The sequence below is a fragment of the Chiroxiphia lanceolata genome, chromosome 1 (genome assembly GCF_009829145.1).
Source record: "Chiroxiphia lanceolata isolate bChiLan1 chromosome 1, bChiLan1.pri, whole genome shotgun sequence".
Taxonomy (NCBI): Eukaryota; Metazoa; Chordata; class Aves; order Passeriformes; family Pipridae; genus Chiroxiphia; species Chiroxiphia lanceolata.
In genome coordinates this window covers 147,919,842-149,037,653 of record NC_045637.1, presented here as the reverse complement: position 1 = coordinate 149,037,653, position 1,117,812 = coordinate 147,919,842, and the positions used below count along the sequence as shown (strand labels likewise).

Genomic DNA, 1,117,812 nt, shown 5'->3' with positions numbered 1-1,117,812 from the left:
ATCTGTGTCATCTAGAGCACATGGCATCATTTGTGCTCTGTATTAAGGCTGATAAATTGCAATATGCACGTAAGAAATGCTTGGATACTGGATTTTCCTGGCCAAAAAAAAAAAAAAAAGGGAGAAATGAAATCTTCAAAGGCATTTGACATGAAGTAGTTTAAGCCTTGTGAACTGCTGAAACAGCATGTTTGGGTAGGGCTATCTACTGTAGCTATTATAAATATCAAGCTCTATATTACTGTGGCTGTGTTATCTCTGACAAGATTAAGTGCATTCCTGTCAGAGAGAATTTTCCGATAAAGATTTCATTGCCTCTTCCCCACATACAAAATGATAAGTGACCCTGATATTTCACTGCTCCACTTTATCAATAAAAATTGTTCTGGTTGGATTATTTCTGTTTGTCTCCTAATGAAGTGACATTTTGTGATGTGTCAGTCAATCCTGGACCTGAGAAAGACGTATGAACTCAAATCCACATCCTGGAAGCAGTAGTTATGTACCACACACTGAAATATGCTGTGCTGGGCTTTTAATCTGCTTTACTCATAAAAGCATAAGTCACCCATTAAAAATAATTACTGAGGTGAGGGAATAGATTATTTGATGAACCAGATTGCTCACTGTGAATCATTGCATCACTTGCTAAAACAGACATATGATGGCACGGAGTTGGAGACATCAGAACTGATTTAGGGAGTGACACCAGCAGCGTTAAATCAAAGTTACTGCTCATAGAGCAGAATATATGGTTTGCTGGGTAGACATGCTGAGGACCGCATGGGGTCCCATGAATATTAAATATTCCATGCTGCATGTGAAAAATGCAACAGAATGGCCCAAAATATGCACAGGAACCTGAATTAATGACGGTGACTACTACCATTGTGACCTTTTCCTCACTTACTCATCCCAGTGCATCCATTTCCAGGGCATTTCAGCAGTGTTGTGGTGAACCCTCCACACTCAGTTGGGCCCAGCACAACAGAGGCAGTTGGGTTTGCCTCAGTGGCACAGGTGAGTTTACTCAGAATAAAAGTTATCCTTTGGCATTTGTGTAGGTTGGAGAAGATCATGGTGGCCGAGATTACTTTCCAGGACTTTTTGGGAAGTGTGGATTGCATTTTAAGAATATTTTTGTCCATGGTGATGGCTTTGGGGATGCTAGAAGGAATCAGTGGCCAAAGAAATAGGAAATCAGAACATCTGACCATTATTGGCTTGGAGTGTTAGGGAACTGCTGGAGGTGGTATCTGGTGGAGATTGTAACTAGTTTCACTTACGCTGTGAACAGACCAAGGGAGTGTAAGTCCCCAAGCATGAGAGGAAGAAGGGGAAGAACATTTAGGAAAGGCTGAAACTGGTGGGATTGTATCTGATTTGGAGTGTGAAATTTGCTGTCTAAGCAGAGCAAAGTGAAGAAGCCAAGAAAATAGAGCAAGGAGCTGTGGCTGCAGAACTGACGCCATGGCATGGATGAATGATTGATTCCCTCCATCCAAACCAAGAGCCATTAGTTCTCCTTACACCTCTGGCTGTTCTGGTGGCCTTGGACTACCTGAGTAGCAAGACAAGAGACCAGGGAAGCCGATGTGAGTGTACAGCAGCAAGTACCATTGGTTCTAAAGGATCTGCATCTGTTTTCATAGGTGACGTAGTTTTCATTGCCCATTATGATGTCAAGTGTGTTAAATTTATGAGGCAGTGTGTTTATTTTAATGTGCAGCGTCTGCATCTCACCAGCCACATATATTTCAATCTTTAATGTAGCCATCTCGTTGGATTATATCAGTCTTGCATATTTACTCACAGTCTCTCTGAATGGAGAATTGAACAGTATCTCATGGCATTTTACTAATTAAATAGATTGTGTGTTTTGCTGGCAGTGTGTTGTGAACATTAACTTCTGAAAGCTTTTTCATTTTTCATTGTCTCATTCCTTGGCATTATGATTACTGCAATTTTATATGTGATAGGACTGTACAGCAAGTTAGACTGTACGTCAGAAATTCCTGCCTGCAGCAATCTGCTCCACGAGATAGAAGTGTAATGGGATTCATGATGTTCACTCACACTCTCTCTTCATCAGCATTTCCTCCCTCCTTTTGACTGGGGAGTTTATTTGTGTCTCTCCCTGTTCCATTTGGACTGGGGGGGGAGGGTGGGGGCAGTGCTCTTTTTTGATTTTCTGCTTTAACCTTGACTATGAAACACTTTCTTATCAGGAAGCTGTTAGGTGGTGTTTCACAAAGGCTGGGAGGCTGGAGGAGCACATGGCTGTGAATAGGATATGTGCTCTCACAAGTGCTATCAAAGCCCCTGCTTCTTAGGGTGTGGAAGAAACTGCTCCATCCCTAAACCTCCAGCTCAGTGACACTACTCTGGCAGGGTGTGAGGCATAAAACTACATAGCTGAGCACTTACTTGCTCCTGGCACTGAGTGAGGTTTGTGTAGCAGTTTATAAATCCCCATGTTGCCTTTCGGTTTGGTGCTGCTCTTGCAGCACAGTGGTGTTTGGACCTGTTGGGCCCATTTTCTACTGTAGGAAAGCCGTGGCTAGCAGTGGGAATGGTGTTTGTATCCCCTAGTTTAGGATGTCTAAATTATAAAAATTTGCCTCAACTATATTCCACTACTGAATGGAAAAATGGTTTATCTTTGAAAAAGAGATGTGTTCTAGTCCTGATTTCAGAAAATGCTGGTGGGATGGAGTTGTCCTAAATTTAGGGATAGTTAAACTCTAAGGTCGTGGTGGTTGTGTGTGAGCCAGGTGCCTGACCTCCCACTTTAACCCATGAAGAATCTGTTGATGGAGCCAGCAGACTATGGAGAGTTTTTTAGCTCTGCATAAATGTAGGATGAGGCATACTCATCTAGAATACTTTCTAGATTTCACTAACTGTGCAGTTGGCTCTCTGTGAGATATAATGGGAGCTCACAGGTAGATGTCTCTGTGTAGACCCTGGCAGGATGTAGTGCCCAGAAGAGACAGTGTTGGATGACAAAGCTACTGTCCCAGCTGCCAACTGCAACTGTGATGTCTGTCCCAAGGGATGGCAGGGACCTTGAAAATTGCCTTTTCCAGACACCTCATATTTTCTCATCTGAAAGAGAGCCCTCCTAGAAATTCTGTTGAGGTGAACCGGAGCCTGGACATGCTTCTTTCTTCCTTGCTGATGCTTCCAAAGGTCATGGCTGCCTCCTGCCTGAGCAATGAAGTGCTATTCCTGCAGGATTACTGTACCTTGATGCTTCTTTTCAGCTATATCTCCAGGAGCCATCAGTCTCCTCTGATCTGATGAAGTACCTTGATCTTCCTCCCTCTCCTAGTGGCCTCATCTGCTGATGACATGCCTGTTCATGTATGTATGGGTTTTGGAGCCCCTTTAAGCATGCTGATCTTCAACAATTTTCAATGCTTTTTAAACTCTTCTATTTCTTTTAGGTAGGGAGCTGCTCTTGTAAGTTATATTTTTTGAATTGATTTTTTTGCTCAGGCAAAATAAGATCAATCAAATCATATGGCTAATAAAATTGATAAAGAACCAATAAAAGCCCAGTGACACACCATCTGGCACGCTGAAGATGAATGAGAAAACCAAGCCACTGCTCAAATCTTAACCTTCCCCATCACATTAGAAGCTCATTCACACTTCATAATAGCCCAACATTTCATTTCAGCCACTGAGATTAATGCCAAAGAATACATAATCAGACAATAATTCTCTGTATCTTTCTATCCAGATGCATCTAGTGGAGTCATCAAAATAAACAGATCAACCATTTATCCACCCCCCTGTCTATATTCACTAGCACTGTAACAGCAGCAACTGAAACAGAGCCTCTGCAGGAACAGAGGACCCTGCTGTTAAACAAAAGGCAGCTGGAAAGAGCATCTTTTCTAAAGCATTGAAATAATTTAGGAGGAGACCCCCTGTTTAAGTCCACAAAATTTCAACTTGTAACTCATGGGGCCTCATGCTGTGGAGCCATCCAGGGGCTTTTGAAGTTTTCACCTCACCCTGCCAAGAAAGATGTTACCACGGACTCTAAAGCTGAGTCTGAAATGGAGAGCTGAGGTGATAGCAGTGCAGTCAATGGAGTTGTATCTTACCAAAGGCTGATTTTGGCTTTCAAATGTCAGAAAGGAACTGAAAAGCCAAATAAGGGTTACTGGAGGTCAGAGCACTGGACAGCCACATCTATAATGTTGAGTGACCTTTTAGAATCTGAGCATACCCTTAATATGGATTGTGATCCTGATGCACCCTGAAAATATGGGATATTATTACAAATATTGACAAATTTTCAGTGTAACCATACCAGACAGGGCTGGAGAGTTCACTGCATAGTTAAAAGTACGGGTTGCTGAAGGCTCCTCAGCTACACCTGTCCCAGTACTGACCATTCCTCTAGTAACACAGGACATCATGTACACATCTGCTGAAGTACTGTGAGCTGTTCACAGTCCCAGTGCCAGGTTTCAGTCATCTATCACTGCAAGTCCTAATCAGAGTGCTGCTCTGCTCATGATGTGTTGGTGCAATACATCTGCCCAGAGACACTGGTGAAGATTGCAAACCCACACACCTGGAAAATGCACGTGGCCCGTGTGTTTATGGATGCGTGTAGAGGGATGTATGGGCACACACACAGAGCTGTGCACTGTTGCTTTCTTTGGCTTTAGGTTAAAATTGTATTGATGTTTGCAGGGTGGCTCTGGCCTCCCAGAAGAGGGATGTATCTCTTGAAGTGCCTATGGACCAAAGCAGTCCTGGTGTATCTGCCCTGAGGGATGACATGAGTTGGGACCTGTGACTTCAGGGAGAGGATTACAGCAATTGTGCTCAATTATATTAAATGACTATTAAACCATTTATTAAGCCTCACAATAAACAGCATACTGAACCACCTGAGCCATGCAAAAATGTCTTAAAAAGCTGACTTACCAGGGGAACTCAGTGAGTAGTACATAGGGTGTAGCTCAATGCAATGCATTTGTTAATGATCCAAAGGAAAAGATTGTCTCATTATTGGCAAGGTTTGTGGTTTGGAGCAGTAGCTGGCAGAGGTGAATAATGGTGAGGGAAGGGCAGTTTTACAGTATTCTGTAAGGTGGAATGATTTAAATAACAGGTGCTTTTAATGTACCCAAATGCCAGCATATGTCTCTGGGAAGTGGAGTTGTGTGTGGTGCTGACAGGATGTGGGGCTGCCTCCTGGAAGGCATCAACTTGGGGAGGGGATGGGAGGTCATGGTCAATAAACAGTATACAGTGGTTGCCCAATAAAATTGTGTGGCTCAGAGAGCTAATGGGAGCCTCAGATGTAAAACCAATGGAAAATGGAACAAAAAGAAAGAAGGAGATACTACTGCTGTTTGCTGCTGCAGTGTGTCCAAGAGTCAGAAACTATCTTGGAGTCTGAATAAAGGTGCAATGCAATCATTACCACTAGAATAACCACTTACATTTTTTGAAAATTATCTGAGTTTAGGCAAAAAGCTTAATTTCAAGAGGAAGGTTACGCAGAAATAAATATGTGTCTTACTCACAGACTTTAAGCAGCTATTTAGGAAAAAAATTACTGAAGGCAGAGGGCTGCGGAAAAGAGCAGGCAAAGACAAAGTGAGATCATGTGCCAGAACTTCAAGCTGGACATATTCAGGATAACAATACAAAATAACTTTTTACAGCCCTGGTAATACTCCATCTAATGATTTTGCGGATTCTGCATCACTGCTGGATTTCTCTTGGTAAGCTTTACTCAGTTCAAGCAGAAATTATGCAGGAATTACCAGGTGAAATGTTATGCCCTGTGTTATGGTGCTGTCATACTCACTGATCCCGATGTTCCCTCCTGGCATTACAAATCTATGAACCTAAGAAACACATGACTGAAGGGCAACCCTGGTGCAGCTGCTGCATTCTTAAGTGGAAAAAGCTATCTGGGTCATATCTTGGGAAGAGAGACTGTGCTGTGCTGGGGAGATGGACAGAGGTGAGAACTGACCTTTGGCTTGTTCACTGTGACAGGAATTGCAAATACATGTTCTTTGCAAAAATACACCTTGCTTCTGCAAGGAGCCTTGATTCTGCAAAGGTCTGCTGTAGACAGTGCCTGACTTGCTCTGCACTAGGCTTGGGGAGGGGTAACGGGGGGGGACACATTTTTGCAGGGAAGCACACTTAGGAGTTGTAGGGGAGGAAGGCTGTTTGGGTGGCCTCAGAGTAAGCCAGTCTGTTTCTCTCCTATTCCAGCAACAGTTCAGACCAATATTATCCATATTTAGCACTGTGCCATCCCCTGCTATCAATGCTCCTCATAATGCATCCCAGAACACCATTTACTTTCTTGGCTACAAGGGCACATTGCCATTGAACTGGCTCATGTGCAGTTTGGTGCCCACCAGGACCCCCAGGGCCTCTTCTACCAAGCTGCTTTCCAGTCAGTCGGCCCCCAGCACATACTGGTGTATGGGAATGTTCCTCTCCAGCTGCAGAACTTCACACTCACCTTTGTTGAGCTTCATGAGGTTCCTGTTGGCCCCTTTCTCCTGTCTATAAGGGTCCCTCTGGATGGCAGTACAGCCTTCTTGTACATCAGCCACTCCTCCCAGTTCTCTGTTGTCTGCAAACTTGCTTAACAGGAGCTTCAGGAGCCTCAGGAGACAAGCTGCTGCAGGACATTCTGCAATGTGAAGCTTCTCTGAAGACCTTCACCAGTGCAAGGACGGCATCTTGCCCAGGCAGCCTGGTATTCCCAGGGTTGTGAGCTGAATGCCACATCTGGGACACCTCTACAGAGCAGGTTTGTGTGACAGCAGCCTCCTTCATGCAGTGGAAGTAGCAATCAGTGGGTCAGAGACACAGGTATCTAGGAGAGGACTGACATCTTCTGTGCTTTTTTTTTTTTTTGTCAAAAATGACCCTATCTCCTTAACTCCCTTGTCCCCATCCCTAGTGTACAGCTTCACTGGGACACCATCACTTTTTCTATCCTACCTTTAGCCACGTCTACACCTTGCAGCTGATTTCAATGCAAACATCCACCAGTTAATGTGGAGTTATCTGATGCAGACACAGATCATGTGGGCTATTGAGTCGTGCAGAGATACTAGATCAGACCCCAAGAGCTATTCATGGCTCTTAGCACAGCGATAAACCCCAGCTGCTAATCTCTGCCTCTTAGCAAAACTAATGCACTCAGAGGTGGGGCTGTGCTGCTCTGGAGCCCCGGTGGCCATTGCTTGCTCTAGCATTTCTGCTCTGTTCATCGTGGTGTGATGTAGATGCACTCTTAGGTACTTTTCAGACTCACTAAATCATGACAGTTCCCAGGAACTGATCAGGGAGGTGTGTTCTCAGCTCCCTGGGAAATTAGGGCTATTTACATTGTCACATCAACAATTGGACAGACATTTTTATGGGCAAATAATAACAGATCAGGTGGGGAGATGGAAAGGTGTAACCAATAAAAAGAACAAAGCTACAGGGATGAAAAATTATTGCAGGGCAGATAAATTGCAAAGCAGTTATAGATGTAAAGTGCAAGTCAGGTAAGGAAAAGAGAGCTTGGTAGACAAGGAATAAAATGCAAAGCACAGGAACACATGCAATTTCAACGTGATGTTTTATGAGGAATTATTGCTCTGAGGTAAAGAATCTGAGGCTGGAAGAAATATCTAATAAAGCAGAAGGAAAGTAGTTTATTACTCGAAGAGGTTAAGGTTTAGGAGCAAAATCTGTGACAGTCCTTTAATATCAGTAGAGATCCGAGTGCTATTATTCCCCTGGCTAACCTTGAGACACCTCTGAGGCTTCTGCAGCCTACAGAATGAGACAAGCAGTAGCCTGTCCTGTTCATTAAATGATTATGGGTCCCTCTCCATAATTCAACAGTGAGAAACTCAGAGGTAGCAAATGTGAACCTGAAGGCTGAATGAATTTGATGAATACTTAACTTGTGAAATGCGTTGCCTTGGGCTGTCATGGAGCCCATCACATTGAGACAATTCGTTGAAACAACAATCTCAAGGAGGAAGGTTGTATTATGGTGACAGTTTGACATTACAGCTGAGCCAGTCTGACCTAGTGAGCTGGTGGAGGCAGCATATACCAGTTTTTTCAGCTGCCAGGCACGTGATGAAGCCATCATCTGTTCAGTGTGGGCAGCAGCTCCTGCAGTATTCACAGGTAACACTCGGGTCACTGGAGCTACTTGACAAGTCCCACTACAGAACTGTCATATTAAGTTGGCATGACTTCTCTCAACATTAACAGTTAGGGAGAAACTTCCTTGGATGGAAAGGAGTATGGGATTGATGACTTTGGTCTTCCTCAGCTTGTCTCTCAGCCATGCCCAGCCCAGCCAAGAGAATATGATAGCAGCCTTGTTTTGGGGTCCCCTTGGGGCAGCCAAAGCCTGTTGCCTTCAGCCAACATATGGTGATTTTCCTCATTACTGCAAAGGGTTCCAGCACACAGTTCCAGAGGTTGTGTGTGCAGGATTTGTGTTTCTAGGGAAAGAGGAATTTGATGTCCTTCTGCCTGGTGACTAATGCAGAAGTTTGAAACCTTTTGCACATACTGATGCCTGATCCAAACCCCACCCAACCAATGGCAGTCTTCTGATGAAAAGTGTTTCATGGAACATGATTGAAAACATCTGAAAGATTGCCATTGTCTTGCATACTTGATGCTGCCCTAGACTGTGATGAAGATCTGAAGAACTTACCCAATAACTCCATCAGTTCATGTGTAACTGGCTGTCTTATGTACAGAAGGGCTTTCTGAAAAAAAGAAAAAAAATTTCATTTATACCTTTCTGGTTTTTTAGCTTGTCCATGTAATGGGAGGAAAACCGTGCTGTCAGTCTAAAGGGGGGTGAAATAGTTGCTACTAATTGCTACTATAAACTTAGCTGAATGAACAACTCATAAGAACATGAGAATGACCATACAAAGTCAGATCAAAAGTCCATCCAAGCCTGTGTTAGGCATAGCCAGTAAGGTTGCGTAGGGAAAATGTAGAAGAGAAGAGCAAGCAGGCAATATACCCTCTTTACTGCCACCACTCTATGCTTTCCTTATACAAATACATTTTTTTTGTGATTTGTTCTCTAAACCTTCATAAACACAGATCATAATCCTGAAGTCAGTAGCCACACTATAGATTTGTATAAAGAAGCCTGGTAAGGTCAGTAATGCAAGTCATCCCTAGGCAGAGCTGCCACAGTGATCCAAAGCCCTTTCTGCTTGGAAGAGTTCAGTCCTGGAGGTCCTCAGTGTTTAGACCAAGACACAATCAATGACCAGATAGGACTGACAGGTTCTCTGGGAACTGAGATACTGATTTGACATTCTGCAGGAGTAAAGATATTCCTGGGATTATATTTCACTAATAAATAAATCTTGGTAGCGAATTCTCTCAAACAGCTGTCAAAGATACACATTAGTGCTGGAGTAAAAATCAGAAGCCTTTATGGTACAACAAAGCTGATGTACTGAAACAATTGAATTTTTTACCAGTGAATGCTTGAGGTTCAATTATTCACTTCTTTGAAGTAAAGAACATTTATTCTTTTCATTACTGACTTTAGCCCTATGATAACAGTAAATACAATAAGACTTGCTATAAATTGTGCTGGTCATGTATAGTCAGATTATTTGTGAGAATAATTGCTACATGGACCAGAATTACATTACCTCAGGTTATTGGATTACATATCATGTCCTGCTGAATTTTAATATCATTTTGTTAAATGCAAATGCTAAAATAAATGATAGCTTCTGCTTTAGGGCTGTGGATTAGTTATTCAAGATGATCTTACTATTAACTGTGCAGGGAAGATAAATTGGTTAAAGGAAAAACTTGACATCTTATCAATTTTTTCTATATAGAGGCTTTAGTGGGAAAAAATGCTTGTTGCAGCAGTTTCATTTAGTTCCTTAATCATGTGTTAAGTGAGTCTGTACTAGGAGTTTAATACAGAATTTTAAAGTGCTTAGACCTAATGAAACCAGGCTGGACAGCGGCACTGCAGTGGCAGCAGGATAAGTTGTCTTACAGTAGGAACAACCCAAACAAGTCACATTGGCATTCCTCCTTCCCCTCAAAAAATTTATCAAAGTGTTTATGGTGCCCAGTGGTACCAAATTTGAGTGCCAGAGATTCACAAGAGAGGCAGGTAAGTGCCGTATCCTCCCAGGGAAGGAGGAGCAGACAGGTGTGTTCTCTGTCCCAAAGACCAGTGACACACATGGCAGAGGGGGGCCAGGAAGATGATCAGAGGGCTGGAGCACCTCTCCTATGACAGAGTTGGGGTTGTTCAGCCTGGAGAAAAAAAGGCTCTAGGGAGACCTTGTTGTGGCCTTTCAGTACTTAAATGAGGCCTATAAGAAAGATGGGGACAAACTTTTTAGGAGGGCCTGTTGTGATAGGGCAAGGAGGAATGGTTTTGAAGTAAAGGAGGATTGATTTAGATTAGATATAAGAAATAAATTTTTTACAATGGAAGTGCTGAAACATTGTCACAGGTTGTCCAGAGAGGTAGGAAATGCCCCATTCCTGGAAATATTAAAAGGTAGGTTGGACAAGGCTCTGAATCACCTGATGTAGTTGGAGGTGTCCCTGCCCATAGTAGGGGTGTTGCAATTAGATGGCCTTTAAAGGGCCCTTCCAACCCAAACCATTCTATGGTTCTATAAGTCTGTACAAAAGTTTTGATACAGAAAATTGGGGATATTGGAAAACAGGACACAGAAAAATGAAATGAGAGGCAATTTAAAGAAGAAAAACCTCATACAACCCCCAGATTCAGGACCATGCATGTAAGGAGTAGTAGGAAGGGCTGGGAGTGAGAGCATGGATGTCGTGGCCAGGAGCAATGGGACAAGAAGGGATTGTTTTCACTCTGCCTGAGTTGGTGTGCCTTGAATTTTCTGGTTTCCCTGGGCAGGTCATAACTGGGACACACTGATGGACTGGATAGAATTCAAGCATAGATGATAATAATGGCTGTACAGCAGGATTTATGAAGAAAAGTTAAGCACCAAATGTGCACAGTTTGTCTCTGTGACAGCCTGACATTAGAGCAGTGTAAATACAGATGAAAAGGATGAGGTGTCATTTAACATAATAGAAGGATGCTGTGAGCAAGGGCTTTACCCCATCCTTACTTCAAGGAAGCCTGCACATTAATGAAGACAAAACTCAACCCCTTCTGCATGCTTGGCTGCTGCTGAGATTCTCTCCCCACTGCAACTGCTCAGCCTGTGCCTCATCCCTCCTTTCTGGAGGGAAATCAATCACTCCCAGTCACATCCCAGTGGGATGAAGAGGGACTCCCTCTCCTGGGAGTCAACCAAAACTCCCTTCTCATTTCTCCAGAGGCTCAGTATAAATCCTCTTAGTCAATGTTATGCTGTACACAGACCAGGTTCTCCTCTCACCCATATCTCAGGTCAGGTTTGAGGTGTAGCTACTCAGATTACCCGAGTGCTCTAATCCAGCACTGCTCACTGTGGCAATGGCCAGTGAAATGGGTCACAAAGCTACCAAACCTCAGGGAAAGCTTTGGAGACCATCAGGTAGAAAGAAAAAAGTGTCCACAGGATCTGTGCCTCCTCTCCCTGTCTGCAACTCTTTTCCAAACCTCTCTGATTCCTCACTCAAGGGGAGCGGCTGTCTGAAAGCTCCTACAGCTCAGGACAAGGCAATCAGCTATCAGGAAACCATCCAGAGGTATAATTTCCCATTATTTCTTAGATTGCATTTTAATTATTGACAGGCAGACAGCCAGTGTTGGATGGTGGTGGCTGCCGAGACCCCAAAGGCATTTTGTAGTAGGGGGTTAAATGTTGTTAATGGTCTGAGTTTCTGCCAAACTTGCTGCCACATATCACAAGTGACACTAACTAGACTTGGAAGCTGTTTCAGTTAAGTGCTTGCACTTTATTTACATGAACCATTTCATATATTGCTTCTCAGAAAATACAGAAGAGCACAGAGAAGAAATAAGGATGGGTGAGTACCTCTGGATAGCTGACCAATTTCCTTCTCCACATCACTGAGTTATTTTTCTGCAGCTGGGGAAGAAATTGGCTCTTATATTGTCATAGTTATTTAAGAAAACTCCTTTCCAGTGCAACCTGCCCTTCTGCCTCTCATTCCAAGAAAAAATGTTACTAGGGGGTTTGGAAATTTTTATACAAGAGGAATGTTGTGATTTTTGGGTCTCTTTCTTAAGTGCTAATGTGTCTGTTTTATTTTGCCTTAGTGCTCCAGTTCAAGCAGTCACACAGACAGTTTAAATTCATTACCTTCCTCAACAAAGTTTTTCATGACCTTCAGCTTCCTTCCTGGTTACCAAGTCCATCTCTCTCCACCCTTTGCCCTTATTTTCCTTAGGGTTGTGGCTCAGCACATCTCTATTTCCCTTTTGCCCTTACCCCTGGTGCGTTAAATTCGGAGATTCATCTACCCATTTCAAATTTATTTTTGTCCTTCCATTTTCCACTTCCTGAAATGTTCAGGGGTGCCCAGCAACACGACGTGGAACGATGACCATAAACAAAAATACAAGAAGTTTCACCTCAACATGAGGAAGAACTTCTTTACACTGAGGGTGGCAGAGCACTGGAACAGGCTGCCCAGGGAGGTCGTGGATTCTCCCTCTCTGGAGACATTCCAAACCTACCTGAAGATGTTCCTATGTCACCTGGTAGAGGTGACCCCAGGGGCTTTGGACTGGATGATCTCCAGAGGTCCCTTCCAACCCTGAAAATTCTGTGACTCTGTGACTCCACGAAAACTGTCTTTCTTGCACTACCCAGGAGTTCTCTGGGAAACCCTTGTTCTCTCCACTCTTCCCAGAACTCTTGGTAGACTCTTGTGGCTCTTATGCCAAAGAGGATGGTGGTGCTGCCACAAATTTCTTGGCCACGAGGATGTTTTTCACAGGACTTCATTTTTTCCTATCTCCTAAATTCCAAAGGATTCAAAATGAATGATTATGGCGCAGACAATATGTTCAGCAGGTGACCAGAATACGTGTGGTATTGCAACAGGAGATGATGCTGACAGGATGGTGATTTCAGCTCCTCATTCTTGTAGCAAATACTGTTGGGGCTGGCTGGCAGAGAGAATGAGGGCTGAATTGTCAGCCAGCCCCACACAGTATCAGCCTTGCATTTGGAGAGCTCAGCTTTGCAATACCTTCCAAGATGGTTGCTTGGAAGCTGCAGAACATCTGAAATAGGTGCCTGCTGCCTATACCCACACAGCTTCATTACACACCCAAAGCTCTAAAGCAGGATTTAGGGCTGAGAAGTGCGAGAAGCTCTGTGACTCCTGACTCTTAATCTGGAAAGTAATCATCTGTCAAGGCAATCTACATTCCTTGTTTTATCTTCTGAGAAGAGATTCATGGCTGATAAATTTATAGTGGTTAACACGAGCAGGTTATTTTAAACGAAATATTCACCACCCTCAAAAATCCTTTCTCCTCAAGTTTGACTGGCCATCAAATATCTTCCAGAAAGGTTGGTACTGACTGTTTTAATTGTCCCTCCAGTCCTCCACATCTGTGTGTTCTCAGTCCTTCTCTTCAGGTTAATTTCCACTTTAATCTGAAAGTTGCACAGCTGGGTTTCCTTCCCTGCCCTGCTCTCCCCTCCCCTTCTCCACTTCTTGTATAAATAGAAATTAAAGTACAGTGCATCTCATTAGTGGTCTTGTTTCATGTTAGTTTAGGTAAACCAGGAGAGGACATTGTATAAAACATTCAATTGAGTAATAGGCTTAGTACTTGTATGTTGGATAAATGGAAAAACAAATTCCCAGACGGCTCAGTGCTTTGTGTTTAGCTCACTACCTTACCTAGTTCCTTATCCTGGCAACAGACTCCCAATAACGTAAAATAATGCTTAATAAAACTCACACTTGAAAAAGTAATTTTCTTGGGCTATTGATTTAATTAAATTGAGTCCATTTGTTCAAGCACTGTTTGTGTTTTAAATGCACAGTGCAGAACCCACAGAAGGATGCTCCTCATTGCAGTCAGGTGCTCTAGTCCTTGCTGCAGCGAGGTAAAGAACAGCAAAGAAGTTTCCCTTTGCGTGTACCCTGTTGAAAACCTAAAGATGTAGGGCTAAAATAATCTGTCAGTGGCCTTGTTCCCCAGTTTGGGCTGATGTTTGTTGACTGGGAGCCCTTTGTGCGCTTGGTGTGATGGAACATGTGGCTCCAGTAGGGAGAGTTGGCAACTTTACATCAATGGGGATTTTGTCTGAGACTGGTTTTCCTTGTTATTCAACAACAATAAAAAAAGGCCTTCAAAATACCATCAAACCTGTCAGGCTTTGCAAAGCTGCTGCCTATTCTACCACTCCCTCTCTTTTTTTCATTACATTTACTCAGCTCTAATATTTTTTAATGTCAATATCCTTTATTAGCTGTAAATCCATTCATTAGATTGGAGGGAGTAAGTGTGAGGGTTCTGGAGGGCCTCATCTGTGAGAGTTGGAAAGGTCCCCCATTTTGCCGTTTGTAAACTGGAAGTGTGCTTTCCTGCTTGGCTCAGTGCTGGAAAACAGTCTTCAGATGGAAAGAACAGCAAGTAAAACAGAGTAATTTTAGGAAACTAAACTCTTTAGTATAGGAGTATATAGACAGGTTGTGTGGATCTATAATTGCTAATAAGGGATGAGAAAATGTCAGCCATCTAATTTTTCCTGTGTCTTTATTTTAAGGGTGAGATGTGGAGAGTGCTACTTTCAGCAGTGGCATTTTTTATTCCAGTCACTCACTCTGAACTGAGAGCCAGTGGTGCTCTGTAGAAGTGTCTCTAAAAACTATAGAACTGATTTTACAATAAGATTTCCGTATGATTTTTTTTGGCTAGTACAAAATAAAAGTGGTGAGTGAAGGTTACAACTGCCTATTGAATTCTGTCCATCACTCTTGTGGGCATGAGAATAAGGAATTGCAATCAGTCTAAATTACTAAACTTTATTTGTTTAGTCAAGAATGTCCTCCTCTCCAAGCACTGAAGAACAAAGTATCACAACTCTCTCATCTGGGGTCCCTGACAGGGCCCAAAACAGCGACCACATCACTGAATTTTTTCCTGGAAGTCCCTTCAGCCCTAATTTCCATTCATGAAAACTTCAGAAATATATTAAGGGTTCACACTCAGATTTTGAGGAATATGGGTGGTATGAGAAGCCGAATGGGATGGAGTAAAAAAAAAAAAAAAAAATTTTTATTTGGTTTCCTGTTTACTGCACCATATTCTTCATAAACCTCATGGTTTTGATTTTCTTCTTCTAGCATGATATAATGTGTATTTTATCCTGACACTTCATTTTCCTCCTCAGCACCAGAGCTGCCATTTTGTACCATCAACTAATTGTTCATTGTTATTGAAAAGGGGAGAGGAATTTGACACTTCTCAGAAATCTAGAAGTCACTGGGTATCTGTGGTTGGGTTCATGTAACTAAGTGGGCAGGTTTTGGTGCAGCTTGTAAGCTTGTAAACTCCTCTGACAGTCAAAGGAGATGTACTCCATCAAGCCAAGGAAGTACATGTAAGTAAACACTCATTAGGTTTTGCAGTGAGTGCCTCATCACTTCAGTTATTGATATTTCAATTTGGAGAACTCTCAGGGTCCTCAAATTGCCCAATGCTTAAAGACTGCTGACCTTCATGGTCAGTGATGTTAATGCTCAGTTAATTATGAACAGGTTAATGCCCAGTTAGTTATAGGCAGGATCATGATCTTAAAAAAAAGCTAATGTGTTTACTGTCAGAGAAATGATTTAACAGTTGGCAAAGGTTTAGACAGGAAAAGCTGTTGGTATTATTCCTCTTCTTGATTTAGTTTCTCATGGATTTTAAACGTGTTTTGATTAGTTTATTTATCTCCCATTATTAAGTATCTCTGTGCCTAAGGAGAAGAAAAGAAGCAAGAAGACATTGAGATTTATTGTATTTATTTCCTAACATGAAAGATGTGTTAGAAATTTTTAAGATTGCAAATCCAGATGTAAAGAGCTGAGGAAATCGCAGCCATAACTCTCCTTCTTTGTGCATCATTTAAAGAGACACACATGGAAAGAAATAATGTATGAAGGTAAAGTTAATAACCACAAAATCATAGAATGGTTTATGTTGGAAGGACCTTTAAAGTAATCTAGTCCAGCCTCCCTACAATGAGCAGGGACATCTTCAACTAGACTAGGTTGCTCAGAGCCCCATCTGACCTGACCTTGAATGATTCCAAGACTATGTCATGATGCATAGAAATCTCCTTGTTTTGTGTGGAATTTCACAGGGCTTTCTTTTTAAAGTACTGAGATCATAAAGGTCGCTGTGTAACCATTGGCATGACATCCATTCTTGCTTCCTCAGGAGCATCTCCCTGTCTTCCTTTGGACCTTGGAAACTCTACTACGTGCAGGTACCGGCTTTTTCACAGCAACATGGCAAAGATTATGTATGAGCTGTAATGTAAGGGCTGTGCAAGATACAACATTACAAATGCCCTCAGCCATTCCATGTTCTGCGATTCACTCTGCTCCTTACCAGTTCAGCTGTGAAAGCACCATTCTCAATGCTACTGGCCATTCTGGGAAGCATCTCTCTTGAAGTTGTACCAGACGGGAGATAAAAAGGGAGCTGGGGGTCTGTTGGAACCATAATGATTGTGTGAAAATTCTTCTCAGTGCTATTGAGAATAAAGGAAAGCGATAGCTTTTCAAAAATTCATATTTATTTTAATTGCATACTATTAAAAAAAGTAAGCGCTAGCTTTTTTGTTTGTTTTGTTATTTATTAACTTTTAAACAGACCTTATGATCCAGCCAAGCAGGATTTTTACTACCTTAATGAAAGGAATAATAAAATCTATAATGTGTCCCCTTCCTCCCCATCATCTCCTTGTTGAGCTGTCTAAGACACACTTGGCCAGCTGCTGCAGCACACTGATACTTTTAAATCCAGACCATCCATCTTGTAATTGGTTGCAATCAGTGAGGTCAAGAAAGTTCTGCAGAATCAGCTTTTTAGGCTCAACACATGTAAAAAAAATTAAAAGCCCATACTTTTGAGCTGAAGAATTCATTCATCATATTCTTCCTTTAATCACAATCAAGCCAAATTTCTATTAAAACTCACTCTGCACTTGACTGCACATGTTATAGGAACCACAGCAAACAATGAGGTATTAGTTGTCTTTTTTCCTTTCCTTCTCCTATGACCCTTAAATCTGTACAATATCCATTGAGTGCAACTAACTACGGTCTCCGTATTTAATCTTAAAACATAATTAAAACAAAGAAGTGTGAAATGAAAAGCAATCAGACAGAAAATATGGACTCCAGTCAGAGCACTTCTGTCTGTTGTGGGAATAGAAATTGGGCTGATTGTATAACTTGAATCAGTCTAACCAAAGTAGTACTGGAAACCTAAGCCGGCTTTTGAGGAGAAAAACCAGATGCAATCCTTAAGTTTTCCACTGGACAGAAAGCAGCAAACATTGCAAAAATCTACTCCAGTGTTGGATCAGACTGGGACTACAGGGGATCTGACTGTGCTGGGAGTGCATGGAAAAGCTTCAGTTCTCAGGTCCCAGGGGAAGAAGCAAATGCCAGCCCTGCCAATTTTGGTTATCACTCTGCAATTGCTGAGTCAAAAATTTTAACTTTGGGCACGTGCTCCCAGCACAATGTGTTCTTTGGTTTGGCATGTTTGTCAGGTCAGATCTTAGCCTTATCCTCCTTTGGATTTCTACCTTATCTGATCTACACTGAGAAGGCTTTGCAGCCATTGAACAAATAATTTAATGCTTGATCCTGTCTGTGCCAGCCTTCCCAGCCTGCAAAACAGAGAAAGAAAGAAGGAAAAATAGAAAATAACTTCTTTTTTGGGAAACTCTTTGAACAAGGTTTGCATGCTCTGTGTACAGCTCCTGACCTGACAGGAGCTTCATCCCTCTTACTATAATTAGGTTTCAAGGATCTATATAACAAATTAACAGCTCATGGCCATACTGTGGATCAGCCCATTTGACTCGCAAATTAAATAATGGCAATACAAACATCAGGTATTGATATGGACAATGAAGCTCTCAATCAGGGTATCTAAGAGTGCTTTGTGAAGGTGGTCAGGTACAGCAGTGACTAGTCTGCAGACAAGGAACATGTGCAATACTCATTGTTCCCTTTCTCAGAATGCAACTGAGAGGTATCCATTTGTTCCCATCTCCATCCTTATCGTGTGCTGGCTGGGATATAAACTGTTTGAGTGGCAAATAATTTTTTTAATCATCATTACCTACAGTTCCACAGTGGGAAAGAACCTCATAATCTTACATAAATGGTTTTAAAGCAAACCTACTGTACATCATCTCAAGAACTTGTAATGAAAAGAAGGATTTCCATCAGCTTTGACAGATTTTGTTCTGTTCCCTCTGTGTTTGGCCTACATCCACCATCAGTCTTTGGCAGAATTAGGATAAATTCAATTTGCTGTACCTCTTGGAGAGACGGTGCAGGGAAGCACGCAAATATCCACAGAAAAATATTTCTCAAGGGATATTTTATCTTTATTTGAATCAGGATTGTGAAAAATCTCACCACTGATTTGTCTTTCCTGGCTGAAAATCCAATTAATTTGAGCTCAAGGAACCTGGGTATTAATCCTGCATTTAGCTATTGTTACGTGTGGAAGGGAGGAAGAAAGGAAGGGAGGAAGGGAGGAAGGAAGGAGACATTTCCTAAGACCTGGAGGGATGCAAAGTCAATTGAGTTCCAGAAGTCACTGAAAGTTGTTGGGCTGAGGACAAGTTGAGAGGAATGGACCCAGTCTGTGAGGACTGGGACAGATCTGTTTAAACCTCCTTATTTTCCTCGACCATCACACCTGTATGACCCAAGTTTCATCTGCCTAAAAGTCACCTCCTTCTAGTGTGTATTTTGACAAAGTGCAGAACTTGGGTTTTTGATTGGAAATGTGGAGGCAGAGCCCACCCAAAGCCTGACACCTCACACAGCACTGGAGAACCTAAGCCAGGCTTGTTCTGGGGGGTCAGGCCATATTGTCCAGCAGCAACTCCACCCTCAACCTCCCCAGCACCAGCCTAAAAGCCTCTTCAGCACCAGGTGGTGGATGAGAGAGTCCTGCATCTTGTTTACTGAGAACACCATGTGCCTGGGAAAGGCTGAGAAATGGCTTGGTGAAGCCAAACTTCTGACTACAAAGCCAGACTTTCTCCAGTAGCACTGAGAAGAGAAGAGTGAAATCCTGAAAATTATCAGCCTTGCTTTCCAGTTATAATTTTCATGTTTTAGCAGGAAGGATGACTCTGGATTTCATCATGGATTCAGCACAAAGGGAGGAGAAAAGCAGGTCAATACAGTGTTGAATAGAGTGCTGCTCCATCAATTGCTCATTGCCAGGGTGTGTTGGCCCCTGACGAGAGGAGAGGTGCTGGGTTTGCTAAGGTCTATGAGTATGTTGTATGAGTGTGTTGTTGCCCCTGGTCTGGTAACAACACAGATGAGTTTGTGTTTCTCATTCTTCCCACTTCTGGTAGTGCTCTTCTCTCCTCTTTTCCTGCTCTTCAGTTTTCCTGCTTTCTGATACTTTTCTTAAACTTTAATTCTCTCAGTGTTTTCCTCCCTGCACTGCCAGCACTCTCTCCTAACTTCTCCTTTCATGGCAGCTTCCTCTTATCTTCTTCTGAGCCCAAATTACTTTTGTTTAGTACCACCCAGTTTGCTTTCACCGGCTCCATTTTCGTCTTCACAACCCAAACTCTATTTTCCCAGGAGGCTTGGCTTATCCCAGCTCTTTGAATTCAATTAATTGATCTTCATCAGCCAGATTGCCATTGGCAAAGAAACCCAGTACGCTGTCTGTCTTTGTGCTTTAACTTCTGTTTTATCCTCATTTAATTTGTGCCCTTTGCAGCTTATTGAGCCCTAATTACCTCTGCTACCACCTCACTGTGTTCAATTATAGCCTTCATCTCACTGACCTGATGTCTCTGTCCTCATCAAATCTCACCTTTCTGACTTTGCCCATTATTTTTGTACAAAGTCAGTACCCTCCACGGGGAGCTCAGCTCTTACAATATCACTTAATTTTTCTTGACTACTCCCAAGCACTTTCCCTGCTTTTCCCTGCCTTCACCTCTCCCAGCTATTATGCGACTCACCAGGGCACGGAAGGACCAGTGGCACTCAGGCAGTGGTTTCAATCAGGGCACCTTGACCTGGCTTGAAGAAAATTGATCTATACACCAGCCTTTCATAGTAAGGGTAAAACAATCTCCCACACTCACTGCATGGCTGTGATAAACCCTCAGATGCCCATACAAGGCTATTTAATAATTTTTTCCAAGCACTTTTCTGGTGATAGCTATCCCACTGGTGTTTGGGTACCTCCTCTCTTTCTCATTTCATTCCTCTTCCTATTATCTCTTCTCCCACCATCCCATCCCATAGCTCTCAGGTCACGATCTCTGGATATGTCTCTTTCAAATAGCCTAAATTTCCCATATCCCTCACTCCCTGACCTATTTTTGTTCTGCTTCTTCTCTTTGCTTTCTTACAAGCATTGATGATTTCCTTGTTGATAACATCCTTTTCTATTGCCCCATTCTAATTCTTACCTTTATTTTCGTATTCCCTGTCTCCCATGATGGTGATTTCTGAGTGATTTGTGGGCGTGGGTGATTTGTTTGGAAGCAGGGACTGTTACCCACAACACAGAAATGCCCCTGAAGTTTCATTTCTCAAGGAGCTGATCCTTCGAAGTGCCTGGGTTTTGACCATTTTTCTTCCTTTCCATCCTTTCTTGCCTCTTGCTTGAACCCCTTCACGGGTTACGCCTGCAGCTCCATCCTCCTCCAGCAGAAGATTTCTGGTCAGTGTTTGTATCTCTGTGGGTCACCTAAATCAAACTTTATCTACTGATGCCAATATACTGTGGTCCGTGATGCCTCTGTATCTGGTAATTCCATTCACCTCACCAGTGCTTTTTTAAAAGAATTAATTCTGCCATTGGCAACTGCTGCCATCGTGCCATGTCAGGAATGTTATGAGGGAAGGTCTGGGTATAGGACCTGCTGCAGCAGCCTGAGCCTATTAAAAAAATGCTCATTTGCATAATTTCTTTCTATTTTTGTAATCCATCTCAGAGGTGAGCAGGATCTGGGCCTTTCTAGGCTTCATGAGTCCCAAACTCATTAATCAGGTTTCTGATTCCTCATGACGGTCTGGTTCCCATTTCAGCTTGTTTCTCAGTTACATTTGGCTTCATCATTGATCCCAGGAGCTCCACTCCTCTGGTCTGACTGAAGAGCAGTGCTGGTTTACCACAGTGCTAGTGGTGAGCAGTGGCCTTGAGGACATCTCTGTACCACAGGTGCTGAGCTGTACATAAAATACACCTGCCTGGGTCCTTTGCTGTTCTCAGGGAGCCAAGGCCTGATGTCCTGGGGCCGAACCCCACTCAGGGAAAGTCTCCAATAATGACTCTGAGCTTCTTTCTCCCACAGTGAGAGCTGTTGCCTTGGGTGGGAGGGTGGTTCCTGAAATCACATGCAAATTTCCCAGTCGCTAGTGCAATCTCAGATGAATATTTGTCTGTGAGGGAACAGGTTGTGAGATTTTTCCTGAGTTATTTTCTCACTTAAGGCTTGCTCCAGAGGCAATGAGCAGAGTTACTGCTCGATCTCTCACTCACAAAGAATAAAGGATGTCATGCCAGGTTCCTCCTCTGACCTTATGTTAGAAGAGAAAGTGCTTTTTAGTACTTTTTCTTTTTACATGACTGTACTCCTTTGTCTTCTTCCTATTCTTCCTGAACATTAAGCTCCCATCACAATCCCCTTGCTAACCACAAAATTCTTTTTTTCCTCCCTCCCTTCACTCTGCTGTGCTATTATAAAGATACATGAGAATAAAACAAAAGAAAGTGTAAATTTGAAAAAGACAGAGCTGTTTTGATTATCTGGTTGCTTTTGTGGCATCCTTGAAACTACTGTTTCTGTGTAAGATACCATTCTTTTAAATCAGAGGAGAACTTTTCGGTATCACTGCTCATTGAGATGTTTTGTGGTACACACAGGTACAATAATATGACAGCAGAGATTCAGGTATGCTGAATGATTCCCATTTATCCCAAAGCTTTGCATGAAAGCAGAGTATTATGAGATCGTTGAACAAGTCTCTTTCTCAGGCTCCCAGAGCAGGCAGTCTGAACCCAATCCCCTCTCAGGGCTCAATGAAATGAGATCTTCAGCCCTACTGCAATATTTATCCCAAGGCATCTGATGGAATGACAGAGCTTAATACTGTAAGGTGTTACAGTAGCATTTTTTATCATGTCCAACTTACATCTCAGCTTTGCTTTAATTTACTTACCTTTAAATTCATTGTATTTATGCTTCAAATGTGCACTGTGGCTATTTCTGCCTGGTAAAAAAATAGATAATATGTGTGCTTACAACTGGTAGTAAATGTGTATAGAAGCACATTATGAGGGTCGGATTTTCAGCAGATACAAACCAACGTTATTTCATTAATGTGTTTGTAATATCAGCCAACTTTCATGCTTAGAACTATTCACAGCTATTTCCCCCTTTATACAAGGTGTGGGTTTCAAGGTCGCAGTTATCAATAAAACAGTGAAGAATTGGGTCAAACAGGAGTGTCTACACCTACCGCAAGATGAATAAACTACTTAAAATTGGTGGTGGTGCTACAGGCCCCAGCCAGCATATCAATTGGTGAGTGTCAAGTGTGTGGTCTTGGGAGCTTGGTGTCTGGGAGGAGGGATTTGGAGTTTTACTGCCTGCTTCCTTGTGGGAGTGCTACAAGTGAAGCAGAATGATGTGATGTGTGTGAGAGATGTCTGTGTGTGAGATGATGATGGCACCGGGTGGTTTGCCCAAGATTTGCTGCAATTCAAGGCATATCCTTCCCCTCGCCACACTCACTCTGCTCACTGGGGTGAATAAAGGTGCTGCTCCTGTCCTCTGTACTGAGAACTTTGGAGAAGAGGAAATCTTATTTGTTGACATTTTTTTTCTCATTCAGAAAGACAGGTTTTATCTGTACAGATACCTTGCCTGTAAGAGTGAGCACCAGAGCTCTTCTGTTTTGATGATGGATCATAAACGCTCACATCATTTTTGGGGTTCCCTGGGGAAACAGGTAGAGGCAAATATCTACGACTTCCACGAATACTAAGGTTTTTGTGAAACCTGCTCCTTTCCTAGCCTGGTTAATGGAGGTTCTGCCTTGCTGTCTTGAAAGACAGTTTCATGTGTAATGTGCCTTTTCCCCCCACACTCCTCCTGGCAGTTTTCTTCCAAAGCTATCTCCAAGTGGTAACTTGGGAAATCATGCTTTAAGTTTCCAGTTCCTCTGTTGACAGGCCTCCTTCAGAGTCCAGGTCACTCTTTTAATGGCAATTCACCTTTTGCCACCCTAAGCAATAGGTTTTCTTCTTTATAAATTTAAACACTTCCTGTTCTGACATGAGGATGGAGCTACAGTAGTGACCACTGGCAGCAAACCCCACCTTAACTCCTCTCATTTTGGAGCTCTTCCATCCTTTGGAGCAGGTGGAGTGGTGTTTCTTACTTTTTAGGACACATCTTCTGCATTTTAGGCATCTGTCATGTCTTTGGACCACTGCTGCACTTTCTGTCCTGTTTAATTTTGGGGTGGGTGCATGGGAGGGGAGTGCAGGTGTGCTGGGCATGGGGTTCTACTGCTGGACTTTAGCTGGGAGCATTAGCTGCATATTGCTCTGGAGCTCAGACTGTTGTGATGAGGAGATAAGGAAAATGGGTGTTTGGAGATGCTGAGGATAAAATGATAAGGAAGCAAAGTGATTGTTAATCAAAGAACATGGTCCACCGTGCAGGGTCTCTCATGAAAAGTATTCCACAGGGAAAGGGACTGTAAGCAAAATGATCAGAATAGCTTTATTTTTGAATGGAAGACCTTAAGGAGGATATGAAAGCCACTGATGAGTGAGAAGAAAACACTTCAGTTTATTTTTGATATTTGTATTAATTATCGGTGCCCGACTATGTCTTGGGACCAGGCAGTGATTCAGCCTTGCTTTTGTTGCTTTTGTACTTGGCTGCAAGGACCTGAGAGTCAAGACCTCATTACTCAGGATTTCCTGTGGCTGAAGGACAATTTCATCCAAGCAGGCAGGATCTGGGACAATTTTTAGCATCTCAGTGACTTTCCATGTGCTACGTCCAGCGCAGTTTGGGTGGCATCACCACATACCCACAGCCGAGTTCCAGGTGTCTGCTCTGGTCTCTTTCCATGGCTCCTGTTTGCAGGTGACTTCATACAAAGGGGTTAGTGAGTCAGTTTAGAGCTTGTTCATGCTTTTCTAGTGTTGCTACCAATAATGATTGAAAACATTTAAAGGCTAACATGCAGTGGATCACAGATGAGGCTTGCTAAAGAATAATTCGCTAAGTTCCCAGGGTCATACCTTGCTGAGATATTTCTTGTCCTCAGGGAAAATGAAGACTTATATGACTGGTGCTAGAACTGGATACAGGGCACAGGCTATACCTCCTCATCTTCCTGAGAGCTTTGTTCCAAAACCACTGGTAATTTCTCTGAAGCTGATAATGTTGAAAATTAATAATTCCCCACTTGAATTAATTAATGCATTTCAATTGTCTTAGTATTAGGAATGTAATGAAGAAGAAGTGGATATGGGGGAGGTAAACCCAATTAAAATGAGATTGTTTAATTCAATTGACAATCTTGCATTAGTGAATCTGTGAAAAGAAGATTTTGTAATTAAATCAAAAGCAGATTTGATGATGTCCACCACCACATTGGAAGTCCATCTATACTACAACAAAAAGAAATTCAAGACATCTGTGTCTGGAAAGAGCATCTGGTATGTACCACTCCTTTCTGAATTCCTGAGAGTTTATTAATCATTTGTATGAGAATAGAAAGAACCAGTCAGAAGAAGAAAATATCTAATGATCCCTTACCACCACTTCTAATACTGGAAATTCGTAATGCATCATAGTAGGGACTCTCCTCCAGCACAGTAAGGTTTATAAGCTTGATGAAATAACTACCTACCAACTAAATTCCATCTGCTCAAAATTTTCCAGGAAGCACAGCATTGCACTAGATTTTGGCAAACTGTTATATGAGGTTCATCTCCATATTAGCATTTAATTGCTGGCTAATTGCTTTTATGTTGCAAAACTCAGTTTGCAACAGTATGTAAGTTGCAATTAGTTTTTACTGTGTGATTCATTAGTTCCTATAAAGCATGTCACGCTGCAGCATTTGGAGGGCAATATGCTAGAAACCAGTCCTTGCATTCAAAAGGCTCTGGAAATGTGGTGGTCCTGCCTTTCACAAACAGAGCCCATGTTTGTTGGCAGGATGTCTTCTCTCAAATGAGATTTAGCTGACAGCTGTAGATAAAATTGTTTCCCCGTGACAGGTTTTCCATGTAAACAGCATCTTGGTCCTGCAGCCTGTTCCTTATGGGTTGACATCTGCCTGGGATTCGACCGAAGTCTGTGGAATGGACGCGGGTGTGAGAGTTTCCGTTGTGGGAGTTTGGCTGCTGAGCTCAGCCTGGTTTGTGATATTCCTCAGGGGAAGTTTCTGGTGTCTTTTTCATGCCTCAGGAATCTCATGCTTCTTTTGGAGCTGCTGTTCATGTCACTTGTGATGAGGAGGATGTGTGTGTTTAAATTACATTAATAGGTTTTGCCTTGAGAAAGGTGGATAAATTAAGCATCATCTTTGCAACTCTGCTACCTCTATCATCCTATATTCCTTAGGCAAAACAGCAGGGATTTTGACAAGTTTAAAGCCAGCCATTAATTATTGGCTCCATTCTGTTAAGAACTGAGGTTCATTTTGCCTTCTTCCACCTCTTTTGGAACTTGTTGTCTCTGGTAGAAAATTTTGACAAACAGTGCATGAGGACATGATCAGTGAGGTTTCCACTGGTACATGCATATTATGGTAGCTTTTTGAGTATCCATGTCAGTCACATTATTTTATCTTCCCTGACTGGATGAAACTCTCCTGGAAAGGTTGTTCTGCATGTGGCTGCTGGCAGCCCAAATTGTAAACCCAGGCTATGAATGGCCTGTCTGGACTGTGTCACACCACTCATGGGACTTCAGCACTCACTGCTAGCATCTTGCTGAAGGGGTAAAGCTCAAAATTTAGCTTATACTTTTGAGGGGTAATTTGAATTTTTCAAGACTTATGAATAAACAATGGGTGCAAAGAACAATGGTTGAAAAATCTCCCCTGTGGGCATTTTCCAATGGGATTTTCTAGGTTTCCTTTCTTCTGGTTTCACAAAAGCCCTGAAGATTTGAAGTTCAAACTTTTGTCTCTGTTGGCTGTCAGAAGTTTTGCACTGGGAGCATTTGCCAAGTGAAGAGAAATACTTCTTATTCCCACAGAAATATACTTAAGTCAAACTAAACTGGTGCATTTGTAATTATACAACAAATTAAGTAAAATATAAACCTTTAATACTTCAGCTCAGACTGTATCAGCTCAATTTTCTAGCATATGCTTTCCACCTGTAGGAGTCAAAAGCACCTGCAGCTGTTCAGTCTCCCCTGTTGGTTTGGTATAAGTGGCAGCTGCCTCCCAGCCCTGATTTTTGTCTCTCAGCAAGACATGCTACTCACACCAAATTATAATGCACAGCATGGTCTGTGCTGGGAGATTTTCAATGCATGCTCTAGTTATATGTTGATAACTCTGATTATGGAATAAGAGCTGTTTTATTTCCTTTAGCTCTAGCTGTACAGTGTGTTCTGTCTGCCAGGACACAATGACTACTGAGAGTATGAGTGCAGCGGTCAGATGTGCTGATGCAGCAAACTGCAAAGCAGGTAAGGTGGCTGACTCCAAAGGTTTTGTGTTAGGTGTGAGTCAGAAACTCAGGATTTATGCCTCTTTTTGTATTTTTACTGCCTGGAAAGTGAAAGCCATGGGTGCTGTACTGACAGCAGAAGAGGTAACACCAAAGTGGGAAAGACGGAAATCTTTCCCCTTCTGCTTTTTCCTGTTTTTATAGTTTATAGTGCATGGAGCCCAACCAGCCAAAACCTACTCCCTGAAGTCTTAGCTGGTAGTCACTGTTGTTCTGCTGTGCCAGCACTGCCCATGAATAATCTCTAAATTTTTGTGGACTGAGAGTAGGTGGGATTTCCTGAATAGAAGTTTGCCTTGCTCAGTTTAGAGGAGCAAGTCCCACTGACAGGCATAAACCAGCTGCTCTGATCGAAGTGAAATATGGGGGGCTTTCCTGTGTGGTTGTACTTGGTGTATTTAAAGTCTTGCTCCAGATGTGAGAGTGCATGGGGGAATGTCCAGAGAAGTCAGGAGCACCATTTGCTCTGCTAATCCACTGCTGGTCCATGTACATGGGCAGTACAGAGCAGGCAGTGTATACAAGGGAAAGGAAAGTGATGGTCAGGGGTTTGAATGGTGCAAATGCTTATTTGGTGTCTGAGATGGTGGAAAATGGGCACTGAGTTTACTGAACTCGACTGAGCCTGTCCAGTTGTCCTGGATTTAGTCACGTGTAAGTGTTACCCAAACTCCCCTGGGGATGGGTGGTTATTCAGGACCCAGCAGAGCTGATTTCTGAGCATGTCTAAGGCTCTTGTGGATCATGAGAATGTAACCATGAGGACATAGCTCCCTTATAGATCTTCCTCTGTTGTAGTGAAAATATTTTTTTTCAGCACAACTTAAACTGGTTAAGAGGATAAACTAAGCTGAAAAAAAGGCCATATTACACTAGAGTAGGACTGTCTATGAGGTGTATATTATAACTGTAAGTAGCTGAGAATTACATTATAGTGATCAAACTTTACTGCAGAGGCAAATCCTTAAGCCAGTGTTGGTAATATCTTTGTTGGACAGCATGGATGGAAAGGGGATTTTTCCGCAGTCATTTTCTTTTCTGTATAAGCTGTGAAGGAAAATAGTGACTTCTTTGATGTTGTATAAATTTACATTCAAGAAATAAGTAAGCAGATTAAGAATTTTCTCTAAATGCAAAATTATTTGTTTTTTCTCCTCTCCCCCCCCCCCCTCAAACATTTCTTTTGTGGGGAAGGGCGAGATGGGAGGGTTGTCAAAATTTCTGTGTTTCATGCCAGCACTGTGGATCTGTGGTGTTTCATTTTAGATGTTTCCTTCTTCTCTGTCTGCTGGTCGAGCTGACCTCAGAGACTCCCTTCGCCCCTGCAAAAATCAGTGAGGAAGATGTTTGGAGATAGGGCATTTGCTTTGTGCCACCAATGGGTAAAAAAGGGAATAAAAGCTGATGACAATATAGGTCTCGGTACATAATTTTAAAAAGTATATGACAGCCCAGTGCTGCTCAGATTTCCAGATCTCTTCTCTTTTTCCATTTTTTTACAAGCACAGGCTGTAGATGGGGAAAGTTTGAAAGAAGTTGGCAGAGGTATTTTGTGTGAGACTTCTCCTTTTAACATACACCACATATCACTGGCAGTGTTAGCCAGGGCTGCTTCTTCCGTGAGACTTTTGCTGGTGACACAGTGGTTTGCTGAAAACTTTCTGGATGCTCAGAAATCTCATTGAGAGACAGATATTTTTATTTCACTGTGTTTTATAGGTTCTTTTCAAATGTGGTTTACTCTGGTGGACAAATGAAAAGCTTGACTAATTTGTGACTCAATATTTAAATCACATAGCATTGCAGGGGGTGGGGGGTAAGTGTTCACGGTCCAGCTTTACAGATGGAAAGTGGGTGCAAAATTCCTCATGTGGGAGAAGAATTGATTTTTGCTTGGATACCTGTGTGGGTAGGGGGAGAAGAAACTAAGGCAAGCCTGGGGTCAGGCTGGCATGGGTGCAAGGGTGTTTGGTGTCTGCTTTGCTCTGCAAGACCATCATGCCAGGTGAAAGGAGTGGACACATCTTCAGTATTTTGGCGTAATGGAAAAACTGAGTGTTACAGCCAGCCTAATGTTCACAGGAGCCAGCAGGAAGCTCCTCCTCTCCTGAAATAAATGGGAGCAGACAAACAGTACCTTTAAGAAGAGTCTTTATGTAGGAATATCAGATCAAAGATGGCATAAAGCAAATGTGTAAGAAACCCTCACCCCCCCATATCCATCTTTGGAGTGAGACCAGTCGTATGCTCCAAGATGCCATGGGAGTGCTTAATGATGGCAAAAGCTCGTGGGAAGACAAAAGTAAAAATATGACTGTCACTTTGAACCTATGAAAATAGCTGATACCAGTGCTACAGCAGACCCATTAATGGTTGATTTGTTAATCTGTGTATTTCCCTGGCACACCTAGCCCCTGCTTCTGGGAAAGTATAACATTTGTGTGTTTGCATCCTGCAAAAGCTGATTTGTCAGTGGAGCCGCTCAGAATGTTAGTTAAGTGAAAAATAATTTGTTTATTTTACTAAATGCAATTCATCAGAAGCTGTGCAGATTAGCTGGGTAGAACTACACTGAACACAATGGCATCTGCAGATAAAAAAATGACAAATTATGATATTGCTCTTGCTCTATGATTCATTGGGAAGAACTCAGAAGCCGAGCATTTTCTTCAAAGAAATTATTCAATGAAGACTGAACGGTGCCTATAAAACAACAAAAACACCTCCTTTGCAGTGGTTTTAAATATTGTTGAACATAAAATCTAATTTATATGGTATTAAAGGCTTTTCTTTAGACTACAAATCATCTTTCAAAAATGCCATCTTCTAAACGGTTCATCAGATGCATCTGAAATACTTTTATGATTATTAGTAAATGGAATTAGGGCACCTTGTAGTGGTTTTATTACATTTTGCACAGCTGTAATGGATTACAGAGAGGCTCTCACTGCTGTAGTTCAGGCTGCATAGCAACTTTTAAGTCAGTACACATTTTTCATAGGTTCTTTGCTTTTAGGGAAGATATACCACTTTACTCTGAAATGATCCATGCCTGATGTCAGCTGAAAGGGGGAGCAGTCAAACTTAGCTGCCTGTATTCATTAAGAAAGCTCAAGATGTGTGTAACTGACTGGCCTTTACCACCTGCTTTTGTTTCTTTCTTTGTCTGGCAATTGGAAGAAGATCTGCTGCACCCCACTGAGCCACCAAGAAGGTAGAAATCAAGGAGGGGTTCACCTTAAGTCATGTTGTTGTTGGTTGTGTAGGGTTCATGGGATCTCACTCCCCAAACTCCCATGACAAACAGAGGTACTAAGGGAGTGATTCCAGACTTGTGTCCTTCCAGGATGGCATTTGGTGTCCACGTGTGATAACACACAGTGCCCAAAACAATCCTAGGCTCCAATGTTTATGGGACTGGATCTAGCTGTCTGCAGATAAGTTAGTCAGTGTTGGCCAGGCTGGAGAGAAACGAGGGCATGATTTATCTCAGTTGAGATGTCTACTTTGTGGTGTGTTAGTCTGCAACATCAATGTCTTCATTAGTACAGAGAGGGAACTTGGATGGATACTTGCATTTGGTCTGATGAAACCCATTGTGTTTATCTGAAACCCATTGTGTGTAATCTAAACTACTTGTGTGGGCTTTTTCAACAACAACAAAGAAACAAGTCATAGTTCATCCTACCTTTATGAGAAACCCTCATATGGGATGAATTCATAGAATCACTAAGGCTGGAAAAGACCACCTCTAACCTGCCACAACCACATTCATCACTAAACCATATCGCCAACTGCCAAATTCATGTGTCTTTTGAACACTTCCAAGGATAGTGACTCCACCACTTCCCTGGGCAGCCTGTTCCAATGCTTGCAGTGAAGACACTTTTCCTAATATCCAATCTAAACCTCCCCTGGGTGGCAACTTGAGGCCATTTCCTTCCATCTTTGGTAACTACACATGTTATCCATTGACTGCAGACCAATCCTGGGTGAGTTGTTTAAACTTAGCATAGCTTACCAGTAGCCAGCTCAGGTCAAACAGGATAAATCCTAGCTTTACAGGCCTGTAAAAAGATTGGTGCTGCCTAAAGTTTGCAAGTTTTATCCAACTGCACGCCATGTAGTAAAGGCTGCTATTTCCTTCAGAATTTGTGTATTTTTGTCCTTAGCTTGCCACTGTTAACAACATCATGCCTAAGTCACTCTAGAAACTGGTTTTGGCTTCTGATTTATAGAGGTAATTCAAAAATATAAGCCATTACCCAAGTAGTATAATATCTTATCCCAGTAGTGACTGGCCCAATGACATCGGTAGAACAGTTCTTACTGCTCCCATGTTCTTCCCTATTCACAAAAGGACTTATGTGCTTACTAGATGAGTGTTGAAGTAAAGCACCAGCACATAAGTGCTTTGCTGAACAGGGATTGATTAAAATACATACTTTGGGGCCTTACTTAATTATGTGTTGAGGATTGCATAATTGGCACTATACTGGAGACATCTAACAGCTTTCTTCTGATAAATCTGTACATGCACAGTGGTCCTGAACTGTAATCTAGTATGATAATGCCAGCTTCATCAAAGCCCTTGGAAAAAAAAGCAGAAAGACATTTGGCTCTCTGAGTCCTTGTGAGCTGACTGAATTAGTGATTGCAGTCTCTGATCTGATAAAAAGCAGCTTCAGTGTGTTTTTCCACTGAAGTAGCTTCTTACTTGAGCGGAATGAAGGAGGTCCTGCACAGCTGGCAGAGACTGAGCTTCCCAAGTTGATAAGGTAGATTTTCAGCCACTAGTCAGGGTCAGGCTGACAAACAGTGGCACAAGACAAATTCCCTACTGAACTTGAAGAGATTATAATGCCTTAAATGTTTTAAATAGTAGTCCAGCACCTGATGGGCGACACTCACTAAGGCTTGGGTATAGTCAAAGAGATTAAATTATTTCTAAGCCCTCTGCTCTCTGTTTTCAAGATGAGTTGAAAGCTACTACACTAATAGAGACCCATTTGTGCCTGTTTTCTTTTTCTCTTCCTTGCAATACAGAGAGAAAAAGACAAAGTCTTGTGCTATAGAGTCCAGATATGTGTTGATGCCCATACTTTATAGTAGCAGAAAGAGGCAGGAGAGAGAGAGACTCTTGCAAGCTGCGATCCAAAGGCTGCACAGGTCAGCTCTCCAAACAGAGTCCTGGCTGTAACTGCTGGCTTGTCACTCCCAGCCACAGACAGGGCTTAGAACTTCTCTTCCCTGCTGCTGTCCTTCCTCTCTCAGTCAATTCTGCAGGACAGCTCTCATGTCTCTGTGCTGGTGTGATCGTTGCTGAAAAAAGCCCAAACAAAGACTTGTCAGATGTGTTGTGTTGGGAAGAAATGTGTTTTTCTTTGCAACTGAGAAGGCATTGAATTTTACGATTGAGTATTCCTGGGTGTTTCTGGACCTCAGCATGTGCTGTATTATGCAGTGCAGGGATATAAACCTGTGCAATATCAATATCCCTGAGTCCAAGGTGGGTGCAAGGTCCTCTTTACTTCCAAGAGTCTGCAAAAAATAGGCAATAATAGCAAAAAGTCATGAGATGTTTAAATTTGTTAAGAAAATTGGCATTTGACAAGAAAAGCTTTTGAATATCCACCATAAAAACATGAAACAGTTGCTCTGAAGGATTACTTGCTACCTCTACCAGCCAGTGCTTCACAGCTCATGGGAAGGAGGGGACTGCTTGCAAACATGATGAACCATGAGGTTCATCCTACCAGCCAAATATCCAGGGCCTTGTTAAGAATGTTTTTTCCACTGGGGAGAGCTGATGACTTTGGCAGATATTTCTTCACTGTTTATTTACCAGAAACATAAAAAAAAAGTCAAGTATTGCTTCCCTAAAGCCTGCAGAAGTATGTAATAGTGGAGGCTTTTACTGCTAGCTCTTTATTATTCTGCAGTAGTCTGTCCACAACATGGTCTCTTTCCTCACTCAAACTTATAGGAAAAATATTTGACTTATTTTCAATAAATCAGAAGGCCATTAAATTGCAAGTTGTAGGTTTTTGTGGAGATCTGTCTTGTCACAAAATGAGGGGGGGGGAGGAGAGTTTGTCTTGTGCATACCCAAGTCCTACAGTGAGAATATTTTTCTCTGGGAGTCAGAGATCCAAAATCAATACTCTGCTGTAAATGTTGCAGAAAGATCAAATCTTTCATTAGATCTTCCCCTGTGCATGGAAGGACCCTCCCTGCTAAGTTCTCAGAACTCAGGGGTCACCTGGAATGCAACAAGCCTGCCACAACATCTCTTTTGACACGTGCAACTGGAATCCACTCACTTTCTCATGGTTCTACAATGGTCTTGTTAGTTTTCCTGCTCCTTGATCAGGCCTTCAGGAAGATCAGTGCTGTGCATGTTGGCTTCTGCAGTTTTGATCTTCAGGTCTCCTTGCACGAACAATGTAATACCAGGGCCAGAGGTACTGATTGAAGTCCAGATATGTGGTAGGAACTATGAGTGACCTTCACATTAGAAACACTCACCTTTAATACCAACTGTACCTTGTATATTTGTATTGATTTTGAGACTTTCGGGTTTGTTGAAATAATTATTTTTTTGGGGAAACCAAAACAAAAGAAATCCAGATCTAAACCCCCCCTCAATGATATCTTCTTGAAAAGGAATATATTGCATTGTTAGGATTTACTTATATCACCTCTAGCAAAGGCTGAGCAGCCACTGCTTCATGTGACAACACATGATTATGGCTTTGCCTGCTAAAGGGACAAGCTTGTTGTAGGAGACAGCATTTGCCAGTTTTTCCTGTATTTATTATATTTTCAAGCATTTAAGATACTGAATATATACTTTTTTTTCTTTCTTTATTGTAGCTTCTCTTGTTGAGATGAAATTATTTTTCTGGCAGCTTCTCTAGTGCTTTGCATTGACTTTGTATGTGGGTAGGACCAGCTTGCATTAAAAGAGGTTAAATAGCTTCCTCTTGTTTGTGAACATACTGCTGACATAAATATTTTATTATCATTAAGTGGTTGCTCCTCTTCATGAGAGTGCTAAATATGATGCAAAACTGAAATAGAAGTTACATTAGGGAACTCTAGGGAGCAGTAAAAAAATAGTCTTTAAAACAGGAGCCGACCTGTAATTTACGTTTTTCTTAATTCTGTTTCCCAGGAAATTACCCAGTTTTATGGTCTAAAAAGAATGATCTTGTCCAAAGGGGAGATATATTTTACTAAATGTTGTCTAACCTTAAATCAGGACTTACTGTCCCTTGAACAAGGTGGAACAGATGTTAGAACACCTAAAAGAAAACAAAGCATCTCTGACAGTCCCCTGAAGTTAAGCAAATGGCAAACAATTGTTAAATGGAAAGTAGGAAGTGGGATATAATTTTCTTCAGGGGGAAAAAAACCCCAAACAATGAACAAACAAAAAAAACCCCAGCAACAATTTCAGGAGGTTTGGGAAGGGTGAAAGCTACAATCCAAAGAGCTGTGGTTGTTTTAAGAGTCCTCCCGTGATCCCTTCATAGTCAATAGAAGCTCAGTACTCAGTAGTACAGACTCGGTCACCACCATAGAGCAATTGTCTACAGCAAGACAGAGACATTGTGTTTGTAAGGTGCTTCCATGGGAAGAAAAAGGATGTTGGGCTGGTGGCTCAGCTGCAGCAAGTTCCACCTGTGGCATGAATGGAAAGTTTTTTGGGCCATGCTGTATGTATGTGCCCACACTCACATTAAACCTGTTGAGCTTTAATGTCCAAGCACAAGGGTTTCTTGAGAGAATAGGAGCTGCATGAAGGGGTATATATAGGCAGGGCACAGGAATGTCTCTATGTCCTCCTCATCCCACAAAGCTGTCCAGGTCCCAGTATCCCCCATTATTGCATCTCTCAGTAGGAACACACAAGACGAATGGCAGGCATCTAAATTTAATGAAGGGTGTACTGCAAACATAGTAGGAGGAATGTTAATTTGTTGAGAGTTAAGGAGCTAATAGAGAATCACAAAACTTCTGGGAATAGGCAGTGATGAGGATTAAAGAGTTGTGAATTATTAACTTATTGCCATGAGATGAGAGAGGCACAGTGCAACTGATCCTCTCCACTGTTCCTTCCCTGCTATGTGTGACTTACACCCACCTCAGATTACAGAATCTGCTGTAAAAATTAAATTGCGCTGCTAAAAACATTCCAAGGGCAATGACAAAACATTGAAGGATGCTCCCACCCCTGGAAATGCTAGTGCTCTGCATATTCACCCAGCAGTTCAGGTTTGCACCCCAGGGATTTCTTCTGCAATTTGCTGACAACCTTATTGTTCCTTTGGTCCCTGCATGTCCCTCACAGAGTGTCCCTTCTGATACATTCCTGCAGAGACAAAAAGTCTTTGTAAATGAGCATAGCTCCATTAGTCAGGTGCACTCTGTTGTAGCCAGGGCATGTGAGGTATTCACAGCTCCTTGACAATACTCTGGCTGAGTGTCCCCAGTAATCTCCCACTGAAATTGTCCCTCTTCAAGTACCTGGATGATGCTTCCCTCTTGCCAGCCAGGTGGGATGCTTTAGCCCAGCTTTGCCATGAGAGGGGATCAAGTGCTGTTGAACAGATTCATTCCCTGTCTTAGCTGTGTGCATCCAGAGGTACAAGAGAGTAACCACATGGACCCCTCTCTTCCCTGCATCCTAGATACCTGCTGTGACTGTCAGGAGGTGAGTTAAATCAATGAATGACATACAACCCTTTTATTTTCAGCTGAATTTTCAGCTGTCAACACACCCTGCTGTAGCCTGAACAAAAGGGCTTGAACTGTTGCTCCCAGCCTGACACTGAAATGCCCAGAGAGATGTTGGGACATGATTTTGAGCTTGCATGGCTTCGATTCCCTGCTGCCTCCTGTGTAATATCTTCTTCATGCTGTTGTTACCAAAAAGCAGAGCTCTTGCAGCAGATTTCAGGCTGAAAACAGCCCATTGACAAATGGTGCTGGGTAATACAGAGTTCACTTCTGTTCTGCTTTGCTCATCTCTGCTGTCAACTACCACTTGGTCCTGGTTTCACTATTACCAGGCCACTACAGAGACCTTAGTTTGAGGATGTAAATTAAAGAGGTTTACCCAGTAATTCATAGCCTTTCTCACTTCTAATTTGGCATTGGGAAAATATCACTTCCTAATACAACATTTGGTGCGTGGCCAAATACTAAATTTAGGTATTCATTGTTCCCTGCTTACCATTTGCTTGAAGAGATAAATATTGCTCGTTGAGTCACTGTTATTACCTTAGAAATAGTTCAACTGCCCTAAAAACTTACTCCTTAATTGCAATGGGCAAAAGGTGTGTCAAGTAGAGAAAGCAAAGCAGCTAGCAGAGGGGATGCCAAGCCCTTTCCTTGTATACAACTTGATTAATTCTTATTGTTTAACGCCTTGAGGGAAACGTTGCACATCACTTCTAGGTAAATATCATAGAGCATGACTTAATTTTTAATACTGGAGGTTATGATACTGCATTTATTATCACATTCTTAGCTATTGCAATACGTTTTTCCTGACAGGCACAGATCCCAGGGTAGTTCATCTCACAAGGACATTGATAATGAGGAAATACTTTCTTCAGAATAGGAACTCTTTGTGGTAACAGGAACAAAAGAGCTTCTCCTTACCACTGTTCCCTTCCCTCACTGACTCTGATAAGTGAATAGATCACAGCTTGTGCATATGAGCTTGTCATCTGCAAAGTGGCAGGGAAATGTGGGGACAATGACAGCCTATCGCTGTGGGTATAACATAACAAGTGTATGGGGGTTTTACAGGAGAGACAGAGACATTGGTATGCAGTGTTGCATTTTGAATATCTTCATGGACAAATGTATAGTGAGATGCCCCCAGCCAATGCTTTGTGACTAACAAAGCAACATTTAAGTAATGAGTAAATCACAGGTTGTCCCAAGCAGTAAGTACAGTCATGAATGTGGCTTAGGGTGAGCAGCCACTACCTCTGACAAGATTAACCTCCTGAATGCCTGGTCACAGCTTTGCCTTCTCCCCACCCTGCAAGCCTTTCTTCCTTGTTTTTGGCACAAGGACTATTTTTGCTCTGTGTTTTCTCAGAGCCACCCACAAGGAAGGTTAGTTTGACAGCGGTGCTTCTTTGACCTGGGTTCTTCTGCGTGTGGGTGAGCCAGGAGTGGTCCCTCCTGGTGCCAGAGTACTTGTGTCAAAGCCACAAGCTGATGTAAATGCACAGCTCAGGCTGTGGCTGTATCCTTGACATTTTTCTTTGCTGCTAATGTGCAGAAACAATGCTGGGAAGATGATATAACTTGTGCAGTGGTTTGTGCTAAGAGCTGTTCAGAAGCTGGAAAGTGAATTTTGTTTGCTAAGTAAGCCTCTTGCTCACTTGTTTTTCTGGTAGCGCAGGGAGGACACAGACCACTTGTTTGCTTCCTAGTTTCTATGTGAGAGCATGGTGACATCTGTTCTGCTTGACATTGTCTGTGCCGTGTGCAGGATGCTGAAACACCGATTTTATGACTCCTGCCTCTTTGGGGACTCCAAGAAAATTAGATAAATGTCTCACGAGATTCATCTGGCGGGGAAAAAAATGTTTAAATAACTGCACAGGGCTGCAGTGATGCCATTCTTATTTCTTAAAATAAGAATGCAGGTTTGCTTTGGTTTTGCCCCCCCCCCCCACCTCTGCTGTGCCTGGATTTTGGCTCATGCCCAGGTCGATGGTTAGCACTGAGGAAGAGAGGACAGGCTGATTTCCACGCTGTCCTGGGTAGCATTTGTACCAGTGCAGATGTACCGGTTTGGACGCCAAATAAAAGCAGTACGTGGAGATACTTCAAATTTGACAAGAACTGGCTATGTCTGCGTTAGGAAAGACAACTCAGAGGAGCTGGTGCTGAGCACCCCCTACAGCTACATACCATGCTAAATTTTATTTCAAACCAAACTTAGCCTGGTGCTCTGGAGTGAGTGTTTCCACTTTATATGTAGCTTGAAGCTGTCCAAAGGGCTAGCCCTTGGTTTGTGTTCCTAGACCCTGTTTGGAAGTGGGATTTGGACTGAATTTGGTGAATGCCTGGGGAAGAGCTTGTGCTATAGTTTCCTCCAGAGGAAATTTATTTTGGCCATGCCAAAACTATGCTGAAGATGAAACCAGCATGTTGGAAGATAGGATCACTTGGAGATTCACTTCAAAACCTCCTTGCTGCCCTGAACCAAACAAAATACACTAATGCAGACACAAACATCATGAGTTAGACATGACTGGGAGTTTTTTCACATGTGCCCTGTCCCCATTGACTAGAACAAATCCACCTGCTGCCACTTCCCTTTTGCTTTGGCTACAAATGGAAAAAAGTAAATTAAAAATGCTATGGCATGTAGGAATTGTACTGGAGGTGAGGTGTAAACACTTTCTTTATGAATGGGCTGGGTGAGCCATGGTCCTGAAGCTGTAGGGGATTCATTAGCTGCAGCCCATGATGGGATGGGCAGCTCTGCCATCAGTGTGGCCCAGATACCAGGACAGAAAAAACAGCACTACAAAATCTGCACTAGAAACTGCTGAACCACATTAGAACCTGTATTTCTGGGCAGACTTTCTGATGTTTCTCTCTTCCCTCCGCCCCCCCCCCTTTTAATACATGTTAGTTTAAGCTTTTCATTTAAAGTTTAAAATTATCTTAAGAGAATGCTTTGAATGAACACGATTTTCCAGTATAAGGCCTTTATTAAAAGTTTTTGATTAGCCGTGTTGATCATTGAATTCTTAAAGCTTTCCTCTTGGTGTGGTAATTCAGACCCTAAGAAGAGAATTTCTTATGAAAGGACTCAATGGTTGGTTATAAAAAAATGCAAACAGATGTGGTTAGCAATAAAATCGCACCATGATGTCTTTTAATTCCATATTAATATGTAATTGAGTAATAAAATAGTAGCCTAATGTTTTGCATGCTGCAGTTTTACATACCCATAATTTAACCTGTAATGTTACCTGGCTTTCTTAATCTTATCACAGTATAAAATTCGAATTTCATTATTGGAATTAAATTCCACTTCTGCTGCACTTTATGACTGAGTCTGACAGGCAGCACTGAAAACCTTCAGTACAATTTGCTAGAAGCTACAAGTGCTGTTTTTCTTTCATCATAAGACACAAATTAGGCAAAACTGCATCTTCCAGTAATGTGGATAATATACAAAAGCTGAGCTCTATTGAAAAAAAAAAGGGTTTATTTATAATTAAGAGTAGGATAATGACTAAGCCTATAAAGCCATCATCCAGAGTTGATAGTGCGATTTTTGTGCCTCAGATATTCTGGGTTTTTTAGGAATCTATAATCTTTCAAAAGCCATACAAAGCCCTGGAAGCTCTCTAGGAGAATTACTTATCAACTTATTTTAAAGACATTTAAAATAGGTTTCATTTATAGTCATCTTTTGGCAAAGCTTCTCTATAGACTCAATTCCCTCTGGCTCACTCTTATATCTAAACATTTCTTATAGAACAATTTTCTTAGCTTTAATGATACACAAAATAAATATAAATAATTGTGCTTATTCCTGCAAGTCAGGACCATTTCCATAGGATGAAACACACATGTGATTTGTTTGGATTTTTTGTTAACATGGTGACTGTTGCTGCTCCAAGTGCTCTGCAGACAGATTGCTTTTGGCTTCAGCAAGAAGATTAAATTCAACCTACAAAATAGAGACCATCAGATAATTCCAGGGTTCTTTTGTTAGCTCTAAGCTGGGCTTTTTAGAGATACCTCGGTGAGGTGCAATGTTTCTAAACCATACAAGATTTTACTCATTTTCTACAACACATTAAGAAAAAAATTTAGAGCAAATGTTTCATGGATAGTTAGTTTGTGGATCTAGTAAACCATAAATTTTGTGTTTAAAAGCAGAGGTAGATTAGATTTTTAACAGGAGCTGGTGTTGTCTGAGAAGCTTTACTGGAAAATGAGGTTTTCTTTTGAAACTGCTTGTTTGGTAAAGCTGTGTTGGCAAAGGTAAAGGCTTTGGGAAGCACCATGGGCAGCACTGGGGGATGGAGCCTGGTCTGATGTGCCCTCCTAAATGCAACCTTTGGGGACTCATTGGCTTTTTACCATCAGACCATAGCCATGGGGAGTAGTCCAAGCTAGGACAGAGAGGTTGCACAGAAGACTGCAGAGAAAAGGCCTTATTTTAGATGATTTTCCAGGAAAACAGCATTTCTCTTGGCAAATGACGTTGGGGTTTTTTATCTCAAATGTTTCTGCTGCTTCGCAACTTACTGTCAGTCATCACAAACATCAATTTATTGGTGAAAATGCTGCATGTTGTCACTTCTTATATATTTCAGTACATTTTGTTTTCGTAAACTTAGTCATGAAAATCCATACCTGTTCCACTGACAATTTTAATAGAAGTTCAGCCTTAGCAGAAACCGTATTCAGCAAGCTGCTGCATCTGCCCAAATCCTTTCACAGAGAAAAATATTCTTTCTGTGGCTGTGTTAGAGATAGGAAAGGATGCAATGAATTCCACATTTTAAAAAAGTTGAGAAAACTGATGTTGAAGGTTCTGGAAGTTTGTGTGCACTCATTGTACTGAGCCACTATGTCCGAGATATTTCTAACAAAAACTGTTCAGATCCAACCTTTTATTAAGGTTTGGCCTGTCAGTTTTTGGGACCTTGAAATTCAACTTTTTTTTCCCTATGGAAACTGACAGATTCAGGGTAAGTTTATTCTATTTTCTATGAAATTGGGTGTCCAAGAGCCAACATATATCACAGAATGAAACTATTTTTGAGATATTTTTGCTCTGAGATGTTTTTAGATAAGTTACACACCTGACTAAATAATTTTTTTTTGGTTTAGCTTTTTTTTTGTTTTAACTTGCTCTTCACTGAATCCTTTATGTCGCAGACTTGAGCACACCCCAGATAAGACAGCACCTTGTAGTTTTTAGCATGCAATTTTAGCACATAATTACTATTCAGTCAAAAATGTCTTTTTGCTATTTTCATCTTTGCCACCAAGAAGAAAAGGTAACCCTTACCTTGTCTCTAAAGAAAGTGGTAATTTTTGGAAAATATTTGAGATCCTTTCGATATACATGTAATTATCTGTGTGGGTGTGCTTGAATTTTTTGCTGTGCTGAAGGCTGACAAATGGATTTCCTATAATTTTGAAGCTCCCGTGGCACATGACAAGTGCTGTATGTTACATAAACATCCAGATCAAAGGATGTCTTTCTAATGGTGCTCTGCTCTGTGACACTGTATGGGAATGAGGCACCTGACTGGAAGAAAATATTTATTCTTTTTTTCCTTTGAACATTAGACATATTAAAAATAGCAGCTCCAAATGAGGTCACGCTTTTGAAAGCTCAGCCATTTATTTGACTGCAGTAACCTCTTTACACCTGTAACTATCCTAAATGAAGTTTCACTGCTGCCTGGCAGATCATAATACAATGGATTATTTTCCTTTGGAGCACAAAGAAAACAACCAGTTTTGGGAGACATTTTGTATATCCATGATTTCAAGGATTAGTGACAACAAAGAATAAGATATTTTCAGTCTTTTCACGTATTGTTTTTTTCTTTCAGTTGGACATGATCTAGATGTATGTGTAAGATACGTGGAGGAAAAGATGATGTACAAGGCTGGGAAGATGCATCCTGTTTTCTCTAAGTTGTGTCCTCCAAAGTTCACACTTAACTTTTGCAGTTTTTCTTGGGGTATCCATAGGAGAGACTGTGGGTAACGCTGAACAACACTTCTACTCCTTCTGTAACCTGGGCAACAAAGTGTTTCAACAGTTTTGCTGTGAAAAAATACAGGAATTTTTATCATCTGCCCCATTTGCATACTGCCTTCTGACGATCCACCATGAGCAACTGAGAAACTCTGCCTAAACTGCAATAAGCCCTAAGGCAATTATTGCTTTCCTCGGTGATCCATGGAAAATCATATCTCTACTCATTTAAGAAAATTCAAAGCTTTTCCTTCTTTCGGGGCTTATGTCTTGCCTTGCTGATGGGGTGGCAATATGTCTGGTATTGGTCAAAAGCCCTTTAAGGCTCTAATGCAACCAACTGTAAATACAGAAATAATCCACTGATTTGGGTTTAGCTCAAGTTCACTTCATCTGCTTGTGCTCCCCTGTGTCAGCTTAGAGCTTCCCAGGCACTGCATGATTGATACTCGCCAGGGATAGTCAGTCCAACAGTTGAAATAATTTTTGGAATTTAAAAGAGCATGTGCATATGGTAATATTTATGCACTAATCTTCTTCTTTTTTTCTGGCCAGGCCAAGGCTATTCTAAGAAATTATTTCACAGTTCAATTTTGGGTTTTTTTTTGCTTGTCAGTAGTGGTTGAAATTTCATCTGTTTGAGGTTTCTAGTGAAGTTGGTGATTCACTGTTCTTAAAAGTGTTGCATGAATGAAGCATTTTGTCTAGAATTAAGAGTAGTGGACTTGATATTGAGCAATAAGGTGTCTCAAGGGTATACTTCAGTAGTACCTGAAGTCCAACTGTTTGTATGTGATAAAATTACCAGATGAATAGCTTTTCCAGGATAGTCACATAGGCTGTGTCCTTTGTTGTTTATACATCTGATATTTTTGGTCTTATTTAAAAAGTATCAGCAAACTTGCTTTGCTCCCTACAATGTATTTAGTGGTTTTAGATTACACACATGTCATCTGAAGAGATGACACACGTATATAGAAGGAATGAATCTTCAGATGACTGAAGAAGGGGTCAGTAGTGTTCCTTTCCTAGCAAGGTACAATTGCAACTTCAAGAATATTAACTGCCAATCTCATGTCAACAATGGATGAAATCTAATGGGATATTCTTCTGAGCTTCCCAGATCCACAGCTTTTTCCACCTCCAAATGCCACAAAAGTTTTTAAGAAGGACATGCCACAGATACAAAATTCTCAGAACTATTGAAGTGGTTTCCTGGTAAAAACACTTTTGAATGTAATTTAAAAACCTGGGCATTAGGATTCTAATGTGGAAAACTTCATGGAAGTTGAGATGGGCTGCAAGTTGATCAACAGCAGGTAAGCTGCAGTGCTTCTCTCAGAAATAAAATGTTTATTTGAAAAGACAAGCACTGGGGTAAATGGGACTCTGGGATTGACAAGTGGAATATAACTTGGTGAAGAAGATGAGTGGAGGATTACTACCAATGCCTATACAAATGCTGCAAAGTTCCCTGTCCCAACAGTTTTTGTCACTGTACATAAAATCAAGAGGGATAAAACCAGAAGTGTAGAATACTATCAGCATAACCAATATATGCACTGCAATAGAAAATATTGCATTTATCAGAAATGAACCTTTTGCTAATGTCTTCCTAACTCCAGATTTCTCTGAAGGATGAGTTGAAGTTTCCCAGGGAAAAAATGATATCCAAGTGCAAGACATGATCTCCTTGCTTTGAAACACATCACAATCATATCTTTTCTTGCACAGTTACCAAGAGAGGCAAACAAAAGTAGTTCATCAGCCATATCAGAGACAATAATAAATTATTTCCTTGATGCCTTATGTAAATGCAGGTAGAAAAAAAAATCTGAAAGAACATTCTTTTGTTTGCCCTGGTCACTAGTAGGGATTTTCTAAAAAGAGTGGTACCATCATTCTCTTAGTAAATTAATGAATTAACTGTATTGTTTCCCAGGATTTAGCCTTTGGAAGTTAGGATTTGTTTCATAACAAGATGATCTGTTTACAAGAAACATTAATTTTGTATGTTTGCTACTCCAGCTTTGAGCAACTTAAGTAGACTGGAGAGGTGGGCAAGTGTGGGTGTTTATTTTACACTGAGCTGGATAACTCGATTGACTTTTTCACCTGGCTGTTAAAACTAGAGAGAGTAAACAGAGAAAAGTCAACATGACAACACTGTGTCTGCAGAACAGTATTGGTGAAATGTTTTTGGATTTCTGCTTTACAGATACAAGAAGTGATTGCAAAAGCTGAGAGAGAGCAAATAAGAATCTGCACACTCACATATATTATCCTGTTTGCTGGTTATGGGTCTGCGAGTGTGATTGAAACAATGAGTGGTGTTTACAAGACCTTAGCAGAATGGGATGTTTCTGATCATTAGAGCTCCATGAAGATGCAGAAAGTCATAGAATTAATGTAGTGTTTAGCATTTACAAGGAGATATCAATTAAAGATGCTGAGAAATGAAAGAGGGGATTAAACACAAAAATTTATTTCGAGAACACAGGTGCAGGTTACAAATCTATAGTCTTATCAGCAAGTCTAACCTTACCATGTTCTAGCTAGAAAAATGGAAGGGGGAAGTGGCTAGAAAGATGTAGTGTGCAAATGGTCTATGGTACTTGAGAGCTGTTCTGATTCCAGTTAACTGGGAGCACTGAAAGGAAGAATTTCTGCGTCGGCACCCAAGGACTTGTGCCCCAGTGGTTTTTTCCATGCCCTGGTTACATCTAGTAATGGATACAGAACAATCAATCAGTGCTGAAGAAACAGTCTCAGGCTCTCTACCTTGTATTCAGCCATGGAAATCACCTCCCGGTGTAGTAAAAGTAGGAAAAGACTTGGGTGTGGTTTATTGACATTGATGAATTCACATCCTTTTTTGAAACTCCTGCATGGAAAGCAATGTTTTTCCTGCCTGGCTTTTCAGAGCACTTTGGTAAGTGGGACTTTATAGATTTTTGCTGGTAAGAGAGAGCTGGTAAACTGAAAAGTTTTGGAAAGTCAGTGTCAGTGAATGCCTTTCCCAACCCTGGTGTGCCAAATGGAATGAACGTGACACTAATCACCCAGTTCCTGCATGTGGGATGTGCAGGCCACTGTCAGGCAACTGGGACAGGCTCCTGGGTGTGGGACCATGGTGGGACAATGGAATTTGCCAGGGTAGATCATAGCAGTTGGACGCAAAGCTGCCTTGGACACTGTGAGATGCAGCTGTCTCCGTTTTTGACAAATCAGTGGATGCAGGTGTGTTGGTGATGTACCTGGGCATGCAGTGAGGCACAGGTATTTACCAATCAAAGGCTGATGCTGTAAAGGTAAAGAGTGTATTAGATCATGTCAAGGAATAAGGTAAGACAAGAAGGAAGAAGAGAATTACCATAGTTTTTGAAGTACATATCAAGCAACTTACAAGTGCTTTACCATATGTCTGATGTTCTTTTATGAGAGGGAAATACTGGGTTATGTAATTTTTAAAAAGGAGTATATTATATGTTTTTAGCTCTTTGTATGTTTTAAAAACCATTTTTTGAGTAATAAGCAACAAGTTTTCTGTGAAAAAATAAATTTATTGCAAGATTAAAGATTATCACTGTTCAGATAACCATATTGCTTCTGAGCTATCCTTCAGTGAGGATATCTTGCCTAAACCATGTTTGTGGCCATAGAAAAATTCAAAGAGCATTCTTTGAGTTTGCCTTTATGTGTAAAGTCATGACAACAACTCAGTTTTCTGAGATGAGTTCACTGGTGACTGCCAGAGCTTGCTTTCTGTTGTGTGGCATTTGCTTACCGAATGCAGGAGTATTTACATGGAGTAAATCACATTTTCAGAAGCTTTAAGCGGGAAGCTAAACTCTTAATTTTTAGTTTGTGCTGTCAATTCAATGAGGAATTATCCAGTCCTACAGAATTGGGCAATTTTGTAGAAAAGGAGTTTTCCCCTTTTTCCTTCCCATCACCTTCTGTTGGAACATGGGCTCTGTGTTCCCCTTTCCTACATCCCAGACAGCCTCTGACCAGTTTTACTCATTGCTGGCTTGGACAGCAAACACTGGGCTGTCCCTCTGCATGTGTGGTACATGGACTATTCTCTCTTGAGAGCTGACCAGGAACTACATTGATATAAGTGATTAATGTCTTAACATGTTTATTGGATGTATGTCAATTGTTCAGTGGCCTCAGGTCTAACCTGACTTCTATTTTCAAAGGGGACCATTTACACAAGACAGATTGTAAATCTGTTGGAAATACCATGAAGCAATTTATCTGCTTTTGTGTGTGTGCGTGTTTTAAGCATTGCTGCACTTCAGAGCAAAGTCCTAGACTCTGAAGGTCTATTCCTGTCTCACTGAAATTAGAGGCTGTTTTGTTATTGATTCCCACAAAGGGCAGACTGAATAGTCCACCATGCAGCTCTGATTTTGTTCCTTCATTTTCCCAGTACTGGCAGAGGGGTGATGTGGATGAGAGCAGAGAGGGTGATTCAAAAGCACCAACTGGGACATTGATTTTAGTTTTAGGTCAAAAATGGCTGTGCTCCAGGTGCCTAATGAGAAATCCTTATATGAGGCCAAGCACTTAAGCCAGAGTTTAGCAGATCATCCTCACCGAGGAAAAATACACTGCACTTCATGAAGTGTATTCCCTTGGTAACTGCTGGTGAGTTAAATGGGACTAAAAGAAATCAAATAAGTTTTTGAAGAGTGTGAGCCTCTTTGTAGCAATTTTTCACCCTGATCGACGTATTTGGTGGCTACTAAAAATAATTTTTGTAGCATGTGGTGCTAGCACGTACAATAAGCTTTCATCTCCTTGCGCTTATTCTGACAGCAGCTTTTCCCCAGCATACTTCAGATACGCGTGAGGAAACTGTCTTTAATTTGACAAGAGTAAATAGCTGCAGAGGTATTTTAATTAGTTTAAAATTAGTTGTTATTAAGGTTTTCCTCCAGTCTCCTTAGGATTTATTTTTAGTTCTCTTAAAGCTGAGAGAACATTGTTCTTTTACCTTTAGATGGAGAACAGAAACTTTAGGACAGAAATAATTAACTGCTTATTTATAGTTTATTTTTTAAGCTTAAATATTGCTGTAGTGGATACTTTCCATGGCACTGATAATAATGAAAGGTCAGCCATAGATCATAGAATGTTATGATGTAATAGATAATGTATTAAATGCAACTGGATTTTCTTTTATTCTAAATCAAGTTTAAATTACGTGTGACATTCAGATCAGTGAGAAGATTTTGATATAAAATGTCCCGTTATCCTCTAATGGAACACTAAATACTGATGTAGGTGTTCCTATTCTTTTGAATACAGTCTCTCTGACTGTAGAATGCTTTAGCTTTTACTCATAATAACATTTAATATGTTTCTGTGTTAACACCACCAACAAAAACAAAGTTTGGGCAGTCCAAGGTTGATCTTGAGGCCTGTGTTAGTCCTGTGTTTAGCTTAGTGTTAACCCAACCCTCTCCCAGTGAGATGGGTGGAACTGAGCTCTTGTCAATCTAGCTAAACCCCTCAGATATGAAGGGTTTTGTCTGTGAGTGTTGTATCATGATGACTTTTTTTAGTCAACTAAAAAGAACATATTGGAAACCTTATTTGTCCCAGGCAAGCACAAATCTGTTCCCTGAGTGTAAGGATCCTCTGCTGTTGCCTGTTAAATCACACTGAGCAAATGGTCACTGTCACATCTGCCCAAATTTTGCTCAGTTCATGCGCTCAGACCTTTGCTTCCCTTGTACATTTAAATGTGGCCGATCTTAAATTCTTGTCACAGTTTGATTAATGAGTGTATAAAAATCTGATCTTGCAATGCAAAAAGGAGTAATAATATGAACGAGTGAGTTTCTGTCAAAATATGTAAAGTGTAGCTTAAGAAGACTTGTATCTGACTCTGAAGCCTTAAAGGTTTAAACACTTGTACATCTGTTAATAGTCAGTGGGCGAAGTCTTAATTCCAGTTACATGCATGAGAAATAAGAGAAATTTTTTTCTATTAGTAAATTATCTTAATAAATTAAGGGCTTGGCTTTGCTGAAATGATTCTAAATTTACAGGGGTGAACAACAGGATTCCACCTAATGAAGGCTTCTAAAGGGCTGAAGTGAATTGCCACTGGGACTTTGAAGAAGTGGAAGAAGGGTTTGACTGAAAAGCTGAGTACATACCAAAAATTAGAAGAAGATGAGTTAATATTATTCATCTTTCCTTACTTTATTTTGGGTTACTTGTAGCTGGGGAAGGAGCGGAAATTCTGTGTTTTTTGAGAAAGCTGAAGTGTACCTCCTGAAGCTTTTGATTGCATAGAAACAATTATTTGTCGTTGGAACTAACATTTTGACTGTCTGGTCATTCCTCTGGCTGTCAGTTGAGGCTGCAGCTCTGTGTGTTTGCCCTCAGTGCAAGCTTGTTGTACCATGTTGTGGTCCTGTTTCCTCACTGAGTAGCTGTGAGTGGGTCAACACTGCCTTTAATCCACTGTGCTAAATCGATGGCCGTCTTAATCCCCTTTGTGCTCAAATTGAGGCCAATGCATTCCGAAATGAAGAAATCAATAGACAACTGATGTCTCAGAGAAGATGAAAAATGAAACGTGTCTTGTGAAACAGCGCTACAAGATGTACGTAAATACGGTGGTGAAAATTCACTCGATTTGCTACACCTTCACTAGAGAACTGCTTGCATGCCTGCTAGATCAGGCAGAATTTTGTGATGGTTTTGCACCATTTCTTAGGCAGGTCATGGTCTTTGCAAGTCTATTTTGCGTCCTGTTCTCAATTTGACACATATTAGTAGTTTTTCATCATTTGTCTGTTATCCTGAGACCGTGCATTGTTCTGAGCCTGCCAACATCTCCTCCTATCTCACAAATTTATCTTTTTATCTTTCTGTTGCTTCTGGCATCCTTCTCCCTTTTATGCAGTAGTCTACAGTTTTTGAATCATTGTCTTGTGTACCAATTGTAATCCTTATCTTTCTTCAAATTTCATACATTTTCTAAGGCTCTGTAAAAATACCCTAGGCTCTAACCAAACCTTTTAAAACTGGTTGATGCCTCCTGTGTTGACAGCAGCAGCCTCTGGATGACTCTAAGCTGCTTTTCCTGAACATCATAATTCATTAAATTGGAAGATCTTACTGGTGAATACACCTCTTGTGTTCTAGTCTGCAAATTCTAAGTATTAGTAAAATTGGCTTATGAGTGACTGTGAGTCAACTTGCACTGATAAGAACTGCAGAAGTTAGATCCAAGCAGGTTTAAAAATACAACAATTTGCTCTGTGACTGAAGGAACTGAAATCTTGGTTTCCTGTGGCTTTATACTGTGTGGTTGGATTATCCTCCATCAAATTAAGTGCAGGCTTTGACTGAAACTTTTCCTGACTTTCTAACAGCATTTGTAACATACTGCACTCATGGGGATTCTCTGATGTCTAACTCCATAATTAAAATCATGGTGAACCAATTTAAGTTTCTTTCCTCTGCTCTGGAACCTCTTTTCACAAAACGTTTAGGGACTAAATGCGTCTAAGACTTCAATTCCTCTCTTCAAATTTTCACTGGATGTGGCTGAGTGGTTCTGATGTTCAGAGGATGCACAGAACCAGTGGGATTGCCCAACCCCTTTTCTTCTTAAATCAACCTTAGAGAAATGGTTGGAGCAGGACTCATGATCCAAATCTTTTGAAAACTGATGGCAGTTTCCTAGTTATAGGGATGGACGGAAAATTATCTACAAAAATCTCTGCTTATCTTTTAGTGTAAAGTGTCAGTAACTCTCAACAGATACTTTCTGAATTACAAATATCCCGTCAATATCTGTCATCCATGGGCATTCATTGGAAACCACCTTGACGTGTCAGAAGATGCAGAGAACAAGGCTTATTCTCACTTTACATATAATGTGTTAAGACAGCTTCATTCTAAGCAAACAAGGGGAAATACGACTTTACAAAATTAAATAATATCTACCCTTTTCATAGAGACTTCTTTTGTAATTCCTATAGAATTATTCCCTGTAGAATTGGGAAACGTGGGAAATTTATTTATAAACTATGTAAAAAAAAAATGTAATTTTCGTTTTGGAAATTATTGACGAGAAATCCAGATTTTTAAGCAGCCAGAGGGCACTTGTAGGCTTGCTTTTGAAAGAGATTCTGCTTGTGTGGGTAGTATACATACCTGGCTTTCACAATTACTGGACAGCACAGAGGAACCTGCTCCCTTTGATTTAGGTTCTTATTCTGAATGGGGAAATCACAGAAGGGGTTTGGCAGAGTTTGGGTACTGTCAGAGAGTGGGAAGAAGTGTATTGCTCTTCTGTGTAGGTAAGAAATAAAATACTGATGTCTGCCCATCTAATAATGCTTAGTATGAAAACAGAAGGGACTAGCTCCCCAGTTTTGCACTCTCTGATCAACTCAGGTGATTGCACAGAGTTAAGTTTGTCCTGTTCACTGTGCTTGTCTCACTGTGTGTTGGACTTGAATGGACTTTGAAGCAGACAATACCTTCCTTGCTGAAATCCCAGTGGATGGCTAATGCCTGTCTGCCCTGTAGAAATACCAAGTGAAAACAACCAAAGAAAACATGGTTCCTGCTGTGAGGAACCTCTTGGAAACCAATTTCTATAGTGTTTTCTGAACACAGCATTATTTTCCTCTGCAGAAACAAGGAGAAAGGGATTGCCTATAAAAGTATGCTGGGATTTAGGCAACCCGTTGTTGCATTGTCTCCCTGAATAAATGTTATTTTTCCCAGAAATGTGTTTTAGAAAGGTTTTTTATTTGGAAGGGATGGCTGGTGCCTTTTAGGAATTTGTAAGCAACCTGCAGTGATTAATTATTCTCTTCTAAAAATTTTATTTTATTTCTTGCTGGAATTTTTTTCACTTTGACATTGGACCATGTTATGCCTTTGTCTGATAACCTAACGATCCTGTTAAGTCAGAAAAATCTCTTGCTTTGAGCAGGTATTTATGGACTAACTCATCACTTAAGCCAAACTGAGCATTTTTAAATCTCTTGCTGAAAGGTTGATTTTACAGACCTTGAATTACTTTTTCTTTATCCTTTGTGAACCCTTTCCTGACCTCTGCACCGTGAGAATGATGACAGAAATGTAATGGACTGATCTCCAGTCATGGTGTCTCCATGGTCTCATGAACAGGCAGTCCTATATTCCCATGGGATATTTCTGTTTTTAGAGGTCACAGTTACACAGCCAACCCCAGACAGGGTGTTGTTAACCTGAGTTATAGAGAGGTGTGTATTTGTTCTTTTGGGTTTAATAATTTAATGCTTTGCCTCTTAAGCTTCACTGGTACTTTAAGGGAACTATAACATTTTTCTTTTTGCCCTCTCCTCTTGCCTGTTTATCTGAAATATTTCAAAGTGAGCAGGGCATGCTTAGAGATGGAAAAGTCTCTTAAAATGTTTTGCTTTACAGTCTTCATTGTACCCCAGCCAAACTCGAAAATCTGATGAAATAGCAGTCTCATATTCAGAGGAAGCCAGTAGGCAGCTAGTCCATATTCCTCATTATTTCATTGTATGTTCCTTATTCTGGTATTAGCAGGCAGCAGAGTTAAAACATTTTTTTTACACCCACCAAATGCGTGATTAAGCCATGGAACCTGTTGCAGCAGAAAAATGTGAAAACCAAGTGGGACGGGACAATTTCACGTAGAATTGCTCCACTTTTGAGTATTAAACACAGTGATCTAGCTGCAACCTTTGGCTCAGAAAACTGCTGGTCTTCCTCTTGCTAGGAGTGTATGTCTTGTGTTCCTGTGAAGGAGACTTCTGCAGAGTTGTGAGAGCCAGCTCAGTGGGCACTGATGCCCTGAGGACAAGTTCCCAGCTCAGTGGGCTCTGATGCCCTGAGGACAAGTTCCCAGCTCAGTGGGCACTGATGCCCTGAGGACAAGTTCCCAGCTCAGTGGGCTCTGATGCCCTGAGGACAAGTTCCCAGCTCAGTGGGCACTGACGCCCTGAGGACAAGTTCCCAGCTCAGTGGGCACTGACGCCCTGAGGACAAGTTCCCAGCTCAGTGGGCACTGACGCCCTGAGGACAAGTTCCCAGCTCAGTGGGCACTGCCCTGAGGACAAGTTCCCAGCTCAGTGGGCACTGATGCCCTGAGGACAAGTTCCTACAGCACGTGATTCCTGCCACTGTCAGCTTGGATCATCACTGCTAGTGACAGGGGGAGGCATCCCTGCCAAAAGGCATGCTGAGCTTTGGGGCTACAGGAATGAAAGGACTTAAAACAAAATCAAATGAGAAAAATGGGCGTGTAATGATTGCCAGACATTCATTTCTCAGTGTTGCTTGAGTATCAACAAGTCTCTGTGATCTCTGCTTTGCAGCCAGCAGGGACCTGTTGCCTCAGCTAATGCTCAGGATGCACTGCCCATGGTGAAACCAACCCCTCCAGAGAGGAGCAACCTTGGCTTTCCTTCTGGGTTCAGTCCTATTAGTCTTCCCTTTTTTAGATGCAGTCTAGCACAACAAGAAAAGGATCTCAGTAATAGAGTTCAGGGAGCTATCAAGTATCTTCCTCTCTCTGGGCAGTAAGCAAATGTATTTTCTCATTATTTCTCTTTGTTAGCACATTAATCTGAAACCAGAAAGAAAAGACCAACAAGTACTAAGGGTGATAAGGGATTTGCTGACGTTTCATCATGGCAGCTAGATTGCTGCAATACAGTTGGGATGTAGGAGTATTACAGTCTACTGTAAACTCTATTTTACTATAATGATTCATAAAATATCAGTTCTTTGCTTCAAGAGATTGTGGCTGTATAGTGACTATGCATTTCTGGAGAAGGTATCTCTAAGCTGAGTACTGAGACTAACATCATATTGAAAGGAAATGAGTGAAAGAGATTATTTTTTTTAAGCTCAAATGTGATTTTTCTGACCCTAGATTTTTGAGTAAAAATTGAAGATAAATCTTAAGTAAAGAAAAAAAGTGGACTATAGATGTAATAACTTGCTAGAACATTTTATGAACCTTCAGTACAAACAATATTTCTTGAGATAGCTTTGAAGATGGAATTTGGGTTACATTTCATGTACTGATGAATATAATCCCACCAATACAAAGACCTATCACCTAGAATTTATATTGCACTTTGTTGTTTTGCTCACTATAAATCTGCAAGCCTTTTGTTGAGGGGAAACAAAGAACAGCGAAAAAATGGATTATAATCTTTCATTTTAATTGAGATCTTTGTTTCACTCATCCCACTCAAAGTGAACTCCAGAAATGCTCTTTGTAATGAAACCATGTCAAAGAGCCAGGTCTTTAACTGATGAAAGTAGTGGTTCTCTGTAGTGCAGCTCCACAGAAATGAGCAGAACCGCTTCAGACAGCCCCAGCAGAGGGTCTGCTCTGTCTGTTCAGTGTCAGAACAGCTTAATACAGATTTGATATCATTCTTCCTAGGCTTAGTTTACCATACAGTTCTTAAGGGTGACCTCATCCTATTCAGCTCTAGGTGCCTCTAATTGAGTCATTTGCAGGTAAACCCAGGCAGCCTGTGCTCCTTTTGGTCAATAGGTCAGGTGAGTTGGACCCTAAAAGTGATCCTTCCAGGCAGCTGGGTGAAGCATGAAGTAGGCGTCTAACCTACAAAAGGAGGTAGAACACAGGTATGTGTTTGTAGATGGTTATGAGATTGTTTTGTTCTTGACCCACATCTGAAAGAAATGTACCCATATTAATGTGAATGTATCCTGCCTTTGAGCAGGGGGTCATACTTGGGATATGTTACCCGGTGTAAGATATTGACTGGTGTAATGTTGGCTATCACCAGTCCCATCCAGTGCATGGACCCTGCTGATAACAAGATACTGATAACATTTAACCTTCTCTCCTTTTCTGTAAATATCCATCCCCCAAGGACCCACACAATGGTCAACACCCAATTGTCAGTTCAGCAGAGCTCTGGAGACATCGTGCTGTTCTAAAATGGTAAAACAGGATGGTAGTATGTCTCTTTATAAAAATTCCCTTTGATACCATTTGTGAATCAATTGAGTATGCAAAGAAGTGTCTTGAAACAGGAGAGAGGCTTTCCTGTTTTTCATTCTCCTCTGATATTGTGTGTATGGGAGGCAGCTGTTGGAAGGCCTGCAGGAACTTGAGAATTTGACTGAAAGCCATAAAGTTGTACAAAAGCTTTGTACAGTGTGCACTGGAATCTGGGTTGCAAGTTTATGATGAAACCTGAAAACTTCATCTTCCTATTACTTTTTCTGATGTGAATGTTTTGCTGGGAATATTTTGGAACACCTAGTTTGAAATATTAAAATGTATCTGGAAGGAAGAGGTATAAATACTTTCCTGGAATCCAACCCCATACAAGAAATTAATTACAGAAAAGAATTCTCTGCAACAGCTATCCATACTTCTGTTGGCATCTACAGCTGCTGTTTGTTGTCATTCAGAAGGGCTTTCCAACTGCTTTACCATATTGTGTTAATTAAGGTGATATTTTCATTAGTTTCAGTTCACATATTGTTTTAATCTAGATTTTTGAAGAAAGAGATTTCAGTAAATGGAATGTGGTCGGCACAGTGGAGGCTACAGGGAGCTCATTACCCTTTTCTCAATTCATTGTGGCTTCATCAGTCATTAATTCCACTTTAAGCTTCCCTGTTTTTAGAATGTACATTGCAAGTGACTTTATTTTTCTTATTCAACAATGTGCCACTTTCCATACATAATAGAAAGATAGAACGTAATTATTGGCAGCATTAGAATACTTCAAAAGATTTAGAGAGGTGGAAGAAGGCTCCCTGAGGAAGGTGCTTTTGAAAGTGTTTGAGACAGCAACACAAATAACCTTGCAAGGCTGAAGAAAAAGGTAGTAAAAAAAAGGGATGATGTTGAACTTGCTCTCATATCACAAAGTGATGGAGTGAGTTAGATTAGAAGAGGACTCTCTGGTCCAAGTCCTTACTTAAAGCAGGGCTGATTTAAGTGTTGGATGGTGTTGCTCAGGGCCTTTTTCAACTGGGTTGTGAATATCTCCAAGGATGGAGGTTCCCCATCCTCTGAGGACACTGATTTCAAGCTTGACTACCCTCATGATGACAAGCTTTTACTTACCTTTAATAGGAATTTTCCTTGTGGTAACTAGCATCTCTCACCCCTACTCCTATTGCTCTTTATCTGATTTCGTGTGTCTCCTGGCTATAACCACCCCATTAGGTAGTTAAAGACAGTAATAAGATCCTCCCTTAGACCTTCTCTCTTTTCCAGGCAGAAGTAAAACAGATTTTTCAGCCTCTCATGGTACTTTATGTACTCCAGGCCCTGGAACATGATGGTGGTCATCTGCTGTACTCACTCTGCTATGTCTGTGTCCCTCCTGTATTTGGGAGCCCCAAGTGAGATGCAGTACTCCATATGCTGTCTTGCAAGTGCCAAATAAAGATGAAAAAATCACTTCCCTCAACTCCCTGTCTGTGCTTTTGCCCAGTTTTTGGTGGTTTTTATTTACTGCAGCAGTGCACTGCTCACTTGTCCTCAATTTGTCCACCAGCATCTATGGGTCCTTCCTTACCAATGGAGCTTCTTTCCAGCTGATTGGCCTCCAGTCTGTGCCACTGTGAAGATTATTCCTTCCCATGTAAGGGTTTAGCATTTGCTGAACTGTGGGAACTCTCTGCAAGCTTGTTGCTCCAGTCTGTTAAGTCCTCTCCAACTCTTTCCTGACATCCTTCACAGAATCACAGAATATGCTGAGTTGGAAGGGACCCACAAGGTTCATTGAGTCCAACTCCTGGCCCTGCACAGAACCATTCACAGGAGTAACACCATGTGCCTGAGAGTATCATCCAAATGCTTCTTGAGCTCTGGTAGGGTTGGTGTCATGACCACTGCCCTGGGGAGCCTGTTCCAGTGCCCAGCCACCATCTGGATGAAGAACCTCTTTCTAATATCCAACCTAAACCTCCCCTGATGCAAATTCAGGCCATTCCCTCAGGTTCTGTCACTGGTTGTCACAGAGAAGAGACCAGTGCCTGCCCCTCCTGTTCCCCTCATGAGGCAGTTGTAACTCCTCCAGGCTGAACAAACCAAGTGCCCTCAGCTGCTCCTCATATGGCTTCCCCTCAAGGCCCTTCACCCTCCTTTGGACACTCTCTAATAGTTTAATATCTTTCTTATATTGTGGTGCCCAAAACTGCCACGATATTTCAGGTGAGGCTGCCCCAGGTCAGAGCAGAGCGGGACAATCCCTTCCCTTGCCTGGCTGGTAATGCTTTGCCTGATCCACTCCAGGACACAGTTGCCCCTCCTGGCTTCCAGGGTACTGCTGACTCATATTCAAGTTGCCATCAACCAGGGCTCCCAGGTCCCTTTTCTGGCATTACTTTCCAGTGTCTCATTCCCCAGTCTGTCTGTACATCTGGAGTTACCCCATCCCAAGTGCAGAATCTGGCACTTTCCCTTGTTGAACTTCATATGGTTGGTGACTGCCCAGTCCTCCAGGTTGTCAAGGTCTCTCTGCAGGGCTTCCCTGCTCTCAAGGGAGTCAACAGCTCCTCCCAGTTTTGTGTCATCTGCAATTGTGCTTAGTATCCCTTCCAGTCCTGTGTCCAAGTAATTTATGAAGATGTTGAAGAGAACAGGGCCTGAGATAGAGTACTAGTCATCCTCAGTCACTATGACCTTTCAAAGATGTAGACAACAGATTCTTAATACATCAACCAGCACTCCTGAATATGTCCTTCCTGCTTTCATATACTTTGGCACAGGTTTATGTAGTCCCTAACATGATGATCTTCTACCACAAGCAGCGTTTCACTGCTCTTGACTTTGTCCTAAGCACAGGGGTGTGGGAGGACTGAGGGAAGACCTTTCAGTTAAGACTAAGGCAATGAAAGCACCAAATAGCTCACACTTTTCTATGTGGAGGACCAATGTCTGTACCCACATAAATTTACACACATGTGCTCGTGTTTTATCCATCACCCACCTGATTCACACGCAGCAGACAAAGGGTACAAACACATAACCTTGTAGCTTGACATCCCTGTCTCCTTGCAAGACTGCAAATGGACTACATGCATACTAAGGCCCTCCCTTGGGAGCTGGAAGCAAGTTCCCAGAATGGATTGATAACTGATTTATGGCTGGGCTGTGTTCAATTAATAGATCTACTATCCTCTATTGGTTCCTTATGAGGTGTCACTGCTTGGTCAGATCCAGAAGTGAAGGGTTCCCCTAGAAAGGTGAAGTGATGGTTGGTTATAAGTCAGCTCTCAAGTAAATATGTGCAGAGAAAGGTAGGACAGAGAACTACTGACTATCAGGAAAGCTGAAGTATAATCCTGACACAGTCCTATAACTCCCAGAGCATATTAGGTGCTGAAATTCTTATTCCTCATTTTCTTGACAAATGATGCAACAAGAGCAGAAAATGGCTAATATGAATCTTCTCTCAAGACTGTGATTACAGTAGTAATAAGGAATGATGTAAACTTAGAGTGTGGCTTGGGCTTCAGGAGCAGCGTGCAGGCAGAACAGAAGCTGGCTATGAAATAGCTCTTTATTCCTCCTTCTTCATGATTTTTGAATTCTGTTTAGCAAGCGTGGTTCTTGTGTAATACTAAAAGTGACAGAAAACAAATGCTTCTTGGCTGTACCTTTTGACCATCAAAGACAATTTTATTTATAGGGAGGTCATTTTGTAAGGATCACAGAATCATAGAATTTGGTTTGGGTTGGAAGTAACCTTTAAAGGTCATCTAGTCTAACCCCCCTGTCGTGGTTGCTCGGAGCCCCTTTCCAACCTGGCCTTGAATGTTTGTTTCCAGGGAAGGGGCATCCACCACCTCTCTAGACAACCTGTTCCAGTGTTTCACTGAACATTATTTAATAACTTTCATGCTAATATATTTCTTCCTTATAGTCAGAATCTACCCGTGCAGAACGTGAAACACTTGTTCCGAGATACCATGTTTTAGCCAGGCTCCCTGTGGATTTGCTCTACTTAATAGTGAAATTTTGCAGAAAACACAATATATGATATAGAAGTCAAGGCCAGGAGGCTTCATTTCCTGGAAAACTCTCTTTACTTGTCTGACTTTTGATCCTTTTCTGTATTTTCTAAATAAAATATCATTAAACTTGTAAGCTCTAATGAGTCCAATAACCGGTATATAGCTCTTCATGAAAGTTTGCTTTCACAGAGTTTTGATGTATCTCAGTGTCCTGGGAGAGGGCACAGCTTTTCTAACCCTCTGTTTTACTGTCCTCTGGGGAAAAACGTTGCTGAGCTGTCAATACAGGGATTATCAGGTGCCTGCATCTTTCATTTCCTTTTGTCGAAAGCCTTCTCTCAAAAGCTTGATTCCCTTAAATGTCTTGTCTTCCTGTCTCCTTAGTGACTGTGATAGAAATGATTCTTTCTGAAATATGATAGCTTGGCTTAGCACTGCCCATTTTGCCAATTTCTTACTGTTTTAAATTGTGAAAATTATTTTCTTAATTTTTTTTGAAATGGTTTTTTCAGCATCTCTGTTCTTTTGGTACATTAGTGTTTCTTTAATGCCTCCGTTTATCTGTGGTCAAATGAGAACTATCTTGCTTTGCTGGGATTTTCTGATTCTGGTATTCATTCTATTTTTTTCTTTCCATCACTTTAGGGGTTGGTTTGTTCAACCCTGGAAAGCATCCCAGACAACAGTGTTAGAATTTTGATAGTAGAAACATGCACACAGACTGATTCTCTTCTATTTGCAACATTTCTTCTTGAATGATCTGTTTCTGGTTCATCTTGCAGACTTGCAGATTCAATGCAAAGTTTTTTGTCATGTTTGAATGCAGGTTTACTGCTTGTTTCAGATCACTAGCTGCACTTGAAAGTGTTTGTGTTCTTACTAATGGGACCCAAGCTGAACCTCAGTTATGATTAAGTACTTCCATATTTGCAAAATCCTCTTTGGTGATACCCTTTAGTTTCTCTTTGGGGTCTTACAGCCTGTGCTCATTGATTAGTTTCTGCTTTGAAATTGCAGCTCCAGGGGAAGCTTGAAAATGTTATTCATAGATCCTTGCTTGGGTCAATATAGCAAATGTACCATCTATTTCACTTTGTGTGCACATCTTCAAGTAGCTCCCAAACCTGTGGGTGTGTAAGAGACTAATAAACAGCCTGCTCTGGGATTCTGCAGCAGTTCTCCCAGCCCTTCCTGCTGCTTCCATGAAGAAAGTTTGATTTCTTTCAACGGGTCAAAAGCTGGTGTTTGCTGCTGATGCAGTTGGGCTCTTCTTGTCCTGTAGTATCAACACCTGTTCACTAATCCAGCCCAGGTTCTGTGAGCTTTGCAGGGGGATTACATTTCCCCTTCTGATTTTTGAGCCATTTTATCTTCCAGTCTTGGCACATGCAATATTACTTGAAAATGAGATTATGGAACGAAGGTTTTTTGCACTTCAGAATAATATGGCTCTTGTTTGAAAGTAACATTTAGTCTTCTATGGCTTTAGACCCTTTACTTTGGTCGTTCCTACTGTTTGTTGCAGCTCAAATCCCTACGCCATCAAGCATGCCCTTTCACATTTTCAAATGAACTGCGTCTGGCTTACTGTCCAGTGACATTTCTGTTCATATTACTATAGAATAATTAGATTCTACTGTTCAGGGGTGAGGTAGGCACAAACGTAAGAGCTTTTGCTCTGCTTACAGATTTACCATCCTGTTCTACCAGTTTCCTCTCTGTCACGACACAGAAGCTGCAAAAGTGTAATTTTGGATCCTTTGCTGTATTCCATAGCCTCATCATGAGGGAAGGAGAATGCTCAGCTCCTTCTGTTATTAGTTTTGATGCTTCTGCATCATTTTGACCAGCTACATCTTAGGACTGAAAATTGTGCAGTCCAAGATAATAGACCAGAATTCTTCCAAGGTGAATAAAATGTTACCTACTGCAGTGGAAGTTACTGTGCAAGGGAAATGTTCTGCAAGGCCTCCTCCCTCTGATGGAGTCCTGCAGGTACAACCAGGCTATCCACATATGACACTTGTCTAGTCTGTTTTCACAAACTCCTGTATGAGGAAGATTCAGTAGATTCTCTAGGTGACATAAAAAAGATTTTTATTATTTCAATATAACAGTACCTTCTTCCTTGCTTCAATGGTAATGAAGGAGAAATCAGATTTGTTGATTGGGCTCTTCTCTGAATGCTGTCTCCTGTGCCCCCTTGCTTTTGTATGGCAGATACCACATGCTCCATGTCTTTTCAAAACTCTTATGATTTCACTGATATATGTTGTTTGGTCATATTTGTATTCTAGGCTCTGTACAGACTACTCTTTTGGTGAAACTTAGTTCCCAATGTGTCTGCTTTAGTTGTTTTCTTCAGCTGCACTTGCCCCTTTGTGTCCATCTTGTATATGTTATGTGTATTACTGGAATGTTATTTAATTAACAAGATCTCTCCAGAGTAATGCTTAAAAATCCCTTTCTGTGTTTAAAACACATATCTCACTTACTTTTTGGTGCACTGGAGCATAAGTGTTGCACACCAACACAGCCTTTTTCCCATTGCCTGTGTAGTTGCCTGAAGTCTTTTCTGTAATCTTTTATTTCTTTTCCTGCAGCTGTGCTGATTGCTGTGTTACTGGCACTGTTTTCCGCTTCCCACCCTTTGCAAAATGTATCTATATTGCATTTGCTTCCCAGTTTTGCTTACAGATGCTTGTCAATATATCTTTTTGGCCTTTCTCTAAGATTCTGTGTAGCTATTTCTTTTGCTGTTTGATATAAGCATATCAGTATATATCTTGCCTTCAGTAGTGTCAAATCCATCCCTAGAGCTCACAGACTTGTTTTTTAATGTTATAACCTGTCTGATTTTTAATAAGAAAGTCTTTTATGACCTCATCTTCAGAGGAAAGGGTCCTTAAATTTGCCTCTTCATTTTGTCTCTTCCTGATTGCAGTTTTTTAATAAGTAATGCACAGTGCTCTCTACACTTGCTGTGGATCTGTAAATGCATTTCCATCTTTGCTGAGTTTTTGTATTAATTTTCACAGAATACATTGCATTCACAGGATGAAGGAAAAAAAAGAGTAAACGAGACTTCACATAACGAGCAGAAGCCTCATGTTCACAAGCCCTAGACTTCATGGTGAACTTAAACCACCAGGATATCTGCAGGAAAGGCCATGCAGCAGGGCACAAGTAATGCAGCAGCACTGATAAGATCTTCTTGACACAGGTGATTGAGAAGCTGGTGAGTGGGGAGACACTGCTGAACCTCATGCTTACAAGCAAGGAGACAGGGCTGGGATTGGCAGAAACCTTGATGACACTGACTGCATGATGGTAAAAGTCAGGATTTTGAAAAGAGGGCAAAAAGCAGAATCACAGCCCCAGACCTCAGTAGAACAGACTTTGGGTCTTCAGGGACCTGAATCTTTTTCTGCCCAGTTTGAAAACCTCCAAAGCCAGAGATTCTCTGAGCATCTCTCTCTCTGTGAATTCTTTCCCCCCTCTTCCATTGTCCTATCTTCTGGCCTTTCATGGTGCAGCTGCTGGATCATTCTCTCTTTTCAGCACCTAAACACCTTTCACTGAACTGTTGAAGTCAATCAATCTGCTATGGTTAGCCATGTGCACTCAGCCTTCTGTTTCAGTGACCTGTTCAGGTTTCCTGTTTCATGGGGCTTTTGTTCTCTCCAGTGAACATTTCAGTACTTCAGGTCAAAGTGGTCATAAGGCAGCTGGGGAGAGGCAAGGAAGAGAGAAACAAGGGCACAGCTGGTGTTATGGGCAGCCTGTTCAGTCTGGGATCAGTATATAACGAGTGACAAAACACATCTTGGAAGTAAATGCATGTCTACATACCTCAAGGCCTCTGTTTTCCTCACCTCAGAATGATTGGCACAGTGATGAGCACAAATGGAGACCAGTGAAGATCTTTGACTTGGAATTAATCAGTCCCAGAAGCAGCATAAAAATGATGACTTAGGTGGACATAAAAAGAGGATGAGTTGTTCTTCATAAAGTCATGGAAATGGAGAGCACTCATTGTAATTCAAGAAGGACGAAGAGCAAGCAGAAGGAGCTGTAAGTCCTAATGCAGGTTGTTAGTTACCCACATATCTGTTGCAAATAAAATGTATTTCAGAGAAAGTCTGTTTAGCAAGTTCTTTGAATGTATTTCTGATGGACTTTGGTAAAGACAATTAAGATATTGAGCTTTGATTAGATACTGACCAATAGGAAGAAACTGTTTGCCTGACAATATCTGGACAAAGGCCGAGTTAGTTGTGAATGATCATGAAATTATATATTTATGACTCACAGAACCTGAAGGAATGTAAGCAGCAAAACAATAACAATGGATTTCAAGTAGAAAGACTTCAATAGTCACAAAATTGGTAAGTGTTGCCTGGGAGGCAACCCTCATGGAACAGGGACTTGAAGAAAGCTGACAGTTCCGTAAAGAAGAATATTAATAAGGCTCTCTCCTTGTGGAGGAGAGATAAGAAGTCAGTAAGAGATCAGCTTGGTTAAATTATGAGCCTTTCATGGACTTCAAACACAGGAGAAAAGGATACAGAAAGTAGAAACTAGGTCAGGTTACTAAGAAGGAGAATAAAGGCATTGCAAGAGCTCTCGGTGACCTAATCAAAAAGGTCAAGACATGAAGTGAGATGAAATACCAAGGCACATTATTTATGAGAAGTCCAAATGCTGACACTTAATAGAAGATTTGGAGAAGGCCAAAGTGATGAATTCTTTATTCTCTACTGATCTTCACTTGCCATCAGTAGACAGCAGTATTAATACCTGTGCCCAAAGGAGAGAAATGCCAGCCTAGAGCAGGAGAGGAAAACAGCAGAAGGAGTTTTCAAATTGATCATGCAAAGTGGCTTTTTGAATTTTAGCATTAAGAAATTAGGGAATTTTAACAGCCCTTAGCATTTTTCTTCCCCGTGGGAGTGCTTGGAAATAAGTAAGGTACCCAGAGGGCGTAGAACATGGATGGACACCAGGGAAGTATGGTCTAGAGGAAATGACTCTATACAGATTAGTACTCTCAGAAAAATACAACATACAAGCTTTTCACCTCGAAATGAAGGATATAGTCAGTGGAAATCTTCAAGGGTCTCCTCAGAGTTTGGCTATGACCAATGTTTTTGTTAGTGACCTCTACAATGGAGAGGGTACTGAGATGAGAATCTCCATCAGTGCAATACAGATCATCATTCAAAATGATCTTGACAGAACAGAGGTATGATCTGAAAAATGACAATATTATTTAATAGGGAATGACTACATTTATGTAGGAATAATTAAGTATATGAATATAGAATGAGAAGAAAACTATCTTGACATTCAGAGATGGGTGAAGAGGCTATAGAGGACTGCAAATTAGACAGAGATGAATGATAGCAAGCTTTGCAAAGCAGTTGGTGTCACAGGGAATGTGTGAACAGGAGCACAGGCTGCCATGTGATGTAATTATTTTTATGTAGCAAAAGGATGACCTTAGATGGAGAATTGTGCCATTTTTGGTGCTGTCCTTCAAGAAAGAGATGATCTATCCTCTAGCTGGGAACAGCTTAAGACACGACCTACAAGGAAATATTGAAAGAATTGGGCTTGTTCAAGCTAAAGAAAGAATTCTGAGAAGAACAAAGTCTCTTCCTTATTTAATTTTCCTATTTTTTTAACTTATTTTTTTCCCCTATTTTTTCTAATTAAAGAAAAAAAGAGAGTATGGTCTGTAAATGCATTTTGAAAATGGAAAAAGGAAAAGATGACCTGCAGCAAGGAAGTTCCAAGGTGAGCTGTGGAGACTCCATTGTTGAAGCTGACTTAAGAACAAGTTTGACAAATAGTCATCAGGAACACCAGGAATGCCTTGGGCAGGGATATGGGTGGACTAGATAATGCCCTCTTGCATTTCTTCTATCCTTATTTTCTATGGTGTGATTTTTATTTGCATTACTATCTGGAGGCAGTGGCCTTTCTCCCTGCTAATGTCATACCAGCTTGTAAACAGAATGGCATGAGGATGAACAGGAATACTGCTGACACTAATCACTTGCTGTTGCCCTATCTTTAATTTCAGACATCTAATTACCAAAAAGAGGAATAATGTCCTGTGTCACAGCTGATTTCTTGCTTTATACAGGCAGCTAGTGAGATTTATTTATAAACCTTTGATTGAAAACTGTTTATCTCTGTGTGTAATGAGCAAATACCACATTATCACTTCACAATTGTTGAGTGAGCAGAAAAATAAACATCTTTGTGATCATTTGTTCATAACACAGGCAAATCTGTTCACATTATGAAATGAAATCAGTTTTACCAGCCTCTGACTATCTCATCTTTTTCCCCCCCCCCCCGTTGTTTCTCAAACTTCGGAATGGAATAAATCTGAAAAAGCATCTTAAACAGGCAAAATACAATTGATGAAGATAGTAGTTGGTAAAGAGTTAGGACTAACTTGTCTATCATCTGTAATCTACCAGTTGTAGAGGGGGCATAGATGCCTCTTGCTAGACTCTGAGATAGTTTGTATTAAGACAGTGTTTGGTGTGTTCAATGGCATTAAAACCTTCCAGGAGGCAATATGTTTTACCTTATATACTCTCAGTTCTATAAAATATTTGTAGATAGAATTTCCTAGAAATAAACGTTGATACGTATGAACCCAAAGCTCCCAAAGACTGTTTGACAACTAAAAAACCCTCTGAGGAACCAAGGGCAAGAGTGAGATTTTTCTCCCTAATAAAGTTGATCTCACGAGCTGTGAATAATTCCAGTACCTGGGATGAGTTTTTTTCAGGACAAAGAGCATCGTGTTTCCATGTTTGATATGTTACACTTACATGTAATTTGTTCCTAGACAGAGGAAATAGCTGTGCCCTGTTGAGGAAGCTGGTTTTACCACCAGAATGCATAATCAACAGTTTTTAAAATATTTTTATGGTTTTTTTTATTTTTGGGAAGTTATGCATAATGCAACACGTGAGAATACCTTTAACGCTGCTGCTAGTGAAAATCCATTTTTTGTAAATCTCAGGATTTAATGAATGCAGGAGTGTTTTATTCCTTGCAGTCATTATTTTGAAGATTAACCCAGGTTATTAGATTTGATTAAAGGATTTTACGCTTGGCTTGCTTGAGAGCTGAGGATTAAGCAACAAGAAGCTTTCTCCTATGCTGTATCTTTGGGTTTATCATTTCAGTACTGCAGGGCTTTGATTACTTACTCAGTTTTGTAAAACATACAGATTTTGTTCATTTACAGCTTTTTAGATCAGTCAGAGCTATTAAGCCTGCTAGGTCATATCCTGACTGACAAGCTCTATTTAGGTTTGCTTCTGTTGTCTTGACCAATGTATGTCCTTTGTCAGCCCTTGTGGGGATCCCAATCCCCCCATACAGGGACTTCAGTGTCCTTGGGGATTGACCCTGCCTCCCTGTTAGCAAATACATAGAAGGTTTTGGGGATCAGAAGCTTTTTTGCTTAGCTAATATGAAGGATGTGAGGTTCTTCAGCTTCATTCAGAGATAAGGGCAGATATCAAGATGGCTCAGAGGTGGCTGGCTAGATGGCTTGTCTACTTTCCTGCAGAACTATCCCTGATCTGCCTTTGCACAAGATCAGGCTTCATCTGGTTCTTTCTTCTAGAGTGTCTGGAGGGAAAGGTGAGGAATCCTGACACTCACTTCACTGTTACAGTGGTTTCCAGGCAAGAGAACACATTTTCACACGTAGCATTTTCCCTCTATGGAGGCTGGGAACAGCAGATACGAGTGTATGTCTGTATGTCCCCTTGTTGAGGCAGTGCAGAGGTGGTCAGAAGTGCACGAGTTGTGTCAGAAGGTCGCTGTTGAATTATCCTCCCAAGGATAAAAAGACTTCTCCACATGGTTCTGCCTCCCATGTACCAGGAGTTAGGGCTATAAGAGCTCTTCTCTGCACCAGTGGGTGTGCCTGGTTGTTGTATTACATTTTTCTCATCCACAGCAGTCTGTGCACTGGGTGTGTTCAGGTAGGAATGCTGTCACTCTTATCCTTCCCAGCTAAACCAGAGGCAGTTTTTAGCAGATGGTCTGCTGAAGGCATCTTTGTAGCCCAGTCTTCCCAGATACCCTGTCACATATCAGGTCAAAATTCAAGGATGTTGGCTCGTGTTTTGTGTTGATCTTCAATGCTGCTGGATGCATCTCACCTAAATGTGTTTGTCCGTGGCAAAAGACTTTCCTTATCACTAGACAGCTGCCACAAGGTTAAAGCTTGTGTTTCCCAGACACATTTTTGTGATGGTCCTTCAGCTCATTTCAAGTGTATGAACTCTAAATCTTGGAGTTTAGAACAAAACAAGACCACTATTTCTTCAACATGACCTCCCACAGGCAGATTGCCAGTGGAAATAGTCCAGCAGACTGCCCAGGCTGCTTTTTGACATTTCAAGCCCCTACACGTTTATAGATTCCTTGGGTGTTCTTTTAAATATGGGGGCTGGTGGTCACTTTAGTGTTAAACTTAAGTGTACAGAAGCAGATAAATACAGTTGTTGAGCTTTCACAATCTCTAATGCACTTAATTGTTACTGCCCCATCTGACTTGATGCTCCCACTTTGGTCTTTGACTTTGATTTTTTTTTTTCCCAGCTTCAACCTCTTTTCTATATCAAAGAGCTGAAAAACAGACACCATTCTTTTACTTTTTATTCCCTCGGGTCAGTTCATAACTTATTCAGTGTATTAATTGTGCGTTACATCCTGCTTGGCTTATCTTTCTTCAAATAACTCATTTGCAGAGCTGCAGTTCAATCTGATTGCTAGTGTTTTGGTTCTAGTTCTCATTTAAAAAGAGTTAAACTTGGATTCAGCAGAAAACAGAGTCTGTAGCTAATAAGCCATGAGAGTTCAGGGAAAGCCCTGGACTGTATAGCTTGAGTCAACTTCTAATATATAAGGTGGTCCAGGTGGTGATGAGGCACAGAAGTCACTTATAGCAATACCAGAGGAGAGGTATGAAAGGGAGTCAAGAATATCTAGTGCTGTTAGTCATCTATATTCCTTTGCTTTCCTTGCTGTTCCTTGCCAGTATCCTCCTTCTTCTTTACATACTATCCTTGGTAGAGGCATTTTGACAGGTGTGATGGTAAAAGGATATATGTCTCAGTATGAGCAAAATATTCTACTCAGCTGCTTTCCTCTCAGTTGTCCCTTTGCAAATTTGGGATGGGTGGACCTGAGCAACCTTAGGAGACAGTGAAAAAATTCCAGTGACTGATAATTCAGAAACCCTTCGTGGATGAAGCAGATCATATTTGGTTTTGTTTTGGTGTTGTTTTAATCAACCAATTGAACTTACTAAAATGTGAACCATATTCAGACATTAAAAACCTTTCACCTAAAATAACTACTGATAGAACCATTTTATTAGTGTTCTTAGACCTCTAACTAGGAGTAATGATGGTAAATCATTAATATATATTCTGCCATTTTAAAAATTAAACCTGTACCCTGATGTGTTTTACTGTTTTATAGCTATTTTATGAAGCCCCTTGGGATGTTCTCATAAAAGGTGCCCCATAAATTTTATATAGCCTTGTACTGCATTATATTTTATTGCAATATTCCAGCTTTTCGAAAAACCTCCAAGGCATCGTTTTTTTCCCCAAAGGCCTCCATGACAGAAAGACATCAAAATTTGTGTTGGCAATTTCTAGTGAAAACACCTACCATTTGCAATTGTCATCTCTGTTCTCAGTGACATACTGCCTTCTGTCATTTTCAATGGAAAAAGCTTAGGTAAAAAAAAAATACAAATGGAGATAGACCTGTAAGAATAAGAGGGATCTCTTTTGTATGCCTTTCTTCTCTCTCTGATTACACATCAGTTGGTTTCTCTCTGCTTGTTTTACTCTCCTGCTGAGCTTTCACGCACTTTCCTGCAGTTTAGCTACTTCTATAAAGACAGACAAAGCCACAATATACGAGGGAGGACAGAGGCAGATGCTGGATGTTGTCCACATGCTCCCAGCTCCTAATTATTGTCCTTGGGGGAAAGCAAATGAGCCCTGGGTCAGCATCCAAACTTGGGGACATTGCCCCATAACCCCTCTTGTTAGGAACAAAGAAAGAGATGCTGATTTTGTCAACCCTCTGGAGGCTTGTAGTCCCTACAAAGGAGGGAAAGAATGGTCTCTTGGATGTTACCCTGAAATTTAGTGCATGAACTTAATTCCCATATATGGCACAACACATTGTCTATACACTGGCATGATGTTAGGAGAGAGCAGGTTTTTAACTTAATTTTGGAAGCCTAAAGATGCCAATCCCCTTTGCGTATGAGGATCTGAAATGTTCTGGGATGCTTAAATGAGTAAAAAATGGAGCTGAGCATGTGGAGGAGACTCTGGGACAGATGTCATCTCACTCTGAGTGTGCAGTGCCCAAGGCAGTGGTGCCTGAAGGGAAGGGAAGGAGTCCTTCAGGAAAGCAATGCTGCTGTCCTCTGTGATTCTTGCATTCCAGAAACAGCAGCTGCTCTGTCTCCAAACTCCAACGTGGAGGGATTGCAGAAACCCAGCAGCTCAAAATAGACTTTTGCATACGTTGGGGAATACAGAGGAACTTCCACCACACTGTGGATACTTTTCAGCATCATGTCAATTGTTCCTTAGTGTGGAAATGAGTTTGCTGGTACTGCTCTGCTTAAGGATTGGAATTAGTCTTTACTTCAATTACGTTGAGGCATGCGAGAAGGAGATACTTTCCAGGTCTTTCAATTTCTTCAAAAACCATCAATGCTTTTCCTTGAAGTTTTACTTGCAGTGCTTCTCAAGTTATCAAATAAAATGGTCCCCTAGATTCCAAGTTAAGATCAGAAAAGAATTAAAAATCCTAATTCTTAAAGCAAGAGATAATTTCAGAAGGGTCTCATGAGTTTTAAGGCCAATGATGTTTGTGAGCATTTGTTAACCTCTTCAGTTATATTTGACAGGACCAGTGATGTGCCAGCTGACTGTGCCCATTGTCAGATCTGACAGTACAGGTCTTAGCAGAGTTACTGCCTCTGAACAAATTGCTTGAGAACTAGTATCTCTTAAGTTGTGCTTTTGAACGATGCATGCATTTTCTACCTTCTTTGATACCCACTTCTTCTGTGATCTAATTCAAAGAGTGAATTCAAATAGGAAAAGTAAAGAAAGTTTCAAAACACAGTCACTTCTTATAATTTTGCCTGCTGAGTTTTTCCCTTGGGATCTGGTTTGCTGTTGTATTAGGTGTGCTACTGGTCCTAATGCCTCTATAAGCCCATTTATGGTCTCACTCTTTGCTATGCTTGATTCTGTTCATCATTATTATCCATCCTTGTCAACAATTTTAATCACAGTGATGAAACTAGATTAAAATTATTTAAATATGCTAATATGGTGACAGGCAATTGAATAGCTCAAAATCAAACATAGCTTCCTGTGCTTCACTGCACCTTATTAGTTCTGATATTTCTGCTTGTCAAATATATTATGCTGCCATTTACTTACTTTCTTTGTGGTCTGACTTACCCTTTTAATTGCTCTCAGTTTATTTCATATTCTTCCCAAATTACATTCCTGCGTTTGTCTCCTCACCAAGGTGGCTTTGTAAAACTGCACCACAAACTGCACCCAGTTGCAATGCAGCCTACCAGAAAAGCAGGTGATCAGCCAGGAACAGTTAAACAACCACTAAAACTCTTCAAAGACTGAATCAGGAATTCTTGTCATCCATTTTGAAATTATGAAGGCTGGAGGCTTAAATTTCAACTTTAGAAACCACTGAACAGCGTGACATGGCTGTAAAACGATAGCACAGAGTTGTCAGCACTACAACAAGATACTTTCTACATGTCAGATAGTGATAGGACAAGGGGGAAAAGCTTTGAACTAAAAAGGAGAGATTTAGATTAGATGTTAGGAAGAAGTTCTTCATTCAGAGGGTGGTGAGGCACCGGGCCAGGTTGCCCAGAGAAGCTGTGGATGCCCCATACCTGGAAATGTTCGAGGCCAGGCTGCAGGAGGCTTTGAGCAACCTGGCTTAGTGGAAGGTGGCAGAGGGGTTCCATGGCAGGGGAGTTGGAACTAGATGATTTTTTTGGGTCCCTTCCAACCCAAACCATTCTGTAACTCTACAATAGTTACAGGACTGACTTTATTGCCAAGCTTAATTTGGTCAGCTGGAAGTATGACTTAATTTCATGCTTCTGATTAATCTAATTATAGTAGCAAAACATTCTGAGTTTGCAGACTCCAGTGTAACCTCAAATGAAAAAGAAAGCACAGATCCCAACACAGACCCTGGCCTGTGTTATAATTCTGGCAGAGTTGGAGGGAGTGGGAATAGAAGAGCAGTGTGTCTGTTTTGTGGTTGCAGCAGAAGTGCTTGTCCTACATGGAGTTATGTGGGAGATGCAGACTTTGCTAGAGGATGGGGCTTTTAGACAACTTCCCTCAAGAACATATTTTCTACAGTGTTTACAAACCAAGCTAGTAAAGAAACTGTTTGCAAATTCATAACAGAAAAATGTAATATATTGGGGTTTTTTGGGGGGTGGGAGTCTAGATCACAGTGTTTAAAGAAAACTAATTTGCGAAATCCTAGAGGGGAAGTTTTTCCAGATATCAGCATTTCAGAAAAAAAATAGGAAAGCCTAATTTTATGCATTGTCTTCTTGTGATATCTTCATGAACCCTGGTGTACTGTGTTATGGTAAACTCCTGTGTGTGGCTGGTGGATGTATGCACAGATGGAGATGTAGGTACGGATGCTTATTTGGGAGAGACTGTAAGTCCATGCACATTGTAGCCAACAGCGGTCAGATCTCAGCTGAGTGCTGTACACAGATACTGGTGAGACATTTAAAGAAAATGCTGAGCAGTTGTAGAGACCCTGAAGAATGAACTCCAGAAGGAGAGGCCTAGAAAATGAGATCTAAGTCTTCAACTTGCTGAAAATAGAGGGTAGGAATTTTGCAGCGCTGTAGGAGTTGGACAAGAAGCAGTGAGCTTAACCCCCAGCAGCATAAAGTTAGAATTACATTGACATTAGGAAAAAGTTTTCTTGGAAGAGCTTTAGAGTTGTATGAGATATGTACAATTTCCATCACTGGAGGTCTTGAAATTGTCAACTGGGACATAGTTTATAGATTTGCTGGAGTCACTTGTTTTCTATTTACTGAATCAAAGGGAGTTATAATGATGCATAAAACTGCAAAAGCCCCATGATAATTTATAATTTCAAACAAAATGCTAAAAAAATAGACTATCTGGAAGATCAGAAACTCTTCTTTCAAATCAATTCCCAGTTCTAGACTCTGGATAAATGAATGTTAGATGTATTCCGTGATAAATGTGGAAAACATTAGAGAGATTAAATAACATACATGTCATTCTTTTCAGTGTAGGATGCCATTTGCATGTTTTATATCAAAACAAATATTATGAAACTACAGTGGTTTTTAAAGTCTGTCTTCACTCAAAAGAAAAATCTCTTACTGTCATGTACTCCTATTATAATCTCCTTGAGAGTGAGCTGGGAGAGAGTAAGTGATCTTCAGCAGAAGAAGATCACGTGTTGAGGATACCTTGGGATGCCTTGTCTTGCTTGTTACATAATCATTGCTTGGAATGAAGAAAGCTTTTCAAGAGGTGACCAAAATCCAGCTCTTACAGAGATTTACAGTCCAACATGATAAATCACGTTTGCTACCCAGGCATGAGAATAATCTTGATGCCATTGCTACTACTCATAAAATCAGGAGCCTGCTTAATGTAGGAGCATACATCAAAACTGGGCTCATAATTCCGGTAATTTTCTGCCCTAGTATGCATAAATAAGGCAAATAAATAAGTATGTCCAAGAACTCAAGATTTGCCTCTGAGTTTAAAAAGCTAATGGAAATAAATCAATGTATATAAAACCAAGAGAGAAATGTAATTAATGTCTCTTAGTGCGCTCTTCTCCAAATAAGAAACCTCTGGCAAAAACTACACCTGCAAGCAACTGAGTACTGTGAAGTGTCACTTACAGCTGTTGCTGATGGAGCTCTCAGTACATAAAATGATGAACTCCCAGCCACAGGGTTTATTGAAGATGTTAAATAGTTCAAAGCACATAAACACAAACTGAGATCATTTTTGCCAAACGATCTGCAAAAGGAAGACTCAAATGGGAGGTGGTAGAAAGCTGCTACTCTGGATCCTGTCACCGTCCCCAGCCAGGGCAAGGATTTTCTTTAGAGTCTGTTTCTAGTGTTTGTCTCTCTATAACCTGTGACTGAAAGGGACAGATCTGAAGATAATTACATGTTGTTTTAAACATAGCTTTGAATCAATACAAATTTAGTGTTGAGTGCTGAAATGTTGTTTTTCCCTTGTTGAATTATTATCATCTCACTGAGTTGAACCAGCCAGAAAATGTTTATTTCTTTTTGTCACATTGATTTATTCTGCAGTATTCTGTGATTAGAGCAGTAAGAAAGCTACCTTTCAAAATCTGTGAGAAATCTTTATGTAAATGGACTTTAGGAACATCATGCCTTTTGTCATCTTTTTACTGAACCCCCCTGAAATTATGAGCTTCAGCTTCGGATTTTTCTAGTCCATTTTCACCTATTTTTATTTCACCTTTTTATATTCCAACACCTAGCCTGAATAACACAAACCAGTTATATTGTATTTCTTTTCTGTTCTTCCTATTTTGTATGTACCAAAACTTCAGTGCTAGGGCTCAGCTATGAAATGTGGCCATTGATTTAAATTCAGTTCCCTGAGAGATATGATGTGGTTGTGGTCTGTGGAAGATCTGCCTTCCTGAGGTTCTGCTGGGGGAAGCTCTTCTATCTTTATGAACAAGCAGTACCAGCCACAGGAGGGTCACAGTCTTGACTCCAGTTTTCAGAATTGTTTTAGTAAAAGCAAATAATAATTAAAAAGCGGTTAGTAGAACCTAATTACAGAACTATTAATCAGCATTCACAATCAAGTACTTTCTCTGGCATCATTGTTAATAATGTTCAGCTAATCCTTTGGAACAGTGTTTAACTGCTTATACTCAAAAAAATTTATTTTCTTTTTTCCCTTCTATTTATCTGTTTTTATGATAATGAATGCTTAATCCACCATTCATCACTCCTGGTCTTACCATGATCTATTTTTGAACATTTTAATCTGATTATATCAGTGGTGTAGCTCAGGGAATTAGCAAAGGAAAGTGTGAACAGCAGGACGTTGTCTGTCTTTTCTTTTGCGTGGGGAACTTTTTTACAGGTGGCATTTCTAATTTTTTTTAATGAGAAGAAATGAAATGTCTGCTGAAGGGAAATATAGGAGAAGGGAGGATTAGGCTTAAGGTTAAAATGGGTTAATAACAGCCAGGTTGAGTAGTTCTGTGAGGGCTTACAAGCACCACTCCCTCTGGGCGTAGGAAGGAGGCTGGATGCTCTAACGATTCAGCTGGGGATGGCTCATCAGTTCTCTCATGATTAATTTTTACTGGTTCTGTATAAAACCATAGAATTAGGAAAAACTGAAGACAAGAAAATATGAGTAATGCTGTCAAAACTAATAAGCAACAGAAGAGACCAGACCTGGTTTTAATGCTACACAGGCAACTCAAAGCCAATGTCTTCTTGATTTTCAAAAAGAACCAGACCCAAAGGTTGGTGGTTGTTGGCCAAGGTAGTTGTATTGATGAGTATTTGAGGGTAACTTATGTTGGGGAAGAGAAATTTCTGATGCCACAGCTTATTCCTTTCCCTTGAGCAGTGCAGTAGCAGTGTCACATGTGCAACACAACCATAATGCAAAGCTTTTGTCAGCACAGCTGTTGGTCACGAGTCACAGCTTACCCAGTGGCTGGGTGAAACAAGAATTATAGCAACAGCTGGTGACAAAGATCCCTGCTGTAGGCCTCATACCTCAAAAAAGCCCCTCATGCTTTAATAATTCTGACAACACAAGCAACTTTGCTTACACCAACGTCATGGCTGTTTAAAGTTGTTACTTAATAACAGAGATATTTCATTATAAAGTCCCTCTGTGAAGTTGTACTGGGAACTATGTTGTAAAGCTTGAGCAGAGATAAGGTTGAGGCAGTTCTTCCTTTGGTTGTAGTTGGGTCAGTTCCCACCAGAAGTTTTTAAACCTTGCCAAAATCTTTCCTTGCCGTTCATTCTTAATTGTGATATGCTATAGAGGCATCAAGCTGTAGAGATTTATGAGAACAGTACAGATTATTCATTACCCAGATAATACTAACAAGGTGAGAATAATTACTTGTTACACATGGAAATTAAAATAGTGACCATTTGCTTGTAAAGCATCTTGTAGCTTCCTACAGCCATACCCTACTCAGCTCAAATTGCCACTTCTCTGTGACACAGGAAGTTCCAGATATGACAGGGTGGTTCCATTTTTCCTCCCTCGTGTTTGCATTTCTTGCAGAGTTGTTGTGTGTTTGTGTGCAGCACACATCGAGGCTTCAAGCCCATTAGTGACTTTTCACAGTCATTGCCCCCAACTCTACCCTAAACCCCTTGCCCTGTAACACAGGGATTTTGAAAACATAAAAATCACCCCAGGGATGACAGTGACAACCCACCTCAAGGTTCCTAGCCTGGAATAACTGTGAGGGTAGAGTGATTTAGCTTCACTTCCCCTTCCACAGATCGGATTAACTTGAATGGCATCGTGTTTGTTGGTGGTTGTGAATTACCTATTCAGAGCTGGGGATTTTGGGAGTGTGTTCATGTGGTTAAATTGTCCTTTCAAAACCAGAATCAAGATCAGTGGCAAAGGTGGAAATCTGGGTAAACTCCATGTAAAGAAGACAAAGGAGAGAGGAGAGAAAAGAAAGGAGAGAGTTAACAGACACATCTGTGGGAGCAAGTACCTGCTCTGAACATCAGGGTAGTTGGTCTGCTCCAACAGGGTCAGTACAGGGAAGCTGCAGGAATTAAGGAGAAATCTGGGGAGGCTGCAGGTTGGATGGAGTGCAGAGGTATGAGAGAAATGACAGGCAAAGAGATCAGTTTGTAGGCAGATTTATGTAGGACTTTTAAATAAAAAGGTGGGAGGTCTGGACTTGATCTATTAGAGAGGAATACCTGGATTCTACTCTTGGACGAAGAGTAGGAGAGAAATTTTATGGACCTCTCTGGGCAACGTTCAACACTGTGGCTTGTTTTATGTCACTCATCCAGTCCTGTTTCCCCTGAGCATTCTATACTAAAATATGAGCCTGTTAGGAAGGTAATGGAGAGTGGCAAGAAAGGCTGCAGAGAAGGTGGAGGGCAGCTGGGGTAAGGCTGATATAAATGTGGATAATGGAAGAGACAATAACAGAGCTGCTGAGATCCCCAAGCCAGCTAATCAACACCTTTTTTGTAAAGCTAAAAGCTCTTAAAGAGTAGTCTCCATTTCATGGGCAAAAGGAAAGGATCCTGCAAACTGATTAATCTTTCCAAAAGAGGGCTAAAAGCTCATACAAAGGCAGAATTATGTCCCAGCTCTTCTGCCACGAGCCATTGAACTTACAGTGAAATATGAAAGTGCCATTTTTGGCCAGATTGGATTAGTAAAACAACTGCATTTATTAGCGAAACTTAAGGCACTGTGAGATATAGTTATCCCATGGAAAATAATGTGCTGCATTATAAAAAGTAGGTTCATTTGGCATTCTTGATACTTGATGTCGTTGAAACTGCTTTTGTTAGAACAGTGCTGGAGGGGGGCAAGGGGGCTTATGAATAGGAATAAAAATGCCTTTTTGCATATATTAATTGTGAAATGACTTAGAGATCATAAAGAAAACAGTTTTTCCTTCCTTTCTATTCTTTCATTTTCCTTTTTTTTTCTTCCTGTCCTTCTATGTTGGCATCTTCCTTCATTGTGATGTTGTCACAAAAAGGACGGAAAATATTATATGAGGTGAATGGACAACTTGGATTCCAGGTCTGTCATATTTCTCAGTGACCGTGTCCCACCTGGGACATGGCAGAGGACACAGGTACCTCAACCCAAATTTTCAGAGTAATTTTGTCCAAATGGAAGAAAAAAAAAATTTCTAAAATAACACTATTACAATCTCCTTTTCTTTTCCATAAATAGACATTTCATCCATGTGTTAGAGAGCTGTGCCCTGCTCTGCCTCTGTGTTTGCCTCAGTGAGCAGCTTGCTGAGGTAGGAGAGAGAAAACTGCCTTGAGCAAGTGGAGAGGCTGGGTCTGCCTGGAGAGCTCCATGGGGACCCTCAGTAACAGCATGTGTGGGAATGTTGTGGTTTTCAGGTCTGATCCCAGAACTGTTCAGTAGTTCCACTAATGCATGTAACACTTCCATAGTTTCAAGTCCTGGCCTACTGACCCCTTAAATTATTAAAGGAGCAGGGTTTTTATCCCGCATTTATATTTCGCAGGTATGCCACTGTTCTCCATAAGCAGACTTCACAGCATGGACCATGTAAAGAGCTTGATTAGTTTTCCTTGTTTCTGCTGTGTTTTGTATCAGATTCTCTTCCAAAGTGAAGCTGGGAGCTCTGTGGTGGGATATTAATTGAATTGTAAACGCTGTTTCAACTGGATTGAAAAGGTAATAGAAACACTAGAGTCAGGTTCTGCATAAAGTTCACTGTAAATGTTACATTTTAATGGATAGTTTTTGTGATGCTTAGGGAGAATGAGTCTTCTGGACTATGAGTATCTGGAAATATTAACAGTTGTTTGTGCTTAAGAGTAATGCAGCATCCCAGTCTGTGTCAATATATCACAATGAATCCTGAGACCAACACTTGCTTGTTTTGCATACTTGCAAGGCTGAATGATTAATTCAGCAAACAAACACAACAGAATGACAATTCCCTACAGGAGATTGTTAGAGGAGCAGCGTGATTCCCTTTCCAGTAGAGTTGGAGGCTGGTGTGTTTTGTTACATCTCATTTTCAGAGAGTGCTGCTTAGGTGCCTGCTTGATCAGTAGAACAAGAGGTGATGCGTGAGGGACTCGTGGTGCTCACAGGTGACTCACTCTGTGACCTCTGCATCCCTGTATTTCCACTGGATAGGAAAGATGGAGTTATTGTCTCAGTGCACTGCCTGCTGAATCCTTCCTGGATGGTCTGAAAATGATCTTGCTCAGAAATTCCTGTACCACCTTCATGCTTTGGGCTGATTTTCTTTTTTTGCACAGGTTTTGGCACATTAGTCAGTCATTGTTCAGCCATTCCTTGACACGGAGAGTCCAGCATTTTACTACGTTTATGAGTATTTTATGTTCCCCGTTCAAAATATGCTCCTTATATATAGCCTGAAATTCATACAATCATAAAATATTTCGGGTTGGAAGGGACTTTTAAAGCTCATCTAGTCCCACCCAACCCACTTGCAATGTGCAGGGATATCTTCAAGGAGATGAGGAACTCTGTCCTACCTGACCTTGAATGTTTCCAGGGATGGGGCATCCGCTACCTCCCTGGGCAATCTGTTCCAGTGTTTCACCACCCTCACTGTAAAAAGTTTTTTCCCTATATCTAGTCTGAATCTATCTTCTTTTAATTTAAAATCATTACCCCTTGTCCTATTGTAACAGGCCCTGCTAAAAAATGTGTCTATATCTTTCTTGTAGCCCCTTTAGGCAGAAAGGTGGTATGAAGTCTCTTTGAAGTCTTCCCTTCTCCAGGCTGAACAATGCCAAGTTTCTCAGCCTTTCCTCATGGGAGAGGTGCTCCTGCCCTCTGATCGTGTTTGTGGCCTCCTCAGGACTCACTCCAACATGTCCATGTCCTTCTTCACTCTGCCTTAAACATCTTGTTCTACTTTCAGAAATCCCTTTTCTTTGTGGGACACAAGGCTGCTGAAGCCACTGTGTGTGACCCAAACTAAAATCACAGCAGAATCCCTGAGCTAAGTAATTTCAGCTGTGCCCACTGAACTCATCACACAAGGCCTTGTGCCTGAAGTTGAGCTCTCAGAGCTGGCAGCCTTGTCTTTCACTTTCAGTAGGTGACAAGGTTTCCCCCAGAAACCCGTTTACAGCCTTTTTCCCTTTTCAGCCTTTTACATGGGGCACTGTGTTCTGTAACAACCCCTTCCTGGAGATGCTGTCTGTGCCAGGCTGTCAGATGCTGCTATCACTCCTTCTGTACCACACATTCCCCTGGGCTGCTCCCCATCATCTCTGCTGTCAAACCCAGCTGCCCTCAACCCCCCTATGGACTTGGAAGTACAGACTGAATACTACCACACAGAGGCTGTCTGACACTGAGGTACATAATGAAGTGAAAACAGGGGAGTTGCATTTGTTGTTGCTTTCATCCCCTGCTCAGGATGACTGCAAACCTTAGGAAATGTACTTCTTGGTATAGAAACTATAAATACTTGAGTAGCATTCAGCTTTCAAGAGGAGAAATTAAAGTGGTGGTATTTGAGCCACTTGTTATGGTAATCTCTGTGCCCTGCATAGAAATGAGGACACAACCCCGTGTACGTGTATGTGTTACCTCTGGAGGAGGGGTGGTACTTTGGTACTTTGAACTGCCAGCTTGTACTTTGGCAGAAATAGATTCAAATCTCAGCTTTACCTTGCTGATAACAGTGCTTCCCTGTTCTTGTCATCTTGAATCTGGTAGAATAAGGGCTGAATTTATCTCTTCAGGCATCCAGCTCTGCTAGCGACTGTGTTTTCCACCCTTGCCTCTGGTGTGAGTTGCAGGAAATGGCAGAACCCTTGCCAAATTTTTTTTTTCTGATCAGTTTTGTACAGAGGAGATATTACCTACAGTTCATTTCCAAGGCATGTGGAGTAGTGGAAATAGTACTTTCTAATTAAAGATGAAATTGCCACTTAGGTAGCCAGACACGTGCTAAAGCCACCTTCTGAGCTGAAGGAAATGGCTTCCTGTCAGAAAACAGGAATAAATCACCTGAGAATATGAGCTTCAAGTGGTTTGGTGGGTTGATATATAAAGAACAGAGCTTAGAGCTCTTCTAAATAACATGTATTTAGTTAAAAAACCCAATATGAATTACTGTAGGTATATGCTTAAGACAAACAATATTTATTCAGCTTTCTGCTGGAGTATCTTCAATAAAGGCAAGAAACTCTGTGGCCAGGTGATACAGGAGATAAGACCTGATGTTAATAACTTGTCTCATGGGATGTCAGCGCAGGGAGAGGGAGAAGAATCTGGTATGAAATTTGTTTTGGGAGACACCTGAACCTGTGAAAGTCAAAATTTAAGGAAAACAATCGAGTTTAATTCAAAATGGGAAAAAATATTTGCATTTAGAATATTGGGCCTTTTCATACTTCTCCTGTTAACTACCATAACTTTATTGAAAGATTCAGAAACACAAAAGATACTTACCAAAAGTCACATCTCTATCACTTTGCTAGTAAAAGATTATTTCTTCCAGAAATGCCACTATCGTCAGCCACTGCCCCTGTGCTCTGCTCTGTGGACAAGTGCTGGTAGAGGAAGGCAGGAACAGGAATGTCAGTTGAATTTGTCTCAGATATCTGAGGATTGCAGTAGAGTTCTAATCAGAGGGATTATACCACTCATGACCTGTGCTCCCTCACCCTTATCGGTGGTGGGTAGTTTCTCCCCAGTGTATCCCCCAATATCCTCCCTGAATGTATCTCCCCAATAAAACCAAAGATGGTTTGTTTTCCTTTTGTGTGTGTAGGCTTCATTTAGTGCAGTGTGGAGGACAAAGGCATCTAAGGGTTAAAAGCAGCTCCTGGGCTCTCCTGTGAACTGCTGAGACAATAAAGAGTTAATTTGGGTTTTTTTCATGCTCAGTGGTAGAAAATACCCTCTTACAAGAGGGCTGGAGCCATTAGCATTTCATTGTATCAGTGTGCTTCCTTCATGCAGAATCACAGCCATTGCCACTGCTCCTCTTAGACTTAGTGAGAGGAAGTAATTATCAAAGGGAGGAAGGAGACCTTAAGGTCAGATTTATATCTAAGTGCTTCCTATTTCAGATACCAGCAATGTCACAAGCCCTGAGACCTTCCCATGAGCCTTCCCCACTTAAAAACACGTGTTGGTGGAACATGTCTACCCGTGTCCTTCATATAAATAAAGGAAGTTTAGATATCTGCCTTGCTCTTGTGACTTCCAGATGGTTCTTTTGGGGTGGAATGAACCCTTCCTTTAATGAGTAAAAGGAATTTTCTCTGCTCTCCAAAAAAATGTGTCTTCAAAGAATTTGTGAGTTTGTTGCCAGGAGGATTTCGCTGTGTCCAACACAGGTCAATCAGATCAGAACTTGCAGTTTTATATGTTTTTATGTATCCTATAAGAAATTTACAGGTAACTAAAATAGTATGATGCTGGTCTTGACTTTCCTGTTTAGGGCTTTGCTCAATTTTTTAAACCTGTGGAAAGTGGAAACAAACTTTGTTATTCTAAAATGTGCTCAGCTTGCACCTGTCAACACATAGAAAAACTACATACAGAGCAGGGGAAAATTCAGACCCTTAAACCTATTGTATGGACACGAAATATTCTCAGTTCCTTATATGATGGCAGCTCATTAGCTGTGCTGCACAAAAGGGTGTAACACCCTCTGTTTCTGTCCCCTTTAAATGACCTCTTTTTTCCATAATGCTTCAAGTTGCACCCACCCTTCCTGTCAATAGCTGTGCACATTGGTTTGTAGTAAGTATTTCTCCGTTTATATTTCAATCAGAGGGAAGGGAATTTTCAGGACAAGCAAATGCCAGGTGGAATTTTTGGTAACTTTTTATGGGCTTTTCCAACCCAAAGTCTTTCTCCCTTCCTTTCATCTGAGAATCAGTGAAGGTTGCCTTGAAGATCTGGCTTTGTTTGTAGCAACCCTGTGGAATAGCAAGGCTTGAAACTTCACTGATTTTACTATCACTGTGCTCTGAGATATGTGCTGTGAGGATAGGGACTTGACATAACATTTCTTTTCCTGTCATCTCTGATGATGCAGATGCACAAACGAGATTCTAGTTGTTTACTTGCATGTTAATGTTAAGCTTAATTAGTAACACAAGGGGTGCAGGGAATTAGTGTCTGACAAATGGAAGAAGACACTTTGGGTAGGAGAATGAAGCAATGTTTGTTTTTTGGCTCCTCCTAAGAGGCTGTTGCAAACTATGAAGAGAAAAGGAAAACAAAGTTGAACTATAGGAAAATTACTTGAGAGTGTGTCCTTTCAAGTACTCCTTCCTTTAATTTAAAAGGGTAATGACTCTAAATGTAAAAAGCACAGCAAAATTTGCCCTATATTTCATCTTCTAGAATAACAAGAGCCAGTATGAACTGGGCTGTTTGTTTCCTGGCAAAGATATGGGACTAAGTTGCGAAGAAGGAAATATCGGGTATAACCCCTATATTTTTATCCCCTGGCTCCTCTGAGGTTACTGCAATACATTAATAGTTTTATTCCAGCCTTGTGTTAGAACAGTCAACAGAAGAGATTGTTTCCCCATCCCTATCTAGCCACTGCTGAGGCACAGGGAGAAACAGCTTTAAGGACCCCTGCCAATCTGCCTTTAATCTTTCCCCTTCCAAGCTGAAAAGCAGCCTTTGTGGAGAATCTCACCTGCTGCTATTTCTAAATCCTTTCTTAGATTGTAAAATGGCACCCACCAAGGGTCATATAAAAACTGATGGAAAGTCAAGACCAGGTCTGAGGCGTATGACCTGTGTTATGAGCACTAAGCAACACCATCAGTTGTTCAGGAGATAAGATTTACCACTGGCTCATGTTGCACTCTTGTTCCCAATATGTTTAGGAGGCAATATCTCCAGCTTTCCTGCTGTGCATGCCACTGCTTACCTGAAAACACAGAGCAGTAAGACCAAAGCTCATGAAGCAGCTACATTGCACTTGCAAGGTGCTTCAAGGTGCTTTAAAGTTTTGCACCTCTGTTCTTGGTAAGACTGTGAGTTGTCAGTTGTACAACCTCAGCAAAACACAGCAGCTTGGCTCCACAGCTCACTTTTGATTCTGAGAGCCTCCAGAGGGCAAGCACTTGATTTAGAATTGGAGGAAAAGACTGCAGAAGTTCAGTGGGAGCAGGTGAAGGGTGGGAATTACTGTGCAGCTTGTGTATGAAAGCTAAGGGGTCACAGTTCCTACAGCATTTCGGCTTTGAATAATTATCTCTCCAGAACAGTGCTTTGCACAAGAAGCTTGTCTGAGGTCCTCTCAGCAGCTGGAGATCCTTCTGGTTTTGTTTAGTTTAAAATGTCATTCAGCAGCAGTGATGAGCAAGGGCATGTGGCGGGGGCACACGCCATCAACTATGCTGAAGGTCATGAGAAACAGATCAGCACTTCTCACCAGAAACCACTGCTGTCTTCAACAGGATCTGTTGGTGCACCTGAGCTGTTGTGGGGGCACCACGTGGAGTTGCCCTGTGAGGCCTGTTTTGCTGTTTTACCTGGATTATTCTTGGGTGTTCCCCTTAACTGTGCCGACTCTGCCAGGAGAAGAAACAGCACCTTCTGGTTTGGCTGGTCCCAGTTCCTGTAGAGACAATAGGGACGGTTTACATTTACCCCACTCAACAGCTCTATTGTCAAAACTTCAATGGCCAGTTATTGTTAACGTTTGCTATAAGCTTTGGTGTTCAGCACGTTTCTTCTTGCATGCACAAAGAGTTGAAGAGTAAAGAGTGTGTCTGCCAGGTAGATGTTTATCAATCTGCAAACTGGGTTTGAAGTCCACATGGGTTGTAAAACCTGTTGAATATGGTGATATGGTTTGGGTTTTGTCTTTGTTGTGTTTTTTTTGTTTGCTTGCTTTATTTGGTTTGATTTTTTTTTTTTTGGTAGTTTGGTTGATTTAATTTAGTTTAGTGTAGTTTAATTTTGGTTTTCTTTTCCTCTTAGAAAAATACAACTCTGTCATTGGGTTCTCTGCTGTTCCTTGATACACTGGTGAGCATTTAGAGAAATTTCAGTGTGACTGGTAGTAAAGTGAATTTACTCTGGGGTTTCTGAGCAGAGCAGTTGGCCCTGCATACATCTGTCTTCATTGCTCTGCATGAGCTGGTCTATACCATTTCAATTGTACTGCTTTACACCTCCCCTGAGAAACAATTTGCTTTTCCTTGAAATAAAAAAAATACAATGCAAATTGGATTGGTTCCCAAATGCCATAAATCTTTTTCCTGGTTTTGGAAGGGACTTTCAAAATCCTTCTAAACTATAAGCAGAGTTAAATACACATTATGCACCTACAAGCAATATACCTCTAATGTTTACATTGTGTTAGTTATCTTTATTTATTTATTTATATATATACATATATATATATATATATAAAACTATTACAACCTATCTCAGAGTTTCAAGCTGTTAGTGCATTCTGTAGTTATTTATGGATAAATATAGCATATGGCATATGTGGGGAAAAAGTAACCTTAGCAGCTTTGTGCTCAGTTGCTGAAAAGGAAAAAAGTCCATTCTACATTTTAAATTTACCAACTTTAATAAAAGTAAAAGGCATAGAGAGACTTCTCCTTCCTCCATCAGACTGAGCTGAAGCCAAATATTTTCTGTCTTCCACCTGGGACCAAGTGAAGGATGCTCAGAGCTTCCTCAGCAAGGCTTCCTGAAATCACAGGGGAGACTCTCCTTGTCAGGAATTCAAAAGACATCAGCACAAACTCTGGTTCTTAAACCAGCACTCAATAGTACTTTTCTTTTTTTTAAGAAACAAGCTTTCTCTAGATCAAAGAGGGACTTTTCTGGAACTAAGAGGCATGTAAGGATATGTATCCAGGTTATATTCTCTATGCACAGGTTATCTGAAGCTGTTCCAAAATGTTTCTGGACTACTGTTGCAATATTTTTATTGCAGCCATTTATTTTTCCGTTTCTTGGAATTATTAATTGATCTGGTTATTTCAATGAAATGTAAAGATGAAAATGATAAATCTGTTTTCTTCTCCTCCAAAGAGAATGGTGAGGGGTTTTTTTGTTTGATTTTTTAAATTGTTTTGGTTTTTATTTTATTTTATTTTTTAAATATCAGGATATAACCTCTATTTTGTTGGCAAAGTTTTGGATCACAATCATCTTTTGAGTCCTTGGCTATCTTAACTGAGTTGAACCTGACAACTTTTTGACAGTCTTCTGCAGCTGGATAAAAATTCCATTGAGGTTCATGTAACAATTCAATCCCACTTCACCTGCATTTGCCAGTAACTCACGCTCAAGAAAATCTTACTAATAGGACATAATGCTGCAGATCTGTGCTGACTTAAATTCTGTTGTGCTTTAAGGAGAACTCCCACCCCTTTTCCTGTGATATCAGTTTCCTGTTCTTTGTACTCCTACAAGTAATACACTGTATGCTTTTAGTTTAGTCTTTTTTCTCTACTTCCTTTATGCATTGTTTTTGTAACTTTATTCTGCCCACACGACTGAAATTATTCTTGCAAAATTCTTCTGTTCAAGTCTCTTTGCATTTTTATGAAAGTTCATACTGCTCCTCTCAGAGAGACTCTTGTCTCCAATTTGCACAGTAAGTTTCCTGTGCACCTAATTTTTTCCCTTAGAAAAGGAATTTGTATCCTTTCTTTACCTATATATTAAGATTTTTTTTTTCGTTTGATCCATTTTAATTTGGAGAATGAGAAAACATGATCCAACTTGATCCAGATGGAAAAAAAAAAAGTTTTTCAAATCCAGAGGACATTTCTGTACGTATTGTTGCCAAAACTCACCCGTATTAATGGTGTTCTAGTATCTGGGTGCCCATTTAGGGACTAAGTTATCCACCCATCTTTTATAATGGATGTGGAAGCAACTATTAATTTCCTCATTGGTGAATGCAGTACTGTATTCAATTTTGTGCATTCATGCCTTTTCTTCAGCATATTTTTTTAAGTTATTTATGGAACAGGATTTCTACCTACTTTTAGAAAAAAAAAAAAAGTGATGTTTTCTTCTTCTTTGGCAGACTGCTTTGTCCCTTGATGAAAACCTAGCTGTTTGCACAACTTCTCTTAGTGCAGTCCTTAATCCAGTTCTTATTTTAAGGGAGATTTGCTGGTTCTGCAAATAGTTCAGGTGCCTCTTGTTAGGCTGGTTAGCTGCATTCCCACTTCAATATAGCACTTCAATAGTGATGTTATAGCACTGCTTATCAAGATGTTAGATGAATATCCTGGCCCTGTGGGATTTGAACAAAAACAATGATACATGGAAGGGAGGCTTTAATGAAGTAAATTCAATTAAAGAAATAACTTCCAGAATAATGATGTTTCCTGGTCTGCATTCTGTATGAAATTCTCCTAATACAGAAGATATTATCCTCACATATTTCCCTATTATTTCCAGATATCCCTCCTTTTCTTCTTTCAGCTGAGGTACTCTGTGTCTTATTCCTGTGTGGCTCCAGTCAACATGGACCAGAGTCATTATCCAGTGGATGATTCAGACTAGGTGAGGTTTTGCCTTGCAGAAGGTTGTGATGCTCCCTGTGATGAGTGGCCTGAATTTCTCTGACTCACTGGAGAGGCTGTGTGTGTGTATATATGTTTGTATGAGAAAGGGCTACTGGAGTGGGACAGCAGAGCCTTCTACTGGGGTGTGCTCTTTTGGGAGGGAATGGCCAAAAGAGCAGAGCAATGGAGTTGGAATTTTAATTTCAGCAGTGTAGTAGAAGAGAGTCCGAAAGAACCATCATTAAACACTTCATAAAGTGTCAGAGCAGGCTGGTGTTTCTAATTACCCCTCCCCTCAACCACTACAACAGACTCACTGTCTTCTGGACCTCCACATTTCATAGCTAATGATCCTTCCTGTGAGCTCTGCAAAGCTGCTTATCCTTTGGCATCTTGCCTTCCCTGGGGCAAAGCTAATTTGCATTCACTTTTGCTTTCTTGGACTGCTGTCTTTCCTTACCATGGAGGAGAAGTGGTACTTTTCCAGTGTCTCTTATATGGGTGTATTGAGGAGACCTAAACAACTCTGCCTCCTCCTAAATCTTCGGCTGTCACAGATAGTGCTCCAGAGGTGGACATAAATCACGCCTGATGAGTTTTCTTTCTCTGTTGTAATACACCTGGCTCCATTAACTTCAGAACATGGGAGCCCATCTTTCAAAAAGCATCACTACTTTGATGTGTTCAGGGACTGTTGTGAAAAGCCTGTGCTGAGGAAGGAGGAGAGCCACATCCCACCCCACCTTCACACACTGTTTCTTCCCTGATGTGTTTACTGATGTTGATCGTGAGCACAGGGCAACTCCAAACAAGGAGCTCAGCAAGAGCTGGAAACCAGCAATTTCAAACAGGAGACAATTTCCAGCAGTCAGCAAGATAACTCAAGGAGTCTCTGCTCCCTTCCCATGCTATTAGCATCAAGGGCAGCCATTATGTGGAGAGACACACAATGTCACTTTGCTTTCCAGTCTCCCAGAGTGGATGAAGGCTCTTTCCTGCTTCTCTTCATTTTATAACCATGACCAGCCCTGAAAAGGTTGGGAGATGAACACAGATCTCCTGATTCAAAAGTTGCTACTGATTTTCATGGGTTGTTGTCCTTTGCTCGTCTTTCACCAAACACTGGGTTTGATTTCTTTTTAGAAAATGCAGAGTAAGCAAACATTAAAGAATGAAAAATGCATAAATGTCTTGATTTGTAGTGATAGTAAGAAATATCTCAGCATAGTACTTCTCTTCCCTGCTGTCCCATCTCCATTATCTGAGGAGATTATTATGAGGCAGTTCACAATCTGACCCGTGCTTTGCAAGTACAGTTTGTCTTTCCCTGCAGTGCTGCTGTAAAATGGGTTTTTTTGGGAGGAATCTCTTGGTTTCCCCTGTGACCTCTCATTTTAATCTTCCCACTCTTCGGGTCTCATTAACATTACCTCTGAGCTTAGGGAAGGACTGAATGGCCACAAGAGTCACCTGCTCACAGACACTAAATTCTTTAGACAGACATCTGAAATCATATTGATCACTCCAACATAAAAACTTGTTTGCATTTCTGTGTTTTCTCTCAATACTCATCTGGTGTTGGGACACAAATAAATGTTTTTATCCATCTCAGGACTTTTAACTACCATTTGCTGATGAACAGATCTACGAACAATACCAGTAGGGCACTTGTACCTGTGCATTCCTCACTATATTTCTGTGCTTGAGCTACAGCAGTAGAAATGAATAGTGATATAGAGTAGACAGAGCAGCTTGATCTGGGCATACTTATTTGGAAGAACTGCTGTCCCCAGAGCAGCATGGAGTGCTTGTGTGATGAGGCTGATGTTGTGTGGTGTTGTGCAAGGTCTAGAAAGTGTCTGATAAACCTGTGAATGCTCCTTGTGTACTAAAACGCCTCTAGTTTTAACGCCCTGGAATTGGCATCTCCAAATCTGTCCAGACTCACTGATGACAGAATCACCTCATTACAGGAGACTACCAGAAGCACATCTCCAGCAATATTCTCAGCATTTATGTCAGCAAAAGAGCAGCAGTTTCACAGTCTGAATAATTTCCTAACACAAAAAATTTACTAGTAAAATGAGTAGTTAGAAATGACAGCTTAAAAAAGTGAATCTCATAAAAGTAAATTGAGTTCAGTCAAGTCAAATGAGATATGATGGTCTTTTATTTGCTGGCTGCCCAAAATCCTGTTAATTTTAGGTCCTGGTCACTGAAGTGTTTTACTTAATGATATCACTAAAAATAATTAGGTGCGTCTTGCTGATGTAAAGGAAATTCCAGCAGTGATTGTATATAAACTGATAAAGAATTGCTGCTGATGGAGTTCTTGGAAATAGGAGTTGGAAAGAGGAAAATTATTGTAGAAATCTTGTTGACTTTAGTTAGTGATCACATAAAACTGTCCTGATGTGTTAAAGGCAAACCTGTTTCCTCAGAAATAAGGCAATATTTTCCCAACAAGGATATTGCTTGGCATTGCTGGTGTCTTTCATCTAAGAAAAAACACATTCCCTTCATAGGAGGAGAAATACAACAGTCTGTGTCTGTACATAGGGAGCTGTAATTTGGATAGGACTCTGGTTCAGATCAGACAAAAGGCACCTAAATAATCAAAGCCAGGCCTGTGGTTTTGTGTAACTTATCTTTTCCTGCAATTATCAGTATTATGGAAGGTGCATCTCACTTCATGCCATTTCCATCTACAAGGTTGGTACTTTGTAATTGCCACCGAGGATTTGGGGACAGAGTTTGGGAATACAGGTTTCATTACAGAAGCCTGTAGGGCCATGATCTGCCTCTGCTACCAGCCATCATCAGCACAGCATTTGGAGGATGAGACAGATCTGTGGGGAGCTCTATGATATGGCCCTGTTTAGTCCAAGGGAAAATTCTCCATGGTTCCCAAATTGGGGACACCAAGTCCAAAAAACCCAAAAGAAGATTGAATAGATTTTCCCTCATGATGTTCTTCAAAACAGCTCTCCCAGAGGGTGATTTGCCATTAGCCTGTTTTTTCTGGAGCCAAGGATGACCCGGGCTCTGGGGTCTGTGCTCCTCATGCCCAAAGGCTGGTATCTGTCCAGTGAGAATCTCCATTTCTCCTCCTACTGAGATGCCAGCAGGACTGAGTGTGTGCTGTCTGGGTGCACAGTGAGCTGAGTTGTTGACCCTGGATTTTTGATGGATTATCAAAACAAGGCATAGCTGTTCTACCTCTGCTGAGGAGCAGGGCAATAACAGCTCTGTGAAGGAGACATCTGGAGACTCCACAGGGCAGGAATATCCTTGTGGCAAGCATTGCCTACTCACAAGTGAGTTCTAACTCTGCACCTCTGCTCTTGGCTGCTACCAGCTGCTGGACCTGGTGTGACATAGTTCTCAGCTCCCAGAGCTGGACAAAGGGCTTTGAATCCTACTGTCTGCTGCACAACAACTGTTTTCTTTTGCTGTCATCTTTCATGCAGACTGATAATTTCTTGCTGTTTTGGAAGCTGGAACACTCAATACTTTGGGAGGCTGAGGTTCACCTCTTGACAGATAATTGAGCCTGAGTGTCACTGAACTCCAGCTTCTTAAAATGATTCAGTTTGATCCAGTGCTCTTCCATGAGTTATGGTTTTGTGTGCTTCACCTTTCCCCTTAAAGTTTGCGTACCTTCAGAAGCAAACTCCAGGTAAAAGGCAAATGCAAAAGGTAGAGTGGCAAAATGTTATGTTCAGTGTAGGTGTTAAAAAGATACTACAAGCAACTTTATTAGCACTAATAAGGGTAATTGAAATTGTTTGGCTTAGAAGGAACATGGTGGGTTAAAAGCCTAAAAGCCCCAGAATTCTGCAAATAGAGATATCATCCTCAACAGGGAATATTACATAGATATGAACTCCTACCCTGGACAATAAGTGCTGAAACAACATGGTTAGGAATGTTACAGCTTTTAGAATAACTGGCCTAATATTTTGATTCATAGAAGAGGCTTGACTTTTTGAATCCTGATCATCAGAAAAGCTTTGCCTGAGTCTCACCGTTTGAGAATCTTTAGAACAATTTCTATTAAGTGGCTGCTTGCACTGAGCTCATGTTTATAAGTGAAAGAGGAGCATGAACCGAAATCTCAATTTCAGTAATAGTAATACTATTATTTGCTGAAGTTGGAGAAATTACTTCTGTGCCTTGTGTTGGTAGAAGGGTGATGTGCTTTACAGTTATTCTAAAAAGGGATTTCTTGTGTAAAATTAATCCAAACTGTCAAAAATGCCTTCCTAAAAAACAGGGAAAAGGCTGTTGGAAACTGGTCTAAATCCTACTTCATAAATGAGGCATAAAATATTACTCTGTGTATCTGAAAAGGTAGGAATAGAATAGTAGAAATAACTGTATTGGGAGCATTCTAAGTCCTGGTAAATGTGAGCTAATGAGGTTTAAGTTTCTTCCACTGAGATGAAAATAACTTGTATTACACTGTACTTGCTGTGGGCAGCAGTGCCTCTGGATGGTTATCAAGGCTTAGCAAACCCATGGTAGCTGTTCCTCAGTGACCTGACTGTACAGGTTGAAAGAGAAAGAAAAAAAAAACCACAAAGAAAAAAGGAAGAAAACGGGTCTGAACACTTCATAAAGCACCAAGAGTAGTGGGACTGGGATTTTGCTTTACCATTATCTGGAAGATCAAAGCTGTTGGCTGTCTGGTTTGTCTTCCCCTCTCATACCATGGCAAGCAGCCCATCTACCCCACAGATAGGTAATAGATGATCAAAAGCTTTTATGCTTTTTCCAATTACATCAGCTAGTCCAATAAAAAGAAACTCATCTTTCCCTGTGCACATTGCTTTCCTTGTATCCTTAAAAGCCTACAGCATTATTACTCTCATATCCTTAACACATTCAAAATGAGAGGGTAAACAGGTGAGAAATGGGGAATTAACCCTGTACCATTCCTGTCCAGTCAGTTAGGACAGTCATATAATGATACTCTATCTATTTCAGTGTCAAGAGCATTCAGGTTTAATTGGATAAACTGTTGCCTTTTTGATATTACTTCTTTGGCTCTTTTCTGGTCCACAGAAGCCTTGAAGCTTCTCTGTTCACTTTATCAAGCCCCAGGTGCTCAGAATTGTCTGCAGCTCAGGTAGGAGACACTCATGTCTGTAAATATTGACTTTCTTCTTTATACTCTGCCGTGGTTGACATATATTGTTCTCTGCTCTCTCTTTAAAGCCTGATTACTAATACTGAGAAGCTCAACGTAATCCTGACTCCTTTTGTACTACTGAGCCAGTGACTCCTTTCCTGATATTGAGCCAGTTAACCTCTGATCTATTAATATCAAACTATAAAATTCAATAAGTAAAGGCTAGACTTTAAATAACTGAGCACAGCTAGCACGGTAATTAGATGTTATGAACTGGGGGTGAAGAAGGTCTAATAATCTGGGGAGAGATGCAAATCCACAGTGAAAATATCTCTAGAGAATTACTCCTTTTTCATTTAGGGGCTGCTAGGGAGGCTGTGTAATACATATGCCTGCAAACTAGTATGTCAATACTGTGTGTGTTCAGGAGGAAAATATGTATAATGCTGACATGACCAATAAGGAATATGTACCAGAGTCTAAATAATTTGGATTAATATTTTTTAATTAGCGTAGGAAACATTTAATTCAAAGATATGAAAACTCATAAGCATCTTCGTGATTTATTCATGGCTATTCCTAGCTGATATAGAAGCAAACCATGACAAACTACAGACCTCTTAGCTTCCTGTTGATAATCAAATCCACTGGTAAATAACTCCTTAGTAAGTTGTTAGTCCTGGTGTCCTAGAAGATTTTTCTCTGCCAACACTGCAGGGAAAAGGTTCAGATCCCAAATGCCTGCTTTTTCCTGATGGAGATAAAATCAAATCTTAGATCAGATCTTATAGGATCACTAAAGTTGGAGACCCCAGAATTTAGGGCAGGGACATAAGGTCCCTGAAACCACCAAAGAGCTCCTGTTGACACAATTGTGTTTAAAATTAAGCTTTTGTTTTCATGAAAGCCATTGGTGCTTCAATCTGAACATTTTCTTGGAAATCTTAAGAATTTTGGTAAGTAAATGCTCCTTGTTATTCTCTCCTGACGTGTGCTTGCAAGAGCTGAGTCAGTTTGCATGTACCGTGGAAATTGTCTGTGATTATCCACCAGTTCACAGCAATTACTCAAAATGTGACAGAACAATATTTCAGTATGACTAAGTGAGAGCAGAGTCTTACTGAGCTAAGGCATTTTGAACTCAGTGAGGCTTCTTATGTGGTTAGAATTAAGTTTCAGCTCCAAAATTAGTCTAGATTTCATCATAAGTTTATTCACCCTCGTTTTAAGAGCAGAGGTGAAAATTGTAAATCTCAAAAAAGGGGCCATGAAGGGCACCCTGAAGGAGCTTTGAATCTTTGTCAGCACTTTATTTAAAAAAAAATGGATTGGAAAAAGGGGTATTTACTGCTCCTGAAAAGAGCAATTCATCTTCCTGAGTACACACTGTTTCTAAAGTGGAGAGAAAATCCTCCTGACAGTTGAATTATTGACATCTATTCCCAGACCAGTCATCCCATGCTCCTACCTTAGTATCTGAACTGAGATGCACTGAATCTCTCCATGATTCAGTCCACTTCATGTGTTTGAGGTGCTACATATACTCATTCCCATAGCCAGCTGCATCCTGGGAACTTATGCTTGAACTGCTTGCAATGAAAGGAGAATTCAGGCTTATATCTTTTTTTCTGCTTTACTACAAAACTCTTTCTGCCCAGGATTCCACATAACAATTGGAGGGAAAACCCAGATCTGAGTGCCAATATAGCAGCAGCTAGTCTGGTTCACTTGGGCCATTTGTACAACTGTTCACTTTCAATGTGTATTCCTGACTGCCTTGTGATGTCAGTAATAATCCTGAGTCCTCTGGGTAGCACACAAGGTAGCATCTCTTGTCTTAAATTAATTCTATTCAAGGCTTCCTCTGGAGTCCTGGGTAAAATCAGAATGGTGTCAATGTCCCTGGAAAGCATGAAGAGACAACTTTGGAGGTAAACTCAGCATCTCAGCTCATCTTTGGCATTTATTCATTATGTGGCAATTCCCAGTGAGGCTCTTCCAATGTTCTGCCGGAAATATACACAAATGGAAATTCTCCAAAAGAGGAAACATAGATGCTGTTTATAGATTAAAAGTAGGTTATTGGGAAATTAAATTATTTTAGTGAAATTTTGACTGAAAATCATGAAGGTCTCTTGGGCTGAGATAAAAATGGAAAAAAATTGCACTGAGTTATTTCTATCAGTAATTTCTGATGACTTCAGTGGTGTGTAGAGTTATATCCTCTCTGTCAACAACATTGTTATACAGGTCCAAATGAAAGCATAGTCCTCACTTTGAAGAGCAGACATAAATGCTGTGAAAGAGAAAGAGCATAAAGAATGAAACAAATTTTCCTCTTGAAATTTTCCTCCACTTTTATATCTATGCTACAAGCTTTGCTGCAAGACTTTTCATACTGATGAGTCTAAACCCTCCTTTCACAGCTTAAACAGAAAACTGAATAAGTGATTCATCTTTTACACCCTCACCAAACACAAAGCTTGTTTGTGAATCTTTTCTTTGCTCGCTCTTAATTGCATCCATGTGTATTAGCAGCCACTAATGTCTCCAATAATCTGGGAAAACTTGCAAAGGCTGAATGCCCAGAGTGGCAATTCTGAAGTGTGACTCTACTTGTGCTAACTAACACTGTGTTCTTTTTTTGTTATGTGGAGGTGGTATTTTGTTTTTGCAAAGTGCTGCTTCATCCCTCTGGGATGAAGAGATTGCTTCTTAGAATCCTAGCCAAAAGAAGAACTAGGAGTAAATAAGACAGTTTTCTCTTTTTTATTTCTATTTATTTTTATTATACCAAAGGTTGATTTTACGTGAAATAAGAAAACTTGCACTTGCAATAAGTATTTAATGTTATATTTAAACAGACATGTAAGGCTTTACAGTTTGGGGTGATAACAGTGCACCTCAGGTGGCAATTTATTTATTTATTCATTCCCAATTTCTACATGAACATTAAAGAGTGTCTCTTCCTGGATCGAGATACTTTACCAGACACTTAAAAATTCAAAAATTAAGAAAAGAAAGAGCACTAGCAAACTAGGAGAAGCCTTTTTGGACATGAAAATAGCTATCTGCAAAAACCAGATTCCTTCTTCCCATGTTTCCTTTGGATCATCTTAAACCATATATGCAAACACATGCCCTGACTCTCTGAAACCCTGTAAAGACCATCCCCAATGGGATTTTCAAGTGCCCTCAGGAGCAAACCTGGAGTCCTTTGGAAGTAAAAAAAATGAGGATTACAAACTGTAGGGTTCTCAGAGAGCATATTCCAGTAGTAGTTTCCTTTCTTATGTTCAAAGCAGAGTTCAGCACTTCTGTTGGTCTTATCTGTGGGAACATGGGGAGAGAGAGTGCCTTGGATCAGAAAGAAGCTGTGAAGACAAAATACACTGATTCAGGGATGTGGAAGTGTTGCCAAATGCTGAAACAAAATACTTCAGACTATGTAGAATTATAATACTTGTACACAGGCATTTTAAAAGACTTACTAGATATACTTAATTTTTTTTGTTGTTATAAGGAACCGTGCAGAACTGCCTCTCTACCTGTATGCACACACATTTAAAGCAAAACCAATATCTCAAAAAGTTACAAAGCGCCAGTATAAGAGAATGATATTTAGTCTGTTTTTCATAATTTTGGGCATATGGTACCACGGTATTGACTTTAGTAATTTGTAAGAATAGTAGATATTTTAATTTCCACAGGATTTCTATTTCTATGTTTCAAGACCAACAGCATTCTCATTTCTTTTTTGTACCCTTAGATGTCACCTGGCTGCAGAAGGAGCAATGAGAGGGAAAGTTTTGCTCCACTTCTGCAATCATTAGACCCTTCTCAGTCCAACCTGTATGTTCAGAGATTAGATGCACATACATGGCTGCACACCTGCTTGTATTGTAATCTCTGACTAGATTCGACTTCTAAATTCCCTTGATAATCTGAGTTAGAGTGAGGTGAAGTGAATTTTGCACTTATGAAGTATGAAGGGAAGCTGTGGGAAATATGTACCATGGACGGATGTCCTCAGCTGACACCTGAATTTTGTCATGAGGACAGTGGTAATACACAATACTAAGTGGTGTCCTGTATGGCTGCTTTCTGAGGCACAGAGCTATTTCCAATTCAGGTATGATTTTCAGCCTGCTCCCGATGTCTTCCTAACCAATTACATGAGCTCTGTAATACTGTGTGCTGCTGTGTTCTTACATGGTCAAACAACAGCTCTGTATTCTTTGTTTCACTAAAAGCAGATGCCCTTTCTGTGCAGCTCACTAGTCACCGAGTGAGAAATAAGAATGTGCCATGCAGACACATCTGATGGCACCATCAGTGGGTGTCCAGGTGGCTGGTGTGTAAAGAGTAATCTCAGTTTGCAATGAGCCAAGCCCAGCAGAGCCCCACGTGAAGAGAAACCTGAAGTGACCCATAAGATGCAGACCTGCAGCTGTCAGCTGATGGTACCAAAGGTGGGCTGCTTCTGGTGCTGTCTACAGTATGTCAGTGCTCTGCAGAGATCCAAAACTGGGTGTTTTTTTGATTATAGACCTTAGATCCCTCTTGGGTAGCTAGTCATTAAGAGCTATGATTTTTGCACAGGAATTAAGAGGGAAAGAGGGCTTTAAGGAGAAACAAATCCATGTGAGGAGCAAGGTATGGCAGTTGGAACAGGACATCAAGTGGAAGGAGGTCTGGCTGCTGCTGTACAGGTAGCTGGAAAATGGGTTTGGGTGGTAGCAATGTCAACATGAGGAATGCAATGAGAAACTCATGAAAGAAGGGGAAATACAAATTCAAAAGTTATCTAACCTGAAATACTCTGAGGTATATGAGTAACAGACTGAGAGAATTGCCTTCCTGCACAAAAAAGTTCTTGGAGGACCCACTCTCCTTCAGCTGGAGCAGAAACAATGTGCTATAGAACATCCTGATCTAGTTTGGATTCACCTTCAACCTCTTGTTAAAAAAGTAATTTTGTTTCCAGTTCTGTGCCCTACTATAACCCAACAACATTCTTCCCCTTAGGATCAACAGTCGGATGATGCAACTGAAAGACTGTGACACCTACCAGACACTGTGACACCTCATATGCAGGCTATTTCCCTTGTCCTGTAAAAGACTTGGATAGGACAAGAGTAGCTGGATGTCAATCATGCAAATGTCACCCTTAACTAGTCTGTGCAACAGAACAGGTGATTTTTTTTCCTGTTAATTGCACCTAAGTGAACCCATGGAAAACTGCCCTGGATTTCCAGCATGACTCACAGGAGCAGACTGGACCTATTCTTTGGTTTTGTTCTCTCTTGCTTTTGTCTTTGTTCTACCTGCTTTCTTAAATGCTCCAAACCCACTTTCATCTTTTAGAGAATCTTGAAGCCTTTCACAAAGGTTAATTAAGTTAATTAGAAATTTCAGACCAGCTGTTACAGATAGGCAGAAGCCTTTATCTAGCACAAGAGGACTGGAATAGTCTACCCTGTTTGCTTTGGATCTGAAGGATGATGGCTCTGCTGGACAAAATGGGTATGTGCTTATTCAAGCTGACACTAGGAATGAATTCTTTCTGTGGTGCAGGCTGAAATTTAGCTACCATATTCTTAGAAATCTCTAATGCTGACAATCTAAGCCCCTCCCTACACTCTGTCCCAGCTTATAAATATCCATACTTTCCATATTTTTCCCAGTCTCTAAACATCCATTTGTGTAGCCTAAGCCTGTTAGATCTCCTGGCTACAGCTGGCATGAAGAACAGTTACTTCTGTCTTTTTTTTTTTTGTATTTATTTTATGTTGTTGATATTTGTTTTCTTTTTCCAAATTGAACTTAGTCCCAAGTGTTTCCTATAGGTCACATTTTCTAGAGCTCTTGTTGTTGTTTTTCTCTACTGTCTCTGATCAATGCATTCCTTGAACTGTCATGCTCAAAGAAAAGGAGAGTTTTCTTAGTGATTTGGTCAGCTTTGGTCAGTTGCAAAGAAGAAATTCTGTTTGTATTTCAAGAGTTATTTTATGTTTTCTTTTCTTTTCTTTTTCTTTTTTTTTTTTTTTAAAGCAGTTTGACATGTACTTCTGTTTACTTTGTGATCCTCTAGAAACTCCAAGTTCTTTTTGCAGAAGAGCTGCATAATCAGCTCCTTCCTAGCTTTTATGCAGTTGATTATTCTAAGGAGTTTGCACTTGATAGTGTATATCACATTCCTTACAGGCTGCTTCTCCAAGGGCACAGTTTTATCAATTCTTCACTGAAAGGCAGAACATAAACTAACCTTAGTTTATAGATAAGCAAACCATATTCACTGCACTCCTGGTTGGCTTAGTGTCCAGGAAGAGTGTGACTGTATCTGCAAAAAAACCTGCAAAATAGCATTTAATTTTTCTTTGCTTTGAGCATCTTTTATCCTAGTCATGTGTAGTATAGGTACATACAGTTAAGTACTGCCATGGAACCATTTGGGAACAGAGCAAAGTTCAAATCTAAAAGAATAAGGGAGAATGTAGTTCACTGTAGCACTTTTTCTAGGAGAGTTTTATTGAAAGGCCGAAGTCACAGACCAGTATTTTCCACCAGCTCTAGATAAGAGCTGAGTCACAGCAGGTCTCCTTTCACATGTCAAGTTATATAGGAGATTTAGGAACTTCATGCTGTCTCTCTTGCATGAGCACGAGGATGCTAATTACTGGTAATTAGTAACTAATGGAAACTAATACATGACTAATATGGGGAAATAATTGAGGTCCTACTTATGTTCCTCTATAATAAACAGCACTTGCACTTTCATGGTTGCTATTATCACAGTGTGAGCTCTGACAGAATAAGAGAACTGGGGTTGTAGAACAATTTGCAAAAACAAGAAAAAAAAATCTGGAGGAAACCAATTCAGTATTATCCTAAACAAATTAATGGAAATGCAGTATTTTTCACTCTGTGACTAAGCCAAGCTGATGTTATATAAGCCATATGTCACAGCTGTCATTTTTTGCAACTTCTAGTAAGACAAGAAACCTGCAAATTAAGTCAGTCTTCTACATTGGCATACCTGTTTCTATCTGAATTTTCACTTGGTTGTGTCCTTTTCCTTGGATGTGGTTCTGTGCTATGGTGTTCAGCAGCTCCCCTGAGCTGGTAGTTTTAGCCAATACAGCTCTCTCCTCTGAGCTCACAGGGGGCTCAGTGCTGTCTGCTGGTGAGGAGTAGCATCAAATCGAATTACTACAGCTCTCTCTCAGGCACCAATTAAAAGTGATCCTAAAATGTGCTGTGCTACATAGCCTGAGAAACCTGACAGCTGTGTTATGAAAAGCAGGAAGATTAGCTTTCTCCCCTAAATCACTGAGAAATCTCCGGTGCCACAGTATTTGTGAGCAATGAATATAAATAATATATGCGGTTTTTACACATGTTTTAAAATATACAAGCTATTTAGGAGCTGGAGTTAAGTCTCTAAAACCCCTGTGAACTCTGCTTCACTTCTTCCCATCTCAGTAACATAAATCTTACCTTGGGGAACTATTTGCAAACCCAAGCAGGGGATTTCAAGCCTGTGTGAGCACCTCCTGCCCACATCGCAGAGGATCAATCAATACCATGGCAGTATGATAATGCTCTGCATCAAAAATCCTGCAGAAACCTTATCAAGACCTACCAGGGAATGAAATCATAAGGTGTTATTTTAAGTGCAAAGGCTGGCCACATGTTTTAAGAGTGAGGCTGTTAATCTCAGCACCGTCAAAAAGTGAAGTACCTGGGGAAGAAATAAAAAATAATATCAGCTTGCTTTTGTTTTTGTATTTATGGCTTCAGGAATGCAGTATTTCCTTTTCTTATTCCTACTTCTGCCTTCCTCATCAGATTTCCCACTATCATGGTTTCATAGGTCAAGTTAATAACTGATAGTGCCGCTCGGTTTGATGAGGTGATATAAGTTTTTTTTTCCCCTTTTCTTTCTATATAATTTTCAATTGCTGTCCATTTGTAGTATTAACATTTTGAATATTATCCTGCAGGGCTTGGTTCCTGAGGCAGAAGAAGGACAACATTATTATGGATACTCATATCAGTTATACATATTTTGAAGATGACTCTCCAGCAGCTTTTTGCAGTGCAGCCACTTTTCCCCTGAAAACTAGGTGTAAAGTGCCTACTACAAATGCAAATAGCTGTAAGAGCATGCAAGGCAATACACTCCCTGGTACTGTGGCACTAAAGTTTTAAGGGGGAGGAAGCAAAATTGTAGTTTAACCCACAAAACATGGCTTGCTCTTGCTTCTATTCAAGAAGTTATAGTCATAATCTCTTTCAAAAGCACTCTTATTAGTCTCATAGCATCTATGTTAATCACAGCCAAATAGCTGACAATGCAATTTATGTAGAAATCAAGAACCTGTCTCGTACCACAGCATCAGTGTGATGGGTAATTAAAAGCTTATCAAGTGGTCTCCTGTTGGTTCTGGGCCGTCATTTACCACTATAGCCAACATGATGGATTAAAGAAGTAATTCAACCTGAAAAGATAGAATCCATGCTATTTTTCCTCATTTTAATTTAAATGGTACAATTTCATCCTTTTGGTAAGATAGATGATACCATTTCATAACATTGTATGTTTGTGGGCAGATTTAGGAGGGGAGGATTTAATAATAAGGCACAGAGAAAACAGAAAGAAGTTGTTATAGAGCAATAAAATACTGACAGCACAGCAAAGTGGACAAGATTGCATTCTCAGAGCTCAACCCCTTTTGAACACAAGCTGTAGTTTGGTGCAGTTCAACCTGTGTATCCTCATGAATGCCCTGAGAGCTCATGTTGAGTTTTTTTCTGAGAGAAGCGTTCCAATAAGCTTCTCTCTCTCCCTCTCCTAATTTCCTACCTCCTGTTTCCTACTCTTCTCCTACGAGGGAATCTCGCCCACTTGGAAAGCAAAAGTCCGAAGCTCAACACTAGTTTACTCTAGTGAGTGTAAATCATCATAGCTCCTCTGGAGACTGTGTTAGCTGTGAATCTGCTCTGTGGTCTGTCTGTGAATTATGAAACTCTGGATTGATGGGGCTGCACATGAAGGTTTGAACTAGTTATTTTCTGGAGTCAGTATTAATTTGATAGCCTCGACTATTCTCTAGTAACACAATTGGAAACACAGAGCAAAACCCTTGAAGTTCTAACATTCAAGAGTCTTCTCCATAAGTTAAGGCAAAAGGCACATGGTATAGACTAATCATGGGAAAAGCTGTTTTTTAAGAATCCAAACCTCTTGAAGGTCTTTGTGAAGTTGTGTTAGATGTATCATCCTACTCCTACTAAAATGAAAAAGATAAAATGTTAAATTAAAGTACATAATGCAGAAAGTTATTTAAACCAGGGCAAGCAGGGTTGAACAATGGTAGGTGCTCTTTCTTGCTTCATCATGACTTCCCAAAATTGCTAATGGCAATCTCTGACAAGAACATGTCTTTACTGTCTCCTGTTAAAGCCCTGTCATTTGGCTGCCTGCCTCAGTGAAGGAAAAACCACTCTCTTGTCGTCAGGGAACTCATTTGCCTCGTGTCAGTAAAAATGATGCACAGCACTGACAAGTTCGGGATGATATCAGTGCTTGTCTTCAGTAAATGGTGTGACCTGGCATTTTATTCAGTGATATTTGTCATTAGTGATAATTAGGCGAATGTCCTATAACTTGCAACTTTTCTTTATTCCACTTTTTCTCTTCATTCTTCTTCACTGCTTAATTTTATGCAGTTCTTCCTAGAGCAATTACACCAGACATACATGGTTATACTCAAGTTTTTACTTTACTTGATGAAGAATAATAAGCACACGGTTGGCTTAGATCAACTCTTGAACAACTCCTAGATTTTACTACTTGCAATTAATGTAATAAATACCTTAGTTTTAGAAACACTTCAAAGAGCACTCTTGGAGGGATGTTGTCATAGCTGCAAACCACCAAGTGTAAATAGCAGGATCCATTTTTGTTGGCCAGGATTATCTCCTTGCTCCTTGTATGCCTTGTCTACTAACACGAGACACAGAATAATAACACATATCTTTCTTTATAAACAATAATGTCAGCAGTGGATTTGAACTGAGAGAATCACTTGACTCCTTGAAAGTACAGCTGCAGCACAGAATGTTAGTGCTGGTCAGAGCAGAGGTTCATCTTGCTCAGCACTGTCTTTGGGAGTGGGTAGTGGTAGAGGCAAGAAATGTGGAGGGATATTTTCCAGCATGTTCTTCCAGCCTCCAATACGTGACTCAGTAAATTCCTTAGCCAGAGGTGTTAGATCATGGCATTTAACATCCCTTTTTCCATAAATATTTCTTACTGCCTTGAAATGCATTTGCACTGAAATGTCATGTACAATGATTTACACAAATTCCAAGGGCTAGACAGCTCCAGGTAGTGTTGGGTGCTGACCTCTGTGCCATGCATCACACCGGGAGGCAAAACTGTCTGGTATGGAGGGATGTAGTCTGGGAGCCAGGAACATTGACTATATTAGATTTTATCTTCGTAGTGAGGGAGTTTGGGGCAGGTGTTACCCTTCCCCAGTGCAGTGCCAGCTCTGGGCACCCTTGCACAGTGATCCCCAAGGGATTGTTCTCAGGCTTTCACCTGTGTGAAGAAAGAGGCTTTTATGGTGAACCTCTGTGTTGGTCCAACAAACTGCACACTGGTTTCTCCAATAATTTATTTTCATTTGGTTCAGTGCTGTACTGATTTTACAGTATAGCTGATTTTATGCCCTTCCACAGCAATGACCAGTTCCATAACAGGCAGTAATAAAACTTGACCTGTAGTCCATTTTTTCCCCCAAATAGTGATTATATTTTAACATAGAAGGAAATATTCTTATGGAAAACATTTCTCAAAAGGAGGAGTAATAAAAAAAAAAATTAAAAAAAGGAGAGAAGAAGGAATGGAAAGCAAATGGGACTTACTCTGCTTATTTGCTCCCAGCGACCTGACCATAATTTATGCAAGTAAAAGAAAAATTACCGTAAAGTTTCACATTGTCTCCTTCATGAGGGAATAATAATTGTAAAATGGCAAAACCCAGTTCCAGTTTGCTGTTATAAATGGATTGTGTATATGAATAACTTGTAGAGGTAAATGGTGAAACTGTTGAAGGTGTTTATTTTATATTGGTTTTGCGTGCAGGGTAATCATTCCCCACATGTCTGTGATTTTTATTAAATATGATGCCCACTCATATTTTATGAGAAATGTTTATGCAAAGTAATCCATTTGATTCATTTTCTCAATATTCACCTAATGAATATATATTGCATATGATTAATCTTCTTATACATTACTGTTCCAAGCATTTAAAAAAAGAGAATATAAACAGAATGGGCAGCTTCATGCCATCCAATAAACTGCAAATGTATAGAGGCTTTTAGCAAAGGTGTTTGAACTTTCAGCTCATGGCTGGCTTGCAACGTTTTGCTTCCAGAGAAAATGAGTTTTCTCAAAGAATCTTGTTTTCCTCTTTATTCTCAACTAAACTGAACCAAAATGCCCAACTTGCAGTTTATATGATTTAAGAATTTGAACTCTGTAATTGGATGAGATCTGCAATTTGTTTCCATCCTGTGGTTGTGTTTGTCTCTTCATGTTTCATCAGATGCTGCAGAGGGAAGAGCTATTCCTCTTCACAGAAAAACAGAGAACACAGAAAATGTTTACAAGTTTGGGCAGCTCTAGCAAAGCCCTTTTATTCTCTGATACATTCTTATAAATTAAAATGTCCTTAAAGCTGTTTTTTTCTGTCTGTTACTGATATCAGGGAAAATGGTGGACTTCCTTTAATACACACTGGGATTTTCTCTTAACCACTCTGTCCCCGGAGGCTGAAGCTTCAGAAGCTCTGCAGATGAAGACTGATACCTGACATATTTTGAGACCCTTTTGTCTTGGAATCAAATTTGTGCAATGGAACTCTTGGTCTGTCCCCCCTCTGTACCTTTGATGCAGTTGGCCACTTTCACTCAAAACTGATGGAGAGTGACTGTGTCCTTGTCACCAGCACTGACGAGACCACATCTCAGATCCTGTGTTCAGTTTTGGGCCCCTGACTACGAGAAGGACTTTTGAGATGCTGAAGCATGTCCAGAGAAGGGCAATGGAGCTGATGAAGGGGCTGGAGCACAAGTCTGATGAGGAGTGGCTGAGGGAGCTGGGAGTGTTCAGCCTGGAGAAAAGGAGGTGCTCTACAACTCCCTGAAAAGAGGTTGTAGTGAGGTGGAGGTTGGTCTCCTCTCCAAAGTGACAAGCCGTAGGACAAGATGAAATGATCTCAAGTTGTGCCAGGGAAAGTTTAGATTGGCTATTAGGAAAAATTTCTTACCCACAAGGGTTGTTACGGATTGGAACAGGCTGCCATCCCCATGTGTATTTACAAGGTGTGTATGTAATGGTGGTCAGGGCATAGTTTAGTGGGGACTTGCAGTGTTGGGTTAATGACTGGACTTGATAAAGATCTTTTCCCACCTAAGTGATTCTGTGAGAATTAAAGACCTTAATACCTTTTAGGCTTAGGTAAATGAAGGACAAGAACACCAAAAAAAGAACGGGGTGAGACCCACGGAAAGAGGCTTTTGTGTCCTGAGGGATATAAGAGCTACCCAGTGTCCATCTGCCATTTCACATGTGACCCAAATAAGTCTACTGGAAATACTGCTTGAGGTGGACGGGAAAGAAGGTAGGAAACCTGACTTGTAGGAAAATTTCAAGAAGAGTCTTTCTTTAACTTTCCTTAACATGAAACAGTTTGTTTATTGGGAACTGGGTTGAGTTTCTGGTATGCTTAAAGCCACACTGTGAGTCTCTACTGATAAGCAGGACAGTTTTTGTTCATGACTGATGGTCCCTCTATTGTGTGCAAGGTAACAGCTTTGAAGAACTGAGTCTGTGGTGCAGTCAGATTAATGGGGAAGCAGAGATGCTGATTAGGATATGGACATTATCCCAGTAAGTAGGAAATCAGAGGAAATAATCAATTTTTCTATAGGCTGGCAATTTAAGAAGTAGTATATCTCTTTATTTCCACACCTTCTCTAGTTTTTGTAGAAATGCATGACAGTTTAGTCTAGTGGCCTTTTTTTTTTTTTTTTTTTTTTTTTTTTTTTCCAAAAGTAGGTAAGAATATTGTTATTAAAACTATAAGAACCAGCATCCTGGACTAGTAGTCCACATAGTGTCCAATCCTTTCTCTGTAAGTAATCAGAGGTTCCCATGGGTGAGGATTAACAGGTTGTGTATAGGGCAGTTCAAGGAATTTCTGAGGCAGCATTAATCTGCAATGACATTTTCTCTACCAGTGAGATTAAACTTTTTTGTGAACCACATTTTGCTTTTGTCTCTAAAATGTCCTGTGGCAATGAGTTCCACAATTTTATCATGAAGTGCATAAAAAGTAATTTCTGTTGTTTTGGGGTTTTTTTGACCTTTCTTCTGATCTTTTTATTTCAGACTGCCTATTTCTTGGGCATCATGAATAATTATTTGCAATTTTTCTTGTCTGCACAGTTCCTATACAGACCTCTCTGTTTCTTCCCTCTCTCTAATTCCTACAACCGATAATTTTGCATGTGTGGTTATGGGTTTTTTTCCTCACATTACTTTGTATTCATCAGTATTGAAATTCAACTGCAATCGTATCAACCCTTCACTCAGCACTGTGAAATCCTTTTGTGAGCCTTTGAAATCAACACAGAATTCACTGTTCTGAATAATTTTGTGTTATTTATTCCTATCTCCAAATTGTTTATGAATATGCTGAGCTGAACAAACTCTGGGACAGATCCTTAAGGATCTTCCCTGGTAACTTTATTTCACTCTGAAGTATTTTTGTTTTTTTGGGGGGGAGGTTATTGTGTTTTAATATTTGCATTAATCTTTAAGGACATAGTTGTTTGGTTGGTCTGTCCATGCCTGTGGTTGCACTAAATTGCTTCTCATCCATATTCACATGCTTCTGCTCCAGCTGAGTGTTTTTCAGGAAGTCTTGAAATCCCACTGATAAAGGAGGCTGCGATGCCTTTTTCTTTCCTTCATCACCATTGGAAGAGAAGAACAACTCCAGAAGAACAACAGTGAAGGCAGCCTGGGCTCAGTGCTGCAGTAAGAGGAGGGAAGGGGAGAGCAGCAGACCTGACTGGTCGTTAATTAAACCTGACAACTGTTTACATGAGGAATCAGACTAGCAGTGCCGTAAACTCTCTGATTTATAAGGCTATTGATTAGCAGTGACCCAGCCAGGAAGAGCAATGCCAAACTGCTGCTTCAGCATTGCCCCTAAGAGCAAAGATCAGTGCAAATAGCCCACGCACAAGTATTTATAGTGGTATCTGTACACTCATTACCATCCCAGGCTTCTATTAACATATTCATATATCACAACAGCTGTGCATTCAGACCAAACCCGTACTCTGCTACCCTTCATACCGATTAGGTTTTTACACACATATTGAGACAGATGTACTGGACATACTTGTTTTTAGCTGATACATATTTATAAAGGCAGGCAACTAAGTATGTGCCTGTGGTCACAGTTTATCTTTTGCTGCCTCGCTTTCCGAGGAACACAACACAGCTCTCTTCAAGATTACTTCCCTTTTTCTTGGTATCTCATCTTCCACGCTGAAGCCCCTTCAGTCTCTAAAGTCCTCCAAATTATAAATACATCTTAGCACTCCCTGATGTAATGCATCATATTTATGCATCTCACACTCCAAGTATGAAAGATTCTCTTGGTCTACTCAGATTGTTGTACACGGAATATTTTAATACTGTACAAATCAACTTTTTTCAGGCAAATATTTTTTTCATCACCTTAATATTGGAGTACTCTTTTCCGAAGTATAAATTCAATGTTTTAAAATCCTCATTCATTGCAATGCTTTCGAACATGAGGTGAAAATACAATGCAACACAAGAGGTTCACCATTTGCCCATTTTCTGATGGTGCAGAAAAATATTCTATTTCAAGTCCAGTGATCTGTCTTCCTCAAAAGCCTTCCGTACTGATGAATTGCCATCTTCTGAGAGGACAGAAGCCTCTAAACAGAAAATTCCCAACCATTTCTACTGACATGCTCTGTGGCTGAATCCCTGCAACTTCCTTTCTCCATCTGTGCTGTATCTATTTACACACAACATGATGAGACATATCATGGATGCAGAACCCAAATACATTGTAGCCCTAGGGAGCCTTCTCAGTAATATCAGCTCTACTCATTTACACACATCATTCATATCACTTGTTATTAATACTTATTGTTTTCCTTCCTCCCTTTGCACAGCTTGGCAGTGCTCCATAGCCCTGGGGCCAGTGGCTGTGGAAATTGGAGTAACCAAAGGCAGCACCGAGAGGCATAATGTCCTTCTGCACTTCCAGAACCATCCATCAGGCTACTACTGCTTCTCATCACTAGGTGAAGGATTTATTTCATTCTGCTCCTCAGGTGAATCAGACCTGACTTCAGGAGTCCTGATTTCAATTGCCATTGAGTTTCTTGGTCTCTCATGGAGAGATGTAGCTGCTGGTAGGTGCCTTTGGAGAGATGGTGGCTGGAAGTGGTTGTCTGAAATCACGGGATCTTCCTTTCAGAAGCAGCCAGAGGTAGGAGCAAGCAGAAAAAGGGAACACTCGATGCAGTATGGGTTTTGCTTCCTGGGCAGCTTTTTGGAGTCATTACCAACATCTGGGACTGAAAGCATCTCAGATGTCCCCACACTGTCCCTACAAGTTAGATGAAACTTTGCTTGAGGCACTGAGAGAGACCTGCTGGCTCAGTTTGTCATGGCACCAGGGAACTTCTGGGTTGCATGTTGCGAAGGGCAAAATAACATTGTCCTTCAGTAAATACTGTGAGTGCAAAGCAGGGTGGACATCAGCACAGTGTCATGAATGTCATTGAGCAAAACCAGCCAAAGTTTAGGCCTCTCTGTTTAACAAATAAATAAATTAAATCTTTTGGCTACCAAAGCTCTTATTTGTACAGAAACTCTACTGGTCATTAGCATGAAGTTTACTTCAGAGGCTGCAGAAAGAAAGCATTTAAAAGACTGAATTGTGCAAGTGCCCTTGAGAAGCAACATTATCTGTATTTGTAAAGACTCACTTTATAGCAATACTTGTAGCTATGCTTTCATTGGACTGGTCAGGGTCTCTGAAACAAACCCACTGCTTTCTTTGCTCCTCCATTTTGGTCTGATTTTGCAGCTCTCACGGCTCCAGACAGTTACATCCTATTAACTGTGTTAGTCCCCTGCTATGACCAAGGTAAGACTGACTTATGAGCTGTTCCTGGGTGCACATCCCTAATTCTCTTCCTCTGGAGAAAAAACTGAGCTTTCTGGGAGACTGGCAGGAGATAGAGTTGCTCACCCACGAGCATGAGGACCCTTTCTACCTTTCACTCTTATACTACTTCTACAAGGATCTTTGTAGGAAGTTGTGAGTTCTGCAACTCTATAAATTGTCCTGGCAAGACATCAATAAAGACTAAAACCTAATGAATTGGGTTTCCATGATTGATTCCATTAGAAGCCCCAAATCAGCCAGGTGCTTAGATAGACTTACCTTTAAGCATCTGATCAGTCTTACTTTTAGTCAGCTCTCTGCTGTCTTAGCTCCAGGCATGCAAGCGGCCCAAGTAAAGATGCCTTGGTGAAATAAGTTGATGTGCATGATAAGTCATGATAATGAAATATGTGCTTTGTGCTTTCCTGAGAACAGATTTAACAGGGGAAAAAAAAAAGCAATTTCTGGTTTGTTTTTGCTTTGCAAGTCGTTTGTATAGCAGTGTCCCCTATTAACTTTAGATATGACTAAAATTCACTGGGCTGCATGAACAGAGAAATATCTTGAATTTTTTTCTAATCCAAAATAGCTTTATTGATATGGAAATTTCAGAGACTTCAGTGTGAATCTTGCAGTATCTGTTCTGAATGCTGTTTTGAACACTTGTTATGTAGAAAGGGCCTTTCACCTTTCTACCTGTCCAACATGATGATGGGCAGACATAACTTCTGGTCTTGGAGATCATCTTACACTTACAATCCTTTCAACCTTCAGTAATCTCTAGGAATTATTACCAATTATATTTCTTATTATTGCCCTCAGAAAGCCTCAGTTTCCCTCACTGAGAAAGAGTGTCAGAAAGAGATGGGTCTTAAACGAAAAGGAATGGAGCTGGAATACAGAAGCTATCCTAGTTTGCAAAGTACATTCAGCTGTGACTGTTGTTTTGCATATGTCATTCTTGGTTTGCAGATAAATAGCAGCACGAATGGATTCACATGTAAATTTTTCCCATGATGACGCTGTGTAGCAGAAAGGAACATGGCTCTCCAGGGCTTATCTGCTTCAGTTCAAGGAGTAGCAAGTTCTTCTGCAAAACTGGCTGATATGCTCAATGTTTGAAGGAGTTAGATCAGAGGAAAGGGTGAGAAATTATTTTTTTTAATCAATTTTGTGCAATTGTTAGCAGCAGATACAGCATGAAACTGTGTGAGTGGAGGGGTAAAGGGACATATTTCTGTTGGGGAGACAATTTCCTTTAGAGCATCTGCACTTCAGAACCAACTCAGTCCTCACCACTGTTTAATTACTGAAGGCTCATCCCCCAGAGTGCAGAGGGCAGGCACTGCATGGCTGAGGGGAGCACAAGCAACCCAGTGTTTATAAACCCATTCTCAGCTCTCCTGGGCTGAGTGATGGCACACTTCTGTCTGCAGGAACGTTTAGTCGGCTCCCCCTGAAAATCAACAGTTTGTAATGGAAATGCTGGTATCTTATCTGCAGTGACAATAACTGAGAAACCACGAAATATGCCCAGAGAGCTCCTTTATTGGTTTTAAAGTGAAAACAGAGGCACATTCACGACTGTAATCTGCTCAGGACAGAAATTTGCTCCTTGTTATCTCTGGGTCCAAATTTAATGTGTTTTTAATTGCCTATTCACCGCACCTAGCAATTAAGGCAAAATGATATCTCTTCTTTTGAAAAATGTATGAGCTTTACAATTAGAAGTAATTGTTCTCGTTAATTGAAAGTGCAGCTTTATTTTCTGTTGATTGTATTTTTTTTTTTATTAAAAGATTGTAAAGGCTTTGAAATCCCATTAAAGGGCAAGTGCTATCATGTGCTTCCACTGCAGTCACAAAGGACAAACAAGGGGGTCAGCTCAGCATTTGTGGGGCTCTTTAAGCTCTATGAATACTCAACATAAAGTTAGTGATGTTTAAATATGCTAAACTGTGCTGGAGGGTAACTTTTATGCTGAACATCTTTTTCTCACTGCAATCAGCAGCACTCAGATTCTTTCCTCTTGAGGCAATGGCCACCACTACATTATGTTTAAGTGCTATTCCAAGGAAAATAATGCCAAGCTCTTGTGTGCTGCTATTTGATGAAGGAAGGTTAAATATAACTGCAATTCATGCGTAATAAGACTCTCTGGGATTGCCAAGAATTTTGGAAGGGCCAGAATATTGGACCCAGGGTCAGCAAACCCATAGCTGGGTCAGAGGAGCAGCCAAAAGAGAGCACACAGCACAGGAACCATAGCTGAGGCTTCACATCAAGGTTGCAGGAGACTGTCTGATCAATCTGTATTTCAGATGATGGTCTCAGTGTAGAAGGGAAAGCTCCTGCCTGTTGCTCTCACATCTCATGCTGAGAACGTTCAAAGTAAAGGAAGGCAGAAAAAAATGTTGAGCTCAGATGAAAATGTTGAAGAAAATACTTCAGGGGTGGAAACACCAGGGCAGTCCTTCTACATTCCAAATATCTCACTCCACCTAAAATGTTATCTAGATTATAAACTGCATCATGACTTTGATAATGGCATCACAATTTCAGTAGAGGAATTGGGACATCTTCAACATCCAGGCTACTCTATCAGTGGATGCCAGAATTAAACATCAGTGCATGAAATGAAGCCTCACTGCTGCGCAAAGATCTTGTCCAAGAGCCTCAGAGTCCCTCTTCCCCCTTCAGCAGAGAGCTGGAGCCTTCAGAGGTGCACTGACTGACATGCAGAGGGATCTTTCATCTTTTCCTGTCCATGATTTTGCAAATGGAAGCAAAGAGACATAGCCAGGATTTTCTTCTGAAAACTCTCTGCATTATTCTTCACAACACCTTTAAATTACTAGGTGCCACATTTCACAGAGCAGCTCCAAAGAAAGATACAAGGCAACTGCTTCATTTAACACTGCTTGACAAAGTGATCTCTCCTGACCTCCCAGCATCAAACTTCTCACTCATTTTAAGTACAATGTAATTGCTGGATGTCTAACTCACCTTGCTGCCTTTCAAGTGCACTTCTATGCCTACATTTTTAGGCATGACTTTAAAATGCACTGCTAAATGCTATCTGCTCATATTTCTGTATTACTCTGGTGTTCTGGCTGGGATGTCTGTCAGTCAAATGCATGTTTAATCTTTTATTCTGAGGGGAGAAAATAACGTTGGATAATATTCATCGGTTTGTGTGAAATGAGTACTTGAAAACTGCATGCCTCTGCATGCATGTTTGAGTGTAATGAGATTTAGTGGGAAAATGTTTGGGTTTCTTCTCCCCAGAGAAGCTCAACCCTTTGATTTGTGAGTATTTAAGTCAGGGCCCAGTTCAGCTTGAGTAGTTCACTGCTTCTCTGACAAGAAACTGTGTATTCCCAGCAAAATACTGGAGGGTCCAGAACCCAGTAGCAAATGGAAAGACAAAACTATAGTTGTACTCCACATTAAAACCCAAATATATTTGTGCTGTATTCAAGTTCAGAGGCTGTCAAATCATGGTCCTGCTGAAGCTGACAGGGAGTGAGCAGCATCCCCAGAGGTAATTAATTCATTTTGTCTGAGCAAGGGGCAGGTATTACTCTCAAGGGCTACCTCTCTTTCCTTTAATTGTTGTGGAAAGCCAGAAAACTGGCGAAGCTAAAGAGTTGGTATTAGTTGAAATAGATTCCATAATTCTCTCTATATAATCACAGTGCGATTAATGGGTTGGAAATACCCCATGTAGAGAACACCATTTATTCTGCAAAGGAAATTGGTGCTGATTCTTCTGACATCTACCCGTGTCGAGGTGCCCCTCTTCCCATCAGCTATTCAAGGAGCCCAAAAGTAGAATTTCAAATAGAGCAGTAAGAGCAACCCCCGTCCAGCTTGGTGAATTGTATTTGACCACCTATTCCTTAGTTATAGTCTTCATGTATAGTTTATTTTTTCAAGTTTTTGAGAATATATTTTGAAGCTTAAATATATTAATGGAACACCATAGTACAGTATAAGAAAATTTAAAAACACATGAATAATATTCCCTTAAATATTCCAGGGCATGACACCTCATGCTACCATTTTGCACTAAAAATATTCGTCTTTAAAATCCATAGTTACTTCTGGATACTGTTGGGGAAACTGTGGAATTAATTTGGACATTAGTGACAGATTCTTGCCTGGTGCAAATGGGTGCCTGATCACCTATCATCAAGTGCCAGATGTTTTTTCTTAATCTGGAAATTAAAATGCTTTTCAACCCCAAGAACATGTAATCCAAAGCACAGGGCACCCAGGACAAGTCTTTTCTTAATCAGATGAATTTATAGTAGTTCATTCCTATATTCTATAATTTATATGGATTTTTAATTAACCTTTGAGAAACATACTGTGATATGCATTTTTTATTTTATTTTTACCCCCTACCAGTTCCAAGTTGGTAAGGAGGGAGAAGATATATTTTTGAGACATAGGCAGGCAATTACCATATCAATATGTAATTCAGCCATGAGCAGTAGGATATGTCTGACTCAGTGTAGACACTGCAGTGTAGAGGAACCAGTTGAGTGAAGCTGCCCAGGGTAATGGTGTGTGCTGGTTTTGGCTAGGGTAGAGTTAATTTTCTTCACAGTAGCTGGTAAGGGGCTGTGTTTTGGAGTTATGTTGAAAACAGTGTTGGTAACACGGGGATATTTTCATTATTGCTGGGAGAAGTGCTCACGCAGCATCGTGGTCTCTTCTGCTGCTCACCCCACACCACGGGTAGGCAGACTGGGGGTGCATAGGATGTTAGGAGGGAACACAGTGGGAACAGCTGAACCCAACAGACCCAGGGGATATTCCAGACTAAGTGGCTTCATGCTCAGTATATAAAGTGGGAGGGTTTTTGGAGTGGGGGTGTTTGGAGTGGGGGTGTTTGTCTTCCCAAGTCACTGTTATGCGTGATGGAGCCCTGCTTTCCTGGGGATGGCTGAACACCTGCCTGCCCATGGGAAGTGGTGAAAGAATTCTTTGTTTTGCTTTGCTTGCATGGGTGACTTTTGCTTTGATTATGAAGCTCAATCTCAGCCCATGAGTTTTCTCAGCCAAGGGATTGAAGATGGCCTAGGTGAGAATTGAAGGTGGCTGGGATGGATTTCATTGTGGAAGGGTGAAAAAATGGGGTAAGCCAATTTTACAGGTTGGGATGGAAACATACTTGTTGTTTAGAATTTCCTGGTAGGGTTGTGAGGACTAGGGCTAGGTTCATTTATTTTAAACTATTTGTTAGACAAAGTTTCTTCTTGTCTACTTTCTTGCTCATTCTCATTTTCTTTTACATTCTGAACTTCTTCCACTCCTCTGACATCTCCCTTTCTCTGTACTCCTTTTCCCTGTGCTACACATCTGTTATTCTGCCTCTTCCCGTTTATTTCCTCTTCCTACTTTCTTAAATCATTAAAATCCTCCCCTCTACCCCCTTTCTTCTTTGTCAGTAACCCTCAGGCTTTCTCTCTATTGATCTGTTATCCTGCATTTTGTCTTATTTTGTTGACTTAAGAATGAATCTTAGCTGTGCAGGGATCTTGTAATTCCTGCACTGACAAAGCAAGCACAGGGTAGTTAAAATTATATGAACATGTTTTGCAGTAATAATCACCTATAATGTTTATATTTGCATGGCAAAATACTAACTGGAGGAAAGTTAGGGGTATAAATCCTGCAAATTGTAGTGGTTTCTAATTATGTGGCTACAGCAAACAATAATATTGATGACAGTTCTGTTCCTTTTGTGTATGATGTGAGAAAAGAGGTAGCAGGGACTTGTTACAGGTTTTGCCTTTTACCTTACTCTACGCTTACCAGCAGAAGTACCACTGTCCAATTCAGCACCTAGTTATTTCTATCACAGATTTCTGAGGTCGGAGCTGTGCAGCATTTTACAAAGCATGAGTAGGTTTGTAGTCATAGTGTCAAGTAGCAGAATATCAATAAAAGGGGTGGAAGCAAGATTTTTTTGGATATACTCACTGAGTAGAAAACTTAAGCTCCAAAGATTTTAAACCTGCATTTTCTTTTATTGCAGGTGCAGGTTGAGCAGCAATGGGCAGATCCCACACTCTCCAGAGTACAGGGAAATCTCACTGGGTCCTTTACAGCAGCTTGGCCATGTGATGTGTAAGTGGTGGCATGCATAACTAGTGAAATTTTGAAATAGGCCTTTATGAAAAGCAGACTCTTAAGCATTCAGGTTCTGCTAACATGAGGTCTGTGTGAAGCTCCTGGGAGCACACCTGAAAGTAAAAAATGTCATCATAAGAATGTGGTTTTTTACTGCCAATTGAGTATCTAAAATCATGGAGGTATCCATGAAACAAAACGCTTCAGCACCCCAGCATAAAAAATGCTGCTTTACACACATACATGAGTGATGCACATGTGTCTGCCTGCACTGGCATGCACATCACACGTACGTGGGAGGAGAGAGAGGGAGAGGATTTCTTTTGCACCATTGCTCTTAAAGATATTTTGGAGCAAATTCAGGGGGAAGCTAAGCTTTGTCTGCCACATTAAGTCAGTGTGTATTAAAGTCTCAATAAAGATGCAAAGACATCAATGAGCACAACAGCCAATACAGTCAGAACTGACAGGCTGAGGTCTCTGGAATATGTAATTTCTCCCCTTTCCCTTTAAAGCTTTTTTTTAAAGTAACAGTGAGCATAATTTACTCTCCTGGAAAGATATAAATTGTTTCCTGAGAAAAACAGCCTACATATTTCATGCAACTGTGACTATAGAAAAAGGGATTTTAGGAAACTGGCCTCCTCTGATTGCATCCTTGTTATAAATGTGTTCATTTCCATTTCTTTGTTTTGTTACAACTGCAGAGACTTTTTTTTTTTAATTTCAATTAACTTTCATTTTTTTAATAAAAACAAATATGTCCTAAGGAAGTGATTCCTTTTATACAAGATTCCTTACCCAGTTTAAAACCTGGTCTTTTAATAATTAATTTTCTCTCTCAACAATGAATTCTGCCCTGGTACTCTCAGATCAAGACTGGCTGTCTTTATAAGGAGATCAAGGAATCATCACTGCTGTTGGTTTTGGTTTTGTTTTTGTTTTTTTTTTTTTTTAAACAAAAGCTAAGGTGGAGAAGTTTGTTTCAGGAACCACAAAGACTCTCCTGATTCTGCATCTAAGGGTCCTCCCCGGTCTTGTTTTCCATAATTCCATGGTAAAGCATCCCTTTGTCAAAGAAATTTTTACACTGGTGTTCTGGGAGTGAGAGGAAATGGGGAATGATACACCAGAGACATACTCTGCTCTGCCACACTGTGTTCAAACTATTCTGGATGTTAAGAGGTCTTACAGGGCTGAATTTCGTTCAAGAAAGAGATTCTCTGTTCAGAGAAAGATTAGGGTAAGGACAATCTGAGAATCATGTTCCACAGTGTCTTTCATGAGAGCCTAGTCCAACCTCATTGTGCTCCTGTTGTAATACATTGCAATGTCTGACTACAAATATCACATTCAGAGAGAATGCAAAGAATTCTGGATTTCTCTGGTGGGACAAACTGGGATGGTAATATCTTCACACCTGTCAGTCAAACACTGACAGAGTCCTCCCTACTGGCTCAGCAATCACAGGGAATACTCAAAATACCAAAGTTTTCAATTCTTATTAAAAGAAAAAAAGGGGTGGAGTTTGGAGTAGTGCCCATCCTATCCATCTGCTTACCTCATAGCTTTACCAGTCCTCCATCCTGAGGAACCCCTCCTCAGAAGTGTGTCTGCAATATGGAGCAAGGTGGTGTGTGCTGCTGGGGCATTAGGCTGAAACATATTCATATATGGCCTGGTAAGTCTGTCTGAAGTCTTTGGGGTCTGCATGTTCCTGTCTGAGGGTAGAATTAGGCCTTTGGTATGTTTTGCACGGAACCAGGAGTGAAAGTGGTGTGTGTAGCAAGATTCACAGAGCTTCAGCAAATGAAACACATATTTTCAGGTCACAGTGGCAAGGATCTCCAGTTTAGCTTGCAGCATGGATAAACTAATTTTCTCCTGTGGTCCATAAATTAATTTTCTCCTATGGTGCACAAAACTATTACAACAGCCATTACCACAAGTGACGCAACACTGTGAAAAGCCTGGCCACTCTTACATTTCTGGGACAACTGGCATGTTCAGTTTTGCAATTCCCTGCATCCACAGCTGCTTCTTAGGAAAGACTAAAGCCCTGCTCAAACCCCCTTTTTTAACTGATAGGTCAGATGTTGCTACTTTCCTATCCTCTCTATAATTATTGATGCTTTTTGTTAGGATGTGGTGTACAATTTGCAATTTGTTGCTAATTCTGAAATTGAAATGAAGACATGTTCTACTTAATAACATTTTCATAATAGTACCCTTGATGAGTAATTTAGAGTTGAAAATACACATAGCTCTACATATCTCTGTTTTATTAGTGGGTTGGATATTTAGTGAGAGTACAGGTTTGGGAATCTTTTATTGTGAGATAGCCAATGGGGAAGTCAAGGATGTACTTTTTATTATCCCCAGACAATGGCAAATTTTGATGCCTTGAAAATAAATAACTCTTGAAAGAAATATCTATGGCATGGAATCTATATATTTTCTTAATCTGAATTCTCAATAAAGTTAGTATAATGCACCAATTGTGTAGGGAGACACTCAGGAAAAGCAAATCAAGCTCTCACTCCAGACAATCACAAAACCATTCACAGTTCACTCTGTCTGAACAAATGAAGTCATAAAATAAATTCCCTGCTTGCAAGAGCTTCCCTAGAGGCAAGACATCATCACAATAACAATATGGCCAATATGGCCTTTCTTCAACACTCTTGCATTCAGACAAGTTATAAATACAGGTGTAACAGCGTGTTTTAGAGCCTCTCACAGTAAGAACAGAAGAAGGCTCTCCCCATGATAGGTAGGTGGGTAAATAATTTACCATTTTTTGACACTATGAAAATTAGAACAAATAGAACTTGGGGGTTTTGGGGATGTTCTTAGCTACTTCTGGCTCTAATCATGTGAGAAATAGATATCTTCTAGCTGAAGCTCCTTAATGGCAAAAGACAAGTCCTTTCTGGGAATGCTCCACAGCCTCAAGAGTTTTGTTTGTTCTTTCCTACATAATGAATGGTAGGGAGGAAAGTTGTGTTGAGAAAGACACGAAGAAAATTATGTTCTGCTTAACTGTGATAATTAAAGATTTTGTTCTTTTTTTTTTTTTTAAGCTGAAAATGTCATTCATCATAAATATAAAGAAAATGTAAGCCTCTGCCATCATATTTTTTACAATACACAGCCATTCCATGAGGAAATGCTGTAAGAAAGGTCCATTTGTGTTCCAGTTTCTGGCTTTTCCTCCTTGGAAAGATTCTTTAATGATAAATGTGTTTAAAAATCCATTACAACTGGTATATTGGGTTGTTTTCAGTAGGAAAGGGGGAAAAAGCAGCATAAACAATTTTATATTTCAAATGCAATTCATGCTGAAACATTCTGCTGTGGCAGAATTTAAACTGCAGACAGATTGGAACAAATAATGCAGAACTGCTTTGTTTTAAAATATCGGTGTAGATAAAAAAAATGTATTATTCAAGGGAGCTCTTTGGACTAGTAATGAAATAGCAAATAGTGTATGCAGATGGTCTTATATACATATGTAAGTGAGAAATTTGAGGCAGACACAGCACACGGGAGCCAGCTGTGATCCCATCAGATGCTCTGCAGGGATTCTCTCCAGCTTGTAAAGTTTATTTTTCGTTCTTTCTCCTCCAAAGGCCTCGGTAAATATTTTCTATCTTGTATCCTTTTCTCTATCCACCTTATTTAATCTTTCCTTTCCTCCTCCTTCTTGGTAAGTATGTGATCATGGGTCATCTTGCTTATAGTTTTATTTCTTCTGTTCAGTGTCCCTGCTTGTGAGCTCTTCATGTCAAATCTGTCTTCAGTGGCCACAAAGAAGATATCTTCTCTGTTCCCTACTCTGACCATCTCTGTGCCTTATTAGAGTGTTTTTCAACTGCTTGGAAGGTGTTTGGGACAGAGTCTTCTCTGAGGCCTCTACAACACACTCATGCTGTTGATTGATCTGGAAGGAGCCAGTGTACAGATCTCCGTTGTCATACCATGGCCACTGTTTCTTACACAAAAGCTCTTCCTGCCACCTCTCCATGAAGTCCTGTCATCAAGAATTTTAAACAATCTCAAGTATCTCATGTTTGTTCCCAGCAAACAGTCTTGTCCATCAAACAGGTGAAGCAGGTGGAAGTTTTCTACTTTCAGAAAGCAATGGTGACCTACACAGCTGTGGGGATCACTCTGAGTGCTGTGACACACCTCACAAGCAGAAACTCAATGGGAATGACTCATTATATTTCTTACCCTACAAGCAGCTGGATCTGTTGCACCCTGTGATTTTTAAAGCAAGGATCACCAGCATTTCATTTTGCAGCACAAACACTTCAAGTGGAAAGCAGCAGAGAGCAGGTTGTACTTTATGCCCACTTACAGTGAATCTTTAGCTCACAGCTCATGGAGAACACGTGTTAGTTGTTGATGAGGGCTGCTTTCAGGTAGATGCTGTATGGTCAGAAAACAAAGAGACAGTGTGTCTGCAGAGTTCTGCAGTGCCCACCTCCCACCTGAGGGCAATCTACTGCCTGAGAGGCTTTCTGGAATTCCTTGCTGCCAGTGGAAATGTCAGAGTCAGGGCTCAGGGTTGTCAGAGGGGCTGGAGTGTGACTGTGATTGCAGCCTGCAGCTCCCTCTGTATGGTTGCCTGTAGTGGGTTGACCCAGGCTGAATGCCAGGCACCCACTAAAGCCACTGTCTCACTCTCCCTCTGCAACTGGACAGAGGAGAGAAAAAAAACCAGCTGAGTCATGAACTGAGAAAAGATCTAGGAGAGGTCACTTACTGATTACCTTCACAGGCAAAACAGACTCAAAGTGGGGATATTACTTAAATTTATTACTAACAGGATAAGAGACAAAGAATGAGAAATAAAACAGTCTTAAAAACACCTTCCTCCCACCCCTCCTTCCATGCTCTCTCTCCTCCCCCCTAGTGGTGCAAGGGGGGAGGGAATGGGGGTCACAGTCAGTTGCTGCTCAGAGAGAGGAGTTGGAGTCCTTCCCGTGCTCCTGTGGGGTCCCTCCCACAGGAGACAGTCCTTGATGGACCTCTCTGGTGTGAGTCCATCTCTTGGGCAGCAGTTCTTCCCAAACTACTGTCCCGTGGGTCACTCCTCCATGGGGTGCAGTCCTTCATGGATGAGCTTTATTGACGTGGGTCCCCCACAGGGGCCACAAGTCCCATCCAGGAAAAACCTGCTCCAGCATAAGCTTCCCTCTCCACAGGCTGCAGGTCTCCGTTGGGATCCCTCTCCATCCTGGGCCTCTCACAGGGTCACAGTCTCCTTCCTGCATCCACCTGCTCCAGTGTGGGCTCCTCTATGGGCTGCAGGTGGGTCTCTGTACCCCGATGGTCCTCCATGGGCTCAGGGGCACAGCTGCCCCACCATGATCTGCACCATGGGCTGCAGGGCCTCAGCTCCAGTGCCTGGAGCAGCTCCTGCTCCTCCTTCTGCACTGACCTTGGTGTCTACATTGTTGTTCCCATGTTCTCACTCCACTCTTCCCTGGCTGGAATTCCTTCTGCACCACAACCTTCTGTTCTTAAATATGTTGTCACAGAGGCATTACTATTGCTCCTGATTAGCTTGGCCTTGGCCAGAGGCAGAAAGCCCATCCTGGAGCTGGCTAGCATTGGCTCCATGGGACAGGGGAAGCTTCTAGCAGCTTCTAACAGAAGCCACCCCCGTAGAACACTCCCCCACTACCAAAACCACAGAAATGTCCAGCCACAGAAACCCACTACACTGCCCTTGAGCCAGCAGCAGCTGAGCCCCTTTGTCTGATATCTATCACCAAGCACACTGCCTTTCCATTCCCGGAACATACAGGGCACTGAGAAAGGAGCTGGGGTTTATCTTTTCCGTCACAAGCATTAAGAGCAGTGCTAACAAATTGTCAGGGCGTACTGGTGAATTACAGTAGAGAAGACCAGTATGTTGTTAGGGACCACCAGGCCAGCAGGACTGATGGGGGGAGCTCAAGGCAGTCTCAGCCCTGGGCACCAAGAGCCTCCATGGAGACAGGCTGAGGGCAATTTCACAGAATCACAGAATATGCTGAGCTGGAAGGGACCCACAAGGATCATCAAGTCCAACGCCTGGCCCTGCACAGGACCATTCCAAAGAGTCACACCATGTGCCTGAGAGAATTGTCCAAATGCTTCTTGAACTCTGTCAGGCTTGATGCTGTGACCACTTCCCTGGGGAGCCTGTTCCAGTACCCAACCACCCTCTGGGTGAAGAACTTTTTTCCAACATCCAACCTAAACACCCCCTGATGAAATTTCAGGCCATTCCCTCAGTGCCTGCCCCTCCTGTTCCCCTCCCAAGGAAGTTGTAACTGCAATGTAACCCCTCAGTCTCCTCTTGTCCATACTGAACAGACCAAGTGATCTCAGCTGCTCCTCATGTGGTTTCCCCTCAAGGTCGTTCAATTTGTGATACTTCAACAAAAAGTGCTGTATTTTTGCATTCAGGCTCACTCTGGGAGAGATGGAAGGCATCTACCACAAGGCTGGCAGGGATTTTTTCAAGCCTCTTCATGTCCAGCAGATGTAGATAGGCAAAATCATCTCAAACCTTACAGTCCCTCTCTGCCCCTGGCCGTGTTCATCTGTTCATGAGTAAATCAGGAGGAGAATAGTCTTCCACAGGTGCCATCACTGCCCCCTGGGCAAAAATTATAGACCCTCCAAGGGAAGCATCAGACATTGCCCTCTGTGGTGGCCTGAGTTTTAACTTTTCTATCTCCTGTCAATAAATGGCAGCCAAAGTTTTTGACCACTCAAGATGCTCAGGACTAAATTAATTCCACTGCCATTATGATCAGTTTTGAGACCAAAAATATAAGGCCAGTGCTTTAACCAGAATAGGTATGGTATGTACTCTAGGTGTGATTCACATCTCTTGCCATGTGCTGACATGGGATGAGACTTAATCTGGTGTGAATGAGGAGGGGGTTAACATTTTCGAGTTGCCTAAAGAGAGCTGATGCAAGAGCCTACAAACCTTGTAGTCAAGGAGGAGTCTCTATCTCCACAGTCAATGTAATCATATTTGTAGCAGACTGAGAATCTTGTGATAGTATTGGTGTGTGAGTAAGAGACAATGCAGACTGAAGAGTTGGTGAAAAAAATTTAGTAGGCAAAACCACAGAAGGCAGAGAGTATATTTAATTTCTTTGCTTGAGAGAACTGGGGATGGGAGGGATATTTCAAAGTAAAGACTGAAAAGGGTGTTAGATAATTTTATCTCCCTGATGAGTTTTGCTGTACATTTTTTTCCTACCCTTTCAGCCAAAGAAGCTGTATGTCAGGTGACATTTAATATAAAAAGACATCTCAGTAAATAACCAGATAAGGTTGAGGGATGTCTTTAATATCAGCAATGTGCATAAGTACCTTTAATAGGCATGGCACTAGCTGTAAAAGTGACTGCTCTTTATGAACACCTCAAATTGGCGTATTTTGTAGGATCTTTTTGTTGTGCAGATATAATCTGTCTTTGAGCAGTAATCATGCAGCTCACACAATGGTATTAACATGTAGAGCATGCAGCTCCCTCTGTAAACGTGTTCTACTGCAGCAGATGGAGTAGCAGCTTGTTTTTGAGCTAAAATATAAAAACCTAGAAGAAATTTTTTTAATTTTTTTTTTTTTGGAAGGGGATGTGCTGTAATTTTGGAAGATATCAAGATAGCAAGATCAAGCACCTGAACCTTTTTTAGCTAAAACTTTTATCACCATGAGCTACAAATGTTGATTCATTCTCCACAATATCAGTGTTTTGATTTTCAAAAACAACCAGTTATTTCTGGTGCCCCAGTTTCTAGTTTCCTATTTTTTTTCACTATACAGAGACCTATTTTTGCAAAGAGACACTTCAGAAATCAAGCCTCTTCAGTGAGAATTAAATTGGACATGCAATCTCCCTAGTTATTTGTGAATAATTTGAGCCCAGATAATTCTAATGTGAATATCCACCATTTATCCATACTAGAATCAGTTAACATCAGAGAAAGAGCTGAAACTGGTATCAGTTCATTAATATTTTCTGTGTATAGGAAAGGAAGCAATAACCTATACTTTCTGTTTACATTGGGCAGAAAGTGACAGGATTAAAATCAATGGCTTAGCTTAAATATGAAGAATAGCTGCCTAGAAGCAATACAGTCATCACCTGAGTAGTTTGTTGGGGAGGTTGGGCAATCTCTGTGGTTTGCAGGTTTTGTGAAAAGCTTTGATACCTGCCAAGAAGGATCTGTTAGATCTGATCCAGCTTTGCAGAAGAATATTGACTAGGTGAGATCACGAGGTCTTTTTCAGCCAAACTTTCTATCATTTTGTCAATATAAATATTATGCTTTATGATATAGATATATATATATTCAGAACTTTATGTATATAAAGTATACGCAACTGATTCTATTCCTACATATACACAATATACTACACCAACATATACTGATAGTTTACAGATGTGGCCTGCTGTTTTATATTTAGATTTCTAATTTTTCACACTGCGGAATGAAAAGCTAATCAGGGTAATAATAACAAAGGCTGGCAAGTGCAGAGCAGATGCAGAGGTTTTGCTAAGGAGCCCAGTCTTCCTTTTCGGCTCCAAGAAAAGTCTGCAGCAGGGCCACAAGGTGGCAGATGAGCTGCAAAGATTACAGATTAATAATTGCAAAATAAAAAATGGGTTGCAAACCACAAACTGAGAAAAAAAAGAAAAGCAGCAGTTAAGGATGGAGTCATTACTGTGCTTTTGGGTGCTTTCCTAAAAATCCATCAGTGCTTCTTATTCCCATCACATAACAAAGTAAATCAAACACCCCCCATTCCCACTGCAAGAAGTTTGGGTTCTGATTGTACTCAAAGGCAACAAAATCAACCACGGTCATTTTTTGGTCAACCTCCTTGTCTTGGGAAATACTCAAAAAAGATTTACTGGTTTTGGCATTTTATCAGTGTTTGGACTGAATCAGTTCAAGCATGAATTATTTTTTTATCTGATGGTTTGGAAGTGTAATGAAGAAAAACAAGAGTTTCCTTGAGACTGGAGCATAGGATATACACAGTGTGTTTGTGCTGGAGCCAACACCTGCTTGTTTAAAGGCCTTTTGGTATCTGATACTTGTAGCAGGAGACAGAGGAGTGACAAAAAATTGGCAGCACCTTTTTTCTGCAGTTCCGAACTGATGATCAGACACAGTGAGCGGGGGATCCTGGCTCTGGTCTGAATGGTTCATCTAATGTCTGGTAGATCATTCACTTTGTGCTGGCTCAACAGTATATAATTTTTCCTGAAGTACAGAAAGTCTGTTTTGCACAACTTGCAAACAAGCTTAAGAAAATCCTCCTGAATTGCTATAATTTTCCTTTGGGAACGGACTCAAATATAGGTATTGTCTGAATCACTGCCCACCTCAACAACATGCAGCAGACAAGAAACATCCAAGCAAGCTCTAAATAATTCAATTCATTCTCATACTATGCAAACTAAGCCCCATCCTGTATCTTTAACACATTGGAGGGAAACCAATAAGCTTTCAGGGTAATTCTTGGTGCTTTGCAAGCCCTGTTTTACCTGGTTCATTTCAAGAGGACTGAGTTCTCCTTCAGATTTGTCTCTGGGACTGATCTGATCCTGTTCTTGTGAGAGCATATTTGAAGCACAGAGTAGCTCTCAGACAGTGGCAGCCCCTCACTAGCAGTAATAAACCTAATCAGAACAAAGACATGCTGCTTGTTAATGGAAACATTAATAACGGTTCCATTGCTTTGGTAGTTTTACATAATTTTACTGAATAATTAAACAGAAATTTGTTCTTTTTGTTTTGAAAGCAGTCTTCTGATTTTTTCAGCTTATGTTTATTATGTTGTTGTTAATTTTCCTGTGTTTGATCTTATGCTTGCTATAAGAAGAATATATACTGAAGTACTTTTAAAATGTAATAGATAAATGAATTTGCTGCCTGTGGTCTTATGGAAAGCTTTGCAATAGTCTAAGGGAATCTTTTGTCATAAATAATTCAGTCAGTATTAATCAAAAATTCTTGTTTAGTAATCACTGGGTTCTGCATCTTCTGTTTATTAGTTTTCCCATTATTACAACAGTTTCTCATAAGTTATCACATTAAAGGAACTTTCCAAGTATATTCCAGAGGGATCTAGTGACAGGCAGAGTAAGTGGCTGAAAACCAATTCCTAACAATGTTTTTTCAAAGGTTCGTCCTGTTGCTGTTACTTTTCTTAACTCCTTGTCCTAAGAACAAGAATAAGCAAATTTTCAGAGTGTAAAAGAGAAATACTTGTGCTTCTTGCCTTATGGTTGGCTGTGATGGTTAATCCTTATGAATCAAGACTATTTAATGATTAAATTAATCATAATTAGGCAAAAGCAAGAATTTATACTTTCACGTTTTCAAAGGATGAATATGAATTAGTAGCTTTTACTTATCACCAAATCCATCTTATCATAGTCAGAGAAGGAAGGAAATAAGGTGTTATGAGATTGTCCTGGTTTCAGCTGGGATAGAGTTAATTTTCTTCCTGGTAGCTGGTACAGTTCTGCATTTTGAATTTAGGATGAGAGTAATGCTGATAACACACTGATGTTTTAGTTGTTGCTGAGCAGTGCTTACTCTAAATCAAGGTCTTTTCAGCTTGTCACACCACTGGGGAGGCTGGAGGTGGGGGCACAAGAAGCCAGGAGGGGAAACAGCCAGGACAGCTGACCCCAACTGGCCAAAGGGATATTCCATACCGTATGGCATCATGTTCAATGTATGAACTGGAGGCAAAAGCTGGACAGGGGCTGCTGCTTGGGAACTGGCTGAGCACTGGTTGGTGTGTGGAGAGCAATCGCATTGTGCATCACTTGTTTTGTATATTCTAATTATTTTTTTATTATCACTGATTATAATTTTCCCTTTTTTCCAGTCGTAGTAAACTGTCTTTATCTCAACTCATGAATTTTCCTCTTTTTTCCCAATTCTGTCCCCCATCCCAGTATGTGGGGGAAGGAGCGAGTGGCTGCGTGGTGATTAACCACAATAGAGATACAGTTTTTTGGAGTCTCTAAGCTGAACAACAGGAATGGTAAGTTCCTAGTCTTATGATATGAGCATCCATGGCTGGCTTTGGGTAAGCCAAAGGCATTCAGTGGCTCTCAGGTGTGGGCACAAATCCTGCATTAGCCTTAGAGTATAATGGCTCCTTGTGGAACTGGCAAAGCTGATTTTCTGATTTGGAAGTGCTGATTTTCTCTAAGCTGTAGCACTTACACTAATGAGACAAAATAATTTGATTCAGGTAGTATTTGTTCACTCTTCTCCTTTGCATTTCTGATTTGCCTTGGTTTGTTATTTCTGTCTCTAAGCAGCAGTTCCAACAAAGCCTCATCACTGCAAAGAATGTGTTTTTCACAGTTATCACAAACTTTGTACAAATCGAGTGCTCTTTTTTAATCAACTCTTTTGATATTACTTGTCAGAAAATGAACCCACTGGGGTCTACATTTAGTAAATTGTTTTCTTTGGGGAGAATTACACATGTTATTAGCTTTATTGACCACATCACTTTGAGTATGTAAAAGTTTAAGCAGAAGGGAAATGGCAGTTAAGCAGTTATGGGGAAGGTACAGTTTGTTAAGCCTGCTGGACATTCTCAGTGTCTTGAATCATGTTTCAGATTTTGTCTAATATCCTGAATGAAGCCAACATTCTTTTGGAAGAGCTCAAACAGCAAGGCTTTGTGCACAGGAATTACTTACATAGGTGACTACAGCTGAACTTGTCATCCTTGCCTTCCTTTATAAGGCACTAGAATCAAAACATGGGACTCATTGGGTGTTATTCTTCTCATACTGAAATAATTTAAATGAATCACATCCTTGAAGCATCTAATTCTTTCTGATGACCATAAAGAGACACTTAGGTGTTAGTTTGGCAGCTGACATCCTTTCTGTGGATGTTTAAAGGGAGATGAAATCCCACCCACATACACTTTGTGATACAGGGCAGGAAGACTTTGTACAATTGGCACTGTGAGAACTGAAATGGTGTAAAGCTGGATTCACTGGATGAGTCAGTGATCTATTGTTGAGGCGTGTGGAAGAGCTAAATCAATGATAACAGAATCCAACTTTTTGCATATTTTTAGTTACAATACCATTATTATCTATAATATTATGCCATAGTTACAATAGTAATATTATGATTATGAGTTATTATGTTATGATATATTTCCTAGGTCAGAAAAAGGAAGAGAAGCTGTCTCTGGAAAGCTGAACTGAAATCATCACTGACTTTATATGTACTTCCTTTATGGATCAGGTTTAAACAAAATATTTAAAATTTAAAAGGGTCATTGAGAAATTTTTGCTCAGAGTCCTGTCAGGGGGATGTCAAGTATTGCATATACTTGTTATAAAGTCCTATTGTGAGAACTTGAGACCTGGAGAAGCCCAGGCTTCATAATGGCTGTGGCTGAACATTGTCTCCATTTTATAACCTACTGCATGTTAGTCACACACCAGAGCAGATGGATATAGTGCTTTGAAGGGAAGATTTTTTCTGCCATTACAGGCCTGCAATGTGCATGAAGATATTTTTTGCTGATGGACAGAGGGATGGGGAGTAGACAATACCAGAAGATGTGGTTGTTAATCATGGTTCTTGGCAGTTTTGATAGAAGACATCTTGAAAATGAGGTTATTGCTGAATTAAGGTAGCATCTGTGTTTCTACATCTGCCTACTTAGAAATGAAAGCTTGAGTGTAGGAATCTGTGAAAGGAATGGAAAACATTACAGGAGAAACTTAGAAAAAGGTAAGGTGGAGGTGATGATGGATTGGGAATATATTCCCACTGATTGTAGCAACCTGTACATGTCAAAATCTATTATTAGAGAGAATTTCTTGTGTCAAACTCCCATTTATCTTTCATGTAAGGAGCCTGCAGGAGAATACTCATGGTGTGTTGTGGCAGATGAAAGACCGCCAAAGTTGATTAGCTGGAGTTAACCTTCTTTATATAGCTTTTATCAGAGTTCTGAAATTATTTTATGTCTTTTGGTATTGTTATTTCTGTCTCTTCTGGTGACAGACAATAAAAGAGAAGGAATTTTCACAGATGTAGGTTCTGTATAATTTTCCTTTGATATCTTATTTCTGGATAGTTCCTTATTGCAGTCAATAACTTTTCACCCAGGTATGAGCTGGAAAAATTCTACATGAGTCATTGTACAAAGCTGATAAGATGTTATCAAAAGCTGAATCAGTAGCTTATTGTTTTTTCTTTTCACATCCTACACTACAGAGCAAGGATATGTGTCAGGTGAAAAAATGTCTGTTTGGTGGAGATGTTCTTACATAAATCATTATCATCTGGGTTTTTTTTCCTGTGTTATCATTGCAGCCAACCCTTGATCAAAACCTCCTCAGACTAGTGTTTATAATACAGGGAATATAGACCAGCTTTTACACTATTCCTCCCTCTAGTGTAGCTGGCCACTCTTCAAAATGCAGCAATACCACTTGCAACTGACTGGATGAAAATGTCAGGAGACAGATTTAGATCCTTTGCCTGCAACTGCTTTAAGGAATTAAACTTCCCTGGCACTGGCACAACATTCACATGACCCCAAACAGTCCATATGCATATTGCCAGGTTCTCTTACACTACAAAGTAATCTCCTGGGAATGGTTAACTCTGACCAGGAATCTTGTGAGATTCTGGGAGATATTGGTCAAAGTTGCCCCTGGAAGCCCTCTCACATTGTACCAGGACGGACAGCACTTCAAAGTCTGGGGACATTGCCTGACACTTTTCAGTTAAATAGTAGAGATTCCCCTTCTGCAATAACCAGAGTCACATATATTTCGATATCACAAATGTCAGTACTCAAGAAGCTACCTCTATCAGTAAACTTAGAGTTATGTGCCAGCTACATATGCTGGCACAAAAAAGCCTGGGGTTCATAGCCTCTGAGGATAAGGACTGGAGGAAGAATACACGATTGCAGAATTCAAGAACTAAATTGTTCTGTTTGATAGTATTCCTTTTTTATAAATGCCTCTAAAACCAGAGTCCACATCGTTCCTCAGCTGCCTCCATACACAGACACAACTGACTCCCTTCAAACATTGTGGCTATTGGTGGGAAGTGAATCCATGACCTTCAATACCAAGAGAGTGAGATCTGAGCCAAAAAGAGTAAGTCTTTTAGCTGCAAGAAACCAGTGGACTATTACAGACACTGGGGCTCTCTATTAGATGAAGACATGATTATACACTAAGCCAGTGTATTATTACACTTTCATTTTCTCTGCTGAAAGGTCTATTACCCTCTCTGCGAGCATGATCTAATGTCTGTTGAAGTCAGTGTGAGCTTTTCATTGAGTTTAATCGGCTCTGAATCATGATCTAAATGTGTGAGCCTGCTCATACCAGCTAGAATTAAACAGGATATAAGAAGTATGAAGAGGTGGTCTTTAAATACCTATATATTTATCTCTATATCTACCTCTCTTTATACATCTGTTTTCCATGTAAACACTGTTCTGGACATAACAGAATAACTATCTGAAGATGATAACATAATGTGTGAAGGAATCCAGCTTAAATTTAATCAAGGAGTTGTAAAGGGTAATTTGAGTAAAATTCTGATAGAAAGAAAAAGGAGATTTGTGGATGAAAGGAAAAGAGGAGATGGTAGTTCTCAAGAATAACCTTCACAAAGAAGAGAAACTGAGATGCAGTTTCACGGTGGATAATTTTCCTACTGTTGCTCTGAAAAACTCGTTTATCCTAGTTCTGATAAACACACTCTCTTACAAGTTTGGTTTTTTTTTGTAATCAGCATATATTTGTTTGAGGTCTGTTTTCTACTTTTTCGTACTCTGTCACTGCAGTGAATATTTTTTTTTCCCCCAGAGTATTTTCCGCAGATATTTTAGTCACTGATTTCATTGGAGTTCTAAACAGAGCATCGAAATGGGGGACTTATCTCAATTTTAGCTGTATAAAGTAAGTCATCTGTTCTAGGTAAGACATCTAAGGTCACCCTTTAATAAATGGACAGTGACATCATCTTCACAGGAAAATGTATACCACACACCTTAACACTTAGGATGAGATGAAACATTTTTTTGGAAGATGTCCTTCAACTTGCAGAAGGCTCAGAGGCCACATGCTGGTTCTCTGTTTCTATGATAATGAGCTCCCAGGTTTTTTTCCTGTTGTAGCCTTTAAATATCAATTTCATATCTAACTGAACAACTCCCACCTATGAGCCTACCCGAGCAGCTCCTTCAGTGGGCTGATTTGTGTTTACCACTTTATCATGCACTGAATTCCACCATGGATGCTTTAAACCCATCCTACAGTGAATGTGACAGCTTTCATTAAAGGCTGCTTCTCTGAAAGCAGAGTGGGCCTAATCCAAAATCCATCAGCAATGAATCAGCACTTGGAGGCTGTGTGAATAATATTTAAAATTTCCCCATCTTTCTAATCCTGAACCATGTGAAATAGACCCTAAAGCTTGAATATCTAATTATCTGAAATTGTTACCAGAGGAAAATGCTCTTATAAGGACAAGGCTGGGGCTTTAGGGCAGTTTTATAACACAGGAAAAGGGCTCTCAGTCATCTTCAAGTACTTGACCTGAATCTGTTAATTATACTGTGTATAAGAATGTCCACACTGGTCAAACCAAAGGTTTGTCTGGCTCTTCATCCTGTGGCTGACATTCGATATGTGCTGATATTCAGGAAGCACTTAGGAGACCAACATAATCTGTATATAGAGCTGTCCTGCAGTGTGTAACTCTTATCTTCTCTTAGTCAACAGCTTAGGAAATTTCCAAGCTGTAGGTTTCATAAGTACTGTTATGTTTAACAGCCAGTCTCAGTCCTCCCCTCCGGTGTTCTAGTAAATTTTCCAGCAGAGTAGGGGATTTTCTAATGTATTTCTTTCTTGACAACTCCAGCTCATTTGCATATATTCTCATGCCAATTCATTCATGAGCTGTTAGACTCCAGAAGGAACTGTACATGCTACAGTTCAGCCCACACCTCTCATCTCCTCACTCTCACCAACTGTTACAACTGCACAGTTACAAATCTTTATAGTGAGAGCCAAAATTTTCATTTCAACCAGTGGGAATTACCTCTGTTGGAAAGCAGGCAAATTGTGGTTGATTGCCAAAAAGAGTCCATCCAAATGGGACTGCAGTTGCTCGGCTACAGCAGTAGATGGATCCATTTAAATCTATAGTATAGACAAGTGTAGAGCATAAATCAGTGAAAATTCTCAGTACACTAGCTATTTCAGCCTCAATTATTATTATGGTGGAGATTAACATACATATGATGTGTGTATGTAAAAGGCGACAAGATATAATGAATGAGAGAACATTATATGGGATGTGGCTGTGGGTTGCATACAGCTGGGGTCAAATTCTGCTTTGCATCAAACTCATAGAAACACTAAATCAACTCAAACCTTCCACAGTTTGTCATTGCCAATAGAGAAATCATCTGGCCAGTATTATGCTCTCTGTAAATAATGAAAAGTATCATAAATCAGCCCCTCACTTTTTAAATAAAAAAATGTATAACACAGTCCTGACAAGTTTGAGCTCTCTGAGGGACTCACAGAGACTTGTATCCAAAGCCTTCTGCAGAGAGTAGAAATAACTTCTAAGGGTTTGGGGCCAGGCTTTCTGAATTTCCCTGTCTTCTGCTTAATCTTCCAGTCAGCTGGTATCAACATCAATTACTGTGCATACTGCAGGAAATGACAATGCTTTTTGTACTGTATTGGTCTATAAATCATATTTTGATTCACTGAATCTCAAAACTCAAAACAGGTTGAATCATGTGTTGTGTAGCAGGAAAGCAGGTGCAGAATGGGGAACACTGGTTTGTCTTTTCTTTACTTTCTCCTACCAGGGTAAGGGAGTGGCTATGGCACAAACCCAGAAACCATCACCATGAGGATCCCTGTGCTTGCAGGGACCCTACCAGAACACGTTGGAGCATGTGGCTCCATCCCCCAATTTCCCTCTTTCCCTTCCTTCTCCTAACACATGATTCTTTGTCACTTGGTCCAAAGGCAGAGGTGTAGAAAGTAACGAGAAGAAGCTGGAAAACACTTTGTCTGGAGTTCCAGGACATGCTTGTGTGACAAAAACTCTGTGCCTTTTGGGCACCCTGAGCTATTTTGATAACATTTGTTGATCTTAGACGTCTTTTCCAACTCTATGATTCTCTGCAGCATCTTCTGCTTGTCCCACATACAGCTAGAATAACTTGGATTGTGATATGGCTCACACCAAACCTGTGGATGAACATTGCTCTTTTGAGAATAACATTAAATTTCTACTGTGGAGAACTAAGTTACTAACTAAACTTTCTCCTGTAACAGCATGACATCCCTGGAGAGGTGGTTCAGACAGGAAGGATATCAGAGGATAAAAAGGAAGGACATGTAATTTAGGGCAACAGCAATTTTTTTTGACATTAGCATTTTAGTGCACTTAGCAGGGGTGGGCAGGCAGTCTGATCAAATTTACATTTGACCCAGCGACCTCAGTCTGCCTTAATATCAGTGGAGACAAGCAGGCACCGTGTAGGCGTGACTCATCTCCTGAAAGCAGACATCTGAGTCAAGAGGAGCCCCCAGAAGTTCCTATTTCTTTTCATTGATCATATAGGTCAGATATAAATGCTCACATTACAGATATATAAAGATGGGGGTGTGTGTGTGTGTGAAACCTCCTGTAACTACACCCAGTGCAGAAAAGCACTTTCTACCTGTCCACCAAATATAAGTCAATCCATTACATGATTAAATCTTTTGGGCAGGAAATAGTAGTAAAGGCTCTCAGAAATATCAGAAGAAAAATAATAATAAAATCTGATTTTCTTTGGGCTGAAATCTGGTTTTTGGTGGGATGTGGATGCTCAGCATTTTGAAGTGTGGAAACTCAACTGCTACACTCAGAGATCTGCCACAGGATCAGTGAAATACAACTGACATTAAAAGAAATTTAAAAAAAAAAGAAGGGTAATTTGATAACCTCATAACTATTCTAAGTGAAATTAGTTTTTATCATTTTAGAGGATTAGGTTTCCACATAAACTTTTATTGGCTACAACATCTTTATTACTTGAATCAAATAGGGTCTAGTTTTCTGGCTCTTATTTTGGTCTTGCAGAGATACTTAATTTTATTAGATTGTTTGATCTTGCCTAAGTGCAGCTGTTAATCAGTCCCTTTCTACATCCTCCTTTCTTCCTCTGCCTTTTCTGGAAAATTATTTCTGCCATTAAGACCAAAATCTGCAAGTCTTAGTAAAATTCATCTCACCCATTGCTATAATAGGAAAACTTCACATGCTTTCAGAAACCCAGATGCTTTCCAAAGAACATGTATCAGGTAGCTGAAGGAAGGTCTTGGTGGTTTGGGGCAGCCTTGTTTCACTTGACTCTGTGCATTGTTTTAGATTCACAGTCATTAGCCCCACACATAATTTGCATCAGATTACTGAGGATTTAGATCTTCCTGCTTTTTACATATATAACAGTATTAGACTATCATGATTTTTTTGTACATTGTACTTAAATAGAGATGAGTGCTGTCAGCAGGGACAGTTGTGAGATATCTTCCACTTCGTGTTTCTGTTCACACATGGAGTTAACCCTCAATCTTTCTGCCTATTTTTATGTAAAAATAAAAATAACTTGCTGAAAAAAAAAGAAAAAAAAAAGAAAATTCAAAAAAAGCACTGGTATTTGTTCTTTATAACTAGAAAGTTAGTTTTTTGTTTTCCAGGTTGCTAGCTATACAATGCTACACAATATAGAAATATATTGCCAAGTTATGCAGAAAATCAAGGAACATGAATCTACAAGGAGGATGAAAAGGAAACTGATTTTGAACTGATCTGTTCTTTCAGCATCTACAGTCTGACATTGTAAAAGTCCTAATTTATTTTTACACCACCCAGGTTATAACAAAGGTAAAAATAGAGTCAAATTAGCCATTGTATATCTCTAAATACACCATGTGCATTAAAAGTTTTGAAGAACATAACAATATTCAACATATAAAGTGATTGAAAGGTGCAGTTGAGAGTCTGCTGTCCCAAATTGTATTAGATTCAAGGGAGATAATGAGATGATACAAAGGATGCTCCAATATTGTTCATTTCCGATTTATTGTGGACCTCTAAGGACCCCCAAAGGGCATTGTTAGTGGGTAGGCAGTCAGTCCACATCATCATCAGGTTATAATTTTGTCCTTTGCATCAGTGAATCCCATAAGTGATTGCAAATGTGTAAAGGGTTCATGAGCTGCTGGAGTTTGTGGAGGTTTTGTTGTTTGGAGTTTGGTTTTTTGTTTGGTTTGTTGGTTTTGTTTTGCTTGGCTCATATGATGCATTTTCAGCAGACAGGATATAAGTGGCCAGACTTTCTAGCTTGCCCCCCAAATGAGTTTTTTCCTACCACCTCTGCATTGGCCTATGTAGGGTACTGAAAACTTCTTTGCTTACCTCACTGTTTTCGTGCACTGTCTGTGGAGGACTGTGGTAAGCCAAGTAGCATAGAGTGAGGCACTTCAGAAAGATCAAAACATCAAATGTCACATTACAGAGCACACTGTAACCACTTCCATGATATTAACATGAACAGGATAACTGAGGCAGTGGAGAAACAGTAACCTCAGGAAATCATCTCCCATCTCCGGGTCCATCCTGTAATTGCCTCCAAGGCAAAGAGGAGCACGGCTCCAGTGCATTGTGTTGCTTCTGCATAGCAGGGGGGAAAGGACCCACTTTGCACAGCTCAGTGCACGTTAACTGGGTTCACAAAGCAACACTGATCCTCTTAATTTGGTCCATTCAAAGCTATGCACACTTGGGCCCCCTGTGTGTACGGGCAGCAATTTATCCCTGATTTTGGTTGTTTGCAGCATGTTGACTCATATGACAGAAGAAGTGATGCCCAACTGCAATGACCCAGCAGTGTGTGCTCCTCTGTCAGAATACTGGCAAGTAAAGCAACACATAGTGTCGCTCTCTTTCAGACTATCTCCAAATGCTGTTCATCTACCTGTAGGGTCTTGCAGCCCCTCTATCATATGGTTTGTGCACATAATACACTCTTTGTAGCCAAGAATTTGGCCTAAAAGGAGGAATTATCGCAGCAACTCAGTGGCATTTCTTCTGTAGCTATATTTTTTTTGTCCTTACCAGGTCATTCACCTCCAGAAGTTTAACAGGCTGAGCAGGTCTTTGAGTTAGAAAATCTCAGTTGTGCAAAATGCAGTTTAACAAACTCCCTACAGTACAGAGACAATATTAACAGTAGATGGTAATTAGAGCTATTGGAGCCTGATTGTTAATTGGGTTGTTGCAAACTAAACACATGGATAATTAAAAGGACATCAAACATGGTGGCTTGTAGTAGGGGCAGCAGGCTTTGGCAAAGACAAATTGTTCATTAAGGCCATATGATGGCTATAAGTAGCAGTTGTTAACACCAAATTTCACTCTAATGGGGTGCTCTTTGGGGCCTGGCTAATTTCCCTTCTTATCTTCTTGTGCTACTTTAATGGGCTTTTTTATTTTTGTCTGTTTTCTTCCGATTTGTCACTGTCAGCTGCATGCACTGGCCCTGACAGTTTCCTGACAGGTTTTCTGTTTGCCTGTTTGTTTTTGCAGCCATTTCTTAACTAAGTTACTGATGTACACCAGACACATCAGTCCCTTTCAGAGTGGTGGAAATGCTCCAGTGCACATGAGAGTTTTCTACTTCTCTTTATTATCCTGCTCTTTTCTCCTTTCTGTTCCACTATGGTTACTGGCACAGTTACAGTCCCAGACTTAAAAATACCTGTTTCTCTACACCCAAACTGTTTTTTTTTCATTTACCCTGCCCAGATCAGAAGCAATCCGTCCAAAATGACAGTGCATAGTACCAGCATGAGCAAAATCAGGAAAGAGATCCTCCACATACACTAAGGTGATATCACAGTGCTCTAAGACAGAGTTGGTTCTGGGGAAACATTTCAGCTAGAATATCTTATGTGTTTTTTAGTAATTTCAGGATGGACCTTTATTTCTCTAGAACTTAATTCCCAGAGAAGTTCTACCCTAAGCAGTGTTTAGCACCTGTCACAGTAGCAGTGCCTGAGCCAAACACCAGCTGTAATCCCTCTATGTGCCCTGAGGTCCTGCCTCCCTCCTTTCCACATCTGTGCACAAGTCCCACTGCTGGATCTTTTCTGTAGCTTCTCATAGGCACTTTTTTCACCTCAAAGGGGTGGGTCAGGTGCATGTTGCAAGATCAGATCTTGTCCCAAGACCCTAAACTCATCTTGGGATATAGTTATGATATGAACCCTTGCTTAGGGTCTCGGAAATCCCAGTCTGACTGCTTTTTCCAAACTATAGTGGCCATGTGCTGACTGCAGGAGCCAGTGACTATACGACTTCTTCAGACCAACTCACATGGCTTTGTCTGGTCCTGCAGTTCAGTGCAACACTAGATTTAGCACAGTCCTCTATTCCGAGCCTCCTGGTACATGGTTTTACTGCTGCTGAGAGGGTACATGGACAAGTCCAAGTGCCCCAAGTCCCAAGTTCAAAGTACTGAAGATGCAGTTCCTCTCTGTGTGTATTTGGCCATTTCTTTATACATTATATGGCAATGAGAAAATGACCCCAATGGTTCTCATTAAGCATCTGTTGTGCCTATTTTTATTGCTTAATTGCTTTATCTATGCTCCTAGCACACCAAACGGCTCCAGTCTTTAGAAGACCAAGTATTCATTTCATGCCATCTATCTTTAAGTGTTGTATCTGAACATTTTTGCAGTCTACTCATCCTCCTTCTTAAAAATATACACACGTATTTTGTGCAGATCTTCATTAGTCCTCGGATGGTCAACAGGCAGCCTGCTCATTAGTCTGATATGTAATTGGTTTTTAGCCACACTCTCTAGCTTTCCATCCCTTCAGTTGTACAGCTACTTTTATTGAATGTCACCTTTTTCAGGCCTTTCCAGCATTTTTTAGCCCTTGCTTGGAGAGAGGAAGCTTCAGAAAATTTCCAAGGGAATGGTGCTGGCCAAGAAAAAAGTGAAGAGGGGAGAGATGCTCTATACCAGCTTTGTAGCAAATAATTGAGGGACTTTCAGTACCTGAATGTGCCCACAAGAAATATATAGAGGGAATTTTTACAAGGACATGTCCTTATAGGTCAGTGGTCAATGGCTTTAAACAGATAGACAGTGTGTTTAAATCACACCATGAGGGTTGTGAGGCACTGGAACACGTTGCCCACAGAAGTTGTGGTTGCCCCATCTCTGGAAGTGTTCAAGGCCAGGCTGGGTGGGGCTTTGAGCAACCTGATCTAGTGGAAGGTGTCCCTGCCCTTGTCAGGGGGATTGGAACTAGATGAACGTTAATGTCTCTTCCAACCCAAATCACTCTATGATTCTGTTCTATGAGTTCTGGAGCTCATTACAATGTGCTTTTAGTTTGATTCACTCTGTTTTAGTAGCTTAAGTTGTATTTTTAGATCCAGTGGAATCTACCTGTGTGCAACCAGGCCTGTATGTAATCACATGTAGCTTCATGAATTGAATAAATATTTACAGACTTGTGCAATTATATGAAGAAAAATGATCAAGTATTGACCTGGGTGGAAGGGCTGTCACTCTGGCATGTATCTGTGCTTGAAAAATCAGACCGAATAAATTAATACAGATGCCCTGTCAATCAGCTGCTGCAGCTGTGTAAGTCTGAGAAGTCTGAGGGTCATTGATGTCCTTCAGAGACAAGCCTACAGAAAGTATATGGTGTAATAACAGCATCCATCTCCACACAGACCTTGATTCTGCTGCGGATTTTGTGAGAAGAAATCTTTTCCCACAAGGAAACCCTCTGACATAAGGATTCCCCAGGTTGGACAGGGCCATCTGTAGACAGGTGACAATATTTGTAACATGGTGGTCTGTGCTCTATCAGCATAGAAATCACTTTGATAACACTTTCAGTAAAGACTAAATGATGCTTCTCCCTGTTGATAAGATTGATACATCATATGTATTCTAAACACTGCCACTTAAACTGTCTGGCTTGAATTTTGGATAACAAAAATGATATTTCTTTCTGCTCCTTCCTGCTTACAGTACTCTTCAGTTGTTAAAGGAATAGCTTTTCACAGGAGAGATCACACTTTGCAATGCTTTAATCTTTGTAAACCCGGAAATCTGATGTTTATAATCACTTCCAATTATTTCTTATAGCAGACCTTTCTAACCCTAAGAGGTTATTGATGTAATTGTGTTTGCTCCTTGTTAGGCAAATGATATCCTGTAAAGTGTCTTGAGCAAAATTAATTGCTCCATTTTTTATTGATCTGTTTGGCTCATGGAATTGATTTACCTTTCAGTACTGATTGGCTGATGATACTCACAGTAAGAGCTGATAGATAAATCCTTTTCTTGTGCAAAGTATCACACAAGAAATTGCCCACCAAAATCTTTTGCTTTTCAGTAGAAGTTTAACTGATGCAGAAAGAAGATTTGTCACAATTAAAAAAATAAAAAGACATTTTTTATAATGGGAGAAATATATGTAAATATATAATGGGAGAAATGGGAGAAGATAATTCCTGAGAGTTGAACCTGCTTTTTCTGGTCACAGGTAGGTTATTCCCTGTGGAAAATACCCTTCTCCCTAAAATACCCTTCGCTTTTAAGTTTAACTATTCATCAATTCACTGAACCAGTTAAAGAGAATGAAAAATGGGCAATGAATGCAGAATGATACAGGACATGAAGCTTCACTTTTCTGTGAAATTACCAGCCATACCTTGGTGGCTTTCAGCCAGTAGTCCAGTATGTGAAATTTCTAATTTGATCCTTACCCCCACTGACACGGATCTACCAACCTGGAGAAGCAAGGCAGAGATATTTTAAGATGTGAGAAAACCACGTGCTCTTTCCTTTTCCTCTCTAATCATCTTCTTTTAAATGTGGAAGATATCAAGTGCATACAGATATGTACAAAGTTTCCCCAAAAGCATTAAAGCCTTAAAAACACAAAAACAAAGCCTAGGGTACTTTTTGATTGTGCAACATGGTTTGGGTTGTGAAATGTGCTTGAACCCATTGTCCTGTGCCAGTCTTGTGTTGAGGGACAGAAAGTGTCTGGAGACCATTGGCTTGTGAACATTTTAACTCACTGATCCCTAGTAGCAGGCTTGGATAAGATGTTGATCATTTCTACCACCTCTAAATGTGAACAAAAGATGTTTGTGCTCAGTACTCAAGCTGTTGGTAGTTTTCCCACCTGTACAGCATCACAGGGAGTTGGAATTCTGGTGCTAAAGTACGAGGTACCACTGATATGTGATTTTAAGGGTGTTATTGAAAATTAAGAGAGAGTTATGCTGTCTATAGAAACATACCATAATAATCAGGATCCCAAAACAGCCTTCTCATACTGAAGTTAATAGTATGACACCTTTTTTTTTCAGGAGCAGGACATGAGAAAGCTGCTTCCACAGGAGTTACCGAAGGCTGGAAATTATGAGATAATCAGAGTCAGGCCCTTTGATTTTTTTCTGCTTCTCTGTTCTAACCTTCTAACCTGCTGCTTCTTTTCATCAGAAAATGCAGAGCAATATTAATTTGTCTCACACAAACCACCTGTTCTTATTAAAGAGACTCCTGCACCTGGATCGTTGCTCCTCGAGAGCTCCTTTGCATATCCCCCTCTCTAATTGCCAGCCACACTGACCTTCAAGAGCTTTGTGCAAAATGCTGAAGAATGACCAAGAGCAACGTTTTAATAACTTCACTAGCATGTTAAAGTATGGGGGGGGGGGAAAGCTATTTTATTGTGTGGAACAGCTGGTACTCATTTCAATAGGATTTACCGAAAAACTTTTTTGCTTCTGGGTTTAGGATGAGTCATAATTGATCCCAGGAGGATAGCTCAACTAATCTCTGAACAAAACATAATTATGATAAGTATTTTGGAAAATTTAATTATTCTACCCTTGGGAACTTATGGCCTTTAGAAGAGATCAGCTTCTTACCAGATTTATTTGGACTAGTGATTTGTAAAGGGACAAATAACGTTTAACTCCCATCATAAAACAACCTTAATTTTGATCTCATTAAAAAATTAATCAAGACACATATTCTTCACTCCAAATGGCCTTGGTGTGTGGGCCAAGACCCAGGTCCTCAGAGGCATGCAACTGTCCAGATAGGAATTAGCCATCTAATACTCATTGATTTTGATGAAATTATTTGCTTAACAACCTTTGTGGGTCTGAGACCAAATCCTAGTGGATACCAGCTGGCATATGTGATGCTGCATAAATGCTGATGTTACACACAGCAGTGACTGAGATACTGAGAGAGCAGCTTTGACACAGTTGTCCCTGGCTGATAAACATGAGAGACCAGTGGTTTGGGCAGCAGAGGCAGAAAGCAGAGCAATGTCGATACTGTCAGATAGAGAAAGGAAACAGTTTCACACAAGGGAAGCAAAGACCCATTTTTAATTTTTTTAAGCATTAGAAGACATTTTTCATATTCCACTATTGCTCAAGTGTATTTACAAACATCCTCTGAACGGCATCTGTATTTTGTTGGTTCAGCCATCCTCTAGGGCATCTGGCAAAAATATATCGAGGCAAAGATCAGAGCTAAGGGGTTACACTTGAAAGTCATAGCAAATCTTGCACTGCCAGGTAATGTTTAGATTTTGGTTTCCAGAACTGCTGGAGGTGTGATCACAAGAAAGAAAGAATTCATTTTTCCAGTGAATGATGAATAGAACAATATATTCATGATTTGTTTCAAGAGGGAGCTCTCAGTGTTAAATCAAGTTTCTACTCCTAGACTCCAGGAAAAACAGTATAGAATGTTTTCAGTAAAAAAAAAAAAATGATTACTAGGTACATGAAAAATCTTTAACATGAAAAACAAACAAAAAACCCCCAAAAAATCCCCAAACCCACAACCAACCAAACCACAAAACAAAACAGAACAACAACAAGGGGAAAACAAAGATATCTTCTACTGACTTCAAAGGAGCATTCAGTCTTTCTGTCTGTGATAAAACAGTCAAAATAATTGAAAGAATCTATCTTGGTGTCCCATGAAAATAATGCCTCCTTTATTTAAACAGTGGAAGTATATTTTTGCTAGTAGGAAAAACTATAAGTCTAGACTATTTTCTCAATTCCCTGAGATAGCCTTAATAGGACCCTGAAGCTAAACAAGTGCTCACACTTATCAAAATCATTTTCACTACATACCTGACATGGTAATACTTAAGAATGAAAAACAGGTTGATAGGCATAAATTTATCCAGTCTGCTGCAACGTGTGGATTTAAATGTTGTATCGCTAATTTCCATCATTCAAAACTCCAGGGGCTTATATCAAGTGATAATGTTGACACCAAAAAACTGTGGAGTCGAACTCTGATCCATATACATCCCTGCTGCCATAGGGGTGGTGTGTGTGAGGCATCAGCTGTCACTTGTTGATGCTCTGATATTCAGTGATGAAAGGAGGGATGTGTTTCTGCTAATGTCAGATCCAGTTAGGAGCTGCAGATGAACGAAGGGACAATTTGGAGCCAGATGAGGGAATCTCTGCTCTCCCTCATGGATACAAACTGCACTGGTGCTGCTAGAGATAAACTTTGTCAGCATCTGGAGGGTGGGGATGGAAACACCCTTCAGAGAAACAGGCAGCACTTCTGAATCCATAAAACATGGAGCCAAGCCTCATAGATTCACCTGCCCCTGTGCAAATCCATTAGCCTTCAGCTGGACTGTAGGATTTCTGCAGCTGGGCTCAGTGCATTATTTGCAGACAATGGAGTTATAGAATTGAAAATGTTAATTCATGTCTGTGACTTCTGCTTTTGATCTGCACGATGACCTTTATTGATGAGCCACCTTTTCCCCTAACATTTATATTCTTCTTCAGTGTTTATGAGAATTTCAAACGGCTTTTTATTGACACTAATGTGTGGCTGTTGTTTAAATGAATAATTGAGTACATTCAGGTTTAAATATTGACTCATTGTTAAGGAGTCTGGGTTCAAAGTGGGTGGCTGTACAATGGGCTGGCACATGGGAGAAGGGAAATCCCAGGAAGGAAAAAATCATATTTATTGGCTGGTTTTGTCATAAATTACTACAAAGCTTTAAAAAATTAGTTTGTAAGCTTTTCAGCTCCTGATCTGATCCTACTGTAAGAAGAGAATATATTCTTTCCCATTACGCTGCTACAAAAAAAGAATTTGTGACGTGCCCATGTCTACTCGTGGAGAGGCAAAGACAATCCAGATAACAAATGTTATCTGGATGCCTCACTGTACTTGAATGTTGGTTGATGTTTAAAATTCAGATCCATTTCCCAAGCTGTACATTCCTCACCAGGAAAACTACAGTTCCCCCAAATGACCAATCTGTGAATGATTCCTAATATGCATATATATGAAAGCTTGGAGATTTTGAATTTATGGTGCAGCTATGTGGTCCTAATGGTAAATCCTTGGCTGAAACAAGCTGTGTGCTGTTGAAATCAGGGAAGTCACAGTGATTTAGAATAGAATTGGAATAAGTTTGCTTAGCAGAAGCATTTAATGGAAGACCGAAATATCCTGTGGGATATTGCAGCCCAGTAGATCACCAAATTTTTGGAAGCAGCAGCATCTCTCCAATCTCCCCTGCTATCTCCTGCATTACCACTTCTTACAACAGGAAATGTTATTTGTGTGACAACTGCAGTTAAACTGCTGAAATCAGTGGAGATAGTTTAGATTTACTGTGACAAAAGCAGTATCAGAATTTGCATTTCTCACTTTATTCTTTAAACTTGTGTCAATGTTTGTTAGGTCTCTGCCTAGGAGAGTGGCCAGGAAGAGCTAGGTTTAAGAAAAAGATAAAACTGATTTTATCAGTGAGCAGGAAAAAAAAAAAAAAAAAATAAATGCAACTCTTCTACTTGCTGATCCATACAAAAAAAAAAAGCCCATTTTTCTTTCATAAAGAAACCCAAGGAAGTGATTTTTCATTCTGGACGAAACTGCAAAAATGACATGAAAAGTGCTTTTTCCAAGGATTTTTCTCCAAGGCGGATGCACCTCGCATCCCAATGACGACAGAGGGCTGGTGTGCTGTGCAGTCCTCATGATCCAGAGGAGAATGGGGTGTATCAGTCCTGAATTAGAAATGAACAAGCTGTGTCCTGCTATATCAGGGTGATCAGTCTGTCCATCGGTCTCAGCAACTGGTGCTGCTGCCCATTGTTAGGACACGTTAGCACTTGCCATGCAAAATTCACTGGTAATAGCAGTTCCTGACTATTTCACTATCATTCATTTCACTATCGGACTGCAAAACCCAAGTGGCTGAGAGACTCAGAGAGAGAATTAAAGAAACCCTTCCTGTGTGAAATAAGCACTTAATCTCTGATGTAGTCGTCTGTTTTGGTGTATCTGATGTGCAAGCCTGGACATACTGTTTCTGGTCACATCAATTTAGTAAATCTAGAGATGTGGTGTCACTATCAGAAACTCCAGATGTTTCTGTGCTTGCATGTAAAAAGTTGAAACAGGGAGGGAATTCTGGTTTTGGTTCTTTTTTGTTACGCATATTTGTTGGAAGCAGTGATCTGAGGCAAGCATGAATTTTAAGAGGAAAAATGAAGTTGCAGAAACCAGTGCTCTGGAGACTTCTACTTCTCAGCATTGGGTAATACATTTCCACAAGCCAGCATGTTGGCTTCTAAGAGGGGGGAACAAATAGGACCAGAAGGATTCATTTTTCTCCCGGAGAGCAGTGTTTGATGCTTTGTGGGCAGGTTTGTAACCCTGCACAACAGTCTTTATTACTCACTTGGCTACTCCAGGACTGGTATTGCTGACTTCCTTGCTGTAGCTTGGCTTTTTGTGCTGTGAAAGATTGGCACTGCCAGGGTGAGAAATAGCCAGCAGGCTGGAGGAGACAGAGCTCTGAGGAGCACAAATACAAGGAGATGTCCTGTCTTTTCAACAACCAAACAAAAGACCTTTGTGTTTGTACTTTCAGATGGTGACTCCATGTCTAGTGATTTGATAAATCAATATCTCCAGAAATAGTCTGGCCAGGCCTGGATATCAAACATCCCCAAACAGTAAACTACTTCAGAGCTGTGCTGCTTACCAGGGGTGAGGGGAGAGGTCATTTATCTACAACTCTACAATCAACAAAAGCTGCCCTGTAGCCCTGCTGAAGCTCTTAGCACAAATAAACTCTCTAATACCCAGCTGAGAACTAAAAAGCTGCAGTGAAACTTGCCTGGTTTAAAAGAAGCAGAATCAAACTTGCATTAAGTTCTTCCTAAAACTTTAGCTTCCCTTAAGCCTTTTCGACAAATCAGATTCATTATTTGATGTGCTACCTGCTGAAGTGCTTACATCCAGTATTAATTTGAAGAAAGAGAAGTTTTGCTCTCATGAAAGAAATACCAACACGGTATTGAATCTTTGCAATCAGCCAGTGCAAGATGCCACAAGAGTGTAAGAACATAAACGTCTACACCAATTGGGATAAAAAGTCCATTAATCCCACCAGTGCATCCTGCTGCTGCTTGTCAAACCTCAGTGCTGAGTTCCTGTAAATCTTTGAGGTGGAGGGAGTGGCTCTGAAAAAAACTGTGTGAGGCCTGTATGGAGACCACTGGGTTTGAGAGGTTCAGCCAGGTGCTTTGTGTTTTCCAGCCCTTTGCTGGTACAGGGACAGCAGCCACCAGCACCAGTGCAATGGTTGCTGCAGCCACTGATAACCCAACTAATGCTGAACTATAGGGAGAGTCAAATCTGAAACAAATCACACTGAGTCCAAGATTGCTGTTTGTTTTCTTTATTATACCTTCTACTAACTTAACTAGTGAAACCATCAAAATTTCAGGCTGTTAGTATCCCAGGTTCCTCTGTGTTCCTTTTATTTTCCAACTACTACATCCTTCAGTTCCCAAAAAGACTTTAAGTGAAAGGTTAAATGTTGCCATTGGTATTTTGGCTATTTCATTGCTGGGCTCCCTTAGGGGGAGTGGATGCCCTGGTCATTTGCTGGCATTCACTTTGCCTATTTGTGCCATCACCTCTTCTGTGATTTTTTTGTCTCAGTCATACCTACAGGCTACCAAAGGGTATACAAGACTATTCTCAGTTTCTTCTACAACAAACACCTGTACAAAGAATTTATTAGTTGCCTGGCAATGGCCTTGTCTTACCTGAGTGATCCTTATCTACTGAGATCATCATTTTGCCCTACAGACCCTTTAGGTAGGCCTTTTGCTCCTGCTGTATTGGAAGAAGAAATGACTATTTGTTTTAATCTTTTAGTCAATTTCTTCTCAAATTGTTTTTTCATCAGTCTGATATTATTTTGTGTTTACTAAAAAGAATTGATAGTTCACAATTGGTTTTATTATTATTACTTGTTTTGGGCACAGTTTCAGTCTGCAGAATGATGCCTTTTTAATTCTAGTAACCTCATTTTCTTGGCTGTGTCATCACACTGGTTCTCTTTTGTCCTTTCTTAAGATTTTCTTAATGGGTGGTACTCAATGTACTTCCAGTTTCACATCCTTCAGTAGTCTTCACACTGCTTAAGAGGTTTTAATTCCCTTGGCTTCCTGTTTTAACTTTTTAACAAGCTTCCTCATTTTTACTGAAGTTGTCTATTGGAGTTTAGCTCCACTGCACTGGACTGCTGTTACTCTTGTAGGGATATTGAATCTAAGTTCATTTTAGTCTGTATTAAAAGTAGGACTTCCACTGTGCAGGTCTGAATAAGATCCAGTGCATTGCTCATTACAAAGACAAGGGTGGTTTTTATCTCACCATCTGCTTTAATGAACTATTGCAAATAACTGAAATCCCTGATATATTAAAAATGTAATTCCTATTTTACTGAGGTTGCTGCAATCACCATTTTAGAGGATCCACTCAGGGAATTTGGAGTCAAAGCTTAAACCCCGAAATTATCCTTTTACAGCCAACTTTCATCAGCAGGATGGAGATCAAATCGAGGAATGGAATGTATCCTCGAATTTTAGACCATAATTTCCCCTTACATGTATTTCAGTTCACCAGCAGCCAGCACTTGGTCTTTGCTGGGATGGTAATGCTAATTCACCCCTCTTGGGCTTTTTGCCAGTCCTGCACAGACATCCTGTGCCCACAGGTGGCTGCAAGGCAGGAGAGGAGGAGATCTTAACAGACACACAGAAGGAAAATCCCCTCCAAACGCAAGCCAAGCCCAGTCTTTGGGGGTGTGTTTGTACCATATGGCACCACACGGCTCTGAAAAACAAACCTAACAGAGCAGGCTCCACACAGACAACCTAATGTTGTTTCTTGCTGTTATTTCACGCTTAGGTACAGCTCTGGGAAACCTTCAGCATATGCCAGCATAACCAAGATATGTACTCTACTTTCTCTTTTTTTTTCCTGGGGTTGATAATGTTAGGAAGAAACTTTAGAGTGAGGAACTAACTGACATCAAGTTTACCTTATTCTGTCATGAGATAGCACGATATTCTAAAAAGCCTATTCTCTATTTAGTGTGCATTATATTCTCTATTGTGTATGCATTTATGTCTATAATGAATTTGTAGGTCTGGTTGCTGAACAGAGCTTGAGTGTTTTTCACAGGAGAGAAAACGATGTTTCTAAATCAGGAATGCAGAGAGTCACCATCACAAACTGTGGCTCTTATTCTGTGCTATCAAACACTGATACGAAACTGGATCCAAATAAAGCTGAGGTGGAAGTGGATGCCTGCTGAACCTCTGGCTTTTTTTATTCTTGCTCTGTGAATATCCTTAGATGAGATGAAAACTTATCAAGGATTAGGGAGATGGCTACACCACACTGGTAAATTACATAGCAAGGGGAAAGTATGTGGGTAAGAGATGATAACTGAGGGCAGACATTATTGTTTTCCTGATAAACATTACTTTTTGTTGGAAAATAAAGAAAAAAATCCAAGCTCCACAGACAACAACAACGATACATCACAAGTGTTTACCTCTCCCTCTTCCTGTGATCGGGTAAAACCAATTCCTGTCACTGAGTTGCACTCAAGCTGGTTTTGGATACCGTTTGCCAATGCTGTCACATTACTGGCAAGAACTGAAGTAAACAGAAACCCATGAAGATACCTAATGAAACATTACAATTTCTGAATGTGTTGGTCTAGTAGCTTGTGCATTCTTAATTATTTATCCTGCTGACCAGCTCTCAGCACTGACAGCCCCTGTTGTAGGCTTGGCCACTCAATGGAACACAAAGGAGTGCAGAGATCTGTGAAACACAAGTAAAACACACACTGGAATTCTCACTGTGTTTCCCTGTGAGTGATTTGTCATATGACAAATATATAATTGGCTGTAGATCAGTAAAGCACATATCCCACCTGCCAAGGTCTTCATTTGGAAACAAATCCTTGAGAAGTATGACCAGACCATTCAATGCAGCTCTTGCTAAGACCAGGTAGGACTGGGACAACATGGTTGTTGTTGGCAGTTTTATTTGCAGACTCTAGTAATTTCATCAGGATTTGATGGTTTCTCCTAGAAAATTTCATAGGGCTTTTTTGTTTCTGTTGACATAGATTGTTAGAAAAGATGACACTGTTCCATCAGGTCTCATAACAAATGCTCTTATGAACTCTGGATACTATGGACACTACTGGGAGCTTTTCCCTTTTATGGTGAATCACAAAGCTGAAATGTGAAAAACAAGTTTGCTCCCTTTATCACTTTTTTTATGATGCATAAAGGCAGTTTAAGCATCTGTTCTGCCACTGGCCTTTCAACACAGATATCAGGGTCTGAATCCCTGTTTTTGCTCATGAGCTCTGGGGAGAACAGGTTTAATGGGACAGAAATATCACAACAGACAAAGCAGAACCTGCTGTTTATTCTTCATTCAGTGCATGAACTGCTGTGTGACTCCCAAGCTCTACTTTCTCTCTCTTGGGGTCTACCTCTCTGCCAAGATTGATTTCACCCATCTTTAGGTGTAACCCTTCTAAATCAAGGGAGAGAAATATGTGTGTTTTAGGATTGGCTCATCTGACCCATCTTAGATGTCATCTTTCACTTGAAAAGAATCACACCATTGATCCACATACAAAGAAGATAGCCATAGTAGGTCACATGGATCACTTAAACTTGGGAGAAAAATCACTGATGAGAGAACTTCATGCCTCCTTAGCCTTATTTGCACATAAACATTTCAACTCCACAACAGAGAGAGTCACCAAGGCCACAGGGGCCTACATCTGTTTCCTGTGATCACATACTGAACAGTACTATCTGACTCTGAGGGCACAGTTCTGCTTTATTTATGAGTCTAGTTATTTTAAGGCAGAAAAACATGAGAGCTTCTGAAGAAATCCTCCAGCTTTTCATCCTAGGGTATGAAGCTGCTTGTAGGCAAAGAAAAAAACCAGACTGGGAGACGGGGTATGACAGTACCTTCTGACTATATTTAAGCTTAAGAAAAGAAATTCCGGGTGTCGTGCGGATGGAGCTGGCTGACAGCAGAAGTCATGGTGAGCTTGAGCCCTCACTTGAGTACAGATAGTGAAAACACTCTAGAAATAGATGATGAGTCTCACATACTACTTGTGTTTCAGTCTATTTTGATTTCTACCAAACAGACCCCAGGCTAAAAAGATAAAAGCAAACTTGCTTATTCTTGGGAGATAACAGGGAGAAAAAACCAAACCCTGTTGTGATTAAAGGACTTGAGGGGACACAGTGACAGGCATGTGAAAAGATTGACCTAACACTTGATCAAACACTTCTAATATGTAAGAAAAGCTATTCCTTCTGTATGCTGGTGCTGATATGCCCTTGGGACACATAACAGGGACCAGACTTGAATATAAATATGTGCTGCAAGGGTTGAACACTGAAGAGGAGAAGTCTGTGCATCATGATCACCTCTCATGCAGATCATAGCAGCTGCTAGGGGAAATCTGCATTAATATATCTCCAGACTGTTATCCAGACCTATGTATCTACTATTGTTTTATGTTCCCACACTTATAGAGAGATAGGGAAGGAGGGCTGGAGTGTTGGGTGTCATCTTTGTCTTATATTAAGGGTTTGCTCTGTGTCCAGTGGCTGGTTAGGCTCCCAGGGTCTATCTTCTAAGGAGAATTGATTTCGCCCACAGATATATCAAGTCTGAACATAAAGAAAGCCTTGAATATTGTTTAAATTATGCAGGTAGAGTGGAATCAGTCTGAGTATTTGAGCTCTTCCTCCCAGAGACAGGAACCATTTTATCTTACTTTGTCTCCTTTTTCAGTCAATTAACAGAAAGGAGCAATTTAGAGGATGATGTATGCAATTGCTTAGCCATCAGGTTTAGGGTGAGATAAATCATAATACAGATTCCCTTGACTGGGCATGAAGACAAAGGTTGAGTCATGTCTAAGTGAATGTGAGCCAGACCTTACTGAATTGTTTCTGCCCCCAACTCTTCTTTTGTTCCTCTCTGAATGCATTTCTTTTTGCAATCTCAAGGGCAGCAGTTAATGTAGTACAGAGCAGTGTCAGACTAGCAGAACAAGCAGCAAACCCAGCAGTACTAAGGCATCACCTTCTAATAAAAAAACTGGCAGGCAAGTCTGAGGAATGGGACTGTGTGAAAGATACCCATCATACTGCATTTTGGATGCAACACTGAAACATAGCTGCCTTGGAAAAATAAAATATATGTACTTCAGATTTCAGATTTGGGTTGAAAAGTCAACATATGTAGCTGCTGGAACTAGTGGCTTCAGTTTGCTATGTTCACCTCTGGAAAATTGTTGCTCATCCAACTGTGAATATGACAGAGAGCCAGACTCCCCCGAGGGCATCTCAGGAACAGGCAGTTTCAGTGGATATAGCATATCATTGGCATACACACACCAAGGAAAAGCATACTGGTGAGACCTGATGCTGGATGATGGCAAATAAATCAGAAATAATATCCTAGGCCAAGAGACTGCAACTCTGGAGGTCCTTGTGGTACAGTTAAACGGACAGAAGGTGAAAGTGAATGGCCTTCAGACGCAAGGACATTTAGGGAGGTATCTGGGATTAATGAGATAACTCCTGAGATGTAGAGGCAGGACCCCAAAGGCCCATAGGGATTCCAGCAACAGGTAGCACTAACAGGCACCATGGAGGTGGGATCAATGTCGTTGAAGGGAATTAGACTGGCTTTTATGGCTGTTTCAGGAGAAGGGTGCTCTGGACATGGGTGAAGCAAATATCCTGCACCCTAATGAGACTGCAAACAGGTCAAGTGGAATAGGATAGAGCTAAAAACCCACTTTCAGCATAAACCCTGACTGTTTGCAGCAACTGAAAATGGACCTGGGAGCAGGGTGTTGATTACAGGAGCACCAATGCAGAGATAACATACCTGTCCCAGGGAGAACCACTTCTGTGCTCGCACAAAAAGGAGAGGAGCAGGTGTCTGGGGCTGTCTCAGGCTGATCCAGCTATCTGGATGGCATACCTCTGGGAAGTGACAGCCTTCCCTTGATTGAAAGGGCTAGCTAAAGGCTTGTCCCAGCAGGGAAACGTCTGGGAAAGCCAGAGTATAAACTCAAGACCCTAGAACTTGTTTTCCCATACTAATGAAATAATAGCCAAATATTGCTTGACCCAGGCTGGCTAGTGTGTAGGGAGTGCAAGAGGTCAATGGGCCAGTGTACTTTTGGGGAAAATAACAGAGATTAGCTGGACTTAAACCAGTTAGGATCAGAGGACATTTTATTACCTGTACATGCATAGTGCTCAGATTAGGTGTAAGAGAAGGGAACACAAGGGAGCTGTTACTCAGGCTAACTATCTTGTTGAGATGGTCTTCAAACATCAACAAAGAGTTTTCCTCTTCTGAGTTTTTGATTTAGCAAAATTCGGATCTTTTCATGGAGATCATGGACTTTGCTGCAGCTTGAGTTAAACAGTGATCACCATGTACTTTTCTGAACCTTCTTGTGACCTTTGGGCCCTGCCAGAGACATGCACTTCCCTGGGACATGATTTTGTGACAATCCAGCGTGATAAAATGAGTGGTGCCTCTTTACCACTTCCCTGGACCTGGCTGGTTTTTCCATCCTCTGCTGGTTGTAGCTGTTTATCAGATCCTGCAAGGAACTGTATCTTACTCCACTTGCTCTCTCTGTCAAATGTTACTTTTGTTTTGTTTTGGTTTGGTTTTTTTTTTGCAAGAACATCATCAGTCCTCTCTTATAAATTGTCTCTCTGTGGCAGTCTCAGACACGTTGTAAAGACCACCTTGGTTTTATTCTCACTATTATACTTCCAGTCTCCATTCATCAGAGGAGCAGTGCTGGAGGTAAAGTTTGCAACTGGTACCAATTAGCTCTGGCATCTACATGTCAGGGAACAGCAAAGCAGGGCCATGCTGTGAGCAAAGGAGAGGTGATTGTGACAACAGGGCTGGCATGAGATGTGCATGGAGTCCAGAAACTTCCTATACCTTTATCTCAAAACTCTGCTGATTTCAAAGAAATCTGATCCAAGATTACAGGTGGCATCATGTGGGAGCAGACCTTGAATGCAGGCAGCCAGACACCTCAGAGGGGAACAGGAGAAGAGGTTGCAGAGGAAGATTGCACAGCAATATGCTTACAGGCTGCTTCGGGGAGTTAGAGGCTGTCAGTGCACTGAGAGCAGGACTTTTAGTCTTTCTCTCACAGATTTTCCAAGTATCTTAAGTTATTTTGAATCATATTTATAAGAAATATCTAAGTGCATCTGGAGTCTAACTTACAGTCAGAAAGGAGACCAAAAGCTCCTTTATGTCAAAGTTTTTGAATATTTGCCCTTGATACGCCTGTGGCTCTGTTTCTTCAGTGGATGGAGAACTCCTTGCTGTATGGAGGTCTCAGTGGCTGGCTATGTTGGGATTACTGTGGGGAGCTATGGAGTTAATAGTTTCCAGTATGACACAGCTTGCTTTCAGGAGGATGCTTTGCAAGCAAAAAGGACATATTTTAAAGTAGAATTATGTTTCATAACTTCTGCACATCACCTCCCCAAGGCTTGTGCTGATGAGTTGTGTCTGCTAGAATCACTTGAACAGAACTGCTTCTGTTACTCAGTAAAGGGGGAAATTTGCATTATTTTGTACTTCAGTCAGTGTGAAGGTTTAGAGTGTCTCTTTGGGGGAAATGGATGGGGGACTCAGCTGTCCCCATGTTCTAGCTACAAATCCTATAGCAACTTCTGCATGAGGAATAGCTTTGAAGGAGTCTGTGTTCCTGTTTGTCCTCCTTTTCTGCATTGAACTCTTTTGTAGTGAAATGATGTGCAAGATCCTATAAATTGGATTTATTTTAAGCCTATTACAGCAGAAAAAGTGACTAATGTTGCACCATGATGTCCGTACATGTGAGGTGGACAGGAGGCTTCCCATGCATCATCCAGACCCATCATTTTGCTATCAGTGAGTCCAAAGTGGTTGTAATTAATGCCATTTGAGGCACAGGCAGTGATTAATTTACTCCAAAACCAGACCATATTTTGCCACTTGGAAGGTGTCTGAGAACAGAACTCTCTTTCCTAGAGGATTTGCTTTTCAGGTTCAATAAATCTGGGCTATGAAGGGTTTGATGTTGGGCCCTATTTTCTGAAATCTGAACTCACTCAATGGTTTGAGAGCATTTCTGTTTCTGCAGCTGAAGCTCCCCAGGATCTCTTGTGGATCTGTTGGAGAGTCACAGCGGCGATACACTGCCCAGGGACCCCCACAGGACACGGCTTTTTTCCCCATGTCCAGCCTACAATTCCAGCCACCACATCCCGGCATGGACACTGTCCCATTCCAGAGTAGCCGATGAGTCGAGCTTCTCATTCCTTGCTAGTGCTGGTGACCACACATTAGACATAAACTGCTCCTCCAGTCTCCATCACAGGAGAACCACAACTAATCCCCTGCTTTTCTCACTCTCTGCCATACCTGAACAAACTGATCCCTAATGAAGAAACAATGAAAATCACCTGCACGGGGGGTGAAATCCAAAGGTCGCTATGTTCTGGAAAGCTCCAGGGAAGGGGAAGGGGAACAGGGTAGCAGGGCTGCCTTCATACAGACTCACCCTTCATGACCACAATGAGTTGTGTTCAGTGAGTAAAACCAGATATCAAATTCATGTGAATCCAATAGGCTAAGCTATAAAACTCTTAATATGATGTGGAGGTGTTACTCTGATGTAATAGGCCATTTAGAAAAAAGTGGGTATAGATTTTCTGTCTTTTACCTGATCCATTTCCTTTCTCAGAAAGGAGCAGCTAAGGGGGAAAGTGCTGTGCTCTTGTTTCACAGCCATTCCTCTGATGCTTTTGGCGATACTTTAATGGAGATGCTTTGAATCATTTGCTTTATATTGCTGTTACCTATTATTTTCATATCCGCTTTCCATTACAGTTAAGCCAAGCACCCATTTAGTAATTCTTGCCCAAGGCCACGAGCAAACAATAGCAAGATATTTAGTGTTACTAAAAAGCCTCAGGAACTTCATGTGCCTATAAAATGTACAAATATTTCCATGAACCAAATGAGTTTGCACACATGGGTGGGAACTGTGCTCAGAGTTGTAGATGTTAGGTGTGCTTTCTTGGCATCTGTGCCCCAGGAGTAGAAATTTTCAGCAATTTATTAGAACATGCTACATTGTGAAAGACCTGAACACTTTTTTAAAGCAAAAGATCAAGTGTATGTTTCATATCCTTCTCTGACACCTTGTCTGCAGGGAGGTTGGACTCACAGCAACCACAAACAGAGGCAAATCCTTTGATGAAGCAGTAAAACTTCTGGATTTGGCTCTGGGGATCCTTAATAGCAGAGTTAGAACAGGGGAGCAACGGGGCTGCTTCCAGAGTTAGTTGAAACTTCCTACTATTATGATTTTCTGTCAAAAAATTGTGGGTTTGCCCAAATATTTATATTAAAAACAAGATCAACAGATATATCACCTTCAACAACATTTTGCTCAAAGCAAATAAAATGCTCTAAACAACCTCTCTGTCTCTGCCTGTCACACACAGTCACCCCCTGCAAAACTAAGCAAAGAATTTGAAGGCAGCAAAACATTCTGCTTTTGACATTTTCTGAATGCATCATTTTTCACTGCAAAGTCATCTCATACTTTAGAGTTTGCTAAACCTTTGAGACATATTAAAAAAAAAACCCACAAGAAAAAGCAAATGACAACAGCAGCAAAACAACACATACTTCACTGAAACCTTTAAATAAAGTTATTTTTCCCATTTTGTCCTACAGGGAAGGAGTCCACTGAGTTGATTTGTTATCCTCTGGGTACCAAGATATGAAAAGAGTTTGAGAGAAGAAAGGGTTCTGTTAGAGATATTCAAATCAATCCTTCACTTTTCAGCCTCTGGTAGAGATGCCTTTAATTATTTAGCTCTTCAGACATGCCATTGTGGGTACATGTGTAGCATATTAGAACTTACCTGCACCTTACAACCAAGGGATGTCAGGAGTGGGAGCCTGAGGAATAGTGGGAATCTATATCGTAGTATATTGTCCATCATATTTTACAAAGCAAGAGAAAGGTTCACTGTCTTTCAGCCACTTTGAGGGAAAAATCTGTCAGCTGAGTGCTGCGGAAACAAATTGGCTACATCCCCTAAAAAAGTGACTGGATTATCTGAGGGTACCTCTTCACTTATACTAAATTGGGTGCTGAATGCAGGTCTCTCCCCAAAGTTAGAAAAGAATAAGTTGAACACAACCAGATGCAACTTGAGCAAGACAAAGAGAACGACTGATTTGTAAAGTCTGTGTTAAGTTTAAATAACAAAGCAAAAATTAATATAATGCCAAAAAGATTTGTTTCAAAAGATAAGTGAAAAATTTTATTATAAAATGTAAATCAAACCCTTTATGTTTTGCTAATTCATGCTGCCATGCTTAGTATTTATTAAGCATCCTGTGGTTTTCCCACTACCTTACTGTTAAGGCAGTGAGATAAACTTAGTAGGTGACTGATTGGGTAGTAATACCACTAAAACACCATAATCATATTGGTCCAGTGTTTAAGAGTGTTTGGCTTTCAGTCCTTTTTGAAATCTTTTTCCTGAAGCATTAGGACAAGATTTAGAGGAGATGAGGGATTAATCTTTCTTTACTGTTCTTGTTTTAACAAGATTGTTTGAAAAAAAAACAAACAACAAATTAAAAAAAAGTTTTTTGTCACATTATAGTGTTATCACAAGAAAAAAAAAAACACAAAAGAAATCATTCTTAGTAAAGTCATTGCTGCAACGACTTAGTAAAGTCATGCCTGCACCCACCCTGTTTTCTCTACAGTAAGAAAGCTGTGCTAGAGTCATGCAGTACAAAATTCTAATTCTCTCAGCTGTGCCCCATGAGGATCACAATGTACTTGCTCTGTAATCACTCCTGAAGAGCGTAAAGGGTTCATCAGTCTGATCCTTCAGTAGTCCCTGAATTGCACAGCCTGGATTTCAGAGTGTCCTCCAACAGCTCCATTTCAGACAAAATATCCCCCTGAACTGGGAAATATGACTTTCTCATGAGCGGGCTGTAGGTTGCTCCATACATCAAACTGAGCACAGATTTGTTCCCTATCTTCCCCTGGAAGGATTTGGTACCAGTGGCAGCTCTAGATTTTTCTGGGACATCCTTGCTCCTGTGGCCTGTGGCAGAGAGTGTGCTCGGATGGCTGGTACTTGCTCTGAAGGAGTATCTCCCTTCCCTGCCTTCAAACTAAGCCCAGTCTCTCAGGAGGAGTCTTGTAGTTACTACAGTAATGCTGTTCACCTTACAGCACAAGTGTGTTTACACTTTGCAACTCCTAAGGAGTTAAAAATTAAAAGACTAAAAGAGCAGAGGTGGGTAACTTGCACTCAAGAATTGTAAAGGTACCAGCCAAAGTAGTCTTAGATTCCTCAAAACTAATGGTCAGCAAGGCCATGAAACTTCAGGAAGATGAATACACTGTTGTTTTTAAAGGATAAATAGTATGACTTGGATAATTACAATTCTTTCAGTATGACATTGATTCCAGAGAAGATAATGGAACAGTCAATCTAGGATTTGACTGATAAAGGATTAAAAGACAGTAATATAATTAATGCTAATCTACCTGAGATTATTGGCAGTAGATCTTGTCAGACTAAAGACTTTACTTGATGGCTTTACAAACTATGCTGATAAGGAAAATAATGACCCTTTGATGGAGTTAGGCTTTGGTAAAAAATTTGCCTTAGTCCCAGGAAGAAAAATAGAAAATAACATGGATGCATTAAATCGATTAAAAGCTGCTAATGGGAAGAGCTCAAAACATTCCTGTAAATTAGAGATCATTACCAGAAAGGTGAACTGCTAGTTAAGACTGCTATTTAACAGTTCTGTCAATGCTCTGAATAAAATCCTGTCTGATAAAGCAAGCTGATGACAGTAATATTGGGGTAGTGACAAATAATGGGAGGAGGGGTGATGGACATGGAGTGGTCTGAATCCACTGGTAAACTGAGCTTGGCCAAGCAATGTGCCTTTTGCAACATCAAGTAGAAAGCTGTAAATTGAACAAAGAACAAAGGGATGGATGTTGGACAGAGTTTGCTGTTCAAGGAACTGATTCCCTGGAAGAGCTGGTCATTGTAGACTCCTGGTTTGGCATGTCACCAGATGAGCAGAAGGATTTCTTATGTGTCAAATAGGGGACCATCCAATTAGTTTTGTGAGGTTTGAACATCCCACATTCAGCTGGGTTGTTGTTGCAGGCTGTTTTTGTTTTATTATATGTCTGTACATAACTAGAACCTTTATTTAACAAGTTACCCAGGACAATACTAAGTCCTTTTTTCCATTAAGCATATGTTTAAGTAGTTTGCTGAGCTGGGGACCTTCGCCACAAGATACTCTTCCATTATCTTGTGGTTAGTTTTTGTCCCCTTGGTTTCATAAACTCATTTGGATGCAGTGGTTTTCTGTGGATAATTTACTTTCTCTGTGTTATTATTGTCTCCAAACTGTGTATATTTACAAACAGAATTAAATGAGTACTATTTATTTTACAGCCTGTAATGGCCCTTTTGGAGGGAAGCCATTATGTAGATACTTAGACCATACATCTTTTTGCATTAGAGAGCTCTCATGACATAAATACAAGAAAACAAATATCAGGCTCAGTCCTGGGAACAGTTTCTCGCAAAACAGGCTTTATTTCCAAGAAGAGTTCTGTAAAAACACTGAAGTATTCATTCAGCTGGGACTGTCCTGATTTTACCCCATTAAAGTCGATGTTTGGCTGTAGATGCCTGGCTAAAATTGTCATCAGAAAATGAATGTACTTGTGTGTGAGTAATTGCATGTGCAGAAATTGCAACCAGTTTCAGTAGGACTGTTCCTGTTGCTCCCAGTTTCATCTCAGTAAACTAAAGGTGATTAAAAAACCCTTTTGTGCAGCAGAGTCAGTACAGAAAACTTAGCAGAAAGATGAATCTGGAGCAATGTAATGAATTTTGCATTACAAAGAGGAAAAGGTATTTCTGTCAATGAGAGGAGAGGAGAGGAGAGAAGAGGAGAGGAAAAAGGAAGGCAAAGCCACAGGAAATAATTTAACACAAGGAAAGAAATGTATGAACTTGCTGGTAGTGGGTACCTTTCTCCACTGCCTTCTGTCAGGGACAGTGATGACTGCTCTTTTGGGTTTTGGTTGGGGGTGGTATTATCCTCCTTTGTCCAAACACGTCTGCTTCAGCCTGGATGAAATTATGTTATTAAAAAAATGAGTGTACTAGGGAAGTTTTGTGGAGTGAGTATCGTATCTTTTGCCTCCAGTCAGTTTTGAAAATAATTGGTGTAGGCTTAAATGCAATTGGTCTGCCACAGCTGAAGCCAAAGGGTCCTGTATTAAACATAAAAATTGTCTGGATATATTGACCTTAATGAGGCAACAATGGTTTATCCCAGCTGAGAATCTGTCTCTGCATGATTATTTCCTTTGTTTTCCTTACTGCTCCTATAATTTGCTTCTCTCATTCCTCCTTGCTCCTTCTGCACACAGACATATATATATACATATATATATACACATACATACATATACATACACATCTAGACTTGATTCTCATTCATGTTTCTTTTCATTTTGTTAAGTTTAAGGCTGATTTCTGAACAGAACCAGAAGCACTTCAGGGACTAGCCAGGCTCAAAGATTATTTCTTAACCACATTTTAATGCCAGAAACCTCAGTTGTTTTATTCTGGTTGTTGCTGCTCTATGGACACAGGAAAATGGTTTTATTCTTTTTGTGTGTCCTGGACAACCAGCTCAATTTTCTTTGAAAGCATCTCTTTCCAGAATGTATCCCTCTGATGTAAAGCCTGGTATGTTGACATTATGCCTAACTCACAGTTTGGTATGAAAGACCTTGAATAAGTGCATATTCAAACATTGCAAAATCAGGAAATTTGTAGGCAAGCTGTTAACTTGGAGACTGGGAACAGACCAGAACATCTAGAGGACACAGTTTTAAGGGGTTTATCATCTTTTACCTGCTTTGTCTTTACTTAAACACTTGTATAATGTATAGCTCCCGATTTTTGCAGACATTTCTGGGTTTCATCTTTCTGCAAACAGCACTGACACCTCCATCTCTTAACAAAGGCTTCTTCATGGCCAACTGTCTGACATGGATCTGAGTGGTCAAGAAAGTCAGAAATTTAACAAGTTAACAGGGAAACTGATGTCTTTGCTGTCTCCTGCAGTCCTCAAATCAAGACTGGATGCTATTCTGGAAGTTCTACTGCTGGTTGCCTGGGAGAAGAAACTGATTCCCACCTGGCTACAACCTCCTTTCAGGTAGTTGTAGAGAGTGATGAGGTCTCCCCTGATCACCATGACTTTGGCAAAGAGTAGTTCAGCTCTGCTGCGTGGTGCTTGTATGGTCAACTTGGTGTTTTCTGTGAGTCCTGGAGTGGCACTGCACAGGTATGAGTATTATCAGTGTGCTGAGAACTGGAGCAAGGCAAAGGCAATATCATACTAGGAGCTTTGCATTTCCTTGTTCCACTTTTACGTTGAATTTTCCATAATGGTCCAAGGTATAATTAGATAGTTTTTCTTTAGCACTAATCACTTTTTGGGGCTCTAGCAAACAATACTAGTTACAAAGCAAGACATTTTGAAGTGGTTAAATTTGACCATTAACAATATTTTTGTGGCTACAGTAGTAAGGGTTTTGTCCCTACTGAAGTTCACGGAAATCTCAAGTAATTGACTTCAGTGGGATTTAGATAAGAACTGTTGACTTTATGGTTCCATTCTGAGAGCTAATAATGATGCTTCATTGTCAGTATGGGGGACAGAAGGAAGCATTGAAGAAAGTGTTTACTCGTAGATGATTTGGTTTTAAATGATTTGGTTTTAAATGATTTCCACTCTACAGTCTACCAGACAATAGAACTGTCTTAGAAAAATGGCTTAACAGTGCAATTAGAGTGGTGCAACTATTTTTTTTCCTGTAAAATACTCATCAGTCTCATACATCTAAAGAAAATAAAAACTCTAAAGCAAACTCATGTGACTCCATGGTTTAATCAATGCAGTAGTGAATATAAGAGGGTTTAGCATCTGTCACACATACTGAATTCTAGCAGCTGTTGATCATCTGCCTAGGAAAGGGTTTCAAGACTCCCAAACGCACTCCTGCATACATTTCACTCTGCTCTGAACAGTGAAGGAAGGAGGGTCTAAGATGCAGGTTGTGGACTTAACAGGCAAGCAGAAGGAATGGCTAAAACTAAGGAGAAGGTTTGGCATGAACTTTGTTACATTATCACCCCTTTTTTTGCATGTAAAGTCCAAGCTCAGGGTATGGTTGCTCTATTGTGCTTTATAGATTAAAAGATACCTGGCATTTATAAATGCCTGACAGAAAATCAATAGTTGCTGTTTATGTTCAAGGTCATGGGCCTGGGAAATTGGAACCAACCTGCAACCAGAAGCATGCCTTCAACAGAGGCATGTTGGAAAGCTTTGAAAGAGAGGGTGGACTGCCTTTTATAACAGCTCTGGGGAAGCACCTGACTCCGAGCAATTGCAAGAAATGTGCTTGTTGGTTTGTTTTTGTTTTCTTTAACATATGCAGTGCAAATTTCCACAGCCTTCAGATTTTTAGGCAAAATAGTCATTAAGAGGTAACCATCCCACACTTGTAGGATGCTTGGCTGGCGGCATTTGCTCTAATTGATCCATTCAGGAGAGTTATGTTGGTAGTGTGAACATAATCGACCCACAGCAAATTATTATTTCTGTCACAGAGCTTCTCTGCAGATGTGATAGAAAGTAACTTTGGCAGGGGCTTATGGGCTTCAGAGAATCTCATCAGCCTTGAGCAGTACACACACTTGTATGCTACTGAGATAAACATGAAATACAACATTCATAAATACCAGACCCGTGGGCTAAGAGCAACTAATGAATGTGGAATGTGTTTCTCGTGTTATGGTAGATGTGAGGGAATGCTACATACTAACTGAAAACAGAGTACCATTCATGAAACACCCTTTGAGAAAATGTATAGCTATATTTATCCTTAATTAATACATTGCAATAATATCTGTTCATATAAACTTAGGAAAATGATTGACTCAAACACAAGGTATTTGAACAACCATAATTCTCTGACTGACAACTTACTAGAAACATTTGCATTTTATACCTGTATCATGACAGGTCTGGCAAATTGTATCTTACTAACCCATTAATACTCAGCAAAATGTCAAATAATGTCCTTGTTGGAAGAGATTTTTTTAATTTTTGTCATCTATCATATGGAAACCAACACCAAAATTAAATGAGACTTTGCTCATTTTACTATGTATTTTACTGTACCTATAAAGAATGAATTGTAACTGAAATGTACTGAGGAGATTAATTAAAGAATTTCTCTTGGTCTTGGACTTAATACTTTAATCAAGTCCTTTCTGAAATGTTGGCATGCATATAATCCTGCATTTATGATGATGACAGAGAAATAACTCCAGTGTTCCACTACTAATAGATTTTATAGAAGTTGTGATTTGGCAACAGCTCTTCAAATCCTGATCGTATTCTCTTTCTACCCACCATCAGTACATTGCCAGGAGTTTTTTGTATTTAAATTAAAAATTAAAATGCATCATGTGCAAACTGTAAAGTAAGCCGGTATATGAATCATTTAAATGGCAATGTACACCGCTGCAGAAAATGGTTTAGAGTTCTTTCTCAAAAGAAAATTGTTTTAAAAAATGACACCTTTTTATCCTTAGATTTGTGGCTTCCTCTGTTTATTTCAAGAAGATTGCCTGGTTTTGGTGACAAATACACTTTATTACTGTTGTAGCCAAGACAACTGCTCAGCAAGAGGCAACGAACTGTGCATTTGATTGTTTGTGTGTGTTATCATTAGAGCCTCTTTCTTGCCTCCCAGAATTTGTGGCTGTGCAAAGCTAGTGAAACCAATGGCATTTAAAAAAAATGCTCCTGGGACCAGTTAAGGCTGAAAAACTTTTGTCAGTGCTACAAAATTAGCTTAAGATTCCCAGCTTTCCCCTCAAACATTGTACACACAAAATAATCTACAAGACTGAATGAACTTTTAAATACACAGAGTAGACTGGTTGACTCTACTAGAGTAGGTCACATAAACCAGAGTCTAATTTCCTGCAGCTCCTCAGATTTTGCAAGGTAATTGTTTTGTGGTTCCAAACAAATGCTACAACTCTGTCAATGTGTTATCCCCCTTTCTGTTGCACCTGACCAGAGAGACAGAAAAGGAGACATAGAAAGACAGAGTTTACATCAGCACTGAAAGTTTGACATTCTGGGTCTGGGACTGAAGTCATCTGTATCATCAGATGACTTCAGCACCAGTCCCTGGCTCGCTGATAATCCACCATAGTGCTCATTCAGGCTGAACATCAGCACATCCCTCCAGGGCTCTGAGCAGTACTCAAGTTCTGATATGTTGCATGGATGCCAAAATGTTCCCCAGGTTGGGTCTATATTAAATCTGGTCATTATCCCTCCTCAGCACCCCAGTGGCTCTGCACTCTCCCCTGTTCCCTTGTGTCTGTGCATTTTCCATTACAGACCTGGTCTTGCCAAACTTTTGCTGGCAACTTATTTCAGAAACACCCCAGGCTGTGAGTACTGAAGTCATGGAAACTTGTGTCTTCATGGAGGTGGTGTGGACACACCTGAAATTTTGCCACTGACAAAACTTTTAGGCACCAAGATTTGATGCGGGATGTGAACTCTGGCAATATCCCAGCAGGAAAGGGTGAGGAAAGGCAGGAAAGGGAATAGGGAAAGGAGGCAGAATGAACGCAAGGCACAAAATTTTATACATGCTTACCTGTATGGCTGGAAGCAAGAGGCTGGAAGCTTTTGCATTTGCCTACATGTGAGATAAATATGATACTCCACAGCCAGGACTCCTGACTCACCGCTCTTCGATCCTCCTCAGGCCCCAAGGGATCAACTGAACCCATCCTAGGCTATGTGTGTTGCAGGCATTTTGCAGTGAAGGATGTTTTGCTATGAGAAATAAGTTCTCAGCAAGAGTACAGCTATGATGAAGACCCTGGTGATTGCCAGACTTGCCCACAGGCAGTTCTGATACCTCTTGATCTGTGAATGTCATCCAGTTTGTGTTCCTCAGAGCAGCATCATCTTCAGCCCCAAAGTGCATCCTAGGAGAGCAGATGTGGCACCCCTGCACACAAACAGCTGCTTAGCTACATCCAAGTTGAGCAGGCATGCAGTTGCAGCATGGAAAAACTAGCACATGTGCTGGGATGTCTATTTTGGGCTCATAAAAACCTCCAGCATTGTTTTTGGAGGGCTCAATTTCTCTTGGATTTTTTAATTTGACTCTTCTCCATTCAGACTGACATATTTGCCTGGACTCCACAATATTGTACTGGCTCATGGGAGGACTGTTTTACTTCTGTGGAGTTTGGGACTCTGGCAGGAAGATCTACTGAGGTGGAAAGCCTTCATTTAAGTCTGCAGAATGCTTTGTGACCTCATCAGGTACACACTTTATGTTTTTTGCTTTTCTTTCATTTCCTTCAGGAGAGAGTGTTTGACTGGAGTACTCGCATGTGCAAATGACTCAGTTCCTGAGTTGATTTCATTTAGAAACCACTGAGAAGCATTAAACACAGAATCTCACATTGGCGTTAATGCAAACCCACTTTTTAGAGCAGAAATTGACATTACCAGGCGCCAGCTGATGCCTTTCATAAGCCACTGATAAGTGCTATTTGTGGAGACAATTCAGCATGTTAACTGTGTAAGGAGCAAGAAACAGGACTGTCAAGTTTTTATCAGATTATTTAGCATAAAAACATCACTTTAGCTTCTCAAGTGTTGAGAAGCAATGCATCTTGTTTTTGCTTTACTTGAACAGACTAAGAATAAAATTAAGATAAAAGCCACTTTTAATCAAATACCTCGTGCTCTGCTCGTGCTCTGTACCTTCCCAGTCATTATCTCTTATTTGAGCACATTACCCACCCTTTTGTCATTTTAATTTTGCATCAACAATTGCAAAGATCAGTCATCACTCTCTTACCTGACCAGTGGATAATTGATCAAAATTGATTTGGGATGGTCAGGTTCTTTTATAAAAAAGAAAACAAAGCTCTAGAAGTATTTGTTGGTGCTTGAACTGGTCCCTAGAGGTTTGTTTTCCACAGGTGAACAGTTTTGGGTTTTTTTAGGCTCCTAGTTTTCCAGTGCCTTTTCCCTTTTCATAAGAGTTCAATGTCTTGGTTGATAAAGTGACAGAATTCTGGAAACGTTTCTCTACAGATAGTAGAGAATATTTATTTGCAGTATATCCTTCAGAGGACCTAACAGAGGACCCATTCTTTCTGTGAAAACATCAATCCAGGCAACAGCTACTTAAAAAAAACTAAGGCAGAGAAACCCCCCCAAAAAAACCAAGAAGAAAAAAAAGAAAGAAAAGCTTGGAGTTATTAGATGCTGAAAACAGATCTTAATAAATGGAGCATTTCTGATTTTGATGTACAGTATTGAAACACTATGATCTCCAAGATGTTACTTTAGGAGCCTGTTTTATTCTTGACGGGTTTTCAGTGCATTTGGAACAGGCTCTTGAAAATGGGAGGGCTTCATATAAATAGAGAGCTACAAAGAGTCTGGGCTGGAGACATACAGAAAAATCTACATGTTCTGATTTTCAGTCTGTGATCCCCTGGAGGGAGGATGGGGTTAGCAGGCTAAGAGGAAATGTGCTTACTTCTTAGGGATCCTGAAGGAGTAATAAGGGAAAAAAAATGCTTAGGCCAACTTAGTATCCAGGGGTTCCTGCCTCTGTGGAAATGTCTGAAGATCTGCCAATTAGAGAAAAAATCAGAAGAGCTGAAAACTACTAAAATACACCAACACTGGAACAGCACACTGTTTCCAGACCTTGCTATGAATTTGCTTGCTTACAGGGGATGCTGAGTGAACAGTGTGTAACAAATAATTTATAGTTTACCTGTTTGCTTGGCTTTTTTTTTTTTTTTCTTCTTCTTCTTCTGTTTGTGTGTTGATCATAGTTTTCAAACTGTGCTTCTGGGCTTGTTCCTAAAATGAGGGTCCTACTTCTCCCTTATCACAGAGGGGTCTGATGAGCGTGGCTGGGCCAAATCCACTGTGGCTGATTGTGCAGCCTGATGCTGCAGGCTCTTGGAAAGTTCAATGAACTTCAGTCTGGGAGAGATCAGGTGGGATTTGCCTCATAGAGCTATGTAAACAGCCTCACTCCAGGTCTGAAAAGGCTTCTGAGAGTGTTACACTGGGCTCTGTGAGTGCAGATCCAGCTTGTACAGGCTGAAGGCTCTATGAAAATATTTAGAGCAGCCCCATTTGCTAGGCTTTGTTCATTCATTCTGTAAAGTCCTTTTGAAGGATTAAAGGTGTTACCAGAGTGCATGACGAATTCACAATAAATGTACCTAATTTTGAGTATACTCTGCACATGAACCTCTTTATATAACAGCCATTAAAAAAAAAAAGAAAAAAAGAAGACTGGTACTTTGTAGACTCTGACATGCATAAGGACTGCATATTATTATCAAGTCACGTAGAAAATGTCCCAAGGCTTTCTTCTGTGTCTCATATAAATAGGAGTCCTGGGCTCCTCATATTCTGTGAACCTGTGGGATAACAATAATCATGGCCCACATATTGTCTGCATGACTTATTGACAGCTTGAGCATGATCTTATTTGCATAAGCAGAGCCCTTCTTGATGGAAAACCTATGGCAAGAGGTTTACATTCTATACCTTAATGGTGGATTAAGCAGGATAGTTCCAGAGGTCCTTGTCCTGGGAGACTTCACCTCTGGGTTAGGACCTCCTCCATTGTACGCATAAGTATAATGGTGAAGAAGATACAGTGTCATAGCTAATGTTATTTACCTTTCTAAGGCTTCCTTTTGGAATAAAGCCCTGAACAACTATCGTGCCATTTTCTGCCTATAACTAGTTTTATGTAAAAGAGACTTCTGTAGAATCAGTCCTCAAGAAACCACAGCACGAATTTCAGAGAAGATATTTTCTGAGAGTTTTGGTAAATTTTGGGTCTGACTAAGTTGGCTGCATCAATGCAAAATCTCCCTGAGAGTATTTTTTATTTTAACCATAGACAAATCAAGGGCTATAATTTTAAAGCATGCAAGATCACATTATTCTTGTTTCTAGTTTTATTCCTCCAGTTGGATATAAGCCTATGTGCTTCTTGGCTTTTATCTGATCTGTTGACAACTACCAGCCAAAGACTGCACCCAGCTGATGGATTTATTAACAGAAATGACAGAGGTCTGCATTTGAACTTATATGTCTCAAGTTTAACTTCTCTTGACAATCACTCAACTTTGATCTTAAGCAATTTGAAGTAATTTGCCCACAATTCCTCACCGTGAGTGAGCCAGTTCTAGTCAATATGTCTATCTCTTTGAGGGAAAATGTTGCAGTTTGTTCTCTGTGAAAGAAGTCCTGCTACAAATTTCACTGGGGGAAGAAAAAAAAGTCCTGCATAAAATAACATGATTTATCTTGGGAGAGATATGATGAGGATGCTATTTTTAATGATAGCTCAGCTAAAATAAAATGTACAATGACTCTAGGAGGTTATCATCTGAGAATCAGAATCTCACAAAGACAGAAAAAGGGCAGCATGAAAAATTGATCATAGGAATGCCTAATCTCCACAGAAGATGTTTTTTCAAAGGGGAACACCTTTCATGCTTTCAAAGGGAGCCCTACCACTTGAAAAGACATTTATCAGAGACAGGAAACAAGAGTCCCATGAAACTTGCAGCCCCAAACCGGAAACTGCAGAAACAGGTTCCCGGTTTTCTTGCAAACCTGCAATTTAGGATATATTCATTGAAAATTCTGGGTAAATTTGTACTAATCTATGAGTAAATCTGGACATATTTATGTGTGTCACTGAAGCCTAGGCAGTGGCAGCAAGGGAACAATTTTTTTCTGTATCTTGAAATATCCTCCCCAATATGCAAATCTTCAGAAAAGTCCTGGTCTTAGCCTTGATGTTTGAAAGTGTCCACGTGAGGTCCCAGAAGGACTGCCTTTCCTCTTTTGTGGGGTGCTAGGAAGTATCAAAGTGGTGTAATTATTGTATGAAAGCAATGCCCATTGAAATCAGTAGAATCAGAAAGCACTTAAGAGCCTCAGAAAAACAGGCCTAATTGATATTCATAGTTTGACACAATAAAAAAATTTAAGATAAAACATGGGCTATACCTCAGTCTCTTCCTTAATTTTATCCCACAGCCAAAGCCACCCAAATCATTGTGTCTTGAGAGCGTTCTACCAACTCAAGCTGTCCAAGTCTTTTGGTTCAAGCTCAGATTTTTAATCTTTAAAACCCAGTTAGATTTTTCCCTTTGAGCACATTTGCAGTTATGCCAGCCTGGGCCATAAAACTTCACAGCACTTCTGCTGGATCTGCTGAGAGGTGTCCTGGAGGTGCTCCCAAATACAGGACATAGCTGTGTGATATTTTAAAGGCAGTTATCAATAATGTCCTGGAGCTTGCTGTGAGCACATTTGACTTCTCATGCTCGAACACAAAGTCTATTTTCCCTGTGTATTTGATTTGGACTGGTACAACAACATTTGCTGATTCTGGTGATTTTTTTTTTGGTGTCAGACTGCAGGTGCTGGAACTTGGGTGTATTTCATGAATACCTGAGACTCTTTTGCATTACAGATAGATCAACACTATCTCAGCAAAACCCCCAGGGATTCATATCTCTATGCAGAAGACAAGTACTTTCTTGAGTCAAGCTCACATCCTGACAACTAGTGGAATTAATGTTTTTGCTTTGCACACCACTGCCAGAGTAACTGATGCAGCACACAACAGTGACCTATAACTTGTCCATTCATCAAAACCTGAACTGAGCAGTTTCATGGTGTTGTCTATACGACTGGATAAATACCTTGATCCAAAAGCCACTGGAATCAGTGAGAAAATTGTGTTAACTTTGCTGGGATTTAGGCTGAACCCACAGAAGTTAGGGATTTCTGGAGGGCAGATAATTTTGTGTGGCCTTTTGAAATCTATCCTTTTAAACAGATATCCTGCATAGAATGTGAGCTAAAGGATTAACAGCACAAATCATCACAATTCATTAGGGCCATCCCATGGAGATTCATAAACTTTTGTATGGTTTGCTCTGCAGAACCAGATATTTTATATTCTTTAGACTCTTGTTGGGCAGTTTCTAACACCTGTACTGGCTATTTAAAAATCCTATGAAGCTAATGATATTCTTTTCAGTCCACAGCAGTCTGCATCCTGCTGAGAAATACAAATGGTTTGCAGTAGTGTCTGTGCCTTGTGCTCATTGCCGTGTCAGGAGGTGAATGCATATGGATTCTCATTTGTTGACAACCAACAACATGGTTTTGATATAAATTGCAGTTATAACATCAATTTCCTTTAGTATAGCACTCCAAAGTAATTGAATATTTATACAAGGCCAAATTCACCTCAAGGACAGTGGTGAACTAAATTTAGCAAAGGTACAGAGAAAACAGGGGCAAGAACAAACCACTCCTTTTCCTTTTTTTTTTTTTTTTTTTTTTTTTAATGGTGTGAAATCTGCAGAGCAAATCAGATCTTCATACAAGACACAGCATCTTTTTCAGAACCTTTGAAATCCCAGACTGGGTCCTAGTAAAAGTTGTTGTCCTCTCTTTTTGTGGCCCCATGCCTTTTCTGGAGTTGTTTAGAGAGATAAAAATCCCCTCATTGTGAGTGACTGCTTCCCTAGGCAGCAGTAGCACCTTGGAAGCCATGAAAGCCTGGACTGCTGAGTGCCAGAGTTAAGAAAATCACTGAATTTTCTTGAGAAACAACCAGGCAGATGGCCAAGGAGCTGGGGCAAGGTGGCAGGAAACAGGTCTTCAAAGCTACAGGGCAAGCAAAGCTCAGCTGGCAGTAAACCTACAGTCTGTTGGAGCATCTTCAAAAGTAATACATCCATAAAGAACTTCTCCATTCAAAAACTTAATAAGGTCAAATATCTATTAATATGTGTGGCATCGATCTCTGATCAGGTATCAGTTTTCTTCTCACATTTCAGTTGTGTCTCAGAGTAAGGACAATTTTTTATCTCAGTCTGGTGCTGGACTCATATCCTTCCAGAAGCACAGCTTCAGACTGATGCAAAGTTGTTTTATTTCAGAGATTCTCAGAGGATTATATTTTTATTCCACCATTGTTTAGCCTTTTATTCTACAGCCTCCATTATTGCATTTGATATAATTTTCAACTTCATGTGCTTCATTCTAATAATCTGTTATGACTTCTTTCTCATGTACATGACTTGCAGCAAGACTATGTTTTATTATTTTAAACTGTAGGGAAAGGTAGACAAAAGCATAGTGAGAAGAAGAGAGAAGTGTCTGGCTCACCCCAGACACCTTAAAAAAAACCCCTGAGACAATCCTGGTTCATTTTTGAAAGTGAGTGAGTTACACGCTTTGAAATTGGATGACAACAATGCCATTGAAGAGGAGGTATCTCTCTAGGCTCCTAACAGACTTAAATCCCTGTAACACCAAACTGGAGAAGAAAAGGACCAGTCTTAATCCTTACTAACAAATGATAGAGAAGAAAAATATTTTGCACTTTGAATTGATTGCTTCCAGGCTGGGAACTAAACAGAGATGTATAGGATTAGTTAGGCAGCATTGTCATTTTACAGATGACTAGACTATATGTTCATTTCCCTAGGAAGAAAAATGAAATGCTTTCCTCTCCCCTTTTTGTCTTTTCTCCTCCTGTCCCACAGTGGGAGAAAAGGTGTGTGTGCATGTTTTAAGAAATTTGTTACCTGTGAGTATAACAGAGAAGAAAGCAGAAGTGAGGAGAAAGAACTGTTTCAGCCAAAGGTCTGAATTGGAACAGCACAAAATTACTACAAATTTTCCATGAATAAATTTAGACTGGATTGCTCCAATCAACAAAACTACTTTTCAGATGGCTTAATAAGGGCAAACCAACTTGTCAGGTCTTGAAGCAGAGCTCAGTAAGCTGGCAAGATAAACTACATAACATAGTAACTGCAATGGGAGCCTGCAGCAGTCCCTGCAGCTGGTGGCATCTGCAGAGGTCCCATTGGGAAGGACCTTTTGCCTGGCAGAGGACAGCCTGCAACATGATGTGACTGCTGGGCACAGATGGCCAAAGTCCTTTCCCTGGGCACATGTGTGGTCCCAAGCTGTTGCTGCTGCCATTGCCACCACGAAGGGTGGTGCAGAGACCTGGCTTGTCTGAAAATGTCACTCATTTCCTTTTTCTGGACATAGTATGGGTCAGTTGAATTGCAAACACACCTGGGGCCAGTTGAGATGTCCAAGAATCTCCCACCCAAACAGTGTCATTGCACTAAGTCTTCTGTAGATCGTGTGTCTTGTCTGACAGACTCATGTCAAGGGCATTTTGCATAGCAAGTGCATCTATGTTTAGAAAACTAATTATGGCTCCACACAGAGGCTTGTTTGAATAAATCTAAATATCTACAATGCAGACATCTGTATGAGCTAGTCAATATGTCCATCGACTGCACCATGACTAAATCAATAGAGATTTAGTCAGTGTAATTCACTGGTATCTATGGTGCAATTTATCTCATCCTGAAGCTCTAAAATCAGTCAAATGGCTCCCACCTTAGAAGTGCCAATTTTGCTCCGTTGCCTATAATGTGATCCTGATGTGAGGTGGTCTGACTTGACCCTTCGTTTTTTCTGATGTTAAAAGTTAACTGGGCTGGATTTCTTTTCTGTTATACTGATCAAGTGCAAACCCTGGTGAAGTTCCTCAAATCCAAGAGTTTCTGGCTGGAAGAAGGAGAGGTAAAGTTTTAGTAACTTATGAGCCAAAGTTTTGTCTGAATAATAGGGTCAGCTTGACCAGCCACAGTTCAATGACTCACAGTGCCTCGCTTGGCTCAGGCCAAGCACCCAAGTATGACAACCAAAACAGTTCCTGTGACTGCCCACTTCAACCACTGTGGGTCAGGTGGCATTATCCAGCTTGGAAAATAGAGGGGAAAAAAATGATTTACTGAATTGTGCAGGTGCATTATTTTATGTGTTACCAGTATTTGTGGTGTTTGCAATATTTAAACACTAAGTAATTTTTTTCCCCTCAGGCCATCAGTGCTTGCTTGCAGCCCAGGGCTGTTGCACGTTTCCCCTATATGACCTAAGACAGAATTAACTGATATAAGCAATTGTAAAACTACAAGACTCATAATCGACCTCCTTTGAAGAGATTATATAAGATAAATGGATATGATGTCACTAAACTGCTTTCTGATTATCCTTTAAAATTACAAACACCGTTGCAGGTAACACTTGGGATGTTATGTAGGAATATAAACACAAAATTAATTGATGGCATATTGATTTTATACACTGACTCAATGCATTTATCTTAACTACTTATTACTTATCATAACTCCAAGGATGGCAGCGGAATCAGCTTCTCGCTAATAGAAAACATTGTTCAGGTTTCTCTGAAGAGAGATACAAATTGTTTGGTAATAGTATTTTGCATAATCACCTGTTTAAATAATTACCAACATCCTCCTCCTGCTGATGTTCTATAATAAACCTAATGATTTCTGAAAACATTGTGTAGCTTTCTCTGTGGTGCAGACGTATCAAGGTTTCCTGGTCTAGCAGTCAACAAGGGGAAGAAATCGTGTTTAGCATGTGTAGGACTTTTTCCTCCAGTGTCAAAAGCTAAATGTTTTGCCAAACAGCTTGTGTAGTGTTTTTTGCACATATCCAGCTGTGTCACAGAGCATTTTGGTTGTTTCTTGGATCAAAAAGAGAGCAAAACATTTTGTCTTTAGGATTAATTTAGCAATTAATCTTTTGAGCTTTCTTTTTTTTTTTTTTTTGGTTTCAGATAGAGTAAATATGGTTACTTGATGCCACTGTTTGAATTTATGATATTTATATAGCTTTCTCCTGTTGGGGAATTGGGAAATAACCTCCTCAACAGGGTTGAAAGTATGCTTAAATAAAGCAGCAGTATGCAATGCAAAGCATGCTGTGATTTTATTATGGAAGCCAGTGAGTTTCTCCAAAAATGCACTGAATGCTTATAGTAGACAAGGATGGTGGCATGCAAAAATGTCCAGAGATGTGCAAATTTCTTGCTGATTCACAAATATGTGGATGAGGTGGGTTTCTTAGGTGCAGAGAGTCAAATATTTGCCCTTCAAACAATAAGACTGTCTGTCAGAATGTGAGAGGTCCTCAGTGAAAGCAACCTGGAAGGAGTTGGTCTTAGCCTAGAATGAGGGTTGAGATTTGTTTCATGCTTCAATCAGCCCAGAAGGAATCTCCCAGAAAAGAGGGGCATGAGAATAACTTGAGAAGTTCCCAGCCTTCTGAGGACAGGAGGTGTGCTCCTACTTTTGTTCTGAATCTGCACCTGCCAAGCTATGCAACAACCAAACAACACATCTGGGTAAAAAATATCCTTCCCTCCTTTTCTTTTTTTTTTTAATTTTTAGCCTGACTCAGTAGGCCCCATCAGCATTTGTGACACCACCACTGAGAAAGTGGTGTTTTATAGCAGGGTAATAGAAACAACCACTGCAATGTCATCATCACCTTGTGGCTTCAATAGCATCAAACCTTGGCTCCAGCACTGACATTTTGTGGTGGCAGTGGCACATCCCTTACTGACTCTGCTTGCTTGTGTTTCACTTTACTGGTACTTGCCCTTTAAATTGAACAAAGATGAAATGGCTTAATTATCTGTCTCAGTTTAGTGGAAGTGAGGTCATTATTTAACTGTTTAATATTTTCTGTGTCAGCATCATTATTTTTTCTAATAATGTCCTTATCTTCTCTTGTGCTTTCAAATTCCCAAGGAGATCACAGGCCCTTTGTCGAATGAAACTTTAAGTATATGACATTAAAACTCACAGATACAGAAGAGCCAGGATGAATGCTTAAATCTCAAGGGCTTCCAAATGTCAATGACAACACAGGAGTTATGCACAGAACTGAAAATTCCCATGAAGGTTGCCTGTCAACAAACACTGATTTTCACTTATTCCAGGCAGCTCACTTGAAATTCTTGTCCTCAGAAATTAATATTTAAAAAGTTAGACATTACTTCAGTTTCGGGGGGGGGGGGGAGGGATTTGTTACACCACTGAGTGCAATTATCATTCCCAACCTGTTGTGAAACAAAGTACTTAATGCTAAAAGCAGCAGGGCTGCTGGTGTCTGGGGCTCCCTATTAAAAGCACATTGGTCTGTATGCACTGGAGTTAATGCAGCCTGTTTTCCTCAAGGTTATACCTTGTGGTTGGTGTCTAGTGTCTAATGAAGTGTGTGTTCATGTTGCATCTTTTAGTACTTTACAAGCTCTCTTTGTCAGCCAATTTTCATGAAATATCTCCGAGACTCCTGCTCTTGTGTTGAAATTCGGTTTTATTATAGCAGGACCATCAAACAGTTTCTCTTGCACACACACACACATGCAAAAAGCTGCTTAATTCTATAATCTTAGAAAAACAATTTAAGAAGCCTTGACTACAAGCAGTTAAGCTAATTCTGAATTTACTTGCTGGGTTTGCTTGTGTATGAATCACTGTTACAGTGGCCAGCTTCTGTACTCACTGGTTGTTGCATGAGTCCATGCCTCAACCTTCGAGTGACTTTCTTGCAGAAGAAGTTGCCTTGGTATTGTTTGCATCAGGAACATGTTATGGACATGAATGCTATTAAAAAGAATGTACTGGTTTGAAGGGTTTTCTTTTGTCAAATGAATACTAGGGGATAACACTGTGGTTTATAACCTAGCCTGGTAATTGCGGTGAAATTACAGCTCGTGGCAGAAACAGATGATGGTTGTGTCTGCGATGTGGAGTCAGAACATTTGAGTGAGGTTTTAATGAGGCAGAATATCGTTACCCAACCCTAGATCCAATAGCTTGTCATCCAGTTGTGAGCAGAATAATTACCAGTGATACGGATTCGTTAAAAAGGTAACTCGCTTTTAAACGGAGCTGCTGCCTGAAGCTCAGCGTTTGGGCCATAAAACCTTTGAGTGGGATGCAGGGGAAGTCAAGGGGGTGGCAGTCGGTGTGAGGCACAGAGGGCTGGGATGTAATGCCACCCTGCATTTATTAAAAAAGCACATTGGATAGAAGCAAGAGGAATGCCCAGTTGTAAGAAATGTAACAGGACTTATGACTTCCAACCTTATTAACTACAGAAAATATGAGGAGCTCAGTAATATCTTTACCCACAGTTGAGCACAGACTACAAAGCAGGGACAAAGGGAGCAAATTTGATGTAAAATGAATAAGAGAGGAAAGCCTTTAGAACAAGAATGACTACAGGAGCTTCAGAGCTGAAGAGACTTTTGGGGAGATAGGAAGAAGAAGGAAGTCCTTTGCCCCTTTTAGGGACAATGTCTTCACAGCTTTTTTGCTCTTTGAGTTTGTGGAGGAGTGATTTGACTGACTGGCAGAATACACAGGGTTGTAGAAGTTCACTGTCTTTGATGTGTTTAGAAGAATTTTTTGCCCTCTCATTGAGCTACTTAATTAGAGACTCACAGCTAAATGAGATAAGACCAAATATGGGCTTTTTTGAGGTTGGGAATGCAACTTTCTATTGCTGGATGGGACTGATTGGAGGGAGAAGACTGTCATTTGGAAAGAGGGTAGGTTCCCTTTCCTTTGGCAGCCTGTCTAAGCAGCAAGTGGGTAACTTTGGAGTATGTTCCTGATCTTATAACATGGATGGTGACTGCAACTAGACTTTTCAGTTTGCAGTGTATTTCCATGTACTAACAAAAGCAGTCATGGGGGTGTGATTCCACTTATGGTTTGATGTCTGGAAGATGTGTAACCAATTTTCTCCACTCCAGAGCAGATAAAAGTTGGTGAGAAGACAGCAGTTGGTCTTGCTTATCTTTGATGTTCAGTTCAGTGCTATGGAACAGCTGCCCTCCTGCCATTCCTGCTGTGGGAATTTTCTTCCTATTCTGATCAATCTTTTCCTTGGTAAATCTCATCCAACAACATATTTTTCCTCTGCCCTCCAGTGTGTCTGTGGAGAGCATGGAGGTTAAATTGAGAAGATAAAGGAGTCAAAGCTTTGGGGTTTTTAGGTACTTTTCTAGATAAATTATCAAATTTCTCAAGGCCACATTCACAATTGACATTGAGAAGACTCAAAAAGAATCATAGTATTATTATATCTTATGTATTTTTTTGTATTGATATAATTTTACTTTATTAACAGGTAAAGTTTATGACTTTTTAGTCATTCTCTAGAAGGCAGAAATTCTCTTCTAATCTCAGCACAGCGATGTCATTTCCTTCTCTCTGTGTCTGGGAAGACCTTTGATGTAGCCCATTTAGGGAGGAAGAGAATGGTGCACCCCTGCACTCTCTGCTCTGGGGGCTTTCCTGCACCTTGGATTACAGGGTGTCTTCTGATCTCTGTCTGTTTACTATTTTTACAACCATTTTTATACTCTTCTAGGGTATGTGCTGCAAACTGGAGAGCCCCAGAAAGATGGATATTAGAACTTTATATTTCCTTGGGTACTGGACTGTCCTACCTGAGACTGCTCAATGCATTTCAGTTCTGTTACTTCAGCAACTATTTTGCAGTTAAGGTTGAGCAGCAAAACTGAAATCCCACTCCTTCTCTCTCTCTCTCTCTGTGCTTGTGGGGCTGCAAAGCATATTTTAAGGTACATTTTTGTCCTCTGCCTTAAGAATACAGCTCTGACCTGGAGCAAATGGTCCCTGTAGCTCTATTAATGTTAAATGAGGCTTTTCATAAATCATGACTGAATTTCCTCTGTTACAATTATGCCAGAAATTCTTTTCTAAGTGTTCAGTGAAATTAAAGTAGCAAACAAGGATTGATATTTAAATTGCATATCTACCTAAAAATATTTTACACTCCATTAAAAAGTTGAAGACTATTTAAGCATAGTAATTCATATGAATGCCATTAAGTAGAAATGCAGCATATTTTCAATGCTGAAAAATGTTTATCTGCCAGCCTAATTAAATATTAGAACAAACAGAAACAGCTGAGATCTAATTTTCAAATGTTACTTGGTCATATTTGGAAAAGGGTAAATATACCTGCATCTGTCTGCTTTTCCAAACAAAAAGGTTGCCAGCTACAGGGGATCACTAGAAGATTTATATGTCTCTTTTTGTCTTTCATGTTCCTAAAACAAATAAAATTCATGCTGCACCTACAATGATGGAAGTAATTAGGGAAATGGTAATCAAGCAGAATTAAACACTCTGAAACTGTTTAGAAATGAATTACTTTAAATGATCATTTCAACTGCACAATAATTTTAGGGGGAGATTGGAAAATCTCTTTGGGCACTGCAGATAGACAGATGGAGATTTCAGCCCTCAGTGATGAAAATGGTCTTCCTACCGGTTGCTGGATTTGTACTCCTCATTCTGCAAGGCTTAATCTCTCTTTAAATCTTTACACTTGAAGCCTCACCGTGTTTGTACCACTTTGGGATTGATCCTCTGCACAGCCTTTTTCTCTCACTTCAAACACTGGGTTTAGAGGAACTGTTGTAACTGTCCAGCTCCTCTCCTTCTCTGTCCCACTCCGTGTGCAGGTAGATGCTGATTCTCCTGTGAAGGGAAAGTAGCACACAGAAGACTTCTGGAGAATTTACAGGTTTTATTTTCTTGGTCTCAATTGAAAATGTCTCCAGGGGCAAGGGTGGTACTTGCAAGGGTGACTGAGCCAGAACCACTGGATTTAAGGGGAGAAAACAGTGCCTTGATTCTCCTTTGCTCTTTGCAGTCTTTTGCACACTCCTCAGTCAGTATGGGAGTACTTCACACCTGTTCAACGTGGTGAAAATCACAGCAGAAGGTCCTGGAGAATCTCATCTTGAGGCCTTTTAGTGTCTTCAGACTGCAAATAGGCCAGGAGTTAGTCTTGGTTAAACCTCCTTGGGTCACTGGCTTCTGCCAGTCTGGTGCAAGACAAGGCTCAGCAATTAGGTGTGAGATAAATAGAGATCTTCTGCAAAACGTGGATATCTCTGTCCTCCCTGCTGTAACTCCCACTGTAGGAACTCTTTTTACTGAAGGAGAGCAATGTGACCTCAGAAGAAAACCAGTTACTCCCAGTGGCAGCCAGAAAACGTGGTTTCAGTCCTGAGTGTTAGAGGTGTTTTCAGCTGGTTCAAGCTGACACACAGCTGAAGGTTTTAGCCTCTCCTTTCTTTGTGCTGCCCTTTTCTGAGAGCAGTGAAGAGCCTTCCCCGATAGAAAATTTCTCAGAAAAACATGGATGATTTTGGTAGCGCTTTCCTCACGGTAGCTACAAATATGGCTAAGGAAAAGTAATAATTGGCAATGTCCAATTCCTGCTATATCCATGTGGATCCACAAGACATACCTTGCAGCAGAGGCAGGGCTGCTCTGAACAGTGGCTGATCCTGAGAGAGTACCTGTTGTTATTTGAGACACCTTGGCTCATTTAAACCACCTGCCTGAGGCTGCCATATATTTAGCAAACCAGAAACAGGACTTCATTGTTCCAGACAACAATCTCCATATATGAACAGACTCTAATAAGGCATGTGGTAATATTTTTTCAGGAATGTTGCCTCCAAAATGGATTTTCATCCATATTCCAGAGTCCACAGACTGTGACAATGCACCTGCTCCCATGGCAGCATCCCTCCTGTGCAGGGGGTGTGTGTTTCTCTTTCAAAGAAGTAGAGTAATGTTTGAAAAAGTTCAGTGGCCTTATAAAGAAGTGTTTCAACTGGGTGAAATCTCTCTGGCCCTCTGTTATTTTTGTACTCACCAGCTTTCCCTATGAGTGAGTTTTTCCTCCCCTCATTCAGAGGCTTAACAAAAGCCATTAAAATTGCCACAAAGCTGTCTGTGAGCAATTCTTGTGTGTGAAAGAAAACAGACAGGAGAATGTTAGAAGAATTGTTTAGTTTTGAAAAACTCTTTTCATTCTGTTGATCTTCTTGTCCTCTTCAATCATGTGAAACAGAAGTAAGCATTTAAATAATAAGACATTTGTGTAAAATTACTCTTTTTCTTACCCTTGTTTTATATTACATGAGTCTATCCATTTTCTCTGCATAAACAAACAAGATTAATAATTCTTGAATGTTTGAGAATATCTCTGCCTCTTATCATCAAGCCCATTCAAATGATTAAAAGGAACAATAAGAACAGTATTTCATGTTGAATAAAGTGTCTTTTATTTGGTCATTAATGCACTGTGGTCTTCATGTACCAACACTAAGCAATTAAATTCTCATGAGTTAGATTAGCCTTTGAGGGCTAATCAGAAACCCAACAGAAGTACATTTGAAGGGGCACATATTTTAGGAACTGGCTGAAGGATGGATGTTAAGAGGTAGTTTTGAAAGCAGGCTGTTCATAGCAGAAAATGGTTTGTGTCACCAGAAGTGAGTGTGAATCCATTTTCCCAACTCATGAAAAATGTTGAAGCTTCAAGGAGTTCTTTGTGTCAAACCCATGTGCATTGGAGACCTATCAAAATATTTGTGTTTACTCATTTATTTTTCCTGAGAAATGAAGAAGGGAAGTTGAGGTAAAGAGTAGACTTGGGAGAGTAAACAACTTGGTAGATGAGTCCCTCTACTGCATGCCCTGTGGATGCTCTCCTTGTTAGGAGGGAAGGGACTCTTTCGACCATGTCTGATACCACTCTGAGTAACAACCATGCAAGAACACATACGGGAAGAGCATGATTTGTGTCTCCTTCCTCTACTCAGATACCGACTGGAGATTTTGATTTCTCTTCTTCTTCAGCAAAAATGAACTGGTCTTGAGGAGAAAAAAAAAAAAAGAGCAAAGGTTCTTGTTGATTCATCATTTATTAACAAAGATTATCTTGCTCAACATTTTCCAATCAATTAACTCTGCTGTTCAGCTCAGCACCTAACTTTTCTTCTCTGTGCCAGAAGTGATGGCCCTGCTGTGGTACAGAGGATAAAAGTACTGCTTTTCTCCTTGAGACACAGCCAGAGGAAATCAAGAGGCAGCACTTTGTCAACTTGGGATGAGTCTTGAACACTCACTTGGTGTCTTGAGAGAGTGACAGCACAAGGAGGCAGAGGACAGACACTTCAAGACTTCTACAGCTGGACCCAGGGAGCTCAGCTTGTGTCAGCACTGTTCCTGCTTATGTGAAATACTCAGCTATACAAACTGGAGGACAACCTCCCTGTCAGCATCAGGAGAGAAGGGAGATAAAGCAGAGTCCCTCTCCCTCCCCAGATCATCCCTTGGCTCCACAGCTTGTAGGTTTGAGCCTTTATCCAGAGGGCAAAACTTCTTGGCAGCAAAGTGTCCTTTTGAGTCAGATCAGCTATGAGAGAAGGTACAAGCGAGTTGATACGTGGCTGAGCAGTGAAATGCACTGAAGAGAACCACAGTGACCATTTGGAGAGTGCACCATTAAATGGGCAAATTTCTGCTGTTGCGAAAGCATTCAGAGGGTGGCCATCACCCCAGTTAGGCAGGTACAAAAACATGGTGGTGTTTTTCTATTTCCAATTCTCTTTTTTCTTCCATCTTGCCCTCTATGTTCAGTGCTTTAATGTTTCTGGAACTCTCAAGAACTCATTGATGGGTGCTGTTGACCTGATAGAAACCATTAGTGTCCCAATGGCATTCTACAACTCAAACTCCTACATTCAGAACTCAAAATATCTTTGTCCTCTGTCATATTCCTACTGGACTTGGTCTAAGTCACAAAGTTGGCGTCTATCTCTTTCTTTCCTTTTCAATTATTTTCTCTTTCTCTTTTGGCTTATGTTTATGGGGAAAGGTTTTATGCTGGGTTCATCTTCAGTTTGACTCTCATCAATAAATACTACACAAATCATGAATTTACCAAAGAAAACTTATTCTGTCAGCAGAAGCACTCACTCCAGTCAGACCTGCTTGGATAGGTGGATGAGGGGAATGTTACGTGACTGACTTCAGAAGGGCTGATCCGGCAAGTGTCACGGCTGCTTGAATTTAAAATGTCAGACACTTGCTCCCTTTTTAGCTCCTGCTGGGCACCAAAGCCTGTTGAAAAACCCTAAAAGACAGCTGGAAAGGGGAGTAGTATAGCAAATGTCACTGTGTTTTAATTGACTGGTCTGAGCAAGGAAATCCACAAAATACTGAGAGGCCAAATCCTTGCCCTCGGATAGTTGGCTTCAGGAGAACTTGCAGGTGCCTTCAAAGTGTACGTCATGCATCCCTGTTGTCTAAGAAGATAAGAGCCTAATGCAGCTGGTGAAGTTCGGCTTTGAGTTTGAAAGGTGTAGATCTGTGTTCAGCTCCACAGGTCACGGGTTCAAACCTTGCTAACGACTCTTGAAGGAGCAAATCTCACATGTCTATGTCAGAAATCAGCCCCAGAAATTTAACACCGGAGAGTTCTCAGTAATCTATTGAAAAGCAATGATATGAAGAAAGGAAGCTTTCTGCCTTTGAAAATGCAATTTCCACATGCCACTGTACCTGAAAATGTGCTTTAACAGGGGTAGAAATGTCACATTGCCACCAACACGCATTACACAGACCTGCTCACAGCAGATTGAGACCATTTGACAAAATTTAGCAATGGGTGGAGATTCTCAGTGTTCAATGCATTGGATGACTTCTGCTGAGCTCGACTTGAGCCAACCCATCAGGCAGGACTGATCTTATTTTCCTTAGACATCTATCTCTTCACACTTATTCATGACTTTCTCCCAAGGAAAGTAGAGAGTGTGGTGAGGTGACTTACTCTGCAGGGAGAAAGCAGGAGAGCAAATACGTATCTCAGGTGTGAAGATGTGCTGTTAGGGAGCTAAAGCCATAGGCATGGGCAGGTGGAACAAGTCAAAACATCTTGACTACCTTTTTAATCAAAGCACTATGGAAGATTCTGGGAAAAAAAAAATCCCCCAGATATCAAATGAGCTGATGCTACAATGCTTTTTGTACTAAACAAAAATGTGGCCAATGTGCAGTGATTACTTACTGTTCTCATGCTAAGTTTTTGGTCAACATAGTAAAAAAAGCACATTTGAGCTTTATTTCTAGTAATGATTTTGTAAAGAAGTTTCTAATGTCTTATAGGGTACCAATGGCTGCTAGAGGATAAGAAATATCAGCACAGATGCACCTCCCCAGCACCTGGGGCACGTGATGTTTGTTGGCAAAGACAGACAATATGGGAAAGGGCAGCATCAGCCAAGGGAAGTTGGTAGCAGGTTGAAGGGCCTTAAGCAATTTAGTAAGAAGGTATGAGTACCTATTCCTTATGAGAGTGAGAGAAACCTACCCTACTGTAAATCCCTTGGCATGATGCAGAAAGGAGTGCTGTACCTTCAAAGTCCTTTAAAGAATGAAAAAGATGCTCTTGTTCCCCTGAGGTTTACTTCAAATAAAGTTCCAGTTTGGGCTTGTGAGGAAGCCAGCCCCCTTTCTCCTTTGCAGCCCTGCTCCCACCTCTGTACACACACTGTGTGCTGAGCAGAAAGCTCACACTCCCAGGTGTGCATCTGCTCTTGGCAGCACTCAGGCCAGGGAGAGAATAGCTCAGCTTTCATGTGTGGGTGGAGGATTAAAAGAGAAACAGAACCTGAGGGGGTTGGTATATTTTTTGTGTTGTGAGAAGCATCAGCCAAGAAAAAGAAATGAAAGCAAAATCTACTTCTGTCCCCAGAGATCCAGCAGTCTAAAGATGCAAGGTAGGAGAGGAAAAGAAAGCCTGGAGAGGTAAAAGATTGGCCCAAGGTCACAGAGCCAGGGCAGAGTTAGCCGAGGAGTAAAAGATTTCCCATTTGCAGCCTATGGTTTGTCTATTTTTTTGGATGATCCTGACTTAAGATGTCATTTTCAAAGCTGAGTTAGCAACTGTAATTGCACTCCAGTCATCTTTATTGCATTCTTATAGTTTACTCAGACAGCCTCTTAGGCACAGCACTTTATGGGCCTCTGAAATGGCAGGTATTTGCTGTGAGGAGCTCAGTTTAGGCTGTGCTCTGCACTGTGAGGTAATGGCTGACAATAAACTAAAGCAGACAGGTGGGAGGGCTGTAACATCGAATGTGCTGATATATCATAGAAAAGGCAATGAAATCCTACGTTCCTGGATCATCCTTCATCCGTAAAACAGGACAGTTCTCAGCAAGAGAGGATTACATTTAAATGCAGCTCTGCCTTCCTAAAGTTTTTTGGACATTGTCTCTTCTCTCTTGTCTGTGTTGTGTGTTGTGATAACCACTGGACTTCCCCTTTGATCTCAAGCTTAGAAAAGAAGACAAGACAAGAAAAGAAAAAGGTTTTAATGATCTTCAAGGGTAAACAAAATATAGATCAAACCCCAATTTTTTGCCTAGCATCAGTCTTCAAAAAATGGATGAGGCTGGACGTGGAAGTAAAGGTGTGCTGGCCAGTGAGAATGTATGTATAGAAAATACAGCACTGAATATGGGAAATAGTGAACACAATGACATTAATGTGCTGCTCAGGACACATCAATGTCCTGCAATACCAAAAGCCAGAAGGGTGAAATTGCATTCACAGCAGCAATTCTATAAATGCATGCTACAACTCTTGGGGAATAGTGCTGTCATTGAAGAAAAAAAAAAAAGGCAGAGAAAGTGATAGAGAAAACCAAACATTAATCATCTGATTGTAACTGTACAATATGTCTTTGAATCAGTGTGAAAACAAGGAACAATCAAAGACATGGAGGTGAGCAGAAAGCAGACTGAAAACCAATCCAGGTTTATCAAAGGGACAACATGTTGTGCTGCTTGATATCTTTCTCTGAGAAAGAGATTATGTCCATGGGATTTACCTTGTCTAAATAATCAAAACCCATTTGAGACAGTGTCATATAGGAAACTAAGTAAAATCAGAAGACATGAGGACCAGTGCAAAAACTGTACAGTGAGTAAGGAAATGACTGAAAAGGAGGCTTTAGTAGTTGACAGGAGCTATATCAGTCTCAGGGAAGTTACTGAAAATCTCTTTCAACGATCCTCGCAAGATCACTAAGTAGACAAATGAAGGAGAAATGGTAAGGAAAGATAAATGTCTTCCTTCACAAGGTGATTATGAGCCACAGATGTGGCATGGCTATGAAAAGGCAAATACCCCAGTAGGCTGCACTGGCACAAGCACATGCGGTACAGGGAGGTAAGTAATGACACCACTGAGCAAGGCACTGGTCAGGCATCAGGAATTGTAGCATTTTTCTATACAACATGTAAATGAAAAATTCTGGCCATCTACATTTAAGTGAGATGAATCACAAACCAATAGAGGCAGGAAAGTAGAGTGGATAGGAGCAAGAGAGTGTCTTTTATGAAAAGAGAGATGAGGATTATAAATTTTGCAGCCTATTTAAAGAAGGGTAAGCATGTGTGGCAACTGTCAGCAAATCTGTGAGGATGAGCAAATGCACAGGATGGGTATTTAGCACCAGAGAAGGGAAGAATAATGAGGTGAAAGAACAGACACACATAGACTAGCTAGGGATACCCTTTAGTTAGAAATGTCAACCATCAGAGGAGCGAGGCTCTGGAACAGATTCTGGATAGTGTCAGGATACAAAACTAAATTATTTTGAAGATGGCACATAGTTTGGCTGCCTGCAACAGCAGGGTCAAGACACAATGATCTGGGAAATCCCTTCTTGCCCTGCACTCCTCTACCTTAAGGAGGAATAGGTGATGTCATGGATGCACGTAGGAAACTAATTCCCACATAAATTGTTATTCACTGTCCTCAGCTGAGGATGTTTTTTGGGCTCTTGTGGCAGTGTTTGAACACTAGCTGACTGGTTTTGGATTGTGATACTTTTTGGAGAAATCTACACACCTTTCTCCCCAGCCCTGAAAGCATGTCATCCATCAGGGAGTACATCCCTGAGCATCCTACCTTCCAAGGATATGTCCAAAAGAGCTGTGTGTCACTGGGAGAAGACAATGAATCATTGAGGCATAAAGGCAGGTATGCAGTTGCAAGAGATGCTCTGGTTTATGTGCCTGCTGTGGGGAGGAGGTGGTATGCTAAGTAGAGAAAATAAACTGCAGGTCAAGCACTGCTTTTATGATTACTAAAAACCCTCACACTCTATCAATTCTAACATCTCTGGTCTTTAATCCAATAGCTGAGGCTTACAGACAGCTTGCTACCATAACTCACTAAATTTTCATGACTCCCTGGATGAGTAAACCCAGCCCTGGTGATTAGAATTCAATAGATCTCCACCTCTTTACACAGTGATTGAGTCTGGCCATGCAGTCATGCTGGTGGACTTTGGCTTAGACTATGTGTTAATTTAGGTACAACACTTATGTCCGCAGTTCAATGAAGTTATCAGTTACCTGAATAATGTAATACGAAAGGGAAATACAATTTCGTTAAGAGATCTACAGGGATAATTTAGTGCTCCAAATAGCCCCTTGGCAGATCTGTAAATTAAAGGTTACTCTCTTCCTCAATTTAATAACAAAGCTCTCCTTGGTGCATCCATCTTCATAAAAAATAAAAATAAAAACAATTCAAAATCTAATTTATCATCTACCGACATAGTACTGGGATATTTATAAACAAGGAATATCTGAATTATTTCAGCCTTCAGTAAATCTATAAATATCACTTACAGAAGTAGACACAGACTTTTCCTTCTGTGAACTGGAATCAGTGGGCTATCATTTAAATCTTCCCCAAACACCCCCTAGCAGCTGGGCTTCAGGTATCTCCCTACATAGGGAGCTACTAAAGATGATCAAAGACAGGTTCATGATTTTTATTTATATTAGTTGTATGCAGTGTTTCAGAGCATATTTACAGACGTATCTCAAAATTTTCCTAGCTAAAAACGATTATCATTTTATGGAAACAGGTCTATTCCTTCTGTGACATGCAGAGAAGAGCTGCCAGGTCTGTCTGAAACCCACACCAGCTACCTTGGATCTTAATTAGGATCTTTGGATGGTCCCACAGCTGGAAAAACAGGGAAGATTTAATTTTGTAAAGCAGTGATACTAAGGGTACACAGACTGAATAGGACAAGCCTTATTTCCAGTGATCCTCTTAAATTGTGCTGCCAGTAGTGGCACAACCTTCATTTGGAAGGATGTGAACATGTCTTTGTGCTTCTCTGGAGACAGCACTTAGAGAGGGGAGCAACACTTGAGAAACAGAAGGCAGCAGCTGCTGGAAGGGAGCAATTGTTTCTTATCATGCCACTGAACACTTGTAAACTTTCTCCTTGTTTTGAGTTGCTGACCTGAGAAGTTTGTACAAACAGGAGTCATAGAGTCATAGAATGGTTTGGGTTGGAAGAGACCTTAAAGATCATCTAGTTCCACCTGTACAGGCCATGGGTAAGGACACCTTCCACTAAACCAGGTTGCTTAAAGCACCATCCAACCCGGCCTTGGACAGTTCCAGCTTCTCCAGGCAACCTGTTCCAATACCTCACCACTCTCACAGTAAAGAACTTCCTTCTAATTTCTAATCTAAATCTCACCTCTTTTAGCTTAAAACTGTTGCCCTTTGTCTTATCACAGTTGCCGTTTGTCTTGTCACTATCTGCACACAGAAAAAGTTCCTCTCCCTGTTTTTTTCAGCCATTTGTATAAAAGCCTTAGAAGACTTAGAAATTTTGAAACATGTATCTAAATTTCTTTCAGCAAAAATGTGAAAATGTACCAAGAAAAAAACCCAGAACTGCTTGGCCACTGATAGTCTTTATTCCAGAAGTTATCTTGTTTTCCTTGGGTAAAGAACTGTTTTCATTAACATCTAAGCTTCTACACCACAAATTTTTGCCAGCCAATGTGATGTGGCTGATTTCCTCTTGAATTTGGTGTCCAGGCAAAAAGCTTGGGTTCACAGCAGTTACACTGCAGTTCTAGTGATAGAGGTTACTTGAAGATGGTTGAACTGCTGGAGGATAAGAACTGAGACCCAGATTCTCAAAAGATGTCACTTAACTTGTCCTCAGGGTCTTACTGACAACAATATCAATTTATCCTCTTTCTATGTCCAAGCAAAAAAACTTTGAGTAGCGGCTTATAGACCCCAGACAACATGCATCTCCTGATCAGTCATCAGGGCTTTGCATTGTGTCCCCTCCCATCATACCTGTGACTTCCCATATCTCTGAAAATCACTTGCTGCAGTGGCCCTCTCTAGTGTGCTGAGTGAAGGTATTTGATTTGTGCTGGTTTCTTGCCTCCTTTCTGGCTCAGCTGCAGGGGACTGCAAGCAAGCCATGACAACAAAGAATTATTTTTGTATCCTGAGCTTAGAGCATCTTTAAAACCCAACTCACTCTTAGAGTCAGAATAGAAGGTCACAGAGATCTCCATCTCAACTACATGTTTGTTCTTCTTACAAGATAACCAATGTGCTTAAATAATAATTTGTGATTTTAATTTGTAAGACTTTTGTCTGCCATAAAAAGATGCATTTATATGATTTAATCCATCATTGATAGAAAAAGGAATAATTTGCTCTTAGTTCAGAAGAGTACTCCAGTACTATGTGGTACAGTACAATAATATACCCCTAAAACTAAACCTCTAAAACCTAATTAGGTATTACTTTCTCAATATCTTTTTTTTTTTTTTTTTTTTTTTGTTGGGGGGAGGTTTGTTTGGTTTGTGTTTTGTTGTTGTTGTTGTTGTTGGGTTTTTTTGCATTTAGAACATGTTTTTGTGTATTAGGCACTGGATATTTTATTTTTAACCACCTTTACTTGAAAATTGGGAGTGGTTAGAATGCCTCAAAACACACTTATTTAAAGACACTTTAATTTTTACTATCCTAAATTAATGACATGCTAATTTATTATGGGACAGAGCTCTCTGCATTCAGGAAAATGAGGATGGAAACACAGTGCTGCTTCCTGCCTGTGGCATCTCCTTTCCTCCCTGGAATGTAAACTCCTCTGGGTCACTATCAAATAACATTTCTGCAGTCTTTTGGTTCTCTGCTTAAAACTGAGTTTCAAGCCAGATCCCAAGAAACACCAAACATTTAAAATTCCTGTTGAAAAGGACATGCATGGTGAGAGTCTTAACACCTACTCAGGTTGGGTACTTTGATTCTGCTACAAAAGAAGGAAGCTGTGAGCTTCAGTTCCCACAGAGTTATTCAGTGTTTATCTCCAAAGGGGTATGACATTTGAAGTGTAGTAACGAGCATCTATCCTCCTAAGCAGACAAAGCTAAATGCAAATTTCATGGCAATGAAAATACAGAATTTCCATTTCATGCTTGGTAGAAGAGGCAGGCTTTGTATGACCTGATCCAATTTCAGTCTTCCTGAACTGATAGATCTGGCCTGATCCAAACTAGCTGCTGCTGCCCTTGAGCACCTGCAGTCCTTGTTGTCTTCTTGCTGTTTCTGTGTTTCTTTCCTGAAATATGATCCTCTGCCCTTCCCTGTCCCCCAGCACTGAATCTATTTCAGTGCTTTGTGAAGTTCCCCCTTCTCTCCTATGGGGGTGTATTTAGAAACCCACACTACTAATATAAACTGTCGTTGGTCACTTCAACCTCTCCAAATCCTCATGTCTCCCTATCTACACCATTAACACCTCCTCTGACCATCCCATGAGAAAGCACTTCCCACAGGGGACGGTCTTGCTGGCTGGATAGTAGGTTGTAGGAAAGATAGCAGCCATTTAAGCTGATTGATATTTGTTCGTTGTGGCACCACTTCCCTGTGTTCAGTACAAGCTGAACACCTGAGTGTGGCACCAAGTGGTACCAGTTTCACCTGGGAGCCACCAGCAGCTTCCCATGCTGATGCAGCTGTTACGTGCCACCATCAGGGCTGATCTGTGCAGGGGTACGGGAAGGTGGTGATTTTGCCTCTTTCATTTTGGGGACTATTTTTTTGCCCTAGAAAAATATGTCATCTTTCCCTTTCCCTTTCCCCTTCCCCTTCCCTTTCCCTTTCCCCTTCCCTTTCCCTTTCCCTTTTTCCTTTCCCTTTTTCCTTTTCTTTTCCTTTCCCTTTCCTTTTCCTTTTCCTTTTCCTTTCCCTTTCTGCCAGCAGGTACTCAAATGTTGCATCTGTTGTCAGGACCAGGTCCCAGATGGCACAGGGGAGCTACCCAGGGGCACACAGGAAGCCTGTGGTAGAGCAGGAAATCAACCCTCCACCACAAAGCCAAATGGTCATTTTCAAAGACCAAAACAATGTCATTTTTTCTCATTCTTTTAACTCGTAGCACAGGCAAAAATGCCAGGTCCCATGCCTGTTGCTGAGGGGAGTAGAAGTGACTCTTTGCTGAGTTCATGTAAGTATTGATGTTCTTAGAACAGAGATAAAGCTTGGAGCTGCCACACAGGGATGCAAGTGACCCTCCAAATCTGCAGCTGTAGAGTTTTGGGGCTCCTTCATTCCCTAACATGAACATGAGCCTGCTACTCTTCATAGAGCCACTGTATAGAGCATCAAGAGCTTACTGTCAGTGATGTGCATCAAAATGTGAGAGTGAAGCTTTCCCAGCCCCTGATTACCAAGCAAAATATGGCAAGCCCAATCTCAGTTTTTCCACATTTTCAGGAAAGGCTGTGGTGTGCAAACCTCCTCTAAGGCTGCACCTTATTCTCCAAATCATGGGCTAGTGATAAGGGAGAGCAGAGAAAGGGTCTCTTCTGCCCAGAGTGGCTCATGTAGAGCAGCATGAAACCCTCCCCACATTCTTCTAAACCTATGTTTTCCCTTCAGCCAGGCCTTTAATCAAATACCTCCCCGAGCAGCCGTGTGTGCAGTCTGGTCCTCTCACTGCAGTGCATCTGTTCCCACTAAGTGTGTGGAGCTTACATGAGTCTTGCTAACTATTCCTCTCAATAAATTATTGATAAAGCTTCTCCTTGACAGATTGCAAAGTCGAGGAGCCTTGGGCAATTCTACTCCTCCCCCAAAATGTTCTAACACTTGTATTTATCTGAAGAACATATGCCTGCTGCTCCTGATGACTGTGCAGCTTTTTTAGTTGTTGTCTTCTTCAGGAACACAAATTCTTTGGCTTCCTGCAGACAGGAAAACCACTTTCCCCTCCTCTGCACTCAACTTTTCATAGTGCTTTCAGATTTAACAGGGAAATACAGTACTGGGAATGTGACCAGACTGCTGACTGATGGATTATGAAGTTTTAGCTTTAGACTGACAGTTGACTTTGGTACGAAAGCTCAACAAAGAAGCAAGTTAACACAAACCCACTATTTTACAATTGTAGGTGACTTGTGCTGAACTCTGCTCTACGATCTTGTTGTTAAGGATTGAAAGCAGTACTATGTCTAAGAGGTCATTAAGGAAAGTCCCGCTGGACAAAGTGGATTAGCAGAAAGCAATGGAATGACTGGAAAATATTTACACTCTTTGGTTCTAAAGCTGTTTTCCTCCTGTTTGTGTACACTGGCCATGTACATCCTCAGTTGTTCACTCTCAGATCTGTATACAACCTTCTAGCAAACCACAGAAATGATCCATTGGCTGTGGCAAGTCTGGGAGTTGGGATTATCAGGTTTTGTTCAGGAACACATCCTCACGCATTACAGAACCCTCACTGAACATGTGCTTGGCTAAGTTAACCCATCTAAACCAGCAAATTATGTCCAAGGCATTTTAAGTCCTAAAAGCACTATGTATAACTAACAAATGTGTGCAGAATGTGTAGCAATTCTCAAAGGAGAGGCAAATGCCAGCAAGATTGACACTGTTACTGGTTTTATTATTATGCCTGGTTCCCACTGGGAAAACACAGTTTTTCACTGGGTTTAGGGCAGTATTTCATGAGTAGTGTTTCTGGTGTTTCACTAGAAGCAGACAGAGTAGCCTTCAAACGGCAATGTAGAATATATTTTACTGTTGGTAAAGCCACATGCAGCCATTGCTGCCCCAGCCACAGCTAAGTTTGTGCTGGGTTCAGCGTACTCTTTGCAGTGCTTGAGCCAAACAGGAGGGCTCAGGGCAGGCAAGTCTTCCAGGGCCATGCCCATGCACAGGTCAGGTCACGTTTGCAGGGCTTTACTGATGGCTGGAACTTGGACTGCAGCCTTTAGAAAGTGAGGTAACCATCAAGCTTCGTATTCTTCCCAGTTTCCCTCAAGTCATCTTTCCAAAACTCTGCATCCACTTACCGTGCCAAAAACATTTTAAAATATTCCCTTTCAAGTCAGCAAAATCTCCTGCTATTTCCATATTTAACCTCACCATTATTTTTATCTGCTCTGTTTTTCACTTCTAGAGTCAGGTGGAACTTTTTCTGTTCTCTTTGAAAGCTGCAGATTCTCTGCTGCCAGTCTGCTTATGTGTTGGCTCTAAACACTGGCTTCATGGAGAGGGCACCTTCAATTTCCTAAAGGAAGAGGATGTAAAAAGGAGGAGGGATGGTAAAAAGCAGCTAGAGGTTGGAAGATGGTCAACACTTACCAGCTCTGTTTCAGTGAGTGGTTACATATGTTCCTGTTGGAAGCATTCAGAGCTGTCACTGTCAGTCTCTGCATGGTAAGAGCTTGCACCTTTAGGGTTTTCATTTTTAAATTTGGCAATATTTTTATCTCCATAAGTCATCAGATACCATACCCCAATGGCCATTGTTTCCTTGCACCAGCTGGTTTTCCTTCAGTACCTTTGTCGCCATATGCCAATCCCTGTTTCAGAATATGAAGAAGCATCATAATGTTGATGTAAAACTGTTGTTTTATCCCTCTATTTTTCACTTTTACCAATACAGGATTTCAAGGAAAAGACACATATACTAAAACCCCCAATTGTTCTACTTCTTCTATCTGACCTCATAGTCTGGCTCAATTCTTGATTTGTGGGTAAAACTTAAGGGTACAATCTATTTTGTTTTTACATATCTCCTTTTCTGTCTGAGATCTAAATTTAAAACCCAGCGTGAGCAGATAGGAAAAGCATTGACTGCTAGCTAGAATTGATGTTTCTAATACAACTCCATCAAAGCTACATCCAGTTCACAGTCCTTAATTCTAAATTGCAAACATTTTCTATGCATTTTGGAAAGATGGTTAATATTGAAAAGAAACTACCTGGAGTGCCTCCTAGTGATGTAATCCTTCCATTCAGCTCTTAAAGTGACATGATCTTTTAAAGTCTTCTGTCAGGATCAGGAGTTTTTAGTGCTCTTGCACTCTAGTTGGAATCTCTTTATACAACTGTTTTTGCATTACCAGCGAATGCTTTTTAAGTCACTACTGGAATGATCATGTGAAGGACACTGACAGAAGTGGCACTTCAGATGCCCCCTGACCTGTTAGAGATACTGCAGAGCACTGTCTCTCACTAACTGTGAACACAATTTCTGGGTCCAGATCTTGGGAACAAGGCACTTTTTCTGAAGCTGATATTGTAAGATATATTGTAAGCTTAATATTGAATTAAATCCTGGAGGCTGAGCATCTCAAAATAGGATATTTTTTCGTTTACTGAATGGGTTTGGGAGAAGAGTTTCCAAACTTTCTGGACCACAGGAAGGTGTACCTCACCCAATTGTGCTGCCCAAAGGCAGAAGGGATGTGGTAATTGGCTGTGTCAAGGACTTCTGGGACCCCAAAAGCCATAACTGGGGGATCACTGTGATTGAACCTTACGGACATGTGCTGAGCGAACTGAATACAAGCAAACATTTAATGACAGTCAGGGTCAAGATTTTGCAACCTGAAACACAGGTACTTCATTCCAGGAACTTTTTCAAAACTGGAAGAGTGATTTCACAGCCAGTTTTGTGCCTCAATATCCTCAGTTTTGGCATGTCAGTCTGTGGGATAGGATGGAAGACAAGGGCCAGCAGTGACCCATGCTGGTGCCACACACACCACAGGGCAGCACTGTGGGGCGATGCCAGCTGTGGTCTGGCAGCCGTAAAGCTGCTCAGGCTGTGGTCCAGCTGACCTATCTTGCATTCCCACAGGATGTACTAACTCAGATGCAAACAGATCTACACCATTTCTATATCTGGTACTACCTTTTTCAAGCTTGAGGTTCGAGGGGTCACTTGGTGGATAGCATTTTAGGAACTTTTGAGGATGATGCCCTTGAAGCTCATGGTCTGGTAGGTATGGAATGTTATTTTGCAAGGATGACAAAAAGGATTTCTAGAAAATTCTTAATTCAAACAAGAACAGTGCCACCGTGTGCTTCATTTTCACACTGAACTCTGGAACAACTAGTTACGAAAAATTTGAGTTTGTGGGACATAGGTAAAGATGTCACTGGGAAAGAGGAGATTTGACCTGGAAAACCTCAGTATAAAAAGAAAATTTCTTACCTCTTGTATACATTAGAAGGGCATAAGCAAGGCAGAAAGATCAGGTTTTGCATTGTCTAAAGGACTGATTGTACTGCAAAGCCATGTCTAATACCTGCACAACAAATCCACCCAGAGGAAATCATGTTGTTTTGGTGGTGTAATGGTATACCAGAACCTCTTGTTACCAGAGTTATGACAATTATAGAATCATAGAATGGTTTGGGTTGTCTAGGCCAAAAGAGACCTTTAAAGATCATCTAATTCCAACCCCCCTGCCATGGTCAGAGACACTTTCCACTAGAGCAGGTTGTTTAAAGCCCCATCTAGCCTGGCCTTGGACAATTCCAGGGATTAGGCATCCACAGCCTCTCTGGGTAACCTACGCCAATGTCTCACCACACTCATTGTATGACCATACAGGAGTCTCTGAATCTGTCTGCCCACATCTCTCAACAACACAACTGGGCACAGGCATCTGTAATATAGACTTGAGCTCATCCATCCAGTCTGCTCTCACCTCTGCTTCTTGTACCTGCAAACTCACAGTGGCAATGAAACCTAGAGCTAAAGGAGGGGTTGGCTGGGAACCTTTTCACTGATCATGTAGCTTTCAAAGGTGTCTGGATGACTATGTTACTCCTGAAGGGTGACTAAGACAGTTTTGGACATGAATAAGGGACAGAGGAGTGGCTCTTTCTGGTTCATCCAGTCCAGACACCTTTCACCTTTGCAAACATTTTAAATCCTACTCATAGTCTGACAAACTCTGTTTTGAGATCATCTAGATTGTCTTACCTCCATTACTAGAAAGTAATTTAAAATCCTCACTCTTCTAACAGAAACTGCCATATGATTCGCAGCCCAAATTTCCTTGTTCCAGCACTTCCTCCCTCTGTGATTTATACCCAACCCATCATTTCACATTATACAGAATGATCACCTCTGTTCCATTTGTTAAACCAAGCAAGTTAAACATAAGATAAATGACTTTGGGGTGAGAGGATATCAGACTTGTTGTCTCACAGAATTACACAGCAAATCTTAAGCACTTCTTCCAAACCATCTTTATTGTTCTAGAGCACAGGGGTCTGAAGTTTTACAGTGAAGTATTAAAGATAGGGATTTGTTTATTCCTGTGGGAAAATACCTGTCCTGCTGTGCCATTACCGGAAATATCTCATCTGAAAAGTGCCTGGCTCACAGAGATTATTTTCATGTTGAATTCTCTCTTCCCTGCAGCCATGCTATTTTTCTTGTGGGACTATTCCCAATTCAGCAAGCTTTTTTTAGTTCTTGCTATTGGGGTTGGATTTTATGTGTTGTGTTTTTTTCCAGCATTCTGGGTTAGGGATTTTTCAGTGCCCTAGGTGTAAGATCTGTGGACTTGGCTTTTACCTGGGATATGACTCTACTCTTCTACATGTGCTCCATCATTCTCATTGCCTGGACTTTGCAAGCAATCCTGCATCTTCCTCCCTATGAAAACAAGAAACATAATGTTTATTTCATATTTTGTCTAGGACTTTAGTCCCCTCCTAATCCATACTGGCCCTGTATCTTTTCTTCTTTATCCTTTTAATAGGCACCTTTCATGAGAAATAACTCAGTTTGACTGTTGGGGTTTCTCATCCTGTTGAGAGCATCAACAGACTGAATATTTTACTAATGCTTCTGAAAGGATGGTCCCAATTTGCTTTTCTTGCTCAGGCTGGATTTTAGGAGTCTAAAAGTGAGTAAATGAGAACACTCTACTTGTAAACAGGACTTAATTGGAAATGTAATAATGTAGAGACAACATCACAATGCTCTCCTGGCATGGGATCATCACCATCACTTTCATGCTAATTGATCCTGCTTAATTCCCATGACACACAGACTGTAGCTTCTGTCAGACCCCCAGAGCCCACCATGAACAGGTCACTGTATTTGACACTTGCATTTCATTTAACATCCCTCACAAGTGACTGTCCCTTGATTTCCCATTTCCCCGACTCCACCTTATGTGATCTGCACAACTCGTCCCTTCAGTGGGTGGGCAGCATCCAGCCCAGGAGGAGTGCACCTTTACCACTGTGCTCTTACATGTCGCCATAGTGAAAAAAGAAAAAAAGGTGGTGCTTTGATCCGGTTTAATAATCATGTGTCTCAATTTTGTGAGCATTAAAACCATCCAAAGTATTTTCATGTAGGTCTAGCTGACACCTTTTACTTTTTTTTTTTGTGAATAATGAAAAGAAGTAGGGTGAAATTAAATACCTCTAAAATGTTTTGTCAGTTTTCCCCCTATGTTCCAACCCTGCTTTGCACTGACTGACAAATAAGATGCATATGAAATTAAAATCACCAATGAATAACACATTTCTCCAGGAGAGCGTGTAAAACCAGGAAGATTGTCTTTCCCATTTATGAATTTAAAGCATGAATAATTTAGCAACATACTGGCACACTAAATATTTATTTGTGGTGCTGCTCCGAGCAGCAAAGATTTAAAAAGGCACAGAAAACAAACTTTACTTTGACCATGAAGATTTACAAGCTGACTTAAGAGGTTTAGGAACAGGTACCTCAGTCGCAACAGGATTTGTGCTACTAAATCCCCAGGTTTCATCTGGAAATGTCCTCTAATATTCTCTGTGGTTCCTAGGTACTACATTGGTTTCTCTTGATGTGCCTTCTACTTCTGGCACTTTTTGAACACAATATGTGCTAATACTCCGGAATCAGCGCTTCAGCTGCATTGGTTTTAATTATAAATACACTTCATGCAATTAAAAATTAAATCCTCCATCCCTGACTAGCTTTTCTGAAGTTGGGCTAACAATCAGAGAACTTGTTTTGATGTGTGCAAAGCAAATCATGATCAACCCCCTCTGGAATCAACCTCTGGAGGGAAGATGAGAGTGGAAAAAGAGGGTAGCGGAACCTATTTGCTGTAAATAGAGAGAAAGGAATCCGGTGATGCATTTGCCACCATCCAGTTTCCAAAGATGAAAAGGAAACAACACCTAAAATCCCTCAGGCAATTCAGTGTCTCCATTTCAGATGGAACCACTTGAGATGGTTCTTGGGGTTCTACACCTCTGAGTTACTTTTCTGTGTCAGTTTACAGCAGTGCAGATGGGACAGGATGGAATGGACAAAATGTTCAGACACAGCCCCACTTTTAAGTACTTGACTTTGTAGTTCATGCACCAGGATTTTAAGAAGGAGTTGACTGCATGTATTTTTAGCTAGAGACAAACAGTACAGGTAAAGCTGTAAAGAGCTGTATATTAAATAGGGAAGCACAAGATGCCAGAGCTATAACTGAGCATCCCAGTGTTTACTTTCTGAGTTATATTGGGAGTATCTTCTCAAGAAGCTTTCTTCATATTTTTCATTTTTGCAGCTCCTTTTTTTTTTAACAACCTGATCATATTGCTTTCCTCTGCAAAGTGGTGAGATATCATCACATTTTCAAGCTAGTAAATGAGCTGAAATGCTGCATTTAAAACTACTTACTGCCAAATCTGCCATGCAAGAGAGGTACCTCGTGGGCCTAATAGTCTGTTCAGAGCAGAATCCGTAAAACTCGGGCTTCAAATGCAGCCAGTTCCCTGGAGAGGTGGAAAAATGTAAAGGGTCAATGAGATGGCTTTCAGAAAGAAGAGTCTTAGCTAAAGGTTAGAGTGTGTGTGCAGAAGACATTGCCTGGAATTCGTGGCCTGTGTTACAACAGATGGTTGCAGCCAGACTAGATAATAACAATGGTCCATTGAGGTTGTATAAGCCATAAGTGGCATGAAGATAGGAATGTGTATTTATGTTAAACCTGTAAAAAATACTTGAAACCATCACTAGGATCACAAAATCAGGTACACAGAGTCTAGGGAAAGTCAGAATTAAGGGAAGACTGCTAATTTATGCACAGCCACTATGATTGGCTTTTAATGTGGTAATTAATTATGTACACTGCTTTGTGAAGTGAGGGTCCAGGAGGAAAAAGAACTTTTTCTGGCCTCTCCTGACCAAGCCAGCCTGAGACCTGTGTTATAGAGCTGCTGGGAACACCTCTCTTTGGGTTTGGGAACCCTGGGAGCAAAGACCTGGGCACAGGGCTCCTCTCTCACAGTGGGGTACAGATAAGAACCTGTCAGAAGGACCTGACTTAGACTTTCTTCTTGAATTAGTATTCCATCTGGTAATACCCTGAATTTCACCCCTGCAGACAGGCTTATGGTAACATTCAACCCTGCAATGCCCCAGTCCATAAGTGGACTAGATCTCAATCCTCAGGTTTCAACTGGAAACCAGAGGCAGGAGCATTTCCCTGTTATACAGGAGTGCTGTGAGGGCAGAGAAGTCCATTACTGACAGACTGCAACTTGCTCAGAAAACAACAGATAAATAAATGGAAAATGTCTCACACAAGCCTGTCAGCTCTGCCACTGACCTTCTCCCGAGCAAAGACTGGTAATTAGAGCCCTGTACACTAAATTAAATGGAGACTTTGTCCAACAAAGAGTAAGTTAATTCATTTTTACTTATACTTTATAAGATTTGAACCAAACTCATTTGTGTTCAAAGGACAATGCCTTATCCCACTGTCTTAAGTGTTTTCTAGTCTCACTGTCTTGGTTTAACTACAACTAAAACTACTTCACTCCGAAGCTTGTACCATTCACTGGTCAAATGTGTAAAAGCAGGTTTTTTTCTCCACTTTGCCTTTTGGTAGGTGGCTGCATATCTGACATTAAAATCATGGCCTCTGTTTACTATTCTGAGCATAATTTTTTTCCTGTTTGAAATCATTGAAATGATTTCAGGCTCTTTAATTATTCGACACTATGAATATTTTCATCTTCACTTCATAACTGGGTGTATTTTAATTTCTTTTCCCCTTCCAGTAAGCGTAAGTGATCATTTAGAACAAGCAGAGAGCTCGAGAGAGTGCTCATCTTTCAGCTTTCATCTGTAGGTGAAAACAAATCTGCCATGACCAGTGGCACAGGTTAATGCCAGCAAAGTTCACAGAAGGACAGTTTTCCATTCCTGACCTCTGAGCCCTCGTTCTTGCGCAGTCATCTCTTCAGTTGGATGAGCTAAAGGCACTTTCCTCAGCACATCACTGCATTAGCTGGATGTTTTTTATGGATTTTCTTGGCAAGGGATAGCATGGCACACATCGGTGTGGGAAGATGGCTGTGGTCTGTGTGCTGTCACGCACATTAGTGGTTTGTGCAGCCAGGCTTGTGACAGTTCTGAAGGAGGGGTGGTATTATGACAACTATCACTGGGGAGAGGAAGTGTTGTCCACCTCCATCGTGAGCAGCACACTGGTCTCCCCAGGACTCACCTCTTCCCACTCCCAGCTGTGATGTTCCTCTGTCCCCTTCCCACGGCAGCAAGAGTCGGGCACAAATAATCTCTGTGTGAGTGGGGTAGAAAACACATCTGACTCTGTCTTCCCCCTCCATCTGCTCAACCTGGCACTGTCTTTTGCACCACAGACGTTGCTGAAAGGTCCAGCCCCAAGCTGCTGGAGGTTTTACTTATTTATCTGTGTTTCCCAAAATTCAGGTCTCACAGGCAGGCTCAGAAATGACCCTTACGGGGCAGGGTGTTCTATTTTGTCAAACTCTGCATCTGGCTCTGGAATACCTATTCAGTAACAAAGGAAAATTAGGATACTTATTACCTAAGTATACATTTAGAAGGCAGGCTCTGTGATGCAGTGCATCTCGTGAAAAATCATTCCCTTTGAGAAAGACTCACCTTGCTGCATTTTGGGTATATCAACCTTTCTTAAGAGCAACTGGAACTTTGTGGAATGGATGACTGCAAACATAAAGAAAATTGGTATATATAGTGTTGAGTGAAGATCCTGTCAAAGTGAATTCAAAATTGAACTTAAACAACAGGAAATCGACTCCTGAGAAAAAGGATAAATATATACAGCTAAATAAATAAAAGGATAAATATATACAGTTAAACCAATACAGAGAGTTACTCCTACCTATACAGGTAAATGTATTTTTGCCTTATTTTACTTATTTATGTTAAATGGTTTGTCTACACCACAGTGATAACACTTTTTTTTTCTGTGGAGGAAGAGAAGTGGTGAATATGCAGCTTTTTATGGCTTTCTGGGAATCAAAGATGAGGAGAATGCTCCAAACTTTTTAGTGAAAGACGAACCAGTGACAAAGATGTAAGAGAAACCCACAGCCCACAAGTACCTTTCATCAAATACTGCCCAATCAATACAATGCTAAACAAAATTTAGAAGGCTGGGGTAAAAATAACACATTCAAGATCACTTTGGAAATTGAGCTAAAAATAAAGATTAGCTTTTGTCTTGGGATTAAATGGTTTAATCCTTCATTTTTCTTCTTTTTTGAAATTGCAAGTGGTTTGTTTGTTTTTAGTTGTAGGTTGTTTGTGGTCCTCTGTGGGAGTGACATGTTAAAAAACTTGAGTGTTAACAGCAGGAGACCAGAGGGATGAAGAGAAAATGCAAGCTGCTTGTATCTTTGTGGAGGCAGTTCCCAGCCCTGCAGCCCTTCCCAACCTACCTACAACAAGCCTTGCTCAAGGCAATAGGATCATCATGCTTTTGGAAGGAGCTGGAGACTTGAGCCTTGTGGATGTGACACGCTTCACACATTTTGTGAAAATTATAACTTCCTGGAAGTGTCCAAAAATCTAAAATAAATCTGGCAATTTCGTCACCAGCCAAAGCAGTTGCTGGGTGAGGTTGGTGGGAACAAGGGAGTGGATGAAGTTGGCTCACTACTCCCTCTTCCATGTACATGGAGGTTGTCTCCTGCTGGATTACCTCATCAGAAGGAATTAGGGCAGTGAAAGCCCACTGGCTCGGGCACTTTTCAGTCACCCCTGTTTTGTTAGATCCCAGAATGGATGCATTAGCTAAATCTGATTCTCTTCCACTCCTATAAATAGATCTTGAAAGTTGCAATGGATTGGCATGCTTTAAAGAGAGCAGAATTTGTTCCTTCCTATGTGCCTTACTACCTTTCTAGGGGTAAATGCTAAAGAAAGTCAGCTCTTCTCAAAAGATTCATATCCTTCCAACCCACATCCACTAATTGATTTCTTTCTATAAATTGTTGTAATGTTTGAGATAGTTTTACTATTTTTTGAGGTTTCTGATTCACTGCTTTATTTGAAGTGGCACTTTCTATTTCAAGGCACTCTGATTCAAGCACTTCTGAGCTTATATTTAAAAGGTTATTTTGATCATCATTGCCTTCATGGAAGTCTTAATGCCAAGAAGATGCTGCATAAGGTTGGCATTTTGCTGCTGCTTTCATTGTCTGAACCACGTTCAAACATTCCTGCTTGATTAATGTTTCAGAAGTTCAAAGCATCCAAACGGCCTCATGTTCCCTGCAGTTTCTGGAAGAAAAATTATCTTTGTTTACATGTGGAGATGGGTAGAGGCTCTCAGCAGCTTCTGGTTTCTGCCTTTAGAATGGAGATGAAGGTCCTTGTCTGGAAATACAGACAAGTGTTCTGTGTGGGCAGCGGAATTTAATGGACCAGCTGGAGGGAGAAATGCCATCTCTCTGGTGAAAAGTAGGCAATGGCTAAGCTGAGGACAGACACTGAAGAAGATGGAAAGACAGTGAAAAGGCTTGTGTCTGGTGGGGAGAATAGTGACTGAAAAGTACATGGAGTCAAGAGAAAAAAACTGGTGTGGAAAATATGTTAAGATCATGTGGGGACTATGACTGGGCAGAATTACATTTGCCAAGGCCAGAGCAAAGGGTGTGAGAAGAGGCAGATATCTGTCGCTCCCCTTAAAAGCTCCTTGGTTCAGTTTGGTTTTTTTTTTCAGTGGTGTTACAACTAAATGCTTCTTGCTGTTAAACTCTTCCTCTGATAATAAATTAGAATAAAACAGTTGTGACGTGATCATAAACATGATATTACTGATGAGAAAAAGGAGAGGTGAATTGTTATTAGAATAGCATAAGGGTGGTGTCTAAGGTTTCTCAGCATTAGTGATGTTTAAGGCACTGTGTGAATTGTGTGCTGCACATTTAGCGCGTCCACAGAGTGAAAGGAAGACATATGAGTTACAATTTCCTGCAAGGAAATTGAGTGGTAAGGTCTATCCTGAACTCCCAGGAGGAATCATTGAGAGAAGTAATTTGATTTCTCAAATTCAGAGCATTGTACTGTTGGAAGAGACCTCCAGAGGTCAGACAGTACAGTCACTGCCCAAGGCAGGACCACCTTTAGCTGTGACATTCCTGTCAAACTTGTTCTTGAAGATGTCCAGTGCTAAACATTCATTCACTCCCCGGACAACCCATTCTCTTCCTTATAAAGCATCTAGAAATCTTTTTACCTGATTTACAGTCTGTTGGTTATTAGTAAAATATTTCAATCTCCTGTTTTGAAAGTCACTTTGTAGACTTGATGAGATGACTTCTTGGCCGCAAGGCACAACTGTAACTCCTGTTGCAATACAGAGTAGCTCTGCTGGTTTTCTGGCCAGGGTTTAGCAGATGTACCCATGGTGGAGTCCAATACCCGCATCTGGCATCATGCTGTAACACATGTTGTTATACCGAAATTTGGAAACTCAGTAGCAACATCTGTCCCTTAGCTCTCATACAAACATCTGAGATTTTTTTTTTTTTCTGGGAAAGGCAAAGCTAGAGGTTGGACTCCTGCTTTTTTAAGCCAGAAAATAGGGAACCAAATGAGGTTTTACTTGGGCTGCTCTTGGGTACCCTGAACCTGCTGCACTCCTCAAATGGTCACAGAGCCAAAATCTGGAAGAAAACTCTGCAACTTGAGTTGCCTAAACAGTGAGAATAGTTGTTTCAAATTTTTGTGCTGTATCCTTGTGAGATTAGAGTTGATCCAGTCCGTGTGCTTCTTTCTTTTTATTATACAAGCACAACTGTAACATTTCTGAAGTCTTTCATCATTTTGCTATTTATGCAGAAGCAATGCATTAATTTCAATAGACTCAATATATCCAGTTGCCCCAAAACAGCATTCCCAACATAGAAGAAAGTTGGAGAATTAATCCTTTTTGATTTGTTCAGATATATGAAGAATTTACTTGTGTGCTTCAGGAAAAAAAACAACCCAGGGGATAAATATTGGGCTGAGGTTTTCACTTAAGATGTGAGCTCCTTGCATCAAGAACTCTGATTAACTGCTTCTCTCTGCAGCATCTCATGCAGAGTAGCATTGCTGCAGATGTATTCTCCTGACTATCATATTAATAATATATAATAGGAACGATAAAACTGCCTTTGTATCCCTCCTCCATGATCCAGTGCAGGCACACAAAAGGCAAAGTGCCAGCACTGTATACACATTTAATAGACAGTTAACTGTTTGTAGCCATTGAAAGGTCTTTCTAAAGCATGAAGAACTTGGTGCATGTTTCAAACACAACTTGTCTTCACAGTGGTGGAGAACATCTGGTCCCTTACACACTTGCCCTGAAAATCTGAGATCAGTGGAAAAGCTGAAATAGCAAGAACTCCAGGGATTCCACTTTGGGTGAATTTTGAGTCAAGAAATGATACAGTGACCCAAGATAACAGGCTAAGACACTTGTGACACTTGTAATAACAGGTTAAGACACTTGTGAACTTGTGAGGTGTGGAGCTATCTGAATCTGGTTTAATGGAGCTGTGTGTCTTGTGCTGTCTTTAGGCATCTGACTTCTGTGTGTTGTCTGTGGCTGAAACAGAATTCCTCTTTCAAATGGCCACTGAGCACTACCAGGATATTTCAGAAGTCTATTGAGACAGTTCATCCTGGAAAATGGGATTTCACAGCTAGTAAAATATTAGGCACGGTGATAAAAAGGCTTAATATGTGTTGTTTGTTTTGCTGGCAACAGTGATTTTTTTTTTTATTGCACTTTTGAAGCTGAGCAGAATGAATTCTCTACAGGATTCTCCGAGCAACCTGGTTTGGATTTTCATCTGGAAGATTATTGTTTCCTTGCAGACAATAACAAAAAGACCCACAGAAATAACTGCTTCTCTGGGTTTTTGACAATAGCAAGTACAAACCCCAGACACTCCAATCTTAGAGCTTGTCTGAAATACACACCCCAGGAAAACAGCCTCTTCAGGCAAAAAGTGGTGCCTTGGTATCTCTTTGTGTTGGCCTGTAAAACTGTTAGATAAAGAATGTAGTTTAATAGCTGGTTTGAGATAGACTAAGCTTCACTGCTTTCTGCCCCAGCAGCCTGCTATGCCCCAAAAGGAGAGCCAGAGGACCTTGATGCATCCAAAGAAATGAGGCTCCATGCAGAGTGATTCCCATGGATCACACAGCCCAGGGCATGGGAAGGGATGGGGCCAGCACTTTCCACAGTGATATCAAACTACATAACTCTGCTTTCAGGTTTGCAGGCAATTAAGCCAGGATTGCTGAAGCCCAGGGCATTAATATAAACTGTAGCTGTTGGTGATTTACATTAATCCTGGGGCTGTGAGTTGTGGCAGTTCAGGGGTAGCTCTAAGCTCAGTTTGGATATCTCTGTGAGGAGAGAGGCAAAGAGCCTAAACATCAGCCATCCTTAAATGGACTGTGAAATGTGAGTCAGAGCCTTGATTTAGCTCTTTGTTATGGTGAAGAGGTTCAAAGTCATGCATTACATTTTACCTCGGAGCTCTCAGCAGTGAAGGCAACAGGTTGGTAGCAGCAAAAGCCAAGCACAGGGCAGGGAGATTAGAATGTGTGCCTCAAGTTTAAAAGGAAACATTTTGCTCGCCTGCACAGTGTCAGTTATTTCCTATGATGCTTCCTATGTTTTTCAGTGTCTTGCTATTTTCCCTGAAAATAGGGGTCCAAAACTAAGAAGAGTTTTATACACTGAAACTGTCAGTGCCATGTCTGCGTGGAGGCAGGACTGGGGCAGTGGAAGTGACTGCAGGCAGAAGGGGTTCTCAGGAGCTGCATATCACCCCTGTTTTAATGTGTAACATTTGGGATCAAATTGATGTCGTCTGAAATGAGGCAAACCAAAAACAAAAACAGCAAATGAGGAATAAAGGGGCCAGAGAAGCAAAACTGGGCTCACAATCTGCTTCTTTAAAAGCATCTCTGGACAGGTAGGCACCCTTTGTGAAGCTCCAAGAGGTTCCCAAAAACAAGAAGGTAGCAAACCTCTTCAGAGTCACCGTGAACCAAAAATACCAGAGAAAAGAGAGATCTCTTGATCAAGGGCATCAAAGGCAGAAGGCATGTCTGAAGGAATGGGAACAGATGTGCGACCGCAATCCATCACCAGCAAGATGCCATGAGCTGTGGCTCTTGGAAATGCCATTGTCTGAGAGCAAACTGAAGTCTCACCTATCCAGTGTATTTCAGGAAATAACAAGAGGCTCTGGAATTGCAAAGGATTTAGTCTTTTAATCTTAAACATATTTTAACCTTTGTGTTTAATAGCCACCAGCAGACCTGACACCCATTAATACGGTTTATGACTAATTTGTTTTTTAATCCATTTATTATTCTGGCTTGCGTGATATATCACAGCAATGAGTTACACAATTGAAGTGTGGTGTGCTGTTTGGCAGGCTGCTTATTCTTGTGGCCTTTTTGTCATGCTGTGAGAAACAGTCAAGAGCTCACTCTCTAAGTGCAATAAGCCTTCCTTTTACCTGCACCTCAGGGCAAAGAGAACTTGCATAGGGTAGGAATCATGGGGCAGTTGGGATCTTTCACCTATATTTTCAATTCCTTTGAGATTTTTCCTATCCTTCACTGCCCTTTCATTTTTTTTTGCTGCTATGCACTGCCCTCCAAATACAATAATCATATTTCATTTATGATTTTAATGGGCTTTAATATATTTCAGTACTTCAGATTTTCTTTTAGAGTTTTGGTTTTTGTTTTCTTGTTGTTAATTAGCACTTCCAGCCATAGAGGCTGAATTCAGGAGGATCATCCTTTTTTAACATCAACCTCTGCTCTTTGCAAGCAGTTCCAGCTGGTTCAGTGCATGATCCCTGAAAAGTCCCAAAGCCACACATAATTTTTAGTGGACATGACAAAATGTGGATGATTTCACTGTTTAGCTGCTTGTAACTTATCAGCTTCAGATGATGTGCCAGTATATAACTTTGTCACTCCATTTATCTTTCCAGTTACTGCATATAGAGGTGTCTTTTTGTGCCACCCCTGCAGAAGATCTTTACCTTTGCAGAACATGTCTTTCTCTGGCATCTCAGTCTTTAAACCAAAGCAAATCAGTAGATTCTTGAGTTTCATGGGAAACATGCCAGCAGTATACATAAGGAGTACATGGAGCTGCTGGAATGAGTCCAGAGGAGGGTCGTGATGATGATGAGAGTGCTGGAGCTCCTCTACTCTGAAGACAGACTCAGGAAGTCACATATCACCTTCCACTACCCAAAGAGGCTAAAAGGGAGCTGGAGAGGGCATGTAATGATGGGACAGGGTGGAATGGCTTTAAACTGGAAGAGGAGAGATGTAAGTTGAAGCACTATTCCAATGAAGGTGTCAGTTATGAACACAACAGACTGTACCTCTTCTCTGAGTGATGGAAAATTCCCTCATTATGTATTGATAGAAAGTCTGTCAAAATATTTAAAAAGCATACAGTGAAAGAATAAGTAGTTGTATGTGGATCAAGGTTCTATTGGTTTAGGATAGTTATAAAAATTGAAATGCTAGATACTGTTCACAATAATGCTTCTGAACAAGCAGTACTGTAAATTATAATAAAATGTGCATCTCCTAATCAGATATACTTCTCATATCTATACTTCTTATGTAGCTTATGCTTCTTATGTGGCTTACTCTAACCACCAAAGAAAATGCAGCAACTTTGAGCTGAAACGAGCTGAGTTATTATTTCTTCTGTCCTAACTTGGGGAGGCCAAAAAGGCAGGGATGGAAGGTGAATGAGAGCTATGCAGCTTCTCACACATGTACCCTCACTGTATGCACAGAAGGTTAAAGAAGCAGATCTCTGACAGTGCTGTTGTGGGCACCACCACAGTAGCTGACAGTACGAGCTGAAGTCTGAATGTGTACCTGCTTTAACTCACAGATCTGTCCCATAGACTATATTCTAAACAAACCCTGTCTCAGCTGTGAAGTGTGGAAACTGAACTAGGTTAACATTTTTATGAAGAAGTCTTGGCTTAGTATCTGTTGAAGTCAATAGAAGTTTAATGCCTAATTTTTTTTAGTTGTTACTGTGTAACTATGAAAACCTGAAATTAGTAATTCACCCAAATAGTCAATGTTCTCTAGTCTTGCAGCCTTTTCGGTCCTGGTATCAAATAGGAGTAAAAAATACTTTCCAATAGAAATTTAGTCTTCATGAAAATAGTGATGATGAAATTGAATGTGCTTAGAACACCACTTTGCAAAAATGCTTGAAGTTATTGCAGAGAAAATTAGTTTGGCCTGGCCCACTAGTATATTAATCACTGTATGATAGCTCTGATGTGTCTGTCCTTCCAAATGTTTAGCAATGGAAAGGTTTGGACACATGAATGCATTAACAGAGAGTACCAAGTCACTCCATGTCAGCTGCACCATGATTGTTTCCCAGGTATGTGCAGCCCTCTTAGGGGACCTGACAGGAAATGTGAGGGACTTGGTGCTAACACACTTAATGAGAAAGGGACTTTTAAACTTACATTCACTGGGAACTAAAAGCATGAACACAGGCCAGTTGCTGTAAAGTAACTGGTGTTGATTTGTTAGACTATGAAAATTATTCATATTTCTATATCAGTGCTTTTAAAACTGGTTTCTGAAATCAGGGTCCCCTCTGTCTAAGAGCAACAGTACCCCACAGTATAAAATAATGCACATCTCCATTTTATGAATAAATAGATTTTTTCCTTAATGACCAAAAGAAATCTCATTTTGTCCCTGTTGCCCAGCTGAAATTTCAGAAGGGAAATTGTTACTCTTTGCCTTGAAGCGTTTATGGGTCTGTTCTGTGTCTGGCTTTATAGTTACCATGTCAAAGGTATTTGGTGATTGCTATTTGGATCCTCAGCTGTAAAAGCTTCTCAGGTACCTCATCTGTGTGGTTTCCTGAAAAACAGTTTAGTGAAACATTTGGGGCTGATTGCCAAAGTCGTTAAAAAACAGCAGTCTCTGTTTGTAATGGACATAATTTCAGAAAGTTGATAACAAAAGTGTGAAAATGTCTGGGAAGATTTTAACTAAATTAGACACATAGAGCTGCCAGGTGCTGAGATGCCAATTTCTTGCTGGCATCAAGGGGATATCAAAGCAGATGCTTTACACCCAGAGTGGAGGAAGGATTGTGCATCCACCTCATGTCCATCTTTCCTGGCTGGGGAATGGACCATCGATGGGGAAAAAGAGAAGGCAGCAGTATTGTGATAGCTCATGCTGTCCAAACCCTTTTAGAAGGAGGTGTCTCAGGGGAAATGGTTGCAGTAAATGGGGGTTGTTCTGGGAATGGCAGGCAGTTAATCAGGTCTCTGCTTACTAAATGTGTTCACTGTGATTTCCAATAGAGAAGAGAAGGCTTTTAGTACTGCTCTGTGCAAAGTGCTTGTTTCTGCTGCAGAATAAGGGAAGCAGGCACCAAAGGAAGAAGTTTGTTCCTCTTTCTTCTCTCTGTGTTACATCTGCACTCTGTTTTCTCAAAACTCCTTTTCTACTATTGAGCTTTTTGCTGCCTTTCACCATGCCCAGCCTGATAGCCCTTTGGTTTACTTTTCAGCATAATGTAAGCCTTAAATGTGAAAAGCTTTAAGAATTAACATGTCACAAACCAGATGCTATATCTAACTGCTCTGCCTATGCTTTGTGTTGCTCCTTCCTCAGTATCTTGAGGCTGAAGTGTTTACATTAAGGTCATAATATCTGCTCTGTTTGAATATAGGCATCAAATTAATTAGCAACATCTTCAAACGTGATTACGGACTTAGATCACAAAGCCTTGATCCAAAGAACATATAGAAAATCCATCTCTTCTCTCTTTTTCTCTCTTTCTATTTATACAGTGAAAGGAACAAGGAAAACGCAAGGCAGATATGCTGAAAAGTGATGAGACTAAGAATGTGTTGGAACTTTTCCCTTTGGAGACATGAATTCAGAGCATGGAAGGGGTTGAACCTCCCTGACCTGCTCAAAGACACTCAGAAGCATTTCCTTGTCTGCTTGTGGTAGGCATCCTTTGAAAATATTGCCCCAGTTAGAGTTTCTGAGCACCAAGAGTTTCTGAACATTGAGCTTAGTGGAAATGAAGACAAAACATCCCACAGCTTAGTGCCTACAAGGAGACAAACTGCCAAGCACATCCCATTGCCAGATGCTGCCTACTTAGCTTTTTACCAGCCATCACCTGCTTTTATACACTCAGTGATTAATGTAGGCCATCCCCAATCCTCAGGCAGAAGTTGTTGCAACTAGATTAATATTAAATACTTTTGCCTTATTAAAATAATAATTTTGCTTTTGCATAATTAATATCTTTAAGGGATTATCTGTAGGTTTTTTTTCTCTTCGTATGACAGCCCTAAGAGCTCAGTAGTTATTGATCACCAAAAATCCTAATGGAACCACAAGAGCATGCGATACAGCTCTGATGTGCCTCTGCATTGCTAATGAATGCACTTCAAGAAAATGAGATTAGCTTCAGCTTTATGTAGCTCATAGAGAAGCTTTGAAATTATATGAAATAAGAGTCCTCCTGGTAATTTTGACATTATTAGAGGTAAGAGTCTTATGATGACCTGAGGTAGTATCTTAATATTTATTTTATTTTTTTTTAAAGCTGCAAATGTAAAGCTGTTACTCTCTTCTGAGTGAGCACATATTTGTTGTGTTCTGCAGCAAGGAGAGATCAGCAAGAGATAAAGGACCATGATACCACCACAGCCCCAGGCAATGGGGCAATGGAAACAACAACTAATGATCAAACATTTGTGTGAAGAATCAGCCATGGAACAGTGTGCCTTGTCTGCTCAGTTTCTTCCTTTGGGAAATAAAGCACTGACCACTTCAAAAGTAGATTTTTATTCAGAAAAGTAACACACTGTTCTGCTTCTGGGCACAGGAGGAATATTGGAAATAGTGGCTGGACATTTACCAGCAGAAAAACAAAGAGAGAAAGGGGAGCTTTGCAACTAGACTTTCTAAGTCCCTGCGGGAGGACTTCTGGAGTGGCAGGTACTCAAAAGGAGACTTTAATTACATTTCCTATTTGACTGTGATGAGATCAAGCCCAACTATCCTGCAGACAGTATGGGAGGCCAAAGAAGCAAAGTTTATCTCTAGGTGGTGCAAGGAGACTTCCTGGTATTAAATCCTCTGACAACTGAACCAACCCCCTGATGACCCAGATTGTGATATTGAAGTTGGATAAACATTTCTGACAATAAGGGCCGAGTTATGACCTCTAGTGTGATTGCAGTTCATAATCCACTTGATACTGTACATGATCTCAGAGCCTGTGTTAAGAGCTTGCACTGTCCATATGCACATTTTCTTCAACCATCATCAACTTAAGTCTTTATATTTTGCACTACCACATCTCTGGGGTGCTACAAGGACAAAAAATTGTTAATGATTATTAGGTCTTTGGACACTGTAGTAATAAAGCCATATTACTCTCCAGAAAGTGTCAGTAATTGAATGGGGTGATGCAGCATGAATTGGAAGATAGTTTATTTTTAGGTAAGATGTTTTATCCATTTTAGCAGCGTTTCACACTTGTTCTCTGAACCCTGAAACTCTAACAAGGACCATTTTAGAAATTAAAAATGTATGGCATAAGGGTATTTGATGCTACCATTAAGGCACTTCACTGCTGTATTTCTGGATCATCAGGGGAGGAGGAGGAGGGGTGTCCTTCAAATTAGCACAGGCTGCACACTGTAGAGATGCGTGGAGGGAGCCTGAGTGTGTTTTACTCAGGGAAAAAGAGATAGTGGTGGCCAGCAAGGATTGCCTTACATAACAGAAATGGCAAACAGCCTTTGGGTGTGCAGTCATAGGGGAGAGAAGCCTCTGGACACAACATGTCAAAACACTTAGTCTATTTTGCCACTGGATTCCAGTTATTCAGAGAACCCATTGGCAGTGGAGACATACCACCACATAAATTTAATTTACTTTACATGTTTATCCATTCTTTGACTTGCCTTTTCATTCACATCAGTTTGGCTATGTCCTGGTACTGTACAACCTCTAATTGCCTGAGCAGGCAGTTCTTCTCCAACTTCTGTGTCATGCATGAGGAACATTGTTGGAAAAGGTAAGGGCTGGGCTAACAATACACTGCTGCTGTGTAGGTGTGCTCAGCACTTGCTTTGAATTCCTGTTGGCTAAGGGGTTCAAAGCCAGCTGGCTGAAACTAGGCTGTTAACTCTGCCTTTAAACACCTAAATGTAAATGGTCTGACTTGTGAGAAATGATGGACATCCATGGAAACTCCCTTGGGATACATTTGGGGAATTCTCATAAAAAATCCTGCAGTACTAATTCCCATATCCTCCCGGTGGTTAAGACTGAGCGACTGACTAATGCCAAAGGACTGAGCTCTGTGCCCTCTCTGTTGGGTACAATGTTTAAAAAAAGGTGAGCTGAAACACAGGGCAAGAAGAGGTTGAGACAAAATTCATGCCCTGAATCACTAGCAGAACTGGAAAGAAAACACAGTTGTAATAACTGCGTTTCTTGCTCTAACTCTCCTTGTGGTAAAGCTTGGATTTTTGGTGCTCCTTAATGCCATTATTTTACTCTCTCTACTTCTCCAAAAACTGCCACATTCATTCTTAACTTGGTTGTCTAAGGGAAGAGAGGTCAGAGATCCAGTGTAAGGCAAGGTAAATAACCTTTATTTGTCTACAGGGGCTGGAGCACCTTCTGGAGGAATGTGCAGCTCTGAGCCCATGTCTCAGCTGATAGCAATGGACCAGCTTCTCTCAGAATTTTGTAAATGTTCCTCCAGACTGCATCCTTGAAAATTAAGTACCTGTTACTGTTAACATCACGTTTTGGTATCAGAGACATTCCCAAAACTGGGTTTTGACTGAAACTCTCCTAAAGGTTTGGCCATTTCCAAGAACAGGTTTAGGTGAAAGGAAGTTAAGTTTTTCATGTTAATTCTCTAGTCAAGATAAATACAGTCTGCTGTAGACTTTAGTGGGAAGATTCTGTTTTCTATAAGATAAAAAAATAGTCATGTTGTAAGAACTGACTTACATCCATGTTTAAGTGAGGGATAGCTCACTGTGGTATTTCCCAAAGACCATCTCTTCCAAGCTCAGTGTTGCCTTATGATGTTTCATCCAAAGCTCCTTAAAGACTCACAGTGATATCACCTGGTGTGCATATTTGCACCCTGTACTTGGGCTGGCTTAACTCCACAAGAAACTCTTCTCATGTTTTAATTTATCTCTGGGATCTGAAGATGAAACAGCTTCGGTGTTTCCCTCTGCAATGGCAGGACACAGAAGCTGCATTTGCTATGAAACTTCTGATATGGTACTTCTTAGTTTAGACATAGAATCATAGAATGGTTTGGGTTGAGAGGGATCTTAAAAATCATCTAGTTCCAACATCCCTGCCATGGGCAAGGACACCTCCCACTAGGCCAGGTTGCTCAAACTCCTATCTAACCTGGTCTTGAACACATCCAGGTATGGGGCATCCACAGCTTCTCTTGGCAACCTGTACCAGTGCCTCACTATCCTCACAGTGAAGGATTTCTTCCTAATATCTAATTTAAAGCCATTGCACCTTGTTCTAGCCCTTGTAAAAAAGTCCCATGAAGCACTAAATGATGAAAAGGTAGGAAGGGTTGCACTGTGACTGCAGAGCTGTTAGCACTGCTGTGACAAGCAGGTCATACTTAGTTAAGCAACCTGTTCATTTTCACTCTACCTGAACAAGAGGTCAAGAGAAGTTCAGTGTAATTAACAGTAGAGAGATACATGTGTTTATTTAAAGGGCTATAAACCTGGTAAAAAAAATAATTTTCCTACCAGAGAGGGAGCTATTAGAATCAGCTTTCGTTAGGAATGTTTCTGCAATAAAGTGTTGTGACTCCATAAAAGAGTATTAAAACTGTCTGAATAAAACCCAAGGAACAGATTTGTAAAGCTCAGGAGCCACAGGGGACAGGAACATCAAGCATTGTTCATAGTTCCCTTAGCTAGAGCTCATGTGGGAATCTGCATTCCTGCAAATGCCCAGTGCATAATGTTCTACTACTGTCCAGTGGCTCAAATGAAAATTCAGGAGTCCCAACGGGGAGCTACTCCTCCTGCAATGTTTGTGTGAGAAATGCTGGAGCACCTTTACAGCACATATAATGCATCTTGGCACACCGTTCTTCATTTTGTTCTGGCCACAGCTGTAACCCGTGGTAAAATTGTTAATAACTGTAATACCATGACTGATTATGGTCCTTGGCATGGGTTTTTCAAGATGCAAAGGTATTTTGTAGGGTGGGGCTGTCCACTGCTATGGGCTGTTCCTTCCCCTCTCCTCTCCCTGGGGGCAATCTGATAGAAGGGGAAGGAGGAGGGTCAGAGCTAAAAAGCTCAGAGCAGTGGAGCTGGGCCCTGAAAGAGGTGTAAGGGAACGATACATAAAGCCTCAGGGCATGTGGGGGTGCTGTCAGTGCTTCCCCTCTGGATCTGTGGAGTAGGGCAGCAAGAATAGTAGAAAGGACAGCACGGGACAGTGACACCAAAACTATTGTAATAGTACAATTCCAGCAGTAGTACAGCCGTGTTTGGCTAGCTTGGGGCTTATATTTTATTGTAGAGCCAAAATAAATGTTTGAACGAAGGTGGTGGTGTTTTTGAGGGATGCTCTTCAACACCTCTCGTGTCCTTGAGCTTTCTCCAAATGCCACTGTTCACCAGTGAGCACAACTCTGTTATTTTTTTTGGGTGTTGGAATAAAGGTCTTATTTTTAAACTGTTTCTCTTCCCTCCCAAACTCTACCAATCATCTCCAAAGGTAGCTTTCCTACTTCAAAGCACCAGAAATCAAAAATAGTAATTAAAAGATGGTCAATTGAAATGGTGATTGGAGTAATGTGTTGAGTTTGCATGGAAGGTCTTGGTAGTGGGGGCCAGCTACAGGGGTGGCTTCTATCAGAAGTTGCCAGAAGCTTCCCCTATGTCTGAGAGAGCCAATGCCAGATGGTTCCAAGATGGATTGAGAGCCAAGTTGAGCTCAAGGAGAAGGGAGGGATGGGGGAGACAGTGGTAATTATTTGTAAAAAGTTATTGATAATAAGTTTTTACCAATCAAATCAGAGTGGGACAATGAGAAATAAAAACTAAAGCCACCCCTGTAGTTCCTCCACTGCCAAAACCTTTCCGTGCAAACCTAACACGATAATTATATTTCAAACATAACACAGGTTGAAAAATGACCTGCAATTATATGAGATGGACATCAACTCCTATCCATGGACCAAATACCCTTTCTAGTTAAAGAATTTGTCCTGCTCTTCATCTTTTGAAAGCTCTTCCCACACATTTTGGTCCTGTAAAAATAATAATTATAACCATCCCAATCAAATGTCAGCCAAACTGCAGGAAGTAAAAGTTTTATCTGAAAAAGCACTTTTAAAACTGTAGATTTTGGCTCACTGTCAAGGAACATTTTCTACTTCACATCATTATGTGAGCTTTTGGATTTGTTAGGAGAGTACAGATTCTGAAATAAAATCCCTCCTCTCTAGAAACTTAGATTTCACACACTGTGCCTTACCATTATTACTTAGTGGGATAAATTTCTAGTTGAAGTTTACACAGCATTTTATAAACCTCATAAGATATTTTCTATGTCCCTTAATCTTAGGAAAAATGGCAAATCATATAGTTCAGGGAATATAGGAACCTTACCGTCTGAAAACAAACCCAAAATCCACCTTGTATCCTGCCTCTGACACCAACACGTAGGAAATGTTTCAGAGGGAAGCCGAAGAGCTTGGCAGGAGTCAGGTGAAATTGCTTTCCCATCCTGGTTTCTAATCACAGGAGGCAGGCTTATGTCCTTTTAAGTGGGGTTTTAAAATCCTCAATCATGAAGCTCTCTCAGGATAGAAGAGCTGGATGGCAAGGAAAGGTCAAAGTTATGAAGCTCACAGGAGTCTAGAGGGGAACAGACCCCCATGGGAAGCAGCTGGGGAGGCAGGCAGGGTGCAGACTATTTTACCAATAAGACCTCAGTGCAACTTCTAGACCTGAAGATATTGGGGATAACAGTATGCACAGGTTCAACTGCTGCTCCCTGGGAACAATTTGTTGAAAATACAATACTGTTAAACCCTGATCAGTGGGGCCTGAGGCCATGACCACCCCTTGCCACAAGTATGTGCCTGCATTCTGTCAGCTGTGATGGCACAACAGCACCTCAACCTCCCCCTATGTTCACTGAATCATAGAATGGTTTGGTTTGGAAGGGATCTTAAAGATCATCTACTTCCAAACCCCCCTGCCACAGGCAGGGACACCTTCCACTAAACCAGGTTGCTCAAAGCCCCATCGAACCTGGCCTTGAACACTTCCAGGGATGGGGCATCCACAACTTATCCAGGCAACCTGTTCCCATCTCCCACCTGCTGTTCTCACTGCAAGGTAGATGTTGAGTAACTTGAGGCACTCTGTGCTCTAGAGGGGAGCTGCCCCTCAGGCATACGAGCACTCTGCAGGCAGGGAGGAGGAGAGAACTCACCATGTACAGGTGTAATGAGTGCATGGTGCTGCTGGGCTTGGTGTCAGCCATGCTGGGTGCAGGAGGGAAACAGGATGATTTTTTTTTGAAGGTTATACATTTCTGGTTGGGACTGATCCACAGCCACCAGAGTAAGAGCTGTCAGAATACAAAAGATGTTAAAAGGCTGAAGAGAGTCCTGCAGTAGGGCCCTAAGGTGGTCAGAGCCAGAAGCATGAAGACCAAGTCTCCAAGAGGCCGAGCACTGAAGCTGGAGCTCAGAGAGGTTGCAGACTCTTCATCCTTGGAGACATTAAAAACATTCCTGGACAATCCCTAAACAATCCCATCTAACTTTGAAGGAGGTTCCCTTTGTGAAGGGGGTTGGAGCAGGTGAACCTGCAGAGATCCCTTTCAAATCTGAAATTTTCTATAAACCTCTCTTCTGGAGCCTAACAGAGAAACTAAGGACATCTTAATTATAAACTGCCGAAAGACATAGAAAGGGTCATAAAAGGGAGGTTTGGATCTATTCAGCAAACTCTAAAGCACCCAAAACACTGGAAATTCCTCATACTTCCAAGAGGAGGTTGCCAAGGGGGAATAGCTGCATAAAATACATGTATCCTTTAGCTGATAAATCTCAGATCAACAATTTGGAAAACAATTGAGCTCCAGCATAGCTTTAGAATTTGCTTTTCTAAGTGCTCAGCACTTGGTCCTGCTCTCAGAATCACTTCAACCAGAGCCTCAGTCAGGGAGTGTAATTATTGAAATAATTTCATGCTTGAAATAATGGGTATGCTTATGTGCTTTAAAAGATGAGAGTAACAGTGCTCAGCACCAGCCAGAATTGAGCCCTTGCATGAACTTACCTTTGTGTCAGGGATTTCTTAAGCTTAGAAACCAAGGTCTCAGAGTCAGAGATATTTAGATTTTTTTACATTGTGGAAATATTTATAGAGGTTTGCCATGGGGAGTTGTACCATCCTGATTTTTCTCTGTGTTTGTGTCTTGTATCTTCTTACAAATAAACAGAGTTTGACTTTGAAAATAACATTTGAGAGTGTTCACATCAAATTCTCCTTCTTTTGAGGTGCTGCATGAATTGTTGTCAGGTAGGGGTGCAAAGGATTTGACACAGGTGTGTAAAGAGGAATGTCAAGTGAACTTTTTTTTGAGAGAAAAGTGTTTTCCTATATTTGTTTCTTCTGCTGGATTTTATCCTGAACAGCAATGACCAGAGCAAAAACTTTCTGTGTCTAAGTTCACATCTACATTTGTAATTGCAAAAGTAGAGGAAAATGGAACAGAAAAGCTTTAAACCAGAACCACGTGGAGAATAGAACTTCCAAACTGAATGTCTCAATATTTACTTGCACATCAGAATGAAACAAGCCTGTATTTTAAAATTGCAAAAGTATTGCAAAGAGTTGATTCAAAAATTCTAGAAAGGATTTTTTTGTCACAGTTTCTGTGAAAATAAACATTCTCTTTGGAAGTGTCAATATTGAAAAATATTGATTCGCAAGGAAGTACCTAATTGTGAAAGTTTCCATCAGAAAATATAAATTATTCTCATGTTCCCTAGGAAGAAGAACTCTCCTACTCCACTGATTCTTCTATCAGCCTCCCTTATTTTCCTTTCTTCATAGTGTCATTGAAAAAATAAAGTTAATTGAAAATTAGTGGCCACCTCCACTTATTACCAATCACATACACAAAATCACAGCAACACAGCCAATGAGAAGAGGTCCTGGGAAGGATCTGAGTATCCTTCTCACACACTTCTGAACTCCACAGACAGCCTCTATCCCAACAGTCCTGATAATGGCTTCATGGATGATAAATGTTTTAAGCTTGAGCTCTTACTTATCTTTTATTTTGCTTCCAATGAGTTAGTGGGATTTTTGAAGTGGATGTAAATGGGAATATCTTCCACTTAACCAGAACTATATTACAGAGGCTCATTATTTTTTCATTTAAAAATATATAAAAGGACATTCCCCCCACCCCAATTAGGATACTGTTGTGTGATCCTCCAAATATACCATAGTTCCTGTGACTGTGTTTACAGATAGAATAATTGATATTTCTGTAGTTCTCAGAAGACTGTGCAGTTACTTCTCTATGGCATAATGGATTTTATACTGGTCATTAAAAAGCACACTGGATTTGTGCTTCCTCTAGGAATCATAACTGCTGTGGAACATCACTGTTGTGCTGGTTGTATCACTGGTAACAACGGAAAATCTGAGTGATTGATCCAAAAACAGTTTATTAAAAATTAATTTGATGTGTTGTGTAATGCTGGCCCCAGTGCTGCTTTCTCTGAAGTCCTTCTTCCTTTGAAGTTCTGTCACTGTCTTCTTCAATATCAAGATCAGATATTCCTGCTGCATAAGCGTTACCATTCAGGGCAGTGCCGTGTGTGACCTGTTTCCTTGATCAAGATTTTCTGGTGACTTATGCAATCAATCTGTGTCTGTTATGCTGCTGAACATCTGTAGTTCAACCACACAGCCTGAAAGACTTTCATAGGTTTTGGTGGTTTTGTGGTTGTTGTTTTCCATTTTGAGAGTTTGGCATTTTTTATTCTTTTTTTTGCACATCCTGAAATGGTTAAAGAAGTTGGAGTTGATAATCTGAATTCAGTCAGATCAATTTTATTCTTCACGTCCTTTATTCTTCTAGTATGTCATCACAAGCCCCCAAGAAAATCCCCAAGTGTCTTGATGGTAGTTGACAAAATGCACATCACTTTAATTTCTCCCTGGATCTGTACAAATTGAATAAGAATTAGAAGTCTGACTTTCTTTACAGCCTTTTCTCCCAGTCACAGAGAGCAATTTCACATTTATCAGACCACTAGTGTTGCTCTGCTGTTTTGTAATTTCATCAGTTTATGACAGAACACTTATATTAGTTTGATTGTTTCCTTCTTCAAATTTTCCTTGCTCTGAAAGTATTCCTCCTTTGGTTACTTCTGATTATTACTGTTATTACTCTGCTTGTCTCTGTTCAATCACCTCCTCTGATGAGGGGAGCTCATAGTACCACTAGATATGACAGATACAGGAGATAGAGCTGTAGGTGGTAGCAGGAACAAGGAAAATAAATGTGACAATTCTGCGAATTGTACAAGTCCAGGAACTTATATTCTCTAATTTTTGTTGATGCATTTTTATAAAGAATGTAGATATCTCCACATATTTTGAGACTTGGAGGATCTGAGTGTGGGAAAATTTAGTCCCAGGTACTTTGTCCAAGGTCACATGTAAAGAGCTTGTGTAAGAGCTGGAACCAAATATCTTGAGACCCGATTAGCCGCAGGACTATGAGCCTTTTTGTTTATTCCCTCTCCTGTGGTCAATGCAGCATCACACTCTCCCTGCAGTTATATTCAGCTAATGGAAAAGTTGCCATCTAATACACTGAGGACATTGCTTTGTCTCTCATATTTCAAACATCCCAAACTACAAAGCCAGAGATGTCTTTAGATCCTCATTTATCATTTCTGCTCTCGGAGGTTCTGCTGCTGCAGAATTTGTTTTCAAAGTGAGCTATGGGAAAAATCCCTCTTAATTGCTATAAATTTTTCTGGTTCTTCTCTTATTTGTTGCAATTAATTACTTACATGTCTGTTGTTCATCAAAGATCATCATAAAGTGTCTTTTTAAAGCACTTCAGTTTTTAGTAATACTTTCCCTCTTGTAGGAATAATATGATGACAACATAAGAACTTGCCAAAAACGCTTTCTGGGTGGGGTAATAAATCTATCTGTAAACACCAGCTAAAGCAATATTGAAGGCAAAAGGCTTTATGAAGATTTGCCATTATTAGGTGTGTTGTCCTGCTCGTGGATGCTTTGTTTCTACAGCTCTCATATTTCACTGACAGAACGCTGTAATCTGAATCCTTTTGAGACAAGAAAACCAACAGTCACGCTCATTGCTTCCAAATACCTCACAAATTGTTCAATCCATTTTGCCATTTCCTGGGTAAATCAATTCCTTGTCTCTATTTTAACTCTGGTGAGTGCAAAGACAACTGTTCGGAAAAGTGCTGTTGTGCCAGGATATTCTGTGGCCAAGTGGAATCAGCACCTGTCAAAACCACAATGTGTTTCCAGCCTTAAGCTTTATATACTACCTAGCAAAGAAATGCGAGTATTTCTTTGTCATTGAAGAGAAAGGCATTATGAAAACAAATTGTGGTTACTAGCTTGCAGGTCTATGGTTAAAACAGCAACTAAGAAATCCACATTAGTTAGTTAGTTTGTTTTGGTTTTTGTTTTGGTTTTTGTGTGTGTTTGGGTTTTTAAATTTTGTTTGTTTGTTTTATTAACAAGAAGCAATTTTCTCTGGGTTAGCACATGGTGACTCATGCCAGTTCCTGCAGCAATGGCACACAGTAAATTACACAACTAGCACTTGACATTTTTTGTCACCTGAAGAACCAGGTTACAGTTTGTAAGATATACCAAGATAGTCTTGACATAATTCTTTACAAATATGTAACCTCATACTTTTTAGCTTCCATAAGGTATCAAAATTATTTGTCTCAGCCTTAAAGCAAATAAAGAAGCTAAAGAGCTTTTTCAGAAGCTGTTTTTGCATCCTTGGGATCTTCTACAAATGTCAGGTAGATTTCAAACTATACAGAACATCTTAGATATGAATTGGTTCTCATTAGACTTGGGCAGAGTAGCTCCTGTGCTTTCACACTGAGAACCTTCTGTATCCAAGCAGAGATTCTGCCAGGCTTTTTAGCTGATGAAAGAGTAATTTTTTTCCAGTCAACTAAACTCTGGTATCAGCTTAATTTTTATTTAAATTTGTCTATATGAAACAAGGAGTGAGAGCCACATTCCAGACCAAATTCTCCAGCAAATGGTCAGCAACCAGCGACCTTCTGCTCTAGCCATACCTTGAGGTGTGGCCAAAACTCAAAATAGCAAACTATGACCCACAGTTAAATTCCAGCCACAACAGGAACAATGTTTTCTTTGTGGATTTGATGCTGAAAAAGTGAAATATTTGCACAGAGAACCTTGAGTTTCCCAGCAGACTGCCTGAGGCACACTTGGCTGTTTTGAGCGTTGTGTGTCAAGATCACAGGCACAGGCAGAGATTTAATGGAGAAAGTGGAGATGGAGAAAGTGGAGATTTTTTCTCCAGGAAGTGGAGATGGCCAAGTAGAAGTCAGGCAAGTAGAAGTAGAAGATGGACCACCTTTAAGTCCATCCTCATGACTCCACTGTCCTGGGCCCCACCTCAGACACATAGAGAAGGCTGTCAGGCATGGCAGACCTCCTTCTCCAGCCCCATCTTCTGTTGTGATGGAATCTGTTTTTGTGGGCTTCTATTTACACTGTAATCATAGTATTTGTTTTGAAAAGTTTAATTTCATTTGGGTGGGCTGTAAAAGCCTTGTTTTTCCTCTGCTTTTGAAACTGAAAATGTGACTTCAAAATTACAAACTCAAGAGCTTCATTTTGGAAGCTGTTTAAATGAAATGTTCCGTTCATGTTTCATTTGTGAAACTTGAAAATAAAACTTCAATATTTCTAAAATACTTCCATTTTTTTTTCAGCAGAAACAAAAAAACCCAACCCCCCCCAAATCTTTAAGATATGAATCTGCAGGAAGTTTCACTTTCCTAAAGCTGCATTTCATGCCCACTGAAACTCCTTTTTTCATTCAGTTTGGTGATTAAAAAAAAAGAAAAAAAAATACCCCTCTCCCTGTTTAAGGAAACAAGCAGAAGGGAATGACAGCAGTGTCATTTGCAAGCTGGGCCAGGGACTTAGGAAGTGCCAGAACTGCCAGTCTTTTTCCATTTCTCATGGGACTTTGCCAGTGGGATTTTAGCCAGAGGGTTGAGAGTGCCAGAGATATCCTTGGTATAAAAGCAGCCTGATTTTGAAAAATACCCAGTACCTGCTACTTTTACTAACTGCAGCAAAACTTCACTAAAGTAAAAGAAGGGACATTTTAGTGTAGATGTTTGGCCATCTAATACTCAGGTTACTTTATCTGTGAGACACAATTTCTGTTTACTAATACCCAGTATCTTGTCTATAAACAGTCATGCAAGTATATTTTGGAAAAGTGGGCAGTGTCTCAGAAAAGAATATGATATTTTCCCACATACTAAAAAACTACATGTACTACTGTACATGTGTGCAGCTCCTGTTGGACTCAGGAGTATCAAAGCAACTACTTGTAGAAATTTGACACTATGGTAGTTGTGTTAGAATGTTCTTTTAACAGCCAGATTTAACAGTTATCTCTTGTTTTCCTCAATTTGTATTAGCTAATTGCTTTGCAAATCAAAATGAATAGAGGTAGGGCTCCTCTGAGACTCTGGGAGTGTGCTGGGAGCATGTTGTGTTACATCTGCTCACTTCACTTTGAATTGCATCAGATTTTAGAGCCTAAGACTGTAGTGGATGTTGTCATACACGATTTGATGCAATCACGTCTCTACATTCTGAATTTGGAGCCCTGGATTTGTCCCCACTGGACCCATGAGAAGAGTTTTAGTTGCCTACAAGGGGCTTTTTTTTAAATCTATGCCTATGCATCTCGGAAGAGCTTTCTGAGAATACACTATTGCACAGATGTCATTGGACAAGACTTTTTTTTCAGCATCCAGGGCCTGTCCCAAAGAGCCAAAGTCAGTGGTATATGAATCCATTCATTCACAACTGCAGATCCCTGAGCGGTAGTGAAAGACCCAATTTGCACCCCTGAATTCAAAGACAGGACCACTAATAAACAGCACAATCATGTTTGTGATCACAGTGTGTAGGAACAACCAAAACAAAATAGGTTTTAGAAGAAATCTCAGTGAATAAAAAAGGCTAGAACAGTGAGTGTGGAGTAAAAACTGAGAGGAAGAAACTGGAAAATTTGGGCACATAGGGCTGGAGTGAAGATACAAGTGACTTTAGGTGAAGTTCAGTTTATTCCAGAGGAAAAGAGAGAAAGCAGATGGCTCACAGGTATTGCAGCCACTGCAACTGCTCCTGCAAGGCACAAAGTTGCCTCCAACATCTCGGGTGAGGAGTAATGCAGTGAGGAGGAAGATGGTAGGAAAGAATCACAGGGCCCTAGTTTGCCAGGTATGGAAAGGTCTTCTCTGACCTTAAGGCTGTTAATTATTTGATGCTACTGCCCCCTTTTCCAGTGTCCTGAGAAATCTTTGCTCTCTGGGTACAACAGAATCCAGGCTGAAAATTGCACCCCTAAATTGCATTTAAAAAGTGAATGATCTACTTTAGGGAAGTGAAAGCTGTCACTGGATCAATCCATTCTGGAGAACATTGACCTAGACGTGTAGTTCTCCAGGGTAAGATATTTGATTTCAGCAGAGATGTTCATTCACCCTGAGAGCCCTGTTAGAAATTTGCAAAGCATTAAACTTGCATCTGATCTTACATAGTGAACCAAATTCTTGCCTTCAGCAACATTAATTTCAGACTGGAGTTAGCCAGTGGAGTTGCTCTGAACTACAGCTAATGGAAATGAGAGGCACATCTAATCTAGAATCTCATGAGGAAATTGCCAATATAGATTGAGACATTATTTAGAAATATTTCATAGTCAATACCATGACTTCAAAGCTCAATGTCATCTCCAGTCTTCTGGCATGGATACATGACATTTATTAATAGAGGTGCTGAAGGAGTGGCATCCAGTTGATGTCATCAGACAAATTACTTCTCCATTACTTATTGATTACTGTTCTGCCTGGCAAAAAGTATGTGCTTGCTTTTTGTACCAATGGGAAACAGAAAAATTCAATAGCTGACCACTTTAGGTAATTATCCAGTTCTTGAAGTGCTTCATCTGTGGGCAAATAGAAACTGCATCTTTTCCTTCACCCAGAAATCTGTCTTCTCAGCAGAAGAATCTCAGGGAATATATTGCTCTTGGGTTCCTCATATTTCCCTGATTGTTTTCCATTAGATAATAGGTTTAATTCATGTTCCAGTCCTTTTGTTTCACAGGTAGAGCACAGTTAATCAAAAGATTACTCTATTTTATCTGATCCATGAGATAAGAGATAATCATCAGTAGGATTTATCAAAAAGTTTGGATCCAACAGGTTTTCACCCCCCCAAAAAAAAAATCACAGTTATTTAAATAAAAATGCATATAAAAATGTGTTTTCACAAAATGTGACAGGTAAAAAGTGAAGTGACTTTTGTTCCCTCATTTTGCTTTAATAGAAAAAGATTGCTTTATTCTGACTATAATTCCAGATTCATTTTGCCTAGACTGCTCTATCACATGCCAATATATATTTTACAGTGTGTCAGTGTCATCACATAAATTGGTATATTATTTCCTTATCTCTGCAAAACATTTTGGCACTGCTGAAATTAATGCTTCTGTAGTCTCAGAATCAAACAGTGGATTGCTATGTATGAAAAAATCTCTTGTTTCATTTTATTCGCCCTCTTTTCATGAAACCACCTAATATGACCACTGATGTTATGATGTGTTCTGGTGACACAATAGCATAATCTATTTCCTAGTCAAATTTGAGAGTACAGTTGGAAGATCCAGATCGGGTCTTGTTCTCAAAGAGCTGATCCTTTCATACAGAAAAAAAATAACACAACACTCCTTCCTGTGAAATAAGCCTGATGGTGTTGTGCCTCTGCAGAGGTCATGTGGAGGTGACTGTTTATAGACCTTCTAATAGTATTTGAGATAGGATACATACAGCCCTGTGATGGGAGAGCTAAAGGGGAATTCATCAAGATGGGAATGTGATGGATAAGCCCATTGAAGAAAGGATGGAGAATGGCCAAGTGGTCTTAGAATGATGATGAAGGAAATGTTGTTTCTCTACTAGCATCAAGTTAAAAAGGTGTTTGTCTTGTCCAGAGTCTCCTGAGTCAGTGCTAAAGATGCAAGAAAACTCACCAGGCAACTGTGACTAAACTCAGACACTCCAATCACTCTGTGTAGGCCAAGGAGGATAAATTGGGATGGACAGTGGCACTGGAGTGGAAAGAGGAAATTAAAATTCATGGGAAATGTGAGGACAGCCAGCATCTTGGTGTGAGATTTCAGCTCAGGAGACCATTATTAGCATTTTATTTCTTCCAAACATCTCTTTAAGAGTAAGGATGTGAAGAGTCATTTCTGTTGGAGCTAAGGAACAGCTCCACAAGAAAAATACTACTCAGTACCTTAGCAGCACTCTCAGCACTCCGGGGTGTGCTCTGCAGATCTGTGCAAGGACAGGCAAGCTGTTGTTTTAAGGCCTCTGAAAATTGCATAGGAAAGACTTTGACAATCCCTGCCCTGATTTACATCTTTTACAACTCCAAAATTTCAGCCAGCTTCCACAGAGAGTAAATCAGAAAAGGATTTGTATCACTTAATCATTTGTATCATTTAATCAGCCTGCAGTTGCTGAGCAGCTCTCTGGATTGGCATACAGTGGCCAGGGAACTTCAGGACGCATTGTGACTTCTTGCAGAGTAATTAAGAAAAAGTCTTCAATCTCAAGGGCAAAATGATTGCCCACTGGAAAAATAGTCAGTGAGCTGGATTTCATCAGTAAAAAAAGAAAAATGCAACACCAACAGGCCTTGTTTTCTAGACTTCCTGTAACTACAGCTGAGAGATGGTTGAAATATTACACTAGTCTCTTTGACATCTTAAAGAAACAAATAAATAGTTAGATTGAAATATTAAAAAAACAACTACTCAAATCTATTGTTAACATTTACTTCACAGAGAGGAGCTTGGTATCTCTGGTTGTCCTACAGCATTCCCCTCTCTCAGACAACAGTGAATCCATGGCCAACTCCTGCTTTGTTGCTTTCCCAAACCAAAGAGAAGAAACACGTCACCAACATGCAGTGAACATTTTGGCTATTCTGTAGTCACTGCTGTGAAATCTTCACACAGTTTCTTAACATCACACGGATGTCTGAGCACTGTCATTATTTGTTAACATTATGACATGGGAAAACAAGATCACCCATAAAAATCTGAATGAACCCTGAAGAGGAGCCAACACTGAGGAGCTGTAATTCATTATCTGTTGACAGTATGTGAGAAGAGAGTGCATAGGCAGCTGCAGATCTATGGAAAGTGTGTGACAGGATGATGCTTTCTTCATCTGTAAGTGGGATCAGGATGTTCTTGCTCTGCTGCCTCCAGCCTTTCTGAACACTGTGACTTTTCTTTCTTCAGCAGGACTAAAGTCCTGGCCCTTTCCCATTTGCACAGTGAGCCCTAATGCCCCTACTGCATTCATGTAAGATCATCTGTAATAAGGAATAATATATGAATTTATCTATATCTGTAATTGGGAGTTACTCATACCTCCCAGCGCTGAGTGAGCTAGCACTCAGGCCATCTTTCAGAAGATAAATAAATGAAGAGACATTAGCTTTTTATTACTTCTGTGATATATGTAAGTGCTTTTTGTAAGTGACTACTTCAGTTTTAACAGCTGAAAGTTAAGCAACCTTAAAAGAGAGTGCAGTTTTGTGTTCACTGAGGTAGAAAGGATAACTTTTTTAGCATGATGGAGGTTTTTGAATGTTATTACATGCCCCGTGAGCAAGTGGGGTTTTAAGATTACAGTTCCAGAACAGAAACCTATTGAGTGATACATCAGGGACTTGAGAATGAAACATAAATCATGGGTAGGTCTGTTATCAAGGATGAGTCATGTATGGCATATAATTAGCATCCAAAACATACGAGCATGTCTCTGGAAAGGAAATTTGCTGCAAGTTTTAGTAGAAGTGGTGAAGATTTGTTAGTGTTTCCAAAGAATTTCCCTCTATGAAAAACTGAGAGCATATTAAAGCCAAATGAATCAGGCACACAACTGTGCCTCATGTGGCCACCACCTTTCCCAGGTCTCCTGGCACGGGTGTGCAGGCAGAAAGAGGAGACTGAAATCCTTCTTCTGAAGGCTGTGGCAAAGCTTCTACCAGCCTCAGCATGACCAGTTTCACTCAGTTATTGCACTTTTTAGGAATAAGAGGCTGTATTAACTACCTGCTTGCCTTGTGTGAGGAACTATGTATCAAAAAGGCTGTGGCAGGAGGTATTTGGAAGAGGTTTGCTGTTATATGCCTGTGCAAATTACAGAAAATAGCAACTGGAATATGAACCCTAAGGATGGGACTAACTTCACTTAATCCAAACATATTGAAGTTAAGTAAATCATGCAAAGTTCCTCCTATATTCAATGGATGGAGAAAGATACCTCCAAAGTTTAGTTAATCGTGTCCATTTCAGTATGGAAAAGAGTCACCACAGTGGGGTGGCAGTGGTGGGAGGCAGCATGTTGGACCCTGTGGAAGAAGTGATTGGTTTTTATCTCCACTTTAGGAAGTGTTGTGAGACTGTCTCCAATAACATTCTCACAGGCAAACTGGTAAAATATGGACTAGACAAGTGGACAGTGAGGTAGACTGGGAGCTGACTGAAAGCCAGGCTCAAAGGGTTGTGATCAGGATCATGAAGTCTGTCTGTCCAGAGGCCACTTATCCATGGTGGGCCCCTAGGGTTGTTTTGGGGATGAATGTTCATCCTTGACAATGACCTGCACAGAGTAGACTCTCAGTGAGTTTGCAGATGATAAAAAAATAGAAGGAATGATTGACATGGCAGATGGTTGCACTGCCATTCAGTTGAAATTTAGCAGACTGGAAAATGGGCAAACAGGAACTTCATGAGGTTAATCAAAGGCTAAGTTTCAGATTATTCCATTGGAGAGTGATTATTCTTCCTCAGGTGACAAATTCTGGACCTGGGGGAGAATAGCACCACACACCAGGTTGAAGGCCAACACACTGGAAAGCAGTTTCCAAAAAAAACCTTGGAGCATTCTGGTAGACAACAAGCTTACCACGAGCCAGAAACATGCCCTTGCAACAAAGAAAGTCAACAGACATGTGAGCTACACTAGAAGGAATGTTGTCAGCCAGAGGATGGAGACAATCCTCAAGACACATCTGCAGTTTTGGGTCCAGGTCTGGCCTCCCCAGGATGGAGAAAGTCCAGTACAGGACTACAAAGATTAAAAGACTGGAGTAACTGGTATGAGGAAAGGCTGTGAGAGCTGGGGCTGCTCTGCCTGGAGGAGACTCAACGGGATTTTATCAGTATTTATAAATACCTGAAGGGTGGGAAGCAGGAGCATGTTGGTTTTGTTGCTGCAATGTCATGCCTGGATGAGAGAGCTCACTGGCACAAGGCTGCTGGCTGGCTAACAGGAATATCCTCTCTTCATTTTTTGCAGAAAGACCCACAGCATTTTCAGAGCTTAAAGTAGAAATAATATAAAGGTTTCCAAGGCATTGATAAGCAGGTAAACCAACCTAGTTGCCGTGGTTTCAGCTGGGATAGAATTAATTTCTTCTCAGTAGCTGTTACAGTTCTGTGTTTTAGATTCAGAATGAGAATAATGTTGTCAACATACTGATGTTTTGGTTTTGCTAAATCATGTTTATTCTAAGTCAAAGACTTTTTTTTTTTTTTTGTGTGTGTGTCTCATTCTCTACCAGTGAGAATGTACATAAAAGAAACTGGGGGGAGCATAGTTGGTACAGGTGATCTGAACTGTCCAAAGGGATGCTCCACACCAAGAATGTCATTCCCAGTATATAAACTGAGGGAGTTACCTGGAAGGGGTTAATCTGGGTTCAATAAGGGGGACCCTGGCATCAATCAGCAGGTGGTGAGCAATTGTATTGTGCATCATTTGGTTTTGTTTGTTTTTTTTTTTCTTTCTCTTTTTATTATCATTGTAATTTACCTTGTTTTCAATTATTAAACTGTTCTTATCTCAATCTACAAGTTTTACTTTTGATTCTCCTCTGCATTCTACCAGGGTGGGGGCAGAAGAGGGGGTGTTGAGTGAGCATGGTGCTTAATTTCCACCTGGGCTTAAACCACAATACTAGTCCATGACTTCCCAGTGTTGTTGGCTTTGTCAATGTGATGATATCCACAGACTGATGATTCCCAATTTTTACTGTTCCTCTTTGGATAGGGTACATTGCACAGACATTCCCACTCTTGTTTAATAGCACTTTCTGCAGATTGCTTCCTCGGATTAACATCTTGCCTTTGTTCAGCTGTCAAAAATAATTCATGCAACAGTGCAAAACGTATTTGAGGCAAATAATAGCACAATAATGAATATAAACTATGTAGCAGTACACTGCAGAAGAAACAAATGGAGAAGGAGATGAAAGAATTAATAACTACAAATACTGGAAACAGATTCTTTTTTCAAATGTAAACACAGAATGATAAACATCAGCCTGAAAAGCTAAAGTGTGTGCAGTCCGGAAACAAGGTGTAGACAAGCAGAACACAGTCACCCTTAAAGCAGCAGAAAAGTAATCAGAAAATGTCTGGCAAGAGAAACTAAGTCATCTTTAAAGACTGCCAACAAGTAATACATAATGCATTTGACTGCATGCTTTGCTCTTTGCATACCCAGAGCTTTTGGTGGTGTCAGAGATCTGGCAAAGTCGGAGGTGAAGTGAAGCCCTGAACAGGAATTCAACACACATTCTGCTTCTCTTACATCCTTCCCTGCCCTACACAGGCTTATAGGATTTTATCCCGTTGTAAAATATCCCATTGCTCACCACTATAACATCTGAAAACTGATCTCAGCCAAACTGATCTGCATAATGTTACATCCGAGTTTATTTATCTGGAACAGCACTGCAAGCTTGGTTGAGTCTTTTGGGGGATTTTTTTCCTGTTTGTTTGCTTTGGTTTCTTTTAACGTACTATTACATAAAATATACATAGTGTTCACTTTGCAAAAGAGAAAAACTGAAGATTTGTCAAACTCCTTAAAAAATAATTTTGCAGGATGAAGACCTGACTTAAGTACATTTATGCAAGTCTTTAAATCCCTCATTGTTTAAATCATCATTTAAACACGTGCATAAAACAAAGGATGTTCTTCCAGCCCATTGACCACTAGTTCTAGTAAATGTATTGTTTAGGATTTTTTTCTAGTGGTACCAAAGTACATTTTATTGTACAAGGATCCTACTTTAAATAGTGTCCATTTTTTTCTGAATAAGAATTTATTACAAGGCAGGAGGAGGAGTGAAGGTGAGGACCTTTCCCAGTGAGCTTTCCTCAGAATACATACAAGGGAGAGATCTCCCAGGCTGTTGTCATGATGCAGAACAACAATATGCCCTTGTCCACATCAGTCAAGGAACCAGGAGAAGGGAGATAGCTCAGACCATGGCACATTACTTTCTGGCAATAAATTGGTACCCTGGCCTTTGCAGTCACACTGGCCAGTGGTGGTTGTGATGGTTAGGGTGAGCATGAGGAGGGCAGATCTCATCAGGCTGCTGAAAATCAAGTACTTTTTTCCTTAACAATTTTAGTGGTACAAATGATTCAATTCTCCAAATAAGATAGTCCATTTTGTTTTCAGAGGAATTTTTAATCATTACATTTTAGATGAACTGAGGTAGTTTTGATCCAAGAGCTGCACTTAGAAAATCAAACTAAAAACCTTATTTATTTGCTGTCCATGGATATTATGTTTATGCCACATTAACCCCTTGCTTTGGGACTTCTCCTGGTTATCTCAGGGATCAGAAAAGATTTATGTTCCCTGTTTTTAAGCTGTAGTTTGGCTGCTGGGAGGGAAAAAGAATGGAGAATGGTCATGGTTAGAGATGTAATGGGGTGGATACACTGGGTGACAATGCAAAATAAAGGCGGTAAAACCACATCAGTCTTTTCGCCCCCTATTGTTGTGTTTTGTCTGCAATGAGATTCCAGAAGGGATTTTTCTCTTAGGTTTCTGTCATAGGGTGGGAAAGTGGGTAGGTTTTCTCTGTAGCATGGGCTGCTGTTGCTTTCCTCTTGTACCTGGGACAAAGTATGTAGCAAAGGAGAAAAGGTACTTAACAAATTCTCTGCTAGAGGAAACATTTCAAGCAGGGAGGCAGCAACCACCCTCCACTGCACATTACTGATGTGGCACATTACTTGTGTGAGTGTGGGTTTCCCACTCCAAGTCCTTGATCAGTGCAGGGTGTTGGGAGGAAGGTCTTCAGGATGAGGAGAGATGCTCTCTGAGCCACCTAAAGAAAAAAATCAGAATATGTCACACAAAGAATGTGATTTGCCTCTTTTTTTATCCACCTTTTGTCTTTTGTCAAATTTGACCTGAATTCACGGATTTGGGTGGGAAAAGGGAAGTGTTGTACACCAGTTCATTTGTCTCCTCCTGACCTACAGAGCTGTTCAGAAACAAGAGGCTCTGCTGCTTTTAAAAACAGGGGGAATAATTTTCCACTAAGCTGTGCCTTTCTCATTTAAAATAGCTATATGTATTTGTCTGTGTCTAAGACAATGTGCAGGCTAGATATTAAAAAGCATTTTTGCACGTTGATATTGAATGGGCTTTGCAAAGCACCCTGTGGCTACTTTTTATTAATTTCAATGAGTGCCAGGTGATTTAGAGAATGATGATAAGTACCTGTCTTACCTTTCTACAAATATCTTAGAAATCTCTGACCTGCATGACTCAGACAAAAGCACACAACACAGTTGCAATTTGGATGCTTTGTGGATGGTAAGTGATCCACACTGATTATCTGGCTGCACTCCACAACAGAGTGCCTCCTTCCATGGTGGCCGTGAGAAGGACAGGACTTTCTGAAGTTAATTCGCACTATATGTATGAGTAAGGGAGTGGAACTGCTCAAAGGGAGAGGACAGCCTTTTCTGACTACCAGGAGGAGCCTCCTAACATGGTAGAGGTAACTCTGGGAAATGTTCCCACAGGGGACAGATCTTGGCATCACCTGAGTCACTTAAACCAGGAGTGGAAATATGCAGAGCTAATCTAAGTTTTTCTGGAGGAGAAAACACTGTGGGAGGAGCTGTTTTACACAGTCTGCCCTGTTCTTGCCTCAAATACACTGTTAAAATTCAGACCATATATTTATTTGTGTATTGATTTGCCAAGGTGTCAAATGGTTTCTAACACATCATTTGAAGATGTTCAGATAATCTGAAGACTGTCACCACATTATGATCACATCCTACTGCAGAGGTAGGGGTAGGGTTTTTCCACGTCCAATTCTGTTCTACTTTTTGAGACTCTCTTAGAAAATTAAAGTTTGAGAGTTCTTGGACATTGGGGAATTCAGGAACTCATTAAAAAACGCTCCTTGAATTCTTTAAGCCTAGGGGATTCTTTCCTTTGCTATTACAGGCTTTTGGCAAGAATGATAGAAAATATCACTGCTCTATCAAAAGATAGGAAATATCCTGTGGAGCACTGAAAGTTCTTTTTAGAAAATATTTTTGAGAGGTACTCATCTCCAGTGAAGAGGATTCATTTAATTGCACTTGAAAAAAAGAAAAAAAAATCCATCTCAAACTCTTGCTCCTTTTTATCTTTTTACCAAACTATTACACTTAGCCACTGCCAGCTGGTACGTCAAAAGGTTGGTGTCAGGCATTATTAACATTCACATGCCCTTGAATGTGTCAAGGAGTGTTTCCTTGATAGTGTAGTGGTTTTTTTCTTGTTTGATGTTCTAGTTTGTAAAACTGGTGAAAGTAGACTGGAAGAGGGTGAATGCTTCACTTTCTTTTAAATTCCTGTCGTCTATTGTCAGGAACCATAACGTTGCAAGCTGAATGCCTCAGTACAAAAGTGGAGATATTTTGCTCCTACAAGCTCTTTTTATGCTTCTGCACTGCCAGCTCATGGATTGGTCTTTGATAGTTGTTCCCTTCAGCACGACTTTTCACAGATCCTCTTGAGGTTAAAACTTTTCAAAGAACACCACTAAACTTTCACTGAACATGCACCAAACACTGTACATCAATATAAAATTGTTCCTACCATTCTAGCTGTTTTGGAAAAAAAAATTGGAAAGGAAAAAGAGGAAAAAAAGAGGAAAAAATAAGAAAGAAAAAGATTGTTCATAACTCCTGGCAAATCTTTCAGAGATCTCCTGAATTTCTGTCCTTGGACATTCTTGTGTACAAGTTATGAGCAATAATTGTGACTTGTACATGTCAGTGTGGGAACACTGAAGCAAAATAGAAGTAAACCAGAGAATTAAAGAGGCTGAGTGGAAAAATGAACCATAGACATGGCTCAAGGTGTTGAATTCAATAAAATTCTAGACATGCATTTCTGAAAGCAGACTACCACTGAGGTCTCCAGTTGGAATCAATTATCACGGGGGACTGTGTGATCCTTCCTAAATCAGATTTGAGGATTGCTCCTTCCCAGGAATGGTTCAAGGCTCCCCAGCTGTGGAAGACATGCTCTCTGGCAACAGCACAGGAACAGGATGTGGAAGGAAGGGTGAGATGGCGAGAAACTCACATATGTGGAATATAAAGCCAGAAGTGAGCAAGTGGAGAGACTGAAGGAGATCTTCCCTTCTTTTCCACAGTTGGGGTTGGCCAACTGATGATGGACAGGGGGTGGACCTTGATAGTGCTTCCTCTGGGGGTAATAAACTCCCAATGAGAGCAGTAGGTGCTCCACTGTCTGAGCCATTTTAAACAGCCTGGAGTTATTATGCTGTGATCTCAGTGGCTTACCCACATAATTAAGTAATCATGCCAGGGCACATGCTGTGTTCCTGAAGCCAGCTGGTGCTTTTGCCTACACAACCATTTCCCTCAAGAGGGTAGCTTCCTCCATACTGCCTTTTGGGACCATTCATTGATATAATACCTCAGGAGATTGACACTGCTGCTATACTGCCTGTGGATGTAGGCTGGGAGATGCCTCAAATGAAAACTATTTCAGGATTCCACCAGCCCTGGTAAGCATGGGCTTGTGCCCAAATCCTGCTTGGTGTAGCTGAAGTGTGAGGGACCATGGTCCTGTAGGTTTAGGAACTGAAGCAATGCAACAAAAGTATAGTCTTGTTCCAAAGACTTCATAACACAGTCAGAAGTATTCTAGAAATATTTATGAGATGGAGAGGAAAATAGGACTGATATAACAGTGCTCCATAAGCAAATCATAACCCCAGCTATTAGACAGCTGGCCCTCCCCGCCATCTAGGGATAATGTCTTCATTTTTTTGCATTAATAGACCTCAGTAAACTCTCTGCTAACCCTGGAGTGGGCACTGTGGTACAGTGGTTATAGAAGAGAGTGAGTAACACTTCTTCTTTGAGCCCAGAGTAGTTCAGGCATGTTTGCATTTTTCTCCTGAAGCAGAGGGAAACGGGTCCAGTAGACTCTAAATCAATAGAAACACATCTCAGCAAATTAATTCTTACTTGGAATTCTCTATACAGCCCTAAAAAAGTGTAGACTTTTATAGGCTTGAAGGGTGGGTACAAATGCCAACAGAGGAGCATCTTACTGTTTCACACAGGGGAAAACAGTTCTTATGCATGTGACTTCTTAGATTAATCTGCATTGCCTTGTGCTGAGAGCAGAGTTCAACAGGACATTTATTTTAATGCTGTAATAAAATATCTGCAATAAACTCTTATGCAATTATCAGTGCTCTGTTTCCATCAGAAACTCTAAATATACCTGACTTCAAAAGATAAGATTCTTTACCTGGTAGACTAGGTCAGTTATGTCCTGCCAGTAAATACTGCACCTAACAGCACATCTATTTTTACTGAAGTTTAAATGATTATTTTAATGCATTATTAGTTGGTATTTTTCACCTGAATGTGTCACATTAAAGTAAATCATTTAGCATCCAAACAAAGACATGAAGAAGCACAGTGTCACCTGCAAAAATCAGAACAAATGAACAGAACCAGGTTCTTGCTGATTGCCTCACAGGCAATGTCACAGCAAAGGTCCTTGGTGCCACCAGTGTAACCTGCAACAAGAGGTCTGGCTATGAGCATTTCCATCATGTTCTGGTTATAAAGTGGGACAGTGCATATGGTAATCTGGGAAGAACTGTGTCCTTGAGTACAGGAAACCAGTGCATGGAACAAAATGAATTGCTGAGAAATGTGGATGGCAAAGGTATAATGTGGTTTCTCAGTTGGCTTAAACAAAGACTGCCACTGAAAAGGAGAGTCACTCCTCTTTTTGCTGCCCTCATCTGCATGGTTCAATAATTTCACTGAGTGAGTGAAATTTTCAACCAGCTCAGTGGAGGTGGTTTGGGGGCACTTAATTTGACATTACCAGCCCAGAAGAACTAGGGAACTTCTCATCTTCCAGGTCCATCTACACACCTTTGTTACATCATGATGCAGGACCAGGAGAAGATGTAGATACTGGCCTTTTCTACCTCACAGAAACCTAGGTCTGTATGCCAGAAGGGAGCACAACATGGTGTGGTAGATGTCTACCTGACCTTTACCCCTCAAGTAGAGACACAGAAAAGGAATGCACGGATTTGTAAAATGCCATTTGTGAACTCTGCTGCAGTGCTGGGGATAATTCTCTTGAAGACCAGTCAATAGTCTCAGTCACAGGCTCTTGAGATGTCTTTAGCATTTACCACTGAACCTAGCTCTGTCTAAACTGGGCAGGATTGATGTGGCTGTGATGACTTCTACACCAGAAGAAGTACATCCAGCTTGGCTGGAGACCAAACTAGCCAAAGAATATCACTATCAATAAGTTACGGTTTCCAGATGCCAATGCCTTTTAACATTTCTACCACAAAAGTGCTACTGGGATGTGCTTTCTATTATCTAATTCGGTGAAGCCCATCCTTATTTAACATTGTTTCAAAGTTTAATACAGTTTGTCTTTTTTTAGGTCACGGGGCCCACAAATCAATATGTATTGAGTTAGACAGCCACAATGAGATAGTTAATGCTCATCCACCCAGCTTTGAGCACTACCTGCATCGACTAGAGAAGGTAGAACTGGTTTCCTACACTGAAAAGGAAGGAAAAAAAGCCAACTAATGACATTGCCAAGTACTAACCCTAAGGTATTTAAGTTGGAATTTTTACTGAATTAAACTCTCAGTTCTTCCACATTGAGCAATGACTTTTCCAAGAAAGCTCATAGGCATGACGAGACTCGAAGTTTCTAGCTGCACTGTATGTTTTGTACTCTACGGCTAATTTCAAACACATTAAATGTAAGAATGCTGCTAATATGACTTAGACTGACACACAGGTTCTTCCTCTGTTGAATCAATTAAATTTTTTTGCATTTCACTTAGAAGTTTCTATATAAACCATGGTGACAGCAAATTTATTGCAGGGTGTTTGGTGAAGAGACAACACCAGAAGGCCATCTACACAGCTTATTTTTACACATAGACTTTACCAGCTGGGGGCAAGTGGTTGTCTTACCTGTAACAGTGTGACAGGGTTTAGCTCTATGAAGCACCAGCTGTCAATCCCAATTTTCTTCACAAAGCTCAAAATACTCAGCATTTTCCTTCAAACACTAATGTTTAGTCCTGTGTGATCACGCACAGCTCTTCTCTGTCTCTGATTAAAAGCAAACACATTAATGGCTTTATGATTAATGAGAAGAGCCTGGAAATGTCATTATTCACAACTTAAAGCTCAGTGGATAAACAGGAATAATCCCAAAGCATTTGGCTTAAAATTAGCAGAGTAATATGTAAATAATTATAAATTGAGAAGAAACACAAACAAAAAGCAAATTTCAGACTGGCAGTTATGAATACCCTGGAAAGGAAATTTATGGTTTAATGGGGTGGTGGTGGGGGATGTGTTCTTTTGAGGTCCACCATGGCAGGATCCTGAACACAGACAATGACTGTTTAGCATTACTATGATACACATAGGTAATTTAACTTTTCTAAGAGCAGTGTTCAGAGTCTCAGCTTTGTTTACTAATGCTAAATAGAAGATGATGCCTCAAGCGGCTTTCAGCCTCTAGGGGATTAAATGGACTATTGCCCAAAGCCCTATCAAATTATTACTTTTAGTGAGAGACTAGAAAAAAGTCATGTCCAACCTTGGTTTAACATCCTACAACACCACAGGTAGTGCCATGTACAAAAACAAATGCAGGTTCTTTACATTTGTCACTTCTCTGGATTTGGTGACTGTGTAGTGATGGGGTATTTTCCACCTTTTTTTAGGTTTCTGAACACAAAAGCAATGAAAACTCATGATGATCTGTGACATGAGGCATTTATTCATATGCCCAGGGAACAGCATTTGTAATGGAATCAAGCCAAAACCACTGGTAAGATTTTTTTTCTCATAACAGTGCTCAAGTTAGGGAAGAACATAAACTTGTTGCTAATTTTTTCCAGCTTTCCTCTATGTCACCACCTTTCTTTCCTTCTCCATTATTATCATAATTCTGAATGAATATTTTATATCTCATATAAGACTACAGAGCAGTTTTCTGGAAAAAAAAGTCTCTCCCATGTATCAAACTCTGTGAAGAAGAAAATACTACACTCACATCTATTCAACTGTCTCCACAGACAGAGAAGGCAGTGAATAAAATCTTGGCAGCTCTGTCTTTAAAGCAGTAAGTTGTAAACAATCTGTTGGTATGGGCACAGTTAGGTTACAGTGATGCTATTAACACTATGTGGCTATGACCATGAATTATGCCATTTTAGTTACTTTTTGTGCAGTAAACTAAATGTGTGCAAAGATCTGCACTAGCCTTACCTTTAATTAATATTTCTAATACACTAATTTATGTGAACTGCCAATTCCTGCAGAAAGACCTTTTCAAACAGAAGTTTCTTCATTCATTTTTATCAGTATCAAAGCTGTTCTAAATATGTTCTACCTTCCCTTGGATCTGGTACCTCACTTAATACTTTAGGTGTTGTGAGTGTAGGGGTTTTTTTTGTTTATTTGCTGCTTTTTTGTTGCTGTTGTTCTTTTTCTTTTGCTGTTTTTTTTTAAGCTGCAGTTAAACATAATTTAAAGGGACCAGCAAATCCAAAGATTTAATGTTTCATGTATGTTTCATTTCCTGAATGGATGACCCCCCCCTTATAATCTTTGTACAATTTTGTTATTAAATCCACAAAGTTTAAGGGTGAGATTATAGGAGGAGATTGTATATATTTCTTCTACTTTCAACAGAAAGTTGTTTTTTTAAATGCATCTATATCTTGTTTTAGTCCTAGATAATACTGTGTATTTTACTTAAAAGTAGTGAAGATCCTTGCAGAGCTTTTTATCACTCTGCATCTTCAAAATTTTGACAGGAATGGAGTCTTTGGTAACGGCTCTTTTTTTATTATGCACTGTTCTCTTCAGTGTCAAATATGTGCTCTTCCAGGGAGACTTAAAAAGAGAGGGCCCACTCATTGTCCTAGTTCATAAAGAGCAGCTGAAGTGGAAGCAAAATTATCATTAAAGAATTTTCCTGGAGGTTTTCCAGGGAAAGCCTCAAGACTGAGCAAATGAGAAAGGCAATCTCCATTGTTTACACCTGACTGTTCAGAGAATTAAACTTGTTATAGGAATGATAACAGATGCATTTTCTGTCATTGGGAGGTTTGCTGGCAAGGCTAGAGCCAGAGGAGGTACTCTGGACTGTGCCCAAATCACCCCACACTAGTGATGTTACAGTTCATACCTGCTGCAGCTTATTTTGAGCTGCCATTCATATTTCTTGGCTGGTGCTGGCAGGGGTGTTGTGCACTTTCCTCCACCCACCAAAACAGGGAGTGATGTTTCCAGGATCCAAGCCCATCCAGCTGTTCTGGTTATGTCACTAAATAATGCAATAATGCAATAATGCAATACTGTCCTTTTTGCCTAAATGGGAAAAATGCCATTTAGGGACAGTCTTGTCTGACCAGGGAGAAGAGAGGGGTAGGTGTGTTGTGCAAGGGGATATGAAAAGAGATAGAAAAGTAGATTGGCACCTGAATTAGTATAGAATAATCACAACCTCTAGTGCTACTGTAATACAGCTGAATCACAAAAATACCTGAGCATAGCTAATTTTAACCTTCATGTTTATTATCTCTGGTTTGACAAACAACCATGGCCAATGGCAGACAGCAGCTTTTTGTTCCTAAGGCTTGTGTCTAGATGAATACTGCTACATTTTGTGTCCAAATACAGGTGCAAATACAGCTGCATAATGGGATCAGATAGCAGAACTGTGGTGCACCACAGTGTTCCACTGACCAGTGACTGAAAAGGTACTGGGACAGGTTCACACTGAGGCCTTTAATAACCAGAATTTCCTCTGATAAAGTCCTAACTCTGTGATGTTTTGGGATGGGAGAGGAAGCCAAAAGAAGGGAGGTTGACCCTTTATTAGAACTTCTGATCTCAGTAGAACTTCCACAGGCAAATCATCCAAACTCTAAATGGATGAAATCAGAAACAAGTGCACCAGAGATGGAATTTTTTCCATTTTTTTTTTTTTTGGTACTTCCTGTAAGTCTTTGCAATAGTGTTTATGTCTTTTCTCTCCCTGCTATATGGGTCACAGACAGACTTGCCTGCTCCTAAAAAGTCATTACGTTCTTTTATCTGCCATCAGGACCAGCCACAGTGCTGCAGGTCTACCTGCCCCACACCTTGTTGTGTAAGATGACTCTTAATTCTTCCAGCTCATAAGATGTGCCAGAAACTGTGTTTTCCTACAAAGCTGCATTGTTATTGCAGATATAAAATAACTAGAGGGTAGGCTGTGGAAGCTGCACATTGATGGGCTGAAGTAGGCTATGTCTTATTTTTCCATCTCAATAATTCCTCTGTTTCCTCTGAGGGCAGCTCTCCTAAGCCTGCCTCCCTCTCTGCCTGGAGTAGGGCTGCTTACACCTTTCCCAGGCAGCAGCACCAGCCTGGGTCTAGTCATCTGCTTTACTCCCACTGGGAACATTGTTTTACGTTTTTTTTTCTATTCATCTACTACAAGGGGAGAGAGAATGTGGGACCTGCACTTCTTAGGGCATGGACACCAGAAAAGTGGGGGCATGGATGCTTCCAAATTGTGTGCAGATTACAGTAAGGACCAAGGCTACCAGAAATGTCTGCAATACTGCTTATTAAATTATTAAATCAGTGCTCTCCACTTTTTAGAATACTTTAATGTACTTGGAGGACGAAGGTGCTTAATCCACACGTTAGCTAGAACAGAGGATTTTGTTCTGTGGGTTGATTAGATGCATTGCAATTGCTCCCATGTCTTTCTCCAGGCAAGCACCCAGCATTTATTTACTGTAACACATCATCACTGGCCAGTTGATGACTGTGCATAAGAGGATGGAAATAGGAAGGATTTTGCTGCCTGCCTGTCAGGTTCTTTTGCAGAAGCTGATTCCTGTCTTCAATCTGGTTCCTTCTGAGCAGTGGAGAACACTGGCTAAAAACTTGTGCATTGACCTCCAGCTGGTTTAGATCAGAACCCAGAGGAGTTTGCTGAGAAGGAAAGGGAAGGACATTGCAGCCTTTCAAAAGTCGTTCGTGCCTCCAGGGCTGATCAAAATGTCTGAGAAGTTGTTCTGCGACGTCATTAACAAGCAGGCATCCAGTCAATCATGTTGCATTTGGGATCCTTTGCCTAAAAGGGGAGACAGAGCTGAGAGAAAAATGAACAGTTGGCAGAACATATCCCTGTGGGCCAACTCAGCCATCCTGCCCTTGGTGCATCAGCGATCTGTCCCGTACGCTGGAGGACAGAGCTGCAAGATATTCACACTTTGCATGGTCTGCTGCATCCTGCAGCTGAGTTCTTCATCATTAGTAACTATTAGTAGCTAACAGCTACCCCAAAGTGTGGATTTGGCAGTGATATACAAGGTGAGAGAACAACAGCCTTGGCTGATCCCTTCTGTGCCCAAATGTCTCCATGGCAATGTGGGTTTAAAGAACAATTTCAGATGAAAGTCCACACTTTGCAAACCCCTCCTTGCTCCTCTTTTTACTCCAGCCATCTTTTGAGCTCAGCCTGTCAACAGCTTCTGGAGCTGTGTAGAACCTTTTCTGCAGATATCAAATTCCTTTTTATAGTGTTGTTCTCTTCTTTCTTTCAGTTTGTACGCAGTCAGTAGACATATCTGAACCCACGGGGTATTTTTTTAAAATTAAAAAGAAAAATATTGTGTTTATTTTGAGAAAACAAAGAAGGCAGCCGAGGCAGTTGTTTAAAATATTGATACTATTACAGGAGGCCTGGTGACAGAATGGTGGTTCAGCTTTGTGTGTTTGTCTTTCCCTTTGTTCTCTGACGAGACAAGCCTGTTTATTTATGCCGGGGGCAGCTTACACTGTGCAGATGAAGGCTCTGAGAATGAGCAATGAACACACTGGACAGGCAAGGAGCACTTTTCAGCCCCAGAATGCTGACTTTAATTCAGCTTGGTGTTGGGGGATCACGCACTGCTCAGGGTGAGAGGGAAGAGCTGGCTCTTGAGTCCTGCCATCCTCAGCTGCTTGGGTTTAATAAATCAGCTGGATTTATTGTCACATAGCTTTAGACATCTACAGTATCATCCTGGGCTTCCTTTACAATCAGTAAGAGAAATGGACACCTACACCAGTGTTACAGATGCCTGTTTTCAGAGGAGGTGCCCACCCCCAGACTCTGCTCACTCTCTTGCCTGGATATCCACTTACTCTGATGGGATCCTTGTGAGACTAGCCTAGAATGGAATATTTAAATAAAGAAAGCTACATTTAGCCAACTGAATGCATTCTTAGTGGGTAAAAGGTGTTTTCCTTCTATTTACTAGAAGCTTTCTATACTCTAAGTGTATATATTCCGACTTTTTATCTGCAACCATTCCCTGGCAGGAGGATGCATGTGTAGCAAATTTAAACTTATTGAAAATAAGATTGTTTTTTTAATTTACCTTTCTTTGACTCTGTAGAAATAGTCCTCTCACTTGTCAAGCTCTATGGGTAACAGAGTATAAACCACTGAGTTTTAGAAAGTGAATAAAGCTATGAAAATGACCTTCGTGACCACTGCTGGTGGCTTGTGATTTATGAGCCAGCGAGGCATTTCCAGAAAAAGTAATAACAAATTATCCAGAATAAGGAATAAAATTGTGCTCTCCCTACACTAAGAGTGTGGAAAACACGTGGCAGCACTCTTGGTGAGTTTGATCAAAGCAGTTGCTGCTGGCCTAATTCTCCTTCCCAGTGAGTCAGGTTTCGACCTTCATGACAGCAGAGTTAAAGCAGCATAAATGTCTACTATTGTTTTCCATCACCAAGGTGAGTCCCTCTGGCACTAAAAGCATTGCAGGTGTCCCAGACCTTGTGAACAGTTTTGCTGCCCTTAGACACAGCTTGACTCTATATTTGGGAATTATTTCATCTCCAGTTACAGCCTCGAATGGTGGAGAAGAGACATCACAGGTAGTTTTCATAAGGCCTTTCCTTATGCCTGGTACCTGTAGTGTAAAGAAAAAATGCCTTGACTGAAAAGTCCAGATTTCTTCCGGGAAACTCTGAAATCCCTCCGTAGCCTGCTAGAGATGAGGAATGGCTGCCCATGTGTTTTGCAGAGAGACAGAAGCATTCTGCTGTTGGCCCATTAAAATAATGACTGACATAAAGGAAAGGTTTTGAAAATCAAGCAGGGGGAGTGAGAGCACCTGTGTGTGTGAATGATGCATAAAAGGCTGAGTGAGGATTAATGTTATGTTAGAAATTCAACAGCTCTGAATCACTACAGTTTTCATTTAATATTTCACCAAATGGCTGTAACCTTAAAAGTCAAATACATGACAGATACACTTAATTACCTCACTCTAAGAAAAAATAATGATCAGGACTGTTTAATAGAAGAAATGAAACATGCCTAAGCTGGCATTTGTTACAGTGCCTAGTTTTAGACTTTTGCAAGCCATTTGATGGTAAGCCAAGTCTGTAAGCAGTAGGTTACTAAAGCCTTCTCATGGTCAAAGTAATGCTTTTTGTGCCACTCTCCATGCTGGGCTTGGGGTGGGCTGGGTCTCCTCACCAGGATGCTTCTGACAGAAGGAAAGGAGAACTGGGAAGAAGAGAGGGGTAGAGCCTGAGAGCTCCAGTCCGTCTTCACCACAGAACTGGAGGAATCATCTCCATAAAAAGGCCCAGTGTGAGGTAACCAAACTTTGGGAGGTTTAAACTAAACAAGAAATGATTATTAATTTTAAAATTATTTATTATGGCAAAATGCAATAGCCAGTGCCTCACATGCATGGTTCAGTATTCAGGTTTCACCAGCAAACACAACATGTAGTTTCAGCAAAGCAGACACAGCTGGATGTCTAAAGTGGAGAATATCATATGCAGGGAGAAATGACTTTTGTCATAACTTGTATTCATCTTTATCTGTTGAGAATTACTTTAATTTAAAAAAAAAAAACACACAACCCAAAACTAAAAACTTAATATTAATGTTAAATCTAGACATAGATTCAAAAAGTATACCTTGTGAATGTCCTTGACTATTCCATCAGTACACAAGACTTCTGACTGGAGTACTTTTTAGTGTAGTGTTTCTTTCTTCTTCTCCTTCCTCTTCTTCTTTGCTCAAATTTTTATTCATTACAAAGTCAAAAACTGTTGAGCTGAAAAATGATCACGTTTAAATTTCTTTTATGTTAAACATGTCAGTGAAGCAGCAAAGTGTTTTTTGGATTTCTCCATTGCCCAAGGCATTTCTTAAAGCCTTTTCTCATAAGCTACTTCTACCCAAATGCCTGGGAAAAGAAAAAAAAAGTCTTCTGAATGAATTGATTTATGAACACTAGTCATTGGTTTTTAGCACACTTTTCATTTTTTGTTGTTCTCTCCTGGATAAAAGTTATTTAGTTTATGAATATTATTGGCTCTAAAAACCCTGTCTCTCATATCTCATGTAATCACAGAGATTAGAGATAGAGAAGACTTATTGGGTCATTTAATTCATCCCGTTACTATGGCAGGACTGTCATCCAAAGTATATCCAATACTTTGTTTTGTTCAACTCAAAATAGTTTGGTAGATGTGGGCTTTGAAAATGCCTGGAAAAAAGTTCCAGTGTCTTATCAGTCCCACGTTGACCAGGATCAGTCGAGGTAGGCCATCTGGACCAGCATGATCACAGTGCAGCTGTTTTTGGGAGCAGTTGCAAAGATCCCCTGATGCAGCTGCCACCACATGTGTTCCACAGCAGTGTTCATACTTGCACCTTTGCACCCTTTCATCTCTTGGGGACAGGAGAGAGTGTTGTAAAACTTTTTGGTCCTGATTTCTAGGGACCCTCTGCACACCAGCTTCCCCCTACAACAGTGTTTAGACATTTCAGGTATACCTTTCTGGGTGGTTCTGTTAGGTATGTAGCTACCGGGATTATAGTTTCTGGACACTTGTGCCTTTGACTCCCATGGAGCAGAGTGTGGCAGTAGCTTGCTTGTAGCAGATGGAGGATGCACATCAAGTACTCTCTGTGTATCAGGGACCTTGTCTCAATTTCTTACTTTTGCTCAGAATGTCCTAGGTTAAAACTACTCTTTGCTGCTTCCATCCTGACTGCAACTGGGCATTGGTATCCTCCTGCCCATGATCTGGTTTTGAGCACAGCTGAGATCTTAGTTGAAGCACATAACTGCTCTATCGTATGTGAGTGCCTTTGGCATATTCATATACATTTACTTTTTAAATCAGAAATAAGTATAACATCCTGTGAGGGCTGGGTAAGCAATTTGTATTTGACCCTGAGCAATTTTTTTTATTTCTGAGCAGAAAATCTTGCATTACCCAAGCAACATAATGCTAGATAAGGTCAGTATTTTACAACAACACAAAACTCAAAGATAAGCATTGAGTGCCTTATTTTCTTGAAGGGACTGAAGCAAAGTCCATCATCACATCACACCAGACTGAGTTTCCCGTTATGCACAGGGCTGGGGTGCAGGTCCTCTGCAGAACTGCCACGGTTGTGGCAGCTGAGAAGAGGGGTTTTGTGCTACAAGGTCTGACACCAAACAGTGACTACACTGAGCTTACACCAGGTGAAACCACTGGTTCAAACACCAACTAATTTAAATCATTTAGGTTGGAAAAGACCTCCAAGATTATTGAGTACAACCTTTGACCAATCTCCACATTATCAACTTACACCACAGCACTAAGTACCACGTTCAATCATTTCTTGAAAGCTTTCAGGGATGGTGACTCCACCGCTTCTCTGGGCAGTCCATTTTAACATTTAACAAACCTATGCATGAAGAAATTCTTCCTGATCTCCAAACTGAACCTTCCCTGCTGCAGCTTGAGGCTGTGTTGTCTTGTCCTGTCACTGGTTGCCTGGAAGAAAAGGCTGAGCCCCACCTGGCTACAACCTCCTTTCAGGCAATTGTAGAGAGTAATAAGGTCACTCCGAGCTTCCTTTTCTCCAGGCTAAATACCCCCAGCTACCTCAGCCACCCCTCTTAGTACTTACTCTCTAGACCCTTCACCAGCTTTTTTGCCCTTCTCTGGACCTGCTTCAGCACCTCAATGTCCTTCTTGTCATGAGGGACCCAAAACTGGACACAGGACCTGAGGTGGAGCCTCACCAGTGCCAATTACAGAGGGATAATCACTGCCCTGGTCCTGCTGGCCACACTATTTTTGATACAGGTCAGGATACCATTGGCCTTCTTGGCCACATGGGCACACTGGTGGCTCGTGTTCAGCTGGCTGTCAACCCAGATCCAAGATTGGTGGTTGAGGAAAAACAGGAACAAAGTCTTTCTGACAAGAGGTCCTTCGGGCAACATTGTGTTGAGGGTAATGAATGGAGTGCTCAGACTTTCCTACTTCACTGTTTGTTTTTGCTTGCTTGTTTGTCGATATGAAACAAAAGAGTAGCTTCCACATATCCCAGGTGCTTCCAGGGGACGCTTTTAAGCAGTAAAACACCGGCTCCTCTTTTTCAGCTGATGCCTTTCACATCCTTTAGTGCTTATTGCAGCAATCAATTTAGGAGATCGTGGTGAACAATTTTTTAACCTAAACTCCTGAAAATATATCCAGGAGCCACAGTATGTGCCTGGATTTCCACATGGCAGTGCCCAGGAGCTCACACGGACACAAGGGACTGAGTTAAAAAAAAAAAGGAAAAAGAAAAGGAAAACTCAGAACTTTAAAAAGGTGATTAATTTCATATAGTTTATTTTGGAAAAATAATGGCCTAGGGACATCAATATTTACCTATATCCACTCAGGCAGACTTTTAAAGTTAGACACACCTATAACATTGAGTTGTATTGGGTACATGCCATTCACTGTGGGGCCAGCCAGGGCCCAGAAAAGGGTTTCCTCAGATTCGCCTTGAATTGGTTCACAGTTGGAGACTTTACTTCTGCAGAGCAATGTTCCCCTGAATACCTTTTTTAAACCTTGCTCGTCACACAGAGTATGACAGGAGGAGGTTGAGAAGAAAGGATCTATGCACATGTTTTTAATTTATTGTTTAAACTGTTACTTCTGTTAATAACATGAAATAAAAAGCTTTGGGTCCCAAAGACTCATGCTGAGAAATTAGTTTAGAGCATGAATCCTTCTGATATATTTTTTAGACTTGCTGGGGTTTGGTCTTCTTTTGGTATGGATTTCCACCTGTAGCATTCTGTCTGACATCATCACTGTGAGGGGAGTTTTTCAGGGTAAATCAGATGGGGATCTGACCAATAGCAAAGTGAGGTAGAGAAGAACAAGGGAACAAATGATGTTTCTCCATGTGTGTTCTTCACCAAGGCATCACTGAACCCTGACCCAAATATTTCTCCATGACTGTGTGAAAACACAGTTTCTCAGTTTTTGTTAATGTCAGTTAATGGCTCTTCACTACCCTTGTTGCTCACTCTGTTGAAATTTTGGGGCTATATCCACACCACTTATTTAATTTTTTGCCTAGGAGACAGTGGATGACTGGTAGGTCTCAGCACAAGCATTTAGTGGTTGGTTGCGCTGTGCCAAATGTAACTATAGGAACAACTGCCAGCACATGTTGGCTAAAGATATGGTTTGCTTTAATTTTAAGGAACAGCCTGCAAGGTGCAACACCCACTCATCCTACTCTGGCAAGTCAAGTCTGCTTAAAGATAAGCAAATATCTGGGAATAAATTCCTTGAAACCTATATTTCTTTCTGGATTGAACCTTGTCCAGCTCTGCCATCTGGAATCTGCAGTCATAAATCCAGTTTCTCAATGTTCTGGATGCTGTAATATGGCAGGAAAAGGAATTTGGGGGAGTTGTTAATGTTTTCTTGGGTCTGCGGGGTCCTGCATCCCTGTTCACCCACCTTTTGGATAATCTTAGCACTTTCCTGAGAAATTGCTGTTATTTCTTTGGATGATAGCCTTGATTGCAATCCATTCTGGCTGTTTTAGATATCATATTAAAATAATAGTAGTCTATCAGTGCGTAGAGACAGGGGATCCTTGGTATTGTCCTAAAAATACTGTGATCATTGGCCAGCCTTTCTAAGTGAGGATGGAGCAGGAGGTCATCAATTAGAAAATCTAAGGCAAAATTAGCAGTAAGCAGGATTAACAAGAAGAATGAATTGAATAACAACTAAACAGCATAAAGCTGGTTTCCTGTTAAAAGGGGATGTGCGATACAGATTTTCTAGTAACCTTCATTATTTCCTATGAGGTATTAAAGAGGTTGATAAAGGAAGAAGTATTGGAAAAGCACTGTTTTCAATCCTGCTTGAGAGACAACTTAAAATTCTACTCCCTCATGCAACTGCTCATCAGTGGAGCACAGGGCTCCAAAACCATGTATACAATTCAGCCTTTTCAACTTGATTCTAAGGAGGGTGCTGACAATATCTTGGTAATTGCAGATTACTTGCAGATACTCCCTTGTTCCCAGTTTAAGGTCTCTCTCAACAGCAGAAACAACAACAAAATTGCATAGATTGTTACTTCAGAAACACTTAGAAATCACTGGCCTGCTTTCCATGATGTTCCCTTGAAGCACAACATTACCATTTTTGTGGGGAAGCACAGTGAAAGCCAACAGTAAATGTTGTGGCATACATCTGCTGTGGAAAAGTTTTAAAGGGGGGTATGGAACATGGGTAGGAAAAAGAGACAGAAAAGTGCTTTCTGTAGCTCTTTGTTGCTGTTGTGAATAACATCACAATATCTCTTAATGAAGCAGATGTTCAGATAAAGAGTTTCAGGCTACAAGCACCAAAAAATAGAAGCTTCCACACAGCTTGAGTTCCAGCTCTGTTTGCCTTGTTAACCAGTTGCCATGCTCTGCTTGGCACACCATAAGCACAAAGGTATCTATTGGACAGAAAGTATTTTAGAAACAGTTCCATTAGAGTTTCTTAAGCACATCTTGCCATGGTCTCCTTCATCTTGTTAGATGGAAACTTTACTTTTCAGACTTGTGATCCCAGTTACTATTTCTCCTTTTATTCTCATGTGGGGCACCATGGCCCTTATACACTGCTGTTGTAAAATGGGAAATAAGTTTACATAAAACAGATGAATTTTGATTTAATTGCTTTTTACTGTAGTTATGTGTCAGGGCTTGCTAACTGGAACTGTGCCAAATAATCTCCAAAGTCTCATGAGAAAATTATTTTAACATCCACATTTGGTAATACTCTGAAACCTTTGGGACTCTTGCTCATTTTTGGATGTATAAATGAGAAAATTGTAAGGTAAAGGGGAGAAGATGTTTTGGAGGAAAGGTCTGCTTTTTATATTAAGTAAACGATAGAAAAGTTACACCTCACTTTGAGAAACCCAGATAAATTATGGGTCTCAGCATTCCCAAAGTGGAAGAGAAGAGATGGTTATGGAGATGACTTTTAAGTACACAGCAGCTGCCAAAAAGGCTTGGTGAACCTAGCACTAGGTGCTGGGCAAAGACCACTGGGTCAAACCCAACATTTGCACTGGGAACATCTGCTCTAGGTTTGTGTCCAGACTCTCATTACCAGAGGCGTGTGAGTAAAGTCCAAGCAGCCATTTGGGGACTGTCTATCAGGGAATGTCAACCAGAGACATGGGCAAAGGAACAAATCGACCCTGTGTACACTGCTTAAAAGTATGCACTTATTTTTTAGCTGTCATGGTTGGTGTTGAAGTGGCCTGCCTGGCTCGCTGACAAGCAGGGATTTGGCAACTGGAAGCATAAAGCTGGCCAATGGGAAAGGTGCACAAATCTCTGCAAAAACAATCGCTGACTCTGTGCAATCTGGTGGAAAAGCAAAAACCATCATGTGCGCTGAGGTATAAAATGAACAAAATAAAAAGAAAAATAGGACCATAAAGGGCAACAGCAGTGACTACAGTGTAGTTGTGCTGCTTATAGCCTCCCACAGCCCATGTTAAATGGCACACATGCTGTAATCAATCCTCTCATGCTTTTGACTGGGGAAGCAAGTATTTCCCTTGTGATGTGGACAAGTTGCGTTATGTTGTGGTGAAGACCATCTGCCAGGACCTGTGTGACTGCCTTCATCCAGGACACAGAGCTTATTGTGAAAGTGATGCAGAAAGACACAAGTTCCCCCTGTAACTCAAATTATAAAGTAATGAGGTCTTGAGTTACAAGAACCCTGCAGTGAAACCTCAGTGGAGACAGCTGGAAACAGAGTGAACTGAGAACGACGAGGGGTGGGAGTTGTGGGGAACTGGACTTGTTTAATTGCCTTAAAACCTTGCTACTATAGCGAGCTGTGCAAAGAAGCTGGGGCAAGGAAAACAAGGCTGAGGGGAGGAGGCCATAGCCCACAAACTCCTAGCTTTGTAGAGGCGACTCTTGATGTATGATGGTTCTCCAGGTGTGTGATGCATATCTGAAGACCAGCACGGACTCTCTGAATGTGTGATGCTTATCTCCTATGAGCCAGGCTGTGTCAAAAGGGGTATTTTGTGCACACACCCATCATTACCCTGCAGAATGCCTTGCTTTTAACAGGGCTACCCCCAAAGCAGCCCCCCACCCCAAGCCTGAATGGCTTTGCAAAAACCAGTACCTCCAGCTTCTGGAAAAACATTGTGACTGTGCAAAAACATCCCCTCACACACATGGGGGTGGAGGCACAGGGGTAGAGGAGGGTTTCTTAGGGTATATAAGCCCACCTGATTTTATGTTTCCTGGGCTTCTTTTCCCCACCACTCCCTGATGAACCAAGACACCAGCGATGACAGTGACAACAACCAAGTCCATTGGAAAACTCTGGGTGGTGACTATGAACTTTTATTCTTTTTCTCTCTCTTTCTTTCTCTCTTTTAACTCTTATTCTCTCTCTCCTCTTTCTCTTCTCCCTTACACATTTTCTTGGGTGATATATTTATGCTTTTATGCTGCCATATTATTATAGATAATAACAGAATAAACAGCTACATACCTGTTTTCCTTTGTAACCAAATTGTTCTAAAATAAACCATATATATGTATCTGTAAACACTGATCAACTCTAGTAAAATTAAATCTTCTGAATGCAGCTGCATTTGTGCAGACTGCATGAATATACATGTGCTTAACCCACCATGACCCAGACTCTGCGGCTGAGTGTGGGTTTGTGTCCATGATGTGAGGCCTGGGCAAGAATGGCATCTGACCTACAGGACCTGGAGTGGCAAATGATAAGACAAAGCTCAGTTTAGCACTCTACAAGACAGAAAGGAACCTGAATGTACAAGGTGATGTCAAGCGTAGAAATCATGTGTATTATACCAACTTTTGAAGAGCTGGTGTTAGGTTTTTATGCTTACTAACACATACAGATGCTCAGTGGTCCTATGGAGACAGATTGATGCTGTTGTAATGCACAGGTTTCTTTCCTCAGCCTCAAGGACATCGTTGTTGGAGTCCACAGATGCAGGAAAGGGGTTTGTTTGACCTAAAAGCAAAATTTTGCCCTATGGTTCCTGCATCTTCAGGAGATTACTTCTAAAGATCACAGTCTATTCCTGGGCTATGATAAGATGCCTCAGGGAGATGGCTTTCCTATGGGAGTCTCTGTCAGGAACTGCATCACCATCTCCCTTTTGTTTATTATTTTAATTAATGGCTTAAGATGGTTCCAGAAAAAAAGAGGGTGTTTGAGTAAAAAGGATTTTGTAAGACTGAAATATGATTAGAGAGGAATCAAAATAGCTTTCCCCCTTCAGATACATCAGGATAATATGCCTTTATGGGACTCTTTGTTGTCAATGGAGATAAAAAGGTAGTTTAAGAGTGCAGGTCATCTGAACTATTTTAGATGTCTCTGCCAGTACGATGGTTTTCCTCCACCTCTGTCCCCTTTCACTGGACCTCCACTGACTATAAAGGCAGTCTGCAGTAACTGGCTCAGCCACAACCATCTCTATTTAGTCAGCTAAATCCATAGGCTGATGCAGAGAATCTGGGTCAGAGATGTCAAGTGCAAAACCAATACAGAAATTAACAGACACATTCATGAAACTCTTCTATTGGATGAAAAGCTGGTGCAGTAGCAGCAGTACACAGCTATTTCTTCTCATTCATTAAAATGTGCTTAACTTGGATTGTTATTCACTTAAAGGTTCTCCTTCATGTTTCACTTTTCCCCTTAGAATTAGCCTTTGAACTCACAGCATTTTCTCTGAACATCATGACTTCGGCCTCAAGAGCTGGTTGTTTTTTTACAAAAATTGCTTTTTCCTAAGTAATGCTGTATTCTCACCAGAATTAGGTGAAAACACTAATCCACTTTCCTTTTTATTTGGTGAGGGGAGGGCATTTGGGATATTTAAAGAAAGTTGCGAATCTAATTAAACAAATCCAAAGGACTCTGAATTTTTCCAACTATTTCCTGTGCTTCTTTCACTGATGCTGATGGTCCTCCCAGTCACCTCTGCATTCCCTGGGAGGTGTGAGGCAGAATGAGCCACTTGCCCAGGAAAATTAAAAGTACTCAGTGCCTGTGCAAGTCTCCTAATTGATAATATGCACAAAGCAGAGCATATGGGCTTCTTTCTCTTCTTGGGCTGGGTGCTGAGTGCAGAGCATTGTTTGAAGTCTACAAACAGTGATTTATCTGCACATCTCACTGCTGTTTTGGGAGGGGTGGAAAGGAGGTGCCACTGTCTGAGTTGGAAGTGCAGCAAGTGCATTGCTCTGGCACTGGTAACAGACTACTGTATTTCTGTCAGTGAAGGCTCTGTCTGGTAGTGAAGGTCAAGACCTTTTCCAGTAATTTATGAAAAATGAGGAGCCAGCAATGTGAAAGAAGATGTCAGGGAAAATCCTTACTAGCATGAAATGCAATACTGAGACAACATCCAGCCCCAGCACAATGTGACATGACTCTATTCTTCATTTTTGTCGAAGTGCTACAATTTCCTGAAGGCCAGTAACAGCTTGAGGGGCCACATAAAGCACATCAGTCCCAGGGACAACTAACTGCAGTCTGGAACTACATCTGTGAGGAGCAGAGTAACCCCCTCAGCTCTGATGTTGCCCTCTGATGATTGCTGATGCTCTGCAGACATGTACTCCATGCCCCGTGGAGAAGAGCATCTGAGAGATAACCTGCCTGCAGTCAGAGATTTTGTAAATCCATTTGCAGCCTGGTCTCTGGATTTTAGGTGACAGGGCTCTGGCATGCAAGGTTGACTGCAGCAGAAATGTCTCCAGGAGTTCCTCAGTTTCCAGGCCGAATGTATTGTCTGTTATGAGTGTATGTCTGTCCCATGTGAGACTTCACCACAGCAGTTTTACTATAATCTGTAATCCCTATGAATTTACCTGTGCCCTCCCTTGCTGTTTTGCGACAGAAAGATTTTTGGCTATCACTGTCTGCTGCAACTCCCTCGATTCTCTCCACGCCACTCCCAAGCAGTCAAGGGAACACACTCACTACAAGTGTAGCTCCTATGGAAGGTCTTGCCACGGAACCACCTGGATACAGGTATGTGGGGAGCTGTGCATTTTTGTAAGTCATTGATAGGATGTATTTGATGAGATAGCATCCCAGTATTGGAGATTTGCTACTCTTTGGGTAATGAAAGCCTTGTAGTCTCTCTCTAGAAGGTATAAGAACAGAAGTACCACTTATTTTAAAAAAACCCAAAACAGCACATTTGCAATTTTGGAGCACAGTTGCTCAAAAAGACTCAAAGATTAAAACTTTAAAAGATTAAACCTCAAAATAAAAAAATGTTACTGATACTCTGCTTGGCTTCTTCATCATCTTACATCTCTCCGTCTAAGCTATCTACTCAGTCTTTTTGACTAAAAGGGCTGGTTTTGCTTCTGTGCTTCTACCATTTGTCCCAAGGAGAGCTACAGCTCAATACAAGTTCTAAGGTCTTCTTCCCCTCTGCCCCTACACCTTCATCTTTCTCACTCACTGCTAAAGAATGTTAAGGTCTTCTTTCTGGTGACACTGCAATATTTTGTGAGTACAGCCCACTGTCTTGTTCATCTTCCCTCCTCATCCTGGTCCAGGTTCTGTTGTAATGTTTCTGCTGCAAAATTCATTTGGTGCTTTTCTGTTCTCAGGTAGTTTAACTTCTTGTCTGCAAACTGGGTGAAATCTTCTGGAGATGTTTTGGTAAGACCTTAAATCTCGCATTATAAAACATATTAAAGGCTATGCATTTTCCATGGCTTCATACCAGCTTTGCTTTGGAGATATCATTGATTGAACATAATGCTCCAAATAACAAAATTGGTATTTGGTGCTTCACTTCAGTAACAATCTTAAATCTTTTGAAATCAGCAGTTTTATGTGACCTCCGCTCATCAAAGGGTGTCAGTGTGTGCAAGAAAAAAATAGACAAATAACTTATCCAGTAGACCAGTGATTGTGCCAAACTTGGACCTTATGGGGTGTCCAGACTGTAATTAGGTGCACTGGAACACATTTTTCTCTCCAGTGGCACTTCCAAGAAACTCAGTATTGACTGATCTGCAAATTTACCAAACTCTCGTCTCTCCTGTTTATCAACTTAGGTTCCTTCTGTGGGTCATAAATCATAAAGTTGCCCTGACTGTTTGTACCATGCATAGTACACATGAAACTGTGACCCATGGCTGCGGTCATTAAGCTCCAATAATGGCAGCAGTAATAATAACAGCAAGAAGCTTGAAAGAAATCTGTGCCTTCCTAGAGGTACAGAGAGACATCTGCTCTAAGGAGTTCTTTCATAGAAGATGCAAGGAAGCACTTGTGAAAGTCATGCTTGTGATTTGTCACTGATTTATGTGCCATCGTTACCCTTTGTCTAACCCAAATATTTGCATCTTCAGTTGTTCGCATATTGTTAATCATTTTATTGTCATTGTTGTTTTCATGGTACAATTTCTCTCTGTAAGTGACTTTTCATTGGTACAAGCTTTGTTTCATCACTGTATTGTGTTGTACAGCTGCTATTTTTCCTAGAATTGCATTCTTTTCTTGTAAGTTCCTGCTCAGTAGTTAGCACAAAACCCTATTGTCCTCTCCTATAATTTTTGCTTTTTTTCCCTCCTTAGGCCAGTTTTGTTGTCTGTGATTCAGCCTCCACAGACTTCTTTCACATAGTGTCGTTTTCCCTCTCTACAATTTCTATCTTTTGCAGTAGTGTGTATTCCTTTCCCATTTCAAAGGAAAGTTGCAACACTGTGTTAATCAGATTCTGTTTTCCTACATGCTGTTCAATTCCAGGTTCAGCAATCCTTTATTTTTCTTCTCATTTCCACTGTTGTATTAATAGCGATCTTCTTCTTTAATATAATGCACTCTTTTCAGTGGTTTTATTCTATTACTTTCTGCCTGTGCCTTTTTAAACTGGGGCATATTTCACTACTTCCAAGTTTCTGTTCTTTTTCTCGTACTGTATTCTTGATTTACTTATATTTTTCCCAGTCTCTAAAACAATTTCCGATGCTGTAACACTATTACAACTCCAGGCTCCCACTGTTTCTGAAGCTGTTTTTTTTCCTCTTTGGCTTCATGTCCTGCTGGTCTGCTCTGCAGTTTGGCAGGTGCTGGTGATCGTGTACTGAGACCAGTGAATCCAGTGCTCAGGTACAGACTCTGAGCCCACATCTGTCTGTGGCTGAAATACCAACACCACCAGTGGCAGGACTGGGATTTTAATGCCCATCTGGGTGCTTCAGAGCAGCTGTTGTTGAGCCCTGGGGGCTAATGGGGCTGGTGCAGGGGGATGATCTCATATATAAAGTGTTTTTCCTGCCTGTAAGGAAATGGTGCAAGTGAGCTTACCCTTCCTCAGAGGCAGTCAGCAAAGCTGCAGAAGTTTGCATGAGGAAGAAGCTGGCTCTGTTTGCAAACTGGTGCTGTCCCAGCCCACTGTGTGCCATAGAACTCCCTGTGGGCATTGCACTTATTGGTAGGCAGGAGACACAAATCTGCACCACTCCCTTCCTGCCAGAGCACCACCTGCACGAGCCTTTTGCATTTCACAAATACATCACAGAATTGCAGAATCACTAAGGCTGGAAAAGACCTCTAAGATCATCAAGTCTCACCATTAACCTAACACTGCCAGGTCCATCACTCAACTTTGTCCCTCTTAACCTCATCCACACATTTTTTGAACCCTTCCAGGGATGGTGATTCCACTGCTTCCCAGGGCACCCTTTCAGAAAAGAAATTTTTCCTAATATACAATCTAAACCTCCCTTTCCTTTCCCACAAGAACCTGATAACTGAGCACTGCCTCTCAGCTACAATTTTATTCCCCCCATCAGCCTGTTTTTCCCTTTCTGTCTTTGCCTCCCCTGTCTGCCTCATTGAACTACAACGTGTCTACCTAAGCACTCTGAATAGTGGGCTCTAAATAATTATTTTGCTGTCAAATGTTCCATTTTCTTTTCCTTCTCTGGACTATAATTCTTCCATGAATGGTGACTGCATAGTTAATTGCAATTCATTACGTGGCTGTCAGAAATCCAAGCCGTCACTGCTCTTGATATATTCAATCAGTGTCCTTGGCTTCCATGCAGTAATATGCAGTGGGCTTTAGATTAAAATGTTATTGTTTTTAAACAGCCTATACATCTTCCAATGCAGTCGTTGCAGGGCCTTGGGGGTGTTTGGATGGAGAGACAAAGTGAGCAGAAGGAGAAACAACTGCTCCTGAGCGTGATTGGAGGAGATGCAACACCAGCAGTGACTGAACCATGAGTGGTGGGAGCAGGCCACTGCCTGGTAGTTTTCTCTTATGTTGGCCAGGCAGGGCTCAGACATCTTGGTCCAGGTTGCAGCCAAAGCAGATGGCACCGCTTTGAAAAGTCACGGAAATAATTAGTAAGCTTTGAAGCTTGATGAGTTGAGGCTGAAAGCGAAGCAAGTTTTGTGGAGAGAGGTAAAATAGATTTCTGGATTGATTGTCATCACTGGCCTAAGTAGGGAAACTGTTAGGTGAACAAGCCCTTCTTACAGCCCAAAGTAAAATCTCTCACCTTCAAAGCTAAACTAAGTTGACGTTGCAGCTTGAACTACCTTGCTGCTTCTTAGTCATGAAGGATGTACACTGGTATCTCACCCTTGGTGGCAGTGTAGACTGTGCCGGTGCCTACAGCCTGCACTGAGGACCTGTCAGAATAAGGCAGACCTATAGGCCAGCCTAAATATACTGCCAAGTTCATCTTTTTTCATAGCCCTCACCCACACTGTTTCTCCTGAATTTATGAACGGAAGTAGGCACCAAAATGTTTCCACACTAAAACAGCTTCATTGTTCAATGCTTAAGGGGTTTAAATAACCATAGTTTGAAGTCAATTTTGGTCAGTGTTTTGCCTGAGAAACACAGATGGTATCTTTTATTGTCTGGACTGAAAGTTTGGATTCCCTTGCTGGTTTCTATGACAAACTTAAAACACTTCAGTCTACCATCAAACTTTCTCTTGAACACTGCTCTAGCAGTATCAAAGTCCAGCAAACCATGGTCAGCAAAAAAGTAGTATCCCAAGAACTGCTATATAAAAATGTGCAAGTCACACCCCCACCTACACAAATCCAGCAGTCATCCAAAACATATTAAAAAAAGATACAGTATGCTGTCAGGTTTTCACCACCACCTTGACAGTCTAAAGAAGCTGCTTGCCCAGTAAATATTTTCCACAAAGGCAGTTCAATATGGTGCAACTTTTATATTTTCTCAGAAACCTGCTTCCCAAAACTTAAGCTGCACCACACATCACTAAACTCAACATTAAAAGGAAAATATCACAGAACAGCATGTACAAAGTAGAATCCTATCTATCCTTGAATAATATGTATGAAAATTGTCAGTATATCCCCAGTCTTAAAAATATTCTGGAGTCCTATGCCTAGGGCTCTTCAGAAAAACGTAATGTACTTCACCCACTACATAATGTCCTTATACAATTTTTATGGATGAAATAACCCCCACGAGTCAGAGAAACCTGCACAGGCAAAGTAAAAGGGCAAAACCACCCAGTTATTAGTAGACAACAAACTTTTATCACACAGACGCTCAGTTTCTGCTCTCTCAGTCTTGATCCTCAAGAGAAAGCTGCAGAACATTTTCTATGGTGACAATCAAAAGACATTACTCATGATAAGAAAAAGTCACAGCATTGAGACAAGCATTTATGGCATGTTATGGTTCTTCCCTTTCAGCACCACTCCAAATTGCTCCCGAATGAAATTGCCTGTGTGCCATGAGATATAAATTCTCACTCTCTCCTTTCTCTTGCTCTGTGTATCTCTTTCCAGTGGAAGATACTGTTATGTCACCTTTCCCTTTGCAATATCCTTTCTTCTATGCTACAGGTATAAAACTTTTTCTTTTCCCCCTCCGGACATCTGATTAAGAGAACCTAGTTAAATTGCACCCTTTGTTCTTGGCTCATACTCGTCTTTGAAGATTGGTGTACTCATTCCTGGTCCAAAAAAAGGGCTTTTAAGCCTGAAATCTGTCTGTTGTTTCAAAGTAAATCAGTGAATGCAACAAAAGATACTTTCTCCTCCCTACAGACCTTACCTAACGTATAAATGTTGAAAAAAAACCAAAACCAAAACTCCCATATCTTCTTCGTTGCATAAATATTGTCCAGACTTGATTTTCATAGCTCAACTTGAATTTTTTAATATTTTTATCATGGTTTTGTTTGTTTGTTTGTTGGTTGGTTGGTTGGTTGGTTGGTTGGCTTTTTTAAACTGGGTGGGAGTTCTAGTGGGCTAATACTACCTGTCTTAATAGGAATTGTATTGAACTGACTTACTTAATCTTTAAAAACTAGTAGATTTATGTGTATAAATTTTTCTCTTCATCAGCATGGATGGTTTGCAGCAGAAACAAAGCTCTTTATTCCTGTTCATTTTGTAATGCATGTTCGAGTGCCTCAGCACCTACATGTGAAATATCAGGCTTTTAAAGCAGTGTGCCTGTGTTAAGCTGAAAGATCTGTGTTCATGTATCACCTACCTCAATGAGACTCTGATGCGTGACTTGGTCCCCAAGGCTTTACTGATGAGGAAGCTCCTTGCAAGGGCCCAATCTTGCCATTTCTGTGGAGTGGTGTCTTGAACTTAAAACTGATGGGGTGCCAGGTGTGCTGCTCCATGTGGGGAATGCAGGCAGGGCTGGGCAAAAGATCTTTTTGAAGCACAAGTTGCATCAGTCGGAGGAGTGCTGAGCTCCCCACAGCAGCTGATCATAGATGGAAAGCCTCCAAGTGATTTACATAGTCTAATGCATCATGGTGAGCAGCATCTTTGAAATTGGGAAGGTTTTGCCCTTTCTCCCATTGAGCACAGCACATGATGCAAGTGCAGAAACGTTCCTGCTGCTGTTCAGGAAAGTAGTTTGATAGCAAAATAGTAGCCAAAAGGCATGAAGACTTGAATGCAGGCACCTCATTTATGCTGCCTTTGAAATTTAAACTGGCTAAGTGACTCCTTCTGAATTACTCTTATCATTCCATATGGTTCTATGATTATATTTTATCTGTTTTGGTTTTTTTTAACAACTTATTTTCTTTCAGTCAGTAAAAGCCCATCAGACTATAAATCGCTTCTGTACTGCTTATAATTACTGTCCCTAATAATTCTGTGTATAGGAATGCTCTAGGGAAACTCTCAGGGACTGAAATTCCAGGGAATCACTTCTCTGGGTGAGCTGAAACAGGTGGGATGGCAATTTTTACTGAAATGTACCATGAGTGACTTTTCAGTTTAGGATAATACATTCTCAGGCCTCCCTCTGGGTTAGGTGCAAGCTACCTGTGTTGCAAACCTGCCTAATAATACATTCAGCTTTCTTCAGGATTAAATGAATCCACCAGAGACTTCATATGTGTGACCCTCTGGCAGATTCAAAGTCACCTGCATACTCCCAAACTGCAGAAAACACCTGGGGGAAATTTAAGTTCTCAAAAATTGATGGTTCTTTGATGCTGGTAAATTTCTAATCTAATTCTGGCATATAACAGCATCAGATAAAGAAAAATCCTAAAAACTACAAATGTGTCTTTGGCAGTTGTTTATGGTAGAACTTGTTCCTGTATAAGCTACAAAGGGGATGCTATTGGGGATTGTTCATTTATAAAAATTTATAAAATTATTTATAAATTTATAAAAATATATTAGATACAGCAGCTCAGTAAAGACAAGTCCCTGGTTGCAGTTGTGTGGAGGCAATCAAATGCACAAAACCACTGGCTAGGGAGTGCAGAATATAATTTGGAGATATGCATAGGTGCTACTGCAGGTGGGTCAATGAGGTCATGGATTTAGGCATCGTGTTGGAATGCCTAAAAATGGTGGCATGGGTGATCTTCCCTTCCTTGCAGGAAAATACAAATTCTGCTCAACCACAGCATTCAGTCCAGAGCACACCAGTAATAATGCAGACCACCTATGGAAATTTGGAGGAGTTGAGTTCTTTAGTCAAAGATGAGGGACAGTAACAGCCTTCAGAGATGCAAAAAATATTATAAGAAGCAAGGGATATGCTGCTCACCCTGTTCCTTGTCAGTAGGAGGGAAAGAACCAGCATTAGACAGCAGCAACAGAGACTTTTTTTAAGCATTAGGAAAAACTGGTTAAGGTTACTGAAGCTCTAGGAGGGTCCAGCATTTTGACCTTCATGGGTCGTTACAGAAAAGCTGTTCAGGCATCTTTCAGCAATGATATGTCGATGATTCTGAGCAGAGTTGATCTCTGCAGGTCTCATCTCCTGTGAGTGGGAAGCCAGCGGTTCTTGTAGTGCCTATACATAATTTAGGAAGCTCACAGCTGATGCCTATAGGCTTTCAAAAGCAGCAGTGCTCAAAAGTCCTTGGCAGCACATTGCTGTCTTTCTCAGTGGTACCTGGGGGTGTATGTGAGGGGAATTTCTTTTTTCTCTCTCAACATCAGAATCCTCCATTCACTTTTCCTTGCCAAACCCTATGTGATCATCAGTGAGGTAAAAGGCAATGGGTACATTTTTGGAAGCTAGATCACTTGCTTTGCTTCAAATAATGGCTTGGTAAAACTGAATTTTTTCTTTGAATATGGGTCAAACTTAAAATGAAATTGTCATTAAACACCCAAACATTTAAAACAAAATTTCAGCTGACTGCCTTGACAGTTTTTCAAGACACTTTATTTTATCCTGGTCATCTTGGCTTTTTATCTTTTTCCCTCCTGTTTTGTGTTTCAAAATAAAATATTTAGAGAACAAAAAAGAATTGTATGAAGTCATATTTCCTATTTATCCACAACAGCTTTGAATCTGGCTGGACAGAGACAAGCCCATGCCTTACTTCTACTTAGTTCCACTTCAGCTAGTTTAATGTGCAAGTAAACATTTGAAAATCCCATTCAAAGCATTTTCTGCAAGCTCAAGTTTATGATTGTCTTAGAATGTTCATTTCTTTTTGATTTTCCCATACAGAAAGTAACTAGCAAAGCAGGGTGCTCAGGCCAGCTCCTGAACCATTCTTCCTATTAAGAAATGATACGATTTAGATTTGATTAGAGAATGCTTTATTCTGCTTTAAAGCTTTTTCTAGTAGTCTCATAGTATCGTAATCCGAGTTTAACTTGACACCACTGGTCTGATGAGCTTGACCATACCTAGAGAGCAGACAGAAACACTACAGAACAAGAAATGAGTCAGTTTTCTCTCTGGTGGAAGGCTGTGAAATAAGCTATTAAAAGATACCTCTAACAAAACGTATTTCTACAGTCAACAGTGCTACCTGAAGAGTAGTGTCCTTGTAAAATTATATATTACTTCCTTAGCCCAGTATGTGCAATATTCACAAGCTCATTGAGTAGTTGCTAAATAATGTATTCAGTTCCTAATTATTCTAGCACAGGAGAACAGCTATATCACAGCCCTCATGTAGCCCAGCTCTACTTTTCTTATGAGCATTGATGTTTGCTTAGCAGGTTTGCCAAGTGGATGCTACATTTTCCTTGTTTGCAATGAACGTGAACCTGGAAGGTCTTATGATCCTTTTGCAAACCATGAGTTTCTCTGCTTCCTCACTCATTTCTGGAGAGCAGAGAGGACTGAGCACCTCACGGGGCCACATTTGAACAAAAGTGGAATAATTTAGCATGAAAAATACTGTTGTACTCAGCAGACTATTTCCCTCTAGGATTAGCGAATGTAACAGGAAAGCAAAGGAATTTAATGTTTGCCAGAAGGGAAATGAGAAAGCTCCCCAGTATGGGGCTCAACTGAGCAATCAATCTTGAACACGCAGCCCAGCATGCCCAGGGACAAACACCCTACTCCTTCTCCCCAGGAGAAATTTATTAGTTCGAGACGCTTTCCACAGCTTTCTTTCTGTACTCTATTTTCACAGCTTAAAAGTGCTCCTGGAGGGCAGAAAACCTAAAAGTGTGATTTGAGTAATTGTTGCATTGCTCGTTGAGAACAGCAGTGTTGAGGAGCCACACACATCCCTTTCTCCAGCCAGGATGGCTGATGTACACTGGTATGGTTTTCTCAACTGAAGGTGAATTTGGCACACATTTGGTGGGGGTGCCAACTATAGCTCTGAGTCTGTTATCCCCTCAGTTTGGAGTTTGCCTCAGGGGCACTGCTGAGTGTGGTGAAGGGTTTCTGAGCTACAGCCAAGAAGAGCCTGAACCAGCACTGATGGCTGAATGTAAATTTTGGGATTCGGCTCCCTCATACCCCTGGATCTGTTGTGGGACAGTCAAGAAATATCTTAATCTTCTAGTACAGCACAAAGAGATAAGGATTATTTACAACTGTAGCCACTGCTTTCTTTACACTTGTGAACCAGGGAACTGTGCACAAGAAGAGGCCCCATCCCAGTCTACAGCTTCCTCACTAGGGAAAGCAGAGGGGCAGGCACTGGTCTCCTCTGTGGTGACCAGTGATAGGATCCAAGGGAGTGGCATGAAACTGTGTTAGGGGAGATTTAGCTTAAATGTTAGGAAGAGGTTTCTCACCCAGGGGGTGGTTGAGCACTGGAACGGGCTCCCCAGAGAGGTGGTCATGTCCTGTCAGAGTTCAAGAAGTGTCTGGACAATGTTCACAGGCACATGGTGTGATTCTTGGAGCTGTTCTGTGCGGGGCCAGGAGCTAGACTTTTATGATCCTTGTGGGTCCCTTCCAATTAAGGATATTCTACAATCCTATGATGCTACTGCTCATCTCTGTCTCCGCTGAGCTGGGGTTGCAGCTGATGAGAATTAATCTCATGTATTCCCTTGGGCTGGTCTCTGTGGTGGGATCACCTTAATTATCATGGGATGTCTGCAGACTGAAAGTTTGAACCAGTCACCCTTATGGTCAGCGAGGATGGGTAGGCACAGGCAAGATGTAACTCACCTAGTCCAAGTTAGACCTTTCTTTTTGATGATTCACTCCAAAAACCCAGATTTCACCAATGACTATAATGGATGTCATGACCTCTCCAAGGCTCCAGACGCCCATATCAGAATCAGCCCCATCTGTGGACTTGTGCCACATGTAGAAGGTCTCTGAGGACAGGACAGTGTTTCTGCTCATTATATAATGCCTAGCAATGCAAGGAACTATATTCTTTACAGAGACCACCAGTTCTGACACAAACCTAGTCCAAAGGCTGAATAATTAACATGCTGTTGCTATAAACCTGTGGTCAATAATAAGGATGCTATTTCTATCAACTTGTTTTCCATCAAGCAATTCCCAAGACAGTAGCAAACCCACCAGAGGTCAGATCAGAGACACTGTTGATCTCCATTTGCTGGTGCCACCACTAAATCTTAAATAGATTTAAACAGCCATTACAGATGAGACCATGACATCATTTAAAACAGCTACTGCTTGGTTTGAATGATGCTGTCATTTTTAAATCTCTGTTTGCAATGAATGCTCTCAGTCTGACAAATCTTTATTTTGTAGACCTTGTTAGAGATTTTGAAGAATATTTTTCAGGAGGGATTGTTTTGATGATATACTTTATACTTAATACTTGAACAATCCCTATCTAAAAGCTGTGTTGAGGTATCACTTTACTTCTGGTGGATGCAGGGAAATGTTGATGGATTGTCTGTAAGACATGAGCAGAGGAGGCAAATTAAAGACCAGGGTCTGAGTGAATAATTATTTTGTGTGCTTACCAGAGGAAATTGATTATCAGACATTCCCGATCAATTCATTTTCCCTACATTTGCTTTTTCACAAGAATTGAATACATTTCACTTTATTAAAATTTCATGGTCTAAGGGAGCTGTTAATACTCTGAACCAATAATGCCAATAAGCTGTTAGTACGAACAGTCCAGCCCAGCGCAGCAAACACTTCATATCTGGAAGCAGAACAATTGGGAAGGACAGAGAAAACAAGAACTGCTAAATGAAATGAAGTAAAGGTATAGTGAGTGGTAAAATTATCTTTTGCCTCTGTTACACCTTGATTAGAGTTTTCCGTCTATATCTATGCTTGGAACGGTCTCCTCACTCTAAAACACAATGCACACATAAGGCAAAGAAATTTTCTAGCATGTCACAATGTTATTTTTGAGACTGGTTTTGGGATATTAATGAAATCTCCCAGTGCTTTTACGAAAACTCTGGGCTTTAAATTTTGTAAGTCAGTGTTTGGAGCCCACAGGAAGCAGCAGTACAACAAGCCCAGATTTATGGAGGGAGGACAGGATATGTGCATCTTGGGCTGTTCAGTGCAGCCAGGAGTCACGAATTCCTCCATATACCCATATGCTCCTGTTTGCTCCATCTGGAGTGGTGACTCTGCATGAACTTGCAGGACTGACTTACCCTCTTATTTTCCTCCTGATGCTTCTTGCTGATTTGTAAGCTGTGAAAAGGTCCATACAGTCTCTGCATGGACTGTCTCCTGTTTTTTGACCTCGTGTTTGCCAACATTACCAAAAGCAGCTGGAAATGTGGCCTCAGAGATGACCTTTCACTCCTGCTTCAAAACTCCTGGAGGTGTGAGTGGATTTTCAGTGTAATTATTTAGTATTCATGGCTGACTCAAGATACAACTGAATGTTAAGGAAATATTTTTTTTTCTGGGTATTTCTACCCTGACCTCAATCCTTTCCATTACAGGATGTGCTTTGGTTCAACTGTATCACCACCCAGCATGGCTGAGAGCCAGAAAGAGTTTGCAGGCTGACAGAATGCCTTACCATGGTGTACCTGATACCTACTGTGTGTCTGCTTCTTCAGGAGCTGCCGTGCCAAGTGGTGAGAGACCATTCACAGGCGATGAAGGAACTGAAACCTGGATTTACCCAAACTAGCTTTAGCATCCACTCAGAGCACCCAGGTTGGAAGCAAACTTACTACTTGGTCACTGGAAAGAAGTGGCTCTACTAAACAGGGATTGGGATCCAGTGGAGTATTTTGGTTTGTTCACTGGTCAGGAGGCCTGGGCAGACACCTGTTCGAGTGAGAGCTATCGAGTGAATCAATTTGTCCTGCAGCTGTGGTGCACTGAGGAATCAGGGCTGCTCCTGTGAGTGCACACTGAGCACTTACATGGTCAGGGACTCCTCAGCTGCACAGATGGGATAGTGGTTGAAGTCCAAGCAATGGACCAACCTGAAACAAGAGGACCGACTTCACTTCTTGCCACCTTTCACATAAATCATTTCGTTATTCAGTGTAACTCTCCAAATGGGAATTTTGGACTGTCCTGATGACAGTCCAGGCAGTGTCTGCTGTTCCTAGACCAACCTTTATGCTTCAGAGCAATTTTGTTTCATTTTGACATGTTGATTAATGCCCTGGATGGAGAATCTGAACTCTCTGAGATAGTTTTTACTGCAAAGTCAATCAAATTGTACATAGATAATAGACAGTAGAAAATTCTCTTGCAGGTACAGAAAGGATCACAAAGGACAGTTTTTTGTTATTTTGTATTGTTGTACTCTTTTACTAAGACAGGAAATGTTTGTCCATAGTTTAAGGCAAGTAAGAACTATGGATGGTCCATTTGCTATAGTGGTCATGCGGGAGCTGGATTTAAGAACTGCACTTGTGGGGTTATCATGAAATCCAGGTGGAGATGCCCTTACAGGGCTGCTTGCAACTCAGGCTCCCATCACCATTCAGGAAGCAACCAGACACTGTTCCCAAGTTTTGATTTCCCATGGAAGCATGGCCTATTGCAAAAATTCCAAGTTTTTATCAAACATTCTGTTGATGTAACAGTTAGATGATGGAAGATGAGACTTATTCATATCTGAAAACAAAAAAAACTACTATAGTAAATCATCTAATCGAGAAAACAGATATGTCATAGAATATTTGGAAAAATTAATCAGGACTGCAAGACACAGTGCTTTGCTGTTGAAAATTTTCCTCTATCATCTCAGAGTTCTGCTTATAATATCTCATCCTCCTCTAGGAAACACTTTCTGCATCAATCTCAGAAGTAGGAATGTTTTCTTCATGAGCTGTAGACCAACTGGTCAAGAGGGAATAGCAGCAAGGATGAAAGTGATGTCCTTGAATCCTTCATACAAATAATTTAGATTCAATCTGTTTACAGAGGTTAGATATCAGTACATTATTCAAATCCCATTAGACTAGAACATCAAGGGTGAGATGATATTTAGGCAGATCCTGCAAACACAAATCTCCTTTTTCTTAATGCAGTTAACCTAACACAACTTACCTTACCATGCAAAATAAGCACTCAAAAGAATCAGAAAGGATGTGTAATTTAAAGTAAAATCTCAGTTTCTTTATTAATCTTTCTAACAGCATTGCTGTTTTCATCGTTACAAATGTACTGCATGATTACAGCTGTCAGGATTTGTCTGAATTTCCATGTTAAAATCACAACATTAAAACAAAAGGAAATTCTTTTCACCATGGATTATGAAGGAGAGAAAAATCAAAAGACTTAATTTGAGGGCTCCTTGTTGACTAGATTATTGACTCACTGTGATCATTACTGTGAAATTAATATAACAAAATTTAGACACACTAAATGTAGGCTTCTGTGTAGGAGTTGCTAGTTATCCTGGGCTCCCTCTGTGGCCATTGGAAACTCAGCCAGGGAATTTTCAGAGAAGTTAAGATGCATTTTATCTCATCCTAAGGACATCTAAATCCTGATATTAAAATGTTCCTTTCCACAGACTGAAGAAAACACCTTGACAGACTCACTCACTCACAGACTGTAGAAGTGCAATGTCAGCTTTGCTGGAGCCCACACTACCCCTTTATAAAGGAGAAGCCGTAGAAGCACTTGAACATCCTACCTGAATCTCTGAGTACTAAAGTGGCTGCTCTTCTTGTTGGTCTGGTTCTGAAGAGAGGGGTCACAGCACCATGAGCCCATGAAATTCCCAAAGAAACCCCTGGGAATGAGAGTGGGAGCAAATCCCTATCTCAGGCATGTCTTATTAGACCTTGGTCTTGGCTCACAGTGTAGGACTATGGGGAGGGGAAATGTCATGTTCATTTTCAGGATGCTAGGAACAGCATAGCTTCAAAAAAATGCAGGAGAAATTGGAAAACCTCTGAATCTTTGTTAACTGATGGGAGCTAGGGACCAACCTGACCTTCTGGAAATGGCTGCTTTTGAGGACTGATGAGCTGTACCCATTTTTATGACAGACTTTGTTCAGCAAGTCCCCTTTGCTCAGTTGTAACTTCTGCTGGAGTAAGTAACTGGATTACAATGTTATAGGTACATATGGTCCTTACAGACAGTGAATTAAAACTTCCCTGCCTCTCCTCAGTCACTGCTGCTGCCAAAACAAAGGTATTTTGTACTAAACATGAAATCCATGACTTTGAATCAGTCTTGCTCCAACAGTCAAGCTCACTTAAAAAACGATGGTTCAGCCAATGACCAGTCTGTTAATTTGCTGAAGAGATTTTTGAATCTTGCCAAAATGCAAAAATAAAAAGAAGAGCTGGGCTTTTCCATCACCTCTGATAAAAAAGTGAAAGTGTTGAGGCAAACTGTGTGTACAGGAAATTAAATCTCTGGGACAAAACAAGCTGGATAGCTAGAGAGGGAGCCAAGCAGCCAGGAGATAGTAACACTGCAGTCATAAAATATCCTCATTTTTGGCTGCCAGGTTCTTAATAAATGCTCCCTTTGCTTCAATGTTCTGCTCTCCACCTTCTGTCTATTCATTTTCTTGTCCTGGAATAAAGCTTTCCACTTCAGTTCTGCTTTTCAGTTCTGAATTCCAGTTTTCTCAGAATTATTATGTTTTGTGCTGTGCTATATGTAGGTGCCAAAGTCTCCAACAAACTATTGCACAAATTTAGGAATGGTAAGAACTTCCTCTTCCAAGTGTTTTTCGAGGAAACAGCCCAAAGATCCATGACAGATTCCTAAGTCTTTCTGCACACAGGTCTTGTTTCTTCTCACAGTCACCCCAATTTATTGTAAGATGTTGACTCTAATGGAGCAGTGGTAAAGAGGGAAAATGGAGAAACAAACCACTCCTAATGAGATTAAGTCATCTTAATCATGAGGACAACGTTCAATTTAGAATTATTGGTCCAATATTTTCTCTCCCTCCTTGAAGACCACCTTCAGGAAGAGGAGCCCTTCAAGCCCCATTTCATGAAGTCAGGCTTAACATTGGCAAGCAGGGGCCTCAGAAACTCCTCTAAAGTAGGATGGTATAGGAGTCCTTCAGTCAATATGATTTCTGTACTACACAACATGCATGCACATAATCATGGACCAAAACCTTCCAGGGTGACTGAACATCAACCGAACATCATCTTCTGAGCATCCAACTAGCATAGCAAGGACTGTGACTGTCACAAGATACTGTTTCTAAACTCCAAACGTTTACAAATAGGTTGAAGACTGGTTGCTGCTGAGTGCTCATTGTTATCATTATTTTTAATTATAGAGCTTGTCATGGTGAAATGTTTATGAGGCTCCCAGCTTTCAGTGACTGTCAAAGGGAAGAGGAGAACTTAGTCCCTTCATGCCACTGGAGAAACTGGCACAGTATAAACCCATCAAGTGGAAACAAAAAATTAAACATCAGTGGTTTGCAAGAGCTTTGGTGACAGCCTTCTCCTCCCCTCTTTTCATTGCCGTGTGAACAGCTGAGAGATGCACAAGAAAAGGCAAAAGAAAAGAATCCCTTCAACGGGAGACAAAAATGAATCACTTTAGAATAAACATAATTCCTCAGCCATGAAGGGCAATTAAACTTATTTTACTAGTGAAAAGGGGAGCCTAATAAAGTTATGAGTGTTTTAAACCTCATAAAAGCAATTTTTACATTCCCCCTTCACGGATGAGCTCTCACAAGTCACAAGTTTGTGAGCTCATTATCAGCTGCCATTCAGGGAGCTGCAGGCTGTTAAAGTGCTTTGTCAACTCTCTCCATTTCCACGCTTCACTATTAATTCAAGACTGGTTCTTTTCCTTTCCATCCAAGGAATTAAAACTCAATAACAATTTTGATTAGAATAAGACAAATAATGCGTTCAGATGACCATGTCTTTTCTTCATGCCAGCTCTGTAAAATAACCAGCAAATAATCAGTAGATTTTCTGTGGTTTTTTGTTTCTCTCCAAGTAGCTGTTGAAAACAGATAGGTGAAAATGTTACATGATTACATGACAGGTGAAAATATTCATATGATGGGAGAAGTAGAGCTCAAGACACTGTGATGGAGACAAACCTGAAACATAGGAGTGATAAGCAAATAAGCAGGTTAAGGAAAGGCATTGGAAAGTCTGGACGGTTTAACCCTGATTCATCCATGAACATAACTGTCACCTTCTCAGCAGATCCATATCACTTTGGATGTTTACATCCTCTCTGGGTTTTTCTGCTTCTTTTTTTTTATTTTTTCCTCCTATTCTGATTAAACTTGTCTTGCCATAGATTGACTTATTTTAGTGGTTCTGGCCTAAAATTTGCTTGAATTTACAGACCTGAAATTGCATTCTCTTTCAGTGCTTATACCGTCACACATAACAATAGGGGAGAGGATTGAACTGGGAGAATTCTTGATTCATTTCTGGTTCCTAGGAGCTCACATACAATAGAAATGAACCTTATTTGTGATCTGCTGCATTGACAATTCCTGTATCTTCAGAAAGTTAATCCTATGATAACAGTGAGTGAAAGCTGTATGCAAAAGTCCTATCTTTTAACAGCAGCTACTTGTGCCTAGCAAATTAAAATAAACCGTGAGCTGGGAAGTACAGCTTCTTACATCTCCCCTTTCTGTGTTGAACCACCATTTCTTGGATGAAACTTCAGACGCCTGAAGCAATAACACAAACCGGACACACCCCAGGTGGGATTTCCAGAGGCGTCACCCCACAAGCAGTTACAAGGAGACTGCCCAAAACTCAGCTTTCACTCAGGCACCACTGTAAGTGGCCAGCTCTTAAAAGCCAGCTGCTTTGTTCCTGTGCATAAAATGTTGAAAATGTTGAAGCTTTCAGGTGTTACTTATTACGACAACAGCAGGGCAGGGAAATCACACTTGAACATTTTGTTCAATCCTGCTCTCCTGCACATTTTAATGCATTATTTTAAATTCTCTGTAATGAAAGGGCAATTAGGCTGCCGTGATGGTAATCGGACATTTATTTACAATTGCTTCTGGAGGCTGATTGAGAAATGTTCTTGCTGGACCATGCACTGTCAGATTTCTTCTTTGAATATCCTCATCAGAACTCCCCAGAACCTGGGCATTGTACAAGCACACATGCAATGCATGCACATGTATATTTTAGGAAGCAGCTCCTCTTTGAACCAGCAGGTGTCAGGATTATGGCTAACATATTTGTTCTCTGGGACAATCATACTGTGGGCTCGTGTCTTGCTTATCAAGACAGAGGCCATATCAACATATTGGGAATATCTACTGCAGATATTTCCAATGTTAAACTTGCTTGTTTTTAAACTCTAAGATGGAAAACAATTTTTGAAACAAGGTGAATAAAAAAAGAAAAATCTATCAATTATATATTTTTACAACCCTAGCTCTGCTGCAAGAATAAAATTACATCCAAACCTTCCCCCACCAATATCCTCTGTGACTGTTTACAAGGGTGTTTAGTGACCGTACAAGGTGGAATGGCTTTAAACTGGGAGAGGGAAGGCTTAGATTGGATATTAGGAATAAATTCTTTACTATAGGCATGCTGAAGCACTGGAAAAGGTTACCTAGAGAGGCTGTAAATGCCTCATCCCTGGAACTGTTCAAGGCCAGGTTGGATGGGGCGTTGAGCAACCTGGTCTAGTGGAAGGTGTTTCTGCCCATGGCAGGAGGGTTGGAGATGATTAAGGTTCCTCCAACTCAAAATGTTCTATCATTTTATAATTATAAATTCTGTGGGCTGAAGAGGAATCACATCTGAACATTCTGTCCTCTTACATAGTCATTGCAAAGTAATATATGGATCAACATCACTTATAGCACCAAAGTCAGAGAGGTCACACTAGCAAGAGCTGCATGTTAGCAGAACAAACCTCTGAAAATAATACACATTTTTGCCACTTGCAATGGTCACATTTTTAACAAATGTCTCATTCAGACATGAACTCAATAAGCCTGGTATTCTGTGTATTATTCTGTGTGGTGCCCAAATATGAGATCATTATGTGATACAAACCATTTTACTGTTTTTTAATATAACAACTCTCCAGTGTGAAATACTGTTAATGACTAGCATAAAATACTGATCATTTTAGTACAGTTGTAAATCAAAAATTTATTTTGTACCTGGTCTGCCATGAGGGTATGATTAACTTTTATAAAATGGGTAGGATTTGGGGAGCCATTTGATTGGTCAATATTAGCTCCAAGTCACAGGGATAAATCTTTATGACTAAACAGGTCGAAATTCATTAGCCCCATGCCCCTCCTTCATTCCACATTGCTGTAAAATGGCAAGGAAAAAAGTACCAGTGGAAAAAAAGCCTTTTGTTCATTCCCTGATTTATTTTCTCCCAGCAGAATGCAAATGTACTGTGGGCTTTAGGTCCAACTTTGCTGCATGACAATATCTCTCCATTACAGCCACAGGCTGGCGTCTTTGGACAGCTCTGTGGAGGTTGCACAGCTTGGAGGGACTTGCAGGAGCCAGTATCCTGCAAAAGGTGCTCACCCCTCTTGGCCAAGGCTCAAAGCCATCTCTGCTCCTTTCCTGTGTCTAAGGCCAAGGCTGAGCAGCACAAAGCCACCTGGTGCTGCTTGGAGAGCCAAAATGAGGAGAAAAACATGGCATGGATTGAACAGTAGTCCCTGATACTATCGAGTCTCAGTCACTGCCACCTCCAGCACCTGGAGCAACCCCCAGTGCAGGTTCTGTTTAAATAGAGACATTTAATTTTGCACTGTTTGTTCATTTTGTTCTTTTAGCCTTCTTCCCCAGGGCCCAGACATCAAAGTCCACAGGAAACAGAGGATTCCAGGTCTCCAGTGTTCACATGCAGGTGTTGCTTCCCAGACCCATCAACTCCAGCACAGCTGTGCTGGAAGGTAAAAGGGGCCTGCTTCTTGCTTACTTTGTGATTTTCTAGCTTCCTGCCTAGGCAGGTGTGGATGCTGGCTGCCTGATGCACTGTGACAAAAGAACCCTGTGGACAGCTCAGTCCATCACTGAGGTGGTGAGGAATGTGTCAGTGCCAGTCACTTCATTTCTCAGAGGTTCTCATGGATCTGAGAAGTATTTCATTTCCATCTGCCCTTCTGGGTAGGCATAGGGAATATTCCTGTGCCTTGGTGGAGACATTTGCTTTCCTGCACACAAAAAAAATAATCAAGAAACAAGAAGCCTTGCTACCAGGTGTGGGCACATCCAGAGGTTTAGTTCTGCTGGAGACTTGCTTTGCAGCTGGGAAATTGTCAACCTGTTATCTATCAAACTAGAGAAGAGGCCACAGGAGGAGCAGCACCACAGGAATGTGTCCCTGGGAATCAAATGCTCACACCTGCAGCAGTGTAAGGACAGTGTCCACTGGTTCAGAGCTGCAGGCAGCAGGTGCCTCAGCACCCCCATGGAGCTCATGGCCAAGTGAAGGTGGCGAGGACACCCAGAGAGGCTGTGTCACAGCAGGAGCCCAGCCAGGACCTTTGCCACTCCTCTGTACCATCCATCTGGCAATAAATCTGTAATAATTGTCTCCAGACACTTAATGATGTGTTTATGTACCAGAGCTTCTAACACTCGATAAACGATTCTTATCACCCCTTTAATCATCTTCCTTCAGCCATTTTAAACTGCTGTTCCCATGAGATCTGTGCATGAATATTATCCATCAGTGAGCAACATTAGTGAAGGAATCCAAACAGAATCTGGTGCTTCATATTTGGGAATTAGGCGGCTTTATTACAGAAACTCTTCTGAAACTTTAATTACAGTGAGTGCTACTTTTCACTGCGCATATTAAAAAAAATATTTATCTTTTTTTTTCATGCTAAAATATTGGCTCCAAAAATGACTCCAAGAAGACAAGAGAAAATATGTGGTGAAATCTTTGTTATTTTGTTTCCTTAAAGCAGTCAGTGCATGACTAGGGCAGAGTTAGGATTAGGATAATAGTAAAACCCCTATTAGATGGGAAATAGCTTTCTTTGCTCAAAGGAAACCTAAAGAGATTTCCTCACTCTAAACAACAAATTTAAAAGAAAGTTTAATCAAAACTGGAAGGAGCGCACATGCAAAACTTATTAAGCAAGGAGGACTCATTTCTCATCTGAATGGTCAGAGATTTATCGAGTCTGTGAAGTAAATATCCTCTGCAGCAGATTTTAGCACTTTCCTGACCCGGCGGCCAAAAAGCACAGCCAAGCAGGCAAAAACTTGCTCTTTGCTTTCCAGTTGCTCACTGCTTCTTGTTTAGATAAGAAATAAGTCATGTGTAATCTTAACAGGAGGCATTGCTGGACTCATTGCACAGATTTTTTTGCTTCAGAAGGTACTTCCCTTTCTCAGACTGGTTCTTCCAGGGGAGGATGCTCTGTCCTGTGTCTGGAACAGCATTGAGCATGGCACAGCAGGGTTCTTCAGAGGGATTTAGTCTGGTTTGATTTGGTTGCGGTTAAAAGAAAACAAACAGATAAATAGCTATGCTGAAATAAAAACTGTTTCCCTTATGGACTACTATTTTGGGAACAGGAGAGACTCTTCTTTCTGAGCAGTGCAGGATGGGAAACAATTAGCTTCTCAGATACAAGGAGCAGCCTCTTTACTGGGGGTCCTTCAACCCCAGCAGTAAGAATTACTTAATCCCCAGCGCTACTTCCAAATGGTGTCTCTTCTCCTTTAACACCAGTGGCTGACTGCAGGCTGGGCAGACCTTTAAATGTTCTTATTTGACTTGTGCCCTCCACATCCAGGGTTGATTCACAGTCTTTAGTGCCTTCGCACAGCCATCTGTCCTCCTGGCCAGCTGCCCGGGGACAACCTGCTCCCACCCTCTCCCTCGGACATATGGTGACAGTGCTGAGCGAGGGCAGCCTCCACCACAGGGAAACACAGGGAAATTCTCCTCTGCAGTTCCACACACACACACACACCCGCCTCAGCCTCTGCTCTCATGGGGAAAGGTGCAAAACTAGGCTGAAAAAAAATATAGACAAGGAGCCTGAGGGTCCTCAGGTTCCGTGGCTGCTTGTGCTGCTCCCAGAGGACTCGCTACCAGGCTGAGGGGACCCAAGGCAGACAAAACCTTCGGAGCAGTTTACCCTGAGGTCCCTGGATAATCTGCAGAGCTTTTTGCATTACCAGCCATCTGACTTGCTCCCGGCTGTGTTCAGATGTGCACACCAGCTCCAAAGGGAGCTGGGAGGGGTGGTTCCCATTAGACATCCTGCCTGTAGTCAACTACCCACAGGTGAGTAGAGTCCCCGTGTCTTCCAGGCTTTGCAGTTCCCACAGGATGCTGCAGGGAAAGACATTCTGCAGGGGGAGCAGAGTCCCAGGGCACCCACCCTTTAAGATTGGATTTGCATTTTGCACAGATGGGTGAATGTCATTTTAAGGTCTGGATACCACAGCATCAAAAACACAACTGCAGTTCCTCTGGCTGCAACTCGTGGAAAGTTGATGTGCTCCACACCCACCCTCTCTTTAACAACAACTGCCAAAAAACCTCTCACTGAGAGTTTCACAGGTTCGTAGAAGGTGGCAGGCCACTCTCACTACAGGATGCATGGATTGGGAAAATGAGCTGCAAGCTTTCATGCTTAGGGATGATTAGAGCAATAGACTCCTCTGAAAGGAGGAGATATCCCTTAGGAGGGAGGGAGGAGACAGCAAATCCAAAGCAACAGGGCATTTATTCAGCACTTGTTTCAGAAGATAGTCCATTTGCTATGGTTTGTCACGTATGTATAATTCAAAAATTAATGTGCAGTTCTGTTCCTTCAATAGTGCTTTCTAATGGGTTTTGGAAGGATTTATTTACAAAGCCTTGTTGTGATATTTTATTAATTTTATTTCAACATTTTATTACAGACAACAGAAGCTGAGAAAATTCTTTGAAATATTACAAGCTCTTATTATGTTCATAAACTACCCTTGACTAGAGAGTGAAGTACTAGCTATTTTACACAGAAGTGAAATCAAATTCTTGCTTCATGATTCACTACAGTTTTGGAAGATTCCCACATCCAAACTACACTTTGCAGCTGCAGAGTTGGAAAATACTTGAAATGAAGTGCAAATTGTAAAGCTAGATGATATTAACTGAAGGGTTCAAATGGTACTCAAATATGAAATTGAGGAATCACTAAGTATTGTTTAACTGAGCCTTCCTCTCTGAGCAATACAGGGCAATAAACACAATCTGGGTGGCAAATATATTACTACTCTTTAAAAAAACTTAAGGAGTGCTGTAATAATCCAGAAATTAGTAATTCTGTCTTTTGCACCAGACAAAAAAGTGTAAGATACAATAACGAAAAGAATTAGAAAATACTGATATGAAACCCTGATATATTGTGAACAATTAATAGGCTTTTCATAAAAAAGGAAAATATGTCTTTCACATACCTCAAGATTACTTCCTAGGAGCCAATGAGCATGAGGATAAACAAGGGTTCATCAGTGCAAAGAAGCTGGAGTTTAAAAAAAACTTAAATATCTCACCAAAGACTCTTAGGGAAACTAAGTTCTCATGGGATAAGAAGGAAAGTCCTACTCTAGATTAATTACTGAAAGCAGTTAATGACAAATTGCTTAATTAATTAGATAGGAATGAACAGTTTGTTTTCCCATTGGAGAGTGAGGTCATACTGTAAGAATCTCTGTTAAGATTGGTGTTTCTTGTGTCTTCAGGAATGACCCAGGAAAAGGGGAAGATACCTAACCAAATCAATGCCTGACTGATGAGCTGTGACAGAGGAATATTCTGCAGCTTCAAGATAAAAAGATATATTTAAATCATTTCAGACCTCTGTTCCAGGTCTCACCAGGAGGTACGTCATGTGGAAAACCCAGACATGCCTTATACCTTCTATCAGCGGTACAGGGGAGGTCTGATGGCTGTGATGTCTTTCCTGAAAAACCATTACATGACATGTGGGTGCCTCCTGAAGCCACAGGAGATATTTCTTTGGAAAGTCCTGTCCTTTGACACCAGACCTCTGGCTGGTGTGTGATGTGTAGGTACGTGGTGCCATGTGGTTTCCTCAGCTGATACCAGAGTGATGCCAGAGGCATTGGGAAGGAGCAGAGGAAAACATTTGGGCTCAGGAGTGAGACACCCATATGCCCCAAAGCAACCATAGGATCATGGGCTTTGTGCACCTGCAGGAACTCAGGACAGAAATGCAAACACCCTTCAAAGGCAATTTGCTGAAATTTAATTTTTTCTTGCAGTGCTCACTTAGCTCCACACACACTCAAACTGATAAACAGAGGCAGACAACACATCACTAGTAAAATAAGTCGAACTAGATGGAAAAGGTAAAGCAATGTCACTGTGGCAAAAGTGAAGTTCAATAAACCAAGATAGCAGTGATATGAACATATTGGAAAGAATATTTATGGAAGTTGATACTGTAAGTCCTTTTAAATCTATCCCAGTTCTTGGCAAAATGGAGGCCTTCCCTTTCTGTGGCTCACTGTGCTGGTGCTGCACATAAATCCTCCTAGGAAAGAAATGCTGAAGTCTTCTTGGCTCCCCCCCCGCCCCCCTTACTGTTAAACAAAAAACAAATGTGCTTGTTAAACAAAAAACAAGTGTACTCAATTTGCAAGCAGTGTTCAGACTATGAGCAGAAAATCGGATCGCTTGACAGCACACACCATGTGAAGCCCAAACAGAGAAACCATCACCCCACATGAAGGGAAGGAGGAGGCACCTTCAGTACAGTCCTTCACCACCTCATGTTCAATCAATTTTCCCTCAGTGCTGAACCAGTTCCTTTTACTCTGTTTCCTGCCTTTCCCTTATGCAGGGCAAATCAGTCCCATCCAGTATTTATGACAGCCCTTATTTCATATTGATTATTTTTAGCTCTCGGTATTCAGCAGCAGCAGAATTCTCTATTGAAGTTCAATGTAAAATCTAACTAGAGCAGCACTCTTGCAATAATTATTTTATGAATTAATTACAGGTAAGTGGCTGTGCATAAGGGCAATTGTAATTATCTTCATCATACAGTGAACTCCTGCAGACTGTCATGCTTTTGGGCTTGTATACTTTTCCTCTGCCTCTTGAGAACAAGCCCATCGAAGCTAACAGAACTGTTTGCACCAGAACTTGGCTCGCAGGCTGTGTTGATTGAATGCAGTATTTCAGTCCTAGGTTTGTGGGTTTTTCCCCTGAAGAATCTATTAGCCACTTTTCCTTCTTTTCTATATTCTTATTCAGTTGCTGTGTGATGCAAGTTTCAAGGTCAGGCAATATCACCTTGAGTCTTCATTCCAACACCCCTTCTTCAGGCAGAAATCTCATCAGAATGAATCAGGAAGGACTGTGGAAGCATCTTTCTAATATTACGTGCTTTTTGGGGGGGATTTGGCTGAGCCCTGATTAGTTATGTAGTATCTCATGCCTGCTGCTTCACTCTCTCCTCTGAATCTTCCCAAGGAGAATATTAAGATTGGAGACAAACAATCATGAGATAATACAGACAATAAATTCAGGGCTTACAAGCATCTCTCCTCACATGTGTTCCATCAGTTTCCTGTCTCAGAAACCTTTACATTTTTCAAAGGAGATGAACTGGGTGTTGTTGGTGAATCCCAGCAGGGAGAGGTTACTTCCGCTCATCTCCGTAGGGCCAGTGTCAGAACCCAGCTGGGATCTTTTACAGGAGTTTCCTTGGCAAGAGCTGAGCCAAAGCTTCTCCAGCCCCACCTGCCCTTCCTGTGCTTTCACACCAAGTTTGGACACGGTTTGTTTCTCATTGCCACAGGTGCTCACGACCCCTGACCATCCCTCTTGGCTCCCCACATCCCTTGCCCTTCTTTATCCAGTATTCTTCTGGGTAGGACTCCAGATGCACAGGAGCATTTAAGCAGTTAATTCCAGCGTGGAGCAGGGAGATATAGGCACTACTGTGGGTCTTGGTTGAAGGAAACTGTCTTTCCTCCTGCTAGCTTGGCTGTGACTATCTGTAGGAAATACATCAGAGTTCAGTGAGGCACTTGTAGGTGTTCAGAAACTATCAGTATCTTGCATAACTAGTACGGAGTGTATGCAGGGCTACTTAAAAATTCCTGCTCATCAGGTAGGTACTACCACTGCTCTTGGGAGATGGGCAAGAACATAGGTCTGAGGGCTTAAGGGTCCCTTTGCTCTCTCCATCTCTCATGAGGCTGTCTGCACATATTTTGTGTAGCCCACTAAGATCAGCTTGAGCAGGAAAACTAGTTTTTGAAATCAGAGAAGATGCTTCGTGTGGGAAGAAGAAAAGATCAAAGACTAATTAACTTAGTTCTTAGGAAATGAATGACAGTTCAAGCAAGAAACAAACTAGGAAAATAAGAGAGATCTCAGGCTGCATAATTCAGATCTGGAGAGCTGGAGTACAGTATGCAGTGAGACCAGCAGTTCATTGGTAGCATTTCAATAACAATGAAACAGGGTTAAAATAACAAAATAACAGGGTTAAAACAGAAACACTTTTCTACAAAACTGTTTACAAAACAGTCAAGGGAAGCCAACAAAATATATAACCTCTTCTAAATGCTCTCTCAAATGCGAAATTTTTTCAAATGTCAGAATATAAATGATGAGGAATATAAGCCATTGCCACAAAAAGTAGCTTTGGGAACATGCTGGAATGCACTACATGTTAATTGCTCTTCAGCCCTTTTTCAAGAAGTTCTGAATACCAACAGAAGTCAGGAGACCTCTAGTTTCTAAACAACTCCAAAAATAATTTTTTTTCCTGTTTCCCTCTTCTGTTCACTGTAAAACATTACAATAAAATTTCTGAACTTCCACAGAGCTACTGCACTTCTCTTTATCAAGGAAAACCAGTTTGTTAGACTCTCTTTTTCCCCAGATTCCCTGAGCAGAGCTAGATAAGAGAACCTCAATTAGTAAAATGCACAGAAAAGGGTTAAAATAGAGCAAGGGCTGAAATCTGGCCTTGTTGAAGCATATCTAAAACTTCCATTGACTTCCATGGATCAGAACAACACATCTGCTCTGGAGAGGATGAGTTTAATTTTATGACAGGATTAAAACAGCTTCTCTGAAGGAGGCTCATTCAGCCCTAACTGCTGCCAACTTTCTTTGCAGCCCTCATCTTTGATGTTGAAATGGCTAACAGAGGGTCAGAAACCCAGCTGAGGTTTGGATCCCCCCCTCACTGAGGAGATGAACCTTCATCTATAAGAACAAAAATTAGGAACTGGATTTACCAAGACTCTGAGGGCAGAGTCTTTCCCATCCATTTTGCAGGAGGTGTTTCCATGGATGTCCATGCCTGGATGAGCTCTCCCAATCTCATAATCTTGTCAAGTCACAGGGTTTGGGGAAATTAATGCCACAAATAGGCTAAATACCCAACAACACCCAAATACCTCAACAGGCCTCTGACATTTAAACAAGTTGGGTGTTCAGCTTTTCTGAAAATCAGGCAATGAGGCTGAAATTCATCTGCAGTGTAGACATCCATATCTGTGCAAGGTGATGGAGGCCACAGAGGGTAGGGAACAGCTGAGCAGCCTGAGATGGAGATGGCAAATACAGGTGATAAATCATGTCCCAAAAGTGCCTATGATCTCTCCAGTGACTATGAACCAAGCTTGGTTCATAAGCTAGGTGAGATGAATCACACTGCTAGTAACCTAGAAAATTGCACAGTGACTTTGCTGTTTTGGTCCTCAATGCGAATATAAATTCACAGACTGTCTCCCATAGTTGCTGTAGATTCAGAATGACTACTGAGCCCAGTATGGAGGCAGTTCTGCCCTTCCCCTCTACAAATCTGTAGTTCTCTAAAAACTGATGAATGCTGGTCTACAGAAGAAGTTGAGACAGAAACCAAGGGTCAGATCACTTGCCAATGCCATCAGGAAATCTTGCAACAGAGGCTGAGCTGTAGTTGACCTTGCTCTTCATTTCTGTCTCATGGCTGCTCATGAAACCATTCTTCCTACTGTCTAAGTGGCAGGATGCAGACCCCAGAAATGTATTTCAGACTGCTTGCATGAGAAATCATCTTTTATTGTAAAGAGTGAAGGACTGACGACCTGGTGTGCAGGCTTCTTAGTCATGTCCTTTTGAAAGAAGATTGCCTCCATCTATTTTGAACTGTTTGTTTAAATACTGAAGTGTCCTGATTTAATCCCAGACAGCAACTAAGGCTGGCATGGACACTCAGATTCTTCCTCCCAGTGGGATTGGAGAGACAATTGGAAGGGTAAGAGTGATAAAACTCGTGGGTTGAGATAAAGGCAGTTTGACAGGTAATACAAAAGTCACCATTCACCACTTCCCACGGGCAGGCAGGTGTTCCTCCAGGAAAGCAGGAACCCATCGTACATGGAGGTGACTTGAGAAGACAAACGTCATTGCTTTGAACATCCCTCTCCTCCTTCTGTTCCCTCCAACTTTATACACTGAGCATGACACCATACAGTGGGCAATGGCTCTTTGGTCAGTCAGGGTCAGCTGTCCTGGCTGTGTCCCCTCACAACATCTTGTGCACTCCCAGCCTCCCCACTGGAGGTGTGGGGTAAGAAGCAAAAAATGTCTTGGCTCTGTGTAAACATTGCTCGACACTAACTGAAACACCCCTGTGTTATCAGTGCTGTTTTCAACACAAATCCAAAACAGAGCTAAATGCTAGCTACTATAAAGAAGATGAACTCTATCTGAGCCAAAACCAGCACAACAAAAAAGATTTATTTACTTCCAAGTAAATTTCATTTTTGCCCCTAGACAAATCCATAATCTTGTCTTGTACTGTGGTTGAAGCAAAGTTCAAAAGTGATGTGTGGCCAAAGACTGGTTTACGATTATTTCCTTAGAATCATATATATTTTTATATGTGCTAGGTTAGACTGGCTTAAGTAATGTATTTGGCAGCCCCAGTTCTTTTGTCAGGAATATAAAACACCATGAATCTTTGAGAAGTTGATTCTTATTAATTCCCAACCCTTACAAAAGCCAGTTTTACTGCTTTCAGGTCTTCCTCTCTAAGACCAGGTGCTGACTGTAGCAGCTCCCCTTGGGAAGTTCAAAACCACTGAAAGAGAGTCACCCTGGGAGAAGGCACAATTTATAGTCAGACTGGCTCAGATGCTTAGAGATAGACACAGTAACAATTCTTCCGTCTTCTTATACTCTTGGGTTTGAGTGGCTCCCATATCTCGTCTTATATCACTTCTTTCCTCAGGATAGAGGTCTGGGGTTCTGGTTGGTGTCCCCACATGACCTCGGGGACATCTAGTCATTTATGTCTATAAAAGAGACCCTGTAAAACTGAATTCTGTAGGGAATAATCAGTATGAGTTGGGGTATCAGGAGAGGCAGAATATATCTCAAAACTGTGTCTTTTACTTTCCCTTTTAAAGATTTTACACCCTCCTGTTAAGTAAATCACTTTACGCGCCACAGCTCCTTTACAGAGTTGTAAACTGAAATGTTTTTCCAAGTTACCAGTTTCCATTTTGTTATTTCACCCTTTCCTCCACACAGGAGAGCTCTGGGGACTAAAGAATCAATTCTCATCTTCAAAGATGTTAAAGCAGTTAATGAGACTGATAGGGTTACCTTCATCTCCAGATAAAACCATCCAACTTTTACTCATTGCTCTCTATGTCAAAGATTTTTAATCCTCCTTTAGAAAAAGAATGTCTAAAATTCAGTCTTGACCCATATCCCACAAACATTTGCAGTCACAAAGAAAAGTACTGGTGACAGAACTGATTTTTCACTGTTTTTAGGTTTTTATGGAAAGGGCACCAGAAGTTAAAACTATTGAGGCATTTAAGGCTTTCAGATGTCTCTCAGTGCATGAAAGTTTTATTTAATAAGAAGGTTCCTCCATCTTTTAAAAACCCAAACAGAACCTCCTCACCACACAGGATAAATCTCATCATATGGTGCTGTATGGATTAATCCATTTGCCAGATACAGCAGAGTGGAAGTGTGGTCTTTGGTCATGGTCGTTGGGATCAGTGAAGGAGAGAAGGAGTAGGCCACTGTTTCCAGTGCATACTGGGACTGAAAAGCAAGGCACCTAGTTGGCCAGAGGGTTTCATGCTTTTCCATCCGTGGCAGGAGAGTCTGATAAAGGTCTGAACCTCTTTTCCATCTGCTGTGGTCAGATATTTCAGCACCACTGCAGCAGGTGTCTCTCCCTTCCTTTCTCATCTGTTTGGTCCCAGTTTTACTTCCCTTTCCTTACCTTCTAGTGCTTCTAGTGCACCTCCTAGTGCTCTTCTCTTTGTCCAGGCATTTTTTCAATCTTTCTTCCCTTATCTCTACCTAATTTAATTACCTTTTTCACCAGACTCTCTGTCTGGCCCTGCAATTCCCTTCACTGCTGTTGCACTATGTGTTTATTTGAAGCAAAGAAGGCAAAGCTTTGGGAAGCACAGGAGAGACAGAAACTGGCCACCCCTGATACTGGGTAGCTGGATGTTGTGAGAACATATGCCCTGGAGCTGTGAATAGCAAATTCAACCTCTGTGTCCATGCAAGGACAGTTCAGGATGAGTAAAAGCTGAAAGGATGGAGAAACCTCAGTGAAAACCCGAGCCTGGAAGATGTTTGCTGTCAAGCTTTCGGAGTCTCTACCAATATGGAAAAAAAAGCTGACTTTCAAAAACTCGAGCTCAGCAGAATTTCTAGGGATTGGCACAGTTATCCTTGGCATAAAGGTAACTCTCCTGCCATGGTTTCAACTAGGGGAAAGGGTAGTAGAGCTGCTAAGAAAAGTCTCAAGTGGTGCCTGGCACAAGCAGTGCAGAAGTAGAAATACCTTGACAGAGTCCCTGAATTAAAAGGTCATGGAAAAGTCAAAGCACACAAAACCCATCTCGCTCTACTGGTCTCAGAGTTGTCTGAGCCAGAATTGCTTCAAGGATTAATTCAGGTGAGCATCCTGCTCCAGCCACGATACGCAAGCCCTTGGTGATGGGATTCAGAAAACAGAAAATGAAAAGCAGGGGAAACAGGCTCATCTTGTAAACATTTGTTAGAAAAGTTGTTACATTGAGCAGTCATTCTGATAAAAAAAAGAGGCAGCAGTAGCAGCCATCGCCAGGACTTTCGTGTTCTGCTCAGGCTGCACATTTGATCCTGCACAAAATCCCCAAAGCCTCATGTTACCTGACAATGATGCCCTATCTCCTGTGGATGGATCTAGTTGAAAGGAGGGATCTGTTTCTAAAGGACACAGAAAATGAAATACAGGTTCTACTTTGGAAAACCCATGTGATTTCATAAAAAAAGGGTTTATGCTTGACTGGCTTTTCAGAACATGTTGAGTTTTACTCTCAGTGTAAAGGCTTCTGTAATGAAACCAATCACTACAGTGGGTAGGATATTCATAAAGCTTTTAACCCAATTCCTTGGTTTCCAATTAAAATAACATCTAAGAGGCAGAGTTGTATAGGCATGAGATATTAGTGCAGTGCTTAAAATTAGGTTAATTCTAGAAACCATCTCTTTAAAAAAATTTAACCACCATGAGAGACTCTGCAAAACCCAGCTGTGGGATGTGAGCTTTGTTATTGTTTATATAAACACTGGCTATAATGACACTGAAATCAAGGTTTTCTGGTTTATAAATTATGCTAAAGACCAACAAATGATAATGAGCTTTGAAATTGGACTCTGAAGTAATATCAGATAGTGAATGTGATTAAATATAGATAAACAGAGCACAATCAGTCATGGAACAAGAAACCAAAAACAGCAATTGAGAAAATGGAAATATACTGCTTCAAACTGCCAAGAAAAGAGATTTGTCAAAGAAAGAGAAAATGGTTAAGAAGATATCCTGAGTTCAGGCAGCAACTTCAGTAATGACTGCAAACAGGACTTTGTACTGCTGGGGAATATAATAATTGGGAAATCAACGGGAGAGGTAGGACAGTGCTCCTGTACAACGTACTAGTTAAACACCATCTATAGTAACTGTCATTATGCTTCTGAAAGAATCTAATTTTTCTTAACTGGGAAAAATAAAGTCTGATATTATACACCTCAAAGATTTGAGCGATGTAAAAATTTAATAAAAATTGGATTTGTTCTTTAGTGCCTGATGAAAAGGCTGTTTATATAAACATTCTCACATTGGATTAATAACATTGCTCCTAAGAAAAATTACACACGGGTAGGTGTAAAAGAGAAAAAAAATAGTCACTTTCAGCAATACTTATCCAAATTTCCTCCACCCCATGCTGTGCCCCTGCCATACAAGGGCAGCACTGCTCATTGGGCAGATGGCAGTGACATAACGAGCAGGCACGTGCTGAGGAAGGTTCCCCTCTGTGAGGTGTCCTTGGTGCAGTTCTGGAGATGACAGAGATGTCCTGGGGACCCAATGACTACTGTTACACACCATTTACAAAGAGATGTGCTCTGCTCTAGAGAGCTTTCAGTGCCCACAGGGGGAACTCAACCAGGGAAAGGAAGAGAGTTATAGTGGCTTAAATAGGTGGTAGTAGTAGCAACAACATCTCCACACCCCAGGGTCTTGTGGATTTAGAAATACACCACTGTGTTTCTGAGGTGTAGAACATATGTGCAGTGAAGATTAATTCTGTTCAAAGTTTTCCCATGGGCTTTTTCAGCAAGTGTGTTTCTTCTTATTTCTGACCCTCAATTTCCAGATCTGCCATGTGCTCCTTTCCTCTGTTGGTGCTGCTGTAAAGCTGAGCTCTCTAATGCATTTAATACATCCATCCTGTACAGCACAAGCTGCTCAGCATGAATGTATTGCTCTTTGCTTGTCTCTCTTGTGTTCCCATGACACTATTGTTGACAGGTTTTGAATATGTCACAGATACAGAGGAAGGGAATGAGAAATGAATCAAACTAAAATCCCAGGTAATGAGATTTCTTGCTTCTGAGACCTCGTTTTCCTTTGTGTTTGATAAGAAAGTTCATTTATTACCCTGTTTTTAAGTGAGTTGCCCATTCTACCTTCAGGATCCTAATTGCTTTTCAGATTGTGTATATCATAAATACTGTATATCTTAATTTCTAGCCTAGGTAATAATTGAGCATTTAGTCATTGTTATACTCACCATTCTGCCAACATTTATTAAAATGAAGCAATTAACTATTGTCTTAAACAGAGTTTAGAGGCAAGGTTCATTAATTTTAGACTCATTACAATTAGGTGGGATGATAGATGTAAACTTTCTTTATCACAGCTTTGTACAGAAACCTTGTTTGATCATGCAGTGTCAGTGTTCACTCTGTGCTGCACTTTTTTAGTTTGTTTGGCCCCATTTTATGAACACACAAATCATTACCAGGACACTTGCATAACTGGTAGATCTCAGTCCATTCACAGCCCCTGTGTTTGACACTGGAGTTGTCCTGAATCACATACACTGCAACACTAATGCACTTCCGTGGCTGGTAGACAGCAATCAGCACCCTTCTCAAGACCTTCAGGTACAGATATCTAAAGCTAAGGTCTGTCATGCAGAGTGACTTGATTTCAGAGGCTGATTTCCCCCCTGCACTCAGCTCAGCTATGAACATTTCAGATGAAGTCCTTTTCTAATCAACGCAGATTAACCTAATGATGTAGCTACATGTTCAAGAACAAGGTCGGAGAGATGAGAACTCCTGATGAAGTCCAGAAAGTGTATTCAGGGGTATAATGTTAAGGCACATGATTAAGTGAGTTGCTGAATGAAAGCCTCAAGATCTAAACTCCTCAGAGACCCCGTACCACATCAGCTCAGACCTGAAGATGATACAGATGCTTCATTCCATAAAGTTTTCTCCTTTAACACATAACTTCCACAATAGTATCTAACCATATTCCCCAGCTTGGATTATTCTTTCTCTACTGACAGAAAGGGAAGTAGTATGATTAAAAGGGAAGATAGGAGAATCTGAGGAAAAAAAAAAAGAATAGTCATAGTCACAAAATATGACATTAGGTCAGAACTCTAAACAGTACAGCTTTCCTGTACCTCTGGCTAGAAGCTGGACAGAGCACTTTGAAGGTGTCTGCAGTTCTCAGAGATGGGGTGTTCTTGTCCAGATATTCAAGTATACTCACCCTGGCAGGACAGGTCTTCTGTTGCAGTTTCTGTGTCATTCAAGAGGTAAATTGCATCACCACTTTGCTTATATTCATTTTAGAAGATAGAGGAAAGCCATCAGAATAGGGAAGGATCTGGATCTGCCTGGCTCCACACATCACTACCTTCCTCCCGTATCTCCACAATGAGATAAAAGGGGCGCAGTTGATAAATGTCTCTTTGAAACCTGCCAGGCTTTCCTCTCAGTTCATGACAGCTTTGAGAATCCCTGGGCTGGCTGCAAGAATGTTGCTATTGTAGTCCTCGCTCCAGACTGCTCCAAGTTGTGAAGGCATACTGCTAAAATCAAGGGGAGTCTGGTTTCTATCTGCGGGGAGGTCATGATCAAATAACTCAGAAATGCCTAAGAAAATTGCACTGAGTGACAAGTGATCTTGCTCATCATGGAAATGCCACCGGCAGACAAGGAGGGTTCTGTTCTCTCCAGTCGTCATCTCAGGGCAGGGCCAGCTCAGACCTGCATCCTTGAGGCCACGTTCAGTTGAGTTTTGAAATGTCTCCAAGAAAGGGGATTTCACTCTCTGTCTGGGCAGACATTAAACAAGACAGTCACGGAGAACCTTTGGATGGGTTTCTACAGGAGGGGAAATCAGAAATCATAGAATCGCTTGGGTTGGAAGGGACCTTTAAAGGTGATCTATTTCAAACCTCTGCCAAAGAGCAGGAACATCTTCAATGAGATCAGGTTGCTCAGAGCAATTTAAAAGAAAAAAAATGAAAGCCAACAGTTGCTGATTAAACAGAATGACTTGATCTTCTCAAGAAAGAACAAGTACATTATTTCAAACTATTTTTGTGTTAAGGGAAGCAAAAAACAACCACAAACAAATAACACTGGGTTTCTGTTTTTGTCATGATGCCAGACTAAATTTCAAATCCGAGAATGCTTCCTGGGTCAGAAATTTCGGTTTTCAGCTTGTTCTCATTTCCTGGGAGAGTTAGTGGGGTAGCACAGGAGAATCCAGAGAAGCCGCAGGTATGTAAAAAACCTGTAAGTAATATTCCAGGAAAGGTCCTTTGTGATTTTGTCTGGGTGGTAGCACTTCAGTGCAATCAAGAAGAGAGTTTGTGCCTTTCTGAGGATCTTTCACAGAATCAGTGTTAAATCCTCAGAAGCCAACAGGTTCATACTTTCAGCAAACAAATAAAATTAACAGTGAATTATTGGCTTCAGCAGTAAACTTCCATGTAGCAAGCTTCATTCCTCTAGTTTGGAAAGGGAATTTAAATGAATAAAATTCAAAGCATCCGACTTACAGTGCCACACTGCAAATGGCCCATAACTCCTTGAAATCACTCTCAATTCCCAGATTCCCAGAGAGTTTCTGCTCATGATACACTCAGTCTGATTTAAAAATCTGCAAGCTGCATGTGTAGGAAGCCCAGGTCACCTGCCTTCACCCACATGTCCTGTGTTTACCCAGAGAATAATGGCAGTGGGTGCACTGACTCACCAGATTAGACATGACCCTGCTTCAAATGTCGCACGGAACAGAGTGCCTGGGATTAGTAGCTATCTGTGAAATGTTCAAAGTGAATTGAGACTTAGCAGTCTCATCTGACTCCCTAACAGGCTATAATCCCTGCACATGGGGGTTCAGATGAGTTGATGTGACGTAATTTGTAATTAGGCAGCTTGAATAGCAGAGAGCCCCTGGCTGGCTGGGTAAAGCCTGCTTTCTCCATGGAGTGTGTTTTGCACAGTGAAAGGAAAAAAAAGCAGCAAAGCAAACATACAGCTTCCAATAAAGCCAAGAAACATCTACTCAGATTGCCCACAGCTTATTTGCTTTCTCCTACAAACAGCCTCTTTCCAATGAGATTCCCTATAGTTGATAATGTGACTTGTTTCCAGAAACAGTGGTTGCTTCCCATATTGGTGATGTGAATATCCCAGTTGTGGTCCTAAATAAAAGGAAAGCAACACTACATTCATTCATATCCTCATTTCCTGCTTATTTAAAACACCACTGACTCCAGTAACCTTAAAAGAATTCTATTCCTGTTTGTAACAGATTTAATAATTGGTTATCACTCTATTTTAAACGTTAATATCACAATTTATTTCTATAAATAGAAGACCCAGGTGTTTTATCAGGATTAAAAAGGCTGATTTCTGGTTGTCTTTCCCTTTAATTTCCTGCTACAATTCAGTGAGAGCTGGATTCTACAGCTCCTGGCTCTAAATCCTTGCTAGAGTACAGAGAGTCTGTGTCAGGGGTCATGGGGATCTGAGCCTTGCTCTGGAGTGGACTGTTTCGTATTGCAAGTTCATTTTTAAGTCACTGTATTGCATTTTCCCTGTTCAGCCTTCAATCCAAGATTATCTTCGCCCATCTGTTATTTATCCTACTGGTTATATGACCTGGGGATTACCCAGCTTTTCTTTTGAAATCTCATTCCATTTATGTCCATTCATTACTTGCTGCTTATTTGTCAAAAAAGTTGCCAGCATGCAGTTTTACCTGAAATAGTAGTAAAGATGCATAGAGTACAACAGAAGTGTTTGGTCACACATCTGTAGCTATGTCTGTTTCTGTAACAGGGGCAGCAGAATTTGGGAGAAGCACACAAGTATCCACTGCACCCCCTGAGGAAGTCCAGATGGCCATGATGGGAGATTTTGCATGTGTGATGCTTCTTGAACAAACGCATGACCATCAGTGTGAGCTGAATATTTTTATTAGATATTTTCGCTGATTGTCTTTCCACTGACCTCTAATTTTCACTCAAAAAGCACACTAATCATGCCTTTACAAGAGCAGAAGTACTTGCAGAAGTACTCTTTGGCCACCAGTTGGCTTAGGGAGGAGTTTTGCCATCGTTCCTGAATCTCTGTACTTCTGCCTTTCTGTATGCCAGAAGAGTTTTGACTATGTCTAATCTTGCTGAAACATATGGTGGATGATCCAGCCCTAAGATGCAACTTTTGACCAAAAAGAACCCCTCTGCTCTAAAATAGTTCTAATCCAGCTACAGCTATTGCATCTGGAACATAAATTGATACATATACCCTGCACTCATGCTACACAGAAGTTTAACAACTTGTTTGCATGAAGTCCCTTCTGGTTTTAAAGACATTATTCCTGTCCTTTTTTCATACTAAATAATTCTTCAAGAGGGAGACTGAAAATGTGATATTGCTGTTCCTGATATGCACTTTGCATCTTTAAAGCTTTACTCAGGGCTGTGTCCATTATGTTGGGAGCTGTAAAAGCAAAGGGAAAGTCACAACTGACCTCAGGGAAATCAACTTTAAATTAATAGCATAAAACAAATAGCTGTGCAAACTTGGAGCTGGCAAGGCCTGGGAGCATGTTGTATGAATAGATGGGAGAGACTAATGGGAGTAGTTCAGACAGGAGGGGAATACACAGGAAGTTAAACCCTGATTTTTTCCCATTCTAACACCTCTCCACTGCAATCCCTTGGTGTGAAAGCAGAATTAGTCTCAGCTGTCTTGTTGCCATTTTCATGTAAAATATAATAAATTTATCAGGTTTAAAATGTTTAAATTCCTTAAGTTCTTTTTTCCTTTAAAATCATTGATATTACCTGGTTCTACAGCCATCTTCTTGATCTGGATAAGCAGACTAGTGACTTACTCTTTGCAGAGTGCAACCAGGAGTCAGAGCAAAGTTTCCTACACCCAAACTCATCATAATTTACACCAGTCGTAGTCCCTGTTGCTCCCTTTAGTGTGTACAAGTTTTTGCTACCTAAAAAACAACTAATAATAGCCCTGGGGAAGACACAGAGGTGCACAGCAGCAGCTTTGCCCTTCAGTGATAAAGGATTGATGGATATGGGAAGAAAAGCTAGGAAATTGTGCTAGGAACTATTACTGATGTTACAGGTGGGCTCCAACTGCTGAGCTCATGGGCATCTTTCTCTATTACATGAGGACAGAAAGTCTCTTTCAGGCTTGGGAATGAAGCAGGAGGGCAAGACAGGATGCTGTCTTTTCTCCAGATTGGTTTCCTCCATCTCTCTCTAATCCTACAATGAAAAATATTGTCCTAAATGGCTGAAAAGTGATAGTCTAACAGATTTTAATGAGCCATACATGTAAAAGAAAGTGATGCTTGTTACATGATACAAAGACAATGGAGACATTTTTGTCCTGAGAAACCTTAATATACTATTAACTAAAAAGAGGAGCCATGATTTTAACCGCAAAACCTCAGGAGGATCCAGACCAAATGACTGTCCTCATGTTCCCTAAACCCTTATTCTCAGAGATGTGCCTCAAAATTTTGATTGTTGTTTGTGGAAAGGAAAGAGAGCTCCAATGTTCCCTTTCCCCATAATTGTCCACGTCTGTGAAAAAGCAGATGGATTCTGGTAGTCATGAATAGAAGAAAAATTGCTTTTCCATAACACAAAACTAAAGGCAACTTCTTTATTTTCTTTTTCCTAAACAGAATTTATAAGCCATTACCTATCACATCCAGAGTATTACCAGAGCTGTCAAGAGAAAGGAATCAGTGTGAAAACAACATTCCACTGGAAAATGTAAAATGGCAACAAGTTGGTCCCTCTACAATATGTCCAACACTTAATATAAAATGATGTACAACTAACCTGCAATGTGTTCTGTGTAGGAACTCTCTTCTGGGATGCTGGTTTGTGATTTCCGTGCTTGTTCAGAAAAATAGCTTCTTATAAAAAAAATTCTTTATTTCCTTTTTTTTTTTTTCCAGTGCAGACTAATGAAGAAGCTGAGTGATTCAGCTGCTAATGTGATCATGAGAGGGATATGTTTCAGCATTTATGATGATTTTATGGTGATCATAACTCCCTCTCAGTTACTTTTTATGTCGTGCTCTCTTCAACATGAGCAACAAGTGGCTTCAGGCACTTTTCTTCTGTGGAGGATAAAATATTAGCTCAGTGATGAAGACTTCTCCTCTTGGATCTGCTCTCAGTCCTTGATGCTTTGTACACTTCTCTCTTCCATTTGTTTGCCTTCACTTGCTCAAACTCTCTCCAAAACTTAATTTTGCATATGAGCTTTGATTAACCTGTGCTGGTGTATGGTAAATGCACCCAGTGAGGGTTCAGGGATTTTGGAGGAATTTCCTGCAGGCATTTGCCCTGTGCTTCTTCAGCTATGGTTTCAGCTTCCCAGATGGAATCCCATACTAGGAAATGGACCAAGTGGCTCACAACTGCAGTATCCATCTTTCTTTCTTCATAATCTTCTGGTCTTCTCTTTCTTCATTCTCCCTTGTTTTTCTCACTCTGAGGTCTCTGCTTGCTCTTTATTCCTACTTCTTTTCTCCATTGATAAATCCTGCATTCCCAGCTATTGGCTGCCTTTATTTCTTTTACAGCTTCATTTCCTGAAGTGATCCATGCCTTCAATAGTGAAACATTTCTGAGGGAAAAAGCAATACCTAAGCTGACTTTACAAGCCATTACTCACCACACCCAGCACATCACCAGGCCTGTACTCACCTGCTTCCCTAACAACATTATCACCTGCCCGGTTTCCTTCTCCTCTCAACTCACTGGGAATGCTGGTAACAAACATGAATTCCATTTTATATTCCCCCAGCCATTTTTCTGGATTGTTTTTCAGCCAACTTTAGCTTCTCCCTGAACTCTCACTGACAACTCTTTATTGGCCATGTCTCTAGGTGTCTGTTTCCTCCCCATCCTCCCTGATACTTAAACTTCTTCTAATGTTATTTCTCACTTCTTTTCAACGCTTTGTGGCTTACAGTCTCCTAAAGTAACAACTCTCTTCTAACTGTCCTTGTACCCATGGTTTGGTTTTTTTTTGCTTTTTTAATAGACCTTCCTCTTATCACTTCTGTTCTGTAAGTGGTGCCAACCCCATTTCTCCCTTCACAGTCCCAGCAGTCATCTACGTTTAGCTCTGCAATCAACTTTCTTTGTTACGTCTCCATCGTGTTTCTTGCCATCCCAGAGGAATTGTGGTCACCTGAAATCTCCATCACAGAAAAATCAAACAGGGTAGTGGCTGAGGAACAGCGTTCCATGGGAGGGCTTTTGTGTTGAGCAGCTTTCTGTGCCTTTGGCACTTCCATGTAAATTCAGATGAGTTATGGGTAAATATATATTGCCAAAAAAAGCATTTTATGGGTTATCTGAACATTTGCAAAAGCTAGGTCATAGGCAAGCACATCTCTACACTACAGCTGAAGTTTTACATCAGGAATTTTCCAGGGCCTTCTAGACACTATGTCCTATTAAGATGATCTGTTGTAAACCGCTGTTCCTCCCTTAGGACACAGTAAAGAGTCATTCCTTATATATTATTTACACAGAGCTCTAGCCTAGGTAAATATATATGGTAATGCTGACTGTGTCATTTTGCACCTCGCTGTACTCATGTTTTTTTACTTGCTGTGGTAATACACTTGTTTGCAGTGGCTGTTTCATCAGAATATCCTTCAGCAGGGCTGGTAGAGTCTCTCAGGCTGTGGTGCATATATTTGCTGAGGGATACAGGGAAAATTGAAATAGAAGAGATTATTTTTTAAAGCCCAAGATGTTTGTCACTTAGGTTGTAAATCAGCTGTGCATTACACAGATACCTTACTGCTTTTTAAAGTGTTTGTATGGAGGAAGCTGCAAATTCCCTCTGGACTTCCTGCCATTAGATTATTTTAATTATGCAGCAACTTCATCCTGATTTGAATACAAAGGGCCTGATTTTCATTGGGTTAAAGGCACCCAGGCACTTTGTAGCTACAGCAAAGGAGTGTTAGCAGGAGCAGCTCAGACCTCTCCACATTTACTCCCAGCAAACTGCCAGCTTTCATATGACTGAGGAGAAGGGGATAGATCTGGTGACCAGACATCCTCAATGACAGTGCCAGGCCACTTGGTGAACTTTAGAGATATTGTAGATGAAAGGGATGGCTGGAAGCTCCTGGGAGCACAGTCCTTTGGAGGGAGTTGCATTCCTTGTGTGTGGGAGCAGCCCATGGTGACAGCACCACTGTGTGCATCTCCCAGGGCTCACAGAGGGCCATGGGCTGGGATGTGGGTTTGCCCACGCAAGAAGAGAAGGCTGAGCCTCTGCTCTGGTTTTGCTGAGCTGTGAAAGTTGTCTATTCTACTGAGTTTCCTTAACAAAACTCTCTCTCTGAGTTAAACAGTAACTGCACAACCTTCCTCCATTTTGGGTAGTATGAAGAACAAATTGTGCCTCAGCCAATGTCTCTTTTCCTCTCTAAGACATACAGAAAGATGTGTTTGATGCCTTTCTTGAGTACTGCACTCACATATCTAGAGAGGAGGGCGTGAACAGGTGATGAAGCTGTCTCACTGCACTTGCCCAGTCTTCCACTGTGCCCAGTCCTGGGCAGCCCTGGGACGGGGGTGGCTCCTCTGTGGAACAGGACTCAATAGATTTTTCTCTGCTGAACTTACAAAGTAATTTCTTTAAGTCTATGCAAACTTTTAGCATTTACAACACCTCCGACAAAACTATTGCAGTTTAAATATTCATTGTACAAAAAGTATCCACTTGGTTTTTGGGTTTTTTGGGTTTCTTTTTTTTTTTTTCCGGTGACCTCTAATTCCTGTATGATGAGGATTAAGTGCAATCACCACCTTGCCACTTCCACTGTGACATTCACAACTTGTATCTTTGCTGGTGGCTCTATTCAGTCTAGTCATTTATATGGAGTTAATTTTGTGGCTCTGTTCACCTTCGCAACTTCCACTGAGCCTTGTCCAATTTTCTGTATCTTTTTGAAGAGGAAGGATTAAAAGTACAAACATTACTTCAAATGTTGGATTATTTAATGGATTCATATAATGGTATAATGATATTTTCTCTTTTGTCCTCTATTCTTTTGCTTTTTATTCTTTACTTTTTGATTGTCAGTGAGCATCCAGCTAATAGTTGCACGAAAGTGACTTTTCTAACCTCAAGATGTTTTTCTTGAGTGGTAATAAGAGCCCATCATCATATATGCAAAGTTATGATTGTGCTTGGGGTTTTGGGGCATTTTTAAATGAAGTTCATTATTTCACACTGGTGTTAAATTTCATTTGCTGTTTTATCTTGAAGTCACATAATACTGTAATATTTCTGCAATTCTTTGCAGTTCACTTGTCTTTTACTGCTCTGAATAATAAAATATCAGCAAGCTTCCCCACCTCACTGATGAGACTCTTCCCCACATCCTCCACGTATAATTTGAAAAGTGCGTATACTGAAACCATCTGTAGGTTGATGCTAGAGACCCCTTTACATGTTCCTTCTCTTTTATTCCTACCATTCAGTTACCTGCTTGTCCATACAAAGATTTTCTCATTAATATTCCAAAACAACTAACTGTTTAAGAATTTCTGGTATAAGAGTTTCTTAAAGGCCTTTAGAAAATGTGGGGAAATTTGTCATCAGACTAGAGTTCTTTGTCCACAGGCAAGATTTCTTCAAAGTACTCCAGATAGACTTGTGCATCATGATCTTTTTTTTTCTACAAAAGTCTCAACTTTTGCTAATACATCCAAGTTTGTCCACATGCCTGCTAGTTTTTTCTATGCTACAGCTTCTACCAGTTTGCCCAGTATGAATGTCATCCTACCTCAAAGCTGAAATTCTCTGAGTCTTCTGTCAGCATCCTCTAAACTGGCATCATATGGCTGTTTAGTCCTTGGTATTAAAACAGTTTTAAACAAAAAGACTGGGTATTATGCAGTAACTCACCTATTTTATACTTCATTGCCTTTAGTTTTTGGTGAATACCATCTAGTCTATGTCTTTTGTCATTCTTCTCCAGGTCAGCTGGATGTCTTATCTGGCCTTACTTTTTCGCAGAGCTCTGGTTATGCCTCGATCATCTGTTGGCACTCAAGTTTTTTGCGAATGATGGACCTGGAAAGGGCATTCAAAGATTTAAACAATGTGGGATTTGGTTTGCATTTTGCTTGTGCATTTAGTCTGATAAGACATGTGAAATTTTTTTCCTTTGGGGCACAATTTTACCTACCTAAAAAGAGGTTTTTTCCTAATAGCTTTCTCTACCTTGTTCTCTAACCTTGCTGGCATCCCTTCTGTTAAAAAAAAAAAAATGTAGCATGCATTTTATCTGTGTTTGAGTACGTTCTTTTTAATCAATTTAAGCATTCTCTAAGCTGCATGCCAGCTTTTTACCTTTTCAGAAGAAACTGAAAGCTAAGGGACTAAAATGCTGTAGGCAGATTGAGGATTGAGTGCTCAGTCACTCAGACAGGGGATTGATTAGCTAATTTTCTAAGCACAGTGCCCTTACAAAGACTGTATGATCTAGACAGGTTATATATACAGTTTAACAGAATGTACTGACTTGTTAACTAAATTCAAAGATCTCTCAGAGAAATTCTTCATCGATATGAAATTGCTGAGTGACTCACCCCTCTGCAGCCTGTGCTCGAATCTCTCCGTTCTATCCTAGCCCTTCTGTATAGAAGGTGATCTGTCGCAGCATGTTAGAGGTTCTGCTCAAGTGAAACAGTATCAGGGACCCCATTTCTCTCACGGGCCACCATGTGTGGGCTGAAAAGCAGGTGCTGCTCTATGAAAGATAACATTGGTGAAAAATCCACGTGTGGGATCTGCTATTGGATTAGGAAGAGCAAGAAGGTAGGAGATGAATAGGTGAGGCCAAATGATGGTTCTGGTAACAGACAACTTGTCCTTCAGATGGATCCAGCTGGTGAGTCTGAAACACTTGGAAAAAAATCCTGTGGCTTGAATCTCAAAGAGCTTTAAAATGCGGGAGCAGACAGCAGAAATAGAGATGAGCAGGCTGATGGTCTACCTGTCTTCTCTGAAGGAGATGTTCTGTCTTCAGGACTTGACAAAGGCTTCTCTTGGACTCCTTAAAGCATTGTGATTTCTGATAATATCATTCAGCTGAATAACTAAACCAATAATTAAACTTCTTAAATTGAATGGAGACCAGGGAGATGAAGGTGTGTATGAAACAATTATGCTGGTTTTACATCCGTAGCTTTCCTTATCTGCAGCTCTTGTTCCAAATCTTAACTCTGAGCCCATGGATTATATGTCTCTTTTCTTTAAAGGGTAGTGAAACAGGTTACATGGTTTGACAGAACCTGCTCTAGTAGCTGCATTCCAGCTGCCTCACCAGTATTTCCCAACTGAGTTAAGTTATTCTCTCTCTCTCTCTCTCTTTTTTTCCTTCTTCATAAAAATTCAAAGATTGAGATCTCCAGAAGTGATTTTCTGGGAGAACTAGGATAGTGATCTCGGAACTTTCACCAGTTCACTGATCCATTTAGTAATTTTCCTTTGCACTGCAAAAATCCATGTATTGGAAAGGAAAGGTGTTCAGCTAAATACTGCTGAAGCACAACATTACTGACAGTCTCCTAAAATAATTATGCTCCACTAAGATATAAAGTTAAGTGTTTCATAACAAGTAAATTGTCATCTGAAAAATAAAGCCTTCACTTAGTTAGTCTTTGGAAGATGTGGAAGCTCTGTGGGTAATAGGTCAGATAAATTAAGGCACAACAAGAAAACTTTACTGCCTGATCTCATTGTATATACATGGGGTGCTTAGCAGGACTTGCGGAATGAACTTTTATAATTTACTATACAGGCTACATCTAAAGGTCTCCACTGGTACAGGGTCACACTGTGCTGAGGACTCTGAATATAAAACCTGTGTAACAATGGAGCAGCAGGAATTAGTAAGATTATAAAATCAGTTATGAAGTACTTATCTTAAACCTTCTTTGAAGTCAGAAGGATTTTAAATGCAACAGTCTCTTGAGTTGAAATTCAATCCTTTCAAAACTTACTATTTGCTTCTTAAAGTTTCTTCACACTATGGGGTCAGGTAGTCTTACTTCTTACACATTGAAGACAAAAGGCTTTCATTTAGTTGTTCACACAGAGTCTACACAGGGAGCCTAAATTATAGATAATCCTTAAGCAACTATGTAGGAGCAGTGTGTTTCTCCTCTGATGCTGTTGCTGAAGTTCTTCTGAATAAAGCACTTGAAGGCAATAAACGCATCAAGTTTCATTCTCTTTCTTTTCAGTCAACTCGGTTAAAACTCTTCCCGTGGTGAAGAAGCTGAGGGAATAAACTTTGAACTTCCAGAAAGAGAGGATTGAAAATGGTGAGCTCAACTTCTTTAGAGTAGCAAGAATGACTTCAGCAATCTGAACTGCCATGTTGACACACAAGCTACTATGGCACGAACATATAGATGCAGACACCTATAGGTGTGGTGAATCGCAGAGGGCTGAGGTGGCCCCACTCGAAATGGAGAAGCAGGGGCTTCAGTTGCCATGTAGTCAAGGGTCCATACGTCCATTCAGGTGATGCTGGACATATGTACAGCTTGTACATGGTGCAGTAGGTGCAGTATGTTCAACACACATCAGAGCCTATGGCCCTGTGCTGCAGCGTGGCTGATCTGTCACACATTAGAAGGTATCTAAGTGTTTTGCACAAATTTATTTTTCTCCACTAAAGCAATATTTCCTGAAGAGGAAAAGAAAGGAAAAAGGTGATGACAGGTGCCAAATCAGAAAGGTAATTCCCCATCTACTGAATTTGTTCCCCACAGCTCTTAATCCATATTTCACACTGCATTAATTTGAAAAGGTTTGCAAATGAAAGCTACAAAAATCATTTTAGTGTTCGAGAAAGATGTCCTAAACGAGGACACTTAGGTTCGCCCATCCAGCTAATGAAAGAAATTAGAATCCACTTGGATTGCTGTTGTGGGAGTACTGATATACAGGAAATGTCCTGCTTCTGTAAGGGCTCTTTAACCTAGAAGAGTATAACAAGAACTGGTGTCTGATATGAAGAAAAGGCTAAATTTGAAAAAAAGACATTTTTTGTATTAGAATGTCAATGTAACTGCCAAAAAAAATTCCCACAGGAAATGATGGATTTTCCACTTGTTTGTCCTTAAAGCCAGTACAGCTTTTTGAAATTAATGCTATGATCAAACACAAGTTTCTGGGCTAAAAAGCAGTATCTGTTTGTGAATTGGAATGATGAAGGACACCAGAGAGGACAAAATAAGAGATCAGAAGTTTTATTTATCATTTAAAGTCATCAGAGTTTATGAAGCTGATCCTGTACCTGATCTCAGCAGGGCTGTAGGGATGCATGATTTACTCCAACTGTATTATTATTATGTAATGTTGTTATATGTTTGCAATTTATTATTATTTATTTGCAATTAGAAAGATGGCTGTTGTCATCTCACATAATATTCAGCAGCATATTGCATTTTTAAGGGGCAGGGCATTACCTTGGAGGGACGATATGTACTCAGTACAAAAATGTTTGACCAGGGAATGATGTGACCCCAAACAGGGGTTTTGGCTTAAGCTCTGAAAAGAAAAGGTATCAGAGAAGAATTTAATTCCAGTTTGAACTGAGATTACTTGAGCCAACTTCAAATATGATTTCCTTCTCTTTCCAAAGAACATAAATCCTCTAACACTAGGGCTGTTTTCTGCATTAAGAGTCAGTGATACTGTCAACACAACTTTGCCAAGACTTCATCTCCATGTACTTTAACAAGATGCCACACTGAAATACGATCCTGACAATGCAGAATTTTACTATCTAACCTTTTGAATATTGTCCCTTCCCCAGAAAGCATCTTCTGATAAAAAACACCATTGCCTTTTGGTTTTTTTTTCACTATTAATCCTATAAGAAAATCAAAGGTTAATAGTTATGATCTATTCTCAGGTTCTCTAATGTTTATTAACAAAAATGTTGTCTTGCTTTTTACCACTGGGTTGTAGTAGAAAAAAAACCAAATCACAATCTATTATCAAGAGGGAAACTTGGCCCTAACTCAACACTGTCTAAACTTATGATAGTTTATGCTTATGAAACATTTGCTGAAAAATTATATATATGCTTAAATGTGTAGCTGAATCAGGACTTTTTCATGTCCCAAGATAAATTTCATTCAGCCTTTTTTCTCAAGCACAACAAGAGTTTAAATCATGGAGATGTGCATATTTAATCCTTCCCTACACTCAAAATAACTAACCAAGATACCTAAGAGCATTTGGTTCAGCCACTGGTGGAAATACCTCACCCCTCTTGGCATGGGCAGCACAGGGGTACAAATCTCCGCAGATTGCCCCAACCCCACTGCCTTCAGGCCCCTGAAGTGTAACCTGGGAGTGTAACCACCTGTTTTCCAGCACTGGCAGATAAAGGCATGAACTGCACTGGGATCAGCTTCCCAAGTCCATGGAGACCAGCAGACACGTACAGTGCTGCTGACCCAAGAGGAGAGTGGGAAGAGCAGCTGCTCTTCCCTGCACTGTCTTTACCAAGCCAGCACTGCAAGCCCTGCCTCCTCCCGAAGGAGGTGTCCTTGGAAACCACTTATCCCAGCCTTATCCATTATCATCCTGTCTTATTAAGGAAGTTGCTACTTTGCCTGTCTTTTGTAAGGATGATAAGTGGTGATAAAGCTAAGGTTTCCGTGTTCTTACCTCTCCATCTATCACCACTAGAATAACAAAGATACAAAAGCTTAATGTTGGGAGATGAAAATTATTAAAATGAATAGCAACTGAACCCTCTCCATCTGATTTTATCTCGCTCTCTCTCCCTCCTCTTTTCCCTGCTTACTGTTCAGAGTGGAGCTCTGTCAATTAGCAGGCATCAACCAAATCAGAAAGAAATCATTGAGGTATCTCTATCTGCAGCTTTCCTTGTATTGCTTGTTCTCTCCCTTCTCTGTGCAAAACACTGGCAATTATTTTTTGCCGCTCCTGTCTGTCACTGACTATTTTTCACCAGTTTCAGAATTAATGCATCTGAAAGCCATGCGGGATGTCTCAGGTACCACACAGAGAGCAGCAAGCTTTCAAAAGTGAGAGTAGCAAACATGCTGCAGGAAAAAAACCCACCAAAATATGATTTCTTCAGTGAGCTTTGCTCACACTGTGAAATAAATGAACTCCTCTCTTCATTTTGGATAAAATGTTTTATGCTTAGAACAGACCCACAACACTTTTCTGCATGGTTCAAAATGAAGACTATGGACATTTCAGTTCTGTGACGTGTAGTTCCATTTATATCACACCACTTCCCTTCTTTAATTGTATTTTGAGTTGGACACAGTGGAGCTGCAATTCTAGTGCTCACTCCGTGAGCCCCAGTGAAGGGATGAGCCACACACAAGGGACATCTTGCCCAGGTGTCCCTAATTTCAGAGACCAAGAATTAATTTCCCGTGGGAATGAAAAGGGAGAATCCATTTCTTTTCCCCTTTCATCATCATCCAATTCACAAGAGGAGAGAGGAGGTGAGATACCATCTTTTCCCCTTCCTTCTGTTATCCCTCCATGAAAGTTATACTCCCTGTTACCTGCCTGGAGAAGCACTGACCTATCAGAGCACACAGGCAGGGACAGGCAGTGGTGTTGCCCGGCCAGACTCTATGGGCCTGAGGGAAGGAAGCACACAAATACAAGTACCAGCTGCTGCAGGTGTGAGTGAGAAGTGTTGTGCTCCATCTGCACCTTGTTCTGAATTAATCTTACCTAATTTGGGCACTTGGGTATGCTGGGAGTCCAATCACTTCTACAGTTAGTTCAGGAGTCATTAAACCTTGCTGCTCTACTAAGCACAGCAGGATTGTCAGCCTCTTAGTTTTATAGCTTAGGGTGCCTTAGGTAAGTGCCTTTAATTTGGGAAGAGGGAAAAATGAGGACTCTGGACCTTCACTCCTGAATAGAAGGATTTTTCCTTTTTTTTTCTTTAAGTACAGTGGTAATATTACTTTAGGATCAAAGTGAGGGACACTGTATAAGAAATATTCCTTTAACTTCCTTCTCTAACCTATATATGATAAGGGGAAAAAAATGTGAATACAGACCATGCTCCATGTACAAGTATAGAGTAAACAAATTTCTTCTAAGTAAAAAAGTCTGAAAGAGGATATGTGGATATGGAGGAAGCTTGGTTAATATTGCTGCTATAACATGTAGAAGTAGGTGGGTCATAAATCAACTTCACTGGAGCTGTAGAAAAACTGCCTGGAAAACCAGAATTTAATGCAGCTTCACTATGGTAAAACTGCATGAGAAACCTCAGGCAGTCCAGCTGTAACTTCATAAGAAAATTAGATGTCTGTTTTCCCTAGACCTTGTCGCTTGTCCAAACTAAAAGTGACTGTACTTATATTGTTCCTCAATGTGACTTACAAGCAAAAAAGGGGATACCCATCTTTTGATATAGCCTCGACAAGAAAAATTTGCTTCTGTCCTGCTGGTATGTGGGTAAAGGTCTGACAATGAGCATGTTTTCAGTAGAAAATTAATTAATACAATGTATTTGCAATGAACATCGCTTTGTGGAGCATCTCACTGTACCAAAGTGGCTCTAGTAAAATTCCTACTCTCTAGAAAAATGCCGTGGGAAAAAAAGTCTCTTGCAAAATTACATTTTGAGACTTCTAAATGTATTCATTTTTCCTAAAACTTTTAATCTAGAGAGTGGAAAGGGTAAAATGGGTGGTATTTGTATCAGAAAAACACTTCTAGTCCTCCGGCAGATTTTATCTATTACATTAATTGCTAAGTGTGAGGTTGAAGCAGCATCTATTTATTGCTCAGCCTATATTACAATTAACAGTGGAGATTTGTGTGGTTATAATCATTACACCTCATTGACTCGGGTGTCACTAAGGCACCATAATCACTACTCCATCATCCAAGGTGTTGTCACGTTGGAATACTCTGGAAAATACCAGGAGCATCTGTGCCCTGGGATGGATGGTGACATTCAGGGTTATGTTTTGTTCCCTGCTGACCCCAGGTCCCCTCAGGTTGCTATGTAGACACTGGGTTTTTCCTCCTCTTTGTGCTTTGTGTTCCTGGAGGAATTGCTTCCAAGCCAAGGCACAGTGCAAATGCATGGGACCCATTCAAATCTGGCCTCATAACTAAGTTAAACAAGGCTGAGCCTGTTTGGATTCAGAAGGGCTTTTCTCATCCTGGGACTTGGGCTCACTGCAATAAAGATGCTCAGGTTATGCCTGTACTAAGGGATTCAGGAGTGCTTTCCCAGTCTCTGTTTCATATCTTGAATGCAGGGCTCTACCTGGCAAAAAAAATCCTTCTCTCCTGTCCCTCATTCCCCAGGGTCATAAGAGTCAGTAGACTCCAACCAGTCTCCAGATGAAAACCTGAATTTCCTGAGGTCAGTCACAGCCTCAGTGTCCTGCACAGTTGTTTTGAAGGTGATTTGGCAGACGGTTGTTACCTTGGTTGTGATTCCTAGCAGGAAGCAGGAAGATGTGTCTCAATCTGTCACAGTTGGAAATAATGATCCCAGGTCAACCTGAGCTGGTTGAATGTGGAACCGTAGGTGGTAGTCCAGACCTTGGGCTCACCAATACTCAGGAGGAGTGTCTGTGCCAGTTCTACAGACTTTTATTCTGACCAGGTTTCTAATTCAAGTTGTCACAGCCCAAAAATGAACTTCCTTGTTTCTGGCCCTGGAAAGAATACAGCTGTGTCTCCATGTGCCTCCTCAAACAACGCAGTTAGAGCTGAGTTGGCTCTGAAGCTCTGGTATGGATAACCCAGAGCCCAGGTAGCCAAGAGCCAACTGTCCTCAGCAGTGCCTTATCTAACACATGCATTTTTTGGGAGGGTAGGAATTTTGTTAAGTGTTGACATTGTAAACCTCAGCAGAAGAATACCTTTGATGTCAGCTAAGTAACTAACCAAATTATACCCTCTGGGAGAGCAAGTTAAAAGAAACAAAGACATGATGTGAAACACAGAACACTAATCCTCACATTAGAGATACATATGCTTAACAGGTATTGCTTTTCAGGTCTCCAAAGTACAACTCCCAGTGACATCACAGTGAAAATGCTTGCACAGGGGCAATAGGATTAAGTTTGTGTCAATCTGAGATTCTGTAAATGGGAGCTGACTGCTTTTTTTAAAGGAAATAGAATAGTGCACAAGTCAGTTACTGCAATTTAAAATGTTCAGCTTCACAGTATACCAGGAAAAAATATAATTTTTCATTAGAAAATGTCCAGTCAAGACCATGTCTTCAGTACAGAAAAGTTGACTCTTGGACAAAAGATATAAAACATAAACCTTTGTTTGGAGCAGCCCATAATCCAATGGCCAAAGCTCCTTTGCAGTCAGAGAAAAAAAACAAGGTAGAATTGTACATTGACCCAAGTGGGAAGATGGGTCATCCATGTCCCAGGCTTTGAGCTATTCTGCTGAATTTTCTTGTGTGAAATCTCTTTTTTATTATTATTCTGATCCTGAATAAAACCTTCAGAACCTCTTTTTGTGTGTGTGTAAAGTACTCTGTTTTGTTTCTTTTCTGGCAAGGCTGTCAGTTCCTTTGAGGAGTGGAAAGAGGGAACCCACACAGCATATGGTGAAAGTTGGCTGCATTGCTGTTCCCAAAGAAAGCTGTCTGACTCTCCTAAAATACAAAGCCAAAGCATATGAAGGGAAGTGCCTCAGATTAGCACCAGTATGCTGTATTACCTCAGACATCACTTTTTTTTTCTCAGAATAAGGCATAAAGAGTCACTAGGACAAGATACTTCAGCACTTACTTAAAATAGTGAATATTTCTGTGTGAATCACTGAAATTACTCAATCTAGTAATCTCTCAGATTATGTATGCTAAAAAAGTACAGATATGATGGTACATTAGTATTCCCAAGATACATGCTAAACCTGTACCATAGCCCTCAGCCTGAGTCCTAACCTGGTTAATGCTCATGGCACCACCTTGCACAGTGTCTCACCTAGCCCCTAGAACCTACTACCTCTTTAGGATCATAGCAAGGAGGAGAGATCTTGCATCAGATTTATATGCAGTGCAAAGGCACTTGAACAGGATTGCCTCAGGCAGTCTCCTTCAGGTACGTTCCTTTAAAGGTTGTGCTGAGCTGTGTTGATTATGAATGGTCCATGTCAATAGTATTTACCAGCAACACTTGTTGCCAGCCTTGCTGGTGGTCAAATTCCTGCCAGAACACCAAGAAACCAAGAGCTTTGCAGCATTAAATCAAATGCTAGTATGCCATTGAAAACTATCAGCAGCCTTCCTACCCCTGGTTATCAAAAGGGCTTGGAAATAAATGCTTTACTTATAGCCAAGAAAAGCTGTCACAAAAGCTTTCCTCCCTGCCCTTTCACTTTACAAGGACTCATCTACTGACCTCTGACCCTCTGATTTAAGTCTGTGAATTGTTAATGCAGCAATTAATGGAAATGCTTAGAGTAGGGCAGGGTCTCTGCCTAATGACATGGATAAGGTACTTGAGAATTTTGCTAATCACTTAAATGGATTTACTACATGCCTGGTTTTCTGGGTTCTCAGGCATCCTTAGCTGCAAGTGCAGATTTAGATAAATTGAGGGGAAATGCACATTTTCAGAGATGATTCATATGATATATTTTAGATGTCTATTCTACAGTGAGATTATCATGTCTTAGAGTCCATTGAGTGACAGATGAGATCTGCATTAACTAGAAAGTGAGCCTTTAGTGTAACCCGGAGGTAGATAACTCCACTGTCATCTTCAGCTACCTACTGCCAGGTAGATGAGTCCCATACTAAATACCTGTCCCAGTAAATTCACTCAGACTGAGCCCCAGGATTTTGACTCAAGCCACATGTGAAAGGTGAATGTGCCTTAAACCAACAATTTGGGATCCCTCTGCTTACATTTCAGTAATATTGCTGTCAATAGAAGGATCGTTGCTTCGTTTCATTAAGCAATTGAGTACCTGTTTTGTAGGTCTTATTTTGGGGAGAAAAGCAGTTGGGTATCCAAGCGCTATAAATCAGTTTAATCACTCTACTTGTCTTGGTATATGGAGTGGCTACAACAAAGAATTTGGCTGATCATCTTTCTTCAGCTGTCAGCTGCTCTGAAGCAGTGGAAGATTTCTATCCTTTGCAAAGAGCTCTGCAGCTGCCGGACGTCTAAAGCAATTCAGGAACCTGTCACAGGCTTTCCTGTGGCAGCCGTGAGTGAAGTCTTGCTGTGGAGGGGAAGGAAATGAACTTGCTTTGCTCTTTTAGTATGGATGTAATCAGCATCATTGCCCAAGGGAATTGAGCTGTAAATCTAATGTCAGCTTCAAGGTTAGTATCATCTAGAGGACCTCCTAGGGAGAGACGGGTTTACTGTGATGAAGTATCTTAACTTACTACTGTTGTGTTACTTTTGACTATGTAGTCCTGCACCAAGCTGTTACCTTGGTGGACATTTCCTACCTCTGTCCCCTTATGAAGATGATTTGGAAGGCTAGGAGAGTGTGCACTAAAAATCCACAAGTTAGAGGAGGGGTTCAGGTGTAGTATTGGGGGTAGTATTAAACTGCAGTGCTCCTTGGCCATCATGATCCCAAATCCAAATAACAGGGTAGGTTTTATCAGACAGCAATTTCAGGATGAGCTTCAGGATGGCCCCTTCTCCACCTGCAATATCAACTTCCACTCTCCTTCACAGACTGGATGCAGCAGCTTTCTGCATGAGCAGTGAGCCTTCCTTTCACTTGTCCTTGTGATGAGACTTAACCAGCAGTATCCAGAGCTGTGGCCAATGCCAGAGTAATCTTAGCCAGTGAATTCTTTAATTCTGTCTCCTTTGTTCTGCCAATTCTTTTGGAGAACAACCTTCTTCACCTGGAGCTCCTTCAAGTTTCTCAGGGTAGTCCAAGGTCAGATGTGCCTCTCTCCCATCTCTAGATGTCCATCTGTGAGTGGGTGTGTGTATTTCCCTCCAGTTTTCCTTTTCTGTTCCTGCAGTTCTTCAGGAAGAATTATAGTCCCTTAGCAACCTCAGAGCTACAACAGTCTGTCACCACCACCATAGCCAAGCAGGGTTCACCAGAAGACCTACATCCTATAGAGTACAATCTTCCACATTTTAGAGAGTCTTCAGCAATCCTCAGCTTTCTTTGCTGCTTCCCAGCATGGTGGTCTGATGAGAGATGGCTTGAGCTGACTCTTCCTCAAACTGTCTGCAGGATGGCTCATACACAGCTCCAAAAAAGGACCTAAAACCTTTAAACACAAGCTTAATGATGGAAGGCAGACTTGAATACCTGTTAGAACCAATTGTACCTTGCCATTCCTTGTTATATGACAACTGGTCATGAGTTATATTGGAATGGTGGTATTCCTGAAAGAAGCCAGAGAGGTTTCTCCAACATTGCTGTTTCCTAAAGCTGCATTCACTTTCTTATTCCCTTTCTTTTGAGCCCAAAACTACACTTCCCAAAATGTCATTCTGATGAAGGTAGGAATTCCAGCACTCAGAGATGTTACAATCAGTGGCCTGATATTTATCACAACAAACACTGAGACTCTCCGCTGAGCACAGGCTGCAAGTGGCTACAACTGTGGAGAACACAGGACACAGTAGGACACTGTTGAATATGGTTTTACATCACAGACCAAAACACAAGACTGAAGAAAATAATCACAGTGTAACCAAAGGTGTTAAGCAGCAAAGTCTCATGAAAAAGACATGAGGGGATTTTGTTTCCTTTCTCAAGACTGCTGAGTGTTTTATCTTCAAGATATTTATTTTACTAACAGATCTCAATCCCAAATTGGCAAAAAGGCTTCAAATGTTCTTTCCCCTTTTCCCCTTATCCATGTTCTCTTTCCTTTCTTTTTTTCCCTCTCTGTCTGAATAACTTGAAAGTGAATACTCATGTTTAAACACCTGTGATTCAATATTTTTCTGTCTAACTCATATGAATCTATTCCCACTGCATTACTTTATAATCTGTCTTCAAATCTGAATACTTGCTGACGTTGGGTGGACATTACAAAATCCTCTGCTGGAATTTCACTTCATTTTCTAAATTCTCAGAACAATTTACCACAGTAAATCCTTGTAATACGACTGAAATGGTAGCAGTGCCCCTAACAAGAACATTCCAAGAGAACAAATTTTCCTCTTGTTTTATTCCTGTGTAAACCCACAGGCAAAATTTCAGTCAAAATACTTCAAAGCAACATCTGGATAACAAATTTTCAATTTTGCAGAGCTCGCAAGATTAGATTTCTCTAATCTAAAGCTGGGCCCTAAGGCATTTCTATGCACATGGAAGTTCACCCCTGTGCAGTCAAATCATGTAAACTTCCATTTATAAATGATAAGATTTTCACATGTAAGGGCTATAGTTGTTCTTTTAAGTAAACAACTAGTCAAGGCACTTGCAATTATCTGCTGCAATAGCAGGTCTCTTTTCAGACCTGCTGGCTTTTCCTACCATATTTAAGTGAGAAATAGATTTCAGCATCACTTTTGTATAACCCTTTTTATCATAACTGCATGACTTCTACCACAGTCTTCAGCTGAGATGCTGACTGTGCACCTCCAGATCTTGGACTATTAGCTCTGCTTTCTCTGTGGGAAGTTTAACATCCTACAGTCAGGCTGAAAAATGGGTAGCACGCATGTTTCACTGTACCCTCCTAAGTTCAATTTCTGCTATATAAATTCAATTTCTACTACATAATGCAAGCCAATAAGGTTAGAAACTGCTTTTGTAGAAAACCAGATAATAGCTTCTCCCTAGATTGCTTCTTGGCATAATAACCTTATTTGGTGGCATCTCATCAAAAGACTGATGGGGCCATGCCTCTTTGTGAAGAATGGGTAATGAAGCACTGCAACAGGGCCCTGACATAATTTAATTAGGAATAAAGTTCATTTTATGCTAACTCATACATACAGGACAGGGAAGAGATTTGCAATGTAACACACTTCCTTCTTCCCTTCCTGTTACTTTTTTAACATACAGACTAATAATCTGTAACATATAACAATTGGAATTCCACTGTGTAACAGGCATTAATGTAATTTAAATGAAGCAGAGCTACACGGTGACAGCAAGAAGTCTTAACTTCCATGACAAAGTATAGTTGTAACAGTCATCATGAACATGTTTGTGAGAGTTACTGGAGTCAGCTCTATCCTGTGTATCTGTATTAACTATTCATGAAATAGAGATGAACAAATGTGGCCCTATATTGGTGTATCTTTCATCAAAATAACTGCCTTTGGAAAGTTCCTGTTGTCTCCTACACTGATTACTTTTCACAGGTGTAGGTGATGACAGTGCTGACCCAGGTCCAATTTCTTCCTTTACAAAGAATGTCTTGAGAGGTGGGAGCAGTCTTTTAGTCCCCCTGGCCCACTTGGCTCATGAAGGTTTGAATACTTGGCCTTTGCACTTCTCACTGGCCTGGCATCATCACACTGTCCCATGCAATGCCTCAGAAGGGATTTCACAACCCAAGTAGGAAGGTGTCTGCACCAGTTGATAAGAGATCCAGCAGGCAGATGTGATGCTTAAATCCCACTCACTCCACAGTCCAGGCACTTAATCCATCACTTTCTCCATTCACTATTAGTTCCTGAGCTGTATTTTTACCCTGAGAAATACAGCAGCAGATTACAGAAGGGGCCAGGCTTATGTATCAAACATCCTCCATGCTGGATAATTCGGTAGACATGAAGGACCCATATCACCTTCAAGTTTATTAAAGCCTTTAGTACTCACTGTCTGCTTACTCTCACCCCTGCTTCTCCCAAACTACTGCAAGAGAGTACCTTAACCAAGAGCCACTTGTGCCATGTTTTTAGGTCTGGAGGATCTTTGTCCAAATGCAATAGAGAAGCTGCAACAAGAACAAATGAGAATGACTGTCTTTCTTCCCACCTTTCCCTCTCCAGAAAGCAAATCTGGGTTCATCTTGTGTGTCAAGGTAGGAGATGCACCCGTAACCACTTATGATAAAAGACAGCTGAACCCATGTCCCCAGGTCCTGGTGGAATGCATTAAGAAGCTGGCTATTTCTGAAAGATGGAGACCACACTCAAGACAGGTTTTGAAGGAATACAACAACTGATGACTGTTTTTTGCAGGTCAGCCTCAGTAAGATGTCCATCAGTCCAGGGTGTGAGATTCAGATGGAGAAACACAACCTTCTCTGTGTTCTCCAGACAGTTCTCCAGACTCTCCCCTCATTGAGGACTGGAGACATTTGGTGAATTTTAGCATTCAAATCAAAGATGTTCATTCTTTACCTCTAGGATGAGGTGGAAGGTCGTCAGTGAGAGCTGAGGCTTTCTTTGGATCTAGACTTGGGTGCCTCCCTCTCTAACTAGGGAAAAAGGCATTTTTAGAGCATAAATGCACTGAAAATTGCAAGAAGAGTAGTTAGATGTGGTGGCAATTGGAGCATTGACTCACTTGAGCAGAATAAGATTCTGGGGAAGTCTCTTTGCCAGAGAAAAATCAATCTGAAGGGAAAACCAAATCAAAACCATGAAGAAAACAGAACCACAGTGAAGAAAATTCTAGTCTCACACTTCCCAGAGCCTATAAAAAGAACAAACCTGTTCAATGCTCCACTGAAATGGTATTACTTTCTTATCAAACAAACTGAAAGAGAATGCAAAGCCAGTGGTTTTATATATACAAACTGCATTTGTTCCTGTTTGTTTTTTGGTTTTTTTTCCACAGAGGGTGCAAGCCCAGCAAGAAAAATCTGTTGAATTTCAATTTTTTGCTGACTCAAACAAAAGAAGGGACTGAATTCTTGTAATCTCTACTATTTTACTATTTATTTCTCTATTCAGACACCTTTTTTAAGTCATAATTTCTGACTACCTGAATTGACCTAAAATCAGGTTGCTACTTCAGTTTAATTTTCTTTTTCTGTATCCTAATAAGACTTTATATTATAAAGAATTCCCTGCTCTGTTGACAGCTTCTTCCCTGTTCAGTCAAGTTGGCTGAGTTCACAGAGATGCTGGACATTTCACTCAAGCTGTCACAGATGAGAGCTATAAACTGCTTAGGTCTGAAATCTAAATTAAAAATAGTTTCTTTTATGAAACTTGAAAACTAGCCAAGGATGAACTGCCGTTTAAATTTTCTAACCCACTCCACAAATACAAAGGTAAGACTCAGTAAGAATAAAAGCTTTGATAAGCCTCTAGAGATCAAAATAGGTTGGACTTTGTCATGCAGAGAACAAGTACCTCAGTAACAACTTAATAGGCTGAAATTAAGATCACCCACTGCAAGGCTCACAATAAATATGTATCATCATCCATCAAGAATTAGCAACTTGAGAAGAAATTAAATAGATACTGGTAGACGCTTGGTTGATATTTCAGCTTCGTTTGCTAAATATATAGAAAAAGATTTAGTTATAAACATACATATAGGTAGAGATTTAAATAGATATGATCATGCTGTGCACATCTCTGTTAATCCATATACATTTATCTGTTTATCCCTAAAACCTTTTGCAGGAACTGGACATTTTTAAGCAGACTGGATGGCGAATTAAGTCTTAGAGTTATTATGATATTCATGTAAATAATTAGCCTGGGAGAAGAAGGATCAAGGCTGTAACAATTCCCTACTGAGGAAAGGGCTGCAGCATGAAGCCCACTCATACTAGAGAACCCAAGTCAAGGACAGCTGTTCTGAACATCCCAGCTGGAGTAAAGGCTTCAGCTGAGCCTTGTCCTGTTTTGGAGACCAGCAAACTCCCTTCCTGAGAACCAGGTCTCCATTTCCTTAATGTTTGTGTGGTGTCTCAACTAATTTCCCCCCTGTTCTTCTTCTACCAGTCAACCTTCTGTCTTGGTTGTGCTGCATTGTATGAGGGAAATACAAAAACTTTTAATTAGTCTGAAAGAGGAGAAATGTAACACTCAATTAAAGGACCAAAATTAATCATGGGGAGAAAAAGAAGGGGGAGAAAAAAGCACAGTCTGGAATTAGATTCACATGGTGAGTTGTTTCGTTTTCAGTGAACTTCTTTTGTCTTTTTTTTTGTTTCAGCATCTGTTTGGTTTTCGTAGTGGCACTGTTTGTTGGCAATTTCTAATAGTTTAAGATCTCTGTTTTTAAGAACTTGGTGTGTCCCTCACTGTTAAATGGATGTTTTCATTTATTGCAATACTTCAGAACAAAACGTAAGAGCGGTTGTGTTGCTGATTGTAGCACTAAAGAAATATATGTACTGAGTCACTCTTGGTAATCTTTGACCATAAAACTCAGGTGTCTGCTGTGTCTGCTGATTCAGCTGAGCACTCTCAGCATCTGGATATTCTTCAGATCACATCTGGTATGGACATGCATGTATAGAAATCCTGATCCCTCCTTTACTTTCTTTTACCATCCCATAGACCCATCCTGAGATGGCCTTACCAGAAGCTTTTCCTGTAAAGAACATTAAGATCAGGCCCAATGACTTTAAAACAACTGGAATCTTGTTCTTTTGCAACAAATAAACTCCTACTTGCAGAGACTGCTAGTACTGGGTGCTGTTTCTGTCTAACTTTTAATGAAGAAAATAAGAGGTTTATATTTGTAACATCTTATTAACATATCTCCCCATCAGTCCTGCCCTGATTAATTCTAAATGTAACAAGTCAGCAAGAGCATCCCAGTGGCTTAATTTATTTATCACATTAAGAGTATGTGTGTTGCTATAGAACCACCCATGTGTAGTGTTAGGTTAATGCATAGGGCTTGACTATAATGCTTCAGTCAATTGTTTTTATTTTGTTTTCATTTTGAATAATTCATCACTAAAAGGATTAACTTAAATTGCCCTTCACCTCCCTGGACAGACTGTAATTAACACAGACCACAACCCTTACGAGGTTTCACAACATTAAATACATAAGTTACACTGTGTTTCTGGTTTAAAAGACTGGACAGCACTCCTGTAATAGTAATTAGACTTAGGTAGTTTCTGCTTGTATTGCAAGCTTTGTCATCTTATTGATTAATTCTTTAGCGCTCTTATAAAACATCTATCCTGACTTCAGCCAAGAAAGAGTTAATTTCCTCTCTAGTGACAGGTATTCTGTTGTGGTTTTGATTGACTATTTGCCATATCAACAGTGTTACAGTAAAATCACCCAAATAAAGGGAGAACTATTTTTGGTGATAGAATCGGACAAACACAGCGGTGATGGAACCAGAACTGGCTTCAGCCTGCGACAATCCTGCGCTGTGTGTGACTGTCAAAAGATAGGAAAGATGACCATGATTAATTGGGATGTGTGGAAAATGTCGGACCTAGGCATGACATGAATGTATAGGATGAGGGGTGGATACTATCCTGGTTCTGTCTGGGATAAAGTTAATTTTCTTCCTTGTAGTTGGCACAGTGCTGTGTTTTCGATTCAGTGTGAGAACAATAACTATATCGAGTTTGTGTGGCAAGGTTTTGGTAGGGGGAGGACTACAGAGGTGTCTTCTGTGAGAAGCTGCTGGAAGCTTCCCCCACCTCCAACAGAACCCATGTCAGACATGTCCAAGAAGGATCCACTGTTGACCAAGGCTGAGCCCATCAGCAACACTGGTAGAGCCTCTGGGATACCATATTTAAGAAGGGGGAAAAAGTCCTTCTCAATTACAGCCAGAGAGAGGGTTGAGGAATGTGAGAGCGACAACTCTGAAGGTTCCAAGGTCAGTGCAGAGGGGCAGGAGGTTCTGCTAGAGCAGAGATGCCTCTGCAGCCCATGGTGCAGATCATACTGAGGGAGCTGTGCCCCTGCAGCCCATGGAGGTTCACAGTGGAGCAGAGATCCAGCTGCAGCCCATAGAGAACCCCACGCTGGAGCAGATGGATGCCCAAGGAGGCTGTGACTGTGGGAAACCCACTCTGGAGCAGGGTCCTGGCAGGGACCTGATGACCTGTGGAGAGAGGAGCCCACACTGGAGCAGGTTTGCTGGCAGGACTTGTGACCCCGTGTGGGACCCTTGCTGGGGCAGTTCATGAAGACCTGCAGCCCGTGGGATGGACCTTTGTTGAAGAAGTTCATGGAGGACTGTGTCCTGTGGGAGGGAACCCATGCTGGAGCAGGGGAAATGTGTGAGGAGTTCTCCTGAGGGGGAAGGAGCAGCAGAGACATTGTGTGAGGAACTGATCATAAACCTCATTCCCTGTCTCCTTGTGCCACTGTGGGGGAGGACGTAGAGAACTTGTGAATAAAGTTAAGCCCAGGAAGAAGGTAGTGCTCATGGGAAGGTGTTTTAAGATTTAATTTTTATTTCTCATTATCCTACTCTGATTTGATTGGTAATAATTTAATTTCCCCAAGTCAAGTCTGTTCTGCCCATGAGAGTAATTGGTGAGTGGCCTCACTTGTTTTGTGTGTTCTAACTTGATGATGATGATGACGATGATGATTATTTTCCCTTCTTTTTCTGTTCTATTAAACTTTATTTATCTCAACTCAGAGGTTTTCTCACTTTTCCAATTCTCTAAGCTCCTAAATGACTTGCACTTTTATTTGAGAGTCCATATAAAAGAACTGATTTCTGTAAATGGTTTGATAAAGATATAAGATGCAGAATGCAGGAGGAAAAAAGATATGAAAAGGCACTTACACCTGCACAGTGACGCATGATTAATTCTTCTGGTAACTGCTACAGCAATGATTGCTTCATTTGCTGCCCTTGATGCAGGGAGAATCTGTCATCTCAAAGGTTTCCTCTTGCTGTTTATTAATTCTCCTGAATGTACTTGCTGTTGGATACCCCACTTGTCTTCCCTGGCAACTAAAATTTTTTCCCATCCAATGCCACAGGAGAGATAATATAGCCTGCTTTAAAACCAAAACTAAACAAAAACCCCAAACCAAACAAAAAGTAAACCCCAGATTAAACATTACAGGCTGAAATGACCTGTTAAATAATTTATAATGTGTATATTCATGGTTTGCACTATCAGGGTACTATCAGCTACAACAGATTTTGTACTTGTCTGATAGCCCTTGGCAGCAGGCTTTATAAGCTCTATTAACTCAGAGTTAATTTAGGGGCCTGGAGATGCACTATATTGATGGAAATGTTGACATAAGGCAAATCCCATCTAAGGTTTGATTGCAACCTCAATTTCTGGGGGGCTCATAGACCTGACCCAACCATCAAGCCCTTCCCTGATGCTGATTGAGTCGGATGACCTTTTGTAAAGCTCTGCTTATGGGTGGGAAGCACTGGGGTGAGATAGAATTGCAGCTGAAGGGCAGAGGAAGGGAAGGATCCAGGTAAACAGACGTGGTGAGTCTGAACTAGGGGCTCTGAGGACGAGATGGAGGAGAACATGCTCAGAGCCACATTTAATCTAAGATTGGACTGTAACTAATATACCACCAAAATCAGGCTTCAGTAGGAAACTATGATCTATATGATACACAAGGGTGTTTTGTTCAGTGGATGAACAGCTAAATCTGAACAGCTAAAACTGCCAAAATCTGTGCTTGAAGTCTCTGAGGCCAGCCCTGAAACTCTGGAGCTGAGGAAGGTCTTGTGAGAAATGAACCATAGAATGCAAAGCTATTTTGGCTGATGTGAAATTGTCCTCTTCAGCTGCCTTTTGAGGTCTACCTTTGAGGTCAAATTTGTCCTCACAATACAGAGCAGGAGCAACAGTCCTGTGTTAGAGGCTTCCCGGTCCCATCTTCTGCTGCAGAGCCACCAATCCTGCTCTTCTGACTGCTTTCTCTGGGTGCAGAGTAAAACTTGCCCCAAGTTGTGTGTTCAAGGCTAAATCCTGCCCTCTGGTGCTCTGCTGCCTGAGGGGAAAGGAAGAATTGGTAAATCTTTATGTACAAAATTAATGTGCCTCATTTACTCCTGATTTTCCTGTCCGTCAAGTTGCAGCAGCCAATGTAATGTTTCAGCAGATTAACTTATTTTGCAAAGCAGAACATCAGTGTCAGGGAGGTCTGTAGCACTTCAGTTATGTTTTTTGATACGCATCTCTGAGTACTTCCTGTGTTTGTTTTTTTTTTTTCATTTGTTGTTGTTGTTGTTGTTTTTGTGGTTTATTTGGTTTTTTGGCTTTTTTTTCCTTTGTGTAAGAAAGGTAAAGTGCTCGAGAAATGGTAAATGGACAATAAAGTGGATTCCTGGGCAGTCACTCCAAACCTTATGTGACAGTTTGATAATTTCACTGCCGTGTTCCTTCACGTGTCTCCTGCAGTGTTCTCTAGAAACATGTTTTCAGGCTCTTTGGCTTCTTGAGCTTGTGGTGGCTGTGAGGGGAACAGGACTCCAATGTGGGGTCCCAGCCCAAGGCTTAGGCCAATGAGTGGGGTTGGTTCACAGTGTTGAAATGAGGCATAATGGATATTCCACCGCAGCTCACCTTACATCAACCACAGCTGTATCAAACTTCCCGGATCAACCCACCATCCCTAGACAGATCCTGCAAGAAGAGAACACAGATTAATTGCCTTTGTGCACCTCCTGCTGGTTAATGTCACCTTCACTATCTTACTTGTGCTTCTGTACACCCGACTGTGGTTTCCATGAATTTCCTTTTTTTGTGCGTGTGTGCGTGGTTTGATTTTTGTTTTGGTTTGTTTTGGTTTGGGGTTTTTTTTGTTTGTTTTGGTTTTGGTTTTGGTTTTGGTTTTTGTTGTTGTTGTTTGTTTTGCTTCTAAAACATGGAGGTTTGAACAGTGGGTCTTGGAAGACAACAGTCTTTACACAGTGTTAACAGTTTTGTCATTGACCCTAACAAATGGGCAAACATCCATTCATTAACTGTATTGTATTGATGTAGTTAAAAGAGAATATTTTGCAGCAAATTGTGTAGTCTTTGGGATTGAAAAAGGTTTTGAATCTCTTAGTTTTTTTAACTTTCTCTTCCATACTGAGAACACAAGGGTAAAGGGAGGGCAAAGTCCCTTCAAACCAGAAGGGACTGCCCAGACAGAGGTGGGGGGCACTGACTGTCTGCTGAGGGGCTGTGGCATAGACCCCCACAAACTGCAGGGACCTGCTGCAAGGTGATGGGTCATATGTTTCTCATCCTCTAATTTGATTTCCATGACAAGCTGACCAAATAAACAGTTAACAATGCAATTCAGAACTCAGAAGATGCTATATGAACTCTTCAGGAGCCTAATGCAAGTCTTCTTAAAAGCACCTGATTTTAGGGAGTAAAATCTCAAGGCTCAGCACTTTGTGAAAATGAGGAAGGTCTTTCAGGCTGGCTGTCCAATAACTGAAGCGTTCAGAAGAACTCATCTGGTTTCAAGAATCTTGGCTTAAAACATCTTTTTGCTATTCCTCTTCCATCTAAGCAAATGCTTTAGTTGCCTCGGGGATGCTGTGTGTCTGTGTTGCACATCCTTCATGCTGAAAAGTAGTTCACATGGAACAAAAATAAAAACTAAGGCTGCTTGGGAATTTTCCATCAGAATTGACCATTGAAAAATACTGTGTTTTCATCCCAGTAAGGGCAATGTGGATTTCCTCACCTCCTCAAAGAAAAAAACTCAACTGTTTTCTTAAGGTGTGGGGAAAGAATTTAATATTTTTTGCTGGGAAGTTTTAATGTTTTGTTTTTAAAATATTGTTGTCCCTTATAAAAATTCTAATTTAATGGATCCAGGTCTCCTTATCCTTCTCTGATGTTCAAGATCCACTGAGGAACCCAGACTCCGTGCTGGGTTTTCTGCTCCTTCTCCAAAAGACAACTGTTCTGCAACATGAGAGGTGAAGAGCAACTGAGAAGTCCAGGGAAATGGACTTGAGTTACTGCTCCTGTGAGCAATTCTGTGACAGTAATTCCAACCACATATCTTTTTTTTTTTTTTTGATATGGTGGATCCTAAAATTTTCTTTTTTTTTTTTTTCTGAAAAATTTCGTATGTTTCGAAGATCTTTCTAAGTAAAAAAAAATATATTCTTTCAGTTTGCTCTAAAGAGAAAGTTAGGTATCTAGTAAATTGTTTTTTGGGTTTTCTTGTTTTTGTTTTTGTTCTTGTTTTTTTTTTAAATTAGCATGGACTTTGTACATTGTTTGGCAGCTGTCAAAAATGTGGTGATCAGTGCAAGGGTCAGCAATGATCTTTGAATGTGTCACAGAGCTCGGGTATGACCAAAATATTGCACCATCACATGGTGAGTAGGATTATGGTATCACTGCAGAAAATCCTCTCATCCATTGGAAGGTAGCCCTAGAACTTTATGTAGATAGGTGCCCTTCATTTTCAGTGCAGATATACCAGTCTTTCACCTGTTTCACACAGCTTGCTTCATCTGCAAAGGTGAGATTTGAATAAAATTATTTCTCTGATATATTAAATTAAAAGGCCTCATGTAGCCTTAATCTACCCTGAAGAACATTTGATGGTAGAGTTTATTGGATGATTTTTCTTATGTTTATAATCTATATAAATTATGCAATATTTTTGTAACATGTCATGTATCATGATGTGATTTAATATCCCATATATATTCTGGTGCCTGAAAGTAATGTGGAGAGATGTCTTTAAAAGGCCATTAAGTATAAATAAATTAGAGTGAGAGCTAGAGTGGTACTGATGAATAACATTCCTCAATAAGGAGACCTCGTAGACTAAATGGAATGAGTAAATTATTACTTAATAATGCCATGCTTAAAGCATTTCTAATAGTTAGAGCATTCACCTGGGAGTGTTCATGCATCTGGCCAAAGAACTGCTTATCCAGCAGCTGCGATAATATAAAATATGATCCAGTTCCAGAAGCAGGCACAAACCCCAGAGATACTAAAAGAAAGCCCTTAGCACCAGAACTGCAGATGTTCACCTTGGACATGTGCTCTCTAGCCTTGTAAACCCGGATTTTTCTGCTGAGCAAGTTTGTGGCTTTCAAAGGATGCAAGCTGAATATCTCAGCTGGGGCTTTCTAGACAATCCTGGTACACAGTGACTTCAGGAGACTGTGGGACCTACAAAATACAAAAACGAGGTTGGCTGTTTTCTAACGGACTTGGGTGTTTTGTTCCACTAAAGTCCTTTACCAAACCTGGCAGGTTGTCCGTGCTCCAAGGGTCTTAGAGCAGCTGCTTGGCTTACCTTCAGCTGGAAGAACATGTGGATGATCCAAGGAGCTGAAAGGACTCAGTGGATCAGCATCTGAGCCAAAAGAAAAGCTTGGATCCTAGATCCTGTGCTTGTGCTCAGTTGTTTGAGGTGGCACTTCCTCCTCAGTTTTAAGAGGGGGATGAGATAAGTAGGCAGGGAAAGACTTGGGGAGTCCTGTGGGAGAGTGAAGGAGTCTGGCATCTGTGGACTCAATCATTACTTGATTTTTAAGCTGCCTTTTGTCATCACATGTTGTGGGAACAACAGGTCCAGTGAAAGAAGAATCAGAAAATGTAACTGTTGTTGATTGCAAGGTTAGAGCCAGAGAAGAACATATAATGCAATTCCATTAATTCTTTGATGATTGAAAAATGACAACTAATGAATCCATCTGAAAATAAACCTTTAGTTTGTGATGTCTGGGCCCTCATGACTGAAATTGTGACAGCTGTGTGGGATCCAAATGATCCTGTATACAGGATGGACTTGGTCAAGGGGAGAGCTACTGTGAGTGCATTAGGGGAACAAGATCAGAAAAGTGTGGAGTTTTTTGGCTCTCATGCACTTCTCAGATTCTCACTGGGTCAATTACTTTCAGAAATGGTTTTGCTACCATTCAATGCTGCAGCCTGCAGGAGTCTGTGGAGATGCCATGAGCTGGCTCTGAAAGCACAGAACTGAAATTCTTCCTTCTTGGGGGAAGGATATTGGACCAAGCTGGGCTCTGTTCTGGCAGCAGCAGTTTGGATATTCACCTTGTTATGGTCAGCAGGGATATGCCCTGATAGGGTCTGCTGACCAAAGATTATTCTTCATGATGAAGGTTTTCGGAAACTCAAAATACCTTTTTTCCCCTGCCTGTTCACAAACCTGGAAGTCTACAGAGATGTCTCTGTTCTAGGGAGGTTTAACACTCTCTAATGTCCTCTACACTGGCATTTTCCCCATCATTACCTTGGCTTTGATTAACCTCCACTGCGGAAGCAATGAAAGGAAAGTGCAAGTGGAGACAGTCTCTTTGCAGTCTCACTGCAGAGCCACTGAACACAGTGTGGACAGAGCAGATCCAAGTGCTGCTGGGGTTATTCCTGCTTTCCAGCATTTTGCTGAGTCCATGCCAGTGGTCCTAGAAGCACAGCTGCAGTAGGAGATGCTCAACCTTGTCTGCAGGCATCACTTTTCCATAGCGTGAGAGACCTCTGTGTGTACTCTTGGGTTTTTACCTATATTGCTGTAATAGAAACTAAAAGATACTGTGAGCCTCCTCTCTGTTGCTGTCATGAGAAGAACTGTAACAATCAAACCAAACTCTACATTAACTGTGTCCACTTGAGTGGATTCAGAAAGCTCAGTCAGGCTCCTGGCTATGACTAAATCATCTAATTATAGCCTTCCCGTGCTGTGCTTTTTGCATTCGTTCCTGATCCATCATTGCATTGATTTTTAGAATTGTGTTCTTTAGCACTCCATGGTCTCAATTTTCACATCCTCCTCGTCTCCTGTGCTCTTGGCTTCTCTGCGCTCTCTGCTTGTTTACTACTGATCTTTCAGAGTGTTTTCCTTAAACCAGGCTTTTAATCACATTTCTGAGGTGGAGAGCAAGGTGAACCTTGGTGATTTCTGCAATGCTTTGACCTCTGTAAAAGTGCCAGTTCACATTTCAGTTTCTGTGGTCCTGTACTGTGGCTTTGATCTGTACAAAACAGATGCACTTTTCTGGTTATGTCACAACTGATGTCAAAAATTGCTGTGATGAAGTGTTGGACTACCTCAGTCAGCTTCCTACTGAAAATATTGGAGAAGAAAATCATGTTGTGTCTTTGCTATCTTATTGTGAAAACCTGAAAACCCCTGGAGTTCACAGAGCAGTGTTACCATGCCCCAGACAGCTTAAATTTAGATCAGAACAGGCTCCTGGGAAGGACTTAAAAACATTGTGAGATATTTCAAAGGTCCTCATCTAAATCTAAGTTGGAACTTGAAACTAGATGACTTTAGCAGTCTTGGCAGTCCTGGTGTTTTATCTTCGGGATTTGTTACATTGGATATTCCTCCAAAAGACTCAACTTTTTGAGTCAGGATAAATATGTAAAGCTCTTGATTTCACTTTTGATTTTTTTCTCAACTTTATGGAGTTCTTCCGTGAAGCATGAATTTGAAGAACTCAAAAAGTCTTTGACACATTATTAAATTTTAGGACGTACTTTTAGCTTTAGAATTTTGTTTTGTTTTTAAATCTTATATCATCATTGCATGGATTTCCTTTCATTCATTTTGCATAGCTTTAGCTCAGCTCCAAAGACAGATTACCAAATGTTCCCCAAAACTATGACTGAGATTTTTTTTTAATACTGTTCTTGGCTGAGCTTATGTATAATCCTTTTCAAAGTGTAAAATGCCAAGGGATGTTTATATGATACAGCTTATATGACAGTATATTGTTGTTCCTTCACACTCCACTGAACAGTCTACGAATACTAATCTATAAATCACTTACTTTTCTCACAGGCACTGGAAAACTTTGTGCTGTTTGTGGTATTGTATATTCTTTTCTAGATATATAAGCCACTCCAGTTTAAAAAACAACAGACTCTAATGATTTCACAGTTGGTTTTCTGCAGGAATTAGGGGCCTTCACTGAAGTAAGGGCCAAATGGTGCTGGACTCTGGAATTCTGCACAAGTATGTTCTGCTTTAGGGAAGCTGGAAGTAGGTGGGCAGAGGTGGGATCTCCCTCAGTACAGGAGGAGCAAGGAAGGACGGAGAAGAGTGGTGGTGGTTTTAATCCCAGGATCATATAGAGAGGTCTTAGCAGAGTTTGGAATTGAATGAATTTCTCTCAGATTTCAAAGTCTTCTCTTCCACTGTGCATTCAACAGTCTCCTTTCGGGGGTTAGTGAACATCAACATGCTTACTCACATTTTTGAAAGCAAAAGCCTTTTCCTATGAGGTCTCCCTGCTATCTCAGTTGGAAGTGGCTCTTTCCTGCATAGAAAGGATGTCCAGTGCAGTAAGGTTTGCTTTGGATTTAGAGGAAAATGGAGATTTCCATGAGTGGGGCAGGCATTAAATGGAAATATGAGAGTGAGCAGGAGATTCTCCCAGTCTCTTTCTTGCCAGGGCATAAGACAAAATGCGCCTATAGTGAAAATAGACTCCCTGCCTGCTCTAACAGACTGGCTGCAGAATGGAGAGGGGGGCTGCTCCTTGGAAAGGGTAGGGGAGTGATGCCTTCTGCTTTGCTCCAGGACAAAACTGATAAACCAGCATGGGATAACATTTCCATGTAATGTAAAGAATTTGTTGTGCCAGAAATAAACAACAAGAGTACAGATTTTTAACCTACCCCATGTAGGGGCCAGAAGGGTTTGTCATGAATTTTAAATCTCTTAAGGCAATTTTGCTTGCCCATCTCTTTCCCCTCCCACCCCCCAAATTTGTTCTACTTGCTTGTACAACTACAAATAAGTTCAGGGACTTCTGCATGTCTCCGTGCAACAAACCATGCTGAGAGAATATAATGCTGCCAGGGCCCATCAAACACACAACTCAAAGTCTGTAACTGGATTTATTAGCAGACATTTTGCTTGGGAAGACATGAAAACCAAGCCACTTGAACAGAGCAGTTGGAGTAGTAAACTTCAAATCTTAATTACTACAAAAAACTAAAAGCCACTGGAGGGCTGGAGCAGGGAATAGTAATAATATGGTATTTGGGGTAAGCATGCTGGATAGCCCAGCCAGGGTGCCAACACCCACTGCTCTTGGAGGTTGGTTGGACACTTGTCCCTGAGGGGGACATCTTGGCAGCACTCTGAGCTAAAGGGGAGCAGACACTGCAAGATTAAGGAGCACAGTGTGGTCATTACAACAGGAGAGCTGCTTGGAGAGGAAGGACTGACCCTGAAAAGGTAGTTTGTTCCCTGAGGGACTTGTTTCTCTTATCAAACAAGTTTTTGGATGGCTGCTATTCTCTCAAAATCAGCGTGTGCTGCTGATGGGGAGGGATGTTTGACAACACATGGTGGCTTTGGGTCCTCTCTCCTGCCTCAGAGCTGAAACCACATGGCTTTAACCAAGTTTACCTTCTAACTACACTTTATTCTGCTGTCTGCCTCCATGGCAGTCTCCCTAAATTCATTTTAGTCACAGGGCTGGAAGATACAGCCAGTTAAAGATGTGATGGGATATGTGCTCTTTGGAAATGAAGGAGTTGGGCTTCTCCAAAGCAGTATTGGTTCTGGTGCATGACAAACAACCATTTCTGTTCTTAAATGAAAAAGGAGCAACATCCAGAAAGGATTTTATTTATTTAAAGGTTTTAAAGTATGCTGTAGGAATATAACACAAATACATGAAACAATCTATTCTGGTAGATTAATCCCAAAGGAAAAATTTTATAAGATGAAGTGGATGCTTTTAGCCTTGGCTATTCTGATCTTCTTACTTGAAAATACTGTGTGTTGGGTTTTTTGGCTATTTGGGATTCTTCTTTTGCTACTGTGAGAACTGAATTTCACAAAGTTTTTGTTGCAAGAAAAGAGGAGGCAGTGTCTGGCCTTATGGGCTGAAGTGAAGGGGTAGAACAGGGATGGGAAAAGATATCTTGATAATGAAATTACGTGGATTTTTTTATGTTTGTATGCTTAAAAAAGCCCCCAAAGGTTAATCTCTAAATTTTTTGCCAGCAAAGCAGAGTTGCTTCTGCACGAAAATGAAAAACAAACAAACAAACAAAAAAGCCAGGACCTGAACACTGAACTCAAGCACACCTGGAAAAGGACTTATGTAAAAAAAGTAAGACCCGAATCCTGCATCTTGGTAGTAAAGAAGCATCTGTCAATCAAAACCCAACCCAGCATTTATCTCACTGGAAAGAGCTGTACTCGGTACCCCGATCGGGTCAAAACCCAGCCCGGGGGGAAACCTCGGCAGCTTTAACCCGATTTCTCACTGCCCACGCCGTGGGATTAAACAAAATAATACGGAAAGAGTGGGAGCCGCCGGGGACGAGCCCGGGCTGCGGGACCAGCGCGGCGTGGGACGGACGGCGCGTCCCGCCGGGAGCGGAGCGGAGCCGAGCGCAGCCGAGCGAACCCTCCCCGCCGCCGCGGCCGCCTCGGAGCGCGGGGGGCGGGCAGAACAGGGCTCGCCTCGCCTCTGCCTTGGAGGGCGGGGGAGGAAAGCGGTGCCGGGGCCGCGGGCGGGGGTGTTTGGGGTTTTTTTTTTTGGAGCCGGGAAGCGGGGAGCGCCGCCGAGGAGCAAACCCCGGCGGACGGGGCCAGAGTCTCTCTGCGGGGGCAGAGTCCCGGTGCGGGAGCAGCCCGCCCTCCCCTGCCTGCTGCCATCCCCCCGCCGCCGCTCCTCGGAGTGTCGTGCCCGGACCCCAACTTTCCAGCCCGCCCGCCGGCGTCAGCATGAACCAGACGGCCGGGGTGAGCAACCACGTCCGCTGCTCCGGGAAGGGCTCCAAGGTAAGACCGGCCGGGGCTCCGTGGGGTACCCGGTCCCCCCTCCGCGGCTCCTGGTCCCTAAACCTGTAGCTGAGAGCGCTGTCCCCCCGCCCCGGCCCCGGGCAGCAGCCCCTGCGCTCCCCGCTAGCCCATCACTTCGAGAAGTTCAGCATCTCTCCTTGGCTCCCGCCACCGCCCGGGATGTGCAGTCGCGTCTCCGCAGGGTGCTGAGGTAGGGATCGCTCCCGGTCCCGCCGCGCAGGGGTGACCCCTTCGGGCTGCGACTCGGGGGAGGGTGTTGGACCGGGCGCTCAGGGTGCTGTGGCCTCGTAGCATCAAGTGCTGGAAAGGTTCGAACTCGCAAATCTGCTTCAAACGGGATAAAATGCTTTGAAGGTAAGGATTGGTGCTGATGTGTAGTGTGGGATCAGGTACAGGGTTGTCTGCTGCTTTTACTTCTTGCCGTGGTATGTTTGCATAGGCAGCATTAAAAATAAATAACCGGGATAAAACACCTTATTATGCACTCTGCTGAATTCAACAGAAATGAAATGATCCAGGTCAAATTTGCATTAACCTTTATTAGGTAGCAGTGACCATGGCCCTTACATCTGCACAACTAGTTTATACTGCAGTGTATCAGTGTTGTAAAGGCAGATGCCCGTGCCCTCTTGTAGGCAACTGTGTTGATGTTGTTCTTCTGCAACTCTTTGAAGTGTTTCTCAATGTTTTATGTTTCCGTGTTACGGTGGACACCTCCCCCCCCCCCCCCCCCCCCAAGATCTCACGTGCTTTTTGAGGCTAGCATTTTGTAAAAAGATATGATTCTATAACAGCTAATGGGATGCATCTTAAAGAAATGCAAAATTGACCTTTCACCAGAAATGGTGCTGTATTAACTTATCTTTTTTTTCTTTTAATTTTACCTCTTAATATTTGGCGTCCTGTTCCATCCTTTAGACTTGATGTCACGGTGTTTGAAATGCTGGTGCTGCTGCTCACCTGGTTGTGTACTTCATGTCTAGTACGTGCAGACCTGACTCCATAAACTCTTAGGTACACAGATTTACCTTATACCTCCCCTTCTGTAAAGCGAATACAGTTTTTACTCCTATGGTCTTTTTAGGATTAAACCCACTAATCATAAGGCTATGTGAGTATTAAAAGATGCAACATGATGAGGGCTGTGGAAGTAAACAAACAGATTAGATGAGTCTGCTGAAATTATTTACTTAGCTACATGACTAATCATATATTTGAAGTTGAACCCCTACATAAGCTCTTTGCATAATTCAAGGGCCTTAAATTAAAGATCCTCTACGAATCTTGCCTGTATTTCCAATATTGGGCCTCCTTTCTTTGCACTTTCTGGTTTTGAGTTTTGGGTTGAACAGCTAAGGTTATTGCATATCAGTAATAATTTATTATATCAAGCTGCTGACCTAACACTTTAGTGCAGAAGGAAGAGATGGGTCTCAAATGCATATATTCTTAACACATGATAACTGATACATTTGTATTTGCCTTGAAGGCATCTTTGTCTCACTTTCAAGTGCTGTACAACATGGATATTTTTTCCAGGGGAAATAAATATATTTTTTTCAAGCCATAATATTGACGTGATTGATGGTTTCAGGTTTTAATTAAAACATAGAAAACTCCATGCATGACTGACTTAGTTGTGAGGAAACCTTCCAGAATTCAGAAATGAGAGTTTATCAAATGGGGCTGAAAAATCAAGTAACTGATTGGTAAGAGATTTGTGATGAGGTAGACAAGAGGTAGAACAGCCAAGTTTTTTTGTGACACTGACTTAAAAAGCACAGAAATGCCTGTGAGACATTAAATATCTGTGTTTTGTTTGTTTTTTGTTGGTTTTTTTTTTTTTTCTGAATGACAAACAAACCAAACCCCAGCGAAAAATAAAACAACAGAACCACAAACAGGACTTACCTGACTTTCCTAATCTCTTGACTTTTGAACTCACAGTCAATTTTAACCAAAACTGACAGAGCAACAGAAGTGTTGCAAATGTCAGCTTGCTACAAGTGTCATGGAAATCAACAGCTTAATAGAGAAGAAGGACTATTTGATACCTGAGTAGAGGAAGAAGCAGGGAGAAATCTGCCCATCCCTCCTGTACTCACCCCGTCCCAGTACCCCAGCCTGCACACAGCTGTTGCTACATCAGAGTCTGTCCTTTGCCCATCACAGGATGTGAAAAGGTTGTGAGGGAATGGGGAAAGGAATGAGCACAAAAGGAACCTCCAGAACTTCCAGAAAGTTAATGCTGGCAAAGAGGCAGCCATGGGTGAGGGCTTGGGGGTCTTTGCAAGAGGGAGTGTGTTGGGCGACTATTTCATTATAAATCAAACACTGTTGTTTTCACTGCTCATGAAATAACTTGTTAGGGGTTTTTTCCCCCCAAAAGAATCACTTGTTGTGTTGTGTCACCTCAAATAGCAATGCCAGCTCACTGAGGCAAGGTCACTCTTCTTTCTGGCTTCTTCTGAGCTTCCCTCTTGCTGGGCAATGGGCACTTAGACTTCACATTTCTTTTTCAAGATTTACAGTTTTGCTCAGTTGTGGTGAGCAAGGGAGGTAGCATTTTAAAGGAGGGATACAATTAAAGCCCTGGAGTAGATAGCTTGATTGTAAATTCAAACTCTAATAATGCATGCCCACCAAAATGTGTGCATATTTTTGACATTTCCGTGTAACTTTTTTAGCTCTTTTAAACCAAAATCTAGCTCTAAGACACTTGTGAGCGCTATTGAAAGACTGTGATTTATTGTCTAGAGAGAACTATTTTTGAGAAATAGTTTGTGTACATACAGCTTCTAATGCTCATTTTTTCCTGCCTGTGACTAATCCCATTGCCTTTCCTAAGACAATTTGTGGGAGGAAGGCAAGAGGATTCACCCCCAATGCTATAATGAAAAGCTACATCCCAGGAAGATTTCTGATGTGTTTGGGTGGTTGGGGTAGTGAGCCCTACAGCCACGGAGTCTGTAAAAAACCACCCACCTCTCTTGTGTGGGCTGGGAGCAGGCTTCAACTCCGGTTAAGAAAATGCACATTACTGGAAAGTCATTCTGATTCTGGCGTAAGGATTTTGGGGTCAGTTCCAAGCTGTCACATTTCTGCAGATTTCTTGAAGGAATCAGTGAGGGCTAACTCTGTGTGAGGACTCAGGCTTTTCATCTCTGCATGTTGCAGCTCCTGGCTTTTGGCTTTTATTCAGCAGTCCAGACCCCCACCCCTATGCAAGGCACAGAAATTGTGTCTCAAATTTAGCTTCTTTTCTTGAATTAGTACCAAGGAAGATGTGTAAGAAGGCACTTTGTTTCAGGTTGGGACTCCTAATTTCATCTGTCTTCAGGGAGGAAAATCTATGGAAAACATTGGAGGTAATTTCTTTCTTTAGAAACACACTGTATTTGGTGTCCTTTATCCGGATATGGTGTGCAAGGAAGTGTCCCATGGAGCGGGATTTGTGGATCTTCTGTCTTTTAAGTGTTGGTGAGGATTCAGAGACCCACCAGTTTCCATTCTTCTGGGGACTGTGGTACTTAGAAGGAGATATGCTGCTCCACAGCAGGAGTCCTCCCATGTCTCCTTTTGGAGAGGGGCCAGAGCAGAATTCAGGGCTGTTCTTTGGATGGGGAAAGACAGAAACCCATAGTATCTCCTGAGGAGAGGGGTAACATTGTCTATTTTAGATGAAAACACCTTTAGCCAAACTGTTGGCTGACATGCACGATTTGGAGGGTCTGATCTAAACCCCGAGCTCTGTACAGCAGCCTCAGCAGTACATTAGGACATGCTGGTTGGTACAACCCTGCTGCTATTCAGTCCCTTCCTACTTGTCTCTGACCATATTTTTGAATTGTTGTAGCTGTTTTAGATGTTCTGTGTGCAGCTCAGTCTTGGACATGGTCAATATCTTCTGGATCAGGTCTTCCAAACCCAAACCCCTTGCCCTGTGAGATGTCAGTCCAGCTCCTTAGCCACACACTCACATACAGCTCATGGCCCCAGCAGCTCACTGCTGATGAGTACCCAAATAGCTAATGTGTTTTGAGGGTAATGCAGTGATTTTACTACCTAAGTTGCACTGATGTTTTATTAGACCTTTAAATCTTTATTTTTTGAATCCAGGCTTTAACCTCTTCCTGATTCTAATCCTGGTGTGTGGGTGGCAGGTGACTGTTGTCCTGTCTCACCAGAAGTGATGAGAGTCACTCAGGCTGTATGGTAAAATGAGACAATGCTGAATTAAACCTGAGCAAATAATGTTTCTATCTTGGATTTTGTTGGTGTTGACAGAGGACACATTTTGGACTGTAGCACATAGTAAGCAACTACCTTTTCTCTCTCAGAGTTAATTACATAAGCATTAAGAAAAGCTTGTTGAATCAAAGTCTCGAGGTTAGAACACCCTCCTGAATAACTGTAACCCAACTTTTAATCAGCAATAATGAATGCTCAAGGATAATAGCAAATCACTTGGACAGATAATTTTTTTCCTTACTTTCAAAGGAGAAACAATTGTCCTAATTAGCAATATTGATACGTAGGAATGTAGGTATGAAAACAACTCGGTGCAGTAATGTGATGTCTTTGTTGTACACTCTATTAAGTTGAACTGGAAATGTGGGTTTGATTGTACCCCCGATTGCTGTCTCATTGTTTTGAAAAGAACAAAGTTAACCTATAAGAAAAACAAATTGCTGATGTAGAGCGTTCCTAGCAGCCCTGATCTAAAGGGACAGTGCAACGTTTGTACAGCTGTGGCCAACAGGTCCATAATGTCCTTTCAACAAGATATGAGAGAGTTTGTTTTTATAGTGGTTTATTCCTTAAACGATTAATAAGAGATTATTGCATCTACACTGGGCAAATCTAATTATCTTCTCTTTTACATGAACTATTCTCCTCATGTGAATTCCACTGATTTCAATTGAATTACTACTTACTTACGTTGGTTTAATTACAGAGAGATTCAATACCTCCAAAGTTATGGAGGCAATAGAGCCACAGCATTTCTATGACTCTTGGATGTGGAAAATTAAGATAAGGAAGCTCTGTTGGCTCCTCTGTATTATTGCTGAAGCGGAAACGAGTTCAGCTTTACTTGCACGTTGTATTTTACCGTGAGTGGTAAGTTACCATGTATGGGCACAGCTAAGGAGTGTATTTTCAAGTTGTCCAATTTTAATGCTCTAGTGGGAATGCAAGGTTGACTTCCCCACCTAATAAGTAGTAAAGTAGGACTCGGTGTAGCTGCCGGGGCTTTAAAACATGATCACTCAGCTATCTTCAAAATCCAGCCTCGCTCAGAGGGCAGTCTCTTAGAAAGTACATTTCCATCTCAAAACATCAACCTTTCAGAGTAGTCTAATACAGCATTGCACGACAGCCCCAGACAAGACCAAGACCCAGTCTTGCTGGATGCTGTAGCCCCACACAGACAGAAATGGCTTGGTCTTCAGAGTGTTATGGTTTAAGCTGAAAATGAGAAGCAAAAAGCTGGGAGAATGGTAGAATTACTCTGGTTTTACAGGCAGGGAAGTAAAGTGCTGGGAGTAAACCATCAAACCTACCAAGCTCAACATAATAATAATGATCTCAAATTCTGTGGAAATTTCAGACTAGGTAGAGATGATAGGCTGAAGTTGAGCTTGTCTGCCATGGAAAATAAAGCAATACTAATCATTGTCCATTTAAGTGTCATCTGGCTCATCAGCATATGCTTCTGACATCCCACCAGCATATCCCTCCCTATGAAGCATGTTAACCTTTGCCCAGGGTAAGTGTCATCAGGAAAAAACCGTGGGCAAAGAAGGGGGAGAAAACTATAGATTTGGGTCTTCTGTCCATTAGGAAGCCAGGTGTTGGCTTGGCCCTTTATGGAGTGAGGTTTCATTTTGCACATGGAGTGGGACAGTGTAGTGCAGCTCTTTCCCCTGCGCCAGTTTGTGTCAGTCCTCTATTTTCTCTGTCCCCTGGGAGGAACTGTCACAAAGCTGCACAGGCAAAACCTGTCAGAACTTTGAATAGTGAGCTCTAAATCAAGAAAAACACCAGGATACTTAAGGGGAAGTGTTTGAAACTCATTTTTATCACATTCTCTGTCTTTCCTGTAAACTGTAAGTTTTCAGTTGACAGTATGTGGTATGGGTGCTATGTTTAGTGAGAGAAGTTTTGCTTCTGTTATAGTAAATGGAAAGGTGATTTTAGAAATTTCTGAGACATTAAGCAACCCAGCCTTAAGAATTTTGAGGAGTAATGGCTGTGGGAAGTTCTTGACTAGATCTTTTTACTATTTCAGACAGTGAAATCTGCTTTCTCTATAATTCTACCTGTAAACCTGATGGCTTTTGGCAGTTAATTCCAGCCATGTTCCCTTGAGTGCTTCCTGGGACTGTCCGAGTGTCAGCTGTCTTGTAAAGTTCCCCTTAGCACGAAATTTTGCAAGAAGAATGATGGCAGGTCAAGACTAGAAATTTCAGTGGAAAACTCAAACACCCCTTTGAAGGATGGGAAGGCAAAGGGAGATGGCCAGGATGATTTTATAAATGCCCTGAGTAATCAAAAAAACCTCCTGGCAGAGGTGATGCTTTCCCTGAGTGGGGGGAATCTAACCACAAGATGCAATCTGGGGAAGAGCAGGGTCCTCCAGTCCTGGTGTTGATGAAACATAATGTCTGGAGTATTTTGGGTGATGAGGAGCAGAAGGAGCCGTGGGTTTTGTAGCATTGTGCAGGTGTGCACCAGCAAGGGGGTACTTTACCTGGAATAACTGCTATTTTAGGGGCTGGAGAAAGACCGTTCTGTCCCCATTAAATATTTGCTGGGAGTGTTATGGCAGGACTGTGTGGAGCTCCAGGGGTTTCCAGTGGTGTGTGGGATTTCATGCTCCGTGTCCCTGCAGTGTCCTCAGGCACAGGGAGCCCCGAATCTGAATGAGTTCTGGGCATCAGCGACGACAGAACCATCAAGCTCCCAGTTTATCTGTGGGTGCTGCTCTCTGCTGCTGTTTTTCATCTTTAATGAGAGCTGAACACACCATAAAATTTTATTGGGTGTTTATGCTAACAAAATTAACTAACAGTTGGTGCTTTAAAAATGCAACCGGAGCTCTGAGCGCTATAACTGGGAACCTGCAATGGCTTTTTAACTGGTGTAGGACACAGCAAATGTGTGAGTGCCAATGCCATTTAACAGCAAACCATTTTGTGTTAACTTTTTATTGACCAGAACTGATTAATTGAAATTTCCAAAATAAATCTTAGCACGATATGTTCTTAAATGAAATCGGGTTTTCAGACATTACATAGCTGGAAGCTCTGTCCAAATTGTGGGGTTAATTTATAATACCAAGGCTAATGGGCTGATAATCAAAATAAATTAGCTTAGCCACTTCAATACTTTAATGCTTGAATCAAATAATAGGAAGAAGATTTATTTTAGCATTTCGATGATTGTGTTTCCCAATAAAAGAGATATAATATCATGCTGTGAGGGCTATGTGGATCACTTGAAGCCACGACTTCAATGGGAGTACAAAGGACCTCTAGGCTACAAAAAAAAAAAAAAAGAAGAAAAGAGATTATCTCCAGACTCGATTTCTTGTTCAGTAGAATGGATTTGGCTTATTTCTATATTAACGCTGTTAAGTAAACCCAGGAAAGTAATTTGTTTTCATTCATTTATTTATTTAGTGCTTTTCTTTATTTTCATGCAGTTTTCCCGTGCCTATTGTGGAGAGTTTGATGTCTATGATCTTTACAGTATACTGGGGATTTTTATGCTGGTTTTAGAATAAGCAGATTGACATACTGGGATTTTTTATTTTTTTATCAATGAAATATTTTGATTATCAGGTAGCACTGATTGACCACATATTTACCTGGGTATAGTTAAGGACAATTTACATTTCATGGCATTGCCATAAACAAAGTTTGGCTAAAAGACTTGTGCTAGCACTTGAGGAGAATGTCCTGATTCCTGGATTAATTCCTGAGTTACACTGGGATAGTACCCGAGTGGTTTAGGCTTTACATTTTCACATTTTTATCATAGGTCATAGCTGATTTTCAAGACCAGACACTTCTGCCATCAGGAGAATGTTCTTCAAACTGCTTTTAACTTCCCAGTGTAAGCATGGTCTTGGTGATCTAATGTAAACTCAGAATAAATATTCTACCCTTGCTCTAGTTTCTTATTGGTAGAAGCAAGGATGAGCACTTCCCCTGCATGGAATATGAGCCCTTTGGTGGAGGATAATAACTTGGTAATCCACTAAGTTGCATTCCCATTCTTATTATTGCCCTTATGTTACTGTACTTAAAATCTGAGAATTTAGAAAACTATAGTGTCAGTTTGCCTTTGGAATGAAGGAAAAATGGTATAGGATGGAGAGAGAAATAGTAGTTTGCACAGTCCCTGTACCATGACATGCAAACCTTGCTTCAGAAGAGAACCTTGGAGGGAAGGGTACCCAAAAGAAAGAGTTGCATTGCAAGCAAGGAGCACGTGGAGGATAAGAAGGGAGCACATCAGTTTTTCAGATCGCTTGAAAGGAAGCCTCTTAAAATTATAGAACCTTGGGTAATTTAAATAGAGAGCATGTGCAGCCCTCCTAGGCATCATGCCTTCAACTAGGCAGAATGAAACAGGCTGCAGCAAAGTCAAAGCTTGTCCTGGGTGAGAGCCCCAGGGAGAGGGTTGGATGTTGTCAAAGGTGATGGGCACTGGACTCCTCTCTGCTCTGCTGGCAAGTTGAAAAGGGGCAGGACATCAACACTTTGAAATCAGCTGACTTGCTTATTTGCAGATGGCATGTAAAATTGGAATGCTAGGAAGAGGCTGAAATTGTGGCAGACAGATGTGTTCTGCTGGTCATTTATTGCTCCTCAGGGCAGCAGACACACCATAGGATTTATAATTTATTTTTTTTTACGTATTAGTTTATGCTTCAAGGCTTTCGACTTTTCTCGGGCTTTCCGTTAGCATCCCAACCATCCTAGTGTTTGCAGATTTTTAGTGCAGTTCTGTATTCAAGTCAGATTTTGTGAGATAATGACCTCACATAGAGCCTTTTCCACTGCTTTAACTCTGTTCTCTTAAGTGGAGGATCAGAGAGTTTTTCATAGGTTACAAGTCCAGGAAAGGTCCAGCAGCAGGGACTAGCATCACATTATTTCTATTGCAGCACTCTGTAGGAACTCTAGTTGCAGATTGGGATTCAATTAAACAAGAGGCTCTACAGCCAGAGAGCATAACACTGCTTCCTACATCAAAGAACTCTCATTTTAAATGTTTTCATTGCTTTTATGGTCATCCCTCAAATTTAGGACTTTATTTTTCACTCTACATTCTCTGTACTCAGCATTCATTTCTGTGTCTGAGCCATTGATTGTCATGGGGCTTCTCTTGTGCTGATTAACGTGTCTCAGGGTTGCATCTGGAGCCCACAGAAGGCAGGCAGTATAATACATTTTCCCTGACACACTGTATTGCCTCACTGCTTCACTGCCAGTCTTCTTGTCTGACCACCCGTTGCACAATTAATCTGCCAGCAGAGGCCACCAAAGTTTTTCAGTCACTTACTCCGTGTCTAGCCACTCTTTATTGTTAGAGATCTCCTCCAGCAGGCCAGGACTACCGTTTAATTTCCCGGGTCCTGCTCTCTGCATGCTCTGTACCCTCGCATTTTCTGATTTGTTCCAAATTTAATCACTTGAGTTGTCTTGATATTGCTAGAATTCCCTAAGGCTGCAGCTGTATTACAGAGCATATCTGTGCCCTGTCTGTGTCTTTCACTCCCTCATTCCCACTTCCTTCCTATGCCTGCTTTGCTACTATTGTTTTAAGTGTTGTTTTTTGGGTGTTTTTTATGGCAGGAGAGGGCACTGAAAACTAATTTACTTTTGGTGAATAAACCCAGCTGATTTTCCCTTATTTTAACACTAAGGGAAATTAGCTTGTGTGTTGTTTGTTTGTTTATCTGTGTGTATTGTAGACCATAATGAGTTTTACAGTACAAAAAAATAAACTGCCTTGCTGGTTTATACAGCTCAGGGGCACCAAAGGCTGATGTGGATTGAAACACAGATATCTTTACATGGGCCACTGAAAAGGCAGTGATGGCTCTTGATCACTGCAGCCTGGGCTTTTGTGAAGGTATTTCAAGTTGCCACTCAGAAGCTGCATCTAGAATTTCTAGCCATGCATGATCATAATGGAGATGATGAAGGTATTAGTCAAGGAGGAAGGGAGGAAAGAAGTTGTTTATGGACCCTTGAACTCTTTATTTATGGCAGTAATTCAAGTGTTTGGGTTTTTTCTCTTTTATCTCTTTTTATTATTTTTTTTTCAGAAAATTTCAGTGCTTTTTATGATTTTAATGGAAGGTGATCAATACTGTGCACCATCTCAGCATTATGATAAAAATGCTAAAACTATCTTTGACAGCAGAATATTGTAATAGACCTCCAACAGTTATCCTTCCTCATGTACTTTCCTGCTGTAGCTTCGTTCTATTTTGCAGCATATATTTTTCACCAGAGGAATTCTGATTGGCAGCTGATATGGACTAGCTGAAAGAGGAAGATTGTCCTGGGTTTGTTTAAGCACAGGAGGGATGTCCATGCCTAACTTCCAGTAATGCCAGTAGAAGCAACATACCTAAACCTCTTGTGTACTGATGGAAGAATTGCCTCTAAAGCTTTTTCAGAGGTAGACATAAAGTTTATTGAATAATGACTGTAGAAAAATGAAGCCTCCAGCACTTTAAATTATACTTTGTAGAGACATTACCACAAACGACTTCTTGAAAGCTCCTTTCTTACTTTCTTGTAAGCATTTGTTAGATTTGGATTTTGATATGGAGATCACAAAGAAGAAAAAAAATCAATATTTTCTTCAATAGAAGTTGTCGCTTATATACTCTCATGCTTTGGAAATAAAAATTGAAAAGATTTAGGAGACAGGTAGCAAATTACACTGTGGTCCTACCACTGTTATTTCCAGACTTAGCAATTTAACTAAGACTGTAACAGTGTTTATATGAATGCTGACTGTATTAACTGAGAAGTAGCTGTCCTTTGCAGAGGCTGAGGTGCACAGATACACCCAAACAGTAAAATAAGATGATAAAATGTGTTATCAAAGCAAAGGTGTATGTTTACCTTGTGTAGTAGAAAAGGTAACTACTGCACATTGAGTTGTTTGAATGCCAGCATGTATGATCTTGTCAGCAGCATCATGGAGTCCAGGTGATACTAGTTGCCAAAAAAGATATTGTTTTGAGGAGTGGAAAGGATATACTGGAGCATGCCTGGAAGGACATCTTTCTGATGTGTAAATATGAACCAATCTTCACATTTTGGCTGTGTGTTTCTGTGTGCTGTATCAACATTCCTGAGCACTCTATAATAGCATTCCTAAGAATGGAATTCTATGTATTTTTAACATTTTCAAATTCATTATTAAAACAAAAAAAGAAAGAAGAGTAAAACGACAAAGTTTATATCCAGTGTTGCTGCAGAGGTGAAAAACTTCCTTCAAAGATCTGCAGAGATATTGCAAAGAATGAGTTCTCAAAAAGACTGAAGCTCACTCTCTGCACTAACTGGGTAACCAGTGTAAGGTGATCCTTAAAGGATAGGACTCACTTTAGGATTACAGCACCAATATTTAGACATCTTATTTCTGCTTACCTGTAACTTAGGGGCAGGATTTTTCTCATTAGTGCTATGTGGGATGTGCCAGGTATTCTTCCAGTTGCTGTACCACAGGGACGTGAATGTACCACAACTCTTGTGTTGTGTCTGCCAGCACCAACACTATGTCTTGGAGATGCTGGGACCTCTCAAATGATGCTGGGTATCTTCATTTAGGCAGTGGAATTGGACAGGCAACATCTAAGCTCCCATCATATTCAGTGGCACACAGTCAGCAGAGTCTGGGGAGTGATGAAGCTCACTGCAAGGTTGCTGTGGGCTGGCTGCTCCCTGACTTGGTGCTTATATTCCATTGACTTTTTTTTACCAGATCCCTGTCGACTATTATAGGAGTTTAGACACCTGGTACACATATAAACACCTAAATGTAGACATCCTAATCTCAAATTACATCCCTCTTGTACCATCAGCCTTGTCTACTGTGTTACTAGTTGTCAGTGAGGCTAAGAAAAGCCGAGAAGAATTATGGTATTAAATTCTTTCCTGCCATTTCCCAAGAGCCAGAACATTTCTTGTGGATCCAGATGGATGGCTGAATACTAGAATGTAATCGGTATAGCCGAGAGTGATTTATCTATAAAAATACAAGGCACAGCAGTGAGAGCTTGGGGAAAAACAGACTGGGTCTGTTTTCCTAAAATTCAGGTTTCAGAAAAAAATTGTTTATTCTGTTCAGGGTAATTGTGGCAGCAGACTTAGATTGATGTCTGCATTTCAATCTTGATGAATCCTTGGAGAGGCAGCCTGCTGTCTGGACCAACAAAAAAAGGATGCTTAACATGAATTTGGAGATACCTTTTTTTCTTTTTTTTGAGTCCAGTCAATCCAAACAAGTTCTTTTGAAATAGGTGAATAAGGATTGCAGAAATGCTCATATCAGTGCACAAAAGGTTTATGAATCTCTGTGTGGAGCAGAAGGCAGATGTAGATAAAGCAGGCAAGGTTAAATCATGCTTTGCCTGTAATTGTGAGCGAGATATCAATGTCGGTGTCTCCGACTTTAGGTTCCTTTGGGAACACTGTCAGGCATGTTACAAACATTAGCTAGTCAGTTACTACTCAGGCCGTGCCTTATTTTGTGAATTTTGCTCCAAATAAATTTAATCAATAATGAGATCTTGTGTTGAAAAATACACTGCTTTCTGTTGATACCATTTTTCTTTTTTTTTTAGCACAGCAGATTACCCTCCCCTTACTGCTCCAAGAACTAAAGATGGGGTATTTATTTCATCGTTCAAAATGAGGGCCAAGGCTCATTCTCCACTCTCTTGAACATGGAGTTTAATGCCAGCATGGTGACATTTCCCTTAGTCCTGTTGTCATAACTTCATTGGGCATAATTCAGCACATGGTTGACAGTAAAGAAAAATCAGGCTGTGTCAGTATTGCTAACAGCTCTTGTTATACAGTCAGTCTTAGCACTGTTAAGTCTTAGCACTTAGTTCTACCCTGGTTCTTTAATATTTAGGAAAGAAGATCTAAATTATTTAGACCTCTGAGAGAAGCAAATGTTGGGAAGGTTATTTTGGGGGAAATATAGCTGGTTTAGTCTTTTTTTTTTCCCTGTAGATAGCTCTGGCTTGTTACATTTAGAGGTTTTTAGTTAGTTAGTTGTTCTTTTAAAAGAAGTATAAAGGTATATTTTTCCATTTAGAATTAATTCTGTGGCCAAGTGACAGAAAAAAAATTGTAAAAATCAGTGGGGAAAACATCAACTCCTAGAGGAAAACGTGGACACATTAGAAAGTTATTTTCAAAACTACCAGAATTTAGTGAACTGTGTTTTAGAGACATTATCCTCAGAAGGGAGGAGATTAGGAGTGAAGAGACAGTCATCAGCTAGGATATATCTGTGAGCTTCATTGCTGTAATGTTTTGGCTCCTCAAAACCTCTAATGAGATTTGCTTTAGATAACTACTGATTGCTGTGGATTGGATTGGATTACATTAGATTAGTGTTACTCCAGTTTTACAGACAGTGGAACTAAGAAGCAAGGACAGCAGGGACCAGATTTTGAAAGATATTTTGTCGCTTTTGTATTTAAACACGGCATTCGGTGTTCTCTGTACAATTGTTTTATATCTGATGGGAAGTCTTTGAGAGCTCTTCATAGAGTCTCTGTTTTTTACTTCTATTTGGTTTTTTTGGGCATCCAGGGGGTGCTTTCCTGAAATTTAGGCCATGTAATTTGGAATCCCACTTAACTGCCCCATTAGGCACCTCAGGGCAGTCTGTGGAAGAGCAAAAGAAAGGAGTCCAATTGTCTATCAACAAACCAACCACTCCTTTATGTTTCATCTGGATGGCAGAAGGAAGCTGTTTGTACTCAGGTTATGTAATGGTATCCCTGGAGACCACTGGCCGTAGCTGGTGGCATGGATATCTCTGGAAATGTGTGTTCCTTGGTACTAATCTAAGAAAATAAGTTAAATGTTTGTGTAGTTAAAACTGGGGATCACATATGATAATGAGAGGATGCTCAACAATGGTATTGATGTGAAATTTTGCAAACTAAGTCCAGAAGTGTCATCAGATTCCCTGACAGTAACTCTGAAAATAGCCAAGGTGCATCAGCAATGAGCTACATGACTTCAACAGTCTTCAGAACTTTAAAATCATAAAATCATAGAATAGTTTGGAGGGGCTAGAAGGGAACTTTAAAGCTCATCTAATCCAACCCCCCTGCAATGAACTGATCTTCCACTAGATCAGTTGCTCAAAGCCCAGCCCAACCTGACCTCGAATGTTCCAGGAATGGGGCATCCACCTCTCTGGGCAAACTTCCAGTGCCTCATCCCCCTCACAGTAAAGGATTTCTTCCTAATATCTGGCCTACACCTACCCTCTTTCAGTTTAAAGCCATTTTGCTTTGTCCTAGCTCTACATACCCTTGCAAAAAGTTCCTTTCCAGCTTTTCTGTGGGTTCCCTTTAGAAACTGGAGGGTGCTAAAAGGCCTGCCTGTAACCTTTTCTTTTCCGGGCTGAACAGTCTCAACTCTCTCAGCCTTTCCTCACTGGAGAGGTGTTTCATTCCTCTGATCATTTTTGTGGCCCTCCTCTGGACCTGCTTAACAGGTTTGATAGGACTGAGTTACTCAAGGCCTCCTGCATGTCCGAGGTCAGTGGGATACTTGAAAAAAAAAGGTTTTCCAGATGTCCATCTAAATACCTTAAAAGAAAGGCATCAGCTTTCCCTGACTGTGGGGGAAAAATGTGTCCAGGAAAAGACTGGGCAATGTGAATACAGAATGGGTGGGAGTCTTGTCTCAGCCCCAAGGGTGCAGAATTAGAGATGTCTCATTTTTTAGCTTTTATCAGTGGGCTGCTGCTGAGCAGTTTCAGGAGATTTCAGGCTAAATTTCAGGAAGTCTCTGTGCAGTAAAATGAAGAGATCCTATTTTGAGGTGTTCAGTCTGAGCAAGGCAGTACATATAATAAACGAGGGGAGTTGACTTTACCAGTGTTTTTCTCTGTTACTAAGTTTTCCATGGACTTCATACTAAAAACTATAAAGTTTTCCTTTGCCTAAAACATATTGTAAAATATCGTATATATCACACAGGTAAGGAACACTGATGCCCAGAACTCCTGTAGGATAAATACAGAACACCACTAATTGTTTACTATTTGTAAGGTCACAAACCTGCAAAGAGTACTTTCTGGGATCTCCTGTTTCACGTGGTCAGGTCTGATGGCTTTCTGCAAGACGTGCCTGTGATATGAGAAAACAAACAAATCCTTCACTTGGCTTGGAGCAAAACTCCTCCATGACGTTTCATTAGCTCCAATTTGCAAAGTCTTGAAGAAAATCCACTGAGAATCTCCCTTCTTTGCTTTCTTCCCTTGTCTGCTGCATGCAGAGAGCAGGAGCTGGGGGCTCTGTGGTGACCTGAGTGTTTTAAGCTATGGTTTTTTGCTGAATGCTGCTTGGCACCTTTGCACAGAGGACCTCCATGCCCCAGCACTGTTTATGGATGGGGAAGCAGAGATGCCTCTCTTGAGTGAAGCACTGAGGTCTCAGCATTCAAGCCCAGGTTTTTGCTTACTTGAACACTTACATGCTGTGCTAATCACTGGATTGCTCTGTTTCTGCTTAAAATACTTTGATCGTGAGATTTTGGCATTTTCTCTTTGTAACGTCCCTGCTTTTCCACTTCCTACATTACATAAAGGAAAAAGGGTAATGGAAGTTTTTGGAATACATGCATGCCTAATTTTCTGTAAGCTGACTTGTATCCTCCTGCCTTGCTCTGGTTTGAAGTGAATTTTAGATTTTCAGAGCAGTGATATACACCATTAAAGAGTTTTGCTGTCTAACCAGGCACAGTGCTTCTGCAAAGCTCCTTCTTCCATCAAATAAAGATGAGAAAGACACAAGACTGAGAAAACCACACTATTTAGGAAAGAAGAGCTTGTTTTATTGATCCAGAAAAAGGGGCTACAGTGCTGTACTTTTGGGGCATCATCTTCACTTGTGCATTGGTTGCACTCATGGACTGATAGTCACCAATAGCTGTCTGTTAGTTTAAGATCATAGTCAAGCCCTGTGCTTCAGGGCAAAGTTTTAGAAAAAAAAATGTGCTATATGAGCAGTTACAGTATATTTTGACCTTGATCTTTGTGTATAGCCAAATACCACAAGGGAAATTCAGGAAAACATAGGGAACAGAGATGGCTCTAAGGTGGCTCAAGTAGACATTACCTTCCAGCATCCCAAGAAACTACTGCAACAGCCAGAGATCAGCAGTGATGGACCAGGTGACCAACACTGTCATGCTGCTGAAATGTCTGAGTTAGACTGGAACACAGGGTACCTCCTCTGACATGCCATTCCCAGCAGGAAGCCCTTTCTCCTCCGCTCCGGGGTGACCTTTGTGTGTGAAACTTGAGGCCAAGGAGGAGTTGCAGCACTGTGTCTTTGCAGCCAGTGCAGCTCTTTGCAGAAGGGCCCTTCTTACTCTTTCAGGGGCTGCCAAACATTGCAACCCCCTCTGCCACAGGGTATCAAGTATCATGTCCATGCATTTCCAGCTGAGCAAACTCCCTGAGCTCTTTGCCCTTTGCAGCACTCCAGGGATGGAGATCCTGTTTTCCACGGGATCAAGCCAAGAAGTCCTCACGTGCCAGTGGGAAGTAGAGCTTGTTTGTGACATGCAGTATTTATCATTCTGTCTGCCTTCTGTGCTACCTCTAAGGCTCCTTCTCTCCACCTGCTCTGAATAGGTCTCAAGCCTGGTTGGCAGTTAGGACTGTTCTGTGTAATTTGGTTTCATCTTTTTGCAGCAGCATATTAACTATTTTCTAATAAACTCCAGATGTAATAATAGGTTGAATGCTGAATTCAGTGCCTTTCTCTTCATAAATTTCTTTAATATTTGCTGTGTAATTGAGAAGCTGTATGATTTTTTCTCTAGGGAAAATAAATGTAGTTGGTCCTGACTATTCCATTTTTGCCTGTCCCTTGAGCTTTAGGCTATGCTGTAGTTTCAGTTCATTTTGTGATGGTATGTTTAGTATTTGTGGTGGGTTTGCATTTGTTCACGATGAGAACCAATGTCAAACTATCCTTGTTTTGATTCTCTTGACCTTTTCAAAGGTGACCTTTTCTCTTGACCTTTCAACTCAGATCTCGGCCTCTCTTTGGTAGGTTGAATGGCCAATATTTGCACCCATTGACTGTTGTCTTGGAATCTGAGGGGTTTTTGTTTCCAACCCAAGATTCCCCCCGTGAGGGACTGTTTCCAGAAAAGCTTTAGCCTCCCAAAGGAGAATAATGAGACCATTTATTCGACAAAGTTAGATATCTGCATATCATTTTTTAAAAATCTTTTCCAAAAGATATATACTACTTCTTTTTTATTTTATTTTTTATTATTATTTTTTTACTGTGCAATTAATTAATTAATTTAGATTTTTTTTTTTTTAAAAAGCTCCATTTCATAGGAGAAAAGAATTTACCATGACATTCATTTCATCTGCTCTGGCTTAAGTTGCAACCTTTTTCATTTTCCATTACTTCTGTAATTCTCTTTAAAAGTTCCTTTCACAGTGCACTGCAGATGGAAAAAGAAAAGACATGTAGATATTTTATATGCTAAGGAGGCTACTTCAGACAGAGGCAATTAACTGGCACTGTATGGCTCATACAAGAAAATCAGGAGATGTGAACTGAAGATCAGCCTTTGAAAATGTGGTTAACAGGTAGAGCTTGAAAGCCTCCTGCTGCAGCAGGCTGGGCTGAGGGCATGGTGTTTTGATGCTGGCTCTTAAGCTGTTTCCTTATTGCAAACCAAGATGAGGATCTTGGTTCCCTCTATCCTCAGATTGACAGGGATGGGGTAATTTTACTCCATGCTGGATGGAGGCAGCCCAGAAGTCTCTTACATAAAGGTAGTCTGTGATTATTTTTTCTTTTTCCTTTTTTTCTTTTTCATATCTCACATATGGAGTAATGTCCTTCACTCATAAGAGAGAAGCATCAATATGTTTAATGACAATTTAATGAATGTGATTGTACAAAATTCAATGGCAAGGTACACTTGGTTATTCACTGTATAGATGATGGGGTCAGATAGAACTGTTAGGGACACCTTCCCACTGAGTCATGAGGTTTAGGAGTGAACCCCTTGCATTCTCAACTCCTCCTCAGAGAAGGGTTTAGATGCATCTAGATCCAGACTTAATCCCAGACTTGGTCAATAGTTCATACCTAAAGGATTATATGTGCACAGTCAAGCCTTTGTATCACTTAGATAAGATTTCATAGTTTCAGTGGTCTTATTCCCAATGCATTTACCGGGTATCTGATGTGATAAGGATTATCTCAGTCTCAAGGAGTTACACTGAATGGGGTTCAAGTACTGATGGACAACTGGAGGACATTGTCGTCCTCACCTTGTCTTAGAGAAGTTTTGAGCTCCCTGCCATTTGTCCTGGTGCATATCCTCTCTTGAAAACACCTGGTGTTCCAAATACTCTGTATTCTACTCACTTTCCTAATTAGTATGGCTTTTCATATCAATTACAGAGATTGGTGGTGGTTAATTATGCAAGTTACTTGCTCAGGAGTTGTTGACTTGGAGAGCCTATCTCTTTGATAGAGTCTGAACTTTTCCTTCCTTTCTTCCTTTCTTCCTTCAGCTCCCTCTTAACCATCAATCTACTCTGTATTAGGTGTCACTTGCTCATCTGGCAAACTCAAGAGCTACTTCAATGAACCAAACCTGTTCTCTTTGTTTCTGTAGATGGAATTTGTGGACTAAAGGCTGTGGGTTCAGTCATCTTTTGCAGGAGCTTCTCTAGTTTTGAGTGTGTTTTATTCAGGGATTTAGGTAGATGTCATTCATAATAGAAAAAATTCAGTGCCTATTTGAAAGCTGGAGAATAAAGTCAGACATTGCAGCATTTGTGCCTGTAACACAGGCTGCCCACGCATGGATGTGTCTAATGGAAGAACAGTGGCTGCATCTCTCAGTAATAATGCAGTGCCTTATTACTGTGACTCAGTGTTGACTGAGCTGGCACAGCTTGGCTTGAAGCATTTGCAGGCAGAGCTCTGACCAGTCCTGAAGTTTTTCTTGCAGCACTGCTCTTGCCCCAAGCACACTGATGTGCGTGGAAGCTGCTCATGCCCCTGCCCCGAACACAAATCTGATGCAGTAGTAATATAGAAAGGGATTTTTTGCCCTCACAATACCTAGAGAAAACCACTTCAAGTCTCCTACCACAGATTACAGAAGTGATTAATGGTGTCATTGGATCCAGCCCTTTTTTTTGCTCAGTCAAGATTTTCACACAACAAGCCAGGATACATAAAAAACTATAAAGCATGAGGTTTCAATTCTGTGTTGGTTTTGTGTTTGAGTCAAGTGCTGAGACTACAGCTGACAAAAAGTCAGAATTTATCTTTCCTCCAAATTTTTGTCAAAAGTGGTATGATTGCATAAACAGAGCTGGTTTTCTCAATCTGGCTTTTCCTGATGGAAATCTGTTCCAGTGGAATACGTCTGCCAGATCTTGTTGAAGAACATATGGATCCTAAAACTGCTTTGACTGAGGAATGAGGCAGTTGTCTGCTTGTACATTAAAAGGAAAAAAATCCACAGCAACAACAACAGGAACTGCTGTTTTGGGACTTAACATCTCTCCACCCACCCCCACTTTCAGCTCTTGGTCTGAGCAGAATTCCTGAGCATTGATCTTAATTTCTGGCAATAGTTTTACCATGTATGTAGCTATGCACATCTGTCTGGAGCAAACAAAGCATTACACAAAACAAGATTCGAGAAAAAAATAAAATAAATACATTTATTGCCTGCAATGGAAATCTATAGGTGTGTGGCAGAGGCATATTCAAAGTCAAGATGCAAAGTCTGCTATCAGGGAGCTGAATGTGCTGTCAGATAAACAAAAACACTGTAGAAGGCAGCACATTCACAGTAACATTCAGAAAGATAATATACTCCAGATAAAAGACAGACATCCTAATACAGAGAGAATTGCGCTTCCTTACAATGAATATATGTCTTTTCCAACAGCAATGCTGAATTTGTCTTATTGGCTCAATTCCGTTCTTTCTACTTGCTCACATGAATAGTATTTCTAACACAGTTAATTAAGCAGAACATAGTTTGTTTTGTTAGAGGGGTTTTGCCAGCTTCTGTAGTATTTCTCCCAGCAGAAGTGGTCACTGGCTAAAAATTCTCCAGAGAGGGGTAAGTGTTGGCAGGAGCAAGTTGCAGTTCCCATGGGGTTTTGTCTGGGGCCTCAAGTTAAAATGGGAATGCCACTGGTTTGCTGCAGTAAAGGAGCAGAGATGTTTCTTCCCCAACACCGACATCCCAGATGTGCTCCAACATTATTTGAAATTCATGGAAATTAGATATTTATAGCGCCGTGCTCATTAATTCAAATAGAAATGGGTCCCATATAGTAAGCAAATGTTTTCAACTTTCATGTGTTCAGCCACAGCAGACTATTCTTAGCTTATTCATTTCGGGTTGTGATCAAACTGGATTAAGATGTGCCTTCGTTCGTGGTGACAAGTTTGACGCAGTGCTTTGAAAGGTGGAAGGATAGTTAACTGATTTCCACAGCTATCAAAGTATTTGCTTGTAATTAGCAACCAGAAGCATGAAAGGATTTGTTGCAGCAGGGATAAATCTTTAAATAACGCCAGCACATTTCCCAAACCTCGTCTCATACTGGCCTCTTTGGTTAAGGCAAATGAACAGAAAGAGAGGTGAACCAAAGGAGAAAGTGGCACTCGTGAGAAAGGGCCAAAAATTAAGTATCTTTTGCAGAGATATCTGTCAGAGAATTGTTTTGTGTTTGAATCACAGTAACATTTTATTTGAGATGTGTGCTAGACATCCCTACTGTTCATCATACCCCAAAATAAACAACAAATAATGTGTGAAATGTGGAACCAGAGATGCAAAGCGTTTTGCTCAGAATCCCTTTGCAGTTCAGTGGCAGAAGGTGAGTGAGAGGCTTGCAGATCCCCAATTCCCACTGTTCAAACAGTACTGGCTCTTCTCAGCAGCTGCTGTTTGGATGGGGGAAGGCAGAGCCCCATCTCCCTCTTCTGAGGGGTTTTTGGTCCTGAGAGCTCTTGCCAGTGGGTGGCTGGGAAGCTTCAGGTGCCTCTAGCTGCTGCTGTTGGGCCAAGAAATGGCAGGAATATGTAGCTTGGGACATTTAAACCAGTTTTAGGAGATGTGGTTGTGCTTGGTACCCTGAAACAGCTTGTTAGGGACAGTCTTATACAGATAACTGGTAATTGTGGTAGGAGGTTTTTCTGTGCCATCAGGGGACTGTCTCCAGCTGATAAATGAACTGCAGAGAAAAAAGTGCACCTGAGTACAGAACAGATTTCATCCGTGCTCTGGAGAAATATGGGTGCTGCTACCTGGTGTTACTGAGGGCTCTGGCATGATCCAGAATGGTAGGGCCCTGCTTCAAGTCTCCAGTGTACTAGAAAACGGCCACCACCTTAAATGAGTTCTGATCCTTTCTGGATCAAAGCTGTTAGCTCTCTGTCAGTAGAAGACTTAATTATCTGTTGTGGCCTGAGAACTGGGTGCCAGCAGCTGATTGGAAGTCCTGTGCCACTGCAGTACTACTTGTTTCTTCCCTTGCTTCACTCCTCATGTTAGAACACTCTTTGATTGTTACCTTGTCAGCTGCCAGCAGCAGCCTTTGGACTGAGTGTTAGCGGGACTGAATTGTTTGTCCCCGGTATCCCCAAGCACAGTGCTCCTTTATTCTGCCACTGCTTCCCTACACGGGGTCCCTTCTGTAACTCCTGCTCCTTATGGAGGGGCAGCAGGAGGAGGGTATGTGATGTCCCTGTGCAGAACAGAATGCACATTTCTGTTCTCTCAGACTGATGGGCTGCCTCGGCTCCAGCAGATTAAATGTGCCTGGGACACTTCTCAGAAACTGAAGCCATCTGGCATATGCTGCCTGCATCTCTGTTGCTGAACTCTTGGAGCCTCCCTGGAAGGGGTGACAATTGTTTTTTTGGCAATGGGCCAGCACCTGTGTTGATTCCTAATGCACCCAGGAGCTGCTTGAAGAAGCACTGGGTATCAAGGGCCAAAACCATGCCTGTGACTGTATTAACAATTTAGCTTTGTAAAGGTCTCAGTACCAGTGCCCACAAATGGTCCTTGGCTCTGGTTAGTTTATTAACAGAGACATGTTTTTTATCTCAGGGGACCACTACTACAGTCATGGCCAGTGCTCCTGGGTGCACAGGGGGACAAGAAGATGCCAGTATTGTGAGACCTTAGCGAAGAGAACCATTTGTCTTAAAATAATGCAGTTTCCTGATTTCTCTATATGGCTCCAAGCTAGGACTCAAATCCAGAGGAAAACTTCTCCTGTAGTGTTTCACTGACTCTCACAAGTCAGTAAGTATTTAATGGTATCTTTAGAGAATGACGAAATAAAAGGACTGAAAATGAACACTCCCAAAGGTAACTTGTCTTGTTTTCAGTGTCTTTTCAAGGTAACCATTGTATTACTTAGATGTTGGAGGCACTTGGGCAAAGCTTCTTCTTTAAAGACCCATGAATGGATGGACTGTGTGTCAAAATGCAATTTAAAAATAAAAAGGCACATAATAAAAACAATATCATTCCGTAACTCTTAGTACCATTAAGCCAGTCAGCAGGGGATGCAGAAGTCACCCAGGAAAGGAAAAGCATGATAATTTTTTAGAAGAACATAGGCTGCTAAATTACTTTGCAGCTTCCAACCATCTGGGGAGAAAAATAAAGTATGTTCATTCCTGCTTGAACTGATGAATAGAAACTGCAGAAAAGACTGGGGTTTTGTATTGCTGGTCTGCATATTAATTCAGAGCCTGGAGCTGGTGGATTCTTCATTGAGTGAGCATAGTTAGCACAGAGTACGTGCTGAGAACTTATGTCTGTGATACAGTCTGAATAATTTCATTCTGTTGGAAGTGGTTTTTCAGTGGCATGTACAGAGAGGAAGAATTCTAGTCTGGTTTTCTGGGAAGTTCAAGTGTTATGTGATCACAATGTGTGTATGAGAGCACAATCACTTCTCTTGCTTCTCTCCAGAAGCTTTTTTATTCAACTGTCCAGTATCAACTAGATTTGATGAAAGGTCCAACAAGCCTCATGAAAATCAATGGCTTCATAGAGGAGACAGACTCTTTTTTGTGCCTTCACCATACAAAAGGCTGCAGTATGAATTTACTCACTGAGACACTGGAGGCACTGCACAAAGGAGAAATAGGAATGCTCTAGCCAAGGAAGAAGCATCAGCAGGAGTCGATACCTTGTTGGACATCAGAGAACCTAGCCATGAGCCACAGAGCCATGGAAGACAAAACTTCAGTAGTTCCGTTGCCCAGGGAGCTAATATTTTTTTTTGTCTTGTTTTTCTTTCTTTCTGCTCTTCTAGACAGCAGTATAATGTAATTCTAAGGGCTATGAGTAACTAGCAAATAAAGAAGATATGGCAACCTGCTTAAGACTTTTGGAAAGCAGCCCAGTAAAGGAATCACTAGGGAAGAAACTACCATCTAAAGCATGCTGCCTTCTTGAGGCAACAACACAGTGGTGAAGTATCAGGTGTCTACATCTTCCTTTGAACTCATTGGCATTGCTGTAAGGAAAGGTTGGACCCCTTGTGGGTGAGGAACAGCTATTGCTGCAAGGATTGGCTGTGTCATGAACGGGTCATGGACCTTTTGGAACACAGTCTGTCACTTGTGCCCTCAAGACAAGCAGATAAAAGGGAACTGTGTAGTTTTTAGCAGGTCTCGCTCATTTTTAGGGTGAGCAAGGTTATTTATAATGTCTAATGAGTTACTGTGAGGGGTGGGATTCCTTGGGCAAATGTACAAAGCCCCAGGTCTAGGAGGCTTGTGGTGAGGCTGAGCTAACACCCACTGATGACTCCAGTGACAGCACAAGTGGCAATGGAAGAAAAGCAGTTTGAACAGAAGAAGTTGTGCAGAAAAAAAATTATATCTGTGTCCAGACTTAGCATCCTTTAGCGCCTTTCAGTAGTGTTGTTATGTGTGCAAGAATTAAAAGAGAAAAAGCAATGAAAAGAGCTAATGAGCAGTTTGAGCCATCAACAAAAGATGTGATTGTACACTTGAGTGCCATTTACCCAGATACATCTTCAAATAAGGACTTACTGTCTTTCTTTGGATGAGAGGAGCTCCACGTAAGCAATCATGAAACTATTTCAATATCATCCTTTGTCATCCTTCAAATTATTGCTCCTTACCATCCTTCATTCCTTTCCCTCTTTCTCTCCCACCTGCCCGTCTATGTCTGTGTGCTCTCTCCTCTCTGGAATTTGGCTTGAGATTTCTGGTGCACAAGCTCTTTCTGTTCTGATTTTTATAGCACATTGCACCACTGGTCAGAGCCCACACTTGATGAAAATACAGTATTACTTTTGTAACAGTCATACTTTAAACATGCACACACACATAGACATTGACTCCTCTTTTATTTTTAAATTAAAAGAGAAATGTGAACTCTGGCAATTTGATAAAGAATTTCCCAGGTAAAGTTGCTTGTGGCTTTTCGTTTTATTTTTTTTGTAATTTTTTCCCCAACTACACAGGAATTTTATCTGGAATTTTACAATGTTTCTCATTTTCCTTGGGCCTGGTTGGAGTTTGGCCATCACTTTATCAGGTCCTGAGTCCTGTTGCTCCCTTATGTCTCGAATGTTTTTTATCATTTGCATCATTTTTCATCTCAGTTGCATTCCAACCATATCCATATGGCAGAATCTTCTCCCCCTTTCAATAGGTAGCCTGGTTAACAGCAGCAGCAGCACTTTACTCTTCATGCACAGACTTGATTCCCTTTGCCCCAGAGTTGTGTGCTTGGGTTCATCCAACCTTATTGACAAATTTAAGTGAGAAGGTCTGGTCCCCTCCAGGGTCTCTTTATAGTCATTGGGGTTTGATGAACATGCCCAAAAGCAATTTTCCCCGCCCAATATATGAAACATTCTTCACAAACCTCTGTCCCAGAGCTTCTAGCCTTGGCCTAGGCAGTGTCAGTGTTTGGCCATTGTGTTTCTTGCACTGAAAAAGGTTGCAGAACACTCATATATAAGGAAGATAGACTAATGTCTTCACTGCTGTTTTGATTTCTATTATAAGAAACAAGGCATTTGGTAATGTGATTTTGTTGTTTGGTTTTTTGTTTGTTTTGGTTTTGTTTTGGTTTTTTTTTTTTATACCTTGTGGTTTATGACGGCATTGCTGCAGTTTATATGGCTAACTGTATATTTAACAAACTTAAAAACAAGGTCAATAGATCAACAAATATATCATCAATGGGGATCTTGGAGTTACGGATGAGGAAGCACAATCCATGTTCTTTGGAGTCACCTGAAGAGGAGTGAAAGAGGAAGTTTGTGAGAGGCAATAACCCAGGGCAGAGTCTGACTGGCTGGCACAAGGCACTGATGATGGAGCAGAGTGATTACAATGTTGTACTGAAACTCTACCTTGGTAGTTGGGCTGTAGTTTGATCTCTTTTGGACAGGTCATATCTGAACTCCTCAAGGGAAACCATTCCTGGGCCTAGATTGTATCTGGAGGTATCTGCACTCCCAACTTATTGCCCTGAGTTAGGAGTCAAAATTCAGGTGGCATGACTCTGGATAATTCTTTATGGTTTTGTACACATGAGAAAACTAAGAACTCTGTCCCATGACTTTTACCTGAAACATCCATTCCTTATTTTGCATCTAATATTTTGAAAACCTATCAGAGTATGGCTGGGGTTCAAGAGAGACAGAATATGTCAATATGTCTAGAGAAGTAATGTTTTATTGAAGTTATTCCGTTGCTCTTTAATGTATTCTTTGTCATGTTACTCCTGGAAGGCAGGAAAATCATTTCACCTTTCTGCCATTGGAAACTGTGGCATGAAGTTCTTTGTCCAAAGTATTCCAGGAGGCCTCTGCTGGAAGTAGGCTTGGATCAAGGTCCAGTGCTCACTTCTGAGTCTGTATAAGATGAGATCTTTACTGATGGGTTGGGACTAGCTATAAAGCTGGGTTACGTTTGATCAGGACGTATTCAGGAGCTTGAAACAATTTCTATTGTAACCTGAGAGAGATAGTGGACATGGGCTTGGTTAGGAGCTTTTTGTGCAGTTCATTGATTTGAGAAAAGGGCTAGAATTTAATAACCAAACTTTGGGGCTGACAGACCTAAACGGAATTTGTTCTTGATCGATAATACTCAGTGTTCAGACTCACATCTGTCAGGTTTTATCTTCTGCTGTTTGTCAGTTTCTCTTCCAAACTCTATCTGCAGTTAATAATTTAAATTTTGCAGACTTGTTGTTCACTTTGTTTTTCTCGGCACTGCATCCATTGAAAGCACACGGGAGCTTTCCTCGATATGATAACAAAAACTAGGTATAATATACCCAGAGAGGTCTTATCGCTTTCTTACAGTGTATAGCAATTACAGTAGCACTTTTGATTTATGTTATATTCTCCTAGCAACCACACATTTTGTTTGCCTCCTTCATTTCAGCTGCACACTGAACTATCAGATTTGGGATTTTTTTCTTTTTCTCACAGTAAAAGTCCTTAATCTCTTAAACAGCTCCAAACTGCTTTCCTGGTCACTGTGCTAAAATTTCTCATTTCTATCATGTTTTTTATTTTATTATTATTGCTGCTTTTTTATTTTCTCTAGACCTGTTACTTTCTTCATTTTTGCGTGAACTTTAAGCCTCACCACTTTATTGATATCTGACTGTACATTTTTTTAGATTTGAGGCATTGATGTAGGTCCTCTGTGTCTACTCCAAATTGATGTTTGTAAAATTACCAGTGGTATCCAAGTCTTCTGTGCAGAGTGAATGCTGGCACCCAGAAAGTGTTTACTCCATCCTCAACACTTCCACTCTTTGTGCTGCTGTTGCATTTCTGCTGTGAATGGCTTCAAGGGAAAAAGCATTTCCCCCCTCCCATTATCCACTGGGAAGAGAAGCACCATTCAGAAGAGCTCATTTCTGTTGAGTGGGTGTTAATTTATTATGATGTTCTAAATTTATAGATAAACAAGTGGTAATTTGAGAGCAGGTGGCTTTTATAGTGACAGAGCCATCTGTAGGGGACTGATTCTAATTTCATTTATTTATTTGAATTTCTATTTCTAGAACACAGCTATCAGTCTGTAGTCAGTGTGCAGGCAGGTGGGGAGAGCCACAGGGAGGACTCACTGGGTGTGGAGATGCAACTTGACTGGTGCTAATGTGGGAGCAGCTTTCTCACATGAATTGCTCCAAAGGCATTTCTCCCAGTCCTGACCTTTCCATGCCATAGTTCATTTCCACAGACTCAGACCTTAAGGCTTCATTCTGACAAAGCTCATCCAGAGAAGGGCAACAAAGCTGCTGAAGGGTCTGGAGCACAAGTCTAATGGGAAGCAGCTGAGGGAGCTGGGGGCATTTAACCTGGAGAAAAGGAGGCTCAGGGGGGACCTTCTCACTCTCTACAACTGACTGAAAGGAGGATGTAGCCAGATGGAGGTTGGTCTCTTCTCCCAAGTAACAAGGAACAAGACAGTGGGCTCGAGTTGTACCAGTGGAGGTTTAGACTGGATATTCGGAAAAACTAATTCACTGAAGGGGTTGTCAAGCATTGGAAGAGGCTGCTCAGGGAAGTGGTGGAGTCACTCTACTTGGAGGTATTTAAAGGACATGTAGACATGGAAGGACATAGTTTAGTGGTGGACCTGGCAGTGCTGGGTTAATGGTTGGACTCGATGAGCTTAGAGGCCTTTTCCAACCTAAAAGATTCTATAATTCTTAATACAAACGAACAAAAAATTGGGAAGGTTGAAAGCAAATATGAAATCAAGTGTTTTTGAAAATGCATATTTAATTTGAAAAGCAGTGGAGAATTAAGTATATCACAGAATCACAGAATATGCTGAGTTGGAAGGGACCACAAGGATCATTGAGTCCAACCCTTAGCCCTACACAGGACCCTCCCCAAGAGTCACATCATGTACCTGAGAGTATCATTCAAATACTTCTTGAACTCTGTCAGGCTTGGTGCTGTCATGACTTCCCTGGAAAGCCTGTTCCAGTGCCCAACCACGCTCTGGATATGGGTAGAATTGGGTATTTTAGCACAGTTTACAGTCCAGGAACCTGCACCCTTCAACTGAAAGGCTTTGAAAAGTTCTTTTTGCTTCTAAGGGTCTTTCGAGGAGTGAGATTTATCCATTTACAATGCTGTTTTCAGGGAATGACCCTTGCCTTTTGTTTTTTTGAAGAACAGTAAAAAAAAAACTTGGTAGGTTTAGCATAAGATTTAGGAGTAGGTCCTCTTGTTCTACATGTTTCAGACTGTGACTATTTACTTTTGCAAGTGCTTTGGATGGATTAAAATACACAACGCAAGAAAAAAAAGGGAACCAGCAGGTAAAATGTAACGTTAAAGCTATAATAGGAAAATACTGAAAAATGTCTATGCTCTGTAAGAAAATTAATAGTTTCTAAAAAATCCCACCATATATGTATGTGACATGAAGGCCACAAATGGGCTGTGAAGACTGATCCCATTTTTCCCCCTTTGGATGTCTTTGGAAAGGCATAATTTTCTTTTCATACTGCTCATCTCTGTTTATAATTTGTTACATTTACACTATCAGGAACAAGAGAAGTTTTGCAGTAATTTTGCTGAATTTCAATTAAAATTGAACTTATGTTACATTAAATTCAAAAGACCAACCATTATCTTAATTGTTAATGGGAATATATTTTTTCCTGTCACCTTGGCACCTCAGATAGTACCCCAGGACATTTTCTCTCATCATCTTGGTTCAACCAAGATGATTATGGGGATAGTTTTTTGGTTTATATAACAAGAAAGGAAAAAGAAACCTGTATAAAAACTTGGGGCATCTTCTGGCTTAATGCTAATTACTGCTTAATATAAAATATATTAACAGAAAACATATTTGTGAAAGATAGGCTTGTGAAAGGTTCCACCCCATCCATGGTGCTCTGCATCCCAGCTCAAAAACCTACAGAGGAAATCTCAGATTCATTGGAAATTTCTTTGGAAATGTTTCCTGTGCTTCTGAACAGAACAAGCTTTGAAACTGTGTTATAGAGAGCCTTCGCATCAGGTGCCATGAATTTGAGGTAAGAAGCAGTAGCACAGCCTTTAAGAGATAGATTAACAAGCTGACAGAGGGAATGGTGCTGCAACTCTCACAGCTTTAATTTGTAGATCATTTCTTTGGAGAGATACCCTTTCCAATGGGTGTTTATGTGTATCGTGGGAGCTCATGCTTGACTTCATGCTGATGGCTGGATTCTTTCAGCACCAATTTTAGCATCAGTGCAGAGTAAGAACTATTATTGCTTCAATACCAGTGGACTCCTGAACAAATATCTATCCTGCTATCTTGTTTTTTTCTTACTAACTTCTTACCCTGAAATTCACAGCTCGGATTAGAGAGATTAAAAAACAGGATGAAGAGGAACATCAGGTGTTCAGGTGAAAAGATGCTTTTCCACCTTTCACCCACTCAACCATTTTTGCTGCTCTTTTCTTCTATCAGCAGGAAAAAACCCCCAGATTTCTAAAGCATTTAGTTGCTGTATTCATCTCCAGGGAAATTGCATGTCTTTCAGGGCCCAGAAGCCCTCAGGGCTTTTTAACTCATGCTGTGTCTTGGTACAGTGGAAGGATGATAACTCAGGGTGACATATTTGTGAGGCAGTGACTATTAGTTAACTGAAATGAGTTTGCCTTTGGCAAGAACCAGGTCACATCAGTGGAACTTTTGAAAATCCCATCTTCCGTACCAGCCATAGCCTTCAGGTGTAACTGTCATAGGCAGATAAAAATCCTGGAAATTATAAACCACTGATAAGCTATGGTAGCATACGCTTTTCAATTTCTTCTTTATAATTTTGATGTTTGGATGGTTTCATTAAATATGGAGTGTGAATTTGTGAGAGCTGCGACTGGAACTGCGGAGTTTCAAGCATATAGTGAAGAAAACTTGGATTTGGCCACACTGACTTTATAAATTTACCAGTCTGACCTCAAGACTGGAAGGAACAGTGATGGATGCTGCCTTGTAACCTCTCTTGAAAGGAGCAAACTCTTATTCCCAGTCCTGGACCTTCTGCAGTGCTCAGCATAGCTGCTGGTGCTGTTCTGCTGTCCTGCCAAAGGATGGTGGCAGCACTCCAGGAAAACATTTTGTAATGATAATGCTTTTCTTTGAGTACAGAGTCCCCCAGCCCTCTCTGGATTTCCACAGTGCCACAGTCTCACCCTTCCCCTGCATAACTCAGTTGTGCCATGAGGAGGCTGCCTTGCTCCAGGGACAATCCTGGTGTCAACTCTAAGCTCTGTCCCTTCATTTGGGAGTGAGCTGAACCCAGGCACCAGCTTGACAAAAATTACATCAGTAGGAAACTTTCTGTTTCCCTTGAGAACTCTTTTATGTTGCAGTGCTGATGAATTAAGAGTCTTCCTCTGCATTTCCCATTGGAGTAACCACCTTGTCATCCTGACCTCTGCAAAACATCCCCTTCTGCTTCATAGGTGCACGCTGCCTGTTCTCTCAGATGGTCTAACTGATTCAGATAATTTGTTAAATTCTGAACACCTGTTCTTAACTTGCATTTGCTTTTGTGCATTGGTGTTTCCATGTCAGACCTGGAGAAGGTAATTGTGTGTCCAAATACTTGACAGTTTTTCCAACTTTATCAATTCTTCTACTAAAATACATCCTCTCCCCACAAACAGGGAGGCAGAAAAGTAAAATCTGGGGTTCTTCAATAGAAGGAAGTCTTTTGCTCATGGCATACTATCAACAGTCTGCAATTTCAAGTTTTCCTTCCTAAGCATTTCACCAGCTCTGAATGACACATAGCAATCTCTGACACACACCAAAGAAAAGGAAAAAAAATACACACTATCTCATCTCTGGGGAGTTACGTGCCATCATTCCCAAAAACAGTGCAGGTTTGATCATTTGGTGGTAAACTAAATGCTTTCATTCCCACTCCTTTTATTGGAAAATACTTTATCTGACCTTGAAAAGAATTATGCTTTTATGCCTAGGAAAAAAAAATCATCTAGTTCAGAATGGAGCTGTAAGCCTCCTCAGCAACAAGGATTACTGAAATCACATCACCTCTGTGCTCTGTTCACTGCACTGACTGCCTATATAGAGCAGCAAAAGGATTATGCAACTCTCTAATAGACCCAAAACCAGGTGAGTTTGGTCTAAATTTACGTTGTTGTGAATGCTTTTCAGATAGCTCTGTGTATGACTCCAGGTGTCTCTGTCTGAGGAAAGAAAGGATTCATTAAAACTCAATATCAAGCTTTCTGATGTGTTTTTAATAGTTATATTACACATAATTACATTTAGACTTGAAATCCCTAGAAGTCTCTTTCATAGTTTGTCCTAATTAACATTGATCTGAACATGCTGAGCAAAAGCTAAAATTTTAGCTTTGCCGTATTACATCCTTCCCTTTACTAGAGTAGTTTAAAGGATCCACTTGTCAAAAAGAATAAAAGACTCTCTCATATTGAGAGTTCTCATAAAAGGCCCTAAGAGCTTCTATAGGGCCATTACTGTCTATTGTGCACAGCAGATCTGTAAAATATTGACATGGGTGTTTATTTAATGCACTGAACACTGTTAGCATCAGTGGGAATCAGCATGTTTTCCTGTGGAATTGGGCATCTTTGGGCCCTATCTTCAAAGAAGCCCCACTATAGTGTACTTTCTGTTAATTCCTTCATTGCTTTGAAATAGTGTTTCATGGAGGAAGGGAAAAAAAAGTAAAAATATAGGGGAAGGCAGAAGTCACTGGCATTACAAGTATGAGTAAGCTTTGTGACGTGACAGTATATGTATTAAAATGACAGCTTAAGGAAAATTCACTTCTATTAAGAGTGAAAGAACTGAATGCGAAGAAACCTGAATGAGATGCATAAAATTGCAAGAGACAGAGGAAATAGTGGGTGTCACAAGACTGCATCAACCTGAACAAAAACGCAGAGAGGGCGATACTGAAACTTTGAAGAAAGATTGATGTGACAGCTGCAGGCAAATACTGTGGGGGAAAAATGATTTCTACGAAAAGCACTGCAACCCTTGCCTTTTAAATCTGTTTACAGTGGCAGGAATGCATTGGTATGCATAGGAGGAAAAAAGAACACAGGAGGTTTGTGTAAAGGTAATTAAAAAAATTAATGATGCTTTTTTGGTAGTCTTGATCACTGAAAATTTTGACATTATAGGAGAAAATTACCATTTGGTATTATTTTTGCAGTAACGTATGTACAGTCCATGTGATCCAGGCTATCTCAAGGAAGATCTAACAAGGCCATTTTCCACACTTTGAAGTCTTGGCAGTTTTTTCAAACAGCTTCCCTAGCAATCCACCCCATAACTGCAAAACTGAAAAGGAAATAGATGCCACCTTAAAAAAAAAAAAAAAAAAAAAAAAAAAGGAAGAAGAAAATTCCTACATCAAAAAGACATTTTGTCATCAAAAAGAAAAGTGGGTTAAAGGCCACATTAATATCAATATTTTAGGTCATGCTCCAACACTATGTGAAGCTAAGAAATGCTAAAATATTTTAAGTGGAACTAGTTGAGTTTAAAACAAAGATTAGCTTTTTACACGTGTAGTGGAAATGCTCACTGCTAATATATTAAACACTACAAGCTTCTTGTTTTTTCCAATGTCTTTGCTTGTTTGTCACGTAATTAATTTCTCCGAAGTGAGGGCCAGGAGAGTTAATTTTTATGGGTGAACTAATCACTGAAGGGCAATATTCAGGAAAAAAGAGACTGCTCTCAGGGACTTCTTTTCACTAGCTTATTCAGTATTTTGAGAAGAAAACTCTTCCTTTGAATTCTGTTTCAGGACACTACCTTCTTACTGTGTTCCAGGGAAAAAAAGAGATTATGTCATTTTTTTTTCCTGCGGTGAATAAGCAGAATTATATCAGGGAATTATCTGACTGTCCTCCACCAAAACAAAACATCAAAGACTGTCTCAGTACTTGGATCAAAAAGGGCTTCTAATTTCTTTGGGTTTGACCTTAAAACTTCTATAATTGGTTTCTGATGTTTTTGCTAGTTCTTTTCAAAATTTCCATCTTCAGTATTGCTGTCTTTTGTCTCCCAGTATTGTTGACCTTGTAAATCAGGTGATGGCTCCTGTAACCACACAGCTTCATTCATTTCATGCACCAGTCACTGTCTTACTGGAAAATAAGAAAAAATCAGCTTATGCTTTTGCAATACCTAAACGTAGCTGTTTCAGAAGGCATTCACCTACAGCATGAAGAATTTGTTCCTTATACTTTTTTTACTCTTTGATCAATTTATGTGCATACACTTGAAGTAGTTGCTGCTCTTTTCAGGAAACTTGATCTCTTTAGTTCATTCATCCACTTCAAAAGTTGTGTCCTTGCTACAACTTGTCTTTACCTTACACTGGGAGAGTAGAACCACATCAGTATTTTTACATTCCAGTGGCATAGGGTCTGTATCCATGAAGATTCAGGAACTTAATCTGTTTACAAAACCTTTTACATATAGTGTTAACTCACTAATTATTTTTTTCAGAAGATGGAGTATACCAGTATTGTACAGTTTTTCATAGATAGTCTGTTGGTAATTCTTCTCTCTGTGGAGCAATCCGTTTTATAAGTGCCCTTTCATGCTACAGGAATTCAAAATCATCCATGATTGCTTTCAGATTTTTTGGCATCATTGCTGTCAGAATGCTGTAGCCAAAGCAACCTAAATTAATTTAGGTCTACTGGCTTTAGGAGCAATTTACAGTAATTGATGGTCTGTCCTTTATGGTTAATTCTTTTTATATGTGCTTATTTTTCTTGCTGTATTCGCTTTGCACCCAAATCAAAATAGGCAAAGTTACATAATTTTGTTAAATTTTGCCTTCTTCATAATGGTCATTTAACGAAATACTAGATGTGATCTAATCATCCTGTTGTTTGCCTTGTTAACATATAAACACAGTTTTTTCAGTGCCTCCTAGCCTGACTACAGCTATTTCTCCTGCTTGCAAGTGTGGCCATTTCTGAGAACATATTACCCACAAAATTTATAAACAGAGATCTTGGGAAAAACTTCTTTCTATTCTCTATATGTTGAAAAATGCCATGTATTCTCACTGGCTTATTTTAACTAGTTTCTAATCCATGGCATTACTTTCTCTCCCAGCCTAACACAAGCCCCTGAAGCTTTTGTGAGTGTCTTTTTGTTGTTGTTAGAGGGCTTTGGATTAAACCCAGTCCTTTTCCCTATAGTGTCTTCTGAGGGATTTTCTAAGGAAAAAAAAAGAACTATAAAATTGCTGTGATATCATTGCTAGTCTCGTCTGTTCTGTCATGAAAGCCAACTTCTGAATGACTACAGGGATCTCACTTCTTTCCCTCCAAAACACTGGATGCATTGAGCGTATCCATTTTAACAGACTACTCAGGGCCAGGGCAGGGCCTGACAGCTGCCTGTGCTTGTCCATGGTCTGTTAAAAGAGTTCTTGGCACAGTTTTCATCTTTTGCTGCCCCCAGAAGTGTTCAGGAACGGCTCCAGCCATAGCAGAGGCTAAAGTCCTTTCCCAGTGGGCTCCCTGTCAGCATATGCTGTTTTGGAGGAGCAAGGGACTGCAGCTGGGTGGATGGAGTTATACTGGCTTGGCCACTGGACAGGAGACTGTTCAGTGGGTTGATTCATCTTATTTCATAGCCAAAACTGTGCAAACTGGTAACAAAACAAGCCATTCTGAGCCATGTATTTTGTGCATCACGTTGGGCTGGTGCAGAAGACAACGCTGTGCTTGATGCACAAACTGGATGCTGGGAAACTTAAGTGCCTGAGGAAAGACTGGCAGGATTGCCACTCACTGTTAGGTACTATAAAGCCCAGAAGGAAATGGGAATGAATTTTGATGTCCTGTCCTTCAGTCTTTGTCTCTAGGCTGGTCTCCAAGTGATTACACCCCAAATAATCCATGCAGGATGATCATTGGTGCTTTTTAAACTGATGGTTGTATGTTTAGTTAGTTGGATACTATGTGTAGGAGACTGACTGTGAGAAAGATTATATCCTTTACATGTATCCTTTAAAGGAAGAACCTCCTATTTCACAATTTAACCAGAAACAGAGAAGTTCACTGTCAAGTGATTCACGTGAATAAAACCCCCAGAACCCCAAACAAAAACCACTGTATAAAAAACTTCAAACTGAAGACACAACATTGCAGGCAGCTTTCAATTATATGATTTCACTTTTCAAAAAACAAATAAAATACCAGAGTGACATTTAGACAACAGACTATCCTTGCCCCAGAATAACCCTGTTTATGAAGCACAATTTTCTTCTGCCCTCAAATGCCACATCTGTTGAAAACATCCCTTAACTCACACAAGGTGAATTTTCAATTCCCTCTGAGACAGATTTACTTTTAAAAAGAAAACTAAGATAAGCCAAATAAAACAAAAGCTCACAAAAAACCCAGCCCAGCCTCCTCCCCTCTAACCTGGAAAACAGAGAGAGGCTGCACCCTGAGGGAAGGAATGTGCTGGGCATTTCAGAGCACATGAAAGAGTAGTCTTACCCTTCAAGATTTCTCACCAAACCTGCCTGCCTCATAAAATGCTTTGCATTGGAAAGTGGTCTGGGAAATGCAACATTTCGTTTCACCAGGACCTTGTTTTTGTAAATTAGTCATTCATGACCAAAATGTGTTTCCATTCCTTAAAATAAAAAAAAAATAAAAATTCCAAACACCAAAACCAAAATTGAACCCCCCCAGATAATTAAAAGAAATTTTATTAATGTGTGGGATGAGAAGTTCATGGAATACGCATAGTTGTAGACTTCTATGTACACCTCCATAAAGGCATCAACACTTATCAAAGCAGCCAGGGAGTATGATTGGGTACCACGAAAAGATGTCCCTAAAATGAGAAGCAGGAGGAGACTTTCCTTCTCATGTAGCTGGAAGTGATGAACAGCCAGAAACCAATAATCAGGAACAGCTCCTGTCCTCCAGAGGGCCACTCATCTCCATCTCCTTCGCTCAGAAATTTATGAACCACCTTCACAACTTTGCTTAAACCTGATCGAAGCACTCAGTGCTTGGTGTATAAAACATGAAGTAAGAAGCAAATATTAAGATTAAGAGTTGTGCTCTTGCCTTGGCTTACCTTTGTCCTTCACCTCCATTTCTTACATCCTAAGCATCAGAACAGCATATCACTTTGCTTGTGCTTAATGAGCTCTGTTTTGAGTGTCTTAAAATATAACTCCTGCAAGCAGGGGGAATTTTTTGGTGTTTGGAAGGTAACATGCATGTCAGTGGCACTGCATAATGGAATCACCCAGGAAAAAAAGTAAATTTGGATTTAGAAGCCATCATGAGATACCATTCAATAAGGAACTGAATTAATACCTTGAATTACTTAGAAATATGTGGCTGTAAAGGGCATCTGGGGCTGAGACCAGCCCCTTGCCATAGTCAGCCTCTGTCAGATAAGCCCTTTCATAAACTAATTAGCTGATCCATCTTAGAACAAATTAGGTCATTTACTACCATTACTCCCACTGGGAAATTGTTCAAGAGCCTCACTTCTCTGTGGCTTTGAAACATTCTTCTAATTTCCAGCCTCAATTTATTCATGGCCAGTTTACATCCATTTGTTCTTGTGCCAATGTTGTCCTTTAGCTTAAATAGCTCTATTTCCTCTCTTGTTGTATTCCTTGATGTATTTATAGACAACATTCACATCCCCTCTGAGCTTTTGTTTCACTAGGCTGCACAAGAAAAGCTCCTCTTTTCTCCTGGCACAGGCTCTGTGTTGGTGTGATCATCTTCATCGTTCTCCTCAGAACCTGATCTTACTTGGATTTATTTCACCTCTGTGTGCATGGCAACAAATAACTGAAAATAAGAGCAGTCATCTTTATTCAAGATTCAATAAAGAAGAAATAATCTGCATTAAAGACGTGAAACAATACCTACAGTAGATGAGGTAGCAGTATTCCTTGTTTCTGGTAGCATTTACAAAATTCTGAGCTTATTTCAAACACAAAAGAAAACCCATTTCATGCTCTAGAAAGTGTACACATTGTTTTCTTTCTCTCTGTATCTAAAAAAATGGGCTTATTTGACACTTGTGGTTGACATTTTCCCCTCCCAAGCACATTTTTCGGCCAGCGCTCTCCTTTTAGGGTCTGGGGTAGACTCAGAGGAGGGAGTAGGGGAACTTGTGCATCTGTGTAGCCATGACTTTGAAAGGGTGTCTCCCCTTTCTCCCCCTTCTTCACATGCAGCTGTTTGCCAGAGCAGCAGCTGTTATGTAGTTTTGCAGCACTGTGTCATTGCACCTTGGGTTCCCTGCATCCCAGTGCACGGGTTGGTGGCCAGAGCTCTACCCTTGCTCAGAAAGGGTTGAGGAGCTGTGAAAAAGATGTTTCATGTGCTTTGGGACATGTGACATGACAGCAAAGGGCCACACGGGGCATGGAGGTCCCTTTGGTCCTTTGGTCCCAAGCCTGGAGACTGGATTCACCTTTTCTCAAACAGATACAGTTCTCTTTCATGCTTTCACATGCTCCCAAGTGGATGTCCTGAAAACATTATTTATTATTGTAACTGTTATGATGTAGTTGTTTTAGAGCAAGAACCAAAGATGCTGACAGCAGTGTACGAGATACATATGAAGATAGTTTCAGGGAGTTTATATACTCTTATTTATATGCTTCAGCGCTGCATAGATTTAGGTATCTATTTCACTTTAAAAAATACATGTCTTTTAAAAATACATTTAACATTTAGAAATATGCATTCATCTACTTCAGATTAAGCAACTGTGAAAGCCTTCGAAGAGTCAGAGCCTAAAACATGCACATAGCTGAAGTGCTCTGGGAGATGCAGAAAATGTGTTAACACAGATTTATTAATTCAATTACACAAACTCTCCACGTGCTCTTCTCTTTATACTAAGAAAGGTGACATTTATGGGCCTCACTGCTAAAGTAAGACTCTAGCAGGACTTAAACCTGGTGCTTCAGGTGTGGGAAATCATTTAATGCGTAGGAGTTAGTGAGAAGACCTATACAATATTTCACAAACGTGTTATTCCTTTCTCTCTTCATATCCCTGACACATGCTGTCATCAAATGGCCATTTCACATACCTATGGACATCTAGTCACATCTTTCTGATCTAAAACACTTTCTGTTTTGAGCAGCTTTTAGACTTTAAAGATCTCTCAATTACAGATGATCAAAAACATTTCAAGTTGAACAACCATCAAGAAATGCAGTTTAATCAAAGTAGATACATTTTGCAGGAACAAATTGTTTCGGTTGTGATACAATTTTAAATGGAGAATGAGTGTAAATGAATTGTGTCATGTTTGTTTCATTCAGCTGTAGAAAATATTTCGGTTTTACTCTACTTTCACTTTACCAATTTTGTTTCTGCTGTCACAGTCAAAACTTTTTATATTGCTGTTTATTACATACTTATTTATATATAATTAAAATGCTTTGGACTTGAAACGTTTCTGTAACATGATGGGTCTTTTATTTCCTTTTAGAGTTTTGTGTTTGTGAGAAATTTAGATGGTCATTTTTTTCTTTCAAATTCAGAATTTCCTACTACCATCAATAAATGTGGAGTGAGACACTTCCCTGTATTTCTCATGGTGTGGGGGGAATAACCTTCCCCAGATTTTGATTTTTATTACCAAATGATCTAGATCAGTCCTGCTCAGCCAGCCTTTGGTACCAAGTCCATCCAAGTATCACTGAGCACTAAAAACTGCCTTAGCAGTTACAGATGTGCCTTTCTCGAGGAGATGATTCCCTGTGTTGAGAACCACAGAGGGTTTTGAAAGAGTGTTCTAAAGACTGTCTCTTTAGCAGTGAGGGTACAAAGACTGGGGAAGGCATGCTGAAGGAGCTCAGGGAGTCACAGGCTATAAGACAGTTCATTTAATGATAAAAAGTGAATTATTGTGGTACATAAGTTTTGTAGCTGAGACCAGAGCATGGAAGGCTAAAACAGCATTACCCAGGTCTGGGTGCTTATAATATGGATTTAGCTGTCTTTGACATGCAGTGCCCTGAGAGCAGTTTATTATCTGGAAAGTTTTAGAGCCCTCTGTTTTACTGATGGTTATTCATCAAGTGTTGCCTTCATTCTCAGGCTGTGCTCAGATGTCTTTCAAAATTATGGTAAATATTGATTTAGTGCCTTCCTTAAACATGTATCTCTGGCACAGACTCTTCAGCAAGTGTGCCCATGTCAAACAGGAGAATTAAATTCACAGCCAGAGTTCACTATAATAGCTGTCTTATTCATCTAGTGCTTGTCTTCTTGGAAAGCATCATCCTGTCATGTGTGTCTCTGAAGTACATAAATGAAATAAATCTATTAAAATGTTAAGATCTCTGACAGTGAAATATCCTCAGCCCTTTAATGCTGGAAAAGTAATTTTTGAAGAGTCACAGTAAAAATGGCGTGTTAGGGCTGTGTGTCAGCTCATAAGGGAGAGACTCACACCATCCTTTCTTTCATTCTCAAGTTGTACTTAGTTTCCAGTGTAGCACTTTCTGCTTGAGAAGTTGGTACTGTGATTACCAGCTCACCTCACCCAGCATCAGAAGCAAAACATGCATCCACAAAAGAAACAGTGTTCTTGGGTTCACCAGTGAAACCATGGTGTCCAGAGAAGATACGATGGAGCAGCTGGATTTTTTTGTGTGTGATGCCTGATGTGGAGCTTCTTCACCAGTGAAAGTCTGAGTTAACATCTCTGGGTTGGAAACCTTTTCTGCTGAGACTGACAGAGAAGTCTGCAGTGATTTATGTGCCTGGTGGTCCTCATGGAGAGCTTCCATGTGACCCCCGAGAAGTGCTCTAAATTGGGATCTTCACCAACTCAGTCTAATATTAAAATGACACTCTAATTCCTTAGTATTAGCTCCCTTGACCACAGTTTTTACGACAGTAAAAATTACTTATGTGTGTAAAATAATACAGCAAGATAGAAAAGGGTTGAGATGGTTGTCTAGAATGGTTTGATGCACAGGAAGTATTAAGCAGACTCAATTAAAAAAAAAAAGAAAAAAGTGATCTTTTTCTTTATAAGAAAGCATGTTAAGTTGTGTAAACCCCATTTTAGTTTGGGTTTTGGGATTTTGGTTTGTTTTTCGGGTTTTTTTTTTGGTTGGTTGGGTTGTTTGGTTGGCTGGTTGGCTTTCTGGGTTTTTTTGGGTTTGTTAGTGAATATATGAAACCAAAAATGTTCTTCTCTTTGATTTTGCATAAAGCCCAGCTACTAGCACTGTTTAATAGCTGGCATCTCTAGGAGTTCATGTTACTAGAGGAATTCAATTTTCTTCATAAGAAACGTACAGCTGGCTGCACTGGATATGGTCTAGTTTCTGGCTATGAGGACTATTGCTCATGACCAACGTTGCCTCTGCTAATAACTGATCAGGTTCTGCCACATCCTGCAGGAATGGCACAGCTCTCAGCAGACCCAGGAGGACATTTGCCTGAGGGTGTTGCTCTGCTCGTGCAGGACCTTGTCTTGCTACTTTCCTTTTTTGATGTCAACTGTAATCGGTGTTTACTGGTGGCTTAACGCTCTCTCCTAGAGCTATATTTTTTTGTAATCAGCTTACACACTGTGAAATAAGAGTCAAGCCTTAGTTCTTTTTGGTTTTATACGTAAAATGTAAAAATATGAGGTTTTAAGATCCTTCTTTCCGCAGAAAATTCACCCATGGGGAAGGGAGTGTGGAGCTAGTGCTCTGCCGCAGCATTTCTTCTGGGATGAAGAGTTTTCGCTCCATTATATGCATTTTCCTGGAAAGCATATGGGTAGATATTGGGCCATGTCTGTGTCTAGGAGGTTAACTTTCTCATTAGACGTTTATTCTCAGCTAGACTTCACACTGAGAGGGCAGAAAAGAAAACCAGTCTGATTCTGAGCCCTGCAGCAGCCTTTTCCTTCTGTGGAAAGGGAAACAGGTTTAGATAAGAACAATATTTGTGCTTCCTGAATTTCTTTTTCTCTTTTTTTCCTTTGTGTCTCTCTTTCTGCTTTTTAATGTCTATACCAGCCATCTTCAGAGGAAAGCATCTGTTTTCTGGAAGGCATGAGGCAAGGCAGGTGTTGATAGCTCTGGGGAGGAAAGGGGACATAACTCTTTGTGGTGTCAGTTTAAGGTGCTGATGGATTGGATGGCAGATTCAGACAGGCAGGTTGGTGTCCCCAACAAGATCAATGATGTGAGAGGTTAATTAATGGCACATGACTCATTTAGATTAGGAGGGGCAGCAGCTGGGCAGACCATGAGATGGATTTGCTGAAAGCATCACAGCTGAAACGGGTTGTGTTGGGTTTGTTCTTGCAGAAACGAGCTCTTTGGGTGGACATTCCTTCCATCCCCTCACTGGGATTTGCTTGAGTGTAAATAAAGTATTTATATGTGTTTTACATATGTGTGTGTATCCCATCACTGGCTCCCTAAAGGTCTTGGAGAAGAAAAGAGTCTTCCAAGAGAGGATATCATTGATGGTTTCCAAAAAGCCAACAGAATTCTGTGTGCTACTGAGCACACTGTGGTCAGGGGCGTGTTTAATAATGTGCAGAAGTTCTAGTATGGGAATAATCACTATAGGTCAAAGTATATGTAAAAATGGTTGGCTGGTCTGAGTCAGACTGCTCAGCCTTTTGCAAGATGAAGACTCTAATGAGAGAGACTGCTCATAGAAATAGTGGTATTTCCCAAAATTCAGACATGAAGGTGCTTTTCATCTAAGCACTTCATACAGACTCTCAATTAGCCTTATTTCAGTAACAGAGAGGGTTTTTTACTCAAGAGCTACCCATCAGGCCAGTGGCAGCTTTGCAAGTAAAAGTCAAGTGTCTTGATCTATAAGCCTGTTTTGGGAGTAAGTTCAGCTGAGCCTCCCTGAGGAGTCACCATCACATGTGGATGGCACCTGCTGAAGTGCAGCTCTGGTTCCCTTGGCTCTACCATGAACAAAAGTCACCACTGTCACTTAGCTTTACCACTGTCACTTAGCTTTACCATACCGGTAAGCACTGGGTGCTAATTTTTGCTGCTCATCCTATATAGAGTTGTTTGAGCTGGATTTTAAGTTCTTGCACCTTCACCTGTTGGCTGTGAGCCATTAGTTCTGTGAGAGGAACAGGCACACACGTGAAACAACTTCAAGGAACAAAAACGGTCTATTCAATTCACCTGTCCAGGGCAACGTGAGGTATTGCTGGGAAGGTTGTAGCCACTCTGCACGGTCAGCAATAACAGCAGCATGATTTTGTGCTAGAGGCAAGAGGTTCTTCAAGAAAATGTTCTCAAAAAATGCCATATAACCCAGAATGCCATGTTTCAACCTGATATTTCACTTTTGGACAGCAGCTGAGTGAAAACAAAACTGCTTGAAGCTGGTGTTCTGATGTTTTATTAAGAGCAGGGATGTGAGTTCTTCATTTCTCAGTTATATATGTGAGCAAACTCCAGAAAATAGGTGTGTAATTACTGATTAATCAAATATTGGAATTAATGGGATAAAACAGTACATTAATGGAAAATATTCAAAGTGTATATTGTTCCTTGTCAGTTTGCTGATTTTGTAATAAATATTGACTTGGCTGAAAAGCCACTGAATGATAGGTATGATTGAAGCTGCTTCATTTTATAAGTTCTGGTGCTGTAGGTTGCTACATATCTTTACAGGTTATCAAATGAAAGATAAACATGTCTGAACATCTGCCATTGACTTTCTTAGGAACACTTTGAGAATATATAAGCTAAGTTTGCCCTCTACTGGATTGCAAAAATTACATCACTGGCTTTATGACCAGCTGGAGATGTTACATTCTTGTTATTCCCAAGAAAGTTTTCCTTTACATGATATAACACATACACACTTCATCCTCAAGACTATAATTTTTTGTGTCATCTTTCCAGTCAGTGAACTTTTCACTGAATCATTTTGTTAAGAGTTGTTCTTTTCAAAAATGTCTCTACCCAGTGCTACTTTTGAATAGGGTTGTTTTGGTGGTTTTTTTTCTAAAGATGAAGTTTCTGCACTGGGATTAATTCTGAACATCAGGAATAAACCAATAACTGATTGACAGGAGCCATCTGCACAAGCAGATCTGCTCTTTTCCCTCTGACAGCTTGTTTCTAGCAAGGCCTGGGGTCTCCAGCAAGCTGTATTCACATCCAGGAAACAGCCCCTGAGGGGCTGCAGCTCCTGCTCTTTCTCTGCCAGTCAGGCTGCCACATATTTATTGAAGGCCTTTAGTGCGGATGCAGCTACTTGCAGTCAAGGCATGAAGCGATGCTGCCTCCTAATTCTAAGTATGTACTGGGATTTCAAGGCTCATTTGGCTCTGTGCTTTTAATAATAATAATAGTTACAAACATATACATCTGTGACAGACTGTATTTTGACATCAGCTTTACAAGAGTGATCCCAGAGTTATGAGGTCATATCCATGAAAGTTAATTCTGGTGTAATGACTCATAAGGTATATGAGGCCAGATGCTCATCTAATGTAAATCAGTGTAAGTTCTCTTACCTGAACAGAGTTGTACTGACTTGTGCTGGCTAAAGATTTGTCTCATTTTTAATGTAATTTCTCATTTGTTGTTTTCCTCTGTGGGATGGGCTGGTAATGAAGGTTTCTTGGCCTCATCAAGCAACTTCAAATTTCTGTCCTTGCTCATAATTTTTTTGGTCTGCCAGCTCTGTTTATTACCAGAAATGCTGTGTCAAATATATATTAGTTCCAAAATGAAAATCTGTGGCCAACTGGACAATGCTCAGTAGATCTTTGTTCTGACTCTGCCCAGATTTTACCGAAAAAGAACTGTGGGGCAGTACAGTGGGGCACTATTGTCCCTCCCTGTGATAATGCCAAGAGGATGTTGCAAGCAGCTGATATCAATTTGTAGGGCTCCTATCACAGCTCTCCTGGAGTCTTCCTTGGAGCCCCCAGCAGCAGAGTGAACCAGAAGATCACGCTGAGAGCTGCCGTGCTGACAGGGCTCAGGGACTTTCTCTACAAAGTTGTGTATTTGCACCCTGGTGTGCTAGAAGGTTATGGTGAAAAACCCTGAAGCTAAAAAAAGCTCTTTACAATAGCACTGTAGTTTTCCAGAGCGAGCAGGTTGCTGTTTTCATGATAGTTTTATATATGGATAACCTGAAAGAGGCATGGAGATTGAGTATTATCTGAGCAGTCCACCAGTCAAGACTAAATTTGAAGGTGAGGAGGAATCCAGCATATCTTAGAGCATCAGGTAATAGAAGGGGAGATGTTTCTGGCTGGCTGATTTATTTGTCTATTTATTTCACCATCAATTTTGGAGTTAAAGTTAAGTCCCTGGGAAAATGGGGTAGGCAACAAATAATCAGTGGTGAAAGGTGGATGATAAATTAATGTGCCCATGGCTCTACAGTTCATTTCAGGGGTAGCACCTCCAAAACAGGCAAAGGAGAGTCAGCTGCTTGTGTTTGGGAACAAATTAAGGCAAAAAAAAAAAAAAAAGGCATCCGAATATTTGAATGGTGGGTAGGTGTAAAAGGAGGACTGCTCTACCAGTGGAGGACCCAATGATTGCTCTCACCACGAAGGCTTCCCTCAAAGTCTAAGGAAGTCTACCTCATCAGCCTTTGATTTCAGAATTTCCTCAGGAGAACTCAAAGCTTGGCATTTGTCCCAGTAATTCATGTCTTGTACGTCCCAGCCACTCTCTCGTCCCAGTGTGAACTTTGTGCTGTGGTGTCTTAGGCTGGACAAATTCTGGTGGCACTGAGGAATGAGTCTGAAGGCAGAAACCAGCCAAACTCCTTGAGTTAGGAGGAGTAACTGCACAGAGAATAACTCTGCTCAGTAAGGAGTTCCTGTGATTTGGGTTTGGGGTTTTTTTAATCATTCACAGGTATCCCCTCTGTGCTGAAACAGAACTGCATGGAGGTCTCGTCCTGAGTCCCATGTTTCCTGGGATTTGAGATTTCAGGCATCTTTGTGTTGCACAGAAGTCCTCCACAGGGAAGATGCTATGGCTCTGCTTTGTAAACATGAGCAAGGCTGAGTGTGGAAGGCAGCACTTTGGGTATTCACCTGCTGCAGGGACACTGCCCAGCGCCTGGAGGAGCTGGGTGGGGGCTGCTGGATTTGAGCAGACCTAAAAATTCTGTCATTTGAGGTAAATTTTTTCGACTTCATTAGTGAATATTCAAGAACAGAGTATGTAGGTAAGACCTGAACAGTTGCAATATTGCTGAGCAAGCTCTTTTCTTTACTATAATGACTACTTTTGGCCTCTAAGTTATATTCTTAGGACAAATCCTGAACACCATCACATGTTTTCTAATGATAAGCCTGGAACAGAGCTAGAAGTGTCCTAATTTTTCTATGGACTGGTGTACAGAGAAGCTAAGATCTGGGTCCTCAAAGATTTTTGACACTTAGCATCAGGGTTTTGAGTGAACTAATAGGCACGGATTGCCTCGATCAGCCTCATCTTTGACCTCTGTCCACATTCACCAGTCATTGCCCAGGAGCTCTGTTTAAACTTAGGCTCAGGTGTCCAAGGCTTGCCTGAACTATGTTGCAGGTCTCCCTGAGCCCAGCCCTGCCTCCTGCTGTCCTGTCACTGACTGCCCTCCCAGGATGCCCCCCCAAACCTTCCGTGTTGGTAGCTTGTCTCACACTGGTCTCCTGCTGGAGCTCGCTGAATAGACCTGGATCTGATCCACCTTTCCACCTTGGATGAGCCTTTTATCACCACGGCCCTGCTCAGGTGCTGTCAGTGTCCTGGGTCACCATGGGCTCTCAGCTCCTTCTCCCTTGTGGAGCAGCCCTGCTTTTGCTGCTCCCTGGCACTCAGCCCTGTGGAAGTCAATGAGCCACTTACAAGCATTTCATGAACTAGCCCATTATCTTGCCTGAGGCCACAGAGCAATATCAGCAGACATGACAAGCCTTCATTGAACCATCTTTCTTTTGTGCTTCATCAATCCTCTGTAATTAATAAGATTTACAAACTGATGTCCATTACCTAATTGCTTCTGCATTCATAAAAATGTCACAGCATTTTAATTCCATTTACATTTGGGGGCTGGGGCTGCGCAATCTGTGGGGCATCATACAGATTTGCATTTAATTATAACACAAATAGACAAATACACGAATGTCTTTGTCATCAGCTTAGGCCTGAAAATTGAGCTCTAGACCACTGTAGATCACAGGTTATTTTAATAAAAATATAGTTTTGATAGAGAACATGGAGACAAGCTATGAAACATAATTTGGAGGAAATGAAAACAAATCTGAAGTGTAGATTGATAGTTTTCAAAGATAAGCTATTTAAAAGGGTTTGGGAGCAGATGAGGAGAAAAAGAAGAAAAGTGGACCTGGAATGTGAGCAAATTACACAGAAGTGGTCAGGGGGTTGGGCTGCATCTCTCATGCAGGACTCATAACCACTCCATTTTTCCATAATGCACATGAAAGGAGAGGAAACACATATGTCCATTTCACTTGTGCAGGAGCCTGGCTCTGAATTCAGTTCTCCAGGAATCACAGAGATACCACGTTAACTCAACTGGCAGTCTTCCATTTTTAATTTTAAAAACAATGGCTATGGCACTAGAATGAATCTGTAGGAGTTATAAAGGAAAGAAAGTAATTTCTCTTACATTCCATCATCTCAGCTCACATCTAATTTATTCCCTTCATAGATGCATAAATTCAAACAGAAGTCAGACTCAGCTGAAAACAGAGTAGATGGAGTATTTATTGCACAGGCAAGAGCAGCTTGAGGAACATCAGGAAAAGAGAGCACCACAAGACACATTTTAAACTCCTGTCTCACAGGCAACTTTGATTCCAAATTCTTTTACAAAGGGGTAAATAGTATCAGAGCAACTTCTTCAACAGACCCTATATTACAGCTGACTAGGGAACATTGTAGCTCTTGTACCAAAAAGTGACTACTCTTTATTTAATTAAAAAAAAAAAAAAAAAAAAAGAAATTATTTGAAGAGGAAGTCAGGCATATAAGCTGTAATGACCAATCTCATGCTGTGTTTGGAGTTACATCAAATTGCTCAGCTATGACTTTGGCCCAGATTTGTAAGACCTGTTTTCAGTTCAGAAGTTATTTTCTTTGCATTCTGTAAAAACACCGAACACTCAAATTTAAAGAAGGTGGCAAGGGTCTGTGTGGAAGTGAATGGGAGACAAAAGAGAGTGAGTGGCTGCCTAAGGTGAGGATCTCGATCCACTTCTAACTGCAGTAGCAGACACAGGAATATAAATTTTGTCCCTCAGTAAAGCTTTGAGAAAATCATGTAATTTTCTCCATAAAAACCCACTTCCAAGCTCTCCTCTTTGAATTGTCAAGGTATTTGTGTGCGTCTTATAGGTCTTGGCCCTGGAGGACTTGGAGACCCATCCCTTTCCTTGTGGGAAGGGCTGAGAGAGGACACCTTGCCCCAGAGCTGGATGTTGGTTTGCAGGCAGCCCAAGCACACGGACAGGCTATAGAGCCCTGTGGCTACTCAAACCCAGGGCACTTGTGCGAGGGAGCCCAGTGAAAGTGAACCCAGGACAGCTTTGCAGGTCACAAACCCCAGTGCCAATGGAGATGAAGAGGTACCAGAGTGAGGTGAGGGCTGAGCTGACATTCTTATTATTTCATCGATAGACCCAAACATCTAAATTCCACTTATGTACTTTAGGCCTCCAAGTCTTCTGTTGACCTTAACTCTTTTTGCTCCATGGGTTTCCATTTCAGAACTACTGTGGTAACATTTTCCTGACTCTGCCCATTTTGTTATGCGTTTGATTCTGTATCCTTTTACAGCATGGATTTGTTAAAATATGTTGTTTACATTTGGAGTTTTCCACTACTTCATCCTTGGATTCAGTGACTCCACTTGTATAATGCTTTTTCTTAAACTTTATAAAAGACAATTGAGATGGGTTCACATTGTAAAACATCTTGCAAATAGATATCACAGAAGTCAACAACTTTTCTTATAAAAAATATGCAAGTTTTGGTTACAAAGAGTCTTTATTTTTAAATATATTTTAGCTTAGTTTGTGAGAAATGATAGCCTGATTTTTTTTTCTGCATTTTGTACAACTGCACTTGGTGTAACAGTTACTGAGGGTTTACAGGACTCAGCTTTTCTGGAAACTAGTGGGTTAATAAATTTTTAAGGAAGTAATTTAAAGAGTTGTGATGCAATTTGCAGTTTTCATGTTCAGAATTCACTCAGAAACATTCACATTTTCTTTTTACTTGCATGGGCTCCAGTTTTTGCTCTCTTGTAATCATGCCTTGTCTTTTCACGCCCTTGTTGTTTTTGGTTAAGATTCCTTGTGCAAATCACATTGTCCATATCCATGATGTGTATAGAACACAATACAGTAGTTGAAAGCAAAGGTCAGCTAACCAAGGATCCAGGCTTATAGAAAGAGTTAATGCCCTATGAACTCCCATGATGTAAAACAGCTGCATTTCAAAACAAAATTATTCATGAAGAATAATTTTTCCTTCAAAATTTCAGCATAAAAATGTATTCTTGTCTGTAAGAGAAAATTTTAATCAGGAAAATGTTTCCTCTTGCTGTATTCGAAACACTGAACCTCACTGCTTCACTTGTATTATTGTAATATTCACTGATATTTAATAAATTGGGTTTGTCTTCCAACCATGACAAGGCAAGATGATTTTTGTGGAAAAGGACAGTCTAATGGAGACGTGTTGTATAATTTGGATGATGAATTATCAGAGAGCCAGAGTAGCCTGTGTTGTGGTCATTTTATTGTTCAGTGCAGTAATAAAGTTATATTTACATTTTCTAATTATATTTTGTTATGCAAAAAAATTATATGAACATCTCCTCTTGCCAAACCAACCACCGAACTGTATTCCTCTCTCAGAAATAAAGAGAGAGAACAACCAAGACTGAAATAGAAAACAAAATAGATAATGAAAGCCCACTGAAATCACAGAGAGGCTCCACACTGCATTCCAGACAAGCATCCTGCTTTTCATCATGGCCATGGCCGTTGCTTGTCCACTGAGCCTGCAGCTCAAAGTCTCCTCCTGCCAGCAGCCTTGGCCAGGATCCCTCACTCACTGCTGCCCCAGAAAAAACATCTTCAAAATCCCTTGACTGGGGGATCAGCCAGAGGCTGTGCTTGCTGGAGGTGGCAGCACCCAAAAGACTGTTTGAAATTATTCTCTCCTGTGCCACATTCAAAAGAGCTGTAATGGCAACACAGTGATCAGGACACAGCCTGTGCCATCTTCCCCCCAGGCTCCAGGCACAGCCTTTTGCCCTGAAGGGACAGCTCAAGCTTTGGTCTCCTTCTGTGCAGGGTGGTCACTCAGGAGCCAGGTGAGCTGCCTGGGCTGAAACTCTGCTGGGGTGATTAGAGAAAGACAAGGTTTTGAGCAAGAGGTATTTTTTAACTCTTATCTTTCAGTAGAATATCTCGGTAAGCTACTCCCTGCATCCCTGTATTGGAGCAAGTGTTGTTATTTATTTATTTATTGGGACACACTGGTTCTGCCTAAGTTAACTGAGAGTCTACAGAGATTCCACTCACCTCCCTAAAATGAGCATCAATAGCTGAATTTCCTAAAATCCATTACAATCAGTGGATGTCATTTACCTGTTTCTGTCTTTGTAAGTGAAGAATGGCATAATCCTTATTACTTTTGGTGGGACTTCTAGAGCTTGTTCTTTGCTGCTTTTCAGGCATTCATTGCAATGAACACCATTTTTCTTACTTAGCTGTTTCCCCACATTTAAATGCTGTGTCTAAATTAGACACAATAGGATGCATTAGAAAGCTACTGAGAGAATGCATTAATTTATGATTCCAAGTAAAATAGAGCATTACAAAACTGAAGTCCAAGGCAGGTTTAAACTTTGGTTCTTCTACCCTAAAGCTGGCAACCTGGACTAATGATACCCTCAGGAACATGGTGTGACTCTTGGGAATGGTCTTGTGCAGGGCAGGGAGTTGGACTCGATGACCCTTCCAACTTGGTATCACTGTGATTCTGTGATATCTTGAAAAATTAATAATAACTTTTACAAAGTTCCTTTTGTGTCCACTAGGAAAAGTTCTGGCTCCATATTAGGCAGCACTCTCTTTAATTGAAGGTAAAATGATGATGTAAGTAATTGTTTGCATTCTAAATACCTTGATTTAGAGCTGAAACCTCACAAAAGTAATTAGATCCTTGACTATTCTTATTAAATACTTTAGGCATTCAGAGATATCTTGATCTGGACCCATCTCACTAACACTGGCAAAACAATACTTCTATTGTAATATTTTATATTATTGGATAGAAGTCAGAGCCCTGTTTGCTCCAACATTTTATTAATGTGATAGAATGTCAGCCCTGCTCTAGAGAGCTCACACTTTCATAAACTCAAATAATGGAAGTTGATTGGCATAACAGATTAACAAAATCCTTGCCTTTGATGAACTCCAAAACACCAATAGACAACACAGATTACTTGTTGGCATGACAGCCACTTTGAAAGGACTTAGGTACTTAGTCTCAAATAATTAAGAATTCGAGTTTAACTTACTAAATACACTTAGGGAATAAAAATTGTGTGTTACAATGCCTATGTAGCAATATTTGGTCACCCACTGTACTGAAATTTCACTGAAAGTCCACTGAAAAGTAGAGAAAGAGATATCTGCAGGTGTGGTAGGAACATCATCCAACAGCAAGAAGCATTAACATTACCCTCAAGGGGTGAGAAGAACTAAAAGTGAATTGACAGGCTTATATCAACCTCTCATTAAAAAAAAAAGGAGTAATGCAATTAAATGTAGTCTTATTTTGTTGAAATATTTTATGCCAGGCACAGGGTGTTCTGAGGTGATACAGATAATTAGCAGAGAAATTTAATCATCCGTATCACAATGAAAGAAAAAAATTGGCTCTTTAATCAAAACATAGACCCACCTGATCTGAAATTAGAATGTTTCAGTATGTCTTCCAGGCTAGAAAGCCTAGTTAAAACTTAATGGAAGTTGGCAAGCATTAAATTATCTACCTAAAAGATCCTATAAAATTTCACAAATTAAACAGAAATACATTGATATTCACAAAATAATTTGCCTGCAAGACTACCGCACTGGTGTAGTGAAATAGTGAACCAACATATACCAAAGGCAGAATGCCTTCTAAGCAATATGCAATCACTAGAGCTTGTATTAAAAAGAAGGTTCATTTTTGTGTCCAAGTTTTCTACTTGGCTTAAGTGGGAACTGCACTGTTTTATACCAGCTGAGCCTGACTCCTGGTGGTGTTGCCCCTTGGAGGAAAATTCATGGCTATACCCTGGCTGCAGCTGTGGATTCAATGGCAGGACTTCTGTTGCTTTCAGTGGGATGAGCTTGCCTGGCTCTTAGTGCCTGGCATTTTCTTGGCAACATGTGAGATTCTTCTTGGTTCTAGGACTTGTGGTTTTGATATCATTCCAACTTGGCTGAGTTCACTGTCAGGAGTGAACACTTGAGTGAAGGAGACTTTGATCCTTTTTACTTTCTCATCATAATTGTCATTAAAAAATGTAACTGTCAGAATGGTATTGAAATAAAATTAAACTTGTTTTAGAGGATAAAATCTGTTGCACAACAAACTTTCAAATGTTTACCACAAGTCTGTCTATATTTTCATTTCAGTGTTAATGAAAAAAAAACTTAGCACATATGGTGCTTTCAGCATAGTATGTTTTAGTTAGTCTTTTGTGTATTTTTATGCATTTGTTTTTAAAGCTCTACAGTATCCACTTCTACTGTGAGAAGCTTGTAGTACAGGATACTCTTAATTTAGCAAAGACAGTGGGATCCATTGGTTAGGTACTTGAATTGGTGAAGTCCAGCTGGAAATCCAAAGTGCATTTAAGGGTGAGGATACTTGCTGGAAGAGATTAATGAGGTGTATGTCATTTCTACTGCAGGACTTGTGGCTTTTGAAGTATAAAAAATTAACTCTGATTAATCAGAAGTGGTATGTGCCTGAAAAACAAGGTCTCATAATGCTTCCTATAAGCATTTTCCTGTTACTACTATTGAGTATAATGATTCTGCCCAGATTTTTCCTAGCATTCCCATGTATTTAAATTTCATACACCCAGACATTATGCAGAAATTATATTCTGAATGCTTTTCCTCCTACTTTGATTCCCTTAGCAACTTCAACAACTTCATTCATGGAAAAGTAATTATTTGAATTCTTTATATTTTTAGCTTTCATTAATGGTGTTTAAAAGCTGGAAATGGGAAAAAAAACCCCAAAACCCAGAAGTTTTAAGGTGGAATCTATATTTGTTGTAGAAAAATCCTCCAGTTTTTGTCCTCCTGTCTTAGACTGCAGTTTCATGCCCAGGTTGCACTACAGAACAAATCTGCTACCTGTCTTAGGAGGAAACCTTGTGCTCAGCATGGACAGGGGGTCATATACAAAATATATTTGGTACTTCAACCTAACAAAGTAAAAATACAGCACATTTATCAGTACTATAGATCTTAGGATGAGACCTGTCATCCAATCTGCTTTTATGAGGGCACAGTGGAGGGTTCTGCCCAGGCTGGGTGAGGTATCAGCATCACAACATGAAGGCACTGCCCCCTGTGAGCCTGTAAGCTCTTGGGTTTATCATGGACTACATGAAATCGAGCTGGGGATCTCTCTACTGAACTTATGGTCTATTTGCAGCTGAATAATTCACTCAGGGATAATGGGGAGTTGACTGCACTCCAGGTAGCTGTCCAGAGGTGATGTGTCTCAAGTCAAATCCCCAATGAACCTAACAAACTACCACGTTTTACAAGAATTAAGTGTCAAAGCACATATATGGGCATTTAGTGTCTAAGCAGTGTCAGGAGACATCAAATGTGTTTAGCTCCTCACTGTTTCCCCCAGGATGGAATTGGTATATGATGAATAAACTGCAAATTCCCTGAGCATGTGAAGTTGTTAAGTCTGGTACCAAACTGAGAGGGATGGGAAGTGAATGACCCTGCTGTCAAAGAAAAAGGTTGGTAGTAACCCACCAAAATTTAAGAAGAAATTAATCCAAAGGTAAATCACTCTAAAATTCAGTGGTTTCTATCATATTCACTTTTTCCTCAGGAAACAGAGGATGTTGTCTGAGATAACATAATTCCCCTCTTTTCAGACTCTCCTCTCTCGTTAATGTTAACAAAGATGGCTTAAACACCCTCATGCAGTAAGAGCTAGCAAATATTAACTTTATAACAGCAGCTGCTCTGTCATTATTCTAATCTCTTGAAGAATTTGCAATCCTCAGAAATAAATTCTGAATTTATTTAACAGTTTATTTATGAAGTTTATTTACTTTATCTCTCTCTCCAATTTCTTCTCTGGAAGAAAAGCCTAGACTTCCTTAGAAGACAAAACTAGAAGGAGCAATCACAGCTGTAAATACTTGGGCAGAGTTCTGGGATAGTAGGAGTGAAGAATTTTCAGAATAGTTTGGCTTGAGCAATGAAATTCTCAAAATTGATCCACTTAGGAAGAAAAAAACGTTCCTTGCTGTAATTCTCTGGGGTTTTTTTCTGTGTTGTACTACTAAATACCACTATGGAATATATTTCCTGTTACTAAAGCTGTTTCTGACTTCCACTAGATTTGCACAACTATTTCATTTGGGATATCACCAATCCTGTTCTTCTTGAATATTATAAGTTAATAGCAAGGCAAATACTGCAGATGATCTCTGCCTCAGCAATTATGTACTTTTCTTGGCACTCATTAGACCACATCTGTGGTTCACTTTTGGGCCCTCACTAGAAGACTGATATAAATTGGCACAAGTTCAGCAAAAAGCCACCAGGATGGGCAAGGGCTGGAGCACTTAAACATTGCAGACAGGCTGAGGGAAGTGAACTTGTTCAGCCTGGAGAAGAGATGGGTTTGAGGGGACCTGACAGCAGCTTTCCAGCTTCTTGGGAAGTTATTGAGAAGATGGAACCAAGCCTTCACAGCGAGGTATGGCAGGAGGATGAGAAGCATCAGGCATAATCTAAAGCAAGAAACTTTCAGACTGAATATAAGAAAAATTTTTATCCCTGTGAGAACAGTCAGCTCTCAAAACAGGTGTCTAATGAGGCTGTGCAGTCCCCATCCCTGCAGGATTTCAAGACGCGACAAAAGCTCTGAGCAACCTGGTCTGACCTCAGAGCTGACGCTCCTTGAGCAAGAGGTTGGGCCAGAGACCTCCTGAGGTCTTTCCAGCCTGAATGATCTTATCTCAAGCATTTGGGTTGGGTTCCATCACAGCATTTCTACAGAAAAGCAGTAACTTTCCTGGTTGCTTCACAGAAAGCACAAATCAGACTTCCCTGATGCTCAGCTCAGACTATTGGCTCAGTGAAGGGAAGAAGATGTAAGTCACAGACAAAATGATGTGCTGTGGACCTGGGTCTGATGGGATGGGGAGGATGGGGAGAATTCAGAACCTAAGAATGTAGTATGGCTTGGCCTGATCTTAGAGAACACAGTCTTGAAATTAGGCTGGAGAGAAGCCTGAGCACAAGCTCGGGGCGTCAAGCTGGCAGGAAGAAGATGAGATCCTCACAAACGGATCTGACTGAGAAGAAAAAGCCATTTGTTGTATTTTGAAAACACAAATACTTTTATTGGGGAGAATAAAAAGTAACCTTAAATTAAGGAGATGAAGTGAAATCCTGATACTCTTAGAACTGACTTTTAGTACAACAGTTGTTGCATTTGTCTGTGGTCTTACATCCTTAAAATATTTTTCTTTTAAAATATTGAATAAATAAATTTAGCTATGCTCTGCAGCCAGCTAATACCTTGAGAAATTAATTCTTTCCTTCTATTCATAAGGACTGTTCCTAGGCTTGTTTGGTGAGTGAGAAGGAGAGCCGGCTCCAAATGCACTGAAAGGGTTTTATTTGATAAAATAAATTCTTCCACTCTCCTATCAACAGGGCTTTAAATAAAGTATTGTGAATAGGATGTAAGCATTGTAGCCTGTGTTCCTTCTCAGATAAAGAAAGTCACCCTCAGAGTACTGAAACTCACAGAGAATAGAATTAACTATGAGGTTTTCTTTTTTTTTTCCCCCTATATCTCATTCTGTTGGGGATGTGAGAAAAGCACATTTCCTCAAAATGGCCTATAAAAATGTTGGTGGATGAAGATGCCGTGTTGGTTTTGTCACAGTGCCTGAGATACAGAGGCTATCTCTAGATCAGATATAAAATCAAACCTTTCTGATTTCCCAGGGTTTTCCTCCTGTAATGCACCTCAGATACAAACGGACAGATTTGCAGAAAAACCCTTTCTTATACAGGGGTTTCACTTCAGATCTTGCTGTTAAGATGCAGTTGAGCCTGGACTGAACTTTCACTCGCTTATATCAAAAGTAACTCTACTGACAAAGGAGGTGCACTGAGACCGAACCAGTGAGTGCAGAAGTAACGAATTTTCCCAATTTCCCTCCAAGGAAAAGCCTGATATGATGAAGAAACATTTTCATGTTTTATTGAGGTTTCCTGGGCCAGATCTTTGGTCTTAAACACAGAAGCTTTTTAGCTACTTAAATCATACTACTTTCTTGGGTCCCAGGGTGATTGGCTGTCCTTTCACATCATTCAAAGAAAGTCAAAAACTGTTACCTAAAAAAATGTGGAAGAAATGCATTCACCATTTCACTTCCTAACCATAAAAAAGTTGATTCCTTGTGCAGCAAGAGTAAGTATTTGTTGCAGCTCTAGTGACTTTCCATTAAAATGACATGGAGAACATCCATCCAGAAGAAAAGCTCAACAGTTGTTTGAGTGCTAGATGAGGGGAACTCCAGTGGGGTTAATGTACTTGAGGGAGTAATGTGGTAATATCACTTGCAGCTGTCTTAAATGTCCCAAACCTGAAGGACAGTTTCATTGACTGTTTGCAATGGAATCATCTGGCCACAGCCTGGGGCACGAATCTGCAGCACAGATTTCAAGATCTGAGACCAAATCTTAGCTGTTCCATCAGCCAAGCAAAAACGGTTCAGAAGTGAAAGTTGTCATCCCAGGTCATGAGCGGCAGAACCCGAAGTCTTTGGGAATATGAGGGATGAAGTTTTGGAATCATCTTGGGAAGTGACACAACAGTAATTTCTTAAACAGACATTTTGATCTGTAACAAAAAGGGTCACTCTGTTATGAGTGTTTTGATCTTACTGGCCATGGGGTGATGTAGGCTGGGAGAGGCATCGGGAGGTCTCTAGTCCAACCCCTGCTCAGAGTAGGGTGACATCTGAGACCAGACCAGGATGACCAGGGCTTTATCCACTCAGCTTTTGGAAACTTCCAAGGGTAGACTTTGGCCATAAAACTTTTCAGAGATAAACCGTTCACTACATCTTTTCTGAAAGCATCAGATGAGTCAGAAATTAAGAATTTAAAGCTGTAAATAAGAATTTCTCTCTCATAATGTGTTTGCTATTTTTGCTGCAACATCACCAATGTCATTTTGCACAACACTGCAAAATACTGACTTTTGCTTCTGATTTCTCATGAAATCTCAGGATTATAGGAGCAAACTTCATGGGAGAAGTAGAAACACAGTAATGTACAAATTCTGGCCAAATGGACCCTGGTTGGTGTTTAATAACCAAAAAATCCCTGGATGCTGTCAATGGTGAAACTAAGCATTTTGCCAGTAATCTCAACTTTAAACAAAGTTGTTTTAATCAAGGTAATTGCTACTTTTATGCCAATGGCACATAACTTAAATAAAAATAAGAGACAGAATAACTGCATGATGTCAAAGCTGCCAGAGTTTAGTGTATGGTAAGTAATTCTATTGGTGTATAAAGTAATGCAGAAGGCAAATGGGATGACTAATAGTCAAGCAGATATATATTTTGCATTCATACATAATTAAAACACCTAAGAGTTAAATACTGAGATGCAACAGGAACTGCCTGATAAAACAGCAAAACTGAAGTAAACAAATCAAGAGAGCAGAGTTTGAGGAACATAACGAAGCACTTCCTGCTCAAGATGCACCTTTGTATGGGGTATAAGCAATTCCCAAATAAAGAAGGGAGAAAACAATCAAGACCTGCAAGCGAGAGGTGACATTTTTGTAAAACAAACCTCCCATAGGTAATCCTCAGAGGTACCAGCATCACCTGCCATTGGCATTTCCCAAGAGTGTCTTGGGGTCTCACTTCCCCATTATCACCATTTTCAAGACACTTCCTCAATGTCTTGGGTGACATTTTGTATTTGAATATCTTTCAACAACTGGGTGGCTTAAAGAAAAGGAGTGTGAGCAACACTGTGGGATTGCAGATGTTGTGTCCTATTTCTACTGAACTGTCTACTGAAGTGTCACCTATGAAGTGAAGATGCTGCAAGCTGTGAAGGACTAGAGTTTGAGGTGCTACAGATGGGCACAACAAAAGGACCCATGGACAGGTCTGCAGTACCTCTGCTGAAAAAAGAGAGAGCGCTTTTGTCTAACCATTGGCTTTGTTAAACCTTGGATGACAAGAAGAGTTTCTGCTGCTTCTTCTTGGTTTCCCTTCTCAAATATTAAGCAAATCACTTCGCAGAGTTTGTTCTCTCCTTTTGAGTGAGCAACATCCAAAGAAACCCTGTTCATGCCAAATGAAATCGATGGACACCTAATTCTCCTGGAAACGTAATGACTTCTGGTGCATCAGGGAGAGACAAAGAGACCACATTCTGCAAGGATTTTTTTTCATGTGTGCAGCCCGAGGTGTAAACCTTTGGGATGGGTGGCAAGGTTGTGTCCCTGGAAAGCTGCACCAAGGAGAGGAGGAACAATGTTCTCACGGGGCAGTAGGATAGGACCATCTTCCAACGGCTGCTCCAGCCACCTGTGGGGTAGCTCACCTGAGGGACTGCAGCTGACAGCGGTGGGAAACCTCGCACCAGCGTGGGTACCGCTGGAAAGGCGCAGAGGCCACGGCCAGTTCAGCTGCAGCCCGGCGCGGGCGATGCCCTTGGCTTTGCATTTCCCCGTGCAGGAGGCGAGCTCCGGCATCCCCTTGCTCGTTCATACCCCGGATCCCAAACCCTGGCGTTGGGGCAGGTTCCTGGAAGCGCCCCATCCCCCCCGACAGCGACCCGCGCATCCTACGGGAAGAGAGTGGGAGGGGAGCGGCGGGTCCGGGGGGTCTGCGGGCAGAAGGAGCGGTGGGTCCAGGGGGATGCGGGCAGAGAGGGCGGTGGGTCCGGGGATCCCCGGGCAGAGTGAGCGGTGGGTCCGGGGGTCTGCGGGCGGGCGGGCAAGGGCGCAGCCATGGAAACGCGCCGTGCATCCCCCCCTCCCCGCGGCAGCTCCGCTCTATTCCCCACCCTCCCTGCACCAGCCGTGGCCTGGCCGGGGCCGCGCCGGCTCAGCCGGTGAACAGTTAACGCCGGAGAGGCGGCTCCTCTCCCCACACCCTCCCCGGCTCCTGTTGTGAAAAGCGTGTGCCCCCCACCCCCGGGAGAGCAGCGAGCCGGGCACGGGGAGGGGGCGACCACCCCTCCGCCCTCTCCAGCTCCCTCATTTTTATTTGTTGCTCCCCCGCCCTCTTTTTTCCTGCAACTGGTCTCCGGGGTGGGCTCGGCTCGGCGGGACCTCCCGAGCCCGGGGCGGCGGCCGGGCATGGCCGGGGCGGGGGGCGTGTGTGCGGCTCCCTCCTGCCCACCCCGCCCCACCGGCGCCCACAGGGCAAAAGCTGGATCAGGGTGGTGACAGAGCCGGGTGCCCTCGCTTCTCCCGCCTCCCCTCCCCTCTGACAGGGGCTGGTTTATTTTTATTGCCTTTTTTTTTTTTTCTTTTTCTTTTGGGGCAAAAGGAGAAATATATATTGACAGGGTGGGGAAGGAAAAAAAATAGAAAGCAGGCACCCTCCCCCTCCGCTGCTCGTAGTCCCCTCCACTCCACACCAAAAAGAACCATCGCAAGTACACGCCAGTTCTTCACTAAAGTGATCCAGCCGCTGGATTAAGTAACTCTCGGGGAACAGCACACGCACGCACACACACGGCAAAAATGAAGGAAAAGGCAATGTTTCAAACGGCTAAAATGCAAGGAAACATGATGGTAAGTGGCTGCTGCTGGCGCCTCCAGTGACTGTAAGTAAGTGTCGGGGCTCCCTGCTCGTCTCGGCGCCGCCAGACCCCGCTGACGGTCGGTGCGGAGCCCCCGGTGCTGGGGCTGAGCTGGAAGGGGAGGCAGGCGAGGGTCGTCTTTGCGTGGTGTCTGTGCCCTGTTTAGTGTCTGTTCCCCCTCTGAAGGGGGTCGCGGGTGCTGCGGGGGTGCCGGGGCGTCCCCCTTTGTCAGGGGAGCGGGGGCGCAGCGCGGGCGGGGGGCGCGGGGCTCGGCGGCGCTGGGGCACCGCGCTCGGTACGGCCAACTTCGCCAAGTTGATGACCACGATGTGTTTGCGTGAGCTTAGTGTGTCTGTGTGTGTGTGTGGTTTACCTCGCTTTTTCCTCCGGTATTACTAGTGGAAACATTTGCCTCGATGCCAATTTTTTAAAATACCTACTAGGAATGCCTTTAAAATAATCCCCCTCCTCCCTTAAGGAAAAAAATAAAAGCATCCAGCTGCTCCGCCGGAAGAAGTGATGGTTGCCATCTTGTGCTGATGGGAATATATTGGTGTGTTTTGCCTGCTGGTTGACCCGGTGAAGGCGGCGGGGCTGGGGGTGTGCGGGGTCCCGCATGCGGCGGCTCCGCAGCCGGGAGGCAGCTCCCTGCGGTGGGGCGGGGATGCACCGCAGGGTGGGAGAGGCTTCAGGGCTCTCTGCTTTAAAGCGAACTTATTTCAAATAACCTGAAGCTTGTAAAGGGTACCTGTTGGTCTCCTGTCCCCTCCCTCCCGTCAAGAAGAGCTCTCCTATCTGACTTTTGCCTCCCCATGAGGGGAAATGTTAATATTTAATACAGAGGTAGTGTTTGCTTCTGTCATGCCTTGTGTTGACGTGTTCAAGAGGCAGCCAAAGTGTTCTCCATCCTTTAATTAAGTTCTGTAGTAAAATGCTTTGCTGGCTTTTTAAGGAAGTGCCTTCTTTTCCAACTCCAATAATACTGCTTTTTCCAGCAGTAGTGTTTAAGAGGAAGGTGCAATGCTATGTGACCTGTGAATTCAACTAAGGGAACTGAACAGGAACTTCTGCAAACATTTTTTCCAGGAGAATTGCACAGCCTGTGTGATTGCATCGTGCTCCTTTTATTGTGCTTTTTAAATGCCTGGGAAATATCTGGTGCTGGAGCTTTTTTAACACGGGAAAATTTAGACTATTATTTGCTTAAGCTACTGATCCTAGAGGTCATTATAGCCTTCGATTAGGTTGTTCTCTATCAGTAGGAAAAAATAATTAACCACCTGAGAAGACATTGTTGGATTTAAGTGCAGGGGGAACCTAATTTACATACACAATGTCACAGAATTAATAAAAACCTCTCACACATTTCCCTTGCTGGTCTCTGAAGTCAGGGAATGATGAGCAGGCAGGGATTCCCCCACTGCTACTCAACACAGGGCTAGGGCTTCTGCTGGGATTTCTGGCTAGTGCTTCTGAGCGTGGCAAGATGGATCCGCACATCCACACCTCTGCGAGATGAGCAAGGGCTGAGTGATCGATCTGCACCCAGGGCTGTGCAGCAGAGGCTGCCCACAAGTCAAACCTGCAGCCAGAGACAATAGTTTTTGCTCCCGACTCAGACAGGAGCAGAATCTGGCCCCTCAGGCTGCCAAGTCACAGTTATTTCTTGCTGTCACTTGGGGCAGCCTCCCTGGACCTGAATGCAAGGTGTGCCTTTGGAGAACTCATTTTTGAGGCACTGTGAATCAAATTTACAGGTAAGGAAGCTGTTTAGTTGGTACAGGTGATTACTTTAATTAATGCCTGTGTTTTTGTGGTCCACTTAAAACACACACACACACACACACACACACACACACCTGGTTTCTGTGTTAATCTGGTCTGTGGTTGCAACTGGATCTGCAGTTTATTTAAGCAAGAATTAAGTTTAGATGAATGTGTGAGCTTTAAGATATTTCGATAGATTTTATATTTCTTCAAGATAGTATTTAGTGGACCTAATCCTGAAATTTCAGGTACAGTTTCGATGGAAATTCCAGCAGGTTAAGTCTAGTACTTTCTTTACCCTTTTCCTTAAGCAGTTATTTAAAAAATAGTATTTTTGCTTATTTATCACTTTTGTTACAATTGAAATTAGAATACTGAACTACTCATGTTAACACCTAATACTGTGAATGTCTTTCCTCACATACCTGGCAGTCATTGGCAGTATAGAGTTGAGGTGTGTGGAATCCCAGGAGATGCATTACAGTGTGCACTGCATTAATTGCCTTAGCAGAATTTGAAAAGTCATTGAAAATTCAAGGCCCACCATGATTTTCTTTTTTTGTTTGTTTGTTTTCTGGCAGTTTTGCTGTTGTTTAGAATCTTGACAAGCTTCTAACTGTGTATTGATTTTTCTTAGCTTTAAAAACCTTTGTTAAATTGAGCTATATCATTCTTAAAATGATGTGACAGCGAGTGATAATACTGACATAGTGGTCCCTGGCCATGCAGTGGACCCTTTTTAAGTGCAGTAATAGGTCATGGAGCTATCACACCTGTGATTTCTTTATTACCTAATTAGACCAGTAAAAAATGAAGCCATTCTTGTGACACTGCGATAAATGTTTTTATCCTTGTGGCAGTATTTCACCAGGGATTTTTTTGTTTGTTTTTTTTTTTTTTTAACAACAACATTTACCTGGAAAGGTGCCTATTTTTATTTTACTGCTGTATTTCCCATTCATCATTTTAGCCAGGGGAATGTAACTTACAGAAATAGCTTAGGCTCTTACAGTGGGTTTTTTTCTTAATTCTACTTAAATGCTGTAGGGAGTGATTAATACACAGTGGTTTCTTGTAGTAAGAACTGATGCACCCTTGAGTTTTCCAGCCTTTTGAAGTTTAAGTGCAACAGTAGGGTGTGCAGATAAAAGTTTATCACTTTTGGAGGCAAATTTAATGCACTTGCATTTGATCCTAACTTAAGGTTTGGGTATATAATTTATTTCATTAAAATATTCCAATCTTTTCCCTTACACATTCAGTTGTCAGGTCAAGGACAATAGTACCAACTTGTTTTATTCTACTCTTTCCTGTGTCTTCCCAGAGATTGATCTATCATGTCACACAGGCTTTTCGGTTTTTTTTTTTTTTTTTTTAATGGATTTACAAGCAAATGCATCCAAAAGAGCTGTTTTGAAGAGGACCTCTACAGTAGTGCCAGATTCTTTTCTTACGTAGACCCATGCAAATCCCAATTTGTTAGAGGTACAGCTGCAACAGAGGTAATAAGGAGCTATTGCCTTTGATTGTAGACAATTAGGGGAGTGAAAACAATGGGCTTGGTGAGAGTGCATAGGGGTCTTGAAGGCAAACTTAATGTTCTGGATGTGAGCATTCTACTATTTTGGCACATTTAGTGGTCGGCAAAAGGAGTGAGCACTCTGCTGTAGCTGTCTTTGTCAGAAGGATGTTGCTGTGAAACTCTTGTTCTGAATTTCCGTCTAACCAGCAGTTGCTTTAATGTTTGGCAACTACTGAGAGAAACCGTAGTGGATGTGTCACTTGTCTGTTTTACTCTGATGAATAATGTATGAATAGAGCAAAAGAGACAACATTTCATTACACGGAGTTCATTGAGAAGAGTTGTAGAAGAAGCTGGAGATTTAGAAGTTTAGTTTGACCATTTAAATTCCACCTCTGATAGCTGCAGTTTGGGTGTGCATATAAAATACCCAAGTAAAAATAAGCCCAGTGGCAAGTGTTATCCCCTGGAAAGTCTGCTAACACCTCTGAGGCCTCAGGGACCTCAAGAGTACAAATGGCATGAAGGCTAAGCTACTCTGTCATCCTTGAAGTGCTCTTCCTGGAGACACACTGGTGCAGCCAACTAGAAAATCCAACCTTGCCCCTGCCCATTTTTTATTTATGGTGCCTCTCATGAGCAATAAATTCATATTATAACAAGTAAGATATTGATGTTCCATTGCAATTTCCCCAAAAATATTTACCATGTTTTACCTACAGGTTTGTGCAGTGTTAATCACATTGCACTGAAACATGGTAAAGTGCTGCTGAGCCAAGAATGCAGTTGTCCTACCATGGGCTAAAGAAGCTGCATGTTGTTCTTGAAGCTCCCACACTGAAATATGGGGTGGAGTTTCTGATCCAGTGCAGCTCCCTGCTACTTTAGCCTTCCCTCTGTTTTATATTCAGCTTGACTTAGAAGCAAAATGCAGCCCAGTCTTTGTGTGCTATTTATCAGCTGTCTACTACTTCTGCTGAAACATAAGGACCTCCAGAGCTGAAAGCAAGGGGGCTATGGTAGCAGTTCCCAAATGAGCTATCATGACTTCAGTTGAAGTTTAAAGCCAGACAGGAATTCAGTTGCTAATCCTACAGCAAGAATTGCAGCAGAAAATTATTGGAGCTGCTGCTGCTGCTTAGTGAAAGGCAAGTTGTGTTTTGAGGACTGTAACAGTGTGGTATCTTTTCTGTGTCAGGCATAAAGGGGAACAAGGGTTCCCCTCTGTTAGAATAATATGTGTAGCTGGCATACAATCCATAGGAGGTACTGGAGTTTGCTGCACTGTGGAAAAGCTGTAAGATATGCTGAGGGTGTTCTGATGTAATGTTGATAGTTGATGGAAATTAAGAGTCTTTGCACATTTAAAGTGGAATGGCAGAGAGCTCCACAAGCTTGATAGGATCCTAATGTTGTCCATGTAATGTAGAGTATTCTTTTAGATATATTTTTACTTAGGGGATAGAGAAGTGCAAAGCCTGCCCAAGGTGTATTGGAATTATGAAGAATTCAGTAAAGTTTCAGGAAATACATGGTGCCAAGCCATCTCAGAATAATTTTGGGAGCCATGTGAAGCACTCTGTATTGCTCTTTCCACAGCAGTGGGAGATTGAAGGGAAGCTTGTGGTCTAACTTTAATTCTCACCTTTACAAAGGTTCAAAATCTCGAATCTGATGGTGCTGCTTACACCTGCATCTTTTTCTTCAGTGTTACTCAGCAGCTTCTCTGGTTCCTCTTGCTTGCAAGGAAAAAGGTATACTTTGTGTTAATTTCTCCCTTCCTCCTCTGAGTTGTCTGACTGTTCACAGGATAGTCTGTTCCCTCCTTCTCTCTCTGAATATTTTCTCTACTTTCCCAAACAGTAAAAGAGGAGAATTGGAAGGGACTGTTATGATTTTACTGGATGACAGCTGAGTGGGTAGCAGTAGAGCCCTGAGCAGCAACAGAGCCGCAGAGCTGTCTGTGCAGTTGGGGAGACAGCATTGCACTCATCTGCATTTGAGAGATTACGTTTATTCATCGATGAAGTCTGGATTTGCTTGTTCTTTCTAAAGATAAATACCTAAAATTTAAGTTTGTAGGTGTGTTGATTACCTGAAGCTTTATTTGTTGAGGAGGGTTTCTCTCTCTGTGCTGTGGAATGAGTCTTTCAAGTGCTGTCAGTTCCAGGTGTCAGTCTTGTATATCTCAGAGGTCTCATTTCTTGGCAGAGCTTTGCACTCTTAGTATTGGCCTGACTGACTATATAAAGGGGAAGGCAATAGAGAATCATGCCTAAAAACACCTCTGGTTGGTACAGAACCTCCAGAAGCAACAGGCTCTTTAATGGAGCTGACAGAGGCAGATGATGATTCAAAGCTGGAAATTGGAGTCAGAGAATTTCAAACTAGAAGATAAAGTGCCCAGTTTTTACAGTGAAGGTGATGAACTGCTGGAGCAGTCTCCGTGGGAGTACAGTAGTTCTTCATTAGAACAAGATGGGGATAGGATTCTTCTGACTAAACACTGACTTCTCCAATATAGACATTTATATCTCAGTTAGTCAGCCTGGTCTCTCTTTATAATTTAGTCAGTGGAGTCTGGAGCATGATTCATCCCATCTTCACGTAGATGTGTAAGATGGGCCATAGTACCTGCACTCTTAAATGCCAATTTCTCTCCATTGACTTAAGGAAGTATGGGGTACAAGCTGTACCATAGATGTCTGCCCTGCAGACAGTCTGTCTGTTGCCTAAACATAGTCACAGATATTCCAGAACATCTCAAATGACACTAAGCACCCCATCAGGCCTCTGCTGTTACATGAGACAAGAACTACTCTGCACATCTGTCCAGGGTTTGTCAACTGCATCTGCAGTGGCATGTGAAGAAAAATGAGCTCCATATTTGGAGCTTTGCTCTTTCTAAGTCCCAGCATACTTGTGCAGAAGTAGGTTCAGTCTCCCAGCACCACAGTGCAGCTGTAGCAAGACAGGAGCTCCATATCAGCAAAAGATGACATCTTGTATCAGAAATCTCTTGGCCTATGGTTTCTATGTATACAGAGCTGCCCCAGAACATTATAATGCACCCCTAGCTTTAAAATTATTTTGTCCAAGTAGTTTAATGCCATCACAAGTGCAATACATGGATTTATTCTTCTAGGTCTGTGTTTGCATGTGTGCTGTCTGTACAGTGGCTCACGTGAGATTAACAAGCAAAGCCCATTTATTAAATTGTTTTATGTACTCTAAATCTCATGTAATCCACTAATGCATAATGCTGTCACTTAGTAAGCTTGGCATTCCTTCCCAATGGAGCATTGCATTTAGCAGGTTCCCACAGTATTCAGTCCTTTTGAAAAGGCTGCAGTTGAGAATAAAAAAAATAACACTAAACTGTTAGAGCCTGAATGCTTACAATACACTGATAACAGCGACCCAGCTGTAGCATGCATTCACCTGTGGATTGCATGGATTTTCTATCCTTTTAAGGATGCTGTAGCAAGCAGAACTTGCCTTGTAGCAAGCAAAGTTTGCATTTGTAATGTCCTGATTGCCCTTGAAGTGGATTATCAAGATTATGTCAAAACACTGCGTTTGCAAAAACTGTTTTTCTGCACCTGTGTGGGTATTGGTGAGATCCTGAAAATTCCTGGAGCACCTGTTTAGGCTGTGCACTGGGAAGTGTGTGTCTTGCAGGTGATTTCCAAGCACAAAAATTTTCCCTGTGGGTTCTGTATGTCCAGCAATATCTTCTTTGTTGCTGTAGAAGTGAAGGGTGGGAACAGAAGCAGTGGAATTGTCTGTGGTATCTCAACTGGAGGGGGGGAGAATTATTACGTGTGTAACTGAATCTGAGTCCAACCCTCAGTTGTAAATAGATGTTTCCCAAGCTGCAAGGTTACAAGGCACAGTAAAAGAATTGCAAACTCAGTGTACATCCAGTGACCAGTTTAGGATTTTGTTTGTGAAAAGGCCTCTTTCATGGTGTGACTCACTGTTAACTGATTATATTGCCAAATATGAAGTATTTCTACCATCTCATCTCTATGTACCATGGAATAATGACTTTTGATGTTATCTTGAGATGCACCCAAGTTTCCAGTCAAAGCAGGTGTGAGAAAATCCACCTTAAGACAGTGGGGTGAGCTGTGGTGGTGAATGTTGCATACCCAGGACGGCAAGCAGAGTGGTCAATGCTGTGGAAAATCCCTTTCAAGTTACAGGGAAATACTGGCCAGAAGATTTTGTCAACTCAGGCATGTGTAGAGACAGACTTGGCATGAATTCCAGTCACACACTGCATAGCCTCATTCTGTAGTCATTATTCAGCACTTACTCAAGCAAAACTTTTGCCAAACTTAACGGGTTTACTATGCCTGCTGAAATGAGTAAGAATTTTGTCTGAGGCTCAGGTGCCTTCAGACCTGACTCTCAATACATAACCCCACAATGTTCCGTGTCACTGGGGATTTTCAGTAGTTTTTAAAGGATAGCAAACAGAGAAATATACTGCAGTTGACAAGAAAAAAAAAAAAAAAAGGAGGTGATGGGCATGGTAAAAAAGCAAGCAGAAGAAAAGCAGAGTGAGGTGGTTAAGAGAAGTGCTCTGGATCTTTTAGTTCATCTCTTCTTAGAAGTTGTCCCCCGTGGAGAACCCCATCACCCCCTCCATCAGCAGTATCCCAGAGCATTCTGCATACCTCCACTTTTGTTTATGTTTGTTTTCACTGATGATGATCATCTGGAAAACATGCTGAAAATGAAACATTTTTATTTGTTTATCATTTGGGACTGAAGTTATTAAAAACATGGAGAAAAACTGAAATGATAGCTTGCCATGTTTTCTGTAAATACTGAGTAGTTCTTCTGCAGCATTTGATATAACCAAAGTAACCTAGAAATAAGCTCTTTTCTTGTGCCTAATTATGAGGATGTGAAAAATATGCTTGTAATAATGCCTTCTCATCTGGCTGTGAGGGGGCTGAAAGTACCTCTTATGAAGATCTAGTTTGTAAAGCGAGTGATTGTAATGCAGGAATATGGCTCTGTTAAAAATTGGATCTGTGATTTACATGAAGGATACGTAAAATGCTGTAGGTAGAGCAGTAATTTAGACATTAGTTGTGGTTTCTATCAGTATGACTGAGCCATTCCTGATCTCACTATTTGAGAGTTTTTCTCAGGGAAGAGAAATTCATGTTTTATTCTCTGTTAATTTTATGTTATTCTCCGTGCATTTTATTTCATTTGAATTAACCATGTACATCTAAATTTGTAATGTGTTAAAACCTTTGTTAAGAGAGGTCCTATTTGGTTGGATTTGGACATTCTTGTAGGAATAAAAATCTCTGTAGAAGATTCCAGAAATTTTAAAAGTAAAATTTACTTATCTCCTTTTTTTGTTCCAGTATCTTGGGTTTTACAGATGCACCTTGTTCTTTTATAAAGAAAGCATCTCTCATTATTTTCCTAGTCAGATTTTAACAGAATTGCAGTCTTGGTAGGGAAAGAAGGCTGTTGGCAATATCTAAGGGTAGCAAATAAATCCTATGCAATAGCAATTAAAGCAAAAATCACGTACTCCAGAGGCGTGCTCCTTGTTATGTTCCCTGTTCAGCAGTGTACTTAAGCACCTGTTTAACATTAATGGTAAGCATATGCTTAAATGTTTCTGCTGACTTGGGAGTTATGAGAAGCCTGCCTTGCACACACAATAGTTGAACAGCCCATTTTCCATCTGTGTGCGAGCCCAGAGCATGGTGCTAGCTGAGCATTTTCCAGGTTAATTAGATTGGCATAACAAGTTCCCTAGTGGACTCTGTGCAGTCATCAGCTCTTCTGTGCTCTCCAGCTATTGGGAGCTCTGCTTCAAGTTGTGTATCTTGTGCTGGTAACTGAAAGAGAATATTGCACTGTATTTCACCAGTGTGTTCAAATGGAAACAATTGAATGGATTGAGAGTACACCATAAATATAAATTTGGCTCTATATTGCCAGCATGACTATGGTGCATCCTTCAAATGCACAGTGTCTACCAAGGACTGTTTATTCTATAGAGATACCAATAATGGCTGTGCTTTCATGAATTATGCATGTATTTGTCCCTAAACCTCACCTGGATGTGATTTGGAGTGTTCAAGATTTGAAGCTGGCTGTAAGTATAAATTGCAGATATTTTTCGTAAAATATAATGTCCTTACAGGTTTCTTTGCAATATTAGTCAGAGTCCTTCATACCTGCATCTACAATAAAAAAAATTGAAATCAAAAGAATTCTAATTCAGTACAGGAAAAAAAAATCCTTGATACTCCAAAGTCTTGCAAGAAAGACAAAATTACGTGAAGTCAGAGGTGGTCTATTCATCTGTTCAATAAAGCAAGCAAGATGAGATGAAGTCCCATTGTAGAAATAAGGGGGCTATTATTTACCAAATGAAGAAAGGAAAATGACCCCACAGAATGCCTAGAAGCAACTTGCCAAAGTGCAAAAATGTAGCAGTGAGCATCATATGTACCATTTAGGTCTTTTGATGGGTTAAAATGAGAAGTAAATCACACACTTTTAGGGAGAGATTAAATAGATGAGAAGTATGATCATTTTAGATGGACTCAGTGGCACAAAATGTAGCTTTCCAGTATTTTCAGTGAGAGGCTGCCTTGGTTCCCTCTGAAGTTCCTCTAGTTTCCCCATTTATACCATTCTATTACATTTGAATATCTGGTTTCTGGAGAGTTCCTTAGTATTTAATTTCCATGCTCAGGTTTGGAGGTTGTGTTTTTTTGTTGTTGTTGGGTTTTTTTTGTTTGTTTGTTTTTGTTTGTTTGTTTTTTATTTGGTTGGGGGTTTTGTTGTTGTTGTTTTGGTTTGGTTTGGTTTTAACCTCTTAAGTTTTTAAGGAGTTATACCCTTGTGAAACATTGCAAATCAACAGTGACATCACAGAAAATATTGAGACAAAGTGGGTTAATCTGCAGAAAGGTGACAAATGACCACAGTGCTGTCCTGAGCTCTCTGCTTCCTGCTAGAGTAAGGAAGACATACTATGAATAGATGTGACCACAGAAGGGCAGAGCAATGGAAAGACCAGAAGGCTTTGGGCACTTTGCACTGGGTTAAGGGAAAGATTTCAATCTTCAGTCACAGTATGAATCTGTCCTAAATTGATAGTTATTGCTGATTGTGAACATCCCTTGCTTGTTTGCTAAGGTGTGGGTGCTGTAACTGGAACTGCAGGAGTAATTGCCATGAACCAACTTGTGACCACACTGCTCAAGCACGCTCTGGAGGTGACTGATGAGTCCACATTTCACATCTCTTGGCAGGAACCTCCCTTGTCCCCAAATGACTTAATTGTTACTGGAATTGAAATAATTTGCATGGGGTTTTTTCAGCTCAAAGGGCAGGATTCAGCCCTGAAAGATGCTTTTTTCCTGTGATGTGTGGACACCTGCGTGCTACATGCAGGGGTTGAGACTGCAAGGCCTTCTGAGCCAGGGCTGGAGCAGAGCTGGAGGGAGAAGAGATGTGTCCTGAGTGTGCACTGTGCCTGTAGGGCAGGCTCTGGAGTGGGCTGCCTTTGTGAACTGTGATTTTTTCAGGGAGAACAACTTGAAGGTGAATTGCCACGTGTGAAACACAGATGCTCAAGTCCTGGTTCCTGGAGTGAAATAACAAGCGAGTTAGATCTGTAGTCAGGACACATGCAGTCTCCATCCAGAGTCTGGATGTCCAAGAATGCTGCAGGTGATGAATTCATGCACAGGCACAACAAGAACTTGGGATGCATAGGAAGTGTTGGACTGGAGGATACAAAGTCTGGTTCCCACCTCTCCAAAGTAACCATAGCACAGTATCTTTGTTATTGGTGTATGCTGGAGAAATTGTGCTTGAGGCTAGGATCGCACAAGTCCATTGGATCACACAAGCTGAGCCCAGTGAACTCGTTTACTATTTGAAAAGTGAATTCAGTTATTTCTCTTGTGCCTTGTAAATGTGTCAGGTTGGCACATCTGTGCTCCTAGATTCTGTATCTTGTGCTTTCTCCATTCAGAGGTTCTCATAGTAAGCTGGTTTTCCTCTCTTGTAACTAAACATGTTGAGACTTGTAGCAGAAATATTGATATTGGTATGAATGAAATACAGATGCAAATATGTTTCTGTAAACACTGGAAAAAACAGTGAAATAAGTGTGAGAAGAATGTCATATACTGATAATAAAGAACATTGTTCCCAGCAATAAAACTGAGGAATGTGCTGTGCTGTCAAGCCCAGAAGGCCTGGGCTCTGATAAAAGCCACAGTACAGGCTTTTCTCCAGCACAAGACTCCACTTTCTAAGGACACTAAAAAGCCACAAGGTACTGGCACATTATGTATGTGAGCACAATTCCTTCTCCTCTTATGCCAATAGGGAGCTACAGCAGCTGAACAAATGTGCATTTTTTCAGACATACTCCATGCAAACAAAATCAGACAATGAGCTTCAACCTTGCTAATACTTAGGAATGCCTAAGTGGGCAAGATTTGGAAGCAAAAGACCACCCATTCTTGACTGTTCGCTCATGAAAAGTATTAAAGAGCTGCGAAAAACCTAACTTGTCATTACCAGTCAAGAAAAAATGAGTGTTTTGATGAGAACTTAAAAGTTGATATCCCTTATCTGCTCTGACACATGGAAATCATCTCAGCCAGACTACCTGAACACACATCTTGGTGCACGTGACAGTATGATGGATGAACTCCAAGGGAGAGTGAGTGTGAGTGGATAAAACCAGTACATTCAAATTTTTTTAATAAATACCATCTTCTTCCTTAAGGTGCTATATTGGGGCCTTTTACACTAGTTTCACACATGCTCAGGGATTGATGTCTTTCATTTGCTGCTTGCTAACAACAAGGATCTGTGTGCTGTGGCAGGTCTCCCACCATATGGGAGTGGGGGAAGGTCACATCTCCGGACCTCCCCATCCATTGGAAGGCACCTGTGCCAGTGAAAGATGTGACTGGAAACGATGATAGCAGAGTGGCTGGGCGCTGTCACGGTCCAATGATGGAATGTGTTCAAATAATGAAGCCAAGTGCATTTTCAAATGTCTGAGTCTATTATGTCTATGCCATTACCTTTATCAATCAAATCTGTAATTCCATCAAGAAATGGAATCAGGTTTGTTCGACGAGACCTATTTTCCAGAAGTCTGTATAGCCTAACATTAATTATCCTTTGGTTCTTTATTAATTGACTTGCGTTTCAGCTTTACTACTTTTCCATTCTTAGACAGAGTCCTTCCAAAGGGAGACCAACCAAGCTGGATCATTTCTGTGGGTAAATAGGGCATTAGTTTTGGAAAGGCTGATTGTAAATGCTGTAAGTCATGAGAGTAAAATCAGCAAGGGTGAAGAGGAGATGCAGGGAGACAGTTTGTGATACGAGGTGAGACGAAGCACCATCAGCAAGAAAGTCCATTTGGGATTCTGCAACATCAGTAAAATGAAGTGTGTGCATCTGTGAAAGGACAGGAGAGTGTGAGGCAGAGCAAATTGATGTTAATGAAAGTCCTAAACAATGGCATTGTTTGTTACAGATTTTGTTTGGAAGCAGTAGGAATGTATGCTAAAGGTATGAGGAGAGGCAAAAAATATATCGATGATTCTATGGAGAAACAACTTTATGATGAGAAGAAAGGCACTAAGAATTAGTTATAACAAGGACAGACTGGGATCTGCATATGCTGTGCTGCAGTGGAAGTGTGTGTCACACTGACTGAAAAGCCCATGCCATATTGTTATGATATGGAGCAACTTAAGAAGCTGTTAATGCAAATGTGTCCTGCAATGGGGAGAAAAGTAAGTCTAGAGATTTGGCTGTGAACTAGAGTAAGGACTAACCTATGGTAATGAAATGCAAAGTGTCTGATCAAAATTCAGCATGTTAATCTGAACAGTAAATCTTTTATATGAATGTGTCACTTGAGCCCCATAGTCTACACAGTTTCCTTCTCACTGTATCTGTTGCCCTTGATGTCCACTGTGATTGCAGAGTGTGGTAGCATTCCACTATTCCCAACTTTATTTGCCAGCTGGAACTGCATGGCCTCAAATGGCTTTAAAGGTTTCCTGACTACTGGAGGCTCCAGGATGGGCAAGACAGCTGTGATTTGTGGAAGTGTAGGGCCTTTGCATGGGGTTGAGTGAGTGAGATATTTGATCACAGGAACCTGTGCTGAGCAGGGGCCACGGTGGTATCCTCAGCTTATCTTCATGCAGGCTTTGGCATGTCTCATGGTTTCTGAGGAGAAGCACTGTTCTGCAGTGAATATGCTTGGATTGGCATGCTACAGTTTTTAATTTAGAGGGAGTTTGATAATGATTTCCTGTGTGACCTTGGACAAATCTCATAATGCTGTCATGCACAGGATATCTGTGGCGCTGCACAGCAGCTCTACCACCTCCTCCTGTGGTAACATGTCCTGCCTGGAGCTTCTCACTGGTCTTTACCTCCATTCCCCATTGTAAAATAGGGGTGATAATTTCTTCCATTCCCTTTTTTTCTAAGTTTTGACTGTGGTATTTCAAGCTCCTGTACTATCCATCTGTATTTGTTTAGTATATAAATTGTGTCTTATTCTTCTAAGTTTAAATGCTTGTATATAATTAACATTACATGAAATGATACAAATGTCATTGATTTATTGAAGATATGACATTTAGAAAGGGATGATAGGAACATGTAAATCTGTGCAAGTCATTACAGCTTTTACGTTAAGAATGTGATAGCTCCTTTGCAGCCTCTTAGGCTGCACTTGTAGAACAGGTTTATGCTAAATTACTGAGAAAAACTGTGGATAATGTCTTCTATTCATGTCCATGTTTGTGGCTGAATCAGAGTTTTATTATGAATCTTAGCAGTATTTGTAATAGATAGTGCACAGCAATTAACTTTTTTTACTGGATCAGGCAATATCCTACATATTAATAAATTGATAGTATTTCAGTTGATGAGAAAATTCCCACAGATAGTGGAGTCTAGTATAAAATTATCAAATAAAATATTTCTTTCTGTATTTGCACCATTAACCTCATGTAAGAACATCATGGTTTTGACAATGTCATGTCTAGAAAAAGAGGAATCAAAGTACTCTGTCAAAGTCTGATATCTGGAAAAAAACTTTGAAATGTAATCCTTGACGGTTGTTTGCTTTTATGTTATCTAAATAATACAGGGAAAATTAATTATTTCAGTTTTAATAAAATGAGATAGTTTGATTGATGGGAACTGAAATTTTGTTTACTGGGGAGTTTCAACAGTCCTTGTTTTCGTCTGCTTTGGAACGAAAACAAATATTAAAATAATTTTTCTGCTAAATGGAGATTTAATTTCCTTTTCTCACCTCACTTTTGCTTTTTAGCACATAATTTTTCCATCCATCTACAGCCTGTCAATACCATTAAAAATGTATTTTAAATTGAACAGACAGAAAAAAGTATATTTAGACACAAGCTATTAGTCTGTTCTTAATTCATCCTTTGCTTATGCAAGACCACAGTTCCCATGCACAACTCCTTTAATATTCAACATGGTATTTGAAGCCTGATTTGACTCCTTTCAGGTTGTTTTTAGAGATAAAGTGAGCAGGACTTAATGTACCACAGTCCACAGGATAGAAACTTATTGTTTCTCTGTCTTCATCAGAAAGAGAGCTACTGGTTGAGATCTGTAATGGGGATGTTTGTAGCTTACTCTGTGTTGAGGCCCCAGAGAGTCATTACAGCTTTTACAATAAGAATATGATAGCTCCTTTGCAACTATGAATATTCCTTTAAAAAAAACGTACTTTCAAAGTCACTCATTACCAAGTGCACGATGAGCACTGCAGGCATCCCTGGAGCCCTTGCCATGCACCATGGGCCACTTTCAAGCAGACTGCTCTCGGGTCTCCAAATGGACAAAGCTTTCCAACGTGCCTAGCTGGATATGGCATCCAAATCCCACCTGGAGTATTCACTCTGGTATTAGTTCTACCCATTTAGATTTTGGCTCTCCATGCATATCATATGCAGTTGTGTCTTTCAGGACGAGCACAGAGAAGGAAATGACACCCGAGGTGAAACTGCAGCACATAAAGGCACTCTTCATCCTGGTTTTAAGTACTCAGCCACTGACAGTGAATGTGGGTCAGGCAGCTGCTCTGAGCACCCTGTTCCCATGACTATTCCAGTATCATCCCAGACCTGCTTAGGTAGATCTACCAAAGCTGCTCTCACACCCCAACTGAATTTAAACTTGCCCTTGATCACAGTCCCAGCTCTGTTCATTTGTTCTAAATACAGTTTATTCTGTCCTTGTTTATCTTGCTAAATCTGCTGAGATGTGTGTGTTGGCTTTAGACAAATAGCTCCTAGAGAAATGCTATCACTTAGGGTAATCCTTATTCCATAACAGATTTGCCTGGCCAGTGGGGTGTGGGGTGTATTTGTGGTGAGAGATCCCAGTGTCCCAGGGTGGACAGCAGCTACAAGAATGGTGCCAACTGACCCAAAAAAGAGTTATGCACAAAAACTGGCTTGGAGGTTACTGATTTTTCATAAAGCAGACCTCTCAAAGTTTACACTGTAAGTCATGTGAGCTCTTTCAGAAGGAAGTAAGAGAAAAAGGAAGAAAAGTGCTGAAACACAGGACTCAATCAGTTCTTTGGAGCTAATTTGCAAAGGATTATTCATTTAAATACTGTTTCAGTTCTTGCAGTGTTGTTACTCCTTACATGGACTGCGTGCTTTTGGATCATTGTCTAGCATAACTCTGTGAAAGCGTCAATAGCAAAGTTTTTAATTGCAGTCTTAACCTTGTTGTTTTTCTCCCCATTGTGGAAGATCTAGCTTCCACTCTCTCCTTCCTTCAGGCTATTCCAGTGATCACAAGTGTATTGTGGGATGAAAGTCATGCCCTCCTCATGGTTTATCTCTCTGTACCTTTACAATATTACAGTGTATATGTAGGTCATGGGTTTATTGTGCTGTGAGAGGCAGACAGTCTTTTGAACTTCACCAGGAAAGAATTTGGATGTTATACTTTGGTGTTCCTATTTCTGACTGTTATTTTCACTCATGACATGGCAAGGAGCAGTTTGGTATATGTTTTTGCAAAATTCAATTGATAAATATTGAATCCAAAGCACTGGATTTAGCTATTAGTGACATGGGTACATATTTCTGTACACAAAAGCTGTCGTGGAGTTCGGGTGCCAACTGCTATTGAAAATGAGGTGATGTGGCTTTTTTTTTAAATCAGAACCAATACTTCATCTCAAAGGTGCAGTGCATAATGACTACATCTTCCTAGCCATTCTACCTGCAGTCTTCTTGCAATGACAAGACTTCATGGCTATTAGCAAACTGACACAAATAGACTAAAGGATGGTTTTGTTGCAAAGGAGGGTTTTTTTCCTTTGCACTTGTGCTGCCCTGGCACTGCACAATAGACACTTGTGGAGCTGTGAGTAGGGTGGAGTGATCCCATAAATGACCCTGATTATCACTTTCATAAATGACTCTGCATTTTCCAACCAAATGACCAGTGAAGCAAAAGACCTTGAACAAGATTTTTAATTATAACAAATGGATTCTGTGCTCCCCAATCAGATTGTTGTATAGGTTGCTATTATTCATTGCTAAAAGTTAAAGCCATTAAATTTCAGGCAGTAATTTGGGCAGTTTATATCAAAGAATCGCTTAATTTGAAGGTTTGGGTGGTTTTTGCTTTGGTTTGTTGGTTTTTTGTTTTGTTTTTTTGTTTGATTGGTTTTTTAATTATCTCTGGTGGAAACTCAGAATATATTGATCTTTCAAACCTGTCTAAAGGTGGAGTATTAATACTGGTGCCAAAACAGCTGCTACAGGTGTTACAGACTTACAAACCTGAAAAAATTTAATGTTAGGTCTCCATTTTGTGAGACAACAAAGGCAATATAGGGTTTTCTATTCCGTTTCTCTTCTTTTGTCTTAGGATGTCCTCCTATATTTGCATTGTCTGTCTATCTCTGAGCTACCAACACTATGTCTTTTCTCCTTTGCATGTATATTGAAGCTGACTGCTTGCCTTTCAGACCAGTGTGGAAGGGGTGTCTGTTTTGCCTGTTTGGAGACTCGGGTATTCTGGACCAGCACTGAGGGTAGAGGCTGTTTCAGTTCAGTGTGGAGCTTGCTGCTGACACAATATGACCCTGTTTTGAAGAATAAGGCATATTGCTCCTTTGTAACATATTTGTACCGGGGATTTGCGGCTACTTTGTGCAAAAAACCCCTCTCTGTTTCTGCAAACTGTAATGAATCTCGTTGTATCTGTGTTTACCAATTTGTAAAGTGGGCAGCTTAATGTTTGTCTATCACATGGGAGTATTGTGCAGCTTGCTGAGGAGTAACTTTAAAAGCACTTGGAGGTCGTTGGATGGCAGATGCTATAAAAAAGTACTGATTCTGTGCACTGTTTTAGTGCTCTTCTCATCCATTTTAAGTCCAGCTCAGCACTTAGACCAAGATGTCAGCACTCTGCTCCTGTACAAAAGCAGGTTTGCCGACTCTTTTTATTTAGAAGTGGTATTTCTATTCCCTATGCATGCACACACAATGCCTTTAGAAATTAGATTAAACCCACCTAATTCTGAGTATATTTAACTCACAGCAGAGCGCACCAGGAAGGTGCTTCCACATCCAGGCTGAATGCTGCCAAAATTCCTCATCAGTCATTAGTTACAGAAGTGAGGAGGAAAACTGGGTCTGTTCAGGGCTGGACATTTGGAATCACAGAATCAACTCATTACTTAAGTGAGCTTTGAGCAACGAGCTTTGAAGGATGAGCATCCTTTTTAAAGGATAACAGTTGCTACTTAGTCGGACGTTTTCCAAAAACCTTGATGAGATTTGAATGCCCGGTTCTCTGGAAATAGAATAATCCTCCAAGTGGCCTGGAAAAGCCCAGCCTGAATACTGAACTTCCAGAAGGACCTATGCTGTGTTACTTTACCCCCTGGGTTTAGATTCAAAGGCATTTCTTTGGACGGGCCTTTGGTGAGGTTTAAAATCCTGTCGGAGGGAGCGGGAGCTGTCCGCGGTGCTGAGCGCTGCCAGCGCCGGGAGCGAGGAAGGCTGAGGGTGTGCTCAGCACAGGGCTGGGTCAGTGCCTGCCCCCCTCCCCCTGTGAATTTGTAGCCCACAGACCTCAGCCGCCTTCTCATCAGTCAGCACGTGGGGATTTATTTGACGCTAAACAGTGATTACAGTAGAATTCACTGTGTAAAAAAACTATACAGAGACTGGCTCCAAAGGTACCTTGAGAATGGGATCTTCTTAAAGTATGATCACAATTAGCCATGCAGGAGCCAGGCTGAAAACACAGCACTGCTGTTTTCCGCCTTGTCCCGTATCAGTGTGTTGCAAATGAGGGGGATCGTTTATACAGGACCACCTGCCTCTTCTTGCTTCTGTTTGGAATAGAAATAAGTTCTGTCAGAGCTCTTCTACTTGAAGGTCTACTTGGAGTTCCTCTGAGAAGTATTGACAGAATATTCTGAGTTGGAAGTGACACACAATGATCATAAGTCCAGCTCTTAAGTGAATGGACCACATGGGGATTGAACTTGCAACCTGGGTGTTAGGAGCACCATGTTCTAGCCAGCTGTGTTATATCAGGGCTAATTTTTGGATACCCTATCCCTGGCAGTGTTCAAGGAGCTCTGAACAACCTGGTCTGGTGAAAAGTGTCTGCCCATGGCAGGGAGGTTGGAACTAGGTGATCTTTAAGGTCCCTTCCAACCCAAGCCATCCTGTGATTCTATGAATTAACTAAAAAGCTGTCAGTTGGCTATTTAAGCTACACAGAACTTTCGTTCAGAATTAAAATAGCCTTCATTTAATTTTGTTTATTTTACTCATGAAGTGGATTAAGCTAAATTAAATTAAAGCCATTTTAATTCCATATGGGACTATTCCTTGCAGATATTTAATGTGGCATAACTTATCCGTCTACAAAAAGTAAATTTGCATGTAGCTTTCCAGGAATTTCAGTGTAAAGAGATCTTTAGTCTTTATCAAGAAAACCGTTATTTGCATTTTAATATTATGCTTTGAAAGTGTTTAAACTTGTAAGGAACAAAGACACCAACTGTTCACCTGGAGAATTGGCCTGGAACAGCAAATGGACTATGAATTCCTGGTTTAAGTTGTAGTAGTTTTCCCTCTATATGGACAAATCAGGTTCTGTCAAGGTCTGTAAGTACTTTTCTGTGGAGTTTATGACCCTCAGTTCTGTTTAGAAACATGATAGTCACAGATTCATGAAGGGAAGTTGGAATCTGAGGCCAGTTATAGGAGGAAACACTGTGCACATGCTGAGCTTTAAATACAGAGGTAGTTTGATTGACTGGGTAAGAATTGTACTGAATCAAAGCCAAAGTGCTGTGGCTTTTTGTGGCATTTATATGGCTTCAGGATATGGATGTTCAATGAAAACTTCAATGACAGTCTTCCTTAATAATTCAGAACTCGCAATTTTTCTTCAGAATTAATATCAGTCTGGATGATACAATCATTCTGCGAATTTGAGTCCTAGCTCTATAAGGACTTGTTTGCAGGAACTGACTTACAGATAACAGCTTTATTACAGGCAGCAGAAGCATTGGGCTGTAAACTCTTTCTTTAATTAAAGTTGCTTGTCGTTTATTAAGGCTATTTTTACGCTATTTTTTGGCTTCCTGGAAAAACAGTGGTGTGGTTTCCAGCAATCTGAATTTTGTGAGACTCCACCTGGAGTACTGTGTTCAGGTCTGTGGTCACCAGGACAAGAAAGATGTGTAACTGGTGGAGTGAGTCCAGAGGAGGCCACAAGGGTGATCAGAGGTCTGGTGCACCACTCGTGTGGAGACAGGCTGAGAGAGTTGGGATTGTTCATCTTGGAGAACAGAAGGCCCTGGGGAGACCTTAGAGACCATTTCAGTACCTACGGGAACTATGAGAGAGCTGGAGAGGGACTTTTGACAAGAGCAGGTAGTGGTAGGACAACAGGTAATGGTTTTAAACTGGAAAAGCGCAGGTTTAAATTGAATATTAGGATGAAATTCTCTACAGTGAGTGTGGTGAGGCACTGGAACAGGTTACCAGAGAAGTTTTGGATGTCCCATCCCTGGAAGTGCTCAAGGCCATGTTGGATGGGACTTTGAGCAACCTGGTCTAGTGGAAGGTGTCCCTGCCCATGGCAGGGGCATCAGAACTGGATGGTCTTTAGTGTCCCTTCCAGCCCAAAGCATTCTGTGATTTATGCACAGCTTTTACTACAGGAAGTCTCTCTTCATCTTTAGAAGGTGAAAAAACATTAATAGCAACACTGTCATGGAGTAATGTAAAGCTGTTGATGTACTTTATTGCAGTCACAGATTGGTATTTTCTGGGGAAATAAAGATACAAAATGAATCATTGGAGAAGACTATTGTAAGTCATGCTGTACCTTATAATTGGTGTGGAATTCACAGGTATTTGCCACTGTAAAGAAATCCTCTATTGCTAATCCTCTTTTTAGTTTTAAAATCAATATTTCTTAAATTTGAAAGATCTTTTTAAACATGAAAAGTAACTTAATATCTGTAAGAATTCACCTAAGCAGTTGAAAATTTTTAATATGAATGACTGTTTCTCTTCAGAGTCATTGAAATAGCGCAGAAAAAATCTGGTTTGTTGCCCTAGCATTCCTGCAGAATAGTGTAAAACAGCTGTAAAGAGCACAGTTACCTGAAATATGAGTGATCTGTCAGTGGGGCTTTAGGAAATATGAAGTATATCTTAAGAAGGAAGAACTTTGTTTAATGCATGTATATAATTCACTACTGTTATACACATTCTCTTTTGCAGCTGTGTGGGTTGAGGTTACAGAAAAACCTCAAACAATCTAAAGTTAATAACTTGCAATAATCTTATGTTAATATCTCACTAAATGGTGTGGAGGGGAAAGACAAATCACAAAAACACGTGTACTCTGCTACGTGCTTGAAAGGAATAAAGTTCTCTCCATGTAAAAATTTATCTCTCAATTGTAATTGCCAACTTACTGTGGGTTTCTACATAGATATATATAAAGAAAAAAATTATAAAGAAGAAATGCATTATATATATGAAAGTCTACTCTGTAAGAAAAGATATGCTTGCTGAAAAGTTAAATATGCAATTGAAGCAGTTTGGCCCTGAGCAGACATAATTTCCCTCATCTGAGGCCTAGGTGGAAGTCAAAGCTGTGCCTCTAAATCTTACTTAAGGCCCTGTATTATGTAAGGTCAACCCTACCCTACAACCTGTTCCAATGTTTCATTGTTAAGTAAATTGATGTAACATTCATACCCTTTCTATAAAGAAAATTCTACCATGGGAACTATTATGGCTTTTTCCTTTAACTACTCTATTCTGCATTTTAGTACAGGACTATTTTAAATTAATTATCCTCTAATTCGTAGTTGAGGCACTCAGTGGCTGTAAGTGATAACATCTCCACAGTGCAGTTAATGTTATGCTTCTTTGTGTATAGAAATGCTTCACAAATGCATTTTTCTCTGATGCAAATTGAAATCTAATAGTCTAAACAGGATCATTTCTGTATAGTGCTCAGCAGTGCATTCCAGGTGCTGGAAAGCAATTTTAGAGAGGGTGAAAGAACTTCCACAGAACATTTATATCCTAGAATTCCTGTCAGTTTCTCCAGTAGACCTCATAGCCGGTTAATAGGAAACACTGAAATGTTTTTGAGCATAAATTTAGCTACGTGGGTGCAAAGATAGTGAAGTAATTTAGATTTTCTGGATTTTTGACTGAGCTTTTTAATGCAGGTTCAGGTGAGACATTCTAATGAAAAACATATTCTAATGTTAAAAAATATGAGGCACAATGCTTTTTGTGTTCTAATATACAACTTTTTAAACTCTAATGGTTTGAAAGCAGTAATTGCAGGAGTGATTTCTGTAAGAAACTTTCATTTTTCTGGTGCTCAAGAAGACATTTTAAAGATTCTTGGAGATAAGGCCCAGGAAAGGGGTGGGTTGCACTGCAGAAAAATTTATGAGCTGTCTTGTAAGTCTTGGTCTTTGGAGTTACAATCTTCCATTTAAAAAAATGGGCAAAAGGTCTAGCATTTACTGGGATTCAAAAGAGCTGTGTGAAAAATGAATACTACATAATAAACTTTATATTTGTGCTGTTAGTACATTGTTTGATTGGTAATCCATCCATGAGTCAAAAAAAAAAAAAAAAAGAAAAAAAAGTGGTTACTTGGTGCATTTTTGCTCTTTTAGATAAAGCCTTAAACTTTTAAAGTGTTCTCTGATACATTTTTATGCATGTCTTGATTGTTATCTCTCCATCATTTATGTTATAATGCATTACTGGATGATCTGGAGTAAATTTAATTTCCTTACCAGCTGCGATCTTTTTCTTTTGGTTCAGAGTGATTATGTTTGGCTGTGTTTAGAATGAGAATAAAAAAGGCTTTCCACAGGGCTTCTCAGGCTTGTGGTGTTGTGCAGAGACCTGAAGTAGGAACTCGTTGTGGTAGAGGCCCTGGGAAATGACACGTTCGGCTACAGCAGCAAAGTTCTTGTTCTCTCGTGACATTACGAGAACTCTGAAGGAAATCACTTCTTTTTGCCAATACACAGAATATAAACCATATTAATACTGGAGGCAAGATCGCTGAAACTCCAACAGTGAGAGAACAATCTGGGATTTTTTATCAATTCTTCATCCAGGGTGATGTCGTTAAAAGAATGCAAAAAGCTTGATCAGCAGTTCGGTGACACAGATGCGATTACCAAAAGTGTCAGGCTTAGCAGAGCTCTCGCTGGAGTCAGCAGGCATTTGCTCAATGACATTATGGGTATGGGGAACTCGTATGTTTTAAATAAGCAGTTTGCAAATGCATGTCCCATGGGCATATTTCAGAGTCTCAATGGATCATCTTGCCCTTCTCATAATTTCCTTTGATTATACCATGCTAATGTTGGCTGTTCTGATATATGGAGTAGGTATACTCCAGTATTGCTACTGAGTCTGTTCCCTTGCTAGTAAGGATTTATCTAAGTCCCCAGTGTGATTGCATCTTCAGGAGTGGCTTTGCAGTGGGAATGTTTGTCCCCCTGACCTTTATGCACTTCAAAAAAACCCCTAGAAAACAGAGGAAAAGATAAACACAGCGTGATAGCAGCAACAACTCAGCAAGCTTCAGTCTTTCCTAAATGCAAATCAGCATAATTAAATTCTGCAGTTAATGACAGACTATACAAGCCTGATTTAGCAGATCCTCTAATGAGACCCTGGGGACTTGGAAAGCAGAAGAATGCTGCCCTCTGAGGTTATGAAGGCACAGCATCATCCTCACCTAAGCTGCTGGAGCTGCTCCTGTTTGGGGGGGAGCCAGGGCACTCAAAGTAGCCAACCCAGGTTTCCAAGAGCAAGTAAGAGCTAAGAGAAAGAGTAGAAGGGAAGCTCAGCACCCTGTCGTTGGTCCCAGAGTTATTGCCTGCTTATTCGGTCTGAGAAGAGGAAAGTTCTCCAGGAAAGAAAAAGCAAAGAGTTAGGGCCTCTTCTGGTATGTTATGCAACAAAAAAAAAATCCTGCTTTTTGCCTATAATGAGAGGGCTAATAACAAATACAATTTCATTGGCATTGTTGAGCTTTAAACATTATTCGTGTCCTGTTCAGAGAAAAATATTTTTGATTTATTTTATTTCACCATGACAGAATTTGGTGTGATCTGTCGGAGATCTACAACCAATGCCTTTTTTGGCACTGTGCTTCAGAGTGTGTTGCCAAAGAAGTTAAATTAACTGTGGAGAAAGAACAGGGCCGTTTACTACATCTTAGAGTCCAGTGCACAAGTAAGCAAAGGCTTTGAACTTTCACTTCGAGGTCAGAGTTGACACTAATATCCTCAAGCTGTAAAATAGCTGTGACATGGAAAAGCATTGAAGGGATTAACATGCAAATGAGGGCACAAGTCTTGTGGTTTGTTTCCAAATTCCCACATTCAGTACTGTTACAATAGACTTTTGAAAGTAGAGCAGAATTTGCCCACAGGACAGGTTTATAAGATCACTGCAGAAGCCTATTCACTGGTGCTGAGTCTTATCACTCTAATTCGTGATTTGACTTCCACACTTAGAATGTAAATTCTCTTCCAGTACAGCTCCAGTTTCACTTGAAAGCAATGTCAGAGCTCTGTGGAGTGTGAGATTTGGAAAAAACAAGGTAACTGGTTTTGTTAGCTGTTTGTACTTAGAAAAATAAAAGCAAACAGCCTTCCCTGCCCCACCCCCTCCACAACTTAACAATTGGTTAATTTGCTTCTAAGCAATTAGAAGAAGAAACCATCTGAACATATGGTAGACCACTCATGTGACCCCTTTGTGAGTCTACACTGACAGTCTGAAACACTTATTTTCTGCCATGTTTCCATCATCTGTGTCTGTGAGGAGATAAAATAGGCATGTTCTTTGATATTCCATTGCTTGACTAGTGCTAAGCATCCCCAAAGTGGCTGCCATAATCTTCTTCCTGCTGCCACATCTGAGAGAGAAAGAAGATGCCGGGCTGAAATACACATTCACATATTCACATTGTTTAAAAAATAAAATTAATTTTCAAAGAGTAACAAGAAAAAGAAAAAAACATTGAGAGTGGAGGATAAAGCAGACATTTCAATGTTACTCAACATTATAAATTATCACAAAGCTTTTTACATTCAGAACTAGTTTTGAGGCAAAGGACATGAAGTTGGTGCAAATTTACATGTTGACAGTTTCTCTTTGATTGAAGAGTTTTCCAGGAGAGAGGACTGGGAATAAGGAGAGCTGCTCAATGGTGTTTAAGGGTGAAGACTGGGAAAAGGTTCCTTGGGGATGGAGAATTAATCTGAGCTTATCCCAAGAACCACATACTACTGTTAAAACAGAAGCAAGCCTGGGTCCAATTTTTTCTGGGAAAATGGGACTGAATAATGCAAAGTGATTTTTCATCCTCCCCAAGCCCAGTTCCCCATGAATCTTTATTCTTTGATAGCTACCAACGAGAATTCCTTGGTCTGTTTCCTCCAATCTTTCCCCAGAGTTATGGATAAAGGTCTTGTGTCCATCTAGTTCCCCACTTGCCCCTTTTGTTGTTTTGATTGTGGGATTTGTTCCGTTCTTCAACCACAAGTCATTACTCCTTTCCACTGCTTGTTTTTGAGGGATTGGCACATTCTCCAGCATGATGGTGAAAAATATGCTTCACCACACAGCACAAGGTGCCAGGGCTACAGAGTCTTAGGAGCTGCCTACTGTGTTGGAACCTGCTGGGAGAGCTCTTGTTTTGAGCTCAGTAAAATTATCTTAGCTGAGGAGCCTGACTGAACAGCTAAAGCGGAGATACTCTGAGATGTGGGACATGATATAATAATTACCCTTAATTATGGATGACTGTGTATGAATTTAGTGCCTATGAGGCCTAAGTTACAGAGCAGGACTCCCATGGTGCTCAGAGCAGAATGAAACTACGGTAACTGGCCCAAAAAAACCGCATGACTTAAGATTTACAATCCAACTGATAGAAAAATTCGTCTCCAAAATGACTATGGTGTCAGAAAAAGAATTCACAAGGAAATGGGAAATCATCAATCTGGAGACAGATAAGAGCTGAGCAAATTCAAGTCTAACAAGAAATCTACCAGTTTGAAAGCAGTCATCTGGATGTAAATTATTTTTTTTTAAAGAGTGTTTCATTAATACAGTGCTTGATTAAATATTTCCTATGTCTGGTCCTGATGTGTTGAAAATGCTTTTTTACTTTTCTTTTAAAAAGTTGTTTTCCAACCTATGATTTATCAAAAAACTTGCAAGTTTTAAAAATAATCATGTCATTCTGCCTATTAGAAAAGTTAGTAATAATTACTTATATTGGACGCGTTAGTATCAAGATCTACTTTCGTAAATATTGAGAAGGACTTTTTCTCATGAAAAGTTTAAATACTGATTACTAGGTGTGTGTGTATATAGGTACATGGTGGGGCTTTTTTTAGTCCATTAAAAAACATCTCCAAATGAAGACATTTCAGTATTTCAAAACCAGCTGTTCATTTCTCAGCCAAATGACTGATGAGATTAACTTGTTTGATGTACATACAATGCTAAAGAAATACATAATTTTTTTAACGCTGCATTAATGTCTAATTTTCAGCATTTTCAAGTGACAGTTGAATTTTTTTTTCAGTGCAATCTGTTTTACAAGGTTGAGTCTCCTGCTGGGGAGTAAAGTGCTGTATCACTGAAGGTAGGTGTCGAAGCAAAGTGCTCTTAGTTTTTTTTGTTCCCCTTCCTTCCTGATAAAGCACAAAGCAGCCTTAAGGGCCTATCCTCCACTGGGAAATCTAAAAGTGTCCCACTCGTTCATCTACAAATGATGAGCTATCAGCTGACAGTAGTGTTTTAATCCTGAATCCTGAGTAACCCTGCTGAGAGCGGGTCTAATCGGCACAGCTGTAATGGCCCAGAGGTGATGGAATTTCCCAGGTGTAGTCAAAACTGAAGGTTAAGTGGTGTTCTCTCATTGGTTTTTTTTTAGGACTATCAGAGATTTAGTTTTTCTTTCTTGAGGCTTGAGGGCTTTGTTTCTAGTTTAGGCATTGGCTTTATTCAGTGCTGTAATCTAGACCCTCTAAAGATTCTTGCAACCTTATCCAGGAAAAAAGGGGAGTGGATGAGGATCTGATTGTTTTAGCATAAAAAATTCCAGGAAACCAGCACTAGCTTTGCAGATGTCACTTCTAACTGGAAAATGCTATTATTGTTTCATAGCTTACTGAAATTATAAATTGATGTGGGGTAACTTGTGAAGGAGGTTGGTGTAAATAAGATGCTTAGAACCAATTCTAAAGCTGAAAAGGTCTGAATTCTTGAGCCCAGTCCTGGCACACCATAGCTGTGTTGGCAATGCTAAGAACTGGCAATGAAGGAGCAAATACAAAGCTTGTTTGCAAAGAGGAGTTACTGCAGAATTGCTACAGGGTAGATATAAATCTTACTGTTTGTAGTAATGCTCTGTGTAGCCAGACCTGCTCCATAATCAAACTGGAATTGTGTGGTTTTTAGAAATTAGTGTCAAGGTCCTCTTGACCTAGGAGAGGCTGGGACAGCTTTGAGTGAACAATGACTAGGAATGAAAAAAAGTATGGCCAGTCTTCGCGAACGAAGATTTGGGAAGGGTCTTTGCCCTTCGAGCCTGCGCAGTGGATTTTTTAGGTGAGACACAGTGTGCGCTGAGCTGAGCCCACCCTTTAATCCTGAGGTTCATCTGCCGGGGCCGAGCAAGCTTGGACGGTGGCAGTGAGGTCCTCAGGACGTAGGTTTGTATAGAGTGACCTTCTCTTAGATGGATGGCCTTACAGGGCTAACGAGCTCCATCTACCCGGGGGACTTTTTCTCTGACCGGGAACCGAACCCGGGCCGCGGCGGTGAAAGCGCCGCATCCTAACCACTAGACCACCAGAGGGCCCCACAATGACTAGGAAATCCATATTAATGGTGGAGAGAGGGTGTGTTGGAAACAGGACACTGCTGCTTCAAGCTGGAATGAGTTATCTAAATTGATGGGAACTTAAAAAAAAAAAAAGAGACTAAACAAGGAGAATAAAGACACAGGAATTTTTTACTAATGTCCCCTTTTGCTCTATGTGCTTTTTTCCTTTTGGGGGGCTAATTAAATAATGTGTTGTACTGAAGTCCTAGAGTCATTTTAATCTACTGGCCTTTCAGCTATTCCTTGGAATAGCTTAGAGATGTCAAATGCAGTTACTCTTGTTGAACTAAGAGTGCTGGAAGATGGAGGAGCACAGAGAGACAGTGACTGATCCCAGTGTGGTTGAAGCAGGTGGTTCTGCTCAGTGTGATGCAGAAATACCAGCCTGTCATCTCAAATATAAATTAAAGAAGGGCTCCTGGGGCTCTCCGGCAGAGGTCTCCTGGGGGTATGACACTGCCTTTGTCTAATAAAAGCTGTCCCCAGTAGGATGAGTGACAACTTATTTCTGTATTTTTTATGAACCAGACTCCTCAGACCTGGTACACTTTTTCATTGAAAGCTGCAGAGTTTAGGAAGGAAACATAAACCTGGATTTTATTTTTACATCAGAAGTGACTAAAAGGTTATCCAACTTTCCTTTGTGGTTTCAGCAATTCAGATGTGGTTTTGAGCTTTATTGCTTTTTAACAGGAGTTACTCAGTTCTTGCAGTATGGTGATTACATGTTACAAACAACTTTTAAGTGTGCTGAGGGCAAAAGTTCACTGGACTACCAATTTATGAAAGTCATTTAAATCATTCCTGTGACGAATTCAGTTTAGATTTCAATAAATTAATTCGTTTTAACTAGATAAATTAATTTTAGCCCATTTAGTAAAACAGAAAAGATAATTTCTTAAAAGCATTTCGCTTCTGTGATATTGCTCATCCACAGAAATAAAACTTGCTTTTCAAAGGAGAATTAATAAATTCATGCCAGTTATTCAACAGGGAAACTTAGCCACCAAAGAGGTGGCATGAGCAAGACACATATGAACAAGTCATCTACAGTGTAAATGTCTCCATTTGTGTTACTTATTCTGGGTTTCCTTTACAGTCAGTGGAGAGAAAGTGGTGTAGCTCCTCTGAGCTATTTTAGATATCTGTGTTAGGAAGAGAGGAATCCTGCTTCACGTGAGAGCTTTTGGCTGTCAACAAATGTCAGCATCTCTAAGCTGGGGAGTGGTTCCCCTATCTCTCTTTGTAATCCGTCACTTTTCAAGGTCCATCGTAGGGGTGTTAGACAGTAGCTGATTTATCAATTGTCATTTTCACATGTAGGCATCACTTACCATTTTCATACTCTTAAGAGATTCCCAGTCCTCACAGAGGAACCTGACCATCTTTGTTTCAGGTATCAAAGTGTTGATTCAGTATTTGGCACAGCACAGGGAATGCTGTGAGGAATCAGGAGTGATAGTGACTGACTGAAGTGGTCATCTGCATTCTCCATGGCACATCCAAATAACATCCTGCCCTGCCGCTTCTTCCCTTCTCCACCCACATGTGAAGTGGAAACTGAGAAGCAGAGTGAATGGCTGCGCTCTAATCACGAGGTTTTGCAGTCCAAGGCAGTCTAAAACTATGTCCTCTCTGCTCTCACAGCTGCATGGTCATAGTGCTCATGCCCAGTGAGTATCTGAAAATGAGTGTTTGTTATCTTCCTTTGCTGGATCTGGCTGGTTGAACAAGCTGTTCTGATTTACTGAGCCACAGCAAAACACCTGGGCCAAGTGGGCACATGCAGCAGTGAGGCTGGAGAAAGAACTGAACTCTCTGTTCAGTGTCAGTATAGTGTTAGATGAGCCTTGAACGTGACTTAACAAAGGGAGATGGGAACCTTCTGGATGTAAAGATGGTTTGGCTTTTTTAACTGTACTTTTAGTTGATTAATGAACTTATTAGTTCATTGTGCTTGCAAGGCAAAATTAGCAGTGGTAATGTAAACAGATGAACTGATTCAGTTAACAGTGGCCCACATGATGTGGATGGTGCAGTGTGACAAGAACCTGGATAACGGTGTGTGCACTGACTGCCTCAATTTCCTACCTCTTTCTGAGATAAAGGGTGTTCAACAGAAGAACAAAAAATAAGCAGAAGATTCCAAATTAATGAGCAGTGTGTCTATCTTGGAACCAACCAGAGTAGATGCTGACATGCACATCAGTGCTTAATCGATCACTGTAGCAATGCAGGTTAATAATCAATGCTGCAAGAACTTTCATTTTCCACAAATGAAAAGCAATATAACTATAAAAGATTAGTTGTACCTCCATTGTTACACATGTCTTAATTTCAGAATAAATATTATTTCAGAATAAAGATGATTTTATCTAAGATCAGAGTGCATGCACTGGAACAATATCAATTTATCAGTAGCCATGTATTTCTTTTCTGCTTTGTAGCCACAGCAGTTAATTTTTGCCATGCAGCTGAGTACTGAAATGGGTTGGCTTTGAAGCCAAAATGCAGCTGTGAGATGTGAAACAGTGTGAAAATTGATCTGAATGTCACAGCTTGTAATGTAGAGGACACAGGTACCTCTTAGTACCTGTAACATCCTACTACTCAGCCTCCGGCATGATGGAGTAATCACTTAGAAAATTATCCAGAGTAGAGGGCCATCTCAAACAATTTGCTGAAAATCAGTTCCTGTGTAGGTGTCCCTGCTAAGCAAGTACCTCATTTAAGCTTCATGCTGATTAAGGAGGTCTTTCTATTTACAAAGATATTAAAATGAGCTTGTTCCTTTTTTTTTTTCCTGGTAGATTTAACAGATATTTTGTCTCTGGGGAAGAACATTATTATCGGTTTCATTTGTTAGCAAGTAATAAAATTGCATTTATCACTAAGTAACCAAGGAGAGCTGCCTGGTATCTTAGACACTGCAGACACAGAGAATAGGCAGCTCTTACCCTAAGTGTGTGTGGTCTGTGTGAGGTAGATTTGTGGGGAAAAGGTCAGGAGTCCACATTTTAGACTTCATCTGAGCACTAAGACAGTCTTGTGTGCACAGAGCAAGGCAGTGCACTTTCATAACAGCTTCTGGGACATTTTACAGTAGTTCTGCTTGTTCAACTGGGACTCAGCTAAAAGCAAAGAGATGAAGCAGGTGTGAAGTGAAGCCTGGGGGCAGAAGATGAGAGGCAGAGATGGAGAGAGCTTGAGCAGATAGTGTATTAGTACACAGTGGTGGAAATCCAGGCAGCACTGCAAGTGTTTCTGTGAACCATCAAAGGCTCCTCATGTATTTGTTTCCACGATTGTTTCTATTTTCTGGGGTGTCTGAAAGACTCTCTGCAGCTTTTCCTGGTGCCCTTTTGCTGGAGGGGAGACACTGGGAGGACTGCACAGTAGATAAACAATCCTCTGCTCAGTTTATAGATCAGAGGAGTGAGAAGCTGTCCTCATTGAATGTCTCATTACTGTCCCCATCTTTCTCTGATCCACCTCCCCATCTGGTATTGTGAAGAAAATCTGCAGTAGAATTGCTGCTGACTTACTGGTAAAACAGGGCTTTGCTCCTTGGCACTACAGCAGTTATTTCTATGATTTCAGCTTTCACTATGTATTGCATGGATTTTATGGAATGTAAAGATGTTCCTAATGTTGCCAATATTAATTGCATATAATTTCATGGGCAGCATCCTCTCTACAGGGACAGCAGACAAAAGAAGGAGGTTGGAAAACAGACCTGGAGGTGTTAAGTGAAATGAAGGCAATCACTGAGGTGTCCCAATCAAAAATGACAGCATTCTGTTTTTACTCAGACTGTCATGACACCTTCTGCAGTCCTACTGACAACACGTGCCATAAAACCTGCAGCAGCATCCGAGCTGATTCTAGGATGAGATTGCAAAGCAAGAAATACTAACCCTGAATCCCAGTTCTGACAGCTATTCCCAGTGACCTGGAGGATAATTCCTTGCCTGCCACCATTGCTTCCTTCTAGAGCAGCTTGTGACTCCCAACATACCATGCACTGCCCCGTACCCCTGTGTGGATCTGAGAACTTACTACTGGGGGCTCTAAATAGGAAGCTATTTTACTGCAGGGGAGGGTTTGCCAAGTGTGGCATTTAGTCACCAGCCCAGAAAACGTTGGTTGGTCCACTCCAATTTAAATCATGACTTGAGGAAAAAAGCAAGACATCATCATTAACCTCTCTATTCCTCCTCCCACACAATGGCAGAGGGATAAAAGTGGAGGTTATTAGAGATGTATAGCAGTAGTATTTATTGCCCCAGACTCCACTTCAGTGAAGATAATTAAATGCATATCGATATTGGCCCACATACAGCTGTGCGTAAGAAAACTGTATGGTGTGAGGAGGGACAGTTTTTTATTCTTTTCTGTAAAATGTCAATGAAATCATGAGGTTAGTGGGACCTCATAGGTGTGGCTGTAGTAAAAATTGTAAATGTTAACATTTAGGTCTGTATTTAATTGAGCAGGGTTCCTTTTGGTAGCTTAAGTGCAAAGTTGTGTCATGCCAGTGGCTGTCACCACAAAGGATCCATCTTGTTTGGTCATGCTATTTCCATATAATGGGTCCCTTAGCAATAAAGAAAATGGCAAATATCTCTTTAAATCTTTGAAATCTTAACTGAGACAAATCTTAACTGATGGGAGCTTTCATTCTCCCTTCCTATTGCAAACAGGGAACCAGTTGACAATGTCACTACTTAACATGTCACCTCACTGTTAAAAACAGCTTCTGATAAGCATCTAGCACAAGGATTTATTTATTTCTGGAGTTTATGATATAGAAAAGATACTCAGTGTTACTCTGTACAGATGCCTTTCTGAAGTGCATTGGGCTGGGGTTGGACTTCAGCATTTCTAGATAAGAAATAATATCTGAAAAACAAATGCAATGGTCACATACTCAGTCTTTTAATAAAATGTATCTCTCTGTGATAAACCTCTTTGGTATTATGAAAGTTGTCTTTTAGAGGAATATATTGAGAAAGAAACAAACATTTGATTAGCATACTTAGAACACTACCTTAAAATCTCTTATTAAACTGTATTGTTTCTTTAGGCAAATTCAGAGACAATGTGTATGTAAATTTATTGTTAATTATGGAGTTTGGGGTTTGGATAAACATTATGTGATAATTGCAAGGGATCGTAACTGAATGTGTTCTTAAAATTACTTTGAGAGTATGCTCAGAAAAAGTCTGTGCTGAGGAGGCTGCTTAAAGACTGATTCTTCATTTTTTTGGTGATTTTTCTTTTTAATCAGTACATATTGGCCAAATTATGATTGCTTTGGTTTTTCCTCTACAGCTACAAAATAATCGTGCTAATGAAAAATTAGGGAAAATCCTGACTCCATGTATTTTCCTAGGCAAGTTGGGAAAAGGGGCTATCTACATACCCCCAAATTAAAACTTTTTTTAAAGGCATATTAATTCATCTCCCTCCTGATGTAAGCAGATCAAAAGGGTAAAACTATGCAAAGGTTCCCGTAACAGACACACCAGGTTATTAGCACACAGACATATCACAGCATGCCTTAGGTATTAAAACAAAAATGATTTGAACTTGTAGAATTCAACAGTTCTTCCCTATTATCCTGTCCCTCTGAGTTACATGTGCTGAATGGAATAATTAGGTCAGCTGAAAGTTTGTTGATGGGTAATAATCCACTTTCTGGTAATGCTGGACTCCCATGAAGAGTCAGCATGAGCTGCATTGATTAACAAAATGAGAGACTGCAGCTTGCCAGGAGCTTTCACTTGTGACTGTAAAACAATAGACTTATTGTAAATGGCACAGACTAACAAATGAGACAGCAGGAACAAATTGATACTTGGGCATTTTGAGATCTCTTGATGAAAATCTCTCTGTACCATGAACAATAAGCTACTTTTCCTCACTTCTGTCTCTAAGGGAAAGGAAAACAAACCAGTGTGACAGAAAAAAAGCAATGGGTGTTCAAGAAATGGTTGTTAATAGTACACATTGGTACCTAAACTATTAGTCTACAGAAAGAATATGTGGAGTGGTGACACAAGACATAAATAATGTGCTTGGTAAACAACTGACCTCCTAGAACAGATAAGAAATTCAATAAACTGCACCTAGTAAAATCAAATATATGCTTAACTTATTAAAAGCATATCCAGGAATTCCTTTGAGCAAGGTCTGAGAAGTTCTGTGCCAGGCTTTTTGCTTCTGCTGTTCTCAGAACTGTGCAACATATCTGTTACTGTGTTTTGTAACCACTAGTAAAAACTACCAGGTAATTTGGAACAGATTTAAAGTTGTGAGGTTGAGCCGTGGGTATCACTCAGTTTTTCCTAGGTAGAAGTGGGATGACACCCCTGTGTAGATTAAATGCCAGAGGGGGTGAGATCACAATGCCTTGGTAGTCTGTCTGAGTTTTTTGGTGTGGTTTGTGGGGTGGGAACCTCATATTTGTAATGATTTTGGTAAAGGGGAAAAAAAAAAGATGCATTTGATGGGGTTTTTACAGGCTTCATTTCTAGACTCTCATCATAATGTAAATATCTGAGGCAAAAAACCAGTTAAATATTGATTATGAGAAAAAAAATAAACATTACGCAACTTTGTACTGCTCTGTAACTGGGACAAACCAATTCCAGGAAGAAAAAATGTATTGTAAAAGCAAAACAAAAGCAGCAATTATAAATGAAAGCAAATAGAAATAAAAAAAAAAGTCACAGAAAAATCCCTAGCAAAGCAAAATGTTTGCATTCGTTATAGGATTTTCTTGCTGACTTCAGGGAAAGAGGGTTAGGAGCAAAGGTGCAAAGTTTGACAAAAGATGTTACTTAAACTGTCAAAGCAATTCTGATGAGCCTGTCAACACTGCGTGGATTCCTAATCTCACATGTGATGCCAGGGCCATAAATTTGAGCTAATTTATTCATGGAGAATTAATCTACCAGCATCAAATGTTTATTCTGAGAGTTCCTTTACTGATGTATGGCCTTAGTACAAAACACAGAAATCTACTCAGTGAAAATATTTTTAACACATTTTGGCAGTAAACGCCTACATTCATTCATAACCATAAAAAGCATCCTCCTGGTCCAGCTGTGAATGCTGACTGTTGATCAGTGCTGCTTCTTCAGAGGTAGAAATCCAGATTCAGTAGGGGTGAGCATTCTTGGTGCTTCCTGTGTCCTATGTAAGTCTGTTCCTGAAAGGTTCCTGTAACTCTGTGATCCTGTGCACAACAAGCTGCCATGGGCACTTGATGAATGTGAAGTGTGAAGGACTTGTATGTGCCAAATCGTGCTATATACTGTGCTGTGCTTTAAGTGGGATACCTGTTTAATGAGAAGCTTGACATGGCTCAGCAATGTGCACTTGCAGCCCAGAAAGTCAGCTGTGTCCTGGGCTGCATCAAAAGCAGCGTTGCCAGCAGGTTAAGGGAGATGATTCTGCCCCTCTGCTCCTCTCTGGTGAGACCCCACCTGGAGTGCTGCATCCAGCTCTGGGGCCACCAACATGAGAACTACATGGAGCTGTTGGATTGAGTCCAGAGGAGGGTCATGAAGATGCTCGGAGGGTTGAGGTACCTCTGCTATGGAGAAAAGCAAAGCTCCAAAGGAGATCTTATATCACCTTCTAGTACCTGAAGGGGCTACAAGAGAGCTGGAAGGGGGCTTTTAATTAAGGTCATGTAGTGGTAGGACAAGGGTAGGAGCTTCAAACTGAAAGGGCGGGTTTAGATTAGATATTAGGAAGAAATTCTTCACTGTGAGGATGGTGAGGCACTGGAACAGGTTTCCCAGAGAAGTTGTGGCTGCCCCATCCCTGGAAGTGTTCAAGGCTAGTTGGATGGGGCCCTGAGCAACCTGGTCCAGTGGAAAGTGTCTCTGCCCGTGGCAGGGGTTTGGAACTAGATGATCTTTAATGTAGCTTCCAACACAAATCATTCTATGATGATTCTATGAAAATTTTAAATCAATGTGTTCATTACTCCAGTGAAGAAGCACAGTGTGATCTGATGCATCATAGGTCTCTTTTAAACTCCTCCATATCTCTTGGATATGTATAAACTAGTCTCATAATCCCAACCTTTGACAAACAATAACTATCAATTTACTGCAAATTCCAATAGATAATAATAGATTTTGAAAATTAAGCAGTTTAAATCAACTTTTTATTCCTAAATCACACAAGTAAATTCAGGTTTGATCAAAAATCATCTATCCCATCATTCTTCTCTTCTACTTCATTAATTTTAACACACTGCAATAACTAATTGGATCTGTAATAGTAATTGTTTTCCAGAGATAAGGATCATGGTCCATCTGTTCAGCTGAGTTTTGTTCAGTCTCATAGGCAACTTTTCCTCCTGCCTCTTCAAATTTATGTTTCGGGAGCAAAGCTAGAAAGTTTTTGGATTTCCCCTCCTCACACACAGTCTCTATGGAGTATTGATTCATTGTCCCATTTAAATGCAGCGTTCAATGTTCAGGTGTATAAGTGTGACATAAATAAAATGGCTTAACTTGACTGAGTCAAAGGGATTGTCCAGGGAGCTGCTGTCATTTGTGGTAGGCTTGGCACCAGCATAAATATTGTCAGTTCATTATCACAACCAAACAGTGAACCACTTCAGGCTTGTGAAAGACGGGTTGTCTCAAAGGAGAGGAGGAATAAGAGCTGAGCACTGTCACTGTGCTGGTTGGGACGAGGGTTTGAGGCAGCCGTGCCTTGACATGGCTGTGACTCGACCAGCCCTTTTCAGTGTCTGGGGAAAGGAGGATGATTTCCTTGAATGGGGATAATCACAGAATATTCTGGGTTGAAAGGGACCCACAAGGATCTTTGGAGCCCAACTCCTGGCTCTGCACAGGACAAGAGTAGTTTCGGTAGGAGTAATGGTAATTTTTATTTTGGTGATTGATTGAGCCCTGTGGAAGGTGAGGGGAGGCTGATGAGAAAACGGATGAGAAGACTCCAGGGTGCAGAAACAAGATCCATCAGAGCCCTCAGCTGTAGAAGGGACCTGGAGCAGGATGAGTCTTGACCTGAGTGGGAAGGGGGATTTTTTTCCCTCCCTCACCAGCGTTGCCACAATGTCGGTGATGATTTCAGCCCAGTAGAAGGTGACCACCTTATCCTCCTCCTCTTCCTCCTCCTCCTCTTCCTTCTCCTTGGCCTCCACACTTCTCAATGAGCTGGAAGGTGCCCTTCTCTCACACCCTAGCCATGAACCTTCCTGGCTGCTCACCCCAGCTCCCTGCAGCCCTCCTGGAACTGGGCATGTCCAACCTTTTGCTAGTTTGCCCACCCAGGAGAAAAACCTCCCAGGGATTTGCCTATGGAGCAGCTTTTCCCTCTCTATCTCCAGCCCCATCTCAGTGCCAGGGCAGCTCAGGTCACTTGCTGTGAGAAGCAGCGAGCTGGGGACACGGCTGAGTTATGCCAACCCGAGCTGCTTTTAAATACAACAGCAAGAGCACATGTCATAAAACAGAAGGATAAATTCATCTCCACGATGCAGTTTCTGTGTTTCAGCAACCTACAAATTACTATGGAAATTGTATTTCTCAGTAGTGTATCATCCCCCAGCTCCCAGTTCCCCTCGGGCAGGAAAGTGGAGTCAGAGGAAAGTGGCGGCGGGGGGGGGTGGGTGAACAACAGCTGCCCCAACCCTGTGATGCAGCTGGCAGGACTCACACCACTGCCCATTGGGAACAGTGTGGGGGAGAGGAGAAAGGAGTGGAAAGACGACAGGTAAGCCACACTGACAAGGGCAAGCCCCTTTCAGCGTTCAGCAGGGCTGCCCTGTGTTCCCCACGCTGAGGGAGAGGGACCGGTGCCTGTCATGGGCACAGCGTGGCTGGAAGCGACTGTTGGGCTGGGGTCTCCCAGGCCCCTCACCTTGCCTGGCTCTGCCTTTCACTGAGGAGGAAAAAAAAGCTTAGATCTTGGCCGGCATGCTCCTCTAAATCCCAGGGAGGAAGGGGAGTCGGTTTTATTCCCAGACAATGATCTGGAGCTATGCACAGTGCCAAGCAGGATGATGTGATGTTGGCTGGTTATTTATTTGCTCGATGGATCCTTCTTGTGGATGCCACTCCCCTTCTGCCTTCTGATGCTGTTGCCAGATTTTGATGTAGTGCATTTTAATTAGTGCATGTGTGGGGGGTTTTTTGATTATTAAACTATTATACAGCATCCCTCATATCTCTTCCTGATGCTTCTCTGTGACAGATGTGAAGACCACCAAACCTGAAGTTAAGATTTAATTTATCACCTGTGCACTTATAAGACCAGTTACCCGAATGCCTTTAAGGAGAGGTGAATCTTTTTTGAGAATTAACCTCAAGGTAGCAAGGAAACCATTCCCTGGGATAATGTCTCCATAATGCTTCACTCAGGTTAAAATGCTAGTGTTTTTCATCCCTTAAGCACTTGGCTAATAGAAGGTAATAATTGGGTTGATTATAATGTTTAGTTTGTTTTGTTGGTTTATCCTGTTTCCTACTGTGAAAAACATATTTAAAATGGCTTTAAACTGTTTCGTTTTGTGGCTTGAAATCAAAATTAATCATAAGCCTCTTTTTTCTTCTTAATATAATGAAGTGTTTCAAGTTGTAAGATTCAGCCTGCGTTGTACGCCATCTCATAGAAGCTGCATGCTTCACGGAGCTAAATAACAGAGTCAAGGCTTTTAATCATAAGTAATGGCAAAGACAGAAGCAAATTAAGAGCTGCAGGCAAGAGCAGAATAATGTATCCTGGTGAGTTTTGAGAATTGATGGTTTATGTGCTTATTTATACTCCAGAGGAACCTGTGGGCTTTGCTCACGGAAGAAGGGCCGGGTGTGGTAGACTCAGGTTCTGCAGGATGTTCCTGGTGGGCAACAAGAGACAAAAAGTGACTGAAATACAGAGATGGAGAAGGGGATGATGCAACAGAAATATGCCCAGTTATGTTTTCAGGAGAGTAGCTGTATAGCTCTGTGGATGTTACTGGCATTTGGCAGCAGCAGGAGTGCAAGAGGTCCAGTAATGGCTCCTTGAGGGAGTTTGGATGGTGTGTAGAAGCACAGGGATATAACAGTGCACACGAAGTGGTTCCAGGGCACAAGAGCTGCAGAGGAAAAGGTGTTTAAACTCAGAGGGTTGATATGGAGAGATGGTGAGTAATTTCATTCTAGGCAAGAAAAACTCATTGTGAATGTGATGCCATACTTGAAGTTGAATTTAAAAATAAATAAATAGATAAATAAATAGATAAATAAGTAAAGCTTTTAGCAATATTGCAGAAAATGTCAGCTCTTGCATGGAAGGTGAGCACACAGTTCTGAAGCCCCAGGAAGAGACTTGCCAGCTGAACTTTGCTGATATTTGCTAATTTGTGAGGAATCAATGGACACAAAATGAATTGGTAGAATTTCAAACAGTAAGAATTTATATTAATATTTATTGTTGTACGTGTCTATCAAAATATGCTATTTCAGTGCAATTGGATCATGTTTGGCTGGTCACTTGACTCATTATCATTTCCAGCCTGCCTCTCTGTGTGCTTGAGGCAGTCATTAACAGTCTGGGCAAGGAGGAATAGCCCTCTGCCACATCAGAACTGTTGTGATTTACTCTCAGTTTGCATGAGTGGAAATCATTTCACTTGCTGGGAAATAACCTGAGAGGATTTGAGCATCCTGAAAGTAAAACAGCCGTAGGCTAAGGGAACTTTTTTACCCTGATGTGATAATTTGGGCTGATATTCGCTCCATACTGTAGCCCATGAACAGACAGCTTCTCTAAAGCTTTCCTGCTGCTACCTGTGCACCACCATGCAAGTCCCATGCAGTGTCGTATGTAGTTCTTGTGGTTGCTAATTTGTAGTACGTTTTTGGATGTGGCTCTTAATAGCAAAGCCTTTGGATGACCCACACCTTGTGCTCTGGTAAACGTGGATCAGTCATTTCCTGTTGTTATTGGTGTTACAGGGGGCTTTGTTGATGACTGACACTGTAGTGTAGATCCTTAAGCCTGGGTTCTGCCCCTTCAATAGAATGGTAGCAAAAGGCTCTTTGCTTGCCCTAATCACCCCTTTTGGTTCCATTTTTTTTTGTATTTACTCCAGTTACATTCTCCTCTGTTCTCTCCCCACCCCACTTCTCCAAGTCCATGGCTGTGTGGTGTGATGTGTTTTCTACTGCAGTTTAGCTTTTTTCCCTTGTGTGACTGTTTCAGAGCTGGAAGCAGCTCAGATTGTCTGTTTGCAGTGGCTTTGTGTTCTTGGCTTCTTTGCTTCAGTAGGATGCCTCCCTGGTTTGAGCTTCTTTAAGCTGCTTTCTTGGCTTGATGGTAATTTTTCTCCTAGGCTGCAATTGCCTGTTCTGAAGAGACCAAGCAGAATCCTGACTTTCTGTCAGCTGAAAGGAGATAACTGCAATGTTTCAATGTTCTTGAGCAGGGAGTCCATATTTTCCCCTCTTGCCCTTGCTGTTTAGTCTCTTGGTTTTCTCTGCTGCCACTTCTGCCTTCCTGCATGGATAAACAGGAAGAACTGGCACCACAACGATTCTATGTTTCACCACATTCTGATTGTGTCTACTTTAGTCTTCTATCTGAACTCAACACAACAGATGTGTTACCTATGGCAAATTTTCCTGTTGTTGCAACAGTCCATGCTTAAATATCTCTAGGTCTCCCAGATTAGGGAAACTGGAGCAGTGATCTATGAACTGACAATTCCCCATGCAGTGCTGTAGAAAATGGATTCGAGTTGAAGTCCTCAACATTTGTAAGTTTTTTGTTTGGTTGGTTTTTATTTGTTGTTTTTGGTTTGGTTTGGATTGGGTTTTTTTGCCATTGACAATTCTATGGTATTTTTCAGTGACTCCCATGAATTCTGTATTTCAGTAACCTCCTGGGATATATGGTGTGGTTGTTTCTAGCTCTAGCTTTCTGGTTTTTAGTCCATTACCTCAAAATAGATTTTTTTTTTTTTTATTTCAATGAAATGCAGCATAAACCCTGTAGTTCTCCCTCCTGCATCACATTAAGTTTTCCTGATGTTTTACTGTGGACAAATCTGTAGCTTGTACTTCCCAGCACAGGTCAGTTCTGCATGTCAGCTGCTGTGAGCTTTTTGCAGTACTTGCTCTTGTTTTTTGTGAATCTCCTACTGACATCTTGCCTTTGCCCATTGGCCTCAGCATGATTTTATTGTCTATTGGCAGCTCTTGCTCACAAGTATTATAGTCTGCTGTTACTGCCTTGTCAGTGTTGTAGGGATAACTTTGCAGCTGGCTACTCAACCCTGCTGGAACAGAATTGGTCATTGACCTAACAGCATAGCTGCCAACGTGGTGATTGAACTGTTGGCAGTTCTTTCCTACAGTGTTCACACAGTGATGGTCCTTGGATTTGCTGAAGTCACATTGTGTACCTTGGTTTAATCAGAAATCTCTGTATATTCAATAACTGCATACATCGATTTCCTTCTTCTGTAAATGGTATTTTTCAAAATTAGAAGATAGTGATTTTCAGCACGTGACATATCTTTCTTTAGCCTTCTCCAACTCCCCTCCCCTCCCCCTTGTATTCTGGACCTCAGTGCCTGTATATTGGTTCTGCTTCTTGTTGTCCTTTCATGTTGGACTTCCATCCTTGTTCTGACTGTTGCTGTTTTAGCTTTTTTGCTGTCAGATCACTTACCTTTGCTGTTTACAACCATTTCTCCAAGGTCAGGTGCAATTCAAGCCTTGCCCCTACATGATGGAATCAAATGTTCCAAACATTTCTCTGACTAGGAATCTCTGATACCTACAGAGTTACATGGCAGAAAGGTCCTATTTACTACAAGATATAACCCCTCAGCACTTAATTATTCAGCAATAACCAATGACTCTGTTCAACATCTTGGTTCTGGCTATGTGAAGGAAGGTATTTCTCTCCAGGCTTTTTTTTTTTTTACTCTTGTTTTTTATTTTTCCCTTGAATGTTGGTACTTAGTAAACACTCTCATTAGCTGTTACTGGATTTGAGGCATTATTCTTGTCAAATCTATCACATAGGCCTTTCATTTTTTTTTCACAATTACATTGTAAAAGTTCTCATCATTATTCCTGACAGCTGTTAATACAAATAGTTCTCTCTTTCACTGTCTCCAAGTTTGTGCAAGTTTTGTGCAGAAAACTGCTTTCCTCCAGTTGCCAAACAGAATCTCCATCTGGCTGCCTTAGAAGATGATGATCTGTGCTGTTACTCTCACTGTTCTTTGCTAAATTTCTGTGTTATTTGTATTAATTGTTAGATCATAAGAATTCCCATTTTTAAAGCTGAACTCGCTTTTTACTCAGAAAAATGCTTGGAAAAAATGCCACACATATTATGAAAGCCATGAGAAAATTTATTGATTGCCTTATATTTTCACCAGACTCTTTTCAAGGTCTGCTTTATTCTCTTCTCCATTCACAGTCTTTGGCCAATGTGGTTGACAAATGATTCAGTGATATATGAGGCAATAGAAAACTTTATTTAATTTCTGGAGTGAAAACAAATTCATTAAGATTGTTATCCACCATGACATGTCTGTGTTTTCTGGGTTCTCATCTTTCTAGTCTTTTGCTATTGACCGTCTCACAAGTTTTTCACGTCTTTAATGTTTTCTTTTCATACATGGCTTGAGTAGTAATTTTGTAGTAATCTGGACCTCTGGTTCTCTTCAGTCCAGAAGACACCAGTCTTATTTTTTGCACAGACTGTGGGTAAAGTTGTGGTACAGTCATGTTTATTGTAGGGAATGAGAGCTTAATTGAAAACCGGGATTCAGCTGATTAAAGCTGAAGCTGTCAAGCATCTAGTAATGTAAATTAATAATTATAGTCCTGGGAATCTTGGCTCATCTACAGCCTAAAACTCAGGATAAATACATGACTTTAACATCTTACTTTTTAACCTTAGTCTGCCAAGTCGGTGCACAGCCTGTGTTTGTATGATGAGGTTTGTCTCTTTTCCAGAATGGAACAACCTTCTGCCTGTGCCATGTCAGGAGAAAGGCTGCTGTAGTAGGTGCTGCAACTGTGTATTTAGCAGACATTTGTCAAATCTTACTGAAAAAAACCACACAGCTGCAGCTTCAGATGGAATGGTGGAGGAGAATAGAGGAGGGATGGTTTTTATTTTTTCCATAGAACCTTGTTATTAAAGTTTTCACCTATATGAAGTGTGAGATCCTCTGCCTGGGTGGCTGAAGCCCTTATGTCCCTTCCTGAATGCAGAAGAGCCTTTCCCCTTTATGCTTTAAAATGCTAACTTGCCTGCAATTTGGGATTCGTGGGGCAAAGGACACCCCAAGACCCATGGCCAGCTAAATGAAGTGTTTATCTTTGCTTGGGGATCCTTGGGGTTCTCCTCCTTGATCCTAGGCCTGTTTATGTATTTTAAATTAACCATGTTATTGGTTATAGCTCTGAGTCCTTCGAACCATCACTGGATGCTTGTTTCATTGTATTTTTAAGTAACATATCTCTCCTACAGAGCCAGGTGATAAACTGTATCTGTCAGATTAAAAACCAAATAAATGTAAATATCCCTTAGGCCAGGGAAACTCTCAGTTTACCTTTCTATTTTTGCAGTAATAAAAACACTCGGAAAAATGAGCACCTCGGTTTGAAGAGGAGTTTTATACAGGAGAAAAATGAGCACAGGAGAAATGTGTGAAGAAATTTACTTCTATCAATGCCTCTCTAAATTTCCCCTTTGTTTAACCTTTATCCCCAAAATACCTTTAAAAAGTATTCTCTCCACACCTAATTTAAGAAACTCTAATCAGATCTTTGTCACTTTAGTGTGTCGCAAATAGAAATCGGAGAGAAATCACAAATGCAGCATTGTATGAACACAGCAAATAACCTCTTGTGAAGTGCTTTGATTTGACTACACTGGCGCTGATCTCTATGACCTTGGGCAAATCCTAGAGGCTTTGTGTGTCTCTCACTACTTGTAAAATAGAAAGAATCTGCTTTGTAGAGGATGTTGAGAGGTACAGAGTAACATAATGAGGTACTTCACTCTTCTGGAATTACCGGTTCTGTGACAGTCTCATATATTTCTGAAAAGCAATCTGGGTTTAGTACCACACCTAAACTAGAAACTGAAGCAGGTGATACACTGGGGTAGCAACAGACCCCATCTGTCCTTTTGCTCTTCTGGAACCCTGTGAAGTTCTCACACAGCTGCACCAAGCTCATGTCTGACCATCACCTGTGCATAGGCATGGTTAACTCTTCTCCCTCTGGGATCCTGACATCCAGTGAACATCTTTTGTAGCTATTGGCTTACGGATTGTTGGTGATTAGTGGGACTTCCTCCAGGAGTACATACAAGGATTGTCCTTGTATGTACAAGGATTGGCCTGTAACCAGACTTAGGAAGGACCCTTGCCAGACCAGCTCCTGCAGGAAGCAGCTCAGCTTGGTATCCAAGCACAGGCACACTTCCTCCCCCAGGCTTAGACAGCAGTCCCGTGCCCTCAAGACAAGGGAGAAACATCCATTGTTACCAAGCATTAAAAAAATCAGGAGTGCCACTCTTGTTTGTGTCTTATCTGCATAAATACAGGTACAGGCACTAGCAACAAGAAATAATGTGATGAAAATGTCAGAGCATAATATTGATGAACTGGTTGCTCTGTCACTGCATGTGTGTTGCCCCAGTCAGTTTGGGCAGATTGACTTAGATTTTAATCCAGGAGATCTCTACTCTCATTCAGTTTATTGAGATGTGAAAGAAGTTTTATATTCTTACTGACATTTGATGTTAATGTATTGCGAAACACTGGACTAAGCTACTTTTGGGCTGGGGTTTATGCATAGATGTACACATTCTGGATTGAGAAGTAATTAACATTTATTTCAATGCAAATGTATTTTCTGTTTATGGTATGATCTTGTTATTACCTTGTGTTCCTCTCCTATCTTTATTATATTTGGCTATTATAATCTCATGCACATTAAGGCAGTAATAGCCTTTGTATTACCAGTTTTTACTGTTGAGAGTATGTAAGTGTATACTGAACTTTCTCCCATTTTACAGTCACAACCCTGCTGTCATGTGTTCATTGGAAAATCTAATATTCAGTTAAAGGGTTTATAAAGGCAATTGTTGTCCATGATGTTTATAAGGGAACTTGCAAATGGAAATCTTAGTCATCTGAAAAGCAAATGGCAAATAAAAGCACTAGTAGTAAATAATTTCTAGACCTCATGATTTTTAGACTATTTGCCTTATTTCAGGACGTTCAGCACTGGAATTGTTAATACGTGCTCAAAACTTGCAGTCCTGGCTTTCTGGTGTATGTTTTTGTCATGTATTCAGTGACACCTCTGGGTACTACTTGGAAATATAATCACAGAATCCTTAAGGTTGGAAAAGACCTCCAAGATCTGGTCCAAGCTTTGACTGAAAACTACCACATGAACTAAACCATAGCACCAAGTGCTACATTTCTTGAACATTTCTTGAACAATTCCAGGGATGATGACTCACACCACCTCCCTGGACAGCCTGTTCCAATGATTGACAATCCTTTAAGTGAAAAAATTCTTCCTGATGTCCAGCCTGAACCTTCCCTGGTGCAGCTTGAGGCCACTTCCTCTTGTCCTGTCGATAATTGCCTGGGAGAAGAGGCCAAGCCCCACCTGGCTACAAACCTCCTCTCCAGGCTAAAAAGACCCAGGTCCCTCAGCTGCTCCTCATAGGACCTACTCTCCAGACCCTTCACCAGCTCCATTGCCCTTCTCTGGGCACACTCCAGCACCTCAACATCTTTCTTGTAGTGGGGGGCCCAGTGCTGAACACAGGATTTGAAGTACAGCCCCACCAGTGCTGAGTGCAGAAGAACAACCATTTCCCTGTTCCTGCTGGCCACACTATTTTTGATACAGGTCAAGATGCCATTGGACTTTTTGCCACCTGGGCACACACACTGTCTAATGTTGAACTGCCATCAACCAGCATCCCCAGGTCCTTTTCCACTGGGCAGCTTTCCAGCCACTCTTCCCACTGCATGTAGCACTGCAGGGAGTTGCTGTGACCCAAGGGCAGGACCCAGCACTTCCCCTTGTTGAACCTCATACAATTGTCTTCAGACTATCAATCCAGCCTGTTCAGTTCCCTCTGAAGAACCTTCCTGCCCTCCAGCAGATAAACACTCTCACCCAACTTTGTGAGGGTGCACTTGATCCCCTCATCCACATCGTTGATGAAGATCTTAAACAGGAATTTCCCACACCACTAGTGACCAGCTGCCAACTAGATGTAGCACCATTCACCACTAGTCTCTGGGCTTGGCCATCCATCCAGTTCTTAAGTGAAGAGGGCACCTTCTTGCAATGGTCATAAACCCTCGTTTCTCTGAGTTCCAGCGAGAGCTCCCTGTTCATCCAGGCTGGTTTTCTGCTCTACTGGCTTGTCCTTCAACACATAGAGATGGCCTGCTCCTGTGCCTTTAATACTTCATTCTTTAACTGTGTCCAGCTTCCTGGACCCCTTTGTTGTTAAGGACTGTTTCCCAAGGAAGTCTCTGAACCAGTGTCCTGAACGGGCCAGAGGCCTCCCTCTGGAAATCCAAGGCAAAGGTTTTGTTGACCCCTTTCCTTACTTCATCAAGAATTGTAAACTCTGCCATTTCATGTTTGCTACGCCCAAGGTGGCATCCAACCACCATGTCTTCCACCAGCCCTTCTCTGTTCATAAACAGAATGTCTTAAAATATTATCCTGTATTTGTATGGTAAATATTTAAATATTTATCTTATTGATTTAATGAATAATAATAGCTTGATAAATGGGAAAAAATATTAAAAAATACAGGCATGTCCTATACAAGTGCTAATGTAATGGGTACAAATTGAAAGAGGGGAAATTTAGGTTAGATATTAGGAAGAAATTCTTTACTGTGAAGGTGGTGAGGGAGACACTGGAACAGGTTGCCTGGGGAGTTTGTGGATAACCCAACCCTGGCAGTGTTCAAGGCAAGGGAGGATAAGGCCTTCAGCAACCTGGTCTAGTGGGAGGTGTCCCTGCCCATGGAAGGGGGATATTGAAACTAGATGATCTCTAAGGTCCATTCCAACCCCTTAACATTCTATGATTCTATGATTCTGTGCACACACAGATGGAAGAAAACAGTGATATATAATGTTTAAGTTTTTCTCCAGTCTGAAAATCCCCATATGAAAACACACTTCATGGAAACATAGTAAATCTTCAGTAGAGTTCTAAAACTTAACTGCTACCAGAAAGATCCTCAAATATCTTCTCATTAATTCCAGGTTACTACATACTGTACTAGACATATGGCACAGCGTTAGTAGCATTTTAAAAGGTGCAGTTAGGCAGAAAGTGGTAGTTTATCTACATTTTCCCATATTTACAAGGAAATGTTCTCCCAGCTTAAAAAGATACTAATTCAGGTTGAGTAGTACCCATGAACCACATTCACAACCCAGAACTGTGACTTTGGTGCTATGCAAACCCTGCAGGTTCAATCCAAGTGGTCTAGAATAGAAGTATGTTCAGTGATGGCCTTCTCTACTAGGATAACCTCATGTATGAGAAAATCCATGCACTGAAATAGGTTCTTTTGTCCAGAGATGAGCCTTGATGGAGATGCTGAAAATTCTCAGGGACCTACTTGTATGTCAGGACCATCTTTAAGAGCTGTTGCTTTCCCCCCGCATCTCCTTGGTTGTCAGATGCCAATTGATGTTTTAATTTAACATCTTAAAATACACTCCCAATTGCAACTCATTTTAAAAGCTACCACTGTCATAAGGAATAGTATTTCAAAAGCACTTCGTAACGGGTGGAGTGCCTGGCTGTCTGCTTGTATTAGTGAGATGGGGCTTTTTATATAGGACTGAGGATCAATTTTAGTTTTAGTTAACTGCCAAAGCTCAAATAGTGCAGAATGTCATTTCAGATATCTAAACCCTTTAAATTACAGTGAAGAGCTACAAACACTCCTTGGTCTCCTGCTCGTGAAAATACTGTAGGAAAAAAATACAATCCTGGTAACAAACTATGTCAGGTTAAGGACATTTCTACTGCAACACATTGATCTAAATATGACTGTTTTATAGAGTCTGTTTGTGTGACTGCTGCTGATGACTGAGTTATTAAATAGTTTATTATGCTTTTGTTTTAAATATTTTATTTCCCCTCAAAAAATGAGTGCAGCCAACCAACATTTAATGCAATGCATCATTGACGAGGCAGAAATGCTTGAACATTCTGATCTGCTTCAGACAATGGAAAGCTCAGTTTAAGTCTGTATTTAACCCCTGTGACTTTTCTAAAACTCTCTGTATTTCATGCACTCTCATGGCATCTTTCAGGTGTAAACAGAAGTGGTCCAAGCCAAGCCTCATTGGTGTCCTCATAACACAAAACTTCTGTTTGGCCTGCCCTCCAGAAGGGGCCTGCTATGAGACTGCATGAGCCATACCTATCTTGCACCAGCCATACATACATACATTTTTTGTATGTACTGCCAAGAAACAATACAATATTTTAATTGCAGAACTCATCATTCTTACAAAATTTGCATGTGCAGAGAGAGAACAGTTTTTTGCCCTCACTGGAAAATCAGACTCTCAAGCTTTTTCACAGGTATTACCCTCACTAGAAGCAGCTGGGTTTTGTCTGAACTATAACATTTTTTAAAACCCCCAGCAACTTTGAAAACTAACCAACAGCTCAGCCATTTGAAAGCCTATAAAATAGTAAGGTGGATATTATTTCTACCTTTGCTCTTTAAATGTGCATTTCTGAGATTCTGGTACATTTGAACTGCCCAGAATTGCTGAAACACTGTAAACAAAGGCATTTTTTCCTATTCTGCACTGTGGTCCAGATCTCCTCTTGCCCTGTACTGTTTTTTTTGAAGCTTTTCAAACTTGATTAAAGTTTGAGGGCAGTACATATCTGTGGGAACAGACAGGCCTATCTGTTCTCTGGAGAAAACAGAAGCTATGGCTTCAAAATCATTTGTACTCATCTGTGGACTACTGGACCATGCAGCAAGATGAACTGGGTTTTGGCACATGCCCACACTTCTGTCAGCTCCCTTGGCTTCTAAGGCTGCTGTGGAAGGCAAAATTGTACCTGATCTTACCAAAAGCCTGCTGGTACAACCTCAACTTCTCCATACTTCTGTAATGAATTTAGACCAGAATGAGCAGAATGAGCTTCTGTTGGACAATCTTCTGTGCCATATAGCTAGAAAATGTTTGATCTGGTGCTGTGAGCCTTACTGACAGGTTTTCTGCATTAGTGAGCTGTGGTCTGAGGAAAGAAATGCAAGTTTTAGAAATTCTTTACTACTTACCTCTGCTTCTAAATAGAGGGCAAGGATGCACTTCTGCAGTTTCTGTTTCAATGAGAATTTTGACAAAACAAGGTCTACTAAAAATTGATGTGCAAATGTCAGACTTAAATTAATAAATCTAGCCATAATTTTGATACAATAAGTTACATGGAAGGCATTTATAGTTTGGTACAGATTCCAATGGCAGGTGGATTTCTGAATGCAGTGCACTTCCCAATCCCAGTGCTTGGAGTGTCAGCACACTTCAGAAACTGGGAAGACCTTGCATAGTATTTTTTCAAGGAGGTTGACCATATAGAGTGTAAAGAACCCTTACAGAGGATAAACAGCTATTTTCTTAAGGCTTTGAGGTCTGCTCCAGGTTTTACTTTCATAAAGCAATTCACTTGATTATAATAATTTAGGTCAGGCCTCTTGCTAAACTAGGGATTTTGGTTTTTGTTTGTTTGTTCATTTGTTCATTTGTTTTAATAAGAACCAACAATCATGGTAATTTTCTGGGTTGACACTGCTTCTCAAAGTAGCAGAGACTACTGTATTCTAAGAAAGATGTCCCTTTTCAACCTAACAACTTGAGTAAGCTTTTGAAACAGAGAATTAGTGTCAGTAGCAAACCCCATCTTAATTTTCCCAGTCTACACTTGAATAATGGATTAGTAGTAGACATCTGATTGTTGAGAATCTACTTTACCACTGGCCAAGCTTTAATGATAAAAAAAATAAAATAGAAGTGTTTTCTAGAAATAAAGAAGCAAGAGATACAATACCAAAACATGTCCCTAACATTATGCTTAGCCATAGGGATTTTTCTTATCTGTTCCATGGAAGTCAACTAATTAACTTCTACTTGATGTGCCTGGAGACTTCTCAGAGCTACAGCTCCTCCTTTCCTTTTGTTTTTAAAAAGCAACCTGCTTTCTTTTTGACATGAGATAGAATGATCTAGCCTCAATCAGTCAGCCCTTTACAAGGGCACATTTCTTTACTACTTGTAATTTGGCACTGGGACATCACAGGTACTATGACAGTATTAATTAATATCTCTCCCCTTTCCTTCCTAAGGTTTCTTAATTAACAGTTTTATGGCATATCTGAATTGGATTGTATTCCTGACTCTAGGCTTTGTCTACCCATTTTACAGCCTTTCTAAAAGATGCTAATATGACTTTAGAAAATATATTAGGAGACATATTACCAGCATGCAGTAATCTTAAAGTTTGTAATATTTGTCACCACAGGCTTTCCTCGGGAATGGATGTGTATATGTATATATGCAGATCAAAATTAGATTTTTAGTGAGTACGTAAGGCTAGAAAACCAAAACTGCCTAACCTTTCACTTCCTCTCATTTACACTTCTTTAGTTTTGAAGGGGCTTGGCAGACTTTGCCTTGCAAGAGTTGAGTCCTATGCTCTGATACTTATTTTGAGAACTACTAGACTATTTTCTGATAGAATACCTGACTTTAAATGCAGCAGCTGTGTGTCTGTTGCCTTCTGTTGGCTGTATCTGTCATACCAATTGCTATTGCTCAGAAGAGATACGATTTTAAGGAGATATTCCTGTTTTGGCTCACATGTCACCTTAAAACTGATGTCTCCATCAGATTGCTTCAAAAACCTGTGTTTTGTAGTCTGTCAATGAAAAAAAAGGAACCTAAATATACTCTTCCTTAAAGAACACCTCCATAAATTTTAGAAGCTCTGCTTGGGGGCAAAAGAAGTCTCCTTTCTTTGGCTGCAATTGCACAGATTTTTTCCCCCCCCTTTTTAAATACAATTGTTTGTGCCCAGAGGCACAAACAGCATCACTGAGGGGCTCAGCCTTGGTCAGAGGCAAATCTGTCTTGGAGTCAGTTGGCATTGGTTCTGTTGGACATAAGGGAAGCTTCCAGCACCTTCTCACAGAAGCCACCTCTGCAGCTCCCCCAGTACCAAACTGTTGTCACACAAACCAATACTGTCCATTTGGTGTTTTGGGTTGGAAAATTGGTGTGCATTAAACCATTTTAAATCCTGTAACTGTTTCTCCTAGCATTTTTCTCCAATATATACATGAGTGAGAGAGTTAATCATGTTAACTGAGAAGAAACAGTTTAACTGTGAGGTATTTTCCACTCTGTTGCTCGCTGTGGTTGAGGAGCTGTAAATACCATTCTGAATTAGGAGCTCATTCTGAACTAATCTTACGTGTTTCAGGGTATATATTTGGGAGCAAGACAATCAGAAGAATTTCTGGATTTTTTTTATTTATTTTTTTTTGATTCCCCAGATAATTCAGTTAGCCAGAAGTATCCAGAGCAACATGGGCTATTTTGTGAACTGAGGTTAGTTTAATGGCCTGGTTTAAAGCAGTGCTTGCAGGCCTTTGTCATTCTCCAGGGAAAGAGCTACTGGGGCTGGGAGCTACTGCTTGTGCTGGGCTTAGGAGAGGCACCAGGATGCTGTGCCAGTGAAGTTTGTTGAGAGCAGGCTGTAAGACTGCGACTAGCTGCCTAATTTTTACTATTCCTTGTGTACTGATGAGAAGGGGAAGGAGCTCTAGCTCCTCCTTTTCCAGCAGTATGTTTGCTTTTCAGTTAGGTGGCTCCTTTCCTGACTCTTCTTGATGGTTGCTTTAGCCAAAAAGACAGCACTATGCAGGGCCTCACCCTCATTTCACTTCCAAGCCTGATGTGATGGGGTGAGTCAAAAGAGATTATTGAAGCTGTTTATACATGGTAAAGCATCCTTATAGATGAATGTGTACATTTAAGATCTCAGAGAATAAAACCCAGAGGAAGATTAAATTGCATCATTAAACTAGCTGATAACAGGAATGTGACAAGGAAAGCTGGTGTCTTGCCAGCTGTGATTTGTTTCCAAAGCAGACTTTCCAGATCTTTGAAAAGCTATGGAAAAATCTACTCCTGTGTAGGAGGAGGTTAGGTAAGGTTGGTCATGTCAATACATCCTAGAGTTTTTTTCCTTGGATTCATTACTAAAAGCAGTGAGATTTTTAAGTGCAACTATTAGCTAATGTCAGTTAGGCCAGAGAAACTTAGCAGGAATTCAGAGAACTCTTGTTGTTTGGCTAAGAAAATAGACTTGTTACTTGCCCTGAGTTCTGCAAATACTCCAGTCTGTTACTGATGCACTAGATACACATAAGGACTCCAAGGAATTTATTTTAATGTTCCAAGTATTGATTGAATAGAAATCTGAGTTTCTCTAATGTTGACATCAGTTTACAAAATTATCTCTGATAATGTGCTGGTTCAGATTCTGGAAAGAATAATAGATTTTGTGGCCTGAATTGGATCATTATGATAATCTAATCAGAGCTTCTTTGCAACATAAGTCCACAGAGGACTGGTAGAGCTTCTATGCTAGTTTGGCTGGCAAGCTTTATGTGCAGAGGATGCTGACTCTTGCCTTACATAGGACTGGATTGCTTTCTGAGCATTTTTCTGCTCTGTGCTTGTACTGGAACCCAGCATATGACAGGTTTCGGTTCCATGCCAGTGACTCAAAGAATCTGACGTGGAAAGAGAAATCTGGAAGGTCTCTTCCCTTTATTTTTGCACCACCTCGTGCCTGTTTGTTCATTATGCTGAAGAGTTATTTTGGCCTAATACAGAAAGTCAAGCTAAAAATCCTAGAGAAACCTAAAACAAATGAACAACACAGATAAAGATCTTGAAATTTTATCAGAGTTCTGTTTGGATAAAACTTTAACCAAGGGCTTGGGTTTTGGACTGATGTTCCTCGTTTAGGCAACTTTGATAAGTAGTTTGGAAATGTTAGAAAGAACAGTCTTGATATAGAGGGGAAACTAGAAACAGATGGAAACCTTGGGGTTTGTGATTGGGGCACATTAGAAGACATTGGGTTCTCTTAAAAGCTCTTTGTAAGAGAGAGTATATACAATCCCTCTTGTGTGATAGCCTTGCATAAGCAGTTTGCTTCATGGAAGCTGTGTATGGTCATTGTGTCTTTTTGTGGATCTCAAAGGAAAATAATTGTCCAGAACTGAATGCAATAAGACCTGAAAAGGAAGCACAGAAAGTTCATAGAAACATGAAATGGAGTGGTTTGTATTGGCAGGAACCTTTAAAGATCATCTAGTCCAAACCCCCTTCCATGGGTAGGGCCATCTTTCACAAGATGAGGTTGCTCAAAGCCTCATCCAACCTGACCTTGAACATTTCCAGCTTCTCGGGGCAACCTGTTCCAGTGTCTCACCGTTCTCATTGCAAAAAATTTCTCCCCTATGACCAATCTAAACCTATCCTCTTTCATTTTGAAACCATTGCCCCTTGTCTTGTCACCACAGACCTTGGTAAAAAGTCACCTCTTTTTATAAGCCCCTTCTCTTTAAGTATTGAAAGGCTCCAGTAAAGTCTCCCTGGAGCTTCCTCTTCTCCAGGTTGAACAACCCCAGCTCTTTGGGCCTGTCTTCACAGGAGAGGTGTTTCAGCCCTCTGACCTCTCCTCAGTACCTGCTTTACCAGCTCTGACCCCAGAGCTGAACACGGTGCTCCAGGTGGGGTCTCACAAGAGTGGAGTAGAGGGGGAGAATCCCCTCCCTCGACCTGCTGACTGTGCTTCTTGTCATACAGCCCAGGAGATAGTTGGCTTTATGGACTGTGAGGCACGTTGATGGGTCATGTCCAACTTTCCATCCACCAGTGTCTCCAGGTCTTTCTCCCTCAGGCTGCTCTCAATCTGTTGCTCCCAGTCCATATGCAGGACCTTGTGCTTTGGTTTGTCAAGCTTTGTGAGATCTGCATGGGTCTGTTCCTCAATCCTGTCAGTCCTCTGGATGGCATCAGTTACTGAATGTTACGTCAGAGCAAGATCTGGATAAAAATCTATATGAATTGTGACCTTTAATCATAAAATAGAAGCAAGCTCCAGGTCTACTGCTTGGAAAATTTTAAGCATACCCTGATCCTTGCATTCAGGACACAATTTCATTAGTACTATTAAGTGGTGAACACCTACTTAAAGCAAAGCATGCAGTAACACTAAAGGCAAGTCTAGTTCCCAGACATAGCTGGTGGGCAATTTTATTTTGTCAGTTGATTTCTCCATGGCTTTGCTCTCCCAGTTTTAGTTCTTTGCAGTTTTTCCCAATTTGCTATGCAGTGAAAGTATTATGAATTTCTGATTGATGCCCCCAGACTTGTTTTTTACATTATTTTCTGAATAACTTCTTGCATGTCTGACTTTGAAATAGTTTCAGAGACGTAGTTTTTCAATACACACAAATTCACTTATCCTGCTTAAGGCAACACACAGTTCCTGCATCCCCAAACAGCTTTCCTCCACTACCATTTGACAACAGCACTTCTCTTCCTCGAGGCTATTTTGGGTAGGATATGTCATTAAAAACAGGACATTGTAGTTATGTGATTATGTGAATACCTTTAGTCACACATCACAAGACCTCCCCATTGATTAGGTTCTTGTTCCTCCGAGGTGATTAACAGACTAATTTATTCTGCTAATTGCCAAAGGACTTGACCCCTGCCCTGGAGAATTACCATAGATTTGAGACAGGACAATGCTCAGGATTTCCTCTGTGACTGGCTTGTTAGAGATCCTCTCAGCTGTTGACAGTCTGCACAATCAGGGGAACAGTTCTCTCCTGAAATGGCTTCCCAGCAATGGTGCACTGTGTGAGGAACAGCAGGAGCTCTTTCATAGGGAGCAGAGGGGAAGCATTTCCTTTGGAGTGCTTATCTTGATTGATGATCCAAGAAGTGTTCAAGAAGTCCTCAGTTAACCCCAGCTCTGGAGTTGAGGTTGGTTTCCAGATGCTGGGGTTTATGGGCTTGCCTCCCTCTTAGGCACTTTCTTTTTACTTTTTATCTGGGATTCTAGGATCTCCTGTTTATATCATGTGCAGAAATCAGAAATTCTCCTTTACAAAAGCCACCATAATGACTTCCCATATGAGAAAAGTGTTAGAGGTGTGGTCAGGTAGGCAGAATTTCTTTGTTGTGAAAGCAATTAAACACTTTTCCACTCGAAAAACTCTTCTACCTTATCTATTTATACTTGCAAAGGAAGATATTTCGGTGATTATCAAAGCTGTGGATTTTCTCAAATTCAACTTTCACGGAAGAGTTTAGCAAGCAAAAAAAGGGTTGTGACATATAATTTCATGTCTTCTGGCTCCTTAAAAACATGCAGATTTCCATTGGCTTACCTGTGTTCCAAGGTAAGCCAATATTCTGGAAGGGAACCTAAGCTAGATTTTACTTGAGTGAGAATTAAACCCTTTACCCTTTTGATTCTTTAAAAGACAGCTGTGTTTTGAGAATAACAAGATACTGTGACTTTCCTAGAGCCTTTAGAAGTGGAGTATCTTCTTGCGTGTAAGGACTATTTGCTCTTGGAGGGCCTCCAGGAAGGATAGTCAAGAATACTGGACTGCAAAAGATAGTTTGATATTGAACAGGTATGTGTTTTCAGGGAGTTTTCTGAGATACAGAGAGGCAAGTTCTCATTCACGAGTTTGCTGTTCAGATCTTACAAGTTCCAGTTTCACATTCTGAAGCTGGAGAAACTTTATGTCTGATAAAATGAATTTGTGTGTGGAAGATGCCCATTTGAGCAATGATTGGCACTGCTGGACATCACTGATGTTTTGATGTTGAATGTAATTTTAGAACGCTTAGTAGAATGTAATTTCAGAGTATTTTCAGTTTAGTTTGACTCGTAGGACATAAGACTTATTGTTGGGGTAATTCTCTGAACTTTTCATCAGATCCAGCCCATGTGTAAAATATTTAATGTTATTAGGGCTTTTGTCTAGAAGTGGACTGAGATCTAAAAAGAGCCACAGATTTTCAACATTCCTTACTTTGTGCTGCTGCGTTCATGAACTCAGAAGTGCATCTTACCAGGGGATGCAGTCACAGAGACTGAGTGGAAAACTCAGCCTTTTGAGGAAGCTTGTCGCACTCGGTGAGAATTTTGTTAGAATGAGATGAATCTACCGAGTCACTTCTTCTATTGTTTTTAAACAGACTGCTGCATTCAGCAGCTTGCTGGAGAGCTTTTCATGTTACCCATGTTTAAGAACTGCTGGATTGAGTTAGAGATCAATCTAGCTCCAGCTGCAGGGTTCTGCAGGGGTTCATCTGTCTTCCTGTGCTTATGGAAGTGAGCAGTGTCTTACACAAATACATTCCTGCCACTGCCATCAAAGAGGCAATTTATAGACATCAATGAAACCTGGAGAACGGTAGTAAATGGCAAAAAAGACCCAGTCCATTAAAATCTTATAATCCCAAATCCATTCTACTGTTTTAGCGCTGGTCTATTCTCATTTAGTGTGGTGAGTGTGAAAACAGGGAGAATAATGCTGTTGAAATCAGCAGAAGTGATGCCTGTTAAAGTGAGAATAGAATCAGAGTATAATCAAGTAAGAGATATGTAGTATAATGAAAATCACATGATGGTTTGAAGGCTCTGAGGGTTTTTTGCAGAACTCTATATTTTCAAGTGTGCATAGTTTCACAGATAAGAAAGATTTTTTTTTTTTCTGTACACTTAAGCCCTGTAATCTTTCATCAAACAAAACAAGCAAAAAACAAAGCTCACTAATATTGACAAAAGAAAAGGGAATATATTGCTAAAGGGGAATATAAGGTTTTACTTTGTTCAGCTGCAATCCAAGTGTCTGCCTTAGTCAGTCTTGGGATGTGTCTCTTTAACATTTTGAAAATTATCCTGGGTGATGCTACAGCATCCTTAGAAAGGTTTTCCCTCTCTACCTTCTTGTACTATCTGTTCTGTCCACCACAGACACAGCAATTTTAGCCACATCCTTTATAACCATCTGTTTTAAAGCTGTTGGGTTTTTTTACCCCTCTCAGTTACTTTTCCTTCTACTTGTTTCTCCTGGTTTTTCTCCATGCTCTGTCCAAACTAGCCAGCATTTCTTTTGTCTCAAAATGGGAACAGAACCCTGAATGGTAAGTCAAGTAAAAATCTTACTGGAAGTGTATTAAAAGCTTTTCTCTTCTTCACTGGTCCCAGCATAGTGTTTGCACTTCCTAAAAGTCTGGCGTTATTGCCTAGTACTGAGTTTAAGAATTGTTTAAATATGAGGTCCTTTCCCTCAAAACTTCCATCTATCTGTAAATTCCCCAACCCATATTTGTGTACCTCATTATTCTGATTGAAATGTAGTTTATTGCATTATTTTTTTTTTTATTTCTCCAGTTTAAAGTCTGTCTGTATTTTGGTACTCTGATGTTGACTAATACGATAATGTGTTGGTCAGTTTATTCCAAAATAAGACATACCTGGTCACTGTAATGAGCTGGATGCATATTACAGGTGATGGGCTCACATTTGTTGACTTTGCAGTGGGTAGGAGTATAGGTGTGCCCTTGTCATGACAAAGTAGATTGTGACTGCATAATGTAGATCTGTCTGATCTGGGGTGTTAACATCGCCTTTCCAAGCCAAACCTTAGTGGTCCATTAATGTAAACTGCAGAGTAAGACAAGCAATCTGCTCAGCTCCTGATGTAGAGGTATTTGTCCCCTTGCCTACCCAGTTATATTTTATAATGAGATACTACAGCATTTTCCAAACATCTATTAATATCCAGGAGATACAAGTGCTAGTGATAAAAATCACTGCAGCATTACCAGTTTCTTCACAGGGAGAATGTTGCTGTCATTCTCAGGCTGAAGGCAAAGCAGAAGAAATGTGTTTTTTTCTGTAATGCTTTTACCCTCCAAAGAAATCAAGGTGAATTTAAACCCATCATAGCGGTGCTGAAAAATAAAATTTACACAAGGAGAATATGAATGCAGTTTTTGGGCAGACTGTTTCCTGCCCCTAGGAAATATAATGAAAATACAAACCAGCTGGCTGAGTACTGGTTTGTGTGTGTTTTTGTAAGGCTGGAGGCAAGCCTGACAAACCTCATGCATGAAGTATAAGATCACTCATTTGGCTTCCACCTCACACTCCCAAGTCCCCTGGCTTGTGAATCTTGCATTTGAAATACCAGTTTCTCTCCTGTGCTGTGACCCCACAGGATGCTCTCCAGCAGCAGCCTCACCTTCATGGGTTCTTCCCTTTCATCGGGCTGTGATGCATGGGGACATACCCACATCTGACAGAAGAGAGACTCCACATCTGAATATCTGTATAGATTTACACTTGGCTTCTCTGTACACTTGATTCTGAGTACAGAAGACACTGCCAAACTGTTTTTTTCCATGGTCTGCCAGTGGGAGTTTAAGTACACTGATGCTTGTCTACAGATGGAGCAGTTTTGGAATTGTTATGCAGACACTGTTCTTCATTGGGTTTTTTCATAGTAGCTTAATCCCCTGTGAAAGAGGATTTAGCTAGAAAACAGTACTCTTCCTGTGAAATAAGTTGATTGTGGTATTACCCTGTCCTCTCCATCACCTTTGTTACTGGGACCAGCTCTGTTTGTTTTTCCTTCTGCATTCACTGAGGAGTGACTTCACACCTAAAGCCAGATTGTTCTTTAGGGATCTTTGCAGTTTTCAGCACCCTCAGGTCAATTGGCCTGCACATCCCAGCTTCAAAAATGAGTTAAGGGCTGAAAATCAAAGGCATTTGTGCTGTCAAGTCAGATATGGAAGTGAGGTCAGGTATCCTGAGTAGTTTGAGGTCTTGCAGACATTTAAAATGTGTATATGTTCATATTACGTGTTCTCAGTGCCTTCATTTATGGTATTTACATACATACTACAGAAGTGATTATGCATGCACTGATGATACCATCCTTGGTTTATTTTGATTTTGTCTTATTGGAAAATTATTTAATATGCATAGAAATGTTGCAGGGAGAGTGCTGGATAGATTTGGGTTAGACCCCAAACATACCTCTTGTTTAATACCTATGGTGTTTCTTTTGTTGTGTCATAAGGCTGGAAAGTTCCCCTCATCTAGGTAAATACTGCCCAAGAAGGTGTCAGAATACATGGTTATTTAGGGCCACTTAGTATCAGCTTCTGCCTTACGCTTCTCTGGCCACACTGCCATAGTAGCCACATGTAACAGCCTTTAATACCTTTTTCTTCACAATACTTTTATGCAAGGGCAGTGTTATGGTCCACTTAGGAGACTGACAGACACAGGACAGGATTAATTCATGACTGATTCAAGATTCCTGATTAAATGTAGACATATGAAGGGTAGACGTGTTACATCTGAGCTGGTCATTCCAGTTTCCTGCTGAAATTTGAGGGGATCTGGAGAGTGCACTTACCAAGGCTTGCACAGAACTCATCTCTGTGGGAAATAGATGCTAAAATAGATCAAATGACTCCTGACCTAAAGTGGTTATTACTTATAAAGGGAGCTTGTGTAACTAGAGCTTAGGTATAAATATTTAAATTGTAGGAGATTAAAGGTGTGAAATAGAGCTCAGCTCATACACTGAGGGTGTAACATGGCCAACAGCTCAGGTGATAAGAAAACAGTGAGTTAAATGTGGACTCCATGCTTGGTTTCTAGGGAAAGTTGGACACAGCACTGGCTTGAGATCCTTTTCTGTCACTATTGGGTTTTACTTGTGTTGCCTTGCAGACATAATGAAGGATGCAGGCTGAAAACAGGCAACTGTGGTGCACTGGAGTTGTATAGCTGTGTTCATCCAAATATGGAGAAGTTTCACCATGCAGGACAAAATCCATAGAAGTGAATGCATGTCTAGGTAGCACACCTCACACTGGCCTATCTGGCCTTTTTCCACAACAGAGGACAATCTAGAAGAGGAAAATTTATGCTGCTCTGTTGAAATGCAGGAATTTTTTGTGCCTGCTGAATGGTTTACTGCATGCTGTTAGTGAAGTCGTATGAAGAAGGAAGACTTACCATGTTGATATCTGGAAACTCTGAGGCTGGTACTCAGTATTGATTTAGCCATTGTCCACAGGAACACGAAGAATTATGCCTGCTGTGGTTGTTACACTTCCATCGTAAAGTCTTTATTGAGCAGCCTTGACCAGTAATACTAATGGATGGGGCACTATTAAGCTCACTGCTCTTGTAGGTCAAATGAAATCTGAAGATTTAGTAGATGCTCGGTGTTTCCTTTCTTAGTGAGTCTGCTCACAGTTTTTCTGGAGCATGTTGGAACAACTAAGTTGTGTGAAAAATCTGTTTCTTCAAATAATGTGGCTTCAAAGACTCCAGACACTTGAGGAACCTGAACTGACGGATACTGGAGGCATTAGGAGCTCTCACGTACACTCTTCTACTAATCCTGAGAAGTAGACCTCTATTTGAGCCCTGTGGGTACAACTGGAGCAGGGACTTGAGCAGAGCACTGTGTTATCTGTTGTAAATACTGTTTTAGTGAAAGTTTTCAGAGTGTGGGAAAATGACTTGCAAGTGGTTGTAAACTGCAAAACTAATGGGCCAGATAATTGCATAACTGTGTCATCTGGCATTATTAACAAGTGTTTTTAAGAGCTTAAAATTTCCTGTGAATCTGATGAAAACTCTGGGTCAGCAGACCCTGCACTGGTATAGTTGCCTTTAATTTCATTGGAGTCAGATTTCGCCATAGCTACATACCTGATTCCTCTTGTGAACTTCATGGATTTATCTGCACATAGCATCTTTCTCACCTTGAATGTTTTGTTCTTGGCTTTGTCAAAAGTAATGAACCACTGATAAAGGGTGCTCAGAAAGCAGGGCTTCTCTTAGTTGGAAAAAATTATCCACTCGAGGGAGTGAGTAGATGCAGAGGAATGTAGGTGGTATTTCTGGTGATGGTAGAGTCCATAGACTTGAAGTTAATTCTTATGAAAGATATTGTATCTTAACAATTTTTGATCCTTAGGGAAGCTAGTGGGCTTTTAATGTAAATGAAAATTTGAGATGGGAATACCTTAAAAGATACAGATTCTTAATGTGCTTTTTTCTGGTTTAATCTTCTAAGAAAATATTCATGTTTATTTCTTATATACTGAAAAGAGTTTGCCTGTTGCAGATATACTGAAAAGAGTTTGCCTGTTGCAGACAAACTTGGAATACGGAATTATAGAATTAATTTCTTAAGGATATATATTACTAGTCTTTTGTCAGAAGCATTTTCCATAGGATTGAAATGTCAGCATTACAATGTATTTGTTTAAGTGGCCACTTGTGAATCAAGGTCCTTTGTGGCTCTGGTGAACACTTTGTGACTCTTATCTGCACATGTGAGCTTGTGTGTGCTGCCTAGTACATTCATAAATAACCCTGGAACTGTAGGATTGGCATCTGCCTCTTAATAAAATAGCCACAAGTTTTTCCTTCACTACAGGCAGCTTGAATGCCAGCAACCCTGCTTTACTCTGTGAGTTTCTTCAATCTTGCCTTATGTGGAGATATTTCCCAAGAATAAGCATCTGTTGTGGGGTGGTATGAACTAAGACCTCTGGAACTAGTACAAACAGAAATCAGTTAAAAAAGATGCAAAATAGAAGTACTGAAGGGGGAAAAAAGAAGTGCTTGATTTTATTCTAAAAAGACTTTGTATTTTAGGCATGTGCTGGGTTTAAATTTCTGTCAGCTTCATTTGTTGGGGATTTTATTTTCTCAAGAACGACTTATTAAAATGTATTTAAGCATCATATGTGAAGAATGATTGTGACAGAGAGCCCTTTAAGAGGTTAGCAAAGGGCAGTGGATCATGATGCTTGTAAATCATAAATTTAATATAAATGTGTATCTAGGAGCAGAGAGGTCTGAGACAGGGAGGTAAAAACCCTCCACCTTAATGGCCTTATGTTAAGTCTAATGAATTAAAATTCTCAAACAAAATTAGTCTCTGACCTTTTACCACCTTTGGCCCATGCTCAAGTGTTTTAGTGGACACCTTAAGGTCTTCACTGTAGGTTTCATCCTGCCTGTGTTTGAGATGTGCCACAGAAGCATAACAAAGGCATTTGTCTATTCTTGGAAGTCAATGATGAACCTTGTAGTTATTCCCATACTTCTTTCAGTGGAGAAGATCATGCACACAGGGAGGAATAAATCTCCTTTATGTTTTCATAGTCTTATGGCTTCATACTTCAGGAGACGAGGTGACCTACTTAGGGAAAAAAAAAAAAAGACGGTAAAAGAGAAATAAAGGACAAAGGAGCAATAACCTAGTGGGGATTTGTGAAGAGTGATGGCAGAACAAACCGATCATTTTGGTTTCTGCAAGTGTGATTCAGCTTGCTTTGTGCTTGGGGCTCCCCATAGCTTAGCTTGCAGAGAACTTGGGGAAAGTGAATGCGTTCAAGATGTCAGAGTGTTGTGATTAGCAAGGGAGCATGACAGACTGAGCAGAGCAGAGGCTTCAGTGTTTGGAAAGAGACAGTTTAACCCTTAGCTCTGTGACTGGTTTTGCTGTGTATATATTAATTCTCTCTTTTCTCACCTCCTGCATCTCCTGCTTCTGAAGATTGTAAACTGTTCAGAGCCAGAATTGACTTCCACTGTACATTTATATATTGCCTGGCAGACTGAGACTCAAATCACAGTTGTGGTTTCTACCTGCTGCTGAAACATGAATAATAAACTTCCTTTTTATTTCACTAATTGTAACTCTGCATCTCTTGATATTCCCCTAGTTGTGCTCAGTTACTTGACAAGATTGATGAGACATTTCAGGGAATGCACACAGACCTTGCCTACCAGTTACCCAGCTGATGTCAGAATAGACCCCAGTGACTGCAGCTGAGCTTGGGATGGAGCATTACCAGAACTAAAGCAGAAGATGTGGTCCCAGATGGCCTTCCAGTAGTGACAGGTGCAGAAGTGGTGATGGCTTTTCTGTACATGTGTTGCACTTTGTTCTGTGCACATTGAACTGGTAGGAGAGGCAGAGTTATTTTGCCAAATGCAGCATCCTCCTCTTGCTGAAACAGTACTCACATCACAACACATCTTAATATTCACAAATATCCCAGAGGATGTGCCATATCTATGCGAGAACAGTCTCACAGAAGCTCTGAACCTTTGAAATCTTGCCACTCCTTGTTTTTCTGCCAGCTGTGCTTCAGCATAAATGATCCAGTTGCTTCTCTCCCTAGAAGTCCTTAAGAATGAGCTTCATGATGTAGTGCTTGTGAGGCTGCTCACAGACTGTTAAAACTTGACAAAAGAAACTCCCCTTCATGTGAGGGGAAAGTTTTCTGAGATCCACTAGATCCACAGAGCTTTTGCTCTGCAAAATAATTTTGTTCTGCTAACTTGAAGGAGATTCGTTCTAGGCATTCAGTTCAGATACCTGAGAGAGTAACCTGGGCTCTCTATAGCCAGTGGAGAGGAGGATACCCTTCCACAGTGTGATTTCAGAGCTTATAAATTTCAAGTGTGCTTAATTCCATTGATTGAAAACCCCAACTGTAGGTAATAAGTATTCTTTTCTAATGCCTTCTTTTGGTTGTTCTTTTCCCCTCCCAGTTTCCAGAGAAGTTGAGACACTCAGTCATGCTTCTGTGTTTCTGTCTAATTTTGCCTATTTGAGTAATATTATAACCAACTCTGTCAAAACAGCTTGAGGGTAGAAGTCTATTGCCACAATTTTCTTTAAATATAGGTAATCTGGTAAGAAAAGACACAATTCACAGACCCTTGAAGGGAGACTGCAGTGTAATTTTTTGTCTTCTCAAGCACTAGAGGCCTTATAAAGGAAGAGCTTTTATGAGATGCCCCACCTGCAGGACAAATTCCAGTTGGAGCTGAGACCTCATTAGACACTGGAGGATTTAACCATTACCTTTGTCTTGTTGGAAGAGTTTGCTTCACTAGTTCTGCTCCACAAAAACACATGTTGGTTTTTTTATGTCCTGCTTTTATTGTCTGATTTTAGACCAGTTTTTTGTTGTGTGACTGGCAAGTGCCAGCACTGCCATCTGTGAGCAGCAGTGCAAAATACCATCTGCTGTGAATGACTCTCGTTGCTCTGTACCCATTAGAACATCACCAAAGGTGTGTGTTAAGATGCAGTGGAAGGCTGCAGGAGACAGAAATGCAACTGGAACAATGTTTTGTGCCATACGTGATCCCATTGATGCCGGTAGGATTATCTGAAGTTTAAATTAGCATATAACCTGACCTCAGCTGTTTAACATTAAGCAGGAGGGACAAACCTATTTCCATTAATCATGGCGATGGTGGATGTAAAATGCCTGCATTAAGTCATTGTGCTAATTTAAGCAAGCAAAGGTTGCTGCTCTGATTTGAGACAGTCAGAAATAAGAAGGAAATCTGCGGTGAGGAAATGGGAAAAGTAAGTGGTGCCAAAAATTTCTTTCAAGCAACGCTTTTTGTGGTCCATTAGTTTTTTGCGTTGCTTTCCTAAACCGGTGTAATTTGAGCTTGAAAAGAACAGTGCCCACTTAATAGAAGTTTCTAACACTGACATTATATAAATAAGGCACTGAACTCAAGGATTGTTCTGCCCTTTTGACATATATAGAAGGTTATTGCTTTTCCTGTGCATATTTGCGTTTCGAATAGTAGAAAGAAATTTGGTTATTGCGGGTGGTCAGTTCGTTCAGACTCATAACGTTTCTTAGCTTGTAATGTAGGAGCTTAGGCAGGGAAGATAAGCAATGAAATATTCTGAACTTCTCGCTTTTATGGGTCATCAACAGAAGCAGGTTTTGGAAAGATTAAAATGTATTTTGTAGTTGTGATATGACATATATTTTATTGCATTGTAATACACTAGTGAAATGACTAGTGGTGCTTTGAAATGTCTGTGGTACTCATTTCTGCCAGAGTCATGAAAGATGTGTACAGACAAGGGCATCACATGTGACATTCAGAGTGCAGGAAGAGAGTGAAATATTGCCCCATTGTATAAATAGAAAAGCTTACTAAAATATCAAAAGACTGCTCATTTAAACAGCATGCTGTGGTTGTATTTTCTTTACAAATAAACAAGAATCCTGGTTCCTTACACATAAATAACCCCAAGGATGAACACAGTATCTCATAAATGCTCTACTCTCCTAGCCAGTACCTGTCTGGGTTTAATTTGGTGCTTTTGGGATAATTCACTACACAGAGTCTTGACATCTGGAGACTGTGCAAAGGCTCTTAGTGGACCTTGGATCAGGCCCGAGTTCCAGCTTTAGACTGTCAAAAGTTTGGAAGCCCTGCATGTCTCCTGTCTGCCCTGAGGCTCCAAACTTTGCCATGCCAGTGCTTTTTGTGTGTGTGTGTGTGTGTGTGTGTGTGTGTGTCCCTGCCTTTGTATATGCAAGCACTGAGATATTTGGTAGCATTTTCAAAGTGAATGTGGGGTGGTGGAAGTCAGCTTTCCTCTCCAGTCATGTCTCGGTGTGGATTGAGGTGAACTGCCTGAACTTCATCTACAGCAGTATGGAGGTCTTGAGGGTGGGATGAGGAGATGAGTGTTATGTGTGCCTTAGAGAGAAGGAATTGCATGTAATCCCATTTGACAATGCCTGCTGACCTTTCTTTTCAGCTGCCTTGTGCATATCTGGTCATCTATGGACAGATTATTGTCGCACCGTCATACCAGCTATGGAGATGCACATTTCCATGTGCATTTCCAGATGCAATATTCCTCCTTCTGAAGAAAACATTTTGCTTGGCATGGCCAGCCCAGAATCTCCACTGGACCATTTTTAGGTCGTGGGTGGTGCACAAGATTTCAGCTACGATCTGTTGTGCCTGGAGCTTGTCCAGCACAAGGATCATGCTTGCATCATCAAGCTGAGGTGAGAAGGCTGCCTGACCTGTATGCCCATTAAAAGCTAAGGCAATTAGAAGAGTGTTCTCCAGGACTCTGGAATGTGTTTCTGTTCACAGATCTGAAATAGACCATACTTTAAGAGTTAGAGTAAATTGCAAAAGGCAGAGAGGACTTCCTCCTCCTGCACTGAAGCAAATGATAGCTTGAAATGGCTTACTGGCTGGATTTCTGTAAAACTAATGACTTTAAAGCTGTTGAAATTTTATTGAGTGGTTAATGACATTAGGGCACTTTGACCCATGAAGAGGCAATTTTTTAATTGTTTTAAATCTAAATAAACAAAATGTTATCATAGCGCATGCAGTATTTCCACTCTGTTCTTTATAAATTACCTTTTCCTCCAGAACTCCCTTTGCTTAGTGTTACAGACAGAAAACATATCATTGATTTGGTTTGATGATTTTAAGATTATGTGATTCATCAGATACTTCCTCAGCCTGCCAGTAATCCTAGAAACAGGAATGTATCTGGGCATAGAAACACTGCTTCTATACTTCTGCCTTCCCATGGTAATCTGCCCTACATTGCAGAGCCCTCTGGCCATCCTGTGTGGAGACAGCCTGAAAACAAGAACATATGGTGCTTTTTGTATGAGGGAAGTGAGAGAGGGGTGTCACATGCTGTCAGATACATAAACATGCTCATCTGCTGCCTAAAGACCCAGAGTCCCCAAGAGAAGAAAAGGGAAGCCTTCCTATCCCCTCTCCTTGTACTGATACACAGTAAATCAGAATTGCTGTGTGCAAAGAGGAAGGACATGTATCTTCCCCTGCTGTGCCCGGACGATTGGCAGGGTCCTGGAAGAGGTATGTAAATGGCAGACTGATGGGCAGTGTTTTCTTTACACACATCACCACCAGTGTGCAGCTCTTTGCCCAGCAAGCAGGTTTCTCTGACGTACCCAGACACAAGTTCAGAAACAAAATGTCTCAAAGCAGAACATAAATAAGCACCCATGTCTAAAGAGGGGATACTATTTCAGGCATTCCCCTAAATTTAATGGGAATCAGGCAACTAAATAACAAAACACCTGAAAAGCTCAGTTTTGAAATGCAGTCATTTTAAAAAGGACAATCTGCTGTAGACCAACTCCTTTTAAGAGCGCAGAAGCTTAGTGGTGGCTTGTCCCGGTACAGTGGGTGACCTTCCCTCTCTGTTTTGAGGTCAGAGGGAGCAAGAGTGGCACAGACTAGGAACTACTGTCCAGAGACAGGGTGTCTGGCCAGGGCAGTGTTTAGGAGAAGGGTATGTTCGTTCCATAAAGAAGTACCACTGTGATTAGGCTTAGGAAGCAAGAGATGTGTTAATGTCAAGCTTGGGGAGAGCTGCTGTGTAGAGGAGCATGGGGAAAATACCTCAAGAACAAGGAAAGATGTCTTGCTTGGGAGAAGGGAGAAATGAGGTATGGCACTACCTTGGGTAGCAGGAAAGGAAGGATGAGTTAGTTTCAACTGGTTTTTTTTTTTCTATGGGTCCTGATTTGAAACACAGGGTTGTTAATAAGTCTTAATTCTGCTTTGTATGTTTCTCACTCTCCTTGAGGAGCAAAAGTAATGAAGTATTGAGAATTAGTCAAGCTTTATCCTTAATAGGAAAGAAAATGATAGAGCTGGAGAAAGCAAAGAGTGAAAGGATTGTAGGTCTTTGCAAAGTAAAGGTTGGTTGATGAGGTGATTGTCCAAAGTGTTACCACCATGATATAAAGCTGTAGCCCTGATCTTGCAAATATTTCCATGCAGACAGAACAATATTTCTTACAGGACTGGACCACATGATCACATTATTAGGATGTCCCATTTCTGAGGATAAGCATTTTCAACTTCAGGTGCAACCCTGCTATCACTGAACTCAGTGGAGAACTTTGCAGGTGCTTTGCTAAGGCAGGATAGGGGCTTAAGTAAATGGCATAGTGCATGAACACTTATGTTTTCTTGCAAAATTGGGTAGCAGATTGCAGTTCTGGAGTGTGTTCTAGCTTCTTACTTCTCCTCCCCTCCAGCTATCAATTATTCTTTCTGGTTTAGATCCTATGGGAGAAATTATTTCTCTTTTGCTATTTGTGTTGCAGTGAAACATTAGCAACCTCTTATTAATTGCCTGTACTAATTATTTCAACAGTAGCAGTATTCTGCTCATCTAGTGAAACCATGAAAGAAGAATTCCTGTTCCAGCAGGAATAATGGAATCACTTTGCTGTCCTCTTTCTCTGCACGCTGCAAACAAATAGAGTAAAAGCATGGTAGATCCTGACCCTGCTGTACACAAAATGCACTGCTCACAGTTTTTTAGGAGGGTAGATGTTTTGAAATGATTCTGTGGAGAAGTTTGGGGAGTTTTGCAGTGTGCCATAGTTCAGTGCTTGCACAGCTGTCACTCTCTCCTGTGTACATTGTCACAAAACAGCCATGTACTCCTTTGCATGGAATATTTCAGCCCAGAGGTTTCAATATTTTAAAAACATTTGTGCATAGAAAACCACAGTGGTTTAATATGAATGTCAGCATCCCTCATTTGTCAGGAGTGCTTACAGGCAGGCATCTGCTATGATACCAGTTATGTACAGAAGGAAAATTAGAAATGTTACCCAGCATGTTACTGGTGTAATTAAACTGAATGAAATATAAAGGAGGAGTGTGCAATAAATAATAAAATTATTTATTGAAAAAACTAAGGGCTGCTAACACTTATCTACCAGAAGATTTTGCAATGGCAGACTTAATAAATATGCCTTTTCTGCGGCACTGTTTGCCACAAAACATAAATCCTTTTTGTTAAATAAGAGGACTGAAAGGAAGCAGAGTTATAGAAATACATGATGGTGAAGAGAAGGCGATGAGTTATTCTAATATAAAAGGCTGTCTCATATCTCCAACACTGACCTTTACCCAGTGAAATACATTTACAATGTTACATGTTACTTGTTAATAATTTCAACTACTCTGATGTTTGAGTTCTCAACTCTTAGCTCAAATATGTATTTTAAAGTTACCATGACCATTTTCTGAGAAACAAAGGAAGTCTGATCATTTTTCATATATAGACATAACTAGGACAAATGTCTGTCCTTGGGATCCAGGTGCTTTCCTACCATTAATCTTCACAGCCCTCTGTCTGGGGTAGGTGGAGGTTATTATGCACACATTTTATTCCTGGGGTAAGTGAAACAGAATCAGAGAAGCTTGCCCAGAATTTAATCCTGGTCTGACTGAAGCCAATAGGAGGTAAATGCATCACTTTACTGGAGGCATAATTTACCACGTAGTAAAGATGCAAGTCAGTAATCAGGAGTTCTTGCCTGCACATCCAACAGCCAAATCACTTGGCTCTGGTCTGTTTGCTGACTCTTTTGTACATGTAGGCCAGTTTGGAGCTCCAGATAAAGCTGTGTGAGATGGACTTATATTTTAAATGAGGCTGAGATGGTGTTTCAGCTTCTGCTATTTTTTGTCTTTCAAAAAAGTCCTCACAGCAGTTCTCTAAGTTGTAAAAATTCTACGTGTCTTTTATTTTGTTCATTGGAAGTGTTCGTCTGGTATTTGTGACCTTGGCATAGGGTAGCAGGTAGGTCTTGTACTAATGTTAATCATGTGTAAAGGCATTTGTAAAGGTATTTGAAAGGATACCATTCTCAGAGGAATAATCAGGGCACAGTCTGCAAAGTAATGAAAATTTAAAAATAACTAGTCGAACAATGCAATGTAGAAATGAATAGGCTGTAGAAAAACCCACCTAATGTAAAGGTTGTCTGCCTATTTCTAGCACACTTTTTATAAAGAAAGGCAATATTGACATATTGGCTCTAATTTCAGATGCTTTAATAAGACAATATCTTGCTACATAGGCTCAAAGATTACTCCTGTCTCTGTAGAGTGTCTTTAGTAGCTTTTGCTCTCTTTTTCTTTTGCTGAGTATTGCAATATAGGGGCCAAATGACTCCAGGTTATTAGAGTGCTAAGGCCAAAGAAGAAATATGTATCTAATCAAATCATTTGCAGAATAAATTTCTGGCTTTTGCACACCTCCCCTTTGTCACCTTTTGCCAGGAAGGAGAGGCTCAAGCTGTGCGTATGTACCACAGAAAGGTGTTCACTGGGGTTAAATCAATCTTCTTTAAAATTGGGTCAGTTCCTTGCCTGTGAGAGTACAGCCCTGGGAAATGTTCGTTGTGGATCATGGGTGGTATCAAAGTCAGCAGCAATATGCTATTGAACAGTCAACCTGTTCAAGGGAGAGGACATGGAAGGAGGGTGAGACTCTACGTCATTGCAAATTACTTTTCCCAGTACTTATCTATTCACAGATCATATTCACTCTTGCACCAGGGCAGTGCTACTCTTCTAACTTGTTACAGTGCTTTGACTTCAAGACCAAGGTCCAGATAATCATCATCTTTTTTAATGTTTCAGAAAGCCTCAGAACATCCCATGTTCTAGTGGGCACCCTGCACAGAGATTAGAGCTGAGAACAACTCAGGTTTCAAGGCTACAAAAACTTTGCTGCTGTGAGCTGGGATGGGTAATCAATCTTGGAATTGTCTGTTCTGTGGCAAGACAAAGAATAAAATTAGTTTGGGTCAACTCAAATGATTTATTTTCATCTCAGGCCTTTTTTAAATTTTTTGTTCTTCATCCAAATTTCAAAACCACTTCACTTTTGGATATAAATTGGTGTTATGTTTGGGCTGAAAGTGATCAGTTTGTATCTTCTAACCTTAAGCAATAAATCCCCACCCACAAATGTCTTTGAACTGGAATTTTCTTTTAAACTAGCCCTTTTTCCACGGGCAGTTTTAACTTCGATGGATCAGCATTTTCTGAGAGTATCATCAAATAGTTCCTGACCAGCTCTCTTGAGTGCCTGATAACAGTCAGATAAAAGAATTGCAATTGGACATGCTTTCCAAACGAGAGCTCATTTCATGTGCAGTCACTATGCTTTCACATAGAGGGTGATTTCATACATTTCAAAAGAAACTTCATTATCATCTTTTTTTTTTTCCATGTTTTTATATCCTCATGAGGTTATAATGGTTTTTTAAATTATAAAAAAGAGGTTCTACATAATAGGAGAATCCTAGATTATGTTTGACTCAGACTCTCCATTTAGGTTGGTCTGGCTTTTTTGAGACATTTTATATTGTATTTTGGTATTGCTTTGTGTTTTACTGCCTATTCAATATATTTCCCACAGAGACCAGTTCTGTGTGTTTCCTGTAGTGAAGACTATTCAAATGGGCTACAATCCTGTAATAGTTTATAGCAAAATCAATTTGATATGCCTTGAAAAATATTCTCTTGTATTACAGTCAAAGGAAATGTGTGTGCAGAGCTAAGAATTTCTCCTTGTAGTGAATTTCTTGAAGTTGGAAATGCATGTGCTTGTGTAATTGAGGGCCTTCTTATGTTTGACTCAATTTTTTCTTTTCCCACTTCTTTTCAAGGAGAATCCCTTTTTTGATCACTGTAGTTAGTTAGGAAGATTTTAAGGGTTTTAAGCCTGTATTTCAGGAGAAGCTCTCCTGTTCAGCAGTATTTTGTGCTAATTTAGCTCCAAATGTTCTGAGTGCCTCCATGGAAGTAATTAGGTGAATTATTGCTGCGTAGCTCCGTGTACAGTACCTGCCTGGCAGCACATCCTCAAGTTAAAATTTAAGAACTACTGCAGCACCCTCAAGTGGTGATGCTGATCTGTATTTACAGGGTTTTTTTCCCAAATGTTTATTTCTGGGCTTATGAATCATTTCAGTGTTTTGGGCTGACCTGCTCGGATTTGTCAGACCCTGCAGTCCTTACTCAAGTAGAGTTCCCGGTAAATACGATTATTCACTTTGGAATCTGAACAACAATCTCGGGGAAGTTTTCCTTGGATTGTCAAATGATTTTATGGAGGGCATAAAGCATTCTCTGTGCCCGCAGAAACTGTGTCTTTTCTGTCAGTTGGGCTGGAATAAATAACCTGAGAACCTTTTAGAAAGAGTAACCAGCACATTGGGGTTTTACTTCGGACTGCAGCTGCAAACATGGAATGACTGTGGCATAAGAAACACAATTCCCTGAGCACACACACTCACCTCAGTGACATCTATAGCAATGACTTAGGAAGAGTAAATGCTATTTCTTAGGGAAGTTTTGCTGTCTTTGTGGTGCAGTTCTCAGACTTCAGCTTTTTTCCATTAGCTGCCTATTTTAAACAAGCAGCTGTGTACCAGATCAGATGAACAGCTCTGGTCTGGGGCCCACTGCTTCCAAAATTAGCAAGTGGTACCCCTCCTGATGCTTCATCTCCTTCTAATTCTACTGAGCCTTCCCAGTAACAAGAGTCATTACCCATTAAAATAAAAGGCCATGGGATGTCTGTGTACTCTTCTGCCCTCAGATCAGACTTGCCTGAGCAAATCACTCAGCTCTGCTGGTCTCATCTGTAAAACACCAACAAGAAGTTTCATCTCAGAAATTTACTGTAGGTCTTAATGGATGTTGCCTCCACTTTAAGGGCCTTAAGTGAAAACAAAGATCAAAATGTTTACTTTCTTGTCTCTTCTAAGAGTGTGTGCCTGGGAGAGGGCACAGAGCGGTGGGAGTGGAAGTGCTCCCTCACCACCAAAGCTGCTTTGTGCCCTGTGTGCTAATGCTGTGGGTTAGCAGTGTGGCACAGCTGCTTGTTTACCATTGCAACTTCTACCAGGTCAGGCATGTTTTCCGCATCAAACTCAGAGAACAGGCTTGACAAGCACTATAAATAAAACAATTTTATTGCTGGAGGGTAGAAGGTGATCCAGACTCTTATTTATACAATTGTATTGATCCAAATGAATTTTCCTCAGATTAGTATTAATAATGAATTTTAGATTTCTGTTTTTCTTTTTGCCCTCTGTAAGCTATTTGATATAGGAAATAGAAATCACTAGCATTTTACGCTTTGTCCTCTTGTTATTCTTTTTTCTTTTTTTTTTTTTTTTTGGCCTCTGTGTTAGAAAAAGACTAACTTTAAGTGTGCCATCTAAGTTGTCATCTATGTAAGAGACTGCATTGTGTTCACAAGACAAGCATGTCAGTAGAGGGCAGGGTCCAACAGCAGTGAGTTTTCAAAGGGATCTGATAAAGAAATGACAACTATTTTCTAATATGAAGTATATAACAGACAAAACCTGTGTGTGGTGAAGCATATTTAATACAATGGCTGTGCTCTCATCTTAGAGGTCTGTTGTCATCTTAAAAATCACATTATGATCTTTTTTATTTTTTCTATAGAAAAGCACTACAGGTAACAAAAAAAAAGAGTGAGAGAGAGATTACTTCTTAAATTTGCCTTAGGCTGCTCCTAAAATAAGCAGGAAGGTGCAATCAGACCTCTGCCACCATGGCTGCAGTACTAAGCTGGGATGTGCCAGCAGCTCACACTGCAGCTGACCCACAAACCTACTTTAAGACATTTTGGGGCACATGTGGGGCTTGCAAGGTGGCAGGGCATGCAGCTTTTGCTGTGTCTGAAACTAGGTGGCCTGGCTAGAGATTTGTCTGTGGTGGGGAGGGGAGCTGAAGCTCAGCATGAGAATCCCAGTCAAGAGTCAGTCACGAGAACAGGGAGCCCTTCAACCTTGGATCATAAGCACAACGTACAGGTACATTACAGATAAAGCTCCTCTACAGCTCCTTGGAAAAAGCAGGCCAAAGATGAAATCATTGCCAGTGTACTTATTTAGAAATAGGCCTTGGTGAGTGTTCTGAAAGTAACGCTATTTCAGGCTTAAGAGACCAGGAAATTCCAAACGTTTGAGCCCCTTTCTAGTGTTTTCTTTTCTTTTTCATAGGATCATAGAATCATAGTATCATTTAGGTTGGAAAAGACCTTTAAGTTCACTGAGTCCAGCTGTTAACCCAGCACTGCCAAGCCCACCACTAAAACACATCCTAAAGTGCCACCCCCTGCACATCTTTAAATACCTCCAGAAAGTGACTGCACCACTGGTCCAGTGCTTGACATCTCTTTGCATGGAGAAATTTTTCCTAATATCCAATCTAAATCTCCCCTGATGCAACTTGAGGCCGTTTTCTGTCATCCTCTTGCTTGTTACTTGGGAGAAGAAACCAACCCCACCTGGCTACAATCTCCTTTCAGATAGTTGTAACGAGCAACAAGGTCTCCTCTGAGCTTTCTCCAGGCTGAAGAACCCCAGCTCCCTCAAACACTCCTCATAAGTCTTGAGCTCTAATACAAGTCAGGTTCCAATACTTTCTTGCAAGTTTTTTAATACAAAGAAAGCTCTGTGTGTTTCAAGATGAAGCAGGTGCTTTTTTTGCAAGAAAATTCCAGGTCATTTAAATTCTTGCACGTCCAATTCTGGTCAAAACACAGTTTTGCCCCTATTTGGGGTGACTGTCCCACTTTCTGGTTGTGTCATCTCTGTTGTCCAGCAAATGTTTCCACCTCTGACAAGTTGTTGCCTGCATTTGTCATAATGTGCTGCAAATGCCAGTACCACGTGCTCTTTATCTTCAAGTACCCATATGTTTCTAGATGACACAAATAGGCCATGCTAATTGGTTTTGAGGCGTCATCCACTTCCAAAAATACCAAGCAACACCAACACAGGGATATACCCCTTCGAATGGAGAAACTCTTCTCAGTAAAGGATATTTTCAAGAAATTTATTATCCCCAGAATCAGTAGTGAATTCTGTTTTACCAAGTTACTGGATGGTCAAAGACATATTTAAATTGGTGAATAATGGCTAGAATGAGCAATTCCCACAGAAAAATGGTAAAATTCATTCAGGTTCATGAAATTGAAGAAGGTTATACTGTGGTTCTTCATATGAAATCATTGGAGATGTAATGTCAAGAAACAATTTAATGATTTAAGAACCCTAAATTCCACATAAATCGTGATGTTGGTTGTGTCTGCCCATTGCTGATAATGTTCCTGGAGGGGAGGTATCAGCCAGTGTAGCAAGAGATCTTTTATCAGAAACTGTTACTGCCTTAAGTCATGGTGGCTTCCTTCTTTCCACAGTTGCTTTCAATGATGGTGCTTTTACAACATACAGCTCTGGCTGTGTTGCTGAAGGCATGTTGCATAAACTGTGATGGACTCAAAGATTGGTTCTGGGGCCCTGTTGTGACATTTTGAGCTGCCTAGTTGCTGCTTGCCTGCTTTGTGGAGAGGAATGAGAGGATCTGAACGCTGCTGTGTGCTTGCATAACTTGGAGGGAATTAGATTATTTTTCTCTGGCAGAGAAAATCAGACCTCTTTCAGAGGTTTGAAATTATCAGTTGTAGTCAGAATTTCACTGGATTGCCTTTGTCACAGTCACATTCAGATCATAATGAAGAAGCTTGTATTTCCTGCTTAGCAGAATCCTGGATTTCTTTTATCTTTGTGGTGAAATTATTGAACATTTCTAAAGTTAGTTTTCACACTTTTTCTAGCTTGGTTCACTTGACATGCTTTTATGATTCCTTGGCATATGCAAATAAATATACATATAGATCTGCCTCTGAGTCAGGAGGGACTAGAAATATGCATGGCTTGTTTGACAAAGCTTTGGGTTTATTCATTTTTTAAAGATACTGCTTAGCAAGCCAATAAGATCTCTATCAGGTTAACTAGCAACTAGAAATAAAGTGCCCCTAAATTTAGGTACATGCAGTGAATAAAGCAAGATGCATGTGAATATCCCTTGGAATTTTCCAAAGCAGCAGCTCATATTGATTATGCCATCACTGATCTGATTTTGATAATTCCAGCGTGTATTCCAGTACCTCACGTTGCTAAAACCTTTGCAATGCCTCTGACATACATTGAAAGAGTGTGGTAAAGTTAAAAGGAAGCACATATGGTGATGAGTTAAATCCAGGCACATCCTAAGAGGTATTTAAAATGAAAATCTCTTGTTGGTTGGCTTGTTTGTTGACCCTGAATAACTGTGGTCATAAACCTGTGTTAAATTGGTAAGGACATAATTCATTATTCTCCTATCAGTATTCAATTCTTGTCTTTGTGTCTCCCACCTCTTAAGAAATGAATACACTCTTTGACAGCCATTTGTGATCCTGTATCTTTGCTGTTACATAGTGGCAGTTGACCAGAAGCATTTACAAACCTTTAAAATAACTTCCATGACCCTCAACCATTTTAGACTTTGTTACTAAGACAGATGAATTGGACAAATGATGTAGTTTGTACTTAGAAAACTACAAGTAAGCTGGTAAGCTTTTTTTGCTAATCAATTTTTGAAGGCAAATGGGCAGGAATTAACGTGTACCAACTCTAATAGTGAAGTAGCACAAACATCTACCAATTCAAACTAGTGCCAAACCTAAAAAGCAGTTATTTACTTTTAGGTGATTTCAAGAGATTTTCAGACAGCTGATCTAGAACTGTGCTCCATGAAGTCCCTGCTTACAGCCCACTTAACCCCAGAACTCATTAGAAGCTTTTCTGACCAGTCTGAAAACTTTCTGAAGTACTCATGGTGGCAATTCTGTACATTCAAAACTGCCCTGAGAAGACATCTCAAGACAGACCCTCACCTGTCTGTAATCCTGATGAGAGACAGAAACCAGACTGAATTGTACCTACAGCCTTCACGACTGCCCAATCCAGTATTTATTCCTAGAGAATATCCAACACGCTCTCTCACAGGGAGGTTTTTACAAACCTCCATCATTGCTCCTCTCTTTGTAAAAGGCTGCAAGAGAAGAATATTTGAATATGCTGAATCTGTGCCAAACTGGAGGAAGAAACATATGTCTGGCAGGGCCAGAATGAACGAAGGAGTAGGAGGATATTTGATTAGACTAGGCTAGCCTTTTTGAGATGTCCACTTCTCTATATATACTTTTTTCCCCCTGCATATTCATATTTCTCTCTAGGGTTTCTTTCAGCTGTGGGGTTCCAAAACCTAAAATTGTGTCATTACATCCCCTGGGTCTTTAGTAAATCTAGGTTTTAGTTCTTCTCTTCCAAGCAACAAAAAACCTGAATTTAGTGACAGCTAGTCTGAGGTGTCATAGATCTGTTTAAAGAGAATCTCTGTATAATAAAGAAGTCTTTAAATAAAATTATTTTATCTTGTCTGCTCTCTTTGAAATCTGTGGCATGCATTCAAAATGCTGACTCATTAAATTCCTTCTGTTTCTCTAAGATTCTGCATGCACAAGTTCTTTTTGGCAACTGAAAATTCAGAATTTCTCCAAGGTATGTTGCTTCTGTGTGCTACCAATTTTACAGTGGTGAATTAGAGAGGAATTGCATCAGCTTCTCCCAGTAGGGGCAATTAAGGATGTGCAGATATGGCTCACGAACATGAATGGAGCAGGAATCTTGTGCATCCCTTTCACACGTAGAGCTGAGCACATCTCTTGCCTTGAGACAGACTCCGTCTGAAGCAGTTGTGACTGAAGTGCCAGTGGATGCTTTTGCAACACAGTTACTTTTCTGATAGTCCTGCAGCAGCCTACTTTACCTTTGTGAAGAAAAATATATTCCCTTTTCTTGCTGAAAACACCCTTGGGAAATAGATTAATCAGGCAAGCTTGTTGTTGTCATGGCATATCTGACTTGAGCATCAAATACTGTCAGGTTACAAAGCAGAGAAGAATATGCATCGTGGGACCAGTTCAGCAACATTAGTTGAGTCTTGCATGGATGGCAACAGCTTCTGGCATCCAAAGAAAGATGTATTTTTCTGTAACCTTTATGCTCAACTCCCTGGTTTCTCTTGAAGACACAGAATTGGGGTCTCATCCTAATTTCTCTCAGACAAAGCTTCCAAAGACAGAATATTTATTAAGACAAGAAAGACAGTCTGCAGCACGAATTTCTGTTGGCATGTGTGGTAGTACTAGGTACAGAGGTAGGCCAGGCCCCCAAGGTGGTGTACAGCTGTACAAACACATGTACCTCAGTACCTTCTTTTGCTTAGGCTTTGCAGTTGCCTTTTCAAGCGCCAGACTTGCACAACCATTGTTCCTGACTCTTCTGTGTTTGATTTTTTTACCCCTGTCTTTCATCACCTCTGCACCAACTGCAAAATCATAAAAAAACGTATGGGAAAGACCTTCCTGGTCATGTGGTCTATCCCTTTGCCAGTTGGCAGGATTATGCCTTACAGCACGTTTTCTAATGCCTCATACAGACTATTTATAAATGCCCTCAGCCTTAGGACTTTCACCTATTTCCTTTGGAAACAGTCCTGCTCACACTACCGGGAAGAACCTGCTGATATTCAGCTATGTGTTCTTGATTTCATTTAATTAGACCTAGGTGTGTATCAAGACTCTTGGTGGATAAAATCACCTGTCTACTGACCACTGAGACAACATTTATCCACCAGGTGTCAGAAGTACCCTCTGGAGCAGCTGATCTCCCTGGTTTTGAAAATCCTCCCATTGTGTGGCTCCAATTGACCTTGTACCACCCCAGCCTGTCTCCCCACTCTCCAGACATGTTAGTGCTTTCCATTTCTGACTGTTTTGGTCCACTTCTTCTCTGCCTCTTTGACCTCACTTGCCTTCATCTCCTTTTTCTCTCAGCCCCTCCTGGTACTTCACTGTGTCCCTGACTCTTCTGTATGCTTTTAATTTTTTTCTTCGCAGCTCCCTCTGGGCCCATCTCTTTCCCTGAAGAGCCTTTTTTTCCAGCCTACCTTTTTTTTCCCCAAAAAAATCATCTATCCTGTAAAACCACAATTGCCTGCTGTTCCCAGTACTTGAGTATCAGTGTTTTCTCCACAAAAAGCCTTCATTCAGCCATTTCTGTAAGATTCAATTATTCTTGCAGTGCCTAGAAAACTAATTTTCCCAGTGTTTCTCTTAGTCCAGCCCAGAAAGCTTTCTTGTTTATTTAGGGATTTGTCTTCTTTTTCTTTTTTTTTTTTTAATCATTGTAAAGCCTGTGAGATTATTTTTCTCAATGGAGTGGGATGCCAGAGAGAAATATGTTTCTCTATGTCCTAAAGTCACTCACTCCAATGCTGCATTTCTGCATAACTTGCTCTGAGATGCTAATAGCACAAACAATGATCTAAGAAAGTGAACAGATCAGTGTACTAATTCCACAATATGTATCACCCCTCAGCCTTCTGCAGCCCTACTGTCACTGGTCTTGACATGGTGGTGTGCTCCCCCCAGCACACACATTAGATCAAAATGAACCATCAGTTGTATCCTCAGGGACTGCTGAATTGGTGCATTTGACATAGGAGAGAGATTTTCTGTTCTGTTTTGGTCTGGTTGAGTTTTTAGTTGACACCAGACAGCAGATGTATAAAGGGTTATGTGCCCGGGGCCATTGAAGATTCATGAGTTGGATGTTTTTTTCTTGGCTAACAATGGTAATAGGAGTTAAAATAGTGTATCTTTGTTTCTCTAGTACCTAGAAAGTTGCTATTATAAAAAACAAGAAGATATATATTAATAAATACAGTCATTTTAAGAGAAAATACTCACTAGGCCTTTTCTGGGGTGATATAAAAAAAATAACCAGGAAATTATAAAATTCCTTTAAAAGTTCATTGGAAAATGAAAATATAATATTTTATGTAATAAAAAGTGTACTTGAACTATTGAAAAAATATTTTTTCTTAAGCTCTCCCTGCTGATCAGCTGCTTAGTAACTATCACCACTTGCAAACTGGAAACATGTTTAGCTCTGTCTGCAACAAACTCTGTATTATTTAGATGACAAGTCTGTAAATTGCTTTGTCAGAACAGAAGAATGGAACATGAATAACAATGCTCGAACTCCCTGACAAATAGAAGTAATATCTAAAAAAAACATATCCAAGGATAATATTGCTGGATTGTTTCTTTACATTGTTACTCTGATAGCCAGTGTTATTCTGAGCTAGCTTGTCTGAAAAGAAATATTTTATGTAAAGTTTTAAAGGCAGTAGGGCTTGGGTTTGACCTGCTTTTGGTCGTGTTGCATTAATAGTGCTGAAATGTGGGGACAGTATTTATACAACATGGGAAAAAGTGTCATTTTTATCTGTATACTTTAAAAATGTCAGTAAAACATACTTTGCTGCCGCAGAGAAAATGTCTTAAGCTAACACACTTTATTTTGATGGAAATGTCACTAGTTAGGAATCAAACCTCCTTTCAAAACTTTAGATACTGAATTAATTATACAACTAAGAGATGCTTGAGGACACTGTTTGTTTTGAAATGCTTTGATTTTTATCTTGGGATCTCTTTGCAGGATTTAGGGAAAGGATCTTTCCTACATGTAAGATGTGTCTTTAAAGACAAGACTTACATTTGTACTTTTGAAATATTTTGCCTCCTTAAACGTATTTCATAACAGAAATTCTTTGCTTCTCCTCAAAGCTCGCCATAGGCGGAAAAGGTCTTTTACTACAACTAAACCCCAGTTACTGATATGGTGTTTGTTTATTGACATTTTACTGTCATGTCTCAATATTTCCTGTGTTTCTGTTTTTTGGCTCCATCCTGTTTTCTGTGCCCCGTTGATGTGCACACTGTATGACAGTATGTGGTCGTATAACCAGGATATTGTAGAGGCCTCTGGGCTCCGAGTCATGCACAGGTGAGCAGCAAATTAACCACGGACTTGCAAGTGGAGAGCAGAGGGCTTCCAGCACTGAGCAGTGATTCAGGAGCAGTGGGTTGTGTCCCTCCCTAACAGGCAGGCAGGACTACCATAACACGTGCTTGTAGGGGACAAGCTACATCCTGAGAGAACTTGTGCGCAGCAGACTGGAGCGCTCTCCAGAGTCCCTAATGAAATCATCTGGGTCCCCTGTGACTCAGAAAAATCCTCCTGCTTTCAGTAATGGCATCAACAGACTGACTCTGTTGAAGCTTATTGCAGGGGGTTTTTCAAGATATTTCAACCTCCAGCTACCTGCTCAGCCCTTCTACACAAAGTCACTCTCGCCGTAGCAGGGTGACAGAAATGTGTCTTTGCACTTCCCAACTGGTGCAAATCATCTTCCTTCACCCACTGTGATACCCAGAACATGACATGACATTGCTTCTGCTGTCCCTGGTCTGTCATGGAGAGGAGAGCTGGAATCAGGAAGGCCTTTAAATAGCTGTAATTATTTATTTTAGAGCAAGTGAATCACAGCCCGAAGCTGCACGATCAGGATATTTTGGTGGATGAGGACCATTTGGCTGTTTGTTTTTCACTGAGCTTTTAAAGTGTTTGACACTGCAGTTTTGTGTTCCCTTAATATAATTTTTACATGAACTGTGTACACACATACATGCACGATATATGCATGCATGACTAGACAAATTCAATTACGTGAAATCTTGGCTCTTAAGAATTAAAACCACAAACAATGTATTTGGAGCTGAATTGGTCCTTAGTGGCTCTTTCAGTTTTGAATTGAGCTGTAAGGCTGAATGTTTTCTTTTTTATGTACTTTCTTTGAGGCTTTTTAATTCAGACATTTAATCTTTGGTGTTTTTCCCTGCCTAGTGGTTTCATCTTTTCTTTTTTTGTGGCTTTCTTTGATTATTCCTTTGTGTCCTAGTTTTTCCTTAGAAGTTAAAAATGTATTATTTCTTTTAATTTGTTTCTCTTGATCCTTTTATTTTCAGTACTAGTTGTCACCAATTCCAAATATCATAAAATCATTCTTAATCCAGTTCAAGGTGGGATTTATCTGAGCTACCTGTCCAGATTTTTGGCAGTCAATTTTTGTCTAAACAGAAGTTACCAGGGGTCTGAGTGGCTTCTGGAAAGTTACATCTGTTGTGATTCATGTTGCTGTGATGTAGAAGATAGACCTTTGCTTCAGAGAGTTGTGTGCTCATCTTGTTTTTTAATTAAATGTCAGGATCTCAGTTGTGAAGATCAAAATGATTCCTTCTTTCAAGTTGCATCATAAAGGCGACAGAGCGTTTGTTTTTGTTTTCTCTCTTGATGAGATAAGGTTCCCTTTTCATCTAAATGTTAAGACTTATCATCCCTGACTTTGAAAACACAAATAAAAAGAAGTGGATAAAACTATTCAGATGTAAAGAGATTTTTGATCAGGCAGTTGTTGAAATCATGGAGGGTGGGACAGTTGCACTTTAAAATACTCTGTACATGATCTACTGAAGTGAGGGGGTTTTTCAATACTAATGAAGTCACATATCAAAAATGGTATTATCTTGACAGCTAAAACTTTAATCGAGGAAATGTTTAGAAACATTTCAGGCCATCAAATCCACTGGTTAAAGTGTATACTCAAGTTTGTGAGCTCTTCAGCAGCAAGTCTCTCAATGGGAATGGGCAAAAGCTGGTTTGTGCTTTGTGTGTTGTAATCTCAAAATCTCTGGTAAATTTAGAGGTCAAAGAGGAGGATTTCGGGGAGCAGAAGTAGGGGACAGCAACTCTGCCACTTTCCTTTAAACCTAAGCATTCGTTGCTATGGAAACCACGGAGCTTGATGCTGGAGCAACAGGAATTGTCACCCTCTATCCCGACGCAGCCGTGCTGGGCTGGCGGGGGTTGGACCCCGAGCCCAAGCCCGGGAGCGTGGCCGAGCACATTCCCGCTGTCCCTGCCGGGAGCGTTGATCGGCGGCCGCGCTTCCCGGGCCCAGGGAGCGGATCCCGGCGCTCCCGCGCAAGGGCCGCGGCGGCGGGCGGGTCCCAGTCGGCCCTGGACCCGACCTCGACCCCAACCCCGGCCCAGCCCAGCTCAGCCCAACCTCGGATCCATCCCCGGCGCCGGGACCGCGGTTGTTTATCCCCAGCCGGTGCCGCCGGGAGCCGCTTTGGGTGGATTTCCACTGAGGGGCGCTGAAGCACGTTTTAATGCAGCAAAAAATGAATTAATACAAAAATAGTAAGAGAGACACGATTTACCAGAATCTTTTAAAAAAGCGACGACAACAACCACCTCCAAAAAAAAAAAAAACCCACCCCGCAACCCTCCCTTCTCCCTCCTTTCCTCGGCCGTGGTTGGAAGGAGGAGGACGGGCGGAGGGGGGACGGGGGTGGGCACTACCCGCTTGCCGGGCTGGGATGTGCCCGCGGCCGCTGGGCAGGGCAGGGTAGCGGGGAGGCTTCCCCCGCCCTTCCCTCGCCCCCTCCCCGGGGCCGAGCCGCTCCGCGCACATCGGCATCCCGGCACCCCTCCAGCTGCCGGTCCCGCCTCCCTCCTCCCCGCCTCGCCTACCCCCTCCCCACCTCTTTCTCTCTCTCTCTCACGGCTGGCGATCAGGTGTCTGTTGCCTTTTTTTTTTTTTTTTTTTTTTTTTTTTTGAGTTGTTTCCCCGGGAAAAAAAAATAGGCAGAAAAAAAAAAAAAGGTGCCGAAAAGGATACGGTTGTAGAAGAACCCTCCTTCCCCAGAAGAGCAACGTGCTTTGAATGAGGCTTCCCAGCCTCTTCCACTCCGTCTCACACACTCTGTCACTCTGCCTCTCGCTTGTGCACACTGTTGGTATGCGACCTCGGAGGCGACTGCTCCGCCACCTCTGCCTGGGGAGCCGCTGACAGCGAGCGATTGAGCCAGCCCCCCTTCCTTTTTTTTTTCCACCTGCTTTTGCAAACACACACGCACACCCCCAAAGCACATTTAATGCTGATCCACTCAGGCGCCATTATCGGGGGTACGTCTTCGTGGAGTGTTTTGGTTCTTTTTTTTTCTTCTCTTTTATCTTTTTTTTCCTTCCCAACACTGGATGGTGCAGCATTCCCGGGGCCTGTGGTGTTACGGCTCGATTGCGTTTTATTATTTATTTGTCTATCTTCTCTCTTCTTCCCCCCATCGCTCCCCCCGTCTCTGCTCTCTCGATCTCCCCCCCCCCCGCTTCTTTCCGGGTGCCGGTGCAGAGGACCGGGGAGCAGGATTCCTCACTCTTCCTTCCACTGACGTGGGACTGATCCTCACCCGCGTGTAGCATGCTGTAGCCAAAACAGAAGAGAGGAGGGGGAGAAAAAAAGAAGAGGCTCTCTTTCCCTCCCTCCCTCTCGTTTCCCGCGGATTGACTTCATGGCTTCACTGTACCAGCGGTTCAGCGGGAAGATCAACACCTCCCGCTCGTTCCCCGTTCCCCCCGAAGCGAGTCACCTCTTGGGCGCCCAGAGCAGCGAGGAGGACGGAGCTGCCGGCAAGACCTCGCGTCCATTGCAACAGGAAAGCAGCCGGCCCCGCTTCCAGTACCAGTCGCGAAGTGACTGCGAGGAGGAGGATGTAAGCACCGGTGTGGTTCGCGTGAGGCTGGGTTGGGTTTTGGGTGCCCCCCCCTCCCCACCCCCCGTCCTGCCGGATGCCTGTGTGCCCCTCCAGGCTGCCGGCGATTCCTCGCAGTTTGTCCGCTCTCCCGGGCGGGTCTTTGCGCTCCGTTTCTTCCCCTGAAGTGCCGGGGATAGTACGGGACGGAGCGCACCGGGACCCGAGCCGAGCCGGGACTCACCCGCCCCGCGCTGTCCCTGCACCTTTCCCCGTTACCTGGCTCCTGGCGCGGCTCCGCTGCCGTGGAACAGGCATGGGGGGCGCGGGGTCATCTCATTAGGAAACGGCAAGTGCGAGCTCCGGCCGTCTCCTTCCAAGAGAGGCGACAAGGCTCCCCATCCCCCCTTTTTAATTTTTTTTTTTAATTATTATTTTTCTTTTATTGTTATTCCGTGTTTTACCCTTTCACACTTCCCCGGGGCAGAAGTCTTCACCTTGTCCCTCCCTCCTCGCTCTCCCGTCAGCCTCCCCCTAACCTGGCAGCGGGGAAACTTTTTAACCCCGGAACAGCCGTTTCTGGGTCTCTCTCTCCCCCCTCCCCGAAGCCCCCGGGCGAGTCCCCCGCGGCGAAGGCTCAAACTTCGGTCGCGCACCTTCCGCTCCCGCGCTACCTCCGAGAGCAGCGACTTCAAAGGGTGAATCTGCATATCGCCTTAGTAACGAGTGACTCATCCAGGCCGCCGGCTGGCTGCTGTGTCCGATGGAGTTAAACTGGCCTGGGTCGATGGTCCCTGGTTCTTTCGGGGTGGTGAGGAGTGGGAAGAGGGGATTTGAAAAGCGGGGAAACTAAGAGAAGAAGAGCCAGTGACAGATCAAAACATGTGGCTCCCCATCGCTGACTGGTATTAGGTTTGCAGAGGGATTTGAGTGTGTTTTGCCTCTGTGGAAGCACACACAAGGGGAAGCAAATGGCTGCAGTTGGGAATAATGTTTGTGTCTGTTAAAAATACTTCTTGCCCGAGTGGGACGCGTTAGCTTTGCGGCAGGGCTCAGCTTTGGCTCTGGGAGCCTTCCCAAGAAAGGCACTGCTTCAAGCCAGGACAGCAGGTCTGCTTCACTCGGGAGACAGTTGTGTATGCAGGAAAATTTTCTTTTTAATCCCTGTCAATTTTCCCGTCCTTTCGTAAACTCTTGTGCGGTCCGTAGAGCAAGGGGCACTTCTGCCAGTGGCGAGGCCAATCGACCTACACCTCTGCCAGCGGTGGCTGTCATGCTGATAGCCCCGGGGGCCAGCGGTGGCAGGAACCTGAACTGACTCTTCCCTGTGACTCTCTCACCGGCAACAATTTTGGCACTGCAGCTCCTTGGCCCTGGCAAACTGCCGGAAGGGACCGGTCCCCTTTCCCGTGCGCCTGCAGCCACTCCTGACCCTTCCCCGGCGTGGCTGGGACACGGGGCCCTTCCCGGCGGCGTGCTGGGCTCTAGATGTCGCTGCGAACCAGCGCAGTGCCGCCGCCCGGGCTGGGCTCAGGCGCATTTCCCTCATTATGTGTTTTAATTTCCCTTCCCTGGATTTGGAGACAGATGTCTGGAGCCGCTCCTCCGGTCACCAGAAGCGCTGAGCCCGGAAGCGAAGGAAAGCCAGCAGTTTATAGCATGTGCGAGTGATTTGCGCTGACAGGCTCCGAAATAATGTTAATAAGGACATTATTAAGCTTCTATAAGGAGAGGGGTTTTTTGTTTGAGTTTTGTTGTTGTTGTTGTTATGGTTTTTTTCCCCCCTTTTATTTTCTCCCCTCAGAGTTGTGCGTGGGTGGAGAGTGTTGCTGGGCAGTGCCGTCTGTTGAGGGAAAGGTGCCTACCTAGGTGCCTTCAGCAATTAAGTGCAAAAAGTGTGGCCAGAAACAGGGATTTGGAGTGACTTCTAAACGCACGTGGACACTTTGTGTGAATTATTTTTATACGGGGCAGCGCGTCTCAGAAAGTGCCCTGGAGCGGGTCGGGCAGTTCAGAGGCGCTCCCTTCCAGCGGAGACCAGGCAGCCGGCGCGGGTGGTCTCCAGCGGAGAGTCGTTTAGGTCGGAAGGGTGAAATCATGACGAAGCCAGTGGAAATGGTGTTTGAACCGTGTGTTTCTGGAAGCGGGGTGTCCTGCCCGGGCAGAGGGGAGCGGAGGCAGAGGACGGGGGCGGGCCCGTCGGAGGTGTCCGCGGTGCTGAACCGGGGCGGAGCGGGGCCCGGCGGAGCTGTCCCTGGTGCCGAACCCTTTCTGTCCAGGGTTAGGTGGAGCTGTCCGCGGTCCTGAACCGCTCCTATCCCGGGGCAGGAGGAGCTCTCCGCGGTGCCAAACCCCTCCTATTCCTGGTCAGAAGGGGCTGTTCTGAAGCCGAGCTGTGCCGGGATAGGAGGAGCTGTGCCAAACCCTACTGGGACCGGTGCCGAGGCAGTGACCTCTCACCCTTCACCGTGGTGAGATGGTGGCAGAGACAGGGGGTTCCTCTCCCGCCTCTGGTGGCAGCAGTCAGGCTTGCTCAGGATGAGCATGAAACCACCCAGGAAAAGGGAAAAGTGAGGCAGGCAGCGAACAAAGACTATGGGAGAAGTGCAAGGAGGGTGGTCTGTTTGTGTAAGGTCCCAAAAGCACAAGCTATTGCTTATTATGGTGACAGACTTATTGAGACATCATTGGAAACACTTTTCTTAGGTGATTAGACTTCTATTTTGTTTTGCACTAATAGTGGGCATTCACATTGTCTTTCATCCTTCAACATCAATGTAGTAGGAAAAGCCAGGTCATGTAGCAACAAAGTTGTGGGGTTTTTTGGTTGGTTGGTTTTGGTTTTTGTTTTGTTTTATTTTGTTTTACCTTTTTTTAGTTTGGTTTCTGTTTTTTTTTTTTCCCCTGCTCACATTTGGAAATATCAAAACAAACCTGAGAATGAGACTGTTCTGTTCCTGACTTTGTCACGTGATTAATAATTGGGAGAGAACTGAGTGGTTTTTTATGGGTTACTGATGATGACTTTTCCCACTGAAATATGTGTGCTGCATTGAGCACTATATTTCTAAGCACCAGTACAGACCTCAATGCAGTACAAAACAGAGAAAGACAGGATCTTGCCTTTGAAGGTCACGGTATTATAAGTAAGCATTTTGCTCCCTGGAAGTACTACTGGTGGAAAAATACTACATGAAACCTATACAAAGTTAAAGAGGAAGCAGTAATTCTCTAAGAAACACAATCATGATTTTATATGGCAACTACTGACTTCACTTTATACCACCATTGAGACAGACTTGAGAACATTGTTTTTGTAACATGAAAGTATAGCAAAGCCGAGGTCACAACATTTTTTTGAATTTTGAAAAGTCTTTATTATGTTTCAGCTTGTGACAGGTACATGACTATATATATATATATATCTATATACAGTAGACCTAACTTATGAATAAAACCTGGAATAAATATTGCAAATTTTTCATGTTAGTTATTAGTCTGATGAGACAATCATGTTATTTATGGGAGGAAATAAGAAAACTAGGTTCTGTATAAATGATTCCAGAAAACCACTTCCTAGTTGGCTCTGTGGCATTATTGACATTAAAGTTAATTACTGGAACAGCTGTAAACAAAATTCTAGTGGCCTTTTGGCTTTGTTAAAGGATTAGCTTTTCACTACATTTATTTGGATATGAGGAAACATCTGTGAGAACTCTATTCAATCTAGTGTGGTGCAGTATGCCAGTTATGAAGAATTTTGGTAACATAATTCTCCTTTTTAGTTTGAGGAGATTACCTTTTAGAGGGTAGCGATGACTGATTTTAGATTGATCAGATTAATGCTTTACATATTATACTGTGGAAGGAGTTTTCTCCTACATGTTGACTTGAGAACTTTTTTCCCACAAAATAGAGCTGCTTCATCTTTTCCAGGCTTTTTCTTCTTTGGCATCACAGTGATTAATGAGTTTAATTTTTGCAGGCAACTGCCAGGAGGTGCTGAGTAAGATGTATCATGCTGATTGTGTGTAACGCTGCTCCTTTTAATTACTGGGATGATAACAATGCATTAATCAGGTGCATAAAAAATTCACTACTTTTCTGTAACACAGAATATTGATCTATTTTATAAGGCACTGACTATAAAACAATGATCACAGAAATTCTTCTTAAATTGAATTTTGTATAAGTTATCTTTTAAAGATATTGAACCTCCCACTGAAACATCATAAAACTCTTCTATTTAAAGAGCCATGTGCTGTATTCTTACAGGTTCGTAACTTAGCCAAAACTCCTATTGTTTTTAACAGGAGACTTAACTATATAAAGAAGCCAGTCCCAAAGTACAAAAGTCCTCATTACTGTGGGTATTCTTTCTACAACTGAATTCTGAATATTTCTTTCTTTCCTGCATTTGCTTAAAACTGTATTTGACCATATACTATACTTTACTAGTCCTGCAGTTGATTATTCAGACTGATTTACCTTTTGAGAAGTTTCTCATTCAGATATAAATAGAGATCATTTTGAGATGCTTCAGTAAAAGTGTGTTTCCTGCTTGGATAAGTTCAGGATTTAGTAAATCAAATATCCTTTGTTTACAGAGTGAGTCTGAGAAAGTGAGAGTCAGAGCCATTAGTGTAAAAAAAAATGTAATTTAGTATGTCAGACTTGCTGTTGCATGTAATTGAAAGTGTTAATTTTCAGTTCATTATTTGTCTGATGAGAAGAGATATTGCTTCCTAAAAATGTATGTCAAGGACAGTGTTTCAGAAAGGTTGAGGCCTGAGCTGTAGGCAACAGGCATTTCAGAAGTGCAGTGCTTTTTCTCCTAGACAGTTGAGTGAATTGATTGTATAGAAGGGTTTCTAGGACTGTGGGAATCATGACTTTACTATAAGATATAATAATTTGAATTGTAACCAGAAGCCTATCTACAAATCTGAATTATTGTGCATATGGGCAGAAACTACAGTTTGAATCTATAAGAATCTCCTCTTCTACTTCTTCTAGGTGAGTTCTTGGGTGCTGAACTCAGTTATCTTACAGTCAATAAGATGTGGAGAGCTGGGACTAGTTCTTTCAGTGGAAATAGTTAGGCCCTGCTGACATTCTGTAAGCTCACCTTTTGAAACGAATAAAAATTGCAGCTTACTTCCTTCAGAAAGAATAGTTATAAACCTTATAAAAATCATGGGTTATATTTGCACAGAAGCCCATCATATATTCTGTGATTACTGAATAGTGGACACTCTGACCTGCAGGTGATAAGTTTTTTATACTTTGTTTTATAGCTATGTTTATAATTAAACTACCTTATGATACTTGCTACGGGTTTAAAATCAGCCTCTGTTTCTGCAGCCTTTACTAGCCGTGGTGATGATGCATGCACTAGAAAATCTGCCAGAGAGAATGTATTTTTAAGTATTCAAGAATAACTATGCAAAGGGGTTGAATCATCTCTCTAATGGAAGTGAACTGTGCAATAGGTTGGGATACCTCATGTAGAATACTCAGTTCACATTATTTCTCTTTTGAGCAAGTAGCAGAAAGTGCAGAAAGAAGAGACTGGACCCAAGGTTGGAGCAACTCAAGTTGGTTTCCAGGGGGTCTTTCAAAGATACGGGAAGTGTGAAAAAAGGTCTGTATGTGCTGTTCTCCAATCCTTTGTATATTTTTGTTTCAGAAAAGGCCAGACAGAAGACAGTTCTTACAGTGTCTATCACAGCTTTGAAAATGCTCTTTGGGAGTCAGAAGAATTTGTCCCTTGAAATAAGAAACTTTACATTATTTTGGGCTAATACATTTTCGCTCGTGGTGGTCCAGCAAAATCTCCCACTGTAGTTCATTAAGTGCAAGGTGATTTTGTTGGGACTTTTGCCCGATGTGCTGGATGATTCCCAGCACGTTGCTGTGAGGGACGAGCATTTTCGTCCCGTGACCAAGGGGTGGCAGCGTGTCGTGATCACACTGTTCCTATGGAGTGCCTGGCTTTTCCTTGCTTTTATAGGAAAGCACCAACCACACACTTGTTTACATACTCATACCTACACGTGAGGGTTTAACTCAATTTCTTATTGCTTTCTCTAGGTCTGATGGAAATTATGACAGTTTTGTAATTTTTTTTTTTTTTTTGTAACTTTTTCATGTTCAGGGAGAAATATTTGTTTTCAAAGCTCATAAAAAATGGTTCAACAATAGTTTTACGTGGCCCCATATTCAGGCATGGGGGAAGGAGGGGAGGAACAAATCTTTCTTCTAGGGAATGTTTTTCTCTTATCTCCCAAAAGAAAACAAAAAAGCCAGTGTTTTTGCAAAAGCCTCTTTCACTCATAGCAGGTTGTGATAAAGTGTGGCTTTTTAAAGTACACACAAATAATTTAGTTTTGTAATTTCAAGGTTTTTGATAAGATTTGTGGTCAAATAAAAAAATACGTATTGGAATATATTTCCTATTAGTTGCATAAATAGTCATTTTGGTTCAGGTTCTTACCCATATATGCTCATGTAACTCATATAGCTTTGAAAATGTTATGTGTATTCATTAAATTGTGGGTGTTTGGTACTGATAAGACTCAGTGTGGGTGAGTTAACTGAGTTAAAATATATTTTGAGTTTGTCTATTCATGTGTATGAATAGATCACTGTGCTATAGTCTTTACTGCCAATATGAAACTACAAAAGGGAATAAGAATGGGCACTGGACACATGTGTTTTGCACTACAGAGCAATGCAGAAGGGAACAGAGGGTGAGTGTGGTGGTACAATCCAGTAAGATGTTCTGAAGGATGAATGGGCCGCAGTTTTTGTGTAGTGGAAACACAAGTCCTTCCCAAATTTTCCACCTTAGAGTGTTTGGGGACCTTCATTTCCCACATTCAGCCAGAGTTTTAATTATGTCTCAGCTTTTAAGCACTTTAATTTAGAGCTTTTTCATAGTTTGTTTTGTTAAAATAGCACTTGAAAGCCTTCCTAAAGATTACAGCAAAGATTAATGTCATTTTTAAGCTTCAGAGAACTTGTAATGTGGAGCTAGGGAGAGAGGTAGAGGGGGTCTGATACTCATTCACTTTGCAAGCAGTTAATTTTAAGCAGAGGTATCAAAGTGTGTGAGGTAATGTGAAAAAGCCCAATATTGTGACTCTCTGCTGGTGAAAACTTACCAGATTTCCACTGAGCATGTTTTTTTAATTGCTTATCACTTGCATAGTGTAAATGATTTTCCTTTAAACAAGGTGCTTGTTAGTGGACTTCAGTTATTGCATAGATTCTTCCATGAGTTGCTATCCCTGTGCCTTTTAAAAGTGCACTTATTATTATCTTCAGTTTGCAGGTGGAGAATCAGAGGCAGAGTTGACACACAGACAGTTCATCTCAGCTCTTTGGCAGTGATGGTCTGCTGTGCCTCAGCCCTGTGAGCTGTTGCAATTTCTGGCTCTGGGCCTCAGGGGCTTTAACACTAAAAATTGTTCCAGTTACCACCAAGAATATTCTTACAGGTGTAAAACTAATCGTGAAGTCTGGCACATTTAAGTCTTTGCTGTGTCTAGCACTCATTTCTGACAGTTTTCATGTGACATTTCAAATGTCTGATGTTTCCCTTTAGCTGTTCAAGGCTTTGGAGTTTGCTTTGAGCAAAAGGAGATTTAAAGCATCCAAAAGGAAGGATAGGAGTATCTTGATGCTTTCATTATAATATTTTTGGGAGGGGGTGGTTTGGGGCTTTTTAAATTTCTTTTCTGTATTTGTCAATAGCATCTGCTCCAGCATTTTGAGCAGATTTCACTCTAGGCAGACCTCAAAAGCAAATGCAAATTTCTCCCTAGGCTTGCTGTCTTGGATGTACAGAGCTACATGAAATGGAAAAGCAGCAGTGGGAAATGCCTGGTAGCCTCAGCTCCAGTTATACCATAGTCATTAATTTTAAAGTGTTTATGACAAAAGTGTGTATGTGTTGCTTATTGGCCATTAAAATGAGCTCCAACTCTATATAGAAGAATGTAACTGTGTTATTTTGGTCAGAGGAGAAATGAAACCCACGGAGACTGAGCAATTACAGATGTTACTTCAGTCTCCAAGCCCTAGGTCTGAAGACACTTGGTGAGCAGAACCAGCAGGAGGTTTACACAGAATCCCTGTGCCCGCTGCTTTCCTCCTCTTCTGGCAGAGGCAGAGGGAGAATTAAATCCAGCATCTGAGCAGCAGCAGGAGGTTTGTTACTGACTGCTGTCCCTTCTCAAGGGTATAAGCAGTGGTTGGCAGAACCCTATGGAGTTTGTGTCTGTGAAGATGAATTCAAGTATCCTGCAGTGCCTCTGGCTAAGGGGGACTAAAGAAGACTTTTATTTATAAGACCAGCCTTTGGCAAAATAAAAAGTATGAACTGCTTGCAAAACAGACATTCATGCTTGTACCAGGGTCACAGAAAAACAATCTGGTGGCAGCTGCTGCTGCTGTCAGGTGGGGTGGTATGGGACATGACTCGGGGGTGGATGGCTCTTTCCACTTGCTCCAAAGACCTCTGAGTCCCTTACGAGAAATGGAGACAGCAAGCACAGCTCATGTCTCCCTCTTTCCTTTTCCCCAGCCCTACTTGACAGGAGAAAAACCCTGGGTTTTTTTGCACTGCTGGGAAGCCATGAGTCAGTTCTTCCTCCCTGTCTAACAGGTGGCTGCAGGCAACTTTATCTTTCTGTGCCCTGGCGCCTAAAGATGGATCTCCCAGGCAGACCTCAGATGGCTCCTCTGCAGCTGCTTCACAGTGACATGCCCTCTGGCATAGCAAAATTCAGCTTCTGCCTGTCTCCCCTGCTCTCCTTCTAGGACAGGCAGATTGGGTTATCTTGTATTCCAGAGGAACAAGGAGCCTTGAGCAGAGAGAAAAGAGAATGCTTGGATCTGCTTTAAATAGTGTTTGACCTCTTGCATAAGAGTCTGATTGTCCCAAGATAAGTTTATTGCATACACAGCTCTGAGATTTGCACAGATTGCTCGTAGGATTATGTTTCATGTGACTGTAGAATCCTATCTTTGTTTGTCATTTATTGCTAAATCCCTCCTCATGTCTCTGGGTAATCTATATTAAATATGGTTTTTCTTTGATTTTGTTTTTTCTATTTCCTTTAGGTGTGAGAAAACAAAAGTAATGTTTAAAAGACCAAACTTCTATTACATTGTTGATAAGGAAGCTGTTACCATAGAGACATAAATGGTTTGTAGTGAACCGAAGATTTTTTTTACTAGTCTTCCTTTATTAATACAGTTCCTCTGTCTGCTCTATATTGTTTTCTTTTTTTTTCTCTTTTTTTTTTTTCTTCATGTGGGTGTTTGTAATCCCAGATACAAGAGGAGACACGTGGAGAAAACACTAAAGGTATTATAGTGCTTCACAATGGTCTCTCTGATAAAGTGGGTGCTGTTGAAGCAGCTGCTTTGTTCTATTATGAACTGCAGCACAAACAACACTTGTCAAAACACAAACAGTGAGTCATTGCAAACAAGGGCACTTAATTAAGACCGACATAGCCAAGGTTTGGGATCACAGTAACCCCACCTATTGTACTTGCCTTGTTTATACCCTCTGTGCTTGAGGGTGGTGTGCTTGGAAGAGGCTTCTTCAAGGAGTGGGTAATTCTCACTGATTTCTGGGCACGTTTATGTACCTTCTGTTTGAGGTGGCATGGATCTTTGGTAGAGTATTGGAATAACTATTAGGGAAATTTTGCTTTTCCTAGGTCTGCCACTGACCTACTGTATGACCTTCCACAAGTTATTTATCCCTGCGGGGGCAGGACCTGCATCTCTTAGATACCATAAAGGAATCAAGGCCATGACTTCATTTGTGGCTTCACTGTGGTAGTCCAGAATTAAATAATTTCTGCTTCTGGCCTAAAGCTTTGGGCTAAAAAAGCCTCATAGAAACATGAGATTATTAATAATTAGTAGTGCAGTCATTAATTCTGACATTGGAAACATTTGTGGGAGCATTGCTAATAACCAAAACAGTCTTGATTGTGCTTGTTTATGGTGGGCTAAAGGTCTCTCTCATTACAATGTTTCTCAGGCAGTGCCAGGAACTGATAATCACTATAATACACATTTTTTCTTTTAGCTAAGAAAAGCTAATAAGCATCTGTAGTTTTGAAAATGTCAGATTGAGCCAAAGTGCATGCAATTAGATAAGGATAATGTAGCAGATAATAAGGAGATACATGATGCTGGATAAGCAGTTATCAGACTGTTGTGCTTTGGCTGCTAAAGTGCTACGTGTCATATAAAAGAAAGTGGTTGTTGGTTGAGGGAAGACATGCCAGAAGTTGTCAGAAATGGAAATGCAAGCTAATGTGGTAAAGTGACAAGGTTAGTCCTGGGGGACTCTAAACATGGATGTCAGGCTTTTGATAAATGGAAGGGTTGTCTGGGTTAAAAGTCATGTATTTGGGAGGTGGGAAAGGCCACTGAGGAAAAAAAGGAAGCAAATATGGAAAGGAAGATGAGTAGATGGGAGTGATTTGTGGTTCCTGTCTCTAAGGTTTCTTTTTGCCTTGTATGTGATATCTGGACTGTTCTGGCTACTTTAGTGTGCTAAAGCCTTTCTGAGATAACTTCTTTGCCCAAAAGGAGATATAGCCATGATGAACTGATTAAGTGAATTTTCAATGAGTGTCCTCAGTTTAATTTGCCCCTGGGGAAAAGAATTGAGCCACACTCTGAAAGCAAGAGAAAAAACAAGAGGATGAAAACCAGACAAGGGACAAGGAAGGGAAAGAAGAAAGAGGAAAGCTGTGGTGCACAGAACTGGATGCCAGCTTTGACACTGGAAGACAAGGAGTTTTGCTTCTAAAATATTTTTTGCTATAGGGCAAAATATGTCTTTTGGCTGAGACAGAATATTCCATATTTTCCTTTTCCTCCTACTTAGCCTAACGCAGGAGCTGGTTCTGGGCAGGAGGGTAGATTCTTCATAATCTGGAAGAACAGGTTTTCTTGTGTAATTTTTTTTTTCTGGAATGTCTCTTCCAGCCTTTATCCCACCTCTTGTGAAGTGTTCTGATGTCTTCAGAGGGAAGAGATTGGAAGCCATTTCTCCCATACTTTGGTTCTGTGATAACTTTTACCAATTTTTTTTTTCACTCTTTAGAAAGCACCAAGTATTTACTATCTTTATAAAATACCTAACAGAAAAGCTATGTAGTTCTCATCTTCTCCTCTTCTGTAGCATCTTTAGAAGATATTCTATAAATACTTAAGTAGTGACCAGCTGCAGTCTTAGAAAAAATAATATTATTATCCTTATGGAATGTTTGAATTGTGGATAACAAATTCAAGGTACATTTTTCCACTTACAAAATATTGTCCCTTTCCATTTCTGTTTACAGCAGAATATATCTTTTCTTTGGTGTATCTTCAGCCCAGACCAACTGTGTTTGTATTAGAGGGTTATATAGAACGCGTGTGTTTCATGCACGTGTTTGGAGTAGTCTCAAGGAGAATCACAGAATCACAGGATGGTTTGGGTTGGAAGAGACCTTAAAGATCATCTTTCCCATAGGCAGGGACACCTTCCCTGTCTTGTGAGCATTTGAACTCGGGGGGGGAGCTTAAAATTCTCTTCCTATGAATGTTCAGGGAAGGTAGCAGCACATTCATAGGATGTAAATGCAGAGCATGAATAAACATGGCCAAAAGAGTTGCTTGTGGTGTTGTTCCTTTGTTTTGTTTTTATAATTCAGTCAATAGAAAATTATATGCTTTTCAGTAAGTTGTTCTTCTTCAGGCTTTGGACAAACCTGATATTAGAGGAGAGGGAAAAGAGAGGAAATCCACTGTCTTCTCTATATTGGGTCATGAGGGAATATTTCCTTTCTCTCACAGACACAAGGGTGATGATAACAACTGCACATATCTGTGGGGGCTCTCTCCTCTTTGGATAAGTTAGAAAGAAGCACCTCATGGCACTGGACAGAGAAGGTGAAGGTGAAGAACAAGGTTAAAGCCTGTTTAATCCCACTTTGTAAATCTGCATGTGAAATCCCTCAAATTATAACCACATTCCTTCACTGTTTCTTCCTGTCTGTGCTAAGCTGAAGCTCTTCTGGGAATGGGCTTTTGGCAGATAGCACATCGCTATTGGGCTGGAAAGATACGTGAGAATGCCATAGTCAGCTTTTTAACTGTGCAATTTAGTATAAGATGTAGGGAGCAGCAGTGCGAATCAGAGGATTGAATTTGCTCTAGAAGTTCCACAAAAGGCTCCTCTTTTTCTAAAGACAGATTGTGCCAGTCCAACCTGAAAAACCGTAATTTAATTTGAAAGCACCGTTCTGCATTCCTTTCACCTGATCTCGATTGGTGACAAGCCATAAAATTTCTCTGTGGTCCACTGGAGTTCAATAGATGAGAATTTCCTGACTTCATGAAATGATTAAAAGCACTCCAAATGTGTACTATTAGCAAGGTTTCTTTGAGACAACTCAATCAGCAGGCTTCAGGGGCCTTTGTGAAGGGTTTGGTGAGCATTGCTTGAATGGCAGCTCACTGGGATAGGTAATAACTGAGGGAAAGACTGCAAGGCTTTATGCTTAAAGTAACTTAAAGAACAAATGATAGTGCATTTGTCTGACAGTGTTTTTTCCTGTTTGCCACAATGCCATGATAAATTGTACAAGGATCAATGTCTCTAGCAGGGATAAGTGATATCTGTGTGGCTGATTTTGGCAGCAGCCCACTTCTGTGTTTTTCTTTAACCCAGTGCCTTGGACAGCATTGGAAAGCAGAAAGAAGTAGATTGGTTTTATGTGTACTACCCGTATCTCATCTAGAAAACTCATCTTCCTCCAGCATGTTGGATCATAAACCAAAAACTGAATCCACTTTCATCAAATGTTTCTGAGTAATGAACTATTCAGGACCATTCTGTTCTGTTCAAGGCATTTCTACAAACAGAGAAGGATGATTTATCGACTCATTCCAAAATACATGCTGGGCATTAGGGACTGCCCTTCCCCTCTCCCTCTCCCCCCTTTCATATGGGTTGGCTGTGACTTGCCAAGCAAACAAGAAAATGTGACTATTTTGTTTTTCTATTCCATTTGTTTTCATGAATGCCAAGCAGAGACTTGTTAAGGGGTGAATGGGCAGTCAGATATTTGGAAACTGAGCCTTTTAACATCAGTTAAGGTGCCCCAAATTTCTAAGGTCGGATGAAGAAATCTGATGGCTGCTTTTAGTCAAATGGGTTATTTGAGAGATCGTTGACACTGCTAAGCTTTCTGATGAAAACTTAGAATATATGTAACAGTGCTTATTTCTCTTTTCTTCCTCTGGAGCTCAGAGCACTCCAGCACTGTACAGCACCAAAATCTGTTCTTTACATCACAGTGATGTAATCTTTAGACTTTCCAAATGTAAATTCGTGTGCTGACTAAAAGGCAAAGAGGCTTTTCATACTTAATGGGTCTTATCTCTTATCAAGGCTGGAGATTAGAATTTTCCATGATTTTGCTCTCCCTTTTGCTGATAATGGTGGAAATGGAGAATCTATCCATTCTCAGGATATCTGTCTAGCAGAAAGTTTCATTGTCAGACCCAGGCATTTCCAGCATTTATTTTTTTGTTAACTTCAGTAATCACTGCTTCTCATTTATTCAGGTCAATGGACTCTTCTCTAGGGACTGTCAAGTTTTTTAAGATGAAAGATATTGTTGGAATAAGAATTGATGGCTGTAATCTGGTCATAAATTGTTTTAGGCAGGAAATAATAAGAGTTTTAAGATCTTGAGCATTGAAGTATTGAAATAGTCTTCCAGAAAAAGCAGGCAAAGATAAAAGTTATATCTAGCTTTAAGACAGATCTCAGATACCCTACTTTTATGGGATTATATACCTGCCTTTGAAAGCAAAGAAAAACACAGGGTCCACTTTTACAACTAAATCTATTGAAATTTTGTGTGAACTCATGAAGAGGTCTCTGCCTCCAGCTAGGTAACAGGAACCTAAGTTTTAATAGTTTTATGCAGGCTAAATATCTTTTCAAAGAATCTCCTGAAGAGGTAAACATTATTGCACTCAGTGTTTGTAAAAAAAAACCCCAAAAATAATCATAGTCAAACAGGTTATACAGGGCTGAATCCACTCTTTGCTCATATTTTTAAGATAGTTCTGTCAGGTTTATTCAGGAGTCCCTTGATTTTGCTGCATTTTAAACAAACTGTGTCAGATGTATATGATATTTCTCTGAGCATTTCTAGCTACCGCCCTGTAAGCGAAACACTTTTCCATTTCAAGAGGCAAGATTTTAAGAGGTCTGTCACTAGGAGGGCAGCAGCATCTATAGGCATTTATGTTGCAAATGGTCTGTGTGGGGAAATCCAATTCAGAGCAGTTCTTTTTCCCTTATTGTTGTAGAATTGTATGTTCTTTTTTTTTTTTGGCCAAAGCGCTTTAGTGTTTTCTGCACTGAGTCCCAGAGTCTTTTACAGACAGTACCTTTGCCTATCTCCATAACAAAGACAGATTGCAGAAGGAAAGCCTATGGATGAGAAGCTCTTGGAAGAATATCAGACAGTTTTCTGTTACAGGACCACTAAAGTGTATGAAAAATTATGTGAGTTGCAGATTCTGGTATCTAAAGAGAATTTAGTATCTCAATACATTCAAATAATTGAGAATACTGGCTGAGTTTTAACAGCCTTACTAGATATTTTTCTTTTTTAATACAAATGATCCTTAGGCCACAAGAGCAGTGCTGTTCATATGATAGAACTGCCCAGCTGTAATCACCCAAGTTCATCAAATCCTCTCTGTGACTCAGAAACAGGCAGAGCAAGAGTTCATTTCATCTAGGAACACACCTGGTGCCCTTCAATGACTCACTGCACTGTGGGGGTTCATTGTGGGTTTAACATGATTTGAAAGGGTTGAATAATAAAACACAAATTGTTTTAGAAACTCTACCTGGAGGAGCAAAACTACCCATTGCTACATGGCATTTGTCTAGTGAGAAGTCCGGGTTTGGTTCTCAGCCTTTTTCCAAACCCCATCTCTCATCATGAGGTCTTGGCTGCTGCTGCAGACCCAGGAGGCATCTCCTCTCTCTTGTCTTTTCTGAACACAGGAGACATAGGTGAGTGTAAAAATTACCCAAGAAGGGTTACCACAGGCAATACCAGGCAATTCCTGTTAGCTTCTGCCCCTCAGTACCCCTAATGCTGATTTTTCAAGCTCCCGGTGACTCAAGATGTTGACAGTGTAGGAGTGACAGTGCCTGGATTGTGAGGAGCTGTGTCCTTTACTGTGTTTGGCTCTGAGCACTTTTGAGAATTTGACCTATGGCACAGTCTTGTTTCATGCAGATACTTCTTCAAATCAAGCAATGAGAGGCATACGTGTGAAGGTGTTCAACGTAGCAAGACTGCTCTAAGGCAGCAAATTTTTTATCAATTATTCCAACACTGGCAGAGGAGAAGGGCCCTCTCCCTTTTTGGACAGTGCAGGAGGGGCACAACAGACGTTGCTTTCTGAAATGGGTGCTGAGGCAGAGTGGTGGTGGTGGTGCTATATCAGTGCAGTCAGAGGCAGAGGATGAAGATGACAGCTTCTCACAAGTGTAAAGAAGTGGTTTGGGTGTTCAAAACAGCCAAAGGTAAACTCCAGGTATTTCATCCCAGCAGCAGAGGGAAAGCATACTGCATGTGAGTAGTAAGTCACACAACATCATGGCTGGGGCATGTGACTGGGAGTTAGAAAGCTGGCTTCTGTTCTTGTATGGCATTTAATTTTTCAGAGACATTTAAATCCCTGTGTTGTATTGGGCAGATTTTTCCAGAAGATTTTGGTTATGCAATAAAAGCCATCTGATATTGTTTCTCCAGTGCTGTTAAGATGAAGTGTTCTTATTATATCCCATAATCTTACTTGAGCTTTCTGTTCTTGATGGTTTTTCTAAGCCCTGGGCCAAAGGCATTGTGATAGAAATTATTCACCCAACAAAATGTCCAAACTGTGAAGCACTAAAACTCTTTTCCTTTTTTTTTTTTCTACTTCTCAAGGCAGCAAAGATCAAGCAGTACAGCTTATACTGCTTGAAAGTGCTAATATGTGTTGAAGACTCAGGATTTTTATGGTTATTTGAGCTGGATTTTCACATGCCACCAAACACACAGTCGATCTAAATCAGTGCCTCCCCAGGGCCATGTCTGCCCAAGGGATGCACGTCCCTCATGCCAAAGCTCAGTGCAGGGCTCAGTGTGATGCTCTTGTGGAAGAGCTGTGGGTACCACAGTGTTGTGCCGGTGCAGTGCCAGTTTTCAGCTGCTGCTCGTTCATATTAGTCAGAACTAATTTATCTACTGATTACTCACACTGCTGTAAACCTTCAGTTGCTGATAGAGGTTGTTCAGGCCTCTTTAAATACCTCTATGTGGTATTACAATATACAGTATTACAATATACAATACCCATCACTATGTTGGGTACTCAAAACACAGCAACAGTGCTGGACTTAAACTTGCCAGCAAATCCCTCATTACTCAGGTTTCCTTGTGTGCCTTTTGTTAGTCTTTAATTAAATGACTGCATGTCACTGTGGTTGTGTTTGTTGTTTTGCACAGGATCCCTCTTCCCATGCTCACAGTGGTTTAATGAAAAGCTCTCCAACATTTCATTTTCCACTCATTGTTTAATGTATGGCCTTAGGCCTTAGTCTGTACTGTCTTCAGATCCTGCTTAATATTTGAATGCATCTCAAAAACTAGTGAATTTGTTTTCATGGGACAGCTGCTGAGCATGAGGAGGGGTTTATTCCCCCAAGCTGAGGAACATTTCTTAATGTATTCTGAATACCTTGATGCAGAGACAATTTTTATGAGAGTCTAAAACACAGATCTGTGACCTTGGCAACAGTGCTGACCCTCAGCATTTCTCAAACAGTATCAGAAGTCCCAGAGGTGAACATTTGTGAAGTAAGTAACACTGTAGTGCTCACTTAGCAAAATTCAGCTAAAATGTTTTGCCCAGCATCACAGAATCTGGTTGTATGAGAGACAGGGATATCATCTGTGTCTTCAGCATGTCTTGCTTAGTCATGAAACTGTCCTTCCTCCATTTTTCCAGCTCAGTGCTTCATTTGCTGCATGCTGCTGTTTTTCAGTCATGCATGTCACCATGGGCCCTACTAATTCCCTCACAAGGCCTTTGCACTAGAAATCCCTGTGTGCTCAAGGACAAGGATAAGGTTAGTTCTATATAGATCCCATATTATTCTGTACTTAGTGTTAAAGCAAGACTTGCAGGGAGATGTAATATCTTTTATTAGGGTAACTGGTCTTGTGGGTAGACAAACTTTCAAGTGCATGAGCCCTTCAGATTCCTCTTACATCAGATAACTTCCTCCTACAAACCACATCTCTTTTATGTCCTCAGATCACTGAGTCTACAGAAGCAGCCCCGTCTTAGAAAAATGAGTAGGAAAACAAAAGGTGGCATAACATGGCAGCAAATGGAATCCCCAGTTATTCATCAGTAGATTAAATGTGGGAGAGTGTGACTGTTAACAGAGTAACTGAGAATAATGTTGTTCTCATGATCTCTAAGAATCAGATATTGGGGGGAAATATCTCTGCAGTGTCACAGCTGTCAAGACACTGGAAATATGTAAAGATTTGGGAATGCTGAATTCTTTTCCGATAGCAAAGGGCATATTTGGTAATTTCTACCTGACTCATTAGAAAATCACATCAACAGCTCTGGCACATTTCCACTATCTGTTCCCCTTTTGTATGCATCTGACTATCTTTTGTAACGTGCATTAACAACAAATTATTTTGGTAGAACTTACCTTTCTGTTGGTATTCATACAGTTCCTGACACACAAGGGATGTGATTCGTGCTGGAGTAATTAGGTAAACTTAACTGAGCTGTTTTATAAATGAACTGATTTTCTTCTAAACTCTCCAGTTTCAGTTTACATGAAACTGGCAAAGGTTGTCTTGACTTAAGGGGCAGTTCTGACAATGGCAATTTAATTTAGGCTAAATTAAAACAGAAGAAGGAAGTTGTAGCAATCTGTCCAGATGGATGAAATCACCTTTCAGAAAGTCTCCTAATCACTAAGACATAGGATTTTATAGGGCTGCTTTGTGGAAGTCTTACCACCTTGCAAAAATAATTAAACAGTCGTAGGAGCAAAGTTTAAACCCAGGTGTTTGATTTCTCAATAGAGTGTTTTACACTCCATGATAGAGAATTCTCTGGCCTACGTAATCATTTAAGTATTCCATGCAAATCAGCTCACATGGAAAAGAGTGACAGTATCCTCTCCAATCATATTTCCAAAATCTTTAGTCTGGGATACACAAGGATGAATTTCCAGGAGGTCCAGCACTGGACCAAAACCAACTAAGCTGAAAGAAAAAAACAAAACCAAAGTGCAATTATTTTTTCATGTTCTATCTTGTTCTCATGCATGTTATTCTGAAATATTGTATTATTCTAGTTGTTACTTCGCCTAGTTTATCTCTACTGAAGCTATTCAAGAGCTGTTTATCTTCTTGTATCTTCAGTGTTTTTATTCCTGAGAAAGCATAGTTGAAACCTGTCTCTTGTTCATCTTCCTGCTCTGTGGGATGCCACATCTGAGTTAACTTCAGGCAGAACTTCAGGCCTGATGTAACATACTTAGAGGATTTTCCTATTTTTAAAAAGACAGAGCATCCTTAGGGTTTTATAACATTTCCTGGATGAGTCAATAGGAAGAAATGTTCATCACTGCTTAATGGAAAACAGGAGTCCTCCTGCTAAGAGAGAAATGCAGCACCACAGGATTTTTTATTTTATTGCTTTATATTGCAGAAGATCTGCTTCCAAATTCTCTGAGGCTGGAGAAACTTCAGGTGCCTGGAAAATAGAAATATTCCTTGTCTTGAGTGGTTCAAAGGACTAAATTTGAAAAGGAACATAAAAAGAAACAAATAGAGGTTTATGAATGAATGCAGAAGAAATTATTTGTGTGTGTGCTCTGAGGACATAAATATCTTTTGTGAGAGAGGTTTGCACAGAATTTGCCACAAAGAGGAAAACAAGCTTAAAGTGTAGTCTATTTGCAAGAAAGCTTAGTAAGGGTGATATTTCTGGGACTGTTAAGAATTCTTTCTGTAAGGAAAGTTCAGTTTCAGTTTCAGTTTGTAGCCCAAAAGTATTTAGTAGTTTGCATTCAGGAGCAATAAAATATGAATTTAAGATCAAAAAATGGTATTTGGTGCTATGTCCTATGCTAAAAGGAGTAGTTCTGAACTATTTGGAGAAATAGAGTAGATCTGTTCAGTGTTTTCCGTAATTATGTTGAGTTCATCTGATCCCCTGGTCACAAGATTCTGCTGCACTAGAACTGTGGTTTTAGGTGCGAGTAAATCAGTAAAGAACTTGTAGTCCTGAGAGCACCAGACAATTTTCAGTATTCCCAAATCACCCTGAGCTCCTGTGTTGGAAGGAGTTTGCTGCATTGCTGGAAAAGTGCTGGCATATTTAATGCAAGCAAGGGCAGCTTGCACACCTGATGTATGCAATGTATGCTTTACCAATACACCTGGTAAAGCAGAAATCACAGAGTTTAGGCACATGAGCTGTTAAGTGGCAGCTCTCAGGCAGTAAGTGCCCAGTGAAGGCTAAACTAATCCAAATTACTTTGCATTTGCCATGGGCTAAGAGTATGCACAAAGAAGGTTATTGCACATCAGCTGCCAAATGATGGTTTTATTGCTTGCTGTATCTTGCCTGTTTGCACCTGAGCCCCAAGGAACAATCTATCCTTTGGAGACAGCCTGTTTGTGCCTCTTCCAGTGGAGTCTTGATCTGTGAGGGGCACTATGACAGTGTAGTGATGGACTGGTGAGTGTGGGTGAGAGGGATCTGCTGTGCTGCCTCCAATCTTAGACTAAACTTGTGATCTTCACCTGAATTTTTAGTACATAAAGTATCCTAGCTATCCTAGCTATCTCATTCTGTGCTTCCAAACTATTGATGAAATATTGGTTTAGTATTCCGTACCTAATAATGTGTATTTCTCTTCTTCTCTGAGACTGGTAGCAGCCTCTCATCTCCTCTGCAGATAACCAGCTTGTACTCTCTCTACCCCTTCCCCCCAAAAATGTCTGGGTACCCCTGTGCTGATTATATCTGCAAGATCTCTCCTTCACCCAAAACTCATAAGGATACTTTCCTGGTGTGTCATGTCAGTCTAGACTGGAGTGCAGTAACTTAAGAAATGGTGCACTTAATACAGATGTGTTTGGCTACTCTAGAAGGTTAAATTAATTGCAATCATCTAATCTGTTGTGGTCCTTCTGGTAGCTCACAGGTCAGATGTTGTACATGGAACACATTTGTCATCCATCCATCCATCCATCCATCCATCCATCCATCCATCCATCCATCCATCTCTTTTAGCCTAGTGAAGACCACAGGAAGGTTCTTGCTCAGGAAAAGTTGCACACCCTTTGCTTATGGAGTAAGGGGAGCTGCTGCTGCCAGAGCTGTGTGGCAGATGCTGATGGAGCCAGAGCTCCATCCAGACATTATGCAACAATGCAAGGAGTGTTGGTGCTGGTTGTGGCTGGAATGCATCTTCAAAGCTGCAAAGTTTTACATGAGATTAAATTGTTCTGGAGTTGTCTGACTGACACCTTCCTTCTGCAGGTCATGAGCTTCCATGAGTTATGCCAGCTCTGAGCCAAGGAACTGTTTGAGATAGAGTGTAATCATGTTCTGAGCATGCCCTGGTGACAGAGAATCCATCAAGGTGTTTAAGTCATGCAGTCATTAATGACTTTGCTATGTGCCTCATTTTTCACCTGGTTTTGCCTGAATTTGCCTGGCTTCAGATTTCAAACACTGATCTCTACTGGGAGACTGAAAACCTTTCTATCATTCCATATATTTGGTAGGGGAAGAAACTTGTGCATTATTCATGTGGGTTTGTGCTAACATCACTTCCTTTTTTTAACTTCTTTCCCTACATATAACATTTAATGTCAGAAAAAAACTTCCTCGATTTGCTCCTGCAAAGGTTTGGAAAAGAATTGCTTCAACTGTGGAGGTAGAGCTGCAACTCCTGTAGGTGTAGACATGTCTACTAAAAGGTTATTTTGACTAGGTGCCATTAGGAGTTTAGTCCTGGCAGCACAAATCTCACTGTGGGCTCCTTGTGGCTGCCAGAGACAAGAAGTTCGTGTTTGCATGGCTGACCTTGCTGAACTTGCTGCTGGAACTTAACTGCTCCAGGGACCTGAACTTGCTAAAACAAAGCAAGTGTGGGCTGCAGTCTCCTATCACTGGGTATGAAGATATACTGCGTTTCTTAATTTATTTCTCCCTGATCCATATCTCTTGTCATGAAATTCAAATTACTTCTTACCACTTAGGAGTCAGCAAATTGCCTGTTTATTGTCTATGGGACTGATCAGAATGGAAATTCTGTGGAATGATATTGCAGAATTTTGAGTAAACAAGCTCACTTTTAGTAGTGTTTGTCATATTTTAAACAGAATACAAAGATTTAGGATGTGCTGCTCTTTATTGATAAAACATATTACAAATAATAAGAATAATTAACTTGAACATAGAGTCTGATTATGGGAAAGAACTGAGCTCTGCAGGGCTTTGGCATTTAAATATCTCTGTGGAACTGGCCTAGAATCTTGCACCTTGGCCACATAAACGATGGATTTGTGGCTTCTGCATGCAGACCCCAAATGAAATTCAGAATAAAAGAAAGAAAATGGAGGAAAAGAATTTCTCTTGCCTGAAATATGCTATAGGCATGTGATGAAACAGAACAACCTATTGAGAGAAATAGCAGAAATAAAAATACAATAATGGTAGAAAAAGGACCAAGAGAATAGTCTTGGAATATGTGCAGAAAAAATTTTGACAGGAACCACTACTGATGCAGAGAGAGATATTAATTCCTCCTTCCTGTTGAGGGGGTAATAGGGTAGATGGTAAAGTAACTTGGATAACTTTGGGTGTGGTGAAATTGAAATTCAAAATGCTGGAAGAGCTGATTTGAAGAGATCTGGTGCTTCAACAGATACATTTCTAAGTCCTCAGCACTGCAGGTAATGCTGGTTTTCCTGGTGTACTTAGGTCTGATTTTTAAACAGGCACTTCACAGGATGACCCTAATGTTACTCCACCAGGAAAGATGTTTTTTTCATCTGAAGTTCTTAACACAGCTAAAGCAATGAGGAGAGAGATGAGACCAAGAAGGTTATCTCTTATCCTTCCAGAATGGGTTTTGCTGCATAATAATACATTCTTGTGTTTGTCCAGTTTGACTTTAAATTATTCAAACTATGGGCATCCCTGAAGTAACCTGTTTCATAACTTGAATCTCAATGAGCCCCTCATTTCACAGAACAAACCCTGCTGAATGCCTCTGGGAGCTGCATGTGCTGATTTGGGATGGGATATGGGCCATGGAATATAAATTGTTCATGGCCAGCCGCAGGGCTTGAGAATGACCCTGTGATCTAAGCTGTAGATCTCAGCTTAAAACAAACCAGCTGGCCGTGTGTGCACTTATCTCTCTCTGTAGATGTTTTGAAGTGCCATCCTGTGAGGGCCATGGTGGGTATTGGTTTCAGTGGAGCCTGGGTTATAGCTGCTGTGTTGAGACACCACTAATGGGATGACATGTGATCTGTGATTTGGCATTACTTTGCCATTCCTCTCCACTGCCAGTTTCCAGATCAATGTAGAGAGTAGTGAACCCCTTCCTTTTAAGAAACAAAGTCAATGGAAATCCCCAAAAAAGCATTGGAGTGAACATCAATCAACTGTTGGTAGCAGGTAAGCAGGGCTTGTTTTTCAGCTTAAGCTGTGCATGCCTGTTTTGCCATTTGGAACAGTCCTGTACAGCTTTCTTTCCCTCCTGGGAGCGAACATTGTACTTTTCTGCTCCCGTGTTGCTGCTGGGAAGGTGCACAGGATATGGAGGCACTTGAAAGATTCCCATCATGGTTCCTGTTGCATCACAGGAGCAGGTAGTGTGTCATCTGGCAGGTCATGCATGTGCCATTCTGTGTTATGTGTCATGAACATGTAGACTGAGAGGAGCATTCAGAGCAATGCACGGTCTAACTCCTCTATTGCTGCTGCCTCCCAGGCTCTTCCTGGCACAGCACAGCAGGAGAAAACATGAGCTGAGCAGTGCACTGTCATGGAGAAATGGAGCAGGTAAGTATTGAAAAGGAAGACGTGCGTCATTAATACTGTCAATTCCCAGCATCTATAAACTCAAGCCTCCACAATTTAAGGTTTGATTGAGGTAATCAGGAGATTAAATGATTTGAAGTCCCTTAAGTCCTTTTATGCTTTGCTTCTATAATTTCAGGTGTTAAGGTTCTGAAAGAAAGCTGGAGTCACCAAATAAATTCTGGTACTAAAACACAGAAGAATGCATACTGGATCACACAAAAGGTCAAAATATTTCCTGCTGTCATCTCTTTGACAATTGTCAATAGCAGTTACCTAGAGAAAGAATATTAGTCCAGTGTAAACAGATTGTGTAGCTCCCCCCACGTGTGGCCAGGGATGGTTCTGTGCCCAAGGCCATGCCACTGGATTTTTCACACAAACACGTATAAAATTCTGGCATACACAGAATCCTGGGGCAATGAGCTTCACAGTTTAACTGTCTGCTGTTGGGAAGGGAAAGGAAAGAAAGAAAGAAAGAAAGAGGTCTTTTGTAAGAAGAGGCTAAAGTAATAAAAGCATTGCTGTTTTCCTACACATTTGAGCCCTGATGTGACCCTTCACTTCTTGCCCTACCCCTGCAGTGAAGCCAACAGTTCTGTGTTTCCGTAAAGGATCTGACCAGCCCCCATCTCCTTTCTTTCTGATAACCAGTAGGGTAGCCCCTTTTTTTTGGGACACAGTGAGTGGAATAGTTTCCCTCATGTCCTAATTCAGTATATCAAGGAACAGGGCTCCCCTCTGCAGTCTAAATTACTGCCTAGAAAACAGAAACTGGGACAGAGGATGACCTTGTGTCTGGCCAGAGCAATGCAGGGGTGCAATGCCAAAAATTTGCCAAGCTACTCTAAGTGGGAAATGTATTATAATTTACCAGTGAGATGAAAACCTCATTCAGTTTCCCAAAATGGGGGTGACTAGTGAAGATCTGGATATTCTGGAGGTTTCTGGATTGCATTAGCAGTGTGTAGGAAATACATGGCAGGAGGAGGAGACATGGGGAGGGTAGATGAAATTACCATGAAGTTAATGTGCTGCTTCCCAGGAAGGTGTGTGGGAGCCCAGCTTTGCTGTGTTTTTGCCTTCATGCTGTGAGTTTGTGCTGGAGTGGAGAGAGAAGGCACCAGTCTCTCCTAAGCAGTGTGACTCAGACTTGACTTTGATTTTCAGTGTTCAGGTAAGAATTGTGTAAAATTCATGACTTTCAAGCTGCTATAGAATTTCTCCAAATTTCCAGGAAAATAGGTGAAGATAAAAGAGAGGGAAGACAAACTGAGAAAGTGAATAAGGGACAGTGCACAAAAAAAGGAGGAAAGAATAGATGTGTGTCGGTGCTTTTCATCCAAGTGGCTTTGCCACCAGGCTGGCACACTCCTGCATTGTAATGCACTTTTCAAGCTATGGGGTGGTTTGAAGCCACGTCTGGTATCAGAGACTGGAGTGAAAGTATAAAGCTGTCTGCCTTCTGCCCTGGAGTTCACTCCTTGCCTTGGCTGTAAGCCACTAAACCACAATTAAAATAGCACGGACAGGATGTGTCACTGAAATGAAGATCACAGTGTTCCCTCAAACCCTCTGGTTGTGCCCTCTGGAGGCCCTGCAACAGAAGGTAAGCCCTGTGTATGGCTTGCATCCCTTGGGCACTGGTGTACAGGTAAAAGGCTTTACAAGCACAGCTAGAAATTTATGGCAAGAGCAGATGAGGAGACAAAAACAAGAATATAAAGCAAGTGACAGAACTGGAGACAAGACAATAACAAGTAAATTGCCTCTTCGTTTTTCTCCCTCATTTTCCAGCACTTTGGTCCTAAGAACAGGCTCAGCGTTGTCAGCAATAAAGCAATGTTCTCTGTGTCTCCAAGCTATTCAGCATGTCTTCAGTAAATCAGCAATTTGATGATCATTGCAACAGCAGAAACCTCCTTTGCATTGGCACTGCCATGTGGATTACATGAGCTGATGGAGCTGTGCTGTGTGGTCTCAGACTGCAAATTCAGGGCCGAAGCCACTGTCTGCATTGTCTATTTTAGCTGTTTTTCTCTACAGTTTCAGTCCTGATTGTTAGGAGAGTGGTGCCACACGTAAAGATTTTGGAGAATCCTTGTTTTTTGAGTTTCCTCCTGATGTTTCATCATCCTCAGGGCATCTGAGAGTGGCATAGCCCATCTCCCTGGTTAGTAAGACGGTTTATCCTCCAGCTATGGAATCTTTCTGTAGAAATCTGTGTTGAACTCAATTTTCTAAGCTTACAGTGATGGCAGGGTGCTCTGGCTTCTCCCACTGCTCCAGGTGCTGGTTGTGCCCCACATTTGCTAGTTTTATGGCACCTATTAACTGATGACACCTCTTCAGCTCTGCAGTAGATCTGAGCCTCTTAAGTGTCACATTGACCTATTTTGAGTCTGTGCCCACATCAGCCTTAAGCTTGCATCAGTCATGCCCTCACCCCAGAGACACACCTGACCCTCATATGCCCTACTGCAGCTGCTGGAGGTCAGATTGCACATCCTGCCTCCCTGGCTTGGAGACAAGAGCTCCAGTCACTCTTCACGGGGCTCTTGGCTCAGCAGAAGAGCAGAAGACCATGTTCTCACTAGATACTGTCTTAAGCATGTACTTAAACCTGAGCACATGTAAGCCCTTTGCTGAGTCAAGGTAAGTGAGAGCAAACTCCAGTTCCATGAATAGCAATGAAAGCCAGAAGAGATTTTTAAGGGCACCATCAACTTGAAAATCCCACTCTGCCTGAAAATTGTGTCTATTCTAATTAGCGGTAGCACTGTGATTGAGAGAAAGTAGCAAGGCATAAAATGTCTCTCCTCCTAGGTTGATAATTGTTCTCTTGATTGTGCTTTGAGCTCTGTTTTTCTTACTACTTTATTTGTTTTTTCATACCTGCTTTGCCCTCACCTCATGCATTAGCAGAAATCATAGAATCAAAGAGTTGTTAAGGTTGGAAAAGACCTCCAAGATCATCAGGTCTGACTATTAATCCAGCATTACCATGTTCACCACTAAACCATGTCCCCAAGTGCCATATCCACGTGATTTTTTTTTAACCCTTCTAGGAATGGTGATTCCACCACTTCCCTAGGCAGCCTGTTCCAGTGCTTGAACACCCTTTCAGTGAAGAAATTTTTCCTGGTATACAATCTAAGCCTCCCCTGGTGCAACTTCAGGCTGTTTGTTGGCCTTGTTCTTGCATGTGGCACACTCCTTGCCTTTGGCTGTGCAGGAGGACACACGTCCAGAGCAGCTCCAAGAGGACTCACACTGCTCTTGCAGAGTTGGGTCTCTGCAGGTGTCCTGCTTTCCCAGTGAATCCTCTGAGGGAAGGGGAGCAGCCTTGCTGACTTGGAAGGAGCAAGGCCTGGGGAGCAAGCAGGCAGCCTCCATTGCTGAGCAATAGCACCTTTCTCTCCCTAGCCCATCCACTGGATGAGGGTTAAGGGTATTTTTCATTTTTTGGGTCTCTCATGGCAAAGGCAGGGAACTGAAAAAATGGAATTAACTGACAGGTCTGGTGCTGGAAGAAGAGGGTGAGTTCTGGGGCAGGGTAAAACTTGTCTTTCATCCTTTTACCAGGGCTATTTCTTGCTTCCCTGCTGTGTGTCATCATGTGGCCCCACAGACATTTGTGTAATGAGAGCAATAGAAATGTTCTCAGTTAAGTGTTTTTTCCCCCGTTTCCAGTCTTTCAGCTATTGTCCAGTCCCAGCTGACTGCTCTCTGGGTCACCTCCAGCCTGTATTCAAGATTTGTCTGCAATTTGGCACCCAACTCTTCTTCCACGGTGTAGCTCCCAACCTGGGACGGTCAGGTTGGGCTGCGGAGCCACTAGGCAGCATTTCTACCTGCCTTTCTACCTGCCCCTCCAGATGTGTGTCAGCATGGCAAGCTTTGTGCCAGGCCTTGATGCTACCTAACAGTCTGCAGGGAAAAAAACCAAACAAACCAACTATTGAAAATTCTGGTAACTCCTCAGTTTTGGAAGAGAAACACAGTGCGTGCACCTGGAAGCTCTGGGCAGAGTTGCCAGTGCATCCATGAACTCTGGCAACTGCTCTAAAAATCCAGTGTCCTGCTGATCTCTGCCCCTCAAGTGCTGTTTTGTGTTTGGTGACTGCTTGGATTTTGGTTTATAGCAATCATAAAGGTATCTGTGCTACAACCACATAAATCACAGCAGAGTGGGAGAGGAGCATACACTCTTTATACGGTTCAGACAGGAGCAGAGTTGTGTGCTGACATGATACCTGTTTGAGAAAATAATTAATCAAATGGCTTTAAACATAGCTGTTGAATAGGAAGTCTGAAAAAAGGCTTTTGCTAAAGATCATGTACATATCTGGATTTCACAACTTTCCCATTGTCCGTGGAAGGCTGTGATTTCTGACTGTACAAAAGTGATAATTTTAGGACCCAGATTATGGCAATCATTTATGGTGTCCATGTTTATTTTTTTTACCAGCATTGCCTGATGTCATGGTGATTTCAAAGTTGCAATGCCCCTTGTGTAAAATGTGTATCTCAGCTCTGCAGGTGTGGGGCCAGAGATGGGCTTAAGGATGTTCTTTAGCCCGACTGGCTGAGACATCTGCTCTTGCAGTGGTAGAAGGATGAGGCTGGACAACAATTCTGTAGCACTGTGTGATCAATCTGGGAAGAGTGGTTGTTTTCAGAGAAGAGAAAAAGGGTGAATACAGTATGAGTTTTTTATGTACCTAATGCACAGGGTAGGTAGCATGAAGATTTCTATGAAACAGAAGAAAAAAAGTAAGCATTTTTATTAACACCTTAAGAGGAAATAAAATCCAAAACATGTCACTGAATGGATTTTTAGTTGTATTTTTCATTGCAATCTGTGTGCAAATAGGCAAACCCCTGAATGCTTATATATGCATGGCACTAATGGCATTTAGTCACCAGAGGGCAGGGTTTGCTGAGCAGAAATTCTTTCTGCTAAGAGAAATAAGGCTCAGAAAAGAGCTTCAGAGCCCCATTGTCAATGCTTTAATACTCTACACTACCAACACTCTGTTATACTCCCTCCCTGCTCCCCTGATTTAATAATCTGTTCTCAATTTCAGGTTTCTTATTTAAATCTGCTTGGATAAAATTTACAGTTCTTTCTGGCTTTCCACCTACAACATATCACTAACTTTGATTCAGTTAAGCTACTTGGGATGTATTTATGAGCTTTGTAGGTTCAGGACTATATAACTTTGAAAATCATTGTGGGTCATATTCTGTCTTTTGGGAAATGTTAAAAAAGTGACAGAGTTCAATGAAGTAAAATTGCAATATAGAAAGAGTCAAGGAGAATTTTTTTCTGAGCTGAGGTCAGGAAAAAGGCAAAAGCTCTTGCAGGAAGGAGTTTCAATTACAGTGAACAAGAATAAATTCTGGAGTTTCTTGTCCTAGTACAGTAATATGCACCAGACAAAAAGGTTGGGGAGAATATTAAATATGATGGCAGTCTTTTACCTGAATCAGAAGTAAATGTATTTGAAGCTTTAAACCTTTCAAATTGAGTGTGCAAATTATTGATCTATTTATGTTATCTGATGTTGATATGTGATACATGTAAGCAACCTGCTAGTAGGAGAGTTTGTGGAGCTACATAAAAGCTCCAGTGTTTTCTTTCCTTTGTTAAAAATTAGATTAAATGTCACAGTGCAAGGGCTCATAGGCAGTGAATAAGAAAGCCAGTTCTTCTTAAAAATCCCATAAGGAAAAGCTGATTATATGTAGGGAGACTTAAATCTAAACCTGTTAACTTTAAAAATTTCCCTTTAGTGGAAATTTTCCTTCTCATACGTGGCTGAATTTTAATGAGGTTTACATGTAATAGGACATATGAAATGTGTGCAAGGTTCCTTAGAGGAAAATGTTACTGGGAAAAATAAGGAGTCACAGCAACAACCATGAAACTGTTGTTTGTCTATCTCTGAAATACTTGAGATAGTTTAATTTTGTTTTAGCCTAATTCAGCTTTCATTAAACTCTGTAGTGTCTGTTGTTGCTCAGTGTGTATTCTTGGATGAATTTTGTAATTTGTCAAGGCAGTTAAAGTCTGTATTAATCTGAGGAAGTGCTTCAAACATGCCTAATGCAGGGGGTATGAGAGAATTAGCTACTGCAGCTCTTTTAGTTTTTTGTCTTTTTCTGATGAGAGCTGCTCCACTGAGATGCCACTGATCTGCCTCAAATAAGTAGTAAGAAATGTGGGAATAGCCAGATCCTTGGAGGCGAATGAATATTTTGGAATAGTCACATCCTCAGGGGGGAATGAATATGTGGTCTAAGAGATCCTAATCCTTTTGAGGAGACCCTTTCGAGCACTAACAGATGTTCTGATATTGGGACCTGTAACCAACAACATTCTCTCACTTAACCTAATAATATAGAAGGGTTTGGGTAGGAAAGGGTTAATTGACTCATAATAATTAATTACTTCATTTGCTTCTTTAAAGAAAAGCCAAAAACTAAAAGAGGGACAGTGTGATGTCCAAGCAGAGAAGTGGTAAGTTGTAACACATGGTGACAATGTGGAGTGTCCCACCCTCTGCCCTGATGTGGTTTGTTGCTTTAGTGCTTGAGATAATCATTGGTGCATTTCATCTGTCAAATAGGGAGGGCTCCAATTTTCAAAAAAGAAATTGGCTCCAGTTTTCCAAATAGTCACCACCTGTTTTATAGGGAAGAAGAGACCAAGAGCATTGCCTGGGCTGGCCAGGGAAGATTGTGGTACTGGAAGGAATTAACTCCAAATTCCAGGCTAACACTTCTGACCATGGTCCATCTTCCCTTCCTGCAGTTTTTACCATTTATTATAGATAAAGGAAGTTTTAAATTTTTTTATCCATATCTGACTCTCACACAGGCCTGCTCTTGGCTTTGCTGTTCATACCTACAATCTTTCACAGGAATATAAGCAGGTAAAAGACAAGCTAAAAAAATATTATTTTTAAAATCAAACTTTGCTGGAAAGTTGATTTCAGAAGTTGTGGATTTGTTAGACATGTTCAGATTAATGTGCACTGCAGTGCAGTGAATATTAAAGGAACTGTCAAGAAGGAAAGTCTGTGTATGGGATAAATTAAGACTCTCTGGGGATTAAAAAGATGTAGGATTTTTATTAAGTAGCTAGCCTACTATTGAAAAATAATGAGTAGTTTCCATAGCAACCTCACTTTCACATGGAGCAGACATACCGTAGCAACATAAAAAAGAACAGTATCAAAGAAGGAATAAAACTGAGCTGTGCTATTTGGATTTTTAAAAATATTCTTCAGTCCCAAACTCTCTGTTTACAATGCAAAGATCATTAAATCAGAGGATTTTTTTTTTCCAGAGATTATAATTGTTATAACTTTCATCCAAATACTTGGTAAAAGGAAGCAAAGTGATAAACATTGCTGAAAAGAGAACTAGAAAAGATTATGGTTCTTTCCTGTCTGTAGCTTGAACAGAGCCAAGAGTATTTCAAGTTCTCAGCACCTTGTCGTGGCCTTGTATCCCTGGTTGAGTTTGGTATGACTGGGAGGATACCACTGTTATTTCCTGAATTCATGTCAACGTGTGTATGACAATGTGTGATACTCTCATGTTGCTCATCATCTGACCTGTGCAGAATATTTGTGAGAGAAGGTGGGGGCAAGTCAAACTTTTCTGACTTTAAGTTCCCAAAATTAAGGTTGGGTTCCTCTGAAGGTTGACTAAGGGTTGAGATTTCTTCAAGCAAGGCTGGATTCCTTAATAGTTTCACAGAGAAATCAAGTAGAAATGACATAATCTCAAAAGAGAAAGGCCAATCAACAGCTGACAACTTTGTCAGAGGTTTGCTGTGATTTTTTGCGTGTCAGTTTGAGTCCAGTGACTGCTGAAGGCCATGAACTTCAGGGAACTGAAGCTCAGGAAAGTTTCAGACACTTTAACAAGAGGATCTCTCACTGTGTGTTCTGCTCATTGTGTATTCAGTTCTCTAAGTGACCTGACCACTCAGTCGAGAAAAAAATTATTACTCTTTTTCATTTCTATCGTATCTTTTTTTGAGAAAAATTGCAAGGAGGTTTTTAAATGAAAATAAGGAAGAAATTATAAATATAAAAATACTAAGTCAGGACACAAGTAAAGAAAAAATCATTAGTAGTAATTGTTATAATAAATTAGAAGATTGAGTTTCTAGACCTTTGGTCAGAAGATATAAAGGTGATGACATCCCAAAGATATCAGGGTTTTCAACATGTGCAGCCTGGTTTGGCTATCATCTGGTCAATGACTGTATCACAGTATAATTGTATATGGAGAATCAAGAGCAAATGGACTTCTCAGTCCTGCACAACCTGGTTCTTGATCTACCATCTCAAACCTTGTGTAAGTCACCGATAAGAATACATGAAGTGATGGCAGAGCAAGTTTTCTGATTATATTATACTGACTTTTGTGTCAATGCTAAAGATAATGGAATGGACACGTGACAGCTGGGATCTGTTGGTAAGTTGAAAGAACACAAAACCCATATATTTCAGGAAAGTCACACATGACAACAAAAAAATATGAGTCATATTTTTAGGGTGAAGGAATTAATGTCTGTGGAAAAACAATCTTGGTGTCATTGAGGGATATCAAGCAAAGGACAAGCTCCCCTTAGATTAGTGTGTCCAAAAATGTTCACATGTATTTGACCTTTCAGTAAGAAGAAGGAAATTACAGTAGATTTTGACTGACCCTGAAGGGATTGTTAATTAAAAATCACATGAGTGACAAGTGTCCATGTTTCAAAAAGAGTGCTGAGAACAAGGAAGAGGATCCAGAGGTGTTCTGATGTTGCATAAGAGAAGGAAAAATATGCCTCACTGAGCTGAGTGAGTTTGAAATGTTTGTTTGTTGAAGTGAAAGTTCAGGGCTTTATTGTGTCTTTGATCTGCTTGAAAAAGAGGGAAATGGAGCAGAGCAAAAAAAACTGAAGGTAGGAAAATGTTTCCAAATGAGGCAAGTAGGCTTAGACTGCTGGTCAAAAAACTTACCAGGAGTTATTTGTGATGAGCTCCAACCTGGGAAATTTTTGAGTCAAGACTAATGAATGGTCTCATGCAAACAGAATTCGTGTTCAGAGAAGACCTGCAACCATCAGGATTTCTGGATAAATGACTGTAAACATCCTTTATAGTTGATGAATGTATTAATCTCTTTGATTTGGATGTGAAACTGTTACTGCACTACAGGGCTTGCTTCAGAACAGCTGCTTCAGGATTGTTGATACACATCTGTCTTGCTCCACCATCAGCTCTGGGAGGCAGCTTGTTCCCCTTTTACTCCAGGTATCATTCAATCAGCCCAACCTTGATTAACTCGGCTTACCTTACATTTGCCTCTGACTGCCGGGTCATAAAAGTGAAATTGTGCATAGTTACTGCAGAGAAACTGATATCTAGTAATTTCCTGTGCTCAAGTCCTTTAGAAATACCAGCAGGTAATACATCATAAGCTGTGTTCTTTTTCTTTCTGTCCCCAGCTTTCAGAAATAGAAAGGAACTATTAATTGCAAACAAGTGAAAAAGGCCATAAAGGTCATGAGATTTTGCTTTTGCAGCAAAAGTTCTTACAGATAGTGAAATGTGGTGAAGTCTGTCCTTTAAAATGTAGAGAGCAGCTTAGATTTTGAAGCATCACGTGCAGTTCCAGAAGGCTTGTATCCTTAAAATTTAAAATTTGCTTATGTGATTTCCTGAACTGTGCTATTTTTTAACATGGAAAAGTGCCATTTTCAAGTCAGAATGTTGCAAGTAATTTTCTTGATGATATATTGATTCTTTCTTCTTCCTTGTACAGAACTGTTCATGGGGTTTTAGTTTCATTAATATTAAAACAAAATTTGACAATAATGAAAAGGTTCTGATTTTAACTCTACAAAGATAAATTTATAGATAAGACCAACAGTCACCTTAAACTTCCATCAATACTATCCGACATTTCTAGTTGTGCTACTTAGAGCTAAGGCAGCTTTCTTGATAAAATACTTTTTGATGCCAAACACTAATTATTCATGGGAATTTGCTTTTCTGTAGCTCCAGGTTGTTGCAGAAAATGACAGCTTTTGATATTACTAAACAATAATATTATTTCCCCTGTGGCATTTTATTGCATACCACATTTAATGAAATGTAGATTTTTAAGGTCATTTCATTAGCAATGAACCCAATAGGGTTCGGTTTTGGTGTCTGATTGTACTGTAGTAGTTTCAAAAACAGGTTTCTGAGTAATTTTATTTTTCTACAGAGTTTCTTCGAGTTTCTTGAACTTTCAAACTCTATTTCCTCCACTTACATCAGGAAAAAAAATATAATTGCTGGGAAGAAAGCTGTGATGTGAAAAGCTGAAGGAGATTCCAACTCATTTTGTTTCTGTGAAGATCTGAAGTGCATTTCCCCTTCATCGGTTATATGACTCTCCATCCCACATCATTTACTTTTCAATTAATAATTTTTTTCCAAATCCATGCTCTTTGGGGAACAGATTTTTATTACTTCAGGAATCCTCTGCTTCTTTTTACAGCTGTTCAGATTATTTTAAATAAATCCTTTGTGAATTATGAAAACTTCTAGCTACTACAGCAAGAACCAGTATTCCCCAGAGAGTTGTTTTATCCCTTGCCTACAGGCCTGATGCTGACCCCTAGGAATCAGTAAGGAATTTTGCCAGTAATGCCATGGAGATGGATCCCAGCCACATGGGTAGAGCCTGCCGTGTTTTTGCAGATGAAGACAAGGCAGTGCCTGAGCTGTTATCCAGGTAGGAATTTCTTCTTTGGGTGACCAGGAGTCACTCAAAGCCATTGACCCATGTGAGGCCATAACTGGTGGAACAAGATCCTCTGTGAAGCCTGTCCCCCTTCCGTGTGCCCTTGCAGGATGCCTCTTTCTCACTTTTCCCATCTGCTATTGCTGCATAGGGACATTTGCAGTTCAAGTATCTCTTCCAAACCCCACTGTAGCAGCAAAATGGTTAAGTAACTGCCCCTTTTTAGGTAACAGTACTGATAAAAAGCACCTTCTGGTCTTGTTTTAGCTTCATGCCAAGGCACACTGATAGCTGCTGGTGGTGTGCCTTCTTCAAAGGATGGCTGCCATCCTTGCTTACTTCTCTGCAGAGAGCAAAGAGCCTTTGAAAGTGCCTTCTGCCTCATCGGAGTAATGAGCGCTTAAAAAAACCGCACACCAACCCGAGAGTCGGCTCAGTTGTTCAGAATTTTGCTGGATTCCGTGTAATTAATTAAGATTTTTTTTTAAAAAAAAAAACGTTGGTAGCTCTGCCAGTCTGTGTATCTAGGTTGTGCCAGTTTCCAGGATTCCCCTCCACCCCCATCCCCGCCCCTCGCCCCGGTTCCTTGCACAGACGTGAGCAGCTGCAGCCATGGAAGACTTCTTTGTAGAGGAGGCAGCTCCAGTGAAACAGGTAGGCGGGCTGGGGTGGGCACTCAGTGCCCTGAGCGAGCTGTGACAGCTGGCAATATTTAAATCCAACAGACCTAGGCTCCAACCAGCTCACAAGCTCTTCCTGCTTGTGAAGGAGCAGGGATGGGAGGATCTCTTAGAGACACATCAGGTGTGGCTGAGAGCAACCTGTAATTCTGGATGAAGACGCCCCAGTGTCCATCAGGAGAAGGCTAAAAACTTTCTTGCGTGACTGGAAACCTTCGTGTTTTGCTCAAGGGGGCGGGTGTTGTTGTAAGCAGAGGTCTCTTTCCTGGGAGGAGGGAATTCAGCAGGCATGATGCTGAGCAGAGAAGTTCTGAAGTCTTGTGAGAGCAAGGAAGGAGAGGAGCAGGCTGGAGTTTTCCTGTGCAGGCCTAAGTGTGATGAGTGTTTCACTGATCTGCGCTCAGATGGGTCTGTTGGCACTGTTATTGCTTCGCTGAATTTTCCATTTCACGATGTGTTGGAGGCAGATATCTGAGGACACCATTGCAGCACAGGTTACAGCAGGACTGGATTTGCCCCTTCTGCCTTATAGTGGCGTGGAATGTTTTCTTCCTGTGTGATTCTGTTTTTGTTTGGTTGGTTTTGTTTGGGGTTTTTTTGCAAGGTGGCTACTCCAGCTTTTTCACACCTCTGCTAACCCTCTTGCTTCAGCCCTGCCCTAGACAGGCATATCTCTGGGCAAGCAGTACCCTTGGACAAAATGATTTATAATGAACATTGCAAAAGGCAGAAATGTGAAGCTGGTTAATGCCATGAAGTTTGACCAAAAGGATGCAGTACAGCAGGTGACTTGCCAATGTTGCAGGTTCTTTAGGCCAAACCTGATTTTGGGGAGCATTTTCTTCGTTAGGAAAAATGACAACTGCAGAAGTTACCTGTTATCTCATTACACACCAGTGATACTACAGTGCTTGGAGTTGTACATTAGCACTGAATTGGGTTTCCTAAGACATAACTGTACAAACTGATATGTTCAAGGTGGAAAATAATATTAAATAAAAGCTAATGACTTGAACTGGCTTTTTAACTGATGGGCATGTTTTGAGATATTCTCTTTTACTACATAGGGAAGGGGGGTTGAGTTTTGTGGCTCCTTGAGTTAACTCCTAAAAACTTCTGCTGTGTTAGCAGTATCCTGCCACACTTTTCCCAGTGATCCTGATCCAGAGTGCAGGAAATAACAGCTGAGAACACACAGTACCCTATGTTTGCAGGTAAACCTATGAATGCAGGAGAGATCTACAGTGAGCGGGAGTCATGGGTCCAACGTTGCTGGTGCATGTCATGGTGGTGAAAGGCCTGGTTGGCAAAACAAATACATTGTGTTTGAGTGATAGTTCACCCAAAAATACATTTCTCAGAGGATTCATGGGTAGAGTTAGGATGTACCAACTTAGGGACTCACTATCCTGAGCCCTACTGTGTGGATGGGTAGTTATTCATCTGTTGGGCTTCCAGTCCTTCAGTGTGACAGTGGGATAATAGCATTCCTGACCTCCTGGGCGTGTGGTGAGGTTAAATACTGCATGAGTCTGCCAGATGCTGTGGGACTGCATTGAGAGGGCCTTAAATGGGTAGACTGTGTTCACTTCATGCCTGAAATGGTGTTCTGAACCTGATGGGGAGAATTCAAGCCTGCTCAGTGAATCAGAAGAAATGTTCAGAACATTCATCTCATGATAATATTTTTAAATGGAAGATTGATGTTTTTGCAAATAATACTTTTAAGTGGAAGATTAATGTTTTGCAAAGTCATGTCGTGTTTTCTGACTTTTCTTTGAAGTGAAAGCCCACTGTTTCTAAACTAATCTGGAAAGTGAATGTAAATTGTGCTTGGCGATTTTTCTTAATGCCCAGCTGACAGTACCTGTGACAAGAGTGAGGAGTTACATTCCTGTGTTAAATAATGAAGTGGGCGCATTAGTAACAGGCTACCACTTCTTTAAGGAGATTTATTTGAGCAATTTAGGCACAAGGTTATAATTCAGCCTATATGGACAATTTTCTTGTGCTGGGTAACTCGTTTTCACCTGCGTTGATGCAGGTGTTTGGCTGCCAAGCAGAACAGGACTCCAAGTTAACATTAGTGTCTATCTAGAACTTATGACTTTGCAATGCCCTGTTTAATTGCCTGTTTCCCTTGGGAGTGGTGTGTCAGCATGTAAAGAGCACTGCAGGACCCCTACAAAGGGTGGCATTCAGCTCTTTCTTTTACAAGTATTCCTGAAAGAAGGTGCTGGAGAAAAGTAGCTTTGAATTGGTCAAATTCTGAACTGAGGAATTTTTTTTGTGTTTTAATAGAAAGGTCTTACTTACCATGATTATATATTCCTGCAGATTTCCACATGCTTGCACTCATTTTACAAAGGTTGATATTTTAATATGAGGAGGAGAGAGCGTGTACTATATCTGCATATTTGTTCTGTAAGCATTTTGGATAATGGAATAAAGAGTACAATTACAATTTGTGAAATTGGTAATTGCAAGCACTCTGAAAGAGGACAGGCATAGAATTTCAGATGATCATGATAAATGTGAATGGCAGTGTGAAATCAATAAGATAAAAGACAAGAAAAAAAAATGCTGAGTACTGTAGTTAGGAAGGAAAGTTGTAAGACACCAGGACAAAATGGGGAATAACTGGCTAAGCAGCTCCCTACAGAAAAGGGGGTTTGTGGCTTATATATATAGTATATGACAAGTTAAATATAGATTCAAAATGTGTGGAATTGCAGAAGTAGTTGTGCTCATTCCAGGGTATATTGATAGATATATTATATTTAAGTTATGGGAAGTAATTACTCAGTTATATTTGGTACCAGAGAATTCTGAAATTGAATGCTGGGCCTAATGCTTGAAGGGAAATTAAGGAAACTGGAAGGAGTCCAGATGGACTCAATAGGGTTGAGAAGCATGACAGAAGTTTGAAAAACTGTATTTATTTAGTTGAAAAAAAGAAAAAGAGAGAAAACTGAGAGAAACAATTTTAAGTGTCTTAGTTATGCAAAGATTTTTTTTTTTTGTAATAAAAATTTCTACTGGGAAATCTTAATTTGAAACAATAATATGTGGATTAGATTTTAGGAGGAACTTTATAATTATACATAGCTTTAGGAAAGAGTATGGAGTACTTTTTGTGAAGAAAACAATTCAGAACAGAGAAAAACATCTGTCAACGGTAGTCAGGAAAATATGCTGTAAGGGACTGGAAATTCTCCTGGGCATTCTTCAGCAGTGTCTTTGTGTAGATTTTATTGCTATAGAAAGTACAGGCTATGTGCTAAGAACAAAAAAAGGAGGATTTTTGTTGTGTGCTTCAGAGGAATTTTGTGGTGGCAGAGAAGAGAGATGCAGAAACAAGACCTATGTATGTGTTACTGATAAAGTCCCAAGGAGTCAGTGACAGGGCACAGCATCCATAGCTGTCGTGAATGCTTCTCACAAACAGAGAAGTGCTGCTGTTACTCTCCTTTGGGTTAAGTGCCAAGAAGGCATTCCTATGCACCTGCAGAGGAATGGCTCTCTAACGAAACGTGAGTTTAAAAATATCCATTTTAGAAGAATTCTGGTTCTTTAAATGATACAAGTGATTGATCCTACATTGCTTGACACCATCCTCTATCATCAAGTAACGAACTGTCCCTACTGCAGAATTACCTACTGAAATACTTGCTTGAAGAGATGATCATTATTCTAGAGGTATCCCAGCTTTTAACTAAAAGGAGGATATTTCACTGTATTATACGTTGAGTTGGGGGACACATGAAAAAGAGGGTGAGTCAGAGAAAGCTTTGGGGGTAGCTGTTATGATTCCTTTTCTGGAAAAGGTCCCATTTTACTGCTTGGCTAACAGAGAAAGAGAAAATGTTTTCCCCATGGGTTCCATTAAACAAAATCAGGGAGCGAGAGTTGTTATCTGCCCAGCCAATTCTCCTGAAGGTCTGTAGCTCTTATGTAGCAGACAAAGAGTTTTTCTCATGAGTCACTATCTAGAAAAATCCATAAATGAAAATAGGCACAAAGACAGACTGGGTGGGCAATGGATTGAGAGCAGCTCTGAGGAGAAGGACTTGGGGGTCTTGGTTGATGAGAAGCTCAACATGACCCAGCAACATGTGCCCACAGCCCAGAAAGGCAAATGTGTTCTGGGCTGCATCAAAAGCAGCATGACCAGGAGGGGATTCTCCACTTCTGCTTCTGCTCTGCTCTCCTGAGACCACACCTGGTGTCCCCAACACAAGAAGGATGTGGTCTTGTTGGACCAAGCCCAGAGGAGGCCAGAAAGATGCTCAAAGGGCTGGAGCATGTCTGCTATGGAAACAGGTTGAGAGTTGGGTTTGTTCAGCCTGGAGAAGAAAAGGCTCTGGGGAGACCTTAGAGCACCTTCCAGTACCTAAAGGGACTACAAGTGAGCTGGAGAGGGCATTTTGACAAGGGCATGTGTTGATGGGACAAGAAGTAACAGATTTAAACTGAAAGATGTTAGATATAGATTAGATATTAGGAAGAAATTCTTTACTGTGAGGGTGGTGAGGGCCTGGCACAGGTTGCCCAGGAAAGTTGTGGCTGGCCCTTCCCTGGAAGTGTTCAAGGTCAGGTTGAATGGGGCTCTGAGCAACCTGGTCTAGAGGAAGGTGTCCCTGCCCATGACAGGGGAACTGGAACTAGATGGTCTTTAAGGTCCTTTCCAATCCAAACGATTCTGTATTTCTATGATAAATAAGTGAGGGTGCTGCTGGTACCTTGATATTCTTGAATTTTTAAGTCTGCTGACATTTAGCAAGGTTATAATGCAAAACATGAACAACTCTTAAAGCTTTCTGCTGAGAAAAAAGGTTATTACAGGTTAAGAGCGATTTAACAGAGCAAACTGACATTTTAAGAAGCACACTGCTATGTCATACATTTTGATCACTTTGATGGAGTTCTTTCGGATTATCTGTTTCTGTGACAATCCAAAACTCTACTATAAAGCATGAAAAGAGCTAAACCCATTAGAATTTAGCTAGAAAACTTTTTTTCCCCTGAAGGAATAAAGCAGCCTAACCAACAACTTATTCCCTTGATAATCAAGACAGCACATCAGGCTGCTTGAGTTTCCGCAGTAAATGAGAATGCTGTACTATGGTATTGCTAGAGCTGGATCAATGAGCAATTAAAATAAATTTATCCAATTAACTTGACCCTTTCATCTATTTTCAAGCTGTTTGCAGATCAGCCTTGTCTCCTGTGTATTTGTCTTTACCGTCGAGTACAAAGCACATTTCTGTATCTAGATCCTCTGCAAATTATCATCACAGTGTTTTTCCTGTTCAGTGGCTGATTAACAAATAAATTCTAAAAAAGAACACTGTATAAACAAAATAGACTTTTGCGGTTTGGTTGTTTAGATATTAACTAAATATCTTGGAATTCATAGATTTTTAAATTTCAGCTACTTTTAAGAACATCTTTGTAGCCTCCAGCAATTTCATAAGCCAGGTCTCCATCCATGTTATAGTCCTAAATAAATTTCTCTTCAATGAATTTATCCATTACTTTTTAAATACATGTAAGCTTTTAGGGCCTTATATGCGGTGTTACATAGTTGTCATATTGGAAAATAAAATAAACAAACATTCCTCGCTCATCCTCTGCATTCTACACTTCTGTGTATAGGCTGTATATTGTCCTGTATGTTATTTCTGGTTTGTTTCCTATTTCTTTTCTATTGGTTCTCAGTATTTGATTTGCATCCTTGACTGATCCTGATCACCAGCTGACATTTTCATAGATCTGTTTATTTTAACCCAGGCTCTCCTCCCTGAGTGCTAACTGCTCAAACCCCATCACTCTCTATGTAAACTTTGGGACTGTTTCTCCTTCGTGCATCACTTTACATGTGTTTACACTGGGCTCTTGTGGGACATTTCATCATTCCCTCACCCATGAGGGTTTAGTCTCAAGATACTTGACAGCCACTTGAGCAAATATCAGAGTCATTCCTTTCCTATCCCACATACTGTCTGTGACATGTTGGCCCTTCTCTCTTTTCTCGTTATTAGAGCTGGTTATTGCCATTAATCCTAGCTCCACTGAAGTGGGTGTCCCTCACATGCCATGTTAAATTCCCTTTCCACACGGTCTCTAACATGTTGGTTTGATTTAGTAGTTGATAGTATTCATTTTCTTCCTGGCAGCATGACCAGAGATGCACTCATTTTGTTCAGGAAGACAATAATTTTGTTGCAAGTTAAATAATAAATCATAAAATAAACTGGCATTTTTGAATTCTTCTTATGATTCTCGCAGTTTTACCACTAGACTGTGGGAGATTATACTATCTGAAAAATCTAGTCACTCTATGGAGATAATTTGTCAGTGGTTTAAAACCTGGATATGTGAGATTTATGGTTCTGAAAAACTAGTGATCTCTTTTCTCAGTGCTTTGTCAAAGCCTGCTGGGCTTATGCTGCCCATAAGCCAGTCTAAGCCTTTGTGTCTGTAAGGGAATGTGTTTTGGTGATTAACAAGGTGTTGTTTTCATCTTATATTTATTACACTGAATCTTGTCAGAACGATTTTGATCCAGTGCATTTATTAGATTTTATCTCTTCATGCCATTGATGCGGCTGTGATAGTTTCCTGTGCCTGGTTGCAATAAAATTAAAAAAAAAAATACCTAAAGAGCAATGTATATATTTGCATAGATTGCTGGGAAAAGTGTCAGACAAAATATTGCTGTGTTTTTATGTTTTGAGAATGTCTTGAATTGCAACCTTCCTCCAGATGATAAATTCCTTAGGTCAGGTGTAGCTGAATGAGTTTTTACCTTGATAAGTCAAAATAAAGATGTGTGAGTGGCTGTTTGGAAAATTCATAAGGTGAAAGCAATATGAAAGTTAGTGGCTTTAGGAAATACAATGAAGGTGGAAGAGTGCATCTTCTTTCAAAGCCTGTTCTCACTGTTCTCACTGTTCTCACTTGTTTAGGTTGCATCTGTGATGTGATAACACAGAGTCATTTCATGGTAAGAAGGAACCAAGAAAACTCTTTCTTTTAACAATAACTCAGTTACTTCAGGTGATATCTGTGTCCCCTTTTCTATATGTTTTGTGGAAATTACATTCACACCATCGCTCACTAAATCCTGCAGTGAATAAATTCTGTATCCCTGCAGAATCATAGAATCATTTGAGTTAGAAAAGACCTCTGAAATCATCAAGTCCAACTGCTAACCCAGCATTGCCAAATCCACCACTAAACCATGTCCCTGAGTGACATCTATGTATCTTTTAAATACCTCCTGGAATGGTGACTCAACCACTTCCCTGAGCAGCCTGTTCGAGTCCTTGACGTCCCTTTCGGTGAAGAAATTTTTCCTATATCCAATCTAAACCTTCCCTGGCACAACTTGAGGCCATTTCCCTTTGCCCTGTTGCTTTTTACCAAGGAGAAGAGACTGACACCCACCTGGCTACAACCTCCTTTCAGGTAGTTGTAGTAGAGAGTGATAAGATGCCTCATGAGCCTCCTTTTCTCCAGGCTGAACACCCCCAGCTCCCTCACCTGCTCCTCATAAGAATGCCTTGCTCTGATTTAAAAATACTTTAGGGGAGGTTTTTCAGGAGCACAGCAGGCATTCAGGTGCCTGATGCTCTTTGAAAGTCAGAAGAAACATTTTTGCCCCATGTGATCCCAGAACGAAAAAGTTTGTGGTCCTGTGCCTGTTTCTGGGCTTGCACCCCTGTGCTTTGGGAGTAGAACAGTATCACTCTACAACGACACGTGAAAACAAATTCATTTTGGCTTCAAAGGAAAGGTTCGTTTATTCCTTTGAGCATTAGTGCCCCATATTGTGCTTTATCTGCCAGGACATTGATATGTAAGCACGTGAGCCTGTTTTTTTCTAGGTTAGTAGGATAGTGTTGCAGTTGGTATTAATTACAATTAAATAAAGCTACAGAAAGGGAAGAGAGGATGTTATTAGTGGCCAGGGGATGCTTATTTTATTTTATTTATTTTATTTTTGCTGTAGACAGAAGTCGGAACTGCTAAAAATTGCTGTCAATATTCTCTCCAAATAAAGCACTTTACAACTTATGCTTTAAATACTTTCTGAAGAATTGTTCCTCACATACATTCTACTGTATCTATAAATGTCAGTGGAAACAGTTTAAAAAATCTAGTTAGTATCTGCATTTTTGTATCATGTTCTGATCAGGCTTTTTGCTAGGCAGATTTTCTTGCCATTTTTCAGTGCATCTGATAAATGTGTTGCACAATATTTTGTCCTTCCATGTCTCCAGCTACTTTCAAACTGGAGGTTTGTTTAGTAATTAAACAATGTCACAACATCCACTTGTTAATAAGGGTATGAGAAACCTGGCAGTGGTTTCCTGAGTCCTTATTAGCAAAGAAGAACAGAGAAACACGGAGTGCGTGAAAAGCATCTTAGAGCACACAAGGGCTGTAAGGACTATATAACAAAAGTCTCCTGGAAGAGCCCTCCAGAATGAAATGTAGCTTAAAATTCAGCAAGAGCTTCTGCAAGTGCAGCCAGCTGACCTTCCACTAGCAGAGGACACAGCGAGTCCTTACAGGAGGCACGTGGAACTGCTGGTGTGGGTTTATCAGCAGGAGGGCTGAGAAAGTCAGTGTGGGCAGAAAGATGTTGACTCCCTCATCTCACCTTGCTGTGCAAACAGCCCTTTCCAGCGTACAGCTTTGCCTTAGCTAAGGATTGCTGTGTGACCTCTTATGCACAAGGCACAGATGTGACTGTGTAGCTTATTTAAAGCTTTTTTTCCATCCATGTGGGTGCTGGTGGGAATGCTGGAAGCTCAAGGGAGACTTCTGCACGGTGGGATGCTGCAAGGAGGATGTGTCTCAGCAAGGGCATGTACACCCACTGTGATCAAATTCAGACACCTAATGTCAGTTCTCCCATCTATTTTGTGCTGTCCCTGCTGTGACGTCCCTTCCCTTTCAAGTCTCTGTGTAATCCTAAGAACTGGTGCTTATTACAATTTCTAAAGCCAAAGGTTTCCTTTGAAAAATCTTTTTCTTAAGGGGTGAAGACTAATGCAATTTTCAAGTCTTTCTCCTGCAATCAGCTCCTTGCCAATGACCTCTCCTGCCTGTTCTGAGGAAAGGTTTGTGTCCTTCATCACCCCTGCACAGACTCTGTGACACGTGGCCCAGCTGAATCCCATATCCACAGTGTGCAGGGATTCAGATGAGTATTGGTTGTCTGAAGCCTTTAACACTGAATACAGGAAACAGAGCAGCAAATATTTGAGAAGAATTTCAAGACACAGCTCAGGTCAGCTTGAGGAGATGTGATTCATGAGAACGAGCCTCGTATGAGAATGAGGTAAACAGGAGTTTTAGGTATTACACAGCAAATACTGTTTTGGTGTATGTACTCATGGTATGTTACTCAGCTATTAGATGCTTGTGTAGTATTTCAGATAATGACTGTTATTTATTAAACAGCAGAGACCATCAAGACCTTGAGCTGGGTAGGTGTCACTGTTTGTGTAGGATTCACTCCTGTTGCCTATGGAAGAGGCTCCGTGTTTGAGTGAGGGTTGTGGCTGTACCTATCAGGACAGACCTTGTGTCTGCTTTTGAAAGTACAGCTACATCCATTCATTCATTCCAACTTGAAAAACTGTCACAGAAATTTATCAGCTCAGCCACAAAGACTAATCTTCCAGCTTTAGCAGAATGGAAATACTAATGACACTTTACTCATCCATCAAAAATAATTACACGTCCCCGCTGAGCGGGCAAGTAAAATTTGCAAGACTCAATTAAATACCTGCATTGAGGAGAGTTTATATGATGTTCTTGTTGTAAAGCACTTTGATTCTTACTGGAGCTGTATAAATTAGCCACTTCAGTGCTTTCCACGGAGCCTCCTATGGGTCAGAACTCAGATTCCTTGACACCTTTTGTGCTGTTAAGAGTGGCTTACCCTGAGAAGCAGGTAATAGGAAATGTCTACAGCAGGTAATAGGAAATGTCTACAGTAGCAAAGTAATTGCCACGGGATCCACTCATGGCAAATACATAATGCTAAATGATACATAATAATAAATGAAGTGTCACAGTATAAAAAGGAGCAGTATTTTCCCAAATCTTATAATGATACTTTGGTGCTTGCTTAGCCAGTTGGGAGCCACACATGGGACTGAGACCCACTGAAGCAAAGCCCAGCAGTGAGGACTGGTGTAGAGCCAGTCCAGAGATGGTTGTGAAGAGATTAATTTCATGGAGAAACTGGTATTCTCTCATCTTGCTAGCGTGCCTTCAGTGTGCATGTCCTGGTCATGCCTGCTGTCCACCACTGGCCAGCCACGGGGAAGATGGTGACAGACCCTTTGCTTCTGCTCTTCCTTGGAAGAGTTGCAGACAAGGGATTATCCTGTCCTGAATACTGCAGTGAGGAGATGTAGCTGGATTTTAAAGCACCTTTTACTTTAACAGTATGATCTTCTCATCATCGAAGTTGTGATGAGAGAAGTCACGGGATTACAAAAAGGTGATGTTTCTGAGGAATAAAGCACAATTTTTTCTACCTATCATGAGCCTCCCTAATGGCTACTGTGAGTCAGCTAGTGATGTTCCTGTGAAAAGGGTGACCGGTGGTCATCACGTGCAGGAACACTGCATCAGGCATATTTGCCTTTGTGAGGGAGAAAGGTTCCGTGATCTGTTTCCTAGGACCTTCCATGTACCTTAGAAGCTAAAAAAATTCTTCCAAGTAGCTGGTTTCCACTGCTGCAAAGGCAAATGTTCTCCAGACAGGTAGTTCAGGGTCTAATTTCTGACAAAGAGGAGATTAGCTCAGGATTTATGTAATGAAGTCTTGGATGCAGAATAAATTGAATAGCTCCGTTTGTTCAGACATAAATCACAAAAACACCTGCAGTCAGAGTGACTGTCCCTTAAATGTCATGGGGACATGGGTCATTGTGGAAATATTACAGGTTTGAGTCACACACTTAAATAGAAATGTGAAAATTGGAAATCAAAGAGGGCTGTCAACTCATCAAGCTCATCACCTCTCTAGTACTGAACATGCCCTAGGACCCATCCCAACCTTTGTCTGCTGGCTTGGCTGATACTCCCCCATCAAATCAGCTCAGTGCAAGTCTTGAAAGGAACCAACTAAATATAAATGTGAAAGGCTTTGATGGCATAAATGCACTAAAAAATACTTTTTTTTAAAGTATGCCTTGCTAGGGCTTTGAATGGAATATTTCTGAACAGTATAAGAAAATAAAATTACTATTAATAAAAAAGGCCATGACAGGAAGATTTCAGTGTGTTCTGAAGTTTTTTATACTCAGTACTGAGGCAGTATGCAAAAAAAAAAAAAAAAAAAATTGCTTCTTAAAAATCGAAAAAGCTTCCATCTGTAACAAAATCCAAACTCCACCCACCACTTAATAAAGCCTACAGCAACATAATGACCATTTAGCAGCATTAAGCACTCTGAGTTAGGTAACAAATTTGCTCAGCCAGCCACTGACATTAAATAACCATACATACATAACTTCAACTAGTCCATAAATCAAAGCTACACAAAATCATTACTCACTTTTTCTGCGTGTCTTTTCTTCTCCAAGATTTCTGCTTCCTTTCCAATAATTGTGCACATTATAGGCTTTTCCAGAGTGCCTGTTGGAAGGACATCATTGAGATGGACAAAGGGAGGGAACAAGAGCCAAGCCTTGAAGGAATAGCCTGCTTAGGTCTCCTTTCTGCAAGAAGAGGCTTACAGCTCAAATTCCTCTCCTTTGTAAAGATGGATGGAGGTTCTCCTGCAGGCTGGACAACTGCTAGTTAAATCTGTTGTGAGCAAAGTAGTCCTTGTGCTCAATTTCAGTGTTTCTCCAGACAGTTGATCAATGCACTTCATTTCTCAGTTCCTTGTTTTCCACCGTACAAAGAGTAAATATCAGTTCCTTCCATTTTGGAGAGAATAAATGTTGCAAATGGTAAGGCAGTCAAATAACAGAGAATCAGAGCCAAGCAATTCCCTTATATTATAGGACTTACTACATCATGACCTGTGTGTTACAATCAACCCAAAGGCCTGTCCACAGGGACCCTCAGCACATACGTCATATGAAATGCTGGGTTTTCATTGCATCACCCATGAGAAGGTACAAGGTGAAACCTCCTTGAGGGTGCATCACATTGACCTCATCTTACAGTTATGTGGTTTTCTGTCTCAAAGCCTTGTGTATTATAATGTAAACCTCTCTTGTTTGAGCATGTCTGGGTCATCCCATCAGACTGGGCAGTGAAGTTTTGCCATGGAAGTGTAGCTACTGGGAGACAAGGTGAGATCTGGAGAATTGTCCTTGCCACCAGGCTTTTATTGTTCTTAAGCCAGACATTTATTCCTAAGACTTTCCTTAAGCAGATGTCACTGGAGGCTGTATGTTAATATGTGAAGTGCAGGGTGACAGTGTATTAGAATTTTCTCAGAAAAAAATGTTTAAAAATTTCCAGATAGTTCTGTTGAAACTCCAGAATAAACTTCTACAGCTTCTACTGCTAAGAAATACAAAGAGATAAGATTTAAAGGTTACATCTAAAGAATTAAAGCAATAAAGAAATATAGACAGGATAAAGATGCAGGTAGGGACCAAGTCAGTGGGCAAAAGGAAGGATGAAAGAGCTGTAAAAAGCAGATAGAAAATTATCTATCTGTAGCAGGCAGAAAAATAATATGAATTGTAGAAATATTTAAACTCTCTATGAATATTGATCCATATTATTCGTGCTTTCTAAAAGTGTGTTGAGAAAAAGAAAAGCCCTGTCTTTGTGAAACTCACTGTTCAAAGAGGGAAATACACAATGGAAGAATAGTGCTTGTTATATATACAATTGTCTGTCCTGTACTCTATTATGGAATCTAGTCTCAAATTATTTTTCCCCCTTACATTTATAGTTTGTAACCATAGTGTCTTTTGGATTAGAAAAACAAGACATTTCATGAAGAAGAATGCAAATGCAAAATCAGGTACCTTGTAGAAACAAAGACTCCAGAAAGGCAGAATTTACAATTCCTGTAAACTCTGTAGAGCAGCTCTTGCAAATTACACAAAATGTAGCCATTCAAGATTGCCAGTTTATCAAGTCGGTTGAAAAGTACATCACTCACCCAAGCCCAATCCAGCGCCAGCTGGAGTCAAGTCTCAGCCAAATCTCTTTAGACAGTAGTGTGAGCAAAACCCCAGCAGATCAGATTTGCAGCACAAACCCAAAATGAGTTTGTCACTCTTTTAAATTCCCATGTACACTGGTGGAAAATTGCTGGAAAATGAAATAAAGAAATGGCAGAAGTAGTTTAGTTTCCTGTCAGCTACGAGGTGCAGACAGCCTTACACGAATGTGATACACAAGAAAGCTCTTGTCGGCACGTCCTGGTTTCAGCTGTGATGGAGTTCATTTTTTTTCTCAGTAGCTGGTACAGTGCTGTTTTTAGGATTCAGTATGGGATTAATGCTAGTAACACACTGGTGTTTTGGGTTGCCAAGTAGTGCTTACTCTAAGCCAAGGACTTCTCAGTTTCCCATGCTCTGCCAGGGAGGAAGTGCACAAAAAGCTGGAAGAGAGGAGCATGGTCAGGACAGCTGACCCCAGCTGGCCAGAGGGATATTCCACACCATAGAATGTCATGCCCAGTATAGAAACTGGGTGAGTTACCCAGAAGGCAGGGTGATTCTTATTGAAGGATGGGTTTGGTGTCAATCAGCAGGTGGTGAGCAATTGCATTGTGCATCACTTGTTTCTTTTGGGCTTTAGTTCTCTTTTTTGTTTTGTTTTGGGGTTTTTTTGTTTGTTTGGTTGGTTTTGTTTTGTTTTTTGTTTGGTTGGTTTTGGTTTTTTTGGTGGGTTTTTTTTGTGGGTTTTTTGTTGTTTACTTCAGTTATGAAACTATTCTTATCTCAACCCATGAGCTTTACTGTTTTTTTCTGATTCTCCTCCCCATCCCATCAGGTTTGGGGAAAAAGTGAGTGAGTGGCTGCAAGGTACTTAGTGCCAGTTGGGGTTAAACCACAACATGGTGTAATCTGGAAAGGCATGACAGCATCAAAGACAAGGATAGTAATGGCCTGTGGCTGGAGTTCTATTCCTGGCTCTCAGTAGTCTCCTCACAGCAGTGGGTTTCTCTGCCATCTTTCCTACATTTTTCTTTTCAGACAGGTTGAGCTCAAGCTGCTCATCCACATATAAGAATAGTGGGAATCTGCCAGGCATCTGGCATGGCACACACATGCTTGCCATTGTAATGCTGGAGCTCCAAGTTTTTCATGCCACGCAGTAGCTGGTTTGTCTAATTTTGTTTAAATGTGGGCCCAGCTTATTGTGGCACTGGCTTTTTCTGGACCATAGGGCATAGTCCAAATTTTGTTTATGGATTAAAAAAAAAAAAAAAAGAAAAAAAGAAGAAATCAATGAGTTCTTTTTCTGCTTATTATAGGATTAGGTGGTCCTGCTCACTTTGAAAGTGGGTTCAAGAACCTCACCTTGAGACACACTTTATATATTTATGTGTACAAGACTGTGCACATGGTGAGTTATTTGGGATAGCTGCTCTTGAAGTGCCATTTCTGGAGTAGTTTCTGTTTTAAAAAAGCCCTTGTTACTAGACAGATTTCATTCTGCCATGCCCAAACCTATCTTTCCTCTAGCTTCCTTCCAGAATCCAGTAACAATCTGGGAGGGTGCACAGGATGTAGAATCCAATGGATTAGCATCGCAAATACTCAGTTCTAGTACTAAGCTGAACTCCAGCTGCTCTCTAAGATCTCTGCCCAGGTTTTGGGCACTGGAGAGAAAGAGGGGAGCAGAAAGTGTACAAAATGTATTTTCACATCGGAGGATTTCTCCTGAGAAGTGCTGAGTATTTTATTATTTAATTCCAGGGGATGTATTGGGAGTCAAAGGTGCAAAGTCTCTCAAATGTCTCTAAGTCGTAGAGACCCCAGTATGACACAAAGTGGAACAGTGTGTGGGGTCACACCTTTCAGACAGCAGAGTGACTTACATAAGGAAACCCCTGTGATTACAAACAGGTGTCACATCATTTTTTCTATTAAATGGATCAAATGGGTTGAAATCCCCGAAGATGAAGTTATTGAGGTTTGTGCTCAAGGCTGTGTAGCCCATTTGTCTGCAATCTCAGGGGAGAAGGAACTTTGCACAGGAAATGAACTCTGGCCATTTGAATTTTCTTTAATAATTGCCTCAAAGTCTATTATATGTGCACCACTTTAAATAATTACAGGTCCCCTTTTTCTTTTTCTTTTTTTTTTTTTTTAGCCTGTTACTTAGGACTGTTTTGCTTGTAAAATCAAACTTAGTTATTTAGTCCTTGAACTGTTTCTTTCTGTACCTCTGCTGCATTTAAGGATTTATCACTGGTCAGAATAAAGCCTCATGAAGCTGTAGTAGTCTTAAAAATATAGTGTTACGTGAATTGGACAAACAAGGTAAAGAGCACTGAAGTCAGGTTGTTTCTTGCAGTGTGGATTAGTGGATTTTTGGTGTTCACAGGTTTTACAAACTCTTCCTTTGAGCCATTTTCAGGTTCATCTTTCATTTTGTGTAGGGCAAAGATGTTTATTGAAAACGAAGTATTTTATTTCACAGTGGTGAGTTATCAGTCAGGGAGTTATTCCTGTGAATCCAGTGAATTTTTGTATCTCTGGGAACCCTCTTTTACCTCTTCATGATCCTGCTCCAGACTTCTCAATGAATAGACTTCCATCTCCCTGCTTGTGAATGAAGGTCTAGGTCATGTGGGTAATTTTTCTTATTATTTTTCAAAGCTGATGGAAGCCAGGAGCAGTTTTAAAGGTAGGAGATGCCCTTCCCCCTGCAATATGCCAGTGCCCTTGTCTGACCACATCAGCTTGTTTGAGAGCCCAGTTTAAAAGCAAATACCTACCCTTGAAAGCAGTCCCAGGCAAGAGCTCACATTAAGCGGTGGGTGGTAAATGAGGCTCTGATTCACAGCACTGCTGGGTGCTATTGCTCTAATACCAAAGGGTGGGAAATAGCAGACAAGCACAGGATTTTCCCTTGCAATCAAAGCCTTTCCGACTGGCTCTAATGGATATGTGCAGGTGCAGTGAAGCACGTGGATGCTTGGAGAGAGTTTTGAATTTCTGTTTCTGTTTCAGGCTGGGTTTTTTGGTTGCAGTGTGTGGGTGTGATACAGTAAAAACCACCACCACGATAAGCAGTCAGAATGATTGCTTTGCATTTGAAGTAGCAGGGCTCACCTTTTTCTATCAGGTAACATCCCAACTATCCATGAATGCCCAATTCCAGTTCCCTTGTAATTAAGTTGTTCCGCTTCAGCCATAAATATGGTCAAATTATGGTGTTTTGTAGCACTGCAGCCATCGGACTGCGGTCCTTCTGCAGGTGTGCTGTAGGAAGCCATGGAAATGCAGCTGCCACGAAAGTGTCTGGGAGAGCAGGGTCCAAATTACTCTTCCTGCATAGCAATCAGCCTGAATTGCTGTTGGTTTGATCGAAAGGACAAATAGGTTGACAATAATACACGACCGTACTGACAGGCAGCCGCTCACAACAGCTGTAGAAGCTGAATAGAAAAAGGTAGGACAGGACTCCAGTGCACAACCTAACAGTTAGATTGCCAGTTTCTGTTTTCTTTCTCCACTAAATGCTATTATACTTGACATTTATGCGTGTTCACCACTATAATTTTAAATTGTATTATTGGAATAAAGCAGGGTATGTGAAAGCTGCAAATGATAGCTCATTTAGTGCTTTCCTTGTGGCTTTGGCTCATCGTGTTTTTCTGGCTTACAAAAGACTTGGCAATTGCACAACTGGGCACAGTGGGTAAAAAAAAAAAACAAACCATAAAAAAACCTCCAAAAACCCAAACACAACCAAAAAACCCCAGCACTGTTTTGGACCATATTTTTTAATTGGTTGGATTTTTTTGCAGTGGATGTGTGTGGTCTGGTAGGGCAGGTTCCCACATGGGGTGTCTGTGTGATCATAAATCTTTGTGCGTGCAAGCAGACTGCATGGAACACGCTGTGAGGGAAACTGTGGGACATGATGGTTTTCTGGTATTATGCAGTGTAGGCAAAAATTTGCAAAAGGTTCAGTTCTCAGAGATCAGACTGTTTCGAAAGGAAACATGAAGAAATAACACAAAAATTTAGAAGTTACGCTGAGGCACACAATAACTTGCAGCAAGCAAGTCACCTAAAAGACAACAAGAAAAGGCACTATACATACAGTAGGAACATGTGAAAAGCAAAGGAAAGTGAAACCAACTACTTAATGTGGAAAGAAAACAAAAAAAGATGACTGAGAAAAGCTGGAATTTTTATTGTTCTTTATTTCAATCTTCTAAAAGAAATTTGTGAGCCTTTAATTAAAATGATTAAATTTAACAAGGAAACCAGGTAAAAATAGGGGAGGAGAAAACACTATAAAATATGTAGATAAGTCAAACACATTTAGTTTAGGAGTGACTGACTAAAATTACCTGTGAGAGTGAAGCAGAAGGGGAATGAACCAGAAGGAGGGAGGAAGCCTGAGAGGGTGGTTGGCCAGTTAACCTGATGCCAGTAGCCCAAAGGAGAATGGATGTATTCATTAATAACCCTGTGGAGCATAATAAGGAGATAAAAATAGACCCTGTGGATTTGTCAAGTATAAATTGTGTCATCCCTGTAGAAGGATAAGATCTGCTAAGTGGATAAAAAGTAGTAAATGTGACGTATCTTGAAATTAGTGAAGCTTTCAACACCATTCCAAATGACATTTCCCAAGCAGTGAAGACAAAAATCCATCAAGGTACATCCATTTTGAAGTGGGTGTAGAGCTGCCTGAAAAGAAGTAGAGTAACCTATTGATGGTTTGCTGTTGAACTGGGAGAGCATTTCACTGGAATGTACCCAGGCATTTAATGCTGGGCCTTGTTGTTGTCAATGTTTTCAGTGGTTTGGATGATGGAGGAAAATCTCCCCTTCTGACATTTCCTTTAGATGCCAGCCTGGGATGGGTTACAGACACTGCAAAGTACAGGATTATAATACAGAGTGATGTGGATATGCTTGCCAAATAGTCTAAAATCATTAAAATAAAGTTAAATAAACAAAAATACTAACTACATGGCTGAAGGAAATGAAGTGCAGAGATATAAAACGGGGAATATTTCACTGGGCAGCACGGAGAGAACTAGTGTTAGATCATAAATTAGATAGACATCGTTAATGCAGCTGTAAAGATGTAAGGAATTTCATGAGGAAAGTTTTAATAAGGGTAGCTTGAGCAGGATGTAGGGAATAGTTATTCTGCTATAAATACTTTTTTGTGCTTTGATTCACATTTTCAGAAGCACAAATCGAAGAGAATCCAGGGGAAAGCAAGAATGACAAGATTTAAAAACCAAACTGCACTAAACTAAGCCTGTTTGAAGGCTGAATTTGTTTGATTTAAAATGAGAGGATTTCAAGGCATTTCCAGTGCAGAAAAGCTTCTTAGGAAATGGAGAACAGTGAGTCAGAAAGAGAATAAGAGTTAAAGGACTTTATTTTCAGTAAGAAAGATTTAAGTTTATTAGAAGGGAAAAAAATTATTCTAAGAATAATTAAGCATTAGGACAAGTTTGAAATGATTGATAACAGAAATAGGAAATGTGACCTTGTCTAATTAAGGATATTGTGCTCAAACTGGTGATACTCCTTAATACTACTGAACAAACTTAGTAATTGTTTGCACTGTCCATCGCTCAGGAATTCTCACAGTCATCGAGACTGTGGTGTAAGGGCAAGTCATTGACCAAGGCAACTTCCATTTTTTGTGACTCATGCTTTCCCATCCTCAAAACCAGGGCAAGATTGCAGTTCATCAGATGTATCTTTGCAGAAAGGTCAGATTCTTCCTTACTCTTTTCTGACTATTCCCTTTCAGTGTCTCAGATTCAACAGATAGAAGACCTACAGCCGTTGATTCCTGATGCTCTGTGATTGCTTAATGACAGATAACTAAACAAAATCAAAACACAATGCAGCTGTACGTTACAGTGCATGTAATATTTGTACTTACTACTATTGCATAATACTGTGCCCAACACGAAACTTGTCTTGAAATAATTTAACAAGGGCAAGTTTCCCAATGACAATTAGCTCTGTTCTGTGCCATTTCCTTGCAAGCCTTAGGGTGGGTGGGTGTGGGTAGGACTGTGCTGTACCAAAGATGGTGACTGAAAATGTGGTCCTGCTGATCAGGGATCATAGTTCTGGTGCCTTCTTTGAAGGGAAAACTGTACCAAAAGGAATAGAGAAAAGAAATTAAGTGCAGCCAGTTTGAAACTTGGAAGTAACAGTAAGTCACAACATCTCTTTCTGAAGTCTCCAAAATAGGTGCCCAATGTAAGCACCCATGTTTGCAAAGCCTGGGGATGCAGCGAGGTACCAATCTGAGCCAATTGGCTGAGCCAAAACAGGTCTGTTTTCCCAGTCACTGGCAAGGGAAGTTAACTGCCCTTCACAGTAGAACACGTGAAGGTGTGTTGGAGAATGATCAACACTCACAGTTTTTGCCTACTGAAATGTGTAGAGGTCTCAGGCAATATTTCAGTGAAGCTGAGGATCTAACCTTCACTCCCACACAGGGACAGAAGTCTTTTTATTTTCCCCCTATATACAAGAAAGGTATGAGGCTAAATCTAAAGAACTTTTTAATATCTTTATGCTCTTAGTAGGTAATATGCTATTAATAATTCTCAGGGAAAACTATAATTTGCATCTTACAGATGTCTACAAAGAGAGGTTTTCTGGGAAAGGTGCATCACTAGTCCCTGGAGAGTTTAACACACACTGAAACACATACATTGTTTTGAGGGGAAAAATAAAGCTGTTCTGATCCAAAACTGGTTTGAATCCAAAATATTTTATTTGATCAGTAAATGAAAAAGCCAAAAATCAGTTCTGTCATTCTTTTGATCCTAGTTTCAGGCTGTGATATTGACTACACTTTGAGAAAGTGATGAGGTTTACGATATTTTAAAGAAAGAAAACTAATTCCATTTGTAGACTGTCCCTTTCTTAACATTCCTGTTTATGAGAAAACAAATGCATAATGCAACATGGACCTTTGTATGGTGGAAATTCTGCTTGAAATTGAAATACATTCCATTTCAGAAATGGCATGCTGTTCCTAAAAGTTAAATATGAGCTGGAAAATGTGGAAATAAACTAGGCCTTTTCATTCTCTTACTAGAAAACTTTAAAAAATAAAATTTAATACCCTTGAAGGACAAATGATTCAGAGCACTGGAAGCGGAAAGCCTCTGTGGATTTGGGTCATGCACTCAATCATTTCTTCTAAACTTAAGCATAGATATGAGAAACACCCTTAGTTCTTTTTACATTAAAACCTAGATCTAAACTCCATACTTTTGTCACAACTTGATATTGAGATATAAATCACTAAACAGAAATCTCCATAAAGCCTCATTATAGAAGGGACTTCTGTTAGTGTCATTGATTGAGTTGCTGATTTACTGCATCCTCATCACTGATCATGAAGTTCTCAGTCTGGGAAATATATTCCACATACATCAAGAGAAATTGTTATTTCTGGAGTCAAATGTACTGAAACTCAGACAGTTGTGCCTTTCCCAAATGTAATTTAAGCTTGATACATCAGGAAATTGTAACATGCATTTGTGATCATAAGGCAAGTAAAATAAATTACTCATGTCCAAAGATGGGCTTCTGTCCCTTTGAAATCCACAGTATTTAAGCTCATGCTTAATTCTGTTAATTTGTACTTTCATTTACCTGTATGCTAGCCATGATTTAATAGTTAAGTTTTAGTATATAAAAGAAAGATGCTTGCTTGTATTCAGTGCACACAGTAAAGCTTTTGGATTCCTATTTCTGAAAAATAAAAACACTTCCTTCCTTCCTTCTTTCTTCTTTCTTCTTTCTTCTTTCTTCTTTCTTCTTTCTTCTTTCTTCTTTCTTCTTCCTTCTTCTCTTTCTCTTTCTCTTTCTCTTTCTCTTTCTCTTTCTCTTTCTCTTTCTCTTTCTCTTTCTCTTTCTCTTTCTCTTTCTCTTTCTCTTTCTCTTTCTCTTTCTCTTTTGCTTTCTCTCTCTCTCTCTCTTTCTCTTTCTCTTCCTCTTTCTTTCTTTCTCTTCCTCTTTTGCTTTCCTCTTTCCTCTTCTTCTCCTGACAGATATTTAAACACAAATTCTGCTTGCCCTCTTAGCCCCCGCGTAGTCTGAAGTATCCAAAGCAAACTGAAATACAGTGGTTGCAATCTCCTTTAGTAGAACAAGTAATAAAAACCATTATTTCATAGCTTTGTCACAGAAGGAAGTTGATTCTTCTTTTATTGTATTTTCTTCATTCAAGGGCATGCTCAGATTAAAGAAGGATTTTATAAGGTTTTTCAGTACTATTGATCAAAATAAATGCAGGTGTCAGCATTTTTCCTTCATCTGCAACTAGTCAGAAAAACACACATCAGATTGGAAGCACTTTGGCCACAGTGATGTATTTATTTCTACTCAGGTTTGACTCTCATACCTCACATCTTTCAGTAGAAACAAAGTGGAGAAAGCTCAAGAAAAGTAAATGAGGAAAAGTGTTTTCTTGGTTCAGACTTGGAAGTCATTACTTCCAACAGGAAATTGTTATTGTGGTCTGAAAAAGGTGAGTACTTTGTGCCTCCTCTAAAAAAGGAAGGAATTTTTTGATCTCTGTGATCTCTTTTGTCACTTGAGGTTTGTCACTCTTATTGTTGAGAGCATTCTTAGACCACTTTTTTATAACACTTAATGGTCAAGATACAGAAGTGGTTTCAGAATAAATATAAACACATAGGTCTGGGTTTTGATGTTTGCATTCAGAGTATAAGCACAATAAAAAATCAAAAGTAACTAAAACAGATTATGGTAGATACTTAATTTGGAGAGCCATAATTCATTCCTCATATCTTGATGATGAGGAAATATTTTTCGTAAAACTATCAATGTAGTCTTATTCCATCAAGATTAAAGAATTCCTTCACAAAGAAGAAAACAACTAGGAAAACCACAACAAACCCCAGCAGGTTCCACTTCAGTGAAGGAGACATTCAGAAAGGCTTCTGAAATTCATACAGCAGGAACTTATGTGGATAAAATATGATAGAAACACTGTGTGATAGGCTCATCTTCATGCACTACACACCTATCAGTTCAGTTAGCCTCTCTCTGTCTGATGAAATAATTACATTGAGAGCGTGATGATGTGCTGTTTTAAGCCTGCCATTGCTGATGGCTTATTATTTTGTCTACTTTGACTTAAAAAGGTGCAAAGAATGTGCAACCAGAATGCACAAGCCACTGGTCCCTCTGAGACAAAGTCTGACCTACCAGATTTTCTCTAAGAGCCTGACTGGAATATCTAAAGGGGAAGAACAAGTGTGTCTTGAAAGGAAAAAATGAACCCCTGGTATCTCTCTGGGCAGACAGCTCCTTGGAATTGTGGAGTGTTTTCTTTGGGTGTGCAGGAGGAGCCTGGGCTGTCCCTGGACAGTTGCTCAGAGGAGGATCTGACCCCTTTTGCTCCACACCTAGTCTTCTAACAGATTTGCCAAATATGGGACTTTTCAACATTTGTATCTGCTTCCCCAAGGCAGCCCCACTGTCTTACACAATGACACTAGTCCTTTCTGTTATACTTGTTTTACACTGGCCCTTTCTGTTATACGTGTTTGCCCATAAAACTATAAACCATTTTAACAAGTGAGTTTCATGAGAGCACTTTGTATCTTTCGGCATAATTACTGTGTCTAGTCCAAGAATTGTGGTGAGACAAATTCACCCTTGAGCCTTCTGGTAAGATGTTTATAACCTGTGTTACGTTGGTGGTCAACACAGTTTCCACTCTGTGACTTCCAAAGCCCTGAAGTTACTTTAAAAACAACATCAAAGATGGCCATATGAAACAGAAGGAGGAACTCTCCCTTTTTTGGGGATTTTAATTATATTCCAACTCCACTATAGTGCCCGTTGTTTTTAGTATCTTTGTTTTAAGTGATGGTCAGCATCAGTCTCTATGGGAGGAGATTGAGATAAACCTTACACCATTTCTGGCAGTTGCCTGCTAAAGAAGAGCAATGGGTCCTAAATTCAGGCTGGGACAGTGGGAGGTTTTTTCCTTCCTTCCCTCTTCCTCTGGCAGTAAATGTGTCCCTTGTGCCACAGGGCCCAATTGGGAACTGTGCTGAGAAAGTCTGACTTTAGTGAAGGGGATGTTTAAGAAACAAAACCTTCAGCCCCAGTTCAGTGTAAATGCTCTGAGTGAGCTCATCAAAGAAGCTGGCAGCTACATAAAGGCATCTCAGACTATATAACACTTCAGTTTTTCATCTGTGGTTCATAGACGTCAGATCTTCTTTCTTTGATGATTTTCTTCCAGTTCTCTCCATCTCTGGTAGTAACAGCTGAGAAGGATGAAATCTGCAATTTTTTCATGGTCAAGCAAGATACTTAGACAGTGGTAGTTTAATTAGAATTAGAAAAGACAATAACACCATTGTGCTTTGGGTTGTATTCTTATAGAGCAATTAAGTCCCAGTAAATGGTATGACCTTTGGTTAAATGCAGATGTTTCCAGAACAGGAAAATCGTGGCTGCCAGAACTGTTAGTCCATGGGAATGCTATCTTCATAAAACAGTCAAGGTCACTGTTCACCCATCTATATTCCCAAAATATAGCCTCTAAATTACCTTCAGCTGAAAACCAATATTTTTTTTTTTTTTTTTTTTTTTTAACAAACATCCCACCAGGTTTGGTTCTGTACAAACATAGAACAGACAGATGGTCCCTGCCCTGGAGAGCTGGACTCTGAGACCTCACATTTCTCCTGGTGACTCTCTGTGTTTTCTCTGATTAGGACATAAGCACTGTCAGACCAGGAGACCTTGTTAAATCCTCCTTCCCACAGCTTCTTCCATATGTATGCAACATTCAGCAGAGATTGGGACTTGTGATTTTTTTCCCCTGTTCTTTCACAGCCCAGTACTACTTTATAAACTCTTTCAGAGTCTGAATGGGGCTGAGTCAATGCAATCCTTCCTTGTTATTGCATCCTCTAAAAGCTCTGTCAATTGTTCTGGTGCATTATTCCTTACCTACAAGCAAACTGGCCTTTTGGATGGAAGTGGAAACATTCAATACATAATCCACTATTCAGAATTACTCTTTGATGTCGAGTAAGTCATAAGATATGCGATTGCACTGCTTCATGTTAATAAAACACAGATATAACATTAGCATACTTGCTATCTTTTATTAATAAATTAAGCCTTATTTTTGTCTCCAAATAGAGTAATAGATCATACAGGCTGAAAGCATATAAAGGAAGTGACTTGGATTTGTTGTGGAGAAAAATTTCCTTCTCTTTCTTTCCCTTTCCCATTCTTTTTACTTGAGTTGACCACAAAGTTTTATGGTTTTTCAAAACTAGCCACAGCATTTTTGTTCCACTCTTTTGGTCTTCTTTCCTTTCTCTCCACCATCACCTCTCTAGAGGTGAGAAAAGGTTGGTTTGTGCCTTTTTCCTTTCTTTCAGATTTATTGGAAAAGAAGGAGGGAGAGGAAGAAACGAAGACAGAAGAAACAGGAAGAGTAGGGAAGAGAGTGGGAAAAAAGGAAACTTTCTCTTTCACTATGATTTTTCTAGATATTTTCTATAATCTAAATATCTAAATAAAGCTAAATCTTAATAAATAGATCTGTCTGATAGTAATATTATTTAATAACCCACAATTCTAATCATATCAAAATCATTAATCATTAATTATTTAAATTAATAATAATCTAATGGCAATAATAATTACATAAATATAGATATAAATATTTTCTAAAATCCTAATTTTCCTCTGAAAAATTAACACAATATATTTTTTTTTAAATCGTCACTATTTATTTTGGAAATATTTTAGTGGATATTTTTTTTAGCTCTGTTGTGGAGTTTTATTCTTTTTTTTTTTTTTTTCTATTTTTTTCATCTATTGAGGTGTTTCAAACTTAGTTTATTATATATCTTTCCAGCAGACACCACTCTGAGTCTTAGTTCACCACTCACTCTTCTTAGGTTGTAGAGTATTGAAGTGCAGAAGGCACTTTCCATACTCCTGTATGTGTGTCTTAATTAAAAGCAGATTTTCATTTCATTGGGACAAAGGCTTCAGCATCTGCCTTTTATGTTTGTACCACCCCAACATGGTGGGGTTTATTAAAGCCAGGATCATGCCTGTCAGGCTTTTTCTTTATCGGCTTCTTGCTCTTAATTTCTATATCTTCTCTATCTTTCCCTCTTTTCTGCCTGTTTCTCCAGCACTGCCCAGTGTTCTGAGTGCTTAGTCTTCCCTGGTGGCTGCCACTTTCTTTTGCTCTCCTGATATCTGCTGCCTCCTTTAGCTCATCTATACCCAGAAGTCAAATTTGTTCCATGCTTTCCCTTCCCATCTTTCAGCCTCTCCTAGTCACAGATCAACCTGAACTGTGATGGTCTTCCCAAGGCAGCAGTGTGATGCATGATCATGGTGTTCAAGTCATCAGCACTTGTAGACACTGATAATTAAAGGGTTAGCAAAATAATGCACTGTTAAGTGTGAAGGATTTCAGATTAAAGGTTATGCAATGAACTCAATTAAACTGACAGTACAGAGCTGGGGAGGCAGGAGTTCAATTTCTTATCCCAACTGGCAGTTATTTTACCTCCCTATCTGTCATTAAAGAGAAAAAAAGCTAAACCCTTGAGACATCCCTAACTGCCACTGCAAATATTCTCATGAAAGTACAATAAAATCCTTGACACGTAGATAGGACTTATACCTTCTAAGCTGTGCACTTGACAGCCCTTAATCCTGTTGACTTAAGGCATTCTCTGAATATTCACTTTACATTTCTGTAAGAATGTCTGAGAAGTGGGACAGGAGATTTTCTGTCAAAAGTGGTTCATAAGCATCAAATCCATTTTGCAGCTTGCAGATGTAGATTGTCCTGAAAGTAAACAGAGGCGTTTTTGGAAGATAAGAGGAAACACCTTAGATCCAATTACATATAAAAGAATTAACCTCAAAGTCAACTGGTTTTGTAAGTAGCAAACAGTATGTCGACTTCTTCCTCCCCATGCTGTAGCTGACCATAAGATTCACCATGAATATAATCACATTTGTATATGTTAAAATCAGAAAGGACTATCCCATCTTAATTCTTGCATGCAGAGGTCATTACTCTTCCCTCTGACATCCCTGTATTCACCTGATGATTTCCAACAGAGACATGGGTTTTAAAACATATTGGGGAAACCAAAACCAAGGAAGAAAATTACAGAAGCAGTATAGTTCCTTTGCAATGGCCTAAAAGCTGATGTTTTAGAAAAAGAAATGCTAAGTAGGCAATTCTGGTTTGTAGTTGAACTAAATATGATCCTGTATCCTTTCCATGTAATGATGTGGATAGACAAAAAAATGTTCTGTCCTTTTATACAGAGGTATTTTAAACACTACTTTTTTATTATTGTTATTTTCTCACAGAATTTTAACAATAATTGGGAAACAGGGCAGTTTTCTGGTCACTGCTGTCTTTCTGGCTGCCTGCTCTGAACAGCCACTCCATGCCATGTGTGTGCCAGCACATTTGGTAATATTAGTACATGCTGGAAGGGGTTTAAATTCACAGATTAAGACACCTAAATATCAGTGTTTGCAGGACTGCTTAAATTCCCATTACATCCTGCGTGTATGTAGCCAATACAGTCAATTGTGCCTAGAGAAATAAAGATGATTTTCAGGCTAGTATAGGACTTTAATTTTAGGTATTTTAATTTTCAGGTTGAATCTCTCCCCTAGTGTCCCACCACCATCTGATGGCAGCCCCTTACAACCAGGCACAGATTTCCTGGAGCATCTGTGGAATTCTTAATCTTGTTTGCACCCCACTGTACCCACATGTGGGTCTGGGCATTTCCCCTGTCTGTGTCAGGTGCCACATTTAAGGAGCTGCAGGGAATCTGTGGCTCTGAGAACAGCCTCCCAATCACATCAGGGATAAGGAGGTGGAGAGCTAAAGCTTTTCCCCTTTGGAAGCTCTGAATCACGTAAGACCTGCCTTCATCAGCCATAGATTTGTTTCCACCTCTGATATTCCATATCATTAATTACTTCTGCCCTCACCAGTGAGCCTGGCCACCTCCTCCAGCCTGTTCCTCTTTATGAGTAAACAGTTATTTAAAGAGATGCAGTGGCACAAGAGACATTGCCAGGAGATCAAGGACAGCATTGTATTAGTAACACAACCAACTTCCTCTTCATGGAGGAGAAGTAAGAAAATGAAGAATCAAATTGTCCTTTCTGCAATTTCAATTTTATTTCATAGCTCCCCAGAGCATGCCAGGCATTTTTGAGCTGTGAAATAGTCTTCACTTCCAGTAGTTTTCCGTGTAGACCTAACTAAACATGGTTGCAGCACATAGTTTGTCAGAGAGCATTTTGCTGTGATTGTTCAGAGAACTTTTCCCTGTGGTTGAAGATCAGGGAATTAGCTTGCCCTAGTTGTGTCTCCTCAGCCCCAGCCTGCCTGCCTGCCCACAGTCATCCTGATGGCCAAAAAAAGGGCTTCTGAAATCACCATTCATCAGTGCTCAGGTTGCAGGGAAGTAGCTGTTACTTTAGTTGCTTTCTCTAAGGAGTTACCACCTCAATTGAATCTATAAAAAAAAATAATCTCCAATTAAGATTTTTGGTTTTATTTACTATATTTTGATTGTTTTTTTAGGCCAGTAGACCCTTGACTTTATTTTTTTCTCATATGAATTGGATTTTCTTTATAGAAAAGGTGCCAACATTACTAACAATTTTACTTTACATATCTTAGGGGTTCATTAAAAATCAGTATAGTTTAACAATCACTCTTTCTAATATAAAAGCCAATACATTTCACATACCATCTGGAACTAGGCAGTTAATTCTCTCAATTATGTTGGGCATATAATTAAACTGAATGGAAAAAATGGTTTTCTAAAATATTTTGGCGACAGTTCTGGCACTTTGCTAAGCATAAAAATTTATGAGAAAGTCAAAGTTATTTATCATACTTTCATCTTTTCTCAAGTGATGCCTTTCTTCTTGATGGGCTCTTGATGGGCTTGTCTGTTAGGATATAGAAAAGTGCTGCTCTCAAAGCAATTCACTCCTGTAGCACCTTCCTCTAGTTTCATTTTCAAAGTGATAACTCTGAAACAAACATAAAAGGGAGCTGTAGTTTTGCACTTCCAAAGGTGGAAGATATTTTTGTGCTATTCCTTTATACAGATACTGAGTTTCCAACATCTTCCATATTCCTAATGCAATGGAATAATGCATAACACACTGAAGTTAATCTGGCCCATACCAGTTATGGATGGTGTGGGTTTGCTGCCTGCTTCTACCCAGGTGGTAACTTCTGACCCTGGGAAGTCCCATAGGAGAAATAAGACACTGCACAGGAGAAGAAAATAATGTACAGGCAGCAGCCCTTGACAGTAGGTCTGCAAATAAAAATCAGTGCATTACCTGGGAAATTTGCATTTTCTTTCATTTTTTTCCAGAAGTTTAATTTTTCTCCACATATTGTCTTTCTATTCATTGTGTACTTGATCTCCACACCTCAATTAAGCAAACGAATGAAAGCAGAGCATCACTTGTTCTGTGGCAAGACAAGACAAAATGGCTTTTAAAGTAACCTCTAATTCTGAGACCCTACTGAGGGTCAGGTTTTTTTCAGAAGTAACAAGCTCAAATAAAGCAGTGGGATACCCAGTAAAAGATGCCTGGTTTTCAGAAATATAGGCACTAACTATGCTGTTTCTTTCAAGATCCTTAATGACTGCATATACTATTGTAAAGGATAAGCTTCAGGACACCGGAGTTTATGTGGCCATGTATCATTACAAATGATGTAGTGACATTTCTTGGGCACATCTCCAGACAAAGCAGAGAGATAGAGAGCAGCAATGTCATTGCAACCAGATAAAATATGTTTTATCTACAGATGTTTCAAGAAAAACTGCATCTGACCAGGCCATTACCTACAGAATACAGTAAAAAACAGTAAAAAAAAACAAACAGTAAAACTCAGATTAAACTCACTGTTCTGTGGGTAGATACAATTCCTGATAGTCGTTCAATAGGTCTTTTAAGGAACCTACCTTTGTTAATATTCATAATCACTGAGCTTTTATTCCGTTGAGGTTACCACATTACCTAACTCTTGATGCAGAACGCTATTTATAGACATACAGATCTTTTAAAAAAAGTCCAATTCTCTTCCTCAGTTGCTGTGCAAACATAGGAAGGAGGTTTTTTTGTTGTTTTGTTTGTTTGTTTTGTTGTTGTTGTTGTTTTTGCTTTTCTGTAACAATTAAGAAAGGGCAGCGGTTTTTCGAAGTTAGGGATTACTGACAAACCATACTTCTCCAGTAGAAGCCTATCAACAGCCTTTAATCTGACAGATTCAGAAACTTTAGGATGAAAAATGGAGCATTACCTGTCAGACCATTTGCACGTTTTAGGTTATAGTTTGAGAGTCAATTACATAGAACTTTATATAACAAATAGTACTTCAGCTCATACAAAGAGAACAACACAGCTGATTCACAAAGGTGAGCTGTGCTAATTATACAACAAAATAGAGGTACAAAACAGGTGCAACACAGACTACTGTTATTACACACCTTTTCTGGTACTTCAGTCAGTGAATCCTGACATTGACCTCCCCTGGAATTGACTTGTGCTTCACAGAGAAGCAGGACTGAAAATTTGAGTTTTGGTTTTACTCCATCCAGCGGAGAACATTTGACTACAGCTCCAAGAGTGATGAAAACTTTTGGTTTTTGGTTTTTTGGGGTTTTTTTTGGTTGGTTTTGTTTGATTAGTTAGGAAACAAATGAGTTTGATACTAATGCACTAGGAATTTCATGGGATATTTAAACAGTGCAAGTGAACAGTAAAGTCTGTCTTCGAAAAAACAAGCCCTTCACGGGAGACAGCTGGAGCTCTGCTGGTACCTTGTTGTTTCTTGGATGGTGCCATCACCTGCATTAGGCAACTGAAACAAACCCTAAAGATGGGATCTGAACAGTAGGTATCTAAACATAAGCCAACCTACTAAGTTCCCATGATAATGGAGGTTGTTGATTAAATCAGTGGAGTCAGAAGAATTCAAATCACCCCGAGACAGAAATCTATGTCTCATCAATTGAACTGTGCCCAGAACTTCATTAACTGCATTGACTGGATCTCCATGGTCTGTAGTGGGAACTTGGAGTTGTGGCTTGTGTGATCACTCTTCAGGCCAAATCCCACACTAAATGCTGTGTAATCCTCTCTACCTTTTTTTGATTTTAACATTGCATGAGATTCTACATATACAGTTCATTATAGCCTTGTGATGATTGTCATAGTGGAAGTGGCAATAAATAGGACATTTGATCCAGAAAATGCCTGTGAGGGATTTGCACACTCTATGATAATTATTCTTACCATTTTCCTGTTAAATTCATCAAAAGGGAAACAGTTAATGAAATGATTGTCCCAGTTCAGAGTTCCTTTAAATTTCATGGCTGAGAATCTGTTGAGGAGACCAGAACAGATATTACTGTTCCCCCTACTCCGTTGTCTCACACCCATCTACAAATTGAGGATGAATTCAGTGTTTTTGCTTAGCTGACACATTTTAGGTTTTCTTCACAGCCCTTGCAACCAGAAACAGCACCTCCAAACGAGAGCTGCAGTGCTATTTCATGCTAATGAAATAAATGTGACAGCAACCTGGAAACATTGCTGATCACAACTCTGCCCAGGGATATGAGACAGGAAAGCATTACTTCTACCATGTTTGATAGAGTATTAAATATGGATTAGACTCCAGGTATAAGAGTATGTAACAGGTAAAGGAGAGAAAATGAAGTAACAGGTATAAGAGAGAAAATGAGCTATCCCTGTTTCAAGAAGTGCTTCCTTTTGTCTCAGTGGGTTGTTTAACCTGTTTAGGATGTATTTTTCTAGCTATAAAAATGTCTGCAGATGACTGAGAATTGCTGACTCCACGACTCCACAATTTTGGATCTCAGCCTCCATTAGTCACAATTCTGCTACCTCTCAGAAGCCCTCTTTCTTCATCCTTTTTTTCCTCCCGTTTTGCAAACAAGTAGGAACTGCCATCTCACTACTCCATGCACCACATTGTTGTGGCTGCTTCTCAGAGCTTTCATTGGGAGGCTTGGGAGGCTTTTGGAGAGAGGGGAAACTTCTGCTCATCCTTAAATTGCCCTGGTAAGTGGTAACTGGCTTTCTGCTGTGTCCTGAACTGTTCACTGCCTTTCTCACAAGCTCGATTCAACCTGAAAAGTGAATGAATGAGGAACTCAAAGGTTGTGCAAGGTGCTTTTCAAGCCATGTTTAATGAAAAAGTGTAAAACCAGGAAAGAATGAACCTTTCTGTCTTTCTCAGATCCCTTATAAATGCCCAGATTTTAATTTAAGTTTCACCTCATTGAACCTCCATCTTCTCTCTCATTTTTACTGACACTTTCAGGCAATCCATTAGGACTACATCTAGGAATAATTAAGGAAAGTTCAGTAGGAACAGATTGTGCTCTGGGCTTCTCAACAGTTACCAATAATGATGTTAGAATGAAAGAACGCTCAAAATCCAGAATGCATATTTACATAGGGTATGAAGATGCAGTGAAGATGAAGGTTGAGGTTGCAGGAAATATGTGCTCTGCAGCTATTCTTAGGAAGTCACTTTGTCCCACGTCCCTTTGTTCTTCTCTAGTCCTCTGTCTGATTTTTTTATTAATAGATTTATTTTTTTTAATGATAGGACTTAATGGCAAGTGGTGCCTCCTGGTAGATATTTACATGACAACTATTCCACAGGCTCCAATTTCAGAAAGGGCTGTGGGCAAAATTATAAGGATCATTAATTACCTCTTCTGTAAGTAATGACATTTTTTGGATGAGTAGCTTGTTTGCAGAACTATCAGTCTGCTAAATAATAGCACATTTGCATATTAAAAAATGTAAAGAACAAGAAAAGTGTCTTCCTTGGAGCATCTGAAGGATACAGTAGTTAATGCAGGATCCTACCAGTTCTGTATTGCTTTTTCTACTTTTTTTAGGCAGTGTTGATCTGAGGGAAACTACAACATTTCCTGAACTCAGTTCAGTTTAAAATCAGCAGCTTTTTTCATGGTGCTTATGGTGGACTGAGCCCCCTCATCCCATATTCATTGCAGTTCTGCAATGAGGTGGACAGTGAGTCTTGTGAGTTGTAAGGGATTCAGGGACTCTGAGGTGATGTTGAACACTTATCTAGTATTTCCCACTCATGGAACTTGAAATCTAATCTCCAAAACGCTTATGGGAATTTAAACATCACTGTGAGTATCAAAGACTTCTGATTTGCACGTGGCCATTATGAAAAAGATTTTATACTTTCTAGGTTCTTTGTTGCTCAGCTGTTTGGTCTGCTTTGAGGGCTGTGATTGTTCTTTTCAGACTGTGGGTATTGAGGTCAGTGAGGGACCAAGCTGTCTCTGGTTGTCCTTGAAACGCAGGCAAGAGGAGGGTTTTCGATGTCACATTGACAGGCTCCTTCCTCTGGCATCTATTGTTTCCATTCAAAGGAGAAATAAAACAGAATTCTCAGCTTAAGTACAACATTTAAACCTGTGAGATTATTTTCTTTGAATGTGAGGCAGGCAGGTAAATTTCTAAAGCCTCTGAGGTAGTTTTGAAAGCAGGAAAAGAATGCAAGTGGTTTCATGTCGAGCTACCCCCTGGCATTTATGTAAATGGCCATTTGAATTGGTAGGTGCTTGGGAATTCTAGAAATGCACTTTTGAGGCATAGAAGCTATTTTTTATACATTGTTAGATAATTTCTGAATCCATCCTGAAGTGATGCATCCCTTGTTTTAAGCAGGCTGTGGGATCCTGTTAGGGTATGTTGAGGAGGAGCCAAAGTGGGTCTTCTCAGCAAGGGAAGGTCAGCCAGGAGCTGGAGAGTCAATGGGACTGGCAGGGGAGGGCAGAGCAAGGCATACAGAGCTGGCCTAGGGATGGCAGCCAGGTCCTCCCAACAGGATAGGTCTATAGGATATGTCCCCAGTCAAGCCAGATTTCAAATCAGCAGATTGGGACCAACAGGGCACATGTCCAGGCTCAGGTGTAGCTACAGCATCAGTCAGGAAAGGTCCAAGGGCAAGGGCTGGAGCACAGGCAGCTCCCAAGCGAAGGGATCAGCCCCTGATGGAGCCTCTCCCAGGTTGTCTCCCACAACCCCTCTCCCAGCAGGCTGCTCCCATGGTGCAGCCAGGCCACATCTGAGCTGTCCTGGAGCACCAGCAGCCAAACCCTCAGAGTAGGGATGAGGTTTTTCAGAGTCTGTTGATGCACCCAGGATCTGGAACCACTGGCATCTGGTACTGATTGCCCCAGCCCCAAGGGGACTGGGGAAGGCAATCTGTCTTTCCTTGCTGCATTCCCTCTGCACATCTCCTAGTTATCTACAGGACTGCCTGTGCCTGGCATCCCCACTGCACAGTGCTGGATTTTATGGACTCTCCTGAAACATCTGCAGTGAGTGCCCCTTGCAGTGTCCTTTGTCAGCTATGGCTTTTGGGTGTAGCTTAAAACTGATGTCTTGGCCACTATAGCTGCATCCCCAGCCTGTTAAATAAAAGCAGAGATGATCCTACTCTTTCCTCAACATGTTAAATAATAGCAGAGATGATCTTGCTCTTTTCTCAGCAGGTTTCAGTGTGGAGAATTAAATCAGAGACACATGAATGACTCCTGTACTTTCTATGCAGAAGATGATCTTTCTGGTGTCTGCTGCTGTAATGGATGAGTCAGAGATGATAATGTGTCCTCTTCTGTGGTCAAGATGCACATGAGTTTGTTGAAGGATATTCTCTTACATGGAGAGTGTGCATTAACTCAAGGAAAGAATTCAGGTCTCAGATGCTGCAGTTCAGTCTCTGGTGTCAGCCCAGATGGCCCTGGCTTTCTTGTAAATATGTGCTAAAGTAACATTCAACTGAAAGTTAGGCTGGTGCTTGTGCTGTGCTGCTCTGGAAACACAGCCTTCTGCTCCAAATGCAAACACTTGTAAGAGAATAAAGAAATCATCTATAAAATAGGACTATAAAATATAAAATATGCAACTTATCTGTATGAGACACTATACAATGCTGTTTGTACATGTATCAAAAATATCCAGGAGAACTCATTTTTACTCCTGACTTCTGCAAAATCACTGTGCAGTTATGAAGGAAAGGTTACACTGTATTACTCTGGTGTCTTTGAATGCTCTGCCGCGTCTTCATGAGACACGCAGAGAACAATCTAGGAGAGCAGATGGCACAAAACACCACAAGCATCCTCATTCTGCTGTAGCAGCTCTACAGATCTGATGTCTCCCTCCAGGGCTACTCTAGTATCTCATGAGAGCTGAACGGATGGGCTCACAGCGAGACATGAGGTGTTGTGATTGCCACTGCTGTGATTCTGGAGATATTCTGGAGGCTCTGTCAACACCATCTGAGATTACTTCATGTTCCCTGTTCTTTGGCACATATGACTAATCAGTTTCTACTTAGAACACAGAAAGTTCAGTAACTCCATCCCTATTTGTTTTATTCGTTGAGAGCAAGATGTTGAAAGCAGACTGCTTTATGGTATAGAGGATTCCAAAGGTACTGTAGGATTATGTATTTGGGAGTGAAAAGGAAAGTGAAGGTTTATATTGGTATGTTAAAGAGTGATGTCCCAACACACTTGCACCTCTGCATGCAGAATGAATGTTCACAGTCACAATGGTGTAGACTCTCAGTGGCATGTCATGGCCACAGCCAGCTCAGAAGAGTTGGGAGGTCAGACTTTCTCTGTTCCCCAAGTAAAGGACTTTAGAAAATCAAGGATATCCAGGACAAAACTATGCTAGAAATGCAGATTCATTTTCTGATGAGCTTATCATAGCAATGTAACTTGTTCACTGGAAATTGAAAATGTTTTCTTCTTTACTTTGTTAGGGAGAAATGGGAGGGAACATTAGATGAAGGTTATTCTTAAGAACTTAAATAGGTACTTCTTTGAAGTTCCCAGCATTGCCTTTGGCTAAAGGGACTGAAGTTGAAATATGAGGCCCTTTTTTGAAATGCATTTGAATTAACGAAGACTCTCTGCTGGGCATTCTTATTCAAAACAAAACACTGTGTCTGTGGAGGGGAGAAAATGAAATGGACATGATTAAACACTCAAGGAAAGCAATGACAATGAGCAGCAGCAGAAAGTACTTTCCTTGTAACACTTGTAACACAAGAAACCTGGTGTGACATTGTTTGTGTATGGAGCTGGCAGGACTCCCCCCTTCAGTCTGGAAAACCAGGGCTTTAAAGAAGTTCAAAATGAACTTGAATGATGTATTAAACTTTTAGGAAAGTGATATCTGCAAGAAGAGGCAGACATTGCACAGGGAAAGGCAAACAGAGCAGCACAGAAACTCTGCAGCAGGTTCCAAATGACAGGACACTTGAAATCATCACACTGTTGTTAATACATGAAGGGGTTATGCCATGCTGTGATGACAAAACAATCCAAATCCATCACTTTGCCCAACAATTTTAAGAACTTTTTAATAATTTTAAGAATTTGGGTTCAGATAGTGTGATAGGGAGTAGCCTAATCAGCCAGCTTACCAGACAAGGCAATCTGGCTGTCCAGGACATTTTGAGTTTATGATCAAAGATTGGAAGTCTTGTCATTGTGTTTTCCACATGTCACCCTAGAATAAGCTCAGTCACATTGTAAACCTCATTAAAAAAACAGTATGAGTGTTTCCTTGCAGATTATTTGTAGTTCCTGTTTTTCCCTTATTTTGACATGTAGTGCTTTACAAGTTCCTATTTTTTATAAGATTTAAATTCACAAAAGACCATGGGATTGTGTAACTTTTCATTTTTGATTTTACCTCTCTTCGGGTCAAATGCTGTAATTTGTCATCTAGCAAGACATCCTGTAGTATCTGGAATTATAAACAGCAGAGAATCTTCCCATTCCCTCAGCAGTGATGTACCCCTGGCTGGAAAATCAGAATCTCTGGTATCTCTGATTTGACATGCAAGACATTTTGTTTGGATGAAGGAAAATATCTCAATGTCTTTAAATCAGTTTTGTTTCAGACACTTAAGTGCTTAGGTGCGTTGATTATATTCAAACCTGTTATTGACCATGCTGTTTAGAGGTCACATGCTCCATCCCACTCCCAGACAGGTCCTTGGTGAATACAGGACACATGCATGGGTGTTATGCTGGGTGAGTGTTGTGTCATATCAACCACAGACAGGAGTGTGAGACCTGAGAACTGGGTCTGTGAAGAAAATGGGGATACCGGGCATCTGATCTGTGGCAAACTGTCAGGACAAGGACAGGCCAGGGTGTAGTTAATCCAAATGAAGATGTTTGCCTTCATCTTGACAAACCAAAATGTCCCCTTTCAGTAGTGCAGATAAGAAAAACTGAAATATGTGAGCAGAAGTCTTCCATGGAAAGTGTTGATTTTTCTGGAAATCGTGGTTCCTGCTGCAAAGAAAAGGTTTTATCTGAGTGCTGGTATATTCCCACCTCACTCTAAAATGGAATCTGTCTGCATCTTAGTATGGCCATCTGGCACCCAGTTAGAGAACAACAGCATATGCTTCTTTTATGTTGCTGTTTGATATTGATGAGTAAGACAACTTGGTAATATATTTGGCTAATTACTTTTTTAAAATTCCTCGTCCAGAAAATTCATTGGAAATGTGATGCAAAACTTTGTCAAACACAATTGAGCAGGAAGCTGTTTTCAAACCTGCAATAAAGAGGAGATATAAAGCAAAGACACAGCACACAAGCACACTGCAACCTGCAATGTTGATAATGTAAGACTTCACTGCCCAGGAGGGAAGTCAAAATCCTGGGCTTCCAGATCAGAAACGTTGATGACAATGTTCTAGTTGAAAATCATTGCTTTTAAATGTAATGGGTATTGCAGTCCTTGGGTTGGCCCCCTCTCTTCCATGACTCTGAAAATTATCTCTGCTTTTTAAAGCAAACACAAAATACTGACTGATAATCAATCAAAATAATTTTGCTTTAGTGATGTCCATCTCCCTGTGCACATAAGTGGGGATAGTGATAGAGCCTGTCTCATGTTTAATCATGACCTGATCATGCCTCTGACCAGCAGCAGATTCAGGAGGCAGCATGGCTTGAACAAGCATTTGGTGCAGAAAAGGTTTGCTTGGAAATGGCAGAGGGGAGAGCACAGAGAAGGGGAAACATGAGCTCTTCTCTCTGCTACACCCTGGGTGGGTGAGAGCTGTGGAGTAGTAGGAGGCAAAGCCAGATGATTCCTACACTTTTTGGGATAGAGGGACACACTCTTCACAAGGCAGCTCCCACTCCTACTTCCCTCCCTGGTGAGGTGACAGCTTTAGTCCTGGTCCCTTTTTCTCCCTCATCTAAGGAGAATGATCCATAAGTGATCCATCTCTCCTATCAGTAACTGAAACACTTAGAGCATCACCAGACCTTACAGGTTTGTAATGGACTTGCAGACGCCCATGTGGGCTGGTGGAGGCCACAAATTAGGGATGGGGATGGAAACATTTGACCTTTTACATTGTTTGTGAGGCTCTTCTGGGTGTTGCACGAATTTGAGAGCATAATGTTGGGGAATGAGTGGTCAGTACATATTGGAGGACTTTACAGTCCATTGGTTTGGACCTCTGTGCTCTCCTTAATGGCTGAAGAACATTATGTGCACTTTGGGAGTGGGTCTGCCAGTTTGGTTTCATCCAAAAAGTAATCTGTTCATTGTGCCAGACCCACTTCTAGGCTGCACCAAGACATGGTAAGTGAGGCCCATCAAAGGATCCACATCAGAAGTGCCCCACTGGGGGCTGAGGTGAGCCAGCATTTCTGATGCTCTCTCTGCTTGAAGAGCCAAGGCCACAAGAAGCTGTTGCCATTGTATGTCCTGAGGTAGTCCAAAATACCTGGGATGAGAGGCAACTGAACACCAAAGTTCCATTATCCCCTTAGCAGTACTGCCAAATGTAGCTAATTTGGATTCCCCTTAAATAATTTACTGCTGAGCTATTCAATAATTCAAATAAAAATATGGGGATTTACATTTTTGCTCCGTGAAGTTACCAACTTTGTGTAATATTTACTAAAATAACAATAGTCTCTTTGAAAATCACAGAATCATCACGGAATCATAGAATGGTTTGGGCATGAAAGAATCTTAAGGATCATTTAGTTCCAGCTCCCCACCCCAGGCAGGGACATCTTCCAGTGACCAAGATCCTCAGGGCCTGATCCAGCCTGGCCTTGAACACTTCCAATGTTCTGAATATCTTTAACATAATTTTAGAAAAAAATTTTCCATATAGATGCTTTTTGACTAAGAAAAAGCAGAACTAAGAGCTGTGGAGGCTGTTACACGTGGAAACTCCAGTAGAGTTCACTGGGTTGTTACTGGAATCCTGCTCTAAGTTGTTATTAATTAATAACTGGAGATTTTTTTTAAGTATTATTAATAGTAGTCTTAGATGCAAAAATATAAAACTGTGTTTCTTTTGATCTAAAACTGAATTATTGGCATTAAAGAAAGGACAGTCACCAAATCTGCTGGAAGTCGGCTCAGCTTCTGAGACACTGCATGAATCTATATATTACTTTAATAGAGCCACATTTCACAATGCAATGCAATTTAACAGATTTAAATTGCACAACAACAAATGCACTATTTTCTAAGAGCAATATAAAAACTAAAGCTACCTTTGGTAGAGTCTGTGCAGAGAAAATGAGAAAGGAACAGATGGGGAAGCATTTACATAGGAGATGGCAGGCAATTTCATTTTTTCTATTGGCATGCTAATTAATGATCTTTCCAAAGCAGGAATGCTGTATAAATCTCCTAAAGGAAGGATAATAGCAAGGTCAGGTGTATCTGCTAAAACTATGCAAGAATTTGAATGCACAAGTATTGCAAAATCCTGTGTCAGATTAATAACCTGTTATAAAGAAAAATTTGAAGTACTTGGTAAATACAATTTGAAATGCAGATAGGAAATAGAAGGGCAATGCATTGGAATTTCAAGTTGCGCAAGTTGAACTCTTGAGCTGTCCTGGATCCTGAAATTTGTTTAAATCTGTTGCATGGGGTGAATGCTGAAAAGCAGAGAGGAGACTCAGATCTGTCATTTTCTCCCCTATCCTTAGTCCCTGGATGTCTTTGAAAGTCTCCATAGTTTAGCTGAGAAATAGGGATTCAGAGACTTCAAAGCATTCTGTTTAGCTGAGATAAACATTTGAAATAGGGCAGGCTTTTCTATAGCTGAGAATAATAGTAATCATATTTGCAATATTTGATGTAACTAAAAGCTGTGTAATGCTACTGGTGCTGCTGTGCTGGTAAGTGAGCAGTTCTCCTGTCTGGTCCAGAAGGAGCACAGCCCACAGTAACCAGGGATTCCCAATTGCTTGTCTGGGGTGCTGCTCATCTGAGTGTCACAGTGTTATGCCCACCAAACCTTTGGCAGTGTAGGATTTTCTGCTTTTCCATAAAATAAAGGGAAAGATTGTCTAAGGTCACCCTGTCGGGCTGTTCTAGAGAATCATAACCTGGGACTCTGCAAGACTGCACTGTCCAAGTGTGTTTCTGCCTCTTTCCAGCCTCATCTCTCTCCTTATCTCATTGTCTCTGACATTTTTGGATCTCTTCCTCTATGATCTCTGCTGATTTTCTATCCCTGCAGTCAAGTCCCTGAGAATTCAGGATTCCAGCACCTCTGGCTGTGCCAAATTATGTTTTTTTAACACGTGGAGGTTACGAACCTAAAATACACTGTGGCTGGAGACCACTCAGAAAACATTTTGAATAGTATGACTGTGAGGAGAGTTAAAATATGTATTTTGTGGAAAAGACCACAGTATCATGCTGTGCCTCACAGGTTGGCTCAGGACTGCAATTCTGGGAAGAGTTTGATCTGTACTGTCCGTAGGAAATCTCTGTGCTCACTCAGGGCTGGATGTTAAACTGAATGAAGAGCTGCTGGGTGATCTTCACTTTGGATCAGTTTTACTTGTAAATAACTGCTGGCTAAATTCACAAGGAAGACTGAGATAAAGCTCCAAAGTCCAAATGTAGAGCAGGAACAGCCCTCTGACAGCCTCCTTAGAAGCCCTGCTGCTGGACTGGAGCAGAACAGTGGGTGCCTTGGCAGCGTGGAGCTGTGTGGTTTACAAGTCTCACGTTGTAGGACTTGTGGGCCCCAGGCATTCCATTCCTTTTCTTGTTATTTTCCATGCTGGCTCAGGCTTTTCTTCACAGGGAATTTTTAATGACTTTTCATCAGCCTTTATTGGGAAACTGAGGATGTGAACTTCATATCCAGAAATTACCTTTGGAGCAGTAAGGTAAAACTCCACGTACATCTGGAAATAAACCTTAAGGAAAGAAAGGGGAAAAAAGCAATATAGAGTTGGAAATCAAGACCCTGAACAACAGTAGCATAAATGTGATAGTCAAAAGTAGTATTAGTCTACTAATGAGTATGCACATGTCATCAAGTGGAAACTGTCCCCATCCCAACACTTAACAAGAAGAAATTTAAATGGAAGAAAATAGCATCGTAATATTGCTCTGTACTTTCAGTAGGAGATGGGATGCATTAACAAATGTGACTTAGAGGACTTGACAAGCAAATAGGACTCAGACAACTATGCCTACACAGAAAAAATGAATTAATGTAGCTAGAAATAAAACAAGGCAAGCATTAAAAATTAGTTTTAACCTTGAGATTGCAAAAAAATTACCTATTGTGTATTATATTTATGTGAAAAGGTGCAAATTCTAAGCACTGCATGAGCAAAAGAGACTCAAATCTCCAACCATAAAGTTTCACAAAGATTAAAAAAAAACAAGAAAAAACAGAGGTAAGGGTGGCCATTACCTCACGTGGGTTAGTACCTAACTTAATAGAAAATGAGGCACTGGCAATAAAATAAATAATGCTGTTTAATTGCAGTCATGACCTTTAGTAATTGCTGCAGTGTTGCTTGGTATTGTAAGAGATTTATTGTATTTGCTGAAACGATTGTTTCTTTTCCTCTTCCAAACCCATCAAGCACTGGAATTGGAAAATATCTATTAGATTATCCAGTTTTTATATCCTCTGCTGTGCAATGTCTTGTCCAGTTCTGTTGTAAATATCTTCAAGTGTTGTTTTTTGTGAAATGCACTGGAAGGTTATTCTACAGCCTGAAATACTGGTTATTCTTACCATGGGAATGTTTTTACCACTGATGAGTTGAGGTGCAGGGTTACTTCCAACCCATTTCTGCTGGCTGAATTTTTTTCATGCTTCTCTTCATTTGAAATGGTTTTATTAACCAATCCTTCTTCACTGTGTTCACTCTTTTCCAAGACTTAAACCGATATCAAGAGAGATTAGTTTTTAATCACTCACATGACTATTCTCTGATATTGAATAGGAGAATGTGCCTTCTTTTGTCAACTCTGTAGAACACTTGTGCAGTTATTTGTGAAAAAAAAAAAAAGGCAAAAAATAAGCACGGTAAAGCTGGTGTTCTTTGAAACTTCAGTCTCAAAGAGATTCCCTGCTGCCCCTTATTCATTGCATTCTAATGACAATGGAAGAAATTTCTAGGACAAAAGGCAGTAGTTTAAAAGCAAAAAAAATCAAGCAAAATAAAAAAAACCCACACACCCGGCATCTTTTGTATGTCTAGGCCTAGTAAAGAGCATTGGAAAGCCTTTATAAAAAGTGCACTACAAGGGAGAAAAATAAACACAAGGAACTATAGCTAATATTAAAGATGTATAACAAATAGGTCATAGTCTGTCATGTGTAATGAGCTCTCATATTCTTCCCTCAGATCAAACTTTAAAGAATTATTATAAATCTGCAATAATCTGCCATTATGCCAATCAATTTATACGTTTGGCTTTATTGAGTAGTCAGGTGAAATATATAAGGAACTGACAGTAAGGAGCTCCTGGGTATATGTACAGAGGTTGATGTGGGATGTGTGTACATACCTTCAAAAGTAGATTAAAAAAATCACTTACTAAATGTATCTGACTAATGCATCAACTACCCCCAGTAAATTAATACCTGAACCTCAGGGAAAAAAAAAAATCAGGAATTTTTTTTAAAAATACACATTTTTAAAATAAATAAGCGTTTTCAAAGACAGTGTTGACAGGACACCAAATGGTTATTCTACACCCTCTACTGTCACTCATCTGCAGCCCAACATGCCTCAGTTTCCCTTCAGAGCTGCCTCCTTGCTGGTTTCTTTCTGAAGCACATGTGTATAACTGAAGACAAGGATCGTTTGTACAGCAGAAGCCAAATCCCAGCCTTGCTGGAAGCTGAACACCATGAAGGGACTTGAAATTAAGTAATTTACCCATATGAATAAAACACTGAGTGTTATTTTTAGAAGCTTGACTATTCTGACAGACTCAGTACTTTTTTTCAGCTAATCTCACTGCTGGTCCTCCTGAGCCCAGGGCTATCCCCCACACTCTGGAATACAGAAAGTAACATCATTAATGATTTTGATGGAATTTTCTACCTTTTAGCCAAGCACATTCCACTGGGGCTTGGAGGCAGTCTGCTATGGATAAGTTGCCTTGGCCAAACTTTCAAAACCTCATTCAGATTATTTAATTGAACCTCTCACTTTCACAAGAAGATATTGCTTATTCTCAAAGACTTAATAGGTCTCCTGGTCCAGGTAGTTCCCTCTCTGATCATTACAGGAGGTAGGGCTATTAATATCAGCTCATCAAGTTTTGCTGCTCTGTCATATTTTCCCTTTTTTTAATTTTACTGAAAGTGTTATATTAGCACAGTTCTTCTGAATAAACATGAATATTTTTTACCTAATTTTCCTCCTGACTGTCCATATTTTCAAAATAGGTTATTTTCATCATCAGCTCACTGTAGTGACAAGAGTTTTATTTCCTTATCAGTGGATGGGATACACACTTCAGCTATGATGGCTGCCACGGGGTCCTAATTGGCATCTGATGGATGTATCCAGACCTAGAAATTCCTCTGACTCACCTTTATTTCAAAATCTAGACTATGCATTGCCTCCCTGAGCTGAGCTGGGGAGATCACAGCACCCCATCTCCAGGCTTCATGAGCCCACATTGCAATGTTTCATCTGTCTGCAAATCTCTGGTGTTGAGCCCTTGGAGGAAGGGAATCACTTAGTCTTTCTGGATGACATCACTCTCTGATGTTCCCTCCAGGTATCATGGGCCGTGTGAGTCAGACTCTGCAGGTAGGAAACCTCTTTGGAGATGCCCCTTTGTCCTACTGGGCTCCAGAACTTGCCTAACTTAATCCAACCTGAGCACATATTTGCTTGTCCAATGCTTGTCATGCATTGTAAATTTGGGGCTTAAATAGAACACAGTCGTCCCATGGTTTTTTGAGCAATTCTCAAACTCATTACTTATGGGGGGAGAGCAGTGTGGAATATAGTTTCCAGTGACAAAATTGATCTTTCTTAGGATCCTTTTTCCTCACTGAAAGTTGCCTGGATTGGTGATACTTCAGCTTTATCTTTAGTAGACACACAAGAGGCTCCCAAAATCTTGCACGAGTTCAATTAATTCCAGGAGTAACAGAGGAGAGGCATCTTCAAAGAAACAAACAGGCCAAGAGATCCAACAATGAAGCTCCTTTTAATGGTCCTGCTTATTTATTGAATAGATTGCATCCATCTTTTGCCACCTGTAAAAATCAACAAAAGTGGTAAAAATTGCCCAGTAATGCTTCTGATATTATCTTTTTTAAAAAAATGAGATGTGTACCTTTTCAGAGGACTCAGCAGGACACTACCTTTTCTTTCTTCCCCTTGTTGTTCATTGTATTCAGGATGGAATTAATGATTTTCTCAAAGGTTTATTCCTTCCAGAAATCAGTTCAGAAAAATCATCTATCTTGAAAAAAACAGCCAAAACTCTTCCAAACCAGGCCTCTTTAACTAATGGATTGCTCCTTGAGCTTTGATGACCTTCATGAGCACTTTAGCTCAGGGGATGTGGCTCATCTCACACAAATGTTGGTCCCAGTGTGCAGGTGAAGGCAATGGTACAAATGTGCATTATCCCCCCCCCCCAGTGATGAATTTTCCATGTGAATATTAGCATAGTCTCAAACTTGTGTCACTTCAAACTGTTGAAGGTTTTGATGGAGGCAGCAGGGAGAAAAAAAAGGAAAAAATGTGGAAGTTGTTAAATAATGTCTATAGATAGGAATTGCCATTTCCTACGTTAAGTAGGGGAGAAGATCACATTCTATTTTGGGAGCTACTCTGCCCCAGATAACAACATTTCTTCTGTTTGTCCTCACTTTGTCAGGACTGGGTATCTTTCCTCTTGGCACCTCTTTTCACCTTTCAGCAACTTCCTGCTCCCGTAACCTTCACTTATTCACATCCTTCTCACCAGGCTGCTTTATCACTGTTTCCTTGAGATTTTCTGTTCCTTTCTTCCCTGGCCTTCAATCTTCTCAGATGTGCCCTAAGAGGATCTTTCTTATCCAGTATCTTTCAGCTCCAGGCTTGCCTTCCTATCCCTCCTTATAAATGCCTATTCTCTCAGCCTCCTCTCCTTCTCAGCTCTGTGGGAAGGCTCAGGTAAAGGCAGCCATACAGTGTACAGTCCTGTGCCTCCAGAGTACCCAGAACATCCCAGCCTGGACTTTGATGTCCCCAGGAGCAGCATTCCTGGAAGGTTTTCTTTGCCATCAGGCACCACACCCCTGTGCTGCTGCCCCAGTTGTACTTCCCTATGCACTGGCCATTTGTTGCTGCTGCAAGGGTGATTTCGGGAAGATGTGGGGTGTCACAGTGAGGCAACTCAAAAATTTATCTCATGTTTTGCATAAAGTCCTGGAACTGATTTTTCCTTACCCCTTGATATGGAAAGACCCCATTAGAACAGGTTCCCCAGAGAAGCAGTGGAGTCACTATCCCTGGAAGTGTTCAAAACATGAGTGGACAGGGCACTTTGTGATATGTTTTAGTCGTCATGGTCTTGCAGGTCTTCTCCAACTTAATGATTTATGATTCTCTGATTATATGAAATAAAGGCTCTGTGTGTGTTTGTATCCTCGGCCCCTTCCCTGTCCCCAGGCACTTCCATTGCTGATGTGAGGGCTTGCTGTGGAGCCTGTGAACTTACTGTATGACTCTGTGTTCATTCAGGCCTTTATCTCAAACTTTTTTAATTCTTTATGCAAAAGAAATGCAGTAAAAATACTCAATTCAGTGTAAAACAAACACTTGGCTATTCAGGTAATAGAAAAAAATTCTCCGAGTGATGTTTTTTAGATAAACAGTGTCTCACATGGCATTCCCCTTCTCAGGACAGCCTGTGCAGATGCACTCTCACAAGACTGGGTTTAGTCCAACTGGTTTCTATTGTGAAGCAGAAAAAACAATTCTGGCAAAGGCTTGTTCTGGAAGAGAGGCCACACAGATGTGAGGGGTGAGCTGAAAAGAGTAATTTCAGCAAGATAATATGCTCTGTCTGAGCTCTCTGAGCTCTCTGAGCAATGAGTCCCTCTTTCATAAGGTGAACAGAAATGGCAGGACCCTCTTTTCCCTGAAGCTTGGCTTCTCTGGGCTCTGGGTGTCAGATATGAGGGTGGCATTTGCTTCTGGTTGCTCCAGGGTGCTCTGATGTACCTGTACAGCATAATATGGGAAGGACAGCTCATGGCACCACCAGCAATGCAGCTTTGTGTGCTCTCCACTCCATGTGATGCCTTATTGGCACCAACCCACCCCAGAGTTAAGTTCATGCAGCGAACTCCATTTAACCAGTGATGAATGTGTGATTGCTGGTGCAGCCCTGTGAAACTCTTTGGCAAAGTCAGCACTTTGCCCTTTCATCACTGTGACTTAAGGAAACAAAAACCAGTCAAAAAATGGCATGTGAATTTTCCTGTCAACCTTTAGGTGCAATCGCAGTATATATTTCAAACAGCCATACAGAAACAAGGAATCCTTCATGAACTCAACTGGAAAACAACAGATCTATTTCTACTGGGTGTTTTCAGGCCTTATTCAGTTTCTAAAAATTAGTGGGGAAAAATTATCTACATTCCTGTGCTATTAAAAAAAGAAAAAACCAAAACCAAAACCATAAAAAACCCCTCATTCAATTTCTCAACTTGTACCAACCTGTTCTAATAGAAACTGAGGCAGTTTGCCAAAGGCTAATGATTCAGTTTTATATGATTGGTTTCTTTAGCCAGATCCAGATATTTAGAGGAACTAATAATTTGTTGCGCTGCTAATCTCTAAAATGCCTGCAAGGACTCACATCTAACTACACTGCTTCCCTCATGACTTTTTTTTATTCATGTTTTTGTTCTGTGTTTCTGGTATAAATATGTTAATGCAAGCAAAGAACAATGACAAGATTATGTAGCCCATATAATTTTTCACAGCTTGGCATCACAAGGATGCATAAGCAAAAACAACATAAGGGAATAGTACCTAGATAGAAGCTGGAGGTTTAATTAAAGAAAATTATGTGGCTATAAAATTGTCAGTATTATTCATAGCTGACCTTGATCAATAAAACTGTCCTTAAGTGGGGCCACAGCCTAACCTGACTATGTTTCTGCAGTTTAGAGAAGATTTCTGTATCTCTGAGTGGCATGTCAATGGGACCTGATAGTTTGGGATGCCTTTATTCTTAACTGTAACATGGAAAGAAATCTGATATTCAGAAATATAGTGAAAATCAGTTCCCTTTATGATTGCTTGTGCTGGACCCTGATATGCTCAGAATTACTGATAATTTCTAAAAATGTAGCCTTGTTGCATGTTGTAATATAATCTTTTGTTCTGTGTCCCTCTAAGCCAACGCAACTGGGGTTCATAAGGGAACCTTCAGGCATCTACACGATGCTGACTGTAATACTACTAAACACTGCATTTACTGCTACATATCATGCAGTACTTGAGCTTGTAAAAAGTTGAAAAGACATCTGCTGAATCTGCAGATAACAACTGTGAAAAATGTTCCCCTTTTCATTCTGTATCTGAGGCAGCAGTGGGAGCCCAGCTCTTAACTTCTGAAATCTGCAATGACTCTTTTTTTCTCTCCAGGTGCTGCACTGTGAAAATAAACATAAAAAAAAAAAAAAACCAACCAAAAAAAAAAACACCACACAAAAAACCCCACCAAAAAAACCTTTTCAATAGAAAAGGAAAAGGAGGGAAAAGGGCATTTTTTTCCTATAATAAATTGACTCAGATTGGGCCCTGTGGCCAATGCCCATCTAAATTGTTGTAAAAATTAACATAGGAATTACCAGATCAGAATGTCATAGACTAATCCTCCATCTGGTCCAGCATTGTGTTTCCAGAAGTGATTTACAGCAGATGCTTCAAGGGAGGAATAAAATATTAAGCATTTAGAGAATACTATAAGTGTCCTAACCAGCCCCTAACATGGTCATTGGGCAGCTGCTAGGAAATCTAGTGGCAGAAGGAGCCTGCCAGCGTTTCTGCTTTCCTATTAAATAGAGCAAAGAAATGCACTGCCCTGTGGGATATTGGTGTCTGCTGTGCCCAGCCCTGTGTGCATTTATCATTCCTCCTGTCCTGCCATGCACATGTGTATCCAGATGCACACACAAATCCTGTTCCTTTAAGTGCAAAAAATGTGCAAGGGTTGCAACGTGATGGATTTTATCAAAGGTGAAAAGTTCTCGGGAGATTCACGGGGCAGAATTTATTTTAATGAAGCTGAGACATTTCCGTCTGACCTAGTCACCTTAGAATCAAAAGAGAAATACCAGCATTTCCAGGTCTTGCCTCTTCTGTCCAGGTTTTGATGCCTGATTTAGGAGCTGGTGACCCCACTGAGTTGAGCTCCATCAACTGCCAAAGGCATTCAGGGTGGCTTAGCTCAGACCTCTACAGGGCCAATGTCTGCGTTTCACCAAATGAGTCCCACTTTTGGTGGCAAAGCTAATATTGTTGGAATGATAAGGGGCTTTAAGGAATTAAGATCCAAAATAGTTAAGGCTCTTGGGGACATTTTTCAATCTGTCCCTTTCCTTGGTCTCCCTTATCGCCCGACTAATTACGTCTAACAGAGTCTAGATGATTATGGGAGTGGGATAAGAAGCTTTTTACCTTTAACCAGCAGCTCAGAATGATCCGTCTTCATAATGACCAAAATGTGTTAGCTGTAGATGACCATGAATGGGTTGATTGCATCGCTAATGGTTGATCACCCAAAATGCCCTCTGGATTAACATTAGTTGGTCACCTTGGCGGAGACTTCAGATGAAAAATCTGTCTGAACAGAGACAGTGGTTGGGTTTTTTTTCCCCTGTAGAGTTTGTCTTTTAAAGGAGGTAGAAAACACCTGAGGGAAGGGTGGCACAACCACTAGCTGTACAGAGAGTTACTTGCCTTCTCCATGTCTGGCATCTTCCAAAGTCACTACATCTGTGTCTGTCCTAATTGTTTTATATTTAATGTTGCTTATAATTCAATATTTGCTTATCTAAAATACAGATTATATTCTCAGGGGGAGAAAATATCTTTCTGTGTATTTTCTTTAAGTCTAATTTGTTGATCTTTCATTTTATGGTTTTTTGCCTCCCCTGAGTGGGGACAAGCTGACTTTAGGTGGCTGAGCAACTCTACTGAAAATAATACCAGGGCTGCTAACCCATTACTGTTCCTAACAACCCAGGAACACACAGGATAGATAAACAAAAGCAGAAAACTGCAAGGCATGGTGTTCTATCACCGATCAATGTCAGAGAGCAACATAATTTAGAAAGACAAAATGCACTCATTCAAAGAGCAAGACACCATTAAATACTATGTGGAAAATTTTATCTGTCCCTAATAAGGGAGAGAAACAGAAACTGTCTCTGTAAAATAACATCTATTAGGTTTGAGAATGAATCTTACACCATGGATGGAAAATTAATTTTTGAAGTGTAAAACCATGTGTTGTTTAATGCCTTCCCTCGCAAAGACACCTGGTGACAGTTTTTATTTATCTAAAGAGTAATTGCAATGGGGAAAAACTATCCCTAGGTCTTGATGTAGGCATGGCATAGAATAATGAGCTTGGAAATTTGACTTTCCAGCTGTAGAGGCTGGACTAGATTGCCTACAAAGGTTGTCAGGTGGAAGTTTCTAAAGCGAGGTTGGACAAATATCTGATAGGAACTGCTTAACTCTTTACTCCTACTTTGTAAATTGGTTTATTTTCATTTAATTTAAAAGAATCAGGACTTTCTTACAACAAGGTGTAATGTAATTCACTGTAATTTGTTATGTGTACAACAGGTTTACAGTGAGCTCTAAAATTACTGAAATTAAGTGGAGGACAGCCCTGGAGCTCCTTGTCCTGAAAGTTACTCCTTAGTTGTGCTACCCCAGCTGCAGGGTGCCTGGAAAGCTGAGATGCACAGAGAGACTTGATAACTCAGATAAGTACATCTTCTTATGGAGCCCAGATCTCCTCTATTCATATCTCACAGTTTTTAATAAATTTAGCCTCTAAATATACCTTCAGGATAACTGAGTTGACTGCTTTTTCTGCTTCTCTCTATGCTTCTGTCTGTCCACTTCTCTCTCCTACTCACTTTCTTAGTCCTCCTGCTCCCAAGCAAGAAGAGGGTTTCATCCAAATGTCTCTTACAGAGGACGGGAGACACCACAGTCCTCAGTCTGTGTTGCTGTTCCCAGTCCTATCTGTAGTCCAGAATTTCGAAATGTTGGGATCCTGAATGCAACAGCATGTCATGGAACATTGGTGCTTCTGGTGAAGGAGTCGGGACTTACTTCACAGTGAACCCAGTGGTCAAAATCAGGAGTAGGTGTGCTGCAAATCTGCCATGTAGGTGAGAATGGAAGTTTTAAGGTAGTTGATTTAGAAATTAAATACATCATGAATTTCTGGCTGCTTTTACCTTCAATATGAGTAAGGTTTTGATTCTTGGGACTGAATTTTATGAAGGTGTTGGTATCTTGTATACCATGGTCTAAACACACTGGTGGAGATGGGAGAATGTCGTTGCTTTTTCTTCTCAACAACTGTTATATATGCTGAAATGAAGAACATATAGAATCATAGAATCATAGAATCGATTGGGTTGGAAAAGACCTCTGAGATCATCGAGTCCAACCCTCGGTCCAAATCCAGTCCATTTACTAGATCATGGCACTCAGTGCCACGTCCAATCTGCGTTTAAAAATCTCCAGGGATGGTGAATCCACCACCTCTCTGGGCAGCCCATTCCAATGCCTGATTACTCTCTCTGTAAAGAATTTTCTCCTGATATCCAACTTAAATTTCCCGCAGAGCTTAAGCCCGTGCCCCCTTGTCCTATTGTTGAGTGCCTGAGAGAAGAGACCAACCCCCACCTGGCTAGAACTTCCCTTCAGGTAGTTATAGACGGTGATGAGGTCACCTCTGAGCCTCCTCTACTCCAGGCTAAACAACCCCAGCTCCCTCAGCCTCTCCCCATAGGACTTATGCTCCAGTCCCTTCACCAGCCTTGTTGCTCTTCTCCAATGAAGGGAAGGAGAACCTGTTAAACACCTGAAACTGAGACCCTACAATCTGTGTAGCTGAGTTTGATGAAGACACTGCTTGAAAAAAAGTATAAAATCTATAACAAATGGGGCCTTTTGTGACAGACAGTGGTGATGACAGGTTGTCTCAGATTATTTTGTTCCACCCAGACATGCTGCTTTCAAGGCTTCTCTCCCACATCTCCCGCAGACTGGAAATCAGCCACTGAGTGTGGCTTGGAATAACTAAGCAGCAATAGGTGCTGCATTTTGCAGAGACTCCATACCTGCAAGTGTGCACACCCATATATGAGGAAGGACTTTTTGTTCCCCTTCAGATTTCCCTAGTGCAGTGTGTAGATGTGGCTGAAGTATTCATTTGAGTTAATATATATGCAAATAGTAGAGACCATTAAATATACATTATTTCCTCCTGCTAATGATCTTTAGTACTCCCACACTGCTGCACTGTGGCTTCTTCCCAGTGCTTTTTGCTTGCAAGCAGCTGATTCTCACCCTCCGAGGGCTGGTGTTTCCAAGGAGCAGGGGAAAGGTTTGGGAGTTCACTGCAGCTCCCAGCGTGAGGGGATGGAAGGCAATGCCAGAGAAAGGAGCTGCTTGTCCTCAGCTTGCCAAATAACAGCTTGTACAGCCATGCTGTGAGCGAGATCAATGTGCTGATAAGTGAACTGACCTGCCCTGAAAATAACCTGGTAAAAAAAGATGAATTTTCTGATCCACCTCACAGTGTGACCCCACAAGCAGCTGCATTACCACAGCTGAGGTGGCCTCACATTGTAGTGTGCTACATGTTCAAGGGAGGAACATCATTAAAAGTATCTCCTGTTTTTTTCTGTTATTGAAATAAAGTGAACAGGAGTTCATGGTCACACATCTTTGTGGTTCACGTGGGCACCATCTGACAGAGCAATGTGGGATAGCAATGGGCATGTTGTTCTTGGTCTCCCGATAGTGGCAGTCAGTAGGAAAATACTGTTTGGGGGTGACTTATCTCCCTGCTGCAAACAGGCAAAGATTGGCATCCAAATCCCTGCTTCTGAGTGTGCAGCAGAATCAGTGCTGTCAGTGGCAGTATGAGTACAAGCAGTCCTACAGGCAAGGGAAGGAGGAGCATGTCAGTTTTCTGTATTTTGGCCAAAAGCTGCTGTCATCTTTGGGGACAACAGTGGGCAACTCAGGCTGGAGAGATAGGGGAAAGCTGTAGGTATGAATGTTTTTCTCTCCAGGTTTCTGTCCATGAGCCACAACTATCTGTGGGCAGAGCTGGGCACAGCATCTATCAGTCACTGTGGTATTTGGTGTTTGCACCTGTTTTCATCACAGTGCTCAGCTATACTGGCAACAGGTCCAAGCCTCAGCCGTTATAGGATCTTCATGAAATAAGATGGAGAGCTGGTTGTTTCAGTTCCACTCCTTTTACTTCTGGCAGATGCCTCTTGTTGCAATAATGCATTAATTTTTTTTACTGTTTTTCTCCATGAGTTCAGCATCTTGCTTTCCCTGTTCATCGGTTTGGGCTGTGGCTCTGGGTACCACACCCATTGCCAGAGTCAGTTAGTGAGCTGGAATGGGATTCAGTGTGTGATTCTGCTCCTTTCAGTCATGAGAACATCAAGAGCAAACAGGACTTTAGATTGCCACCTTTTCCTCTTTGTAGCTTTTCTTTGTTGTTTATTTTTGTTTGTTTGTTTGGATTTTTATACTATATTTACTTTACCTGTCAGAACATTCTGTATCTTCTACCTTAGGTGTCACCATGGTGTTACGCACACACTGCTTCTATTAGCTGCTAGAGAAATCATGTTGCCCCCCAAAATCCTCCTATTAATATTAATGAAGTATGTTCCAACAACTAAGTAGCTGCTCCTTCCTGCAGTCAGGAATCCAGGAAAATATTTAAAGGCTGATGAAGCTAGTAAATTAAGAGTGCTAATATAATTATAAACCTTACGGTGAGGATGACACTTTTAGACTTGATAATAGACAAGCTTTGAGTTTTGTCACATCTGTGAACTGAGAGAGTCCTGTGCTTTCTTCATCCTGGGAGCCAACCACCTGAAATGTGAGCTGAGTTGGCTTTAAAAGCAAAAGTTTAAACTCAGATTTACAATGTGAGTGTATCATGTGCATCTAATTTGCTTGTAAGGTGTCTGGTTCTGGTGGAAGGTAAGGCTTCAGCTGTGATGTCCTTTAGTATGTTTGGGCAGCTCTGAGTTTGAATCTGGTTGTTGTGACTGATCCCCAGTGTAGGGGTGTGATCAGATCATGGCCTGATGAACAGGCAAATGCTCTGTGGCATATGGACCCCTGGGCTTATGCAGGGAAATGGTGACAGAGCAGTCCTAAGCCTGCTTCATGGGGCAGTGTGTGCTCACTGGGAGAAGAAAAGGGTCAGAGCTGCTGTTCACAGTGCAGCTGGGCATCAGGTACAACTTTCAAGGATGTTTGCCTAATTCTGTCACGAGAGCTCAGTGAGGAGTAGGAAATTGGTAGTAGCTTTTCAGGGTTTCATACTGCAGGCACTGCCATCCTGTCCCACTCATAAACTACTCGATCATGATCTTAGAACTGTGTAATGTTTTTTCCTTTCTATTTTTATTAGGAAGATACTCTGGAGTTAGATGGTCAGAAACTGTTTTCTGATTTTTAGCTTACATTTACCCTTTCTTGTTTATACATATCTGTCCTGTGTCAGTGTTGACTTAGGGTTTAAGTAGCTCTTCTTTCCCATTTCTGCCTCTTTTCCCAGTATATTTGTACATGGAAGCCTTACTTTAATTAGGCTCTTGTAGTTTCTCTCGTGTGACAGTGTTTTCATTGCCCTGATCATTTACATTATTTGCATCCGTTCCAGTTTTGCTTTCATTCCTCATGAATGTGAGTGGCCAAAATTGTACCCACTATCCAAATGAGGTGTCAGCAGTACTCTGTGATTTCCTAATATTTCTCAGTCTTTACTGGAAAGTAAAGACTTGCCCAGTAACTCCTTTCAGTGCAGATTTCACTTTCACCACCTTGCACACTGGTGGTTTATAATCCTATGATCGATTAGTACAATCAAATCTTCTTCCTCTTCTGTTAATTTGAGAGCTGGTATAGGAACCTGATTATACTTACAGGAACACACATAGCGTTATTGCTCTCAGTAAATGCAGCTGAGGTGAGATTTTTTTTAGCTTGCAGTAAATATTTGGTAATGATTTCACTCCATTATGTTTAACTAAATTACTGCGTAAAAGCTGAGCTTCTCACCTTATTGGAAGCAAAGCAGCAAAACCCACAGCAGCAGTTCTTGCTGGATGGCACAAAGAGCTTGTTAATGTGTAACCCAACAAAGCAGCCAAATGGAGAAAGTCAATAACAAAGTATCATCTGTAAGAACTTGAGGAAAACTTCATAGTTGCTGTTCCTTTTTTTCCAAAACAATGGTATGACTTTTTTTTTTTGTACCTGTGTTTGTCTCCTTTTCTTCATCTGACTCTGTTTCTTACAAAGTGCTGGTCATTTAGGAGAAATTCTAGGTTCAATGAAGAGAGATCTTATACTTGCTGTAAGGAGGTTTATTTAGAGGTCAGAGTTTGTGGAAGGGAGTTAGAGGAAATGAGACTGTGATTTCGTCATTAATAGCTGGGCTCTATTCTGATCCCCCTCACCTTGTCAACAATCCCTTAGAAATGCCAGTGCTTTGACATTTGTGGGCTTCAGACTTCCTAATCTAGGGAAAAGTTACTGTCCTGAATTGTGCCTATCACTGTAATGAGTGTAGTGAATGAACTACATCAGTTTATTTATGAATTAGGATTTTATCCTGAAACCATGATAAAAATGTGCTGGAAGCCACTCCTCAGCACAACATCAAAAGCCCTTAAATTGGTGAAAGCATTTTGAATGATTCTGAAGTTGGGTTTAATTCAGGAGAAATATTTTCCCTCACTTCCAACCATAAGATTCAAACCACGAAGGAGAAAGCCACAAGGCAGAGCCACGTTTGGCTTGTCCTTAGCCTGGACATGCAGTCTTGCTTATAAGCCCTGATCACAGCAGGCGAAAGGATTGTCCTGAGCATTCTCACTTATAGTATGGAAAGGCAGAAGCTCATGTCCATCATTTGAGGATGAAGGAATATAAAGCAGATTCTTCTGCTGCTTATAGGAACCATTTCAATGAATGATTCCATTTCATTTTGGGTATCAATGGAGTCTAGGAAAATGTACCTTCAGTTGGAGGTGTCTAGCAGAGATAGGAAAGAGAAGAATAGCTCTAAGATACTGACCCAGCTGTAACTGGTCAGGCACGTGTCAGTGCAAAGCTGTCAGTCTTGTTTTGGTCAGAGGCACAGTTACACACAGGAGTCATAGAACTGCACCTTAACTGCACCTACAGCCAAAGCATGTGCTCCCATAACAGCACTTGTCTGCATTGAGCTTGACTGCAATTGCTTGGGGCCTCAGTATTAATTGCATAACATCAAGAAGACCTTCTAGACATTCTCTTACATCTAACTAATCATTAACTAATCTAACTAACAATAAGTGCTAAGAAAATTGAAATATTCTTATCTGTCTTTTCAATGGCAGGCAGATTAGGGTGCATTGTCAGAATGACAGAAAATTAAGTCTGAAAAATTTTGAAATAGTGTTGTTAGATAATTGAGAAACTGATTACTGAGGGGGGATGGAGTGCTTACAGCAAATCTAATGAGGTATAGCTAGTCCTTTTAGATAAAAATGAGACATGAACCACTTTCATTCTTTATTGAACAAAGGTTAGATTCTACTGTCATTAAAATAAATAGGAATACTCCTAATGGAACAACATTAGGATTCTGATATCAAATGTGAGAATAAAATAATCAAATAGATCTGTAGGACCAGTCTGTCACTTCTGTAGCTAGCACATGACAGCTCTTAGTGTCAGCTAAACTTGGTATCCATGTTTGAAATGGAGCTTTACATTTAGTGGAACATCCTGTGACCATTAGAAAGGATGGGTCAGGTCCCAAATTACGGGTCAATGAGCAACCCCTTATGGGCTTTGCTGCACCATATAATTAATGACACGTTGCACAGTGAGAACCTTGCAGCTTCAAACCCATAACACTTCTGCTTAGATCTCTCCTTTCAGAGAAAGAGAGGACAAGTTTCGTAAGGGTTGTGTCAGTATTGACTAGAATATCAAATGTGGTCTTATATTCAGTGTAACCTAATCAAGTACACATTGCATAGTATTGTAAGATGGGAAAAGAAGTTTTCTGTTGCTGGAACACGAAGATAAAGGTCCACGGTAGCGCAATGTGGCAAGGAAATTGGTATCATTCCCACTTTTCTTGTTGAGAGAGTCAGTCAACACACCAGATATTCGAAGCAAGCCCCCTTTATGTATCTCTGCTGGATGACTTTCTTTCAGCATCTGAGTTGTTACACCACCAGGCTTTCAGTTAGGTCTGACACTCCAAAAGGGTGTCCTCTATGTAGTCACACCTGTCGAGGTGGCCTGTTATGCACTGCAGGAGATCAGCTTTGGAGCTGTAACTGCCTGTAATTAACCAGTGTTTGTCAAGCAAGCTTATTTTCTCATTCCAGAAATGGATTTGAAATATGGTTGGGGTTTTTATGTTTTACCAGAGAGATATATTTCACATACTTTCTGCTTTCCTTTCCATTTTCTGAAATTATTAAAGGGAACATAAGAAGCATAGATGTATCAACAATAATTTGGTCCTTCTCTCTTGTAGCATTCTATGAACTATATAACATGAACTGTGGTCAAAATTTTTCATGGTTACAACTTTCCATGGGATCTCCCTTCTGGATAGATTGTCTCAATGACAACTTTCCTTTAGAATAAGAATTGGTACAATTTCCTGAGTCATTCATTGATTTTCAAGAAACTTAAAAATTAACATCTTTGAGTTTTCTATTTCGTATGATATTTCATTTTTTATTTAAAGAGGGACAAAGGGTTGAAATAATTTGGGAGGAATGACAGGTGTGAATATTTCCACCATCATATAAACCTCCCATCCTTAGGAAACCACAAAAATAAAGTAGAAAACACTACACAAAGTATTTCTCAGCTTCATTCCATTGCAGCACATTGCAGATATTTTTGTAATATCATGTGAATTCAATAGTCCTTAAGTAGCTTGCTTTTTTCTTTTTTTTCTTTTTTTTTTTTTTTTTTTTTGCATATAGGATTAAAACAATCCCTTTGTAAAGACTCATCATGACAGTGCTTTAAAGTGCCATGACTGTCAGCTCACAAGTCGTCTTAAAGTTGGATGGCTGACATAATAGCATCTTTTTTTTTTTCACTGACCTAAATCAAGTATTGGATGGATCAAGTCTTCTCCCTGTATGATCTCAAAGAAGGGATTTTGGTTTTATTTTTTTCTGTGCCTATGTTCAGCTATTGGTTGCTTTATGCTGAGCTTTGAACTGTGTGGTTATTGGAAGCAGCATTAAAAGCCAGGGAGTGCCTCTGTTTTCAAAAATATCTATGACTCTACTGTTTTGGGCTCCAGACTGGTTGTAAAATGTATTTACAGCCATATAGGATACATATTTGATCTGCAGGCATCAGAGATGAACAAATCCAAATGGTCCAGAATGAAGAGATTTAAAAAAATATGGAGGGTGAGTGAAAAATATGCATTAGTCTTTTAGAAAGATTGCAGTGGTGACAAATAAATTAAAAGCAGATAATTTTGGTGTTTGTGGACAAGTTGTCCTGCTGCATGTACGTTATTTGATCAGAGTTTTCATTGCAGGGTATGATTGTGTGCTTATTTTTTTTCATATTAGTCACATCTTTGCAAATTTCTAGAGACATTAAACATTCAAGTTTATTTGACTTTTGAGAAAAGTTTTAGAGAATTTGCAACAACAACATTTATATGGTAAAAGCTCTTGAGGAAACTAAGCTAAACTGATTTCCTCTGTGGCCTTTAAAAATGCCATTTAAGGGTAGATGAATATAAAAAAGGCATTACAAAAAAAAACCAACAACAAGCCTCTTTTCCCCTCAGGCTGTATTTTAGAGCTGAGATATACTGTAGAGCTGAACTATATGGAACATGATTAAAGCCCTTGCAGCATTGGAATCTAGAAAGATGATCAAATTAAATAATAATGGAGGAGTGTATTTACTTTATAAACAATTGCACATCTTATAGGTTGAAAGTAAAAACAGAGAAATTGAACAGATAATTCTTTACCAAATGTGAAGTTAATTTGGTGTAACAAGTGAAACTGGCATCTCTGATGTCTCATAAAGTGGATTTCCTTGAAAAGTTTGGGGTTAGTTTTTCTCATTGTTAAAACTGATTCAAAAAGTAGTTAAATTTTAAAAGGAATTTAAAAGTAATTGAATACATTTGTTTGTATGCTTTCAGAAGATGGGTCTCTGATATCAGTTAATTAAGTTATGTAAATTATGTTACATTATTATTTAAATAATGTGCATTTTCCTTGATCTGAAAATCAGTTAACTTGCTTACTGATAACATCGATTTCAGTATTTAAAAGTAGCTTTGATTTGATATTCTATCAGTGATGAGAAATGGTCAATTTCCATAATATACAGCAATTTATAGTCAGGGTATTGAGTAGTAGAGGATATTCACATTTTTAATTCTGTTTTCAAATAGCTGTAATATCTCTGTTTATGGTTTTGTTTGTTGAAAAGTGTTATTGCCAGGGTGAAAATTATATTTTAATCATCGTACAAGTTTCATTTGTGCAAACAGGCAGTTTCCTTAGAAATTAAAACATATCCATTAAGCATAAGTAGATATTATATCATATTAAGTGACGTGAGATAATTACTGTAGTCAAAGCATGGTACTTAAATGGGCTCTGGGAGTGGTTTAGTTGTAAGAGACAAAATGTCCTTCTTGAATAGAAATATTTTATTTTCACATAGCTGTGTATGTTGTTGTGCAGCTGAACACTTTGTCCTTTACCTCCTATTTGTGAAAGCTATTTAACTGTGGGCTATTAAGCATCCTTTAATTGATGCATTTTCTGCTCTTCTCCCTACAGCATTTGTCCCTATTCCATCATTGTGGTACCTGATAATTCAGGGTAATATAGCTCAAAATTAAATTTCTGCAGAATCAATGTCAGTTTTAAATACTACTATTTCTTTTTTTCCTACTTGAAACTATTCGGGGTAGAAGCACGTTAGAATCTCAAAAAGGGCCTTTATGATTCTTGTTAAAACAAAAGGGTTAGACCTTATATTGTGCAGAGTGTGCTTTTATAATAAGCCATAATATATTTATGCAAGAGATTATGTCTGTGATATGGCATGCACTTCTTTTCTCCACTTAACTCTCGGCATTAACTTGCTCAGTATTTATGGATATATCAAAATTCTGATTTACACTGTACTTATCATTAACATCCCTTACAATAGCTCTCTGTAGTTCTTGCCATCCTTCTGAATCCAGTCATTAAATGAAGATATTAACAGATAATTAAATTAAATCCTTAATTATTTGGGGATGATGAATTCACTCTGTGATTCCAGAAAGGTATAGAGAGCCTTTTTCACAAGCAATATAAATTGAAACCAGTAGAGCTGTGATGATTTATGCCTGCTTGACGATCTGACTCATACTGTTCATTTTCTGCTCCCCTTTTAAAAACATATTAATGAAAATTGGATGTAGAAAGTGTTTATTAAAATATGAAGCTTTCAAGATATTTTTGAAATATTATATACACTCCAAGATAGCACTGCTTGAAAAGTACCTGTCATTTTTCACGCCAAATAGAATGTCCTTCAGCAGAAGGCAGGGAAACTTCACTTTTGTTTCTCCAGAGGTTTCTGCTGTCCATAGGAAGCCTTTCCTTGTCTTCAATTAATCCTTGATCTGACCTGTGTTTCATGTTGATCCCCAAAGTGTTGGCATGTGTCACTGACAGTTAAATCTTCCAGAATGTTCAGCTACTATCCAGTCCTGCTGGTGAAGTGGCTGGTTACTAAACACTGCTGAAGATACAGCCAAGTCAGCTCATTAAGGACAGAAAGCCAAACTTGCAGGAAAAAAACAGGGAAATGAATTATAGGGTCAAAACAGGCAGCAACAATAAGCAATCAATCTTTCTGTACTCAGTCCTGAGTACATTTGCTCAAAAAAAAAAAAATCTCCCCACAGTCATTATGAAGTGGATTACAGATTATGGTATTTAATGGGAATGCTGGGCTGTCATGAGGACTGAAGGTTATAATATTTACCTTAGGTACTGAGCTGTTTTGAGGACTTGTTAGTAAGGGTTCTTCGTGATGCAGAGATATCTGGCTAACATTTGCCCTAAGCTTGGAAGAAACACTGTGCCAAGTTTTGTTAGTAACAAAAAAGTAAAGCAATCATCATGGAAACATGAAAACTGATATGAGATTATTTAATGGTTACTTCTGATTCTCTTGTGTAAACCTTTATTTAGATAATGTTTAGGGCAGACATTATTTACTCAATAGTGCAGTCCATTGTGATCCATCATACCTGCAAGTATTTAAGCTCCAGGTTTTTTTAATGCATTTTTGACCCAATAGACTGTGACAGCTATAAAACCCTATTATGGTCTCTCATGCCAAGTATTGGAAGGGATGTTTGGAGTAAATATACCTTTTTTAAAAATCACAATAACTTGCTCAGGAAAAAGCTTATGGTAGTGGGCTGGAACAGTTCTTTCGCTTTAGAAACAGCTTCTGGAACTGTTACTGATTTCATCACTGCATGTTCCTCCTTCATAATTTGTGTATTCAGGCTGTAAAGTGGTATAAAAACATGGATTCTGAAGCAACTTCTCAGTCTCTCTGCTTCTTAAATATATATCTTGGAGAATAATATTTAGCAGACTTGTGTTAGCATGTGTAGGGACTGAGATGCAAAAAGAATGTTTTGTTTGAGCGCCTTTAAAATACGTTATCTTTTAAAGAATTATAGCCTGAACCCCCAACCCCAAAGGCAACAAGGTTGAAATGCTTTAACCTGTTAACAAAATGTGTATCCAGACTTTTAGGTAAAAAGACTTTCACCCTCCCTTGAGTGGCAGTGTCTGCACTTCCACTGCTGAGGCACAGGGTATGGATGCAAGTTCCAACCCGTGTGGCCTCATATATCCTCCTTGCTCCACGTATTATATCCATCAGGCAGCAATATGGTGTAGCTTTAAACCTTTTTGGAGAGTGCCATTTCTTCCTTGAAATGTGTAGGACAGATGCTTCTGGGTTGTGTTGTGCCAGAGCATCTTGCAGCAGCTCTGCCTGTTCTGCCTGAAGAAGCCTAAACACATAGTAAGAGCTGATGGCACAGGCTTGAATGAACAAAGATGGATTCAGGAAGGGAACAAACACATCTCAAGAAATTCCTTGATGACTTCCTTTCTGCCTCTCCCTCTAGTAGCTTTTAACAGGAGACTAATGCGTGCAAAAAATCCATCAAATAGCACTCTCCCCCCACTTCCATTTTCAAGGATGCCTACCCCATCCTCTTGCACTAATGGGAGAAAGATGACTTGGAGAAGAGTGGGAAAGAGGGAGAAGGCATCTGAAAGTCTTCACATGCCCCTCAGCCCCTGGCTGAGCACATCCTCCCTTCCTGCAGCAGAGGATGAGCCTGCAGCACCCATGGGTGCCTGCCCCGGTGGAGGTGGAGCAGCCCTCCGGCAACACCAGCAGCAGGGACCTGCTTGATGATGATCTGGTTAGTGCTGGAAGGTAGGAATGGGGGCTGAGAGGAATGAAGATGACAGAGAATCCCCAAATCTGAGGTACAGGGGTGGGAGATAGATTGAAGGAGCTACTTACTGTGTTGGCATAGGGCAGCAGAGGGGTCAGGATTTCTGCTTTTGTGTTTCTCTCTTTGCCTTCTCCTCTCCTCCCTTTGATGGCTTTGTGATCAGCTGGTGGAGGAAAGAAGGAAGAAGGAGGGGTTTGGATGGAGCAGCTTACACCACCACTGCTTCTGCTGGGACCAGCTCTGGTCCCTCAGACTCCTTTGTCCTCAGGTAAGGAGCAACAGTGAAAGAAGGTTGTAGACAGGTGTGGGTCAGTCTTTTCTCACAAGTAACAAGTGATAGGACAAGAGAAAATCAACTCAAGTTTTGCCAGGGAAGGTTTAGATTGGATATGGTGAAAAATCTTTTCACTGAAAGAGTTGTCAAGCTGCCCAGGTAAGTGGTGGAGTCACCATCTGTGAAAGTGTTCAAAAAATGTTTAGATGTGGTGCTTAGGGACATGGTTTAGTGGTGGACTTGGCAATGTTAGATTAATGGTTGGACTCGATGATCTTAGAGGTCTTCTCCAAAATTAATGATTCTATGATTCTATGTGGCTTTTAGTTCCTGCTTTTGGAGAAAGATTTGGCCATGTGTCCTTCAAGTCCTTTATTTTCAAGGACTTCCCACGGCTGAGTTGGGAAGCTCCACCATTCTCCCCTCTGGAGGTTTGTGCCCTGGCCCAGGACTCAGCAATGCTCAAAGGATTCGCTTGGAAAGTGCTCAAATAAGTGAACCAAGAAAACTATTCAACATCAACCAATTGCACATAAATGTGAATCAATCACTTATAATTTTGTTTATGAAACTGAAAATGTCAAATGTTCATCTCGAGGAGGCCATTTGGCACTGTTGCTCTCTGTGTGATGCACTTTGATAATGAGGATGTCTGAAAACAAACTGCATTGATTTAAAATAATAATGGAAAACATTTTAATATGTTCTTGAACATGGTGATTAGTGCTACAAAGGTCTTCCCTGCAAAAATGAGTTTGCTTGAACTGGTCTTAGTTATTCAGGGCCTGTCCTTTGTGTTGGGAAAGTAGTGGAAAAAACTATAAATCAATAGAAATATATATTACAGATTTTGTATTGCTGTGTATTGCTCCTTTTATAACTTTCACAGTGTTTCTAATTATACTTAACTGTTAGTATCTGGTGTATTGGTTTAAAATGGGAACTACTTAATTCACTAAATGTGTGAGTGGTAGATCTTTCACTACTCATTCCCCAAGGTCAGTAAGGGACTCCCAAGTGTGGTAAAGCTGTTAAGTATAAAGTGGATTAGAGAATTTACACATTCTTACAAATCTCAGTGACCAGACTTTAAATTGCTTGGTTTAATTCATTAAATGGACTTTGTAAAACAATCAACAAATATATCCCTTTGCAACTTTAGATTCAAATATAGAATGAGTGAAATTGCATATGCTACTTTAAAATGCTGCTTCTGCTTTCCATTGGAATTTTGCAAGCCCCTGTAGATAAAAAATAGTATTGAAATATTAGTTAACACACTGATCCTGCAAACCCTTATTCATATGAGTGATTTCATTCATGACAACAGTTCTTTTAGTTTCTGTGGGAACTAAAATAAAATAAAATTAAACATATCTATGAATGTTTATTGCACCATCAGACAAAATTAATGAATTGTTAAAAAATGAATGGCATTAGGTGTTCACTATCCTGGCAGTGTTGTGAAGTTTTTTATAGAGTTGATTGAGATGTAGATAACCCATAGCTACACAGATCAGAAACCTGTGTATTCATCTCTCTCACCTCTGGATGTATGAACTTGGTAATAAACTGTGAAGGAGACCTTCCTGGGGGAAAAAAAAAGGCCTTATCTAGTTCCTTTCAGCTTATTTTCTGAAGATATCAGGAAGGCTGGCTTGTTTATTAGATAGTGTTTCCATTTGAGTTACAGCCATACTGGGGATGACGTCAGAATAGTTGTAGCACAGGGGCAGCATTTTAAACAAATTTTTACAGAGGAGATTATGCTCTCAGAAAATCACACTGCAATCAGACACTTCAGCAACCTAAAGCTAAAATGGAAAACAACAAGAAAATGAGCATTTACAACTTTTTAAAAAGCATTACCTTTTTTTTTTTTTTTTGGTAAATCACTTTTCACCTGTGATCCTCCTTTCACAATAGAACATGCCAAGAACGTTGACTGTGTGTCTATTCATAAGATGCTGATGTTGTGCTAATGGCTGTTTGTAATCACTGTTAGCAGTGACTGCAGACTGTACAAAATTTGCTTTAGCATTTCTAGTCAGCATTTTCCCTGTGAAGGATGAGATCTGAGGTTTCTGGAGTAAAATCCTGGCCCCCTTAAAGTCAAAGGGAGACCTCCATTAGTTACCATAGGTCAAGGCTTAGCTGCTGAGGGTCTTCTGGATGAATGCATCTCATTTAACAAGCCATGTGGCACAGGGACTTAGCCACATTGCTTGCACATACTGGCAGCTGCAAATATTCTACTCTTACTTAAATGAGATGCAACATATTTATAGTTGATTTAATTTATTTTTAAATTATAAAGAGAGGGGAAAGGGGAAGGACAGCACTAGAATTCAACTCTCCTATTCAGGTGTAACATGAACATCTTATCTGCTTTTGCATTCATAGAATCACAGAATCATAGAATGGTTTGGGTTGGAAGGGACCCTAAAGATCATAATTATTTACCTCCAGGGTGGAGGGATCTCTTACCACCACAGCCTAGTCTTGTATTGCTCTCTTCTGAAAGTTCAGAAGCTAAGCTGCAGGGACTGAGTTTCTTAGCACTAACAAAACAATGATGGAGAGCTGTTACTTGGCCATTGATTAATTTCCTACAACCACAATGGTCTTCTTGGTAGAATCTTGCAGTTTATTGAAAGGCCTTTCTTACAGAGGCTTTCTTACCCAACTCAGTTACAGTTTGCCTTCTCCGAGTGGAGGGAGTGTTTATTACCCAAGGGCAACTTTGATACCATTAACTTGGTCCAGCCTGGCACCTGAGGAACCCTTCTGCTGGTTAATTTGCACGTGCCCTGCTAAACTGAATATTTAATCTGAAAATTTTTTAGGTTACACTCATGTGAACTAATGTGCAGAGTTTAATGGCAAATAACACAGTCAGTGAAGGCCTACTTATAATAATTTATTATTGGCTTGTGTGTGTGTTGGTTTTTTTCTTTTCTTTTTAAAGAACTGCAGAGATTGCCCTGGGACTCCTCCTGACCCTGTCACTTTAGAGGGTAATGGTGACTTCTGCTTTGCCCAGCAACAGCACTGGTGGGTGGGGAGGTGAAAGTATCCTTGAAGCATGGCACAGAATCTCTGTTTGGTAGATAATTGCTGCATTTAGAGAGGGTACAGAATTAATGGTGTGGTGTCCTTCTGGCAAAAATATTGCTAGTATTAGAGAAGTGGTGCTAATAGCTCAGAAAGCCTCAGCAAATGCAGAAGTTTGCATAATTGCACAAATTTGGTGAGTGTAAAAACCATGTAAAAGTAATGATTTCTGATGGTAGTAAATCAAATGGCAAGTCCTCCAGTTCATAAAGGATTTTTTTATGCAAATTCTGGAGTTTACTAAGTGCTCTGGGACAAAATGTTCTTTTACCTGCAGTTACCAGTTCGTGCTTTGAGGCAGGATGACCAACTGTTGCCCACACCTCATATCATATGTTGAAAATCAGAGTCGTCTCCAGCCTGGGCTGATGGTATCTTAATCTGGAGGATTGGTCAGGAAAGTGGTTACCTCCTTCCCCTCGTGTGAATTTTGGACAGTTTTTCCAAAGGTTAATAAACAGAAGACTTTTCCTTTCCATTTCACTACCAGAGCAGTTCCCAGATTGCTTTTGTCATTTTCTAAGACATGCAATTGTTGGATTTCTTGTCATTTTTCTCCTGCGATGATTTCCTTTTTTTACTATTGCCTTCCAAATAACTCATGTGTGAGGCAAGCAGGAAAAGCATTTCTGTGTCCTGACTGTTTCCTCTATTACCTACCAGGGGGCAAAAAGGGGTTTCTTGCAGTCTTCTGAGGTCAGTCTTAATTTTGTCATTCTTGCTCGTTGACAAACAGGAAATGCCCTTTCCATTTTCTGCTCAAAGGAAAGGACAACATCTGGAGCTGAGTGATGCCAGCAGACACCCTCCTGTAGGTAAAAAGCCTGAGAGCATAGATATTTAACCAGGAGGGTGGATGGAGACCTGCTAGAGCACGTTTGAGAGCATGCAGCTTGATTCTGTCAGCCTCAGAGACTGAGAAGGTCTTTCTGTATATGTTGAGTCTTAGTCTCAACCATCTGGAAAAGCCATTTTTGTTATGCAAAGCTCTCCATGATTAAAAGTACCCCTTGGTTTGAACATCTCTGTTGTGTTAATGCATTGTAGTAGCTGGGCTGCATTAATTGTAGCAAAGCTGCATCCCACAGACATTCTCAGAGGATAAAGAGGTGCAGTTATGCTGGTTTACCCCACAGTCATACTCACATCTAGGTTTTTTTACTTGTACAAAGCTGAGTTCTTGGAGGGAAGGAGGCCTTAGTGTTGATTTGGTTAGCCCTTTGGGAATATGGTCACACTCCCAGCTGGAGAGTCAATAGTATGATAGAATTTAGCATCAGTTGGTTTGAAGCTGGTATGTGATCTGTACAGAGTCTGGAAAGGATTTCTAGTGAGCATTTCTTGTCATTCCTTCTCTTGCCCTCTTGTTGTTCCCCATAAAGCTTGGAGCAAGCAGTTGCTGGACCACATGAATGAAGCAAGTTTATTTATGGCTGCTTCCTGAATTTCACTGGTTTTATGGCTTCTGTGGAGCTGTTCCTGAGACCTAAGCATCTCTCAGATAGTAACTTGATTGACAATAAGTAGATGGGATATTACTCTCCTTGACATCTGCTACAGTTTCAGGGTGTGTATAGCAATTGATGGGGCAAAAAAGTCCTCTTGCAGAAGGACATATCATTCCACTGTCTTTCTTTTGATGAAGAGCAATCCCTCCTGGAACATATCAAGACTGATAGATGGCTGCAACTAAAAGCCACACTAGGGTGGACAGAAGTTTTTTGATGCTTTGTTCTTTCACAGAGGTACTGTAAGGAGAGGTGACAAAAAGATTTCCAGCTCTCAGCCCTAGTCATGTTCCCTGTCAAATCTGCCAGAATCATTTGTTTGCTCAGAAAATGAAGCAGTAATGCCATATATTACTTAGAATAAATTCAGTTTATTTCAAAAGCAATAAAATATTAAAGTGAAGCCGAGATTTATTTTTTTTAAAGACACATGGATGTCTCCCCACGTGATAGGATTTGTGGTGACTCATAAATTCTTTATGGATTTTTCTTCAATAACTTTGTGTCCTTTTTTGTGAACTTTTAGTTCACATGTGAACCATCTCTTTTTGGTTTATAACTAATTGGGTTAGTCATCTTTGTACTATAAAAGATGTATCCACATTAATTTTGACCATTGCAGATTATGGACTTGAATTTTCAGTGGGGTTGCATACAAGGCATCCACTGAGCACAACCATGACCTCTCTAGGTTCAAAGGCTGTCCTATGCATGGAGCTCCTCTGGGTGACAGCCTAAATTCGACCTTGGTATCTGAATACTAGGTACAACCCTCACCCAAAAAGCAGGGATCCCAATCCTTTTGGAAAACTCCGTCCACTACTCAGGCCAGCTATTTGTTTCTGTGGTGAGTCCTACTCTTGCACTCATATCTCCCCACTACTTCTAATAGTATGAACAGAGAACATTTTTAATATTTCTGCTCATAAGCCCTCTAAACCCACTGGGATGCTCCAAGGGCTGTGTCTGAGTAGCCAGACACACCTGATGAAGGTTCTGCGGAGAGAGTAAGCTCTCTACAATTCATTATTAAAAACTCTCAAGCTCTTTCTTTGACCACTGGGAGTGCTCTGATGGTGAGTCTGCACCTGCTTCCCCATCCCTGAGCACTCAGGGACCTGTGGGAGTCCCAAAGGAGCTTGCAGGGTGCAGCAGGTCTGGGTGCAGCCTTGTGCCCAGGGCTCTCTGCCTTGCAGGGGTTGCTGGGTGGGTGTGTCGCTGCTGGTACCCTTCAGATATGTGTAAACTCGTCTGTTTTCCTTCCTCACTCTCTCTTCACATAATTTCTTGTCTGCCTATTGTACACCAGGAAAATGTAAAGAGGACTCTACCTTTTGGTTTGTGATAAAAGTAATTCTAAAAATATCTTGAAGAGATCCCCCTGGCCTCTCTTCCTACGGTATCAAATCCAGAAATCGTATTTTCCTCTTTGCTGAAGAAGACAAATGAATTCATAGCAGAAATCAAAACACTCTTTCACAGGATTACACTCAGAGCAAAAGAAGATGATCAAAAGATTGGAACAATTAGTGTAAGAAATAACATTATGTATAAAATGCTTTGATTTAATGACAAGTAATATGGAAGTGAGTTTCTAACAGTTTACATATTTATGAAAGATGTAAACATAGGGAAAACAAGAAAATATTTGTCATAACAAGTTAGAGTTTAATTTACACTTTCAGAATTATATTTTAAATGGAATAATGTATGCTGAATATAAAGCAAATCATGATGCCTATGACATCTCTTCAGCTATACAATAGTTCACAGAAGTTGCAGCTAAATCCCCTTGCTATTATATGAAAATTTTCAACTGATCTAGAGGAAATACTAAAATATTGATTTAGGAGAACAGTCTTGCATCACTAACGAGGTGGTTTGAATGATTGAGTGGTTGGGGTTGTTTTCTGTCACTAATTCCCAGGATCCAATAGTCTTTGAATTTTACAAGATCTGCAGAGGGCAAACAATTCCAGAGACATAGTTTCTAGTTTGTGTGCTATGCAGTGATAATAAACAGCAACTGCTGCAACGTATTTCAACCTTTGTGAGCCTGTGATGGTGTTGCATCCAATTGCTTTGTAGACTATATTATATTTTAGCCTGATGCTTCTTAGGAAAGAAGAAGTTTCTTAATTCCTTTTTGCACCAGAAGTGGTTTGATAGACAGGTGTTAATGTTGTTTCCATCAGAGTGGTTGATATGGTTCCAGAGAAAGCAATCAGTTAGACCACCTATAGCAAAATTTTTTCCTCAGCCCTTCATTTAGAAATTTCTCAGGGCAACACAAGCAGTGGTTAATTCTCAAGCAGCCTACTGAGGTGGGCAAGCCTCATTTTCCTGGCTCAGCTCCTCAGAAAAAAATGTTAAAGCTCTTCCCACTGCTGTATGCACTGGAGTTACTCAGCACCTTCCAAAAGCAACCTATTTGTGAGTGCCTACAAATGGGCTTAGATGCCTTGCATTAGTCTTCTAGATTAGAAAACTGTGCCTTTACACTCCAGCCCAAAGGAACTGGGGGCAGAGTCAGCACTAAAATCTAAAGTACAGCTATTTTTAACTCTACTCCAACTCTTATGCCTGTTTGCTTTTAAACAGGCATCCCCCACTCTACTGCCAGTGGTTTCTTGAAAGGTTTTTCAGCAGTACCTGCCTGTCTCTCAGCCCGGGTGAAACTTTCATGCTGAATGTGCCCTGGGCAGGCGAGGGAGATGGACCCAGCCTGCAGGTCCATGGGCAGTGATGCTGCCCCAGGGTTTGCACAGACCAAGGCTCTGCCATCCTCTGTGGCCTGGCCATTGCCCACAGCAGTGCAGACCTCCTGCAATCTCATCACACAGCTGGGAGCTGGCACTGCAGCTCCTGAGAGCTTGTGTGTGTCCCTTCCCAGAGGTCTGGCACTGAGAATAGTCTGGAATAGCGTTTCACCTGATGGGGAGAGGTGCTGTAATGGAAGAAAAGAGACACAGTACCTGTTTAAGGCTTTCAGAATGTAGTCATGCTTTGCATTATGAAAGTACTTATACCAGTCAAGATAACACACTAGCACACAATTTGCTGTGTTCACTCCAGGTATGAGTTGGGAACGATGAGGTTAGAAGCAAGAGCATTTTCCAGAGAAATGAAGCTCTTACAGAACTAAATACGAATATTTTTACTTTAAATTTTACATGCTTCATAGAAGGGTGTATGGAGGTGATGTGACAGATACATGCATTACAGTCACAGAATATATGAATGTGTGATTATGTGGATTGAAAGTGATCAAGAAAATATATGTAAAAAAGAAGAGAATGTTTTAAAATCACAAACAGAAAAAGAACAGTAAGAGGCAGGTAACTTAATAGTGGAGAAAATCTTCCCTGACTTATCTCAGTTCACATGTCTACGTTAAAATTCAGGAGAGGTTTCAGGCCATCTGCTGACGTAAAGCAGGTTCAGTGCCAAGGAACACCATCTTGGTACAAAGCAGTCTGCCTTTTATTATTCTATAGCTTGTATGAAATTAGCTTAATTCCTCTAAGGCAACTAAATATGGTATTATTAAATTATCTTAATACAACCATGGTAAACAAATACCCATACTGCTAATATGAAAGCATTTTTCTCTATGTAAGGTAATGAATATATTTATTCCCTGATTCAGAACTCATCTGGCTTTCTGACTTCTGCCTAAAGAAAGCTCCAGGCCACTTCTTTGAATCTTTTTACTTCTAATGTTTTCTGGAAATCTTTATTTTCTATTAGCATAACCAAATAGAGCAAATGAAGCCTACAGCTATTACTTGCCTATGCTAAGCTCCTTCATGTATTGTTATATTATTCTGGATATCTAATTGTTGTTCCTTGTATTATCTTTTGCTTAGTAATACACGTAGGACTACAGAAAGATTTAAGATTAAATGATAGGACTGCACTTAGCTCACTCCATCTGCTTTTCTTCAGCATTATTTGGGATTTAGGTCAGTCATCTAAGGATTCATATAGCAGATAGGTTTTCTTTGAATCATTAATTCTCACAGGTCTCTTTTTCCCACGTCTCTGAAGTGGTTCTTTCATTTATAAGCTCCTGGCGTGCTCAGATAACTTTCTTACATGGCTTGACACAGTATCAAAGTCCATTACTCACTTACCAACCCTAATCTGTCCTCTGGCCTCCCTGTAGTGGAATGAAGCTGAAGCACCAGCCTGTCTGGGAGTCAGCCAAACCCTGGCTAAGGGAAGCTTCATGCAGAAGGACTTTTAATAAACAACAAAATCCCCTCATTGGCAAGCTCAGGGCTGGGGGCAAGGATTCCTCTTATGCTCACAAACTCAATACAGGGTGGGGGGTGGAGAGAGAGAAGGAGAAATAGAAAGAAGTGAAATTACATACTTCAATACAAATATCAGTTTGACATAGATTTGGAGTTCTTGGTGTCAAATGTGATTCAAAAGAATTCAGAAGTGGATTCCCTAAATCTTCTTGTTCTGTCTCTACATATATACATATTTCCTTATGCACACAGACATGAAAACCCCCTATGTGCCATAGTCACACTACACGTGGCTGTGGATGTCTAAGTGCAGTAGTCCTTCTGAGGGAGGAGAGCTGTATTGCTTCACCAAAAGGTGTTTAGAGAGAACTTTGAACACGGTAGCGGTAGAGCCATTCCAGCAGTACAAACTTGGGGAAGATGAACCTCCCTTAACTTAAATGAACTCTGTGTAGGTTGAAAAACCTCTTTTCAACACTGCCAAATCTTTGAAGTGAAAATCTGCACGTTGTGAGGGAATGATTGAAGTGTGAAAACCACCTGTCCATGAGAAGCCTATAAAGGATACCCACCTGCTCCACGCAGTGCGACTGTGTAACACGAGCCATGGCTGTGTGCTGCTTTCTCTTTATAACATGTATTTCTCCAGCCCCAGTGTCAGTGTTCAGCTGATGCTGTAGCACTGTGGAGTTGCCTGTCAAATGCAGTGCCACAGGACCACCTTGGCTCTGAAAAATGACCATGGGACACAGAAGTGGGACAGCTTTGCTGGTGGGCTGGCACAGGGTGAGAGAAGGAAAAGCTTCATAACAGGACCCAAATAAATGTCTTACAATAAGCAGAAATCAGATATATGAGTGGTGTTGTTTCAGTTGCATGAGTATGGCAAAATACATGCGGAACTTGGTTGGGAAGGGATGTTGACCCAAGTGTGAAGGTTTCCTCTGTTTTTTGCTCAAGGGAGAGATACCCTCTTTGTTCTGGTTTTGCAAAACTTCTCACAATAGAGTTGGGCCCCTGCAATCCCTTTGGCCAAGGAACCAGCACCTTCCTACACCCATCTCCATGGGCACAAGGCACTTGCAAAGGTCCCATTCAAAACACAAAGATCATGCTGGAGACCTCAGGTTACATTTCCCAAAGATATGCAAGCCCAGTCTTGTGACTGACGTTTGTCTCAGTCTATATCAGCTGTTCTCCATCACAGTCACAACCAAGATTTCAGAAAAGTCTAATCAAAACAAAAGGATTGTGGCAGGCTGCTCAGGTTAAGTGATGACTGAACAGAGAATAAAATAGCACTTGGGTAGAGGTACTATTAAGCACTTGTGGTAGGTAGACATTTTTTTCTGCAGGGACAAAATAATCCTATATTTTTTTTAATTTTTTTTTTTTTACTTGTCTATTGGTGGGGGGTTTTTTGTTTTTTATTTGTTTGTTTGTGTGTTTGCTTGTCTATGCAGGGTTTGTTTGGTTTAGGTTGTTTTTTTGATTTTTTTTTTTTTTTTAGTACCCTCATGCTTCAACTGTTACCATAAAGCAACCACTGTGTATTTCTAAAATGGAAAGCACACTCTGATATCTGTTCGGAGATTTTGACAATGTGATTGGTTGAATGTTCTGTAACTCCTGAATTGTGAAGGCCTTATAAATATTTTAAAACTCCGGCTACAGCTACAGCCTCACTGAAATCCATACTGAGACTTCATTTGTCTCACACATGCCTTTGTAGTTGCAATTCTGTGTGTTCTTGCTCTTGCAAAACTTAATCAGGAAAAAAAAGGTCACTGCTGGTTTAAGCCTACTGTTGAGATGTTTAGTTTAAGTTTGTATTGCAGTTATCACCCCCTTCTTGCACAGTCTTGTAATCTCAGACAATTTTCCCAGACCAATGGGCTATAGATCCCTCTGCAAATCTTTACATTTTCAGGGATTAGTTACACCAAACATTTATTCTGAATCTGTGGGTGGCTATCTGGAGTATACAGACCTCTGATAAAAATGGTGCCTCTTCTACCTGCTTTCTTCTATGTTATGTGCAGTGTCCTCCATGCCTCAAACCTCAGGCTCTGTGAGAAGTGAGTGACAAGGACAGTCCCCTGGACAAGGCATGGCTGGAGAACATGGCCCAATTCCCTCCTTAGTCACAGGTGCTATAAGTATTTGCTATACCCTGCAAATTGATTATCCCTATTTTTCAAAAAAAAAAGGTTATAATAACATTTCCACACTGCTCAAGCATCCTGGGAAGATAAAATCCACTGAGGGGAGAGAAGGGTTTAGACACAGCAGTGATTAGGGTTGGATTTGTGCATAGATCAATGACAGTGAAACACCCTTGAATAATCTCTGCCTCAAAGCAAAATTTGGCTTGCCTGATGTTCTCGTTTTGTCTTGCTGGGTGACTAAAAGGTTATGATAATCTCAAGAGATCCTGTAATTCATCCAGTAAAACGCTGTGTGCAGTAGGGTTACTTTTTCTAGATAAACATGAAGGAAGTCAGAATATCAGGACTCGGTGACTGAAGGAATTTCCATAACAGTTTGGAGTACAAAAGGAATACAGCATCTGTCCCACTGTCATTTCTGTGACGGTCACTCACCAGCAGAGAGGTGGAAGTTAACCCCAGTCTATGTGTACCAAGTCAGTAACAGCAGGACTAAGAGAATGAAGTGTAGCTTTTAAAAAAAGTACCCTGTAGGATTTAGCATAGTTTTCTCTTTGTCTTACCCATGGTATTCATACCTAGCAACACCTACCAATTATCTATAAATACTTGCTAGAAGGCTTCTAGACTGATTAGGAGTTTAAAAATAGATTTTACCATTAACCTGTATTCTGTGATATATACATGGCTTTGACTTTTGCAGACCTAAAGCCTTCCACAGTCTTCCAAATCCTGCACTTTTCAAAAAACCAAAAATCCTCAGCCGACTGTCTCACTGAGATATTGCAGAGAGTCACTCCAGTTGTGTCTTGTTTTCTGCACTCTATAATAAGTAACAAGGAATTGTTGTTATGTAATTTGTAAAATTGATCTGCTAACTAAAAGTCTGATTCACTGACAAAGAAAAAGTAAAGGCGAGTGAAATGTCTTCTGTAAAGGTTAAGTGCATAATTTATTTGCAACAGAGGACTGCGGATCTTCCCTGCTAAGTTTTGTATATCTGAGTAACCTTGTGAAAATGAATTTTCTTTATTTGAAAGCCGTAATTCTGTAGTTAGTGAATTTTCTGAATCCTGTGTGCTGTAGAGGGTCTCTGGGGTAGATTCTCCAATGCCTACTAACATGATTACATTTGACATCTATCAATTCATTCCGTGTAGATGTTAACTGTCATTTCTTCCCTCCCAGGCTGCCCATTTGCACAAAACTTCCAGGACTTTTAATATATTTGTTGAACTTTACTTCTTTGTCAAATTTTGGTGAGTAGCCACAAGTCCAAAACTGAGCGGGGTGGACACTCATACAGCATAGTCCCATCAGATTTGTTTCACTTGAAACCCAGGTGTAAAAAACTGGATTAAAAATAAACAGCCAGTGAGGAGTTCTGTGAATCCCATTTCCAGTGTTTTTGAGGACACGATGGTGCTCTGCAGGGTCTCAGCAGAGTTGGCATCCACAGCCAGAAGCAAGAGCAGTGAGAGGAGATTTAAGTAACAATTCATAAACTGTTCAGGATTTGCTGTTCAGGATTCTCTGTACAGAAAGTGAGAGAGATGGCAAAGGAAAAATTAGAGCAAAACTTTTCTGAGCAGGGAGCAACTGCAGGTTGAGGTAAAGCTGGAGCTGACACAAGGTGTTTGTTGTCTTGCTCTGTGCCTTCTGCTTTCTGGGGACACATGAAGAAAGGACATGCAACTCTCTTCTTCCTTATACTCTAGTTTTTCAGGCTTTGGTCACCGAACTGCTTTTCTAAATTATGAAACTGTTGCCTCTGAGGGTACCTGGGCAACAGTAGTCCATATTGTTCTCCCCTCTGTAAAGCACAGCAAAATTACATCCTGGAAAGAACACAGACTTGATTGCTGCATACAGAAAATCTTGCTCGAATATTTAGCGAGAAATTCATTTGTGTAACTTCTGTATGTGGCATCTTAGTTTTGCAGTTTGTTACACCCATTCTAGAGCACAAATACCCTTCACAAGAGACTACAAGATGACAGATAAGGCATAAATCTCTAATATTTACAGTCAAAAGGAAGTGAGACCCATGTGAGGTTCAACTAAATAGAGATTTGTGTCCCATTTTCAGCAGCCTTCAACCTGTGAGTCTACCAATGGTGCTAAATTCAGCAGCACACAACCCTTTCTAGAGAAAGATGAAATGATGTTTAAGCACCCCACCAGTTAATGGGTGATTAGTGTGTGCCTTTGTTCATTACCCCATCAAGAAACTTGCTCTCAGTCAAATGACAAACAATGAGAGATGCTTTAATTGTTCCTAAATTACTTTGTGATAATCAGTCAGCTGCAATCCCAAGGAAGAGAATAAATTGAGGATAATGCCAATATATCCTGAAGAAATATTTGTACCCAACAGTGATCACCTAAAAGAATGTTCATACTCTGCAGTCCTGAATGTGTCTGGGAGGATGTGTGCCTAACCAGAGTCCTCAGTCTTTACTGTGTGCAGTCTGAGGACTTAGCAGCTGAGCATAAATGCCAGAATTCTGACACTTTTTACATCTTGGGCGATGGTTCACAGGTCCTGCAGAGTTGAATCCTACAAAAAGCTTAATTAGGGGAACTGTATGTATTCTGTATGCTGTGTGACCTCCATTGTAAGGTTAAATCGTGCAACCACAGTTGTCCATTCCATTTTCCTCCATTTACATTGATGGCTTTATATGTCTGTCAGTTGTTTACTGTTGTAGCAAGGTGCTTGCTTGAAGGTTTCTTGGCAAAATTTGAAACCCACAGAAACAATGCCATTAATTTTGGCTGCTGGGTCTTAATATACCTAATGGGAATGCAGGGGTGGATTTCAGCGTGGAAGCAAAAAACACCTCTAAAATTGAGTGTTTACAGCTAATTCTGTAAATTCGTTAAACTTTTTGTTTGTGTATTTGAGGGCTTTAGGCATAGTTTGATGTTGTTTTATTGTTGATAATGAACAAAAAATTGCTTAGAATCAGAGCACTCCATAATCTCCTTGACAACTTTTTTATTTCTGACCATGAAAAATAGAATTTTCCAAATCTTCTGTGTTAATCCAATGTGTGTTTACTTTATCTACTGCTAAGTACTGTATCAAAAGTGATTTTTTTTTTTTGTCTAAGTACAGTTACCAATAAAACAGTGTGTGTTCTGGGGTATTCTGGACAGGTAATTGAACAGCTGGCAGTAGTCCTGTCAATGAGTACAAATTGTACCACAAAAGGTAGTCCAGAAGCTTTTCTTCTCTTGTTGTAACTTGCACATTTCATCTATTTTTCCCCTCTGTCTAAATCAGGCAGCTGTAAAGCAATTACTGTCAGCATAAATTGAGCAAGCTTGCAAATTGTCTTCAAAGTCATCCAAGAAAACAACTTTATCCTTTAAGGTAACTGAAATATTATGTTGATATTATATACAATTATTCATATAATTTATAGGATTTCACTGGGACAAGTTAAGTGCACTTTATGTGTTTTATCTGGATGACTCCTAATGCATGGAAATGTAAATTATTCATAAATTGCCTTTTGGTTATAGGAGCCTTTATATAGCTTTTGTTTGCTAATGCATTTGATAGGCTATTTTGTGCACTAACACATTATATGGATAGTGTTGGCAATAAATTAAATGCTAAATTATACATTCTATAGTACTGCATTAAGAGCTAGTACAGTCTGCTTCATCACAAATCTAAAGATAAGTGATACTGTCGAACTATCATCTAACTCACTGCATATACACTGCCACTGAACTGTTACTGTGTATGCTGATGTAGAACTGGCATTGCTGAACAATTTTTTAAAGCAGTGAAAAGCTAGATATCTAACATGGAAGCTTCAATGTAATACCTAGAGTCCATGTGGGGCTCCTTAAATGTGAACAAATAGAATTTATAGTTATCATCCAAACAAAGTAATTGATAACAAGCTTGAGTGCTTGCGTGTGAATGTTGACCTCTAGCCAAACTGATGACCTAACTGGAAAAGAAAAGAAAAAAGAAAGGAAAAGAAAAAAGAAAATAAAGGAAAAAAAGAAAAGAAAAGAAAAGAAAAGAAAAGAAAAGAAAAGAAAAGAAAAGAAAAGAAAAGAAAAGAAAAGAAAAGAAAAGAAAAGAAAAGAAAAAAGAAAAGAAAAGAAAAGAAAAGAAAAGAAAAGAAAAGAAAAGAAAAGAAAAGAAAAGAAAAGAAAAGAAAAGAAAAGAAAAGAAAAGAAAAGAAAAGAAAAGAAAGAAAAGAAAAGAAAGAAAAGAAAAGAAAAAAGGAAAAGAAAGAAAAGGAGTATAGAGCAAGCTCCATATTTTTTTCACCCCAAAAGACACAAGATCTAAATGCTTACAAATATTTGTTGCTTCTTTTTGTATCACAGAAGGTTTCCTATGGATGGAAACATTGCCAAGGCAACATCCATTAAAGTCTTCAATTACAAAGTAGTGAATCTTCCCAGGGAACCTACTTGATTTGGTTGATACTGTGCCTTGAAGCAGCTAAGTAAGACCAGAGCTCCATTTCACTAATGTCTGTTATGAACACAAAAGTGGTTCCTCCTGGGAAGAGCCTGCCCACTGCTTTCCTGACATGTTGCTCACAGTATAAATGAGCCAAGGTGGTTTAGGGAGGACTCTGCAAACTCAGAGAGCCCTATATGATATGGAGATGGGGGAATAATTGGCTCCAGCTACCTCCTGCCAGAGCCTCTGAGGTAGCAGCTCCCTCACACCTTTCCCCAGCCAAGCATTGCTATGATAATAATAAACAGCTTCAACACAGTCTCGAGTTTCAAGTGCCAGTCATCAATTAGTAACTGAGTTAACAGCAGTCACTCATGCTCTAGGACTGTTTACACTGTTGGATATCCTCAGAGACATCAGTACCATGGCTGTGAGGCAGGGGGTTTTTTTGCTTTGGATTGTCTGCCTGTCCTTGGAAGCAACAGATGTCAGGTTGGCATCACTCATGGTCATTTTTCATGAGCAGGGCCTTTGTAATAGACGGTGGCAGTGTCTCAAAGTCTTTATTAAGTTTTATATCTCCTCTCTACTGGACTTCTTGATGTAGGATTGCTCTCAGACTCTGGGTTTGCACATCTAGGTTGGACATATCTTCTCTCTCAAAGGTCAGCATTCAAAGGAGCTGTCGAAGGACTTAGAACCTCCTGTAGTTTCCTGTAGACTTGGCAGTGCCAACTCTGCCCCAGGTATATCAAGTGGACCTTTGTGGATTTGAACACTTTGGGACCACAGCATCATTCATCTTAGTGAAAGTTCCTGTTATCAAAATGTGGCTGCTGTAGCAGATACTTGTCCCTCAGGTGCGCTGAGGAGATTTTTCACTGGAAATGGATATTTCAGAGGAGATAGCAAAAAAAGAGTAACACTAGAAGGCAAGTATCAGACACAAAATACCTGAATTAACAACAGAGGCAGGAGAGGAAACATCTGCAGGAAATATTTAGCTTTTATGTGGAATTTATAATTTTTACTCTAGCCTAGTGTCATGGACATTTTCATAGCCATTTGGATCCTTTGGTCATGATCTTCTCTACCACATGTAAAATACATTTCCTCACAGCTACCTGAGCACCTTTTGGTGCCAGCATTCGCTGCTACCTTTACACTATCGTTAAGGTGGACTGGAGTAGATGGATGTCCTGTTTCATATGTAGCAATTGGATCATATAGGAGAACAGCCACCGTTTGCAATTTTGTGTTCAGTTTGAGCCAAATCCATGTTCCAAGTCCAGTCTGAGTCCCTCTTAGTGCCTGGTTTGTCAGTTCTTTTCAAAAAGGTGTTCATCTGTTGGGTTTGTGTCTTGCTTCTGGCAATGATCAAAATGTAATGTTTTGGAAAAGGGACGAAAGGGAAAAACCATAATTCATTAAACCAGTTGCACAACACTATGAATTCATTCTCAGTGCCCTATGAGCATCTTTGTGAGTTGTCCAGCCTAAGCTGAGTCTAGTCTTAGGTTGCATAAATAAAAAGTAATTTTAATTATAAACTTTTTAAATGAACATTTAATGAACATTTTTGGCATCTAGCTCCAAACTAACTCCTCTCAGAACTACTTTTCCTTAGTTTTTGAAAAAGTAGCAGTCTGAAATACAACTAAAAGCCAAAGAGGGTTTGCAGTGCACGTTTTCCCATGTTCATGCAGACCACCAGAATTCTCACTTCTTTAGAGCAATTCAGGTTCATTTGTTAAACTTTTCCCATTCCTCTTGCATGAATTCACTTACCTCTCACTCTGATGTAAACAAAAAGGATCCCATTGATAGCATCACACCATTCTTAAGGATCCCAGGTCATCCTCACTTGTGAATTAAGCTTTTAAGTAGTTGAAAAATAGTCTGTTAATGTTTAGTGAGTTAAGATTAACGGTTATTACTTGAAAACTATCCTCCATTGATTTTTTTTCATTTGCTAATGGTTTCTCAGTGGCTGAAGATATTCCCCTTCCCCACTGCATTATCTTTCCTTTTGTTATGGATTTTTATTGCTTCTGATAGCTCAGTTGATTTAAGCATATTCATTCAGAGTAGCTATATTTACCAGAAAAAATTGCAAGATCTTTCTACTTTTGAAAAAGTTATAAAATGTTAATTTTTTTGTTTTGATGTCTTGGTTGGTTGTTTTGGGTTTTTTTGTTGTTGTGTTTTTTTTTTTTTATTTATTTTAGATTGCTTAATTTTTATGTTACCATTTCATACATTTTCTGAGTTTCCAGGGGAGCTGTTGGTTAAAAGTCCTCAGAGTATAGTTATTAAACCCTCTTCAATTAAGTGTGTGGAGGGACTTTGGAGGGGATCCAAATCTTCATAAACTTTGTGAATTAGGATATAAGCACCTTTTAAAACATATCATTATTCAATTAATCTTTAAGATAACGGGAGTCTTGTTTCCATATTACTTCATCTTTATGCTTATGAGACTACAAAATATTTTCAAGTGCAGTAAAATATACCAAGGATTACTGTTTAAACTCTAGCTTAGAAACCTGTTTCTCCATTATCTTGTGATTCAAGTTGTCTTTTCATACAAGGGAAGATTTAGGAAGAAATACTCCTAACTGATAATTCTCCTTTCACATCACTTGCAGTCTGATGTTACCCCATACTTTTCCCCTGGAGAAGTAGTTATATAGCAAGAGCTGCAGGCTCATATGTTGCACAGCTTCCTGGGGTTAGAAAAGCAATTTCCTAGATATTCCTATTGCTCCAAGAAGTAAGGGGAATGTGTACTTGCTACCTTGTATTTATCAGCAGAGATTACTCACTGTCTCTTTTTGTGTGCCCCTCATTTGTCCACATTGAAATCAACGTGGACTTGATTTGGTTTCTGGTTTGGTTTGGGCTGGTTTTTTTCCCATTTTCTGCTTCTTTCTTCTCTGCTTTCCTTGTTGGGAAAATATTTTACGGAAACCAAGAGCTGAAGATTTCAATTTCCCAAGTTATTTTAAACAGCAGTCAAACCTCAAAAAAGAGCAGATCTAATATCTTCAGAAGTTCTTTCCTGCCAAGCTGTAAATTGCAGCATCTCCCAAATATAGTGTGTAGAATCACTGTTAAGGAGATCAGGCCAATTTGTGCAATTGGTTCTAGAATCCCCTAATTTAATAGAAACATGAACTAAGTGTGGTCATCCTGAGGAGAAGAGAGAATATTAATGAGGCAATCATAAGATTTGATCTCCAAAAATAATTTGATTAGTTTTTATTTCAACAGGGTGATTAGAAAAAATTACTTACATTTTACTGATTTCATTTCCTTTAGCCTGTGTAAGGACATAAAAATTAGAAATAAAATGTCCATGTGGAATACTGATTTAGGTATATCTTCTTATGTTCCCTACTTAAATTTTGTGTTCATCATTATTCTTCATGTATTGCAGTGCTTTAAAGCTGAGATTTCTGAGATATATACTTCCCACTGACATTAATGGGAATGGTACATCAAAATCCGCTAGGTGGCTTTGGAAATTTCAGATATATTTTCAGTTTACTGTGGAAATACTGCTGAATTTATCCTTACACCACCCCTCGGAGACAGGTAAATATCCTTTAAATATATTTTATTGAAGTTGAACTGTGCAGAACAGAGATGTGAGAGACATAATGGGCCTAATCCTATTGACTTATTCTGGCATTGGAGGCATAATCATGAGCCAAAACCATTAAGCATTCATCAGCAAAACTAGACTGCTACCACAGTTGCCTAATATTATTTAAAAATATGATTTAAAAAAGAATCTGTGGCACTCTGATTTCTTTTTTTGACCTGCAGAGGATGGAGAGTGCATTCATATAATTTGAAGTGCGATCCAAAATACGTATTTATAATTGGTACTACAATGCTTCATGGGAGGCATAGGTCTTGAGCTCATATTTGCTTCTTCTCCTTGGCAGAACTACATATAGTTTTCTCTTTTGGATTCAAGAGCAGCTCTGGTCACGTCCATCACAAAATAAATCTCCTGGTTACTGTGGGCAGTCCAGGCTACTCATAGATAAAATGAGCAATATTGCCTTTAATTTCTGGGCAATTCCTCTGCACTTTATACCTAGTCATTCCCCTTTGTCCACCACTTCCCTGGGGTACTGCATCCTGTTTTGAGATCCCTGGAAAGTCATCAATAGCCTGGAGTGAGGCCAAGGGCTGGGGAAGGGGCTGTGTGAAGAGAGGCTGAGGGACATGGCTTTGCCCAGCCTGGGGGAGAACCAGACTCAACACCTCTTGGAGGTGCACAGCTGAAAGGATGACAAGACAGAGATACAGGTTACAGCAGCAGAAAATTAATGAGTTGATGTGGAAGTTAATTTAAATAACTGTGTTAATTTAAATCGTTAATTTAAATCATTGTGTTAATTTAAATCAATATGTCTTCACATGAGAAATAATGACACAGTGAGGAGGCCTCAACTAAAAGTTTTGGAAAAAAACTTTACAAATCATGGATTTGTTGTGATTATGACAAGCTTCAGTGATTATTACAGGCTTCAGTAATGGGAGATTCACATCAGACATTAAGAAATAATGGTAATATAAAACAAAGGAGAAATAAAATAATATTTCAGCACTGTGGGATCCTCAGTATTGAGGGTGTATAGGAACATCATTCAGGAATGGCTTAGGGGGAGTTTACATAGTTTTCTGGAAGGACAGTTCGACAAAATAATCTCTCCTGGGCTCTTTCACACGTGTTTTCTCTGGGTTTGTTGATAAAAGTGTAGGGCAAAACTTGGGGTCAATGCCTTGGCTTAGCTGCAGTCTTCCTGTGTGACCTTGGGTATATCAGTTAACTTGGGCTGTGTTTCAACACTCCAGCTCCAAAAAGGAGATTATTATCAGTGTTTAGCATGGGAGGTGCAGTGAAGGTATAATCCATTAATGCTTTTAAAGCACTGGCATATTACATTAATGATAAAGAAATGTCCTGGCCCTGCAGAATTTGTAATCTAAAAAGATGAAAGAATGTGAGAGGAAACATCAATATTCTTGCCTTAGGGATGAATGACACAGCCACAGGGAGAAGTGATTTGTTAAATCTGGTTAAGCAGCACTGAGAGAAAACACCCAGATTTGTCACGTATTCCTTGAAGACAAGACCATGTTTCCTCTCTCAGCTTGTGATCACAAATACTATGATTTCCCTTTTTTAAGCTTCTCCATTGGTGTTTCTTCACAGGAGTCGTTCTTCCTGCCAAAATCAGTGGGAGTAGTACAACCTGTAGCCATTCAGTTTGACTTTTCTTTCAGATAGCAGCAATTATTTCAAAATTACCAGGACTAACCTGCTGGTGTAGCACATCCTCCCATCTTCTGCCCAGCCACAGCCTTGCTCACACTGATGTCTCTCTCAAAGAGTGGGTTGCTCACTCGTGCTTGGAGTAGTTGTCCTCCAGACTGCCATGAGTGCTGCATCAGTACCGCTCTTCTTGTATAATTAAAGATGATCTCTGTGGCATCGCCAGGTTTTTGCAGTGTGCAAAACCACACTAAGTAACTTATTTATTTAAAAAAAAATTAATTAATCTAAGAAAACTCATGAAAGGCCTGGAGAGCACTTCACCCTTGGGTGAGAGCTGTTTTCTCACACCGAGTGAAGGCACCCAGACAGGTGACTCATAAGGTTATTGTGCTGTTGGAACAGACTGTCACAGGCTGATCAGGATGTCACGGCAGGACACCATCTCCTAGCAACTGCCCAGAGTTGTTGTCTTTACAGTTAACCCTTCTAAATTTCCATGCCAACAGGATGTGTTTGCACACCAGATTCTGGTGCAATTTAATCAATACTTCTCTTCCACTGCTCTTTGAACAACGTGGGGCAGGCCAGAGGGCTCCAGCACATTGACTTGGACAAATGGAATGGATCAATCTGTGATACCAACATGATTTTCCCCTTCTTTTGCCTTTCTGTTCCTTTTCCCTGTGCTTTTAAATGTGGAATTGTTTCTTCTTTATCATGTGTCCAGTAATTCCTATGGTTTCAGTGAAGTCTACCTTAAAACATGCTTCTCTGCATGGCTCCGAGTTCATGATATCCAAAGGAATATTTTAAAATGATCAAATGGTTTAGATAAGGCAGAGAATGATCCAGCAGCAATCTGAACTTCAATACTTTCACTGGTAGATAGATGACACATCTCCAGGATGCAGCATCTCTTCTTCCATTCCTAGTTCCTACCACATGTTATACATGTGTAATGTGACAGTGGGAAAGATGTTTCCTTGCTGAGAGGAAAATTGGTAACAAAACTCCCTGCAAAGGGCTTTCACTACACTTTTCTAAAAGACAGGGTACAGATGGTTTTATGGAACTAATTCCATCTCAGCAAGCTAAGTAAAGGGTTATTCTGTCATTGATTTAGAGGTACATAAGAGTTAACAAGGCAAAAGAAAGTATTTATCAGTTGTGTAAAGGTAAAGGGATGGCTCTTACCCATCAGTTAGTAAACTGACTTTTGTCTCAGATCATGGCAGAAAAGACCTTGAGCCTTTGCTTAACTCTTCTAGATGTTTGTGCCTTTGTGTTCAAGAGCACTTATCTGAATGGAAAGAAAGCTCTTTGTATTTTGCATTGGTTCTAATTTTTGATTCTTTAAGGCATTAATTTAAATGGCATTAGAGAAGTTGGCTCAGTCCCATTGCTGTTGGAAGTGTGCTGCTTGTGCCAGTTGGGTGTATGAACTGACAACATTATCCCCATGCTTTGGCCTTATGAGTTCACATGCTTGTTGGCATTTAGAACTTTCATACCCAGAGCCAGTGGGAGCTGAGCAACTGGCATTTGCTGAGCACGTGCAACTTGAGAAATTAATTTGAAATTTGAAAATTAAGACCAAATGGAGTCCTTGCCCCTCACAGTGTTTGTTCCCAGATCGAATTGTGAATAACCCAGAGGTGTAGAAGATACGTGGAGACAGGGTGCCCACACTGCCTGTATTCCCAACATAACCTCGCAAAGGTCCCATGATCAAAGGTCCTTCATTTATCTCTACTTACCAGCACTAAAATCCTTCTTGCAAATCACTTCAGTAGTAGCTGCCAATTTATTTTTGTGAATCACCTCATTGCAGCAGCCCTGCTGCTGAGTGAAGAGGTTGTGGTGCAATCTGTGTTCATTATGGAAAAAAGTTTTAGCCTCTTCACAAGTTTGGGTAATATTGCAGATCTTTCAGCATCTATTAGAGCTGAAGCTTGAGGCTTGAATGCTAATGGTACTGAAACATAACACTGAGGTGATCTGACAAAGTCGCCTAAGGAGGTTTTCATAAACCTTTTGTACAATATCTCTGCTTCTTTGCCAGTGAAAATTAACCTCTACTTGCACAAAAGTGAAACTTCACCTAACTCATTTAGAAATAGCAGAGGGAAAGAGAAAATCAATCCATAATGAACAGTATCACATTAAGAAAATCTAATTAGAAGTGGCTTCTCTTTTATTACACTGATAATGGTAAGCTTTAAGAATGACATCATTACAGAATTCAATAGCTTATAACGGAGTGCATTTTTTAAAAAGTGTTTAAACTACCAGATCAATAACTTCACACCCCACATAATTAAGTTGTACAGAAATTCTCAATAAACACTAATGTTAGAAATGTAGTACTCTATTTTTAAATAAAGTATATGGTGTAAGTGCTGCATGTACTTCTAAAAGTTGCCCTGATATTTCTGAAGAGTGAGAATCTCTCTTTACACAGTACACTGAGGACAAAGTCTTCCCTTCTTCTAAGTCGTATTGCTCTTCAGCTGGAGTTGGGTGGAATAGTTTTTTTGTGTCTATGCACCGGTTTCTCCCTAGAAATGTTATTTGAACTTGCGTGGAGGTTTTTAAGACTAGGACTTGAAGAAGTAGAAAAATTCGAACCTTTTCAATATAACTTCCAACATTTTATTTTCAAATTATTTTCTTAATTTCTTCAGAGAGAAACAAATCTAAGAATGCTTCTGCTAACTGGAAACAGGCCCTGATGGTAAAGTTTTATCAAGGGTTCCCTCTGTTGCACAGTCTCTAAACCAACTTCAGTTGAAAGTAAAATACCCAGTAATGAGTTTTTATTGAGTCACGGATAATTCATCAAAGTTTGGATGCAGCTAAAATACAATGATGTGCTGTACACACATTGCATTCTATGGACTAAGGTGTAATTTACCAGTGGTAAAATTATTTTTTTCTAAATGCACACAGATAATCCTCACTCACTTATTGTGCCCACTGAGGGAGCAGCATATCTAATGTGTAATCTTTCTGTAATGAGCCTATTACTTTGGTTTCTAGGTAGAGTTCCAGCAGGCATATCTGTAGGCAGTTTTGTTCATCCTCTCATGAAAAAAGGTCTTAGTAAGATTAGCTGCTGTTTGGCAATTTGCATAGCTAGATATACTTGTTTATAACAAGAGCAAGAGATAATTAATATACTTTATACAGCAAGCTTCAGCCCTGAAAATAAAGAACAACAAGATAAAATCGGTTCTCTTTAACCAGTCAAGTGTTGCAGGAGTTTCAAAAAGTTTAGGAAAAGGATTCAAGGTTACACAACAAAAGAATTTCTCTAGCATGGGCCTTGTAGATAAGAAACAATGTGCTGCACATAATACTTCTGAGGTTTGAATTAGAACTGCCAGGGATATTGGCAGTGGAGATGAGCACTGTAATGCACTGTTCTGCAAAAGGAGTTCATCACTGCTAACAGAATTTGAATTATACTTTACTAGATTTCCTGCATATGTCAAAAATAAGTAATTGCCAATTATCCTGCTCAAAAGAGCTGGTGGGATACAATCATTTCACTTAAGCATAAGTGCAGAGCTGCAGAGCACTGAGAGAAAGCTCTGCAGAAGGAAAGCTTCAAGAAGTAGTTGCTGATAAATGGAGGTAACTTCAACTAAAGTAAGAGCTAATTTTAACTTCATCCTAGCATGAGGATGTTCAATACTACTTAATACTCTGCAGCAGTGCACCAACTAAAGCAATGGGTTAATTCCAACAGTGTGCTTGCTCAATAAGGCCATACTTTTGACTTTATTCCTCAGGAAAGAAACATCCACAAAGACTGTGACTTGTTGGAATAATTGTGCAAGACCAAGAATGAATCTGGGTGTCTTATGCTAATCACTCTATCCACTGGAGCCTGCTCTCTCTGGATGACCAGAAGAGAGCTAATGAGAAAGTATGATTCCTTATATAGTAGACTTTTTTTTAAATTTTTCTTCCTTTCTGCAAAGTTTATTGAATCCAGAATATTTATTGGTTAGATTAGAACTCCAAATTTCTATTCCAGTTTCTGCTGCTGCTTCATTTTAGGCACTTGTTAGCTTCCCCATTGGCTGAAATGGAAATAGTTATATGGAGTTTGTGGTGGTGCTATGAGACATACTTGTTGGTTTAGATTGACTTGGGATCTTTGCAAGAAAGATGATAAAGAAATGTCAAGTGTTAAGGTACTGCAATCTTTTCAATGTCTGAAAAGGTATACCTGGAAACTATGTACACAGTAAAAAAAGAAAAATCATAGAACAACAGGTGTGTTATAACCATGTCATAATTATATAGATTTGCCTGCAAATGTAGCCACCTTGTACAATGGTTGGTATGACTAAACTCTGTCTGCAACAGGCAGAAGTGAGTTTGTCTCCAAAGATTAAACAATTCTAGTTTTTTGCATATTTTTGGGTTTCTGTGCATATTTGTGTGATAATGCATTGGATTAAGAAGAGATTTTGTAAATAGATTTCTGCGAGTCAGACTTGATTGCAGTTTAGAAGTGTAAAATGCATCCCCCTGGTTTTTGTTGCCTACACATAAATTCTCGAGAGCTGAGGATAGCAAATGGGACCCATAATAACTAAGTGGGGGAGAGGCAGAGAATTCCCCAGGAGCAAAGCAAACAGCCCTATACTCTCCTGCATTAACAAAGCAAGTGCTCTCAGCTACCTTATCACCTAAAGCTCACCAAACCCAGTCTGCTGTGGTGATATAATTAAATTATATATAATTAAATGATATATAATTAAATACTGTAAGTAGCACACCTATACAGAGGATGGGCAGATCTGGCCCAGGTGATCCTCTTTTACATCTCAGGCTGCTGGGGTGGCTCTTTCTCCCCACCAAGTGCAGAAGGACAGCTGTCAGCAGGTTAGGCTGATGCCTCCAGGCTCACAAGGTGTTGCACTGTGACCTTGTGGAAATCTCTTAAGTTCCTGTAGCCTCTAGGATCTGCTCAGTACAGGGCATTTTGGGGACTGGAGCTAGAGGACCAAAAGAGCTGAGAGGTGCTTATGTGGGCTGCACATCCTGGGGTCACAGCTGAGTGTTTGATCTCTGTAGTTCCCTGCATCTAGGGTTGGGTTCCTGAAATAATGGACCAGAATTTCTGAGAACAGCATAACAAGTGATAAACTTCACCCAAAACCATAAATGGATGTTGGATACCCATTTAAATTAATCTGTGAGTTTTGGCCCGACCCCTTCAAACTGTTTACCTGACCTGACAGATCTGGCAGCCAGAAACTAAGGGAGTGCAAAGACAGTTTGCTCAGAAAATTAGGAGAGAAGGTTTTTAAGGTAGTTGTCTCTAAAAAAATGTGATTAGTTTCTTGGTTTGTATGAATCCTACATTGAGAGAATGAAAATTGAGGGGAAAGATACTGGTAAATTTAGGTGTGTGTAAAACTCCAGCAAGATCTGAGATGAATGCTGTGATTGTACTTTGGGGTTTTACAATGTAGAACATGGCTTGTGGTCTGCAGGGTAATCTAGTGCCTGAACCTGTCACTGGGGTTGTGTGTTTTCCTCTGGCAGCTCCAAGCCCATGTCAGCTGAAATGGCCCCATCACATACAGCGAGATCACTGCAACATCTATTCTTTTGATCAGATTGTGCCCATCTTAAGGAAACAGTCAGAAAGTTTTAACTTTTTTTTATTTTTTTTTTCCTTCAAGTAGATAACATGCACAGAACCTGTTAGCTTGCCTGGAGGCTTGATAACTCCTGAGATACACTGACCTCTGTGAGAGGATTCATTCCCTTCCCTTCCACGAGAGATTGTGGCCTTGGCAAGATTTAGCTGTGGAATGAAAATCCAGCCATATTCACAACACTGACTTCCATGGGGAAACAGCTGCTGCATTTTAACGTTTGACTGGAGCAAAAAGTAGGTTAGAAGGTTTTGGTGTCCCCCCTGGAGCTTCATCCCTGACTGAACAGATAACAACTTTCTAGGAAAACACTCCACAGTCTGGTGTTTTCATCCTCCTTCCCTGCAAAAGCCACTTGCTGCTCTTCCATAAGGAGATGAGGAGGGTAAACCTCTACAATTAGCAGATCATCCTGAATTGAGGAATTTGAGAAGATTTGATTCCCATTTTGGGTATGTGGCACCTTTGAAACAACCGGTCTCTAATGGTTATTTGACATCCCTTGATGCTCCTGAGCAGCTGATGTGCTGCAGGCAGGACCCTGGTTTTTGGCTGTGGATCTGGTCTTTAGTGTTGGCATGTTCCATACAGGTTTTATACACGTTTGCAGTGGAAAAAAAAAACAACAACCACCAAAAATGGTGCCCTAAAGTCAAGGAGTCAGACTGTATGGGATATCTCTCTCTGAAGAAAGATCCCCCAAAAATGCATATCTGGGTATATATTTGACCTAGTTATCCAAGCTCTCTTTATAGTCATAAAAGAAAAAATGTCACATTAAGGATGTAATTTCTGACCCAAGTTCCCTCAGGCTTTCTATGGAATATGTTGTCACATACCTTTTGATTAGGAAGCCATGGATGACATGGAGAGCTCAGATGTGGGTATCTTCCTTTGGCTAGATGAAGTCAATGTCCAGGAGCTGGAGCAGCCCTCTGGTTTTGGGACTCTTTGCCATTGCCCTGCAGTGTGTCAAAAATAACTGCACACGTAATACTATGTTTTCTTTGCTAAAGTGTGACACAAGTCTGTTCCCTCCCATCCCGGAGTTATTACTCAAATACCATCCTGAGGACACTGGAAGGACTTTTTGGAAATCCACTGTTATTCTTCATCTTTTTTTATTATGTCTGTCTTGAGAAAGAGTAACAGGCTTTGTGGCTTGACCTCAGCTTCCCCTTCTCGTCTTACTTGGCTTACTTGCTCTGGCAAATGCTACAGTGGTTTGTGGGTTTGCCCATATCTGCCCATTCTCTATAATAAGCACTAAATTGCTTTTCCCCATCCTTTTCTTTCTCATTCAGTGTTCCCTCTGCCCTTCCCTGTTACTGAGGCAAGACAAGGTAATGCAAAGCTCCCAGCCCTCTGGCATCCTTTTTAATAAACAGACATTGCTTTGGGCACCTCCTCCCCCTTTGAAGCTGTGATTCAAATGGTTTAATACTAAAATATACGTTTACGTTGGTCACTCACCTTCATTTCTTCTACACTCTTGGAGCGATACCAACCAGCCTGAGTGATATATTGCATTTTAATTTATTGAACTGTTCTTTCACCTCTTTTCTCAATACATCTGCCTTTGAGAGTGCCTCGGCTTCATTACCTGTAAAGTGTCACCTTGGGATGGATATTTCCCCTTCACCTTCTGAAGTGGAAGAGAAATGAAAAGAAATCCATTTAGTTTCTCTGCACTTGGACTGAATCATTTACCTTCTCATTCTCTTTGATCGCCACTTTTGCACCACAGGGTTGCTGCTAACAAACTTTCCTGTGGGCATCCTGCTGCTGAGGAACTGGGAACTGGGTTATTTCTCACCTTCATAGTCTTGGTTAATTCATCTTCACCTCCCTACCAGCTCCTCTTCAGTAGGAGGTTTGTGGTAGACACAGAAGGTAGAAGTATGCACATGTGGGAGTGACTTTATTACTTGTCTTTTTTTTGCCTGAACATTTTTCTGGCCTGGCCTCTTGCTGGTTAACAGTGTTTGGGGGAGGGAGAGGAGCTCTCTGATAGTTTTGTGGACTTTCCTGGATTCTTATTAACTGGGCCTTGTAGGATGATTTTGTAACTCATTCTCTTTTTTTCCCAAGGATGTCTCAGGGGAAAAGAAGGGTTTCTAATAATTTACTGTGACTTTCTTTGTTATTTAGAAACCCCCTAAAAGGAAAATTTAAGCGAATAGCAAAAAGTGGCTTAAATCAGCATGGCAGTAGGTAAAAATCACCTTGCTGGAGTCCCTGGAGGGTTTTCAAGTCAGTAAACAAAAGCAGATGTTGTGAATATGAAGACATGGCCCATCCTCTGAAGTCTGAAACTGCACAAAGAAGAAAGGAATTACTGCTGGTACTGCAGGGCTTTCCCTCTCCTGGGCAGTGGGTGAAGGGCTCCAATACTCCCACCTGTCTGCTCTGTGGCTGTTGGGTTGTCACCTGTTTACCTAGATACAGGAAAGGATTACATCAGGAGCACTATTTCTGCTGCATCTAGTAGAATTTAACTTCAAGATCAATCTGTTCAAAATGTGGCTGCTTAGATTTGTTGACTCAGTCACTGCTAATTACAGAGTCAATTATTGTATAATGCTGGAATTATGCAATCTCCTCATTTTTCCTTTACTGCTTTTGTTTATTCTCATTCCGCATTCTATTCTTGGCATCAAAAATCTCATTTCTTTCTTTTTTTTTTTTTTTTTTTTTTAAATTTTCAAGTCAGCAGAAATGGAAATTTCTAGATGTGGACCAGTTTCTCATTTAAATTTGACATGTAATTTCTTCCAAGATTTAGCCATCAGGATGGACTACATTGTATTTAGCAGCAACAAGGTTAAATTTTTCTCTCAGGCTTCATGGATCTGTCCTTGTTAGACTATCCTTTCTTAGCCCCACCTGCCAGTAATTAAAACATTGTTATCTGATCCCTATAAATACATAATTCTGCTCCTTGAAGGATTACTCATCTGACATGAGTTTTCCAAAGCACCTTTTGACTTCTTTTCCCCATTTACCAAATCTCTTCTACCAATTGCTCAGATATTATTCATTTTCATTACCAACAATGTACCTAATTTTTCTGTTGGGTGTGTAAATTAAGCCTTCTTAATTCTCTCAGTCCTCAAAACAATTTCCTGGTGCCTGTTTAAGGTGACAGTTAACTACCATTCTTCCAACTTGTCGTGGCCTTAGCCCATGGGGACAGTGCAATTGTGGGTGGCTTTTGTTTGTTTGTTTTGTTTTTTCTTCTTTTAATTTATCTGATTCTATTTTGCATCTCTGTAAAACACAACAGTTGGAAGTTTGCCCTGCCACTGGAGCAACTGGAATACAGCTCTGTGCTCTTAAATTCCAGAACACGTTTGCAACCTGGATCAAGCATCATCTAAAAGACACTAAAACAGAGTCAGACTTTCTGTGCTTTGCATTACATGGAATTAGTTCTGTTTGACCAGCACCTCTTTGTGTGCTGGGTTAACTAGGGGAGTTCACCATTCTTTCATTTTCTACCCCAGTTTTTGAACAGAGATTCCAATTCTGACATGATACATTTAGTAGCTCCAGTGCTGAATGCTTCTGTTGCACTCTTTAATATCCCATATAATGACTGTGTGCTTTATACTGAACTTTAACTTTCATTATTGAGAGATTTTATAATTATTAGACTCTGGTATATTAGAAGTGCCCTTTAGATTACATTCTCCTAAAAAATCTGCATTCATTAGGACTAACCCCTACTCCTTTATTAGCCCAGAGACTACAATTCGTGTTTCACATGAAAAGACCAGCAGCTATTGTCCAGTTTCCAAGCCTTAAAAACATCTACTCCACCCAGCTCATCCCATGGGAAAACCAGGAAAATGACCATTACCAGCCACCCCTAAACTTCTGTGTCATTACCCAAACCTGTCCAACACTACTGAAGGAAACCCACAGAAACCCCTTTATAAAGAATTCAGCTTTTGAATGAGTGGACTCACTGTGGAGAGAAACTTAGAGTAGCTTGCACCTGTCCTGCAGATAGTAAATTAAATTGTCCAGTTGGTCGAGATGCTCAGATACCCAACACAGACAGGCACCTGGCATGGGAGGTGTTGTACTGTTTGTGTGACATAACGGGAATGTTGAGACCGTGGCTTTGTCCAAATACAGAAGCTGTTTCATTTTACCATCAGGAGCAAAGGTACTACAATACCCTTTGTGTGGAGGGAGTTTGCTCTGCCCCACAGCACCAGCAACAGAAACTGGGTTGTGTACATGGGGCTACAGAGCAAGGGCTGATGTATTTGGGAACCAGCAGGCAGGGAGAAATATTTTTACTTGCTAATGCACACATTGAATGCTCTGCCTTGAGTTTTTCCCGCTTTACTTCAAAGGCTTGTCATTTAGAAGGTTCTTGCAAATGATAAACACTTTTTGATGGGAAGATTTTTGGTTTTCTCATGCTGGAAATGACTTACTTTCCCAGCCAATTCTCCTTAATAAAAAAGAAAAAAATATTTCTGAATCACCTAGATGGCCAGAGTTCCTTGGAAATGAAAAGAACATAATGAACAGAACTTTCTTGAGAAGTTACCAATTTAAAAGAGTACAAGGAAGGAAAGGTCAGGTCTAAGTCTACAAGGAAAATCTTTGCAGAGCTGTAGTTAATACAAAAAAACTCCTGATTCAACATCCAATGCCTCCTCTTCGCCTAAGAAAGAATTTCTAAATGAGTAGATAAATAAATAACTAGAGCAAAGCCAATTGTTGCAACTCTGAGAAATTCACAATAGAGAATTAAACACTAGAGATGGGGATGAGGGGAGGTAATTAAAACAAATTGGAAATCTTAATAGGTAGAAATAAAAACGGAGAACTTTCTGTCAGTGAGTAATCTTGATTGCAAAAGTACTTGCAGATGGCTTTCACCCTTAGAGAATTTCAATTGGGAGGTTCCTCAGCAGCACAATGAGCTCTGCGACTGCTGACCCATTGTAAGTACCTAAACTAATCTTCATTTAAAATATCTGGGGAATTGGGAAACAACTGACTCTTACCCGAGCTTTTCTCAGGTGTGTTTTGCAAAAGACTCCCAGCAGACAGGATGGAGCTGCTCACAAAGACATCAGTAATCTTCCTGACCTCATCTGTTCTTATACAGACTTGTGTTAAAAATGAAAGTGCCTTGGTGAAATTAATGCAAAATACAGTTGGGAACATAATGAAAACTCTTTTTTGATAGTCCTTAGACTGCTGTGAGCATCCTTCACTTCTCTCTTCTAAAAAAGGATATAATAGTCCTTTTTAGTGTTTTGTTATACTTGAAAGAAGAACACACAAGTGTTTTCTACTTTTTTACCATTTTTTTAGTAACCTGAAATGCAAATTGGATGAGGACAACATATAATGTCCTCGCTTATGATTTTTTTTCCTGCAGAAAAGATATGTTCAGTATTTTAATAGCACCATCTGTCACAGGAGCAAGTGCCAAGCTGCAATATTGATCTTGTCACTTTGGGGAATGGTATGGTATTTAGGATTATAAATAACATTTTTCTTTGCTCTGTTCATGTGTTTAGTTTTTGTATAGAAACCAAACTCAAGAAACCACTCTTATCACCTAATAAGTCAAGTACTTAGAATCCACAGCAGGGTATCTTTAGGACCTGGAGCAGCATTTGTGTTATTACCTGTCACAGTTCAGTAATGTGAATAACCTAATTGATCTGTGCAATTTATAGAGTGACAAGTATAGTCACATCTAAGCAAAGATAATGACTTGTAGTGACCATAAGTCATCACTGGGCACTAGTTTTTCTCTCTTTAAAAGAGAGATAATTATGCTGATGAGTTTTTAAATTAAGAGCACTCAAGCTGAGATTAGAAAGAAAGGAAGTGCTGCATTTTTCGCTATTTTATGTGTTGTTCACCAGTGTTGTGTCTTTTAAAGGCTCTGTCGCCTTCATATCACCTGGATTTTGTTTTAAATTTTCATTTACTTTGCCTTGGGAAAGAGAACATGTAGTATGTAGCCTGTTTTTATCTCCAGACAGACTCTCTGGAGAAGCCAGAATGGTGGTATCAGGCTGAGGTTATCTGGACCTGGAAAGGTCTCAGTGTTCTGCCTGATTCAGAAAGAGACTTTTCCTGGCAGGTTCCTGGCAAGGAGGAGACAGTTCTCCTGTAAATGTAAAAACTTGTGTGTGTTTCCTTCCCTGTTTACATTTCTGGATGTAGATGGATTTTTCAGTGCACTAGGCAAAGCTCTGCTGGTCATGGATGTTTGAAGAAAAAGATGTTGGACAGATGTAAGGGGTAGTGAAATTTTCTGAGTAATAATGATATTTTCCAGGATTTACAGGGTTGAACATTTGTGTCTGTAATACTCTGTTAGACATAATCGACATTTTAATAATATGCCAGCATTTTTTTCTGCTCCACAAACTTCTTTCTTTTGGGTTGGGTATTACATGAATTTTGTGCCTGATACAGTAAGATTTCACCTGGGATTTGTAGCATCAAAGTGTTACAATAGAAATACTTTAATATTGTTTCTTCTGTTAGTAGTTCTCTTGCTGCTGAACATATATTTATACTCTGCATGCAATTTCACTCACAACTCCAAGGCAGCTACACGTGGTGCTCCTAAGTACTGCATTTTATAGATTTTCAGCAGTTGTCATTAAACATCTCTCTTGAGAAAAAAAAATACGAAATACATTTACACAAAACATCCAAATCTTTTACTAAAATAATCCATTATAATCCTATTTTTCATTTTTCACAGTCTGTGCAAATTGATTTCATCTATGGTATTGCCCAACTATATTCAAGGTTGGGGCTAGTTCTTTTATCTGTTTCATTTCCTGTAACTTAAAGAATTTTATGAAGTGCAGTATTTTTACCAGGGAAAATAAAACCTGGTAAATAGTTTTCTGTATGCTGTGCACTGGGATCTGGATAATCCATTCTCTACCTCATTGCTTGATTTTGCTACCTGGTTGCTCAGGCACTTGCTCAGCTGTTTCTGAGTATTAGCATTTAATTAAAGTAATACCTGGTGTAGAAGACAGCCAGGCTGTAGCCATGGATGAAGCAGAAATATATACAGATGGCACATTGAGCTGTTGTATATAGATGTACAAGCAATCTGTAGCAGTAGTCAACCAACCACTACAGAAAATTTCATATTAAATTGCATATTAAGTGTGTTTATGTGTATATGTTTATATTTATATATGTGTATACACACACACACACACACACATATATACATAAATAGATTAAGGGCAGTTGCCAAAATCTCCATAGTGGTAGTAGCATTGCCTCTGGTTTCCAAATGTGATTCCTTTGCTAGTGTTTCCTTTCATACCACATGTGAGTCCTGGGTAGCTCATAGGCATTGTGTGAGGCTCTGGTAGGAGCTGAGCAGCAGCCTTCGAGGCCATGGGAAGTCTGGTCAGGCACTGTCCAGCCTGGGATTTGTGGGAACTCATCCTGCTCTCCTTCCACCTCAGCATTATGGCAAACAGGGTCCAGAATCCTTGCTTCTCCAGCAGGAAACAGTGGATTAGAATAGGAATGGGCATTATTTACATATTTTGGGGTAGGAAAAAGAAAAGTGAGATGACTATTTTTTTCTATTTTTTTTTGTTCAGGCAAAGGGAGTATCTGCCTCGCCTTCTCCTTGCAAAATTGGCACAGAGTACTCCTGCATCCATTACCTTATGTCTGTAATTATTCAGTGTTAGTGTTTTTTCCTATATGTGGGTCGCTGCTCACAGGTGGTAATTGCAAATCTAACCTCCAGTGCTGATGCTCCACCAACTCTCAGAGCCAGTAATGCCTGGCTGCAGGTGGGAAAGGAGACAACAAGAAACATTGCTCTGTTTGAGGCTTGACACAGCCAGCTTTTCATATATACTCCTCTCCTCTGTCTTTTGGTGGTGGAGGGAGCTATACTGTCATTAGCAGCCAGCAGGGTGTTGTAAGAGATGTATTTTTACAGTGAATTCAACTCCCCTGGTGCCTTCCCAGCTGCAGAAAGCGGAGGACGCTCTGGGCTGTCTGGGTCAGCAGGAGCTGAGCTGCTGGGAGGGGAATGGAGAACTGGCAATGGTCTCCCCTTCTCTTCTGAAATGCAGGGTGACTTGCCTGGCCTGGGGACATGAGGGGGATGAGGTTCTGCATGGAGCCAGGGCAGGAGGAGAGCTGCAAGGAGTTGAAGGGTATGGGGTGAGAGCGTGTTTTGTAGGTAAATGAGCAGAGGGAATGGGGGGGAAAGGCTTATGGGAACCTCTGTGATCAAAGAAAAGACTTGGTGTGGTTGTTTCACCAAGAGTTTCACCCTGTGAGCTGGATTACACAACCAGCTCTCAGAGAGAGCTTTTTAATACAGACATAGGTAGTTTTTTTCCCTTTTGATGATCAAACAGGAGAGATGCACAAAGTTACTGAAAGTATCTGATTAAACCCAAATATCCACCCTTCCAAATGCCCATGCTGACAATATTTCTAAATATAAGAAGTTTTGTCCAGCTGTATGCAGCCCATACAGACAAGGCTATGCCTGAGAAAAAGGAGCAATTAATAAACCTAGGGAAGTAGAGGAGGATATGGTGAGTGCAGCAGGGAACACAAACCACAGCAGAAGCATTGCTCAGAGGGAAGGAGAGAGAGACAGGCACTCTGAGTGCAAATTAATTAGGCAGCAGATTTAGTCTGAGGTTTATGGACAGGACTATGAAAGAAAACATGTCAGCCTTATTACAGTTAAAGTATTTATATCTGTAAAGAGATTGTACAAATTCACAGATGAAGGAGAGCATGAAAAGCAGCTGTTTTGGAGATGGGGATAGGTGTAGGAAGGTAGATATTCCTTCATCAGCTTGCTGGCAGTGGCTAGGAAGGGTTAGTGGAGACCACTACCCAGTGTGATCGTTAAGAAGGGATGAGTGGGGAATGATTCATGGTCTTGTTTGTTAAGGAAAAGAAAAAAAGAAGGAAAATATTTTTTTTCCGACTATTAGCAGAAATAAAGACTAGAGACAAGTGCTTTGAGACAAGTGATCTCTGGTAATTGTGCTGAGTACCTCTTCATTAGAAAGGCCAAAAGGATGGTTAGAAGTGTAAAAAAATGCCAATAAGATAACTGCAGCAGGACTTGAGGAATATCTTGTGTCAGTGAAGAGCAGATTGAATCATGTAACAGACAGCAAGGCTGAAAGCTACTTCCTTGTGCTTAGTGGGCCACCGAGACCTACCTCCCCAGAAGTGATTTACTGGCTGCTGAGTGTCTCCCTTCCCTGGTGTGGGTGTCCTAGTGGAGCATCCAGAGCTGAGATGCTCTGTGTTGCTCACTGGGGGACTTTCACCATGGCCACGGTGTCCTGAGGTGCAGTGGTTCCAGCATTTATCCTGAATACAACCCTAGCTGAATTTCCTACCCTTCAAATGCAGATTTGTCAGGGGATTGAGCATCTACTGCCTCAGCCATGGGATCTGAGGGGAGATGCAATCCTGGAGCAGCAGTGGATGCATTTGGGGTCTAAAATGCAAGGCTTAGGGCTGCAGGGTTTCTGGCTGTGATAGCTGCTGTCTGCAAGAGAAGTTTGGGCAGATGACCTACACAATCAAAACATCAGAGAAAATGGGAATGGAAAGGATCTCTAAAGGTCATCTAGCTCACCCTTTTGTCTGGAGGCAAGTTTAATTATACCCACACCATTCCTGAGAGATGTTACATCTCCTCAGCCTCTGCCTCTCTAAATTAAACCTTCCGAATTCTTTCAAGTTTTGCCTCAGATGTGATGCATTTTTGGAAATCTGTGGGCCTCTTCTGTTCTCTCTTCAACTGATTTGCATCCTTCAGCAGCCCAGGGCTGAGTGTGACTGGTACCCTACACACAACCTCTCCAGCTAGAGAGAACCAAGGGTCTCCAGCTTTGTTTCATGTGTCCATAGATGTACTCAGCTTTTCTTAATGATTTGAAGAGAGCTTCCTCAGAGTTCAGATTAACGTCTTGAAGAATTCTTGTTTGTGTGTTACAGGCCTTTTTTACTAACTTCTGTCAGGGTAAAATAATGGGCAGAGACTGAATTTGAAAACTTTTAGAAATTGCCTCAATATAAACAACTTTGTGTGGACTGAAAATTAGTACAAAGTTTTTGATAAATGGCAAAGTCTCTGTTTACAAGGATAAGCTTATTGCAGCTGTCTGTGTTAGGTCAGGTCTCATTTAGCATCTTCATTTAATGATCCTGAAGAGGGAGTAAACAGTCTGTTAATGAATTTGTGTGTGGTGCTATGTAGGGAGGAACTGTGAGTAATAGGCAGGAAAGGAAAAGACTACAAAGGGACATAGAGATTATAAACACTCACGGATAATGGAGTTAATTTAATCTCCACATAACACAAATTAATGTGTTTGAGTGGAATGGAGGAAGGGAATGTGCTTAAATAAACTTGGCCTAGTTGAGAGCATTTTATGAGCAAAGTAGACTTAGTTTGCCATGTACCAGTACCTACAGGGGGCCTATGAGGGAGTTGGAGGAGAGGGACCTTTTAGAAGGGCACAGAGTGATAGGACGGGGGGGGAATGGCTTTAAGCTGAAGCAGAGTAGATATTAGATTAGATATTATGAAGAAATCCTTTACTGTGAGTAACTCACTCTTGTGAGTGTCCCAATGTGCTGGAGGTCTGAATAAAGAAAATTACCTATCTAAAGTAGAACAAAACCAAAACCTATTCCCAAATGAATGTGTCTGTGTGCATAAAGAGAGGGAGGAAATGTTTAATTATGAATTTCCTTTAAAAAAAACTGGATAGAGAATAGGAAAAGGCATCAAAATATTAAGCTGGGCCACTTATGTAGCACCTGGCTTATGGATAAAGGGCAGCAATGTCCTTTAATATCACAGAAATAATGTGGGATTGAAGAGGTGCATCAGGGCATTAAGAGACACGAGTAGGGAGTGACAGATGAGACTGTCATTGCAAAAAGCCTCCATGAGTTCTTTGCCATTAGTATTTAGAGAAAAAGCTGAAGGTCATATCAGAGACAAGAATACATTTTCCTGGGGGCAATAAGAAATGCTAAAAGGTTTTATGATTATGCCAGAGCAGATAGTTATGCAATTAGAGCTGTTAAAAATTGTCAAGGCACAGGATCCAGATGAGTTACATCTGAGAACTGAGATGGAAGCAGCAAGTGGCACTGAAAGCTTTGGCAGGTATTTTTTGGTCCATCTCCAAGGACGGGGTAGTTTGAGAGGATTGGGCAGAGAGTGGCTAATATAGTTGGTATATATAAGCAATGCTCATGAAAAAATCCAGTGCCAATGCAACACTTTGGGAAGAATATTTGTGATAGAAGATGTTTTGCTTGGACTCAGGGAAAGAGAGTTCTTAGATCATAAATTCACTAGAGTTTCTGAAACACATTATTGTGCCAGAAGACAAATGTCAAGCAAAGTCTATAATTTATCTGACTTTTCTGAAAGCATAGCATACAAAATATTGATTTGCTTAATAAATGCACATTATCTCCTGGAAATGATTAAAAATTAGCTCAGCAAGAACAAATAGTGTCAGTAACACTGCAGAGGGATAACAGACTTGAAGAGCAAACATGTGTTGTGTATTATCTATTAGCATCAGATGGGCTCTTATATATCCTTGTGCAATATTTTACTTGTTTTTAAGCTTTAGACTAAAAGTATTGTAGAGGAAAAAGGGGGGAATCCTGTCCTTCCTAGTACCACAGTTCAGGTTCAGTGAGGGATAGAACCACAAGCCATTCAAGGCTGTGCAAGTCTTTGTACTGTGTAAAACCTCATGTCCCCCTGGCAGAGGCTGCCCCTCAGGCACAATTCCGTATTTGAAGGAGCTCAGCTCTGTCAGAGGTGATGATTGGCCTCATAAAGTATTAATGATGGCAAACTAGATTGTTTCAAGCACAGCTGAATGTGATGTCAGGAAATATTTGATAGGAGATGAAGAATGCCATATGATAGTTTCAATGTTTCTCTCTCAGCTGGGCTCCTTCCCCAGGGAGGATTCCTACACTGGAGATGGGAGTTCCCAGAAGCAACAGCAATGGGCAGCTGTTCATCCCTTTTATGTGTGTGATGTTCTTCTTGTCTCCTCACGTTTCAAAGTGATAGAGATCAGCATTACGCTGACCCTGGGTGTCCTGAGGCAGTGGACATTGACTGAAGGGCCATTCATTCCACCACCCCACCCCCCCCGTACTTTTGGTTATGTGCATTTCTTTCTTGAGGTGTTTTATCTTCTTCTGCAGACTGAAAAAGCTATAACAGGTCTCTTGCAGGTGTGATTTTTGTTCAAAGGAGGTGGGACTACAGTCAGACCATGACCCTATGGGATCTGTCCCATGGTGTAAAGGGGACATACCTGTGCTGCAGCTCTCTGTGCTGCATCCTATCATGCCAGACAGCCCTCTTGCACTGACCCAGCAGGAATGCAAATAGGAATTGTAAGTACTCAGCACCTTCAGGGATGCAACATTGTGGTAATCTCCTCCTGCAGCATAATCTTCATAGCTGAACCACTGTTAATGTGTTTGCTATTCCTGTGCTCTAGCATTTAAATAGTAATTATTAGCAGCATATTCTTTTGGGTGATCAGCCCAAAGCTGCAGTGCAATAGTGTGACCTTGAGTTTTTCTGTAGACAATGGAAATTAGTTGATAATGGACAACAGTAATTGCTTGGATGACAGTGCACCTCTGGAGCTACATCACCACAATACATCACTGAGGCCTGGAGCTTAGCAGGATACAGGGAAAAAAGGGAATTAACAAAATGAAAACAAGATGTTGAAATGCATGAAAAATGGGACAGAGGATAATACAGAGGGTAATTATAATATAATTATATAAATATAATTATATAAGTAAGCACTGTGGCTTCACTGGGAATGCTGCATGCAGGGCTGGGCTCAGAGATGGCTGATGACTGTGTTTTGAGGCCTGAGTAAATCCTACACAAAGGGAAATTCTTAAATATTGGGGAAAAAACTTTAAAAAAATTAGTTTTGGAAAGGAGATCACAAGGAGGACATCAAACTTTGACACAGGGGTCTTCGGGTGTCAACCTGTGGGACAGATCTAGCCCAGAGAAGGGAATTGTCCTGAATTTTACCCCATGAATGAGGAGAATAAAAAGCAGTGGGTGAGGAGCTGAGGGCACTGCAGGGAGGGGAGATGTTTCATGCTGCTGCCTGTCCCTGGGATGATGAGGAAGCCTGGGACATGAAGGCTGGTTGCAGTAAATGGACCTTTTGCACAGCTGGGGAATAGGAAGGTCCTGGGATGGCACATTTGGGTGAGTGTTTGAGAGGTGCTGAGGTCTGAAGAAATGAATGGTGTTCTGCAGGGGAAGGTAGTAGGTTGTTGAGCAAATAAACCTACTAAACAGTCATTCAGCAGTCAGGCAATAAGAAGTATGTCACTGACTGGGGCTGCACAAAATAACCTTAGGACAGGAGAGGGAAGGGATGCAAATGGGGCATAGGGCCAAGGCACCTGGAATATTGGAGCCCTTTTCTCTCACAGTAGAAGAGGATGAAGAAAGAGAATGGGACTAAACAGAATATCAGGACATCTTTTCCCCTTCTTTTCATGCAAATGGAGAAATGGGCATGGTCATTGTTGAACAGATACACAAGAAGGTAGAGGAAGGAAGAAATCAGGGTAGTAGAAAACAGAGCTATGAGATTTCCCTGTTAAATAGTTTTCCTTCTTATCCACTCCCCCAAATGCTTCCCTTCACTTGAAGTCCTGTTGCAAGAAGGGAAACCAAAAGTTTCTGAACAAGTGGCAAGTCTGACATTTCTACTGTTTGAATTCAAGTGAATTTAAGGACTTTATTTTCACACAAAAAGCTTGTTGCCACAAAAGGAGCTGAGAGAAAAATTCTTCCACGACTGGTAAGAATATCAAAACTAAGAATACTTCTGTTGTTCTGATTAGCAGTAGCACATTTTAGGAGAGATAGTCAAACTTGGTGACTTAGGTAAATTTTTAAGTATTGGGGATGACAATTCAGTTGGAAACACAGCATACTTTCTGGGTTTTACACTTTCTCGAATTAATTATGCTTTCTACACATTTAATTCACCCACTTGTACTTTCTAGTCAGGTCTTCTCTACACTCCTGTTTTTACATGAACAAATAGCACTCACAATTATCAGCATAAGGATGAGAAATATATAGAAAGAGCTCTTGAAAGGAATACTAATAACTCTTAACAACAGAAAATTTGTGCCTTTAGGCAGGTTTGTGAAAGTCTTTTTGCACTTTAATTTGACTGATTCTGGCTGTCATACAACAAGATGCACTAAACTGATCATTAGTTTGATCCAGTGTAATGTTTTTTTTGTTTTTGATCTTACCTGCTGCTGCAAAGATATCCTTCACTTGGAAATGGCCTCACTTATAAGGTGGCTGTACTTGCAGGCTCCAGTTTTATTACAATATTTGACAGATTGATGAACTCATGCCATTTAGTATCACTTTATTACAGATAACAATAGCACAATTAATTTCAAAACCAGAAAAAACCTTTACATTTGAAATATTGAAAACTAGTTAAAATTCATTTTTGATCATGTGATCTTCTTCAAGCTGAGGAGAAAATGAATAATTTGCATTAAACTGTTATTTTTCCTTTAGAGTTTCTCCAGTGAAAGCAGCATGACCAAAATCCTGTTCACTTTCTAGTTGTTTTGGTTTTTTTTCATGAAACTTGAAAGTGGGTAATATTTCAGTGATTTTTCCATTCCATGGTTTTATTGCTGGGACAATACTGTTTCTGTTACAGCTTGTGAGCAGTACTTTGTATTTGTTCTTAAACAGATCTGATGCATGAAATGATGATGTTCCTGTGCTTTCTCAGGGTTTGAAGTTATTAGAGCTTAGTATTGTCAAGTTTGCTAAATGTTTGGGTGAACGAGCTGCTGTACTGTCAGACCTGAATGTGCAAGAAGTAATAATCCACAGTAAAAAGAATAGAAAAATATATCAGCATTTAAAATAAAATTTAAAAAAAAAGAGTTGTGACATTTTAAAAGGGAATATATATTTTTGGGCCTCTTTAAGTCTCTACTGGGTTTTTCAGTTTTTGTACTAATGAAGTCAAGCTTTTCTCTTTCTTCAGGAAGGCCAGAAATTGATTGTTTTCTTCTTTCTAATGGAATTTGGGCTTCTCACATGCCTCATTGAGTGAGGAGTTTAAAGAAATCTCCATACATCAGCCTTTCCTGAAGATTAAGTCACACCTTCTAGCAACCTCTCCAAAAATGTCTATCTGCACTATCTATTATCACAAATACTTTCCCTCTTTGCAAATGTATTTCAGCCCTGAGTAAAGGATCAATAGCTGAAGGGAATCCTGGAAAAAACAGGCTGGTGCTATTCCTTTGTGTCTGACTAGCTTGTCATTAGGATTGGCTGTGATTTGGGAAGAGCTGCCTTACTTCACCCCAGCACTGGCAGAGTTTCCATAGTGGGTAAAGCAATTATTGTTGGTTTGCCTTGTAAATGTTGAAAGGCATCTGCTGTTCCTCTGAGGTGACTGGTGAAATGGAAATTGATGCTGATAATAAACAGAATTATAAAGAAGGTTGCTGGAAAGACTCCTGATCTGTAAGGGAAAAGTGCATTTTAAGAGCTGTGCTGTGGATCTAATGAGAATTGGTATTACCTTTAAAACCATCGTACTGAGGCTGGGATGAGGTGTCTGATAAAGCTGCACCCATTATATGACACTATATTGCAAAAGGTTTGGGTTATGTCAAATGTCCATGATGGCACAATGGATTAGCTTGGAAATTCTTTATCCCCATGTCTCATTTACAGTCCTCTGGATCTGGGCTTTCATTGGGGTTTGAGTTGGTTGGGTTTTTTTGATGCAGAAAGGAAAGGTGTCAAAGACATTCCCCTTGAAAACTCTCCTGAGTTTCGTAAGGCTTAGCTTGACCAGTCCAGACCATCATCAGGGACCCGTTGGGTTGCAAAATAAAAATGAAAACAAATGTCTGGGTTTGGTACAAAACAGCAGGCTTGATGTGCCTGCACAATCTAGTGTTGCAAACAGTGATGTCAAAGAGGAAGAGGATGAGAACACATATTATTCTGTAAGATTCATGCTACCTGATAGTTTATGTGCCAAGTATTTAGACTGGGGTCACAAAATACCAGCTTTAAATTAGAGGCAGCTTAGTGCAAATGTCAGTGGTAAAAAAGAGTCGAGTTGAAAACAACATTAAATAATTACTGTGAAATTAAAGGACTATTTTGAAGTTGTAATCGAGTTTGATGTGTCATGATTATGTTATTGGTAGCAGTTCATGGCTCATCCAACGTTATTATTGCAGAATCGATGTTTTCATTTAATGTTTTCTGGATCGTTGTAGTCTTCTGTCGTACTTAATTGAATAAAACACAAGATTCACTTGGAATACATGCAGATGCAAAGCTCTAAATTTCTCAGAGGAAGAATGTTTTCACTTTGTTTAACCCAAAGCATTAGTTTATTTGCAAATACAATTGATACTGGATTGAAGAGCATTCCTAGAGTACATTAAGTGGGACAGCCATAACAACAGTATTAGATTTATGGCAGATGAGTGTAAATAGTGCAGTATTAATTGTAATGGATTCTGGACTATAAATATGCCACTGTGTCTCACTATGTATGGATCGGGAGTCTCATCCATGAATGACTCTTTAGATGTGCATTGTACAAAAGGAAGAGAGCCCTGTACTTTGAATTACCTCTTGATACTTAGCCCAGAGCTGCGTGTTTTGGTAGCTCTGAGCTGCAGGGTAAAGCCCAGGTCTCAGCCCCCAGCAAGGCTGTGGTTTATGTGTCCAAGCCCAGCACTGCAAGAAGAAACAGAATGGTGAGTTCAGTGGAGGTTGCATCAAATCTCAGCTGCTGGCTGAGGACCTGTGCAGGGAACTGTACCTTTTGAATCCTTGCTCAACCCAAATGGAGGTGTAGCATCACCTAAAGCTACTGAATGATTATGTGAACCATTCAAGCTTTTTGTATCTATGAAGGGTGCTTTGAAATGGTCTATGAAAGGATGGGGAGAGATGCAATGCTGCACACACAGAAAGAGTCTTTTAACAGGGTGCCTCAGAAGTGAGCACTGGAAAAAGAAATAGCTGTCCTCTGTGAAGAGAGAAAGTCACTAATAGTAAAAATGGTCTCTTTAGGAATAGGCAGCAGTGTGCTGGGCAGGTGTCAGGCAGAAAATTTTTGGGACTGTAAATTATTTTCTGCAGGGTCTGGTGTTCTGTTGGAAACATCTCTAGCCCAGAGCACAGGGAACCCCCAGCTGTGCAGCTCCTGGGGACTGTTGTCATATAAATAATGTATTAAAAAAAAAGTTTGTTTTTCATTTAATTTCATTACAATGAGTTTCTAATACGTTGGCTGTATTGATTGTATACTATACTACAGACTGTTCTGTTGAATAGATGCTTTTTGGTTTGACTTCAGCACACAAAAAATGGATGTTCATTTATACCGTGTCTGCATAGCACTCCTCTGACTATGTAAGGAGGCTTTAAAATTGATGTGCATTGCACTTAGAGCCACTTATAGGCACTTCACAGAGCCAGAGTGACATCAAGGAGCTTTAACGCCCGGGAGAAGATGCACAGGATTTTGCCACGATGTAAACTCTATCAGCCTTTTAAAGCAATCAAGTATCTTTGATTATAGAAATTCAAACCTCATTTACAGTGAAAAATCTGATGAATATACTTAAGTTTCTGTCTCCCAAAAAGGAATTAATCCAAAGTAAATTAATTACCCCTTTTCCTCATGGAAAGAAAATCAAAGTGAAGAGACATTCTGGTACCTTGGTCCACAACTCGGTGTGGGCTCTACTCTTTCAACAGAGGAGTACATGTATCATAAGAGTTAATTCTACTATCTGTGTTTGTGTTAACTTCTGCTAACATGCCATATTGTTATTGGGGAAAAAATTAGACCTTTAAAAAAGGTTCTCTAAGCTTGCTGCTTGAAACCTCTGTGTTGCTAAGGTATGTATCTCTACCAAAGAAAGTGATACTGAAAGTTTATTTAGTAATGAGATAAAAAGAGTTTATTTTATTACAATTCATGCCATCCTAATGGAACAGTTGATAAGAAAGCATTAAATTGTTGTGCTGGGTAGACTATAAGCATATATTCATTTTCCTTCTACCACTACCATGTAGGTAAAGCAAAAATCTCAGACTAGTACTTAACGGTTAAGATGATCTGTTGAATCAGGTCTGTGTCATTCTGCTGCCAATACTATCTGAAGTGAAATCGGCTCAAAGAAAATACCAAACGAAATCATCCTTTCTAGACTGTAACTGCTGTTTTTGTAGCTTTTAATCACATGCAGCCTGTCTCTGGCATCTATGAAGGGGGAAAAATTGTTGAAAACAGATTTATCTGTTTTTGAAAGCTTGTCTCTTGACTTAATTTCTCAACATAATTAAAAGCCTGATCTGTTGGTTAGAATTTTCCTGTATGCTTTGACTTTTCTTTGGCTACTGGAAGGAGTGAGGTGATCAGACAAGGTACTACTGAAGAATCATGACTGTTAAAGCTTTGAACAATAGTTTCTCTCTCATGCTGAGCTCAGATTTGCTGGCAAACATGAATGTGTATACATCTCCCATCAATCTATTATGCTTTCTCCTATTAATCCTTTCAGAGTAGCTATTGCTTGTTCTGGGGTTACTAAACTACAACACAAGGTGAGAAGTTAAGCAACTACTCAGTGCTCTGGATTGCTCTATAAAGCAGATGGAATATTTTTTTTTCTGCTGGTCAACTTTTATTTCCACTACTTCAGGCTCTTGCAGCTTAAGGCTCTAAACATCCCATTCTGTAGTCACTTCCAACACCAGCAGAAGTCTTGATCTACAAAGGTGAACAATAGAAATGAAAAGACTGCTGATTCCATGAATAAATATAAGCCCTAAGATGCCTTATTATCCCTGAAAAATATATCCAAAAGACTGTCTTTGGGTAATATTTGTGATAAAAGGCTGATGATGTTCTCAGGAGTGATGAAATCTGCTATGTCTTGTTTTAAAAATTCTGATTTGCTCAACAGAGTATGCAGTGATGGGTGATGCGACTTTCTTGCAGTTTAAGTTCGTGTATGAAGGTGAAACTTTGTAAGCTTTCCAGACATAACACACTGCAGATATTTCACAGGTAGAGCTGGGCAATGACCCAGGGTTTTTCAGAACACATTGTTTACAACAAAGCCTGACCTGAGCGCATGGTATTGATCTGCTGTGGCCTCTTATTTCTGACCTTATTTGACGGGTTTTAAGTCCTTCTGTATCTCTTCTTGTAACTGGGCCATAGGTTGGGATAACAGCAGGCTAGACCGATAACTGGAAGATGAGTGGGCTCAGCTTTTGTCTCTCTGTGGACATTGGTGTGGTGTTACAGCATATGTAGGCAATCGAGTGCACCACTTGCATCTGATTTTTGCATGTGTGCATAGGATGGGCATGTTACATCTGTGTAATTACATGCAGTTTGGGAGGTATATAAATTAGACATGAACTGGTTATTTGTAACAAGCACGTGGTTCAGTCTGGTACACTCTCTCACAGTTGAGCTCACATTTCATACCTGAGGGATTTCGTAAGGGTTATATATTCGGGGGGAAAGTCCACATTCTTGCCTAGCTTTGTGTAGCAGTTTGGAACTTTCTGTTAGTCTCCAAATACCTCAAATTCCATTCTTTTGCTATTTTCTAAACTAGAGGAAATCACAGGTCTTTTTTCCTATGCAAGAATTCAGAGAGACACGTTCACAGCTGAGGGCTACTTTGAAATGTTTGTGTCATCACTTCTCCTTCGCTGTCTTTGGAATATGGTAAAATGGAAAGATACCATATCAAACCATAATAAGGGGAAGACTGTGTTGGAGACAAACTCACTAGTGAGTGTTACAGAAAGGATGCACTTGTTGTTTTGGGTCGTGTGTGTGAAGACATTATTAAGTACATCAGAGTATCTGTGCAGTGTTTTGGGGAGACAGTAATGTATTTTATTAATATTCGTAAAAGATTATGAAGCTCTGTCAACTGTAGTGGGTCAATCTCAAAGTCATAGTGATCACAGTGTGTTAAGCAGAGGTCCCCATCCCTCAATGAATGCTGCTCACCACTCCTTAAACCCTACAGTAACGCTTAGACATCCAGAGGCAGCACACGTACCTCATCCTGGCTGTAAGACCTCAGAGGAACAAACACCTCAGATGGGAAAACACAGGGAGTTGTCTTGAACCTGGCAAGAGACTTTTTATGCTCCCTGTACATTTTGGACATCCCACCTCTGTGCTGCTGCTCTTTTGCCAATGACAGTCACAGTCTTTTAAAGACTTGTTCTTGCTTCCAGTAGGGACAGGTTAGGGCAAGGTTGAGGCACTCTGTCATTTCAAGAAGTGATGTGAGGGCTTTCACACCTCCTCTGCCTGCGGCACATCAGGTGCTGTGCAATCTGCCCTTGCTCCAGCTCTGCCTGAGTGCCCAAGGTGGCATTGTTGAATAGCTGCTCTGTCTCTGTATTAATGAACATTATCAATGCTAAGTAAAGGATGTCCTTTTAGAGGTCTGTGCTGTGCTCAGAGCCCTACTGTTCTCCAGAAGGTTTCAGTAAGATCAATTTTCTTGTGTTACAAGCAGATCAAATAAATAGATGGAACAAGACTTCACCACTACATTACTTGAATTAATTATGCTATTTAGGTTTGTGTTGAGACAGTTATGTATTGTATGTGTTTGTACATCGTGCAGTAAGGTTTTCACTTTCTTTACTGTGTCACCTGGTTTCAAGTGAGTTGGGGGTCTGGTTTGGTGCAGTATTCTCAAAGTTGAAGAGTACCTCACTGAGGCAGTTAAAACAAAGATGTAGTGGTAGCACACTTTTAAAGGTGCCATTGAGAATGAAACTAAGGTGCTACAAGTGGCACATCAAAACTGCTGATCAGTTTTTAAAAATTAGAGCAAGACATTGTTCTAGTTTATGTTTGCTTCATCACAAGGAAATCAACTATGGAGGTTGTAATAGTAATAATTGAAATCTGTTCACCCTCCCCTTTATCCTTTTTAGTAAACCTTTACCTCTGTGGTAGGGGTTCTGTGTGGGCTTTTCCAGTTGCCCATTTTCCATAAATAGCATTTCCACTAGAGGGCATTCAACATACTGGTAACAAGCTCTGTCTGTCCTCTGGGTTGGTACAGGTACTGTTCAAAACCTGCAGTCCAGAAAGGTGAATGCAGGGTGTGGGTGCTGAGGCACAGGGGGGGAAAGTGAGTGAAAGTGCACATTAATCTGTGCACCACTTATTTCCTCTGCTCAGTGGAGTTATGTCCAAGTTGTTTTCTGCCTCTTCCTTACACCTTCAGACTTTAGTACAGGAATCTGAAAATATTGTGGGTTTGTCTTCTCCAAAAATAAAGATGTGAAGCAGACAGGAAGGACCCTGGGTCCCTTTGTGCCTTTTTCAGAGAAGACGAGTGTTGGCAGTGTTTTCATTGTTCAGACTTTTGAGAAGGGTATTTTGGTTGGTGGAAAAGTTTATCTACCATAGAGCTGGTAGGAATGCAGCAACATATGGTTACCATAACAGATTTCATCCCAAGAGATCTAGAAACACTTGAGAAAACACACATCAGTGTACAAACCCTCACAGACATCACAACCCCCACTAGTAACTTAGGGGAGTGAACACAAAAAGCCCCTCAGCTCCAGGGAGGATTTTGAGGAGGAGTAAATACCAATGAAAACACTAGTGCAGGTGACAGAGCTGATATCTTTGCCTCTCTTGGTGTTGTTTGGGAACATTTGAGGGAAGTTATCATGAGGCTAACATGGTGTCCAATGGGCTACCACTCATCAGGGTCCAGTGGTAGAAGTTCCCAAGGAGATCTCTCCAACAGCATCAAGTTGGGTTCAGACCTGCCCAGACTGTGGGACATGATGGAGCCACATATCAAGTTATATGTTCAGAAACTGAGGATGTTTGGTCCTTATACCTGCATCCCCTGTGAGACCTCATCCGTTGTCGTGGTATAACTTTCAAGTTAGTGCAACATCTTTAAGATGAATGTATGTTGTATACATCTGTTTAACGGTGTCAGTGTTTTGCATAACCTCACTATTGAAAGTGTCTGGCTCCTGTTGTCCTCTTTTTTTTTTTTTTGTTAAAGCTGATATAACCGTGAATGAAAAATAACAACCATTGCGATGAAAAGTGTACTTCATAAAACAAATGCTTAAAAAGCCACTTGCTCCAGCTGTGGCTTTTATGTGCGAGGATCTCTCAGGCAATGTATGTGCTTGCATAAGAAGTCTTTCACAACATTTACATTTAAACCAGTCATCATCTTATATGCAGATCATTTATTCATCCCATAAATCACTGTTGCAGCTAAAAATGAAAATGAGGCTCTCTCTTTTCCAAGCAGTAGGCTTTAAATAGCCTAATATGTTTGCAGCTGTTGTGAAGATGGGGATTCTCTGTTTGAAAATGGTTGGAAGGGGTTATTTTGTTATCTCTCTTTTCTCATCACTAGTGATATCTTTTACAATTTCTGACCTGGATTACAAAACATATGTCCTGGCTATTGTATAAAACTTACATTTAAGTAAAGAGAAAAAAAACAGGTAGGGAGCAAAGAAATAAATTCTTCTGCTCCTAAAACAACAGATAAAACCAGCACATACTGAGTCAATAAGTAAGGAAGTCAGCTGCTGCCCAGAAATAACCAGGGGGTATGTGGGGAAAATGTCAGTGAATATTGATCCCTAAGAGTGCAGGGAGCAGAAATACTAAGCCAGACTGTGAGGAGGCAAACTTTGAAAAAACAATTTGGAGACAATTCACAGCTGGCACTGAAGTTGGGGCCTCAGAAGTCTCTCTCACACAGATAAACAAGTGAGAAAGAGGCATCTGTTGCATTACAGCTGCCAAGGTCACACCAGCAGAAACAGGCAGAGGGGCAGAGAAAAGCCAGTGACATAGTCTGTATTCTTTGCAGGGGTAACACAGCGCCAAATAACCATGGCAGTGCTCATCATCTGCCTTTGAGACTGGAATGATGTATTAAAATATATACACCAACTCAAAAAATAACCCCACAGTGGATCAAAAGCAATGTTTTTGAAAAATATCATCCACTTCAACTGTCAGCACACACACTTGATCTTCAGGGTAAGCAAACCAAAGTGTGTACGTAATCCAGAAGTGAGAAGGGCACAAATACCTGCTGTGTTCTCCAGAGTCACGCTCCAATTTAGGCAGGAAAGTGCTATGCAAAATAGCTCTAGCTGTGCATGAAAGAGCAGGCTTCTTCACAGCTTGCATCCCTGTGTTGTCTTATTTGTTTACCATGAACTGTGGGGTCCTGGAACTCGGAGAGGCAGCGAGAAATGGGAAGCAGCAGAATATAGTGCTTCAAATAAACCTATTATGATCACTTTAAACTACCTTCTCATGGTCATGATAAAAAAAAAAAAAAAAAGGCAACTTAGTGAGGCTGTGGTAATGGACAAGTAGCAGCAACACCATGAAACTGTTACACAGAAACACAAGTGGTTCTTGCAATGCCCATTGTCTCTGTGTCCCCCGCTGCCACATACCTGCTGTCTCAGATAGTAGGAGTTCTCAAGTTTGTGGGAACATTTTGAAGTGTATCCCCTGCACGAACAGATATTCCTGCAAATAACTAATTAATGGCACTGACTAAACAAACCGGATTTGGCCTGTTAAATGAAAATAGCACACCAAATTGCTTTCTTAATGATCTTGGTCATGGGTAATGGAAGTGTTATATATTTTTATCTGTAACTATATTCATAATCTGTTATTGCCTCTAGCCTTTTCACAGAACATTTGAAATCTGGAAAATCATCCATCTGAGTGGATCCCCAAGACAGAAACATTCTCAGTGGAGCTTCTGGACATAGAGACTCTCCCATGACCAAACAAACATGGTCAAACAAACATGTTGGAGACAAACAGAGAGGGGTGACAGTATCAGGGCTGGAGCAAAATAAAGCTAATTAATATATATCCTTAAAGGCCAAAGATTTTCTTCCTTTATAAGAAAATTAGTTTTGGGATGCTTTGACAAAATGAGAACTCTTGCAAAAGATAAGGATTAATTTGGAACAGGATTACAGTGTTTTTATGGTCTTCTATTAGGAACTGTTATGAGGAGCAGTGCTAAGGATGGTGTGTAGGCAATAGAGATGCTCTGCAGCCTTTGTAGGAGTAAAGCTGATGTCAGCTGATCTACCATCGCAGTGTTTCCAATTCCAAAATCCAACTGGGGACGTTGCTGTGCAATAATGTGATATTACTGTTGTCACATTGTTGGAGAGGGGCAGGGCACAAACTGTGCTTTCAGAACAAAAAATTAAATTCTCCCTCTCCAAAGCTTATTCAGATGAGCACAAAGCAGAAATCTCCAGAATGAATAGCCACAATGTCTGGCTGCTTTTGAAGCATCTAAAAGTATGAACTCCTCTATAAAGAGTTTTTTAGCCATGCAGAGGTTTCCAGCTCTGTTCTGCTCTGGCATCCCCTGTAAGAGGAGTGCTTGACCTCCAGAAGGATCTGCCATGGAGGACACGGACCACTCTGACTCACTGCATCTGGGCCCTACAGGCCCGGAAGGAAGAGGGGCTGTGCTGTTGCTGTTTGTGTGGATGAGATTTTGGCACTGGGACTAAAGAGGGGTAATTCCAGTGTGCCTTGGCACATCTTAAGGACCATGGTGATGCCATGGAGAGCCTGATTTGTACAGACCCTTCCCTCTTGTTCCTTTTTGAATTTCTCTAGGAAAGTTGGAATGGTGGGGCAATAGGGCAGTTGCAAATGTATTTTATCAGCCTAGAGATTAAATGGATTTACCTTTTTGGGAGTATGCTACTGGTCTTAGAAGAGCATGGATCAGGTAGACCTACTCATACAGTTGCTGTAGGAGCTGCCAGGAGCTGCCAGCCTTGTGTCCCCACCCTGCTGCCTCCCCGCCTTGGAAAGCAGCACCAGTGTGTACTGAGCACTGTTTCCCTTGCATCCTGTGGGCCAGTTTTGATCCACCTTTCAAATGACTGAATGCTAAAATCCACGGCTACAACATTTTTACAGGCTCATCTCACATTCCTTATAGTGGATATCTGTGCAGGTAGAGTCTGTCTCTCTTCCTGAATTATCTTTCTAACATCTACTACATCTACTGTAACTTTCAAAAAGAACTGTAGCCCTTAGGACTTCTCCTTTGTAACCTACTTCTGATTTTTCCATTGTCATATCTTGCCAGATTATGTGCCTTCCTGGGCCTTGTGTCCTTCCTGAACTGAGAGCAAAACCAGCCAAACCAGTGGGAACTGTCAGTGAGTGTGAAGCTCAGAGGGGCTGGCTGTACAGAAGCAGATCGTGTGGTGTGTTCTGCTGGAGGTAACACATTACTGCACCCTAGATACTAATGGCTTAGACCCACAAAAAATGTGAGATACATAACTCCCCGTGGGATCTGGTCTTCATCTGGAGAAGGGAGAACATTAGCAGACTGTGCAAAGGTATTGTTGACCAAGTAGAATTTCTACCCACTTTGCCCACTGGCTTCAACTTCCTGGATGTGGCAATGAAAGGGGAATAAATAGCCCAGTATGGTGCAGCCAGAAACCCAGGTTTTAATGGAACACAAGGGTTCTGCATCAAATAACTGCACCCACTGCTGCTACAGACTTATCACTGTCCTTAGTCTGTACTGCCTTGAACAGATGTGTGCAGCTGGAGGGCTCGCTGTGAGCACAGGCTGCTGTGGGATCTGGCCTCTGAGAATGCTCTGCACTGACTCCTGAGAGTCCATTGCTGCTTTCCATGAAGGAGCTGCTCTGCACCCATGGACAGCAGAGACCTCTACTCGCACGGAGGGGCAGAATCAAGGATGGTCCTAGTAAACTGATCTGCTTAAAAATGTTTGGAACAGTAACAAGCTGCTTCTTTTCCTACCATGTGTTGCTGTAATGCATCATCATAAGCAATGGTTACTGTACTTTAGCTCCTAAGAGTTCACAGGTCTTCATGGTGATGACATTTTAAGGTTTTAGTCCACCTTTTTTCCCAAAGCCATGGGGACATTAATTTCTATTTGCAATGTTCAAGGTTTTCAACAGTCTTTGAGCATGAGCAAGATTTGTGGTGACTGTGTGAACTCCAAGGAGAGTTTTGAGAATGATCCCAGACCACAAGCCTGTTCCTGCCAGTCTCAGGAGAATGAAGCACTTTGCTTTGAACAGGAAAGGCTCTAGGACATGTGTGACTAATTTGTTACAAGGTAATTAAAAATTATCTGTATTACAGCAGTACTGCATGATTTTGTTAAAACAAGCAGTCTGGGTGAAGATGAGTTGACAAGCTGGGAACATTTTCCTTTACCTGTCGCTGGTTCCTCTCCTGATGGGAAGGAAATGTCTGTCTGTCCTGCTTTGGTGCTGGAGGAGCTAATTGCTGTCATGTGTGGGGATGCCATTCACATGGTTGTAGCTGGAATTTTGTACATGCATCTTGGTAAACAAGGAGAGGTGTCTATGCTCATAGTGGTCTTCCTGAGCTGTCACAATGGTGGCATAGCGTGGACTACATGAATTAATGTAAGATTTTCATGATGGGGATGCAGCTTTTGTGGCAAGGAGTGAGCCTGGAGACAGACTTTTCATGTAGCACAGGCAGTGAGTGGAGACAAACCTGTTGTAATGACAGGTAGTAGGGGGTGAACAACCTGATGCATTTTTGAACCTGGTAGGGAGGAACAATCCTTGTGATCAGATGGGATGGATGAGAAAGACATACTCCCAGGGTCTTTGTCTGCCAGTGCCTCTTGCTATGCCCTGAATGGGACTGTCTGTATAAATCCTTCTGCCTGGGCAGCTGTTGGGTTTGGCAGATGCAGATTTATGTCCTTTGATAGGGATGTATTAATCTTTCATCAGTGATGACTCAGCCAAGCAATAAAATTGGTACCCTAACATAGCACGGAGGTCAGGATGGATGGCCTCAGCCCTGCTAATATGCAAGCAGATTATTCTCTGCCCGTGAGTAATGAGCATTTCTGAAAGGCATTTCTACTTCCTTCTCCAGTGTCTCTTCAGGAAGTGTTTGGCAACCTCAGAACTGCTTTGATTAAGGAAGGGTGGTGACAGAGAGCTGGAGGATGTCACTGTCCCCTGCTTTCACATCCTCCTGGCAGTGAGCAGCAACTCGTGGCCATCTGAGGGGATGAGACACCCCTCACAGGTCAGGAGTGACAGGGAGGTACTGCCAGGCAGAGAGATCAAGGCATTTCAGTAATACTGGGGTAGTGGTGCCAAGCATTGGGAGACACAGTCAGAACAGTCAGCATCCTAATGCACCCATGTAATGAGGCTCAGCCATATGCATTTGCATAGCTAACTGCTGGACTAATTAGCATAATTAACTTCTTATGTGTCCAACAGCAAGCTTAGTGCGAAAAAAGTCTACACTGTAAGGAAGAGTGGCCATTTCCAGAAACTGAGTGAAAACTGTGTCTTAGGTTGCTAATTGTGAAGGAATTGAATAGGTATGTAAATAGGTATAGATATGTTAATTTTTGATATCAATGCAATTAAGTTCAGGGATTGCCAGTGTAAGTACTGAGGGGTCAGGGACACAGTTAATGACCCATATTTTAAAAGGGATCTGTTTTGCAGAAATGTCCAGGTTGTACTCTAGGGGAGTAAAAAACAAAAAAACAAACTCCAAAGACAGTTTTGTTTCATTTGAATTCTTCTTGGAAAGAAAAGTAGCAGAAGTAAAGCAAGCCTTCATTACCACTCACAACAGGTAGAAAAGTAGACCAAGCCAATTGGAAAATTCAAACTGATCCACTTGTATAAGACCTTGAAAACAATTCTGTTCCGATGGCTGGGGAAAAAATGTGTGAGCAATAACCTCACTATAAACACATATAAAATATTGTGACTAAAACTATTGGGACTAAAGAGATGGAATTGCAATGTAAGCTAGGACTGTGTCTGAGTATAACCCAGGAAGAAATCAGCACTGTTAGATTTAAATGCAAATTACTGTTTCTTGTTAGAGAGGTGCTATTCGCCTTTTTTTTTTTTTTAAATGAGCTGTTGCCTGGATTGTGGCACCTGGGATGAGGCAAGGTTATCCAGTTTCCTATCAGTGCAATTCCATGTTGCAGATCTTTCCTCTCATGGTTTCTATGAACTGCTGTGACATGTAATGGTGAAAATACAGAAATGCTTAGGGGGTCCCAGTGGTGGCTAGTAGATATCTCTAGAAAAACTTGGCGTGCCATTGATGTGTCCCTGAACCAAGGATCAAAATTATCCCAGGTGTAAGGAGACCTTGCCTCTAATGGCATTAGTGAACGTGACCTTGTATAATAAATGCATGTTGTAAAATTAAGGATCAAAGGGGGCATAATCTCTTCCTTCTCAGATAAACACTCTGCTGTTTCTTTTCCTTAGCTGGTTATCTACAGACTCAGCAGAGATCCCAGTATCATGTGAGTGAGAAAACATTTAGCTTTACACAGAGCTACAGCACTCTGGCGAGATCTGGGCTCAATCCAGCCTAGTATTGATCCCACCTCAGTCCTGGGTGTGCTGGGTAGGAGGTGAGGATGGGAAAAGCAGCAACATGGCAGTTTCACGTCACCTGATGTTGAGGTGAGTGAGGACTTGCATCAGCCTCAAGCAAATTCTGAACAATCTCCATGCTGCTCCAAGTTTTGTCCAACCATGTGAGGTCCCCTTGAAGGTTACTGGAGAGTGGTACTTGCTTTGTGCCTGATGCTCAGGCACACCCCGTGTCACCCCGTGCTGACATCAAGGTGGGCAGCTGTGCTAGCAAGGCTACTTTGACAGTTCTGCCGTGTTGGAGAGATCTCCGTTGTGGCTGAGAATCTGCAGGGAGCGAGCTATGGCAGCGTGGATCGGAGCAGGGAACGTTATGGCAGCGTGGATCGGAGCAGGGAACGTGTGCCGGGGTGTCACCCTGCAACGTGACCTACATGGCAGCCACCGGCGCGCAGGAGGCAGCCACCACATCAGACATGCAAAGTGGCCCCCGTTGTGTCAGGGACATGGAGAGGGCCGGGGAAGTCTGAGGGCACGTGAACGTGCCACCCTTTGCCAGTGAGACGAGCGGCTCCCCGGGGAGCGTTGGTGATCTCCGCATCCCACCGGTGGGAACCAGCTCCCCCGGGAGCGCACGCTGCATCCTCCAAATCCGTGCTTGCAGCGGGGCAAAGGCTGCCCTTGACACAGCTCTGCTTCGCAGCCGGGGACTGCCAGGGCACTGAAACCTCCGCAAGTTGGGGAGAAGGCGAGAGCGCGTCTGCCAGAAGCTCCGCATCCGCGCGACTCCCGTCACCGGCATCCCGGGGAATGCGGGATTCAGCTCCTGAGCGGCGGGCGGCTGCGGCCCCTTTGCCCGGGTGCGGGAGGGGAGATGAGTGCCGAGCTGTGCACATCCCCAGCGAGCTGCACAGTGTGCGCCGAGGCAGCCGGTGCATGCGCAAGGCGCGGGCGGCCGCCGTGGAGGTGGGGAGCGAGGACCACATCGCTGCCTCCGGCTCCGAGCTGCCAGTTGCTGGTTGCCAAGCAGTTATCATTGTTTCTGTGACGATTGCAGAGGCTGTTGCTAATTGAAGAAGCCCCCACAGCATCCTTCTCTCTCTCTTTGCTCCTGCTTCTGCTTTTATTTTAGAGGCTCAAGGGGGAAGACAGCCAGACTAGTGATTTTTTTGCGTTGCATTTTTATTTATTTCTTTTTGTGGGGGTGGGAAATTTCTCAGCTGGTGATTAAGTGATGGACTAGTTACTCATCCGTATCCCTTTAGTCTTTGTGTGTGTGTGTGTGTGCGTGTATGTCTGAACACACAGACAAGCTTACACACACACACACACACACAGAGTAAAATCCTGTTTGCCACTGCAGTGGGCACAAATAGGTGAGCATGACTACAGCCAAGGAGCAAAATGCATCAGGGAAACAAGCCCAACAACAAGACCAGGTAACGCTTATTTTCCTCAATTTCGAACAAATACAGATTTGCTTTATATAGCTCTGTGTTTCTTTTATGATTATTATGATTTATTTTTTTTTAATCTTTTTGGTGTGCATTCCTAAAATTGTGTACTGAGTCACCAGTCAGTGGCAGGAGGAAAGTGCTGTGTAGCTGTGTTCAAGGTCTGCTTTCTCGGTGTGTGTGTGTGTAAGCTGAAATTGTGCTATTTTTAACAACCTGTACCTCTTGCTGAAGACTATAGAGATTTGTTCTGTAACTTGTTCCTTACATGCGTGCTGGGTGGGGGGGGAAAGGATGTTGGGATGGAGGCCCCTTCTTGCTGGAAAAAGGGGTGAGAGTATTTAAACCCTCCTCTGCAGATGGATATAAAATTGTAAAACTGAGGTTCAGCTTCTGACTTTGTCATGCACTTTAAGGGAATTTTTTTGTCTGACATTGCCTTGGAGGGACACTTCAGGGTACAGCGTGTGCTCAGGCTTTGCATGAACAAGCAGGGATGGAGGGGGGGCCAAAAAGCAGCTGTGAGTAGGTTTAACTCCCATTGGCTTTGGAGAAAATTGCCGTGCTTACACCATATCTAAACTTGATTAATTTATTTCTCATGGTAGTTGTTTCATGTGTTTCTGTACAGGTAGAAAGTTAAAGACTTCATTTTCTCTGTCAAACCTATATTATAGAGGATATTCCTGTCTGCCTGCACTTACCAGGACAGAATGAAGTCAGAACTTTCCCTGTCAAAAAAACCAGCGGGTGGCAGGAAAAAAAGGGGATGTATCCTCAGCCATAAAGGATAGGCATAGCTAGAAAGTGGTGGCATCAGGGAAAGCCTGGTTGCGATCTCTGAGCTCCAGCTGAGGCTGATGAAGGTTCCTGGGCTCTGGGCACACTGGCAGATCAGCATCTCCATTCTCCTCAGCACCAGCTTCTCCTCCCCGTGCTCGGGCCCGTGCCTGGGGGAGCCCAGACGCTCCAGTTCTTCAGTTTTCCTCGTCTCCTTAAGACATTGGAAGTTCACCACTTTAATCTTTGGTTAGGACAGCACGGGAGGATAATTTAAACAGATCTCTCTCAGGGCACAAATTAATTCTTAAAATAGTTCTTCCTGCCTTGATAGGCTAGAGCCTCACACGTTGTTTTTCTTTTTTTTCTTTTCTTTTTCTTTTTCTTTTTTTTTTTGTTTGTACTTTGGTTTAGGGAATTGAGGAAAGGGAAAGCATGGGAAGACAGTAGGCACCAGAAATAGCATCATATAATATGCATTTTCAGGGTGACATTTTACTAATGGCCAAAACAGGCTCAATGGTTCAGTGAAAACAAGAAGGAAACAACTTTGATACTCAGGGTAAAGAAACTTCGTCTAAGCGTGCATCTGTTGGGCTTCTTTGCTTCTCTGTCCAATGCTTTTGGAGTAGGTATTTTTGTCACTGTTTGCTACAGATTAAAATGAGTCTAGCTGTATTTTCTGGCAGGCAGGGGTGTATAAGTGCCTTTTCTGAACAAAGAGCTGTGGGGCTGTCCCCTCCTCCTTCTTAAAGCTGTGTAAAAGTGTTGGGTTTTGTAAGCCAAGAAGTGTGTGTTACCTTTTATAAAGGAGCGGTGGTTTTGTTCCAGGTGGTGTTATCTGCCCAGTGCCACTTTGCTGTTGGCATGCCATGTCTTTGCTACTTCGCTCTTCTCATATAAAATGCCCAGAATAAGTCTTTAGTATTATGCAGAATCTTAATTGAGTATATTCTATAACTGATTGAATTGCAATTATACCCATATGGCATGCTTAAATATTCTGAAAGTACATCCTCTCTCAGCTCTGCCCTAGTGTGAGCATGAAATAGAAATATCAAGCATATATAAATATCAATGATATTGATGAATATTAATGTTTGAGTCTGTGAACAACTTTGCTCACTCCCATAATTTCTTTTTTTGTTTTCACAATGCATTATTAGTAAAATGGCTTCACAGCAGGGGGTCAAATCCAATCTCTGTCCATTGATTTGAGTGTACTTTTATCTTCCAATACCAAAAGCAGATCTAAACCCTTATTTTATCTAAAACAGTTCATATCTGAAAAAAAGGCTCTATCCAAATTCTATTTCTGGCTAAAATTCTATTTCCAGGCTTATGCATTTCAAAAATTACTGAGATTTTTTTCTTGCTTAAAACTGATCAAGAAACTGAAAATTGTAGGTGGGAGAAAAATTGAAGGCAAAGTGCTGGTCTGGCTGTAGAGGACTGAGTCTTTTTCAGAAGCAGCTGCTGCTGTCGTAGGAGATTGTGTCCATCCCTGTTCTGTGTTCCTTGCTGTGACATTCCCGGAATCCAGAAGCAAGCAAGTGACACAGTTGGCTTAAGTCTTTGCTGTGTCCTACCATGTTAACCCAAAGAGAAGCTGGGCATGAAAAGACACTGCAGGAGCAGGGTGGGAAAAGTTTGGAGAAATCTGCAGAAGCTTTGCAGGCTTGAATTTAAAAATCTACTTTAGACTTGTGTCTATATGCAAATGAAGTCATGTTCTGTCTTGAGATTTACAAAAATGATAATAATTAGAAAATGATTGTGATGTGGAGATAAGCAACTGCCTTAGCTGGTGAAGCCAGACAATCCCTTTCTTCCTTAGGTAATTAAAAATGCTTCCATACAATTTATTTCTGATAAGCAATGCTGCTCACCTCCCTGCCAGCTAAACTATTTGGAATTCCAATCATTTATCACCTTGCTTATCTGTTCATGAGTCTGAACTTTAAGTCTTTTGGGCATCATGTACAGAAGACATTCTGTAAGTGATAATACTGTCTCGTGCTGTCAAGTTGTGATTGCTTGATCAAGTTGTAAGTTGGATGTGGTTGACTCTGTACGCTGGGGTGCTGCTGACACAGCTGTGGTTTCTTGTTCAGTGGTTGGAGCTGGATACCATGCAGTGTACAATGATTACAGCTGGCTTTCTGCTAGACCCAGTGCTCAGAAGTCCGTAGCAAAGCCTGTAGACACTAATAGACTTGGGATCCAGCTCAAGCGGACTAGAGAATCTTGTTCTCTGTCCTGGGGTTTGTTAGCTGCATGTGTGGATGCACCATTCAAACCACTTTTCTGTTAAAAAAGGAAAATAAAATAGCAACAACAGGTCAAGTACTGTGACAATGTACTTTAGCTATTTACACAGGCTGAAGATCTTTGTGTTTTAACATACGCCTGTAAATTTGTTATCTTAATTTAGCCCAGTTCTTGTTACTTTTAATGGCCTTTGGGAATGCAAATAGCTCTGCAGTCATATATAAAGATAAAGGGGCTGATTTTTTAGTGAGAGTGTGATAACAGCCATAATGCTAAAATGAGACTTTTAAGTGTTTTAAAAAGTGAGTCAGCATATCAAGGATAACGGGGATCACAGATTGTCAAAGAACACCTTTTATAAAACATATTTAAAGGGTTGATTGGTTAATTGAGTATTTGAACACTCAGAATAAAGGATTGTTCTCATTTCTTTTGCTGTATAGAGAAGAGCTGTCATGGGCTTACAGGGAGCAAGATGCTGCTCTGAAATGTGCTCATGTCCTAGACAAGGTTGTTAATGACTGTTTGCATGGAGCCCCATGTAAAAGACCAAAAATTAAGTGACGAGGCAAAACAGCTTGAGGGCTGCCTTACTGAAGTGGGCTCAGTGGAGTAGTGGAATCAGATCAATAGAACAGTTCTGCCTATTAGCTGTCATTAAGGTAATCAATTCTGAATTTTACAGAACAGATGGAATTGCAAATAATAGATGTGGTGTCTTCAAGTGGAGAGACAACACGTTTCACTTGGAAAACCTTGGCCAGACTCAGGAATAAAATGATGGAAAGATTAATATTTCATGCTCCTAATGTTCCCCTGCCACCCTGTACTTCACAGAAATAGCCTGTAGTATCTTGATGCATGAGTACCGTTGGAGAATCTAATATACTTTGCTGGAAAGTGCCTCTATTTGTGTAAATTTATCCAAACAAGAAAATCAGTGTGCACTTTAGCTGCATTTTACAGGCTTTTCCTCTATGGTGTTATAATTCAGGTAATTCTGAGATTCCTGTTTAGGGGTTGTCAATCCCTGTGTGCCTGCTGTCTTCTTTCAAGGTCATAAATATTCTCAGCCATTGTGAGTTTAGTCCTGTGCTATTACTTTATTCCCAGAGTAGATTAAACTGAAAAGTATGGGTGTGCTATTGGGAAGTAGTGTGGAGCCACCCTATGAGAGTCAGAGAGGTGGAGTTGAGGTCCCAAACACATATTTTGAATGGTGGTGGGGGGGGTGTATTCCAGAGTAGTTCCAAACTGGTGTGAATGTGCTTTAGTTGTTCAGTATCTTCTGACTTAGCTTCATGCAAAATGAAGCCAGTTTGTGCACTCTGAGGGTACTATAAAATGTGAGTTAGAGCATGGTAGATGGGTCAGACTGAGAGATCTGGTCAATCGTGCAGTTCTGAACTGAACAGAAGTACTAGATGTGAACCATATGTCTTTAGTAGGGATGAGGGGATGCAGCCAAATAAATGTAACTTCATGTGATCTATGTTCCTGTATCTGAAGATATATATTTGTTTTGTTGTTTTGTTGTTTGTTTTTGGTTTTTTGGTTTTTTCTTTTTTTCCTGGGAAGAGTGACTTAAAATCATTCCAGACCTGCTCTGCTCACCTGGTTGCTGTCCAGAAAGTCATTGTCCCTGGGTGTCTTGGTTGGCTCAACATGCTTTGCTTGAAACAATGCAACAATCCTGATTCTCTGTGACACTAAAGCCTCTTTATAGCACATGAGCAACACAAATTGTGTCCAAAGAGTATAGGATCATACTGTAAACAGGCAGTAGTGTACAGCAGGTTCAGGCACTTATCATAAGTTGTGAATTTTATCTCTTTAAATAAGGAAGGGACTTTGCCCTTTTATTTGTCAATACTATCCGTACTGTATGCTAGATCACAAAGAGCCACTGCTGAATCCTCTGTCTGTTTTAACAAGGCTTGAGGTTACCATTATAACTTAATGTTTGTAAGCAGATTGAGCTGTGAATTTTTACAAGACAGCCCTGATTCACAGTGCCATTAGCTGGCACAGTCAGACTCCCCACTGCAGCACCCCAGTGGCATAAAATCCACGCAGAGGAGTTGAAGAGCACCATGACACACCTCTGCTGTACCCAGATCTAACACTGGGCTGAAAGGAGCTTGGCCTGGAGCTGCTGAACAGGTGGGAGTGAGTCTCCCAGGAGATGAGCTAATTTAGCATGTTATCTCAGTGGCTTGTGACAGAGCTCCTACGTTCTTGGCTGGAGCTGAAAACTGTCATATCCCAAAGGTGAGTCCCTGCTTGTGAGAATCCCTCATTCTCGCTGCAGTATTCTGGCTCAGATTATCACAGCTGTGCAGAAACCAGGGGAAGTGTCCACTTTTGGAAGGTGTCTGGCAAAGAGAAGGGTAAAAGGAGAAACATGACTCTGACTTGCATAGAAACAATGGGTTTCTTTAGTTTTAATGGAACCATTTAGAATTCATTGTTAAAGTGCATAATTTTTTTAAAATAAAATAAAATTCTTCATATGAAACCTTTTTTTTCTTGATAACAACTCTTCAAATTACATATTTTATTGTAGACCCAACACAGGCTTTCTCCAGGAACTCATAGAGAACATTTATGTTTCATTCTGTTAATGGTATCTGATCTATTTCTCAGGAGATTAAATTTCCATAATAGCACTCCTAAGAACACTGTATTCAAGAACATGAAATTGCATCAAACTGGCAGTCTTTTCAAGCTGTTAATTTGATGTGAGGAATGCAGGCAGCAATGGGGAGGGAAGGGGAGACAGAGGTGGAAAGGAGCATGTTTGGCATAAAGCTGGAGTGTCAAAAAGAGGAGACTGTAGAAAATCCCTTTTGGTATTCAGTGCTGAAATGGAATTGCTTCTGGAAGCTTTTAAAGGTTCATATACTTGATAGGATGCTGCTTGAGATTGTGTGAATTTTACTCGCTGTCTCTACCTTGACCAAGTGGGATGTGGTCTGCCACTTGTCCTTGGTACAGTGTTGGTGGTTGCTGCTCCCTCCATTTCTGGCAGAGGTACCTTGTGTTGCAGTCTTTCTCACTAAAGCTTTCTTTTGCTGCTGCATAAAGACAGAATAATTTGTCTCTGAAGTTCACCAGTTATCTAGGGGTCATGAAAGTTTGAACATCGCGAGAAAAAAATCTTAGATTTTTAATTTTTTTTTTTAACTCTTAGAGAATTCAATGTTTCATTCCAGTTGTGGTCCATTAGCAGTGTTGTGCATTGCTACAGGCATTTAATGAACAATGGTTTTACCTGCTTTCAGTTCTTATGCTTTTAATGCTGCTTCTTTGTGATCTTTATTGTGCATCAAGTTGTGGTGAATCATGGTCACTTTGGGTGATGTCAGAGAAGGCAGCACTTATAAAATGATGTAGCGTGCAGTAATATCTGGTTTTTTATGTAGTTTATTCTCTGTGTTTTACATTCATATCTTTTGTCCTTTTTTTTTTCCTCTCATTCCTCTGTCCTGCCTTCTGTGATTCTTAAGTGGGATCTCAGTAAGTGAAATAGATTCAGAGAAAGGAGGGTGCAGCAGCAATGGAATGGGAAAGCTGTGTGCAGTCCTCCAAAAGGCTGCTGCAGATGTGAAGGACTAACTGCAGAAGTGAGAGAAGTGCATTCAGCAAGGTTGAAACATTTGTGAAATATAAATTTGGAGAGGGACCTGTATTGGAAATCAGTGAAAGTGATCCAGAATAGAAAGGCAAATTAATATTAATTTCTGATTTAATAACAAAGTTTGAGTGGGATTATTGAGTGGCTTTGCATTACAGTTCAATGAGTGGAGCACGGAACTTAGTGCTTCTTGTGTGCAGACTTCCACTGTGGCCTTGAGCAAGAGGGTTTGGTTCTCAGTGGCAGTCAGCAACTTCTCTTCTGCTGAGATGATCAATTGTTGTCTTAAGTTGGGAAAAAACCAAATATCTGGGAGTCTTCTGAGGATAAGTACATGAAATAGGGAGTTCTGAAATACTGTAGTAACTCAGGCTGCACAAGTACCTGAGATATCAGAGAGGTGCACTCATTCTGAAGGTTTAGATATGAATAAGAATTTCAGCAGAAAAATATCAAGATAAAGGTAAATCCCTTCAGGACTTGAGAGAGCTATAAGCAAACTTGCAAATGAGAAAGAGATAATGTATGGAATTTTGGGATTGTATCTGATTCTAAGATTTTGAGAACCTGAAGAAATTTTATGCTTGAAGGTAAGATAGAGATGCCTCTTTCAGCTCTCTGTTGCATAATGCAGGGACCTTTTCCAAGAAGAAGTAATTAATTTATTTTTTTTTTTTAGTAGAAATACTGCAGTGTAATTAGGAGCCGTAGAGGTGAAATGGAAAAGTAAATGGGGGGGATGATGAATCAAGGATATACATGGTAAGGGGTTAAACCAAAACCTTTCAGAAATGGAAGCCAGAAGCTGAAGTTTTGTACTGGGTAGTTTGATGGAGATCATCTTCCTAAAAGTCAGGATTAGGTGATAAGCTAAGGCTGAAGCCCAGAGTCTGGTACCTGTAGAGAGAAAGCCTTGAAAAAAGTTGTGGAAGTTGTGAAAAGAGCTCTTAAGTGTGATGGAAGTGGAGAGGCATAGCTGCTTCCCAAGACCACTGGTGAAAATCCTCCACAGATCAAGGAAATTGATGGTGCCCCGATTGCCTGTGCCCTTACTGCTGCTGGAATAAAGCTTTGTTTTGAGAGGCAACCTGTGGGCTGTCCATATGATGTGTGGTCACTGGCGAGCAATGTATGGCTATCACTCTTATCAGACAGTGTTTTGTGATAGAAACTGCAGGTGGAAAGTGCAGATAGACCATAATTTCTCGGAGTGGGATTTGTCCTACTCTGCTGAACAACATCTGGTCACAGAGGCATAACAGGGGCTGTGCTTTGGGATCTTGTCTTGTCAAATAGCCCTGCAGTGCCAGCACGGTGGCTGTGCCTCTGCGCTCAGTGGCCTTGGCAGGAGAGGCTGGTGAAAGGATGGGAGGCTCTCCCTGCTTCCCTGGTAAGTGAGGGGTGCTGTTGGAGGGCATTTCCCTGTCTCCAACAACCACCTTAAAAAGCTGAAATGCAGATGATCATGGGAAGAGAACAGGCTAGTTTTGTTAGAATTGGCATTACTGGGACGGAGAGAGTTAGTGATGGGATCCCAGTGAGTTACCAAGGGAGCAGGAGCATCTCTCTGCTGCTCCCTCAAAGTTGGTGTGTCCCTCCCAGCTCTTTGGTGGTCAAACACACTATCACCATCCCTGCGTGGGAAAGCCTTGTGCCCTCGTTGCAATCACTTTTACAGATGTGAATATCAAGTCTAAGCTGAGAGGAGAGCCAAGCTCTGAGTGTGTCCTCATGGTGAAGGAGGATGAGACAGAGTGAAGCAAATACTTATGAAGACTTAAGCTGAGCTTAGACATGAAAATGTCATGCAAAAACCCATTAGAAAGGGGAAGAGGATGAGTCTGAGCGAAATAGTAAAACCAAGCAAATCTGAAGGCTGAACTGTTGGGTTTTTGTTTTGGTTTGTTTTTTTTTTTAAGCCTTCAGATTATGTCCTTTGTTGGTCTGAAAAAAAATGGCTGTTGCTTTTATTGCTTATAAAAACGTAAGAGGGGTAAAATAAAAGTAAATTTTACATAAACATTCACAACACTTTGTCTAAAGTAGTTTTTGTTACTACTTAACTGCTGCTGAGCTTGAAATTGGAGAGATAATAAGCCTTCATCTGAAGCAATTAGTCCACAGTTTTTGACTCCATTACCTTCCTTATGTCTGTAGCTGAATAGTTACATGCAGATATTTAAGGCTTAGTTGTAGTATGATATTGTCAAAAGTGAAATCACAACTTAGGCATTAATTTATTGTTAATTTAGCTTGTCAGAGATACTGTAATAAACATATAATTGACTGGGGGTGAATATATATAGTAGCATATTATGTGGAATGCATTTTGGGTCATTAATTTAGCTTAATCACACACTGTGACCAACCTCTCAACTCTTTTTGTGTCGGGTTAAAGGGGTCTGATACTTAATCTTAATGTGATTGTAGGAATTAAGAAATGGTACATTAAGTTGTAACTGTCCTTAAGTGTGCTGACAGACTTACACTTTTATCTTTTTTTTTCATGGCCAGGAGGAAACAGGTTATTTTCAAATGCGTGTGCAGCATTTTGTGCCTACTGATAGAGTGAAGCTCAAGGTTGGATGGGAAAAACATATTGCAACTCAGCAATGTGAACTTTGCTTCCTCTCCTTAAGAATCCCTGGCACTTCACAGTTTAGTTGAATCTAATAGTACTAACAGCCTTCTTTTTTCCGATTTTCATGTCCCAATATCTGTGATTTAAAAGTTTAATTTACAAACGTTACCGAGAACGCTAATCCATTGAATCTAACAAGTAATTGAGATTAATCTTTGTGAGCTTAATCACTGGAGGTTTCAGTTGCATTAAATTGATTTATTTTCCGTTATGTTTTCCTTATGAGGTACAACACGTGGTTTCACATGGATTATACTGATGGTTGACTTGGCCATTGCAAATCATGCTATAATTAAGAAATTTTATTCCAACAGTCCAGGCTAAACAAGCCAGATAAAACAAAGAGCAGTTGTGAATGGATGGGACAGTAAAATCCAAGGAGGAATTGATTGAAATAGCTCATGAAAGTGCTAAGCACATAAGGTTTGTCCATTAGTGAAATGTATATGCACTAGGAGATGGTTTGACTTGCTGAAGACTGTTCAGTGCTCGCTTGTTCAAACTGGTATCTCTTGGCAGGACTAGCTGACCTGTTACTATTCATCTACTTGATAAATGTTACCTTCCTACCTATAATATCTTTGAGGTTGATAGAAAATAAATAGATGATGTCTTCTTTAAGTTTAGTGCCTTATTTCCAAACTGGGCTTTCCAATGCCCTTCTGGGAGATTAGGATACTGTGTTGTTATCAGTTAGGCCTCTTTTGCTCAAATTTGTGAAGGAATTCAGTGTTGATACTGGACTGTACGATCACAGAGTATTCCTGTGTAAAACAGAGAGTTTTAAGGAATTCTGGAAAGTGTGAGCATCTGAAATAAGATGAAGAGATGTTTGGCATGAATGGCTAAATTAAGAATAAATCTATTGACTTCATCAAGCCTTGAGCTGGCCCCTGTACTACCTTTCACCATCCTGAAAACCCTTAAGTAGAAAATTGAGGCTTTAAATCAACAAGAGCATCAAACCTATAACTAACAGGTTTATTTCAGCTGGTCCATACTGTTTTCAAGTGGCTTTTATAATAGACAAAGCTGATATTATAAGCAGTTCTTCTCTGTACCCTTCTGTCCCAGTGGGGAGAAATGCTTCTTTCAGAAATCAGATTTCTTTTAGGTCCTCAAAGGTGTGAACTCTGATGGAGCTTGATGGAACTCTGTCTGAGAACGGACTTCAGGATTAGGATCACAATATAAATTAGGCTGTGTACACATGCTGGAATAAGTTTACAGGCCTGGTTTCCTCATCCTTTGTTTCAGAAGGTTTATTTTACCAACCTTTGGCTCTCAACGTCTTGCTTGTGAGGAAATGCTGTTCATACTGGTGGTCTTCTGACCTTGAGGTGACTAGAATGCACCAAGTAAGTCCCCTGCCAAACCTCCACACTAGGTAGTGTGCTTCCTATAAATTCCTGTAGGTTTCTATAAATTCCTGTAAGTTCCTATGAGTTTTAGAACTTCTCCGGTCAGTTATAATGCTCCTAGCACCTGCATAGTAAATCACTGTTTACAGTAGTAGATTGTCACCCTGTCTGTCATGCCAAAAGGGAACATCTTGTGGGTTTTTTACTCTTTTGCATCCTGATGTGAATCCCATAAAGACTAAGGTGAATTCCATGCAGACAATAGCACACGGCTGCTGTCACAGGCTAAGCCCAAGTTTTAAATCTTCAGTGATCTTCCTGCTGTAAATTCCACCTGTTTGAAACTATGACTCATAGTTGTTTTTCTGTAAATGCAGTTCATTCATGCAGGGATGTTCCCACTATATCATCTAACTCAAAATATTTTGGGGAGACCTTTCAAATCTCCATGGAGCTCTGCCTGTGGATGGATAAGGATTAAAAGAAGGGAAGGGACAGGCGGCTTTATAGTGGGGGCCTGCTGCCATCCACCCGACCAGGAAGACTGAGGGGCTGAGGCACTGTATAGACAGATGGAAGCAGCCTCACAGTCACAAGCCCTGGTCCTCATGGGCTACTTCAACCACCCCAGTATCTGTTGGAGACACAACACCGCAAGGCAAAAGCAATCCAGGAGGATCTGGAATGTGTTGATGATGACAAGCTTCTCCAAATGATAGGGAAGCCAGTGAGGAAGGGTGCTGTATTGGGCCTTGTTCTCACCAACAAGGAGGGCTGGTGGGGAATGTAAAGCTCAGTGGCAGCCCAGGCTGCAGTGACCATGAAATGGTGGAGTTCAAGGTCTTTAGGGTAGCGAGGAGGGCACACAGCAAGCTCACTGCCCTGGACTTCAGGAGAGCTGGACTTGGCCTCTTCAGAAGTCTGCTTGGTAGAGTCCCATGGGATAAAGCCCTGGAGGAAAGAGGGGCCCAAGAAAGATCATTAATATTCAAGGATCACCTCCTCCAAGCTCAGGAGTGATGCATCCCAACAAAGACAGGCATGACAGGCTTGAGAGGTTGGCCTCTGCAAACCTGGTGAAGTTCATCAAGGCCAAGTGCAAGGTTCTGCACTTGGATTGGGGCAATCCCAAGCACAAACACAGGCTGAGTGAAGAAGGGATTGAGAGCAGCCTTGAGAAGAATAACTTGGGTGTGTTGATTGACAAGAAGCTCAGCATGACCCAGCAATGTACACTGGCTGCCCAGAAAGCCAAATGTGTCCTTGGGCTGCATCAAAAGAAACATGGCCAGCAGGTCAAGGGAGCTGATTCTGCCCCTTTACTCTGCTCTTGTAAGGGTCCACCTGGAGTGCTGTGTCCAGCTCTGGAGAACCCAACATAAGGGCAGAGGAGGCCATGGAGATGGTTGGAGGGCTGGAGCACCTCTCCTATGGAGACTGGCTGAGAGATTTGGGGTTGTTCACCGTGAAGAAAAGGCTTTACAGCACCTTCCAGTGCTTTAAGGGGGGCTACAAAAGAGCTAGAGAGACTTTTTTACAAGAGTATGTAGTGACAGGACAAGGGGAAAAGGCTTCAAACTGAAAGAGGTTTGGGTTAGATTTGATATAAGGAAGAAATCTTTAATGTGTGGGTGGTGAGGCACAGAAACAGATTACCCAGAGAAGCTGTAAATGCCCCATCCCTGGAAGTGTTCAAGGTCAGGCTGGATGGGGCTTTGAGCAACCTGGTCTAGTGGAAGGTGTCCCTGCCCATGGCAGGGAGGTTGGAACTGGATGATCATTGAAGTCCTCTCCAACCCAAACCATTCTATGATTCTATGGTTCCGTGTTGAACATGTTTCAACCATAAACCTATTTTACCTAAGAGTTTGCATGTGTCTGCATTAAAATGTAAAACCAAAAAAGACTGAAATCAAGATTTGATGGGTTGGGGAATTGCCAAACCAGAAAAACTCTCCTTGTTCTAAAAATTGTTTCTGCTGCCCAAATATGTGATAAACTTCTGGGTTTATTTTCGAGGTTTTAAAATACCTGAAAACTGAAACTCTTTGTCCCACTTTGATACAACTGGAGTTAATTACACCCCCAATTAATATAACAAGTCTCTTCCCTGTCTTGCTCTAGGAGAGAAGAGAGGGCTTGGCTGGTTGCTACTTCTGTAATAAAGCATTCTGGAAACATTGTTTTATGTACACAAAAATATGAAGTAATTGAGCTCAATAGGCCATGTAAAATACACATGAGAAATAAAGTATGTACTTGAGGCTAAAAATATAATCCTAAATGAATCCTATTGGGACGGTCTGTACCCATGCTACTTCTAGTCCTCTCACTGCAACTAGAGCTTATTTTTCTTTGCTTTTGTTTCCCAAATAGCTTTTTTTGTCATATTTCTTTGACCTCTGTGAAAAAGTTGGAGTAAGAATCAATTCTTTCTTCATATAAGTTACTACAGCAGGGTCTACTGTAATACACGAGTTGTGTGTAATCCTGCGGAGTAGAATAGATGTAGCAGAAGTTTGGGGAAGAAGTTAATGAAAGATTATAATAAACTACACAAGTGTGCTCTTTCACTTGTGTAGGGAGACAGTGATATACATTTTTCAAACCATCTTCCAGATTATGTTTCATTCTGTTCTATCCAGGCTCATATATTTTTGGTCACAAATGCCTATGGGTTGCAAGAAACACAGCCTCCAATATCCACTGAGCCTATGTTTTGTCTTTTCTTGGTCCATTTCTTGAGTAAATGGTTTGTGTCACTCAAGGAGAAACTGCTTTAGTGAGGAAAAAAAGGAATGCACTTGTTGCAAACTATTCACCAAATACTGTTTGTGTTTTTATGTGTGGTTGGCTGCTTGTCAGGTGTAATGCATAACTTTATTTTTATTGCTGAAACTACTGGTAAAACAAGAGATGACAGTTGCTCTAAGGAGACTGAATTTAGGTGACACTCAGATGTTTATACTTCATTACTTTTCCTTGTCTTGGCAGTTTCCGTAGGGTTTCTTTCCATCATATAAGCCTTCAATTACCAAGAAGATTAGTCCATGGCCCTATGCAAAAAAACCCCTATTGAACAGTATTTTTTATATTATTCATCAATATGGATAATACAACTAACTCAAGAGCAGATCAACTTGAGTTAAGGGATTCTTCAAGACTGGTTGTGTTGTCAGTATGCAAAAATGAGGATCTACGTCTGTCTGAAAAAAAGGTGTGACATTCACTTGTCCATTTGTGCTGATTGTTTTTGCAAATGTGTACTATCATTACATTATCCTTTTGCTGTCATATCCTGTGAGGGAGGAGAGGATACACAAAAAAATGTGTATTAAGACAGACTACTAGCTTAAGCAAACAGACCAATAAAATCACTGATGCCCAATTTGTGAAATTCCAGTGAACAAGAGAAGACTAGGAGTTTTCTTTAAAAACAAATAAGTAAATAAATAAATCCACCTGTGACTCTTGCCTGCAGGAGCTATGGATTTAAGGGAAGAAAGATTTTTGCAGAATTAGCTGCTGCTGTTGCTAGTCTCTCTGGTTCCCTCCTCCCTGCAGGGACGTGGTTTGCAAAGGGGTCGGGGGACAGGAGGCTGTTGCTCCCTGCTGCCTGGCTGCAGGATTTGTCCTGCTCTGACACTGCAGCAGAGGCAGATGGCTGAGGGTGGCACGGAGGGCTACCGCCCATTTTTAGAAGCAGGTTTCAGTGCCTGCTAGACACTTACTCTTTTTGTCAGTTGGGCAATGCTTCAAACTTTGGCCTCATATTCAGCTTTTGCAAAGCTGGGATAGGTCCTTTGGGTTTTTTTAGAGCATTTGGGACATATATCCTCCTGAGTTTTGTCTTGATAAAGCCGCTGAATGATGCGATCATTACATTGTGGAATGCACTCTGCATGTGTAAAACACAGCTGAAACTACTCAACAAGCTACAGAGGCTATTTTAGGTCTCTGAGATTTGGCAGGAGATGACCTGTTAATATGAAAACCCAGGAAGAAAGTCGGATAGTTGTGGGATATGTTGAAAGTAACAAATGAGAAGAGATTGCTTGCAGAGTTTTAATGCTACACAATAAATTATTGCTGGTAAATTGAACTTGCTTGCTTTTCAATGATATTACAGAGCTGGAAATAATGCATATTTTAGGCAGGCAATCATCTACTGTCTTTTGTTGACAGACAAGTAAAACCAGAACAGGGAAAAAGACTAATTAATCATTACTTTATGTAACCTTTACTAGCATGATACAGTATTTGCATTTAAGCCCTAGTGTGCAGTGTTCATTTAAGTCTGGTGGTTTCTTTATTGTTGTAAGATCCAGGAATAAAACAAGTGGAAATACTTGAGGGTGTTTTAGGGGAGCCTAATAGAGTTAGTTGTCCAAGTCCAACCAAAAATGACAGTCTCAAATATCTTTGCTTTCTGTATACCACATAGTTGGTAAATAATGCCCAGGAGGGAAATTGTTGAATTGTGATAAATTGTTGAGCATCTAAAAGCTATTGTTGGTCTCACTGGGGACCACTGAAAACTCAGTGCTTTGAAAACCCAGCCAATTATGTAGGTGCTTATGCATGGGCTTTGAAGGCTCACTTTTCTTGATTATTAAAAAGGATGGTTTTCTAAAAGCTTTCTGTCATTACTGGTCATTTATTTTTCCCTCTGTTTTCTTTTGAAAACATCTAAAAAGGTAGCACAATTGAAACAAATACATTTGAGCTGCTGTGTAGTCAAATGATGCATTTCATTTGGGAAACTGAGGGTGGTCTTTTGGTCAGTATTAAGAAGGAAAAAGCAGCAGTTTCACAGATTTTAGGGCATTAGATAATCATGTTGAGTTTTGCCTTTTCCTTTGCATCCAAAAGATAATAATGGAGGTGAAGTGACCTTTTTAGTTAAAGAATATAGTTTGTTTTCTTTTTTTAATTGAAATGTAACAGACTCTGAAAGACCTTAGGACAGGAGATACTCTAAAATAGCTATTTATATTATAGGGTTACGTTATTTAAATATAGCCTCTTTACAGAAAGATGTGTGTTGCTAAAATGGCTCTTTCCACATATAATAATATTGCCTAACGCATTCTGCATGCTTTCTGTCTTTGAATTGCTTTTAAAAATATTCTTTCTGACATCTCAGTGATGTAGGTAAACTGTATTACCCACACTTGGCAGGAAGGGAAGCTTAATACAAAAGTAAAGTGACTTGCCCAGGGCTATTTTGCTCCTGTGTTTCAGGCTCCAAGTCCATGTATTGCAGTGCTGTGGGAACGAACAGTTTGGGTCAGCACTGGCTTCAGGCAGTTTGTAGACATGTCCTACATTGCTTAAGCATTAAAATTTTAATGATTTATTCATCCATTCATTTGATTACTCAGTTTTTAGTTCTTTTAAATAAGATCAGACACACTTGGGTCTTTGGATCTTTATGGCACTTCTAGAGATTTGACAGCCATTTAAAGAATCTCCTCCTAAACCAGGCTCTAGCAAGTAACTGTGGATATTAATAATCCATCAGGAGAACATGTGCACACTTTAATTACATATGCCCCTGTACACACACACAGATATACAGGCATACAGCCCACCACGAAAATAATCAAATGAATCCTTGTGCCTGGCAGCATCCATCCAACTCTGAACCTGAAAGCAAGAAATCACTGTCTTAAGGCCAAAATGCTTCCAGAAAGGTGTTGGGCACTATTTCTCCCCTTGGAGAAGCAGCATTTTCTAACTTCCACTGGGTTTGTCCTGGCCTAAATAATAACTAACCCGGGAAATAAAAAGCAGACTAGTGCATCTCTCTCAAAAAATGTCTCATCTCTAGAGTAAGGAATAGTTGCCTTTCTCTGCAGCTTACCATCTTCCTCTGCAGATGGTTTTGAATTTGAAGTGGTTTGTTATTTCTTCCTGAAGGAAGGAGAATTTTATGATATCTGCTGGTTTGCGTCAAAAACATATCCAAGTGATGTGGGAGAATGCTTTGCAGTGAGAGGATAAAATGAGCCCCAGAAGTGGCTGTCAGATGCACTGAGAGAACCTCCTCCTGTTTGCAAGTGCCTCACAACTGCTAATGAATTTAACCTCAGCAGCTGGGATGCTGGCACAGCTTTGTGAAGCCTGAACAGACTGTTTTGGTTACCTGCTTAGTCTTCCTAACTATCATAGGCTGCACACTTACCTTTAATTTGTGCTTCTCCTTTCACAGGGAGAGGACAGAGGCACAAAGAGGTGATCCAGCTCTGTTTCAGACCTGGCTCCTAACCCTTGCCTCCCAAGTCTTCAATGCTTTCTCCACAAAACTACCCTTTCCCTCAGCAAATTCAGTGTCTCCTGTCACCAGCAGAGACAGGAGTATTTTATAACCTGCAAATGTGTTTGCTTCCCTTGAGGGGCAGAGTATATGTCATTCCTTAGTGGGCAAATAGAAATGGCATGAGGGATGTGTGAACAGTGCTGCTTTATCTGCCCTACTAGACAGATAGTTTTGTGGCCACGGGTCGCTGGCCTGAGAAAAGAAATATGATGAGGTTTTCAGAAAAATCCCTGAAATTTCTCTCTTTCTTCTTTTCATAGCATGGCATAGCAACTGCATTTTCAGTAAGCTACAAGTAATGAGGGCAAAAGGACCTAGAGAAAGTGTGGAGTCTGGAGGAGAGGGAGCCTTTCCTTGAAAATAGATGTATTGCATTAAAAATATATGTGTGGGGAAGAGGAAAAGTCACTAGTGAAATAAATCGTCACTCTCTGTTGAATCTGAAACCATAGATAGTTTCTGTCCTGAAATACTCTGAGTATCTTTCCCCTTCCTTTTGGCTCTGGCAGTATTAGTGGCATAGAGCTGGGTGGACAGTCCTGCATTTTCCAAAAGATGTGGATTCCGGCACTTGGTTAATGCAATAAATGCTGGTTTTAAGAATTATTTTCCAATTAAGATAGCCCTTTGCCTCTAATGATTTAAAACTACCCAATATATTACTTTGATTGTCATTACATCCACATATTATCAAGCAATACATGCAGACATGCCCACATAAGTGGGCATACCCACCCACCCAAACCCAACCTGTCCTATCCAAAATAAAAAGCTAATGTTAGGAAGGTGGAGAGAAGCCCAAATGCCTTATCTGAGGACTTTCAGAAGAGTAATCTAGAAGACTACTGGAAGAGTCGTTCTGGAAGTGTAATCCTCATGTTCCTATCTAGGACTTCAGGCTCTGCTGCTGAAGGTGTCAGATGATGCATAAGGACCAAAAAAGATGGTCTGATGGCAGAGGGGTTAAATGCTGTCATGGGGCCCCTCACATGCTTGTGCTGTAATTTCTGTGTAATTCTGAGTGATCCCCTAAACCAGATTTTTCACGGGTTTAACAGTTCCCATTTGTCCATTTTTTTTTTCCCCAGTGCTCAGCTGGATGTAGTTGCTTAGTAAGACTCTGGATTTTAAACTTTTTTTTTTTCTTTTCTGACTTTCAGAAGTGCTAGACATTTCTATCTACAATTGAACTAGATAGGAGCTATACTTAACTATATAAAGTTATGATAATTGCTCTGAATAAAATCTGTTCTGAGGCATCTGAAATTAAACACCCTAAATTAGCAAGACGTTTGACCTTAATCATTCTCTGACTCAGCTCCCCATCTGTGCAATGGGATAATGCCTTCCCTTCGCCACGTAGAGGTGCTGTGGAAAGAAAGTAATTAATATTTGAAGCACTCACATATGGTAGTGATGAGCTCCATAGAATCTGCTATGAGAAAATTGATAACTCTGCCTTTAAAGCAGGTTGGGATTGTGTGCTGCAAATACGGCCACACACACACCGGTGAGGATCAAATGAAATATTGAAGAGACCTCATTACGTGTGAGCACCAACCACTTGGTGCAATGTCTGAGGCAGCTGAAAGAGTGTAGGATGTATAATTAGACTCCTGCACAGCACAAATGCACAGGGGGCTGTGGACCTTGAGGCTTAAATGTGATATTGACCAATTTACTGCCTGTGTGTGAGCCTTAAGCTTAAAGGTAGATTTTTGTCTCTTATTGTTGAATATAGATAGGATTTTCAAAAACACTTGGCTCTGTCCTGTTTCTGCTGCCAGTAAAGATAACAGGACTTCATGGATGACTTTAGTGGGAGCAAAACTAGACCAGTGTTGAGTATTTTCGAGTCACAAACCAGGATTTATGTTGCACATTGTCTGAAAAATACACTCGGAAAAAATGCAGTCCTCAATGCTTGAACTCAGTGAACTTCTTGTCATTCCTAAGGGCTGTTAGCTTGTTCTATTAAAAACAACCTTGTATGTGAGATGCTAAAATTAGGTATTGGCAGTGTTTATTGTTGTTTGCTAGTGCATAACATGAGTATGCACAATTTCTCTTATTAACCTTGAATGCAGAATTCCATTGACCCGGTTCTGAACATCAGAAACCTTGAGGTAACCTACAGAGGCTTTTATCTGACACGCACTGAGTGGTATTTAAATGACCCAGAGTCAAGTTTTAGTATTGTTTGCATTACAGAAAGCATTAGAGATCAAACCCCCATTGTGTCAGGTTCTTATCAGTCATTGCCACGAAGATCTGGAAGTACAAATTGACAAATGGAATTTTCTTATTCCTGTTTTACACACAGAGGCAGAATCTGGCCTGCAGAGAGCGGAATTTGTTTCACACTCACTGAAGAGGAGAGAATTCCTCAAAGTCAGACACAGAATCTTTAGCAGAGTCACTGGCAGAATCCTGGGCTGTTGGGTCAGAACTTCAATTTTAGCAATGTTAATTCATTTCTCATCTCCTTTGCAGATACAGTCTTCCAGCTTGCATGCTGAGATTTTACCTTTTTTCCTTCACCAATTTAAGACTTTTTCTATCCCTTTTACATAAGCAATGTCTTACATTATTAGCAAATAATTGTCTTCCTCTGCAGAAGACATATTTTTTTTGTCATAGCGCATTCATGGTACCTACTATGTCTCTTTGGGACTTTGGAAATCAGAGTGTGCTGAAGTTGATGTTACAGTGCATTCCTTCCACCACCAGCATAATTTTCTACTGTACCCTTGGCATAGACTCCCTGATCCTGCACATTTTCTTAGCAGTAAAAAAGAGCTATTTTAACTGCTGCAATTTATGGGACCTTGCAGGGAAAACACGATTTCCTTAGAAGTAGCAGAAGAAAATTGAAGTATTCCTCACAGTGAGACTAGCAATTGGATTGAAATACCTGTCTTAACCCCAGGAAGCTGTCCACTTTCACAAACTAAAAGGGTGCTTTGGAAAAGACCTGTCAGCTCCCTCTCTCATGGAAGCCACTGGTCTAGCATCCTGCCTTTTTTTCCATTGTTTCATGGGTTCTACCTCCCATGGGGAGCTGTGATATCAAATAGCAATAATAATCTTTCAGTACAGAGATACACCCAGCTACAAACTGAGATATGCATCACAGGGGAATGTTTCTTTACTATGCTGGACAGGGTCTATCATGCTGAATTCTGTTTCAGAGGTGACCACATCTAGAGTGACTAGACTGGATGAAGATACTTTTTTTTCTGGAAAATCATTGTCTAAATTTTCATTAAGTTTTCTAATTGACTTTCCAATACCCTCCATTCTCAACCACAAAATCTAACACCTGTTCTTAGGTTATCTTGTATTTATTCATATTGTAATAATATCAAGTAGCTCTGGTCATTATAATGGTCTCTGTTTCCAAAGAAATGAAGAAATAGTTGAGAGATCATGTTGATGATGAGCAAAAGCAGTGAAACAGAAAAAAATAAGGTAATAGAAAGGTCACTTTCTTTCTAAGATTTATAAGGATCCTAAAGTACAGGGTTATACACTGAAAGCATTATAACAGCCAGGAACAATCAATGGGAACGAATAACGTGCTCATCCCAAAAGAGTGTGACTTTTTGAAAATCAGTGTTTTCTTCACTGGGACTCTGAAAAGGAGGAAAAGTGCACTTGCAAGTGGATTCTCTTCTCTCACTGTTGTATTCAGGAGGGAAGTTCAACATGCAGCTCAGCAAGCCTGACTGGATGATGGCACAAAAGAGAGGCTCTGCATTGCTTATTGCCTGCAGTGGTTCTGGCAACACAATTCAGAGGGGAATTTGAACAAAGTGATTTCATTATTCCCTCTCTCCTACTATCTCATCTGTTTTATGAGTACCGTACTCTCTATTTTAAATCACATTTATGTATTGTTTCATTTCTTATTGTGTTTCTTATTGCAAAAAAAACCCACAAACATTTCTATCAACCCTAATGAGATAGCAGCAGTCGGTATGATGATAGGACTTTAAATGTTAGACAGAAATTATATAAATTAGTCTTAGGAATAACAAGGTTTCATTCTCTTGCACAACAGGAATGCATCACGAAGTCTCTAATATTATGTGTTAAATGTGTTCTCAAAAGCAGCGGGGATTTCATGTGGTGTGCACTCACATACACTCATCTGTAAAAGGTGAGTCAACTTTCTGGAAGTCTCTGTTATTTCATAGCTTGAAATCTTGCTTTATGTACCACACTTCAGGACTTATTCTTACAAGGAGCAAGATTATATTGCTGAAAGGCTGAGACCAAACACCATGTACTAGTGCCCACCCAGGGCTTTGGTGGGTGTCTCAGAAATTGCTGTCTGTACCTCTGAAGGAAACAAAAATCAGTCCCATGCTCCAACTTAGCTGATTTAGCAAGAGAAAGAGTAAAACCTTTGATCCCAGTAAATTTCTATAAGATAAAGAAGACAGAAGAAAATGATATTTCACCAGCAATTGAACTATGGTGTGCACTACAAAGCCTCTTTTAATGGTGAAGCTAATGACTAATGTATTTTCTCATTCCGTTTACTCTGAGACTTCAGCTTCTTTTCTAGAACTGGATGGAGAAGCTATTCCTCAGCTGAATAGGAACAGCATTCATCATTGCTGTGGCAGAACAATTCTTGGGAGAAGTTTATAGGAAGTAACTTTTTTCAGCTGCTAGAAGTTTTCTACAACTCTTGAGCTGTTCCAGGTCTGCAGGTTGGTCCATCCCATTGGGACAATCCCAATCTTTGCAGAGTACCTGTTCACCTACACCAGCCACTGCAACTGGCTCCACCACTGGGATTATTTTGTTAAAGTGAACAGGATATGGTCTGTCATACCTACAGCAATCAGTTTAAATATTCCAACTGTAACTTCTCCACATCATGACAGAAAACTCTATAAAAAATAAAAAAGCACTTAAAAACCAAAACCAAACCAAATTTGTAATTCTGGGAACTGGGATTCCTATTTATAAATAGGAAGAGAATGTAGTGTAACCAGGAGTGGCACAACAGGCTTCCTGAAATGTTAGTCTTATTTTAAAAATACCTACCAGGCAAGTGATATTTGGAAGCACAAACCCCTACTACTTGAAACACTGTTGTCTTTTTAGTTCTATTGATTTCTTTTGTGACTGTTGGTTTCTTTCCCAGGAACTTACAATGCTTGCTAAAAGCTCATGTTATTTATCTTCCATGAACTGTTGCAAATCTGTGATAGTTCAGCAAAATTCTATTTCCTAGCAATTTGGTCTAGATGACATATATTTTCCAGAATTTAGCTGCAGGCTTGATTTTTTTTTTTTTCCCCATCTGATATCCAAATTATTGAAGACGCGATGTCTGAGAAATACTGTGAGCAGTAAGGGAAGGATTCTGGAATTTGTGGGTGCAAAGGTAGTCAAAATCAGGACAATTTTAGTATCTCTCTGAACCTTCTCTCAGTACAGCTCTGATTCAATATTATTGCATGCCTTCATCCCTCCTTACTCCTCTCTTGAGTTGAGGATGCCTGTCATATCAATGTGGGGAAATGTCTTCAATCTACTTACAAATATCTACAAGGAAAGACTTATGGGTTCAGTTTTGCTTGAAGTATGCTTGAAATACAGGGGCAAGTCAATAAGTCTTAAATTGCACATTTACTACTCCTGCATCTACTTCTGTCTGCTCTGTTAGTAACTGCATTGCCTTCACATGGTTTCCTCCTCAGACTTCTAGTCCTGCTTAGTGGCTGCCTTTTATTATAATGATATTTTGCAACTTTCTGTGTTGCAAATACATAACTAGTTATGAGTAGTTAACTGTATTTCAATGAGCTATTTCAATTTTATTACTAATATTAGAAAAATGTGTGGTATTTAATGATTTTACTTGATACCTGTAAACAGAAAAATGGCTGTTCAGCACTGCATGGACCTTGATAGATGTTTTTGGCTTAAAATTATTGCACAGGAGAAGCGATTGTTACACAAAGCGTGTTACACAAAGCTTGAATTAACAATAGGATGTTGGAAGTTCCTTTAGGAATACTCTGGCAGTGACTGGGGCACATTCTTTGAAGTACTGTGTTGGAAGCAATTCTCTGTTTTTGATAAAGGTATTCTATTTGAAATGCTGTGAAACAATCATTACTCACTTAAGCCCCTTTGACCAATGAACCTGAAACCATCCTCAAGCATTAAATGTGCATTTTTCTTCGCATCCCTACTGTATCAGGGCAAGGATAATGTTGAGAAATTTTATTGCTGCTTATAAGCAGGAATAGTATTAGTCATCAGAGTCATTATTAAATTATATTATTTGTTTAATGGACCTACAATATATTTTGAATTACCAAAAAATCAATTACGGTCTTTTTCTAGGAATTATAGGATAGGGCCTACAAGCACACAAAAATACAGATTTATGTGAGACTGTTCTAGTAGGAACCAGACTGAAGTCTGAATTGCTGTGATAATTACTAATTGTATAAAGCCTTTCTTATTTCTAAGATCTGGAAGTTAGTGCCATTGAAAGATGGTGCTACTGTGTCAGACATGTTTATACTTTGACCTTAAGTCAAAGCTTGAAGTTTGGCCAAAATGATGTTACACACAGGCAGTCATTACCTCACAGTTATTCCCTGTGTCTGCAAATTACTTCAGATATGATTATGAGGGGGTTTTTTCCCCCTAGCATTAAGAATGGTATTCAGTTATTTGAATGTAAACGCTTAGTGCCACTTTCATGCCCTTAGTTGCTCAAGGCACTTGCATAGCATTGACATTTACCATTTACAGAGAACTAAAGACCTGCATCTTTCTGGAATGGCAGAGGGAAACCAAGCAGGATAGGCCATGACATCCAAAATAGCATGTGACATCTGTGATTAGGGATCAGAATCCTCCTGTTATCCTTTTGGTTATATTCTTTTTTTTTTTTTTAGTGATTTTTCATTTCTGGTTTCCTGCAATACTCTCTAATAGCCGACGTTATTTGCCTTCCACACAATCCTGCAGATCCATAAGAGTCCAGCAGCATTCAGTTTCTTAAGAGACTGTTCCAGCTAATGCTCTGTTTAAAGATCTTACATGAATTGTAATTTCTGTAGTGTCTTTTGAATTCCATAACCATAGTTTCATATTAAGTTGTGTATAATTCATATCAGATAGTAATTATATATGTTCATGAAAGACTAAAATATAAATTTTTTACAGAATATATACAGACATTATTTCAATTTCCATTGAAATTAAAGAAAGTTGCTTGGCTTTCATAGGATATTTCTTTTCTACTTGAAAGGATTACAACTAGGTTAACCTTTTCTATTCGAGTTTCCAGTATGCAAAAATTATTTAGTTTTCTGTATTTATCATAAGCTAAGCTTCACATATATGAACCAGAGAATCTGAAACCTTATGCTTCCAGAGAATGTAGGGACAATAGACTAAATGATTATGAACTAAGTTATAAATATATGTTATTTACGTAGTCCTCTTGAAAGCAGAATTTTTGCATTTTGCAAGGATAAACTGTTTTGTATAGCTCAACAAAGAACAACAGTATGTGCCAGAATATCATGTACCTACTTGCTGTAAATCATACAGTAGAAATGTCTCAGTTGCTTACACTGAAACTAGATTTAAGACAGCACACAACTGGAGGGGATTGTGAAAGTAGTTCCAGTGTAATTTCAAAACAAAAAAATCTGAAATTACTTTTTATTTGGGAATGCAGCAGAAAATATAGAAAGTGATAGTGGCTGCTGAGGAATGAAGAAAAGTGTACCAGGGTCATTCACGTAGACAGCTTGCATTATGACAAAAAAGTAGAATAAAGTGATTTGCAAGATTAGTTTGTCCCTAAAACTGTACGTTCTGGTAGGACAAAGTGTTTGCATATTGATACCAACAACTTTTCATTGAAAAACCATCTCTTGGCTTGATTTGGAAGGGTATGTACAACCATGCTGTTTGTCTATGCTTTCAGCTTTCTGTCCATCTCTGCCAATAACTGTGGGACTCAGCAGCTGATTTCAGCCAAATGTGACAGAACAGGCAGTGATTTCAAAAGTATTAAGTCCAAATATGAAAATTAGCGGCTGTACAGGAATAAAGAAACTCAAATTAATGCTTCTGAAGGGCGAATGGGTAGAACATGAACCCAACAGTTGCATGGTCTGGCTGATCTGCCATCTGGCTGATCAGCACATGGAGTGGTTTCCATTTCCACGGCCAATTCTCTGACTTGGGCTGTAACTCTGTCCAGATCACAGCTGTAAAGTTCCCTGACCCTTTTTGTGTGTATTGGAAGAGATTTGATACTTGCTTTTCAGCAACATGAACTTTCAGGGAAATAAGAAAACCAGAATTCGTGAACTCTGCATAAGCAAATGTTGATTTAATGTTGAAAAAGAGTCTGTCTAGAAGGTAAAGTTTGAGATTCTGAGCAAAAAAGAATTGAAAGTTGTTAATTTTGGCTACATTTCTCAAGATTTCTGTAGTTTTTAGCAGTTGTCCCACAAGGTTTCCTCAACCACAGTAATTCAGATTTCATAGTGCTCAGTGACAGGAATACTGCTGCTTGGGAGTGGGCTGTAAATCTTGGGTGTCTGTAGTAATTCCCAAGGGAATAGCATATGTCACCACAAATGAAGTGTGAAGCTTTCCTGTCTCATATACACTGGAGAGAAAAGTCATGTAGTAAAGACTCAACAGCTTGGTAAATCTCCACCTGAAAGAATGTAGTTTGCTTGAAGGACTCCAGGCAGACCAATGGCTTCCAGCTGGAATTGCATGTATGTGTGGGTTTTTTGTTGGATAGTTATATTAGCATAAGCATTGGATTTGTTTCCTGTGAAGGTCTGAATAGGAAAACACTTTTAGAGCTTGGCAAATCAATAATCCCCACACAGTATATTACTGGAGATTTATAGCTGTAATGTTTAGCTTTCCTTAATTTCCACAGTTTTCTCTCTTTCTTCACCATCAGTCTACTCATCTCCCCACGTTCTAGTAACAGAGATACACTAGCCTTCTTAAGGTTTTTTTTCCCCATCATAAACTCTTTGATGTTCTCTGATTCAGCTATTTAGTTTTTTAATAAATTACAGCCTTTTGTTGGTGGTGTTTTTTTCTATTGATACATAAAGTTTTGGTGAAATGTCAACTTTACTTGTGTCATCCACACAGCCTGTGTCCAAAGTTTCCAGCCAAAATGAGGTAGATTAACATTAGCCTTCAAATGAGTGTGCAGAAGTCAGTGTGGCATTCCTTCTTCTCTTGAAAATTCAGGACTTCCCTGATGCCCAGAGCCAGAAAGTCAATAACCACTCATCAGCTGAGTTCATGGCCCCAGACTTTCATGTAGCAGAACATTTTGCCCACGCAGCACCACATGGCTTCACCAGGGCTCTGCAGGGAGGAACATGTGCTTCTGAGCAAAGGCTGCTACAAATGGCACTAATCCTTCATGATTCATGTCTACCCACAGGATGTACTCGTGGAGAAAAGGCTGCCAAACTGGAATTTCGAGTCATACGCGGTTCAGGGAGGATCTACCTTTCTTCTGATTTCTGCAAAGCATCCAGAATATTCCCATCCCACACAGATGTTTCATTATTTTATATTAATACACATTAAGGAAATACCACCTGAGGGCCGGGAACAATTTAAGCTGTATTGTGCTGGCATGAATAAAAATTGTGGTAAGCAACAGTCATGGCCCCCAAAGGGCTGTTGTCAGAAAGACAGCATGGACCATATAGAAGAGATGGGCAGAAGTAAGAGGTACTGAGGGGAAAGGGAAGCAAGTAACTACTAATGAGATAAATGCAAGCACGAGGCTAATATCAGGTGTGGAATAGTTCCAATTAAAGATAGAATTTGTTCAATAACTAACATTATTGTTTTGGTGAGCTGCTATCTCCAAGAGGACAAGCGTGGTGGAGTGAGGATATCTGTTTTCATATGCATTACTGAGATTCCGTATGCATGGAAATGCTTTTGATTTCCTCCAAATGCAGTTGAGACAAAGAGCTTCCAACTGCTTCAGAGCCAGATGAAAGTGTCACAAGGAAGCTTAATTTTTCAAGATGTGTTACAAATATACACGATCTAAGTTGTATCCCAATGCATTTATTAAATACCAAACTACTCTGTGCCCCCTTTTTCACCCATATCTTTTGCACTTCTTTCAATTTCTAGTTACATAAGCATATTAATTATGTATCCGTAATGATACATAATTCAAGTACAAGTTGTTATTACAGTTACTACCTTCTCAAGCCTTTATGTTACTGGTTGTGTCATATTTGTGGACAAATCCTGCACTCTGGGCTCCTGCAAGTAGATTTACTAAATTTAGAGGTATCTTTTAATTAATTTTCATTCATATAATAATGACACATCAAACAGTGATGTTCAGCTGAAAATTTTTCTGTCAATGTTAATTTTAGAAGTACCCATGAAAATACATTTTGTTTTCTCTGATTGTCTTCCTTTTATGAAACGCTGAAGAGAGAACCGTAAAATTCACAGTAGTGAGGCTTTGAATTCTGTATCACTGTTGGGCTATCACAGTCTGCAGTCTTTTGTACAGGATTCCCCTGCTGTCTGCAATCCAAGGGAAACAATCCATTGCAGGAAACATTTTAAATGGTCATGTAAACACAGAATAAAATATCGTTCATTTTATGTAAATTTTATAAATGCATTGATACTTGCACTTTCTGCATTTTTAAAAAAGGCTCAAAACATCAAGAATTCTAGGGTTTAGTTTCTTCTTTCGAAGGATTACAAAAAGACAGTTGTGCTGTCTCATTTAATTAAAAGGGAGTCCAGGCTGTTTGATCTATCCCAAAGATCTTCCTTTATTGAAAATTGTAGGTAATACTTGTTCTCAGTATTTTGCTACATTTTTGGGACATCCATTTTAAAGACTCTATTTCTTATTTACTAATTATTTAATAGGTTTGTCCACACGTGTAAGGTGCTTTTAGAAGATGTATTTTGGTTCAAGAGGAAAGCTCTTACTGTGGTAGTGTGGGTTTCTTTCACCAAGGCAGCAGTTGTTGGCCTCAGGGCACTCATTGAGCTGGAAGTAGAGAATAGGTTATGATTTAGGTGTATGAGAGGATGATATTTTGCATCTCTGTGTGCAGAATTTCGTTGGAGGTTCTTTCTTTCCCCCAGCACATTTTAAATAAGAGATTTCTCTTTTTCTTACTCAGTTGTGGTGCTCTCAGTTTTAACTGCTGGCGTTTCATTCTTTCCTTCTGCAAAATAGTTATGACTGTCCTGTGTCATCTCTTAATAAAATCTATCTTTTGGTGTCACTATCAGTTGCTGGATTATTTTTTGATCAAGCAAGTCATCTTTAGGAAGGATGAAATTTTATCCCAGTTTACCAAGATCAAACAAGGGGACACCTCATAATCTTAAATGAAAGTAGTTAACCTCACAATGATAAATACACATAACCTACCTTCCCAGAAAGCAGATGAGTAAGGACACCCTTCAGAGCTTAGTCCTTAACTTTCATCATAAAATCAGAACTGAAATGATGGAAATTGCCTAAGAACCTAAATATACTGAAATATTCCTTTGGTGGGCCTGCAGAATCTACTCTTTATTGAAGTAAATAATGTTACTAAATTATTTGAAGGATTCACTCAATTTGGGAGTTTTAAATGAGGCCGTGCAGGGCCAGGTTTTCTGCTTAACTAATCCTTCTGTTCTCTAAGGCATAGCTTTTTATACTCCAATGTGCTGTTATCAAAGAGTCCTACTTGTTCTGGGTTTCTCCTAGTTGTCTGTGGAGCACATATGCATCTCTCTGAGGTTAAAAGTGTTAGTGACACTTGGAAATAGGGTACCCACTCAGCTAGAGCATTGTTCTGATCCTCAGTATAGAAACTGAGGACCACTTTCTTGTTTTGTTCTGTTTGATTTCTCTTGACTGGAGTTTGAAAGTACTAGGGGAATTTTGCCAGTGCCCTATTTCAAGGAAGTCTTATTAATCACTTTCAGTCATACTGCACAGTTTCCTGCTGTGTATTGTTGCTGAAGAAGGAAATTCCAGCCTTATATTTTCATTAATGATCGCAGAAAGCTGGACTAGTACTACTGGGAAACATTGAATCAAGAGGGGTTATATGAAGATTTTTTATAATGTGCACTCATCATGGCTAGGCTTCGCGAACGAAGATTTGGGAAGGCACTATCCACATTTGCTGCAGGCACGCTGGTGGCTTATGAGGCCAATACGTGACAGACATATCCGATTGCAAAAGGCGCAGCAGAAAGACTCCTTAGATGGTGTATTTTGTAAGATACGGTTCTTTCTGCGTTGCCTTTTTTCCTCGAGAGTGATCCTGCGTGAGTTCTCAAAGGAGACAGCTGCGTTATAGATGGTGTGTCTCCAGGCCTCCCGATTGGAGGCCAGAGTAGACCAGTTATGGTGATCAATATGGCCAAGGCTGAGATGTTGTTTCAGGGAGTCTCTTGGGGCAGCACCCTGAACGACCAAGCAGCCTTTTCAAGGACAGCACTGCTTGCTCCACTCGGAGAGGGGCCTAGAAAAGGTGGCCTAAACAAAGCTCATCTCCACTTTCACCCGGTTGGTTAACCGCAGTCCAACGGGCATCTTCCTCCAATGCGGTCACACAAAGAGCAAAAGACAAAGGCATGCACCTGCCTCCAAAGGTGTACCTAAATTAACTCTAGCATGTTGGAATATCAGAACCATGCTCGATTATGCGGGTAGCGGACGTCCTGAGCGTTGGTCTGCCCTAATTGCCCATGAGCTGGCTCGTCTCAACATCGACATCGCCGCTCTCAGCGAAGTTCACCTTCATGAAGAAGGCAGCCTCAGAGAACATGGTACCGGTTACACACTCTTTTGGTCAGGCAAGCCCAGAACCGAAAAACACCTCTCAGGAGTCGGCTTCATGATCAAAAACTCCATTGTCCCTAAACTCGAAAATCTGCCGACAGGTCACTCTGACCGTATTATCTCCCTACGCCTTCCGCTAAACAACAAGCAATATGTTGTCATCTTTAGTATATATGCCCCAACTCTCCAAGCTGACCCTGCTGAAAAAGATAAATTTTACACTGACCTGCGCCTCCTTACCCAAAAGGTTCCTGCAGACGATAAGATCATTATCCTTGGTGATTTCAACACCAGAGCAGGCAAGAATTTTGAAGCCTGGAAAGGAGTATTAGGCAAGCATGGTGTTGGAAACTGCAACGACAATGGTCGACTTCTGCTAGAATTCTGTGCAGAGCAACAACTCACCATCACTAATACTATCTTTCAGCAGAAAGATAGTCTGAAGACAACCTGGATGCACCCCCGTTCTAAGCATTGGCACCTCATTGATTATATCTTAGTGCGACAGAGAGATGCCCGCGATGTCCTCCATACCCGCGTGATGCCCAGCGCAGAATGCCAAACAGACCATCGGCTTGTGCACTGTAAACTCAATTTTAAGCTCAAATTCAAACCAAAGAGGGGCAGCATCCCAAGGAGAAGACTCCAAGTTAACAATCTCCAATCAGCCACAATGTGCACTACATTGTAAGAGAAAAGTTGTACCATGGTCCTATCCTGTCTGCAATAAGGGTTATGCCATATGAAAGCACCAGCTAAAGCAGTTACCTACAAAGAATAGAAGCCTTAAGAAAGTACTATAGACATGTCTAGCTGTATCATAATATGCTGGGAACTTGCAAAATATAAGGATTCAAGCTCTCAACAGGTTCTTGTAAAGTTTGGCTTTTTTAAAGCAGGCTAACGAACAAAAAGCAAGGTACACCAACACTCTGAGAGCATCCACTCTCTGGATGCTCTCTGCATGTCTATACATCAGTGTCTTCACCCTTTCTTATTCGCAGACTATATACTCTTAAAAAAGAATTACAAACCTTCTTGTGCAGAATTACATAAGAAAATAGTTTAGGTAAAACTTTGCCTTTTCATTTGCTGTTGGCATTTTTTCTGTTTTGTTTCTGTTCTTGTTTTGACAATGTGGGAATCATATTACCTTTTGGGGGTCTCTTTTCTGGGGTGTGTTGTGGACCGATAGTGGCCCAGAGACTACTGGACCAGGCACCATGGTTTGGGAATCCATGAGCCAAGATAATGAGTCAGACCTCATGAAATGCTTCTTTCTCTTGAGTTAGAGGATGAGATCCCTCAAAATCTTCTGAAAATATAGTTTAAACTTAGATGCCCAACATTACTTAGAATAGCTAACTTGCTCTCTTATTTGTCTAATTTACATGAAGGATGAGGATTTTACTTCTACTTATAGATAGTTATGTATTTGCAGTCTCCTGATGCATTGCTCATATTGATATATGACATGAGTTGATTTTTGAAATGTATTTCAAATCCCATTATATTTGCAATATACTCTAAGTATAGCACTTAATGCAGTGTTTCATAGTGATTCAGAATAGAGGTAAGTGACTCAGAACCAGGGAGAAGTAACTAAAGTATTTTGACTGCTCTTGAAGGTGTTTCTGTCATAAGGAGATACTGGGAAAGAATGAAAATATTGCATCAGTACAAATTAAGTCAAAGGAAGAAAATGGAGCACAGCAATGGACAATATTGATACTCTGGATTGGATGAAAGATAAGAAGCCTGTAGAAGAGATAAAAGCTGGTGCTGGTGTGCTCCAACATGCTGTTTGGAAAAATATAAACAACAGCCTCAGGTATTTTAAAGAATTAAGACTTTAGAGAGCAGTACCTATGGAGCAGTACTGAAAGAGAAAAGAATTAAAAGTTTCTTAGCAAAGACAGATATAACCCATTTGTTATAAATTTTTGCTGATTTTAAAGTTTATGTAGTATGTATTAAGAACTTGTTTGACATAAAGTGGGTTTTGTATCCTCGCTTTGCATTTGAAATATTGCATAAGCTACAATACTTTTAAATACTCTATCTTATGTAAGCACTGAAAGTTGTCTCCATTTTTTTATTTCCTCTTGATAAATGGCTTGTTTAGCTTGTTGACACAGGACTTTTTAATTGAAATCTAGTGGAAGCCTCTAAGAATTCTTACACCTTTATGATGTATGAAGTCTCACTTAATTGGTCTTGTGCTGTTTCCATTGTCTACTGAATTCAGTTTGCTTCCTGACTGAGTTTAATGAACTTGCTGTCTGTAGGGAACAATATTAATGCCAAGCACTGCTCTGAGGCCCCAGGCAGGACTGGTGCAAGGTGCTGTGCAAACACACAGATGTCATCATGAGCCCCAGTGTTATTTTGCCACATTTATTACTTTAGTTTCACACATGCAGCAACTTCATCTGAAAAGTTTTTCTCTGAAACCACGTTGTGGTAGCATTACTGCTCAGCAGCAGTAAGGGCCATCCCTTGGACCCTTATAGAGTTGGATTCGAGGGTCTGAATAGCTGGGACCATTAAAAACATTATGTCAGGTCTGTCCATGTCCTCAAGTGGGAATTGTGCAGGAATAAGAGCAACAGGTCCTCCTCCATAGGCCTTAACATCTCAGCTTGCTTTCTTGAGTACAGGTGGTAGACTTAGTTTTTCTGCATCACCTGGTTGACTCCTGTATTATTGCATGGATCACCGTGCTGGGTGATGAAGGGGACAGGAAAAATATCCTCCTAATATTAAGCAGATATTAGGGTCTTGGTAGAGCTGTCATTCCCCAGTTTAATAAAAGCCTAAGACATAGAAGTGCTGGGAAGGAAAAGCCATTTCTCTATACACATCTACTTCAATGGGGGAAGAGGAATTTTACACAGTGGTAACAGGAATTTTACATCTGTGTAATGCCTATTCACACCAGCTGGGAGTGTCTGATCCAGTCATGTGGGACCCCACAGCCTGGCATGGCACCATGGTGCTGGGATGGCACAGACTCACAGTCAGACACTTATTGCAGAGGCCAGTGTGGACCTGGACAGCTACTCTGGTGCCAGACAGTGATGATGACGTTCTGTCTGTGGTAGATGTATGATCGATAAACAAAAGAGCTTGTAGGGTCTAATTAGGAAAATGCAAAGATGGAATTGATGTGCAGGCGGAATTAATTTTCATTAATTTAAATTAATTCTTTAAATTTTAAATTAATTAATTTTAATACAATTGTTTCTATTAGGAGGTCTGACTGCTGCAGTCAATCATTGTGATCACCTCTGCAACACAGTTGCAGGGAGAAATACTCTTCCAAGATTAATGTATGAAAATTGGCCTGTCAGTGTTTCTATTCCTGTTTCTAATTTTATCACTGATCATTACAGTTTGTAATACCATTTGTTCATCTTGGACCTTCTTTCACTTTTTCCTCTAAAAAACTCTGTGGAGTAGCTTTTAGTTCACAGGGATGAAGTAGGTTAAGCTTTACCAAGTAAAGTGCTTAGAAATTACTGGATGAAAACTGGTTATCAGTGCAGGGTATTGTTGAACTACTTCACTGCCAAATGACTCATCCCAAGAAGTTAAAAATAGAGTTCTGATGGGTTTTTGTTGTTCAGTTGTATTGTGACTCCAGAATTACATTATCACAGCTCCATGGGCAGCTCAAATGCCATGTTACCCCACTGTAAGAAGGACTTGACAAGCATTCTCCTGCTCAATGGTCTCCAGGCATTGGGTTGGTTTTATCTGGGGCAGAGGTTCTCAAGAGACTTTTCACTTGAGCAGGAGGGAATTGATATAATGGAAAAGACTTTTCCATGTTGTTATGCGGGAAAAAGTTCCTCAAACTCTGGTCTTACACCAAGAAATGCATTTTGTGATTTTTGTAACTGCAGCTGGAAGCTTTGCAGAGAGCACACACTGAGTGTGTGTTTCTGCTTTGCTGCCTAAAGTGAGTTTGAAATAGTCCCAGTTATTTGCCTCTCAATCAGATTTATTTCCTCATTCAGGCTAAGCAGTTCCAGTGTACTCTGCAGTCAGACACACTGAACAGTCACTGTAAGTTATGTATCCACTTCTTCAGTTTTGGTTCAGGTACTTCTGGTTGTTTCTTGGTTTTGTTTTGTTGAGGCTGATGAGAAGAAAGCAATGGAAAACAGAGGAGAGAAATGTCTGTATGAATCTCCACAATGACTTCTGTCATTTTGGTTTTGCTTGTCTGAGGTCAGACTGTGACATTTAAGCCTTTTTGGTTTAGAGAGGAGTATTAAAACCCATCAGTGAGTGTTTTCTCACTTGACACCAGCACAAAGTTAGCACAAGCTGCATGTGACAGGAGGAAAGATCAATTCAGTGGTTCCCTGCCCTTACCTCCTCCATCTGACTGTGATGCCAAGTCCCCACATTCACAGAATTTTGGTGTCACCCACATCCTAGAGTTTTCCATGTCTATAAAGGCTTAGGGGCAGTCAGAAGGGAAGCACTATGTGTTGGGACCTGAGCGAGATCACGCCTGTGTGAAACAGGGCCAGTGGTTCTCCACAGAGGGATTTGCCCTTTCGCAGAGATTATTCACTAGTGAGTTTTGCTCAGGGCCACCCTTTCCACTTGCACAGAGGCCCTGTGGCTCTCCTGGGAACTGGTTACTGCTGTTTTCTGTCTTTCAGTTTCTGGTTTTTATTTGATAGACCTTTTCTCTGTTCTGAATAGATGAGGTATACCCAAGATACCATTTTCAAATGTCCTGCCCCAGGAAGTGGAATGTTTGGAGTTAAACCCTGATGCCTCCTGAGATGCTGGAGCCCATGAGCCTCCCTTGAGCTTTGTGTATGATCTTTACAGCTCTTTTTCTGATCAGGTTTTCAGAAGATGTAGTTTTCTATGCTCTCTGGTTTCGTTAGCAGCTCTAATTGCTGACTATTCATGATGAGGCCTAAAACCTCATTTCCTTTGCTCTCCATTTTCACATCCCTGAACAGTGACAGGTCAAGAGGTTCTTTGATTCTGTAGAGAATAACTTCTGTAATGTGAGCTCAATTATTTGACGAGGGACTTCACACATCTCTATAAAGTGGCCTGGGAGGGGACGGGAAATGGAGGCTCTATTAATTTAAGAGTGAGATTTGGTGAATCAGATTGATTCATCCAGGTAGGACTAGCCCCTGAGGCAGTGAGTTTCCTGTATAAGACTTCTGAGTGGCTACAGCACATGGATTGCAACATGGGGTGGAATATAAAAGTGTGGTCTCACACTGAATGTACTGAGCTTAACAGTCCTGATAACCCTTATGAGTGCAGCTGAATAATGTGGAGGTCTGGTTGGGTGGGACATTTGCAGCTTTACAGGAGTTTTGGTGTGCCTGGGGATCTTGCATGGCTCTCTGGAGACCCAAAGGTATTCATGCAAAAGCATATTTCTAAGAGAAGTAAGAGGTGTGCGGTGAACTAAAAACATGTTTGTGCAACCTTGGTATGTCTATGTAAGAATTAGCTTTACATCTGGTAAATAAAATACTGTGTAAACTTTCTGTGACCAAAAGATGACATTAACACAAAATGAATTGTAATTAATCTTAGTTGACTGCTAATTACCTGTAAAATCTGATTAAAGGGAAAACTAAATTTGCCTGCGGTAATTAGTGTTTCAATATGAAGTCTATGTCCATGTAAATATGTCTAGTTCTCTGTGCTAATTTATCACCACGATTTACGAGCCTTTTTTTTCTTTCTGCAAAGGTTACAGAGAATGAAGGACAAAATTAGAATAATGAATTCTTGTTTATTAACACAGAAACAGAACAAATATTCCGTAGACATTTTATAGACTCCAACATTATAATATTGTCAGAGAAATGTAGTGTTTCAAACATATTAGCATAGAAATAGGTTTGTTTCTTATTACTTCAAATAGTTTGCTTGCACTGGTTTGTCATTCAGCTGTCAGTAGAAAGGCAACAAACATTCAGTGAGAATTAACCCCCAAGAAAGCACTGGCCATTCTGCTATTCATTGACAAATGGATTTTGAAATATTCACATAATGAAATCTCCAGAGCAAATGGACTTTAACAGCTGATGGGGTTTTGTAAAGCATCATCAAATCACAGCTGGACATCCAGAGTGAATTTTCAGCAGGGATAGCAGGCAAGTTTATTCACACTTACAATGTGATTGAAAGGAGTAGGACATGTAATTCTTCAGTCTGACAGGTAGCAAGTCTTTTCTCTGTTTTGTTTTAGCACAAATACTTTAACTACCTTGTCCTCCATCAAATTGTCGTAAGAATATTCCTATACCAGGAAAACTTTGTAGGTATCGTGTTCAACAGCAAAAGGAGCAATCTATAAAGTGTTCTTCATAGAAAACCTACACACTTGCTGCTACACAACAAGCTATTATTCAAAACACAGCCCTTGCTCATGATGTAGTTAGCTATCACTGCATCTGCATCTACACTGAGGGGAAAACGCACACAGCCCATCTCATTACAACTGCCATGCAGCAGGATGCTTTTTTATGGAAATAGTGACATTTTTGAATAACCAACCTGAACAACACTCTTAAGCACACAAGTAGGAAATGTCTGGGGTTTTTATGTTGCTATCCCATATGGGATACAGAAAATCACTCTGTGGCTGCCTCCTGCGCTGGAAAAGTAACACATGTTGATCCTCTCCCTTCTATTCTTTAAACAGCTCTCCTAAAGCTCACCAAACTGATTATCAGAAGCTTTTTAGAATCAGGTAGTGTGAGAGCAACAAATAAAAAAGCTTCCAAAGTATGCCCAAAGCCACCACAAAAAAAGTGTTCTTGACATCCAAATCACCAATGGGCTCTTTACTTGGAAACCTCACAATGTGATGTACTTCCTCTAATGTTCCAAACACCTTCCTGGAGTTATGTGAGTGAAACAGTGACTTTGCACCCAAATACTTCTGTGCTGATAACTGGAAAAGGACAGAAGAGCCAGTACTCAGAGAAGAACATTTTTGGCAAAATACTTTATCTCTGCCTTGCTGATCCTGGTTCTCAAGAGAGATGTACAGAATACCTTTGAGGAAGGAAATTTGGGATAAAGTGCACAACTTTGCTGGATATTAGCAATACAGACACAACAGATTCATTTTTATTTTGAATTGCAATTTTTTTCTAAGCCTTTCTTCTTGATAAACCCTTTCTGTTCCACTTTCTGTCCAGCTGATAAGGAAATGAGCCTTATCACCTCTCCCCTTGGTTACCCTTCATGACGTTCTTCTCTCAAGTTGTTCAGCTGATTAACATAACTAAACGAAATTCAGAACAGTGTGTCCCACTTTGTACTGAGATTGAAGTGTCCTGCCTCTGTTTCAGCCAAAATTCTATCTATTTCTCTATGAAAGATATTCAGATCTTTCATTCTTGCCAGTCTTATACAGATAAAGTATGTTATTTAGGTGTTTACAACAAGGCTACTGGTAGCTCTCTTGAAATTGCTCTCCCATGAGAATAAGGGAGCAAAAAGCTGAGATAGGGTTTGTCATTCAAGTAGAAACTGGAAGAATATCAAAGCAACTCCCTGGATATAACCCTCTTTCTCTCTTTCTCCCTGGATTAAGGGCATATGGATGTTCTCCTAGAAGATATGTACCATCATGCTTTACTTATGTAAAATTAAGTGAGAAAACAGTAGAAGTTTTCAGCAAGATCTCCAAAGATATGCAGTTCTGAATTAGGCCTTTAACACTACCCTAATGTGCCCAAAGATTATTGTATTAATGGTTAATTACTAAATGATCTCATGACACAAACTATTACACCATCTGTGTGTGCCTCTTCAAAAATTTGTACTGACACATAAATGAAGGTGGAACAGAATTTGTTCCTGTAAAGAGAAATTGATAATGCATTTATGTAATTTAAGCTTGATGATATTGTTATTTATATGCAATCTCATCATTTTCAAGGTCTAGCCATTTGTTACAGAGAGCAAAATTTCTCAGAAATACAAACAGACAGTATACACATACAGAGAACAGTATCTCACCTGATGACTCCTCAGTAGTTTGTATAATTCTTAACTGGGGCAATGTCCTCAAGAAAACTTCACCTGTCTCTGAAACAACTATGGAATCATAGAACCATCAAATTCTTAAGGTCGGAAAAGACCTTTAAGGTAATCAATTCCAACCGTTAACCCAGCACCCCCAAGTCCTCCACTAAACCGTGTTCCCAAGTGCCACATCTAGATATTTTTTTGACACTTCCAGGGTAGGTGACTCTATCGCTTCCCTGGGCAGCCTATTCCAATGTCTGACCATTCCTTCAGTGAAGAACTTCTTTCCTAATATCCAATCTAAGCCTCCCTGATGCTACTTGTGGTCATTTCTACTTGTCCTATCACTTGTTGCTTGGGAGAAGAGACCAACCCTCACCTGGCTACAACCTCCTTTCATGCAGAGAGTGATAAGGTCTCCTCTGAGCCTCCTCTTCTCCAGGCTGAACACCCCCAGCTCCCTTAGCTGCTTCTCATCAGACTTGTGCTCCAGACCCGTCCCCAGCTGCTTTTCTCTTCTGTGGACTCACTCCAGCACCTCAATGTCTTTCTTAAAGTGAAGGGTCCAGAGTTGAACAAATATAGCTAAGTCCTTATGTTTTTCTTTCCATTAACCTTAATTTAGCCAAAAAGAAGGGACTCAATCTAACAAACTAGTGACTCAACTGATCGGTTTTCTAATTGACACTGAGTTTGTGGATGGTCAGGCTGTACATCTGTGGGACCGTGTTATTCTATTCCTGTTACCTTTGCTCTCTCTTCCTTTCTTTTCCATATTCAGACATTCCGTGTAGTTCAAATAAAACTCCACTTGTCTTTAAGCTGGGTCATGCATCAGTCACAATGCCTGAAACTGTGAAAGCAATTTTGACTAGAACCTTTTGCAATAGAAATAATGGTGCAGTGGAAACTGGTCTTACATGTACGAAACATTGCAAGGGCATTGTAATATATCCTTTGTGTCAGATTTTCAGGCTACTGTGTTTGTTCTCATTGAGGGATAAGAGGGCATCTCATTCATTTTATTGTGGGGAGCAGGAGGTGAGCTCAACATCCTTTAAAAAAATGTTCTGTTTGTTTGGGGTTTTTTTTCCAGCTGTATCTCTCTGAAGTTATTTCCTTTGGTGCATGATCATATGATCATATTTAAAATTCACTAATTTGTTTGTGTTTTTCAGAAACTGTTGGGCCAGTAGCTCAGTTGGTAATTCTGAGAGACTGAAATACTGTTGCTTCCTTTGGCAGTGCAGCCCAACAGAAAAGCCTGCAGAGGACTTTGCCTATTTAGAGGGCAGGGAGTGTGTCTGTGTTTCATTCCTGCAGTGCAACTCAGTTTCTCTCTTGAAAACCATGAAGAATGTGTGAATTGATGCTTTCACGCCAGCTTGGTTGTGTTCCAGTACTGTTAGTACAATCTAGGTTCTTTGTAGATAAGACTGGAGTTATACAATAGTAGGTTACTACTCTGGCAAGTTTCAACTAGTAGGAATTGTTTGTCACTGGTTACTCTTGTAGTGCAATCTGTGTAGCAGATCCACACTTCTTACAACCAAAATTGTCTAGAAACCAGAGACTGAGAAAAAGGGCAAAAAATCCATTACTTACATGGCTCCCTTTTCTTGCTCTGCGTTGTGGAGCTTTTAATAGTTTTGTACTCAAACCCTCCAGTCTTCCAGGTGAGTTCATCTGGTAGGAAACTGTTACATCCTGCAGTAACAAATACTTATTTTCTCAGAAGAGCTGCTTCCAGCATATCCGAGTCAATGGGAGACAGAGGAAATGCCTCTCTCTTGTGCCACAGTCCTGAGCTGGACCACCGAGTTGCTGAAATCTTTTGGCCTGGCCTTGCTTCCTTTTGGCTTGAATTTCAACTGATTCTCCTGTTAGGACAATTGAATGTGTTAAAAACACTTAAAATACCACCAGGACAAGAGCAGAACTTAGAGCATCTACATGAATAACAATAACTTCCCGGCCAGGAATAACTGAGCCTTTCACCTTGCTGGCAAGTCCTGATCACGTTGTCCCTTTGACTAACACTGAGAGCCCTAATTTTGAAGCAGTCTGCTTTAATTTACCTTTTTTTTTCCCCCGAATGCTCTGTATAGCAATGTTTTCAGAAATTATTGTCCCAAAGTTTAGAGAATAGGAGCCTTCACTAAAAAACAACCACCCCAATGAGCAGATGGTTCTCTCTCTCCAGTGCTGGGCTGGGATCTGTGTCCTTTCCTATGCCCTATTGCTGAACTTAGGGGTGTCACATTATAAGATGATACTTAGAAATGTATTTGAGAGGTGAGGTTCATGAACCTTTCTCTCCTAGAGAATATTTTTTGCCAAGGTGATACACGCAAGTGAACACGTATGTGTCATGGGGAAGTATGTCTTGTAATGCCAGTGTAACTGAAACACAGCAAAACTGTCTTTTGTAGGAAAAACCTTTTAATCTGAATATGGAAAAGAGTAGATTTGAAAAAAAGGGAAAACATGTATTTTTTTTTTAACATCTTACAATAATCAGAAAAGGGAGTTTATAGAATAAGGTGAAAAAATGTCTTTTGTCTCATGGGAGAACCTGTACCTGAACATTTTTAGATGGTAAAAGGTACAAAATGAGAAATGGCAGAAACTGCCAGGTCAATTTTCCTACAGATAATTTAAGGACAATCCAATGGTAATTGAATAGGTGAAGTGTGTCTTTCTTCTGGTGATCATAATCAAAGAACTGGTCAAATCTCTAACCAGATTAAAAGATCTTTCGTTATTAGGCCTTGCCTAAGGGGCTTTAACAGTGCTTTTAACAGTGCTCTCTTTATGCCATGGGCATGTGGGGGGGGTTGGCACCGGGAAGTAGAGTGGTTTTTTTTTTCCTCTTGGTGTTGAGATTTAGCTCTGATTACTGAGGCTGATTCTTCTTTTATGTAAGAGACAAAAGCAGCCAATGATTCAGTCCATTAAAGCTGAACTGTATCGAAATGACTGGTGATTCTGTGTTGGAAATCAGCAATGGGCTACTACTTGCTTTAGGATAAAAATAAAAAAAAGTCCTGATAACATATCATTGATTCAAGACTATCCAGTCTACATCTTTAAAATTCACGAGAAAAACAAAGGGAGACAGCTGCTGAATTAATCAACACAGGCTGAACTTCTCTGCAGTACACAGCTTATCTTCAAAAGAAAAAAAATAATAAAGGAATTTAAAAAAAAATAAAAAGAAAAAAACTGAGCAAGCAAGTAAGGATGATGTATGACAGGAGTGTAAAATGGAAGCTGCACAAAACAGCAGACCCTGAGCAAGTTTTATGCACTTCTGGTGCAAGAAACCAGATAAGATTAAATCCCTCAGCTTCATAAGAAACAAGTAGAACAATCTGCTCCTGGCTATTGCAACAGCAGAAGGAGGCATGAAGGTCTGAGATAAGGTAAATATCTTTCAATGCTCATTTCCAAGTGCCTTTTTGGCTCCTAATTCCTCTAGGCTTCTAATTTGCCTGTTACTTTGACTCAGCCTGAGGGCTAATCATGTGCTTGAACCATCCATTTAGAAAATAAAAGGCATAGCAAAGCAACCCAGCAAGATGTGTTGAATGAATGCTGAAGGCAGAAATAACAAGTATCTTAACAAAATCTAAGGAGAAGAAGGTGAAAGCAAGTAGCCTTTGCAGCAACAGCATGCTTCAGTCTGTGCCAGCTGGTGCTCTTCCTCCTCCCACTCCCTCAGGAACCTGAGACCTGAAAGGACTGATGCTGGTTTTCACTGCTGGAGGTTTCTGGAAGTTTATTCAGTCTAAAGTGTTCCTCTCATGTGTTCTAAATCTCTAAAGGAGGTGTGATCAATGACAAGTCAGGGTGAGTGAGATGTTTCCTAATTCAGATCATGTCCTATAGTGGATCTTGTGTTAACAGGCTACTGCATATAAGCTGTCTGATCTGAGCTGGTTTTCCTTTCCTTTAACATACAGATAATGTTAAAAATGGGGCCCCATTCTCAATGGGTGCAAAACAGCTCTGACTTTCTGTGGAAATGCTGAGCTATCCCAGCTGACAGCCAGACCCAAAAGGGACAGCAGTTTTCTTTGTGTACTGTCTCACACTTCTGGTCTAGCTGGAATTATCTTATTGCCTAGGGGAATTAAGCAACTTCATTAGTTCCCTAATTTCTTTCTGGTGTTTTGAAAATACCAGATGTAATTAGTGTGTTTTCTCACCCTGTGGACTGCATGCTCTTCCCTTTTCCCATAGTGTCCAGGTGCATCTCCAGGGTATGGGAAGGCCATAGGACCATGGATCTGATCCTGCACTTTCCCATTCCAAAGGCTATCACATCCATATTGCTGTGCAAATGATCACTTTTTCTTTCTACAACAGTTCCAAAGCAAAAATGAAAACTGGTTCTTCCCCAAGGGCTGGGAAAAAGTTAATAGCTTTGAACCAAATTAAAAATGTCATTGTCTCTCTTGGTTTATGGCAAGTATACCTTTGAAAAGAGGCAGGAGCAGACTCATTTTGGAAACATCACAAGGAAAAAAATCAGCTTTCTATTAATCAAACACTTTGTCAAAAATCTTTTTTGTCGTTGCTGTTTTGCCCCTCAAGTTCTGGCTGCTCTAGCTCCACTTTACTCCTGCCTCTTGGGACTGGAGCTCTGGCCCACTTAAGTCAATGTCAAGGCTGTTTTTCAGTCTCAGTTCTTCACTGAGGCCCCACAAGGGTTTTTCTGTGCCTGCACCAGTGCAGGAGGCTAGGAAAAGCTGCCTTATTTATTTTCCCAGCCTAAAATTAAAAGGCATTGAGACTGTTTGTCATTAGCAAAAGTGTCCTGCAGTCCTCCGTACCATTACTCCAGCTGCAGCTTTTTAAACTGATGTTCTGGTTAGAAAAAGTATTTATGTGGAGTCAGATATCTGAGATTAAAGCTAAAATGCTGTTTGAATGCTTTTGTGTGGTATCGTGAATGCAGATCGGTTGAAACACTCCATCTATCTGTCTGTCTAATCATATACCTACTGCTTGAATCAATAAAGTTAAGCACATGGAGATCTATTTGAAATACAAATCCAGACAAAAGACACTTACTTTCTTTAATCTTGGACCAATACTTGTATAGAGGCTGTTTCATTAATATATTATCTCTGAAAGGTAACTGGGTTTGTCGGAATTGAAATAAGGTTAAATGAATCAGCTGTTGTAGTTCATCTGCTGAATCACAACACTTTGCTCTCAGTTTGTAAAATACTCTCCAGACTAATGAAGTAGGGTCAATCACATGCATTTTTGCTGGAATCAAATTGCCATTAATTGTGTCACAGCTATGGATAGGTCAATAAATGTTGCCACTGCACACTGACTATTGCAGTGCCAGAAGATGAGCCATTTTCTCATTATGTGGTGCAGATTTAGACTCTGCACAGATCAGTGTCTAATTTCTGTGGTGTAGAAGCTGCCTCCATAGCTCATAGTTTCTTGCAGAAATGTCACTGGCTACATCACCTGTAAGTGCCCCATTCCTGGAACAGGGATGGTTCAGCTGGTATTTAGTGCTGTGGTAGATGTTGGAATCATTCAACTCCCACAGATCCCTTTGTAACTTCAGTGTACTGAGCACCTTCTGAAAAACATTTATTATCCACAGTTGTGCTGCTTCGATTTGCAGTTCACTGATGGATAGAAATGGCAGGAGAAACATTTGTGATAAGTAATGGATGCAATGTGTTGAGTAGCTACTGCATCAGGGCACACATTGAGTGTTTAATTTGCTAATAAAAATTAACCAGGAACGGGAGGGAGGGAGGCCTGTGTTAGCTGGTAATATCACACATCCCAGTTGAGGTTTCAAGGGATATCAGACAATGTAGAGCCATCTGCTCTGATACACACCTCTGACATCTGCAGAAGGGGTTTAGCCAGGCTAGAGAACAGACAATAACAGTGACCTTGGGTGATTTCAAAAAGGTAGGTGAGAGGAGATGAAAAGTACAGAAGGAAACAGCTGCCCCATCTCAAAAGGGATGGGGTAGGAGTGCCCCACATAAAAGACTTGGGTAAACTAGATCTCATCACAGATCTTTTTCTCTGTATTAAAGCTTTCTTTTTTTTTTTTTTTTTTTTTTAAATTCAGGTTTTATTTCTGTTTGTTTTGTTAATATGAGCCAATCTTTGAGGAATCTGATCACTTCTACTAACCTTGGGTTGCAGTCTTGGGAGAGAAAAGTGTCAGTGCCAAAGCCAGTAGGGCTCTGGGTGTGGGTGCTACTGATGTAGAACCTACTGTGAGGTGTCCTCAAAAGGGAGGGAGCAACTGGATCTTTTGCTGAAAAGCTGAAATGGGGAGAGTCTTAACTCTGAGAGTCCATAAGGGACCAAAGTTACACTACTCATTTTATTTGTGGTTATATATGGGAGAAATATTTCTGTCCAACAAAGATGCCCAAGTCTGTGGTTTGTTTGGGGTTTTTTTGTTTGTGCGTGGGTTTGTTTGGTTTGGTTTTGGTGGTTTCTTTTAAAATATGCTCTTTTTGCTATTTTGTGTGGGTGCAAACCCAAGAACAGGGTAAGTTCTTCGTAAAAAAAAATAAAATAGAGCTTCTAGGCAAACTGCAAAGAGAAAGAGAGCATTTTCCATTCTCCCGCTTCCCCGAGGAATGTGCAAACCATTCAGCAGTTTGCTGCTCTGGGCTGGATTTTTCTCAGCCTTTCTTGTTGCAGCTGCATAAACAATTAAATATTAATTGGACTAGAAAAACAGATTGGCCATGTGCAGAATAAAGACATTCACCTGGGACACAAGTGGCCAAGTTCAGCTCTCAACTCTGAAACTGGTAAATTTTTTGACCTACTTCTGAGTTGTTGGTCTTGGTCACCTAATTATATTTTATCTCTCTTTATTGTTACTGCCCGTGGTCTCTCCCGTGTTTAGTCCATTCAAATCATAAAACACCTTTTCTAAAGATTTCATCAAAATTAGCACATTCCCAGCAGAAGTGTTGCTTTCAGTGACTAGATTGTGGCAGGTTCAACACTTTTGTTTAAAAAAATTTGACTAGCTCCAAAGTGTTAGAAATATTTATTCAAATGGACCTCCTGCCACAGGTTTTTTCCCCCATAGGAACGCTGGAATATGAAGAATGAAAATATATGTCTGTTAACTTACTCTGCCCTTGTGCTAGGAGGAGAAATATTATCTTACCTTTTGCAAGTTGCAAGATGCTTTCTTAGCACGAGACATGGCATGTTCTGTTTCTCTGTCCAGATATATTATAGTTGCTGCTGGATATTCAAATAAACTGAGTGTGTTTCCTCAAAAGAGCTCACAAGCCCCTGTATTTTATCAGCACATGTAGTACAAAAAGGCCAAAGCGAGGAATCTGGTGTGATGAAAATATCATACCTAATTCAAAAAGCAAACAAGAAGGACCAGATGTCCAAGAAAGATCCCAGGGATGGTTTTACATTAAGATGCAGCAAAGTTCTGGTTTTTGCATTTTGAGTATTTTTCATGTACCAAAACACTATTATGATATAACTTCTGACACATATTTAGGCTAACCAGTACTTGGCATTCCCAAGAGAGTGGAAACTACATTAAGAATATTGCTTATAAAGTGCTCTTGACTATCATAACTATCTTTAAGTAGTTTTCAGCTTTGAATTTGATCCCTTTTGGTCTCAGAAAGGTTAATTATTAAATGTGAGATTTAGGATGCCTTTCCATCCCCTGTTTGCTTCTCGTAAGTCTCTCAAAATTTCTGTAACTGAAATTATACTTTAGCTACTGGACAAAATTTAGCAGTGATGCTCTCTATTGAGCCAGCATGTTCAGAAAACCAGTCTTAATTGTTCTCTGTTCCCTGTGCATCTTCTTTGAAGTTAGCAGGGCTGGTGTGGGAAGAACATCATTTGACTACTGCTTTTGCTACCTGCTGCAGCTCATCTTAATATTTTAAACTGGGTAAGGCACAAGAGAATTTCTCTGGAGATCTCCGTTGTGAAAAGGGCACAAAATTCCCAGAAATCCTCAGAGAAGAGCTTGGGTTCTTGTTGTCATCATTTTTAACACTGTTATAACAAGTGTATTCTGTATTTGTCAGTATTGCAACAACTTAGTATGCTGTTAAATTCAGCTGGGTAGCAGCACTTGCCAAAAATTGTTATCCAGTAAGACAAATAAATAAAGTATGAGGAGTTTTTTGGTTTGTCTAATTTTTTCTTTCTTGTTAAATGAAATTATTAAAAGCCAAGTCACACAGACTCTTCTTTGAGCTGTTTTAATCAGTAAACCTGCAGTAGCACATGTGTTAGAGGGGCATCTGTTATGTGAGGATGAAAATGACCACAGAGAGGTTTGAGCCATGCAAGTAGGAATTTTAGGAATTTCAGGGGAAGGCAAAATGTGTTTCTTAATAAAATCTGGGTTCAGCCTTGCTCTTCAACAGCAGCCCCATATTCAGCTTTTGTCACTGGAGAAACAGTGAAGGGCAGTGAGGCAAACTGTATTAATCAGGGATCTGTCCCGATTTTGTCATTTCTGATGGTCTCCTGCTTTAGGAGAGTGTGACTTTGCCAGCAGCACAATGTTAAGGACAAAGCCTCCAAGATCTGCAAGTCATTCAAATGCACACTTGTTTTTCACTTGTCTGACTCGGGCTGTGGGCAGTGCATTACAATCCCCAGAGGGCTCCTGAGAAGTCCAGCTGGGTCAGTGACAAGAGAAGGGATCAGAGAAGTGCCTCTCAGTTAGAGATGGGTTGAACATCACCCCTTGGACCACTGGCAGATTGCAGCAACACTGCTGGGAATTGATATCGTTGCACACAGCATTTCTTTTTAATATATTTTTGTCCCACCAAAGAAAGCCCAGCTTCCAGGTCGGTGTTCACTGGTAGTTAACTTGAGCTATCAATAGGTACTTACTGTACTGGTCAGCTAAAGCATCAAGGGGGGTTTAGTCATTGCAGGGATGTTGGCCTTGGGTGTTTATAAATCATGATTTGAATTCTCAAGAAATTAATGTTTGCCCAAGAAATATGGAAATTTAAACAGTTTTGTTTTCTTAAATTACTGTTTGACATTCTGACTCTCTAATGGATCATTCAAATGATGTTGAAAAACTCCCTGCACCATGAAAAGCCTTTTTTTTCTTTTCCCTAAAAAGAAGCACTTTTTTGTTAATCACACAGCTAAAGGAATAGGAGCATTAAGAAAGTACCAGGAGTTTGCCAATACTGGTGAATAAATCTGCATGTTCACAGCTCTCATTAAGCTAAATAAGAGTTGTGGGAATTAAAAGACTCTGGAAAGGAAGTTTTAAATCGTTAAATCATTCTGATATCTCCATGAGGGCATACATTTTCTAACTATTTTATTTACAGCCTTCTGGTTGCTTTACACATCACTGATCTTCACTTATAATGTTGCTTGACATCACACCAAACCAAGAGACTGGTGCTCCTGGTTGGGCACTGGAACCTCAAAACTGCTCTCAGGGTACAAGTGGAAAGCAGAGTTTTCCAGCTTGTCTTGATTTCTGTTTCACTGCACAGGTCCCGTGGGATAGGAAGGTCATTCTGCTGAGGGAGGGACATACAACATAAATGCAACGCTTTGGAAAGGGTTTTAAAAAATGATTACCTGTGGTGTGTTTGGATTGGACATCACAGGGAATTGAAGGTCTGCAGAGTAGCTCTTTGCTGCAAGAGAAGGACTTAACCACTGTAGCAGTTGGTCTTTTTGCAGTGTGGGCTCTGTTTGTGAGCTCTCAGCCTGTTCTCCCTGGTCATGTGTCTGGTTGACCAGTAATTAGAAAAACCAATGAAGTATGAGCAGCATTTCTGATGATCCTTCAGCTTTAGAGTCATTAGTAGACAAAAGAGTGGCAGGACTGGTGACAATCTGCTTTTCTAGAAGACTTGCTGCCCTTGCTGTCATGTAAAATACGCACTGTATTGTAAATCTGAGGGTTTTTTTTTTCTCTGTAAAGCTGAGGGAAACTGTGTCTGGTGGCTGTGATACCGACTGGAGACTTGGGTACTGTGCTGGGTGGCACTGGAGGAGTCTGGCACGTTAGACTCTTCCTTCACTAGAGCCAGGAGAACTGTGATTTTTTTTTCTGATGTTCTCTGTATCTGGAGCGTCTTTCAAGCAAAGTGAGCCCAGGAGTACTTCAGCATTCCACAGGAACACCGGGCAGGCAATTCCTCATTATTTACCTAAAGGTGAAGCTAGTACAGTTCAGTCCAACTAATGATTTAAAAATCAAATCAGACACTAGATCAGATGAATGAAGTTGTGAAACTTTGTTTTCTTTTGTCATGAATTACTTTTATAAAGCACTCCTAGAAGTGGGGAACCTTTCCACTGATAAGTCTTACTTAGCAGGGGTAAGAGGGAATACAGCCCCAGCGTTTCACACACTCCTACAAGGCTGAACTGACATAAACTAGTTTGTTCCGCCACTTCGAAAGACAAATGAAGTACAGAATTAATTATAATATTGATTCCAAATTAACCAAGTTAAATTAAATGGTTTATTCAATACCAGGTGATTTTTAAAATGTATTATACAGTGCATTATTTACATCTCCACTTGAACAAGACCCAAATATTTTATATAATTAAAAAAATGGATTCTGAGGTGCAATTCTACAGGATAGATGAGTAGGCTAGGTGCACGTCTGAAGGTTTTGCTCTAAAAAAGAACATAGGAATGACCTTAGGAAGGCAGAGAGAAGATCCATCTGGTCTAGTGCCTTGTCTCAGGCACTAGCAGATAGTTGCAGAAGAGTAAAAAAAAAAGACAAATGCACAGCTTTGTTTTCTCTAAATTCTTTCCTGGTTTCCAGCTATATATGAAGGGCTTGTACCACCAAATAAATACAGTTTTCTCTAGATGTAACCACATATTTTGTCACTGAAATCAGTGGTATTGCAGTAGATTTACACTGCTGAAACAAATGTAAGGTCTAGCTTTTAATGTCCCATCAGGAAAATGCCACTGAGTCCCTTGCTGACTCCAAAAGAAATAAACAGGAAAAGGTGGTTTTATTGCATTATACCTCAATAAGGCCAAATGGACACCTATAACAGGAGTCAGACTGCAATAAAAGCCAGGAGTGTAGTAGTATGTCAGTGATAAGAACCACACATCAAGATTATGAAGATGAATTATACAGTGGTTTACTGCTTTTTGAGTCTGAAGATTTCTCTAGGGAATTTGAGGTTTAGATATAAAATGTTTCTGGCTGATAGAGCTGCTCATATTGTTGCTGTATCTTGCTGATGTTTTCCCCGAAACTGATATATTTAAATAACATGAGAGGTTTGTGTCCTGAGTCCTATCAGTGTTGACACTCCTTAAGCGACAGAAAATGAAAGGAGATTAATATCTCTGAGCTGAAGAGACTGGTTCTGACTTAACAATTTCCAGGGGTAGCCAGCATCTCAGGACTGTCACTATAACCATGATCAGTACGTGGATCTCATGATCCGAAATTTTGTGTTTGGCACTGATGAGTCAATGGCCTGGTGCTGAGATGTGTTCATGAAGGTGGAAAGACAGTAAAAGGTTGAGTTCTCACCAGTCCGTGTGTGGCCTGTTCCTCATGAGTTCCCTGTTGCTTGTGTTCCTGACCCATCCCATTAAAATCCTGACCACACACTGCTTCTACAAATGCTGCAGCCTTCTCTCCCACTGTCAGGAGTGGTCTGTAACCACCAGCATGTCCACAAGTTTCACATGAGAATTGGAGAGTGGCAGATCTGGGGCTTACCTGTCTCCCTCTGGCAAAGCATGAGTGGAGGAGGAGGCTTATCTGGGTTGTAAGATGCAGTTTTTATCACAGTTCTCACAATACTTTGCATTTCTTTTTGTGGCCCTGCTCCAGGAGGCAAGTGGCCACATGCAAACCTCAACTTGGAGCAGCCAAGGGAAAAAAAAAAGACCTTGAAATGAATGTGTTGGAAAGATCAAATCCAGAATGCTAATGTTACATTTTAGGTTTCCTGTTTGAAAATATCCATGGCTTTTCATAATTTGGTGTATGTATGAGTCTGACTGATGATCTTTGATTACTGAAGGGTTGGCAGAGCTCAATTATCAAAAAACCCCCAAACAAACAAATAAAAAACAACAACAACAACAACAACAAAAGGAGAATGGTGCTTCTCTGGCTTTTTTTTTTTTTTTGATCGTGATATTGACATTTGAGTTTCCTGTGCAGAGCAGATGAGTTCAATGTATGAGATTTGCAAGTGAGAGCCCTGGCTTGCAGCATATTTTCCTTGTGTATGGGAGAATTTCCTAAGGAAAAAGTGTCAGAAATGCGCTTTAGAGAGGGTTTATGTGCAGCAAAGCAGGGAGAATAGCTGCAGTCACACGAGGTAGCTCTGTTATGGAGGGAAGGTAGAATCCTGGAGCATAGCAGAGATTTTTCCATACCTGTGTTTTGTTATTTTCTTAGCTGTTTTCTGGATGAAATCCCAGCCAAATCTCTTCTCTGTGGTGGTGAATCAGTGGGAATGCTCTGTGCATACTCATTAGACTTCAAAATCCTCATGCATAAAGAAGGGCTCACAGTCAGGGCAAGTGATGGTGTTCAACCAACTGCATTCCTACTGGATCCCTTTTATGTCCAGTGCTGAGAATTGTCACACTTTAAATTATAGTTTGGTTGTGGGGTTTGGGTTTTTTTTCCCTCTTAGCATGTGTTTTCCCATTTGGGAAGTACTGTGCTGTTTGGTAGATGTTAAGCAATTAATAAACTGGCATATTTTGCATCTCATTATGTGGACAGAATGACAGAGCTCTTCTTGTGTGTACAGATAAAGGCAGCAACATTGAATTCCCACTGCACTACTGAAACATGCCTGGTCTGTCCTAGACTTACACTGTACTGCTGTTGCAGGGCCAGTTTTGTTTAATGTTACATTTACTGGCATATCTTACATTGTGTGCTATTTTAAAGGAATTTTTTGCTTCATTATTCAAAACTGTCAGCAAATGATTTTCACATAATTTCTCTTAACTTTCTTTCCAGTATTAGAAATCCTGTATGAAGAGTCAATATTGTCATTGGCTTAGGGATAGATAAGATCTGAGTTCATCTTCTGCCAACTATATCTCATGTTACTTTGGGTACTGGGTGCTTGTAAGAGCCTTTTCTTATAAACAAGTCACAGGCAAGCAACAATTGTTCTAATGCCTTGATTATCATGCAAAGTTTGTGTTTGAATTTTATATGACACTTTATTTAGAGAACTTTGGAGAAAAAAACCCAAACAAACAGCCCTGATACAGTAGTCATTTCTTAGGGCCACGTATCCTTCACAGAACTCTATACAGAAGAATTTTCAAATCTGGATTGAGCGTATCTCTGTGGATCTCAGCAGCAGGCATGGTCAGATCATCCCCTGAAATCATCTACCCAGGACTTCTGCTGCACAGTGTACCAATAATCAGGGAACCATATGCTGCATTTCATGGTTAAACAGAAATAGACTTCATTTCCACCAATAACTTCATATTTTGCATTTAATTAGGAAAAATGAGTAGAGAGTGTGTCATTTTCTTTTATATGACAATTAGAAATGTGCCAGAAATTTCACTCTGGAATTTATGTGCAGATATCCTTTGCAATTAGTCATCTTATTTACTGCCAAATAAATGTGTTTTTAGCAGAATTTCTGTGAAACTGCAATTACATCTAGGGAATGAGTAGACTAATCCCATCTGTGTGTGTTGCATGGATCTTTCCACAGATACTCTGCATCCCATCCCCCCATGCTCTATTCATGGGTGACTTACTGAATCCAATAAATCTGGGAGAAGGAAATTCTCTACTCTCTTCAAATGAAAAAAGTGAAGCAGTATAACCTAACCTTATTTACCAAATAAATATTACATTTCCCTGTGCCACCTACTCTCATGGCAATTCTGAGCGGGCAGAATGCATCATTTTCCTTTGAGGAGAATACTGGTTGGAGTTCAGGACCTAATCCTGCAGACTTTTCTCCCTTTTCTAAAAACAGGGTGACTTAGAGGAGAAAAGACTACAGGATCAGATCATGACACGGGGAACAACTGAAGTATTGCATGAGGTGACAGGGGTGATAAATCATGTCAGGATTAACTTCTTAGTTTTCTTTTTTTTTTTTTCTTTTGAGACAGTATGTGCTTCCAGAAACTCCTCTTCTTTAAAATGAGTATGGTACAGAGGCTCTTGTTTTGAGAACTAACTGGGATTATTTGTTGTAGGAGTTGCTACTCCTCAGTGCTTTGTCCCATGGCAGTCAGTACACTCCCAGGAACACCAGAGGCACAGCTGGGGGAAGAAGGGGGCCTATGACCCTTCCAAAAATGACCATCATGTTTTGAGAAGCTGCTGTGGCATTTGGCCTCAGAAACAGAGAATGGGCTCTGGCCTTTTTTACTGAACAAGGTGTAGTTTTTCGACATTGTTTGTTGAGGCACGTGTGGTCTCGTGTTTTTCCTGCCTTGGAAGGTCTTTCAACTGTCTCAGAGAACAGTTGTTTCAAAGCAAGGATCATGAAGTCAGAGCTTGACATATTCATTATTACTAATGATATATCAGTTCATTTAGGTCATCTTTAAGTTCTTTGTGAAATTAGTTTTTGAAAGTGAAGAATATCTGAAGGAAATCTCCTCTGAAATTTTACCATTGTGTTTCACTGAACCCATCCAGTCAGAAGGCCCCATTCACCTCTGCAGGTTGATATGTCTGCAAATATTGCTGTTTTAACATGTCTTATGGAGTTAAACTGTACCCATATGATGATTATAGCCATTTGCTAGACCATCTGTCTTTCAGGACTATCAGAAAGTCTAGATGGATGATACTCTAATTTGGAACGAGGTATTTCATTCCCTTGAATTTACTTATGTCAGACAGTATATAGCTCACTACTATTTCCAGTAATGATGATCTAATTGCCTCAGCCAAACTGTGGCACCTCACTGGGACTATATATTTGTATGATGCTTGCTCAGTCATGGGGAGACTTAGAAGGGGTCATGCATAAATAACTGATCATATATGAGTATGATTGTACGAATGGTATCCTCAAAATGAAGTGGGTCAGGAATGTGCTCCATTTATTTCCTTCTCATTTGAGCAATGAACATGCCCATAGTGCAGTGGGATGCACCCCACTGTGCAGAATAAGCTGTGTGGAAACATCACAGAAGGACAGTCGCAGAAAAACTCTTAGGTAGGAGGTACTGCTGCAGTAAGGCAGCCCAAACCCACTCCAAGCAGGGTTGGATTGCAGTTATATCAGGTCACTCTGGGCCTCATGCAGTCCAGCTGTCAAATTCTTCATGTGTAGAGATGACACAGCCTCTCCAGCCCTTGTTCCAATGCTTTACTACTCCTATTATGATTTTTTTTTAATGTCTTATCAGAATTCCCCATGTAGCAATGTGTGGCCATTGCTCTTAGAGAACTACCAGGAAATCTTTCGCTATTCATCAAAGGTCTATAAAAGCAAAGAAAGAGAAGAATCAGGAGCATGAGAGACACTCCCATTCATTAGCAGTGTTCACTTAGAAGTTACCTGCAAATTGATCAGCAGAATCAGGCTGCATGCAGATATGACATGTCTCTTACATACACAGGTATCCTTGCACAGTCTTTAATGTTCACCCCCAGGTGGTTTTTTCACTGGACCCTCTATCCTATTCATTTTCCAGGCTTGATGACTTCAGAGATTAAGCAGAGCTTGTGTAGTGAAATAAGATGTCTTCAAGATTGGTTGCAGAAGTTGAGACTGACATAGTGAATGTTGCATTAGTCATCTCAAATTGGAAGTAAATTTGGACATTCATCCGTCCAGACCATGATTCTACATTTGTAAAAAGAGGATAATAATTCTCACTTCTTTCAAAAAATTGTTGGGAAGAAAAATTCTGTAAGTGAGTAAAACCTGATGGGTTTAGACTGATGTGGTTTCAGACTGTGCCTGTGCTCCTTGGTGAAAAGCAGGCTGACAAGTGCACTGTTCACACCTACATCCACAGCTGATAACGCCTGTCAACATTGACATCTACAGTATAACCTTAATGACTGCAAATCTTAGAAGAGGTGATGTCCAGTTATTTATTAGCAGGCTGATGACAGAGCCATTCCCAGTCCTTCCAGACAGGAATGAGAGCTTGAAGCACTGCTGAAGCCCGAACTTTGTCCTGGAGGCTGTCTGCTGCAGAACATGTGCAAATCCACCATGTGAGCAGTGGGAGGGCGTAGACTTCACAAAGTACTGAGACATCATTTGAGGGTGTAGAAATGCTAACAGAAAACTTTAAAGGGAGTTAATAATCTTTCAATGTAATGAGATTTGAATGGTGAGTAGCAAAAAGGGGAGATATACTAATGAAATAAAAATAATCAGGGAAATATTAGCACTGGGCACACCCAGCGTGTGAAATAAACCCAGGATATGATCTTGTATGCCAGTGCTTACAGCTTGAAGAGACAACATAAATCTTGGCTTTATCTAATTCTTGAGACCTGACTTTGCAACCCCAGTCATTTAGTATATTTTCTTTTAAGCGTTTAATGTTCTCAGTGTTGAAGCATCCAGAACTGGATGAGCATTTTTAGAGGCGAAATATATTAGCACTCATCTGTAACAGGCATGTTGCATATTCAGATTATTCATATGGTGCTTTGGAGAATCAGCTGGTAATTGGTATTTTGCTGGACATGTGGAAATTCATGATTTGTGGTGAAGGACAGACTAGCCATGGATTTGAGCAGATGGTGGTCATTACTTGTGCCAACATGTGACTGCATTTAATTACAACAGAAGTGCTGAGGCAGATGTTTTACTGGGCTCTTTTACATATCACTTCCTGGCAAAGTGAGTAAGTATTCAAGGAAGTGTTGCATATAAAGGATCAACCTGATTCAGTCATTGCTATATGACACAATGTCTAATAGTTAGAAATTCCTGTTCTCAGATTTGTTTCCACTTGAGAGCAACAGAATCTGTTCTTCTCAAGGTGCAGTGACCACTTAATGCAATTCAATTTGATGGAAGCTGCATATTTCCTTGAATTTATGAAGCAGTAGAGTAAAGTGGCTGCTCATAATAAATATGTCTGCACACCTTAAATACAAATGCAGCTTGCCATTTTAAACCACATTAGATGGAATTATCTGTAATGCAATATGATTCCATCTTGGGAACTTCACTGTTTTATGTTTATATCCTCTCACTAAGTCATATTTTCAATTTTTATTGGTTATTTTATTATTGTTTTGCTAATGACACTTAAACCTCTTTGTTTCTCCCTCATAATGCATCTTCAGTGACAGATAATGTGGTCTCTTGGCTGTAAGTTTGTGGTTGTGAAATAATTTTTAGCAATTAAACACTTTATTGATTAAACTGTTCCTTCTGTTCCATGATTCATGTCACTAGACAGGGAGCAAAAAACAGTGCAAAGAGAACAAAATATAGGGGAGAAGAGGGTTTTGTCAGACTCTTCCTCACCAACCCCAGCTTTCATAGATAACTCTGAGCCTCAAAAACATCTTGTAGACAACAGCCTATGTTAAAATGCTCCAGTAGAAAACCACAAACCACATGCAGAATTAGCACATAAAGTGAGTGCTGCAGTACTGACATTTCCTATGTGCTTTGAGGTATAGACTGAAAAAGAGACTAAAAGCTCATTACAGGCTTAGCAGCCTGTGGAATTGTATTGTCTACCCTGTCTCCTATGGCTTGGGAACAGGCTGGCAGAAGCAGTTATGTTTGGGATTCAGTGTACTGCTTTTATGCTTAGAGAAAGTACATTCAGCATCTCTGAAAGTGTTCAAAAAATGAGTAGACGTGACATTTCATGATATGGTTTAGTGGGCATGGTGGTATTTGGTCGAAGGTTGGACTTGATGATCTTAAAGGTCTTTTCCATCCTTAATGATTCTATGATTCTAAAGGCCTATCTAGTTATTTCAGAGATTCATCTCTCTGCCTTTATTCTGGATCCCATAGTGTCTGCATTATGTCCTATAGCTTGAATTTCCCTGGGCCAGCACGTACTTTTAATGTCAGAGGCATCATGATGAAACCATCTGAAAGCATTTGTTCCTTTATGAATGTAAAAAGCAGTGAAAATAAAGTTCTTTCTTCAGTAATAAAATCTAATGCTTGTTGCCATATGGCTCATTTTGCTGCCCACAGCTTCTGGACCATCTCCTAAACTCAGGTCCTACCTGCCTGCCAGGGTCACTGGTGCCTCCTGATATTGTAGGGACCATTCTGTGCTTTTCAACTGTTTCCACGTATCTTTTGATGTGCTTCATATTCAGCAATTCTCAACTTGTCTATATCAACATATTTGTTAATATTCTAGTAACAGGGGCTTCTGCTTCATCCTTCTGAGGTTGGTTCTTGGGTGTCCTCAAATGATGGTGTTTCTTTTAGGGAATTTTAGTTACCTGACATAAGGGCCTCAGTCATTTTTAATGTGGAGTGGATGCAGAGTATGGAATTTTGGCACTTGGTTGGTTTGGGGAAGTAGCCGGGGAAGAGGAACAGACCAGTCTGTATGGGAGCCCCAGGGTGAGATGTGTGGGGGCACAACCAGGGCTAGCCCAGGGTGGGGGAAGGCATGCTCCTCTCAGGAGGAGCCAGAGGCAACACAAAACCTTGCAATTTGTTCTTTGGAGCTTTGCATGCAGCTGACCTTCGCTTAAGCGCTTTGTACTACATAAATATTTCAAGTGAGCCATGAATCAACATTAATGCATTAGGTGACTACCAAATCATTAGCAGTGCAGGATGTAATAAAGTTGATACCAGGGTTTTATTAAACAGGGCGTGTTCGTCGTTAAGAAAAAGTAATGGTGTTGTGTAAATGTGAGAGCAGGACCCAGTTTCCTCTGGGTGTCTCATCTTAAACAGGTAGTAATGTTAGGAATGGCAAGTAGTGAGGTAGGTAGTCAGGCATGGTTTAAATCGTTATAGTGACTGCATCTCTTCTCACAAGGAAGATGATACCATGCCTTATTTTCTGTTCAGCCTCAAAATCATAATCTGGATAGTGCCAGGAGAACTGACTTGTCAGAGTAAAAACCAAATACTGAAAAGAGCACAGAGCTGGGGAGCAAGGCAAAGCTCAGAGTTTGCAGCAAGGACACAAGTGTCTAATCTTTTTTTTTTTTTGGTAGTAACTGAGTAAGGACAGGCAATGAAACATTTATGATCCACCCATTTTCAAGAACAAATAGAAAAAAATCCCAGAATTCACAAATTCTTTTTATGCTCGAAATTTTTATTGATCATCATCCATTTAGTTTATTCATTTTGTTTGGACTCCCACATAATCTGAGTTGTGCTATGAAATAGATCAAAAAACCACTTGCAAAGAACTATTTGGCTGATAGCTGAAAAGGTCGCTATGCTGGCATTTTCCTTTGTGTCCATTGCTGTGAATTCCCAATGATGAGAGCATCAGCCCATTTAATAAATGTAGCCAGGATTTGTATTCAAGCAGGAGTTCTTGCCCCTGCCCCCGTGTTCATACAGGGAGGGCTGAGCACTGCTGTCTCTTCTCTTGGTGGGTTGGGGTCAGTCACCCAGAGATCAGGGAGGTGGAATGACCTTCACTGACACTCACTTGTTATCTCTGCTGTCAGCAGCTTCCTCCACTCTTCACCTGCTGTAGCTCAGTCTTTCCATGACTTTTAGGCCATCACTATTGATTCCATAACTCTTTTGAGCTACTGATGATATTTTTTTTTTTTTGACTCTTTGGAAATTAATCACAAGAGATACAAGCACTGATTGTCCTGCTTATTTCCATTTTTAGTCTTGTTCTATCTTGTTGTCTTCTTTCTCAAGTAGTGACTTTGCCACTCCTATTCTCATGGTTTCTGATGAAAATGCTGTTTTTATCACCTTTCCATCCCCTTTAGCATTTAATTCATCACTGGCATTTATCAACCCCTCACAACAATGTATTTCAGGGATCCATTTAAAAGATGTATCCATCCTAACAGTTCCCACATATCCTTGGCTGCAGTGATTCTCTAGCCAGGATGGGACCTTCTTTGATATTTTTTTTTCCTTCTTCATTTAAAAACAAATTTTGGAGATTTAAGATTTTGATCTATTCCATACTAGGGAAGCGTTTTTTAATTCACCAATTTCTCATCCTCAACATTCTTCATGAAATATCATTCGTCCTCTTCTTCAGATTGCTTCCTTCTGAGCTGACCAGAGGCTTTATAAGTAGAGCAGTTACAGAGTAAAATACCAACATAACATTTTCCAGTAGCCAAATCCTGCAAACTAGTCATCTGTTATCATATAGGTTTTTTGGCAAAAAAAAAAGTCCCTGGTGACTTTGGAAATAGACAGGATTAAAGTGTATTACTGAAGAATTTCTTTACACAGATACATGTTTTAGCTGATGACTCTGCCTTGTAAACTGTCCTGTCTTTTTTAATACATTGTCCTTAGCTGAAGTAAATGTGGTTTTTTGCATTGCTTATTTTTGTGAGCAGTAACTAACATGTGATTTCAATGATCAATTTATAGCTCTCTGAGGTTTCTACCTTATTTTATGGTGATTTATTTTTGTGTAGAATGTGCTTTTACTGCAAGTGACATTTCAAGAACGTATTGCAATCTCTGGAGTCCTTGAACTATTTCCAAGCCGTGAGCCTGCTGGGGTTTAAGCCAGTTTGGAAATCTGTCTGTTGGGTTGATGAATTATAGTCCATGTAGTGAGCACTCAGCCTCCATAAGGTTCATGGCATCTTCACCTTTAAGTGTCTAATTTATGTAGAAATGCCAATAAATTATTTAGAAGGGCATGCTTGCTGATATCAGCAGTTCTGGAGCAACTAAAAATGGAATGACTTTGAAAATCATTGGAAATGTTGGCAGATCTTCAACAATTCTTTATAGGTTCCGGCTCTTAAATACTTGAGAGGAAAAAGGCTGTTTTACCTTCTTTTCCCTGAGATTTTCTTATCAGTTCTTTAGGATTTTATCAGATTATTCTGGGAATAAAGTCCACATTGATTCTGGAAAAGCATGCATCCCAGAAACAGCGAGCATTCAATCTAATGTAAATCTAAAAGAGCTTCTTCCTTTCTCCCTGGATCATTAAGGATTTGTTCCTGAGTTTGCAGAAACCTGACATCTGATCAATAAACACTGTAATGGCCCATTCAGTGGCAGCAGGACACACTCTGACACCTTCACCCTGTTCAGCTCTGTTGGGCTGCAGCTTCAGTTGGACACTTGATGCTCTTGGACTGAACTCAAAACTTTCCTTTGGGATTTTTTTTTTTATTTTGTTTTGTTTTGGGTTTTTTGGATTTTTTTTTGCTTGTGGCACAAATCAAAGCCACATCAAGGAGTTGCTATGGTAAGAACAACTGAGTCCCCCTGCCTGGCCCAAGCTACACTTAGTTACACAAGCTACAGTCACCTGGAGAGGGGCCAGGTAAGGATACAGGTTAGAACAATATCCAGTTGATGATGTAGAAATTTGCCCTGAAAGCCCAACTAATTCTGCTGGAGAACTACAAATGTTGACTCTTCAGGTTAAATACCTAAATCTGTCTGAAGGTGTCTATCGAAACAGCCGTGTTTTTACAAGTGCTGAACACCTAAGTTCTTTGGTAAATCAACAGGAATTTGAAAATCACCTTGTAGACACAGTGGGATAAAATTAACATCATCATCATCATCATCATCATGGCTAGGCTTCGCGAACGAAGATTTGGGAAGGCACTATCCACATTTGCTGCAGGCACGCTGGTGGCTTATGAGGCCAATACGTGATAGACATATCCGATTGCAAAAGGCGCAGCAGAAAGACTCCTTAGATGGTGTATTTTGCAAGATACGGTTCTTTCTGCGTTGCCTTTTTTCCTCGAGAGTGATCCTGCGTGAGTTCTCAAAGGAGACAGCTGCGTTATAGATGGTGTGTCTCCAGGCCTCCCGATTGGAGGCCAGAGTAGACCAGTTATGGTGATCAATATGGCCAAGGCTGAGATGTTGTTTCAGGGAGTCCTTGAATCTTTTCTTCGGGGCTCCTCTCATGCGGCAGCCAGTGGCAAGTTCACCATAGAGCAGGATCTTAGGGAGGCGGTGGTCCTTCATCCTTGAGACGTGCCCTGCCCATCGCAGCTGCGTTCTCAGTAACATGGCCTCAATACTAGTGACAGCTGCTTGCTCTAGTACAGATGTATTGGTCACAAAATCTGACCAGTGGATGTTAAGGATTGTACGGAGGCAGCGCTGATGGAAGCGTTCTAGGAGACGCAGGTGGTGGCGGTAGATGACCCATGATTACCAAAAGAGTGTGTAACCGGCACCATGTTCTCTGAGGCTGCCTTCTTCATGAAGGCGAACTTCGCTGAGAGCGGCGATGTCGATGTTGAGACGAGCCAGCTCATGGGCAATTAGGGCAGACCGACGCTCAGGACGTCCGCTACCCGCATAATCGAGCATGGTTCTGATGTTCCAATATGCTAGAGTTAATTTAGGTACACCTTTGGAGGCAGGTGCATGCCTTTGTCTTTTGCTCTTTGTGCGACCGCATTGGAGGAAGATGCCCGTTGGTCTGCGGTTAACCAACCGGGTGAAAGTGGAGATGAGCTTTGTTTAGGTCACCTTTTCTAGGCCCCTCTCCGAGTGGAGCAAGCAGTGCTGTCCTTGAAAAGGCTGCTTGGTCGTTCAGGGTGCTGCCCCAAGAGACTGTCATCTCCGGTCAGTCTCAAATGACCAATATCCTGAACCGCCTGCATGCAGGGTTGGGTCTGCGGCTCCCAGTGCACCTTTCACCTGCCGTTTCGACCCTCGTCCGTCGCTACAGGACTTTTTGCATGTGGGTAAAGCCTTCAAGCCTGCGCAATGGATTTTTTAGGTGAGACACAGTGTGCGCGGAACTGAACCCACCCTTTAATCCTGAGGTTCATCTGCCAGGGCCGAGCGAGCTTGGACGGTGGCAGTGAGGTCCTCAGGACGTAGGTTTGATTAGAGTGACCTTCTCTTAGATGGACGGCCTTACAGGGCTAAGCGAGCTCCATCTGCCCGGGTTTGGGATTGGAGTTGTCCTTCTCCTAGGATGACTGCCAGGAGGCTAAAGAGCTCATCCTGCCCAAGAATGTATTAAATCTGGTCCTACGGTTTTGATCTGTCTGGCATGGGCGACCCTACTGGAGGCATGTGGGATAAAATTAACATTTATTAATGTAAAGGCTTACAAGAGCCTGCTTTAGAAGAGAAAGCAAAACCCAGTTGTGCAGTTCTGCACTTGGGGTTTGTAAGTTACCATCAGTCAGAGGAACATCTGCAATCTCTAGCTCTCTATCCTTCCCCCTCAACTTCTTCTCTGCCCCTCCACTGAGCTATCCCTGAAAGCAGAAAAAAACAGGGAAAGATAGCATGTGAAAATATAGCTTGACTAATTTTTATTTGATTGCAAATGCAAATTTTCTGCTATGTTAGATTAATGAATGGCAAGTGCTGCTGTGCTGCCTCCCCTTTGGGTGTGTGCTCAGACCCAGGGCTTCTGCCTCTTGTGTCTCTCCAAAAGTCAGGGCATTACTTGACCACCTATTCTAAAAAGAAACATGCATGTATGGAAGGTGATTTTCCTTTTACTATTTTATTTAAAGTTTATATCATATAAGCAGTCAGTGAAAACTGGACTTCAGTTTTAACTTCATGCCCAAATGAGAAAACAAGCTATACTGCAGATAATATTTTACAGGAATATGACACTATATTGATTTTCTTTAATCCTGAAATTCACTGGAGCAGCGGTGCAACTTTGTTCTTAGCTCAGATCTGTTTATCCAAAATTTTATGACTAATTTTTTTTTTTTTTTTTTGCAAAGTCTAATTGAATTTTACAAACAGGATTAGATCTTTAAACTCTGGAGCATTGCTGGGAATGATTACGGAAGACCAAACTAAAGCAATTTCCCGTTATTCGCAGTGACAGCACAGCAAGCCCCTTTCTAAGGGCATCATGTTCAAACAGCTGTTACCTTAGCATGGAGCTGGCTTAGGACTTTACAGCAATTTGGAAAGCTAGTGGCTTTTCATCTGAAAGAGTAACTTTGGGACACAGAGCCTAGTTTTTGCGTGTGAACACTCAGCTAAGGAGGGGAGCAATGAGCATCGTCGTCGCTTTGGCAGGTGCTGCCACCTGCTTGGACCTTGGTGCTGTACTGGCTGCTACCAACTCCTACATCCCTGTGGTGGCTCATTGCCTGCTTCCAAGGAGATATCCATCACATCTCTGCAAGGATCTTATTTTAACCAGTAAACATATGGTGAGCATAGCTGCTTTTTACTGTGGCCAGAATACTGAAGTTTTAGCTGTGAATCTGCTGCAGGGCATTGCCTTGAGACAAGATTAGGTAGCAGAAGACAGAGCTTCTTGAAATAGATCCTAATTCATTCACATGAATTTGGTTCATATTAACAAATTAACTCTTTGACATTGTGTCAATATGTAGAGGGAGACTGCAAAAGCATTTTCTTATGGACAGGGTTGGTAGGAGCACCTTAAACATTTCAGGGAATGCCATGGTTTTCGTCTACTGGCTGTCTCAGAGGTATCCTAATGATGATGAAACATTTCAGATTGACAGCAGTGACAGAGCCTTTAGATTCAACACTGCCTCTTTTAATTAAGCTCTTTACAAGTAATGTTACGACCATTTGTAACACAGGGGGTCCATAGTTTTGATGAAAACTTTCAGCATACACTACCAAGACTGAAGAGAATTTGAAAATCTGGTTATTAAGCAGAGTGATAGTCACTAGTGGTAAATTCTCTTTTATTTGTGGTGAGTATATGGGTATGTCTAATGCCTGTGTATATGGGTAAACTGCCTGAATCTCATCCTCCCCATGCAATGCCAGCCCAAATATCGCCATCTTCTTTAGAAGCCTCAGCAAATTCCGGTAATTATTAATTTATTGAATCATCCCTTTACCTCACTGGGAGGCTGGCTGAATTTAGAGAAGTCTATAAATGGTCTGAGAAGCAATAATATCTGAGAAAGGAGTAAAGAAGTGATGTTAGTACAGGAAATGTCCTTTTTGAACAGTTATGTTTCAATTGTGGTCAATTATGGTTATTATATTTGATTACCCCATATCTTTGTCAGCTGCTGCAGAAACGCTTTTTTTTTGCATTTATTTTCGAGCATTTTTCAAGTTGTTTGATTTTTTCTGGGCTTTCCCTTTTAGTTCTATCTGGAAACATTCCTCAAAGACAAGTAGGGGCCTCTCTAGCTATCTCAGGGACTGCATCTCTGATAGCTGCTTTGATGAGTAAGGAACCATCTGTTTCATAGTATCTTGCATGCATGCAGGGAGAAAGACAATTTAGAGATACAAACCTAAATAAAATTAATGGTTGTATCCTACAGCATATCACAGAATCATCCAAAAGAGCCTTTTTAGTTAAACTGACTCAGCTGCCTCTTGAAATACTTAATCCTCATGGAGAACTCCTGATATAAACAGAGACAAGAATAGAGGATGTTATATGTTATGCTCCCTGAATACAGATACATTTAAGAAGGGTATAGGTATATGAAGCTATAGTTATGGTTTTGAAATAAGAAAAATACAGTATGAAAAGGACAGTAAGGCTGAAGATGAAATAAGATCTATATTTCAGGTTTAGTTTTCCATCACTAAGTCCAGTAGAGACTGGACTGATCAATTGATACAATAGTATTTTTTCCAAATATGTTAATGTGTTTTTTTATGAGGTAGCACCTGCTACTGCATTAAAAGTTATTATATTGTGTGTGCATGAAGTAATACCCATAGAAGAAGTTAGATTAATAACCCATAATAAATCATATACCACAAGGGTATCCAGTTAATACCAAGATTAATTATGCACTGACTTCTAAGTCATTATATCACAGATATCAATGTTGAGGTTTAATTTTTCTCTAAAAACTGATGAATTCTGATATAGCTGTTTAACTATTTATACACCCCCTTGAGATGCAGCCTAAAGCAAGGAAAGGAAACATCATTTGCCTTCAGTAATGGAGTGGTTAAATCTACAGCATCAATCATATAAAAATTTAATTAGAGTTTCTGTTTTCTATCCCAACCTTGTAAACACCTTGTTGTGTTTTTTCTTCCAAGGTGTGTGGTAGCAGCCTGTTTTTCTCATTTTTACGCTCCTGATAATCTTCTCGTCTAATGGTTATATTGTGGCATTTTTTTTATCTGATTTATTAAAAAGCAGGAAAACGCAGGGCATATTCTGCCACGTTGAAGTTTTATAAGATCTTTAATATACTGTGTCAAATATAGTTTATATTCTCGAGTCATTAGCTTGTGAAACACCATAATATTTCATTTCTTTTCCTGATTAAGGGCCAGATCCACTTTGAGAACAGAAACCCATGAGCTGGGGCTCAGCTCCCCACAGTATGCACAGAGGGCTGGGTGCTGCTTGGAGGTGATGCAGGAGTTTGTGCACAGAGTGGGAATCCTCCCACCAGGGGAGGGATATCCCTGTTGTAGACACCTCCATTGTATCTTGGGTATTTCTCTGCAGAACAAGTGTTTATGTTGGTAAGTCATATACCAAAATGTCTATGAAGTGCCTAGGCACTCATATCTGCATCCCACTGAAGTACATGGGACTTCAGAACAACTTTAAATGGTTTTCCTACTAGAAAAAGGTATTCCATTAAATGCTCTTCCTGAGTTCATCTACAGCTGAGCCTATGGGCATTTGGGGTCAAAGGAAACCACTGCACTTACCTGGCACTATTTTTCTTGTAGATGTAGGAGAGCAACCTATAAGAAAGGAGGCAAAAAAGCCATTGTGCTGGATAATACATTAATGACAGCAGCATGATACCTATTTGGAATCAAAAGGATTTAGTAAAATATTATATACAGTTCCTGATTTTAGGAGCTGCCCATAATATACAGAGTTAAATTTGTATTTAGATGAAGAAGTCTACAATGCTGAGGCACACTGTACAGTTACTTAAAAGATTGACAGACAAGCAAAACATAGCTATAATAGGGTCATGTTTTACTTTTTTTTTGAAGTTACCTGTTTCCTATTCCTTTGCTTAATTGCCCACATTTCCCTTAAGATAAAAAAAAAAAAAAATAATAAAAATGCACATATGGCTGACACTTGCAGTTTGGAACTGCACACATCATCCCCACACGCCACGCACCATCCCTCTCAGCTCAGGGCTTAAATGGTGCACAGAGGGTGATGAGTGCCATCTGGGCTAAGGTAAATGTCATCCTTAATGGACATGGGAAGCGTTTTTCCAGAGGCTGATTCCAAGTGCATCCCCATTATCAGGCAGGCCAAGCATCCCCACCTCTTGCTTGATTCTGTGTCTACCCATGGCAGTGGTCTTTGCCAAATCAGACTCCGTGAAGGATGCTCAGGCAGTTTGCTGTGACTGCTACAATGACCCCAGAAGCTGCAGAGGGAAACAGGATTTTTCTTCCCTCTGCAACAAATGTTTTAATAATTGATGGTGAAAGTGGTAAGCTGGAACTGTATGTGGCTTCCATTCATGCAGCATAACAGGAGCTAATAAAATATACAGACATTACATCTACCTGTGCAGAGCAGCAGATAACAGACAGCACACCCAACGCTGCTCTCCCAGACAAGTTCAAATGCTCCTGTCCTGAGAAGGTGATGGAAACAGTTGATTAGCTGTTACCTCCTGCTCCTCTCACTTGAAATTGTGTCCTTGCCTCCCCCCTTGCTGCTCATAACGCAGATGTGCTGCCCCTGGGCACGGATGCAAGACCAGCTGCAGCACAGGAGCATGTGTTTCGTTATCTGGCACGGCTTCAGAGGAGGCATTGCTGGAAGTGAGAGCTGAGCAGGCAGGTTGGTGTGTCATGGGTGAGCTCTGGCCTGTCCTGCTGAACAGAAAGAAGGGGAGCTGCACCCTTTCTCTATGCCCTGCCCAGCAAACCTCTCATGTGTTAGGCTCACCTTCAAGGCTGCTCCCCCCCCCAAAATCTATCGTGGGAGATTATTTCTTTTTCACTGTATGTGAACAGGGAACCCAAAGGACTATGGCTTTTAAAGGATGCTCATATGGAGAGGTGCTTAGGAACTGGAGCATCAATTTTTATAGATGTTTGGGAGCCTTGTCTGCAAGGAAACTGAGGCACCTAAATGGCTTTTAATATCCTAACCCTGCTTTTGATGCAATTGCCCAATTATCTTGTATAGATGACCTAGTAAACCCTCCATATTTCCCCAAATCTCTGTTCCTAGAATGAGGGTATTCCATCTCTTCACACTATGAAAAATAAAACTATTGACAGAACAGTGGCAGCAAAAGCTACAAACCAGTGAGGAAGCAGGAGTATGCAGATTTGGGGATCAGCACCCTACTGAGTGAGGTTAACATTGCTGGATCCAAAACTGGAACCACACCATGGGCTCCCACCATGCATGGTTACTCCTACCATGGAGTGACCAACTGATGGAGAGAGAGATTAGTCCAAAATCAGAAAATTGAATTAGTACAAGCATGAAAAAGCCTGTACAAATTAAATTTTTTCAACCATTTCTCTCATTTGGTATTTCCACATACTGTTTTTCTGCAACAGGTGCATTTTCTGGTTTAGGAATTTGAATTCGTAATATAGTACTTCATATAAGTGAAAAATTAGTTGTGTTGTAATTAAAAGATATGTAAAGTGTGGATGGTATAGAATACAGGAGGCTCTTGGTAATGCTGAGCATGAACCCAAACACAGAAGTTTCATAAGCTCATCTTTTGAGAATGTCTGACTTCAGAATTCTTGTTGTCAAAGGATCAGGATTGTATCAAGACATTTTTCATTCCCATGGGGGATAATGACTTCCTACCTGGATGGCAAATGCTCTCATTTCCCATGAAAAGTTGTAGGACAAAGGTTAAGTACGTCCTGTAATTTCACAAAGACATTTGGTACAAGCCTCTAGCTGTCTTTTCTCTCTGTGCCAGGCATTTTTGTTGTTCTAGAAGCTGATGGCGTGGTACAGCCTGTAGCACAAGGCTCGTTAGGGCCTTGGAAGATTGATTATTTTACACTTCATGTCTTCAGTCTGCAAAGGGGATGTGCTGTGTAACTTGTACTCAGAGTACCTCCTCACGTGGTGCTTGCATCTGGACCTGGCATCACTGGAATTGTCTTACCAGACCTCAGGGGAAAAAACAGAAATAGAACTGGGCTTATTCCATGTAAAGGGAATTTTTTTGTTAATGTATTTTTTACAGGAGCACAACAGAAGCAGATTCCAACTCCTTGTCCTATTACCCAGGAGAGGTCCTTCTTTCACTCAGGAGGGAATAAAAAATACCAAAATCACAAATAAATGATGATGAAGCCATTAAACAAAATGGAAATTAAGGGAAAAGTGGGAATAAGTTGCTGTTGATGTGAATTTTAAGAGTCCTTCACAAAGGGTTATGTAAGAGAATGAACTAGATTCTGATTATTTTTTTGAATTCCTGCCAAGAAAATGAAAAAGAGAACAATACGAGGTTTGAAGTGCCCCATTAGTTTGCTATGAGTTTTCCTGAACATAATATGACTTCTTCATTTTACATTATAAGGCTATGATAGCAATATTTTAAAAGGCAAAATACTATCTACAAAAAAGCAGTGCTTTTTCTGTGCTATTCCAATGCCACAAAAAAATAGTGTTGGGCACTAAGGCACAGTCCTGGCATATTTCTTGTTAACAAGGAGAGGTCATAAAACACAGTTTTTTCCTCCTGCATCCTCACACTAAAAAGTAAATGAAAGCACGTCTGCTTTGCAGTCACTGTCACAAGTCACAGGTTTAAATTAGCTCGCTGGGGTCCCAGGACAATGTGGCTGCAGGAGCCTGCAGCTTAGCCCAGGCTGAGTGCCCCAGCACCTATCCCAGATCCATGTTTCAAACACAGCACAGCTCAAGATGCCCTTGTGGGTTATGGGAGACACAGGGCAGACACATCACACCAACAGGAAGCACGCTCTCAGGAGCACACATGGCAATGGATTTCAGATTTAGAATTATAGAACCCTAGGATGGTTTGGGTTGGGAGGAACCTTAAAGATCATCTAGTTCCAAACCCCCTGCCATGGGCAGGGCCACCTTCCACTAGACCAAGTTACTAAGAGGCTCACCCAGTCTGGGACTTGGAATCCACAGTCTCTAAGGGTCTTTTTATTCCCCTTTTAACCCAAAGAAACCCATGGGAAAAGAGAAAGAAAATGGAAAAAAAGAAAAAAAAACCAACCAAACAAAAAACCCCCAAACCACTGGCTTTTACTTCTGCAATTCTTCTGTTTCTTTTGAACTTCTGATCACACTTATTTGTTATTAATTATTCACTAGCCATGGTCCCTCACCATATGGGGAGGGCATTAGGTGAGATGATGAAACCATGCTGCTGTTCTCCAGTGTTGCTTGGTCCTACCTGATGGGAAGGGGCTGCAGCTATTGACTTGTGAGCTGTTTTTTCAGAGGAGCCAAGGTCCAGCTCCACTCAGTGTATGGAAGGACAGTGTTTCCCATTTCAAAGGAGATGAAAACTGAAGAGTTGACTTCTCATACAGAGCTAAGGCCAATATTGATCATTATCTGCTCTTTATAGAGGAAGGTTTTCAGTGGTGAATCAGATGAAAAGCTGTTGAAAACACAAGGGAAACGATGTAGGTATTTATGTCAGTGAAGGGGAAGGAAAATAATGCAGTTGATTTATCTTGAGTCATTCATATGACTTGTCTGTTCCTTTCTTGTGCTGCTGATATCTTTTGGCAACCAGCACTGTGGCCAGTATATGAACACAGATCAGTTGTGTCATATCCTCTCTTCACTTCGTTGACACAGAACATGTCATAAAATCTTTCTGTCCTCAGAGCCACCTTTCAATTCCTGAGTTTGGTGACAGCAAATGTCACTTGAGAATAGCATGAGGGCTATGACTGGTGATAATTTTGGGAAACACTGTGTGGAGCTGTGTCACCTCGAAGACATGTTCTTATTGTGATTTGAGTGTAAATGTCATTCTACTACTGGGTGTCCTCTCCAGGTGAAGAAGATACCCTATATATAGTTGTTGTGAGAGGGAGGGGAGTCCATAGTTTGCAAGTCAGATGATGGAGAGTGGAGAGCCTGTGGCAATGCCATGAAGTTAGGAGAACAATTTTGGATCTCTTGAAAAAAGTAGGATTTCACCTGATGTTCACTCTTCTGTCAGTTAAAATTAGTGGAAACATGAAAACTGTTTCAGTTCTTCTAGACAGATGTCTTGACTCCAACGAAGCTTCACACCTTCAGCTGCAGCAAGCCCAGCACCAGGTCTTGCTGAATGGGAAGTCTGGAGTTCAGAAGCCAAACCCTGCTTTTTCTGAGCTTACAGAAGCATGTGCAAGCAGATGTAGAGAGGTCACAGTTTGGTGAATGTAAAGAGAGCTGACAAACGGGATTCCCTACCAAAATGATTCTGTATTGCATTACAGAAAATGTTGAGCTTTACAGGCTGGTAGGAGGGAAAGTCCTGCTTTAATTAAGATTCAACATTATCTTTCACTGATAATAGCCTTTTAGTAATCAAAGAAGGTAAAAATGAAATGTATGTTACTGATTTTTTTTGCGTGTGTGCACCAATGAGCAATACAATCACAATGCAGTTTTAAATTAAATTCTTTTTTCCTTTTGTTAATTTGAGTTTGATGGCTTTCCCTGGTGCCAGAGCCTAATTTACAGCAGAGAAAATTCCCTTAAATTGATTTTTAAAAATGCACTCACATACACTACATTAACCTTTTCATTCCCTTACGGTGTGTCAAAGAAAAATGATCCCTGTAACTCTGCTTATTAGAGAGATGTTTCTGTGAAGTATATTAATTGGTAGAGTTCCAATTATGCTCTGAATAGATTTTTCACATGGTAAATGAATTCATGTCTGTGCTAAGGCATCTCTATGTTTAAAAACCCCAGTATCCCAGCCCTCCTAATTTACCTTCTCACTGCTACTTGTCTGGTCACTTCTGAACACTTTTATCAGTTATGGAGGAGTTTTATCTTTTAATTTAGATCAGGAGGAGAGAGGCACCAAGGCCCAGGTCCTGAGGAGGGTTTCTGTGCCTGAGTCCTGGAGAAGCCACAGGGAATTAAGGATCTGAACACCTCTGAGGACACTGGCCTGTGCATGATGCTGTTTGCAGCACCACGTCGGGGCTTACAAGGGGCACTGGAAGGTTCATTGCAGTATTGCATGGGTTCAGGATGTCTTTAAGTCTTGCAAAATGAGTGAGATGGACAGGAAGATGAAGATAGAAGACCTTTTATAGGTATGTTTAGATCAGGAGTTGATCTGAAGCTTCACTGAGCTCTGTAGGGAAATGTGGCCATGGCTGTGCCTGCTGGTTCTGAAAAACCCCTTGATTTCAGAAGCCAAACCCTACTCCTTGGGAGAACAACAAGAAACTCCTTTCTTGGACACTTGTCTTTTTCCTTCCATCTATGGAGTTTTTTTCCATGGGATGCAATCAACCTGCCACACAGAAGTCACTGAGTCTGCTTGAGTGATTTTTCTCTTTTCAAATTCTATAGCATGTTTAAATCAATATTATATCCCTACATTTATGAATAAACCACTAACATGACTCAGGAGAAGAGATGCTTTTGGCAGTGCTGTTATGGAGGTAACATGAATCGTGCAGAAAGATTAAAAATGATTGTGGTGATGCAGTGGCTTTACTGCTGGTGGCACTGGTGGCAGTGACCCTCGTGAAATAATCTTCTAAGAGGAAAAAAATTGCAATTTGTGTGTCAATCAGTTTTGCTTCTTTTTTTTTTTTTTTTATTTTTTGAGTGGGAACGTAGATTTCTCAGTTCTATTCTATAATTCACTCACTGAATCTCAGAATTTTATTGAATTAAGGATAATGCTTTCAAATGAAAGATGATCAAAAAAAGTGTTCTGTCTACATGAGTCACGCTCCTGTAGTGTTGTGCCACAGTTAACATAGTTCAGTATGGGAAAGAAAGTTGGCATCTTGCTTTCCCAAGGAAAAATGACTTAGTGTTTGTTGGTTGTGTTTCCTGCCGACCAGAAAGCTTTGAAAATTAAAATAAAATTACTTAGAAAATTAAAATAAAATTACTTTGAAAAGCCTTGCAATGTGCTGTGAGAACCCTAGCAAAACCAGAAATCAATTAAAACAGACCAAGCATAGGAGTCGTAAACCTTTGGAGACCTTGGAGTCGCTTTGCCTGACAGCGGCATCCTGAGCCAGTGCCTGGAAATTCCTGCCAAAAGCCCGAGTACCCTTTGAAGAGCCATAATTCCTCAAACCACAATTTTCCTAAGCTATAGCTGGACAAGGGCCCGGGGGAATTAACACTTGTTTTTTTCCTTTTTTTTTTTTTTTAAAAAATAACTTAATGAATATCAAATCAGAATATCCATGAAGTGGTTTCTGGTTCAAGAATGTCAGAGAAAAAACCCAAGCAAATCCCATCAGGAGAACTGAAATGTCTCCCGGCTATTTTGAGGACATTCTCACAGTCTGTGGACTCTGCTCTCTGCCTCATCATCTGAGTGATGCCCGCAGATGTCAGCACAGGTTGCTTCCATAAAAATGGAAAAGATAACGTTTTGCTGTTGTGTCCCTTGCTCCTTACTTCTGTGTAACAGGGCAGGCTCAGTCTGATGATTTTCCTTAGGAGTAAAAATTACACAACTAGGGGTGAGTTGGGAATTAGTCCTTAGGTTTCTGATTTGGGATTTGGATGGAGTTTAGGGTTGCATTTATATGATGGAATGACCTGGAGGGGTGAAGGGGACCAAGCATGGGTGATCACTGGAGTGGTTTGTTAGCATGCTCCCAGGCATGGCTTTGGCCCATTATAGCAGGACTGTCCCAGGAATGCTGCAGAAGAGTCTGGAGTACGGAGTGGGCCAGGGACTATTTTGTTAAAGAAGTTGCCATATGGTCATGTTGCATTGCAGTTTTGGAGGGTTTGGCTCTTGGGTAAGAGGTCTGCTCAGCTGATAACCCTTGGGACAAGAGAACTGAATGTTTGGGTGGCTTTATTTACTGGTTTGTATTTACTAGTGAAACCAGGAATGAAAGATTCAGGATGAAGGGAAGGGAGACTAAGCAAAAAGATCTTGGCTGTACAAGCTGGGGACAAGGGGACTTAGCTGGGAGAGAAAAAACTTCATACTGCATTCTGCTCCCACAGCTGCTGATGTCTTTTCGTCTAAAAGCATGGTGTAAAACACTTACACGTTGTTTTTCCATTGTTCAGCTTAGTTAAAATTTGTGTCACAGAATAATATTCCTTTCACAATTTTCATTAAAATCTTAGCTACATACTACAGAATTAGAGACCACATATCAAATATGACTTGATCCTAGAAACAAGATTCTAGGATTAATTAAATTAAGATTCTCTTAATGGTATAATTATAAGATAAGTAGCATCTTCATATAAATATTGCTACAATGATGAATAAAGAAATTGCATTGTCTTTGAAGCCTTCACACATCAAACAATTTGTCTTTTTCAAAACTGTCAATGACTGGTGTGTGAAAATAAATTGTTTAAAAATGTGTAAAACTAACCTGAATTTTAGCATCCAGAATAACTCTGGAGTTTGTGTTTTATACACTTGCTACACTGTACTTTGTTTTTAATAGGATATTCAGATGCTTGAAAAATCCAGCACTATAGTCTGATTAATTATGTTATATGGAAATGATTAAAAGACTCAGGCATATTACTAAAAATGTTGTAATTGTCCTCAATAAGGGCAGATTCTTGCTTGAAGCAGAGAGGAACTTTTGTCCCTTGTGAAATTCTTCTGACTTATTTGTTTTGTTTTTTTTTTTCCTTCTGGATTCAACCTTTATGTAAAACACATTGCTTGAGGTCCCACGGGGGACAGAAATATGTGATTTTTGCAGGTTCTTTACTAAATTTGGAGAGTGTTTTAGTAAGCACACAAAACAGATTTTACCATCACATGCTTGTTAGTCTGGACATTTTCCTTTGCTCAGTACATAAAAGGATTTAATTTTGTGTCTCGCAATGGAGGTTCAAGTAATTTTCATTACTTTTGAAATCCCATTATTATGGACTCTGAGCAAATGTTCTCTCCCCCCACACAAAAACTGAATCGTCCCTGCAGCCTCTTCCTCCATACAGAGCCATCCCACTCCATCCTCTTGCTGTGGTCTGTCCATGTCCCTCACCTCCCTGTGGAACTCCAGGACTCAGGAGTCAATCCTGTCTCTGACCTGGTTTCCCAACTGCTCCCAGGGCTGCGGGACCTTCATGAGCCATCACCTTGCAGCCCTCGTGCAAGCCACAAACCTCACCTGAAATCCCCAATCCACCATCATCCTGCAAGATGCAATGCTGGAACATATTTGGAAAAAAAAACCAGCTGATGTATTTCAGATGGCAGCTGTAGATGGTGGTGGGCATGGTAGGTTAGACTGTGGATGTTTTACTTTTTCTGTTTTTATTTCATTTCCCCACACGTGCATGAAGCTTTCTGCATGTTACTGAGAGTTACATGTGTCGACCAAAAGAGAAACAATCCTCCCATAGACTCCAACTGCTTTAATTCACACCTGAATTCCTGGAATTATTGTGTTGCAGAGGTGTTTGTAGGTAATCTGGCAAGGTAATTTTTACTTTCTTAGCACACAGTGCAACTTCTGCATCCTGAGGTGGATGGACACCTCAGGAGAATGCAAAGTGAAATTGATAAATCCATTTTTGTCCCCCCTGCTGTGCACATGGATTTCATAATTCCTCTTCCCACTGTCTCTGAATTGCAGTGATCTCAAACCTTGGCTGTCTTCACAGTTCTTTTTTGTGTTATTCCCAAGCAAATTATTTATGAATTAAATTTTGTTTGCCTTATGTTTTCTTTCCTGTACCATTTAGAAACAAAGTGTTTGCAAACTAAATAAATTAAAAAAATAAAGCCTAGTTAATAAAATATAAAATTGAACAGAATTTCTAGTGCTGTCTTTCTACCCAGGAAGATTAAACATCTGACTACTTCCCTTATCACAAATTATTTCTTGGTGTTCAGAGCCATAAATTGAATGATATTGTCGTGGTTTTTTTTTTCTGAAATACAGTTTCACTAAAAATTGCAATTGTCTATTTGCAAATGTAAGCAGAATGGCATTTTGTTGGAATAAGTGGAGAAGACAGAGCTGAGAGGTGGTTTCCCCAACCCCTAAAATATTTCAGAGAAGCTTCTTTTCCCATTTCTCAAGATCATAATTCTTCGAGAATTTAAGTAAGGAGATGTCATCCTGGCATGCCTTGGCAATATCACTCTTTGCAGATGCTTTCTGCGTGGGTATGAACAGGCTCATGTGTGTGTGTTGTGGCTCAGTTTGGAGGGAGCCAGGCTGTCAGGGCATTGTAGTGGAAAAACTGGAGCTAAGCAAGTGCTGTGGCATGGAGAAGTCCTGGGATCAGTGATATAGTCTGTGGCATTTGGGCATGCCAAGCCTTTTTGTGGATTTGATGAACACACGGACTCCTCTGCAATAAAATCCTAACCATCAAACCAAGTTTTACTTGTGCCATGGCAAATATTTCACCCTTGGAGATGATTTGCTTCTGTTTTAGTGGGTGAATGCATGTGCTTATATCAAACACTGAAATAAAATCAAAGGAATGCTGTTGATTTTATGGGCTCTGTCAGTATTGGGAATGGATCTTTAATTATGACTTGAATTACAGTAGCAGCCAAGGGCCTCTGTGAGGATTCACAGTCCCACCGTGCCAGGTGCTATAAAAACATCTGGATTACAGCAGACAAATGAACCAAACTGATGGGGGGAAAGTGAAGGAGATTAATAAGATGACACTAAATCAAGACCATCACAGTTCTTGGCTGAAAGTATGTCTAATCACTTATATCCTGTGCTGCACCCAGGTTGCACAGGATATTGCCATCTCCTTTCTCCTGTCCCTGGGTCAGAAGGTGGCCGTGCCCTTGGCTGGAACCACTCCCAGTGCAACAGGTCCAGATGGTGTTGGCAGCTTGAATTTTTGTCACCTTTAAAATAGGCTTCTGGCAGAATTTCGGAGTCCATGTGCCAAACTTCAAATTTGTTTTGGAAATTCCATGGAATCACTCTGTCCCTAAGCACTAGGAATAGCTTGGGAATGTTTCAAATGGCAGAGCTGCTTATTTGCATACATCACAAGGGTGTAGGAGGGTGTTGCAAGTACTTCTACTTGGGTGCAAAAGTCATATGAGATACCAGTTCAAAATAACAGAGACACTGTATTATTCTTTTAGTGCTGCAAGGTCTGGAGCTGATCCAAAACTGTTTCATCATAATGCCCATAAAAATGATGGGAAGTTATTAAATATCCATTTTGGCAATACAGAACAGCTAGGAATTACAGATACTACTGTATTTAGATCGTTTTACGGATATATTATATATATATGTATATATTTAATTTAGAAGGAGCTCCAGGTTTCATTTGTAGCTGACACAGACTGGCTTTACTCCAGTGGAGCCAATGATCTGTGTCAGTCAATGCTAGTTGAGAATTTAGTGCCTTCTGCTCTAAAACTGTGGAAGACCCATCATCTGTTAAGCTACAGTTAGGCGTGGGATGCAGATGGCATTCATTTTCTCCTGTTAGCTTTGTAATAGAAACATGTAAGACTGGAAGCTCTACCAGAGCATAAAGCATGCAAGGTTTAATTTTACAGGGAGCTGAGTGTTACAGGTACAGCCTTTTCCTCACTCTCAAACACTCATTAATGCCCAACCTCAAACCATTTACCTATGTGCACTTTGCAGAAAATGGTGAGAGGACATGGAGCTACAGGGCCAAATGGAATGGCTTTAGGGCATTCATAAAAGAGCCTCCCAGAAATTCAGGGCAGGAGAATGTGTTGCATTGTGTGCAGGGTAAAAGATTTTTCTCACAGTGCTGGGGATTAGACAGCAAAGATGTTAACTGTTACTAAGTCATTGCTCCCTGTTAGTAAAAGCATTAACAGAAGAGGAAGAAAAACATAACGTAGTTGTCTTTCACCACCACAACAGGCAGATGGTTTTATCCCTTTCCTTTCTGTTGGGGTTTTGCAGGAAAGCCCACGTAACATGCCATGCCTCATTTGTAAAAACAGAGCAAGTTTTTATTCCTCTCAGTCTCACCTTTAGCATCTGAACAACTGAGTTTACTGTAGCCCCAGGCTCGGGCTCTGTGTCTATCTGCAAACTGATTGTTGTTCAGCATCACACTCCAGCTGGAGCACAGCTCAGGGTGATCTGCAGCAGCAGGGGAGGAGGGAGGTGAGTAGGGAGGAGAAGGAAAAGGAAGAAAATAAAATATCCCCAAGCAAAAGTAACTCAGCTTGAATTCAGAGGTGAGAATTATGCAGTTATGTGCCTATTATTGTTTATCTGTGTTATGATGCTGCCTAAGATCTGTAGTGACTGAGGTTTCCACTGTGCCAGGCAGGGTAGCAAAAATGATTGCTGCCTGTGAAGAAACTCCATCCTAAATTTAAGGCAGGGGAGCAGTGGAGGATCCAGACAGGAGGATTGTGATAAGACAGTAAGGCAGTATCAATCAGCAGTATAACCTGGAGTCTCAGTGAACCTCCTGCTGTAACCACTGCAATGCATCTAGTTTACTGCCATTATCATTGCAATTAGTGTTTCTTTTTTTGCAACATAAGGTTAATAATCTAATAACTGTATGGGTTACCCACTCACTCCTCAGCTCATTTGTTTATGACTCAGCAGTTATAATCTGCTGCAATTTTGTATTATAAAGAACTAATTAACAGCAAGATTATTTTTCCACTGAATTCTGCAGGACTTTTTACCCAGGACAGCAGTGTTCCCATACCTTAATTCCTCAGCAAAGTTTTTATTCTGCACCATGTTCTGAACTTGGTGAGCTGACTTGACAGAGACATCACACTTACTGTTATGTCATCAGGCAAAAGTCTTAATTCAGAACCAGGTAGCATGAGGGGAACATAGACTACACATTTTTCAATTAACAGTTTTATGAGCTTGTTAGTAGATTTTTCATTTCCTGTGTTAATTAGTGTAATACTTCTGGTTGAAATTTAGAAATAAATAAATAAATAAAGAAGGCAAGAAGCAGAGCTTGCAAGAATGGCAGGTATGGAAACTATAAAATCACTCCTATAAACCCTGATCCTGCCACCCCTTCCTGCACCTGATTTTGTATCATACCATTCATTTCTTGGATTCTCTTTTGTCTTTTTCTTTTCTTTCATATTTACACCACTGTAAATGAGTTTAGAGCTCAGTCTCCTGTCCACAGCCATGGCCCAGTGTCACCTGCTTCAGGAAGGGCCCTCACGTATAGCACCTCTATCTGGAATGTATATATTCCTGTATAATGCACCTGGGATTTATTGTTATTGCATAAAAGTGGCAGCTCTGCGTTGAAGAAGACTAAGAGGCCCACCATGACTCTCTCACTACTGATACTTCAAAGATTTTGGTCCAGGATGTATAATTTTAATTAATTAATGCCAATACTTGACAAGTGATGTCTATATTGTCCTTCTTTCATTTAGTAATGTAGACATGGTTATTAAAAAAAAAAGAAATTGTGCTTGACGAATTGTTTTAAGAAGCTGTTATATTTTGTAATGTGGTCACTGTGCTGGCAGACTTTTGACAGGTTTCAAATAAACATGCCAGAAATAATTTTGTTGACAGCATCTTGGATCGGAGCACATCCAGCCTTCATCCGTAACGTGTCAGTACAGTGATTCTTTCACAGGCAGGAAAATATGTCACCACAGATCTGTATTTTAGAGTCTTAAAATACTGTAGGTTGTCTAGATTTATGGCTTCAAAGTCAACTTCACAGGTGGGTAGCGATATTTTTCAATCATAAATGAAGATGAAATTGATAACGTTTACAGTTTTCAATATGCAGCATCAATGAAGTATGCTTATGTTAAAACCTGTGGTAACATCTGGTTTACTTTCTGAATCCAAAATCAATTAAAGTTTCATGTAAGAGGAAGAAGGAGGTGAAAAACAAACAGCAAAGGAAAAAAAAAGAGAAAACCAGGCTGGAGGGCTTTAGCTTTCTTGCTGAGGTTATACAGATGTGTTAGAGTGAAGCAGAGAGCAGGTGGTTCCTACTGATGAGTGACTTTGTTTTAATTTTTTCTATCATCTTGTTTCCCTCAGAGCAGAAACTGTGTGTGCTTGGTTTATTTCTATTTGTGTCATATGCTCAGATTTCAGTATGGAAACCAAAGTTGGTATCTTTAGGATTAACAGCCATGGTCACAAAGGGCATCTGCTTGCTGGTTGATTTAGATCTCCGTGTTTACGTCTGCAAACTGGGATCTTTCAGGAAAAGGGCAAATTCTAGCTTTGTGCTGTGTGTTGGAAACAAGCCTTTTGAGGTGCCACTTCAAGAACATTATTTATGTGCTTCAATCTGTACCTGCCTAAGGCTTAATTAAACACCTTCCTGGTTTCAGTTCCAAAGCACAGAGGCTTTCCTGAGCAGTGTGAATAGGCAGCTGATGTTCACTGCTGGGAAATCCAAGTGAAAGGTAGGAATTTGCTGCCATGGGGTATCACAGGCCTCTGGTGAGGTTGTAATCTCCTGGAGGTCAAAGCTGGTCACAGTGACACAGCAACATCTCTCTGGAATTAACAGAAATACAAATAGGAATGGTGTGAGGTATCAGTGCTATCATACCTGTGTATGATGTGTCTGCAGTTTTGCTGTAAGTGATTCTATCAAAAGAGACTTCAAATGACTGAGGAAAAAACAAGTAGCTTTCCAAGCCTGTGCTGAATAAAGCTGTTTGTCTTTCTTTGAAGTGTCATTTATCTCTTCTTGCTTTTTATCAAGAGAAATTTCCTGCTAGAATTTTGAAAAGAAAGTGAAAATGTTCTTTTCTGCTTCCTTGCAGTGTATTGAACCCCAGTGTTTTGCTTATGAATAGTTTTCCTCCTCTTGATACACTAGAAATTCCCAGTCTTTTTTTGTTGAGATGTTGCTCAAATATTGATTGGATGCCTGAAGAATTAATAGAATTATGACTTGATAATGGATTCAGTGAAAGTACAGATATCCTGAAAGCTTAAGTATGTGTGTGTATTTCTGTCACACTCGGGACTCAGGGATGGGGAAACCACACTTAATGCAAGGCTTTACTAAGATTTTGAACTACAACTGGGTTGTAGATATAATTCAAGTCCATGATCTATTTTTTTTTTTCAGTTTTAAAACTTCTGACCATTTGTGGTGAGAACATTAGATAATTTTAAGGGCTGTGACTGTTGCCATCAGTTCTGTAACTCTGTCATTGTCTTACCTCTGTCCCCAGACACTGTGAGGGCTTGTCTGGGTTTCTCAGCTGCTTCTCCCCAGTATTCCTGTCATCCCTCTAGGTCCCCCTGTGCCCTGCTGTGAAAGAAAGAATATTTTTACCACTGACTAAGAAACCCCAGATTCTTTACTTGACTTATTTATAATTTTCTTTTCCTAGGAAAGGCACAGACTCTCTTTTGTGCCTGTTTTCATCACCTGAAAGATGGAGACCATAACCGTTTCCTAAAAACAGCATTAGAAGACTAAATTAATTAGCATTTGTATTCATGCTTAGAGTGAAGAGTCTATAGAAATGGAAGTATTTAAATTCTTTTTGTTTGCTTGTTTTGGAAAATTGCATTTCTCAAGGCTCCTGACCTACTTTCAGATTTTTTTCCAGTACCAATAATAATACATTTGTTCCTTCTAAGTATTTTTCATTTCCATTAGCCAAGTGCAAATGAGGGAAGGCAAGGAGGGGAGGGTGTGCTAACCTCTACCCATCCTTACTGGAAGAAAGAGAACCCTTGTGTCTTTTCCAGAACTAGAATAACCGATGGAGCACAGATGCTACCTCAGATGTTTAATGCCTCAGACTTGACTTTCCATTGCAAATTTATAGCCTTTGTAATGGATAGATTCCCCAACATAAAGGGACTCTCAACATTATCTTTCTTTGTGAAGTGAATTCTTGATATGGAAATGCTGAAAAATATTTTCCAGTGTCTTCTGAAATCAAATCTGTGAGGTTTGCTGGGCCTCCCTGATCTAGTCCTGTTGCTGTGTATAAGAAAAGTTACAGCAAGTGAAACAAACTCTGAATTACAGAAGAACTAATAATGAAAAATTTAAAATAGAAAAAAAAAAAGAACAGACTTTTAAAGAAGTTCCAGCAGCTCTGTTCTAGACACACCATCTCTCATAATAAAGGAAATTAGGCAAAAATCCTAAATAGATGAGATTGACTAGGAGGAAGAGCATCCAGCGTTGTTCTGGCTGTGAGGCCAGATCCTTTAAGTGAATTCAGCCTTCCAGGAAACTGGAGTGCACTGATATTTCATACAGTTCCTGGGGGTGCTTCAGTGTGTGCATGAAATCACATGTAATGCAAAATGCCAAGGGGAATCCGGCAAAAAGCATGAAAGGAATAAAGTGCAATAAATATTCAAGATCTTGTGAATGCGAATTCAGCACTTCATAAACCCCTCAGTCTCGAGAACGGGGGTGCTGCATACGTCGCAGACAGAACATATGGTGCAACTACAGTGAAGTCAAAGCTAATCACTGATGGAGCTTTTATTGTAAAGTTTTAAGGATGTGATTAAATTTAATGTATATGCTAGACGAGAAGCCTCTCTTCAATTCCTTCGACCTGCTGGCCTAGGAATGCACACTGCCTGCCCTGAGGAGATGTGTTGTTTTCTGGGAAGGCAGAAGAGTTCACCGCGGGGATATCCGTATTGATTTTTATCTCCATGCGTGCCCCCGTGAATTATTTATCTTCCTGTAGTCTTCTCTGACATCTTGTTATAAAAGTCTCTTGGAAGTTACTGTAAAGCTCCTTATTGCCAGACTTAATGAGGGTTGGTAGGAAGTCAGCACTGTTAAGTGAGTTTGGATGAGTGCTGGGTTGGGCAGCAGGTGCCCATACGCCAGGAGAAGATGGAGAGCGTGGGTCTCACTATTGAGCATCCTGTGGGTACATTACATTTCTTCACTGTATAATGACTTGGGATGGATTCAGTTATTGCCACAATGTATTATAACAGCATGGATTGTATTTGGCTCATGGGCTTCACCCACCATGGCCACAGGGCACAGTTCTGAGGACATACCTTAGCATTTGGATTCTGCTGCTTGTTTCCTTGTCTAAGTGTTCTTTCTAAATGTCCATTTTCTTTTGATGTTTCTAGGAGCTGGTGGGGAGTAATCCTCCTCAAAGAAACTGGAAAGGAATTGCAATTGCCTTACTTGTTATTCTCGTTATCTGCTCCCTGATTGTCACCTCTGTTATACTCCTGACACCAGGTATTTATAACCTTTAACTCACTCCCATTCTGTTTTTCTTCTGTAATTTTACACTTCCAAGGGTAAAGGGGTTACAAACTGACTGAAAAGTCAGCATCAAAGGAATACTCCTTCCTGTCTTTGCCTTGATGTGATGCCGAGTTCAAGGCCTTTCTTAGGATGATTGTTTGAGAATTTTACATTTCAATTCAAAATCAGGGCTGCTGAGCTGAGGATACAGGACTGGAACTTGACTGCCTAAGCATAGATGGGGACTGTCATTTTAAATGTGCCAGGGTAGGGGAGACACCCACACAGAGCAGTCAGTCAGGACACAGGAACTCCTGAAATTCATGTCTATGTGGAGCAGCAGTTGCCAGTGGAGTGGTATATTCTAGACCATCTAAAATGGCATTAGATGCCTATGCCTAGGCACCTAAATCCCGTCCCATTTAGCTGGATTGATTTGCAGTTCAGACCATGGTGTTTACAAAACAATTTCAGACAATGATTTACCAGATAACACTTAACCACAGAAAATAATTAGTAACTTCCCAATAAGGAATTCTTTAAGTTAATCCCCTTACCAAGTTTCAGCAAAGTTCTGTGCACATAACCTCTGCAAATTACTTCTCTTCTAGTAGCTACTGAGGTTGTTGGCTTGAATTTTAATGTGGTGTCATTATGGTTACTGATTATTATATATTTATACAGCCCTGTAAATTTCCATGCCTACTTAGGGAGTTGAAATAACACACTTTCCCAGCTCTGGTAAGATTGTGAACTGAATATGAAATGACAAACAAAGTGAGACACAAGACACAGAGAAGAGAATTCAGTGTCAGAAAGGGTGAGGAGTTACAAAACACAGGAGAAGGTGAAGGTCCCCTGTAGAGGAGAAGAAAAGGGGCTCCTTCTTGGATGAGTTTATGCGAGTGATATAATCTAGGGAACAGCAGGACAGAGAGCACAGGGCTGAGGAGGAGAATGGAGGCAAGGGAGAAATGAAACCGTAGGAAATGGAAGAGAACAAGGTGGTGAAGTGGAAAAACGAGATGGAAGTTGTGTGGCAGAAATTTCCAGCTCATTACGTGTGAACTGACATGTAGTCCAGCTGGTCTGAGCCATCTTCCCTCACACAGTTCTTATCCCACAATCCTGCTGTGTGAACTGGAGACAGTGGCAAATCAAGCAATACAGGATTGCACTGAGTTAATTTGAAAATGAGTGAAACAATCATTATATTACCCTTTTGGTTATTTATTTTCATGCCATATTCAGTTTGTTTCATGTTATCCAGAACTTTTCAATGTAAATGTAAGTAGCACGCAGTCGTGCCAGAGTAATTATGTAATGAAATTAATTAAGGTTAAACTTAATTAAGGATCATTTATTAAATTAACTTTGCTGGTGTTCGGATTCAACACCTTTGGACAGTGCTGTTCATCTCTGAGATGTTTTGGGGAATGGTGAATGGACTATATTCACATCAGGCACAACTTATTAGATATGGGAATGTTTCCTTCAGTTTTACAGAAATGCAGTCACAGGCTTTTCAAAGATGCACACGAAAGCCTAGATTCCTAAACCCATACCTCAAGAAGCTGTCTTGAAGCTATAGGACTGCACAGATGGACCACAGTGGACCATGGGTACCACTTCTATCAAAAGCAGGATTTCATATAGTGGATACATGGGGAGAAGCATAACATACCTGTACAGACTTAAATACAGTTGAAGTCACAAGTCTTTCCTTTTACAAGACCACCTGTAATAACAATTTCCTTGGGAGAATGTTCAGAATGACATCTGGTGAGGACTTAGCAGCTCTGGTTTAAATTCTGGGATGCGTTATAGACCTCGTTTAGGACTTCTCCTACTCCCACAGAGAAAACCACACATAAAATCCACTCTAATGACTGTCATGACTATAGATACTGCAGTGCTGTTGTCCAGGTAAGTGTCTACACAGAGAAGGTGTAGTGAGCACTGAGACTCTGTAGTTATTGTTCTCTAATTTAGGAAGATACAAGTAAATATCAGTTATTACAATGACCTTCTGTTTTACATAGTGTGAAGTGGGAATATGAAATAGCCACATTGAGTTATAAATAAAATTCACGAGTGTATTTGTGTATTTATATTTGTGTGTGCATAAACAGAGATATTCCCCCTTTGGGATATATATGCACACACATAAATCACACAGTTTTTAGTATGTAATCAGCAACAACTCCAAATAGAACTGTTGAGAGATTTCCCGTGCTTAAAACTTGGAAATATACAAAGTCTTTTTCCAGGCTAAAATTTCCATTCATGTTTTCTGAGATTTCTAATTACCTAATCTGCTGGCAAATGGGGCTTGGGTTGGTTTTTGCCCTGTTGATGTTTCAGATCTGTGTCCTACATGCAAATACAAAAACTCTGAGCTCAGTACTGCTCCTGTTTTTATTATGGATCCAGAGTGCTTCATGGTGAGACTCTGCCAAGGGTAAATTAGAGAGTTTAGGTTGCTGCTGTGGCTTGGCAGCAGCTGAGTTCAGTCTTCTTTTGAGCCACTGGCCCTGGAACTTGTTACGAGGATGTGCCATGGCAGAAGGGAATGGAAGGCTCATTTCACAGGCATTTTCCACCAGCCAGTGCTAAGTGAGACATAGAGGCTGATTTGACAAACATAATGATATCACATTGCTAATCCTAACTGGGGATAGCAGGTCCCAACAAGGAAGCAGTGAGGAAGCTGGAGGAGCCTGTCCAAAAGGAGAAGCACAGTCTGTGTTTCCCTACCATAAAATAGTTCTCTGGAAGAAGAAATGTTTATCCTCTGGTAGCCAAACTGAAAATTAAGTGATGGATACTTGAACAAGAGGCAAGGAAGGGGTGGGAGAACAGTAAAGAAAGGAGGTGAAGCAGTTTTGTGAATGTTCATGGGGAGCTGCTAAGAATGAGAGTGACATCAGGTAAAAAAACCAAGCCCAAACCAAAACACACAAACAAAAACCCCCCTCTTCACTGCAAATTTCTCAAGGGGGGTAATGCAGTCTGGCTTGGGCAGAGCACAGTTCCTGAGAATACTTCAATTATTTTTAAGTCTTCCTTCTGATGATAATGTTAGAGTCCAACCTAACACTGTCCTACCAGTACAAATAACCTTTTGCATTTTACCTCTGAGTCCTTTACTTGTTTCTGTCTATCTCAGCCCTCTTCCTGGCTGGGAAACTATTCTTCTCCAAGTATTTTGGTGTTGGTTTGAAGGCCTGTTTTGCAGTGCAGTACCACAGCATGAAATGCAGATGCTCTAAACCCAGTGCCGAACATCATACAGTGCCTACAGAGAGTAATTTGGGGCATATATGGGATAGATTGCAGCATGCAGACATGTAGTCCATGTTCAAAGTAAATTGCTTAACTGGACCCTTAACTTGCACCAGTACTGTGAAAACTTGGGTAATCTCCTGGGTAGTCTTCTGCAAAGTCAAGAACAACTGGTAAAGTGGGAGATGGGGAAGATTTGCTTAGCAGGACAGATAATGATTAAGGTATTTAATAATTGGGGAAAAAGGGGATTTGTTGTCTCTTCAAGATTCTTCTTCAAATCAGTCCAAATCTTTAAAGGTTTTGACTCTTGGTTCAGCTGCAGAAGGGCTGAAATCCCTACTGGTATGGATTTCTCAGGGGCAGGTCACTCACCCTCCTTCAAGATTAGCTCATAACCTGGAATCAGTGGTCCTTGCATTCAGCAGACATGGTCATTACAGTAGCAGTGCTTTATCGCTACCTGATGCTTGTGTCTTATTTTATGAAATCCTGAAAACATTTCAACATTTCTATGATTCATTTATCCTTTGGCATTCTGGAACAACATTCTCAAAAGAAGCAGTGGCTGTGTGAAAGTTTACATTTCATTACTCTACAGTACACAGCCTGTGCTGTTGCCTGTGCTGAGGTTCTCTGATTTCATATGTGTGTGAGTGCTGCCATTCCACCCACCGTTGAAAAATGTGAAACTATTTATACAAATGATAACAGAGTGGGTCTGAGCCTTCCCTAATTGGTGGCTGCTCACTTGTCGCAGCATATGGCACCTGTAGAGGTCCCATCCAGGAGCTGTTCTTTGTGCATTTATACAAAGGCATGCAAAGCTTTATAAATATGCATGTCTGTGCATACACACACACATAGCAAAGCTGAAAAAAGGACCCAGCCTACAGAAATTTTGAGTAAAATAAAGCCTTCCTCTAATTCCATTAGACATTTTGCTTAGACAGAGGCTGCTTTCTCATCCCCTCTGTTTGGAAACGGAGGCAAACAAGGACTTTTTGCACGTGTTCCTGATATTTAAAGCTTTGTTGAGATATACATCAAGTTTTCTCCTTTCAAATCTGACCTTTAGATGAATAAAAGAAAGTACACTCAAATCCTCATTAAAATTTTTGCGAAATCCATAGGAAACATTTTTCAGAGATGGTACCAAGCATTAATTCACAACATGCTGTCAGACAGTCAAATGCATTGCCTAGAAAGCTTTGTATGACTTTTGATACTCAGGAAGAGCAAAGAAATATCCTTTGACCAGCTCTGCAGGAGAGCAATTTGTTTGTTCACAGTAGTTATATATAAATGTATATTATACACTGTTACAAAAAGGTGGGATTTTACAGAAAGGAGAAAGACTGCCCATTTGCCTGGTGTGGTCACTGCTTTTTGTGCACAGAGAGGTCATCTGGGGGAAAAGAGGGGCTAGGTCTGCCCAGGGATCAAGCAGGTATGCTGAGGTGGGAAAGGAGCTTCTGGTGTGCTGGCCACACACCCTGGTGCTTGCAATACACCCAGGAGACGTGTGAGAAAAGCATCTGATGTTTGCCTGTAGCAGAGCACCAGTGGTGATGGAAAGAAAGGTGGGCATCCCAAGGTGGCTGAAACTTTCTGACCCATCAAGCAGCCTCTGACTTGCACCATGGTGGAAACTAACTGGAACCATTTTCTGGGGTTCTTGTCACCTGTGTTTTCCATTTTGATAAATAAAATTATGCAGAATAACTTGGCATAGTGCTGTCACATGGAGGGATTTGGCTGAGGACCTGTATTACTGTGTTTTGGTATTTAGAAGCCACATTGAGCAGCATCATTGAAAACTCAGCCAGACTTGAGAAGAATATGAACATTAAAGAATATAATTTAATTTGATAAAAATGATAGTTTGTATTGAAACATCTTTCAGTGGGACAAAACACTGTTCACAGGTAATTTTCTGTCGTTTCAGGTAGCTCAGGGGTATCAGTTTAGTATAGTAAAGAAGATTTTTTCCTTCTACTAATTACCTGATTCCACGTTTCTAATCATGAATGTTCAGCATAAGTTTAGCACTAAACAAAGTTAAAGGTAGCTTAGGTTGCAGGATGCTAACAGACCTCAGGTATGAGGATAATGTAGTGAGGAGAGATGCTGTGGAAATACTCAGAATGTAGCCTCATCTTGTCTTTGAAAGACCTGACTGAAATGTTTCCATGAAAATATTATTTCAGCAAAAATTGAATGTTGAAAACAAATTTTTCATAGAGGGTGGCTGCTTGTCATAACAAAAAAAAAAGGCACTTGATGGGAAGACAGGAAAGAAGGAATATATTAATCAAAATTGTTGGGTTTAGTTTTTCTCTAAAATTTTCAGCTTTGATATTTCCATGTTTTCAAATGAAACTGTATATCTTTTCACTAAAAGTTAAAACTAGCATGGGCCAGCTATGCAACACCTAAGGATTTAGAGTTATGTCTCACAGACTTTTCAGACATATTTCTGCAACCAAGAGTCTGATTCCCATGTAAAATCCTTTGAGAATTTCTGAAGTAATGTGCATGAGCCCTTATAAAGTTAAATATATTTGCAACTATGGTTCTGTATGACAGTTTTTAAGGAAATAAAAATATAAACTGTAAAAGCTTGGCCATTTAAAATGCTTTTTGAAAATGTATCTGATGATTTCAGAAATGTTTTAGTGTTAAGTAGCTTTAATATACTTCGAATAGTTGATGTTATGTATCACTATGACATCTATAGGTGTGTTTTCATGACTTTAAAAATCTTCTTTGATCACATTTTGTCTGAAAATGTATGTTTTGGACCATGTCTTGGCCTTTTTGTAGTTGTTGAGACCAGGCATAAATAACAAAGAGGTTTCTGTTAATGAACCATTAGATGGTCATTTTATAACACCAAATATGGGAAGGGACCTGTGTGTGGACTGTTTCCAAATAAGATGTTTGCATGGCACTATTCACAGTTCCTGTACTTTCAGACACATTTCAAAGCTGAACTAATGGCAGTTTGGTTTTAAATCTTTTGCAGTTGAAGATAACAGCTTGTCTCAGAAGAAGAAGATAACAGTGGAAGATCTCTTCAGTGATGATTTCAAAATTCATGACCCAGAGGCTAAATGGATAACTGGTGAGTGAGGCATAAGCATTTTACAGTGTCTTTGCTTTGCTTCCTTGCTCCCTGCACATCTATTTTTCATGTCCTTTATTCCTCCAGTTCTTTATTTTGCTTCTGAATTTATAGAATCAAGGAGTGGTTGGGGTTGGAAGGGAACTCTGGAAATCATCTTGTCCAACTCCCTGCTCAAATAAGGGCAGCTAGAGCTGGTTGCCCAGAATCATGCCCTCAGATTCCTATTTTAAATCCTTAGATTCCTATTCCAGTTTTTCTCCTCTTTAACATGCAAACTGCTCTGTTATAACTTTTTGCCTAGGGCTCTCCCACGGGCTCATAGATAGGCATGGAAAACTACAGCCTTTGTCTCAGAGAGCTTCCAGGGCTTAGTAAGCGTTGTTAGCGCAGGGTTGAAAGAAGTGGTTGGAGCACCATCAGTTATTATTTCACCATAAACAAAACTGCAGATTTATATTCCCTCATCAAAACATTTTTTCCTGGCATAGAGGTGAAGCATTGCTAAGCAACAGGCAAACAGTGGTCCAGCAGCAGCTGGGCTGGGGCTTGCACACAAGCCATGTGCTCTTTTTATCCTCTGCTGCCTTACATTTTCCAGTCAGGGGAAAACCAAATAATACTTGAATTAATGCATGTTGTATTTGCAGTGGAGTGGAGCTACTTTGGGGGATGTAGATTCCAGCTCTCAGTGGAAATTGCTGCAGTCAAAACAAGCTTTGGCAAGAATAAAATGATTTGTTGTATGCTGTTCATGTAAGTTCCTGTCCAAGTCCTATTATCATGGAAGTTATTAGTTTTTATTTTGAATTTAATAGGAAACTGGATCAAGTCCTTCCTTGTGTTTAGCTTTCCTTGTCTGCTATGCCCATTGGGAACAATTTTAATACTTGTAATGAAAAGAGTGAGTGTTAAAAGGGTAGTGCTGAATTAACACATTCCCCAGCTGCAACTTCTCCCACCCACTCAAGTAGGGGGGAAAGCAGTTGCAGATGATACACACCTTCAAAAACACACCTGTTAGTGGGCAGGAGCTCTTTTTCAGGCTGTGTTCTGTGTGGGAATGCTGCTCCCCATACCCACTTTCTGGGAATAATAACAGAAATATCTGCATTACAGTTCAGAATTTTCTATCCAGCATCCTTTGCCTTTTAGCATGGGTATTCTGAATGGCCTTAATGAAGGAAAAGGTGTTTTATTGAGAACCTAACTGCTATTTTCTTTATTTGCTAGAGTATAACAAATAGAATATAGTGGAGGGAATAATAATGAATTAAGTAAACTTTTGCAGGAACAGAGAATGAAGTATTGCCCTAGAGCTGACTATAATATTCCTCCCACTGATGAGTATCACTTTATGTGGATATAAGGCTTATTTTCCACAGAACTGCAATCTTCTGTGAAAAAAAGTAACATTTCCCGTGCTGTTCCAATTATGGTCAGATGCTAAAGCAATATAAATTTTTGTTAAGAGTCTGATCTTGACTATTTTAAAATCCTGTCATGTCCCCTTACTGACTCCAGTGCAGCCTTACCAGATCTGAAATTACTAAAATATTGTTTTTGTAAAGTACAAAACACGAAGTCATGTTCTGCAAACATGCATAGATATTTTAGAATTACTTGTTCTATTGCTTTGATACAGACAACAATTGACACTGCTTTTAATATGTCCAGAGGAATTTTATGAAGCCAATAGGTACTCTGTAGATTTACTGAAGGATGACTTTGCATTTAAGGGCAAGATGCTAATCTGCAATGTCAATCATCTGAGGACCCAAACCCATTTTACAACATTAATTGCTTTTCTGCATTATAGTTGCTTTCTTCAGCTCTCTCTAGCTGGCTGAGTGGTGAAATCTTGATTAAGTCCCTGATAAGCAATGCAGAAGACCAGTAGCCAGATTCCTAAGCACACAGTTGTTATTGGTCTCTTAGTTTTCAGAATGCAGATGAAAGACTCCGAAAATGCCAAAACCAAACTAATTAACTTAGTATAGCAAGAATGCTGGAATACCTTAGGAAAAATAAATTGCATATTTTAAAATTGCATATTTAAAATTGCATATCAGTTCACCAACTGAGTTGATGCTCTGTGGAGATCCACACAATTGTTAAAGGATGGATACCTGTTATGTATTCTTCTTTACCTTCTTCTGTTAATTATACAGCAAAATATCTTGTTCATTCAGAAATCTGCGAAGTTCAGTCCTCTTGGCTCTTCAAAGCTCTTTTTCCTTCCTTTCCCTCTACATTATTGCAGATGACAGGAGATTGGTGGCCTTGCCAAAGATGAAGCAAGCTGCATGTTTAGGAGTATTTGAATCATCTGAGGGATTTGCTTGCTCCTGAAACAGTTCAGTCATTCTGAACACAGGAACACATTATCCTGTGTTCTTCCCAGTAAGCAAGGGGCTGATTCAAACACTCTGAAGGAACAAGGATTCAAGACATCCTTTGTCTTGAATGAGTCTTAGAGCAAGCATTAAAATAAATAAAATATTTATATTCAGGGTGGTACAAATATGCTGAAAGTTCCCTGAAATTGATGGAATGAGCTCGTGTTCTTGATTCTCAATGGGCAAGCGAAGAAATAACATATCTCTAGTCAATAGCTTAGTGTCATTCCATTGATTTTAAAGGAACTAGCTAAAAAAAAAGAACCAGTCTCAAAACTGACATAAATACACTTTCAGTGTAAAAATTACAGGCTTTTTCTCAGCTTTCAGTCACAACTTGTGGCTCACTTGTGGATATGTTTGCACCTTTTTTATTGGAATTGCAATTAAATTTACTTCCACAAAGTGGGAGATCTGCCAAAGTTGGAAATTTGAACCTCTTACAATTTCTGTCATGCCACTGTAATTTCAAATTCCAGTTTGCATTTTTGTCCAGTGGTTTAGGGAGAGGAAAGAATATTTTGATTAATTGTCTTCTGCTGCCCTGACCATTCTTGTCATTGACTCTGCTAAGAGGGGAGCAACACATTCATAGAGCATGTAGTGACAAGACAAGGGGGAATGGCTTCAAACTGGAGGGGAGAATAGGCTTGGATGAGATATGAGGAAGAAATTCTTTACAGTGATGGTGGCACAAGTTTCCCAGAGAAGCTGTGGTTGCTCCATCCCTGGAAGTGTTCAAGGCCAGGTTGGATGGGGCTCTGTTATACTATAGTAGGTGTAAAGCAGTGAAATTTGAGGAATTTGAGATTGTGCTGGTGGTTAAATGGCATTCCCTGCAGTCTAAGTGCAAAGAATCTTAACTGTGTCTCTTTTCCAGCCCTATTTATCCCAAGCATTCTCCTATGCTCTTCTCCTCATTGCTTGGTGCCTTGTACCCTACGCTGCCGTCCTCTATTGTGAACTTCCCTTTCCTGTACAAGTAGAATTACATTGTCCATATACTAAGCATGCATATGAGCTCCAATCAGTGGCTCATTTCATACTGTGTATCTTAAATGTTGTATTTGAACATTTCCTTGTTTTCATATCCCCCTCCACAGCCTGTCAGGAGTGTCCCATGACGGCCTTCTCCCACGACAGGTGGCCTGCTCATTAGTCTAGTCCCTAAATGCCTAGCAGTTCTGCTTGTGAGATCCACATTACCTTCACAGTAATTACCTTCACAGTTACTGGGCTTTTCCTGTAATTCCTCTCACGGTGGATTTTAGCTCAGGTTTCTGAAAGGCTCAATGGGATGCTACAATGTTCCTGTGGCGGTTGATGAAAACCAGGATAAAGAAAGCCATCATCATTTTATACTGAAGAGGAGCTCAGTCATCTGATTTCTCCTGCAAACAATAATTCATAGTCATTACCTAGACCTGGCCTGAGAAGCCAGTTGGGTTATGAGTGCTGGTTTGTGGATCTGTTGAGCTGCAGTGATTCCTGTCAGTTGTGAATCTGATCCCCAGCATCTTGGGAATGCTCCTTCGTGGGGAGGGAGCATCATGCCCAGCGTCAAGGAAAGCAGTAGAGACCAAACCATATGTGCCACTTGTGGAGACTTATGCTTATCTTCTCTCTTTGTACTTAATGGTAAACACATTTTGCCCACGTTGAAAGTACTTGGCTGCTGTTGTAGTTAGAAAAACACAACAGTGGCCTCTAATGTATGGACAGAGGTTACTGTGATCGATTGGATGCAACGTGCCATCATTACTTACTTTTTAGGGGATATTTTCCAGCCTTGCTTTTGGCATCTTGAAAGACAGAGTGTATTTAGCAGTGGCTGTTGTCAGGATTTTGGGCTGTATGTTAGTGACTGGAGGTTTTAATTAGGAGTGCATCTTCTTTGTGCTAGACACTGGCCAGACAGTCCTTACAGAGTGGTTGTAGCCAAATGAGGAGAATAAAGGTTGAAATGAAGGGCACAATGTAGTCAAGCAGCGAGGAGCACTGAGATACAGGGCGCCAAGGGACGTGTCTGGGGTCATAGGAAGTTAAAAAAATGTGAAAATCAAACCCTGCTCTCCAAGCAGCTCTCCTACTGCCCAATCACTTCACCTGCAATGTTGGCAAAATAGTATTTATTCCTGTGTGAAGAGGAATAGTGGGTAAATTTGCAAAAGGCTCTGAATGACATTTTCAGAAATGGCTCAGTTATTTGGAAACCTGCCATCCAGTGACAGCCAGGACCATGCTCACCTCTGAGAATGGCAACTAGGCTTTTATCTCAGAAGTCTCTTTGAAAAATGCACTAATAACTAATATCTAAATATGACTGAGTAATTCTTTTATCTTTAATACCGAAGCACATATGTTTTGTTGCATGTTTTACTAATAGCATCATAGGAGCTCTGGGCTGTTTTAAAGTCTAATATTGAATTTAATGACCCAGAACTAATAAGTTTTATTTACCATGCTGAAAAAAAGCATCTTGTAGTAACTGAGGTAATTTATTTCAGTTTACCTTTAATAATAATGCTTGGATCAACAATACTTGGATAGTCCAAAAGCCCCCAAGCCTCTTCTCTGCAGTGTAAATCCATTGCACTGTATTGATAAAAGCATTGATGCATTTCAAATGATGCAGATGCGTGTGGAGTAAATGAATTATTTATAGGTTGCTTTGCATAGATATTAAGAACATTGTAAGTGTTAATATTTTTCGTTGTGAAAAAGGTTTGCATTAAGGTGCTTGCTTTGACAGCTCTTAAGACTAAAATTATCCTGCTAGAGAGCTACAGCATGGTTAACTGGAGTGCAGGCTTCTCTGGGCTGCTCCTCCATGGGACAAAAGCTTCACAGAATCATTAAGGTTGGAAAAGACCTCTAAGGTCATCCGGTTCATCTGTTAACGCAGCACTGCCAAGTCCACCACTAAACCACGTCCCTAAGCACCACACTGACGTGTTTTTTGAACACTTCCAAGGATGGTGATTCCACCGCTTCCCTGGGCAGCCAATTCCGGTGCTTGCCTACACTTTCAGTGAAGAAATATTTCCTAATGTGCAGTCTAAACCTGGCACAACTCAGGGCCATTTCCTCTTGCCCTATCACTTGTTACCTGGGGGAAGAGGCTGACTCCCACCTGACTACAACCTTCTGTCAGGTAGTGGTAGAGAGCAGCTGACAGCCTGCAAATGACCAACCAAATTGTAAGGCAGCAGGAACCTTTCCCTGGCAAGGTTGGGCTGTTGGCATGAAAGAAAAACTCATCTTTTTGTTTGTCATCCAAGAAAAAAAATTGTCTTCCTTAGGCACTGCAGTTTGGAGTCTTGGGTGTTTGAGGTCTGTTAGGAAGGAGCTAGACCTTCATATAGGCATCCTGGAACTGTGGTGCTGCCAGAGGAAGGCCACACACTTGTCCCAGTTCTTGCCTTAAGTTAAATGAATGTAAGCTAGAAAATGCTCACATCTGGTGAAGGCATAAAGAAAATTGGGTTACTCTATCAGAATATTTGCCCACCTTGTTAAATAGAAATACTAGTTCATTAATTTCAATGTGTTTTAAATATGTGATAGGAAGGGTTAAATGAATGGGCTTCCTGGTCTTAATGGTTCAAAGAAAACTTGCCCCACTCACAACTGTGGTCTGCCAAACCTCACATCCTACTTCATGACACCTTGCAAAAGTGACCTTATGCTGAATAAAGATACCATCACTAGCAGAACATGCTATGTGGACCAGAGAAAAATACAGGGGAAGGACCAAGAAGGGTCTTCTGGTCTAGCATGTCATGGTTTTGCTGGGGATGGCCTTCAGAAACCCTCTGTTATGATTCATAAAGATACAGATGCTAGTTAAGTGAGCTTTTAGGTAGCGTTCATGCCAGTGGAAGTGTCTGTGTACTTTAGAGCTGATCGATTGCTATTCTTAATCTAAATGCCTTCACGAAGTGACAAGTAAAAGACAGGTAAAAGATCTTGCTCTCTCACGACTGCCACATTGAGAAAGAAGTGAGAAAAACCATTAGAACTATAATTTTGATTTTATAACCCATCCTGGATCATCTCCTTCAAGGATTTCTACATATCTGTCCTCTGAGAGCACTGAAGAGAAGTTGACCTACTGCCTTTCAGCTGCTGGGCAACTGCTGGACTTCAGCAGTGACAGTAACCTGTTCACCAAAGACAGGAAACCTGGGAATTAATGACTTTTTAACATAACATAATAGTCCATGGAGCAGAGCATTTCTGCCATGTAGCTGTTTTGTTCATAACTGCTAAAGAGAATGAAATGAGAAATCAATTTGGCTCTTCTAAAAATTACCACAGTCTGCAGGAGCAAGCTGAGGAGGAGCACGGTGCTGTGGCTTTGGGTGTGCCTCAATGCCTTTTTCTCCACAGTGCTGGGGTGCTGGTGGGGCACTTGTGCTGCTCTTGGACCGAGAAAATAATTCTTTGGTGTGTACAGCAACTTCTGAATTTAGAAGGAGAAATATGCTGGAGAAAGTCCTGTTCGGGAAAATTATCGCACCCTGGAAAAGCAGAAGTAACACCGTAGTGGTCAAATAGGGAGGTTGTTTGTGGTGTTTTTTAGTAGTTTGATGTCTTGAGGAGGTCAAGATTTCCATATGAGCCTAACCCTAAATTTAGGAGCCTCTATAAATAATTTCTCCAGAGCCTGCTGAACTCTAACCATTCCTCTGCTTCTCACTGGCTGCTGTTGAGCCTCTGAGTCAAAACATACTCTTGAGATACCAACATATGGCTTTAGCTACTGAACATCTAAAAACCATGTGCAGTAAAAAGTGGCCTCAGGCATTCAGTGCATTCTATTTGTTATGTCTCTGCATCTTGTCAGGTTGAGTGAAAAGTCTGGCCCAGGGACAGGGCTGGTGGCACGAGGTCACCTGGGAGAAGTGAGATGCAAGAGAGCGGGTGGTGAGGAGGACACTTACACAGTGATGCTGTGCAGGGAGGACAGGCTGCAGTCACTCAGGGGAGAAGCCCAGACAAGCAGGGAGGATCTTGGAGGTATTCCAGGTGGAGAAGGGGCTGGAGTTGTGCAGAGAGTGAAAATTACTCTGGAAGTCAGTACTACCTGAGAAATGGCTTAATGGCCTAAGATGAAGAGCTGAAAAATACATTTAGTTGCTAGGATAATATCAAAGGGAACAATTAGCAAAGCAAAGATGGTTAGAAGAGGCAGGAAAATTTCTTGGACTTCAATTCTACTTACCTGGGTTCTGCTAATACCTACTCCCCGTATCTGCCTAATTCTGTTCCCACTAATTTTTTTAAAACAAAGCAGGAACAAAAGGCTTCCCTCTGAAAGGCAACATGACTGTCTCTGTCTCATATGTTAGACCAGCAGGCTGGTTTCCTAGACTTTTTATATCCATTAACAAAGACAGATTCCCCATCCCCATGTCTATCTCAACTCCACTAAAATTAGTGTTTTTCTCTCAAAGTAGCTCAGAAGCCAGGCAATACCTCCTGATGTGACTGCATATGCCAGCAAGGAGCAGTTTTGGGGAATAATTTAAAGCTGTAAGAGGCCTATGAAAACTAGAACAACTTGGGCTCCACTGTGTGTTAAAATCGTTTGTAGATTTGAGGTAGAAATCAATGGGAATTAGATAGAAGCTGCCCTCTTTGCTTCTCCCCATCACCACACTCTGAGGTGCCCCGTGGCATTTCTGGGCTCAGTATTGCTGGTGGTGAGTGCAAACCTGCTAAATTCAGGGCTGGGTCCTTTTACATGCCAGCCAGGCAGATGTACTGCAACAGCACCCACTTCACAGCGGGGAGCCTTTTGATTAAGAAAAAAAAGGAGAGCAGCAGGGATGGAAGTGGGAAGGAAACATCATGATGCCACGGGGAGCGGTAGCATCTGTGGGGGACTTTAAAGACGTGGCTCACAGCAGTAGTGTTTCTACTGCTGGAAGGAAAGAACTGCACATGGCAGTTCTGCCTGTGTGCTGAACAGTTTGAATCCAGTTGGAAAAAGGATCTGGTTTTTTTCATCATGTTCAGAGTGGCTTGAAACCAAAACCCTGCTGGCTCTCAGGGCCGAAGGAAACGTACTGGTTTTACAGGGGTTTAACTGAGAGAGGGATTAGGTGTTCTCTCAGTGGGTGTTAGTTAAAAATCCAGGTGAACAGCTAGAGGTACAGTGTGACACTGATGGATGCACTTCCCCAGTTAACACCTGTCAGCAGGTAAGGGTGAGCTCCCAGCACTTCCCACATCCCTGGGTAAGGGGAACTGCTGCGACAAAAATTGTTTGTGATAAGCCTTTAAAAAGGATGGTCATAATTGCAGCCCTGCTGGTTGAATTTCTACTAAAATAAAGTTGTTTTTTTTTATCTTTTGCCTCTTCAGAAGAGTATAACACAGGGAAGAGGAGGAACAGAAACAAGGAAAGCCATACTCTTGGGTGATGGAGCAAGCTGGACACAACAGAGGGTGATGGTCTTCTCCCTTCCCCAGGAGCCTGGCAATGTTTCACCCTAAGGATGGGTTGCTTTGGGAGAGAATAAGAAATTAATTTCATTTAGACCCTACAGTGCTAAGAAAATCTGAGCAGATGGGTGGGAGACTCATTTTTGAACTATAGGTAAAGAAGGTCAAGAATGAGAGTTTGCATGAACTTGCTGAAGGTTTTCCTGACATCTGGCTGGTGTGAAGGTAGAAGAGTTTTGGGAAAGAGGCACCTAAGAGATGAGCACCTAGGAAAAAACAGAGGGAAGAAATGAGGTGCATAATTTCAGGATATGCTGGGCAAAAAGCACATTCAAAGGAGGACTGTAAATGTGTGATGGAGGAAGGAGAGCTCTTCAGGGTGTTTGGCCTCTTGTTAAGCCACTGATTCCAATTACTACACACTTGTGGTAGTTTCAGCAGTGATTTCCAGAAACATTTATGTCTCCACACGGTCCATCTTTAGGTGCCCTCTATTCTCTAGGATGAGACTTGCTTACTTTTAGTTTTTCTTTCTTTTTTTTTTTTTTTTAATTTTAATCAAGTCAATTTTCCATTTTTCACACTGCCTGAAGATTTTTACTTGGTGCAAATCACGTTTTCCTGACTCAATAGCTTTCCCTGAGCTTACTCCACTGCTCTTGGACATTTGTTGAGCATGGAATGCTTAACAAGGATTAATTAGACCGGTATGTATTCTACTTGTTCCTTTTAATGAACATTAAATAAATATATGCTGAGATACCATAATTAAATAATTTGAAGACAGGAAATACTGTATTTCTGGTGATTAAAATTTATGTCAGATCTTTTTAACTGGAAATTTAGCAGGCAAGGATTTACTTATCTAAGAAAAAAGTTCCCTCTGAGCTTGGATCTCCTGGCTGTATAAAGCTGTTGAATGTATGAAAAGCATTACTTTATTTTTCTTACAAGAAATAGCAACAGACTTATATAATTCATTAGAAGAAATTTAGAATGAGATAATTAGACATGATCAAGGGAATATAATTATACTTTAAAACCTTACATCAGTGGAAATTCAATTAAGAACAGGAGACCAAAGGTTTGCCCAGCCCCAAATCCTGTTTCCATGAGAGGCAAAATGTGTGTGCGCAAGGATGAGCAAGAGGGCAGCAAACTTCATGCTCTTTTTAGGTCAGGGAATTATCAGATCCTCTTCTATATTTTCTGTTTAGTATCCCAAAATATTTTTCTCTTCCAAGACATGTGCCAAGTGTCCTCCAGAGCCTCTTGCATCCACCATGTCTTTCATCAAATAGTTTCTCTGGCCTGTTGCATGGGGAAGAATACCTGGGAGCTTTCTTTGTCTGATCAGCCTTAGATCAGTACCTTGGATGAATGTTTTCCATCTCTACTATATTAATTTAGAGAAGATGGGATGGGAACTACACACAAGGATTGCCCAGAAATAACAGAGTTGGCTTCTCAAGAGTGTTCACAGTATTGGAGTTTCATGGCACTTGAAGTGTATAAATGTAATATCATCTGTTTGACCCTAAAGAAAAGCCAGATGATTTTGCAGTGTTTTAGAGGTAAAATCTGTAGGTCCCTGTACCGAATCATGCCACACATGCCACACTGAGTAATCGTGATGTCATAAAAGCAGGTGATCTAGGTCCCCAGCAGGAAATCTTCATATGAAACCAGCACTGGGTCTGTACACATCCTCCCAAGTTTTAAAGCTGAATACTTTGCTGACATCTCTTTCCATTGCCAGTAACAAGGAGTAATCTCTGATAGAAAATAAGCTGACCCTTGGTGAGAAACATCCCCTGATTATCAGAGTACAACACCTCTTAAAAAACACTTCTAAGTCTCATGCTCAGCAGGAAAAGAACCCCAGGTAAGACACAAGTATGAAGAAAAAAAGAAGCAAAACAAATTGCAAGGAAAAGGAGTATGGGAAGCAACTCCCTAGAGTATCTGAGTGAGGGAGAGAAAGAGCTGAACATGTAACCAGGTGTGTGTATGGCTGGCCAGGGAGTTTGCCTTCACAACACTGACAGCTGGGTATGATGCCAAGTCTTCATTTTGTTACTTGACTTAAAGTCCCAGCTTCTGGGCACAGGTGACCCACAGAAATACTCTGCTTTGATTCAAAAAAGCAATGTAATAAATAATTTTTTAGTACTCATAAATATTATCACAGTTATTTCTAAATGGTCCTTCAAATGTTAAACTTATTTGGAGGGTAAATGGAGAGAAGGCAATATTTACTTTCATTAGAATAGATAGTTTTGAAATGTCAGGTTCTCTTGAAGTCTTATATCTGATTTCCAATGCTTAAATTTCATAGTAATTCACAAAATCTGTATAATCATCTTCAAAGCATTTTAACTTTTCAGGGAAGGCAGGATGACATGAATGGAGAAAAGTAAACAAAGTCTAGTATGAGAGCAGTGGGAAATTTCAATGCTTTAGCCAAGAAAATTTAAAAAAAGTTTCATCTCAGAAGCATAAGGGGCAAAAGTTTGGATCTATTGGATAAATGATTGTTATTTTGGCATGCACTGGACCTAATAAAAATTAACTGTACAATGGGTGGTGAATTCACCAGTTAGGATAGACTTTGGTCTCATTGCAGTTATGATCCATGTGCTCATTTTCACAGAGTAAACCATTCCAGGGTCTGCTTGGAAGTGTTGGCCTTGCCATTCATACAGTGTAGGAGATCTGAATACTGTGGTACTTTCAGGTAGTCTGAGAAGAACCACCAAGACTTGGACAAACTTCTAAAATCCACCAATTCTGCCCGAAAAGTGTCCAGAAAATTTTCCAATACCCAACACCCTAATAAAACACTTATTCTCCGCTCAGCAGTCAATTTTCCTATTTCCTGGTGGACAAGAGCCCATACCCAAACCTGCTCCTGCAGCTGGCTCTGGATGCTCTCCCAGCTGGAAGCATCAGTGGAGAGTGGAGCCAGCGAGGGCTGAGCTGGCCCATCGCCCCACGGGGGGGTCAATGCACACGTGCTGGGCCACGTGAAGCTGTTTTCCCTGTTTGTTGTTGCTTCAGTTGATGGACTGACTCATTTTACAAGACAAATTGCTTGGAATACTCACGCATAAGACAAGACCCTTATTAATAATTTGGAGGTATCTTTTCCTTCCTTATTCTCCTTCCCGGGGGACTGCGGGCTGTGAACTGTGACATAAAAAATGCCTTAAAACACTTAGTTAAAATATCCCCGAGAGTATACGTGTACATATATATATTTGTTCCATGTATTCCACATATTCCTTCTCACAGGTGTTAATTCCAGGGGCAGCATTTGTGGGAGTTTGCTATTACCTTTTGCCTTGGAGCATTTAGCTGATACTAAACTCGGCAGCATGCATAAGATATGACCTTAAAGCAAATTAACCTTTAACATAAAAATATGTTCTTTATTTATTTTTTATTTTTAATACCTCACAAAGGAAGATAATTTTAGAACTTGCATCACAAAAAAAAGATAGTTTTAGGGCTATATACCAATAATTACAATATTAATGATTTTTCTTCTTTCCTAATGGGCACAGAATTGCTAATTTAACTAAAGTATCAAGCCAGAAGAGTATGAGTATGAAAACAGGAGAGAGATTATTAGAATTTCATAGTTTTTATTTCCTATCCTTCTCCTAGGGCAGGAAACTGAGAACATGTAATCAATTTTCTGTTGCAATCAACTTTTTTAGGGGAAAAAATATTGAACTATACTCAGGAGAGAACAATGCTGAAAATGACTTGTTTTTTATCCAGTTTGAGAGACGTTATCACCTTGATCATACATGGAGCTTGGGTTGTTCCGTCCAAAAAAGATAGATTGTGGTGGGGATAGACATGGTCCAGAGAAGGATAAAGACCATGACAGAAGAATGAAAATGCACGATAAAAAGAGTTACCCTGAGCTATAAAGAAATTATGTAAGGATAAATAAAGAAAAATATGAGGAAGTCAAGTTCTTTTCATTGAATAAGGGCATTCTTTGGTTTTAATGCCATCTGCTGAAGGTTGTTAACTCATTGAGAAGATATTATTGGACAAAAGGTGGATGAGAACTGGAAGAAAGGAGTAATCGCTCTTAACCTTAAACCAAGTTTCATATCAGCTGTTTTGCTTCTGCACCAGCATCAGCATGTTTGCCCTCTTAGCGAAAAAACACTGTTGATTCAAGACCAACATCACAGAAGGCAGTAAGTGTTGCATGATGTCAGTTCCACAGTGGAGAGAGGAATAGGAACAAGAAGAAGTAAAATAAGGAATTCAGGAATTATTTTTGGCATTTGGTATGGGACTCCTTGTAGGAGCTGGCCCAGTCACTACAAGCAAACCTAACTGATGTGAGATATTAAGGGAAAGGTACTCACTTATCATAGAATCATAGAATGATTTGGGTTGGACGGGACCTGAAAGATCATCTAGTTCCACCCCCTCTGCTATGGACAGGAAGATAGTCCACTAAACCAAGTTGCTCAGAGCTCCATCCAACCTGGCCTTGAACACTTCCAGGGATGGGGCATCCACAGCTTCTCTGGGTAACCTGTTCTGTTGCCTCACTACCCTACTTAGCTGACACTGTTTTTTCATTCCCTCATCAGCTGGATTAAAAATTACAAGATTGTATGTATAGTTGCAAAATGTTTCTTCATTAATGGTTCCCTTGCAGTTAGGTGCAGGAAGACTGTTCTCCTCCAGGAGCTATTCCTTGCCAGTCCCCTGCCCTGCATAGTCTCCAATTATTTATTAAGAGTTCTTTGCAAGCGTTGAAAATGTTTCCAGTGGCTTTGTAATATGGTGCCCTCCTGTGACCAGTCCAGAACCAGTAATCACACACTGGTAACCCAAATGTGTAGATATTGGATTTCATGTTTATCTGCCTTGATTTTCAAAAGCCTGAAGTCAGGGTGATGCCCATGGCTCCAACAGACTCCTCACACAGTTAGGCTTCAGCACAGTCATACCGCGTTTGAAATGGCAAAGTAACAAAAGGGATTGTGAAATATTGCCTGCAAAGGTAATTAAAACTTTACCTGAAGCTGTATACACAGCATATCTCCTTGTTAATATACAATGATCTCATTCAGTCTGTACTGCAATTTAAGTACTCTGCCCACGATAATAATAATGAGAAGGGGAAAAAAAAAGCATTCTGTATCTTCTTTCTCTCCATCATGACCACTAACAAGTGTAATTTGTTTAGGGGCAAAGAAAAGGCGGAAAGGGAATGCACAGAGGAAATAAGAAAGCAAGCTGTGGGGTCACGTTTTAATGAAAATTTATCCATGGATTCCTTTTATTCTCAGTGTCAAATGGATTATTATGTTTAGATGTAATGCTTTGGGTTATGCACTCCTCTGTGTGAAGCCAAACTAAATGAGGCAGACAAGACCTGGTGCATTTGGCAGAGAAGGGAGGAGCGAGCGGTGGGTGTCACTGACTGATGCTGCACTGCTCTGAGTGACAGCCAGGGAGTGTTTGGAGCAAGTGTTCCTGCATGGAACAGGCAAGGTGGGTATGACCAAGCAGGAATGATAGCTTGGGCTCTCATCTGAGGTAGCAACTGCAGTGGCAAAAGCTCTGGAGCTTTTATATTCCTGGTAAAATCTGTGCCACTCTGTATTTGGGGATGCACACCCACCTTGGTCACATTGTGGAGCTGGGATAAGCTGGTTCATGCTACCTGTTGTCTGCACTTTGTTTTTCTCTTCAGTTGCATGATGAGACCATGAAGATTATGTGGGGTATGGATAAAGGCATCAGGGACCATTTTCTGGGAAATTAGTTGTTTGGGGTCAAATTGCTTTTGGCCTGTGTTGAATGTGAGAGGTTTCTGACAGGGAATCAAAGGGCTGAGTGTAATCTGCTATCTCCAGCTGTCCTGTAACCCAGGGGTCATCTGCACTATTCCTGCTATAGCATTTAGGGTTTGAAAAGCACATAGCATGAGCCCAGCTGAACAGGAGAAGAAGATGGCAGAGAATTTTTGAAGAAGATTTCTCAGCTCTGGAATACACCAAAGTCAACTCAGTGTGCTGCAAAGCACCCCCGCTGCTGTCAGTCCTTTCAGAGAGAGAAACTGAGGGCAGCAAGCAACAAGGTGTGCGGTTTTACTGTTGTTGTTGTTGGGATTTTGCAGTAGTTTCTGTAATCAAGGTGGTTTGCCCTGGATGGACTAAAAATGGATTTAGATCAGGGAATTTCTCATTCTTTTTTTTCTCCTAATTGTAGCGTATTTCTTTTCCCCCTTCCCTGTGTTATAAAAGCAGACAGAAGCGGGGAAGGGAGTTATTTGAAGTTGAAACAAGTTCTCGATTTCTCACACGGATTTCAGCTTTTCAAGCCTGTGCCACTGAGACGGTATCTGAGCATGCAGAGTTTCCAGACTGGGGCTCTTTGAAGGGAAGTTCTGTCTCATAAATGAGGCAGCAGCAGAATTATACCTGGTTTCAAATTTGGGACTGAAATTTCAAAGGTACACTCTGCCCAGATTTCAGGCTTGGTGCTGAGTCTTCTCTCAATGATATGGAATAAGCTTTTCTTTTTTTTATTTGAATCTTGAAAGATTCGGGATTAGCTAAAAAAGAGAAACAGTCTGGCATTACTGATTTTTACAGTTTTAGCTTTTGACAAGTTAATTTACAAGCCTGCTAGAAGATGCATGTTGATATGGCAATTTTCCTAAGCTATAATTGTGTTTTATTTTGCTAGTACTACTGTAAAAACACTATATTGGTGCACCAAGTGCAACTACATTGAGATGATGAGCAATTAAAACAACTTCTTGCATAATAAAGCACATTCTATCAAGTTGCACTTACTTAATATACCAGTGCAATGTGTTATACAGCATTTAGCAAAATTATGGTAAATCACCTATTTAAAGAAGTCTTTCTTTCAGCCTCACATGTAAAAAAAAAATCCTGGGAACAATAAAAGGATAATGACCCATAATACCAAAAAGCTAAAAATGGTATTTCAGTTGTCTCCTGGAATTAAAGGTTGTAGCAATGTTGTTAAAGGCAAGCTGTTCTTTGTTCCCTGCTGCTCCTTGTGTCAGCATCACAAAGTCTAATAAATTCTTACTTATTTCTGCCAGAGTAGCAAGGCAGGAGGAAATGGAGTTGCTGGTGGGTGCAGGTGGGTTGAGACAAAAGGCAGGGTGGTGGCAGTGAACTGGGATGAGTTACAAGTGCCAGGGTCTACAGGGATCATCTCTAAGGACCAGCTCTCACTGAGAGTGGGATAAAGCTATGAGTATGGAAATGGGTTTTGTTGCTATTCACTGTTCGTGATACTTGCCTCCCACTTTCTCTGTTATCCCAGCTTACTGCAGCACCAGGGAACAGAGGATGAGAAGCTTTCCCTGCATTTTCTCTTTGGGAAGCAGTTCCATATCAAAAAATCTTTGCTTCTGCCTTGGGGAGGGAATTTCAGAGTCACTTGTTTGTGGGTACATGTTATAAATATGAAATGGATGCACTGCAGCATGTCTTGAAAGAACAACAGATCCTGTCGCTAAATGCATCATCACAACAGTCTTATTTCCACCTGAGTTTGTGATTGCATCTGTCTGGACACCTGAATAGGTTTCCATCAGGGACTGATTGTGCTTTTATTTTGCATTCTGATCTATGTGGTGAAGTTTTGCAGCAGATAGCAAGCATGCACAGTCCTAGCATTTGTTCAACGTCTATTCTTAGTGCTCTTCTGAGGAGTAAACCCTACCTGCCCCAGGGACTGCAGGTCCTCGAAGTCCACTCTTCTACATGACCCCAGTTAGGCAGACACTGTGCTAAGTGAGTCGATAATCCTGCAGAGCTAGTAAATAAAATGCAATTTCCCCTTTCATGAAAGCAAAGTAAAATAAGTATTTCCGTAAGCCGGTCTGTGTTCATCCTCCTCCCTGCTCATATCATGCTGCACCTTATTCCTCCTGTTTGGTGATCCTTGTTAATGTTTGCTATATTGTTTTTCTGACAGTTTCTCTTTCCTCTGTGAATTTACCCTGTTCTGTTGTTTACCTCTCTGCTTCCTTTATGTCCAAGTTTTCTCTCTCTCAAAACCAGTCTCTGAAGATAAGGCCAAGCTTCTGCTGCATCTGGCAGTATTAGGGGTTTTTTTTAAGGTTTTAGTCTCACACACAGAAACCTGTTAACCCCAGCTTGTCCTATTTCCACCCCGTGTGCCACTCAGAAAGCCACTTTTTTACAGGAAACCCTAAGTCTCCTCAGTTGACTTTCTCCAGGAGATGCTCACGTGAGCTGTGGGGATGCTGATGCTGATGAGCTGCTCTCTCACGTTGGGCTCTGCTGCACATGGGCTGGTTTGTGGATGCAAATGCTGGTAGTCACAGTGATGAACACTCCCTGCTGCTGAGCCACAGCCAGCCTGGGTGCCTGGTTCAGTCGTGGTGCTGTTCCCACAGAGACATACTCTGTTACAGTGTGAAGTGTCAGCCTCCCCCAGTCCTGCAAATGTGGGTAATCACTACAAGCCAGTGGGGTTTTCCTGTGTGCTGCAGATTGTCTCTGGATAGTCTGGGTTCACCTTCTCCACCCAAAACCGCTGTTTTCCCCACTTCTGGTCTCCATCCACTGTGCCAGGACTCACCTGGCCCTTCAGAAAACTTGCTGAAATGCTAAACAAGCATAATATTTTTTTTAGTTCCACTGCCTCATCCTCATGCATTTTTCCAGATGAATACGACTGTAGTACATAGTGTTACCAGTCTGAAAATACCAATTCTATCTGAAGAAATATCTGTCCTACTAAAATTGCAGTCTTCCTGCCTGTTTTCTTGTCAGATGGTGAGTGCTGACCGGGTGTGTCTGATAGATACCTGTCTGTGAGGACTCCAAGAAACCCCTTGGTTGGTTCAGGCAGTGCTGTCTCCTCAGTGAAGGTGGGCTCAGCCTGGCCAAGAGCAATACTGTGCACTGTGGTGGGCAGTGCTACAGGACTCAGTGGGCAGTGCTTCAGGGGATCTGTAAGCCTCATCCTTCAGATGCAAGATAAGATCCTGAAGGTCTGACTGCTTTAGGTCATTAAATACCCCACAACAACTTTTCCTCTTATGAGGAAAAACTGAAGGGTGCCAGTCCTCTCTTGCTGGCCACATGACACTCCCTGTGCCAGTGCAGAGCTCCATCCCAGCAGCTCACGTGGCCTGGTGCACTGTGACCTGGGTCCCTGGGGATGATGTAGCTCATCCCACAGGACATGCTGCCTTCTGCTCTCTTGACACAGCATAGTATGGTTGCCAATCATGCTGGTTATGCTGGTATCTGGAGGCTCATTTATCTGAAATGGTTTAGAACAACTTCAGGACTTAAACTTCCTTTATTCACCAGTCTGCCTTAATCTTAGGGATTGAGAATGATAATTCCCTCGATGCTGGCTTTCATCAGACTGAACCTCATTCAATTATCTTTCATGTCTCTTGATCTGAAACTACAGGACTTGAGAAGTTACCTTTTCCTCTAAATCTGTGGCTCTAAAAGACTGGAGTGGTCCTAACACTCCTGATCCTGCCTTCTCTGTTTCACTAACTCTTGCTTCTGACTTGCTCGTGTGAATTTTATAACCTTTTTTGTCTGCTTTTAATTCACCAGTTATTGCACTGATAGGAAATTTTGATTTCCTTAAAAATATTGTTTTCAGTGCTAGATTTAAATTCTTATTACTTCTCATATTTTGTCACTAAGTTTTACTTTCTGCTTTCCATAATCTCTGACAAATAATGAAGATTCTCCTCAAAAGCATGTAGGTCCTGCTAGTATCTTATTAACCATTCTCTCTTACAAGCCAGCATTACTGAGTCACAGAATCAACTAGGTTGGAAAAGACCTCTGAGATCATTGATTCCAACCTTTGACCTAACACCACCTTGTCAACACTAAATTTGTGAGCACTGATGATATTGCAAATCTGTGTTCCTGTCAATGGATGTAATTCCTTCAACTTCTTCACACTGCCAGCGCTCAAATTTACTCCTTCTAGAAGTAAAGTTGTCCTAAACCTTCTTGTCTCTGATGAGTTGTTTATTCTGGTGTCCAATCTGACACATAGCAATGAAGACCATGGAAGCAGTGTTGGTTCAGGTAAGTGCTCCTCTATCCCAGTGCTGGGTCTCTCACCACAGCAATAGCTTATGCTATTTTAGACTCAAACCTGGCCCTTTTCAGTGGTCCATAGTGAGGCAACCCTATTTTAGGGATGATAGATGATATATCCTGCCTGTTTCATAGATCATAGAATGGTTTGGGTTGGGAGGGACCTTAAAGATCATCTCATTCCAACCCTCCTACCATGGGAAGGGACACTTCCCACTAAACCCTGTTGCTCCAAGCCCCGTCCAGCCTGGCCTTGAACACTTCCAGGAGTGGGGCATTCTCTCTAATACGTCAGTTTATCAACTGTCCGTGAATTTTTGTACTCTCCTCTTTTATATCATGGCAAATGGTCCATGCTGTCATCTTGCTCTCTTTATGTTGTCCAGTGTTTTCTTACTGGCTGTTGAGGCTGCCTCTGAAGATTGAATTGATGACTTGGGATCCACGAATGATACCAAGTGACAGCCTCGTGATCTTTCTCCTCAGTTTCAGCTGCCAGTTCCAGGTTCAGCATCGCAACAGCACAAGTGGGTAAATTTCCAGAGACCCCATGCCTTTTCCAATGGAAAAACTTTGGAAAGGGCTGGCCAGCTAGCATGCCTGAAAATGCAAAACCTGCATTGGGACTACAGTGCATAATGCATTATTTTCTTAAGAAAAATCCCATATTTTTATCTTCTTTTTCATCCTACAAAGGAGGTCAGCAGGCAGAGCTACCAGGCTAAGCAAACCCAGGTGTGTGCTGTTCCTGGCAAGGGCTCAGTGACTGCAAGGGACACAAGCTCCCTCTCGCTAGGTCTGTTTATTCTGAGTGCATATTTCCTGACTGAATTTAAGAAAGATGTGTAGAAAGAAACAGAGAAGATCTGACACTGCAAATATGTCATTGGTCTTGGGTTTTCTGATTTCACCCTTTCTGCATATCAGGTTTTCAGAAGTTTCTTCTGAGGATCCCCCGTTCCTCTACACTGACTCTGTACAGCCCCAAGGCTGCTCCATTATTTCTAGTAATCACTGGTTTTTTGTAATCAATCACTTTTGTAAGTGTGACTACATATTTGTGTCTATACTCACAGACACTAAATACATTCTACCAACCAGACAATTTCCTGGAAGTTGAAAGAGGGGTGAGGAGTTGGTGAAGTGAGCTTTGCTATTGAATCAAAGAATCATAGAATGGTTTGGGTTGGAAGGGACCTTAAAGATCACCTAGTTCCAACTCCATGGGCAGGGACTCCTTTCACTAGACCAGGTTGCTCAGAGCTCCATCCGGTCTGGCCTTGAACACCTCCAGGGGTGGGGTATCCACAACTTCTCTGGGTAAAAAAGAGATGGAAGAAATCCAAGAAAGATTGAAGAAATGGAATAAATGTTTTTATGCCTGAAAGTTATAATTTTCAGCATCATTTATACTGAGCACCAGCCCCAAAGAAAGGTAGATATAAAAAATGAGATACAGTGATGACCTTTATCAGCTGTGGTGACAACTATAAATCAGGCTGCAAATTCTCATCAGCTCACTGGACAGAATTCATTACAGACGGAAGCTGCTGCATTGCTTTCTGTCTTTGATTGAGGTATGTCCCATTTAAATAAATGCTTTTGCACTGGAACAAATCACACATTTCAAAACAGAAGTCCAGGAATATTATTCATTGATTCTTTTGAGGACTAAGACCAGCTAAACCTCACAGTGTTTTGTTTGGAATATAATGCAGATCAATTTGTTCTTCTCTTAAGCAGACCAATTTTCTGTTCATTAATTCAGATGCTGTGTTGATGGCTTGTATTGAATATAATAGCAAGATTTACAGCCCTAACAAATCAGCACTGCTTCATTTATTCTTCCTTATACATTCTAGATATACATGCAGCAGATTAGCACCTGATTTTAAACTTGTTACACTTTAACAAATAAAGGGAAAGTGTATTGTCTCCTACTTCCAACCATGGAACAACTTTTATGTAATCTTCTTTAAGTTTCACAGTTTATTAAAACATTATGCTTTTTTGGAGCACAGGGAACAATAAAATTTAGTAGCAATGCCATTATGGGCAGTAATGTAACTTCCTTCAGTTCCTGTGATGCTCAAAAAACAGGTCCACAGACTCATTAGATTAATAAGCTACTTTACCTGTGTACTGAACTTTGAGATGAGTTTCATTGGTTTTTTTTTCCTGTAATAAGGCAATATCCTGAGAGGCTTACAATTATCCAAATGCTTTTTCTGCCTAGCATGTAGTGTGTAATTGGAAAACATTCTGTGTTGTTGACATAGGGTGATTATTAAAGCAGTAATCCTTTCCGAAATGTCTGATAATTAGGTAATACTCTGTCTCACAAGTTCAGTTTTTCTTATTATTTCTGGAATACCTGAAAATACTAATTTGGACTCTATTCTTTCCTCAAATATAAAATGATTCCTCAGCCTTCATGGCCTCAAGATATAAAGACAAGTTGTGTAGGAAGCAATAATACTTTTTCTTGTGTTACTTCCTAAATTGTTGGCAAAAAGACATTTCTTTAGGATCTGGACACTGAAACTGGAAGTTAGAGTTGTAAATAAGTTGGTGCTGAATCAGACCCCAGAGATTGTCTCCTCTGGTATATGGTCCAGGACAAGGGCAAATGTTTAGGGAAGATTCTAAAAAGCAGGTGAATTTCTCAAGATGATGATTCAAGGTATTCTTCTAGTCCTTCACAATGGCAGGTTCGAGGGCTTCCTGAAAAGCATTTCCCTTCAAGGCCCATAATCTTTGATGGATTTTCCTTCCATTTTTCTAATTCTTGTTTGGATCCTCCTGCAGCCTTGGCACCCACTCTACTCTGTGACTGTGACTTCTACAGCTTGTTTGCCTTCAGCATGAAGAAATAATCCCTTTTATTTGTGTTGAACCTGACGCTGACTTGTGGCATCTAGTGCTTCCCAGTATTTATTTTGGAAAAGGCAGGGAATGAGCATCCATTATTTACCTTCTCCATACTGCTTGTGACTTTTTTGACTTCTGTCACAGTTCTGTTCAATCAGTTCGTTCCCAGGTTTAAGAATCTTAGTTCGTCCAGTCATAAATTGTATGAAGGAATATTTTAAAGACAAATGCAAGCCTTAATCTATTTCAGATCCATCATTTTTATTCAGGGACAAAGGTGGTGATAAAATTTGTTCCATAATTTAAAAAAAAGAGACGCTTTGAGAACTTTGCCTATGAGTCTGAAGGGAGGTTGCTCTGATTTGGACGCTGAGAATCATAAAGTCTTTAAAACTTTGTGGTTTGGAGAGAATCATCAGTATTGCAGCAACCATTTGACCTCACAGGTTGGGATTCATCCCAATCTCAGAGCAGTTTTTTTTTCTTCCTCAACTTACATGTAAATCTGTGATATGGAGAAGGAGATTTTTTACTGATAGCAATAAGTAGAGCGCAGAAGCTTCTTGTCTGCACTTTCAGAGCATTTCATAACGTAATGACTGTGATGAGGATTGTCATCACCAGCTTGGAAACAAAAGACTGAAAGCTGAATAAGAAGTGTGCTAGGTCTGTACACCAAAGTTTTGAAAGTTTCTAGACCCAGTGTTGTCTTTAGCAGGTTACCCCAAGCTGGGCAGTGCACACCTCTGAGGTTACATTGAGCTGGATCTGTGCTTGTACGAATCCTGGAGGATTTAAACTCCTTTTTGACTCATCCCAGGACAAGCCATGGATAATGTTAAACCATTCATGTGTTCCTGACATTGGTGGGATGCACCATGGTAGTCTCTCTGGGGTAGCCACAGTGAGGGTAGGCAATGAGGAATTGTTTCCCTAACTGAAACTGGAAGCAGAAGTTTAGTAGGATCCATCAGTTCTCAGTCTCAATTTAGCCAGGTTGCAAAAAAGGTATAACCCCAGTCCTGTGCCCAGAAAATCTGCTGACTCTTTTAATGGCAGTGTGCTTGGTACTTACATTTTATCTGTGGAGCAGTGCATATAAGCACTGATCAAACTTGAGCTTCAGTTTAGGACATCCCTTTATTATTGTAACTCGTTTGGAGTTCCTTTCATATGTCTATCCCAGCCCTTCTGTCAAGTATGTTGTGAGCTTTGAGAGCTGGACACTGCCCTCCCACTGTGCAGCAGCTACCAGAGGGATTCTTGTCCTTGTCCAAATGTCCTGAGAGCTGCAGTAGTCCCAAAGTGCAATAGAGATGAGCTGATTTGTCTTTTTCATGTGAAAATGGTGTTTTCTTTACATGCATCTCCTCCGGTAAAAGTTCGCAAAACAAATGTCAGAGTTGGAATATCTGCACAATATTAGGTTCCAGAATCTGCTTTGTAGAGGGTGATTTGCCTTTCCCTTCCTAGGCTTATTAAACTCCTACAGAGACTGTGGATCTTGGAAACCTTTAAGCCTAAGGAATACTTTTTGACCTTGTCTTTTCTACACTAGCAATGTAACAAGCAGTGGATGTACATTCAAAACGGGTCACTCTCTTGCATCCAGCTACAGGAAAATGTGTCACAATAAACACGTGACAAACACTAACCATGAGTGTCCTGAAACCCTGTCCATGATGACTGTCCTGAAAGCCACTTTTGTCAATGGCTGTTTTAAAAAATAATCTGTGTTCTTCAGAAGGAAGTTCCCAGCAGTGCTTTTGGTTCAAGTGCATAACTAGGTTCCACACAAACAATTTCAGATTTCCTTAATGTTCTTTTGTTTTCCTCCTTACAGATACTGAATTCATTTATAGAAACCAGAATGGCACAGTGATTCTGAGGAATGTCGAAACTAATAATTCAACAATATTAATAGAAAACAAAAAAATTGTAAGTATTTTCTGTAATGAGTAGCTGAATTTCATGGTCCTCTTGCAGCTGGATCAGTAAAGCAGAAAATGACTTGGGTTTCAACTTCTTGTATTGTCAAGGAGAAGCAATACACTGTTAATACTATGGGCTATGCAGTGATGGATAATGTGAGAATGAACTCCAGCTTTTATTATTATCCTGCAAGCTCACTTTCTCTCATACTACTGGAAAGTATCATATAGATATTTGAAGCTAGTCTTGCATATCATACATAATTGAAAGATGCATAATTCTCATCTTTGCATGTTTAATATAGAAGACAATTGATATAATTTTCTGTCGGTTGTTGTCATTCTCTCATTCCTCCATGCAAATACTTGTCCTTTAGTTTGCGTATTTGCTGATTTTTCTTGCCTAATGGTTGAAATGTAATTTCAGTGTTGTTTATGACTAGTGTTGAGGAGTGGAAGTAGAGTTGCAAATGAGAGAAACCCTAAGAAATTATTCTTAAAAGATATTAGTAGGTGGTAGAGTACTACTTATAGTGAAAAAAGTGGTTTGTAGCATTGTTTTCTGTAATTGATGAAGCCAGCATTGTGGCAGAAGTTAGTACATTAATTGTATTAATTATTTTTAATGAGACAAAGAATTTATCACTGAATTATTATTGCAGGACCCAACCTTAAACTTCAAATGCTACATTTAACCTTCAACCTTTGCTACATCACATAAGCAATCCTCTTTTACCTTTCTTTACAATTCTGCTAAGGGTGAAGTCATGAGCTGGCTTCCTTTAATGTCAAGGTCTGTTGGAGTCAAACTGCTTCTATTTTGCCTCCATTTATTCCACTGGGTTTTTTTTAATTTTTGTGAGAAAAGCACAGCGCTGTAAGATAATCCTACATTTTCATACCTTCCTACTGCCTGTTCTGCCCTTGTTCCTCTGCCCTCTCAGATCACCTCCCCATTAAACCAGGAAGTCCCAGTGCAAGAGCTGCTGTTACACCTCACCCAGGCATGTTGTCTTTTCACTCTTCCTTCACAGCCCTGGGTCAGAAAACTTTTGGTACATTGGGATGTTTTCTTTTCTCCATATTATTGTATAACATGTTATTAGTATAACATGGAGATTATATAAAATCTCCCTTCATGCTGACACTGCTGGCTCTCACACTCCCCTGTACCTCCCCCATCCTGATCTGTGCTGGACCATCAGCCCCTTAGATTGCTCAGAGAGATGGTGGATTCCCCATCCCTAAAAACATTCAATATCAGGTTGGGCAGGGCTCTGAGCAACCTATTCTAGTGCAAGGTGTCCCTGCTTATTGCAGAGAGTTGGACTAGATGGCCTTTAGAGGTCCCTTCCAACCCAAATCATTCTATGATGGTATGACCAGTCCCCTCCACCTTTGGCCATCCCCTGGGCTCCTCCCACACCACATCCAGCATCACTGACCTTGGGGAGGACTCCCCCAGTGGGGTGCTCTGCATTTCTCTGCAGCTCAAATTCCCCATTTCCCTGCAGCCCAAATTCCCCTTTCCATTTTGCTCTATGGGAATCTCTCAAGGACTTACATCTAATGTGTTAGGTGAGAGGGTGAGGTTTAAAAGGCAGTGAGTGGATGAGTGACATGTGAGTGCCACCTCTCTTTGACCTTGGTGCCATCTGTGCCAGCAATGTATTATATTGAAACACACTGGCAAGGAGAAATGGCTTCACTATACAAATGAAAAGTGGAGCAGGAAAAAGGTGACTCCTGACAAGTCTGAGATATTTTGGCATCTCTTCTTGTTAGCAAGACTTACAGTGCTGCTTTTAGCAGAACCCAGGTCAGGGTGCACCTGGAAAGCCTTATCACCACAGCATCCCAAAGACTTTTAACTGGGGAAAATGGAATAATTTTCCTCAGTGTTGTAATTGAGAGAGGTAGTGGTATCTCTAATACTAGTTTACTCCAGAAGCTGTTTACTGTTTGTCATTGCCTGCACTGGACAGTGGATACAGAGAACAAAAGGGAATTAATAAATTTCCATTTATCAGAGTTTTCTTCTAACTACTGCCTACAGCTGCCACCTCACCAGCCACTTTGCAGTAAGAGAAAATTCTGATTTTTTGAGATAACTGCATGCTCTGAGTCACAATGCATTTAGTCTTTCTCTTATGTGGGTATATAGGTGCCCACATAACATTTCTGGTGTTTGAAAAAAGATGTGATATTTTATTTTCCAAAACACTTAATCTGGCAGTGTTCTTTATTTTTAGAGACATGGTCATAACAATTAATTCTAGGTGTCATTAGCTTGAAAACAAAAACATTTATTTCGATGTTTTATTTATTTTCTAGGTCTCCCTAAAGGCCATCCGATATGAAGTATCACCTGACCGGGAATATGCACTTTTTGCTTATAATGTTGAACCAGTAAGTAAATTAGATTTGATTTCAAAATACACAGCCAGTAGCAAACCTTTTTTTTTTTCCACTTTTATGCCAGTAAGATGATATTTCAAATTAATTGCTTCCTATGAAACAAAGTAAGAAACCCCCTCACTTAGCAATTCTGAGAGCATGTCACACTGCCATCTAGTAGAGGAGAAAGGTATAAATTAGACCGTAGAGGAAACACTGTCATTGCCAGGATTTTATACTCTTTGGGAGGGGGATTGTAAGGACATGTCTTTGCTACAAGTATTTCTATTCCTCTTCTGTGATTTTTTTTTTCCACGGTGCCTTTTTCAGCCGCCCTATAAATTTCTTCCCCAGAATAAAAAGCTACTGTCAGTGTCTCCCACAACTGAAATAATACATTAATTATGGTGTCACCATTCCCAGTGCTGCAGTTAGGGTTGAGCTATCACTTTCATTATAAATCCTTTTCTTCAGAGGTTTAGATATAAATCACTCATAAAAAAAATCACCATTAGGTTGCTACTAAGTTCTAGATTACAGTGAATTTTCTTCCAAACTTCAAAAGTGAAAAGTGTAATGAGTCATTTTTAAATGATGACCAAAGAATCAAACATGGGAGAAGAAATTCTTCTTCATGAATAATATTTATGTTCTTTTTCAATTCTGCTGGTATAAGGCCTGAAATATTTGAATGATAGCTGTGCTGTACTACTTGGGTGAACTATAAGCCCTATACATTTCATTTCCATAATCTAGAATTGCACCAATTCCTCAAAATGAAAATAACTAATTCACTAGAAACTGTAATTCTTTTTCCATAACATAAATAAAACTTCATCTGCTAACCAAAGGAAATTTGTCAATCCTTTAGGTAGTAGATGTTGTGGCTCTGTTGCTCATATGAATTCTCTGCTATCATCTTTGGAGTTATTCCTGACTCAGTACTATAAAAGTCAGGGGAACCATGCCTGGTGTTAGAAAATGTTAAAGTAAAACTGTATCAGAAACGTTAGGAATAATTCATAATGATTTTTCCTGGGAAATTACAGCCGATGTGACTTCACTTACCTGAAGCTTATCAGAGTTCTAGACAGAGATGGATGTCGAAGTGTTAAGTTAATTCTAAACATGGGGAAGACAGTCTAAGGGCCACTGAGCAAGCAGAGCCTTTCCCTAAAAGCCTCTTGCTTTGTGAACCAGAGATGTTTTGTAAAATTCAGTTCTTTTAGTGGAAATTGGCCTTTGGCTTTGGCAGCCCTGTGCCGACGCTGCTCAGATGCGCTGTGCAAGTCGGAAGAGCCCCTGAGGAGAAAGGGCTTCCTCAGTTCCTCTGAGAATGACAGAAAAAGGTCTATAATGACAAAAATATAAGATTGCAAAAAAAATCATGTCTAAAAAAGGGTAATGATGAATTCACTTTTTATTCTCAACCTTTATCCACTGAAAGGGCTGCCCACTCAGAAAATCTGCAAGAAGCAAAGTTACGGGGGCTTTTGTGACTTTGTGCCCAGCCTGTAGAGGAGTGCTTGATGTAGGCAATGTGGAAGGAGGGGGATGGGGATGGGAATGGAAAGGGATGGACTGGATGTGTTTCCCCTGCATCCTCCTCTCTGCTAGTCAGTGCTTGCAGATCTGTGAGTTTGAGGTACAGGCAAATGTGTTTGTGGTCCTTGAGATGCCTGGCTGAGAAGACAGAGCAGCACACAGCCATGTGCCCCTTTCCTCACACCACATCTTCTTCCAGAGAGAAAAACCCAAGGTGGAAAGCTGAAAAATGACCTTTGGGAAGATTTCAGGGTGTGACATATGTGAACACAGTGTAAGAGAACGTTGCAAATTGTTCAGGTATTCATATATAGCAAGAGTTCCTGATATAGTCCTCTGAAGCAAAATACAACAAAACAAAACCCCCTCTTTTTTTCCTCTAAGACCCATGTTTATGGAGAGAACAAAGTTTGTTGGTTTGACTTCTTTTGGTTTTTTGTTGTTTTTTTTTAAGATGAAGCATACTAATAAAAAGGTAGTTAGATTCATTCTTGATAATTGCATTCTTAAGCCGTGATGGGTGGCTCTTTGAGTATTAAAGCAGCAATAACTGTTAAATTACTTCTTCAGCTTTCTTCTCACTTGGTATGCAGACTGTAGCTACAAATAATTGCATCCTAGTTAGCTTTTCACATTTTCTGTATTTCAAACTGTATTCTTGGACAAAATTCAAATTATGCTGTTTTCTGCAACACAAGAAATTGATTAGTAAAGCTGTGGGCAGTTGTCCTTGTTTCAAAGTCAAAAGAAAATTTCAGGAGATGTATTGGCAAAGGACATGTCTTTAAAGATTAATTCTACAATTTCAAAAAGGGAATGTCTTGTAATTTTTTTGTACTTATTTTATAGGTGTTAGAAAGTGTTTCTTTTTTTTTTTTTTGCCATTTGTAAGTGTGATGTGCTGCCTTTTAATTGTTTGTGGATATAAATGTTTTCATCATTTTTGTACACAGTACAAGTTGTGCTGTATTTACATATGTGTATAATATCTTAATATGCATAATGTGAATTATCATTTATCTGAATTCTGACATGAATGGATTCAATCTCCATTTTTAATAGTAGCTAGGAATAAACATCAAAATGCAAAAGCACAGTGTGTCACTCCACTGAAGTGGAATATTTTAAAGAAAAGTGCTGCAAAGTCATTTCCTGCCAATAATAGTTCCTCCTATGGTTCTTCTGTTTGTTTGCACAGAAGCATCTCTGCTCAGTGTTGATCTGGGTAACAGCACTGACACCCACATTGGAATAACACAGCACTGAACTGGCAGACACCTATTTTGCAAAGCCACTGAGGCAACTAATATGTGTTTTCCTGCTGTATCCCTTCATCATCTTAAAGGATAATGAATTAAAGCATGTTCCTTAAAATATATTTCTCCCAGGAGGCTTGGCAGGCAGCTGTGAGACTGGCATGGGTACACTGTGGCTAGTCAGGCTGTCAGGTTTCATTGTAAATGCTTTTTTGCAGTGCTTATATTTACAGAAGTTTAATCTTTCAGGCAGCAATATTCTGGGTAAGCCTTGTGCTAATAGGGAGCTTTTCTAACCTTGAACACAGAAGATTTGTTCTTTTTCTGGAAAGGTCACAGGGAAGGCACCAGGCTTCTTTGCCTTCAAATACTCCTGCAGTTTTTCCGTTGTATGTTTTTTCTTTCTTTACACTGAAGCAAGGTGCAACCTGAGGCTGAAACAACAGGGTGAAGTTTGGGGAAAGCATCGGGGAATAAACACATCTGTAGAGAAGCTTTGATTTCAAATCATCCTTCACCAAAACAAGTGCATGGGGCTCTGATACAGGGTTTAGTCACCCCAAAACACACAGACAAATGGGGGTTGGCTGAGGCATCTCAGCAGAAAGGGTGCAGAGGGTCAAGGCTGTCTCTGGTGGTGTCAGGCCAAAGCCACTCTTGCCCAGCACATGGCATTGCTGGGCAAGCTCCATGCTCCCTACATACCTCCCAGGGAGACACGGAGGTCTGTGGGCTGGAATCACCTCTGTGGTTCTCCATGATCTCCAAAAGGGATTTCTGAAATAGCCAAGTGACAAAACACCTCTTAAATCCAGTAGCATTTCTGTGAGGGACTGTGGTAGAGTAAGAGTAAAGACGAGTAAGAAAACCCCTTGTGTGGCTTTCTGTGGTAGAGTTATGAGTGGAGTTTGTGTAATGAAATAAATGAAATAGAGGAAATAGGTGAGAAGAAAAGTGATTCTCTTGAGTGACACAGTGAGACATTAAATAGGGAATACTTAATTGCCTTTATTATGAATAAGTGTTGTCATCATGCAAGAGAGGAAATGAAGTGGCCAGGATTATTCTTAAAGCTATTTGTTCTTCATCTCCAATTTGCCAGTCCATTACCGTGTTTGTGCTAGTTAAGAGCAATTGCACACAGGCATCCTGGCTGATTCGGGTGAACCAAACTGCAAAGGTATCTGAATAAAGTTAGGGCTTGGAGACTTTCACAGCTAGCATTTTTCAACAGATGCTGTTACCTATTTTGCAGTTAAAGAAATGCTTTTTTATAATGCTGAAGGCTGCAAAGAATTAATCTTTGTTGTAATTAGAACAGACACAACTATTATTTTTTAGAGTAGTTCGTATGGTGAGTTCAGTATTTCTGTTCTCCCTGACTCTTGCCACGTCTCTAACAGGAGTGATGGGACCAAAGACACTTCAAAAAGACCAAGGCCAGACCATAGGCTTTGTATTTAGAGTGTGAATGAAGTAAAAAAGCATTATTTACAGAAAGCAATATATTACTATTGTTTTTGCCACTATTTCTTACTATTTCTTCAATTTCCTTCAATTCCTTCAATAACAACCTATTCCACTGGTTGTCCTGTGGAATGAACAGGTTTAGTGCTTATGGTTCAATTACAGCATCATACTGCTTTAATTAGTTGTGTAAAAATTAAAATAATGTAACACTTATTATTTCCAAAACATTAATGGGTATAAATATTAATGAATCCTCACATCTTCCTTTTGAGCTAGGTGATAACCATTATTATGATAAGTATGCCTCTGAAAATTAGACATTGTCATAACTATCATCAGTAATACTACTCATATTGTAGCCATGATATTTATTACTTAATTGAAATGGATTTACCACGGCTAGAAATAGGTTTATATAAATCTGTTTTCTTTCTGTGGCAATAAATATATTACAAATTTACTTTTTTCATTCCCACCCAGTGTTGTTTTCAGAAACAGTGAAAATTATAATGATTCCATGATAAAGTGAGCACAGATAGAATATTAGAACCATAAAATAATGCTACCTGGTTTAGTGATTGTTGCTTAATTTTTGGCATTTGCTGTAAATCAGTAGTTTATGAGTGGGGCGTTTTGAAGGAAAAAGTTTATGTTTATGGTTTTTCATATCTTTTTTTCAATATGAATGCAGTTTTGAATCCTTGTTGCTCATAAACCAGAAGGACTCCTCTACTGGAAAGCTGCACAATAAAAGGGCAGTGTTCACTGTTATTAGCTGGTGGCTAAAACTATTTTTCCAACATTTTCAAGCCTAAAGCACTGCAACTTTGTATACTTGTGAGAGATAGGTATTGTTATCAGGATAAATAATGTATTAGGATAAATCACTTCCTAAATAAAAAGAAGAAAATAAATCAGTCTTAATAATGTGCAGTTTATATTAGTTAAAATATTTTTCAGTTATTACATCTGTGCCTGTGTGTATCTTCAAGCAAAGTATCTTCTCTTTTCTCAGCTCACCAGAGGAGTCATTCAGTACTTTTGTAGTGAGCAGAAGCCAAGTTTTTAATGAATTAGTGGAACCACACAGACCAACCACTCATTAAATCTGATAGTTTGCTAAATTTGGGGTCTTTTCATGAAAGCAACATCTTCAGTTGCTTTCCATAGAATAAATATTACTAATACCATTCAGCTAATCTTTAATATTTCAATTAAATGCTCACAGTTTCTGAAAATGGCAGCATTTTTATGAGTATGCCTGTGGGGGCTTTTGGTGAGATGATTCTGGGGTTCCAGGGCTGAAGATGGGGACCACATTTTTTTCTCCTTATTCTTGCAGATCCTGTTTTGAGTCATATTATTTTAACAGCCAAGATCAGTAGTGTAAATAACCTTGTTTAATAAAGTTCTTTTTATCCTCTTTGTAGTAGGACAGCAGCACTCCAGCTACATTTGCATAACTAAAGCTAGAGGCTTGTGTGTCCAGAAGTGTTGTATTAACAAGAAAGTGCTAAGAACATAGAGAAGGTTAATTTTGTGGGTGAGAGTTTACTTTGGATTTGAAACCTAAGCAGCAGCTATTGTTTGACAACATTTAGAGGCAATAATTTATTTTAAAAGGAGATCGTGGTGGGATTTTTTAATTATGAATATGATCTATTTAAAATACCCTTTGTGAAAGACAGCCTATCTTTTCTAATCTCAAACCCACCATGCAGAAATTCCCTAATCTGCAATTTTCAGCAAGATAGACAAAACAGAATTTTCAAAGGCACTGGAGAAGGTTGATTCAAAAACATTAATACACTTCCATTTGCTTTTCTGTCTGACTTGGGGGAGTGTATCTAACCCAGGACATCAGCTTTTCACTGTCACCTCGTATTGAATAAACCAAAGCTGCTAATACATGAAACCTCGGCAGCTGGGAGGTTTTCCTACCTGTGAATCTCAGTGCAGGCAGAAGTAGCAGTATCTCTGTCAGACATACCAACATGCTGAGTTTCTCTGTCGTGTGTTGGTATCAGTAGCTGTTTCAGCTTAATTAATGTTTGATATCTGCAGTGGCGCAGAGAGGGAGGGAAGTTTGCCACACAACTCTAGAGGGATTTATGGGTTTTCAAAACTCTATTACAGCGTTGTGCAAACACTGTCTTCTCAGGTGTCCTCAGCCATGCCTCTGACAGTAGAGCCCTTTTGATGCCAAATTTTGTCTACTGCACATGCTTACAAAATTCTTACTACAGGAGGGTGGACACACACTTTAATTGAGTAAACGTTATCAAGTGGTGGGAATATTTGTTCTTACTGCTCAACAATCATGACTCTGTCCAGTTTTCGTCATGTTGTTTATTCAGAATAGAAATTTTTGACACAGGTACAGGCCAATGGAGCAATAATTACGGACAAGTCTAATCCTAGAGATCTCTTTTGAAGGAGAAACCACAGAAAATAATTTCAATGTTGCTAACTTTCAGGACCAATTTTGGACTAACACAGGAAAAGAAAATAAGTCAGACCTATTCTTTATTTTATTTGGTTTGGAGGACCTTTGTGATTCATTTGAAATCCCAACAAAGCTCCAGCAGAAACTGTGTTTCTTTATGTAGCCTGAGTGGTTCTTTGCTCTTAATATCAGTTCTTCTGCTTTCACACAGCTTGTTTTAATTACAGAAAAAAAGTGGCTTAAACAAGGAGTTAGAGCACACTAAGAGCTGAAACAAATTAACTGCAGGGAAATTTTAATAGTTAAGTTCCTTGGGCCATGGGGCAAGGGATTGTTATTTAAAATTAAGGGTCTGTCATTGTAACTCAGTAGAAACAGCAAAAAAAAAAAAAGTGGACTTAAAAGACATATCCCACATCTGCATACTTTTTCTTTATTTTCCATAAAAGGCAATGAGTGTCAGCAAAGAGGAATGTCTGGGTGGAGGCTGCTTGTGTCTATTATTCATGGAAAATGTGTTTGCATCCCTTAAATGCAAAGAAAGGGTGCTCACCTCATCCTCAGCAGGTATTCTTGGAGTGGGATCATCTCAACATTGAAGGAACCTGGTCTAGTAGAAGGTGTCCCTGCCCAAAGCAGGGAGGTTGGAACTGGGTGATCTTCCAGTTGATCTTCTGAAATGATGATCTGAGTACATTCATAAAACACAATATGATGGGTTTGCCTGAGCTGGGAAGCAAAGCTCTTCACAGCCAGTCTTCCTGCAGTCCTCCGTCCCCATATTCCAGTTTCCTTCTCCCTCTATAACAATGGTTTAGGTAAAACTGCATCAAATCTCAATTTTGTATCAAGTCTCCATTCCAGAGTCTGTTATTTACTGCTATTATTGCAACAAAATATTAACTGCATGAAATGCAGAGCATTAAAACCTGAGTCTGCTGACTTCAGCTGCCGTGCCACCTCTGAGCTTTAACTGCTTTCTATTAAAAACAGTGGATTAACTCCTGCTGTTCATCTAATAATGCAGATAAATAGAGTTAGGAATAAACTAGAAGTCTCCTGTTTTGAGCTGGGAGACTTCCATAGAAATTGCAGAGACGTGACTGAGTGCAAAATAATTATTTCAAACCAAGTTGGACAGCCTTGCTTGTGTAGCAAAGGCCAATAATCTGTATCCTACATTTATTCACAGGCACAGATACACATCAGTAAACTGAAAAGCAGATCCACAGTTTCAGGGAAGACTAGAGTAGCATCAAAACTCAGAAATAATTAGCCTGTCATGCAAGAGTACATAGGTATATTATGTATCAGTATCAGCTATCAGCAGTCTTCCTCCATAAATATTTTCTTTAGTAAATGAGATTTTCATCAAACAGAGAAGAGAAAATAAAAAAGACTCAAGGCAAGACATTATGATACAAAAATAACCAATTTTTCTTAGCTTACAAAAGGTTCTATTTCTCATTCTGCTTCCTTTTCTGAGTGTATAGATGAGCTAACGTGAACAAACTGGTAGAGATTAATGTGCTAATAAGATTCACAAAATGCCTTAAAAATAACCGGCAATTTGTTTTTTAGTAAAGCATAGGTAAGGTATTTTTACAGAGTTTTCTAGATAGTATAATTCAGATAGTTAGCGGTAAAATAATTGCAGTTTTCTTTCTTGCATTCATGTGAGAATCTATCTTAGTGAAACCTGGGGGAACTTTCTTTGCTTTAAGAGGAATGAAATAAATAGTAGAATGAAAATTAATGAAAAAAAAATAGAACTTTACAAAGAATTCAATTCCTTGCAACATAGAGAAGCTTCAGAATTACATTAGAGGTGAGTTCCATCTTTTTAGCATAATTTTGTTTCCCAGTTTTTTGTGCTGGATTGTGATAAGTGTAGGTCGTTATTTTAAAATGTTAAGGAAAGAAATATATTAAAAATAGGATGCAAAATGGGAAAACAACAGGGATTTAAAAGCCTTTAGAAAGCAAAATCAGAAACAATTTAATTCTGGTGTCTATGTGGAAACATAGGAAGTGGCCTGCAGGAGTTTATGATCTAATTCTTCTGATTTCCAGTCTCTTTTTTTTTTTTTACTTTTTAATAACTGAAATAGTAAAAAAAATATATTTAGTGCCCTCTTCTGGAAAAACAGCTCTTGCTATGCAGAGCACCCCAATGAAATTCCTGTACTCAGAAATGCAAATCTTCTGATGCATATGTTCTCCTCTTTAGCCGAGTTACATGCCTAAATCCAAGGAGTATGTGGCTCTGTGTTTACCCTGAACAAGTGCCTTTTATCTCTCTGACTGCCTGCAGAACTCTGTTTTTACCAGTGCCATGTTAAAACCAGTAATTAAGGCTTCTCCTTGGGCAGCTAATGACCTAGATTTGAAAATGGAACCTTCTATTCTTTTTTCTTTTATTCTCTGCTCAAAAGAAGCTCTTTCTTGAAAAGGGAAACGAATCATAGGGCTTTTGTCATGTCTTTAAATGCATGAGTCCTCATATTTTTATGTGCAAGAGCAGAAGAGTCCCCACACAGTGATGCTGTTGATGGCTTTCTGAAGAGATGCTCGTCATCACCGCAGCCCATTTACCCCTTGGAAGTTGTCCACAGTATCACAGTGATAACACACAAAGTGTCCTGCTGTTTTCATTGTGATTTCAGTTTATTTGCCTTATGTCAGAAAACAGAATTGCCTCTTCCAGTGAATTAGGTCCATACGTACACTGATATACAGCTCTGAGTCTTCTGATCTCATATGGAACTGGAAAATTAATCTTTCACTGAATTCAGAGAGGATTTTGGGCCAAGGTCCCTCACATGTATCTGAACACTTTTATTTCTTTCACATCCACTTCGGTGCTTTTAAACTGTTGCTCTCTAGCACTCTCTGATGGTCTCATCTTTCTTGTTTCGGATTCCTTTCTTTGAGTCTTCTAAGAGTGCCCTGAGCCTAAGACCATGAAAGATTTCAATGACAGTGCTAACTTTGTAGAGTTCACATTCTCAGCTGCTATAGTAGAAAAAGCAATTTTTATAATTTTTTTAAATAGAAAGAACGTATGTTGTGGTTCCGCAGTTGCTAATTTCTGGCGCTAAAGTGAATTATTTAAAAGTGAATAAATTAATTAGATATACTAAGCATTCAACCCATTTTCATGGCTTGGTTCTTACATAATTGCTACAAAGCTGGACAATTTGCATTGTAAACTTCACAAAAAAAAAAGGCTTTTAGAACCTTTCCATAGTCATTCTGCTCAGCTGAAGAAATGTTTCATTGAAAGAAGGCGTTATCTAAAGTTTCATTAAAAGCAGTGTTAAACATTGATTTCTCATGCTGTCCTTGAGCCTTCAGACTTGTAACTCCAAAGGCAACGAAGGTGAGAGTCAGTCAAGTGAATGTGAACCCTGTAAACTCGCCATTTCTATCAGCTACCCTGGATTGCCTCTATAAACAGTGTAATCCAGGGTGTAAATTTAAAGCTAAAATAGACACCAAAGGCTGCTCAGAGGAATCATACCCAAACAGGATTTTGGCACCACTGTCTGGAAAAGGGAGTTGCTGCATGAGATTGTAGGTGCAAAAAGGGTAAACGCTTGTAAAGAATGACTGGAGAGGTCAATGGCAGGGACATCCCTCAAGGTAGACAGCTGCAAAGAGAGGGACTCCAAGTTGCAAAGTACAAGAGCCTGAGAAAGTATTTTGGGGAAGGATGACTATAAATCATATAATTCTAGTCTTCTTTCTAAATTGGCTTTGGGCTACTGAGCCAGGATAGTGAACAGGATGGACTTTGGGTCTGACCTAATACAGTTATTATTATGACTCCAGATATTACAAGAGGATCATGATTGTACATTCTTCTGTGTATGGATCTGAAAGTGTTCTATGTTTCCTGGGTTCAGGATAAATGCTCTCTACTTTAAAACTTTTATTTGACCCTAAGCTACTTTTGTACTCTTATTACATAATAATGTTGTTTTTTTCATCCTTTTCATTTTTCTTGGATATATTTTTTGGTATATGGTAGAATCACAACATTAACTATGTATGAATTCTCATTTCCAAGTTTCTGAACAGAGGGTAGGGAAGGGAACCATGGAATTTATATACGTGATGTTAATATTGATAAAAGTTTGAAACAAGAGCAACAACAGAACGAGCTCATTATTCATAACCTTAATTTTTAATTCTTAATAACTTCATTGCAGCTACTTCCCAATAACCTGAGCATCAACAAGTACACAAAGGCTGGTCCGAAAATCCTACTGAGTGCTTTGCAACTGCCGTTTTATTTACCAGTTAAAAATGGAACAGTTGTCCTTTAAGCCAGTGACTGCAAGGGCTTGCTGGTGCCAGTGAAGCGCTGTGAGGGACAGGTGGCTCGGGAGCAAAAGGAGGCTTTTGTAATTGCTTGGCAGGGCAGAGCTGTATTAGAGTGCAGCAGCAGTTGGCAGATTGGATTAACGCTCTCCTAGGGGTGAGAGCTGGCACACGAACTGTATGTTAATACCTGTGGCCTAAGTGGGTTCTGGAGCTGCATTTGTAACAAAAAGAACATCCACTCTACTCCTCTGCGTCACAAAGTCATAAATCCTAAAGCCGGCCTTGAAATTCCCTTTCGGCACTGTCAGCATTATAAGGCTCTCAAAAGTGCAATTTGGAAACTAATCTTTTAATAAAGAATTATTATCACAAAACAACCGAGATAGATAATCAGTTTGTGGAAGGTGAATTAACAGCATTATCTTACAACACGGCAGTCCATCTATTACTGTGGGGGGTGTTGCCATCACACTTTATTTATGGTTGTTGTGCAAACTTGAGATGACATTATTTGCAAAGGAACAGCTCCTTGGCTTTGCTGTTTCAGAGACCTTTGGTTTGGTGCCTGGAAAATCAGCTTCTAATCCCAGAACACCCTCTGTATGTTTGTGGGACAGATTTACATATTAACCGTGCGTGCTGCCTGCGGCGCGTGACCCCATCGCAATCGGCTTGAGCTTCAGTTACAAATGCATCTAAAATGCAGGTCCCCAAGGTATGAATGTGCTCTCCCTTCCTGATGTGACCTTGATATGAGATTGTTGCCACTCTGAAGAAGCCTCTCTGGTGTGGGTAGCAGGGCATTCACAGCACTGCATGACTGGAGAGCTGTTCTGGTTGTCCGCTAAACACCAAGGACAAGCTTATAGAGAGAGTCTCCTTTGGGCTCGTAATGCAGTGTTTTAGTTTTCAGTCTTAGAGATTAAATTGTTAAAAGATTTGAAAAACAGAGCCATGCAAACACTCTTCCTGATGATCCACTGCTCCTTGTGTTCTTCCACTCCATCCCTTGTATATAGCATTTCATGTCCTTCTTCCAAATAATTCCTAAAATTTCTTCCTGGTTCTGGGCACACTCAATCCTTGCTTTCCTGGGTATGAGTGGAGCAATTCCTTATTCACAATGGTTTGATTGAGATGAGGTGTGGACCGATTATGCCTTTCTGAGACACTGACAGCTTAGTGTTGGCTCTGTCATTTCCCTCAGGCGGAGTTGCCCTGCTGGGTCAGGATCCTCCCCTCCTCTTTCCAAGAAAAATGGTTTCTTCCCATGACAACTCTAATACATGTATTCCCCAGGTATATATCTACCTCCCTGTTCCCAGACATTAACTTAAGTTAGTTCCTCTGGAATACAGAGACAATTATAGCAGAGGCAACCAGCTGCCAAATGCTCTGTATGTTGATTGATCCAGAGACCCCTTGTTCTTATCACCTTTCTCGCTCAAACCTGTTTTCCCCATTTCTGCCCTTTCCTGAGCTCCCCAGACTGTCCTGGAGTGGCACAGCACTCTCAGTGTGCACTTTCTGTGATTGTGGGCATATTACACATGAGGCTGATCAGCTGGATGTGGTACAGTGGGTAAGAGCATCCCAAATCAGGTGTTTGATGACAGCTGTGGGTTATTGGCTGCCAGCTGAACCAATGCTCAGGAAATGCTCGTTGATAGCATTTCATTATGGTTTTCTAATTTATTAGAGGATGAAGAGAAATGGGCAGTGTTTCTTAGAGGGCTGTACAAACAGGTTGACACACAGCATGAGACTGTATGAGAGGTACATTACCAGGAAGTGATAAAGTATAGAGGGATAATTCAATGTAGGGACAAAAGAGAATATGCTGTCTTAGAGGAAAGCAAAATAGGTGAGTTCACAATGAATTTGGAAGGTGAGAATGCGTAAGAGACCTCAAATTATATGGCTTTATTGATTTGTTTAGTTCTTGCAAGCAATCAAGCTTCACTAAGTGTAGGGTACAGAATACCAGTATGGATTTTGGTGGTTTTGTTTTTTTTTTTTATTACAGTGACACAAAAGGAATAGATATCATGAGGTTTTTGAGAGAATCTAATTCCAAGCTGGAGCACCTATTAGCAATAAAATGGTGATAATACTTTGCAAAAATAGTTGGGCTGAGGACAGTGCTGCTGACGAGTCTGTCTCCCCCGATAGAAAAAATGAAAAGACCATTACCTAACTATGCCTCAGCCAAAGTAATCCCTTGTGCTCTAAATCACAAATTCACGGGAGAATGAAAGTACAGCAATTGAGGAAAACATTACCTAGAAGTTGGTGTTCAGTGACAGGAATGAGTTTTTCATCCCTTTGCAGGGCCAGTTCAACACGTAAGGCAAAAGAAGGATTTCTTCTCAACAGAATGGAAAGGTTCAAACAAACTGATGGTATTATAAAAAACTTTGATCAAGACAAATGATGTTGACTCATTAAGTGAAAATTTAGTCTTTAACATTGACTTTCCTCAACAACACAGAAATTCTACAAACAGATACGGCGATGTGCTTTAATTCTCCAGAGAATACCGTAACTAATTACGGCAGTGAGGTATTTTTAGTCAGATAATTATCCTTTTCTCTGCTGGAAGATTTGTATGAATGACATAGTTGCCCTGTAAAGTTTACACCATAATTGCTTGTTGGTGACTGACCAATAGAAAAATCCTTGTGACAGTGTGGTAGTGACTTAGGTCATCCTTTCCTGTATCCTTTACATGCACAGTATGTCCACGTAAGTAGAAGGAAACACAACCTCTGGCTAATGTTTGCTTGTTATTTTCCTCCTGAGCTTGTTTTCTCCACCCTTTCATGCCATTACCCTGTTATTGTTAGATAACAGGGTACCAAAAATCGTGATCTCTTTGCCAATGCATAGCATCAGCCTTCCTGCATTCTCTTTTATTCTCTTTTCCCTCTTAATTTGTCAGCTTCAGAGACTGGTTAAATATCACAGATATCAAAAGCCAAATGGCAAAGTATCTTCTACCTGCATATTCTGCATCACAGCATGAGTTACTGCTTAAGGGTGCCAGGACCATTCTGAAAGGTGGAGTAGGTAATTATGTCAAATGTTTGGGATTATTCAATTGGTTTGACATTCATATGTGCATTTGGGGATTTGTCTGCTCATAGCACAAGTAGGAAAATAGGCTGTATAATCGACTTCCAGCTAATGTCTTTTTAGGGACTCTTTGTGGGAAACCCTTTTAACAGATCTGGCAGCTCCTGTTTCACCAGCCACTTGTGCTGTATTTTTACTGTCTTACTATGGAGTAAAAAAGGAGATAGATTACAAAGACAACTTGAGTCTGCTAGGAATCCTGAGGGGCTCTGTTATTTGGAGATATACTTTATTGTTATGGAATAAAAAGTTACTTTTTGCCTCGGTAACTCCTGAGTGCTTTATGATTAATTACATTGAAATATATTCTTGCTATTTTCAGATTTTAGCAAACTGTCTTACAGTTTTATTTCCGATGACTATTTAGAGGGTTCATTTTTATTTGGGGGTGCTGGGATGAATTTTTGGATGAAATATGTGATTCCTGAAAAAGAAGAAAGGCACCAAACTTTAGAAATTTTGTATTAAGCCTTGCAGACTGCTTTATAACACAGCTTACACTTCCACCCTGCCCTGTAGTTGTTCCCTTGTGGGCTCTAAGTTTTATGGGATTTTTTTGTGAGTTTCTGGGTAATTCTTTAATGTAAATAACACTAACCTGCATGAAGGGCCAGATGGCTCTATGGTGCCATTTAGAAAATGGATGCAAAGCATGTTTTATTCCTGTATTTATCAAGTAAGTAATAATCACGAGATGACAGCAGCCAGTCCACCTGGGTTTAATTTCAGATCCATGAGCTGTTTTATATGCTGAGTGATAAGACTGTAAATTAGCTGTTTTGATAGAACAGGCTGTTGAAAGATGAGTGGATTGGGCTGATTTGGGGAGCCTTCCTCTAGGGGCTTTTCTCCCCTTTCTTTACTTGTAAACCTCTTGAAAGAAGGTACCTCTTCTTCATATTGATTCCTCACCTTGTCATGCAAACATAAAAGAAAGCCTTTCCATAAATGCTGGTTACTGCTGGTGATAAATCCTCAGCAGGTAGTGTTATCTTTCATGCCAACCAAAAGACGCTGAAAACCCATTTCACATTTTTTCTGGACTTACATCATATATTTCTGCATTGCTTTTGGGCAAGAACAAGAGCTATAGATTCTGACATAAAGTGTATGAATAGTAACAATGAATAAATAATTCCAGATCCATTCTATTCTTAAATAACATACAGTTTCTATTTCAGTAAGCACTGCTGAACTAGGACCTGTATCCTTACAGCATTTAAGCATGTGCTTTCAAGGAGACATTACTCTACCACTCACACCATACTTGGCTCTGTGGTAATAGAGTACAGAAATTTCTTCTTCCATGTTATTTCTGTATCTTATTGGAGCCAAAATTTCCTTATTATTTTGGAATTTGGTGGCATGGGAGAAGCAGATGCTCTTCTCGTGCTGCTCTGTGTGCTGCAGTGTTTCCATTTGTGCTGTCATCTGGTCAGGTCCAGGGTTCTTCTGTTGGTCAGTGGCTTCACAGAAAGGTGTTGTCATATGCAATTAGTTCTGTATTCTTCTGAAATTTAGAGAGATAATTGCCTTTCCAAGACTTCAGTGGGAACAGATAGACCCGTCTCTCAGACCCTTCGTGCTTTCAGTGTAAACATGCACCTGTTGCAGAGAATGATGCAGACTGAAAGCAAACAAGATCTGTGCTGTGACCTGGGATGAGAAGCCCAGAGGGAGTGTTTCTGGCACTGTGGTTTCAGTGTAATGACTTTTACAGCACTTGTTGGTGACAGCTGGCATGGGAGCTTCTGTGACCCAATTTTGGTAATACCTGGAGCCCTCCAGAGCCATCTCAAACCTGTTCTAACTTGTGCTGGTTGGGGTGACTTGGCACACTGAGCTACAGAGCAAAAATGTTGCCGAAAACTCTGCTATCCTCAAATATGCCTCTGCACTGAGAGGACTTGTATGCTTCTGGGATCCGGCCAAAAATGAGGGATAAGAGCATCAAATCAGTGCAGTGGTTTTTACCACATCCTTTGATAGAGAAGAGCAACACAGAGAGTTAATACAGTTATGTTTGTTGGCCACGCCTCAGAAACAGATAGGTTAAATTAAATGAATACTAATTTTTAAGCACTGTCCAGTCTCTGAGGCTTGGCTTTGGATTTCAGAAGAATGCTCATCTCTTCCCTGCATTTTTCCCTGTTGTGGGGTTTGGTAAGTGAATAGCCTAGTTCATCTTGACCCCAGCAGAAATTTTAGTTGTGATATTAAGCAGACATAGTCATCCTCTCAAAAGGTTGAATTAACTTTGTTTGGTTTGCATTAACTTTGTTTGGTTTGCATATCTAAGAGGAAAGCAGCCATTTAGTTTCTCAGAAGGACATAAATTATGGTTCTCTTGGATTCTTGTCTGCTTAGGAGAGTTGCTTGCAGTGTGTTTTCCTAATAGGTTTGAAATAGTAAGGCTGAGAAGGACTTTTGAGCTGTATGCACTTGTGTCCTTCACAACTGTAATAATAATAAATGTCTGATCCTGAAATCTTTGCTCATACAAGGAGTTCTTGTGAGCAAACCTACTGATTTTAGGGATTTATTTGAGAAAGCATTGCTCCTGTGAGTGAGCTCTGCCAGCTGCAAAACTGAAGACTATGCTATAGCATAGCTGGTGGGAGATATTTTAGAGTCTGGCCAAATGACATCCACAAAATAAAGGAGTTCTCCGAATGTCCCACAACTTTTTCAATCCTAAACTATTTCAGCAAAGAAAATATTTTACCAGTCTCCATTAATGGCTCTAAGACAGCTCTGAACTCTCCAGCATGGCTATAGGACTCTGTACCAGATGTCTTGCTCAAAACTTCCCTGGATGTTTCTTTTCCCTCCAGCCTGCTACATTTTTCTGTTTTTACCTAAGGTATCTGTTCATACTCATTTTTGGGGCTGGCTTATGTCTCTGATATCCAACAACAAAGCCTGGCTTATAACCTTGAACAACAGTCCTGGTCTCAGATCAAAATTTATATATCTACATCATTTTCTACATCCTAATGCCAGGATATCTGAAGACAAAAGTAGCTCAGTGTTTAGTGGCAATGTATTACCAGGTTTTTCAGATCTGTAGACAGATTTAGCCCACCAGTGCTTTTTCTTTAAGAAATGTATTGGTTTTAAAACTTCATCAAAGCTGGAATAAACACTAAGGCCACATGCATCAGCCAGGTCTCAGGTATCAGCATTATAAGATTCAAGAGCTCTTTGATATGATTGAATGAGGGTGAGAAAATGGTAATTTATTTGACATCAGCTGAAATGGTGGATCTAAAAAGGACACTTGTATTAAAATAAATGCTAGCTTGTAGTGAATTCCTATTTTATTATATTCCTAGACCTTCCCTGATATCAACACACCAGAGAATCACCTTGAGGGAGGAGTCTTTATGGACCTGAATGCCTAAAAGGAAATAGGATTTTGGGATATGACCTCATGATGTCCTTGTAATAAAAGGAGTGAACTGCACAGGGAAGAAGGGAATCACGTCAATCTGGCATCAGTCTCTGCATTTCTTATATAAAAATCCAATGCTTTCGCCTCTATGCCTGTTTTTCAGGGAGCTAATGCAGAAGTGTGAGGATTTAGTGTTTGGACTCAGATTGCAACAGAGAAGTTTGTTTTAATATCTGCAGAATGATGTGCCTTGTGTTTATTTGTCTCTTTACTGAGGCCCCAAAACTTGTAAGCCTGTTATAGACACCACTGTGCAGGCTTACCCTCAAGAGTGATGGGTAGTGAATCATGCTTACTTGTGATGCTGGTGAAGTGCTTGGGATGGCCCCTGCTGAGGCTGGCAGCATCATCCAGGACATCTCATCTCATGGTTTCTTGGCATAAAAAAAGAAATACTTGTGTAAAAACATAGGAACCTAGGAAAAATTATTTTGATCAGACAAACTTGATTGGTGAAGCAAGTATTCAAGAAGTTTCTCCTTTGTCTGTTAGGAGATTGATTTATTTATTTAGTAGCATACAGTAACAGGACAGAATTGCAAAAGTGCTTGCCTGTATAAAATTGTATAAAGTGATTCATATTTAGACCTTTCACACCAGTGCCCTGACTTCTGTGTTGCTCAGCACTGCCCACGTTGGGCAACCACTGATCACTGTTAGAGACTGTTCTGTCACTAGTGGAAAATCAGCAACTCTTAAATCGCTGACATTGACTCTGTTGTTATTATTTACTACTTAGAAAATAAGTAATAAACTCTCCCCTCTGTGCTGAGCTGCTGTGCAAGCTGACCAGCTCCTCCCCAAGGCCCAAAGAGCACAGATTGATATGAACATGCAATTTAGCAGGTCACAGAAACACGAGGTCAGCTTTATGCCCTGAGTCGATACAGTTTTATTTGCTGACTGACAGGGGTCTGACAGCCCTCTCTGAGATCAGCTAGCATCACTCCCTGTTTCAGTTATGTGGGAATAAAGCAAAAACCACGCGTTATATCCCTGTTGTGTCTAGTTATAATGATGGAGAATGTCTCCAGCTGACCAAGGTGTCCTCATTAATGACTGTTCTATATTTAGCCTTTGCAGAGCCCATGTGCCCCCAGTTTAATCAAAGACCTGGTAGCCATGGTAACGACACCGAACGTCTGGGTGTATACGATTTTGCCAAACGCTGTATAAAGAGCAAAATAAAAAGAACACACAACAGCTTTAAGTGGATTAATGTATTGTTCTTTTTTTGCTGTAGATTTTGAAGTGTTTATAAGATCTTCCCAGCCATTTATGCCAGATCATTTTTGTAGAAAAAGAGCTCTATTAACACAGGTGACAATTACTAATATATTTTTTCTTTTGTTGTCTTTTTCTTAATTTCATTTTGCAGGTGTATCAGCATTCATATACAGCGTATTATGTCCTCAGCAAAATACCTCATGGGTAAGCAACTTTTCAATGTCTTCATTTTAAAACTCAGCCATTAAGAATCCTGCAAAACAACATGTATTGTGACAAATGGTTTCCAGTGACAGCCCTTTGCAATGGTCTGGCTTTCAGCTGCAGCATCCACCGAGCTGTGTGTTGTGAAAAAGATGACGAAGCCTGGAAGCAGAAGTGGTCATCTTCCCCAGAGAGTCAGACTACATGAATTTCATATTCCAAATTTCAAGTTTTTGTCTAGAATACAGATGAGGTGGCGTCTGGCTGAGAGCCATGGTTGGCCACTCACCAGAGCATTGGAGAAGGGAAAGCTCCAGGGAGACCTTATTGCAGCCTTTCCGTGTCTGAAGGGGGCCTGCAAGTGAGATGGAGAAGGACTTTCTCCAAAGACATGGAGTGATAAAACAAGGCTTCAAACTGAAAAAGGGTAGATTAGATACTAGGAATAAATTATTCCTGGGAGCGTGGTGAGGCATTGGGATGTGTAGCTCGGAGAATGTCTGGATGTCCCATCCCTGGAAGCGTTTGAGGGGCCAGGTTAGATGGGTCTTTAAGCAACGTGGTCTCATGGAAAGTGTCCCTGTCCATGGCAGAGGATTGGGATTAGATGGTCTTTAAGGTCCCTTCCAACCCAAGCCATTCTATTATTCTGTGATTCCTTGATTCTTCAGCGTTGATTTGTTGCAGTTTTCTAAATCCCCCCTTTCTATGCTTTTTCTTCATGGGGCTGCAGGCTACCTGTGGCTTCAACTCCATCACCCCACCACTCCTCTCACCTGTGTTGTTTCTTTAGAATTTAGCCCTTAGTTTCTACCTTCTTCTCCCTTAAAAGATACTTTAAACAAACAAACAAACAAACATACAATTTAAGCATTGGCCCAACTGGTCAGGAGTGGGATGCCACCATACCAATAAGTCATATGTAGGCATATGTGGTACGTGGTGTTTTGGAGTGACATTTCCACAGAACCAGTGGATATGCAGAAGTTACACAGTAAAATTCCTCAATTCATTGTCATTAAATACAAAGCTAAAAGCCAGGAAGCTTGTGCTTGGTCGTATATTTTAAGTATCTTGGTGGCAATAGCTGTGCAGAAATGGTAAAAAGGGACAATATAGTTGTGCTCTGCCATTTCTGTAGAGCGTTGTGCATGATTGTGGTTGTAAAAAATATCATTTTAATACTTGCTGAGGTTCTTCACTAACTTGCCCTTATTATACATTATGACTAAACAGATAGTAGATGTTTTGGATCTTTGCAATAGATGGCAAAATATGCAAACCTTAAAAAAGTCTACCTGGTTTATACACAGGGTGATCATAAGATTACTAGATAACTCAGGATGGAAACACTCTTCCAAGGTCCAACCTCCTGCTCAGAGCAGGTTACTGGGAGCTTTATCCAGCTGGATTTTGAAAACCAGTAGGGATGGGGACTGCACAGCCTCACTGGGCAATCTACCCGGCTGCCTGGCTGTCTCAAGGGGAGAAAGTTTCTCCTTGGATCCAGGCTGAACCTCCCCTTTTAGTTTCTATCCACTCTCTCTCACCCATACCACTGTATTAAATGGATTACTGTGTCTCTCATTTAGGAAAACACTGGATCATGTCCTAAAGTCCTGTTGATTTCTGCCTCCATGGGCCAGGGCTTTGCCCCTGGGAGAAGGCAGGATCCTGGTCATGCCTGTGTGCCCAGTATTTCCTATTGCTTTCTGTAGGCAGCTCCCACTGTGCCTATATACTGTGGATCAGCAACCTTTTCCCTGGGCAGTCGTTAGGGGAACTAGATTTTTTTTTACACAGGTGTGGTGTCTTAAGAGCAGAAGTCTTCAAAGTCAGATACTGCAACACCTACGTTTTTGATTCCCCTGTCCTCTTTCGAATCCAGTTTCTTTGGTATAGTAACCAGTGAGTTTAATGATGGAGAAGTACAGATACAATGGCAAGATATAAAAACATCTCTCAGCATTTTTTCCTCATAAAAATACTAGCTACATTCAGGTGTTCCTCAAGGATTTGTCTCAGAACACTTGTACACACACACACACACATGTGCACGTGCACACACACACACAAAACCAACAGGAAAAAAATTGACCAACCAACCAACCAACCCACAAAAAAACCTGCAACCCAACAAGAAAAAAAAACCCTGAAAAAACAACAACAACAAAGCTAAAATAACTTCCTTTGGCTTCTATTTAGTGATGGGGAAATAATGCTTTGTACAAAAAAGTGCGTACTAGAGAGACACATGATTTAAAATCTGTGAGCCCTGGAGCTTGTGCAGCCTGCTTCTCTCCAGCTTGCAGCTTATAATTGACTCACCACAAAAAATCATGAGCTTGAGGTTAAATTGTTTCCATATATGGCTGGAACAGGGGAATTAGGAGATTTATCACCCTTAACCATGTTAAAGCTTTAGTGTTCATGTGGCATGCTCTAGACTTCAGTCTCTTCCCTTCCCTGCCTCAATTTGGTCTTTGGGTTTTGCTTTTATTTTTGGGGGGGTTTTTCTGTTTGGTTTAGTTTGGTTTGGTTTTTTGTTTGTTTGTTTGTTTGTTTTGTTTGATTTGGTTTGATTATTTGTTACTTGGTTGGTTAGTTGATTTGGGATTTTTTTCCCATGAATTTAATTGATTTATTTACTTTTTGAAAACTCTATCTTTCTGGTGCTGTATCTGAGAAGTAGCTTGTGGGCTGAAAGGGTGTTCAGCAACAGGATGAAGACCCAGTATGAACACATAAGCTTTGTATCTCCAGCAAACCTGCTAAGAGCAAAAAGATTTGACTGACAGCACAGTTCTATTCCAGACAAAACAAAGGTGGGAAAAAATAGAAGTATCATGCATAGTATGTATTAGAAATACTAAAATAATGACAATACAGTGGTCCAGCAGTCTTCTACTACTGCATGATCTTTGTTTGTCCCTGACAATCAGCTCCTTGTTCCTCCCAGCATCAACTTTATTGCACACTCAGCTGTGGTTCTCCTTGCTCTTCTTGTTTGGTTGGGCAGTGGTGCGAGGATTTGGAGAGCTGGGTGAGTCAGAGGAGAAGCATCCATCACAAGAGCAAGATCTGGAAAGTGAGAGGGTGGCAGAAGGCACACTGACGTGTCAGGCATTGGTATCCCCACAGCATGATGGATCAGGAGACCATGAGCAGGGCAAGGATTGGAGGGATCACAGCACCTCTTGTTGGTGCAGTTGTGGTTTAAAAAGTTTAGGCTTTAGGTACATACACAGGCATTGCAAAAGATATTGTACAGTAACAATTGCATTGATCTTTCAAGTGCACGTGAGTGGTGGAAAGGGTGGCACGTTACCATGTTCCTGGAACTCGAGTTCCTATGGAGTTCTGCTTATATTTTAGGGTGGTACATGAAGACAGAGGACAGGTGTAGCAGGTGAACATGATGTAATAGGTGGTGAAACACATCATCTGAAAGTAGAGCCTCTGCTGGATGAAGGGGTAAAAATCTCTTCATCCCCTATTTCATATTTAACACAGGAATATTGCTCTGATGGATTCGTGTGGAGGAAGGCTGTTGAGGGCAGGACCAAGCACACTGACACAGCACAAGTTTGGCATTCAACTCAGTTTGACATTCCAGGTTCTTTGGTGACAGTGAAATTTGCAATGCACAAGCAGCATCCTTGCTCTCCACCTGACAATAATAGGAGTGGCAAAATTCTGCACTAAGCAACAACCCCTTTGCCATTCTTACAAACTTTTTCATGCATTAATCCTCTTCTGCAAGTAGGCACCACTGCTATACCACGTCAGAGTGTGCCCCTGGCCCCTTTGCATACTTCCAGCTCAGCGGTGTCTGCCGGTGAACAAACTCACTCCCCTCCCCAGTATCCCTCCTGCTTGTCAGACACTCATTCCTGATAACAGCCTGTGACAGTGTGACTTTCCCTGTGCTATCTCTACCCTGTTCCTCATCCTCAGCTATGATCTACCTCATCAAACAATTTAGGATTTGTACCCACTACTGCCCTTGCTACACCCCTGCTGAGGCTAACTAATAAGGAAGCCAATTAACCTAGTCTGTGGCATCACTTTTTAAATAACATGACATTAATCTGCCAGCATAAATTGTTTTTTAAAGGAAAATTTCTAATTATTTTTGCCGTGTTCTGCAGGCTCTCTAGATTCAGATCTTGTCTGAAGTCAAAAGGGGCTCACACCAATGTTTTCCAGATTTCACTTTGAGCTCTCAATACATTTGACAAGCCAGTTTGGGCATGTCCTTAGCACATATGTTCCCAAACAGCATTTTATACAGGACTGCAACATTTTTCCATAAGAGCTGTTGTCGAAATAAACTCCCACATAAGGGTAGCAGCACAATTTGTCTCTCTATAGGACAGCTAATAGATGCCAATAATGTAGACTCAAAACATCTGATTTAAAAATTAAAATAAACCAGGGGTGGAAGAAAGAGACTGCACAGATTTAGTATCTCCCTTGTTGTTATTTCAGCTTTCTCACAGTCTCTTGGTAAACTCAGGGTAGAACCCCCTACTGGTTTGACACATTTGCCTTCTGCTTTCAATGGCCCGTGGTTTATAGTTTCCGCAGGGGGAGCCGGCTGAGATCCGCAGCTCTCATTTTCCTGGGCGGAGGTGTGTAGGGGGTTACGTTCACTTCAGCTTTTCTTCGTGTCACCCATTTTTCTCCCGCTGCTCATCCAAAAACGCGATGCTGGCGCCGGGTGCCATCTAGTGGAACCAGCCTCACGTTCCCTGGGCTGAACACCTCCATCCTGTCCCATCTACTCCCCTCTGAACGCTGCTGCTTTTCAGATATATCTGCCGATAACTGCTTGCAGCTGTCTCCATTATAAATATTTTTGCAAAGCTCTTCTCACAACCCCACAGTTTCACTCGCTGAATTGTAATTGCCAGCCAGCTGTAATTTATAGGTACTGCAATAGCATCTGCAGGTCCAGATGTGGAACAGGGAGCTCTCCTGCAAAGCACTGGGAAAAAGTGGAACACCAATACCATGTACAGTTGTTTCCTAATATTATTCTTTCTAACTTTGGAAAATTAAAAATTTAGCAGTACAATGCAGGCAACAGCCTGCTTATGAAATCTGGGCATGGAAAATTGTTTTATTCTCTTCTGGTTTTTAATAACCTTACTCCTACTGAGTCCAATATGGATTATCTTAGTCATTCATATCCTTCACTGAAATAAGGGAAAAAGCTCAGTTTGCTCACCATGTCTGTGACCAGGCCAGGACTGACCAGAGTGTTCCCCTAACCTAATTGCAGGATTTCCCTCACCTCTGTTAAGGTCATTTTACACCAGTGTGTGCTGCTGGACCACTGGTTTGATCTGTCCTAAACAAGAGCTAATTTTGGATTGATATCCAAGGGGATACCTCTATATTTAATTTTTTTGCTCTGGCCAGCAGAAATGTTATGCTTTTTTACAGTTGTCTTCCTATCCCCTTAAAGAAAGCCTAGCATAAAAAAAAGCCCATTTCTTCAGATCTCCTAGTGGTCACCTAGTTCTGCATGAACCATTTCCTTCTGGACACAGCCAAGTGGCAGGGATTAGTGCTGACCTTCTCATATGAGCTCCTAGCATGGCATTAGCACATCCAACTGTGCCATATCAATGGGAGCTTCCAAATGGGCTTACCGGGATCAGTGAGAAAATCAGCAGTTATTCCCACTCCTCACTGGTTTTGTGTGTGAGAAGGAGGGAACTGTACACAGTTACTCCTAAGCAGAATTCGTGTTTCTTTCCAAATTCGTGTAGTACTCAGAGTAAGTGGAGTGCAGGAGGACTCATGGAGATGAGCTCAGCTCTTCCTGCCTACACTGCAGAGGGTCTGGAAAATCCTGCACGTGGCCCCCACGCTGAGTTCCAGTAACTTCAAGAGAAGTCCCATGAGGGGAGTGAGTGCAAATAAGTGCTGGAGATCCACAGAAGTGATAACAGAGGGAGGAACTGAGCCGGTGCTTCACTGTGGGTAAATTTTCAAAGTGATGTCTATAGATGTCTCTGCAGAGCTCTTACTATTCTTCCTGTCTCCTTCTTTTATGCAAGCCACTGGCAGGAAAAAAATGGACTTTAAAGTTAATTAGAGAACACTTAATCAGTTTTGTATGTATCCTATTGTATAATATTTCAAAAGGCAACAAGGTTTCCCTTGCACATGCTCCCATTTCCACGTTCACAGTAAAAGGAAATTGTGTTTTCTTATTTAAAATCATGGATAAAAGAACATCAGGGAACTGACTCTACTTCAGACATCTGCCCATTTGACCAAGACTGTTCTATTTTATTTTGGTCTGGCCTGTTATGTCCCTTCTCTGTAGCATTAAAAACGCCTGTGCCTCAATGTCCCCACCTGCAAATTTCTTAAGAAGAGAAATTGTACCTAATGGAGGCAAAATGTGATAATTATTGTAGAGAGTGCTACACACTTTCACTCTTTAATGTTTATAAACTTGTACTAGTGCCCACATTTTATTTTAAGAGGAGAAAGTACAGTATTTAATAGAATCTGATTTCAGCTAATTCAATTTTATTTAGAGGAGCTGAATATTTTCCCCCAATAATGATCTGTACAGGTTGAAATATAAATAAAATAAAAAAGGTATGTAAAACCAAATAAAAATGTGAAATTTGTTAAATAAGTAGAAAAATGTATTCTGCAGTTTGTGAAGGATCTGCTATTGCTCCTCCTGGTCTCTCCTCCCTCTTTGACAATTATCATTCTATAGTTTTAACACATTTTGAGATAGTGCATATAGTTAATTAAGGCACTTCTGCACAGTGTAGTGGCTTTTATGCCAGCCTATAAATAAGAACATCCTCATGATGGCATGTGCTTTTTCAGTTGCATTTTGACAACAGAAAACTGGCCCTAGGAATAATTAAATTTTGTAGCTTGATCGTGGAGCCTGACCTTGCATCCTCTGAAGTGGAGAGGAGTTTTTCATCTGAGTTTACTGGTATTTGGCTCAAGCCCTTATGGAGCTGTTTGGCTTCTCGCTTTTTATAATCTTCTGAATTAAACACTCCGTAAATCACCGAAATAGTGGTTAAATCACATACCAGCTTATTGCTTATGAATACATTTTGTACCTCTTTAAAAAGAAAGAGCCAGCATTTCATTAGGCAAAGCCACTATTTGAGCATCACTCACTTCCAAACAGTGACAGGTTGAAAGCAGCTCAGCCTGGGAAGGCAGTTCAGGCAGGACTCTTGGCTGTGCTGGTGGGAGGAAATCCACTTCAGCAGCTCAACAGCATATCATTTCCCCAGGGGATTTGCCACTTGCTCACCCATGTTGGTCACTGCGTGGCATTTTTTAATGTGAAATGTTCCTTTCTTGTGTAGGCAAAGCAGTTCTTACCACATGCTTCTTTCTTCCAGAAAGCAGTTGTGATGTGGGTGGACACCTTAGAAACCATGTATAACGATAATAATAACGAATGGTCCCCCGAGGGGAGGATTTGATATTAAGAATTAGAGTAATGATTAAAAAAAAAAATAAAATCTCGGGTAATTAATAGTTAGGCACAGATGTTAGCACTTTAGCAGAGAAAAGCCCAGCAACCAACCTCCTTACGTTACAGAAAAGGTCAACAGCTTATGGCTCATCAGGAAAAAAAAAAATGAGAGAAGAAAGGTTTGAAGCAAACTCTCCCAGAGTGTTTTTCTGAGACAGCACCCCCTGAAATGGAGGCAGGGCTCCTATTACATTCTATTCTTGAATGAAATGTGCTTCGCTGGTGAGAAACCCATCTGCATTTGGAAATGTTCATGTCTCAAAGCAAATGAACCTCCTCTGGTCCCCAGACTGTGGTGAAACTCCAAACCATAGACACTGCTAGAGGGTGCAAGCACATCCCATCACCAAAAATTGGCTCCTTGGCATGGGTTTTCCTCCTTATTCATACTCAGCGAGGTTGAGTTAGTACAGAGTTTTGACAGAAAAGGGAAATAAAGGTGGATGAAAGAGAATGTATAAAATGATGGTGCATAGCACCAAATAGGTAACTAACCACAGCCTGTACAGTTGCTGCTTCCATGCATCACCTTCCTGGGAACAAAACTGTTCTGTAGGCAGATTTTCATAGTGGGAATTGGTATTTTTTTGTTTGCATTTTTGCCCTAGTACTCAAGGTTCCGGAGGGGCTTTCCACTAGAACAGGAACAAGAAACATACATTTCTCCAGGGAATTGGTTTTGCTCTACTGCCGTCGGGCTGTGGAGACACCCTGTAGCCTGAGCCTTGATTATTTGTTGCTGTGGTTGGGTGATAAACCCTTTCAGACTACTTAAACTCTCAGTGCATTGCTGTTTGATTATATAGCACAAAGAGCGTTCGCTGCATGTTACAAAACACAGGCTTGTTTCTTTTGTGGGCACCTGAAAGAAAAAGCCAGTTTTGAGGACCCAAATCTGTAAGATTATGGGCATTTCCTCACTGTTGGGGGTTTTAACGAGTCCTGGGCTCAGATTACATAGTGAGGGCTATAGAGGGACCTCTGCCAGTCACTGACAATGGGATAGTACCCCGCCTTTGAGAAATATGTATTCTGTACCACAGCACTTCTGCACGAGCCATGTCCTATGGCTGGCTCCCTGTTATCCTCCCTACTTGGTTCTGTGACTGCTACACAGGTAGTCACTAACCAAATTTAATAGTCTAAAAATTTCTTGTTATCCCAAAATGAGCATCTTTCCCTCCTGGGGAGTTCAGAGCATATGGGGAAGAAGGGTATGGGGAAATTTTAAAAAGCAAGAAAGGCCCTTTGAGTGGAGAATGAATGCTACAGCCAGGGCTGTCCTTGGTACAGTAGCCACTGAGCAAGTCTCTTTATGGCAAAGGTCATAAAATACCTGTATGATCACCCAGACTGTGCCACACCAGCCCTGATACCTCTTCACCCCTTACCCTAACACTTATTGAGTGTTCCACTTAAAATTTGAGGAGATAAGACAGGAATAGGAAAGGTTACTTTCCCATACCACACATGAGAAGGAGATAAGAGGAATGAAATGGCCTTCCATATGAAGAGCTGTGAAGGCAAATGTAACACCCCCTTTCAAATGCAAGCATTTCCTCTTGCTCATCAGCTTGAGGTTTATTTGTATCTATTATGGGCCAGAAACACAGAGCCGTAGTGGTGTTCTTGTCATTTGAATAAGGAGAGTATTTTTCCATCCACTTTTAAACTGTACCTGAAATGAGGCCAGTTGTGGTGTTGTTTAAAAGTGATCATATCGCTGTTGACAAGAAATGGAAATAATGGTGCTGCAAAGTGTATGCCTTGTTAATTTTAACTGATGATGACACGATCTGTGTGGTGAGAGGCTGTTCAGAAGGGTGTTTCAATACTCCTGAGAACCTACACACGAACCTCCAAGATCTCCTTACCCTGTTGACAAGAGAAGAAATAAGATTTGCTCAAAGACTCTTAGTTTCCAAAAAGAAACAGAGAATACTGAGTCATTCTGGTTTGTTTTGAAACCAAATAACACAGACTGTTAAATTAGTTTAGAGCACAAGCCCAAGAATCAATCTCTTGCCCCAATTAGAAGTGCGACCTAGCAGCCGGTGAAGTCTTGTTTGTAACGAGGCACTTCTGCTGTCTCTGGGTGTAGGAGATCATTTCTGTATCTCATTTTATGTACTCATAATCCCATATTGCTCTCTGCAGGCGTCACATCATGGTGCTATATTTTTATTAGTGTTTGAAAGTCAGACAAGGTCAGCTGGATGGAAAATGCTCAGGTTTCATCACAAATATCCTTTGCTGTCGACGGGCGGAGTCATGTGAACAACCACATGCATTCATCCCAGGCTTGTGACTGTGAAAAATCTTCTTCTAAGTTCATTCTTAAACATCTCGGTGCTTACCAAGTTGTTTCTCTTCAGCCTGTGTTTTTTTTCCCCATATTTTGGATAGCTGATCTTTAGCTAGCTGCAATTCTGACTAACCTTCTTGAGAGCATCCAGGTATTTAGATTTTCATATTTCTGTGCCTCTGTTGTAGATAAATACATGTGAAATCCTGATAAATCCAGTGCCTTACCTCATACCTTGAGTAGCTCTGAGGTCAGAGCTGGTTGAGAAACCTCTATAGAGTAAGAGAAAATTATATGAGTAAGAGAAAATTACTTTAAAATGGTTATGTTTATCACCTGAATGCTATCACCTCTCTTTGTCTCTTTAGGGGACAAAATGTGACTCCAGGAACAAAAGTTCTTTTAAAAAATGCAGTAAAAATTCACCTGGTCATCTGTGATTTAGAGAGGTCACATGAGAAACGTGGTAATGTCATCATTTTAAAAGTAATGGTACCAGTATCCAAGGCCCATTTCCACTGTTTCCTTGCTCAGGGAAACCCTTAGATTTTGATCAGCATCTTGCAGTCCTCCAGCCTGTATCACTGTGACTCAGAGCTTTGTACCAGTCTCCAATGCATTTTTAAATCAGGTTTTTTAGACCTTTACTGGAAAGGCAAGCCTGTGCCATCATTTTACATCATTCCCAATGGGAGTTGGTGGCTCCTTTTCTGACAAGCAATAGATTTTCTGTCTCTGCTTATGGAAGATGATCTTTAAGATCCCTTCCAATTCAAACCATCCTATGATTTTAAGGTGATATTAGTAATGTGTAAGGTTTTGCAGGCTTAGTACCAAATATTACATTGATAGATGCTTGCAGACTATAATAAAAAAGAACCTCTGAGCTCATATTGTTGGCTTGAATCCAATAGAATTGCCAAATTAGAGACAAATGTTTTAGATTCCCTTGCTTTTTTTATCTTTTGTACTCTAAATCCATAGAATTCATTCATCTTGGAAAAAATGGTTGGTGAACTCTGGTATTTTTAAGAACAACTGAATGAACTGATGTGTATCTGCAGTTGAAATTAATAAGTTCAAACTTCTTTCATCACCTCCTACTTTTGTTCATTGAAAAGTGCTGTAAGGAAAATATGTGTATGTGTGAGTATGTGCATTAAATATTTAACAGTGAACAAGCCTAGATGAATGGAAGAGCCTTTCCCATCTAATTAAGCACTTTTATTAGAATTCTAGGAGGATTCTTTTAGTTGCATCCTCTAAGAGTCTTATTTCTTGCTTATAAGTTCTGACAAGTCTTTGATTCCCATTTGTATTATATTTTATTCTATCTCACTGGAAGTCTCAGCAGGGCTCTGTAGCTCCTGGGGAGAAATTTTCTTAATGGCACCTGTCTCCTCTTCTGCTTGGTGAATTTTGAAGTAAATAAGTAATTTAATTGTGTCTAGACATTAAAAACAAGTCATTAAAATTGCTGGTTTACTTCTGAATAAGTGGCATTCTTACCTCTTGGAAATCTTTCCCTTTTTCTCCATGTCCTTATCTATGATTCTTTGTACATTTATGAATATGTATGTTTTACATGCTTTTATTTGGTTTTGCGAGTTTTCTCCAGTGTGTTTGTTTTTCTCATCATGCATCAAAAACTCTTAAATACGATGAAGTTCCCACTTCTTTATTGCCTGTCCAGATTTATTCTCTATGTGGTGGTTTATATCTCTTTTTTCTTTCCTTCTTTCTAAGGAAGAAGAAATCTGTCTTAGCTGCTGTCTGATTTTATTCTATTAGAAGTAGATGTGAAGACATTGAGTTCTGCTGCTGAGACAGATAGTTTAGATAGATAGATAATTTTTTTATAGTTATCCATAAAAAATGCTTGAAGTACTCTGAGCTGTTGTCCTTAAGACTGTTGTCTTTCAAAATATTCAGTGCTGGCTTGATGCAGATAACAAGAGGGGATATTTCTGCCTTCCCCATGCTTTTTTTTAGCTGTCTTTATTTATTCAACTTCTTTGCATATACTACTGACATCTTAATATACTAATAATATAGTATTTTTTTTCCAAAGTTATGGCATTTGTAAGTTAAACAAGGAGATTCAAAGTTTTTCTCTGCCTGGCTCATATGCATAGTTTTGATTATTTCTTTAGAGGATAGACAGAGCAGCCTTTAGTGCAAATTGTGGTTTTGCTCACAGTGGCAGCATATGCAGAGAATTTCCATACCAATCCTGTTGCTCTGTATTTAAAATTAAAAGTTATGAAAACAGACCTTAGAAGAACAGCCATACCTCAGACTTTGACTGCTTTTATCAGTTTCAGACGTTTTCAGTCTGGCATTGCAAAATATTTTTCTTGAAGCAAAGGGAGACAATCCCTCAATTACAGTGGAAAATTTCTGTTGTGTTTTTTTTTTAAGTTGTTTTTGAAGAACTTAATAGAGAACAGTTTGCCATATTTATAGTCAGAGGGAGACTTAGTGCCTTGAAGTCTCTCAGGGAAACTGGTCTTCTTTAGGAGAAAATGTCCAAAGAGGGAACACATAGATGTAAAAATTTCAGCAAAAGCCAATACAAACTCTTTCAAACAAGTTCCTCATTATTCTCCATAATTTTTAAAGTCAAATGCAGGAAATCCAATATGATTGATTATTTTGTTCTACATACATGTTCTGAGACCTATTGCAAGCAGAAATGATTTGGCAGGCAGCATGCTGATTGCACTCGGGAAGTTTCCTTGTTTGGAAATTTTGAGGGGAGACTTTTTGGGAGAAAACTTCATCTAAATGAGCAAATTTCTCAATTTACTATTTCAATAATGGTTTTTGAACATTGTGCTGAAGTCACACCTGTAGCTGGAGCAATTTAACAGCCTCTGATCCAGACAATGTCGTCTTGCTGTGGAAGAGTTTATACAGGACCTGCTCCATATTCTGTCTGGCCTAAAACAATGTCATTATTCCCTTCTTTCCCAGGTTTTAAAATCAGTCATTTTAAGAGAGGAAATAAATAATGGCAACCATTTAATAAGGTCTTGCCATTTCTTTGGCTGGAAATTAGGATTAATGTTCTTTTTCATAAGGAAATAGTGAAAATGGTGTGGGGATGCTATGAAGCTGGTTCTTCATCCAAACCAGGAACCAGAGATATACAGACTGCCTTCAGAACTGCCCATTTCCAAGCCAGCATCCTGCACAAATGAGCTCACAAGGGACAGGCTCAAATCCAAACAAGCCCTAATTATGAGGGTCTGTGAGGAGCACTGGTTCTTTGTGGAGGCTGAGATGACCCACAATATTGATTGATTCAGGAAAAAAATACAGAGGAATTTTAAGCAGGCTGCTTTGGAGGAGAAGGAAGGGTGAAGCAGTGGAGGACTGCTAGCTTAGTAGTAATAACATACCTCCCAGAAGGAGCTGACTGACATGAGATCCCATTTATGCAACACTTGTGAAGTGGACGAGTGCTCCTGGGATATAGGTCTGTAGGTCTGACTCCCTTAAGGGTATTTTACCAGGGAGAGTTAAAGGTCCAGAATAATATGAGATAACTGGAAATGTGTTTGACAGATACTCTCCAAAAGGTTTTTTCAGTTTGAGGATCACTAAGATCCTCTAACAAGAGCGTTAGAGAGTTGTGACCATCTCACCCAGAGCAGCTGTGTAGACAACTCATCCTCCTCCTTCTCTCTCTAGGTGATATAATATCACAGAGAAATTAAGATATAGTTAGTGAAGATATAATTTGCTCAGAGAAGTTGTTGATAGCCCCTCCCTGGAAGTGTTCAAGGACAGGCTGGATGGGGCTTTGAGGAACCTGGACTAGTGGGAGGCATTCCTGCCCATGACAGGGGAGTTGGAACTAGATGATCTTTAAGGTCCTTTCCACCCCAAAGCAGTCTATGACAATGGGTTTTTAAATGGGTTTCTTGGGGCTACCGGGGAGGGAGTTCATTTATATTCCACCACAGACCATGCACCCAACATAGCCCAAGGAAGTGTTTGGGAATCTGGTCTTTCATGGTCAGGTTCACCAGTAAGTGAACACATTTTAGTTCTGCCTTTGAGCTTGCTGGCGGCCCGGTCTCCCCTGGCCACTCCTGATGCAGCCCATCTCCAGGTCATTCCTGCAGTTTGTCTGAAGCCTGATGGATCAGGCTTGGCAAGGAGGGATGTCTTCTCCATCCCCTTGTGCGTGTTACTGGAGTTTGCTGCAGGAGAGTGAGTGAGTGTCGCTACTCCAGGGAAGAGGAACCTCTTCAAAAGATGAGGAGCAAGTCAAAATCTACCAAGACATCCGTCTCTCGGGAACATTTGTGGGGGGAAACTAGGATCTTAGTCTGCTTTTATAGCCTGTGGTAGAAAGGAATAGCTCACAGCATGAGGATGGATGCCTGGCTACCACCTGCCTTCAGTGGTCTGCATCACCACCTGGATGTACATGCTGTTACCTGAGTATAGAGGCAGTTTATGGTAACTCGGTTTGGAAATCAGGCACCTCCAGACAACAGGCAATTCCATCATCCAGCCCTTCTATCACATATTTATCAAAATGTTTCAAGGCAAACAAACAAGATTTTGCTACAAAGGATGTTTCCCAGCCATGCCCAACAACTTGAGAAAGAACTCAGGAGATCCAATTCCATTTTCCCTTGGCCATACTTAGGAGAGGGAAGATGACTTTGCTTTTTTTTTCTTTGTCTGCAGCAGAGCTCTTTGCTGATAGGTTGAATGGGGTGCCTTTCCTTCTACCTTATCAGCTACCAAAGCTGGTTTATGCTGCATTTCTCATTGCATTAGAGTTTTCCTCTTCTAAAATACGATGCAGTGAGCAGAACTGACAGGACTCGTCTGAGCTCTAGTCTGAATTATTCGCTGTAATTGGCATGTCTGTCCCTTAGCTTCACCTGTGTTATCTGAAGCATTACAGCTTTAAGTTCTCACAATTTGTATAATCTGTTTATTTAGGGATGGTATTCCCCCTCCTAATTGTAATTTCTTGCTCTTCTTCTCACCATGGGTAAAATAACCCAAGAACTAGATAGTTCATTTGACAAATAGGGAAGTACTGCTTTTTCTCCCATAAGAGGTCTTGATTTGATTCACTATTTTTCTTTTCCTTCTATGCTCAGAGGTTACTCTCTGTTAAGATAATCAAGATAGCTAACCAAAGAGATTGATTGCTAACAGACATAGCTGACTGGAAACTTAAACAGCTAATGCATACAAGCTTGAAAAGATCCAGAACAAGTTGTATGGCTAGTCTTTTTACTGGAATGGGAATTGTGTGGCTACTCTCAGTATGAGAGTTTTGTATTCTCTTATCCATACCTTACAAAAATTACTGTAGTCTACCCACAAAGACACCTTGTGGGTAAAAACCATAAGAAAAGATGTAATTTTACTGTCCTGGCAGCAGCTGTGGATGGCACTTTGCACATAGAGCCAAAAGACATCTGGGCACCCTAGGCTACAATGAGATTTAAAGTGTCAGTACCTCAACAACCCACTCTTGCCCCTCCACATTCTCATCTTTACCGTGAGGGTGGTGAGAAACTGGTACAGCTTGCCCAGAGAAGCTGTGGCTGCCACATCCCTGGAAATGTTCAAGGCCAGGTTGGATGAGGCCCTGATCTAGTGAAAGGTGTTCTTACCCATGACAGGAGGGTTGGAACTGGATGATCTTTCAGGTCCCTTCCAACCCAAACCATTCTATGATTCTCTAATTTGGTGACCTTGAGCACTTCAATTTAAAGTCAGCTCCATGAACCTCTTCCCAGGGGCCTTGCAGACTTTATGGGTTATGGTTTATAATCACTGCTATGGACCTTCTAGCAGGAGAGTGGAAGTTGCTCTTCTATCTGCAAGAATTATGGAAGGGGTGTGGCCATGGGGGTCCTCACCTTGGGTCTGTTTACTGTAGCTGATCGTAGATCAGGAGTTCGTGGGAGATGACAGCTTTTTTCACTTTGGAAAGATTGCACAAAATCAGTTCTGAGCATTCCTTTTGCTGCTGTGTTTGGAACTTGCTATAACAGCACCAGTGCAGTGGGAATGTGCAGCCAAGGGACTTCCTGGCCAAGAGAGCAGAGCAGGAGTGTAACTGTGGTACAGCACCAGGTCCCAAAACAGACAGTGAGGAGAATTCAGTTAGTGTCTAATTATTACATTCAGTTTTGTTATGTTTTGAAAACATGGCCCAGAAAACACTATACAAGAAGGGCTTTTGCTTAAAGGCTAGCAAGGCTTTGGTTCTTTTCTCTGATTTTGGGTAATGTTGGCCTCAAATTGCCTTGTTATTCCTGGCTGCAGGCCAGTGATGATAATACCCTTACTTTTTCAAGCAGTTTGAGATCTGTTAATGAGGCATATTGTATACAGGCTTTATTAGTGTTCTTGTTTGTGGAATGTTACTATACACAGAGTTGTACCAATGTGACTTTAGAATATGTAATGTAATTATTTGAGCTGAGTATAAATACAGTTAAGTCAATGCTATCTCTGCTGTGATAAAATGACATTATGCTGCTCTGACATTTACCAAAAAAACCTCCTTTTTCTATATCGTATTTGTTATGTCTCACTGATGTTCTGCTACAAAATGAAGGTAGTGGATGAAAGAACTAGAAAAGAATTTTGATTTTATTGTCTAAAAATTAGATATTTGGTATTAATAGGAACTTTTGCCTTTGAAGCCAGGCTGCATATCAGTTGTTATACAGCTGCTTAACTTTTCTGCCATCATGTTCAAAGGGAAATTATTAGGCAGAAAAGCCATGGGGTGAAGAAAATGAAATTATATTTTTCTTGTGGCAGTAGGATTCAAATATATAATTATTATTTATCATTTGTGGACATCATCAGTGTTGATAAATACAGTTACACTGCTTGCCATCCCTTAACTAATTCTTGAGGCTTAGGCAAGTCAGCAGGGGAATGAATATGTTTAGCTTCGTATTAGTAAGTAACAGAAATTGTCACTTAAATACTTGGTATTACCAACACTTGCTACGGGTGTAGTGTTTACCTTACTGCAAAAAAAGTCTATTGAAATCTGGCAATAATTGTTGGATGATTCCAGGTGAAAGGCATCTTACAAGTTCATGGTGTATTTCTGAAGCAGGTGTGCACCAGCTGAAACAAGGACATTTCTGGAGCTGAGATCTTATTTTTTTCTCTCTGCAGGGATCCTCAGAATTTGTACCCCCCTGAGGTCAGCAATGCAAAGCTTCAGTATGCTGGTTGGGGTCCAAAAGGGCAACAGCTGGTAAGAGAAAGAACAAGTGTGCAAATGCATTTAGACATCATGCTGCTATTGCTTGGAAGTAAAGAAAGAATAATTCTTTATTGACTAGATTCTCGAAACATATATGGTAACTTCTAGCATCTTTATGGGGATTGTTTTATCATGTAATTTATTTATAAAATTCCCAAATATATACATTCAATGCAGAGAATTTGTGTCTAAAAATGCAGAGGAAGAACACTTTATGGAAGCTTTTTGAGAGGATGCACCTGCTTCTCCCGGTGTTGGACACAGGACAGATTATAGAGATAACAGACAGTGATTTAGTTCGCATCTCATTGCTTCACAAGGGCATTTTCAGACTTGCAAACTTGGCACTGGGGATATGTTAATATTAACAGCCCTGTTTGGAGAATGCAGCTGTCTAGAACAGAGGTGCCCTGAATTTGCCCCGTAGTTGTTTGTAAAATAGACAGAATTAGAAGTGTATTCTGGACAGTTTTCAGAGCTGTTTAAAAAAACCAACAACATCACTAGTCAGGGATTCATTATATTTCATGGAGCTTTTCATACTGCAACTATCCTGAAATCTCCAGTATTTTATCCCTCAACCATGGCTATCCTGAATGTGCCCATTTTTCAGAGCATGTATTTCCTGTCCAAATCCCCTGGCTTCATATCCTGATGCAAATCCAACATTAAGGTTTTACATATTCCAAACACTCTCTACTGTAACAAGAAAAGAAAAAGTGGCAACTTCTTTTTTGCTATGTAAGTTTTATACCAAGAAATGAGCCTTGAAAGCTCATTATATGAGAAAAATCTGGCATATGTCTCCTGTCCCCAGTCCTCTCTTGGGGATTGTTTATCTGTGGCCTTAACTAGATTGTTTTTAAATTTTATGATTTAAAAAACAGCAATAGGAGACATTATAATTGCCAGTCTGCAAATTGGGTTGGAGAAAACATAACAGATACAGGAACAGGAAAGTCTCTCCTCTGCTCCATCAGGGAGATCACCGACTTCAAATCTGATCAGAGAGGTGATGCAGCAGCCTTTACCTCCATGCAAAATGACTTCTGAGAAGCTCATTGCTTTCGTTGTACACACGCACATGCCAAATTTCATCCTCTAACATGTGCCATTTCGAATTCCTTAGTCTGTTGCCCAAGAATTCACTGCTGAGCAGTTTGTATCGATTCGCAGGGACTGGGGTCTGATCATGACCAAGCTCTTTCCTTTATGTTCATTGGGGAAGACCAATGGAACCTCATAATTGTGCTTCTGGCCAACTGATGATAATTATATAACAATTATATATATAACATATAATTATATAATATATTCGAAAATATTTGTTATATTCAAAAATAGAATCACAGAATGGGTTGCAAAGGATCTTAAGGATCGTGTTCCTTCAACCCCTCTACCCTGGGTAGGGAATACCTTTAGGACATAGCAAATACAGCCAAAACAGAACAGCATTTTTTTCGTCACTGTTCACTGGCTTTATTTTAAGTCTAACAAACTGAGTTTCACAACGTATAGCAAAAAATACATCCGCTAATTAAAAGCTAATATTGAGTTGCATTAGTGATGTTTTCCACTTCACAAGTGAATCTTCTTTTCTTTAATACAGTTTTGCTGTGAACTTGTGTGCCTTCAGCACCTTGAGTCACAGAACATTATTGATTCACACTCATGTTCATTTTGCCAAGCTGAATGGGTTTACTTAACTTCCACATCGGAAAGAAGATTTAAGTTTTTTCATCCCAAAGTCAAGATGATCAATTTACTGCCTCCATTGCCCTCTCTACCATGGATTCTATACATAACCATACAGAAAGGAAAAATATTCATATCAGACAAATGATGTATACAACAGGCAGTATATACAGTCCAGGAGAAGAAAAGTTTTCTTTACTCCCAACTGTATCATTTAACGCTGAAATAACCAATGCCACTTTCCACCATATTTTATTAAGAAATTTACAGGGAGAACTTAAAGCCCTAAGAATTCCTGAAGACATCAAGTTTAGTACATGTTCCTTCTGTGGAATACGTGCTGTATATTTTTAAGTACCTTTAAATATCCCTGTGGCTGTTGAATTCCATATGAATCTGGTAAATGTCTTGCTGCAGTGGATTTGTTCTGCATGCTACTTTTTTTTATTTAATTTTTTTTTTTTTTTACTTCAAAATATGTAAAATTGTTGGCCTGTAATTGAGCTCTAGTCCCTGTTCTTGCATTTGGAATCAGGGTAGATGAAGAGCACCTCGCTGGTAGTTTAAGCATTATCTTTCATACTTCTAACATATGTGCCTCTATGCTCTTTTCCTTGCCAGTTTACTTTGAAATAAAATTATAGCTGTAGTTTATAAAAAACCCAGACTTTTACATGCATCAATATAATCTATTTATATCTAATGATCAGCAGAGAATTACCAAAGAAGCTTAAAAAAAAAAAATGTACAAGCATTATAAATGAGAGGAAAAACACAATGCTCACTGTGCTGTATTTCAGGACTAATTGGGTTACTCAGAATATAACTGGCAGCAAAATTCATGTCACCTTTTGTGAGGAAAACATTGAATGCGTAGACAGAGAAAATTTAAAGTCTATTAAAATTTGATAGTGTGAATATGTTTTTTCTAAGTGTACATCGAGTTGTGTTGCAGGAGAAGGAGGGGAAATATGTTGAGTGGGATGGAAAAGAGTAAAATACTGGGAACTGCATGTCAGCTCCCCTGGTTTCAGGTGGTTACAGGGCCAAACATCTGTGAGAATATTTGAGGGTGGTCCTACAGCAGCAGTAAGGCACCTCAGTGTGTGTCAGCCCTGGTGCAGCATCCCTCTGTGCACAGGCTGCAATCCAATTTCATGCTGCATCTCCCAGGAAAGGTGGGAGCAAAGGGCAGATGGTTTTTGTATCACCTTGAAGATACCCCAATTTTCAGGAAATAAGAAAGCTTTCCCCTTGAAATCTCCTGGTTTCTTCTTTTTTGGCAGCACAAAGGAGAGGCAGGGCAGGAGAGTAAGAGGGTTTGATTCCAAAATTCTTATTCTCTTTGTAGCTTCCATTTCATGCTTCCTAGGGGAACTTTGGGTTGCTGTGCCTGACCTCTTTCTCTCTTGCATGTCTAATCATTCAAAAAAGAAACAAATCTGAGACAGAAGCAGCCTGAATGATCTGCATTCTCTACGATTAAAAATAAATAGTGGAATATTCCCAGGAGCAGTTTGCTATTTATCTTGTTTTCCTTTGTCCTTTCTCATTAAATTATATGCCAATTTTTAGATGATGAACTCCTTAGAGCGTGGTTCTTGACTTCTTACTAGCCTGCAGAATGCCACACATGCCAACTGAGCTGTTTAAATAATGGCAGATACTGAATCAGAGCAAATCTGTGTCAGAAGATTAGAATGCAAAAGAACCCTTCACTTCTGGCACCTCAGAAAAATGCTTCAGCTTTTGTCTGATCTCAGCCAAAGTCCTAACAAATTAAAAGTCTTACAAAACTGTTGGGAGCATGGGGCCCTTACTGATATAAGCTCCAGAGTCAATAGTAAGAGCCACTAATTTCAGTGCAAGAGGGACCACATTCCCTAAATCTGGGTGTTAATAAGGGACTCATTCCTCTCATTTGTCCTGCAACATGAGCCATCATTCATGCCTTTGTAGAATGAGTGAAAAACACTGTTAACTTGGAATAGCAGTGTGATATATTCACGCTATTTGTGGGTGTAAGTGACTTTGCAAAATGTCTGTGGAAAAATCCATCCTTTCCATGGTGCACAAAGTCACACTTAGTATTCAGTTTCATCAGCCCACTGGCCTTCAGCATGGTGCTTGGTGGTTTTTTTTAGTGAATAGGCTGTATTATTCTGAGTTTGTGTGATACTTTCCAGTAATATGAGGATGTGGGTGCCATGACAGGACTGCAAAAAAAGTGTTAGGCTGTACCTTCACTCTCTTCTGAGTGTGCTTATCTGCATTAAGAATCTTCACTCCGTATATTTCCTCTCTTTTTCTGATCATGCCATCTATGACTCAACAGCTACCCACTTTTAAAGTTTTAATTCTGCCACCAAGAAAACCCCCACCTTCAGTTAATTGATCTTACTGAAATATTTTACCGGTTTCCTCACGTTACATCTCTTAGAGCGAGGCTTGGCCCACGTGCCAAGAGCTCATGTGAGATTCCTGTGGTACATTTGCCCCAGTAGTATCTAAGCAAATGTTAGTAGTTACTATGATCTTGAACTCAGCTTTCATAAAAGTTCTGTGGCTGACAGGCTTGGACCTGTCTATTTATCGAGAAAAATAAGTGCAATGTGAAGAGGTTTCCTTTGACATTTTTTTTGACAGCGTGGCCAAAGTCAGGGAGGACTTCAGGAGTAAGAGACTGTCCAGTGCATATCTGCAGCTAAGGTGCTCAGTGAATAAATCCAAAGCTCTCTGGAGGCTTTTATGTAAGTTATCCCAAAATGAGCGCATCCAGGTTCAAAATATTTGCTTTAAGGACAAGCTAGGAATATATGTGGGCCCTGTTGCCAAAGGAAGGAGGAAGCAGGAGGAGTGCTCTGATAAAATGCAGTGAATATTTGTCTACACTGACAGCACTAAATACAGTTCACACGAGCTGTTAAAATCCCAGTTGCAAAAGCAGAGGAACTTCTGCTGTGCTGCTATTTTCTTCTTTTTTTTTTTCTTTTTAAAATCAGAATCTGTAACAGGCCTGACAGATATTAATGGTAATGGTGACACATCAGATGCTGGGGGAAGCAGTTTTCCACAACTTTAGAGGCAGCAGTTATAATTCTAAAAAATCTCTCTCATAGATCATAGTATTTATTCTTCAAGGAAGGATAACATTTTTTTGAAGGTTCCCCTGACCACTCAGTTTTTTACTGTTTACTCTGTTTCTTTAAGTACCAAAAACATACAGGAAGAGGGTTAGGGTTGTTGGAAGTTTTGTATGCCCTCACACTTACTGCAGCCCCACGAAAGGGGCAAGTTGGGTTTTTCCTGCATTTGTAGGCAATGAGCTTTTTCCAGTGTCAACTCCTTTTGGAGCAGGAACTAACTGTTATTCTTTGTAGATTGTGCTGCAATCAAATTTGTAATTGGTTCTAAGGTAACAGGAGTTCGGTTTCACAGCAGGTGCAGAAGATGCATTAAGAAATCTTTATTTCAGTGAAATGCAAATGGCAGGAAAAAAAAAAGGTGGAGTGATTCTTTCAGCCCCTGCCAAGTTAGGGGCTTGCAGGTGCCCTTAAAAAGTGAATGCTGAAGCTGGTAAATAGCTTATTGTCATACGTATTGCTGTTTAAAAAGTGCAATACAGTTAAGATAAATACTGGATTTTCTTAAAACATTTGAATGATAGATCCTGCTGCACATGACCACAACCTATCCACCTTGCTTGCTATCTTTTTTTTTTTTTTTTAAAGGCTGTAGTACAATGTTTTGCCAACTGGGATGTCTAGATGCAAGAAAAGCTGGTTCAGTGATGACATCTGGAATTAAACTGGAGTGACTCCTCTAATTAGAATTTTTTTCCTTGCCTGAATTTGTGCCTGTCATGCCAGCTTAGTTCCAAGCAGAAGGACTGCACAGATATCAAGGGAGGAGGACCATTTTCACAGGAGGCACTGAATCATCTGCTGTTGTTCCTGTTCCAGCAGGGCTTTTGAACTGCTCTGTGTATAATTGCTGCAGGTCTATTTGTCTCTACCATTATTTCATAGATTTTTACATCATTATTTTCAAGCTGCTGTTCTCTCACCTTCTCTTTTTTCAATAACATCTGAATCAATATTTAGCTGTGGTCTGCTGTATGTAATTATTCTGGTTTGCTTATCTTGCTAGCTCCGAGAAAGAAAGGCTCCCCCCCCCCCCAGATGTCTATATAAGCTCTATTTAAGCATGGTAAGGGATATTCAGACAACTTTTTACATGGCCCTGCATTCTGGAAAAATGAGAATTTCAGCACAGTAACGTGACATCTCCTCTCATCCCCTTTTCCAATGTCAGAATATGATTTTTTTTAGGGAAATTTTAGTAAGATGTATTACACACACCCTGAACACCTGGACATGTTGCTCCTGTTGGGGATTCCCTTTCCCCTCTCCTCTCACTTTATTTGGATAATTCCACTGGAAAAGTGTTGTGTTTAGGTTTTCTTTTGTTCGTTGGTTGTGGTTTTTTTTTCCTTTGATGCTCTGCTCTTTGGTACAGTGGCAGTAGTGTCCTGTTTTTAATTTTGCACATCCTTGTCATTCCTTTGGCATCAGAGGTTTTGTTGTGTTGGGTCCTCATTCCCCAAAGGGAGGCTTCAGCCCAGTCAGTGTTATGAGCTCTGCAGAGAATGGTCCTGTCTCTTCCCCTCTCAGCATCCTTGCTACTGCACCTTCACCAGTGGCAAAAGAGCAAGATGTTTAAGATAATTGAAGGTGCTACAATGAATCTTACTGAAAAAAAGATATAACTTATTTTAAATAAGATGTTGCTCTTTTTGTGGGCGTGAAAGATTTCAGACGTAAAAATGAAACAGATTATTTGCCATAGAAGTTTTACAAATAAATGAGAAAGTAAATGCCCTTACACCCAAATATGATACAGGCATCACCCTGGGGGTGAGACACTGCCACAGGCTTCCTCTGTGACTTTATCTATGTCACTTTGTTTTTTGGTTAGGTTACAGCAATATATTCCTACCTTACAGCAGATTTACAGAATTAATGCATTAAATGTTGCAGACAATCACACTCTCCATTAAGGAAACTGAGTGTGTATCTACAACAAGTGTATATATCAATGGATTCACTTGCTTAGAGCAATTCCCCATCTTGTTTTACTACAGGGAAAACACTGAGTTCTCTTCCTTTATATGTTACCACATTACCTTATGTGCAACTGAAGCTGCATAAAATAAAATATTCCTGGCAGTACAACTTTCCAGCGTTGGGTCAGTTCCACTGAAAACAATTCCCTCCTATTACAGAAATTCCTTAAATTTCAATTGTGCTTTATGGATATCGAACAATTCTTTTTTGTGAAGGGTAGTTTTCATTTCAGAGGTCTAAGTGCTCGAAGTATCTGCCTGTCTAAGGGCTCCTGGCATCTTACAAAACTGTGGTTGGTAGATGATGTCCATTGAAATAAATGCTTATGAAAAGCGTTGTGTTGTGAGAGGTGCTGTTTTGTGCTGTGAAAGTAGGTACCCTTTACTTTAGATAGCAGCAATCATTGCTGAGAGCATGACAAAGTGACAGACATCAGGATGCCACGAGCAGGGCAGAGCAGTGACACCCAAGGGACCTCCAGTGTTTCACCTTTGTTTGCGGTGTTGGTCTCTCCTTCCCCAGAAACTGCCACTTGTCAGAGGTATGAGAAAGCTTCAGGAACAATTCTGTTAGCTCTGCTCTTCACCTGCTGGAATAGGTGTTGATTTTTTCTACAACTAAGCTTTTAATTAAAGAGGAATATTACACTGACTGACTCACTGTCCAAGATCGGACGTGCACCTGAAAGAATCCTGAATCCCAGTTGCCAGTTTCCTTATGCTGACACAAGTAATATCTGTGCTCTCCTGAGTCAGGTATTCATTCTATAACACAATAAAATATTTTAAATGAAACACTGTATCATCTCACATTAAATAATCTAATTTATCGTGATGTCCTACATAACCATCAGTGATATTAGATTACAGAATACAAGATAATCCATTAAGCTGAACTTAAAAGCAGAATCAGAGTTCTATACTAAATGGTACATTTAGTATTTCATTCTTTTTATGTGACAAGGCAGTTATAAATTAAAATAACCCCATTAGAATACAGGGCAATGAAATCCAAGCAGACATGGTTCTCTTTGTTGAGGTGAAACAAACCCTCTTTTCTTCCCTGAAGAACAGAAAATAGGACAGCATGTTTTTCTTGAAACATGTAATTTTAAATCTCCTGAATCATGATAATTGTTTATTTGGCTGTACGTTGGCAGATTCTAGGTGTGATTAGAATCCGTGTGTGTTGTGGACTCACCTGCTCACAGAATACAAATGGAAATGCACAGAGCACATTGTAAGGATGTTTGTAGAAACCTGAGAAGAATATTAATACACTGAAGGACTTAAGATGGGAAAATCAAGAGGAAAAAAAATCTTTTCTGTACCTAATTTAAAAGGAAAAATTTTGGAAATGCGTCTCCATATCACAGAAATGTCATTACTCTAGTCCGTTATATGGGACTTTATCTCAAGTACTAGTTTTACCAGTTTGGGATTGTCTCTGAAGACCTTTAAACCTACAAGATCTTACAAACTCTACTGATTTCCAAAGAGTGAATCCAAGTGAGATTCTTCCAAGAACGTTTCTGAACAGGCCAAAGTTTGCTCTCCTGAATTCCGGAGCTTAATGCTTTCTTTGCTGTGATATTTCCCCTTGTGATCCTGAACTTCACCACCTCATGGTTTGTGCAGCCTCAGCTGCTCCCAGCTTTCACCTTCCTCTGCAGTTTATCCTTGTTTGAAAGTGTGAGGACCAGCAGAGCATCTCCCTTCATCAACTCTTTGCTCAGTTGTGTCAGGACAATGTCATCAATGCCCCCCCCCAGACCTCCTGGGTTATTGTGCCCATGTTGTTGACCCTTCAGCAGATAATGGTTAAGGTCCCCCATGAGCACCAGGGCACTAGAATGTGAGAGTTCTTGCAGTTACATGAAGAAGTAACTGAAGATGTTGACCAGTCAGTTGGCAGCAGACGCTCACCACAACATCCCTCACACCAGTCTGCCTGCTAATCCTGACCTGTAAACTCTCATTTGGCCCTTCACGCATCACCAGGCAGAGCTCCAGGCACCTTTGCTGCTCTGTTGCATAAAGGGAAGCTCCTCCTCCTTGGTGTCTTGGCCAGTCCTTCCCAAAGAGCCTTTATCCATCCATCACAACCCTACAGTGTGAGCTGTGCCATCAGTCTCTGTGATCCTATTGGGATTGTAGCTCTACAGCTGCACACAAGCCTTAATGAGATTAGCTCAGTTGGTAGGAGCACAGTGCTAATAATGCCAGAGTTGTAAGTTTGATCCCCATAGAGGCCATTCACTTATGAGTTGGACTTGGTGATCCCTGCCCATACCTTCAGAAACTGGGTCTCTTCCAACTCAGAATATTTTGTTATTCTGTAATTTCTCCTGTTTATTCCCCATGCTGCAAGCATTAGAATTCAGGCACATAGAGGTACCCAACTGTGGCAGTTTCCTTGGAAAAATATGAAAGCTTTCCTCATGGACTTGTGTACTCATCTTCTGCTTCTTTTTGTGTGTTGTTTGAGGTGAGCCTCCTTCAACCCTGTTCACCAGAGTGTCTCTTATCCACATCTACCTTTTCTTGTTAGCATGGTCTACCACTTCCAGAACTGGGGCACTGAACTTGGTCTGTAGCTCCAGCTCTGTCAGCAGATCAGGACCCTTCCTCACAGAGCCTGAAGTCACCACTTTCCAGCCTTCCCCTTTTCAGGAGTCTCCATTTACCAGCACAGTCATCTCAGACTCTGCCTGCCCCTCCTTTCACACAGGGTTTCAGAGAAGGTCCTTTAACACCCTTTTTGGCATCTCTGGTGTTGCAGAGTCCTCTGACAGTCTCCCACTGCTTCTTCACTATCTTCACCCCTACCCACCTCCTGCAGGCAAGGTGACCATCTCCCCCAGCCCTAGAGAGAATTCTCCTCCAGATCTTGAGAGCCACCTCCTCCCTCAACAGTTCTTAAGATGGTGTTCATGGAGCTCTAGACACTGTTCATAGATATAGAAAATGTTTCTTTATTTGAAGACATGTAGGAATGCTTTCGTTTTCTCTGACTTAGTCTCTTTGTTGATCACATGTGATGAAAGCAAAATGAAGCTCTTAATGTTTATTTTACGAGGGATATCGGTAATTTCCAAGCATATGTGGCTAAAATCAGGAGATTTGGACAATTTAAAAGTGGTGATTCTGCTGCATTTCCTTTCCTAGATGTGTAATCAAGGCCACTGAAAGCAGTAGATTTTTTGTTTGTCTTTGATAGTAAATCTGATGGCTTCCTTTGCGGAAACAGTTGCATTTCCTTTCACTGAATTGATTTCCATGCACTTAAGCTGTTACACCACTAATATCAGATGTGTCCAAGACTTCAATCCCCAATGAGAAGCCATGACTGGTTTTGATGTGTTTAAGGATCAGCACAATGCTTATATGCATCAGTCCATACTACTGTATTCTCTGGCTTTAGTGGTCCCCTGGGGTTATTTCAGCTTTCTGTCCTAAAAGCTTTCCTGCAGAATCATTTTAAACTGATGTAGTCCCCATTTTGGTCTAAACATCACCTTTGCCCACCTCTGGGCAGGTTAAAGTTGAATTAAACTAAGTTTTATCTGTTTGTGGCATACCTTCAGAAAATACTATGTCCTCTAAAGCCTTGCTGTCTTAAGGAGTTACTTCTTACTTTGAATTAAAGTAAATATAAACCCTGGTATGAAAAGCTGAAACTGTAGCCTTTTCTGTCAATTATTTATCAAGATGTGATTCTCTGCGATGTGCTGATTGTGTGGAAGAGTTTCATTGTTTCATCACCGGTCTTAATAATAACATTTTCATTTCGTAAAGAAAAAGATTTGATTTAAAAATTCTTTATCTGACTCCTCCATCATAATTGCTATCTGCCTCTTTCTTAAATTGCGAACATGAACTGATTGATGGAGAGAATGAAAATATTTTGAAATTTTTTGTCTTACATCTTTTTGCCACCTGTTATCAAGCTATATTTAAATGGCAAGAAGAAAAGCCTAATTAAAATACTAGATCTTATTATGTAAGCTCACTGGTGAGGAGCAGTTTATGGTTTTATTACCCTTTTTTGAAGAACTGATAAGAGTTGGCGTAATCATGTCATATGCATTGAGAACAACACTAATGACAGAATGCATTAATGGTAGCTATTTGAACATCAAAGTTTACATTTTATGAGGTTCAAAAGAAGAAATTGGCAGAATACTCATTAAATAATGCATAGTCAATCAGCAACAAGCTTTAGAACTGATTTTGAATTGATCACACATTTTTCTGCTAACGTTGATGTAAGAGTAATAACAGAAAAATGCCAAGACCCTTCTGGAACAACGCTCATCAGATTTCCTTGATATTACAAAATGAAAACACAATTACTGTATCTGCTTCAAGGTGCTTCATGGCTGAGGATGGGCATGCTAATTCTGTGTAGTACAGACTAACTTGGGCAAACAGCAGGGAGTCTTTCTCTCTGCAGCTTTTCGTTTTCACAGTCCCCGACTTTCAGGTTTCATATGGCATGGAAAAGCAAAACTATCATGAGAAGGGATGTCTCCAAGATATCTAGATGGATCTAGAGGGCGTTAGAAATGGAGAGGAGCAGGGAGAGGTCTTTCTCCATGTGCATTTCCAGGAAGAGCTTGATTGTAATCAAAACTACTTGTGTTCATGGTCTGACACTTCCAAACCCCATTTATATGCCATGACTCTGTTACAGACCTCAACCAGCTATTTAGCATATAAATAAAGGCATAATGCTTTTCTGCTTCCTAGACATATTGGAAAAGTAAATCTGTGTATTTTCCTGAGTCTTTCAGATCAATGTGATGGATAGCACCATATAAATATGTAGATAGTTAAGATGCAGTTCAGCACAAGATGTTCCTATCATTAACACCCAAAAGAAAATTATTAGGAATTAAGGTATTTTAAGGAATTTGTCCTATGTTGAAAAGTTAAAAAAAATGTCCTTGATTAAACTGTGGCATTGTTGTAGTGGGTTGACCTTGACTGGCGACCAGATTCCCACCAAGCTGCTCTGTCACACTACCTCCTCAATGAGCCTGGGGAAGAAAATACTATGAAAAGCTCATGGGTCAAGATAAGGACAGGGAGATCACTCTCCAGTCACCATCATGGGCAAAACAGACTCGACTTGGGGAAATTAATTTAATAATTTGCCAATTGGTTGTAACAGAGAGGGACAGTGAGAAATGAAACAGAAATAAACACACCTCCGCTCCCCACCACTCTTTCCTTCTCCTGGGCTCAACTTTGCTGCTGAATTTTCTGCCTCCTCCCCCTGAGTGGTGCAGGAGGAGGGGGAATGGGAGTAGCAGTCAGTTCAAATTGCTTCCTCTCTGCTGCTCCTCCCTCCTCACGCTCTTCCCCTGCTCCTGCGTGGGGTCCTTCCCATGGCAGACAGTCCTCCACGAACTTCTCCAACCTGGGGGTTGCAGTCCTTCAGGAACAGGCTTCTCCACCATGGGGCTCCTGCAGGGAACCTTCTCCACTGACTGTGGTGCCTGCAGGGTTGTTTTTCTCACATTTTCTCACTCCTCTCTCACATATCTAAACCCAGCATTTTTATCCTTTGATAAATACATTGTCACAGGGGCATTACCAGCATCTCTGATGGGCTCAGCTCTGACCAAAGGCAGGTTGGTCACTTTACGCAGATTTTTTTGTACTGATTCTGCAAAATAAATAAAAGTATCTATGAGACATGCACAAAATTTTGAAATTACCGTGTATTTTTTTTTTTAATTCTTCAGAATACAGTCACAGGTAAACTGGTTCTCCAACAAAAGAGCAGAAAGAGAGAAAAGTAAAAGAGGGCTTTGACATTAAAAACAGAAAACAATGAAGTACATTATGTGGGATGAGGAGATAGCATGTTCATTTGTAGTTCTATTTCCCCACTCACTGTGTCTTCTGTTTTGTGTCTGATCTTTTTAAGCCTCAGAGGAAGCTTGAGCAGATTCTGAATTTAAAACAGTGTCAAGCCAAGACTTTGTGCCTATCTATACATGAAGGCCAGTTCTTGTTGATCAAACTCTCTGTGTTAAATTGCCAACCTTTCCATGTTATCTATTCTCATAGATAAATCCTGTGGGCTCACCTTGCAGTATGGAAAGCTGTCTTTTAATGTGTAGGAAACATTCACACTTCTCAATGTGCTAATAATTTAAAGTAATAAGCACCTAGGCATTAACTTTATGCTTGGAGATGCTAAATTTGAGTGATGCAGCTCATTCAGTTGACAAGTTATACATGTTAGAAATGGGGGGGGTAAAGAGAACATAAACTTAGACTGCCACCTTACAACCGGAAAATAAATAGGAGCAGTAAAAATGTAGATTAGTGCACATGAATTTATTTTCCTTTGGTCTCTGAAGAAATAGGAATTTCACACACCTCTTTGGCTGGAAGGAAGGTGGGTTGAACAACCCACCTTCAAAAGGAGATGTAGTATTCACTTGCTCAAAATAATTGGTCACTGTGACTTTTGAAGTGTTCTTAAAGAGATTATTGTCATTGCATTCCTGAAAAGGTCCATAAATTAATCCATTTAAAAGTACCAGTACTTTAATTACTGCAGCATAATTACTTAATACCACTCTGGGTCAGTTTAGTAGAGAGCACTACTTTAGAAGCCCTTAAGCAGTTGCAAAAACATTTTGAAGAAATCCTCCTTAAATCAATCAGTGTCGTTAAGGCTCTTGTGTGTTTGAAGTGAATAAAGTTTAATTTGTTGTCAGTTCAAATATTTTCCTTACTGTATAAATTTCTTTTACTGGATGCTTAATCTTTGACTTCTCTTCCCACCTCAGGCTTGTGGTCCAATCAGTCTAGTATTTTTTTCTCCAATAGTTGTGTCACACAAGGATGTCAAATGGTTTGAAGTCATCAGTTCTAAAACAAATTGCAAACAGACAGAGATTTCTTCCCAGACCACAGGAATTAGTGGTGTGTTGATACCTGAGGCTAAAGTAGTTGTATCTGAAAGTTTCAGGTGACATTCTGAGCCACATAAAGCCAACAGCAAAATCCCCATTGATTTTTATTACCCTGGGATTAAGTGAATGCATTTAAAAACCCCAAAACTTTATCTTAATCCCCTCAGATGTTCTAGTTATTTTTGTTGAGTGTTTAATCTTTTGAGCATCTGTTATGACATCCAGCAGGAAGAGAAGGAATTTCTTGTCTTTTGTTAGATCCAGTGGCAAGGAGTTCTACGTGTTAATTCCGATTTCATATAGGAAAAGTATTCTAGGTTTCTTTCATTTTTCTATTGATTTGGAAAAACAAAATGGTGAAAATTTTCCTTTTTTTTATGTCCTGTCCATTATCTTGTACAACCTAAGTCACGGTTTATTCTGTAGAGTCAGCAATTTCTGTTTCTTTGGTCTATGTATGGATGTTTCCATTCCTCTTACTTCTCTCAGAATGTCCTCTCTTTACTCCGTGTTGAACATGTCATGATGAAATCAGACATGGTATCCAACATGGGGATCTTCCTGGCTTAGCACAGGTTGACTTTCCATGCCATTAGTTGTGCTCAGTGTTGGATTTGAAGGCATATATATTGCAAGAACATCTGGGGCAAAGTTTTGCTCAGATATGCACACCGAAAGAGAAGACCCCAGAAATTTTGGCTCTAGCCTTTGTCTCCTGTACAGAAAATCATAAAACTGATCTTTACCCCTTCTTTCATCATTTTACATTTGACTAGAAATGCTAGGTAAAGCAAGCATAAAAGAATGTGAAAGTGGTGTCTGTACATATTTTTTATTATTTTTCTTTACTAAATTTTCTTATCTCTAATTATCTGACAGAATTGATCATTTGATAGAAAGCACTGCTTTGATGTCATAAAACCAAAACAGTAAAAAATACTATATAGGTATTTCATAAGATCACCAAATATCTTTCAAACCCAGAATGTGAAGTAATCCAAAGACATTTCTTTCTTGATGAATAACAGGAAGTTCAAAAGCTTTTTCTTAATTTATAAGATACATTACACAGAAATCTTCCTTGTGCTGCTTCAGTTATCTTTTATCTTGATTATGGTTGACATTTTTAGGGTACAAGGCACTGTAGTTAGGAGGATAATTTTAAATTCTCTATGAGGTGCTGCAGTTTGGCTCTGAATTATATGGGAGACAGTCTGAAATCAGAGCACTGTTTTATTTTTCCATTGCAGCTACCAGATACCTCATACAGCCTGATTAGTGCAATGAAGCTTTGAAAGACAAAATAGTGAAGACAGAAAGCATTCCAATGCTTTACAAGGGGAAGGGCAGGCACAGGTTGTCAATCCACCTTCTGTAAACTCATATAAAATTTAATACAGTACAAAATATCGTTAAACCTTCTTTTGCTGGAAGAATCTGGGCAAGGGAAGGGTTGCACGACTTGAATAACTTCACTTGCTTGTGTGCCTGTCAGAACAGCTCCCACCCAAGCAGCCTCAGCACATTTAGGGCTCAGACACAGAGATTTGGATTTATTTGGGTCCAAAGTATCTTATTCTGCTTAGCCTTCCTGATTGTTATGCATATTTAAGCTTCAACAACCCTCCCATATGCAGACTAGCTAACACATAAAATTCTTTACTTGGAAACCCTTATCTGGCTCCTCTGTTTACTAAAATTCAAGGAGAAAGTAGTACTTCCATAAAGTATTTTTTACTTTCAAAACCTATGAATTGAGTGCAGCTCTTCTTAGTTTAAAAGGAAGAAGAGCAAGCTACAGTTTCAGTCATAAGTTTTACCCTTAGGCAAACTCACTATAACTGCTGCCAAAATTAAATTAGGATGTATACTTTCTTCTGGAATCTTTCCAGCTCATCTTTAGGTGAAACATAAACTGTAAGAGGATGTGAAACAGAAACTGAAAGCAAGTATTTTTCACAGTTCTGTCTTTTCATAACATGGGAAATTGCATTCTAGTGTCATGGTAAAGATATATAACATTTATTCCAATATCTTCAAGTGTATAAAAACCCATCTGTAAATGTCTACTAAATTATGGTAACAGTTTGTCTTTCAGTCTAAGTAGCTTTCTGATACCCTGTTCAGTACATCTTTGCAGTCTGAATAGAGTTTAAAAATATTTTAAAGACAGGGATGGGGAGCAGAATGAAACCCCCATAATCCAAGGGGAAATGGTTGGTGACCTGCTACACCTCTTAGACACACACAAGTCTATGGGGATCCACGCAAGGGTACTGAGGCAGCTGGCAGAAGTGATCTCTGAGCCAACTTTCTGTCATTTACCATTAGTCATGGCTAACTGGGAAGGTCCCAATTGGCTGGAGGTCAGCAAATGTGATGCCCATCTAAAAGAAGAGCCAGTTGTATGAGGGTCAGCAAGGTGAAATGCCGGGTCTTGCACTTGGGTCACAACAACCCCCTGAAGCACTGCAGGCTGGGGGAAGAGTGGCTGGAAAGCTACCTGGTGGGAAAGGACCTGGGGGAGCTGGTTGACATTGGCTGAACATCAGCCAGGGTGTGCCCAGGTGGCCAAGAAGGCCAATGGCATCCTGACCTGGATCAAAAAATAGTGTGGTCAGCAGGACAAGGGAAATGGTTGTCCCTCTGTACTCAGCACTGGTGAGGCTGCACCTCAAATTTTGTGTTCAGTTTTGGGTCCCTCACTACAAGAAAGACATTGAGGTGCTGGGGCGTGTCCAGAGAAGGGCAACAGAGCTGGTGGAGGGTCTGGAGCTCTAATCTTATGAGGAACAGCAGAGGGAGCTGGTATTGTTTACCCTGGAGAAAAGGAAGCTGAAGAGAAACTTCTCTACTGCCTGAAAGGAGGCTGTAGCCAGGTGGGGGTCAGTCTCTTCTCCCAAGTAACATGTGATAAGACAAGGGGACAAGGCCTCAAGTTGTGCTGGGGTGGTTTATACTGGATATTAGGAACCCTTCCTTTGCTGAAAGGATTTTCAAGCATTTCAACAGGCTGCCTGTGGCAGTGGTGGAGTCACCACCCCTGGAGGTATTTAAAGGACGTGTAGATGTGGCACTGAGGGACATGGTTTAGTGGTGGGCTTGGGAGTGCTGGGTTAACAGTTGGACTCAATGATGATAGAATTGCAAAATCATAAAATAGTTTATGTTGGAGGGGACCTCAAAGACCTTAATGGTCTTTTCCAACCTAAATGATTCTGTGATTCTATGATTCTACTAAGAGCAGGATGCAGTGTGTCATTGGTGACAGCAAAACACAGAACAAAGCATTTAACCACATTATAAAGACTGATACTGTGGAAAAATATTTTTATGTAATGACTGGCTAAAGCACTGATCAGCATTTAAACACCTAAATGAAGAGCCTGACTCATGGGAGCATTCTTAGAGCAGTAGATCTAATGACTGAAAAAATTTTCTTTAAAAGAGAACGGAGGGCTTATTTAGGAGTCTTATGTTAGATTACCTTCCTGATGATCTTGAATTTAAATTTTATGATTGATAAGAATTTTATATTTCTTAATTCTTCTCCAAGATGTATTTGCTTTCCCTCAGACAGCACCAGCTTTGTGAGAAGGTGTTTGCAGAGGCAGGCAGAGGTAGCCGATGGCAGTCCTTAGCGTGAGCCTGCCCTTGGCTTCCCAAGGAGCTGGGAGGTCCCATGACATTTTGATCATGTAATCTTTCAGCAACCTGAATACACTAGATCCTTGCAACATGAGGGAGGAGGTTTCCAAATATGGGGTGGAGGTTATTGGCAGCTGCATCCATGCTGGCAGGGAGGTGAGACCCCATGGCCTTTGTCCCACCTACCCTGGCTCCTGGAGGAAGGGGACCTGGGAACTGGGGAAGGGTGGGAGGTCTAGCACACCCCTTTGTGTCCTTGGAGCATAAACTCCTGCTCCCCAGATGAAACACCAGCCTCTTCATGTTTGGTTGGCCAATATGGTACAGTCACATAGACTATCCCTATTCAATAGCAAATGTTGTCTCATTGGATCTGCATTAAAAACAAGATTCAGATTTATCTAAAAGATTGCCAGCTGTGTTTTAAGGAAGCAGGAGCAGCTGGAAAAAAGCAAGGAGCCATTTTCAGTGACCAGTGCAGTCACCACGTAGCATCAGCATCAGCTCTGCAAACTGCTACTGTGTCCTAGACCACTTTTTCAAAATCCTGAGTGTCGGCATTCTTCATGTCATGCCCTCTAACTGCACTGTTCAATTTCTGAAACAAAGACAGGAGTGAGAAACATAAAACTTGTATCAAAGCACCAAGGCTTCAGTTTGTTGTAAAATAGCATCTTTCTATTAGCTGATGGCATTGGAAGCAAGTTGTGGAAATCCTTTTTTTTGGACAAAAGACACTCTAAAAATGTGAAATGTGATTTTGTGCTACCGATTATTGTAAAAGCAAAATGCAACATTTTATAATGGAGCCACTGCTTAATGCTGTTCTCTTTTTCTTTTTTCCCTTCAAATCAGATATTTATCTTTGAGAATAACATCTATTACTGTGCTCATGTGGGGAAACAAGCCATCCGAGTGGTCTCCACAGGAAAGGAAGGTGTTATTTTCAATGGGCTCAGCGACTGGCTGTACGAAGGTAGGACACAACATTTAGGGCAGTAGTTAGTCATGAGTTTGAGTTACACTCTAGATTTACAGAATTGGCTGGATTAGACATCCAGCATTGCACTTCTGGGGACTGGTGGAGCACGGAGCTGAAAATCTGCTATTCTAACAGTTGCCTGATGTGCTGGACTGGAAATAATGTGAAATGATGTAAGAATTCTGTTTTCAGGCTGTTTTCTTTCCCTTAGTCCAAAGGTAATAAATCACTGAGCTTTAATGAACAGAACTGCTTCATTATTTAATGGCCCCTGCAATCACTTATAGATGTACCAGTTTTCAAATCACAAAAAGGACAGAAATGGAGAGGGGAAGGGGTTTTATTTTAAAGGAAGAAGCAAGAAAACAATTGTACTTGATTATCTGTTTTCCACAGTGCTAGGTGGGCCCTGGAAGCTGCCCAAATCTTGCTACCTAAAAAAAAAATTTCTAAAATCAAAGAGGTTCTCCCAGTAATTGGCTTCTTTCCCTTGAAAATGAGCCTGACAGGGTAGAGGGTCATCTCTGAAGCACTGCTTTGATCCTTTCAGCTGGCAAATAGCCATTTAGGTGTCTGTGAGCAGCTGCTTGCAAAGTGATCTCACCTTCTCCCTGGCTTAGGAAAGTATCCATGCTATCCCCAGTTCTTCTGGGCTTTTAAGCTAATACGGTATCAGAATTAAAATTTTAATATATACATATAAATATAGCAGGCAGACAACATGCATCCCTCTCTGTTGCTATCTAATGCTGAGAGCAGTTCCTTCTCACAAGGATCCTGGTTTTTGGACCTGTCTCTTTCCTGTGACACAGTTTCCCTCTAAAGTCACACTTTCTCCTACAGCTCCCATCATAGTTCCAAGGTTTTTTTACCTCTACAGAGAGAAAGTTTCCAGACACATCTATTAACTCTGTCCTGTTGACTGCTCCCAGTTTTCTTGAGGCTTAATAGAACAGAATAGGTTGCAAGGTGCCAGTTGCCATTAATTGGTGTAAGAATATGAATCGCTCCTTAAATTACTCTGTATCACAGCTATGCTGAGAACATCTAACTCAAAAATTATGGAATTAAAATAAATTACTTTATTTGCCACTCTCTAAGAAGCTGTTTCCATAAATCAGTGTATAAATTCATCAAACACATCAGTGGAAAAATCTGATAGCAGTTTATTACATTTGATATTTAAATGTGTCTTTACACTGTACCACAGAATATTTGCAAGTAAATTTTTTCCTTGTGAAGGACACCAGAGGAGTGGCTAAGAAGTTACAGAATGCTAATTTCCTTTCACTTTTTTCTTTATGTATTAATTTGCTGCAGCAGTTGTGGGCAGGCCTGTTTCACTCTGTAGGTCAAATGTACCTACTACTACCACCCACATCTTGCTGATAAACATCATTTAGTACATAAGGTTTTCTTGTAGAGTCTCACACACAGCACCACGCTGAGAGGAGTTTGTCAAGCCCGTGAACTCCAAGCACTCCGGCAAGCCCATGATGGCACTGGTTTTGCTGACACACATTTTTATTCAATTATGAGATTGCTCAGGCAATTTCTTGGCTGACATTGACTTTCACGTTTGTCCTTTATAATGAACTTGCTTGTAAACTTTATGTTAATGTACCAGGGTAAGAAATGAATGTATGATCAAACAGAGTCTGGTTATCCCAAGCCAGGTTCTGTAACCTCTCTGTGAGGCACGAGCAGATTAGAACCACTGAGCCTGCTATTCACTGGGAGCATGTTTTGAAGGAATTAAGAGATACCATCCCTTTGGAAATGTCAGTTTGTGTCCAAATACAGTTTATATTGAACTAAATAATTCTCTTACTTCACAAGCAAGGCGTAGAAGGTCCTACAGGAAAACCCAACATATAAACGTTCCCAAGTAGTGAGGTGCAGAATCCAAAATCAAATCCAGAGCTGAACGGTGTGAGCTGAGCTCCTTCTCTTGCACCACATCACTTGTGCAAACTTCATGGAGGTAAGGCTGGGACCAGCATTGGGGCTGAGGACTTGTGGCAGATGCTTGAAAAAAGCTGAGGGGCAACAGTGTCTACCACGTTTAGATGGATCTACCATGTTCGGATGGATCTACCACGTTCAGATGGATCTACCACGTTCAGATACCAGCTGTCTACACGCGTGGATGGATGGAGCAGGATCCCAGAAGAAGTTGGGTATTGCATGGTGGTAAATGGATAAGGACCACTGAGAGATGAGGGACACCTCCCCATCGGAGTCCATGGGAATTCAGGTGTCATTGTCAGTGAGGCTGAAGCTTTGCCCTGGCAGAAGCTGGGATGCTCTGCCAACACACTGTTACCAGTGCCTTTGTTTTTCCAAATTTTCTTCTTTTTTCGGGCACCACCTCTTCAGCGGGATAAACTGGAGCAACATTTTCAATCCATACCTACCTGACTCGAAATGCTTGAAAACTGGGCAAAGACTTGAATGTGCCACCTCAGGGCTCTTTTTCCTCTTCTCACGCTGCCGTTTGTAGACGTGCCTTCCCCACCTCCCTGACGGAGCTGGGTGGGATGCTCAGGCCCGTGTTCATTTGCACTGCTGTCGTCTCAGCGAGCCACCGGGATGGATGCTGAGCGTATGTAGAAATCTCATTCCATCTGTGCAGGCATCTACAGCAGATAGTCTGCTAAGGAGCTGCGAGAAGCGGGATCACAGAGAGTTCAGCGCACTCCTCTTCCTCACGTGCTCTTTTTGCTGCTGAAGTTGGTGACCCCTGGCAGCGACAGCCGAGCCTCCTCGCAGCACCCGCTTGGTTACTGTGACAGCTCACAGCCTGCTTCTTGCTTTCCCTGAATACAGCACAGAAAATAACAAAACTTGGTGTTTTCTATTTGTGGAAGCTGATTTTGAATGTCTTTTGTTGTACGTAGCAGGAGCACATCGACAACAATCCACCCTCCCCTTTCTGTGAACTGTCTTCACACTGCACTCTGCAAATGGCAATCCCAGCAGTGACACCCTTTGGGGTAACTCCTTCTCCTCCTTCTACTCATTCTACACTTCATATGAAAGGTAGACCTGGAGGGGACACTTTTCTTCATAACTTTTGCTTTTGTCATTGCTTTTGTCACAACAGAATAGATGCACTGTACTACTAATCACAGGTTTTTACTAAGTCCAGAAGCAGAGCAGATCTAGAGTAGAAGTGACAGGTTTTCTGCCCTGGAAAAATGCAGAAGTTCATTTCAATTCAAGTTAAGCTCTGCTTTTGTAAGTCTGCCAAAGGGGAAAAAATTTCTTCGAGGTATTTATGCTGATCTGTAGACTTTTGATAATATAGTGAAAAACATTTCAAATCAATCAGAGCTTAATCTACTTAGTGCATTTAGCTGGAAGGTTATAGATTGATACATAGATTACTGTAACATGAAAGCATAGATTAAACATGGGTTTTATTACTAAAATAAGCATTGACAATGTTTTCACAGTCTGACTGAACATTTTCAGAGCTGTGCCTGATAGATGCTTACACTAAAATGGAGTAATATCCTATAAAAGAGAGTTTAAAGTTCTGCAGCTGAAATCAGCTACACATTTAAATGCATAGCAGCAGCAAGGAGTGGTTTATATTTCAGTTTGCTGTATGATCATTGTTGGTTTGAGAATATGTTTCAGCAAAAATGAATCTTAAAGATAATTTTAAAACAGGTGCTGGTATAGCAAAAAGTACTTCCAAAGCAATAGGATAAGAGTATTTATATGTTCTTTATAACAATAGTATTTTTTTAAAACTAGTGTACATTTAAAAAGTAAAGTGCAGGTAAAACTCATTTCATTTAAACACTTAATTGGGACACTCTTCCACAGGATTGAATTCTGTCCTGGTGTAATTAAAGTGTCTTCATTTGCCACCAAGCACTTAGAGAGGCTGTTCAGATATTGTGAGGAAGGGTGGCAGCAAGGTAGTCTGGCAGAAGTCACCTCTGTGGTCCTGTTAAGTGACAAAGAGAAGGCTGAGATGTCCCTGTGTTGCAGTTTGGAAGCTCATTAAGCTTAGGATTGTGTGATGCTGAAGCCTGGGGAATGGGGCAGGAGGACTTCCCTCCATACTGGCACGTTACTTCCAGACCAGGAACACCCCAGCAGAGTAATTCAGTGTCCTGTTAGTAGGACAGGGACCTTCTATGGGATGCACTGCTTTAAAGTCCCGGTGTGATCTCCTTTGAGCAAATGTGTGTTCACAAATATAGGTAGATAACTTCTGGAATTATGCTCCACTGCTAAGTGTGTGCTTGGAAATCATGGAGGAGCATCATGTGGCACAGTGGTGTGTGCTGCTGCCACTGGTGGGAGGGGAAGGAAGGATTTTCACCTATAGATTGTCCTATTCCACCCATAAAGTGTGGAACAGGGGCTTTCCGTGCGTTTTGCTGCATGTGCCCACAGTTGTAGGAGTAGAAACTAGAAAAACTTAGAAACTATTTTGCAGTTGGGTCTGTGGGACACATTTTGGGGTTTTAGGGACTTTGGTTGTAAAAGTAAGAACTGCATGTGAGTTACTCCCTCATCTCATGTCACCGCCAGAGGATCAAAAGGGTTTGTCCTGGAAGTCTCTAAATCTAAAGATCATCTCAAAGAGAGCATCCCCATTCCAGGCTTAGTCCTGACACCATGGCTGTGACGTCTCATCTGGACATTTCCTCATCCTCATGTCAGAGGGAACAACATCTGGCAATGAAACCTCAGCCCCAGCTCTCATGACACACGTTTAAAACTCTTACACAAGATGAGCTACACGCAACCATCACTCAAAACTGATATCTGCTTTGTTGAGCTTAATGCACATCGGCATTGCTGTGCTTTATTTTTGGCTAGGAATCAAGAGGAGGAGGGGAAAAAAGACTCTTTTTTTTCGGAGATGATTCGTGTGCCTTATTAATCTTCGTTTTGCCTGCGTCTTGCGTGATCACCCACAGATCCTCTAACGTGACTTCGCAGTGACACCTGGTGGGAGAGGCCAGGATGTCATCGTCATCAAGACAATGAAACTGCAGAATTTTTTGCTGCAAGATGTAGTAAAGGGTCCCAATTTCCCCTCACGTAAGTTTCCCTGAAACTCTCTCTGAGCTTATGGGAACTACACGTCCAAAGCTCCTGGCTGATTCATGCTAATAGTGCTTCTGTTCCTTTCCTAGACTTTATAAAGAGAGGAAAGAGAACACAGTAATAAAGAAAAATCTTTTCCATAATTTAATCAGCATCTCACAAAAAATATCAGAGGGTATATTTAGAGCATGTATGACTGGTCTCAGAAGAGCAGCACCTGGTAGGAGCTGCCAAATCAAATATCAGTTATTTTGAGCAGTACCTTTTATGCTTATAGTATTTCATGCAAGTTAAGTAGACATATGTCTTAAGTTTAGAAGTATTAATTCTGAGACTCTGGAAGAAGTCTCAGTGCTGGGAAAATGCTCAGTAATTCTGCTGCAGCAATGCCTTAACTAATTTGGTGGTGTGCTCAATTTTTCATTGTATAATATGAGAATGCTGTTTCTGCTTGGAAACAGGAACTTTGATGATCAAATTACGCCTGGATTTGAAAAGGGACATTCATAATTAGTCTGAAAGCAAGTATGTCCTAAAGTTCCTGTTCAGTGCCACCAGAGAGGGAGGAGACATATCCTAGTATTTCACAGTCAGGGTTAACCTTTCCCAATAATTAGTAGCTCCAAGACCTGTTGGGGGAGGTTGAGATGAAGAATTAGACTGAGTCATCACTGCATTTTTTAAGATACTCTGGATAAATAAATCTCTTTCCATGCAAAAGCCAGTGCTCCAGACAGCTAAAGGCACCAGCCCTAATGGGACTATGAAAGATTCCTTTTTGGCAAGATATGTGAAGAATCATTGGGACAGAGATTATAGATTTTGATTTACTTTTAAGAACTTTCACATTATGAGTCACAAAGAAAATATTTCATAGACATGGATAATTTTGCAATTCTACACAGCTGCTATGGGGTGAAGGGAATATGGGAAACATTTGGAAATGGGAAATGGCATCAGATAGGGCCACAAATGCACTTCAAAGCTAACAGCCCTTAGTTTGCCCTCAAGTGCATGCTGATGTTTTTCAGGGGGTTTGGGGAAGCCGCATGGAATTTGTTCTCTCATTTGTGTGCTTGTTCAGGCGAGGTAGCAAAAACCGTGTGGTGCTTCAGTGACATTGTCACCATACTAAAATAGCAAGTTTTTCTCTCTTTTGCATATTGGACGTCATTCACTGTTGCCCATTCAGTGTATGCAGCTCCTGTGTGGCTCCTGGGGCTGTACAAGTCCCAGTTAGCCATTATTCAGCTGCCTGTTGAAGGTGACTATGTTTTCGTGCACCTTGTGTGCGTGCTGATTTATACCAAATGGGCATAAAATCTGCCCAGTTTAGTTGCAGTTAAAGAAAGACTGAAGAGCAGCTCTTCACCTCAGCCATATGTTTGAAGTGGATATTTCCACCGTACATAATTCTGTTTCAAGGAAGATGAAATAGATGCAACATTGTTGTGCCTTCTCCATGTAAAAGCAGAGGAAAAGAGAGTCTTAAATTTCACCAGATAATGTCATGAAAGGTTTGGCAGAAGCTCCCTCACCTTCTTGCTTTGGTGGAGGTTCCCCTGTCCCAGGGAAGCTCACATTACGGATTGCATCACCAGAACAGGCTTCTGGCCCTTCTCAGTAGGCAAAGGTCAGGGAAAATTGAACCATTTGCAATGCCCATTGTGAATGCCTGCCTAGAAATCAGCAAGCTCCTGAAAACTTTAAAATGTGCTGTTACCTGGACTGGCTTCAAAATCGAGCACTGCACCATGAGAAACCTTGCCAGCTCTAGCCCAGTCTTTAACCTTCCCTTTCTGCAGAAGGTTGTTTGGAAGGAGGCTGCTGGCCAAAACCAACACCTGTCATCCTCTGATTTTTGGATCACCATCATTCAGTTTTCAGGATGGCTTTTGGAAGGAAAACAGAATATTGTTTACTGTGGTCAGTGATCTCCTTGGGGCAGTGGAAGGAAGCCAGTTGTCAGCCCTGATGTCACTGGTCAGCCAGTAGCTGCCAGCCCCTTAAGAGGTGTTCAGTGAGTGAAGTTGGTTTGTTTGCCCTGAAGGCCTGATAGGTATCACAAAATAGGTGTTGCATCACTTGAGTCAAATATTTCCCAAAAAAATGGTGGTTTATAAGTTGTGTAACAGAGTTATTATGGTTTTCTGCTTGTACAGGAGTTCTGTTTCTCTGCACCAATTTCATTACAGTGGCCTTGGGTTAAATTGTCTATTGGAGATCTGTGTCCTCATTTTCTGATTATGCTGGTATTTTTAATAACCAATTAGTATACTAGCACTTTAAATATTGCAGAACAGATTTTGACCTATGCCATGCTAAGTTGAAGTCTGGAATAACTCCATGAAAGCTAATAGTGATGCTCTGGATCCACACCAGGATGCTGAATGATAGGGTCTTGCTGTAATATTCATGCTTTATATCCACTGTCAGAGTTTCAAAGGAAATATCTTAAACTGATATTATTCTCAGAAAATTAAGAGAGGAATGTTATTTTCCAATTCAGTCAAATTTGAGAGCTGTGCTTTTCCTCCGTAGAATAATATCTGTGGCTTGATAGGATAAAACACAGAGAATGTATTTAGGTGATCAGATTCACTGTGGGTAAAACAAAAATGCATCATTTCCTTGTTGGTAGAATTGAGCCTGTGGCCTATGATATACATAAGAGTCTTCCAGGCTGTAGAATGTTGTGAGATTAAAAGAATTGAATTAATTTGTACAAATCTATGTACAGTATTATTGGGTGGAAATATAGCTGTTAGGGCATGTTTCCCAGGGATACTGTAGGCACCTTTGTCCTGGGGGATTTTTGAGAGTGAATTAGACAGATTTTTGTCATGGCTTGTTGAGATAAACATCAATCTTATTTCAGTGCAAGGGAGGGATTAGACAATTTCTTTGGGCTTCTAGATCTAAAGTTTTATGATTATATATACAGTTTTGATGGCTTTTTCTGATATCTTTGCAGTTAGACATCTTGGCTCTGATATTACAAAGTCACTGTAAGAGCTCTTGGAATATCCCTTCAGAATTTACAGAATACCTGTTTTTATATATAACAGGGTGAATACACATAAACTGCTTGGACAAGATGGGTGTAGGGAATGGAGCTCTCTATTATGATACATTTATATGTACCTCATTATTCCCCTGAGGAAAACTGCTCATTTTCTTTTTCTGGGAGTGTCCAAGTACTTTTATTTGAAAAACATGTTTTAAAGAAAACAAGCAAGCTTCATGTTTTTAAAGTGCTGCAATCAAGAAGTGATTAAAAGGACAGAAAGAAACAATGAAATTGAAAGATAGCCATAGAAATTTTATGTTAGTGCATAATCCCATCAGTTTGACCTAAAAAGTAATTTTCTGTAGTTTTTTTCCTCGATGCGCGGTTCTTCCTTGGTACAACCTTGCTTATGGAAATTCGGGGGCCAGTGGAAAAGCTACTGGCTGTTTAAATAGCTATCCTCTTTGTCTCACTGCTTCCTGGCCTGAATAAAGAGTATCTGCCTTAAGAAATAAAAAAAAAAAGAAAAAAATGAATGTACTCTCTCCAAATTAGAATGAGTGAAAGCTACATGAAAGGGATGAAAATTCTGCTGAGATATGTGAGTCTCACAGTTGGCCTGTCCGTTGTTGTATAATAGCAGGGAAATCAAAAGAATATCCAAAATGATGACACAAGTCAGCTTATGATTTGTGTACTTCAGCTCCTGTAATTAAAAAAATTAATAAGATAAAATAGAAAAGCAGCAAACAAACTAACAAAAAACTCAAACAACAAAAACCAAGGAACCAAGCTGAAAAAACAAAGAACCAAGTTGAAGTGCAGTTAAAAAACTACAACTTAAAATCCTTATGCCAGCTGTAGGGAGTCAGAGGTCGAAGTGGGCTTGTGATTAGGAGGACAGAGGAGTTATGACATGGGAAATACAAAGGGTGAATCACTGCCAAGGGCTAACTGGGGACCAGGGATGCCCCCACAGAGCTCAAGTTCACTGTTTCAACAGAACAGGCAAGAGGTTAAAACCTTGTATGTGAAAAAAGACCTTCAGCATTCCTGTCTGTGCTGCATGTGCTTGGCCTTGCATGAGGCATGGTAACCAGCATGCTCAGATCCTGGTACTGGGAATACAAGACTTGTTTTTCCGCCAGTGTTTTGAGCTACCAGCTCTCCACTGGACCTCAGATCTTTGGAACATGAGGGACCTGGGTGTTGCAGCACATGGCATTTTTCAAACTGGGGCAAAGAAGTCCAGTGGTGACTGCAGTGTTGATAACAACCAAGACAGGGAGGTCATTCTACCTGGATTTTGCTCTGGATCGGGAAAACTGGAGAACTAGAGCACATCATTAAAGTGATCCGGTTGATATACCAGCATTTTCTAGAAGATGAAGCATCCAGGGACTATATCACCCTCAACACTCAATTAGTTGTTGCTATAAGTAACTACCATATGGTGTAGCTCCTGCACCAGCTACTTTCCAGTCTTCAGTGGGTACAGGTCTAAGGGGAAACTGCCACGGAGTTAATGGTAATTAGAAAAGTGGGGGGAAATAGCGTATTTTAAAGATGATATTTAAGCTTTTGGATGGTTAAGTAGTAAAATATAGGTGGCCAGGGATGTGCTGGCTGCTGTGTGCCGGGATGGGGATGCCAGGTGCCTGCAAACCCCACACACATGTGCACAGCAGCCGGTGTGACACAGCAGGGAGTGAATCCAGGAGGATGGCAGAAACCTTCAGTCCACCCCAGGACGAGGACTGCAGCGACCAAGCAACACTGTAACGTGTAGGAGATGTTTTCCTTCAAATCCCTGGCAAATAACAGCAGGTGTTGCTCTGCCTTTCACCCTGCTCTGCCTCCCTGCAGCCTTTTCCCACATCCAATGGGATTTCTGAGAGGCTGCAGAGGAGGTGATAGGTATCGAGCCAGGTTTCATTGCCTACCAGAGCAGGGCCAGATACTGCACCAGAGATAAGAGTGAGGAATAAACCTGTGTTGCGATATCTGCTCAGGTCTGCAGCCTCCAGCAAGAGCAGCACCAACCACTTATGTGTTGCCCAGCTTCTTTGCCTGCTTTCTACTCTTTCCATTGCAAACTGAGTTTCCTACTTTGAGAATTGGTTCCACAGCACAGCCAAGCCATGCAGAGCTGGATTTACTACCATTCTTCCCATTTCTTTTCTTCTAAAAGGATCACAGTCATTTCTGTGTTCACCTGTCATCCCGGTGCTGAATGATCACACTTGCAGCCAGCTTGTGCTCCCAGCTTGACAAGCTGCTGTTTGCATACAAGAAAATTATGATTAGAATATCTTTCTTCTTTCCTTTTTTTTTTTGTTTTTGTTTACTTGTTTGTTTGTTTTGTGAAGGTTTTTGTTTGTTTGTTTGTATTGTATTTTTAATGACTAAAAGTTTGTTGTGCCCTATTTGCCAAGTTCTCGTGTGTCACTCTGCACTGGAAAAAAATATTCTGTTGTTTTGAGTCACATCAAACAGCACAGGAACACAAAATGCTACTAAGAGATAAATATTGTAATTTTTTTATAGTAATTTTAAATACTTCTTATTAGTGAATTCCTTAGTTATGGATTTTGAAGGGATGTATTTTCACTTTTAAATGTTTTTTTTTTCAGATTTCAATGAGAGTGGAAGCATCATATAGTACTAAAACAAACTATCAAGTGCTCTGTGTTTTTATCCATAAAATTTCCTGGGATGTAGCTAAGTCCCCTAGATGGCCTTGCAGCTGTATTGAGTATATGGATGTAAGCTACACCAAGAAAAGATTTACTCTTCATCTCACCTGATACTGATTATACAGGGAAGGGTGACCACTGTGGTCTGTTGGGCAGAGTTCTTCAATTCCAAACTATTAGCTGAATAATATTTCCCATAATTCACACAGATGTACCAGAAAAGTAGGTGTAAAATTCACAATTACAATCTCATTTAGCATGTACAATACCCTGATTTATATGTTAGATTCAGATCAAAATTATAGAGTTAAGCAGAAGTTGATACCCCTAACAAATGTACATGTTCTTAAACTTTTTTGAGTTTTACTTCAAGACTTTTTTCCTTTTGAGTGTTTTCTTTAACTTACATAGTGCTGTATTCTTGCCTATAACCAATTAAGGCTTAAATCTGTAGTGCCTGGGCTGGGTAACAGAGAAAAATACCTTCTACTGAGACCTGGTATAGTTATATTCCAGCCTGAGAAATATCAACACTTTCTGAAAAATGCAGGAAAAAAGGTTTACATCATACTTTAGATCCAGACTATCTCTACATACTGATTGCAAATTGAAGTAGTAACAAATAGATTTTATTCTTTTTTAGTTTTCTCTGTAGCACAATAATTTAAAATGTAGACTACAATTTTATTCCTTACTATGGTTTACAAAAGACTGATCTCTCATGGATCACCTTTTCTTCTGCATCTGTATTTCCTTTACAGGCAGAATCTTTTACTGTTTTCTGTTGTCGTTGTTATATATATATTCCTAATTTTTCTTTTTTGTGTTTCATGCATTCTTTTTAAGCTGGTTTTAAATAAATTCAGACTTTTCTCTTTTTTTTCCCAATTCCAATGAGGCAAGAAAAGTAACATAGACTAAAGAGGAGAGGTACTGTCTAGGAAAGAAAGAGTTAACACAGAAGATCATGCAAATGCTTGTTGGCAAAAGGGAATAATTCCAGAGTGGTCCTCAAAACTTCATTAGAGATCAGAGAAACATGAAATATTGCATTAACTGAAAGAAAAACTCTTATATTACAGGGTTTAATGTCCTTAGAAATGTTGCAGAGTTTATTTGAAAAATAAACCCAACAAGCCTCTATTAAATTTATAGAGGAAATGGAAAGCAGAAAACTCAGAAGTCTGTAATTGCCACCTACAAATATGATAATTAGAGTGAATAAGAAGTAATGAAGGAGGAAATCAGAGACAACTCACCTCCTTAGTGAAGGTGGAGGTTACATTGCCACCATGTGGTAAGACTATGTAGAGCTGGAGCAGCTACTTTCTCCATCAGGATTCGAGAGGAGAGCTGCAAACAGCCAGAAATCTGCATGATTTGCTGGAAAAAAATATAGTATGCAAATAGCATCCTGATTAGAAAGAAGCAATGTGAGATGAAATCCTATTTTACTTTTGATTAGCGTGTGCGGTCGGTTCTTTGATGGTGTGTTTGTGCTGGTTTTGACTTGAATTTTAATTCAAAATGCTGTTACATAAAATATTCAGTGGAAAAGTGAGCAGACTGCAGAAAAGAATAAGAAAAAAAGGTTCTCTTTTGGAAATTATGTCATTTAAAAGATTTTATGAGTACAAAAATCCATCATTCTGTTACATGTCTTCTTGAAATTGTCTCCAAAGTTTCTGCATAAATTTTGATTTTTATCAAAATCTTTTCATAATTCTGGGATACTTCATGGGATAATCCCCATTTGTATCACGTTTAGAAACACGAACCTTACTTTTTCACAAAGTACTTTTTAGAGCACGCTCTATGGAAATATAACTGTTTTTTTTAAAAGGAAAGTCTTAAAGTTCTGCCTATGGCAGGATTTGGGATTCACAAAAGTGTGTCAACTTGTTCTTTCCCCCCCAACTTTAGCTCGTAATTCCTCATGACGTGACAACTGGTTGCTGTAGAAATTATTAGGATTCAAGAGCATGATTTTACAGTCTGAGTCAGATAAGCTTTCACAATCCCCTTTTTGATCAGATTAGTGCTGGCCTCTGAGATGACCCTCAGCCAAGGAGAGCCTCTCCTCCCAGGGCGGGGATTGCTGGTGACCTCGCTGGCTTTCCCTTCAGACAGCTCTGTCCTGCTCCACTGCAAGGTCTGTTTCTTGTCTTCACTGCAGCATGAACTGTTCTCTGGTCTCTACCGTGTTTAACATCCCTTGCAGGGGCTGTTTGGGTGTCAGTGTAACAAAGTGCTTGAACTTCGTGCTAAATACTAAATACAGTGGTTGCCTTTGTAAGAACAGCTCCCTTCTTTGTAAGAACAGCTCCCTTCCTTAGCACCCACACACTCGTAGCTAAAATGCGAGAATAAGATTAAATGAGCTTCACAGATGACGCTCAGATGTATCTCTTGGTACAAGTCTAATTATGACCTACACTGAAGCAATTATTCTGTCTTGATCTTAATGCCTTTTGCAAGCACCAATTAATAAAATTTCCCATAATGTCCTGGTAGAACAGGAATTATTGCCATCTTTTTAGAAACAGGCAAACTGAGGCACAATTATTGACCTGGTTTTAGATGAGATGGGAGAAACTAGGACACAAAACTGAGGTGAGAGTATCACCTTAGACCCCAGAAACCAAATAAAATGCAGAACATTGTGCAAACCCCCAGATCTGGCTGTTTTCATCATATCCCTGGGATCACCTCCAGCACAGACCCCTGGCGAGTCCCCTTCAGTTTTGGTCGCATATGAGGGATGCACAGCTGGAGAGATGTGTCTGTGCAAATCACTGTACAGGAAGGCTGGACTGGTCCTGAGTGATTTTGACAGGAACAGGAGCCTCTCCAACCCATGGGGCACCCTATGAGCAGGAGGCAAACATCTGCTGTTAAAGCTGCCCCGGCTCTGTCAGACTGTTACTTCTGTTCTGGATTGTGAAGGGGCTGATGGACTCTTACCTGCCTTGCAAATCCCAGAAAACAGCAGCAAATCACTTCAGCCCTATCCTTTTTGCACTTATGACTCACAAGCATTTGCCTCCTACATCAGTTTTGCTTTTGCTCAAAGTTGAATAATTGCCTTGTATTTGATTTAACAACAATAGCAGGGGAAAAAAATAACCACCAGTAGCTACTGCATAAGACTACATCAAAAGCAATTTTTTAAAGGAGGCTTTCATGATAGCTAGATTAAAGATTTGAGAAACTGGTAAGAAACAGAACTGAAGAAAAACAGCTCCTAAAAGCAAAACATTATGTTTTCATGCTATTGTATTTTTAAAATTGAAGGCAACAGTCTGAAAACAGACATAGAAATAAATCTTACTTGGTGGGAATTATCTGGAGATCATTGTATTTATTGCATTTATTTTGATTTTCTAGTCTCTGCCTCAGACTGTAGGCATGGAGATGACTTAAAAGATTCAGTATCTCATTTTAAAAATTAAACTTCACTTGATTATTGAACTGACCCAACCTAACCTTTAGACTGTTGTGTATTATTCTGGATATCACCAGCAGGTTAGAAATGGTGAGAATAGGACAGGAGGTGAGAGCTGTATCCCCAGCAGCTGAAGGATTTCAGATGTGATAGCTGAGGCTGTGCTGCCCCTTGGAGGCACAGCACAAAGTTGCATAAATACACAAGGAGGGAAAGGATTAATTATGGTGCTTTAAAATTATCTTGTTTTTTTTCCTCTCCCTCCTCTCTACCCTTCTCTCCCCAACAACCTGTGAATTGCCTTGAGGCCTGTATGTGTGGGGGCTCTTGATAAGGGTCTAAAAGCCTATAAGATGTAGCACATCTTGCCCAGATTATGTCATGTGTGACGACACCCTGGATAAATAATTTTCCGGCTAAATGTAGGTATTTTAGAATCCTTTTGTGCTTCTCAACTCTTTTCTCTAATATTTGACATCTGATACAACTGTGGATCTCTCAGCAACTACTGAGGATATTTAATAGTGATGGGATGGAAGGGTCAGGAGAAGGTTCAGGAAACTGATGTGATTGTTGTCCAGCACTATGGAGCAGGGAGTAGATTTGGGAATTTCTCTGTAAATTTCCCCATCTCAGCAGGTCTGTCAGTGGAGCTGTGGATCTGGCTCATGGGCACTGCTGATAAACACTAGACCTGGAGCCACGGTGGGAGAAGTTGTCATCCTGCTTGTATGGCTCCAGTGAGCACACTGAGATGAACAAAAAACTCACTTCTGCCACTCAGGAGCTCGGGATCCTTTTAAAACTCTCTCTGGGGAATGACCCAGTTAAAATGTTATGTTGTTGGAGTAAGAACAACACAAGGCTGCTTATGGGACACCTTTTGTTTAAGAGCTGGCCTATGAATTTTGGGCATCTGATTTTGACCTTGTGAGTGAGAATACTTTGAACTGGATGCTGACCTGGCAAACAGTGAACCAGGAAAGCTTGGCATGCATCAGGAATGTTTCAGCGCTTTTGCGGGATTTAAAATTATGCAAGGCAGAATAATAAACCCAAAAAGGAGAAATGGTAACGACAATGGTGTTGTTCTGGCTCTGTTAGCAGAGAGCATGTGGTGCCAGGTGAGAGGTGGGAGTAGCAAGACAGAAATGCAGATGTAACAACAATTTTCTCCTGGTGTGAGCTGCCATTCGGAAGTGTTGTAGTACGTGATCTCCTAATTACCAAGGCCCAAGATTATCTTTAATGAGCAGATCTCTCAGCACAGCACAGCAGAATGGCACCTCAGCTGAAGGGAAGTTGCAGGAAGAGTGGAGAAGCCGAGAGGTCTGTTTTCCTCTGTCCGATTGAGTCTGTGAAAGGGCCACTGCAGAATCCAGTTGTGGCACAGCTTCTTTCCCTGGGAGAGGAGGAAGGCAGCAACATGATAGATCTAGTCATGTTGCACAAAGCCCAGGCCTGCCCCTGAATGGTATTAGGATTAAAACTATCTGTTCCCCTCACAGAACTGATGCTCACTGCATGAATTATTTGCTTGGACTGTAGAAATTACAAATGCAAGTCCACCAAGTGCTTGATAAACACTAGATCACAAAACATTGGGTTTGGTTCCAGCAAAATAACTTTCCTGGGGCACCCAGAGATGGTCCCCGACCTGCACTGTCCCATGATTGACCTGTTCTCCTCCTCTAGAAGAAAATACACATTTAAAAGCACAGCTGAAATACTGTTTAGAGGACAAACCAGCTGTTTGCCTTCAACACAGCAGCTAAATTGGGTCTGAAGATGGAGAGTCACTTCTGCAGTCTGACTTTACTTCGTTTTAAGCTTTTAGTTTAGCTTGGTGGAAAGAGTGCATATTTTGCTGACCACTTGAAAAAGGGAAGAATAGTTGCTTGACTGCACAGGAGTGGATTTGGCTCCTTCAAACACATCAGTCCTTATTGGGCAAGCATGACACTGTTACATTTCTTTATATCACACCGAGAAACAAGAGCTGGATCCTTAGTAAGTATGTATCACTAGATACATTATTAATTCCAGTTATGAATTTGGACTTAAAACTGCATTAAACCATCTCTCTGAGTATATAGGACACAGAAAGATAATTTACAGTCAATTACCCAGCCAGGTAGTTGCGTTTATAGCAGTATATCATGATCCATTTTTCAGTTTGGGAATGTAGATCAGGAAAACATAAACCAGACATCCTGTTAGCCCCCCTTAAAGAAATACTCTTCATACTAAGAAAAAAATAATAAAAATATGTGTAATCATGATGTAACCATGCTTTGAGTATTTTCACATCCTGGTGGAATCCTGCTAAGCCTGATGAAGATGAAACCTCCCACCCAAAGTGCCAACAACATAATTGGGATTTATAGCTGCAGGCTGGAGCACACAATCTTCAGAGGCTGGACGGAATGACAGAGAAATATCACTTGGAAGAAGACAGAAGAGTAATTTGCAGCCTCCCTCCCTGATGAAGCTTCCCACACACAAGTCTCTGTGCCCACAGGAGCAGGGCAGAACATCCACCTCAGGCACTGCCACAGCTCTGCGTCATCTGGTTCAGCCAGCCCAGAGCTGCTGGTTTTCCAGGAGGAAAGTTACCAAGAAAAGATGAAAGTCATCCAAGGAAGTCATAGAAAGAAAGGACAATATGTATATTAAAATTGGCTCCTCTGAGTGCAAACCACATCCAAATATTCTGGGAATAACATGACTTAGAAAATTACTTTTTTTAGTGATAAACAGTAAATGGCAAAGAGTACAACTGACCATTTCTGGTCCTACTCAGCAAGGGCAATGCTATTTTCTTTGCAATTTGATAATGTTTGCCATCTGAACATTTTGAGGCATTTCAAAACACACATTTTATAGTCTGGTGGTGGGAAAGTACTCAACAGCTTGGTATGTCCTGTGCCCTGGCTGTGCCTAGTGCTCAACAAACACCCCACACAACCAATAATGAAATATTGGTCAGCCATGACCTCGACACAGCAGCACTGCTAATGTCATGGATGTCGTGGTAAAAATATACTGGCAGAACAGGAGTTGCTATAATGAGTCAGGGTTTTTTGGGTTTTGGGGTTTTGTTTTTATGTAGGAATTGTCCTCAATACTAAATAGAAAGTTTTTAAGGGTAGAGCAGGCTATGATGACCTTGGAAATAAAGATTAATCTACATTAGATATTGTAAGCTGTTAGGTAGATAAAAATGGAGCCATCTCCATCCTGCCAATAAATGCAACAGATAAAGAAGGGAAAGGAGGTGGGTGTTTTTTTCCAAAGCCACCCTTAATCAGCAGAAAACAGCAGACAAAATTATCTTTGGTAGATGGGGATTTGTGGGGTATGGGTTACATTTATTATCTGGTAGATTATAAGCTTTATTTTAATTTCCGGTATTTGCCTGCTACATCCTAAGGAACAATACGAGCTGGATCTACTGCATGTCATTTATAAGTCTGTGCATGTCATTTATATGGTAATGGGGGAGTTCCCCCTCATCCCCAGCGATTTCTGCAAAATTCTACATGCTGGCTTTCTCCAGTGCAAATTAAAATGCACATTCATGATCTTTGAACAAAGCAGGCAAGTATAATTGGTAATTTGATCCTGTTCTGTACAACCCAATTCAAAGTAATACTTATAATTTGCAGTTAATTAATCAGGGCTTTTTTTTCCTTAAAATTCCTAATTGCCTTTCTATGATATTCATTTTTAATAAGTTTTTTCCTACCACTTTTAGATCCAATTATACAGGCAATTTCATTTCACTGCTACTGCATGGCTCTGTGTGTTTGTTTGTATGTACATTTCCATACATTTTGATATATTTTTTTCAGAAATTTTTATATGCTGGTTTATGGAAGGGAGTTTTGTCATCTGAGAACAAGAAGTAGAAAATAATGGAATCAATGTACAACTGTGAGAAACAAGGTACAACAGGGAATATAAAACTCACATCAAAACAACAAAATTTTTAAAGAATTGTGAATCTCTGGAATTCCATTGCCACTATGAATAGTCACCATCATCTGATATTTAATTCACTACCCAGTTAAAGCTCTCATTAGAAGACTAGTTGTTGTGGCTTTAAAGTAAAACCAGTAATCACTAGAGACACAAACTTTGGACTCTTCAAGGAATTTAAAAGGGCCAGAAATTCAAAAATAAAAATGTTAGTGAGTACAGACATATGTGGGGGTAGTACCTGTGATGAGAAACATGCCATGGACCAGATCTTCACTGGGCAGGGCACTGAGCACCCCGTGCCTGACCAAGCTCTCGTGAGCTTGAGCTGGGTGACACCACCTTGCTCATCCCCCAGAGCCACTTCAGCATCCTTGAAGGCCTTCAAACCCTTTGTGCCCTGCAAATGTGAATGGAAACACTCACAGTAGTCTTCTTTCTGCTTCCTTCCACCTCAGTAGAAGGGAAGGTGTTTCTCTACTTTACCTGTCCTTGTTTGGGCGTGTGCTTATTGAGTTAACGTAAGGGGCCTTTAAGTTGTAGTGGCAGAAATGTTGTTCGCTACAAATTGATTTGTGCTCTGCCAGCATTTCACAGAATCATAGAATGGTTTGAGTTGGAAGGGACGTTTAAAGCTCATCTGGTCCAACCCCCATGCAATGAACAGGGATATCTTTAACCAGGTTAAGTTTCTCAGAGACCCATTCAACCTGACTGTGAATGTTTCCAGGGATGAGGCATCCACCACCTCTCTGAGCAACCTGTGCCAGTGTTTCACCACCCTCATTGTAAAAAACTTATTTTGTATATCTGATCTAAACCAATCCTCCTTCAGTTTAAAACCATTACCCCTTGTCCTTTCACAACAGGCCCTGCTAAAATGTTTGCCCCCATCTTTCCTATAGGCCCCCTTCGAGTATTGGAAGGCTGCAATAAAGGTCTACCCAGAATCTTAAACTTACTACAGAGGAGTCTACAGCTCAAAAATATTAATAAAAAAAGGTATTTCCTGGTAGTAGGGATAAGAGAGATTTTGTTGGGTGGACATTATCCTGCAGAAATGCTTTTCTTTTCTTTATGCTTTCCTGAGTCCATAGTGGAGGATCTTCAAGACACATACCTAGGAAGAATGGAATTCTGTTCAACATGCAAGTGCCACCACTCTGATAAACACAGTCAAACCCCACTGATACATCAGTGGCATAACCTGATTACATACCATTACCTTCATTAATAATAAATGTTCCTGTTATTTGATAAGAGCATTTTTTCTGAAATATTGCTGTAAGCTAATTTGAATTCTGGTTTTATCCTGCTCTCTTTTTTTATTATTCCTGGGTGACTCTATTGATCTCAGTAATTCCTCTGATTATTCAGTGCTGTAAAATCAGATTCATCCTCTGAGTCATTATTGAGCTAAATCTCTCTGTTAGCCAGATCCTGAATCACTGTTCAGGTTGAAACCTCTGGGAATATTGCCATAGCAGGGCAATATATACTCAAAGTGGTTTTTTAATGGCTGTTCAATGACTGTAGCAGTTTAAACCAGGTAAGGAATTTGGAGCTAAACTAAATTCAGTTAGTGTGCTCCAGTTCCCATTTCATAAAGCAGGGCTGTGTTTTGCAATATTAACTGACGTTTATTAGCACGCAGGCTGGATGACTATCAGGTGCTGCTCAGGGTGAATAAATCATGCAAGCAATTCACATGAAAGACAGCTTGTGCAAGTGCTGATAAAAGTCCATGGGGTTGAAGAATCAAGTTCTTTAATAGCAATGTCAAGCTGTTCAGTTCTTCTTATCTCTCATATTTCTTTATGAAACATTAAAAGAGATTGCTTTTGGGCACTTGTGTTCTTGAACTATTGCAATCGTCTAATGAATTTTTGATAGTCAAATTCAGAGGGTTTTGTGATCACTAACTTTCTTGATATGTCTGTAGCTGTTGAAATGGATTCCCTGTGCCAAAGTTGGCTGTCCATCTTCCTTTTATCATAAACCCCATAGATTAGTTAGGAAGAACCTGTAACTTCTAATTTAAAGGAAAGGTGAAGTGGAAGCTACTTGAGCAGGTTTGAATAGAGTAATATTCAGCATATAATGAAAGCCTTGATTTGTCTCACTGCATTGCACAGATAAGCAAATTGTATTTCCAGCCGTAGCAACCTGTTTAGTGGCAGTGGGGAATAAAGAAAGAAGAAAAGATTTGACTATAAGGACCCCTACTGCATTTTGGCAATGTGAATTCTGTCTCATGGAGGTCCTTAACAATTGAGAAGGCACAATACAACTTTGCAAATGAGCATTTACCCACATCAGTGAGCTACAGTGCAAATCACCCAGAAGACTTTTCCCAGGAAAGGTTTCTACAGATTTAGTGCCTCTAGTTAGCAGGCTTTCAATGGAGAGCTGACAACAGGCTGTGGGTTGGTGTTTATGCCAGGTGATGGAAAAATACATTCTTACTATTCATTAGGGGCATACATCAGTCTGCCACTGCGGATGGGTTTCCTAGATGCATTTGCTCTTTGGAGAAGAAACAGGAATAGCTGATGACATGATCTCTAATATTTCTACTTTCATAATTCAGTCCCCATTTTCATTATTACATCTGGACATCCTGACAGATCACAGCCTTGGCGCCGTTGATGAAATGTCTGCGTGTCAGTCTAGCCAGCATGGTCCAAGATGTTGTTACTGAGACTGACTGACTCACACCACCAAAGCAGGACACCTGCTGATTTTTAGGAGCTGTTGTGAGTGTTAATCATTAATGCTTTTGAAAGCAAACAGCTAAGGATTCTTAAGGATGCTGCACAGGGAAAAAAAAAGTGAGAAGCGCTGAGAAAGTAACTTCTGAAAAGCGCAGAGGGAGGATGTGGAGGCAGCTCAATGTTTTTCTGGTGTGTTTGTCCAAAGAGGACAGCTTTTACTGCAAAGCAGGCCCCAAAATACTGGTGTGCCAATAGGATAGTGTGGCTTTGTGTGTGACATATGGTAATCCCACCTGCCTGCTGTGATTGCTCTGGAGGGTTTGCTAAACCTCCTGGGGAGTTGCTCATGGCTCCTGATGGAGACCCAGGGACCGTGTGAGACCTGAGGGACAGTTCCTCTATGTGGCTTTTTCCAGTGAGATTTGCAGAGTTGAATGTGCTCATTGTGTCATGACGTAAAGATGGCCTGGAGGAGCCTCTCTGGCCATTTCCAGATAGCTAAATTCTTCTCTTATTTTGTGCACTTCTCAGATGACATCTCATGCTTGTGTGTATCTTGTGTTAGGTGAGGGGTTTTTTTCCAACAAATCCATTTGTATGAATAAAGGGAGATTTAAACATTCATTATTCTTTAGTTATTACAGTCAGAGCCTGGCCTCCTGTATGTATTCTGTAGGAGCTGTAGAGATGTACCTGAGGATCAGGCTGGTGTTCAGTAACACCAGCTTCTGAAGCCCCCAAGCACTCAGATAGCAAAGAAAGTCTGGCAGCTACTTGCCGATAATCTTGTAAACAACACTCCAATGCCCTGACTCATATAACAACTACAGTGTTGTAAACACAACAAATTAGAAGAATCAATGGATCTGAGGGGAAAAAAAATTTAAAAAAAACCCCAAACCACAATCATTAAACTAGCAGTTTCAAAGGGGGACAAAATTAGTATTCTCAGAAAGTCTCTTCTGTCAGGAGTTGCCTTCCTAACATGATCTCATCCTGCTTCATGGGGATAGATGTCCTAACTCTTGTCCTAGAGAAACAGTGGTTGGGACTACAGATGAGGAGCCCAGGTTGGAGTGGTCAGGATTGAACCAGGCTGAACATCAGTTGTCTCTGATGTGCACACTCTGGCTTTGCTGGACATTTTCTCTTCATCCCCCTGTTCCCTCAGGGGTCCTTACCAGGTATCAGTGAGCAACAGTGACATGTCTTCTGCCAGAGCACAGCTGCTTGTGGTGTTGTCACACAGAGCCACCTTCAAAAAAGGTGAATCATGGCCCATTAGTGTTCACATTTCATGGGGTTTGCTTGTTTGCTGAGCTTGGCCTTGGCTCAAGCTACCCAGCAGCTCTGGGGCCCACACAGGGGACGTGGAGGTAAGATGTGACCTTGTTGACCATGCAGAACACATGAAGAGTCCCATGGGGTTGTCCTCAGTGCCCAGCATGAACCATCTGGCTAAAATGAGCTTCTCTCCAGGCCCTCAGCATCAGGCCACAGGGAGGCAAAAGCACTGGCCAAACCCTCTCCTGCTGTCTCAAAATGATGTTCTGCAGGAGCAAGGGGCTGCAAGACTGCATGAGCAGAAAACAACATGTGTTCAAGCAATTAAACCACATGACTAAGGGGAAATAATGACACTTGCAGCCCACACCTTCCCCGTTCATGAGGAGATGCAGAACTTCTGGCTGGACTCCTTTCCCTGAGTTGAGGGGCTGCCACCTTCTTGTGGCTGCCAAACATGTGGGAGCTCCTTGCCTGCATCTGTTTGGCTCCGTGGCTGCACAATGCTGCTGCTGTCTGGTGGTGAGATTTTGGATCAAGGATTCGGTGTTTATAAAGTGCTCTCTGAAGCATGTCCTCAAAAACACCATGAAAGCGAGTAACAGTTTGCTCTTCATAAGCTGTCAGTGGCAGAGGAGACTGTGTGTTCCAAGCAGAAATAAAGGAAGAGGAGGTCAGTGTTGCAACTTGTTTTTCTTAAGGATCTCTTGGACAATGACATAAGCACCTTGAGAATGGTTGTTTTTTGTATACAGGAACTGTGGGACTGGGCTAAACCTGGAGTTTGTGCTCAGCCAAAAAGTTAAATTTTTCTTTTTCTCCAAAAGGTTGTTGAATTGTTCAACGGCCCTGCAAAACTGTGGTTTTTTCCACCTGACTCAATTAGACAACTGTGAAAGAGGATTAATTGCTCTGAAATCAATAGTGCTGCAGGGCTGTTGCTGACATCAGCACAAAATAATGTCAACACAGGAAAATGTAAATTGGATATAGTAATATAAAAGAGTTTTATACTATTTGCATACACACAGCTGCTTTAACACTCATTTTATACCTATTACAATGATTTAATGGAAGTTAGTGAAGACTTATACAGAGAGAAAAAATGTATTGTATATGAATGAAAGATGGCATGGTGGTCTTCTGCAGCCATCCCTGAAACACGGGTCAGTGAAGGCAAATATGAACAATAAGTTTTCCCTAACTGGCTAAAAATACTTGCTTTCAAACTGTACAATAGCAATTGATTCGGACATGTGGTTGGTGCTTTGAGATGATCTAGTAATTGATTTTAAAACAGATGGCACCTGTCAAATAAGCATTTGTATTTATTTGATGTTTCTATGACAACCCTTGGGGTTTTGCTATCTCAGAAGTCTTTGTTTTCTCTTTTCCTAGACCCCCTTTCTGTTCTCTGATCTCTCTTCCTCTCATGTTCTTTTGATGCATCCTACTGACAGTTTCTTTTGAGCTTTTTTTCCTAATGTAAGCCATGGCCTTTATGTTAGGCTTTAATTTTGCTTTGCTTGAAATTCCTTTTTATTAGCAGTTTTAATAAAACAGCAAAATATCCTCAACACACCAAATACTTCGTGATCTGAGCATCAGCTACAATGCATCACACAAACAAAACCACTGATTACGCTCCCCAGAATTGCCATACTTTACCACATCAGCAATTAATAATATTGAAGGGGAAGTTCCCTCTGTCAGGCAAAATACTTACATAATACTAGGTGTAAAAATTAAAATATTCTGAATTAATCAGACTGTTGAGAGAAAATTAGATATGTTTGTGTTTGTGTGTATGCATGTATCTATATCTACTCGGAGGAGAATCAAACTATTTATTATCTGTCTTTGTATTCTGGGGGTGCAACATTCATAATATTGATTTGATTTTCTACTGAAGAAGAAAATGCAACACTCAGAACAAGAAGAGGATTTTGATTGTATGAGCCAAATTGGTTTAAGTGTTCAAAAGGCATGTGGATGTGGCATTTGGGAATATGGTTTGGTGGTGAACACAGTGGTTAATGGTTGAACCTGATGGTCTTAGAGGCCTTTTCTAACACAAATGATTCTATGATTTAATAGTTGAAATTTCCTAAGTGCCTCTGTCCATTGCACCCTTATTTTGGACTCCTGAGGTGCAGGAAGCCTCAACTTTTCTAGCTACAGATAAATAAACCTTTCTGCTCAGTCTGCAAGGATGCCTCCTCAGCTGTTAGAAATGGGAATTACCTTTCTGAAGTCAGTGACATGCAGTTGTTAACTGCAGCCCATCTGTGTAAACACAAGGTGTTTCACCAGAAGTGGGCATGACATTCAGATCTCTAGAAGATGACAAAAAAGCAAATATAATTTTTTCACTTGAAAATTATTTCTTTTTCTCAATCTTTCCTCCTGATATCATCTTTACTCTTTTTTTTTTTCTCTGAAGGTGGTAGAAAAGGGTTGCAATGGTACCTGTCATAGGACTGGTCTGTCCAAGTATTATTATCTTCTTGTGCATGTCTGGTTTTGTTAACTCACACTTGGAAATTACAAGTTATTCGTGTCAACTTGAAAAATTAGAAGAAACCTCTAAGCTACCAATGGATTTCTCAGTCAATCATTGGTGAGGGCTGTATCTTTTCCCAAACAGCAAGCCAGAACTTTGCCACCCTCAGCAGAAAGGCAAAATTCACCAATATGATTCAGAATGTGCACAAAGGCTGCAGAACCAGTTGAATTTTTAGAAATGCATGAAGAAATCCCCTTGGTCATGGCATTTACATGTGCTTATTAATAAGGAGGAGCTCTGCCAGTCTGGAACTCTGTGCGAGCCTGGGAAGTGGATTTGTCATGGAAATGCCTGTGGAAATACTGCAATGGCAGGTTATGGTTCAGAACATTAAAACCGCCTGTGTGGATTTCCAAACGTGGTGAATGCAACAGGTTGTTCCAGAACCTGCTGGTTGCCACTGAGGGTGCAGAAGATGAAGCCCTTGTGGTTTTCCCTATGTTGAGTCTATAAGAGAATTCAGAGGTCTGGATGCACGTCAGTGGCACAGTTCAGTTTTTAGACAGAGATGGACATGATAACAAAAAGTATCTGAGCTCTATGGCTAAACCTCTGCTAAAAGTGCTACACAAGTATCAAAAGAAATAGCAAAATCCACTTGTGAAGATTCTTACAGGATGGATATTGTTGATGGAGGAATGAACCGTATGATTTTTTGAAGTGTCTTCCAGATCCATTTCATATGATTCCTTGAGAAGTTTGCTACCTAAAGTAAGATACAAGTCTCCCATTTCATTGATCTTGCAAGTACTGCTGGAATTAACTTGCATCTTGAAACAAGCAGGTGGCTCCTTACATTTTATACACATGCTGGGCTAGTTTTTGATGACACACGTAGTAGAAACGTCCATGCAATTTCTGATCCACTGTACAGTCCTTCCAGGGATTGACCATATGGTATCACAGCCAAATGTTACCTCCAATCCCGGATTCACCACATCTTGTTACTTGGCAGCTGAGAACCACAGTAAGGGACTTCTCATTCGGCTTCCTGATGGTGAGCAAGAGTATCTATCAGGAAACACAGTCTTCAGAAGAAATGGCATTCCCACTTCAGGCAGCCTGGTTCACTCTGGTGAACCTGATGCCACTCAGGTCTTGATTCCAAAGATGACCACCCACGTGATGCACTAACCTTTAAAAAAAAGTTTAAAAAAAAAAAGCAGCAACCTTTAAATCTGCTCAGGAAAAATTCCTCTCATCACACCTCAGTTGTTCCTTCCAGTTTCTTTTCTCATCCAATGATACAGTAGTCTCTAAGATGGATATGTACCAAACTGTCACTGAAGATACTCCAACCTAGGACATCAAATGCTCTTCCTGAGGGTCTGTTAACTTAGAAGACTCTTTGTTTCACACAACTTTGAAAAGAGTGTTCAGTTGAATCTTATTCAGCTTAAAAAAGGTTTAAATACACAAACATTTCAGTCCCCACCAAAGAGTCATTACTTATAAGCAAGGTCATCCAGCTGTTTCAGAGTGATTCAATACTGAATATGCTAACATGGGATAAGCATTGACTTGCCTCAGCCCCTGTGCTTGAACCCAGCCAGCATGTCTGAACAGCCCCTGTTCAGTTAGGGCAACCACGCACTTTATTCTCACTGTTTTTGGGGTTTCATGCCCTGGTGTGACTGGCAAGCAAAGCACAGAGCCACCAGCATCTGACTGTGAGGGATCTCAGCAGCTCGCTCACAACATCCCGACATCATGTAGCACTCAGTGACTGTAAGGACTGGGGAAGACAGCAAAGGTTTTTATCAATTATCGCTTTATACTCTTAATCAGGAGGTCATGGGCTGTATGTATAGGGGGGCTTTGGTGTTTAAAGAAAACCTGTTTTTTCATAAATATGAGACAGGTTCTGAACTAACTTTAGAAAGGAGTGTTGATTGCAAGTGATTTTCTGAGCATGTGTGTCATGGCTTAAGAAAATGCAAGGAATAGAGTGTCCCCAAGAACAAATGGGCTGCAAATTATGCTTTACTTTTAGATGAAACTTTCTGGTACTAACCCATTTTATATTTCATGAGAATGTTCCCTGGTTTGCTAAAACTAACTGATCTCTCTAATAACAGCAAGGTCCTGGCTTTGTTTCAAGGCAAAGGTTCACTCAATTAAATCTCATTAACAGAGGACCACAAAACCTGCACTAAAACCTTTCTGGGTGTGTGACCTTCAGCAAAACTGCTTCATTAAGTCTGAGATCCTGCAGAAAATGTTTGCTGAATAAAGTCATTCCTAATTAATGTTAAAATGTCAAGGATTCATGTGCCATTCATCTTTACTCCTTTTCCTTTACACTCTTAATTATCTCCTTAATGGGCAACCAATATAAAAGTCAAAAGCAGCATCTTTTAAATGTACATAGAACAGGTGGGACAATGCAGTAAAGCAAATTTACCAGATGTGCTTTCCCATGCAACATTTGTGACTTCCTAAATATGCTTCCAAAACCCCACTTACATGTTGCCATTAAGCACTGATTAATTAATTAGTTATTTGTAAAATGCAGAAGTGTCAAGGATGATTTTCCCTTGTACTCTGTTTGATGTTACCTTGAGTTTTATCTCAAGCCATATGCAAGTCTGGATTAACAAAATGTTTATTTGCTCTGTGATGAATGTAATTGTCTATTCTCCAAGGATTGCTCACACAATTTTTTTTAAAAAATAAAAGACTCAGTGAGTTTCTGGTCTTCAGACTAGAGGGGTGTCCTGGTTAGACTGGGGGTTCTTCATAGAGTGGTGTACAAACCTGGTGGGTCTAAATTTGGAAAATCCTCAGTCATTTTTCCAAAGGCCAGTGATGACAGCAGACATTGGAACTGCTTGGACCTGTGTAGCAGGACTTCATGGTGAAGGCTTAGAAACACTCTGCAGCCTCTTTAATTTTTATTCTCACATTAAAGTAATGGGACCCATCTTCCTGCCCATCAATCTGTACAGCATATGAAAGCCCTTCTGGTGGTTTAAATAGGAATGACTCACATGATATTAAGCCTCTTAATGAAAATGGATTACATTATTGCCTTTCACAAAATGAGAGGTTTAAAAAGCCAAGTTAGTGTCTTCCAAATGTCAGTAACTGGAGACACTTTGGACAAAGAGTGAATTTTTATAGCTTTTCTGGAGATCTGTAAGATGAACTCATCTTTACAATGAAGAATATTAAATTATAAGAAAAGTATTAGAAATTAGAAGTTCTTTGAGTTTAATGAGAACTAGGTATTCAAAATAATTTCTTATAATGGCAATATTGTTTCCTCCTTAAATACTTGAACTCTGACACGTTTTATGGGCATCTTTCTGAGTACCTTTTCAACAGAAACATCATTACTGAAATCTCGAAAAAAACCTATAATCCCAAAATTCAGTGGTAAAAAGGATCAGGATCTGACTTTGGCTACTTATGGAAAATTGCTTTGCAAAAGTATTTTAAAAAGTGAAATAGGGATAAAAGCCAAGATAGTATCCAAGACTCTAAAGGCTGGTATCCTGTAAAGAAGCCTTTCTTGAGTATTAAAAAATTGCTATATTTGTTTATTCCCAACTGGTAACAGAACTTTAGAATATTTAAATTGTTGCTGAAGCACTTGTATCTAAGCATAAATGCTGTTTGAGTTGATTGATAGGTGTCTAGTATGGCACTGTGAACACATGTGTCCATGTGCAGGACACATAGCAGGAGTAGCAGGGCCTTTTATGCTGTCATGAATACATGCACTAATACAAATAATTTGATGTTTCTTCAGCAAGGTAATTATGTTTAATAGCCTATAAATACAGAGTAATTGTTATCAATTGTGTTCATTTGTGTGTATTTGATGAGTATTTTTAATTGATATTCCTGTGGCATCCTCCCCGTGCTGTGATTAGACTGGGATTTTCCTATCTACGCTCTTTCATTTATTGCTAACTAGTAATTTACCTCTAATAGCCTTTTTTTCTGTTCTCTCCTTTTTTTTTCTTGTTTTTTTTTTTTTTAATTAGAGGAAATCTTGAAGACTCACATTGCTCATTGGTGGTCTCCTGATGGCACCAGGTTAGCATATGCAACAATTAATGCCTCCAGAGTCCCCAGCATGGAGATCCCGATATACACTGGCAGCCCTTACCCTTCTGTTAAAACATATCATTATCCAAAGGTAAGGGAAAATAAAATAATCAGTCCTATTGCTCTAGCAGAAATAAATTATATTTTCTTTCCAGTAGGCTCAGGCAGGGGACTGCATAATAGTGCACACTGATAAGCAATGAAAATAAACAGATCTAAGGGAATATCAGCTGCTCCCTGGTGAATGTGGTCTCCATTACTCTTTAGCTGCATTTGTAAAATTGCAGTTTTCTGATTCGATGAGTAATTCTAAATATAATGAAAATAAAATTTTAAAATCCTTTCTTTTTACACCTAAAAAAAAGCAACTGCGTTTCCATGCTAGTATAGGGTTGCTGATGTCTGAGAGTTTGGAATTTCTATATTTATATATGTTTCTATATTTAGAGACAGATAGATGAATAGATACATACATACATATATTCTATACTATGATACAAAAAAAAATAAAATAAAGAAGGAAAATGTAGTGTTTGGGCTTCCTTAGAATATCCAGGATGGCCTAATGTGAGAGGACACATAGTGTGGTTTCAGAGCCTTAATGGTGCCTGAGCATTACACAGGACACAGTGAAAGACAGAGAAGACTTAAGAGCCATTCTTGAGTCCATAATTGTGGAGACCTGCAGTGGGTGCACAGCACCAGCACAGCTCTCTACCAGTACAGACACACTGCTGCTCTTATTGCTGTAATTTTCTGTTCTAAAGCAGTACAGGGGTGTCTGCTGCAGTCATTTCTTCTGGGTGTCTTGCTTTAAGCACTGATTACCCAAGACCTCACATATTGGTCCAAGTGAACCATAATTTAGCAGGAGAGATATCACATGTATGCAGGTCTTGTGGAAATCACAGTGGTTCAGCAGGGGATGCCCTTTCCTACAGTACAAAATGAATCTCTATTTTACTATATTGATCATCATCCTGTTAGACAATCTTTTATCAAAAGGTGCATGAAATATCAATATTTCCAGTTGCTATGAAAAGTAAATTTTTATTACCGAGTGTCCTAAGTAAAATTACCCTTTATTTGTGCCTACTGACCTCTCCACACTGTGCCACATCACTACAGTTGCAGTTTTCCTGTGAACGACCACAGCAGTCTAGTCCATATCCCCATACAATTAAAATCCATGGGGATGTAATAAATCAAAACCATTCTGTGTTGTATATGATATGTTAATTTATTATTATTTTAAAATCCAGGCTGGAATGGAAAATCCAACTATTTCTTTGCATGTGATTGGTCTGAATGGACCCACTCATGACCTGGAAATGACTCCACCAGATGATCAGAGGATGAGGTAGGTGCTTTCTTGCCCTGGAATGCTGGACCTCAGTTGTCTTGGGGTTTTAGATCAGAGCCTGACTTTTTTTTAGATCATTTTTCTTTCTCTGCTGCTATGAAGAAGTTTCACTTTGTGTAAATCTGCTTAATTTTTTTTTTTCAAATTATTTGTCTTTTTACTTCTATTTTGTATAACATTATCAGTTTTTCATTTGAAATTGCTGTGACACAAACTGACTTTAGAGTGGGGTTATTTTTTGGCAACTTGACGGAATGTCCCCAAATCTATAAGAACACCTTCATTCCACTTGGAATCACAGGCATTATAGGAGGGATATTGTCTGCAGCCTGTATGAGAGACCATGAAGCAGAAACAGGGCACCCTGTAGCACAGCAAACACGAGTTCACTGCTTCATGACATGAATATAGAAATGAAACCAGGTGGACATCCTGCACATACATTGCCTGATCTTTATTAAAAATAAGAAAGAAAGCTCTTTGCTGGTTTTAGGGCACAGTTTATTAGTTTATTTTAGAAGTTATCCTGCAATTCAGCCAACTACTTAGAAATCCATTTCTAATTACATGCTTAAGTCTTCATTCAGCAGGAGTTTAAAAGTTTGTCTTGGACTTTGATGTGTGACCAAAGCTTGTGTTTAGCATTTGTGTTTGTGTTTACATTGTACATCTACATTGTTCAGGAGAGAAGGTAGTGCATGGTGCTCCTCCATGCAAAGATTGGAGATTATAACCCAAATCCAGATTTTCAATAACTTTGATTTAAACTTGAAATAGCTCTGTAGAAGGGCAAGCAAAATCAGACCCTGTTTCTACATCTCAACTATCCACGATGACCCTTCCATATGCAATGCTGCAGGATTGCCATTCCCAGGCACATCACTTGTTCTTGTAGGAGCATCCAGCCAATGCACACGCTCATGGTTTTCAGCTGGTAGCTAAATTAGTGTAATTCCAGTCTAATAAAGACAGGAGTTACAGCACAGGGCTAACAAATCAGGGCAGTGGGGGGGACAGGGGAGGGTGCAGGTGTGACTTTCATTATGCATGATAAGGATATAAGGACTGTGGATAAAGCTGCATGGTCGTCTGACAAGAGGACACTTAAGCAGTGGGATTATTTACGGTGACAATTCCTTTCTTTAATAGGAAAGCTACTGTCAGCCTTAGAACATGTTTACACTGAGTAACTCTAAAATACTCCAAATCCATTTATGCAACAAAAGATGTATGACCTGTGACCGAACCAAATGGGCATAAATGCAATTTCCTTTCAAAAATACAACTTTAGATCTGCATACAGCAGGAAGGAATTCAGGATTGTGGTGTTCCCATCACAGTATCCCCGTGGCGGTATCAAAACGGCAGCTCCTGGACAACATAATTTCTCTGTTGGTAACATTCTCTGTAAACAGAGAGGCTCAGAAACATTTTAATTACAGCAATAACTTCAGACTGCAGGATCCAAGTGTTGTTAATAAATTTGTTCTATATGGTTATGGGTGGCCATAATTTATTTGGTCGCAATCAATATTGCAAAATGATGCAAAATACATCATAATTAATTAGTGTCTGTATATTTCATCAAAGCCATGGCAATTGCCATCTCTAGGGCATGACATAAGTAGTGCTGCTAGAGCAATAGGGGTGCATTTTCATTATGCATATGTTTTCTGAAATGAGAGGATTAGTGTGATAACATTTCCTTAAAATAGGCAAGAGGGATGCACCGTACAGTTAGTTACAGAACAGAGTTTCAGGGAAGCAGGAGAAACTGGTGATAAGGATCTCTGTCTGAAGCATTTCAATGTTCTCAGTCAGTTCACGTAGATGATCTATGGACAGAGTGGTATTTCGTGTTCTTTTTGTCTGGAGCAAAGTGATTTAGTACAATTAATAAAGCAGATAATAAAGTGGAGATATGCCACTGTCTTTTTTCTTTAAAAATTAAAATAAGTCAGAAATTTTCCACAGAAATTAGATATTTTTCAATCAAACGAAAACCAAAAACCATAGCTGATAATGGAAAGACATATTTTGCAGGGAAATGTACAATATTGATAACTTTTCCTTTTTAAAAATCTTTCATTATGAACATTTTTGACAAATTTTCTGCAAGTCGTGCTTTTCTATGAGAAAAAGAAAGGAAAGGGGTGGAAATTACAGGGCAAAGAAAAATAAAAAAACATTATAACACTTAATGCCTGAAAACCACTGAACCTCAAGAATTACATCATCAGGTGGTCAGAATTGGATCATGACCCATCTTATTTCTCATGTCATATTTGCATCTCAGGTGGGAAATTAAGGAACCCGTTATTTCCCCTGAGTGCAGAAATTGTCACTGGTCCTTGCATAGGGCAGGCACAAATAAATAATGAGGAAACTCAGACAACTCCAGCCTGAATCCGGGGCAGGATCCATATGTGCCCCAGGGACCACAGCCTGTCACTTGGCCACATATCACTGTGTTCTTTGTGGTGTTTATGGCTTTATTACTGTGGTCATACAGTAAGTATTCATATGATAGATTCATACCTAATATTTTTGATTGATACCTCCAGGAAGCAGCCCTGGAAAGCTGGGATATGAACAAGGGTGCTGCAGAATAACCAGTCTCAGATAATTGCAAACCCAACCACCAATGTCTTTACTAGGATGGGGTCTAGATTTTGCTTTATGGGGGAAAATAAGTTCTCCTTAAATCAGCTTCATATAAAATCTGGGATAGGTCAGGTGGAGAGGGCTTGGGAAATGCACTGGCTTCTCGTTTCTCCCCACTGGCTGCTCAACCAGTGCAGCTGCTGGAGCAGCAGATGTTTACAATTAACTGAGATGAATCACACCTTATTGTCTCATTTTCTTCTGCAGAATGGGAACCATAAAACTTGGTTATCCTACAGAGGAGATGTGAAGGGAAATAAATGAAAGACTCAACACTACTCAGAAATTAGAATACTGACTATACAAGTATCTGCAGTTATCTGTGGGTTAGTTATCCATGGCCTTGATGGCTGGGAGAAGCTTCAGAGAGAAATTGAGACTTTATGCCTTTCTTTAGGGTGTTAGGGAAACTCTTGAGTCACCTAAAATAAGGGAAAAAAACTCATGGTTTTCCTGAGAAAAAAAACCATGGTTTCGGTGTTCAAACAGTGAGAGGGATGTAAAAATTGAATATATTACCTTGAAACTTTAAATTGGAATTATGGAAAAAATGCTCCAAGCCACAATAGGTACTAAATTTACATTCCTTTTCTGGGTAGGCTGAATTTGGTCAGTTCATTTTGGAAAGAAAAAAAGAGACAGTTATACAGTTTAATTTTGCTTTGTTGTTTTTTTTTTCCTCTTAGGGTCCATGCCGTTGCAGATATAGAGTAAAATTACAATTTTATTTCAGGCCCTAAATTTTCAGACTGCTGTTGTCTCACCTGGGCGTATCCTTCCATCCAGTGCACTGGTTGCAAGTGCTGAGGTTTTTTGTTATTTTTCCCAAGCCAGTTTCAGACAGTAAACATTACTGAAAACTGCAAAATCAATTTCCAACTTGTTATTTTTCTAGACAAACAGGCCTTTGTGGTTTTGCCCTTTTTATTCAGTATATGCAGGAGCGTTTGCCAGAACACGAAGTACTCTCCAGTGACAAAGCACATTATTTCCAATGAGAGCAACAATTCCTTATGCATATTTTATAGCAAACAAATGAACTAATAAATTTTTTATAGACTGTATGCTGTAAAATGTCATATTATAATTTAAGGATGTCTTTGGCCCACAAAGCCCAGCAGTATATTATAACATCACCAACTTTGGCAACTCAGCCAGAGTTGTACCCTACAAATAAAGTGGTGGAGACCTGAATTGCTGCAGAGGTGGACATCACCATACCCTGGCTCTGAGAAGGCAACCATCAGTGAATTTATTCCTGATCCTGTATTTTCCAGCCCAGCCTAGGTGGTTCCACTGCTCACTAGCGCAGAGGACTTTTGTGCAGCCCACACTCATGATTTACTTCAAGTGGTATCACAACCTGAACATGTCCAGCAATAGAGGATGGTGCTGGGAGTGTGGGAGGTTTGCCAATGAAACCCTGAAATATCTGCTTTATGGCAACCAGCTGCATCTACTTTACAGAAATCTCATGTTGTTCCCAACTCTATCCTTCTTGGTATTTGCCTTTTAATGCAAGGATCCACTCGTGGATACTTAAGTGTGCAGTTGGCATAATTAGAGGCCCTTAATTTTTCATAAGCATAAAGAATCCAGCCATTGGTGGTGGTGGGTCTGAGTCAGCCAGTTAGCGTGCTCAGAATGGAAATGGTTTGCAATTTCTTTTCCACATGTGCATAAATTTGTAGCTCCAGGCATTTCAGTCCTTCTCAGAAGACAGAATAGCTTGAAAGATTCTTTATCTCCGTATTCGTCACTTCTTTGAAAATAACTTTCAGAAGTGTCAGATAAAACACCTGCACAGCCTTAAAAATGTCATTTTTAGGGGTTGAAATATATACATAAGGCAGCCTAAAGACATCAAGACACAATGTTCTTAATAACCAGGGATATCTCCTGGACCGTTTGCCTGTGGCAGCCCCCAACTGCTCTGCCGTGCGGGAATTCATTAGGGATGGCAGGTCTGTGATTTGGTTTATGTATGTCTGTGTTTGCAGGGACTACTACATAACCATGGTGAAATGGGCAACCAGCACCAAGGTGGCAGTAAACTGGCTGAACAGGGCCCAGAATGTGTCAATCCTGACGCTGTGTGATGCCACCACTGGAGTTTGCACGAAGGTAGGAGAGACAAGCAAAGGGGTCACTTGCCATCAGTTTTCATAACCCAAGGAAGGAGAAACTGTTTAAGTTATTTTACCTCATGACACAACAGCTGGCACATATTTATTTAGGCAGACACAGAATATAAACAGTGTTTGCAATATTTACTTTTTTTTAACACCTACAAGGCCAAGAATACTCTGTGTGTGAGAGAGAGTGATTACTTGTCTTGAAATACATCTGTTCAGATGCAAGCACACACATCTCAACAGTTTGTAACCTGAACACCTTTGCAACATTCTGGTTGCATTATATATATTTAATGTCATGAAAACCAGCTCATCTTTATCTACACCCATTTTAATTGTAGTTTAATTAACCCTTCTATAAATGCAGTTAATATAAATGGTGTATGAATATAAGCTCTGTATTAACACATTCTATATTTTAAACTGACATAGGTGTTTCCAGAGTAGAAAATCGTCCTGATATACCCATCCCTTGAAAAAATGATGCAATTCTGTGTATAGAGCACTGCACAGAAAATTTCTTAGTAACGTTCATTTCAACCTTTATTTCTTAAAAAGCTTTATTTCTTTAGGGAACAATATATCTTGTGGATTTATGTGTTTGGTCTGTATGAGTAAAATGCTTTCTTGATCTAGTGTATGCTTATTTGTTGGAGAGGAAAGGCAAGGAGAGGAGCCACTGGATTCCGCTCCTGAAACAGTTTCTTTGTATTTCTGAACAACCTTTCAAATTCAATCCAACAGCTTCCTGCACTGATGAGCAAAATGTAATAAATGACAAGTATTGTATTAATGTTCTTCTTTTTCTGTTTTAGAAACATGAAGATGAGAGTGACGCCTGGCTACACAGACAGGTAATATCGATCTTCTCCTTGCAGTCAAGTTTTTGGCAGGTTTTTTGTTACACTGTGTTTTCCACCAAAGAGAAAATCTGATTACCAGACCTGAAAAAGATACTTGGAAGATGGCATGATCTGAATTATAGGAAAGAGTCTCTCAGTTCTTATTGAAGGTGCCATCTTCTCTGGTATGTCCTGTAGTTCTTAGCCTGCAATTTACTCAGATTTAAAAGAGATGAAAAGCTGATGGTGAAAATTCACCCACTGACAGTATCTGTGTAGGACTCAACAACCTCAGAGGTAGCCCTTGATACCCTGCCTTGAGACTGATAATGATTTAAACAGTAGGGTGGTTGTTTTCCAGTCATTTTAATTGAGGATCTGTGCTCCATTCAGAGACAAAATCATGAAGATAGGACTTTTTATGTTACTTAAAGATCATATCTCAGGCACATGGTGTGACTCTTGGGGATGGTCCTGTGCAGTGCTTAGAGTTGGACGCGGTCATCCTTGTGGGTCCCTTCCAACTCAGCATATTTTGTGTGATTCTGGAATCAGTTTGTGAAGTGACCTCAGGTTTGATTAAGCTGTTCTTGAGACAGAAGCTGTGATACCAATTCAGCCACAACACTGTACTGTTTTTCAAGCAATGTGTGAATGCCAGACAGGGAGCAGCATGTCTGATAAAGATCTTCTACTATATATTTTTCCAAGTCCAGATTTAAAGCATTTCATGTTTTTGTCACAGCTTGTTCAGAGGAGCCAAGAACATGTAGAAATGACACTACGTCAGTTCATAAGCGAGAGCAATGCTCTCCTCTGTTCCAGTGGCTGTCCTGCAGCAATGGGCTGTGTGTGATCCAGATAAAAATTGATTGTACAGTGGAAATAGAGTTTGTGCTCCAAGCATTTCAAATAATCTTTTGCTAGTGTGCACAGGTATAGACTAAAAACTGCTGGAGTATTGTTTACATTCATAAGAACTGTGTTGGCTTGAGTAGAAAAAGCTTGAAAGACAAGACAAATCAAGAGGTAAGTTGCCCAGATATCATATATTAAAAAAGAAAAAGGACTTCACAGTATTCATTTATTTTATAAGTTGAAGGATAGTGGTAATGCTTTCACTGCTATTTACTGCAGTATAGTAGAACTTTATAGAATTAATACTGTATAGCAGAACTTGTGTTTTTACACTGCTGTGGTTTTTTAGTTACTTACCTACTACATGGACAGGCATTAAAAATGATGCTTTATCTTCAATATCTGAAGTAAACGATCTGTCAGTCTCTAATGGGACTGCTCCAGGGAGATATATTTTGTTTTACTATATCTCCAAAGAACGTATACTTATATTGAGAGCACACACTTAGTTTGATGTTAGAGAAGGTTGTTCATTACAGCCAAATGAGTCAGACATCTCAGTACTAAACTAAGATAACATTTTCTATGGACTTTGGAGACATTTGATAGCACCCTTCAAAAGATTTTGTAAGAGTCTGAAGAATTATAGAGCTCTTTCCCCTGTGTTTCTGACAACAAAATCACTTTAAATTCTAGTTTTGGCTGAATATGATCACTAGGATAATTTTATTTTCTGTATTTACCCTTTGTTTTATGACACATTAATCTAGATAACTGGAAAGCTATTTTCATGGCGTGTCTGATTATGAGAATGATGTGAAAATGTTAAATGCTAGTGTGAGTCCACTAACCTCTTCAAGAAGGAGATAATTGCACATCAGGCTGATGTGCATTCCTGAGCTACTGAAGGAGCTCAGGAATGTGACTCAGCTGGGGATGAAGGCTCCTTGGTTGAGACATTTTAGTATACATGCAAATCAGCCAGGTGCCAAATCCCCTCTGGAGACACCCAGTGTGGTGAGCAGTGGGGCCACACAGTCAATGGACCCTGGGCAGGATTCAGCTCACCCTGAAGAAGGCACCCACTGCCTGGTTGTCCAGCTTGCTCTGTGTGCTCCTTTGACCAGGCCTCCTTCTGAGAAGTATCCTAGTTTTAAATCAATGGGACCAAGGAGTCTAATTGCTTGCCTTTTTCTTTAAAAAAACCCTTAAAAGTGCTCCATATGCATGGTTTGAAAGGCATACACAGGCTTTACCTTTTTCTTGGAAATTTAAGTGCATCTGGTCTTCCTGGAATAGGGACAAAGTTCACGGTCAGCTGGGAGCAGGAGACAAGGAGTTTATACCAGGGACATGAGGCAGTCTCCAAGGATGACAGGGTTGACTTTTATTCAGCTGTCTGAAATACAGGGAGTTCTGAAATAGGGTGTACAACTCATGAACTTGACTTATGTTGTAGTGGTTTGGCAACTCAGTGTCATTTAATAGTCTGTGGAAGGTCATAGTAAATGATCTCATTTCCTTGTGGGCTTAAGTTCATGAATACATTTTACACAAGTCCAAAATCTTTGGAGAACCTCTCCCTAACACAGGTAAAGAGAAATACTGCAGTCACCGTCTTTGTAGCTGAAAAATAGGATAAACTACTTAAAACATGATGAGAAGTATACAATATTTGCACAGGATTTTCTAGAAAGTATCTGTCACTCTTTGTCAGATGAGGTGGCACATGTTCACTAAAACTGTCTAGGGACTCTGGAAGTTTTTACTTCTTTTATTAATATACTTGCTTGTGCACTTCTGAGCATAAAAGCCACACATTTATTTTTGCTTAAATATACAAATTCTTTGAGACAGTAATTACAGTTGTAAACAATTTTGTTTCAATTTTTGTGAAGAAGCCATTTTCCAGTAGTACCAGTGATGGTCATGTACAGACAATGAGTCAGCAAGGGAGAAATAACACAATTTCTGAGCACCTGCTGAAGATAAACTTTACTGGCATTTTAATTAGTTTATTTATTTAATTGTGAATGTGGCCCGAAAAAAAAATTTAATTATAAACCAGGGTGCAATTGAAACTCACCCTTTAAAGGCTTTGACATTGACGTTGGCAGGATCAGGAGATTACCATAAAATTGTTTAGAGACTTATAACCTCCAAAACTCTCTGTGTGGGTTGGCTGCCCTCCCCTGATAACAGTTTCTTTGGGTTGCATTTTACTTTCCAGTCCCCCGTTTCAGTGGTGTTTCAGATGACCTCAGTCTGAAACTAAAGACTTGCACTGTCAAAAGGCTGAGATGTTGAACACCTCACACCATCTTTCTTTTATTACTCCCTTTCCTTAATCCTGTTTGCATAAAAACCCGGTAATTATTCTTACATGTAATTAATAGGAGGTACGAAATGAGATCTTTTAAATAAAAGCAGACTTCAGAGAAACTTATGAACAAGACCCACTTTTTCACCCTGTTAAGCCCTTTTGCCATGGAATTATCCCATAACTGACCTAATGTTGGACTATAGACAAAGGACACAACAGAAATAGGACCCAGAGCCCCATAACTCAAATACCCAAAGTCATCTGCCAGAGCTAAAAAGCAGCTTCTGGCTACAAAAAATCTTTTTGGTACTTAAACAAAGAGTCCTGATTTCATCCAGTGGAGGGGATGGGTACCCAGAGGCAGAGGCTCCTCTTCTCTCCAGCTGATGACCCTGTATTTTGGTGCAGGTGCCCTGGCTTCTGAGATGGCCAGGTATGGTGCACCCAGCCACAGCTGAGCATGGGAACAGGTATAGAGGATGAAGCTTGGTATTGCCCCAGGGGCTGAGTGTGCCAGGAGGTGGAAAGAGATCTTCCCCCTCTGCCCAAAAGAGGAGGTGACTTCATTATCCCAGTGGAGTCAATGCACGTGTTTGTTTTTTTGTTGTTGGATTTAAACAAAGCATTTACCAATATACAAAGGGTCAAAAGGATCCATGTCACACCTATCTGTTTATCAGAGCTATGGGCCTGTGACACTTAAATTATTGGGACATTTCCCAGAAAGAATAAATGCCTACACAGCAAAATTATTAATTCTAGGATCTGGGCAAAAGTGGATTAGACAGAGAGGGCAGGAGATGCTGAGGAAGGGAAAATGCATCAGAGGATCAATTGGAATGGACTGGGTTATTCAGATTAATTTTTTTCCCTTTTTAAAACTTGAGGATGAACCAGAAAAACATAATTCTTATGGAAGTATAATTCTCAGTCAGTAATAAAACCAAAATGCAAAGAGTCTGCTTTACCACTGATTTCGGTGAGGAAATGTGTGAAATCCATCCAAGAGCACGTGAAGCACTGCAGAAGAACAGGAGACAGGGAGTGTGTTGAGCACAGACAAACTAATTTGGAGCTGCAGTATGTGGTGCTGAAATAGGTGATTGACCCATGTTAATGTGTGGGTGGTTTTGGTGGAGCTGTACTTCCATGTAGCTCTCACACATTCTGACTCACCATCAGTTGGGTAATTTCTCTTTCAAATATTTGTCCCAGTGCACATTTATCATGCAAATCCTCAAGGCTGGAAATGCTTATGCACTCCTCACCATGCTGTATGCACCTTGTCTTTCCTTCTTTTACTACAGGAGCCTTCCTTTGGTGGCTGCAGACCCAGTGATGCTCAGTTATCCCACTCAAAACAATTGAATACACTTTATTTATTTTTGTTTAATTGTTATTATTTACTCCAGGCCTTTGTGCTCCTCTCTAAGACCTACAGAAGCTGAGATTGCATTTAGAATTGTCCCCTCACTCATCTTGATTCTGCCAAACTTGGGATAAGCCTCTGAGGCACTCCTGGGTTTCTTCTCCTGATCATTTGCAGACACTCTGACTTTTTTATTGTGTAACTCTGAAGCACTGAACCCACTGGGAAGTACAGTTCCCTTCAGAAGTCTCCCATTACCTTATCTTTTCCACTAAAGCTGAAGTCTGGTGGCATCATTTTATACACAGCAATGAAGAAGTTGCTGGAAATAGAGTTGCTGCCTCTTTCTTTTACCGATAGCAGTGCAGTGCTATGAATTCGGTCTCCAGCCACAGGGTCATCCTTTGTTTAGTGATTGTTCCTTCAACTCTGAGTATGAGTGGGTAGTCCTCGTATACAGACACCTACCTCCTTCCTCCTCCACCCAGGGGACAATCACCCATCGCAGGTGAGCAGCTCTGGGTAGTTCTGCTTCCGGAGCAGACAGAAAGGCAAATGGGACACTTAGTCACACTTACTTAGTCAGATTTAAGCTTCACTTTAATTGCTGTGGAATCATACAAGAGTTACTTGACTCTTTTTTCCTTGTACCTGAATCGGCAGCACTGAGTTACTTCTACCCGCAGCTGACAGGAAAACAGCTTTGTCCTTCTTCTACACAAGGCAGAGGGTTTCTGGAAACTAGCCTTGACTACTTGGGCAGAATTCATTTGTCTAAATGTGGAGATCTGGCTGAGCAAAAGGACAAGAAGAGACATAAGGACTTCAGGAGTGTCCTACGGGGTCTCACCACTGCCTCTGTCCCATCATTCTGTCCTCAGCAGGCACAGCAGCTGATTTATTTAAGGACAGTGTGTGACCTGTCTGCTTTCTGCAGTCCAGTCCTCTCATATTTCACCATCATCTACAACAAAAAGATTACAGACATTTGAGACTATAACCATGTCTATTCCCTTTAAGATCTATTAATGAAACATGAATTTCTTCAATCCCTTTTTTGCCCCTTCTGATACCAGCTGATTCCATAAACCTCCTGTGGCAAAAACTTCCAAACATTTCCTACCTGCTGCATAGTAAAAGTATTTTCTTTTACTGGCATTAAACTGCTCTATTATTTTCAAGGAGGGCTGTTCTGTTTTGGTGTTGTGGGATTCAGTCAATAATAGTCGACCAAAGGCTCAGACAGTTCATATCACATGCAGAATATTTTAATAATGTGCTCAGTGTAGCTCCCTACAGTAAAAAATCCTGTTACAAGAGAATTTCAGCCTGTCCCTACATTTACCACCTGGGATCTGTCATCATCTCTGTCACAAAGCTCTGATTGTATTAATGTGTTGTCTTTCCAGTAACAGGAATGTGCAAACAGCCCATCTTGTAACATCAACCCAGTGCTAAAACCTCACATCTGTCACCTGTGCCATGAAGCTCCTTTCCCTGTAACTATGAATGAACCTCAAACTCATCTGCACAATGCCTGCTCTTGCTGGCAGAGATGGATTGCTGGAATATATAATGCAGAAGGCACAGATATAGAAATGGAGGGTGAAATCATTGCTACTTACCTCAGTAAAAAAAAACCTGTCGAGCAGAAGGTTTGCCCGAGCTATCACAGTCATTATTCAATGAGTTTTGTCATGTTATGAAAGGCATTTGGAAATAATATAGAGTTTCATGTTTCAGGTTCCAGAACAATGTCAGAAACAAATGAAACCATTATTTCCCAGAGCTGCAAGACGCTGTAAATGGGCATATTTTAAAATATACTGAAAACCTAAGCAGGGGAAAATGAAAGGAAAAAGGAACAATTTGAACACCTAATATAGCATTGATAAATCTGATAAATAGTGGAAAAGAATTAATCAGTAAAGACCTGGGAGCAAAGGCACATACAGCAAGAATAATGTGGTAGCTTGTGGGAAATAAAAATGTTTATTCCTTTGCTGTAAGTGTTTGCATGAGCCATAAGTCTCCCAGTACAATGAAGTTCTTGCCAGTTCATTGTGGTATCTTGACATGTGCTAAGCAGAAAGCCAAAGGAGGACCCAGAAGAGGCTGAGTAACAGTCTCCCTGTTGACTGCCCTGGAAGAAGAAGGGTCCACAAAGGGTCCACAAAGGGTCCACCAAGGAAGGCAGGGCTCATCCAGCCACAGAAAAGCCTGATATCACAGGAGAGGTTCAGCAGAGGTTTGGCCCTTTATTTAGTCCCAACTACTGGAGATTCAGAGTAAGCGTCATGTAGCCAGTTCCCTTGGTACAGTGCTCCTGTGTCACACCATATGGACCATCCTTCTGCTTTTACTTGTAGCCTGCTGTTCAACCATCTCATGCAGTGACTTCTCATGTGCCTCAGGATTCCTCTACAAAAAGAAGACATCCTTCCAGGAGATGCTTGCTTGCCGTATGTGGTGTTTGATTTTCCTTCTGCTGAGTCTCTTCTGTCTCTGGTTGAAAGTTCTAGTCACCCACTAAAAGTCAATCACCACATTCACCTGGGAGCTCTGTGTCAAAGACAGTTCTGCAAGAGATCCTCTCCTTCATAAATAATTCAGTGAGATAAGCATTTGTAAGACAGGAGAAAAAGACAGCAGTTAGATGCTGTTAGTTGTGTTTCCTCCAGGACAGGAACAAATCCATTCTTCCAGCAGAGTAAACAGGGTTTGTCATACTTGTGCCAGCAAGGTTCAAACGAGCTCTAAAGGCTGTATTCCAACTGCCCCAAGCAGTCAACTGTATATGTGTACTTTTGGCTTTGCAAATGGGAATTGACTTTATAGCAAAGAGACTATCCTTGTTGCCTGTCTCCGTCTTCCCACAGCTGAAAAGTGTCTGCTCTCCCAAGAGCAAGAAGCAATAATCTTCAAAACTTTCTTCAGTTTTCAGTGGGCTTTCTGTTTGCCTCAGGTTGCTGTCAAGGAGCACTTTCTGTTTCACTGTGAATTAATTTCACCAGGGTTTGCAGTGCTGAGCAACTCTAAATACAATAAATGAACAGTAAAACAATCCTTAAATTTGCTGCTTATACAGAACGAAGAGCCGATTTTTTCCAAGGACGGTCGGAAGTTTTTCTTTGTCCGAGCCATTCCCCAGGGAGGACGTGGAAAGTTCTACCACATTGCCATGTCATCATCACAGGTAACTCACTCACTGCCACCTGAGGCAGACAGCAGTGAAAAGTAGTATCTGTGCTTGGACCAGCAAGACTGGGAGGTGCAAATGTAGAAAGGTCTTGTGCATAAAAGAAAAAAAAAAACTTCAATGATGCTTTATTGGGCATGAGATAACATGAATTTACAAATTAAACACTTAGAAGTAAAAGGTCAACCAACTGTGTCTTTGCAAATATTATCATAGTTTTGGTTTAGTTTTTTTTAATACCACCTCAGCTGTAAACAAATAAGTAAATCACTGCCCTGCCATAAAAAATTAATTAGAAGCATGTGGGCATGCTTGATTAGAGGAAGGGGTTTGAAGCTGCTCTGTGCTGAATTCATATAATTATCTTCAGTGGAGTTATGGTTAAGATGATTCTGACTCCCCATTATTTCTATGCCTGCAGATTCACAGAAATAGCAAGTGGGGTGGTGGAAATTGCAGATGGAAGGTTTATTCTTCATGGGCAATGGAGTCAAAGAGCTGTCGTCTTCAGAAGAGGAGCTGTGCTCTTTCTTTTAAGAGTAAAGTAATCTAATATTCTTTTCTGTCTGGCAGCCCAACAGTAGCAGCGACAACTTACAGGCTATTACATCTGGCGATTGGGATGTGACAAAGATACTGGCATATGATGAAAAGAGGCATAAAATGTAAGTAAACGTTGACCTGACAAATCAGTCTTCCCTTGTTTAGCCCTGGGCTGTGGGGTCAGTTCCAACGATGATGTGTATACATCTGAAATGTATGAGCATGAGGGGGAGATAAGAAAGCAAGGAGAAGCTGTCTCCCTTTTGGCTTAACCTATCACACCATTACATATATCTTGTGTTACTTTGATTTTATCTGTACAGTTCAAACCTCTCTTTCTGCAAATATTAAATATATTTGTGCAGAGCAGTAATTTCTCCTGCTGCAACTTCTGAATTTAGCCTCTCAAGGAAAGAGGTCTATCTTCACTGACCACCTAAAGAATCAGTTTTAGAAAGAATCCTTTGTTGACCTGCAAAAATATTCATGCATTAGGGGAAAAAAAAAGTATTTAGGTAGAATTAAAAAAACAAGCAAACAAAACAAACAAACAAAAAACCCCAAAACAAAACCACAAAAAACCCCACCCTTCTTCACACCTGCCCTTTGTGCTTGTAAAATAACTTCTGTAAATATTCACTTTTTCAAATACACTTCAGGAAATTACATAATAGAATATTTGCAAGGCTTTCTGGACTCAAACAACATATAGATTCCTTTCCCGGCAAAGTTTCAGGTGGATGTGAGGTTCTCACCTCTAAGTAACTTAATGTCACTGAAACTTGAGTAAAAAGTCTCTGGGATATAATAAACTTTGAGTGATCATTAAAAGCACAACGCTTCTTCAAAGTTTTGAATGCTCTCAATTGCCAATAACTCAGTACAATATAGAATCATAGAAACATAGAGTCACAGAATGCCTTGGGCTGGAAGGGACCTTAAAAATCCTTTAGTTCCAACTCCCTACCTACCATGGGCAGGGCCACCTTCCACTGGACCAGGTTGCTCAGAGCCCCCATCCAACCTGACCTTGAACACTTCCAGGAATGGTCTAAGCAACAAACTGGCACCAAAGTCTTATTTGCATTTTAACTGGCCAGCCAAGCAGAAAACAACACGTACAGTTTGTGCAATCAAAGTGTATGCCAACAAGTGCAGCTTGTTGGAAGCAGATCAGCAGGGATGAATATGCTTCCTGATGTTATTCACCCCATGGATGCTGTATTTGTTCCTGTTGTCCATCCTTATTCACGTGAAATGTCATCTGGAGGATCAGTTCATCCCCACGTGTTGGACTGAGGTTGGCCACCTCCAGCAGCATCTCTGTATTGCCTTCAGAAGCCACTGCACAACAGGGCTTTGGGATAAACATCCAGAAAGGAGCTCACCACAGTCTCAGCACAAAACAAGGACAATGAAGTGTTCCTCTGCTTCATACTCTGCCTTCCTTTTCTAAGAGGATGTTTCAGTGGGTTTCACGTCAGGCCCTCATTTGCTGTTTAACTGCTCAAAGAATAAAAGGTGGTCAGAGGAGTAAAAACTGGTTCTAAACAAAAAAAAAATATGTTTAAAGGAAATTCTGAGCCATAAATCTTAACGTAAAAATCTGGATGTCTCTCACTTATCCTTTTTGGTTCACTGACAGGACCAGTTTAGGACCCCAACTTTTCCATGCTTGCTTTAACTGCAGTGCATTCTACAACATCCTTGCTTGAGCCTCTGCAGTGATGTGTCCCTCTCTATGTTTTTCTAATTCAGTTTAAACTTTCCTTGCCTTTACAAGATCAGGAAAATGGTGATGAGAATGAAGATGATGTTTCATGAGGTACTTCTAAACACACTTTTAATGGTGCAATTGCCTTTTTGATTTTCCCCCCACAGTTATTTCCACAGCACAGAAGATTTACCAAGGAGGAGACATTTATACAGGTATGTGCCTTACTAACCTCACATACAGAATTTCCCATTTCTTCAGGCTTACACGAATCATTACATAAGCAATTGCAACAGAAGCAGTTTCTTAAGTTTTTGTCTTTAGTGGCATTGCAAGATCTTGCAGTGTGTCACTGGAATAGACAGAACAGCGTAACCATAGTGAACAAAGCTCTTGACATTTGGAAATGTTTTACATTTAGCAATTTTCTCATAGGAATGCCAATTTTAAATTGGTCTTAAGATTGTCACAAAACTTTACACACTTGAAAGAATCCAGAATTACATAAACTAATGGTATAAACTGTTCTTATACTTTCAGATAACAGTTTTCATGGAAATTTGATAGCAGCTCACCTCTTCACAAAACTGAAAAGAATTAACAGTGTGTTATGCTTACAAACCTTTTTCTGCAGTTCCAGGACAGTTCAGTATCCTCCCTAAGTGTTTGATGAGTAAAAGACTACTTTATAATAAGCTATTGCTAGTGTAGCTATTGTGAAGTATTGTGGAAGCAGATTACAAAGGGGAGGAAAGCCAAACTTTTCAACAAACACTTTGGAATCATTATTCCACTTGTCCTGTTTTTCTTCTCAGTACAATTTCCTTCTCTCACATGGTATCATGCCTTTCTCTTTCCCCAGTGGGAAGGAAAATTGAGCAAACTAAATTACCTGTAGTTTAATCATTTTTCCCTTTTGAGACCTCTATGCCTGTTCACTGCACTCCCCAGTTTTTTGAGAGTAGCTCAGCTCAGTGTTTATTTTCTTGAAGAAAAGAAAAAAATGTATATATCTCAATGCTATTGAAATGAGAAGAAAATCTCACTTTAAAAACTGAGTCCAGGCAAAGCTGCTCAAGAGCTGCTGGCATGAGACAAAGTGTTTCCCACCCCTCCTCGGATTGGCACGAATCTCACCCTGGTGCCTCATCAGCCTCACCTCCCCACATAGGCAACAGAGAAAGAGATGCCCAAAATTTCAGTGTCCTTGACCTCATCCATTACCTTACTTTGATTACAATGATCTTGGCCTCACTTTGGGGAGTCGGTTTCCTGTGATGTAGTTTGTCTCTTGTCCCAAACCAAAGGCATCAGCCTTTGCATATGTTCATTGGCAGAGCTCCACTGGAGCACTGGTAGGTGAAATCTGATGAAGATCCATTTAGGGCTTTTTTCTTTTTTTGTGTCTGACTTAGTAGATGTAAGTAGGATTTAAGTCAGAGACACAATCTGAGCCTAAACAAGAACCCAAGATCTACTCATTTCAGTCTCTGTGGCCCTAAAAAGGTTGCTCAGCCCCATCTCTTGAAATGGTAGCAAAAAACACTCACCTGCTTTACAGTAATACTGGAAAGATCTATTAGTTAATATTCTTGAAGTTTCAGAATGCTATAATGGTGCAAAATGTTATTTATTAATATTCGCTAATGATCAGCATTTCATTCTTCAACATGTAGTAGACTTTTAGAAGCACTTCTGAGCATATGGACAGGCCACATTACCTTCTTCAGCAACAGATCCCTAAATGCAATCTCTCCTTTCTGCTTGGATGCTATAAGAGCTACTATTTAAACTGCAAAAAAGCATTTAGCCTCTGAGGCAGAAGCAAGCCAATCAGACCAGTGAGGCAACCGATAAGAAACTTTTAAAAAGCAATTCCAGTTCTTTATTGTCTGTTATAAGTCTAGAAACACTACTCCTTTGTTTCATGCCTTTATCCACCAAATTATGACTTCCTCTTGTGCAACTGCAACCATCATTTTCTTTTAAAAACTATACTTTCCTTCAATACCACCTGACCTTGCAAAATGACATCAGTATCCATTTATATATTCTTCATTCAGACAGGAGAAAAAAAAAAAAAGCCATTACTGCTATTTAAACTCAACCAAATGGAAATGCTCTGCCTCTTATAATGTTGGACACATTATATTCATGCTCTTGTTCTACTGTAAGGTTCAAGTAGTGTTGCTTTCAGACAACATTTGCTCAGTGACCTTCATGGACGTGTATTGACCTTTTCAGTGCGAGCACAAATGGAAACTTCAACAGGCGGTGCCTGTCCTGTGATCTGATTGAAAACTGCACTTATTTCAGTGCATCCTTCAGCCGCAATCTGGAATACTTCCTCCTGACATGTGAAGGTATGTTGGCTTCTGTTATTGCAGTTGTTGTGCCCAAGGGTAGGATTTAGAGCCAGCACCGATATCTTTAGGCATCCTGTGTACCTGTGGGCAACTTTGAAAGACTGGCCATAAATATCTGGGTCGCATTGCTTTTGAAGCTTTGCTCTTAATATTTTTCTTTCTTTTGTGTATTTTTATTTGTAACTACAAAGCAGGTGTTTGCAACCCTTTTCTGTGCATATGTAACTATTGAAGATAGAGGTATATTCCTCTGACACTCCAAGCATCCTTAAGTTAAAGTAATAGCAAAACCTGGAGGACATAAAACATCAGAAAGTTTATGAGAAGCCAGCGAGGTGAGATTGGCTGTGGGTGACTGGGACTGAGTTCCAAACACATCAACCAATACTGTGGAAAAACGGGAATTCAAAGTAAATTACAATGAGAAGACAGTTTGCCAAGAAAAGGCTGTTTACAGAAATGTGCCTAATGGACAGTGTGAGTACAGAATATCTCATGCTTCACTGCTCATTCATCATAAATTTACTTTAACTTGGCATAATCTACAGGTCCAACAGAGATTTCCTGTGTTGAAAATGCCTGAGAATATCCAATAGGTTAAGGATAGGTTAAGGAGATGAGCCATAAAAGTCAGTTTCCTCCAGCTCTGTTGGGACTAAATGCAGAACTCCATAGCATTTATTCCTATGTAATTTAATTCTGCCTAATTATCCTAAATTGCACGCACAATGCACACACCCTGGTCATCTGGTACTGTGACTGAAGCTTCTCAGATGGCTGTGTGTCCTCTGAAACAGGACTTGAAAAGCAGGGAGCCAACAAGAAATGCCTTATTTTCAACAGCTCAGGAGAGAAGAGAGTAGGTTTAGGTGGGATATTACGAAGGAATTCTTACTGTGAGGGTGGTGAGGCACTGGAACAGAGAGAAGTTGCGGATACCTCATCCAAGTCCAGGTTGGATGGGGCTCTGAGGAATCGGATCTAGTGGACTGCCCCTTCTCTGGCAAGTATCCATTGCTGCCAGTAACTGTGGTGAACACCAAGGATAAAATAGGAGTATCTGAGATGGCAAAATGGGAAATAACTAAGATACAGTGGAGAAGAAGTAGAATGATTTACATAGTATCAAGCAAAATGTCTGGATTTGGACAATTGTAAAAACATGTTCTTCCCCTAAGAGAGAAGAACAGAGTGCATGTTGGAGGCATTTAGAGGTATTAAAAAAATATCTGACAACACAGTACAGAAAAATAGCATTAAAAGTTCAATGCACTAATTAACTTAATGGGCTACCTGTAAATCTGAATCCATAGTTATGGCAGGTGTACCCAGAGAAGTGTCGTTGATCAATAAACATTCAGTTCTGTAGTAAATATTATTATATTTATGAAGTTTGTCCCTTTAAAAGAAAAACCTTGCATATTTTCCCTCTTGTTTTCATTTCAAGAACAGCTGTCAGCAGCTACCAGAGAATGTGTCCATTTCCTTTGCACCAAGATAATTGTTTTACTGTAATTAGAAGCATTTATGCATAACAAGATTAAGGTTTCTAAAGGATCTTGTCAGCAGTTATGAGGTGATATGTTTTTGATTATGTTATATCTCATTCACAAAAACCTGCAACGATACCTGAAGAGATTGATGAATTGTATTAGTGTGTTCGTTAATCCAGTGCACAAGATAATGATTTTGCATAATAAACTGTGGGCCAGATTCTCATCTGCTGTAAACAATACCTCAATTATAAGGTCATTAGAGTTAGATCTCTTTACATCTGCTGAATATATCTTTGTCTGAATTTTCATTATTCAGGACTAAATTCTCAAACTGTAATATCTTGGTAGCGCAAATACAGAACAGCTTGAGCAATGGAGCTAATGTCAGTGTCTCCATTCAGATACCTTTAAAAAATATGTATATTTGGGAAAATACAGAAAGCTTGCTAGGATTTCTATTTTCAGTGATTTTATAAATATATCAAAACATTACATTTGGTGGAGTTATTCCTTATTTACATAACTGAGTGAGAGATCTTTCAATCCTCTTTGCTTTCAGGCAGTTTACAGGAACAGCATTTCATTTTAGCACTTTTCGTGTAGGACCATCTAACCAGATGTCTGCTCTGGGTACATTTAGAGCAGAGGCAGCTCCCTTTGGTTTCTGCTACAGCAGATGTGAGTCAGGTCAGTGGAAACACCTGTTCTGGATGAAGTGCAGACTTACTTCTGGATAAAAATATCATCCCATCAGACTTCAGTCATGTAAATAGGTGTATGGTTTGATGGAGAATCGCTGGGATCCACTAATAGGAGAATTCCTTTTCCACAGCTCCTCAGACTGCTTAGCCAGAGCTTTTATCTCCCTTTCTCAGAGTATTATATCACTGATCATTAGTCATACTCTAGTAATTTTTCTATTAGCAGGAAATTCTATTTATTCATATACCCATATGACACATAGGTGGGAAAGCAGCTTGAATGAGGATGTATCAAGGAGTCCTACCTATCAAGCAGGCAGAAAAGCCCACCAGGACAACCAAGTGCTTGTTTTACAACGCCTGCTACCCAAGGGTTTCTGCCAGGAGTTCTCATCTCTGCTTCCCAGAAAAAGCCACAGTTGGAGTTGATGCTGTTGACCAGACAGCGGCAGACAGTTCCTGTTGCTGTTTCGTTCTTTCTTCTCCATCTACATTGTATAAAAGCAGCCAGAGCTCAGGTCTTGCTGTGCACTCTGTGACTACCTACAGAAATATGTGTTTGTAGCAGTCACTGGTGTATGACTTCATGTCAGACTCGTGTATCTTTGAAGGGGAGTAAACTATTTTACTGTGATCTGGCCTGTAATAGTTTAAAAAATTTTATTTTCTCAGCTCTCTACAGGACAAATGCATGGGCAAATATTTATGGCCTAAAAATAATTTCTGTACTGGCAGAGACTGACTCCCACCATCCCTTGCTTTGTGACCTTCCATTGCAAATCTCACTGAGTTTAGAGACACAGACACGACTGTGGCTCAGACGAGCTTCTCTAGAATGATGGCAAGGTTTGTAAGATTTGATTAAGCAATAGGTGCTTATAAAATACTCAGTGATACTTAAATGAAAGGCAGGGGAAAGGGAAAATATGTATCTTTAAAAAAAAAAAAAAGAACACAAAAACCCAAGAAAGGTCTGACATTGCTCATTTTATCCCAAAGGTCAAGAGCTGGAAGTTTTCTAGTCACTGTTGTGGTACTTTAAAGGCAAAATATAATTGCCTTAAAAATTGTTTGCTGTCCTGCAGACTGTGTTTAACAGCATTGCTGCCTGGCACAGGATGAAATGAGAAGAGTGTGCTATAATAAAAGGTAACCTCTCTTGAAAGAGGACAGTGTAATGTTTACTGTCAGGAGGCAACATTTATTGCAATCAGTCAGTCCCAGAAGGCTAGTTACCTTATTTTTCATCTAATTTTATATGCTCATGATTGAATTACTGTAGCAGGATATAAGGAAACATGATGCTTTACGGGTTGTTAGATTATCTCCTCTAGACACTGTTGAAAAAGCAATATCTGCTGGACCAAGGTCACTCCTACTGTCACTTTCATCATAAAATATGGGTTTACACTTCTGCCTCCTCTCATAAACCAGCCCAGGCACCTCCACTGATTCCTTCTAAAGATAAACAGAAATTGGATCTGAAGTAGTTTGTTACTTTACACATAAATTTAATTGGGTATTGGTTTTTCTCATCTGGAATGGGATGTAAAATTCAATTGCATAGAGAAAAGGATAACAAATTACAAGTGTGGGATGTGGAAAGCAATTTGTTCCTGTTTCTTTAGTGGGACTCAGACACATAGGGTACAAGGCTGAATTACACGAGCCAGTAAAGCAGTACAGCCCATTTATAGCTGATAGCTGAAGGAGCTGATAGCTCCTTCTCCTCTGAAGGATGAAGCCTTGTCAATAACTACCACTGCAGTCAGCTGTGGAATGTTTCAGTATTTCCATTTTACACAGGTGCACTCAGTCTTCAATGATTCCTTACTCCCCAGTGTAGCACTATTAAAACCTGAGCCCTAATGAGGTTGTCCATGGCCAAAGAAAGGATGTACCACCATTTCTGTTGCGGGATAACTGGTACTCCGACATTCCGTGTAGCAGCTTTGGCTGCAGTGTCTTCACTCCCATAAAAAAATCTGTGAAATCACAAAGAATTTCACTTGGACACACAGAACGGGCAAAGGTTTTCTGGAACCTGGAGTTCAAGTCCTCTGACACATGCATACATTACTGCAATTAATACCATTTAATACACAGTGAAAACGATGTTTGTGGAATGGCTACCAGGTTGCTAATTAAAGTTCTCCATAATCATGGGTTATCAGGAAAGGATTAATAATTTTTAGGGGTGTCACAAAGAAGATTGGCAGTTACATAGAGGGGAGATGACTGTAACAAGGGCTAAGAGAAAGCTATTGTCTCATACTTGGCATTGTTGCTGGTGATAGAGAAGTACCTTTGCCACTGCACTGTGTATTATCCTTCATTCGGTGGCCAATTTGGGAAAAATCAGCTTTCACTTTGAGAAGAAACAACAGTGTAACTGAACAGGGAACTCTGTCATGTTCTATAGATCTCAAATCCTTCCTACTTTTCCAGAAACAGTAAGTTTGCTTTGTTTCAAAATACCATAAAATCACTATTGTTTATCCTGTCTCTTTGAAGATTATCTCTGCTACAAACCTGTGTTTGTAGCTGACTGGTATCCTTTACTGTCAGTACTGTGCAGGTCAAATGACTTTAAAGCTGTCTCTCTCTTTAGAGAAAATAGGCTCTTCTAACAAAAGTGTTAAAATATTATCACCTGATTTGGATGTCCTCTCTGGCACTGTGGTTCTTGGTAGCTTAGCCTAGATGCTGTAGATCAGTAATGACAGGTAACAGGAATGAAGTAACGTTTCCCTTTCCTAGCAGGTAACTCTCCAGCTGTAGAGCAAAATTATGTCGTAACTGAGCTGTGCTTGATAAAATACCTGAAGAACCAACAGGAAAGGGATTTATCTGGGTACACGTCTGCTTTTCCCCAGGACAGCAATGACAGCAACTCTGTAACTGCATTCCTGGCCCTGGATGCCTGTAGGTCTGGGAAATCTTTAAAAACAGGATTTATAGGTCTTACATCCTGCCAGATAAAATCATGTTTCAGTCCCATTCACAGATAACAAGTGGTGCAAAAGCACTGAATAGAAAAACTTAGCAATTTAAGGATCTCCTTTGAGATTGATTCATACTGATGAAGAAGCAATGCAACCCAATTAGTGATAACTGAGTCAAGTTCCTCATGCCATTGTACATGTAACTCATTCTGTCTGAGGTTTTATGAGTTTTAAAGACAAGTGCTGCAAATTTATTCTTTATAGAGGCAGCATGTAGCTGTAAACGTCTCAGCTCCTTGAACTGTTTCTTGAGGATTTAATTATCTTCTTTACTCCTTCTTGGTGGAAATACGATCTGGACATGGGAACACTTAGGAGCATTACTTACTGCTCTCACTTAATAGGCTTAGGCTGAGCATTAGAAAGGCTGAGCATCCTTTTGTTATTCTACATTTCTTTTATTTTCCAGATTTTTGTTAAAGTCAGCAAAGACTTTCGCTACCAAGTTTCATCAAATGTTCTGGCTCTGCTTTGCAGCAGGTTGTCCTGACTTCGCTTTTGAATACATTTTAATGCCATATAATCTAGAGCAAGGTTCAGCCTTCCAGTATGGAGAGGTCTAAAACCACATTTTGGAATCCTTTTAGGTGTCTAGGTTGTTCTTCCCACTGGTGTGGGCACAAGCAGAAGCTCCTGCCCACACGGATGATACAAGTCTGAAATGTACGGTACTTCTGGAGTTTGCCATATACAGAGAAATTTCTAGTGTGGGTGAATCTAGTGTGGGTGAATTCCTCAAAAGGAATTGAGTGAAATCATTGGATTAACACAAGGGCTGCTTTAGGAGAATGCATCAGCTCAGCATTTATGCTTGTTGGGACCAGGAGCCAAACACAGGCTTGCGTCCTTGATCAGTGCCACCTTTCTAAACGCGGTTAGTGATTGCTCACTAGCCCCTCTCCTGATTTCTTTTAATAACATGGGAAGGGCTTTTTACTAAAAACCACTAGCCAACACTCCCATGTGAAAGAACTTTTAAAGGAGGCTGGAGGTGGTCAGAAAAGTGGGAAAACTGGTTCATTAATGCTGCCTCATTAATGCTGCCTCATAGCCCAGTGCTGCACAGCATGAGATAAGCTCAGCCAGCAGCCGGGTGGGTGGGAACATCCTTTGAAGCACCAGCATCCAGCACCACTGGCATGGCTCAGCTCAAGATTTAAGCCCCAGGATTATTTTTATTTTGCTTTTAAATGTGAACAAACATAAAATTCTGGGCATTGTTTCTATTATTGTGGCTATACTTAGATGCCATTACTGCATACGGATGTTGTCCTTTTTGAAGAGATACATATTTTGGAAAATCTCCTAGTATTTTATTCTCTGGTGGGATTACCAGCTGATTTGGATGGGCTTGAATGAATTCCAAAGAAAAGCTAAATTATAACCAATAAATCACATAGATTTGATGATGAATTTCACTAGCAAAGTAATGTTTCATTTTGCCCATCTTCTTATGGATTCAGTCTGTACTTTTTGTAATGCTGAGTTTGGGGAACTTTTTTCCCCTGAAAATCACATAAAATCCTAGAAGTATGAGTTTTAATCAATAAATATCTTTGCAAAAATGTACAGGTTCTAGCATATCACTCTTGAGAAAATTTTGTCTGTCACATTCATCAAAAAAACAGGGGCTTCTACTGCTAAGGACTAACTTTATGAATAAAAGTCTCTGCCTTGGAAGAAATTTCGTGCAGATCATAATATTTGTCTCTCACCCTGAGCAAATCAAATCCCGTTTTTCCTCAGATTCTCCATCAAAATGAGAAAAACATGTCAAACACACATTTCTGGCAGTAATTTGTACATCTATGACTCTTTGAACAGTGAGAGCTTAATATTATTTAGTATCTCAGGGTAATCCTATATTGATATTTATCAGGATACAGGAAGAGAGAATAGAAGTTTTATGGTTGGTAAAATAAATTCTGCACTAAATGTTTAATTTGAATTATGTAAAGATATAATAAGCCCTTTACAACTTTTCCCCAGGTGATCATTTTCATGCTTTTACCAAGTAGGGAGCAGAGGTACAGTGAGAATTAGTGGTTTGCCTATGGACACATCTTGAGTCAAGTTATTATGACCTCCATTTCCTTCCTCATATTGCAAGACAGTACTCCAAGGAAAAGCAGCACAGGCTCCTGGAACAGACCAGAAATGTGTCTCCTTCTGTAGCCTGTCTCCAGCAGTGGATGGTGGATAATTACCCTTTCCAGGATTTTTGCAATAATGTTCCCATCAGGGACATGTCTGCCCAGCTCTTGCAATAAGAGGTTGGTTCATGCCTTCAGGCAGGAGAATAATGAACCTCTTTCTACATCTTTCTCAGTTCCTTCATTTAGTCAGACCTTTTAACCTGTGCAGTTTGGGCCAGACCTACCATCCCAGGAAAGCAATGGAAAATCTGGAGATGAGGATTTATTTTTTTTTGACTAACTATGGACAAACAACTGTCAGGAGCCGTAAATCGATGATTCACAAAACAAAAGTTCATAACATTTTACACCTAACTGCATTGCCCATATGTTGTCTTACATATCATGTAGAAATCTTACAGCTTATCACAGTCTCATCAATAACATTCCTGAGACCAGATTGTAATTAGCAGTTGTTATCCTCAGGTAAACATCAGTGCAATCTATAATGAAAGTACACAGCTTAACTCTTCCTTGGATATATTGGGCTATTTATGAACTATAAAACAGCTCAATATTTAGGCAAATATATCTGCAAAAAGTAGGTGGATTGCTTTCTTTTTTTACCTTTCTGTTACAAAATAATCATGGTTGGCTTCTCTAAATCCTAAATTGGATGTGGACACCTACGATACATATACTTACAAACAGGTGGTTCTTATAACAGTTGTCTTAATTTGTTGATCCATATCTACACGTGCAGAGTTCCAAGACCCTTTAGGTAACAGTGATCTGAGAAGTCCTAACCAGCTGCTAAGTGCTAGTTAGGACACACGGGTTTGATTTTTTTCTACTGTCACTATCTCCTTTAGGGAACTCAGCCAGGTCTTGTAATTCCAGCTTCCTTGAGGCATTGTGAAAATAAAGTCCATTTCTGACTGCAGTGCTCAGATGTGCAGTAACAATAAGGGGCACAGAGGCTCCTGGATGGATAAACTACCAGAGCGGTCTTGAAAGGTTCAGTGAATCTTCGGTCTGGTCTGTTCACTTCAGAAAACCTTCCAAGCAGAAACCCAGCTATTGGTATGCAGGAGAGCACTGCTGTAACAAAAGCAGCATGTAAAGTGATTAAATCATACTGGAGTGAAGAGTTAACAAGGCATGGCTGCAGAGTTTGCCCTTAGCTCAGAGCTCCACGCGAGGCGTGTTCTCAGTAGCAATTCAATAACGAGTCTGTAATTACACCACAGGCCTTAATAACTGTGGGACCAGTCCTCCCAGGTGCTGGATGCTTCTAACTCCCAGCAGCTGCAGCAGGAGGTACCCACAGCAGCCCCTTGGCATGTTGAGGGATGGGACTCCAGCAAGACCAGCTTCCCATGCCCCTGGAGCATCACTCGGTGCCTTTGGAGACAGGCAACCATCTCTTGGATGAGGGATTGGGTTTTGAGTTATCACAGCAGTAAAGTAGCTATGAAAAGTATAATAACCCATTTTGACTTAAAGCACATCATTATGTGTTATATGTTTTCCCAGCACTGTGAGTGTGCCATGGTCTCGGGGAGACCCAGTGCAGCTGCAAGGGGGAATATCTTCCTGTGGCTTTTGGCATGGAGGGTCCTTAGATGTGTATGCAATTTGCTCCTTCTGGGTGATATGGAAGCACTGAGCTTCTCAGAAGGATTTGAACAGAGGAAAAAAAAGCATTTGCTTGTCAAACACTACCAGGATGGTGTTTCATTAGGACCATTCTCTGTTCATAATACCCAAGTTAAAATGGTAAAAACTCTTTTTTCTTGCTTTTGGGAGATGAAGATGCTAAAGTTCCTCTTTAACCTTCTCAGGCGACTACTCCTTATGACTTACGGTATCTCTGGTAGATGTCCGGGGAAAGCTTGTGGTTGTGCATGCAAATATCTCACTCCAGGGCCTGAAACAAACATTAAATGAACAGGAAGAAAATATATACATTTAATCCCTACTTAGTTTGGTTGGAAGCCTGTTGCCTGGCAAGATTTCTGAAGCATGTGTGTTTAGTGTCAATTAATAATATCATAAACCTGCCCATCATGGTAAGGGCAAAGCATCTTAGTCTCCAAATACTTCCTACTGAAATTCAAGGAAATGCTTTCTAAGTGCAGCTGGTCCTGCTAAGAGGGCCAGAGCTTGGCAGTTCGGGTGAGCTTTGGTGAGGATCAAGATAAATTATGTTGTTGAGGTCTAAAGAGAGCTAATTAGATGCTGAAATAAGTATTAGCGTAGAAAATGAGTTTTATTAGCCAAGAGTCTATGGATAGAGAAGTGCAATAGGCACACCTTGGTTTAAGTTAATGTGAAATGCTGATTCCTGGATTTTACCACTGGGATATGCCCCAGCTACAGGCTACAGCTCCATATAGTCATGTGAGTAGCTCTGAAGACTTCAGCCAAGGTTGAGAGCCAACTTTAAATACTTTCTTTACTGCAGGAACCATAAGCAATAACTCCCAGGTGTTGACTGAGAGGAGGAGATTAAGGGAAAGGTTGTTTCTAGCTGCTGTCCCTCACAGATTGTACCTCTGTGTCCCACCTCACCTTGCTGTGAAATATAATAACCACCTATAAGGCACCTCACAGTATTTTTCCTCAGTGCATCCTGGAGGAACACAGCACTGTCTGTCCACAAGGACTGGAAGTCAAAGTCAGTGCTGCCATTGAAAGAGGCAGCTCCATCCTCTGTCCACCTCGGGAGCCTTTTCACCAATCTGCTCCCTGTGCCACAAACAGGCTCACTCCATGCTGGGCCCAAGAGCTTAACTGAATGAAAATTAAACATAACATTATTTCTTTCTTCTGAGATCAGTTCTAGAAGCTGCTCTGCTGCTTTACTGGGTGATTGTACAAACATTTCCGATCTCACAAGGGAGTGGGACATGCTGGGATGGGGCCAAGTGGCTGAGGTAGGGATGGGAATGCACAATTCAATGTTTTAGGGAGCCTGAGTGAGGATTTCATCATCATAGAAACACAGAATATCCTGAGTTGGAAGGAACCCACAAGGATTATTGAAGTCAACTCTTGCCCCTGCACAGGACCACCACAAGAATCATTTGGGAGTATTTTATGGGCCACCTCATGTCTGCAGCTTATTACTGCTGCATACCAGAGTAGAGTGGTATCTATAGTCTATATTATTCAAAAAACAAAGTATGGGTTTCATTTGTTGGCTTAGATTTAATGTTATTTTAGATCCCGGCAAGTATCTTAATATACTACAACAAATTTTTGCTACTTATTTCTTGATGTGCAGCTCATGGGGGTTCAGGTTTTCTGAACTATCTGAGCTGCCCTTGTCCTGGTTCTGGGGTCTACAGCAAGGGGCAGAAAGCCAATGTTTGACAATGTGTGCTGTGGGTGTCTGAACATGGTGTTACCTGTCTGGCTAGAGCAGGGCAGGCAATCCCTAAGAGGTGCTGTCCTTGTGCGACCACACAATCCAGACATCCCAGCCAAAATACCTGTCTAACAAAATCCAGGATGCAGAAGAAACACGGAGCTAATGCTGAAGTGCAGCTAACTGTCCTGCAATGTGATAAGGGCCTCCAGGAGCCAGGCATGACCCAGCCATGTGCCTGCAGGTCCCCACCCAGCTGGATGCTAAATGAGCACAGCAGCGTGCTGGTGCCCCAGGGCACTCCCCGTGGTTGCTCACATATTAGGTCGCTGGGTGACTGTTATCTGGTGTGACCAGAGTGGTTTCCCATACAAGGATGATTACCACAAAGCTTGGGGTTTTGTATACCCAGTAGCGGGAGGCTGTAATTAATGCTTCCAGGCAAACTGTGACCTTTTGGAACTTTTCCTGAGGCTCATGGAGCCTAAATTAGTTTCTGCTGTTTGAAAGCATGCACAGACTTAATCTCTGGGCCCTATTTATATTATAATTACTATATAATTCACATTTGCATTCACTTGACTCCCTTTCTTACTTAACAGCCGAGGTTGGTTCTTGCTTCTCAAGCCCTTTGTGAGGAGTTCCTGGGTCACAAATGCTGGGGGGGGGGGTGCTCATTCTCACTCCCTCACATGCCCCGATGGCTTCAAAATAGCAGGCTAGTATGAAAAACAAACAGAAGGTACCACAATAACTTCTTCTCCAGGAAAAGAGAGTACTGTTGGTCTGGAAGTTGGACAAGAACCTCTTTTTTATCTCCGGTTAGCAACATAGTTATTAGTATAGTTTGAGATTAATTAAAATGGTGGGTTTTGTGGATTTTCCAGTACATTTTCTCTTCCTTTAAGTAGACCATTTATGTTATAAAATACTTCGTTGTATTCTTTTACATCTTTCAGGTGGTGTAAACTGCCTGTAAATACTCAGTGACATAGAATAAGTGGAAAAAAAAAAAATAATATGCATGAATATTTAATAATAAAATTAAATAGAAAATGCTTGTAATTTTCAGAGCATGAAAAAAGATTGTGGAATGAAACTCCTGTCCCCTTTGAAATTGCCTCATTCTGCAAAGCACTACGTGTTTTTACATGTTTTGATCCCGTTTTCATTTTGATTCTTGCTTGTAAATATGAGCTACTTGGCATTGCCCAGAGGAAGGTGATCTATCATCTGCTTCCAACCAGGGCTCTTGTCACTTGGTCATTCTGCACATATAAAATTTTACCCGAGCTCCACTCGTAGGAGATAAATGACCATGACAACAGGCTTCCTCCAATGCTTCAAATAATGAAGCTTCACAAATCAGGCAGTGGCCTCCTGCGTGTCTGGACCAGGGTGCATGTGCGTTATTTCCAGCCACATGAGCGACCTTGGTTGAACTCATTATCCTGCAGTGGGTAGTACAGATGTTACCATCCCGCAAGATTTAAAGCTTCCTCTGAGGAAAACTACTTCTTTCACCTTGTTTGCCAGCTGGACCAGCTGTAGGGTTTTATTGCTGGCTTTTGTTTTCTCTTTGCTTGATGCTTGTTAAGTCTTTTATTAATGCAGCCAGTACGTCAAGGATATATTAAAACCTGAGAGCTCATGGGAGGAAAACAGCTTAATAACCAGACAATGGGAAGCAGTGTTATTTATGGGTTATTTTTTTTAAAGTTAATATCCAGCACCAGTTATTACTTAATATCAATTTACGCTAGGTTTTTAATGGAGTAAACACAAAATATGCAATGGGGTTTTATTCTGTCTGTTAATGAGATGTAAATGGCACTGAGAAGAGAATGTTTTCTTTCATACTGCAATTACAAGGAAATATCCTTTTCCCTTGAATTTCACAGAATTGTGGAATGGTTTGGGTTGGAAGGGACTTTAAAGAATATCTCATTCCAACCTTCCCTGCCATGGACAGGGCCACATTCCACTAGATCAGGTTCCTCAAAGCCCCGTCCAACCTGGTCTTGAACACTTCCAGGGATGGGACATCTACAGCTTCTCTGGGAAACTTCTTCCAGTCACTCACCATTGTATTGTGATACTTTTCAAACATGAAATCACAAAATCATAGGAGAATTCAGGCTGAAAGGAACCTTAGGAGGTCTCCAGTGCAAACTCCTACTGCAAGCTCTGTCAGAGAGGATCAGATCAGGTTGCTCAGGGCTGTGTCCAGTCTTGCCTTCCAAGCCTCCAAAAATGTAGAATGCACAACCTCCCAGGGCATCCTGAACTATTCAGTGACTTTCCAAGGTAGTCAGAGAATATAGGAAATGCCAAACACGTTCGTCTGTATGTGGTATTTCTCTTAGGATTAGCATATACTAATCCAATAAGAAACTTTAAAAATAGGGACAAATGTTAACTTTTGCTTTCATCCCTTTCCAGAGTTTGCAGAAAGCCTGGATTAAAAGTGAATCGAAAGAGTTTAAATTCAATTAGAAATAGCAGGAAATAGAATAGAAACCAGAAAAAGAGAGGGAATTGAGTATGGAGATTTTTCTGTTCAGATTCCATAAACCGAACCAGCATATTAGAACAATATACCTCAGGCTTTTTGGAAGTCGGTGTCCCCCCATGTGAACTGGAGTTGTTCCCTCCTGCCTCTGGTGCTTGCAACTCTGGGTACACAGTCATGGTGCTCTGTCAGGTTCCAGAAATCTGTGAGTAAATTCTCCTTTTTGGAGCTGATCTTATCACTGCAATGGATGAATGTACCTGCAACATTCCTTAAAGGTTGTAGGTTTTCAGCGTTCCTCTTTGGTTCCATCCGCACGCATTATTGCATTATGGCTTTTGGAAACCTCAGCCAAAGCCTCACGGAAGGGAGGAAATGCTCAGCCAATGTGACACCTCATTGGATGATATTAATTAAGAGGGAGAGGAGGGAGTTTAGAGAAAGGATTGTGAGCAAAGGTTAAGTACCGATAAAATGAAAGCAGGAAGTAGATTATGATGAGGAGAAATATAGAGCTAATTGGAGATCAGCAGCAGGGTTCATTAGGAGCTGGTCTTGGGAATGACCTTACTTTGATTGTCCCTGGCAGCCTGAGAACCAAAGCTGGATGAAGCTAATGGAATTTGTTAAGACCACAAAGCTGATAAGCATCATCAGAAGGCAGAGATAAATACTAGAGAAAGTGGCTGTCTTGCAGGGCTGGAGTGGGAGAAATTAATAGTATGAAGAGCAAAATTAAGCACATGGTGACTCAGGGCAAGAATTTTTCTTGAATGTTTGAAGCTCAAGAGTTACAAGTGCCTCAGAAGAACAGATGGGTGCCTGGGCTGATCACTGGATGTCTGCAGACTGGCTGCCTGCTGTGGTCATGGAAAAGGTGAATGCTCTTTTAGGATGGATCAGGCAAAGAATTTTCCACAGAACTGGGCGATTAGCAGTTTCACTGCAAGGGCCAGTATAAGGACCACTTAAGACATCCTCAGCAGCAGGGGTAGAGTCCTGCTCGTTTCTGTTCAGCAAGGAGGAACTGAATGTAAAACTCTCTTTCATTAAAGACTAAGATGAAAAGAAACTTTGTCTTGAAAAAGGGAGTTAAAATAATCTAGTTTATCTGACTGGGTGAGAGCTTTGGGGACACATGACAACTCTGATTATAATGGAAATACTCATGCTTAGTAGAAAACAGACTGTTGGAACAAACCCAAAAAGGTGTAAATTGGAGTGACAGCCCGTACAGCTTCAAGTTGGAAGTCAGTTCCTACCAGAAGAGCGAGACACCAGTAGGGATTCTATCAACAGACCCAATTATATTTAGAGGGTGTTTGCCAATATTTTTGTGATACACAATTTCCCGAAGAAGCAAGGGAGGGTCTGCTCGTACCCGAAGGCCCCATGTCCTTCAGTGACCACAGAACAGACAGTGGGATGAGCTGGTTAATGTCAGCCCAGCTTCCTGCACTGTTCATAGGCACCTCTCAAAATCCCATGGAATGAACTGAGGACTTGACCATGATTATTTATTCGAGCAGCCTTTTGAAGAACTCATCGGACCTGCTTCATCTAGTGGAATTACAACCAAATCTCATGTTCATTTGCCCTCTAGTCACTGCTAACTGATGCTGCTTCAGAGAAACCACATTTATTTCTGCTCTACATAAAGTAAGCATGAAATTTATTACCAGTATCAGACAGGGCAGAGACAAGCAGTACCATTAGAGTGGTTTGTTTGATACTGCATGTTGCCTGAGAACAAGCCAGGATTGATTATTTTACAAGACAAGTTACATTTGAGGAAGTAAAGATTAGATTAAAAAATTAAATGCCTTGGGGAGGGAGAATAGCAGCACAAATCTGTTTGATGTTTATGTCAACAGGGTTGCCAAAGCAAACAGCACGAACATCTGTCCATAGCGTCGACCGTAAAATACTGTAAATGGGAAAAATATTTTAATTGTAAGCAGTGGTTCACAGAACTCCCCATGTCTTTATTTATTAGGCTGATAGTATCACCCCAACATATGAACTTTATGCAGCACGTATAAATAATTCATGGATTAGCAAATAAAGAGATCTGGAATCTGTACACAGAGATGGCTGTTGCCAATTATCTCACTTGTGCAGAGCCAGACCCTTTCAGCTCCCATCGCTTGCAGCTGCTCTTTTAAATCATTCATCAGTGCTTAAGAGATATGCTGGTGGCACTGGCAGAGAGCATTTGAATTTTCATTGTTTACACACTGTGAATTTAGCTTCTGCTCTGAAATTAACTGCAACACTGAAGCCTTTGAGAATACAGATGAGAAGAATAAGACAATTCCTCTTTTTATCCTTTTTAAACACTTCTGTAACTTTGATTACCTTTTCTGCAACTTTACTTCATATTCTTTTTATAATCACTACTTTAATTCTAAAGTTATAGTAACTGATACAATTCCCTGTGCTCTTTAGATCATGAAAACATCAGGAATACTATTGAATACAAAAAGTATTGCAAAATAAATGTCTGGTAAATATTTTCTTCGAAGTTGTATAATGATTTTCCATTTTTATTCTGGAAATCTATACCTTACCACCTAAATATCTAGAGTTGCTTCCTTCTGATAGCTTTTAAGCAGAACCCTCTTGGAAATAATAGCGAAAACTGCTTAAAAATTGATGGCAAACCATGGCCAACATTTTTTCTTGTCAAGTTACTGAGCCACTGAGTTTCTGTGCTCTTTAGATCACAATGGATACTACTTCCTCAGTGATAAATTTGCTTCTTGTCATTGTAGTGATATGGCTCAATTTACTTCTTGCATGGATAATGACAGTAATGGTTTTAAAGTCAAAGGCCTTATGATAAAACCAGACTTTGAGCTGTAATAATTGAAAATCTCATTCCTGTAACTAGAGTTTTATGCAGCATTATTAACCATGTATCTATTCAGGATGTATAGACTGTGTCTACACACAGAAGTTCTGTCAGTAGTTTTGGTCCTTTCCCTTAAGTTCTAACTAAAGCAGCAGCATTAAAACTTCTGTCAGGTTACTGGATTTGGATGGTGCAATGCTGGAGAGAGGAAAGGGGAGTGGAGCCTGCAAGCCAGGTGAAGCAGTTCCAGCTGATGGCATTCCACTGCAGCCCATCCCACTCCCAACAGAGGGATGCAGAGAGGGATAACCAGGGTACAAAGCCTGTATGGTGCCACACAGCACCCTAAAATTTGGGAGGAGGTGGCAGGGAGCAGCAGTGCTGGGTCCCACACCTTGGGGAGCATCATAACCCTGCTTGTACTCACCCCTCTGCAGCCAGGGCTGCAGGAAGAAATCCCACAGCATCACCTTCACCATGTCACACAGAAGGCGGCCTACCTGTGATTTTGGGAACAGTCACCCAGGTTATGGGGTATGTGTTGGGTCTCTTTCACCTTTGCAAATAAGGGCAAAGCAGCTCAGTATCTGCTTTACTTTCTGAAAGTGGAGCACTTTGTGTTTTATCCTTCAAGGAACACAAGCAAGTGCTTAACTCCAGCCTGCTCCTGGTGCTCTCATTCTGTCCGGAGCAAGAAGCAGAGCAGTCACAGAGTTTCCAGGAGGGGTGGGTAGGCACGGGCACTCATCAGTGCTGATCACAGAACAGAAGCAGCAGAATGTGCCAGGGCTCAGGAGTCCCCATCAAAGCCCATTTGGATGGGCTCTGGAGGAAGGAGACATGGAGCAGAGGATGTCCTCGCTCTGCTTCTGTCAGCTCCCAGAAGTTCATTGAACAAATTAGGTTTCCCTCTCAGATCCACACATGACAGTGGATGGCATTTACCAGATGGCATGTGTAATGAGACTGTCACACCGCTGTAGGTTTAGAAATAAAGCAGGGCAGGCAGTTAATGAATATACACTGCTAATTTCAAGAATTTCTTTCTGTCCCTGTCAGGCATTAGATGCTCAACTTGTGAGTGTTGAAAGACTTCTGATGTGTCTGTACTAAAAGACACAGTCTAGCATGTAACCAGGTTGTTTTGCTTTAAAAATTGGCATTGAAATAAGCAATTTATGTCATTTCTAAAAAAGTGATTTTTTTTTCTCCTTGATTCAGCCTGCTCTCAAGTGAAATGCATTCTGGAGTGTCATCACTGAGAATGTGTAATAGTAAGAGTAATCTTTCTCAGAAACCTGATGATTCTACTGTGTAGATTTCTGTCTTTACCATTTTTCCTCATTTGTTGAAAAACAAAATTAGGCAACTAAGAAGTCTGCTTTTTCAAGGATGTTGATTCACTTTTTAAAATATTTTTTAATTTGATGTTACCTCAAACTGAATATCTTTATATGGGAGCTCACTTTATAACATTGATTTGGGGAGATGACAGTAGTGGTAGTAGTAGTAGTAGTAGTAGTAATAATAATAGTAATAGTAGTACTGAGTAGTGAGAGACTAAGGAAACACAACAGATAATACATGGGATTTTCTAAACTACATGCTGGCATTTTTCTTTATTTATTAGCTTCTCATAGCTTTATCAATGCCAACAGAAAAATAAAAAAATTAGAAAATAAAAGGATTATGTGCATTGTATTTCTCTCTTTATCCCTTTCTTTTTGTTATGTGTTTTTGTGTTAATTAAAGGACTGCTCTAACTCCAGTTGAAGTCATTTGGGAGGATGCCTTTTATTTTCAGTGATGATTTTATCATGCCCATGTTTATTAGGTTTGTTGCTTTTCCAGCAGTCTGGCTTCTGGGACTGCAGGGGGAAAGCAGGGCAGATTTATAAATAAATATGGTCAGCATATCAATGTATATCAGTAGGAGAAAGATAAATTCAGCTAAATCCTGGTGAGTAAACCTGTTTTCCTCTGTGCATTATATTCACCTTGCTGCATTCTAAAAAAAATGATGCAAACAAAGGAATTGGATTGTTAGGGGAGAAAATTCTCAATTATATGGAAATAAAAGTCAGTCTGACATATCAGTCATCTTAATTATAAATAAAATCCTTTCCTGCCTTTTCTCTGTATAGGCAAGGTCTAGGTGAAACACTGTTGATTGTATGCAATGGGGTGTGGGTTCTTGACAGCATGGGGACACAAATATAGTGCTTTAAAGTCTTTCTTGCTCTCAAGAACTTATTTCACCTACCAAACTGGTCCGGATGGCTCACAGTAACCTGCTTTTGTTGCCATTTGTGTGCACACTGTCAGTCACAGCATTTCAGGGGCTTTTTGTCAGCCAGCCCTACAGAAATTGCTGGTGCACAATTGGCTATCCCACAGCATACAACCCATTGCTTGTAGGTTGAAGGACTCACCTTCATGATGTCTTGAGAAGATGTCTTAAAGGGGCTGGAATCTCAGTGAATAACACTCTCTTTAAGCTGTCTTACTTTTGAAGCTTAAGAAACATTTGGGTTCTTGATATTCAATGTTCAGTTTTGGGCCCCCTCACTACAAGAAAGACATTGAAGTGCTGGACAGTGTCCAGAGAAAGGCAGTGGAGCTGGAGAAGGGTTTGGAGCACAAATCTGATGAGGAGTGGCTGAGGGAATTGTGGTTATTCATCCTGGAGAAAGGAGACTCGGGGGGACCTTATCACTGTCTGCAACTACCTGAAAGGAGGTTGTAGCCAGGTGAGGACCAGTTTTGCCTCCCAAGCAACGAGCAATAGGGCTAGAGGAACTGGCCTCAAGTTTCACAGGGAAGGTTTAGATTGGATATTAGGAAAATGTCTTCTCCAAAAGGGTTGTCAAGCATTGAACAGGCTGCCCAGGGAAGTGATGCAGTGACCATCCCTGGAGCTATTTAAAAGACATGTACATGTGGCACTTGGGAACATGGTTTAGTGGTGGGCTTGGCAATACTGGGTTAATAGTTGGACTCAATCACCTTAGAGGTGTTTTCCAACCTAAATGATTCTCTGGGTCTATGGTTCTATGATCTTCACACACACGGTGTGGGAACCTGCTGGCCCTGCTGTTGGGATCTTTGGTGGGCAGACAGATTTCCCCAGCTGCTCACCCTTGCTGCTGTTGTATCACATCACATTGTGGAGAAAGGGAAGAAAAGTGAGATAACCACTGTCTCTGAGGTGAAGGTGAGCACTGTTTCATCACTACAGTGCTTCTTCCACCTTCCCAAGCAATACTGTCAAGCTCATGGAAAAATCTACATACAGGCATGGTAGTAACAGGGGGAGTGGCTGTCCTGGGTCAGCCCATCTTGGCCCAGTGTTCTGTCTTCAAGAGTAGTCACCAGATGCCAACTGGAAAACAGAGGGAAAGAAGCTGACAACTATAATATGAACCTCATCTCATCTACCATCCCATTTTTCTATCAATCAACCACTTGGTGACTTTCTGAACAAGCAGATGAATCCAGATCACTGTGCTAAGGACTAAAGCATCCTACAGCATCCTGTGATAAAGACTGAGTGTTGCAGCATCCTATGGCAGTGAATTGTGTGGCACACTCATGTGCACTGCATAGCAATGATGATCCTCTTTGTATAACACTGACTGATTTCAATACCCAAATACTGCATTTTAAGACAGAATATGAGGCTTTTTTAGTGTGAGAGCCAAACTGGTGTTTAATTCATTAAGAAAAAAATAATTTGCAAAACAGCAACAGTTACCCATAGCATACAAAATGTAAATGCTTTGTGCTGTGATGTTTGGGTGTCATTAGAATAATTTTAAAGGCAAGTGATTTAATTGTGTTTGTGCTAATTATAATGTTTACAAATTAGGGAAAGATGCATTTAGTGGTCTGTTGGGAAAGGGCTTTGAAACCTCACATGTCTTTGAGTCTACAGTACTGTCATTTAGTCATAGACTCTTTCTAATACAAGGGTGATTTGCTTTTTAGATTATTCTTGCATGAAAAGCGAGTCTCAAGAGTCTTCAGCTCCACGGAATTCGAAACCAGGTTCACGTGTGTCTGTGTGTGCTTTGACAGAAATTTAACCAAGTTCTTTTCTTCTTCTTTTCAAGGTCCCCGTGTCCCGATGGTGACTGTTCACAACACAACAGATGCACAGAGTAAGAATGGGCTTGAGCTTTGCAATTCCTCAGAGAAAAGTAGCCAGGCAGGACAGTGAGATTTGGCTGCTCTTTGGTAAACTTAAACTGCTGGGGAGCCCAGGCTGTGCCTAAATGCAAGTTTTCTGCAAGGCAGAGGGACTTGAAGAGCTGTTGTGCTGCCATCACAACAGCTTTCTGTTTGGGCTACAAACACAGTGGTTTGGGCATGATATTGGTTATCAGCTTTCTCAAAAAAAAAATTCACAGTTCCAATCTCTTTGTGTCTTTTTGTTAGTCTTCCACAGAGTTTGTTTTATGTCGCATATACAAGAAATAAGATAATAAGAAATATTTAGCTTAATCTCTATTTTAATAAAATCACTCTGATATGAATTATCAGAGATAATACAGAGGTGTGAGCCCCACAGGGGGTGCCTCTGCCTGGTTTCCTGATCTATCCGTGGATATTGTAGCACTTATTGTTTGGTAAGGCACTTTTTAATGCTATGGATTTGCATCTACATCAGTGTGAAGGTGGAATTATTCCAAAACCAGGTTTCTTCCCTCAAAATATTTGGTACTGTCCGTAGCCATTACCAGACTGGCAATGTAGAGTCCAGAAAGCCATGGAGTCTCTGGAGTTCCTCCTTCACACCTGTAGCAATGCAAAATATCCAGGAAGATCCATTTTTCACCCCAAGTCAGGATGGCAGGGACCCTCAGACAGGCAGCCTTTCTCTGTCCCCTCTGTACAGGTATCTTACACCAAGTGCCCCTTTCTCTCTTTCATGAGTCTCAGGAGAGTTCATGGCAGGGTCTTGGACTGAGTCTCATGTGAAACCAAGATTTATCTGCTTCGACCCTTTTGATGGGAGACTTTATCTTTCATTTTAACACAGAGTTTAGCCCAGTGTTAACCTACAGTTAAGGATTTCAGGCATGGCTGTGACCCAAATAATAAGCAACACCTTTATTCTGTCTGCTTTGTACATGGTCGATACCAGTTTATCGAGTATCAGTTTCACTGAATTGGATTTACAGCAACTCACTGCCCTTGTCTCTGCAAAGGAACAGAGCAAAGCAGGGAATTTTACTCTCAAACTAAAGGTTTCCTGTGAAATGCTGGGCTGTTTCATTTCCCCCTGAAGTAAATCACAGGAAAGTCTCTCTGCACAGGAGTGTATCCCCCACACAGCATAACCCCAGAGCAGCCCAGGTGATGCCAACAAGGCTCTTCAGCCAGGAGGGTTTCTTAGCTCTGACCTGCAGCTCCAAAGTCTCTTCCTTTTTCCTCCCCGTTAAACACAACACCTTAATTTTACCATTGGCAGACTGGCTATACCAGCATGTACAGGACAGTGCTCTCATGAGCTGTGTTATAGCCTCCTTATAGTTTTATACAATACAGATGCTATAAAACAAATGAAGAAACAGCAAATCAAGGGCTTGAAAAAGTAACATAAAACACGCCAGGACTAGTTTTACTTTGACAGAAATATATGGGTAGCATTTATTACACAGAGAACTCAACCTACATCCCCTACTGAAATTCATGATTTTCTACATATGATTACCATTTCCCATGGTTCCTTCCCCCCCATCCCCCTCATTCTTTTGCTTTTGAATAAAGGGCAACTGACAATTGCATGTTACTGAATTTACTTATTTAATACGAGCCCATTACTCTATAAAGGGACTTTGCCTCTATATTCTGCAATAATCTGATAATAGTGAGTTGCACTGAATATTATAGCGTGCTTACATTTAATTAAGCAATGACCATTTGTACTCCACAGACTCAAGCTCCCTGTGGTCCTAAAGCAAAAAGGGGAGTCCTTTAGGAGATATGCCAATCTTTTTTATATCCTCCACAGTCTTCCTGGCTTTCTGTGAATGCAATTATATGAACAAATAAAACGGCTTGACTAAATTCCCCTACGTGGCAGGCCCCTTTCTGCTGATAAAGCTACTTGTGTATGCCATAATTAAATGAGAATCTTAATATTTAACCAAACGTAATAGGCTGTTGCTTTGCCACTTTTGTGGGGGCTGTGGTTTCAATAGAGAAGAGCTGGGCTTTTCAGAAGCAGGGTGAATAATCATTGAACCAATATATTATTGTTGAAAGATCTCTGAAATTTATTAATGGGGAAGGGCAAGTTTTTGTACCATGCCTGCCTGTTCAGCAGAGATGGGCAGTGAGAGCGTGACAATCAGGTACCAGAAGTGTTACTTGAGGAGCTGGGGTTACAAATCTATTTATCAATGTGTCTCTAAAGGGAAGTTACAATCAATGAAATGCATAATGTGGTGCAAAATGTCAAACTTTCCTTGGGTTCATGTGGCAGAGATAATTCCCTGGATCCCCCTGGTCACACCCAGACTGATGCCGTGGGGATGAGCACTGCAACAGGCTCCCCAGAACAGGATTCCTTGCCATCACAGTGGGATCGTCCCAGCCCTTAAATTCCTCCTCTGTGGGGCTTGGGAGCTTCTCCATCACCAGGAGACATTTCCCACCACTAGGACATAAAACTTGAAGTGTTGGGCCCTTTCCTTACCATCTGGGAAGAACTTGCTCTTTCTGGTGCTGGAGGTGGCCACTTTTTCTAGAAGAGGCTCAGTGGGTAGATCACGTGCCCAGGATATGGGAATAAAGGTTAAATCCTGGGAAGGAGGAAGGAATCCTCTATTTCAGACCCAGACACTCCTTGGGTAAGACACACAAAATGAACAATTCTTGAAACCTTCCAAAAACCAAGGCTGTTCCAAACCCTGATGTTGCAGGTTTGTATGAGCTTTGTCCACTCTCTTCTCACCATGGCTTTCCTTCCCATGGATTTTATGTTGCGTAGCAGCACAACCTTGTCCTAAAGTCCTCCATAGTGTCCTCCCTTTCCCCATTTATTATGTGTAACTTGGACACAGACTTCAGGACCTCTTCATTTGACATCTAGGTTTTCATGTCAGGTGGCTGTCTGACCCTTAGTAGCGTACTAACTCAGGTCACATTCCCATCTCCTGCAAATCAGATGAATGCCACTATTTCAGGAATACAATTTGCCAATGCAGAACTTCAAAGATTTAACTGAATTAGACATCTGTGAGGACTGGAAGGAAATCCTTTCACAAGGAAACTTGTGTTATATATATTAAGGTGGCTATAAAATGTCAAAATGCATTTTCACAAACAATGCCAAAAGTTTTTATGCTCTTGACCTTCTTCTTTCAGAAATTTTTGAGCTGGAGGTAAATGAAAATGTGCAGCAGGCTGTAAATGACAGGCAAATGCCTAAGGTAGAATACATGGAAATCAAGATAGATGATTACAGTAAGTAGCACCTTTCTTCTCACTTATTTTTCTCTTTCACTGCTATAGCTGTGAAATGATACAGTCATCTGGGGTAGACTGGCAGGAGGAAAAATGACTTTGACTCTCAATAAACTCACACAATTTGCAAAGCACTCTCTTAGGATGTGCTACATCAGGAGGTTATTACAGAGGCAGAAATTGATGAGAATTCAGCTGAAGAAAGGCAAAATAATAGGGTTGGGCGTTTTTTTTCCTTTTGAAACTCCTTTGTAGGGAAAAAGCCACTCTGGGAAATTACACAACGGGGTACCCCTATTGTTGGGGCACATTTGCCGTAGCTGTGTGGTGTGTTATCTGAAATCAGTTTGGAGTGGTACACTGTGTGTCCCACTTGCTGGCTACAGCTGTGGCTGCCTTTCAGGGCACAGTCTGAACTGCAGTGAATGAAGATGACTCTCCAGTGACTGCCCATTGCAGTCATTCAAGATTCTTTAAGAAAGCCATATGATTTGATAGGGTTGAGAAAAAAACCAGCTATATAGGAAAAGACAAAAGATATTTCACCTGGAATAAAGAAAGTAAAAATTAGGAGCTGTTTCTATCTGCAGCTGGTGTGTTATTTCTACTACTTGTATAATCATCCCCAATGCATCTATATGCCAAAGAGAGAGAAAAAAGCCTGGTGGCAAACAGCCAAAATGTAAGCATCTTCTGCCTGTCTCTGTAGTTGTACCTGAAACAACCTAAAAAGCATCTCCTCTGGCTGTAAGCTTATAACTTACCTATATGGGGAAAATCCACATACTCAGAGCTGCGCAATGGCTCCCCAAAATCCCAGTTTCTGTGTATGGTGGCAACTCCAAATAAGCCCCAGAGACCCTGAGTTCAAGGTGTGGCCCATCTGGCTTCCCATGCCAGGAAGGAGCATAACTCTCAGGCAGTGAAATGGAAGCAATGAGGTGTGCTGGGGACAGGCTATTGATTTCAACCATTACCAGGAGTTATAAAATGTGAAGCAAAGCCTGAGAGATGGTTGCCATTTGAAAAATAATGGCCCTAAAATGTTCTGCTTGCCACACAGGCATTAGGAACATAAACCAGTGCATAGGATAACAGGGACAGACATTCACTCCCAGGTTTTATGGGCAGGAGAAGATGGGGGGAAAGCCTGTCATTGAGATCCTGCCTGTCCCCCCATGAGCCAGCTTGTGTGACACTTGCAGTTTATTAGGGATAACTCAGCTGGATGCCAAATTTCTTAACTGCAAGTATCATTGCAATTCTGCTCATTTAACAAAAAATACGTGTGTGTGTAATAAATACAAACTGGCCACAGCCATGTGGCTGTTTGCTGTGCCCTCCCTGTGTTTTGAAAGCTTTGGGCTGAACAGCCTTGAGAACACTGCACGTAGCACTTAATAATATTTAAAGTCAAGCGCTGGCCTTTTTGCTGTCCCTGGGCCATTGATCCAATTTGCAGCTATTAGCATTCAGATGGAATAACTAATTAGGCAGAGTGTCAGGCGACGACTGCAAAGCAAACCACTTAAACCACGCTGTTAATCTGTGTATTAATCTACAGAAAATGCTCCTAATACTGATTTAATTGCTGGGCCTTTGCTAATCTAGATTGTAGTTAACATTTTAAAAATAAATGGGCTGAGTGTTTGTGTGGTGTCAGTTTTGCCTATTGATTCAAAACCACGGAAATGCCATTCAGTTAAAAGAAGCTTTGGTGGTCACATCTCACCCTTACGTTGGTTCTGCACCAGTATAACAATGTGGGCTCCAGCACCTTTGCCTCCTGTTTGGCAGCAAAATTCAGCCCTTAGGAAGCTAGGATTACAATACTTGTTTCTACCTCTGTCTTCACACCATTATAGCAAAATAATTATATTTCTCTCCCCCAGCCACCATACTTAATTGGGTTTTAAATTACCATTTTCATCGCCAATTTTCCCCCTTCTCTGCTGCCCTGGAATATTGATTTCTGTCTGCATCACACATTCAGCTGCCAAAAAAGGAAAATTATAGCTATTGACAGATGTTAATTGAATGCTGTAAAAGTGATGCATGACTGAACACTCCCAATTTACATTTCTTGTCACCTCAGCTATCACAATATGGGTCCTTTCTTTGGCGACATCTGTGTTTCTAAGGTGTTATTTGCCACTGCCTCATAAAATACCATTTCGTTCCTACTCATATTTGGCCAAAACACGAAAAACATCTATTAGAGTTATGTCAACATTCCCACATGGAAGACATGTTGTTATTTGTTCTTTTTTTGCTTAGAATTGCCAATGCAGATCCTAAAGCCTGCAATCTTTTCGGATACCGCGCACTACCCCTTGCTTCTGGTTGTGTAAGTTCTCTCTTGTCCTTTCTTTTTGTTCACATTATTAGGGCATTCTGGAGACCTTGGCCACAATCAGAAACTTCTAAAATATGTTTTGTACAGGGAATGTCAGAGTGCAGCACTTTGGTCCCTTTCCCTTCTCACTTCACAGCTAGAAGAGGCTGGATGTACGTCCCTTCTCTCCTATGTTTGAGCCAAGGTTTTCAGCTACCGGGAGGGCACCCTAGTGAAATCCTGCAGAGTAAACTGTAGGATTTTATGAAACTGTTCCATGTACGCTTGCAATTCAATAATTTGAGGGGCAGAAACAGGAGGAGGAGGAATAAAAGATGGATTTTGACTTTCTGTCCCAGTCCTTAGGGCACTCAACCTGCATAACAGGTAGTTTTAGAGTGAAATTCAGTCAGCCTTACTAGAACTTAAGTTTTAGATGCCCTCATGCAGAAATCCTTCCCTTGTAAGTGCTGGTGTTCCCTGAAGTGACAGTAAAGAGAGAACTGGAAACCTTTGAAGATCTGCACGATGTTAGCATTTATATTAGGTAGGTAGGTTTTCCTCTTGGCGGGCAAAGCAGATGGATATTTCTTATGCAACATTTAGTAATAATAATACACATTACTGAGGGTTTTTTCTGGCAATTTGGAAAGAAACTGGGGAAGGGAATTCACTGACCTTGGAAGAACCTGTTTGGCCCTGCTGCATCCCACTGCATCGCTTGCCTGCCAGGGAACACCCCACGAGAGAGAGAAGCCTTGTGCAGGAATGATGAATGCCTGGCAAACGCCTGAACACCGTCCTGCACATCCCTCCATGAAGGACAAAAACACTGCAATAAGCGTGTCGTTACATCACAGAATTACTGCAGAGAAAATGTACTTCATTATGGAAATGCTTGAGGAAGATTGGTACTCATCAAGCTAACGGCACTTGATTAGGCTGCCTCTGGAGCTGGATAGGTCTGGGTCTCGCTTGAATAAATGCAAATGACTTGGAGTCACATGAGCATTAAAATCCTGCAGGGAGTTGCCTGATGTCTATAAGAACCCCAAAAATGACAAAAAGTGGATAAAAATGACAGTGGCTCTACAGTAATCCCAGTCCTAAATTATTGCTTAAAGTCAGCATCACCATCGCTTGTTTTCTTCCAATTTGTCTGGCTGAAGTGGGGTCTGTGTTTCTGGAGACAGTTCCTTTGTCTGACAGGATCAGACCCTAACCAGAAGGGTGAAGAGGGAGTCGTTCCCACCCTTTCCCCAATTTTAGGCCAAACTAGGCATGATTAAGCCAGTTTTATCACTTTAAAAGCGTCCTTTCCCTCTGTACTCGTGTGAAGCATTGATGACAGAAGTTACTGTCAGCTCCATCTACTGCTGCTCTCCAGAACCCCATGGCAGAGGGAAGGGCAGGGCTGGGTGAATGGGGCAGTAAATGAAACCCCAGCGCTTACCAGTAAAGGAAAAGATGCCTGATGTCTTCAAGCTTCATCCAACATATTTTGGTAGTGCCTATGGACTCCAAAGTCAAGCTCCTCACAGAAACCCCTCCAACAGAAAAAAAACAGCAGCTTTGGGGAATGTAGAAAATAGATGTAGATTAGAGGAGGTATAAAAAAGGGAAAACTCAAATGATACCTGTGCCACTGCCCTGGTTGCTCATGGGAGGAATCCTGCCCATTAGGGATGTGCTTGCTAGGGTGGTTTAAAGCTCAGCTTAGCACAGCCATAGCTGGTGTGCACAGAGAGGGGCAGAAACCAACCTGCAGCTTCCACCCAGTCTCAAAACCCATCCCACACAATCAGTCTTGTGCACGTCATCCTTGCAGAGAGTGGTCTCCCCTTCTAGACACCTGTCCAGCCTTACCCAGCATGACAGAGCTGTGGGTCCCCATCCCGCGGCAAGATCACAGTCCCAAGGAGGGCGTTTGGCCCCTGCTTGGTGCCTCTGCCTTTGCTTGATGCCTGTTTCTGTGTCAGAGACGGGACACCCGGGAGCCAGATCGTAACGGAGAGGTTTGAGGTGACGTGGGAAAGCGTCATGGTCAGCTCTCACAACGCCATCGTGCTGAAGTTCGACGGCCGCGGGAGTGGCTTCCAGGGCACTAAGCTGCTGCACGAGGTCAAGAGGAGGCTGGGCTTTTTGGAAGAGAAGGATCAGTTGGATGCTGTCCGGTCAGTGACATCCTTATTGAAGAAATTCTTTCACTAATGATAATTAGCCCAGTACCATCATTAGTCGTGGTTGTTTTAATGATGTGTGGGATAGAGCAAGGAGATGGGAGGGAAGGACACTGTGCATACAGCTGTGACCAAGTGATGGCATGTGAGAGGGAGCTCATGCCAGCCAGTGCAGAAGGAAAAAAACAAGCCTTAAACAGAGCTAAATTAGAGCACACTTATCTGTATCACATGTTCAAAGCCTGCTTATTTTTAGCTCTGTGCAGTCATACAGCTACAAACAAGTAAGCTTGAATATCTATTCCTACATTAATCTTTTGCTTGCCTGGTGGTTAGAAAAACCCATCTTTAAATCCTTAAAGTTTTTAAACAGAAAAACCAGTGCAAAATCCTGAATATCAAATCCTGTCATATTGTTAGATTTATTCTGCACATAATCACATTAAAACCACTATCAGAGTATTGCAATAGCTTTGCAATATCTTATTATGACTTCCAAAGGTACTACAGATTATTTGTTGCCATTGCTTGGTCAAATCCAACACATGAGGTTGCAAGATTAAATCAAACAGACTCATGTGAAAGCAGCTTGTATGACACAATTTAGATTGTCTACGTCAAGGGTTAAGAGCTTTAAACTGAAAAAAGGCAGGTTTAGATTTGATATTAGGAAGAAATTCTTTACTGTGAGAGTGTGAGACCCTGGAACAGATTTCCCAGAGAAGCTGTGGATGTCCCATCCCTGGAAGTGTTCAAGGCCAGGTTGGATGGGGTTTTGAGCATCCTGGTCTAGTGAGAGATGTCCCTGCCCTTGGCAGGGATGTTGAAATGAGATTATCTTTAAAGTCCCTTCCAACCCAAACCATTCTATGAATTTTTCTGTGGCCACCCTAATTTAAAGCTGATTAAAATTACACTGTGTTTACTATATCTGAGGGAAAAATATTTTTAACCCATTGTTTCTCCTCTCTCATATTTTAGGACAATGCTGAAGGAGCATTTCATTGATAAAACGCGAGTCGGTGTGTTTGGGAAGGTAACATTTTCTCGTTGTTCTTCTGTGCTCTTCAAGTTGGCTGATGTGGCTAAGCAGCTGAGCTAAATCCTGACTTATTGAATATGTCAGTGGTGACTTTTTTATTAATATTTATTTTTGAGATAGACTGCATCTTGCTCAGAGATGTTAAAGATGGAAGCTTTCATTTTATCAATACGTTCGTCAATTGCTTTCTTTAAATTAACTTCCAAGTGCAAAAAGTGACTATTGCTCAGAAAAACCTTGTCAGATAATTAATTATTTTTTCCCATTGCAGACTTTCATTTCGTTTTCATCTTGTCTCTTAAGGCCTGTGGGAATGTGGGTTTATCGTGTTCACAAGTGTACAACAACACTGTGGAGGCTGATTTGCACCACAGTGTGTGTCTGGCCGGAAAACAGCAGTTATAAAGTACACATAGTTTGAGATGAGAAGGGGACTGGGAGCAGAAATTTTTTATTGTGGGGGATGCAGGCTTGGAGTGGGCGAAGAGAGCTGCACATACAGCAGCATTTCTGCAGGGAATTGTTAACAGGCTGACAGCAGACACTGAAATTGCGATGTTCATTTTAAATAGCAAAAGACTGGGGTAGTGTTTTGGAAAGGTAACATACCTGGTTAGAGCTAAAACCATAAAATGGGATGAGAAAGGCCAGCTCCTGGGCACACAGCCATCCTGCCTTCAGGAAAGTGCAACAAGTGTAGAGCTCATCTTCAGCCACGTGTGCCAAAGACAGGGAGATAACCCTTGTTTTGTTTTCTTTCAGTGCAAGGTGTTAAAGGCTCTGTAATAGTCAGGTGTTTGCTGCAAGGTCTAAGCTGCCCTGTTTCTGTACACAAAAGCAGCAGTGCCTCACAGCAGGACCACTGACACCCCTGCCCCCTCTCTGTTCCAGGATTATGGTGGCTACCTGAGCACTTACATGCTTCCAGCCGGTGAAGAGAACCAGGTGTTTGCCTGCGGAGCTGCTCTTTCCCCAGTGACAGACTTCAAACTATATGGTAAAATATGACCACAAATGATATTTCTTCCCTATCCTTTCCCAGTTATCACCTTTATTCTCCAAGATCCTTCCTGTTTTATATCCTGTGTCTTCTTAGGAGTAGCCATAAACACTTTTCCCCCCAGTCGAGCAAATTTGTTGACACCGGTGGGACCAGCCATGGTGGTCAGAGTATTATTACTCCTTTTAAATAAAGGAGAACTGCCTTAAAACCTCTCCAGCCTCTGCCACCAACCACAACCACTGCCTTGAATGTGCTGCTTTCTTGTCTGAACCATCCATCCATGCAACCTGTGGTCCAGTCTGCCACACCCATTCTGTCTCTGACTCCACTGCACATGGTGGTCCTTTCTCTCAGGGACACCAGTTGTTCCCTTTGCACTTAGTGCCACTGAAAATCAGGGGACTGCCATGGAAGTCAGTGGTGTTCAGCCACCCTTCTGGAGCTGCACAGTTATCTCTGAGAGCAATGGGGACTTGCTGTTGATGGAGAAGGCCTTGAGAAAGGATAAAGGGACAGAAAATGATAGTGTTCTTCTCTTCTATCTTGGTTGCATTAAGGAAGAAAAAAAAGGCTCTTCTGTGACTGATTTAGAAACCAGAAGTACATGGTGATAATGACAGACTGTAGTATCACACATATCCTTAAGTGTATTTTCAAAAACTTTTAGAAATGTGTCCTCTATAATTAAGGCAATGTTAGAAAATAAGGCCTTTTTTAGCATTTGCAGTATTTGACTCAGAAGCACCAGTGTACTCACTTATGACTGAAAGTGATGTTTGCATTTTTTTCTTTTCAAGCTTCAGCCTTTTCTGAAAGATACTTGGGCTTGCACGGGATTGATAACAGAGCATATGAGGTAACTGCATGGACACTGCATTTTCCTAATAAAATGTGAACGGGGTTTTAGCTCTTCCTCCATGTGTTCTCTTTTGGGGAGGGAGTAAGGATGTGCGAGAGACTCACTAGTAAAGCTCTGAAGGTTTCTTTCAGCCTACTTGCTGCTTTTCTTGTCTTAATAATGGATAAAGGTTTTATTGATTAGCCCTCATGTCTGTCTCTCTAAATTGGATAAATACAGTTATACCAGTTTTAGAGATTGAAAGATTGGCTCAGCTGTGCCCAAGAGGACACAGTGTCACAACCTCCTTGAAAGTTCCCGCCACTGGTCTTGCCAATTGGATTCTCTCTGAGATATACTTTTTGACTCTAACTCAACTGAAGCTCAGCTCCTCTTGACTTTCTCAAAGTATGTGATATTTCAGGCAGAACTCTGTGTCAGGACATGGGAAAGGAGACACGGGACAAGACATTGTTTAGTATGTGTGATGGGATCAGTTATATACTGTGCTGCAATTACTCAGAGGAAAACCCTAATAAAGAATAGTCACACAAACAGAATAGCTTATAGAGAAAACTTTGTTCAGCTTCTAAGCCTTGTCTTCAGCCAGAAGATAGGAAGGCAGCAAAGGTTTGGCACTGTGTTCTCACAGAGAAGGCAGGTATCACCCTGTGTACTCACAGGGTAATCTTTATCCTGGTTATCTAAACTCTGAGTTCATTGACTCTCAAATTTTGCCCTCATAATTTCTAGATCAGTACAAACTCTTATTTTCCTCTTAGAAATTTGAAGGAAGGTCATTACAGATGAAAGCAAGATAAAATATTCCAGAAATGAGGACTTTGAATTGTCATGTACTCTTTGTGCACTGATGAGTTGGCCTAAGCAAACAGTGGTAGTTCTAGTTGTCTCCTGAGCTATCTGCAGAGCATGGCAGGGTCCTTAACTGAGTGGAGAAGTTCTTCATTTCTCCTACCCTGCACCATCTGCAGTCACTCAGATTTGTGTTTATTTTCCCCTGTGCATCTGTAAGACAGCTGGGGGCAAAGCCATTCTCAGCAGTGGACACTTGAATTTCGTGCCGGATCCTCTCCAGAGTTGTTAAAGCTCATTGAGGTTGGCTTTCAAACTTCACCAAAGTCACTCCAGCTTCCTGAAGAGTTCTTGGGATTTGACACCTGGGCATGCTTTTCATCAATGGTTTCACCTGAAATCCACTTTGATGTTTTCCATGTGTTCTGCAGGTCAGGTTTTAGTGAATATTAGCAGAACAGTCAAGGGTCTCTGAGTCCTTCCTCCTGCTGACACTGAGCCTGGAAGCAGAGGGTGGGGTCTATTTCACCTCTAGATTGATACCAGCAGCCAGGAGAATATGCTGTGCTAGTGTCTGCTTATTATCATTGAGAAAAAGGGTTAAATAGAATTAAGTGTTTCTATTGCCTCCATGTAAATTGCTAATTTCTGGCAAGTTTTTTAATCTCATTGCAACCTTTACCTTCACAGATCAACAAATTATCACACAGAGTCTCATTACTGAAGGAACAGACATTTTTGATCATTCATGCTACCGCTGATGGTAAGTTAGCCCATCCTTTGAGCTCATTATATGTTTGTGATAGCTTTGATTTTTCTTAATTAAATTTGCCTCTTTAATGATTGCAATCTGTTTTTACAGAAAAAATCCATTTTCAGCATACTACAGATCTTATCACACACCTAATTAGGGCAAAGGCTAATTACAGCTTGCAGGTACAGTATGTGTTTCTTTTTTTCATATTTGAACAGTTATTTCCCAATTTGAACTCAAACTGCTGTTATGAAGCAAGTTTTGAAAAGCCACTTGAAAACTCAGCCTGGCAATAGAAGTAGTATCAGCATATAACATGTCCCTGTGCTTATCCTTTCCTGTTCTTATGTGATACCACTATTTTGGTTTGGACTGCTGTAGAACAATTATTAAATTACAGTAAATTAGGTTGTGAGAGACAAACCTCTAAGGAATTTATGCCTGTTGAGTTTCTTTTGGAACAACAGAACAAATTCAGGATGAATTACAGGGGAAACAGGGATCTAAATTAAATCAACCAGAAAAGTTAAGAAGAGAAATGTCGCTTAAATGTGACACCCCACTGTGAATTACATACTGTGGTCTAGAAAGCCCCACCAAGTTATATCCCTGTTTTGCTGAATGGCCCATGTCCAAGCTATCAAAGCTTCCAGAATGAACCCCACACCAGCCATGGGGATGGTCCCAACCTCTCTGCGACATCCCGAGCCACAACCAGGAGAGTGCAACTCACTCAGACTCAGTCCACACCAGGACCTCATCCCAGCCCGTGGGTACAGGTGGTTGTGCTGCAATGCCCAAGTCCTAATAATGCTTGATTTGCTGAATACCAGCTCCCTCTGGCTGCATTCCTGCAGAGCTTCATGTGGTGGGTGTGCTCACTCCATCATGCTCCAGGCAGGTGGGATGGAGTGTCTAAGCAAAGAGCTGGGAATGGATTTGGGTCAGCACTACAAGGAGTGAGGTGCTCCTGCCCATTTTCCAATGCAGAAGAATTAGTACAGTGGAACTTGAAGGCACCAGTGAGCTTGACACATGTCAAAAGTTAGTTGAGGTCTGAATTGGAGGCCTGAGGGACCTGTGTCTTGGACTAAGGTACCCAGATCAGCAGAGAGACACCTCAGTCCTGCCTGCAAGTGTCCAGCCCTAAGGGACTTCTTTTTCCCCCTTCAATAGTTTAAACTATTTAATTTCTAGCTTCCTGATTTTTCTGTATTTAATTACTCCTCCAGCAAACTTTATTTAATTTTTTAACTCAATTACTTCTGTTTTAAGCACTCATTTTAGTCAGTCAAACCTAATGCCATATCTCTGCAAAACTGGGGGGGTTTCTGTTTTCACAAGGAGCAAGCACTGTTGTTTGTAAGTCTGGTCTGGTTCTTCTTAGGCTGAACTTGTTCAGAATGGAATTAAATGGAAAATCCTCCCCCCAAAAAAGTTCCTTGTGAAGGAATGTGCGAGTCTGCTCTTGCATCCATGGGGAGGCCCACAGTGCTGGGGAGATGCAGTGGGTTTGCAGGTCAGGTTGAGCTGCAGGTGTGGGTGGTCAGTGCTCAAACTTCAAGTTCCTTAAGGGGTGCATTTACCTGTTTTTGCAGATTTACCCTGATGAAAGCCATTACTTCAGCAATGCAGCATTGGAGCAGCATTTATACAACTCCATTGTCAACTTCTTTGTGGCATGTTTCCAAGTTCAGGACAAACTCCCACTAACTCCACTGAAAGAGGAGGAGGATGAAGATTAACCCTATTTGTCCGTGCCAAGCACAAGGTAGATCTCTCTGACAATATGCAACTGGATCATTTTCCTGAAGAGGTGTTACGTTGTGAGCATGTATTTAAAAAAAAAAACTGAAAGCAGCTCATCTGCTTTACTTGACAGCAACTCCTTCCTAAATGGAAGAACATTAAGCATGGTGAACTCAGCAGAAACTGCTGTCTGAAATGAATCCATCACAACCAACATCTTCTTTTTCTTTGGTTGTTGTTTTTTTTCCTCTTTTTTTCTTCCTTTTTTTTTTTTTGTTTGCCACCAAATGACTTCTCGAGTGAAAGTGGTGAGACACTGAACTTGAAGGAACACCCCAAGAAACCGCTTTGAGGACTGGAAGATTTAATGTCTCTTTGCATTCAAGCAGTCAAGCAGTAGCAGTGAAATCCATCATCCATATTAAGGTTACTATAGTTAGCATCACACTATGTCAGAAAAAAAAAAAATCTAACCTAATACATGAAAAAGATTATAGCACAATTATTTTAAAGGATACTGATTCATACACACTTGCCTGCTCTTCTCCATCTTCAGGAGGTTTGTCATTGCTACAGGACATAAAAATTCAATTGCACGAAGTATCACTATAGTTACACCAATCTTTACCTTCCTGTAATTATTTCATTAATTCTGTGTTGCTCTTACTTCTGTTTTCATTGGGTCTCATGCTTACCTTATTAGCTTCTCAGCTTGTTCTGGATGGGGAAAAAACATACACTGAATTAACCAACTCACTTTAGACCTCAGGGGTCTAATGAGGCAATGGGAGTTGAGGTACCCAGATGTTAAAAAATCCATTAGAGTAAAGCAAAGAAAAACTCTCGTGTTCCCAGAATAGCTTTTGCCAGCAAGATTGAGTATTTTCTTTGGCAGCCTTGAAAAATATGCACATATATAAGCTAAATCAGCTTAACATTGAGATATTTTTTATGGTAATGCAGAAAAATATGTGACAGTCATGATTATTCTGTTTCTTCTTTTAGTATTGGAACAACTGGTTGGCAACCTGTTGGGGAACAGCTAATTGAGGCTGTGGTAGCAGGAATTTGTACCAGCTACTGCACAGATCATCTTATAAAGCCATTTAAACAGAACCAATGTGCAGAGACTTATTGCACATGCTGTCTGTGGCTTAGTTTTGTTCCAGGTCAATGATTAGCATATTTCCAAATGCATTTAATTATCTCTTCTGTTCGCATTAGTTTTGACAAGCATAAAAGAAAAAAAGAAGGATTTTTGCTTTAGAAGATACAACTTTTCGTTCTAGCAGTACAAAGCAACTTTTAAAACTTCTTGTGAAAACATCCAACTCTCAGAAAGAAATCCAACCTTCGTCCACGTCCCACGTCATAAGAATTTTGACTTAGTGTCGCTCCTTGTAAAATATTCTGACCAAATGTACAGCCAGTATTAATACTGTATATTTCATTTTGTTGTATATAAAGGAATGTAAGTCAGCTCTTCGTCAGATCCCCAATCCAATATTAGTCTTGTGTTCGGCATGCATGCGGTAACACTTCTTTGCTGATCAGGACTCTATAGAAGTACTAGCTTGGAAATATAACAATTAATGTAGTTTTCTTTCCTTGTTTTAACAGCTTGAATGTCAATGCCGGTTTCTACTTTTTACATAGTACTGTGGGTAAACTCACATCCTGACAGCAATGATGATGTTTCCATTGTGTTCTTTAGTGTGTCTTTTTTCTTATCTTTATTTTAAGCTTTGAATGTTGGTTGTACTTTGACCATCATGAAAAAAATGTATTGATAAACCACAGAAATGACCTAGTTTGGTTCAGATTATCTTCTTTACTTTACAGTGCATCGACATTGTGTGAACAAGAACTACAGTATAAAATCTGCTTTATCTGGCAAAAATGCCAAATAGACAATAAGAATGCTGCGTGTCCAGATTTTGCTACTCTGAACAGGCTCAAAAGCCTGAAATGAACTTGAACTGAGAAATGTAAAAATCTGCTCTGTCCACAATCTTTTGTAGAAAGAACTTTAGGATGTGGCATGGTAGTGTTTGTTCATTCATGGAATAAAACATTATTTTACCACCCTGGTTGCTACTGCTGTTATTTTGTGTTAAGTTCTTAAACAAGCATCAGGTGGCTGAAAGTGCTATTCCTGGTTGAACTGAGCCCAGACTTCAGGGTGAAGATCAGAAACATGAAAAGAAATCTTTATAAATAAATACATGTTGCTATTTAGATCTTGTCCACAAAGATGCTCAGAGGACTGGAGCACCTCTCCTATGAAGAAAGGCAGAGGGAGTTGGGGTTGTTCCACGTGGAGAAGAGAAGGCTCTGAGGAAACTGTTGAGCACCTTCCAGTGCCTAAAGGGGGCTTATAAAAAAGAGAGAAAGTGACTTTTTACATGGACAGAGAGTGATAGGACACTACCACGACGTGTTTAAACTGAAAAAGGAGAGATTTAGATCAGATGTGAGGAAGAAATTCTTCAGTGTGAGGGGACTGAGGCACTGGAACATGTCCAGAGAACCTGTGCATGACCCATCCCTGGAAGTGTTCAAGGCCAGGCTGGATGGGGCTCTGAGCAACCTGGTCTAGTGGAAGGGGTCCCTGCCCATGGCAGGGGTTGTGGGGGGTAGAACTAGATGATCTTTAAGGTTCCTTCCAACACAAACCATTCTCTTGAGGAAATCATGAAGTACCACAAAGTGGGTTCGATCCCAAAGTAGCAGTCAGTAAGAAAACCACCATCACTCTCTATTCTTTGGTTAAAAATTCACCTTTCTGCCCTTTCTAACTCCTGACCCGGCACATGGGTTTCCTGAGGGCATGAGCCAGGCACAACAACTTCACCAAAGGGAGTTTTGTTTTTCCATCCCATCCTGGTTTCAGTTAAACCACAACACTACCATTATTTCATTTCCCTGAAGTTGCTCGTGGGTTATGAAGCAGGAACAAAGAGCTAAGACTTACAGACTCTGCGAGAGCAGGTTTTTCCGTAGATGATTCTCCATCAGGAAAAGGACAAGAGGAAGGAGTCACCCCACTTAAATTCAGATATGTGTTTCTCTTCAAGCCAAGAGGAGAGCCAGAAACCTGTCAGGGCCAGCCTCAGACACCTCCCTTGAATGAGTGGCAGCTTTTCTCTGTGCCCCTTTTCTCCACTGACTGCAGGGATGGGAGTGACTATCCCAGACTGAAACAGCCAGGGGACAAGTGAGGGCCATCCCTAGCTATCACCTGTAACACCACTTTGTGGACAGCTTGATGTTCCTACACCTTCTTCACACCTGAAAAGGAAATCCTTTCATTTCACAGATTCCCTGGAAAAATGGAGATTTTTTGCTCACATTAGAAATCCTGGCTATGACTGTACCTTGCAATACATCACACTCCTCACTGAAGTGATAACTCAGAAAGATTTAAATCTCACAAACATACATTTCTCTAGGCCTAGTAAAGACATGAAAGACCTTTTAACCCTAAAAGATTAAAACCATATAACAAGGCTGTGATGCTCAGCAGACACTTGGAGGTACAAAGGTGACAAGGATGCTTTGCAGGTGCACCTGCTGACTTGCTGCACCTCTTCAGTGCCCAGGGTGTTGTCATATCAGCTGATACCAACCAGATTCACAGGAAGAGAAATTTAATATTTCACAGTAAACGCAGAAATGATTGTGGACATTACTCTAATCTTTGTTGCCAGCAGATGAGTATACAAGAAGCTGGAGCACTGGTACAGGGAAGGGCAGATTGCATTAGTATGAAATAGCTTTGCTGTTATTGTGCTTAATTACCTAAATGCAACTAGTATTTTTTTTATTGTCCAAACAAATCAGGCTTGTACTCTCAGCTAACTGGCGTTCCTGGATGCCATAATGTTCAACTGTGGCATCCCAAAGCAGAAGAGAACTATTGAGCAGTGCCCTACTAATTCAGAAGGAAACCGCAGAGGGAAAAATGAGGCATTGCTGTTAGCTAATTAACAAAGCCAGGCAGCCAGCCATGTTTGTAATTGTGTATGGGTTCAGGCATGGAGCATATAAATCCATCCAAGCTCTGCCTATGAGCTCAAGCCAAATAAATTTTGCATCTGAAGAGTGGGGAGAAAAAAAATGACCGAAGGAGAAAGGGTGTGCAGGATTCTCAGAACACCTTTCCCATGGGAAGACCAATGGAGAGAAATGGGTGTTTGCAATGGGGAGAAATGGGTGTTTTGTGGGGGAGACCAAAGGCAAGAGGCCAGTGCCAGTACCCTCATGGAACTGTGCTGGTACCTGGGAGGTGCTCTTGCCTTTGCTCTGAAGTTGTCCCCAAAGCTCACTCGGGTTGGGACTGACCAGGCACTGGATGTCTTAACTTTGCATATTGGATCAGAGGTCACACCTGTCCTGCAGTCTTTCCTGGGGCTGACATGGAGCTGCCAGACCTACCTGGCTGAGGGCTGGGCTGAGGACACTTTCTTCCCTGCCCTGGGTAAATGCTGGCTCCCTGTGATGGTCATTTTTCTCTGGACTTTTTATCTGTTTTCCATTTGCAAAAGAAGAGTAAAAGGCAAAAATGGAAAAGATAACAGAAAAAGCTCAAGATGTCAATTGCCAAGCATGGCCTCTTACTGAGACAGATGTTTGCTTATTTTTATTCTGCTCTCTAAATTTAAGCTCCAGGCTGGAGGTTCAGAGCAGAGCTTAGGGCACTTGCTAAGATCTGTCTCGTCTTCCCACTTCATCTTTCTGTCCTCTCCCTGTTCAGCATGGTTCTAGTCCGAGCACAAATCCAGCATCCCCTTGGAAACTAGGAAGAGACAAATATCAATGTGGGGACAGGGACCAGTGGGAGAGGAAAAACCATCCCTGATGCCACTCTTGCACTTGCACTGGTGCGAGGCAGCTAGGGACATCTCCCTCCATGATGGGAAAAATGACTAATCCCCATCCCACCACAGGCAAATGTAATGGGAAAATTCAGAAATCCTTTATAAAATGGATTTTTTTTTTATTTTTTTTTTTTTTTTTGCTTTGAGACATTCATTAAAAGTCTCAGATTAAATGAAGCTACATTCTGCCTCCTCACTGGGATAATAGCTTTAACCAAAATGTCCATTTCCATGATGGAGAAGAAAGAAGAGTAAAAAGCAAATACAGATGGAACAAGGCCCCGGGAAAGCACAAAAGTAAACCGTGCTCCAGTATTCCTATGGAATAGCAAGATTCCCTCCAGGTTGGGTTTTTTTCCTTCATTCATTTTAAATGTACCCTTTGGGTCATTCTAAAGCAACAAAACAACTCTTTGAGCTGATGTGAGCTCTCTCATCCTTGCTAGAAAAGGAATCCTTACAGTGTCTTTGCAGCAGCTGTTGTCAATGTCCTGAATTGCCATTTGTGCTGAGCAGCTCCAGTAACTCGAACTGACAGGTAATTTGCAGTGAGTATTTGGAACCTGCCTGCAGAGGCTCCTGAGCACCTGCTCCCCACAGCCTCCTCTGGGAGCACCTCAAAGTGGGATAAGTTGTTCACCCTGAAAACCAAACCCAGAGCAAAGCACGAGCAAGGCAAGTTGTCTACTCCATGTTCTGCTCTGAAGCACCACAGGAATAGAGTTCAGAGAGTCAGGAGCCCGGGTTCTGGCTGTGACAGTTCCTGGTTGACTTTTGTTCCCCGTAAATTCCCGTTTGGAGGAACCGAAATAAGGGAATTCAGGATGCTGTTTTACCTGTATTCAGCTCCATTGTCATCAAAGTAGTGTAGCCATCATGAGAGTCTGCGATGCACCCAAAATTTGCCATCTATTAAAAAGTGTTGAAGATGGATGAGGAAAGACAAGCCGATTCTGAGATGCAGTCCCTCCCCTGACATGGTTTTAAAAGGTCTTGCCTTTGAAAAACACAGAGACCTCACACCCAGATGTTTTCAGTCTGTGTACTAAGACAGATCCCATAAGGCAGATGAGGAAAGCAAGACTTTAAATTCTTATATTTCCTAGCTATCAAACCTCTGTGGGAGATCTGCAGGAGTCTAGAAATCAGTGTGAGTTGAGAACGGCTGAGATTTGTCTCCTGGCTCTTCCCCCAAGGCAGAGACTTGGAGCTGCTCATCACAGCTGGCACCCTCAGAGCTGCCAGGAGCAAGAAGCACCTGCACCCATGATGATGCTGGGGGGAAACAGAAAGGGGGCACATTCTCACCCAAAATCTGCCAGCTGTGCCTGCAATTTTATCCTGCATCTTGTGCTCATGGAAGTTGATGGTCACTGAGGAAGTCAGCGGTGGAATGTGAACAGTAAGCACATGACAGCAGTACAAGGAATGGCACTGAAAGACAGGGAGGGGCTGGTGCAGGGACAGGATCAGAAATCAGTGTTGTTGGGCTGTCAGTGCTAGAGCTGGTAATATGGTGTTTGTCAGATGATGATGATAATGATGGTGATGTTGATGATGATGATGATGATGATGATGGCGTCCTAGGGGAAAGGAGCAAAAGATGTCCTGGCTCTGAGTGGAAACCAAAGCTGGAGCTATGGCAACATTTTGAATCCTCATTGCCTCTACGCAGTGGGCTGCATTTCTTCTTGGAGAGACATTCTTTGAAATTAGAAGCCCTGGAAACACTAAATTCAAACCTCATGTTTCTGTGATCCAGTAGACTTCTGTTTTCACTGTGATGATTTTTATAATTATATAATTTACTAGGAAATTAGGATGGGAGATACTTTTCTCACTTGTCTCTAGTAACAGGCTGTAAACAATTTATCATGTAACACAGCAATAGCAGCCAGAAACTCAGTCCAAACTTTCTTTAAAAAAAACTGCATCTCTGCCATAACCAATAACAGTTGGAAAAGCACAGCCTTTTCCTACATGAGGATTTTAAATAGAAAATATCCTTCATTCCCTCACTCACCAGCTTCAGAAAACGAAGTAAAGAAAAGAAAGAAATCACCACTTCATTGGATGTAAAGGCTTTCCTTGCTGGCAGAGCCTCTGGGTTACCTGTTCTGGGAATGCCTGTATCAAGATGCTTTTAAGAAAGCTTTAAGAAAGAGCTACAGTGCTGCAGATTTTTTTTTTTTTGGACAAGCATCAGCTGGTTTCATGGAGTGATGTAGTAAAATGTAGATGTCTACACTGAACACCCCAGAGCTGAGACATCTGATCTAGAATTTATAACTTTTTATGCAGAAGACTAATAGGCCCTTTATGGCATAATTTCATAGAATCATAGAATGGCTTGGACTAGAAGGGACCTTAAAGATCATCTAGTTTCAACCCCCATTCCAACCCCAATTTATCCAGCCAGTTCCCTACTCCCACTTTGGGAGGGCACACTGTGTGGGTTGCACGGACAAGGTAGATCTGGGTAAGCACATCAACTAGAGATAACTCTTTTCACCGGAGAAAACAAGGACATCAAAAAAAGAAAGTACTGGATTTGTAAAGGAACAACTTCGAAGAAGTGAACCAACCTCTCAGTTTTCTACCAAATTGCTGACTGCAGCTACAAGCAAAGCACAGGCACTTGCTGTTACATATTTATTACACTTTCCAGGGCCAGGGAAGCTTTTGAGTGGTAGGATGCCATCTGCTGCTCTGAATGGTTATTTCCTCCTTCCTTATCCCTTCCCAGCGGGCAGCTTCTGCTGATGGGGAGAGGTTTGGAATATATTCGGAACGTTTGCGAAGTGAGAATATTTTCATCCACAAAAAAATATTTTCTCAGGTAATAGAAAAGGGAGTGAATAGTTTAATCTCACAAGCACTGGCTCAGTTATGAAGAAAAGTTTATGCAATGAATGAGACATTCCAGAGAAGACATACAATATTTACCCACAGACCAGCTTGCAAAGAAAATTGGATTTTGTATAATTTCCAGTTTAATGCCAAGACTTACTGCTGATTCTGCCAGCACCCACTTCCATTACCACAGAAAAAAATCATCTCCACATCTGTGAGTCAATGCAATGCCCTGTGACCCTGAGACATCGTCCCAGCATGTCTTTCTAAAATCTACAGAGTGAAGAACAAATTAAAACACACCATTGGCTCTTGGGGGACTGGAAGTTAAACCTGTGAGCAAGCTCTATTAGGTCCAGTAACAGACACCAGTCATACTCAGCCACACGGTGCAAGTAAAAGGGGATGAATAGCACTCCATCAGCCCCGGCACTCCAGCAGTAATAAGCATCACGCTGGGCTCACTGCACTGACTAATCCATAATTTATTTGGCTTCATAAATATCAAAACATACCACAGCTGTTAGTACTTCAGTGCAAACCCCGCAAATATTGCTTCAATTATTCAGGAGCTCGTCGCAGGAGCGAGTCAACTGCTTTGGAGGTGCAATTAATGAAGGTATCTGTTACTTGGGAGTTTCAGCAGCCCAGTTGCCACCTGGGCCCCCCGGGGCAGTTGGGACGGGGAGTGCTGGGAGCATCAACAAAAGGAAAAATCTACTCTCCCTCGAAAATATCCTAAATCCTTAAGTCCCACGCAGGGAGGGATGCAGGAAGCTTAGTGGCAGTGCTCAGGGGAGTTAAGTGTGGTCCCTGAGAGCCTTTGGAGGGGTCTCTGTTTCAGCATCTTGCTCTGCAGAGCTGTGGAAATGGTCATTAAATCAACCATCTCAAAAGCTTGCACTCCTAAATTTACTCTCCATGCAGGACAGAAACCAGACTTGCTTAAATGATGAAGTAGAGCAATTTGAGTCGTGCTTCCAGCAAGGAACCACCATCTGAAGCCATCCTAGGCCTTTTCCTCCCTATCCCAATGGTGTTTGGATGCTGAAGACAAGACCAGAGACTGTGGCTTGTTGCTGGTTGGGTTGAGGTCAGGATTGCAATGATCAGAGGGTACAGTGGCTAATGCACAGGCATCAGGTCCCTCCCACATCACCCCTGCCTGTGCTCACGCTGCAGCTTCCCCCTCCACTGAGGTTCATACATCTAATCCCCTCTGTTTAAAGCCAGGTTTCCAGACTGGACTGTGTGGAAGTTGCTGGTTGTGTTTTATGGGCCAATACATTTTTCCACTGAAAAGAAAAAATAAAAGATCAGTTTAATTCTGATTTCTCTCCCGTGCCATCCAGCTGCAAAGAAGTGGGGAGAGGGAAATGCCAGTGGCCAGCAACCATGATGGGCTCAGCCCAGCACAGAGCAGCATGCAGCCTGGATGAATGTGTGGGCTTTGAGCCCCCACATCATTCATGAAATACAACAAAGAATATTATCTAGAATAGATATTAGATAGCCTGCAATACCTTTAGTCAAGCAAGCAGGACAAAGTAAGATAAAACACAAGTATGACCAGACCTTCAGCAAATCATATTTGAGGACCTGAAGCCTAAGTTTGTAAATTAAACTCAAACTCAAATTTAATTTCATGTCCAGACACCAGAGACCTGCAGTTTGGTCCATTCCTTTGCTCCAGAACTGGGATTCTGCTTTCCTTCATCTCCAAAGTCAGTAGGAAGGGGTTTTTTGAGCTTTAATGGGATCAGAGCAAAATTCTGTTTCAATGTGGCCAGACCTGTCAAAGAGCCACCCAGGACTCCAAAGTCAAACTCTCTCTTTTTTTTTCTATTTTCTTTTTTTTAGTAGAAAACTTCCTGGTGCCATGACTTTTGCAAAACAACAACCAAAACCAACTACAATAAAAACCCCTTTCTGTGCAATATTTCTGCTAAAGGGTTTGCTAAAACACAGCGAGGCCATTTCCTGCAGTGAGGGGAAGGGCAGTGCAGCAGGGAAGGGCACCTGCTGCCAGGCAGGGCTCCTGCAAGTGAACAGCATGAAATTTTCATGCAAATTTCCCACCAGGGCCCCTGGAATAAAGCTCCATATTTCCCTGCCCTTAATGAATAAATCACTCAGCTCATTAGTGGAATCTCCGGCAAGAGGGCAGCAAACATCACCTTTGTCGCTGAGTTGACCAAAGCATTGACGTGACCAGGTGTAAATATTGCTCTTAAACTGGTGCTGATGAAGCCATGAAAACCATGTTAGCTCATAATCTCACACACAGAGAAGACACGTGTGGATAATTGAGATATAAGTGCTGCTCAGGCACCAACTTCAGAGATGTTTTTTTCTCCCTTAGTAGGCAAACAAACCATTTCCAAAGCAATGAAGCTCGTTAATGTATTTTTCTTTGCCTGGTGTAAGTGTTCCCCTAAGTGTTCCCCAAGTCTTCTTGGAACTGGCAGTTTCTTCTAGGATGGTGTGTGTGTCTGGAGGGGGCTTTTGCACAGCATCAAAAACAAAGGGGCTCTGAACAGGGCCTCTTTATATATACATATATATTAGCTGCTGGCACTGATGTGCTGCAGGAGAGGGGTTTCAGTCAGTGTCCTGTGCACAGATATGTCCTGCGCCGTTGTACAAGGTCAGTAGCTCAAGCATTTCCCAAAATACACATCTTGGGAATGCCACACAGCCCAGACCTGCAGGAGCCTTTCTGAGCCAGAACTATGCTTCGTGAAGCTCCATGAACAGTACCAGTGATGCTGCACAGAGCAAGAGCACATCACTGAAAAGGGGATTGTCACATCCCTTCTGCTGCCTGTCAGTAGTACCTGAGGGGCAGCTCCCCAGCTATGTCATCTGGCTCTCCCTCCAGTTCTTCCCTCTCCCTCCTCCTCATTAATAAAATAAAAAGTAAATTTTCCAGAACTCATCCTCAGACAGTAAGAAAGTGTGAATGTTGAAGCAAAAGGCTGTTTGTGCACATTGTTCATTGGCTGAGAACTTTTAAGCTAAAAGTTTTATAGGTTGGTGTCCAAATACAGAAGCCACACAGAAGAGTCTTGTATTTGTGCTGTAGCTTTTTAAACTTACAAGTAATAATATTCTTGGAAAACATGGAAGAACAGCCCCATGGGGGTTGCCATTTGTCCCCCCAGGACTGACCCCTTGCTCACACTTTCAAAAGTACCTTTGTTGTCACTTGCCACATTCAGTCTCTGTCACACACTCCAAACACCACAGTTTTGAGCCACAGATTCTCAGCACCTTCTTCACTGCACAGGCTTGGTAAATCCTGTGCATGCACATGGAGTCCAGCTGCTATCAAGGAATATAAATATGGAAAACCTACTACAAGAAATGTAGGCTAGCAGTTCCCAGGCTTTCAGTCAGTATATGAACATATGGTGGTTGTCTGCTTTAAAATTTCATAACTCGCTCAGTCTGCAGAGTGCTATAAACAGACACTTTTCTGTGTACAACTCTGACAGCTTTAATTTCAATAGTGTATAGAGGGAAAGAGGCAAACACCTCTTCATCCCTGACTGATGGATTGTACTTGTTTAACAGTTCATCTGGTCTGGGTTTTTTGGGGAGGTGTCCCTGCACTGGGATGAGCTGTATTCAGCATTGCCAGTCCCATGGGGCTGCTGCTGTTTGGGCTGCTAATGCCCTGTTACCTAAAGGCAAATGTCTTCTTCAAGGTAGAAATATCTGGAGTAATGAAAAAAAAAATACAGATTTGGGCACTGTTACATCTTTTGAAAAAGCACTGGGCTAAGATCCACACTAATTTACCCCATCACGTTGTGGTGCAGAAGCTCATGATTCAAATGCTTAAAAAAGTTGAATCATATGAGTACAGAGTCTCTCAAATGGTTAATGGAGCCCTCAGGAGCTGTTGAAGAGGAACGTTGGGTATTTAGATGAATGTTGAGTTTATTGAGAAGACATGGGAAGGACAGACCTCAGCTCTGTCTGCTCTCATGTTGTTTCAGCTCTGGAATAATTCCCTCCAGGACCTTGAGCCCTAAGAACTTCTGCCTCCATCCCCACAAATGGTACTATCCCAAAACATTGCTCTGGGAAATCTGGCTCTGCCAGTGAAGAAAAAAAAAAAATGAATGCTGTAGTTGTCTCCTGCTTGTTGCACTCAAACTTTTGCCCCTCTGCACCTCTGGCAGCCTGCAGAGGTGACACACAGGGATGTGGCCCATTAGGGACACCTTCATGGGAGCAAAAGCTGCAGCAAATCCAGCTCAGTTTGCAGTGGGATCTGCTGTTCTGGCTTTGGGCAATCCTCCTCTCCAAGCAAAACAACTTCACCTTATTTTCCATGAAGGGAATTGAATGAGATGTTCATCCAGGAGCTAAAGAACATTTTACAGCTGTGAATCATGACTATGTGAGACAGATAATTAGGCAAATAGAAAAATTAAGTGTTAAAAAGACATCGTGCCTAGAAATGAGGGCAAAGAACAAGGACAGGACAGGACAGGACAGGACAAGGATTTCCTAGGTGGTTGATTTTGCTCATCAGAATCATCAATCAAAAACTGTCGGAGAACACCAATTACACATCATATGGGCTTTGGAGCCATTAAGTGACTTTTGCAACCTTTACATTTTGATGTTGTGCTAAGCCAGAGGCACCGTTTGGAGAACAGTCCTGCCTCCAGGCATCTCCCTAGGGAGCCTTATTTCCTATCAGGCTGAAACAGCCTGCTCTTCTTCTGGAGAATACAATTTGCTTTGTCTGCCTGGGGCTTTTGAGTCTCTTGTGTCTCATCCAGGGCTGACCAAAATGTGGTCTTATTAGAATTGGGTAAAGCTGATTGCAGAGTCATTTCAGGTCTTTGCTTTTTCAAGCTGTTAATTTGCTCGTTTGCTCAAGAGCTTCAAGGTGAACCTTGGCCTGGAATAAAGCTCAGAGCCCCATCTGTCCCTAGCTCTGAACACCGTGTGTGTGTGTGGATGTGGCTGTCGCTGGATGTGCTGGTGGAGATTTCACATAGGTGCCCCTGGAAACAAGCCCTCCTTCCTCATGGAGGAGCCAATGTCTTGGGCACACCAAACTAGAGGGAGTGCATTTGCAGGGCTAAAGAACTCACAAAGTTCAACACATCAAACTCCACACAGAGAGTTTTTCCCCTGCTCTGCCTCTCAGCCTGCCAGAAGCTCTCTGCTTCTCATCACAAGGACCAGATCTGGTACCAGGACAGAGAAAGGACTGTGGCTTTCTGCAAGTGCCAGCACAGCAAAGGGGACACACAGGGCGGCTCTTGCTCCTCTCTACCCCCCTACCTGCTCTGTGACAGACATTGTTTTATATTTTATCCACCCTCCCTTCCATTTGTTTATATTTTACCTTCACTCGCTTGCATTTATCCCAGTCAAAACTCACTTTTAACTCTGATTTTCAAAAATCCCTCGATATCTTTTGGTGACTGCTTGCCAGTATTTCAGGGGCATTGAATCTTCTAAGCACATCTGTCCATCCCTTTCTCTGCCTCTCATGATCCTGTACAAATCTCACCACACAAGATTAGACACACACCCCTATTCAACATATGCCCTTTTACTGTTATTGCTTTATATGAGTGCAAGCCATGTCCAGGTTTCCTACAGGGTCCCTTGCCACAGTCAGGTTTTACAATGAAGTTACACTTTCTCACATGTCCACTGACACTCTTGTTTAAGGGTTAAGGTACCCATACCTTAAAACACTTTAAAAAGCAACTTTATCTGTTTAAATTAAATGAGTAATGGCATTTAAAAAAAAAAAAGTGGTTGAAATTGAGGCCTTATTAAAAAGAAAGGGACTTTTATCCCTGACATCAGCCAAGCTGGGGTTTCACCCAGTATCTGAGCAAGGGAGTGCAGATGAGCTGATAATAGAAATGAGCCAGCTGTGAAAGCTGGATCTGCAATCTCAGCCTGAACTCCTCACACTCAGCAAAGGTTACAGCATGGCTCTGCCTCTAATTGCTGTAAGAATTGCCATCCTACTGCCCACATCTTCTATTCCATCACTAGAAGAAGGACACTTCTGACATAAATGAAAGGGGCAAAAAAAAGAAAAGGCAAACCACCAAAACCCACATGTATTACCCTGCACTTACATTATGCACTTATGAAATGAGAAGGTTATTACTGCAGAGAGGAATTAAGCCACAATGCTGATGCTCTGTCTCGCTGAGGGTTTACAGAGTGGTAATTAAGACAAGCACTTTCTGCATAAGAGAGCTCTTGTGCTGCAGAGGAAGAAAAAAACCTTTCTACTCGTTTTAATCAGGCACTGATGGATGGTGTTAATCAGCTATGACAACGTGTCAGGCGGAGCTCCCGTAGCTGCTGGATAACCCCAGCACTTCCAGACCACTGCCCACATCACTGGGGAAGCACCCAGAGGCTTCAGTGGGCACTGAACTGTTTTAGAACTGTTCGGACAGGAAAACACCAACCCCACTGTTTATTTGTTTAAACATTTCCAGAATTTTTTTGGAACCCAGACACCAAACCCTGAAATCTCTGTGCATATGTGAATGAAAAAAACCTTTCCCCATGGGTGTCTGCTCCTCCTCGTAGGCATAAATCACTGGAGTGAGTTTCAAAGCCAATCACACAAGCTGGACACAACTCTACAGTGAAGGTGGACTTGAAGGACTTTATATGGTGAGTGCTTCTTTCCCAGATGGTCCTTGTCCACCCCCATGAGCAGCCTGGCTTTGGGAGGCCACAATGTCATCAGGAGCAGTGTGGTCCTTTGAAGGTCTCTTCACACTCTCCCACACCACAGCACTGGGAGCTTTCACCTCTAGAAGGCAGGGGAATCTCCATGTTACAGGCATGGCAAGAATAAAACCTCTGCAGAACATTCACGGCTGGGAATATCCTTTGCACTAAGTTGAGGTGACCTGGGAGGACTGAGGTGAGCAGGTTACTCACCACACAACAGCAGGACCACGTTCAAAACAACCTCCAGTGCTACAACCCGTGATGGGCACCAGAGCTCAACCCAAAACCTTTTAAAGGTCACTGAATCCTTCAGAGGTTTCCGTCTGCTTGGCATCTTCTGAGGATGGGTGAAAAAAGGAGCACAGCAGGCACGTAACTGAGGCTGATAGGAGTAATCTCCACTGTGCTAGAGGGCAAGTGGTGAGAGAGGGTAGAAAACAGTACAGACTTGGGGGCCTCAAATCCAGATGCCTAATCCTGCTCATGTTTATCCACAGCTCTATCCCTGCAGGCTCTGAGGGGTTTTGATATGAGTAAAACTGTGAAGATGTGCAGACAGTGAGAGAAAGCTGAGCTTCCTTCTTCAGTAAATGCTTCCTTTGCACCATCTGCTTCTGGAAAAGTTGGAAATTATTTTTCTTGTCCTCCTGCTTGTCCAAAATCAGCAGGAGAAATTCTCCAGCTTCTGTCTCCTTGGGATATCATGGGCAGCTTTCATTTCATTTTCAAGCACATCTTTAAAATGCAGGGAGAGAGAACAGCCCCCAGATGTGCCTCAGCAGAGGGTCAAGCTGGGTGACAGAGGCAAAGTATCAGGCTCGGTGCAAACACACGTGCCCTGTGGTCCTGCTCAGCAGCCCTCATCCTGCAGCTACCAGAGCTTGGAGCCACAACTGGAGGGGGGAGCAAAAGAGAATAAATTGGTGTTTCTTTGAGTGAAAAAGAGCCTCCCAAGGACACAGTTGTTATTTCGAAGAGTGGAGCAGGAAAAGCCATGGGGTCTTGCTTTAGGGTGCTGCTCATCGCCAAAGGCACCGTTCAAAGGAAGAGAAAGCACTTTTGGAAAGCACAGGCTGGGCAGCCCCTGCTCTGGGTGATCATCACCAGAAGCAAGGCAAGACAAGGTTTTTGGAAGGGACTGGGATGTTGGAAAGCAATGTCCTTCCTGCTGCTCCACTCCCAACCAACCTCATCAGCTGACAAGGACAAGAATTAAGAGATTTATTGGAGGTGAACTCAAGGTAGTCAGGTTGTGCCCTGGTGCAGGTGCTGGGAGGGTGAAATACTCCTGGCAGTGCTCATGGGGACACGTGGTTGGATTGGAACAATATCTGCCTGGCCCTGCCTGCTGCTGCTGGATGACAGCCCATACATCCTGTTCTGAAACAAGATGCTAAGGGAGCTTAAATACTGCCGGGGTGTGTTGGGACATAAGATAGAGTAGACTGATCAAACTGCAAAGATCTTGGTCCTGAGTTAAGGAAGTACATAAATGCCTGGGGCAGTTCGTAGACCAGTTCCATACTCCTGTTCCTGCAGATACAGTGTCCAGCTGTAAGCCCATGGTGGAACTGTGGCAATTTCAGATGCAAGACTTGGAAACGAGGCTTGGAAGCATGAGCCTGATACCAAGCCCATCATGGGATTCCTGTCCCACTGGGGTGAGGGGAAGGTGATGGATAGAGGCACCATCTAAGTCTCTCTGAGTAGAATGAGGAACCTCCAGCACATGATTACAGCCATGACCTTGTCAGCATCATGGCTGTCACTGGGACTGGAAAAATGCAGATAAAGAGCACAGTTGATCTCTCAAGGAGGGTGGATTTGTTACTGCTTGGGTAAAGTTTCTAGGCAGAAGTCAATCAGAGAGACACAAGGTTAAGAAAAAAATGCCAGTGCTCATGTAGGTTGGGTTTTGGTTGGTTCAGATCTGTCTTTTATGGGATGGCTTCTACTTACTATGAAGGAAAAGAAAAGAAAAATCACAAACTCCAGTGTGGTTTTGACTTTTAGCCAGTTCTTAGGGAAACCATGAGTTGCACTTCCATCATGTTGACTTTTACAAGCCCACAAGGAGAGTAGATGTCTTCTCCCAGTGAGTCTCAAACAACAGACTGCAGTTCCTGCCTTTCCCCCCAGACTGGGACAGATCATCCAAACTCTGGGACAGAGAAGGTTGATGTTAAATACATCCACTAGGACTTTCTCTCCAACCTCTGTTATGTGGTGAGGGGTGACAAAGGAGCCAACACTCTGTCCCCAACCTTCAGCTGCACAGCAAAGTGCAGCTTGTTGGAAGGAAACTGAACTGTCACTACCAAGTGACAGCACTGCACATCTGTCCTTCCCAGGGACAGGGATGGAGAGGAAAAGGGACTCATATTTCCCAGATTTTTAATTGTCTGCTCTTAAGTGCTCCAATGCAAGAGCTATAGAGACTAAAAGTTTGAAGCATGGGAATAACTGAGAGCAGCCTTTGCTTTTATGTAAAGTGTAAACAAACGAACAAAAGCCTTTAAAAAAGCAACAGCAAAGAAGTCCAAGGTTCCTGGCCAATACATGTGATTTCAATGGCTGGATTTCTTTTTTTCTTAAACCAAGGTTGAATCTCTCTCAGAGTTATTGTTTAGATTACAGTCTTGCCCTGAAAGAGGATATATCTGCCTTTCCATGCCAGCAACGAAAAATGTTGCTATTCACATCTCACTGGAAGTGCTAGACAAAAGTAAGCACTGTCTGTAAATAAGCTGCCTCAATAATTAATTGCCAGCACAAACAACACAATAGAAAAGCTCCAGAAATAAGTTATTGCAAGTACAATTTCAAACTAACAGTGCATGAATAGCTTCTGAAAAAGCCTCCAAAAAGCAGACCCTGAGTTTCAGAGAGATGTAAAACACCATCCATCAATTTGTCTCTGCTCTCTGAATGAAAGACCTCAGCCTTTTCCACTTTAGGAGGGGCAACACAGCCCAGAAATTAGTTCCTGTCAACAGCCCCTGGTTGGCAAAGAGAAAAAAAAAAAGGAGTTCAAATTAGCAGGGATAAGTAAGAAGTGGCATGGCCATAGGGAGCAGGGAGGAGGAGGGAAATGGGAGAGGGTGAGGGATGGATGGATGGATGGATGAATAGAGGGATGGATAGAGGGATGGATGGATGTGGTCTGTGAACATGCTCAGTGAGACACATCATCATACAGAGAGAGCAGCCACATGACAGCCACAAGCATCCTTTACTCTGGGAAGGAACTTTTATCCAACAGCAATGGGAAGAAGATGGCAAGGAAAGCAGGACCTCTTTAGCCCCTGTTAGAGAGCATAGATTTTATCTGCACCCTCCCCTGAGAGGTGACATATGGAGAGAACAAGTTCTGTCAAGACTGGTCTGCCACACACTTGGCCTCACCAGAGGAACATTGCAACAGTCTCTCTATCCCTTAAACTGTGCAGCCAGAGATATATCCCAAGATGTCAGGAGAGTAGACTTTATGCAGGGAAAGGCACTGGCCTGGTTACATACTTGGTTGTGTATATGTGCATCCAAAAGCCAAACTCTTTGAAAGAAGGTGCAAAAGGTAAGAATATGAGGTGGTCAATGCCCCAGGCCTGTCAGTGTTTGAGGCATTTGGACAATGCCCTTAATAACATGCTTTAATTTTAGTCAGCCCTGAAGTGGTCAGGCAGTTGGACTAGATGATTGATGTAGATCCCTTCCAAATGAAATATTATAGTCTGGTCTTGTTTAGTCTAGTCTAGTCTAATCTAGTCTAGTCTATTGTATTCGTTCTATTTCATTCTGTTCTATCCTATCCTATCCTACCCTATCCTATCCTATCCTATCCTATCCTATCCTATCCTATCCTATCCTATCCTATCCTATCCTATCCTATCCTATTCTTATTCTATCCTGTCCTATCCTACCCTACTCTATCCTATCCTATTTTACGATTTAGGACAATTCATAGCTCACTTTAAGCTGTCATGAGCAAGTAGGGGAGAGATGGTAGTGAAAGTAAGCAGGGAGAAGAAATTACAAATAAAATAAAAAAATAGAAACACACACATTCAAGCAAAATTTAGAATTTCCATATAAAAGAAAGAAGGGGTAATGATGCACATCAAACTAAGGAATTATCCTGCAGACTCACCAGTGGCTAATTAAATTTCTTACTTAGCATACATTAAGTGAGCTGCAACTGGCATTTCACTATGCTGGCACTAGAGAAACCTCTGTCCCTCAGCAGGGAGAAAAATGCCACAGGAATAAAGCAAGACAACTTTATTGTACACTGCACCCACCATGAGATGCAGCCAGAGTCAGAGGACAGCCAAGGCACAGGGTCAGCTGCACGTTAGACTGTGGCTGAGAGATCCCTGCTCAGGGTCACAGCCCCGGCACAGAGCTGCAGCACAGGCTCCATCATGTACAGCCCTCGGGTAAAAGGCCACAATTTCTCTGTGACACAGCAGGGGGGTCACACTGATGGGTTCTCAGTGGCTGTGGAGCAGGTGTGCTCTGACTGTGAGCCAAGGAGAGTGCTCTGACCTGACAACCCTGCTTGTGAAAGCCAGAGCACAGAGGTCAAATCAAAACTCTTCTCGTTCACGAGTCTGTTGTGGCTGGAGATTCATTCCTTAGCAATTTTGCTGAGGACAGTAGAGTTGTATCAGGACACAGTGCTCCATGGCTGTATGCTAATTGCATAGCTCTAAGATAACTCATCAATAGATCTCTCTCTACGCACACACACTCCCACACCCTTAAAGTCTGATGGGATCCAGACAAGAAGTTAAGGTGTTTCAGGTTTTAAACAGTTGGAAGTGTCTTTTTTTTTCTAGAAACACCAAGTAGGAGGCTGACATCGCCAGCTGGGCCAACAAAAGACCCCCTGGTAGTCTGAGCCAGGAACAGGAGGTGGAAAGCAGCCAACCACATTGGGAATCCCAAAGATTAGATGGTAAAACTGTTCTATTGCCCTTCCAGGTTTACATCCCGCTAGTGCAGCTCTGTTCTCCCATATCACTGGGTCAAGTTTAAAAGCAAAAGCGCTGAGTGGAGACACACCTGTATTTTCAACATTCTAGGGTATTCCATGGTCTCTGTCACTCAGCATATCCACGGGCACAACAAAACAACACCAACCTGACACCAAGAGAGGGGCAGAAAGTCCTTCATAAGGCCTCCAGAGAGCACCCCTAGAATGGCAATTACTGCTTTTAGAAAAGGATTAGTGGGTAATGGTAGAAAAGTGCCCACACAGGAGCTGACAGCTGCTGTTATGGAAAACTCTCCCCCCTGGTTTACTTCAGTTCAGTTGCAAGGAGCCTTTGGGAGCATGATGTTGTCACAATGCTGGAGTTCAAATGGAGATAATTGCTGAATCACAGCAAACATTTCACTTAAAAGTGAGCTTCATTCTAAATTAAAGAGACAGATGGGATTAGACTATTTTTTCTGAATTTTCGTCAGATAAATTACACATTTCCTTATCAAATGGTGTAATTCTTAATCAATACTTAAAGCTTTAAAGTATGTATACGTATTGGAAATGTTTTTGCATTTTTTTCCATCCTGTGCAGCTAAATTGAAAATGACCAGAAAACTTGACTGAAAAGCTCTCCATCATGCATTTTTGTACCCCTACATTAGGATTAAAGGTAGAACACTCAGCAGAGCTCAGCTGGGTCTGCAACCCAATGACAAAGCCCAGGCACTCTGGAAATCTTGATCCCACCACATGCCTTTCCTAAAAAAAGTGGATATCTTGCAGGGAGGTATCATCCCATTGGTGTTCAGAGGATGTATCTCCAGAAAAGATGGCAAGGTAGACCCCACCACGAACCACATCCCAGCATCCTAGGCATGTTCTTCCATATGTCTGTATGCACTGCCTGAAAAAGTCTTTGTTGCAAAAACAATACAAAGATCAGTGTTCACAGAGCCATAGTGCTGTCTGCTCTCTCATACGGATCTGAATCATGGGTCATCTACCCCCACCACCTGTGACTCCCAGAACGCTTCCCTCAACGCTGCCTCCGTGCAATCCTAAACATCCACTGGTCAGATTATGTGACCAATACATCTGTTCTAGAACAAGCAGCAGTCACAAGCATTGAGGTCATGTTGCTGAGAACACAGCTGCATTGGGCAGGACACGTCTCCAGGATGAAGGACCAACCACTGCCTCCCTGAGATCCTGCTCTCTGGTGAACTTGCCACCAGCTTCTGCAAGAGAGGAACCCCGAAGAGGAGATACAAGGACTCCCTGAAACAACCTCTCAGCCTTGGCCACATTGATCATCATAACTGGTCTACTCTGACCTCCAATCGAGAGGCCTGGAGACACACCATCTATAACGCTGCTGATGCCTTTGAGAACGCACGCAGGATCACCCTTGAGGAGAAAAGACAACACAAAAGAATCGTGCCTTGCAGAATACACCACCTAAGGAGTCTTTCTGCTGTGCCTTTTGCAACCAGACTTGTCTATCTCATATTGGTCTTTTTAACCACCAGTGCACTTGTAGCAAATGTAGGTAGAGACCTTCCCAAATCTTCGTTTGCGAAGCCTAACCATGACTGTGTGGGTAAAACAATTCCCATCCCTAAATCCATAAAAGGACCCTGGGACAAGAAAAGCCCTTGAGCCAAAGCTCTGCAATGCTCAGCTGAAGCACTGCAGGGCAAGAGAATCAGTCATCGCTTCCCAGAGACTGATGTTCCTCCAATCCCAACCTTCAAAGTCAGTTAAAGTTTTCAGAATGTACTTGAGAAAAGTTGTGCAGCTCTCACAAGCAGCTGCCTCTCCAGGGCCTGGCTCGTCTGAAGAGTGTGCCATAACCTTCAGCCTGTGTGGATGTCTGATTCCCTGCTTGGATCCTGTTATCATTACTCACTGGGGACACCAGGTATGTTTGAAGGAAGCCAAGTCTTCCAGCTTGTCAGCTCTGAAATATGTTGCCTGAGGCTGCCCAGGCTCTTGTTATTCCTTATTCTCTATGTGGGCTAAGGCTACCTGCAGCTCTCACCCTCTTTGCTGCACAGATGGATTTATCCTTTGGCCACTGCTGTTTTCAGACAGGGGAGAGTAGTCTGCAGCACTGGACAGGAACAGCCTTTGTTCCTGTTCTGGACAACACAACGTTGTCAGAATTACAGGGCCACAAAAGAACAGAGGGTCCATTGCCCAGTGAAACCTGGCAGTGAAGCTGGTCTGCAGCTGGACGTGCCTCTCCAATTACCCCCCCCCCAGCTTGTTCACTTTTCATCTTTGGTCATCCGTCTGCCACTGCCTCCCCATGTCCGCTCACAGTGCTTCTCTAAGAAAAGAGGGGTTGCTGTCAGATGAAATCACCACCACCCACAGCCTCACCCCACGTCAGCACCCTCCCTCCTAACGGTGAGGCACCAGCTCTGGGATTCAGTATCTCTGCCACAGCCCAGTTCTGAGCTGCACATCGCCTCGAACGAGCTCCTGGCACTGCAGCTCTTGGAACATATGTCTGCACTGTAGGATGCCTGGGAGCAGGGACGTGTCAGGACTCCAGAGCACCATTCCAAATGCAGCCAGCAGCAGGGCTGGGAGGTGTGGGGGCAGGTGTTCCCAGACTGCGGCCAGCACTGGGCACCCTCCTCCGGAGCTATTGGCATTGGACACTCCAGAAGGGGTAAAATAAGGGAGATGGACCTCAGCAGGGACCCATCCTGGCACCAGAAGCCATGTAGGCCAGAGCCACATGTTGTCTGGCAAATGCAAGTGTGCACTCCGTGGCAGCAAAGCCAGGAAGGAGGATCAGCCTGATCCAGGCAAGCAGTGCCCTGAGCACCAGCCCTGGGAGCATGTCTGCTCTCCCACATTGAGGTAAATGCCCTGGCTGTGCCCAGGAGATCTGGGTGTTGCCAGCACTGGTATGGACTCAAGGAGAAGAAGCGTTTGGATAGCTGAAGTCCAGGTTTCACTGCCTGGCCCCCCCTTGCCATATGACCCCTGAAACAGGGTGAAATCCATTCATGCTACATTGTGGGGGAACCCAGGCACTGAAGCTGAAGAGAGATCTCAGCTGGGGGTGAGAAGCTCTCATGAACATTCAGATGCCAAAAGCCAGACCCAGGGAGAGGCTGCATTGCTGTGAGGGTGTCGCAGGAGCGGTGCATCACGATGGGGGTACCTGACATAGAAGAGGTAGAGGGAGAGGGACCCCAGCCAGGGGTCTCTGGGAGAGTGAGCAGACTCGGGGACATGGCACGAGAATGTCACCATCCTCTGACACAGGACCATCAGTACTGCTGGATACTATTCCCACAGCAGGGGCTGCCAGAAGGTCACTTCATTCCAGGATGTAGGAGAAAACCTTTATTTCCATGCAGGGAGCTCTCCCTCACATATCGCAGCACATATCTCACCTGGGAAATTTTTCTTTTATAAAGAAGTCCTAGGAAAAGAAAAACGCTTTACGTTCAATGGCTGTTTCCCTTGTAAAACCACATACAAGCCTTTCCGCGGGTTTGCTGCGGCTCCATCTAGTGGGAATCTGCTGTATTGGGCCACCTTTCGGGAGCACAAGGTCCCTGTCAGACCAGAACTGTGAAACACGAGGGGTGAGATAGAGGGAAGGCTCCAGGACAGCCACGGCTGCTGCCGGGACCGAAGGGAGCAGCCAAACTCCGATCTCCACTTCTGCCACGATTCCCACAGAGGCTCTGGGCAGGTGGGAGGATGCTCTCCAGAGCTGGAAAAGGCAAAGCAGGAATTCAGATCTTACCACTCACGTGGCCCTGAATGTCTGCACAAAACCACTGAGTGTGTGCTCCTGTTCCATCCAGGTGCAGATAAACTGTGAACCTGCCTCGGTGGAGTCCAGGTAAGGATTTGAGTGAAGAGTTCTTCACCTTTCACTGCTTCAGTGAGCCAGTCACTGCCTGCTCCTTTCCTCCTCTCCCATTCTGGGCATGCACCTCACTACTAAGTTTAGCCCTTAATTTTCAGATTTCCTTTGATTTTTGTTTAAAATGCCTGAAAAACATGTGATTAGATAAGAAAGTAAGTCTTTAAACCCAGGGGAGCTTTTTTACAATTCACTGGCTACAACTCCCACTACCACACCAACAGTCAAACAAATGGGTTAAAGACCAGTTCAGCCACAGAACAAGAAAAATTGCATATTCTCCTAAAGATAAAAAAGAGATATCACATGAGAAAGAGAGGAATACAGGGGTGGGATGTTACTCATGTTTTTGACTAAACAAGGCTTATGCAATGTTCCTCGCAGGTGCATGTGCCAATTTTCCTGCACGTCCTCCCTCCCTCAGCTCTGATGGTCCTGTCTCACTGCTCAGTGTTAGCAGAGATTACAGTCCCAAAGACACAGAGCTATGAGTTGTGTGAAAAGAGGTGCTCGCATCAAACTATAGTCTTAAATGTCCTCATGGAAAGACAGTGACATTCCCTGCATATCTGTGAATTTACACAGGAGAAAGTCCCTGGAAAGGAGGTGATGTTTGCTCTGCTGTCATAGAACCCATTTCTTTCTCGTGGAGTGTGCAGAGAGATGAGATCAGCTTTTAGCTGGCTTAGAACCATCACTCCAGTTTTGAATAGGAAGGGAAAAGTCAGACGAGTAAATCAAATTCCTGACATTCCTGGTTTGATTCATAAACTTTCTCTCTCCAGATTCTCAGCCTTGCACAGATGTAAGAGCTGCTGCTTCACAGTCAGCAGAGCTGGGTAGGCTCAGGTTTAGCATAAAAGGCCCCAGTTCACTGAAACACCTCAAGCAGTGCCAGCACCCCGGCATGAGGTTGGTGCCACTGTTTGGAAGGGGTTTGTAACCTCAGGATACCTCAGTGCTGTTGGAGAGGAACTGTGTGAGGCAGCAGAGGGGACTCAGCCTGACAGAGTCATCTGCGCTCTGTAATTACCACACACAGCACTTCCCTCAAGGAGCATGTTAATGAAGTGAGTCTGGCACCAGCCTGCCCTGGGAAGCACCAGGAACACGGTGTGACCACAGGGAAAACTCCGAGAGAGACACTGGCGGGTGAGAGGTCTCAGCTGAGGTTTGAGCAGGGGGTAGGATTGGATGCCCGGGCTACAGGTCCACACTGGCATTGTCACAGGCAGCTCTCAGAAGGCAGCTCAGCCACCTGACCTGAAGGCTCAGCACTTCAGCAAAGACCCTCTCCCAAAACATGTCTGCTTCTCCAAATGCCACCCCAATAAAATCTTAACTGGGAACAGCATCAGTTGGTGGAGACATAGCAGGACTGTTTTTATGGAGCCTTAAAAGTGGCCTGGCCTGTTGTGGTTCATGGTGGAGAAATGCCACACATGTCCAAGTTCCCTTGGGGTGAGCAAAGTGAGGACAAAGTGCCCTTTCATAGAGGGTGGGTGGTCAGAGATGTCACTCCCACATACCAGTGGCTGCACTGCACCTCAGTTCTCCCCTGCAAAGGGATTCTGTGGAAATAAACCCGTGGAAGTTGTGGCAGCATTGGGGTGGGAAAATAATAATTTTCGTCATATTCAGAAGAGGAATAATCAAGCATTCTCACTTATATCAACAATAGTGTGACCAGCAGCACCAGGGCAGCGACTGTCTCCCTGTACTCAGCACTGGTTGAGATGGCACCTCAAATGCTGTCTTCAGTTTTGGGCCCTTGCTACAAGAAAGACGTTGAGGCAACGGACCTGTTGAAGGGTCTGCAGCACAAGTCTTATGAAGAGCAGCCGAGGGAGCTGGGGGTGTTTAGCCTGAAGAAAAGGAGTCTCAGGAGAGATCTTCTCACTCTCTACAATTCCCTGAAAGGAGGTTGTAACAAGAAGGAGGGCTGCCTCTTCTCCCAAGTAAGAAGCCGTGGGAGAAGATGAAATGGCCTCAAGTTGTGGCAGGGGAGGTTTATACTGGATATTAGGAAAAAATTCTTCATCAGGAGGGTTGTCGAGCATTGAAACAGGGTGCCCAGGGCAGTGGCGGAGGGGATTTTGAGGGTGTTTTCCAGCGCGGACGATCCCGCGGCTCTGGACCAGGGGGCGCCAGAGGCCGCGCGGAGCGGCAGCACACGGAGCCCTGACCACGGCCCCGCCCGCCGGAATCCCGGCCCCGCAGGATCCATCCCGGCCCCGCAGGATCCATCCCGCCACCAGGGTGCTCCCGGGACGTACCCCGCTCCAGCCGGCACCGAACAGCTGCCCAGGACCTCGTCACCCGGCTGTTTCTCCCGCTTCCCGCGCCGAGCTGCTGTCTGGGGATGCGCGCCCTGGAGGGAACCGGGGTCGCGGACACAGAGTGCAAGGGCTGGGAGCAAGAAGGGACGTGGGTAACTGCGTATTCCCGCTGTGATACATCCCAGTTCAAAGCTCCCCGGCAGTGACACACATACACTTTCACCTCTTGCTGTCTCACAACACACTGTTGGGCGTTATCCGAGTGTTATGCGAGTATTCCAGGAGTCAGGATCTGTGCTGCTGTGTCCCACAGAGGAGGCTGTTGACCTTCGTTTTTCAGGCATCCATAAAGACACTGCCCTTTCCAGCCCAGATCCGTGGGTGCTGCAGGTCACCCTTGGTGAGGGCTCTGGGGATGTGGGTCCAGGGATCAGCCCTGGGCTGTGATTTTCTGCCCTTACTGCACAGTATTGCCCTTTTGAGACTTGAGGTCCAAACAAGTTCCAGCACTACCTGCTTCTTTCCTAATTCCTTTGTCTGTGGATCTTTCAATTTCCTATCATAAAATAAGAAAAAAAAAAACAAACTAGAAAACCCATCTCAGTCAAGGGAGGTGAGACAGAAGAAGAAACTTTTTGCAGATGTTTGTGATCAAAGCTCCACAGGCAGGGGCTGCAAAGCAGAAATCCAGGTATTCCCTCCAATGACGTTTTCATGGAGGTGACCAAATGCCTTAACGACTGATGCAACAAAAAGCTGTTGACTTAATAATTCCTTTTACTGTTACCTTTCTTTCCGAGAAGCAGGTTTGACTTACATTTTGGAGTCACTGTTTTCCATTTACCTCATCAGTGCTGATTTTGGAGTGGATCCTTTGCTCCTGTAAGGAATCAAGGAATAAGTTCCAGCAGCCATTGTGTATATCCTGGCTCATCAGAGAGACTGATCCCACCTGTGCCACATCCAGGGCTGCTGGGCCTGTACTTTTGAGTACCAAACAAGCAACTACTCCAGTTAATGAAAACAATTATGGATGGCCCTGAAAACTGAAGAGTCCCTTCTTTCTACCAACGAGAGGACTAATAAGGCACAAGATACTTGCAAACAATATTTTTCTTTCTTTTTTCTTTTTTTTTTCTTTTTTTTTCTTTTTTTTTAGGTTGAATGTGTACAATTTTTAATTCATTTTCATGAGAAGAAGTCAGATGGGCCTGGTTTTGGATAGCCAGACCTTTTGAGGAAGCAAAAGTGTCTCTGAATCCCAAATAAAAGCAAACAATTGCAGTGACCCAGATGTTCCTGTCCCTTAGAGGTACAGGGTGGGAACTCAGGGACTCCAGATGTGAAGTGATGCTCTGCAAAAATGCACATAGACAGGATGAATCCACAGCTTCCTGAAGACAGAAGTGCCAAGTATTCCCAGCAACCCTGGAATGATTCCTTCATTGTGATGCTCATTCTTTTTGTTTGAGTAAACCTAATTTATGGCATAGGCTATAAATTACAACTCCCTTTATATTCATTTTCTTCTCTCCCATTTTCATTTCATGGTCATATGAAATAGTTATACACAGGAGACTCTGTTCTTGTGTCTCTCAGCATCCTCACAGCTACAAAACTGCTTCTTGAAGCAGAATTGTTTAAAGTTATGAAAGCAGTCATTTATGAAGACTTTGCAGGTCACATCATGGTTTCCTTAAACTAAGAGCAATCTGAAACACAGCAGCAGTACATTTGTACGAATAAAATTACACATGAATATGTTTTTAATGTTTTATTCATAGCTGCATCCCACTGATAAATTATAGGGTACAAACTGTGTGACAAGATGTAATTAGGAGGACTATTTATTTTAATTAAAGTGTATTATTAGATATAGTATTTCAGATCCTCAGAGGTGCAGCAATGTGTCTCTAAAGGGAGGTGTGCAAAACATCCTCTCAACATACGAGAAATCTTCACATGCTGTAACTCCTCTGCAAAACATACTTGCAGAGAAAAACTCTTGTAAGTCTTTAGGAAATATTGCTTTGCAGGTGAACATGAGAAACAGAGTCTCAAGGGGGAACAATATTGCTGTAACTCAGAAATTGAATAAGTGGCAGAAGAGGCTCTCAGTTTCTGACATAATCCACATTGATGGTGAAAAAGTTTTGCTGCTTGGTGACATGGCGACATCCCTTGCTGGCCACAGATGTCTTACCTCGGGGCTGGCATCAGGCTGTGGTGAGGGGCAATGCAGGGAAAGGTGAGTCCTGCCCAGTGGCTTCAGTTCTGCCCACACAAGGGGCACGTGGACCTGGTCTAGCAGGTGAGTGCTCCAGGGTAAAGACACTCATGGGTGACCTGGCCACCAGGTGCTTGCGTTTTGTCCCTTCAAATGCATGTTCCCTGTAGATGAACAGGTGAGTTTTCCAGTGTTTCTTTTGCAGGCTTGGAGGGCAAAATTGTGTGCACACATCTTTCTCTGGTGTCAAACAAAATTTCTGCCTAATACAGGCTGAGGTCAGAGCTGTTGCCTGGGGAGGTGAGACACCATTGTGCTTTAGTTTTCTGATGTTCCCAGCTGAACAGGTAGAGGAAAAACTTCACACTCCAAAATCTACCCATCCACCTACATCTGGCTTTCCACCTGCTGAGCCTGCCCTGTTTGCTCCCTCCCCTTCTTGTCTGGATTGCAGCAGCTCTTCTGGGGTTGGCACCTGCTGCCCTGCCTGTGCCCTGGTCCCAAGCTGCCTCCTGTGCCCAAGCTGTTCCTGGGACAAGGGCAGCTGAACCACCTGGCACAAGGCATCTCCTCAGGTAAAGTCACTTTTGTGTGGAATGATACTGCAAGGCTGGCTCAAATAAAATGTCATTTATAGGGAGAGGTAATAGCTAAAAATGGAGCAGTTGCACCAGAAGCTGAACTTGGACAATCTTTCACCCCACGACTCAGATTAGTAAATCCATGTCTAGAAATCCTAAAGCCACAAAACTGAGCTCTGAAGCAGAGACTGGGAGGAGCCTGGCATTGGGCAAACAGGCTGAATCAGGACCCTGGCAGCATCTTCCTTCTGCTGTTTCTACAGAGGAGCTGGATCTCACCGTCCCGGTTTTTGCCCATAATCAGTTGACTTTGAGATGCCACACAGGGATGATGAGATTTCTCCTGGAATGCCCAAGGACTTGGCTCTTTTTAATAATATTTCAAGCATCCTGTCATTTTAAGCCACTTTGGGAAAGTTGCAGTAGTTAATCATCATTTCCATGAGCGGAAAAAAAATGACAAGAACTATCTCTAGAGAAAGTTTCCATCCCTGAAGGCCAAAACCACTGCTGTCTCTTTGCAAGAAACATCAGAAGGAAGGAGATCTCTGAATTTTAATGCATGCTTTTGCATGTGATAAAGCCTGTGTGAGAAGATGGCAGCGGGGCTTGCTGCCTGTGTGGACCACTGAAGATTTGTGTTGGCAGGGGAAGGAGAGGACAGACAAAGGTTACAGCAAAATTCAGGGATGTCCTTTATAATATCCACCCTCGGCATACACAGAAGCAGCATTGCCTGAGGTCCACTCTGGGTTATTGCAGCAACACTCAGCTGGGGTGCAATCCCACCCCAGCACTGCTGCTGCAGCCCCTTTGCCATGACCTTTGGGATTGATTTGTGAGTGGGGAAGAAGGAGTTGCCAGGAGCAGCCATCGAGTCCTCATCTTTGTTCCACTTTCATGCTTATAGTTACAGTTTTCTTGCAAACATGGGTATTGAGAGGCCAGGCTGGCCAGCCTGGCATGAAGGCTCCCCACACCTGACACATGATATCATATAATCTTGATTCCTTCACCTTTAAAACCTGACCTGATTAATTAGACTCAAAAACCACGGGGGTCTGCCAGGTAGATTCTGGCTCCCGGGAGGGAGCCTGGCTGGATGCAGGTCAAGGCAAGGTGATCTATAGAGTGATTTTTGAGTTAAATAAACACCAAAACAGGGCAGATGAGCTGCTCTCCAGGTGCGCAGCCAGTCTGGGCAGCGTTTGATTATGCAAGATGCTGCAAAGGGTCAGCAACAAACAATATCAGGGCACAGGCAGACAGGAGCAGGGATTCATCCCTTGGACCATCTTAAGGTAAGGATTAAGCCTTAAAACAAGTGTTCTAGTAAACAGGAACAATCTTCTGTGATGCGCTGTTACAACGTTTATCCAACTTTCAGCTCATTCCACTTTTATTAACACTAAACCAGGAGTAAATGCGTGCACGTGGCTTTGTTAAAGTGCAACCAAGAATATTAAGAGCAGAGCTCTGAAGTGTGAGTGTCTGTCCCTGATTTTACCAGCAAGTTTCTCTAGGGCAAGGGGGATTCCAGAGATCCACGAGAGGAGGCTGCCCCTCAGCTCCCCGTCTCCCACACCACGCCCCTGGTGGGAGCACACGGCATTCCCCGGCTCAGTCTCCTGCTCTAACAAAGGGACTGAAATCAATCGTACTGAAAAAGAGAAGTCAAATTAGGGTAGTCCATATTAATGTGCTGCTTATTAAACGGAGAGGAAAGGCTTTTCACAGCCACCTACGCAGATGCACACATCCGCAATTATCTTTTTAAATTCTAAATCAAAGCAAATTAGCAGTCTGGAGAGGAGTAGTAAACATGATTTGATTAGGCATTTTATACCCAGGATACAACAGGATTTTTTTTTTTAAGAACTCAATTACCATCATGATCCTGTGTTTTCTGTGTTATGACCAGCAGGCTGAGGGAGGTGATTCTCTCCCTCTGTTCTGTCCTTGTGAGGCCTCACCTGCATCCAGCTCTAGGACCCTCAGAACAAGAAGTACCTGGACCTGTTAGGGCTCTCCTGTGAAGAGGTGAAGAAACATTTTATGCTGAGGCTGGTGAGACACTGGAACAGGTTGTCCAGACAAGTCGTAGATCCTCCACTACTGGAAATATTTAAGGCCAGGTTGGATGGGGTTTGGGTAACCTGTTTTGATGAAAGATGTACCTGCCCACGGCAGGAGGGTTGGACTATATGGTCTTTAAGGGCTTTTTCAGCCCAAATCATTCTATGATTCTAAGAATAACACAAACTCCTTGGTTCTCTAATTCTTATTTAAAAACCTGTTTCTATAACTGTGGCTGATGAGAAGAGCTTGAAAATATTCTTAAATCTTAAGGCCCACGAAATGAAATGGTAAAAACATGTTTTAAATGTCATAAATCCCAAATCAGCATCTGAATCCTAAGCTCTCTAGGGTTGCAATAGCAAGTGCTGGTGTTCACATGACTCAAGTAAACCATGTAATTTCAGATGGTCCTTGCACAAACAATCCCACCTGCCCAATGCTGCCAGACCAGCAGAGAAGACTAAGGTTCAGAGGAACTTTGCAGTGACTTTGTCCATCACTAAAGTCATGGGTTTGTGCTCAAGAGCTGTATAGCAGATGAACTCAAACATGAGAGACAAGGATGTGTCTTTGGGAGACTCAGCATACAAATGTTTCAACAGTTAAATATGCAGCATTAGATAAATGTTTAATGCTCATTAGCATTAAATTAATATATTCTTATGGGGGGGACATTTGTGTCCAGCAAACATCATACATTTAGAATTGTTGTGATAGTGAATACATAAACAGTAAACCTGTTACAAGCCTGTCTGTAAAGGGCTTGCTTCTCACTAGCTTTCCATTTACTCCAAATGTGAAGCAGGAGGTGAACATCAAGAGCACAGGCTAAGCAGAGCCTAAGAAGATCAACAAACAAAACAAATCAGCATCAGCAGATTCATTACAGCCATGCCAGAACACCTCCACGACATAATTTGGTCCCTCCAAGCACTTTTTTTCTGTGCTGTCCTAAAGAAAAACCCTCTTGTGCTCAGTGCTGCCTTTAACAGAGTGTTTGGCCATAAAGAACACCAAGCCAAATCCAACAAGCACAGCTGGGAGGAGAAGTGGGGTGTAGGTGACACATGGATCACAGATGTGCTGTGATTCCCATAGTTCCAGAAGGGAGCATCCTCACCCCTGCCACGACCACAAAGCACAAATGATCTTGTGTTCCTTGTCAGAAGCCACAGGACCCTGGGGCAGATGTTATTAGTCTTCTTTAATGCTGCTGAGTTATTAGTGTGAGTTTTCATCCTTGCTGAAACTAGGATTCACTGTGAACTGCCAGAGCACAGAATGGCAAGAGAAGTCAGCAATGAAACAGAGGTGTGGCTGTGCACATCTGCAGCCACAAAACACAGTTTGGGAGAAAACAGCCATGATGGGCAAAAACTAATCAGTAGTGAGTTGAGTTAATGAAGGAGAGTGGGAGCAAGTGGCTGTGGCTCCTTCCCTGTTGCTCATTGTCAGGCTGTCCCTCTGGTACCTGAGTAACCCCAGTTCCAGGGCTTTTGGTGTAGGTCTAAGTTTGGGGAAAATCACAAGAGGTCAGTACAGCTACTCCCATGCTTCATGTTAAACGTGTCTTCACTCCCCAGGGACTGAACTTACCTGGACTTTCTTCACTGGATTCATGAGGTAAAGGGCAAAACCTAGGGAGGGCAACTCAGTCTTCAATAAACATATTAAATTATCTGTATATGGTGCAAAAGGGCTTGCTGCTTTCCTGAAAATCCAGGGAGCCACACTCACCACAGCAAAGCAAACCAGACTTTCTGCAGAAAGAAGTAAAGCAGCACTGAGTGCAACAGCTCCTTCAACCTCCTTTGTCATTTCCAAATTTGACGAGCAGAGAAGCCCAGTAATCATGTTTTTCCCACTATGCAATATAACCCAGTGCCAGCTGGTGTTTGGTATGGGTGTTTCTCAAAGGGGAAGGAATGGATTTAAATCTTCATAGGTAGAAAAAGAGTTCAGTTTCTGCCTTTATATTTCCCACACTGAGCTTAAGAATTTTATAGGATGGTGCTACCAAAGCTGTCACTTTCCTGACAGTCCTTTGAAGGACACACCTTTCCTTACAACTCTTTTTTCTTAGTTCTTAGAGGCTGCTTAGGACAGAAACTTCACCTGTGCTCAGCAAGGGATCCATGGCTGTTTTGCAGCTTGTATGTGGAGGGAGGGTGATGAATTTCTGGAGAACTATGTAACTGAAGGTTAAACAACTCATAACACCAGTTACATCATCTAAATAAATGACTGAACCCTTAAGTGCTGCATGACCTGCTCGTGATGTTGCCAGAGGTGCTACAAGGAGGAGGTGGTAAGCGAGCACTTATGCCTAGTGTGGTGCTTGAGGAAATAACTAACTTGAAAAGTTAGTTATTTGTTCAGAGTTTGGATAAACTGCAGTGTTCCAGCAGTTACAAGGCACTGCTGCTGCAAAACTGGAAACGAGAATTCCCATTTCAGTTTCCCCACACTGAGAACGTTTGATTATAGTGGTATAAAATGATTTGTTTCTGCTTTGTTTTCTCAATTGGTAATTGAGAAAACAATATTAATTATTTTATTATTTGATACTTTAATAATTCATTTTGCCCTCCTAGTCAAAAAGCCCCAAACTGGTTTCAATAAAATCGAGTTTCTTGCAATATACTTCAATTTAAATGGAATAATTTACTAATTTGTCAGCTTCCAGAGGCTCCCAGCCTTACAAAATCACACATACACACACACACACTATTTTTGGGCAGAGTACATTTTCTTTCATTTCTCAGAGGTACCAGCATAAAATTTCCATTCTTGCTTTCTATTATCCCTGCAACTCTTTCAAAGTAAGTAGGGTAGGACTATGCCTCCACTGGCTGCTCAGCTGTTCCAGCTGCAGGCTGAGGACCAGTGGCTCTGTTCCTGGGAGCCACCTCAGCACATCCCATCACATCTCTTGCATTCCCTTGCCCTTTGCTGACCTGGCTATTGATCTCAACATTTCGTTTAGCCCTTATACCTTTCTGGGTTCTTACAAAGTCCCTGGGTCTCACATCCGTGTGAGAATGGGTTTTATAATGGCTCTGTAAATAGTTTATCATTTGAAATGATCTGCAGAGAAAGGCAGAGCAGCTCCAGCCCCTGGACAGGTTTTGTTCTCTCACCAGCATATTGCTCATGAGCAACTGATGATCCCAGGGGTTCCCACAGCCCAGCTCGTTGACTTGGGGAGCAAATATGTTGGGAGAGGTGATAAAAGAGAGGAGTTTTCAATCACAAAAGCCTTCCTCCAGGTGCAGGTGACATTCAGAGCTTGGCCACTTTGATAATCTCTTCCAGGAAGATATTGCCTCTCCTTGTAAAGCTTTTCCTAGATTTCTGTGTCATGACAGCAGTAACAATGCTTCCAAGGGTTTGTTCATATTGGCATTGCACCACAAATGTAAATAAATGGATCTCTGACAGAGTTTGCATTTGATTAGTTTGAATTTCACATATTTTGGTACCTTACAGCAAAGTGAATCAGAGCAGTTTACAGATATTCTTTTCTTCTACCTGCCTTCTGCCCTCAAGATGAAGAGAGATACTTCTGTAATAACTGGACTTTATTATATTATCTGTTGCACGGAAGTAGAAATGCAATTCACAATAAAAAACTTCTTGGGATGGTAAGAGAGGAAATGAAGCCATATCAGTCACTGCTGACAGAGAGGGGAAAGGCTCCACAAAACCAACTTGTTGAGATGTTCATTGCAAAGACAGTCTGGAGAAGCTGCCTGGTGACCAAATGCTCTATTTCTGCTCCAGAGCCGTGCCATGACCACATGTTCACGTGAGGAATGGAAAACTGAAGTGCACAGACAGAAATGAGAGGGTTTAGAGACAGACTGGAGGCCAAGGACACAAAATACATTGCTTTTAATGCCCTCAGTAGCATTTTTAATATCCTGGCTAGTTTTTACATCGTGCTGGGTCATAAAGACAGTGGCACTGGGGAGGCCAGGTAAAGCAGGATACAGCCCAACAGCAGCTAGAGAGTCTGGAAAGTTAAATTCATGGCTGTTGCAGCCTTTTCTGGGCAGAGAGGGAAAAGAAGGAGCCAGGGGTGAAAGCAGCATGGAATGAGAGGGGAAGGAGCACTGGACTGACCAACACACTCACTGTTGGTATTGCCAGGGAGATGGGAGTCTCGCTCTCACTCAGTCAGATGGGTTTGTTGTGTTTGCAACTCTGCTGGAGAGGTGATTTAAACTGCCTTGAACCACAGCTCCTCTGAGTTCTCCCCTTAGGGGATGTGAACTCACTGTCAAGCCCCTCAGCTAAAGGATGCTTGAAGAGGAGGAAGATTTCTGTGTTTTGATTCCTCCCTTTTCCTCCCAGTGCATTTCATTCACATCTGCAGAGTCCCTCCACCACAAAACTGCACTTGTCTGTAGGATCTCTGTAGCCACAGCAACATTCAGGTTTGGGTACTGGGTGAGTTACCACTGTAGGGCTCTGTGGATGCACTTCCCCAGGTGAGCAGCAGAATGTCACTGCAGACAAAAGGAAGTCACATCTGGTTTACATCACATCTGTCAGTGTTTCTGACTTTTCAACTCCTTCTGACTCATCTGCAATTCAGATTTCTCCAAGCTGGCCTGGGGGCTCCAGTCTGCCCCTCTCCATGCTAGGATAGAAGCCACAATTGTCATGTGAAAAATCACACTCTTCTCCCACCTACTCCTTTGAAAATACTTAATTGTTTTAACAGAACATAGACAATTCTAAGCAATTCTTCCTCTGGGAAGGCTGGCTGACTTCATCTGAGTTATCACTGAGCTCCTCTTCCTTCCTCTGCCCCAGCCTGGCCTCTGCAAGGCTGGTGGCCTTCACCTCTTTTGGGCCTCAGGGTAAATCCAGCCTTCCCAAATGTAGCTCAAGTGACAAAGACATTTCTCTGTCTTCTCTCACAAAGTCTCTTTGTACTGCAGGAAAGGACTGTATCACATAGTTATTGTCAATAAAAGTCTGAGATTTTATTAAATTTAAATGTCAAATCCCAAAAGCCATGAAAATGGTGAGGATGTATCACTGCTTATTAATGTATTTTCAGTATCTGGAAGGACAAACCTCCTGTCACCACAAACTACTGTGCAATTGTCCCCAACACCTCAAGTTAAATGAAATTGAGTGAGGATCAGTCCTATAAAGCCACAGAGAGGAGGGAGGGAAACTTCTGTTTCATCTCTTTGATGTAGCTGCTTAATTTAGAAGTCTATAGTTGACATAATAATAAAATTTGGACTCTTGAGCTTAAAATAAATTATTTTGTTTTTCTTTTTGGTGTAGCCTGCTACAAGGAAACACTCTAGGCAGACCCATTCAAAGCTGTGTCTTGTCCGGGGTGATCCCTGCTACTGATGGTTCCTCTCTGACAGACACAGCCTGGTCTCCTGACAAAACACTGCTTTAGGATCAGAGGAATGTACTCTATTGGTAAAGGTGAGAGTATTTTCCCAAGCATTACTCACTGTTCACACTTGTCTGCAGGTTAAAATTCCCTTAGCAGAGCTCTGAGCATCTCCTGAGGGCTCAGTCCTCTGGGGAAAGCTCCTGTATCCCACTGAGGAAGCTTCTCAAGCGTGCCTTTCCCTCGGGAGGAGTTTATTGTTTTTCAAAGAGACACCGGATCACTTTTTTAAGGAAATGGCAGCACATTCCTAACCCACTCCATGCTTAGCAGCTGGTACAGGGATCCTACTCTCTCTTCCAAAAAGCTTGGAAGTTCAGGCAGCAAGTTCAGGATGGTGACAACATCCACATCAGAATGGAACGGGCTGGGCAGGCACTGCTGGTCCATCTGCAGCACCAGCCAGGCTCAGGCATTTAGGAACCCTAACAGCTAGAAAGCCCTTTTTTCTTAAACACTACCAGACATTCTGAAGACTAAGAAACAAACAAGAAGGAGGCAGAATGCAGCCTGCAGAATGAATTTTAGCAAATGAAATTATTGGGACATAAGCCTGTCTGGATTTCACAGCCCTGCAGGTAAAGTGAAGCATCTGCAACTTCCTTATTAACACTTTTGTATGCATTAATGCTTTTCCATAGAAATTCTAGGAAAGTTTGCCCCTGTTAAACCCTGGAGTCACTTGTAAAGGTTTTTTCTGAGGGGTCAACCTGTCTCTTCCCTTGTGTTATTCGTGTGAGTTCTCTTTCTTCTGCTGCTGTTCCATGGTTCTGCTCCTTTGGTATCTCTTCACTCCTGCTATGAGCAACACAAGGCAGGCAGAGGGAAAGAGAAGGGAAGTGGGGCTCCCTTGGCTGCTAAAATGTGAATTTTGAATTTAGCTAGCCTGGGTTTTACTCTCTGCTTCACCACTCCCAGTATAAATTTCTCTCAATCTTAATTTCCATCCATTAATAGGGTAATTCTTACCTAACATACTTCAGTCTATGTAACCCCCCTAAAGCCTCAGGATATTTAAACATAAAACATATAAAAATTAACAGAGCTGTCTCCTCATCTACCCCTTTTGCTTTGAGGTAAGACAAACTAACTAAAATGCACTTACAGTAAGTTTCATGGTATTTTAACAGTAGAGCTGCCTAAAGATTAAAGCTGCACAACCTTCCTAAACACAATCATTCAGGTGTTTATTGCTCCACTCAAGCGCTTTCACACACCTTGAACTGTAGTTGATTTTTTTATATATAGCTCAGTCCAAGAACAAACTAGCAAGAGGTGTGAAAGGCAGAACAAAAGGCTTCTGTACGTACATCAGCAGTACAAAGGAAAGGAAAAGAGAGAAAAAGCAAAGAAAAGAAAGAAAAAGGAAAGGAAAGAGAAAAAAAAGGAACAGAAAAAGCAAGTCTGCTGCTCAGTGTGGCACGGGACCTATCGATTAAAGACACAAAAAAGGCCATGGCAACCAGGACCTATTTTTTCTTTTAACAGTTTTGGGCTTCCCCACACAGTAAGAAAAGGACTTACTGGAGCACGTCCAGCAGAAGACCATCAGTATGATCAGGGGCTGTAAGTACACAGTGCCCAAGGAGGGGCTGAGCTGACTGTGCTCAGCCTTAAGAACAGAAGGACTTCCAATGGTTTGTGACTACCTACTGTGAGGGGGGAAAGAAGGTAAGAGCCAGACTCTGCTTGAGGGCACACGAGGATGAAATGAGCACCCACAGCCACTTGAGGAACAATGGATTGTCTGGTTAAATATCAGGATGGTTTATTTATTTCCTTGAGGGTAGTAAAAAACAGAAACAAGATGCACACAGAGGTTGTGGTATTTTCATCCTTCAAGATACTGAAAACTTGACCTCCAGAGATCTGTTCCAGCTGTACTTCTACAGTTCTGTTCTACAGTTCTACTTGGTGACTCATGGCAAAGAAAGCTGCAGAGTGACAAGTGGAAACCATACCTCCCTGACTTCCAGCAGATCCCTAACTGATGGAAAGTCTTTGCTGTTACAGACATGTTCTATATTTACCTTTAAATACCTGCTTTATCAGGGCAGATTTTCTACAAAGAACACAAGCCTGTATTATGGACCTTATGTTTCTGCAAGTAACAAACCAACATTTTTCCTGAGTAGAGAGGACAGGATCAAATTAGACACTTCAGTATTACAGTCTTCCACTAGGGGAAAAGCATGTTCCCAACAGCTTCCTAGTACCAGAATACTTCATCAAACCCTTTCTCTATCCCTAGTCACACGCACAGTAACATCTGTGCAAGCCAGTTGGCTCTGGACAGCTCCTGTGGTTCTTGAAAGACTATTTCTTGGCAGGTTCTGTTTTTCACTCTAATTGAAAGGTTAATAAAATCAGTCATACTTGTATGTTGGCTAAATAAACACACTGTCTCCACTGATGATGAAACAGATGCATTACCACCCATGTCTCCCACGGGGTTCATTTGTTCCATGATCGCATTTGGTTTCCTTCAAGCTTCTCTGTGCAGTACCTGACAGCATTTTGGATGGTTTTCATAAGGAAATTTACCTCTCAGATGCTACTGCATTCACATGTCTCACTCTAGTAGCCTTTGGCAAAGGTATTACATGCCCTCAACATTTCTTCACTGTGGAAAACGCGGAAGAAGCTAATCCTAAAAAAAAAGCTTGAAACTCTTAGTGAGGGTAAATGCAACTATGGAGTCAAGCAGTTTATGCTGCTGAGGCTGAAAATGCCAATGCATCCAAACCTGGCTTCTCTCTGCCTCTCCCTCTTGCACCAATCTGTTTTTCCAGGTCTCGTTGGTTTCTACAACCAGTCCTGCAATTTCATGTGCCTCGAGTTTGATTTCATGGACAGCTGAACTCCTGACACGTCTGTGTCTCTTTGAAACGAGCATTTACACTTGACAGGGCGACACATGGCTGGTAAGGCAGGCAGGAAGACATGCTGAATGCACAACAGGTAGAAAGTAACATATTCAAGTTAAGTTTTGTGTAGCACAACATTTCCAAACATTCCAAAGCTGCAACAGCTGATATTTGTTTGAAAGGAAACGGCAACCCCAAATCTTTCTGCAACCTGGTAATTGGTACAATAAAGAAAATCTCAAGCCATATGAAGATGAACAGAGATTTAGACAATTTCAATATTTTACTCTGAAGTGGTAAAAAAAAAAAAAAGGTGTACTTATTTCTCCATTAAAAAACAGTATTTAGGCAATGCATCACTGAAGTTCTTTAGGGTGGGATTCATCTTACTTATTTTCTGTGTTCTGAAAGATGTAGGTAACTAAACTAGTCTGCTGAACTGTTACGAGATGTGGTGTCTGCAGGGCTCTTTAAGTTAGGTTTGAGAGATGTTCTCTCCCTCCACTGACAGTAAAGGGAAACCAGACTTGCCAGGTCTGCATATCCCAGCAATTTAAGTCATTTGCACAAAAACTCATCAACCAGCAATTAAATCCCACTGCAGTTGCTCCTTCTTTTTTTACTATTTTTAAAAGTTAAAGCATAAAATCATATCATGGACTTCCAACCTCAGGCCCCCACGTTACAGACTTTCCCTTAATCTGTCTTGTAATGAAGAGGAAACTGAGGAAATGAAGAGCAAATGGAGAGCTGAATGTCACACTAAGAAAAAGCACAAAACACATAACAAGTAAAAGGGTATTTGTGAAAATGTACCATTTTCTCCCACATGTTTTTAACCTTCAGTTCACCCAAAACCATCTTGAGCCAAAGCACAACAATCTCAGTTATCACGTTTTGTCACCTGACCAAATGTCTCACTGGTAGAAATTTTACCATTCTTGTGATCCTCACACAGCCCCTTACTGCTTACAACAGAGAAGCCAAATACAGGAGTAGCTCAGGATATGGAAACAGCTGAGGAACCAGCCCCAGCAATAACAGGCAACAGGCACAGTACTGACCTCTGTGGGACTTCATTATCTTGACAGTTACCACACCATGTTCTTACAGCAGGAACTTGTCACTCACTTAAGCTCTTCCTTGAACTGAGGCACTGGGAGAAAGGCAAGAGAATCAGTGGTCCAGCACCAGCTGGATTTACACTTCAAGCCATGGCACAAAAGAGAGATTTGAAACGAGCAATTTCCATGACGAGGCAGAGCAGACACTCAGTTGTCCGTAGGGCATCAGGGCTGAATGCCTTGCTGATCAGAGAATAAATGCTTTTGGGATCACTTTTTTATCTACTGGAGTCTAAACTGATAAAAATGGTCAAATCAGATTATTAGAACTGTTGTGCGTTTTAGAAAACACAACTGAATATAGATTCAGGAGACTTTTTTTTTTAATATTTATTTAGTAAAACTCACTATACAAACAAAAAGTTATCACAACAGTGTAATAGGCAGGGTTGCAGTTTCTCCTTCCTTCAAGCTGCTTCTTTGCCTCAGTAAAAACACATATATACATTTACAACTATTTCCCTTTAAAGCACTGGGATTCATATATTAAAACATATCTGGTAAAATAAGCTTAAAATAATTTCACATTGCTTGGAAAAAGATTTGAGTAATTTACTCTTACCAGAGTGCCATTGCTGCACAGTATTCAAAAAAATGAACAACCACTAAAATATAGAGTAAAACATTTAAAAGTACATTTATTTCAAATGTGGGCAAAATATCAATATAAAAGAAAATAGAGTATAAGAAATAAAAATAAAGTACAAAACATTTTCATCTTCAACATCCATAACTTAATAGATAGCAAGCCCTTCATTTTTACATCCAAATTACACTTTTGGCTGAAGTACCATAATTTATTTTAAAATGCTTAAAAACGGGCTAATCATGATACCTAAAATGGGCTCTTTTAAAATGGTAGTATAATACAAAACATAGTAAATTATGTTTCAGCATAATAAAATTACACATCCTAAAAAAGATGCAGTTTATTTTTGCTTTCCTGCTTTAAACCGCTCATCATCCCTAGGAAAAAACAGCTGGAAAACAGCATCCACAGGAAGTTCTAGTTGCTTTGTACAATGGCTGAACAGCTAGATATAAGGCTCCAAGGATTCCAAAGCAGTAAGGCATTTTACTATCCATCAAGTAAATTTATATGTATGCTTGTTAAGAAAGAACAACTGTAAGAAATGACTGCAAAATACAACTTTCATAATGACACAGAAGCCTTACTGGTCCCCCCACTGCATTTATCAAACAGGGTCTATAATTTTCTTCAGTAAAAAATTATTTTCCTCATCTGAAGTAACTCCTGACAAGTATTTTCCCTAGTGACAAGTTTTTTTCCCTGTTGCCCAATATTTTACCCCTATTCCTTTATGACAACCCTGCCTCCCACCTCCCCTGAAGTTAATTCCTATCAAAAAGTAATTCCATTCTGAATTTAAACTAGGGGTTTGGGTGTTAAACTACTCTCCTATCAAGAAACATTATATATCCTAAAAAATTATAATTAACTTGTTCCTCATTTAAAAAACTTTTGGTAAACCACTCTTCCCTAAGCAGCAGAAAGTCTTCACACAAAAAGGATATGATTCATAATCCAGTGTTTGAGTAAGTACTCCAGTCAGGACAAACTCAGCATTGTGGACATCTGGAAATATCAAAAACATAAGTTTACACCCTACACAGACATTCTGCCTCCTTCTACAGGTGTGTCAGGAGGGGCCACTCTGGACCTTTCTGCCCTTCATACAAAGACATAAGGGGTATTGTCCCACCACTACCAGAACCCCACTACGAGCCATCACATTTTTGACTTGGATACAGTTAATTTTCTTCTTCTGCAGCTGCTACAGTTCTGTGTTTTGAATTTAGGATGAGAATAATGTTGATAACACATCGATGTTTTAGCTGTTGCTGAGCAGTTCTTACCCTAAGTCAAGGTCTTTTCAGTTCCCCGTGCTCTGCCAGGGAGCAGGTGCACAAGGAGAGGGGAAGGAGCATGGCCAGGACAGCTGAGCCCAGCTGAGCCCAGCTGGCCAGAGGGATGTTCCACACCCCAGAACGCCATGCCCAGGATATGTACACTGGGAGGAGTTGCCTGGGAGCCACTGATCACTGCTCAGGGATGGGATGGGGATCAGCCAGTGGGTGGTGAACAGTTGTGGAATTGTGTTGTGCATCACTTTTGTCTCTAGGGGTTTATTCCTCTTTCTCCTTTTCATTAGTATTGTCATTAGTATCAGTATTAATTTATAATCAATACTATTAATTAGTATTAATAGTAATGATGATGATGATGACGAATGTTGGTATTGTCATTAGTATTAGCAGCATATTATCTTAGCTTATTTCAATTATTAAACTCTTCTATCTTAACCCATGATGTTTACTTTTTTTTTTTTCAGTTCTCTTTCTCTCTAGTGTTGGGGGGGAGGGAGCCAGGGTACGTTACTTAGTTGCCTTCTGGGCTTAAAGCACAGAACAGGTAATTCTGCCTCATGTAGGACTGAAGTCCCAGGTTCAATCCTACTCTTCCAGAGATTCACAGTGACCTGCCTATAACAATAACTCCATTAAAAATACCTAACAAACAGCTGGCTCGGATTTCTCCATGGGAGAAATGTAGGATAGTCCACAGATTCCTCTATTATTATCTGAAAGCTTCAAGAATCTCCATACTTGTATAATAATAATTCTAAAAAAAGGAAAAAAACCCAAAATAACAGGTATGCTATTGGAATTACAATGAAAGCTTACACATACCTATGCCCCTTGCGAAATATTCTCGACATAAATGTAGGTCATTTTCACAGGAAATCAAGATTATCTCCGGCAAACTCTAAACAAAAGAAACTAATGGTAAGATCAGAGTAACAAGGGAAGGTATTCCCAGTAAATTTTAGAAAGCAACACTCAACACACCTTATTCTGCTTATGTTCCATGAGTTTCCGAAAAGAAGGCTGTTTAGATAATACTTTTCCTCCTGCACACTCCACAATAGCTTTCATGGTGGAAAGACTGGGACAAATTCCAGGTGTAATGTAAAAATATTTTCCCTAAAAAGAGGAAAAGAAGAACAAGGAAAAACATTATTTTGTTAACTGATTTGTGCAACACATGAAGTTTATTGTCATGTGACTCCTCTCTTACACAACCACGGGGCAGGCTTTGTAAGCTGGGGTTGGCTGTGGAGGCTTATGGACACAGATTCATCAGCTGGTGAGTTGTCCTTAATTGCCTCTGATGTTTTCCCCTGAAGGGGTAAACCCACAATTTTGATAAATTTGAAAAGTAAAGGTGTGCCCATTTCAATAACTGTAAAATAACAACCAGGAAACCTTCAAATGACCACTATGGTTCCAAAAAAAACCCCCAAAACCAAAACTAACTGCAAGTGGTAAGACACGTTAAGAACAACAATGCTCCTTTGTTCTTCAAGCACAGGGACATCTCAAGTGTTACAAAAGAACTTTTACCTTTCAACTAACAGCCAATTTATTACTTCCTGACAAAAATTATCCTACTACTTTGCTCAGACTGCTACAGGTGATCAGATCATAAAGTAGATTATCTCTGCTTACCAGCTAGGAATAAAAAAAACAGAAAAAACCCTTGCTATTTACACTGCAAAATTGAGCAAAACATAGCATTCAAACTTAATAAAAGATGTAGATTCTTACTCATTACAGGTTGAAAAAATACCTGTAAAAATTTTTAGGTGGTTTGCCTCAATAAACAGTCTGGAGATCTGAGCTGCTAGAGATTCTTCAGCCAAACTGAATTTCAGATATCTCTCTGCACTGCAACGTAATTTTAACCAGGGGCATGAAAACATCTTGCACCATCCCAGCAAACAGCCTGGTGGAAAGTGGTGTCTCCAAGAAGAATCAGACCAGAACTCCCTGAGACTGAAGTGCAAACTCACTCTCAGATTCCCATTTTCATGGGCAAGTGTTATAACTACCAGGTTGGTGTAAAAAAGAAAAGAGAAAAGAAAGAAGGTTCCTTCCATAGGTGGCTTTTCACAAGTAATAGAGCAACGTTATAAATTTTGTAAGGGAACAAATACTGTTAATAAGTTGAGCATGTTTTGTTCACATCACCAGGATCCAGTTACTCCACTTATATCCACCCCAATGATGCTTAGGCAGGAAATAGGCATAAAGTCAAAAATAAAATTTACAACAAATTCTTCCTGTTATACGCCAGTCTGTTTTACTGCCTTCAGATATGAAACCTGTGGTCCCAATGCTGAAACAACCAGGCTGAAAAACTCCAAGTATTTAAATGTCACGTTAAACTGCATACCTTGAACAGTGGAGCTACTTGTGCTCTCTTTAGAGACTCCTCTAAACTAAAGCAGAAAAGCACCTCAGCTTCGGCATCTCTGAGCACAAAGTTCTGCTCATCTGAAAAAGAAAGACTGAGGATGTAACACACAAAGCACAAACATTCATGTGACCCAGATGTGACCCATGGGGGTCAGGGTGGCTCTGAATGGAAAACATCCTATAATTTTAACATGATTGCAACACCCCCTCTTATTATGCACTTTACAACAATGACCCCCAGTTACCTGCAGAACTAAACTGTTTTACACTTGCATACCTAACAACAACCACTGTCCTATCAAGTCTCTTTTTCTAACTTTGGAGGAACATGCAGCTTTTATTTGTTGAGTCTTTGCAAACAAAAGAGCAGAATAATTAAGTTCAAATTACTGTGACAACCTATGAGCACCCAGAAATTTTCCCATTTCTTTCACTTGTCCTGTTATTCAGCCAATTTTTTCATTTTTTATTAGGGATAGCATTTCAGTCTTTATCTTTCCACAAAAATCTATGTCAAACACATTTTTAAATCCAATTCAACTTAAAATCCCTAAGCTCAAAGAATAAAGAAAAAATGTATTTTTATATGGAGAACAAATTGGTCTTTCCAAGGGCAATTCTGATGACCCACAAGAGATGGTGTTAATCCTCTTCCAAAAGACAAAGGAAACTAGCAGGACAATTTTTGTAAACAATTGCCACATTTTCCATCATTGTAGCAGGTACAAAACTGGAGGCAGCCCATGAGCTACAAATCAACTCAATTTCAATAGACAAGTAAAGTACTTCAAGTACTAGATCAAAACAGTCATCCTAAATTTCCTGATTTTCTTCATCTTCTAAAATAGCTTTCAAATGAATTGATTTCTCAGTTCACTGATGCTGAGGTAAGCGAATTGCCTTCTTGAGATTTATGAAAATGTTTGCTGGTTTTATTAGCTAATTATCTATAGATTTAAGTCTTTATGATGGTTAGGCAGTGATGTTATATAATTTCTTCTTACAAACAAATTATATACAAAGCACAAAACAGTCATAAACCAAATGATCAGCTTTTAAGAAAGCTAAATAATGCAACTACAGGTAAAAATCTACAAACTGGCTACATAAGAACGAAATACAAGGTTTAACAACATCCAATATTTAATCATCCTAAAGAAAACCTTTTAAGTATGTTTTCTTTCATTTAAGGTAAAGAAACTGTATCAAATCAAATGAAAACTAAATGAAACAAAATGTTCTGTTGAAAGACAACTTGTTTTAAAAAAAAAAATCAAGCCACAGCTTTACCCAACCATACTAACATAACCTCATAACTCAAGTGGAATACAAACTAGCTGCTGATATAATTATTTAAAAATGTTGCACAACATTCTTCAAGAGGTGTGAACAATGACAGACCTGCTGTAGAATCAAAATCTCCGCTTTCAAAAACTGAACTCTTTAGAAAACCAGTAAGAAATACTGAAGTCGAAACAGCAAAGTATATTTAAATACGTCAATGAACCCTAAGTTTACTATAAGAATTGATACTAATTTAACTTACCAACAAATTTCTGGCATTTGAAACACTCTTCTAACCACTCTGGAGTTACTATGTGCTTGACTACAGAAATTGCTGTCAAGAACTTGACAGTTCGGGTCACTTTACTGGCAATTAGATGGGTACATTTCTGGGCAGAGTCTGCTACTTCACCTCCAAGGATATACAGTTTCTGAAAGTTGTACCAAACACAAATTAAAAGGAAAGAGTTGTTAAATAACTTGAGGAAAAACGTAAATAAAAAATCATAACATCACCATCAAATAAAACTAAGCTCCTAATGAAACAGTGAATATAGATTTCTGTATTAGTCATCGCTTTACTAAAGTTGATTAATTCTGACAGAATTTACAGCCACTGAAAATCCAGGTATTTCCAGACACAAATATCACCTGGCAAGACTGAAAGCTATTTCCTACTTCTGCAGTTTTTTGATTTTGGGTTGTGCTTTTTTTAAGCAAGGAAATAACTGTAAGTTACAAATTAAAATCTTTTTTAAGTGAAACACAGTATTGAATTGAAGTAAGCAGAGTATTTAATACTCTGCAAAGCAAGAGCAAATAAGTTTGCTCTTTTCTGTGGAAGATATAATAAAGGCTGTAGCTACAGCAAACTTCATTTTGTTAGTCTTTTCTTTGAAAGCATCTCATGCAAAACACATATTCTTTAAATACACTAGTTCCCCAATGTATTTTTGACAATACTGAGCAACTATTCCTTTTTCCTTGGTTTAAACTACCAAACCCAAACTAATACATCATAGTTGCTATCTTGTCAGTTAAGACAGTCATTATCTGAAGGGATTAAAAATAAAGCAAATCAGCTGGTGAGGCACATCAGATTACCATGGGTGTTAAGAGACAGAATGCTTCCCTTTTTAAAAATTTCAAATATGAAAAAATATTTGGACAGCTTTAGTAACTATGCACCGTGGATTTCTGATTTTCTATGGCAAACGTTTTGCACAAATAAATAGAAACCCCACCAATATCCTAAAGTATAAATATTTAACATACTAGGGTGATTCTGTTACATCAGTCATTGGGAGTCCCCCAAGCAAGAAAGCCTAAGGGGTTATTGGAAGCCCTGAGAGGTCTCTGGCAGCCCTGTGTACTCTACTGCACTGATCATGATGAACAGACAGGACAGGTAGGGACAGTGCTTTAAGCTCTTCTTTACCATGCCTGCTTTGATGGTTTGCATAAAGATGACACACAAAAGTATCATTCAATGACTCAACCTCTCCACTATTTCTTTCCTTCAGGGCATGTATGAACAGTACACTTGCACCCCTATAAATGGCAAAGTCTGCTATTCCTATGTTCACCTCAAACACATCTATGAGTGCAGATCTTGCAAGATTTCCATTCTGACACGCAAGGAACCCTTTGGGCACACAGCTCAAAATACTGCCCCTCCATCTCAAGAAGATGAGAAGTATCCAACCCCAAACCCTGCAAAATCTTGATGGCATCAGCACTGCCAGGTTTAGATTCAACTTCACAAGCCTTGAGGCTGAAGTTAATTTTTGATATTTGTGAGCCATAACAGATGTTACCAAAACAGATTCTCTATATAATTAACCTGGTACCTGACCAAAAGTGAGGAGCTGACATTGGAACTTCATGGGATACACTGAAAAATATTTTCTAACCCAAAATATTTAATATCAAGCTTCAAATGCAAACACTGCAAGGGGAAAAAAACTCCAAAGTCCAACTACTTTAAAAAAAGAAAAGTTTAAGCGTAATAAAGAAAGTATTGGATATTTTTGAGCACACCAAAGTGGAGCATATTTCTAAGAAATGTAGTGGACTCAAACTAGGCCTCACTTACTTCTCATTATCTGAATATTGTATATTATTTAGAGTTAAGTTTTGGGACAGCTTTATTAGAGAACCTCAATAGGAACTTCTCTCACACCTGCCATAAGCTTTGTTATCAGCTTTCTTTGAAGCATTTGGCACTACAGATAGCAACTCCACTAGAATAAACTTGGGTCTTATCCAGCACAATCATCACTACTTTTCTCACCTAATTTTGGTAATGAAGTTTGATGATCTAAAACCAAATGTATAAAGGGCTTTCTTGCTTTATAAAGCAATCATACAGAAAGTAAAAGCAAGTAGCACATTAGTATGAAGTAGTTAACTAAAGCAGAACAAATAAAACTCATTTCACGTGAACTCATTTCACAAACTTTAACCTAGGCCCAGTCAGTATGGGGTTTTATCCACTAAATATATGCTAATCAAGTCTTAGCAAAAATTCAACATCAATAAAAAAGTTATCAAATGTTTCAACGTAGTTCACAAGAGATAAGCCTGAAAGTTACCTTAATGTACTGTTGCACTTGCATAGGTTCAAATCCTGTGAAGAGCACCATTGGTGTCAGCTCGGGGGTGAGTTTTTTAGTAGGTGGTGGCAGGTCTTCAATCCTGCAAAATACAGGAAATACAGCAGGATGTGATGTTTGGGCCCAAAGCTGTGTAATTACAATTTTGAAATCAAACAAGCACACTCTTGCAATTTTTACCAACAGAATGACCCAGATGAATGAGAATCAGGCAGGATTTTTTCTGAAATAAAAATCACCATGCTGAGAACAGGGCAAATTCTCCTGTTTCTGTTCTCTCCCACTCCTCTTACTACTTCACGCTCTAGTTATTGTTTTATTCCTGCCTGTTGAGTGGCTGGCAACATACAAAAACCACTGATAAGTTATTTCAGTGAGTAGCCCACAGGCTGGAAGCAGCTGATGGAAGCAGCTGAAACTTCCAAGAAGAAGTCAATTAAGGACTATGGGTATTGACTACTCTCTGTTCTTACCTTGCTCTTTTGGAAGACGGCTGAAGACTGGATTCATTTTGCTTTGGTTTCAAAGGCAACCTCACCCCCTGAAATCAGACCATGTGCATGTTTATATGTGAATTGAGCAGGGAAACCAACTTCTACTGTGAAAGAGGAAAGCTGTACAACCATATTTTAGACTATATTAAAGACAATTAAACAAATGAAAATGACATGAACACATGGTGCACCTGCTGCTTACACAACCTGCCCCAGAGCAAAGCTGGGTGTTGACCAAACCTATGTAACCATGTAAGTGTACACCACATAAAATATTGTGGGACTTTTTTTTTCTTTTAAATAACACAGACAAACATAAATGGAAAACCCAGTGAATTAAATGAGAAGGAGACTGAAAAGCCTGCCCATTTGTTAAATACATGAAGACTACAATGTTCTTCCTGGTGCTAAATATCACGGAGTGGTAATATTCAAAAAAATACTGTTTTAAACTCATGTTCCCTAACTACATAAACAGAAGCTGGATAGACACTCCCACCTCCCCAGTACCAGATCAGCCTCTAGAGCATGTGCCCAGGGTAAAGATGTGCAGCTTTTAGGCTCTCCTTGGCCTGAGAAACTTGAAACCACAGCTCCCAGGTGAGGAGTGTGTGACATCTATTCCTTTTGAACCTTCAAATCGACACCTGATACTTAATTAGGAATGCTAGGGGTACAGGACCAGAAAAGACAAGGCACCATTGTTCCAGCCTTACTGTGAGGATGCTCCTCTGGGAGGAACAGGCCACAGGGGTTTATTCCCTGCTCTCAGGGACAGGCATTTTTATGCCAGACAACTGCTAGTATGAGCAGCTGGAAAGAACAGTGCACACATCCACCTTTTAATAGACATTTCAACCAGGAAAATTCAAGAGGTAGGTGGCATCAACTCTGTCTGACAAGACAGCTGTCCTCACAAGAGGACCCCAAATCCCAGGACAAATAGAAATGCCTACAGTGAAGGCAGTGAAGTACCTTGTCTGGCACTTCCACATGCCCAGCATTTTCTATTTCCAAACCATATTCTTCCTGTGCGGGCACCCCGAGGGCAGCTGGACAGGATTGTCGCCAGAAGTCCCTTTCAATCTAAGTTACAAAATTCCCACTTCACATGGACAAGAAGGGTCCTCATATAGTAAATACAGAAGAGGAGTCACTAAATTAGGCATCTGACCCCTGAGGTCTCTCCATTGGCTACAAAAGACAAGACATTGACCACTACATGTGTACTAATTGTACACATGACTCCCCCCAAGGAAGGCATGTGTACAATTTTAAAATGAGCTCAACTGTAGTGTGGATGCAAAGGGTGGTGGTTAATAAACTCAAATCAGAGTTAGTTAAAAGCTATTTTAAATACTAATAGTGCATACTGATTCTCCTCAAGGATTTTTTATCTTGCAACAGTAAAATGTATTCTTCTTCAGGAAAATATGAAGAACACAAATTTTTAAAAGCACTTAGTTTTTTAAAAATTAGTTTCCTATGGGGTCACAAAACAATTCCACAGGGGTCTGTAAGAAAAATGTTTTAAACTTACGGTCAGGAATACATTAGTGGCTGTTTATAAAGCTGAAAGGTATTAAAGCATTAGTACAAATTAAGTTATAAGAGTTACTAAGCACCTCTTTTCTGAAGAGTTTACAGAGTGACTGAGATACAAGTGATCCACAACACCAGAGGTGTGGTTAAATGTTTTTGTGCAATATAAAATGTTATCTGACAGCCACCTGCTGTACAAATGAACTGAAAGTTCACCAGCCTAAACCGGGATCTATCTACATGAAGACACACTGGAAGAAGTTATCAAGTATAAATCTGAAATGGGAAAATTTACAATACAAAAGCTGAAGTAGTTTTCTACATATTCAGAACAAGCTGCAGTTTCCATCTCATCTCTTACACCCATCTCATGTTTTGCATGTTTCACAGATACCCTACGTGACAAAAATTAAATGTCTTGTACCTTTTTTAAGGTACAATTCTTCTTTGTTCATGCCCACTACTTCAGGACACTTTTTAATGCACGGTATATGCTTAAATTCTAAAATAAAGTAGTTCCACCTTTAATTTACATTATCCATCCTTTTTAAAATTTCATCAGTATTTAACAAAACTCTTATTGATTTTGGGTGTTCTGTCTTAAAAACCTTTATGTGGTCTCATTTTCACAGTGTTAGGTACTGACTCAAAGAAATTCTAAGCTCTTTCTAGAGGTCTGATGTAGCAACTGAAGAGTGAAGCACTAGCCCAAGATGTCTCAATGGCAACTTTGTTTTGTATACCCACTGCAATTTCTTAGTTCTGCAAAAGATTATTTCTCAGATTTCTCAAAATAAAATAGAGAGAACATTAGCAGAAAGTACCACCAGGAGCTTCAGTACAGGTCTGTGTAAGTCTCCCTGACATGTTGATCACACCACATACATGTGTTCACACGTTAAAAACACTAGGAAGTGAATCTTATCAAAATAGCTCTATATATACAACAATTCAACATACCATTAGAAGTTCTGGTGACACCTTTAGTGGGACTCTCCAAGCATCTGTGGAATGGAGAAGAGAACAAAAATGAAACCACTGCCAAGTTATTTGTAACAGAGGACATACGCTCCTGTTGACTGAACAGGCCCTTATAAATGCTACAGAGCACAGGATTTTGTGACTGGAACTCTCACCCAGGAGGTTGAGCACTAGGTGCTGACTGGGAGAGAGCGGATCCTGGAGGTTGAACACCGTGTACCGGCTGTGCTGGATCTGCCGCAAGGCCTCGAAGTTTCCCAGCAGGATGTCACAGAGCCACTGCGCGTTCACACACGGGATCCTCCACTCCTTGGCCTTCTCGTACTTCAACCCGTTGGGCCTTATTGTTCAGAGGTGAAGAGAAAGGATTGTATTGCAAGGAAATAGGTGACACAGCAATTTCTAATAACACACCTAAAATGCCAGTATTTCTGTTATCTGCTTTAACTGTGACAGAGTAGATAGCCTGAAAAATACTTTAGTTCTGTGTGCTAGAGCAAGTCAATTAGAGAATTTCTGCCCTAAATGGAATCAAGTTAGACCTGGATTTACATTTTCCCTCCTCTAACATTTTAAAAAAATACATATTTTACTTATAGTTGATGCAAGACCCAGCATCCCTTATGAAATACTATAAAACAGCAAAATCAGAAATTACTTTTGCCTGTCTTCAGAAGGCCAAATTTATCAGATAACGTGCTGTAATTTAGTTCAATGAACAACATCACTAAGCTTATTGCTATCAAATTGCAGAATTGATCAAAATTAAACACTCTTACAATGAGCTGTAGCCATCACCTCACACCCAGAAAAGCACTGGCTGGCACCAGGCTGCAGAGAAGGTGAGCACTGTCGATAGAGCACTTACTCTTTGCAGATGAGAACTGTATTGCTGCGACACAGGTAGCCCGTGTACTTGGCACCTGCTAGGTAGGCCATCAGCTTGAGGTCATCTCTGTCACTGTCAACAAACCCTGTCACACAGATTATCTGCAGACAGAAAGAGACAGTTATAAATACCTGAACATGGACAGGACTTACAGAACACTCCTGTGGAAAAGATTTTTCCATTACTAACATTTTTACATTACAGTGAAATACAGAGTATCATAAGTGTGGCATATAAGCATATACTGTATACAAACAGTACAATTTAAAAGTGATTTGTTTACACTTAAAAATGTCAGGCTTCTAGCACCAGTACTGACTCAGGAAGAATAATTTCCATTCTTCTGGTCATCTTTTTCTCATTTACAGAGACTGTAGTTTTATTACGAAAGAGCTCAGAGCTAATTTGTTTCTCACATGTCTCATCTCTTCATTCTGCTGCTGTTTACATTCAGGCAGAGAAATGCTTACCCTTACTTGCTCTACTATACTTTTTAAAATCTCCTGAAAGCTGTGCTTTATTCTGCCATGAAGCCAAATAAACTGTGCCAGCTGATCATAGGTGGTGAACTATAATTCCACATCTTCCATTATTTTTAATCTTGCCAGGTTTTCATTTTCGCCATTCTCTCCTTTCTTTAGGAAAAGGCGACAGTAATTTTGTTTAAATTATGTTTATTACATTACATATTACATTTACTACTAATCACTGTGTTCACATGCACATTGTTATATTCTGATTTTCCCAAATCTGTACTTCTTTTTATGTCTTTCCGAACAGGCCATCATCCTGTATGTCTGCATCAGTATGAAGAAATCCAGTGCCAAGACATATTTTGGACACCTTGTTTTATACAGGACAGTGCATTTTAGGATGCATGTGAATGAACTGAAGTTTTTCAACCCCACAAAATTCCACTTCCCCAGTCTCCTCATTGCACAGGCTACTGGAAGTGTGGCTCCCTATTCTCTGATTACCAGCACGGGCTTCCTTTTTTGATATTTGCTAAGCATTGACCCAGAAAAATAAAAACCCTCAAAAAAACGCTCTCAAAATATTGGGTTATGGTAGAGGCAGCACATACTGTTAGATGTGCTGTTAGTAAAAAGCTATGCAGCTTGGATTCCTGCCATCTTGCTATGTGTCACTCATGCAATCTTTGCCCCTCGGCGTCTGAGAGAGTAACTCACAAAGGCAGGTGTTACCCCTCACCACTCTGAGCTCAATGAGACTTGCAGAGCACTCAAACCACCTGGCAGCACAAACCACATTAACACAGTACCCAGACACTAACAGAAGCTTTTCTTCCAAGGCAAAAGAAATGTGTATTTTGCTTCGAGTGAGCACTTTCTAGCTCTGTTTTAATACTGCTCATGTAAGGAAGCAGGCAGTGAAGGAAGCATTCTTTAGAAGTGAGCTTTTCCTTCTTACATGTTGAGAGCATGGCTTTCCTCCTGGTGGAAATGCCACTGGGAAATGAAGGGCTCGATGAGGTGGGACCATCTTCTTCTTCTTCAAGATTGCGTTCAGCCAATGTGCTGTAATACATCTCTTCCTTTCCCTTAAAGCCTGTGAACGCACAAACAGCTTTTAAAACCCAAAACACACATTCATTTTACTTTACACTTTTTTTATAACTCAAAGCTTTGATTTTCATTGTTTGTTTTTCTCTACTTCTCCAGGATCCTCCTTCTCAGAGAGTCTTTTTTAGTGGAATAAGTCTGCTACGTGCACTACGAAAGTTTGCACACCAAAACCCACAAATCATAAAAAAAGCACATAAAGAAAAACTTTTAACTTTGTACTTGTAATCTAAGCATGAAGCACATAGAGAATTTTATTACTTTCCAGCAATAAAATGAAAGCATGCTCCAATACAGGCTACCAGTTTGCTTACCTGAGCATACATGTTACTGACTTGGCTTTCACAGAGAAGGTGAGTACATCTGCTTGTCAGAGTAGGGTCCACTGTCCCACCATGTGCTTGGATGATCTGGCAAGAGAGCAAACCCAGAACTTCTAATGTATAACCATTTTTAAATTACCTTAAGAAACAAAAAGTCTGAAATCAAAGTCTACTCTTTAGGACACTGCCACCATTAGCACCATTTCACTGAAGAGTTACCCCCCAAAACCAGGTTTGTTATCTAGCTTAAGAACATTCTTGGAAACAAAAAACAAAATTAAATATGCAGCTTTTCTCTGAACAAAAAGTCTATTTTTTAGAATAAATGGAGAAAAAAAAGCAAAATAAAGATATATAAACAAAAAAAAAATTCTCACTTTTTTATTTTTTTGCAGTATAACTATTAAACAATTTTTCATGAACTATTCAATTCTATCTTAGCAATAAACACAAGTGCTGTTAGAAACGTCAACAGCTTACTTGATTATGCAAAATTGTAGGGAAAATTCAACTATAAAATCCATCAGAAGTTTCTGAAGAACATCAAAGTCCTCTTATTTAGGAAAGGATACAATCAGATTTTTCTGAAAAATAGAAGTTGGCAAAAAAATAGAAACACTCTATTCTTCCATCGTATTCACTCAGGTGGATACCTCACAGGCTAAGAAATGCCAGAATTATATGCAAAAAAGAGTCTTTTTATACAATGAAGTTAAAGACAGATAGTGATTCTATATTACATTTGCTGTATTACAGCTGATTAAAAGCATAAATAACTGGGAAATAATTAAGTCTGAAACTTATTTAACTCATGTTCTGACTGAAGACTTAATTTAACCAGGCTGCACACCTAAAGCATTTTTATTACTTTTTCTGGTCAGCAGCAGTTGAAAAATGGATTTTAGGTTGTAACAGAAGAATTACACCAAAGGGTGCCTAAAGAAAAGTGAACAGTGCTGACACACTTCCAGTGATTTCTTTTCAAATTTAGGCACTATGACATTATGCTATAGTTTTTTAAAAATACAGCAGAATCTTACCCGTTTCCAGGTCGCTAACAGCTGTTTGTCAGACATCTGTTCTGGGTAATCAGCAATTGCAAAGACACAGCCCAGTAGGAAATACTCTTCTGGAACTGGAATAGTTTGGCACATAAAAGAACAAACAATTAAATCCTTACAAGTCTGAGGAGTTAATCTCAGAACATATTCGCTACACTAAGCTTTTCCTATTACCAGGTTATAAACTCCATTCAATTTTAAAGTGCACTTCCTTGAAAAAAGTAGGATACAACGTTTCAAAGCTGAAAGCCTTAAAGGCACAGTTCAGTCCAGGAATTGATTTTGTTCTGGGTGGTTTTTTTTCCTGGATGAAGGGAGGCTAAAGGGGCAGAAGGAAGGGTCACTAAAAGGAAAACATAAGACAACTTCCTCTTTCACAAAGATTAGCTATGAATAGCCAAAACAATCAAAAACATTTCAGTTCTACTACCATGGACAGAACTCAAAGCAATGTGTGACAACTTTCTGATACTGAATCTTCATTATTTACTAGTATTTGCAAAATTTTACCTGTCTTTCCAGTTCTTATTCTGCTGGAAAGCTCTCCCCCTTCCCCTCTTCCAAATGAAAATAAAAAAAATAAACCAATTACAGTGTGCATAGACTAACACTGTACTGATAGTGTAATTTATGTACTTGTGCATATATTTGAAAAGAGAACGTTCTCAGCACTCATGCTTTTCAGATTGCCAGATCACCCTTAGTTATTATTTAAGTATTAAAAATTAGTAAAACCAATTCTGAGCTATGAATGGCATTTCTTACAATCCCATCCTGCAAACACAGCACTACTTTTTTGACATTCTAGCCCACATCATGTCATTCACCACTTTTTTCCAGGATAGAAGGCAATAATTACTAACTCTCCACTGCTGGATCGTGCCCAAAAAGCGGTTGCTGCTGCAGTTGTTGCTGTTGCTGCTGGTGGTGTTGTGGCTGCTGGGCTGGAAGCTGATGCTGTAGTGCTTGAGGTGTCTGAGTCAAGTGCTGTGCAGCCTGGTTCTGCATCTGCTGCTGCTGATGCTGTTGGTGCAGTCGCTGTAAGTGCTGCTGCTGCAGCTGCTGCTGCTGATGTTGCAGCTGTTGCTGTTGCAGCTGCTGCTGCTGCAGGTTCTGTTGCTGCAGCTGTTGCAGCTGTTGCTGCTGCTGCTGCAGCTGTTGCAGCTGCTGCTGCAGCACATGCTGCTGCTGGAACTGGAGCTGCTGCGGAGGGCGGTGCAGCTGCTGCTGCGCGTGGAGCGGCTGCTGCGGGAACTGGAGCTGCTGCTGGGAGAACTGGTGCTGCTGATGGACTTGCTGCTGCTGTGGAAACTGGTGAGGCTGCTGCTGCTGCTGGAAAGACTGCTGGGGGATCTGGGGTTGCTGCTGCTGCTGCTGCTGGAGCTGCATGAGTTGTTGAGGTTGAAGGTGTAAAAGAGGATGGTGCTGTTGCTGCTGTGCTTGATGTGACTGCTGCAATAAATGTGTCTCTGGTGTTAGTTTCACTTGACTAAACAGCACCACATTTGGATGTCCCTGTTGGCTATGATTTACTTGTTGTTCTAAACTTTTTGTAGGTGCTGAAAGTGATTGTAATATCTAGAAAAACAAAGATTAGTTTTGTGACCTTTTGGTTGTCATTCGGTTTTAAAACTATTTAAAGAACTACTGGGAAAATACAATTCCTAAAAGAAATAAACCCTATGCTTAAATGCCTTGTGAATTAAACACAAATATTTAACTGCTAATAGCAAAATTAAAAGATAGGACTTACACAAAGAAAAGCATTGAGCTGCAAGTGGCTCCTAATAAAAGGCAATGCACATTTTAGCAAAAATTAAGATTCAAACCCATCCCTGTATTATTGACGATTTCTTCAACAGCATTGTGACTCTTAACACTATATGAATAATTACACTAATCAACTGTAATATTAATTTTAAAAACCTATTCTATTATTATTTTAGTTCCACAGTCTTATTTTCACTTGAAAATTGCTAATGATGCCTCCATTAATTAGTGCTGTTTTGAACTAATTCAGGAATATATGGCTTTTTAATCAAAATTAAAAAAAAAACAACAAAAAAACATTGGTTTGCTGAGCACTAATGGCTTCTTGGGGAAAAAAAAGAACCTAACCTACCCATACTTAAGAATAATAGGTTTTAGGTTCAAATAGAGTGCTGAAGTAATCTGGAATTTAATTTAATTTTTAGATGTACAATTCACTGTTAAGAGAGAAATGATTTCACACTAAGCAGACACAAATTATCAAGTGAATTCTTAAAGAATCAGAAAAGGGAAAATTAGGCAAAGTTCTAATAGATTAGGATGAGTGCTACATATTTATTAAAATATTTTAATATAAACTACCCATTAGAAACGAGAAGGAGCGACAGGAAATTCTAGACTTGCCATTCATAAAGCCTTTTAAATATGAAATCAGCTTTGGTGAATCCTGTTTCAACATACACAGTGTCACCTTCAGCAATGTGTGTGAGAGAGGTATCAAAGCCCATCACTAAAGCACAAAGCAAATTAACTGGATCCTCTCAACGAGATGTCCGTCAGCTCTCCACCAGAGGTGGCTCAAGTGTTTTTACAAAGCACATCAAAATATCTCAGGTGTCATCCAGAGCAATTCTGATGTGGTTGGTACAGCACACATGTACAACCATGATTATGAAAGCACTGCCCATCGTTCATGTCCTGACAGCACCACAGTGTAAACATTCATTAACTAAAAATAACACACGAAACAAAAGAATGTTTCCATGGCACGGTATGAGGAGCTGTTCTCCACTAAAAGTCTCAAAAGTCAAAATTACAGAAGCTTCAGGACACTTATTTCAAAATCAAGGGATAAAATGTTAAAAAGTATCCTAGGGCTATATTCAGAAAGTAACTTTGTATCTGCAAAATGCCTTATTATTAAGAGATCTTGCCATTCTGCAGAAATCTGAGGTTCAAATAAACCACTAACTTTCCAAGACTGTGCACCGAGCCTTGCACTCATGCAGGACACAGAGACAAAGGAAATTACAGGGCAAAAAGGCAGAACTGGTAATTCCTCCCTCTAGGAAGCAGATTCACAACTACAAGATGCAAAGCCTCTCTCCAGGTGCTGCAGCTGGCACGGGTGACCTCCACAGCAGCCTGATACAGCACTTGCTACAAAGCCCTTGCACACTGGTCCGACTGCTATTCCAACAGACTTTGGGAGAACAGAGTGTAGCCAAGCCACCAACAACCGCCCTGGAGCTCTGCAAATATCACTGACAGAGAAACACTTGCACAAAGTGTGTTTGACAGCACAGTGACCGGGCTGTAGGTCTGACGCTCAATGCCGGTGGTTTTGCTCAGCCTCTACCCAGAAGTCTCAGCCCTTAAGCAATTTCAGGCACTGAGAAGAGGGAACTAAGATTTAAAATGAAGCCTTTACTTCCACTCCATATTCAGAAATCATATAGACAGCAAAGGACCAACACTTCTGAGGGACTCCATACCCTGTGTTTCAGTGCTGGTTGGAAGCCACTGTACTACTCAGGCACCTTTCAAAGTTTTGCGATCAGATGAACACGCCAAGAAAGGCACCAATTCGATTAATTAAATGTCTAACATTTACCAGCACTTACTTTTCTCACGCTCACTTGCTTTTTTATTTTCTTCTAGAAATAAATTCAATACAAGAGCTGCAGTTAGTTCAATACACAAGTGGCATAAGAAGGTGTAAGTCCGGACTTCTACATCATAATCCTGGCTATACTATATAACAACTTAATGATGCCCAGCAGAACAACAGTCTAGAACTGAACCTACTCTGGGAACAATCCATTTCACAGTTTTATGTGTTTATAGCACAAATAATTCCTTCCACTGACTGAAAAGCTTGAAGAGTATGAAACCAGGTTTCCCGAACTAGCAAAATAATTCTAAATTAATGCTTTTTTCTTTTTGCTTTTACCAAGAAATCATTACTGAAACTCTAAACCATGTTGTAGTTAAACACAGCTTTACTCTTCCAAACATTTTCTCCAGCTGCATTCTTACTTCTAGGAACCTGCTAGGAATGAAGTTACTTATTACGGGGAGGTTACGAATTTGGCCAGAACTCCAATACTCCGGACTCTAAGTTTTAACTGTGGACACTTTAAGAACAAGAAAAGGAAACTGAAGTTCTTGGATACGATAGCTCCTAAGAGAAAGTCCAACAGCTTATAAATGAAAAATCCAACACTTACATGTGCTACATTTGATGGTCTATTAATCTGCTGAATATCAGCACTATTAGTAATGTTCCTTAACGTCCGCACGGCTGGACTCCACGTGGCCATCATTTCCTGGCGGTCAGAACCTTGGGCACCTTGCGCCGAAGCCATGAGGTTGCCCCTCATATCTGGAGGCAAAATGTTACCCGGCACTGGTGGGACATTGGCACACAAATTAATTAACCCAGAGTCCTTCCCTTGAGGCAACCTACGCTTCGCTGCAGATGCCTGTGGGACTTCAGCTGGTGTCCAGTTCAAATTCCTCTCTTGCTTTTCTGGAGAGGAATCTGAAGAATCATCAAACATCAGTTCCCCTTTTGCCTTGTCAGCAGTAGTAGATTTTGGTGAGAAAACTTGATCACCCAAAGGTGATCCTTCTCGAGAAGAGGCTGGGCTTGATAATTTTTCATCAGTACTAGCTTCATTTTGTGAGTCTTGTTCTTCATTTTCTGCTTCTTCCTCCTCTTCTTCCTCCTCCTCTTCTTCCTCTTCGTATATAATCAAACGAGGATGATAAGGAGTCTCTTCTTTTTTACCCTTATCAGTTATAGAATCCAGTACCCAGTCTGGGGTCACAATTTTAATGCTGTCCCGTTTATAAGCACATTCATATTTTTCCTGAGGGGAAAAAAAAAAAAGGAAAAAAAAGATTTTATTTAAAGACAAAAAATCCCAAATAACTTCTTTGAGTGCAGGGCTAGAGCATGGAGAGGGAGATCACAAGAGGCTGTCCAAAACCAGAGAATAATCTCTCCCAGATCCAACAGGACACTACACTACTGTGCAGAACCACAAATTCCAAGAGATTAAAACAAAATTCTCCACATTTACAGTATAAAGGACTCAGAAGGCACAATTGCAGAAGGTGATGTCTTCACTTGTACAACTCTTCTCTAACCCAGTCACCAAAAGATTTGAAAATAACGAAATTTGGTTCTGAAAAAAATGAAATTTGGTTCTGAAAAATCCTTCAGAATTCCTGCAGCAGTCAATACTAAAATGCAGGTGGTTTTAGGTGGACATTATGGTGAGTTTAAATACAGTTTATACTTACATTTTGTCCACTAAAATAAAAGGTAAAAAACCCAAAAACAAAAACAAAATGCATCTAGGAAGAAAGTCAGAATTTCATAATAAAGTAGAGACAAATATTTACAAGGTGGTCACTGAAAAAAATGCATTTCAACAGAAATACAAATCAGAAACCAGTCAGGTATTTCCCATGCACTTTCTCAGAAGTTGCAAACTGTAATGTTGCACTCAACTACAAAGTTACATTCTGCCCAATATTACCTAAATCCATTTCAGTGCAAGGTTACAATGTTGACAAAGTAGAAAATTTTATCCCTCCCTCCTTCCTTCTCATTTCATCATTTGAAGATATATACAAATCTTACAGAATCAGTGTTGTATTTATTTGAACATCTTTTTGACGGAAACTCCTCAACATATCAAAACAGCAAGGGAAAAAAAAGGAAAACTTTCTTTAGAAAATTTGAAACTAATTTCAGGATCTAATATTTAGAAGTCGTTGAATTGGAATTTTCTTTGTATGTCAAACAATATAAGTTAACAAGAAGCACATTCAGAGGAAATTAATTTAATTTAATGATTCTCTAGAGTTATCTCCTACAATGAAACTGTCATTCATCCCCAATAAAGAGATTAGAGATGAAATCAAGTTTACTTGTCGACACGCGTTTTTATTCATTCTTAGTGGTGAGAATTATTAACAATCTTGTTTTATCGTCTTGTGTCTAGTCAAAGCAATCATTCAAGTTTTCCTAGTGACAAAACTGTTCTTGTTACAAACTGCTGCAGACTCCCTTGTAGTAGTGTGTCACAGCAGCAGGACTGGAAGGACTTTAATCATCCCATAGAATTGTTCCCATTCAATGATTATGTGAATTAAAATATTTTTATCCTACAGAAAGGAAATGCTAATTCATAATTAACTAATAGAGACAACTAGGGTGGTGTTGAAGATTCTCCTGTGGACTGTGTAGAGGGGTAAGATCATGTGCTTAAAACAAACACATTCACCACAAAAACCCCACTCCTACAAAGGTTCTCACATTTTAAAGAAGCAAGAATTTCCCACATCCACACTTTCTCTTCTCCCATTGCCAGCCTATGTTTTATTCTAATACATTTCCCTAGTATGCACACATAAATTTACTGTCATTCTACTAGCCACATGTTTTTGTCTTATCTTAGATAGTTTACATTAACTCCAAAATATTAAAAGGGTCATTGGTGGGACAATAATATACTCAATTTGTATAGAACAACATGAGGAACTTGACAAAGCTTCACAAGATTTAGGTAAGGAGGTACAGAACTTGATCTTAGAGTTACTCATATTCAAATAACTAAACTGTGTCATACTCCTTCCACTGATTTGAAATTTAAAAAAAAAAAAGGGGATGGAAATGTGGTCATGTTCTTAAAGGACAAAAAGTAAAACACAAAACCCAAAGCTTGCTCCGGGCACCAGATGAACTAAAAGCACCCATGCAATCATTTTTAAGTGAGCTCCAATTTATTTAAAATATTTTCAGTCTCTGAACTAACACACTATATCAATTACAAGTATATTTGTTCCTCAGGAACAGGAATACCTGAACAGTTCATGAAGTTTCAGTGAACTATTTACAACCAAAGCATTACTGTCACTGTAGTACAGGAGGCTATTCTGATGCACTCAATGCTGCCTTTAGCCAGTTACTTGATCTTCCTGATTCAGTTTCTCCAACTGCACAAAGACAGCAGCATTTGATTTCCTACATGAGAATAAGAAATCAAACTACAGTATTTAAACTAGGGGAAGCTGTGGACCCCCCAAAGGGTAGAGAGGCCTTAGAGAGATTTGGATAGACCAGAGAGCTGGGCCATCACCAACCACATGAAATTTAACAAGAGCAACCATCAGATCCTGCACCTGGGATGGCATAACCATGGTTTCGGGTACAAAGTGGGGGATAAGAGTCTGGAGAACAGCCCTGCAGAAAGGCATTGGGGGGTTGGGTTGGTAGTTGAATACGAGTGTGCCCTGGCATGCAAGTGGGACAACCCTGTCCTGGGTGCATCAAGCACAGCACTGCAGCTGGCTGAGGGAGGTATTGTCCTGCTCTGCCTTGTGCTGGTCAGCACACAACGATAAACACAAGAAAAAACCCATTCCTCCTTCTGCTCTTTTATTCCTTTCTCCCTCTTAACACTGAAGGGCATTCTATGCAATTTTTCAATTTTGTCCTTCATTTTCTTCACTGATTCCGTATCTACAAATCTACAAATCACAAACACTATTGACTATGACATGTCAAAATTAGATTAAGACAGACAGAACAAAGAATAAAATTAAAATTCTTTGTTCAAACGGGAATTCAAATACTGGTATGAAACTGAACAACTTTTGAATTAATCACGCTTAAAGCCATGCAGAAAATAAGTATTCACTGAAGAGCTGCAATGCATAATTGTGCTGAATTTAGTTGTTAATGAGCAGTCTTAAGAATTCTAACTTCAGGGAGTTGGAAAATTTCTGATTATTCAAAAGCAAATGAGAGCTACAACAAGAAGAACCGTACATGTAATAAACTCTTACCCCCTTTGGCTCAGGCACAATCAAATGAGTACACTTCTTATTGAGGCTCAGCTGGCAATTCCCTCCATAAAAAGTAATCAAAGCCCACAGCGTACTTCGGTCTTCAGATGAAACCTAAAAGGAAGGTAAAAAAGCCTTTTAGTTCTACACACCCAGCTGTCTTCAGCTGGAAGAATTTTACTATAACACGTGACACACCATTTACAAGTCTGGCTAATGTATTACCTATAACTTTTAAATACCAAATTAGCATGAAAGTTACAGAGAAAAACGGTGACAAAGACATACAACAAGAAAAAAACCCTCTAAGTAATAATTCTTAACCTACACAAAGAAAATAAAAACACTCTTCACTCCTGTAAAACTCAACATTAGTATATCACCCTCCACTAGAGAAAAAAAGTTAGTGATCAAGCAAATTGGAGTTATTTAGCTTGGACAATCTGTATAAAATCATTAAACAGAATTTTAACAAGTAGACTAAATTAACAGCCTGTGTAAAGAACCAAAGTGTTTATTTCTTACAATTTATGTCACAGCAATGTCCCCCTCCCATGCTAAGAAAGCCACATGCATTGAAGCCATTACCAATGAGAGTTAGTGACAGTATTACAGTAATAACTGGCTAAAAAGTCTAAAGCACACACACAACTATTCCATTAGTACCTGGCCCTGATCCTGTGTCTGCACTCATTCACTCTGCACTCACTCTATGAACACAAGCCATGGAAGCACCACCCTTCCACTTGCTTTACTCATTGGTACCCCTGTTCAGTTTTCAGTGCATTAGTAGCAAAACATGTTGACTGAATATTGTGTTAGTGCAGAAACAGAAAACACAAAATAGGAGCAAAGATTTTGTAGTCCAGTGTACTCTGCATTTGAGAATCATCATACAGCTGAATAGAAGACAAACTGCTGAAATGTTCACGGTCTCATTTTCAGTGAAAAACTGTCAGGTGATAATTCACCTAACATACAGAAAAAAAGTCACAGTACAACAGAAAAACTGGTATCTCTCCTCAAAAAAACCTAAAGCATCACATAGTGTACATTGGAGTAGCCTGAAATATGGTTCGCTTCTTACCTGAGAGAGACAAGCAGTGACTCCAAAAAAGATCTGACATGATTCTGGAGAAAAGCCATTTACACTGGAAAGCAGATGTCAAGGATGCAAAATAATTAAATCAGAGCTTCCTGAGGGATATTAGAAGGAAATTAAACAGTTAGCATAGTACTTCTCAGATATCATCAATTATTTGACCATTTAAAAACTTTCATGTTGTCTGTTTCCAATTCAAGTTGTATACATCAAGAAAAAACTGATGTACAATCTGAAATCAGGACACCTCTAACATTGTGACTGATTTTGGTAACATCACAAACTTCCCTCTTCCCAGAACATCTCCCTCAGCCCACCTCAGAATGCTTTGCTTATAGGAGTCAGAAGAGCTTCCTTCTGTTATGAAATGCTTATTGGCCATGCTTAAAAAACCAGGAGAACCTGATGAGGACAATGTAGAAGAATTATGTTAGACAATATTAACACCAAATTTAATTGTGGCACATGAACTCGGGGTCTAATAATGTCTTCATCAATGATCTGGACGAGGGGATCAAGTGCACCCTCAGTAAGTCTGCACACAACACCAAGCTGGGTGTGAGTGTTCATTTGCTGGGGGGCAGGAAGGCTCTGCAGACGGACCTGGAGAGGCTGGAATGATGGGCTGAGGCCAAATGGATGAGGTTCAATAAGGTGAAGTGTTGGGTCCTGCACTTGGGTCACAACAACCCCCTGCAGCGCTACAGGCTGCGGGAACAGTGGCTGGAAAGCTGCCTGGTGGAAAAGGACCTGGGGATATTGGTCAACAGTGGCTGAACATGAGCCAGGGTGTGCTCACGTGGCCAAGAAGGCCAATGGCATCCTGGCCTGGGTCAAGAATAGTGTGGCCAGCAGGAGTTCAGCAGTAACTGTGCCGCTGTACTTGAGGCTGCACCTCAAACCCTGTGTTCAGGTCTGGGACCCTCAATTCAGGAAAGACACTGAGGTGCTGGACCATGTCCAGAAAAGGGCAATGGAGCTTGTGCAGAGTCTGGAGCACAAGTCTAGCAAGAAGGAGCTGAGAGAGCTGGGGGTGTTTAGACTGGAGAAAAGGAGGCTCTGGGGAACCTTCTTGCTCCCTACAGCTACCTGAAAGAATGTTGTAGCCAGGTGGGTGTTGGTCTCTTCTCCCCAGTAACAAGCCATAGGAGAAGATGAAATGAGCTCAAGTTGTGCCAGGGGAGGTTTAGATTGGCTATTAGGAAATATTTCTTCACCAAAAGGGTTGTCAAGCATTGAAACAGGCTGCACAGGGCAGTGGTAGAGTCACCATCTCTGGAGGTATTCAAAAGACACGTAGATGTGGCACTGAGGGACATGGTTTAGTGGTGGACGTGGCAGTGCTGGGTTAACAGTTGGACTCGATGATCTCAGAGCCCTTTTCCAACCTAAATGATTCTGTTCTAGGATTGTTCTCCGTGTTCAGAGTGGCTCAGACAAAACAAAACAGGGTTAGACTGTAGCATGGTAATGGGGTTAAACTCGAGCAACACAATACTGAGGCACTGTAAGTTGATTGGGAAGACTGAAATCTGCACTCTGGGAAGGGCCACATGAAAGAGGAGAGAGAACAGCCTGACAGAAGTGAGCTGGGATAGACAGAGGGACCATTTGACTTCGACAACTTCCCTCCCTTTTCTACACGTCCATATGATCTTGTGCTGAAGATCCAGTCACATCTTGTAAGAAAAAAATGACTACAGAAAGAGATGTACATTGTGTCACAAGTACACACTGAGATTTTTTAAATGAAATAAAATTATTTTCCCCACAATGTTGACAGATGTACCAACAACATTTAAGTTTTGAGACCCGAAGTCTGAGAGTCTAGTCAAAGCCCAGAGCACTTTAAAACTTAACAGATTACTCTATTACCCAGAATATTCCAAGAAGTTCAAATCCGATGAACATCCTGAATTTCACTGTGTTGCTCTGCAGCTCATCTAAGGTAGAAATTCAGCACTGCATCTTCCAAAACTGTACATTTGTCTGCTCCCTGTCTTAATATCTACTGCTAACACACAAGGTAGGAACAGCCTGTATTTAACTTTAAGGAGGTCCATGAGTTTGCCTGCAGCTGGCACTCTCTAAAGAACAGGAGTGAAACAGTTACAAGCAGCAGAGCAATAAAAAAATAAATAGGGTATGCAGGAAAACTCACTTTTTCCCCTGCCATCAACACAAGTTCAGAAGTGCTCTGACCCTCTTTTATCTGTACAAGACCATGGAAAAATAAAGCTTCTTCTTTCTTACTTTTGCTGCGAAAAAAGTCCCAGCCCTCTTTATGGCATTACAGCCAAGGTTTTCACACATGAAACTCCTTAATCCCTCTTCACAGTCTGCTTCCAGCTTCATTTTACTGCTACTTTCCCTCAACTGCAAGTTAGTCAGATTTTGAGAATGTCAGATAGCAGGGCACAGGAGAACACTATGCATTCTGAAGTTCCCCCTGGTGAAAACAACTTCCACTAAGAAAAAGGTAAAATTACTATGCTTTTATATTGTATTAAATATTTCTACATTAAACTTCACCTTTAACAACTGAGAGGCAAACGCCCATCAAGTACCAGAAGTGGAAAGCCAAGGTAAAATCCTTAACGTTGTTATTACATCCATTTCTCTCACTGACACAAGGTGTTTCTAGGACTTTTTATTTCAGAAATTCAAAGACCACTTTGAGCATTACATCCCCAAATTAAAACATAAACAAGAGACAAAAATGCAGAACCTCAAACTTCTGCCTAAACTGGGTCCAAAACCAATCAACTGGAAAAACTAAGCTATTCCTATTAACTGCTTTATTTTTTCAATTGTGATAGTACCTAAATCCCTAATGAAAGGCCGGATGTCACTGCAGTCCAAGTCATAAAGTGCCTGACACAGAACAAAACAAAGTTAAGACTTAACAACCCCTTTTAGTGAGCACAATAAGGTTCAGAATAAAATCTAAACCCACCATGTTCTAAGGACATGAAGTGCTAGAAAAGAGAAAGTCAAAGGTCCAAGGAACACATTTATTGCTGGCAGGTGGACAAAACTTCCTTCCTCCATGCAACTCAAGAACATGACACTACTGAGACCTGGTCTTTTCATTTGGTCATTCCCTTATACCCACAATAAAGACTTCCTGAGCAATAGCCATTGAGGGCTACATTCCCACATTTATTGCTACAATTTAGTTATGGACTGCATCGCTCTGTTGCTTTATCTGTTTATTTCTCTTCTGGGTATATCTAATAACGTCAGCTCTTAGAATACCCTTTTAAAAACCCTGTTTTCAGATGGAAGACAAATTTTCTAATAGTGCAATTTCTCCGTGGGAAAGAACATCAATAATGAAATGTTAGGTTACTTAAGCCTGAAAATGTAGCTAATTCCAAGCTATTTTTTGTCACAGTCCAAAGGAACCGGGAGAGAAGGTTTACAGATATGTGACATAAGCAACTGTACACTCCCATCCTGATGACGACAGGACAATAAACACATTTATTATGTCCAGACACAAAAGACAAAAATCACTGGCCTAGATCACACCACAGAGACAGAGGTGCAAAGTCACACATCTTAAAATACCAGGTATAAAACAGGAATTCCGAGCCACTGAAGCATATAAAGACCTGAATTTCCAATATGAACACCTGGATTTTCGCATCTATCACCTTTCGTTTTCCATTACAGACACAACTACCTGTTACCTCATCCCAAAATGAGATCTCATGCCTGGCAACATTCCTTTCTAGTCCTGGCACTGTTTGTTGCCATCACCTGCTTGAATCTGTACTGAAATGTAGTGCTCTGTTTAAGCTTGTCCATATACAGAATATCTATCCTGAATGGTCTGAGAAAAAGATGTGCAATTTTTTTTTTTTTCTATAAAAATAGCCATTGTCACCATTCCTGTAATTCCAAGGAAAGAACTGCTGGGAACATAAATAAAGATGGACAGTAATTACTGATAAGAAGAGGAAGGAATGAGCCATCCATATGCAAAATACAGGCTCCAAACAAGTTAAAAACCAGAGTCCTAGCCAAACACGAACAAGGGTCTACCAAAGGCAAGGACAGACTATCCCAAAAATGGGAATACTAACACTATCTGTTTATAAAATGTTATTTATAATACAGTATTAGGAGTTATTCCATATTTATTCCTTATTTAACTTTGCTAGAAAAGGCAGAATAGGCCATTCTACTCTGAACCATCCTTTGTCTCTTTAGTGCACTCCAGTGGTTTTCCTGGTGCCTCAGGTAAATAATGCATCACCTGCCAGTTAAAATGTTTTGAGTCTATTTGATAATGGCTTTCCTGCAAGTGCCTATGAAGCACAAAATAGCCACAGGGACAGGAAAACTGCAGGCAAAACACATCCTATCATTTTAAAAATTTAAGCCGTACCTACTTGAAACAATGTTTAATCCCTCGATGGCATCTGTTTTAACATGTTTCCTATAGAATTAATTTAATTTTGAACTTAAAAGGATACGGCAGGAGAGCTCCACAGCGAACAGACAAGATCACCCAGGAAGGCTGAAAAAAACAAAAACCACAAGATGTTACAAACCTTGGTCTATATGTACAAAATACGAATTACCTTCCAAGTTCATACTACACTAGTTTCAATATGTAACATTCAGCTGGAAGTCTAAGTGTTTCACAGACATTGTAGCTAGTCTGCAAAAAAAGGCTGTTCTCATTTATTTGTAAGAGTTCAGGTAAAGACAGCTCAAAGGTTGAGCAGCAATATGGGAGCAAGACCCCCTTCTCTTGTGCCATTTACAGTATTTATTCAGTATATATACAGTATCCTCTCCCTGTTTTTTTTCAGTTCTCCCTACCCTTAAGAAAAAATAATTAAAAAAACCCCATGTATAAAACCCTGTCTTACTCTCATCACGAAGGAGTCAGGAACCATAACCTTGTACAGAAAGTTTCTGAAGACAGAGCAATGCTGGTGGTGAGCAGAGTGATGGCCCCTACCCAAAAGCATTCTGGGACAGAAGGGCTCAAAGGGACACAGGGAGGTGGCAGAGAATGGAGGAGATGTAGGACAGTAGTCTCAGTGCAGCAGATAAGGAAGAGTGGGCAAAGAGTGGCGTCACATTCAGAATGAAATTACTCTTTCTCAAAAGACAAGTAAAAAAATATACTGTGGTAACCATGTTTATGGTGTCTCAGTTCTTGCTGTTCTCTTTCCCTTATAGGCAGCATACAAAAAAATGAGCCAAAAACATTTCATTCTTAACTCCTCAATCCTCAAGAATTTTTCTTCCTTATTCCCTATAACCAGCTACTTTTGCCTCTGGCTTCCATTCCCTTAACACTTAGTCTAATCTTCTTGATTACAGATCATGCTGTGATGTTTTCAGGTCAAACTGAGTGACATTAGTGACAGACTTGCTCTCATTTGGCAAATGAGTTAGCAGTTAGTAGCAGTTCTGAAGAAAACTGAATTATTTCAGTAAATGGCATTAGAAAGCAGGAAGTGCTCTTACGACACCGATGTCCTTCCTTCACATAACAGCAGCAGCAAATCTTCTTGTTTGTAAGGTTAAAACTACGCCAAAAAACACTTCAGAAAAAGGAACTAAACATTAATCAGCAGGCCCACTATAATCAGAAGGTCTCCAGCCAAGTACCTTTCATTTTTCAGAATCAATTCATAGTTCTACACTCTCAGGTGAATTCTCATGACATAACCTATCAAAATTCTCTACTGTCACCTGTAACCCTGTTGAAAAAAATAACCCAAAATCATGTACCCAAAGGTACTAGCAGTGAAATTCTAGTGTTACTTCTTCTAAGCTCTCCCATGACTTCCAGAGTGACAAGTTCACATTTTCAAACATGAAGCCCAGAATTTTTCACTGGAAAAATGCCCCAGTATTACAAGGTAGTAACAAACTACTGGTAATTCCATTGTGAGGAAGAAAGAAAAAAAAATAAGACAAAAACCCTTTAAAAACTAAAATTAAGAGGGAAAAATCTATTTTTCCACAAGTTCCTGTAGTTTAAAATTAGCATAGTACACATATGCAGAATCAACAAAATCATTTTTCACCATGTCAATTATATGTGTTTGAAAAAAACCCTCAAAATTTACTGCTTATTCTAAAATGAGGTTTTCCATTGCCAGAAGCTTGTAAGAACCTCCCCATCAGAAACATTTCTAAAGTACAGCCAATAGGACACCATCCCACAGATGACTGAAGGAAGAATCTGGGGGAAAAAAAAAAACAAAGCAGAAAACCAAAAAATACCCAAACCACTGACAGATACAGAGGAACAACAGAAGGGAGAGAAGAGAATTGTAGCAGAAGTCTATCAGTCAGGATAAAAGTTTGTGCAACAAGAATAGAAGATTTTTGAATGTATGTTTCATTTGGTCATCATCCAAACATGAATATTTTGTTATAACAATGAAGTACTTTGACAGTATCATGGATAAGTCGTTCACCTTTACCACAGGGAGATCAAAAACTTCACGAGATTCTCCAACCTCCGGATTGTCTCCATCTTCTGAAATAATATGTGAAGCCAGTGCATTGTAAGAAACTTCCTTCGCTTTCCCAGCTTTCAGAAGCTGAATAACCTAAACCCAAAAGAGAACAGGGAGAAGTGAACAAACATCACTGCAAGAAGACACTAACACTGGAGGAATGAACATGGCCTTCTCTCTCGGTTGTCCTCCTGTAGGTGGCCAGCACTCTTTCGGAAGTTCCGAATGCATCCCATTTAAAACCTGATTGCCAAAGGTTTACACCTCTGCATATTTGCATCATTCAATTTGAAGATTTACTTTCCAGAATAATTCAGGCTTTGGCAGAAATCTGGAAAATGTCAACACTTTTCCAAAACATATATTCCTCAAAACACATCTGAAAAGAATTTTCTCTCAGGCAAGGTCCGAAAACTCTTCTTCACAATGTTTGGTTTTGCATATGGTTGCTCTGGAAGTGTTTGAATATTCTTTAAAATAAGAGGTTGAATTTTAAGGACTAAGTGATTAAGAGAAATACAAAAAACCCCCCAAAACACTAGAAAACCAAACAAGTAGAACCAATGCCCCCTAAGTTACTACCACAAAGAGCTGGAATGGATGTGTCTCACTCCACTGCTCTGTCCTCAGAAAATGCAGAACACCTCACAACTAACAAAGCACATCTCACTCCTAGTTTTGCAAGGCCCATACAGCAGATGCTGGTTTAAGAGTTCAGCACTCTCTCAGCTCTGTTGTAGAGATCTGTGTGATGAATCCCATCCTGCCCCCCAAAAACCAGACTTTCATTTCAACAAAAGTAACAGAGAAGGTAGTGGGGAGTAGCGGGGAGGAAGATAAAAACGTTTTAAAATGTTACAGTCTAGAGTTCAAAAGCTGAAAATGAAAATTAAGGTTATTGTTTCATTTTCCTCTTACTATTCAGAAATAATGATTTAGCAGGACAAAACTGGTACCATGCTTATCCTCCAAAAGCTGCCAGGGGCAATGCCTATCCCTGAAAACGTGCTGGGGACATTCCCTTCATAAAGGATGCTCTCCTCACAACAGTGAACAGCAGAGAGCAAGGTACTCCATTCATCAAACAAAATATTAATTAATTGGTCCTTGAGCAATTACTCCCTACCCTATAAACTCACCAGGACAGAAAAGCACTGAAAAAGAGACTCTCTCAAAATGTGGCATCAGGATGTTTTATAAAGCATCTGTGCTAAGCAGAAAAACAAAGATGGAAAAATCACCACTCCAGAAGGAGACAATTTCAGCATTTCCTGACTGAAGTATCTGACTTTAAAATTCCACTAAAGAAAAAAAATCAACTTGTTCTGAAGTGGATGGATATGTGATATTACCACATTACAAAATAAATACTCTAAAATAACCAAGAAAATTGACCATGAGCTTGCTGTTCTTGCCACCACAGCCTGGAACAGGAGACAATGTTTCCATTTTACACATTTATCTCCTAAATCAGGACACACTTTCCTGCATGAAATCCAGTTATCCACAAGGTAACACGGGACACTATCATTCTAATAAATAAAAATAAAGCCCTATTTAAGAACAGCCCCAGCACATGAGCTCTTTGTCTCACACAGCTCTCCCTGAGTTGCAATCCCATTCAACTGTTTATTTAAGGGAAAGTTAAAACCAGGAGTAAACATCATGAAAACTGAGCCCCCAAATCTGACAGTGTCAGAAAGAAGCTGCAACTAATGTCCTGAAAGCATGAACATTTTTGTATCAAAACCATGTTGCACTAAAGAGCTCGTTCAAAGAGTCTGCTTATAACAAAAGTTACACCAGTTTCAGGTACAAAATTGAAACACTACAAACATGACAGAAATAATCATATGATTATTTCATAAAAAGGAATTTTTCTAATTCAGCTCATGTCAACTTCAACTCTGCTCTCAGAACAAGTGACTTCTTCAGATTAAGTAGTTCCTGGACTGGAAAGTTATGCTGGTACAATTAAAGAACTTCACCTATACTTGTATCAACCACATACTTGTAACCAGAAAACGAAATGCTGAAAAGCCCTAATATGAACATTGTAAAATCCTGTACCTTAGGTCTTAGTTTATACCCACTAAATGAAATTTCATTTTACTGGGGGGCATATAAATTTTATCTTATCCTCTCCCACTAAAATCTGTGTTGGATGAAACAAGAGGAATTGTTCAAAACTAAAAAGTAAGACAATGGGCATAAAAAATAAATAGAACAAGAGATAACCAGAACCCAAATATCCTGTTCAAAGTCCTTGTGCCGCACTGCATTGCTTCTATCTCTTTCTGAATCAAATACTGATTTTAACTGGTGTTCCCAAAACATGACGCTTTGAGTTTATCTTTTAGGAAAGCAGGAAAAGCACTTATTAAAAAAAAACAGAATAGCAGCTGACATCTACTCATCACCCCTGGTAAGGTGTGAGCAGCAAAGTGCACATCCCAGTGGAATGGATTTAAAGTTGAGAGCCAGCAGCCCTACTTCTCCCTCATTTGCCAAAGCACATCTAGGCACAATTCCAGACTTTTGTTTCCCTTACAATTTATGTTGCATATGCCTTAATAGGCAGTGGGCATGCAGTTATTCACCTGAATAAATTATTTTTTTTCTTACTCTTGGATTTGTTTTGATTACCGTGCTCACTTGCACTAAACTGTTTCAATATTTATTAAGGTAACTGGTTTTCCGTGAACCCAGCTGGAAATTTAAGCTGATCAAAGTGTACTCCTCCCCAAAAGATGAAGGAGTAAACTTCTATTCAAAATCAATCTGGCACCTGCTTTTATATGAAGAAGTAAAAAGCACTAAATATATTTGTAACTTTACATCAGTAATGGGGTAAATTTCACTCTAAGAACTGTTTTATTCAGAATTTCTATCTTGGCTCAAAACACACCCAGTAAATGCTCCTCTTGTTCAGGTGTCCCCAGGGTACCACAGGGGTGTCCTGGTCTCTGCTGGGACAGAGCTAATTTCCTCTCAGTAGTTGGTACAGCGCTGTGTTTTGGATTCAGAATAGGAATCATGTTGGTAACACACTGATGTTTTGGGTTTTGCCAGGTTGAGTTCATCCCAAGTCAAGGACTTTTTTGTGTGTCACATGCTCTGCCAGTGAAGAGGTACAAAAAAGAATCTGTGAGGGAGTGTGGCTGGGACAGGTGACCTGAACTGGCCAAAGGGAAATTTCACACCACAGAACATCATTCCCAGTACATAAGCTGAAGAAGTTATCTGGAAGAGGCCGATCTGGGTTCAAGAAGGGGAGTCTGGCATCAGTCAGCGAGTGGTGAGCAATTGTATTGTGAATCACTTGGGTTTTTTCCTTTCCCTTTTTATTATCATTATTATTTACTATTACCATTATATCTTACCTTGTTTTCAATTATTAAACTGTCCTTATCTCAACCTACAAGTTTTACTTTTGATTCTCCTCCCCATTCCACTGGGTAGGGGCAGGGGGTGAGCAAGCAACTGCGTAGTGCTTAGTTGGTAGCTGGGCTCAAACCAGGACACAGGCTCCCCACAAGAGCTGTATTTCTTTTATCATAATAGGAATAAAAGCCATGTCAACCTGTCAGTGCCAGTGTCTCCAGGTCACTTACAGGCCTCCAAGGCTCACTGAGTGCCAGCGCACGAGGCTAAAGGAACCCAACGCTGAACTAAGACTTTACTGCAGCAAATACCAGAGGAGCAAAGACTCCAACTTCAGTGTGAAGTGCATGCAGTAACCTGCTTGCACGGAGCTGCTGTCCTAAAGCGCGATATGGTTCGCTTCAAGCACCTGTCTAATTGGACACGCCACAGAAACTTTGTTTGAACCACCTTCGCACAGTAGGACCGGGTGTTATTCACTGCAAGGCCACCTGCACCACCCAGGGCAGGGGCGGAGGGCTGGACGGACACTGGGCAGCCCCTTCTGCTCCTCGTCCCCCGGGGAGCCGGGCAGGAGCTCAGAGACGCGCCCGAACCCCCCCAGCACCACCCCGGGCGGTCCTGGGGCGGCACCAGGGGCCGCGCCGAGGCGGGAAGGTCCGTGTGGGAGGGAAGAGCCGGTCCGGCCCCCCGCGCAGAGCCCTCCCCACGGCCTATCCCCGTGTCCCTGTGCCCGTCCCGACCGCGGGCGCAGGGAGGGGCCGTGCCCCCGGAGGAGCGGCGGGCGCTGCCCCCGCTGCCCGCCCGGCCCGGCACAGGAAGTCCCTCCGCCCGCTCCTCCTCCGCTCGGGCGGCGGCGGTGGGGCCTGCGCGGCGGGGCCGCGGCTCCCATGGCGGCGGCGGCGGCGCTTCCCGCGGGCACGGCCGGGACCGGGATCGGGATCCGGGCCGGGATCGGGATCAAGACCGGTCGCTCCCCCCCCGCCCTCCCTCACGGCCCCTCACGCGCGCGCCCCCCCCCCCCCACTCCCGCCCTTTCCCCGTGAGGCGGCGCGAGCCTCGAGCCCGCGCGTGGCAGGCGGACGCTCCCACAGTGCCCCCCCATCGGGGGGGGGGGGGCTGGGGCGGTCTGGAAGAGAAGGCGGGCATGATCCGAGGGGTGACCCGGTACCTTGGGGTCGATGTCTCCCACCACGAAGAACTTGACATCTTTGAACATCTCCTCTGGGACTTTCAGCTCCTCCTCGTCGTCCGCCAACATGGTCCCGGACGGCAGCACCGGGCGTTCCCCCCGCCGGCTCCCCGCTGATCCCCCGCGCTCACTGTGGAGAAGCCGCCGGGGCCCGGGTCTCTCCTGTCCCCCTCCCCCCGCCGAGCCGCCGAACCGCGCGAGCAAGGCGCGCGCTGCGGGACACACCATTCCCCGCCGGGACGCAGGGGGGGTGCAAGGGAGAGGGGAGCGCCGCCAGCACGAAGCGGCCCCCTCCGCCCGATCAGCCAGCACCGCTGCCACAGGACAAAGCCCGCTCCTGATGCACGGGCTCTATCCCTGCTACTCCCCCTCTCTCCGAACCGGGTCGGGAAGCAGCACCCAGACCCGGCGCTCCCCCCGCGCGGAGTGCAATGGACTCGCCGCGAACGACAGAGGCGGGCAGCGGGGATACCCGGCCCCGCCCATTGGCGAGCAGCGCGGGCGGGGGGGGAGGGGAGCGCGCGCCTTCGGCCCCGCCCCTCAGGGCCGCCCAGGCCCCGCCCCCGTCAGGCCCCGCCTCCTCCGTGCAAGGCCCCGCCCCCTCATTCCCGCCGTGAGGGGACGGGGGCGATGGCGGCGGGTCCCGCGTTGTGATGCGTGTTCCAGCACCGACCTCACTAATGAACACACTGACTGCTCCCGAAATCACGGAATAGAGTCATTCAGGTTGGAAAAAAGGTCACCGAGTCCAACCGAAATCAGAAATTTTTCCCTCACAAGCTGACTCAGGGCATCCTTCTACGTTCACAGTGAACCATCCACGCCTAGAGGGGGATGTGTCTTACCTAACTTTTAAGATAACAGAAAACAGAAATCATCACTTTATATCAGTTGTAGAAATGAGCACTTTCACAGCCTGATTCATCTGGCATATTTTAAACATCCCTGCATTGACAGGGGTGTTTATAATATAACATCAACATAATATAAAATATGATATTATATATTAATTTATAATAATATATTATTTTATATAATATTATTCTAATAATATTTCTTATATATTATTTAAATATTACCCCCATACTTAAGTATGGTGTTACAAGGTGGCACTGAAAGGCTTACTGAAATAAAAATACAGGACACCTATTGTTTGACTCCTGCCTGCAAGGCCTGTCTCACTTTCCCAGGAGAAAACTGGATTTCTTTAACTTCTGTTATTCTTCGAACTGTGGCAGAAACTATTAATCGGTTTACAATTAATTTATTTGCTTTTACTGGATATAATTTTACTGGATAAAGTTATATCCAGTTTTATTTATCCAATTTCACTGGATAAAGTTATTTATCCAGTGTTCGAGGGGGAGTTGTAGGGAAATGTATAGTATACAAGTTCTTAGCTTCCTTCTCACCCTTTTTCAAGGAAGGTGCTTCAACCACCTTTCTCCTGCTCTTCTGGATCTCCACATAACATCTTCCCCTTTCTACGCCAGCTATATAAGAAATACCCAACCTATCACCTGTTTTTCCCCTACTCCAGAAAGGGATCTTCCCCTTGGATTGCAGGTTTTATTGTTTTGCCCACCCTCCCAATTACAATCTACTTTCTTAAGTTAAAATCAAAGTAAAAAAGTCCTTAACATTTTATATGATACACTTTTTTTTTTTTTTTGGTAGTGCAGGAAAAGAAGTAGAGATAACCATCTGCTTTTAAATCCATTTCTCCTTTTCATCCAATAATTCACACTCTCATTTCACTTTTTATCTTTTCTAATAACCCTTGTTTAGAGTAATTTTCTTCTGTCCCATGTATTTCCTGGACTGTCCTTGAAAAACACTTCTCTGAGCCTTGCTTTCCTTTATAGCCACCCTTGAGGCCCCTTAGTCCAGCCTTTGCTTTCTTAGTTCCATAATTTTCACTCTTTCCCACTCCATTTTTGATCCGTTTTGACTTCTTCACACTAAATTAGAACTACCTTGACCTAAATCTTCATTCACCTGCAGCGAAATATTTTTCTTATTCTTCTTGATCTATTAGATATCATTTACACCACTGCTTCCCAAGTTTCCCTTCCTGTTGAATTTCATTGCCTCTGTAATCATCTGCATCCTCCAGCACTGGTAATTTTCACCCCTTTTCTTTGATAAATATCGCTGTCTCTCAGGTTTCTATTCCACATTTTTCTCTGAGTTCTTTTCATGTCATTCATTACTTGGCTTCATCTTCTCAATGTGATTGCTAAATTGCCCCTTCTCACAGGAATTACTTTCCTTATATCTAATCCCGTTAACTGTCACATATTCCCACTCCAAGGGGTTTGTCCTCTTAATTTTCCTCCTCAGACTATCTTCTCTGTTACTGTAATGAGTTCTCCTGGCTTTCCTATCCTTTAGATTTTCCGTAGTCACATCATTTTTGGTTCTTCACACAACTCTAAGATTACAAGTATGTCAAATCAGGCATTATGCAAATGCTGACAAAGAGCACAGTGCAAACGACCAGCACACATTTTGCACAATAATGCCCCTTCCCAAACCTTCAGATGGAATTTGTGTGCTATTGCAGCAACAGGTGGGACAACCTTCCATTTGTTCAGCTAGTCAAATCAGAAGAATATGAGATGAACTTGATATTTTAAATCACAACAGTTTGAAAATTCTCTAGCAATACAAGTCAGATTACGGTGGTAAATCACTGAAATTCACTGCAAAATCAGTTTTCCACAAAAAAAACCCCAAAACAAAACAAACCCACCAAAAAACAGAAAACCCATTTATAAAGTTAATTATAATTACCCTTAAGGGTAAGGGTAATTGTTCTTTTTAACTAATTACGACCAAAATCCAAGAATAAAGCTTAATTTCATCCCCAGTATGGAAGTGTAATGGAATGTGAAAAAAAAAGAAGTTGGTTAAGAATTAACTAAAATAGATGTACCAGAAGAAATTTATTTTATAAATTTGGAACAGTATACAAAGGATAAAGCTTTTGTGGCCCTGACCTGGAATGTGTGACATGAACATTTGGGTCTGTCCTTCTCTTCCTGAATGGATTAAAAGCAACTTCACTGAGGCACAAGGTAGGGATGGCCACTGGATGCCTCAGTCCTCTGGATGTTCTTTAACCACAAAGCTTTTGATAGAAATGGGGAGAAGGAGCCCATCACAGCCTCCTTCCACCAAATGAATAAGCCCTGAAAGCAGCTCCTGGACAGAGCCCTGGAGCTGTGCTTGCTGAAAGAGGGAGGACTTGGAAAATCTTGCCCGAGCTTGAGCAGATGTCAGTAAGGTGACCAGCTGTGCAGCACAGCCAAAACAAAGGTGTTTCTGTACTGTGCCATGAAACAATGTGCAGCAGCAGGTCTACAGAAAACTTGCCTGGTAGCAGTTTAGACACCTGTCAGTTTTAGTGGCCCCCGAGAAGTAATTTTTAAATCTCAGTGTTGGATTAAGGGTCGCACAGAGTGGGTGTTGTATTATCAGCAGTGATACTAATCTTTTCACATAGGAATATCTTTATTTACGATTTTATTGGCTTCAAGATGACCACTCCCAGGAGTAAAGACTACTCACAAGTAGTTTTTCCCCTTACTCACAGATTTTCCCTCTTAATTATTTTCTAAATAAGCAGTAGAGTTAAATTAACGGACATACGTTTTTACTTCTTTATGTATTTTATGAGTCACCTGTCACAAAGTTATTTAAATTCTAGTAATTAGACTACTTCTAACAAAAATTAATAGCTCCAATTTCTGCATCATGTTTGTGATCTTCTTTACAAACCATAAGAGCAGAAAACGAGATTGAAAAAGTATGCTATTGAACAAGAAAAATACGTTATTGAACAAGAAAAATATCTCCTGTATTTGCCAGAAATAAATTCTGGCTGCTGTTCACATGTTAGCACACAGAACTAAGTCAAATAAGGGGATGGTCTCACTGCTTAGTCATAGCCAGGTGTGCAATAAAGTGCTCTCCTGTATCAGGCCTCAATATTGGTTTGTTAGGTTATGAGATAAAGCTCATCTGCACAGGCTCAGAGCAACAATGGAAGGAGAAGGAGCCCAAATAATACTCTGCAAGGTGCTCCCAGGCCCATCCCAGGGACCATCAGCCCATGAAAGGCCCATCTGCAGAAGGCAGAGCAGTGTGAACCCAAATCAAGGTACCATACAGTACTTCCATACTGTCCAGGAAAAGGGGGAGCAGGATAAGGCCATTGGTGCTGTCCCTGTTGCTATGAGTGCTCTGAGGGTGTTTGTGGTGCCCGTGGCTGGCCATGTACATATGTGTGCATGTCATGTATATGTGTGTGTGCCAGCTGAAAATACAAGTACAGCCTCACTACTGGAGCAGCAGCAGTCTCACCTCAGTCCTGTGGGATTCAGGACAATGTGTTTTCTTCCAATTATTCATTCTTCCCCTTCACTGTATTTCAGATAGCTTTGCAGCCTGTCCCTGTCACATCACTGGACCCGTGCCCACCTTGTCACATGGGGTGCTCAGTCACAGGGTGACACGTTCCTGCGTTGAGCCAAGCCACTGCTGGCAGGTCTGGTCACAGCACACAGGGATGAGACTAGCTGAAAGGAACTCTTGCAAAAAAAGGTTCTGAGGGTGTGGCAGAACCTTGGTCTCCCCAAGAAACATCCATGAGACTCTTTCTTTACGTAAAGCTTCTGCTCTGATGCAGCCTCAGTTTAATTGCCATGGGAGCAAACACTGGCAAGGGTCAATTATGCCCTAATACTTTTATTTCTGAGTTTAGTTATTCTGGTGAATAGACTGAACAGAGATGGTGCACATCACCATGGTCCACAATGATCTTTATAGCACATTATCTGTGCTATAAACACAACAAGCACGGTGCCTAATTTAACTAGGAGAGCTCCGTACATAGAACTTTATGACCATGTTTCCAGAAAAACTGTAAAGTGATCTAAAGTTTGTAATGGGCGTTGCTTTCATGTAGTGAAAGCCCACTGAGCTGGCAAGATTTGTGCAGACAATTAGTCTTTGCTTACATAAATGCCTTATTTGTGTGCACAAATGATTATATGAAAAATTCATACGCACCTACAATATCATATTTAGGCATAATTGCTTGTGAAAAAACAACAGCTTGATTTTTTTTCTCGCAGTTAATTAAATTCAGAGCTTAGATTAAATTGTATATTTGTTTAACTCCAGTGAGCAGAAGGCTTTCCAAGTCCTTTGTTAATAATACATACTTGTTTGGTAGCAGCTGGCTCTCTAGATGTTACTTTTCCAATAAAATATATCTTCACAAAGTACCCAGTGTTTTACAGAAAGATGTGTTAGTTTCAATGTGCCTGGAAAGTTGTTGAGAATCCCAGAAGGCTTGCTGCCTGCATTATCACCGTTCCCATTTCTTAAAATGAATAAGAATCTGTTTTTATTAATCTGAATCAAAATGTGCAAAACAGGTACACAGAGGGCTCTGCTTTGGCTTGAGCTGTCTATGAATTTTTCCTCTTTCCTTCGGTGGGACTGCTTGCAATGGCAAATATGATTTATAATTAAAAACTTTCTTTTTATCTGTACAGCAACACTGAATCCTAAAAGGCTTCTTTGGAACTGATGGTTTTATTTTCCATTCTCTTCTAGTTCCAGAACTACTCTGAGAATCCCTTGTCATTTGCTTGACAGTTTTCTTTTTTAATATAATAGTTTGTTGTTGTTTTTTTTTTGCAAGTGCCAAGTAGGAAGTTATACCTTTACTATAATTGTGCATAAATGAGTAGGGGAGGAGGATGGTCTCATTAGCACATTTTAGAGTAAGGGCAATTTTTATCAGAAGTGAGGCATAGTGTTAAAGGAGGTATACTCCTTTGTATTACCTGCTAAGGAATGTCTCTGGCATATCAGCCCACAGGAAAGGTGAATGAGATGTTGTGTGTCACATTGTAAGGATAAAAAACAGCCCTAAGTTGCAGCTGGGTGTGCCTTTATCAAAACAGAGTTAGTGGGGAGGTACACAGGGTAATTGCACCAGTTACCCTTGGCTGAAACCATTGCTGCTCCAAGACCTTCTCCAACAAGTGTGACATGGAATGACATCATTACAGGTCTTGCTTGAAGTAGATCCACTGGGAGAGCTGCATTGGAAACTGCTAAAGGAATTAAAGATGCAGACTGATGCAGGACTTGTCAAAACTGCCGAGTTTCCACACACACGGGTGAAAGGAGCTGCCAGTAGGGATGGGGAAAGTAGGAGGGACCCTCAGTCAATCCTCCTCCTTTAAAACTTCTACAGATAACTTTCTCAATACCTTGTTCTAGTGTTGTAAAAATTCCTTATTAGTAATATTAGGTTAGAAGTCTTTCTTAATATCATAGAATGGTTTGGGTTGGAAGGGACATGAAAGATCATCTAGTTCCAACACCCAAATATCTGATCTGTATCTTCTATTCTGTAAATGAGACTGATTCTTTCTTTCTATCTTTCCCTCAGACTACCAATAACCATTTCCATATAAATTACATACATACATACCTATCTATACATATATAACATAATACTTTCTTAATGAGTTCTGGACCTGATTGTATTGCACCAGGAGAGAAGAATGCAAGTACTCCCAGCAGTCTGTGAAAGAACAAATAATTTGCCACAAATAAAATGTGATACTATAATTTATAGGCTCCATTCTTTGCATCTCAGGAGAAGTCTTTGCTTCTGCTCCAACTGAGGAGCCTACCAATTTCTGTGTATTTTCTGAGTCTGAAAAAATTCATTTGCGAAACACGGTGGCTAATTATCCCTGTAGCTATTCTTTGTGAGCTCGTCAAATTTGCTTCATTTACAGGCATTCCATTTGGGAAAATTAGTATCAGCAAAACAATAGAGAATGAAAATTTTCCTTTACGCCTGGGCTTTCATTCATGCAGGCTTGAAAAAAAGTTAATGAAACCTGGACTTACTAAAATATGTTTTTCTAGAAAGGAACAAACTTGGTCTTATTTGTGCCGGATCTTTATTACGTAGTTCCTCCCAACTCAGAATATCCTGTGATTTAAGGAATGCTAACACTTGTATTTCTTTTTATGTTGTTAATGGATAAACGCAGAAAAAGACAATAAAGTTAGTGGCATTGAAGAGCATGTTACAGAGCAGTGTGAAGAGTGAACCTGGGTACTGCTCTGAGATGAGCTCCAGTTTTCATTTATGGCTTTGTACTTGTGACTACAGTGAAAACCCTAAATCTGTGCTGATAAAACATTTACACCGCATTGCTCTCTTTCTGTATGTAGTCCAGAAAGTTAAATATTTGTTTTACTCATCCAGAAAGAAGAATGGAGACAAGACTCTTGCCTGAGGATGCGTCTCTGTGCTCACAGAGAAGTTTCAGTGTCTCAGGGATGCTCCGTGCTGACCTTGCTGAGAACAGTCTATTAAAAAGGGTTGGTTTTTCTGCAGGTCGTACTCCTGACTCAGTTAATCCAGTGCTGACCCAGTGCAAGCAGCAACTCAGGGTTCCTACTCTGGAGATGGAGGGCAGCAGCTACACAATTCCACCTGTGCCACCAGAGAAATTCATATGTAGCCATTGGGTCTTAGTGCTAAAACCAAGGAAAAATATTTCTGCCAGGAAACTTTCACTGACCGACGTAAAAACACAGCAACTGCATCATCTTCGGAGCAGTTCCTCCAACTTATGGAGTGTAAGGCCAGAGGGTCACTTAGATTAACCTTCCACATGGAGCACTGGAAGAAGAATTGATCATTCCATTGTTTGTCTCTGAAAACAGCCGCAGTCTGGGAGCATGTTTCTGCTTTATGGCCTTCCCAAATGCTAAAGCTTAAAGTAGCACTTTCAGGGTAGCTGAAAGCTGTGCCTGCACATCCTTAAAATGCAGACACAGAGGTAGACATGGTTATCTGCCTGTGCTAGGATACAGACAGAGAAGCTGACTGTATTTGTCACACATTTGTGGTTGCAGTTTTGGGAGGCTCCCAGTTCTTACACATGGATGTGAGTCGACTATGCAGACTAGTTATTTTTGCCAGGTTGAACTACCACCTTCTTTTTCTGTGGAAGGAACCTGATTTTTATTTCTCACGTATTTTCAAGTGAAGTTAACAACTTACACTGATATCCTTGAAAAATATGTTCTGACAGCATTCTGGTAACAGCCTCGAGGCCAGAAGAAACCAATAGGTCTTCTGGTCATCCTTTCTTATTATTTGCCCTTAAATTTCACCCCAAACACTCTTTCTATGAGCTGAGCTAATACTGAATGCTGATACAAAGACATCAAGAGATGAATCCACTGCTACTCCTAATTGATCAATCTTCACAGGACCCCAGAGCCATCTTAATTAATTAGAGATTGCTATCTAGAACTCTACCTCTTCAGCATGCCAAGCAGAAAACCTTATGAAGGAACACATTTGTTACTTAGGTCCCTAATTGTCTGCCACACTTCAATTAAAAAAAAAAATTATTGGTTGGGTATCTAGAGTATGTCTGTTTGAATGATCTCTACTATTCAGTACTAACCGGGAGCTGGGATTCAAACAAATGAGTGTCACTGTCAAGACTTTCTCATTAGAGCTAAGCTGAAGACAAATGCAGGCATACTGCTTACACTCTCAGGCCAGTCCTGGCTCAAACTCTTTTTTTTTTTTTTTTTTTTTTAATTCCAGGAAGCTTTCAGGGAAATAAAGACTGAAAGTAAGTACCTGAATGTTTTGGATAGTTGAAAGGTAATGCTCCGTGATATGCTGGAGCTCCCTCAGTAGGAGCACATAGATCTCTGAACCAAGAAAGCCTACCATTGATTTATGTTTCAAGGTCTACTCTTCCATGAACTGGCTGAGGCTAAGTAAGGTTTAAGTTCACAGTGTGTCTGCTTCAGTGTCCAGTAAGGTCTTTCACTTCTACCAGATCCCTGACAGCTCTACAGCCCAGTCAGATATGGATGAAACTGCCCAAGAACTGGGGAAAAGGAAGGAGCTCGACACCACACACATGAAACTGCGATCACATCGAAGCTCTTCAAGACACCAGGGTACAAAGAAGCTGTTTCTTTTGATTTTGGCATAGTACAGCCAAATTTGTTAGTTATCCTGTGTACTTAAAGGGCTATCCTCCTGAAAGGACCATCCTAACCCTTAAAAGACCACTCTCCTCCCTAATCATGGAGGCTTCTGCCATATTTGTGTCAATGTTGCTCATTTTTAATCTGTGACACTGTGCTAGATACTGACAGATTTAACCTTTGAAGAAGCCACTGAAAATGTCTCTGGGTGTATTCAGAGCAGCCTCAGGATCCCAGGACTTGCCACATCTGAATTCTCAGTGTTGCAAATGGAAGAAGAAATCGTCGCATGAGGCAGCAAGACCCAAAGCTGTAATGATCTTCCTTCAGGGAGTCAATTATACTTGCTGTTTGCCTTATGGCACATGTAGGTGATTACTGTGTGAGGGCCAGGATACATTTGTTTAATGTATCCTTGAACTCTATTACGTTTTCCACTCATCTTGCTAGAGCCTTATCTTCAATTACACTCCTCTCCACATGCCCCAAGCTGTTATTTGTTACAAGACCAACCTGACCCTCTTGTATCCAACATGTCACCGAGTTAAATCAAATTTTTATACTTTTCAACTTGAACAGTTATCTCTCGATGCACATAACAAACACATAATGAGATCTGCATTTTATTAGACACAGTGGAGCTCGCTGATGTTTAACTATTACACAGAACCATCTTGCTGCTCACAGTTACAATTACAATATTTTTCTCTGTGGCTGGATGGCTGGCAATTGATTTAACTCATTCTAAATGTGTAGTGTAGTGTTTTCCTTAGTGTTGTTTGCATTCAAAGAACTGGATACATTTCTACACTTTTTCCCTAAAAGGGAAGAGACTTTTCCATAGTTACACTTTCCTACAGTCTAAGCTTTTTGCCTCCAAATTTTTTTGACAATTTTCCCAAGCTTTATCTCTGAGTCAGGGATGCTCCAAAATCCCATTCTTACCTTCAAGCACATCCTCGAACCCTGCTCATTTGGATAGGACTAAAGCACATGCTTGAAATTAAACAGCCGTGAATGAGGATGTGTTCCTGAAGTAAGTCCAGCTAAAAAATGACCCACTGGACACATTCCAGTGGCTTCCATACCCACCATCTAGCTGTAGTGCTCTACACATTTTGTGCTTTACAGGTACATGCTCATAATTTATGATTCATACAGTGGTCATAGTGATTAAATGGTAACAGCACCTAAGTGGGGTTTTAGGTCCATCACAGAACACAGGAAGATCTGCTCTCCCCAGAAGAGCCCAGATACCACTTGGCTCTCCTCTGACTCACACGCTCATAAATAATGCAGCTGGTAAATATCAGAAGGTAAGATCCCCTCACTGGTTCTGTGTCCGTGCTCCTGCTCTGGCTCAGCGCAAGAGAAGGAAAAGAGACATGCAGGGAGGTGGGTCTAACTCCCTTTACAATTTAAGGTGACAAGAACGGAAGCAAAATGCCATCATTCACTATACCTAAATTTGTGGAGGGTAATTTGTCATAATAGGCTGCCTTAATTGCTTACTGAACACACCTTGGAGACTGGTCTTGCTTTCGTACAGCAAAAGCTCACCCATGTCTGTCTTCACTTGAAAGGATAAAGGATATAAAAGATACTAGAGGAGTATTACTATTCATATAAAGAAAAAAAAGCTTGTTTCATATAGAGATGTCTTTTTCAGATTTACCAAGCAGTCCACAGGATTTAGATGTCTACATTTTAGACACCTCAGTTTTATATTAGAAAGTCTTATTACATTTCAAAATAATAATCCTCCTTCAAATGAACGGAAGGGAAGTATAGATTGCTTCAGAAAATCTATTTCCTCACCTATTTCACTGTCCACAGAAAGCAGCTGCCATAAATTTCTATAATAAATGTTAGGCACATGGATGGCTAACTCTGCTTGCACAGCCCAAGCCTGTGCAGTAAACCACACCTCTGTAAAACAGTCCAGCTGGATGTTCAGCAGTATTTGTTTGCAAGATGCACCCTAATGAACCTTCTGTGGTTCCCCACAACCCGTGGTGCTCTTTTGTAACACTTGCCATTAATCTGAGGCTGTAATGCTGTGTTTAATGGGCCAGGCCTCTCACTGGGCAGGAGGGATTACCTGGGGCAAGGACATGGGATTTATGGTTCCTTACAGTCACAGCTGTCATAAAAACAGAAAGCCTCCTTGAAATGGAGAACACGCACTGTGAAGGGGCCATTTGTCTCTCTGCATCTTCCTCACGATGTGTCAAGCCCAGGACTCCACTTGCAGCCTCCCATCAAGACGTGGCCGTGCTGCAGAAGGAATGATGGCAGGAGAAGGACTGAGCACCAGCAGACAGACTGGCTGGAGTGATACCAAAACAGGAGGGATGGGAAGCATGTGTGTGGGCAGCTCTGTGAGACTCAGACTGGTGCTAGGACTCAAAGCCAAGGGACAGGAGAAGTCGTGTGTGTGAATGTCGGATGAAAGACTTTAAAACATGAAAATGATGAGGTTTGCTTTGGTGGGTTTTTTCTATTGAATTATTGCTCGTGATTACAAAACTGCATTTATAACCCTACTGCCAAGTCAGTTGCTAGTGGTGATGTAGTAAAAGCTGTCCATGTAACTCTTCTAGTGCTCAGTAAAAGACAGAAAAAAGGAGGGGCAGGAGCATACAGTGAAGATGGTGAAATGTGTGGAGGAGGGAGGACACTGACAGTCTGCCCAGAAAGCTTTGAAGGTGTATCAGGTCAGATGAGTAGTCCTTTTAAAAAACAGTGGTTTCTTTGTTTCCAAAATGAGATTCAGATTTTAAATACATGAGCCATCGTCTGTACAGATGAATTTAATGAAGACACCCCAAGAAGTATGCTGACATGAAACCCTGAATAATTCAGAGGTATCAAAATGGAAGATTTTTACTAAATTTACACTGAAATTCTGATAAAATCATTAAAAAAGTTTCAGTTGAAATCCCAAAATAGAAGGTAACCACAGAAGAAGTAGAAAAAGTAACTACAGAAGATGAACTTACAGGAGCCACCATCTGACCAAGTCCAGCCAGGTCCATTGGCTTTCAGGTCACATTCTGAAATCTTTGCAGGGACAAGAATTACACAACACATTGTATCTACCCAAAGGCACCTGAAGGAAGGGAAGGGAGGGCTCTGAAAAGAAAGGAGAAACTCCCTGGTGTCAGATGCCAACAGCTCCCTCCAAGCCTGGTGGCTTCACTGTCAGACAAGGCCCAGATGGGCACACAGCTCTACCCCAAGGTGACCCAGAGATGCTCAGGCCCTCTTACTGGATAGGTTTTCCCAAACCCAGCTGTTGCATGAGCATATTCCCAGTATTATATGTCATATTCCCAAGGTGGGAGCCACGCTGGTCCACCACCCCTGAGCTGCAGTCTACCAACCTTGATTCACAGACCAGCAGCTGGGAAAAAAAAAATCAGCTATTTTATAATAAAATGTATTGCTAGACAAATAAGAAAAGTCTGGGAACATTTTGCTGTCAAAGCAGTGAATACTGGTTGTCAAAAATAATGATGCTACTAATAAAAACCCCTGTGAAAAACAGAGAGACATTTAGGCACATTTATACAACCACTTTTGTTCTGTGTGTTCAGAGAATTTTATAGCTGTAGCAAGAAGACTGCTTGATCAGGTAGCTGCTGTGGTAGAAGAAACAAAACTAAAACATTTCTAACATGATACTGTCAAATTCTACAAGAGAAATTATGTTTGGGGACTGTTAAAAATGGCTGTCTTTTTTCAAAGAGCTGGAGAAGTTTGCTGGCATGCAAACCAGAGGCAAAGTGTTTATCAGCCTACAGGAGACGTCTACAAGGACTTGTCTTACACAGACATGGGACTAGACTCCTTTTAGCTGCAGACTGAAAGTGTGTGGTCACATCCTACCGTTTGACTTTTTCTAACTCGCGAATAATTCCTCTGGTTTGTATGAGCCTCTCACTCACTGAAATAGCAACACAGATATGAAATATAAATAAGAAAAATTCCACAGGTTTCCCATTTTCTCTAGTGACCAGTCATGTTGCACAGCTTGAAAATACTGGGAATTTACCTTACTTAAATTAAGAGCAGTTCTGCTGCTCTGTGTGACCTGAGCAGGCAGGAGCAAGGAAACATCCAACTACTCCAAAAAATCCGGTGGAGGAATATTCCACAGCTGGAAGGAAGCAGCGTTGGAATATGAACCTGAGACAGTCATCAGTGGTACTGAAGCTGAGAAGGCTGTACAACCATGCCAGTGCTTCCTTTGGCAGGTAGGGATGTGGCTATTCATGGATCTCCAGGGAAGAAGGCAACAACCGAAGGCTGTTGGAGCGGAAGAAGAGAAAAGACATCCCTTGATGATGGCATCAGTGGTTTAATTTTTGCACATATTTCCAACCAGTTACAATAACAAAACCAGTCTTGAATGCTAAAGTTAGTGGAGGCTTGGGAATAAGGCAGCCTAACCTATGGAAATGGGTTGCCCAATGGGCATGGGAACACACACTGCCAAGCAGCCAAAGGAACCTAATGGGGGTGAAAGCAGGTCTATGAAAAAAAGTTGAAGAACTTCTTGCCCAATAAACTGTTTAGAGTGTTTTCAGTTCTTATTGTGGTACATAGATCCTTAAATGTTTTGCCTCTGGAGCTTGAAAAATCACTTCCAGACTATGGATGGATTTACATCAATAAAGGTTCAGAAACCTGCCACTTGCAGGGAAGCAGGAAGGTAACCTGGAAAACACCACGCAGCAGAAAAACTCGTGTTCAGCCTCACATTATCACAGACTTTCCTATAGCTTCACACCTATACAAATTATCTGCCACAATGCATGAAGCTCAAGATAAACAAATCTCTTCCACAACTCGGCATATGGAAGAAGGGTTTGAACTGAAATGGTAATTGAGTTTTAGAGACCCATCCATTTGCTGTCATCATGCCATCTGTCTCCCTGGCAGAGTCCTGACAGTTTGCACTGGCAGCTTTGATTGCCAAAGCTCATGTATTAAGTTAGATTTACCTAGACTTCCCACACACAGTTTCTTATTTTTCTATGGCCTTGCTATTCTAGATGATTCACAGAACTGCAGGATACCCCATACTCCCAGAAACATAATATATTTTGGTATTTTAAAACTTCCTTTTTTTTTTTTTAATCAGAAATATGTGTAATTTTCTACTGTGGTTTGCAAGCCACCTGTAGACATTGAGTCCATCAGAGAGTCTAGAGAAAGACTTACTTCTCAGGGACTGACCAGAGGTGAAGGAGATCACATGTGCTGGTGTATATACGTGTTAAGCATTTGCTACCACCAGAGTAATAAATGAAAACCGTAGATGCTTTATGAGGGCAGGACCCCCCGAGGCAGGCTCCAAGTTATTGCATTACTGTCATAACTACTCGCTGCAGAGCACCTTTGACTAAAAGCCAATATGACGCCTAATGTAACTTTGCTGACTCCCCTGAAATTACACAGATGATTAATGTTGTCCCTCAAGGTACGAAAGAAGCGATAAAATTATTTACATTTAATTTCTTTACACAGAGTGCAACTCTAACTGCGGCGGTGAATGATGTGGGAGTCACCCTCAGACTTTATTAAAGTTACACTCCAGCTGGTCCTCTGACCATGAAAATGTTTTTCACCATGCAAGAACAAAGGGTTTAATTCCAGCAGGAGTTTATCCGTGTTGGGTAGAAGACAGATAAGCACTCCTGGCACTCCATTTACTAAGATCTGCACAGTAGTGCAAGGTAACAGAGTCCATCCTCCCTTTAGGCCACAGGGATTGTGGCCACATTCAGGAAACACTAGCACTCACCACTGAGTTTACATAAGAGAGAACTATGCTCTAGGCAAGACAGACATGAAAAGAGGCTGCACTCCTGAACAGCTTCTGTTCTTGTTCTGCTTTGTTCCTGCTGTAGAATTTAACAACATTTCAGCTATGTCATTAAAGTCATTGTCCTGGTTTCAGCTGAGATAATTTTCTTCTTAGTAGCTGCTACAGGGCTCTGTTTTGAATTTACTGTGGAATAATGTTGGTAACACACTGATGTTTTAGTTGTTTCCAAGTAGTTCTTACGCTAAGTCAAGGACTTTTCAGTTCCTCGTGCTCTGACAGCGAGCAGGTGTACAAGGAGCTGGGTGGAAGCATGGACAGGATAGCTGACCTGAAGTGGCCAGAGGGATATTCCATCCCACAGAACATCATGCCCAGTATATAAACTGGGAGGAGTTGGCTGGGAGCACCAATTGCTGCTTGGGGATGGGCTGGGCACCGGCCAGCAGGGGGTGAGCAATTGTGTCTCTTGGGTTTCATTCCTCTCCCTCTCTCTTTTTTTCATTAGTAGAGTGGTATCATTAGAATCATAGAATCATAGGATCATTAAGGTTGGAAAAGATCTCCGAGGTCATTGAGTCCAAGCTGTGATCAATCACCACCTTGTCAACCAGACCAGGACACTGAGTGCCTCACCCAGTCATTCCTCGAACATCTCCAGGGATGGTGATCTCACCACCTCACTGGGCAGCCCTTTCCAATGCTTGATTACCATTTCCATTAAGAAATTCTTCCTAATGTCCAACCTTAACCTCCGCTGGTGCAGCTTGAGGCTGTTTCCTCTTGTCCTATCACTTGTCCCCTGGGAGCAGAGCTCGATCCCTACATGGCTCCACCCTCCTGTCAGGGAGTTGTAGAGAGACAGAAAGTGCCCCCTGAACCTCCTTTTCTCCAGGTTGAGCCCCCTCAGATCCCTCAACTGCTCCTCATGTGAATGAAGTATTACATAATATATATAATACAAGTGTAAAATCATTATTTTTGTGTCAATTATTAAACTGTTCTTATTTCACTACAAGAAGTTTACTCATTTTTTCCAACTCTCCTCCCCATTTGGGAGGGGAGGAAGTGGCTGCATGATACTTAGTTCCTAGCTGGGATGACAGTCATTCAGTTGGTGCCTTCCTAAAGGAAAGCTTGAATGACCTGAACTGGATTAGACCTGCCTGGGGAATAGTTTTCCAGTCATACAAATAAAAAACCAATAGGATTTCAACTCACTGTTTTAATTTCTGTCCCAAGACAGAGAGACTTTTCTAAGTTCTTCATAAGCATCTGAAGGAAGAGAACCCAGTTTGGCAAACAGGTCAGTCAATGGGACACATGGGGATGTGGGGCATTCAGGTCCTCCTTGTTCCTGCTCTGACATACTCCCACAATCCTGCTGAGTCTCCTACTAATACACAACAGGATTAATCTCTGCTTCTCAGTCAGTGGGAATTGCTCCACTTTGCAGTAAGTAATTGCATGTTACTGGGAGGGAAAGGCTGACTTCAACTTCCGGTTGCTCTGGTTCTTGGCTGGGATGTTAGAAAACATCAGGTAAGTCCACACTCCACTAAGTGTGTGATTATTAACCAGCTTCAATGCCACAAACCTGAGAGATATCTACCTAGAGTAGCTGCTTGGCCGTGGAAATGCTTACATGAGTTACAAAGCATCATGATCCAAGCTCACAGCCTGAGCTGCAATGCTTTGAACCTTGGTTACCTATGCTCCAAGGACATGCTGTCATGGACACCTGGAGAGGGAGGGAATCACTCAGTCTTCCTCCCAACTAGAGCTGCTAGCCTGAACCTGAGACAACTTTTATGGGATGAATTGGACAAAGAGATGAGTTTCATAAAAGCTAGTGGAAGTCCATGAAGAGTTCTGATTCGGCATTTCCCTGCCTCCACTCCCAAAACAACAGTCCTAACACCGTGGGTCACTTGAGCCAGAGGTGAGACATTATGAGAGTCTACCACTGTGTTGATAATGGCCATCCCTGAAGATGAGGTGGATGAAAAGCTTAACCTGAGCTGTCAATATGCTCTTGCTGCGCAGAAAGCCAACCACATCCTGGGCTACATCACAAGCAGCGTAGCCAGCAGGTCGAGGAAGGTGATTCTACCCCTCAGTTCTGACCCTGTGAGATCCCACCTGGAGTGCTGCATCCAGCTCTGGGGCCCCCAATGTAAGAAGGACGTGGACCTGTTGGACCAAGTCCAGAGGATGCCACAAAGATGATAAGAGGGCTGGAGCACCTCCCCTATGGGGACAGTTGGGGTTGTTCACCCTGGAGAGGAGAATGCTCTGGGGAGACCTTAGAGCACCTTCCAGTGCCTAAAGGGACTACAAGAGAGCTGGAGAAGGAACTTTTAACAAGGACATGGGGTAACAGGACTAAGAGCAATGGCTTTAAACTGAAAGAGAGTAGGTTTGGATCAGATGTAAGGAAGATTTCTTCTTCGCTCTACTGTGTGTGTGGTGACACATGGAAAGAGGTTGCCCATAAAAGCTGTGGATTTCCCCATCGCTGGAAGTGTTCAAGGCCAGGCTGGATGGGACTTTGAGCAACCTGGTCTAATGGAAGCTGTCCCTGTCCCCCTGGTGAAAGGGGTGTTGGAATGAGCTGATCTTTCAGGTCCCTTCCAACCTAAACCATTCTATGATTCCATGATCTTGATTTTGGAAGACTAGAGAGACATCAGAACTGTGGATGGGCTCTGAGGGTGTGAGAATAACCTCACAGTCTGTGCACTTTAACTGTGTTTGTGTTTGAACTTTTTGTTACAGGAGAGGAGCAGGTGATCTGCGTTTGTGTTCCAAGGCATGGCTGGATGTAGTGTGAGGCTGGACTGAGGCTGATTGAATGTTAAACAAAATTTAAGTGATGAATACCTGAGGCTTAGAAATTGCCGTGACAGGATGCACTTACTGAGCAATCTGGCTGGCAACTGAGCAGAGCTTCCAGTGATGGTGTATATATACAGTGAGAATATGTGTTCCTCTAATCCTTGTTTAACCTAGCAGCTCCACCTACCCTGTAGACAGAAATTCTCATTCACTCATTAAACATGCCCAGCAAAAACTCCTCCTGAGCCATCTCCTCTCCATTTTCCACCTGTTATAAGGGCAGAGCTTCAGAAGATCTGCACACAGATTAACAGTGTGAGTCCATTCACCCTGTCTCTAAGAGCAGATACTACTTGGATGTGCATGTAGGCGGTGGCACTGATTACACTGGGAATTCCCTCCTAATCTCCAACCATCAGGTACATATTTTGAATTGGAAGGTACCTCCAGTAAATGATATTTAGTAACAAGAAGTATTTGATGTCTTTAAAGGAGGGAATTCTGCTAAATCTAAGGAAGTCCTGTCATTTTAATTCCTCTGGCTCCATTAATGAGGATGTGAGATAATCCTGACTTTGTAGCATAGAACCTTTTCTCAGAGACTTTCATTGATGTGATCTTTCCACAAACATTATCTGCTCGCTACAGATCCCAGCCTTCCACTTGCTTTATAAATATCAACAGTTCTGAGGAAATGACTGGTCTTATTAATCTGTGTAAAGTAAAGAGCATTTTGTCCTTAAAAATAACAAAATTCAGTCACCTCCAGAATCTGGTACATTCAGCCAACATGCCTAAATATTGCAGAATCAGAACTGTGGAATGATCTAGGTTGGAAGGGACCTCTGGACATCACCTAATGTAATCCCCATTAAAGAAGGGTCAACTTCAAAGTCAGATCAGGTGACTCGCAGTGCTGTCCAGATTGCACATCACTGAGGATGGAGATTTCACAGCCTCTTTGAACTGGTTTCAGTGTTTGATCACTCTCTGGGCAAACATTTATTTCCCAATTTCTAATTGGAATAGGGAATCATACTTTGGGGAGGAAGGGACCTGAATGATCATCCATTTCCAACCCCCTGACATGAGCAGGGACACCTTCCACTAGACCAGGTTGCTCAGGGCCCCATCCAACCTGGCCTTGAACACTTCCAGTGATGGGACATCCACAGCTTCTCTGGGAAACCTGTTCCAGTGCCTCACCACACTCACAGGAAAGAATTTCTTCCTACTATTCAATCTAAACGTAACCTCCTTCATCTTAAAGCCATTACCCCGTGTCCTATCACTCCATACCCTCATAAACAGTCACTCTCCAGCTCACTTGTAGCCCCTTTAGGTACTGGAGGTCTCCCCAGTGCCTTCTCTTCTCCAGGCTGAATAACCCCAACTCTCTCAGCCTGTCTCTAGAGGAGTGATGCTCCAGCCCTTTAGGCATCTTTGTGACCCTCCTCTTGGAGGGCTTGTTCCAACAGCTCCATGTACTTCACATGTTGGGAGCCCCCAGAGCTGGATGCAGCACTCCAGGTGGGGTCTCACCAGAGAGGAGCAGAGGGGCAGAATCACCTTCCTCGACCTGCTGGCAACGCTGCTTTTGATGCAGCCCAGGACATGGTTGGGTTTCTGGGCTGTGAGTGCACATTGCTGGGTCATGTTGAGCTTCTCATCAACCAACACCCCCAAGTCAATACCTGATGTTGTGACTTTCATTGATTTCATCTCATCTGATCACTGTGCACCTCTAAGGAGACTTTGCTTTCACCCTCTCTACACCCACCCCTGAGGTAGCTGGAGACAGCAGTAAGATTTTCACCTTAATCTGTGTGCTTCCATATATATATATATGTATAAATATATACACACACACATATATATATATTTGTCTACATTCTCTATTTCTGTTACTACTCTGATTCTACTCTGATACTATGACTGACCCATGCAACTCCAGAATCTGCCAATATATATTTTTTAAAGTCAAGTAAGTAAGATACTGAAAATATTAATAATTTTTCATGAGAACATAATGGAGTTTTACTTCTTCAGATTTAATAGATTTTATTTTCATTTCCCTTTAAATGTAATTTTTGTCTATTTGTTCCTGAAGGAAAAAATAATAATGTATTTTCAGGAGCACATATTCCATAGTTTGTTGCTGATTCTATTAATTCTGGATCATAGGTTTTTCTGGGAAGAGCCCACGCAACAAAAAGCTCTCAGTCCTGGCAGTTGTTAAGTGTTTTGATCAATATAATGACAGTCAAGGATGTTTTGCACCTTGCTAACCAGGAATTTGAAATGAAGAGTCTTTGTGAAAGCCTGAAAATCCCATTTGTCCCTTAAGCTGTAAGTAAAAAAACTACTCATTCCAAAATTGTCAGTATCCTTGTGTATAAAAGATAAAATAATAATTCCTCCCCCCAAGAGATGGCAGTTTATTTCCAAAATTATATTATAGTCTCTAAGGCTACATCTGTTCCAGTAAGTACAACAGGCCAGATCCCCAGCTCTGAGAATGAGTAGCAGCAGCACAGAATGAATCCATATGGGGAAAATCCCCTCCCACCAAAACAAGGTCCTGGACCTGTTTTGGACACGCTGCCTTGCATTTCACTTGACAGCACAGAGAAACAAGTAGCAGCACCAGAGAACATTTTGCTTCATTACCCCTTGTTATTGTTCCTTTGCTGTTTTTCATCAAAAATTCCAGAGAGATTCAGAAGAGGCAGCAGAAATCACCAGTTTTGTTTTACCCTCCGTATACTGTGAGCACGGAATGATTTGGGTGCTCCCTGAACATCTCCTCTGCTTGTGCCTTCTTCCCAAACTCTCTAAAAGTGCAGTTCACTGGCAAATGTCACTGTCACCGAATCTTAACATGGATGCCCTTCCTTCCTTCTCCCCCCAGAGATGCAGACCGTGAGCCCCACGTTAGTGCCCGCCAGCTTCTCACACCACTGTGACTCCACAGTTCTCGGGACTCGTTATCCCGGGACCGTCTGGAGAAGCCGTGTGCCTGCACCGGTGCAGCCCTGCCTGGAAGCCATCCAAGGCTTGTGGGCTGGAGCTGGCTGACATCCCTTCATGGAGCTGGGGCACAGGGAAACCTGCTCCGTGGGGTAAAATTCTGACTTTTGCTATGAGGCCCAGAATCCCAGCACTCACCACAAGCAACATGCTAAAAACTAGGGGAAATGCTCAAGCATTTCATTAATGGCTAATGTTATTAATTGAACAATTAATAACAGCAGCCAAGTGAATGAATATTTCTAATAAAAGGCCCTACAATTGCTAACAAGTTAGGAAATGCCATCACAGAAGTTCTCAAAGAAATAATCCCCCGCCACATTCCCCCTACACAGGGTAACCAGGATTACTAACAGGTTTGCTGGGCGCAGACCGTAGCATAACTGGGAGCTCGGAAATCTCCGCGGCGCCTCACTGTGACATTTTTAGAGGAGCCTGGGGACAATTTCACAAGGATGCTAACTTTCTGCGGCTGGTATACGGCATACGCCCCGAGGGGGAGAGAAGACATCCCGAGACAAAGCCGGGGCCGATTCCCGCACGGCGCGGGCAGCGGGGAGCGGGCGGGCAGGGGATGCGCAGCAGGCAGGGCAGGGACAGCGGGAAGCGGGCTGGGGAAGGGGCAGGGGCGGCGGGAAGCGGGCAGGGACAGCCGGCTGGGGCAGCGGCCGGCTCTGCCTCCCCGCTCGGCCCGGCGCCGGTCCCGACCCGCGCACGGACATGACTAAGCAGGACCTCGCCCGGCGCGGCCGCTCCGCTCCCCGGCCGCGCCGCCCGCCCCGCACCCGCGCACGGCGGGGAACTCACCTGCCCGCCCCGGCCCCGCCAACCCGCCGCTCCTCCGCAGGGGCCGCCGCTCCTCCGCCCCGCTCCGGCCGCTCCGCCGCCGCCAGCGCCGCCCCGCTCCGCTCCCGCTGCTCCAGCCCCGCTCCAACCCCGCTCCAGCCGCGCACCCCCCGCGCCCGCGGAGCCGCCGCCTCCCACCGCCGGGGCGGGCCGGGGGCTGCCGTCAGCTGCGGCTGACGCAGGGCTGTTCCTGCCGGGGATGAAGCCCCCGGCGCCGAGCAGCCGGGAGCCCCCGCGCCCGGCGACACTCGGGGCGGCCGGGGACCCCCCGCGCCCGCGGTAGGGCGGCGCTTCTCCCCCCCGCCCCCCCAATTCCCAGCGCGCTCCCGCCGCCACCGCGCCCGGAGGAGCCCGGAGCAGCCCGGCATGGAACGCCCGCTCAACCTCAGCTGCTTCGCCGATGCGACGCCGGACACCGGCAACAGGAGCGGGTCCCCTGCCGGCCCCGAGAGCGGCCAGGCCCATCTCTCCGTCTTCAGCGTGTTGGTCCTCACCCTGTTGGCCATGCTGGTGGTGGCCACGTTCCTCTGGAACGGGCTGGTCCTGGCCACCATCCTCCGCGTGCGCAGTTTCCACCGGGTGCCCCACAACCTGGTGGCCTCCATGGCCATCTCCGACGTGATGGTGGCAGCGCTCGTCATGCCCCTCAGCCTGGTGCACGAGTTGTCTGGGCGGCGGTGGCGACTGGGCCGGTCACTGTGCCAGGTGTGGATCTCCTTCGATGTGCTGTGCTGCACCGCCAGCATCTGGAATGTCACGGCCATCGCACTCGACCGCTACTGGTCCATCACCCGCCACCTGGAGTACACGCTCCGCACCCGGCGCCGCATCTCCAACATCATGATTGCCCTCACCTGGGCACTCTCTGCCTTCATCTCTTTGGCCCCGCTGCTCTTTGGTTGGGGAGAGACTTACTCAGAGGACAGTGAAGAGTGCCAAGTCAGCCAGGAACCTTCCTACACCATCTTCTCCACCTTTGGGGCCTTCTACCTACCCCTGTGCGTGGTGCTCTTTGTGTACTGGAAGATCTACAAGGCTGCCAAGTTTCGAATTGGATCTCGGAAGAGTAATTCCATCACCCCCATTACACCAGAAGCCCTGGAGGTAGGTCAGTTTGGTTGCATTTTGCTCGGGTGAAGCTCTGGCAGCAGCCAAGCCCTTGCAGAAGTGGGGAAAACTTGGAGCTCAAGTGTGCAAGCAAACAGCATCCCATAAAAGCCCTCTGAATCCCGGAGACTTCCAAGGGAAAGCTGACTGCAAAGCTTGCAAGCCCTGTCTTTTGGCTCCTTCTGAACCCCCAGCCGAGAGCACACAAAGTGTAGCTAAAGTAACTTTGGGCCAGATTGTGAATCTGAGGTCCACGTGGGTGAGTGGTGACTCACAGATGTCCCCCCATGGAATGCTGAATCAGTGCTTGCCAGCATGAGTAAGGGGTCACTGTCCTTCCCATGGGGAGATGAGGGGAGGGTGTATGGATGGGGTCCTGTCTCCACAGGGGATGATAACCTGGCAACTGGCTGTGGTTTTGGGTTGACTGTGAATTTACTCAGACAGAAGACACACGTGCAGAATGTCCTTGTGAATCCTTCCTAATCGTGGCTGCATCGTGTCAGTTCATCCCAGGCATGGTGACCGTGGGCTGTAAAGATTTCTTGCAGGGACGAAGCAAATGTGTCCTCGTTTTCTTGCCTCTCCTACCGAGGACTCAAACTCAGTGGGTTCAGAGAAAGCAAGGAGACTTTTGTGCATGGCATGTGGGTGTGTGCCTGTTCTGCTGATCAGATTCTAAGTGGGGAAATAATGTTATTTCTATCCTGTGTGAGCAATCCCAGGTCCCCATAGATCACTACTCTTTCTAGTTTCAAGCATCACTTAAAATAGTCTCCATTACCCAGAAGAGGGTCATACAGCCACTCTCTCCTCAATTAGAGTGTGATGTAGATGGCCTGTGTTTCCCTGGGAGCCCTGGCCACTGCTTGCACTGTTTGGCTCTGTACCTGCTCTGTGGGATCAGCTGCCTGAGGTACACATGGTGCAACTTGTGTTTCTGTTTGGCAGGTAAAAGAAGCTGCCCAGCAGCCGCAGATGGTCTTCACTGTCCGTCATGCCACTGTTACGTTCCAGACAGACGGAGACACGTGGAGAGAGCAGAAGGAAAAGAAAGCTGCCCTCATGGTGGGCATCCTTATCGGGGTCTTCGTGCTCTGCTGGATCCCCTTCTTCATCACAGAGCTCATCAACCCACTCTGCTCGTGTGACATCCCACCCATTTGGAAGAGCATTTTTCTATGGCTGGGCTATTCAAATTCCTTTTTTAATCCACTCATCTACACTGCTTTCAATAAAAACTACAACAATGCCTTCAGGAACCTATTCTTTAGACAGTAGTGATCAGAAAAAGCTTTCCTGCTACCCCAGGAAGCTGATTTCAAATGTTAATGATTCCTGACAAATTCCTGAGGAAGTTCAAAGCCACAGATACTGAGGTGATGCTAAAAATGCATCCCCAAGGGTTGTACGTCCCAGCAACAGTCCCAACAGTCCCATTTTCTAGTCAGGCCCTCCATCCCAGCCTCTAAGTTAGTTGCTATTTCTCCTGCAAGCAGCATGTAAGGGTTTTTCTGTCCAGCAGCATGGCATCCTTGCTCCAGTGCCCCGCTCTGTTCCTCCCACCTCCCCAGTGACACACTTGTCTGGTGGCAGCAGTGGTGCAGAGGAATCCACTGGCAAAGAGTCAGATCTGAAATGTTGTTTTGGCCACTGCTGGTCACTTACAGCATTAATCAACTTTGCCCCATGTGCAATGATAGGACACTTTAATGTCAGGAGGTTTTGTGATTACATATGAAGCTACATATTTTATGGCTTGGCTGAAAACATAGTTCATGTTGGTTTTCACCCATAAAGACTGATAAGTGCTTGTATTTGGGGAATAAAACCCTTGCTAAGGGTAAGGGTACCAAGCCTCTTCTCACATACTTTATGAACAACAAATTGCGCTATTTGCTGTTGGATTCTATGTAGCAAGTTTTTTTAAAAAAATACTTATTGTGAAGTCTTAATGCATGGTGTACTCTGGGATGAGAGAGAATGCATGGGAAACTCACCTCTCGTTCCCCAAATGCTGTGTGTAAGCATCTGTCTCAGACCTTTACGTTCAGAAATACCAGCTGTAAATGTTAATCCTTGTGTCCGTGTTTCCCATTCTAAATGATAAATGTATTTTGAGCAGCTGTGGGCAGGTTTCCTGTAGTTTCAGGGTATGCAAGTACTGTATTTCGAGTTGCCTGTCAATGAGGAACTAGGAACTAGGTTTTACTATTTCTGAGTGCAATCCAGGTCTTCTTGAAACCAAAGCAGACTTTGTTTCCTTGAGCACTGGGTTGCAGGCAAAGGGCAGTTAATAACTGATGATGTTTCTTTCTGGAAGCATAACCAAACCTTGGGGGTTCTCTTCTGCAAGGACCAAACTTGAATATTGTTTTGCCCACCTGTCCTTCTCTTCCTACCTCCTCCCAAGGCTCCATCCTGCATGGTTGTTATTGCTCTGTTGCCTTCCTGCCTTTCCACATTGCCAAAATAATTACAGTAGCTGGCATTTCAGTCCTAGAATTAGAGTTGCACACTTTACACTGCACCACTGGAAGACTGACAGGCCTGCATTTTGAGGAAAGCATTAGTTTTAACTGTGGGTTCTTATGGAACAGCCACTGAAATCAGACCCAAACTGAAATGGTGGAGAAAAAGAGAAGATGGAAATCAGAACGGCATGATTTCATGTCAGATATCTCAAGAAGAAGAGATAAAAGGGAAAAATGTCAATAAATCATGGGAAAGCTCCCCAGGTGTGGTAGTATTAGCTTCTATCTTTAGCAGACCATGAGACATCAGATGTTAAAATTGTCACTGGTCCTTTAAACCAGGAAAAAATCCTGGCACAGTTGGGGATAAAAGCCCTTTTTCTTTTCCTGTCTCAGGGCAGGTGAAAATGGAAGCAGAGCTCAAGGTGCTATTAAGTGTTGCAGCTCTTTCAGGACCAGTTAGACAAACATCCATCAGCACTGACATGGATGTAGCTGATCCTGCCTTGTGGCAAGAAGGGAAATAGGATGGCCCTTGAGGTCTTTTTCAACACTATTTTATAAGAGTCTGTTAGAAACATTAGGTAAAACCCTGCCCTCATTGAAAGCAGTGGACAAATTTTTGTTGATTTCAAGAGAATTAGAGTTTTATCTAGCGTGCCTTGTCTTGTAAAAGCATAGTTTTAATGTTAATTAATTCAAAGAGAAGATGGGTTGGATGGGAGTAATCTTCTGGCTCCTCTGAAAGGGACTCTGACCTGCACTAACCATGGGCCAATCTCTCTACAGCTGGTAAAGAGCATTTTCTTTCTTTCCAACATATTTTAAATTATTATTAGTGACAATTCTGATGTATCAAAAAGTGTAATAAACTCTTGAGCTGCCTTTTTTTTACCAAGGATATAAAAAGTGTGCTGCTTTCTCTGGACAGTCCATCCCCAATACTGAGTTGTTCTTTTGGGGAATTACAACTTTTGTTGTGCCAAGGGTTGTTTAGCCACAAATGATTTGGAAAAAATGCTTCCTTGTCCAAGCCAGAATTTCAGCTAAGCTTGGTGGTGCCTAAAAGTAGGAGACTACTTCTTAGGCCACCACAGTGACACTTTAAACTCTTCAAAGCATGGATTACCTGGGACCTTAGTTGCTGGGTGGAAACTCTCTTTCATTACGCCCCGTGTTTATTCATGCTGTGCTTAAACAGTGACAGGGAGACAGGAGATAGTTTTAAAATGGCACTAGATAACTCTAATTTGTCTGTAGTCATGGGTAGTCCACCATCTTGATGTAAATTAAATTCGCTTTTATTTGACAGTCCAGATCCCATCAATCTTGTATCTATCTATAATCTGTCTTTTGCAAAAAACAGCTTTCAGTTGGTTGTAAGTTTGTTCTTTTGAATCTCAACATAATTAACAGCTTTGTTATGGGCCAATTTCTACAGGTTGTAGACCTAAGACCATGAGCTTTTCTTCTAAATACCATTCCATGTGACCATGTGGGGAAACTATCAGTATTCTGGAGATTGCACTGCAGGATTATACTGAAACGTGCCACGATGGTCTGAGCACACTGAAGGGGCACAAAGAGACCTTGACATCTGATCCTGGCTCCTAGGCTTTTTACAAACCTCTCATTATTCAAACACAGATGCTGAGTGGGGTCCCAGAGACCCAAATCTTGTTTGAAGACATATGCAACCACAGCTTCAAAGGAGGCATCTTGTTCCTTCTTGTTCCCATTTATACACAGAATCAGTGGTGTGAAGAGATCTGCCTCACTGAGGCTTTGTGAGGATTAATTACTAAATGTTTATCATGTACAAGGAAGGTGGAACACTCTGGTTTGAATGCCGAGCAGCATTATAAATTGAGCTTCTATTTAATTCCTCCGAAGAACATTATTAACCATTATTATTGAGTTTTGTATGAGATTTAATGGCTATATAATACTTCCAGAATAGATTTAACTAACCTGCTCCCACTTACAGTTAATTTATTTTCCTCTCGGTGCTCTGACAGTTCAATGAACATCTGTATGGGAGCTCAATAGTGAGGGCAGCGTGTGCTGATCGCTGGCTGCTGAGCGTCTCCTCGCGATGCTGAATGCGTATTGTCAAGGTTCAAGGAGCAGCAGCTCTCCAGGCAGTCTGCTCCGTGTTTCTTTTGATTTTTAGGAAGGAGAAGAAAAGGTCATTGAAGAATGCCCGTGGATTAGATGACAGGTTGGCTAACCACCTTCCTCATCCACCTCTGGCCCATTGACCTTTCTTCTCAATGCAGGCAGGTCAGGCAGGCGACTCCAGGACACGTACTGGTCCTGGCAGACAGAGGTGAGCCTCGCATGACTTCATCCCCTGGTAATTTTCCTGGACTTTTCCTAAAACTTACTGCTAGGAGAGGTGCCCTTTTAAACTGTCAGCGGCAGCTGAAAGTGGGAGTTTCCTGGAAGTGAAGTTGCAGGTAATTTAAGGAATTTCACCTGACAAAGGTAATTAATGACTGTTCGTTCCAGCCGTTGCTGCGGTGAGGTGCGACTGACAGAATGTCAAACTGATTTTTGCAATGCAGTGATTTGAGCTGCTTTGTTCTTGAGGGGTTCACCACGTTTTACTCTCGGATCCCTTTTTTTTTCAAATTCATGGTGAACATGATACAGGCATCATTAATGCTCCATGTAGGGACAGTGGGGTGAAACATCCACAGCAAAATTTGCATCCCCACTGTGATACACCGTGACTGAACATCACGACACTGCGAGCACGTGCATCAAATTTAAGACGTGGCCAAAGAGCTCTTTAAATCACCATTATTTTCAGTTACATAGAGGTGCTGAGTAAGTTGCAGAAGGCTGGGAGAGAGCTGAAGCTGTGCCAGTATTTTGAAAAGGCAAATTTGGAGAGCCAAGTATTTCTAATGCTAATACTGATTTACAGCTTGAAATTGATCCTTGGCAAAAATGTGGAAGAGCTGAGAAAGGACTCAATGAATAAAAAATTACGGGAAATAAATATAATTAAAATAAATCACATTGATGTCTTTCTTTGACTGCAGCACATGGTTCATTGCTGATGGCAATATAAAGTATTCATTCGATAATGAATCTGACTTAACACTCAACACTTCCATGAAAAATTGAAGAAGAAACCAATATGAGGTTCAAACTATGCTATAATTGCTAATGATTTATGGACTGGAAAAGGTGTAAATACAGAAAATGAGGTCACTTGTACAGAGAAACGAGGATGGAAAGCAGCTGGGGACATTTTAGCCTGGTATGAGGGAGAGGCACGTGTCCAGGAGCAGTGGGATGAGGCCCTGGTTGCAGGTGGGGACGCACAGCTGTGGCAGGGTGCATCAGGAGCTGAACATACAGGAGTTTTCAGCATTTTAGGAATGAGCAGGCTCATTTCTTACCTGTGCATGGGTTGTGTCTAGCTGTGGATTTTGTCCTGGTTACTGGAGGAGGAGCTGTGATTTCAGATTGCCATCTTCTCGCTCTTCCCCCACTCCATGCCACTGCCAGGCAGTCAGCCTCAGCATTGCCATTCTGTCTAATTCCCCATGCTGGCCAAGTCAAATACTTTCCCTAATCATCCTCAAAAGCAAGACAGATGGGCCTTTTCCCTGGATCCCCCAGTGCACTGTTGTTGTTCCTCTGTCTGTCAGCTTCAGACATGGAAACAACAGCTTCTGCCATGCTGAAACCCCACTGCTGCTGGTGGATGGGACTAAACAGGGCTGGGTGGAACTCCAGGGGTTGGTCCATGGGGCAGGCACTGCCCCACAGCTGCTCTCTGACAGGAACTAGGATGGGGAAAGGGCAAACAGGGGGCTATGCCCTGATTTTCTGCTGTAGCCATTCCCAACAAACCCATTCCTAATCCTGCTTCTAGCCCCCTCTCTATTTCTGGTGAGACCAAACCTGGCCATGCTGCCCTTGGATCTGGTCATCTCTGCAGGAAGGGAAAAAGGGAGAGGAGAAATCTTCCACTGCGGCCCTAATTGCAGGAAAATGTTCTCAAGCCCTGACTACCTTCCTGGGAGAAGACACATCTTTTGCATGTCTGAGGCATCCACCCTGCCCAGTTCAATCCCTTCCCACTGCTGGCTGCAGAGGCTGGAGACCTCTGTATCATTCCAAATTGACTGCTGCTGACCAGGTCCCTGAGTCTGTGCAAGTATTGGACTGAAATGTTGCATTTTCCTTCAATTCAGGTTTGCAACCTGATGTGAGTGCTTCTTCCTTGTGCCTTTCTATCACCAAATTGTTGTTACAGGTCCCACCAGCCTTGGCTGCTGGTACAGAGGAGGGCAGTTGCTCAAGAAAACCCCCTTCTTTCTGGGATCAAGGTGTCAAATCGAAAGTTGAAGTGCCACAAAATCCCAAGGTCTGCTTCTTCTTGCCTGAGCTACTGTGATTCAATGTTTGGGTCACCTGGCTCTTCACAAGACACCTGCTTGGGCAGTTCCAAAGCTTAAACCACACCTGGTCTGATTCGTCTTGCTATGGTCTATCACGTGTCACACCTTTTTATTGCTCTCCTGTGATGCTGTTCTGGAGCTCTGGACATCAGGAAGCTGTTCACATGTTGATCAGGATGCTGCTTCTGCAACATCTCCCTGGCATGGCACAGCTGGACCAAACCAGGCTGTCTCCAACCCAAAAGAGCCTGTGTCACATAGACCATAGTGAAAATCAATGTGATCCCCTTGCAACCCCCTTTGAGGTCTGCTAACAGCCTGATATCCTGCCTCACAAGTTACCTGTGCTCCTGTCAGGCAGATTTTATACAGGAAAAGCAGAATCCATTGTCAGGTAGTTTTGCAGTTTGAATGGAGACCTGCCTTTGAGGAGGGGGGAGAAATAATTTTGGTGCAACGCCAACCAGCTCTTCCAGTGGGCACGGGAGCATATGGAGCCTCTCTCACAATTGCCTGGGAGCTGCAGGTCTGTGATGTTTTTTCTCCCCTCAGCTGCTCACCTGGTGCCAAGGTTTCCAGGTGCATTAAGGCAGGATGCTCCCGCCGCGCGTCTTGGACCTTCCACCTGCCCATCACGGCGTCAGGGTGAATATTAAACAGACGGCAGATGAGAAGAGCAACTACACTTGCTGGCACAAGGGGTTACTCAATAACTGGAATTTGAACGGAAAAGGAAACTGCAAGCCCATGGTATTAAGTAATTAAGCTTTTCTGAGGCTTTTTAGAAGGAGGCAGGTAGATGCTGAGGCGAGATGATGCGGCACACAGCCACGCTCCTCTGCTTCCCTCAGCTCTGCAGCACAAACCTCAGCCTTACTGGGGATTTCAGAGCACATTACCCAGACTAAAGCCCTCAGGCTACTTTATAAGCTGTTAATAGTTGCCAGCCAAAATGAGTGTCAGGGCTGTTTCTGATTAAAATGAACATTTAAGGCACCTGGGGAACACTAAGTAAGCTACTGTGTAAGTAGCATAAACCCTATAAATTCTTTCCTAAACCATTAAAGTGACCAGTGCTTGCATGCAGAACACAGCAAATAACTTTTAAATGAAACATATTTGACAGGAAATCTGCTTCAGATCAGCTTCTCCACTAGTGTTACTCACACGTGTCTCCAAGACAGCACATATCCACCCACTGTTCCTTCTGCGCTTTTCTCAGGTTCCTGCTGTGGTGGCATATCTTGTGGCAAGTTCCTTCTGTGGCCTTGACAGTGTTTGAGACAGGCAACTTTCTAAGTCTTTACATGTGCACTACAGAACCTTCCCCTGGTGATTCCTGAATCATCAGCACATGACTGTCTTGCAGAGGATTGTGTCCCAGACTCCCCAGCGTCAAGTGCAAGGCAGCACCTCCTGTCCCTGGTCTCCTGGCCTTTAGAGTACACTGGATGTGGACATGGTATGCCTGGGTGTCGAGCAGCTGGGCTGTTTTTCACCTTGCTGTTCCTTATCCTTCTATCCAGTAGCCCCAACTGATAGCAGCTCCCACTCTACACAGCTTCTCCTGGCTCCCTTTCTGCTCTCAGAGGTGCCCTGTGGAGGTCTCCAATGGCTTGGTGGAGCCTGTTTCCCCCTGTACAACCATGATGGTGCTTCCAGAGTCAGGGCTGCTCCTCCACTCAGATGAGCCATGAAGCCCCAGATCAAATGGGGTGATAAAAAGCTGGTACCGCATGGAAATGCCTGCCTGCAGTTGCCTGAGGCGTTTCAAAACCATAAAGTACGTGTGATGCTCACTGAGGAGGACTTTCTTCTGGGAAAGATGAAATAGTCTCAGCCCCGGGCTCTCCATCGCTGTTACTGGGAGAGGCATTTGTTTATTTTAGGACACCTCTTCTTACAGAGGGGCTTGCACACACCCTGTGCAGTGGAGCAGGACCACTGTCCATCGCAGGCACCCATCGGTGCCACCAAGGAGATGAAAGAACATCGTGTTTTCACCCCAGCTCGTACCTGACAATGTGCACCTGCACACAGCCCAGAGCCTGCTGGAAAGGTAAGAGCTGGCCATGGAGGCACGGCAGAGGGGTGAGGAGAGAGAGGCTGGCTCCCCATGGACACAGGAGCCAGGGGCTGGCGGGACAGCCGGAGCTGCAGGCGACAGACAGCACACCCTGCCCGCTCCACTGCCGTGGGTCTGGACAGCAGGAGGACAGCGAGGTGGCTCTGCTTGCTCACAGGAGGGAGGTGAGGAAAGAAGCACCATCTGGCCCACTCACCTTCCTGCTCCTCTGTGGCAAGACCAGTCTGTTCACCAAGACGTGAGGTCAAGGGCTGAGTGAGCTCTTAACTGCTTGAGGGTGGCAGCGCAAGGCAGAACGAGACTGATTATTACTCATTTCCTTCTGCCAGTGGCCATGCAGAGGGGGAAAGGAGCAGTATCCTCCCTTTTATTGTTCCTAGATGTAGTCCTGAGAGATGACGAGATGCTTGGATTTTTTTTTTTTTATTTGAATGGTAATGATGCACCTAAATAACCTGGATAACGCAAACCTTAGTGCAGACAGTGGAAGGAAAGGAAAAATGCACTCTCTGCTGCTGAGCAAGTACCTCCCAGCTTAGTGAGATGTCTCAATACTGTGCAAAATGAGCAACGTGTTCATGTTGTTCAGCACTTCGATGCTTAGGTTCCTACAGCGCCTTGTAACCAGAAAACATCTTCCTCACTTACCCTTTACAGCTGCTACAACAGCCCCCTGAACCAGATTAAAATCCACAGGCCTCTTTCCCCTTCCCTTTCTGAGTGCTCTAATTTTGAGACGCTTCAGAGTAGGAACAGCACTGCACTTTTCCAGACTCCTTTCTTTATCCAGCTTTGCACCCTCTAGCATTTCTACTCCATGCAAGGGCACAGCCATCCAGCCTGGCTATGTCCAGTGGAGTCCTGAGTGATGTGTGTGGCTTGGAGCCATCAGTTCCAGAACATCTGTGCAGCATCAAGGAAAGGGTAGCTCTGAATTCACTCAAGCCTCACTGCCCCAGATACTACATCACCATCCCACAGCAAGTAGGCGAGAAAACCTGAATTACTCACATTGTAGGGTGACATTGTTTCTGAAGAATGCTTTATTTTATGGGGCCAGAATGCAATTTTTTTTATGCACAAATGTCTTTAGGAGAGTTTATAGAGATGGGTGAGTACAGGAGCCTCTTTTGTCCTTTGCCTTCCAAGCAGAGCAGCATTAGGGAACGTGAGCACATACAGTGCTCACATTAGTTTCCCAGATTAATTGCTCCCTCCAAGCATACAGCACTGCATAACTAAATATACCAGGAAAATATGTTCTCTCTGGGCATGATGGTTGGCCCACACACACTGGAAAATATCAATACAGATAAATACTTTTCCTACAAAACATACACACGACCACATGTGCACTTCTTTTTAGAATCAAAGAATCATAGGATGGTTTGGGTTGGAAGAGACACTAAAGATCATATGGTTCCACGCTCCCTACCATGGGCAGGGACACTTTCCAGTTGACCAGATTGTTTAACACCCTATCCAGCCTGGCCTTGAACACCTCCAGGAATGGGGAAGTGGTCATGCTCTGTCAACCATTTTAGGTGGGTTTGGGTTATTTTGTTCCTGACCAAAAAGACTGGATGGATCTATGAAGGATGAAAAACCTCTCTCATCAAAATGTTAATTACTAAAGCCTCTCTCTGATCAAGGAGAAAAAGAAAGATGAATCAAAGGTAGACTGATTTTCGCCAAGAAGAATTATGATAACTTGTTGAATTTTTCTATTGCATTAATTATATGTGATTTGAGGAGATAAAACATTTCCATAACTCTTTCTGGAGGAGAGATTAGCAGAATATTTTGGAAATTGCTCTGATCACTCAGGAGTGAGCACTATTTTATTAATCACTATGCTGCTATATGATGTTATGGACAGAGGCTGCTAGAGGCAGAGCTAAGAAATGGGACCAGGGGTTCATAGAATCACAGAATGGGTGAGGATGTCTAGAGGTCACCTTGTCTATCCCTCTGCTCAAGCAAGGCTGCCTAGTGCTGGTTGCCCAGGACCACATCCAGATGACTTCTGAGTATCTCCCTGGATGAAGACTCCACAATTTCCCCGGGCAACCAGTACAGGTGCTCAGGCATCCTCAACAAAAACATGTTTCCTGACGTTCAGAGGGAACCACCTGCATTTCCCTTTGTCCCCATTGCCTCTGACCATGTCACTGAGTGCCACTGGACCCTTTTGAAAGGTCTTTGGCTTTAGACTAACAGGAAAGAAAAGCTCTCAGGGACTGCATGTCATTTGGACTGCAATGTGACAGACAGCTTTATTACTTCACATTCATATCCTCTATTGCAATTAGATCAACTGTATTGTTCCAACGCCTGATTGCCTGTGGGAGGCAGGGATGTAGCCTGTACTCTGACTTACAGTATTCTAGGAATTAATCAAAAAATTTTCTAGATTTTTTTATAGAGAGAAAAAAGTGTTATTATCTCCTTTTTGTTATTGCCTTCAGGGATCATCAGGAGAATTCTTGTAGATACATGTCTCACAAGTATTTAAAGTAGTAAAACATATAATAGCCTCTTTTTTCTTCTTTTTTTTTCTTCCTTTAGAAAAAAAACTGTATGAGTTACGTGGAAGTTGTTTGGTGGTGTGTGGGTGTATTATGTGCGTGTCAAACTCGCCGCGGGGAAGTTAATGAAGAGCGAGGAGTTTTGCCTACAACTTAAACATCTCTCTTTCAATTTGACTGGCATTTCGGGGAAAAGGCAGTGGTTTGAGGATTAAAGAAAAGCCAGGAATGTGGAGGTGACAGACAGCGACGTTGAGCTGTGGCTGATGTCGCAGCACAACTCTGCAGTTTCTGCCGTAAGGCTGATCTGTCTGGGGAGGTGACAAGTTTGCCATAGGGCTGCTCTGTATCCAGATTCTTCTTGCTCTACAGGCCTTGTGGGGCTCAAAAATGCCCAACCACTCCTATGTACTGCCAGGGAGGCAGCCCCATGTCTGACAACTGTGGGGCACCTTTGCCAACAGCTGTATGGGTCTCGTGGCACTTCAGTGCTGGATCCTGGAAATGAAGGTTCACCCATTGGACAAGACAGGTTTTTGGCAGTCCTTTGCTATTCTTGTTGTGTGATGCTTCTGCTTGAGACACTTAAATGGGCTTTGGAGTGAGACAGAGCTCAGGTGTATGAGCAGGAGCTATCACTTGACAATAACCCAACATATCTTGGGAGTGAAAAAGCACTTCACAAATCTGTTAGCAAGAAGGTCTGGGAAATACAAGCATCTCTTCATTCAAGATGAGACCTGGATGATATAAACCATGGTTCTGAGAACAGCCCAGGAATTAATTATTTGGGTTTCTTTTTATTTGGTGGAATGTGAGGTAGCACAGCAGGACTTTCTTCTTTAGCCCGATATCTTGCCAGTTAAATACCTCTTTGGAGTGAATTCATAAAATCCATGTACAACAGCAGATTTACTACAGCTACATCACCAGAAAATGAGGAAGTGTGAGTTTTTTAACAGGTGACACACTGGTTCTTTGACTACTGGCCTTATTTGTAAATAAGAACATGAATGTCCAAAGGCAAAAATATCGATGCCATTTCAAGTGACAGCTCCTGTGGTCTCCACAGGAAATCACTCTTTTGCAGTCGAGTATTACAGCACATGCCAAAAGCCTTAGCACCGGCAACAGAAAGCATTACACATATTTTTGATCCTGGACATAAAGCAACAGGCTGAGTTTCTGACCCACAGTTTCATATCATATCAAAAGCACCCACCCTAAAGATGCCAGAGCTAATACTTTTTTACCCTACAATAGTCAGCAGAAATGAATGTTGGATTTACCAGTTGGATTTTTGAGTATCTGCTCAAGAAGCAAGACAGGGATGCATCCTGCTCGTGGATGGGAACAGTCCAAAACACATCTCTTATTGACTAGTGTTAAACAGGTCACATGTGGTTCTTATTTGATTTTTGCAAATCCATCAGGCAAACAGCAGGAATCCACCACCCAGATAAGTGTTGTCTATTGGCAACACTTTGCATGTCTTAATTATTGTCAGGTTAGTCCTGAGCAGTTCTGCACTGCAAAATGGTAGAAGGTGCCAGGATGAAGCAATGACCACATTATTGCCCACGTTGTGGTCTGAAAGCATGAAAATGTCCTTTGGGTTGATGCAATTCTTGTGTTCCAGCTCTGCCTTTGCCTGTCCATAGGCTTCACATGGTCCCTCACCCCAACCCTGACCCAACTGGCTTTGGCTCATACCTGTCCCCATGGAAGTGCCCAATATCACTGGGATGATGCTGAAGGAACTCTTTTGGGAAATGCTCTTGAAAGAGGGGAGAGGTTGCTTCTCACTTTCCATAAGGTTAATACATAATTTATTTATACACAGCTTCATGTGCTGAGTTCCTGGCCAAGACTTGCAGTTCATAAGCTTACAGAAGGCTCTGCTGTCTCCCTCTGGCCATTGGTGTGGGCTGCTCCTCTGAGCCCCCTTCCAACACTGCTGAACCAGACACAGATACCCAGGACAATCCTAGACACCAGCCTATGTTTAAGTATTCCAGATAGATGCCTAAGGCATGCAGATAGGCAGTGTGGATCTTGCCTTTGATCTCTGCACACACACCACTGCCTTTATCTTTTACTACCTGATGTAAAATCCTTGCCTCCAAAGGCCTGTGATCCCAGCTAGGGATTCTTGCTTCTTCCCTGTTGCAGATGTCAAAAGGATTTATGGGAGGTGCAAGCTGAAAAAAAGCCTCAGGGGAGGAGCTCTCAGTGCAGACAGTTTTTGGTGAGCAGTGCAGGGCTGGCAGCCCTGGAGAACAAAACACTCTTGGCATTTGCAGTTCAGGTTTCCACGAAGTGAGCGCCGTGTTCTCCTCTCCTGGCACTCACTGTGCTGTGACCTCCCCTCAGACCAGCAGGGAAGGGGCTTGGAGAGACCACGTCCCTCCCTGAGGAATTACCTCTCTGTGAAAGAGGTGCAGTTGCCACTCTGTGTCTCTCTAAAGCACACACTGACATTAAGCAATGATGTCTTGGTGCATGGTAGGGTCACTCTTGCAGGAAATTTTCTGTCCCGTGCTATGGAAGTTGGAAGTGATGCTCCAACAAGCTCTGCAGTCTTACAGAATATAAATTGCCCTCTTTTGACCACTTGTAGATGACCCTTAATATTTCTGAAGACAAATTTTGAATGTGAGCTATGTTGCTCAGCTACATAGGTAGTTCTTAATTTAAAAATAAAAACCCAAATGAGAAGAGCTCTGAGCATAGCTGGTTCCATGCTCCTACTCCATGGGCTGTTCTGGGGTCATCATTCTACATTTTATTATATACATTCATTTTAAACCTACTCATTCAAAATAACTTTGAAAGTGGGAAAAAGAACAAAGGGTGGAGGTGGGCAGAAGAAAGAGAGAAGCTGTAAGAGATGACAAGATTTGCCCCTCAAAACAGAACAGAGGGCAGTGAACCCATCCCACGTTGGGAAGTGGTGATTTTGTGGGATGTAAATAACTTCTGAGTGGGTGATCCGAGCTTGGACACTTGTCCACCCAGCGACCTGATAGAAATAAAAAAATCACCTCCTTGAGGATCACTGTGGAGCTTCATGAGGCTACTGCCATCACTTTTCCTGTAGGAAACCACAGATCAGAGTTTCTCCCACTACCTGCTTCCCATCCTCCTGTTTCCTCTCTCACATGCACACTGACAATAGGGACCCTCCTCAGCAGGAATCATTCAGGGAAATTCAACCACACACAAAGAACCACATACAAAGTTTTTCCAGGGTAGTTTAACTGTGGGAAGAGTTAACCAAGCAACTTACCATTAACTGGAAGCAAATAACAGCTTTTTCTGAAAGATTCTGACCAGGAGAAGCAGAAGGCCTGAGGCAGATGAACAAAACAAGAAACCTATGGAAATTATACTAAGAGAGTGTCTTGTGGTATGATGCCAGTAGTTACTCAGAGATCTGGGATTATTTCTCCAGCTTCTGCTTGAGTTCTGATTTTACTTCCCCCCAAACTCTACTGTCTTTGATCCCCCCTCTTCCTCTTCCTTAAAAATTACTGCCCTGAAGACAAAACCTGAGAGATACTCACATTAACATTAATGCAGGCTTGCACTCCCAGCCTCCTAATCCAAAAAACCCCCTCAGTAAACCACTCACTTGATCCAAATGGTCCATGACACTCACTGAGGAAACTGCAGTGAGACATCCCAGGGTGAACAAGTGCCCAGAGACACCACCTGCAGGAGGAAATAACCCCATGTTACAGCAATATTTGGATTTAGGCAATGCTTGTGCCTGATGCAGAGACATGAAGTATTAAACACCTGAAGACATCCAGGATCTTACCTGCCCCCAAAACATCACTTCAAGGCCCAGAGCAAACCCTCAGTGGTCCATGAACTGCTCATCATCCTAGTATGAAAGTTACACAGGGGATACCAATCTAAACCAAGTTTGCTGATGAAATTTAGCTGTGGTTAAGAAAATTACCACAAAAAAAATCCAACTCAAGAATGTGGGGATGTTCATTGCACAGCAGGAGCCAAGGAAACTTGTTTACAGCTCGCTCCCTGTTTAGAACAAATAATCACTAAGCCTTGGCTGCAGTTCCCACAAATCACCTGAAAGGATGCCTGTTGGGCTGGATTAAGCTGAAGCACCCTGATAGAGTCAGCTACTGCCTGGGATATAGATGAAAACTGGCAGGTTACCTCACTGCTATGAGGTGATTTACCAAAAAAAAGGTGATTTACCACCTTTTTCCCCCTTAATTACTTCCTGATACCTGATATCTTCACAATCAAGGAGGTGTATCTGACATGATCCTGGAGCTCTCCAGTTGTGGGGTCTTCTCTGGTCATGAAGTCATAAAATGCACTAAGAAATACACTAAAGATGAAACTAATGAGAGAGGTGGAAAAAAGTTTGGAAAAAAGGAACAATTTCTTCCACTACCCTTTGAAAAAACTACTGTTCTGATGAAGCAGCAGCAGGTGTGGCCTTAACAATAGATACAAATCTGGAAAACACCTGAAAAACATGAGACACACTCATGAGGGAGTCTTCATTTGGAAACTCTCAACCAGGGGCAGGGTGAGGGACAAAGGCTCTGCAGCTTTTTCTCCAACCGTGGATATTATTCAACACTGAATCTCACCTTCTCTGCTTGTTCACGGATGTCCTTGGACACTGGGGATGTGCCTGGAGACCCTGGTCATCATTTTATCTGCATGCAGGGTCTAAAGAGCTGGTTAAGACTGTCAGATATTGTTACCCCAGTAAGAAAAGAGATAAAAATGATAAATATCTCTCATTCATCAGCATATTAGATAAGTTACACACACTATAAAGGAACCAGAAGCTGAATTTAGAATTTTATGTTAGAGCAAAAAAGTATCCTGATCTGAAATGTTTATTTTTGTTTAAATGAGAGAAAAAGTCAAGATGGATGTGCATTATGTTCCCAGACCTTCCCTGAAGAAGCATGAACTTTACAGATTTATAAGCCTATCTGGAAATATTCATCATTCACTGAGGTCATTACCAGGCACAAACCAAGTACAGACTTCTAATTACCTTTAAAAATGGCAAAGGCTATCTCCAGGTCCCTGTGAAGAGATCAGAAACCTTGTAGTTATGCAAGTGCATTAATTAGGGCTGGCTGTCTCCGGAGTCTGCAGAGGATGGAGTGGAACAAGTGGAGTCCCAATGCAAGAGAGAGGACATCAATTCATAGCTCACACTCTTGTAAAATGTGTGACCTTTGCTGTGAGTACTGAGGAGCAAAATATACTTGACATTAGGAAGCCTGTCTTCACTGAGAGGGCTGTTGAACACTTCAACAGGCTTGGGGTGGATGCCACAAGCCTGTCAGTGGTTAAGAGGCATTTGGACAATGCCCTTAACAATCTACTTTAAATTGGTCAGCCCTGAATTGGTCAGGTACTTGGACTGGGTTACCCCTTCCTTCCAAATGAAACAGTCTGTTCTACCCTACAGTGACTTGAAGGACTTTATGCACTAAAATTTTCTCCATCAAACGTGCCTGCAGATTGGCCCTTCTGGATCAGACAGCTCTTCTCTTGGAATGAGTCTTGGCTGTAGCAGGAGTCAGTTGGCTTATCAACCCGAGCCAGGACACAAATTGATTTCTCTCTGCTTCATCAGCCCGTGCCCAGGGCTGGGCAGAGTTTTCCAAGGAGGTTCAGCCTGAGGCAGCCTGCCCTGTGTCCTTGGTGCTGTTTTTAGGACTGGCACAGTGGCAAAACATAGCATGTGTTTTGTTTTCACCAACCTATGCCTTACAGGATTGCCTGGGAATAGAATTCCTCCTGCTTGTGAAATGTCCCAAGATCCACACCCCTGCTGCTCCCACTCCATCATTTTGCCTTTTCATAATAGCAATTCCCAACACACTGGTTATTCTGGGACCATAAGATTTGTTGTGATTTTATCAAATTCACAAAAAAATATTTAAAAAAAAAAAGAAAAAATGGCTAAACGAATCAGTTTCAATAGAAACATGATCAAGAACTGCAGACTGAACCAGAGGGCTTGCCAGTACTGGGGTTTTCAGTCCAAATCCCAATGCTGGTAGAGGTAGGAAAGAGACACCTCTTGCCTTTCAAGTTGTTTGGTGTTTCTCAGCTTCACTCCACCTTTACAATGCAAACTTGCTCACATCAACAATCAAATCCGTGGGCTGAGGAGGGAGAAAAGCAATTCCCACTTCCCATTCTCCTAAACAGTCATCTTTTTTTTAAACATGTTTATGATGTCTCCTTCCCTGGCAAGAAATATCCGGAGTAAGAACGGTGCAAACCAGTTCATAGTGCATTGGCTGAGCTCTCAGGTGAAGACAGCAGTATGTTTTCCTGCCCCCATTCCAGGAGAAAAACTGGCTCCTGTGATGGCTTCTGTTGAATGAGAAAGTCATATCACTACAGGAGGAGATTTCTGAGACCACCTTCCTTAGGCACACGAAATAGCCCCTGTACATCTGTGGTAACCCCTTCAACAGGTTCAGCTGGTCCCCATAAAACATTTTGGAGAGGTTAGATAGATATCACAAAGTGAGATCACACTACACGTTTCACTCGACTTGTCCTCATATCCCACTGCTTTCTTCAGGGCTATGATTTCTTGCCCAGAACTGCTCATAGCAGCAGTTATCTTTCAACAGAAAAGGCTTGAAATCCTCTGTAGCAAGGAATGTATGGGTTTTCACATGCTGTATCCACTTTGTTCACAGTTTGCAGGCAATTCAAAAGCAGCTGTTGAAGATACTGAGGCAGGCTCTGCCTGTTATGTGAAAAGCTTTTGTGAAAAAAACTTGGATCAGGTTGGCTGGGGCGTGTTTCTTAGTGCTGAATATCCATAATTTTAACTAAACACACTTTAAATAATACTTCTTTAACTTGTCATACGAAGTACTGCCCCAGAATAATGCTGCCACTTTGGAAACCCAGGGCAGCATTTAAGTAGTTTCTTCTGAATTGCTCTTTTAGCACAAATTCATTCCCCAAACCTGTTTTTAGCAGGATGGCTGCATTGAAAGCTGTGCAAAGTACATAAACCTCAGAACAAGATATATGGTGATGCCCATTACCGCTTCCACACAGCACTGCCCAACTGCTGTGCCAGCTCTTCATGGCAAGAATGCTTTGCTGCTTAGAGAGCACTCCCATGCTGTTGACATTTATAAATAATATAAACCTGCCTTATGTTTGCAGCCTAGTGATGGGCAGATGGGTGTTTATCTGAATCTTGGGGTTCCAAATTCAACAAAGAAGTGAAGGAGTTTTTAAAAAGAAGTGAAGTCTAATTTCAGCGAGCAAGACAAGTTTTGAGAGTCAGCCAGTGAAGGGCTGGAGGATGTTAATGTTTGCATGTGTCCTATTGCAAGAATCAAGCCCACTCAAAGAGAGCATGGCCTTTAAAGAACTGGGAACACAATATATGGCTTGAGAAGGATTAAAAATGTTAATTACAGTTGAAAACATGGAATCACAGGATGGTTTGGGTTAAAGGGATCCTTAGAGACCATCTAGTTCCAACCCCCTGTCCATGGGCAAGGACACCTTCCACTAGACCAGATTGCTTAACACTCCATCCAGCCTGGCCTTCCAAGGATGGATCATCCACAGCTTCTGTGGGCAACCTGTTCTAGTGCCTCATCACCCTCTGATTAAAGGATTTTTTCTGAATATCTAACCTAAATCTCTTCTCTTTTATTTTAGAACCATCCCCCTTTGTCCTATTACTCTCTGCCCATGCAAAATCAATGAAGGGAATAAAAGTCTTATTTGTTAAACCAAGCAGACAGTGTTAATTTAGAAAATACCCACCATTTAAGCTCAAACCTTCACTTTTGGGAACATTTTTACACTTTACTTATTGTGTCAGTGACTGTCTTAGTGTCATTGTTATCTCTCTATCGAAATTTCTATTTGCATTCCTCTCAGTTTATCCCATCTCGTCCATCTGTGCTGCTTTTGCGTGTTGAGACACTTATTCAATCCCCTCCAAAGCACTCAAATCCTCCACCTCAAAGCATCCAACAGGCAAATCCAGTTACTTACCACTAGTGTTTCTGTAACTAGATTTTGCAGAGGATTCAATATGCAGAAAAGGTAGAAGATATTTTCAATGAATAAATTGAGAGGGATTTAGGTGCTCTATATTTGTTTGAAATTCAATAGGCGTGCTGTGTAACGCTTTCTCCATGAGCTTCCCAAATGTGCCAGGAACAATGCACAGGCTGAAAGCCAACATTTCAAGGTGCTGAGGGCTTTGTTCTGCTCTGGAGGCAGTTTTGTCCCATCCTCTGGCTTTAGTTCTATTTGCCGTGTTTAAAATTTAATACAGAAAAGCCAAAACTGAACTTTCTACAATCTTCAGGGAGTCATATGTCTGTGCTAAAGGATAAGAATTTTTAAAGTGACTTAATTTTGTTTGCTCCTCAGTATCATTTTTTTGGCTAAACCAGTGCAGTACAACTTGTATCGAACAAAGTTGTATCCATGTCAAAGAGCATCTCCCAAATCCTGAGCAAAATGCCCCTTGGACCATCCACTTAGGATGCTTAGCAAGTGCTGGACAGCATTTCAGCAGCACTTACTGGTAACACTGGGAGCTCAGCTTCATCCTTACTCCATTTCTTCTCCCACCAGCCCAATTTCACCTGATAATCAATGCTCTGAGCTCATGGTCTCTGCTCTCCCACTGGCCATTTTCCATAGACATTCAGTCCAGGAAGAAGGCTCTGTCCTGCCTCCCATATAGGCAGATCCAAACACATCTTCTTTTCCCAAAAATGCAGCCTCAGGCTGATGCACGTTCTTCCATGGAAAACTTCTTCCCTGCAAATCAGTCAGGCCACATCTCAAAATACAAATGCCACAGACAAACCTTTGGGGCAACTTCTCAGATCCCCCATATTGGCCTGAATATTGTCTCATTTGGGATCTGTCACACATCTGAGTACGAAAGGAACCAAATTACTGTTGCTGTTAACTCACTCAAATGGAAACCAGATGTGGAGTGGTGATATTTCTTCCTCCAATATCAGCCTCTTCAGGAGGAATTTCAATTCTAAACCCTAATTCTAAACCAATTTATCCTAGATAGTCTTATATTTGTGGTATCCTTTTTTCTTGCCAATTCTTCCATTGTGCCTGAAGTTAATGGCCTTCCTCATTTTTTTCCATAATCACTAATTTCCCCAGTATTGCAGGTTGGATTTATGACTTTTACTCAGCATCCCATAATGTCATGAGGCAGCTGAGGATCAATTTTTCCCTCATGCATATTAAACCCAGCTGCACAGGGAGCTCACACTCTGCCAAACACTTGCTTTCTAACAAAGGTCAGAGTAAGAAAATGGAAGGAAACTACTCTTGCTTTGTTTCCTCCAAACTCTGTGAGGTCTGTGTTATCCAAATAAGAGTGGGGAGAAGTTGAAGGAAACCTGATCACACTTCCAACTGCTGGAGGTCCTTTCCAACCCAAAGTCTTCTCCGGCCCACAGAACTGCTGTGAATGTCACACCTCTACCAGCTACACCAACTGGCCCAGCTGCATTGCCCAGACTCTGGCTGAGTCCTTTCTGATGATGAATTTTTGCCTTCTGTGCTGCCCTGCACATCTGTCAGTAAACCCCAGGTCAGCCAATATTTCTGTGCTTTCCTCTGTTTCACGGGAAAATCTCTGTAGCAGGTTGTGGGTCTCTGTTGCAAAAAGAGAGATTTACCCATGGACTCCCAACAGCATTTGCTGTTCATGGAAAGATGCTGCCCACCTGCTGGATGTTTCAAGGAAAGCTGACTCCTCTTGACAGAGGTCTGGTTTTATCTCTTTTGGCGAAGTCTCTGGGCTTTAAATCCTTTTTAGCCACATCCAAGCTGGTGACCCCTTCTGTTTCATGCCTTGTCTTGCCCAGCTCATACTTCTCCTTAAAATCTGCTGTCTTACCCATCTACTTCTGCTGTCTTACCCATCACCTCTTTTTATTTTAGTGGTACATGAATTAGGGGTTCTTCATGGTGTCCTGGTTGCAAGGCAGAAGGAGAGGCACAGCCAGCTGCCCTCAATGTCACCGTGCTTATGCAAGGAAACATCCAGAGCTCTGCTTTGCTGAGTGTAGGAGTGAATCAGCAACCACAGAGAATTTCATTGCTTGCTGTTCAGCCAGCCCTTGGTCCCAAACCTCAGTCTCAGAGGCACATGGGATCACAGGGGACATTAAAGCTTTCTTTACTACCTGAATTGCTTCTCATCACCCACTCATGCTCCCTCCTGTACCACACTCTGCAAATCTCCTCCCAGACTGCTGGCACTCCTGAGTAATTTCACATTTACTTTTATGAGTACAAACTCCTGCTTAATCATTTGTAACATTGCCTGGCATCAAAGGTGCTGATTAAACATCTCACTTCCAAAGAGGTTTATTTCACCTCAGGAAAAAATCACCCCCAAGCCTGTGCTGTACCACTGGTACAGTCAGTGCACATTGTGGCATGGCACTGCCAACCTTGAATTTACTCCCAGGAGAAGTCAATCATATCTGTAGCAACCTTCCTGGTTTTATTTCTTTATTCAGTGACCTTCTTTCACTGAATTCCTTCAGCTACTCTGACACCAGGAGAAAAATACCAAGGAAATGGGCAAGGGACAGAGTTGGGGTAAAGTTGTGCTATTTTATGGAGTAATGTATGTAACAGCTGTAGCAAACCTAACTTCTCATGGTGATCCTTTTGATATTAAGAGTCCTGCAAGGAAATATCTGACAAAAATCAAATACTTGAGCAAATTCCGATTGCTTTCTTCTTCACAAAAATCATGAACATTAGTGAAGTTCCCAATCCCCTCTATAGTGATTCTTCCCAACACACCTCCCCAGCAGAGAAAAGTCTGTTTGCCATCTCTACACCCCTCATTGGATGCCCAAGGTAGCAGGTGACAGGATGAGAGAAAACGGCCTTAAATTGCCATTAGGGGAGGTATAGATTGGATATTAGGGAAAATTTCTTTACCAAAAAGGTTGTCAAGCAATGGAACAGGCTGCACAGGGCAGTGGTGGAGTCACCAACCCTGGAAGTGTTCAAAAAACATGTACATGTGTCACTGAGGGACATGGTTTAGTGGTGGACTTGGCAGTGCTGGGTTAATGGTTGGTCTCCATGGTCTTAAAGGTCTTTTCCAGCCTAAACAATTCTGTGATTCTAAGTTTGATTTCACTTGCACCTACAACCCAGTTCCCAATACCTGGATCAATTCTGCCATGAGTTTTCATTCCTGCCCTAGCAGAGGCTGAAAACACTATTGCAACACAAAATACAGAGTTTGAGAGTCTCAGAGACATCATGTCACTTTTCTGTCATAGGTACTCACTTGGATCTCACTTCACTGGCAGAAATTCCCAAAACAGAAGGTCAAAGAATAAAAAACTTAATTTCCTGCCCTTCACAGAACAACTTTCCCACTTGCAGCTGTGGAAAAGTTGAGCAGGTAGAACTGGTAAGTCTTTTTTTACCTGTGGCTGATTTTCCCATTGCCATCAACTCTTGTTCAAGCCGTTGACCAGTTGACCTCCCACACTGCCATGATGAGGAAGAGCCCTTCCTTCCCAGCAGGGCCATGGCAGGCACCAGGCAGCCTTTGACCACACAAACCCAAGACATCGTTTGTATGTGTGGGTTGCTTTAAAGGGGTTTCTTTCTCTCTCTTTTATGTTGGAAGAGCAGCTCCACCCACCTGTTGTGTTCATAAGGGGAGCAGGGTCTGGACAGTCAACAGGAAAAAAAATTTCTGGAGGAAAGACTTGGAGGATTTAAGGAGCATTTTACACTAGGCCACCCCAAATGAACCCTGAACCCATAAATAGTTCTTGAAAAGGCCTGTGTGCATCAGGGGTGGCTGATGGTGGCTCATCAGAGCTGCCAGTGGCACTGCAGTCACACCCAGACCTGTCCCCTCATGCTCACTCAAGGTGAGGTGGCTTTTGCACGTGATGGGGTGGAGGCCAGATAATGGTGGGGTTTCTGTTTCATGTAGCCACACCAAGGGGCCTTGCCTGTGTGTGCAGAACTATTGCTCAGCACCATGTCCTGCAACACCAGGGCTGGCCACAACATCCTGGCTGCAAAGGGTATCAGGTTTTGAGGGGTGGCAACACTTTATGATCAGCTGATGAAGCTGGAGGGTGAATTGGTAGGGAAAATCTCCACTAAACTACATTTTTTAAAGTAGTGAGTCGAAATTCTTTTTTTTGCAGTGTTCAAAATGTCACCTTTGTGTTTTGTAGTTCTAGATGATATTTCTGAATTTTACTTCATCTTCTTTACAAAAACCCCAATAAATTCATGGAGCTGTTATTTGCCTTCTCTCTGCAGACATTTTTTGATATTTTCATTCAACTTTAAATGATTTTTTCCTTCAAACCCTTATTGCATCTAATGAACTAGCACACCAAACAGAGGTATGAAGCTGTTCACCACCTGGTCTCTGGGCTTTTGCCCCAGCAGACCTCAGCCTGAGGTCACACGATATCAGGCTCAGGATTTTCAGGTGTCAGCAAAAGCCCAGTTCCATTGTGGTGATGAGCATCACCATTCATAACTATTTCAAGTAGCCAAAAATCATAGCACTAATTAAAAATTAGGTTTAAAATAAAATTAGGTTTAAAATAAAAACTAGTACATAAATGTTTTGAATCAAGGGCCTTTTTTATATTTGGTGCCTGATTCACGATGGGACACTTGACACAGTGTAATGCTACACAGAGGTGCTGCAGTTTGCAGAGCTGCAACAGGTATACACCAACCAATTTTTATCAGTATTGGCTGTAGGTAGTTTCTCCCTTTTGAATTTTAGCCTGAGTTTTGGCCTGTGAAGCTTTCCTCTATGTCTATTAAGGTGAGATTTTCTAGGAGGGAGAGAGTGCATTCCCACTACTACAAGATCTGGCACTTTAGAAACTAAATGTTAGGGGACTTGCAGAAAAAAATGCCAGCTCTGGGCACTGGCTGGGATCTCCTCACACAAATAGCTAACTCTTCATCGAGATGTGCTGACTGAGAGCCAAGCACTTCATGGCTCTGTCAGAAAGTACACGGTGTGTTCAGCTGTGCAGGAAACTCATTCAGCTGAAATATATCCAGACATTAGTACAAATCTCATCAAGATGGATTTTCTTAACCACTTAAAACTCTTGTGGTATGTTTTAGCAAACTAAAAAGATGCTGTGACAATAAGCTATCTATGTGGAGACATTTTCTATATGCCTGTATGGTGACCACCTTGCAGAAATAAGGGACATGTCTCCAGTATTTTCCAGAACTTGTGGAAAAACAAATACACTCACAGAAACTCATCAGGAGCTGTAGATCCAACTCACAGGTAGAGATCCAACTCTCTATCACTGGAAAATTCAGAATAATAACTGAGATCAGCCTCCCCCTCTATAAAGTGTGGAAGCCAAACCTTGTCTGTGACCACTAGTCCCAGGGATGCTCCCTAACTACAAGCGTCACATAGACTTGGCAATACGAGCTACCACCCTAATGCAGCACAGCCAATGCTGTGGAGAGTCAGCCACTCAAAGGGCTCTCAGATCTGAAGAAGGTGCCTGGGTTACAGCTCAAAAGCACACAAGTGCAAAAAAAAAAAAAACATAGAAAAGGACTCACCAGCTTCAAAAGCTTATAGAATTGGGAAGAAGTGGGGTTCAAATGCCAAAAGTACAGGGTGAAAAAGCAATATCTCTGTTTCCTGCTGTAGAAACCTGGAAATGAGTGGTGACTCAGGCATAGCAGACATCCCAGCTCCTGAGATTTCTGAGCAGCCATCAAGAGGAATTGTGGGTCGCAATGACCTGGAGTCTTCCTGCGGAGAGAACAAAATAAGTTTCAAATTTTGCAAAAAGAAATGCTTCTTACTGTTAAACTCTTCATTCAGATTTCAGAAACAAAACAAAACAAAATAAAATAAAATAGGAATCATGTTTCAGTTGCAATGCTCCCTTGTGCATTGACTGACTTCACTGGTGGTAAAACCGGAAGGATTCTCCAAACCTCAGACTCAGAAAGCGACAGCCTGGCCCATGCAGGCCAGGGGGGCTGATCTATGTATGGAAGGCAAAAAGGCTGCAGAAGCCTGAAGGCATTAAAACTGAATTCTCTTGTCAATCATCACCTGCTGTTGTACCAACACATAAAATGCAAGCGGAAACAGCATGAGAGCTGCACCTCACACAAAGCACCCCATGCTATCCACTGAACCATGGCTCCATGCCATGCTGGAGTGTGCTACACATCTGGGAGAAAAAAACCCAATAACCTAAACAAACCACAGAAATATATCCAGTCTCCAAAGTAAGTGCCCAAGGTGTAGCTTTGTCCAAGACTGTCATTTTCACGGGCCTCTCTCAGTTTCTCACATCTCTGGTCTTCCTGCTTTAGAACTTGGTTGCACACAACAGATGAGAGGTGTTGTGCAGATGCTGTGCAGAAATCAATACAGCTGAAACCAGAGGAGGGCATTTCTGAGCAGCATCCAGCCTTACAGTGACCTGAGGGCACCGTCTCCTCCGACCTTTCAGCCAGCTGCACAGCACTTAGTCTTCCCTGACCCAAACAAGCAAGAGACTAAAGTTTTATTAAGTGAACTCCAGGCCATAACCTGTGATTTAATATTAAAAGCACAATGCCACCAATCATAGTCCTGCAAACAAATGTAAAGTCAGAGTCACCAGCAATCTGACTGGCCAAGAATAGCCAATGGTGTGACACTGGTGGTGTGTTTGAGGATCAGACTGTGTATCCATCACAAAGCCCTGCTCAGGACCATGAGTTTCCAGACAGCAGCAGGAGGGTGAAGTTACAGCGTCTACTTCCAAAATGGCCAATAAATCTGCATACCATTGGATGTCACACAGACCTAAGTATGTCATTACATGCATCCACATACTAGCTCTGAACAAGGAAAAGGTTATGAAAAGTCTTTATAGCTCTAAACTGGAAAAGAAAAGTGAGGAATCTCATCACAGAGTAAATCCTTTAGTCCTCTTCTGCATTCAGCAGATTTTACTACACCTCTTCCTTGGTCCTAAAGAAAAGAATAGGGAAAGCCTCAGTCATCTGCATATCACTTTGCTAATCCCAGCCCACATTCTGCTCCAAATGTGAAGGGGTATGAGGTATGAGAAAACTAGATCCTGTTCCTAAATTTGTAGTGGTACTTAATGGGTGCCATAAATAAACATGTCTGAAGTGCCCAGCTGACTTTGGATGCAGGGTTGGGATTTGCATTACAATTTTTATCAGTTGTTCCAAAGACTGGTTCACTCATTAACTGATGTTTCTGTCTGATAATCACTACACAGCTTTACCTGTGACACGGGGATCCTGTTTGGTGGATGACTTAATGCAGAAACCTCACAGCATAAAGAGCACAGGAGAGGTGTCATGTTTATTAATGCTCAGTGGCTGCCACAGTAAGTGCTTTTGCAGACAATACACACACTTGCTCTGCAAGAATGTATAACTAATGCATTTCTGGAAGTGATCTCATGAAGCAGAAACCATGAAACTAGGAACAGATGGGAACCAAACTTTCACCCACTGCTGCATTTTGAAATTAGGAATAATTTCTACGTAAGAACTCAAATGAACAAAGAAATTGCAGAAGCAGAAATGCACAGGTTATGGTTCTTCTGGTCTTTGGAATATTCAAGTCTTCCCAGAATCATGTTTATTTCAGTGATTACCCCTCTCTTTCTTTTTTTTGGATAAAAGTGTGTAACTCTTAGAAAATAATTACAGCTGAGGTAATGCAAAGTGATCAGTGAATGCTTCTGTGTATCATTAAATATGCTGAAGCAAATTCTGGATTTTTATCAGTTGCAAATGGGGGGGAGTTTGGTCACAGCACACTAGTACAGACAGCTCAAGGAGTGAGAGGAAGAAGAATTTACTACTGGGAAGCAAGGAACATCTTTTGTCTCCCACATCCTACTAGGCTGAGCCTAAGAAAAAGTTGAAAGGAAATTCATCACACAGAGGATGGGAGGTAAAGGTGGGTGGAAGGGTTGACAAGACAACAGGGAAATGATTCTGGAGAAATACTGAACAAGAAATAAGCACAGCAAGAGGACCAAGGGAACCAGTTGTGAGTTTTATGAATCTGTAGAAAGCAGGCAGGCATGTTTAGTTGTGTATTTTTTAACATCTTGGAAATAAGTTTCAGGGGTTTATTAGTTTCTCTCCCCCCTTGTACCTGGGGGCTTTTTTTGTGGGGGTTTTTTTTTTTTTTTTGCTTGTAGCAAAATTTGAAAATTAGGTTCAAGATTAGAATTTCACACTACACATGTGACATGAATGTGACCACTTAGCAGTGGCTCACACAGATGACACCCAGCCACAAATTTCAGGGAAGAGATTGCCTTTGTAACAATCTCTCCGCTGTGCGCTGCTTGAGGAGCATGAATACACCCTGGAAGAGAAATAAAGCCTAAGGACATGCCTAGGGCTGGAACTACTGATGAGAATTAGATTTTAAATTGCCATTTCTAATAGCATAAGCAAAGAGCTATTGAAGTGTTGGTTCTGCTCTCCATGCAATGAACTCCTTGGGCAGCTTTGTGCTACCCACGCTGGGGGTAACCTGGACTTCAGGATGGACTATATGGTCACTCTGGCTTCTGCACTGGTGAGCTGCTGCTCAAATCAGGAGCAGGTGAGAGATAACTGGGAGGGGAAATGCTGGAAAATGTCTCACCAGTGGAAAGTCACTGTCTGAGCAAGCAGGAGTCTGCTCCTTACACAAATTTGGAGATGAAAAGGCCATTTCACTGTATTTCATATGCACTACAGAGCAGTAAAGCTGCCTGAACTTTGAAAGGAGATCAGAGCTCATCTTCTGGCTTGCTATTGAATGATTGTACTCTAACAGGGAAAATAATTGTAAAGGAATCAAAGAGAATGTGGGTTAAGTAATTAGGTAACACATCTAATGGAGATAAAAATGAGGGAGATTGGGTTCATTGGTTGGGTTTTTTATATGTTCTTTATGAAAAATATAAAGATGAAAGACATGAAATACCTTTAACAAATGTGTGGCTGAAGTGCAAGATTCACATGAGTTACACAGCATCTTCTCTGGTGAGAAAGGACTTCTGTGCAGAGGAACAGCCAAGTTGCATCTTCCTGAGTCCTCTGAGGACCCGCCTGCACCTCTTGAACATTCCTGTTAGAACCAAAACAGGTGCTTGGCCTTGGGTCTGTTTGTACCTGTAGATCCTCAGAAAGAGGAGGCAGAAGACAGCATTATCCTTTTCTTTTTCTCTGGTGTTTAAGTCTTCTTCTAAATTTATTTGTAGGGTCTTTTGAAGTTCCTGGGAGCAGGTCCCTGGAGCAACTCTGTTTTGCTCCATCAAAAGATTCTGATCTTCCACAGACTGTGACCAAAACACCTCTTCACTGACATGGTTCAGTGGTGGACTTGGCAGTACTGGGTTAGTAGTTGGACCTGATGATCCTGAAGGACTTTCCCAACCTAAACAATTCTATGATTCTATGGAAAGAAAGGAGATCCTGATGGTTGAGAGGCTCAGCTCCAACCTACTTCAGATCCACACACTTGTGCGAATATTTATCTAACTCACACTGGTATAAACTTCCCCCAACATCCAAATCTTTCAGCCTACAACATCAGGTATATGTTAAAGAGAGCACAGGGCCAAAAGGTGTTACAGGATGAACTGCTGTCACTTCTCTTTCTTGTCAGAAGGGGAAATTGCAAAGATATTTCTGATTAAAAAGATACATTGAACAAAATGCACTGGGGGGGTTGACCCTGACTGGATGCCATGTGCCCACCAAAGCCACTCTATCACTCCCCTCCTCAACTGGACAGGGAGGGAGAAAAAATATGACAAAAGGTTCATGAGTGGAGAGAAGTACAGGGAGAGATCACTCAGCCATTGCTGTCATGGGCAAGACAGACTCTACTTAGGGAAATTAATTTAATTTGTGACAGTCAGAGTAGGATAACAAGAAGCAAGAAAAAAATCTAAAAACACCTTCCCTCCAACCTTCCCTTCTTTCTGGGCTCAAGTTCACTCTCCAGTCTTTGAACTCCTCCCCCAGGTGTCACAGAGGGACAGGGAATGGGGGTTGTGTTCTGTTCTTGTTGCTTCATCTCTGCTGCTCCTTCCTTCTCACATTATCCACTTGCTCTAGTGTGAGGTACCTCCCATGGCAGGCAGTCCCTCATGAGCTTCTCCAAGGCAGGTCCCTCCCATGGGCTGCAGCCCTTCAGTCACAACCTGCTCCAGCCCACAGGGTCCAAGTCCTGCCAGCAAACCTGCTCCAACATGGGTTTTCCATAGTGTCACACCCTCCTTCAGGCATTCACCTGCTCTGGAGTAGGGTTCTCCAGGGGCTGCATGTGGATCTCTGCTTCACTATGGACCTCCATGAGCTGCAGAGGCACCACTGCCTCACCATGGTCTGCATCATGGACTTCAGGGGAATCTCTGCTCCAGCACCTGGAGAATCTCCTCCCCCTCCTTTTGCACTGACCTTGGGGTCTGCAAAACTGTTCCTCTCACTTATTCTCACTCCTCTCTCCCAGTTGATGTCACACAGCAGTTTTTTCCCCTTCTTAAATATGTTGTCACAGAAGCACAACCACCATCACAGAGGCATTCAGCCTTGGCCAGGGGCCAGCGAGTGAGAGAGGAGGGATGGAAAAACCAAGGAAAATGAGAGGCTCTGGCTCAGTGCAAATGAAGAGGTATCAGATGGACATGCTGGCGGACAAAGGTGATCAAAGCCCTGGGCCAGGCCTGGGGAGGGCAGAGCACAATGACATTTGCCATGGCCTGGAACAATGATGTGGCCACAAGAAGGATACTCTGAGCGTATCTCCAGCACTGAACCACTGAATTATCTGGTTAGAGGCAATGGCTAAATCCCATTTGACCACAGGAAAAGATGAATCAGTCTCAAAGCTACAGGTTATTTCTGCATGACTTTAAACAAAGTATTCTCCAAGTGCAATTTATATTTTCCCCACCATTTTCACTGCGGTGCTTTGTGCGCTGTCTCCCTTTTCTCCTGCTTAGTTTCCAGACAGGAAAAACTATTCACATAAAAGTTGATTTCTTTTAGGAATGTTTGAGAGCAATAAAGGATGGCAGTGTCTTTCTGAGCCCATCACGTACCAAAGAATGGTTCTTTTCTGTATCAGCTGTGGAGCATCATATCTTGTTTTGCCAGTCCTTTTTGGTCTGCTAAGCAGCAACAACAACGAAATTAATAAAAAATAGGAAGTTCAAGATGACTTGTGAGATCTTAAATTCTGGTTTGAAGGAACAACTTGCAATGCTAATTTGAAAGTCTAAAAGGTTAATACATTTTTTGGTGATGAGAAGCAAATCATGAATACTTGGGTGGGCTTAGGAGCAGGGGAAAAATACCTTTGATGTGGAATAGTACTCACAATATTAGGAGAGGCAAAATACTACCTGTTACTGTAATACACAGATTTGTTTGCCTTCTGCTTTGCATTGATTTTTTTATCGTGTGAATCCATTGACTTTAATACAGTAATTATTAATTTGTACTAGTGAAAAAGAGTGGAGAATCCAGCCCCATTTGTCAGAAACAAACAAGGCCCCTTTACCGTTTATAACAAAGATTTTACTTCAGCTCAAGTACAAATAAAACAAGCAACAATTGAAATACAATTTGTTTTCCAGGTTCAGACTGCAGAATTTCCTTACAGGAATTTCAGTTCAGCCACTGGACAGCGGTGCTTTCAGCATCTAGGAAACTAGAAAAAGTCTTCCAAGCTGCAGAGGAGTTGCTTCATAGAATCAAAGACTAATTTGGGTTGGAAGGGACCTTTAAAGCTCATCTAGTCCAACCCCCCTGCAATGAACCTGGACATCTCCAACTAGATCAGGTTGCTCAGCATGTTCATTTGTCGCATGGCTGCAACTTATGTTCCTTGTGGTTGTGGTGGTGATCAGAAGATCAGCTCCAAACAAAGCTCTTGAGCTCTGTTTTTGCCCTCAAATCCACAAACTCAACCTGCAGCACTCAGACCCTGGTAGCTGCAGTGACTCAGCCTCCATTGCCCTGTTCCTGCCTCGCTGCTGAGCCTGCCTGGTCCCATTTCTGCCTCCTGGGTGTCCTCTGTATCTCCAGTGCCCCACCTGGGAAGCACCACAGTAATTTCTGCAGGTGAGGGAAGGCAGGTATGCACTCACAGCCAGGAGCCAGCTGCACTCTGCTATGACAGACAGCACCAGCATCCAATATCTACCTTCAGACACTTCATTAACCTCCTCCATCTAATCCCAGCTTAGAGGATTTTCCCTGATTTACTGCCGATCAATCAGTGATTGAGTTTGTTGACAATCATAAAGGCAGAAATGCCCATCTCTGTGCTTCAGATGCCACATCTGATCATTCCGTCCTCTTGGATACTTTTCTTTTTGGTTTGTCCTGGTGCAATTTGGAGCTGCCAAAATATTCCCTCAGTAATAAGACCCAGGACTGTGACCATCAAACCCACGCCAATAAATGCCCCTCAGTCTGGCACGGGCATGTGAGTCATTTGAAGGTCTGAGGTTGAGAATCTGCCCTTGGCTGACATCACTTAATGAGCTTCTCAATGAACACCAAGCCCACAGCAGCTCTTAGGAAGCCTCCCATCTTTCCATGATCCTTGATTCACTCAAAAATGAGTGAGGCCTGGGGAGCCTGGGACCATTACGAGCATCTGTCAGGATCTCCAGCTGGAACTGAGTTCTACTGTCACAGCAATATAAGAAAGATATTAAGCTATTAGAGAGTGTCCAAAGGAGGGCAGTGAAGATGGTGAAGGTGGATACTAGAAAAGGGTTCTTCACCCAGAAGGTGGTTGGGCACAGGAACAGGCTCCCCAGGGAATTGATCACAGCACCAAGGCTGACAGAGTTCAAGAAGCATTTGGATGATACTTTCAGGCACATGATGTGACTCTTGGGGATGGTCCTGTGCAGGGCCAGGAGCTGGACTCAATGATTCTTGTGGGTCCCTTTCAACTCAGCATATTCTGTGATTCTGTGTTTCTGTGATACTAAATAGCTGAAATACCCTAACAATTCCCCACGAGAAGAGCAAGATGACTGTATGACTCTTGACTTTGTGGACAGAAGCCTAAGCAAGCAGCAGCTGCCTGGGTCTGCAGGTGTCCTTCATTTAGGGATTGCTCCCACGGCAAGATGACGTTACTTTTCCATAACTAAGAAGTGCACATGAGCAGACCTGAGTTACTGGAACTGCACTGGAATTTCCAGGTGTAATACCAAAAACAAAACCCCACATCTTCATGCTAGTCCCTGCTGGCAGCTGTGTCAGCCCATGATTGAACCTCTATGGCTCCATCAGCAGCGCTCGGCCAGGGAAACGTGGTAGTGGATGTGTCATCCTGGTGAAACTGCACTCCCAGTGGTGTGACTTCTTTCCCTGGTGGAGGAAGGTTTTCCTATGCCTGCACGAAATACAGCCCTGTGATTTGTTGTGTGCACAGTAAAAGCCCTTTGCAGGGATAATGCTGCACAAGCCCAGGCAAAGGTGGGTGTTTGGAGCAGCGTAACCTCGGTGTTAAGCAGCAGGAGGGAGAGTTTTCTGTGTTATGCATGGCCCAGGTAATTCATCACACTGAAAGTACCACGCAAACAGGAGCAAATGAGATGGCTTGTTCAGTCTCTCATGAAAAGGAAAAGCCATTTCCAAACAAAGCAGCCGTGAAGCTTTTTGGTCTCCAGAAAGCTCGTGGTGGGACACACACATCACTGTCAATAATTCTGTGGTACATGGTAACTGTGGTGGGGAGTATAGGATAGAGTCCCTGAAAAAACAAGTTCTCAGGGAAATCCTGAACACAGAGGCTAAGCATGAGGAATGATTTAGAACCTTGCAGCAAGGAGGGAATGAAGGACCCCATCCCTCACCTGCCTTCTCAGGTGGATGGTGCAAAACAACGCCACTGCCTGCACATCCTCCAAACTTCAAGCTAATGTTGCAGAACCAACCTTTGTATGGCTGTTCACGTGGGCTGATGTGTTACAGGGATGTAACAGCGTAGATAAATGATTAAGGAAGAAGAAAATGGGTTTAATCTCAAGGTAGGATAGCTGAAATGTGCTTTAGTCAGACATTGATTCAGCTGCATCAAGGAGCACATCTGTCAGCCCAAAACATGGAGTACTTGTGCTATCTGCTGACCAGGAGTTACCTTCTGTGCTGATGCCTGAAAAAACATTAGTCCATTTATGTCCCGTGGTGCTGGCAGACTTCTGATTGATTGACTAAATTAAAGCTGCCTGAATAATTCATTAAATAAATCATTTATTTGAGGAATTTCTCTCCTGTTTTGTTTGCAGACTGGAGTGTGGCACAAACAATATCACACTGATTTGACATTATTTCTCAGCCACTTCCTACCCATAATTGTAGCTCAGTCAACAATGCTGACAGCTCGTTTCCCATGCTTGGTAGCCACAGTGCTGTCAGCAGGAAGCATTTCTGGCTGGTTCCTGACAGTCTCAGCTCCAGTGGAAGAAGGGCTGAGGTTTCACTGAAGCCAAGGTCAGTGTGATGCCATAAGGAGCAGAGCAGAAGGATGAGTATGACAATACCAGGTCTGTAAGGTGAAGAAACCCTGTGACAGCTCTGTTCTTTGGAGCAAGGCTTTTCAGGGTCCTGACTGTACTATGGAAAGCCTCCTGGGGCTCCTAAACCCAAACATACTGTTCCTTGAGAGCACAGCACTCATAAAACCCTCTGCCTGTGTCTCCACAGACCAGATTCATGGGTCACTGCCTGGAGAACTCAGGACTAAAGCCCTCCTCTACCCTGATCCACTTCCCCTCCTGTCCTGACTCATTTGCAGGTGGAAAACCATCTATCTCACCCTAATCCTTGAGGAGCAGTGAGCCAGTCTTGTCATGGCCATGGAGAAATTGGGTTTCCCATGGCAATTTTTACACGTATTCATTTAAGCCAGCTACTTACAAATATTTTCCTGTTCATTCTTAAATACTCCAGACTCATGAGCATTCCTGTGAGTTAAGTCACTGCCTGGAATACCCATACAGAAAGGTAATAACACAGCCTGCTTTAAAACCATGCACATATGTTTAAGTCTTTGCCTCTGCAGCATTTTTCTAGATTTAGAATTAAGATAAGAAGGATAAAAAAACAAGTGGGAATAGAAAAAGAAAACCTACCCCCAAATTCAGGATGTCTCCTGACTGGTGGTCCCTTCTATTCCTTTGCTCCTTTGTAAAAAGACTAAAGAGGAAATTAAATGTCTACTTAACTAACATCACTTTGGCCTTTCTATCTGAAAAGGCCCATGGTTTTTAAACTATGTGATACATGTTGAGTAAATCTGCCATCATTTGTGTACTACCTCTTAGAGGTTATACATCTTGGAGCATCCAAACTGCACTGAAATAAAGGTCATGATCCTCTCAGTGCCATGTTTCCAATGGCACGCAGCTAAATCTTCAGCTCATCAATGTTTTTAAATTCCTTTGTGTACTTAGTGTTGTATCTTGTTACTTTAACAGAAGAAAAATACACTTTTAAAACAAGGTTTCAATATTGATAGCACCACAGGCACAGCTTTGTTGACCTGGCTTCTGCCTAAGAATACTCAGTGCATTTTTTTCAAGGATTAGCTTGATGGATTTTTTTCCTCCCTTGGCTTAGCAGTCTTGAAATCAATGGAATCACACAAGTGGAAGGCAAAACTTCAAGATTACAGAAATGTTGGCACCTTTATTATGAACACAGACTTACCAAGCACAAAAGACTCATTCTGAAATTCAAAGCATGTGGGTTTGCTCACTAGTGGTGGAAGGAATATTGACTCTGTTTACTTATATATGAAGATCATCTGTATTGCCAGGATAAAAGCACAGAAGATAGGATGGGAGCTAGTCTCCAGAACTACACAGATTCTCTTGAAAATCATACTTAGGTTCTCCCAATATGAAGTTGCTCAAGGTGGGTCTGAATTTTGACTGGGAAAAAAAAATCTTGATTGAGTGTAGATCTGAAGAGTTGAAATCCCATTCAAACCTTGGTCTAGGCAAATAAGTCCAAGAATGCAATTTACCACTCTCCATGGGCTGGGGCCAGGGTACAACAGGAACTATTGCCAGGAAGCACAGAAACCAGGATGGGCTCTCTCCTTCCCACGTGACAACACCTCTGCTTTAGTTAACAATGTTATTACCCCTCTCTGTGCATATTTTTATGCCATTTCCCCATGTGCATTGCCATCTACTTAGTGATGCTGAATTTCATGGGCTGTGTCAGGGCCTGGGCACTCAGGAGGATGGGGTGAGACACACTCTGAAGTGCCACTTGGGCATCAACCACTGCACCTATTTTCCTTTTCATGATCATTTACTATATTTTGAAATGCACAAACCTCAGAGGAAGAGTCCTGACAAAAGCTTCTTGGAATCCAGATATTGTCTATCATCTTACCATGCAGTCATTCACTCTTTTTTAAGAACTGGGACATAGCACTGATATGTAGCTTTCCTCTAAACACATGAACATTCACAGAAATCTAACTAAGCATTAATCAATCCTTCAGTGGAATAGATGTGTTTTCTAGTAATAATAGTGATTATCTCTGAAAGCCCTTGAAAGTTTGACGGTTGTTTACCAGGAACAAACAGAAATAGAAGAGGAGCTATTTCAAGTTATAAAGCCAGGCTACTACTGTGCTCATAGAACCAGTTCTCTTCTGCAAAGATCTTTTATTGGTCAGAACTCCCAAAAAGATTACTTAGCTGAGGATATTTCTGAAAGACATAGGAAAGAAGAAGGATGGCAGGTGCAGAAATGTAAGCCAGCCTTCAAAAAGCAGCACAACTGATAATAAATCACTACTAAATAGCTCACAGGTATTTAGATTTTGTTACTAGGATAGAGAAATTACTAACACTCTGTCATCCCTGATGACCTTGGGAAATATATTACCAAGGTGTCCATAAATTACCCCCGGATTGAGTTATGCAGCAACAGCATAACTGTATTTTCCTCCCCCTCAGGCACACACGTGTGAGTGTGGTCTGACACCTCCATCCTCTCACCCACTAACTTGCTATAGAAAAACACTGTAAGGTGTGAGGGAGCACTCACTATTATACTGAGACCTGCTCCATGCAGAGGACACAGGGAGCATCCCTAAACTTTAAATCCCAAACCCACCCTTCCCTTTCTTCCTTATATTGCCTGATTTTAGTCACCATAGCCCCTCCAAACAGCCCTATCATCCATCCCAGACACCATCCTACTGAGTGCTTTATACACATAAACAGGAATGAGGGAAAGAAATGTCATCCTGGGTAAAAAAAAAGCCAACCAACCAAAACCAAAAACACCCCCAAACAGTAACAAAATCAATTATTAAGAACAACAAAAAGAAATTAATATGTGAATAGACATCTATATGACCCACAATATAAAAATATACAGTTCAATACAGATAACTTCAAAGCCAGTGGAACCTTTCTCATCAGAGTGAATATTTTTCATCAAAGTGCATTGGACACAAGGGTCCTGTTTCTGACTTGTTTCTGCTGCCCTGAGGTCAGTGGTAAAATTTTCATTAACCTCTGGTGGGAGCTCAGTTGGGCTGTAGTAACTGCTGTAAATAATTTATACTATAGGTGATTAAAAAAAAAAATTAAAGCCTTTCTTTGCAAGTCTTATGAACATCTAAAAACTATAATCAGTGTTTACAACCTCCTGCAATAGGTGACAGAAGTAAAATAAATGCAAGTCTGAGTTACAGCACAGCATCCACCTTGGCTGCTCTGCCACCTGGACTGAGTCCCTTCCCAGAAAGAAGGGGAGAAAAGAGAAGTGAAAACGAGGGTTATAGACTGGGGCTGTGTAGCCCCAGGTGTTCAGCTCTGCTGGAAAACTTGCCTCAGTTTGTTGTGTCAAACTTCTTTCTACTCCCCAGTTATTTTTCATTTCCTTTCCAGCATCACAGAACTGCAATAATTCCTTCCTTGAGGAGAAAAACAAAAAGACAAGGATTTTAAAAACACGGCCCTCCTGCCACTTCCTTGTAAAACTCCTCTGAAGGAACTGCCCTTTGGCTCGGCAGCGTCACATAACTTTGTGCATTTCCTACCAGAGACGGGCTCTCTTTAGGAAGTGTCATGATGTCAGGTTGGGGGATATTAAGGGGAGATTTGCACGTCACTGTGAATTTGCACTTTTCTCAGCTTGCAGACACCTTCAGGTGGCTGCAGGAGGAATTTTTTTTCCAGTGAGAAGTAAACACAGAGGTGTTGGCCTCTCTGGGAGATGGAAGGCAGTCAGCTTTGGAGCTAATTACAGGGAGGCTGATGGATGCTGACAGATGTATGGTCCTGGCGAAGGGCCTGCTGCTGATTCTGCCATGAGAGAGGGAATAAAGCCTCTCTCCTTCTCTCAGCAGGTCCATGGCACCAGGGAGGAAGAGGACAAGGATGTCAGGACTTCTAATTATACACCAGCAACCTGCGAAATTGGAACATTAGGAGTGTTAGTTAAAAATAATGCCCTGAAGGAATGAAGTCCAGCAGCAGGAGAAGGAAGAGCGCAGAGGTGGGAGTGAGGGGCTGGAAAGGAGGTCTGCTGCTTGTCCTCTTTTGATGGGGTCCAGAGGGGCTTCTTTCCAGGGATGCACAAAGCACACACACAGTTTTATATCTGTTAAAGCCTTGCCTGAATTGTAGTTTGAGGTGTGTTTCCAAAAGCACTTTAAACTCAGCCATTTCTGTTGAAAGTATTACCAGTATGATCTAGCTGGTCAGCCATCCTCCAGCCTAAAAGAAAGCTGCTTTCCTGTAAAGAAAGGAACGGACATTTACTGGTTCTCCTGAGGCCTGGAAGACCTGTACTCAGCTCACATCCCTGCCACAGACAAAGGTAAGACACCCAGCACCTCTCAAATTAAAATGTATTGCAGATTCACTTGAAATCCTCTGCATAAAAAGCAACTTGTGCGTATTGAGCTTTTGTCTGCAAATCATCTGGCATGTAAATATAAGTAATTTAAACCAGCTTGGAGGAGTGCTTACTGAAAATCTCCCTGCATCCTCACTAAGGGAGTTGCAGTTATGACAGAATGAAATGCACCTTGTCCCTGGAGTACGACTGGTGGGCAGTTCAATGCAAGATGAAATGTCCACCAGGATCCAGCTGTGGCTGCAGTACAGCTGGGCTGTGCCAGTGCCATGTACAGCCAGGCCAAGGGCACAAACTGCACAGTGCAGAGATGCTCTAAGGAGCTGGGTGATAGAACATGTGGCTGCATTTTGTGGATTCTCTCATTCATCTGCAGATCCAAATATTCTTTGATCTGGTGGCTTGTGAGGTGCACACCCTGTAAATCATTGGATATTATTTGGACAGAAGAGTTACTGTGCAGAGGGATGACCTAACCAGCAAACTCATTTTTGTGTCTAGTTCAATATGTTTAAGGCAGCTGACAGCAATGGGAATGACAGAGAAACTCTACAGCTACCAAAATGCTCAGCTGGTGGCCTGAGGCAGGACCCCCTTTCCAGGACATGGTCCATCTCTCAAGCAGCACTGGATTCACCTGATCATCTCTGTGCACACTGGATACCTCCTCTCAGTACCACCCCTGCCACAGAGGTGATGGCAAGGCAAGGCATCTCTCACTCTAGACCAGCCCTAAACCCCCAAACTGGACAATTTAACAGACTTGTGGGGCCACTGCTTTTCACCTGCTGTGGGTGATCACCTTGAAAACTGATGGCATCACAAACCTTAAAATTTGCTGACCTGCACATAGGGAAAGCACTTTCACTAGAGCAGCACATTCCAAAATGAAAAAGTGCTGCTATCATGTATCTGGCTCCTGGCTCTGTACATACCCACAGCTCCAAGCCAAAATTAAGTATTAGGAGGAAAAACACCTCCATACATTTCTCACAGGCACTTAGGAAGATAAAGCAATTTTAGGGAGGACCACAAGGAATTCCTCTACCTCATGGGGGAATTCTATTATTTCTCTTTGTGCTTCTAGCATAGCTTGTCAATATTAAACTGAAAAAATAAGAGAAATGTGAAGAGAAAACCATTCAGACGCAGTCAGTGGCCTCAGAGAGCACAAGTGGCCTCAGATCACAGCTCTACCTGGGCCCTGCAGGTCGTGGCACCTTTCATCTTTGCAGTAGGGTGACTGTTGCCCCCACGGAGACACCACATAACTCATCTTGTCTGATAGGTGTTGGGCATTTTAAAGAGAATAGAGAATAATAGAGAATTTCCTTTTTTTTTTTCCCTCAAGGGATTTGGTGCATTTTACCATCTTCCAAGGGTATGGATGCAACCCAAGGTGTGCAGACACCAACCTGCCACCCCCTGAGGAAATGGTGCATCAGCAGTTACTGAGGCTCTCATCACCTTTGGTTGCATTTCATAAGCCTACTCATAGTCATCATTTGAAGGATCACAAAATTTGCCTGGTGTGTTTCCAGAAGCAAATTTGAAAAGGCCAGCTTGCAAGCGAGGAGAAAGATTTTGTTTGAATTTGAGCCCCAAACTGTGCAGGTTTGAAGACTGGGATCTCCTGGAAGAAGAAAACATCAACCCAGAGCACTGAGTGCTGCCTTTGGTACTTCTGTGACTACAGGTACTTTGACCATGGTGTGGATTGAGCCCATCAGTTTACAGAGAGGCACTGACAAGCTTTAGCTCAACAACTGCACAGAACTGAATCACTGTGAAAACCAGAAAAAAATTTTCAGATACAACTTGAGATGCCAAGAGAGGACAATAATCAGCTCTCTGTTTCTGGAAGAGTAAGCAGGTGGCAAGGGCAACACTGGAGGGTGATGTGTATCTGGAGGCAGTGAAGCCTTCCCCTTCGGACATCTTTAGGAAGAGCTACCAGGATTTTATACAGAGCTGATCCATTTTCAGGGCAGTGGGATAAATTCTGTGCTCTCTTGAAGACCCTCTGAGCTCTGTGATCCACACCTCTGTATCTCACACAGCCCTTCCACAGGTTACACTTCAAAGAGCTCTCTCTCTCTGTCCTTTCCAGGGAGGGGTCATTCTTCCAACAGAAGAAAGGCTTTAAGGAGGCAAAATTAAGATCATTCTCAAATAATGTAGCCACTCCTTTGTTGAGTGTTATTGATAGCATTGCATCAATGATGCACAACTCCCACATGTTTTTTCCTAGTTATGAGGGGTTATTCTAGACCTTTGTTGCCCCACACAGGCAAGAGCAATCACTGGGATGTGCCAAGCTTCAGGCAAATGAGATAGAGCACATGAACATGCTTTTACCATGTAGCAGAAGAGGCTTGTTCCAGCAATTCCAGAGTCATGGGCTGAGCTGCAGGAGGGAGCAGGGTGAAATAAGGCCTTGTAATAAAGTTGTCATTATGCATGGAAGGGCAGTGGATATGAAATTACAATAGAAATTGCCTATTGTAATGAGAAAGGGGTTGTATGGTGGTGAGCAAGGAAAGGGATTTCAAAGGAAGGAACACAATACCTGGTGGAAATTACATGAGGCTGCTGTTTGCTTAGAGGGAGCAGAGGCTAAGACCTGACAGTTTCATCAGAGAAATTGTTTAGGAAATGACCAAGGGAACATAATTCATTGTTCAAATTTCAGACTGCTCGTATCTAGAGAGGAGAGCATGCATTTATCAGCAGCAGTAGTACACACCCCACAAAGGATATAAGAGAAACCAAAAAGTTCATCATAGATCTGCCATGACTCAGATATCCCTGGTGCTCCAGCTGAAGATACTCAGGAGAGGAAGATTCATATTACATTTCCTAGAAAAGTGGTGTGATGAGCAAATACTGAGCATGATATAAGCCTGACAGAAGATAAAACAAAGCTTTTCCCAGCCATTAGGCTGTGCCTGATCTCAGAGTAGCAATAAGCCAGAGAGATGCATCTGTGGTAACTGGCAACTATTGAATAGGGGCAGCCACAAACAGACAGAAGGATTCAATCTAAGGGGTCAGGGGAGTACTGCTAAAGTAGTTTATTGTGCAGGCAACAACAGATTAAGACAGATCTGCAAGAAAAAAATACTATTAAAGCAATTTTTCTTTAAAAGAACAAGAACCAGTTTTTAGGTAGAAAATGAACACAGTAAAGGGAATAGCAGGAAGATATGTGCTGTGTCAAGAATAAACAGATTTGTTGTCATGTATCTGGGGGAAAGTGGAAGAGGAACAATTCTCTGCTGGAGGGGAGCTGCACACAATGTTTATTGGAACAATTTTGGTGTAAGAAAACATTTCTTACATGGTATACCTTTTGGTTCAAGCCTCTTCTTGTTTCATATTATTGACTAAAAGCCACATGTTGATCACAAGAATCTTATTCACATCATGGGATTCTGAAGTTCAAGCATAAAACTAGAGTGTCAGAGGAGAGGTACAGGTCTTAGAGTTCAAAGGTTTTAATTTTCTCTTTGGATCAGTGTAAGTGATGAAGTGACCCATCTGTCTTCTGCTTTATCAGACCTACCACATCCAGACTAAACTGCTTTGGATATTGAACCTTAGGAATGCAATCCAGGTCAATAACTGGGATGACAAATTTAGGCCAGTAGATATAAGTTAACCGTGAAAAACTGTAAAAGCACTTTATGCCACTAGGTGTCCAAGCAATGAAATGACACAAGAAATTCTGTGTATATTAATACAAAGTGATGTGCATGGTAAAAAAATTCTAGTTTTGCTGGTATAATGATGGACTGTGAGCTATTATCAGCCAGAAGAGAATTCTTGGGTTTATAATATGTGGTTATGCGAAAATATTAGCTTGATGTAAAGAGAACATTTGTTAGAAATGGTTAGGAAAGGAACAAAGAACACAAGAAAAACAGGCTACTCTAGCACATCAAGTATAGATCTGATCCTCTGGCTGAAAATCAGTGTGACGTAAATTTTATACTGTAGGAATTGAAGAATTAAAGAACAGGGTGGTGTGATGATCAAATATGTAATAAGGTTTCGGCAGAAAGATTTTCTTACTAGTTAAGGGCTCTTCATCCAGGCAGAGAAACAACCAGCAGGATCTATGACAGTCACCTCAAAAACAAATAAGCAATATTCATTAAGGTCATCATTTGGGCCAGCAGTTCCATGAGCCACAAGTAAGGGGAGTCTAGGACAGCATTCTGGGGAAGCCTTACTGCACTTACTCATCCTTACTGGGTGTTCATTACTGGCCTCTGTTGGAGGAAAGTTGCTGGGCTGAGTGGTCTAATCTGACGTAGTTTCTCTTACATTTTTAGGATACTTTGACCATGAATACAGCTATTTTTATCCCACACAACCGTAATGCAACGTTAGCACTTATCTGCCCTAATCCCTCCCACAGAAACCACACAGCTCCTCTCCCTTCTATTTGTTATGATCAACAGTCTGACAGGGCTCCCAAATATGTTGATTTTTATATTGCTTCCATGTGGAAGGTGTTGCCCTGGGTGTCATAATGTGAAACAACTCCAGTAAATGCGGGTGTTACAGCTCATTGCAAGCCACCTGTCTCCTTGCTCCCTCTCATATGCTGACCCCCAGCTTTCTCAAGAAGGTCCATCCACTCTGGGAAACACTGACATTGAAAACACACCTGGACAGGTTCCTGTGTAACCTGCTAGAGGGTGACCCTGCCTTGGTAGGGATGTTGGACTGGATGATCTCCAGAGGTCCCTTCCAACCCTAATGGTTCTGTGAGTCTGTGACATATCCCAGCCAATTCTGTAAAAGACTTGGTACAGAATGGCTGGACCCGTACAGCTCAGCACTGTGGTCTTGTCTGACCCAGAGGCTACAAAAATAAGAACTATTCTGCTTGCCTGTGGTGATTTTGTTTGGATCCTGCAGATCAAGGCCTATGGAGAACTGGAGCTTACAGTTCAGCCTGCAGTGAAAACTCTCCTCCTACTACTCTCAGAAGCTGCTTGCCTATTCTACACACTGCTCTGATTACTTATCAGCCTTTTATTCATGCATGCAGATATTCAATCATCTCCTGGCTCTTCCAGTTTTGAGGTCAATGAGAAAAAAATCAATAAGTCAATAAATTAATTTAATTTATGCACCCTACAGATGAAGAATAGAGGAGTGCAGCAAGTTCTGAGCAGGAATGAAGATTCAGAGAGTAAAATGACAGCAAAGCATTCAAGATGTATACAGCTTTGTATTTATGGTCATCCAAGATGCAATCAGGTAAGTAATTTCTGAATAGGACTGTGTCTGTCAGCTGGTGAAAGCTGCTCCATGCAGCTGCTGCGGGTGGGCTGATAATGTGGTGACATGATTCACACTAGAAAACCTCTCATGCATAAAACCCAGTAGAGTCACCTCCACTGTTGGCAATGCTCTCAGTGTCCTGCCTGATGTTGCCTCTGGAAGGGCTCAGGACTCTTACCTGCCGTGCCATGGAGCATTTCTTCATGGGAAAGTTCTAGATAACCAAGTCATTTCAACCCAACAGTTGAATCAAGCCACAGGCTTTGCTGCAAAACCAGCAAGCATTGCCAGTGTCAGTCTTCAAAGACACCACACACAGAATAAGTGATAGTGAAGGCTTACATGGAAAATGAATGGTGAAGTTAAACGGGGTTCTCAGTTTTCCCATTGTACCTTCCCTTCCTTTCACACCAGCACAATCCCACACCACTCTCACTTCAGTGCCTGGCTTTGGATCTGAGCATGCAACACTTGTGATCACAGAATCATAGAGTGGTTTTGGAAGGGACCTTAAAGATCATCTCATTCCAAACCCCCTGCCATGGGCAGGGACACCTTCCATTAGACCAGGTTGCTCAGAGCTCCATCCAGCTTGGCCTTGAACACTTCCAGCAACGGGGATGCTCAATCAGGCTGGAAGGACTCTGTAAACCAGTGCCTTTGGGTTCAAAGCAAACTTAATTAGTGGTCTGTTTACTTGAAAGAGGATGACGTGCCCAAGTGTTCTTGCCTTCAACTGTAAACAAAGAATTATTAAAAGGTTCTCAAGGATTTGAAGTAGTAATTAAAGGAAGATGAGTGATCTTCGCAAGCTGCACCATGGCTGCTTTCCAAATGAAAGCTCCTTGGCTGGGATGTTACTGTGATTGCAAATTTTCATCTCTAAGGCTAAAGAAATAGCAGGATTCCCACGCATCTCTCTCCGAGGCAGCTGTACCTTCCCATGCACAGGGAACACAGCCACTACATGACAGACGTCGCACTTGGGGCCATGTGGAGGGGAAGGCAGCAAACTGTAAACAGTGTCTGGATAAGGAGCGAAAAAAGGGTGTAGACAGATCTGTCAAAGCAAACATGGTGGGAATGGGGTGTCTCTCCCACGTCCTTTCTGTAGATCCTGTCGGTTAAATGCAGCATTCCCCACTGGAAGAATGGAGATAATGCTTTTCTTAGGGAGGAAAGAGTTGTGGGGAGCAACCAGGTACGTGTGGTTCCAGAAGCTGTTTATTGGAAGCAGCCAAGTTGACAAGAAAGACTGTTTTTAAGATACTGGAAAACTCCTCTGCTGTTTCTTGAATGGAATTTGTTGGGCTCTTAGTCTGCTTAGTGCAAGGTAATCCCTCGGCTCATTTGTAAAGAAAATAGGGATATAAATGAATAAAGCTCTCAAGATAGCTGCTAACAATCATATTCCAAGCCAATTTTCTGCTTCACTAATACTCTGAAGCTAATCAGCATTTTCCTAAATGATCTCTGCATAATACCTGATTTTTCTGCCCCCAAAATATTTACTCAGAAATATTTATGCTGGTCACACGTCCTGTCACTTATTTGTACCTACCAATTAAAATACAGCTTGTAGAAATAATGTGGCACGCTGCAGCTCCCAAAGATGAGTGGCCTTTTCCCAGACTGGGTGTTTCCCTGACATCCAAAGCTGAAGGTTCCTGCATGTGAAAAAATGAATCCAGTTTTTCTGCAATGGTCTTATCCAAGTTCTCCTTCTGCACTTCAGTCTTCTATGGGCTTTACCACTTTTGGATAAGCCTCCTGTCCTGAAATATTCTTTTAAATGTTGTCACATGTTGATATTTTGATGCCTTCTGCAAGTTGCTCACCAAACCCTTTTTAACCTGTCCTCTTTCATTTTTAAACAAGCAGAGTTTCAACTGACCACCACGTGGAGAGCACTGGGCCTTTGAAGTCCTTGTAGGATGCTCACATAATTCATCTCTAAATATGCACCTACTACTACTTCCAAAATGGTCTCAGATCTCCAGAAGAGCAAGGCTGAGACATGAAAACTACAGAAATAATAGTCTCTGAAAACAAAACAAAACAAAACAAAACAAGCAACAACAAAAAAAACCCAAAACCAAAACCAAAACAAAACAAAAAAAAAACCAAAAACCCCAAACAAACAAAAAAAAAACAGAGGAAGTTAGAAATATGGAACCTTTGCTTTTCTTGAGACTTTGATAATTTTTGGCTGAATTTCTCTTTGAACATTTTTTTTTTTTCAGTACCTCCATATAAAAAAATATTTAACCTACTTCTGCATTCAGCATAGTACTATTGCCTATCTGGAGCCTTTCTGAAGGCAATGACTCCGGGAAACACCTTTTGCTACTAAATGTTATTGAAATACTGCTACAGGGTACTGAAAAGAGTCAGGGAAATTATTGCTGGCTTCTTCTTAAGAGCCTTGCAAGGAAGAAAATCATGTTGTCTGTGATTCAGGAATCAAACAGGAATGGGTTCAAAAAGCTCTATAATGGACAAGATGTGGAAATAATACTGAAATTTTCAGTTTACTGCATTTAAGAAAAATCTTTGTGAAGATAACTGAAGCATTTGCTATTTATTTCTTTCCATTGACAATAGACGTCATAATTTTCACAGAATTTGTTCAACACCATTATTTCATTTTTTTCAGCTTCGGTTCCATTCTCACCTGAATGAGATGCACTCTCAAAAGTCAGTGTAAACCAGTACAACCCCTTTCAAATGACATCTGCCAAAAGGTGTTTTCCACTATGTCCGCTTCAAGCAAATCTTTCCCAAGGACTTCTGAGACACCACAGAAGACTCACAAGTTCTGTGAGCCACAAAAATAACTGATTTCATTTAGACATTACACTTATTTTCAGTATTTATCTCTATGTTTTACTCACTGGAGCAGAGAAGTATCAAGAAGATGTATAAGAATAAGCCAAACAATTGCTTTGTCTGCAAGTTACACTGAATGCAGAGAAACTCAGCAACACCACAGCCTTTCTTATTTATTTTTACAGCCAGAGCAAGTTAAATATTGGATTTTCTACTACATAAAACAGTTGTCACTTCTGGTTTGGGTTTTTTTTGACTAATAAAGCAGATTAATTTTCAAAACTTCCATCTAGATAGAAAATACAAAGAAAATTATGTTAAATCAAACAAAGAAACACTAAGCCCCCCCCCAAAAATAAAAACCAAAACCACAAACCAAACCAACAAACCAACCAAAAAAAAAAAAAACCTCAAACCAAAACAAAAATAACACCAAAAAAAAAAAAAATCACCCACTCAAGGAATGTCAATTTTTACCATTATGAAGGGAAGAAACAACTTTGAACTGTGGACTCCTCAGACTGCCCTGTAATACACAGAGCTAGAAGTCCTGTGTATCCCACTTTGCAGAGATGTTAAGAGGTTTCCTGCATCATGAAACTTCTTCCCCCATTGCCATGGCAACCTTGTCTTTAGATCAGTTTAATAAATAATGTTTTAATTTAATAATGTGTCTCGAAAGCATTTGGCACTCCTCTGCTGGGAATGCTGTGGGAGCATTACAATCCTGATATTTAGAAACTTCTGATTAATTTGCAGGTTAAATGTGCTTGTGGCCATTTTGTACCGATTGTTCTCCTGCCTAAAACTGAGAACTGTGAGTCCTGGGAGCCCCAGGATTCCAGGGAGCAGAGCTGCTGCTGTTTTTCTCACCTCCGTTTCAGCCAAAGTGCATCAAAATGTGCCATCAGAAACCTCCCAGCTAGCTCCAGCTGCAAACATCTGCTGATCCACCAGCAATGCAAACCGAAGGCCTCCACATGTGGGAGATTTTCATGGAGATTCAGCTGAACGAACACACAGATGGAATTCAGTTGTCTAGATATGAGCACCTACTGACATTCCAGGCTCCTGTGGTTTATGGATGGTGCAGGCAGACACGGAACAGGACCTGGAAGGGCCTCACCACTCTCTGAAGACCAGGCAGGATATGTTGGGGCACCCCAAATCCTTCAGACAACTTTGTTAGGAACCTGAACCCCACCTAGGTGTTCACCACAGTGTGAGCTGAAGAGTTCTCTGAGATCTGTTGACTCAACTTCCATTGACTATGAAGGGATCTAACCCATGGTGCTCACACAGAAACACAGACATGTAGACAGTATAGGTGCCTTAACTTTTGACCTGAATCCCACTTGATCTTACAGTATTATCTAGAGAAACACTTTTTTTCTGGACATCAATGTTATAGATGATTTTCTGGACTCCACATACTTGGAGCACCATCAGAAAATTCAACATCAATAAAAGAAAGGGGCTAAACAAAAGGTAAAGCATTGACGTACATTTTCTCCTTGCTTTCCTTGAAGGGGTCACAACGCTACCAAAGTACTCCTAAATTTATTGTGGACATATAGGGGCTTTTTTCCAGCCCACATTTGCAACATCAGAGTTTGAGAATTCAACTTTTTATAGTTGGATTTTATGCTCTTCTAAGGTGAAAGAATAAAAATTACGAGAATCTATTTGAAAACCTGGGCTGACATGGTTTCAATTATTCTTAGAAGGCGTTAGATAGAAAAGATGACATTGAAAGAAAGACTTTGTCCTTTAGAAGTGAGATTTCTTATGTCTGTTACCTGAGGCTCTTGTATTGGAGCCAGAAAAGGGGAAGTAGAGGGGAGCACTGCAATGGTTTGTGCTGGTTTTGGCTGGGGAAAAGTGCATTTTCTTCCCAGTTGTTTGTATAAGGCTGTGTTTTGGATTTGGGCTGAGCACAGCACTGATAATATAGAGACGATTTTGTTACTGCTGAGCAGGGGTCGCACACAACCAAGGCCTTTTCTGCTTTCCATACTGCCCTGCTGGTGAGGAGGCTGGGGATGCCTGGGAAGCTGGATGGAGACACAGTTGAGACAGTTGACTAAAACTGACCAAAGGAATATTCCAGACCATATGACATCATGCTTAGTATGTAAAGTGAGAGGAAGAAGGAGATATTCGGGCTGACAGTGTTTGTTTCCCCAGGTCACTGTTACACGTGATGGGGCTCTGACCCCCTGGAGATGGCTGAACACCTACCTACCCATGGGAAGCAGGTGAATTAATTCCTTGGTTAATTAAGTGAATTAATTCCTTGGTTTGCTTTCCTTGTGCTCACAGCTTTTGCTTTCCCTATTAAACTGTCTTTTTCTCTATCCATGGGTTTTTCAGCTTTTACGTTTTTTATTCTCTCCCTGATCCCACTGGTGAGGGAGTGAATGAGAGGCTGTGTGGGGCTTGGCTGCTGGCTGAGGTTAAACCATGACAAATGGAAATCAGAAGGAAGAGTGCCACCAGCATTGGTAAGATGGAAACTTAACACATTGGGCACCCCTAAATATGTCAGTGAAATTAAAAGGAGGGATAAGGCAAAAGTAGATTGTGACTGAATTTCATTATTTCCAGAGCAGAACTCTAAAATGTTAGGATGGGTTGTTCAGAGAGATGGAAGTAGTATCCAAGATGACTTTAATATGGTGAAGGCTTCAGATGTCCTTACCCTGTGTGGCAGGACAATTGCCAACATTTCCACCATCCAGGATAAATGTCTGCAGGAAACTCCAGATGCCTCAAGAACAGTAATAGAAAGAAGCAGAGAGACAACAAGGAGTGGTATAAAGGAGCTGCTGGAGAGGAAAGCTGTATCTTTAAAAAGAAGAGTTGTAGCGGTTAAAGCAAAAATTGGCAGACATGTTTAGCCCAAACTTGCTATAAACATGAAGGCCGGAAGAAAAATGTTCCTCAGGCACATACAGGGACATAAAAGTAGAGAAACAGGCAACAATAAGCATGGAAACAAAACTGCACAATACATGCTTGTCTTCAGCCCTGTTTTCAGGAAGATAGCGCTGATGCCACCCATGGACAGAAAAAAGGAAGACGAGGAAAGAAAGAGAAGGATGGAAACAAGAGGAGGAGCACAGCAGAGTCGGGCTGACCCTAAACTCCAGGAATTTCACATCCAGCAGATGGAAGGACCTACTTCCCTTCCTGAGTCCCACCTGACACCGCTGGGCAGAAACAACCATTTTAAGCTCATCTGTCTTGCCAGGGATGGCATCACATGACTGTGAAAGGAAGAGAAGAATGGGAAAGAGTAAAATGCTCTTAAGTCTGACCTCAAAAACTTGTAAGATTTAAGATTAGATTTTGAAGAAAAGTATAATGGAGATAAATGATATAACAAGCAGTATGGACTTACCAAAGTTAGCTCAGGAACATAATTAGGTTTCTAGATGCAGAGAGTGCAGTAGAGCTCATCCAGAGTGGCTGGAAGAAAGCACTTGATTAAACACCATCTGGGAGATTAGCTCAGATGGGAAGGGTGGAAACTAAATGAACTGCAAACCAGGCGTGCTGCAGGGAGAAGGGGAGATGAAAACATGTGCTGCTGCAAAGGTAGCGATCAGGAGGGAGGGAAATTATTACTGAAGTTCCTTAAGAAACAGTTTTGAGACTAACACTTTTGTTACTTGGGTACAGAAAATGACTGCCAAAATCTGCTAAAGGCAAAATTTAGAGGTAATGTCGATATGTAAGCAGAGAGAAATAACAACAGAAGCACATGATCCTGAGGATTGAGGTAAGCAGAAAGAGAGAAAATTCACTGGTGTGAAATGCAAGGCAGTGTATTTGGGAACCCAATAAAAATGCAGCTTTCTCATATAATTGTGTACCTCATCACCTGGAAATGACTGAGAAGTACCAGCTGATCAGACAGTGACCAGCATGATGAACCTAAGAAAATGAGAAATGTGGTTGTAAATCTCAGGAGGGACTGGGTCCAACATCCCTCTGCTGGGCTGGAAAGGGTCTCTGCAGCAGAGGTAGGAAACAGAGCATTGGTACCCCCTCATATGAGTGCTGTTCACATCTGTAATCACCCAGGTTTGAGTCAAAGGCAGGTGCAGCCACGAACAGGGATGGATGAGGACTGCTAGGACAACTAGAGTAACTGGGAGGCACTCACACCCAAGGAGATGGTGCTCTGGTGGTGTTAGGGGTCCCGGAGCCGGCAATAGACACTGTGGTCCCAGGATCCCAAGCCTTGGTCCTCCTTTCAGCCCCTTCCCTGGTGAGTCTGGCCAGCTCTGTTCTGCCTCACCTCCTCCTCTGGTTCTTGGCAAGCAGCTCCATCTGCTGCTGGTGAGCCAAGAGACGCTCAGGGGATCCAAGTCTGCACAACGTCATCCCCAGTTTTCCCTTTGCACTTGAAAGGACAAGATTCCCTCCTCTGGGCACTGGATCTGATTAGACAACAGTGCCCTCCAGGTGCACAGCTGCTAACTAGGGGGATTCACCCTCCAGAATGAGCCATGGGTCTTTTTTTCACCTCCTAGGGAAGAAGAAACCAAAGTTACAAGAAATCTGTGGAGGAGCCAAGAGCCAACCCAAGCTCTCAAGAGAAGTACACAAATGCCTCATCTACAAGACTGTCCTTCCTTGGGGGAAAAAAAAAAAAAAAAGAAAAAAAAACATAAAAATATACCAAAAAAACCTAAATAAAAATACAGCAAAAAAATCACAGTCACAAGCATTGGTAACATTCATTATCCAGACTTGCTGAAAGCCACCGAAACTATTAAAAATTCTGGATTTCATGCCATAAACTGGGCAGGGATGTACTAAGCAAGAGAAAAATATAGACTCTGCTTGGATGTGCTGCCACATACCTCTGTCAGGTATAATTAAGGTTCCCATTCTCCTTCTTTCCTACTACTAGTTCTATGTATTAAGTTCCATTCTAATTTAATTACCTTTATTGCAGCATTTCTTCATTAAAAACAAATAGCTCCTAGGAATGGTACTTTCAGGGGAGTACAGTGGGTTGGTTTGGTGTTTTTTTTGGCACTGATAATTGGCATTTGCAGTAAGCATGGGGAAATCCTAATTCCCAATGCCTTTGGGAAGATAATGAAGTTTGCACAGTTCTGAGAAATTAAAAGGAAACTGAAGGTGAAAAGCAACTTTTACAAAAGAAAACAGGAAACATGTCAGTTTATGTTACAGGCAGCAAACAGGAGGTTCATAGACAATCTAAACTTTTGTAAAGTAATTAATTCCCCACGTTAATTTTATTTATGTTCCACACAGCAGCATTTGAAGGCTCCATCCAAGCCTGGGGCCCCCTTTGCTGTAATACTGTCCAGTAGGTTACAGTAAGTCATCTGCACCACCTGGAATCCATAACAAGAGCTTGATGAAACTTGCTCTTAGGACCATCTTTTCTGACAGAAATTGAAATATCTATAAATCATCTGTTTTAACCCATCTCTGATTATTTCAGGTGAGGGATGAGCCCAGACAGCTTGTGCCCTGTGCACACCTGCCCTCCTGTTGCCAAGGAATGCCCTCTGGTTTGGATTTAAGGGCTCTGTGCATTTCCCTGGAGTTTCCAAATGTGTTTTCTGTGCAAGGACAGTATCTGATGCCTCTGAAACCTGTTGGACCTACTGCATCTTACAAAGAGCCTGTCCACATACATCCAAAAATTCCTGTGGGCAGAGCTCCTGGGTACCACTTGAACACAGACATTTAATTTCTGCTAAGGACAGTCTTTTTCTTACTTGTGTGGTACATCATGGGGTTTGTCACCTTTTCAAGTGTTTTGCCAAAGGATGCTGAAACACAGAGCAAGTGAAGAAGGAGTTTCCAAAAGGGAACACAAAAATGTGCCTGAAAGCACTCCAGAAGTAACCAAGCCATGATTACAGAGATGACAACAAATCCAAGAATCAGCTAACTGAAAGGTTGGCCTTGGGTTTTTTTCTTCTGTTAGAATAAAAATTTTTCAGATTCTGTATATGCCATTAACTTTTGATCAAAAGAAATACATGGATAAGATGAGCAAACTGGGAGAAGATGGCTAAAGGGCAGTGTTCTTGGCAGACTCAAGCTCAAACACCTTTTGTTCCCAATCTTAAAATTTAGAGCCACTAATTATTTTGGGTCTTTCCTTTTTAGACATCCATGTAGACTATTAGTTGAAAATTGATGTCTGCTTCTTCTTGTCAAAGAACCTCTTTTAAGAGCTTATAATTTGGCAGCCAAAAATTAAGGTGCATACATCTCCAGTTGCTTTTGAAAACTGAGTCTCCTGCATAGTTAAAGATCAAAACCTTTCTGCAAAGTCCATTCTCTCTTTCCCACATCTTTTTCAAAAGCAGGCATAGTGAATGTTTTCTCTTAGTACAGCTTTTTCAGTGTCTTTAATGCTTTATGTTACCCAAGGAAGCTGGATAAGGGAGCTCATGCCACAGTCCATTGTGCACTAATCTTCTGGGCTACTTGGATTTGAGACTGCACTACACCAACACCTTCCAGAGAGATGACTGGACCTGAGAACCCCAGTTCAGCTGTTTTTACCCACTGAAATGACTGCAAAGAGCACTAGTTATATTTTATTATCCACACAAGGAGCAGCAAAAAGTGATTCTTCGAGCTCTGTCCCCAGACGTTGCTCAGATCCCCTGGGCTGGCATCACTCAGCCATGAACACCATCAGCACACTGCTAATCCACATTGCTGGCATTTGGAGTACAGTAACACAACCAGATATTGGTATTTCCTTGTATATTATAAAACCTCTTGACAATGCAATCCATCACGAGAGTGAAAGCAGATAATTTCTTGGGAGTACACTGAATTCCTGTATTTAGTTTCCGTTCTCCTTAAGCCATCTTGCAGGCCCCATTGTATTGCTGCCTGTTCTTTGAATTGCCATTTATAAATTGCTCTGTGTACAACTAACTCTCGCATAAAAGGCTTCAACAATGGCAATATACAGTCAAATGCACGTAATTGCTTTTACAAAAGGAAAAGAAATCACATCAAGGAACATAAACCTCAGTCCCTGTGTACTGCAGCTTAAAATAAATTGTGCCCTATGGCTGATAATGTATTTAGGTCATAATCATTACGAGTCTACTAAATAAGAAGCCAATTATTGTTCTAAGAAGGCATTCATTAGTAATCCGGACAGAGATCATATAGATGGTATATAACAGCTGGAAGTGGCAAAGGAAAGCAGAAGAGTGATGGCATGGAGGCACAGGTATAATACATAGAGCTACAGCCCTTTTCAAATACCTGCCTTTAATTAGGAAGAACTGCAACCTGCCATCAGCAATGCACACTCCATCCTGCTGGCTTTCTGATGAGTGCTGTGCTTTGCCAAGCCTTTAATGTGAGAGGAAACCAAACAGCACAGCTCCAGAAAAGCCTCTGCTGTGGTCAGCATGACCCCAGCTCCGCCCTCCAGTCCAGGCACGTTTCAGCTGATGGTACTTCTGCAAGCGTAGGTTGTGCCAGAAAATGAGCACTGTAAGTATATGGGACAGGCCATCTGAGAGTCATTTCAGCATGGATGCATCCAGGGAGCTTGATGGAAGAAATTCTCTCCCTTTTTTTCTTCTGCTTCTACCCAGGCCAGGACCATAAGGTTTGTCCCAGAAGGCTCAGTGGGAAACAGCTGTGTTAGGGCAGTGCACAAAGCTGTCCAGAGACCAGGTGCTGCTTAAGCTGCTTTCAAGTAAAGAGAAATCTCTGTACCTCTGGCAGGTGGATGACAATGGGGATTGCATGGAAGTCATCATCAGTCACATGGAGAAGGCTCAAAATGGACAGAAAGCAAGTCTAGTGGGGCTGTTAGAGGGGGATGAGTGGAAAGGCCTCACTTCAGCCAGAGGTGGTCTTTGCCTCAGCTGCAGGTGACCCCTGGCAAACTACTGAGGCCAACACCTGGCACACCACGTGCTTGTGGTGACCTCCTCCAGGGGCAGAGGGAGGTTGGCAGTGATACAGCCAGACCTTGGCACCATCTCCACCAGGTGCAGGATCCACATGTCAAGCCATCCCAAAGGCTGTCCCAAGGCTTGCTCATGCTTGTGCCACGGGCCTGTCTGGGACCCAGCCCACCCAGCCTGGCGAAGATGTGGTTGTGACTTGGATGAACCAAGGTCCTGCAGTGAAAGCTGAGGATTGCAGAGGATTGACCACATGTGTTTCCCGACCTCATTAATGCCTCTCTACTAGATGGTCCTGCCTCTCTGTCACTCCCAGTGCACTGGGAATGTCTGCTGGCTGCCATGCCAGCAGTGCAAACCATGTCCTGGAGATGATGGCCAGGGCCCTTGGCTCAGGTTGGGAACAACACATTTTGTCTGGCTGGGAGGCTGGGAAGGTAAATACATGCACTGATCATCAGTGTCCATTTCTTTGTAGGAGAATGTTCTCTCCTCTGTGGTGACCAGCGACAGGACATGAGGGAATGGCCTGAAGTTGTGTCAGAGGAGGTTTAGGCTGGATGCTAGAAAGAGATTTTTCACCCAGAGGGTGGTTGAGCACTGAACAGGCTGCCCTGGGAAGTGGTCACAGAACCAAGGCTGACAGAGCTCAAGAAGCTTCAGACAATGTTCTTGGGCACATGATGTGGCTTTTGGGGATTGTCCTGTGCAGGGCCAGGAGTTGGACTCAATGATCCTTGTAGGTTCCTTCCAACTCAACATATTCTGTGATTCTGTGAATAGAGGGAAGAACAAACTGCAGCACTGTTTGCCTTGGAGCAGGACAGTGAAGGGATGGATCCACCACCCCTCCACAGGCACTTCTGGAGATGAAGGGAGTGGAGCATCCCCTCTTGGAAGTTTTATACTTGGCATCTTTAGTGCAGGGCTGGCCACCAGCCCCTGTTTTCCCCTTACCATTCCCACCTCGTAGCTGTGGCCACCCTGATAGAGAAAGGGCTGGAGGACAATGTCTGCCCGTGTGAGCCCACCTGCTTGGAGTGTCTCAGGAGGAGAGCCTGCTAAGGCACCACAGCAAAGGGACCCTCTCCCACCTCCACATGGCAGAGGGAAATGTTGAGTCCCATGAATCCTGTAGTTACTTTTAAACTGCATGAAGACTTAACAATAACTTTAGTGGTACATGTCCAAAATCTGTGTAAATTAGTCAGAAATTTGGGACAAACTTGCAGGATTTTGAGGGAAGAAAAGGAGAAGGGATGATCAGCCCAGCCAGTCACTGGCATCCATTGGTTTCTAAGCTGAGAATGACACCTGTAATGAAGGCACTGAGGTGACCTTCCAGCTTGATTAGAGGGGAAAGGTCTCCTGTTCTTCTTGCAATAGTTGGCACACCAGCATGTCAATGCAAATGCCAAACACTCACCCTTGGTCTTTATTTTGTACGTAGCAGTTCTATCTTGCCTTCACGCTGCTTTACTTGCAGTGGAAAATGGAAAGAAAGGGGAAGGAAAGGGGAGGGGAGGGAAGGAGACAGGAGGGGAGGGGAAAGTGCAAAGGGCAGAAGCAGAGAGAGGCAGTGCAGAGGATGCTCTGCAGGGCTCTGGAATGGCCTTGAGCCCTTCCATGCCTCAGTTTCCCCATGAGGTGACCCAGAGCTCAGCATCCCCCTTGCCAGTGATCTTGGGTCAGATTTGGTATTTGTGGAGTTGCTGGAGAGGAGATGAAGAGTTCCACATCAGTGCAGAGTAAATTGTTATTAAATGAGAGCTAATGAATGATCACATGAATCCCAAACTGGAGCAATTAGCCACTCTGCTGCCAGAGGGTATTTTTCCTGCCGCCACAGTTGCCTCTAGGTGGCTGATTTTTAAATTACTCTTTCTTCATCGCTTCAAGACATCGTCTTGGGAGCCAATCAGGCTTCCGTTTTTCCAAGTATGCCTAAGCACTCATCTACATCCAAGTGCTGTGCTCCTGCCTCAGTCCAGGTGAAGATGATCCCTCACCCTGGATGCAGTTTATTCTTGTTGAAAAAGCTGATTTTGTTGAAGGGAGGATAAACACTGAGTGGCTGTAGAGCACCTTTGCACACACAGACCTGCATGAGAAGCTACCAGACTGGGGGCTACAGCACACACCAGGTCTGAGGTACATGGGCAACTGCTGGCTTTGACCATGGAGGAAAATTTGCTTCTTTGCTTGCAGCAGAGCCTACGCTAGAGCAAAAGGGCACTTGCCACCAAGATTTCCACAGGTACCCTGGCCACGTGCTGGGACAGGACTTAGTGTCTCAGAACAGGTTGCTGTTACTATCCCTTGGTGCTGAGGCAGGAGAAAACTGAGGCAGGACAGGCAAAGGAGTCTCCAAAGTCCCTCAAGAGGCACCACAGGGTTGCTGGAGTTGAACACTGAGCTGGGCTCGCACAGCTACCAGCAGTGACTATCAACAAAAACCAGGCAAGGGACCCAGCTTGGCATGAAATGGGCTTGAAGAAGTCACAGGGTTAAAAAAAATTTCTTGTGAATCCTGCATAATCAAAAGAGTCCCATTTTCATCAGATTTTTTGCAGCTGTGAGTGTGGGGGTTTCCACACCCAGACAAGCCCAGTCCCAAAGACTGAAGTGGGGTCAAACACCCAGAGGCACAAATAACAGTCACTTCTGCTGGCAGCTCTGGGTCTTTTGCCTGAATACTTGTATTTCATCCACTTTGGGTGTGCAAGATCTCAGTGTATGGCCCAGCTGGCAAGCAAGTGTGACAGAAGAGATTTAGGCAACTGGCTTTTTTTCATCACAAACCTGGCAGCTGGAGGGTAGGAAACATTCTTCACTGCTTCATCCCTCCCAAAGGCATGTCTCATAAACATCCTTATGGCTCGTGTAATTATTTCACTCACTCATAATTAATGCCCTTTTGCTCCCTGCAAGCTGGGTAAGGTGGTTTTTACCACTCATGGCAATGAGGCTGTGGTTCCCATCTATGGCTCTGCAGAGCCACTGCCCAGGCTGGGAGTGGGGGCTCTGGCCAGCAAACACAGGGATACTGATGGGATCTCAACCATGAAAAAGTGCTAACCAGCTCCCTTCAGCTCATTTTTCTTGATTGACTGCCCCTTTTTAAGCACTTACCTCAGTCTCTCACCATTGATGTGAGTACTGGGACCTCGCCATGCCCAGAGACCTCCTGGAGGTTGGCTGGAGAGGGAGATGAGGGCAGAATTTGGCTGAGCACTGCTGGAGCTGTAGAAAGCCCTGACATTTTTTTCTTCTGTTATAGCTGGTTCAGCTGGGCACATCCAGCTATGTTTGTATTTCATCGACATGATAAAGTGATTTCATCACCATGGAGACAGCTACGATTTGCATCTTAATTAAGCAATGACAGATGCCCTACTGATAAAGGCAATCTTTAGCTTTGGATCCCTATGACTTCCAGTTCCAGCATTCCCATATATTACTAGGTGCTCCTGAAATCAAATTTTTTACCAAGTGATTGGCAGGAAGTTACCATTTAATGTTTTTGCTGTGCGGATATTCTGATGCGAATAAATATTTCTCAGTAGTGAGACAGTCAAATACTCTGAGCTGAAGAAGAGTGGGACTGGCAGAATATGGACCTGCTCTGGATGGCATAAATCCCACCACCCAAAAAGGAGGGGGATCTGGGGAAAGCACAAAGTGATCAGCAGAAGAATGGCCAAGGACACGTGTATGGTGCTGACAGTGCAAAACCAAAAATCTTCAAAGACTGGAGAATTGAGAACTCATAGGGCAGACAATACCCATGCTGGATTTCCAACCCTGGCAGCTTTAGTCCCATTGTTGAATGCTGAAATTTCGTTTCCACCTCCTCTGTGCTGATGGGACATTGCAGAAATAGTGTTTTCTTGCTGTCCTGTTCTCATGGTAGCAAACAGGGTGCAAGGGGTTGGTTGGGCCATCATGCAGGAGAAGCAAAACAACATTGAGTGAGATGGAGCTGACCTGGGTGGAGTGGTATCGAAGGCATTTGGCACAGCCCATGCCACTGCACAGCAACTGCTCCTATGCAAGCTGCTCTCAGGCTTTGGGATGTGTCCATTACCCTCCCAGATCTTCACTGCCATTATTGGAATCGACATCCCAGCACTTACCACCTTCAGCAGCTTTATCATTCTTTTGTTGTGCACAGGGCACTGGGGCAGAGAGAGACTCTATAACTTCCATCAGTACCCACTAATTTGCAGTGCCCGAGGAGTTAGGATGGGAAATCCAGTGGACCTGGCAAATACATGATCCAAAACTGTTCTTGTTCAATGAGCACGTACTGGTCTCAGAGAGCTCATGGTTCATGGGCCAAGCCAGACAGATCATATCCTTAGAAATCAAGCTGGTGGTTCATCTCCTCCTGGTGTAGAGCATCAACTAAGCACTTAGAAACACACAGACCTTCACAACAGGAGGTAACTTAGACACAGGAAGGGCAGAGGTGGATGCCTGCCTTTTAGGTGAGGATGAACTTCTCCTTTAGAGATATAAAAGTGAGCACCAGAGACTCCAGAGTGAGGCTTTTGGGGGTTTATCCTATCATTGGTTTGCTGTCCACAGAGAAAGCGTGAGCTTAAATCTAAGCTCTTTGCACTTCAGTGGGCTTCATTCACATGTAATTCGCAATTACAAGGGCTTTTTGCCATGGGAATTTGCATGCTCTTGGTATGGTCTGAGCACACATTACCACTCTCCCTTCGGCAAAGGTGTGCGATGCAGCTTTCTCCTCTGTCTGACCACCCATTTTCCCCTGATTCAGGCAAAATCACTTGTCTTTACAACCGCTCGCCAGCAGAATTTGCTGAAACCTGACCCAAGCCTTGGAAGGAATGGTGAAGGTGAGGATATGCAGGCAGGGACTGACGCCCGTGCAGGTTATAGGAAACCAACGCAGGTCACAAAGTACTTATGGGATTTCAATCCAAATGGTTATTTCTTTGCAGGCATTTTTGGTAATACTGAATGAAGTGCTCTATCCTACAAAAGATGTAGACTCCTCCATTGGAGGCATGGATTAGGCCAAACAGATAGCAGACCTGGGAAGGGATGAAATTGCAGCCGATAACAGAAAATGGAGCTGCTTCACTGTGGTGCTGCCTTTTTGGCAGAAAGAAGGGAAGATGTGCCTTGTTCTGTCACGTAAAACCGGAGTTAGCAGTCAGGTCAGGTGCCCCCCTGGAGGATCATTTAGCCTCCTGTGCTCCTTCGAGCTCCGTGGCATGCTGAGCATCTCCCGCGCTTGAAGGGCAGGAGACCCCTGCCTGAGTACACCAAAAAGTTAATTGGAAAGAGCAGCCATGAAAAAGGCCTGACCTTTTCCTGAATTGCAGCCCAATGCTGAGCAGCAGAGGTCATCCAATTAATTGGGAAAATGATGCTGGAAGAGAACTCTCTACCTTGAAGGAGTGATGTTGAGACTTGTTAGCAGAGCCCCATCACAACATGCTCAGTTTCAGGGTGAGGTGGTGTTTGCAATGAGAAAGCAGCGGCTCCAGGCCTCGGACATGGAGTGTTGTCACCAACAATGAGATGGCTTGTTGAGCTCCACCAGCATTGCCAGGGATTGTCCATGATCCCTATAACCTGCTAAAATTTTGTCCTGGTTCCTGAGGTGTTGGCGAAGTTGAATTTTGTTCCAAGGGAAACGGCCAGGTAGGATGAAATTTTTAGGCCTGGCAATTGCCCATGCTAACAGGAAACAGAGAAAAACATTTCATAGAATCATAGAATCATAGAATATGCTAACTTGGAAGGCATCCATCAGGATCATCAATTCCAACTCCTGGGCCTACACAGAACATCCCAAGAATCACACCATATACCTGAGAGCATTGTTCAAACACTTCTTGAATTTCTGTATCTCATGCTCTTAGCATGTCCAAGCCCTAACAGGTTTCCTGCTCTCCATGGGCTCCATTCAATTTGGAAAGAAACTCCTCCCTTGACACTTCTTACAACATTCCCAAGGTTATTCTACAGGTTCCAGCAGATTGAATCAATGGGACTCCTTCAGGCTGGTTGAATGGACCATGTCACTAAGGCACATCCATTAGGATGTTTTCCATTTCACTGATTAACAGATGTTCCTCACCTGTTTTCTGATGAAGGAAAGCAATCACTGCTCAGTGTCACAGGATATCAGCTGACAGCGTCACAGGCTTACACAGATAAACTCAGCTCCTTTGGACTTCAAAACGTTGGGAAATCATGTCAACCTTGGGCAAGGTGCTGTGAGGATTTTTACAAGGTTCATATTAAAAGCAGCTGAACTGGGGTACTGATCTTTCCTCCACAGTGACTTTCTGTATTTAGTATAGACACTTACAACCAACCTGATGCACAGACCTGGGCTTTTCTGTCTGTGGGTGTGATGAGATATCCTGTACTCAGATCATTCTCCACACTGCACTCACCAGACAGTCTTAAAAAGCCATGAGAAGTGCAAGGGAGAACAATTCACCTTTTTCACCTTCTGCAACCACATTTATGAGTGGCAAAGGTGAGGCCAATATAAGAAAATTGTTCAGGATGGATCTAACTGCATTTACTCTGAATCAGAACAAACTTTTGCTTAGTCAGAGGTTCAAAAGGAAAACAGCCAGGGAGTGCACAAAGCCAAAAAAGTGAAAGGACCTGTTAACTTGTCAGTAATTCCCCCACCAGCCATTACCAGCCACTCTAGAAAACACAAAATCAAGAGTGAGATCCTCCACAACTCATTGGTGCTGACTGACAGTACTTAAGGGGAGCACCAAAAAAAGTAGACAGTAAAAAGAAGAGAAGTATTAGATGAACTAAGAGATGGAAGAGAATGTAGACAGGTAAATGGACAGCTGTTTAGAGGACCATGGGAAACCCAACAGCTGGAATTCCAGACTGCAGAAATGTAATTCATATAATACTTCTTAGAGAGCTTTCTCCAAAGACTTCTGCTCTTCTCTCATCTATTTTATTTTATTTATTGGTCATAAAGACCACATATATATGTGGTCATAAAGAGAGCAACCAACACATGTGGAAATAAAAATCAAACACAGATTACCAGAGCAGCATATTAGAGACATGTCAGATTTACTACAGCACCTGTTTATCAAGGTTGAAATCAATTTTTCTAAAAAAAAAAAATCTCATTTTCACATTTTTTAAATAGGTCATTGACTACAGCTATTTGCTTCAAGAAGAAACACAAGCAGGTGTGACTAAGAGATTTACATGCTCCCTTTAGCAAGAATTATACCTGTTTCTCTAACAGCACCATATGAGCCCTGCGTGATGAGGGCCAGGGATCCTGTCTCCCAGCTTAAAGCAGGAGAGATACATGTAAATAACTGCTATAACTAAAACTGACCTTTTTTCTTGACTGCTAACAGTGACCACAAGGATGAAACATGACATTAGTTCCACCAGGGGCAGAGATGCCACTTGCTGTGAGAGATTAGGGAGAGCATTAAGGCGGTGATGAAGTGGCTTGCAAGCTCTTGCCCAGGGGTGCTGGAGAAGCTCTGGTGATCCACAGTGCCACTCCCAGCATGATGACTGGCACTGGCACTGATGGAGAGGAGAGGTGCCAGCTTTCATGAGAGCTGTTGTTTGCAAATATGCTCCATATCTGAGATGTAGTGAGAAAACCCCGCACTCAGCAAAGGCTCAGTGCCCAGAGCTTTCCGGCAGAGAGAGGGTGTTGTGGCAGTGAGAGGATGGTGGGGAGACATGGGTGCTTTGAAGGGACAAACAGATCAGTGGTTCAAGTACTGATAGGTTGGCATGGAAACTCCACCACCAAATATTCCCAAGGCTGTGGTCTTATTCTGCATCCTCTGTGTTCATTGTGGACCCAGGGACAGGCCAAATCCAGAAAAGTTGGAGGCTGCAGTTGGATGACACACCCAGATTTTTCAGGAGCACCTCTTGGCACTCATTTGCCATCACAAGTTCCCAAGGGCTGTACAAACTTCGCCCAGGCCAAGTTCCTGGGGCCAGGGGAGCAATGGGGCACAGCAGAGGAGTACTGTGGATGGAGGGGCCCTCTGGTGGTCCAGTGGTTAGGATGCGGTGCTTTCACCGCCGCGGCCCGGGTTCGGGTCCCGGTCAGAGGAGTCCCCCGGGTAGATGGAGCTCGTCAGCCCTGTAAGGCCATCCATCTAAGAGAAGGTCACTCTAAACAAACCTACGTCCTGAGGACCTCACTGCCACCGTCCAAGCTTGCTCGGCCCCGGCAGATGAACCTTAGGATTAAAGGGTGGGCTCAGCTCAGCGCACACTGTGTCTCACCTAAAAAAATCCACTGCGCAGGCTCGAAGGGCAAAGACCCTTCCCAAATCTTCGTTCGCGAAGACTGGCCATACATACTGTGGATGGGGGTGGGAATGTCAAAGGAGGTGACACTGAGATGTGACAACTGCTCTGAGTACCTCGGACATTCACACAGTTTTCTATCCATTAGTCTACACTCATCTTTGGAAAGGAGTTATGCCAGGGGAGGCAGGGCAGAGGCCTTAGTTGACTTGCAAGCCACCTTGCTGTCCAGGTGTATCCCCAGCATCATACTCAGCAGTTCCTCCCCATATCCAAACGTGGAGCCCGAGACACTCTCCTTGGTAGCCACATTGGTGCTCATTTGCAGAGGAATTAAAAAAAGATGTATCAATTTCACAATGCTGTGACATCAATCAGAATTCATAAGCAGTTTCCTGAAACATTGCACATGGTAACCATGCTGCATCTTGTCACTAATTAGATGCCAATGATTAACAAAGTGTGGCTGATTCAGCGTCTCTGGCTCTGTGCTTTCTTTTCTGCTCTTGTTGCCTCTTGAAGTGGAAATTTAGCTGATTTATCCTGGCCAAAACAGCAACGTAAGAGCTTGGGTGTAAGTGTTGCATTTGTGTCTGAAAGGAGGCTCAGGTGGCTCCAGTCCAGCATCATCTATTAAACAACCAGGTCTAACAACCTTTGCTCTAATTTCTGCATGAAGTTGGTGAGTGCCACCAATCACTTGATATAAAATCATGTAGCTTTTCTTTCCTCTGAAACGAAACGTGGAGTTTAAGTCGTGTTTGCATATGATCAGTTCTATGAGCAGCACCAAAGGAACTGGTGTGGTCCACCCTAGAAGAGTAAAAAAACATGAATGCAGTCAGCACTCGCCCATGGCTTGTAAAAATCACAGTTTATTATTTCTAAAAAATAAGATAGGAGTGCCTTAAAATAAAGATTGATCAAAACAACTTAATTAGAGACACGAGGCTATTTACATTGGCTTTTGCTTTTCTAATTTAGTCTTAATTTTCATGCTTGAGAGTAAAAAGCAAGAAAAGACTTGTGTGGCTTTGTGGAAACTTGTGCTGTTAATGAAATCGTACCTCACCCTGTGCAGGAAAATAGCAAAGGAGATGACTAGGAAGCAGCAACCCAGGTGCTGATGCATTTTGAAATGCCACAGGTTTGCCTACCTGACAGGGTGTTCCTTGCTCTCTGAATCAATGCCTGATCCTTGCTCCAGTGTGGGGATTTCCTGTCCATCCCTTTCCTGGAGATGCTCAGAGCTGGTGGCCAGACCCCTGGAGATGTCCCATGGTGTCCCTACTCCCTGTCCTCTAGTCATGCACCCAGTAGTGAAGCCACCATGCACCTGAGTGGGGCTGTGCACTGAGGAGGGCCAGTACCTCCACTCAGACCTCATATCATTTTCAAGTTTGGATTTGACCCAATTCCTTATGGAAGCACAGTCTGTAACCTACCAAAGTGCCTGTGCTTTACTTCTGACAGTGCTGGCTGAGAAATGTCTTTACATTATAGAAAAATGGTTTCATACCTCTAAACCAAACCTCTCCTCCAGATTCCTCTACTGTTTGGAAGAGAAGTAAAATACAAAAACATACATAGGAATAAGCTGTTTGGAAGAGAGGAAACCTCTTTTGGCAGTATGAATATGTCAGAAAATGATTTCAGGGTCCCAAACAGATGTAAAACTTCCAGAAAGATTTCAAAACATCACAGATTGGTTTCATACAGCCAGAAGCTCTGTCCACAGTGGAAGCCCCACTCACCAGCAGTATACATCTGTGGGATGGCCAATTGTTTCCATTGCCCATGCAACAGCAGACTGGCATCTCAGGGGATTACAGCTGGTTCCATGAGTAGTGTCTGTGCTCTTGGAATGTGGGAGGGAAGGAGGGGAAATTCTGATTAATGAAAAGTGAGAGAGACATCCAAAAACATTCAGAGGAAGAAAAGGAGTATAGTTATGTAAAAATGGGAGAGGTATCAGAGTTGGGGTAGATGGGTAAAGGCCATGGACTTCAGGGGAGTACAGACCCTTTGCAGCTGCTGAAATAAGAGTCCAAGTGTCCTTCCACTGCACACTTCACCCACATCTGATATATCTGAGCCCTCCACGGGAATACAATAACTTTATTCTGGAAATAAAACTGGTTTTTTTCAGGGGCTTCAGAAAAAGAAAAGGTCACATTCAGACAACAGGTCTGTCCCACCCTAAACATGGCTGCATTTCTTCCCCACCCTCCATCAACACTGGCATGTGGGGTAGGGTTCATGGAAGCACTTGAAATCAAGATTCCCCTCTCTGAGCCAGCTTCCCTTATGGTCTATGGAGAGGGATGAGCACCCACTGTAGCCTGGGATGGTGTCAGAGTACTCACACAGTCCTCACTCTGGAAGCATCTCCTCCTTTCCACTGGTTGTACAGAGAAAAGACAGTCACTGAGATTGCCACATCTCAACCTCCTCCTCCAGGTCTTCTCAGGAATTCCTGTTTGGCCACAGAAGAGCCAACTTCTGGTCCACTAGGAGACGGGAGCCTCAGCAAGCAGAGATGGGTCACACCACAAGGATAGTCCCTCATGGATAGGGTGGGAATCCAGCCTGGGAAGCCATAGCCACCATGCTTCCCTTTCCTTCTTCAACTGCTTATCCTCCTTAACTCCCACAAATGTTCTTAAATTTTAGTCCGGACATGCTGTAAGTGGAAGGAGAAAACCTGCAGCAGACAAGCAAGGGACTTAAAATTTTTTCATCATTTTCCCCTCCAAAACTATACTTCACTTGCAGCCCAAAAATTAACAGCGCGACAGGTCCTACGTGTTATTTCAGCTTCAAGCAGAAGTGGTGATAAGGACCAGGCAAGAATAAGTAAATAAAACTTGATGGAAATGTTGGAAAGAGGGAAAATGCAAAAACTCAGTTTCACTTTTCTATTGTAAGAAAGAGGAAGTTTGTTGCTTTGATCTCACTAATGCTTTAAACCTGGAGGGCAGAATGGAAAACCTACATTTACTGTACAAAATAAAGATGACTGAGAGAATTTCAGGATGATCTAAAGAAGGAAAGGAAGGAATGCAATGCCACATCAGCATGAACATGGCACAAGTGAGTAGAGAGGGACTAATAAAGTGGAGACTGGGAAACAAAACCTTATTAGATGTGTAACTTAGAGCTATAAAAAGTCTTTGTCAATGAAATAAAGAGTACTCACTTTTCCCTTCAAGCATTACCCATAAAAGGTTGTACCTATATTGTCTCTAGTTCTGTGTTACCAAGGTTATATGCTCATTTATTTTTTATTCCCTCCTCCTCCATTCGATAATTTTCTTCTTTCTAAGGATGAAAAATACATGTAATCAATTTTTGAATTTCACTTGCCTTATAATGACAGTGGAATTTGTCAGAAATATCAAAGAAAACATAAAAAGGTTTCTTTGGGGCATTTTTTAAGACTTTCTTTTATTCAGAGTCTGATTAACATTTGACAATCAAACCACCAGTGTTTGCAATGACCTGACTCAAGACCTGCCACTAGAACAGAAATGCAAAAATCATGAATCAATATTTCCAATAAACACTTCCACCTTTCCCAGGGTGGGCAGCCACCTCTCCTTGCCCCTTCCACCCCACATCCCGTTCCCAGGGAGGATGAGGAGGAGAAGCAAACTGGCCAGGATATGGAGCAGATCAAAGCCTGTTTTTGTGGGGCTGTCTGAAGTCACCCCATCTAGCCCCACAGGAACATCTCTCCTCTGGGGCTCCTTGTGCAGTTTGGCAACAGGCCAAAATACTTTTTCTCTCACCTACTTCTTCAGCACTTGCATCCTTTCTTATGGACTCCCCCTCCCGTGGAATAACTGTTATCCATGCTGTGTGCACCCGGAGACAGTCTTTAGATCCATGACTGGATGTGGCCCTTAACACGAGGGGCAGGCTTGAGCTGGGGCAGCATGTTTATCTATCCACAGCTGGGGCTGAGCTGCTGTGCACCCTCGTGCTTTTTGGGGCTGTGCTGTAACACCTCATCGACCATCCAGGCCCAGTGATCCCTCAAATTCTTTTGCAAGTGCCTCCTACTCACTTCCTTATTTCTTTAATGGTCTCACAGTTATTTAATTTAGCTCCTTGGAGTTTCATTTTCATTTTAATTTCCCCAAGGTTCTCTTACTTATTTCTTTTTTTTTTTTTTTTTTTTTTGCCGCCTCTATTTTAACATCTGCGATCAGCTCTAATTGAAGTTCTTTCTGGACAGAGCTGAGATGTGTAGCTGGAAAACGTTGGTCTAAATGATCTCTCTGCTTTTTTAATTCTGCAGTTAAAGATGTTGTCTTATTTGAAGAGATTGTCTGGACACAGAAATTGCTTTTCCTTGAGTGCTTTGCTTGGACAGGGAGGTTTCTCAATGTCAGAGGTTAAGGCAGGCACATCAACACGTGTGTTGTGTAGCCACTGACCCCGAGTCCATGAGGGGTCACAGGCATATTTGTATGGCCATTTTTGTCGAGATTTACAAGATCTCAGCTGCTCACCCTTAGCTGATTTTGCTGTGACAGAGCCTGAAGGAAAAAGGACAAGGGGTTATGACCCAAAATGTGTAGTTGGTGACTCAGACCAGAAGTATCTCCTGGGTACCATAGGGCAAACTCCAGAAAACACGGTGGATCTGAGACATTTTCTCTCTGGAAATTATTAAACCCCAGAGAACCAAGATAATTCTAAAGCAAAATATGTTCTGTTATCTTTGAAGAGTTGTTTCTAATTTAATTTTAATGATTCTTATGAGAAATGTGACGCCTGTGTGTCTGCTTTATAATTGCAGAATATTCTATCTCCAAGGCTCTAATGTCATTTTATGGAGGGTCTGTTGATTTCCTGTATCTATTGCAATGCAGCTTCAGAGTATTTGGTAGATATTCTGGAAATTACATATCATATTATAACTTCCCTCCTCAGACATGGGTTATGTGGCAAACCTGAGTTTATTAGCTCTGTCACAAAAGGTAACAGTTTTGTCTACTGCAGCTGAGGCTGAATTATGGATCTGAAAGTATTAGGTCTGTTATGAAACTGTATAAGGAAATGTTATACCAATAAGTTATCCAAAATTATTAGGAAAAAAATGGAGCTCTTGCCAGGTTCTGACTTTGTTGCATTCATTTTCCCAGTAGTCGTATTATCTGTATTTAATTTGAGATTGCTGGATTAATTCACCTTTTTAATTTTTTTCCTGTGGGTTCTCAGACTTTTCCCATTTCATTCTGTCTTGCTGTCTGAAAGAATGCCCTTTAGGATCTAGCAGAACATTTTAAGAGATCATTTATTTCTCTCTTCTATTCCAGTAGTGTTTCTCTTTGGACAAGAGAACATGCAGATTTTAATTTTCATCTCTCCACCTCCTTGGGACACACTAAGTATTTTATTAGAACAGTTTTTTTCAAGTACCAAAAGTGTTCATTGAAAACACTTGCTGATGTCTTTCCAAAACTATTGCTGATCCTAACTTCAGGTGCTCCAGATCTTCTCTATCATCTGAAACAGAATGTGGGAAATCTCAATTAGATGTAAGGGAAAAAAGAGTTCCCAGTGAGGGTGTCAGGGGGACTCTCCAGCCTTGAAGACAAGCAAAGCTTGACATCACAGGGCAAGGCACCTGATCCAGGTGTGTCCTGGAACTAGCAACCTCCAAAGGTCCCTTCCAACTGTGATCATACACCTTCTCTGTCTTCCCTGACCAAAGAAACCAGACAAACATGCGTGACTGACAAAACCAGCAAACACAAAGCAGCTGTTGTGCATTCCTTAGAGTTACGCTGATGTAGAAGAAACCCAACACCCCTTTGTAATGGAAATGAACTAAGTGATTTATGCCCATCCAACACCAGCAAAAACCCTCATCTACTCCATTTCTCTCTGCTCTGTTCACACCAATATTTTAAGCTATCAGGGCTGTAATACATAACTAATGCTTTCTTATTTGGCAGCCTTATTAAACCCAGGAGACTGACTTAAGCTCCTAGTTTGTTACATTATTAAGCTTGTCATTCATTATTAGATCAGCCTCAGTTTATTGCAGCTCTGAGCTACAGACTATTAAATGCCAAAATCAGCATTTACATGACATTAGGAGAGCACAGGCCCACAGAAAGTTGAGGGAGGCAAAACTGTAAGCTGGCACCTCATCATTCGTGTTCGTTAAAGAGAAGGTGGCTAACAAGAATTACAATGACAGAGCCTGATTCTTCATGGCCTTCCTCCCATGAGGAAGGGCTGTACCAGAGCATCCATATCCACAGTGATGGCTGAGGCTGTGTCTGTTGGCTGGAGCCAGGTCCTGGAGGAGGTTGTGGCCACAGAGCAGCCAGGACCTGGAGCAGTTTCTGTCCTCTTGGCAGGAGCAGCTTCATCCCGTTTTTGATTAGGGAGTTCCCTGTCTGGCTCCTGTTTGATGCTGTTTCAGATCTCAGCCTTGCAATATGAAGCAAGTTATGGCAACCAAGCCAAATTACATTTTTTAGGGTGGAGCTTAACCAGTCCCACAGTCTCATCATGATGGTGGCGTCTTCTGAAGGACAGACAGGTGTCCATACCAACACTCAGCATTTATTTTGTTCTTTGCAGGGTCTGGCAAGCAGACAATGTGGGTACAGAGCATCCATTTGCCTGAGCGCCCCCATCCCCCCAGATGCAAGTTGACCCACAGGACTGCAAATCTCTAGGGCTTATTGCCTGTGAGCCTGGAAATGAGAGCAGTTCTAACCCTGTGTGGCCTGCAAGAGAGCAACTTGCCCACTGCCAACACTCAGATTTACCTCTTTTTTTCAACAGAATTGAATGAGTGGGCGCTCGGGACAAATTGAGATCAGCCCTGTGGGACTTTCTCCCTGCTGTGGGAGCAAGTCTTGGCATATGCAAGGAGGGAGAGCAAAGTAGAGAACCTTTATGGTTGAAGGTGCTTAGAAGGAGAGGTCTCACACTGCCTCTCTGCTCATGGACTGTACACCATTTTAAGAGATTACTTGGTTTGTGGGAAAAGAATTGTTCAGTATTGGAATTTTTCACACATAATTTCAAGTTTCTATAAAAGGAAAACAAATTTCTGTCTGTCTCTTGAAATACTGATCTTCCAGGGTGCACTTCTATTATTTTTAATTTTGTATCTTACTAGTTTCTGTTCTAATCCCCTGTAATTCTGAATTCTCTGATGCATTTCTCAAAAAGGTCCCTGCAAAAATTGAACTCCCCAGTTTTAAAAGAGTAGACACTTATGTAACTCAGTATTTTTTTCTACAGAACATACCTTTGATCTGTTATCCGCATTTCATTTCCTTGCCATGACGAGGGTCTCCTATTTGATGTTAATAGGGAGTATTCTTCCATTCTTTTCATAAACTGTTTTTCTTTACAGTTTATCAGGATCAAAGAGCAAACGTTATAGCTTCTGATCTGTCATGGTTTGAGATAGCCCAAATTCCAATTCCCTAGCTCCATCCCCCCTCCCACATCTCAACCCAATATGAGATGGGTTTTTTTCCAGACAAAACACAACCAGACTCAGAATGGGGAAAGGGAATATATTACAATGACTATACAAATAAATACTACAATACATTATACACACGACTACAACTATCTCTACCATGACATAAGTATTTACAATGGATCAGATCTCTTCTCCCCTCCAAATAAAAGTCCAGGAGGGAAAGAAGGACAGATCCCTTCCAGTCTCTCAGGGCAGCAGCTTCTTCAGAGTAGCAGTCACTAAGCAGCAGCATCTTCTAAGGCAGCAGGCTCTCTCTCTGTCTCTTCTGTTTCTTGTAGCAGCTGATAGCTGGATCTCTGCCAGCACACACGAGGGGGGTATCCCCCTCGGCCACTCGTCTCTCCAAACGAGTGGTCTTCCGTGGGCTTCGTCACCCCAGACAAGGTCGTATCACCACGTCATATCACGAAGCACAGGGGGGTCTTCGTGACGGTCTGGTATCTTCAGGAGATTCAAGCTCCTTGCAGGGCCTCTGTGCCCTGTCTCAGCCTGCGAGCCTCTTTGTAGCTTGCAGCAAGGGAGGGCCTCAAGGCCAACCTCCCACACTCCGTCCTGGCTGAGTTCTCAGGACGACCGAGCTTCTCAGCTCCTCTCTACAGTGCATGTCGCACTTCAAGGCTCTTTCAAGTAAGAGTCTATCAACTTCCTCCTTCCAGGAGGTCTCAAAGGAGTTTTGGGGGGTCTGGTATCAGTTCTTACCCCCAAGAACTCTGTAGAACTCAGCTGCTGACTCTCCTTCCCTCAGGTCTCCTTCCAGGAGTCCCTTCTCTGGTGCTGCATGTCTTTGTTGCTTCTTCGGTTCAGTTCTGGCTGCTGCTTTCTCCGGCCGCTGCCACGGCCACTGCCCACGATGAAGAAAACATCTCCCAGCATAACTATAGGCACCTAGCCCAGCATTATGCTGTTCCAGGTCCCCACAGGCCCCAGCTGGGGCTGGGGGCCGAAGCCCCCCTGTGGGGCTCAGAGCCCCTTCCTCGTGGCTCACAACATGGCCACCTTCTTCTAACCTCCAACTACAACTCTTCTCTTCCGGTCTGGTTGTGATATGTTTACATTTTTTGCAGGAGCGCTCATTGGACAGAAATTCAAAACTTCCAGGGGTTTCCACCCCTTGGGGTCTACCACTTTTCTTATCCTCTGGGGGAAAACAAAGTCCAAACCACTACAACACTCCACCCCTCGCTCCTGCGAAAATGTCAACATATCACAACAACTGAAAAAAAAACTCTAATCAATATTCAATCTTCAATAAACTAAAATATAACTAAAATCTCTCTACTAAACATCATTAAAGCATTATCACAAACTTTACTCTTAGTACTTAACTTACTATAGTCTTACTCTCACTACAATGGTACAGTCTGTGTTTTGTCTGGAAAACTCTTTCTGTTGCCACAAGCATCATGGCTCTTATCTCAATTTATCTCGATGGTTCGCAACCATCCTCTGCTACCATTTTATGTCATGGTTTGAGATAGCCCAAATTCCAATTCCCTAGCTCCATCCCCCCTCCCACATCTCAACCCAATATGAGATGGGTTTTTTTCCAGACAAAACACAACCAGACTCAGAATGGGGAAAGGGAATATATTACAATGACTATACAAATAAATACTACAATACATTATACACACGACTACAACTATCTCTACCATGACATAAGTATTTACAATGGATCAGATCTCTTCTCCCCTCCAAATAAAAGTCCAGGAGGGAAAGAAGGACAGATCCCTTCCAGTCTCTCAGGGCAGCAGCTTCTTCAGAGTAGCAGTCACTAAGCAGCAGCATCTTCTAAGGCAGCAGGCTCTCTCTCTGTCTCTTCTGTTTCTTGTAGCAGCTGATAGCTGGATCTCTGCCAGCACACACGAGGGGGGTATCCCCCTCGGCCACTCGTCTCTCCAAACGAGTGGTCTTCCGTGGGCTTCGTCACCCCAGACAAGGTCGTATCACCACGTCATATCACGAAGCACAGGGGGGTCTTCGTGACGGTCTGGTATCTTCAGGAGATTCAAGCTCCTTGCAGGGCCTCTGTGCCCTGTCTCAGCCTGCGAGCCTCTTTGTAGCTTGCAGCAAGGGAGGGCCTCAAGGCCAACCTCCCACACTCCGTCCTGGCTGAGTTCTCAGGACGACCGAGCTTCTCAGCTCCTCTCTACAGTGCATGTCGCACTTCAAGGCTCTTTCAAGTAAGAGTCTATCAACTTCCTCCTTCCAGGAGGTCTCAAAGGAGTTTTGGGGGGTCTGGTATCAGTTCTTACCCCCAAGAACTCTGTAGAACTCAGCTGCTGACTCTCCTTCCCTCAGGTCTCCTTCCAGGAGTCCCTTCTCTGGTGCTGCATGTCTTTGTTGCTTCTTCGGTTCAGTTCTGGCTGCTGCTTTCTCCGGCCGCTGCCACGGCCACTGCCCACGATGAAGAAAACATCTCCCAGCATAACTATAGGCACCTAGCCCAGCATTATGCTGTTCCAGGTCCCCACAGGCCCCAGCTGGGGCTGGGGGCCGAAGCCCCCCTGTGGGGCTCAGAGCCCCTTCCTCGTGGCTCACAACATGGCCACCTTCTTCTAACCTCCAACTACAACTCTTCTCTTCCGGTCTGGTTGTGATATGTTTACATTTTTTGCAGGAGCGCTCATTGGACAGAAATTCAAAACTTCCAGGGGTTTCCACCCCTTGGGGTCTACCACTTTTCTTATCCTCTGGGGGAAAACAAAGTCCAAACCACTACAGATCAAACATGGATTCGTTTTGTGGCTCTTATCTTCTTCTTTAATTATCTGGCTGTTAAGAGAACATGTCTGACGTGCTCCTGGTGGGGTTATCAGCTGCTTCATCCTCCTGTTCGGTCCTTCTGGTCACGTGACTGTCCTTCACTTTAATTCCTCTAATGAACTGAGAAAGAGAAAAGGTATGTGAATAAATCAGTGTGTTAGGGAAAGTTTCACGTATGGTTTAGGAAGTAAAGGAAGATCAAAAGTCTGGTAAGCACACACGGCAGTGAATCAGCCTCTGAATGAGCACATGAACATCAAAACCACCTTTTGTTCAGCCACTCAGAGCTCATTCACAGTCACATCAGCTTTTCCTGGCAGAAGGTCCCAGCAGTATCCTGTTGGCTGCTGACAGTATGTAAAGGTCAAGTCCCCATTTATGAGCACTGCTTCATCTGTGTCCCAAGGGATGGGACCTGGGACTTCAGCCACCCCCTCCCCTGCTACTGTGGCACTGACAGTGATGAAGTACTGGGTGACCACATGTTTTTTACTGTTGTTTTATCAACAGGTGGCATTGAAGCCTCCAGAATTTGTATTCAGAAACTATCCCATCAGCCCTCATGCTCAGCACCATCAGGTCAGCTCTGAATTGACCCCCCAGGGCCTCGTTTGGTGTCTTCTCAATCTTTATTCCCAGATTGGTCTGAAGATTGACAAGGCTGTACCAGAAGAAGGAATGAGCCAGGCTCACGTTTACTTTCACTGGGTACCAGGAGATCTGAACAGAGAACAAATCAATGACATGAAGTTAAGATGCTTTTGAGAGGAGTGACTCTAATTAATAAAATCAAAGCTGGGGCAGTGTTGAGCTCCTCAAAACCAAAGCTGTGCGTGGAAAACCCACCCCGTGCTTCAACAAGACAGTTGCTAAAGGGGTTTTTCAGGTCTAAAACCACATCCTAAGAACATTAGGCATTTTGCTAGCACCCAAATGACCTATATTCAAATCCATCATGCATCTCAATGTGTATGACAGCACTGTTGCCATAGCTGTCAGCTTTGGAGGTTGCTGCTTTATTTCTTATTTGACATAAAGTCTGCACTTGAGAGTTTATTGTTTTTCAACACCTTTTTCACTTGATCTGAACTTAATGTGCCCTGTCATGAAGGGTTTTGAAAGGCCTTTGGTTTACCCTGACAGAGCACAGCTCAACACTGTAGTGAAACGTCATACTTTTTTTCCAGCTTTTTCTGTCAAAACCAGGAGTCCTTAAAAACATCCACGAGCAGTTTATTGGCATAACTGCAGCTAAAGCAGCTTGTTTGGTAATGAAGACACCATCCCCTGGGTAATTCTCTGAAATAAAATCCTTTCCACTTTTAATATTTCAGCCCATGGGGGAACTGTCTCAACAAGAAATTCTGGGTATTGAACACCCCCTTGCACATCTTCTCTTCAGTATAGGAATCTTTCTTGAAAACATGCAATAGACCATCAGGCAAAGAGAAGTATTTAATAAATATGAGCTCCTTAAATATATCTCGAGTGGGCCTGTCCTTACTTGGTGTAACTAATTTTGTTAATGAGGAGTTTAAATCTGACTTTTCATGAATTTTTGCTGTCAGTGCCTTTAGCAATTCCTGCTACTACAGTTGATTTCAAAATTTAGCACTTGAAGTCTGTTTAGAGCTAGGCTTAGAGTTTGAACATTCAAAATCTCAATTTATAAGGAAAAAGGAAAATTACAAAACTATTAACTTTCAAATACTCTTTAGTTTCATGGTTTGACTGCAAGAAAGACAACAAGAAGAAATCAGTGATATTGTGATGGTAAATGAGTTGTGTGGCAGGAGAATAGCAGGTCCACTCAACAAAAACTTGATTTTTTGTTTTCTGAATTTTCCAAATAATACAACCTATTTTAATTTTACATCATTCTTCATGTTCCTGGCTTGAAAGTGTTTAGATACAGGATCATTCCTACTTCAGCTCTCATTTCAAGGTTGGCATCCAATTCTTTCTACCAACTTTATTGATACTTTTCTACTAGGAAACTCTCTAGGCAAAAGCATTACAAATTTAAAGATATATACAGAAAAGAAAAAAAAAAGGCTGAAAATGTGTCTCAGATAATTAAACAACATTATTCATTTATTTTCCCAACTGGATCTCCAGATCATATTGACACATTGCTCAGAGCATTTTCCCCTTGCTTGTTCCTCTCAAGAGCATGACTTTCACAAACTTCCTAATTTTAATCACGTCCTGCAACGAAGCTCTGAATAGAAAATGAGAAGCTTTACAAGAGACAATGTCACTGAAAAGTGACAAGACTGAAAGACCTTGCTGTGAAACTCAGGAGACATTATGGCTGATGTCACCAGAGCCATGGAGTCCTTGCACATCTTGCTCATGGTTACCAATGAAATTGGACAGCAACAAATGGCCCAAAATCTTCATGTGCATCTTCATGGACTTCACAGAGGTAAATATTTTCTGACTTACTTCACAACTCTGAGCCTCCCATGTCACTTCCACATGACCTAGTGCCACTAAATAAGTTTACTAAATAAGTAACTTCAGAGCAACTGCTTAAAGACCTTCAGGTATTCCTGCACTCATTATCAGAGCTGGGTGCTCCCAGAGAGCACGTACACCAGTGGTGTGGGCATGTCCCCAAGGGCCGCATGACTTTGTGTGTGTCACAGCCATCTCTGCTTTTCCCTGAGGTGACAAGCTGCAATGATGGGTTTCCTGCATGACACCTCTCCAGCAATGAAAGGTAGAAGCCCATGTCTCCTGCTCCTGCATGATGCAATGACCTGAATATGAAATATTAACACAGTTGTGCTAAGACAGGGGCCCACTGAGAGGAGTCTCAGTGATGAGAGTTACCCCATGAGCCAGCACAGGGAATTAAGCACAGTGGTGTGGAGTGGAAAGATGTCAGGAAGTATTTTGTGAGGAGGCCTTGGCTGTGCTGAGTGGAAGGTTTTGAGCCTTCCTGTGTCACCATGGCATGAGGCCAGGGGTGGAGGTGAAGGATGAAAGGATGAAGCTGGAGCTTGGTTTTCCATTGTTGTTGGAAGGTCCATCACTAGAGGGAGACCAAGATCTACCCTAGGGTTGGTGGGCATTCACCTCACCTCTGACCAGAATATAGGAAAGATAAGCTTCGACTTACTATTTTCTTCTTTTCCCAAAAATGTTTGGGGTTCAGCTCAGTGAGATAGTTTGATGTGATTGCTACTGTTACACACCACAGTCTACATGGATGGTTCACAACACCCTCAGGATTTCCTCCCAATGTAATGCCATGGTTCAAACTTCCTAAGCATTACCGTTTGACTGTTTTTAAAGAGGAGGATTTGATCTGGTCTCAGGGGAGAAATGTCTACATCTGAGGTGCATCCATGAGGCTTCAAACACTGGCTGGGGCTTTGCCACTGGGAAAACTATGTTGTTGCTGTACTTCAAACAAAGCTTTAAACAAACTGTAATTCAAAATTTTATAAAATGGGCTTGGAGTCTCCCTCTGTTTCTTGTGATGGTCAAGATGATATTTTCTCTGAAGGTTTGTCTTGCTTTTGTGCCAGCAATGTGCTGGAGAAGGGACTCTGCTGAAACTTGCTGGAAGTGTGGGCCAAGGTGGGGGGCACAGCCAATGCTCTGCCCCTCTGCACCCTCACTGGTGCTTTTTAGTCAGCCCTGGGGACACTGGAGAGGTGTCAGGGCAGTTCCCCCATCATAACCCTCACTGTCACACCCAAAGAAAAGGACCATGCAACAACTACAGCCCATTTTAACCACAGCAGAGTAACCATACCTGTGCAACAAGTAACACAAGCTCTTTGTTTCATGACCAACAAGCAAGTGGGGAAGGACCTCAAACCAAATCTCATGCCAGCTGGTTGGTTCCCTCTCCTAAGTGAGGAGCTACTTTTGTAAGTGAATCAGTAGAAATACTGCCTAGTTTGAAATCTATGTGTTTATTCTAATTTCCAAGGTATTCTCTGGTTGTAGAGGTTTCTTGCCAAAGTCTTCAAGTGTCTTTGCCTAATTCCCAGCACTCTTATATTTTCTACCTCCTTTTGTGAAGCATTTGTGTGAACTCAAACTTGCTTGTAGCTTGTGTTTGCTGGGTGCTCGTGGCCACTCCGCCACATCCCTCCTCTGGGATCAGCTGATGCAGAAATATTTGCATTGCTACCTGATGAGGCTGCTGAGTGGTTGCATCTCTCACTTTTTCACACTTTGGCTGTTTTGTCGCTTCTTGTTCCTGGTGCTGCTGCAGCATATTACCTGTCAGATGAGATCCACAGGCACATGACTGCCTGACAGGCAGAGTGTGCCCAAAGACCTCCACACACAGTGCACTGATGTTGTTGTCTCCTGAATAATGTAACTGGAAAACCCACCCAGTGCTATTTTTCAATCATCTCTACATAAAAGTGTTGATCTGTTAATCAATTCACTGTGCAGTTGTTAGGATGTGTTTTCAAGGGAAAGAGTAGAGAATTAAGGGTTTAATATAGTATCAGGATTCCTGCACGTAATTCCTTGTACAGTGGTTTTAAAACACACCTTGCAAATCACACTCCTTCTGGTTCCCAACAAAGTCTAATCAGTAGTTTATCTTGTTAAAAGACAGCTTCATCAGACAAAGCAACTTGTGATGGATTCATGTAGCCACAGGATTAGTTCATCAAAACACACCCTCACTACACACCAATCTGCTCTCTAGCCCCAAAAGGAGTCATGGATGCAATACCCATCTCCTTCCAGCCTCAGTGGAGTTGTGGAAATACCTGTCTGTCCATGAACAATTCGATGTGACACCAGCCAACCAGTCCAACCATCTACCTATCCCACCTGTATACCCTGGGATGAACAGCCCTACTGGGATAAGAGCAAGTAACACTGGGAAGGTTTGTTTTAATTAGCTGCTTCATTTGATCTACTTCTTTGGTGTGTTGAGCACCTGAGCTGGTCGTTGGGTGCTGCCAAATGGCTGCCACTTATGGCCTGGAATTTGCAAGCTAGAGGTGCTCCTGAGGCATCACTCGAACATCATTCATGTTTCCCAGCAGCACTCCTGGCTCCTAGGCTGGTTTCCAAGGGATCTGACCTTCTTGGACCTCCTTGCAAGCCATGCAAAAAGCCAAGAGACATCTGCATATGCTCTGCCATGACAGTAAATGACTTGCTGCTTTTAGGGTTTTGGGGATCTTTTGGGTACCTCACTTTAGACTAGTAATACCAAAGCCATTTCTATGAATCTGGAGGAAGCACAGGGCCTGCCTTGGTCTCAACCTGATCCTCCTCTGCTGAACTGGGAGGTGTTTCCTTGCCGTGAAGAGCATCCGAAATAAAGCACTGGATGTTGAACTTGGGAGGTATGAAAGAGCAGACCTGAAAATTAGAGGTGTTTTTTGACAAATAGAAAGGCTTATGAAAGACCTGAGTGAAGGAAAAACACCTGAGGAACCAGTCACAGTGAGAGAGGAGCCAGTCCAAGGTCAGCTCAGCTGCTGTTGCACCCCACAGAGTGGCAGCTCACCACACAAAGTTTCCTGTCTCTATCTGCTGTCAGGACAGGTAACCCACATCACACTGGCTTTTATGGGCATTTAAAGATACCCATGGAGGTTCATGCCACTCATTTCAGAGGGACACTTGCCAGCTCAGATCTAGATCCATCTAGATCATGTATGGCATGTAGGGACAAAACCTTCCTTGGAAATGTAATTTATTGATTAAAATGAATAACAGTTTGTTTTGCTATTGCTTAAAATAAATGACAGTCAGAGGGTTCTACACAGATTTAGCTTAGCAACAATTTGCATGGAAGTCTTTCCAAGAAGCTTAAGCTTGGAGAGTTAACCCTCCCAGTCAACTCCAAGAAGCTTCAACTTCCTTTCAATTTTAGCTGGCACATTGTTACCAGAGCAAAATTGCAGGAACTGCTGATGGAGCAGTTCTATACTGCTGCCAGCTAAAATGAGAGCTCTGAACATGCTTCTTGCTGCCCTGTTTGTAACAATCAAGCTCATATGTCAAAACTACCTAAATACTGCAGTGCTCCGACACGAGAATCGACCAAAAGGATAAATTTTACTGTCTGCCTTGAAATAAAAATATACTCCACCAGCATTGTTTAGTGCCATTTTAAATCTACACAGACACTGCTGCTTTATCCAACAGGCAGGTGAGGATGAAGAATGATGGCCAGAACTAACACAGCAGCAAAGTTTCTTGCTTGTTTCCTGTACCTGCTGGAGAAGAGGCTGTTGACTGCAGTCAATTGTGCTTGAATGTCATCTCTGAGAGATGTAGTCCTTCAAAAACATATTGTTACCAGAAAACCATTCTGCAATGTCTTTTTAGGAAAATTTGCTCCTGTTCAGGGTCTACTTCAAGCTCATCCTCAGCCTGGCCAACCACAAATGCCATCTTTGCCTGCTTTCACACCGTGGCCCTCACAGTAAAACCACTTTTACTGCTATTGAAGGTGCTACCAGCTCCCATCCCAATGCCCTTTTGGCCATGCTAAGTAGAAACCCTCAAGGAATCCTGTTCTGGCATGATCACCTCTCTGTGGGCATCATGGAGAGTGAGTACAGTTTATATGTCAGTACTGCCTTCCACTCTTTAATGACTCTCATTGACTATGGAGAGCTTTTCAATCCACCCTGGAGCAAATACACACCTACATTTGCTCTGCTGACTCTTCCAGGGAAGGAATGGGATCTGAGACACTGAAATTTCATGGAAACACCTACACAGTGACACTCCAGTGTAGGTGTTTTGTTCAGCGAGTCCCTCCCTGGAGGGAGAAGCAGGGTTTGTGGGGTTGCAACTGTTGGACTTCCCGCCAGGGAAGGAAGCAGTGTAAGGGTCTGTTCCCAACACACAGGAGAAAATCTGGCCTCAGAGCCATGCAGAGATCACACTCACAATGGGTTGCAGCCAAGGATACTGAGCATTGACATTTACAGGACAGATGACTATGGAATGTGGGTTGGGGGTGGCATAAAGACCAAGCCATAATTTCACCGTGGAGAAAACAAAGATGAGACTTTGCTGGAAGTGACCACCAGTGTCACAGGACATAAGAAAATTCAGGTTTTCTGCAGTTGTTGTTCCAGGGCCTTACCTGGCTGCAGTCCCACGTGTCTGCCATCGAATTCCAGCTTCAGATCAGAAGTGTCAGGATGTGAAGGGTAAGTTTAATGCTCAGACAGGTTGGTGAGGGGGAAAGCTGATCCAGCCAGGCACCACACGGAGACCAGCAGCTCACTGTCAGAAGCAACAATGGCAAACATCAGCTCCCCAAAGAAGTCAGTGCTTTGGGAAGGAGTCAGAGTGGAGCTAGCAGATGATGCCTCTGAGAAAAAATGTGAGGAGTTGCAGTTTTGCTTGGAAGAAGCTGAGGAATTGAAAGGCAATGGGGAAATTGAGGTGGATGTAGAGGAACAGGATGTTTTGTCCTGCCCTTTGGAGAAGATTGGAGTGTTGCAATTGGGAATGTGGCCATTGCAGCAGCATAGAGGCATGGGATGGGGACACAGAAGTGAGCACAACATCTTCCTAGGTGCATCTGAGTTGTGGTCTGCCTGGGCTCCATCCCAGAATGGAAAGCTACACACCTTCCTGGAGGAGATGCAGCACTTCTGAACCAACCACAGCTGTGAATATTGTATGTCAAAGGCATCATTGCCTTGTTTTCACCTGTGGTGTTAGGAACAGGTCAGGTGGTGGGTCAGAGCATTGTTCCTTGGCAACTACAGCCGGCTTTGTAAGTGGAGAGGGATGGAGGACTCTTCTGCAAAAGAAGAGCAGTGTTTGTTAAGCAGGCTCTGGCCCCCTGCTTTTACCCAGGTGTTTACTAGAACTGTTCCTTTTCATTTATTTATTTATTCTTAGTCTTAGACTGCAAGCTGTTGTCACATTCCACCCGTTCTGTGTATTCAGCAGCAAGAATTATTATGTGGAGTATTATAGCTCCCGTTGACGCACACACTCTCATCTCCCAAAATAAAAATACAAATAAAAATAAGAAGAGAGCAAGAATTAAGAAGTCGATGTGTTTGACAGAGGCTCCCAGGTACTTTGGTAATGGTAAGAGCAAATAACAAGAAGATCATTAATTAATGTATTTGTATTTTATATTTGAATACAGAGCTATCTGAAAAACAATGGTTATGGGCTCAAAATAACAAAACCCATTAATGTCCTGTTGGTATTCATTAATAAATTTAATTTAATATCTTGTTGGTAAGACCAGAGAGGCCCAGAGTCATGGTTTCAAAGAAGAGGAATTACCCTAAATAATGTTTCTAACTCTACCAATATTTATGTCATATCTCAAACTGAAAAATTAATTTTCAATGTACAAAACTTACTGATATAAATGTTCCAGTTTTCCCCTCTCAGTCCAGGGGAAGGAACTGCTATCTGTTTCTTATTTTGGGAGATGAGAGCCTGTGCATCAAGAGGAGCTGTGGAGGCAGTGCTGTGGGATGCACCAGCCCTCTTGCAGCCTTGAGTCTGAGCGTGGGAGGGCATCAGTTCACCCCCAGCGAGAGAAGCGCTTGTTGATCTGTCCACATGAGACAGGGAGAGCTACAGCCCAAACCCATGAGGTTTAGCAAAACTGACAGCTTATGAAGTCATTCCAGCAATGCCAAAGTGCACATTGCATCAACACAGTGATCTTCATTTCCACAGCCTGAAGATCAACAAAGCACTACATGCTGCTGCTGGAGAAATCAGGGAGGAATGCAACAGCAGCAGCACTCCCAATAGCATGTAGAGGTGTCAGGATCTCTTGGCAAGATGTATCTATTTACATAAAACCTGCTTTATATAAATGCATATAAATAGAATAAAAATAAATGCATAAAGATTGTAACAGAGCTATCGGCAAATCTAAAGACTGGGTGATGGTATCCTGTAAAACTGCAACGTGTGGTGAAAAAATAGCTCAACATCACATTTCCTTAAAGAATGTGGAAAGAAGTACTCTCAAAAGGATGGAAAAATATGAGATCAGAGAGGTAATTTTTACTTCTATGTGTATACCTTTGGTGAAAGTAGGTAGGGAAACTCGAATACTGAATGCAGTTCTAACTGGCAACGTTTTAAAACAGGTGTTTAATGATGGGAGAGGTTTTAGTAAGAAACCACAGAAAGATCTGAGAAGTGAAAAAGATACCTAACAAGTACAAGAACTGAGAAGCTCCATCTGCTTGACTTCATCAAAAATTGTTCTGATCAGAGATCATAAATACCTTTAAAGGAAGGATTTCCCTAGAAGAAAGGAGAGGTGGAACCAGAACAAGTGACTGAAAGTTACAGGCAGAACAATTACCAATAAACCAGAGATCACTTTTTTTTTTTTTAATGTGAAAGATGATTAGCCACCAAGGCAAACTAATTAAGGAATGTTTTGTACCTTGGTGGCTTTCTGAGGAATGAGAAGCATTGTCACCACTTCCTGCAGTCAACGTGACAACCATGTAGATTCCAGTTCAGAAATTGGCTTCTTCTACCCTTTAACTATCCTGAATCAAAGACCCATCTGTGCCTCCTCTCTAGAAAGCAACAGGGGAATGACATCCTGACTTCCCAGCTATGACTGACCCTACTAAAGCAACTCTGCCACTTCTGGCAGTCTTTCACAAAGGACCTGGAGATCGCAGCCATGGACCACAGAGCAGTGCCAGCATTGGGTGCTGCAGGAGCCATGCAAGGGGGCTCAGCAGCAAATGAGGCTCTGGGAGATGCTCACCAGGAATCCAGGCAGGACTCTGCCTGCAGCCTGTGTTAACATTCAGTACAAAACTTCCCCCCAGAGGAAAATAAAACACTTCAGGCTCAAAGACCCAGTGCTGCATTTTGCAACATTATTTTGGGTCTTGCCAAGCAGCCCTAGCAAGCTGCTTGACAGGTGACAGGCCACTGAACCTGTACACAACATGAGAAATGAGAGATGTACCTTCAAGTGAGAGGCATGGCCGATGGGTTTTATATTAGTTCCACTGAGACATAGTCCCTCACCACACTCCTCCCCTTGTACCTTGGAATTCACATCTCATCCTGACTTTTTTTCCATAAAAAATCCTATATTATTTGGTATATGAAGAAAAAATGTGTAGAGCTTTTGGAGATGCCTACACTATATCTTTACAGCTGTCAAATCCACTGTCTGCAAAGCAGGTGTTATTTTTGCCACATGCTCTCAAGGAAACAGCTTTTACCCGAGCTATGGTTTTCAAGAACGCAGCCATAATATTTCAAATATGTGTACTGTCATCATGACAAGTCTGTCAGTCAGTCTGTCTTGGGAGCAGCTTTATTTTTCCTGCATTAGCTGTGCTGTGATCAGACCTAAAAGCCTCAGTGTGGCAGACGCTGAGTAAAAAAAGCAGTGAAAAGCCAGTTCCTGCCAAGGTTCCTTGCATTCATTGGAGATCCTTTGGGAAGGCTACTGGAGATGAGGAGCTCTCACAAAAAGTCTTTTATGATGGTTAGAGAGGCTTCATCACCGTGGTATTGCCTGTCTAAGATCTGCTTCAATGGACAAGCAAGGGAAGAAAAGGCTTTTTGCATGGATGGGATAGGATGCACATCATGCAGGGGCACGAAATGTGTAATGATAAAACATCAACCTCCCTGCTGAAGTCACCTATGCCCACGTGAAGAAAACACAAGCTGCTCCTGAATGAGGGCATTAGGATTTTGGACCCATCGACAATTCAAAGTCTGACACAGGAGACAGCCAGACACATTTCCCATTGGATTGTGACCTGAGAGCCTGCAGCAGCCAGGGCTTTCCTCCCCTCAACAATGCCACAGAGGAACATATCCAGCCTGCAAGGTGATGGAAAACATGCAAGAAAGTCTTCAGTCACCTTCCAGCCCCTCCCCCATTACTCAGTAGCCCATATCACATGGTAAAAGCGAAAACTTAGCAGAGATTAACAGATTTCTTTCCTTGTAGGCACTTTTGATGAAAGATGCTTCCTCAAAATTCTTAAAAAGTAGGTTATGAGTTGTTTCGGATTTTGAGAGATTCAGAATTGAAATACACAATAAACCTGTTGCTGTTCCCACCTCTCTCCTGACGTGCAGGATATGGGACTCCATCAATTCTGCTTATCTCTGGCATTTGTAACAGAATGAACAATCCTCAGTGTTCTCTGAATAACCCCAGCAGAGCCATTCATCATGTACAGCACTGTAACCAGACAGGCAAAGATGCAACAGCGGTGCAGTCTTAGTTCATAGCACGAATATATTCGTGTTTACATGAGGAAAAGCTGCACATGTGGGACTGGGGAATGTTGAGACTGCACTCAGTTCTGGCTGTATGGAGAAGAACACTGTGCAAGACTGATCTCACAGCCCTGACAGCACATGGATTAGGGAAAACAGAACTCAGTAATGAGAATGAACCATCACTCTGCTCAAAACCCCACGTCTCTATGCAAAGATAACTGTGCTTGGCAATACCCAGTGATCACCTCAGGTTGTGATGGAGGCTGTCAGATGTGCCAGACAACTCCCTGTGGGATGCCTGAAGGGACAGAGGGAGTGGTGTTGCCCCTACAGCAAACCACTTTTTATCCCAATAAACTCTCCCAGAGGCATCGGCTCATCGGACACAACAGCTGTGCCAGAAAGCTGTAAGGGATGCAGAGCAGCAAACGCTGCACCTGTGACCTCAGCTCAGATGTTGTCCTGGTTTGGGCTTAGATAGAGCTGATTTTCTTCTTAGTAGCTGGCACAGTTCTGTGTTTTGAATTTAGTGTGAGCCACTGATCACGGCTTGGGGACAGGATGGGCATCCGTCAGCAGGTGGTGAGCAATTGTATTGTGCACCTCTTCTTTGTCTTGGGGTTTATTCCCCTCTATCTCTATTTTCTGTTACAATTACTATTATTTTTGCTGTTATTATTATAATTAGCAGTATTATTAGAATACATTTTATTTTGTTTCAATAATTAACTGCCTCTATTTCTACCCACAGATTTTAGTTTGGTTTTCTTCTGACTGTCCTCCCCACTGTGGGACAAGAGGGGGGGAGAGTGTGAGCAAGCCCAGTTGACAGGGATTAAATCACAAGTGTCTTCGGGGGGGGAAAAAAAGCATGTATGTAGAGTACATGTTACATTACACCATGGGAGCATTATGATGTTCATCAGCAGGTGGATATGACCATCTCATCAGTCCACCAAACCCACAGACTGCCTTCCCCTACTTGCCCAGGTCTCCCCAGCTGATGCCAACGTTGCATTTATGGGGGTTTTGTCACCAAGCAAGGCCTGTCACAAGGACCAAACAGAGACAAAATACAGAGTATGACCCCAGACTGTAAAGACACAAACAATTCTGGACAAAGACCATCAGGCAGAATATGACATCACGATACCAGAAGAAGTGACGAGCTCAGGTGCCCTTGCAAATGAGTGATAGCGAGGACAGAGGAAGGAGGTCTCTACAAGTAATCACATGTTTTTATTCTTTCTGTGCAGATCCAGCGTGTCACATCATAACACAAACAGTCGATAGCTTTATCTACCTTTTGCAGCTGGCAGGCAGAGTATGTGTGGCAACATTACCCCCTACAGTTCAACACGAGGTTCCCACTTTCTTTAAGCTTTCGGTTCCGCTCTGGGTTTTGCTTATCTTAAGCCACTGAGGAAACTTCTTACTTCAGTTTAAGTCTATTAAACCTGTGCCTGTGGGGGAAACTCTTGGAGGAGGTAAAAGGAACAGGCAAGTCAGCAGCATGTAAAGACTAATTACTGCAAATAAATCTTGAAAAAAACGCAATAGATTGTTAGCTGAAGTAACTTCCCATTTGCACTTTTTCCTTATTCACAGATTTTTGTTCACACATTTCCATTCGTCCAAGAAAAATGGTGATTTCTTTTTCCCCCACCTTTCCTGATGGAAAAATTACTTGAAATTTTAGATTTGGGAACTTTACTGAGAAAGAGGTTCATTTTTACACAGAAAGTTTTCTCAAACATTTTTTTCCTTAGGCACAAACTTTAAAAGATAAACCACAGTGTTGCTGTTTGATGGGGATGATGTCCCACAGGCTCCTTCAAGTCTCAGAGATCCTGTTCCTGAAGCCCTTGCAGGGCTTGAGGTATTCCAGTCCAGCGTGAGTGGCTGTTTCCTTGTCCTGTTTTATTTTTTCTTCTTTTTTTTTTTTTTAATACCATAAGCCTTGTGAAAACCAAAGCACCTTTAAAGGTGGTGGAAATATCTTTAGGGGTTAAAAGTCCGTGGCTATTAAATTTGAGGCAACACTTCAGGTAGCAGTGCCTTAAAATGTGGCTGGTGCAGCAAAGACAACTGACCCTGTAAAAGCTGGAATTGGCTTCTGGGAGATCATTTGCGTTCCTAGGCAGAATTACAGCAAAGCAATGATAGCCAGGACACACATAGTTACCTTCACATTTCCCACAGTTTATCACTCACAGCTGTAAAACGCTTGACCTCATTTATTATCTGTAAAATTACAAGAGATTTTGAAAGATTCAGTGCCCAGGCACAGGTCCCAGGGTGACACAAAGGTGCAGAGGAGGAGGAGGAGAATGCTGAGTCACCAACCCCTGTTCCCAAAAACCTACCCCGGTGCTCCAGCTGTGTGTGGCATGGTGCATCCCTGCCTGGCCCACATGGAAACCTGCACTGGTGAAGCCTCTTTCCTTCCCATTCTGAACAGGCAAGTGACTCCATCCCCACCCCTGTGGTGATGGAGAGGGGAAGCCACCTCTATCTGAATACACCTAGTGGGTTGTGGAATTATAAGGGAAGAGTCACTGTTGCATTTTGCAGTGTATCACACAAATTGCAGCTCCTATGAGTAGCAGGCAAGTGATTTCCTCAGCCAAGTGTGACAACCTCACATGTGCCTCACATAAAAACAGTGGCACAGAAAATTATTAAACAGCAACACTGACATTGCAATCACAAACCTGAATGGATGCTGGGTTCATGGTCATAAATGCAGTCTGTGGCTTTGCCTTTGCTGCTATGAGAAGCACATTTAAGAATCCTGAAGAATTCAGTTTGCAGAATAATTTCTTGTGTCCTGCCCCCATTATCATACTTAGATTCTATCAGCACAGACCAGTTGACATGTGTGAGCATTTCCTTACTTGGATTGGAAAGCTGCAGGCAAAGCTTCTGCAGACACAGCTTTTAATGGATCTTCTTAGATCACTGCAACCCTCTGCTCGGGGCTATCTGACTTTTGGTTTAAAAGTACCTTATCTTGACTTAGCAGTGAGGAATCGATTTTGACTGCAGGTTGCTTTCAGCCCTGGTGTCAAACTTTGCAGTATTTTATTTGGAAGGAAGGACACATTCTTTGCCCAAATAGGAACATATTTTCTTCAAGATGCTGCATTTGGGGGTTTATGGGGGAGGTAACAGCCTTTGCTGTCAAACAGCACTGCTGAACCAAGTGCTCTCTTTCCCCAGCAAAATCAGGGAATAGATCAGAATTCAAGAAGATGCTCAAACTCATCTAGTTTTCTCTTCCTTTAGAGAGTCCCTGGTAGCAATGCCCAGTTGTAATTAATCTGAACATACGGTTGCAAAGAATCACTCGGTTCTTCATCATGTTTTTAACTTCCTGGTAGAGCAGAGCTTGAAGGAGAAGCACAGAGTTAAGACCTCTACAGGCACACGTGTGCATTCATAGATTAATCTTTTAAGAAAAGCTCAGGGCCAAGTGAGTAAAGCACTGTATCATTCCACTCTCAGCAGCAGCTCTGCAACTCAGGTTGCAACTGTCCCATTGTCTGGATGGGGATAAGCATCAGGACACTCAGATGCCAGGAAGAGCAGAAAGAAACCTGTGAACACATTCAACTTGACTCTGAGGCTGTTTTTTCCTGGGTTTGTTGTTACTGTTGTTGCTGTTTACATTTTTTTTTCAAACCTAAATTGGTGTTATTCCGTTTATTACTGTGATGAAGTGAAGATGGAACTGCCAGCATTCCCCAGGGTTGACACCAAGTTTTTCATGCAGCTGTTGCACAGCTGGATACCTGCACTGGGCTCTTCTGGCACAATACTAAGGACCAGCACTCAGAAAAATTTGGATTTAGCTCTAGGTGGGTTCATAATCTCCCAACAGACCAGTGAGGAGCTAGTTATCCCTTGATGTTCAGATGACCCTCAAATTACTCCCATTTCTAACCCACTTGCTTCCCTGTGCAGAGGTGCGAGAACAAGCAATGGTTTCTGAGCAGTGCTAAAGCACCCTGAACACCTAAGATATGCTACATGTCAGCACTAACATTAATCCTAAAAAATGAGGTCTCAGGGCAGCAATAACAGTGAAAAATGAGTCCTGCTACAAACCCTCATCAAAAGAATTTAAAACTATATTTTAAAGGAAGCGAAACCTCAAAGCTCTGAGCTCCTGCTCAGCTTCACAACAAGACCTGAACAAAAAGAACATAGAATCATAGCATTATAGAATATCCTGAGTTGGAAAGGACCTACAAGGATCATGAAAGTCCAACTCCTGGCCCCACATTGGACAACCCCAAGAATCCCCCCACGTCTGAGAGCATTATCCAAACACTTCTTGAATTCTCGTAGGCTTGGTGTTGTGACCATTTATCTGGGGACCTTGTTCCAGTGCCCAATCAGACTCTAGTTGAAGAACCTTTTCCTAACATCTAACCTAAACATCCCTTGACAGAGCTCCATGTCATTCCCTTCAAAACCAATTCCATATGCTAAACCAATGCCAAGTAAGACACTGTGGTACAGCTGCTCCAAGTTCCTGTACGATCAGCATATTTTAAGAAGAGTTTTGCAGTGCTGTTTTTGGATGTTCCAATCACAGGAGAGCCCTGGGAAAACACAGCACACCTCCGGACACAGCTGGGCTCCACCACCTCCTTCTTAGCACAGGAGCCCACCACTTGCAGCAGCCTCTGGGATACTTCAGGATCTGTTGACTGCCTCTTCCCACACCACCTTACATCAAGAACCCCGTAATGGGAGTTCTTCTGTAGAATATGGGCAAATAGGGTCATATTCTGCTCCTGCTTGTGCTGGGGTGGGCACTTGAACCAAGGAACTGTCCAAATCCAGTGCTTCAGTCATGTGGATCAACCACAACCAGTTTCAGTGGAGCCTGAAGGCTCAGATGTCTGCTCAGATGTGCAGAACGGGAGACAGCTGCCAAAACATAGGCTGTAGACCCCTTTGAGAGATGCTAGAGTATCCAGGACATTTTCCTAGAGCTTTTTCATGGGACCCTGTAGGAGACCTACAGGGTCAGTATCTGGAACCAGGAAGACACCTTAAGACCCCCCAAATGACACTGAATGTCTGGGTGACTGAATCCTGCAAGAAGGATGAGATTCATCTTGAAGACTGAGAGACCTAAGCCAAAGAATCTTCATGTAGGAGTTGAGGTGAGTGAGGTGTGTAGTTCCCAGCACTGTCAGTGGACATCAGGGGTCTGACTCAATTGCCAAACTAGAGGAACCTTGTGTACTCTGAAATCCTGCAGGGTGTCCCATCTGGACTTCAGCTGACACTCTAGAAGCTCGTGGTTCTCACACAGGTTATATGTGGATGTCTCAGATATCCTGGGATATACTGGATGGCAACAGATGCCTACATGTGGACATTGGACTGAGTGCTGGGTTTCCATCACCCATTATGGCACCTTGGCATTTTCCCCCTAGACATATTGATAACCTCACACAGATACCAAGAGATGTGTCATAATTGATGAGCCAGATCCCACCCACAGCCCTTTTATTGTTCTGTAGATCACAAGTTATATTCCTTCACTACTCACACAGCTGCCTGTGATATTATTTCCCTGCACTGTACTTACAAGCACACAACAGGCTGGATCCCAGCCTGGTGGAGATTTCACATTGATGTTAATAGGATCAGGAGCACGGCCTACGCAAAGATCAAATATAAGCCTCTTATCTCTGCACCTGGAGGCAAAATAGAATTAGCACTTTAGAAATGCAGATAAATTCTATACTGATACAATGATGTCAAGTAAACAATACCAAAAAATGAAGTTTTGTTGCCTGTTGTTTTGAATTTATAAAGAACATTGCACAGATCACCAGAAAACATTGACAATTAATCATGTCTAAAGTATGCGCTTGGAATTTTTTCAGAATCTATGTAAATACGAGGACAAAAGGCTTTTCTTCCTCAAAACAAACATAAAATGCTATCTAGTGTTGACTCTTTGCTACTGCAGTCTCGCATAACTATTTCTGAATTAGACAAAACGAGCTGTGAAGCATTAAGGTGCACGGGGCAGCGTTCACAGCAGCACTGCACACTCAGGATACAAACGTCTATTCTGATTTTCAATGGCCGTGCAAAGCTCACACTTGCTGGATTCCCACCTCACAGAGAAAAACTGGAAGAGGGAAGTAAGACCAGGAAGAGAGATACAGACTGAAAAGTCTAACCAGCTGCTGACCCAGGCACTAGTACTGGTTTAGCTGTATTACTTCTTTCGACTTAACATGGCAAAGAATCATTTCTGCTAGAAAACATAGAACATTTTTAACATATTTTCACTGTGTGAACTTTAACATTGAATTACATAAATTATTAATATTAAAATAGTAAAATATTTATTTAACAATAAATATCTGGATTTAAAGCTCAACGGAAGGAATGACAGTGGAATGAAGATCTATGGGGTTTCAGATCAATATTTAATATCTATCTTATGTGTTAGTTAAAAAAAAAACAACCAACCAAACAAACAAACTCTTGCAAGTATTTGTGGTTTTTCTGATGGCTGAATTAGTTAAAGATCACATTCTGCCTTCCCAGCCTCTCTTGCAGAAGAACTCCTATAGCAGGCTGCTTTTCCACCAGCAGTATTTCTGTCCATCAGCCTGGCACTATGACATCTCAGCACGTACAAAAAACATCTTCTTTAAATTGCCATCAGCCTTGCCTAAGACGGATCAAAACATCTCAGCTTCTCCCGTGTGATGTGTCTCAGAAATGTCACTTTCATCCTCAGCAGGTGACGCCCCAACTAACAGTTTTCATGTCCTTGCAGGAGGAGGGAGCAGAGGGAGAGAAGGGGGAGAGGAGATGGCAGCAGCCATTAGCATGACTGCTACATGCTGATTTTCGTTTCTGAGGCAGAATTTTACTTTGCTGACTCTACGAGAGGCATCATATACCTCTGCTTGTGGCACGTATAGCTGGCACTGCTCTGCCTGTGAGGAGTCCACAAGGGCTCGCAAGATTTGGGGTTCTTGGACTAGAGAGCATCAGCTCCAGCTTTGGCCATAACATTTTTTTCCATGAGTTTTTAGTGTGCCATGTGGAAGTGTATTTATTTTTGGTCAGACAACTGCAAGTAAAGGCTCAGAAACAGTTTTCTTCTGAAATCTAGTTTTCCTCCTGGTGTAAAGGCAGAATGGACTGTGCACAACAGACATTGGTCATGTTTCCATTGTTAGACTGAAAAATCATTTTATAATAGAAAATGTATTAGACATCTGAGAAATGACTATCAAAAAAATATGATCAACTTATCAGAAATGTGTTCTCATAAGATTTTAATTCAAGTTCCATATAAACTTACTATGTCAAACCTGTCCTGTTTTCAGCACTACACAGGCCTTGGTCAGGCAGATTCCTACTGACATCCCTGGAAGTTTTGTCTGGATAAATCACAGTGTTATAATAGTGGAAACCTAAAACTTTCCAATTCCCTCCATGCTTTCAAGGCAGGTCATGAAGTCTTCGAGACCAGGACACCCCTTGCACCCAGGCCCCTGCCCCTCACCAGAGATGCTGATCCTGCTCACAGGGCTGCACTCTATGATGTTATGTTTCTTTATTACATGCCAACTCCAAAGGTTCCCAAAAATCAGTTCACAAGGTGGCAACTAGTTCTCCATAACTCACACAGTATCAAACAAGCCATCCCACCCCTGTAGGAGGAGAAGCACAGCACTGAAGTTTGCCAAGTGACAGAATCACAGGCAGTCAGGGATCCCCAGAGCACACGTCACCCCGGGGCCATTCAGCAGCATTCACACTTCTTCTCACCAGTCCCAGATTTTAGGTGTATAAAAATGCCTCATTTCTCAGAAAACACAAGTGTGTGGTAAGAGGTGTAAAGAGGAGACTTCTGGGTCCAGGATCCCTCTCCTATCCCAGATATGGATAGGTGAAAGAGCCAGTGGATCCCAGTGGAGAAAATGTCCCTTTCTACAGCTGCAGGGGAGAAATCTTCAAAGTTTTTGGAGAAGACCAAATGGTTTGGGAAAAGTCCCTGGCCAACAGGAGGGGACACAGACAGGCAGTAGTAGCCTGCCAGGGCACACGCTGGCCAGCCTTGGCATGCCAGCAGCACACAGCGTCCAACATCTTGCACTTCAGAGAAGTAATTCTCTGCCAGAACTTGATATTCTGGGAACGTTGGGTATGGACACCACACCACACACGGCGAGCAAGGACAACCTACAGACCAGGCTGTGGCCACGGTACCAGCACAGGAGCAAAAGGGAAGGTATAATTTCATTTCTGCCTGAAAGAAGGAAGATTTAACTGGGACAACTGGGATATATTTCATTCCCACGTTAGACTGGTAAAGAGGCAGTGCCCAGTTCTCATAATGTGACTTCAGTGCTGCTTGTTCCAGCTCCCGGGGTCATGCACCTACTGCTGCAAAAATGAGCTCCAAGATTTAGCCCCTGCAGGTAACAATCTTTTAAAGGGTAACCCTGGGAGACTGGAAAACTAGAGGCAAATAAAAACTGCTGTGCAAACTGTAGCACTTTTCCTCTTTTATTTTTGTCCTGGTCTCCAAAGTGGGGATCCACAACATTTTAACACCAGTGGTTGGCACTATGAGACAAGAAGCCAAGGGGCTGAGAGGGCTGGCTGGGGAAGAATGTTACAAACCCTTGTTCTGGGACCCCATTTTACAGTTCAGGCTGAAGACATGCTCCAGTGTCAGATAAAAAGACATGTCACACTGAATGGTTCTCATCTAATAAAAATACATGCAATACTCTGAATGAAGAGTCAGTGCAATAACACTTCAAAGGGTCCTTCACTGCAATGGCACATTCCAGGCTCTTGAAAGTGGGTGCAAAGGCAACAAACTGTCTTGTCACACAGTTAGGGATGTCATCTCCCACTGAGGCACAAGACCTCCTGGGGTGAATATGGGAAAGGAAATATCCTGAGCAATAATAATGCAGGTGTCACACCCCAGACACAGGTGGAGTGTCTTTCAGTATGTGTGAAAGGATCCCCTGGCCAGAGATTCTAAGCTTCTACAGTACAGAAAAGCACCATGGAAAAAGTCTCTTTGAGCTGCAGGCTTGCACATCTTCTAAGGGGAAGGAGGCAGTGAAAATTAATATCTGTGCAAAGGTACTACTCCCAGTCTTCCCCTCATCAGTGTGGTTCTAGTTTTTAGTGGGTCTGTGCAACACACAGATACCCATTCTGGTCCCCAGGGATAGAATCATAGGATCATAGAATTGTTAAGGTTTGAAAAGATCTTTAAGACCATCAAGTCCAACTATTAACCCAGAACTGTCATGTTAGCTCTAAAACAGGTCCCCAGGTGACATAAATACAGGTTTTTGGAAAACTTGAAGGAATGGTGATTCTACCACTTCCCCGGGAAGCTTGTTCCGACGTCTTGACCAGTCTTTCAGTTTATGAAATTTTTCCTAATGTCTAATCTAAACCTCTCCCAGCACAACTTGAGGCCATTTGAGATGCTTTGCAAAGAAATAGCACCTGTAGTGTGTCCATCATGGGCAAGCACTGACTCTTCTAATTCCCGAGCTTCTAATGAGTCTGTACCATGCACAGTGGCTGCTGCTGGTGCAGATACAGATCTCACCTGTTCAATGCAGTCCAATACTCCATCTATACTAGGACTTTTCCAGCTTAAATGGGTCAATTAAGTATATCATGTCCTTAATCAGTGTAGGTATGGTGGCAAACATGACCTAAAGCGATCTTGGAAGAGGTTCTAAATTGCCCACTGACAAGCTGAAGCTCCCCTGACGATATCCTCCAGCCCTTTCCCTACTTTTGTTCTTTTTCCCTTCACTTACTGTTCTCATCCTCCTCTTTTATTCCTGGGAAATCCTCAAGGTCTGGCAACAAACCTGCTGCTCCTGAGAGTTTTGCTCTCTGCAGCCGAGCTTTGCATTCTTGCATTTCTGCCACCAGGGAAGCTCATCCCATTTGGGTAAAATGAAATATTGGCACATGAAATGCTTTAAAGGAACAACCTCAAGTACCTCTGGGAAGTGCCCTTAGCTCAAGAGCTCTATTTTGAGAGATGTTTTCCAACACTTTTAAACCCTCCCTTGATAACAAGAAGGTTAAAAATCCAACCCAAAAACACCTTTCTGCAGGGGAAACACAACTTGAGGGTGGTGCATATCACCTTGAGACCAGAGTGCTGCTCCCAGCCTCCTTCACTGGGGATTAAGGTCTTTAACTGGGCCTTGGGTACCTCACTCACAGCATGTCAAAGAGGAGAAAGAAGGCATTGGGTCTGAAACAGCTATTCCTCATCCCAGGCTGACACCTCAGTTTCACAAGTCACCCGTTTTCTGCTAAATTCAGAGCATTTTAGCACCCTTTCCCCTTAGGAAGCCCTTCTGACTGTTTTTTGGCTATGTAACTGGTTTTTTAAGCTTGTCACTGACACACTGTATTGAGGAAGAACTTAAAAATGAAGCATGTTGTGGAAGAGGGCTTGAAAGGACGACAAGGCTACGATCCTGCCCATATATTTTCAATCCCTATTGCCTACCAGATCCATAGTGATCTGGAGACAGAAACTGGCTGCTCACAGCTCATGTCCTGCTGCTCTTTGGGTGCAGATTTTTTAACGGAAAAATCCTGCAAATAACAAAACCTTGGTAAGGCAGCTATTTACTGAAAGAGAATGAGTCACTGTGTTTACTCTGCAGACTGTGATGTGAAAGACAAGAAGCCACAAAAGGTCACAGAGGAGTTGTCTCCTTGCCACTTATTTTGTCTGTTCCTCTGACAAAGGCAAAGCCATCTGCGGTACAAGCAATGAAGCAGTGATGACCAAAAGATTTCAAAAGGACATATGAAGAGTGCCAAACACTCTTGATAAAAAAGAGAGTGAACAAGAGGAGTCATACAGTTCTTTGTGTAACCTTTACTCCGCCGTTAAGTGCACCAGTTTATAGCAATTATGGAAAAGCCACTGATTGTATTATAAATGTAATGACATTAGCAGGACTGTCACTGTGTTTGTAGCAACAGTTGTGAAATTAATTTTTTTCTTCATTAAGGAGATCCTTATTTGCATGATTAAAATGTCACCCCAGATAAATGCATGTGCTGGGGAATGAATCACTGAGCAAAAATGCCACCTGCCAAGCCCGGAGAATAGGACAAATAAACAAGCAGTGAGGAGCAGCTCAAAACTTGATCCAGCTCCCAGTGGGAGCCGTTCCATCATCCTCAGAAGCTGCAACAGGCTCCCAGTGAGTGCCAAGGCAAGGAGGCTCAGCCAAGAAACAGCCCAAATGCTTGAGATTTTTGCTTTGGCCACGCTCAGCCATTTCAGAAGGGAAAACTACAGACTAATAAAAACAGTATCTCCACTGCGGTTTAGACAGTACAAAAAACCTACTCCTGTGAAAGAGGGCAATCCAAGTTTACTTATTTGCTACTACTTGGTAAATCAAAATCCCAGTTGTGACCTCTCTAATGTGGCTGAAACTCAACAACTCTGCTTGCTACTACAAATTAACAATGTATCCTATTTACTTTCAAGCTCTGCTCAAATACTCCCTAAAGGAGATGAATCCACACTAAAAAATGTGCCCTTGCATGAAGTTGCAGGCTCAGAAACTGACTTACAGTTGTCCTGAAGAGTGCTTGATCCTAAAGGACAAAACTGAGAATAACAGTGTGAATAGCACTAAGCTATGTTCCTTTTTGCCTGAAGTTAAGAAGGGAAGCTGAAAAGATAACAGGGTGTCAAGGAGATAGCAGATTTTACCTGGTTTAAATAGCTGCTGATCCTGCAAGAGTATTTTTGCTGATAATTAATGCAAAGAGAATCATGGAATCACTGAATATGTTGAGTTGTAAGAGACCCATAAGGATCATCGAGTCCAACTCTTATTCCTGCACAGGACCATCCTAAAGAGAAAAAAAAAAAAGATAGGAAAAAATACTATTTTAAACCAAGTTACTCCTTTTAAAGTACATAGAGACTCTCAACATCTGTTTTTGTCTCTTTCTCATGGCAAATTTCATGATTTGGACCTTTTCCATTTTAGAAAATACAAAAAATAAAAGCAAGTAATTTCAATATTTCCTGAAAACTCCAAGGAAATGTGTTCATTATTCAAAATGATGGATTTTGACACAGCGAAAAAAAGAAATCTAATTTGGCTTTATATTTTGTTTTATATCACTTGAGAACACAAAGAGCTGAACTGAAAAGTCATCTGGAAAAACAGAACACTTCACTCTGGACAGGTGAACACAGAAGAGTTCAGAGGTGGTGCAAGGTTGTGTCCTTGAGGAGCCGTGGGAACAACCCAAAAGAAAATATCTTAAACCGGTGCATTTCAGTGAAATTCTGTTGGATAATTAACACTTCCTAGAAAATTACTTGCCAGACAACTTCTGACCAGCTCAGCATCAGGCCACCACACCCCTCCTGGGGAGCAGAGCTGCCCCACTCCCAGCCAGCCAACATCCGAAGGGAAGGAGGGCCTGCAGAGTGACTCAGTGGCAGGACAGGCAGGACAGGCAGCTGCCAGCTCAAGATGAGTTGCTGATTGATCACAGCTGAAGTGAAGAGGCACCAGCCCCACTGAAAAGCTGCACTGCCCTCCTCCCCCACCCAGCCTCCTCCTCTTCCTGAGCAGGTCAACACTGTTGGCATAAAATCCTTCTTCCGATCTTCACCAGAGCAGAATATTCTCATCAATACTAGTCTATATTATGTTTGCCTTAAAAAGAATATGCTGCAAATGTACTTTAACACAGAGGCTTTTTTTCTTAATTACTCCGGTGAATTAAGTCTCTGTATGTTAGAAAAATGCTAAGGATATGTCTGATATAGCTACACTCAGTCTAGTATGAACCATGCCAGTCATCTGAATCAGATATTTCTTAAGGTTCCAGAAGCAAATTGGCTATTTTTGTGAAAGTTAGGAAAGAACTGGCAATTCCAGGTCCTGAATGCTGTTTGGTATTGCACCAGTTTGTTTGTAAAATGGTAAACTTTGGTCCACCACCATGAAACCCCACTGGTGGCACAGAATAAAAATAAGGCAGAAGGCTCCAACCAGGGGACTCAAACCACAATATATAGCTCAGATCTTCCAGCAAGTGTTTTAATGCAATTATGGCCAGCACAGTAAAGGGTTTGGTCACTGGACTGAGAATGAACCCCTTTTTTCAAACGGGACTGCTTGAAACTCTTGTCCAGGTGAACATGGTGCTCTTGCCTTCCATCCCACCTTCCTACCATGGGGGCCAGCAGTTGTGTCCCTCTGCACTGTGGGAGGCTGGCTACCACAAAGCCATATATAAACCTTTCAGGAAGGGTGATCTATAAGCAGAAAATGCAGAAGACACAGCAGGACTGCTGCAAATGGCTCAGCAGCAGAGCTCGAGCACATCAGGATGCAGTGCCAAAGCCCGGGCTGCAGGAGCATTGTGCTGCAGGGACCACAGGGATCAAACAACTGGTAGGGATGTTGCCCTACATGCTGGTTGTCATAAAGAGGAAATACTACAGATGGACTGGGAGGAGTCAAGCATTTTGACAGTCACGTAGCTCTGCCTTGCAGAGAATAAGATGATTCAGGGTCAGAGGCAAGATAATGGTTCTTCCTTTCCAAGATGATGGAGAGACTCCTATTAGTCTCATCAGGCTTTTGTGAACATTGGGTTGTAGAAAGAGGAGTGGACAGGAAACACTAAGTGGTTGTAAAACCAAGATTAAAACACAGCTCTATCCAAGACCTTTAATCTGCATGACTACTTCTGTCGCCCTTGCTTTTCATGAGAAATGACTGGAGAAGACCCAGCTTTTATAAACACAGCTCTCATTGACTTGTTGCCCAGGAGGTGTACAGATCAAACATGGCCCAATTCATCATCTTTGTGGGTCATGGACAGTCTTTCCTGTAATTTCAAGAAGTCTTTAGATGGGACCCTGTGTGTAGGCAGGTGTAGCAGAGGCAAAGCGAGGGAAGAACATGGTGGCAAAGGGGAAAACAGAATTTATTTTTGCCAGACCCTTGGGGTTTCACACTGAACTGCATGTACAGGCAGCTCTGCTCCCATCACTCAGATGGGGGTCCAGACTGCACTGCAGCAGAGCTCCCAGCTGCTGCACTGAGAGCCTCTCTCATGGGACCCAGGACAAGGGGTTGGGACAGGGAGGGAGAGGAGGTAGGATGGAAACTGCATGGTCACGTTTCATCTCCTGATGGAGTTATCACATCACCAAGGAGCTGGGGAAAGCCTTTCTGACCCCTGCCTCACACAAGGGCAAAGTAGAGAGGCCTTTGCTCTGAATCAGTTCATTACATGTAGGCAAGGTCTTGGCTCTGGAGCTAAACAGCCCCTTCCACAAAGCCTCAAGGGATTTAGGGGAGCTGTTGCCTTTCCAGGCACATTAACTCCATGTGGCAATGGCAAAGCAATGGCTCTCACTGAGCTTTTGCTGTGGTTTCAACTGAAGCTCTGCAATGGTACTGCTAGAGCTGAAGTGGAAAACACAAGTACCAGCCCATCCTGCCACATGGCCTGAAGTGCTAAACAAGAAGGTTTTGCCAGCTTTTCTATCATCTTCTGCAATACTGTGGCTTTTCACTCTGAACTCCTGCTGGGTCCAGATCTCAACCTCTGCTTCAAGTCCTGCTGCTGCTGCTGCTGCTGAACAGACTGATGCTGCAGCCAGGATCTCACTGTGTGATAGAGAGAAGTTTTTTCCTCTGCAGGAAATAAAAACAGCTCCAGATGCGGAGCTGACCAGTGTTAGACTCAGTGTTACTCAACATCAGCACAGGGCCTCTGGAAGTGTCTACCCCTGACCTGCCAAAGTGAGCTTGTCTCAGCACAATCCAATTGCGAAACTCACCACAAAGTACATGAGGAAAAATTCCAGAGTCTGAGGAAAGACTACTGACAACACGAGCTCCACAAAAGGCTTGCTCTATCTTTCCTCTGTTCTTCCCAGCAGAATTTGATTCCTGGCTTTGGATCTTGACTTTGGTATTCCCTGCCAAGGACAACGTCTGAATCTTCTGACGGTGCCCTGTGGCTCCACTTGGCATCCTGGATCACGGGCATGCCTGCTGGAGACAGACATGAGCTCATCCTCCTCTTCCGCCTTCACAGTGGGTTTCTGATAGCTGCAGACCAGTCTGCATCATCTTACCTGGAAGTCTGTCAGAGTGAGCTTGGTGTAACTGATCTGCACTGGAAGGGGTCTCCAGCTCAGACACAGGTCTGCAGGATCCTGCATATACCTTTAACCACTACCAGCTACTTTTGCTCTGAATGTTATTTTTAACAGGGTGTTTCAGTATGTGAGATTTGATTGTATCTTCATCTGCTGTCATACAAAGTGGTAGGAAAGCCAACAAATCCTTATTACTTATTGGTTTTCAGCTAAGTTCAAATCAATTTGTATTACAGTATGCCAGACGTATCTTTAATTCTTGCATCCTTCCTGACACCAGGGTGGTGGACGGATTTTTATTAGTACTGTGGCATTTATGCTGAAAAGTTTTGCAGCAACTCTACAAAGGAAAGAAGGATGATAGAGTGATATGAGGAACGTCAGATGATGCAAAAGAAAACAGTAACGCAGAATAAAAACCAACTGGCTGAACTGCATAAGATAGCATGCAAGAGAAAGGTATACTTAAGCACTCAGTTTACAAGTTATTACCACTGCCTGCCCTGGGTCTCTAGGAGGATGGGCCCAAGCTGTGATGTTATCTACAAAACCCCAGCGAAGTTGGTAAGAATTCATAAAGCAAAAGCAGCATCTCTCCCAGGTGTGTCTCTGCTGCCTGGGCTCCCTGGGAAGCCCCTACTTCATCTACATCCCCTGTTTGTCTGAGTTCATAGTAAGTACCTTTTCTGCATTTTAAATTGTGAACTTTGCAGTCACAGACTTTTTCCTCCACTGTTGCCACAGTACGAGGCACATGAGCACATTCTCTAAAACTAGTTACATTGGGGGAAAAAGACTGTAATAACATAAAAGCTTTCTTTGACCTTGTTGAATAGTTGGATCAACATCTAATTGCTAAATGTTGCATGTTTCCCTAGAGACAAAACAAACAGGAAGAAAACCCACTAGATTGTGAAGGCTGGCAAAGCTATCTACCATCTGCAGAAATTCAGCTGGGCCTCCAGCAGATAACAACAAAAGACAATACCTTGATTTTCCTCAGTTTTTCTCTCCTCTTACACAATGGAATCTCTTCTCCACTTAGAGCTTAGGTCCCCATTAGTCTGACTGAGGACATGTTTTCCTGGGACCCTGCTATTGTGAAATGCTGAAACTAATCTCTTCTGTGCATTTGTGGTAAAAGTCAACATCATCTTGAAATTCCAGACCAGAATAATTGCCTCTGGTGCTAAAAATGATCCCCCTGCTACTTCAACTAGAAAAAGTGCTTGCAAAGTTTGCACTGCAAGCACACACAGTTGTAGAGGTCAGGCACAGGTTAGCTATTTTTTTTTTTTTGTAAAATCTCTTGATTTTGGACTCTTTAAATGCATTGATCCCAGAGTGCAATGCAATACCATCTGTCACCTGCTCCCTGTATGAGGGTTGCAAGGCACATTGGGAGGAAGGAGGTCTCCACAGGAACAACTTTGCTTTTGCATTTTAAGAACAAGCTTGAAGCACTTTCTGTGCCTCGTGTTGGGATCGGTTCAGGCAGTTCCCTGGAAATAAATGTCACACACAGGTGGAAGCATGTCCATGTGCCCCAAGCATCTCAGTGGGAATTCAGCACAGTGCTGCACTGCCTGCCTCCCACAGGTGGAGTTGCCTCTTTCCCCTTCCATCACCCCCCCACTCCCCACCCTTTGGGTGGCTTTATTTTTTTTTTTTTTACTGTGAATTTCAGGGGGTTTAGACCACTTAGATCTTTCTGCTTAGGTGCAAAAACAAACAAACAAAGAAACAATCAAAAAAAAAAAAGGAAAAAAAAGAAAAAAACGCTGCCAAAATTACTTTGGCTCTTGAGTTCCCAGATTGCAGCCCTCTCCATAAGTAAATGAATGGCCTTACCTCATACACAGAGAGGATGCTACGAAATAATTCTCATTCAGCTGGTGGCAACATCCAGCACCCCAAGTCAGAGCAGAGCTCACTAAAGTTCACCATATGACACCATGGGTGCCTACTTTCGAAGTGACTTGCTTTTCTTTTTAAATTTATGCCTCTAATTTTTCTACCTAAATGAGAGCTTGTCCTCTGAGCATTTCTTCTGTACAGTCAAAGGTCAATACTTGGGGGCAATTGTTTTCAAAACAAGTGGCTAAAGTCAGGTTGATACTGTTATAATTACATGAGCTTGTATTATGCAGACTCAATTCCCCTTGTGTCCTCCTCAGACTGTGGCAGATGATGATAACGGAGAATATGCTGCTTTATTATATCCTTAAATTCCAGTTTCCTGTTTTGGAAACTCTCATGTCCCACGTATTCCCTCTTGGTAAATGTTCGTGCTCTGGGGAACTGCTCCCTGGCCCACGTGCTAATGAGTACTTCCTATCATTAGACCCACGAATCATCACTGTCTAATCAAAACTGGTTACAGAGCAATTAACAGGGAAAAAAAGCTCTTAAGAAGAATGCTGACGGTGTTCAGAAGCAGGTCCAGCTTTCCAGCTGCCTTCTGACTTAGAGCTTACAGAGGAAAACATGCAAAGCCTGTCCTGCACCCACACCTGTATCCCAGCCTGAGCAAGGCACAGGGATCCACCTTATCCCACACACACACCACACATGATGGCCAATGTATGACCCAGGCTGGCTCATCACACCGTACAGGATTGCTCCTGTTTGTCCCATTATTTCCCTGTCTCTGTTTCCCTTGCTCAGAGACTTTTGACCATATTCAAGTTGTTTTCTCCTTTTGAAGGAACTGTTGCTGGAGAACTGCGGTGAGACACATTTGGATCCTTTGGGCTGCAGGCACATCCGTGTGGGACACACCTGGCAAAGGGCAGCCATGGACCCAGAGGCACTTACCCCGGATTCCCTCACACCAGAGGAGTTCAGTGATACACTGAGGGAATGCAATGGCACAATTCAGCTTCTTCTAAAGTAGAACCTAAATCTGGGCTCAAAAGGGAGCCTGAGGTAGGTGGATCAGCACTAGGACTCCATTGCAGACAGCCAACGTTAGCTGAGATTTTATCCTCACTTTCAGGTTTCAAAGTTGTTTGGGGGATAATGGCAGAACAGAGGATTTTATTCTTTTTTTGCTTCCTTGCTTTCCTGACTAAAACAGTGTTTTAGTGGTAAAGCTGCCTCTACACCCAGGAAAAAAGTATCAATAAATAAGTTAGCTAAATCCTATATCCCAGAGTTAAAGGGAATGAGCAGTCCCCAGGATGCATCACTGTACCGTCAAGTACTTAATATCAGCCACACATTCATTCTTACAGAAATTCCCTCTAATTAGGGTGTTTGTTTACATGCATCTGACTGGTAATGCACAAAGACAGAATCACAGAATATTCTGAGTTGGAATGGACCCACAAGGATCATCGAATACAGTTCTTGAGTGGATGGCCAATAAAAGTATCAAATCCACAACCTTGGTGTTATCAGCACCATGCTCTAGCCTACTGAGCTAATCTCAGTTACCACAATGACATTTGGGTTAGGGTCCCAGTTCACTGCTAATCTACACCAGCACCACTGGGAGCCAGCTGTGGTTCAGTTCATATCAGGAGCAGTGCTCAGACCTCCCCTGGTCAGAAATGAACAGATATGTGTTAAGGACAGCCAGGAAAACAGGATTTCGAGTGACTTGCTCTAGGTCAGAAAAAAGAAGTTATGAGAAAATTGGCACTGAAACCTGGACTGGCTCAGTTTTGCACATACACCTCCAGCAAGCAGTCATCTTTCTTCTCCCTCGACCAGGGTGAGTGCATAAACCAGTACTGGATTTAAGCTGCCCTGTGGTTCGAGCAAGTTCTGTGCCCTTAGCTGGAAACCATCTCTGCCTGAGCCCCCGCCCCTGGTAGCCCTTACCAGGAAACTGCATGTCCCTCTATACAAAGAATGTGGTTTTAATATGCACAGAACACATGGCATGATTCATCCTTCCTCACTGACCTACATAGTCATTTATACCAGAGTAGGATGGAAACAAAGCCCTATTGCTCCTGATTTGGGAGCACGGGGCTGCCTCCTTGCCTGGCTCTAACTGATGGTGCACGGTATGAGGCAGGGTAAGGCCAGAGGCACACGGCTATCCAGACACACCATCCTTCCCCACATCTGCTGATCTAACTGCTGAGAATTTTCCTGGTTTTGAAGTCAAAACACCAGCTTTTTGAAGAGAATAGCAAAGGAGCAGCTTAAAGCCATAAAATAATATATCACAGCAAAAGGCTGATGAGCAGAGGGCCCTGTGCTGGAAGAACAGCAGTGCTGGAGGGCAGGACTAAAAGCCATTAGCAGGGCTTTGTGAGGACACTGGCAGAAGTACTCACTCACATCACATACGACATTGTCAAGGCATTCAGCCTTTAGTTTAATGAATGTTGAGTTGCTCCATAGGCTATATCTACATGGAGAATTTCCTGAAATCTCACTGAAGCGAAGTGAAGCTCCACCAGCACCAGAAACGCTGTAACACACCAGTAACAACTAATCCTACTTGAGCAAGGTTTTAGAGAAATATGGTATGGTTGGAGGAAGCAAGGTTTGTAGGAAGACATGCTGTATTTTATCAAACCAATGCTTTTTATTATATATTCCTGGGAAAACTAAGTGAGGATAAAATCTGTAGGGGATAAAAAGTTGTCAATGAAATCTGTTAGACTGAGTCCAAGTGTAGCCTCTGTATAGACCAGGTGACCTGAAGAATATCACTCACTGTCTACTCTAGGCAGCCAAGTAGAAGGAAAAACCCTTGGAAAGAGGTAAGAGCAACTCTGTTGATAAAAGTGTGGGGTGACATTATGAATGGCAAAGCTGCTCCCACCAGGCGCCGAACATCCCTCAAGTCCTGCTTTAATGAGTTAAGCCTGGCATCTCAGTCACATCCTGAGAAATTAGTGGAAATCTTCCTGATTTATTGATATGCTGGAAGACAGGGCAGAGAACCAACTGATTGAAAGCAGACAGTCCTGCAGCAACTGCCAAGATGCTAAATCACAGGGAGAATCCAAATAGGGTGTATAGGTGGAGAAGAGATTTATCATTGCCAGTAGTTGGCAGCATTTTTTATTGATCCAGCCCTCCAGGAGTATCAGGTGCTGCCACATTGTACAAGGGTAGCACTGATGGAGCAACACCTCTCTCGACACTCCAGTGGTGCTGCTGTTTTGAGGGGTGAGGCAGCTCTGCCCAGGACATTGTCGCAGCATGTGGTTCCCAGCAGAGCAGGGGTGATATGAAAGCCTCACTGCTGGCACACTGCTCTCTTTGAGAGCTGAAGGGGTGAAAGATTAGCAGCCAAGAGCTAATCATCAGGTTATCTGTAAGGTGATAGTTTAACTCGGTCTCTGATTGCTGCTGATGTATTTTAAATGTGTGTGTTAAGAAGACACACCCCATTCAGTCTGCAGCTATTTCCCAAACTGAAAAAGTGCTCTCTAAAATCTTTGTACAGAATCCTTGCTCTGAATATGACTCAGAACGAGTAAACAGTTGTAGTTTTATCAGAAAAGGAGTAAAATTCATGCAAGTATAACAGCTTCTTGGCAGTATCAAATGTGCTTCAGCACTGGCAGCACTACTCTGCACCGGGTTCTGAGAATGACTGTGCTGGAGTAGAATTTATCACTACACTGAGAGCTACATGGGTTTGCTCTAGCAAATGTCGCACCAAGTAATTTGTTATGGAAAAATATGCTCCCAAGCCCTCCTCTCTACATCTGAGATCCTCTTTCTAACATATATTCCACCTAGGTTGAACAGAGGCATAGATCTCTCCTCCCTGCAGGTGAGCAGCACCCTGACTCTCAGGGCAAACCCTCCACCACAGGTCCAAACACAGGATTGTTTTCACCCATATGTGATGCCAAGAGGAGGAGATTTAATGGAATTTTGCTGAATGTCACTTTTTCCTCTCATAAGATCCACTTCCTTAGTGATTTTCACTTCTCCCCAATTTTTGCATAACTTGCTTTTTCTAAAGTTAGCAAGGGAGCTTGCCCTGCAGCTTAACTCTTTCCACTCCTTTTCCACCCCTCCAGCCAAATGTATGAGCTAAAGGTTTATGAAGATAAAGTTGTGGATGCCCCATCCCTGGAAGTGTTCAAGGCCAGCTTGGATGGAGCTCTGAGCAACCTGGTCTAGTGGAAGGTGTCCCTGCCCACGGCAAGAGAGTTGGAACAAGATGATCTTTAAGGTCCCTTCCAACCCAAACCACCCTGTGATTCTGTGATTTAACATCAGCCCAAGCACAAGGGCACTCATGTCGTTTTGAACATCTGAGCTGCAATGGATTTAAAAAAATTACTTATGAAACCTCTTCTAAGGGCCTTCCATATACTTAAAAGTAGATTGCAAGATATAAAATAAGTTTAGAGCTAATAAATCAACAATAATTGAAACCACACCTGTTCTCAGTCTGTCTATGCGGACACCAGAAACTTTTACCTGCACCATGTGACTGAAAGATGCTGTGTCGCTGACTTCAGGGTTTTGCACTTTTAAATGCCCATGATAAGTGGAGCCAGGGTGCCAGTGAAAACCAGTGCAAGGAACTGTGGTGAACTTTGTAATGAATCAGGAATACAGCTTCAGTCTTCTGACTGGTTTAAAAAACAGTTTAAGCAACATGGACAACAAATACAGCTGTGCTAGAGACTTCCCTGTAATACTAGCAGAAATCTACTGTACCAATAACATTTTTGAAAGCTTGTTAAAGCATTTTCTTAGTTTTCCAATGCTTCTGCAAGAGATTGTGACTTACAGCTTTGAACAGAGAGCTGGGAGTGAAGATATCCAGGGTCTATTCCTAGCTGGGTAAGTGACAGGAGAGGCGGCTCTAGGCCACTGTCTGCAGCCCCTCTGCCCAACTTCCATGAATGTAAAATGAGTAAAATAATACTTGCTGCTCAGGGATGATGCAAGACCTAATCAGAAGTTTGCAAGGAGCCCTCTGCCCCTCCAATGAATTGCGAGGGAGAAATGAACAGTGTTATCATATGGGTAATGAGCTCTCACTAGACAGGGACTCCTTTGTTCAAAGAAACAGGCTTTTGCAGCAGCAGGCAGGTTCCAAAAGAAGTTTATTAGAGAAAAGTGAGTGTTGCTCATCTGTGTGTAACTGAGAATGCATTGCTTTATATTAGGAAGATTTATCTGCAACATATTGCATTGCTCTGAGTTTTTACCTTTAGGGAATAACTCCTTAATGCCTATTTTTGTTATGAAAATGAACTTTAGCTATCTTATGAATTGTTTATCTTAAGGCTGCACAAGCACTTTGATTACAAAAGTCTAGTGTTATTCAAAAGACTGCAGAATCTCAGGTGAGTAGATGAATATTGAAGAGATATGAGGAATATTCTGCTTTTCTGATTCTGTTCCACTTATGTGCCCATTTCTCATATGAAGAAGAACAAGAGTGTAATTGTACTGCAACTTAAATTATTGTCTTACAGAAGAAGCAATTACTATATGTATACAAAAAGATCATTAAATATTTTCACCAGTAATCACAAACCATGCCAGAAACATATTACTATCATAGTGTATTTCCATGACATTCCCCACAAGAAACTTAGTCAACAATTAATTCCAGCAAAAGCAAAAGGAAATACAATCACAATGAAATTTTTTCAGATATCCTTACTCGTAGACTGAAATGAAAAATGATGTGACAAGAAGGAACTGAAACACTGGAAGTCATTAGTCAGTGGAATAACCTATGCAGACCTGAGTGACTATAGGGTTGCAATCACATGAGCGAAAGGTGGGGCTGTGTCGGTGCAGCAATGACTCCCTGCAGGCTGAAGAGGTGAAGCAATCAGCCCAGCCCTTTGTTTTTTGCTGCTGGGGAAAAAAATATAAACACTGACATCCCTTCTCCCACCAGCACATTTCCATCTGCATGGGCAGTTCAAGGCAAAAGTCCCAACAGCTCCAGAGCCTCTGGTTAGAGCCCCGTGTGCTCACAGTCTGCAGTCCAGGCCAGGAGACAGATGCCCCTGAAATACTTGTGTGTGGTGAAAAATGGTTCAGTCACTCACTGCTCCGTTTCTCTCTAGTTAAACTGTATTTTCCTCTTTTATTTTGTGCCTTCAAAGTCGTGGTAAGAAACACAGACGGGTTTTCAGTATAACGAGGCTACATGTAGCAACCCTACACCAACACAACCATAGGAGTAAATTGCACAAACGGTGCCAATGTAAGACACTTATGAATTATGTATGAACTGTGTATTCCCACAGTTCCACAGCAGCCACCAGACCAGCAATGTCAGTCTTACACCTTCCCTGCATCACCTGACATCACCTCACTGCACTCGACTGTCCTGTCTCTCCCAATCCCGGTGGTCTCCACCCACGCAGCTCCACCACTGTGGCCACGGAGAGAGGGAAGGCTGAAAAGCAGCCACACTCTGTCCCACTTCCTTTCCCGGACAGGTAGAGCACCTCGTTCCCCCAGAAAACTTCTAGTTCAGAGCAGAGTGTCTGTGGAGTCAGGGGCTGCACCAGATCAGTGGGAGTGGAAGTGGGAATGGAAGGCGAAGGGAGTCCCCAGTTCCAAGGTAGGTAGTGGAGAAAAAGAGGAGAGAGCGGTGCCAGAGAAGAAATTCCTGAGTTTTACGAGTGGAGAAGGATCACGAACAGACCCATAACAACATCTTGTGCTGTAGCATCCAAAAGGCAGTGAAGTCTTCGAGGCCCAGGTCCCAGCCTGTCAAAGAGGTCTCCTGCTGCTCAAGGGATAGGCAGAGAGCAGGAATGGTACTCAGGACATTTAAGAGAGAAGCTGTTGTAGTTTATCAGTGGAGATTTTTAATTCTCACACCCTGTGACAACGCCCAGATAACAGGTAGGGTGCAAGATGTACATCTCTGCCACTCTTGTAGTACAGAATGGGGAAAAGCTAAATTCTTTCTCCTGTGAGATGTTATGAGAAGCAGAACAGCTTTGTAACTGCTCACAGCCACATTACTTAACAAGAAACTCCAGGCAGTTATGAAATAGGTATAAAACAGTGTGCCAGGGCTCCTGAGGTTCCACGTGCATTAATCAAAGACAAGTCAGAGCGACGAAAGCACCAGAGCCACCGAGTCGTGTTCACTTGCAACTGGAGACAGACATGGCAGCAAAGTGCTCCCCTTTCCACTGTTTATTTCCAGTTGTTTTGCAGTTTGTCATGACTATAAAACTTATGGCCTTTCTCAGCCCTTCCAAGTTATGCAATCACTCCAACAAAGTGATTAACATGAGGCCAGTTTTGAATTAGTATTTCAGCAGAGTTCAACTGTGGTCTACTTCTTTTTTTTTTTTTTTTTTTGTATGTATATAAATAAATTCAGTACCTGCAGCGTGGATAACACTTATCATTGCAAGTCAATGGCACATCTTTCTAGGTGAGTTTTAGAACCTAGAAGTGAAAAGCCTTGGATCTACCTCTTCTTTCGTTATTTTCATCCACTGGAAAGTGTTCCGATTCCATCAAAATTAAGATAGCAATATCCATTTAGGATAGCAGAGTGTGCAGCACAACTCTCTAGTGTGACCAATACTTAAATTTTATGCAAACTTGTTTAAAATTAGATCAATGTAATGGGATCTACTTCAGATTAACACAGGCATAAGCATAGGACTGGAGCTTAAGCTGAAGGCCTCAGGGTCCTTCTTTCTGGATTTCTACAACTGTCCTACACATCAATCTGGTAGATGTGATGAAAGTTGCCTACACAGCCAAAAAAGGTGTTTCCTCTTTGCCCGCAGTTACTGTCAACACTTGAACAGGCAAGTATTGGGCAATGCCTACGACTCTGCTGATGTTCTGGTGTATCTCTGCTTGGAAAACAGACAAGTCAGCATCTGAGCAGAATGATTTCTGCTTTAACAAAAAAACAGATTATTTGCACAAGAGTTCTTGTAGCAAATGTTGTAAAGGAAAGTTCAGTAAGTCAACAGATGAAAATGTGAGAACGTTTCTTTTACAGGATTTTCTAACCTTTTATTTAGTCTACTTTTGACACTACATGGCATTCATCCCCAGGGATCTTTCTTACTACATTCTAGATCTTGGGAAATACATATTTTCTGTTACTAATAATTTTTGCCATTCCTTGAATTTCCACTCTCTGTTCTTCTGGCATTAATCATGTCCTCATGCAATGTTTACCTGGTGGGTTTTTTTAAATTATATATTTTTGGGACAGCCTGAGACATCTGCTGTCTGGTTCTTCTGATCTGATGCAACTGCTTGTGGTGTCAAGAGAAGATGTGCAACATGATGAGTGAAGACGAAAGCCACCCTAGATAAAATCAAGGACCAGTGTCTGACAATGGCCCGTGGGTTAAGAACAGCACAGGTTTACATGGTTTGACCTCTAGAATATTTTTCCAGCTTCTAACACCTTCTGGTTTAGGATTTTTATGAGCAGAAATGTTGTCCTCATATTTAGTATAGTTCTTTTATATATTCATTTCTTGTAGTTATTTGTTTTATCCCTTTCTCGGTCCTTATAAACAACATACTGTTGCAGGTTGTAGATTTCAGGTTCTGCGGTAGAAAACTAAAACAAGTAATATTTTTACTGTTATGTAAGTGGAGTTTCATCATCTGTGGTTATTTCACGCCTAATCAAAAGAGTAAGGCTATGTTTAATTATATTCAGATTTGCAAAAAACATTTGGGTTCTTCAGGTTTGGATATTGGTGATTCAGTAGACAGCTTCTTTCCCTGAGTCATTAAAAACATTGCCTCAGCATGTGCATATAGCTGGAGGTATCAGCCTCAATATTGCATAAAAACACAAAGTTCTCAGCGCTTTGAGAATTTGAAAAATAACTAATCCAGCTTGAGTATTGCTAGTTTTAATTTCCTGGACATGCACGGCTGAACTGGTCTTATTGATGGCCACTTAAATGCTCGGGTTTTGTCCTCGGCTGCCAAATATCCTTGCTCTGTCTGATGACTGCACTGTTCCATCCAAGAGGAAGCCAGATATGAGGAAGTTGCACGGAGCTGTACTTGCAGCCAAATTACTGTGTTCATTAAGACCTTACTCTGTACTCAGTTTTATGGCTTCGGCACTGGCTTTAATTACTGAATGGATTGAACAAGCTAAGCACTCTAGCAACCTGTTATTAAGCTTACCTGAAAACAGAGCTGAGTCTGGCTATTAGAGGTGTGACCAACTTTGCCACGGAAAAAAAATCTAAAGGAGAGCTACTCCTCCCCTTCCATCCAGCCTCACCTGACCTCTGCTGATCTGTCACACCCTCAAAATTTTTAGCTGAGGAAGATGAAACTACAGAGGAAACCATGAGTTAATTGTGATTCAGCACCAGGTTAATAGGACAAGAGGAGAGTGTCCTGGTTCCTTTACTAGTGTGCTCTGCTCAGAAACTCCTCGTTTCCATCACCACATTGTCCATGCTTGCTGGTTAGCCCTGGAGTTAAATCTGTTAATGGAAAACACATCTGTATGAGCCCATCCTCTCGAGTATGTGCTGCTAGTAAGTGATTGATGTAAAAGCTTCTGCAAAGTTGGCAGGAAACGAGTTTGCTCAGCCCGGACTTGCAGTGTCATTGACCGTGAGCACTCTCACTGCAGTGGTGTGAGCACAGCAGCCAGGCCCAATAAAACCCTCCTGCTGTCACAGGCATTTGATTCTTGCAAAAAGTAGGTCATCCAGGAATACAGACTGCCAGGAGCACACGTAGACAAGTAAACAACTTTTGGATGTGCGCGGCAGAATGGGGAAATGTCCTAAAAACCAGGACCAAAAAGTCAGTGGGACAAATAGTCCTGCCCCAGGATTCCAGTTGCTAGGTTGACGTCAATATGAATATGGTACACGACTTCAATGTGTACAGGATTAGAATCCTCAGACTTAGTTCTGCAAGGCTTCAAGCACTCAAATACACTGTTGAGAAGCTCAATAGTTTTGAAGAGTCTGAAATTTAAAAAAAAAAAAACAACCTGCTAGTGTGGATACTTCCTGAAAATGAAAGACCTCCAAAGACAAGGATGAGTTAATACATGAGTTAATTACTTCTCACCTGCTTTCAACAAAAACATAAATTACTGGTTTGATGAATTACATGATTGCAAGAGCACAGTTAAAGGTGAGATAACATCTCTATTCAGAATCTCTTTGAAATAATAAAAGATAAAGATAACAAAGTAAATACAAATCTGTAATTTTTTTTCAGTTAAACAAAACAAACCAGATCCTTTTTGTTGACATCATTTTGACATAGAGTCTATTATTTAAACACCTAAACAGTTTAAATTGAACCAATGACCTGCATTAAGACTTAAACTCACCACATTCTATTAATTTATAGTAAACACAAGTTATAGTCAAGCAGTCCGTGTTTGCTGCCAAAGGTGAAAAGGAAAACCATTTCGCTGGGAAACACGTGGAATGAGAGCTTGCTGAAGACATAACCAGTTTTTGGAAACAGCAGCCTTGCCTACAAGCACAGTGTAGGCAGTGTACCCTAATTTAGTACTAACTAAATTAAACTAACTAGTTGCAAACTAGTTTATTAGAAGTTGGAAATCTCTCCTGTGCTGGTAGCCTAAGGAGCAAAGAAGATTGTTTTCTCAGCTTCAGACAGCTGAGGGGCTGCCACTGTAAGTCCCAGAGCACAAATAAGCCCAGGTTGATGCAAAGTAAACATGCAAAGAAGTGTTAGATCTCTGCCTTGCTCTCCCCAGTGCTCCTGTAGGAGCCTGACCATGACAGCTGACTCTGCACGTCGCTGTCACAGCCTGCAGTGGCTGTTGGAGTGGCCTTCACACAGCTGTGACACAGATAATCTGCTGCTGAACTTGAGGGAGCCATGATTTGACAGATGTTCATGAAACACGCTGTGTGAATCAATACAGTCTTCTGGTCCAAAGGCAACTTTCCACGTGGTAAATAAACCAATGTCAGTGCATCCCTGGCCTGGTTAATGTGCAGTCCAGACAAGCCACGCGTAGATAACTGAGAATTGATTTCCCCATTGAAATGATAGATAAATGACTACAGACTCTCTATTCAGTTTATGACCTACTAGGAAAAAATACTTGTTTTAATTATTATCAGTGATAAACTATTATTTATATTTTTGTTAGGGAAAAGACCCACAAAAATATCCAAAGCAAAAGATAATGAAGTGGCTTGTTTAAGACATGGCTTCTTGTTCGCTGATTTGAAAAGGAAAGCAGTGCTACTACAACAGATAAAGAAGCCTGAGCTGTCTCTTGGAACAGCATATCCAGCATAACTTGACACAGACTAATGGGTGAGCATAAAAAAATTAATTTAAACCAGCTTTGAATCCTCCCCCTTTCAGTCTTCTCAGGAGACAAAACAATGTCTGGTGGCATTATCTGATGGCCTAAACAAGGAAAGGAAATAGCAAATAAGTTTAGAACAACTATGGCTCAGGCAGTTTGGGAAAAAAAAAAAAAAAGGAAAAGTTGTGGTTACCAGCAGACTAGGTCAGTAGCAACACCAATACAGCAGCTAATCCAGTCACAGACATTAGCTTTTGCTGTATTTGCTCTGGTTCTTTAGTTATGTGTTGAAACAGGCTCCATGGAACTGTGGACTTAGGAAGGACAGAAGTTTTATGTGTGTTAGTTTGTAATAAAGAACCAAATTTTGGGTTTTGTCCTCTTGAGCAGTTGAGTCAGTGCATCTGTCCCTTACATCTGTCTGAAGATACAGTTTTGTTTGCCTTTTTTGATGTACTACACAATAAACTGTAAAGCAACTGCAAGGGATGAATCAAATAGGATTTTAGCTATTGGGAACAAGTCTTTGTAAAAGACCCAAACTACAAATTTTATACCTCGGTAAAAATTCAGGTTTTCTCAAAAGATAGGGGATTGATCGACTGTGCAGCTGTGAGTTTGCACACAACAGACCCCTAGAGCATTCATTCAGTTCAGTATCACTCTGAGCAGTAAAAAAGCCTTTGCAGCAGCTTTGCTAAACATCATCACCTCAAGCCTAGGTCCAAATTATTTTACTAATGCTTGGTTTAAGCAGAAGATCTTCTCGTCAAGCCATTTCTCTAGGGCAAAAGGCCAGCCATGGTTCCACTGGTCATAAATACTCTCTGTTCTCCCTGCACTGCTGCCAGTCATTTCTTTCATGCTGCAGAGCAGCCTTTCAAAAAGTTGTTTGATGGACAGTATTACAGAAAATTAAGTTTTTAATTATTTTTCAGCTGGTCTATATCAGTTCCTGAAGAATGGTTTATTGCAAAAGCAATGACACGCTCCACTGCTTGGGAAGAGTTAGACAAGCTACCATCCAAGTTTGCTCCTCATGAGGAGTGTGTTTGCCAAACTACCTTCTCCCAGGCCTTGTTCTCTCTATTCCCCTGAGAAAGATATTGATGGACATTCTTCACCTTCAACATGAAATACCAGCAGGCTTTATTTCTACAGAGAATCCAGATATGTTATGCAGACAAGAACATTAAAGACATGCCAATAATTCTTACATTATTTATTATACTGCTACCTCAAACATCAGTTGAAATAAAAATGAGTTGAAATATCTGTAAAATGTACAGTTAGCCTAGACTAAAACACTCATACCAGACACAGTAAGTCTTTAAAAAATTTGTAAATTTCCTTTTTAATTGAGTAGAATTTTTCATGAATGAATCTTTTGGAACAAGCCCAGGTCTTTCCTTTTGCCACTGAAATTTGTTGGTAAAGGATATTTCCTAATACAAAGCTAAATGCTAATGACCTCCCTTTGCAAATTGGGTTGTGGACTTTAAACATGCGATTGAAAATTTCAAGTGCAAATTTACCTTTTGCTTGTGGGGAAAGTCATTGGGTAGTTAAGCATTTCTGACTGACTGCCAGTTCAAATATCAGATATTCACGACAGAATTTCTCTTGTGAATGGACAAGACTTGGCTTTAGCAGATCCAGGCAGGAGAGCAGAAGCACGAAAGGACACATTCCTTCCCCAACCTCATGAAAGCTTCTCTGCTACTTCAATGGGTCTTCAGTAATATCCCAGGACCAAACAATAGGACAAGTTCTTCTTGTCCAACTCAAATAAGCTTATACAGTAAAGTCAAGGAAATACGTATATAATCCAGGTTAGAAATCTTTGTCCAGATCTTCTGACAAAACCAGATGGAAGTATTCAGAAAACATGGTGTTGGTGTGATAAAGGTCTGATGGAGGGTGAGAAATGTCGTGGGCTGTTCACACACAGATCACCAGTGTCACTAAATGCAGCACCCAGAGAAAAGGCAAGACATGAAGGAGGAAGTAATTTCCATGGGCGGGCACCAGAAGATGAGCACTAAGTGTCGTGGTACTATTATTACAGATTGTTTACACACAAGAAACAGGAAAAACACAGTAGAGAAATAGGATTGGTAATCATAAAATCACAAGGAAGACTGTCTGTATATATTTAGTTTGTTAGCCAGTACTGAGTTGGGGAAGGGAGGTGGTACAATTTTCAGCCTGTTTTCTTGATTAAGGGAGAGTTACTCAGGTTTGCTGCCTTGTCTACCATCCACTTTCCTACTTATCCTATACCTTTAAAACAACTGAACAATTTTAACCTGATTTTACAGCTGGATAAAGGTCACTATGAAATAAAGTACAAGATGTTTTTCAGAATGAAGAGAGCAAGAGCAAGGAAAACCACGGAATTGTTAGTGATTTTTTATTAATTCCAGTTATGTGTGACTGAGGGAAATACTCGACCTGAGCTTACAGGAATCTACGATGGAGCTGGCAAAGACTCCAACAACAAGAAAATATGGTCTGTTTGCCACCAGTTGACAGAGTGAGCTCATAGGAAACTGTTGAGCACATCCCTTGTGAAGTGGCTGGGTGGTGAACTGCAGTGAGACAGGCTTTCCAAGCAGGGAAGGCAAAACAGGCAGCGGTACAACTGACCTCAGCAGGCTCCATTCCTCTGTAGCTGCTTTTTCTCACTCACCACACTATTCACAGGGATGGGTAAGAAGTGGATTAGACAAGAGAGTGGATACAGCTGAAAACAGCAAGGCAACCTGTGTTACCCAACTCACAGCCCCCAATCTGCTTCACAGAATGACTACACAGGGAGATCCATGAGCACAGTGTAGGGACTGGCAACAGAAGTAACTGTGCAGGAGTAGAGATATGGCTGTACACCTGGTCAATGAACGCTTGCTCAGAGACAACTTAAGCTTCAATACAACATTGTAAAGTCAGACAAAAATCTGAGGCTTACAGTAAAGGACAAGGAGGACTGGAGGAGTGGATGGCTACACTGTGGTAATAAACGGCTTTTATACCACAATTAGTAACAACAAACCCAGTGGAGCTAATGACTAAGATACCAGATAGTGTAACAGCATGAGAGTTTGGCCTTATGGAAGCGAAACCCTAAATTATTATTTTTTTTTGAAGTCAAGAATAAAAAATTGAAACCCTCATATTGAAGTTTTTTCTTACACCTACAGAGACATTTGTTCCATTAAGGCATGTGTGAAGGAATGGTTCTATATGACTATGCAAGTCTTTCAAGACTAGACAGGACAAATCCATTCTAAATAAGCTCCAGACTTTCACAGCTGCAGCTACAAAGAAGCTGAACTAGAGTCAGATCTACATGACACCTCTGCTGTGGAGTTCAATTTCCCCTTTCCTTACGTCGCAATCATTTTTATTAACCTTTGTTCAAAGAAAGGCTCAATTACCTATTAACAGCCTCTTCAGTGATAAATCTTCATTAGAATCTGTTCATTTGTGTGTAGATATTTACAGTGTACTTTGCAGCTTAGCTAATGGTAATGTATGCAGTAGTCATCCCATAAGGTTTATGCAAGGTGTTTATTATATATGCAAACACACCTTCCACGAGCGCCACAAGCTTGCAATTTTGAAAACAGCTTTAGGCATTTGCACCTACCAATGTTCACTTAGGAAATTTCTACATCTGTGGAAAACTCACCCTTGATGTCCAAAGAAAATAAATGCCTTTTTTTACATAGAGCTAAGTCTCAGTGGAAGCACTTTTGTACAAGAAGTCAATGAATAAGGCAACTTCCCCCTTCCTGACTGTAATCATAAGAACTCCCAACTGGAAAATATAATCCATCTGTAAATAGAAATAAATATGGCCATGACAGTTAAAATAAATCCACTTTAAGTGGTCTGACCATAAGAAATGGTGGCCTTGTATTTACCAATTCTATTTAGGCCTTTACACTTCTGGGCTGCTGTAAAAGGTCATTTATGTCAACAGGAGTCCAACCCTCTTTGTCTTCTGTGCATGCAAGTATAACATTGCAAACATTTACCCAATTAGACAGTTAGCTCCACCCGAGTATGAACAAACAAAAACAACTGCTCATAGCATTCCAGAGAAACAACACAGCACAAGAACAAAGATTTTCACATGCAAACACGGGCAATCAGCTAACCACAGGACAGCAAAACCAGCAGATTCCTATATGTTAAAAATTAGGGGCAAGTTCTCTTTGATAACCACAAATCTTTGTGCTGCTGATTCAGACACAGGGGAAGATGTCTGCTGGATTTTTCCAGCTGACGTTCCTCCAGTGAATGTCAGAAAATTAAATACATACTCAGTTGAATAGATGCCCAGACTGGCTGATGGGAAGACCAGTAGCTTCTCGAACAGGGTGCAGAGACTTTTTGGTTTCTCAGGTCAGACACAAAGCCATTCATCTTGAGCCATTTTGTATTGGTTTCTTCTGTTTCCTCTGACAGGGTTATTGTTTTTTATACCTGGTGTTTGTTTCTCGCTTGCCAGATGTGGGACATACTAAACTAGTAACACCCAAGAGGTTAATGCCTGTTTGCCATGAGGTCTTTCTGCAATCCCAGCTTCCAGCCTCTGCAATAGGCATGAAGGCACCAACCTCATCTTTACAAATGTCATGAGCACCTGACCTCGTGAGGCAATTCACAAACAAACCTGGCCAAACAGTGAAACCTGGCTGAGTTCTGGACCAATAAACCATTCTATGTGATAACAGGGCAGAAACACATCACTGCCCTCTGACCTCAAAGCTTGAATCCATCCTACTTCGCTTCCTTCCGAATAAAGAAAACAGAAGTTTTTGCTGCAATCAGAGGAAAAGTGGCACCTCCCAAGGCCCGTCCAGACAAACTGGGATCTCAGCAGCCTCTGGAGGTACTGTTTTAAGGGCAACTGAAAGCAACAGCTACTAACTTCAGCACCTCCATTACAGGTGTTAATGTGAGCAAATGGAGTGGGCACGGTGCAGGTTCCTGAACCATGCACATTGTTCTCCTTTGTGTTCTGAACTCCTTCAGCACTTTGCATAAGCAACATCCCAAAATAAGCCTGGATAAGCAAGTGACGCTGGTAGTGTGCAGCTCAGATCATTAACAAGGCGAAATCTGCAGAATCCTAGCCTAGTATTTGATTTAATCTGTTAGTAGTATTTGTAAAAAGAGTAAAATTTACAGTGGCATATTTGAAACTGCTGTGTAAGGTCCAGTCCTGCAGCACAGTGATAGCAAGAGTTACATTAGCGTCAAGTCAGTACAGCTTAGCCCTTAATTATGCCCTTTGAGCTTGCATGCAAGTGGCCTGATCTCACTATTACAAGCGTGTCCTTTTATGAGTAAAAGCTGAAGGGTTTGGCTTTAAGTAAATACAATTTTTCAGCACAACCTAGCTTCAGCAGTTTCTAAAGTATCACTCCAGGCAAAGTTGTAGTCTCCCCATATGCTGCGCTTCTTAAACTAGAAGTTCAGTTTGGCAATGTGAAACCTGACAGTAATTCTCCCCATCTAGGTACAGTTAACTGCATTTAAGAGCACTGATGTAATCACTGACATGAGAATCTTGAGATACTGTCTGAAAAGTGGCAATGTTTACAGCACTAATAGAAGCCACACTTCCACACCACATCATGCACTAGTGCATGCGCACGTTCTCTCTTCAGTGTTGTTTTTCCTCTGCGTTGGACCTCGTAGTTGTATGGGGAGCTTTACACTGGAAATCTTTTCCCAGTGTCCTGCTCAAACTCAAAACAAATCTCTGAATATGTATTTCTACAGCATGATGGGAGAAAAAAATCATGGCAAGATGAGTGTTCTGTGTTCATGCTCTCAGGAGTGCAGCCTGGAAGAGGTACCTCCACTGACTTTTCATGAAGTCATAATATTGTCCTGGCAGATGAGCTGTAGATGTCTTAATGGACTTTTTTTTTTTTAAAAAAAAAAGCAAGGTGAATTGGGCAGAGTCATCCTATGTGAAAAGCTCTGGAAGAAAGTGTTTTCCATACAATAGCAACAGCTCTAGGGACATGACGATGTACAGATATAACCAGAGTGTGTGATACCGAGTCTATTCCTGGTAGCCACAGCTCTGCTATTTATAGTTATTACCACGGTAAGGACAGGGAAGAAAGGGAAGAGCCAAGGATTGCTGATCTGATTTAGACCTTGGCTATCTTGTCAGACATGGAGGCTGCAGCCAGGAGTCCTAGATGGGAACAGTCCTTCTTCCTGACATGGTGAGAAGGGCTTGGAAAATGAGGATGCTGCAGAACTCCCTCCTCTCCTCTGTAACTACTCATTCCTGTAGCTACAGGATAGTGTCACTACACATCTCCCCAACTGCAGCACGATGAAATCTAAAGCTCAAAGCATGTACTGAGGGAGTAACTCATTTGTGGTGGCTTCATGGTTAACCCTACAAGCCAGCATATGAATTCCAGAAGCATCTTCCTCAGGCACACATGACAAGAGTAACTGGGAAGGTCGCCATCACAAGAGGGAAAAAAATGCTGAAACTGTGTATTATAAGAAAAAGGATGTAAGAGGAAGACAGTTCACCATGCAATCCTTGAGGAAAGTCCCTATTTATCCTACATGGGAATAACCGAATCCAAGTCACCAAACAAGTGAAAACCATTTGAGCTTAGCAGCAACCCTGGACATGCTTGCACATACACCTTGGAGGGGCTCTTTTGCAAAGGGGTATTTTATAAGGATTGGTGATAGAAATGTACTCAGTTTTCTTCTCCATGCAAGTAATGTTTCCATTGAGAAATAAATGCATATAAAAGACAGTGGTTTCTTCTGATTGTTTTTTTATCATGATACCTCTGTTTATTTCATCTATTCTTTAGTCTATCATGACCTGGAGTACTATTATAAGATGCAGGCCATCCCCTCAGATGACAATTGAGTATCTACTTGTTTACAAAGGTATTACAGTCAATAATTTTAGTCTCAAGGAAATCTGCTCTTTATAGTGCCCTGTTTTTTATGTCACAGCTAATGTTAAAAGAAAAACAGATGGAAGCATCACTTCTGACCAGTATCTTTAAAGGTCTGGACATAGTGTAAATAAATGTATAAATGCAAATACAGAAAGACTAGAATTTTAACAATTTTTAAACACAGATAGAACAGATTGCCTCAGTAATGCTGCTCATGCCAGCCTCACAAACCTACTGTCATCACCAAAGAAATAATTTTTTCAACAACAATATAACTAACAAATAGTATTTTTCATCATGAATTTAGATCAAATCACCACCTTGAATATCCAGTATGAACTCACTGAACTCACTGCTACATAAATATGCAGAACGATGGTGATGAATGAATTTGAAAGCGAGGCAAAGGCGCTGCCTTTGTGTCTGGACAGAGGTTCATTGACAGTGAGTCAGTGCCCACAGCTGCATGTGGGATGCTGAGTGGCTAATTATATGATAGTTGTTACATGAATTTATAGACATTTGAAGACTGCAGCCTGCATGGAATTGTTCTTTCTGTTTTGTTCTAGTTTAAAAAAAAAGCAGCTAGAGAAATGTCGGCAACTAAACAAAAAAACTTCAATTAACCTTTGTCCTATTCCCACTACAATATTATTAACTACACAAAGACAGAGCTTTGTTAAGGGTATCTCAGGGTTTAATTTCCATGTTCAGACTCCAGCTATAGTTTAGATTATGTAAAAACAGCCAAGTTTTTAAGCTCTGCTCACTGTGGATGACTCACATTATTATATACTAACCACCAACACACTTTGTTTTTCCCCTTTGTTTTACACGCCTGAAGTGTTCTGGCCTGGGTTTGCCTTGTTCAGAGTTTGTACGTTCCGCATTCTGCTTATTGTACCATGTAATCACTCCCTGTCCTTCTCCTTTTAGTTTTTAATGAGCTCCTGCACTGGGACTTGGGCAATCTCACAGAACTACCCTACAGAACTCAGCATACACCATTCATCACCGAGGTACACTGACCTCTGAGAAGGATCCAGGACATCAGTGACAAGTGATGTGTCTCAGGGGTCCTCACTGGGACCAGTGTTATTTAATATCTTCATTAAAGACATAGAGGAAGGGACTGAGCGCACTCTCAGTGAGTTTACATATGACACCAAGCTGAGTGGTGCAGTTGCCACACCTGAAGGATGGAATGCCATCCAGAGGGACCTGCACAGGCTCCGGAAGTGGGTCCATGGGAATCTCATGAGGTTTAATGAGACCAAGTGCAGGGTGTTGCACCTGGGTTGGGGCAACCCCAGTAACAATCCAGGTTGGGGGATAAACTGATCAAGAGCAGCCCTACCAAGAAGGATTTGGGGGTGCTGGTGGATGAGAGGCTGGACATGAGTCAGCAATGTGTGCTAGCAGCCCAGAAACCTCATGTATTCTGGGCTGTATCAACAGCAGCATGGGCAGCAGGTTCAAGAAGGGGATTCTGCCCCTATTCTCCACTCCAGTGAGACCCCATCTGAAGCACTGCATCCAGCTCTGGGGTGCCCAGCACAGGAAGGACAATTGTTGGAGCAATTCTGGAGGAGGCCACCAAGATGATTAGAGGGACGGAGCACCTCTCCTACAAGGAAAGGCTGAGAGAATTGGGATTGTTCAGCCTGGAGGAGATAAGGCTTCAGGGTGACCTAATCACAGCCTTCTAGTACCTGAAGGGAGCCAACTAGAAACATGGAGAGAGACTATTTACAAGGTCGTCTAGTAACAGGTCACGGAGGAATGGCTTCAGATTGAGTGTAGGTTTGGATTAGATATTAGGAAGAAATTCTTTACTGTGAGGGTGGTGAGGCACTGGAACAGGTTGCCCAGGGAAGCTGTAGACGCCCTATCCCTGGAAGTGTTCCAGGCCAGCTTGGATGGAGCTCTGAGCAACCTGGTCTAGTGAAAGGTGTCCCTGTCCATGGCAGTGGGGTTGGAACTAGATGATCTTTAAGGTCTCTTCCTACCCAGGCCACTATGTGATTCTATGATCTCTAGGCTTTGCTGCAGGTTCCTGAGAATTCATAAAACTACACTGGAGGCCTCTGACAAAGCAAAGAACTCGAGCTGATGTCAAAAGACTTTTTGAGTTCCTGTACATAGGGTTGGCATCAGGAATCAATGCCTTTCACTAAATCCCTCTATGGAGACACAGGAGACTAAGGCTGAGCATATGACTGGGAATATTTCTATTCTCTGTATCAATAGGAGAAAGTATTGATGGTGAATAAATTAAAAGAAACCTCCAGTGAAGCAGAGGGAGAGCAGCTTTATGCATATAACAGGTCTTGGTCTCTGATTCTCTACCACTGCCTTTTGAGCTTGTATCAGCAGCCAGCTCATTTTTTGGTCTGGTTTAAGTTGGGAGAAAAATAAAATGTCCGAGTAACCTAAGCTTCCCACATAAGAGGCCCATGAGACAGTCCTTGTGAGGCAAACACATTTTCAGATTCCAGCACATCACAGAGTTTAATATAGAAAGCGTGAAAGAACAGGTGAAATTATTTATTTATGTAATGAGTAGCAATGCTGAGTACTTAGAGATTCTGCTGCCTTTGCTAAGGGATGAGATAAAAATAACGATGTCATTAATCTTACAGAGAAACGTGAGTGCGTCTTTCCAGAAATAACTGTTAAGCATAAAATTTCAGGCATTAATCAAAGCATGCAGAGGCCTAACCTTCTTTAGGATTCTAAAGAGAAACGTAAAGCAATAGAACTGTAAAGCAACACGAACATAAGGGGCATTTAACCTTTATTCTAAGTAGCTAATTTCAGGGAAATCATGCTTAGGGCCAGTTTCTCAAGTAGCGTAGATTTGTATTGATTCAGCTGGTTTTAGCAAAGCTGCAGCAAGTTTTACCCTCTCAGAAGTTGGTCTCTGCTGTCTGAAAGAAGCCAGGAAGAAAGAAGGGCACCGCCACATGATATCATGAATATTAAAAAAAAAATGAATAAAATATGCTGCAGGAAGTAATGCAAAAGAGACATACCCACGAGGAAAGGAAAAACACAGGATAAAAAACAATGCTTAAGAGGTTCTTTCAGGAAAGAAAACTAGCAGACATAGCACAAGGGAATGTAAACTCTGCCCAGACACTGAGAATATGGGTAAGATTCAGGGGGAAAATTTAAATACAGAAAAATATTTTTTCAAATAAAGCAGAGATGTAGCACAAGCAAGGATGAATTATATTTGTTTCCCATAGGCCAAGTCCAGAAAGAGATTTCCTACAAAGATGGATTGTTTTATCTCAGATCCACAGTCCTGCTGATAAATCTCAAAGTGATTCACCAAGAAGGAAAATTTCCCAGGGAATGAGTTCTAGCCCTTATATAGAGTTTGCTGAAGGTGTTGCTTAGCAGTCTGGGGATGCAGATAAATTGCCTGTGTCAATTCAGAGCTCGAACACAGTTACCATGACGGGAAGTGTGTATGTGATTTCCTGGAACAAATACAATGTTTCTGCAGAGGAACCCATAAAAAGCTGACAATATATTAAGATTGTTTTACCTGAAAATAGTTAACTCAAACTTATAGTGCAGGTCCACTGAGTCAGGAAAAAAATGAAGTCTTAAAAAATCTGACAGAAGAATTCAAACAATTTTAGCATATGAAACTAAAACCAAAAGCTGTTTCAGTACACTAAACAGCAGTGGAAACTGAACATTTACAATTCCACGTACAGAGGACATATATATTGGTTCAGCAGTAAAGTCTGTGAGAAAGGGCTGGGCTGACCCCAGTTGGCATCATCTCTCACTTCCAGCAGTGGCACTAACAATTTGTCCATCACCAAGACAGAGGAGTAACTTTTTCAAAGGCACAATGCTCAGCAGAGTGAGATATGCTAACTCTTTGCATCTCAGCTAAAAATGAGCAGAGATCAGAGGGGATAGACATATCCCAGATTAATTTTACTCTTTATGATATACAGAGAAGACCTGCCTCTTTCCATATCTATAATTGATTTCATATTTTTTATTCACTACGTTTAACACGTTGATGAAAGACAACTGGAACTATCCTTGAACCCCCATTGAATACTGATGGTCTGAATTTTCTTGGACCATCATTCTGCCCATCATGGGCATGGCTAACAACTATTCTTAAATCTTCACTGCCATCGCTTGGGAAGCCATTGGGTCCTATATTCCTTCCAAGTGTAAAGAGGGCATACCTCACATGAAGACCTGCTGACTCCATTGAGGCCAACTAATTAAACAAGAAATCCAGTTATTCCTACTGCATACGCCAGCCTCCAATGTGTCCTGGAGAACAGGAGTCTTAAATAGGAAGCCCGGCAGTTGAGTCCTGCTCCATGTGCTCAACTTTTGGTGCTGAACTCTAACATGATGTACAGCTCACAGTTAATGATCTCTGCTCAGCCACTTCTCATACCCTTGTGGAGTCTAGAGAGTAAACTCACATTTAACTGGGTTTTCATGATTTTAGCCTGGGAGCATCATGACTCGGGCTTTGTCAGTGTCTGCAGAGCAGCTGCTCAGGCTGTCAGGGAACAGTCAGGAGTATGGGATCTGCCAGGCACTCCATGGCTGGTTGCTGATGCAGTGTCTGGGTTTGGCACCATCTTTATACACAGTCACGGGCTTGGTGGGATCCCCTTATACCATCATTTTAGAGTGATGACAGGGACCACTGATCCCTTCATCTTCAGGAGATGCTGCAGCAGACATCTTCAGCCTTCCCCGTGGCTAACTGCCATCACCCAAGGGGACAAGTGGTGGACTGGGTGAGCAGACGAGGGCTGGGCTGTGAGGGCCACTGACATGGCCTTAAACCGAGACGTGGGAAATTCAGATTAGATACTAAGGGGGGAAAAAAATCAGGGCGATCTGGCACTGGAATAGGTCGTCCAGGGAGGTGGTGGAATCATCAGCTCTGGAGGTGTTCAAGAGGCGTTTGGGTGATGTGGTTTAGTGGTTTAGGGACCACAGTAGGGGCGCAGAGTTGACGGTTGGACTCGACGACCTTAAAGGTCTCCTCCAACCTTGACGATTCTACGACTGTGTGACACATTCTCCTTCACCGCCACCAGCATCTCCCATCTCTCCATCACCCGGAGGAGGCGGCGCGCTCCGGCCGCGGCCCCGCGGGCGCGGACGGTGCCGCGCGGTGTCCGCGGTGCGGGCGGAGCGGGCGGGCTGAGGCCGTGCCGGGAGGCGGGTGGTGTGTCCCGCACGTCATATCATCCGCCCGGGCTCCATTGGCTGCGCCGCCTCACCCGAGCCGGGCCGCGGCCGCCCGGGGCTGGCGCGGCGGCTCCCGCGCCCCGCGATCGCCCCGCCCGGCGGGGAGGGCACGGGCGGGGCGGCGGCGCCGAGCGGAGCGGCGGGACCGGCGCTGCCTCCGGCCGCGGGTAGGTCGGCCGCGGGTAACGTGACATCCGCGGCTCGGCGCTTATAAACCTCCCCCGGGGCGCGGGCCGGCGGCGGGCGGCCGGCAGGGAGGCGGCGGAGCAGCGGCCGCGCAGCCCCTTCCCTGAGGTGAGCGGTACCCGCGGCCCCGGAGGGAGAGGATGGGCGCGGGGGCTGAGATTTGACGGGCCCGGGGAGGGAAGCGAAGCCCTTCCCCGCGGGACAGGGGCAGCGCGGGTCCGTGGCCCTGTCCTCCCGTGGGGCCGAGGCAGTGCAGCCCCGGGGCCGCTCGGCTGTGTCAGGTCACCCCGCATCCTCTCTGGAGCCCGGTGGGTGCTGGAGGAGGCGCCGGCCTGACCCGTTGTTTAGGGGCTTTACTAGCGTGTGCCTGTGCGTTGTGTTTTCAGGACCCCGGTGAAGCCAATGCCCAGGTTGGAGAGCTGCGCCTGGAGCTGTTCCTGCACTGCCAGGGGAAGGCACAGGACTCAGCTGGGGGGCACGGCAGCGGGACTGGCCGCCAAGGTGGGCGAGATGCTGAGCTCCTCTGTGTCCAGCCCCTCGGTAGCGATGGTGGGTCGCGGAGCTCGCAGCCCCAGCACCTCCAGCGCCAGCAGCACCTCCAGCGCCAGCAGCACCAGCAGCAGCAGCAGCACCTTGAACTGGAGTCAGCACCTGGTGCAGAGGAGCGTGGTGCTCTTCGTCGTGGGTGCTTTCATGGCCCTGGTGCTGAACTTGCTGCAGATCCAGCGCAATGTGACTCTGTTCCCTGACGAAGTGATTTCCACGCTCTTCTCCTCCGCCTGGTGGGTGCCCCCGTGCTGCGGCACAGCAGCAGGTGAGTTGCTGACTTCCACGGGTGATTTTTTTTTTCTCTCTTTTTCCTTATCCCGTGGCGGAGGAGAGGCGGTGGGGCTTAACGCGTGACCCGTGCGCGCGTTGGACCCCAAGCGCTTCCATCGCGCGGCGAGCGATGCGAACTCCGGCTTTTCGGAAGGATGCGCGCCCCGCTTTTTCCACTCGCGAGAGCCGCCCGCGCCTTTCCGCGCGTCCCAAGGCTATCTTTTTGAGCCGGTGCTCTCTGAGCGTGGGCAAGGCGCGTTCTTCCCGGCGGGAAGCGCGGGGAGGGGGGGCTCGGGGCCGGGGTGCGGGGGTGACACCGGGACTGACACCGGGACCGGCCGCGGGATTTCCCGCGCTGCCCCCGCCCCGCGCCGGGCGCGAGCGCGCGCGGTGGCCCCGCCCCCCGCCGCCCATTGGCTGCCGCGGAACTGGTGAGCGGCGGGCGGCGCGCGCCATTGGCTGCGTGCGGGAACTGGCCACGGGCCGGGCCCAAAACAAGGAAGTCACGTGCGGGGCGCGCGGGCCGGGCCTGTCACTGGCCTGGCCCCTGTCACTGGCCCCGGTCACCTGCCTGTCCCTTGTCTGCCCCTCGCTCCCCCCGGTCACCGGCCTGTCAGCGGCCTGCCCCTTGCCTGATGTCCCTGCCCCAGTCACCTGTCCCATCACCTACCTGTCCACTGCCCCTTTCCCGCTGCCCCAGTCACCTGCCTGCCCACTGGCCCTGTCACCTTCCCTGATGACCCAGTCCCCTGACTTTCCCCTGCTCGCTGCTCCTGCCCCCTGCCTCTCCCCTGCCCCTGTCCCCTACCTGTTCTGTCACCAGCCTGCCCCTTGCCTGGTGCCCCTGTCACCGGCTGTCACTTGCCTGTCCACTGCCCTTTGCCCACTGCCTCAGTCACCTCCTTGCCTCTTGCCTGATGCCCCAGTCACCTGTTTTTCCCCTGCCTGCTGCTCCTGTCCTCTGCCCCTGTCCCCTGCCTGTCCTCTGCCACCTGCCTGTCACCAGCCTGTCCTTTGTCTGCTCCCCCCCTTAAGGGCTTGTCCCCTGTCACCAGCCTGCCCCTTTCCTGATGCCTGTCACCTGCCCCTTGCCCACTGCCCCAGTCACCTGCCTGTCCCCTGCCACCTGCCTGCCACCTGCCTGTCACCTGCCTGTCCTTTGCCCGCTCTCTGTGTCACAAGCCCCTGTCACCTGCCTGTCCCTTGCCCACCCTTACCCACTGACGGGCAAAATCCCACAGAAGACCTGGGCTACGCTGCAGTTGTAGCAGCAGCGGGCACTTACCTGGTGGATTAGTGTTCATAACCCCCTCCCAGCCGTGTCAAAACAAGGTTTTGACAAAGGGTTGAGGGATTAAAAATGAGTTAAGTTTTAGGACACTGTGATAGTTTTTAACTTGCATTGAAGGTACTTTAAACAACTCTTGCATGGTTGGTTTTTATTTTAATGCAGTGACGTTGTCATGTGATGCTAATTTGTATCGCATAGTAAGGGAGTAAGAATGATAAACTGTAAACTTGAATGAATGATAAACTGTGTAATAAAAGGGATGCTGTGGGATATGCTCCAGTGAGAGTTCTCACAGTTCTGTCACAGCTGGATTAAACTTTGGAATTTAGCTGTTATCATAAGGCAAAAGTCCTGGTAGCTGGCATCAGAATAATGAAACTGTGTCAGCATTAGATCATATGTCTGTCTTGGAATAATATGTTTTGTAGCCTTCTTAACATAGAAGTTATTCCTCTTAGGAGTTTAAGGGATTAAAAAAAAGAGGGTAGGAAAAGAAATGAATAAACATAGGAGTTAACACACAATAAAAGCGTCGTGTCTAACCCTGGAGTTGGCAATAAGACTTGCAAGTCTTGGAGGAATGGAGCTCCTCTAGTGTTTGTGATAGCAACTGAGCTAACACAAGCCTATGTTTTTCTTCTGCAACCAATTTGCAGATTGATAAGGCCGAGAAAATGCTATGTGATGATACAAACTTTGTGCGATTAATAGTATGAGTAGTTATTTTTCCGTGGCATAAATACGACTGAGGGCAGGTGCTTCTTTAAGTTCAGCTCTGCATCTATTTGGTATCAAAATTCATGTGACCTAGAGAGAAGCATAGGCTGACTTACAACGCAGCAGAAGGAGAGAAAGCAGCTCTGCCGAGAAACTTTTTAAGTCCAGGCAAATATTTAATTCAGGACCTGATTCACAGCTGATGAGTCATGTTCATAAAACTGTCTGCCCTGCACGTGAGCAATGAACACATATTCCAGTCCTCGCTGTAATTAAGCTTTCGTTATGCTTTGGTTTTTATTGGTACAAGCGTTTGCTCGGGATGTCAAATGATAAATCTCTTTGGAGAAAAATTGCTTCAAGTCGGATACCTTAACACTGGGTGGTTTGTTTTTCTTTTCTAAAGTAGAAAGTGAGGGTAATAATTGTATTTTCTTCGTCATGCTTACAGTAGTGTGATAAGCAGCTCACAGCTTTCTCAGGCACTTATTTGCCGAGCTAATATTTGATAACATTGGAGTAACCACTGTACAACAGTTAGTGCAAGTGGTGTTGCTTCTCTTGCAGCTGTCGTTGGCCTGCTGTACCCCTGCATTGACAGCCACCTCGGGGAGCCACACAAATTCAAGCGGGAGTGGGCCAGTGTCATGCGGTGCATCGCGGTTTTCGTTGGCATCAACCACGCCAGTGCTGTATCCTTGAGACAATGTTCATTGTTGCTCCATGTGCTTAGCCTGTTGTCATGAAACAGTGTCTGGGGGAATTACTAAGGTAAGGATGGTGCTGCTACTGGCAAAGTTCTGTGAGACCTGCTGTACCCTGCAGTAATTACTGTAAGATATATAACACAGTTCATTTAAAGTAGTTGGTGGGAGTTCTGGGAGGGTAGAGGGATGGACATTATAGTATGTCTGGTTTAACTACAAGCATAACAGTGTAAGTTGTGTTATTTTAATCTGTTTGTTGCCTGCATCTAATAGTTAACACAATTAACTGGTGATGTACTAGTGAGAAGCACTGAGTAATGTGTTGTGATGGTCTGAGCAGAAAACGTAAAGCTGAATTACTTGAGACAAAAATCCATAGAAGTTAAATATATTACTATATAGTATATTCTTTAGATGCTCAGTGTGACAAAAATTGATATTGACTTTGCATTCACGATCCAGTCAAAGTCAAGAGCTATGATTGCTTGGCAGGTCTGAAAACCAAATCCTGAATATATTGTATTTAAAGACAGAGAATCATGCTCACTTCCAGTTTGAGTTCTCCCTTGATCAGTGTCAGCAGCAGGATGTCTGCAGACTTCAAAAGATTGTCCTTAACATCTTTTTCCAGAAACTAGACTTTGCAAACAACGTCCAGCTGTCCCTGACTCTGGCAGCCTTATCACTGGGTCTTTGGTGGACATTTGATCGTTCCAGAAGTGGTCTTGGACTTGGAATTACAATAGCCTTTGTAGCAACCCTGATAACCCAGTTCCTTGTATATAATGGTGTCTATCAGTAAGTTATACTTCTAAAATACTGGTTTTACTCTCATGTCTTAAGTAGAAACGTAGGTGCACATGCACTGGAAGTTAGTTATTAACATATTTGGCACATCATTATTGTTATTAGACATTTTGTTTGTCTGAGGCTGCTAATTGTCCAGTTATTCCAGATGATAAGATTGGGAACTGGGGGTGGGAGGTGGGGAGCAGACAAATTGGGATGTATGTTGAAATGGTAACAGCTCAGCAAACTGAACTTCTCCTGGCTCTCAGGAGAGTGAATTTCTAAGCTTTGCTGGTCAGGACGTGGAGGTTTAGAATCTTACAAAGTTAACAGACTTAATTTGGTCTCCTTGCTTCCTTTTCTCTGTTACTGCCTTTTTGTTTCAGCCTAGTGAGAGAATTCTATAGCATCTTATTAACAGTGTGTAAGGTGATGAAAATCACTTTTCTCTAACTTATTTCCTTTTGTTTACTAGGTATACATCTCCAGATTTTCTTTACATCCGTTCTTGGCTTCCATGTATATTTTTCTCAGGAGGTGTGACTGTAGGAAACATAGGACGCCAGCTGGCTATGGTAATTACTGTATAATTAATAGTTTCTTTAACAATCCAAATATCTTCCATTGTTGTTAGTCCAAGAATAAACTATGCCTTTAAGGGTATGACTCACAGACTGACAGAGTTAAATAGATATATTTTAAAGAGCTGAACTGTAAGCAGACAACCTGTGTTGCCAGTAGAGTAGGTATTGTCTTAGTAAGTGGTTGAGTATCTGTTTTATTTAACTTTTTCCAGTAACAGCCTAATTAAGATTGGAATCAGTACATGGCTTCTGCTGATAATCGCTCCTGTTCCATCAGTACTTAGAATTAACATCTAAGGTAGCTAGAAAACTGGGGCACAGATGGATTTTCTCTAATTATTTATGTACTAAATTGTTTTTGTTACAGAAATGAAAGGAAATGTCTCTATATGGCATTCAGTTCCACCACTCTATAATCAAATATTCTGTTGCTGGTCACTTAAGATGTAGTTAAAGTATCACTCTATATATGGGATAATATAAATTACTATCTTGTTTGCTAGGTTCTCAAGTAATTATTTCCTTGTGGCATACTGAAGAGTCAACCTGGCTGTGTGTTTGCACATCAGTCTAAGGCTTGGTTGTGAAAAGTATTCTGACACTGATGGACAGTATTAATTAATATTGCATTGATTTAACTTCTGTCTTCTTTGCTACACAAGTCCTGTATCCTGGAAAATATCCTTCAAGTGTTTAGCTTTTCTAAGGCTGCTGTGGTTTAGGTGGCTTCAATTTTTAATGCAGGAAGGGCATCTGTAGACTTGGGAGTTCCTGAAATACTAGTCTCTGAACTGCTTAGTAAGGGGGAGAGCTGCTTTTTGGGACAGAGCCATGAGCGAGTAAAAATATTAGTCTAAAATTAGCTGTCTTTCTGTCCCTTCTGCCTGGCCTGGCTGATCCAGTGGATGGCTGCTGATGTACTTCTAGTGTGGATGGCCTGAACTGGACACTGCAGAAGGACAGGCCTGCAGACAAGCTGGGCAAGAGGGTCACGTTCCCTGACCAGCCCTGGCTAACATTAAATATCGATTTCTTTAGTATTGATTCTCATTTACACTAAACCCACAGTAACCTCTGGTAGAAAAGGCTGCTTAAGGAAAAGAAAAAGGCATGGGGAAAATCCACTCCTCTTCTTGAGGTTTTTCTTTCCTGAGGACTTGGTGTCAAGTTACAGATTTCCTGGGACTGTGGTCACCATCTTAACTTCACAGTCAATTTGGTTTGCTCTGAGGTTCTTTAAAACACAAGCTCACTACTGCCCCTTCAAATCCCGCTGGTGCAAACTACCTGCACTTTTTTTTTCTTAGGACTACGTGTATGGGGGGGAAAGAGGGTATAATTTCTCTTTTTAAATTTGCCTCTCATATCAAGTGAAAAACATATATTAATTTAATTCTATTGAAGCTTTGCTATTGCAGCAGAGTCTCAAAATAAAATTATAGTCTGTTTTATGCTGCAGTTCTATATTTCACATGGGCATATGCAGTGCTTCCATTGGCTCTCCTGCTTCTGTTAGAAAGCAAAGAAGGGATCCTGAAAGGAGTAAGAGCTAAAATAAATTCAGGCACATAGAACTCCTTGTGGTTTTTTTTTTTCCTTTTGACTTCTTTTCACCTGGCATCTCACCTGAATGTAGTTAAAATCATACTGGCTGCTGCCTGCAGCTTTCCTGTCAGTCTTGTCATCTTCCTTATAAAGAAAGAGGGAAGTTGGAAAGGCAAAGCTTTTTATTCTGATTATTTAGAAGTCCCTTTACTGTGATTTACACTACTATTACTTAGTCTGGAAGAACTTGGTGAAGCCCAACATTTTCATAGGAAAACTTCTGCAAGTCACTATGAAGCATTCAGTGCTGGAATTCAAAGCATTTGACTTCTGAAGTAGGGTCTAAAACTCAGTCAACCACATCTTTCTTCTATAGAGAGAACTGAAAAGCATCAGTCTATTTTGTCATTGTGGATGTGGCAAGAAGATGGAATATAGCATTTTTTAAACCATACTTGAATAAAACAGTTATTTCTGTAGCTGTATTCTCCTGTGGCCCCTGAGCTGTTTGCTGCCTGTGACAGTTGCTGATCAAACAGCAGATATTTTCTGGGCCTGTCTAGAGGAGAAGGTGGCACCTGTGGAAATTAGTGGAGTAAAGTTGCCTTGCTTCTTCCTCAGCCCCTGTTTAGCTTTTGCAGTTAGAAAAGAAATTGAAAGTAAAATTAGAAGTGTCCATGAGATGTCTCCTCCCATGCTGATAGACAGTAACTGGGAGATGCTTGCTGCTTTTCAGTCACTGGATTTCAAGTGAGCTCATATGTACTATGAAGTGCAGTGTAACCTTTAAGCAAACCTGCTGGTAGCAGAGACTTTTGGGGGTTGTTTGTTTTGTTGGGTTTTTTTGCTATCAGCTTGCGGATGAAAGCCAAAGTTTCCTTGTAATAGCCTTTATAGCAAAGGAAGACATGAAGCTGCTGCTGCTGCTGCTGCTGCTGCCATCAGCTCTGTCTGCTGATTATTACACCTAAAATTGCTCAGTCAGTGCTCATCAGCTGGGTTAAATGGATGGCAGCACTTCATTTAGAGCTGAAACCACCATTCTCGGCATCTGGCGAGCGAGGGTTGTGTTCAGAACTTGGACCTCACAAATATGTATTGTTTGCTGGTGCTGGAGGCTGCAGGACTGAGAATGCATTCAGTACTTGCAAACACATTTGCATTTTGACCTTAGAAAGAGAAGAACATGTTACAAGCTTTGTTTTAAAGAAAAGTTGGGTGAATTCCTCACACTGACATTCACTACAGGGTTTCATACTAGAAAAGGGACTTAGGAGGAAATGAGTAAGTCTCTGATACCAGGTTTTGATTGGAAAATAATGTAATTACAGTTGAAGACAGTTTAAAAAAGAAAAGGGCTGTTAAAACTGAATTAGTGTCAAGTAAGTGAAGCACTGTGTACCTTCTGCTAATAAATAAACTGAGATAGAGAGGAAAGATAACAAAGTCTTATAAAAAGCAGTGCAATTGGTAGATGGGTTTTTCAGATGCACTAACTGAGGCAACAAACACCCATAGTGATTTTTTTTTTTGTCCACAGTCCTCATTTAGCTTTTATAAGAAGCCATGTCTAGGTCGTTGTCAACTTAAGTGAAGTTAGTTGACCATTTAATGATTGAAAATACTGCATAATGTAGTCACTTACCAGATGGCATTAAAACATAATATGTGTTTGATGTTTTTTATCCGTAGGGTATTCCAGAGAAACCACACAATGACTAAATCTTTGAAGAAGAGAGCACGGTGCCAGCGTGGAAGCAACATTACGAAGATGTGTTCCTGTTTAAAACTGAAGATTATTTAGAAAAAATAATCTCTTTATGGGCTCACTGCACAAATGACTTGTGGAAAAAAAAAATATTAATCCACTCTTAGAATAGCCAAGTGAAATTAACTGCTTATCTTGAAATCTTACCCTGATTTACCACATAAGCATTTGCATATGGCTGTTCTCTGGAAGAGTTTAACACCAAGTTTCATACAACTGTTCAGGCTAAGTGGCAGTTTTCCAAGTATTAGATTCCGATGTAAGTTATTGAATCAGCTGCCGTATTTTAAAGCCTTGAAACTGAAATTTAATTACAAGCTCTTGTATCAGTGCCCAAAGGAAGTAGATCGATGGTGCTTAACAATGATGAAGTATGGTTTAATAGGAATAGTATTTATCCAAATCTTTAAAAAATAGGGTTGTTTAAAAATAAGAGTGATCAAAACAGATTAAAGGCACTGCACTAATGCTTTTAGGAGTCTTATGAAGGAATCATGCCCTTACTTGTAATGCTGCATTAAGTTTCTGTCTTTGACAGTGGAGAGGGTTGGAGGGATGAAAGGTTGGAAGTCTTAGTTTGGAATTTCTAAATTACTTCAGTATGATGGGTGAACACAGGAGACAATCTTGTTCAAACGTGAACTTTTATCAGGAGATTCCGACTGGAAATTTCATTATTTCTGAAGCTTGCAGTTAGATTTGCAAGAATCAAGTTCTGGCCCTCGTTCAGTAAGATATCTAAGTGTGTTTGAGTACTCCTGCTTAATATTAGACACATACTTCAGTATCTCACCAAAGGAGGTCTTGGGTATCTCAAATGTCTCGTGTCACTGAAAAAACATGCATTGTGTGACCCCCAACTGTTGGATTTGCCATTTCCTCCTAGAGCTGTCCTTGATCTTCAGTCTGAGTCAGGGTTTTGACTGAAACGATTGGAAATAGAATTGGGCCTAAAATGTGATTTAAACTGTATGTGAAAAATAGCGAACAGCTTGTTTTCTCAGTTCAGTTTCTGAAAGAGATCACTACTTGTTTTTATACAACCCTATAGAACTTGCAATCTGTGATTGCCTTCTTAAAAACGAAAAGTGCTTATGTCACTACATTAAACATTTGGTGTTTCTTAATACATAGTTCTGGTGAGCACAACGTATTCATTTGATAGCTTAGACCACAGGAGACCTAAGTAGCAAGTATTAGGTCTTAAAAGTTGAAGTGCAATGTACAGTAAGTCTGAGCCTCATGTTCTCTTCAATATCGATCATTTCTTATGAGAGATTAAAGAGAAAAGGGTTCTGAGTTCATTTCAATGCTGCATGGAGTCAAATGGAGCAATAATTTATTTAACTAGTAAAGCTAGTTTTGTTGTATCTTACATTGAACCCAAATTTATAGAAATACTCCAATTTTGTGTTTATGTCGTACTTGTAAACTTTTATGGATTGCCTTTTTGTATTATGCAATTTTTTTTTGTGTTCTTTTCCAATCTTACATGGCTTCAGTTATAGTTAGAGGCATCAGTTAAAGACTGAACCATCAAAACAGATGTCAAGGCCAGATAGCTGCTCTGGCTGTTTTCACTCTTCTAAGGGAATGCTTGCAGGAAAAATTTAGCACAAACTCTATACTACAGAGCATACCCTAATTCTAATCTTTCTTTGGTGTAAATCAAGAGTAATTGAGTTGGTCTAAGATCCTTCCTCAAATGTTCAAAACATAAATCATCAAATTTTATAGAAGTACCTGAAGAAATTAGGTCCCCAGATCCGAACAGGTTCAACTCAACTGTTTAAGAAGTATGCTACCTGCTGGGGAGACAGTTTTGTAACCACCTTTAAACCAATCTCAAAATATTATAAAACCAGATGTAAGTAAAGATGACAGTGATCTCTATGGATATTTGATTAATAGAGAAGTATTTAAGATTTATTTCTAAAAACTGAAACTAAATCTGTATATGGTCAAAATAACGCAGCCAAAAATGTAAGTCAAAAGTTCATTTTTTGCCAACACTTCTGAGTATGTTAACCAAAGTGATTTAAGTTTGGAAGAGGTGGGGAGGGGAGTGAAGAAAACTTGCACTATTCTGAATTTGAACACTTATATTCTCATTCTTACTGATAAGTTTTCAGCGGTGTGTTTGGTTTTACACTTTTTTTACTATTAAAGTTTTACGATCAAGTCATGTTTGCCTTGGATTGTCTGTGCTCACATTATGCAGGAATCTTTCTTGAAAAGGACAGTTGTTATGGTTGCATAACAAATATTCAGTCATGCATATGCAGTGGTTTAAAAAAAAAAAAAGAATCCTAAACTGAACTTGCCAAGATTAACTTCAGCCTGGGTTGTACAGTTGAGAAGAAAAACAGTCTTGCTATTGTACCAGGAAAGCAACATAAGTGTGTTATGGTTTTGTGACTTAAAGCACAGAATCTTACAACCACTGTCTTCCAAAATGCTGAAATTCATAATCTGAAACAAAATATAGAGGGGGCAGGGTAAACATGCACATTCCTTTTGTGGTTTGGTTATCTGCAGCAGCGGTTACTAAAATGTGAGTGCAAGCTAAGAATGAGTAAAGCACAGCTGAAAAGGCTAAGAAATTCTAACAGCAGCTTCCAAATTTAGACCAAAACTCTTCAGTTTTGCTGCACTTAAGTGTCTATTTTGGGCTTCTAGAAGTTGCTGTATTTTCAGTGGAAACAGTAGAATGGCTTTTTGATATATTTTCTGCTGGCTTAGCTGAAGAAAGCTTCATTAAGAGCTTCTTAACTATTTTAGCTTAAGTGGGCTGCATTTGCTTAAATTCAGTTCCTGCTCTGTAGCAGCTGAGGAGCTAACAGCTCCAAACCTGAGGATGACCCACATTCTCCAGGTGCATTGCTTCCCTGAAACTCCACTCAAATTTTGTCAAAAGGAATTCAATATATATTTATTAAAAAATAAATGAATTGTGGGATTCAGCCTGGTCTCGGAGAACTGGGGCATGATAGTGTTCCTTTTGAGACAGGAACGGGTGTACAAAGTTTCTAAAGGGAAAAAAGCAAAACATTCTTCCCAGCAACAGGGATGATTTGACATGTGCATAGTCCTGCAGCTCCATTTGGTGGGTTGTGCAGCCTCTGGTTTTAGGCGTGGGGATTTGCAGGTGCTAAATTAGCCACAGGAGGGCCCATGGTCTGCTCTCTGAATGCAGCAGGAACATATTGAGATGAATAATGAAATTAAGTCTCAATTGCCTTACTGCGCATCAGAGTAACTCCAAAATTCATGAGAACAAAGCATTACATGCTGGACTAATTGAACAAAGCATATATGCAAGAGCATATTGAGGGCCCTATCTTGGAAACCATTGAGGGGTGTGGGTGATTGGGTTCTTCCAGCTAAAAGGTCAAGAAAGGTACCTATATGTGGTGGTGATTTCTCTGGGCAATGGAATACCACATGAGCTGGCAGTACCTAGTTTGGAGTCATCTTCCTGCATTTAAGTCCTTCCCTTGTGCAGTGATAATGTTCTGTCTTCATGGGCTGCAAATGGGGACAGGTGAATTGCATGTGCAATAAAGCCACAGTCCTCGTGCCTGCCTGTGTGATAACAAAGTCTGTAGATTGTGATGATGCTTCTGGCCTGCTCTGGTTAACTTTCAAACACAGAGTTCAAAGTACATATGATGATTTCTATACATAATGCATTAGTGCCCAAAAACTCATAAAGGGTCAGAGCTTCTCTGAGTTTTACTCAGTGAATTTTTTTTCTCCATCTGCCGATCACGTTTTCCCTATTCCATTAAGTCTTGTTTGTGTATAAAGTAGCTTGAGTGCTATTACATTGTTTTATTAAATATCAGGGAAGTGCTACAGAGATTACATAAACTTGGTGTGTTTCTTAAGAATTAACACATCGGCTACAAATCAGCAGAAATTAAACACAGCTACATCATTTTCTCCCAGCTCAGTAGCTGGTATTTGCCTCCCTGTGGCAGCCAGGCAAATATCCCTTTTGCCAACCTGTCATGGTTTGGGGCTGGGATGGGGAGGACAACTCCTGTGGCTGCTCCAGGGGTGCTCCAAGCTTCCTCCTCCCCAAAGCAATAGATGTTGAGTATTGTTTTTGTTGATTATTTGGTTTCTAACTAGTCAAAAGCCGCCAAAAGTAGCTCTAACAGCTCTGGCCCATGATGTGGGGTTTTGTGGGTTCATGTAGCTCCTTGTCACCACAGGCTGCACGTATGTGAGGGAAACTGCCCAAACAAGGCACTTTTTGTTCATGTCTTCCAGCGATGACGAAAATCTTCCATTAGAGATGGCTGTGGGACATCCGCCACTGACTGCAGTAAACACAAGACCAGATCCTCTTTTTTTTTCTTTGGCATGAAGACAAGACCACCAAACACAAAGTCTGGGTCAGCTGGAACACTTGTTACCACCTTGAAATGCATTGGTTTGATTCTGACCTTTGAAAAGTGGTCCAAGTTTTCTAACACTGCAATGTTTCACCTGTTCAAAAATTTAAACCACTCTTTTTTATAAAAATGGGACGAGCAATTTGGATTTCCAAACTTTTCTCATGTTGCTTTTCATGTTACAGAAATGCATAAGAATGTGTTAGTTAAGGAATTATCTTTTGTTTTGATAAATAAGCGTTTTTTAGAAAAAAAATAGGCTTTTCAAAACATTTATGATTGCTTCTGATAAGTATCATCTTGCTCACTCACCACCCTCACCAATCTTTTATTTCCTCACACAGGGTAATCACTTTCTTCTTCCTTCATGCCCTTTCTTGGTTAAACAGCCTCCTCCAGACTCAACTCTGGCTTCATCACCCCTCAAACTTCATCTTCCTCTATGCCACTCCAGTGGTGGCTTGAAAGGCAGCAGATACCTCTGCTGGATGTGTGGTCTGCACACTGCATCGTCTGGACCTTTTCATTCTCAGACTATACTCTCAGCCTGTTCAAGGATTTTTATTTTCCTGTTTTCTCACCTGCCTCTGAAACTCTTACTACAATAAAAAAAGTCAGCGTGCTGGAAGGACCAGCATCCCCCACTCGGCACCTGAGGGGAGCAAGCAAGGAGCTGGGGTGTTCTGCAGAATCTCTGTCTTGTTCTGACGACTGCATTCGGGAAGAAGAACTGAAGTTTTGTGTTTAAAAACAAACGAACAAGTGAAAAACCTAAGTTTTTCTCACCTCTTCTTCTGAGCCCTGGCTCAGAAGAGCAGCTTTGCAGTGCCAGCTGTGCAGCTGTCATGTTGTACTGGAAACTGCTGCGACTTCAAACAGCAGCAGCTGGAGCTGAGATACCTCAGGCTGTGTGTTAACTCTGAGACCTACAAGCCATCCTTCATTTTTTAATACCAGCACCTATCACACTGCTGCTACTTCATGAAACAACAAGCTACTGTTGAGTTTAATGCTTGGTATAACTTGAACCTGATGTCTTCCAAAAGCAAGAGAACTTGTCTATGGTCCCTGATCATCCCTGGTGTGCAGCTGACAGACCAGAGGTGGAAGGTCCTTCTGCAGGGGTCTGTGCTGCTGAGCTCTTGCACCAGGACCCTGTAGCAGAGGAGCCTGGGCACTGTGTGGAGATGTGCTGGTGGGCTGAGCAACAGGCTCTGATTTCTCCAGGAAATCTACTGGGCTGGTGGAAAAGATGACATGAACTGGTGTAGAAAGGAGGTACAACACATCCCAGTCGGTATCATGTAAGCCCCCATCAAATTTTGCCCTGTAAGGATCAGATAGCACAGTTCAGAAATCTCTGAGAAGCTGGAGATGCAGAGTTTGGGTGAAGGAAGAAACCCTGGGAACACATATCCTGCTGACTTACCCAGCACTAGCAAACTAAACAGAGCAAAAATCAAAACTTCAGGGACTCTTTTGTGCAGCAGAGACCTTGTCCAGACAAGCAGACCTCATTCATTTCTGTGCAGAGCTCTGCAGCAATGAACTTCTTCGCAAGCTCTGGTTGCAAACATTTGTCTTTGTTTTACAGACAGTGCAGTCAGTGAAGTCCTCACCCCAGAAGGGATTCAAACACAGGTGATGTGAGGTGTAGTTGGTGAAGTCAGTGGGACTGGAGATGTGCTGAGCAGCTCCAGGCCTGGAGTTCTTCTCACAGCCATAGTGGAGCAGCAGTGACCATCACTTCCAAGGGCTGGAGGTCAGACGTTGAGTAATCCTTCTTCCAAACCTCCCAGAGGTCACCTCCCGAGCACCTTGCTTCAGGCTATTTTGGAACATGTGGAGTAAGAGTGAATAAAAACATCAGGAAAAGAGCCACACAGTTGTAAGCAGCTGAAATATCAGCTGGAAGTGGAAGAAGATAGTAATGGTGTCTAACAGCATAACCAGTCCTGATGATTTTACTCAGAATTTTAGCAATTATTTCATGCAAAGAAAGCGCTTGGCATCCCCAGGGCAGATTGTGATGTCATTGCTTAGCTTTTACTTCGTCCCTACTCCAACAGCTTGCAGTGCTGCTGGGATGAGAGTCCTACCACAGTACAAGTGAGTCCATACTGAACACAGACTGAAGGTATGACCTGGGGACTAGTGATTCTCTTGGCGTAACTCGGTTGCAAAGCACAAACATTACCATAATTTTAGACACCCCAGGGTATTCAAGGCATTCCTATGGGCTGGTGGATTTGGCACAGGGGACACATAGCCTCCAGAAGTGGCAGCTGAAGGCCACACAGAGGATGTGGGACATCTCAGAATCAGAGAATCATAGAATTACTTATGTTGGGAAAAAATTTAGGGTCATCGAGTCCAACTGGTAACCCAGCACTGCCAGGTCCTCCACTTAAACCATGTCCCTAAGTGCTGCATCTACACATCTTTTAAAGATCTCCAGGGGTGGTGACTCCACCACTGCCCTGGGCAGCCTGATTCAGTGCTTGACAACCCTCTCATGAAGAAGTTCTTCCTAGTATTCAATATCAACCTGCCCTGGCACAACTTGAAGCTGTTTCATCTCATTCTAAAATAACGCACTTAGGCTCAAGTTTTGAACCCCATTCTCAAAGTCCACTAATATGTGAACCAAAGACATCCACCAGTGCTTAAGATGAAAAACACCAATGTTTCAGGACTTTGCCCAACAATCAAACATTGGAAGCAGACCCTGAAACAAGGAATGCTCAGTTTCCTCAGCATCATCACGCCCACAGCTCATGGTCATGGGAAGGAGTGATCTCCTGGAAGATGCAGCCAGGTGAGGGAAGTTTGAATGCAAAGTTATGAGGTTGATAGATCAAGTAGCCAGACACAGGAGGCAGTGAATAAGTCTTTCCCATCAGATCTACAGTGGGACTTGGGGAAAGAACAGCTGCATTTGTCTGCCTGCTCCTTGGGCATGTTCCACCTGCTTAATTGAAGGCAGGTCCAAGTGAGCCATCTGTTGACCTGGTTGAGGAATCAGAGCTTCCCACTAATTTAAAGATATTTTTACAGGTTATTAAAGACCTAGAAGAAAAGGAGAGATGGATAAAAAACAACAGCTTTGCCTTAGAGGCACAGGTAATATCTGTAACAGCTGCTACACCCTATGCCTAAGCTAATTGTTAAATGAGTCACCCTGGCAAAAGAAGCATTAATAAAGGGAAGTGAAGACTGAACATCTGGAAAATAATATGAAAGGGAAGAATTTTCATATTTTGGAACTCCTTGCTGGGTGGGAACTGCTTGGGGAGACAGCTCTAATTGCTTGTCTGAGAGAATGAAAAGTGAATCTATTCCCAGTCTGAAATCAGCACAGTCATTGTGTATTCCTCTCTGCTCTCCCATCCCAGTGCCACAACTGTTATGTGGGGCCCTGACCTGCAAATATCAAGACAAGCTCTTCATCTTCTGTTCCTCGACCTTTATGCTGGTCCATAAAGCCAGTGGCATGCACCAGCCTCCTCAGGACCTGGGTCCAAGCTCAGGAGAAGTTGCTTTGAGCAGCCAAGTGCAAGATGTGCTATCAAAACAACATTGTTCTGGTGGCACCTCCTCTGTCTTGGTGCTGCTGAGTAGTTACCAGGACTCATTTGATACACCCACTTTCTGCCTGTGCCTGTTGAGCTTTCTTGGCAATGGCCACAGGGTAGCAGAGGAGAACACCAGACCTGCTCCTGCTGTGCATTGCAACTCTTTGCTGGATACAGGGAGCTAAAAACACGGTCAAGTTTCCCCTGCTACAGGAAAAGGACATGGCCAACCAACAGCAGAGTCCTCTGTGCAAGCCTGCAGGGGTGTCCCAGTTCCCTGTGGCAAGGAGCTCTGTGGAAAGGGTCCACACCACAGTCTGAGTCAGACCCTTTCCATGATTTGACACTGGAAACTGGACTGGGTGAAACTCGGGGACATTCCTGGATCTCATTTGGCTTCCACAAGGAGAATCAAACCAGGATGCAGTGGATCCCTCCGATGGCGGGATGCTGGGATTTTAACACATACCAGGAAAACAAGTTGTGCTGCAATACCTGTGCTCTAACTGTGTCTGACTGGACTCAGCTCTTCTGCTCACCAGTTCCTCGCAGAAGCAGATCATGATTTTTCCACCTTCCCTCCATTTGGTCTTCTCACCCTTCTGCCATTCTACACTCTTTCAGTCTCCTCTTTCCTGTCTTGGAGAAGGAGCTTCTTCACTAAACACCTCAAACAGTGCTGTATAGCCAGGAGACCTTCATCCAGTCTGGCACCTGTCAGCCCAGGGTTGGTTTCTCCACAGATGAGTCCTGGACAGCGACTTCCTAGGGCACGTGTCCAGGAGGACACAGTGGGTCTGCAACAGGCACTTGGAGAAGGCAGGGGAGAGAAGCAGCACTGAACAAGAGCTCTGCAGCAAGACAGGGTCACAGCTCTCTCGTTTCAGCAGGAGTGTAAAATATTAGCAGTCTGATCAATAAAGTCTGAAAGCAACTCAACTACCCTCTAAACATAACGCTGCTCCCAGCCCAAGCTTGCAAGGCGTCACCAGTGACACATCAAGCCCTTCCCAGATTTTAATTTCCACCTGTAAAAGTAATGGGAGAGTTTTTCAGTGGTTTACATTTGCATTCATGAAGGTAAAGGTGCCAACCTGAGCACAGGCAGCGCTGATATGGGGTACCCCACTCTAAGGGTCCCCAGCATCACCTGGTTTGCCCCAAACTTCACCCCTCTGGTGCTACCAAAGGGAGGACACCGGATACTTATTTCTAACCAGGTGAACACAAAATATTTCGTAGCTCATCATTCTGATCTACTTCTTCCTGATGTTCTTCTGAAATAGCTGATGTGCATGGGAATCAATTCTGCAGGCAGGAAAACTGGAAAGGCTGAACAGGAGATCTGACGTGGGGACATGTCACCAGCCCACTCGCAGCATGTGCCATGACACCGTGTCATGGCACTCAGAAGGGATGTCCAGGGATGTGGAGCAGAGGAGGGCTCAGAGAGGCCATGGTATGGATGCCAGGGTCAGGGATGGAGAGGGAGGGCACCCTGGGTGCCCTTGGATGCAGGGAGAGGAATGTTGCTGAAGCATGGGCAGGGAAGAGGCTGCAGCAAAGGAGGGTTCGTGTGGGGGCCGGGGCCGGGCAGGCGCATTCCCAAACATCCACGCAAGGATCCTAAAGCATAATTATGAAATTTTAAAAAACAACTTGACGTTATAATTATAACGGTTCCTGGAGGAGCCGCGTAATTGAATTCTAGGGTGTCTTGCTCTCATTGCAGGCGCTAACAAGAGAACGGCTCAGCTTCCCTCGCAGCCTTCCCGGAGCCCTGCAAAGCTCGGGAGACACCCAACAATTCAATTATTGTTTCCCTCCGGAAAGCAGATCATTTTAGACACGCGGCCAGCTCTAATTACAAAGGAGAGGGGGAAAATTTTCTTGTGTCCAAAAATTATTTGACTCATTAAAAGGATTTACTTTTCACTAGGCCTGAAGAGTTGAAGCTCTGGTGGAAGGATGGAAGGCAGGGAGAAGCGGCGCCTCTGGCAGGAAGGAGAGGGACCCCAGCCCTGCAGAGACGTCCCTCGGAGTCTGTACTCGAGTCTGTACTCGGGGCTGAGTCCCTCCAGGAACCCCTTCCCCAGGAAAAGCTGTTTTCTGCACAGAAGGCAAACTGGGGCTGCAGCCAAGGCTGGCTGGGCGGGCAGGTTTAACCTCAGACCACGAGGCTTCGCTCAAGCAGCGTGTGAGGGGAGCTGCTCCCTCACAGGGGTTCGGCAGGAGCCAGGCCGGGGCTGGGACCGGGGCTGGAGGGACTTCTCTCCTCCCTGCTCCCCTCGGCAATAAAAACATGAGGTCTTTTGCTCAAAAGCTTCATTACGGTGTTGTGGGGCTTTTTTTTTCCCTCAGATTATTTTTAAATGCTCTTTTGTGGAGAAAGACGATTTTACATAGGGGAGGTCCCTTTTCCAATTACCATTAATTAACTCATCTCTAATAGATTTTTTTATAGCCCTCCATTTCCCGTGGCCGGGAGAAAGCAGCAGGCAGGAGGCTGAGCTGCTGCTCTGCCCCAGGATGGATCAGGCCGCTCTGATCCCCCCAAGACAACACTTTAGAAGGGTTCACATATTTTTTTTCCATTTCTGTATATTTTTTCATAATTTTTTTAATAATTATAATAATGCCTTCATAGGCTTTACAGGGACAATGTTTCTGCTCAGTGTGGACAGCTTGGGCAAGGGGAAAGTATTGGTGGGCTCAAGGCTCCCAGACCTTTCCTTGCCTTCATCCCCAGATCCACTCCTTCTCTCTTTTCCAGTGCAGCAAAATGAATTCCAGTGTAATGTTTATGGTTAATTTGAAATCTAGCTCTTGTTAGATAATCCTGTTAGTAGCTTGTGAAAACAAGGGATCTATCGTATAATCAGTAATTATAACAGGCGTTTTGTGTTAAATTATATCTAATAAGCAAGACAAAAAGGGAGATATGTTCTTGGATGGAGCTTTTCCCGTCCAAAAAAATAGGAGAAAAGTCTTCTCCGTGGTGAAATTATACATCTAGGGAGGAAATTTAAAAAAAAAAAAAAAAAAAAAATTGGGATATCACGAGGGAGTTGGGATGTCATAGCAGAGCATCGGGTAGCAGGAATCCAGGGTGGTTTCTCTCCCCCATGGCAGGACCTGACCCAGCCGGGCACCGTCGAGGGCTTCTGAGCTTGGGGGTTGCGGGCGGTCCCGCGGGCTGGGTATTCCCGCATCCCCACCCGGCTGCTGCCTCGAGGGCTGGAGGAAGAGGAGGAGGAGGAGGAGGAAGAGCGAGTGTACCGCGGGGCAGAGTCGTGCCGCCCCCCGGGACCCCGTGGCCCGACGGGGCGGGCGGTGAGCCCCGCACTCTCCGCTCCCTCCGCACCGCACCGACGGCCCTTTGCGGGGGGCAGCGCGCTGGGAGGGAGGGGGGCCTTGGATGCGCGGCCGGGCGCGGGTTTTCCGCGGCGGGGGGTGGAATTTGGCAAAAGGAAGAGAGAAAGAAACCGTGGCAGGGGGGGGGGGGAGGGAAGGGGGGAGAACAGCAACGAGAAGTGGCACCACCAAAAAAAAAAAAAAAAAGGGAAAACATTAGAAATTTAAAATAAAAATAATAATTAAAAAAAATAATATGCCCCAGCCGCGCCCCTCGGGGCGAAGCACGCCCATCTCGGGTGGACAGACAGCAGCCCCCACCTGCCCGCGCAAGTGGCCGCACTGTGACCGAGGCCGGGGGATGCGGGTGCGCACCCCCAGCTCCGCGCTGGGGGCTCCGCGGGGCCTGAGGGCTCCTGTCCGCGGGGATCCGGTGACAAAAACCCTTTTGTCTGGCTCTAGGACCACCGGCCCTGGGTTCTGGGGTTTATTGGTTGCAATGTCTGATGGAAATAAAAGAAGGTAAAATAGAAGAAGGCAAAAGAAGGTAAAAGAAGGTAAAAGGAAGAAAAAATGTAAAAAAAAATTGAACATAAAAATTAAAATTAAAAATAAAATAAAATCTAAGCCCCGGGGCAGGCTGAAGCGTTCCATTCTCTGCAACTTTTTTCCCGTCTCAAAATTATACTTTCATTAAACCATCCTGTAAAAATGTGACACTGGAGTTATTGTAAATACGTTTAATCAAACAGACTCTTGAGGAAATCTCCCTCCATAAACACGCAATCTTGTCATTTAAACATGTGTATAATCAGAAAATCTAATTAAAAGCTAATCGGAGGGCCGGGTTGGGTTAATTCTGCGCGGGCGCGGGCGGGCTGCGCGGCGGCCCCGGCCGCGGTGTCTCAGCTCGGCTTTTCCATCCGAGATGGCAGATCCCTCCCGGATTCCAAACACCGTGTGTCAGGACGAGAGGCAAATGTTGTTTTAGCAGGAGAGTAGTAATAACAGAGCCATTTATGCAAGCACATTAGAGCGGCGGGAACCCTGCCTCTTAGTTAAAATTTTTGAGCCAGAAAATTAAAAACAAATATTTAACTTCGCAATTTGCACCCCCCGGCTGCCGCTGCCGCGAAACTTTCCGCATGCATATGGATGAACCCGGCCCCGCGCTCACCCGGCCGCGGGAAGTGGTTTAATGTGCTTTAAAATAAATTAATTGTTAAGTTTTGGGGCGATTCCTGGGCGAGGCGCGGAGGGACCGCGTGTGCGCAGCCCGGCGGGGGTGGGGGGGCTGTGCCGGGGGGTGACGGGAAGGGAAAAGGGAAGGGAAAAGGGAAGGGAAAAGGGAAGGGAAAAGGGAAGGGAAAAGGGAAGGGAAAAGGGAAGGGAAAAGGGAAGGGAAAAGGGAAGGGAAAAGGGAAGGGAAAAGGGAAGGGAAAAGGGAAGGGAAGGGAAGGGAAGGGAAGGGAAGGGAAGGGAAGGGAAGGGAAGGGAAGGGAAGGGAAGGGAAGGGAAGGGAAGGGAAGGGAAGGGAAGGGAAGGGAAGGGAAGGGAAGGGAAGGGAAGGGAAGGGAAGGGAAGGGAAGGGAAGGGAAGGGAAGGGAAGGGAAGGGAAGGGAAGGGAAGGGAAGGGAAGGGAAGGGAGAAAGAGAGGAAGAGGAAGGGAGGAAGGGAGGGAAGGAGGGAGGGAAGGAAGGAAGGAAGGAAAGAAGGAAGGAAGGAAGGAAGGAAAAGGAAAATCCAGAGGGAAAAGCAAGGAAGGCAAAAGAGAGAAGGGAAGACAAGCAGCAGCTAAGTTGGCTGAATGGGTTTGGTCCCACCTCGGCCGAGCCCGGCGGGTTTGGGGAGGAGGGGCAGGGAGTGTCAGTCCGGGGCTGACTGGGCACCCCCACCTGAGCACCCACCCAGGGCAGCGAGCATCCCAAACAGTGCTCGCATCTCACTGTCGCCACAGCTCCTGCCCTACCGCTTCTCCCCCTGCATATGAAATTTCTCGCGTTTATCGATGTCCTTCTCCATTTCTTTTTTTTTTTTTTTCCCTACCGTCAGTTTGCCAACCGAGCATAATTTCTCGGTAAAATTCAATTTAACGACTTCAGGCTGCATCGAGCGCCCCGGGTCCTGCCGCAGCGGGACGGGGCATTTGCCGGGGCCGTTGGTAATTGCAGCTTTTGGGGGAATTTGGGAGATCCTCAGCATCGACAGCCACTAAGTGTCATTTCCTTGGCTCGCTGGGGAAGTATGTGGAAGTTATTTTTATTGATGTGCTCCTGGTAGATTGTTTTGGCAGTTGCAATTTCCGTGTGACATATCCAGCCTCTCCTCCGAAAATCGTGGAAGAAAAAAAAAAAGAAAAAGAAAAAAGCACCTTGACATTTATCCCCAGCTACTGCCGCTGCTCAGTAACGTTTAATTACAAAACTCGGCTGCGATGCCAGCCTGTATCGGTCATTAGGAACCTTTCTTAAAATCTTGTCATCAATGAGAAACAGATTTAATGGAGGCAACCACATAGCTCCTGGTCTGCCAGCTGAAACTGAGACTGTGCAAAAGAGGATAGAAATGCCAAATAAGCTACTGCGCTCCCTTCCTAGCAACCAACTCTTTAAATTTATTGCACTTTTTTTTTCTTTTTTTTTTTTCCTCTTTTCCCATTTCTGCCCTTCGAACTGCCTTTGAGGACCCGAGCAGGATCTTCATTATTTTTGGAAGGTGTTTTGGGGAAGGAGAAACAAGTTTTGCCCCGAGCTGTAGCGTGTGCCGGTTTGGCTGGGTTTGTTGGTTGGAGTTTTGGGGAAAGAGGTGATGAGAGATGGAGACAGACGGTGTCGACCTACCCCCGTGTCCCCAGTCCCCTCCCCGGTCTCCCCGGTCCCCTCCCTGCTCTCCCCGGCCCCCCCGGCCCCGGCTGTCCTTGCAGCGAGGGGACGCCAGGGGGCAAGAGGCGTTCACAAAGGCTGCATCCCTTCATCCTTCCATCCCTCCATCCTTCCTTCTCTCCATCCCTCCATCCTTCCATCTCTCCATCCTTCCACCCCTTCACCCTTCCTTCCTTCTCTGCCTCTCCCACAGGGGGTTTCATCGTCTCGCAGCACCAAAAATGAAATTTCATATAAAAACTAAAAGGAAAATATTCCGCAAAGCCGTCTGCATTTCCAATCCCTCCAACCTTATCCCCACGTGCACCTCTTGGGCACAGCAACGCGCTGCCTTCCACGCAGCACAACCAGGCGGAAACGATATCCAGAAGCCTTGTAAGGAACGACAGAGTTTATTTAAGCCAGCCATTAATCCTACTTACCTTGCTGCTATTTGGACCTAATCCTATTTCCTCTGTGCATTATAAGGACAGTGAAATGACACATTTTTGTTCTCCTGGTGGAGTCTGGCTGGGAGGAGCGCGCCGCCGGTGCCTGGGCTGCCGCTGGAGCCGGAGGAGCGGGATGCGCTCCGTGGGCAGCAGCAGCCTCCAAAGGAAATCACTCAAGGGAAACTTTGCCAGAGACAAAAACCACATTCAATTTCCTGACTACTGCTTTCCTCCCTCGGTTATTTATTTTGGCAACCGCACACATTCAATAAATGAAATATGCAACCAACTGACCTCCTTGCCAGTTGATATGATTCTTTCAGGAGCCCACTTTTTTATTATAAATTTTGTTTTATTGCTTAAATTAACTACGGGGAGGGTTCCAATATCCCAGCTTTACTTGGCAACTGATATATTACAGAGCTTATGAATTCTGCAGACAATGAACTCCAGTGTGGCTGAAGCAGACCGTACACACATATACATGCCATTTCCCAGGCACGTTAGACATTAGGGCAAAGTATCACTTATTCTTTCATATTTTTCACACCTTTTTCCTTTCCCCAGACTTTGCCCCAAATGCTGAGACTTGGGATGTGAAGCTAATGCCAGAGATTTTGCTGTGGAGGCAGAAACCTCTTAAAATAATCAGATGGCAAAATACCAGGTTCACCCCCGAGAGCAGCGTTTGTAATGCTCCTGCCTGGCATTTTATTCCCTGCTTTATCTCCCCATATCACACAAATCCATACGCTGTGTATCATTTCTCTTTGAAATGCCATGAACTTGGTGTTTTAAATCGAACCAGCCTTTCTTTTTTTTTCTTCTTTCTTTCTTTCTTTTTTTTTTTTCCTGCAAAACAATGGAGATTGTCAAAGGGCCCCGGGTTGAGCTTTTCTGCGTGTTCACAAAGCGTTAAAGCTTTATCGAACAAACCGGCTCTGTCTGACCCCTGCCAGACAAAAGGCAACTTCCATTTTCCTCTGCAGAGAAGAGGGGCAGAGAGGGACATAGAGAAGGATGATGTACAGTAGGGCTGGGTGGGCCTGGGACCACGGGTGTCCCAAGGCAGGGGTGGGAGGTCCTGTCATCCAGCCGAGACCCTGGTGCTACCAGTCTTTGTCATTTTGGAGGTGCTGATGTGTTTGGCCGCATGCAGGTGAGGGACACAGTGCCAGTACAGCCAGGGAGAGGCAGTCCTGCATGCTGGCACCTGCTGGGGGCTCAGCCATAGATTTTACAGTGCTGCACCCACCTCAGCAAGCCTCAACTGAATGAATATCCACCCCCGCAAGTGGTCCTGGATGCTTTGAATTTTTACTTGAGGCTTTGTACAGAGCAGAACCACCCCATTGCTCCTAAGGTCTAACCTGAAGATTAACATTTCCACGGGGCTTTTTAATGAATTTTGAATAAGGTGAGACCATCTTGTTGCTCTGGAGCTGTGCACCACGAGGGAGGCCAGGAGCAGTGGCCAGGTATTGAAGAGAAAAATGGTCAGAGTGGTCATAAAAGGTCAGAATAATCTTCTGAGAAACAACACGTGCAAGGGGACAACTGGCAGATCTGTAAATCAGATCCGTAAGTGCTGGTGCCTGGATGTGAGCATCTACAGGGGCTTGGGCTTTGAGTTGCCCATATGGAGCTTCACTTGACCTCCAGCTGCCAGTCTTTGGTCTTCTGTACACCCTTGGTGACATCTACCATCAGCACACAGGTGTCCCTAACACCCTTCCAGTGGCACCAGTCTCTGCTAATCACCACCACACCCTGTGTACCATTTTTCTCACACATGGAACCTGACACAGAGACACCAGGCTAAATCCTGCTCACAGTGTCTGCAGCTTTGACAGAAATCTGAACACTGTTTCTCCAGCTCCAGCAGCAGCCAGGTAGCAGATGAATCTGTTTATTGACTATCACCGTGATCCCCATCAGCAGAGATGTGTCTGGAGCACTGTGATGCTGAACTGTACAAGTTACTTATTTCTAGATCCGCTGGCTCGGGCCCGATGTGCCTCCTCCTGTGTGAGGATGAGCACAGAGACATCCTTAGCTGGCACCTGGGATTGAAATGGGCTGCTCAGAAGTGAGTGGGAGAAACCCACACCTCCCATGAGTTGTGCTTTGGGGGGTTGCTGGTGAAGTCCACACTATTCCTCTCCTGGGTTTGGTTATCTGCAGAGACCCTCCTGTCCTGTGCCTATGCCTATTCCACAGGCAGCAGAGCAATGCCAGAATAGCAAAGACCACCTTTCTGCAGGTATATCATGTTCTCACAGTGCCAAAGCACCCATAAGTTTCCAATTCAGCTCACAAAATATTTGTTTCCAAGAAGGAAGCCGAGACTGTACCGGTTTTGGGTTTGTTGAGCTTTGGGTAGCAGGCTCAGGCTGCTCGCCCCCCCCAGCAGTGTTTTGCATTACTCGTTAAGGGAAGCTGGCACTCATCTTTGCTGTCAGTGGAGATTTGTAAGCCTGATTATATTCCTAAGCATATGTTTGGAAATGAGAAGCAGCTCTCTGAAGTCGGTGGAATTGCTCTGATTGCAAATCTCAAGTTAAGAGAAGGGAAGCCTGGCTCCGGGTCTGAGCTCCCGCTTGAAAGAGCCAAAGGCAGTGACTAACAGCTTTGGGTTTTTCCCCACTCTGAGAGTGAATTTGAATAGAAACCAGAACAAACATCTTAGTAATGAAAATGCCAAAGTATTACAGAAGTGTTTGTGTTGGCGTCTTTTAAGTGCATAAACGATGAACCACATTACCTGGGTGGGCAAGTAATGCCTGGTACCATTTCCAGGCTATTTTACATGTTTTGGAGGACAACCCTAAGGGGAAAGGGAAGTTCATTTAACTCAGGATGCATCAGATATTCCCTCCAGCAGATGGCTGGGTTTGAGTTCTGGAACAAGTGGCCAAGGCTGAGCAGCAGCAGCAGCAAAGGGTTCACATCACCTTGCAAGGTTCAGCTCTTGATGTCACTGGGCTCAGCTGCTGAAAAAGCAGATGTCTTTGAACGGGAGCCACAATTTCAATCTCAGAACCAAACTGTTCCTAGGAGCGCATCACTTGTGTTGGGACAGCACCACCTCCCTGGAGTCAGCCAGATTTGCTTGGCACAAAATTGCCATAACAGAGCAATGATTCTGATCTGTGAATCTCAAAGCAATGAGAGATTTGAAAGACTGAAAAGGCGAGCGGGTCCTTTGGTTGCTCCATGTTAGCAGTGGTGGGAGACGAACACCATAAAACCTTACTCATGTGGGGTCATGACTCTGCAGCACTCATACATACACTCTCTGCATTTCCTACCTCCAAACATGTTGGCATTCAAAGCTTGCCTACAAAAAGATGCTTGAAAAAAAAAAAAGTTTGAATTGCACCTATGCAGTTTTTCACATCAGGAGGAAGAGGCTGCTCACACGGCAAGGACCCTTTTAAAAGGGCATGTAGTGATAGGACAAGGAGTAACGGCTTTAAACTTAAACAGGGCAAGTTTAGGTTGGATATTAGGAAGAAATTCTTGACTATCAGAGTGGAGAGGCACTGGCACAGGTTGCCCAAAGAAGTTGTGGATGCCCGATCCCTGGGAGAATTCAAGACCAGGTTGGATGGGGCTTTGAGAAATCTGGTCTATTAGAAAGGTGTCTCTGCCCTTGGCAGGGGGCTTGGAACTGCATGGTCTTTAATGTCCCAACCCAAACCATTCTATGATTCTATAACCCAGCTCACCAGGGCTCAGAGTAGCTGCCTGGAGAAGCTGCCACACGATGCCTGCTGTGGTATCTGCCCTGTAGAGCTGGGACTGGACCCTCCAGTGATCAGTAAATCCCAGCCTCAGAACTGGAATTACTTCCGCTTTACACCAGCATAGGGAATGGGAGAATCAGGCTGACTTTGTGTAACTGGGACAAGAGAAAATTCTATTTAAATTCTGCACCCCGCCAGTGAATCTTGCAGCAGCCTAATTTTCCTATGAATAATGCCTTGGGCAAGGCTTGTGTGGCCCAGAAAAGAAAAAAAAAAAGGTTTGAATTTACTCCATCCTGCTTATTTGTAACCTCCCTCCTAAAGGATGGTGAACCTTGGGAGTTTTGGCCCACTGGTGGCCAGATCAGGGCCGTGATGTTGGAGAGGGCACCCAGCTGGGAAACGCCCACACCCGTCAAAGCAAGGAGGGTGAGGATACAAGGACTCAAATGCTTGTGTGATGAAGACAGAGAGCAAAAATAAAATAATAATAAAAAAAAAAAAAAAAGAAAAATTAATTGAGTAACCTCAAATTACAAATCAATTTGAGGAAATCCCAATCTAGCTGCAGACACTCTGTGAGCAGTTAAAGCTAAATTCATTGAGCAGACAGCTCTAATTAGCACACGGTGCCGGCTCGCTCCAACAAGCTCCACGTGGCTTTCTCCGTGTCAGATGTGCCTGGTCCTGAGCTGTGGCACTCATCAATTTGACCCAAAATACATTGAAGGCAGGGTGTCACCACACTGAGATAGTTTAGGGGCTGCAGAAAGTCAAACTCCAAATTTCTCAGCTCCAGCACCTCCGTGCCACCTTGTCCCAGCCACCCCGGGCTGGTTTCTGACCTCATTCGTGCCAGTGCAAATCTGCAATAACTTCACGTTAGCCACAGGGTTTATTATAAATTGTCCTTGTGTAAAGAGACCAAAATCTGGTTTATGAAGTTGGCTTCTTTTCCCTCATTCCCATGCAAGAAACCCTTCTGCAACCAGAGTCAGTGGGACAGCTTTCACCTTTTAACTTAGGGAGAATTGCTCCCAACTCACACTGATGGAAGCAAGGGACAAACCCATTTCTTCCATAATAGCAGCATTGCTTTGGTGGTGCAGGATTTAGCTCTTTGGGCTGACTGAGCACTGAACTTTTTTTTTGTAAGGATCCCAAAAGAAGATAAAAACCAAGATCCCACCACAGCAAGACGTGTCTAGTTA

General features: G+C 41.4%; 4 protein-coding genes and 4 long non-coding RNA genes across 14 annotated transcripts; 4 read left to right on the top strand and 4 right to left on the bottom strand.

The window, feature by feature from the left end:
* The first annotated feature begins 318,793 nt into the window (after positions 1–318,793).
* DPP6 (dipeptidyl peptidase like 6) lies at positions 318,794–868,995 on the top strand. 6 transcript variants are annotated; one of them, XM_032687013.1, is made up of 26 exons: positions 318,794–319,042; positions 697,138–697,252; positions 703,575–703,673; positions 727,379–727,473; positions 729,801–729,875; positions 748,877–748,929; positions 765,963–766,044; positions 784,315–784,435; positions 813,206–813,360; positions 814,532–814,629; positions 819,297–819,420; positions 820,247–820,285; positions 827,912–828,019; positions 828,596–828,687; positions 830,447–830,494; positions 832,524–832,642; positions 852,834–852,881; positions 856,096–856,194; positions 858,472–858,541; positions 860,509–860,703; positions 861,691–861,745; positions 862,643–862,748; positions 863,552–863,610; positions 865,096–865,168; positions 865,268–865,341; positions 866,758–868,995. In XM_032687013.1, the coding sequence occupies exons 1-26, from the start codon at positions 318,986–318,988 to the stop codon at positions 866,902–866,904; spliced, it is 2,406 nt and encodes an 801-aa protein (XP_032542904.1). In that variant the 5' UTR covers positions 318,794–318,985; the 3' UTR covers positions 866,905–868,995. The 6 variants fall into 6 exon arrangements, with proteins under 6 accessions (XP_032542904.1, XP_032542911.1, XP_032542887.1 ...); XM_032687020.1 differs by lacking the exon at positions 318,794–319,042 and adding an exon at positions 378,158–378,570; XM_032686996.1 differs by lacking the exon at positions 318,794–319,042 and adding an exon at positions 461,773–462,738.
* Positions 485,813–487,250, top strand: LOC116786455. 2 transcript variants are annotated; one of them, XR_004356941.1, is made up of 3 exons: positions 485,813–485,952; positions 486,110–486,195; positions 487,141–487,250. It is a non-coding gene; the product is annotated as an uncharacterized LOC116786455 (long non-coding RNA). The 2 variants fall into 2 exon arrangements; XR_004356940.1 differs by lacking the exon at positions 487,141–487,250 and having other exon boundaries at positions 486,110–486,202.
* On the bottom strand, positions 643,769–663,547 carry LOC116786461. Its single transcript, XR_004356946.1, has 3 exons — positions 663,439–663,547; positions 655,414–655,688; positions 643,769–643,965 (listed from the first exon to the last, which is right to left on the bottom strand). It is a non-coding gene; the product is annotated as an uncharacterized LOC116786461 (long non-coding RNA).
* Positions 868,996–901,834: 32,839 nt separating the features above from the next.
* Positions 901,835–905,679, bottom strand: LOC116794383. Its single transcript, XR_004359790.1, has 3 exons — positions 905,611–905,679; positions 905,409–905,514; positions 901,835–901,947 (listed from the first exon to the last, which is right to left on the bottom strand). It is a non-coding gene; the product is annotated as an uncharacterized LOC116794383 (long non-coding RNA).
* Positions 905,680–907,192: 1,513 nt separating this feature from the next.
* Positions 907,193–942,109, bottom strand: PAXIP1 (PAX interacting protein 1). The gene is made up of 21 exons (XM_032706604.1): positions 941,917–942,109; positions 937,320–937,454; positions 935,349–935,392; positions 930,850–930,913; positions 929,763–929,876; positions 926,129–926,773; positions 922,772–923,486; positions 921,888–921,982; positions 920,839–920,934; positions 920,373–920,510; positions 918,921–919,042; positions 918,208–918,392; positions 918,032–918,075; positions 915,509–915,576; positions 915,015–915,117; positions 912,683–912,851; positions 911,114–911,214; positions 909,727–909,861; positions 909,568–909,643; positions 908,392–908,452; positions 907,193–907,956 (listed from the first exon to the last, which is right to left on the bottom strand). The coding sequence occupies exons 1-21, from the start codon at positions 942,004–942,006 to the stop codon at positions 907,941–907,943; spliced, it is 3,216 nt and encodes a 1,071-aa protein (XP_032562495.1). The 5' UTR covers positions 942,007–942,109; the 3' UTR covers positions 907,193–907,940.
* A 21,620-nt stretch (positions 942,110–963,729) lies between these two features.
* On the top strand, positions 963,730–966,733 carry HTR5A (5-hydroxytryptamine receptor 5A). Its single transcript, XM_032694785.1, has 2 exons — positions 963,730–964,654; positions 965,609–966,733. Exons 1-2 carry the CDS (start codon positions 963,917–963,919, stop codon positions 965,936–965,938), a joined length of 1,068 nt encoding a protein of 355 aa, XP_032550676.1. The 5' UTR covers positions 963,730–963,916; the 3' UTR covers positions 965,939–966,733.
* Positions 966,734–1,076,448: 109,715 nt separating this feature from the next.
* Positions 1,076,449–1,082,029, bottom strand: LOC116792256. The gene is made up of 3 exons (XR_004359037.1): positions 1,081,909–1,082,029; positions 1,077,774–1,077,894; positions 1,076,449–1,077,681 (listed from the first exon to the last, which is right to left on the bottom strand). It is a non-coding gene; the product is annotated as an uncharacterized LOC116792256 (long non-coding RNA).
* Positions 1,082,030–1,089,961: 7,932 nt separating this feature from the next.
* On the top strand, positions 1,089,962–1,100,542 carry INSIG1 (insulin induced gene 1). The gene is made up of 6 exons (XM_032699255.1): positions 1,089,962–1,090,095; positions 1,090,374–1,090,801; positions 1,093,382–1,093,506; positions 1,094,153–1,094,319; positions 1,094,786–1,094,885; positions 1,098,132–1,100,542. The coding sequence occupies exons 2-6, from the start codon at positions 1,090,390–1,090,392 to the stop codon at positions 1,098,159–1,098,161; spliced, it is 834 nt and encodes a 277-aa protein (XP_032555146.1). The 5' UTR covers positions 1,089,962–1,090,095; positions 1,090,374–1,090,389; the 3' UTR covers positions 1,098,162–1,100,542.
* Positions 1,100,543–1,117,812: the final 17,270 nt, after the last annotated feature.

Bases quoted from the DNA above. Each gene is read 5' to 3' on its own strand.
- DPP6 (XM_032686996.1), top strand. From the start codon at position 462,538: ATGGCTTCACTGTACCAGCGGTTCAGCGGGAAGATCAACACCTCCCGC. The intron at 828,688-830,446 runs GTAAGTAAACGT...TTCCCCCCACAG, and splicing joins GATGAAAAGAGGCATAAAAT to TTATTTCCACAGCACAGAAG. The intron at 860,704-861,690 runs GTCAGTGACATC...CTCATATTTTAG, and splicing joins GATCAGTTGGATGCTGTCCG to GACAATGCTGAAGGAGCATT.
- PAXIP1 (XM_032706604.1), bottom strand. From the start codon at position 942,006: ATGTTGGCGGACGACGAGGAGGAGCTGAAAGTCCCAGAGGAGATGTTC. The intron at 937,455-941,916 runs GTACCGGGTCAC...TTTTGGGTTTAG, and splicing joins TGGGAGACATCGACCCCAAG to GTTATTCAGCTTCTGAAAGC. The intron at 926,774-929,762 runs GTAAGAGTTTAT...TTTTCCCCTCAG, and splicing joins TTGTGCCTGAGCCAAAGGGG to GAAAAATATGAATGTGCTTA.
- HTR5A (XM_032694785.1), top strand. From the start codon at position 963,917: ATGGAACGCCCGCTCAACCTCAGCTGCTTCGCCGATGCGACGCCGGAC. The intron at 964,655-965,608 runs GTAGGTCAGTTT...TCTGTTTGGCAG, and splicing joins TTACACCAGAAGCCCTGGAG to GTAAAAGAAGCTGCCCAGCA.
- INSIG1 (XM_032699255.1), top strand. From the start codon at position 1,090,390: ATGCCCAGGTTGGAGAGCTGCGCCTGGAGCTGTTCCTGCACTGCCAGG. The intron at 1,093,507-1,094,152 runs GTATCCTTGAGA...ATCTTTTTCCAG, and splicing joins GCATCAACCACGCCAGTGCT to AAACTAGACTTTGCAAACAA. The intron at 1,094,320-1,094,785 runs GTAAGTTATACT...TTTGTTTACTAG, and splicing joins GTATATAATGGTGTCTATCA to GTATACATCTCCAGATTTTC.